Source organism: Grus americana, chromosome 7, assembly GCF_028858705.1.
Source record: "Grus americana isolate bGruAme1 chromosome 7, bGruAme1.mat, whole genome shotgun sequence".
Taxonomy (NCBI): domain Eukaryota; kingdom Metazoa; phylum Chordata; class Aves; order Gruiformes; family Gruidae; genus Grus; species Grus americana.
Genome location: NC_072858.1, coordinates 33,449,466 through 34,602,898, shown reverse-complemented (window position 1 = coordinate 34,602,898; position 1,153,433 = coordinate 33,449,466). Strand labels below are relative to the sequence as shown.

General features: G+C 40.9%; 12 protein-coding genes across 52 annotated transcripts; 7 read left to right on the top strand and 5 right to left on the bottom strand.

The window, feature by feature from the left end:
- Positions 1-52,319: 52,319 nt before the first annotated feature.
- Positions 52,320-72,048, bottom strand: ZNF365 (zinc finger protein 365). Of its 3 annotated transcripts, none has more exons than XM_054832000.1 (5): positions 71,916-72,048; positions 70,876-71,619; positions 60,380-60,560; positions 58,325-58,362; positions 52,320-54,805 (listed from the first exon to the last, which is right to left on the bottom strand). In XM_054832000.1, exons 2-5 carry the CDS (start codon positions 71,604-71,606, stop codon positions 54,559-54,561), a joined length of 1,197 nt encoding a protein of 398 aa, XP_054687975.1. In that variant the 5' UTR covers positions 71,607-71,619; positions 71,916-72,048; the 3' UTR covers positions 52,320-54,558. The 3 variants fall into 3 exon arrangements, with proteins under 3 accessions (XP_054687975.1, XP_054687976.1, XP_054687974.1); XM_054832001.1 differs by having other exon boundaries at positions 71,921-72,029; XM_054831999.1 differs by having other exon boundaries at positions 70,876-72,034.
- Positions 72,049-88,133: 16,085 nt separating this feature from the next.
- On the top strand, positions 88,134-125,346 carry RTKN2 (rhotekin 2). Of its 2 annotated transcripts, none has more exons than XM_054831998.1 (12): positions 88,134-88,480; positions 92,554-92,753; positions 94,806-94,864; positions 98,991-99,044; positions 99,971-100,088; positions 101,681-101,881; positions 106,432-106,526; positions 107,987-108,093; positions 109,055-109,186; positions 115,909-116,074; positions 118,014-118,121; positions 119,650-125,346. In XM_054831998.1, exons 2-12 carry the CDS (start codon positions 92,593-92,595, stop codon positions 120,201-120,203), a joined length of 1,755 nt encoding a protein of 584 aa, XP_054687973.1. In that variant the 5' UTR covers positions 88,134-88,480; positions 92,554-92,592; the 3' UTR covers positions 120,204-125,346. The 2 variants fall into 2 exon arrangements, with proteins under 2 accessions (XP_054687973.1, XP_054687972.1); XM_054831997.1 differs by lacking the exon at positions 88,134-88,480 and adding an exon at positions 88,846-88,887.
- Positions 125,347-148,362: 23,016 nt separating this feature from the next.
- Positions 148,363-267,506, bottom strand: ARID5B (AT-rich interaction domain 5B). 4 transcript variants are annotated; one of them, XM_054832185.1, is made up of 10 exons: positions 267,389-267,506; positions 266,920-267,180; positions 253,650-253,875; positions 218,849-219,079; positions 184,653-184,765; positions 177,982-178,186; positions 175,541-175,593; positions 167,781-167,878; positions 155,166-155,364; positions 148,363-151,297 (listed from the first exon to the last, which is right to left on the bottom strand). In XM_054832185.1, the coding sequence occupies exons 1-10, from the start codon at positions 267,407-267,409 to the stop codon at positions 149,147-149,149; spliced, it is 3,558 nt and encodes a 1,185-aa protein (XP_054688160.1). In that variant the 5' UTR covers positions 267,410-267,506; the 3' UTR covers positions 148,363-149,146. The 4 variants fall into 4 exon arrangements, with proteins under 4 accessions (XP_054688160.1, XP_054688162.1, XP_054688159.1 ...); XM_054832187.1 differs by lacking the exon at positions 266,920-267,180 and having other exon boundaries at positions 267,389-267,486; XM_054832184.1 differs by lacking the exon at positions 267,389-267,506 and having other exon boundaries at positions 266,920-267,241.
- A 41,951-nt stretch (positions 267,507-309,457) lies between these two features.
- On the bottom strand, positions 309,458-360,818 carry CABCOCO1 (ciliary associated calcium binding coiled-coil 1). Of its 3 annotated transcripts, none has more exons than XM_054831873.1 (8): positions 360,683-360,818; positions 353,974-354,086; positions 350,899-351,068; positions 347,643-347,787; positions 342,578-342,650; positions 313,610-313,732; positions 313,075-313,215; positions 309,458-310,395 (listed from the first exon to the last, which is right to left on the bottom strand). In XM_054831873.1, exons 1-8 carry the CDS (start codon positions 360,698-360,700, stop codon positions 310,318-310,320), a joined length of 861 nt encoding a protein of 286 aa, XP_054687848.1. In that variant the 5' UTR covers positions 360,701-360,818; the 3' UTR covers positions 309,458-310,317. The 3 variants fall into 3 exon arrangements, with proteins under 3 accessions (XP_054687848.1, XP_054687850.1, XP_054687849.1); XM_054831875.1 differs by having other exon boundaries at positions 309,600-310,395; positions 350,899-350,957; positions 360,683-360,712; XM_054831874.1 differs by having other exon boundaries at positions 310,314-310,391; positions 360,683-360,712.
- Positions 360,819-418,986: 58,168 nt separating this feature from the next.
- TMEM26 (transmembrane protein 26) lies at positions 418,987-436,153 on the top strand. Its single transcript, XM_054831872.1, has 6 exons — positions 418,987-419,298; positions 422,463-422,541; positions 428,195-428,308; positions 428,815-429,035; positions 430,073-430,149; positions 432,480-436,153. The coding sequence occupies exons 1-6, from the start codon at positions 419,108-419,110 to the stop codon at positions 432,893-432,895; spliced, it is 1,098 nt and encodes a 365-aa protein (XP_054687847.1). The 5' UTR covers positions 418,987-419,107; the 3' UTR covers positions 432,896-436,153.
- A 105,903-nt stretch (positions 436,154-542,056) lies between these two features.
- Positions 542,057-682,439, top strand: RHOBTB1 (Rho related BTB domain containing 1). 13 transcript variants are annotated; one of them, XR_008577940.1, is made up of 17 exons: positions 542,058-542,318; positions 547,274-547,372; positions 572,447-572,648; positions 573,010-573,113; positions 585,982-586,167; positions 588,119-589,086; positions 589,514-589,632; positions 592,003-592,153; positions 593,854-593,942; positions 595,455-595,560; positions 596,073-598,125; positions 599,342-599,548; positions 608,793-608,873; positions 618,012-618,171; positions 649,714-649,831; positions 681,136-681,174; positions 682,103-682,439. XR_008577940.1 is itself a non-coding variant. In XM_054832588.1 (11 exons), the coding sequence occupies exons 3-11, from the start codon at positions 572,457-572,459 to the stop codon at positions 597,863-597,865; spliced, it is 1,932 nt and encodes a 643-aa protein (XP_054688563.1). In that variant the 5' UTR covers positions 542,058-542,318; positions 547,274-547,372; positions 572,447-572,456; the 3' UTR covers positions 597,866-598,369. The 13 variants fall into 13 exon arrangements, 7 of the variants coding, with proteins under 7 accessions (XP_054688563.1, XP_054688562.1, XP_054688559.1 ...); XR_008577941.1 differs by lacking the exon at positions 649,714-649,831; XR_008577942.1 differs by lacking the exons at positions 649,714-649,831; positions 681,136-681,174; positions 682,103-682,439 and adding an exon at positions 631,413-631,626.
- Positions 619,683-629,313, bottom strand: CDK1 (cyclin dependent kinase 1). Of its 2 annotated transcripts, none has more exons than XM_054832592.1 (7): positions 629,224-629,313; positions 627,630-627,786; positions 626,400-626,523; positions 625,849-626,019; positions 625,113-625,276; positions 624,841-624,982; positions 619,683-621,740 (listed from the first exon to the last, which is right to left on the bottom strand). In XM_054832592.1, the coding sequence occupies exons 1-7, from the start codon at positions 629,258-629,260 to the stop codon at positions 621,627-621,629; spliced, it is 909 nt and encodes a 302-aa protein (XP_054688567.1). In that variant the 5' UTR covers positions 629,261-629,313; the 3' UTR covers positions 619,683-621,626. The 2 variants fall into 2 exon arrangements, with proteins under 2 accessions (XP_054688567.1, XP_054688568.1); XM_054832593.1 differs by having other exon boundaries at positions 629,086-629,224.
- On the top strand, positions 637,738-1,009,673 carry ANK3 (ankyrin 3). 9 transcript variants are annotated; one of them, XM_054832575.1, is made up of 48 exons: positions 800,255-800,632; positions 859,064-859,165; positions 859,628-859,726; positions 860,102-860,200; positions 866,210-866,308; positions 870,089-870,274; positions 872,059-872,157; positions 884,563-884,661; positions 892,497-892,595; positions 897,152-897,349; positions 899,341-899,439; positions 902,220-902,318; positions 903,537-903,635; positions 905,791-905,988; positions 906,483-906,581; positions 907,324-907,422; positions 911,071-911,268; positions 913,625-913,723; positions 924,173-924,271; positions 924,361-924,459; positions 924,864-924,959; positions 927,898-927,970; positions 928,170-928,232; positions 935,490-935,613; positions 938,545-938,647; positions 944,604-944,710; positions 948,700-948,732; positions 952,396-952,620; positions 955,679-955,833; positions 962,574-962,785; positions 964,583-964,790; positions 965,360-965,456; positions 966,534-966,762; positions 967,321-967,446; positions 968,208-968,330; positions 968,818-968,844; positions 970,561-970,642; positions 974,976-977,552; positions 983,315-983,389; positions 984,254-984,385; positions 985,428-985,571; positions 987,928-988,600; positions 990,632-991,010; positions 994,709-994,801; positions 1,002,984-1,003,067; positions 1,003,189-1,003,248; positions 1,005,062-1,005,151; positions 1,008,274-1,009,673. In XM_054832575.1, the coding sequence occupies exons 1-47, from the start codon at positions 800,519-800,521 to the stop codon at positions 1,005,125-1,005,127; spliced, it is 8,748 nt and encodes a 2,915-aa protein (XP_054688550.1). In that variant the 5' UTR covers positions 800,255-800,518; the 3' UTR covers positions 1,005,128-1,005,151; positions 1,008,274-1,009,673. The 9 variants fall into 9 exon arrangements, with proteins under 9 accessions (XP_054688554.1, XP_054688556.1, XP_054688548.1 ...); XM_054832573.1 differs by lacking the exon at positions 948,700-948,732 and having other exon boundaries at positions 800,249-800,632; positions 974,976-982,676; XM_054832576.1 differs by lacking the exon at positions 968,818-968,844.
- A 7,294-nt stretch (positions 1,009,674-1,016,967) lies between these two features.
- Positions 1,016,968-1,067,803, top strand: CCDC6 (coiled-coil domain containing 6). 4 transcript variants are annotated; one of them, XR_008577885.1, is made up of 10 exons: positions 1,016,968-1,017,349; positions 1,038,712-1,038,861; positions 1,047,380-1,047,508; positions 1,052,584-1,052,687; positions 1,053,616-1,053,776; positions 1,055,826-1,055,982; positions 1,059,289-1,059,389; positions 1,062,653-1,062,777; positions 1,063,129-1,063,216; positions 1,065,114-1,065,250. XR_008577885.1 is itself a non-coding variant. In XM_054832085.1 (9 exons), exons 1-9 carry the CDS (start codon positions 1,017,041-1,017,043, stop codon positions 1,063,147-1,063,149), a joined length of 1,257 nt encoding a protein of 418 aa, XP_054688060.1. In that variant the 5' UTR covers positions 1,016,968-1,017,040; the 3' UTR covers positions 1,063,150-1,065,107. The 4 variants fall into 4 exon arrangements, 2 of the variants coding, with proteins under 2 accessions (XP_054688060.1, XP_054688059.1); XR_008577884.1 differs by having other exon boundaries at positions 1,063,129-1,063,223; positions 1,065,114-1,065,249; XM_054832085.1 differs by lacking the exon at positions 1,065,114-1,065,250 and having other exon boundaries at positions 1,063,129-1,065,107.
- A 13,644-nt stretch (positions 1,067,804-1,081,447) lies between these two features.
- On the bottom strand, positions 1,081,448-1,089,674 carry LOC129208723 (cadherin-related family member 5-like). Its single transcript, XM_054831930.1, has 3 exons — positions 1,089,328-1,089,674; positions 1,088,173-1,088,739; positions 1,081,448-1,083,359 (listed from the first exon to the last, which is right to left on the bottom strand). Exons 1-3 carry the CDS (start codon positions 1,089,672-1,089,674, stop codon positions 1,083,242-1,083,244), a joined length of 1,032 nt encoding a protein of 343 aa, XP_054687905.1. The 3' UTR covers positions 1,081,448-1,083,241.
- Positions 1,085,628-1,107,787, top strand: SLC16A9 (solute carrier family 16 member 9). 9 transcript variants are annotated; one of them, XM_054832534.1, is made up of 7 exons: positions 1,085,628-1,085,949; positions 1,093,218-1,093,277; positions 1,094,891-1,095,119; positions 1,102,879-1,103,022; positions 1,103,948-1,104,043; positions 1,105,665-1,106,573; positions 1,106,898-1,107,787. In XM_054832534.1, the coding sequence occupies exons 3-7, from the start codon at positions 1,094,924-1,094,926 to the stop codon at positions 1,107,074-1,107,076; spliced, it is 1,524 nt and encodes a 507-aa protein (XP_054688509.1). In that variant the 5' UTR covers positions 1,085,628-1,085,949; positions 1,093,218-1,093,277; positions 1,094,891-1,094,923; the 3' UTR covers positions 1,107,077-1,107,787. The 9 variants fall into 9 exon arrangements, with proteins under 9 accessions (XP_054688509.1, XP_054688511.1, XP_054688510.1 ...); XM_054832536.1 differs by lacking the exon at positions 1,085,628-1,085,949 and adding an exon at positions 1,088,607-1,088,713; XM_054832535.1 differs by lacking the exon at positions 1,085,628-1,085,949 and adding an exon at positions 1,088,992-1,089,010.
- Positions 1,107,788-1,120,537: 12,750 nt separating this feature from the next.
- LOC129208858 (protein FAM13A-like) lies at positions 1,120,538-1,152,373 on the top strand. The gene is made up of 6 exons (XM_054832272.1): positions 1,120,538-1,120,749; positions 1,122,374-1,122,548; positions 1,122,724-1,122,933; positions 1,124,720-1,124,903; positions 1,129,976-1,130,111; positions 1,152,359-1,152,373. Exons 1-6 carry the CDS (start codon positions 1,120,720-1,120,722, stop codon positions 1,152,365-1,152,367), a joined length of 744 nt encoding a protein of 247 aa, XP_054688247.1. The 5' UTR covers positions 1,120,538-1,120,719; the 3' UTR covers positions 1,152,368-1,152,373.
- Positions 1,152,374-1,153,433: the final 1,060 nt, after the last annotated feature.

The window sequence follows — 1,153,433 nt, the reverse complement described above, 5'->3', positions numbered from 1 at the left end:
GGAGTTGGAAATATTTTTGGAGAAAATACTTTGGAGCTTTTGTGGTTTTTCTCCATTTCCCACAGAAAAGACTGACAGGGCTAGAAGGTTTTGAGTCCTTACCCTGTTGGTCTTCAGAAGATTTCTCTCAGTGTTTGTGCTCTGGAGACCATGTTTTTCGGCCATCCAAGGAAGCAGAAGAGTGGAAATAATGGAGGGTGGATTTTTGGCGCAGAGTTTGCTGCATAGACCAATATATCAAAATACCACCCAGTACAGTTTGTTAGGACTTGGTGTGTCACCTAGTAACAGACTTTGCAATTAGATCTCTCTGTCACTCCTGCACAGTAAAAAAATCCTACCGTCCTCTGTTGCTGTTGTCTCCCTCAGAAGAGCAGCTCTGGCTTATAGGTCCTGTGTTTTTTGTACTGCCCCAGTAACATCAGTGTTCCAAAGCTGTGGAAACTTGGAGCACGTCTTTTCCCCAAGCAGCCGCATTCAGCATCTTTTCCTCCAGCGTTTGTCAGGCAGCTCCGCATGCTTTCCTCTGAATGCCTCTGGTGTGTTGCGATGCGATGGGCTATACCTTCCTGAAGGCTTTCTGCTACCTCTTTCTGGTCACCCCCCCTTCAGTGGGAGCTCTCGCAAGCTGTAAAGTATAAGAAATTTTGCTTCAGAAACTCTAGTTACTTTGGGTTGATGGTGGCTTAACACCTGGAGCAGCAACCTAAATATTTATATACGTGTCTGTATATAACAAGTCTCCTCGGTAGTGGTAAATCATCCCAGTTAATGAATTTTCAATGTGGCTTTAGGTAGCTGTTGTTTTTATAAACAAATGGCTTTGCTGTGCATGTTTCTCCATAAGGGATGGTTTGAGCAAAGTGCTGCTGACAGTTGTGAGCACGTAGCAGTGCCATTTCAGATGTTTCATGTCCCTTTGATGTCATGCACTTTGTGGTAACGCAGCATAGTGGTTGCTAATGAGAAAGTGGGGTGCACCGTCTCCTGTCATCCCCACACGAGAGCTGCCGGTGCTTGCACGTGTCTTTAGTTCTGTATATGAGCACCCTGCTGAATCAGTGGGCAGCTTCAGTGAAACTCTTTCGAGTGATTTGTTTTATACAGCAGCGAACAAGCAGCCTGGCTCAGCACAGCTTCAAAGAATGACATTTTTAATATTTTGATTGACTCAATACAAAAAGGGATGAGACTCCAGCAGCTTGGAAAGACACGGTTACTGCGGTGTTACCCAGTGATTAATGTCTCTTAGTTTAAATCCAAACCTCTCAGCTCCTTTCATACATTTTTGCTAGCAACAGCAGATCCTGTGCCAGTCTCCTAGCTCTGAATTTCTTTAGGTGCAGACACTATTGCCAAATTTGGTTTCTTGGCAATTTTGGGCTTAGGAGTTCAGCTCTGACTACGCATTCAGATCCCTGAGTATTCTGCCTGGAAGTTGTTGATCTGTTGAGCTGAATTATAGAATGTGTTATTCTGCTTTTCTGTGGCATTTTTACTCTATGGAAAACATTTTGTGCTTATTATCACTTGCCACATGCATTTAATCTATTTTTGGTAATTCTTCAGGGCCCATCACCATGGTATCCTAGCACCAGTGAACATAATGCCAATACCCATTCAATATGAACCACTGATGCACAACTCCTTCTAATATTAACACAGTTTTGTTATTTTTCATTTTTTCAAACACAAGGTATTTATGTTTTAAAAAAATAAAGGCTTAAAGCTAAGACCATGCACACTGTAGATGGAACCATTTCGAAATGGCCAAATGGAATTAATAAACCCAGTGAACTAGACCTGCCCGTTACTGCTGGCTACATGTGACTGTGTTGGTTCTACATTTGAGATGATGTTGTTTTGTTTTTTAAAGTAAAAATCTGTATCGCTCTAGTGACACAAAGTGGTCAAAGTGCTGTGGGTGGCTCTGTCTTGTGGCACTATCTAAATAATTTTTTCCTACGTGCAGGATACTCTAGAGTCTGTAGAGCATGTAACAGGTTGCTGATGTGATGGCATTGGTGTAACACATAGGGGGAGGTGGTCAGTAAACCTGATGCACAGCAGTGGATCCAGATGTGTTGGCTGCTGTGAATCACCAGTGTCACTCACTGTCCTACTTCCAGCCCAGTTGATGGCAGAATAGTAATTCAGTTATTTCTAACTTTCTCTGAGCTCATACCGTAGGAAAATGAAGTGCTTAGAGGACATAAGTGATGAGTGTGTAGAAGATAATGCTGTAAGAGGTTGTGATTCAGCTCTCCTTCTTTCCACATAACACAGAAGTTTACTAAGGAAGATGACTCTGTGCAAAACAATAATATGCACGTTTAACATGTTCAGTGCTTTTCTTGTTACCTACATTAACCTCCTGCAAAATCATTAAGCAAATGATTCTGAACTAAATGCTTCACAACTAAATTATGAATGAAAACAGGGTTGTATTTACTCTTTTGGCAAGTACAAGCTCAGGGTATATTTAAAAGACATCAAAGTGGACTCTGCGGGGAAAAATGTAAACACCTTTAGATCAAAATCAAACCAGTAACCTTGCACTGCTTCAGAAGTCTGTGGTGGGAATGCCTGAGACTCTTTAGCACATGCTGGGCAGGTATGCAGAGAAAAGGCAGCTCTGAGAGCTGAGTGGTATCTCCTGGGGCTAGTGCTGGTGTTGAGTCTCAGCCATGTTCTGCTCCTGGTGCATGTACCCTACCAGAAGTGAAAGGTGGCTTGATATTTTAAGGCCAAGATCCACAAAGGTCCCAAATGACTTGCATGCCAGTAAAAAATAATTCTAAACCTGTGTCTCTTGTTCCTTCTCTAACAGCGGCAGATCTCTCCTTGCACTTTTTGTGGGTTCACGTGTCCCTTTATGCTATGCCCCTCTGTCAACGTAAGGCAAGTGGCATTTTATTTACATGTCTAGCTGTGGTGTGGCAACTTTTAAAAAGTAATACATGTATTTTCATTATGCCTAGAAAATATTCATAGAAGGATGGTTAATCTCTTGGCAGAGGATACTTTTTAAGGTTTCTCTCTAGCCATAGGTGTCTGATTTCTATTAATTGTCTATATTCAAGGGGAGGAGGTGGGTATCTCCGGGGCAAACACAGCCCGTGTGTCTCAGGGCTGGACAAGTTTCCAGCTACTGCGTGCAACTCCATGATTACCAGGTTCTCTCAGGAATCTGTTGTGATTGAAAATCAAAGCAAAACAAGAAACTCCAGCATACGGTATTTAGGATGGATTTAGATGACAACTCACTGTAAACAGTAGTGTGCTGGCCATGCAGGAAAGTGCCATCTTTGCCAGTAAAGCCACTACTTCCTTTCCTTAGTTTTAAACTAGGTCCTTGCTCTATATGATATTCTCCTAATAAGACTAAAAGAAAGTTTAGTCTTTCCAGCATGTACTGGAACTGTTGTTTGCAGTGTTCCAGTTGACTCTAATTTCTACGAGTGTTACAGTCCAGAGTGGCATGGCTCTTCAGAGGTCAGGAAAGATAATTTCTGTGTAGTCGTGGAGCTAGTTGGACCTCAAAAAGCTCTTGGCCAAAGGCACTGAAGGGTGCTTGCCCAAACTGTTCCTGGATGCTGGAAACTTTACAGCTTCCTAATGCAAGCTGTAGCTGTTCTTCTCTCCCTTCACCATTAAAAGGGTTTATCTCCTGTCTGAACTGCATCTTCCCAGCTGTGCGGTAAACTCATCACTTCCTACACTCTCCTGTACATATAGACATTAGGAGGTAGATTATTCCTTTCCTCCAAGCCACAGACTTTACATATTCAAAACCTGGTTTCATGAGCTCCTGCGTCTTCACTTCTTTAGACGAAATAATCATCTTCTCTCTCTTCCCTGTTGGTACTGTTTCCTGGCCTTTTAATTGTTCTTCTTGTTCCCTGGATTCTTTCCAGTCATTCCCATATTTCATCAGGTGCAGTGCCCGGCTCTAGAAACTGGCATGGAGAACGTGGGACCTGGTAGCATAGCTGTGTGTGCTGGACGAGTGACTTCATGAGCAGTGTAGGCTTCTAGCTCAGTCTGTTCACATCAGTGCTGTGTGTGACTTTCCGCAATACCATGACGCAACTGACTCCTGGTTTCCCTTGTGACCTGTCCACCTCCAGGTCCTTCCCTGCAGAGCCACTGCCTAGACGAGTTGTTTTCCTCCCATAGTTGTGAAGCTGATTCTTCCTGCCTGGCAGAAGCATCTTTCAATTTTCCCTATTGAATTTTTTTTCCCCGGAGCATTTCTGCAAGCAGTCAAAAAAGTTTTTAAGTCCAAACCTATCCTCCAAGATACTGACAGTCCCATCTGTCTTGCCTCATGGCTTGTTGTGCCTAGAAAGGCCATGGTCTCTTTTCTTCTACCTGTATGTATTTTTTCTATCCTTAATGCAAAGCCCAAACAACAAACTACAGCCTGAATGTAGTTTGCTTATGACAGTGTCAAGCCGAGTAATATTGATCTGGTTACCATTAATTTTAGTGAGTAATGACTGGAAATGATCAGGACTCAGCAGTCTCCCACTTAACGCATCCAAAAGCACAAACCTTGTGAACAGCAGGACCTGAACAGTCTAGCACTGGCACGTAAAATAACATTATCAATAGTAAAACACCAGAATAATCTACCAAGTGACAAATCAGTCGTCCTTTTCACTAATACCAAAATTAGGTATGTCTTTTGATTCAATCAGGCAGTCTAGTTTGAATCTGAAACCAGCTTTCACTTCGCAGACATGTTACACACTGACTTTTATTCTTTTCAATCTGTTGTATGAAATTAATACCATTTCTTTTAAAAATTAATCTCAGGCTAGCTTTTTCCTCTCTCCCTGTCTCAGGGAAAACCTGCCATGTATATGCATGTAAGGAATTCACACTGAACACACTAACTGGGCTGGAAGAGTGCAGTCCAGCGCTCTGTGTCTGCGACACACCGTACACTGCTTGCCCACTACTGTGGGCTTCACACCATTTCCACTGGAGTTTGGTGGTGAATAATGCATTGGGAGCAGCAGTGGGGGCGACTCAGACTCCCAAGTGCTCATGATAGTATCTTTCCCTGGCTAAACAAGTGCTTTTGTTGGCTTTTGTGGTTTTGCATTTTGCTATTTTAGTACCAGAATAAACTGCTTTGCTGGGGCACTTACTACTTGATGTTCCTGTGACATTTTGGTAAGACATATGTTGTTTTAAGGAGATTTGTAGTTCTGGATGATATCGAGCAGTGGTCTGGGTCCTTGCAAAGACTCAGGGGGACAGCTCAGAAAACCTAAGCTCAAAGGGTGACTCCAGCAAGTGTGACCTGTGTGTTGCACCACTCTCTTGCTCATTGCTGTTTCAACAACCATGCCTGTCTGCTGGTAACCTCACAAACAATGTCCTCGAAGGGGAATAACAATTTACAGTGGACTTCTATCAGGTGGTGGAGGGCAGTGAGCTGTGATCTTGGCCTCTCCTGCCATTTGCAAGCTGGCATCTTTTTCTGAGCAATCCTGTATTTTATCCTCATGTTCAAACTGTCTACCTTCTTCTGCTTTCTGTCTTCTCTGTTGAGAGTCCAGAAATAAAATAACCTCCTAATCATTTCTTGCGTAACTGTATAACTGGAAATGTAAGTGTAAAGGGAAATGTGAAGTCTCTTCCTGTTGCTTATTAGTCAATGTAATACATTTTCTAGTCTCAGAGAGATTACAGTAATATTTTATGCCACTTTTTTCTAATCTGCTTTCTCAATTGTCATATCCCTTGGAGTAAAACTTTTCAATTCAGTCATCAGAATAACCACAGTTGCTTTATGTGCTGTCAGCATTTTCATTTCTCAAGTCCGTATCAGGAAGGGCAAAGAGTAACACTTGTGTGAGTGTCTATGCTCAGCCCATCAAGGAACACAGCAAAATGTAGGCTGCTTGATTGCGGGCTCAGCCAAAGTCCAGGGCTGTTGTACTGTTCAACTCCATGTATTTTTATCAGCTTGTGTTTCAGGCTCTCTCTGTGTGAGACAGTTTAGATCTAAATGTTGCTTAAAAAGTTCATAAACAAGAGAAGGAGGGAAAGATCCTAAAATAAGACCAAAGAGACTAGAGCATGGCTTCACTGTCATGATTCAATCATTCTTTCCATTAGTCTCAAGGATTATAAATTAATGACTCCACTATTTATTCTTTTTCTCTCATTGAAGCATTTGGTTAAGCCCATAAACTGCGTGAGTCTGTAAATATGAAAAGACTTGGCATTTGATGCCTTCTGTCATGCCAGTGGAGTTGTTGGTTGCTCGTTTCTGTTTTCTTCTTAATATTTCTGTTCCTAAAACACCTTGCTATACACTCCCTGTGCCAGGATTATTTTCAGGCGATAGCAATCCTTTCTATGTCATCCCAGAATCCACTCATGCTGAGGGAATTCATGACAAGACTTTCCTTGCTTTGCACAGCTTAGAGTAGTAGAGGAGGGAGAAGGACGACACGGATGGATGCCAGGCCTGGCTCATAGTGGGTTTTACTCTGGAGGTGCCTAAATCGTGCAATGTGTAGCAGCATGCAGGCTTCTTCAAAGTCGTATGGTTGTGAGAAGCTATCACTGCTTGTGTGCAGTGGCAAGGTGTGAACTTCCTGACCAGGGGACAGGAGCAGGTCTGGGCAGTGACTGGTCAGGCTGTGCCGAGAGCGAGTGAGGGGTCCTGGGTTGGTAACCCAGGAGTAGGTTTTGTGGGAGCAGGAGGTGGGGTGGGGATAAGGGAGGAGGCAGAGGTCCCAGTGCGTGGGTATGACTTGAAGTCAGAGTTTTGATTTGGATAGATGCTGTAGTGAGGGTGGACACGGGCTTAGGGGCCACTTTTGGGAGGATGAGAGGGGTGGGATAAGAGCATGGAGATGGGTGGGAGTCCTTAGCGATAGTACTCACAGCTGCCGGCAGTAGCAGAGCACACTATGATTTTGAACCCTTGTTCTACTTTGTTCTGACACTCTCTGTGATATATATAATGTGGAAACAGAAAACCTTTACATTCAACCCACTGCAGAGAAGACAGATGTTTCCTCCTGGTAAGGGAAGCTTTCAGATGACAGATATTGCATACCACACCTTTTAAAAGAATTCAATTGGGTACCAATTAGCCATAATGAAATAAGTTTAGCATGGATGTTTTCATACGGAAGTGAGCATTAGCTGCTGCAATGTGAATGGAAGTATCTTGCATTACAGGGCTTCGCCGTGAGAGGGTCAGAGGCGTAATTGTTTGCAGCTGTTCCAGGCTCATTTCCACTGTCAGTGTAAATACTGGGGATGAGTGCACCGGCCGGCTAGACTTTGGGCTGACCTAGACGGCTTCTGGAAACTCAGGATATACCATTCTTAAAAGCCTCTTAATTTTTCCCATCCCACCCTGATTGAAAACATTCCTCATTCAGCCGAAACGTGAAGGGGAGAGCAAAGGGTCCAGTCCAGCTCCCGTTGAGAGCAGTGGTCAATCTCAGCCAGGGCAGGAGCTGGCCGACAGTGGGTGACAGCAGCCTGCTGCATCAAATCAGCCCAAATCTGGCATTTAGAAATCCAAGGTAGTGTCCCCTGTCTCCCCCAGTTTTCTTTAAAGCTCTGGAGTCTGTTCTGGTGCTAGTACAGGGCCCTGTCAATTTGGCAACAATTTTCTTTACACCATCTGAAGAGCTGGCTCATTGCAGAGGTCTGCAACAAAAAAACCCCCCAAAACAGCAAAAGGGCTCTTAGGTGAAGCACCATATCCACTCCATGGTGAGCATGCACAGGTTATAGCAGCAATATCCTTTGAGTCATTCAAAGAGTATAGTAGATTATTTCCGGTTAAAAGAAAAAAACACCAAACCCAAACATTTTAAGAATGGAACAAAGAGTGAAAAGGGTTTTATTGTATGGAAAATAGTTTGAAATGAGCCTGACCATGGCAGCATCTACCAGCTTGGTGTTTACTACTCAGTGTTGTCACATTTTAGCCACAAACGGGTGACACAGGAAAAGCCACAGATGGTGTAGCTGATTATTTCTGCAACTGATCACTGGACTTGTTAATTTCTTGTTATTTTGATAAATTGGTAAATTCTAGACTTGTATGTGTAAACAAGACAGATTTGTGTTTGACGAGCTGTCTGAAAAGTGATTCATCCAGAGGGAAAACAAATGGGTCAGCCCTTGAGACAGGTTACCAAGAGCAGTGAGATCACCATGGTCATCTCCATTGATCGCAGTGGATCCTCCTAGATCCACTGGAGCCTTTGGATGCTAAGGTTTTTAAAAGCTGGCAATCCTGGAAATGTCTCCACAAACCTCTTGGAAACTGTATTTTACCTTATTTCTGTGGCTGGAACACAAGGTCCCAGATCTGGCAGCGCACCTGAATGCTTTCAGTGTAGCCTGGGGATGTTAGCGTGTTAAGAAGCCCTGCGGGTGCGAGCCAGACCTGCTACCCCTGTATACTGACTGCTACTGCATACAGTGAACCTCATGCTTCAAGTTTTGGTGACACTGTGAACCCTGCCCTGTATTCTAAGGACTGAACTTGACCTCTAGAAATCATATTGTGCCTCTGCAAGAGTTAAAATCCATGAGAAAAGGCTTTATAGAGCTATTGAACAACATGTATTATCCACACTAACACATTATGGCCATAGGACCCAACCTCGGTGAAAAGCGACCTGGTGCATGCTAGCTTTTAAACCTGATTTCTGTTCTCTCTGCCGCACTGTATACCAGGTGCAAGTGATTATCTACGAACACACCTGCCAGTTAACACCTCTGATATTATTGTCCCACTGTGCTAATGAGGAAGAGAGCGTAAGATTTTGTACCTCATTTTCGCCATGTGCAAGCTTTTATTTTTGCGATAGGAACTCCATTTGAACAATATGTTTCTGCGCATGCTGCTGCCCCAATGCTTGCAGCTAGCAACTGCTTTGATTCGGGCACAAGCAAATTGGCACTTCTCTTTCTTTGTGAGTTCCTCCTCTCCATTTATCGCCAGTTTATGTGGAAATACTTTCAGTTGGCTATACTCAAAGTAGGGTTTTCAATGAAAAGGTAAATTTGTTTCCCATATTTAAATTATGCCTTTGAGGTATGAAAAATCTTGCTGTTTGCTGTGAGGCATTGAATAGGCTTCTTGCTAGCGTTCGGGGATGGAGGGAACCAGGAAATGTTTGTGAGTCTTGTTGCAAGTCAGAGAAACTTGGCAGCAGACTCCTACACAGGGAAGGAATTCTTCCCTGCTCGCTGCCGGGGTAGCACTTAGACAAATAAATAAGAGGACCAGTCAGACTGAAAACTAGCTCTCCACCCTGGTGTGGAATCTGCTGGGTTTTGAAACTCCTGGTAGGATGATTTGCTGTTAGCCTTTCCTCCCTTTCTGGTCACCGGTGGAAGATCTGTGTTGGATGGAAACCTCTCGCCCTGGTGGCTGGGGTGCAGCTGTAATCCCGGAGGAAGAGGATCATACCTGCTCCTTTGAGGGCAGCCAACATGAGAGCTTCCAAGTCAGGTAGCAGAGGAAGAGGGGGACAGGCAGGGAGCCTCTGTGCATCAGCCTGGGCTGTCACCTGACTCGTAATGTAAGGTGGTCTGAAGCCTTCACAAGGTCACAGTGACTCTCACCGACTCCACGTGGGCGATCACAAGGCTGTTCAAGATGAGGAAGGTGTGCTCCAGCTGTGCCCTTCATCTTGTATCAGAAGGGTTTTACAGAGGTGCTAATCCAGCTCTGTGCCAATAGAGCATCTCTCCTTGGTAGTGCCATCCTCCTCACACCAGTGACACGTGTTTTAGGGCCAAAACCCGTCCATTGATGAGCAGTTTCCAAAGGGCATCTTGAAAAGGGGCATAAAATACAACAAAAAGGCTATTTAGATGGTAATCCTTTAGGTCCTCTGCAGCAGAGCAGAGAGGAGCTGCCCTCTGCCCTGTGGCCTGGGATGCTGTGCAGGGGCACTGTGCATGCTGCCTCCAGCGAGCAGCAGCTCTGTGTCCCTGTGTGCGGGTCCGTAACGTGTGTGTCGTGTCCCCCACCCACCCCCAGGCATGGAGCAGCAGTGGACTGGGCAAGACCAAAGGAGCCAAAAACCAGAGGAAAACACTCCAGAAAATCTTGAGACACACTGATGCCGTGCATAACGGTCTCGCATACTCCTCCAGCCTTTGCTTGTGTTTGGGCTGCTGGGTGTGATGGCAGCAAGCTGATGTTTCTCTGCCTTTTTGTTAAGTGGACACAAGTTTCTGCCACTCGGGACAGGTGTGCTTATCCCGTAGCAGATGCGTATGGCACAGCCGAGACCTTTCGTTTGATTTCCACCACGTATTTGGGTGTGATTTCAGGGATGTTTGCAAGCGCATAAGCAGTTTAAAACAATGTGAATTGCTTGTTCCATTACCAGAATTGCACCATAGATCCCCCTCTCTAATATAATTTACAACTGAAAATAATGTATATATTGTCCCCCAAAATGCAAAACATTGCTAGAATATGAACAGAATACTAGAAAATAAACACACACATGTATACATGCATGCATTTAAAAACCTGTTTTCCCTCAAAATTTTAAGCCAAAAAGAAAGTTCACTTAGCATCTTAAAATTTTGTTATCTCTTGGGGAGAGCTGATTTTTTTTCAAAATTCCATGTTACTGGATAATCACATTTCATTTTTTAGACCACACTGCATCTTTTTGAAGTTGTAAAATAGAAACGATTGAAATAAGCTGGCATTTCCAAAGAAGTGGTGTCTGTGAGGATAAAGTAAAAATAAGGATAACAAAAAATATATATTGCTTCTTAATGTGGTCTCTGCCACAACTGACTTCCAAACATTTTAGCAATGTTCACCTTAAAGAATTTTACTGATCCAGTTTCACTCCAAAAATTTTGAACTTTTTAAAAACCAGTTTTGGTAAAAGACTATCTTGACAAATTTGCAAGAAGGAAAAGGTGACACAATCAAGTAAGAATTCATTCCTTGGTTATACATCGCTTTCTTCATATTTTTCATAGAAACAGATGAAACTTAAATTCCAGAGCATGATGCTAATGAAAGAATGAAAGCAATAGTCTAGTCACAAAAGTTTGGGTTTTGTGATCCCCCCCCCCCCCCCCCCCCCCCCCCCCCCCCCGCCCAACTGTGTCTCTTTTTCCAATCAATGTTTATTTGTATTGCTGTCTGAATTGGTTTTGGACACTGACCTTATGATATTTCCCTAACTTGAGACCTCACCAAGTGAAATACAGTTTCCTTAGACACATGAAGGAAACAAATTGGATGGGACCAGTTATTTAGATCACGTTGTACAACAAAATTGAAGGGAAAAGTCTTTGGCATAGCTCCAGGCCAGCTGTGGCTCATTGGACATAGCTGACTCAGAGGATATCAGACAGTTCGTGCTGGAAGACACTGCATGGTGACGGGGTGGTTTGGAAAAGGCTCCCAGCTTGTTTTTGAGGGGGCAGGGAGAGGAAAAATTGTGCAAAGCCAAGGCACTTCTCACATAGTTCAAAATAACCTGTGTGATGGGAGACCCACAGGTTTAAATACTTAATTACAATACTGCGTGGTAATAGTCTGTGCCTGAGTTGCACCAGCCAAAGCTTTGAGGGGACCCATGTCAGGAATTGGGCTGTAAAAGTGGCTGCGATTGCTGGAGGCCGCAGTCTGTTGTGCTTCCATCTGGAACTGGCTGAAACCACCCCTAAAAATAGATGCCTGCCTGTGAGTCACAAATTACCAGTCTGAAAAGAAATTAGATTAGTAGCCCTCAACATTGAGTATGTTGGAAGCCTTCCCCCAGATGTATTTTGGGGAGAGGGTCTCCATCCCAGCTGCGCGTGAGTACCCGCGGGCTTGACAACGTCGTGTGCCGGGGGCTAGCAAGGGTGCTGGTGTCAGTGGTGGCCAGCAGGCGTTGGGCGCTCTCTTTTCTCACAGGAAGGTTCTTTTGTGCGATCATCACTTTGAGTACGAGCTTAATGCCAAAATAGCAAAGACTGGAGGCTGGCCATGAGGAGCTGCCAATTCTTCCTTGCAGTTACTGCCCGTGTACCATTGGTACTCAGCATCGCTCCATCCCGGCACAATGGATATGGTAGCAGGGATTTGGAGGGAAAATCCTTATAGATGACTACTGGCAATACTGTCTCCATTCCCCCTTCTCCCTCCTCTTAAGGATGCTGCCTGAAACCCTGTTTTGATGAGAGTTAAAGTGTTTCTTTGCTTAGAAAATTGAAGCTCTTAAAGAAATTCACCTCTGTTGATCTACGTCATACCACGGCTTTTTGGCAGAGGATCTAAGAGTGGGACTCCCTTCGTTTGGGACACTGGGTTGATTGAACTGTTAGGTACAAATAGTATTTGCTCTTAATTTGTTCCACCTCATTTAAAAAGGACAGTGGAAGGGTTGAGCAGCTTGCCTCTCAGGCATATGATGTGTTCCACGCAGAGCCTCTCTGTTGGCCTTGGCAGGACCGGTGACTGGAAAGGGGATGTTTAGCTGCTGGAGTAACTACACCACTTGCTGGGAAAAAGTTAGTGTGAAAAATATTTAGCCTGAACCTCAGAGTTGTGGAAAGAAGCCTGGCAGTTTTTTTAAGACGACGAGTGCTTTCTAAGAACAAACAGAAAACTTCCAACCCTCTCTTCTTCCAATAAATAAAAAATATTGGTGACACTGGTTTTAAGCTTCCCTGCTTGTGTAGTTACTCTGATCTCTGCCTGTCCCCTTCTTCTGTCATGCTCAGGGTTACCAGTGTCCCACCTCCCCGGCACAGTGGTGGCAGCCCCAGTAAGCCGGACACCCTTTGCAGAGCACTTTGCTGGCTCACGCCTCTGCAGAGCTGTGATTTCTGCACGGGGCTTTCCAGGGCATCCCAGAGGAGACCTGAGCTTATGATTCAGATCTGGGGTGTGACAGGCTTCGCTTCATCCAGATTCCAGGCTTAATTTAAAATGGCTCATGGCTTAGCAGTTCTGATTGATTTTTCTTTTCTTTTTTGGTTTGTGAGACATTCATATTCAGGTCCTTCCTATCAAAGCTATTGATGCATTTCTGAAATTAATGTATTCAGAAACCATTTGTTTAGTTTGGATACCACAATACATTTGTTTTCCCATCCGTATATTAAGGGACTAGATAAATACATGACCAGTTTGTAAGAATGCAATTCTGTTTCCTGAAGTTGTTGTAAGGATCTTCTATTTGCCTTCATATGCAAAGCGACACCGTAGCTGGAATTCATATTAAAGGAAATATCCAGCGGCATAATCCGTTTCACCTCCGCAGCCGTATTTACCATTCTTAATAACAGTGGTTACATATCTGCGGTTCAGTTTTGCAGTTCTCCACGTATGTTAAGCATACAATTTCCTGTTATATTTTAGCTGGCAAAAATAGAACTGACATTTTTCACACAACTTGGTTTTTATTTGCTAATATCCGTATAAAATGCTAGATTTACTGACAGAAAGTTTCAGAAGGACACCCCGCTCCCCCCAAACCTGGAGGCTTTAGAAATTTAAAGTGCTGAAGAAAGAGACCGACATTCCTCTCCCACGCCGTGACACCTTCAGCACTGTCAATAAAGCTCTGCTGATTGCAGGGCGCTCGTTTCCAGCTCAGGCAGATAGCAAGAAGCAGGGCACACCCTCCCTTCACTGAATTAACCTTGGGCAGCACCTCAGAAATGACCACTAATGCTTTTATCTGAGTAGGTCCCCTCCGACCGTCCCACCTTGCAGAAACAAGTTTGCCTCGCAACTTCCGAGGTCACTGTTGCAGATTTTGAAAGAGGACGTGGGAAGCGCAGCGATGTTTTTGTCTACTAGACCCTGAGAAAGGGTGGTTTTGGACTTCCAAAAGTCCAGATGCTGTTTCTGAGAGCTGCGAGAGGAGGAAATGAAGTCAGGGAGAGACAGCAGCCCATGTAGGAGTCTCTTGCAAGGGAAAGTGGGACAGGACAGTGAACGGAGAGAAGAGATACAGCTGAAGCTGCTTCCCATCCTATTCACAGCGTGGCCCTTCTGCCTGCGCTCGGTCTGAGGTTTGGTGTTGCAAGGAAAAATTCCAGACGCATTACTCATTTATGTTAGAGTCTGTTGACCTGATACTGTAAGCTGGGAAAACAGACTTGAAACAAAGGGGCCAGACATGAGTGAACAGAATGGTAATGACTTTACAGTAAATCGTGTCGTTTTGAAGAGGTTAATAATATGCTCATATTTTACTGAATGTATTAAAACTCTTAGTTAAATATTGTATGTTACTGGAAGGGAAATAAAATTTTATTTAAGTGGGAGTGTTTTAATTTTATCACATTTCCTTTGATTTCCTTGAAGTCTCCAAAATTGATTTTACAGGATTTTCAAAGTGGATGGTGTATTTATAGTTTTGCTAGGTTTGCTGCTGAAAACAAAGAAAGCAAGGCTTTGAGATTAACATGGTTAAGAACCAAGCCCTGCCAAAACTTACACATGTGCAATTGAATGCCTGCAAGTACTCTCCATGCACTAATTCAAACTACTCACATGAGTAAAGTTAAGAGCTTAATTGCATGCAGGTATTGTTTCCTCAAAATTAAGTAATTTGGTTTCTGAGGCTGTGAAGACCTGGTGTTATGCAGCTCCCATGACCCCTGAAATAAGAAAGCATTGTAAAGACTGCATAAAATGACTTCTTTTGTTAAAATATTACTGAGACAAATGCTCCCCTCCCTGCTCCGATCGATATAATCTGAACGTTACATCATTTCATCTAAAAGAGCTGCAGGTTTATATACTTTTTCTGTGCAGAGCCATATGAAATGAAAACTAATGAGGTTCAAAAGGTTTCTGAACATTTCAAGAAAAGTTTCATTTCAGTTTCCCATCTGGAAACTGCCAGAATTGAGGGGGGAAGGGCTCCTTACTTTTTCCACAAGATCCTCTTGAGATCTTTTGTTACTGTGAATTTGCCCTCAAGAACCCACAGAGGGCCTATTCCCAGATGTTTTCCCACCTGCCTTCCCCACGGTTGCTGCCATCAGCACAGGTCAGTGTGGGGTGTGAATCCCATCTCGTGGATGGGGCTGAGTTGGAGCAATAGCTTTTTTGGCACCAGCTGACTGGCAGCGGTGGGCAGCGCCTGCCTGCGCTGTGGGCAGGGCTGCGTGGAGGCTGCAGCGGGTCCCTGGCTCCACGCTCGGCTGTCGCAGCCTGCTGGCACCATTCACCTTCCTTGCTCAGGCCCCAAGGATCATTGTCGTAGATGTGCCCACCATCCTGCTTGTAGTTTGTGTTCATATCCTTCGTACAACCTCAGTGTTGGACCTCTTGCAGTTTCAACTGAGACTACGTTTACTTCTTTCCAGTGAAGCTATTTTTGCCTGTAAACAGTTGTGAGTCCAGTTAGAGACAACCTTCTTTCCTGAGCAATATTTTCACCTGCTCTTTAATTCTCATGCATCCTCTCCTGATGAAAAGCGTTTTCTCGGACACCTCGTCAGGCCGATGTCTGTCCCCTGCTTACAGGACAGGAGTTCTCCGATGACAGGGCTCTCCCATTTCAGACTAAATTAATTACTCTATTTAACATCTGCTGGCTCCCTGGAGTAGTTAACTTTTAATAACTCTCCCCACTTTCTGTAAGATGGCTGTTTTTGTGCCACAGCTCTGGCTCCTGGGAGCCTTTTTTCTTTCAGTTGTGACACCCAGGACTCTCAAAGCATTTAAACGGAGGGTGCTTGCGAGCTACTTGTGACGGCTCCCCCCAACTTTGGCCAAGATCCTTTTAGGTATATATTTTAAAGGATGATTATTGATGTTGGGGTAGCCAGTTTTGGCCCCCAAACTTTGGCTATCTTAAAGTTGTTCTGAATTTTGGAGTTTGTTGGCAGGAGTTCATCCTCCAGGGATCCCAGCATTATCCCAGGCCAGAAAAAAGCCTTGAAGCAAACAAAATGCTTTCCCTTCCCCTTGCAGCCCTTCGTGCTGCATACAGACTTCCACCAAGGCTGGAGGAGGCAGAAGGAGATGGGGAGGCAACCGAGGGGCAGGGGACCACCAGGAAGACACAGGATTTTTCCCGCCCGTGGTGGAGGGAAGCGCCCTGCCTGCTCTGCCTGCTGCCTGTCTCTGTGCCAAAGAGGGGAGAAAAAGGCCATCACTGAAAAACGCATCTCCTCGCAGGTACTAGTTAACTCATTTAAATGTCATTTAGCAGACATGTAGACACAACCCTGCTGTTTAAAACACTCTATCTGCTCATAATCACTGCAGGGGGAGTAAAGGCAGCTGTAATGAGCCTGTGGGATCAATAATTGCTCTTAAGAGTCTGTTTCTGCCTGGTTTTAAACGCCGGCAAATACAGAGAAATGCCCAAGTTAGAGCTGTAGCTTGGCTGCCCACTTTGCCAGTGCTAGCGCTGTAGGGACCCAGAGTAACAGTTACCTCATGAGATGGGGTCAGGGTGCAGGTGGCAGTGGCTATGCGTAAGGGAAGGTACAGGCCATCCCAAAATACACGCACCCCCTTCCTCCCTGGGGGCAGCAGCAGTACCAGCCCGGCTATGTGGCTCTGGGCCACACAGCCTCTTCTCTGAAGCTGCAAAATTCAGTTTTCCTTGACTTTGCATACTCCCCAGCTCCAGTGAAGAATCCTCCTCTTGAAGTTGGTGTATCGGTGAGAGCGTGACGGCTGTGACAGCCCTCGCGGGTGGCTAGCCTCCTCCTTTCGCTCCTGCTCCGTAGAAGTGAGCCTGCTCGTTTGCCCTCTGTGAATGTCTGCCCCAGGTGTAGTCTGACATGTGCTTCCCCCCCCCCCCCGCTAAAGCTCATGTCTCATTGTTCTGACAAATCTCTGAGTTGTTTAAATCATCTACATTTATGATGTATGGCTCCTGCATTTGATATACCTCTTAGCTCCTTGTCATTCACAGGTTGCTGTCAAATTCACATATTCCACTAATAAATAACATGGAATAAATAATGTCACTGATAAATGGGCTGGATGACATTCACCCCAGCGCCAATGCCGGGGGAGCTGAACTGATACCACTCGCTGCCCTGTTGCAGCATCCACTTAATGCTTCACAGCTTCCTGGATGTCAAGTGGGTTTATATTCACCTTTATTGTATTAATAACTAGACAATAGTTTTTTCTGCAAGCCACCTCCGCGTCGGAGGTTTCGTTATAATCTGACAAATGACTGCTTTTCCACCACAGAAGTTTTCAGTTTTACTATCTGTGCTCAGAAACTGCTAAGGCTAAAAAAGAGCGATCATTGAAGTAATAGGTCCTAAACACGGAGTTGGTATTTGCTACACAAGTAAAAACTGCAAACAAGAGCCATAGGTGACTCACTAAAGCACTTCGGCGTGATGTGTTACCAGAGGTTCAGCAGCCAGCGGAGCGCTGTAGATGGCTCAATATATGACTGCAAAGGAAAATAAATTAAGTAGCAGGAAAGCCAAGGAGAGGCTTGAAGCAAGATGCTGATACAATTACAGCAGAAATGAAACCCAAGCACTCTCTGAAGAGCTGAGTAACGTGTATGGTAGAACTGTTAATGTACCTGACACAATACTTTTAAAAGCAAAATCCTGTTCATTTCCTCCGGTAGGTTTGTTTCATACCAAACAGGACATGTAGTCAGAACACAATATTTAAGGCAATGCAAGATGTGCTGGCGAGCGGCCAGCAGCTGCCTTTCCTCCTGGCTGGCCCCGGTGCTGGGGGCAAGGAGCTGGTGGCTGGCAGGGTGCCGTTCCCCACGTAATGCCCTGGTTAGGTAGGGCTCCCTGCAGGGTGGTGGGCTCCCGAGGAGCCCCGTTGGCCTCCACCCTGCTTGAAAGCAGTCTGAGCCCGCTGGCCAGGCTGAGGGGCCAGCGAGCCAGGTGCTGCACCCCAGCGTGGCTGCAAGTTGGGACCATGCAGCACATCTGACTAGTGATGTGCGTCTTGGGCAAAAATGCTCTGTAGCTCCCGAGAGAAAGGTTTCCTTTCCTTTTTCTCCCTTGGTTTCCTTGCGCATTATCATCCTCTTCCTTTCTTTTTCTGTGGTCTGGATTGCTTTTGGCCCTGTGACTTGGCTGCCCCCCTGCCCTCTGGGGGAGAGCTGCTGGTGGTCTCTCCCTGATTTGGGTGCTGTGCCACACCAGAGAGGTTTGGGGAGCAGCAGAGAAGGGGGGTAGCACAAGCCTTTGGTCACTGCTTTCCTCAAGTGTTGTAACAGATCTGTTTTCGCTAGCCGTGGCATCACCAGCAGAGCCCTGTCTGTCATTGGGCTGTGGTTTCTCAGGCTGGAGTTTTACAGTGCAGGCATGTTAAAGCACATAATTACTTTATCTTGCAGTAACAAATCAGGTTGGAAAATAGAGCCCAAATGCTAAAGTATCTAATAAAGAAAAGTGAGAAATAAGATTCCAATACATATTTGGCTTTATTAACTTAAGGAGCAGCAGTATTAAGGCATCTATTCTTACTGCTGGTTTGTTGTTTGGGTTTTTTTCCCCAGTGAGAGCTGGAAAGTCAGACCACTGGTACTATCATAAACAGGTATTACAGTCACTGGGGAGAGATAAGGGAAAGCAAAAAAGCTGAGTTGTGGGCTGTTAGCTGCGGACTGTTTGTATCTGTCCTGAGAAGCAGTGGCTGCAGACAGCAGTGACACGGAAGGAGGTAGCCCTGCCTTCGCGCGAGGCTGTCATGTGTGACAGATACACATCATCAACAGAGGGAAAATTGGGTAATAGTAGTATTTTCCAGTGAGGTTGTTTCAGAGAAGTACAGATGGTTGTACTGACAAAATACTTTCTGGTTATTTTATTCTCAATGCAAACTATCTTCTTTAGAAGTTGCCGCTCTGAAATTTTACCCTCCAAAATTAATCCCCTAGTACTCCGGAACAAGGCAGAGAAAGGCATGACGCTACCTCTCGGTGACCTTTGCTTGCCGGTACTGCAGGCAAAGGCAGGGGCTCGCGGCGGTGGGGCAGCACGGCACAAATGCTCCCCATGGGGTTGGGCAAAAACACTTGAAGGTAGAGTTTAGGCCCATGTGGGGAGCCATGAGCACCAGTGACTTTCTTTTTCTGCTTTATTTGCCATAAATAGCATCATTCTGAGGGGGTGTCCACTGCTTCTCTAGGAAATCGTGTCTTTAGGCATGGAGATTTTATTTTTTTGAAGGGTAGGTAAATATCACAAGCATTCATTTCAAATCTTTTGGTTTTATTTTTAGGCATAGGGCATTAATGAGACAAAAACGTCTTTCTGATGTATGAAAGCACTCTTCCTCTTAAATGATATGCAATGTACTGATATGAAATAATACAATGAAGGAAAACATATAACAGCAAATAGCATTTCTAATTGGTCCTACGTACATTTGAATATGAGTGGGAATTAAGTGCTCTGGAATATTTTTAAAGGATGATACTGCTGCTTTCTGATGGCACTTTAATATTTGTCCATAATGACTTGTTTGTCTATTTGGCAAAGCCACATCTAATGGGCCTGTGAGTCAGGCCCCTTGGTAGACCCCCGATGTTCTTCCTGAAAGCGTGCATATGAGGACACTCCCAGGGCCTCCCCGGCACCACGTTTTCTCAGAAAACAGGCTCCAACAGGGTAACTTTTTGAAGCAGAAAAAGTCTCAGGTTAAAATAAAGAGCCCTTTTTCTGTCCTTGGAGGGCAGGTCCTTCCCCCAGTCTTGTTTTTCAGCCTGGTGCCTCCTGTGTTGCAGGCTCCAGCCCACTCCCCATGTCCCCAGGCAAGCCACTGTCTCTATCATCCCTACTGAGGCTGGCTCCAGGGTGCTCCCCACTCCTCCTGGGAGGCATGCCAAGCCCCCTGGGCGCTGCAGTCACCTCTGCCCCTTCTCACGCTCCTGATCCAAAGTGAAGGTGCCCTGAGCTCCCCGAGGAGGGACGACTCCCCTCTCCTCCCAGGAGGCTCCATCAGACCCACACTGCAACAGGAAGAGCAAAGCAAATCGGCAGCTCCCCTCCCTGCCTCTGCGCTGTACCCATGCAGGCAATGGAGAGCACACATGTAAACCAGAGCCAGGCCACCAAACTGGTTTTGTGGATTACTCCCACTTTTGCAGAATTACTGTTTGATGCATTTTTGGAGATGAATTTTTGAGTGTCCCCAAAGTAAGGGCATGGAAAGCGATGGCAGCGAAGATGACGCCGTGGTATTGCTGTGGACAGTTGTGTTGGCTTCACAGCGTGTTGCCCATTTGTAGTAAGAGATCGTGGCATTTGTATTGGAGGGTAACTACAAATTGGTGTCAATCTGTTGTGGAAAATTGAGACTGCTTAGTAATATCCGGCTGTGCAAGGTTGTTTCTTTGTAAGTTTATTTACATTCATTTTATAGTCAGAAGCGTGAGGAAGTGCACTGCGGAAGGCAACAGGAGCAGCTCTCGATCTGCTGGTACTGGCTGAAGCGCCTAGACAGCAAAATCACATTCCTATTTTTTCTCTAAATAATTCAAAGGAGAAAAAACCCTACCATCTTTGTCTGTAAAGACTTTGTTTATACTAAGAAAAGTTTACACAGCTTGTAGAGAATTAATTTGTAGGAAATGAAACTTCTGTATCTTCTTCATCTTATATACATGGTCACCACCTCATTCCGAATCACACCACTGCTTGGCTTAGGACTTTAGGGTTATCAGGAAGATTTCAGGTTTCAAAAAGAAATGCTTTTAATTTTAGATTGAAAAAAATGAGCAGAAAGAAGAAATGTAAAATCTTGCTTTATATCTTCTTCAGAGGAGCTAGGCTCAGCTAATATCCTGACCTAAACCAGCCAGATCCTGGGAGGATGCAATAGGTCCAGATTGCCCTACTCTTTATGTCCTGGGACGTAATTTATATTGGTGCCTCCAGGTGCATCTGGGAGTCCATTTTGCACTGGCTTTGCTCTGGTAGAGGACAAGGCATCAGCAAGAGGTGGGCGAGGACTGCCGTGGGTCTCAGCTGGCAGTGCCCTGCTGCTGAGCTTGGCCCAGAGATGCTGTAGGGAGGCGCAGCTTTGCTGGGCAGGAGCGGGGAGGCATCGCCAATTTGTGGGCATGGGAACCAGGAGAGCTGTCAGCTGCAGAAAAGCAGCATCAAAGTGACAGCCTGGGCTCTGATTCCTTCTTCCCACTGGCTGGAGGAGGGTCGGGAAAAAGCCAAACCTTTGGGTCAAAACTGAATGGGAAGCTTACAGTGTTTGAGGTCACTTTAAAAATGAAAAAAGACAGACTCCTGAATGAACTTTTTATACCCTCTGATCCTTTGCCTCTGCACATCCTGCTCCCGTGGGCAGTGGGAATGACAAAAGCCTGAACTGTACTTGAAATATTTTTAGCCTAGACTGCAGCAAGAGGTGCTGGACATCTTGTGGGAGAGCACATTTCCACGGGCTTTCAGAAAGATTTTTTTTTTTTTTTGGCCGTAAGGCATGGGTAGAAGTCAGCTGCCATCTGACGTTGGTGTTTGTCCATCAGTTAGCTGCAGCAGGTATGCTTGTGCTTGTGACAGTGTGGTGGGTTGAGCCTGGCTGGGGGCCAGGTGCCCACCAGAGCCGCTCTCTCACTCCCCTCATTCACTAAACAGGGGAGAAAAGGCATAACGAAAAGCTTGTGGGTCGAGATAAGGACAGGGAGAGATCACTCACTAATTGTTGTCACGAGCAAAACAGACCAAACTTAGAGAGGGAATTCATCTAATTTATTACTAGGCAAAACAGAGTAGAGGAATGAGAAAATAAAATCAACTCTTAAAACACTTCCCCCCACCCCTCCCATCTTCCCGGGCTCAACTTCACTCCCGGCTTCAACCTTCCCCCCCTCAGCGGCACAGGGGGACGGGGAATGGGGGTTACGGTCAGTTCATCTCATGGTGTTTCTGCCGCTTCTTCGTCCTCAGGGGGAGGACTCCTCTCATCGTTCCCCTGCTCCAGCATGGAGTCCCTCTCACAGGGTGCAGACCTTCAGGAGCAAACTGCTCCAGCGTGGGGTCCCCCACGGGGTCACAAGTCCTGCCAGCAAACCTGCCCTGGCATGGGCTCCCCTCTTCACGGGTCCACCGGTCCGGCCAGGAACTTGCTCCAGCGTGGGCTTCCCACGGGCCGCAGCCTCCTTCAGGTGTCTCCACCTGCTCTGGCGTGGGGTCCTCCACGGGCTGCAGGTGGAATCTCTACACCCCCTCATCCTTCCTCCATGGGCTGCAGGGGGACAGCCTGCTTCACCATGGTCTTCACCACGGGCTGCAGGGGGATCTCTGCTCTGGCGCCTGGAGCACCTCTTCCCCCTCCTTCTGCACTGACCTTGGTGTCTGCAGAGTTTCTTACATCTTCTCACTCCTCTCTCTGGCTGCAAAAGCTCGCTCCCTCTAAGTGTTTTTCTTCTTCTTAAATATGTTATCACAGAGGCGCTGATTGGCTTGGCCTTGGCCAGCGGCGGGCCCGTCTTAGAGCCGGCTGGCATTGGCTCTATCAGACACAGGGGGAGCTTCTAGCAGCTTCTCACAGAAGCCACCCCTGTAGCCCCTCTGCCACCAAAACCTTGCCACGCAAACCCAACACAGACAAGTACTTGTCATAAATGAACACCGTACCTAAACAAAAACGGCATCAAAGGGCACTTGAAATCTGTGGCCAGTGAAGACGTTTCAATGAACATCAAATCCTTCTGGAGGTGCAGAGGAGGAGTGAATGAACCAAAGGGTTAAGGTTTCAGCAGCAGCAGCCATGGGTGGTTGGTGAAAAGTGGTTTTGCATGGCTTTGGGCAGCAGCTGGGCTGCGCGATGCTGCGGGGCCTGGGTGCCCCACACTGCTGGCGTTTGGGCCAACGAGGTGGCCAGCTCACCAGGAGCCTCCGGGGCTTCCCACGTGAAACCGCATGCTGGTATAAACCTTCTTCACACCTGGAAGTAAAACCCCAGTTGGGTTCATCTGATAAACAGGAAGGAAGCAAAAGCGTCAATTGTTTTCAGTAGATTTGCCTTGCCTTCCCGGGGAGTTCAAGTGCTCCCTTGGACTCAGCTGGCCTCTGCAGCTCTCGTGGCCTTCCTTGTTTAGCCTGGCACAGCTTGAAGTTTTCCACTGAACCATCACCAGGCGTTCATGGTAGCATCCACTCTCCCTCACGTGCATCCCCAAGTTGTGGATGTCTTTTAAAACCAAAATAATAGCAATGATAAATAAATAGTGCAATCCAGGACTCCTGTGAGAGAGAAGGATGAACCCTTAGTAATAATTAAAGGTCAAAACATAAAGGAAGGACCAAACAGGAAATTGTGGGGGGGATGGGACAGGACAGGACACAGCGGGGGTTGGATGTGACCGGGGACATCACACTGGCAGCCATATTGCCAGCTGGTGGCCTCTGATCCAGGTTGTAGCAGGTTGTGGTACTCTTGATGCGTGGCCTCTGTGTGGTGGGGACCCTTATGCTGAAGAGAAGTCCATGTCGTGTAGCTGTGCTGGCCCAACAGGGCACCCCAAAAGCACAGCCAAGCGGCGCAGGCAGGACCACATGGAGACTTGCTCTCCTGTGGACTGTGCTGGAGGTCTGCCATGGACGTGGTCCAGCACATCTGATGAGTACTAAATTCAATGCATTTTTTAAAGAGGGGAAAAAAATTAGATTTATTTTCAAGATGGATCATGATGTCTTCAACTTACTTTTTAACTTTTTTTTTTTTTTTTTTTTTTTGAAATAAAGACCAGTGCATGGCGGGAGGGACCTCTACCACACAAAATCAATATCAATTACCGTGCTGTAAAAGACTAGGCCGTGCATATGCGCTGCAGCAATGACCAAACCGAATCCCCTTTGTGCAGGGAGTACTTAGCTCTTTCATAGCATTTGTGGCTGTAGTGGTAGTTGAGCTATTACAGGAACAATTGATGAGGCTAGCTGACGTCAATACTTGAAAGGAACTTCACCTGGTTTAGAAGCAAAAATAAAAACGGATGTCTGTTAAAAAATATAATTTAAGGTAATCAGAATGCCATATAATAAGAGCTCTGTTGCACGTAATTGGTGCTCCTCTCTCATTTAGCATAGCGGTTTGTCTGTATTCAATTTCCTCACATGGTTTGGTTATTGCTTTTGGTTATTACTATCTATATCTAATGACAAGTAAACTTCTGTTCTTTTTTTTCTCATTCCTTTCAAAATGGCCTCGTGTCGTTTTGCATTTAAGGGGAAAATACACATGTAGCTGGCTGTGCAAAGTCCTAGATAAGTTTTGCAGTCGCAGATCGCTACTTTATTCTAAAGAAGGAATAAGTGAAGGATCTAAACAATATAAAAAGTCACAGAAGCATGAGTTGAAATAGAGGTTTTTAGAGTTTCCAATTAATGGATAAATAACCTTCCAAGCCCTTGTCCCATCCATGGCAGAGCTCCCTTTGCTGGTGACCCCGAGGCATGTTAGACCTTGCACGGTCACTGGTGGGTGCCCTGACTGCCTGCACGATGCCCGTACCTGGGTGGTGGGCACCCCGCTCGCCATGGGAGCTGTGCTTTGCCCGTGAGGACATACAGCCGTCGCTCCAGTTAGCGTTTTGGAGGCACCCCAACTCCTTTTTCCCCTGGAGCCGGCCACGGCAGCTCCTGCTTATGTGGCAAGGCAGGCTGACCTCTCTGTTGCCCTACGGTGTTTGGCAGGAGAGGCTTTCTTCTGCAATCTCCCTTTGCCAGGCCACTCTCCCTCCCAGCCCCTCCACCCTGGCATTAGCTGCTCATGTTATCAGAGTTCACCCCCCAGATGATCTGTTACTTGGGTCTCTGTCCAGGATATATTAATTTCAAAAAGAGGATCATCAAGTTTAACAGCTTTCCTTTCCTGTGCCAGCTGCTGTAATTTCTCCTGTCACCTCTGGGGATTTTCGCTCAATACCGAGACAGAATGGTGGAGAAAAGGCAAGAAAGTCTCTTATTTAAAATGAGCCCTGTTCAAGGAATGCTCCCCCTCCCCAGGCAATGGCTGAATCCTCTCCTTGGATGTGTAGAAAGGGCCAGCTGAAATGTGTATATCCGAGTACCATATTTTGCTGAATGTTTACTCTTATGAGATTTCTGATGAGATTACTAGATGACCTCTTAAAGCCCTTTCCCACCCAATTATTTATGATTCTGGGTTGCTCTAAGTTCTCATAATGGCTCCTTTATGACTCCTTACATAGTTTACTCCCTATTGAAGTTAAATGAATTGGTTAGTAAATTCCTGGATGCCCCTTTTTATAACTCAGTTGAGTGCTGTATTTTGTGGCTCTGAAATCCTCTGGCACCTCATCTGTTCTCCATGAACTTTCAAAAATCACTGCTCAAGGTATCGCACTTCCCTCTATTAGCTCTGTTAGCAATCTTGAATGCTTGTCGTTCAGTCCTGTGGGTTTATAAATACTTTCCTAGGAATTCTTTTCATCTTCCCCTTTGATTTACTCGTGGTTCAATCAAATCACCAGTAGAATCCGAGCCCCAAAGTTCTCTTCCCCACCCCCCACTTTGATTACAAAAAAGAACTGAGAGACCTCAGTTTCCCAACACAGGAAAAATGGTCTTGGTTAAGGCAGTCAGCTGAGACCCAGAAAGACTAATTCCTGCTGTACATTGAACAGCTTTTTTGTTCATGATTGTAGGCACCACACTGCTCAGCATACAAATTATCCTTCTATAAAGGAAAGTTGTTGGTGAATTACAAACAAATATTTGATCTGAGTATCAAGACTGTCATTGCTTGAAGAGCTGATCGCTCTGACCGCATCTCATCTAATAATTTTATTTCAAAATTCAAGTTCCAGCAGTTCAGCAACAGATCAACAGGGTATAACAAAATGGGATTAGAGAAGTTAATGTTATAATCAGAACAATACTAATAAAAAGCCTGTAATACCTGTAACCATCCACTGATTTTCAGTGTTCTTAATTCCCTTGACAAGAATATGGATAATGGCATAAATCTGATCAAATCTTGACTGAAATTTGGCTTAATAAGAAATTTGAAGGCAAAAGCTCCCTTGAAAATGTGAACAATCTTAAGTAATTTGAACAAAGCTGTAATAAAATAAAGAATTATTCAGGTTAGTTTTACATGGCTCCCATATGCAGCAATCAAAAAAAATAGATGAAAAAAAAATAAAACCAATGGTTCCTGGTTATCAGGGGCACTTCTGTTGAGTGAATCTCATGGCAATAAGCCCTATGGATCAGTCATATTTCTGAGTGTGTGCTGGTCTCAAAACATCAGGCTTGTGCAGAGGCTGTTCAGTTAACTCTCCTCAAAACCCTTCCTGCACGTTTACAGTCAGAAAAAACTTCCATGTGATCTAGAGAAGAAAGGCGCCGAGGTCCTGATTCTACGCACACGCATATGTTTACACCCATGAATTAGAGTGGGAACATTCATGTGCAGAAAGCTTAGCATATGTGTTAATCTTTGCAGGACTGACATGCCCAGTCCTGATACAGATCCTTGATGGAGCTTGTTTTCCTGCCAAGTGTTTATCCTGAGCTCCAAATGGGCCAGTCCTCCCGCACGGCAGGGTGTGAGCTTCCCCCACAGCAAGATCTGCCTGCAGAGAGATTTCCTGCAGCAGCTCCAAAAATATGTCCTTTGGAGAATACTTTTTCCCACCTTCTGCAAGTCTCAACCCATGTGACATTCAAACTTTTTTCTTATGTTATATAGCATCCTTCCTTTATAGGAGAGAACAACGCTGGCTGCCTTTTCTCTTTCAGGCTTCTCCAGAGACTTGCTCTTTCTGTTTTGGTACCTTGTCAGTGTAGTTGATCTCTGCCTATGGGTATAAGGTACAGCAGAGTTTAGTGTCATCTGTACTTCCAGACCTTGAATTTTGCTCTCGAAGTGGCAAGAGTGGAGAAGGACTCGTATCAAAATAAGTAGCACTTATTTAACCAAATAATATTTCAGCTCCTGAACTCCAATAGTTACAAGTGACAAGTAGTAGATTATTAGATTTCACCAAATGTAGGCAGTATTTTGATGTGTGGGTGTCTGTTGAAGAATAGACCATGATCTTTAGAAGAGCCCGTTGCGTGGTATTTCTGAACAGCCCAAATCCACAACATCTTTGAGTTCCACTCCTGTAGATCACAGCTCTGTCCGTGACATCCCTGATGCATCCCTTCTGTTTGAATTGTTTTGTTGTAAGAAATCCTATCTAGTAACAATATTTTGCTGAGATTTTCGGTAAAGCACTCGTCATCCTCCTTCCTTCTTCCTCCCCCACAGTTTCATTTGCTTTCACACTTGCAAATGTCCCTTCTACAGCTGATCGCTTACCTCCTGTTAAATGAAAAATAATGGAAATCTAGCTGGTAGATTTGCCTGAGAGAGATTGCGGGTGCTTAAACATAACCGTTGCACCCAAAGACCGTACCGAACGAGTGATGCACAACTTCACCAACTGGTGTTTACAGCTGAAATATTTTCTGTGTATGTGAACCACAACAAACTTTCCATTGCCTGTGTAAACAAAATCCTGTGTAACAGAAACCAGGGACTATCCATATTCATGAACATAATTGAAGATTTTTTTCAGTTAGCCATTTAGATGTTACTTAGTATAGAAACTGAGCTGAAATCCAGGTGCAAGGAAATTAAACAAGGTGGTAGTAGAGATTCTTCAATGTACTTAAACCTGTGTCATTTGTATTCCTAGAAGTATCACAATTTTCTAAGCTTCCTAGAAGTGTGAACTGTATCTCTTTTTCCCACATACATTACTCCACAGACATAAGTCATCTGTTAAAGCAGGCTCTGTAAATAGTCTGAGAAACACCTCTGCATCTAGCATGTTTGGTTTGGCATTTGTGCTCCAGGAAGGTGCACGGGAGAAGGGCCTGCAGCAGGAGTGGTGTGATACCTGTCCAAGGGGCCTGTGGTGGTTGGGGACAAGTAAGGAAAATCAAGATATTCGTGAGAAGAAAGACCACCCTCCCAGTCCTCTCACCTCTTAGAAAGACAAGTGGGTCAACAAATCTGGGTGACGGGAATATTCATATTTGTATGTGTGTGTATGTGCACACACAGGACTTCAGCCCCAGGACCTTTGCTCTGGCACCTCCACAAGCTTCTCTGCCCTCTTGTTAAGCAGCTGAGCAGAATGATTACTTTCACAGTGATGAGAAGCAGGCCCAGGACACACAAAATTGCAACCCTGGTCCCTGGGGGCCATTTGTCCAAACCAGACATCCCAGTGCTGGGATAAGGATGCGAAGAGGCACGTCTCTGAATGCTTTGCTAACAGCTAAAGCCGAACTCCTCCATGGGCCATGGAAGCAAGGAGGGGATGCTGTGGGATCCTGGGGAGCACGTTGCCCAAACCTGCGTATTTGTCTCCTGCGCAGCCCGGGATCTTCTGAAGGCTTTCCCTGGGGGACCTGGGCAATGGTACGCTAACAGGGGAATGTCATATGGGGATCAAAGAGGAGGAATTCTCAGAGTATTGTGTTTTTAATTTAATCATCCTGTGAGTTTTCCATTGAGTGAAACAGCACATGTCAGATACTCAGTCCTTTATTACTTAAAGGAACTTCCTAGCACATTGGAAACTTCAAAAGACCTCATCTGATCCCCAGATTGGAGCCTGGTACTATTGCAGTGATTGTAGCTGGACTTGGATTTCCAACAAATGGATAAGTTGTGAGCCACAGTCAGGGAGGCACCAGCTCTTGCTGCCAGGAATGACGTGCTGTAGCTGTGTCAGAGGGGTGAGAGGCCGGTCCTGGTGCTGCTACCTCCTGATGCATCTTGCTACGAGTGAGGCAGACAGTAACCAGCTCTGACCTTGCTCTGTCCATCAATTCAGCAAACTTCTAAAAAGAGTCAATTCTGGTTTGCTTCTCTACCTGCACAAACCTAATGAGGCCGTGTATTGAAAGGGCAGTGCTTCTATGTAATTTGGTGGGGGTGGGGGGAAGTTAAATAACAGGATGCACTTTGCATGCATGTTTTCAAAAATTCCCATCCAAGCAATGGCAGCATGGACTGTGAAATAAGATAATAGCTGTGTCTTTCTGTTCCTAGATGGCCTTTAGCTGATTGGCACTTGAATGTGCATGGACGGCAAGGTGCACTCTTTTACCTTTTTCTTTACATTTCATCCAACTGTGCTTTGTAGAAAGATAGTTATCAGCGTCAGTAGGAGTTGGAAGCAGCAGGGAATGGCATAGTTCAGCGTGCTTCTGCTTCAAGAGGGTGCTGTTGAATTACTGCTTAGCAATCCAGAGGCCCACAGCATCACCAATATTTAACATGTCCAATTACTGCAATCTTTGTATTTTATTATAGGATATTATTCATCAGTAATGTACCTGAAATCAGAGGGACAACAAAGAAAGCAGTGAAGAGCTCTGTAGCTCTCTTTTTTCCTAATGAAAGGGATTTTCTGTGCATGACAGAATGTACACCTAATAGAAATTGTAACAAACAAACAAAATCCAGATCTGTTGCTTGCAGTATATCTTTGTCAATAGCATGCATACGCCAAGGCACAAATCTTCTATGGGAAAAGTCCTCGGCATTAAGAAGCAGTTCTTGCAACAAAGTTTATTTTTGCCTTGTTATAGTCCCACACACCGACTCCTGTAGACATTCCAGACATGAAATTATCTGAAATTGGACAAATGTCTACGCAAAATAAACATTCTGAATGTACAGAAAGAGAAAAATTTAGGAAGTATTCTTCAGTCTGCAGCAGTCAGCCCTGAAAATAACATAGCAGGGGTTGGAAAACATACCTCAAGTTAATAGCTTCTCAACTGTAGGCTTCATAGCGGCGCAGGCTCTTCTTTTCGAAAGGGCTAAGGAGGAGTCAATTCTCCCTGTGCACCCTCCAGTCGTGCCATTGCATAAGTGCTTCAATGTGCTGCACTTGTTCAGCTATTCTACAAGTGGGCCGTGTTGGCAGAGTATATTTGCAAGAAGGTGGCACTGATACAGAATTTCATTCAGATGTTCCTCCTAATGCAGTTGCACGCCCTTCTTTGCTTGCACCATCCAGCCCTTTTTTGATGAATGCAGAGACCAAAATTAACCAGGGAAGTAGGATGAGTTTTTTCACTTTGCGTTTGTTTTGGTTACTTTACTCTTCATTACTAGTTATCTGTTTTCTTCTTCCTTCTCCCTGCCTTCCCCCTTGCCCTCCTCATACCCGCAGGTGCAAAAGCGCTGGAGGGAGAGTGCAGTGTGCGCTGTGGTGCACGTGACATCAGGCCATCCAGTCATGTCAAATGGAAGTGTGCATTTGAGTCAGCCACAGATCCAGCCTGTGATAAGGCTGTCGGTGCCTCTGGAGCAGACGTGTAGGGAGGAAATTGCAGCAGTAGCTTCTGTGAGGTACTTGGCTTTCCCCTGTCTGAGCTGACTCACAATGCACAAAAGCAATCTCCAAAGTGCCCACGTGTGGAAATATAAACTCAGTTTGGCAGCTCTCGGGATTTGAAATTCACTCGGCCGAGCTTATCCAAGTTTCTTGGTGATTCAGGTGGTGCTAGCAGAGAAACAGTGAAGAGGTGCGGGGCTATGTCAGCACGAGACTGGCACAAAGCTGGTTTGTTATCTGATGGGTAGCCTCCACAGTGAGCAGCACGGTGTTGTGAGACTTGAGGCATCGCTGCTCCAGGCAGAGATGACCCTTAGTTTGGTGCTGAATCCTTAGCAACAATTAAGCAAAGAGGTGATGAAATGCATTGCCAAAGGGTTCATGTGAAAAGTTTGACCAGTGTTTTTGAGAAAGGGAATTGTGTGAATGGGAAGCGTTTGTAAGGCACTGGAGATTTTTTTACGCTGCTTGGCTTGTGGTCTCAGCGTATGTTACTAAGTGTCATGCCAGAGTAGCATGTGAGTGCTATTAGAGAGATGCATCATACATCATGTTCAAAACTGAATTCTTGTCCTCTACTAGCTTGGCATGAATGCTCAGACCTGCTAATTTTACTGCAAATACTGAGATACACCAAAACAACCAACCAAGCCAACCATGAACCAGTTTAAAGAGCTTAGATATGAAGTGGTTTATGGCAAAGGCTTCAAATGCTTACACCCACTTGTCCATCAGCTTGGCTAGAGGGTCACTGAGATGTTCCACATGACTATGAAGAGTACACAATATCATGGCATAAATAAAGGCAGTCAAATAATCATACCTGGATGTCTGAGGAAAGAAAGCCTCTTAAGAACACTTGGGAGCCTTTTTGGTGTACTAACCTGTATCCAGGATGCCCAGGGATGTTATATGCTTGCCAAATGTGAGCACAGAAATTCAACGCTTTGCAGCTACAAAGCAGAAGTGACGTCTGGTCAAAAAGGAAATGAGTGCAATACCTGACAGAGCTGGGAGTCAAGGAGAAATATCCCATTTCACTGTTAACCCCATGAACTGCATTTCAGGCAAGATTTATGCCAAATCATCCAGCATCAGGAGGAATGAAAGCTGGGCAAATTGAGGCAGGCCCAGAGAGGTAGGCACGGTCTCCAGCACACCACAGTTGGAGGGAAAGTGTACCATTTTTGCATAAGGCAAGAAAATACTTGAATTTGCGGATGGCATTAAGAATTGAGCTGCTTTACTGGTGATCTGAGCATGCCCAAGGAGCTGCTGTCTGAAGGGAGCTGCCGGCCTGCAGAGCAGTGGCCTCTCCTGCCACTGGATGGTAGGGCGCCTGTGACATAGAGGGACAATCAAAGCCACTTTTTAGTCATCTTTCCTTTAACCTTTTTCCTAAGTATTAGGTGTATTGTCAGTGCAGTACTGATGCACACAATGTTTGTGCTGTGTTGATGGTTCGGAAGTTACCCATGAAGTTGTTTTTGCACACACCAGGGCACTGACTCAGCCCATTCACAGAAAAATGGTCAAAGATGAAACTAAGTATTTGTGAAATTTGGGAGGAAAAAGCGCCTCATGCCCCTCCCCCTCCCGGCTTTCATTTATCACTATTTTTAAACCATATAAATGAGTTGTAATGCCAGTTGTTTCAGCAACACAGATGTTTGCAATAAGCATGCAGTTGGGAAGTGTAAAGTAAAGATGAATGTATCATTATTATGCGTAAGTAAACTTTTGTGGCCCATTTGTCAGATCAAGCTGAATTGCGCCCTGTCTTTCCAGATTACAAATGGCTTGTATTAAAGCAACAGCTTTTTAAGAAGGCTGGGAAAATGTCCTACTCTGATTGCTCATTGTAAATACTTTAGCGCAGAAACTTTGCCCAGTCTCTTCTCTCTCGGCTTTGGAAAGAAAAGCTTAGGTAAAAGCGCTATTATTTCCAGTCCGAGACCCTGTTCTGTGAGAGGCTGCCAGATCCTTTTGCTATCAAGGAGAGGTCCTAGCAGCTATCAACTATTGCATCTATGACAAGATGCTCAAGTGATATATAGATGTGTTCCTCCATTTGTTTTTAAGTTGCTTTTAAACACATTTTCTTTGGAGCAATGTTTCAGCCAAACAAGACAGGAAGGTAGGGGGTTTTTTTGCCTTTAAACTAGTGAACATTTTTAAAAGTGAGCTATGCTTCAGTGTTTTTTGGCACACGGAATCCATCTTAATGTGGAGTACATGACAAAAAGTGCCATGCTTTCTATAAAGATCTTAAGGAGAATGACTGAGCCTCAGTACCACACTGTAAATTAACTATTGTCCTTTGTCAGCATCGAGTGTGCCCCGTCATGTCAATAACCACAGTTGGCATCCTGTGTATGAGCATGGCCCCATTCATTCCATCCACCCAGCAGTGAATAATTCATATCGCAAGTTTTACCCTGGGCAAAATACACTGACATCAAGAGTCACTAAACTATAGTCATTCACGGAACAAAATAGTTATTCATGCTTTCAATGTGAACCATTAAATCTTGCCAGTTAAATTTAAGAATGAATCAAATTAATTCATTTAACATCTTCTGAGCTCACAATAACGCTGTTGCACACTTGCTGTGCTTCTCTTTACTTTCCCCCTCTTTTTTTTTCCAAACTGTTTGTACCTGGAAGCTGAAATGCTGTGCAAGCAGGTTTTAGTAAACCCTTGGGAAAGAAGATAATTCCTAAGTCATGATGCGGCCCCCTCAGCTAACAGTTTCTTGCGTTACACATCATCAGTTATTAAATGGCAATGTGGTTATTGGTAGCATTTAATGCATGTAATCGAGCAACGATTGCTCCTAAACACCCGAACCTGCCTCTCGGCGTGCACCAGGGCAGGGTGCGTTGTTGCCTGCCCAAGGGGCTGTGCCTCTGTCTCCCCTCGCTCCTCCTGCTCTGCCTTGAGTGGGACCTTGCCTTTCCCCTCCGCAGTGGCTGCTCTGCCCCTCGTGACAGGGAGAAGAGGTATGCCTGGGCCAGAGACAGGAGGGAGCGGGCAGGCCCTCGTGCTTTCTGCGAGACCCTGCCTGGCACATTGCTCCCAGGTAATAAATAGATAATGGTGCCAGTTAGATGGCAGAGAAGCACATGCAAGAGAGGGGAAGCAGATGAGATAGGAGGGGATTACACGAAAAGTACTGTTACCATCAACTCAGGCTTCTTATTTGTTGTTTCCTTGCAAGAAAGAAAATGGCTCTTGCGTGCTGGTGGTGGCTCTCTGTGGTGCTCACCTCATAACTGCAAGTGTGAGGGATGGTGTGAGCCCTCGCAGATGCCTTCTGTGCTGGCAGGGGTGTCTCAGGGCTGTTGCAAATGTCTGGGGAGGGATTTGTGGGTGTTTTCTCAAGATGCGGTCACTTACAGGAAAAAAATGTTTCTGTTAGAGGTTTATCACAAGACGGTAAACAGGGGAAGTGAGTTTTCATCTGCCATGACCAAAAGAGCCGGTGGATGGGTGGTGTTGGTACGGTCCCGCTTAGTCATGTGGTGAGGAGATTGCATTGTTAAACCTCCACACGTGGTGGCTCTGTCCTTTCAAAGCCCAGTAACTCCAGAGGTGGGATGGGAGTGGCACCTAATTAGGAGGAGTTAATAATTTACCCTTTTGTGAGTGATGGATGTGCTAACAATATTTGCACTGCAGGCTCTCTCCCGTTTCAGTGTAACCGCTTTAACCTGTTGCGTGCTGCCTGTTTCAGGGGTGATGGGTGTCTGCAGCTTAACAAAAGGAGCATCTTCTGGTTGTGAAGGGATTGATGTGTGTTCTTTGGCTCTGTGGCTGACAGCCTTTTCTCCCCAGCCTGCAGTAGTCTCTATGCCCATGTGCATCCCTGGCTATTTTAGCCAGTCTTCAACAGGTATTTCATTTATACTGCACAAGGTCCCTCACATTTTCTGTTTAATTGCTTAGTTTTCTTCTCAGATGTGTTTAAGTTGCTTTGTTTGGAAAACAGTGATGGAAAGATGCAAGAAAAAAAGTGTGGTTTACTGCACGCTGGCTATAAGTGAAGCTGTGGCCCTGGTGTAGGGATTCATCTGGGGCAGGTTGGATCCCTTGCTGCCACCACCTATCCTGCCCAATGGTCACTGTCAAGCCTAAAATTTGGGGTAAAGTCCTGAGCATCTGACAAGTCCTCTTTGGAGATGATTTCTTTATGGTTTGGCACAAAATAATTAGCTGAAAAGTATTTCTCACATCCTCATGGGAAAAATAGATCATATTCCAAAACACCTGCTTCCCTCTTAGAAATCTCAGCTTCTGATCTGTGTAATACAACACCGATGAATCCAGGTTGTTGTTTGTATCGTGATTAGGGATGTACATGCTGTGTTGTTTCAGCCTCTGCTCAAGGCTTGCTCCCTGTGTGCGAGCAAGCAGCACGCAGAGAGTCAAGTTTGGTGCTGGACACCACATGGCATGGTCAGGCAGAGATGGGACATTACTGTCATAGGCTGCGGTGGCTTCATTGCCTCAGCATGGTACAGCAAAACTGTGCAAAATTAGCCTGTATCAGCCTTTGATCCCCTGAACAGATTGTGTCACCTTGGTAGAAGTGTGCTTTCAGCTATACGCGCCCTTGTGCCTTGGTGTGAACTACAGCCACATTTACCGCAAGAATTTAATTGTGCAGGTCCAGGTTATCTAATGAGCATGACTAATCCATCATGGTTTACTTTGGATTGCAGTTCACCCGGAAAAGCTCCCCCAGGGGTTGGAGGGAGCAATGGGATTTGCGTGCCTGGGTCCCTTCCCACCTCTCGTCCCCTGCTGCCAGTGCCTGTCCAGGGGAGGTGATGGTCCTTCGGTGCTACCTCCCTGATGCGATTCAGGCAGAGGAGCTAAGGGCTTCCCCAGGTCTGTATGAGACAACAGCTGCTCACTGGGCACTCACCAAATTTTAGTACGCACAGCCTGTTGGCTATCCATAAACCAAATTAGAATAGAAAACAACTCCCTCTCCTCCAGTGATCCAGTTGCAAGGGGGGTTATGTGCTTGTATGGGAAATTCTGGGGGAAGCGCAGTTTTGTGGGGATTATCTGAGGGCATGGGCTGTTTATAGTCCTTTCGGGTACTTTTTTTTTTAAGGGTGAGGGGTATACGAGGTGTGGATTATTCTTATTTAAAAAAAAAGGGAAATTTCTAGGGGAGGGGGTGTAATTTGCATATTAGTGAACTGGCTTTCTGACCCTGTTTTCTTGAAATTGCTATGATGTCCCCCCAAAAGTCATGCTGGTAGAGAGAAGAGCCCGAGCCCTCTCCCATGGCAGGCTCTGCTTCAGCCCCGGGAGGCTGAGGGACTGCTGGGGCTGGCAAAGAAAGGGCCACCTGCGGCAGTTCTCTCTACCCAGACGAACCTCTTTGGTTTGCTCTCAATTTGTTTATACCTTAATCCTCTGGCAGTTTCAGGACCAAATAATTTATTTCTGATTGTTGGTGATTTTTTTAACCTGGCAGAAGTAGTCAGTGAATAAACATTAAAGCTAGACAAATTCAGGCTCAGAAGGCGGCGCACATTTTTCACAGTGGGCATAGTTAACCATCAGAGCAACTTCTGTAGGGATTCAGTGGATTTTCCATCACTTGAAGGCTTTAAATTGAGCCTGCATGTAATATAATATGTTTTAAGCAGAACTTGCAGACTTGATTCAGAGTTGCCTGGGTGAGATTTTTTGGTCTGTTTTGTGCAGCTGGACAGAGCAGATGGTCAGAAAAGCTATGAAAGTAACTCCCCCTAAGAGATCTGTGTTTAAATAAGCAAACAAACAAACCCCTTGAAAATGATATCCACACATACAAATGGATGAAAATTACAAGTCCTTAGCAATACTGGAAAAGGAAATGTTTATGTCTCCTGTAACTGACTGGTTTTGGTACTCCAGACACGGGGTAATTTGCAGGAAAGCATGGCAAGCAGCTCGTGCTGAGAAGGAGAGGGTTAAGAGGTGGCATTTGTTGGGGGGATGACCCCCACACCCTGCAGCACCCATGGTGCTGAAAGGAGCAGACCCCGGGTGCTGTATCCCTGCTCCCTGACTTTTGGCATCCCACCCATGCCCGAGTGAGGTGCTTCAGGTTTCTGAGCACCCAGCGCCTGGAGCGGCGCAGAGCAAGGCTGTCCCAACTAGGCAGGACACGGGGAGGCCGAGCTCCTCTTTAAACCCAGCTCCCAACCTGGGTCAGTCTGTACAGCCCTCTGAGCACTTGGATCAGGCCCCTCTCCCCAAACAGCCAACATCAGAAGGCACGAGCCCTCCCGGAGAATGTCAATGAACAGTTGGAGCTCTTCATTAGAGAGAACCTAATTAGACGTTTATTATTTATGTGATTTTACATTAATGGCCTGGCAACAAGATTTATTTCTCAACTTATTTGTTTCACAATGTGGTTTCTTCAGCAATCAATTGATATTTTGTTAGCTTAATAACTATCTTGTTAAAATTAAATTAAATGCTACTCTGATTTAACTGTATTAAAATAAATGTTGTCATTGCTAATGAAATGCAAATAACTATTTAAATTGTGGCAGTGCTTCATTGGGTTGCCACCGTTGGGTGGAAGGTTGTTGAAGAACGTGCCGGTGAGGCGGGGGATGGCAGGGGATGCTGAGAGCTGGGACCCCCAGCTGGCACCAGCGAGGTGAACCAGAGCTTCACTCTGTCTCCAGCAGGTCCTGGTCGATAACTGCAACAGTGTATGAAAGCAAAGTTTCTCTGCTTAAATAGGAAATCTGCTCTTTAACTTTCACTCTCTGATATGCCTACTCAGCTAGAAATAAAAACCGAGTCTGGCTGTGAGCATCTAAGAGCAGATGTGGGTCCGCTGTGGCTGGATAGAGGTTTTACAGACAATGAGTTAAAATGAGGGATCCCCAAGCTTTCCTTGCAGTGTGGGACAAAGCCTGACAGAAGAATGGTCCCCATGCTTCTTCACTTCCTGGCACCGTGGGGTCCCACATGTGGAGGCCTGAGCCCCCCACCTCGACAGATGCGGATGGAGGCAGGGATAGCAAGATGGCTCCTCTGCAGGTGCCTGCCATGCAAATGCCTGTCCCTCCCACCTCCCCACCATGCCCTGTTCCTCTGCCAGGTAGCAAGCACAGATGTGGAAACAGTCTTCACTGAGTTTGGGCTGGAAACAAGGATTCACAAGCGGACAAGCAGCTCATTTGCCATGAACTTCTGCTGCTCCTTAGGTCTGAGGAGGAATCCCTGAGTGCAGGCGGTGGGTTGCCAAACACCAGCAAACTCAGCTGGTTCAGCGAATCAGGCAGGGGTAAGAGAGGGCTGTGGATCTCCGCAGATCTTTCCATCTCTGTAGATGGAAAGAGCAATGTCCATACAAAAGTCAAAATGCATTACTGATATGGATGCCTACATGAAATAGCAGAAACAGCAGCTGGGGTCATCAGGAAAAAAGTCCTGATGTGTTGCTAATGCTTTATGCTGAAACTATGCAACCTGAAATCCGTGGTGCATAGGATTGATCCTGCTTCCTTTGTAGTCAGCACTGACACCACTTGGACTGCAGCAGGAGCCGCGGCAGGGCTGCCCTTGTGAGAGAGGGAGACAAGGCGAATGCAAAGCTCGCCCTCCATAAGTAGGGTCAGGCATAGATCCCTGCATTCAGAGGGGTATATGCATTTCCCAAAACAACCCAGAAAATGAAGACATGGTGCTGCACAAGCAACTGGTTTTGTCTTTTTTTTTGTCTTTTTTGTCTTTTTTTTTTTATGAGCAGATAAATTGTTTATTTGTATCCTTAGTGGCCAAATTTGTATGCACAAGTCCTTGTTACTGAGTTAGAAGTACCACAAGAACAGTAGCGTGCACAAAGTTGGAGCGATGCCTACAGAGAAATCCTTGCAATAACTAACTGCAAAAATGATCAATCACAGGGTGAGTTCCCAGTCCTTCTCCAAAAGCATGAGCACATCCAGGCGCTTAATACTCACGCAAACTGTTAACCACCAATGGTGCAGCAAAGAACAAACTCCTAACAGAAACCGTGCTGCAGTTTGTAACACTTGTATTTTTGCCCATGTGTATCACCAGTTATTGACAGAAGTGCAAGGAGCACACGTGTGTGCTATAGGGAGAAGTTATTCAAGATGAAGTACAGTACTGGATCCACAATCCAGATGCAGGCATTTCATCACATATGTGTGATTGGTTTTGGATTTTTTGCATTTCCAGATATAATGATGCAACAGATCTAAGCCTGGGTGATATAATAGATAGGATGAGGAATCAGAAAAAAAAAAAGAGTGAAGTTCAGCTCAGTGTGAAATGTCCAAAGATTTAAACTTGGTGTATTTTTTAATAAAGTTAGATGAACAACATATGATGCTTTGTGCTATATTAATCTTCCAGCGCTTGATGCTTCATGTGATTTTCCAACAGCTTTCATTTATTGAATTTCCTTAGATTTTCAGTGAAAAGCAAAGAAGATTATGAAACATCCCCTTTTTAATTCTAATTTAATTGCATACAATTAGCTAAATACATCATTTGCTACCAGTTCAGTTAATACATTGTTAAATATTATTTTTACAATAGTGTGCCAAATGACATATTAATAATATTTGGTGTCATTAGCACTAGATTACAAAAATATTTGCATACCGCTTATTAGGATGTGATATGATGCGTTTCCGCACTGGTTGACTATGTAGGTGACTAAGGATTATGAAATAGTTCTCAACCCATATCCTGGATTTTAAAGCTTCTAGATTTGTTTGTTTATTTTAAAAAAGAATTAAAGTCAAGTTCCTGACACAGTTTTTGTGGCATGGTTTTTAGAGTAAGTGCATTCAGCCTTATTCCTGCTCAGACTATGCTTTCGTAGTTATACTTAGCCTGCCTCAATTCCCTTAAGTCTAGTTTCTTTATTCTTCTCTATTTCTTAGTCTGCCAAGAATGATGAGGGGAAAATTGATCCTGCCTTGGGGATGAGTGACCGGAGTAAATGACCTCTGTGGGGCCTTTCCAACCCTATTTTCCTTCGATCCTGCATAGTCTGGAGCTGTCCTGCATCCAGCCAGCTCGTGGTGGGGTCAAGGCAAACCAGCGTCCGTGCTTGGCTGCAGCTTCTGTACTGCAAAAAAGAGAGCAGCGTGGCTCCAGCCATCACTCAGTGTTTTTCTGACTGTTGTGCTGGTGAGACAGGGAGGTGCAGGGCTCCCTCCTGGGTCAGATGTCCTCCTTACTGCCGCTGCTGCTGCCCTGGGGGAAGCAGTACCGGGTTGATTCCCCAGCCTTCAAGCTTCTTGTTCAGCCCTGGGATGCTGGCTGCTTCCCAGCTGGAGGGGGCTGCCGTGGTGCCTGACTGCGCCGAACGGCCTCTGCTAAAGGGGCTGGGACGTACGGCATTTGACAGTAACACAACGTGCTGCAATTGCAGAAAAATTGAAGGTGTTGCCTGATGTTGTGCAGCACAGTGAACCAGCAGCAGCTTGTGCCGAGGTGTGCCAGCCAGCGGCGTGCCGGAAATGTCAAGATAACGTGAGAGGGACTTGAGGTGCCAGACTTCATCCTGGGTTCAAAACTTGTCTCTCCTAACCCTAGGGACGGCTCACTCCAGGGCTTTGGTCTGGCCCAAAAGTGATGACAGGAAGCATTTGCGAACTTGAAATGACATTTGGCTTTCCAGGGCCACCCAGTATTTGGGCTTGCCTTTCCAGGGCTACAAGTACTTCCAGGTGTTTGGGGCAGAGCCATATGTAAAAACATTCTTTTCAAGAGCAATAGCGCTCTGCCACTTGTGCTGTCTGCAACATGGAAGCAACAACAAACAGGAAAATTTAGGGATGAGGGTCAGACAGAAATATAGGTTCTAGCGACTGATTGGAAACATCAAAGATTAATGATTAATTTAGAAAAACAAAAGTGAGATGTTACTTTTAGTTGTGGTGTTAAGTTCTGGGCTGATTGGCCTGGAGGCTGGAGCTCCTAGGTGTGCCGAGCAGATACCGCAGCTGCAGCAAAGCAGTAGCACTCGGTATTTATTCAATACTCTGACATTTATGATTTGCTCTGAAAATAAATACAAGTAGCAGCAACTCAAGAAATGCACAAGCTCTACCCCAGAGCTGCCTTCACTCTTCTCAGGGATCACCTCTGGCAGGAGGGGAGTTTAATCTAGGTTTTTCTTGACGTTCTTGCCTGGATATTTGTATCTGTACTGGTGGTAACCCCAGGCAGGCAGAGAAGCTGCAAAGGCTGTTTGACGGCTGTGGGGTGTAATGATGAGCTCATGGAGAAAGAACAATTGCTTTAGCTTTTATCGTGTCCTTCTGGATTTTTGTTCAAAAGTAAAATTCCAGGATGCTGGTGGAGGGTTTCGTTATTTCTTTCCTTCTTTCTTTCTCTTAGTGTCCTGAGACAAAAGTGTTTAACAACAGACCTTAATGGAGTGGAAAGTAAGTAACAGCAAAGAGCGAGCAGAGAGAGGTGAAGTGAACATGAACTAGTTTCCGCAGCCTTTGACAGCTCATCTGGTGGGAATAATGAGTAATTTATGTAGCATTCCCCACTTCAGATTATCGAGTGGCTAGACTGAAGCTGGGAAACACTCCAGGTCCAAATCAGATACAACAAAGGGGATATTTGTAGTCCTTTGTGTATTTCTTTATTGTTTTCATTTTTATTAATTTCCTGATATTGAGAGTATTTGGAGTGGGGAAGACAGGGTTTCACATCCCACACTGTCCTTGTGGTAGTCGCTCAGGGTGCCGGGGTCAGCGCTGTCGGCTTCGGATGAGATCCCCATGCAGGGTACTCTGCCCAGCCCTGCCATGTAACCCGTCACGTCCTTCAGCCCACTGCCGACTGGTGAGGTGAAACTGAAGAAAGTATTTAGTTTACTGGTTTACCAGTAGCGAAGGGGCACTGTGAACTACCACTGAATCATTTGCTGGTCTACAAGCAAGTCAGTCTGCTTCTCAGGTCTAGACTGACACTCAGCTGGTTCTGGCTTGTCCCAAAAATTGGGCTACCAGTGGACGGCCGCCACCTCAGCAGAAAGCACGGTGAGGGCAAAACTGCAGTCCCTTTCTCTGGAGTCTCAGCCCGTACGGCAGCTCCTCCCCAGCTGTGTGTCTGGCAAACAGCCTGAACTTGTAGCCTGGTGGCCATATGCACAGTCCCAGTCTCACCCATATGGTCAGCATCCCTGTGGGTGCCTCGTGCTGCCCTAGGGAAGGATGAAGGTCAGAGGAGTGCTTGGGCAGGGGTATGGCTTCTCCCAGCTGGCCAGGGTGTGCTGAAGACAAGTTCTCACTTTGGGGCAGTTCAGGGAAAGGCAATTAAACCTCAGTAAATTCAGAAAGCAGTATTTTCCTTAAAAAGCCCCAGAAAGATGCTGAGGGAGAGGGTGGTCCAGATGACTGGAAATGCTGACCCCATCAGCTGCAGCCTCTGACCTGGTTGTCCCAGCCCCATCCCTGCCCTGGCACAGCTCCTCTATCTAACGGAGATGCTTAGGTGGGGTGAGACGATGCTCTGGGGCCTGAAGGTGCCAGGGGAGCCGGGGTGACCTGCTCGGACACCTGTGCCTGCCTGCATCCTGCCTGCTCTCCTCACCCTCCGGGAGGGTTGGTGCGGCTGGATGTCGGTGGGGAGAAGCTGCAGGACAGGTGGCCGCCTTTGGCTTCTTCAGAGAGCGTGTGAAGAAGGGCTCTGTGGTGGAGAGCAGCCAGGGGCTCAGGGATACTCTGTGCAGAGCTTGACAGCGACTGCGAGCTTTTGGGCTGGTTTTTTGGTAACATTTGTAATTACTCCATGAATTACGAGTGTCCTTTTGTGTATTTGCCTAAAGAGAAATGATACACAGTAGACTGGGAAATGTCTCCTGTTCTACAAAGACGAACAAAAAGAACCAGCAAAATCCAAAGAAACCCCTAAGAGGCCTTTTTCTACTGCAACTATTCCGGTGTAAGGGGTTAGGAGAGCTTTTGTTAGAGGGGGAAAAAAGGAATTTCAGCTTGCAATATATTTTGCCGGTTTTGCTGCTAACGAAATCACGTGCTACCCATAACACTTAGGGGCATATTACTTTACAGATTGCAAATAACCTTTTTGGGTAACTATTAAACAAATTTAAATATGTCCTAATTACATTTATTTGCAGCAGCTAAGATGACTGGAAGTAATGTTACTTTTCCATTGGAAATCTTTATAGCCAATTTAACATTTCCATTAGTTTCCAAACATGTATGTCCTTGAAAAAAACATACACCAACAATTCCTCTGAGCCTGATGCTCTCCAACCGCAATCCTTTTACACCATTGCATCTGTCTTTTGCAGACAGCATTGCTCACTCTGGTTTTATACCAGTGCAGCTAGAAATAGAATTAGGTCTTCTACCTCCAGTTAACATTATACGGCGTTAATCCTCTTTGGCAGAGGCAGCAGCCAGCTCGCTGCCAGCTGTTGGCAGGTCACTGCGAAGCACTGGAGTTGATGTCAGTTTTAGAATTTGCGCACGGTGTTTAATGGAGAAGTATTATAAATTTCTTTAAAATGAGTGATCTCAAAATTTAAGGCAGCTGTTAGAATGGGCCCTCTGTACTCCCATGAGTATCTGGTGGCTGCTAAGGGAGGAAACTGAAAATGAATCATCCATTTTTTCCATTCTCATGCCAATTTACTGTATTAGCATCTCAGTATCTCAGTTTGTCTGTAAAACAGACAAATTACTCACCTGGACACTCCGCCACAGAGCATTGAGGCGTATCTAATATTCCACAATAGTAATGTTATAATTGTAGCAACCTCCATCAAAAGGGCTGAAAGTGTTCAAAGGAGTAATGGTTATTCTAATTTTATAAGTGGGGCAAATGAAGCAGAGAACTGCGGTGACCTGTCAGAGGGGGCAAGCAGCAGAAGTCAGGCTTCCTGACGCTCCCTGCCTCTCCCTCAGGGCATCGGGTACAAACTCAGGGCAAGCAGTAGGGACGTTGCCATAAGACAGGAGTCTTCATGTACATCTTGAAAAACTATGGGTCTGTACGCAGCATACAGCTTTAGCATATCGGCTTGCCTGTGCCAGGGGTAGCTCCTGCAGAGCCTTCTTGGGAGATGCAGGTGAGATCAACCCTATTCTCCTTGCAGGATCGGGGCTGGTTCTGTCTGTTGTAAAAAGAGAAATATCCTTAGTTCTCCTCTCTAGTATTTGATATTAAGAATTTCACAATGCAGTTGCTTATGTACTCTTCCTTCCCTTGTTCTCCTTCTATCGCTATAAATCTACATTTTCCTCTCCTTTTAAGCAAAAGGCTAGTATTTCTTTCCATCCCACACAAACTAAACCTAGAATACCTGCAGTTAGCTTAAACACCACTAACAAAACCTCTGTTTTGTGAAGAGTCGGAGGCAAGATGATGTAAAGTGACTCATGGTTTACATACAAGTGTATCAAAGCCAAACTAGCCTTTGGATAACTATGGATAATTCTTTCTGTCCCATAAAAGACTGGTAGTTCATACTGTTTTTCATATTTTAGTTGCGGGGATTTCATACCGATTATGGTATTTATTTAAAATAACAAGCTATGTGAGTCCATCCAATTCCCAAGAACCCCATTGCCACTGTTCATTACGAGCTACGATTAGTGACAGGATTACATTGTTAATGTCTGCAGGTATTCTGAATATTAGACCTGTCTCTTGTGTGCAGTTCTCCCTTCTGGTTACCTGGGAGTTGTCTGCCTGTATTCCCTCACCTCAAATCTTTACCAACCAGAAATTATACACTTGTAAAACAGGCATGCTGTTCTGTTACAGTGAATCAATGGTTTGGCTCTCAGTCCTCTTTTTGTGTGTTATTAAAAATAAAAGTTTTTCTACATACAGCATGAGTGCTCTTGCTGATTAAAAGTTTGTGTTAGATTTTGAATTTAATCCTCAGTACAAGGGTGAAGGTTAAGTTTGCTGATGGCTTGTAGCTCCACGGTATGTTTTTTGAAGCTGGAGGTGAGAGAGGAGGACACTGTGATGGGTCTTGATGTCCATCTAGAAGAGGATTGGGTGATGGACTAGATTTTGGTTCCCATTTGGTTTCCAGAAGACTGAGTCTTATTTGCTAGTACAAGCCAGTGTTAGCTTAGACCATGTTCAGGTGCTCAGTTGAATTTTTGGCCAACTTGTGATGTAGATCTACTGTTCTGATTTACCTGTAACATCCCTAGAATATAAGTTAATTTCCCCATTAGCCTGTACTTTCATTTTAAAAAGCCAAAACTTGTCTCCAGTTTCAAATTCTACAAGGATAAGCCAGCAACACCCAGGTTTGCTGTGGCTCCTTGAAGATGTAGGACAGCCTGTACAACCACACAACGGTCACAGATGCTGTTTTAAAACAGCAAGGAGTTGTGGTCCCAGAGATTCAGTATGTTAATTCAGACTAGAAATGCTTTGGGGTTTTAGCTGTCAGATGCATATATCCTAGCACGGAGAGGTTACCTTTCCTCTGCATGCAGTCTTCAGAAATTGTGGGCTGCCATGTATGTACCTGCATGGTGCGGTGTGTGTGGGTGGAAAGGGGTCTTGGTGGAGCCCTGTAAATCTGGTTTTGGAGTAGAGTAACAAGGAGAGTGGTACTCGCCATGCTCATAGTACAGTACTCAAAGGACAGGTTCAAGCTGTGGCTGTCACCAGTATTTACTTCCATGGGAAACCAAACTGCAGATAACCTAAACAGGACACTTGCAGATTTTCATCCCCGTGTCATTGTAAGAAGAACAAGGCAGCCTGAGTCGAAGTGGAGAGAACCCCTCATTCTGAGTCCCATATTAACATGGTTTTCATTTCTTTCTTTCTAAGTTGACCAAAGTGAAACCAATCTGCCTCAAATTTCATAGTCAAGATTTTGTGCCAAGATTATATATAAAGTGGGTCAGCTATTCAGAGCCAGTAATTTATGTGAATATGGGATTTGTACTGATTTGTTGTTATCTAAAATGACTAATGTTTCATAAAAACAAATTTCTGCTTGTGGATTGCTCCGAGAGTGGCAAATACTGTGTTTGTACCAGTGTGACATGCTCTGGGGCTGCTCGTGAGTGACTGATCACTTCACCCAGGCAGGCCTGTCCCCTTCCTTGGGCACTGGTGGTCCAAGTGGGAAAAGGTAGGGCAGCCCTTTAAACACTCTAGGAAAGACTGGGAGTCAATTCTGGACTGAAGGGGGAGCTATACCAGCTGGATTAAAATGTTTTTAGGACATCTAATGTTGTTTGGGAAAAAAAGAACCCCAACCTTTTTAATAGGTATTTGCAACCATAAAGCTTGCTGAAGCTTTCTTGGGGCAGGAAACAGCTGATCATCAAGCTTGTACACATGTTGAACTAATCAGTGTAATAATGATGGGCATAATGGGCACATTGAATTAATTGTTAATACCTCACCTAGATAAAAGTTGCCATAGCTTTGGTCATCTTGCCTGCCCTCGGCATTGGGCTGGGACCTGAGCAGGAGCCCACCAAGCACGGGACTGTGGGGAACATCCCCTGCCATGGTTCCCACCCATGTGTGGTCCATGCTCTCTCCCTTCCTTTGCCCATGCCTTTCTGCCCTGGCAGCACAGCCCTCTGCTCCAGGACAGGCTGCGGGGTGAAGGCATCTCCCTGTGGAGGGGACGGGTCCCCTGCAGCCCCTGTTTTAGAGGTACCCTTACAGGCTGGGATGGTCTCCAGCAGACCCCAATACGCGGGCTGTGGCAGAGCATCAAGAAGCAGATGGGTGCACACTAAAAGCAAAGGGCCATTTGGCACGTAGTCATTAGCCATTGCCGAGTGCATTAGTCCTCTTATGCCTTTCAGAAAGTCATCGTTTTATAACAGAAAATTGCTATTTTGTTCCAAGTAGACTTAATTTCTATAATAAGAATAAAACCCCTTAATTAGTGTTAGGAAGAAGCAGAGTATCATGTGCCTAATAGGAAGGGCAGTAGCTGCTAAGCTCACAGAAGGGGACGGGATGGGGAAGAGATGCTGGGGCCAGCCGTGGTGTGGTGCAGAGTATGGCCCTGCACTGGGGTGGCTGCATGGGCACCCCGCAGCCCAAGGGCTTGGTTGCTGGACAGTTGCTGCCCTGGAGATGGCACGGGTGGGGGAGAGGCACGCTCAGCCTCTTTGGGCAGCAATGCTTTCACCTTCATGTGCTGAAATCCCTGTGCCTTACCAGCCTGCCCTGCGCCTCAGCCTTTGGCCGCTGTTCCAGAGGACTCTGCTTTTTGCCAGTGGACTGTGGTGGATATTGTGCAGATTTGACTCTCTCTGAAAAAGGCATTTTTATAATTTATGTTCAGTTTGTGTGATTTTGGGATTGGCTCATCTACTGATACTACCTTTATTGCTAGCATCCTGTTGCAAGTGACCACTGGTAGCACGTCATTTGTTGTGTCTCCTACTGCACCAGTTCTAGTTAATTAAATGACACTTTCATGCTTTTGGTAAAGTCCTCTAATTAATGTATAACTCAAGCTGAGGTCAGATGGAGTGGGCTGTCTCTGGTAAAGCAGATCGTGTTTAAGAGAACACACAGAAGCCCCCCGGGGGACGTGAGCAGTGGGGGGAGTGTGAACTGCTCAGGTGCATGGGACAGGGACTGAAAGCGTGCTGCACCAATTCATTATCAGCCATCACCACCTAGTGGCAAAAGGGCTCCGTCTGGATTCATCTGCCAACCTCTTTCAAGGTTTTTTCCCTTAAACCCTGAATTTTCAGACAGGGTTCACATTTGCAGGGTTGATTCTGGACTCACACCAGCTCTTATGACACCGTGAAATTTCCTTCCTTGCAGGGAACCACACTTCTGCTTCATGCAAACTGATGTCTGAACTGACTTGTACAGGTTGCCTCGTAAACACATTGACTGTGTACAGGGATAAAATGGAAGTGTTTTAGCTTTTGCCCAGGAGGTAAACAGACCTTTTACACCACCCAGACTCACACGTAATATAATCCCAATCCTGCAATCCAAGGAGATGGGGATATGTGACGTAGGTTTTTATCTACTTACAACAAAAGGAATAGAAGCCCCTGTCCCTAAAATAAAAAATAATCTGGTTCTTCTAAATCCTTTACTGGCATACCCTAGAAAACAGGGATAGGAATACTATACAGGGTGGAGGTGGGATGGGCACCTCCACTTCCTTGTTAACGAATGGTTAACAAAGCTATGAAGTTACTGAAGCCCACCAAAAGAATAGATGAGAATAGAAACTACATTGCTGTCCTGGTCCCTTCCTTAGCACGTGACCTGGTAATCTGTTTCGAATGCATCGGTTGCATCTTCCTTTTCATTCTCCCCACCTAGGCTTCTGGAAACTTAGACTTCTGTCTGTCCCCTGGCAAATGTCCCTCCTGATTCACTCTGACTGAGGTTTTTACCTGTTGCCCTCAGCTGCCCCCCCCCCAGAGGAGGGAGTCTGCAGGTGAAATCCAGGTAATATCTGGTAGCAACATTTTCTTCAGGTGGAGAAAGACCCTGCAGTAAAACTTGTTCCTGGCAGTTCAGTGTGCTCACCATGGCAGTTAAATTAACTGACAAAGGAGTTACAGCTCCTTCATTATAGTTGTGATTATGCTTTTAATTTCATGATTTGCTAATGGGTAAAATGTTTGGTACCCTTAAGAGTACATCGGCAGAGTGTTTGCTGGCAGAGCAGGCTCCCTCTGCCCTTTCTCTGAACTAGTTGGCTCCCAGTGTGGCGGAAAATACTTCCTTTGCTTCCAGGGGACTGGAGAAGGCCAGGATGAGCTTCTGTATGCTCACAAACTGCCCTTTGACATGGTCCCTCAGTGCCTTTAAACCCTATTTTCAAAGCTGCTGTGTAAAATAGAGTTTTTCAGCATATCCCCATGCCTCCCATTACCCCAAATCTTTGGTAGGGTTGGTGGAGAGCCTAAGCAGGCTTGGGAAGTGCAAAGCCACGCTGGCAGCCACCAGTGCACTGAAGAGCCGGAGAGTCATGGCTCTTGGCAGAGAAATGGGTTCAGTTCCTATAAAGCCGAATTGCTTTGGCTGCTGTCACCAGGCTTGGGGTGATCCATCCCTTGGTACCTCAGGCTAATCCCCACAAAGGGCCTCTGCCTGGGGGTGGCCCTGGCGTAGCTTGGCATGAACACCATGGCATACCCTGGTGGCACGCAAACCCGGTGACTTTCACGTGCTCCTCTTAGCAGGTGCTTGCACAAAGCTTCAGAGGGTGGGATAATTAAACTGTCTCATTTTTAAGAGGTCACCGCTGTGCTCTGGACCTCGGGATGGTGGGTAGGCCAAGCAGGCTGACACAGAAACAATTAAAGGCTCACTGGTGGGTGAGTTTCTTAGCATAAGCCTCATGGATTTTGGGTCATGCTGGTCCACGATAAAACATTTTAGTTTTTCTGGCTGTTTTTTCTTCCTCATGAGAAAAGTTTAAAAAATATCTTCTGAGCCTACTATTTTCTGCAACAGGGAAAACCTTCTGAAAATTTGTTTCAGATTAATGTGTTCTGTGACATGAAAAGTGATTTTCAGTAGAAGGTGTATACAATTCATGGACTAGCTTGTTGGTAAGCTTTTGAAAAGTTTCTTTCGGAGTATCTGTCTAATAGTGATACAATCTTAATGGAAAGCAAAATCAGAACAAAAGCAATCTTCTTTCAGTCATTTTCTTGACCCTATCCTAGTGCGCACACCTGAGCTGTAGTTTGCATGTATGTGTGTTGTTCAAATGACCAATGTTCAGCCTCCCCTCCCTTACAAAAAACTGGGACAGTGCTGGCTGGTGGGAGATCAGAAATCCCTTTGGGAGCGGAGATCTGTGACACCTGCCCGAGCTGTACTTCAGCGAAGGGCAATTACCGTATGTATAATATTCTTGTGAAAATACATCTGAAGCGTAGGACGCTTGGCCAAGGTTCCCCTCATTCTCCAGCTGAGGGGCTGCAGATGTCTTCTCAGAAACACACACCTTCAACCTTTCCTTGTTGGTCCACCGTCCGTTTGCAAACAGGCATGACAAGCATGGATGGCGACAGGCGGGCTTGCCACCCGGGCGGTGTAAAGTCGGCAGAACAAGTGGGGTGCCGTGCCAGGAGCAAAACCCCGAGCAGCCATCTGGTCCAGAGGAGCAGCTGCAGCGGAGAGCACCAGAGCACCAACTCTGCACACTTGTAAAAGACAGGGCCGTCTTTATTGCAGCACGGCCAGCCCATATGCGTGGCTTTCAGTTATTCAGGTAGTTAAAGCCAAACACATACCTGTGTGCTGTAAGGTTGGGATCTCTTATGCTGTGCACAGCTGCATATTCACACAACACCTTTTGTCTATATGGCCCAAATGTGCATTTAATCTAACTAGAAGACAATTTCCTGGCTCTCTGCTCCCCAGACTGGTTTAAAAGTACTTGCAGGTATAGTCGTGGCTGGAGCAGACAGGTTGAGCTTTGCCATGGTGTGGGAAAATGCCAATACTGTGCATGTGCAGTGTAATAAGTAACGCTCTGTCTCCTCTGCCCACCTGGTGAGGGGCAAAGGAAGCAGCCGTGCTGCACACAGTGGGATGATCTGCCCTAATCTGCAGCAATTGCCACCGGTCTGCCAAACAAAGTGTTTTGCAAGTGTCTCTGATGTGATGCAGTGACTTACTAGGCTGAGGCCCAGGAAAGGTGCTTGCTGCATAAGAGAAGTTGTTGAAAGTATTGAGTTGGAGAAAAGATGGGGAGGGAGCTTGGGAAGCAGATAGAAAAATCAGCAAGGTAACGTAAAGGAAAGCATTGCTGTGGGAACCGGCTGATGGGCAGCCGGGGTAGAGTCTGGGCAGAGCTGCTGGCCCCCGGTCAGCAGGGACAGGAGAGAGCAACTACTGAATGCACACAGCAATCCCCCCTCTCACCCTGCTGACAAGCCCCCCTTAGCACAATTCCCCATTGTAAGCCAATTAAACTATAGTTTGAACAAATACCATGGGCAGAATTTGGGGAATTTCTTGCAAGCCCTGGTCCTCAAGTCTTTTACTTTGAAATTAGTAATTAGGCTTCAAAACAAGTGTCTAAAGTGTGATTTAAGGACTGAATGTTTCAGGCCATATATATTCTGATGTGCTGTAGGTCAAAGCCTCTAAGAAACAGCAGGCAGTAACATGTCCCCCATCCTTTCATTGCTACTTTATGCATAACTCTGGTTTTCCCTCGTCTCTCACCAGCACAGAGTAAATTCCTCTGACCCATCACATTTATCTTTGAAAGTGACTTCTCAAGCAAGCGGAGGATCTCTCCTCTTTCTTTCTCTCCCTCAGCTCTGAAGAGCCTCTTCCTCTTTCATAACATTATAATGAACCCAAAATCTGTTTTATCTATTTTTCCACCATTTTATGAAAAATTTGAGACAACTTTTACCTGCCTGCAGCGTGTGATGCCAGGACAGAGACAGCGAAGGGGAAAAGGCTTGTCAAGCCAATGACTGCATTTAACTTACGTTGCTTGTTTCTCGCTCTCCTTGGAGAGACGTACAAATGAAAATTCAAGAGACCAGAATAAAAGTGTGGCTAGATAAAGGGTGGCATTAGCAACAAAACGGGAAAGGACATTTTGTTCGTGTCACAACAGGATCTATTTTTAAGAGCTTGTTGTATGTTTCATGTCATAAAATCACTTCTGGGATTATTTTTTATTAAAAAAAAAAGAAAAACAATGCCCATGACCACTGCAGAGAGCACTAAAATAGTCCACTCCAGCCACTTCAGACAGGATGTATGGAAATAATCAGCATTAGTCTGAGGTAAGAACAAATAGAGGCAACTATCTGGTGACGCAGAATAAAGAGAGAGAAGAACGGGATTTTGCTCAAGTAGATTGAAAGAGCCTCTGGCACTGGAAGGATTATTAGGGTGATAAAAGTGGTAATTTGACCTAGTAACTGCTCTAATTGGTGTCCATCCCTTTGACTACGAATATCCTGTTGAATATTTCCAGTAACTCTCCTGGAAACAAACCAAATGTGTTCAGATCTCCTCTGGGCGGGGGGACACAATGTTTTTACTGCTGAGGCAGAGGAGGGGGCAGATGCCATCAAGTGCTTCAAAAACACACTCTCTCTTCAAATAGCAGGAGCATCTCAAAATGATTGTCTGTCTTCCATGTACAGCTCTAATTAAAGGTCTAGGTTTCAATTAGTCTCTTGTTTTCCTGGCCTGTAATGTTACATGTCGGTCAGAACATTTTGTTTTAAGCAGAAAGCTCAGCTGTAAGGGTGTAAGCGTTCCACCTCTGTTAGTGGGACATGGAGCACAGACGTGATACACATATCCAGCAGTCAAGTTCTACTGATGACCAGACATTAACTTTAAAAATGAGCTAGTAAATTGTGTAAACATGACTGGGAAGGAGCCTTTTTTCCTGATGAACGTTATTCAGGCTCTGAGGGGACTTCATCTCCTTGTTCAGTGTTCTACAGCACCTCTCCCATGTTATCATCTTGACAGGAACCCAGTTTCCCCACAGGAAAAACCTCTCTTTCCAAGTATAACCAGGGAGATACATGTTGAAAGGATGATTCAGCAACTGGCAATGAGAGGGAGACTTTATCACCTACATTCCTCTCTCCCCTTACTTTCCTTTGCCTGACCCTTCCCTCCACTCCCTCCGCCTCTGCTTTGGGCAGGTTATCTGACCACGTGCGTTGTCTCAGGAATCATTTTCAAGCTTCATTATGGCAGGAGAGGGGCAGGTGACAAGAAGTACAAACTGTGTAGGCAAGATGCCATTAGCTGTCTTTCAGGTTAATTTGTAATACTCTGAAAGATCTCAGCCCAACTTCACTGCTGTGGTGTTTTATCTGAGGAATGAAGAGAAGTCCAAGCAGGGCTGCTGTTTGTTGTCTCTTTCCGGGCTGCCGGGTAGGTTTTTGTGAGAAATGTAGTTTACAGAGTTAAATGACACAGTAACTGAGAAATATATCTTTATTATTAGAATGTTTATATTCTAAAAACTTTTTATCTGGGGTTACAGTACAATCCAATTTCTTTCTAATTAAATAACCTGGCATTTGTTCAGCAAGTAACTGTAACTTAGGCTTTGAAAAGTTAAGAACATGCAACTTTTACTCTTTTTCTCTCTTCCTCCCCCAAAAGGACGACTTATACTCAAGATTTTGGCGCAATAAATAATAAAATAAACACCTCATTTGTGAACTAGTAGTTGCACTTAACTTTGGTGACTAACAGGCATTTAAAAATATTCTTTCAGTGTCACGTGGATAAAGGAATAGATGAATATACTTTATTAATCTTTTTAAATTTCACCTTTCTTATCTTCAAAAAGGGTAATTTTTTCAGGTTTGTGAAAGGATGTGGGAAGCAATAGAAAAAACTCTAGGATGCTTCTGTTTTGTGGCTTGCCTAAGAAAGTTGTCGTAACACATGATCTGACCCAAACCCATGCAACACAATTAACAACTCCTTTTCACCACACACAATGCTTAGTGTAAGGCCAAGTGTGGCCTTGTGACGTAGTTAAATAAATATTAAAATGTCATTGCAACCTAAATACCTGAATTGGTTTTACACTGTGACTTTCTACTGAAACAGTGTTGAGAAACTTCAAACATATATCTGATCGTTCCATATACACTATTTAAAATAAAAGTGAGGAATAATACTCTCTTTCTTCATGCTGCTACTTTCTGGGAGCTCTGTACACTGACAAATGTATGACATCTGTAGTTACCTGATCCTAGCTGACTGATCGGTCATCATCTGCTTTAAAAATATTGCAACTCAGGTGCTTATTGCAGCAGTAATCATAGTGATACACTGTCTTTTAATACTCGGTTCTGCTTACAGTCATAGTTATAAAAAATGAAAAACATTTTTCACAAATCTTTGTACACATACTGTAAAAATCACCTTCCACAAAAACAATTTACATCTGTTATGAGCATTTAAAAAATAAATTACACGCACTTGTCTCACCCATCCTTTCTTTTTTTTGAGAAAACAAATCTCATCAGTAACATCGACAGGATGCTCATATCTGTAAACATGGCATGAGGATTCATGTTACCAAAAAACTGTACACACAAAAAGTCATCTTGATAAATACTCTGATAAATAAGGATCCTTTTAATTGGCACAAACCAACGTGAACATGCGCATTCCCATCCTGCAATCGTCTCTAACTTCCTTACGCTTGGGTTTTTAGTTGAAATTCAGGGATCTCTCAGCCCTGTAACGATTCTTCAGTGAGATAAAAACGGCAAGGGTTTCGGTTATGATCACAGCCATTTTAGGCCTTTCTCACCTAAAACCAAGCACAGGCTTTGATCGTGGTGCCGTGCAATGCCGTATGTTGCTTTCGCCTTTCGCTGGCTGCGTCACAGTCGACAACAACGTGCTGCTGGCACTCGGAACTGAAATTTCTCCTCTGGCTCAATGTGGTCTGTGCTTGTCAGGGCTGCGGTACCAGCTTCTGGTCTCCTCGCTAAGTGACACCAGAGGCTGGTACGTATGGCAAAACCAGAGAGCTTCTGGAATGTGAAAGCTGTGCTTGAGACACCGGAGCAGCCCAATCTTCTATCAATAGACAACATGGCTGCTGGTGGGATCAAGCGGTTTAATGTATGTAGTAAAATACCGAAATGTGCCCAACTGGGTTCATGGCAGAAAATCTAGGGTTGCAACCTACTGCTGTAAACAGCCTTCGAGAAACTCATGTAGACCTTTTGCATCTAAGTATGCCTGTGCAGGTAACAGTTAATCATTGATCTTATACCTACCTAAGCTGAAAGACTGAATATTTAGGTGCCGATTAAATGGATTCTTCTGAACTTCAGCAACAGCGCAGATGGAAAATAAATTACCAAGCCACATGCTGCCACTAAAATAATTAAACATACAGCCACAGTACTGCCCAGCAAGATAACTGCAGTCATTTAAAATAAGCTCTATAAATAAATAAATAAATAGAAAAACCTTCATGTAAACTGAATAAAATGTAACTTCTCTTATAGTGCCCAAAGAGGGAATGTCATTACTAAATAATATAAATCTTCCATACTGTATATATTTCTATATATTATATCTGATATGTTTTGGTATGGCCAGATGGATAGGAAAATGTAGGATGATTAACCTCATTCAATATTTGTTCTGTTGAAGCCAAGCTCCTGCGTTACTATATATTGCTAACCATTCCTATAGCGGTTTCGCCTTTTTACCCATCTTGGATTTTGCGCTCACTTTCCTGGCAGAGCAGACTGGTTCACCTTTCTTTTGTGCTCTCCATATTTCTCTTGAGTAATCAACAGGTTCATAGAAGCATTTCACTGGCTGCAAGCTGGTTTTTTCCTCCTTTGCTTTTTTCAACAAAATTCTTCCTTTTTGAAAGGAATGAGGCTTTGCATCAGGGATGTTATATGAAGCGTGTTGACTTCCTCGGCTCCTGAAATTAATAATAGTGATTATTCATAACTATTATTCAATCTTGCAAAGTGAAAGGTCCCCAAAATGTCCCAAACTGTAGGAACTTCTTGGTGGAATCTCAGCCCTGGACTGCGGCCAGGCCCCAGGGAACTGCTGCTATTAATGGCCAATAGCTCAGGAAACTCCAAGCTCTACCTTTGTGTGGCCACCCATGTAAGGAACTTTAGCTTTGCTTTTAGGCTTTGATTTGAAACAGGAGAAGAGGAAAGGGGAATACAGAAATTGGTAGGAAGAAGGGTATGCAAGCTTAAAGGCTAAAATAAGCTGAATTCTTTGTTCTCTCTGCAATGGTTCAGGCCCAGCAGGATTTGCTGAAATCGGTGAGTAACAGCACGGTGCCTGGTGCTGCAAAGGCTGCCCTCTGCTCTGAAATTTTACATTGAAATTGCAGTTCCGTGGTTTAGCTAAGTCAGATCATTACAGTCTCTTTTAACATAATCTCAGAATGTTTTATAGCAGCTACGTGTAGTCTAACAGCAGCACTATGAACGTAAGGCACCAGCTCATGTCTGCCCAGCTACTGTGACTGAAGTGAAGAACAGATGTGCTGATGTACAAGTCGATCTCCTAAGGGTTCCCGTAGGGCTATTTTCCATAGCTTGTTATTTCTGGAAACCACGTATGTGTAGCATTACTTCTCCTGGGAGTTAAACAATATTGCACATTTGACAAAGCCAGTTTTGGAAAAAGCTGCCATTTTCAAGTGCGTACAGTGCAAGCCCTCTCCTGCTCTTTAGAAGACCAGAAGAGTGCCACAAAAGAGTGTATTTGTTCGTGGGTGGCAGTGAGGGCCTGTCGACAGCACGGGAACCAAGTCTTACCTACAGAACAGGTCTACCTGGCTGGCAGCTTTGCGAACCAGACTTCCCTATGGGGAAGTTTTAGGGGGAAAATGCCACGCAGCTCCAAGCTGGAGCTTGCAGGTTCCATGCCATGCTGGCCTGGTGCAGGCCTGTGCTCCGACCACTTGCTAAGGGTTAGAAATGACTTGTATAAATGCACAAGTGTTGGCCACTCTGGTTTATGATCACTGCTTGGGCACTGTTTGTTACAGTCCATTACTGAGTTGTTGTTAAAAGACGTAGTGTTCTCTTTTTCTCAGATGTTGTTATGGTGAAAAAATTACATCATTTATTGCCAAAGCACATGCAGGCATTATTGCAGGTGACGTTAGTCACTCCTCTGCTGCACTGAATGATGCTCTTAAAACCAGAAGGTGGTCAAGGTTAATGTGGTCAGAGGGGATTGCCTAAAAAAGCTAAACTGTATTTAAATTGAATGACTTTTTGGTAGAGAAGAAGGACGTCTGTCCCTAATTCACAGTGAGGGTAAGAAGGTACCCAAGACAGATGAAGATGCAAGTCATTGCACATGAAATGCAACGCTGCCAGCTCCAGATGCAGAAAATGGTTTTCATCGGAAGTAGCAGCTCCTTGATGTAAGTGACTGTGAGAGTCTGAACTTCTACTCAAACATATTCCTCATCTGTCGCATTACGGAGAAAGACTGAAATTATGCAACTAAATGCACCCTGTTGCCACAGGCACTTAAGAACGATCCTATTCTTGCTGCATTTCACAAACATCAGGCATTTTTCAAGACAGGTTTCTATGATTTTGAGAGACCCAATTCTTAGCTTCTTCACAGTGGGAGCTGGCATTTAAAGTTGATTTAGGCACAGATGTGCAGGCAAGTCTCAGTGCCTTTGAGAAATGGTTAGTGAGCATCAGCAAACGTCTGCCATGCCCTCAGTGGGGCATTTCCTGAAAACAGCCAGGAGAAACTGGAGAAAAGGAACTGGGAAGCAAGGCGGAGGCCTTGGGGCAAGAGGGATTGCAAGTCCAGCCATTGATACCAAACAACATAAGCCATCAGCAGCCCCAAACTCCCTGAGATTACACTGAATTTTCTGGATGGGTAGTAACGCTTCCCAATTTTTTTAACTGGTACCTGTCATTAAAACCTCATTTTATGTACTTAGCTGAGTTAGAGCTCTTAAAAAAGCTGGTTTGGTGAATGCAAATGCTGGGTTCATCCACAGAACAGGCAGAGCAAAATAAAACTTTCCTACCCCTCTGAGCATCCTCTCCTCTATCCTTCCTGCTTCGAAGGACAAGTTGGTGTATTTTTAATGTGGTAACACCCAATAAAGGCTACTACTAAATTCTAGTTTTGACAGTGTCTTTTCAAAGGAGAAGTATATTGGTAGTTAAACAGAAACATCTAAATAATTTCATATATGCCTTTGAACTCCCACAATTTGTCAGCAGTTAATGGGTTTTACCAAACTGCGTCATATTTAGACCAAAGACTTGTCATTGGAAGGACTCATCTCACTGAGTCATTGAATTCACTGGTTATATTTTAATTCTATTTCCCTTGATTCCAATCATATTAAGACATCTAGAAGCCTGAAAAGTGTATACTCAGTCAACTCAAAGTCTACTTTGGACAATCAAGTTTTTCCAGAATCTCAAATCAGCAGGTAAAATAATCCCACAAACTATAAAAGCTATGAAAATAAAAAGTAGAAAAAATAAAGCTAAAGCCCCATGCTGTTAATTATTAATGCACACACTGCTTATGAGCAAAAGGGTACTTGGCCAGTTGCCTGCTAGGACTAAGCTATATGAAAACAAAAACAACCCAAAGAGCAAAAACCACACCTCCCCCCTCCAGAACCCAGTAGGCTATACGTCATATTTTTAATTTATTTTCCAGCCCATCCATCTGTTCATGTGTCTCTCAGTCTTCCAGTAATTCTTGAACCCGTTGGTCAAACACAAACAAACTTGGCAGGGACACAGAAGTCCCAGACCTGTGGTGATGCAACAGGTTTCACGGCAATGGGAAAAAGACCTGAACCTGGGTCCCCACTGAGAAAGGTTGCCCTGAGGAAGGACGCACTCGACCCAGCAGCACGCGTGATGCTCCGAACCAGCCGCTGGGATTCATGCCCAAGTCGCAAAGACATGGGAAACCAGCCCCAATTAGTTCTGCTGCTCCCAGGACAGCTGCTTGAGTAACCTGAGATGTTGTTAGGGTGCTTGTTTGCTTACATGTGATTTTTAAGTTGACAGTGTTACTGTCAGTTAGGAAATGACAACTGTCTCTCTCCTACCTACAGAATGTTAAAGATATTTTCAGCTGAAACTTGACCTGTGTTTGCTGAAGAGATTCAACTACTGTAGCTTTACAACAGGCTATTATAGTCAGCAGGAAGGAGTCATTCATTTAATAGAAATTGTTGTGGGTTTTGGGGTTTTTTTTTAAGAATATCTGATTTTAGCTTTGATTTAGCAGAAATCTGCTTTTCCTCTATTACATGTCGTAAATATAGATCATAATCAGGTATAGAACCTGATCCAAACCCAACCCGATTCAGGCTTTTGGATAAGGTGAAACGCAAAAGCCAAAACGTAAGCAGAATGTCAAGTTAGTATATTTAAGTAAGAGAAAAATAAAAAGGTATACATACAGGCATCTGGGTTTCTTATTTAATGAAATGTCTGTAAACTGCAAAGAAAACAGAAACAGGATATTAATATTACTTTATCAAGTAATTAAAGTACAGGGATAAAATATATGTAGTCCTCAAAATCGTATTTCCATTCTCACCTGCTGTTAAAACTAGAAGAATATTCATGAGAGGAACTGAAAAAAAACCCTTTTACAGATTATTACTCCTCCAGCTTATTACATCTGTTTTTAAAATTTGTAACATGTGAGTTGTTAGTGGTTGGATTTTTTTCCCCATTATTTTTATCGTAACTATAATCAAAGTAAATTGCTAAAGAAGTGTGGGCTGAACAGAGATCTTTCACATTGGATTAAACAGTATGGATACAATGAGAAGTAATTATTGTGTTCAAGATAATTAATAAGGGACAGTGCCTGAATAAGCTATATTAAATTAACTTTCTCTCAGAGCCTTTAATTTTGCAGCGATATGTTTCCTTTACACAAGTGGCTACAAAACTCCAGCTATGAGCCCTTGGCTCTGCCTACAGCAGCACTGAAGGGTGGAGGGTGAGAATGCAAGTGTTCCTCTCCCTTCCCACCCCAAATCCTGAGACCAGCTAGGGACAACATAGCCTCAGTGCCAGCACAACTTTGCATGACTTCATTTTTTACAACAGTTTGGTTCACAGAGTGGAAACACTTTGTCTAGTCCCTCTTTTAGTGGGGGTCAGGAAAGGAGGTGGTTAATGCCAGCTCAGCCTAAACTGGTCAGGATACTAAACTGGTTCTTTGTACTGATCTTGCATCAGTGCTACTAGACCGAGTCTTTGTGTACCATTTAATGAAGTCACCCGAGCCAAGCAAGTCAGATCTGGCATCTGAAAATTATTATGTTCTCATAAACATTCCCTCTGTCCCTGGTATTGTCCACACTTTGCAGATGGAATTGTGCCCAGCCTAACTTTGCTTGTCATCTGTTTTCGATGGAGTCTGGAGCCATCTCATGGTGTGCTTTTCTGTAATTACCTCCTGAAGGTCAGGCTGGTCAATATTTGGATGGATGACCTTAGAGGAATGCTGAAGTCATTCAGAAAGCAGGGCAGCTGCCTCAAAATTTAGTGCCTTCCCCAAGGGACACTGCTGAGCCAGGGATCCCGGTAAACACATCAAGAGCAGGGGAGATGATTTAATAGAGGCACAGCTTTACAGTCCCCCTCAGCGTTCTCACAGACACTGTTTGAGATGTCCTGCGCTAGATTTCAGCGCATCTACATTTATTCAGGTCTTGCCTAAAGCTCTTTGTCTTCCAAGTGGCCATGGGAACCTTTGCTTTCCACCATTACAGACCTGTTCAGCGCTGTGCGTGATCAAATGCCTCTTCTCCCACCTGCCAGGATGAGCAGTTACTTAGCATAGGCAGCACGGCGTATTCATTTACACTGAAATGTTCTTTGGAAATCACGTGGCTAAAACTTGCCAGATAAATGTAATGCATTGTAGGGGAAATACTGAGTTTAAGTGTTAATAATGAGGGCTTTAAAAGAAACAATGTATTTTAAAAAATGTTCACACAACTTTGGTTTCTAATCTGTGGGAATCTATTCAGCATGTCTAAGAGTCCCGTGACAGGTAACTACAGAAAGCAACCCGACTTGCCAGCAGGCTGATATGTCCTCTGTATGGATCCACATCTTTCCTGAAAATCATTAGAGATCTCCAAAAAACTGCCAAGTCACTAAGTGACATCAAGGAAAGCGTTTCTTGCAAAGGTAACAGCCGCAATAGCCAAAGCTGGAAAAAAAATTAAATATCTGGCAAATATTTCATTATTCTCTGCTCTCCCTTTCCCATCTTAGGGACTCTACTGCTGCTCTTACACTCTCTGCTCCTTTCGCTTCATATGAAGAGGCACTTTAAAACATAAATCAAACATGCCTAAAGAAACATTTTATAAATCCAAATCTGTCTGGAGTAGCAATTAGCCTGTCCCACTGAGCCCACCCGAATTCAAACTCCAGTACTTTCCCTCCGGTGGTGGGTGACAATGAAGGGAAGGACTTTGCTGGCTTACCACGTGCTCGCTGACGTCGGTGTGGTTGCACACCATCTGCTGATTTTGGTAATATTCTAGCTGCCTTTCTGCCAGATCCACGCGCTGCAACAGGTTCTCAATGAAGTGCTGGAGCCTGGCTTTTCCCCGCAATTCTTTTTCTGCTGCTTCTTCCAGGAAGTGGTTGAAAGTAACAACTTCTCTGCGAGACAGAAACATTACAAAGAGGCCACATTTAAATCATGGGAAGGGCCCTGGCCTCACCGCTGTCAAAAAATTACTGATGCTTCTCCTGGTTTTCATGGCAATAGCCTATGGTGGCTAATTTCTGTCCTTCACCTCTATTAAAAGATTTCAACCTTTTTGTGGACACAGTGAAGACCTGGAACACTGAATGCTGAATAAGTTTATGGGCAGTGGGTTTGGGTTTTTTGTCACATTATTAGGTCTCTTGGAAATAGTCCTTAGAGGTCCACAGGGTAGAAATGTCATTAAGCATTGCCTCTTGAGGTATCTGGAGACAGCTACAGCCACTTTCTCTTTTTTTTTTTTTTTTTTACATACCCATCAGCCCTGAAACATGAAGAGAAATGGACGAACCCCCAAATTCATCTTCCCAGTTCGTCATAATCTTACAATGGTAGTTTAATGTAGCTACTGGGGTGGTTCCTAACTTAAAAAGAGCTTCTGTGGCCATTAAACTTCATTTTGGCTGCAATCCTGCAAGTACATCAAAGTGCAGTGTTATGATCTGGAGCTAGTAGGAGCACGGGAGATTAACAGATAATCTACAGATTATAGGCCAAGGAGTATGTGCGTGGGAAGAGCAAGTTTTAGGTCAGTTGTTTAGAAATGTTTCTTGTCTGCTAATGCAACTGGAAGAAACAGATAGCACCCCCAACTGTGAAAAGTCCCAGGTCTGTACCGAGACATAGCTCGTTTTGAAGTGCTCTGCATACTATCAGTTTGCTATCAGCAATCGGGCCACTGTTTGGACCTCTGATATCAGAGTAGTTTCTGGGTGGGAGAAGTTTGGTTACAGAGTGAGCCACGTAGTACGACAAATGGCAAATCTGAGTGCGTAGGTCTTCCCCAGTCAATAAGTGCCTGGATAAACAGCTCTTGCTCTGCCAATGAAACCATTTAATTTTGGCTTTGTACAAAACTGAGGGCGTGGGAGTTGGGGGAACCAGTGCTTGCCAAAAGAGAAAGGGCACGATTGTGTGGTAGAAATACATCACCTGAGGAAAAAGTGTTTTAAGCAGAAACTAGGAAACAGTTTGTAGCAGAAATAGCCTTTCAAAGCTTAGCTTGTTTATAACGAATCCAAAGTTTCTCTGCATTTCATTGTTTTAACTCAGTATAGTTGTTTTAATAGTGAGCTGGTTTATGCTAAGAAGAGTTTGGCGCAAGCGGTCAGCGATGGAAATTTGGATTCAGTCTGTGTCAGCCTGCTCTAAACCACAGCAGAGCACTGCAAGAGGCTGTTTGCATGTCTGATCTAACAGTAGGAACGAGGTAAAAACAAGCACGTATTGTTTGGACGAAGAACATTGATGAATATTGGTTTATATTAATTCACCCACAAAATCTGGCTTTAGAAACAGAGAGGTACCTTTTTTGTTAAGCTCAGCTAATCCACTTCATCTCAAGGCTCTGTACAGTTTCTGTGATCATTAGCTTACCCAGAGCAACCTGGTAATAAAAAGCCACTGAGGAATGCTTAGGAAGAAGCCAATCTAAACTCATTAAGGACAATTTTAGGCCTTTATTCTCACCGCACTTACAGCATTTTAACTTCTTCGATTTCATGATGCCACTCTGGTTTTGTGTTAGTGTAGGAGCAACCTGCAGCCCTTGGCACTCCATTGGGCTCCTCTTTCCCAGTGGTCAGGAAGCTCAAAAGGACAGAAACGCAGCAAGTCGGCTCCAAATCCCTTACCCTTTGGGTAAGGAAGGAGGACGGTGTGTGGCCCACCAGGCCGATGGCTCTCCATCAGGGAGCTGCCAGCCCGGGACACCACAAGGATGTCCCTCCCGGGGCCGCAGCCAGCTTGTGTGTTTCACTGCAGTGGGAGGCCACAAACATTGAGGACCTGGCATTTGTTTCTAAAAGGGTGCTAGTTTCAAGAATGCTAACGTTTGTAATTGTCTCAGCAAAGGTAATTAAAAAGCGTTCATTAATCACCTGCTCAATGGCATGAATAGATCACCTATAAATTTTCCTTTCCTACAAATATCTCGCTGGTGACCTGTGTCATAAAGGGGGCAGGGGGAAGCAGTGTTTTTTCTGCAAGACTTAGATGACTATCGGGAGAACAGACACATACTGTCAATAAATTCCCTAGTATTTTCCTTGCTTTCTAGACTACTCAAGATAACTTGGCATCCTCCTTGCCATTATTTGTAGGAACCGTAGTAGCATTTCCATCATTTTTCTCTGCTTGTTTAGCTGCCTCCATACAGACTATGAACCTGCCTTTAATAACTTTTATCTAAAAATTTTCCTTTGGGCTGAAATGGTACCAGAACTCTGTAAATTCCCTTTACAAAGTAAGGAGCCAGGACATACCCACCCACTAGGTCTTTGTCACAAGCCTTGTCCCAGTAAGCAGCACTTCTGTCAGTTCAGCTACTTTCTTTGTTTCCACTTCATTCTCATCTCTCAGAAGAACAACATCAAGCCCTGAGGAGTGACTGCTAATAAGTCTCTCTACTTGCTGCAAGATCTCGTCCTCAGAGAGCTTGCTCCCTCCGTGCCACGGCTCTGCCTTGCTTACCTGAAGGGAGTTCCCAGAAGAATTTTTACCCTCCTCCCACTATGAACAATAGGGAAGTGGTTCAAAGAACTCGTGTAGCTTCCTGCAGCCATTGTGTATCATCTGTTTAATTGCCTTTCTTGTCTCTTGTAGTTTGCCCAGACTTTTTGTTAGCCATACTGATGACCCTCTCCCTTCAGTTCTATTTCTAGATATCCGTGATGATTTTTTGCTTATGATCTTTATTTTACTTTCATTTTATTTCTCCAGGCCTCTGCCAGTTTTTGGGGGGATTATGTGATACGACTTCTATCTTTTACTCTCTGCTCTTGTGCTTGTGGCAACATGGATGTTCAGAGAGGGCAGATGCTGCTCCTCATGAAGTCAGGGGGAAGCTGAGCCCATGAACATTGTGAGGCCCCCTTGGTAGAGGCAAGCACCCGAGCACAGCAGCACGGGCCTGCTGGGCGCTGTGCCTTGACAGAACAGACTTGTCGGTAGCGCTCACCTGAAACATTCGGAATCATTTGTTAAAGCCTGGCTCAGACCTGAAACGTTGCCCTTTCTAATGAGAGGTCTCTGCTAACCTGCACTGACTATTCTACATCTGGAGCACTGCTACTATATTGAGAAAAGGTTATGTAGAGTTATTAACTCCCCTTGTGAACTCCTCTGCTCTCAGGATCATCTCTTTCCCACTGCTCTGCCTCTCCGTGTGCTCTCTGCCCACCAGCCTCCTGCCCCTTTTTGCTCAGCTGCACCCTGGCACTCGCTGTAGCACTGTAAGCTCTAGATCCTGCCACTAAATTTTCTGAGTGGAGATGATGCTCAGTGCAGCTCAGATCTCTGTAAATTTCTGTAATGGATAGCAGAGTGATGCTCAGAGTTTATTATACTGATATTAAGGTATGTTGTACAGCAAAATGTTTTGTTAAAGGGCTGTGACGGGGCAGCAGGGAGAAAGGTGGGTTTCTGGCTTTGTCTTGGGTGCTCTTATCAGACAAAACCTTTCAGGAGGAGAGATTGCTGCTGCCCAGAGAGCAGAGGGCACATCGAACTGCCAGCAGCTTGTGGCAACAGGGCGAGGCAAGCGAGAGGGAAAGACAAGGGGGATGCAACCTGGGAAGTGTCCAAGAGCAGCAGGAGGTGCCTGTACTGCCACACTGCCGGAGAAGAGCTCTTCCCCGAGCCAGAGGAGTCCGGGAGAAATTTATGGCAGTGCAGCAGGCAACTCAGAGGTGCTCAGCTGAAAAAACAAGTGGAGAGGGAAGGACTCACTGTAGGCAAGACAGACTTGCTGCCAAGGCTTTTATTTTAATCTGACTCTGCCAGGTAATTAACCTGTTATAGTTAACCAGACTTAACTAGTTTGGTGTTTTGCTTTCCAACTGCAGCCTAGCTGCCCTCACAGAAAAACTGCACATAGCCTGCCTTGAAACTTCTCCTGAAACCTTCTTTGTGGAGGCTGTTGCCATGAAAGAGCATGAGATGTGGTAAATAAAGTTATAAATCATAGACTGACCAGGTGACATTTATTATTCTGCCTTTACCACTAGATTATACAGTGCTCCTTGCAGGACTAGTGAGCTGCAATTCTTGTTTATGGGAGCAGTTGCTGGCATGTGGACCCTGCAGGTACCCTTAGTATTTGTATGGCTTTCAGCAGTTAAGCATGTGATACAGAGAGTAGCTGCAGAGGTTGGGACAGCTCCAGCTCCTTAACAACTGACAAGAAGGGCTAATGATTTCTCACATTGTGACCAAGTCCTCCTACAGATACATAATACTGGTCCCAGGACTATTTACAGCAACTTCAACACCTGCAACTGCTCTGTAGGTGGAGACAAGCATGAGGCTCTATGCAGCTTCTGCACCCAAGTATCAAATCCCTTTAGAGAATTGTATTTGGAATAACTCTGTCTAAAATCAATAGAGAACCAAGCACTTATGTTACCTGAAGATTACAGTAAGCGGTAAAGCAATTTACTTGTGAAAATATTTAAAATACGTACATTCATTACGTATTAACACCACTGATCTCATACATCATCCCATTGGTATTAACGCCTGAAGGCTGCTATCTGTTATTCATTAGGTTGTGGTTTCACATCCCTGCACCGCTATCAGCACATTCAATTTAAGAGGTTCACACATCCTCCTCTCAGAAGGTTACTGTCCTACCAGTTGCACCCATTCAGTGGGCTGTGCTCTCGATCTGAGCCCTGAACTTACTGGGGTGATACTGTGAAGATTAAAATGCTTTATTTCACAGAGCCATTCTGTGGGATAGTCATGCTACACTTGAACCAATGCAGCTGCGGGGGAGTAATCTCTCAAGTGGGAAGATGAAAGGAAAAGGGGAAGAGGGAGTGGGACCACCTGAAACTGAGGGTGGAAGAACAATGTGTAGTTGTGGTCATATTCTACTCCGAGCAAAATCAAAACTGTTTTGTTGTACAAATGAAATTTGTATTTTAAGGAAAGCTGTTGTTTTAAACCATAAGTTGCAGTGATCTCTAAAAGCCAACTCTTAATCCCGTTGTCAAGATGTTACTTGCACAATAATTCCATTAATTGCAAATTTAAGGTGAAGCCACTGGCAAGAATAACTACTCCCCACCACAGCTACTCTGAAATACCCCTTGCATTCCAGGCTATGCCAGAGCAGAGGCATGACCAGACAGTCTCAAAAAAAAATGCATTAGACTGGTTAAAGAAATTACTGTAGCACTGTGGCAACATACTACATTAATGCTCTTACCCTGTAACTAGGAGACAAAGCGAAATTGTTTAAGTCACCATTGGAGGTAGCTTCCAGTTGAGGACCATAACTTCAAATGCCTACCCTCTTCAGACTTACTGAAAATCAAACTCTACTAGTTTCATTTTCTTACATAACTTCCAGAAACAAGCCTCTCAGTGTCATCTAAAAGTTAAGTTCATAGCTGGTTTTAGTTTCAATGGTTTTCTTGATATCTTATTCAACACAGTCTTAGTCCCTTTGGGCAGGCTTCCGTGTTATTGTTAAGATCACAGTACTCACTCGGAGTTGCATTCTCCTTCATCAAACATTGACTAATCCCTTTTCAGGGCCCATTTTCTAATCAAATCATTCGTTTGCTCAGCAGCTCTGCTGAAAGCTTGACCCTGTAGCCACCATTCGTCAAAACTGAGGCAGGTTGGTGAACTGGGACCTGTCTTTGGTAGCTGTGCCTGCTTCTCTAGAACATCCAGTTATCTTGTTTGGTTTTTTTTTTCCCCCCAAATAATAAACAAAAGCTTTGGCCTTTGGACTTTCTAAATAAGAGAATAAGTGACACAAGTGACTGCTGTAAGACTTTTCTGTGCTTAGAGTAATACTACTTCAGCTATGTATTACTATAGCATGGTACCTCTACCTCTCCTACCCCTCAACACAGTTCATCTCCATGAGGGCATCACACTAGTATAACAGCACGTACCCATGTGCATATTAGCACAGGGAACAAAATGAAAATGAACTAAAAAGATATCCTTGCTTTATTGCTGCCTTTGTTGAACTGCTATAAGCTTTCTTTAAAACAAGCAAAAAATAAATCAACCGACAAGTCTAAAGAAATAACCTTACTGACCCTACAAACTCTGCAAATGGGCGGCCCTGTGCCTGCTGGTGGCCTAAACTAACACTCCTCCCTCTCATCGGAATGAGAGGTCAACAGTAAAACCTCATAGTGCTGTCATTTGAAATTAGTGCTTTGATTAGCAAAAGTGTAACTCTGAGAAGAATTTACTCCCTGGAGTTATGAAGTTTACAGACTTGCTGCTTGCTTTGGAGAACAAATCAGAGAAGCCAGCTTCTGACAATGCAGCCTCTACGTGGATCACAGTTTGTACATATCTATCTATCTCATGTGCTTGGTTCAGGACATGTGGGCTTTTACAGGTAGAAATGAAGTTCCATCAAGTCAAAGTGACCTCAGGTCTGCCGCCTCTGCTGAGGACTGCCAGAGTCACTGCAGTGCAATGTCTGCCTTTGCTAGGCTGGGCATAAGGAAAGATATGAGGCCTAGAACAGCTCTATCTCCTTATTCAGGAAACCCAGATGTTTAAACAAAGAATTTAGATCTCTCCTCCCTAAGCCTTCTTGGGGCTTCCTACCCAAATTATTCTTGCTAATGCATATTTTTCCTTTCTGTCAGCTTTCCTATTTGCCTTCACAATCAGATACAAAATCAGAGCCATTACCCAAAGTGAAATTGTACTGTTATTTTCTATCATATTCTTGTATACCTTTCTAAAGGGGAAGTTTCTTAAATCTCAACTTTTTTTTTTTCCATAGCAAATATATAGGGCAGATGGTTAAACCTGCAAATGCATCCTCTTCTACCTTCCACATCTGGTTAATTTTTTCATTCTTACATGTAGAAGTAGGTCTAGCCTAACAGCCCACATGGGTCCCTGGCTTATCTGGGCACATTTTATAAAGATGACAATATACTGGATTGTTAAACTCAGTATTATGGAGTAATCTAATCATTGATAGTGATTGTTCATTCATATAAGATACTGACAGAGTAGCTGGACATGAATGAATACTCAAATAAACACCTGAAACTTCTTTATCAGAACACTGTTACTTTTCAAGAGTTACTCAAAAAGGGATCCCCATAGAAGTTTTCAGCTTCTTCTCTAGAAGAGCCTCCAAAGAAGAGTTTTTGTGACCTCATCTAAGATTTGGACTAAAGGGGTTTTTTTCTCTCCTCTTTTGGATAGCTCGTGGGGTTTTGGTTTTTTTTTTTTGGTTGGTTGGTTCCCCCCACCCAGACTGATCTAGAGTAGCCATACCTCAGTCTCTTTGAGATCTAGAAGTACATACTGATTATAAACCCCTTCTTGCCCTCACATGCACCATATTCCATGATCTCTGGTAGGAGGGACAACCATTCAGAGACCAAGGGAAGACTGGTTTCCTTTACTTCCTTAGAAACAGGATAAGGAGGTGTTTCAGGGAAGAAGGTGTTTTCTTTTTCTTTTCCTATAAAGAGGAAAGAGGAACAACTCTGCAGCTACAGTGGCTCAATATCAATGCTAGTTTTGGGAAAAGTTATACATATTCACAAGATTGCTTATAAAAAAAAATCCAAAGAAACTGATGAAAGCATTTATTTCTGAAGGTCAGCAAGTATCAAAGCAGTCCCTAAGGGCTGCCTTTGACTTTCCACAATCTGCAATGAGAACTCCTGCTTCTGCAATTTCCATTAAGCAGTCTTGTTTGGCTTTCTAATCATCTGGACTTCTTCCAGAAATCAATGCCAAAGTTGAGATCCTCCTTTTTTGAAGGAGAGTCTTTTCAGCACACCATTAAGTGTTTGAACACACAAGGACTGAGTACATAGACATGTCTCAGAAGTTACCAACAGTCCATGAGAAAACCAGACAAGTGACACTTGTTACCAAAGTCATGAACATCCTTTCTTCTCCCCTCTACTAGAGCATACCATCCGGTGCCTCCCTGCTGCTGGCACAAAGCTAAGTGTCCCAGGCATTTTTAGAGGTTCAAATCTGAAAAGCTGCCCTTGAAAGTACTAGTCCTGCTTTTACAGAGCATTGTTTATACCTACTTTCCTTCTCAATTTGCTAATTATACAATGACCTTTTAATTGGAAAACCATACAGTGCATTTTTCTATGGCACTATCCCTTGTTATTCCCCCAAGATGGGAAACGCAGGAACCATCTGAACAAGACAAAAATAACATTTTTCCTAGGTGAACTCTACCTAATTTTACACCCTGCCTACCATCCCAGTCTCCTCAGAGTACCTTGCTAGTGAAGTCTCTTGTGCAGCTGCCTCTTTTGGTTAGTGTTTCTTACTAGCTAAATAACCTTCAGTCTTCCCTTAAGAGCTACCTCCTCATCTTGCTTACACATTCACCCTCCTCCTTTATTGATGGCTAGAATTACAACAGCAGTCATCTGAGCACCTGCCCCATTCCTGAGCTTGGCAACATCCTAGTGTGAAGGACAGTGTTTTCCCACTTCTCATTCTGTGTTCAATCTTTTCTGGCCTCAGAACTACAGCCTGCCACTGCTGCTACTAAACAGTTTGCCAAGAGGACAAGCCGCCTCTTCCTCGTGCCTTTTCCTAGTATAAATTCACAACTTTTGCTGCCTTGTTCTTTTCACAGATCAGTGTCCTTTGCTGTCCTCCCTGTATCATGCCCGTTCTTTCTACCTCGATAGCTTCATTTCCTCCTTCTTTTTCCACAAGCTCTTTTCTTCTGCAGCACTGCAGAACTCTGGTTTTACTCCACTGACTGGTTTTTGCTTTCTCCTGACAGTCATGTTTTTCCTGTGGATCTCAAGCCTGGAATTTTAAAAGCACATTCTGCATTTAGTTTGGGGTGAAATTCATGCCACTTAACTTTTGATATCTGAAGTTCAACATCTAGCCTAAAATGGCTGCTTACCTGAGGTCCCCCTCTAAGATATTTTTCTAGGACAAGTAGGGTGAAAGAGCCCATAAGGGGAGCCTGGCTAGATAGGAATACCAAAACTGCTTCAAACTGAAACTTATCTTCATGGCCTCCTACCAGCATACTTTCAAATCTGTCTCAGTTCCAGTATTATCTTTGGCTTCACCTTGAGTCCTTCAATCTTCTCTTCCATGAGGATCACCCAATACTTCAAAAAAAATCAGAGGTTCTGTTGACTATCCCTTCAAGGAAGATACACACTCCAGAGGCTCAAATCCTACCACCTTTGCTGTCCCCTCTCCCAGGAAATCTATAGCACTGCTTCAAGACAGATGACTCCTACTGATATAGGAGCCATCATCATCTTTTCTTTCTAGTCCTTAGACTACAGGAAGGAATGATGAAAGCCCTCCAAACTTCCTACACTGAACTCCTACACCACCTTCCTTATTCCTTCTGAAAATCAGCGTCATGGCAACTAGCACTTCTCATCTTCCCTTTGTAAGCTGATGAATTGGCTTAGAGGCACTCCATTACCAAAGCTCTTTACTTGCATTCTTCTAAAATAAGTTGTGTTGCTCTAAAAAGCCTGAAAGGTCTCAGCAAGTGTTGAATAAACTAAGTAGTTCATGTATAAATAATATATCAGCTATCACTACATTTTTAATGGATGCATCACCAACATATTTTTAGATGGCCTATGTTAGTCAGAACGACTCTGGCATCTGCTTCGCATTCCCATATAAGCGATTCCAGTTTCACAGTTCTGTGTCCATCTAAAACACCTTCTTGGACGTGGCCTTTTCAGCACTGTCTCTGGTACAGCTTTGCTGCTGCACGGGAGTCCGTTCCACTGCACGGGCCGCCCTGTGGCTGACTGCGGTGGGATGCCTTCAGGGAAAAGGTGCTATTCGGAATTCTTACATACTTCCTCCAGCACTTATCCACCCATCTCATCTTAAAAAGATAACAGATTAGAAGGTCAGCATAAATCAGATTACGTGCTGATGACACCTTCTACTTGTCCCTACCCCCATGAAACCAAGGGCACAACACAGGCGTTAGAGAGCGTGAGAGCTGACTGGGAGTCAAGCATGAAAGCTACCTGCTCGGGGAGATGTCCCTGGCCTTTCAGGAGACACGGTCACATGGGCTCCAACTCCAGAAATACAGTGATCAGACCCTGGTGAGCACCAGGCTCTTTTACAACCAGCAAGCCACTGAACTGCGTCCCCTCCTTCTCCCCCAAAGGCAGGGTGCAGGCCAGCCTGCACCAAGCCATCAGCCCTCGCCTCCCCACTTACTCCTCTTTCCGGTGAAGCTCCTCCTCGGACTCGGTGAGGCGCTGCTTCAAGGCTGCGATCATCTCCACCGCCACGTCCACCTGCCTGCTCAGGGCCCGCTCCCGTCGCTGCACCTCCTGCTTCTTCTGGGACAGCTGCACAAAAGCTGCCCGCACCTCCAGCAGCTCCGCCGTCTTTTGGGCCAGCTCTTTGGTAAGCTTGTCAATTCGCTTCTCGATTGTTTTGTCCACAGCCTCTACCATCCTGTTAAACTTTTCTCTGACGTGTGCCTCGAAAGAGGCTTTGGAGTCAGTGGCTGGCAGGCCGGGTTTGGAGATCTGCTCGCTGGGGGAGTCAGCCGACACATAGTTTGCAACGTAGGAGACGGGCCGTTCGGCTTCCACCTCCAGAGGCTGCCCGCGCTTCCCGCTCTCGCAGGACACATCGCAAAAATTCAGGTAGGATCCTTTTTGCTGTATGGCACCGCCGGGGCTCCCCAGGCTGCCCTGGGTGGCGGGCTCCGGCGGGGAGATCAGCTCCGCGTCTTTCAGGGGTGAAAACAGGCTGCTCTTGGTCAGGAGGCTTCTCTCCTCGTAGCTGTGGCTGTACTCCAGGTGCGCCCGCAGGGAGGACAGGCTGCGGAACCGGCTGTGGTCGCCGCATCGCGGGCAGCGGAAGGGGAGGCAGACGCTGACGCTGCCGAGCGGCTCCTGCCAGGGGTGCCTGCCTTCATCCCGGGCGGTCTGTTGCATTCCTCGCCGGGCCCTGGGTGGGAGAAAACAGCCCGCGGTCACGCCCGCCCGGGGCCGGGGCGGCCCGGCAGGCTCGCCGGGAAACTTGGGAAACTTTCCCGGTGGTTTTTCAGGGATATCGCGCCATCTCCGCCCGGCGCCCGGCGAGGCACCCGCCCAGCACGGCCAGCCGCAGGGCCCCGGCGACGCGACGCGGCTCCGCTCGCCTCGGCCGCCCGGGCCTTGCCGGGGCGGGGCGGGGCCGTGCCCCGGCTCGGCGCGGACCTCCTCCGGCCGCAAGGTCGCCGCCCCCGCGACCGCCGCACTCACCCGACTTGTTGCTGGTGGCGGTGCCGGTGGCGGTGCGGCGGCGGGGGAGCCGTTTTCAGCAGAGCCGTAAATCAGGCCGAGCGCGGCACCGCCGCCACACGCTCTCGCCGCCCGGCCGCCGCCGCGGGGCGGGACGGGGCGGGGCTGGGGCGGGGAGCGGCAGGGCTGCCCCTGGGCGGGCTGACGGGGGGCTCTGGCCCCCGGCTGCGGGTAGAGGCTGGGCGCTGGTGTGGGGCAGCAGGGGCAGAGCGGCCCCGGGGCCAGGCTAAACCGAGCTGGGCTGCGCTGGGGCCCTTCCCCTCCCGGGGAGCCCTCTCCCGCCCCTGTTTGCCTTGGGCACCGGGTAGTTGAGGTTTGTGGGGTCTTGCGGGGGTCCTGTTATCCGTCATAAAAAACCCAGCGAGCTGTGTGGGGTATGTTGGGGAGATGCTGAGGGATAAGACAGTTAAAGCCGTTTAAGCAGCAAGACAGGACTGACGCATGCAAATTGGTACAACCTGGCCATGGCTTTCCGGGAATATAATTGTGTGTTGTTTTTTAAAACTATATTTAGTAGCCAGAAAGTTTGGTTGCATTTTTTTTCTTTTTTTTTTCCTCTTCTGTAAATATGACCCTAATTTAGCCTCAGGATTTAGGGAGAGGGAGTCAGTGGTAGCGGGATTTCCATTTTGAGTATCAGGAACGGATGTGGTAGAATCATAGACTAGCAGAAGGGACATTTAAAGCCCACCTAAGTCCAACCCCCCTGCTGCAGGCAGGGACACCCTCCACTAGACCACGTTGCCCAAAGCCCCATCCAACCTGGCCTTGAACACTTCCAGGGATGGGGCATCCACAGCTTCTCTGGGCAACCTGTGCCAGTGCCTCACCACCCTTATAGAGAAGAATTTCTTCCTTATATCTAGTCTGAATCTACCCTAGATCTACATCAATGTAACTGATGCTAGAGCATGCTGTCAATGAGTCCCCTCAATAGGGGAATATGCTTCTAAGCTTTTTTTTTTAATACCAGAGATGTGTGTCTATTTTTACAAATTTTCAGAAACATGAGCAAGGCTGATTGTATTGTAGCAGCCTTTTTGACGTAATAGTGAAATATTGCTCTTCTAAAATCTAGTGCTTGAGGCCATAGTGGTAATATGCTGTAGATTTTTTTTATTACTGTGGGAGAAAGCACTGCGGTAAAGTTTAATTCTGTACTAATATATCTGTTCCTTGAGTGCAATATACAGGCAGAGTCCTAAACACTGAGAAAGTCCGAGTGCATTGATAGATGCCTTTGATGTGAGTAAGATGTTCCCAGTAAATGATTCACCAGATGGCACATCAAAGGAAGTCACTCAAATTGCATTTCAGAGCTTCAGCTAATCTCTAAAGTGTGCGGGCTACCATCCAGGTTGCAACGTTTTGCATGAGTTAGTTGTCCTGTGTTACCTTGTCTAAATGTGGTGATTTTCCCTTCATTTGTCATCAAGCAGTATCAAAACCAGAAGGGAGGTCAGGAGGGAATAGTTTTGAACTGTGCTTGCCTCCAAATTTCTTCTGCTGACTATTTCTTTGAAGGAGGCTAATGTTGGCAGGACCAGATGTATGGGCATGACCCTGCTTTGGTCCCCATTTTCTTTACTGGTGTCCTCTGTTGTTCATTATCTATCTCTGTTGTGCCCATTGCCGTCCTGCCTTCTGCTCTGCATCAGGGGAAGCCACTTGGTGCTGATGCTCAAAGATGCAGATGAGTGCTATACAAGTGAGGTGAACTTAGTCTGGTGGGATGCTACCTGAGGCTCCATCCACGTTTAGAAGAGCTGACACCCACACAGCTGACAGTAACGAGAGCTCTCATGGTCTTGGGAACAGAAAATGTTGATGGCTTTGAAGGACTCCGTTGATCTGCAGCCTAAGCTACATGGTTTTGGTCAGTTAGATCTGAAATCCAGCAACCATCTAGCCCCAGCAATTCTTCTTTCAAGATTTCTCAGGGTTTACTCACACTCTAAATATTGGGATCCTCCTCCTCGTCTCTTCAGTTTTCTACTGATGCTCCCATTTGGATGTGCAGTTCAATTGTTCTCTCAGCATTCGGAGAAGAACAGTCTCCCTTTGACATATCAGTAAGTGTGCATTTTACAGTGGAGGATGTACATCAACCAGTCTGAGCTTCATCCCCTGTGATTTAAATCTGGAGTGGGTAGAATTGAACGCTATCACTTACACAAAGCCCAAATTTACACAGCCATAATGTATGACTCATCTCTGAAATTTTGCCAAGTGCTGGGGAGGCATTATCCAGTTTATTTGTATGCATCTCTCTCTTTCAAGATCTCTTTAAACACTTTGCAATAAGATTTCCAGAAGGATAAAAGTTATTTAAATGAAACCAGCATGTACCAACCTGCCTGGTACTGCAAGGAAGGTGGGAATATTCAGTATATTCAGCTTTTGTTCGGGTAGTGATCTGTATCTGCTGTACTGGGTCCTGTAGTTTCTGATTTTGGGTGAAAACTGATTATCTGACCTCTTCCTATTTTGAGGGTTCCTACAAGTTTAAAAATCATATTTCAAAAGTGAAGTAAATTTTGTTTGGCTGATACTTCTACTTTCCTGAAGGTGGCTAGAAAAGGGAGTTTTAGAAAAACAGTTTGCTTGTCAAGAGTTACCCTAGTTGTTTATCTTCTGATTTTTTTTCCTCATCCTAGACAAGGAAAACAGGGAGTCAGTTTTGTTTTTACTTGCAGCCACATTCCCCTTCAGGCTAGCCATGCTCACATGTTTATGCATTCAGCCGCCTCTGTTTTCCCTTGGTTGTTTACTGGTTTGCTTTGGAAAGGGGTGTCAGAAATTTTTGTCTCTCCCCTTCATGCCTGTGCTCCCCTGCCAGGTCTTCATTGTGTGATCTAGCTGGTTGATAAGAGACATGAATCTGCATGGAGTGTCTGTTGGGGAAGTTTTACTAAACTATATATGGGTATATAAAGATAGATGCACACAACTGCACATCCGTTACGACTGCATACAGATGGGATTGTGAGTTTGGCTCTGGCGAGGCACACAGTCCCCCCGTTGCGCTGTAAAAGCTGTGCCTGAAAGAGGTATGCCCATTCAGCTCAGCTCATTTGTATGCTGGGAGGTGCCGTGTTTTTCTTGGTGTTTGAGCGTGAACCACAAATGCACACGATAATTTGAGTTGCTGAAACTTACCTGCATTTAATATTTACTATCTCCTCTCTCTGTTTATTGAGAGGAAATAACAAGCGAGAAGTAAAATCTAAGGAAAGACCTTAGAAACTTGAAAGAAGTATTTTAGTGACTTTTATGGTAGTGATGCCTTAGACTGGGATTCTTGTTAGCTTTGCATGCAGATACATTCAGCATACATCAAACATACAACAAAGTTTACTGCCACAGGTACTCACATCCATCCAGTAGGAAAGAGGCTTTCTGTGGTGCATTTCTAGCATACTGATTGAGTAGGACCCTGCTTGGAAAGAGTGAAAGGGAAGGAGGAGAACATGAATGTACATACTGGGTTTGTGTGGCTGTTTGGCGCTGATTAGTTGTTGCCTTCTCCTCTTTTGGGGGGGCTTCAGTCTGATTGCTGAAAGTCAATTTGCTGTCTTTTGAAATAAAAAAAGTCAAGTCTGTGTTTTCAAATGAGTTTTGTTGTCACAGCAACAGAGGGGGCATGCTGTGAGAGTGCTCTTGGTCCTGCAGCAGCTTATCCCACCCAGTTTGCAGTCAGCTTCCAGCCTTTCTGCAGACTCTCATTAGTGCTCCCATAGGTAACCCCTGGCTGGAGATGACTCTGGAAAGTTGTTTAGCTTTCCTCTTCTCTACCCATACTGTTGTGTGCTTTTCTGGGTAAAAAAGAGAACAAAGTGTTTTCTGGGTTGATTTGCACCATTTAGCCCGTACCTGGTGAGAGTTGTCACGTGTGAGATGGCTGCAGGCATATTTTCCAAAAGACAGGAGAAGAATGAGGTGGGGAGGACTGTCAGCAGTGGGTCTGGCCTGCACTTCAGCCATCCTGATTTTTCCTCAAAAAAGTTACTTCAGTGAGTTCGGAGCATAAACAAAATAAAACTAACAGCTCTCAAGAGGAAAAGTTGGGGGGACTTGCCTTCCAATTCAGTTACTCTTTACTGTGCTTATCGTGAAGGGGAAGAGGAACACACCAAGTTTCCAACACTTTTTCCTCAGGGGATGAAAGTCTCGGGTCTAAGTTGTAATGTGGATGAGAATTTGCTGGAGTCTTTTGACAAAGCCGTCTTGCTCCTGCTCCTGCTCCTCACACTGGCGGCCTTTTGAAATCTTCCACAGTGTAGCAGCACCTCCGGCAACAGCACCGGGACCTTGAGGTCTGGTACTCTGGGATGAGTAACAGCAGCTGAACAGGGTCAGGACATCACTGGTGGCAGTGGGGGACAAACCTAGCACGGCACTCCAGCTTGGACAGGATGTTTTATATGGCTGCAACAAACTGGACAGCTCTGTGCAGCACGTGAGTTCCTGTTCAGGTATTAATTGTGGGACTAGCTGCCAGATTTATGCACTGAAAGAAAACAGAACAGACCTGAGAGGTGTACAGCAATTGCTGTTCCTAGAGCTCTTCCGAAATTAGATGCAATCTGCATCAGAAAGGGGTCATCTGTTTTTGGAAGAAGCTGCCCCACTCAAAAAAGGAGACTGAAAGACAGCAAAAAACCATGTCAGAATATCTTTAAAGAAAGATTTCTCCCTACAACAAAGACTTTTACTTGTTGGGACTTATTAAAATATAGACATTTTCTCCAAAGGAAAGAAGAGTACAAAGCACGCCATCAAAGAAGAATTTCAAGCTATTTCATTCTGATAGTGTTCTTTCTGCAATGGACACCGGATGGTAAGGAACATCGCTTTTAAAAGTTCATACCACATGCTTTCCACGTTTGAGGAATTACATGTGAAATAAATCACACTGATTTCCCAACTGAAAAAAGTGCCCAAAAAGGCCATAAAGGGACTGAGAATTGCCATCTATAACTAATTAGCTGCTTTGGTGCCTAATCGTATGCACTAGGGTTTTAAAAGTTTTTAATTTACATAAGCAGAGACATAAAAAGAAGAGTGTTAAGCTGTGGTGGCAGATTCAGTCCTCTGCCATATGCAACCACGTGGGAGAGCAGTCCCAAGCCCTGTGGGAAGCAGTGGGGCTGTGCTTCCCTTTCCCCTGTTCTGCCGCATCCCTGACATCTGTGCTGGGGGCAGAGGGGACTCCGCTTTTTTAAGCAATATCTTTTGTCGAGGAGGTGGGAGCCAGTTGCCTTTAAGGCAAAGGTATTCCCTTCTCCCAGAGTTGCACTTGGCTTTGAGTAGATGTATCGGCGTCATAGGGAAAGCACAGCAAGCGGCCATGTTCAGGGGTGGATCATTTTTCACACCTGTTTAAAGATCCCTTGTGTGATGGAAAATGATGTCAGGGTGTATTTATCTGCTTGCGAATATGAAGTAGGGAATTCTCCTGTCAGGTAGGAATGTTATACTGGTGCATCTATATCAATGATGCAGCCTTGTTACAAGGAACATGCTGAGGAAGAGAGAATTGCATTTCTGCAGAAGGGAGAAAGAATGGCAGAACTGTTTCACCTCTTTTATGGACAAAAGATCCACTAAAGGCCATGTGATAGCAGCTCATATCAGAGTTGTAAGGAATCTGCCTTTAAAGTACAGTCTAACTCAACAAAATGTGAAAACAAAGCAGAACAAGCCAACAACGAACACTGAACCAAACAGGCAAAGCCTCCACCCAGTCCTACTAGGACGGACACCAAATATCACATAGGAACACAGAAGACGGTTTGGACCTGTGTCTTTAATGCCATCTGAAAGTATATTGATTTTATTGGATGTTTGGGGACAATTTGCTTCTATTCCTTCATGCTCTCTCCTCTTCCCTCTTTCTTCTCTTTTCTGATGTTCGTTTTCTAGTTTGCATTATGTGTAAAGGTCTGGGGGACCAGCTATTGCTGTCCCAGGAGAATGACTGGTAGGCTGGAGGTTCCTGCAACTGGGCAGGACACTGAATGCAGGGAATTAATGGGGCTTTCAAAATTAAAACTTAAACACTTAAACCAACAGGCTTCCTGCATGATGAAGAGGAGGAGGACATGACCTACAATAAAGGGACGGACTTAGAAGGAAAGTACAGAGCATTTATTAGTTCCTAAGCACTAGTGAGATGAAAGAGCCTAGTTCTCTGGTGTTTTAGTTTGCTGGCAATGTTCAGTATTCGTGTTGCAGTCAAGCAACAGCTCAAACTGGGCAAGGAAAGCAATGTGGCTGCACAGCCATTCTGAAGTCCTTCACCTCTTCTGCAAGAGGTTACATGTGTCAAGGACAGAGATTTGTTCGACACAGAGGGTGAAATTCCCCTGAGCACATGGGGCCAGCATGAAGGCAAGGCATCGTTGGTCCCTTGTTGCAGCCCTGCTTTTGTCTAAATGGTACCTGCTGTGTTAGATGCTAGCTGGCTGCAGAAATGGGCCTTTGTTTACATCTGGTATTTTGTGCCAAATAGCCTATGTTAAAACAATGTCTTGTGTGGTGCAAAATGAGGCATGAATTCATTGTCCTTCAAAGGACAATTTTTTTTTGTTGTTGTTATAATGAATGCTACCCTTTGCAATTGCTAAATCTGCAGTGCTCAGAGCAAGGTGATGGATCATCTTTAATATTTACCACTTTGCAGGCACTCACAGTCAACATGTGAGCAGGTTCAGCTAATGGTTTTACACACAAAGCAGATTATTTTCAAAAGAAGGCTCTGAAGTCAATGACATGTTCTTGGGGCTAAAAAGTGCAACTAAAGATATATATGCAAGTAGCAAACAAATAGACACTATGGTCTAGCTAATTTTAATAGATATGTATCCTTGGAAAAAATAAATAATAAAAGTCGCAGTCCTTGGGAAATATTGTGCTCCTACCACTGCCACATCTGCAATGAAAACGTAGCAACACTTATAATTTGAAAGACAAGTAACAGTTGATATGTAAAAAGATTCCCAAAACCAGATGTTTTCACATACACATCTGTCTTTCAGGGAGTAGGTCTTGAAGGTTATGTGACTAGACACTTCTAGCTCCATGTGAGGCTGGAAAGTGGAAGAACGTATCTTCACCAAAGGAAAAAAAAGTATTGTGGTGTGGTGCTTTCTATCTTTTCCTGAAATTTCTTGCCCCCAGATGGCTGTTAACTTTATAAAATTTACAGCCAAGGATCCTCCCACAGGGAGCAGGAACAGAGCCCAAACTGATCCCGTCCAAGTGGGGCTTGCTGCCATCTCGAATTGACTAATTCCTATGTTAAACTCAGGTGAGCCTTTCTCGCATGTGACATTTCCCCTGCAGTTTCTCTCCAAGGCTTAAATGAAAGCTGCTGGGCTGCCCAGGATTCGAGTTAGGGCACAATGTCAGCTTCCCGTTCTCACTTGAAACATTTTATCCTAAACTCAGGCTATTTGGTTAGATCAGTAAATTTAGTTTAGAAACGTCCAGAGGTGAAACCCTTACTAACAAGAGAATCATCATAGAATCATCTAGTTCCAACCCCCTGCCATGGGCAGGGACACCCTCCACTAGACCACGTTGCCCAAAGCCCCATCCAACCTGGCCTTGAATGCTTCCAGGGAGGGGGCATCCACAGCTTCTCTGGGCAACCTGTGCCGGTGCCTCACCACTCTCACAGTGAAGAATTTCTTCCTAATAATCTAATCTAAATCTACCCTCCTTCAGCTTAAGGCCATTACCTCTTGTCCTATCACTCCATGCCCTTATAAACAGTCCCTCTCCAGCCTTCTTGTACACCCCTTCAGGTATTGGAAGGCTGCTATAATGTGTCCCTGGAGCCTTCTCTTCTCCAGACTGACCAACCCCAACTCTCTCAGCCTGTCTTCGCTGGAGAGGTGCTCCAGCCCTCTGATCATCTTCATGGCCCTCCTCTGGACTTGCTCCAACAAGTCCATGTCTGTCTTGTACTGGAGCCCCAGAGCTGGACGCAGTACTCCAGGTGGGGTCTCATGAGAGCAGAGTAGAAGGGGACAATCACCTCCCTTGACCTGCTGGCCACACTTCTTTTGATGCAGCCCAGGATCCACTTGGCTTTCTGGGCTGCAAGCATGCATTGTCGGCTCATGTTGGTCACCAGCCAACACCCTCAAGTCCTTCTCCCCAGGGCTGCTCAATCCATTCTCCGCCCAGCCTGGGATTGCGCTTGGGATTGCCCTGACCCATGTGCAGGACCTTGCACTTGGCCTTGTTGAACTTCATAAGCTTTGCACGGGCCCACCTCTCCAGCCTGTCAAGGTCCCTCTGGATGGCATCCCTTCCCTCCAGTGTGTTGAACACACCACATATGATTCATCCCTTACAAAAATCTGAGCCCTCAGAGATGTAGTCTGGAGAAGCCTGTTTGCTATGGATGACATTCTAGCCAACCATTGAGATGACTGACAGTAAAATTCAGTTGGCGTGATGTAAACCAATATGGTGCCAATTATGCATGAAAGTTATTACCCCTAAAATGGTCAAAGATGTAGTTGTTCTCCACCAACTTAGCGATGCCACGTAGTAAGATAATTTAGAAGGAATGCCTAAAAATTCATGTGACTGGGGTGGTGATGAGAAAAACCTGTTCAGATTAGTAACGTGTGTACTGCCTGCATGAGAGCTGCCAACGAAGTTCTGGGTGCTTCAGTGCCTGTTGGTGCCAATCGCCTGTTTAAATCTATTCAGCAAGAGCACGTACTTGTCTGTGTAGCAGGCAGATGTAACAACACACGTGTGTGAAAGAACGTGTCCCTCACTAGAAGTGTGGAGAGAGATGTACATTTAGGGAGAGACTTTGAGCGATACAAAGAGTAGCTGCCTTTCAAAGCTCCCTCCTGGGCTGGTGTTTTAAAGGTGGAAGTTGATACAGGTCTAGAAGAGACTGTACGACAGAGCAGGGATATTTATAAAACATTAAGACTGTAGTGTGAGTGTCCACACTATGAAATAAGTGAAGTAAAAATGGTCTTTGTGGTAGGTAGTGGTTTGCTTTTGGTTGTGTTTTCCCTCACAAAATCTATATATGTAAGTAGGATGACTCAGTGTTGCAGAGATTGTTGATGGACGGGGTCAGGGAAGGCATTCCCAAATAGGGAAAGAATGAGAAAGCAGAGATTTTAAATTGTTGGTTAAAACTGTTTATTGCGGGCCTTACTGCACAAACGTATTTGGGAATTATCTGAAAAAGGTGATTCTCTGTGTCCCAGATCAGGTAACTTCCCCCTGTGTCTGTGTTAGCTGCTTAAAGAACCCATTATGAAAAATGTACTTGATGTTTATTGGGTTTTCTTTAAACAGCCTGATTACATTTTGATGATGCTGTACAAACACATGGTTAGAATCAAGTGCTAGAAATAGCTTCCTAGAACTCAAATTGTTTTTTTAAAATAAGCAAGTAAATATGTGCATGTGTGTAAGTCATGCATGCATCCAGGCAGAACTAGTTATTCTTCTGGATTAAATTGTCTGTAAAATCATGAGGTGCTATTTATTGTTACCATTATTTTTAATTTGAAATGCTAACAGTGACATGAAGGGTTGTCTCAGCTCATTTAACGGGCCATGAAACAGTTAGAAGGATGATAGAAATCTCTGACAAACCAACCTCAGGTAAAATGTAGTTACTCATATTTGCTACTCAACCTCTGCTTTTTCATAATGGTAAAAGCAGGTCGTCATAATAGGCAAAAAATACTGTCATTAACAAGAAATGTTTCCATCTCACATTGAGGAGAACATAGGTATAGCCCAATGTCATCCCCTCCCCATGGTTTGACTTCAAGGGGAACTGGAGTAACAGAAAAAATAACTGGACTGGCTTCCTGCAGTGAAACCGCGGTGAGCGTGAAGAAGGCATGTTGCCCGTCACCATACTGTCCTTTGCAGCAAGTTTTCCTCCTTAGATCTTTCCACCTTAGGAAAAAAAGATATTTTACTCCCTCTTACATGTGAATGAACAATTTTGATCCAACACTGGCGTGATTCAGCAGAAAATTGTCACCTGTATAAAAGACGTAGTCTCTGACACTGGGCTTATTCCCAAGAACAGCCTTATGTCCCTGAGCGGGATCCTGGAATCAGCTGTGCCTTGGCAAGTGCTTTTTGTTGTATTATGGGTCTTCTGAGGTTTCATGGAGGCAAGTTTTTTCACAGTGCTATTACACCCTAAGTGGGAGAGGGAAGGGCACCGCCTTGCCTCTGGTCACTGCTGGCGGGAGAAAACCACAGCTGAGTTTGGATTTAGGGGGAAGTATGGTGGAGACGCATGGACTAGGGATGCTCAGAATGGAAAATTAACTGGCAGTTCTGAAAATTTAAATCCTTTTATCCCTATGGATGTATTTCATTAAGCACTTGAGTGGATGAACTGCTCAGTAGGTTTTTGGTATCTATTTCCATGAGAAACAAGACATAATTGTAAGCCAAGTTTTCCTTAAGGACCAGAGGCTTAATACCTCTGATAAAAATTTCCAACCACAAATGGTTATTACATTGCTTTTAAAATGTATATTGATAGTAATGACATATTCTTTGGTTTTTACTGTGTTATTTTCACGAAGTAACATTTGCCTTAATCCTTGGTTTGCTACTCTTTCTTGGCCTAAGCTGTCTGACAAATGCCCATTTATGCAGCTGGTTACCCAAGTCAGGACTTAGAAAAATGCAAAAAACCCATAGCTTTGCTATGTTGCTCGGCCTCAAGACCACATTGCTGTGCCATTTTTCTCTCCATAGATGCCTGCACTCCAGTACTTGGAAAAAAATCAGTCCAGACCACAAACTCACTTCAGGCAGAGACTATTTGCCAAGTATTGTATTCTGCAGAGATATTCTAAATCGTATGGGGGAAAAAAAAAGGAGACCATCTGCAAATACTCAGCCTGTATCCACCTGCTGATCCTGAGAGCTGAGTGGAGAATCTCTCCTTTTTGCTGGGAGATTGCTATCAGAAGTGGGCTTACATCTGCTCTCCCAGCAATAGACGATAGTCCTCTGGCTATCAAAAGGAAAGTGATTTTCTGTCATTGTTTTCTCATATAGCAGTTTAGATTTGTGATATTTTCAGTGCATTTACTCCCTGTGTCAAATTCAAAATGGCAATTCATTTAAATGATCCAGTGACTTTTCACTTGCCTGTGCAAGACCAATTAGTAAAAATTGTAACAGACCTGACCCTAAAACTGGAACATATAGTACCCAGGTAGATTCTCACATGACACAAAACAGTGACTTCACCAGCAGGCTGCCAAGCAAACATTTGAATGCAACTATCTCAGATGGATATTTTATACAGCAAACACCACCTCTAGTAAATGCACTGGAAATCAAAGCAGGACTGTGTACCCAACAGAGAAATCCTGGTATAAAGGTATGACATGGGACTGACAGTGTAGAACCTCTAAGAAAATCCTTTTCGTACTGAATATGCCTTTAATGCTGAGCAGCTGACAGGACCTCTCTGCCTTTACATGGCAGTATCATTTTTGTATGTCCATAATTTTTCTGTGTGTGTAAATGTCCCTCTATTAGCAATGGATCCAAGTAGCCAATTTCAACCAGCTTTGATGTTGGAGAGAATTAAAGATAATTTTGTTCCTTCAATTGCTGTGGAGATAGGAAGTCACACAGGAGAGACTGTATAAGTTTCTAAACTTAGGGAAAGGCTGCAAAGCTTATGCTTTGTTAGACGCTGTGTGTCCACATTAAGTGTCTTCTCAGCTGGAGGAAGGCTTCTAGTGAAGCTGTTGATCACCTGTGAGGATCCTTGTCCAACAGGATACTTCTGATGAGGTTGATTCTGAACTTATGTGGGGACCACATGTGAATTGGCTTCAAAACCAATGGCCGTGGTCTCCCAAGCAGAAACAGAGCAGTACATGTGACTGGTCTACCTCAGTTAACCACACTTCACAACTTGTCTTGTGGTTGAGCAACTTTAAGACATAGAGGATCATCAAACTGCAGTTTAAAGTCATGCAGTGTTTAATTTGATTTTTAAGGTTTTCAGGTTTGATCTCAGAAATTGTTTTCCAGATTCACATGGGGATGGATTTTTTGTAACTTACTATTTCTATTATGACATGTATTTTGAGTGCATTTATCTCATACATGGTGGTTTAAAGAGGCTACAGTACTTTAATCTGGAAGCATTTCAATATGGGATTGACATCAGGAGTACTGGGAGGAGCCAGCTTCTGGACTTTTAGCTGGAAAAAGGAAAAACAATTCCTTGCACTTTTCCAGGCTTTTACAGTTTCTTTTAGAAATCCTACAGGAATATACAATGATCAACAAAATAGTTCATTGAAGCACCTGGTATCAATGTTTTGTTGATGGCATTGCACAGAGACGTGGCCCTGGTGCCATCTGGAGCACTTGAAGGAGGACTGCAGAATATTAAAAAACCTTGAGCAGAAGATGAGCAAGTTCTCAGGGTAAAATTAATCTGAGAACACCTGAAATAGTAAGAGTTTACTCTAAGCTATTCTGGCCTCTGTGTCTAATTATCAGAGAAAGGTAAGGATGATGCATCCTAGCTAATTTAGGCACGTGCATGTTTTAGGATGACGTCTTCAATGACTGACTCCATGACTACCTTAGAGAAGATAGCTACTTCATACTGCTCAGTTAGTTAAAATGGAGCCAACAAGCTTTTCTTTTGCCGTTGCTTTCACCTTGATAGGGTTAGGCTTTAGCTCACCATCTTTGGCCAGATGGTTAATTTTCACCTTACCCAATCAAAACTGAAGCAGAAGCGCATGACAGTAAGGTAGTTACCCATATTTAATTTGTTTCGTATGACTATATGCTGACCTTCTGCCCAGCTAAGTGAATGGAAAGACTTCAACTGACCTCAGCAGGCTGAAATGAAGAAATGAGTTATGGAGGCTAATTTTGCCTTTTAACTTAGCCCTGGCTTCAGCGAGCATTCAGGTAAACACCCTAAATCCCAGAGTCTCTGCCCATTTAACCAATCTATAATGGTCATATGTCATGGCAATCAAAGTCAGTCACAATCAATGGCAACAGTTTGCTTTTCAGTTTAAAATTAAATAAGTAGAAGTCAGTTATAAAAAGGCTTGCAAATTCTTTTCATGTGTCCAGTACAAATCTTCATATATTTCCATTTAGGATAAATCTGAATAGGAACTGAATAGATTTCTACTGGCATACTCTGATGATATTCAAGGAGTAGGTGTAGCAAGCTGTGGGAACTAAGAAATTAAGAAAAATATTGCAGTGCTGTCAAGAGTAGGTGTAGACATTTTGTACCTGCTAAACCAAAATGATGGGCCTAACATTTAAAATAATATGCTGATGTAACACTCGAGCAGAACAGTGATTTAGACAGACAATGATCTTTCCTCTGCTATCCAGTTTCCCTAATACTAGAAAGAAGCCAAATGCTTTGCAATGCAAATAGAGTGGCAAATAAAAGGATGGTGTGAAGGTGTGATTCATCTGAAAAAAAAAATGTTTCACTTAAGAAACCCCAGAAGGCAGGATATAGATCCCCTGTTTAATTCACCCTACCCCCTTCTGGCTTCTCTGCACTAGCGCAGCAGTGACTGCGCAGGATTTTCCTTGTTTTGTAGGTTGTGCCTTGGGTTTCTTTGCCCTTCAGTGGAGGCTTGTCTGGAGAAGAAAACGCGGTGGTTACAATGCTTCGGTTTTTTATTGTTGCTGTCTGCTGGGATTACTCTTAAATTAGGGAGCAGAATTCTAGTTGAATCCCAAATCTCTGGATAATATAGATGGCATAAAGCCCTCTTCATTTCAAGTTAGTATGTGTGCTGCAACAGCAGGACAGCGTAGCTGGAGTTAGGCTTGGACTGTGGAACAACACCTACAGAAATGCTGTTTAAAGCCTCAGTCTCATGTTCCCTTAAGAGAAAGGGCTAGAAGTTTGGTGAAATGCTTAATTTTTTAATTAAGCATCTGACAGATCAACTGAATTATGAAGCTTGATTTTATTAAGAAAAAGCAAATGTCTCTAGGAATTGAATGCAAAGGAGGACCAAAGCAGAAGCAGGTACAAGAGTGTGAAAAGCCAGGCTTTGCAGTAACATGTTTCTAATGTAGTGGAAGACTGGGCATTTGAACCAGCTCAGGAGCAGATATGCACTGAGCTTGAGAAGATACTATTCGTGTTAATTAGGGCTGAGTCCTACACATTTAACTCCCACTGATTTCTTAAGGGTTCCAATTCAAGTCAATGTCAGTAGGAATGTGTAAGGGCTGCAGGCACGGGCTCTTTACGCTATTAGTAATCACATTTTGGGACTTATTAAAACTAGGATTTGCTGAACAGACTGTACAGCAAAGCCATGCTAATTAGCATCTAAAATTCTTGGAAAGCTGCCACAGATTCCTGGGAGCTGTCTACACCACCAGCAAAAATGGCTTTAGAGATGCTGATTGCCTGAAATAGGTTGGGGCATAACTTGTTCTTTTGCAGTGACATTTATTGCATCCATGTTGCCACCACTTTTGACAACAACCTTTTGGTGCACACCTGAGACAGCTGCTCTCAGGTGTCTTGCAGGGAGTGTTTCTGGAAAACTTGCACTGGTGGGTTGTTCCAGAGTCTAACCTGGAGTGCTGAACTGCTTGGGATGATGCTGGGCGGAAAGTGTTTCAGTGTGTCATTTTTACATGTTGTGCTAGTTTTCTGTGGTAGCGCACCATCTTGTGAGTTGGTGAATTAATTTTGGTAAGGCACAATTACAGTGATTCTTTCCTTATTTATCTCTATGGTAAGGCTGTCATTTCCAGCTGCTTGCATAGTTTACATAAAACTCATCAAAGGGCTTCAGGCGTTGATATTTGTTAAGACTGGAGCTCCTCCTCACTTACTTTGGTCAAGCACTGATTCAACAATAAAGCAGTTCAGTTAACTTGAGACTTTCCCTTGTTTGGTTTCAGTTCCAGGAATGGTATCTCCATGACGTGTTCCTGTTTCTGGTTTTGCTCTGTAGACCAGAAGATTACTTGGTGATGTTTGAGGCTCAAATCCCATCCCTGACTGATTCAGGAGAGGCCAGACCACACCTTAAGAGATACTCCCTACCATGAAGCAAAAAGGCACTCTGATTTGGCATCTCATGTTCTCCCCTCTTTTGATGGGTGTCTCTAGATGTGTCCGAAATCCTGAATTCTGTAGCAGAGATGGGAACGCAAGGCTTCTGCTGGGATGCATGAAGCACCAGGATTACATGGAGACTTTCCTTTCGATCTCCCCTCAAACCCACTCTTAGATATCTTGGTTGTCCATATGCAGCTTGTAAGGATCACACCTTGATTAAGCAAAAGCCTTTTGGCTCCCTGATGGCATTTCTCCACTGGACGTAGTGCAAGACTTCTTTTCAGAAAGTCGCAGTAGCTAAAGAACGGAGGGGGGTGTGGGGGGGTGGGTAGTAACTAAAACCAGGAAAAAACCATGGTGTCTATAAATCTGTAACCTAGGGTAGGGTTTTCCAGTTGTGGCATGTGTCCTGCCAATGGTGCACAGAAGACTTCAGGATGCTATGACGGTATTTCATGAGTATCTGAATGCCTCCGTACCCGCAGGAACGCGGCCCAAGACGGAGACAGGAACTGCTCAACAACTGCTGCTGCCATCTCTGCCTTGAGGTGAGACTTCAGAGGGAAGCAGAGCTCCCTGTCCTCTGCTTTCCACCAAGGAATACATACTTTTGGTCCAGAAGTTCACGATTTTCCTTGAAGGCTGGCCCCCTGCATTTGTTCCCTGGTTGTAAATGTCAGGGGGCAAACAGAGCCACCAAGCACCTACGTGAAATCCTGATGAAGCAACCAGGCTTTTCAAATTTTCCCTTCTAACTGCATTGTCTTATATTTTAAATAAGCATATGTTAGCCAGGAGACTTCTGTCTTCTGTAGAAAGCTGTTAGCAACACTGTGTATCTCACTCGTTCCAGCACATTTTACTTCTCACAAATGTTGACAGCTATGTGCGAAGCAACGAGGATCCGTGCTTGTGACCATCACCCGCCGAGGAGGAATTCAGCGAGGAAAGCCAAGAAACCAGGGATGGATGGGAGACACTATTTTGGCTCATTCGTTGCATCTGCTGAAGGCAACCAGAACTGCAAAACTGGCAGCAGAAGAGAGAGATGGCTCCCGTTCCTCTCCAGCCAACCCAATGAATAATTAATGCTCTTTTATTTTGATATATACTAGTGTAATATACTTTTCACAGTACGTGCCAGCAGCTCAGCTATTGAAGTACCATCATGGTATTAAAGATGTGTAATTGAAGGAAGTGCAGACAACCAGGAACGCGGTTCAGGATTGCTGGCTTGCTGCCGAGCAGCGGTGCGGCCTGCGGAGCAGCCCTGAGGGAAGTGGCTGTGGGCCTCTCCGGCCAGCCCTCTTAAAGAGTATTGGTCAGAAACGACTGGCGTCGGCCTGTTTCAGAGAAGTAAATTAACGAGGAACAAAGAAACCGGGAGCCAACAGAGGTGTTGTCTTGAACTTTTGTTATTCAACACTCACTATTCTAGCATGGCGTTAATACTACTAATGGTTAATGACGCATTGCTGCACGTTTATCTGCGGAAACAGAGCGATGATTTTAGGGACGTTGGCGGCGTTCGCGGTTAATAACCTGGGCGTCCCGGGGAGGTGTGCGGGGTGTGTGCCGGCTCTGCCCCGCTCCTCCCGCCACAGGCTGATGTGTCGCGCTGCTGTCGCGCGTGGGCGGCTGAAGCCCAAGGACGCCGCAAAGCGCGGACGTCCCCTGAGCAGCCGGAGGGACGGGCGGTGGGCGGGGCTGCGGCGGCCGTTGCTGGGGGCGGGAGTTTTGAACGAGGCGCCGTTGAGGAGGATGCGGCGGCGGCGCGTGCCGGGTGTTGGTGGTGAGGAGCCGGTGAGCCGCGGGCGTCCCTCACCCCGCGGGCGGGCGGGCGGGCGGGCGGGCAGGCAGGCAGGCAGGCAGGCAGGCAGGCAGGCAGGCAGGCAGGCGGGCGGCGTGGGACGGGGGACGGGGGACGGGGGACGGGGGCGGCGCAGGTGCCGTCCGTTAGCAGCTCGGTCCGATCAGCGCCCGCTCCTTCCGGCTCGGGCGGCGGTGCGCCGGGCCTCGGCGGTAGGGAGCCCGCGTTCCTCCGGGCTCGGCGTGCCCGTTGCGGCCTGCCTGCGGAGCTGGAGAACGGCCCCCGCGGCAGCCCGCTTTACGCGAGCGAGCCGGCCCCGGTCGGGCGGGGGTAGCCCGTGTTGGGTGCGGTAACGCAGCTCTCCGGCGGAGCAGCGCTGGGGAAAGCAGGCAGCCCGGACCGAGGCGGGTGAGCTGTCTGCTCGCTCTCCTCAGGGTCTCGGAGCGTGAACCTGATCCTTTCTAGCTCTTTAATCTCTTAACCATTGGTTTTCCTATTGATCGTTTTTTTTCTAAACCTCGAATCACTTAAAAACCTGAATGAGCTGAACTCAACTGCGTGTGTAAAACTGCTGCTGTCAACTGCAGCAACTACTTCCTGCGTCTAGGTAGAAAAGTCCCCAAGCTAGTATCTTGACTTCACAGCCTCTGTTTTAGAAGAGTACTTGCTGCCTGACTACTTGCTCATTTTAAATAAATATAGTAGAGTTGTGGGGTTTAGATGTAAGCCACTGTGGGAATAAATCAAAAGAGTACCTTGGAATAAGATTCTGAAAGCCTGTATTTGATGTCAATTAAACAAAGTAAAATTTCAGTCTGTCCTGCTTTCAGCAGTATCCATATACTTTCTCCTAGCTGTTGTTGGACTTTTTTTTTTATTTGTTTGTTTTGTGGCTCCCTCATCTACATAAAGCTAGAAATCTTGTAAAATTCCTTATATTCTAGGTATAGTTAGGTGAGGAATACAAAGACTCTTTCTGAAAGTATTGCTTAGGCAGTTCCTGAGCATGGGGCTGAAAATCTCAGCAGCTGTTAGTAATCTTGTCCGCGTTATGCTGCCACTGGTGGGGGAAGGATGGAGACCACAAGGGAAACAGTGCATTAGTAGGCAGCATATGGCAAAACAGTGCTGTGTCATTCCTCCAAGTCCAGATGGTGTGCTCATATTTTTAGAAGGAACTGAAAGAGAAAAAAGAAAAAGCTGACCAATTTTTTTGGTAGACACAAAGAACTTCATAGATTCCAAATCAGGCTGCTAAGTCATTCCTTCAGATGAGATTTATATGGTGCAATTTTATAAGGTATGGCCCAACAACCATTTAATGCTGGTCTAGAATATTTTATGTGAGGCTGACTGAGAAGTAGCATGGACTAAATCCTTTGTGTAGTTCTGAAAGCTGCAGTACTGCTACATGCAGATGCCCCAAATTAGGAGGGGTTTGTTTGCTCGCCATAGTTATATACCAGCTGATAGACCTGGAGAGGAGCTGCGGTCTGTTCTGCAGCAGTGCAGAGGCCTGTTACCATGGGACATGTTAGTGGGAAGTACTATTGCACTCTTCTGAGATGAAATTCAGCTTTGTAACAGCTGATGTATTAGTTTAGGCTCAAAGAATGAGTAATTATTTCTTAGGGGCAGCTATGGGCCTTGCTTAGCTTTTCATAGCTGTGTAAAATTTGACTCAGAGTAAAAGATGATTGCTGAAAACCCTTTGTTTCTCCTTTCCTTCTGGGATGAGAGCTGAGAAAAATCATGTCTAAAGAGCAGGTACTGGGAGTGTGGAGGTGTTGGTGCACTGCTTCGTCCTGCACTGATTTGGGCTGAAAATTTGGATAGCAAATCCATGAGGAGGGGAATCTAGGGTAGTCTGTTGGTGCCATACTGGGTCCCAGGCCTTTGTATGTCAGCTGTAGGGAATACCAGCAGAACTTCTATGGAGAACATCTCTGATATCAGCTTTGGGAGCTATTCACCACCAAACAACCCGCTGGTGTCGTGGTAACCTGTGCATGTTCCAAACACTTCTCATGGGGTCTCAGATTGAGAGTTCTTAGTTTCTGGAGAGTGCTCTGTACTTTATTAGTGTCCTCCTTCATGGTGGTGTCTAGTCATCATCTACGTTCCCACCATGTGACTTAATTGTCTTAAATACTGACAAATTCTGTAGAATATATATGTCCTGCTTTGCCTGATGACACAAGTCTGGGGTCATTATCATCTTGAGGGAGGGAACCCATGTCCTTTATTACCTGAGGAAAATGAGGAACTATGTTTGTGTACGTGGGCTTAGCGACTTGCTGGCTCTTGATGTAGGGCAGAAGAAGCTTCTGTACGGCTCTATGTCCCATTTTAACAATAATGAAGTTGCTGTCTTTAACAGAAGAGATGGGAAATAGAACGAGAGGCTTATACTGCTGAAGGGATCTGAACTTGTAAATTCAAATTATTGTACCATGCATTTCAGTCAATTGCTTATAGATCCATCCCCAAAGCACTTATTTTGAGTTCAGATGTACTATAAAACTGAAAACTGACACCATGTGTTTAATTCCAGAGGTAGTTGGGACACTTGCTCAGTGTTGAAAAAGCTTCATTCATCACTGACTTGCAATGTATTTGCAATGCAACCCTGCAATACAATAACAACATTCTGGTTTTTATGTGTCAGAAATATTTGATTTGGCCGGGGATGGCCACATAATAAAGAAATGTGTATCAGAGTCATCAGTGGCATCTAGTGCACCTTTGGGAGACAGCAAACTGTCTGTGATCCTCCACCTTAATTATCTTCTGGCTTGCTGTGGATTGACCTCTTTGAAGTGGCAAGTGAGGAATAATGCACATTTATAAGTGTTTATTTTCTCTGAAAGTAGGTAGGAAAGAGTTGACTTCCCAGAAGTTCTTATAATACCTTGAACACACCCCCCCCCCCTTCAAAAAAAGAGTGATGCAGAATTCTAGTGACTTGACAGGCAAGTCTATATTAATTCATACTTTTGAATGAAAAGTGTGCGTGGCTGTGCCATCAGGCAGGGAGTGATCCTTGTGTCGTATTGAAGCTACCGCAGCTGTCTGACTTTCTGTTCACGGCCTGAAACAGTCAAGTGTTGGGATATTCTCCCTTTTTCGCTTCTGGGTTATCTGAATTCTGTATCAATAAGAAGTGAAAACCACACATTTTTTAACCCTTTTTAAGATGGCCAAAGAAATAATGAGATTGAATTTCTAATTTAAAATATTTCAGGTATTTTCCTGAGTTTAGAGTCTATTTTAGTAGGGAGCACTGTAAAAAGTGGGACGTTAATTTGTAAGCTTTGTTCAGTTAGGCCTCTCAATGACCATGTGTTGTTATCCTATGAATGACACATTGAGGTATATAAATTTTTAGTAACTTTCAGATGCTACAGTGAGTTAATGTTACTACCTGGTTTGAAATTTGCATGTATAATGGATATAGCGAATGTTACATGCTGTGTTTTACTCTTTTGTTCCTGAAGAGAGAACCGTCATTTTACATTTAGTAACCGTCATAATGGCTGCATGTAATGAAAACCTAGGGTTTTCTATCCCAACTGTGAAATAAGTAGAGCTTGTTAAAAATTCAGGATATTGTTAGTTGGGTTTTTGTTTAGTCCTTTGTTTGCTTTTTGCATATCTAGGAATGCGACATCCAAGAGAAGATTAACTTTGAAATCCTGATGCGAGAAGGCATCTGTAAGCTACTTGCGGTGAGCACACAAAAAGACCAGCTCTTGCAAGCGGTTAAAAACCTGATGGTTTGCAATGCTCGTATACTTGCATACAGGACAGAGCTACAGAACCGAAAAGAAAAGCTGATCTCATGCAGAACCGAAGAATGGTGAGTAACAGCTCAAATTCGAATGGAGCATTGTGAAGCAGGCTTTTGCTTACGTGAATTCTTAGCAGCCTGTCGAGGAAAGTAGATTTAAACCCTTCTGTCTTCCCCCATACAAACATATATTACTGCTGCCTTAAAACTTTACTTTATAAGACCATTCTGGTATCTTCTTTTTACTTTAGAAAATTAAATACAAGTCATATTTTTCTGTGTAGATTTTATTATTGATGTTAAACTATAATTCAGCATCTGAGTATCAGGTAATGCAATAGATGTATTTTCTGATGACCTTTAGCACGCAAGAAGGTACCTAACCAAGTCTGAAGGAACAAACCAAAACTATCCAACTCAGAATACACCTATTTCTACTTCTCTTTCAATTGTTATTAAGGTCCCTTTAATGATGGAATCATCATGGTTAATTGGTACCCTCTGCTGGCCACTTCTGTTAACTACAGCAAAGTAATAAAAAATACAGCAATAAATAAGAAGAAAAATCAGTTTAGTTGAAAATATTCTCACATTATAACTCTTGAACGAACTAAAGTATACATGGTTTGTTTGAATAATGTTATAATTTTTTGCCTAATGGAATATATTTTGGGTGCAATGTTGAGAATCATGGTGCAGAGATACTATTGCTCTCAGGTTATTACTTTAATGAAATATTATGTTGCAATTTAGCATAGAAACTCTTCAAGTACATACTTAGCTTCAGTTAATTGTATCCATAGGAACAGTCCTGCTACTTTTTGCTTTCAGAAATATGGTCTTGTAGGAGAAATTCATTGAAGGAAAGAACTGCATTTTCTGATTATATCAACTATTATCGTGAAAGCTGATTTTGAAAACTAGCAGTTATAACTTGTGGTGTTCTGTAATTATTGCAGTTGTATTGCTTTTTCCTACTAAAGTGGAGACCTCTATAGTGGTTCATCTTTTATTTATGTTTTTGAACGATGGAATAATATCAAGTGTGTATACATGCTGATTTACTCAACTCCCGATCTTTGATGTCAGTGACCAGTGGCACATGTCCAGAACAGGGCAGAGATACTTGGAGGTATATCTGAACAGCTGTATTGTTTTCTTACACTCATAGTCAGCTGTTATTGTTTACTTGATTTGTGTCTGTCATGCATTGCTTAGAGTTCTGTCTTAAGGGATCCTTTGAATTGTCAGTGGAGGTCATTACAAGAGATGTGTGCTATAGAGTTATTTTTCTACCATTTAGATCGTATCTTTGATAGTTGATAGTGCATTTGCAGTTCTTTTTTCAGTATTTGCTCAAGACTGGAATGTGGTTAAAGCTTAATCCAGATAAGATGATGATGGCTGAGAGAAATTCTAGGGTTTTCAAGTTAATTTTGTCCCTGTTTCTTGTTACGTGGGTCGTTAATCTGTGAGTTCTGAAGGTATTATACTGCCTCTGCAAGTCAGGATATTGGTAGCAGTTAGAAATTTTCATTTCACCTTATTTGGTTAGGAGCAGTGGCAGATACATTGTTACTCATTATCTACTGATTGTTTTGATTCAATTTAAGGTTGACCTTGAGATCTACACTTTGACCACTTTAGCAAACTGTCTGCCTGTATGTAAAATCATAATATTAACGATGCAACATTTTGTAATCGGTCTCATTAATAGAGGAGGTGGCAATTCTCTAACCAATAATAGAACCGATAAATTAAGTTGCTTATTCATTGATGTGTACAGAAGGGGAAAAATTGACAACATATTTGATTCTGTTGGAGCTGGAAAAGACAAGGAAAATGAATCTACTTGTCTTTTAATACCCAGGTTAAATAAGCTTTGGAGTAAAATCTTCTAGGGAATTAAGAAAATTGATGGTGTACCTTCTTTCCAGATTATCCTCAAGAATCTAATGACTCATATCTTAAACCACAGATACCAAATTTAACTTTAAAGAAAAGCATTTGAAATGAGCTATAATATGAAAACCCTGACACTTTTTAATGTTTAAAGGATTGAGTTTTAGAAGTCTAAATGCACAGATCTCAGACCTCGTTTTTCTTTTCTTCTTTTGGCAGCTTTTCAGAAAATGAGACAGAAGACCGAGTGGCGTGCAAAGCAAAGGTTGCTATATCAGGTAAATGGCTGGGTAGTCACTTAATTATAGGAGTTAATTGACCATACAGTAACTTGTAATACAAATTATACAAACAAGATGGTATTTTTAAAATGTGTATGTGGTTCAGGGGCATAAATCTTCTTCTGCTTCAAGAGGACTTCTGCTTTTAAGTAATGCATGTGCTTTTGAAGATCCTACCTAGTATTTCCATTTTACTTTCGGTGACTTTCACTATAGGAAATACATTTTCTGTTTGTCACTAAACACTGAATACATTTCAAAGTAAATAAGTGTAAATGTGCTGATAACTTTTTCTCCCCACAAAGACAAACTTTGATATGACCATGCAGGCTATGTCTAACAAATTAACGGCAGAATTGTAATAAGTATGCAAATTTTATTTAGTTAATGCAGATTGCATTACTACAGCAAAGGTGTAGTGATATGACTTCAACGCAAACTAGTAACAAGAATATTTAACAGTGATTTCCAGTAGGCTGGTGCACTGTTTCCTAGCCTGTTCTCAAACTTCAGCACTATGAATTTACCATTTTGTTTGCCTATGCCAATAGCGGGTGTTACTACTGTCAGCATTCCTGTAGTTCATTGTGACTGTTCTGCTAGCACTAACAGATCTGTTTGTGCTTCCTGACCTGCTTCATTAAAAATAAAATAGCATAGAAGGGCTCACTACTTAAACTGTTTAAGTTAATTCTGCATATTTTGACATATCTTTAAGCAAGGTAACTTCTAGTAGGAGAGTGATGAGCACATGGTTCAATAATGTTTTCTGCCAGCACAGCTGTTTGCAGAATGTGTATCTGTCTTTCCTCCTTATGGTAGTTGGATGAAAGCATCTGTTTGCCTGTCTGTGCTGTGGTTGCACCTTTGTTCAGAATTATAGAGTTATCTGCAAGTCTGAAGACTTTAGGATAGTATAGTACACTTCAGAAAATCAGAATTGTGTAAGGACTCTGTTTTTAGTATGAAAAATTTGTTTAGGATATGAAACATTTATCTAGTTTATTTTGATGGGACAATAGAAGGGTGAAATACACCACTTCCTATTATGTGCCATCTGTTAATGATTCTGTCCTGTTACTAACATAGTAGTTCTCAAACTGGAGGTTATGATCCTCAGAACTATGGCATAGATCGAGGCAAAGAAGAGCAAGAGGCATCAACTACCTCATTGTGAACTCAAGTCCATGAGTGCTGGGATGCTGCCATGCCTCACCACTCTTCAGGTACTCATGTCAGGAAGCCTAGCCAGGTCCAGTTTACAGCAGGAAAGCCTAAATGTTCTTCTCATCCTCTGCTGATTTATGCTTTCTATAGATCACCTGTTATTAACTCCTTATTGTCCATTGTGTGTGCCTGAGAAGCAGAGAACAGCAGGGGTACATGAGAAGTAATTGTGGGGACAGGCTTGTTCGTGCTTGGCAAGGGCAGGAGCCTCTGGGCAAGATACGTGACTGGGAGCTGCTGAGATGTCATTAATACGTGCCTCCCTGGTTCCTCCTTGCCTTGTCTTCTGACCCATTACCCTGTGTCCATTTAGCATGCCAAATCGGGTCCTGGCTGCTTCCACAGCTGCACTATGTTCACATCTGTAATGTCCCATTATTCTTCTTTCCCTGTCTTTCCCAATCCTTGTGTAGCAAATTGGGCATGCTGCATTTCTTCTCTCGTCTGCCGACCTTTGGTGGATTTGCAGCTGGAGTTGCCCTGCATGTTTGGAAGGCACGCGTGCGTGTGCATGTGCCTGCCTCGTTGAGAATGCAGTTGTGAATACAAGCGGTGTGAATCAGGAGATGATGTGATTGTGTTGTCTGGGAGAGGTTGGAAATGAGGATTGAGTGGTAGTCCATGTAATATGACAGGGCATGTAATTTAAGAACTCAAGATGTAGAATGGATTGTTTTAGGGAAAAGTAAACCATCCACTTATAAATACATTAGTGTATCATATGGTTAGTACATGTTAGAAGCTTAGACGATTACAAAAAAAAGTGTTACCATGTGGCCAACACCAAAAGTTGAGGAACAGCTGTGCAGGAGCACTGAGGAATGTACTCCTCCAGAAAGCAACTGTATGTCAGATACTGTATGGGGAGTGTACTTCTTAAGCCACAGATTCTCACACTTCTATTATTTTTACTTATTTAACCCCCACATGTGTGAATAAATTATGTAATTTATGTTATCAATCAATTATTGTGTCAGAAGACAATACATTAAATGTTGATCAAAAAGCATAATCATAATTTAAATAATTTTATAACAGAATAATTGGCTTTAAATCTGATTAATTGTAGTGCTTGAATATATCCAATTTGAAACCACACGGATTTACAGCCAATGGTAACTGAAATTAAGGTGTGTGAAAATTGATCTTTGCTTTTGCTAAATGGCAGCTCTTTCAATCCAAGAATGAATTGAAAACTGATTTACAAGTATCATGTTAAACTTGTTCAAGCAATTGACTATCTATAGCCTGATGATTTTCTGACTAAGGTGTAAATTTTTCACCTAGCATGATATTGAAAGTGGCATACAGAAGTAATCTTTAATCTAGTACTCTAATTGTTAACCAGACCTATTGAGCGCATTAAAATTGTCATTCAGAGTTTGCTATGATTAAAGATGAAAAAAGGCTTTTACTTTAACTCTCTTTTCACATATTTATGTAAATTTAAGACATTTGTCTTTTAGGAAAGAAACATCCTGTGCTTTGTCTCTGACAGAGATAAATATATATAATGTTTAATGCTTGAGAAACTTCTGTACCTGTTTCAATGAAGCTATTTCTGTTTCCTTATTTTAAAAAAAACTAACTATGTTTAGAAATGCTTACTAGGCAAATGCATCTTTAGAAGTGAAAGGCAGTTTCAGAACGTGGTGATGTATTGATTTTTAGGGAGTCGTAGCAGTCTAAAGCTGTGTACTGGCAGTTTGCTGATGAAAATTCATGAGTTTTCATGAACACTTAAAAATAGATGAATTTGCAAGTTTCAGAATTGAAATAGCATGTATAGTAAGATGTCCCATAATATAATAAAAAACAACTTATGTTAAATGAAAAAATTAAATTTAAATTCTGAAATGGAGTGACTGTATGCCATTTCACTTAACAAGAAGTTTTGTGGGTAAAACCCTGTAGGAATACGTGACAATCTGTTGCCAAGATACCACTGGGGTTTTGCATCTTAGTATACTGTATGTGGATTGTTCCGTCAGCCTCATATGAAGATCAACACTGGAGTCAGCAATGCTCCTTTATAACAATATTGAAGATTTTTATCCAAAGACAATTGAGCTAGTGCTGTTCACTGCTGCCATCATGTGTCACTTAATATATTGCATATACTTTTAAACAACACTGTGTTGTACTTAAGAAACCAACTTTGGGTTTATAAAGCCCCCACTGCATTTGTCTTTTTACAAGGGACTAATAAGAAACATTATGTCTAAACCCAAGTCCTCAAAACTGGAGGAAAAATTAAAACAGGCATGACTTAAAGTAATGGTTCTGTAATTGCTTCTCTACTGTGGTTCTGAAGTGGAAGGATATTTGAGTTAAAAAAAAAAAGATTTCTAAACTCTTTTTATGCCAACTACGACAATTCTAACTGGGAATGTGATTACAAGTGATATTTTCTCTGTGGTTAGCAAAACAAGACTTAAGTGTTTGCAGTATAAGTATCCTAATCTTTCCATTAAAACAGGAAGTTTTTCTTCTTGCAGTTGGGTGAGTGGTTTCTAGCACAAGGCAAGCAGAGTTTCAGTTTACATCTATGCATAATAATGGGCTCAGAACCTCTGAATTCTGAGAATACCTCTCAGAACCATCTTACACAGCCACTCTGAAATGTTATTTCAGGTACTGTCAAATGAGATTTAAAATATTCTTTATCCTAGCATAATTTCTAAAAGAAAATGACACTTCAAGTTGAACTAATTGATGAATTTTCTTTTGACATGGATAATAAAATTGAAATAGTTATGCTGTTTTTTGGGTAGAAGGTCCTGTTACGTCCAGAACACCAGGAATAGAAACAAGAAACTTTTTTGTAATTTGTTTTGATCACAGATCTACAGTATTGGCTATAATTTAATTTCCCTACCTTTTTTTTTCCCTTTAGATATTCGAATACCATTAATGTGGAAAGGCTTTGATCACTTCAGCAATAAAGAAAGTATGTAAGATGTAATGAACTACTGTGATAAGCAATTGATTATGCCTCTAAATTTAAAACTGGATGGGGAAGTCCATACTCCTTTCAACCCCTTCTTTGACCTTTCAGTAGCTCCATATTTTACTGTTTGTTGTGTAGTTCCTCTTAACTTTAAGTTGTTGGTTGTAGCAAGTTGAGTTAGTTCAAAGTCCTGTGGTTCTGTGTGTTTAAACCCTGGTCTCAAAAAAGTCCTCATGAGCAGAAGTTCCAGAGGAAGCAACAGGAAAGTGTTGTTATTAAATGGATTAGCTGAGAAACTTCTGATTAAACATGTTGTTCTATGTCTCATCTTCACTTGAGACAGTATATTGGAGGCTGTTTCCAGTGAGAAATTTAAATGAAAGTTGTCTGTTGGTGTTGAGTGTATTATTGGATAGTCTTCAAGTACATGCATTTTGGTGTGCCATGGAGATTAACCCTAAATCTGTTCCAGCTGTCACCTGGCATTGATTTCACTTTGATTTTCAATAGGGTCAGAGGGGCTAAGCGTGGCAAAATAGTCTAATCCTATATAGTACATTCATAAAATGATACAGGCTTTGGATCAAATGTTAGGGGTTTTTTGCTTAAAATCAGTTTTATTAAACAAAATTATATTTTTATTAACGTTTCTGAAGTTGCTAGCACAAACTACCCCTGATTATCAGGAGAAAAAAAAAAAAAAGCAGAGGGAGAAATTTTTCCCTCTGTGAATGTTGTTGTACCTATATAGCAGCTTTGATAGTTCAATTATCATAAAATCCTATGACGAAAATTTATGGTGAGAAGAATTTGAGGACAATTCCTTAGAGGTCTGAATTACCATTTCTTCTAGTTTTGTTTACTGGAAGCATTTAGTATTGTGATGTGTAATATGGCTAATAAAACATTTCTTTGGCTCTCTCCAGAATCACAGCGCTATGCAGTTTTTTGTTTGTTCAGAATGGGAGCTGAGGTTTTTGATACAGAGGTGGCTATTGTGGATAAAGCAATAACAGATATCTGTTTTGAAAATGTAACCATATTGTGAGTATAACTTATTTCTGTGGAATGAAGTACAAATATTGCTGTTTTCTTTTGAAAGGGCATATGATTATGAATAAGATTGGCTGAGGTCCACTGAGCTTTTCTGTGGGCAAAGGAATCAGTAGAGGTCCTGCTAATTTCAGTGGATGGTGGATCCCCACCTCTGGAAGGTTGGGTTTTATGTTCATAATGATGCTGGTTGTAGATGTGCCACTTGAACTGTACTTCTTTTCAATTTTGCCATGCTGAAGCATTTTTATTTTATATAAAGAGATAAACAAACTTGTACCTCAAAGACAGAATTAAATTTATACTGAAACCTGAAAGCATTATGAAAGTATAGGCATGAATGTTGCACCCAGTGTTATTCTGGTATAGCAGTATTATTCTGTACAGCAGGCTACGGTCTCTTTCTACACATCACATTCTGTTACACCTATATAAGCATGTGCTACAGCCGTAGTCCTTAGAGTTCAAGAATACTAGACAGGAAATTATTCACTTGTCTTTAAAAGTAAGCTGGAAAAGAGTAGAAAGGTGTTCTCATGTACTTTTTTGTTGCTTTATAATTTTTGAGAGAATCCTGAGAGGCACTTAACTTCCTCTCCCCCCACCCCGCTTTATTTTTCATATTAGCAATTTAGATTCAGTCTCCTGAGGAAGACTGATTGGAAGGCTAGAACTACTGAAAACTTTAAATCAAGATCCTGAAATCTGAGTGGTTGAGAGACAGTGGATCATTAAATCAGATTTTAAACTCTCTTAAACCCCTGTTCAAGTTAAGAGTGGGGGCAAAGATTTAAATCTGCTTCTTCAAAGATATGAGACTTGACCATTATAGTTTTCTGTGAAATACTGCAACAAAAGCAGAAAAGTCACTCTAACTTGCCTTGTGTCCCCCAAGATAAAGAAAGACTTTTTATAAAAGCCTTTGGATGATTTTGTTATGGGCATGTGTGTAATGACATGCTTTGTACCTGAAAGATGAGGTTAGGTTTCTGGTTTGATGACTAAGCCTGAGAACAAGAGAATGGGTAGAACTGAAAACAGAAGAAGCATTGGCTGTGGACAGCAGAACGCAGCAGTAGGTAGTTATGAATGACAAATTTTGTTGGTTGTAAGCAAGAGAGGATTTTTTCAGTAATGTGAAGGGGATGGGGTGTGACTAAGATATCTTTAAAACAGTTCAATCTGATTTAGGACCATAGGCATGAATAGGTTTTCAATCATGTGATTTTTGTGTAACAGTAGAGGGCAGATTTAAGTGTGTTTGAATGTCTTGCCTGTGTATTTCCATAACATGGGGGTTTTTTTTCAGTTTTTAACCTAAACGTTGAATTTCCTGTTTGCAATTGTTTATGGTTTAATTATAACATTCATCTCATGACTTCAACACTAAGTTACTGCTGTGTACTCTAGTCTTTAATTCCATATTAATGTATGTCTTCGCCTGAATCTTACGGCATTCCTTCTCTTGATTAGAAATATGTTATTTAATATATATAGTGGCAGCTGCTACTATATATATTATTATATACTGTATGTTCGGTTTATTAACAAATGCTCTGAAATTTTCTCCTCCCCCCCTTCAGTGATGAAGCAAGACCAGATTTCCAGGTGAAGGTTGAAGTGTATAGTTGCTGTACAGAGGAGTCTTTATATGTAACAAACACTCCTAAGAAACTAGCAAAGAAGCTTAAAACATCCCTCAGCAAAGCTACAGGGAAGAAACTCAAAGCTACACTGGAAGAAGACGGCACTGAATCCCTTTTGCCTGCTGACCCAGTCATCCAGTAAGCCATATATGTTGATATTCTGGTTTTATCATTTTTAAAATAGAAATAAGCCAAATATATTGTGAATTTTTGGAAAACTGCCAAGAAAGTGATTATTTCTGTACTTAACCAAGTGAAAAAAAATTTACATTTTAAGTAGGAAATGAGAAAGTAGGTGTGAATTCCAACCACGTCGCTCAGCCTTGGGGCCTGGTTCTGAGCTTTAAACACACGAGTAGGCTTTATTTTTCTGCTATACGGCTAGCTAGCTTTAAATGCACGAGTGGGCTTTATTTTTCTGCTATACGGCTAGCTAGCTGGTAAAGCCACTGTTATTTGCAAACTTTATAATACTTGTAGTTTGATCTCTGGAGGAAATCAAGCTTGTATGATCAGTCTGTGTCCCTCTGTCCATCTACCTTTCCTTCTCCTCTTTCCCATTTACTCCCCCGTGTAATTTTTGCAACTAGCCGATTTTGCTCATATTTGACAGACAGGTAGACATGTCTAAAAGTCACAAGTTGTGTGAAATAAACAGGTGTGGTATGTAGGGAGGAGAAACCTCTCTGGTACCCTCTCCCCTAATGAAGCTGACCGAGCTGTTTTGGTGTAAAACTGTGGACTGTCAAAGGCACTTTACAGTTACAAGCTGCTCAACAGGAATTTTCTTAATTGACTTTAGCACAGAACATTTTAAAATGACTTACTGGTTTTCAGTGTTCGTAGAAATAAGTGCTATTCCCAGTAATTTACCTGTTTCCTTTTAAAAACGATCTTAAGTCTTTCATGCAATTTTTTTAATGAAGTTAACTGCCTACTAATATTTCCCACCTACTTTAATTTCATTGGGATTTAAGCAAGTCAAGTACCTAAATTGTAAATACTAAAAAGATTGATTTAATTCTTTTTTTTAGAAAGCAATTTTTTCAAGGAATTATTCTCTTTTGGCAGCCGAACAGTAAAGAATCAATGCTTAATTCTTGCCAAGTGTTGAGTGTAGTCTTAGTCTAGCTTCATATATCTATTTGCCTGGATTTGACAAAGATAGAATATGCTTGAATGTTTCTTTTTAAAACTGATATTACTGTATATTGATATTACTGTTTCAAGCAAAAATACACATCCAAGAGATCTTATCCACAGAGGAAATTATCACTAACTTTCCAGTGTGTTCCACCTAATGACAATGTATCTTTCAATCTGTAGTATCTCAGGTGGCTGTGCTTTCCACAGGCTCCAGTTTGGTGATGACATACTATCATTAGATACAGTTTGCTTCAGATATAACCACGAGCTTATTTGCTGCCCATACTCTTGACTATAGATTCCGTGTCTTTTAAGGAAGATGCATCAGCAGACAATCTAAACAGCTGCCTCCTCCCTTGGGTTTTGCTTTTGGTTTCTCGGTTGTGATTGTATTTTGCTTTCCTCCATCTTGAAGTTTGTTGTTTCTACTGTAAATAATCATCTCACAATGACTGTTACTTTCGTAACAGAGTTAAATGAACAATGTTTAATGATGGCTTTGCAAGGTGATTAAAAGATTCTTGGAAAGAAATGGGTTGTTATAGGTAGAAAATAAGTTGTCAATTTTTTTTTTTATAGGCTCCCCTTAGGATTTATATTAGTAAGACCTTGGTATGTAGCTCTTATAAGGGGAAGAGATTGCAAGATTACAAGAGATCTTTCAAGTATTCCCAGACAGTTTTACCAGTCCAGCAGGTGAAATTAAACTGCAACAAAAAAGGGAACTTGCTGTATTATATGAACAACTTTTCCCTGTAGATTTCATTTGTACAGGCCTTTTTCTTTTCAGAGCACACGTGGGTGAAGTTCTCCATTTTCCAAAAACTCTGTGATCCCTCTGTGTCAAACTTTTTGGCTTAGAAATCTCCCTGGTTAGCGAGGAAACTGTCAGCCTTGTAACTTCTTGCAAAAGCTTAGTGACAAAGTGAATGGTTGCTTAGGCTGGTTAACTTCAGTTATACTGTCTCTCTTTTCATTTCTATACAGTATTTTGCCTGCTTAATTTTTCTATTCTAGCTTTTTTTTTTTCTTTTTACATTTGTCATAGAAGGAAAATGTTTAGTGCAGTTATACTATTGAATTCCAGAGTAACTAGGTTGCTCTTTGGCTAAATCATTGGAGAGACTCCCTGAAGCGCATGTTTATTCACTTGCAGAACTGGCCTACACATGGACTTGTTGTTCTTGCCTTTTATGCATTGTCCTCCACTGGGCTGGAGGCACGGCTTCAGTGCCCTGTGTTTGAATTGACAAATTCATAGTGATATTTTGCTAGAAGTACATAGTCTAATCTAATGGCCTTACTTTTACAGTTGGATTCTTTTTAGTACCCGAAAGTTATATTTGTTTTAACCTTCTATTATTTAAGATCTAATTGAAAGCTGACCATGTTAGATTTTTTTTTTTTTTGACTCACAAATCCTTGACTCTATATATCTGGATGAGTGAACCAAGATTTGGGTTTCTAACGTTGGGATTAATATTCAGGAACAGATTCTGGAATCTGAGATGTATTAATTAATATGCATCAATAGAAAGGGTGATAGAGTTACACCTTCCCACGCCAGTGTCTGTGTGGCAACTTTGGTGCCTCTGTCTCTTGATCAGTAAACAGATTTAACAACGAGCCTTTGCCACAGGCATGTTGTGGAGATGAGCTGATTTTTTTTTTTAATAAAGTTATTACATGGAAAGATATTATAGATATGCAAAGTACTGAATGAGATGCAGCAAGCAGATTGTTCTTTGTTATACAAAGAAAGTACCATTTAAGGCAGTTAGCTAATTCTGTGAAATGCAGAGGAAAACCTAGTCAACAATCCTGATTAGCCAGTTAAATTTGAAAAATATTTGCAGATAAAACTTTTCTAAATTATATTGCAGCTGGCTGAAAGGAATGGCTGTTATATTTTAGAATGAAAATGTTACTGTGAAGCATATTTTTAAAGTGAAGTAGCTATTTTTTTTGGCAAGGTTGTTATGGTAATTAGTCATGCTTTAAAAAAAAAACTTGAAAAATCAGCACAGAAGTTTTATCTGTGAGAAGAAACTGAACTTTTTGGTGCAGTTTAAATAGAATGGTAATGTATTGCTCAACTGAATGGCAAAACATAATCAGTGGAGAATCTTTTGTTAGGGAACAGTCTAGCAGGGAATATATACAAATCCTGATGAGTTTTTGTTCAGATTGCCCTCTTGAAATGTTTCACAGCAGTGGTTTTTTTCACAGAATGTTATATCATATTTAATTCTCTCTTTATTCCTTAAAGATAGATGTGTAACAGACCTCCCTGCTAATGAACTTGCTACTTTTCCTCCTCCTCTTTCATTAGGTTTAGAACTAGGTAGGCATTTGCCTTGTTCCTCTGCAGAGCCAAAGATTTTAAAACAGTATGGTCCCACTGTGCTATTAGGAAAAATAACATTTGAAAAATATTATGATAGAAAACTATATTAGTGATGTTAGTTCAGTGGTGTCCTCCCACCTTTTATACCTCCAAGCTATTTTATGCTGTACTGAAGCTATTTTAAGGATCTTCTGCTAGATCCTGTTAGGGAGAGTAGTTAGTGATTTTGAGGGGTTTGTTTTCTTGTGAACTTTGTTTAAACTGCCATTAGCCAGGTGGAATTCTTACTGCATTGCTGGACTGTAAATCTGTTACTCGGTCTGAAGAGTATTTGGGGGAAAAGGTTAAACATGTACCAAATTTATACTGGTTTATTCCAAGAATTGCATTCCACATGCACTGTGCTGAATTGTAAATGTGACTTTTTTTTTCCCTAGGCAAAATCCAAACCAAAGTTATAATATTCTGAAACCTGTAAGCACAATAAGAGTCCTTTATGTTACAAAACTGACTGTGGGATTTCTGCACAGATTTCTGCATGTGAAGAATCAAGCTATTAAATGCTATTAAAAAATACATTTATAAACAACTGTTTAATAAAGTGTAGTCTACTCAGGCAAAGCAAAAGACCGGTATATAAAGCCTTTTAATTTTTAACCTGTATTTTCAGATAAAGTTTATGTGATCAGTTGTTCTATTAACTGTAGCAATTTTTGAACCTGTTACCAAATCTAGTTGATTTAGGCCTAGCGATAAAAGCTGTAAAACTATTAAAAGTTACTTGGTGTCTGACTAGAGGAGACAGATGCTTTAGCATGTTGGATAGCCCAGCCTTTATGCCTGGGTTTAGCAGCTACTGGCTCAGCAGTAAGCATGAGCGCAGCTCACGGACAGGGACCACAGAAGCCCCCTGGCTGGCAGGTCCAAGAGGGGTGGCTATGGAAGGAGCCACCTGATGGGTCCTCGAGGTGTTGGCCTGGAAATTGTGGATTTGCAAGGAAAAACCCGGATATGGGAGTTCTGTGGGAAGAGGTTGGGGGGTGGCGATCTGTGTTCAATGACAGGTGCTGCCTTGCACCTTGGCATTCCCTTGTACCCAAGTGTGTTATCTCAGGCATGTCCTGACTCCCTTTAATTACTACCTGAGCAACGTGAAGCAGAAGTGTCTTAAATATGCCTTTTATTTCACATTTAGAGGAGCAAAGTACAGTTTGCTAGCATATACCACTTTGGGACTGGAGAGTGCTGAGGACAGTTTCAGGACCCACAACCTTACCATTACAGGAAATGGTAAGTACATATGGTATCAATTTAAGGAAATAAAAAACCAGTAACATTTTGCATTTCTCTCTCTTGTAAACTAAAGAGCTTAAAGAGATTATTTTTCTTGATACTTAATATAGAACAACTTTAATAAAATATTTAAAGGCTCTAAAACAGGCATCTGTACACAGCTGAATAAACTATAAGTTGAGTAAAATTTCAAGTCCAGATGAAAATTTAATTCTTTTGGGAGTTTCTTCTGTCATTTGCATCTCAGTCTTATGTGAGTCGTAGCTATATACAAATTATTTCTCCTTCCTCACAACCAAGGAAGAGTATCAGAATGAAAAACAGCCTTTTTCCTCTGTAGTCAGAAGGAAAGTAGAAAAATAGCTTCAGTTCGGCTAGGTTGTTTCAGGCCCAGATTTAACACAGGACCTAAGCATGTGTGCTTGTGATTTGCATTGGTCACTGTACTTCAGCTCTGCAACTGAAGGTAATGTTTAAAGTAGCAGGAGTACAGTTTTTGGTACTTTGTCCATTATTTTCTGAAAGGTTAGCCCCTCCCATAAGCCACCCTCTAATTGTTAACTTAAGACATGGGACTTTCACTGTAGCTTCTGGGAACTTTATCTTTTACTTGGGTAAACTTGACCTCAAAGGGAACTTCATTCTTTACACTTCATTAATTCTGAATAAGTACAGATTTGAAGATTTATGAGGCATTTGTTTCTTGAAGGGTTGGATGAATAATTCTGAGTATCTTTGATATTTGTAAGCCTTTCTTCATTAGTACTTTATACTCTTTCTTCTTCAAATTCTTTTCTCTGTCATTAATTTACATAACTTAGTCTGGTGAGAAATGACATACCTGGATATTTTGGTTCATTACGAGCATTTCTAAAACATGACCAAAGACAGAGTCATGTCAATGGAACGTTGTATTACCTGCTTCTAATTACAGAAGAGAGAGCCTGTTACATGGCAGAGCTGAGCAAGGAGGGATATTGCTATTCATTAGAAACTCCTTGGAATCCTAAATGCTCTGCTAGTACTGAAGACAGAAGTAGATAGAAATTCTAAGCCTTAATAAAACAATCTGAAGCAAAGTGCTCATGTGTAAATGTGCCACGATGGGACAGGCTCAGTTGTCCTACATAGATGAGGTGGCCAGTATACTTATCTTTTAAAATGTCTCTAGCTGTGAAATGAGACTTACAGCTATATTTTATTTAAGAACAATTTGTTCTTGCAGAAAAATATCTCCATTTTTACTTGAAATTCTTTTTTTAGTCTTCAGTAAGTTTTTTTTTTTAATTAAAAATCAGTTTTCATCTAATCCTACAGGATGAAATATCTTTAAATATAAAAAATATTTACATTCATTAAATTAATGTAAAAATGGATGTAGAAAGCTAAACTATATGTTTAGGGCAAATATTTGGAACTAAGTGTCTGTCTGTCTTTTGCCTGGTCTTTTCCCCCAGAGGAATCCTCTTTTTGGCTCCCTCTGTATGGAAACATGTGTTGCCGTTTAGTTGCTCAGCCTTCCTGCATGGCTAGGGATATGATGTCAGGATTTCTTAATCAACAGGTAAGAAGATCTTGCTTGTGTTTACATCTTCTTCTGTTAATAGCTGTCACTAAGAATCAATTGTTAAAAACATTTGCTTTTACCTGAAGTGGTTTCTTGAGAACTGTTATTTTTCACCTGTTCTACCTAGAGCAAGGGGAGAATTCTATCTCACAGCTGTGTTTACAAACAGTATCTTCTGTGGCTAAGCTTATCAGTAAAATTATTTAGGCTGTTACATAAAGATCCAGTATAGTTGTTTCAGAATTGGTTTAGGCTGGTACCTGACAGCAGCAGTCCTAATAATCCTGTGGCTCTCATCCTTGTGCTAGCACAAGAGTTCATATCACAGCATGGTGAATCTGATTGGTGAACCGAGCCATATTTAAACTCATCCCTTCAAAAATGATTCATGTGAACTCAGTTTACTTCTCTCTTTTGGTTCATTGCGCAACTAGGCAAATGAGAAGGTGATAGCGGAGGGCCAGAGGGGCTGGGTCATTTTTCAGGAGTGCTTTAAACTGGTGGTGAAACTATAATGTGCTTATGAGTGCTGTTCAGAAAATTCATTTGAGAAAGTAGAATTCTAGGCAAATGTCTTTGCTCAACATTTATTGAATGTGCTGTGTATTTCCAAAGTGAGATACTCTTATTTCCCTTATTGTGTAATTACTGAGTTAATAAAGGTGGTTGCTTTCTTACAGTAGACACTAGTTCTAGATTTCATTCTGTGTGAACCAGCAGATTCTGTATTGTTAGTGTCACACGGCAATAAATCTGCGAAAACTGCAAAACACCAAACAACATTCAAAGTGTTGCTAAAATCAGTGACTCTAAATGTTCTGCAACAGAAAAATCTTTGTTTTAGGAAAGAATTCAGTGTGGCTGAGTTGTGATCACATAGGGCTGATCTGTGTATACCTTGTAATATGCTCTTAATTTGTAGTTTGTTTGGCAATTTCTGACTATTTCTTCCCTTTAGCAAATGATAGGAAGTCTAACTAGCTGGAGGAGGCTGTATTGCGTACTAAGAGGTGGCAAGCTCTTTTGTTACTACTCGCCAGAAGAAATTGAGGCTAAACTGGAGCCAGCATTGACAGTTTCCATCAACAAGGTAAAACTTGTTGTATGGTTTGGGGGTTTTTTTGCTTGGGTTTTTTGTTTGTTTGTTAATTTTGGGGGAGGTTGTTTTTGTTTTAAGACATACCTACAGTCGTTTGGGCCCTAAGCTGCTGGTATGCAGAATGCTTTATAGATAGCATGTGGGTGGGATATGCTTCAGTGAAATTTGCAGTCACTGAAGTTTTTAGCAAGGACATTACATTTCTTAGCTGTGGACATAAGTTCATTCTGTTGCATTAAACTGGTTAACACAGAGGTAAAAAGGAGGATGTTTTTCTTTAGGAAAAGTGAGAACTTGTTATATGACAGTTCCATAAGACAGCCCTTGGCAACGTATTGCTTACAGTCTGTTAGCAATGCTCTGGTAGACTTTTGTCCTCAGTAAGGTGGAATTGTCACAAAAGCTTTGTTGTTGTTGTGTGTTACTTGGCCACAGTCTTAATTAGGAGGAGAGCTGGAAAATTGTTCAAAATATTTTAGTGCCTTAAAATAAGCTGCTTTTCTTAATACTGGTTTTGTACAGGGCACAATAACTTTGGAAGTTCTGGTCTCTAGGATGACATTAGTGCTGCTTTTCATACCCTGATTGGAAAGGCTGAATTTAAAATGTAAAGTTAAAATGTTACTTGCTATTTGGCTAAGGAAACATAAAGTATTTAATTTGAAGTAATATTTAAGTGTTCAATTTAGGAATGTCATTGGAAGGACCTTCTAGAATGGCGAGCATTAGAGTGAACAGATGCTTTCAAAAACTGGTTTTGGTCCAGTCATCAAGAGTTAATATCACATAAGCATGAGCAGAGGAATTTAACGTTGTTTGCAATTGACATAGCTGGATTTGTCTTACGTAAGTAAATAGACACATTTGGAAACTGTGTTAAGCACAGGTCAATCTGGATTCCGCTGCTGTACTACTGTGAATACTTGATGCCAACACTAATTCTGAAAGAAGCATTCCTTCCGTCCAGTCGCTTGTTCAGGCTGCTGTGCTGCTTTATGCCAGGGCAGGCATTAGGGAAGCAGACTGATGAATCGGACAATGGAACTGATGTGGGTTAAAATTAGCTCATTTTGGGGGCAGGAGGAGGGTTGGCTTCAACTGTGGTTCCTCTTAATAAATTCTCTTATCCAGTTCACTACATGGCGACACAAATGCTTGTATGGTACAAGAAAGGGTCTAGACTACAATTGGGAATATGTAGGGACATAGGCTAATACAGAATGGCTTCTTACAACAGCAATATTGGCTTTCGGTGGCTTTAAACTTTCTGGAAAATATGACTGCATTCTTACCTAGAGTGAGACTTGTGTATAAACCAAACATTTAAATTAGGTATGACAATGTGACCTGTTTCTGTTAGGACTTCTTTTTTAGTGTGTTAAGATTTAAATTGATTCCTTAATTTAAAAAAATTTTCTGCTTGTGCTGTATCTTTTAACAAAGTCATTTTTCCCCCAATTGTTCATGCGTTTGCGTTAAGTAAATGTTTAGACTGTGATACATAGTTAAGCAGGTTTACTTGCTTCCCTCTTCCCACTTCTAATTGTACTAGTCAGCCTTTGCCATGATTCTGTTTTCCAGCTGTTCACAATATCAGTTAAAAAATGGTACACTTCAGTAAATTATAGAATGACTAAATCCATATTCTAAAATGTGACACTAATATTTTTAAAAATTATCTATCAGGCTATCTTATATCTTTCCTTGGAGGTCTCTGGTTTGGTCTCTATCCTAGTTTTGCTTTTCCTTTTAAAATAGCCATATTCTACTAAGGTATTTTGCTCCTCCAAGTTACCAATACACTTGGAACCTAAAATCCAGCTTCATAAGCCTTTGCTGGGAGACTGTCTGTATGTTTGCAGAGTATCCTTAAAGCTACCCTGTAGAAGGTACATAAATCATGTATCTTATACCACTTTACAAAAATGTCAGACTGCTGGAGAATGACTGCGAATCCTTCTTCAATTTAAATTAAAACTAGAAAAAAATTGCAATTTAAACATATTTGGATACTTTACTATTTAAACAGTTTCTCTTGAAAATAACTTAATGCCTGCAGATATTTTTTGATTTCTTTGTTATGAAATTTCTCTTACGGATTAAATGAAAGCAAACTAATCATATGGGCTTGTCTGCTACGTGTTGTTATAGAAACAGCAATTTCAAAATGAAAGTTGAGATTGAACATCAACTCTAGACGTTCTAACTAAAATCTTTTCTGGTTGCATATGTGGCATTTTCATTTGTAATGTGAAGCTGATCCTTTACGTGTAATTGAAAGATACTTTCTGAAAAGTAATGAAATCATCTGGATTTATGAGAAACTCTCTGGAAAATATTCACAATGATAGCCTTATTTCCTGTTCCCTTTGAATCGAGACTTGAAGAAGCCATTAAGACCAGCAAAGTCATTACTTCAACTTCAGATGACTTCACTGCTACTACTGTTGAGCAAGAATGGTTCTGCAGTTCCTATTATGCAAGTGCTATTATTATTGTTCCGGCTAAATGTGATTATAACGTATTATATTGCACAACGAAGTAGGAAAAGAGAAATGATATTTTCTGTAGCAAAGAAAATTTGCTGGAATCCAATTTGAACAAGAAATACTCCTTATGGGCCAGTTCCTGAAAATTTTTCAACTTTTCTTTAGTTTGAAATGAATAATAAAGGCCTTGCCTACACCTGATAGCTTAGCAAATTGGTGCGTGTGCCATTGGTTCGCATTAGTTGCTCAGTATTTGGAATACATATTCTGTTGTGTCCTGGTCGTAGAGTATAGAACTTTTTTTTTTTTTGCGCCATGTATGCCTGAAGCTTGAGGAATTCTGGGACGTTGGTTTGAGTTAACGTAGGCTTGTGATTTCTTCCCTGGCGTATTTTACCAGTGCAATCTTGGCTCTGGTGCCACGTAGCGCAGCAAGCCCAGAGCTCTCTCTGTGTTTGTGCTAATTGTTGGATTGAACAGGACAAGGAACATCAAGTGTGTGCAGCCATGGGCTCAGGGTTCATAGACTGGTTGCTAAACAGTGTAGCAGGTGTGAAAGGGCAAAATGAAGCTGACATTTCTGCAGACTGTTTCCTTGAATGACAGTTTGTGTTGGAACATCTGTTCTGGGCTAGGTCACGCAGAGAAATTCATTGGAAAATGTAGAGATGGCTGCAGCAACATAACTTCAAGGGAGCCATGTAGTATTTCTAGGGAGTTCACCCTTGAACTTGGAGCAGAAGGATATTGATACGAGTTCTTGACCATGTGAACATTTAGGGAGCCAGCAATATGAGCAATATTCTCTCTGTGTGTTAGGGAACTTCAGCAGCGGTGAAACTAGAGCAGCCCTGAACATATCTGTGTTCTCTGTAGTAAGGACTTTGTCCCACTGGTTGGCTCAGACAAGCCTTCATACATGTGAAAATATTTTGGGAAAGCACAGACCAGTAAAATGCCTCCAAATACCTGGTATCTCCTGTCTCATTGCTCAATTTAGTCCTGCAATTGCTTGAAAGAAATTGTGGATGCGGGCTGGAGAAGCAGATTAGTACCCAGATTCCACATGGTGGACCTAATAACACACATGCTCAAATTGAGTGGTTTGGAAACAATGCTTTATGGCTCCCTGGTGCTCCACAGAATGCTGGCTGGACATATAATGCCATCTCCTTCTCCTGGTTTTTAGCTGCTGCATTGCACCGAAGATAGCTAAAATGGCATAGAAATCCTAATATTGCTCTTCCATGTTGTACTTACCATCCAGTGGCCACATGGAAGTTATGTTAATACAAGTTCACAAAACAACGAAGATGAAGGAAGAAAATATTTGTAGCTGATCTGGTGAATTTGGTCTTGTGCATTAATGTGTTTGAAAGCCATAATTTTAAATTTAACCATATTTCCCTGGTTGCCTAAAACAAACCCCATGGAAATTGTTACCATTACAGCAGAACCAACACATGAACAGATTATGTTTTTTTTTCCAGTGTTGTGTTATTATTTCTTGGTTTATTTTTTGGTACTAAAAACATGAAGGAAGTTTGTGTATGTGATTTGGTTTGTTTAATCTTAAAATAGGTACACAGAACTGGATCTTAGGCTATTCAATATTTTTCTCAAGAATTTGTTTTGATGTCTTAAAAGGATCTTTATATCCAGTGTTCCTCAGTGTGTTGGGACTGGCTTAGCAGGAAAGTATTGTACCTCAGCAATAAAAAAAAGTTCTCTCTTTTTTTATCTTTTTAGCTTAAAAGATGAGCTTTCCAGAGAAGCATTATCAGGCAAAGAGATTTTTTGATTTGAGGCAAAAAAGTATAGAGGAAGGTTTGTTATTTACATCATATTAAAAAAAACCCACCACAACAAACCAACTCTCATTTTCCCTTTTAGTCTTTCCCCACCTTCAGAAAATAATCTTTTGCATGTAGGATGTAAGACTGACTTCAGCTTCCCAAAAGAGTCATCTGAGTTCAAGATTTAACTCATTTTTTTCCTATTCTGATCCGCTGGTGGTTCTGGTCTTTACAATAGCTGTAGCAGAGCTGGTTCAGTTGCCTATAAGACTGTGAAAGGTTGAGCATTATTATAACATGGTACCTTAAGACACATTTTTGGTTGTTGTTTTGTGTGGGGTTTTTTGGTTAGGTTTTTTATTTTATTTTTTTGTTAAGTGGAACTGGGCATGTAGTGTAATTCACCCAAGCTTGGTAAATTCATCAGCCTATTACTGTAATGACATCTTGTATCACTCCTTAAATATTCAAGCATCAGATATAGATTGTTGCTTGAGGATTTATCTCCTTTGAATAATACCATAGTTGTGGGATAAAACCTGCAGCAAACATCATTAAATAAACTTGTGTGTATGGTATGCTTGAAGTTCTTACCTGTCAAATGTTAATCTATTTGATTTAATTTTTTTGCTGGTATCTATGGTTACCTGAGTTAATGGGATATAGAGCACTTATGGATGAATTACTTCATCTCCTATTTTTAGACAGAAGAATTTAAATGAGCATATCCATCAGATATGCTACAAGCAGCTGTTGGTATTTCAAATGGTTACTTCAGTAATGCATTTAAAATCTGGGAAATGTTCTATAGAACAATTTTTGTTTTTCTGAGTATCAGAACTGGGCTTAGCCCCATGGGATCCCATGTGTAAACTTAATTTCTGTAGGTGTGTGTTTAACATCTTTAGCAGATGTTTGACATTTGGTTGAATCGTGTAAAAAGGAAGATGGTTCATCTGTCCCCACTGCATGTTGAGGAATGCCCCAAGGCCACCTTTATGGTCAGGTTCACTGTCCATCCAAACAGGAGACGTTTGAACACAACCTGATGGTGGTTGTTGGCTTCTTTCAAAACCTGGGGCGCTCCCTGTGCTGGGGGACACCCTTGTGCAGCAGGAGGGTGCTGCATGGGTGACCCCATGTCCTGCCAGGCTCTGGGGCTGGCCAGCTGTAGGGTGCTGGCCGGCTCCCTGGCGCCGAAACTCATCATCCCGTCAGGATTTGGGATTATGCTTCTCTCCTGGGTATGCCAAAAATCCTTTTATGAGCAGTGTCGTAATAGGCCATTGCTTGTTCAGTCAGGTTGAATAGTATATGCAAAGATGTTCCCAGGGTTTCTGCTTTTACTTTTGTAAATAAAGTAATGTTAATTATTTTAATTTGCTCATCATGTTGTGATGAGCAGCAATCTTGACCAGTTGTGTTCTGGAAATTTTTGTCGTGTTTTATTAAGCTTTTACTAAAATCTTTCAGTATTTTACACACACGTTCACTCAGGGCTAAGTGCTTTTTTAAATTGTAGTAGTGCCATAACAAAGAAACTAGATACTATGAAAATACCACTGGATCTGGTCTAGATGATAAAAATTAATTGAACTACATCCCGGAACAGAAGGGGAAACCTTGGCTGTAACAGTGCCGCTGTGTAATCTAGAGCCTTTCTAACATCAGCTGAAGAAATTTGATAGACTCGTGATAAACTTCTCATATATTTTTTAAGTTGTTTCTGTGTAGCTGTCCCTCATTAAGGCAAAACTAAAATGTCTATTTTGAGATGACAAATAGGATTTTTTTTTTTTATATTAGAGTAAAATGTTTTGTCATGCTGGAACTTGTTCTAGCAGAACTGCTACAAATGCTCTTTTAAATGTGGACTAGATAAGTTTCTTTTTAAATTTCCTGTCACTATAGTATGAACCCTGAATGTCCTGATACACTAAGATGAACATAAAATAGATACAAGTTTAGAAGCCGTTGCATAAACAATGGCTCACAGAAGTACAGTAGGAGACTTAAATAGTAGCTGTAACAATGTGGTTGTCCAGCTGAAGAGTTCAGAGAAAAGGAGCTGCTTGGTGTTATTTTAGATTATTCACTTGACTACTGTGGAGAAGAATGAGCAGTGTGAGATGAGCTGGTGAAGGCAGAGGGAGGGGAAACATAGAATGTGCATTCTGCAGTTCAGAACTGAACTGCAATAACTGTGCTCCGTTCCCTTATTTTTCATATTTTATGCCATTTTAATAGTTTTATGAAAAAATATTTTTATAAGCAGTTCTTGACATTAGTTCCTTTTTTTTTTTTTAATTGGAAATTAATCTGGATTAGATAAAAAGCCAAATGATACCTCCCTTATGCTGTCATTGGCCATAGGGTGATACCAGCGTGGAGCTGAAGCAATAACTCATTACCAGTTTGTTGTTTCTAGGAAACCAGAATTCGAGCTGTGGATAAGGACTCCAAGAGAAGAACTAATAACTTCTCTGTTATCAACCCCATGTCTGGAGAGGCTGTGACGCAACTTTTTGCTACTGACAGTAGGGACGAACTTCATAAGTGGATGGAGGCTTTCTGGCAGCACTTTTATGATCTGAGTAAGTAAGCAGGCAGTGCTGGCAGCGTGCCCTCCAAGTGGAGTGTTACGTAACATCAAAGGGATCTTTGAACACTTTGAATTGGAATTGCCTCATAAGCCTTTGTTTGCAACGATGAGAAGAAAAATGTTCTTTGGGATAATGTTGGGTGGTGGTCTAAGCCGTTGGAAGGCAAATATTTGACTAAACCAAAGTCCATGTGTTCAGTCTGGCTTTTTGCAGTAAACCAGAAGCAGAATATGTCGATCGAGCTCAAAAGAACTTGGTCTCTTTTAGCAGCGTTCTAGATAATTTCTTTTAAGGACTGCTGAATTCTCACCATCTCTTCCTCCACTGTAGCAGGAAGAGTCCACCTCTGCCTGGGCATCCTACCAGTGGTGTTTTGGTTTTGTGAGATTCTGCAAGTATGAAATCTTTGGGTGTGGAAGCCCTAGTGGGAAGTGGATTCATTTGGGGCTCTGGCTCAGATGTAGATTCAGCCAGCCCTTGCAAGTAGGCACATGTGTATGGGATTTCCTTGCTCCAGCAGTATTATGGATAAATTAAATTGCAATTTGTTGCAATAAGGATTACTTGATTCTGTTGGTAATTCTCAGGTTTTGGTACCCCTTGTCACACGAGAATATGCTCACCTAGCCACGCTCCAGTCCAGTCATGCAAATACACACTGGCTTACTTGAACCTGGTAAAAGCTGTATCTGAGGCTTTCTAACAGAAGATATAAAAGAGATGATAAATTGATACCCTGATCCTTTGACTAACCTCTGGAACAACACTGCTCTTATGTGAGAGAAGAAACTCATTTATTGGTGTAAAACAGTGAAATGGTGTTGAAGTAGTACACTGTGTTGCTTGTTTAACACCCGGTATTCATTATAAGAACTGTATAGATTAATCTGTCTTGGTCTTTTTCCTCTGCTTTAATAGTTTGACTCTCAGGGTTATTAAGATTAGGGAACAACTGTCAGTTATTGTACTGTCAATGACAAGGTATAGTTGGTTCCTGATAGTCATTTTTATTAGGTCAGAAAACAGAACCAGGTCAATTAATGAAATGCGAGTCTTCAGTCAGAGGCCACACCAATAAAATCAGTGAATTGAGGTTGCGGAAACTCAGGATCGTAGTTCATATTTCAGTCCTTTCTAGCTCTGATTTACAATGAGAAAAGGCTCTATCAATTAAAGAAACACACCAAGCAAAAACTAGGGCATCCTCTTTAAATTAGCTGTAGAGTGGGGTAAAAGAACTACTTCTTATTCATTATAGATAGAATACCCATGGATTTTTGAGACATTTTCCTTAGGTTCAGAAAAAATGGGTCACTTGGCATTTAAATGCCTTTTTTCTTCCCTGGTTCTAAAATTCTCTTAAAATTAATGTGCTCAGAAAACTTGGAATGATTGGTATGAACAAAGTAATTTTACTGTGTCTTGTTTTCCTTAAGGTCAAAAATCTATTAATAGGAAAAGAGGTTTCCTTGTCTGCTAACGGATAAAAGGCAAGTTATCCTCTATTAAAGAGAGAATGTTCCTTTACTATAACATTGTAACATAGTTGTATATCATCCAGCCTGCAGTATATTGGAGGTTGTCCCAATAACTTCATGAAGCTTCCCTAACCTTAAATTATTTTTTTTTTTTAGGGTTTTTTTTTATGAATTTAGACTGTGTTAGGGGATGTGAAGACAAATGATATTTAACCTTCATAATATAACAGTACTGCTGGGATGCTTAAATTAAAGGTAGTAGCTTATGACCTTTGTGCTAAGAGAGTGAGAGCTGAAAATGCAAATGCATCCTGAACATTCCTGCTAAACAAAAGTAAATGCTAACTGTTTAGCATCGCTTGGAGATAGTTTCCTAACACAACCTAATAACTTCAAATTTTTTTCAAGCTGAAGTGTTTAAGTTCCAGTCATTGTTGTCTTTTCTCTCTCAGGCCAGTGGAAACATTGTTGTGAAGAACTTATGAAAATTGAGATTATGTCACCACGGAAACCACCTTTGTTCTTGACAAAAGAAGCGACCTCCGTCTACCATGATATGAGTAAGTGGGATTTATCTTTTCAAGTTGCAGGGTAACAGAAACAACATTGTCTGTATTCAGATGGCTTCTGGTGTTGATGTTGAAACACTGAGTTTTTCAAGGGCAATTCAGACAATGAAAGAGCAACATAATTGCATACCAAGGAGTTCATATTAAATCTGAATTTGTAATAGCACAAATAATGAATAGATTTTTATACCTTGAGCCAAAAAATCTGCCATCTGGACTATAACTAGGGAGCCCTGAACACATTCAAAAAAGCTGTCACTAGAAATAAACATTCATCGTAAGAGTAGTATAAAGCTCAGGAAATGTAAAGGTAAAATAGTCTGGTCTGCAAACCAATAATGTCTTTAACTAGTTGCATGAAATTAATTTGCTGTTCTTAAAGCTATTTAAAGGCTTACCTAACAAAACTTACCTAATTGTTTGGTCTTTGGTAATGATGTTGAAAAATATGCTTGGAAAATCTATCTAGCGTGTATTTGAGACTTCTATTTTTATAGAGCAAAATGGTATGCAGCAGGATTATTTTAATAGTTTCATTACAGAAATAATATTTACAGACTAGAAAAAGTAGGTCGCTTTGTTTTAATGGGTCCAATGCAGTATTGGCTGAGAAACACTGTACAACTAACTCTAAATGCCTGACTGCCTGCTGCTTGAGATTAGAACTGTGAAGATGCTCAAAATGCCATGTGGGTCATTGAGTTACAGTGCTTCAGAGCACTGAACAGTCAAGAGAGTCCTATCTAAGCTATGAATGCAGAGCAGAAACGCAGTAAATAAACTACACAGTTGTTTTATGAAGGTAACACTGTAGCATAATTCTACTGATACTCAAGTACATCAGTGAGGAGCGGAACACAAACTCTGTTTCATTCTTAATATACCAGGGTTTTTTCCTCCTTATTTATAGTATTAATAGGTAAAACCCTGTGTTTAAAAATGTGTTGGAAAATTATTAACGTGTGGCCTGCAATAGAAAAGATTGCTGCTGTTTTAGAGCCTAGTATTAACTGCAGTATACATAGAAAACTCAATATGAGGGTAAGAAATGGGGCAAGACCGTCCTAAAGCACATAAAGAAAAATGATATATGTGAAGATGTCCCACTTTTGCAGGCTGGAGGCACAAGAATATTTAGTCATAGACTTTTTCATGGGCATTCTGTGAAACGAAATTTTCAAAGCACTATACAACAAAATATGTTTAATATCTAATACATACAGGTTTCCTAGTCGTAAGGGGTTTTTTCTGCTTTTACTTGGAAAAAAATATCAATGCCTACCCTGTTGTCTCAATGCCAGCTGTCACGGAAACAGTTCCCTCCTGTCACCTCAGTTCTCTCTTTGAAAGCATATGTATTCTCTTCCATTTCATCCATTAATACTCTTAATAGTAGTCCAGATTTCACAAGACATAGTTAATACAGTTTTGTATTCTGAGTAATAATAACAAAATAGGTAGCAGTAAAATCATTGATATTGTTTTAATCTGAGTTAATTTCTGTCCCTTAAAATTACAGGCATTGATTCTCCAGTGAAACATGAGGGCTTAGCTGATATCATACAAAGAAAAATCGAAGAGAGTGATGGTGAGTTCCTGCTCAGCCAGCAAAAAGAGTCTGCATCTTCCTTATGGGCTTCACTCTTTGATGGATCTCATGAGATGGTTGTTCAGAAAAACGTGCATCTAAGCCCGAAAAGAGATACTACAAGTACTAATGACAGCAAAGGAAAGAAAAGAAGAGCTCCGCCTCCTCCTTCTGATAAGTCACCATACAGTGCAAAACCACAGGTGAATACAGAGCAATTGGGCAAGGAAAACTGGGAGAAGCCTGACTGCACATCTACTACTAGTTCTCCCTTTGATTCAAAGTTATCTATGAAAATGCAGCAGTTGCATACGCCCATTGCTGCTCCTCGCAAAATTGGTCCTTGTAGAAAAAGCAATTTAGTTGACCATAGGAATCCCATTTCAGTGGTTAACAAGACTGAGTCTGAAACCAAACCAGTACCAACCCCTAGACAGAAATGCATCACAGAAATGCTAGACCCTAGATCATGGTTGCAGCCCTAGACATCATAATTAGCCTAGAAAAGTCCCTGGAATTTTAAGTTTCTCAGCCTTCTACTATAACTCTTGACTAAAACTAGATTTTAGCATATAGCTTCTAAGTATTGAGGCTAAAGTTTTGTTTTGTTTTTTTTTTTCTTTTAGCCAGGGCACTACTTCTAGCTGCAGTCTCAGCTGTACTCATTATTGCTAACATCTAAATAATTGCACTAGTAATGGGGGCAGTTATCTCTATCTGAAATAACGGTGCTACTTCTGAAAAGAGCGGTTCAGTACTTTCCCCTTGAAAAACCGGCAGTGTTCAGGGTAACTCAGTGACCCTGCAGCAGGGATGTTACCATTGCTTTCCACCAGTCCCCCCGCTTAGTCCATCTGCAGCTCCTCAGACTAGTTCAAGTGCGAATTTCACACACATTCAGCACAGATCTTGCAAAGCTGATTTTCTTGGGCTCCATGCTTGGTTTCACCTAAAATATTCTTATCTCTCTCTATTTGGGAACCACTGCTTGTAAGATAACGTACTATGAAAAGTTATTGTGCTCTTCTGAACAGCTCTGTAAGTCCACGTGAATTTCTGAAGTGGTTCTATCAATTTAGCGTGGGATCTCCTAAGTTCTTGCTGGTGCATCTGCTGTGTGAATGGACCAGGATTATCTGTGTGTAATCAAGAATGTGATCTGTCACTGCTGCTTATTTTGGACTAACATGGACGTTTAAAAGCAGTCCTGTGTATGAAGAGCTACTCAGGATTTCATTTTTATAGTTGTTTTTTCTGACAAACGGGGCTCTGTAGCATAGTCTCTCCTTCGTGGAGCCTCTTGGCTCTTCCTGGTAGGTAGCTGGTTTGTAAATGTGGCGGTGTTACTGGTAAACAAATACGGTTTTCTCACCTCTCGTTCTTTCTGAAATAGCAGAGAGTAAGTACTTCAGGTAAAAATATTGAACTTTGATATTCTTCCATCAGACTGTTCACCATTTCTTTAAGAAGGATGGGTTATTAGGGTTCCTGTAGCACCTGCAAAACATCTATTGCATATGGAATCCACAGCTTAAATATCCAGCCCTTTCCTTGGATGATGCGTTTATTTCAGATGCTGGAACCTATCCAAGAGCAAAGGTCTGCTTGCAGATCTCCCTCTAGAGCTTTGGCATTCAGACCTGTGGCGAGAGAGTCGTATCAAGCAACTGTATACCTACAGTTCAATAATTTTTTTTTTTTTTCCTAAAGTGCAGGTGGCTTTGGGAGCTTTACCATTTCTCCAGAAGATATTGTGTGCATGGTTGGTTTGTTTTATCTAGTTTTTGTCTTCTGCTAAGCTCTTGGCTGCATAGCTGTAAAGGTATCTGCTGAATTCCCTCAGTAGTTCCTTGGCTATTTGGGATGGGGCTTGAGAAGCAGGTTTCATTTACAACTCCTTTTGCAGGATTAGAGCCCTTCGTTTCTAGAATGTCCTTGTTCATTCTTTGTTTAATCACATTCCATTTTCCCTCTGAAACAACCATAATCATTCTTACAATAAATCATGCTGTTACTTAAGTGGATGGTTTGTGAATGGTTTATAAATAGGAACAGAAAAACTGAAGAATAACTGCATGATTATGTAAATCAGACACAGTCGACTAAGTGGACTGTGCAACTCTGAACGAGAAATAGGAAAAATAAACGGGGGAGGGGGGGAAGCATATTTTCCAAAATGCAGCTGCAGACTATTTAGCTTTAAATCTAGCCTTAAATGTTACTGTGCTCTGGAAAGAAAGAATACCTTTCTCTTGGTAACCTCCTTCCATTTTGTTGTTATATTTCAAAATAAATCTCATAAATACATAAGGCAAGGAGGCACCATAATGAGGATTTATTTTTAAATTCAACAGGCCATTGAATTTCAACGAGCAGTTTCTCTATTAAATTCAGTGGCTTTGTTTTGAACTGAACATACATATTTTAGGAAGGCATTTAATATTAATTTAAAGTCTTCAAGTGATGAGAATTCACTCATACCTCCTGTTGCAATAGTTAATTACCCCAGGTACATTTTTCACTTGATTTTCTATTTGCATTTCTAGCTCCACCTTAAGTTATTTTGGTCTTTTTATGCATTTGATTGCTTATATTGATCTCGGTAGTATCAGCTTTTCTAATTGCTTGTGTGTAGTTATAAATCATGATTATGTCCCTTTTAACCTTTTCTCTGATGAGATGTACTGAATTCCTTAACTTTCTTATGGCAATGAACGTTATCCAAGACTAATTAATCTTCCTGTTCTTCTCTGTACTTCTCACATATTGAAATATTTTGAAGTGTGACATCTGAATTAGATACCACATGTCAATAGTGATCCATCAGGACTATATAGAGACATAACGTGATCCTCTTACTCTGATTAATATCTCCCTCCCCTCTTTCCTCAAAAATTGTATTATCCTTTTTTGTGGAAGCATTGCCTTGGATGCTGACTTTTATGGCTCAAGTCCTCTTCAGAGTCCTTTTTTAAGAATGCAGTACATCATCCTCTTATTATCCTACCTTATTTTTTTTTAGAAATATACTCTGTATTTTACCAGCATTAAAATACTGCTCATGAAGTGATCCAGATTGCTCTGTAAAGTGACCTGTCCTCATTCTTTACTACTCCAGCAGTCTGCATGTCCTTTGCAAATTTATTGCAAGTGATTTTTACTGTTTCTTCCAGATCATTGATTTTTAAAATTGAATGCAAGGCAAGGTTTGTAGAGAGAGGTGATAAGTTTTTATTACATCAGTGACATAGGTAGGGGGGTGGGGAAAAGCAAACAGACAGGCCATAGAATTCCATATTCTTTTTTGTCAGTGCCTTTAAAAATTGAGTGAAATTGAATATACTTCTTGCCGATTCCCTACTAATTTTGAAATTAGTTTTCAGTCTTCAACATAACATTCTATATTGATTTGATCTAGTACTGATATTTTAACGAACATTACATGTTGGTCTGGCTTTCAGTAGGTGACTTAGGGTTCTTAGGGGTAACACCTCAGTGCAGGTGTCCTTGCAAGCCAAGCTTGCTGTATCAGAGTAAAATGCAACCTGTTGTTCAAGACCTATTCTCCATGAAGCTGTGCTGATTGACGTTTTATATCTATCCTTAACTTAGACTCAAATGAGCCAGTTCCCTATATTGTCCTGATCACCACTATGCAAACTAGTGATGCCCTTAATTACCCTGCTCATCCTGCTTCAGAGCAACAGTGTTGTTCTTACGGGCCTGCGAAACATCATGGCAGCGTTGAGACGTGTTTAACTAATTGCACATTCAGGCTCCTACAGCTGGAAAGGCTTCTGCTACTGAATGTAGTTTCTGTTATTTTAAACAACCACTATATAATCCCTATTATGAAGCATCAGTTGACTTCATGTTTTAGTATTTATTGTTACTGACTTAGTCTTTGGGTTTTTCTTCCCCTTCTGTATTGCCATTTATTATTGCCTTCATATCCCTTCTGTTAAGCAAGTTGGTTTAGCTGATAAGAACTGCAGGTTACCAGCAAACGTTGATCTTAGCTATACAGTAAAGTCAGTTGTAGGAAATATATTTGTACACGGCTTTTGTCTATGCAAGAGAACATAAATATTAGTAATAAACGCAGCACAATTTTAGGAGTACAGTCAGAAGATATATCTGTGAGGAAAATGGACTTTTTTTTGCTTTTCTGTATAGTGACAGATTGTAATACTTTATTACTGATCCTGGTCCCTTATCATTGCTTAGGCTTGTTCAGAAATTAGAACTCTTTCTTTGTTTTTTTCCCTCAAATTTTCCTGACTATAAGGAGGATGAATATTCAAAACAGGAATTAAGACCAATAAATTGCTTGTACGGGAGCACTCTAGTAGAAGGAAGCCAGCTACGTCACAGTGCGGTACAGTGATGTTGTAGACTTTGCACTGATTCACTCCTCAAGTTTTTAAGGACGGTTTTAAGGACGTGGCGGTGGCTGAAGCCCGTCTGTTGGTAGCGCGAGGGGCTGGGGAGCTGCTAGCCTTCCTCCTTCAAAGGGGAGGTGAGGGGGAGTTGAGAGGCGGAGAGGTAGAAGGCAGCCTGTTCCTTATGGGATGTAGTGGAAACTGTTTAACTGCTGCTTCTGAGCACTAACAGAGAAGGTACTCATTAAGCCATCTTATCAGTTGCATTCAATCATGAGGGTGCTTTAATTGCATGACTCCAAATATCAGTGATCAAAAAGCAAGAGTCAGTTGATTAGCATCTATAAACAATGCCGAAATAGGAAATATTTCACAAAGACACAGATGGTATAGCCAGCCTCCTGCTGGCATGAGGCTTGGAAGACAGCAGGAGTCCTGAGGCTTCTCCCAGCCCTTGTGCCCCACTGCCCCTTGTGCACGTTTGCACACATAAGTCGGGGTGCTGCTGCCTGGCAGTGGAGTCTGTGGGAAAACAGCATTTGTTCAGAGACACTGCACCCAGAACAAACGGCTCAAACTACCCAGCGTAGCACGGGGAAGGCACTGGTGGCATCTGCTACTGCTGAATGATACGGGGGATTAGGTACTGCTCTGAGGAATTTCAGGCCCACTCCAAAAACTGTACCTGCTTGTTTGCTGCTGGAATGAATTAATTGGTGCTTAAAAGCAGAATTAAGTAGTGGGATTGATGTCTTTAAGTGAGGTGGAGACAATAGTCAACCTGCACTCTTCTGCTAGGAGGTACAACTTGAAAGCTATTGCTAGTCCAAACTTGAATATAAATTTCACAGCACATGAACAACTTTTGAAATATTGACTGAATAAAGACTTATTTTAGTAACTTTTTATATTATACCTCATGTCTTCAGGTGTTCATTTGGTCTTGGAATGGTAGACAGTACCTTTTGTGATGTTAAAGACATTAGTTTAAAATGTTTACATTTTTACTAGTATTGGGATATTTTCTTTTCCTATGGTGATTATATTAATAGTTATTTTACAGTGGCTTGTACATATTTGGAAATACTGTCCTAGTGTTCAGAGTTAATTTGTAGTTAATGTAGATTGCCTTAATAGAAGAATGCAGATGTGGACACTAACGTATTGTGAAATGTTAGAAGAGAAATCTTCTTTTGCTGCTAACATATTGTATTTCTGTTAAAATAGAAAGTGAAATTAAAAATGTTTCTTGAGTGAAAGGGTTTTGGTGTGATTTTTCTTCAGTCTCGAACTACATGAAGCTTTACTCCAGTTTATAAACCACGGGTGCTGGCTGCTGTAAAATCAGAGAACTTATGGGTGGCTACTTTTCTACTGGGCCTGCTGAATGTACGTATCCCTCTAGGCTCGTCCTGACAACAGCAAGCAGTATTGGCCTCCATTTTCTAAGCTGGAGGAAGGGAGAAAAAACCATTAGGCAGCCAGCGTTGATTGCTCAGCTTGCTGTATCCAGTAGATCTCTGTGTGAATACATAAAGTTTGAAATGTTACCTGAGATGCACCTTGTTTCCAAAAACGTGCCTAAACGTTTTGGTTTTGGTGCCATCTTACTTCTCTCATAGTCTTGCAAGAAAACATGTTGTGAAGCAGACTTACATCATTCTGTCCACTTTGTAGGATGACTTCCTAAATGAGCCACTGACACTACTAGTATCCTCCGTTAATTTTTTTCTTTCATGGGCAGCCTTCTGCTGACGGGAAGCTCCTGCTCACCTCACCGCCTAGAGCAGTAAAAGTGTTCTTTTGGCCCAACTACCGTAAAAGAATTGTAATAAACGTAGAGGGAATTGTTAAACATTTTAATTTTTGAATATTTGACTGATTTAACAGTCCATGAAAAAACAGTGTGATTGACAATTGCAAGGCAAGCCAATGCAGCCCAGTGATTTAATGCAAATCCTGCTGCAGCTGAAGTTGCTGCAGTTTGCTTTAAGGGATCATAGTAGAGTGAGATACCATGATTTCCTCTTATAACCATTAGCAAATGGTTACACTGTAATCTTTCCATATGTGTATTATATATTCACAGAGAAATCTGTTTGAGAGACATCAAAATAAATTGCTTTTTATGGGGAAAAAACAATCTTTCAAGATTTTGATGTCAAGATAGCTTACTAAATGTTCTTTATGTACCTCCCCAAAGGGAGAAAAATTATAGTAACTAGTGAAGCGTCTTTTATTCTGTTAAGGCTTTTCTTCACATTTCTATAAATTTCTTCTAAAATAGTTACAAAAATGTAATTTATAATATACATTGTCTCACTGGAGGGTTTTTTTCTGGATATTGTCCAGTGTCACCTGTGTGAGAAGGTGCTACAGGAGCACCTGCAGAAGGAAGCTGTGGAGCTGTTTCATACGCAGACAGCTTCCGAGCCCTGAGTAATTACAGGCTCTTTTATATGCAGACGTGGGAAGCCTTTTATCCTGTCAAAGTTTCACTGCACGTCTGTGTCTGGACATGAATTCAGAGTGGCAGTTAAAAGTAAAAAATTGTATTTTTTAGCTTACTTAAATTTTGGCATCATTGTTGCCTTGTAGAACTTGCAGCTTGATGATATGCCACAAGAGTTCTTTCCAAACTTTAAAACTTATATATTTTCTTTTGCTCAGAAGGAAAGAGTGAGTAATTGTCCATCACCTTTTTTTTTTTTTTTGTCACTGGCTATAAAGGTGGTACCAAAATACAAATATCTTTGCCTAAGTTTTTTCACCCTAAAGACAAATGGTCCCAGCTTTTCCATCCTTCTTTGGATTATGTTTTCCATTTTCTAATTAGCGTCTATTTCAAAATCCCACATGTATTTTGATGATATTTTTCTTGAGCTGGATGCCCAGAGCTGAACACACCCTTCTAGCTCAGGGGTACTCGTAATTTACAAGACCTTAACACGTTCATTAGTATTGTCTCCATTTTTGCTGTTCATTCTGCATCAGCTAAAAACCCAAAAATGTTTCCATCACTCTATGGCCAGCGTGGTCTGTGCTTAAATAAAGGCGCACCTTAGGAAAGAAAAGATCCTAGCGCTGCTATGGAGACTCAACGTCTGACTTACAAATGTCTCAATAGCAGGAAAAACGTTGTAGGTGCATAGCTGGCAGAGGTAACCTGCTTTGTCCACGCAACATTTGTTTTTCAGATGGCAGCAATTGCTTCACTCCCTTTGGGTTTGAGTGATCGTTACTCGTGTCGCTACACGAGGGTTGAGAGCTTTTAAAATAAACTGAGAGCAATTTCCCTGACCTGCTCATGGTGTGGATGTCAGCCAGGGTCGCAGCTGTTGAAGCACTGAGCTGCCAGGTTCTCACCGTGTATTTGGCTTGTGGGGAAATCAAGGACCTCTGGCACCTCTGCCTTTCTTTCTCCTGAATCCAGAGCACGAGGCTGCTGCTCTCACTGACGTAGCTTTATCTCATGGCATGGGCCGTTTGAAATGGTGTGAAGAAACTTTGCTCAAAGTTAGGAGAGTCTCACTTAAATTTTATTAAGTGAATGGAAAGCTTTTTATTAAGGACAAATCCTAATAATGGTATTCCACACACTGCTCCAGGTCAGGTTGGATTTACTATACCACACCTTTAATATATCAGAATTCTTAATTATTTTAATAAGAGTTCATTTGTCTGTCTAATAATCCATCATATTTTACTCATGACCTTGTTAGAAAGTTTCTTGCATTTTTGCTTGATTATTATCCTTCAGTAAAGAATGGTTTGCTGTCTCAGGACTAGCTCGGGTTTATCCCAGCTCATGCAATAGCCAGTTAAGCCTACAGACCGATGCATGCTTTTCCATTTATCCAGTTAAAATAATTGTATAATTCCTTGGCAAGTAAAGGTAGTGATTTCTAAGCATTAATGTGTAACCCGCTATTTACATTTTTCATAAGGATAAACCAGAACGTATCGGCCTTCTGCTGCTCTACAGCTTGCTAGAGTGATTAATACCAACTTCAGCAACAATTTCTTTACTTGCCTTTTTCTACATATTTCCTATAGCAGGGCAAATTCTGTCAACCATACCTGCAAAAAAAAAAAAAAAAAAAAGGAAAAGATAGAGCCAATTATTTAGTTCGGCTCCATCTGTCTCTTATTGAAGCATTAAAGAGAACCAAGGGGTTACTGCAGAAGCAATTATTTGAATCAGGGTACATGGATACAAGTGTATAAATTCAGTTCGGGCTCTCCCCTATGTTAAGCAAAAGTCAACGCAAGGGCTGCGGCTTCTCCTCGCCTATAAATAGGGACAGGAGTGACAGTTGTTTCCATCCCACTTTTTGAGGCACTAGTCCTTAGTGCTGCTGGATTTGGCAAAACAGTGCAACGTTTTGTGACCGTGACCTAAATACCGTCATCCTCACAGCTCTTCTGAACTGGGGGCGTGCAGGAAAGGGAAAAGAATTCAAGTTCTCCCCGTTTCTAGAGAGATGATGCTAACAAAGGTATTTTTAATGCACGAACAGGGCAGTTTTGAACAGCTGACTGTGTTAGGAGTTTCGTGTGATCCAGGGACGCTCCATTAGGACGTTTTCTGCGATGCCACCTGACGTTATCACCTTCAGCCTGCTGGGCAACTTTTTCAGCTTTTTATAGTGACAAGGTATTCAGAGATTATATTGTTTAGTCCTCCGCTTCTCTTTCAAAGTTCCTTACAACAGAGGGTTTTGAACCTTTAAGCTCTCCTTCCCTTTCAGTGTCACTGTAGGAATTAGTCTTATCTGGCAGGAATGTCTTTCCTCTCGGCTGGCTTGCAAAGCACGCCAGGTACAGCAGTTGAAAGAAGGAAGCATGGTCTTGTGTTTGGCCAGCGCGTTGCAGGCCGTGACTTGTCGATGGAGCAGAGTTTGGGACTGTCTCATGTGAGACACTGTGATCCTCCTCGTGCTGCTGAAGGAGCAGCAGCCATGCCAGTAAACGCCCCACGGACAAAAGTGCTGGTGAGAGATTAGAAACTCCTTTCCAACCGATGCCTCCAGTACCTGCATCACCTGCAGCAGTGATCCCACAGCATACCGCAGTGCTCTAGTCCCAGTGAAGCACCAATACGCACACTTGAGATGCAGATGCTCCTGACGTTGCCCTGGATGCACAGCAGAGAGCGAACGGTGCCGGTATTGCTGCCTTTCCCCAGTGCCCGGCTCCGAGACGCTTTTGCCCAGCCAGGTCCAGAACCGAGATGCCCACATGTCTGAGCTCTTTTATCCTGCTCCACTGGAATCACAGTAGCTCCCTTTGGGAGAAAGTCTTAAATATACATCATTTATAATCATTTATAATCATTAAGCCTCACAATAGCCCCGGGTTAATTATTTGTATGGCAAGAGAAGTCAGCCACAGAGGTTACATGTATGAAATATCCATGTGTCAGCCTCTATAGACCTGACCGTGCTCAGTTTTATTTGCCCTTTTAGCAGTGTCCCGATCATATAATCAAATTGTCTGTGTAAGTTCTGGTTTTGGTAAACTAAAGCTTAAAAGAACAAACAAGCAAATGAGCTTTTCCACAGCCGCTGCCTCTGCTGCAGTCTGGCGTTTCAAGGTGCGATCCTCATCGAGCATTCCCCGGAGCAGGGCTGCAGCTTACCCAGCCTGAGTCCCTTCTGGCACTCTCATTCATGTATTCTGTCAAACAACATTTTCTTTGACTTTTTTTTTTTTAAATAAAGATCTTCTTGACTGAGAGCTTCAAAGCAATTAATTCAGTGCTCCGTGATTGCAGCTGCTGAATAACTGTTTGTTAGAGTATTTTCTTTCCCAGGCAAGAGATGTAAAATAGTTGCTCCCCTCAATAAACAAGTTGTCAAATGTGATTAGGTAATGGACCTGTAATCATGCAATAGCATAAAGGTAAGGATTTGATAAGTGCAATGTAAAAATGCATCTTTAAATTAAAGCTATAGGGGAAGATTTTTCCCATAGGAAATCTTGCTATCGATGCTGAAATAGACTATTTACCATTCATAATGATTAACTGAAGAGCATTAATTGAAGAAAACAAGAGATTAGTCATCAAGCATTTCAAATTAAAGATGCATTGATTGTTTGAGTTACTTTCAGGAGATCCCTGGCTGGGAGATCAGGTTAGTGCCCAGGTCCCTGTGCCTGAGCCAGCCTTCCCATGTAAACTGATATACAGAAGTAAAAGCCTGTTAAAATTAAAGTAAAAAATGTACTGGCCAATATAAAGCTCCAAGAGCCTGAACTGTGCCCCTGCGTTCCCAGTCACCAGCCCTGTAACTCGCCGTACTGCTCTTGGTCAGATGTGTGTTAAGCGGAAACAGAGCACTCAAGCTCATCGGTTCGTGGGGGAGAGGGAACGTCTCATTTATTTTGGCGAGTAAATGCTAGATTCCAAGCTAAATGCAATTGCAGCAAATGCATATTACAGCTCAAAAAAGCTAATTAGCTTGTTTCCGTCTCTAAAAAATAAATCTACCTTTCTGCCAGCCGTTTAGAAGAAACCTCAGACCATCCTGCAGTGGCATCTGTGGAAAGCCAAAGCCCTGGGCAAAGGAATTTTGCAAGGCTGGGGTTTTTTCCCCCCTCACTTGGGAAACGTACATTCAATGGTATCATTTCCTAAAGAGTTTTCCTTGCCAGAAAAAGAAAACACTTTTTTTTTTTTCTCTTTTTTGTTAAAAGCTGTATCTATTATAGAAATTTAATTCTCCATTTGGGAATTACAAGCAGTAATACAATAATAATAGTTGTTGGTTACCACACGCTAATTTCAAACTATTCCAGGCAGCTGCCTTCTACTTTCTGTGCAATCTCTCAGCATTAGGCTCCACTATAAAATGAAATTACTCTAAACTGTCTGTCAAATTTGACTATTCTTTTAAAATCATTTAGCTGTTACTTATATAATAGCAAATGGGGTAATTTAATTACTAAGTCACATATGAAAAATAAGACTTCGGCTTGCAACCTTCCCTGCCTGTCCTCATGTCCCTGAGGTGCACGTCCCCCGAAGGCAGTAATTTCGGACTGGGCTGGCACAATCCCAGCCCTGAGAGCTACGGTGGGCAGGGGGGTAGCAGGGTCCTTGCCCCTCAGGGGTGCCCTGCTGGCACGAGGGACGATGGCGCTGGGTTTCTGTGGGACCCAAGTTTGATGTTCCTTCCTTGATGTTTTTCACAAGACGAGCATTTGACTGGGACTGCAGGCAACCAGGTACGTGCTAGTAAAGCAGGTTTGTAAGTACAACTATTTGCTAAGAATATTCCTCTTTGCCAATCCTGGATCCTAACACTGAGGCAGCTGGCTTAAAAAAAGTAATGGACTATTATTTGTGCTGACATTTTGGCTATTCGGTCCAGCAGGTCACACTTGGGGGGGGGGGGGGGCGGGGGCGGGCTTTTCTCCTCCAAGGCTCTTTTATAATGATAGTTGAGACATGTTTTTAGCCACAACCCCACAAGTTGCCCATTTAAAGCAAAAACCTGCTGTGCTTCAGTATTGGCACGCTTGCAGCTTTACCCCATGGTTTTTCTCCAGCACCCCTCCAGCCACGTCTCCCCTGTAGCTTACTTCAGGGCCAGTCCCACTCATCTTCTCTCTCATGGCTGGCTCCCAGCATCACAACGGGATCCTCTGAGCCCTGCTTCCTCCCACCCCACCTCTGCTTTTCCTGTGTGGTATCTAAGGACAGCAGTTACCTAAGAGAGTGTTTCTAGGTACTGGACCTTCTAAAAGTGAGCAGGTTAGCCAAAGGGTAGATCATACACATAAAAATACGGTTAATTGCAGGATTCCAGCAGCCGGAGTATGATGTAGATGGCCAAATGTCACGCTGCTCGCAATGGTACCCCCCAAGCTGGTGAGACCGAGGTTAGGACCTGGTTACTCCTTCGGATAGCTGCATTGCTCACAAAGAGCATCCGGGTTTTCCTTGAAGGCTACACACTGGATGGAGTGCCTGCATCCCTTCCTTGCCCACACGTTGCTTGAGAGCCATCCTCGCCCTCGTTAGTATGCAGCTGGTGCAGTTCACTGGCTCTGCCAAGCAGAGCTTTTTAATTCTCCCTTGCTGGAGAGAGGAAACTTCTGAACAAGAGAATGATTAATGGGGGGGGGGGGGGAGCAAACAAAATTAAAAAAGGGATAATAAAAACCCTCAATGAAAGTGAAATGATCAAGATTTATGAGAATTCTATGAATCCCTCACGCTGGTTCAAAGCAGGATTGCCTAAGTTGCAGCACACCGCACTCGGCACATCTATTAATGAGAACGGCCGTGTTTATGCTTTCATTTACACCGCCTTCATGCCCGGAGGCTCCAAGTACGAGGCCTGTTCACACACGCAAGGAAAAAAACAGAAAGCCAGACCTGAGTAACTCAGGAGCAGCTGGAAGGTTTCTGGCTGTGAAGGGTGGGTCCCGCCTGCAGCACAGCTTAAAGGGACCAGGCAGGACAGCAGCTCCCGGCACGGGGACAGCTGGGGACACACGCACACACACGTAGCAGGGCACTTCATTGAAATCTGGTTTCTCACGACTCCATGAAGCATGTTATTTGGATAAATCCAAGTTTCCCTGGGAAGGCTAACCAGCTTGCATTCAGCAGTGTTCACTGTAGCCCTGGAGAGATTTGTCAGGTGCTTGTTTGCCTTCCGTCACCTTCACAGCTTTGATGCAAGTCGATGAATTGTTGCTGGCAAGGTTTCTCACCATGGCTGTGGACACGCAGTCTTTCCATGCTCCTACAACAGTAAACACAAGCTAAACTGCACTAAAGGTTCCTCCAAGCTGCTTGAAATTAGAAATCATTGGAGCACATCTACTTTAGCAGGTCTCTTTTTTCAGGAGAGTCCAGCAGAGGAAAAGTGCCTGGATGAGCTGTGAGACATTTGCAATGAATTGTCTTCATACAAAATACTGAACTTGAATAATAGCCATCCACCTGTCGTGACAGTGTTTCAGTAGTAGCAGGTGTTTGAGCATTTTTCTTCTAATTGCTCGACTTTGCTCTGCACCCCTTGTGCATCCCTTCACCACCAAACCCCGTCCCTTCACCACCAACCCCCCCCGCCCCATCACTGTGGGAGGACAAGGGTGTCAGCACCAGGCTAACATGGATGGACGGGCTGGGGTAAGTCAGGTTATTACCCTCTCTCATTACAAAGCACAGCTCTTACATGATGATCTTTGTAGGCAGCACAAGCTCATGTTTCTTCAGGGTGGAGCACAGAAGCTCTCACGCATGATATGCTACAGGATAAGTGACAGAAGAGTTGGTTGTAATCGGTAGAGATGACACCTGAGTGCAGAAATGTCAGCCCTTGCAGCCAGTGGTCACACCTGAACTCCTCGGAAAGGCTGAGGTTTGCAGCATTGTCGCTTTCCTCAGTGCAACTATCTAAGGGCTGCAAACCTTTCTGAACAGGTGCAAAAGCTAGATCGAAATGTTGCAGGTTAGTATGACCTAAACCAGAGTGTTCAAGAAACTGCCGCTCTGGTGTACAGGATGTAATTCAGGGGCTGTGAAGAGAAGGGGTGGAGGAACAGAGATTGCATCCATACTTATTCCAGATAATATCATACCATTAACTTGAAGCTGAAATTTTGACGTCTTTGTGCGCACAGACATATGTGCATACATGTGCGTGTGTAAGGTTTGACAGCATCAGCACCAAGCGGGAGCTGGGACAGCCGGGGCTCGTGGGGTGCAGGCTGCCCTGCAGCCCAGTCCCAGCCCCTGTAAAAAACACGACACCCAACTTCTGCATCTTCCCATTGCTTCTCAGCTAGATGAATCCAAGAAATGACACATTATGTCTTTTCCCTCTTCCTGCTTTCTCAATTGGATAAGGAAAATAAAATGACACGAGCAAGATTTTTCCAATTCTTGTGACCATCTATGTCAAAGCTGAGGGCTGCTCACCTGGTGAAGACAGCCATGTCGCTGAAGCAATTCTCACTTGGCTGTGGGCCGCTCTTGCTAATTTGCCGGCTGCATTTTCTCTGCTGGTCGAGGTGAGGCAACGTCCACATGCTGCAGCAGGGTGCCATGCGTTGGTGCCCTGTTCAGCTCCAGATGACCTGGGACATGGCGATAGCTACAGCCCTGCGGAGCCACCAGCCTGGGCAGGAGAAGCAGCGTAACCCTCACGGCATCATATATTGTGTTGTTCCAGCAAATACAGCTTGCTTTCGGGACTACCTAGTTAATGCAGCTGATTCAGAGTTACGCTGCGCAGCTCAGTTACCCAAGGGGATGGTCCAGAGAGGGCTCAGTGCTGGCGCCCAGGGCAGGGGCCAGGGTGTGGGTGCAGCCCTGTGCTGCAGAGCAAGCGGCACACAGCCCTTGGCCCTGGCTGCTCCCACGGGGCAAAGCTGCTCCGGGCACTCTCAGAGCAACAGGTACCGGTCTGTCTGCTCTGAGGAGAGATGTTCATCCACAAAAAAAGGCAAACTATCCTTTGACAGTAAATAAGAAGTGAGATTAAAACAAAAAGTGATGTGGCAGACAAGAAAGAAAAATAATAGAGGAAAAGGAAGCCCTCAGAAAGGGGAAAATTGGAGAGCGTGCATTTTTTGGCAGACAGAACGATCAGCCAGGATAGAAGACCTGGGGAAAAGTGGCTTCGGCTTCAAAGACCGCGAGGCAGTGCGTGTCTGCCTGGGGAAGGCACAGAGGGTACAAGGAAACCATCGCCGCCCGTGGCACCCAGCCAAGTTATTTTCCATTGCTGAAGTATTCCGGCACAATTTATTACTTTGACCTTGCTGCCTGTACTCTTGGTCCTCCCCCACTTTCTCAGGGTCTGGAGGCTACCAGTGGTTTGCTGTGCCTGCTTAGGCCATGGGTATCTCTGGGGAAGCTTTTGGTCATCCTATTGCCTCTAAAGCATATGCACAGCCACACCACCCTGGATTTCTAGTCCAAGTATCCTTGTTGCTTTATTTGAAGTATCCAGTGTGCAGCTGTAATTCCTTTTGTCTGATCCATATGGAGATGTAGCCTAATTCTAATAGCGTAGAGCTCCTTCTGCCCTCTCTGGGATTTTCATTATATAGCCTTATAAAGGCTTGTCCAAAAAGCCAAAGCTGGACAGAGTTGGGAACTGCTGTTCCCTATTGTGCTAGTTTCAATTCTTTGATTTCCTCTGAATGGAGGAGGACCGATAATCGATAGGTGCTGCAGGCAAGCCGTTTAGTGGGACTCCCTCTGAACTTGGATAAATCATTTGACCTCCTTCTGCCTCCATCAATCCCATTGCAAAAGTAGCTTAATGCTGGCTCTAAATGAAGAACAGATGCTCCTGAGGAGAGCTATCATGCACCAGTGGAGAGAGAAAGGGATTAAACAACCACACACACACACACTCTCCAACTGCAGCCAGCAGAACATACAACCGGTGGCTCCACTCTTGAAGTTGTTCCTCCATCTCCATCAGCAGCTGAAAGCAGAAGATGCAGGGGAAGATGGAGGGACTGTCGGGGGAACGGCTGATTTCTCAGAGCTCCCCCGCTGTGCCGGAAAGCCGGCAGCTCAGGGGTCAGAGACTAAGGGGGGGGTCAGGGTCTGCCTCTGTGAGGGGCAGTGGTACTCTGAGGGGTGAAACCTGAACGCCTTTCATGCCACATTTTAAGTTACTGGGACCAAAATCCCCTTCCCGTTGATGTACGTAACACCTTAATGAATTGACACCCCTGTTTTCCCATTCCTGATGGCAAAGCAGACGGATGCTCAGCCACAGGATGCTTCAGCAGCCTTTTGTGGTTTTGCTGTGAAGGGGGCACGTTTTGTAAGTATTAAAAGATGAAGTGTTTGACAAAACACTTCACAAACTCTTTCTCCAAAAGATTTCTCGCACTCTTTGAAGGCAGGCTGCCGGACAGCCCGCACGGCCACCCCGTGGCCACCTGGCTCCCAGGCCACCCACGAGGCAGGTGCTCCCCAGGCGTGTCCCTGCAGCATTCTGGAGAACCCGCTTGCTTTGGCGGCGGCCGGGAGGCCGCTGCCCGTGCTCTCATGGGGACTGGCAGGTCTCACCTGCCCCTCTGTGCACAAGCTGTCTCAGCCTGCCGCTGCTTCAGGCACACATTGCACCTGAGTGTTATTTGCTCCTTTGCGGGAACCTTATGCAGCTCAAAACCCCACACTGTGGGGTTTTTGGGTTTTTTTGGTTTTTTTTTCCCCTCTATTTAAGCTTCGTTCTGAGTATTAAATGCTGTAAGATAAAAGAGCAATACACAAGCACAAGAGGTGATCTAAACCAAACTATGCTCCTAGGAAGGGAGATACCCGACATTTACTTCTGAAAATTAACATTTCCAGCCTAGCTGAGGCAGAAGCTCAGGAACCATCTAGCAAGCTTCAGCAAGGCTCGGGGACACACCGGAAAGCTTCAGCCAGGACGGCTGGCTGCAGCAGAGCACCTGTCTGCTTACTGCCCTTAGACCAAGGCCTTCACGGACAATGCCGAAACAACTTTTTAGAACAACTATGGAAAGAGGAACATACTTTTAACGACAGGCAATCGAGCCCAGCCTTCTAGGAGCCCATCGAGGCGTTGGAAATATTTGGGAGATTCTGGTGAAAGTCTGGGAATGATGGGATTTAGGAAATTCTGATGAAAACAGACACTAATGATACGTGAAATGCTCTGCTCGCCACAAAGCAGATACTAATGGTACAGGAAAAAAGGCTACCGTTGGAAATCTGGCGTCACTGTCTATTAATAACCTAAAGTTAAAGCCCAAATGCTCTGCACTGCTCAGAGAAGCTGGTATAACACCACCCACCCCTCACCCTCCTGCAAGCCCCCCCACCTCACCCTGGCCCCGGCTACGGATGGGTTATACAGGCAGGACCGGTGCTGCCAAAGACCAAGCACCAGAGCAAGATACCAGCTTCAGGCACATCCCTGATGGGCTAAAGGTGTTTGGTTTGCAGCAACAGAGCAGGACTGACACCACTCACAGATGGGTGTGCGACCCCAGAGCGTTGGCGTTCGATTCCCACTGCCCCGCAGGAGCTGAGCTCTGCCGACAGCCACCCCACAGGGGAACCTGCCTCTCCCCAGCCCTCCTCTTCACTTGCTTTTTCCTAGCCCTCTAAAATCGTACTGAAAGACAAGAAAAAAATAGAGCTGAGTTCTTAATTTCTGGATAATACCACCACAAGAAACTGTCACCAGTTCCTCGTGGAGAGCCACTCTGGTGCAAAACCACCGGTGGTCTTCTTAACCTCATTGCCCTCATGGGAAATGCCGCGTCCTCAGTACTTTAGCGGTTAACAGAAATCCTCTGTTTGGCATTATTTTGTATTGGTCCCACTTCCTTGCTTGCAGGACATTTAGAAAACGACTTGTGTCTCACATCCAGCTGGCTATATGTTAGTGTTGTATATAAATCAATATTTTCTATTCCTTACTGAGAGCTTTCTCCACCAGGAATTCTGCTCCCATCTAGCCACCATTCCTTAAACACTATGGGTGGCTGCAGGGGAAACCCAGACAGGATGGTGGCAGCACCCTGGCAGCCCAGCCCAGCGGCTGCAGGACAAAGCAAATACATCGGGCATCCTCATTTTGTAAGCCTGATTGCCTGCGGACATGCTGCTTATGCAGTTGTGGTGTGTTTCTGTGTGTGTGCCTGTGTATTTCAGTTTGTTCCTTGGTTTCTTCCAAATAAATGTTGAAACTAACAGCAACCAAATAACCTGTTAATTCCAACCACCAGGGATGGAGGAGCAGCAGTCTCGGAGGTAATTATATATTTTTGTTATATATTTTATCTATATAAATATATATTTAATATATTTCATTGTATATTTTTATAATCATGCCCACAGGCATTATGAAACCCTGCAGGTGGCTGGAGGGGTGAGACAGCTGGTACCCCCAGCCCAGGGAGAGCTGAAGCACAGGACCAGCCCTTGCAGGCCCTGGGGGAAGAGCCACCGCAGGGTAGATGCAGAACAAGCCCTCCGCGAGAAGCCAACCCCACTGCAACCATCTCTGCCTATTGCCGCCTTTGCTTGTGTGGTAAAACCTCTGGTACCCAGCCAAGTGGAGAGGGAAAAAAAAAAAAACCAAACAAAATAAAAAAACCCCAAACTCTGCTAGAAATTCACCATCTCACTTTCAGGTGAGCACTGAGAAAAACATCCACTTTATGCCCTCCAAGGAAGTTAGCCGGCTAAAACAGAGACCATCAGCCTGGATATCTGCAGCCCCAGCAGAAAGCAATCCTCTGCTCTCCTTCATTAATTTTTGGGGGAGAGGATGGGGAGGGGAAGCAGACAGGGATGCTGACAGTGGGACTAGGTGGCAGTTGGGCTGGAGCCATTTCACATTTGCTTTCTCCTACATCACAAGAAATCAGAAGTGGCACAGATTATTTTTGTCCCTCTTTTGTAGGTCACCTTTAATAGGAATGTTAATAATGCTTGCTATCTGTGTATCTCAAATCTTACATGGTAGCTCTGTAATTCACTGTCTTTATCAGCCTTCTTTAATGTATAATTTAATGCTTGTATAACTATTTTGTTTGGGTATGACTCTCAGAATTACGACTAAAAAAAAAAAAAGTGTATGCTAGTTAACTACTTTTTATGGAAAGTATTTCTTTCATGTTATTTTAAAACCATGGAGCCGGGGGAAGTATTTTATGGACCACAGAACCTCACAGGGTAGTTAATTTCTGTTTGAGCTGGTTTCTCTGCTATTTTAAAGGGTGCCATCAAGATCATTGCTATTTCTCTTGGTTGGGAGCCAGCTGACTCTTCTGCAGTTGCGACACATCCTTGCACTGTTATTAAAGCCGGGGAAAAGAGTAAACACGGGAGCTGGATGCCGCGTTGCCCTGTGCCGATGGGTGGAAGGAAGGAAGGAGAGTCTGCCTCGCTGTCCCGGGCGCCCCAGGGCAGTCACTGCTTCAAATTAACCATCGAGGATGCTGCAGCCGCCTTCTGATGGGCAGAAACTATTTCAGCCTGGGAATACGGGATTAAACAAAGGATGACGACATCTCATGTACCCCCCGCCACCAGGCCCTGTCCCAGCCGTCCTGCCGGCCGGGTGCTGGGGCCAGGCGAGTTGGCGTGGTCCCATAGAAGACGCTTTCTTCCCACAGGCGGCAAACGGGTCTCGGTCATGTGCGTGCCGTGGGCTCAATGGAGCATCTGGGCCTTCACCACGCACATGTTAGCTCAGAGTAAGCTCTCTCCGCTTTAAAAGCAGTAATTGGGTGGTTAGCTGAGCCCTAGGCAAGCTCGAGTTATGCACTAAATATTCTGCCTTTTGTTTCATAATGAATTATTTTGTGTATCTAAGCAAAGGGGGTTTTTTTTGGTCTTTTCTCTGCAGTTTGTTCCTCGCCTACTTGTGGGTGTGTGTTGAAATCTTTGCCTTTTGCTTATGAGGTCAAGTGCTTTAATCAGGAGCAAAAAATTTGCGTGCTTTAGTCCTAAATTCTCTGTGTGGCTGCCAAATATAATTAGAAACAAATGGCTTTATTCCTCATTTGAGAGCTCCACAGACATTGGGGGGGCAGCGGGGGGAGAGTTTGCTTTGCCCGGCTGTTTTTTGGGGAGCTTGCAAACAAAGACACCTCCGAAAAAAGCTCGAGGAAGCCCTGTGAGAGGATGAGCGCGTCTTGCGCTCCCTGCAGAGGACGGAGGGCTTGAGCAGCGGTGCGGGAAGCTGTTCCCAGCGGGACAGGGCACCCCCTGAGTGCCTGCTTCGCGAGCAGCTCAACATCCCCTCCCCATTGCTAGGGGAGAGCAGAGGGGGCCAGAGCGGCGCGCTGGCCCAGGGAAGCGGCATGGCGTCACCTGCCCGCACAGCCAGACGCCCCGCTTGTGCCGAGGTGCCAGGCGCCTCTGTGGGAGCTGGGGGTGTGGGGGGGGTGTGTGGGGGGGGTGTTTAGCTGCCCATATGCAGGACAGATGAGGGGGTCAGCACTCCCTGGGGGTCCTCTCCCCAGATCACCAGTAGGTAAATCCCGTCTAGCTGCACACAAAATGTATACATCAGAGCTGAAGTCTGCTCCAGGCAATACCAGTCAGCATCGCTCCTTGCAGGTACCTACCTCATCTCTGCTTGCACACATCCGGACTGCTTGTAAAGCGTAAATTGTAGGTGTCTCCACAGACCATCCGCAGTCTGAGAGATGCAATAGTTTCATCCTCCTGGCGTGGGATGCCACTGTGTCCATTACACATAGCTTAGGACTTCGGGTCTGAGCTGGCAGCGCAGCGCGGCCGCCCTTTGCCCTTGCCCCCCGCCCCCCAGGGTACTTACACAGCTCAGCCCTGCCGCGGCGCCTTCCTCGTGGCTCCCTCACATGGGCGACAGCCTCCGGCCCTGGGGACATGGCACGGCCCGCCGGCATGGCAGCTACTGAGCCCCCGGTACGGTGGGCTTAAATAAACAGGGGCCATTTCTCAGCCCTCTGGTGTCTCCCAGCGTGAGGGGAAGGTCTGCGGCCTGCACAGGTGCTAGGGGGTCACAAAACCACCTGCTTCAACAAACAAACAGTTTTGGTGCGAAAAGGCTAAAGAGCAGCTCTCACTGTCTCGTACAAGATGTGAAGTTTTGCAGCGTTGCATCATAGCCCGGCATCACCTCATGGCATGGCATTTCCTCATGACATCACCTCACAGGACGGCTTCGCTTCACGGCATCACCTCACGGCATGGCAGCTCCTAAAACATGGCGGCGCCTCACGGCGTTGCCTCGTGGCATGGCATCCTCTCACGGCATCTCCTCACAGCCTGGCATTGCTGCACAGCATGGCATCACAGCACGGCATCCCGTCACCTCACAGCGTCACCTCACGGTGCGGTGTTGCCTTGTGGCACGGCCTGCGGCAGAGCAGGGGTGCCGGGGGAAGATGGGGGAAGACGGGGGAAGATGGGGAGCCCCCCCCCACCCCGCAGCCACGCACGTGCTCCAGGGGACAGGATTCCCTCAGGCCTCAGCCGGGGATTTTTTTCCTTTCTTTCGTGAGTAAATTTCAGAGCAAACTCAATAAAATTTGCAAGTTCTGTGTCTTTTCCCTCCCTTTCTTACAGAAGCCCCCGCCATGCGCTGCGCACCCTCAGCCACCTCCTCTCCCGGGCGCGCAGCCCTCCCCGGGCAGACTCTGGGGGGGGGGCAGGCAGTTTGCACCCCAGCTGCGGGGCAGCGTGGTGGGGCACTGGTGCCCCCAGCACCCCTTGGGACCAGGCTCGGGGCTGGGAGTCACGGGGATTGCCTTGAGACGACTAATTGACTAATCAGCAATTTGTTACATGCTTTTAAGCTCATCACCAAAAAAAAAAAAGAAAAAAAGCAGCTGTCGAGCAGCAATGTCTCCAGGAGCGGCATGGGGAGGGGCGGGCGGCTACCAGGATTTTTGTGCCCCTGTGTTACGGTGGGGGAGATGGGGCTCGGTGCAGCACCCAAGGACGAGACCGACATGCTGCCCCACGGCCACCCCTCCCAGCACCTCCTGCCCGCCGCTGAGCACGGGGAGGGCTTCGCAGCTGCCGCCGCTCGGGACTTTCGGGTCTCCTGAATGCGGCACTTGTACCTGAGCCGTTGGTTTTCAGCAGCCACAAAACTCTTCATGAATTTGTCTAATCCAGTCTGTTCCCAGCGCCCCAGCCTGCCGGTCCTCGCCGCACCGGCGCTGCGGGGAAGGAGGGCCCAGTCCCGATGCACGGCCCCGAGGACAGGGGACATCCCGTCCCAGGCTGCGCCCGTGACTCTGGGGGCTCATTCCCCAGGTGAGACACTAGATGGAGCATCTAACATCGCAAATATTTAAAAAAAAAAAAATCCCATAAAGGCTGAATTGAAAAGCTAAATGAAAGCACAGATTAAGTTGTTTCCAGCAGCCCTCGCGTCCCTGCCTGCTCGCTGGACATGCGCCGCCTCCAAAGCAGGTGCCTGTGCCGAGGACGGGGGGGCATTGCCTGGGCCCCAGCCATGGCCATGGGCACAGCTTTCTCCTGCAGAAATGCAAACCTCAGGTGGGCACGGGTCAGGGTGCACACGAGGGAGACAGGATGCTTCGGTGGCCACTCCTCTTGCTTTCCTCGAGGCCACTCAGCCCTCCCAGGTTTCTCCTCAGCTGCGAGGCACTACGCTCCGATAGCATCTCAGGTGTGAGCCTGCCCAGACCAGGGAAGGCAAAGATACAGGCTTCAGTTTTCTTACTGTAGGAAGAGCCAAAGTTGTCTGATATTCCTGGAAAGCCCGTGGGCGAGTGCTGCGTTTCCCAGAGCAATTACGCTGCCAGTGAGGATTACTGGTGATGTCTGTGCGTGAGCTGCTCCTCCCAGCAGCAGAAACTTTCCTAAAAATGTTCCTGAAAACTTCTGGAGCAGAGATACCACCAGTGTGGCAGAGGGGGAGAGGAAGGGCCCCGTTCCCAACAGGTTGGTGTCACCATGGGGTTCGGGTCAGCCCCGGGAGCCTGTTAGGAGATGCAGCTGCTGGCTGAGCACCTGCAACCAGCCACATGCCCTGGGATCCATCCAGGGCGGGGGGATCCTGCCCCAGGACCTCCCTCTGCTTCCAGCCTCCCGTGCCCTGGCTGCTGGTGAAAGGTTGTGAAGGCCCTGTGAGGTACTTGGGAGGTTTGTGCATCAGGCATGCAGGCTGCCGTGGCCCAGAAACCAGAAAAAAACAGAAGCGCTGCCCCCGGTCCTTCTCGCATGTTGCTCACGACTGCCAGGAGCGTGGCACGGGGCATTGCTGCCTCATCGCAAGACAGCAAGAGGCAGAACCAAGAGCCCTCAGCCAGGAGAACTAAACCGGTCGGCACCGCCACCTTTCGCACATCTGCTTTGCTTCAGAGCCCCAAAACTGTTCATTTCCTGCTGCTGGCAGCTGAATGAAAAAATTTGTGTGACAAGGTGACAAACCCCCCAGCCGCAGCAAGCCAGCAGCACAGCATCCCTCCTCCCCGCTCAGACCACAGGACATTTCACTTTCAAACCCAGAAGCGGGTGCGAGTCACTAATACAGTAACAGACTCTTCCCAGGTGTAGCTCAGACCTCCTGCAGATCTCGGCAGCCCAGGCAGGGTCTGCCGAGCCCGGAGGAGGTGCCTGTGCTCCCCTGCAAGCCCTTTGGCTGATGTTAGCACAGGCTCCTCCGCTCCATCACTTGCATGTGCGTGGGGGTGGACTGACACCCAAGTGACCCACCCCCCCACCCCACTGGGATGTGCCCAGCCAAGGGAGGATGCTGCGACCCATCAGTGCCGCTCACAGGACAGGATCATCTGGGTGTGGAAAGCTCCGGTGTGCTGTTCCCGGGGATCTTCCTCCCGGCCGCGCTCTGCGGCGTGGGTAGGGCAGTCCCTCACACACCCTGGCACGGCAGGAGCACACAGCGTCGGCTTATGTTAATCCACAGATTGGGAAGGGCTAAAAAAAGGCAAGGAAGCAAGCGTGGTGCTGGAAACCAAGCTGTGCTGGCCACCTCTGCACCTACTGCAAAGGCCAGCATCCATACGTGCTCGCATCCCCCCCGCCTCCTGCAGGTGCTCACCAGTAGGCAATGTTTTCAATATGGGAATGAAATGCCTCAGCCTGGCAAAGACAGGAGTGGATGGGGGAAGAGGTTTGCTAGAGGGTCTCATCTCCTCCATAGCGTCACAGCTGGTGTGGGGCCGGCACATATGGCGTGATTATTTACTGTTTCTCACAACACAAGAATAAACAAGCATCAAAGGAAATTATCAGGCAGCACGTTAAACCAGAGGAAGGTTTATTCTGTCTGCTCACACACAGTGCGTACTGAAACCATGGAAGTCCTTGCACAGCCTGCTCTAAGCAGCAAATGATCGAACGAGGCCTCAGACATCGAGAGAGCAGACCTGTCGAGGACAATTAAGCGCAGCGGTGACCCTCGTGCTGTCTCCGGAAGCGCCTTGCTGGGAGCCGTGCCGGTGGGTCATACCACACGTGCCCATCCTGCCCTCACACCCGCTCCCGGGCCGTCCCCACGGCAGAGGCGGTGCAGGGCTGCATGGGGCCGCTCTACCCAGCTGTGCGTGGGGACCGGGCAGGCGTCACCCTGGCTTCCCCCAGGCACACCCAGCTTGTGCATCAACACAGCCCCACGGCGCTCAACGGCACCGCGCTGCTCCACGCGCGCCCAACGGCTGCCTCTTCCCCCGAGCTGGTATTTCCCCTCATTTCCCAGCACACACACACAAAAAAAAAAAAAGCTCTTTTTTTTTTTGAGACTTTCCCTCAACCGCAGCGCCTATCTGGAAGCCTCATCTAACGGTGACGTCAACCTGGCCTGCGCTCGCCCGGCTGCAGCACGGTTAGGGGAGCAGATTGCCCGCTGCACGCCGTGCTCCCGTACTTCCCCGCAGGCGGAGGGGTTACGTGGCCGACATCAGCACGTACGGTAACTGTGCCCCAGCCTCGGCCTGTGGCTTGCGCTGCCCTTGGAGATGCCGAGCGGGAAGGAGCTCCTTGGGCACCGGCCATCGCTGGCGCTGCAAACAGCCTCAGCCATGCCCGAGCTCATGGCTTCAGCTCCGGGGCTCCCACAGATGGGGAAGGTTCCCCCCCCCACACCCCCTTCCCCAGGACCACGTTGCTGAGCCACGGTCTGGGACCCCCAGCCGCCAGGGCATGCCTGCCCGCTGCCGAGCCGTGCCGGGCAAGGGCGGTACCCGGCCCCGACCTACGGCAAGGGAATGATTTTTCTCAGCTACGGAGAGCAGGAGTGTAACAGCGCTCGGACAGCGCTGGCTGCGATAACAGCGTCTCAAAGGGCCACCAAGTTTGGGCAGGCTTTTTGGACCCGTCGAGCAACAGAGTACAAATTAATTTGACTTGGTGGATGTTTACAGTCATCAGCAAAATTACTAGCTAGCATCCAACTCCAAAATCCTACTCATGGTTGAGCTGGGAAGAACGGGGCGATTTTCAGATCCCAGCTGGAACCTGCAGTACTGGCGGAAAAAAATCCTGCTCTGAGATGCAAACGAAGCAAATTTGCTACTGGATCCACTGGATGTTACCCCCTCAAAGCTACTCCTACAGTCAGCCTGCCCACAGCCACGCTTTAATGCAAGTGCACTGCAGAAATAGAGGGGCACTGACTGAAGATCTTGTCTCTTTCTCCTTTAGGAAATTGCAAACTTCCATTTCTTTAATCTAATCATTTGCAGCAGGAGATATTTTCTCTAGAAAAGCCAATATAAGAGGGCTGAAAGGTCGGATGGGATAATATGTAATCCATTGCGATAAGGGCTGTTTACAGAATTATTAATCAAACACAAAAGGGAACAGATAGTAACATTTTTTATTAAATATTACAGTGGATCAAAAAGTACAAAATATCTTTTGCCTGCTATGTGATTGGGAAACTATTGGCACATAATACAGTATCAAAAGCATTAATAAGTACAATTTGGAAAACATACAAAAATTGAGTGTTTATAGTTGGCTCAGCTTTATTTCTGGTAGTGTTTAAACTAACGCAAAGGTTACTCAATAACCTTTTAAATGGGAAACTATATAATATTACTGGGCCATTTTTATATATACAAATCATCACCTTACAGAGCATATAGGCTACATAACTTGAATCACAAAAAGTATACAATATTTACAACAAAAGAAAGTTAAAAAAGTATAAACAGCTAGTAGATTATGCTGCCATTATTAGAACATATTTAAAACTGCGGGGCTGGGGGGAGAGGGGAGGAAGAGGAGGAAGAGAACGAGTGAAGTATCAGCCACGCGTACAGCAAACACCGCGGGAAGTGCTCACGGCAGCGCTGCCATCGCCGCCCGCCTCACACCAGTGCAAGAAGCCCCGTTGCTCCTTAAAATCACGACAATTGCCAAACCGGGCCAGACGCGACCTCGCTGACCACCGCAAGGGCAGGGACCAGGCGGGGAGCGGCGAGGGGGCCCCAGCAGTGGTCCCTGGGGGCGGCAGCCCCGTGCCACCCCCTCCCCCCAAACCGGGGCAGGGGTGCTGGCGGAGGCAGGCGCAGCGCTCGCCTCCTGCACCAGCTCCAGGGGCTGCCCAGCCAACTCCTCCGCAGCCGGGACAAACTCCTTCCCAGGCACCGGCACGCTTCTCGTGTCAGTCCAGCACGCAGGCAAGACAGAGCTGCTGCGCAAGGCCGGCGCGTTCTGGCCCAGCCCCGCGAGGGGCAGGGATCTCGCCGGGAGTCAGACCCCGCTGCCCACGCGTTTCGCGCAGCCCGGCTCAGCGCGCGGTCAGAAGCCACACGCGAGCTGTTTGCTGCCGGGCCTTTTCCTTTGAATCTCACAACCTTTAGCATCCCTAATGAATCCTGGACATAGTGCGTTTGAATTGCAACATTTCTTGGAACTGGCTCCTGGTAAATAGATTTATGACTCTATTGCCAATTAGATTCCACAGTTTCCTTTACAAACCTACCAATAACAATGGTTTGATTGCACAAAGAAAGGCTTGTGCAATTTCATTCAATAATAAGGCCCCTTGAACTCAAACAATGCAAACAAAGCCCCATTTAAGACATTAAAAAAAAAAAAAAAAAGACTTTTCAGGCAATGGAGAATTCAATAGTCTTTTGAAAGATTTCCAAGATTTCTGTTAAGAGTTTTTAAACAAATAATGTACCGCTTCACTTGGGAGTTTATGCTACCATTTCTTCTCCTTCACCCTGACATTTTGCCCAGTATATTATGAGCTCCCCCAGCCAGTGGCGGCCAGTCTCCCCGCGGGGCGAACAAGGAGCCTTCCTCCCGTCCCCCCGTCCCCGCACTGCCTCAGCACGACCCCAAGAAGGCTACCGTCAAACTGCAACGGGACGTAACCAAAAGGGAAATCGGACACTTCGCGTGAACAAATGCACGACTCCAGGACACGCGACTTAACCGAAACAAGAAAGAGAAGCGTTTGCTTCGCCAAACACACGACAAGCTTCTGTTTGTGTTTGCTGTAGATTTTTATATTCTCTCCCCTTCCCCCCGCCCTCCTCCCCCCATCCCCAAACCCCTGATTCTCACGTGATTCAGATCTAGTGCAACTTTACTAGAGATGTCCTCCACACTGCGGCCCCTGCCCGGCTGAGCCTGCGGTTCTGCTTCCTGTACGATTTGTGGAGCAGCAGGATGCTCTGCACTGGCACATCCATGTTCTAAGTTCTACTAGTCTGTTTATCGATCAATTAAATATAGTTTTACCACAGGAATATAAAGTATTTAATTGAAGAAGCTGGATCTTTAACAGTAGACGAGTATATTATTCTGGTTTCCACCTTTGGATATTAAGTATGATACATTATATATTGTATTTGGCTTCATATCACGGGAAAATTTAATGACATGCCTAGCATGCAAAGTGTTTCTTAGTAGTTTCCATTTTTCTTTCCGTATTGATTACGCTGTCTTTGAACAGTAACTGAGATGGTTTGAATTGCAACCAATTTTCACATTGTAAAAAGCCTCCAAGTCACACTTCGCTTTGTCGATGTCTACGCTCAGCTGCGTGGTGGTGATGTCCTTCAAGGTGACTATACATCCACAGGGAAGCTCTTCCATCAGGAAAACCCAGCCCCTCCACGCCCGGGCTCTGCCCCTGCGAAAGGATGCCCAGGGAGAGGCTGAGATCCCCGCGAGGGCGTGGAAGGACCGTCCCGACCACTGCACGCAACCCCCTACCCGTCCTACCGAGCCCGGCCGCTCGTGGGGCACGGCCCCGTTAGCCTCTGATCCAAATCAACATTGGCGCCTGTCCTAATTTCCGAAATCCTTGACATTGCTCGCAAATCACAAATGCGTTTTCTGGACTCCTTTGTCATCCAGCAGCTCGTGCCAGGGAGGTTGGTTTTGTTTTCTAGGCCATTTCTCTGGTAGGCAGGAGGGTTTCACAGCCTAGGTAAGCTTAAGTACAACGCTCAACAAATTCACGGACCACAATACGGGAAAGCAAAGCTCAGTGGGAGGGGAGAAGCGGCGCAGGAGCCATCGCAACAACAGGAGGAGGGTGAGAGGTGCTCAGCACCTCGCAGGGGCGGGCCGTGGGGAAAGGAACCTTGTTTGCATCCTTGCACCGTAACATCACCTACGGTATGTTTACAACCATCAAGATTAATCTGAACCAGTTGCTTCAGTTTGTAAACAGTAAACGTTACCACAAAAACGAAACAAAAACGCTGCTCAAAAGTATAAAGAATCTGGAAAAATTACAAACACATTAAAAAAAAAAAAATTAGGACAGCCACAGCCTTTAAAAAAAGTTGCAGATAAAATGATACTGTTTAATTTAAAAAAAAAAACCAACCCAAAACAAACATAAAGAGCACAGAATATACTGGACAAACAAAACTATATAAATTATTGTGACCAAATGTGACACTGGTAGTTTACGAAGTGGATATGTACAGTCAAATTAAACAGTGTTTACCCTTCTGTTCTAATAGTGTTAAAATGAAAAAAATCTATTGCCGTTTTACTATACATTGCATTGATTGAATCTTTAAAAGTCAGGAAAAGTTACCCAAAAAAGCACATCCACTGATTGTACAGATTCTCGGCCCGCTTCTCCTTTCCAGGTTCATCTCGAGTCCTCGACTCATTTGCAACAATGCACGGCCTCCGGTCCTCGGCTCAGTGAAAGGCACCGCAGCCCTCGCCTGGGATTTCAGTGAGCTCAGGACTGGGCCTGCATTTCCATGGCTCCCTTTGAACATTTGCTCTTAACCATATACTAGTCCTTTCAGAAAACACGTATGCAAAATCGAATGATTTTTTTCTTTTTTTTTTGTTGTGTTTTTTTTTGTTTGCGATTTTTTTTTTTTCAGGGGCAGGGATAAGGGGCGAGGGGGGCTGATGTGGGACCCAGAATTAAAGAAGCAGTCCTGTCTCCAAACTCCGAAGCGCTCTGCTGGGCAGGGTACGACTGTGTCCTGGTTGACAAAAATACAGATCGCTAAATCTGCGAGACATCATCACAGGGGGAGGAATGTCGTTAACTTAACTTTTCTCCTCAGACCATTTTTTTGGGAGCCGAGGGGGTTTACAGTTTTGTGCTGGGATGTACAGAGGACAGCTGGGAAGGTGGGAACGCGGCTTGAGGGTTTATAGCAGCTAAAGGATAAATGCTGTTATGCAAAAGGTCACCGTAGGAACTTCCTACAGGTGTTGCTGCAGCTAAGTGTCTGTACAGTTGCTGAGAGCTTGCGGGGGACGTGAGGAATTGTCTCTGCACCATGAAGGAGTGAAGAGCCAAAGGCTGCATTAGTGGGGAGAGCACGGTCTGATTTTTCAAGTACTGCAGGGGGTGAGAATACCCGGGCGGGAGGCGATTGTTCAGCCCTGTGCACAGGCTTCCCGGATACAAGCCTGGGAAGATGGGGGCTGAAAGGGGAAATTTGTGGCTTTCCAGCATGCTGCCAGAATGGAGGCCGTGCACCGGCTTGCTGCCTTCCCCCTCTGGGTCGGGAACCTTGTCTTTCGCCAGGGTCTCCTTTGGTAAGTGCAGAGGAGAGACAGCTCGGATTTTTTTTTCAGAAATGACTTTGTCCAAATCCTCCAGGCTCCGTTTCAAAGGCCGGGCAGCCCCCACGTTTTGAGGGCTCGTTCTGCGGCTGATGATAGGATGCACCATCCCCTCCATCTTCCTCAGGTTCTCCAGCCTCTGAGCCTGCTGCTTCCCAGACCTGTGGAGCAACTCGCTGTGTTTTTTCGGGGCTGTCATGGCCATGGGGGACACGCGGCAGGCTTTGGGGTTACAGTCCAGGCTCACCGCCTGGCTGCTCGCAGACTGGAACGGGGAGATACCTTTGCCTTCTTGCTGGGCCATGGATGAATGAGGGAGGCTGGAGCCTGGAGCCTTTGCAGTCTGTTTGTGTATGCTCTTTGGAAGACTCAAATCTGTTGGCTGATCATCTGAAGAGGCCTCCACTGCTGCCTTTTTTTCTTGCTGATGCAAAGACGGGCGATAATTTAAATTTAGTTTTTCTTGGTGTTTGTGTTGAGTAAAAGTAGAAATATTTTCAGACTCTCTGAACATATCCCGGGGGAGGTACTTTGATGTCTGTTCATTATTAAGGTGGTGTTCTGTGTGCCTATAAAGGCTGTGCAGATGAGGTGATGAATAAAAATCTGCCAAGAAAGTGGGCACATGGGAGTGCTGCAGTGCCCTTTTCTCACTCATTTTATCTTTGCAGTCCTGGATATCCGTCTTCGGTACATACGACTCGGCGAGAGAACTGAGGTGATGTTTTGAAAAATCACAGCGCTGAGGATCTGGTTTACTTAGCATGTCATGTTTAAAAACGTCATTAATCGATTTCCTTTCTTCCTTGGTTTTAAAACTCTGTACGTGTTGTATGACTGAGGGCCTATTAATTGCTACAGGATCAGAATTAGGGGCGTGGGGACCTTGTGATATGCTGGAGGACAGCTCATCTCTGCCATTCAGTTTCTTTTTGCTGATCAAAGGTGGAGGAGAACCATAAGGATAGCTGCACGACAGGGCTGCCCCACTGACCTGCGACAGCAGCTTCTTCTTTGCCAGGGGTGACATGATGCCTGGATTACCCTTTGAGTAGAGCAGCGGTGTGTAACCAAAAGTGGAGTCGTCATTCATGGACCCGGGCAGTTCCTTTTCCTTGAACATGTCGAAGTTCTGGACCACCAGTACTTTGGGCGTTTGCTTTAGTGCATTGTGGATATCTTCATTTCCCAGCTGGTCAACTTTCACTGTGCAGTTTGCGATGTAATCAGCCATCTCTGGCAATTTGTCATCTTCCGTGTCGCTCTGAGTGGGCAGCTGGACCGGGAAAGCCGTGAAGGGCATTTCCGGAGGTTCGCCTTCTAAGCTGTCAGTAAAAGCTTTGTGTAGTCTTTGTTCAGGCTTTGTGTCTTCCAGGGCATCTGCCGGGGGATGTAAGCGTTTCGTGACGGTGGCATCCAGCACGGTGTCTTCTTCTGGGGACATGGATATACTTGGGAAAGAGGACGAGTGCTGACCCTCCTCCTTGGCTTTCTCACGGTTTGTGCTGTTTTCTGTCAGGTCTGTCTTTTCCAGAGGCAGTGGCCGAGCTGTCTCTGGCAAAAGAGGTGGAGGGCCTTGCATGGGTTGTTTCATCTCTCCCGCTGTAGGATGTTCAGGGAAATTTTTCTGGTCTGCTGATTCTTGATCCTTCTCTTGTTCTGACGAAACCTAATAAAACGATTCAACAGACAGTAATAAGAACATGGTGCGTTTCGGCAGACTGCTCGTAAGATCATACACAGTACACTGATGGCTACTTTCAGAGAAGTACTTGTCAATCACCTTGAAGGCTCTAACGCCAGGTATCGGACTCAACGAAATGTACCTCCTGGAAATATTAAGAAATACACCATCCCTGCCAGAGTGACAATAAGGCATTTCAAAACACCAGATGTTTGTAACCTGATGAGAGGCACCAGTGGCTTGACCAGATAGCTAAACGCTGAGGTTATACTCTTTTAAAATTAATTAGGCAAATGCCAGAGAGCAGGCTTCATAGCACAAATGAAAAGGCTATAGAAATTTCTTTGGCTGGCCAACTTCACCTATGAAAACGACACAACGATTCCCATGTTTTTTTCTTACATCAAGTCTCTCCAGCGTAGCTATCTTAAAATTCAGCGATCACAGAGGAGATCATTCACACCCAGTTCTGCATTAAAGTGTGAAAAAGATAGAAATGGCATACTAGGAATCCCTATTGTAGGCAGCAAATCACTGCCACAGCTTAACTAGGACACACATTTTTTTATTAACGGATTAAAATGAAGTTGTCAACATTCAGTAAGTGTGTGTGCCTGCTATTACAAACATGGCTTTTATATGTTATCGTCAATGGGACCGCAGCTCTTTCTGCTCCCCCATTAATAAAGCTTGTGTGCACAATTCACACTATTCATCCCATTATGTAGCTGGCTGAACTGTGACCCGCAGAGGTCACCAGAGCGTCCCATCTGCGATCCAGCTGACTGACAGCCCTTTACAAAACTGCTGTCACTCTCCTCTGACATGTCGTGGTAGAAGACAGTCATAAAGCAGCAGCATTGTGTGAGTCCTTTATTATTATTGTTTTCTTTCTTTCTTCGTTGTAAAGATAAGACGCATCGAGAAAGTTATTATCTAAATGCTGCTTTATGGTCTGTCATAGGAGCAGGGGATCGGAGAAGGTCCTAATGAATCTAACTCTCTCAGAGATTTATTTCTTCACAGCTGCTTTTAAATATTCCTGTCTGTTTGGTTGGCCTATTAGTTACAGCGTCTGTTAGTCATCCTAACTTCTTCTTTTTAAACTCATAGCTGCCTTTTGCAGCCAAATACCATCATTAGGTCCTTTACAAAGTACCATCGCTAGTCTCTCGAGCTTATAAAATTACAGGAAAATACCAGACAGATGAGCAAAGCAAGGAGGAGGGAAAAAAAAAAGGAGAAATCATATTTAATAACTGTACATTCTGCTCCGTATTTCTGTTAAGCAACATTTTGATTGAAGTTTTAGCTATTGTGAGGAAATCTGCAGTCTAAGGCTAATAGCATTTTGTCTGGTATCTCGTTACATTGACAATGTCATTGTGACGGCAGGAAAACAGTGAAGAGCACAAAAGCAAATGCAACCCTAATAAATTAAAGTTATATTCTCTCCCTGCATACTTCTTGTAGTGTATGAGTTGAACATACAATTGAGAGGACCGCACATTTGTAAAACTTGATTACGCTTTCACAGCTCCCAGCCATGGCCAGCTTCTAGGCCACATGCAGAAATGGTTTAAGCGGTAGTTCAGCTGGGGTCATGCCTACGCATCTACCCGTGTGGCTAGAGACGCACCACTGCTGTGCCTGGATGGGGACTACACCCAAATGTGGAGTCTAGCACTGGGCTCCACTGCTGGGGGACGGCGGGGGCGAGAGGGCCATGCAACCTTCTGCCTGGCTCTGGCAGACTTGGATTTCACTCCACCCAAAGATGCTGGACGTCTCATTTTTGCTGGCCCCATAAGGGCTGCGTCCTGGGCACGGAGCCCTCCCTATGGCAGAGCACGGACGAGCTCTGCACCCACCCTGGGTGGAGGCACTCACCCCTGCAGGGCCCTTTGCTGCTTGGGCTTCGTGTGACCACCTACCGCAGGGTGACCTGCATGAAGGCTGAGGTCCTTAATCGCCCATCCTGATTAAACAGGGGCAGGGCACATCTTCTATCGCAGTCAGGGAGGAGACATTAATTCTGCTATAAAAGGTACAATTTTACAATAGGAAATTGCCATAATTGTACCTTTTTATTGTCTCGTCTAGGCTCCCTACATTTCCGATAAACGCAGCTTAAGAACTCTTCCTGCAAACCACACAAAAATAACTGCAGTTTAAGCAGCAGGAAGTTTGAGATAGGGAACAACAAAAGCAAGGAAATTCAAAGTTAAGGCTGACGCTCTGTTGCTGACTTGTTATGTTGTGCTTAGCGGTGCTTAGCGGTGGCGGTACGGTGTAACGTATCTTACTGATCCAAGACCCCTCGATAAATAACCAGGCACGAAGGAATGACAGGGGAGGGAGCACAAGCCTTCACTTTGCATCTCCTTGCTTTGGGCAAATTTGTGTTGCAACCTTCCAGTGACTGAAACAGGTTTGTGCGCACTCTCCTCTCTATGTATTTTTCATCTGAAGTGGAGGGGGTTTCCCCCAACAGGGTTCCCTGCTTTAAAATTACAGTGCAAGAGAAAACAAAAAAACCTCCCCTCTCCGTGGAGTGCTCTTACATTAGATATTAAAAGTACTGTCGATCGAGGCAATTTAAAAGACAAATTCTGGTTTGGATGGGAGATGAAATTGTCCTTGTAAGCACAACTTAAAGAGGTAGTGGGATGCGAAAACCAAAATTTTCCGTTCTCAAAACTGGGTACATGAAGTTTCAGAGGCACCAGTGTTTACTGGTCCGGTATTGTGTTTTTTAAACAATGAGGAGGACTGGTGGTAGCTGACTCAATTCCAATTTCCAAACTGGTTTAGAAACCGGACTTATGTACCTGCCAGACGGCAATGAAGTCAAAGGAGCAGCCATAGTCTGCTGGGCACGTCATGTGTTTCGACATTCTTTGAATACTTACTTTCACTGCAACGCCTTGAAGGCTGCTGCGATCTGGCAGACTGAGACAGGAAAAACAACGTCTTGTGTAGGGTTTGTGTGCAAGGAGCTTCACCACCTCCTTCACACAGGGTGCAAGCAGGGCATAGGAGAGAGTGGGCAGGATGTGCGAAAGAAAGTGCTTAAGTAACACCGCAGCAAAACCCTCACTGACTTTACATCACTTAGCAACACGTGAAATTTACCCTTATTTGCAGACAAATATGAATTCTACTGATCTATCTTACCCCTGTGAACACAAACTCTATTCCATGAGAGCTGTCCTACACCTGCAGGTGACCAAATAGGAACCTATCTCAGCTGAAAACCATCTGTGAGAGTGAAGTTGGTCTCAGTTAGGGCTTGGAAGGTGGTTGCCTCAAAATCTGACCTTTTAGTCCAAAGAGAAATTTGGTATAACACGATAAAAATCCCGGGGAGTGGTAAGTTTTTTGACAGACGAGCATACATGTGTGAGCACACAGGGGCTGATCCAGAGGTTACCATTATAAAAATCAGCTGTGTCCAACAGTTACCACAGTATTATCAACAGTATTAGAGGTTCCCCCACCCTATACTTAGATTAGGAAATAACTGTGGTAGTTGTGTGGTTTCCTTTTGGCAGCTGCTGATCTTTCAGTGGTGACCACTGTATAATACAATGAGCAGAAATGGTGCTTGTTACATCCAGCGCTTGGTCTCCTGCCATAACTGCTATGCAATACGGAGCTAACCGGTTGCTGCCTGTAGCCCAGCAAAATCCCAACTCAGACAGTACCACAACTGAATTTCCATTGCTGAGCAAACTCAAAGGCCAACTAGTTGGAATTCTCCAGTTTAAATTATGTATTTTATCATTGGATTTCACAGGATTAAAGCTGTACATTTTTAATTGAAAAGTTGAAAAGAAGGAAAGCAACCAACCTCAGATGCATCTTGGGGTTTCTGTGCATTATCTTTTTCCTTCTTGCTCTTTTGGTTTTCATTTTTGATGCGTTTTGTTCCAGACACTTTTGTTTTCCCTTCACCCTCCTGGGAACTGTTATCCTGTTTTCGAGGTTTCACTGGAGGCAGTGGCTTATCTTCCTCTCCTTTAATAAATCTTTCATATGGCAGGATTAATCTAGGGGATTAAGGAACAAATAATTGATCAGGTTTTGCCATTCTAGCAAAGAACAAAATGTATCTACGACGAGCAGTTTACTTAATAAATCCATTTTCTTCTATGGCATAAAAGCAACAGTGTAAACTCTAGATCTATAAATCCAAGTGTGATAAATCAATTTATTTGGCAAGATTATCATGTGGCATAAATTCAGTGGAGTTGGAGTTGCTGTGGATCAGTTGACAGTAACGCTGCAGTGGTTTGTGCGGCTACACCAATTTGTACCAGATGAGGATATGAGCCACTACGTTTTAGACCGATTTAAAAAAAAAACCAAAAAATCCACCATTTGTTTTTATTTTCTCTCCCTACCCTTAAAAGCATGCAGCAAACCCCAGGAAAACACCTACAAAGCCACAGCCAACTTGATAACAGCTACACAATTTCGAGGCTGGTGGTTCCCCTGTGCAAGGGTGAGTGCCAGGAACTCGGGAGAAGAGGAGAGCGTGGGGCTGCAGGAAAGCTCTGGCGGCGGGCACAGCACCCCACACGCTGCGATCAGCACCAGCCCACTGCCACCCCTGCAACGCGCCCACGCAGCGACAGTCACCACGCTCCCTACCTTCGCCACCGAGTCTTTTTTTAAGGAGGAAGGGGAGAGGAAAAAGAGTGAAAAGCGAAGGAATTTTTCACCGTGGAAGTGTCCTCCACAAAGTGCATGAAATCGCTTTAAAAAAGTGAGGAAGAAACAGACGAAAAATATCCTCCCCTGAAAGCATCAAACACACTGAGTTTTAATCTATCTGTTTTCCCTTTGCAATTCTTGATCTGAAAGGAAAAATAACTGATATAATTAAAAGGGATGGATTGCATTACAATCTCAGTTTCAACTTCAGTGATTAAAGTTTTTATAATGCATTTGGTATGATTAATGACTCACTGTGGGATTAATACAAGACTCAGACTTTAAAAATACGAACTTTAATGCAGCAAACATAATTTGTTTTTAAAAAAAAAGACAAGCTGACTCTATGAAGAAAACGTACTTTGCTTATAAACAACATAAATCTGTTCAAATAACAGGAATCCTTAATTATCTTTAATCTAAGACTCCAAGGCAGAAACCTCTTTGGTTCAGATATTCGTTTGTTATCCTAGAATCAGTTTCTAAGCATGCAATTTTGATTTACATACTTAGATGTTCAAACACAGTTTGGGCTTAAGAGAGCAGAAATTAGATTGCTCGTGATCATAATATTTTACATTTTAATAAAATACAACATAAATTATGTTAAAATATAAACCTAATTTATGCTATATTAGAAACAAAATTCATTAACTGAGCATGCTCTGACATGGTATGTGCAAAGAGGCGTGAATAATACTTTCTAGCCCTGAATTTGGCAGGGCTCCAGTAATGAAGCTAAGCAGAGCCCACAGGGAATATTCATCTTCAGATCCCATTACAAACTGAGTTTAAACATGTTACAGCTGCTAAAACTGGAAACTGCTCCCTCTATGCAAACTTAGCAAAATAATACGTAGTTGCCAAATACCTGCTTCCCACTGTAATATTACAGTTAATGTTTATATAATAAAAAGCATAACTAAGCAGAATAAGAAAAAAATAATCTTGTTCATACTTGAGGCTGCTACATTTCATTCGCAAAGCGCAAATATCGGTGAAAACACCGAATTCCTCCCCGTGCTGCACAAAGCGCTTTGGACTTCACTAGAGGCAAGGCTGGGTTTCACCCAGGGCAACGTCAAGGCCGCTCTGCCATGTGTTAAATATTTAAAATCGCTTTTAATAAAAACACATTTTATTACAATAATTGTTAGCACTGCGAGGGGAGTGTTTGGCTTTGTTTTGTTTCCATGGGAACGCGTCGCCCATTAAAAATCTACATATTCCACCCGTAAAGGTTTCAGACACCGTCCTGCGCCCCACGGGAGACGGAGACGCTCCCGGCCTGGAGCGGCCCTTTCCACGAAAGATGCCAGGCGATTAACTCTGTGGCGACGGCCGGGATGGGAGCAAGACCCGGGCCGACACGATTAATCACCGCTCGCGTGCTCGCCACCCAGCCTTGTAGGGTAACGTGGGACGCAAACTCCTCCTCCTCCTCCTCCTGCACCTCACCAGAACTCATTAGCTTTGGCGCTAATTAGTAACCGTGGCTTAAATTTCCTTCTCTGATCTTAAGGGTTCATGTGGGAGTACAAGGTTTTCATTTTAGTTATTTTTCACTGAGCTCAGCAGTTGGCAGGCCGACAGCAGTAAAAATACATTTCACATAGCCGGTCAAAGGCCCGGAGCCAGCGGCAGGAAATCTGGAATTAAATGTTTCGTGTATCGGGGAGGCGGCATGACTAAGGTAAAACTGAATCAAAACACAAGGACGGCTTGTTCTAGGATTTTCCCCTCCTCATTTGAAACGAGGGCCAGCAGTTCGCCGTTCCCTGCCGCCGCCGAGGTGGTTTTTGGGGGCCGCGGGGGGCAGCTGGAGAGGAGCCGGGCAGCAACGCGGGCTGCAAGATCCCGGGGAGAAGCACCAACGCCAACAATTGCCGCCTCACGTAGAGATTTCCGTCGGTTGCAATTTTCACTGAATGTTTTTTCAGTTATCCTGTCATGGTACAACACAATTACCCACAGGATATGATCTTATCATTTGATTATTAGAAGTTTTTACAGCGCAGGAGTAATAAAGCTAATACAGCTCTCGGAACATGTAAGCAGCCGGCTCACATGCCATAAAAGCAGCCGGCTTAGCCAATTTAAGGTCAATATTGCCCAACACAGGAAGAATGCGATCTGCTGCTGGCCAAATAGTTTAGCAGAATGTGACATGTCTGAAACCAACACGAGATATATATTTTTTTTTTCCCCTCAAATATTTGCAGCGCAGGTAAGATTTAATCAATCTTTGCGCAAGGAGAGGTAAAGACGATGTCCAAAAGAACAGAGCCGGATACCTTGAACGTATCGTACTTTGGAAACAACCACCACGTTTTCAGTCGCTTTGAGCCGTGGCTGTATTTCACGGCCAGAGGGAAGCATCAAAGTATTCATAAAAAAGGAAAAGTGGGGGAATATTTTGTGGTCTAAAGAATATTTACTTGTAAAGCCTGTGAGGAGACCAAATAAAAGGGTCTTTATCATGATCAAGATTCCAATATTAAGATTAATAAAATGTATTATTTATAAGTCAATTAACATAAATAGAATATGTAAGCACTAGTGTATTAAAAAAATCTTTCCACAGGCAGCAGATTTTAGCAGCATGAGGGTTTTTTTTTTTTTTTTTCCTGGAATAATACAAGAATAACATTTTCCAGCCAAGAGCAGAAACAGTAGGGGAGTCTTTGCTATCACAGGGCTTCTTATTAAATTCAGTCACTGTGAAAAGCCAGTCTTTTTTTTTTTTTTTTTTTTAAATAAAGACAACTTAAAATCAATACAAGTTAGATTAACAAATCAGTACTATACTAATCCTGATTTATTACAATCGGCAATATTAAGTTTAATCACGTATAAACTGCTACTCAAAAAAAGATTTTGCTTTACTAAGTCCTGAATTAAATAATGGTGCAGAGTGTACTGAGTTTTTAGATCTGCATCATCTGATATTATGAAAAATTCAATGTACTTCTCTGCAGCAGATGTCAGAGGTCAGCAAATCTATTACAGTAATGTAAGTAATCTGGCTTTCTGCCAACCTTTTTTTAAAAAACACTGAAGCAGATAATTTTATATTTACAAATTCTAAAATCCTCCAGGGACTGAATCTCTTTCCCAACAAAAAGCAGAAACTTCACATTAGAGAAATGTATTTCACAGTATATCAAACATGTCTTCATCATTAGCATTTCATAAAAAGAAAAAAAAAAAAGGCCTTAATCTTTATTAGTCAACATTTTTTTTCCCAGCTACAGAACTAACAATACAAGATCTCATCTGAGCCAGTAACCACTACATTTTCATGTATTGATTATGCAGAATGAACGACTTTTTTTGGCCCGACTCAGCTTCACGGGACACATGAGAGCACATCTATTTATAGACATGATAAAAAAAAGTAGCTACAATAATGCAAAGGATCTGACCAGCCCAGAAAGAGGAAGGAAATTAAATGTTAAGGCTGCCAGTTTCCTCTTTAATTCTCCCCACTGTGTGTGGATATGATGGGGCTCTCGGGCCTGGGAGGAACCATATGCCCAGGACACACAGGGTGAAGGAGGGAAGGAGGCAGTTCAGCACAACCCCTACAATATTTTTTCTATCGCTTGTTTCAGTGTTTATTTTTGTTTTCTTTCTGGCAGAGTAAAATATTCCAGCACGTCTCCCATTGACATCATCTCGCTTTCTCAAGGGCTCCAAGCCCAACACAAAACACTGTGCAATGGAGGCTCTCAGCCACAAGAATAATCTTGGAAGGACTTAAAATATCAAAGTCTATTCCTTAGGAGATGCTGCCCCATTCCCAGGCTTGGCCAGAAGCTTAAGGAGGTTGAGTGCAACGGGAATGGAAGAAGATTTAAATCTGCTCCACCAAATGAATACAGCCACCGGTTAACCCGTGGAACTCACTGCCAATGGATATCTTGGGGCAAGGGATTAGTGAGATTACGCAGGGATTAGATGCTAATGTAAATCATGAGAACATTAAGCTCTTAGAGTTTCAAAAACATTGAAAAGGGACAGGCAATAAATCCCTTTACTGGTAGGAGCTTGGGAAACGTTTCCCTCCTGGGCATATTATGCCACAGCAGCTCTTGCTCCTTCCTCTGAAGGCACTGGGGGGCAAGATGGCCGGTCTGCCTGGTTCGGCAGGGCAACCATCTGGTTTGATAGGTCCTCACGGCAGCTGGGCAGAGCTGCCCACACCTCTGCAGCCAGAGGGTCTGAACACAGGGCCAGGACGAGTGGTCACAGAGCCGGGGCAGCTCGGGGTGGCTCCAGCGACAGCCCCCGCAGTGCAAAGGGGTCCCTATCGCTAAGTTCAGTGAGAGAAACCTGATTCTTGTTCCCTAGAAAGAAAGTTGTTTTAAGGGATCAGCAGGAATGTCCAAGCTCTGATCCCAAGAGAAGTCTTGTCTCTTTTGCCCTGATGCTCTTCAAAAGGGATACAATCTTGGAGCAATGCAGTCATGGTAAGCATGGGAAACAAGCCACCTTCAACAGCAGTCAGCAGGAGGCAGCTCTTCTGGGTGCTAGCAACAAATTCCCAGCAGAGTAGAGGGGAGAGGAATAACCCAAATTCTAAGGTTTCAGCCTGTTTTCTGAAATGGGAATATAAAATACATTGAGGAAATCAAGCAGTGCATTCCTCTAGCCCGATTTCCCTGGACTGCACTGTACAATGCAGGAGTTATGAAAGCAAGCCTCGTGTGCTTTTGTGCAGAACACAATAGCAATAGAATTATTTGCATTTGTCTGAAGTACAAAACTGGCATGTATTTTATCAGCAAAGACAAAATATGCTTGAGTTCAATTTTCTTCCCAAAGAACTTTCCTTCCTTAAAGAAATGGCTCTTTCATCCTTTCATCAACAACTTTCCTCACAGCCCACTGGGAGTGCTGGTGGGTAATGAGAATGGCTCACTGCTGAAAGGTGGGAACTGCGCTGCCGTAAGAGAATTCAAAGACACTTTGTTTTAAGTAAACTGGAAATTAGTGACATTACAAACCCAGCTGTTGATTTAGCTGCACAGCCAGGCGAGGGAAGCTCAGGCACTCTCGATCCTACAACTCAGCAGGGGGAGATGAACAACCCCAGTCTTTTACCTTCGGTGCAGATTTATTGCATGGGAAAGGAAGGGTGACGGGGACAGAGCAGCTTCCCCAGGTCACTACTAAAATTGTTACAAGTGTCTATTTTGGCCACAGTCATCATTTCTGCATCTAAAGGCAGACATGCATTTTGTTCCGTAGGTCCATATAGTCCCTGCAACGCTTGGTCCCTATGCTCAGGACAAGCTTACAGATGCCATTTCGCATTGCCCGTGGGATGCAGGTCTCCTGGAGGGACTCCAAAGTCCTGCTGACCCTCCCTGGGAGCTCTGAGCGACATCTCCATTGCACAAAGTTGAACAAACTAGATGCAACCCCTGCCATATTAGCAAAGTCCTGCAGTAAAGTACAAGGTGGAGATTCCCGGCAGACCTGGGGTATCTGAGGGGAAAGATCTTACTCTCCACCCCTGGTGCTGCTCCTGCAAAGGAGAATGGCGCATCTCCCATTGCGCAGCACCCTCCTGGGGCAACTCAGCTCCCAGGAAGGAAAAGGGGCTTGTCCTCTGGCGCAGAGCCTGTCCCTACTCCTGGATGCCAAGAAATGAGGTTATCACGCAAGACACACTTTACCTGATGTTGACCACCCAGCTCAGCTGCTAGGAGTGGTGGGACCCCAAGAGCATTGGGCACACTGCACAGCCTCAGCACCTGGTACGCTTCGACACACATGTGTACGGCGGGCATGTCTGGGAAGTTCCCTCTGCTTGGGGGATAACCCGCCCGGGAGCACTGGGTAGCGCACGGCATCCCCCAATTCTGCTGGGACTAACTCCTGGGGGGAAAGAAGGATGTGGCTGGGAAAACAATTCCCCGCGAGGAGGGAGAGCATCTGTTTCCACGCACTGGAAGGCAGTGCCCGACTGCCCAGCACTCTGGCACCCAAGGACTCCCGCTGACTGTAGTGCTGGCCAGTAAGTCTCTGAGGCTGAAAACCCAGAAATTTTAAAAAAACTGTGTGTTCTCAGATGTTTTGAATGGACAGCTAAGGATCTGTTTTAATGGTAAACAATTACATTCCTCTGTCATCTGATACTTTTTAAATTTGGGGGAGAGGGGAAGCTTTCTGAATTTTCAATAGTTCCTTTGTTAAAGCATCTGTTACTCACATAATTGAAAAGATGTTTGTTCAGTGGTATGCTTGAGAGTACAGTTATTTAATCTTAATGATAAAGCCCTGAGGGCAGAAAATCATAAGTAGAAACCTCTTGTTATTTATCAAAAAGAAAAAAAACCAAACCGAAAACCCAGGAAAAGAAAGAGAGAACTGAGACACCTCATCTATCTTCAGGCTTAAATTTGTGCTTGATGGAAAACTATTGAGACAATTTGCAACTTGCGAAGTTTTCTGGGGGTCTGGAACTAGCTGAAGTGGGAGGGGGGCAGGAAAGTGGGGTGAAGGCAAAAATAAAACAACCGAGTTAGTACGACAAGAAAAAACTGCTGCCTGGCAAGTTTTTTTGGGTCAAACAAAGAGCTAGCTGTAGTTTACAGCATGACATAACATTTGATTAATTTTTGCCTGAGGATGTTTTCACACTTAACAGTGTAAATCAAAACCTTCTATTAATTACAATGTGTATTAAAAGATAACCATAAGCATTTTCATGTAGATGCTATTCTAGCCTCCTATTTTTTGTTCCTTCTAAAAGATTGGCTGCTATTTCCTACAAAACTCCACTGAAATGCTTACACATTACCAACGTTATCCAAACGCTTTAACAAAACCAAACAGCATTTGCATGGAATGCGGGGCTCTCTTGCGTATTGAATTACCGCACAATATCCTTAGGGTAGAGAGACTTTACGGCTGTTAAAGGGAAACCATGTAAGGGACTTATTTTGACCCGCCTTGTGTTTCTGATAACATATAATATTTATGCAAGCAACTTAGAAAAATGGCAGTACGGGCTCTGAATTGCACAAGACACTGTATCTCCTGGGGTTTAGACCCCTGCTGAGGGACAGATATGCAGGCTACTCTGCAAGTGCCCAGGGGCCACACGCATAGCCAGAACAAAACCCTCTGCAGGTCTGTGTCCGAAGTGTGGGCACAGCCACCTTGCTGAATTGTGAAAAACCACGACCTGCTCTGGGGACCCATCTCACCACCAGCTCCTCATCAAGTCCTGGATGGTTGTGGCTCTGCAGAACACTTTCTCACTCAGCTGCCTGAATTTGACGAGACCGTGAAGCCTAATAAACCCCCCTCTAGCTGGGTTTGACCAGGACAGTCTGGTTTTCGAGGTGCTAGTGACTTGTGAGGGCTAGGATATGAGACACACTGCTGAAGAGCAGGACATGGCCCGTGGGATGTTCTGGGTCCATCCCTGCCGGAGACCCCAAGGGAACCAGGCTCCCCACAGCACCCGAAGAGGCTGGGAGGGCTCCTGCTCTCTGGGGCCATCCAGCTGCCTGCCATGACACCTTCTAACACCAACGCATCTGTCCACCAAAGCAGCCAAGGAGTGTTACTGCATGCTGTTGCACACCACAATTCCCCACGTGTACAATTCCCGTACGTGTTTGTGTGCAGCTCGTGCACAAGGCTTGCTTTGGAGGAAACCAAGATGAATCACAGCCAGACTTGGAGGCAGAAAAAGGTCCCAACAGGCAATTGCTCGTCTTTTTGTTTTGTTCAATGCCTTTTATTGGGAACTTTATATACCTTGCAAAATAGCAGGTCGGGCTTTTTGGTTTGGGGTTTTTTTTTTGGGGGGGGGGAGGAGTGGTGTTGGTGTAATATTTATGAAAAATCCCTATCCACAACGTCACCAGCAGCGCAGAAACACAGCCTATCGTTCACGCCGGAAAACTAAAGCTGCCGATCACGTGTTTTGTGTAAAAGCGAAAGAAACCTCAAACCCTGCATGTGAAAACCACATCTGCATTATTAGGGGAAGGCAGCATGGAGGAGAGTGCTTTGCAGAAAAGTAGCCGTTTCTGAGGGTTTCTTGATAAGAGAGAGATGCAGGGTACTGACAAGGGCTGCAGGAGTTTCACAGAAAAGGTTCAGGCTGAATCAGCTAATACCAACCACACACGTCTCTAGCCTCTAGCTTTCTGTCATCGTGCAAAGTAAGTGCATTAAAGGAGCACAAATGAAGAAAGTAACGACCAAAACAACAACCCATAAGCTCTGTACGGTCCGAGTCGTGCACACATCAACAGCCCCACGATGGGAAAACATTAATGCTTTTTATATTGGTAATCATCTGTAACATGAGCAATTAAGTACAGTACTAATGGACTATAGCCAAGAGCCTGGTACTAATATTAAAAACTGACAGAGATGAATAGGTTTGGAAGGGAAACTAGGCTGACAAAGACATTTTTATGAAGTGCTTGGGCCTATTTGGAATAACCCAATCAGAGGCAGGTTCAGACCAGCCATGCCTACAGTGACAATAACGCATTCATTGGCATTATACGACGCCTGCTATGCTTTAAATAAAAACACCCATTGCTTCTGCTCAGCAACCTGCACTTCCATTATTATACTCATTAATAAAACAAAAGTTGTCTAACTAATATACAAATAACACTTACTGAAACACTGGCAGCCTTGCCTTGTTTTAAAATGAAACCAGTTACTGGAAACACAAACCGTACTACATGAAAAATGAATCAGTTGATAACGCACACAAAATCTTTCTTTCCCTTCTACCAGGGAAACAAAGCAAACACTGCACCGACCGAAGCACTCTGCCCTCCTATAGCACCACCAGCAGCAACCACCACAACCCCTGCTCCAAACAGGGGGGCATGGAGAGGGGAGCAAAGTATTCCTCACAGCCTTTAAATTTGGCTTTGTTTCAGCTTTTGCCATCCTTGGTACCATGGGTCTGCAGCAACATGATGGCTTTTTAGAGGTTATAGGCACCTTTTTAGAAAAGCAACATTTATTCATGGAATTTCCTAGACAGAGAGGCAATTCTGACCTCTCCATTTCTTGGTTTCTTTTCTTTTTCTTTTTTTTTTCCTTCCTTTTTTCTTCTTGTCCTTTAAAGTTGTGTGTGAAGCTCCAGCTTGCAGAGGGGAACTTGGAGAGGGCAGGAAGATGGGATGCCGTACCTGAATGGGACATACGTGCCAAGCCACTCCTCAGCATCCTAAGGATGTCACTGAAAGGTTGCTGCCACCTAAGCAGCTTTGATATGTTAAAGCCGGTGCAAACAGCTAGTAGCTTCTCTGTCATCTTGGAAGAAAGCTAGTTAACACAACACGGATGCCCTTGAGATCCAGTTGTAGAGATGAATGGCAAGGCTAAGTCAAACAGCAGCAGGATCAGCGAAGTCAGGGAACTGCCTGTTCTGCCTCCAGTAAGCAAGGAAAGGCCAGTGGGATTCAGAAAGGAAAAATCATGAGGTTTATTCAGCATTTACTTCCCAGCTTACTTCAATTTCCAGTTTAGCTTTACAGCTCACCTTCAAGTTAGAAAATGTCTGTGTGTCCTGAATCATGAATGTGTATTCCTGCACTGCAGTTCTAGTTTTAGATTAAATGTCATCTGAGCACGATGGCTATAAATGAGCATTACATTTACAGGTGCTGTAGTTAGAATTACCAGCTGAAACAAACCACAACAATTTCATTTATGTTTTTCCAAGTCTGAGGCTTAATACAGCTTTCCTGTGGTAGGGGGGGAAAAAAAAAGTGTCTAACACTAGAAATCTAGAGATCGGACCAGTCACTGAGATTTTTTGTATACGTGTTTTGGTTTTTCAGATCAGATTTGGTAAAGTATATTTTAGGTAAACTCGGGGCTAACCTAAAAACCCCACAAGATTTTTTTCTCCAAATGCCATCTTTTGACAGCCTGCCAGAGACCTGGAAAATAGGTGCTGCCTCATATCAGACCTCATCCAGAACTACACAACAGACTGGCATCCAAAACCTCAGATCTGAGCTCTTTGGTGTGCTAAGACCAATCTAACCATAAACTAAAAGACTCCCTCCTCAGACTGGCTCAAGGCAAGCTGAACTGCTTTTGGGTAGCCTGGAAAGGCTTTTCAATCTTGAAAGCATCATGAATCTGCTCTAGGTTTTCTAGTGAGCACAATGGGCTTTGTGGCACTTTGTAGCATACCCCTGAGTAGCTGCTGAGTAAGTCACACGGACAAGTCTCTATGCATCAAAAAGGAGTGCAATCTAAGGGTTTTGCATGTAAAAAAATAAACCACTAGCATGAAAGCAGAAGAGAGAGACAGAGGTTCATGGCGTATTTGTGAATGGCTCATTTATTTTTCCACAACTACAACAGACGCGCTCTCTCGGTGACTCTAGGATTTCAACAGAGCCCAGCAACGCCTGCTCCCTGTGCAACCTAAGCCCGCAGAGACCTGACTCTCATGCATGCCTGGATCTCCTCTGTCAAATAAACATCCTACAAAACACATCTGGTGGAAGACCCAGACTGCCAGTCTGAAACCCATCGGCTGACCTGGGTGCAAGAGGAAGCCCTGAGCCTCTTCAGGCTGTAATGATGGAGGGGAAGAGCCAAATACTCATTGAGCCTAATACTCACCATTATCTGGTGAGTCAACAATCTATAACATTTGCAATGCAAAGGCAGGGAAAAGCCCCGTCTGACGTGCACAGCAACTCACTCAATTTGCTCTGCTGCTTGGCTCAATCTCCAGAAAGCTTCTAACTTCTTCATGCACCCAAGTCCTTATGTTGGAGATGTCTCCTGTAAATGAGGGTGATCAACCTCCCCCTCCATGAGGAGGGCAGCGTCTCCCTTGGAGTGACCAACACATAAGGCATTAAAAGAAGGTGACAAACTGCCCTCTGAGCACAGCTCTGCTGTGCTGCCTTGTGCACAGGCAAGTACAATCTTTTCCTGACCCCAGCAAAGTAACTTGTTTATGCTCAGGAACAAGAGATTGGACTTTCCTTATCTGAGCCTGAAATTGCAGAGCTTTTCTTAACATTTGCTTGTCTAAGAAAAAAAAAAAAAGAAAAAAAAAGAAAAAAAAAGAGAGTTATTTCTAAAAACTATACTAAACCAAAACAACATTCCAGCTCCAGCATTTTATTCAATGCGTGCTGGCTTCACAAGCCCTGGATGTTATTATCTACATGGGAAGAATAAGAAATCAACAGTTCTGACCAGCAACAATGGCTGCAGAGAAAGAGTGTTTGGCAGCAGCTCGCAGGCAGGGAGGAGGGAAGGAATGCAATGAAGAAGAGGAATGCAACGCTCTGCATGACCTACAACATTAACAGCACCCTGCATTGTGGGCCACCCCATTATTTTGATCACAACCACAATTTGCTTAATTGGTATTCCTAAAAAACGACAGAAGACAAGTGTTTGCATCAATTAGCTGTCGTTTCTTATTTTTCCTTGAGTATGTTTTGCTCAATTTTTCAGGTTCTTTAACCGGAAAGCTGTTGTAAAAATTAAAATACGTACCAAAGAAAAATTCAATGCTTGTTTTATTTATTTAGTCACTGTGGACATACGCTCTGGTTTAAATTACAATGGATTATCTGACTAAACTGTTGGGGGAATATTTACTATATCTTTAAGAAGCCTCTCTCTCTTTCTCTAATTCTTTATAAAACGCTTTGAAGGCTCTCCAAATTAATTTTTTCATTATTAAACAAGCATTTCAGATTTGTTATCTTACCTTTCATAATGTCTGCGAGTACATGTAGCAGCACTTGTGCTTCCAGGGTTACCACCTAATTCATCATAAATATGTTTCCATTGTCGACGGGCTGTTATCTGTAAAAATGGCAATGGAAAATTTAATCTTGCATCTTTACAGATTCTACAGCGTTTGCGTTCACAACAACAAATGCATGTGTGACACTTTCAGAACAGCATGTACTACAAGCACTATAAAAGCCCCTACAGAATATATAGAGTGCACAGAGCTTTTGGTATCTTTTTTTTTTTTTTGTAAGTTAACACTATGTCTATTTTCTTTCTCTCTAAAATGGAGTGATCTGACTGATTCATTATCAAGTCACAAGCAATACAGCCTCACAAAAGAGAATCTCAATCAATATAGGGTCATTAACCATCAGAAGTTATGCAGACAAATCCCACGGTGAATTATGAAAATGAAGCTCAAACCATACTCAGCACAAATAATGATTACATAGTTATTTTAACTGAATTAGAGAAAATAAATCTGCTGCAAAACCCAAATCCACTACAGAATTCTGTAAATCCACAAAAGCATAGTCTGTAACTCTATATGTTACAAGCTGTTTATTTTTATCCATTTATGTCAGTAAAATATATAGATCAAATAGTAATGAAATCTTAACATACTCCAATGTTAATATTTGAGCTATGTACTTTATTGGACCATGCTGATGAAAATAAACATCTTGTAACATATTGAGCTGCATACCATGGTTCTGTTTTTTTGTACAGAAATTAGGATTATACAGAATAACAGATGGAAGACCTGGCAAAAGAATTGTTTCTGAATACCACTTCATTATTTTATATATTCGGCTATATTTGAAACAGGAAGAAAAACAGGAATAGGACAAGCACAACAGATCACTCTCTTTTGCCTGCAGCTCATAAAGAAGGCCAGTGGAAAACTGTGGGGACAATTTGGGGAGAATTTTGTCATTTTCTGTGGAATGCTGTGGATTTTAATATATTCAGCCCTGGAGGCTTCTTCGGAGTTACCCACAGAGCAGTCAATGGCGTTTACTGAGGAGCTAAAGGCAGCAATCAGAAGAAAACAAATATTACAACTTGCAATCTGAGGCCTGTAATTGTAATCTAAACAAGAGGAGATAGCTACCGTCATTAAATATTACAGGGTAAGAGGTGTTTCTTTTTCGCTCAATATAAGAGGAATATCCTTCCTTTGCAGAAATTATTCTCCAAAGCTAAAGGCATGGCTGGAGACTTATCATTTGATAATGTTACAATTTATTCAAGTTTATTGTTTGCGCCGTTCTCCTTAGAAAACATCAGCATCTCCAACTCACTATTAGCACCTGTACATAGTTCGCACCTATAGATAAAGGGAGTATTTTATCTTAAACCTTATTTAAAGCAAAACCTTATTTAAAGCAAAACCTTATTTAAAAATGACTGCATTGACTAATTTTATTTTCTGTCTTCTGTAACCAACCCAAAGACCACAGGCACAAGAGAAAGACTGCAATTCAAGCATAAACTCTGCACAAACAAATTATTTAAATACAAATCAAACACTCATCTGAGGATAAGGTTCATTTTAGAGTCTATTTTGTTTAAGTTCTTACGCTGTCTCTTCCCCAGGCTACCCACACTTCTACCTATTATTATTACTAAAGAGCTTAAAGAACTGGAGTCCTAATGAGCCATAAAAGAACATCACCTCCTGAGACTATGAACGGATGCTCTCTCTGCAACCTGAAAGGTCAAAAAAGAGTTGGACCAAGTACCCTTCTGGGGAGGAAAGCCTGGATGGGAAGCTGCCTCCTCCCTGCCTCCCACACCTATTCCACCGGTCCCCGGGCCAGGCAAAAGACAGAGGCATGGCCAGACAGCCCTTGCCTTCTGGTAGCTCCCAAAAATCACCAATCCCCTGAGGACTGCTCCAAGTGGCTTCATATTAAATCAAGTCTCTGGCAGCCTCACAGACATGGGGAACAACGATGCACAAAGCCAATCTGGGGCCTGTGCTCTGGCCCTCTGGCGAGCACAGCCTGGCTGGCTTGCAAGGCCGTGGGCCAGGACTTGATGCTTTGGCTAAGTACAGCGATGCTGTGCAGAAGCTATAAACGAAAGCAAAGGATTAGTCAGCAAGAGGACTACTGCAAGTCCCCTTTCTAAACATCCTGATGTGACTAAGAAGCATGGTCTCCATTTTCAAAAGGAAAATGTTAACCTCAGAGCCCAAGTCTCATTAACTATGAGCTGACTCAAGAGTCGATACTCAAGCTGGAACAACAGTAAACGCAATCAGCTTTAAGGGGAAAAGGGAATCCCTTTGAAATCCCTGTATCATTTTGGTGTCTCTTTCCTTTATGGTGCTTGGAATAATAGTATTTACACAAACATTTGCCCAACTTTATCCAATTCTTCCTCTGCAACGGACCAGAAGTCCTTGGCCATTAGCAGAGCTGTGCCCTCCCACGTACGGAGCTAAGTTTAAATTTGACATTCCCTGAAACAATTGTTATTCTAACAAAGCCTGGGGCTGAGTTTTCCCCTGCTCCGGAAAGTTTAGTTTTTATGCTTAATAAACCTCAAAGTAACTGATAAATTATATCCTTAAACAATCTGAACAAAACGCTGCACTGTGGAAACTTCACAGTTGTCATGCAGGGCAGCACTGCTCAAGCTGGATGCTCACGCTGGCCACATCCAAACCCAGGACTGCTTTCTTCTCTCGTACAAGTCCCTCCCAGCCACCCCAGTGACTAGGAGCTTCCTGAGGAGCCAGGAAAGGGCAGTGCTTGGCAATGCTTTGCTTATGGTTGCTGGTCCTACCAAAAATGCCTGCCTTGGCTGCTTTTACACAGCAGATTTAACTCTGAAAGGGCTCACATGTGCTCCTGGTTAGTGACATGTCCATGACGGGGCACGTGAGGAGCAGAAAGGCAGATAACAAAAGGTATGAAAATGGTAAAATATTTTAGCTGCCTGGGCAAGGCATTTCCCATACGCATTCAGGAGCAAAGTGTTGGTTTTTTTCAAGGGCATGGAACTATAGTGGTGTAAGACAACCAAGACCTTGCAAAAGCTTTAATAAATGTCCTGAGCACTTTCATTTCACACCTTTGATTAATTCAGCTTCAGTTTCTTGACGTAAGTTGACCCACTCCAGTAGAAAACATACAGAAGACAAAGAACTTTTGCTGCTTTAGTATTCCAATTTGTTTTTCCCTACTCCTACCAGTATATACATCCCTCGCAGTGTCTGCCACATTTCTAGAAGTGCAGGATGTGCCAGGCTCACCCATTAATCAAGGCAATTGCACAGGCCTATCTCATCTCCAACAGCTTCCCATTCCAATGCTGGCTTTAGTTTTAAAGCAGTCTTCTGGTTTGCAGACCCCTCCCACAATTTGCTCCAACCTACAGCTTCACAGTCCTGGAGCCGGGCCCGCTGGAAGCCAGGAGCTTTGAAAACCTCTGTGACATCTTCCCCAATCAGCAGAATTTGGAGTTAAGCAAGAGACTGGTCTGCCCAGGGACCTGAGAGCAGATCTGATCTGGTTCCTAGAAGCACAGTATTAGGCAGTGACTGGTACTCAAGAACAACCAAATAAAACCAATGATCTTATCTATTAAAGTAGAGGACTGTTTATACACATGCTTTTAATGGTGTCTTCTGCTTTGGGAAATCTTAAGGTCTTCTGCACTGCAATCCCAGCTCCCTTCCTCATGAAAAGGCTTCTTGCTCATTTTCTGCTGCAACTCTAATGGGGGATTTTCTGGTCACGGTACGTGATGTTCACAACGCTTTTCAAAACGGAGCCCTGGGTATTAGCTCTGGATGAAACAAACCCAGGTAGCTTTGCATTCCACTCATATATCAGTTTCTTTGGGCCTGCCCAGATGCAGGACTGCTGTACTTGTCAATCATTAATTTTTAAAAACTAAAGCACTTTATTGTTGCACCCAGGAGGCAGCAGCTAAATGGGATCCCACCGACCTTTGGCAAAATTTAAGCTGCTACACATCGAAGGTTAAACTCTGCCTAATTTTCTTTTGACCCTTTATCTTTCTAAGATATCTCTAAGTAGAGTCCATTCAGCACCACAGCCTTCTGCAAACATGCCAAGGCACTCCTTTTGTGTTGGCTCAAAAGGAAAAATGCCACTTCATGACTTGCCAAGGACAACTCTTTAGATAATCCTGGAAGTTTCCCATCTATGAGCATCTGCACCTTTTACTTACTTGACTTAGGGTGACTGAGAAAATTCCAGGCAATGGCTGTTAAATGCCGCTGCAGCTGAGCCCCCTAGAACGTGACATTGTTTTGTATTTCATCCAGGGATTTGAGGACATTTTAAATCATTCATACTGTGAAGGTCTGCTATACAGAGTGCTTTCCAATGCACTCTCCTATTATTAGTAACAAAGATGCTCATTTCATGTATCTTTGTTTAAGAGAAACATGATCCCACCAATTCCAGAGAGACAGCTTCATCTGTTAAGGACTTAAACTAATTTGTACGGGTTGCTATTTTTATTAAGCCTGTATTATGTCCAACAAGAAGTACATGGGAGTGTGGTATTACACAGTTATAGATGACAACTAACTAAGAATTAGTAGTCAAACAGATAATGGACAGATGAGAAATGACCCTCACAGGTACTCTAACTGGAGAGCCCTTAAATACGACGTATGACACACAATCATGACTTGCCACTACTCGATATCCTGTATGTATATGCTGTACGTACATGCTGTATGTACAGGTAATACTCCTTGTCAAGCCTCACCGGATCCCTTCCAGCCCCTGATACATGACAATAAAGGAAAGCCAGATGGCTAAGAAAATTGTGCTCTGCACCTCAAATCCACTCCCTGGCTGTTTTCACTCACTTAGGTCCTTAACTGACAGACTGGACTCAGAGGTCTTGCACTGTTCTGTGAATCGGGGCAGAAGCTGGAAAACACCGTACATAATCTCTGCTTGTTTCTCAAAGATGTTTTTAAAGCCCCATCGAAGCATCTATACATGGACAAGGTGGAAATTGAAAATGGGCTGACTGTCATTGTTCTGCCAAACAAAAGGATGTAAAGTTTGCAACTGCTTTAACTGGGAAAGTTTCTACACTTACTAGTAAAACCTAGTCACCTGACCACTCTAAGTTCCCCTATGTGACTTTAACCAATCTTTTATTTGTTTCCTGTTCATAAAATGTCTGTCACATGCTGAAGCCAAATATCTACTTTTAAATATTCTTTTCCTTACAATACTTCCAAGAGAAAAGACCCATTTCTATCTCAATGCACAAACCAGAAAACTTGCGAAATTTTAAAATAAGTTAAAGATGATGAAGCCCTTATAACAGACAAATGACTTGTTCAAGTCAGATGGAAGGGTCCATACATATAAATGGGTATTAATCAGGGCAGGTTCAAGAAAGCCTTTGCTCTGCACATGGCTTCTCATCAATAGATATTGCCACTGTATGTGTGAGTGGTGGATTCTGGTCATCTGGTCGTGAATTACAGCACTCACTCAACATTTCTACACCTAAGCAGACCTGCCTAAGATTCTGGAACGGCTACTGAGGTCCGTGTCACCTCAGTCATCCACTGCCTTGCTGAAAAATGAAACATTAATCAAACACAAAAGCATCTTAGCAAACTCAATGAATATCAACTGGCCATAAAATAATAAACACCAGGGTGTGCACAGGTCAAAGTATTGCAACCGCTATCAGTTTAACATTCAAGCAATGCAAAGCAAAGGCAGATCCATATTGAGGATGAGACTGTTAACAGAAGAGAATGAGGTCAAGAAACCTCATGCTCTATGTACAACTTAAATTACAACACAACGGTCCTCCCAACTTCAGCTCTTCTGCAGACAGCACAGATGCCACTCACATCATATAAACAGGATCAGGCCCATCACTTCAGCTAGAGCACTCTCAAACCAAAGCTGGGCTCCCAGGTATGTCGGAGGGCGTGAGCTATGCTTGCCTTGCCATTTACTGACCAGCAAGCAATTGCTTAGTTTCTTCTCTATGAAGAATAAGCACCACTGGTACTTTTTCATCAAAGGTGACAAATGGCCCTAAACAACAGAGAACATCTGTCACTGAGAGAAGGACAGGAGCTTTGAGACAAGGGTGGTCTGATGCTACTCTGGATGACATTCTCATGTATGTGATCCTGCCCCTCTGATCCCCTCACATTTCTGCTACCATTGGTAGACCTGGCTCTCTGGCCTCGTGTCCACAAACTCGCCACCCTACTCCTGGCTCTGCCCCAGGCACAGAGATTCAACCTTCTCCAGCATCTCTAAATCCATCCCTCTCCCTCTCATTCTGGCACTAAAACTCAGCCCTCTGCAGCAAGCCACCACTCCTGCATCCCTGCTTCGATACCCTTCAAGCAGATCTGAAACACTGCTGTGAAAATGGCCCGCCTCCCCGAGCACTCTGAACATGCCATTCTCCTTTCCATCTCCCTCCCAGCCTTCCCTTGCGCTCTGGATCAAGTTCAAGATTTTAGCCCTCATTTTCATTGCACTTTACAACTCGTGGCAATTACCGATGGCTCATAATTGCTGTAACAATCTGTCTATGGTAGCTATTCATTCATATATAACCCATGAGCGCACCTACACACACCCCTGTACATAAGCATGGTATGTGCTGATTAATGAAAGATAGAGGAACAATAAAAGCCAAATCAAGCATATATTTTTGTTGAGGAGGTTAGATTTCATGTTTCACAAAATCCCAGCCACACCCATGCTAATGAACCCAGGCTGCTGATTTACAGAACAATACGCTTTATTGTATGGAAGGAAAACAGTGAGTTTTGTATCTTGGTTCAAAAGACTTTCAGTTTCTTGATAGTGCATTTCTTCTTGTCATTTCTCTACAGCACAGATATGTCCCAGATTACTTCGTAAACAAAGCAAAAATAATTTCTTTCATCCAACTGTGGCAGGAACTGAACAACTTAATCTGATCATTGTGTGCAAAGAAAATATTTCCAGTGACGACATCTTCCTATGTCAATTGGTTTTTATTACAGATGTCATCTCGATGAGCCATATTAATGCAGCTCTTTCTTCTCATTTCAAGATTTTAATCTAAGTTTGTTGCTCTAATATTTTATTGGTTCAAAATACATGCTGTAAAATCCATGGCCATCAAATTTTCCTGTGAGCTAAAAATAAACTGCTCTCGTCAGATATGGTTAGCTGATAAAAAGTGTCAGAGACTTTTCTGAATTACTTTGATAACTTCCTGTTTATGCGGTACTGACCCTTGTCTAATAAAGATCTTTTACACTTGGAATAAGAGAAGATACTGCAGCATACTATTCCTTAATGGACAATGCTGATTACTTTTGAAAGCCTTTAATACATTTCCCATATTAGACATGAACAGATGTCAGGGATGTTGCCAAGTGAAATTTCTTTTATGCAATCTTGGCTTGTTGTACAATAATAGCCCTTTCTCAACATGGGAAAAAATTACAGACCCAACTAATTTCCTTGACAGGGAAGAGTTACATATGTTTTCCACTTGTAGTTTTTACGACAAGTTTACAATTTTGCCAAACCTGGAACTAATTGGGACCATTTCCAAAAATGGTCCAATAAACCCACAATGTGTACAGCTAGCCTAAAATGCAGCAAATGATTGTTTGCTTTTACATTTTTTTTTCTAACAGGGAAAAGTTAGATTGCACAATTATTTCATTTAAGTTACTTAAACACTTACTGTTTCATATCCTCCCAGTTTTTGAGCAGCTTGAAACATAGTCCAAAGGTTAACTGTTAGAGGGACAATAAGTATTTAGATAAGCATTGCATTAACCAACATATTTCAAAGAAATGTAAATTAAACAGTTTTTAAAAAAGAAAAATAGAGAAAAAAAGCTCACAACCCCTGAAAAAGCTCCTGTGAAACATTTTCCAAAGAGGTATTTACATAATCTGAAGAGTAAATATTAGCCCATACTATATATATTTTAATTACATATAAGAGAACACACTTAGATTCCTTAATGGGACTGGAAAAATACACTGAGACAAAGGTAATAGGTTCATTTGACTTTGCTGATAAGAGGTATGTTATAATGACTGTAGCATGTTTCCATAACTTTGATAATAAAAATTACCCATTGGGAAGACTGTTGCTTTTAATTATTTGTTTAATACTGATTTCATTAGCAAGCAACCATGAGCCACACACTGGCTCACAGAGAAAGCCTATTGATTAAACAACAATATCCAATATTTACTGCAGCTCAGATAATGGCCTCCATAATCAATAAACAATAAGGTGCCTTCTAACGGGTCCTGTGCGAATGAACCTGGGGGGAGCAGAAACTAAAATTATCATAATAATTATGGTATGAGTGGTTGTGCCTTGCCCATGGCTTGGGGTGGGAGGAACAGAGGCGACTCAATTCAAAAGATGTGCTGGGAGATGCTTTTTACTTCCCACAGAACTCCTCCCTTGCACGTGCTTTTCACGCTGGCCCACTGCCCCATGGGGCCACTGCTTGCTGCTAGTGTGTCACGTTTTATTTATTTTATTTTATTTTATTTTATTTTGTTTTGTTTTGTTTTGTATTTTAATTTTTATTTTACTTCAGTTGCTAGAAGAAAAATTGATGTCTCAGCTCTATGAAAGACCTATGCACAATTCCACCAACAAACAGGGATCCCCCTAGACATACTACGAATACTTCAGGCCAGACTCAGCAATAACGCTGCAGATTACGGAGGACGGGATCTCTTCCTCCGCGGGGGGATGCTCTGCTGTAGCGTACATAGTGCTTCTCCCCACTAACCTATTTATATTGGCAATGTTTGCACAAGTCTTGCCGGACAAATAGAGAGCCCCGTCCTGTAAACATTTCTGCTCTTCTCAGCATACTTACTCTTGGCATTTAAGTATTTGCTGGATCAGGCCCCTAATTCATAATAAATGTCAGGCAACTTTCAGTGTATTTCAGCTGAATGTTTGCAGAGGGCCCTATCCCCGGTAGGGAATTTGAGAAATAATACTTCACCTTGTCTTTCAAGCCCACCCTGTCCCCATGCTTGAGGGAGTGCAGAATAAAATGGGGGGAAAAAAAAAAAATCCTCTCTTCAACAGAAAACGTTCTGAAAGCCTCATTGAACCTTGTACTGTTTCAAAGCTATCAAGAGCTTTGCTTAGGCCTTGATTTAATCTGAATCAATGCATAATGCAACGAAGCTGTTCATAGTACATTAATTTTACTTCCATTTCAAGCAGCCAGTTTTCAGACAAACACTGCAATCATTTGGAGTTATATAAGTTTATAATGGCTGCTGGAGGCCTGTTGCAATCAGTGCCAATTGCTATTAGGTATGTAAATTGTTATGTAAAACATACAGGTTTGACATTCTTCATCAAAATAACACATGGTTTTAATCTGGGAGATAAATTAGAGTAAATAATATTTCAATCCATGGAGCTTTCCCTTTAAGGAAATAAAGTATCATTCATTCTATAGATAAGGAGGAAAAATACCCCCATTTACACCTTTTGTCGGAAACTCTGAAAGATCAACATTGTGCTGCAATATTTATATAAAATTTAGTTCCCACTGTATCTTCTCCACCTACAACTGCTTTACAGATTGTGGCACTACAAACTGTACATGCCAAAGCAATTCTAAACATTGCATTCTCTATTAAACAGATACAGTCTGGTTTTATATTCTCCAAAGTCAGTAATTTATTAACTATAAACACATTTCAGGGCTTAAAAATACAATCCCTTTTGTGCTTTTCTTGACCACCTTTAAATGTCTTCCTTTAATATTTGTCCTTTCATAAAGAACATCTGGGCACAATAAAGATACGTCATATTATTAACTCAGAAGAAAGGCATTACAGACACTGTAGATTTACAAAACAGAAAACTAGAGAGTTTTCAACATGCCTATTTCTAGTCATAATCAGCGGATTTAAACCTATAAATATCCAGCAGCAACTACCCCAGAAGGAAGAGATGCAAATCTAGGCATAAGACAGTGAAATGCCTGGACTGGAAAATGTGTAGATATAAACATGGTCCCCCCTCATCCATAAGGCTTTAAAATAGGCTTCGTGTGCAAATGCTTTCTCCAGAGAAGCCAAACCATTCTAAAATGTCAACAAGAAAGTGAGAAAAAGGATACTTACTCTGCTTAAAACCTAAATAGGGTATTCGTTCAATTGGTGTTTTCCTTTCTTTCATATATTTATAAAGAGCCACAAGGAAAGCCTGCTCATCAGCTCTGCATTCTTCACCTACGGCAATCTTTGATTTATCCTCACTTGAGCCTTTTTTACAGTTGCTGTTGTTACTCTTGGGTTTGGGCAAAGCTGACTTAGCCTCACATTTTACCTGGGAAAAGAAAAGATGTCATATCAGATCTGGGTAACCTTTAATTTTCACTTAAGGAATAAATACCCTCTCCTAGCAGAATGGATTGTTGAAAAAATGAAGGCCAAACCATGCAACTGTGTTTGAGGGGAAACAAAGGAAGCTATTTATAGAGCTAAATGTCTTGTTCTGAATCTTAGTCACAACATTTTTAAATAGCCACATCTTTAAATCATTATAACCCATTGGTAATGCTCTCCAGATCTGCATTTTTATGACTATACATTGCTATGTCACAGACAGCTCCCATCTCTCACATACACTTGCCATTAGCAAGTCTAATAATAACCTTAGTTCCAGGATTGACACGGAGCATTGTCAACTCCCATAGACAACCCTTGGAGCTGAGGGTGCTCAGCCCGTTTCAGGAACGCTCGGCAGCCAGCTCTGAAACGACACATTTTTCTCCCCTTTGGCCCACCAAAATAGATGCAAACCTTGGCAAGCCTTACCCAGGCAGAGCTCTCAGCACACCCGAGTGGAGGTTCTGCTGCAGCACGGACTTAAGTCAAGTGGGTTTGAGCATCTGCTTAAACTTAAGCACAGCCCTAACTATTCAGCAAAAGGAAGAGGCTGGTAGCCGGAGCCTTTCCTGGTAGACACCGGCAGCCCCAACACACGTGAGTCCCAGAGCTCCAGGTTCTCCCACTGGCCTCCCCGGCAGACGTGTGCCAGTCAGGAAGTCAGCAAATTGGAGCCACTTTACCTCTCATCAGCATTCAAACATAGGAAAAAATATCCAGTGAGACCGGCTTAATCCTGCAGTCCTCCTGAAGATAATCCTCTCATTGAATCAAGCAAATTACAATTCGAGCATTCCCATAATTTATGTATACAAAAAACCCAAAAGAGCAGAACCTTGCAAACTAATGTTTAAAAGCTCTCCGTGACCAAGACAGGATCGATATATTTCCAGTGAAATACTGGAAGTCTTCTAATACAAGGTAGTGGAGATGGTTACATGTATTTTGGATTTGCACTGTCCCATCAATGCTTTTGAATGCTGTGAGGAGCCTTCTGGCAGCTCCATACTCCATCCAAGACATGTCCTTTGTGCTCCCAGAGGGAGCAGGGAGACTGTAAGAGCATTTGGCATTTTAGGAGGACAGCAGAGGAGAGCCAGGTATCTCGCTGAACAGGAAGGCAGGAGCTCTTGGTCAAGTAAGCCATTGACTCTCCTTCACTCTCCTCACTTTTAAACCAGGTGCTACCTGGGTGCTTGTTGACATTCTGGAAGTGCGTGCTATGAAGAGCATTATGTAAGTGCTTCTAAACAAACAACAAACATATCATTGGAAAGACTACGATATGCTTATTTTGTCTCAATAAAGCTACCTTGTGTTCAGGCGCTGGGAAAGCAAAATCTTTTCTTTTATACTCCGCCAGGGTATTAATGTTGCAGAAAGCACTGGCTTAAGATTAGCTGCCTCCCTAGTTTTTCCATAGATGCTGGACAAAGCAACACTAGCTCCGAAGCAGAGGGGAGAACTGGCCACAATTTTCCAAGGTAATCGATGCTGCTGAAAAATCTTCCTGTTGGACAGTGCAGGGTACAGGCTTGCTCCTCCCAGGCAACGCAGCAGGGATGGGGAAATGGACTTCCTGCTGGACTTTTCTCGACCAGTTACTGCTGAAGTATGTCCCCTGTACTCCTCCATATTCTCTGGTTACATGGTTCAAAGAGATATTGTCTTCCTACAGCCCAAGACACCATGCTTTGCCTTTTAGTAATAAATATGCTCGTCGATTAAACTTCTGTAAAGATCCTGGGTTTCACCCAAAACTCAATGGAGGTAATGGGATTTTTTCCTTATTAAATGAACTTTGGATTTCTTCATCCATTTTCCAGTTTGGAGCTGTAATCCCTTGAATTTTTTACTTTGGCTCCTTGCAAAATTATTTGACAGTTTCTCCTTATAAAGTTTAGATTACATTGTCATAGTTTTCAATGCTATACCAAAGACTGGGTTAACACTTCCAATATAACCCCATGATTTCAATAAATTTAGGATTTTTAATTTGAGTAGCAAATCTATTGTGAGTTAAAACTTGGAACAAATTCACTGGACCTGGGAACAATTTTTTAGTTTGGTCACCCACTTGCTAGGTAAAGTCAATCAATCAAACTTTTAAATGGATTTTCTTTTTCAAACTGGACAATTCAGAACTGTTTGCAAAGACAGCCTGGGCACGAATGCTAAATGAAATCAAAGCTCACTGCTATGCAAGCAAACTAATGGCAAGGGATGTTACTCCCAAGGATACAAACGGAAACAAAGTAAGTAACATTAAAAAAACCACCAGGAGTGAGAAAATCCGGTGTTACACACAACCTCCTTCCCTCCAGTGAACAGCAAAGTGCGGTCAAAGCGCCTGCGGAACTCCAACGTGCCCAAATACAACCGATGGACTCCAAGCAGTGTTAGGTTCAATGAAGCTTTGACGAAGGCTGCAGTGCTTCAACCGCTGAGCGTTCGAGGCACAAGCCTCAATTCTGGAACCTCCCCACTCTCTGACAGGAGATATGGATAAATGGCATGTCCAGTGAGCGATTAACGAGAACCAAAAGGGCCAAATGCCATTCTGGGTAACACCGGTGTAAATCCAGCATAGGTGTATTGAAGTCCATCCGAGCGATGACAGACTTGCATCAAAAACAACCCTTCTCTCTCAAAACATGATTCTGAATCTTCCTAGAGGGCAAAGATCTGGAGGAAGGTCCTGAATGCAGAGTTTTGCTTGGCTCTGCTCTCTTTTCTGGTCTGCTCAGAAAGCCTGAATGACGCCATTATAAAGGGAGAGCTCAATTTCCACAGGAGGAGTTACAGCTCTTTCATTGTAGCACCTCCACAATGAAACTGAGAGCTAAGGCCCTGACAGGCAACCCAGCGCCGCAGCATGGATGAGCTGGGGGTGTAGTGAGATGGGCTCTGGGAGCATCACACCGCCTCCTACTCTGTTCCGTCAGAGGCATATGATCCATTACCAAGCGGCCGGTCAACACTCATGGGTACACCCGTGCATTTGTCTTCTCCTGCCAGAGGTCACACGCAACGCAGACCACTACAGACCTGCTTTTTAAAGTTTCAATCAGATAATGGCTGAGACGCTCGGAGTAAAACTCCAGGTCTGAGAGCATGCCAGGCCACCTGTGGCCACAGGAAAAGCATATCCTGGCAACTTTTAAACTAATTTCCCAGATCTTGCTGTACAAATGAAGTGAGAGATTTACTTTAGCATTTGCACTAGGAGATGTAATGAGTAGATTCATTTGGGGACAATTTCCATGTTTAGCAAGTTAATCCTTTCAGCTCTTCAAAATGGTCACATCAGCCAGTTTTAAAAAGTCTTACAGTGCATTTCTGCACACTTTGAATGGGAACGCTCTTTCTGAGCATGAAGCAGGTACGATGAGGGTCACGCTGGAGCCTGCCAGTCCCAAAAGCCTGTCCAGCACTGATGACATGTGAGGTATGAAAACCTCCAGAGTCCTGGGAGTGTTTGCAGAGAAGAGCTTGATATACATCTCTCCTGGAGAGCTGATCCTGCCTCAGTAGATGGCCTCATATTCTTCCAATTTTTACATGTCCAGCCTGGGAGGGAACTCCCCTGGGATCTTCCCCAGGAGGTATTAAAATGGATGCAGCGATCAGCAAGAAGATCAAAAGCAAGAAGTGGTACACGAAAGACCCACTTCCCCTGGCAGCACCTGGAGGTCCAGGACCACATTGTCCTGCTATCGCTCTATTTTTAACAAGCCACCTACACTGGAATTTACTCAGAGCTGCTCCTACCCAACCGAACGCTCTTCTGTGTCAGGTAACAGTAAAAGCCTGCAAAATGACCTGCTGATGGTTCAAGGCAAACATGCCTAATGAGAACTAAGCTGTAAGAAGGTACAAAGCCTTCTAGTTACTGGCAGCTGAGGACGTGAAATTCAGCACAACCATGTGGCTTGTGTTGGTCTTGACAGACTCAACCCCACAGTCTTCAGAATGCCACTTCTGCCATTTCCTGACCCAAACCTTACAGCCACTGCGTCTCCATCAGAGCCATCGCCCTGCTACCCGAGAAATGAGGCTACTGTCAGACACTGGGTGCCAGCATCTGAGGATGAAAAGCAGCACAACTTCTGGTCAAAAGGGATTTTAGCTGGAACAGGAATACGGCCAGAGCTGCTGCCACAATGTTTCAGCATCTGACACAAGTGGATTTGTCCCGTTTACGCTAGCAGTATTCAGTTCCGCTCTCCATGGACCCATTGCCAGCATTAGTCAGAGATGGATCACGGATAGAGGAGGAAACCTGATGGTGAAGCCCAACATGGAGCCTAAGATGATAACTCAACATCCCAACTGTTCCCAACAATGAGAAGACAGTTTCCCTGCCTTCCTCAAATACACTTCCCCCTCCTTCCCCACAAACCCATAGGAAGGGTCTGTCTGAAGTGCAATACACCTGCTGTAGAGGGTTTCTGATTCCCTGTCCCTCTTATTAAAGTATCTCCACAGCCCTGAGATGCCAATTGATGTCAAGAGCCACAGTGAAATCAGTGTGACTACATGCAAGGACATTATATCATGGGCATGTCTATTATTTATAATGAAATTAAGCTGGCCAAGATAATTAATGCTATTAATATCTGCACAATGATGAGCACAGTATGACTAGATAAATGGGCAGAATTACTTCTTATCTGAAATATCCTCCCATTTGACTAGTAGGGTGAACCCAAATATAAACAGAGAGGATAAACAATTTGGTATGAAGTGTTACTGTTGTTTTTAATTATCTAATACCTATATATCAGGTGCTGAAGAGGCAGAACTACTCGTGCTACAGTCCAGGGTGCTTTGACAACATGGTCCATGCCGCAGTTTGCTGGTAATGTTTTAACATGAAAAACAGCTTGGGGGAAGGGGGAATTGAGGCAAATTGAGACATTTTCACACCGCAGATTTTGCACATTCTTCCACAGAGCAAAAACATTCAGGCAAACTCTATAGTATCTGGCAGGACCCTGCAACTCAACACACCAGGCTCCATCGCTTTTCACTATGCCTGTCTAACACGATAGCACAGACTCCAACTGAGCACAATAGGGCACAAAAAGAAGAGAAACAGTGACTTAAGGGCAGAGCTTCATCATGAACTTCAGCCTCTTTTATCATCATCAACAGAAGGCACAATTTTAACTGAACTCCTAGGGAGGAGGAGGAGGTGGAATTTAATTTGCCTTCCTATGAGAAACTGAGAGCAGAACACTTCCACTTGACCTCTTTAACCTCCTAATCTCCCAGGACATTCACTGCATACAACAATACCAACGTAAATGGATCTATAGATTCACTGTATTTCCTAAAGAGATGGTCACAACAATGGAAGCATTTTTCAGATACACATCCATCTAATTTATTGAAACAACGGATTCAGGAGGATTTGGCCTAAAAATTCAGTCTATGCAAACCTTTTAGCTGTTCAGCTCAAAAGTATCACAGTGACAAAGTTCTGCCTCAGATAAAAATCTACAAGTATTGCTCTAACTAATTTTCCGTCTTTGCATCTTACAGTTTCAAATTAAATCATCTTGAAAGAAGACATTTGTGCTTTTTTTTTTTTACAGAGAAAACCAAATTCCTATTTAAAACCACACAGACAACATAGAAAATAGGATGTAAATTACACTACAGAAACTCCATTTTAAAATATTTTAAGGAAAAGACACAAACCCATAAATATCTAAAAGATTAAGTCTATAAACACAAATCAACGACCCAATTTTTACTTGCAGTATGGGCTAAGCACTGCAGCACATACAGAAGACTCTGTAAAAGCATGCACTATTCAACAAACCCTGGAACACGCAGCTCAGCACTAAGTATTAAAGAAACAGCCCAGATTTTTTTTTTAAGCTTTCGTACTGAATTTCTGTCTTTATCTTTTTTTTTTTTCCCCTAATTTAAAAGAAAGTTGAGATCTTAACAGGGTAATGTCTGTTGTGTGTGCTTCTTAGAAACCATTCTGAAGTGGCTCTTGTTTCATAGTCTGTTTATCTTCAAAATTATATTTAGAAGTACATTGTAACAGGGTGAGCTGCTCCCTGGTTTATTTTTAATTCGAAGATACTGTCACAAACTATGTTTGTGTGTCACAGAATGTGAAAACTAACACTAGTTGCCAAGAAAGCTTAAGCACTACCAGTTACCAACAAGCTGATAGCATTAGGTTGTTAGGTGATTATAGTTGCTGGTAACTTTGAACACAGGCATGAATTAATGTGAAGAATAAAATGGTTGAAAAAAATTACATTTATCTCCCCAAGAAAATAAGTTACATTCTAAATTTGAAACAGCATGCTGGGAAACAAAGACAGGGCTGTACCTAAAAAAGGAGAGTGTACTGAAAAGAGTATTATTAAGTGATTTACCTTGGCAACAGCTTTGCTTTCAGAATTATTGTTGGAATCCTTAATGCCATTTAATGAATCTCTTCTCTGTGGGCAAGGCTTCTTTTTGCGCGGTCTGCCTTTAAGATTTGGCGCTGAAAATTAATGGAGAACAATTTGAGCACATTGTCTTATACTGGATTCTTAACAGCTGAAAGCATAATAAATAATTCCACTACAATCAGTCACAGAAATGTACACATCTGTCTACAGTAAATGCTTATTACGAGATTCCCATCCTCCATGGGTTACATCTTGACACACTATACATTTCTATAGAATATCCCCCAAGGCTAATCTATTCTACTTTCACATAACTAATTAATATAAAGTCAAACACTGGTCTCCGAAGGACTCGGGGAGAAAGCACGAATATTTCTCCATGGTACAAGAAAGCACAAAATAGAATATTAATAGGTAACTTTGCATTAATCAGCCTGCTGCATTTATTATTTCTAATCTTCACCTAAGAGTACTAACTACTATTTCCAACTTTGGGAAACATCTGGTTTTGGAAAAGTTCTGAAATACTGAAATTCCTTACAGCTCCAAGAAATGTTTATATATCCTGTCATTCTTGTCAAAGTTCTTCTAAAAAAGTTAAAAAAAATAAAAAATTACCCCCGAGTCCTGAAACGGATCAAAAAAAACCCTTAACAACTAGTTCTGGAAGTTGACAAGTACTGAAATAAGTGATTGATTGTTTCATAAGGGTTACATACCACACATATAAATTAACATGAATCACTTTCAGTTTTGTCCAATTCTTAAGATAAAACAGCTCTGAAATAACACAGTGACTAAATCCTAACTGTGCTGAGCCATACGTAGAATGGGATATGGATCATCATAAAATATCAGACTCATTTTTCAATAGTGGTATTACAATATAAATTATGATCACATATAGAAATAATAGATGAAGCAGATGTTTGCTCATTATTACGTGTCCTGCCTGCTTTCAGATTTAAAAATCAGCCTCTGACTACTATGGCAACATTTAAAATGATAAACAATCATTAAGTAATGACTGTACCGAAGAAGATAATTTCCTTTAAACCTTTAATTTCTAGGTAACCATTGTTTTCATTATTTAAAGGGATGATTAGAACAATGTCAGAAATCTAAACACCACAAACCTCTTGAGTGCCTTCTAATTGTTTCTAATCTTACATTTGTCACACAGTAAGCCAGTGGTTTCAGGACATTTTACATTTTAATTAGTTTGCAAACACAATAAAGGGTGCTAATTTGATTTTATAGTTTGAGTAACAGTGTCATATTTGGTCTGTTCAGAGAAAAAGAAAAGCCGTAGGTTTAAAACCAAAAGTCCAACAGACACATCCTTTTTCTTCCCCCAGCACTGGCACATGGTAAATATATATATATATATGTGTGTGTGTATATATATATGCATGTGCGTATGTGTGTAAGTCTATATTTGTGTCTATATAAAAATATGTTTATCTCCCTATAGAAATATCTCCATCTATCTCCAGTGAAGCATATCCTGCTTATTGAAAAGTACTGCAGAAAGCAATTTTGAAATTGTCATCTGAGGTTAACATGCAAAATCAAACAAAGAGAGAAAGAAATTATTACCCATTCCAGTCGACAAACATCTGCCTGATTTATATCTGTACTCATGAATGCTACAGCATGTGACTGCACACTACGTCGCTGGAAGTCTCGACTTGGTGTGGATGTCAGTCTTACACAAAATGAACACTAAGAGTATTTGCTCCGTGCTTACAAATCCCCTCCCCCAGCCGCTCCATTACTCATATAAACAGAGATGAGCGACTCGGCGGGAGCGTGGGATGAGCTCTGAGGACTCCAGCGCCGGCTGCCAGACTGCCAGCCCCAGCCACGCCGCCCTGCCTTATTTATAAACCCCGCTCTTCCCTCCACCTTTCATGTCTTCTGATGCCTGCTTTTTGCTGCACATGACCTGGATGGGATGGACGGATCCCTGACCACGGTTAGCCCCGGCACTCGCACCTTCTTAAAAAAAGGTACTGAAGAACAGAGAAATGTTCCCTCAATTTACTACACCCTGGCACACTCGTTAAAACGACGACCTTCGAATGAATGGATTCCCCGACCCAGTCCAACCAACGGCCGGAGAGAGACGTGCTTCAGCTAGGATCAAACACACTTGCGTGTGAATTACTTTTTCTTTTTTTTTTTTTTTTTTTTAATAAATAAAGAAACTAGTTCAAGACTCAATGTTTTCCAAACATACTTGTTATCCTGAGTTTTGGCACTGTACGTTGTATCACACTATAAAGCACTCCTAATGTTTTGCTAAAAGCCTTAAAAGCAAGAAGGCATTTGTTCCTAAATTCCAGGTATATTGAGCTTGCATATAAACACTGTTTGAATTGGAGCCTTCCCCGGCAGAACTGGCACAAGCCCACTACGAAATGGGGTATTTGCATTCTCCCCGTGGCTCAGGAGCTGCAGCCGGGAAGGTCTGGCTGCAACACGCACGGGGACCGTCCCGCACGCGGCACCGTATGACTTTAAATCACTTTAAGCCATTCCAGATCAGATGCACAATTAACAAGAAAGCAGCAATAGGAATTAATACCAGAAGAGAAGGCCCTTACCTCTAGTATCTAGTCTGTAAAAGAAAACATTTGAAATAGTTCCAGTCACACTTGAAACAAAGCCATTAATGTTTGCTCCCTAAATCATTATAAATAAATGCATTATTCGAAGATTATTTATATTTCAGCTATATCCATTTTGTTCTAGGAAATATGACTAGGACCGAAGGAATAATTTACAAATCGCATACTTGTGTTAATTTTTTTCATTTTTTATTTATGACATATTCATGAGCACACTGAAGATTTCTTGAATTTGTTATTCATAATTATTTTAAAGTAATTTTACAAACATGTTGTGGCTTAGTCCCAGTCAGTTTTCCTGATGACACTGGATGTGCAGTATGTACTGGACAGCTAAGTGAATATCCCATGGTTATTTTTGCTTTCTGGTGGAGAAAGACTTCTGGCATGACTACCCGAGAATAACTGAAACAATTCAATTTCTTCACATTTGTGCATATGGCTTTCAAATTCATTTTCTAAAAGCATTTGTGGCAGTGAGACCTGATAACTTGTAGATTCCCAGAAGGCGAGAACATAAGCAAAGCAAATGAAAGTAAAAAATTGAACAAATAACTACAGAAAAAAAGTTTGCATTTATTTGCCACTTCTTTAGTCTAAGTGCCTGAAACAGGAGTATGAGATACGACATACTACCAGTTCAAATACTTTCTTTCCTGTGCATTTAACAACATTTGCTTTTGCCAGTTTGGGGTTTTTTCCCTTCCTTTCTTTCTTTTTGCTTCCTGATGTATCTGAAAGAGGAGAAAACTCAGCTACTGAAATGTCCACTGGGACCATTGGTGGGCTGCTGGGAAGAGGTTTTGCCTCTACTTTGGTGTGATTCAAAGGATCGATATTAGCATAGCATAGGTGCCCTGTATGCTCGAGGTTTGGGATGCAAACCAGAAGAGCCCCATGCCTGCAATCAGGAGGTGATAACGCCTCGGGAGAGCAGAGCCGCTGCTGTTCAAGGCCGGCGGGCATGGAAGGGCTGTCAGCTGAGACATACAGCCGGTACGATGCAAGCGGCCCAAAGCTCTGAGTTCCAATCTCAGGAAGTGAAAGGGCGTTCATCCACTTGAAGCCTGCACATGCCTGTGCCTTGCTGACTCAAGGAGCCTCTTCTTCAGATTACAGCTCATCCCAAGTTTGCAAGTCATCACAGAGGGCAAGTTCATTAGAAAAATGGCAACACACAAGAAATTATCTTCCCTGCAAAATCTGTAGGTGCGATAGCAATCTAGAGCCCAGCAGTGAAAGCCACTTCACCGAGTCCGGGCAAACGATTCAGGCCTGACCAGGTAAAACATAGCCAGCTGCAAAACGCACATAGCACAAGCTAACGCCCTCATGTTAGGAGAGCTGGAGGAACACAAGGGCACGCTTCCCACCTTGGGCTGGTTATCTTTCCCAAACACGTCAGCAGTGTGCCTGCTACCTTTACCCATCAACAGGAGTTCAGAGGGACCATTTCGGCACTCCTTGGATGCCAGGAAGCATGTTGCTTCCTTGTTTCCCTGAGCAGCAGGTCCAGCTGGTGTCATTTAAACAAACCTGTCCCTCAGAGCCCACCGACCTGGCTGGCCACACAACGCAACCACCACCGCTTGCACCGCTGCCCACTGCCGCAGAGGATGCGGAGGCTGTAATATGAGGCTTCACAAGGAAGCAAGCAAGAATCCAAGATGAACCAAGGTCTAATTCAAGCGCAAGCATTTGTAACCATAAAGAACAAAAGGTGTGATTATTAACTAGTATGCATGCGTTGTGGACTTTGTTTTTCAGCTGACTACTACTTGGTGGTAAAAGACTTGCCCTCCCGATTAAGTGAAAGCGTGTGAAATGGGTATATCATGAATATCAACAGTTACACAAGCCATGATGACAACCATACCTTAACAACTCCTCCAATTCTGGAACATGTCTTATTGCCGTCTCGGTTGTGAATTCTCAGGGAAAAGAAACTTATTTATAGGAATCTGCCCAGAGACGGGAATGTTTTCTTCCCCTCCATGTTTGAAAGGGTCCCTGGGTGTTGTCTGGAAACAGGTAGTCACCGCAAATCACACAGAGATTGCTGCTTGTCATTCGACATGAGGGATCAGTATTTCTCAGAAGATCATGAAATGTTAACTCATGATTGAGTGGGACACAAGGAGACTGGGCAGGAGGAAAGAAAAGAGAGAACAGCTTGAGCCTGTGCCAGTGGAGTGAGAGAGGGAGATGGGGAGCCAGAGAGGGGAGATGCAGGAGGTGTGCCCCTAGCCCTTTGCACACACTTTGTACACCTGCATACACTTTGCACACCTGCCTGGGCCACAGCCGGCTGCCCCACGCTGTGCCCGTCTCCGGCGGCATGCTATGGCTGTAGGGTGCAGGAGAGAGCAGCCACAACGCTCCTGCCAAGCTGTTCCTTCCCCTGCACGTGGCTCTCTGGGGCGAGAGGGAGGGGAGCAGTAATGCCCTCGGCTTTTTCTGTTTGGGTAGGGGAAACAACTTTTGCTGGCCACAGCCATGCTAAGCTCCTTCCCAACGCTCCTTGGGCTGTCTAGAGAAACTCCTTCTCTACCCGCAGGAGAGCAAAAGGAGGAGCACACAGCCGTGGTTTTCACAAGTGGGGAGTGAAAGCGAAGGTGAGGTGCAGAAGCTGCCACTGCCACCTCCTCTGTGCAAATCCTCACTCACATGCACACCTGCATTTAAAAAGGTCAGCCATGATTAAACACTACATATGGTGGAAAAGTGTAGGCTGCTACAAGAAGACAATGCAACACCTCCACCAGTCACCTCCTTTACCTGTATCTCCAGGAAGGGGAAGTTATTGGTGGAGATATCATCTCCCTGTTATCAAGACAGCAATGAAGTCAGTCTCACTCGAGCCGCATCCATGCTGAGAACGCAATGTACTATGTACACACAGCCATCCCTAGATGCACAAATAAGTCAAGAGACAATGGCTGTGGTTTTGGGTTACCTAACTAGCAGGTTAGTTACAGTAGAATTATCTCTTTTTTAGGTGTCTGATTATCATTGGAAGTCCAATGAGTTCAACCCTCCCCATAACACTGTTCTCTACATGTGCATACTTTGGCTGATGTAAAAGATGTGTTGTTATAGGGAGGGTGTTAAAAAAAATAGTGGCCTTCACACAGCTGAGGTCAAGTTATGTTGGCACTTTGTCAAAATCAGTGGTGTAGCCAAGAGTTTTTAATGAGCCTGGAATGCATTACCTCATTTGTCATACCTGGATCACTTACTCATGCTGAGACCAAAATAACCTTGGACCTTGTTGGCTGCTCAACAAACCATGTAAGTAAACAGTACTGTACTCATGCCTAAAACATGTACCTTTTTCTTGCTCGCTCCACAGTACTTACTCTAGAGAACATCTAAGCAATTGTAATGCCCATGATCAAAGTTCTTGCCTTTTCCAGGCCTCTCTGATCTGCATAACTATTTCCTGATATGACTTTTGATTCTGGCTTGCTGGTACTCCGGTTTCTCAGAAACACTTCAAAAGTGGGAGAAAAAAAAAAAAAGAAAAGAAAAGGGAAGGATGGCCATTGCCATGTTTCACTGAGGAATGTATCAGGACAGCTGCTCAGCATTGCTAATGTACTTACAACTTACACAGCCAACCAGATTACGGCTGCCCGTTGGTTTTGTGACCACGTTTCTGTCCTGTGGAAAGATGAAGGGAAAGGAAGGAGCAACAGCATTTTTGCCAACTACAAGGGTATGACAACACAAAAACCCAACTGAGCCATCAGCAAAGAAGGGCCAGAGGAAGATCTGGGTCTAAATTTAGGGTGGGCCTACACAGTCAGGTGAGCTCTAAACCTGAGAGGTGGGAGTGCACCAGGGGGAGGGAATCACAAAGCTGGAATTAAGGTGGTCCTCTGTAAGGTGCAAGAAGTTAATAAACAGGGATGTGCTGTGGTGTTGAGTTTAGAAGAGAAGTGTGCTTGCCTAAGACAAGCTGCAGCGCACCTGCTAAATGCACCAACAGTCTCTCCACCCTGTAGACATCCTGCAGAACATCTCCTCACAGAACCCTTTTGCACTGTGCCAGTCCTTCATACGTCTTCCAGTTTTCAGACATGCACACAAAAGCTGCGATACCAGAATGCTTGGCCCTAAGCTGCAGAACCATCAGTAGATACAGAACAGACTAGGAGACTTTCCTTCTGAGGCAGGTGGAAACGGCAGGATGTGTCAGATCACAGAGCTATTCATGATTCAGGTGCCAAACAGAAGCTGGAGGTGGCATATGGAGGTGTCTGGCCATCAAAGTCAAGATGAGAAGAATGGTCCCAGATCTCCATAAAATCCATGAACTGCCCATGCCTGCTGGCAGGTGGCAAGTAGCTGGTTGCTGAGGACACCCCTAAAGGAGCCTGGCAAAAGTTAGCTCTTGGCTGAAAAACATGCTTACATGTTGCACCTTTTAAAATGTAATGAATAGAAAGTTAACAGTTTTAATGGTTTTAACACTTACCCCTCTAGGGGGCTTCTGGCATTCTGCAATATCTGAAAGTTAAGAAAAGCATATTGCTATATTTAAGCACAGTCTCAAAAACTGTTCAAAGGTTAGTTAATCTCTCATACTGTTCTGGAGTCCCAGCTGCTTCCTTGATTTCCTCGTCACCTCCATCTCTTTGTTTTGTCTCCTTCACCTCATTCCCTTTTCTGCATCCTAAGTTCAGGATCTTACATTTCATTTATTTTCCTTTTACCTCTCAAAGTTTATTTAAAAGCTTCTGTCTCCTGGAAACAGGGTCCGAGAAGGAGGGCCTGGGGCATTGATCATCTAGGCACACCGAGCAGAGCTGGTAAAGAGAAGCAAGTTGCAACCAACTAGTACTGCATCAAAGAGTCAGAAATTAAAGTGTCCAGAAAATAAAGCAAAAGATCAGACTATACTAGAAAACCCAGACCTTTGTTTAGGAAACAACAGTATCAACTGAATTTGGGGAAACTCTCAACAGGATCCTAAGTACACCTATGGAAGTCAGTGATGAGCACCTACCAACAACTAAAGCTCTTACTGAGCTCTGGAGGTCACACAGCCTCTCCACAAACACACAGTTCTTGCTTACTCAAGCGGCACAGAAAACAATTTGAATATGAAAACTATTTTTTACTAGACTTTTTCTAAATGCAAATGCTTGTTTATTCCTTTCTTTATAACTGAACATGCCAGACCCGACCTGGAAACTCCAGAGTACAGCAGTGAACAACTTTGCAGAGAACACTAAGGATCCATGCTGCTTTCTAACCCGCACAGAGAAAGAGCGGACTTGTGTAGCCATTTCTGAACGTTTTGTTTTGGAAATGAGATATCCCATGCTCCATGTGGGGAAAATCAATTTGCTACCTCTCTAAAGAAAACATTCCTCATTTGGAAATAAGTGAAACAGACACTTCCTTGTGTGGATTAATGTGGAGACATATGACTTGCTGCAGACTGTTGTTTTGACCCCCCTCCTGACCAGACAATCTCTGAAAAAAGCAAAAAGGTGGTATTTTTCATGGATTACAGTTCAGACTAGCATTGCTTTTAATAGAAAGGTCAGAGGCATTGCAAATACCAGGTTGGCCAATTATGCCAAAAATTGAATGTTTTTCGTTTCCATGGAAGACGGGGACAAGATTCAGGACGAGGCTTGGGTCTCATTTTCTTTGTTTCAGCATGGTTGGAAGTTAGGATTTTTGCTTGATCCAGGCTTCTTATGTCCTGCTGACTAATTTGGGTTTTTAAAAAAAAGGAAAACTTTTTTTTTTTTTGGACAAAATCTATACATGTGTTAGAAATTAGGAAGTGCGGTAAATTGAAAAGAGAAGCTGAAGACTTCAGAGAAAAATCTATGTCTGACAAATATGTGACATTCAATAGACCTTGGAGCAATTTAAAATAATAATAATAAAAAAATCCAGTGTAGGCCTATTACTGGCTACAGATGACAGGATTGTTATTAATGATTCAAAAAGAGGCAGAGGTGTTTGGTAAATATTTGTTCCATATTTGCACAGAAGCCAGATGATATGCTTGCAAAAGAATATAATTAAAGCCAGTCAATTGACTTGGTTTTACAGAAACCAGATCTTAAAACAACAGAAAAGAAAAACAAACAAAGCACCTTAATTTATACTTTGAAACTATAAGCTTGGTTAGAGAAACTAGCAAAACACATCGAACTTACCTGCATTTCAGTAAGGCAGCTGATTTAATACTAGATAACACTTTGATTAAAAAACAGCACTACATAATTTTATTCAAGCATATATTAAATGGATTAAGAACTGGCTAAATGATAGAGCTAAAAGCAGGCATCAGTGGGGAATTTCTGTCAAAGAAAAATATTTCTGGTGGGATTCCACAGGGGTTGCTCTTAGCCTTACTAGTATTCAACATTTTCATCAGTGAAATAAATATAAGGTCCGTGACAGTAACATTCACACTGACACAAGGACTGGCACAATGCTAACACTGAGTCATGCAAACGAGTGATCAGAAGGAATAATAGACCATGGAAACACAATGCTCTTCAGCACAGCTCCAGCATGAAACCCGTGAGCAAGGACTACAGGTCCCACTGACCAAGCCAAGGGTGACACTTTACTGGCCACCCCCCCACTGGAAATTCAACATACCCTGATAGGAAGATGCTGTGGCCAAAGGGAGGTCTGCCTTCAAGAAGGAGGTCTGAGTAACTCAAGCTGTGCTGGGTTTGAGCAAAAATGACTGAGAAGTGACTTCACCAGTAATACGAGTGCCTCAAAGGTGACGAAAAGCTGGTAGTCAGAAGTGAGGAGGCACAACCAGGCATGCCTAGGCACTGCAGTCCACATATGTGATACACTGCCATTATACCGAGGCATGTGTATGACCAGCTTTCAGAGGACCTTTCAGGAAAAGCCTGAGCCAGACACAAGCTGGCAGGAAGAAATGCATACAATTTGAGGGTCTGTCAAGATACCAGACTGGAGCTGGGTGTCCCGCCTCAGCCATGGCAAGGGCTGGGTCCAGGCTGCTGCCAGGAGAGTCTCGCTGCTGCGGGCGGCTGCAGCAGTCTGGCTGGCTGCACGGAGGAGGCGTCCAGCTGTCTGGCTGTGGTCCTTGCTCAAACAGCTGTTTCCCTTCTCCTTCAGAAAAAAGGTGGTGAACTGGATGAAAGCATTTGACAGTAATTTTGGCCGATGAGCCACTACTTGGGGTTCATACCAGATTAGATGACTCAGTGGTTCTTCTGGTGAGAAACTGCAGGACTATAGGATCAAGTACAGTAAAGTACTGTGCTATGCAGGACGAGGAACATGAAGAGCTCTAGCCTTGATTCAGCAAAGTACATGCCTAACTCATAAAGACCTGGAGCATGCAAAGACCTCCGACGACCTCACTGGGGCTATTCACATCTTTGAGGCTGAGCCTGCGTTAAGCATCGAACACGACCAAGCCAGCATGACTCTCTCTGTCACTAATGGGAAAGAAGCATTCAAGCCCTCAACAAAGAAATCGTCGTATCTCATCATGAAACACCACGTGCTTGGGCAGCATCACAGGATCAGACATGGGTTCATCAAGTTTCCCTTTCCCTCAGAAATCTGCAGTTGGTCTGCAGCCTCCAAGCCCTCCGCCCCCAAAGGTCACCTCCTGGGAAGCTGCACCCGGTGGACAGGGGCTTCTCTTTCTGTAGGAGGGTCACAGCAATGCTCAAGAAGTGCACGCCTGACTTCTCAGAATAGTCTGGGTTAAAAAAAAAAGAAGGCAAAAAAGCAAAGAGAGGAAAACTGAGTGGGCACGAATGGATTATGTAACAGCCAAGACAAAAGCAGCGCAAACACGGCAGCGAGAAGTGAAAATGCACAGCAAACCCATGCAAGTCAGCCTATCTCATCAAAACTCAGCAGAACACCCAAGGTAGACTTCCCATTAGCGGGCTTCAGAAAATAAAAGGCAAATAAAAGCACACAGCAAATCTTAAGATGGCTTTCCTAGCAATATTTCCTTTTCTCTCCAGTAAAAGCCAGCGTTTGTGAAATTGCTGTCTAGCAGAGTCAGCAGTACCCAATGGAGACGTGACCTACATACCTCGGAAATACAATAGATACGTAGCCAGTTGTATCCACGTAGATAGGCAGATGAGATGGGCTAATTGACTGGTAACGGATGGACACCGTGCATGAATTGAAACAGGCAGAAATTCATGCAAGAAGCACAAAATGGACGGTTTCCTGAGACCTCACTTTTGGGAATGACAACGGCAGGTAGGAAGCTATGACCATCCAGTTGTGCACAATGTGAAAATGACAAATATATTATTTAAATCTGTTGCATTTCTGATTTGCAACTGATTATGTAAGAAAGTATTTTTTAGTGTAAGAATATTATAATTTTCTTTCATTTTTTATCTTTGCACTTGATCATTGCACTGCGAAGTAATCAAAATTTGTTAGGCATAATCAACCCGCATGAAGACAAAGTGACATGCAGAAGCTAGAGAGTAAGCTCCCCCCTTGATGCCTACATTCAGCTGCCACCACCACCAGGAGGACTATGCAAACGCGTTCGGTGCACACATGAGCAGCAGCCGTAGCCTAAGCCCTGCTCCCGTTCGCATCTCTGGCTCATCACCAACTTCACCAGCAGCAGTTGGTGGTAACTCCAGTAACCCTGTCAGGTTGTGCACGAGTAGAAAGGGAATCTGTATAACTGCCAAAACACCCCAGAAATGGTGGTTTTCAAGTCCTGATGGTAAGATCATGCGCCCAGGTTTAAATGAGTGCAAACCCCGTGAACTTGGTGTAATCGTCCCAAACATCAACATAAACAGACTTGAGCCCATCTCTGCGTTACAGCCCCAGTAAATCTCTAGCACTCAGAAAAATCCAAATAAAACTGAGCTGTATGCAGTAATTTATCTGAGCAGGGCAGGGTTTAAACTAAATATGAAGTTGGTTGTGCAATATTCTTTCGTAGTCAATACCGGTTCTTAGGAAATTATCTGAGTGAATTAAGTGGAGGGACTATTAAACAATTTACACACTTCCTTGTGTTTCAGATGTCTAATTATAGCTGTGTTTGTCTCTCCCCGCAGAACTGTTGTATACCACATGGTATGCATATTTCAGCATCCAGCATTATTAACTCATGACCGACTGTCAGTTGATCATTATCTAACACATGGGGTCTGCAAAAAAGCCTTATTTGGGCAAAAGCAGGCTTCTGACCCGCTCCCGCTGTATTTTCCCCCAGAACAACTTCAGTTGGGTTATTATTTGCTGTCAATGGAAACTCAGAGGTTACATATGTGAAATCTGCAGACAGGAAAGTAAATCCTTACAGAGTTTAAACACTTAGTTGATATTAAAACCATCTCCAGCTTGGTTAGTTTAAAGAAAACTCTCAGTTGCCCTCTAGTGTCACCCGGCTGCCATGCCAGGCAGCCTGCCCGCCGCTTGCCGCAGCCAAGGTCACAAAATTTAACCTGATTTCATGCGATGAGATTTACTATACGTGTAATATTTCGTATAAAAGAGCGAGGGGGATGCTTTTCCCTCCTGGAAATTTCAGGGCTTGTGCCCCTGGAAGCCCAGAGCTTGCATAATGTTTACTGCTGTAATTGCGGCGCATGACACACGGGTTTTATGAGCGAGAATCTCTGAAATCACTCTGCGCGCTGCACTCCATAAAGTTCATTCATAACTAAAAATAGACTAATGTACAAACTGATTTAGCATTATACTGAAGCTAAGGAACATAGGGAGTCTGCAGAATTCCCTAATATGGAAGAGAAGCTGAGTTTTCAAAAGCAGCAGTTTATTTGTTTCTGAAAATGGACAACATATGTAAAAGATTTAATATACAGAACCAGGTGTATATATAGCATAGATCTTCATATGTGCCCATTTTCGTTCTATATAAAGACTTTATACAGCCTGAAACTATAAATTTAATAATAGATTACTAAATTAAGTCTGCACAATCACTTCATAAAAAAAATCATTTCAATTTAAAATACAGCTGTAGGGGTTTGGACAATTTCCTGCATAATAGAGGCCCATCCCTGAAATGTAAATAACACCAGTATTAAAACAAGTCAATCAGGCACATCAGGAAAAAAAAAAGGTACATGAAAACATAAATGCATTTTCCAGCCTATCCCAAGTATGATGCCAAACCTTTATTTCATTCAAATGCTGCTTTGATAAATCACTACTGCTTCAGCCGGCTTTTTTTTTTTCTTTTTTTTTCCTAATGTCCTGTTTTTCCTAAGAGAAATCCAGGGCTGATTAAGTCTTAGCAGTTTGAATACACCAAACCATCAGGGTTTTGCAATAAGAATTATTCACTTCTTTCCTGTGTACCATCAGCATTCTTAAAATACTGTTACTATAAAATTAAACAGCGTGCTCTTCAGAAATGCATGACGTTGCCTGCTCTGGTTTTTTCAACTATAATTGTGCAATTTTAAAATTATCTTCTTTCTCAATGCCTTTTTCCCAAACAAATACCTTCGATAGCGAGAAGATTACAAAAAAATAGACTTTTTTTTTTTTTGAACCTTACAGGCCACCTGTAATATTATTGACTGATCACACAGCAAAATGACAAACATTATTTGGTATATATCCTAAGTTAATTATAAGGTTTTTTCTTCTTAATTTGACAAGACTGAAATATCACGAGAAGTACATATGGCAATTCAGAAAATATAATCAAGGAAAAGGCAAAATGAACATTTGAAAAGACAAATGATTTGATTTGCATAGGCAGATATTTGTAAGGCACCGCCTTTCTCCCCTGCCTGAATAGTACCTTCCAGTTGCTCTCGCTCTCACGGCAAAGCTCACAAGGCCAGTAATTGCCCTTTCTACCCCAAAGTGTTGCCCCTGTTGGCAACAGGAGGCTTTTGCCGGCAGCACCCAGCGATGTGAAGAGGAGACAGGGTGCAGCTGGGCAAGGAAGCAGCGAGGAGGTAACAGGACGCCCCGTCCAGCGACCCCGACCCAGTGGCTCCAGCCGCACGCACTGCCCCAGCATCCTCACTTTTCAGGGGAAGGTTGTCTCTCAGCTTCAACTCAAGCCAGGGCCCCAAAATACTGAAAATGCTGCTGCAGTAATAAAGGGGGTATTACAGTGCTATTTGACAGGGCTTGGTCGGGGCTATGCTATTTGGTCTATGCTCCCAGTGACCGAACGCTGGCTCTCAAGTCGCAGGAAACTTTTAGGGTTTCCAAGCCTGGCTCCCGAGCCAGGGGACATAACAAGTGCAGCGGTGGGGAGCCCGGGCTGGGGTGAACCTGAATACCGACCTGTAAAAGGCCACTGCAATAGGATGCAACTGGCTGCTGAGCCCAGCGTCATCCAGGTGTGTTGGGACCCGCCTGCTCCCAGACCCATATCACAGGGGAAGGGTGGGACCCCTCACAGCCACTGTGCCCCTTGCCTGCAGACTGGTCTCTTGGGCCGTACCTTTCTTTAGTTCTGCACAGTACCTGATGATGTGCTCTGTGGGGTTAGGCTGCTGGAAGACTGTGGGAAGTTCAGAAAGCTCAAAAATTTATTTTCTCTGCCTCAGGAAATACACAGCAAGAATTTTATTGACTAATCCCGGTCAGTCCCCTCCTCCTGATAGCATCTGGAAGGGCTTTCACATTGTACGGGAATCTTCATCCTTATTTCCAATAAAGGGATTGCTCCACTCCCAGATTCACCCGCCCTGCCTGCTGCTGGATCTAGGTTTTTCCTAGAAGCCTTTCCACCAGCCATGACCTGATGCTGCTTTGTTTAGGAAACCTGACAAAATGACATGAGTGGCCAAACCTTCTGTATATCTAATTTTAAACAGAGAAAAGTAGCACCGAGACAAATCAGCACCTCTCCTGGATTTCCAAGTACGCTATTAAGTAGACTTGGACTTCAACTAAGGTGAATATGAAGATTCATTGTCCCAAGAGATAAATATTGACTGAGGAAAAGCAAAGGTCAAATTGGTCAATATTTACTCAAGAAACTCTAAATCTTGATGCAGTGTAACATACACTCTGAATGTCTTCATCAGCTACCTCTGGAGATCTTTTCATTATGACTAAGGATTTCAAAAGTACAATCTTCTCCTCTCTAAAACTCATATTTAAAAAAAAAAAACCAAACAACTCACACACATCTACTGCGAATAGGAAGCTTCCCGTGCCTATGGCCTCAGCAAAAGGAGACATGTTGATTTGCAAATGCTGTCTGCCCAGGCTGCATGCCGAAACTCAGTAGCCCTGACCTCTGAAGACGTGAACAATAAAAACTTTCTGACTCATCACATGACAGTGTTTCAGACTACCATGAACAGGAATTTCTTCTTTGGTAAGGATTAATGCACGCCCTTCTCCTTCCGTCTCAAATATCTGTAAATTAAGGCTGAAATTTTATCTCAGGCTTCTATTTCACATAAGGAATTACTTTGAGACAATGCCAATCAAGAGTTTTGGGGGAGTTATAGTTCTATGATTTACTGTGGCAAGTCTATTAGTCCTATTATTTATCTAAGGTTTCAAGCTTACTGCCTGGTTTCTGAAGGTCTTCTACTGTGCTATTTTTGTCTGAAGTTACAGCACTACGGACTCTTCTTTCCACAGAATAGTACTGTTGAAAACCAAATTTCCAGGAAATTTATCAAGGCTGATTTTTCTGAAGATGCATGAGGCAGACAGACACTTGAATCCTCTGGAGTTTCAATGAGGCTATTCCCCAAATTCCCCTTGGCACCTTCACACGGCCACTCAGTGATTGGGAAGGTATCAATCATCCTAGTCCTCTGTTCATTCAAACAGTCTAGCATGGCAGGTGAACTCCTATTTCTAACCTTTGCCTTGACTAAACAGTCAAACATAGCACAGATTTGTTTCAATCACCATGGAGATCAGTTGGTTTCGTATTAGGCACAAACTGTTTGTTTCCTTTGCTATTTTTATTGTGTTTTGAGCCTATTATGCTCCTCCCACCCTGTCCTTTTTTTTATCTTTACTGGCAAATGAGAAACTCTTACTTTGTTGGGAACTCAAATCCTAGCCACAGCCGCTCCTGAACTCAGTGGGGGATGGTGGTGGTCCCCCCTTCTCATTTGCCTTCCCTCACTGGTTGGCAACCAAAAAGTCTGCATGAGGTCAGACTCTGCAGATGAGATGACACAGAATGTGCAAATGAAGTCCCTGTTAGCTGGATGAAAAATGTGAGCCTTGCTCTATGCAATTTTGTAGTTAGGCCTACTAGGGATGGAAGAATTTATTCTCCGCATGAGGGAATAATAGGTAGGCTTTGGTCTCACATCTGCAATGGCATGAATGAACCACCAAGGGCTGCCACGAGAGAAATGGCATTAGCCTGCCGTAACAAAGAGAGACCAGGGTGGGGATGGGACCGTGCGGTGAAGGGAGGCACGAGATACTGTGGAAGAGGAGCACTGAAGCAATGGGGAGTGGGGGAAGCCAGACTTCTGGGCTGTTTGGATTACTCACAGAAGGAAATAAATCCAGCACCACGAAGCCAGGCGCCAGTGTCATTCTTCCACCGGGTGACACCTGGGTTACTGCAGCCAGGGGCTACTGAGCACCCTCCAGCCGTGGAAAGGCTGCCCTGCACCACCAAAAGCATGGGGGAGCTGTTATTTGACTCCCAAAGAAGTGAAGTCTCTAACAGAAGTTCCTTTGGAGGCGCAGAAAAAGACACAAGGACCGACAGTGCTGAATGTAGGTTTCCCACAGCCCAAGTCAATGGGCTCCCTGTGCCAAAACTGCAGCAGGCTGAGAGTCCCAAAGATGCGTATGCCAAACACAAGCCTTTCCCACAGTTCTGTGACAGGTACGTCGTTGCCTTTAAAACAGCATCAAGTCTCCGCTAACACATCCCTCTGCTTCTGGAATCATACGCAATCCATAACGTGGAACTTAAGTTTAAATTCAAAGACCAATTAAAAAAAAAATTAAAATCAATGAAATGCTTTTATGAAACAGGAGACTGATCTGCAGCTTAAAACTTCCAGTAATGTAATATTTTAGAACTTTAAAAAATAATGCTTTTATCTTGATTGCAAAATAATACCCTGCCATGAAAACACAGAGCAGAGGTAGGAAACTGTTCAACAAGAATTAAAATGTCACACTTTGCACAGAACGGAGCATTACAATTATTGGTGAAACACATTTTTCAAACTTGTTAACACAAAATTAACAATTACATACATCACTTAATTCTATAAGTGCATATCTCTCAAAGTACCCATTAGCTAACCATGCCTAGTTCAGTTTTAATATACATGCAGGCTTTGCAGCACAGAGGGGATGTAACTATGCGAGCGCTGGCACAGTAAACCCTGAAATGGCAAGTGCTATTAAATTGAGATGCAATCACGTTGAAAGGGAAACATTAACAAACAGCAGACAATTGAGAAGAAAATACAGGGCGCTTGTGTTCTAATAGATGTGCTTCAAAACCTTATATAACTATTCATTGTCTAGTTCATCTGGCCAGGGGCCCAGTTTGCTCTATGCTATGCTATACTAATTTTACAATAATAAACTGTTACACAAGCTTTATGCAGTCATGCATATGAAGAGGTTGTGGAAGACATTACATTTCATTATCTTTCTAGCAAAGACACCATCTTGAAATTAAACATAGCCTGGTAGAAGTATATGTGAGTTAAGAAGAAAAAAGAAAACAAATGCAAGTATACCATTAAAAACAAAAAAAGAAAAAAAATCCTTTCAAAAATGCTCTTTTCCGCCTCTGAATATCACCTTCACATTATGCATGACAGATGAATACCACTAATCCCATAATACAATGCAAGAATCTGCATGTTCCTGGACTACGTTCATTTGAAGACAATCAGTGATTTTTGGAAACGCATGCTTTTTTTTTTTTTAATACACCTTCTTTTCGTAAAAACAAGGCAAAATGGTTTACAAAGCCAAAAGGAATGCGTGAAATAGCTGGGGTTTAAAAACCCTTTATGTTATTTGTTGCTTTAGCATGAACCAACATGAACCACTGAGCTGCTTCAGCTAAGATTTATCTGTACCACAGAACATTTGTAGGATAGCAGTTGGAAAACATGGGGATGAGAGAGACGGGGCACAAAAGCATACACAGTACGAACCAGATGCAATCCAGAAAAGTAATTTCATATTCCACATTTGTCTATGGAATTGTCTGAGAATTTTCTGCTGAACATTATTTCCAGGTTTATCACAGCGGTTCAAAACTGGCTATATTTAGTCACTGACCAGTGCCAGAAAGCACTACCAGACTATAGGATCATGGCATATTTTAAGTTTGATAACTCATCAACCATCAAGGCCAGAAATAAATGCCTTTTATAATCAGAAAGAGTAAAAGCCTCAGACCTCCAAGAGACATAAGGGATTTTTTTTCAGCACTAAGTCATGAGATATCGACCTCAAAAATCACATTATTCTGATTACCATTGTGCGCCTGCTACTTCCCGACCGCCCCCTACATATTTTGATTTCAACATTTTAACATCTAATCTAAAAAACCCCACTAAAGCTAGTGAACCAATGTTTTATATGGGGCCCCTGAGGCGCTTACACATGCAAATACCACCACCACATACCAAAAGCAGAGTCGGCAGTCAAGTGGCACTGAATTCGATGGGTGTAGGAGCAAACCCCAAAAAAGCTTTAATGCCAGATTCTGATCTAAATCACATCACTGTCAATCCAAAGTAATTGACTCCTGTGGATTTACATGAGTGGAAAGGAGATCATAATCTTGTTCTTAACCTTTACCTTTGAAGTAGAGATGGTCATAAATCCGATTTTTCTATCCAACAGGAAAATGTCAGAATTTCATCATTTTCTTCAAATTGGGGCAGGCAGACAAAAAAGTTCTGAGCAACACTAACGGGCAAGTATCAGGCCCTTTAATTTTAACACGTCTCATGAAAAGAAACCAACTGAAAGTACTTCTACAGATCAAAACTCTTGTCTCAAATGGTTTTGGCATTAAAGTGCATCCCACCAAACCGTGGGCCCCAGGCCCCTGTGCTCCCACTCTCCACCATGTCAAGCACCAAGCGCTGAGCACCCTGAGCCACTGTGATGCTACAGCCGCTGGGGAGAGACTCTGGAGCAGAACCGGGCCTCGTCCAGAGAAAGGGACGAGCACAGGACATGGCCACAGTAGCTTCACTGTGGCAGAGCTGTCCCCAAGAGTATGTCAACACAGCATGATAAAGTTCAGTCCTTCCAATCCTAGACCTTTCTGAACAAAAAAAAAAAAAAAAAAAAAATCCAAACAGACACATAGTGGTTGTGGGCTGTTACTGCGGAAAAGATTTCCATTTCATTCAAACGGCACCTTCCAGTGACAAAAAAAGCATCAAGGACTTGACTCAGAAGAGTGAGAAAAGCTCCTGTGAGGTAAAAGTTATGCCAGAATTCGAATGCAAAAAGAGAAGTGGGAACCAGGTGGCAATGCAAGAGAAGGGCTGCAGCCAAGCCCCCATGCAAGGGGTTTGTCTGGCACTTAGACCCATGCCTGGAAATCTCCACCGAAGGAAGGGAGAACTTTACCTATTCCTTAGCTGCACATGGAATACAACACAAGGTGGCAAAACCTTCCTCAGCCATTCAGGAGGGCTTGTTGACTTTCTATAATTTATTTTAACCATTGTTATATTGTTGTGGTCTAGGTTCCCAAAACAAAGAAAGCCCAACTAACTGCAACTTCCTGCAACTGCATCTGGCCGCGCGACTCGTCTCATCTGTGCATCTGACTGATGTGCAAGTTGGAGCTCGTATTTGCTACTTTGGGATTGTCAGACTTTCATGGATATTCATGCTTAGACCCAAACAGTCAGCGCAGCCCTAACGCCTTCTCCAGCTCACCTGAAATGGGAGCTGATGTTTCTGCTCATTCATCTCGGCTTCCTTTGCTCTCCCGAATATTTCTGATGGTTGCTAGGCAACTATTGTTGAATACATGCATGAGGCATTAATTGTCTGAGCACTTAAAAGAGGAAAATTCTTTAAAACTGAGGACATTGCCATACCAAAAATAGGATATTTCCTTTATGAAGGGCAACACTCGTGGCTGGGAATGTTGATGGCTGCAGTATGTCAGAGGCTAGATGAGTCATGGAGATTACTCACATGCAGCGCAGCACAAAAGAAGTGTCTTAAGGAGACCTGACTTTATTATAAAGTTTTATTTTAAATGAAGTGCTTCAGATCTAGTTTTATCTTCTGACTGCTGTCATTGGGATATCACGGTCCACATTTTCATGAAATTAATGGCATTGGGTCCAGCCGCTGTTACAGTGTTAGAACTTACCGAGTGTATCAATTCACTACCTTCTAAACCCAAAATGGCACTGGCAAGTACTCCTCTTCGCTGCACTTCAAAGAGATACTGTAGTCTCACTGCTGATCCTAAGTGCTCTGTGCGCCTTACCCGTAAATGTGGATTTCATTTTATAGGGTCTTTTTTTCCAAAATACATTCCAATGTCATGATCAAGCTCTAAAGACAGTAAACACAGACTTCCATAAATTGACTTAAACTTCTAAACTAAACAACTGCAAGGATTTACAGCTAGGTAATTTTTGGGTTTTTTTTTGTTTTATAACAAACCTATCTCTACCATAACTAAACATTCACAATGTACATGTATTCATCTTAATTATAGGCTGCCAAAAAAACCCTGAAGAACCATCATTTTTTTGGCAAATCAGTCAAATGATTATGGTTCGTTGCAAAATCAGGATGCTATAAAAGAACGAGGGCAACTATACTGCTAATTTTGAACATGGTATTCTGAGCTAAGAGCTGCTGAAGACCCTGGGAATAATCTTCTCCATTTTTCAAGCTTGTGCTCTACCTCTGTGAAAGTATGTAATGGCATATAGGCTCATCTCAGCAAAGTTCAGCTGAGGTTTGTAAGACTTTAAGATGAAGTGACTTGTTTAATCAACGAAGTGAGAAGTAGAATCATCAACACCTACTTAAAGTAAACATGCCACCCCACAGCAAAGTGCTGTTTTCGCTGGGAGTTTAACTTCTTACTACAGTTGCAAATCCAGAGTGAAACACAGGAGGGTGATGACAGAGCTGGAAGGTTGCACAGTACCTCTCTGTTGAAGCAGCAGCGTCGTCATCTGTGAATGTCACCCATGTTAGCAGGATGATCACCATTAGCCTTTTCACATATTCTCTTACCCTTTCTGTGGGCTGAAATTGCTGATTTGAAATAAATTCCTCCTCTTCTATTACTCACTTGTTGCTAACACCTGCTTTTTAATTAACATGCTCTTTAAAGCTATTACGCAAAAAGGTAAGGTGACTGGAGACGTCTGTGAAGGACCCATCAAGGAAGACTCATGAAGTTGGTACAGCAAGTCTGTAGATGATCTTGCAGTGCGTTGCTGCACATTTAAATGAGATGCTATTATGCTACATTTTCCATACTTGGACTGAGGAGACAGCCCTTTGTAGCATTACTCAAGTGGCCTAAAATGGACCAGATCCCTGAGCAGATATCCCCAGCAGAGAACAGGCAAGGGACTGTTGAGTGACCAGAGCAGAGCAGCACCCTGCCTGGTTGGGGCTCCGAGACAGGCAATTGCTCATGGTGGATGGAGACTGGTAAGGAGAACAAAGGATGTGGGGTATCAACAGCCACCAAAGTGGACCACTGAAGACACTGGCATTTATCTCCTAACGCACCAGCTTCCTGCGTAACCCTGTTCCTCAGCCTCTGGTCCACAGAGCAGATGCAAAGCTCTGCCTTGCCTGCTTAAGCATGTAAGCAAATTTTAGGAAGGTTTGTTTTATTGTATAATGGACACAAGATCCAGCACAATCTAGCCTTTACTGGCCCAGATGCTATAAATGACATGTATTAATACAGTAACAGTTTTTAAGGCCAGAAAGAATTAGTAGGATATTAGTGCTTTGTTTACTTTCTGCAAATATTGTCTACACAGTGTCAAAGCGACCACTGGATGAAGACAGAATCTCTTGTGTAAGGATCATGCCTTTTGGAAAGCAGTCTTGATTTAAAAGATTCAAGTAACAAAGAATCTATGTTACTCCTAGCTAAGTTGTTCCCATGGTTAATCACCCCTCGCTGCTAGATAATTGTGCTTTAGTTTCAGCCTTAATTTATCTGCTTCCACTTTGAAGCACGGGGTCCTGCTATGTGTCTGTTTGCCAAATTAGAGAGGCCTGTACACAGGTCTTCTCCTCATGGAGGTACTAAGAGACTGTGATCGAGTCCCTTCTTAGTCTTCTCCTCCATGCATTAAATGGATTGACATTATTTAGTCTTTCACTTGAAGGCAAGTTTTCTGTGCCATGAATCGTCCCTTGGGTCCTTCCTTAACCCTGTCCAGTATTTCAATATGACATGCAAAGCACGGGCATCAGAATTGGGCACAAAGCTGGAAGTGGGGAAAAATCTCTCTAATAAAGTCTTCCTGCTCTTCCATGTTCCTCTGCAGCCCGTAGGTCAGAATAATACATTTGAGTATTAGCAGTGCAGTTATCCCATGAAATTGTATCACCCTTTTTGCAGAAAGCCATCATCATTTGACTGACTTACCAAAAATGTTAGCTCTTAGGGGGTTTGATAATGATTTCCTCTAGCGTTATATGCAGCAGTAGTAACATCTCTCTCTCTTCTTGCTATTCCCCTGCTTATTCACCTAAGAACAAGGTTTGCTCTCCTACTCTAGTCACTTGGTTATCTATCATTACCCTCAAGTAATTTATGGCATTAAGACCAACACAGCAGCCCTGAGGCACAAGGAAATGCTTGTCTGATCACTAAAAGACCAAGATACAGCTATATATAATACCAAGGCCCAAACTTCAGCTGAAACGTAAACTCTCACTGCTTCACTGGCCTTTGGCCTGTAATGGACAATAAATCAATTACAAAATACTACAAAGTCCTAATTGCCAATGATAAACCTACAAAAAAAGCAACACATTTATTTATTTATTGCCTTCTTACTCAATACTTACGCATAAAAAAAAGCTCCTACGAATAAACTACCAGCATCCACTGGCTATGACTGGGATGCTCACACCATAACACATTGGTACCTTCTCCAGTGGACACAAGCAAAAAGGGATTGCTGAGGTCTCTTTACTTGTTTGCATAAATGATAAACTAATTCACGTGCTGTCCGTGATCTGTCCGATCCGGTTCATGAAGATGCTGACAGGTAAAGAGAACATACTCAAACAGCACTCGTGTCAATAGAGGGGAAAACCCCTCCTCTGGATCACCCTTAATGCCCTTGCTTGATTTCAGAGAGAGAAAACTATAGCAAGAATTTCAATGCCCTATTTTGCTTCTTTTGCAATTTGATTTAAAAACAAATTCACAAAAACCCAGCCACGTGGAATTTAAATTCTGCAGAAGTCTCACCCACCACTAATTACTACTGCAGTGTTTAAAATTTTAAAAGAAAACAAATCCAAACCCGAACAAAACACTATTTTTCAATTAATTTTCTTCCTCTGATTTCTCTCCACATTGCATCATCTCCCAATTACTGTGATTTTGCTGAGTGTGCCAGTTTCTTAAAGACACAGCTATAAAATGTATGGACTAATTGTTGAGCAGAACTGAAGAGCTATTAAAACTGCAATAGTACAGCACTTCCAATGGTAGTCTATTATTTCTACATGATTGGTTTTGTACAGTCCAACTCATGCAGTGAAACTCTTAGATAAATTAACTCCTTCGTTTTGACATAAACATCAAAGGGAGAATTAAAGGAGAATGAACATTATTTTCTGCTGCTATTTTAGACATACTGTTCATAACACCCATACATGTTCCCGGACACTTACAAATTATTTAAATTGAGATGCCATTTGCTGTTTTATCAAGTCTGTAATACATAAAATTTGGCTCCAGAATTATCTCATTTTCCCATTTCATGTTTCCCTGTCTACATGGTAGAGCATGTTTACAGAACTTTAGAACTATAATATACAATTCAGTCATTTCTAAACAGCTCTATAAGAGTAAGTCTGAAATGTACACATTTTAAAGATTACTTAGTGAACACCAAACCCTTTCCCAGCTGTTTTAAATTTTGAATTTCCCAATAAATGAATAACATACTAAAAAAGCAAACAAGATCTGACATTATTTAGTCTAAGTTTCTAAAATGGCATAACATCTGTAGCTAAAAACAATTTTGAATAACTATATTTAACTAGAGCAGTATTCTATTATTCATAGCTCATTTTCCTTACAGACTAGGGGACTTAATGTGGTGTTCAAACATTTCAAACATTTATTTTAATTGTTTAGTCCTTCCAATAGCCAAACTGCAGCAAAAAGAGGAGGAGGAAAAAAAAAAAATCTTCACTCATATCTTTTATATATATTCATGTGACCAACCCATGATCTCAGTTAAGTGCCACAACTGTTCATTAACACACATCACAGCCCCCCAGTCAGCACTGGGAGCTTTGAAACCACGCCAGAAGCAGGGGCTCAACAAATGGCACTTTGACCTTTTCACTACTAACTTCAATCTTTATTAAAATCTCTAAGACATCAGCTCTGTCTCCCTCTTTTACCATCTTTTATCTGCTCCCGAAATACCTAATATTCATTCATTAAATGGAAAAGTTTGCTACATTCTTACGTAATGATGGATTCCCCTTTCACTTGCAATCGGCTTGTGAAATGCCTTTGATTAAAAAAAGAGAACGAAACACCCCCTCCCCCTGCCAAACAACTCTAAATTCAGATTGCTCACTCATTTCCAGGGAAATCAAGCGTGCTGCCTAATATCAAAAAATCTTGCGGCATCCAGGCAAGTTTAGCTCCATTTTATGTTCCTCTTATTAAATTCTAACTTTGCATCACACAGAAAGCTCACCCTGCTCTTTGCTTGCTTGTTTTAATTTCACGTTTGCATCTTCAAATCTTCAGCCTGAGCATTTGTGGGGGGATAGAGACTGATTTTTTGCCCAGCAGGGTTTCTGTTCCCTACAATAGAGGCACCAAAATCAGTAGTCCCATGGAGAAAAATGTAACTAGAGACAAATAGAGATCATTTTTATGGTGCTCAAACATGGCGGGGGGGGGGGGGGAAGAGAAATCATGCCTTTTTTTTTTTGCCCAGCAGTAATTAACTAATTACACATTAAGGAAAAAAATCAGAAAAAGTTCACATGAGTCATTTATGTGTTTTCATTCTTTGTAAACTTTCTGGCACACCCTATATGCTTCATTTCTTGCTTTAAATAAGTAAGTACTGGAAAATATGCATAGTATTTGGAACCAAGGGGAATGACATTAATTTGAAGTTTGCTTTGTGTAAGTTTGCATTTTCCAGATCTGAAATCAAACTTCAAGGAGACCTAAGACTCGCCTGCAACCTTTAATTTATACTTCCCTTCACCCAGGGATTATCTAGAAGGTATAAGCTATTCATTTAAGCGGCACAGTGAAGTATCATCATTAGGTGGCTTAGTTGCCTGGGATACTACTATCAGCCTGACCAGTAGGGAACCTGGGAAGCGTGAGCTCCAAAGGGGGGAAAAGTAAACAAAGTAATGAGTAACAGTTACAGCTCCTTAAAATGTGTACATTAATCTTGGTATTGGGAAACTATTTGCTTTTTAGAGGCAGCACCCTCTGATTGAAATAATGACAAATATTTTGGAAATTCCGTCCGAAGCCAAAATGAAATTACTCAAGTGCACTCCGGGAGAACAAAGCTTTTTAGTATAGCTTCAAATGAACTCAGGTAAGTTTACAAATGGCCTATACCTAAAAGACCATTAACTAAAATTACATTTGTTTTTATTGAAAGACAGCCTCAAGTGCTGACATGTAATATATGACATGTGATACATAATAATACTCTTAAACCAGTTCTGACATAATATCTCCCAAGGCATAATAACCACAAATGACTGCTTTAGTTAAGAACTAGCCAGAAGCAAAATAGATCCATGTAAAAGTAGCTTTAACCATAAATACCTCAACAATATTTTATGTCACTTTGTAAAAAAGTTAAAGGAGTCCCATAATAATTAACAACAAAAACTTCATGTTCTTTACTATTGTATGGTGGTTGTGAAAGGTTATTTCATAGTCCCGCAGCTGCCAATGCTGTAAATTATGCAGGCACCAAGAAGCATTAAGGAGAAATAATAGCAATTTAAACTAAGGCTGACGTAATTCATGATAAACAGTCATTGGAAAATATTACAATGTTGTCTTTTTTGAGTGGGTTTAATCAGAAGAATGTGACCATATTCTGACATAAACCACTTCTCTTTTCCATTGTACGGGCACGGGAACGGGGGCCCTTCCCTGGCTGCGAAGGTCTCCCCTGCTCCCGGCCGCACTGAGCCCCGGCACCTTGGGGACGCTGCTCGCGAGGCTTGGGACACCGGTGGACTGAAAGCTCTCCCGAGACAAAGCTCAAGAGTCTGGGCAGGGCTGGTGGTCCAAGGGAGGCACCAAAACCAGGGGAATGTTCAAACGAGGATGCTCTAATGAAGGCATATTGGAAAAAAAAAAGAAAAAGATGGCTCTAGAAATGAGAACATGTACGATGGACATGGCTCACGCTCACCATGAACGCAGCTTGGCTTACTTTTTGCTATAATGACAAAAAGTGATTTTGATAGCTGAATCCTAAAACTAGCCATCGAGTGGAAATCTTCTTTAGGAGGAATTAGTCATTTATGTCTACATTTAGTGAATGGACACCAATAAAACACGCGTGTGTAATAGATGACAAAGCCCATGTGATAAGTTACATTTATCAGGCACAGAAGAACAGCTCACTTGCTAACCCTTCGTTTGCTGGAACTGCACGTTAATTCTCTGCCAAACTCTGGCTGATAAAACATGCAAACTCCACAATACCGCCACGTATTCACTCTTCAATTAAAAATGAAAGAGGAGAAGAAGTTAAAAGCGCCAGACTGGAAGTGGGCACACCCAGGCTCTTGGCTCTGCCACAGGCGCTCGCAGGAGGGAGGGTGTCTCCTGTCCCGTGAGAGCCCCAAACCTGGGCTGTCCCAGCAGGGAGCTGTACTGGCCACCCCACGGTTCACAGCCCTGATGCTTCCTCGAGCAGCCGCGTCGCGGCCACGCAGAGCCAGGGAGCATGGCAGACACGCGGCACCGCGCGCTCATGGCATAAGCCCTTCTCTCTCCCAGACTGCTGGCCCAGGGCACCCAAAGAAGTAAGGAGCCATACTGATTCCCCAAGCACCCTCGCCTTCCTCTCGTGAGTGGTGCCGGCCGGCTGCTGCGAGCTTATGGGCAGCTACCCCGCTACTCCGTGCAGGACAGACAGCCACCACCAGCCTGGCCGAGAAGTGATGCCGAGGGGCCGGAGGAAACGGGCAGAAGCAGCTTTCCAGGCAGCACCCACCTCTCCGCTCAGCATCTGCTGCCTTCCTCAAGGCAGTGGCAACAGGCAACCTCAAATGAAATCAGCAATAAAGGAGTTTTGATTATAAAGTGAAAATAACGTATCTTAATATTTATCCTGGTTACAGCTATGGCTGCTAGTGAAAATGTACTAGAAAAAAAAAAGTAGAAGCTAACAGCATTTGTTTCTATTGAAGTTCTTGCAGACAGGAAGGTATTTTATCTTACTTTACCACACATTACTTATGTTCACTTAACAGCTTGCTGTTAACATTGGGTGAGATTCTGCCCTTGGTTAACTGGGAAAAATCTTGAGTAACAGCCACTGAAGTGGATCGAGTTATTTTGGATTTACACCGCTAAGAGAGACAGAATGTGACCCCTTATCAGTGCCTTTTTGCTTTGAGTATACAAATATTTTATGCATTTCAATGAGTGACAGAATGCAAAACTTGCAAATATTTATTTTTAGATGTATGGGGAAAAAGCAATTAGAGCTAAAAATGTTAAGAATGAAGAAATCACTTAACAGAAGCAATTATGTTGGGCACATAAACAGCTCTGCCTTCAGACATTTTATTCAAATGCTGCAGAGCACACTAGAAAAATATCAATTGTTTAAAAAACTGCAAGTATTTTTTTCACAACTGAAAAATCAATCATTATAAACAACATCTGGGGATCATTAATATCTTACTCTACAGTTGAATTAACAAAATAAGAAAGAAGTCTGACCAGAATGCAGAACATTTCCAGATTTGCTTTTTCAAGCTAAAAGCTTATGTTTGCAGAGGTGGGGTGGGAGGGAAGAGGAAATGTACATTTATCTATATTGTATATAGCACTATTATGCATTAATCGTTACTTCCCCTCCAGCTATGTCCTGTTTTTGTTTTGAGAGAGTTAAAAATTGAAATATTTAGCTAAGCCACCCTGCCCAGGACCTTGGAAAAGATTTGCATATTTTTCAGACTGTTGGAGATGCCACCGTAAAGCTCCATCTAAGGAGGTCCCAGTATTCACGCTAATAAAAAGCCTCCATACTCTTCCTATTGCATTTCTAAATGCTTCAGCGTTCTAGTCTTTGCAGAGGAGCACTAACACTGATCCCGCTCTAACATCACATTTGTGTTAAAACGAAGGAGCCTGAAGCATCTATCTGTAAACTTCAGGGTTTTCTGAATTTCACTGACATAAATTATCCTGCAGGTAGCCAAGAGAGTCAATAGCAATAATGCTGATACTTTACGTCAGCTGAAAAACATTAAAAAACACCCTTTCAGGCCTAAGTACAATTTTTGTACTAGAGCTGGTTTAAAAAGAAAAGCTGACTTTGACTCACACAAATAAAGTCACCAACAGAAAAACTGTATTTCATTTAGACTGGAAACATTCTTTTTTTTTTTTTTAAATCTCATTCCCTGCCAAGGTTTTGTTTTGTTATGTTTTTCCCCTAAACAACTGATTTTCTCTGTGAGTCACAAACTTCTGTAAACTGAGATGTATAATGAAAGCAAAGACCAAATTTCAGCTATACCAGGAGTAAAGGTACCACTCTATACCCCGAAGACATCAGCTTTCATCCTACACGTTTCTTCTGGCACATGACCTATCCCTAAAAAGTTCCATGATGTTCTGCCATGGCTTCCCTGGTCCATGTCAAGAAGGAAGGTAAGTCCTTCTGAAATCCTTGGCTCAGAATCCCCAAAGGCTGGGAGGACGGGCAAGTCATCCCTCACTCCTAACCACTCCCTAGCCAGCCCTGGAAGTGAGAGAATCTGCTTTCCGCATTGTTTCACAGGGAGATCCGAGTTGTTGAAGGTGTTGGGGTTTGTTTTGGTTTCAATGTAGATGATTTTTCCCAACGCAAGTGATGTATTGTTAAGTTTTTGGGGGAGCAAGGGGAGAGAAGGGAAGTGGGGACTGCAATGCCCTTTACACATCATTTTTTTCAATAAGCAGTTTCCCCTCTGTATTGCTTGTTCTGGTAAAATAAAGAAGTTTCATTTTTCAGAGAAAAAATTATATTACTACCACAGCAGGATGTAGTGTTCTCACTTTTTGGTATGAAATGTTTTATAAAAAATTGGCCTTTACATGCAAAAATTAAACTTTTAACCTTCTTTTGGGGGTGAACAAGTGTTTATACTACCTCAGGGACCAAACAGATTGTTTAATGGCATATTGGACCCAGCATGCTATAAAAATAATCCAGAATGATTTAAAATTTACCAAATAGATTTTAAAAATTGAGAAGAAATAAGGTGCTCAGTTTTCTCTCACACTCCTGTTTATAGAACAAGCAACCCCATGCTCACAAAATGAAAGCGAGCCTTCTGGTTCATCTTTAGCAGGCAGAATTTCTAATGTTTATCCCGCAAAGCACCATGACAAATCTTTGTGTGTGAGATTTTCACCTGGGGAAGCCAGTGGAGCTGTAGAAATCCACCATCACCCAAGCACCTGACCCTCCTGCTTCTAGGCTGTGCGTCTGTTCCTGCCGCCCTGGAGTCCCCAAGCCTGGAGAAGGCGGAGGTCATGCTGCCAGACACATCCGTGCGCTACCTGCACGTAGGGGCCCACGTGCATTCGCCAATGCAGCCCACAACTGGGCAGCGACAGGATCCATGCTCATGCGTGTGCCCTGGAAGTCACTCCATGCGGTGGAGTAGGCACGAGTCTGGTAGAAGGCCAAATCACCTCCTTCAAACAAGGAAACGCAGAGGATGTGTGCTCCTCTAGCAACAACTGCACACTGATTTCTGCACAGTGACCCTCAAATCCACCTACTGGACACTGCACAGGAGCTTTGCCTCCAATTAGATCTCTTCAGTCTATAATAAAAACATTAGGACCCCTATTTTTTCATTCCTTCTCTCATATATGACCACATAACAAATGCCAGTAAATTATATGCATTTACAAAAGTTATTGAATAACAGTAAACCCAGAGGCTGATAAATGAAAAGGATTTTGAAAAATGTCTTTACCAATGATCTTGAGTTGAAGAGAAATGAATTGTTCAGCTGGTACATATTATTTTTATTTTAAGGAAGCAGGGGAATGAGGAAATAGGGTTTTGTTTTTTTCCACATGCCAATTAATAGAGGCAGTTAGATAAAGGAATGCGTAGGTGAACTCCAGCCTGCGCAGAGAAATAAAAGGAGGCCACAAAGAGAACTGATCCCGTCTGCTCACCCTGCCTGTGTCTGCCCGGTCCCTCCCTCAGGCAGGCAGACACAGCTCGTGGGGCTGCGGCAGGGACTCCGTTGCCACTGCTGCCCGGGGCCAGCCCTGGGTCTGCCCGTGGCCCTCGCTCAGTGCCACCTGCAAGCTGGCACGGGCTGGTGGCACCGCCAGGCAGGGCTCAAGCCTTTGTGCTTCACCTCAACCATGGACAACTCCACTCCAGCCTCCTGTGCAGGTTCAAAATCTCGGATTTCTTGTTCCTAGCCAGCAACACCAGCATTTCATTATCCACCTGGACCATTTAATTCTGGTGAGGACTTCTAATTGCTCTTGCATTAGGAGGGGAAGAGGTACACAGTCTGACTGCAGTCATATCCATGAACTTTGGCTATCGAGACATCCAAGCACAGCTTATGTCTTCTGCTTTCTGAACACAAGCAAGCTTTTGAGCCCATTTGCACTCTAGAAGGGAACACTCCAAGGCAGTTAGATTAACTAATCAGTAGTTCTATCAACAAGAATGGGAGCGGGAGGCTTCCCACTCTCAGCAGTCTTTCCTCTGTAAATGGAGAGCAAGTCTCTCCCTGGCAGGCTGCAAAGAAAGAGATGCAAATGTTTGAGCCTTCCAGCTGCTGAGCCGACTCCTCGGCAGCCCACATCTCTGGGGCCTCCTTGGTGGGACGCTGTGGCACGCTGAAATCAAGTCAGAGGAGAAGCGAGAAAACCGGTCCTGAATATTCCTGCCCAAACCACTCGGGCACGTGCCATCCAGCAGTGCACAGCAGGACGGACGCAGACACAGGGAGCCGTAGCGTCAGCCACAGGTACTGGCTGTGGTAGCCCACGCTGAAGCTGAAGGGGAAGCTTGCTGCAGCCTAACCCTTACAGAAGCTCTATGGAAATACAGAGGCCATCCACATGGGACTGCCTGAAGCATCAAAGCATCTCTTCCAGCCACATCTGCAGGAGCTGACAGACAGCATCTACATATCTTTTCTACTTAAAAAAGAAAAAAATCCCACACCAAAAAAAGGTTATTTATTGTCAACAAAACTTATTTTTTCTTCCTCATTTCCTGCCTTATTTATTTTTTGTTAATCTCCACAGAATGGGGGAGAAAATGGGGTGGATGAGATGGAGTCAGAGCTGAACAAAATGTTTTTAGTTAAAGAGAATACTTCCTGGAAAAAAAACCCCCATTTTTCTCCACTAAAACTGCCTAACAAGGACAACAGCTTACACGCTGCGGTGAATGGGGCTCTTTGTAAAGGTGTTTCTTGTGTCTCACTTGTGATGTGCTGTATCTGTCGCACAGTACTCCAACACTCAGAGAACATGTAACACCTTCCCCAGCAGCAACGTTTCTGAAGACGACCTGGCATCCGTATCAGAAGCCAGCACTTCTCACAGAAAGACATTAGTAGACTGTATTTCCCAAATTTTGTACTTGCTTTTGAGTTTGGAGAATTTCAGGTGATGGGGAAATACACGTGTTCCTGTCTTGTTCCTTCTGCACGCTTCTCTCATTTGCAAGGTAAGAAATAGTCAAGCCATTCAAATTAAACGTGTCTGGATATCCTTATAGACACCTTTTAAGAATTTTAGTCACATTTCTGTAATCTGGTCTCCCCTCAGATTTGACTGATAAATACCAGTGCCTTAGAGTAATCCATTTATCTACTGTACCACCCTGCCTCTGTTTAGCTTTAGCAGTCATCACTTTCCACATGTGACATCAATCTACATGATATCAATGTAAACTGTTTGTATAACGAAGTGTTGTACATTTTATTGTCCTGCCAGCAAAGAAAAGGATAAAATAGCACTTTGCCTGTTGCCTTCAACAAAGGTAGTATAATCGACACCATACATTTTGCAATACAGAAATGGAACCATACATTGGCCAGTTTTTTCCTCCTAACACAGCAGGGCTTGCAAATTTTACCACATCATTATTTTCATAAGAAATACTTTTAAAGAGTAGTATTTTTTTGTATTTATAGGCATTTAAAAAAATCTGCTTCTTAAAGTGAACTAAATTTTAAATACACATTATTAATTTCTATGGCTAAGATTTCTGTGGCTCTGGTTTGATAATAAGATAATTGCCTCGCAAAGGTCAAGAGAATGGCATAGTTAGCTTTCAGAGACTGAACAAAGCACTTGCTATGGTTCACTAAGCGTAGTTTCTGCATCACTCCACATCTCTTTGATTCATCTATTACTAATATTCCATGATACACTTACATTATGGATCCAACTATTACAACAAACCTGTAATCAAGGAATGACCCTGAATAAAATACTCCACAGAAAGCAGATGGCACGCTCATCAAACGCCTTCAAGCCTAAAATAACCTTTCCCATATAAGAAGGATAGTCAATTAAAACTGAACTTTATATTCTGAGCTGGAGCTCAGAGTAAATAAAAATCAACGTGATACTATTGTCTTATTGGACCAAACTTCCAGGGCATTTCATTCATTTTTTCACCACCCCCATCCCCTAAGAGCAACCAACACTTTTATTCATAGTTCTTTCAAAGCCTGTAATGTTTTGTGTGAGTGTGAGCGGACTTGACAGTTGGGCCCGATCCTGGAAAAGCTTTACATCACAGAACTAAAACTATTCACTGCAGTAACGTGCTCCAGCGGTGACAGCATGTGAGGAAGGATCTCTCCTGCCTGCCAGGAGCCAACTGGTGCGGCAGCAGAGCAGCAGTCCCACACTACCTCACAAAATGCCCCAGTGCCACCAGTTGGGTTGGTGTTTCTCTCTCTACAAAACATGGCCTGGACTGGGCGCCCAGCTCAAAGCCAGCGTGCTTGAGTTAGGAAAAAGGGGGAGATGATTCTCCCATCACAAGCATCACGGAACCCCTTCCCTCTCTCTCCCATTATTATATGTTAAATGCATAATCAGAAATTCTCTAAGAGACCACAAGAGTTTCCTTGCAGAGATGCAGGGGTCTCGCACAGCAAAGGTGTACCCACCGCTATGCAAACGGACTTTGCTAGCGTTAGGTGCAGCGCTCATCCATCTGGTGATATGGGTAATAAAACTTAATTCTCACAGCATAGGTACACTGCTAAAGAAATTACACCGGACCCATTACTGGAGTTACCCTGGGCATGTACACAATGTACATTCTGCCACACATTCAGCAGCACATCCGCTGCCCTTAGGTTCATCTGACACAAAAAAAAAGGTGTGAAATCACCTGGCAGCTATCAGGAGTCAAATCTTGCAGCCCTCTCTCCCAGCTGTAAGGGGCCACATACTGCTTTGGAGCTGCAGAGTATTCTCTACACCCTTTGAATTAAGGGGTCACCTCCCAGAAGTGCCTCTGCACTTGTAAAATCAAGCTCCTAGCACTGGCAAAGCCCTTGCTGAAAAAGCCCATGTTCTAGGAAGGCCAGGAACACATCAGCTGCAGCTGACATTTGTTGAAGGCCCTGGGAGCATACGCACAGTTGATGGGTGCAACGGCAATGGGACGCGCAGGGAGTCTCCTATTTTGCATTAGTTAGCATACTGCACCAACAATGACTTAAAAAAAAAACAAACCACATCATGCTTTGTAAACCTTCTGGAAAGACACAGGCTACAGGCGAATGGTTAAGGTAGATAAATTTCAAATCCAAACAAGAGACCCTTTCACTCATACCGAGTAACTGTGCTACACCCATGTAACGTTATCATTGATTGCGATAAACTCAAGTTGCAATACTGAGATCACTAGTGGCTAGAAGCCTTCAGTCTCACAGAAGAAAGAGCACACTTGGCTCTCAACGTTTCAAACATAAATAGCATTGGTTCACTTCAAAGGAATCACACCTTCCCCTTGGAAATCAGTAGACACTTAAAAAGAAGAGAAATGTCTTTACTTGTGAAAAAAAGAAAATAGCTGTAACGTGACTTACCAAACTCATCACATATACTTTCATTTTCTATTAGAGTAGGATGATCGAATGTATCCCGACAGTAGAAGATTTGGGGATTCTTGCTTGTTACTGCAATGCCGCCCAAGGCTAAAACAAACTGGTCTGTTAGTATCGAAGAAGGCTTGTCCTGAATGCGCTTTAACATGGAACGGTATCGACAGTACTGTGGGTAGCTGAGAATTAGCAGGTTTGAATCTTCATCATCCTCACCTGGAAGAAGAAAAGAAAAACAAAACAAAACAAAATAAAAACCACCTCTTAGTATGTCAGAAAAATACAAAACAAGGGCTGTAATTCAAGCATCCCAGAGAACCCGTGGCCCACCGGTTCAGTCTTTTCTCAAGATCTATCTTTTATAGCACAGTGGTTTTCGAAAGAAAGGTTAAAAATAGAAATTTAAAAAAAAGTTTATTGAAGCAGCTTCTTTTCTGGCTTTCTGTTCAGTTCTCCCATGCTTACCCACAAGAATTCTACCTGGATGAGTAAGAAAACATTGCTCTGCAGAAGTTGGCCAACGGCCTGAATCAAAGTGCTCTCCATACTTTGCCAACTTGGCTGCTTTGATAGAAATATTATCTGTCATTTTTATTCAGCTCCCTATACAGCCTTACCGAATTCATGTTTACACCAACTAACGTCTTTTAAAAATAATAATATACAAGCCCCAGAGCATATAGCTATTAATTCTCCTTTGAAGTATCTGATACTGGCAACTACCAAAGGGCCCCTGGGCCAGGGAGGTGGGCTGATCTGACCTGGTCATTGATGCTAAGCTACCCCAACAGCTGGAAATAACTTTCCTCACATTAACTGCAAATGCAGCAGGACTCAATAAAACACCTACAGAGCACAACGAGCAAATGAATTTCCAAACAGCTCGTACTGTCGAAAAGTGGGCTCAAAATACAAAGCCATCTAGAGCTCAGACCTTTTAATTCCCCCAGATTTTAGATGATAATAGGCATAAAGGCGGCAGATTTTGAAATATCACAATCAAGTTTCACCATATGATAACCAGCAGGAAACCTAACAGCAAAAAAAACCTAACCAGAGATGCAAACATGAAAAATCATTCATTTGCAGGTATGCAGCCAGCACTTAACAGCACTTCTTTTTATGCTCATTTATCTCCTCAGGTGGGGTAACTGAACATGGCTTTTCATGCATGCCAATGAAGACAAAGCAAGAGCATGCAGTTTACGTTTTCTGCTGTACTCTGATTACTGAATAACTCAGCTATTTCTTCTGTCAGAGACAAAAGGTCTACTATTTAATCCCATTACCAATACTGAAATCATCTCTCTTACCCTTAAAGTAAAGATCGCTTCAGATATTGAAAGAAATGTCAGATCGGTTCTCCCCAACTAAATACGATGGTACAACTCATCCTGATTCGCATGAGGCAATGGAAATGTTGACACATAAAAGGCTAAATTTTAAGAAGTCTCTGGAAGCAGATATATCACCTAGAATGTCATCACTGCAGACGAATGCAATGCTGCAAAAAAAATCAACACGGCAGATGGACTTGGGAAGTACGGTTTTTACAAGCACAGCTCCTGAAAGCCATCACTTTCAAAAACTCAGAACTTTCCCCACTACCCTGACGTAGGTGGAGAGATCAAACAAGTTCTGTAAAAAAAGTAAGAGCAATACATTTTGGTAAACAGCATTTACACTACTTTTCTAAGAAAATAAAATTTATGGCCCTAAAACCTCTTTTGGTCAATCACGATGCAGTCATGCTTTTCTTTGTTTTCAACAAGTAAGTATCCCGTAGGCCTACACAACAGCACGATTGCGCCAATTGCTCCTGGGAATAAGGCGCTCTCTTCTTTATTAGGAAACTCTAAAAATCAGATCAGGAAAACTGTTCTAGGAATTAACAAGCACATGATCCATTCTTTAGCTCCTTCGAGAGTTTCATATACGCCTGCCTGACAGTTATTACTACTTTATACCTTTGTGTAGACAGTGGTGAGCTGAATCTGTTGATCTGACAGCACTTTTCTTATGCCAGGATGTGGTCAGCTTTTTAAACAGGGTGTATATAAATGTACGTCCCATGTGCCTTTGTAGTAAACCATTAGTTTCTAGACGAATGTGCAGTAAGCCCTGCGCAGAATTACACAAACTTTCTACCCCTGACAACTGACGACTTAACTCAAACCCCTGGCATAAATGAAAATAAAGTCATTTTTTACAGGATCACTTTTACGCATGCTTATGCAACTCCAGTGAGTACTTCATGATGTATTTGTTTCCTTTCTTTATTCACTCCAGGTTCAATAGATAAATCTAAGAATGAACAAAGGCTGAATAAACTGAAGATTTGTTTAGGGAAAGACAAACAGAGCGTTCCTGGAACAAAGACTTTTTTTCTCAACCACGCCCACATGACAAAAGAGAAATCAAAGTAGACCAATCCCTAATAAAATGCAAGCCCAAAGAAGAAGTATTTTTCTTCTAGCAAAATCTAATATGCGACATTTAATGGTGGGCTTAGTGTATATTGCTGACTATTTTTGATAAATATGATTAGAAAGAGTTTACTCGTAGGAGGAAGAGAGATCAAAATGTGGATCAGATTCCATTAAAAACAAGAAAACCAACATAATTTCTAAAAACATTTAACTGAGATCTTAGAAAACCAAGATGCTGTATTTCTGAATCTCATTTTAGCTTCAACAGAGAGAACACAGTAAAAGATAATACCTACAGTATGCTCCTTGTAAGGCTCAACTGAAATTACTCTAATCCCGTGCTTATATCATAATTGTGTGTTTTAATAACCCTCTCCAATGTCAATTTTTCATGTATTTATATATTTCAGGGCTGAAAACAGAGAAACTGTAATTAGGAGACAAGGTTCCACCCCTGCCTTCCGTGTGCTGCCTATATATGCATAGATGTAATCCAACAGTTCCCTTTGTGAGGGGTAAAGAGAGCTGGGATTTGGCACAGCCTGGCATTTATGTTGGATTACATGTTCTTCAAGTTGTCTTTGTAAGAAAGAGATGCATGAAATGCCAAACACAATGAATCTATGCAAGAACTGACTTTTCAAATCAGCACAACCACTTTTAATATGTAACGCAAGACAATTAAAAGCCCCAAAAGAAAAAAAAAAAAAAGCCTGCTAAAAGCATGAATTCCTAACAAATCCGTCTAGAGCCAGAACTATTTACAGAGAGAGCAGAGAAACACAAAACTGTAACTCGCTTTTTGTTTGCTTGTTTCGGAAACATCAGCCTATAATGTTATTGCTAACCGCCATAATCTACTCTCAACATCAGTAAGCATTTTTTTCTTTAAAAAGACCTTCACACCAGGATTTTATAGAGCTTGATGGAAAAACTATGCATGTTCCTTCCTGTACCTAATTACCTCAACTGCAAAAGCTGCCAAGTATTTTGCCCTTTAGTTCTTTTAATCGTATTAGTGCAAATGCGTTTGGATGCCAACAGAAACAAACATTTAAAGATTTTTGCTTAAAAGATTCCAAATATGTATGAGGCTGGTGCTAGGAAAGCACACTCCACTTCTTCCCAGAAAGCACAGAGTTATTTCTGCGGAAGAAATATGAATTTGTGCCTCTTGTAAGACTAAATGTCTAGTTTCGACCCAATTTAAGTAAAATAATGTCAATATGAACTGCTCTCACAATGATTTATGCTACCTTCTGTTACTTTATTACATTAGACATTCCTTTCTCTAAGCTTTATACTTTTCGCCGTGCTCCTAGCAACCACATAAAGGCTGAGCACCAACTTTACGCGCCTGGCACCCTTCCAGGCTCGACTGTTATTGATAATTATATTGAAGTTTCAATTTAATTGCTACTCTGTTGTGACACAGAATATTTTTTGTAATTAGGCATTTCCCATTTTCTGTCCATTCATTTTTTGTATTATTGAAAACGATTTTTTTTTCCCCCTAGAAAACATAAGCAGAACAATGACACAGATAAGGGTATGTACATCTGTTACTATCATTACCAACACGGTAATGTGAAGGGAAGAAAAAAAAAAGATTTAAAGGAAAAAAATTGTGAATATAATTTCTCGGAAGGTAATTTTCTTTTCAGTTTAAGTGCTCTTATTCTTCTTACAGTTACTCAATGATTTCCTGTTCTAATTACAAGACATTATACAGAAATGTTTTTAAAAAGGAAATGTACTAGAGCAGGAGGCTAAATAGCGTCACTCGCTTGCTATGGTTTGAAATTCCAAACTTTTGCATGTCTTGTATCAATTCTCTGCTCTACCTTTGTGCAATATATTCTACCACAAATCTACCATCTCTTCCGAGGCAGTTAACACAAATGTATACATCAAAGAGGAAAACACACTTGCAGTTAAACTGCAGGCGAAAGGAAAAAAAAAAAAAAAATTTTTTTTTTTCCTCTTCACTGTAGCTGGTAAATTGGAGGCAAGCCAAACCTAGGAGTGGAAAATATTAAAAAGTTACACAAAAAAAAAAAGAAAGAAGAAAGCTTGATTAAAAAGCGAGAGAAGAGATATTCAGTTCTAAATCTAAATGAATAAGCCACAAACTATTTCATAAAAACATACTGTGACGTAAATTACACATCAGTATTGTACTGTTGTGGTTATTTTGAGAAATGGCTTGTACTGTAAGTCAGCTGGTAAAACCCCACCCTTAATGATTTTGTAATTCTCCATACGGCAATCAACTGGAGCAGTCATGAAATTGCCAAGAAGGAAAACAGACAGAGCTGTAGAGAGTTTGTAATAAAAAGATAATGTACTTTTAACATAACAGAAGTAGAAGATTGGTTTTATTAACTAAAAAAACTACTTAAAAGGTCCCAGGCTTGCCATTTGTTTTGATAAATGTTAACACAGATCTTCATAAGATAAGCAATGGAAGTATCAGGGGAACCAGATAAAATGGGACAATGCTTTGGTGTGTGGGTAGCAAATTGAGCAAGGGAGTTATTTGGAATATAGAGCGAAAATGAAGGAAGTTGCAGGGCTCTGTCCATCAGCCTCGTCTGCCGCACGGCGCCCTCGTTACTCTGCCTTCTTTCATTACCCTCAGTTACTAAGGGGGACTCCCAGAGGATGCACATATCATAATTAGTTTATCATTGCTTGTATGCGTGGCTTTGACCGTATCATCAATATGCGGCAGATACTGAGGTAACAGATGCACCTGGATGTCCGGTGGACTGGGAACTGCGAGGGTTAGCCATGCTGAAGGATCATGGCTGTGACTCCCAAGATGGGATGTCTCTTGACTATTGCAGTGCAGCGTTCAGGTGCCACTGCCCTCCCAAACCTGGTCCTCAGCAACCACTGGAGCACACATGACGGGACTCATTTCATCTAATAACGCAGTTTTAGTCTACAACAGTTGTACACATCCCTCTGTAGCCAGAGAGGTGTCCTTCCAACCTGCTGTTTTGTAAGACATGGATTAACTCACTCTCTGGAGTTATTATTCCCTCAAAGACAACGATCTTAGTCTAGAGGCTTAACTTGCAGATCAAATTGAGTGAGTGAAATGAATTCCACCTAAGTGACAACGCACTCTGCCCTATGCCAAAGCAATGGTCCAAATGGATGCTAAAAAATCCTCTCCCAGCAGATACACTTGCCATCAAGACAAAAAAAGTTGATCTCATATGTGACAATGGACTTTGGCTCTTCCAGCTCTTAAGGTAGGATCCAGTTCTCCTTCTCCTGTTCTACCCCTTTGGCAAGGACTTTCTGCAGTACGGGCACGAGAGCATAGGTGTTGACGAGACAAAGATGTGCACAGCTGACCCTTCAAAACCAACAACTGCAGGTCAGACAGACCACATCCCAAAGCTGCCTGTTCTAATAACATTCCAAGGGGAGCTAGCACAGCTTTCCAGCAGATAGAAACAAACTTACTACACAATTACCTAAAAAACCTGAATCCCCCAAAAAGCTTATGAACAACAGAAATGGCAGAACAAGAAAAGAGTAACCGGAAGGAGGAAGAAGAAATGGGGTCTTTATGACCTAAACCCCTTTAAGAGGAATCTTGCAATGAAAACACCTTCCCACATCACCATCCAGTCACAACCTGCCAAATACCCCCAAATCATCGCCCAGATAACTGCAGCTGGCCAAGAAGCAATGCCAATCATCACCTACATCTCTGGGTACTCCTACTGGAGAAAGGATGGCTCTTCCAATGAAATAACCTTCATGGGAGAATTATGGCTGGCTCCTTGCTTGACCACTTCACACATCAAATCCCCTGTGCAGGCACAAGGCTGAGAACTCCAGTAGGAATCCACGTCCCTTTGCACCAGGCTGCTGTGAGCTCGGAGCAACAGCTGAGGAGTTCAGGTAGCTGCACCATCGTCACAAAACTACTTCTGCATGCTTTGTCACACCAATCCACTCTCTCTCCAGTGATTAGGGAAGACTTATCAAACACAGCTCTTCCAGTCCACCCTGCCTTTTCATTCCCACGGTCTTTGTTCGCTCTAGTAATGCCACTTGGTGTACCTTGGCTGGCTAATTAATCACAAGACCTAAAAATATTAATGTAAGAATCATATTTCTCTCACAGATAAATGCAAATACAGTAATGGTTTAACCCCATGAGATGGGACAGGAAATCTGTGGGTTTGGGTTTAAATAAATTTGGGTAAATTATTGACACAACAGGGATACCGCTTTGTTGGCAGGACCCATGCTACTCATCCTTGCTTTGAGAACCCCCCTCTATTTGAATGCTAATGCAATCAAGAACAAAGGCAATGTTTTGCAGGATACGGAACACAGTGATTACATTTATGTTTACCAGATAATGATGATGTTAACAAGTTGCCTGTAATTCTTACGTAGACGTTTGCCTGCCTGATTTTGCTTTTAAATTGATCAAAAGGCAAAAGCCATTTCTGCCAATATACATAATAAAATGCGCAGCCTTTCTGCATGTATCAGATATTTCTTCCCTTGTAAGGAGGAGACAGATCTAATTCTCAGAATTTCGTGCCACTTCCCCAGCCCTCAGTTTTCTGTCATAGTGCCAGCAGAGCTTCAGCCATTCAGAGAATTCCTAAGATTAGTTTAACATTTGAAAGAAAGAGAATACTTACAAATCTACTGGAGATTGAAACTACTGTTCAACCCAACAGCAATACAGTCATTAAAAAAAAAAAAAAAAAAAAGAAAAAAGACAGCACCATCTAATGAGTACTTAAAGCATACGGTTGAAGAACGTTTTACAGTTGGTGATTTGGATCCGAATTGTTCTAGTCCTGCTTAACGGGGACAAAACAGAGTATGTTGATCAATGACTGACAGTATGCAGACATAATCAAATGTTCCATAATATTTATTTCGTTAAATCACTTTGAATTCGAATCATAAATCCAATTTTTGAAGAAGACAAAAGGAATTTAATACTGCAAAAGTTTCCAACCAGGCATTCAACATCCTTTTTCAGACCCTAATCCAATATTCAGCTCCTCATAACTGCAGCTCCTACCCTGCGCTCCCAGGATCCTCCTGCGCCTTAGGAAGCGGGTTTATGAGGTGTTTCTAGACTCAAAAGAAGAGTGACTGACAATCGTCATTTCCAGCTTTTATATAACCCTTCCATCCACAGGTCTCAAACTGCTTTATGGAGATGAGTAAAAATTATTATCCCCATTACACAGAGAGAGAAACTGAGACAGAGAGAGCTTAAAGGATTTATTGTACAGCATCAAGCAACTTAGAGAGCAAGGGAGAGAGCTAACAGGCGAGGCAGAAATCCTTGCTGGGGGGGATTTCTGGGTAAGTCAGAGTTTCCTAAGTTTCCTCGGAAGGGAAGCGGCCACCTCCAGCCACCCCAGTCAGCCTGCCTGCCTCCACCAGAGACAGGGGACGGACCAGGCAGGAGCTCTGTCTTGAGGCTTCTCTCCTACCACAGCCGTTTTCCCTGTCCCACACAATCCCAGTCATTTCCTTCATTTTATTTAGCTCTTGCCCGCCTGGGATTATATTCCCCCTCCATGGAGGGTTCACTCTCCCACCAAACTGCAGGTGACTGTCACGACGACAGCTGGAGGAGCACGACGATAGCTGGAGGAGCACGAGAAAAGCAAGCTGATGCTGGGGATGCAGCCAAGTTCAGAGCTGGGCTATGAAATTGTCTCCTTGCCTCCCAAAATTTCCTTCTCTCCTCACTCTTCAGGTCACAGGCGCTGGCCAGCTCATGTCCAAATAGCCATGGATGGCTACAGAAAACCACTCAGAGAGAAAAGGTTTTTAAACTGCCCTATTAGCTTTCTAAAGCAGATGGAGATGGGGGGGGGGGGGGGAAGGGGGAGATTGATTGTAGAAGGGAGCACATGCTGCCTGTCCTCTTGAATGTTCTGGGTCATGTGGACCATTCAGGTTGAATGTGCATCAGCTTTAAAACAAGTATTTATCCTGGTTGTCGTGGTTACTGATAAGCAGCTTCAATTCTACTGATAACAAAAAGAAGAAAGAATTAAAAAGGGGAGGGGAGCTGAAAACATAATTTGGTAATATGACGAAGCCAAGAAGAGGAATTAAATCACATTAAACAAGCCAATTGTACTGTAAATGGCTCTGCCTCTGTATTTGCTTTTAAATCATCTAAGGCTCTAACATGGCAGCTGCTTCAGTTTTAACAAACAAACAGTAAAAATCCCTTTTAATAAAGAAAGGAAATAATGATATACTTTGCTTTAGCTGAATTCAAACATAATTTAATTTTTCCTGAGGTGAGATTTGCACAGTGAACAATCAGATAATAAGTGTTATCATTCTCATAGACAAAACTGAACCAGCACTTTGCAATTCAAAGTGCTATTTAATGCACCATTTTCAGCAATCTCTGAACACCATCCAACATACCACTGAACTACGCTTCAGTACTTACACATAAAGCCTGATCCTGCACATACTTGAGCATGGGAGTTATGCTACAAACACAAGTGCTTCCACTGCTGCTGTGGCTGAAGTTACACATTCCCTAAAGTGCTTTCATGGGGAGGGTCACAACCAGTAACTTTTCCTGCGATACCTTCTCATCATCTTTATTATTATTACTATTACCATGATTATGTGTCTTGGTCTCCCTTTCTTCTAAAGTGTAGCACTGCACAGAGAAAATACTAGAGAATGAAAAACTCTTGCAGAGAAACACGCAACTAGAGTCGCTGGCAAGAGAATGGCACACATTTTTACAGCAATGACAATTAACCGCTGGAACAACGAGCTCAAGGATGTAACAGGTTCCCCTATCCAGTGCTCAAGACTGAATTTTTTTTTCCCCGAAAACATTCTCTAGTCTAATGAGTTTTAAACTTGTGGTCTGTTATTTGCCCTCTGTGCTGAAGAGGTCCATGACAAATCCGTACTTGCTTGGGAAAATTTTAAGGCATGAAAAACAGAAAAAAAATGGAAAGCCACTGAGAGTTAAACCAAGTTACTGGGCTTAATATCAGAGTAACTGGGTCTCTTCTTGTCTTCTCTCTCTTTCACCTCAGCACACCATTCAAACACAAATGAGAGAGAAGCATACGCAGCCTTACTTATAAGGGACTGTTACACCACCTCTTCCACACAGCAGAGTCAACCGCCTTCATTTTCCATTGCCCCCAAAAGCATGAGTCAAAAGCCTTATCTTGGTGTTTCACACGGGGCCCTTTCACTATCATTCTGAAAATTCAGAGGAACTGTGCCCTCCTCGAAATAGCAACGGCAGAAGCTGCTGGTCCCAAAGCTGTGACACGAGGGGTGGAGGGTGGAAATGGTCCAGTGATTTAAACAGTCGAGCTCCGCTTTTGACATTTATGCCCTCTTTGAAACCCTTAATGAAGTAACAACCCCGTTAATTCTTGCAGGGTATTTAGTCCACATAAAAACTGCATTATCTACTATTTACAATTTACTACACATAAGCAGTATCTGGCTCTGTATAAAAATAACAAGCTCACTGTAACCCTCCGCTCCCTAACCATACTGCTGATTTCTTTGACACATGGAGAAGTGAGAATAATTACATTTTACTGAGTGCGTCTCATTACACTGATTTAAGTAAGACTTCCAAAGCTGCAAAAATATGCTTTTCGATTTCATTTGTTTCTAGCAATTCACTCTGAAGACGGTTAGTAAAACCTTCAGAAATCATCATCAATATGGACAAAAATTGTACCCTTCTCATGTGGACATTTGACAGAGGGATAATAGGGTCTAGAAACACCACAGTCAGACGTTTCTTTTCTATTTAATGTTTCCTTCTGTGCCAAACATAATATAACAGACAAGTGTTAGAGAGACATGCAGGGGGGAGCCTGAATAGAGAGCTTTAAAAGAGGTCCTTAATAGAGAAGCTGTATGCTTAGTCTTCAACAACATTCAATGGCAATTTATTTGCAGCCATTTTCTCATGTAACCTTTCACGAGAGAGCAGGTAAGATAGAGCACAAGACAATTTGTCAACTGCCAGATATGAACAAAAGAAACCATTTTTAATAAGCTTCAGTGGCCCCTTGTATTTGTTTTGCAACATGTTAATAACTTTTTTGGAAGCCAATCAAAGACAAGAAGAGAAAAAGACGTCAAGCTGGGAAACAAAAACCACAGTTAAAGAATTTTACAGATAAACTTGTGTTATCATCTGCAGTGTAATGATGCTTAAATCCAGGAGTGGCACAGAATTAGAATTAGCATGATGCCATGTCTTTAAAAAAAATAAATTGCAATTACAAAAACGCTAGTGCCATGCATTTTTTCCCAAGAATTTGCTGTCCTTTATCTCATCCCAATGCAGTACATACCTGTTCCCTTTACAGCCTTACTCTGGTTCCCCTCCTTCCCAGTGATGAGGTGCAACTCAACACGAGGACTATCACCAGGAAAGGCCAGCTGGGCGCTGCCAAAGCTTGGGCCACCAACCCGACTTCCCCACACCACGCTCTGCCAGCTACTCGGGGAGTCTTGCCTCCTAACTGAACTTCTTCTCATGTTGCACCAAATAACCGCCAACCTGTTGCTCCGAAAAACAAACCAAATGTAACTTCAATAGCTGTTACAGGTACGTGAGTCCATGGTCACTCATTTAATCCAATTCTGCATCACAACAAAGTAGATTCCAGCTGAAGAGGACTAATAGGAAGAAGGTGTAAAGGAAAAGGGAGCTAACGTACTCTGCCATCTAAGATATGAGGACCAAAAATTGAGCGATATGCAGGTTAAGATGAGCAAACCAACTGTGTGGAAGTTCGGCAATGCCATAGCCTTCTTGTGTGACCAAGGTCATATCACTAGGTCTTTCTGTGGCACAGCCTCATTTCTGTGGAAAAGGAATTAGTCGCAGGCACGTGACAGCTTGTGGGTGAGTTGCTCCTGATCCCTTGCCCCTCCTGCAGGCACACGAGGAGATGTGGAGAGCCTCCTCAAAACGGTATCTTACCGATACCTGTGTCAAAAAGGTTTCTGCAGGGCCAAGGTTCAATCATTAGACCAAATGCTTGTACGAGCCCTCAGTTCCGTTTCTAAAGGAAGTATCTTGAGGTACTGAAGAAAAGTCTGAGTGCCCAAACAGAGAGGCATCAAAATCCCAGCAACGTGAGCTGAAAAATCTGATGAAGTGTTAAGCAATTTCATTAACGTTATTAAAACATAGAAAATTCCCTTGGAAAATTTCACACAGGCTTTCCCATCTCGTTGCACATTACTCATGGCCTAAGAGAAGCGTGAGGAGCAAACAGAGAGAAATAAAGCTTCTCTCCAGTCAACCTGGACCAAGTCCTAGTCTCACTGGAAGAAAAACCAGGCTTGTGGGCTTCAGCGGGAACAGGGCTGGGTCCTTTGAACTAGATTATTATGTCATCTGTAAGAGAGGTACAAAAGTATACGGTGAGAGAAGATGCACCAGAGAACAAAAGGAGCTGCCGTTCAAATGACAACCCTCCTCGTTATGATGATGAAAAGACTCCCAGACTTCAGCAGACACACACCTGCAGAGTTTACTCTCCTATCCCCAAAATTAGATTGTGCCTTCTGAGGACTTTGCAGAGGAGTCTGTTACCCGGTGAAGGGAAAGAATAAAAGCATTTGCTCTTCAAGAAAGAGGAATGGCCTTTTGAATAAGAAAGGGCTCCCTGCGATGGGAACCTACCAGCCCAGCCCCACGCTCCTCCTGAGAACTAACATAGGATTTCTCTTCCTCTTCTGCAGGACCAGGAAACAATTCCTGGAGAAGAGGAGAAGCCGTGCTACCTGAATTATCTGAAAAGGCCTCGGGTGGAGGCAGGGTGAGAAAGGATTTCAGGACAAGTTATGCCTATGAGCTTGAGGAGAACAAGCAAGCATCCTCCCACTCTTTTCTCTAGGCAGACTCTCTTTCCAAGTTTTTCAGCGAGAGCGTCAGTCTCCAGTGAATCTGCCCAAGAAGGGCCCTGCAGATCACTGCCAACCTTCCAGAAAACACCAGGCGGCTTGTGCTCCGCTCCCGATGGGCTTCTGTCCGACACCCAGCAGAGAGGAAGGCTCCCAAATAGAAAATAATCCTAACTACTATCTACTAGTCTGGAGCGTGCTCTAATAATAGATAGCACTGTCTATTTCAAAGCACTTAATGGACGCTAATTAGTCCTCAGGGCATTCCTATGAGGCAGGTAGATAGATAAGTATTATTTCCCCTGTTTTACATATGAAATAACCTCCTAGGAGATGTTCTGACTTGCTTAAGGCCACCGAATGAGTCACTGAGCTCAGCTCTCAGCAGGTCCTGGCTCCCAGACCTGTGCTCAGACCTCTCAGCCATACCTCTCTCACAAGTGCAAAATCTTCCATTTCAGACGTGGAGGGAGGGAGGAAAGAAGATCAAGGAGGGGTGATAACACTGGGAAAAAATACTCTCTGGGAAAGGAGCTTCCACAAGAATGACAAAACAGAACCTTGTATCTACTGAATGCTAGATACCAAATACAAGACAAGGAGAGAGATGAAAAAGATTGTAAGAGCTTTTGTTACATATTCTCTTCAAGCAGTCCCAGCTATTTATTGTGATTTGCAGCCACTGCTAATGTCAGTTAAATAGTTTGAGAGTCCTAATTTCTAGCACGGCCATGAGTGTTAAAGAACGCGCGAGGGCACCAGGCAGCAGTCCTAGACGCATAGCATATATATGCTTGGTACATACACGTAAGTTATGTGCCCACACCCACAAGGTTACACTGAGGAGTTGTTCTACGCTAGAGACCTTTGTGACATTAGATACCATGCTGCCCTGATAGGCAGGAACACATAAAGGATGGATTTTATATTTCTTTGGGAAAGAGCAGCAAATGCTTTCAGCCACCATTTGTGAACTGCCAGAACTTGCAAGACATCAGATATTAAATGGCACATGCTTCCTTGAACCAACGGCACACTGTATCTCCCACTGCTACTCCTCTCAACCAGCACAGAGCAAGCTGGGGAAATCATGCCCTGAACTTTTATGGCTCTAAACCCAATACAGACGTTTTTCACACTCCTGACCATGCCTCTCGGTGACACCTTCCCTTTCAGCTTGCAGACCCCCATACCACAGTCTCCCCGTGACCGCATCACGTCCCTGTGCCTCCCACTCCTCCTCTCCAGCCATGGCTGCAAGGGATCACCAGCATCAGGCGGCTGCAGCTGGGTGCTCGCTCCTCAGCAATGCCTGCCTCTCGGAAACCCGGACTGACTGCCGCCGGTCACAGGCTCCAGAGCCTCATCTCACCTGCACAAGGGAGTGGGATTACCGCACTCTTATTTCCGCCAGGGGAACGGCTATGTCGGCATGTGCCCGCTATTGATACAGGCAGACCAGCGACGTTACCTCTGCGGTAAGAGCCCAGCACCGGCCGGGACAGAGGATCGTTCCTCTTCCAGAGAGGTGCTGAGAGCACCAGCACGCAGGGAGCCACACGGAGACTAGTGAGTAACAGTACTGACTGTACAAGTCCCACATTTCTTATTCCAGACACCCTTGTCAGCGCATTTCTGACTCTCAACTACACAACTAAGTGAACCAGGGTCCTTGAAAAAGTGAACACGGTGTGCCAGTCCCTCAGAACATTCAAAAGTTGTTTGTGCTAAAAATAATCTTAATTTTTGCTTCTACGGGATTCAAGGACCAATCTCCAGCAGTTACAGGCTACGCAAAACCTTACTTATTTTTCAGAGGGAAAATAATTATTTATGCTGTGCATTATCAATCTCAAATGGCGATGTTTAAGCACAAGTTTGATGAACTATATGCAGCATAATGCAGCTGCTTTGCATTTTGATTCCTTTATTTATAGACCACGGCAAATTAATAACTCAAAAATGTTGTTTCAGGCAAAGTCATGGACACACAATAAAACTATTCATTTCCTCAAAGGTCACTCTAGGAGAAGCATACATTGTTTAGAGGCCTACCAACAATGCTATTGTTCCAAAGAAAAGTGAAAATATATAATGAGCAGTTAGTGCCTGTATCTGCATCGGAGACCCTAGGCTAATTTAAAGTGCAATCTTAAGGCAATCAATCATACTCTAAAATTACTTCATTTTCCAAACTGTTTACACTTTTTAAGTTACAAATCCACTTTCTGCTATTTCAACTCACGATTTACAGCTACAGATTTAGCCTGCCTTGGCTTGCTGCCAAACTCTAGTCATGAGGGAGCTAATGATCTGAACAGATCAGTGTTTTATAATGGAGAAAAGCGCATGTAAATTTCCAGCATGTCTGCAAGTAATCAAGGCATGCTGACTATAAATGAGGCGGCCTCACATTTATTTTAGGAGAAATATCTTAAAGCCTCACTTTTTATCCGGGCCAACAACAACGAAAAACATAAAATAAATAAAAAAAAAATCCTTTTTAAAATGTACTCCAAGATTATTCCAAATGATTCTAAATGAAACTGCTAGGCAAACAATATGTTAAAGAATAGTACAATAGCTAATTTCCTTTAGTGTTTCTATCTCAACCAGATCGTATCCTTATCATGGCAAGCTGGAACATTAAACTCTCTAGTTCATGGAATCAAAACACAAGAGTGCTTCATATTACATTATAGAAAAATGAACCATTCCCTACAAACAAGGTCAGATTTCTGGAATGCCAAAGGTCCACATTTAAACAGAGCTGGGAGGAGGGGAGGCTTTGCCCACTCCGCTCTCTAAAAAACAGTGGGAAACTAGACCAGTGATTTAAATTTAAGAGCCAAAATGGTAGAAGGAGAGCAAGAACTCTCTTGGGAGATGATGCTTAAATTAAGTATGATCTTTATTGTTTCATTACAGTGCCATAGCCAAATAATGACTTTGTGTTACTGTACAAATAATGCAGGATCCTCATTTTCTAGCGGAAATAATTACTCTATTCTATCATATTCTGCTTACCATCAACCTACACCCTCCTCCCTGTGTCAGCACTGGGTTGTGGTAGGTTTGGGGTTGGACCAAGAAAAGTTTCAGATTTTTTCCTGTATTTAAAGGCCATACCAAGGAGGCATATTCTGACCTAAAAGTGGCTTTAAGAATGGAGCTATAAATATTCTTGCACTGTACTTCATGAAATTCAATCCATTATGATGGATATTTCTGTTATAACATTATTACATGCCTAAACTCAATTGTATAATTGGATAGGGCCAGAAACAATAAGCTGGCATTGCTTTGTTACAGCATACTACAGCTTTAAAATACCTGTAATCATAAGTCATCATTATTTGAAGTTCTGTCACGAAGCAGAACAGGAAAAGAAAAATTAAAATAAACTAGCTGGTAAAGAATCTCATTTTACTTTCTAGAGACTGAAAGTTTTTACCGGTCTTGAGTCTCACCACCACTAAAACCGGGAAAGGCTTTCTCCTTTCTAGGTTGCCTTGAAAGGCACCTCCTCCAGAAAGATTTTGCTTCCTAACAGCTTTCCAACACAACTGGCAGAGCTGCACTGAGAATCCCACTACTCCAAAGTACGGCAGATGTGTCTGCATTGCAGCCGTTGAGACCAGAGTAACAAGGAGATGGGGCTGGAAAAGACAAAGCCATCTGAGCCCCCCCGCAGCCAGCTGAACGTCTGGTGGGCCATGGGTTCAGGAGCCGAGTATCGTCCGTCGCTGTGGGCGCAGTCGGTCATGCTGGAAGCCCTGGAGGGAGATAGCTGAAGTCCCTCCTTGCTGTGGAAGCAGTCAACTGAACATTTTTTATCCCAGCTTGTAAAATATTCCCCTATTCATCCGCACAAAATAATTTACTAACTCCTGCCTGACCTCTCTGTACTTCTTACCTCACCACAGTCAAGATCAAAAGTAACCAACCCTTTCTTGCTCTTTTTCTACCCCCAGGACCTATAAGTGAGAGCCGGGAGGCAGCTTTGGTGGACAGCCCCTGGATTCCAGGAGAGTTTGCTGCCTGTTGGTTTATTTTTAATTATTGCTAAGCAACTGCCGTTGGGAGCTGGCCTTGGGAGACCATCACCAGGCTGCGGCAGAGGACGGAGCAGAGGTGAGCCGACGTGCCCTCCAGTGCCTCCCCCCCCCCCCCCGCCCCGTGCATGAAAACCCCATGGAGCGCTCTGGGAAGGACTGTTCCGTGCTGCTGTAAGAGGCAAAAGCAGTGACGGTGGCTGAGGCATTTCTTCCCTCCCCTCACCTACAGTTACGCAACAGTTCTCCAAATCTCATCTCCACCTACCTTCCAGCCATGCAGAGCTTCACGCTCACTGGAGGCACTGGGCTACAGCATGACTGAAGTTAATATTAAAACATGGATTACTCCTACTGCTTCACTGAAAAATACCATCGCATTCACAGGGACGGAGATCACCAAGAACCTTCTTGTTCTGTTTTTCTTGCTGCTATTACAGTATTTTTTTTTAAAAAAAATCTCTTTTTCTCCCTACTTTTTCTTTCAATCTTTGTAGGTCTCAAACAATATATTTTATTACTTCTGATACTTCTGTGAAGAAAGTTAAGCCTTTCATGAAGATACTCTTTTGGCCAAGTGCTTTATAGATATCAGAGCTCAGCAACACATATAGTTGTGTATAAACACACATGCACACATATATATACACTCGCAGTTTCATCATAGATAACTACATGTATACACGTACACAATAAAGGACACCATTACTGCAACATGATTTAAAAACCTTACTTTCTCAAATTCTCAACTTTTACTCTCACATACTGTGACATCACAAATTGGAGAAGTAGCTGAAAATAAGTAAGACTTTAATTTCTTGGGTCAAAGAATAAGAGGAAGAAAACCCCCTTCTCTTTCAATATATCTAAATAAGCAAAAAAGGGGAACAAACAGATTAGGGGTGAAAGAAGCAAGTCAACTCAAGCTCAGCAAAACTTTCTAAAAGATAAAAACAAGTATAAATAAAAAGAGGAGATATAAATAGGTGATGTGAAAAATTCTCAAGAACAAAAAAGCATTTGGTATCATCAGAGTTGGTGTCACAGGGTGGCTATTAACTGGCATAAACATTCATTTTCAGTCCCACTGAGTCACCCAGAAAAGCTGGCTCTCGAATAATGAGGCTGCTGGAGCCTGAGATCCAGTTCTACTTTTCTTTACTCCGACTTGGAACTGTTGCACAATTACGATACAGAACGTCAGGATACGATAAACAGAACTGAAAAAGGGAAAGAAAACAATTTTTTCCCCTACAAGTCAGGTTCAGTGCTTTTGCCTATTAAAGTAACCAAATATGTTTCTCTCTGAAATCAAAGCCAAAAGGCAGCATGCCAGGCACAGTTAACAGATAAATCAATGTTCCCAAAGGGCGGGCTTTTTTGTTTTGGGGGGGGGTTACTGCCTGACAACAATCTTGTGGCAAGCAAATAGAACACCCACCGCACATCTTGTCAATCTCCTCTGGTGAAACGGGGAAGGAAACATGAATACTTTTGAAGATCTAGGCACTGTTTGGAAAAACTTCATGTTCTAACCTCCCTGTCAAAGGTCACGGTTTTCATAACTACGAAGTCTGCAGCTATTGTAAAGCCCACTACATGTAACGTGTAATTGCAGTTAATTTATCACTAAGGTCACTGTATACTAGCTGGGAGTTTGTAAACAAGAATGAATCACAGGTTTCATTTTTGTGTCCCTTTCAAACTGGAAGACCTAACAGTTTCCTGTTCCAACATACAAAATAGTATTGCTTCTATAAACCTACTCGTGTCTCCTTGCCAGCAGTTTCCATTTAATTAAACTGACAGCAAAACAGGGCCCTTGCTAATGTGATCCAGACCAGTTTGCCTTCAATGTAAATTCTCAGGCATGAAATTACATCTGAAACAGACACAATAATCCCTCTATATCTTAGTCATAAGTTTAATCTATGCTAAAATAACATTTTCTTTGTGTATATTGAAGTATGTTTTAGAATTCAGTAATCTTTTCTTCTTTTCCCAGTTGAAGTTCAGGGAATTATTCAACTTCCATTCACCTTACAGTCAATTCAGAATTTTCTTCTTGCCTGTAATTTATACATTCATTGTTGGTTTCTAGGTCACAGGGAGCAAAATGATCTCGCATTGAGAAACCAGATTCGGGACCTACTTCAAACTTTCACTTTCTGGAAACAAAATAGGCTGGTAGCACTATAAAACTAGTTCACAGCTGCTTCAAGCAATCTAACTTGTCTAAGCTAACAGCCTGATCTTTCACACAGATCCTTGGGTCAACTAGCTGTAAAGAAGAAAACTGATGAAATTTAGAAGTACCTTCAAGAAAATGAAGGTGGAGTTGTTTGTTTGTTTAGTGACCCGTAACGTTTCCCTCTCGTCAGTACTCAATTGATGCACGAATTCCTACAATGCCACAGAAAAAGAGAATATGCAAAAGCATACTTGCTTATTGCACAGTAACCACGGTGTTCATAAGCAGCAACTCAATAAATTGCAGGGTGTATTTATGCCAGATGCAAGAGAGATGGGAATTTCTGAGAGACGCAAAGCATTTCATTCCTGGCCCACAGGCTGACACCTCCTGCACCAGCACAAGCCCGGGGATGTTGCAGCCTCCCCTGCAATTCAAGCATGTGGTATCAGAGGGCTCTGAAGAACAAGGAGGCATGGTATCCAGAGAAAAAAGTCACAAGTAGAAGGGGAAAAGCAAATAACTGATCTTTTCTTACTCAAGCCAGTGTGTGCCACAACGGGGTCCTCACTGTAACTGCCAAGCCACACCTTTCCACTTGATAGGATGAAGCAGCTTTATCTCTTTCAGTTCAACAGTGACTGAAAAAATGCTCTTCCAAACTCCTGACCTCGCAGCCAAGTCTAGGAACGATACTGGAGAAGCTCCTTTTCTTTGCTGCTCTGTGGATTCCTGATACTGGAAGAGTACATCACCCAAGCTCTGCTGCAGCAGGTCTCTAAACTCAATGAGAATTATCGTAGAAACATAGAGTGGTTTGGGTTAGAGGGGACCCTAAAGACCATCTAGCTCCAACCCCCCTGCCATGGGCAGGGACACCCTCCACTAGACCACGTTGCCCAGAGCCCCATCCAGCCTGGCCTTGAACACTTCCAGGGAGGGGGCATCCACAGCTTCTCTGGGCAACCTGTGCCAGTGCCTCACCACCCTCACAGTGAAGAATTTCTTCCTAATATCTAATCTAAATCTACCCTCCTTCAGCTTAAGGCCATTACCTCTTGTCCTATCACTCCATGCCCTTATAAACAGTCCCTCTCCAGCCTTCTTGTACACCCCTTCAGGTATTGGAAGGCTGCTATAATGTGTCCCTGGAGCCTTCTCTTCTCCAGACTGACCAACCCCAACTCTCTCAGCCTGTCTTCACAGGAGAGGTGCTGCAGCCCTCTCATCATTAATTACACAACACTTAGCCAGCAACATGTAATCATACATATCAGGACATTCATTTTGAGACACTGTGGCAGGATGGTCTGAGCTTCAGAGTGCCTACCAGTGAATGTCACTTCAGCATTTTGATCCTGGAAAGGAAAACCAAGTCTACTATGTGCAACTACATTTCTTCTGATGCCAGCCATGTAGGTAAATTAATTGTTTTAAAAGGAAAGCTTGAAGCCATTCTGAAGACAGATTTTGGGTGAAGTTTTAGCACCACAAAATGTCACAATAAATCTGTACACATGAGTTCAGACATAGGTACCTAAAGCTCTCATCTTCTGGCCAAAGTGACAGATGAGGTGGCATAAGAGAAAGACCTGTAAAAAAAAGGATCGAAAGGAGAGCCTGCTTTAAGAGCATAGCATCTTTGTTATCCTCACTATGCCTGGCCATCTCACAATGTCAATGTCAAAAACTGCTTCCATTAAGATGAGTAATTCTTGTTTACGTTCTTGTGCTCAACATCTGCATTTTCTGACCACGGAGGAAGCTGTCAACAGCTGTCAAGACAGTACCCATACAGTACTGTTATCCCTACAAGCTTGCCAATGGGGGAAGCAATGGCAGGGATTTACTACAGCTTTGTTGGTGGTACCATGACAGCTCTGCATCTTATGCTGAGATATCAAAACGGTTCCTGCACCAAATGAAACTGAGGATTCACTCTGGTATAAATCTGGTCTCTGTGTGCAGGCTGTCACACATGAGAAGGCTTCTTGGTTTTAGAGTTTCCAAAGATTCTACTTGCCAAACCAAACATTTGCAAAACCTTAGTTACATGTCCCACTAAAAATACCTGCTGCCCAAGAAATCTTATGTGATTAAGAAAGAAATTTGCCACATGCCCAGTGAGGTATAAACAATGCTTTTAGACAAATGCATTCAAAATGTTTTCAGAGCCCGGACAACAGAATTTCCCAGCACTGTTGTCACAGTCTTCCTCTTCAAGTAACTTTAATTGTATTGTTTTCCTAAAAAGCAGAAAGTGCTTATTTAAGAAAACCAGCCATACACTAAGTAGTCTGACATTAAGACAATGGTCAGTCATTAGCGTGATCAGAAATCATTGCAGGTCCTTCTGGCAACTGCTGTTCTGCTGCACTGTTCATGGGGGTCTCTTGTTTTAGAAGCAACACTCAACAAGTATTGTCCAGGTAAAAAGTATGTAAACCTTTTCTTACTGTTACATTGACTTGGTCTGCAAGGTGACGAGGGAAAAACGGTAAAAACAGAATAGTGGCCTTTCCTCATCTCTGCCCCTTAAGAATCAGCTCCCTGTGCTTCCTCAAGCCGATAGAGGTGGCAAAGAAGTACTGCTTTGTGCAAACACCGTACACGACTGGCCAGAAATGAGGGAACGACTTTTCATGTTAACTTATATGGATTTGCCAATATGTCTGATCAGTTAAAAGTCTCTCAATGAGGCAGAGAAACTACCTATAGAGTTTCTGCTGCAGAAAGTGAAAAATGCTCCTGGTCCATTTGTGCAAATATGCTGGGCTCATGTTATCAAACACATGAATTCCTGTCCACACTCTCTCCATCTCTCCTGCACACCCTGCCATCAAAATAGCAGGGACAAAATTCGCCTCATTTCCTGTGTATTTCATATAGACCTAAATGTTCTTAAGTATGTTGTCAGGGAATATATTTTAAGGCTGCTACGCTCACATCTGATCTCCTACTCTATGCTTTTAAGATATTAAATAGGCTTTACCCAATAAATCATGTTTTGTGCCTTGGAATCATATGGTTATCTGAAATCATGAAAGGCTAAGTCCTGGGCCATTCACATTCATTATATGCAAGTCAGAGGGCCCAGGTCTAAAAAAAACAAAGTAAAAACTGAGCACACAACTTTCCCTGCGGGGGAACCCCAAACCATACACGCCCAAACACCCAAGTGGCAAGGTAGAGAAGCAGCCCTTACTGCTACCTCCAGCAATCCTTGTCCTTGCTCCCATTCCAGCATTGTACCACCTCTCTCTCACTCTGCCACAGGAGCATCAAAGCAGGAGGTCATGGCAGAGTACGGCCTCGGCACTGACCTTCTCACACGTCCCACTCTAGTCTGAAGCCTACAGAAAATGACACTGACCACCCAAAACCCAAGTGGGATGATCAACCCAGAGGCTCTTTTCCTGTTGAAGGATGTAATAGCCGAGTAGGAAAACCAAAATAACTCCCTCAAAATTTTTCACAAGGGCACACAGGACCTGATTTTCCTGTCACTCAGGTTGTGGCAAGGTTTGCTACTGAGCATTGCAGCAGCAAGCCTAAGTCCGTGGCACACATTGAATAATTACCACAAGAAAAAGAAATACTCCTTCAAGTTCTCCCTACCTGAGCTGGAAGGCTCTCCTAAGGGAGGAACGGAGCGGAGCAGGCAGCTCAGGGGGCTGAGCGCCTCCCAAGGCAGCAAGCCCCCTGCCCTCCTTCAAGCTGACCAGTCCACTGAAATACCAGGAGCCTCCCACACACATAACTACAGGATCTAATCTTTGATGTTTTACAATAGCACAAAGACAACACATAAAACGCATTCAAGAAACATTGTGGGAAACGTGCCAGCATTTTAAGGAACGTTCCCTTTGGACATGAAGCCTTTTTTAGCCAAACCACTATGATTTTGTTTTAGTGACTCATACGAATGGATTCTGGATTAAGGTTTAAAAATGGGATATTTTCTCTTCTGCTCCTAGGTTCACCTCAAGACATGTGAATGAAAAAATAGCAGTAAGAATATTAGGCTGGACTTACATTCACCAACAGACACTAAATAGGGATCTACTAAATTTGTAAAGCTTAGCTGAAGTTTCAAATATATAATTCTGAAAATGCAATTCCTCCTGAAGTCAGGCTGGGCAAGGATCATAAAACTATAAAAAGACACTTTGTCCCTAAAGACTGCAAAAAAGCTAATCATTAGCCACCCGTTTATAGTGTTTACCTTTTTATGACATTATTCCGATATTTTTCCTTTGCAGGGACCTCCTCCTTATTTCTACCATATGGGTAACAAAAAAGATCCACTGCCTCTGAGCTGTGCTTTTAAAGACAAAGACATTTGCCAGATTAAAAACAAACATACAAACAAAGTGTACACAAACTTGTGTTTGACTACTGTTGGGCATCTGGAATGGCACACTTCTTTGGAAAATTTTTCTTCCAGTTTTTAATACAAGTGACAGTAAAATATGTACCCAGCAGCAAACTGAGAGAACTAAATTTAAAACGCACTTTCAGACCTCTCTTTCATTTTTTTCTTTTTAACTTCTCTTTTCCAAGGCGAGAGGGGAGGAGGGAGCTTGTACCGATGTTTTGAAGTACTGTAAGTTCTTTTGCCTTTTAACAGAAATATGTAAACAAGGTGTATGACTGTAGGGTAATGTTCTAGTCACAAAGCATTCAAGAGCCAGAGTGAAGCTATTTAAAGAATGGAGTATTCAATTCCTGAGGCCAGATGCTAGTATAAATATGAAACTATGTTCACACTGCAGATTAAATTATTTTTAGTTTCTGCATTTGAACTGCCAAAATTATTTTTTTCTTTTTTTTTACTGCACCACAGAACTTATGGGGCCACATTTTTATGTATCTGAATAGAAGATTAAAAACACAAGCATAAAAGGACTTTTTCAGTTATTTTCTCCATGCACCAAAACTAGAAGTGTATAGTGACATACACTGTCACAAGTAAGGGTCATTCAGTGAGCGAGAAAACTAAAAATAAAGATGGAGCTGAAACATTTGAGATTCTTGAAACAGATTTTTATAGTACCTTATCATTTAATTTTCATCCCACAAAGCTTTTAATCTGGAAATACTTAGTGTGAAAGAAAAGTGGAGACTGTGGTTTTAAAATAATTAAAGAGAAAACACATGCATTAAGACCGCATTACATGCTGTCTACTGGGTTTGCCACGAGAGCTCACACAGATACTGCTAAGAATATCACATTAAAGTCACCAGTAATTAACTAAAACCAAATAATCAATAATCCTGTGACCTTGCTATAGCAAAACATGCATGAATCCAAGAGAGAAAGACAATGAAATAAACTGGGGGTGATCAAAGCAAATCCAGGCTCAGTGACTAGCTGGGCGAGGACCTACCACTGACATGTGTTACAGCCTAAAGTCACTTACAAGGCTGACAAGGAGCCCGTCTTGCTGATGACCACTTCACTGTTGTTATTTTTTTGGTCCTGAAATTATCTTCTCTTGGCTTCATCAACTGACAAGGATGGAAGGTCCAGGATGTATCTCAAGGATGTGATTCACCTGCTGATGTCAGGGGGCTAGTCTACCATGACACAAAAAGTAACACAGGAACCGTGTGGAAGGACATCAACCAAGCCACAGACCCTTCCCCCTGCGAATGCCACAAATGCCCTGGAAGGGTTGGATGTACAGCCAGGAGTGTAACTCTGCGAGAAGGATGAGCAGAAAGACTGCAGCTTGGTCAGTGGGAAGACCTCCTGCAATGCTAAGGAATGTGGAATTACTGAGCAGACTTGCTCTGCACTGCACTGAACATGCATATTTTGCCGATGACTTGCAAGGATGAGGCCAGTAACACTGTACAGCTGGCTGGGGGAAGCCGCTAGGAGAGGAAGGGGTCCTGCAGCTCTGGGGCTGTAACCCATCTAATATTGAGATGTGTGAGCCGACACTAAGTACCTGCGGAGACTCTGTCACTGCCCCAACTCCGGAAGGCAAGGGACACCAGGCTTAATTACAAATGGGTGACGTGGGACATGCTGAAAGCTGAACATGCTCTTGAATATCGCATCAGGTTCGGCCCCAGTTCCTAATTAACTGTTCTTATCAGGCACAGATCTGGTATCACAACAGCGAAGCCTCCTTTCGGTGGACGGGATGACAGTCCCAGCCTTCCCTGGGTATTTACAACAGGCTTTTAAAATGCATTAGCCTGCACTTTAAAGAAACCTGGGACCAGAACATCTGGGCTTTGGTTGCTTTGTTTCTCAGTAATAAGAAGTGAAAAAAATGATGCAGCTGTGGATAAAACGTTCAGGAACACAGCAGCTACCTTGTCATCCTTTACCTATTTTTCATTCACTAGCCTCATTCACAGGAGCAGAACGGGACATGAGGGAACTTAGAGGAGGAGGAGAGGGAACGTTTCCCACTTTTTTCTTAAATTACATTTTCGATTTGTTATAGGATCCTTGAATTGTACAACATGTGGGGATCTATTCCACTCATGACACACATGCATAACTCCCCTTGGCACTAATGGGAATGACGAACGTGTTGTCAGAGGAGAACTGCCCCCTAAAAATGCAGGAGCGTGGACAAGGTTGTAAATATATCTCAAGGTTCTGGTAACATTAGAAACCAGCCTAGCGTCTTTCTCATGGTTTATTATGATATCACCAAATCCCCTCTACGTATTTATAGCCTTGTAATTCACAATTATTCTGGGTCCATAAATGTTTTTGGCATCTGAATGTAGAACTGATACTATTATTTCACATATTATGGTACTGTCCGTGAATGCGAAATTTATTCCAGCGGAGACTCCTGGAGTTCATTCATCAGATATTTTATGCTACTGTTCTTTTAATGATTCATTTATCCTTAGTAATATTTGTATTCTGAAGTGTGGCGTCTCCAGCCGACAGCACAATGCTCTGCTGAATTATCTTTCTCTTTCACAGCATAACAAAGTAGAGCACAGTCAAATTGAAGATGGCCTTTAGTACACTGTCAGAACAATACTGCTTACCAAGCATATCCAGACACATTTCTCAAACCACATGTAATGGTCTGGCTGCCAACATGCTCATAAAGTCATTAACCGGCATCTTAAAATGAGGGTGTGATACATATATTTAAATGTTTAGGAAAATCAAATGTGTGCTCTTCTAGAAGCTTATTTTGAATTTCAGCTTCTGCATGTATCAATTATGCAGCAGTGCGCAGATGTAAAAATTCACCTTGATTTTTCACAAGCTGCTGAAATATATTCCTGCTAAAATAATACACAATATCTATCACTAACAAAAGCTTCTTTATGGCCTTAAGTATTTGTCCTTCACAATGTAACAGAGCAAGAGAGACCCAAGCTGAAGGTTTACAGTGCTGAGGATTCATTTTTACAAGCAAATTATTATTAGCAGTAAAATTAAGGAGGAACTTATTTTACATGCTACAGACTTTACTAAATGAAGTAAATAAAGCTTGTGCCACAACGCTCTCCAATACAAAACCTACCTGGCAAGTTACAATTCATGCTGTTACATTTTTTAAATATACGCTTTCTCTGTCACCCAGTCCCACAAACTGCACTCCAATTTATACATATACTAGATTTAACCCCTCCCTTCCCAAACACCCTCATCTATCAGTGGCGTCATCATGCAAAGATCACCAAGCCAGCAAAGAGAAGCATGAACCTCCTGTTGCTGAGGTCCCCACAAATGCCAACGTGGCCATTTGCTGGCATTACAGCCCCACGCAGCTTGAGGGGCAGCCCAGCTTTTGCTGCCTCTGTCCCAGCAAATGATTTTGTGAAAAGAGGAGAAAGGGGAGAAAAAGCAAGTCTCCTTCAATTTCAGATGCACAAAGGATGCTTTCTCTGACCAAACCCCATGGCACGAGACAGGTCATCTACAAGATGATGAATATTCTATCTCAGAGAACAAGCACTAGCCTTTCTGCAACACAGCAGTCAGAACTGGACTAAGTTACTTAGGAAGACAGATGATGACAGGCCAGGCACGTTGCAGTGTGCCTGTAAACAAAAGCACACTGCGACTTTCTGGGCACGGGAGTGATTAAGAGGCAACTTGGAAGAGCGACTTGGAAGGGAGGTACTGAATAAGCTGGGTCTGGCTTCTTTCCTCTCCCTCTGGAAGGGAACTGACACCCAGATCTGGCCATGGTGTCAACAGCACCCGCAGAAGAGCCTGAGCATCTTAGCACGGCAGCACAGGTCGCAAGCCAGAATGATTCATGAGCTGGTACAAAGACAGCTTCGACTTGATTAACGGAGCACTCGGAGTCAAAGATGACCGCAAGACTCCAAGTCCTGGGCTCCTGCAGTGCAGAATTACAACACAGGAAAGCAGCCATGCAGGAAAAAGAGGACATCCTCAGGGCCCACCCAACTATACCACAACATTATATAGGTGCTCAGTTTACAGATCTCAGTACTCAGCCAATTTTTGGCTGACTGCATGGAAAGGATACACTGCAGGAAAAAGGAGTCAATGATCTATGAGGGACCGACAGATCTAACCAGCAACCATGGCACACAGAGGAGACCGCTGATCACCTCCCTCCATGGCACTGGGCAAGGAAAGAGCAGGGACACAAAACAATAGACGTCCCAAACTGGGTCCCCCTGGGACCCAGAAACAATATGGGCAGGGACGGAAACTAGAGGGAAAGCTGGGGAGGAAAACAGCACCCTCTAAACCAAAAAGTTAAAAAAGAAAGAAAAAAAAAAAGCAGACATTGAGATAAAGTCAAATTCAGAACACAGCAGCACTGCACACGTTTTCAGTTACTGGAACAAAACCTCATGGTCAGTAAGAATTAAACACAAGATCCAACAGTGACTAGAAGGGAAAAAATCCTGGAGAGCAGACACATGTGGGTTATTACACAGCCTGGCAAGGTCAATCTCGGTGCTAAAAACAGACAAAAATAAAAAAAGCCGTCAAACATTTTTAAAGGGACACTGTCCTACACTGGCCGCTTTGACACCATCTCTGAATGGTCCTTACTTTTTATCTACTTATTTTGTAATTATGTAGGCTACTCCTGTTCCAACCAGAGGCTGCAACAAAACTCTTATTGATGGGGCAAACTGCTGTAACTTTGGCTTTAGGAGAACGTGGGGCAGTTCCCTCTAGCTTCACAAGGCAATAAAATTTAACTCTTCCTCCTCTCCTGTTTTGCAGCAGCGATTCCTTCCCTGATGCTTCTGAACAGACCAGCACTGCAGTTGCAAATGGCTGTGCTCTACACCAACGACAAAGTGCCCTGTCATACCAATACATAATTGAAAATGCTGACACAGTGACAACTGCTATCAGCACAATTCTGATAATCATGTTAGCTTGCTCCTGCTGCAGGAACTGCTGGGGGTGGGGAACAGGCACTGTGATTTAGGGGCTACCTAGAGAGAAGTTACGTGGGATTTTGTTTACATTTCTTGGCAGATCTTCTGCATTTCAAAGAACAAAATACCCACCTCCTCAATTCCCAGGGCAAAGCTACCACCCCCTTCTATAAGAGCTCAAAGGCAGGTCAAAGTTTGAGAAGAAATCCAAATTTTGTCTCTTTGATAAGGCACGCTTGAAGATTGAGATGTGTGGTATTAACACTCCTTTCAAGAGCCACAAATAGATTAGGCTCAACACAATCCAGTGGCGAATGAAAGGCTTCCATAGCCAGTGTTGCATAATAAAATGTTTTTGTCACCCCCATACACTTCCTCTGTAATGAAGTAGGCTGTCCCCTGAGAAAAGAAGAAATTAACAGTGCTTAAATCATCCCAGCATTGCTCAGGCAAACACGTGGCCTCAGGAAGGACCAGGTGGCTACAGACAACCTCCCCAGGACCCCGCCAACCCCTTCCCAGGGAGGCTGGGGAAGGTGCACAGGAGAGCAGCAGCGGCTCAAGAGAGAGGGACAAGTGAGGAGGGAGAGCCCCAAAATGCTACTGGAGATAGGGTTCCCTCCAGGAGCAAATATGTCATTATCACAGGATTATTGGGGATTATTGACCTAACAACAACATCACAGTTAAAAGGCAGTCAGCAACTAAAGCCAACAAGCATTAGTTATCTTAAACCAACTAGCTGACAAATAATAAAAATAAACATTTATCTTGCCCTCTTCACGCAAGGCCAGACAAAATTGTCTGTCTGCTCAGCACCTCAGGTTATCTCCAATTCCAAACATGTTAACGCTGAAGGTAAGCGGTAATTAAACCAAAAGAAGGTGTACAACCAAAGGAAGCCTTCCTGGTCCACGGCCTCTCTGAACAGCAATGCCAACAGTGCTGCTCCGCAGCCTGCCGGTGCTCTCGTTCTGCTGCAGCGGTGCTGGCGTGTGCTAGGAGCTGCACAACACAGAAGAAAATGCCAGGCCACAGTCCTTTTTCCCAAGGGAGCCGTCCTCCTCCATTCAGGCTCCACGGAGCACAACAGACAAGTCATGTAATAGCCTCATCTACGGCAAAAGAGCTGTTATGTGTTGGGCTGGTTAAAATGAGTTAGAGAGGTCACTCTGACCCACGATACAAAAAACCACATACGGTGCACAAGGGCAGAGAGGGGAAAATGGGATAATAGGACACTTACAGGAGCTTTATCAAGATCAAAATGGCATTCAGCTAGGGCAATGGGGACAGGAAGGCAGAAGGAAGAGGCAAAGAGTACAGACAAACAGAGAAGAAGGGGAGGGGAAGACAGTTAAAGGCATGACTTAGGCACAAAGTATCCCAAGTAGCTGTACTCTGAATAGCTAACAATTAGTTGGTCAGAAAATTATTGCATCAAGTTAAGCCAGGCGAGCCTGAACTCAGCAGCATGCGACAAACAATGAAAAAGGAGAGTCGGCATCAGTTCAGAAGTCACCGCAAGTGTCTGAGCACATTACAGCTGCAGATTATCAGTTTCGATAATATTATAGCTTGACTACATTATGACTTGATAACCTTCATCTGGAGAAGTCATGCCTGTTGCAAGGCCACTGGTAAGTGAAATCAGAAAGGCCATGCAGCAGCCCAGCGCCGGCTGGGGCTGAGCATGGTGGCTTCCTAGGCACTGAGGGGTCATCCTTGCTCTGCTTCTCCTCCCGAATTCACTGCAATCTGCTACAGATCAGCCAATTTATATGGCAACACAAGATCCGACAAGGAGCTGGGATCTCCCAGATGAAGCCATGCAAATTATGAGACTAGTAAAGAAGAGAAGGAAATGAGAGAGTGAGCCAGTCCTGCAGCATCCAGACCCTGCCCGGCAAGCTCTGCTGGAGGGTTCAAAAGAGCAAAGCAGGAAACAACCGTTGGAAAACCACCTATGGATTGGAAAAGGGTGACTGCTAAAATATAAACCTCAGCTAGCTGCAGTACTTGATTTTCCTGGATTTCACAGAGAACAAAGATCCAGATTCTACACCCCCAAGTGCATGACTGGGGAATGAAAGGCAGGACAGGACCGATTGCTAAATCTTCTTTGGGTTCCCCCTCACTGGACCCAAACAAAAAAGCAGTAACTGCAGCAAAAACCCCATCAGTAAGCACCAGAACTTGCTCATCCCCATTACTAACGCTGTTGGTGCAGGAACGGGAGTGCCCACAGCGCAGCAACCTCAACCACCCACCCTGGCACGATAAAAGACTGATAAAGGACGAATAAAGGAGTGGTAATGCCAGTTGGGGGACCAAACCCAGAGCTCTGCCACGACAGCCTCGTGAGCCAGAGGGATGCAGGTTGCCCGGCTGGGGCGGCAGTGGCTCCCACCTCTCCAGCCTGGCACAGGGACCATTTGTTCCTCGGCTAAACCCAGGCAGTGCTGCAGCCCAGCCTAACCCAAACCAACACAGCCGGTGAGCACTAAATTCAGTCATTTTCCCCTCAGTCTCTTCTCTCAATTTCAGCTCTGACTCCTCTATCTTTTATTTCTTTTTCTAAAGACACATTTAGAGATGAAACCATTCATAACTGCCTATCCACAGACAGTTTGTGGCAGCATAATTGACAATGAGTCTGCTGCAAAAATGAAAATGCTGTTTTAATAACCTTGGCCTAAAATACATTCTGTTGTATGCCTCAAAGGGTTTCAATAAAAAGTCAACCTGTAAAGACATATTTTCTTGGCTTAAACAACAATCCAAAGCATATAAATGTAGTCCAACTATAATGACATATTTATAGGCCAATAAAGCTTACACTGCAGCTTTCATACTTCACTTAAAGGAAGTCTGTAAGAAGCAGTGTTATATAAAATAATTTGAATTTTTTTTCGAACTATAGCCCAAGGAATACAAATATGCAACTTTGCCATATTTAACCGATAGTGTTTACATTGCTTGGTTGCTAAAAATTTTGTAAAATGAAATAATTCCTCATTTGGTGACTTCCCACTCGTTTACCAAATATGGGTATACAAGTCCATTTATTACAAAGAAAAATCCCCTAAATAATTCTAAAGACAAAAATAAATAACTAGCGGCCTTAGTAGTGAATGATTTAATCAGACCAATTCTTCTGGAAAAACAGGTTCTCATGTTCATTATGAATAATACATTCCTGAGCAACTCTATTTTTATATGCTGCATTGTTGTTACTCTTTATTTTTCTCAACATTTGAAAGAAATATTCAGAAAGCTATAAATAGTCTTAAGACCTAAACTGCTAGCATTCAATATTGACATATTTGTAGAAAAGCACAGAATGTATAACATAAATACCTCAAGAGGCAAAAGAAATAATTCTTAAAAATCATTTTTCAGGCTGAAATCTTGAAGCTCGCACAAAAAAATACCATTGCTAGATCTTTTATTTAATACAGTCCTAAGGAAAAGTTCTGCATAATTCACTAGTGATAAAAACAATGGCATTTTACAGAAAAAAAACCAGTTTCTGCAGCAAATATAGGCAAAGAGAAAAGAAAAAGAGAAAAAAGAGAAAAGAAAGAAGAAAAAAGAGGAAAAGAGAGAACAAAAAAGGAGACAGAACTTCTGAATTTGAATTAGGGTCAACTTTTAATTATAGATGCATGGTCTCTCCAGGTTGTGGATTAACCAGGTGCTGCCTTACTTTTGGCGACACGAGTGCCACAGAGCGTATGGTACAGGGGTATATGCTGCTCACACCAGGCCTCGCTTTGCCCGGTTATTGTTTAAAGCTGCCCTGCTCCTAACAGCGCTGTGTTTAATTAAGTGTGTTTGCACAGTGCCACTTCTGTGGTTCTGTATCAGCCATGTTTCCATTTCATCCAGGTTACCCCACCCTTCCCCACTCCTGGACAGTGTGTGAAAACTGATTTTGTTTCTTCTGTGAAGTTTTTTTGAGCTTTTTGGTAGGGATATAATTTCCTACTACCTTCTACAGCTTGGTTCAAAAACATCTAGTAGGAGAAATTTCAGAATCTACTCACTTTTATGGGATTTTTCTGCAATGGAAACATGCCGTTTCATAGGAGAAAAGTGGTCCAGGAGATCACCTTGTTTATCTAGGCCTTTTCAACACCCGGTTCAGCAACTTCCTCATCTACAGCCAGGGTTAAATGTCACAAGCGGACTCATGCATGGCCAGACAGACTAGCACAAGAAGGGATTTCTTCCCTTCAGATCCAAGTTCTGTACAAAGTGGTCTGCCCCGTCACAGCCACCCCACTCTGCCCTGTGGGGAAGCCCTCCGTGAAACATCCCCATGGGCATAGCACCAAGTACCTGATGAGGAGGGGACTGGTGCTGCGGTGGTGGGAAGTGGTGGATGTGCAGGAGATCACCTCTCCATTTGGGCTGATTAACCTTGCTAATATAGCTGTGCTGATGCTCTCACCTGAGGGACCTCTACATGACAGCACACCCCACTGCCTCACAGTTTACAACCCTATTTTAAGAGAAAAACTACCCCGTCCCATTGTGCTGGAGAAGTTATTGCCAGTAAATCTTTGATCACTGCAGCTGAGCGTTGCTCTGTTGGCAAGATGCTGAGTATTGGAAAAGGTCTGTGGGCACACGTCGTAACAGGCACTAAACCTGCCACTTTGACAGCAGAGAAGATACAACACCGGCAGCTCAAATCTCTGCGCCTTGGACACTGCACGTTATGCTACTGCCTTTGCCCACAACTAGGGATACGACAATTCCCAGAGCACGATGTCAACCTTGACCAACCACTCAGAATGAGAAGTAAATCATCTTCACCTGGTGGGTGTTAAACCTCCATCCCATCCCATAGTTAAGCCAAACACCTGAGCTCAAGGGTTGCCTACAGCACACAACCAAATAGGGCTGTTTCACAAGCAATGAAGATCACAGTTCTGAGTCCTTCTCAGATCCATGAAGCAAAATATACTTAAATTCTTGGGTCTTTCAAATAGGAAAAAATCATCTTAGTACTAGATTTAAGAAATTTCTTGGACTGCCTCTCATAAGCTAGATCAGTTGTCTATATCAACGTGCCTAATCAGCTATAGGTCTTCCTGAACCTTTTTTTCATTCCCATCAACCAGTCATGATGAAGATAAAGGCAATCATAATCAAACATTAATCAAAATACCCTTTTCTACTGGAGGAAAAAAAAAAAAAAAAGACCCAATAAGAAAGCCAGAGCCACCAACCGAAAATGAGCAACATCAGAATGTGGGTTATCAAAATTATACCATATAGTTTGCATTCCATAAGCGTTTTCAGTATAACCCCTACTTTCAAAGGCTTTAGGCTTAAAGATAATTTTCTTTGGCTCCTAGAGTAGATAATAGCAATTTCATAACTTACCACAAGGGTTTTTTTGTTTGTTAAAAACAAAACCAAGAAAACATTAACACACAAAAGTTCTGTCTGAAAAACATTAAGATTCTTTTGACACAACAAACAAATGCAAATAGACGTAGTGAGCAAAGAAGATGCCAGGGCAATAGCAGACAAAATTACTGCATGTAATTGTGAACCAGAAGAAACCACACAGTAACGCAAAGGAAACGAAAAAGAATTGCACGGGTTATTTTTTTTCCCTGGAGATGTAATGAAAAATCAGATCAACTTCCAATTGTACTTTAATCTTCCAACCTACATATCTAATGGTGAAACGCAAGATTGACAAAATCACTTCACCATTTGATAGGATCAGAAAAAACAAGATGCAGAAGATAAATCCTCCAAGACAGATCTTCAGCTTAGTGTAACTTGGCTTCAATGCCAACATAGTCGTGCCATTATAAAACTGAACTTGGCCCTGCATCTCCTGTTCACATAGGTACAAAAGCATTTCCTCACATGCATCAGCCTTAGCTTTTAATTTCTTACCTTTCCACCCATTACAACCTAAATTTGATGCTCTTCAAACTTGGAACATTTGTTAAAAGCTTGATACAGCAAAGAAACGTCCGTGGGATGCACTTCAAAATGCCACCTCTGACAGCTATTACGCATCCAACGTCCTAATACCGCAAACAGGCACGTTTACCAACAGGAGACTCATCTCCCTCGGACCCTGAACTCCCACCACAGTATTTAGAGGTGTAGGTGTCTGCGAGGTACAAAAGCAGCCCCAGAGCTGCCAGCCTGTCTGCAACCATCCAAGGTAGCAGAGCTACCATTTCCTACAGTAACATAAAGCTCACTAGGAAACACTGTAGAAGGCTACAGAAGGGATATCTATCTCCCTAACAAACAGGACACAAGGCTCACCTTATGGAGACAGGACAAGTGCCAAAAGCAGATGACAATGCTGCACTTTGGGAAGATGGGACACAAGGAGGGAAAGGCCTTTGCTTAACCCTGCCCGTTGGAGGAGGCCTTGGGAAGATGTCTCAGGCTCCTCTGCCCACAATGCACAGCTCTGACCTGAGCCCCAGGCCTGTAGAGCCCCAGGGAGAGCCTTTGACAATTACTTGTGCACGCATCTTCAGGGTTTGAGCCTAGCGCTCAGGGACGTGTCTACGGACCAGCCAGGTAGTTACCCCACAGAGTTACCCCACGCTAATCTTGAAGAAGCCTGCGATGAGGTCACCACCACCACCCATCCCGCTCAGGTATCTCATCACCACACCTCCGCCTGAAGCACAGACATACCTTTGGGAATCGGCGATGGCTTGGCAGGATCAGGTTCATCCGCCTTCGAAAGACGCTCACCCGCGGGCCCCTCCCCACGGGAGAAAGTAAGGGATACTCACCAAGGTCAGCCTTCTCCTTCAGGATGTCTTTGAAGTTCAAGCCACTGTTGAGCGTGGATTGTCTGTATCTCGTCAAGGCCTCCTTCTGCCCATTCTTCCCCACATCCATCGGCTTGACCGGCTCAGCCCGGAAACCACACTTCCACTTGGAGAAATCGGACTGTGCCCATTTTGCCAAGTCCTCAAGCTTCACAGTAACTTTCTCTGAAACAGCAATAACTTCATCCTGCAAGAAGCGGTCAAACGAGAATACGACATGTCATGCGGGGCTCCACGATGACAGATAAACCCGTAACGCCGCCCCCTGCCACCAGGCTATTGGAAAAGCCTATCTTGCTGTTGGCAGATTAATTTTTCTGTAATACAGAAAAGCTAGTACTTCATTTATTCCTCCTGCCACCTAAGTGGAAATTATTAGTTGTTTACTCGAAACAAATACACATGATCTAGAGACAATTTCTAGGACCGGAGCAATGATCCTAAAAGACATTTGAAATGCAGGTTGCCAAATCACATTCTATAACCCAAAGCCTTGAGGGAAAGTTTGTTTTTTAGGTGCAATTAGCTGCAAATGTAAAAATTCATGGCTGGATGACTAATGGTTATAGCTAGTCCTGAAATAAATGGACTAAGTAAATCTCAGATTCTTGGAACTCTGACTCACCAGAAAATTCCTCTGTTTATGGTACATTTTCCCTTGGCTTATACACAAATATTGAATTTAACTTTTGTCCTAAAAATTAAATAAAACTGTGATGTAATCCCAAAAGAAATACTACATAAATGTTATGTGCTTCCCACCAAAAGAAGCTTGCACATTCTCATGTTTCTTAAAACCTTTTTCAAGATCAGAATTGTAGTTTTTTTCCCCTTCTTAAACATACATTCTAAGAAAAGCACTTAAACTTAGTTTAGCCTCCAGAACATACACTCGAATTAAACAGCTCTAATTGCTGAATTTTATCCTTCCAGGAAACAATCAACTCCTCTCAGTCATGATGAATAAGCAGAATGTATTATAGCTGACTCCAGTGAGCAAGGGCTCAAGAAAGCCTCAAAAAATAAACAAACATACACACACATCCAGCAAGATACACTCCACATTTTTAGTTAAAACAGCAGAAATAATTTATGTTGTAATGAGAGCTGGCTGCACACCACACCTTCCACACCGCACATTTCTAGCGCTAAATAAGGTTACAGGTTCCTGAAATAAATAAACCAGAATCCAATTTTTCTCTCAAATAAACACAAGTATTTGCGAAAGGGAGAAAAATTCTTTTAGTTATTAAACAAAGAGAAAAGCATGATTGATTCTTTCTGTGTGTTTTTTTTTTCCCCCCGCTGAACACATTCCTCAGGAAATAAAATACTGCTCAATAGGGGAAGAAAAAAAAAAAAGCTTTATTGTGATAAGTTACACACAATACAAAACCTGAAGTATCTCTGGTAAAAAAAAAAACAAACAGATCTGATACTCCACTCTCCCTTATATAATACAAAATTGTTTTATAAGCAGGCACCTTCATTACATTTAGTGCAATAACAAATATTTGGTCAGAAATGAATGGCATGCTCATATGCTAAGCAACCTTGTAATAAAATCTTTTCCTTTATCATTGCACAGCATAAGAGCTTCCACCAAACAACAAACAATAATGGTGATGTTTTAAATCTCTGTTTATGACAAACGTCAATACTTTGTAAACAAGCGTTGGGTACTACAAAGTACAATTTCAATGGATGGTTTCACCCAATTTCATTACACCATCCACTCGAAATAAAAAAGCTGTAGTTGCTATGCATTTTATAGCTATTACATGGTGATTATTAAATGTCAGGATGGAAAAAAATGTAAAATACATATAAATATCAGCCTGCCTGCAGACAGTCTCAGCAGTTTCTGGGTGAAGTCCTCTTTTAGGATGTTGAATACCATCACCAGCTACTACACAATTTCTAATATTCCACACTAGAGAAATCTATTTAGCAGCCGTTTTAATAAAAACCTGACTTGGAGATCAGACGTGTTTTTGGGTAAAATATTATTTTCCAAATAGCTCTCATGATCAAATGATTATGATTTCAATTACTAGTTTCTTCATATCCTTTCCAAGAACTGGTATGACTAATTTTGGCTGGCATACAAAGTAAGCTGAGCAGACAATTTATTAACCAAAAGAAAAGTACAATCACTATTACATCATCAATGAATAAACTTGTTTTCGAGAATACAACCTTCACACACACGCACATGATGTGTACACAGGAAAAAAAAAAAAAAGGAAGAAAAAAAAGGGAAGAAAAAAAACCACCCTACTGTAACAAGGGGGAAGCAATGCCGGTGCACTTGCTGCCTCTGCCCAGGCTGCCACGAGGGGGGAACCGGAGAGGCAGGGGGAGAGGCGGCTTTCGGGGGGCAGGGGAGAGCACACCCTAGCCGCACGCTTTCTGTGGCAGCGGCATGGCCGTGGCCATGAAAACACAAAGTGTTTAGCATCCCCACACCCAAGCGAGGGGCCAGGAAATGTCATTGCGCGCTACCCTCAGCTCTTCACAAAATGGCACTGGGACTTAAAGTACAGCCATCGTGGTGCAAAGGGGCGCCCAGAACAGCACCACAGAAGGGCTCAGCACACAAGCGGACTGCACGAATACAAAATGTAACAGAAATTCAGGCTGTTACTGCGCCATGACAGAGGTTGTCGGCTGAACCACCCTCGCAGGCAGTTCTGGGTGACGGCCCTTGTCGGGGCCACCCCGTCACCCCTGCAGCGGCTGCGTCCCCAAGGGCACCCCGTCCCCATCACCCCTGCAGCAGCCAAGTCCCTCAGGGTGCCAGGCTGGCCCCCAAATCGGCTGGGATTGCCTGAGGAGGGCGGCTGACTGCAGGCTTGTGCTCATGGCTGCTAGGCTGGGCCTTGTACCACCACCGAGCAATGGCAGCACCCGCCTCACGGCTGTTGGGCCAAGGCAGCCCGTCTCGCACCTGTTGTGACTGCAGCTCCCCTGCCATCAAACCCCCACAAAATCCAGAGCTGTTCCTACCATTAAAGACACCGCTGTGGGGTTTGGGGTTGCCCCGAAGGAAGCGGGGCTGAGGCTGGGCACAGCACGCAGAGGCAACAGCCACAGGACGAGCCCCTGGTGCGGGCGGCAGCTCCTCTCCAGCGCCGGGAGCGCCCGGCCCTCCTCCGCACCAGCACCGGCCTCCTGTCCTCCCCTTGCACCGCCCGTGATCACCACAGGCCGAGTTCACTTTTTGCCAGAAAGCGGAAAAATGACCCCATGTATATATGTATTTCAAGGCCTGCCTTGGGTCATCCTGCCCTACGGAGTGGGACCGGGCAGACCTGCTCTCTCTCACTGCTCACTCTTTTAGCTCCCGCTCATCTTGGGCCCAGTTCAGAGGCAGCCAGCCACGTGCCCACACCGATCCCACCAGCGAAGGACCGCATCTCCAGATATGTTTTCACCTCAGCGCCTCATCACACAAACACCCTCAGGCAGCAAAACGTGGCGGGTAGCTTCAGCCCCCTCTGTCCGAGGAGCCCGAGCCACGGGCAGCTTCCAGAGCCGCTGTCCTCCCCACATCTCGGCAGTTTGCTAACACAAGAGGTCATCTGCCCCGACGCCACCCAAACAGAGGTCACCCAACTATTTCATCAGCTCTGGGATTTCGATGCACCTTGCCAAGCTTTCACACATCCTTAAGCAACCTTTCCAAGCGCTCAGACCCAAACTAGGAGTCGTGAGGTGTTCTTGATTTTTGTTTTGTTTTTTTTTTTTTTCAGAGCAGCAGGTGACAAAAGGGTCTCTTTCCTTTTTTTGTTAAGCAAAAATGTCCCACGGCCCTGTGTCACAACAGAAGTTGCTTTGGGACCTGCAGGGCTCTGCCAGCCGGAGGAGCCCCTGTCACCATTCGGCATCAACCGCTGTGCACCTACTGCCGCAGCCCTTCCACAGAAACCCTTTCAACGACGTGACAAAGGAATACAGATGTTGAATAAATAAAAACCAGGTACACGGTGACACATGACTAACAAACCGTTAGAAGATTAAAGAAATCTGCTGTATAACCTTCATGTCATTCATAATTATATCTCTGTGTAAACATGAAAAACCACCCACGTTGCAGACAGTGCGTATATATATCTATACAAAAATGAACTCATCGTGTATTAGCTATGCTCTGAAGTGATATGTTTATGAAGTCTCCATTACGCGGTTAAGTCTTTAATTGCAATTTTTTCCTGCTACAGCAAGATGAGGTTTGCTGGAGGAAACAGCCAGCGCCGATTTCAGCTCTGCTCAGGAATGAGACTTATCTCAGATGCACCTTTTCGGACGCTGATCGACCAATGGCAATGCTTTTCCCAGCCACGAAGTTGCCTAAATCTTAGAAATAAGTACTGACTATAAAAAGAGGCACTTTTTCTTCTGTTTCTATAAAAGTGGATATCTAGCCAGCCTGTAATTTTAGCACATCTTACAAGACTCCTGAGCAAAGCACGATACTTTAACCTATCGAGTGGGAAATGGGGAGATGGTTAAGATAGATGGTGATACAAACCCTTCTCATCCCTCTCTTGTTTTTTAAGAGCGTATCAGATTTGCATTCTCAGAGAAGTCATCCAGGGAGAAGGGGACAGTATCTTCAAGAGCCGTTATGCTTAAATATTATGTCACTGTTGTCTAAGCAACCATCACAGCCTCCTGAAAGCACAGAATGCTATATTGCCTGACTCAGCAGATGGTTGAAATACTTACATTCAGGGAAAGAGGTCAGGTAGTTAGACTAGTTTAAAGCAGATAATTATTTTTTAGAAGAAATATTAACTCTTACAAGGCAGGGAGTCACAGGGCAGCACAGGGAGGTCGTACATCTTGATTGCACACCCGCATACGGTACGTCACAACTCCTCACTCATTGCCAATAACTAGGAAAGATTTATATTTTAGAGACGCCGAGGCAGCCTTAAAAGAATTACGGCGACTGAGATATCTCAAAATTTTGACGTGCTGAGACTGTTTTCACTCCAGTGCTTCCAGAGGTCATTTAAGGAATTCTGGAGGGCACGAGCGAGTCGAACACCTGCTTGGCTGTCTCCTAACATCAAATATGTGGCCTAGAGAGAAACAGGAGATGTACTGTAAAAACTCTTGCCGATAATTACAGGAGACACCGCGTGTCATTTATCTGATCGGTACAATTTGCATTAGAAAACATCTTCAAGCCTTTTTACCGAAACCTTTAGCACGGTAGATAGCTGGGGATGCATATTTTACAACCCAGTACATTGCTGATGAAAACACATTTATCCATGGGAGCAAAAAATACAGCATGACTCTTACGGACTGCATTCACCGAGGATAATAGAACTGCATATTTCATTTGGGCATAAAGGCCTCTATTATTCTGGACTTTTTTTACATCCCATGTTTTTGGGAATTTTTTGTGATTTAGGTACCTTGTGCAACAACGCAGCTCTTGCCCTAGGAATCCGGTTCCCTGCTCTAGATCCCTTTGAGGAATGGAAGGTCATGTTGCAGAGGTGGAGAACGGACAGAGGGGGCTTATTTCCAAATGCATTTACCTGGGTGTTTGAGGAAAGTACCGTCACCCTTACTTGACAGCATAGTCAAACCAAAAGGTCCTGTTAGCAGAGTCTACAGTCCAGAGCTCTTCTCTGCCATACAGATGCTACCAGGGCTTTGGGACAGCGGTGGAAACCAGGTCATCTCAATTCAGCCCCAACCCACTTGCCAAAAGTCACCGAGGAACCTGAACTCAGGTCTCCAGAGTAATCTCCTAGAGCAGCACTTCACCCAAGCTTTCCTCCAGGAACCATGCTCAGCCCTAAGGGGCAGGGAACGTTTGTACAGCACTGCTTTGCTCTCAGAGACTTTCTCCAGAGTAAGAAGGCCCTGCAGTCAACTGGGCATATATACGGGGTTTTTTTAAGACTGCAGGATCACAGACTAGCTAAAAAACGGTGGCTGCATCATAGAAAAGGTCTGGCTCTGGGAAGCGCCCTGTTCAAGAGGCTCCAGCGCTTGGCACGGGCAGGGGCAGCTTTGTTTTCCCCTTTCCCTGCCCTGAGTGCCTCACTTGGTGCCGTCTCCTCGTGCATCCCCCAGCCCAGACACGGAGGTGTCCCGAAGGATGCACGGAGCAGAACTGACCGCGGGGGTCTGGCCCTGCAATGCTCCCCAGAGACGCCAGCGTGCAGGGACCTACAGAGACCACCGCTCTCCAGCCGTGAACCTACAGGGAGAGCCTTGAGAATGGAAACACGCACAGCCCAGGAATTTACCTGGCGCAGGGAGAATTTTAAAGAGGCCAAGGCTGAACCTTTCATCTGTTAATCCTTCGCTAATTACTTTAAAGGACTATAATGATCTCGTTAAATTCAGGTGACAGGTATTTCCCCAGCCTACCACGCTATTTCCCCAGCCTAAGCACAGCCACGCATAGCTGTCTGAAACTCACACTGATGGAGCACGCTACGTCCCGACGCGTTCATCCTGTCTGCTGGGGTCCAAAACCCAAAAGAGGAGACCAAGGACAGAGGTGAAGCATGTGAAGTCCTGTGGTATTCGCTTTCCCTCGTATTAGCAAGCAGCTTTTTCCGCGTGGCTCAGTATTTCCAAAGCGAGACACGCAAAATGTCCTGGGGCAGGGCAGCACTGTGTTTTTGTAGGATGCTTTGTGGGATACTGGTACATCTGGGCCAGAAGCGGGGTGGAGATGGAGCGCACAGAGGGATGGCTGTGAGCAGCTTAACTTGACATTTCTACTGCAAGCCTCCTCCTTCATTTCTGGGGTGTTTTTTTCTCCCTCCTCCCGCTCCCGAGCAGAGGTTCAAATTGAATTTTCTATCTGTCATCGCAGATAGAAGTTCTGACCAAAGAGAAAATAGGCTTCAGTCAAAATGTTTTCCCATCAGATAGCTCACAGATCTCGAAGAGTTGTTTTAGTTTAGGCAAGTTGACAAGCAATTCATTCCTAATTTTGCCTACTACAGTTACAGTACAAAAAGCTTTCCTCGTAGATTACATAATTATATTTTTCTTAACAAGGAGTACATTGCATTAGCAGGTTTAAATTATGCAAGCTTATTCTTTTGTCTTTTGTTATATTGTGTTCTATTGTGCTGGTAAAACAATATGTGCTTTAATTAGCAAATATCTGTAAATAATTTACTTGCTTTTCATACAGCAGAACAATGGAGCCAATTTTCACATACATCCACTGAGCATGTCTAGGGGGTTTCTTGCCAGAACCTTCCATTGTTCGGTATCTGTATCAATCTGCCCATCATTAGCGGCTAACGTTCAACAACCCAGGAAGAAATTAAAGTTTTGGCCCCCGGGAGCAGCCCCAAGCCCCCCAAACCCGAGGCTACGCTTTGCAAAGAAAGATTAAAATATCCAGAAAATGAAAACAAACTCTTTTATTATCTATAACCCTGGCACCTTCGCATAGAAACATGGACGCCTGCCAAGCATTAAGGTCATTGGATTAACGCCATAAAATGCCAGTGTTCATCTGACCTTCTGACTGCGTTTTAGCTACAAAATAAAAAGCTCAACTTGATACGAGACTATGAATCACGCGAGCCTCTAGTCTCTGCAGGGTTAACGCTGGGTGTGAACCCACACTGCACACGCACGAACACACATACACACACAAAGAGAAAAGCTCTTAAATCAAGAGTGGATGACTGTTCGGAGACTTAAGGCATTGTTATTTTGAATGCGAATGAAAGGGCCAGAACAAGCATTGCAAGAATATTTCAATTATGTATTTCCCAGAACTACATCTCTGAGCAACTAATGCAAATATTGCTCCCATAGCAGTAGAACTTCTTCCCGAATAAATGCATATAAGAGCTTGAACCAGAACATACTTTCTGTATCATTCGCATATTGTTTGAATATTATTAAAAATGCAAAATCTATGTATGCGTTACTCTCCTGAGCAATACAGTAATTATGATTAAGGGACAAGCAGCACAAAAAGAGCCAATTTATCTTACTTGTGCTTAGGAATACTATTGTGTAACTAAGCAACTAAAGACAAAATATAGTCTAATTAATTCACTCCTATGCTTATTTAAAAGACACAATTAGAACATTTTTATTTTCCAGCCTGCACAGTATCTCAACATGCTTGAGGGTGTACCATGTGAGGCCTATTATTCTCCAAAGACAAGAGTTTAATGTTTAGTGCCACTGATCAGACTGGGAACAGCAACTCTGGAGAGCAGTGGGTGTATTTTATGGTCTGAATGCACTGGGAAGCAGGGGGAAGGGGGGGGGGGGTAGAAAAAAGAAGAAAAAGGAATCTGCCTTAAGTGACCAGATACGCCAGATTGCCAGCTAATGGCTAGCAACATGTGGCTTCTCTGAGTAATATCATTGCCCTCTCCTTCCTTTGCCAGCATATGCTACTGGTGGCGAGAGAGATAAAAATATACAGAGTGGATACGCAATTACCAAACCCATGATATTTTATGACAAATGCCATTTCTCTAACACTGCTATTACAGTGCGCCTGATTTCCAAAGCTGAATTAATTTGAGCAAGTGTACATTGGAGATTGATGCTATTAGCATGATTTTTAAAGCACCCTTTAATAACCATAATCTGCATGTTTGAAACGTGTTGTCATTACCAGTGTTGACAGATACGAGCATGAGGCACACACCGTGGAGACTAAAACGGGGCCGTTCTCATTTCAAATAATCTGTTTCTGTGCAAAGGGAATAGCACGTTTTTCAAGGGGGGTGGCAATAAACCACTAGCGGCGTAAAAACCCGCGCTCAGGCCAGCCTGTGCTACCTTTACAGGCTGGGGCAGGACCTCCGCACATGGAGAGCCCCTCGGAAACCAATCAGGCTTTTGAGGGATGCTGTGAGCATCTGTCCCGAAATGAAGAGAGAACAAACCCGCTGCCTCCCTTAACTTTCTGGAAGAATCTCTTCTGCAACTCTCAATGACATATATTTATGGAGTGACTTTTTTTTCTTTTTTTTTTTTTCCTTCCCCCAATTAGTCTGAAAATGCAAAACAGTGCTAGGGAAATAATTACAGGAAACTAGCTCTCTCCTCTCCTCTGTATGAGCAACGCTTACTCATGTAAATTACTTGCATGAGTAAGGATTATTTGCAAGGCGAAAAGCATTGCATCAGATCCCCAGTTTGGGAGAAGAGATGAAATCAACACGAGTTCGTAGTAAACTTAGCTCCTGATGAATGAACCAAAGGCTGATCCCCACCGAGAGTCCAGCCTCAGCAGAAACAGCATTCGCCACGACACAGGGCAACGCAGGGAACGTCACACCACGCAAAGTAAATTAATTGCTTATTTGAGGTTTTTTAGGAATTGTACACATCGCATCAAATATCATCCCTGGATTTAACGAGCCCCAGCTTTGATATATATTTTTAAGCCCAGCCTAATTAATGCCAACACCTTTAAAAACATGAAAATACAAGGCACTAACAAGCATTTTGCTCTAAAACTGCTTCTGCAAAGGTCAGTGGTTCCATAGCCCCACGCTACCCCTCGGAGCAGAGAGGAGTAAATGAGCTGGAGGAGGATTCGGCCAGGACCCCGTGGGCTGCAGGGCTCGGGGGCTGAGCCCACCTCACACCCCCTGAGCACCGTGGGCCCAGAGCACTGCGCGAGGGGACTGGGCAGGGCATCTACTTCTCACAGCACCGGAAAAGCTGGGGGGCTGCTTTCCACGCGCACCCCGTGAAGCTGTTTCAAGCACGACAGCGTGCTCTTACAGCCGCTCCCTCCGGACCTTCGCAGCCCCCTGAGCACTCTCCTCCGAGCCCTGCACGAGGCACCTGCCGTCACAGAGCTCTTCCCTTTCCACGCGGGAGGCGACGGAGGGACCACACTGGCCCAGGAGCGGCCGAGAAAACCAGGGCAAGGTGGTGATTTGCTCTGGCAAAACAGACGCTTTCCTCATTTACACGGTGGCCCTCCCAGAAACAGAGGACAGGCACTTTGTCCCCACTGGAGGGAAGGGGAAGAAGGCTGCTCCCACTCTCCGACCAGCGCTGCACCTGCTGCAGTTTTGGGCTTGATGGCGAGGTGAGAGGCAGCACACCTGGGCCCCTGTCTTTTTAAAGCAGCAACAAAGTTTTCAGCGAAGTAGAGCAAAACTCTTCTAGCTCACCTAACAGTGTCCCCAACGGCACCATCGCTCTCACAAAAATATCTCCGCTGCTCTTGCGCAGCAAGACCGCTGGTCCGAACCTGATGCCGGAGCTGGTCCCAGCCTCTCCACGCACGCTGCTCCGGGATGCGATGAGCATCGGGGGCAAGGAGCGCTGGTACCTGCGGCGCACGACCGGCCCCATCCCACGTCTGCCATCCACTGAGACTCCCTGGGAAGCAATCTCCGGCTGCCTCCTGGGGACGAAGGAGAGTTTCTCCGCTGTGCTTACGGGGATGCTCAGCCTCAGGCAGAGGGAGGGGTACCTCGGTGGAAGCACACCTGGGCTTGAACCCTTCGCTGGGTCTGGGCCCCAGCGTGTGGAAACATCCAGTTTTAGCAGCAGTCAGGGTTATATTTAAGTCTGGATGATGAATTCAACTAGCTATAAAAAGGCTTATATTTACACTTATCGCTGATTAGCTCAAACATTTGGCAATCAGATAAAATACGCCATCAGAAATTTCTGAGTAACAGAGGCATTACATACCTCCTCGCAGCCACTAGCTGAATATTGTCATAATGTCAATGCTGCTATTATGGAAAACAGGCAGCGAGCTGCTTCTATTAATCGTGCCGCTAGCGCAGGTAGCTGCTCGCAACTATGCCTAAATCTCCAGTGGGCTCGATCGCAAGCCTGCGATTTGACCGCTCGCTCCTCTCACCAACAATTTTATTGCCAGCGAGCGCCCCCGTTGCCCTTTGCCTCGGACACCGCAGATTTGCAATACGTGTTGAAGCACCGGTTACTTCATCCCTGCTCCCTGGGTGCAAGACGAGGTGTTTTACCCCCTTGGCAGTCCCACGCCACGAATAAGGTCTACCCTGATGGCTGTAAGCCGCCTCTGACTTGAGAGCAGCATCTCCTCCCGCAGAAGGAGCCCAGCCCGGAGTTAGGAAGCCTCGCGACCCCAGAGGCAGCCCTGCCACCGCTTTGGGGACAGATACGGATGTCATTTACATCAGGGACCGTGACCGCGGGGTAGTTAGGTGAAAGAGCCGCCCTGCGCGCCGGTGAAGCCGATTACCCCCCGACGGCGCTTCGCAACGCGCCCGCCGGCACCCGGCCTTTTGTCTCTCGGCTGCCTGTGCGTCCCTGAGCGGAATTCGGATCGCTCCAAACTATTAAAAATCGATAATAAAAAAATCATTCCGATGTCTATAAACAAGTTAATGGAGTAAGTGAAAACAAAGTACATTTCTTAATGGGAGTGTTATGTTGCCCTCTCTAGGCCCTGGCTCTCAGTGCCGGTTTCTGTAGGCTCCCTGCCAGAGAAGTATCACTCAGAGCTGTTGCTGTTGCTGCTGCTGCTGCTGCTACTCTGCTAATGAATGACTAACTTAGGCCAGAGGGGAAATGACATCACCGGGGTGTAAAACACAACTGCATTAGGAAACTTTTTACCTGCTTTACATTTGTCATAATTATTCTACACAATACGACCGGCATTTGCATAATTTCAAGGCGTGCCATTATCTTAAATGAAAATTGTTTTCATATGGTTGAATAATGCAGAATGACATCAGTTAAAGCCCCAATGAAATGCACAAGTATAATCACACGGCTAATTACTAGCGGTGTTTGCATGTAAAAATAAATAAAACTGTGCATATTATTAGGAAGGTACACGCAGCTGAGAACTCTCGTACCAGAGCAGCGTTTTACTCGTAATGGTAGGATTAATTTTCTCTGATGTTCCTACCACAGTAACATGAGCTGATCATTAAGGCGTATTAAAATGATTTGTGTCCCTTTCCCCACCCCCCCTCCCTTCCAAATATCTTTCATTTTACACACACACACGCACACGAGACACACACAGGCACAGTTTTAAATAGTCACCACGGGCAATTTCAGAGCATCCATTGCTCACTGTCATCTCCCTGATTCTTAGGAAAAGGCTCCCTTATCTCAGTGGCACGCACAGAAAATTAAAGTGAAGAGGTGGCAGCGAGCGAAGGTGGCTCTGAAACGCGTCTCGATTGCGTACGCATGTGTACGGGTACACGGCTACGTCGGCACCTATAGCCACACGTGCCTCCGAAAGCAGCCCCTGTGGACAGCCGCCCCTCGTCGTACCTACACCCCCCCCCCCCCGGCACCTCCAACAGAAGTTCCCCCAAAACACCTCGTGTCCCCCCCCTCCGCCCGGTTTCCAGCCCCTCGCGGGGACCCTCCCCATCCCTGGCAGCCCTTTCTGGGTACCTCATCCTTCCCCCTCCCCAGACCACGGACCGCGCTGGAGCAATACATTTGAAAAGCAAATTAGGGGAGAGAGCGGGGATGATGGGGAGGGGGGGGGAGGCGAAGGGGCGGCCCGGGGCGGGGAGGGGGGGCGCAACCTGCGCGGCTCCGCGGCCCCATCCCGGGCGGTGCGGGGCGGTGCGGGGCGGGCGCGGAGCCGCGGCGGGGCTGCGCGGGCGCCGGCGGTAGGTGCCGGTGCGCAGCGTCTTTGCGCCGGCCGCACGGCGGCTCCGAAATACGCCCAGGCATATCTGCAAGTTATTTGAATGTATTATTCCCGTACCTGTCATTTATCACTTTATTCAACACGTCCCTGCCAGCTCAATAGCTTTTGATCTCCCTCAGCCTCCATTTCGTAATTTCCGCCCTCTTAAACATATCGAATACTAAAAAAAAAAAAAGCCCCGAACAATATCGAAATCCCCCCCAACGTTCCCCCCCCCCCCCTTTTCTGTCTGTTTTAGGGTTGATTTTTCTTTTTTTTTCTTTTTTTTTGTTAACGAAGCCGGAGAAGGGCAGGGCGAGCCCCGCCCGCACTTCGCTGCCCGCCGGGCCGGGGGCGCCCCGCACCCCGACACCCCCCCCCCCCGCCCGCACAAGTTCCCGGGCAGCGCGCACCGGTGCGCCCCGACGGCACGGCGCGGCCCCTCCGCGCTGCCCCGCCACGCACAGCGGGGAGGGGGGACGCGGGTGGGGAGGGGGGAGCAGGGGGGTATCTGAGCCCGGGCATGCAGGTGGGGAACGGGCGCGGAGCGGGGGGGGGGGGGGCCGGCGCTGCGTTTACCACCTCGCCATGGTCACTGGTCCTGCCCTGGGGGGTGTCCTCGGGGAGAAAATAAAGTTTGGCGCTGGAGAGAAGTTGCCGGCTGGTGCGCTCCTCCCAGAGCAGCTGCAGCTCCGCGATGCAGGCGGGCTCCTCCGCGCGGCACCGCACGAAGAAGAAGTCGCCGAGGGAGAGGACCCGCGCCCGGCCGCCGCCACGGCGCTGGAAGCGGAACGCCCTGTAGAAGACGTAGGGGCCGTGCGAGCCGCACGGGGCGCCGACCCACTGCGGGGAACAACAACACGGCAGCGGCATCAGCGCCGGCTCCGCGCCGCGCCGCGCAGCGCCGCGCAGGGAGGAGGGAGGGCGGGCGGGCGGAGGGCGGGAGGGCGGTGGGGAGGGGAGGGGAGGGGGCGCGCAGCGGCGCGGAGGCTCCGCGGCGGCGGGGGCGGGGCGCGCGGGGCGCGCGGGGCGGCGCGGGGCGGCGCGGTACCTGCAGTGCGCTGCGCTCCATCGCGGCTCCGGCGTGATTGAACTCAACATTCTCCCAAACTTGTTGGCGTGAATGGAGCCCGGCAGGTCCTGGCAGGGCAAAGCCGGCCCCGCCGCCCACCGCCCCCCGCCGCCGCCGCCCCCGCGCCGCCCCGCCGCCGCCGCCGTCCCCCGCCCCGCCGCGTGCGGCGACGCCCCCCCCCGACGCCCGCCCCCCGCCCCGACGCCCCGCCGACGCCCCGCCGCGCCCCGCCGACGCCGACGCCCGACGCCGGCCGGCCCCCCGACGCTCGCCCCGGCCCGGCAAAAATACCGCGGGGCGGCGGCGGGGCCCGGGGGGGCGGCGCGGGGGCAGCGGGGCGGCGGCGGGGGCCCTCGCGGCGCCCGGCAATTTTTGGGGGGCCGAAACGGCGGGCGGGCGCGCTGCGGATCTGACAGGACCTGCCTGTATATGTCTAATATAAAGACCATTTCCTGCGGCGCGAGGGGCGCTGCTCGTCCCCGCGCGCGCCCGGCGGGGCCGCCGCGCTCCCACCGCCGGGCCCTGCGGAGAGGCGCGGAGAGCGGGGGGGGGGGGCTGCCCGCCCGACCGCCCCCTCCCCTCCTTCCCTCCCTCCCGGTGGGCCCGGCCGGCCGCCCCGGGGGCCCCCTGAGTGCGGGCAGCTCGTCCTTAATTTATTTATCGTTTTTCCCGGGGAAAGGAGGAAAGTGGGTTATCGATTATATAAACACATCAATATTCATGCGCCGCCGCGCTGCGCGGAGAGACGCGGCTCGGCCGGGGGGGGGGGAATAAAAAGACACAACGAAAGCGGGGAGGGGGTGCGGGGAGGCGCGTCCCGCGGCGGCGGGGATGGGCGCGCTGCCTCCGCGCCTGCGGAGCGCTCAGCGGGACGTGCCGGCGTTGCGGAGCCGCCGGGCGCTGCCGGAGCCGCCACCGCAGGGTGGGGGGAGGGATAGCTCCGCGGGCGCGCAGGGGCGCGCGATAGCGGGCAGGACGGCTACGCGCCCCGCGGAGGGGAGCAGCCTCTCACCTGCGCCCCGCCCGCCCCCCCCCCCTCCCGGCGCCGCACGTCGGGGACAGACGCGGGCTCTGCGCGTCCCGCGGAGCCTCCGCGACCCCGCGGTAACGCGGGTAGCCCGGGGCGCCGCCGCGGAGCCGCGGGCGCGGATACCCCCGGCGGGGGGGGGGGGGAACGGGGACGGCCATCGCCGGCTCCGCGGGGGCAAGCGGCTGCGCCGGGGGGCTCGCTCCCGGCACCGCACCCGCGCAAGGGCCGCCCGCAGCGCCGGGCACGGAAAGTTTCCATCGGGGCCCCATGAGCTGCAGCCCCGCAGGTAAATGCCGCTACAACCGGCGACGGTGCGCGGCCCTCCGCGCCCGCGGAGCCCTCGCCCACCCCGGTCAGTGACGGGTGGGTCAGTTCGGGGGGCTTCTGCCCTTTCCCCCCTTTTCCGCGCCAGCGCAGACAACCGCGGCTCCGCGGGGCGGGGGGGGAGCTGTGCAAAGCGGCTCCGCGGGGACCTGCCTCCCCCCCCCCCCAAGACTGGCACTTTCTTCCCCTTTCTTTTGGCTTTTTCCCCCCCCCCAAGCCCTCCGCAGACCCCTGCTCCCGGAGGCAGACGGACACACTGGAAGCCGCCCCAGCGGGGCAGGTCCGGCCCTGCCGCCGCGAAACGGCGGGGACGGAAATAAATAAATAAACGACCGATTAATTAAATAAATAAAAATCCTTAATAATGACGACAGCGGTGACGTCAGCCCTGCGTGCATCACGACACAGCGCGGCGCGGGGGACAGCAACAAGTGCGGGCGGCGGCGCCGCGGCCGGGGCGACCCCTGGCGCCCGCCCTCCGTACCGCGGGGCCGCCGCCGCCCCGGCTATAGCGCGGGCACCGCTGCTCGGGGGGCCGCAGCCCCGGTGAGCCCAGACACGTGGTGCTTTTCGTTACGTTTAGTGGAAAAAACGCGCTTTTTCAGGTCAGGAAACCACCCCCCGATTCACGTATGGCACATATGGCCAAACCGGCTCTGGTAAAGCAGAGCGTAAGATGCCAACGCGCTCTGGGTGCGGCCGGGCTGGGTGCGAGGGGCCGCCCCGCTGTGAGCCGTGGTGGGTGATTTTTGGAGACTGGGAGTAAGGAGCAACCCCCATGCGAGGCGCGGGCGAAGGCTCGCTCGGCCCCGGGGTGGAAGGCGTGGAGCAGGTACGGGAATTTGGGCAGCGCCTGCAAAGGTGCCGTGCGGGTCGGGGACTTCACCCTGACATCGTCAGCGCTCGTGTCCGGCTGGGCGGCTGCTCTGGGCTGCCTGGGATGCTGGGTGCTTCTGCAGGGGGACGCCACATTTCTTCTGGACCTTCTGGAGGAAATACCAAAATTCTTCGCTCCAGTTTGTAAAAGGTTTCATCTTTCCCACCCTACGTCCTCATAAGATGCCTCGAGCATCCGTCCGGTCTGCGGCCCCCCAGCCTCTCGGCTCGTGCCATGGCGAGGTGGAAGAACGGCACCTTCAGCGCCGGGGAAGGGGACCTTGCTTCCAGTGTTTGATGTGGTGGAGATGAAGGCGGCCGGAGCTCAGGCCGGGTGGGAGAGCTGATGTGCTCTCCCAGGGCTCCGGAAAGTGGGAGCAGGCGGGGCGGGCGCTAGGGCAGCTGGGCCGTGGGCATTGGGGGTAGGCTGGGACGCTGGACGGGGCAGCCAGCAGGTACCGGTGCTTGGGCTGTCACCCAGCGCTGGCGGCTCACGCGCGTCTCGGATGGGCAGAACCGGCAGAAGAGCTCAGGAGGGTTGCGGGTAGCAGCTCTTTTGGCCGCTACGGTCTGTCGCTTTGTGCGTGGGAGCTTGATCACCCAGGGGAAGAGGTTTTGCAGGGGCTGGGTAGGTATGGGAGGTAATGCGGGGGAGACCGACACCTCGCCGCGTCCCTGCGGAATGGGGAGCGGTGCTCCATTGAACTCCCAGCTAGAATAACTTGCATTTCTTCAGCAATTCACCTTTGTTTTCACTGACCTTGGCACGTTTAATCAGGGTTATATTCTCACACAGATAAAACCGTCCTGAAACGATTGTTACAATATATTGGGCACAAACAGGTTTTTATTTGTTTATTCATTTTCTTTATCTCAGGTAGGTAGGGCTGCTCCTTTCCCACAATATATAATCAAGTAGCAAAGAGAACTTCCCGTCTCCGCTTGTGCCCGAATCCCTTTGCTCCTGCCCCAGCAGCCGGGGCCCGGGCGCTGCCGGCAGCCTCGGCGCTGGCCCTGAGCTCCTGCCCGTTGCACGGAGCGTCGCTCGTGGCTCTGTTGCAGAGCCCCATCCTTCCCTCCAAGCCGCGGCACCGTAGCGGCTGTCGGTTATACATAAGGCAGTGAGGCTGCATAACCGCACAAGGGCATGTTTGGGTCCTCTCAGCAGAGACTGCTTATCCACGCAGCGTGCTGGGAGGCAGGGGTTATGCACGATGACCCAAGCCACCACTCCATGCATTGAGCTCCTGCAGGACTCCTTCTCGCCTCCAGATTCTGAGGGACCTCAACTTCAAAGTCCATAATTGAGCTTATGTCTGTAAGGGTTACATCTAAAGCCAAAATTGAGATGGAGGGATGATCTGATGTTCACTTCAAGACCCAGATCTCTAACATCTTAAAGGTCCCCTGAGTAGGTACGTTTCTTCTCACCAGACTTTGATTATCTGAAGGTTTGGTGTCCAGTGTGAGCTGGTGGCCCAGCTTCATGCCTTGGACACCAGCAAAAGCAATTCCCAAGGGCCAGTCACCGCTTGTGGGGGACACCTGGACTCCCCCAGGTATAGGTTTGCTGCACTCGAAGCAAAGGTGCACAGAGCTGTCAGAAGAGATTGAGGTGCGCGTGGCCATCTGCCCGCAGGTCCCTTCCCTGCCACCCCCCCAGTGTCCGTGGGGCAGGGGAGGGGGCCCGGCACGGCCAAAGGAGATGTTCGCCCTCCAGCCCCCGGCCCATGGTGTCTCTTCAGCCAGCGCGGCTGGCTGGTGGGACCCTCGGCATCCTGCTTACGTCTCTAACGTTGGTAGCGTTTCGAAGGGGACAGCAACTGTGGCAGTGCGGAGGAGTATGTATTCCCAGCAGCAAGGGTATGCGTGCTCATCATTGCTCTGACATCAATTGCATAGGAGCCTTCTCCCCCCAAAAAACTCTTTATATTTCAAAATAATAATAAAAAAATAAAATACACAGCTTGTTTATAGCAGAAATTGAAATTCCACATATAATCAGAAGTTGGATTTTGTCCTGCAGGCACTGGATAAGTTTCTTCATATGAATATTTTGTATCTCTCTCTCTGGCCAAAAGAAATGTGCAAAATGTTGTAATGTTTCTGTGCTTTCCTTTGGACATTCCAGGCTTTTGCTTAAGCTTCTCATAAAAGGCTATTTTCAGCTGGGGGGGGGGGGAAAGCAGCCTACAGTATGCCGAGTCAATAAAGTAATGTAACCCATAAAACACGGCAATGATAACAACAGAAGATCTGCAGATTACAAAGGAAATAAGATGGGGATCAGACAGAGCGGTAGCTGGAAATGGACGCATAAAAGCCAAAATAAGACTGGTCCTAATAAACAGCCAAAGTTGAACCAAAAAGCATTTAAAACGTTAATTTATTAAATAACTTTATTTTCATGCCTTACAATTAAAAATAGTTGTGGTCAGGCATTTTGGGAGACAGGAAGCAACTGGAGTGCTCAAGCCCCGTTTTACGCTTGGCAGGAACGCCAGCCTGACCCAGCCTGCAAGCGGGGCTGGGCCTGCCCGGGGGCTGGCGCACCGGCGTTCGGCTGGGGTGCTTCACTTCACTTACCGATTTTCTGTTCGGAGCTTTTCTCTTCCAGGCTTTTAAGACACGGAGGAGTTTTACAGGGAGCGCTCTGGGTGGGAGATGGAGCCACGGCGGAGCTGCGAGGGCGACGCCAGCCCCTGCTCCCGCTCGGCACGTGGGGCGGGATGCGAAGCCCTTCGACGCTGCCAGGAGGCCCCGTGTTCGCTTCGGCAGGTTTGGGGATCAGTCTCTCGCTTCGGGAGCCCTTTAGATCAGACGTTCAAATCAGCAGCTCGAAGCATGCAAAATACCAGGAGTCAGAGCATTTGTCTTCCCTCTGAAAAACCCACCAGCCCCAATCAGCGACCAAACCGAGCAGGAAACCCCACGTGAGATCAGCTTTCGAATCCCAGCCTTTCATTCGTATATGCATTCGCAGTTATTTTTATTTACCTGGCATTTCTTTTTGTCATCCTGGCATCACGTTTTTAAGTTCCCCTCTCGGACTGCCAGGAGCTTGCCTGGAACGAGCACCCCGCTGCCCCAGGGCTCCTGGACGGGGCCGGTTAAGAAAAATAACCGTCACTGAGCAGCGAGAGATTTAACGGTAAAAACCGACCGCGGTGGGATGGATCCCATGAAAATGCGGAAACTAGGAGGGTGCCTGGATGGCCAGAGCGTTATGAGACCTGTAAGAAGGGGCGCAAGCTGTGGGACGGGAAGAGCCGGGGGTTCGGCAGCCCCCAAAATACTCGCTTAACTCTCCCGGTAAGGGTAAGCTGAGGCGGCTGCTGCCTGGCAAACTGGTTTCACGTGGTGGCACGGGGTGATGGGTCAGCTAAACCAGAGCCCACGCAGTTCCTGCCTGATCGGCTGCTAACCAAGATACACTTTTCAGATGCTGTTAATTGAGTCTGATGAATTTTGCTCCAGTGGGACCTATTATGGGCAAAAATACAAGTGACATCAGAGCCATAACTCATAAAAATCAAGTCCCCGAATTACATCTGAGAGCAATATGAAAATGCAAGTGGGATTTCAAATGGTATCAAATAACTTTCTGTCATACCTTATTAATACCACAGAGCTAATAGAAACAGCTATATTATCATCCTAATGTCATTATACATATATAATACACACGCGCGCATACACACAAACAATGTGTGTAATTATAACAACATTATTTTGTTCACACAGCCTGAAAAATGTGATTAGATGGCGGCTCTGAAATGGCAATATTCAATCAGGTATGACTTGTATATTGGCTCAGAGCACAGTCTTCTACTTATGTAAAATTATGCCTTGTTATGTGCAGTGGCAGCGCGGACGGCTGCGAAAGAAAGAGGGAGCCGAGGCCACGGAGATCGTTTCGTCTCGAGTCGGAAGGGCTGAATTGTCGTTTCAAAGCTGAAACACCGTCACTGTCCAGCGAGCTATCCCCGGCTATCCTTTCTTGCCTATATCACTTCAGAAAACATGCTAATTTATCTGCTAAAAATAGCTGCCTTCTCACAAAACCCCAAATAAAATCTCTCCGCTGGAAATGGTCCTAAACGCGACCAAACTATTTCTTTTTTAATTGTAAAGCTTGGAAGGGGACGTCGCCTGGCAGGGCTTTAGATGGGCTTCAGTTCCCAAACGGTGCGCAGGAAAACACGCACACCAGCCATTTCACATCCAGCTCCTGTCAAATAATTTACCTCAACTGTTTTTAGTGAAAATATACATATGTGTATATATCCCTGTGCGATGGGGATAGCTGGAGCTGGAAATATCGCCGTAAGAATGCCAGGCCATATTTACCCAAGTCAGTGGTCAAAGCAAGTTGCTATTTTTGGTGTGCCAGATTTAAATCGGTTTAAGTAAACAAGCTGACCTCTTTCCACTTAGCAGGTCTTAGCCATCATGGCTTTTTTTCTGAGAAAATTCTTTTTCTTCTTCTTTTTCTTTTTTTTTTTTTGGTAAATTTGATGGGCCCCAGAAGATGGTGAGCAGCTATCTGGGAGGGAGCAGCCGGTGCTGCTGGGGAGCAAGCCAGGGAGGGCAAGGCAGGTTTCCCAGGTAAGGGATACACCAGCCAAATCCAAAATTTGCCTTTTTCTGCCTTGTCTTCATTTGAAAGCAGGGGACTTCACCTCCCCACTGACTCCGAATACCTTGCCCGTGTCTAAGCACTTATGGCAACTCTCGCTCTTCTGTTTTGGGCTTGAGTTTTTCCGGTTTTCACGGTTTGGTTTGTGCAAGGACGTTTGATCTCGCAGTTATCGAGGTCGTCTTTAACAGCACAAGTATGAGACGCAGTGACACAGAGAAAGGGTCCCGACGTGCCCCGGTACCTGCAGGGCTGCTGGCCAGTCCCGCGCTTGCAGCTGGAGGACGCAGTGCTGGCGTGTTCCCCACCACCACCTCGCTCCTCCCTTTGCATGCAGATTTTTTCCCTGTAAGCTCTAGCAGTCACTTCTACACATTTATTCCCGTGCCTTCATCCTTTACCCGAGTTACAAATGCAACACCACTGATGAGTCAATCATCTAGCACGGTTTAGCAACGTTTAACCTTTGGCTAAGCTGTCTTCAAGCCGTTCCTACCTAAGTACATACTCGAGGCAGCTCAGCAAACAATCTGCCGGGGACTGCTCTGAGCTCGCCTCCTCCCGAGCTTTGCCATGAAAAAGGCTTTTGGCATCTGGCGCCGAGTGGCAGCAGAGGAGAAACAAAGCAAAATAGCTCCTGGTACCTCAGCTCTACGGCCCGAAGGCTGCTTCTTGCCTCGCAGGACAACTGGCTCAATAAACAGGTGCTCCTCCATCCCGGGTTGCTGGGGTCCCCGGCGCTGGCGTTTGGGGGGGACACAGCCGATGCAGAAATCATTCCTCCTCCTCCTCCTCTCAGTTCAGGTACACATGTCAAACTAAAGTACTCGAAGGGAAAAGGAATTGATCTGCGAGTCCAGCTCTGCCAAACACACAGGGCCATCCAGCCGCTGTTTCCAGGGAGCACGGGTATCTGCCATGCCAGAGAGTCTTTCTTCTCCTCCTTTCCAGCTCCTCCTTTTCATACCCAAGTGAGCGTTGGACACGTTTCTGAAGCACAAGAATCTCTGAGGTCTAACCACCATGGATCCAAGCCTCTGGGGATGACAGAGTTGGTGGTTTGGTTTTTTTTTTTTTTTTTTTAAAATCCTCTTGAGAAACAGATGCTTTGGCTCATCTTCATTATACCTAGCCTGATTTATTTTAATTGCTCTGGGTATCCGGAATACTATGATTGCATAATCTCATGCACATGCCTTTAAAAGGAAGCCTTGGCTGCAACGCCGGGAAGGCGATGTTAAATACGGAAAAAGTACTATGCAAAGTCTCATTTATTTTGGAAATCACTGGAAAGAGTTCTACTGAAAATTCGCAGCAAAACATATGCCACATTTGAATAATGACTTCGAGAGGTGCTTTACCTAGCTTTGCAATAAAAAGGGCTCAGAAAATTGCAGTCCTTCAAAAAGATCCCACTGCCAAGCCCCTGAATTTCAGTGGAATCGGAGGACACTTAGGTCCACGGTGGCAGCCCCAGGGTTGGCTGCCGAGGGTGAGGTGAGAGCTGGCTGCCCGGCACAGCACACCTGGGGGGATCGCTTCCACTCCGTACAAAAATAACCAGAAAGCAGTAACCTAAGGGAAAACCCGTTCTGTCCTGGGTCAACGGGAACCACAGGCTCAGGACAGCAGGAAAGGAGGTGGCCTGCTGAGATCTGCCCTTCCTGGGCTCACAAATACAGGATTTGATCTCAGTAAAACAAAGCAGGAATAACAGGACTGCAGAGAAATACCCGAATACCATCCACTTGTCTTATCTGATACAGTGCACGAGATGCCAGATATTGTCTGCTTGGGAAAGAAGGTCTGCAGAAACCTTCTTCCAGTTAAGAAAAATTATTATTAAAGGCACTTTATAATTGGGCCTTGAATAAGGATTTATTTTGAAGTCATGTTAATATGTCATCTCTTACTAAGATGCTACTTGTCTGGCTTATTCTTTCTCTGCATTTTTTCAATTTATCTCATTGAACAAATTAATACCTTCCACAAATACTGTCCTTGAAGCCAGTGGGGGTACTCTGTGAAAGAATGTGACCAAGAACTCAAAAACCCCCCCCAAACCCTGCCCTTACCTTTGCCTTATTGATATGCTTTCTAGGGAAAGGAAAACCCATTAATTTTATAGGTTACCTACACTGTATTAATTATTTAAAAACGAGATTTTGTTTCGCAAGGAAACATATTCGATTTATCTTTATCAGCCTTAGCGTACAGCCCGTGCCTCTGGACACGCAGCAGATACCGTGGGGATGATCAGCCAAAGGCGGGCTCTGCACAGTGCTGGGAGAAGCGAGCCTGATAAACTTCACCAGTGAAGGAGGAGACCCATAATCATATCTTCTGGTCTTGAAGAGGAACTGTGAGCACTTTAGACTTGATTTCACGTGGTATTGTTTATGCTGTTGTCGTATGAGGGGCTGTGAACAGGCAGCGATGCCGCAATTTACAGGCTCCACCTTTAAACACCCACAAATTTACTTCAGGTTCGCAGATGATAATGAGATTCACGTTTGGGAGAAGGAGCCCACAGAGACTATCAGGAATATTAGTGTTATCACAGAAGTTTATTAGTGCCTGTGTGTCGAGAAGTGGGTAAAGAAACCCTCTGGGTTTTGTTGCGCTATCAGCAATTATCATGCAATAAAATTTCTGTTCCTGGTCTTCCCTCTAATAGGGTTTGGAAGAAAAGGCTCCGAGATTGATCTTTGGGAAGCATTTGGGTTTTTAAGCAGAGCGGATGTTTTGTCCCTTGCCTTCTGCAAACCTCCATTCTCAAACAAGAGCTGAGGGCTTTCCCTGCCCTTCCTTCTCCCAAGCGCTGCCATTTCTAGCTCAACAAACCCATGTGCCTCCTGCTTGTGGAATTGGTAGGTGCACCTGTCATCGCACAGAATTAAAATAACCCTTCAGACGTGGGTTCATGTGTCTGCTTTGTCCAGGTCTTTCCAGCCAAGCTACAGCCCTTCGCTTTGCTCCCCGCTTTCTCCTTGTGCTCCCGTCTCTGTTGGTGGAGAGGTACCACCAGGATCGGATTTACGCTGGAAGCGACGTGGTGCTGCTCTTTATTCAGGTGCCAAGAAGAAGTCAGCGATCGGCTTCATGAGGGACAAACCATCCAGATGTGAGCACGGGTTCTGGAAACCTGTCCCCAACACGCCAGAAACCCTTCCTGTCCCTTTGCCTCTTTCTCTTTTAATGCGTTAAGGGCTATAAAACCTGGTGCCTGTTATCTAGGCTGGGATCTAGTGCCGTGATCCATCTTTCTGCAAGGTTTGCATTCTTTTGAGCTCCTTATACGTTAAAGAAGGAAAAAATTGAAAAGGAAAGGAAGAAGCCCGCAGTCCAGCTGGCCGATCGGAGAGGAACTTCTTGGCACGATTCAGGGCTGCTGCCCGGGGAGGCGGCAGCGCCACAGAAATCAACGGCTGGTGGCAGGAAGAGGGATGTGCTCGGGAGGAGATCCGTTTCTCCCGAAACCTTCGTTAAGGCTCCTCCATCCAGGAGGTGCGGTTAGAGATGAACCAGACACCTCTGACTTTGGCACAAACCCGCCCGCGCTGGGTTCCAGAGGAGCCGCAGCACGTGTGTGAAATTTCAACCGTATTTACATTTTGAAACAAAATACGGCACAGGCGCTCGCTCCGATGCTGCCCGGACTGGGATAAGGCCCCGCAGCCACCAGCTGCAGGCTGGGCAGCCATGCCCCGCTGCCGCCTTTCCGGAGGCAGAGCCAAAAAGCGCTGGCTCGTTTCTCCCGGGCGGCACAAGCCAGGCACCGCCGGCCCCTTGCCGGGAGGTTCACTCAAACCCCGCTGTCAGTCAGCGCCTTCGCTGAGGGACGTGATACCCGTCAGCATCCCCCCGACAGAGATGTATCAGCAACTCTCACGAACTACGGACGAGGCCTTAAACTGGTCTCGGTTAAACTCCTGCCGCTCGGTGTGCTTGGAGAAGTGGGGCGTTTGCTGACGGAGGAGCGCCTGGCTGTTACATTTAATTAAGGATTCTGCTCAAAGTTCTGCTTAAAATAACAAAGCTTGCTGCTTAGAAAAGCAGAGGTGATTCCCCCAGAGGCCTGGCCAGCATTCCTGCTCCTATTGTACAACATTATTGATTAATCAAAACTAATGCTCACAGCTGTTGCCTGATGGATAATGTCTTTGGTGTTTGCCTGCATATAATTATTTACTACTTTATTGATGTTATTTATTTCTTCATTAAGTATTGTTGGTTGTTTAATTACGTGAAACACAACTGCAAGTGTCGCTGCTAAAAGCCACAGGAAGGACTGCCCAGAGCTGAAATCTTTCAACCATAAAACTCTAAAAATAAATCTAAAGATAAAAATATTTTAGCCAACATTTTGCGTGAAGACCATCAAACCACAAACGCGTTAAATGTCATCTGGAGGCCGATGCCAGAACACTACTTTCAGATAGATTTGCAATGCTGATTTGATTGTGCGCAGCAAAGGACTTTTGCAGACTTGTACGTTTTATTAGATCTCCAAAAGACATAAGGTCCCTATCTTATTTTTGGTACCTGAATGTTTTAAATAAATCAAAGGAACACTCTGGTTTATCATAGAATCACAGACTGGTTTGGGTTGGAAGGGACCTCAAAGACCATCTAGTTCCAACCCCCCTGCTGCGGGCAGGGACACCCTCCACTAGACCAGGTTGCCCAAAGCCCCATCCAACCTGGCCTTGAACGCTTCCAGGGAGGGGGCATCCACAGCTTCTCTGGGCAACCTGTGCCAGTGCCTCACCACCCTCACAGTGAAGAATTTCTTCCTAATGTCTAATCTAAATCGACCCTCCTTCGGCTTAAACCCATTACCCCTTGTCCTGTCACTACGCTCCCTGATACAGAGTCCCTCTCCAGCTTTCCTGTAGGCCCCCATTTCCCAACGCTTACAGTCAGGAGCGCCTAACCAAGCTCCTTCCACAAACTAATTCCTGTGCCGATACCCGAGGACCTCCCAGGCCAGATACTGGCCCTGTCCAGCGCCACGTGACAAACTGGGGAGTCTCTCCAAGAGCCCCCTCCAGGCCCTCCCGTCCGCCCCCCCGGCTCTCCATGAGCAATGCAGACCCGAGGGCCCCTGCCGCCCTCCCTGCCCCAGCACCCCCTGCCCTTGCCCTCCTCGGAAGCACCAGGCACTGCCGCTGTGGCAGGTCTGTGCCCGACCTCGCTGAATTAGGGAGCTGACCTCTAATCCTTGGATCCATGCGGGACGAGAAGGGATGAGCTGAGGCTTACTTAGCTCGTGATGGAAGACCAGCCTTAACAGAAACACTTGTCCTTGCCAAGACCAAGCCATAGGGGCTTGGGGGCAAAATCAACATCTTAAATCCTATCTGGAAACCAAGAGGCAGTAAGGACAAACTAGATTTAAGACACACTGTGGCTCTCAGCAATCTCTAGGTACTTACCATTTTAAAAAACCAGCCAGGTACACGACTACAAATATGGTAGTAGAGGACTTGGAAAGACCTTCTCAGTCTGCAAACAAACCAGAGGACCCACAAACCCTGCTGTAGCTCACAAATCATAAACGCACCTATAACAGATCAGAAATAGCCTCTGTATCTCCTTACTCATAAAATAAAAATTCCTTCTCTGACATCCTTTCCAAACAGCCCTCGTCAGGCCCTTTCCCCAGGGCAGGAGAACAAATAGCTCTGGCAGTCCTTGCTCGGCCATCAGCGCATTTGTTATTCGGTAGCTACTAGCCTGAATGTTTCTGCGCAGCTCCCTATAGATCTCTTGCTTACTTCTCAGGCAGTGCATTAAAATTAGTGAGGTCTTAGCTACTACCTTATGAAAAGTACATAAGATGGCCAGTAGCCAAACCTCGAGCTTCCCAATGGCCTCAGTCCTAGAGCAGCAGCCTCTGCTTTTTCTTTAGGAGCCGAGCGGAGGACCAGACCAACGCCTGGCGCCGTCAGGTCACCTGCGTCGGTTCCAACGCGTCTCGAGCCCAGAACACGAGCACGGGTTGACTGTGGGGCTCAAGTTCTGCCCGTGCTCTCGATACACAGCGCACGCTCACCTCTTTTTTAATTAAGACACGTCAGGGAAAACCTGAGAGAAATAATAAACAGAAAGGAAGGATAAAAAAAATACAAAAGAAAGATGATGGGTCTAGGGAATTTGGTCTCCATTTCCCTCTTTGTTTCCTCCCCAACCTCCACGTTTTCATGCATTTCCTCTGTCTAGAGCCAGTTCTTCCTCCACCTGTTTTTTGAAATGTCACAATCTTTCCTGTATCCCCGTGCCCACATTGTGAGGGTACCACGGGCACCTTTCCAGCAGGGATGCGCAGAGCGATGGGGAGCACAGCTAGGATTTTCAAAGGAAGCTAAGGAAATCTTTATGGAGAACTTGGTGAGAATTTGGCACTTGGCACTCTTCTGCTCTCTTGAAAGTCCCACCCTACAAGAACAATCTAAACAAATGTATGCCCTGATGCTGATAAATCCGTTTGGAAACATATCAAAGAAAAGCTTGCTGGGTTTGGAGACCTTTGAAGAAAGGGAAATATCCTGCCAACCTGACGCTGAGATCTATCTTGTTCCACCATGTGGTCCGAATCATCAGAGTCCTCCACGGCTCCCCTTCCTCCTCGGGGCACGGAGGGCAGAACGAAGAAAGGAATTTGGGGGCCAAGAGGACAGCATAATTTGAGGAAAATTCAAATGAAAAATCACTTGACAATGGAAGTTGTTACTGTGTCTAAAAAATATCTCAGTGAGTCAGATTACTGAAAACGGCAAAGCTATGGAGCAAAACCATAGCCTCTTCTCAGCAGTCAGCTGGCTTCATTCACTAGCCTGGCATATCTTCTCCCTTATGTTTTTAATATCATAAGAGTGAGGGGTTTTTTAAATCTACAATAAGTTAATGTTTAATGGATCGCCCTGTACAGTTCTTGGTGTTTACATGTTCTCCAACTAACCAAATTTGTAGGGCAAATTAAAAGTCTGTAAGACCAAGACGAGTGAATTACAGACATTTGTTGCTCAGAAACTATCGCCTCGTTCAGTCCCACGTGCCCCCCCCAAATAAATGGTTTCAATTATGTTTTCACCTTCCCCGGCAACATCAACATCTCTCGCCGTTGCTGGCCAGGGCTGTCGCTCCTTAGTCTGCAACTGTTACGGCTCTGTGCACACATGCTTCCTGCGAATGTGCAACCTTGCACAGTGCCACAGTCCCGGTGTTTGCAGGGTGACCTATTAAACCGGGCTGGCTCGGGACCAGGCGCGCTAGAGAAGCACGGGAGAAGGAAAGGTGGAGGCTGCGGGGCCGTCAATGACTTTTTTATACTAATGAGGCGGGTGGGTGCGGCCCTTTTCTTCCACCGACCCAAATATAAATAGCCAGCGAGGGTTTTCCACTCCCCAACGGGCAAATCACCGTTCCCAACACCACACTGCAGGGGACTCGCTTGGTTTCTCCCGATTTCGCACACGGGCGGCTTTGTCCGGTCAGTCTAAAGGCCCCGGGACCCTTCACCTCCTTCGGACCCGGCCCAGGCGGGACCCCGCACTCTGCCCCGTGCCCCGGGACCGTCCCATCCCGCAGGCAGCTGCAAGGGAGGGGAAGCCAGCAATGCCTCCAGACCCCGGGACACCGATGGGAGAGCAGGGCAGCCCGGAGACGCTGTAAATCTGAATATTACCCACCTGCGTGATGTTTTGGGTTTGTTTTCCAGGTTGCCGAGGTCTCCCTGGCGATGTGACCCGAGGCGGTCGATGTCCCCACGAGGGGCTGGGGGCACATGGCCGAGCCCGCTGCATCTCTGCAGGAAGGGGCGAGCGAACCACCCCCATGCCACCCTGCATGGGGCAGCCGGAAAGCCAGCGGCCGTGGTAACTCGGCACAGCGGGACCTAAGGAAACAAAATGAATTTTTTAGGCTTGAAATCAACAGAAAAAGGAAATGGGGCTTATGTTGTCAACGGTAAAACTCCCACTGGCACTGGTGGGACCAGGATCGGGCCCAGGCTGCACCCGTGTGTGTTCCCCGGCTGGCGAGGATTTAAAATTCTGGATTTCAAATGATGGTTTATTTCTGGCTGACCTGTTTGGCTTGAACCGTTACGTGTTTTCGACTGTCGGACTTATTTTTAATCTACTGTATTAGTACATAAACTTAATCAAGAACAAACGTTACCAAGGTGGAGCGTCGCTCCCAGCCACCCCATCGGCCGAACGGTTTGGAGTCCCCCAAACCGATTGCGGTCCGCCCGTGACACCCAGCTCCTCTCTCACCGTCCGCGCGTCCTTCGCGCTGTAACTGCACCGAGGGGAGGGAAGGGGCGACGGCGCAGGGGCACAACGCGCTCCCCCCCGAGCATCCCCACCTCGGGGGCACCGAGGGAGGAGCCGCCGACGGCACGGGGTGTTTTGGTCAAAGAAACTTCTCTCACACGCGTTTGGGTTGGTTTTTTTGTCATTTGATGTCAATGGCGGGCTGTGACATTCCTCTGTGTTATTTTTTTCCCCTCCCTGCTATTTGAAGAAGGAGATTTTATCTTCCCACCACCCCCCCCTTCACCCCGTGCCTATTTCACTAAAACCTGCCTTTCGGGTCAGCACACTGGTAAGAGATTAATTTTACACTGCAAGAAACACCGAGCAGAGTATTTCAAGCTTTGACGTATGAGACGTCTGTTATAATATTGCAGTTTTTCTAAATTAAATATTAGGAAAAATTAAACCCAATTGTGGTTCGTATTCCTATGGAAAATATTTCAGTTCAAAACAGTCCCTCCACACTAAATGACTTAAGTAACTGAAAACACAATAAATATGCAGCAAGTTAAAAACCCAGATTATTCAGGTTTTAAGGCTTATAACTAAAAGTGGTTTAATGTTTCATGCCTAATAATAGATTACTCCTATCACATTTCTAACCTTTATTTCTACCAGCTTTGAAGTCCAGCCATATAAAGGCTGTTTGTAGAACCACACGAAAGTTAAAGCAAATATTACTCAGAGTGATTCATATGAACAAGAATTTGCAATGAAGGCAGAGGGTTTTTTGTGTCTGTATCAAAGGAAATGAAATGTTTGCAATATTTTCCAGTTGATAAATGCATTAAAACATTTTAGTTGTGTAGTACGAACATTGCTGACATAAACAGACTTTGACCTGAAACAGATTGTATTAAGCTCTGTGGGGGAGGCAGCATTAAAAGAAATAAAAATAAAATAAAAAATAGAAATTCCTAGATTTCAAAATCTGCCACAAGGTCACTGCAGTCCTTAATTAGCTGAATACATTAAGAGAAGGCTAGAACACAGATTCTGTAAAGAGAGCAAATGTATGTTTAATCCTCTCTTCTTTGCTTACAGATTACCCTTTCAGAACAAGTAACCTTATTTTCTTTCTAAATATCTATTTACTTTTTTGAGCTTTGCATAGCAAAGCAGGGTTTTCTTTCCCCCCCCCCCCCCCCCCGTTGCAAAAGAAATTAATTTGTTGCTAGTTGCTATGCATTGGCAGGATTTCTGCATGAAGAATGTAAGCCATCTATCTTTGTATTCAAGATATAGTTAATCTGGCAGTTAAAATACTTTGGAAACATTTTGATGACTTATCTGGAAAAGTAGCTTTGCATTTTCAAAGAAAACTCAGAACTGTATTGCAAGGGGAAGATAAAAGATATATGAAGTGTTTGTTCCAAGCGATACTATTCATTTAAAGATCAGAATGTAACCCCACCCAAGCAATTATTGTGGAAAAACAAGACAAAAATCCTTATACAGCTTTCCGACACAGTCTTTATTTGGGAAACAAAATAACTATATTACAGTTATAGCCTAATGGATTGCAAGCTGTTTTATTAGAGTCAGCTGAATCCTGTTTAGCATAAAAAAGAACTCTGTTTGCTATCAAGAACACATTTACATTAATATGACTTTGACAAAGTAAAATAAAATCGCATTAAGATGATGTAAGTAGATATGACAATGAAATCTCTGTGAGATAGTTTTGGCACACCAATTAGAGTCAAGTCCCTACAGGAAAGGAACATATTTTTACACCGACTATCCATGTGTTTTTAAGTCGTAGAGTGGCCAAAGTTAATTCCGTGCTTAAAATATTTCCAGCAAGGGAAAAGAGAAAGTTGTTTATTATTATTATTATTATTATTTTTCCCCTGAAAAGGTAAAATTTCTGATAAACTGCATTTTTATTTGCAATAATACAAACAAGTTTTGTTCTCCGCACTAGCCTGTAATCATCCTGATTATTGCAAGGGACTTTCCAATATAGAGCAGCTGAAAACAAGGTTTTAGATTACATGGTAATTTAGGAATGCATGAAAAGCCAAGCAGTCACCATAATAGAGCGCTGCATAAACTTCATGGCTTTTACAGCAAAACATAACATATGTTTTGTGATTCATTCAAATGATTTTTCAATTTTTTTGGTCAAAAAAAAATACGTCGAGCTCTAGCGCTCGTCCTATATTTAGGGAACCTCGCTGTCGAAAAACGACGACGACGACACCGCCACCCCAACTTTGATGTCTCTCTTTTTAGGTTGGTCATTAAAAGAACAGCAGTGATGGATGGTGATAATGCTGTGGATTTTATGAGTAATCAGGCCTTGGCAGCCACAGTATTTCTTTTGTAGTGAAACTTTAATATTCCTTTGGCCGCGCGTAAACTTTTTCTGCTTTTGGAACTGCGTCACGCAAGCTACGCGCTAAGCGTTACAAAACGGTTATTACCCAAAAGTTAGCGCTTCGATTTAGCACCTGACGGGGTGACGCTTCCCCCCCTCCAACGCGGAGCCGGCGCGCGAAGCCGCTCTGTGCCGGGCCGGTGCCCTTCGGCGGAGGGAGGCAGCGGCCGGCGGCAGAACCTGGCAGGGCACAGGAATTTGGCAGCCGCCTGGCCCAGCCCTGCACCCCGGACACCCCTCTGCTCCTCTCCCCCCTTTCACATGTTTGTAGTGAATTTGCAATAACAAACACCAGGTGTCTCCACTTAGCTGGGCTACAGCTTAAAAAAGGGGCTCGCTACCAAAAAAAAAAAAAAAATTAAAAAATTAAGGTTGTTCTTTCCATTGCTTCTAATCCGCCTGTTGCGAGGCTGCGGACACGAGGAAGAGAACACGCCGACGCTCTCGTACCGGGGTCGTATTTTATTTTGTCACTTGATATGCCTCTGTCAGGCAAGGCAGGACTTTCCAGAGTTTGAAATAATCCAAATTCAATCACTTGAAAGCTGCTACAATATGCAAGTCCTGGCAGCCGTTTTAAATTAATGGAACATCAGATGTGCTCTGATCCTCTCAATTTCCTTGGGCAAGGGAAATTCTGCTGCGGTGGTAGCGGGAGGGGAAATATAGGGCTATCAGTAAAATAAATGTCAGCTTTTGTCTGCTGATACAAAAAAATGCATATGGCAAAAAAAGACACAATATTTATTGCTCCGTAATTAAACCATATTTCTATAGGCAGCAAGGATTATCTTAGTGGTTTGGACAAGCAAACACTGTGCAGTCTGATCCACATGAATGGACATTAAATTAAACCAAAATACACAATCGTTTTTTATTTGGGGTTATACAAATACAGCTAAATATTTTGTTTGGGTGTGGATATTTATTTTTTGTGCCTGCTGACATGTTTATCAATAAAAATATTAGAATGCCAGCCTTGAAAGGCCAGTCCCAGGGCATGAATGGGATTTTGGCAAGAACTGGGGCGGGGGGGGGGGATAAAATAAATAAAAGATCTCCGTAGCAAGATGCCAGCCCATGCAAATGCACTTGGTTTGGGGTTTACTTTGAAACTGTAAACATTCGTCGGGTTTGTCAAAAGGTTTGCAGACTCGAGAACCTTTTGATCAAACCTGGGCTGTGTTTTGAGGAAACCTGTACTGGAATACGGTTTTCAAGATGTAACTCAGTGGCTTTGCTTTTGAAATACAAACGAGCCCCAAAATTCAAATCAAGGCTGTGAACCTTTGCACAAGCTTTTATGGTGCATGGGTTTTGCTGATCTGTAGGGCTTATCACCCAGGGCTATGTCCTGGCTACAAGGGCCCGTGTTTCATAAATCTTTTTCCTGAAACAAAAATACAATACAAGCTGTCAGAGTTAAATTGAGGACAAGCTATTTCTTTAATTCTGATTTTTCAGTTATTTGCTTTATACGAGGAGAGCCTGGCTGCTTCTGCGCTAACTGGGACTTGCATTGCCAGACAGTATGTTTTAAGTTATTTTTAAAAATGCTGGGTTTTGAAGGCTCTTAAATCCTTTGATGTAAATGAAAATAAAATCATAGTTTGGAACCTAACAGAGACTTTTAATCTTGATCTTAAAAGCATGAATCATACTATGATACAGAGTACAACTATTTTCTGTCCCCTGCACTCACCTCTACGCATACTGGTATTTGATATTTATAGGTGGCAATTAGAGATCTCAGGTAGTCCCAGTGCCTCGTGCCAAGCTCTGCACGCAGTTCCTGCCTCACAGCCTATGGCTGAGATTTCTACAGCCTTGCTGTTTTTCTCATTTAAATATGACATTTCGAGCAAGCCTGATTAAAACAAAGCAAAGCAGAAGCAAAACGTCTCAAATTCCACGTTATGGCAACAAAACTTAGACCGATTACTGTCTCAGAGGAGGAAAACTAGTGGCAAGGTAGGGGCTTTGCAATAAAATGACAGAAAAACTTCTCCCATAGCCACCCTGGAAAACCCAGCCATCGTTTTCTGCCAAAGCTGGGGCAGAGCCCAAGCCCAAGCCCAAGCCCAGCGAGAAAGCCCGACTGACCAGCTGCTCCCCGGAGTCTCAGAGCGCAGCCAGTGCATGGACGCCAAGTTTCAAATACCAGATGAAGAACAACCGGCTGAAATACTTTTTTTTATATCAGATTTTCTTGCTGTAAAAAAGGAGAGCATCCCCTCCCAAATCTGCCGGCAGACAATTCCCTGCCCTTTGCCTGCCTGGAGCAGGGGTTAGTGGCTGCCAGGATGCTCCCTCGGGACAGTCACCGGGCAGCAGATACCACAACCCATTGCCTCTTTCAGTGGTCCCCAAACAAAGGCAACAGTGAACTCGACTGAGGATGCTCTCCCCAGCCCAAAGTGCTCCCCAAGGTCCTCTGCCAAGCCGACAGCCTGGCAGCTGTAAGGGTGCAGGGTGGCTGACGGCAGCCAGATACCTTGGGGGCCTTCATCCCAGCGGTCACCCCGAGAGCTGCTGGGAAGCTGTACGCAGCCTGCCAGTGCCCTGTCTGTGAGCAAGTGTGTGCTGGGGTGGAAGGGGTACGGGGCCCTTGAGGTTGTGCCATGCACGCTCACAGATGGCTTTTATTCTCCAGGATCTGCCATGGCTTTTGACCCAGAAGAAGAGGCTGTGATCAGCAAGAATTGTTTACAAGATGTGCGGTCTCCTCCTGGCGAGGCCAAAGACAACTCGGGATGCTTTCCACGGTTACACCCATCACCAAACCACGACAGAAGAAACAATCAAGATGGTAGTGCATCCTACCTACACAAACCAGGCGTTGAATCCCTATGTCTGAATCCTTCTGGATTTAAAACTCTCCATTACCTCCACTGGTGTTTTAAGGAGAAGAATTTCAAGATTTGTCCCTAAATAAAAAGTACCAAATTAATATAACAGCATGGTGGAGTTTCCATTTACTGCACACAACAGTCAAGATATTCAGACTTATGGCTCCCACTGCAATTGTAATTCCATTTCCTTGCTCATACATAATGTTTTTATCTACTCTGAATGGGGTTATCTTTAGTTCCTTAACAAGCCCATATAATTCAGCTGTCGCAGTTTCCATAAGAACAATATCTTGGAATTTCCTGCCTTTAATTTGGACTAACTCCTGTCTATAGCATCGCATTAACGATGTTTCCAACATGTGTGGCGACTACAAAATCAATCATTAAGTACATGTTACATATATGTTTATAATGTTCAAGTACCATTTGTAGAGCTGATGTCTCAAAGTGATGTAAGGATCTCATCTTGATAAATCTAACAGCCCCAGCTGGGCCACCTCCTCTCTTTCAGGCTCTGCAGCCGGGCTGCTCACTGTGAAGGAAATTCTCCTGCCCAAGTGGGCAGAGATGACAGATGTGAACCTGCCTCAAGTCCTTTCCCTATATTTTCTGCCATGGGGACTTTTCCTGTTGCCTGACCGCAGGAAGATGGAGGTCCTCAGGACAGAAATGCCTCCTGGCACACGCAGCAGCATCCTACCTGCTGCAGGAACGCATTGGGGAGGTCACCCAGACGCCCCGTTGCACTGAGCTGTGCCCAGTCCCCAAGGAGAGATGTCTAGTGCTGTCTCTATTTTGTAAAGAAATGAGGCAGGACAGTTGAGGCTTCCCAATTAGCCATCCAGTAGCATACTGAGATGGCTGCTTCTATTTTTGCCTCCCTTACTCCAGGCCCATTCATTCAGCACGCTCCTTTTAATGACACAGAACCGTGCGCCCAAAACCTTGTCCACTTTTTCCTGCGTGTATCAGTTGGTCTAACAGGAGACGCTACTTTCCCTAGAACACCGCTTAACAGTGGTGAAACCATTTGTTTTGCAACATCACAGAAGACATCCAGCTTGACTGTGCTTGTACGTGGCAGTTCACCTGAGCTTCAGGAGACCAACACTCTTCACAGAAGAGCAACTGTTACCTCCCCCTTGCCCCCGAGTCCCTCCCTACGTACCTGCAAGCCAGGCTGGCAAGGAGGGACATCAGGACACAGCAAAAGGCCACAAAGCTCCAGCACAAGGCAAGCTGTATCGGCACAAACTCAAGCAAGGCAGTGTCATGCAAAGACCTGATAAACCTCCCTTTTTCTAGGTTTCCTCCCTCAAAAGCACAGGCCCTCAATTCAGTATGCGGTAGGGTCAAAACACATGCGCAGGCTAAGCAGCCCAGGAGTGACATGTTTCATCCCTCTTCCCCTGACTCCACGTCCTCTTCTCCTCCCAAAGGCTTTCTAAAACCTTGACTGTATTTTCAAACTAAGCACATCCTAATTTGAAGGATCAAGAGAAATGGGGGTGAGAAAAGAGACCCACAAAAGGCCAGAGTGGGTGACCTCCAGCATAGCTCTGGGGGCACCAAACTGCAAGCTGCCCTCCATGAAAAAGCAAAAAAGGGCAGGAGCCCGGCCAAGGGGCTCAGGGCTGCCTGAGCAGACCCAGCACCACACACACGGTTTTAAAACCACTTACCATTTCCGGAAGGACCTCAACCTGGAGCCCACCATTGTTATGCTGCTTACAGGGAACGGCGCTCACCCATTTATCTCCTGTTCACTCGTGATCAATGGCCCTATGGAAAAACAGCATCAATAATGAATAAGTAGCAAATGACGTGCTCTATCTTTCCAGCGCTGGCTATAACGAAGACCATCAGGTGGTACAAATTACTTCACCTTAGTCATGTTGATTTTTACCAGCTGGGAACCTGGCCCAGGTTTCATTTGGTTCATGAAGGAAATAAACCAGATAGTATCATTTCTGAGCTGACAACGCGGGTAGACCACAATTCCCACAAAATCTGGCTGGAGGGAGGGTAAGGCTATTTGCATTGACCAGATGGCACAAGCAGAGTTTACCAAGCGTGGAAAAAATACCCAGCCCGAGAGAGGCTGAGCTGGCTTGGCTGGGGCTCTGGCACCAAGTCTCTGCACGAACCCGAGCTTTCTAAAGAGTCTGCGAGAAGATGCGAAAGCCCGTCCAAGGCTGAGCAGGCAGTGCCAGTGACACAGCAGATGCATATGTTTCTAAGAATACTGAGGGGCAGCCTGGCACTCTGGCGAGTGCTGGAAGCCGCACTGCACGCGCAGCCACAGCTATCATTAGGGGTTTGCTGCTTTGGCACCTCTTCCTAATTTACTTAATTTCTATTTATACCATTCTGTTTCTGTTTTGAGCCTTTATCAGATGCTGACATGTTTTGTGCAGAGCCAAACTTTGGAAGGAGGCTTTGGAAAGAAGGCATTTAAGGGGAGCTTAAAAATGTCAGAGCACTGGGAAGGGCCATTCCCAAGCGAGGGGTGGCCACTGTAACTGCAGAAAGGCAATTGGGCCACTTTTCCCCAGGGCGGGCCAGTGCTCTCCTGCCTGGAGGAGGCAGGTCCCTGAGGGTCTGTGGAACATATTGGAGAGTCTGTGAAGGCTAATGGGGAAAAAACCCTCACTTTGCTGACAGCAGCTCTCCACACTTGGGTCTTGAGCCTTCATTGAAAAATGGAGGTAGAGGTCTGCAGATCAAGAGAGGTTGAAACCACATGCATGTCCCAGCTCTGTCTCTGGGGTAGCTAGTAACTGTGTCCAACTGATGAGTACTTCTGAAATAAATTGCTTAGTTATCGTGATCATACTGCAAAGCACAGGAAGAGGGTGGGGGGTAACACTTTCTTTCCTTTGCCTCCATCTGTGACCCAGTGACATGCTTGTCATGGCTTGGCTGGAGCACATATGGAGCTCCTGAGAAACTGCTTCTAGGGACAAGCGATACACGCCGCGTCTGAACAGCGCTGATCGACAGTTTCGGTGGTTAAAACTCCGAGGGCTCAAATACAAGTAGCAGATGAGAACACCACAGCTGTTGATGTTGACATGTTGCTGGCCTTATGGAATGATGATAAACAGCTGGAAGTGCATGTGATGCACTGAGGAATAGGGATGGAGTGAAGAATTTCAGGCTTGCTGGAACATCACAAATGAAAAGGCGATCAACTGAGGACGCTAAATTCTTCCTTTGCAAATCATTTATATGTCTATAATGGGCTTCAGTCCCCTGGTTTCAGGAAGATGCATATGGCAAGGCTGCAGGCTTCAAGGCTGGCCAGGCCCACGCAGGCGTCCTCAAAACCTCCCAACAGAGCAAAAACATTTAAGGTGGATGAATATCTTCAGGCAGAAGAAAAGAGAAACCTTGTTTCTCTGTGGATGACTGAGGAGATGATGTAGAATGGGTTCACAGTAGAAAATCTCCCTTTTTGGAGGAGCTTTTTTTTTCTTCTTCTCTGAATAATTACACCGTTAGCGAGTCCTCCGTGCAGAGCAGACCCAGGCTTCAGAGCGCACTGCTCCCTACACATCTCCGAGGCCAGGCATGGCACTGGCAGCTGTAGGACTTCTCTTCCAGCCATTCCCCGGGGGGACCATCGAAAGCCCTGTCTAGAGCTACCTTAAAACTGGGGAACTTATCTCTGTATTTCAATGGCGTCTGCTGTTGTACTCTGCCATAAGCTTTAATTGTCGCTGTTCTGAAGAAAGCCTTTGTTCAATACAACTGCCTACTTCACAATGACATCATCCAAGACTGTGGAAAAAAGCACAGCCTGGAGTAGTCAGGCATGTGATGATGTATAAATAGCACTGACAGAACAATATTATAAACTCTGTTGGTACAGCTGAGATAAAAATAGCAAGTTGCTGATTCATCTAAGATACCGGCTAGAGGGATGGCATGAGGTTCAGCTACAATAAACCTTCTCAGCTAAAAGTATATTACTTCACCATGAATCAGCTGCTCAGATCTTTCATTCTTTTCAGAAAAGCACCTGTCTCTTCCTGTTTCGGTCCTCCATTACTGAATACATGAAATACAGGGCCTGATTTTATTTCTGCTTCACTTACGCTGAAATACGTTGCAGTCAGAGAGTTCTCTAAGGCTTTATATACATGTAGGAAAAGCAGAAGCATTCCTAAAACTGCTTGCCAAGTGCTTGGTAACAGCAAGGTTTATGTTATTGTTCACAGCTATGTTTCTACGTTGCCTGCCTCTGGAAAAACAAACAGGGGACCATTATTTCAATAAACCTGGAAATACCGAACCGTACTTCCAACATCTCTGAATCCGTAATGACTAGGTCATTTTATGGCTTTCAATAAGACACACGCACAGTCAAGTACACATCTACGTACCATGTGCTTTCCAAACGGACAAAATGAAACCTCACACACCAAGCCTACTAACACAGGAATTAAAGGAAAAAAAACAGCCAAGAGATGGGTGACTTGCTCCTTGGAACACATCAGCAGCAATTACTTGTGCTGTCTCTCGCATGGCCCACAATTTATGCTCTTGTTTGATTTAACTTTTTAACTATATCTGGACCGCAACATCAGCCACATTGATGCTATGCTCCCTCTTCGCAGGAAGACCCCAGAGGGAAGTACATGGACTACAGCACCAAAAACTGGTGCTGGAGCTGCAAATTGAGGGGCAGCTGCTCTTGGGAAGCCGAGTCTCACACTGCAGCCTGTCTGCTTCCAGACCGTGCATCACGGTAACAAGCAGCTGCCCGGTGTAGGATGCTAACTGGCCGCAGATAAACAGGCAGCTCCAGGAATCCCTCTTTTGTGGCAAATTCTCACCCACAACGTGGCCACCATATTTTTAGACACAATTAAAAGAGGTCTTAAATGTTTAACTTTCAGTTTTTAACACTGCAGCCATATGGCAAAATGAAGCACAGATAATAAATGGTAACATGTAAACAGGAAGATTATGAGGTTTCTCTCCCCTCATGACGGGCAAGCTCCTCTGTAATCAGTACAACACTGCTCAGCGCATTGCCTTGGGCTAACGAGTAGAGCCAGGACACTCACAGCCTGCTCCTTCACCTCCTGCACGACTGACTGTCCCCCACAAAGCCTTCTATTGCTTGTGCATCCCCTTGCGATCATTGTAGAACGATGACAAAATCTCTAGCAGTGCGGAAGACGACAGGTCACCCTCTACTTGTGAACATTTCCTGCTGGATCTCTGTGGACAGTGGGTGACAGAAATAAGCTCTAATAAATGCAGTTGCTATGCAATTTATCACCCATGATTCCACTTACTAGTAACCTATTAACTTTCTGCGTGCCAGCAACTTAAGTCCACATTCTGTTCCTCAACAGCATGATCTTACGCTGTGGTCATCATCCACATGAGCGTCAACAACATGGACATGAACATACGAGCCCCGTTAGAGCAGCTTGCTTTGTACAAGCAGGGCACTTTATCTACTGACTGCATCTTGGTTTGCATCAAAGCTAAGTTGCTTGTGTACAACCATTAAAATGAGCAAGGCTCATACAATTACGGAACTTTATATTAATTTTTAAAACTTGCAGATGTTGCAATCTGTACATACAGGAGTAGTGCCAAATATTACGATGACAGAAAAGAGTTATATTGGTTGGCTTTTAAAAGGAAGGAAGCAGGAAAAAGAAAAATCTCACCCTACCACTATCAAAGCATTACACGTATCTGGTTTTGCACACATCTCTTAGTTAGGAGCTTTGCATTTGTGATAGCAAGTTAATCAGCTAATGTTTTTATGAGCACGAAGCCAATAAAATAGCATGGGGGGAATGACAACAAACCCCCCTTATTTGCTTTTGACGTATTTTTATATTCACTAAATCCTTCTTGCTATGCCCAGAAAAGACCTTTGCTGCTCATGAGTTTCAGAGAGCGATGCCAGCAGTGATCCTACACATCTGCTGCTCTGGGGCGAGCAGCGCTGGGACGAGCGCCCTTTGGGATGCCGCTGTGCAGCACCTTGAAGAATTTGCAGCTCTAGCGTTATTTTGGCTGAGGTCGCTGGTCGATCAACATGCCAAAGTGCTTTGCAGTGAGCATTTAAGTGACACTCAGCGATCTACATAAGCAACATACATTTTGTATTATCAACATCTCCTTTGTATTCCAATTGCATGTCAGTACTGGTAGAATGTACTGATGCTAAGACCAGCTTCAGCTTTGAAGCTTGGGACAATAACAAAATAACCTGCTATTTGTTTACGTTAGTAATAAAATCTACCGGCAACTACGATTTGATCATGGCCTTAACAAGAAGGCTAGCCAAAGGAAACCTTCTCAATAAATAGGAGATAAAGGAAGCGGATGGGTTGTCTGTGGATTTTCTAAATCTAGTCCAAGAAGCTGACGGTTATGCTTAAAGTCTTAAATTATTTTGGACCTCAGCTTTCCAAAAGATTGCTTGGAGGACAAAGAGAGATTGTGGCATTCGCCTCTTCCTAGGATAAAGGTTTTGAGAGATGGAGCAGAGCCAAACACTACAATTGCTGTTTTTCTGAATCCATCAGAAGCAGCCAAGGAGCGAGGGTTGCTGCGCTGCCCAGCATGGCAGGCTCTCCTAGTCGCTGTCTTCCCTGGGCGTCCCTCCCTGCCTCTGTTCCTTCTGCCACACGGTCAGCCCTGCGGGCTGTCCTGTGCCTCGGGGCTGGGAGAACGCCCGCCCTTGTGCTGCACTATGAAGCCATCTGCGGGACTGCAGCTGCACGTGCGTAACCACCAGATAGTTTGTGGGATTTGTAGATACATATAAAACACAGCAAGGCCACTACCGCTTGAGGTGTGCTACATGGGAACAGATCAAGCGTACCTGCGGTATGTGATCCCTCCTTATGCATTAGTCCTGGATTTCTGAGGTAGAAAAAAAGCTGCACACCTAAGCAGGCAATTTACATTTTTTGCTTCTCTTCCCCAATATCTCCACCACTGGTAACGGTGTGAATGTAACGTTGGCTCACCACAGCCTGGCTCGGTGGATTCTTACAACAGAGCATTCTGGTAACACTGTAGACTTACACGTAAGACTTCTAATATAGCAGCACAGTTTATTCCCAGTTCCAGTTAAATGGACCCTTTCTGATTATTTTCACAGCATTGTGTAAGGGGTTTTTTCCCTGCTGCACAAAAGGGAAAAGCTCCTAATAGTGTTCCTGAAATGCCTCGTGAAGTTAATGTGACTTATTCTCTATCATCAAGAGAATGATATGGGAATGAATAAAAGTCAATATTTTTTCTCAGAGTTTCTTAATATTCAGTCCTCATACGGCGTAAGGGAGTAAACTCTCAATTACCCAAAGGCAAATACAGAGAAATCCGTCAAAGTCAATAGAGTTATTCTGGACACCTGAGTAATTTGTCCCTTGGCATGATTCAGTCTCCAAAATCCACTCCGAATGTCCATAACGACTGTTTGCTATTCACTTACATTTTTAGCTCTGTTATAATTCTAATTTTTTCCATGTTTCACAAATAGCTGGAGTCAGTTTCTTTCAGATGATGCTGTTTCCCCAACTTGGCTTCCCTATGAATAACCTCCATCATCACTACGCTACTTTTGCTCGAATGTTTCATTTTTAACAATAAACATCTATCCCAGATGTCTTATTTTCAGCTTCATTAAATGTTTTACTAGTTCATCTTGAGTCACGTCAATATTTACCTTGGACGCGGTTCCGTATCCTTTAGTTTCTAATACCAAAATTCTCCAGACAAGCTTATTGTTCCTGGCTTGCCTTCTCCAAGTCACAGCTTAAAACTTTTTTTGACATACTAAATAAGATGCAAATTCACCCAACTATTTGCTTTGCTGCGTGCTGCCAGCTATGCCTATTCCAAACATCTCTGAACTGATTGACTTCAATTTCAGTGTACACACGGGCCCCAAACCTGTACCCAGTTGCTCCAAGGTAATTTCAAAGCCATTTAATCGTAGCAATTAGCAGAAAAGAAAGCAGAAATCAGACATCAACCTTTTGGGTGTAGTATCATGAAAGACTGTTTCTAGTGACCTTTTACATCCCGGAGGAAGGGTGTCAGGAAACCAGGAGGGTCTGCACCTTCATGTGGGTCCTCATCATACGAACTGGGATCCTTTTCTGAGAGATGGGACTCGGTCTTTCTTCGCTTCAGCTCCCTCCCCTGTTCCTGACCAGCAGGATGGACTTGTGCCGAGCCTTGCGCCGCACGAAGGTCATCGTGCTGCTGCTTGTGCTCACCGACATACTGAGCAGGTCAGAAGAAACCTTGCAAACTAGCAAGCAGCAGCAGGATGCCACGTTCACCAGACAGGAGGGCAGCAGCACTGTGGGCGTAAGTTCTCCAGTAACAGCAATAACATGGGTAACGGTAATAACCGAGAGAGAAGAGGTGGTGTTGAGGGTCATATTGGAGCAATACAGAGCCTAAAAGGATGAAAATGCGAGTGGAATGGGTTCTGCCCCTTCGGCAGCTGCATCAGAGCAACCTCCGGCTTTGGCAAGAGGTTGGCAACCACAAGATGTGTAAAGGAAAGCAGCTACGGGCACGGGGAGGAGCAGCGCAGGTGTTGGGGCGATGCTGTTTGAGGGGAGGTGACAGGACAGGTGGGACCTGAAATAGCTCAGTGTGCTCATCCCCAAGCAGTCCTGAGCTGTTGCCCACACAGCCACCCAGATCTAGGCTGCTCCTCGCTGCTGTAAGCATGGCTTGCTTCAGAAAAGTCATTCCAAATACGTACAAGACAACAGGGAACAAAAGTTTGAGAAGTGGAATTTTCTTGATAATTTTCTTGATCTTTACACTGAATTTACTTCAGGTTCTTTTTCAAAGCAGTAGCACAAAAAAGGTAGTGTGAGGTTTGATATATTTATATTTTATATTCATGTACTGCACTGGAATAAAACATTTTGAATTTTATATTGGATATAAAAAAGCAAAGGTGTCAAGCTGGGAAAGTGCTTTGAAAATAACAAAGGACTTTATGTGGGATTGTTTGAGGTCATTTTATCTGTTGTTCCCGACAGTATTTAAATACCTCCTTTCAGTTTGAAATGCCTTTGGTTGTCACTCACTGCAGTCAGTGGTGGAGGCTAACAGGGCAGCTGGGCACGCACCACAAGGGGAGACATGAGGAAAGCAGCTCTCAGATTTTTGGAGATCTCCAAAGTGAATATTATACCCGTGTCACCAACCCACGTTTCTCAAGAGGTGTCAATGTGCCCTAGAGAAGCCATGAGCCGTGTTCTCGTGAGAGGGGAGAAAATTTCACATCGTGCTGCCTTCCCTGAGCAAAATACTCCTAGGAGCAGGTGAAGGAGACAGCTTTAGATCTCAACCCAGGTGTGCAACAGTTTTCAGCAGGAATCCAGGGTATTAAGCTGAGTTCACAGTGCAGGGATTTCGGTGGTTGCCACACATGCAGATACACGGGGCTAGTTTTGACACACCTTGCTTGGGTGCTTTAGCAATAGCAGCACAAGTAAATACTGTCTGTAGTTAGCCCACACGCCATTGCCAACATCCCAGAAAGAGTACCTCTGCTCGGTGTAACGAAGCTAATATTTCTGTGCACCCTAGGCCACAATATGGCTTACGGACTGTCCCCCTGTGCTTTGACCCCAAAGGGCTGTACTGCCAAGATGACAGCTGAGGGTTTATTTGTTTTTGAAAGAACTTGCTCACCTCTAAAGCACACGTGGTCATTTTCCTCTCTTGGTCTAAGCCAGAATCAGAGAGAGAGAGGAGTTTGAAACTGGGATATTCAAATTCCCTTCTCTGCCCTCTGTTCCCCTGCACATATACTCCAGCAAAAAAAAAGCAGCTTGGTACAGGAAGGGAGATGAGACAGGGTGAGGGACCACCGTCTCCCCCAAACACACGCAGCCAGAAGATAAAAGGGAATGCTTGAATATGAGATTAAATGCAAGTTTCATGTAAATGATCGCTTACAGAGACCTAATAAATGATTCTGTGCAATGCATTGTCAGAGATTTTTCTCTGCCATTTTTGTTTCTGCATGTGTATTTAGGAGCTTTTTCCCCTTGGAGGAGAATGTTCAGGTTTTAAAATTTATATTAATCTGTCACTACATTAATCTGTCATTCTGTGAAAGGGCTGCTTTTTTTTTTTTAATAAAGTGTCTTTTTTTCTTTTTAATGTGCTGCCTTATCAGAATGGAGTATTTAGGATAAGCCCTTTCAACAGCAGTACCACACAGGGTGGGATGACATGTAGGAAAGCTGCTTTACATATCTTATGATCTCTTTTGACCCAAACAACTAATCAGAATTTTAGAGGTTTTGTATTTACCCTGGCTGGGGACTGGCAAGGGTCTTCACTGCAAATCTATCTGCTCCCAAGGACAGTCTTCATTTCCAGAGCAGAGAAGGACTCAACCAGAGACAGGGGCTTTGCTGACAGGTTCCCAACACTTCTTTCAGGCAAGAGTGCTGGCCCAAAAGCTCTCAGGGTGGGGGTTTTTATGTTTTGGTTTGGTTTTTTGGGTTATTTTCCCCACTGGGGCAGGGGTGCTACTCTAAAAAAATGATGAATTGCTCCTTTCAGAGCAAAAGTCTTGGCCAGCCTCTGCTGGGTACCATCAGATGTCCTCCCCTCCCCTGCTCTCCACCCCACCTTCCAGCTAGAGGTTACCCCCGGCTGCAGCCGCTCCTTACCCACCCTCACCTCCTTCTGCGGTGTGGGTCTGAAACCCCCGCTGTGAGGTGCAGCCTGCGTGCTGACTGAGGCACAGCCATCAGCTCTGTCCTTCCACCTCTGCTTGGAATATGGACAGAGAGGGGACAACATAAGGAAGCACTGAAAAGAACAAAACCAAACCAAAACAAAAAGATGGCTGAGAATGCCCATCAAGTCCTCACATTTCTTCTTGTCGCTGTCCTAGACAGCCACCTGGGCTAACTGCCGGCCTGGGGTCTCACTCGAGTCCGTACATTTGAGCCCCCGTGACCACAGAGGACACCTTTCTCTCACTCTGTGCTGTCTCAACCCTTCTTATTCTGAGCTTGCCCTACCTTGTGACCTCACTAAAAATGGCATCAGATTACTGTGCTGTGATCAGTCAGTGTGACCACTTCCTCTCGTTCACTCTCTGCCTGTATACTTTCAATTATTCTTTCCCTCAATTGTTTTTTTCTTCCCATCAAAATATCTGGCAGCATTCCAATAATTTTTTCCTGCTGCTGAATATGAGCATTTTATTTGCTAACATCCACTTGAACGTGATCTTGAACAGCACGATGGCTTTACACATAATATTTCACATAGGGCCCATGATTTCGGTGCCGACTGCAAGATAGAGATGTGCTAGTCCCACCTGTTTGAGTTCTGTTTTCTCCTCAGCCCTGGGAATTGCCATTTCACCAGTCTTCATTCCCACCAGCCCTCCTGCGTTTGGCCATATGATTGCTTTCCTCCTGGAACAGAGGGGACAGTCATTCAGCCTGCAGGTCATACCTAGATTATCTTGAATCACTAGGCAGCTTCGCTGATAGCAATCTAATTTCTTTCGGAATAAGGGAAAAGCCCTCCATGAAAAAATAGAGGGTGTGAGGATGCTTCTGAATTAGTCACTAAGAAAAAGGTCCAAGGCTCATTTCTCATCATCAGCCTCTCCGGTAGAAACACAGAGTGACTCCAGTAAAATCAGTGGAGCCCCAGTGGTGCAGCTGAGATTCAGATCAAGACAGATGTTTTGGAATATGCTGCTCAGAAGGTTTGGGTTCTTGTGGGTTTTTTTGTTTGCTTTCGTTTGGTTGGGTTTTTTATTACTGACATCTCATCTCCTGCTTTATGAGTTATTTTGAAGGTTTACTGTATCCAAGAAAGTAGAGCAGGAGTTCAGATTATGAACTTTGATTGCTCATGGTTTATTCAATATTTTTAATAAAGTTTGAAAAGGTTCCCTTCCATCAAAGAATGTCCCCTTTGAATAATCAATTGAATTTGATATTTTTCTCTATGAAGAATACAAAGCAGTACACTCCTTTGCCAGTTGTTTACAGGCAGCTTTGCAGCACACAATACAACAATTATTTTCTAAGTAAGAGAGCTGTGATCAGAAATGTTAATAAACCACTTAATACTGTGGCATCTTTTCCTTCCTTTAAAAAAACACACAATAAGGACATATCAAGCCATTTTTAATATAATCTGCATAGTTTCCAAATAACATATTCAGGGAAACAGAGTCGTCTTAAATGGCCTCCTTCACATTTACATCTGTAACAGCTGCAGTAGCAGCTCTGTCGGGCCTGATTTTATTCAGTGTTGCAGGATCAACATAAAATCTAGGCTGAAAATTAAAGGGAGTAAATGTCCCCCTGACAGTCAAGAGAATGATTTTGGTCCAAGAGTATTTCTGGCCACAACTCGCTTTCAAAAGCAGCTTTGTCATTTGTGCCTGGCCTGGTCCCAATAAGTGCTATTATGATTTGTTACATTTTCTATAGAACCAGGAGGCCATTTATTAGCCCCATGGTATTGTATTGAGCTTCAATTATGTAATAGTCATTATTCTGCTGAATATCCGAAGCTTTGTAAGAAAGTTTTAGTTCTGGAAAGAAACGTACAAGGTTCTCAAATGATTTCGAGGAAGATCAAACTCCCTCTTTTTTTGTTAGTTGAAAGAGGAAAGGTCCCTTCTTGATATAAATCATGAATAATTTGAATAGACTTTTTTCTAAAGAAAAACTCCTTTTTCTTTGAAAGCCATTGATAGCTTGGGATTCAAGCAGAAAAGAATAAAAGAAGAAATAATAGTTTCTTCCTAGAAGAGAACGTGATAGGTATGCTTCCAAATCAGCGAGATTTTAATTTAATTATGACCGAGGAGTGCACGCACACGTGTGCTTTGCCTGCTTATAAGTGAGGAATGAGGGTCCCTCCCGGGCGCAGCGTGGAAGAGGAGGGGGCAGGTCCTCGGCTGATGGGAGCCTTGCAGGCCCCCTTGATGCCGGTTTTGCAGCTGACGTAAGTCGAGGATGCGCCCCGCAGTCCCGTTTGCTTGTTTAGCTGCCTTTTGTGGTTCAACAACGCAAACTCTTGATACCTAATCAAATCCCAATGGCCCCCCATTTCAAACTGGTCTGAGCCATCTGCATCTCCCAGACTTGTCAACAAATTAACTACCATAAAATAACTAGTTAACTAGTTACCTGACATCCATAAAATAATACCTAGTTACCTGACATCACCCTCTTTCTATCATCCCTTAGCGTTTATTTACAACAACCCACAACCCCAAACCATAATTTTAAAAAGCACTGACATCAAAATAAAAATTGATCAGCTCCAAGCAGTTCTGCCCTTCACGAGCCATTTTACATGATTGAAGGCTTCAGCTTCCAGTTCTCAGAGGCTTCTCCAGTTCTCAGCCACGTGTGAATTTTTCCCTGCTCTCTGTCAACAGCCAGACACTACAGTGCCTGCAACCACCAGGTAAAAGTCAGTCCAGCTGTTGCCTCTGATTTTTTTTTTTTTTTTAAGCAACAAATACCCCCCTCCCCAACGCACATACAACATATACACGCAACAGCTGCTCTGCCTTAGAGTAGCAAACCCAATTACTCCTAGGTATTCTCAGGAAATGGAAAAGCAATGTTCCCAAGGCTGACAGATTTCTGACATGATCTTTCTTTAATGTATGCTCAGTTTAACTGGTATTTTAGTAAAATGACTCTAGCTTTATGCCAGCTGAAGAGAAAGTAGAAAGTAAATCAACAAGCTTTTTTTTGGGTAGACTTCAGTATCTCAAAAATTCACAATCAATGGAAATTTGCTGCCAAGGCTGTACCTCTATTACAAAAACAACCAATTCAAACGCCGCTGCTACAACTTGATGTGACTACAGCCATTGCATAGCAAGCATATGTATGCTTGCACGTATGTTCTGCCCTCTGCGAGAGCAAGCAAGAATAACGCAGGTGATACTACCTTTTGACCACAACCATGTCATCCCCCGGTTATTTTTGCAGTATAAATGAGTTATACATGGATCAGATGCATTTGTATTTCATTCACTAATTACACTCAGAGCAGCATTTAAGTGTCCTTATTTTTCACAGTAAGAGGAAAGAAGTTGGATACCCAGTTTATCTTAAAAAACGTGAACTGAAGTAAAGCATTTGCAAGTTGCACATTTATTGGATCAAGTGAAATAAGGCATCAAGCCAGAATCTGATCTTGTTTGCCACTATGTAAATGATGAGTAAGTCTGCTAGGGTCAACAGAGCAGCAGCGGAGTCACATGAGTCACAGCGTACTGCTCTTCGGAAAGATTTCTCCATGGCTAAATATACTCTTACAATTGCTTCAAGAAAAGCTCTGCGTCAAGTTCTAATAAATGCTGGCAGTGATGCCGAGCTCTGAGCAGTCATAGAGCCAAAAGGATGAACAGGAGCTAACAAGTGGCCTTAAAAATCTATTGAAGAGAATGGAAGTTTTGTCCGCACAAGAACTGAAGAATCAGGACTTTGGTAATGAAAATCATGACCTGATTTTTCCACTACTCATGTTTCAAATGCGCCTGTGGGGGGGGAAGTAGAAAAGGAAACAGAATTTTCTTCAGGATCAAAGTGCAGAAAATACCACTATACTCAATAGACTAAGTTTGTACAAGTGACCGCTCGACTACGCAACAACACGGGGTTTGTTTCACTATGATTTAAACCAGGCTTGTCCCAATAAATGATGTCTTGCTCCTCCCAGGGGAATGTGTCAACCAAACCTACTGTTATCAGTGAACAGGAACAGCCACACCGACAGAAGCCAATCCAACACCCCATCCCTGTGATCCAGCAAAACCATAATTCCAATAAATACCCTTTATATCTCCATCGGATACACACAGTGCTGAATCCGGAAAAACGAGAGCTCAGTAAAACATAAAAGAGATGCCCTTTGGTCTTGTCTTTTTTCAGTGGGCTCATAATTTAGTGCTATTACCACAATAGTTTTAAGTAACCAAGATTCCTTATCAAATGTAGGTTTGCATTCTCTATCAACAAAGTACTGAATTGGAAGAGATTTCATAATTCCTTATGAATTGCTCTCCTACCTAGTCTTTCCACTGGAAGCCTGATTAAATGAGTATTATTTCTTCTTAAGTGGTTTTACAGGTCGTTTATCTTAGATTTATGAGTATCAACCTACTTTAGAAGGTATTAGATAGCTTTAACGTTTGACACGTATTCTCTAAATCATTTACAGTGCTCTCCATTTGCACTAGACGATCAGTAATCTTCTCAATATTAGGTTTTATTGACAATGCACCATATAGAGTTCTTATTATATGGTAATGATTTAAGATAGGTGCAAGATTGGGAACTAATAAATCCAAAAGCTCATTTTTGATTGTTGACACAGAGCTGAGGACTAACGTGCATCCATCTAAATCACCCTGTCTCTCAATAACGTAACACACATACGTGTTTAACCTGTTAGGAGCACAGTGCAGAGATGTGCAAACAGACCCTAATTCCTGCTTTGAGCCCGACGGACTCATGCTTAAAGCTCTGCATTTACTCAGAGAAAACCGCCAGTGGATGAGAGACTCCTCCATTGCGTGGAAGCACGTGGCAGCCTCAAGCAGCCCCAGCACACCTCTGTTACACTGGAGTCACGCCAAGGTAAAGATGCCTATTGAGATCGAGAAGCATTTTGCCTCGGTAGGGAGTTAGTGAGACTGAGATTAAGGGCTTAAAAATCAGCCCCGTAATTTATATTTGGGAGACGGTATCGAAAGCTGTCATATATAACAAAGACATACCTTCATCTAGCCCTACACAATAGTAATTTCACAGAAATATTGGCATTGATAGTAATTGAATTCAATTGAATAATTGATTCGACTACTTCAATAGATCAGCCCCCATATCTACATTACTCACAGAAAATTGGAGTAGAAGAAAAAAAGAAATAAAGCAAGTGCCTTTGGTAGCAAACGAACATCTCTCCACTGAGTTCCACAGAATTAAAGTCTCATCTGCAACCCTGTAATCCAAAGGTATGTCTTTGAAATGCAGTTGTGAGTCCTGCTTTTAGAGCTCGTCACTGGAAATGGTTTCTGGGGCATTGGAGCTGCAGGAACTGGCAATTTGTTAAGTTGAAACGTGACATTTCAGAAACAGGCTGGAGTGATCTCAGAGCAAAACCAACACAAAATCTGAATCCCATTTTTAACCCAACAACCACCTGGTAAGAAAACTCCAGTGAAAAATTGGTGCTAGTGGCAAAATCATCCTGTGAGAATTACACGCGACTGTAACTGTGAATAGCAAGGAAGCAAAGAGGTGTCTTTCACCTTGCTCATTCAGAAAACAAACAACCCAAAAATCCTTACTCAGGCTAGAGGCTTGGCAGGCTCACTCAGCTGCCTACAAATGATTTAGTAGCAGAGGAACCGGTGCCACTAAACGTTGAGAACTCCAAACTCCAATCAAAATAAAACACCTCGTTCAAAGCAACGCAGTAAGCATCGCTGTCTTACTTCAGTAAAACCAGGCAATATTTGCTAGGGTAAGAGGCAAAAAGAAAGAAAGGAAAAGAAAAAAAAGAATCATCCCCAAATTAGCACGCCCCAGCGCTGCATGCACACTTCTGGCCTTGATACGAGGGCGCACCTGCAGACCCCCAAGCTAATATCGCATTAGCAGGCAATTTACTACCATAGTGGGTAACAGCAGAAATATCACAAGCTGCATTTTTCTTATTAACGGAGCTAACTGCATTCTGCAATGCGGGATCTACATTTTTCTAAGCTCGGTTCATTCACTCAGTTCCTAAATCAGCAGAATTTAGCAATCTTCAGCATCTCTCAGTGATGAGTGAAATTTCTTTTACTACTGTGAAGAAGGGAGGAGGTCAAGAAGGCTTGGGAAAATTTGTTAGTATGATCTGTAATATGAATTTGGCAGAAAAGAAATTGAGAACATTTCTTTGGAAAACAATCAAAGGGCAAAGTTTTCCTCTTGGAGCTGCATGGTAATTCATGACTTATATGCTCCAAAGAAACTTGCTACTCTGATGATTAGGATAGCAAAATATTCACTGTCTGCCTGACGGACCAAAGATGGTCATTTTTCCTCCTTTTGTCAGTATCTATTCAGGCAGGGCCACGTGTGTGTCCCTCGACATACAAAGATGGACTGATGCATACTCTGCTCAGGAAGATTATAATCTAAATTGGATATGGCACAAAAAGAAATGACAAAAAGCAACGGGGCAGGTGGCAGAAATTTCGGTCTTGCAGAGAATGACACTGCTTTCTCTCACCTGGATCTTGTCTGCTCCTGGTGTACCTGAAAAGTCAGCATCTCCATGGTTCACCACTTACAGAGCTCAACACACACAAGCAACCAATTAAACCGAGGCCCTTGAGAACCTCCGAGATAATCTTGAGCCTCCTATCTGTTCCAGCTGGGGTAATCAACACAAAATTAAAGCGTGGAACTTATTGCCATGGAATAGTAAGGTGTCCAGGAGCACAACTGAATTCAAAAAAGGACTAGGCAAATTCACGGAGATGTCCTTTGATTTCAAACCACTGTTGGGTCTGGGTGCATACTTTGGCTCTACAAGTATCTACAGCAGCAATCAACGGAAGGGTATGCCTTCACATGGTGGATACTCTTCTCTAAGCATCTCCCATAGTCAATGCCACAGGAAGGACCCCCAGATGCTTGGATCCTGCTCTGCCCAGACATGACATTTCTTGCACTGTAATGAATGCAATCATAAAAGTAGACTGTTTAGACAAGAAAATTGTTTTAGCTGGAGTTTAAAAGAAATAAGATTCAAATTTTAAGAAAACGCTGTATGAGACATCTGCCGAAAGGGTTAAAAAAGAACCAGATGGAAACTTTGAAATATTCACGTAGGCTAACCTCAGTGGAGGGAGGCAAAATCCTGAAGCCTTCTTTGCAGTCACTGGAGGAACTGGCTCATCTAGGAGGTGCTTCAGAGCACCCAGCAAAGGCTCCCACCACCAATCACTATCCACATCAGCATCCCAAACTGATACAGCTCCAGTAGCCTTTTTTCAGGAACGGAGAAGGACTATACTCAGTTTAGGTGAATAACTTTTATGGACCATTCTTCCTTGTAGCCTCTAAATGATTTCCTTCTGTCAGGCCACAGTCTCCCCTCTTGCTCCTCCTACCCCACCTGGCCAGGGTGCTTGTAGCAACTCATCTTTTCCCTTTTTGTTCTTTGAATCAGCTGCATAAATATGCGAAACACAGACAATGACCAGTGGGCCTAGGCAAACACTGTGAGCACAGAATTCTGCACCAGCACAAATCGCAGTCTTTGTTGCGACACTGACAGCGCAAGCTTCAAAGCAGTGGGCTGCTAAGTCTACTGCGTAAAAAGTCAGGTTCTTTCTATCCTGGAAATATTTAACATTCTGTATTTTCTGCAGTATTACTAATTCCAAGTTCTGTTTAATGCTCTGCATCTGAATGGGACTCTCAACTACATGAGTCACTGCAACTATCCTTTGATATTTTTTTTTTTTTTTTGGTCACGTACGTGTAATCTGGATCCACAACTGCTGAAGCCTGAAGCTTGCTCTGCACACTCGAAGTGCCACAACAAAACCAGCTGAAACGTTACATTCAGTTTTGAGTTGTTCATGGCAAGCAGCGCTGCCCGCGCATTTTGTCACTGCTGTCACTTCCTTGTGAACTGTGGCAGAGACGTGGAGGTGGTTTCACCTTGAGCACAACCCCTCCCTAGACTGGTTGCACGTTGTGGCAGGGGCAGGTATAACACCATCCTAAGATGAGGGAGGAGAGGAAAGAGGGTGAATTGTCCAGTTACCTGCAGTATCTCTCGCCATACTGGCTGGTGCTAATAAGAGTTCAAACATCCGTTTCATACCCCAGTAAATCCATAGGTGTTAGCTATGAACTCTTTACCAGCCTCGCTACGTACATCACCCATGTTAAACTTCACCTGTGGCATCCACACTCCGCCATAAACAGGCGCAAGCTGCCCATGAGAGGATACAGCCCATGTTTAGCATCCTTTCTTCTGCACAGCTCCCCCCTTCACGCTGCTGGGTTAGCCCAGGATCAACCCTATGCTCTGGAGGCTCTTCAGGTAAGTACGATGCGTGCACCTGGATAAATGCGTTTTGGTGGTCAACTGAACCATGAGCTCAAGAGTCCGATTTAACAGGACCAATGCACACATTTTGTGGTCAGGTTGGCAGTGCAGGTTATTGAAGAAAATGTCTTTTTCTCACTTGTGAAAAGCTGAATTTGATGCCTACGCACAGTGGCTTTTCTGGGAAAGCAAATTTTCTAGGAATGCCAGTTACAATTTTAGGGAGGAAACAATGTGGCAATTTCCAAATTCAAATCAAGTTTTGGCGCAGAAGAAGAGAAGCAAGGCTTGAGAAGAAAAGGTCATGGCAAAACACTATGAAACAGGTAAAAAACTGTTTTCTCTTTTTGTCTCCTTTCCCATTTTTTTTCCAAGCCAGCCTCTTACTAGAAAAGCTGCTTTCCATCTCTTCTAAACTTTCATCCTCTGCCAGTATAATGCAGGAAAGCACTGCCTGAAAATAGAGCTTTTCTTCTACTGGAGGACAATTACCAGTTGTTCACTGTCTCATTATAAAATCCTAGTGGAGACTAGGATTTTCCCTGGTGGAGACTAGGATTTTACCATGAAGATGCTAAAAAAATACCAATGTGATACCTTATATAGGAAAAACTATTGTGTTTCACCCGGTCTCTGTCCCCTGGAAAAGCAGCACTTCTCTGGCAGACAAGGCGGACCACAACACCTCTTTCCTTCCTTTCTACAAGATCTGCCTGATTTACATTGAAAGCTCTCTAGGGTGGGAACCCGTTAGGGACTATGTTAGGTATGTATATTGTAAAGAACTATATTACATCAACAGTCTTGCAAAAAAAAAAATCAAAGATTGTTATACCAAAGCCTCAACTGTAGGTCCCAGGAATGACAGTATAATTATTTTTAGAGATGACTCTAGCAGTAACTCAACATGACACGAGAGACCTGAAAAACAGCAAGCCTGATTTAAACCAATGGAAAAGCCAGGAATGCAGAATGGAGACTGTTCTTAATGCACCATATTGCATCTGAACATTTTGTTCCTACCCATCTATCCAAAGCATGACGTTTTGCATTTCATATTAACATTCTGAAGACATTCTGAAGGATTCTTCAATTTGATGTTCATATGCTGTGTCAGAACATGCACTCTGCTTGCTTAGAGAGATGTTATGCCTACCTTTTACTCGTCTTCCCTCCTTCAGCCTCCTAACCACCCTCCCTCCCGCTCCCAAGAAATCCCTGGGGCTATTTTTATTGGTAGCATTATTTAGTTCAGCAGGAAGATAGCTACAAATACAGTTTGTGGGATCTCAACTTCACTTTGGATTTCTGCAATACCTCAGCTGTTATGCATATGTACTAAGACTGAATGCTAACAAATCATTGCAGTAATACTTGATGTTCATATACAATTTCTCATCTTCAAAGCACTTTAAAATTTCCCAGAGGTTCTACAAAATCTGGGAGAGCGAGGAAGAGATACGGGCAAAAGCCTTTGTTTAGCATTGGTCTTAATATAAATCATAGTTAGTCCCTTTCTGCCTAGCACTACAGCGGGAATGTTGTAGTCTTCAGATTTAAGTCTGAAGTGCTAAACAATGCTAAATTGCCAAGAACACATTTTCACTAAAAAGCATTTAAAATACTCTTTTTTTTTCATACGGACAGCTCTCTTCAGAAGTTCTGTTCTCACCGTTGACTTCAAAACCAGGGAAACTTGTAACATTAGCATAATGTATTGGGAGATGAATTCATGTATCAAAATAAAGGACATTTTGATTACAGAAAGTTTTGATAACAAAAAATCATATTTCAAAGCATTAAAACAACAAAGAGCATAACCAGGAATCTTAACAATTTTTAAAGATTAAAAGATTTCTCAAAATATTTTTTTAAAGGTAAAACTAATAATTCCTCATGAATTCCTTCAGTGTTCAAAGCAGAACAGTTAGCTTTTAATAGCTGAAAGGAAGCTCTCACTAATTTGCTGGCCAGAGCTGGAAAGAGCAATCAAAAAAACTTGGAAGCGAATCATTACAGACCTTACTTCTCCTGATCACGTACCAGGGGAAGAATTTTTCTCAACGCATAAGACCAAATAAAATACTCTGCCCACTTAAAATCTCAAAGCATTGCTTTACAGGAGCTCCGTGCCCACATCTGAGGTGCACTCCGAAGAGCACGTCCAGGCTGCTGGCACCCAGAGGCAGCTCCTGGATGTTGCCTGTAGGTGCTGATGAGCGTGCAGGCAATGCCCCCTTCTGTCTGTGCGCGCAGCCCCAAACAAGACCTTTCAGGAAAAGTAGTTCAAGCTACTTTCTTTTTTGAGTGGGCTGAATCAGGCTTGCAAACTGTTTTCATTATCACCATTAAAAAATGGGGATGAAATGAAACAAAACCTAACTTTTTTATTTAATGGGAAACAAATATGAAATTGAAATGAATAAAACACTCTCTTTCTCAAATATTCCACTGAACACGTAATCCAAACCAGCCTTCATGCTTGAAAGCGTGACTTGTATTCAACATGCTTTCTAGGGCACAGAGTGCTGTAACACAACAATTAGTACAGGCTCCGATTTTGAAACATAGATGTTAAACCGGTTCTTCTGAGGTCATTTATTTGGTTAGATTCCTTTTGAGTTTGAAACATTTCTATAACGTCTGACAAAATATGGAAACATTCTCAGATGAAAGATTACATGCATTCCAGAAAAATTTCCACTGAAATCAAAAGGAACTCTTCTTGGGAATAGTGTAAAAGGGCAAGCTCTTCATTTATGCAATTTTAATATGGTGGAAATAAAGAAGTGTAAGATATTAAATTTGTTTTAAAGTTAGGAAGCAATTTAAAATGAAATAACATACATATTAATAATGAATAACTATAGTGAAAAGTGTGTAATTACATGTTAATTAAATTCTCTCATTATTATATCTGCAGTGCCTCGAAACGATGATTTCTCTCTTTCTAGCAAAATATCCCAACAAAACCCCATAGGTGTAAAGCAGAAACTGTTAAATATTTCACAACTGGAAAAAGGAAAGAGAATGAAACTACAGCAATTTTTTTTTTTAAATTAGGATTTCTGTTCAGAAATAAACTGAACTTCAACATGTTTTAATTACATATCCTTCTGTTTATAATCTTCTACTTAAGTTTAAACAAATAACAACACTGGCAGAACACAGTAAATCTGAGGAACTAGGATGAACTATTTCTATCTAGGTAAATGCTAACAGAACCATTTTTCTTTATACAAAAATAATTACGTTCAGGCAGGGAGCCAGTCTTCTGTGTGCGCCATCCCCTACTGCAAAATCCACCATCACCTTTCTTATCTGGCTATTTAGGACTTTTTAATTTTTCTTTTCTCAAAGTATAAGCTGCTGCTTGCATTTGCAGCTTTTCATTTATCTCTGCCTGTAAAGAAAATCAGAAGAAAAAAAGTGGTTATGATGGAGCTATCTTAGGCTGCACATTGTCTTTGTGGTTTTGACACACTGTAGTGCAGTAAGACAGACATTATCCTACACACCTTCCTGTTTTGCAGACATAACGGTGTTTCAGCCTGTACTTACGTGATAACACTTTATCATATTGCTGTGCACAATCCCAACGTATGGTATGGCTGCCATGAACAGGAAGTGATCTGGGACAGCCATTTCTCATGTAACCTTGTCTTGGGAGATAGGCTAATTTGCCTGTATTCTCAGACAGACTTTACCAATAAACACCAAATCACAAAAATTGCTTTGGGATTTGGTTGTTGCCACTGTTTTCCTTGGCTGCAGATGTTTGTTCTCTAGTGGAATACATTTTATTGAAACACTGCTGGAATTAGAAAGCATTACTGAAAATGAACAATAAAAAACCATATTTCTGTGATGTTGCTTGTCTGTCTTAATTGCAAACACAATTATGAATGTGTATCTCATTCTGGAAATCCGAACTGCCATAGACAATGAGTGTTTAATTTGCAAAGTAACATTTGTAAGGAAGGTACAAGGGTTGTGACACGTTTTAGTGAAAACTTTGGCAGTGATAATGCGTAGCAGTCTTTAATTCTATAGCATTTGGAAATGTGGGATGACTGGAAAAAAGGCCACAAATACCAGGGATTTATGGGGAATTTATGTATATTTCTCAATATCAGCATTCATCACTGCCAAAATACATGAGAAACAGAAGGAGTACAATGACGCTCTTTCCAAGAATGGCAAAGTTTTGTCCAAACAACTGGAACAGGCTCAAAGGTCCTTTACAGACTTCACATAAACTGATCCAAAACTTAGAGTTACATTCTAACGGACTTTGTGTAATTTTGATAAAGTGAATGGATTTGGTCCAGAAAAGCTTGCAGTAATTTGCCATTTTAGGAACTTTGTAGCTCGCCAGTCCTAGAAATCCCTACTAGTGCTATAATGCAACCTATCAATGGATAACCACATCTAAAATGTTTTCAAAGTTCTCAGTAGCTCAAATTAGCATCAAAAAGCTGGAGTATCTTTGGAGATAGCCTTCACCATATTCAATCCACCCTCAAGTGTCAACAAGTATGTCCCTATCTTTCTACTTCCACAAATCATATGTATACTTAACTGCTTTGCTGTGGAACACTGATCCTCCAGGCTAATCCTCTCCCAGCCACCCCACAAGCCTTTTTTTCTCCAGTTTTTAAATCTCTCTCTGATTCTACATTCATGAAAATCAGCTGCCACCACACTCGCTCTGTTGCGATCATTGAGTGTCAGCGCTGATTTTGGAGTAAAAGCTATTTCCTAAACTAGAACAAGAGATGCTTCGTGTCCCCTGGAGATGTATTGCAAATTGTGAAATCACAGTTCTCATGTAACAACAAAATGGTATGAGTTTGATTATGTATCCAGTAAAAATCTGATGATAAGATTACCTCAGAGGTCAACAAACTGAGAAAAAAGGTGAAAAAGATACATTGCTGGAGGACTTCTAAAAGGAAAGTATTTTCTGTGTATATAACCAGAATTGCAAAAGAGGAGAGAAAATATGCGTTTTTCTCATCTGTGCAGTTTTTGTAAAGAACAAAAAGCTCTTAGCACTGATGCTAATGAAATCAAGGTCAAGTGAAAGCCATGCATTTCATTTGTTCTGTAGACAGGGACAGGAATAAGAACATAGGCCAGGATCCCTCCCATTTCTAAAGACATGCTGAGATGGAATATGAAATCAAATAGGTAGATCTAGTGATGGCATAATTATTCCAGTTTATATTCCCCATTCACACATAATCATGTAAAGAAAAATATCACACTATTTTCAGACTGTATTAGGTATTTAATGAACTGCTGCTTGGCCAACAGTGTCCAGCTTAATGCCACCTGGCTGTTGCAAACGAGACCAAATTCCACCAGTTCCTGGGTGGAACTGAGTTCTAGCTGGTTTGCTTTCAATAACTTCATATGGTTGAGGAAGCAGTTTACAAAACAACAATGATCTACTCTGCTGGCTTTCCACATGTTTCAATTTATAGACCTCCCTGTAGAGAAGCAGATCACCCTTCGAGAAATTTAAGTGCACTGACAATAGCTTCCTTCCCTTTCATGAACTCCACAGAAAGAACTCACGGACTCCTCCGAGTCTGCAGAGCACATACTGAAACCTGATCTGTTCCATTAAGGCAGCTCTTGTATAGTTATGCACCTACCAAATAAAGTCTAGATTTGGCATAAATATGTTATTTCTTACACAGATTGAAGGATGTGTAACATAGACGCATCTAACAATTTATATTAAGCACACATTGCATATGCTCCGTCATGGCAGCTGATCCTGAATCCCTGCAAAGGAATTTTATCACTGACATCACTGGGAGCAGGATTTGGCCCATGTTTCTTAACACATAGTAATGCTGAAGATATATGCTGTTATATTACAGAATATTTTTTATCTTATCACATGTAAGCTGACTAAACTAGGAGTTATTTATAGAGGCTAATTCACATTTTTATAGCATATGGATGCGCTTTTTGCCAGCCTTAGCATGAATACAGTTTATATTCATTAAGGCTGAGCTAGCTAATTAACCATAGACAGAATTAGTGAATAGCTTTCTAGTAATAGTACCTCAAGGTTGCCAACAATTTCATTTGGGATTTCACACGCTGTGGACTTCTGATCTTCAGCAGTGACACCGGGCACTGCATCTGCCTCGAAGGACTCTACCTCTGGACAGGGCTCTTCCAGGTAACCCTCTTGATCAGAATCCTAGCAGCAACCAACCTCAAGAAATACGTGAGTTAGAACATCCTCCTTCTCTCTATAAGACCAAACAGAATCAGCCCAAAGACATGCAACAATTTGAGAACTCCTGCTCCGACAGAGACCATCAGTGTCTCTCTGTAACTGCCTAGGCCAGGCAGATCCTGAGGTTATGAAGTCACATGGGGAGAGAGCCCAGAGGTGCTGACTCAAATGTCCTCTGTTGACTGATTAATGCATTAAAAGCAACTTCATCCAGTCTTATAAGAGAATGTATGCTATATTCTTGGGAATAAACATCATTAGCGACTGGGCTCCATTGGGAAAAAATGAGGTAGGAGACTCATAGAAAAATAGCTTTTTTTAAAAAAAAAAAAAAAAAAGGAACAAAACTCTATACCTTAGATTCTGGCTCTGCAGCTGTTGGCGATATCATGAATGACGAACAGATATCCAAAGGTATGCCTTCTTCCAGCAGAGCAGGGACAGGGGGAACTGCAGGTTGGGCAAGTTCAATCACATTCTGGCAGTATTAAAAAACAAAACAAAACAAAACAAAAAACAGACAACAAAACAAACCAAGTAGTAGTAATTCAGGTTTCATTATTGCTCAGAGGTTTAGTGCAGATTTTTTTTAAAATGGAAATTAAATGGCTGGCAAACAACAAAAACCAATACCTTTTTTGTTACTATCCAGGTGCTCAGAACTGGAAAGTATACTGAAAATGATTATAGATCAGCTTTAATTTCTAGCTGCATCTCAAGGGGCCCTCTTTATAATACTTGGAAAGAAAGATGATTTTCATAATTTCATAACACTACAGCTTCTTACTCATGTGGATAATTAAGTTTAGAAAACATAGAGCTTAGGTAACATGCGGTCTTCCCAATGCAAATTTGTCACTTCTGAACAGGGATCCTGTTGCATTTTGGAATTAAAGGGCCCGGCTGACCACCAGGGCATTCTTTCAAAGGAGTCAGCTGGAGGAAGGGTGTAGTGACACTGCATCAAATAAGGCCCTAAGAAAAATATTTTCATATGTTACTATAATATAAGAATTGCTAATGATCCAAGTTTTGCTGCTTCATCAGCTTGCTCCCATTTCTCTTTCCTGTGAACATGGGAACCACACTGGTATTCAGCTGGCGTGTGAACTGCGGCTCCAGGAATGCTCGGACCAGGAAATGGCTTCTCCCCCCCCAGCCCGGAGTGGCTGGATGCAGCACTTAGGCCTTGCTCGGGCTCTCACGAGTGACGCAGAAGGCAGCCCTGCGTCCTCTAAAGGACGAGGTTTTGTGGGGGGGGGTTTTAACAAATGGATGACAGAACATATATGCCAAATATGGCGACAAAAGACATTTTTGAACGAGCCTGGAACAGGGTACAATACCAAAATGATATGTTTGGGTCCTCTACAAGGGGAAGTGCCCACCGAGAATACCAGGCAGATGTTCCAGTTCTGAGTCAGCTATTGGAAACGTGATTTTGCTTGGATGGTGTAAGTCAACTACATTAATTCACATCAGGGTAATTGCAGCTCCTATAAATTAATTTCCTCATACCTTTGAAATCACAACAAGGTTGATATTTGGTTTATTTAGTTACTTGCTACAGTTAAACATGCTGAAAATATTAAAGGTTCTGTACATTTGCGAAAGTGATAGCAAAAATTGAAAATAGTGAGACCTAGCCATTGTATTTCTTGCATTAAAAAATTCTTTTGTAGTCCTAAAAGCTTTTCAGAAGTTATGTATTATCTTCAAGATAGTCAGAAAGTTTAGGTTTTGCATCAAAATGAAAAAGCCTTATGTTGAGCTAAATGTTATTACTCTTTCTAAAATAAAAAGAAGCTTTGTTTTCAAATTCTAATTTTTTTAAAACTAGAGCTCTCTTGATTTAGCAAATATTTCCATTTTATCCGACTTCTTACCTTATATTTTCTTACTTAAAAATATTAGCTGAATTGGATGAGAATTCACAATTACATTCTGCTTCCTTAAAATAACATTTTTTGGTTAGTTAGTTAACTATTCACTCAAAATATTTTCTTTATTTAGATCAAATCATTATTCCATTTATTCCCTCTGGCCCAAATTTTAAAAAATAAAATAATGTAAAAAACTAGACTGTGTTTTTAAAATCAATTCCTGGCTGATCAAATACATTTTTGTAGCATGGATAAGATTTTCAGAGGTTCTGTTTTAGAATAATATTTTTACTTCACTGCATCCTTTTAAAGAGAGCCATTCTTTACTCATCTGTTCCGTGTCTAAGAATAACCCTTGGATCATTAAGAAATAACTAAATTACAGCAGAACTAGTCTCTTTAATGAGCCATAATAGTCTCAACATTCAGCCAAAAGTTTTTTAAAAGACTGTGAAACTTCAATGTAGAATATGAAGTATTTTGTTTAGTAATAATAAGTTTATGAGCAGTACCACAGTTTACAGCCAAAATATAGTGACCTAAAAATGCCATTCTGCATTGCTCCTTCCTATACATTGTGTCCTTAACAAGTCCAGGGGAAAATTAGAACGAATGAATTGTGGTGAGAGCCTGAAGCCAACAAACGTATTTAAATGAATCCTTCTGATGCAATACTTTCCTTTAAAAAATACAATTAAGTCTTTGTATTTCCTTTGAACAAAACCTCATGTTTAATAGCACCAATGGCTCTGTAGTAAAATCTATTTAAAAACAGAGAAGGAGACACAGTAAGTTTTATACAGTTACAGTTAGCTTTAAAAAAATGTTGCTAGTTTCTGAAGTCTGAGTAAATTTATGGTGAATTACTTCCACTGACCTACATTAAAAAATTCATCCTCCTTTTTTTAATTCCTGAAGATTTGTCATTATGTGAGCATTATTCACTGTGACAAAGATGTACTACTCAAAGTGTCCTCTTGAATCAATCTAACTATCGAAATGTGAGAAACAGTTTGGCAAGATGATAATGCCTTAAAATTAATTGGCAATATTTTCCTGCACATTGCCATCCGATGGGTCCATGAGAATTCAAACATAAAGAAATCGCAAGGCACTTGCACAAATGTAGAGGGCATATCAGCGTCAGCTGCAGACAAAAGGATGCTCCAAAAGAGACTGGAAGGAGCAGAAGTTAAATGCAATATTCTTACTAATTCCTAGGTGCAGTGGGGTGCCAAAAGGCCACTTGAATCTGGACAAGCTGGGGCAGGCCAGAGACTGCTTTATCATTCAGCAGAGGTTAATGCAGGAAATAGCATTCGGCGACACCTTTGCTTTCCCACCCCAGTTGCATCAAGCTTCAGTGTAGTCACAGCTGAAGACTGTAGCTGGTGTTCCAACATTGCTCTCGGTGTACAGCCCCCTGCTGCAATTTTTCTCTGGAATTGTTTCTGGTAAAAGCGTGCGTAAAGAGAGGTAAGTATAAAAAAGGGTCATGTTGTTCTGTACATAAACCCACATACTTTTCTTGTTGTTGAGAGCTAGCAAATTACCTTTTTACAAATGTAGGCAGAGCAAAGACAATAAAGTAGTACACAGGAAAATTTCTAAACCAGAATAATGGCAGGAAAGAAGATTGGTAAAGCGTTCTAATAAACGAGTTCCACAGATGTGGTAGTTATTATAAAATTAGCTTTGCATAACTTACCAATATACCATTACATTTTCCCCCAGATGTTATCTGTTACTTAAATTAATTTTGCTTAAGTTACTATTATTGCAGATTTTATCCACACTGTATTTTATTATTTAAGTTTCTGTGGCATAAAACAAGCCCTGGCTGATAGCATTACTTTTAATAATATATGTAAGAGGTTTTAGTATTATACAAATGGCTGCTGGGTATATCTTAATACTCATAGCACAGAACGTCTGCTCTCAAAATATTATGTAGATTAAAACCAGCTATTTACTTACACTCTAATTCAAGTCATTGGAAAGGTTTGCAGTATTTATGTATGTGGTATGAAGGGAAACAATCTACTCGGGGAATAAATACTAGAGTTTGGAAATTAGCAAAGCTAGGGTCAAGGTCAGTTTGGATTTACTAACATACTTGCTGAAAATTAGAATTTATAGTTTATGTTTACTTATTTCAGAAATGAGAAAAGAGACTGAGGGGGTGGTGCATTTGCCTCTTTGATACAAGGCTTTTGAATCACAGAAACATTTTAAAACTACCGTTTCAGCTTAATATTATCTGAAATTCTGTACTCCTCTCCACAGAGTCTTAACATAAATTCTCTGTAGCTAATCTTACCAAACATAGGAAAATAATTATTTATAAGGATTGGAAAAAATATCCCACGTTCAGCATGGACCATTTCTAAAGCCTTGTAACATCTTTCAAAGCCTTCAATGGCCTTTCAGTGGATATGGGTTTGATTTTACATGAATGACAGATGCATTTAAAAAAGGGTGTTCTTTGTGTGTTGTTCTCTATATTCACATCGTGTGTGTAGTTTCTAATTGTATGCCATAGGACCTTATGCTACCAGAGACCTGCGCAGACTTCTCTCTTGTATGTGTGTGAGATTTGCCACGAAACAAAACATTTAATGCAGGATTTACGTTAGTTTGCCATTCTTGCTAAGCATGCTCAGCTACACACCTACAAACGTGCTGAATTTCAGTTGCCGGAATAAAAGGCATTTACAAGATATGGTTTGTTAGCTGCCTGTATTTCATGTGGTTGAATTTGAATGAATAACTAATGGACAGAGATGCACTGTCTCACACGGACTCAAAGGAGCCTGCCTTCCCTCCCCTCCTTTAACTTGCCAGCATATGCAAACACAACAAATCCACCCTACCTGCCTTCCGAGGCATCGCCCACCAGCGTTCTCACAGGTGAGGAGGTTTCTGGGAGGCTGCTGATAGCTCTACCAATACATTTGCCACCCTATTTCACAGCGGTGCTACACACAAGGTCCAAATGACCGAAGGATATTATGAAGCACTAAAAAACTTAATCCAGATATATAATCTGTGCGCCGTGACTAAGATGGCAGAGCTTCCTTCTGAACGCCTTCACTGTACACATTTGTATTAATATTTAAAGTAGAATTAAGATCAAGGAGGGACTAAACTTGGCCTCTGAAGTATGTTCCCCAGTTGCTAGTGATGCACATGGAAAATCTGTGTGCATGTTCCTGGGCAGGAGTTTTCAAACCACTGTTCCTTAAATGAGACAAAAGTTCAGTAAGTTAAAGGTATACTTTATGCTCTTTTTCCTGCATTTCAGAATTCAAGTTAATATGTTTTAAAGACAGTTTTCCACGTTTCTGAGCTGAGATGTGAATCAACTTTGTTGACAATACATTAGTAATTAATCTAGTCTAAAATAGCTATCTGAAGCAATTTGGTGCCTACATTGACAAAACAGGATCTACTTCTCCCCCCAGGAAGCTGTAAATCAGTCAGTGACATCTGGCCTCAAGGACATCAGAGTCATCTGAAATGTGGTAATTTATATTAATGAACATCAATATTAATTTTTAAATAAAAAGAATTTGCTACTGCCATTATGTTTACATACGGAATATTATTTATAGCTTGTGTTCCTCCTTTCCTACATTTTGCCCATAAATTACTATAAGGAAACACACTGTCACAGTTATAAATATTTTTCCTTAGAGTTAAAGCTTTTACATATCCTCTTACTGTTTTCAGTAACTATATGAGGCAAACAACCAGGATTTTCTTGCTACTCCAGGAACTGCTGCCAATTTTAATGCTCGACTGAGTAGAAAAGGGTGCTTCTACAAAAACAACCAAAGCCTTCCTCTCTAGAGATATCTTAATGCAGAATGCCCTTAATACCTAGATTCTGTAAGAATATCCTAACATACCAGAAAAAAAAAAAGTAAATACTGACTTTACTGGACTGCAGTCATCTACTTCTTCTTTTACCAAGCTTCCAATTATTACTGCCAATTCGCAGATTATTTAGAAAGACAAAATAAGAGACATCAAAAAAAAAAAATCCCCAGTTGGCTTTCATGCTGAGGACACACCACTAAATGATTCACCTTGGAATGGTCACTCCAAATTCACATTGTGTTTAGCATTGCCAAATCTCCTAGAGTTGTGGGATTACTAGAGAATCTCAGCTTTCATTTAAAAATAAAGTTAGTGTCTAGCTCTTACGGTTGCAGAGGAAAGATTGAAAACATAAATCTTGAAAGCTCAAAAACTAGACTGAAAGCAAAAGGAACCAAACAACAATTATTTTTAAGCAAGTCTCATGACTTTTTGGGATCTGTCTCACCATTTTAAATGCTCGAGGTTAACAAAACTCTTTTAAAAACAATGCATACACATTTTGAGGAGGGGTGAAGGATTTTTTTTTTTTAGTACCCGAAAGTGCAACTCTTGCATCAGGACTCTTCAAAGTGCCAGCCCCCCCTTTCCACTTCAAGAGCACCCATCAAACAAGCAAAGAGCACGCAGCTCCTATTCTGGCTGTACAGAAAAATAATCTTTTGCTGTTGGTACACTAACGTGCAATCACTGCCTCAAGTTGGACAGAGGTCCCACCTCCTGCCTTTGTCCACTGCCACTCTTGAACAGCCTTCTCTTCCTATCCATTTCCTCTGAAACCAGCATTTCCTCCATGCAAGACTGGCCACGGACAAGGCCCTCACACAACTGCCCCATACTCCATACATTCCTGCACCACCAACTGACAAAGGAACAAGCTCTCTCTAAACTCTTCTGAGTCATCAGGTGCATTAAATGTGAATAGGCTTGTCTATATTGATTCACTCCTAGCTGATGCTACAGAAAAAAGCTGCTCTAACATTTAAAAGGTTGCATTAAAAAAAAACCCAACAAAAAAACCCCAACACACAACAAAAAAACAACCTAAAGAATATTGATTCTGAGCTAAGAGGAAAAAAAAATTGCTCACACAATTTCAAAACTGCAATATGGATTTTTTTAAATATGCTACATTAGAAAACTTTTCAGGATATACGGTCACATAAAAATGGAGAACTTGTGTTCTTTGTTATTAGACCTAAAACATAAAGTCTTTGCTTGAGTGTGTAAGTTTCTGTTAAAACAACAATTTGTCCTGTGGACTGTAAATTCAATTACTGTTTTTATTGGAATCACATTTTGCTTTGGAAACAATCATGCAGAAAAACAACCAGTAACTTAGACATCTTAAAAACATCTCGAAACAGGCATGGCTCTGAGAAGAAATCACGTATGGTAATTCTTCCACTGTGAACTGCAATGTTTTTTAAATCCATTTCCATATTTTTAATTAACACCTAGTTAAAAAAAATAATCTTACTGTAGGTCATTTTAATCACAAATGGGAAAACAAATTTGCTTTATCAGAAAATTGACTCGACACTATTTTAGGGACTTATTTTTCATGTTTTTATCATCAAAATTAAGTTATTAACATACATTTCCAATTTGGGAATGCAGAAGTCAGTCAATTTTTCTCTCAAATTTCAGACTTACAGTTTTCGGTCCCCTCTCTATGTGAAGCTAGTCTATTTTAGCACCAGAATATTTGATCAGTACACACAAACCCCCATAAAACTCTAAGATATCAGAACTTCTTTACAATTGCGTTTCTATATAACTCGAATCTGCAGTACTCTCACCATAGCCTGTTAGTCAAAAGAAACCACCACTTCCTTATACCACACTTGAATTTCATACCCCATTGTAAACAGGCTCTCCTTATTACGGTACATGTTCATAAATCTGTTTATATTGGATCTCAGCTTGAATGCTGGGGTTGGTTTTAACTCTATCTTATAATTCTGTGATTCACAAATAAAAATACAGTGGTGGAGAGGGGCAGGATTAGTCTGGTGAACGCAAGAGTTAAACAAAGCTTTGTTTTAGCATAGCTTGGCTTGGTGGGTGATTTGAAATCTAATAAGTTTCCTCTTGGTAAACTGCCAAAGCTAACCACACCTTGGATGATGTGAGATTGTTTTTCAGAAGGTAACATCTCCTCACAGATTATCTCCTCCTACTTCAACTTGGAAGGTTTCTGAGAAGAACAGTCATTTCCATTTCTGTTGGGGCATGAAATGGTTTCTGGTGAAAAAGCGCATAAATCTCATTCTGCTTTGACTTGTTAGGTAGCTCATGACAAATCATATAATCAAATATGGATATTTCAAAATCTGTTTAAACAAAGGATGAGAAGAAACAAGGATTTCTACAGAATAATTTCTCCCCAAATTAAAAAAAAACCCAACAAACAAAAAATCAACACTCACTTAACTCCTTATCCCTTATAAACTTTAAGTTAACTTGATCTTTTAGAAAATTACCACTCACACAAGTAACAAAACCAACCATTTGTTCAAAGAAGGTTTTCACAGTCATACAGAATTTTAACACAAGTCAGGATCAAGAGCAAAGGCTTCAAACTTTGAAGTGAAAATCTTGAGTCGGCTATAGAATAAGTGAATACAAATGGTACTGGGTTGAATTGTATACAAGCGGCTTTCTTCTCCTCCCTTTGTGTTTTGTCTTTTTGAGAAACTCTGTTCTACAAGAATAGGCAAAGATAACGTCATCACAAAGTTTGCCTGATGAGATAAAGACGACATGTCTGTGATGGTCAGCTTTTGACGGAAAAAAAAGAAGCAATGATGTCCAAGGGATTTATCTATTTATTCCTTTTAACAGCACCTTTTCCCTGGCAGCTTTCCTAAACAGCAACATCATCACTACCTAGAGGGAGCAAATGCCAAACAGCAGCACCTTCTCTTAAGAATGCAGAGCTATACCCAGAAACATGACATTGCCTTCTTTGACGCTGCTGTCTTTCGATCTAACCTTCAGTAGAAAACACCTATTAGGAATACCAAGTGTGCCTGGATTGCCAAGCAGAGAAGTTGAAGAGAGGGTAGAAAAATCAGTAATGGCTGGAAAGTGCAGCTGGCAATAGAGAGAAAGGCGAAGTGGATGGGGACACAGGAATTAAATTGGTCCTGTGGAAGGAAAGACTTCTTCAGCAGCTCAGGGAAAAGCGTGGGTCAATGTGCAGAGGAAGAGAGCAGGAGCAATGGGAAGTAGCTAACAGCAGAGGCGAATGTCTCGCATGCGGAGAGGCGGTGAGGCTGAACAGATCCATCTTTCCCACTCCGGCAGCAGAGTGCAATGCTGAACCGTAACACTTATTATTCTAGTCTCAAACTCCCCTTTGGCCCCAACTGCCAAGCATGCCAGACTGCACAAAGCAGCTGAATGTCTAGTGTGGCTCCAACAGTATCTCTTGTCACCAAACCAAGATTTTAACTTACTTTTCCAATAGATTCATAACCCAAAGATCATGTCAAAGATGGCACTCTAAAGGCTTCTGGAGGTGGGTTCTATTCACTTCCTTATCTATGTCAGGCTATTTCCCTCTGATAATCCCTCGCTCCATCTAGACAAAATGTCACATATCCTAGGTCCTCCTGTCATATGATACTTTATTTTGATTTTAACATTTGGCAGAATGTGAGGCAGCTCTCACCACTGCCACTGGGTTTGTGGGGTTTTTTTATATATATAGGTTATATATATATTGGCAATTGCTAATTGTTATTTAAGCCTAGGGGAGCTAGAATAACCAAAACGAAAAATGGCTTTTAAAGAAGGAATCGATACCAAGAGCTGAAAAGACCCTACTAGAGACCCTAAAGAGAAAAGACTTTACCAAATATAATAGACAACGTTTTCAGTATAGTCCCTCTGCACACGCTATCTTCACATTTATAGGACTGTCTGGTTTAAGTGTTCTTTGCAGGTGTTCATTAGATCATGTATACACCCTAATAAATCATACTGGATGCACAGCTCTGTGTGGAAGAAACAAAGCTGATAGGAGACACCTTCGAAAAACTTGGCCCCAAAACCAGAGATAGCTTATTTCCCCATGACAAGAAGTAACTTAACAGATATATTTGTCTCTCAGTGGTAAATTAGTCTCAAAGCAACATCCTCCATCAGAGAAAGATCTCAAGGTGCTCTTGTAATACAAGCGATAGCCAATTCAAGCACTTTAACTGGATTTTTTTACAGCCCTAAAATTATTAAAATTATCAACTTTAAATAATTATATTTCAACCAGTGTTTTAGTAGTTCTCTCCCTACCTTCTCTGATTTTAATTTTCTCACTTGTCAGCATCTCTTGGCAGTGAGAACAAGAAAGACCTCAAACCTTTGCTGATTGCTTTCCACGCAATCTGATTTCTATAAATTAGAAGTTGCTGATGGGGAAGCAGACAGCAGTACCCTTTGATCAAGATACACATCTTGATCTCTTTTATCATTTTTTAAAAAAACAATAATATTACAACAAAAAAAAATCATCATACAAGCTTTTCGATCAAAGTGTGTCACTGTCTGCTTCCCAGTCAACATACTGCCAGTAAATTGGCAAGGTGCCCAGAAAGAGCAGGCAGCAGCTGGTGGGTTTGATTACCATCTGTATATCCACTAATGTATAAAATATTATGTCTCCATCTAGTGGGCAACTGCATTTAGCAGGGAATTTGAAAATGGGTTGGAGCCTACGTCTGCGGACGGCAGAAGGAGCTTCACTAAACTCCCCATCAGCAGAACTGGGCTGGAAAGCTGTACCATGTTGGAAATCTACCTAAAGCAAGAAAGGTCTTGAAGTCCCACTGGTGGGTCCACCACGGTGCGGGCACTTGCCCTTGAAATTGTGTTTTCTCCAGAAGCAGTCATAGAATATCTGTCTCTGCACTCTCCCAACAAACCAGCCCTCTAACACTCTGTAGCACCCTGGAAGTCTTAATGGCCAAAATCTGAAAATGCAAAAGATAACAGGAAACATTAATGTCCAGAGCTCCTGAAAGAAACAATAAAGAATGAGATAAATATGCCAAGACAATGTCTTCCTTTAAGAAGAATTAAAGAACAGCATATTAAAGCATTATCCCCCCAACTACTTGATGATAGGACATGCATTAACTTTCTCATGCCATTGCAGATAACATCCTTGACTGAATAGCAGCAGGGGTACCATGAGATATGCAAATTTGTTTTTCAGAAAGTGCCACAGAAACAGTCCTGGGACACAGATTTTAGAATTCATGTGGCCACTCAAATAAAGGAGAAACTAAGGCACAAGCCAGCGCTCTCACAGCTCTCTTACGACAGACACAGGATTAGAACAAATACTTATTAAAAGATGAATTCTACTATATTCATTACACCACCCTCCCCTTCATCGATTACCATCCTTTTTGACAACAACTCTGCTGTACTGACTGGACATATTGTATGCACAGCCATCTAGTGTGAAAACTGCATCCTAATGAAGAACTATCAGTACAGCAAAATGAAATAAAGAACAACAACAAGATCATGCTATTGATTTTTTCCATCCACATATGGACTAGACCTAAATTCCCTTAGCGTGAGAAATCCATTGAGATAACTCTCCAACATAGCATGATTACGTTTTCATTTAATGACTTCTCTGGATGCATGATAGGTCCTAAAATAGCTCTTATTTTTCTGAATATCTTTTAATAAAGTTGTTTAAGATGCATTTTGATTTGACACACCTAAACTGGTTACAGTTAAGCATTTTCCACTGTTATCATATACTCCATTGCATTAGAAGTAAGTTTATTACTCTATAAATAATTCATTCAAAGGAACTTCAGTTTAACAGCACCTAATAGGCACAATCACTTAAGGTAGCACACTGGCAAATTTCAGCTTTAAATCAGAAGCTGATCTGTCTTCATATAAAGAAAAAAAATCAACTTATCAGGAGAAAGCATCGTTTTAAAGAAACTCAGGCATGGGCGCTTAAAATGAAGTCAATACACACCAACAACTTTTGTGCTAATTTATTATATCGCTTGTTTGTGCAGGAAAAGGATGAGATTTGTTTCAATCTAATCTAATTCACTTTATTTCAACAGAAACTACAAGAATTAGAAATGAATGTTGTTCCCTCAACAATTTTCTGAGATAGAAGCTTTATTTTTCAGGTCAGCACTCTCCGTTTTTGATTGCTCAATGGGAGCGCCAGAATGGCTAAAAAAAGAAGGCTCTGAAACATTAGGAAATAGAAACTGCTGACTACCTGGTGAAGGAATAATGATTTATAATATATGAATAGGGGCAATAATTGGATAGCAGCTGTACTCAAAAAAGCCTTAATTCACAGATCTGACATCAGAAAGTCATAATCCATCGATCTAGCATCAGAATGATGGATTATGACTTTTTAAGAACATGTAGACATGTCAGCTTCACGAGCATTCCGGGAATCGTAGTCCAAATTGTTTTACTGAGGTCATTTGAACAATTTCAGCATTTTCCAATAAAGCTGATGCACTAATATTTTGAAATGTAAAAGTTCTGTTGGATCCATTTTTTTCTTTGAAACTCTAAAAATCCTCCAACCAAATATCGTAGGTTGCCATAACTTGTGATTATAGAATTATTTTTTTTTAAATTACTTCAAGTCTGTGTCGTTTTCTTACAGAGGTGAAAACAATTTTAAAGCCTAATTGATTTTCATGTCAAAATTTCTGTATTCAAATTTGGAGGTGCAAAGTGAGGGATTAATTACCATGTTTTCTTTCAGGAAGAGCACTGACATATACTATGCAATGTTTCCCCCTGGACTACTGCAAAAATATCTAATTTTTGACCTCTGACTCCTTCCTTTTTTTGACCCTGATTAGGTTTTAAACTGTCACTGCCAAAACTAAAGTTATGATGTGAATTTAGATGGACTCTTTTAAGAAAAGAAATAATACTCTTGCAATGTGTGAATGTCTAGAGGTTGAGATGTAATTTTTATAAAGAAGCTTTTGTCACATTAACTCAAGACGACATCTAGCTTCTTCAATGAAATAGTTGGAACTTCACTTTCCTCATAAAAACAAACATAAGCTAAGGTTATTAAATGAAAAATTCAGGAAAGTTCCTGAGATCCTTTCATTGAGCATCATGTACTTATTTACAAGTAAATCACCATTCCATTCATAAAAGTCTATTACAAAATCTTCCAGTGGCGTTTCCCCATTACAATTAAGCAAAGCCACCTATAAATTAACTGCTCCTTTAGATTGATTCAATGGCTTAGGTAAGAGTTCTTCAAAAAATGTTTTCTGCTCCAGAAAAGTGTTAAATATAAAATAACAAAATATTTTCAATGTACACACATATTAAAACCATAAAATACCTGTGATTAAAATCTCTTCCAAAGGTATAAACTTTAAGTTTACAAGTAACAAGGGCTAAAGGGCAAAAGAAACAAACCAAACCAAGCTGGGGTTGCATATCTCTATATTTTACCCACAAACTCCTTTTATCTCCCCTTGTCTAGAAGGCTGAATTTCTCCTCCTCTGGTCTTTCTCACCTTATTTCCCTTCTCACTCGTAAAATGTTTTTCAGAAAGCTTATTAATAAAGTAACTACTTATGTGAAGCTTTTTTTTTTTTTTAAAGTTTTGTATATGTTCATACCTAGAGCCACTATGGAAAGGAGAAGTTTTCATAGGGGTCTTTTACAATGGCTTAAATAATTTATTTCACTAAAACCCATGTACAATGAGCAAAGGCATCCTGGGTCCAGTCTCAGCTCAGATTTCAAAACAAACAATAACAACAACGAGACCGAAGGAAAAGACAGCTGTGGAACAGTACCCTTTAAATTCTCAATAGTTCATAGAATAAAAGGGAAAAATAATGCACTTTTTACAACAGTAGACAGAACCAATTTACTTCATTTTGACAAGTAAATATGAAATGGCTAATGAAAGTCACTGCCATGTTACACACACTCCTTCCTCTAAACACACCTAATCTTCTTAGAGGTCTCACATAAAGGGATCACATCACTGAAAAGCAACTACTTCTTTAAAAAAGTCTTAGACAACAATAACACCGCACAACTGATCAAAAGAGAGAGTACCTCATTTGATTAACTTCACTGGAGAATTAACATTGGCAGGCTGTAATTACTCACTAGGAAGGCAGTCATGAGGACACGATGGCCAACAGTTTTCTGCTTGTGATTTATATGCTTGAGGTAATGACAAGCACTCAGGATATCAGTTTTGCATCTTCTTTCAAAGAGCCTGTGATGCAGAGCCCTACCAGGTTCACTATTACTTCATCATCAACCATCTTGTACCTGAATTTTCCTTGGATCCTTTCTGACCTAGTATTTACCCAGCTCAACTCAATTAAGATAACGACATCAAATGAGACCAAGTAGGGTGGCTACAACCTTTCTAACCTTTCCAGACTGAAGAATGAATACAGCCCTTAGGACTGTGCACAGGGGAAGACAGGACCCTGACAAATTGGGTATCTCCTGATTCCTCCTCTTTTCGGACCTATGCATTAGTCCTACATCTTTTCTTGTTATTAAACCGGTTGTATCCTTTCCTTGTCTCCACTGACACCACAAACTCATTTCATGTATATTATGAAGTAGCAGTCAGATGTTAACTTTCTCTCTTTAATGATGTGTGCTTGAACCAATGACCTTGAAGTGAAAGGCTCTGTAGATCTTTAGCATTCCCTTGATACTCCAGGCCCCTTTATTCATCTAGTTTATAAGCAAAACCTGTACGCAAAAGGAACGCTTACTCACAATTGCTATTATGATAGTTCTGCTGTGGTAGTACATTACACTGAAAAAATATGAATTATAAAGTGCATGGGTTAGTAAAATTTAAATCAAGCAAATGTTTAATATTAAGCCATTTCATCTTTTTCCAAAGTTCGGCAAATTTATTACAAAGCATTGAAATTGCACTTCAAGCCCTAAGGCTTGCAGTGTCGGAGCCTGCCTGATTAATGTAATTAAAAGAATAGCATAACTCAAAATTTATTAAAAATTAAATATATGTGGCCTTATTGTTTACTTCCAACTGATAGCATGATTTCTAGCTAAAAATTTGCACTGCTTAATACCTGACAAGTTGTTAAAGCACATCTCCTTTCTCCTGCTGTGCATATGATTAAAAGAGCAGAGGTTAAACACGGCAATAAAAAAAAATCGGGGAATTCTATTTTTGGTCACAGTGGTGCTTAGTTCCCCCTTCTCATTTTTACAACAAGCAGGTGCTGCTGAAGAGGTGGAAAGTTTCATGACAGGAGGGCATCAAGCTGGAGAAGGGTAGGAAAATGCTTCCTTGGACAGAATCTTCCTCCCTGCCACAGTCACTAAGTGTCTTGTATTGAAGGTTTTTTTCTTAGCCAAGACCCGGCTTGCAGGAGGAGGCAAGCTATATGAATTAGATTGCTAGCCATACACAGCTTGTGAGGCCTGATCCAGAGTAATGTTCAACGGGTGCAAAGCTGGCAAGTTTATGTGGCATAAAAATGCTCTCTTACACAGTGCTTGTGAGACATTTGCAAGTGCATGGCCAGCAAATGCTGGCTAGCATACTGAGGGATCCCAGAGGTCTGAGGCAGGTTTTATGGGATGGAAACCTAATCTTCTTCACTCTGAAACCACAGTAAAAAAAGCTTACTTTTTCTGCAAATCTTGCCTGCGTATCTCCATTTTCTCCTGCAACAGTTCTGCATTTACCTTCAGCCAATGTACTGATCAGCAGCCCCTCCCAGTACACGAGGTGGAAAGCAAATGAAAAAAATTAAAACAAGTTGGCAAATGTACCTCTATATACATATTTCATGTTAGCACAGTTATGCTTTAGAAATTATGGCAACAGCAATAGAATTCTGCTGCTGTGATCATGGATAATCAAAGCGAGTGAAAAAAAAACCAGTGCTGAAATATTTTCAAAGGTATGAAAGTCTTTACTGTTGTGTAATTTAAATTTACTTGCCATTACTTGAAATTTCTTTTTGTCTGTGTGATTAGAATTTAAATGTATATTCACAAATATAATTCCTGTCGTATTGCAGAAATACAGCAGCAACCTTCTCTTATTGCTGAAAATTAACTAGGCTCCTTAATTTACTACGGAAAATACAAAGCAAAATTAGTTAAAAAGTTTTGAATATAAAGTCTTATTTGGGAATGATCCATAAGATGAACTAACACAGCACTTTCTACTCTACTTATACATACACACACATCACAAAGGTATAGCAGTATTTTATACAACTGTAAATATGGGATGGTTGCATTTTTGCAAGAATATTTTTTAATTTAATAATTTTCAGTTTGAGGTCGAATTTTGCTACCATTATGTACCATGGTAACGTACTGTCTATTTTAGATACAATCCTACTAGATCCCCTGAAATTATTCAGGGTACAGTGGATTGAAGATACCTGAATTGGATTGTAAATCCTAACTGGACAGTCAAAATTCATACCTGACAGCAGTAAAAGATAAAGCACAGGCATTAAAAGCCTTCTCATGGGTTATCACATGATGAATTTGTCCAAAAGTCTCCACCTCAACAATTTCTTTAATTTTCAAATTCAAGATTTCCTTATTAGTAGAAATTACTGTTTCCTGAAGATAGAGTTCAATAGAATATTAGTATCACACTGAAGTTTTTATGCAGCCCAAGTAAATTGGGTCTTAATATGGAACAAGTCGACAGAGTCATTCTGCCCCCCCCAGTAAAAATGAAGCTGCAACACCCTGCGGCACCACTACTTTTTACTGCAGCATTGAGCAAGTTTAGTGTATGTACTCTTAATGAGAACCTTTATGTATTCCCCCTGCCATACTGATCTTACCGGACTTGACACACAAAATCTGGTAAGTGGCACAAATCTATAAAAATGGCCTTTTACGCAACTGAATTCCATAGAGCAGGGTTTAGTTTGTTAACAGCCATGCTACCTTTTCTTTACTCTTCATCCGTTCTTCCCCAATTGATTTGGTAGAAAAAGGGAAAGTAAAAATAAAAAATCAAATTCTATATTTCTGCATAAGTTGGAGTTATTGACACCCATCTGATTAAGCAATTAATTTTGCTTCTAAAATTGGTAGTACATTAACAGATAAGTGCTAAGGAAGAAAGCAGGTTGTTTTTTTAATTGTATTTATTCACTACGAAGCGGAACAAGAACAATTCATGTTATAGTCTGCAAAGTGGTAAATGTATTAAAATGGCAATCGAGCACTGAAAAACTTTAGTGTCTAATTCCCAATTCCCAGAGCAACCCACAGACCCGTTTAATACACCACGTCCTGTTGGCCATTTAATGCAGTCTTTACACTTTCCTGTTTCCTAAATAAGCTCCCTTACCGCAGACTTCTACATTTTATTCTAATGCATATGGTTTGCTGCTTATTAGTTTGTGTAATGTTCCCGCTATGAAAGAAAAAAATAAAATCCACAAGACAAGTTCTCATTTTATCTTGCACTTGTCAAATATTAAGATTCTCCTAGTCTGTCAGACTTCTAAGCTTGTCTAATGTTTGTCATTTGTATCCAAAATTAATAAAGTCTACCCATGCTGTATGATTTTTCAGTTGCTCTGATTCTGATTATACACAATAATTTGTAATTTAAATTCACAAAAAATGTGCCAATGTAGCAATGTGTTTGCGTTGTCAGTTTTAAAGGCTTGGCCTTTATGACTCTGATACCAAAGCCCCGTTCTTGCCGCTCATTACAAAGCTCCAGTAATGCTTGGACTGACCAATTACTTCTGGTAATTTGATTATGTACCCTCTTTCTTTTATTATTTAACCTTTTAACTGAGGATTGATCAGAACAAAAAGAGACAATTAAATACACTGCAATAAAACCAGTATGAATAACAAGAGTAGGAACTGAAGTCAAACCAGCAGTAGTTAGGAAACACGGAGATAAGACTGAAATCCTGTCTTTGACTTCTCCTATTGTGTTTTGCTGTGCCAGGGTTGCAATGAAAAGGATATTATTTTTACACTTAGTAATTCAGAGAGCTATATTTGCAAGCACAGCAAGGAGGGAGGGAGAAAAGATAAAATCTCTGTCATGGCAAAATGAGTAATGTTTGGCTCCTTACTCCATCTCCACAATTTCTTGATTTCTCAAACAAAATGTGATTATTAAACAGAAATGAATGGTTCAGTACTGAGTTACATACCAGCATGCATGCACCTATCAATAGAGTCAAGGGGTCATTCTCAAAATGGACAGAAATGTCATGATGTTTTTAGAAATCCCACCGGAGGGCACCACAATGCACCACTGGTAGGACTTTTAAAAAAAAAAAAAAAAAAAGTCAGCAACCTAGCCTCTAGACCTCACTTTTCATCTAGGCCTGCAGGGACAACAGTAATGTTAAAAATTGAAAACAGTCTCCTGCAACAAGCCTAACTGAGGGTAAAATTTTTAAATACTTCATTTGAAATATGATCATTACAGGTAATTTAACATTTCTCCAAATGTAAATCTTCAACTACATCCTAACTCCTGAAGAATACAAAAAGCTGGCAAAGTATCTTCCTTAGAACAAAAGAAAATCATTAAGAGTCCTAAATGTATAACAGACAGAGATGAAAATGATAAATGGGTGTCATGAATACAAAATGAATGCTAAGAAAAACTCTGAAAGAATGTTAGGCAGATATTCAAAGTAGAATAAGCTCGAAGGAACAGCCCTATCACTCCTCCGTTTTATTGAACAAGAGTACACACACATTGTCAATGGTTGCAGTGTATTGTAAATCTATTCACAGCACATGACATTCAGTGAGTCTAAAGATATAGAGCCAAATTCGAGCCTGTTAGCACCTGAAACTTGGCCACAGCCTTGATCAATCCAAGATTGAAGACTTCTCAAGCATGGGATGTTTTCACAACTCAGACCATATTTGGATGGCCTTGCTGTAAATGAAGCACGCAACGTTCATCTTTGTCACTCAGAATCTACGCCATTTCCTTAGACGGTATTCATAAGCCAAATTTGATAGGCAGTCAAGATAAACTACAGAACAACTGCACAGAAGATATTGTTCCCTATGTAGCTTTATTTGAATAGAACAAAGAGACAACAAAACTTTTACGAAGCACGTGAATTCTAACACTAAGAAAATAGAGTAATACATGTATTAGCATGTAATTCATGCAAAATGTTCTGTGCTGTGAGAGCAGTAACAGGATTTTCTGCAATATGTTTTTATAGTATTGTTGGATTCTTGTAGAACCAACCAAAAAGATCAGAAGGACCACTCATCATAAAAAGTGGAGAACACAGTGTTAGTGTATTTCGGCTGAAAACATCCATTTATGTTTGGGTTTTATCCTGGACACAGCATCATCTGCAGTGCAACTCTGCAGAACCTACACGGACTCTGGCACAGGCTTTGCAATCTGAGACAAAGGCAAATTTTAAGGGTGAAATCAGTCTGGATTAAAAAAAAAAAAGGCAAATAAAAAAAGCTTATACAAATACTCATCACCTTAGGATCTTAAGGTCAGCCAAAGATTCTGCCCACTCTTACAAGTAAGAAAAAGCAAACATTAGATATAAACAATTAAGTATTCCTCCTCAGCTGTTTTAAGTTGGTCAAGAGGAGACTCAGGATGACTTCACCACCAAATTTTCAACAGTGCAATGCAAAGCAAAGCCAAACCATAAAATACTTCAGATAACAGTCTTAATCATGGAACACTCCAAAAGACTCTAGCTGCTGTCTTTTCAAGCCCACCCTGAGGAGATACAGTATAGTCTATCTATTTGATGTTGGCTTTCTGAGTGTAATAGCTGGAAATACATAATAAGGTCTTAGCTTCTATAAGCAACACAGTAGATTGGAGGAAGACTCACAGAGCATAAGGTTAGTTAAGGCTGATGAAAGTTACAGATAGGAATCTATTTCCCAAAACAGAGGCACAGGAGAGTGAAGCTCCGCGGGCTGGAGCTGGTGGGAGCCGACCATCAGCCCATACTGAAGAAGGGAATTGGAAGGACAAAATTTCCCCTTCTGCACTGTCGCTAGCAACCTGCAAATGACTCCTGCTTCAGGGTCAAATGGTAAAAGAAATAGCACAGGAACTTGGTCACGGCCCCTCTCTCTCCTATCTGCATAGCTGCACATGAGCTACCTCAGCTTGTTCTCTTTAGGTGCTCCCTAGATACGGGGAAAGGAGGATATGAAGAAGACACTAAGCCCAAAGTATATGGCTGTCCTTCCAGTACCATTTGGCAGCTTCTTCCCATGTTTCTGGTGCCTCATAATACTGTTGCGGTGTATTCAGACTCTCACGAAAGAATCAAGCATTATGTTTTGGATAAAGTCCATCCCTTTGCCAAATGTTTTCCCCATTTAAGCCCTAATAAAAACATTTCCAATGATTACACTGAACCTAAATGGTATTGAAGCCTTCCAAAAGTCTCGCAAGCTACACAGAACAAATAATACAAAAGTTGAAGAAAACAGTTGTTTTGTTAATATTCTATTTACACAGCTGGGATCTTAGGAATTTTATCCATCTGTACATTTGGTAAGCAAGGCAAATTAATTGTGAAGAACTACCATTCCCTAAGTAAAAAAAACCAAACCAAAACCCCAGTAAAATGAAAAGGCGGCTCCCCCCAGTCTGTCTTTCTCCGCTCCATTCCAGATAGACACCCCTGTAACCATGAAGCACGAAGTAACTGGAGAGGATTCTTCACAGACAGATGTAATTTATAACAAAGACAGGAAAAGGCAACCCGAACTCAGAGCTTGCTGCCCTTCCTATAAAGTTCACCTCCTTACCAAGAAAAAGCAGAGAATAATTTGTTTGGTTTCTGTACTCAACTCCTTTTTCTTTTATTGTGAAAAGTTTCCATTGTCCTTTTATGTTTTGATTATTGAGTAAGTTTAAAGACTTGCCAAATAGCCCTAGATTGTTAACAGACCACCACTATTTAACTTTGAATGCTTTAACAAAATAAAGGCACAGTTCACATTAATATTCTATGCCCTCATTTTATTTATTATCTTTTCTTTGAAATTTAAACAATTTTCCTAGCTAAGGTTTACTACATGTAAGCTTAAGTAGCAATATAAGTTACCTCACATACCAACCAGACATCCTATAAAACTCAGCTTTCTAATTAGTAGCACCACATTTTGCTGAGCTTAGCATATTTATAGCAAATCAAAATAATATTTTATGAATTAAATATTCAAATACATCAGATTCAATGTTCAGTAAAAATACTTTACGTTGTATCTTATGACAAGTTGTAAAATTCAAGGTGAAATTAGAAAACATATAAACTTTCTGGTGCATTTTAAAAAGGGATTTAAAAGGATTGCAAAACTTATTTAAACTTTGAATACATTTGTCCTCAACACCAAATGAAAGGATAAAAAATTATAAAAATATATATTGATTATAAATCTTCACAGTAAAGAAATGCCATGCTGTTTATTTATATGAATAAGGTCAACACGTTATTCATAACATAAGGTCACAAGATGTATGAATTTGATACAGAAATATTCACCCATGGGGATAACATTCCCATGAAATATCACATCACTTGTCCATTCCACAGATACTGTTATGAATACAATTTAATCTTCAAGATGATGAAAAGCTGCAGACAAAGGGGGGGGGTACAAAAATAGTTCATGGATCTCTGCCTGCTCATTAACAGAAATGATGATGAAAATTTTGGAAATAGGGCAACTGCTCTGCAAACCAGTCTCCAGTAAGTCACACAGGATCAGCAAGGACCCAAATAGTACCTGCTGATAAACTATTAAAAAACCCAAACAAAACCCAAGCTAAATTTGAACCAGCAAAATATAAATGAAACACAGTACTTCCTTGAATAACTCCTTGATCTACGCTATGTTACATGGAAGAGTTTAACAAAAAATAGTATCGTTCTGTGTTGGACATAATGCAATGGGATAATTAAAATAAAATGTTTCATTTTGGTTTTTGGCAGATTCCTTACAAACTTTATTCTTTATTCAGCCTAAAAAATTAGGATGGAGTTTGGAGATTACTTTCTAGCAACAAGCCAGCAGCAGCCTATCTGGTTCTCACCAGCTTACTTACAAAGCTCTTTTGACATGGTTTGCCACGCTGGCTGACCTAGTGTTCTGCTTTCTAGATTTCTGGCTCCCCAAAAACATGCCTTATGAACAGCTGAGGGCAGATCGCAGACCCCAGAATCATGTGGGCCACGCTCCCGCAGAGCCAACTACACTGTATGGCGCCAGGATGGAGCTTGGGCTCTGAAACGGCCTTCAAGAGGTCTGCTTTGGAGTGAGGGAGTTTAAACAGAGACATGCGAGAATAGCAATTCTGTTGAAAGTGTTTATTTTTTCTTTTAAATTGGAATTAAATCAAACTGCAAAAATCTCGGAATCTTCTATGAAAAAAAATTACTGATCTTTGCTCAGCTCCAATTACTTTGTTTTATGCTGGTCAAGCAAAACAAGAACTCCCAAAGGACATCAATGGAGTAAGCTATTCAGGAATACTAGAAAAGTAAAACAAAACTCATATCCTAGTAGTGTACCTTCAAAGACTTTGCTTAACCACTTTAAAATTTCCCCAAGTCAATACATTTCTGCCAATCTCATTGTCTTCCATTAAAATTTACGTACTGATTGATAAATATTTTTAAACGTGTGCTATAGTCTTCGGATACAGCACTTAGTCATTGGGATCTTACAAAATTCTGATGACTAGCAGAAACACGCTGTCATTAATATACGGTCTGTTCTTCCAGTCAAAGCCTGCAGTTCCTAGTTGACTTGCATTCCAGCAAATAAATAAGCCATTACTGCTGTTATCAGAACTACGTACATTTACACACACACACGCATACAGAAATCAAATCACTTTCTAAATAAATAATTAAAAAACTCAGAGAGCACATCTGTGTATATATTAATTCCTGCACAGTTCCAGAAATGTTTTACTGCCAACAATTCCAGGCTTCTTCCCCTCTCTCTCATTTAACATCACACAGTCAAAAAATGTGATGCTTTGTCAACTGCACAGCTGCAATCAAAAGTTATGATGAGCTTCAAAATTTTTTTGCTCTAGTGTCTTTAGCTTTTCATCTTCCAGGGTGCTGAGCAGTGTGACCCCAGTCACTTCTCAGTTTAACTCTGTGTATACAAATAGGTTCATTGAAACAAAAGTTCCCAAGTGCTTAAAAAGAGGCACTTGTTTAAATGCTGGCTGGGTCAGAACCATAGTGCTCAGCATACAGAAGGCATAGCCTATCTCAGCTATTAAGCATTTTTCCTGCCTTAATTTTTACTTTCATGACTTCACGCATGTTACTGAATTAAAAAGCAGTTTTGTTTTGTATTTGATGTTTCCTAAGAAAATAATTTTTTAAGCATTTTGTCAATCATTCTCTAAAGGAACATTTGCAAAAGTACTTAGTACTCATTTATGAATTCCACTAACTCTCTGGAGTTTCAGGGCAGCACAGTTCAGCTACCCAAACTGAGGAATGTTAAAATAGCTGTAGAAGACCATCAGCATACGACCTACATGGAAGCATAACTGTTAAAGGTCAGAATATCCCACTACTGACAACTGAGTATACCAAAGACAGTCTTTGAAAAACAAGGGCGGTTTCTACTGTGCAAGATACGCTTAAAATATTTCAAGTAATAATGCATACAATTCCAACAGACTCCACTTTTCATTCAGACTAATCACAAGGCCTTCAACATCTCTCTGGTTACAGCCATCGCAAACTTCAAGATCAAAGGACTGAATATCATTGATTTTTGTCACAAAACCCACTGGCTCTCCAGCTGTTTGCTTCAGTAATCTGGTCTTGGGCACTACACACTTCTGTAACGGACATCAAAAATTTCCCCTCAGACATCAAAAGACCAAGTACCAGTTTGCTAGTTTTAAACATTCATAATCGTAAAATAATGAACCTGCTCCTGATGCTGTAGTTTTGATCTTCATAGTAGTAAAAGCCTGAGGAACATGTTTTGAAGAAAAAATAAATAAGGACATGGAAATTAAAGAAAAATGGGATATAACACAACATTGGTTTATCAAAGATACACAATGCCAGACTAACTTCATAGTTTATTTAGTAAGACAACCAATTTTCTAGACAAAAGAAATGTGAGAGACATGATCAATTCATGAGAGGGCAGGAATATCATACAGATGGGACTGAATGACCTTGAAGAATATTCGCTCTTTTACTCAATGACAAATTGTAAGGTGACATTGTAGGGACATAATTTTTTTAAAACCTACTGTGCACTGGGAGTACCTTAGCTGGAAAATGCAATAATAAAGGAGAAGCAGAGTAGCAGACCTGAGACGAGACAGCCACATGATACAGGTATGAACTGCGTGACTGATCTAAGACCTATCATGTAGGCTATTCCCAGTAGAGAACAAGAGAGCACTATTGATATTGTACAAGGCCTTGCCTTCATCTCAGCAACAATATTAAGTGCAGTTTGGTCACTTATGTTCAAACGCAACTGATTTAAAGTGGAACAATTACAGAAAAAGGCCAACAGGATGACTAGAGGCTGGTATGAATGTAAGAATGCATGTATCAAAAGCCTACCTTAAAAGCAAAGATTAGAGAAGGCTGGCTTTTCTAATGTAGCTAAATGAAGGCTGACAATACGATTGCTGTCTCTTAATACACGAGAAAAATAAACACTGGGGATGGAACAAGAACTAAAGGTCAACACTGGCACAAATTGGCACAAGGACAAATGCGTGTAAGCTTGCCATGGATACACTTAGGCTGAAAATTAGAAGTTTTATAACCATTACAGAAATCAGGCACCAGGGCAGCTTTCTAACTGGAATGACAAAAGCAAAAAAGTTAACTTTTTAAGCCGGAGTTTGACAAGTTTCTGAAGAGGATTATATACATTTTCCTATGAGAAAGCGGCTCTAGAGCTGACAATTGCAGAGGTCCCTTCCAGTCCTATGCTCTTATTTCCTTTAAAGTAGTCTTGATGTCTTTGCCATGGTGATATTTACAAAACAAAGCTACAGAAAATCAACTCAGTGGTTTTTAAGTATTACAAATATTTGAAACCTTCAAGCTTTGAAAAGCATGCACTCCATTAGCTGGGGAATGAGTCTCTCTAGTGTGAACTGATATGCTTATGGAAATGTTCTGGTTTCATACATCTTTAAAATGGAGTTCTAAAGAAATCGTTGAGCAAATTTGTTTAAATAATGATTGATTAACCAATCTAAATATGCAACACCTAATGAGGATTACATATCAAAGTGAAGTCCCAGACTTCAGGTCTTTTGCCATCAGAAAAAAAGCTTTATTAGCTTTCAAATAGTATATTCTTACTATCCACCCCCTCAAATTCAAACACAGAAGGGATTTTGTTCAAACTCTCTCTCAAAAAAAAACCAAAAAACCACCAACCCAAAAAACCCACCCCAACCCACAACTGGATAAAGACCAGACATAGTCCAAAAGCTTAATGTTTCAGCAAGTAAGGAGTACATGGAAAGAAGGCATTAATGGAAACTGTTTTGGAACTCGAAGTACAGAGGATGATATCCAGTGACTGCTATAATACTGAATCTGCACTGCCATTAAACTTAATCTTCAATATTTTTATTGCAACCTGACCCACTATGACATCTCTAAAGAAAATTACATTGTACACTACTATTTCAAGAAGTCAAACTTAGCTAGTCATCTGGGCCATAAAATAGCAGATTACTCCATCAGGCTGGCTCAAGCAACTAGGAATAAAACTAGATTTACCAACCACATTATTTTTATTAGGAAATGTTTCAAAGCAGACATAATCCCAAAAGACCTTAGCCTCATTCCATCCAAAAATACACAACAGAGAGCAGCAAAAACATGAAATGCAGTATAAGGTACAATTTGTAAATGTGAGAAAAAAATACAGGATGTGCTGTAATATATCATCCTATCAAAGCAAAATAAATTAACTGAGCATAGAAATAGAAATGAATAAAAACTTCTACAAAATACATGTATTAACAATTTAAACCTTTGTTATAAGATCTGACATGCGTTAATAGGGATTGCTCCACTGAATCCCTGCACATCGAGATTTAGTCTGTACTCCTTTTGCTTTCTTTGAAATTGCAGGCTAATATAGGTGTATTAAATCACAGCTACAGAGTAAAACCTCTAGAGCAGGCAAAAGAAAAAAAACAACCAGTATCTTTAACAACGATATTCCTGAAGAACTCTGGTATGTTAGCACTACATGCATTTTATTTTGGATCACAGCCACAGAACAGCTAAAGCACTGCTTCTTCTGTAATCATTCTAAATGTGGGGAACTGCTCATAATAGTGACAGAAAAAAGGCAATGAATTTACTTGACATTCTTAGCACTTCTCAGTAATTCCTTGTACTATCATGTTTTCTAACAGGTATTCATGCATACATAATATATAGGTCTTTGTAGATCTACAATAAAGGAGAAGTAAGGGATTTGATAGCTGGAAAGGCAAATTTTAAATTTTAAATACTGCCAAAGTAGGTTAGATGTATGATATGTGTTTTATCATCTAACCAAGCATTCATGTCTTTCAGTTTTAACCTTTTTTTTTTTCTTTCCTAGGCAATATGATCACCTCAGGCAATTTGGTTTAAAGGCTTTAGACAACGTAAAAATATATTTAAATTAGCCAGGCATTTGTTACTACTATTTTTTTTTTTACTTAAATACTGTCTGTATTTTACAAAGGTGGTTCTGTTATGCTAGCGGCATCAAACACAGAATATTAATCAGGCTGTGAAGCTTCACTAATTATGTGCCATATTTAAGTAACTTAAATTTTGTTAAGTAGTATGGTCACAGATATTGTATGCATAATCTGAGTTTTGAGTCATTTCCCTTTTCTTGTCTGATTTTATTCTACACAGGAAATGACAGGGTCATTTGGAAATAACTGCAGTGAAAGATCAAAAAGGAAACCTGATTGAGAACACTGTATAATTGCCTGTGCTAGAGAAAAAATAAAATCCAATGAGTTTACAATACATCGCTATAAAGAATTCTCTGGAAAACACATACTGCGGTTTCTCTAGAAGGATATCCATTACAACACTAAGTCCTGCTTTTAGTTGTTGTAGCTGCATCTCTTTTAAAAAAGCAGGTCTTCTCAGGCTGCTGGACTTCTATTCCGTAGGTAATATTTTCGGCACACATGGAGCACAAATTTACTCACTGAGGTGAAGCAAGCCATTTCAGTCGAAGCAAATCATTTCAGTTGAAGCAAGTCATTTCACTGACTTGTCTCAAAGTCTTCATTTGCAAAAGGAGATAATACTGTAATTAAGCTCTTAGAACACCATGGTTCTTGTTATTTGGGCAAATCTGGCCATTACAATTTACAGTCCCCCATTCCAAAAGAACAGACTTTTATCACTGGAGTTAAAAGAAAACTTTTTAGACATTAGTAGCACTCAGCATCTAGCTGTGGGCCATGGTGTGTCTACTCGGGCTTTTTTTTTTTTTTTTTGGTAACACATTGATCTACATAGGAAGACAGCAGTCAGACTTTCAGCATGCAGATTTCCCAGTCGATCTCCTGGCCCCTTCTGTTCCCTGAGCAGATGCACTGAAGAGCACGTGACTCCAGGTGTGCCCCTGCCACACACCAAACCGCATCTGCCCAGCTAACTTGTCAGGGTTTGAGCGGTTCATCTAAGGGACTGCAAACATAGAAGGTAATGCTCTCCTTTATGGATAAGCATTGCTAAATATAACCAAGTTGTAGCAAAAGAACATGAAGTCTATGCTGGGTTTACCACTCATCACATTTTAACACATAAAGCGAGTGCAAATAATGCCATAAATTTCTATGTGCAGCTTCAAAGCCTTAAACTGTTACTTATTGAACAATGTATCACCCTATCAAAATAAACTCTACAGGAATACAAGTATTGATTTTCTTGGGCACTGCAGTGTGGTTGGACAAATTAAAGACTCTCTGCCATGGAACTCAGAATACAAACCAGACAGATTAAACTCAACTAGCGCATAGGTAAGAAATGGTTGTAAAAGAGTTAGGGCTAAAAATTGTCATGAAGGTTTTTGTGACTGTTATAATTGTAGATTGCACTTGTTCCTTTGATGGATCATGACTAAAGCAATTCACAGAAACGCATTTCTGCCATTCCCTAGTGGAGGCGGTGCCTTCCGCAGAGGTGGTGCTCCTCAGCCCACAGACTGTGCAGGGCAACCACGCTTCCATGGCTGGGGCAGTGCATACTCATCTCAGCCATCCAGAAACGGGTTTCAAGAAAACACAAAGACATTTCTTTTAAGCTGGTCTACAACTGATAAGATACATTATCCAATTTTACACAAAAAATTACTTAATCAAAACATCATTAAAAAGAATTTTACCAATTAGAAAGTGCTAACCAGCCATTGATCTGATTAGCTAATATAAAAAACCAACCCTAACACAGTAATGCTGAAGTCCTGCTCTGCTTATGTAATGATAGTTTGTCACTGATGTCATCATAGTCGGAATTTTAACCCACCTTACAAATGATGACAAAAATTTCCAAATATTTGCATCCATGTCAAGAAAAGTCCTTCTTTTTTATAATATGGCTATGTAAAAGCAACATGGGAAGAAATAATCCCACATCATTTACAGAGTCAAACCACCAGCTTAAAGTGTAAAGAAAATTTTCCAGTGCATTAACTTTAACTTCCCTGTGTACTGATAAGCTAAAATATAAGTGCCATCAAAAAAATTCCACTGCCATGCCTCTCTGAGCAACCAGTTGTCTCTTACTATAAATTATAAATGTAAATACTTTTCACTGCATTGTAACATATATCCTCAAAACGCACAGTCAGGCTAAAGGAAGGTTTATTTGATGAACTGAATCTGTCCCTTTGATTAAAGGCCACATCCTGCATCAATGCATTTTCCTATGTATTTTTTTGCATATAAGTTGGAATACGTGACAAAGTTTACAGTCAAGCCAATTCACTATTATTAACTGAATGCTTTCAAAATGCTGAATTTCTAGCTTGTTTCTTTATAGTCAGTATAATTAACTGTTGGCTACAGTAGAAACAAAACTCTGTACATACACACACATACATAAATATTAGGACTATGGTCAGACTGGGCTTGGTACATAACCTTTTCTGATTTTGATTGCTGATTTTAAAATAGAGTCAGACTCATGCATTTCTAATTCAAATTACATGCATCAACTTATAAAGACATACACGAAACTATTCCTGATTTAACACAACTAACATCTTAACCAAGCAATACATTTACACTTTTTTGAAATCCAAAATTAATTTTGAATATGAGGATCAAAACATCTAACTTGTATTCTTTAATCAGCCATTTTACGTTAGTAATGCAGTAATGTTGACATGAAGTTGCTTTGAGCAATATAAAACATATGCCACGGTGCATTCATTAAATAACTCTGCATAATGAGTTCCATCTATATAAATGACTTACCTCGTTACTTATCACAAATTCTTCTCCAGGACTGTGGAAGAGGTATTCATATAGTTTATAGTGTTTAAATAAGCTGGAAAACAAGAGAATAGGGTACTATTACAGCTGTAAATCTTTGGAAAGGTAACAATATTAAAAATTCTGTTAAACTAAGAGTTACTCTCCAGCATGGTGATACTCCAAATTTTAAAAAGAAATGGTTGTTTAACTTTAGGTACAATATGCAGAATATTTAATTTACAGGATTTACTACCAGATGGCCCTAGAAAATACAGTACGATACTTGAAAATACATCTACCTTGTCCATATGAAATTGAACTCTGAGAAGACAAAGTTCTACTCTGAAAAAAGTAATTCCTGAAACACTTATCGCCAGGATACTTATGCCTTTAATATCAGCAATAGTAGACAAGAAGGAAACAAAGCCAAATCAGCTTTCAGATTCTGGGATGGGCTGCCAGTCCAGGGAGCAAGTTTGATCTTGGAACACCAAAACAATAAAGAATGGAAGCATTTATTCTCTCAAGGTCATGTTTCAAAGTCAGCGTAGCATTTCCTCAAAGAAAAACTAAAAAACTAGTTTGACACACTGGTGTTTTGTGTACTACAACAAAAGTAACTTTAAGCAGACTTTCTCAATGGCCTAAAACATTTATCTTCCTTAAAACATATACGGCTTTCCTTTTCACATGTTTTAAATAATTTTCCTTGTTCCCTTTCCTAATGATCAATGATATGTCATTTGTTTAATCAAAGGTTTGGTTTGTCACAGTCCATCTGTTACAATTACTTGCTCTCTTAAAATCATGATACAGAACTTCTGGCTTCTGTCATGTCATTTTGACATACGATTTAAAACACAGCTCTGTGATTTCATAGCAAGTCCAGGTTGAAGAATGATTCCAAGAGTTTATCATGCTCCTGCCTGATGTACCCATGAAAGGTACGGCAGTATTTGCAGGGAACATCTGTAACTGGTTCCTGTGCTTTCCGGCTAAGGACAGGACGCAGGTTCTTTTCTTAAGAGAGCCATCAACTGGGATGGCAATACCTCTTTGCTTGGCTCTTGCAAGGCCACATCTGGAATACTGAGGCCTGCTGTGAGGAGGGCTTTGGACTAGATGGCCTCCAGAAGTCCCTTCCAACCTCAGTTTTTTTCTATGAATCTTTGAAAGTAACAACTACACCCAACATACACAATTACCCCAGCTAATGCTAAAGACACTGCTACTAGCTGCAGGATACCATGCAACTCCTATGAAAACATGTTTACAATACCAGTGCCTGGCCACATAAGCCAGCACGGGCTGCTCTTTGAGACGTGGTGCTGCCCAAGGCTCTCAGAGAGCCAGCCCCGCAGGTGCCACCCCAGCTGGCCACCCCATGGTGCCGAGGGTTGCCTCGCGCCCCGGCATGGCCAGCAGAAGGGCTCGACCAGCCAGCTGCATGCAAAGTGAGAGGCTGCTGCGGAGGGACGCAGGTATCTGAAATAAAATCCTGTCTCTGGGAGGTAACGGGGAAGGCAGCTACGGGAGTCCATGCTCGGTACGCGCTATTTTAGCTGACTGTCCTTCCCTGAATCACCACTAGTACTTAAACGCTGCCACTGGCCACTGCCACAGCACCAGAGGTTCCCCGAAATACGGCAGACCAGGGACAACGTGCTCTAATTTCAGCAGTGCTGAAGTGCCAACTAATGTACAGCAGTGGTTCTTCCAGCCCATGAAAGCAGCTCAGAATGAGGAGAATAGAATGGCAGCGTGGCCTGCCTCTCTTACACAACAGTACCTCTTCCAGCAGTTAGTTAAATGCATCTGCGAAACTTTCAAACATTTTTACCCAAATGGGCACAGACATTTTTGCACATATGTACAGATGCATTTCCTAATTTGGTGAGAAGTATTATGGCAGCCTCATTGAACATTTGGCTCTTTAAGTGCCATATAGAAGTTTTATTCTACAGTTAGATTTAATTCAGTCATTCAATTACCATTAGTTAAAACCTGAATTTGTTTACCAACTTACACAGGAAATTTGGCTACCATAAACTACAAGTTCCCTTCCCCCAAAGCACATAGGCAATTAAGTTGTAACAATATTTGCCATTTCATTTGCAGTACATTTTTATTGCAGTTCTTCACCAAAGAATTCCCGCCATGTTTCGGTGGAGATATAGGAATTATATTTAAGGACTTCACCTGGAAATTTCTCACACCAATATATGAAAATATACGTGTCCCCTCACATGCACACCTATTATTTGGTAAAATTCTAACAGGGATTACTTGAAAAAGACAAAAAGTATTTTATGAACATCACAGACGCGCAGGAAATAAGATATACGTGTTTCAAACTGTACCGGCTGAACTTAACATTTCAAACTGTTTTCTTTTATTTATTCCAGTGCCTTGGAAAGGAGCCAGATTTACAGCACCTGAAAATCCGCTCTTTCCCTTCCCCTCTAAATGTGTTATGATATTCTTTATAGACTATGTTACAGTTACAGATAATTTATAATAATCCCCAAATATAAGTTATTACTTTGGGCATTTCTGAATTTTATTTATTTATTTTTAAACAGAACTCTGTTCAGCCTGGTACCCTTAATCCTCTATCAAGGAAAGAATTCCTCCATTTAATGGTCTTTAAATCACATCACAAAAATTATACATCGGTATTTATTTTGAAACAACTGCATAGTTTTCTTTCTTCTACCAGGCATTATGTAAAATGGTTTTTTGTTTGTATCTGTTGTGAACAATTAAAAAATTCCATACCAACATTTTTAGCAATTACACCAAAATAATTTTACTCATGTGAGTAAGATTGTTAAGAATAGACCCTCTTATGATGTCGTACAAGAATCTGAAGGTGATTAACAATGACATATTTCCCTAGCTCCACTGCATCCTGAAAGCAAATGTCAAGAGCTATGTTGATGTGTGTTTGCCCAGGGAGACAAGATAAAAAGAAGATAACTGTCACCTTCCACCAAACCTGAAGGTGTCATTATAGTTGCTGCACAGTTTGTGCCAATGTGGTTAAGCATTTGTCCCCATTTCCATTATAAATCCCCTGGGTTTATAGCTCATTTGTAAAAATGTGATCTGAACTAAACCATGTCATACTATCTGGAGTAGAAAAAAAAAGCTATAGCCCTGTCATTTAAAATTAAACAAAAAAAGTGAAGAACAAGAAAAAATGTTGAAGTAATACATTAATTTGAATTGTAATAAAACTCAGATAACCTATTTCTGAGTTCACAAACTTCAAAATACACCCACATAAGAAGTGTGCTGATTCAGTTCTTATTTAGAAAAAAAAATACTGAAATGACTGAAATAATGGATTGTATAAACTGGACACATGACACATTTCAGTCTATGTGTATATATCCATGACCTTGCAACAGCACATACTTCTAATAAAATTGAGCAGTTGGAACATACAACCACATACTTGGTGGCCAAAATACCATTCTACTGCAAAAGTCTCGCTGCTTGATTGTATTCCCACCCAATTAATAGTTCTGCGGTAGTAGAATGGAGCATCTAATCTCTTGGATGAAATTCTTGCAACTGTGAAGGAATTACTTCATGGACAAGATATCTTTCAATGGATAATTTACACAAGAGCTATAGACAGGCTATTTGGAAAGAACATTTGTTCCAAATAAATATACAAAAGGCACAGACAGGAAGGGAGAGGTAAAAGAATTTGAGTGAGACATCTCAAATGCCAAGTTTCCTTTTAATTTAGGGCTAGTACTTGGCAGGACAGTGGTTTGCCTTGACTACAGAAATGTGAGATTTAAAGAGATGTTCTCATTTCACATGGGAAAAACCTGATTTTTTTTATATTTTCCATGAAAAAGAAACAAAAGAAAAGAGAGAGAACAGGAGAAAGAGACAAACTTTATAGCCCAATTGTAAGAGAAATCACCTGTGAAGGGTTTAAATCCCCAGTCTGAAGCTGAGTACCCTAAACTGGAAGGCTATCAGCTGTTCTAGTATTTTTGTCTGTCTTCAAGAGGAAATACTTTCCTGCATCCAAGAAAATACTCTGAAAAGAACTCTTTGATGTGTTAAACTTTTCCTACCTAGCAAAAGAACAGGCAGAAAATTCCCAACAATTCTATGTATGGATCAGTCAGGACCTTACCCACTTTTTATGCCCATTTGCCACAAAATCTCTCCCTCTAACTACCACTCAGGTCAGAAAACAGGCTGAAAGGTACCAATGTAGTGCAGTGTATGAGCATATGTTACAATAGTACCTTTTCCATTTTCCATCTCCTTGCCCCTGACATCCATGGGTGATACGAGAGGCTGAGAAGCATTCTGTCCATCAGGTACTGGAAACAGTGGTAAATGACTATAGTCAACTATGGCATCTCAGTGCAGAAAGGTCTGTATACATTTACATGGTGAGGTGTGATTGGCTGCTATCAGACCCTTAATTTTTTTCTCAGATAAATAATTGAATTACTACTGTTTGTATCTTTCTGTGTCTCTGTTTAAAAGCTGAGAACAGTCACGAAGCCTTTTCACCTAGATACTGAACTTTTGCTAACTTTGAAATGCAACATTTTTATGACTCATATATTTAATTCTGTAAAGTACATAACTTTAAACCACTTAAGTCCACTACAGCTGTCAAGGTCAGACAAATACTTAAAGTTATAGACAAAACCTAGGATGTTGTTCAACTGGAATCTAAAAGTAGAATGTTTTAAAAGCAAACCAAGAATATTCTCTATACACCACTCTCCCCTTTTCCTTTTATCACCCAAAACAAAACCCAGAAGGACGCTTTTCAGCATAATCTTACATTGTGATAAACTTGCAGTCTAAATTTATTTCCTGGGCTTTGACATCTGAGGCCAAATCTTTACTGGAACTTGCATATTCTCTCTTCTTTTTAATGTTTTAAAGTTTGAGGTGTGCAGTATGTTGGCACAGTATGCACATATCCAATTAAAAACTTCAACTTATTTTATCAGTCAATTTCCCACTGTGTTAAATTACTCAAATAAGAAATAACGGATCTTATAGCAATAAATACCTGATATTTAAGTAATCGATGATTGCTTTGGCTTCCTCAATGCTGAAGAAATTCAAGTCACCGCTTCTTTCTGAATCCGTTTCTCCTATTCCAGCCATTGCTCTTCCAAGTTCTTTTAAATTATCTCCTAAGGTCATATGTTTGTCTGTAAAGTAATCCCGAAGAACAAAAACTAAGTATAAACATGACAGGGTGGGGGGGTTTGGCCGATTTTAATTTTAAGACTTTGTGTAGTTTAGGCAGTTATGAGCCATGTAGAATCTTAAAAAGCAAGAGCAGTCAAACATTTTTGTCTGTTGCCATTATTCTTATCAATAAAATGTGCATTAAAATTCCATCACAAAATCATCGATCCACCTTCATAATGTAAGGATCACAATAATGGCTGCTTAAGATACTACAGCTTGGCCTCTTATGTAGAGATAAACGCAGACAGAATAGTATGTAAATTTGAGATGCGTAGTATGTTTATCTTAAAAGTAAAGTTACTGTTGGTTTATGTATTGTAAAAGATTGTTCTTCTGACCATGCACTTTGCAACATAAACCTTTAATACAGGAACAGATATTAAAAAGGGTAACCAATTGGTTTTAAGTGCTTACAGTCATAATTGATTAAGCATGAATATGCATACTACTCCGCATGTATCATCAAACTTGGAGACATTTTGGCACACACACACCCCAAATAGATAATTACTTTACTTTTTTACCCTGGAAATCAAAACCAAATGCCAGAACAGCTTTGAATTAAAATTTGAATTGTTTTTGTTAACTGTCTTGACAAAGAGGAAAATCTGAAATATATCAGTGTTCACTGAACCTTTAAAAAGAAAGGATTCATCTTTCTGATTTGCATACAGGGTGTACCATCATTAGAACCGTGGTGGAGTTTAAAAAAGTTTTGAACACAATTTACTACTTCTTTTCAAGTCTTCAAAAATCTAGAGTAGAAAATGGGGAAATATCCACCAATGGTGAAATAGATTTATTTTCCTTATTGTTTTAATTCTCTACTGATCTGCTCCTTGGTTCTTTGTACAGAAAACAAATTAAAAAACTTACAAGATTCTGGGCTTTATAGTTTTGCCCTTTAGTGGTACAGCAATCAAAACCTGGAAAATTTCACCTCAGTTTTCAGTAACAGAGGCAGCACAATATAAATAACCATAATGGAAGAAGCAAGAAAGAAATACAGAGAATGTGGAAGAAATAGAATAGAAGCCATGGGAAATGAGAAAGAGTAATAGAACGAGAAATATCACAGTTAGTAGGGAAGTGAAGCCACATAACAAGATCATGAGAGGTCACAACACACAGGCCCAGGTCTGTCGCCGGCTTGTCCAAATTTTCTCTCTCCTCTGCACAACTGATTTTCAGCCCCAACTACCTCTCTCAGGAAGACTCTCACAGAACTTCTGTGAGGTAAGGAGCACTTTACCCTCAATGTATAGAAGATGAACCAAATCATGTAAGTAATTCATCCTGGCTCCCAATCAACCAAAGTCTTCGCTTTCCAAACCTCCATCTTCCTCTCTCCTTTACCAGCCTTAAATGAGTTTCCACTACCCTCCTTCTCTAAATCCATCTTCCTGCTCCGTGCTATTCTTGCTATTATGGTCAAACCAGCTTAATTCTCCAGGCCATTTGGGTCCAGTGTAGGGAAGGGAAAGGAAATGGTCATTAATATAGAAGACACTAGCATTTTGCTCTTAGTTGAAATGTTTGGTCTTGGAACTTGCACCAGCTGAGAACAGTAATTACAAGGAAATTCATCTCAGCCCTGGGCTACAGCATACTTTACAAGATGGATTATTCGGGAAACTTAGCTGTGAAAAAATAAGTTGTCTCCTGTAAGCATTTACAAACTGCATTTTCTTTCCCTAAAAGCCATGTATCTTAGCCAAATCCAAATGGATTTTCACAGGACAGAAAAAAACAAATTCACATCACTTGCTTGCCAAACCTTATGTCTTTACTTCAAAGCATAGGGGTATTAGAGCTGTTAAAAAAAAAAGGCACAAAATAATATTTTTTTTTTTCCACAGCCTCTGTCTGGAAGCCCATTGAACTGTTTTATTTGTAATTTCATATATAAAAATTAATCAGAGGCAGACACTGCCATGGAAAATTTCAGCTTAAAGAGTTAAAGTTTGGCAAAGCTTTCTGCAACTAAGATCACATTCCTGAAAAACGTCAGTCAGCTTTAATAATCGGTTGTGCTACCAGTCTGTCTAGTACACATGCATTACATACAGTCTCATAAAACTAATTTCTGACATGTTTCCATTCTTCTCCATTGTTGTATTAATATAGTTAGCATATGTTAAGATACTTTCTCATTGGAAACAGGAAGGACAACTGGAATTCCAATGATCATAAAGCACGTACATATTCTGTCAAAATTCCAAGTCAGAAAGGCCCTTGAATTAAATTACAATGAAAGAGTATAATAACTATTATAAGCTTGATTTTAAATATTCATCTTCTCTTTGAATAGAGCTGCTGAGTCCTTTCGCTCTTCCTCTGGGATGGACTTTTCTCGACATAATCACCTTCAAAGTGAATGTTAAGTAAGCATTGTGATCTCTGAAAAATGGGGTTTAGAGGATGCTGCTAACCATTTTTTCTGGCTATTTTGTTCCCACTAGACCCAAGCTACATGCTTTGTTGCAAATTTCCTCACAGCCACAGGAGCCACAGTCCTTTCATAGTCATTTTTCATCTTTGGCAGTGGTGCCAGTTTACTTCTCTCACCAGTCTTTAGTTAACCGATATATTTTGTGCCAGAAAGTTGACCTCCAAGGATAAAATAAATGTAATTCACCTGCTGTAATGCTACAGGATGTACTGAATATCTCAAACAGCAAAGAAATATGCCCAAGGCCACCGTGAGTCAGTCACTGAGAGCTGGAATTGGAATTTAGGAGCTCCTTGCTCTCACTCTACTGTAATTACTATTTATTTTACCATAGCAAAGACGAGGTCTTTTCAGGACCTGGCCCTTTTGTACCACATACTGTACAAAGAAAGAATGAGGGATATTCTGCTACAAAGACTACAGTTCTCTTTAACAAAAGTTTAATGTCTGCCAATAGGAATTATTTTCAGGTACAAGGTATAACATGCCAACATTCAAGAGGAAAAGAAATCATTTTACAATTACTTGTAATTAAATATCACTTTATTAAAATGACTGGAAAACATTCTTGCCTTCCACTTCAGATATTTATTTTACAGTGTTTAATTATACTTACCACTGAGGTTCTCCAACAGGAAATTTAATAGATCCATGAATCCTGAGAGCTGTATAAGACTGAAGTTCATTTCTTTAGCCCACCAAAATCCTGCAGTATAATAATCTAGCAAAATAGCTTCTTTCAAAGAAGTCTTTAACTGTTTAAAATTCAGAAATTCTTCCAGCTTTCTAGAAGAAATTGCAGAGTAAAATAATGAAATTAAAAAATAAATTGCAGATTCCAAAGTTTAACTCAGTCTGCTTGTCATTATATCTATAATATTTACTAATATTTTATATATGTGTGTATATATTTTCCTGGAACTTAGCTACATCAATTTCTAGATATGAACATTTATGACCAGATGACATATCAACTGAAAAAAGTAAACAAACACCTACAGGTTTCAACAGACACTATTTAAATGTTAAGATATGATTAATGAAATAACAAAAATAAGAGAATTACAAATAACAAAGAGAAATACACTGAAAATCCCAGAGAAAAATCAGTGTTTGTTCAGGAAGGGGTTTGTAGGATGAAAGGGAACAATTAGTTTCCACTTTCTGCTACCACTCTTTCACTCTGATTGATAGTTTTATAGTACTAAAAAGATCTTGCTTCCCTTTCAAGATTATTTTTCATGTAGCCTCTGAAGAAAAATTACATTTGAAAATTAATGTAAATAATATAATATAAAATTACTGAAAGTACCTAAAATATTTAGAAGTTTAAATTCCACTTTCAAAATGGTCAAGGCATTTAAGAGCAGCCTTGTCCTATTTTACTGGCACACTGTGCAAATTTTTCCACCTTAACTTGAAAAATTAATGAAAAAATGCACTCCCTTGTAGGAGACCATGCTGTTGCTGACACATTTATGTCTACTTTATCCAAACATAGAATTAGTTATGTCTTTTATAATAATTGCGTGCATTTTTCCATAAGAAGGGAGGGGATCAGGGCTAGGGACTTCATTTTGCAGTTCTTCCAGTATAACTTCAGCCACATTTCAGGTAGTTAAGTTTTACATTGAAGCAGTCCTTAGCTTCTTAACTACACCTGATGATGCAGGTGCCAGTAGTGATCACAGTTTCTAGTTCCCTGTAAGACAGCAAAGTCTTTTTTTTTTTTTTTTATCCCCCCCCCCCCCCCCTGCTTCTCATTCCTTCCTAAGAAGGAAGGGCATTAATCTCAGACCTACTGATAGGCAACTGTTAGGGTTTTCACCAAGCCAGCAGAGACACACTGTCAAGTAAGATGAGTTTCTTTTTTTTTTAATTAAAGGCTCAATAGCTAACAAAGTAAAGCATATAATCCAATCAGTTTTGTTTAAAACATGTATTCCTTTGTTCTGCATGACAAATTTGTATGGCTGCACACATGCAGTCGGTTAAAAACACTTAACTGTGTACTGAAATAGAAGTGGAACGTGGCCAGCTGAACTTTCCAAGGTTTGAAACAGTCCATATCCTCTCTTTCTGAAGCTTCTGCCAACTCTGTGTTTTCATAATCAGAGCTTCTCAGGGATTTAGATTTTCTCTGATGCTGCTAACAATGCCAGTACTCATCTTTTCAATATTCTGTAAGTCACTGACAACAGTATCTATAAATGATTGGGAAATGATGGGGCATTTAGATTTTTCCTAGTTACCCTGATTACTATTTCTTCCTTCATGGAAGGTGGTCGAGTCCTATGGAGTCAGACAGCAGTATAAAACTCCATGATAGATGGGTATGCAGGACATCAAAATTCTCATACTGAATCAGACCCATTCTGATTTGCTAACCTTAGCTGTGGCCTTCAAACTGATCTTGTGTATAGATGTGATGCGCTATGGTAAACTAACAAAATTTCAATGCTGCTGCTAAACTGCTTAGAGTACATAAAATACCCTGTAACTATCCTCTTTTCAGTCAGATGCAGTATATACATTACGTTCCACTTGTACAGGATATATATATAAAAATACATGTTATCAGCTGAGACTAAGAAGAAATGTATGATCTTTCAATGCTTCTCTTTTTAATCTTGAAGAGAAAGTTTCACAATAAATTGCATCATTAAGCACGTTTTAGTCCCCAGTGAGTTGCATGCTTCAGTCTCCTCTAAAATAAGAGGCCTATGGTGCAAGAGAAAATAGTAAGTGAAAGAAATTTTTTTTTATTATTTGATGGGAACGAATTTTCTTTCCAGTTTTCTTAAAACAAACAAACAAACAAAAACAGAAAGAACTTTTTTTTTCCTCAGAACAGTGACAAATAGGAAGAACAATATATTTCAGGAATAATATTTTCATCTCTATTAAATGGTTTACCTATTCAGAAGGACAAAGTTGGATTTTTTATTTCCCCTCCCCCAAAAGTAGTCCAGGGGACCAGCCCTTTGACTTTCAATTCACTAAGAATTTGCTAGTGGACACAAGGGCTCCTAAATAATTTGAGTACTTCTGAAAAAATCCCATCCTTAAAATATAAGTCTAGAGTCTCAGGTTGAACTGGCCTCCTAAATGTAGCTGCTGTTATGCACTTAACACAAGGGAGAGTGTTGCTACAGGAAAGACAAGATGAGCTTACATCAGAAGTCTTTGGCTGCCTCCTCTTTCCCCAGTGCACCATAATGGCTACCTACTAATACCTTCCTAAGCTTTCCATCCCTGTCTGAACTTTTAAAACCTTTCTGATTTTTCAATAACTCATGTTACAGTACAGAATCTTAAATGTTTTAGGAAAAAAAGTTACCCAGTGAGACTTATTACAAAAAGCTCAGTATTGACCTGTTCCTATTTACATGTTAGTATTTCATTTACAGCATATTTAATACTATTGTAAACTCAGAAACCACATCAACGTGAAATATCGGGGGGGAAATAAGGAGTCAAAGAAAAATAAAGAGATATAGGAAATACAGTAAAATAAGGTGGATCCGAGATCAACAGTATTTCTTCCCATCTTTCACGAATCATATTAAATATCACTGATTTAACAATTAAACACTAATGACATAATCATCACAAAAGAAATCTAACAAATAGTCTATAGTTTTTATTTCATCGTTATATTGGTTCTAGCATTGTTATCCTTGCCACTTACTTTTGAACTCCTTCTACATCTTGTTCTGACAAAGCAGTAATTTGGGAAAGAGGAAGAAATGTCCGATTAATAATCTTCTTTCCACCTTTGGCATCCTGATCTTGGTCTTCTTCCTACACACACATATGCATATATGTATTTTAAACAGTTTATTTTATCATGCCAGTAACTTATCTAAATAACATTTTTATTTTGAGGAGGTATGCAAGGGATTAATTCAACAAATGCCAAAAATGTAACACAGCTACAATTTTATGGCAGCAACACAATACCCTAACACATTTTCACTAGAGAAAAACTAGGCAGATACAAGGAAAATAGTATTTTTATCTTAAATTCATGTGGGAACATAGTGACATATTATGTGCAGCACAAGATTAAATTAACTTGCAAGTAAAAACAATAGAAATATAAAGGTGCAAAAAAATATCCATGAATCTAGATTTGACCACCATGATATTAGACTGCACAGTAATTAAATTTTAAAATCAGTTTCTGCTTAAGGTATTATGAGTACACATACATATTACCGTGCTATTTGCTCTCTACTCTGTACTTGATTGCATTTTCAAATTTACTGTCGACACTGACTCCATCCCTAACCAAAAAAAAGAGTCCAAGATATTTGCTGCAACACAATGATACACATACAAGGATCCGACACTACTGTTTCAGGGAAGGCAGTTCCTTATAGGAAATACAAGGATGTACATGTTATAGGGGATAAGAAACTGAGTATGAACCAACAATGCAACAGTCTTACAAAAAATAGGAACATTTGATGATATTTTATGGTTATACATCAGCACAGGACACTACAAGGAGAAATATTTCCTTATGGAGGTGATTAAGCATTAGAACAGGTTACCCAGAAAAGTGCAAGAATCTCCATCCTTGCAGGTTTCAAGACCGAACCAAGACAAAGTCCTGGTCTGCACTCTGTGCTGGCCCAGCTCTGACCAGGCAGTTGAACCAGCTCATGTCCCAAAATTTCCTTCCAGCCTCATCACTGTGACACTAACTGGCCTGACCTGCTTCTGCACCAGGACACAACACATTCTGAGTAAAATCTGATCATAATTTACTCATAGCAAGTACACTTCTGCATCTGTGGGACTTGGGCTTTAGAGAAGTGCAGCAAGGCAAAGCTTGCAGAATAATGTTTCCAGCTCACCTAGAAAGGAAGAAGTGGAAGATTTCCTAATAGGAGCTGATTTTGGAGCCTGAACAGCATTGTTCTGGGCTAATAACTAACTCTAGCATTGGCCAAGGAGAGCCCCCAAATAAAGCTACACTGCTCCCCCTGCTGCTGCCGAACTGCAAGAAAAACTCTGGGACCGGCTGAATTACAACATTCGAGACTGATGAAACAGGACTCAGAGCAGCAAAGAACATTTAGCAGACAAACAAGTTTTTTTCTCTCAAATTAAGTATTAAAGTACTTTCACATGTACTTTAACGTGAAAAATTATTGCTCCCAACTGTAAAGTTAGTCTCAGATACAATGTCTCATCAGAACAACAGGAACGAAGTAAACGAAGGCTTCCTTCAGATAGGAGCATGACATCAGTTTGCTTTTTTGTTTTACTAGCAATAATTCATGCCATATAAAAAGAAGCACTCCTATAGTCGGTAATGTTGATATAATTGAAGTTGCATACCCTAGCTAGGAAATAAAAAATAAAAAATTAATAGCTCGATGTGCTAACATTATACGATTATTGAAAGATATTTTTGAATAATTAAGAAAAATATGAATGCTTTCCTGAAGTAACTAGTGGTGTTACAAGCCTGTTGAACAAGTGATTCTTTAGAAGTAGTGAGAGCTGAATTAAAAGAATAACTGATATTGATGTTTTTGAAACTGAATTAATAAACTCATCTCTTTCTCTTAGGAGGTCCAATACATAGGATACTTTACTATGTCTGTTTGCACCATTATACAAATGGCATATTACCAGTCAGTTAACACCTTACTGACCATGCTTCTTAATAAGGCAAAATGTTAATAATTTACAGGTATCACCCCAGATAGACTTTATTAGCATAGCACAAAGAATTTAGCACTGTATCAGAAAGAAAAGCTTAAGAAAGTTCAAGGCATAGTAGTTGTGTTCTCATCAAGCTATCTTCCAGCTCCTCCTCTGTGGTTACAAGCCAGGTGTGAGTAAGAGCGAAGCACACTCTCAACCACCTGCACAACGCTCCATCATTCAAGATCACAGCAGCAGCCCTATAAATAGAGGTGCACCAAAAGTCTGGTTTTTTTCCTCCCATTGCTTAGGTTTTGTACTCTAAGGAGCAGGTTAGTAGGCAAAAAGTTGAACATTCTGGAAAGCAACTTTTAACCTGAACTCTCAAGAATCTTACCCAAACTAATTCCTCACTGCTTCTTGAAAGGTATAAGGCAACATCCATCATGTCAGAAAAAAACTTGTCCTAAAAGGAATTTTTTCCTGCCTCCAGTATGTACCTGGTTTACTACAGTAAGAAGCTTTCTAACCCACATTGTATCGACGAGCCCAGCACACTTAACATGCTGATGCTAAGGCTCATCTCATTCTCTGAATTACAAACAGCAAGAAAGACTTCTGGGAAAATTTGCTGAGGTCTTAGTATGTAGTGTTGTGTTCTAGCAATATATAAGCTACATAAGATTACAAAAATTAATTTAAAAATAACTCCAGGTGCCTTGCACTGCCACCTATAATCTCTTTCAACACATTTAAAGGTCCTCTAGCATTAGAAATATATTCTTTAACCAACTGAAGTCTGCAGTTTAAACTTAAGAGATATTCAAGCTGTTGTAACTCAGTAGTGCAGATAGGGCTCTGTAATCTGCACATCAAAATCTGACAGTTTACATGGCAAGGTGAACGCTTCCCATTCCACCATTTCATCACCTAGTGTCTGTAACAGTGCTCCCCGTAGCTATGCCCCCCTAATCAGCGCATTGCTATCATTGTTACTGCTCATAAGGATGGATTTGTGGCATCACTGTCTGCTACCACATCTGCAGGCATCAGATCATAAGAAATACAGTTCCAAATGACTGGTAAGTAACTATGGGAGAGAAAGTACATAATTTAGAAAATGAATTTTTTAAATTATCAATGTTTCTGTAATTAAAAAAAGTAGCGAAAGTCCATGAATCATTTGAATGATCTCATATTTGTGGAAAGTTTCTGTTTGGGTAGAACCTACACACACACACACACACATGACTAAAAGTTTATAATTATTTTGATTGAATACTGGTTTGTCTTTTGATTGCTGTCTTTAACCACCATTGAAAATTCAAAGCGAAGTTATTTTATATATGTGTTCACCGATGTCAAAGAATTTACCATTCATTTTACTGTTAACTGTAGCGACTGACTGAGGTAATCTAAGGTGAGTTAATTCTGGTAACACTGTCCTCATGCGTTGGGGAAAAAAATCCCAAACCAATCCTACCAATATACACTCCTAGCAGTACACTTAACTCTACTTAAATACAGACTACTACTAGATAATTATTTGTTGCTATTTTATTTTCCTTCAAAGAATTTTTAGACATTCTGAATGTGTAATATGTTTCTGGCTGTTCAATACATCACTTTGGGCAACCCTCACCAACAGCATCAAATCAAAATACCAAATCAGATATTCTAAAGCAAAAGAACAAGATCTTCCTTGAATTTCTCAGCCACTGGTTACAAACCACTGTGAAGCAGAAAATATTAGCAGAAGAGTGATGTAGTTAAACAGCAAATTGCAAAAATACCTTTGTGTTTGGGGGGTGGGGAAGACCCCTCTCTCAAAAACCCAAACCCCAAGTGAGTCATCCCTGGCTAGAAAAAATACCCCACTATCTGCAGTTTTGGTGAGAGCCTTTCCAGAGTGGCAAAACCTGGAAACACAACAGTGGAAATTAGCACCAGTGTTCCTGAAGGAAAATAAGCTTCTCCTTTGGGATGAGCCCTCTGCAGTGGCTGAAGATGTTACTTTATTTGCCCTTGTTCGAGAATACACCACCATGCTCTACAAAATCATGACTTTCAAAAATATACTTACAAAGGAATAGCTTGCCAGCTCTCTTAAGTTACAGCAAACACCCGAAGTGCGTGGAACCTGAGATCCTCCTGGCCTCACTCCGTCAGGGAAATTAGACTGAACTAAACTCTGCTGCCACAGCGAGATAGTTTCCAGTACCTGAGCTAGTTCATTTAAAGCTAGCTCAGCTACCTCTGTCTGAGCGATACCGCTGACAGCAGTACAGATGTACCCTGAAAGAGTGTTGTGTATCAGTTACAGCTTTAATGAATGAAAAACAAACAAACAACCCACCCCACACCAGCAACACAGACTGTTATTTGTATTATTATATGTGTTTTGTTATCAAGCTGTCAAATACTTCAGCAGAAGCAGAAAATCTTGAAGCTGCCTACATAAATAGTTAAGGCAGAAACAGAAACGCATTCGCTGTTCCTGTTTGTTTTAAAAAGGACCCGCTTGTCCGCTCCCACAATGGGAAGTTAAAATCAATAGTTGCTATTTTTAGTCATAATATTTCTTTTGTTGTCAAGCAAATAAGGAAATAAAAATAGCAATGCTAATTTCAACTACATTCAAAAGAGAAACACGCAGATATGTCGAATGCAAAAGACAAAACCTACATGGAAGGAAAGCTTTCAGAGGACCATTATAAACAACAGACACTGATAGTGTCCTTTTAATAACAAAATATTTCAAAAATTTCCCAGTCCAAACATCAAGATTTATAGATGACCAAATGTATTATGACATTAAACGTTGCTGATGTTTTCACAGCTGCAGACTACTTATTGGAAAAAATGTTGTTAAAAATAAAGCAGCAGCAAGACTTGCTAAGATCAGGATTCAGATTTTCTAATATGCTTTCTAGTGAAAGTAATTACAAGTCTGAACAATTATAAAAATGTTCGGTTGAAATCAAAAGGAATTGTCTCAAGATCTAAGAAACAATATAATAAAAATAGTGACAGAATACAGTATCTATCTATAGATAGTGACGGAATCTGCATATAGACCATGCAAAGCTAGCTTCAGCCAAAACTGGAGACTAAATAATTTATTTTAAAACCCACACAATTCCACAGAGTTTACAATGAAAATAAACAATAAAGGATAGCAGGAAATATCACAAAGGTAAGCTATTGTCTGTAGAACAAACCAATACATAAGGAATAGAAAACACATGAAAAACGTTCACTGAATTCCCCTAAAGATTCCTTTTATGAAGCCATGAAGTAAAAACGACAAAAAATTCAGTGGTACATTTCAAGTGGATGTACAATATACTTTTGACAGCCTGTCGTTTCTCATACAGTACACCTTGTATCCTTTTACTATGATCTAACTGACTGCATTACCCCAGTGTTACGCTGTTCCAACTGCCAAAATATTTACAGTGAATGCTAACAGAGAATACTGTGAAAGACGCATATATTTTTCATAAAGCATTTAGAATATGTAATAATACATTTTACATAGAAGAGGATTTATTTATTTAAGGAAACCTAAACGTTAAGCTTTTGTGCCGGCAACCGCTGGGGTAGATTTGTGCCAACAGATGCAACCATCACACTGGCTGAAAGCGGTTAATCACTTCCACAACAGTCACAGTAACTCCTCAGCCATCTAAGACAACAAAGTAGTTCAACCGGAAGAAAATTATCTCATAGTAGCTACAACTACATAGACAGGCTTGAGGGAGAAATTCTGAGCTGATGCAACGCCTCATACGTTCTTGGAAGGAATAGCTTGTATTCTTAAATTTCTCTTGACGTGCAGCACAAGATGAGTTGCCTGACTGTCAGAAATCACACCTCTGTTAACCAAGTCAAAAATTGCAATGCAAAAAAGAAAAAACAAACAAAACAAGAAAAAAAAAAGGAGGAGACCAAAGACAAGGAAAAAAGCAAATATTATGGAGAATAATGTGGATTTATGAAATTCTCTAGAGTAATCTGGCTACCTAAAGCAATGAAAGGTGAGAAATACAATCGTCATGTTGCTGGGAGCAAGGTGTGAGCTTGCTTCCATCTCCTCAAAGCTCTTTGAAGCCAAACTGTACACGTTTCCCTCAACTGTCAAAAATTAAGAGGTTCCTACCACCACGAATGACCCAAGAAATCGCCATACACTCAACAACCAGAGCCCGTAACCGACCGAAGCCGGGTGAGCGCGGTGGGAGGTGTGGAAGAGTAGGCAAGGAGCTGACCGGCCGCGCTTCAGCAGCGAGGCGGGTGAGGTGAGGTGAGGTGAGGCGAGGCAGGGAGGGAGCCCGGCTGGGCCTGGGCCAGCCAAGGCCTCTGCCCGTTTCTGGGGAGGAATTGCCCCGCCGGGGCGGGTGGCCGTCTCTCCCTTAACCTCTCTTGGGGACGAAGGTGACACAGGTACGTATACTCACGCTGTCTTTTTAACACCCCACCCTTTTACCTTCTCTGAAGCTTAATGAAGACTTATAACGTTAATTATTAAAACAAAAAAGAACGGGTGTGAAGGCGGCAGGGCGCGAGGCACCGCTGCCCCAGCCCTACCCCGCAGCACGTCGCCTCGGCGGCGCCAGCGCCGCGGCCCCTCACACCGCCCCCCCGGTCCCGCGGGGCGAGCCACCGCCGGTGGAACGCACGGGGAGCGATCGGAAGCCCGGGCGCGCCGGCACAACGGCGGCCGAAGGCAGTACCTGCCCCGACGCCGCCATGTCGCCCGCGGCTCGGCGTCGCCGTCTCCCAGGGAACGAGGGCGGGGCCCGGGCGGTTGGCGGGGCGCGGACCGCCTCCCCTCGGGACGCGGTCGCCTGCCCTCACCGTGGCTGGGCGCCATCTTGCCTCCCCGGGGTAGTCACATCGGTGCGCCGTCAGGGCGGGCTGTGGAGGGTCTTTCCCGGTTGTCACAGCGGCGATGGCTCGGGAGCAGGGGGGTGGCGGGCCTCTCTGGCGGTTGCCTTGAGAGTAGTCCAGCATCGTCCATGGGGCTTGGGGCAGGCAGGGCCAAGGTGAGCTGCCTTCGCAGCCCCTGCCCAGGACGCAGCTTACCGGGTCCCTTGGGTGCGCAGTGGGGTGCCACCCGGGAAGGGGCCTGCATGAGGAGGGATCCATCTGCCTGAGGGCTCCACCTAATCCTTTTGGTTCTTTGCAGTGTGTCCAGCCGGTCTCTGTCACACTGGCACTGGTGAACTGCACAGTTCACAGAGCAAACACCACGGGTGGCACAGGAGCGTAAGGACATGGCATACCTAAAAATGGTGCTATGGAGTCTGTGAGAAGACCAATCCTGGCGTCAGAGGAGGTCTGAAGCACTCCTGCATCCCGAGGGCCCTGCTGCCTCGGTGATGTCCACGGCTGCCTTCCCAATCCATTGACCACCGCCCAAGCCTGTGTGGAGAGGTGTTATGAGGCAATGGCTTAGGAACATCACGCACCATGAAGCAATGTTTCCATGCCCATTTTAATTTAGATCTTACAGCTTTCCTAATCCAAATACTGTAAGCATTGTTTGAATAACAATTACAAGGATAGCATCACACAGTTATCCCTGCAGTAACCCTAGCGACATCCCAACGTTTTCAGCTTCTTGAGACACCATATTCAAACTGAATACCTAAACCTAAATACCGTCCAAGAATGTCAACACCAATTACTATAGCTCAGATGTCAGCAGGCGTAAATCGGCATGTCTGTTGGGACCAATGGAGGGATACAGTGTTACTCCAGCTAAGGATCTGGACTTAAATGTTCATATTTTATGTACAACTTAGGAATAATTTACAAACTATAGTATGTGGAAGAAGACTTAGAGACTGAACTGCATTTTCATTACCATATACATCAGTATTTCTTAGTTTTCTTCTTTGTCCTGTCCTTTTTTCTTTTTAAACTTGGAAGACTAATAAACTAAGCTATGCTGAAACATTTTCTGTGTCAGATTTGTTTTGCATGCAGACTCACAGCAGCAGCAACAATTCAGAGTAAAAAGTAAAACACGAGCATTTGGTGAGTGACCGGTAACGAGAACTAAGACAAAGCTAACTTACTCTGCAAAGTTTATTGATGCCCTGAGGGAGCTGGTATGACAAAAAAATTTCTCTGGAGTGCCCCACATAAAGCAAGGACGTCCTGGGATTTCTGCAGCTGTTTCAAGGTCTTCTGCTGTCTCTGAGCAGTTTGCCACTTTCTGAAGTTTGTCATCATCAGTTTCTTAAAATGTGCAAACCACTCAGTACAGTACCTGTGTCTTAGCTGGGTCGCAAGAAACAAGAAACAAGAACCTGCCCATAACCTACTAAGATTCCGATTTATAGTTTGAGATTCAGCACGTACGTAACTCCTCTTCCTGCTCAAACACTCTGACCCTTGCTGACACGCGTACACCAATCGCGCTTCCAAAAGAACTCAGAAATCTCTTTGAATGAGGTTCAGAGAGCTGGATCCTGCAGTGTTTTGTAGAATTATTCATCATATTTTAAAGAATTGCTTAGCTCTGTGTAGAGCCCACACTGTGAATTCCCACAATTTGTGCTGTGCTCTGTAGCTGATAGCAGTACAGCTGCAGTTACTTCCCCTTTTACTGTGTCTATAAATCTAACCAAATAAGAACATTATTCAGAGTTGCAAGCACCGCACACAGAAAGGTGTAAAAACTGGGGAATTAAATGTGATATTTGGATGCAATATAACATTGTATACATTCATTCTGATGTTATCTGGTCAGTGACAAGTAGATTTTGGGCTTAACCCTGCATTCCTCCAGTACTGAAAATGCCCACCAGCTTCCAGGAACATTTTCAATGTGAAAGACGTGGAGGCTCAGAGCCCTCAGAAGGAGCTAATTCCATTTCTCTTACTTGATATTAAAGGCCCCAGCCCCAGACTGTGTTCTTTCCTACAGAAAACCTGCACTGCACAGGTTGATTGAAGCTGAGCAACGATTGAAGCTCAGCCCATGTTTCCAGTAGTGAGCTCCTAAACTTCCTACTTTTCAATTTAAATTTTTAGATAGTCAGTGTCACAAAGGTTAGATATAAAAAAGATACGAAGAAAAAGGATTCAACAGTAGCATTAAGCCGTTCCTTCTAATTTCTTGTGGCCCTTCATGTTTACAAACCCCACATTTATGTGCGCATGTGAGCATTTAAGACAGGTTTTTAATTTCCCTCAAATGCAGGACAAAGTGCAATGCAGAAGTAGTGATCTTAAAACTCTGCTCTAGTCCTTTCCTACTACAAGTAATCATGGTAGATTTTCTATGGCTGCTGATGGTCACAGACACTCCAGGTCAGGGGAAAAGAACAGCTCCTGCTATAGAGCTCCTTCTTCTCCAGGGGCATAGCAGTGTTAGATGCAAAAGTTCCCAGAAAGTGTTGGTTCCGGCATGTGTAATTTAAACAGACCACACTTGAAAACCTGGCCTTACACAGTGTTACACAAGAAATGTTCTTCTATTTATCTGAGAAGCAACCAGGCTTCCGGTTTCTGAGATGTTTTGCCAAGGCTGGCATCGTCCAGCACAGGAGTGTCTTGGAGGGAACACTGTCCTCCTCTTCTGTCCGCCTTTGATTAAAGTTCTTCAGCTCATGTTGCCTGGGCCACCTCCAGCCTATTAAAGATCACCACTTACACTCAGCCTTGGCAGCGGCCGGGTGAAGAGCTGGTTGCTCTCCTCAATTTTTGTCAGGTCCTCAGATTTTAATGGCGTTAAACTGAATGAGGGGAAATTTAGATTAGATATTAGGAAGAAATTCTTCACTGGGAGGGTGGTGAGGCACTGGCACAGGTTGCCCAGAGAGGTTGTGGATGCCCCATCCCTGGAAGTGTTCAAGGCCAGGCTGGATGGGGCTCTGGGCAACCTGGTCTAGTGGAGGGTGTCCCTGCCCATGGCAGGGGGGTTGGAACTAGATGGGCTTTAAGGTTCTTTCCAATCCAAACCATTCTGTGATTTTCATTTTGCTAATGATGCAGCAAAGCATCGTGAATATAGCAATTCCAGGCTGCTCCCTGCACAATCAACTGCACTGCTGTCTTCCTAGAAACCACATCTTTTTGTGAGGGAGCAGGCTCCCCTGTCTCACACAAGGCCACGTCAGAGGGGGAAAGGAGGTCACAGCTGCCCATGAAGCATTACAGGGTGCAGGCCGCCTGCCATTGGAACAAACACAGCAGCTACAAGAGGACTCCAGAATAGTCCACCAAGTCCTCCAAAGTTTCAATAACCAAGGTGATTCAGTCTGATTTTGTTACTCGTTTGCAGAGGTCCTTACATTTCAGCAGTAGATGAAGTTTATGATTTCATGACAAGGAATGAATTTTCAGAAGCCTTCTTTCAAAAAGCAAAGTTTCTGTAAACTCCAAGCTTATTCACACATCCTCCTATTGATAGAGATCCTATGAAAACATTCAGTTGCAAACACATATCCATTCACCTTTAGTTAAGCATCGCCAAGCACAGTAATGATACCTAGGCAAATTCAGGACAAAAAGCAGATGGGAATTCCTAGTGGAGCCTTGCTCGTTACACCACCATCAGATGGACACACAGCTCCCCTGGCCGCCAGCCCTCACGACAACAAATAGCTTATATTCTTGCCCTGCGGGACAAGGATCAAGAGAACACGAGCGCATATGGAGATGTTGCATGCAGTATTTTTGTTTGACCCTCTTAGTAACAAATGGGTAGTTTGTGAAAGCAGCAGTACGTTAGTGCTACGCGGCTCTTAATAAGGAGTCACGCATTATTGTATGTAGGCGCATTAACACAGTAATTAATCATCGTCTCCTAGCTCCTTTATAACATTCATCACAGATACTCTATCCAGGGAACAGTATTCCCTCTAGGTAATGTTCTTCTGTTTTACATATCGTATATCTTCAGAGAAAAATTCAGGGCATGATTATGTACTAGAAAAAGAAACACATAAATCCCAGCTTGTCAGGGAAACTTTTTTAAAAAAAAAAAAAAAAAAAGATAATTCTGCCGTTTCTCAGGCAATATCCAATTAAAATAAGATACAAGTATAAGAGGGTAACTGCTTCAGTGTATCAGCGGCAGGATGGACAGAGTCCCGAGTTATTTAGGGAGACACGCTGCTTCTTTGAGCTCACCATTCTTTAATACAATCTAGCTCAGAATCTCTCTTTGTCTATCTAATTAATAGGTAGGCAAAATTTCCATGTGATTTGATAGTGATTTTGAGAGACTTGTAATGTTAGTACTTGGCCCAGCAATAAGAAACTACAAGTTAAATTTAGCAAATCATAAATTTTCAATTATTCAAAACAATACACGTATAGAAAAATGAAAGTAGTAAAACATGTACTCTATCACTGATTCCATTATCCTCTCCCCGTAAAAAGAAGTGGCTCAATGGAGGATAAAAGCAAATATTAGATTGATTCTATTCTTGATCTTAGCCAAAAGACTGCTGTATCTAGTGCCAAGAAATTGAATTGAGGTTCATAGAAATCCTAGAAATTAGATAGAAAAGACTTAAAAGGACATGTAGTCCATCTCCAGGGGACCTGTACTTTTTCTTGCCAACAAGAACTTCAAGAAGAAATATGAATTTATTTAACCCAGTAGTTCAAGACAGTCCCTTACTATGTATTACATTGTAAAAGTAATGTAAATGTGCACATAATATTGCAGCATGCTATCAATATGAACTATGAAAACTTCGGATTTTCTCCCCTCTAAGTACCTTGTAGTTCAAGAATCTAAACTATGAGACCTGATGCAGAAGATAAAGCAATATGAACAATTCAGAGCGCAGCTGTTTCAGACTACTGACCCCCAGGGTCACCAATCACTACAACAAACCCCAAATCTGTGTAGATCTAAAGGGCTCCTCACAGTCACCCTTCTGGACCAGAACAATCCACTAAGAATTCCCAAATTCAAGACGAGACAAAAAGAACAGTGCTGACCAGTGAGTCACTAAGCCCCTCAGGACAGGAACTGACTTTCTAACTGTCCTCACAGCCGTGAGTACACTGGTGGCAATGAACAAACAAGTAATTTAACATAAACCTAATGTAGGTCTTTGGGTTTATTGAGAGCACGTAGGAAAGCATCGTTTCACTGACTGAGAGCTATATTCTGCAGGGGCACAAGCTGTTCAGTACAGAAAATGCCAATTAATGTAGTAAGGGAAATTATCAGAAGGAATAACCCAAATTAAACAACAAAATATAATGGCAAACAGAGATAACATTTCTGAAATACAATTTTACATGTAGTTATTTATGAAACATATATATGTTCAATATGTATATAAGTACTGTTTTTCTATAATTCATATGTATATATTCTTTCTTCAGACTACCTTTTGAGCTCAGATTCCCATCTCCTCTATGTCTTTCCTAAAGATATAAACTACCATTAATCTTGACAAGTTTGCATGACCTGGAATATTAAACTCCACACAAAAGATGAGACATTCATCTTTTGGGCAAACTGTCTTCAAGTTCCATTTTGATAGTCAAAACTTGACTTTTCAGTTTGAACTATTGTTTCACACTGTTGGCAGACCAAAGGAGATAGAAAGGCACAACTGTGTAAAGTAAAAGCCTGAAACTATTATTACATCTTAATAACATAGCAAAGCCAGCGAAAAAATATAAATTCACTGATTCCATTGTCCTTGCCCTTTTCCCCCCGAATGGGAACATCATTTCTTTCAGAGATTTCATATTTTACTTCTTTCATGTCTTTGTTGTGAAGCTCTATTGATTTTTTGCCACCTTCTCCATATGATGTTAACCAGCTTTTAGAATAACACATAACAATTTAGGGCAGTAAGTGAAAAAATACATCCAGCTGAAATTACAGGGGGATTTTCAATAGAGAGATTATAATTACCCAAGACACAAGTTGGCTTGTATACTGGACCTTACGAAACCATCTTTTGAGAAGAAAAAAAAAGAAAATGCCCTGTGACTTTCATGCCAGCCTAGATCTGTGTGCAACTTTAAGCTTGTCATTATTTCCAGTTTAAATTGACTGGTTTTTTTTCTTCGTACATTTGTGAACGGTTTTCTTGGACTACACAAACAGCTTCGAAGGTGTCTCAATATTTCTTGACTTATTTAATATGGACTGGCAAGCCTGAATTACTGGGACGTGAGATCATGTTTAAGTGATGTCTTGGAGCAGGATCGCAACTACAGCAGCAATACCTGGCGAGTCAGTAGGCAGCGTACCCCCGCTGTGCGGAGTGGGGTCTATTCAAGAGAGTGAAATTTGTCCCTGTGCAGTCCAGCAAAAAATCCTAAGTGTCCCTGCCACCAGAACAAAGTAATAAAATTGGAGTAGATGGCACACGTGTCTTCTCCTCGTGTACTTGGAATCACAGAGTACAAATCCCAGTGAGTGGATGAGCACACTCAGGAAGAATGTGTCCATGTAGTCTCCTTAAATATCTAAGCATAAAGATTATTCTGTGATCACTAGGCAATATGGTTAAAATTACGATGAAGCTGTTTGTTATTGCCCTTCCCCTTTTCTACCCTGACTCATTTGAGGTTATGGACTCATCTTGGCAGAGTACATTAAAATAAAAGGGTATATAACTCAGTAATCAGTCCTGGGAGCACTTTCCTTCCTGGATTCTGAATTTGAAATATCTGCTGTGCAAGCAGATGTTTATAGAGAGCTGCAAGGAGGAGGTAATGTCCGTATTCACTCCAAAAAGATTATGTAGTTGCATGTAAAAAATGAATTTGCAGAGCTCTAGAGAGCTTAGGTATATTACTCCTAGTAAAAATAAAACTCATTGAGCAGAGGACCTGAGGCCAGTGCCTATATTTGTGCTAAGAATATCACTAACTGTACACCAGCTCTGCCTGTGATGTCATAAAGAACATTCATGGATTTCTTCTAGAACTGGGGTCAAATGCTTCCATAAGATGTTTGTTAAAATAATTTATTGATTTAGTTGAGGCAGAATCTAAAATTAGCCTCTTGGAGAGCAAAAGTCAATTAGTCTAACCCAGTTTAACTCATTCCTGAATTCTTCAGAATTGAAAGGCAGACAAAGATGGGGCACAGTTCACATCGTCCCTCAGGTTGAGCACCCAGACGTACTCCATTGGTACTTGTGACTTGAGTTACTGAGAACAGCAGCAAATTTTGGCCCACAGGGAGCAGAGCTACCCGCATGCTTATCCTAGGAGAATGTAGAATGTAGGAGCAGAATGGAAGCCTCGGTGCACTGTTTGACGGTGTTCCTTGGAGATGAGCTTATGCTTTTCTCATTTACTTGAAGAGAAATTTGAAGGAAGATGATAGAAGTTAATGGAGCTTCATTATTGTAAAGCAATGTAAACGAATCATCCTCCTTGTTTTAGCATCTGTGAACACAGTCTTCCTCTTCCTCGCAAATGAAACGTATGAGATTCTGCTCAAGTTTTAATGCTGTTTGGCATCTGTGCATATACTGCCAGGGATATTCAGAACCATTTACATTAACAGCAAATATTTTTACTCTAAAGAAGAGAACGTATCCTTATTGATATTCAGCAAGTAGTGCATTGTCGCAACCCAGATATAATTTACTCACTTGTCTGACTGGATTACATTACTCCACGCGTTTTGTAGTTTCATCTGTGAAAAAATCGAACTTTGGTTCTACTGCTGTCATTTCCCATAATTCTTTAAAAACAATCTGTGGCAAAAGGAGAAAAAATAGCTCCAATAGAAACTGCTTCTGGGGATGGCATTTGAAAGGACATTATTTAGAGTTAATGAATTAGACTAAGAAGTTTGTCATATTCTTTACAGGAGCTGTGAGTCAGACTTTGTATACAAGTATTTCTTCCATTTGTGTACTTTGCAAAGGCCACGACTTCCTTTGTTCCCTGGGAACCCTGCCGTGAAAGCATTTGTCTTCAGAAGCACAGGGCTCTGGTAGGCAGCATGAGTCATATTTCCAGTTCTCCCGCTCAGAACCAGCAACGCACCCGCCCGGGTCTCATCCCTAGCCAGGGCTCCCTTCACTCAGCGGCGCAGCCACCTGAGCAGGACAGCAGCTCCTCCATTTATGGGGAAATCCAGAGGAGTTCAGGTGGGGCTGAGCCATTACTTAGTTAGAAAATTGGCAATTGGAACTTGAATGCAGTAAAAATGGAAAGTCCTGAAAATGAAGGATTGGGGATGCTCTTTCAACTGTGATTTCTTCCTCTTTACTTCCTCTGATGTAAATTTTGAAGCTCCCTTTGATGAGAAGATCAAGCTCCAAAACCGGATTTAGCTTCAAAGATGATTATAGGCTTGCCTACACAAAACTGGCTTCAAGTTTTATCTCCTGGGTCTATCAAGCACAATCTAATTTTTAATTTTTCTTCTACCTCTTGCTTTTAACGCTATCACACGGGTCACACGTTACTTTTCGGTAACTGCCTTTTCCGTGTTACCCAAGCCAACTAAGACATTACTCTTGATAAATGACTATTTAAATTTTAACTGCCTCTGCCGCGTTTTAAAGTATAAACTGTAACTGGATGTTTTATGTACATATAAGAGAAATATTTTTTCTCATAGCCCCAGTGAAAAGTTATTTTCTTGAAAATATAGAGAAATTGAATGCAATCCAAATAAAGCATTTTTTAAGTTGAACTCAGCCATGTAAATTTTTGATGCCAAAAACAAACTAAAAATCAGAGCCTGCAAGTAGGGTTTTATAATGGAAACCATTTTTCCAGTCTTACCTACACCTTTTGCTGCTATTCGTGAATCCCATTATCACTCATATAATAATGATAAAATAATCTTTATAATTTCTGTATCAGTCCAGAAAAAAAATCTCTATATGGTTCCATCTGATGTTAATAAAATGGAAATCATTACACTAAGTTGATAATATTTCTCTGGTTATGGAAAAAATGGACTCAATCTTCTTTCTCCCCACCCTATGTAATTAAAAAAAAAAAAATCAGAAACCAATTTTTAGCCAAGCATTCATCAGAGTACGTATTGTTAACAGGTGTTGTGTATTTCATTTCCCATGCACACAGTGTTGGAATGTAAAACTGTAATACTGCTCCTAGGAACAAGTAGCATAATTAAAATTCTTTGCGAGTTTGATTTCCTGGGTATTTTCTTCCTTTAAAATAACTACATTGTAAACAAGAGCCAATTTCTTAGATTTGATCTATGGGTTGTACAGCTTATACTTCAGGTTCAAAATGGTGATTTAGACAATAATGCATAACAGCTGAATAGTTATTTATAATAGCGCAGCACCTGCGGCAGATTGTCAGCTGAAAAAGCAAATCTAAATGCTTTCAAATTCTCTTGTGTATTATAATAGGAGTAGTAGTGGCCACTATAGCTACAATAGTTAGGCACGTAATGTAACTTTTGTTTCTGATTGCTTGCCATTTTCTCAATTTTATTCCTTTAAGATTGAAAATGTTCACACTTAGTGTCAGTCCGTATGCATTTTAAAAAGTTCAGGCACAATTTAGTTTTTTGTTAATTATGGGGGTGTGTCAATGAAATTAAATATTAACTAGAACATCAAACTCTTTTCTCATAATTTCAAGATTTCTCACGTTTCCCAGACTTCTGTACATGCATAATTAACACAACTTTGGGGTTTTTTTTCTTCTTGATTAATGCTGCTGAGCTCCCTGGAAAAATTGGATCTGAAATTTTAAAACTATAAAACCATTTTTCTCACCTCAGTATGTAGCACGATTTTCCTATGAGCCTTTTACCAGCAGCTCCCATTTAAAATTCTGAAATCGTGCATATGCATTTTCCTTTCATATTTGGATCCCTCCTGGATTCAGAAGAGCATTGATCATTTGTATGACGATGTGATAATTCTGCAGTGATCTGAAACACATGTGAGGAAGAAATGTAACGGCCTGTTGCAGCAGATCCAGAACCAAACACAAACTGTCAGCATGCTGATGTAACCTCCAGCCACACCAGGCAGTCCGTTTAGACGCACAGTTCACCAAGCGACGTTCAGATTTCCACCAGAAGGAACAACAGGTATCTGAATTTACAAGGACCATTCCCAACATGCAAGCGCTCTACACCCATTAGAATTTGCCAGGCAAGACAGAGTTTTAACTTCTCTTGTCTATTCTATATCTATAAAAGTACCTATTTACCTTCTGAGTGTTACGAGGCATAAGACTGGTGATGTGCAAGGTGACAGGCAGCAGAAGTACAATGGTACGCTTCTAACGGAACAAGCAAAGCCATATGGGCTTGTAGGAACGCTAAAAACATCAGCAGAAGTAGAATCTGTCTCCAGGTGAAAGGAAAGAGAGTTTTCAAGGAGCTAATTGTTTGAGAATAGAATCAATAGAGAAAAAAAAAGAAAGAAAGGACTGGCCTTTGATAGAGGTAGCTGTAATGGAGGCTGGAAGCAATCCACTTGCTCTGGGGTGATGGGATGATGTCATTGCCAATTAGCATGAGTACTTTGTTTTATAACATCCATCTATTCGATGTATGACCTATTTTAGTATACAGCTACAAAATCATCTTTGGAGTGCTTCCACTGGAGCCAAGGGAGTTACTTCAGGAATTAGCTTGGCCAGCGAAGCAGTTCGTATGCCACAGAAATACTTACAGAAACTTAGTCGGAAAAGAGTAATAGAGAGAGATTCATTCTTACCATAAATCTTCTTGGCTTTGTGCTAATGTTATTTATCCACTCGAGATAGGGAGGACATTATATAACGTATGTATATTGTGTAATATGGGACAGTGGCTTTGTAATGTAAACTGGCCATTAGTAATGCAAAGCAACTTATTTTCATCTGCTAGATCATTACTGCAAATTTTTCTCCTGGGTTTTGACATGTTATAAATCCTGATGAAGTCAACATTTGTTCTCTTTTTCTTTTACTTCCGCCTGATTCACTCTACTTAAAACGCACATAAACATACTGTAAGACGACTGAGCTTTATGTGCTGTCGGTAGGACAACGCTTCCGTGCCTAGGAAGTGGCTGATACCCCACATCTGAGTCTCTCCCAGCTAGACTGGCGGGCTCAGATGCTCCCCCAAGCATCCCTCACTCCATGGTGCCTGTACCAGCGTAAGACACAAAGGTTTTAAATGGGTTGAAGCACAGCTTGAGAAGGCCAGGAGCAGCTGCGGCAGAGTGGCCCAGCAGCCACCCGCTAGCAGGGTGCCAAGGCACAAGGTGTAGCAGCACCTCCGGCATCCCCCTCCCAAGCAGTGACCGGCGTCCCTCCAGAGCGGTTCGCGCTTCTCGAGCACGCTGGCAGCGATACATGACAGAGCAGCTTTTGGCTGTTTGGAGGACAGCTGACTCAGGGGCTGACTCACATCCCGTTCAGCCTCCCATTCTTCAAGTTGCGTGAGCACGTCTTGGCATTGCTTTTGTAAATGTAACAGCGCACGATTGCTAGCAGTACATTCGGCCTCTTGCCAGCTAATGACACCAAACCAAATGTGACCGCTTCTACCAGCTCGCAGAACTGACATCTCAAACAAGTTGCCATATGGCAAGTTTGTAGATACAGGTTCACCTGGATTTATTTCATATGGTCACAATATTTATTTCACATACTCTCCATTTTGCCAATAAAGAAAAGGTGGAGTGAAAGTAGCAGCAGGCTGCTACTCACTCCGGAATAACTTCAGGTTTGGTGAGAATACTTGGGCTTTTATTAACCCTTTGCCTATCACACCTACTCAGTACAGAACAGGTACTCGTCTACCTCCTGCCCTGGCCAGCAGCTGCTCATCCGTAAACCTGTCTCCTTAGTGCCGCAGCATCTACATAGTTACATCCAACCCTCTCCCTAGAAGAGCAAATCTACACCAAGGGAGTAGCTTTGCATTCCAGTGCCAGGATTATTTGCATGCTTTATATTATTCTGATTACCTTATAATATAACAACATTAAGAAAAATAAATGGGCTTGTAGGCATTCCACTTCCCACGGAAGATCTGCAGACACAGCCAGAGAGGCCCACTGACAACTCTTCCACGTATTACGCTTTCTCCGGAGTTTAATGTTTTCTTTCTCTAGCCGTTGCTGTAGCATCTATCACCAAACGTTCAAAGCAGGTGCACGAGAGCACAAGCCTGCTGCTGCAGCTGGCACTTCAGATAACCTGGTTGCACGTAAGCACAAGGTCCAGTGACGTCTGTGCCTGGTGTCTCGTCTACATCCACAGATCTTATGGCATAATTTTACTGAATATTCAAAGCTGAACCTACTGGCGCCTCAAGACGGTTAGACAGGCAGTATTTGTGTATCTGTGGAGTCACGAAAGCTGGAACAAAATTAGTCCAACAAACAGAGGTTGGTTACGGCAGAACGATCTTAAAAATAAAAATAAGGACTTTCATTCCAGCTCTTCACTTTGCCTCTCCCTCATTTTTGTGGTTTTGATCAAGCCACTAACCATCAGAGCTTTAAAAAGTGATTTCAACTTAAAAATAGACACCCAAGATTTTCAAATCACCGAGGCATTAATGTAACTTACATCTCAAAGTGTTTTGAAAAATCACCAAAGATGCATAATAGAAACCTTTCATGCAAACTTAAATTCTCTTTCAAGAGTTGTCCCCACTTCCTCCAAATTCTTTATTTCATTTTTTAATAATTGCATACACTTTCTAGGTATCTTCTAAGTTCACAAGGATCTACTAACAATTATTGCATTAATATTTATAAACCACAAGTAAAGCTGTAAAGCTTTTTTTCCTACAATAAGAATTACTCTTTCAGCATTGCACGTATATATTCATGGGAGGTATTTATTGGATTTAATAATCGCTACTCTGTGGGAAGCCCGCAAAAATTAAGACTTAGCTGACATTCATTTATCAAGGAAATCCTGATTAGTGAAATCTTATGTAAGAAATACAGAAAAGTAATGCAGTATTCCCTTTAGGAATAGGCTCCGGGGTTCCAGATTTTCCCCTCTTTAACAAGCACCTCCAGGGAATTTCAGCCCAGGAATTAGGAACTTTGGCTTCTTTCATTCTCTTCCATGCCCGTAAATCATCTCTACTCTTCGAAGACTACCAAATAGCTCGCAAGGGGATGCCCTTTATTTTTAAATAGTACTTTGCTCTTTAAACAGTTCACCGACTAGTAATTACAGGTTAACAAGATAAAAGCATTAAGCACACTTTCTGCCTGCTTTTCACCCGAGATGAACTCCCAAACGCTGCGCACCGTACATGAATTCTGCAATTTGCCAGATAACCAAATCTAGAGTCATTGGTAACTCAACTGACTTTCCCTCGTTGCAGTTAGCAAGGATTATAAATGCTTGTATATGTATTCTGCCAGCGTTTGGGTGCTACATGCGTTTTAAAATTGATGTCAGGGTTCAGCCTGTGGTGCAGTTCTGTTCACGCTAGCTTCCGGACGGGCGCAGCAGAGCCGTCTTGGGTACACGAGTATCAGTGCCTTAACGAGCTCCCTCCCCTGCGGCAAGGATGCTGCCTTGCTCCTTACTGCAAACGCAGACACAAGGAGCAGTCGCTTTTTTGTGCTTTTCTAGTTATGTGCACCGCTCCTTTTTGGCAGGAACAAGCGAGGCACCGCAGCAGAACAGCCAGCAGCCATGACCAGTTGCCAAGCCTTCCGTGGAGCTAACAAGAATGTAATTTTTGGCTGCAGGCTACAGAAGATGATAAACCCACCCCTTTGCACCTTACCCCTCGCTCTGGTAGGCAGGAAATGCCTTTCCTCTGCCACATCTGTTGGGGAAGGTCTGATGAACGATGACCCCGTACTATCTTGTATGTACATCAAAGTGGCAGAATCATACTGACTTGTTATCCCACACCATTTGACGGTAGTCGCTGCGCCACTGAATCCCCTATCTTATGGAACCATTTTGAGCTTGACGGGCTGCCTGACAGCAAACTGACACCAGATATTCTAAAAGCCTTATTCATTGGATATAGATTAAAGCAATATAAGCCCATAGGTTGCATTTGACTATTGGAGATAAATAGGTTGTTAGCTATAATCCGTCATATTTCAAACAATTTGGCAAGAGGCAGAGAAACTCTTAAAAGATGCTATAATTATAAGGCTGAGTAATTTCTTTATATTTATTTTAATAGTATGTATTTTGAAGTGCCCTCTGGGAGCAAAAAGATGTTTGTAGAGATAAAGCTGTAGGGACTAATACATTCATGCCAACACGTGTAGCTGAACCACCAATTTTGGTTTATTAATTTAGTTGCTGGATTTGTTCCTGATATCTACAGCTGTATTATCCCCTCATAGAGGTGGATGAGTGGGCGGAATGAGGTTGATTACAATTGATTTAGTAACCAAAGAGTAATTTTTTCCATTGTTTGTTCAGCAGATTACTAAACATGTGGCTTAATTACAGTTGCCTTGTGTTCTTTTCAGTCTGGTATCGCTTATTTTACCGAGACACTGATTTATGCAAAATATTAATTGAAATAGAAAACAGACTTACTATGAGAGCTGACATCCATGAAAACATTAGTTACTCATATTTTGCACCGAGCCCATTGGATTTCTCAGGGGAATCGGTGTTTATAGTTTAATTTGAAACAACACAGGCTCCCTCCTGCCAGAAACAGTGGTAGCGCATGTACCGCATCCCAAGGAACGGGTCAGAAGAACTTTACTTTTTCCAGCAGCTGCAAAGGGAAATCCTCAGAGTTCTTCAGTCAAAGTCTCAAAAATGTGCTGAGGTAGCTGTTCCGTTTCAGCATGATTGCAATAATTGTATGCAAATGTCTCATTAAAAGTAATTCAACTTTATATAGCTATAAATAAGCTACTATGCTGTTGTAATGTGTTTCCAGGCCATTAAGTAGTATAATAAAGATTCATGGATTCTCTCAATAGGTTAGGTAATCAAAAAACCTACCAACACACCCCCCCATCCTCCCCCCCCCCCCAAAATCAAGCAACTATACGTTGAGATATCCTGTTTTGTTTTCAGAGTAATCTCTGTAATTAATCTGTTTGGAATAAATAATTCACTAAATATAAAGAGAAAATAATGTTCAGTCACAGAACTCATAACTCAATGTATCCAGGAGGAATGTTTTTATATCTTATTTCCTATTCAGGATTTTAATTCAATCCATTGAATTTTGCTGTCTCTTTTTCATAAACTAAATCTAATACACAATCAGCTTTATAACCAGATAGTCAGAATGCAGAATTAAATAGTTTTGCAGAGACACACATAAAATCCTTCCAAATATTTTTTAGGAGAGAATATGAGAATTTTGTAACCTTCACTATCCACTAATAGGATTCAGATATCCACTGTGAAATGATCCAAATATTTCCTGGGTAAGAGCTTTTGCAGTTATAATATTAATGGTTTAAAAAAATACATAGCTAACGCAGATATCTCTACGCTGCAGAACAGGGATAGTCATAGAAACCAAGACTAGACAACGAGGGGAAGAAAAGCGAGCCACAATATCAAAGCCAGCAGAAATGGCATAGAGGAGGGTTCAGATACCACCACCAAGACCACATCCAAGTCCCTGGTGAGACTAAGAAACGTAGAGCAAATCCAAAAGCGAATTTAAAGTTTGGTCTATAAGGAGGGGGGTCATTAGGCGACTAAAACACGTGTACTTGGTGGTGCGCGCTGCAGGGCTGTGATTGCCTCCTGGGTTCCCCTCTGCCTGGCCTAGGCTTTACTGAGAAGATGTTCTTTTGCTTGGTACTTAAAACTGAGACAGGAAAATCAGCTGATTTCCTAATTAGAACAAAAATACGAGCTATTATTCTGAGGCCATAAAGGGGCGTTCACATGGGCACGTGGTACATTTCTGCCTTAGTTTAACCTCCTGAGATTTTCAAGGATTCAGAAACAGGAGTAAGTACAGCTGGACTCAAAGGAGAAAAAGAGGAGAGGGAGAGCAGGAGGGAGAAGAAGAGTTGAACTTTCCGTGACTTTTTAACTTTAGTAACAAAGGACAGGATAATATGACAAGATTGTGGAGGCATCAGGAGGAAAAAAAAAAGGGAAGGCAGGGGAGGTGTGGAAGATGGGGTTCTCCTCCTTGCTGAAGTTAGCTAGAACAGGAAATGGCCACCATAAGTGCAAGGTACTATTAGGCACGTGGTTACTTCTAAATTGCAACCACTGTGCGTACTGTCTGGTTTGCTTCTGCCTCCTTTCACTCCCAAGCTGTCATGGAAACAACCAGAGACGATTATTTCAAATCCCAAGCGCTTCAGTGCTGCAATTTCAGGAGGCACAACGTACCCGATCCCTGCGCTAGTAGCTGTAGGTGGGCACAGCGCAGGTTGTGAAGCGAGATGGGATCCTGGAAGCAACCAGAGCAGCTGCCACAGCCCCTAACTCCCCCATTTCCACTCCAGGTCGGCCCCTACAGACTCCCAAGCTCTTCCCTTCCACCGTCCAGCCAGTAGTAAAACTCCACTTTCTCCCCACTCCCAAGACACCTTGAAGCCTGTACCGAAGCATATCAGCGCTTGCCTTCTCTGCGAAGGGCTGAGTGCAGCTGCAGCGTTTATGCAGCTCACCGCTCGGCGTTGTGCCCTGGAAAGGGAGGGCAAGTGAAGGGCACAGAGCCGCAGAGCTACTCAAGCGTAGTTAGGTCAGAACAGATGCCAGGCCCAGCGGGACAAGCCACCAGGTCTCCAAATGAGGCATCTTCTCCTCCCTGAGGCGGTTCTAAGCCAAGGAGCTAAACCTGAGCAATTCCCAATCCGGGCAGCTGCTAGTGAAGTTCATGGGCAATAGGCAGCGCTGACCTGCAGGGTCTGGCTCTGTAGACCGCCGAATACTGTTTTCAAAAACTCTTCAACTCTTGGAGACTTCCCCGTGTTAGTGTCTTGCATCCTCTAAAGGTTTGTAGCAGTCTACTAAACATCCTTTTAGTATGATACACCCCTAAACCTTTCCTCCTCTTGCAATGGAATCACAGCACGAGACGAGATGTGATTCAATGATACAACGTGAATAGTGACAATTTTCCAGAATGCAGTTATAGGAGAAAAAAAAAAATTCCAACCCAGAGTCACCCTCACACAGCAGCTTGGAAACCTGAACCAACAGAAGAAAAATAAACCAACAGAGAAAGAAAGAGAAATAACTCCAAAATGAATTGTTAATTCAAGATTGCAATATAATCTGTATAAAATATTTAAGCTGTTTTTCTATTTATTCCTCAACCTATAGTGATTAAAATGCAGCCATAATACACTGTGTTGCTCTTTTTTTAATCACAAATGCAATTTTAAGCAAGTAGACAAACTCTAGGAAATTAAAGTGAATATTTATGTCCATATAAACTTCTTAATGGCAACATTCTTGCTGTGAGCACAGCAGCTGAAGAGGGTGGATTAAATTATTTTGGCCAGATCCTGTTACTATTGTTTTCATTGGCAAAATTCCCCACTGACTTAATGGGAGCTGGATTAGATCCTGACTTGAATAAAGTACAATTCTCAGATGCATATATAACATAATCACTGATATTTCATGCATACTCTAGTTTTCATGTCTGTTTTCCCCTCTGAGTTTTAGTAATGCTCTGAAAACAGTAATCAGGTAAACTATATACCAGCGATTAAAGGTGTGCAGTCTTGTGTTTCCAGGATTTTGGGAAAAAATGTGGTTTACTCGTATTTGGACTCAGGAACCACAGTCTGAATGACATCCAGTCTCTTGAGTACGGAGCTTCAAATCCTGGTATGTTTGGTTCCTCCTCTTGCAGGCTTTGCGATGCATACGAACAGCATTTATTTAAAAGGCTAGGGAATTACAATGCATTTGACAGTCAGCAGATGCTGTTGGTATGATATTTTCTCTCTCTTTACCATTTCCATCACTCAGGAATATTCAGAGCATCCTGGATAAACTAGGAAGCTCTTGGGCTTCATCCCTTCTGTCTTGAATGATGATCTGGTACAGAAGAGAACAAGAGGACAAGGCTATTCTCTGAGCCTCGAGACGTTTTAAGAGGACACATTAATGTACAAAGGACCCTGCTTCATCAGATGCCTTACATGAGAAGCAGTAATTCCATCTCCCCAGACAGCGTGCTTTGATGACCGCAGTTCCTCAGGTGGATACTGCTCAGCTTCCTGCCGAAGTTGGGACAGCCACTGGCTGCCTCACTGGCACTTCCACTTCAGGGGACCTTCTCCTGGCACATACATCTGCACTTTGCTCTTCTCAGCAAGCCACTTGTAAAGATCACTAAGTGTGTGCTCTGTAACGGTTTGCGTGTACCAGACGAAGTCTGACGCCTAACTACCTGACTTCAGATGTACGTAAGAAAGAGAGAATGGCCCTGGAAGGAGGCTCAGTCAGAACACAAAGTTCAAGCTGTCCTTGAAAATACCTTGTTCCTAGAAAAATCGTAAGCTGAATTGGTGAGCTGCAAAGGTTCTCAGGAGCACCAGAGCTAATGGGAATTAGTAACCAGGTACTCCATGTGCTCTGAATCAGGCCCCGGCTTTATATACGCAGAGGGGAGTGGGTTTTCTAAACAAGTGTTCCAACTCAGTGAAGATTTATCTGTGATTACTAGTGGCTCATCTTTGTTTCAGTTTGCAAAAGCGATGTTACTCTAAAATGACAGTGTAATTTCCTATGCAGAGGCTGTTTCTCTGTATGACTCATCTATGTATTGTATTCCAAGATGTAAGTATGAATCATAGATAACTGATAGAAGAATGCAAATGAATCCATTACATTTTTTTTTTTTATTATGCTTTAAACAGAGAAACTTTTTTTTTCTCCCCTTCTGACTGTGAAACTTACTGGAAATAAATTGGATCAAATCCAATTGAGACATCTTTGCATTACATAAAGCCACAGGAGCTTTTGTTGTTGTTTCAATGGGGCTGGGAATTGGGGGTGGTTGATTTTTTTTTTTTTTTTTTTTTTTTGCACTAAACATACAGCTGAAGCTTTATGGCAAATGCCATTAGCAGCAATGGAGTTAGCTTTTTTGTTTGTTTTAAATGTAATAAAAGGGATACAAAATTGACTGTTGATGGTTGTTATTAGGTATCAGAGTAATGGGCTGTAGGTGAGAATCTTGAATACAGGAATTCCAGGGTTAGTACCTAGCATCTAATGAATGAGTACAGGTTTGAGAAATTCTCCACAGACCTGTTTTAAAGAGAATAGCCCACAGCATAAGGGAGTCATTTAGCTGTAAGAATGAAGAAGTCACTTATGGTGGGGAACCTTTGAGAGGAGCAGGTTGTGAGCCCCGGCAACACTGAGCCAGTTCTCCGGCACCGCGTGGAAGAACGAGCCGGCCGAGAACCTGGTATTCTCTGCCCGACGCTGAGCGGCAGGGAGAGAAGCCAGGGGACCCACGGCCCCGCAGCAGGTCTTGGGCCCTTCTCTTCAATCTCCAGGGACGCCTGCGAGGAAGAGGATGGTCATAGCTAAAGGAGGACACGTGGCATGGCTGGGATGATTAAGCTAACCCATTGACTTCTTTCTCTCCTGGACCCTGCCACCTCTTCCACAGAACAGGGAAGATGTGTAATTCCAAAAACTGCATCTATCTATGACTGAAGTCTTCTGGTATCCGAATCTACTTAGTCTCTGCACTGTCATCTGGTCTGAAACAGTGACACCAGCATCAACTATTCATTTACAACTGCTTGAACGTTAATGAGTGCAGAACCAAACCTGTGGGTCTAATGAAAGCCACCAGATTAACAATATTAGATAGAGGGAAAAAAGACCTCCTAATTTCCAGTGCTGGAATTTTGCCATAGTTTTATTTTGTCTCAGAGCTTTTGTCCATTACAGAGAACCCAAATTAAAGTGTATGGGTTTTTTGATAGATTATTTTCTGTATGCTGCTGCTTTTCCTATTTAAGGACCATAACACTGATTCAGAAAAAAAGAGACTATTATGCCTGGCATAATGACCAAAACTCAAAATACCTTTTCCTGGAGTCCCTGAGGCAACACGACATTTATTCCTTTGATGAAATTAAACTGACAATGTCAGCTTAATATTCTCCCAGAAAGAGATTAGGATGGCTTGTATTTAGCTGTATTTTGGGATTCAGTAAACATCCACCTGTCCAAGCCTCTGCTTTCTAGGACTGTTGCTAGGGCTGATTCCTCACAAGTAGAGGAATTTTATAAGGGAACTGCCAAAGTAAGAAAGCATAAAAATGCAATGCTAGCTCTAATATTTACTTTCTGGTTTTTGAGACATTATGTCCTGAAGGGAAAAATAAGATGTAAACTTCATAAATCTCAAAATCTGTAATTAAGAACAACACCTGACAAGATTATTTTTTCCAGCTGACAAATAAATGTCACTTTTAAAGGAATCTTCGACAGAGTGATAAAAACAAGCAAAGGGGCAAAAATTGTTCTGTCTTCAATGGTAGAAAACACGGAGGGGTTTTGATAAGTACTTACAATGACTGCACTGTTGACTTGGCACACACATCAAAAGACTGACAGACTCGATTCATGTTTCTGTGCAACACAAACAATGACGCGGAGGCCGGATCTGAGCAGCTCGCAGCAAGTAATTGAAGGTAGCGCAAACAGACTCTAAAGAACAGGCGGCGCGCAGTTCTGCTGTTATTAACAAGAATTGTGAGCTAGACACGCACATTGCTATTTCACGGCTTCCTTCAGTTATTTATTTAATTTTTAAAAGTCCTTTTTGCCTCGGGTCAGGGACTTTCAGTGGCTAACTGGTACAGCTACTCTGTAAAAAGCACCAATTTCTGTAGCTGGTGGGGCATTTTTGCACTAACTGGTAGCAGTTCACACAGGTGATCTGCCTCCCCTTGCCACAGAAGTGAAGATGCCTTCGCAAACAAAGACATCTTGACCCTGTACACCTAAAGGCAACAGAGCTGGAATGTGTCTTGCTTGATTAGATATAGCTGCGGTGGTTCTCCTTAGTCATTTCTGGGTTTCAAGTACTGTTCTAAATAATATAGTACAAGCAGTTCTGCTTTTAAATACAATGCTCTCTTCACTGGGACCAAGGCGAATGAATAGGAAATTACTAGCATCATAGCAAATTACGCTAGGTCAGTATATAATGCTTTCATTTTCCAGATGTCTGAATTCAAGTCATTTCCTCTAAAGATGTTCATATGTATTCCAAATTAATAATACATTTTCTTGTTACATCTTGTGGAAAACTATGCCAGTATATCATTCATACCAAATTCAGTGGCAATATACATTTGAAACCAAGAAACTCGGGAACATGTATACTGCAGAGAGGAGGGACTTGATAGAAGGATAAAAACTAATAGGGTTTTTTATTCCAAATTCTTTGCTTTGGCCACTAAAGCACAATTAGTTTTGTGCTCACCTCCAGCATGCCTGATTTTAACGTGTTTAGGTCAATTATTATCCACAGATACTTGGGGAAGGTGGGCGGAAAGGGACTCTGACTTGCAACGGAAGATATTTATAAGGTTAAGTGCTCTGAATGCAGCACTGATCCAACCGTTAACGTAGCACTGCCAAGTCCACCACTAAACCACGTCCCCGAGCACCGCATCTACACATCTTTTAAACACCTCCAGGGGTGATGATTCAACCACTTCCCTGGGCAGCCTGTTCCAATGCTTGACAACCCTTTCAGTGAAGAAATTTTTCCTAATATCCAATCTAAACCTCCCCTGGCACAACTCAAGGCCATTTCCTCTTGTCCTATTGCTTGTTACTTGGGAGAAGAGACCAACACCCACCTGGCTACAGCCTCCTTGCAGGCAGTTGTAGGGAGCGATCAGGTCTCCCCTCAGCCTCCTTTCCTCCAGGCTAAACAACCCCAGCTCCCTCAGCCGCTCCTCATCAGACTTGCAAGTTCAACATAGCTTAAAGTGAGCAAGTAATTTTTAAAGTGAAAGAAGAAAGAAATCAAAGGCTTATAAAAATGTCCTGTTTAAGTTGTCTTTTCACCATAAACGCGTGAGTTTTTACTAAATGTACTGTTATTGAAAAGTTCCCCTTGACTAGAAAATGCAGCCCAGAGCTGCATTTAAAAGATGAGGTTACGTATTTTGAATCTACTAGCTTTCATCATCATTTAAAGCCAAGATAATTTAGTTTCAAATTTTTTATTGCAATAAAAGTTTTGTCCAGGTGTTTTCTGTTCCTTTAGGAATCTTTATGCTCATTTTCACTGAAAATTAGTTTAAGCAAGTCCCTGATTTGAGACCTCCAGCATTTTAATCTGTGAAGAACTCATTCAGATAGCCCATCCAGGAAAGAAAAGCAATAATCACATCTGGAGGCAAACAAAGCATAAATCACCGTGCTGGCAACCAGCCAAGACAGTAGGGGACAAGTGTAAAAATATTACTGAAATAGCAGTACAATATTCTAGCCACATGCTGTTAACAAGACAAAACAAGGTTGAACATTATTTCTGTTGTCACAGATCATTGCATACGAGACGGAAAGAAGAGCAGGGACTTGCAAACCGAGGGTCAGATTCAGTTGTGGAATAACAGGGAGCAAGTCCTTTGAGAGGCAATAGGAAAGTAGCACTTCTTTACATCAAAACCACACCTAACCTGCAGCTAGTCCAGCTGGGAAGGGTTAAGTATTCAGAAGTTGGTATTTCCAATAAATGCTTTAATACTGTATTCCTGATTTAAAACACAGCCACACAAGTTCAAAGCAAATCAGGCTGGAATGGCGGAGGGCACTTGGAATGCTACACACACCGGTGATGGTTTAGTTTGTCATCAGAAAGCAAATGCAACAGCATGAGATGAATGCCAAAGCACTTCATTATGTAAAGATTTACATGATGCATAAAATTATTATCAACTAATGTTTAAATACAGGCAAGACACTCCAGTCCTGATCAAGGATCCATTATTTTAGACATTGCTCAGAAATAAAAAAGGTAATCTTTGCCACAAAAAGTTTTAAGAAATAATTTCTAAAATAATAATTAGATCACCACACAGGTAAAGTCCCCAATGATAACCATGCAATCTGCAATATCAAATGCAGTCTGACATGATACCCATCACTACCCTCATATAAAAACCCCCAAATGTTCCTATGATTGCAGGCAGACAGAAAAATGCTGACTTTCTGAAGGGGACAAGACCTCAAGTACATGACACAGAAGACAAGCAAGAAGTGATAAACTACTTCTTAACATTGGGTGCCAAAATATTATAGGTCTTGCAAGACTCATCTCCATATTTCAAGTCTGATGAAAAGAAGCTGAATTTTTGCTCAGAACCTATTTACAAGGTTCTAAACTATTTTAGATGCAAACGCTAAACACGCTGAGTGGAAATCAGTAATTTGATGAGCTTTCCACTTAGGGATGGAATTCTGAGAGAATTTATGACTGACACCAGCTGTAATAAACTGGAATTGCAACTAAATACTGAAATTATGCTTCAAGAGCAGCCAGCATTTCTTTAAATTCCTCTAAAGGCCAAGTGAGCCATGGATTCAAATTCATCAGAATCGGGTACCTTTGATATCTGATTAAAGAGAAAAGGAGTTTTCTGTAAATGCCAAGAAAATAATTAGGCAACATGCAATATCAGAAAGAATATGGAGACTTGCAATATCATTGCATGAGTAATATTCACTATCAAAACGGCCTGTTCCCATCACAGAGCGAAGATGGATCCGTGGAAACAGGCGGTTCTGGCTGCACCCCAAGTGAGCTGGGTGCAAGCCAGTTCCAGGCAGTGGCCCCAGCTTGGTGTCAGGGCCACGGAGAGGAAGCCCGCCTAGGGTTCCCAGGTTGGCCTTTGCATCAGCTCAGGCGGCGGGGAGAGCACACGCTGGGCTGCCTACGCCAGCAGACAGATTCCCATGTGTGTAGCCCTCCCTAGAAAACCCCCAGTTACAGCACATTTCTGTCAAGGTGATAAACCTTTAGATGAGAATCACCCAGTTCAGAGAGGCAGAAGGAGCAGGCTTACAGATGGCATCGAACAACCAACACACACAAGTGCCAGGCCTCCAGATCCGATTGCCGCCTTCTGATGTCACCGATTTAAAAATCGATTAGCGTAAATGGATCCAAACTGGGAGAGATTAATTCTGTGCCATTGCCTTATCACCCAAACTCTCACAACTACTTGCATGATACTAGTTTCCTGAAAAGAATCTTTTACTGAGGGTTTGTGCACGCTTTTGCTATTTCTTGCCAGGGCCAATAATCTGTTTGGAAATGATTCTGTCTGTAAAGCAAGAAAGCACTACTATGTGATAGCTTTCAGCTTGGTGACCCCCTTGAGCTTGATACCACTCTTTGAACAATAGCACACAATACAAAAAGTGAGTAGATTTTCTTTTTCCTTGGCATAGAAAGCATATGTTGATACCCAAGGGCTAACGGTCACTGTAAAGCAGATCGCCCTATGCTATAAATCCCATAAATCTAGTTGCTGTAAAGGAAACCACTGTACAACACGCTCTTTGGAGGAGGTCTAAGAGGAAGAGATAGAAGATTCAGAAACAAATCAGAAGGCCAGGGGGAAAAAAAAAAGCTTAAGAATTATGATGAAACAGGATGAAAGCCCAATTGATGAGACACATTACTTCTATTCCTGTCAGCTTAAAGAAATTTGCTGAAGCACAAAGTACATATAGTTAGCAAAGGAAGCATGCAGTTAACTGCCTGATGAGAAAAGGAGGCACCGCATTCATCCTTTCTTCTGTTAGCCAATAGTTAGCAGTGGTGAGACTTATTTAATCTTGTGTTGTCTCTGAGAGCAGATAAAATTGAGTGGAATTATATTCTGCGCTGCTACCCTGCGCTAGTGGGGCAGCACTAATAGGGTTCTGTCACTGCTTGGGGCAGCTAACTTTCTGCGCAGCTGCTGGAGGGCTCGTCTTTCCAGGGTCCTTGTGGTTTTCCAGCAAGGAGAAGACACAATAAATTGTTCTGAACTGGCACACACACGTGTTTTTGTGTGTGTTCCCGATTTCAGTTTTACCAACGCAAGACAGCTGTATAAAGCAGACTGTGCAAATTCTCCTCTAAATATCAACCTTCTCCAAACCGTTTCCATTCCTGTCCTCTTTCTCTGCAGTGCATAAGAGTGCTACGAGCATATTCGTTTTTGTGTCACATAGAAACCAAACACTGTGTTAAAACATTTTAATTATCAACAACCTCTTAAAAGATTATTTTGGAAATCCATTTTGATTTTCCAATATTTTGTCCATTCCTGATTCTGTCCTATCCCCCTTTCCTTACCACAGCTTTATAAGTCTGCTCACACTCACTTCTAATTCTTTGTCTCGCAGCCAGTGTTTGTCCGTGATGTTGAGGATAAGGGATTATTCACCAGAACACAGCGGCCCCCACCCACTTGCTCTAAAGAGCAAGTTAAGAAAGATGTTAAGAAACTGCTCTCCCTTAACACACAGTCACAGTTTAGAGTGAAAAATAAAACCTGCCTATAAAACAAAAGAACTGTATAGAAAAAGGTGCTATGGAAGGCTGGCTGGAAAGCACATTTTCTTGTTTGCAGGCTTTACTTACTTGTTTATTTATTTTAACTCAGCTGGGGATGAAACTCATATACACACGAGGAGTTCCTCACACTGGGGGAAGCTCAGCAAAACAGACACTAGTGTCAGCTCTGTAACTGCTGACAGCAGCAGGAAGCTGGTACGCCTGTTCTCTAGTCCGAGCAGCACACCCGGAACCCAAGTGCTGGCTCTGCTGAGAGCCTGTGCACCTCCAGCCTGGAGGCATGAGCATGTTGGGCTGCAGAGCCTGGAGAGCGCTCCGGAGCTGGGTACGTCTCAAAGCCGGGCAATCCTGGCCAGCTGTAGAAACTATTGCAGAGGAGCCATCAACAAGATGAGGAGCACAGCAGACTCGAGTCATGGTCCTTCTGCCCCATCTTACCCCTAAGCATCCCTGAGAATAGGCAAGCACCGATATTCTCTCGCCGAGATACTGTACAAGAGGAGGAACCTGTGCCTACCCTTTTCTCTGCTTTGTATGTCTAGAACAGTCCTCCGGGTGTTTCACCTGGTGGAATATCTGACCACGCTGCCAATATTTGAGTATGTTCATCAATCATAAAAAATAAACCTGGTTACAAATTCAGCTACATGTGACAGTAATGCCAAACTAATTAGATTATCGATACAAGTTTGCCATATTCTATCACTTTGCTTTGCTTTCAATACCTGATTCTGATCTTCTGCCAGTTTTGCACTGGCACAACTAGTTTGACTTCAGTGGAGCTAATGCTGATTTGTAGCAGCAGGCAATCAGAATAAGGCTCTTATTTTTCCTTGGCAATGTGTCCCCGGGGAAAGCTTGTCCATCTCCAGCAGCTGTTGCTTTGCTACATCTGTCTAACTTTCCTTTTTAATGTCCATTTTTCCAAGGTTTTTTTTTTACGTCAATCAGTGTGACATAACATCATTCAGTTTTCCCTCTTGCAATCAAGTGTTAGCAATCACAGCCAGATGTTGTTTTCCTTACACCACCAACCCCTTTTCAATAAAGTTTCGATGTTTTACTATCAAAAGCACTCTTTACTTTCCTCTCAATTGCCAGATCTTAATGCTTTCATAATCTATTTCACCCTGACATCCTGTCTGTCTACAAATATGGCATGTTTGATCACCCCTGAATGTTTGCCTTTGTGTTCTTTTCACTTTCTTTTCCTGTTTCTTTCGCAGAGTGTACTTTATCCTCAAACCAGGTCAGTCCAAAATACTACAATGCCTTTCTCTGTCTAAAGATATTTAGAGATCATTAGATAGCAGGTGGGGGAGGGCAGATGGGGGCAGATGAAAATTTATCGATTTCAGGATCTGAACTTAAAAGAACTGCTTGATCCTTTTCTTTCAAAATTCTGCACATATTGAGGAGAGATATAGTTGATATATTCAGTATTATACTCTGTGTCTATAGGGATAAGATCCTTCACAACCCAACCTGCATTTGATTTTTATGTTATAAAATACAGACAGCTCGGCATCTAAGGAAGTGTTTCTATAAGGGATGAACAAATAAAATACTTTAAACAAAATCACCACCTCCACATTGTACATTGCTTAGGGGCTCTTATGTGGCTACGCAGTTGTGCTATCAAGAGGATATAATCTTACTCATGGAGGAAAGTAAGAACAGAAGGTCAGATTCATCTCTGCAGGATCAGTGGTTTCACACGGACAGCCAAGGTGTGAGGAATTCAAGTAAGCCTAGAGCAGGCATGGTGAACGAGTAAGCAGAATACAATTTATCTGAAGGATCCCATGAACTGCGTAATCATTTCTGTCTTGAGCGCAGGCCAGGTTTGCTCTCACCAGTTCTGAAGCAGGGAAAGAAGGAGCCAGGGCCAAGCCTGTACCATTGTACCTTTGCCAACTCAGAGCAATTGAACAATGACTACGCTTTCCTGAAGGAGCCGCCTGGCTCTTAGAAATGTAGGTTAGTTTAATGCGTGCCAGATATAAGAAAGGGGTTTCAGAGCTAATCCTGTACTCAATTTGATTGCAAGATTAATTCCCAAATGGTGCTACATACGACCAGATCTTCATCATATGATATTTCCTCTCTGCAGAATACAGGGGTTCTTATTTAGGCTCCAATCTTGCAATCCAATCAACAGTAGCAGCTCTTACATCCAAGAGGGACAGGCACCTACTTCCAATGAATTAATGATACAGGCTATACCCATACAGATAAGATTGAAGGACTGGACTTATGCTGAAGGAAATTTATATTGCTTAAAAATAAACTTGAAAAGGATTGAGAACTAGACTGTAATCAGTGCTGGGTTTACTCTGTAGTGGTTTGAAGAATCTGGCATAAGAAATGAATAGGAAATGAGACAATGAAGGTATTTGTCATCGTGCACCTCATCATTACCTGCGTTGTGCCAACTGCCACAGGGAATGGAGGGTGACGTAACAGCTGCTAAACAAAGAGCAGGCAAGTGTAGAATTACCTGGTTTATATCAAAGATTTCTCCTAATCTTTTACTGCAGAAAGAAAACCCGACTTGTTAAATTAAAACAGCTCATGAGTACATCGGTGAACATGATTGAACAGCTAAGTAAATTACCCAACTCTCCTTTTCAAAATTCCATTTCAACTTCTGCAGTTTCTCTGGTAAGAGCAATGACATTTAACAGGATTCTTTAGATCATTTCTGTAATGCAAAATCCTAATTACAGTAAATGCTCTCTGTACTTTACCAGTAGCTTGATAAAATTGATTTGATTTTTCTTTTCATTAGCAAAGGAAACAAAAAAAAAATTAAAGCCATGGTTACAGACAGGTTGGAAAATAGAGTTGCATTATGCTTAGGAACTGCTATGAAGAGAAAAGAAAAGTTGAAGAGAAAGAGAGGACTAAAGAAATCAAATATAATACATTTTGGATACATATTAATATAGTTTAGAGCTTTCAGGGGGCAAATGTGCTTAATTACAGCTATTTGGTACTGAGTACTCACATCTTTGTACAGAAAAGACATAAAAACACTGGCTGTACAGTCAAATACTCTCAGTCCACTGGCCACAAGGAGAAACTCTAGCTGGTGATTCACCTCTCATGGTGGATTGTTTAAAATGGTAACATGAAGGCTGTTGGCCAGATTCTTGGCTTTGGAAGATAAAAGGAGCTCAGCAGCAATTTCAGTAGCACGCAGAACACATTCCACTGGTGCTTCTTCATTGCTGCTGCTGTGTCCTTGGGTGCCGACGCCTACATCAGCAGTTTGGCTAAGAGTGACTGGGACACCCGCCTGGGTTCTGGGCACTTCCACGTGGCCAGGACAAGATGCCTCACATGCTCATGCTGGTGGTTGCTAAAGGTTGTAAGGTTTCTGGTGTAGAGTCTAACTGAGGTATGTTTTTAATATAAAGGGTAGACTAAAACAATGTTAGAAGAAAAATACTGGCCAGCTGGTGCTGCTGGGAAGGAGGAAAGAGCATGAGGTACATGTCTTTTGCCTTAGCTCCTGTTCATCGCTTGATTATAACACTAAACCTGGTTAAACTGCTTCCCCCACCATAGAGAGAGGAAAGATCCTCCTGACATTTATGAAAATCACAGCCTCTTTACAGAGAAGGGAGGAAAGACTGGCTTCTCAGCAATGGGTAGCTGAGAAAAATAAGCAAGGCACTTCATTTCCTCTCTCCCCCTCACCTATTTAGCAGGGTTGGCAACTTTCTCAGCTCAGGGTGCTGCTATTGTGAAAATGAAGTCAATTTATGCTTATGAAGCATTCAGTCACTGCAGCAATGATGGCCATATGTTAGATAAGTGCTTTCTGTGAGAAAGTAGTTTTTAAATTGTGGAGCCCAAGCAACTATTGAGCTAGGAATAAAGAAACAGGATAAGATAATTTCTCTGCTATCACATTTTTGAGTGTTACAGTAAGGAGAAAAATAAAGTCAAAAAAATAAAGTCACTCAACCCAATTATCTCCATAAACATTTTCCATTCCACTATTTGGTTTCCCTTTTAAGGTCCAAACTTGCAAACTTTCCTCAAGCACAGCTTGCTCTACAGAATAACCTTGTTTTGTTGGGGAAAAGATTTCGGGTCCTGGGTACTACGGTCACACAAATGAGCAATAACGTGCAGTATATGAATGAGTTCAAGGTAAGAAATAGAGCAAGTCTTATATTTCATTCCAGCTCACAATTTGCTATTCACTTAAGCACGACCAGATCAAGACAGGTATTTAAGGATGATATTCCTTTCTAATGCAGAAAGATGATCCTAAAGGCGGAAATGCAGAAAATAAATTACAAAAGATTTTCCCCTCCTATTTCTGTATTATTGTGTTACTTTGATTGATTAGTAAGTGGGAACTAACATCAGTTTCATTCACATATCCAAGACATCCAGAACTGTCACAAGTTTACCTGATGTCTGTGTCCCTGAGTGATACATTATGTACTTTTGTTTCCGATGACATTGAAGCTGCAGCCAGAAAAGCCCTGTTGGCCAAACACGTAAGGAGAGTCAGGAGGGTAAGTTATCCCAGCTAAGGGCAGAAATCATTTATGAAATCTAGTGGTTTTTGTTGCATTTTGTTGTTGTTTGAGTGTGGCAAATAAGTTGGCTGCTAAAAGCTCCCTAAAAACAACAACAAATCTCTGTGTTGGGGCAACCCACGCTAGAGATGTGGGGCACAAAACTTGACCGAGGCAAGATCAGTGCCACCAGGGCAGTGAACCTCTGTAAGAGCAGCAATGCATGGCATGGTGCAAGGCACTGAAATACTGTCTGTGCTCATCCACCACAGCAGAGCTCCCTTCCCAGCCCACCCTCCCAAAGCTGGCGTCTGGACTACAGCACCGAGATCCAGGGTGAGCCTCCGCTGCTAAGAATGAGGAGAGGGGTGAGCTCTTGCTCCTTACTCAGCAAGAACATTCTTGCTTCCCCCACTTTTTCCCCCCAACAATACTGCAGCAAGTAAGCCTGCAAGCAGGAAGGGCACCTCAAAGAGCTTTTGACCTCTCCATCCTATGCAGAAGTGTAAGGCAACTGGGATTCAGGGATACAGCTTTTTAAGATTAAAACCTTTGGAGGCTGCTGATGTACTTTCTCTGGAGCTCTGTTCCTCTCGCTATAGAGAAAAGATAAATATGAGCTCATTTCCTATTGAAGCACACAAAATGTAAAATAAATATTGCCATATATGCAGAGGATTTCATTTCCTGTAACAGCATCCAAACACCCTTACCAATGTTTACCTCACTACACCAACTCAATTTTATTCTTGAGTAATGGAGTCAGGTCATCAGTTTTACAGGATATTCTCTCAATGAGCTGTCAGATATATGCCAGGATATTTCAGGTGGTGTTACTGAGCTATTTGCTGGCCTGCCTAAGCTGCAGTGCATGAAACACAAGCTTAGGATAACTAGTTCAGCATGGTGAACCCTACCCAAATATAGACCGCATTGAACCAAAAGTATTGGGGTATTTGATTAAATATCACATTTCCATGAGCTGTTTTATCTGCTACTGGTGATCTTGAGACAGAGATCATTACAGTAACTTTAGCCTACATTCTCACACTGCACGCACGCAGCCCCAGTTTTACTCTGCACAAGAGAGTGGTACCTCTCGGCTTGTTTCCCTGTCCAGAGAGCTCTGCCTGGCCTCCCACAGCAGCACCCATCCCTCCTCCCCTCCCCTGGCAGGGCACTGAAACGGCCCCGCAGACTTTGGAGGGGACAGGACCCGATGCTTGTGCAATTAAAAGCTGCAAGAGAAATTGTCCTTACCCCCAGCTCTGCTCCCTAGTTCCTGTTAAAAGATCAAAAGGTGAGGGAGCAAGAAGAAGCTTTTGCTGGATCTTGAGCTGAAATGGCAGGCCACAGCCCTGAACCACTGCTGCTCTTATCTTCTGTAATCATTCAGCTACTTTGCACCTGCCCTGCCTCTCTGTAAAATCAAGGAATGTAAAGGAGTGCATTTGGCCCTAAGCTATTACTTTGCTTTAATTCCTTTCCCAAAGAAAATTCACTTCAACAGTTTGATATGAATTTTTTTTTTTTAAGAATAGATGATATTAACTGCCTCCTGCAGATAAGACTTCTGAGTTTTAAAGCTCCCTGTTTTCATTCCAATACTTTGATTAAAGGTTTCAAGAGATTCATTTTGGTCATTTTAACTTCTTTTCTCTGGAAGGTGGTAAAGACTACAGTAGAAAAAAAGAAGCAGCAAAAAAAGACCTCAAACAGGACTTCCATTCCTCTTTTCTGTGTTTTATATAGTGAAATTTCAGTCTCCAGAAAAAGTTGAGATGGTAGCACACTAGGCAACCCACATTCATCCTGTCTGAGTCTGGAGTCACAGCCTGAGCCTGGGAAGATACAGATCAGTTGAGATCACTGGAACTGCACTGGTTCAAATCAGGAATGGCCAAGAAGTGGTGGACCTGTATGGAAGCTTTTGTCAGACTTGAAATGCTGGTTAGACAACAACAACAAAACTCCAAACCAATACAAAACAAAAAAAACCCCACAACCAAAAAAAAAGGAGCTATCAACACTGCAGGAATAAATTCAGTAACTTCTCAGGGTAGGGAGAGGAAATACCAGGTTACTGGGTCAGGTGCTGGGATGTGCAAAGACAGCTCAGTGTGTCTGGTCCCACACTACCTACATTGGAACAAAAGATATCTTAAAACATGCAAAAAATTGGCAATTCTTGCCATAAACCTACAGAGAATCTGACTGACAGTGTTTCACATGTGTGTTACCTTGATTCTGTTCACAGGCTTAAGGGTCAGGTGGCATCTCCCAGTTTCATCTTATATAGCTGCCCTGATTTCTGCAGTTAGACCTATTTCTGATAATAATCCATTAGATTTTTGTATGTACGTGAGTAGATGCATGAAAGCTTGTCCTTAGCAATGCTGTTTTTAGCAAAGTCTGCCTTCCCACCCCAACATAAAAACATATCTTAGCAAAAAAATGCTATGGAAGAAAAAAAAAGCACAATGGAATGAAATTATTTTTTAAAAGTGTCTCTTGGAAATATTTTGCTTAAAGTAACTCTACTAGTGTTGCATTAAGACATAATAGTTGAAATATTCTTGTTTGTTTATATTGGCTTTAAAGAGTCAATAACAGCAGCTACTACCAAGTTCTAATGCAAATATGGTTTTCCTTTCCTTGATCATAATGTTTGCTCCTTGCAATGAAAAACAGCTCATCACTTAGTTTCACATCAAGTAAAAATATAGATAACCCATCCCGCAAATGAAAATCCACTGTGAAACTTAAAAATTTTGATGCATTTTTAAAATTCCATACCAAAAGTTTTTCAGACCTGATATTTTAAAGAAATTGCTTTTTGAGAAATTCAAATACCACTGCAATACAAAACAAAAACACCTTTTGAGATGCCTATTGTATATAATTTCTTCTATAACTTCTACGTTTTTCTTTAACCTCGTGACATGCGTTTGACAACTTAAAGGGTTCAAAAGATGCCGTTTCCTTCCACAGCAAACAAGTTTGCTATCTAACGGATGGCAAGATACCCACTACAAATTCATATCCACCATTGTACACAGGAAAGTGGAGTACTTGCTTTTAACGTGAAGACCCTCTTTAATCACTGCCATCCCAATAGTACCTGCAATAGTCCCTTCATCTGGGAAATGAGAAACACATGTATATTAGTTTTCTGGCTCAGCTGCTGTGATTCAGTGTTCGCACACACAACCACCATGGCTCCTTTGGCCCAGAGTCTCTCCTGCATTAATTCTTCTCTTTCAAGAAAGCAGTCGCAGTACTACAGTAATAACTGCAGTCCGTGTGGCTGCTGAGGACTACCGCTTCCTTCCAAACACAGAGTTAAGGTAGGAAATAAGGACGAGGGCAAAAGGAAAAATAAAAACAAAAAATGAACATCTTGAACAAGGGCAACAGAAGTAGTTTGGGGAACGTTTCCATTCAAGCTAGTATGGTACGTATCAGACACTTTCTTTCCCTCTCTCCCCACCCCTATTTTCATTTCAGGCTCTGTTGTTTACATGTTTTATTTCATTTGCATGATATTGAAACCCAGCCTTTCATTATACTCTGACCTAGCTACTGTCACCAGCAGCTACATTACTCCCTGCTTGTTTCATGTGTGTAATCAACTGTTTACCTCCCCGGTTACTTTTTCCCCTCCTGATTCACAATAAGAGACGAAAGGTTTCTTAGGCCAGTGTGCAAAGCAGAATCCAGCAGAGCAGAAGAAAGAGGTTACAGGTATTAGGCAAAGCTGCCACCTGAAGCTTGAAGAATTATAGTTCTCCACTGGTGACATGGCTAACTTTCTTTTGTTAGTGCAACGGTGTATTTAATGTTCAGCTGAGTCTTTAAATTAGCTTAGCAATAAATACTCCTCATTTACATTTTTATGATGCAAAAGCTGTATGATCATCAGAAGGTTTTGATTTTTATCCTAGTAACTTCATAAGGGATTATTTTTTTTTTCTTTAAATGCTCTCTTTCACTTAACACTTTCATTGCTAAAATTCTCCTAGATGTTTTGGTTTAAATAAGCATCTTATATGTTAAGCCTCAATATCTAGTTATTTGATTGTTTCCTCTTATGTTGCACACTGTTTCCAAGCTATATTCAGCTGTTCCAAGGCCTGCATATTTCAGTTTTAGGGAACAGATATGAACCCCTTTTCATTTTGTTTGGTTTGTGGGGTTTTTCTAGGCTACTTTAAGACTTAGTTTTTTCCTGGTGTTTTTTTTTTTTAATCACAGAATTCTATAAAACTATACCCTAGGTACATGGCACAGAGCTTTGAGAAACAGGTTATTCTCTTTTGAACCTTATATCGCAACAAATAAAAAGCTCACAGTCCCCAAACTTACGTACCTCAAATTTTCCTCGTGGGCAAGGGACAGCAGGACCTTAGTTATCTTCCTTGCCCTTACCTTCCACCAAGTCTGTCTTGTTTTTCCTTGTTTATTTTTCCCCAGCTGTCTCTGGAAGTAGCTGACTGTCCACAGCGTGGCTGGGCTGAGCACCACGACCAGGGGCAGCAGAGGTTTGCAAGGAGAACAGCCGGGGGGCTGCAGTCCTGCTTTCGGGATGCCTTCCTCACGCAGCAGCCTAACTCTGGGGCGGGCAATGGGTGCCCGGAGCTCAAGAGCCATCCAGGCAAACACAGCGGGGCACAGCTGGAGGATGAAAGCAGCTGTCAGGCTTGGATTCACGTTTTGCCGAGGAGGCAACAACTGGAATTACTGCCCAGGTGCGTTGTAGCGCGGTGCTGGAATCGCTGTGTAGCAGTATGCCCTCCCTCATTGCTCCCTTCTCAGTAACGTACTGTTGGGACAGACCCCGTTGGTTTGGCTCATAGATCTCACACATATCTAACCTTGAGATATGCTTTTCTACAGTTCAAACCACTGTTCTTAGTGAAGACGTCAAAAACTGCTACTGCTGAAGACCTGGCAAAACAGTTGCTCCGATGTGCACACAGCTGCCCTCTCTGCACTGCTCTTTTTTCCACTGCTTCTCTACAAGCCTCTCATGATTTTGCTCTTCACTCATAAAGATAGCACAGTTTGTTTCTCAAATTCAAGGTTGGCTAGAAGTCTGCCAAAGGCTATTCATCCACTGATGTTCACCAAGAAAACAGACAGCATTTTTACTCCCACTAGAACTGGTCACTTGGTTGATTATGCTACATAATGAGTGATAGCCCGAGCCACACGCTATAACTCGCATTCCCTGGTGACTCAACATCAAGTCTTTCAGTCTCTTCTCAAAGCTTATAGAAAAAACAACCCTAAAAGCTCTACTCCATCAAGGATCCCTTTAGGCCAAGATGAAAAGCAGATTCACATTTATCAATCCTTGAACAAGAAAACTATCAATCACTAAAAATACTTAATGCAAAGCAGTGAAGAATGTTTGCGAAAGGCAAACAGTACTGAGCATGGAGTTACTCGGGAATACAGGGTAAAGTCAAATACTGATTGTCTCTACAGATATGCACAACCTAAACACGACACAAAGACACACTGCCCTTTGCCTAAACAAATCAAGACCTATAAGTCATGCTGACACTCACAACAGTTTAACTCTCTCACCTGAGAAATTACAGCATTCTTGCTGTTTATGACTTGCAGGGGTACAGTGGAATAGAGTTTGTCCTTGTGAAATTTAACCATTTACAGGGTATTTTCAGAGGTCTGGTAATATCAGCGAGCCTTACCATGTTAATGTAAGTAAGGAGTGATGACATATTGTTGCATGGTATGCAGTGTAATTGTTATTGCTGGAACAGAGTACTTGCAATTTTTGCCTTGCCAGCCAGCAAAGGCTAAGACTGCCTGTTTATACGCAGCAACTTATTTCTCTACAAGAGTTTGCCATATTAACTCTCACTAGCCAATTTTAATGAGACCAATTTGTACTGAAAAATGGATTAATGATATAAGGCAATTACTTAGCACTGCATGCGTGCAAGTAAAACAACTTTTTCAGGAAGGGAATAGAGTCAGTCACCTCTAACAAGGCCTGTGCACATAACCTAATCTTGTTTGTTCTGCGGGGTTCCTAAGATGTCTATTATAACGATATCCAATTTTGGATTTCAGTTATTTCCTACATTCAGAGAAACCAGCCTTTTATTGACTACGCTGATCTCTCGGTACAGGAAACGCAATATATTGCTAAAACTGAGGTCCACAGACAATTAGCAACATTTAGTAAGTTATGTACTTCAGTCTCTGCAGTGCCATGGAAGTCTTTGAAATGTGTCCTAAGCGACTACGACAGTATTTCAAAGACCCCCTCAAATTCCCACAAATTTAGACATAGTGATACCGAGCAATTAACAATCTCCAAGAGACGTTCTGTAACAAACAACTTTTTGACAATTAAATTATCACAGGAAAAAGATCAGAAAGGGTGGTATTGTGAAACCAATTTATTCTGCCCCAGGGAACACTAGCAGGGTAACAGACTGATTTCTTTAAGATTGGTGTGTTGCAATTGATTGACAACAATATCTGGGAAGGTACACGCAAACTTTGATTGTAGCTGTTCCTACTTTTCTCTGACTTTCCCCGGTATCTCACCAGTGACGTGACAGCTTTTCTCCTGGTTGGAGAAACACGTAAAAACTTGATCTCTGACTTCCATCATTCCATTAAGTTTGGCCAAAATGGGCTAACAGTTATTTGGTACGGAACAATAAAAAACAGACTTGTTTGTATAAGTCTAAAACTGATCCAAATACCACTGTAATTTTTGAGAGAATTCCAAAGGTTAGATTCACAAAATGTTAACATATATACGAACGGTGACATATACATGATTGTTTGCAAGCTATCAGGAACATTCCTAACAAACCGTTGAAGTACAAAAGTTTTCCTTCGTACTCGGATTCTCTCTGACCAGGCAGAAGAGTTTGCTCTCAGCCCTTGACGGTTTGGATCAATCCATCTCAGCAGATTGGGTTGGAGCAATCTAGCATACAGATGGGGCTGTTCTAATGTACGCCAGCTAGCTCTAATCTGAATGTACGGCCAGCTAGCCGAGGACCATAACTACCTCTGATTCTGATTACATTCCTGTCGTGACTTGAAATGGAGGTGCTGGTGTAGCATCAAGGGAGGTGAGCCCTTTGTCTGCTGGGAAAATACAAGAACTCTCTTATCACCACTTGCTGCAAGATGAATAGAAACAGAACCAAACAAGAGAAGCGTTGGCACATAAAGTTGATTTTTGGGTATGTGCCCGCCAACTTTTATGTTGATTTTTCCCCTGCATATGAATCACACACACACAAAAAAGCAAAAACACAGCTCTCATTCTAGTACCGCATTTTGGGGCCAGCTCTCAACTACAATTTATTCGTTCCAACTGAGCTATGAGCATAACTCAAATGCAGCCACATGGCAGCACAGTTTAAATAGAGAAGCCTATAGTAGTCAGAATACAGGGAATTAGCTTAGTAAAGTGAGAGCAGTTGCATTTTTTGCTCTAAAAACTAAAGCAAAGTGAACAGGCTACACTTATTGGGAAAATACTTGTTAAGATATCTATTCATTTTCTGTCTGATTTTGGCGAAGTTTCTAGTAGCAGTATTACAAGAATGGCTTTTGTAGCAGAACTTTCAACCAAGTCCAAATGGGGACGTGCTGAAACTCTCGTTAGAAATATCTATTCTTGTGACACTTCCTGCCTTATGTTTAGAAGAGAAGGGACTGAACAGGCATCTAGAATGACTAAAACTAAATATTTGATGATTTGTGTAAATATAGAGAAGCAGAGAGAAGTGCCACGCAGCGGTCACTTGAATCACTTTATTTTTCCTCGTTATTAACTCCCAACTAGGCCAACAAAACTGCCAAAGGGAATGCCTAGCAGAAGCGTTTGAAACGTCAGCTCCCTGGTGACCTATATATCCTTATGTGGTTGTACACTCATGTCAATCACTGCGGCTTCTTTAAAATCAGTGCTGCTATGTTCAGCATCTGTCCCAAGGATTTCAGATTTTTTAAATATTTTTATGCTTTTGAGCAGAGCCAGTAGCACCCATTTCTTTCATTATGGTGTGGTAGCAGCTTCAGTCAGGTGAGTAAGAGTTACGGTGACAGTCACCCATCATGACCAAAGCTATTTATTACTTGCAGCACCATTGTGCAGATATGAGTGGGATCCAGGGTATATCAGAGTAGCCAAGGAGATTCTTCTTAGGCTTCAGTGCTGTATCATACATAAACCAGCTTCATTTGCTAAAGCCGTGCAGTGAAAGAGTGAGGTCGATATAGGGAGAGAAAGGCAGAAAACAAGTTTACAGACCCTGAGGCTACTGCAAAGCAGAGGGCAGACACACAATCACCTTGTACAAATGGCTCATTTAAAAACACAAATTCAGTTTGTCTTACGTTTGATAAGGTGTAGAAGGAGAAAATTTTAATCTGTCAAAAGTACCTGGCCTTTAAGCTGGGAGATAAGGAAACGTCAGCAAGAGAAACAGCAAAAATCTTCACACTTTTGAGCATGATTGTCAGTAGGTGCTCTGTAATTTTCATTGCTGTTTGCTGAAACTATACCTTTGGCCAGTTTACCAGTCATAGAAGAAATAATCAAGGGGAATCTCTGATGAATATTGCATTTCATGATGTCAACATTTTGTTCTCATTGCATTTCCTGAGGGTGTTGCTAGTGAGCCCCTCGCTATGCTTATGTGCGACAGGGCTACCCCTGTTCTGACAATTGCCAGGCTTCCCCCGCAGGGCTCCAGCGTGCACCTCCATGGTTCACATGCCTCAGGTCTAAGCTCTTGGTGAAATATTTGAATTTAGATTAATTTCTATAACCGTGTTATGAAATGATTGAACCTTGTGCATATATATTATCGAAACATGATAAGCACCTCATGTGAGCATCATATTTGCCTTCAAATAGTCACTTTATGCAACGTCAGAATTAATCACAAAGGAGAGTTCATTACAGCAGACCTGCTCTGCCAGGTACTCTCATACCATGGATCCTGAAGATACGCAGATGTTTGGACAGAACAGCATTAGAGAAGAGGAACATGGCTTTGGGTGACATGGCTGCTTAAGCCTGACTTCAATTGTTACTTTGATAGTAACTGCACAGAAATGCCTCATTGCTCTTAGTTTCCTCTTCAGGTTAAGGTCTAAAAAACCAGAGAGAGAAGCAGTCCAGAATCAACAGCTTTTAGTCCTACAAAGGCCCTGCAGACATACCTTCCCCTGCCTGCCTTCCTGCCATCCTTGCCTGCAGTAGCGCAGTCTCCAGTTGGGTTTCTGCTTGGAAGCCCCGTGCTCCAAATGAGGGGATGCTTCATAGAGAGGCACTAAGCTTGTCTCACCGAGAGCTCTCAGCAGGAATTTCCACAGCACCACATCAAGGCTCTTGATTGCAAGATATGGGACAAAGGCTATTATTACCTCATTTATTATGTTTGTAAAGCTTTAAGAACATTTCAGGTGCTAGGTTAGTTTTAAATGGTAGCTGCATGTTTTCTGCTGCTCCTCTGTTGTCTCCATTTCCCTATAAGGGACTAAGTAATCTAAGCAGCGTTTACTAACACTATCTGTTCATCAGCAATATAATAAAAACCGTAGACTTAATTTACAAGTGCATTTTTCTCTAGGAAGCTAAAGGGTTATCAGAAGGTGGTTCTTCCTTACAGCTCTGATGGTCTGGGAACGAGGAGAGTCTTTCGCCCGTACCTTCTCCATTTATACATTTACATCTCTGAAGCATGTCAAAATTATCTAACTTTTTTTTTCCTTCCCCTGCTAGCTGATTTACAACTTTTGTTTTTTTCAACTTCGAAAATCTTAATTTCTGGCAGTTTTCACAAGCTGCACTTCAGAGTTGTTCCATCCATGTAGTGACTTCATCTCAGAACAGCCAAGATAAACAATTCTAGCCATTTCATAGCATTTCATGTATCTCTTGATAATTTCCAGATTTTCCTATATTTCTTATGAATCCAGTAACATAGTATCATGCATTTTAGTGATCTGCTCAACAGCTGTAATGACGTGTTCTCCAGTTTAGATTTTTCCAATTTATATTAAAGCTGCAATGCCTCTGATTACACAGGACTAAAAGCACTCCTGAATTGGCAAAATTTAAGATCAACTCCAACCCCCAGTTAGCGTAAAGAAAAGGCTTCACATAAGATCATTTATTGAACCAGTAATTAGTATTCTACTTCACTGACCTTTTCAGGATGTCTAAGACCCATGGAAACAGAGGCTTCTTGAAAAAAGAAAGACCAAAACATCCACTTTAGTTACACACCAGACACATAATACTCCCTCATCTATTAATGTATGTATTGAAAAAGAAGCAGGACAATTCTGTTCCATAAAGCTGAAACAAACAGAGAAGTTCAGGCAATGATGTTAACACCACCAAGTATTTTTTCAAAATGTCAAAGGTCAGTGTTTTCAGATGATGGGAATTACCCTATACCCAGTACTTGAAAGAATTAAAAGCCCTTGATTTAGTCTCCTAGCATTAGGATTCAGGAGTCTGAGTTTAGGGTCCATTTTGGAGAAAAGAAAAAAAAAATCAAGGTAAGAATAATGTTCTGTTACATAGTTAGTGCTCTGAAAGTCTCTGAGACTTAGACAAGTTTGAGAACAGATGCTACCAGCTAAGAAGGACAACCCCCCCCAACTGACACCGAGTACATTAGCGTAATTTATGCATTCATAAAACTGATAGACATATTTCTGAAAATCTTTAAAGTAGAAGTAATAATGGAGCTAGTCAGCAATTTACCACTAGCAATTAATCATTCTCACAATATTCACAACATTCAGTTTTGTTCTTGTTATTCGAGGAAGTAATGATTAATTGATAAAAGTTTAGCAAGTGCACTAATAGCAGGTGCTCCTAGTTGCAAACTCTCAGGGATAATTTGGTCTGAGCTATGTTATGCTAATTTGTTCAGCATTAGTCATAACAGTCTGTAATTTTACTTTTAGAAGAACTTTTTCCTGTAGTCACTATAATCTAATTAAGAATTTTAACTAGTTATTTGTATGGAGAACACTGCTGAATTGTAAGTGTCAGAACCTGATTACCATAAAAGATTAAAGAAGAGATCCTTAAAAATACATCTCCACCAATTAAAAGCCCTTGCTAATTGGTTTCAGAGATAGCTCTGTTTTAAAGTACTTTTAATGATAACATTTACCCTAATCTCGTATAGCTTGAAAACCAATCCCACTGTTTGTATCTCCCATCTTTTCTGAACTGAAATTTCCTTTTAACAGCAAGTACTTCTCTCAGAGTCTGAACAAAATCAGTGGAAAAAGCTGCATTCAGCTACCTGTTACCTGTTTCTGCAGTTGCCACGCACCCAGAAGGCTCATTGAGGGAAACGAGCTCAAGCTACGGGGCAAACAACTGGTAGCGAACAACTAAACAAACAAGCGCTTGCTTACAACAGCCAAAGAACTGAATAATGGAATTTTTTATTCAATTGGTCTTTGGGCAAGTCAGCTATATCAGCTCTTGTTCTTAAAAAAAAAAAAAAAAGTAGTCTTTACTCCCAAATTGTTACACAAACCATTTAATACTGTATTTTTCAAGCAAACTGTGGTACATGCCAGGAAATGCTACATTTTCATATGTACCATCTGAGTGATATCTGAAACCATGCACCAATAGCACTGGGATTCACACTCATGTATAGCAAACATGACAAGAATTCATCCCAGCTCCTTCCTCTCTCTAAACCATCTTCCATTCCCTAGTCATCTCCCTGCCTTGGATTCCTCCTTGCTCCTGCTGTTAGGCAGGCAAACATCTGATTAGTTACACAGTACTTAAAGAAAGGAGCTAGGTTACACCAAATGCAGTTTGCACGCATGAAAACACAGCAACACCAGCAAACTGCAGAAGGATGATCACAATTGGTGACAGCGTCAGCCAGCACAGCAAAAACTTCACGTGGCCATGAGTTGCAAACTTTGCAGATAGACCTCAGAGCAGCGTGGGAGTGGAGCAAAGAGGAACCATGGCGCTCCACAATCCTACAGCTCCACGGCAGGAGGGAGCTGAGCCTGACTTGTGGCCAAGGCCCACTGAGACTGGCTTCAGCACCCTGCCTGCCCCTGCCCTGCATAGCCAGCACCCCCCGGGCAGCGCGGCCCTGCTGGCAGCGGTGGGAGATGCTCTTGCTTGGACCGCCAACAAGCTGTTACAAGCAGGGATTTAGGAAATCCCTTGATTACGTGGTAAGCCCTCATGCATGTGGTAACAAGTCAAAATCAAAATACTCCCAGCAACAAGTCCTTTTTTTCAATGCCATTTTACAGAGATAGCACTTCTTACAAAGAACAAATAAGAATGGCAACAAACATTCTATCATTCTATATGGAGCAGGTAGATTTTTCACAAGCCATTTAAAGACCTGCTTCAATGTTTATTGGACTTGAGAAGTGCTCAGGTCTCTTCCATGATACTGTATGATGTCTTATCTCCTCAAAACATGAAAATGGTCAGTTCAAACACACTTGGAAACAGTTTCTACATATACTCAATTTTTTTTTTTTTTTTTTTTTTAGAATTTCACATTGTGGATTATCTGACAGCTAAAAAGCCAAGCTTGGTGAGTCCTCTCTGCATTACTGGTTGTCCCATTGGTGTGTAAGCTGATCACACAACAGAACTGGAAGTAATCCACAGTAACTCCTCTCATCTGCAGTTCTTAGTAACAGTGGGGACGTAGGATGCGGTATTTAATTTGAAACGAGAAGCAGCTGCCAAACAGATGTTCTTGCCGAGGCATGCAAAACTTTGTGCTATACGTCTTCAACCAAAATGACAGTCCAAATCTGCTAGCTAGCAGCTAAGCCATCATCTTTTGCAAGGCTTTGGAAGAGAGAGATGCAGTATGGACTAGGTCGTATACAAGAATTGCTGAACCTTGTGACTAGGATGGGAACTTCCCTTTGGGATACTAAGGATCTTGCCTGCGTTTGCATTTACCCAGTCTACAATAAAGCTAAAACCTAGGGATTGTCAGATGACCAATAGATGAAAATTACAGGCCTTAAACTCCTCTCTGACAAGGGTCGTGCCATGTACGCAGTATCTAGAATTCAATATCTGAAGCCAGTGTTTAAGCTAGATTTAAGCTAGGAGCCCAGATTTGGCTTTTGGAGAACAGCTCAATAAATACCCTGGAGAAGCAGCACTTCAACTTAATGCTTTTTTTCCCCTGCATTACAGTTATCAAAATAGATACATGCACAATAGAGGTCCATTAGCATCTTTATCAACACTGCATGTGGGCCAGGGAAGAACAACAGAGACTCGCTTCCCTCAGTAGCTCTTTGAATTTTCTCTCCCCCTTCACACACACACTTATACGTCACCTCTAAGGACTGGATTTTAAATTCCCTTGAACATAAATAATCTATTACTAATGTACTGATCCTGGGCAGAAAAATAACTTATTTTCCTGCCTGAGATCTGCCCTTCACATGGCTTGAAAATAATTGTCAACTCAGTGGCTAAAAAACTGAAAGCAGTGATTAACTTTAAATACCAATGTAAGCTCCAGTTATATTATTCTAAAACTTCTTATGCCATGAACATCTCTGTAGCACCCAAGTGCCTTCCAGTAGTGTATGAAGCAACCATGACTAACATCTGTCATGTGTCATTAGTACTCTCGTCCCTCAAGGGGAAAAGCATTTGCAGTGAAGTGTTTTGTTTTGGTACGAAATTAAAAGAAAAAAACTGCACACAGCAACATGTTTATCTTAGAGGAACCAAGATCAAAGAGATGTATTTTGCACTTGGAGCAGGATAGGATATCTGTGAGGGTCCCTAGCTCTGGGGGAAGTTTATAACATGGTCTTACACTGCCCCCTTTGGAAAGTCTGCTTTCTGGCACAGGCCTGTATCTTGATTATAAAAACGTTCCATTAGGTTTGAAGAGAAAGTTGTCAACCACAGAGCTGTCAGCTCCCTTTTAGCAGGCCCGAGCCTAAGTCATGGCTCTCTGAATAGAAGGGCTGAGGAGTTGAACTTGATTCAGTGCCAAATAGTAAGTCAGCCCAGTGGAGAAGATGGGCTTGATGTGCTCAGGGAGCTCATGATGGTTGAGAAGTCTCCTGGGGTCTTTGGAGCTTCCGAGACTCACAAGGCTTTATGGTGAGGTACCACTGAGCTCCCCTACAAATGTGTCTCATCAGAAGGACATCTACAAATGCTCGTCAGCTAACGGGAGTCATTGCCTCCATGCTCAAGTTTAGCTTCTCCCATCTATTCTTCAACCATAAGCTAACCATACCATGTTGCAGTGGCATGTCATGATATTGGGACAGCATGTTTGGTCATACACAGGAAAAGACAAATAGGACGTGTGTCACCTTCATAGTATAGCCCAGTCCAGTCCTCTGCAGGCAACAGCTGGACAGGGATTGGAATGGAAAGAGTTTGCTCTAGTTGGAGGTGCAGCCTCTCACCAGTGTCCACCAAGAAAGCCTCAGACTAGCTGACTTGGTTAAGCTTGGAGAGCGCTTGTCAAAGCCCAGGGCGAGTCTCTCCCCGATAGGATCGTCCCCACAGTTTTACTAAAGCATGCTCAGCTTCACCTCTCAGCCCGAATCCAGATTGGTCTCGGACTGCAATATGAAGCTTCAATGATGTCCTCTCAAACGTGGCCAGCAGTATTTTATTTACAAGGAAATGTTTGAAAGCTGGTCTCTGGTTTAGCAACACAGGCTCAACCTGTAATTTCACAGTAACTGATTGGTTACATGTAATTTTGTCTTACAGGACTGTCCTTGAAAATCTGGGGTGATACAGCATCATCTGTGACAAACAGTAAAACCACACCCAGATGCTCATTTTTTTTGGCCTTCCCCCTCCCCAATCCGTTTTGCCCCAGACTGTTGCAGGGATTGCCTGCTCTACATCTCCTCAAGAGCCATAAGAGGGCTTTGATTCATCAACTGATTTTTAGCCTGACATTTAGCTTCCTTCCTTAGCTGCTTCAGACCAGCACACAACAATGCATTGAACCTCTTTCAGTCCAGTAGACACCATCATGACATAGCAATGGTTTATCTGCCAAAGCTTTACAGCACATCTGCCTTTCCTGTGCTGGCAGCTTTGCTCACACAGACATCATGGCTAGAACAGGTCGCTGAGCAACACCCGTTGACCAGCTTTGCCTACCCTGCGGCAAGGGCTCAAAGCTACTTACATGCAAATACAAGAGAGATCAAAACTTCATTAGAAGCTTGGCCTTGGAGGCTAACACAAGAAATAGAATGAACACACTCAGAGCCACCAGTTTAAGTCCCTGAAAGTCTGTCATGAACACAGACACTATATTTTTAAAGGATGTTTCTTTTTTATACAATAAATAACTGGCAAAACAAAGATGCTTAAGTTTGTTTGCATTGTTATTATTAGATATTTCATATTTAGCTCTTTTCTCACACGTGAACATTTTATGGCTGCACCCACGGCTGGCATGTAGTTACTGTAGTGACAGAAGTATTAAAATATCTTTAAATACCTCCATGGAGACATGGTTTTTAACCTCTTTGATTCAACTGTATTTATAGCAATAGCAGTTGCCAGTGTTTCAAGGCTAGTTATTTTGATTTATGATGATATTTTTCATATTCCATGATGTGTCCCTTACTTAATATGCTTTACTGTGACAATTCTCCTCTTACCAGTTCTATTAGCGTACAATACATGGGTAACAGCAACTAAATATCTTGTTCTTGAAACAAAGAAAATCCTCCTTTTGGAATGCGATATTCATGAAAAATAAGAGGTAAATGGCATCAAGAGTAAGCGTGGGCATACCCTCCTCCCCCTCACTAACTTCTGGTAGTGACAGATTGAAGCGGTCAGGTGTGCTACTGAAAAAACCATTTTAAAAAGCTGGTACTAAAAAGCTATTCACATTACTGAGAAGGAAGATGGAAAAGTGTGAGTTTGAGGGCCTGCATAAGCCTCCAGTATAGCTGGTAAAAAAAAAAAAAAACAACCACCCACAAAAACCCAAAACCACCCACAAACCAAGCCCCCTACCCCAAACAAAAAAAGGCCCCTCACCCCAAACCCACCACCGTCCCGCCCCAGCTGAGTTTGTAAAATATCTCTGCTATGACTGAATCGGTAATCCTGTGACTTCTCTATTTCCTTTGGGTAACTGCCTTGAAATACAAAAGGAAGAACCAGGCACTCCAGATTATGAGAAACCAGCTCTGCCTACTCTTTTTTTTTCTTCTATATTTTACTCGACTCTTTGATTGTAAACATACTTATCTACAGCACACACGCAGCTCTTGTTTCAGTTCCCAAATGCCTCATTCTTTAAAAGTTCAGTTTTGTAACCTTGATATGCAGGACTTCAAAACTCTAGAGCTTGCCAGGAATGGGTGGACAGTTCATTCACATTCTCCAGAGTATGTAGTATGTCCCTTTAGGATACTGCACAATGTACTGCTTTTATTGCTAGATATATATTAACTCATGCTTCACTACTGACATCATCCTAAACAATGCTGCCTGCCCTCTTTCACCCCCTGCTACATTTGTAAATCTGCCCCTCAACATCTCCAATACAGTTTCAATTCTACCTTATCTGAAATCTCAGTCGCGTCTTGTCTTTCTGGTTCCTCGTCAGGCTCACAAACTGACTATTACTACAAGTTCAAGAATGCATATCCAACCACCACACTGGAAGATTCTTGAACTTGTAGCAACAGTCAGCATATGAGTCATTTCAGAGTCTAGCTCTCATTATCCAGGCTCACTTCCTCCTTTACAGATGCCTCTCAGCATATCCCAATTGTGCCTGTTTTCATGCTCCTAATTTAGCTAGGACTGACGTCTTATTACACACTAACACCACCTAATTTCTACATCTGGTAGAACTTTCTCCTCTGACTTCTCAGTCTGTAGCAAGAGCAAGGAAATTCATTCAACGTTACATCTTATTTCAAATCACAGTCCCACTACCCTTTAATCCTTTGAATGGGTGATCTGCAGTAAAACTGCAGCAAATCTGCAGTTTGGGATAGTTTCATTAAACATACTGTGCAGAATAAAATGGTGTCACAAGAAAGCTATTAACATACAATGACAAAACGTGAGAATCATAAATAAAAAGTACCAGTATAGCCCTCCTCATACTGTCCATCAACAAAATAAACAAGTTCATATAATGACAACAATGAGTAATACAAAAAAACCCCTCAACTTATCTCTTTTTTTGGTAGAACCTTTTCCAGTCTAGAAATGTATTATACTTGGAAACTATCCATTTCATTTGTGCATGACAGTTCACAGACTTGTAGCTAATTATTGCCATCAAACATGCATAAGACAGTTAAGAGGGGAAAAAAACACCTGTCAAGCCATAAAGATGAGTTAATCAGTTAAATATATAAAGTTTATGCAGAAACTGGAGCAGTCCAAAACTACTGTACCATCCATCTATATTGCAACATCAATATCTCAGAACGTGGACATCATTTACACGTGTTGTTTCCTCAAAGTATGCCAAATTACAATTTATAAATCATATGCTCATGCGCCATTCACCCTGTCATACTAGTTGTGCTGGTTTAGGCTGGGATAGTGTTAATTTTCTTTGTAGCAGCCCATATGGAGCTATGTTTTGGATTTGTGACCAAAACAGTGTTGATAACACAGGGACGTTTTAGTTACTGCTGAGCAGTGCTCACACAGAGCCAAGGCCTTTTCTGCTCCTCACACCACCCCACCAAGCAGGCTGGGGGTGCACAGGGAGTTGGGAGGGGACACAGCCGGGACAGCTGACCCTCAACTGACCAAAGGGATATTCCATACCGTATGATGTCATGCTCAGTATATAACTGGGGAAGCTGGTCGGGAGGCGGGATCGCTGCTCAGAAACAGACTGGGCATCAGAGGGTTTTTTTCCCCGACAGGTGGGGAGAAATTGCATTTGTGCATCACTTGTTTTTTCATTTATATTATCTTCCTTTGATATCCTATTAAACTGTCTTTATCTCAATCCACAAGGTTTTTTTTTTTCCATTCTCCTCTCCATCCCACTTAGAGGGGAGGGAGGTGGAGTGAGTGAGCAGCTGCGTGGTGCTTAGTTACCGTCTGGGGTTAAACCACACCACTGGTGCTTCAGTTTTGGCATACTGATTTCAGTTTCCAGTTCTGTAGCACCAGTGGTTCACTTTGTTCAGTACTCCTATATATCTGCCACAGCTGCGTAAGCATTACCTGTCTGACTTCTCCAACAGTCGTGGCAATTCAGGGTCAGAGAAGGCAATGTTCCTTGCTACAAAGATCAGCAGCCAGATCCTCCCCACACATTCTGTGAATTTAAAGAATAAAGGTTTTCCTGAATCTGCGTTGTAAAGTTCTCTCCTGCCAGAGTTAGGGCTACTTTAAGAAAAGTCCAAGATTTCACAATATTCTCAAGAAAAGTACTAAATATTTCCTGACTCACTATGGGAATGAAAGAATTGGCAAAGTGTCTCCAGTTCATAGACTACTGTAAATCAGGATCCTGAGCTTCTGGGCATTTTGGGCTGCATTTCAAGCGAACACACCTTATCATATGATTTATACTACTTCTGTGCAATAAAAGTAGTTCTGGACAGCTTGATCAGGCCTCCATCATTTTTTGCTCACCTCTCTTTCTCTGGTTCCACCCCCACCAAATAAACAAACACACACACCCCAAAAACCCCTCCCATCTACTTGGTGCGGTAAAAATAATGAAAGCTCTTTCTGTGAACGAGTTACCTCTTTCCTCAAATCCTCCAACAAGCATGTCAATACTGTGTTATCTGTCTTTCAGACACTGAAAGGGACTTTCAAGTAGAGAACTGATGGAATCTTATGTCTTCTGTTCTGGAAGTGCTCCTGCTTTCCAATTCAATTACCAACAAAAAGAATCAATTAGTAGGATTTCTAAAGATATACTGCATTTGGGTAAACTTTGATTTCTACAAAATTATGTTAAAACACTAAATGAGTAGATCCCAATTAAAATTCCAGAACAGGCATTCCACAGCTCCTAGTCAGAGGTAGCAGAGACTATTAACCAGCCAAGATGCTTCAAAGAGCAATATCCATGTTAACCCATTGAACTCATTAAGCTGGCATAACCGAAATACTACAGTGGAAAATTTTGGATGAAATAGGTAATTTTTGCTCTTAAAAAAAAAGAGAAAATAAAGCCTGATGAGACTTTGTTGGTTTTGTCCTCTGACTGTCATTTAGTATAGTAAATACTCTGATGTACTACTTAACTTTTCTCTGGAGAATTTGAGGGTAAAGCTGCCCTAAACACAGGCCAGACCTATCACAATAGACCCTTCCTTTTGTCTTCTCATTTGAGTTCTGTGGTGGTGTTACTAGTACATACTAAACATTGAAAAGTCAGCAGATAATTACAAAACTCAGTCTAGAACCTTTCCATATTATTTCTTGTCAGATGCTGAAGATTCTCCCGTCAAGTAAGATTTCATCTTTTCAAACAGTTTTTTCAAACACAGTTTTATCAGACTCAGCAAATTCATGAGGACTAGTAGCCATTCGCTGGGATCATTAGTTGAGTTTTGTTTTGGTTTCTTGTTTGGGTTTTTTGTTGTTGTTGTTTTGTTGTGGTTTGTTTTGTTTTTTTTTTTAAACTGGCTTTTCCATGTGTGACTTTTCCCCATCAGCAGTATTCAGAATTGACATTTGACTTCAAGGCAGTTTAAAGACCATTAGGAACATAGCGTGACATGCTGAGTCTGAACTCCGGAAGATATTTGTATGTGCCTATTACACCATATAAGCTCTTTTCATTCAAGTCTCTCGAGTCATTATGTATACCAGGACCAGCACAGACAGATGTCTCAAACACAGGACAAGGGAAGTATAGTCAATGGGATAAAGCACTCAAGAGGAGGCAACAGATGACATTATTTATAAACAAGCTGGCATTGTAAGGCATACAGCGGGGGTGATCGGAAACAATACTCACTTATTTTTTTTGATACTGTCAGACAACTCAACAATATTGTTTTACTCAAAAGAAAGAAGTTGAAAATCTCTATGGGTGTCAGATAGGTATTAATAACTTATGGGTAAACATCATAGAAAAAAGAATTCTGGCACTCAGTCTCTCTTTTTGCCAGGAAAGAAAATGATTGAGCAGATGGTTCGTTCAGGAACTGCAGCCTTTGGGAAGAAGCTTGTTTGTAAAATTGAATATATTTTGCAACCAACAAGGATGTGGAAATTTCTGTCCTTAGGAAGTTTTCCCTCATAACAACAGGACAGGAAAGTCAGTACAGTATTCCAGTTCAAAAAGAGTATTGCTAATCATACTTTTTTTTTTTTAAACTTAGCAGGTCTGTGGTAGTTAAATGCAACAGAAGAACATAATTAGGCATCTTGACAGCTTTATGGAAGCCTTGATCTCAGACAAAGACCCATGTCATTATATTTCTACTGCAGTGATGATGAATATGATTAGCAGATTGTGACTGAGGTTTTGTTTGTGGTTTTTTTGTGGAGGAGAGAGTTGTTTCCTTTACACACTCCCTCCTCCCCTTGTCTGCATTCATGCAATAATTTCCCAGTCTGCCAACTTGTATTTTGTGGTACTGTCCGGTCTTTCAGTCCTTTCCAACACAGAGACTAAAAAACCAGATTAACAAATTAGCTTGTTGAAATATTAAGGAGTTTTGTACAAAACTTCAGTATTATTTTTCTTCAGTAAATCCTGAGCACGTGCCAGGGGACAGACAAAATATATACATACAAATATACATGCACATAAATGCAGATCATCATTGGACCCCAATATTCCCAGGGAGGAAAGTGGCGTGGCTTATTAGGACCATAGCCAAGCACCATTGTTTAACTGTTCTGAGTGATGGCAAAGGCCTACACACAACCTTCGTATCACAGAAAAATATTTTAAAATACCAACAAAGACACTATTTATCAGGCACAGATGTGCAGAGAAGGCAGAGTCCTTCCATGATGCCCCTGATGAGATACAGCCTGGCTTTGTGAGAGACCCGACTTCTCATGTACCCAGCACTAACATGACAGTTGTTTGGGTTTTTTAGTTATTCAACATTTTGCCAACTGATCAAACTCTCTTACTCATATTATGAGTTTATCAGAGGCATATGACTGTAATTACCAAGACACCATGCCCAAAGGAATCAAGCTGTAGTGAGACAATGGTGGTATTAGCTCGGCCTCAGACCCGTTAGCTCAGACTTTGTGCCATCACAATTACTTTCATAGAAATTCCAGTGAGCTCAGATCACGGAGGAAGAACTTAATTATAAGATACTATGCAGAGGTACCCACAGTGTAAACAAAAGCAGCGTCATTAGCTTTTAGCTTACAAATTTGTCTTGACAACTGTCTTATAAAGCCTGAAATATTTTCCCTTTATGCCTAGTGTCCCATCTGTGACAAGAGCTGACCTTTTCACTAGCAACAGCTGCACCAGGAACCTGTGCCCAGTCACCATTTCACTGTGCCCCAAACCTGAACGACAGTTTTCCTATGGGGTTATCACATGATGCTTACACTAGAAAACAGGAGAGGGAACATCTAGAAAGACCATTAAAGGATTTCTATCAAAAAATGGAAAGTTTTGCTCTTTACTGAGGATGAATGCTATAGTTTCAAGCGTTTGTAACTTCAGCTATCCCATTCCAACCATGGTTGAAATAGTGCCTGCAGAACAAGGCTGCTTGTATTCTTCTTTGAAATATGCAGTGCTGCAGAACTCCTGTGCGTTCTCAGAAAGAGAGCCCAGACTGGAGGAGGAATTACAAATCCCGATAAAATACTTGAAGCTCTGCGGGGGTTTTTTCCCCTCTTAGATCTTTAAGAAAAAAAAATGGTCCTTCCAGAAGGCTTTTTTCTGAACTATAAAACCAACAGAAAAGATGTATAACTGTAGAGAGTTATAAACCGCTCATATGCTTTCCCCAGGTTTAAGCAGAGGGGAAAGCATACCCCTCTGTGCCATATTTTGGGGCTGCAGAAGCTTTGGTGTCACTGGAGCTCTGCCAGCTCACACCATCTGACGCTGTGGCCAGGGGCCTAGTGCTCATTGCAGACCTGTGCCCACTAACGTGGCAATGCCATGTAGTAAGTGTTTCACCTTCCTATCTCAAATGCTTTACTCACAATGCATTAAAATTTGAACCAAAGTTCATGCCAAGCCCACTGTCCTGAATCAGATCTATGTCTTGGAAGGCAGTGCCCCACAATAGGTGGTAGTTATCCAGAAGAGCCAACCATTTGATGGGGCCCATCCTCCAAGAAAGGGGTGTAGAGAAGGAGAAAAATGACTACAAGCACAAAAAAGGGCAGCATGGTGTGAAAGTTATGGCCAGGTTATAGAGGGAAAAGAGAAAATGAGAACAAAGGCTGGCCACTGGAAGCCTGCTGCTCTCTCCCTTTGTACGGTGCAGTTTTGCACTTTGGATAAGTTTCTGCAAGTATTTTTTGAGACTGGATTCTGCAGCTTGTGGTGTGGGTACAGGGTGGGACTTAGACCACATCTTGTGGCTCTTATAAACTTACTGGCAAATAGAAAGGTGCTCAAAAATACCGGGGGCTGGATTTTCAGATGAGGGTGTTCTTTTACATGCCTCCTTGCCTCTGAACAGAGGCAGGATGGCTTGTTTTATTGGAGACTGAGGAAAGCATTTTCTTTTTTTTTTTTTTTTTAAAGGAAGGGTGAGGAGAGGCAGAAGCAGGCTTATAAGAAAGAAGTGACAGGATTCGTGATGTTCATGAAGCCAAAAGCTGAGAAATTAGACAAAAGAAAACTATCAAGAGGTATATTCTTGTGATTACTGAAACTGAGACTGCAAAGTTCTTAAGTGAATTATGATTTACTGGATAACAGATATAGAAAGATTTCCCTGCATTGGTAAAACTGCATTGGTTTTTATCAAATAGCTCCTGTTGAGCCCATCTAGTTGATGAACATTCTTATCAACTAGCAAATATAAATGACTTATGGGGATAATATTTCAATCTAGAAGGACATTGCTATATCTCAGATTCTTTTAAGATCTGGGTTATTAAATATTAAATATCAAAGCTGTAAATTATTGTAGCAGCTTTATACAACTAAATTAAATTCAAACAAAACCTAATTTCCTTAATCATTGACTGTAATCCTCCAGGAACATATGCTATTAACTCAGCTACAAATGGCACAGAAATTGTATGACTTCAGTTAAGTTATTTTATATCAAATTCTAATCCAGGGCAGAGTCCTCAGTAAATCTCCTGCAGGGATTTTAATGCTTCTACAATCATATTGGCTCTTTACTGGAGAGCTAATCTTTTTATACTCTGTTTTTTCACTCCTTTATCCATTTCCTTCACACCCTTACTGAGCTATAGCTAGTACCTTCTATCACATACCATGTTTTGAAAGATTTGGCTTTCCCCTCTTGCATTTGATCAGCAAGAGTCAGGCTTTCGTTTATGCCAGAATCGGATGAATTTTTTTTTTTTGTTTCACATGTAAAACTGAATCATTCCCATTCATTTCAACATGTATGTTAATTGCCACTTGTTGTGATCTCTTTATAAGGCTGTCATAATTATTCACAGTTTGCAGTCAAGCATTCAGAAAACAGAACAATTTCCTCCTCTAAGAACCTTATTGGAAGTAAAATTAAGCAGATTTAATTTAAGCAAGAAACTTCCTCAGAGACTCAAGGCAATGACTGGATAATAAAGAAATAAACCTTGGAGCCCTAGGAGGTAAGAGTTGGAGAAACCTCCAGAGATCTTCTAGTCAGCCCTCTGCCCCACAGTGTGATCAACTAAACTGCTGTCATTCCTGACAGATGTTTCCCTAATCCTGTGCTTGAAAGCCTGTGACAATGGAGATTCGACATCTCTCTGTGCAATCTATTTCAGTGCTTCACTGTCCTTCCTAGCAAGATATGTCCCCAGACATCTAATTGCTATCTTTCTTGCTGTTTAAGCCTTTTACTTCCTTCCCTTTACTTTGGGACTGGGAAACGGGCAATTCCTGGCCTCCCTGCAGTAGTTTCCTGAACATTTGGCCACTTCCATCTCTCCTTGGTTTTTCTTCTCTAGACTGAATCACAGCACCCCCTTTTTCTTTCCTCAGTAGTCTTGTTCTTCTCCGGACACTCTATCCCATCAGTTCTCTCTCAGAAATGCATCACCTGAAGTAGAGTAGTTTAGCTGTGCTCTTTCCCAGCATCAAGGAAGGTGGAAGTAATAACTCAAATCTGGCATGTTACAATAGAAGTAAATTCTGAGACAATCTCCTTTCTTCAAAACTCCTCCTCAAAAAAACCCCTAAAACCCAAAAGAAACAAACAAACAAACAAACCCCTGCACTACACTTTGCAGGTTTCAGTTCTGTATCTACATACTAATGTGACTATTCGTTTCACAACAGCATGGTATTGCTGACTTGCGTTCAGCTTGTGATCCATCTCCAGCCCTAGTTTCTTCTTGGGAACCGGTGCAATTTCAAATTCCTGACAGTTATGGGGTCTGTTTAGTGACATCAGCATAGTGACTCAGCCTAAAAGCAGAAATTAGACAAATGCATGTCCAAAATTCTGCAGCATAGCTTTTTGAAGTGCCAGATTTCCTATTTCTGGAGATAGTCCCTGGTGCTGGGGGCACAGTAAGGTTTAACATTTCCCAAACGCATCAGACATGCTGCGATTGGCTATTATATGGAAGACACATGCCAAGGTGTCTTAAACGAAAATCCCACACACCATGATGTGTTCACACCATTGTCAGAGCATGGCAGCTCATCTGGAAGCATCTAACTATCAAAGGTTCCCAGACACAGACAATTCTCAGCATCCACATGGACAAAGTTTCCAGACAGAAAAAAAGAGAGGGTATATCATTAGCAGAGCACTCCATACAGACATGAGCTTTGCCTTGAGCTTGGATCCAACCAACACTACCAACCTACCATACACATAAACTCTGCTGCTTTCGTTCCAGGTAAAACTAGAAACTTTAGAAAGTCTCTATTCTACTAGTGTAGCCATTTCAGGTCAGGGCAAAAGTCCACCTATTCCACTATCTGCCTCCAGCAGTAGACCTAGCTCCATCCTCAGGGAAAGAGTACAAGAACAAGATAAACACAAAGTTTCCCCCTCAAGCACTCTCTAGCCCACAATTGATTAGCCTTACAAAGTTTCAAATTAGTAGAAACCATGAAAATAACAGAAATGATGGAACATTAGTATGTATAACATCATAAGAAAACACCAACTAATTCTGTAAGTTTTTGTGCAGTAGTCAGTGCTGTCCCATGCTACAGCGTACATCTGTACTCATGCTGGAACTCCAGTGAGTTCATCAGCTCCTCCTACACAGACTTCTCACACCCTGAGGGCTTCTGTGCCACCTGACCATCCACTGACCCAGCCATTCCCTGGCAGACTTCCTGTTCACAATGGGTTTCAACGCATATCAGACACTTTAGTTGGTATGCTTTTGCCAATTGTCCCTCACACTCCTTCAGCCAGCCTTATCATGTTTGTATATTTAACTTGCCAGAGTTTATCATTTTTTCAGTTTTCTTCATCTGGACACCGCTTCAGCTTTTTGTAGGATGCCTTCTTGCTCCTGCAATCTCACTTACCCTGCCAATGCTGGCTTCTTTTCACTCTTTTTCAAGTTTTTTTTCTTGATACACAGTTATTTTCTCTGCACTTCCCATGTGATTTATGGAAGCAATATCCATACTCCCTACAAAGAGTTAGGTCTTCCATCTGTCTGTCTTTCAACAAGCTTCCTGATCTGAGTCTAGTTTTCCTTTTTGAAGCCGAGCACAGCAATGGTAGAGAACTCTGACTTGTCTTAGCCCTGTGAGGATGCTGAGTCTAAGCATGTAAGAACCTCGTTTCAGGGGAGCTCTTCAGCTGTTACTTTCTACATCATATCCTGTAAACCACTCAGGATTAAAGTCAAGCATTGCCCTGGTTCCTGAACCAGCTACTCCACAAAACAGCTACTGTGGCACCTAAAAATGTACTCTGTCAAGTCCAGATGCAATTTTTGCCTCTTCTAGACTGAATAGCTGAAGCCATCCATATTGACTTACTTCATCCCTCTACTCAGCCTGTTGTATTGCCATCATGGTCCACTGATCAGCTAGGTTAATATTAGTCAATATTACATATTCTTCCTACTTGAGTTTGGAACTTCCACCAGTGTGAAGTCTGAATTGTTCATTGATGAGATTACCTTGTTAAGCACTTGAGCTCCAGAGTGTCTTTAATATGCAGAACTACTAGCTATCAGCAAAGCTCACCGCATCCTTCCTGAATACACAATATCATGGGAATGTCCCACTGATCATCTTTCTGAGTTTGACATCTGCACTGTTAGGATCTCCACAAACAATTAGATGTACCAGTTCCCCCATGTCATTTCTTAGATATCAAACACTCCCACAGAGGAGTATCTTGTTTAAACAATCTCTCAATTCTGTCTGTTCCCTGTTTCCTGTTCAGCTAGGTTTGACCTTAACACCAACGGAAGGGTTGTCAACCAACAGCACTCAAGGCATGATATGACAGGGTGGCTGTTGGCACGGGATTATCAGTAGTAAGCCCTTGACTTGAATTAATTTTCCTCTGAGTGTTAGGAACTTAATTTTGATGCTTCAGAAAGGCATGTTGCACAATCCATTTATTTACTCAGACATTTCCTGAGGGAGCAATCTACACTGTGGAATGGCCTTTTGTTTTTCTTTTTTGTCTGGGCAGGGTTATTTTTAAGTATCTTCTCCCTCATCTCCCCCCACCCTCAAGGCCAGCACCAGCTTCAGTGGTTCATAGGGAAAGAGGCTTGCTTTTGCAGTGAGGAAAACTTAGATCTTAGCAATTGCGGAGAAACACCTTCTTACAAAGGTCACAACTCTTAGAAGAATATCTTCTTGTGTTTAAAGTAGAACAGGGTATTTAAAATTAAATCAGCTAGTAAGTTAGGACCTTTGGAGCACCACAGTAGGTTACATGGACTTGATTCTCCACTTATATTTTACAACAGCATATCTCAAGTTAAGTGTTTTGGCAGTAGATGAACACCAAACTGGAGCAACATAGTGAAAATTTTGATCAAGAAGAAATTTCTCTTTGGTTACCCAAGTGTAAATTCAAATAAAATTTATAATCATTATGAGAAACATCAGAGCAATTTTAAACATACTTTGTATGTTATAAACTATTCCCACAGAAGATACTAAAGGTCAGTCTAGAGGTAACTGACCTAACAGTCAATCTTCTGTGTGGTTTTTGTATGTGTCCCTATTGGCCTATTCGGTATCATTAGTGTTAACACAGATTTCATCCTTATTTCTGGAGTTCCACACTGGGGCTCCTTCTTACTCCTAAAGCAGGTTGTAGGTTATTCAATATAGTAGTTTGACTAATTTTCAGTACTGGTTAGCTTTTCTAACTTCTGTTGCTTTTTAACCCTGTTGCACACAGGGATTGCAATATTGAACTAAGTACATATTTTCTGCTTTCTGTATTGCAACGTTAAATGAACAATTTTCAAAGCTCCCAAATATGAATTATATCTTTCAGGGGGAGGGGAGAGGGAAGAGGGTTTTGCAGTCTCAGTAACACAGTGGAGCTCTTAACAATTAATAATGCTTCTTATGTGTTGTCTCTTCGCTAGGAATCTACAAGATGAGAGCAGCCAGCGGGGCTAGCAGGGAGATGGTAACTCTGTGAGATGGAAACATCCCTGCCAGTTACTCCTTGAGCAGATGCTAGAGGGGACAGAAGCAAATCCTTCACGCCCCTGGCTTAGCGTGGTCAGAGCTGTACTGAGCACGGCAAACCACTGTAGCCTGGAAGCATGAGCTTTTTTTTCTTTTCTTCCCTTTAAAAAGTTTTCAGGAAGTCTGGGGGAGGGGCAATGCTGTTTCTTTTTTGTTATAATGGGCCCTTTGTGGAGATGGAAGAGGAGAAGAGATCTGTGTGCCTGTGGTGCGCACGCTTCCCAGTGATTCCCTGGGAAACTTCCCAGGGCTCCTAAAAAGCACTGGGCCCCTGCGGTGCGGGGCAAAGGGGAGGGGGGCTGGTCCAGGATGGAGCTGATGGTGCTGCTCAATGCTCTGGTTACTCGCCTGCTCTTTGTGTTGCACTCTCTCATCGGGGTCTGGAGAGTGACTGCTGTGAAGAAAGAACCCAAGTACTGGCTGCTGGCACTGCTCAATCTTCTCCTGTGCCTGGAGACAGGGCTCACCCTCAAGTTTAAGCAAGGCAGAGGCTACAAATGGTGAGCATATCCTGCCGGCTCCGACGGAGCCCCTCTTGCTTCTTTGCATGTACTTTGCTGCAGATGTGAGGCTGCCTTCTGCAGCTGCTGCCTGAGAGCAGTACTGCCCTGGCTGTGTTGCTGCCAAGCTTTCAGGGACGGTGTTTTCTCCCCTGCTGCACCTGGGGGCGGGGGGTGGAAAATTGGTAAAGTCCTGGCTAGTCCATTGCCAAATCCAGAGGGCTTTCAGGAAGGGCAGTTTGCAGCAGACCACTTGGGAGCCACTCTCTGTACAGTTCTGTGTGTGCGCGTCCGTACTAACAGCTGAATAATGTGGGAAACATAGCTGCAGGCGAGAGGTACGTGCTCTGGAGCTGCTGATCCAGTGGGCTGGGGAAGCAGGGGGCACACACTCCCTCACACCTCTCAGCGTCGCTGGGCACCTCCTAAGCAACAACATGTCAGGGACCACACGTGTGAGGTACGGAAGAGTGCTGGGGGGCCCACACGGGCCATTCCATACAGGTGCCCCGCATCTCTTACCCCATCCTGTCGTGCCCTGGTTTGCACCTCCTTCCCTGGGACCGCGTTCTCTGTCCCTGCTCCTTGCAACAGTGCTAACACCATGCCAGTGCATGAACCAAAACTCAGTGACAAATGAGCGGCAACCACTCTTGCAATACAGCAAGAGTGGCTTAAATATTTGGATTTGAGAGGCTATTCCAGAGGGGAACTTTCATGCATGAAAGGCTGCCTGAGAAATAAACAAAAAAGTTAATCATAGCAGAGTTTGCCCAAGCACATGGGTTTTTACATGCATCTAAAGAATTACTGCAGTCATCTACAACTCATCAGCGCTCACTCAGCCAAAACAAATGCTCTGTAAAAAGGAAGTGGTCGTGTAACTAATTGTCAAGATTTCACTAGGACCTTTTATTTTTAACAACTCAAAACTGCAGGCAGGCCCTGAGAAAAATCCAGGACCAAAAAAAGCCCAAGAGTATTTCAATGATGTTAAATTCCTGTCCATTGCAACCTGTGAAACTCCTTATAACAGAAGCAGTGTTGTGTGACAATTCACACAAGTGTTCCATGCTCTAAATTTGAATGTAGTAAAAGCAGCAATAAAGTCTGGGACACAGGAAAGTTTAACAGCAGCAGAGCTCCTAAAGCATAGTTATGAGACAGGGGCAGAGTGAGCAGACCTGACTCGCTGGGGAGAGAAGGCAGCAGCAGAGACTTTATGAAGGAACACTTGCTATGGCAGCTTTTGGAAAATCCAAAGGAAAATAGATACAGAAAGCAGATCCATTTTAGATGAATACATGTGCTAGAAGACTGGGTGAAATTTAACTGGAAGGAAATTTTGAAAATGGATGTGGTCCAGCACTTTAAGCAGCACAGTAAAGTACATTTATAGGTAAGAACTGTAGACAAACGGCCAGCATCTCTTTGTATCTGGATAACTGCTCTGGTGGAAAACACATTCAGAACAGGCAGAATCATCTGCACTTATAGAAACAACCCCATGGACAATCACTGATCCAGACAACAGACAGTCTGTGCCACAGGACTCTCTGCCTCCAAGAGCCTCATATTCTCTCCATTTCTGATTGATAGAAGACTTACTTATTACACCAGCACAAAAAATTTAAGCGGCACGTGTGAAGAAGTAGTATTATTGTGGGCCTGGCCATGTAATATTTCCTCTAGATTGCTTCTTCTGAAAGAAAGGCAGGGTCAAAGCCCCTGAAGTCTCCTGGCCTGATCTGGTATCATTAGCTCAGTATTGCTAACCTGCCAGGTGATGGATTTTTCATGTGCTCAAGTCCTACAGGAAATACTGTAAAATATGTTAGTTCTCCCATTCAAATGAGAGGTGTGTTCTTTCCCAAAATAACCAGGCTAAAACCCAACAGAATAACTTTTTTTTTTTTTAAAGGAAACAACAAAAAAAATCCCCGTTGCCAAAACAAACATCATCCCCTCACCCCTGCAAAACAAACAAGACCCACAAACCAGGGCAATCTTATTTAGAGGGGATTGACTGAAACACTTCATAGCCAGTCATTTTCCTGAGCAGCAGGGTTTCTTCTTTTCCTCATACTTGATCTCCACTGGAAAAGTCACGATTACAAAAATAAAGGTACATTCAGGATAGGAACAATAAATGCAACAAGATTTGGCCAAAATGTTGCTGCAGTTACATACTTATAAGCAATTTAAATTCACTGCAATATGTGCTAGTGACAGGACAGAAGGAATCTAGCAAGTATCCTGAGTTTGACTCCACTGCCCTGTCCTGGGCCAGTACATATATGTGATGCAAAGGCTGCTGTGCATCTCAGCAGTATTGCAGACCTACCTCATCCCTTCTCCAAAAGCATAGGAATTGCCAAAAAAACCCCACCCCAAACAAAACTGTTGCATGTTTAATGAGAAAACACCAGCAACCCTCACAAGAATCAGTGCTTGCAGGAGTAATGAAGCCTCTCCAGTACTTCTGAATAAGCTGAGCTCAAGCAGCTGAAGATAATAAAGCTTCACCATCAGAAGTTATATAGAAGACTGACAGGGAAAGAAGAACTAGAGACAGAAATCCTAAAGAATTATACAATTGCCAGCATAAATGGGGAAACAAGGCCAAGACCCATTTTCATAAACCATTTTAGCCTGCACTGAAAGACCTCCTATTGAGGAAATGCTTGTTTTAGGCAAACTGATGCTATTTCTACTTTTCCTGTGTCAATGCACAAGATTCTGATCAACAGCCTTTATCCCAGCATCATTCAGTGAAATGACTCAATGTATTAATTCACCCTTCACGAAATCAGAAAGAACATGTTAGCTAGAGGCTTTTTTTTTTTTTTTTTTTTTTTTTGTAAGTACAGAGAATGCTGTGATGGAAATACAAACAGCAAAGTGCCTTTGGTTAGTTCTCAAAAAGATATTTTAAATAAACTTCCATATACAATCTCAGATGGATGTACAAATAAACCTATGATTCATAATACTGACAGCATGAGGAATTCAGCAAGAATAGCAACTCTTATTTGTAGTTACCCTACTTCTTAATATCCCATATGGTAGGAGGCAGAAGCTACTTTTCAATGCAGATAATGATGGGCTATGTGGTATTTATGATGTGATATAATACCAAGCTATCTTTTTTTTTTCCTTCACAGGTTTTCACCAGCAATATTTTTATATCTGATTTGCACAGTACCATCACTATGGCTACTAGAAATTCATCATGGGACTCAGGTATTTATTATGAGACAAGATGGACTAGTTTGAAATTGATGCATTATTTGATGGGTTGGATTTGGGCATGCACACAGGAGTCTGCCAGGTCTTGTTCCAATTTTCTGTTTTATACTGGTAGATCTCCCAATCCAGCTACAGCTATACTATGATGACTGTGCATTTCCTAAGTACCAAATAATGAACCCCATTCCTAGATAAAAATGAGACCATTTATTTGTATTTGGCCAGGGAACCGAGGACCAGAAGTTTGAAAAACAGCCTTTCACCCCCAGGTTACCAGCTTGAATCTTGCTCAGGATGGTGAAAGAATTTCATTGCTTTAAAGGCCTTTGTAAAATAAAGTGTGAGTTTCACAGCACTTACAGGCAGATATCACAACTCCAAGCAAGCCAAAATTGAGACAGGTATCAGTGAAGGGGGTCTTACACTCAAATTAGCTCATGTTTGCTGCAACCTAGCAGAACACTCACAGATTGCTACCACGGATAGCCAACATGGTAATTTGTCTGTCAGCATTTATATCCTTTCTTTGTTCATGCTGTATAGTAATCTGGGAGCAGGGTGTCTGGATTCCAATTCAGGACTAAAATACATAGTAAATTTTTTAAAGGCAATTGTTCTTTTGGCAGAGGGAGTCAGGGCCAGGACAGAGCCACTTAGCCCAGCAGCCCACGCTGAGTGAATCACCTCCCTGTGCAGGCTGTTTTCGAGTCCCCATAGCACTTCCACATAGTGAAAAGGGGATTTTTTTTTCCTATCCCGGCATTTGTACACATGCAGTACCTTATATCCACAGCAGAAAAGGGCCTGATAGGAACAAGCGCAACAAGCTACAGCAGAAAATACATAAATTAGACTAAGAAGACATAGTGCCTCATTTTCTCCTTTGAAACATTGTTAGAGCCCACAGAAGCATAATCAAATATTCAAAATTGTGTTTACACTGAAAATGCCTGAGGCTTCTTCTAAATACAGCAGCAGGAATTTATTGTCTTCTTGTTTTGCCAAATCTCCTTAAACAGTCACAGACAGGTAACGTGGATATTGAGAACATTTGTCATAGTTAAATCTGGTCCAAGAAACAGGCTAATTCTGTAGTCAAAGGCAGCAGTTTATTTCCCAAAATGATGTTAGAACATGGCATACTTTGTTCTTATTGATATACTGCTACTGTGAATTAAAGAGGGAGTATATCAAGTTAACAGCTTAGTTTATACCTGGAGAGATAGGAGGGAGAGTTCTGGAAACACACAATCTAATAGATTCAAACACTATACCTCCAGAAAGGGAGCAGCCCTCCTAACAATTCATCTCAAACACAGCACCCAGACTAGTACTACTCCTCATACTAAAGTATTGCTGGGATTTTCCTTATTAAAATACTAACAGAATGGGTAATTATGCAGTCGCTAGATCCACACATTTAACATATACACCATGAAAACAGTTTGTGGTCTTTAAGGCAGCAGAACTTTGATCTTTAAACAGGAAACACCAACTGCTTGTGTCGGTGCTGTTATGTAAGGCACGTGCTAATATGCAGTCTCTCCTCCTGGAGACGGGTAATTCTGCCTCTCCGAGTACCGCAGAACTGGACATAAGTAATACCATTCATATATCAACAGTGAAATACTGACTGCGTAGAAAGTGCTGCTTTGCGGTAAAATATTTGGGGATGAAATACATGTTTGGGAGAGACTATAAAGTAAATTGAACTGTACCGAGTGAAAAAATTGCTGTCTGCAATAGAGTGGCAATAAAATTAAAACCATTTAATCCATTAAAACCCCCAAACATATATTCTCAGTAACGTGTAAGATCTCAGATAAACAAATACCTCTGTTACTTTTTGAAATGCCTGGTGCGTCACTGCCACAGAAAGCAATAACTGACCACCTTTTGCAGGGCTTACCTGACTACCGACGCTGTAGTCAATGTAGGCTTCCCAGTCAGAAAAAAGATAGATACTTGATAAACCTTGTAATTATTTTTAACCACCTTAACTTGAGCATTTTAAGGGAATAGTGAATATTGCTGCCCATTCCCTCAGCCCCATTCTGAGGTGGGATTCTCTTACCAGCTAAACTTCTAGTATATCACTCTCCTAAAAGCAACCTTACATCTTTCACCATTTCTTCCCTCCCGTACCCATTACCTTCCTCAATTTGGGAAGCAGCTTAAGCGATCTTTACTCCTTGTTTTACGTTTCAGCTTTCCCGTATGAGCAAAATGAAGCAGTCACAGTTGCTTTGAATTTCTGACATCACACGTGTTGCCATAGCGATGGTAACACTGTTTCCAGCAAGAAAGGCTGGAATGGCAGAGAGCAAGCGGGGTACCTGTTGCTTGGCAGAGGCCCCGCTCCAGGGAAGGGCTCGCCTCGTCCACAGCGTACGCAGGCTGCCAGCCTCCACACACGTTAACGGGATTAAGGGTACTCTGCCCTGGCATTCAAGTGTCAATTTTACTGTCTCAATGCTGGACCCATTGCAAAAAATTTTAGCTCATATCGATTTTATTTGGGAAGAACGGATTGTCAATAGCATGCAAATAGAAGTTTGCTGAATTAGCTCAGTGTTTCAGGGGATCCCCACACATCGACAGAGAGCTCTCTGCAGGCCATGCACTAGGACAACACTATGTCATGCAACATAGTTTCTGTTTTGATTAGATGTTTTATAAATCCAAGGAATGTAAGCTTCATCTCAGGAAAAAAAAACAAAGGAAGTAAACCAAGCTAGAATTTATGCAAAATGCATACAATTTCTTCCTGTTTTACTTTTGCGCGGTAAAAAAACTAATAAGCATTTTTGTTTAGCTATGCATGCAGTCTCGATACCTGGGAATAACTGAGCTCTAGCAGTAAAGAGATAAACCATGGTTTTTAACTGCCTGTGAAACTTAGTATTCGCTTTTTCCCCTGTCACATCCCCACTAAGACACTGCATATACATAATTGGCTAGGCAAATATGCCTGACACCAACAGTCCTATTTACATGCATACGCATGATGAAAACAAAAGGCTCTTCTCCAAACTTTCAAGTGAATCACCACCACAATCACCATTTAAAATATTCAGAGAGAAACAAACCAAAACAAGATACGACCATAGTTAAATTAAAAATCAGGAGGCTACTTAAATGATTGGCTTTGCAGATGCAGTTTTCCATTTCCTGCCTGCAGGCAGTTGAGAAGAGCTATGGAGCCAGCCCTGAGGGGTGCCACTCAGTCAGAGTTTGTGGAGCCTCGCGCTGAAAAAGTAACCCCTCGTTCAGCTGAGAGTAGTTTCAAAAATTTCGTATAACAAACCCGCAAGAGACAGTGATAAAGCAAACTGATTTTTTTCAGGTATTCTCTGCACCTTTGTGCCACTAGGAAAAAAAAGAAAAAAGCAAAAAGCAAAGCCCCCTTGCAAGCCACACGGAAGCCATGGAGTGCTTTCCTCCACCTCCCCGGTGCCAGGGGAGCTACCTGCTCCTTGTTGTTGGCACAGGGAGAGCCACAGCATCTGCTGAGCAGCACCCATACACCTTGCTACCCACACAGTACAACTGCTGCAGGCTCCCGTTTCTCTCCTGTCCTTCAGCCACCTGATTTACTTGCTGGGAGTTCTCACAGTGTTTGGGAAGGGATCTTCCCTGTCCTTGCACATACACCAAACACAGCAGGCTACCCTTTGTAGGTCCTGCCTCAAATCTGGCAAATTCCTCCTTGAGCAACAGGCTTTAAAAGACAGACAAAAATTTCCCAAGCTCTGATGTGAAGTTTAATGCAAGTTCATGGCTCCCTTTCCTCCTACCCCTGGCAGAGCAGCCAAGGGGGGCAGAGGAGTGGGCTCAAACGCAGATTTAGTGACAAACCAAAGGCTGTCAAGGTGAATTAACCTTTCTCCCCCAGCACAAGTCAGTAATCCCTTTGCCCTACCCAGGCGACTCGTAACAATGCAGATACTCACTTCTTAATATTCTGGGGTGGCTACCCCAGTTATGCAATATTTTTAGGTCATGGTCTCCTCAGCCTACCACGTCACACTGCCTGTGGGGGTTACTCAGAAAGGCTGACCTTGACCTAGGGGCTGGTCTCCATAGGCTTTAGACTTCTTCTGCAGGCAACAGATAAAAAGGCTTCTCCAGAGCACCAGTTAAATTTAATTTCTGAAACATCCTCCAAACAAGCAGTTCTGTCCCTCTCCTTCGGCTGAAGGGCTAACCCAAGGAGATCAGCCCCACAAGGCCATAGCCAGGCAGAGTACCAGCCTCCCCATCTCACTGTTTCCATGCCCAGAACCTGAGACTTCCATCCTCCAAACGGAAATATCATCTTCCCCACATCTGTGTGTCAATCTCTCAATGCTCTCACACCCACTGTCCAAACAAGGCAAGCGTTCAGCTGAAGAGCCTTCATCACCAATTATAAAAGCAACAAGCATTGACTATTCCCTCCCCCACCCCCCCGCTAGATTTTTCAGACCACGGGAAGTTGCTCCATTTATCTATGACAAGGTCAGGCAAGAGGCAGCATTTACCCAGCTACTGAGCAGTATTATCAGAGACCAAGTAAAGTATCAAAGTGGAATCTGAAATTTGCTAGAATGTGACATTTGCTGGAAAACGTTGCCTTCATATTGGCAGGCATTATGCTGAACACAGCTACTCAGTATGCACTAGAACACATTCCAATTGTTGCAGAAAATCACTCCCCGTGCAATAAAATGGTGGCGGGCCCAGTGGAGAAATGCAAATCATCTGGTGTTCTCTGGCACAAATAGGGCAGGATAAAAGTCTTTAATAACAGCATAGTTTGATTTTCTAATTATTCCCTTTTTATTATAAGGAAGGGAGATGTTAAGGGATTGTTATGAAGATAGATTTTTAGACCCATACCCCAGCTGCTCCATGGCCAGCCTTGGGGGTGAAGGTAGAAGGGCAGTGCAGTGCTGCAGACCTCAGGACTCTTAACACAGTCCCACCACTGGTTTACTGCAGTTGAAGTAACAGTATGTTTAGCCAACATTCAATTTCCTGGAGCACTGACTATTTGGAGAAAGTAAAGATACCCATTTTTCTACTCTGCAGGGGTAGGCAACAATGCAGGCTCATTTTTCTTAATTATTCCCAAATCTAACCTCTCACATTATTCACAGAATGAAACAATCACATTTTTAGAGAACTTTTTCTGGATAGTAGAGATAAGAAGCAAGTATTTTGAGAGCACATTTGAATATAGAGACTGACCATGACCAATTTTTACCCTATTTTACTGTTTTAGCCAGGGAGAGACTATGCAGGAAACCCAGTCGCCTTTTCAGGAGAACTGTATGCAGATCACATTCAAAGAGTATGATCTTAACAGCACAAAGGTGTCACCGACTCTATCAGTCCTTGAATTTCCATGCTCTTCTATGGTACAATCCTACATTTTCTCAGGGACCTACCAACACATCACTCCTGTCCTCATGAGAGGAATTCCTCCTTTCTGAACAAGGGTGGGGGGGAATTACATTCAGAGTGAGCATGTACCTTTGTAAACGTCAACTGACTTTCAGAAACGAACCCTCTGCAGTTCAACCAAATGGGAGTCTTTCAGCCAGAACGGGTCTACTCCCTGTGCAGGATGTTTATGCATGTGTGCTGCTTTTGTTCACAACAGTACTGTGGCAACGAGCCCGGAGCAGTTCAGGTGAATGTCAGCAACCAAGACTTCAATCAATCCAGAGACAGCAGTCACGCAAGTGAGGGAACAGATCACCACATCATTCAGACGGTGGGACACCTTTTCCTATTCCTAGTAGAGATCTTACTATGTTAGAACAATTAGAGAGGACTGTTGTGTCTATTTGGGCAAGCTCCTCACACAATGAGTACAATTTAAGAAAACAGTTTCAGAAAACCATGTTGTAAAAGTGGCCTGCAGCGTGCTGCATACTAACTATTGTTGGTAGGAAAAATCTGTGTGAAGAGACTTCTACCATTCTCTTCCAAATCTCAGTAACTGACTTTAGAAAGTGTCTGGGTGATGGTTCTGCAGAGGATAATGCTCAGCTGAAAAATGAGAACATGAGGAGCAGTACACAGAGAAAGACTTGCTCTTCCTTACCCAAGTTTGTATTAACGTGCCTTTTTCAAATTATGCCTACCACATAGAAATGATTTGCTCTAATGCAATGCAAAGGAGAACAAAAGCAGGCTCAAGGATGAATGCTATCTCTGAAGGTAGCTATGTCAGTCTCCTGAAGTTACAGTATGTCACTGTTGTTGTCTTTTAAACAGGCTAAAGTCTTTGTGAAACAGCTCTCCACGATCTGTGAGACTGTATGGACACTGGCCCTTCACCAGACTTTTCTACTGCTGCTAGTAGTTGGGAGATGGCTTCTCCCCATTGGGGTTGAAATCACCCGGGATCAATTGTCTCAGCTGCTGCTCATGTTTGTGGGAACAGCAGCAGATATACTTGAATTTGCTAGTGAAACCTTGGACATTGAAGATGTTCGGTAAGGACTATGTGCCGACATAACTAATTTGCATAGTGCAAGATATTTGTTTTGCTTGAAGATTTGTTTGCGCACTCTGTGGTGTTCAGACTAGTGGATAACACAGATAACAGACGGCTACATCCAAGGGCTCTGCTTTTCTACTCTCACTTTTCTCTCTGTAACAGACCTAACAGTCCTATGGGCTTTGTTAGGGATTACTCATCTGTTGCCAGCAGAGAAGCATGTCCCATCCATCACAATAAAAGGGTACAAAGAGCCAAACAACTAGCATAACTGCCCTGCAGGGTCAGTTCTTACAGCTACAGGACCTGAAACACTGGATACACAGTGAGCCTCTTTCAGGTTAATGAATTGTTTTAAATGGCCAAGGAAGCAACTAGAGTTTGCTTTAGTGATTCATTATCCAAGTTGCTTCTGTGGTTATCTCATATGTACTTACTTCATGGTAGAATGACAAAGTGTTCAAAGATAAGAAAGGGAATGGCATAGTCTGGTGTGAATTTTCAGTGTTGTGATCTCTCCCAGAGAAAGTAAGCCCATCTCCCCCTCACAGCGCTGAGAGATGAGCTATGAACATCCATTATAAAGAGAAAGAATCACAGAAGAGATTCGTCCTTTTACAGACACACTAATTTTTTTTTTTTTTTAATATCAAAGAAAAGGTTTTACAGCAGGAAAAGTGGTCCTTCCCACTTGGCAGAGAAGCTTCAGGCTTGCAAGGAATGTGTAATCACTACAAGGGTAAAGTTATCTCCTCTTTGAGCCACAGAGTCTATTTTTATATGCTTATCATTATAACGTTAGCATCAGATATTTAGTGTAATTACACAGCTGGAACATGTGGCCTGAACAGCAAAAATTCTATACCAAGAGGTGCTTCTGTTTTCCTTAGTCTTACATCTCAATAGCATGCATTAATCACTGTTTTGCTCAATCACCCTTTAAATGACATTCCAAATACTACAGGAAACATTTTGGTTATCACATAAGGAAATTGCATCTTCATTGTTATCACTTTTTTCCCCCTCCCATAGGAAGAATTATGCTCTCATAAATGCAATTCTTGCTGTATGGACCTGGAGTATGTTACAGTTTCCACTCGATCTTGCAGGTTAGTACTTGCATATAAACAAGAAAAGAGAACAAATTCTTTAAGTTTTCGCTGGCATGTCTTGTGGCTGCACACACGCTACAGGCTATACCAAGGACTTCTGGTGGACAGCAATTCATATGACAATGATTGTTTTTGAAGAAAGTCTGTTGTGGTTTCTTTTGAGGAAACACTTGTTTCTGGCTAACCTCTAATCTCCCTGATAAAACTCTTGACTTCCAGAAAAAAATGGAATTGCAATATTGTATTGAAGCATCTGCTCTGGTTGTCCAGTACTGCCTTTAAACTTCACTCTGCGAGCTCTCCAGTTAGATCTGGTCTTGGATTGTATTCTGGGTCTAATCTGGGTAGGTTATAGATACTATGGAGACACAGTCCCTGTCATTAACCACAGGGAATGGCACAGCCAAGAGCACAGAAGAGGTTATTACAGGAAAAATTACTTAGTCACAGGGAACCTAAAGGACCATATAATGCTGGGACTGTACACCCTTACCTTAAACTAAAAGGCCCAACATTCAGCCAGTTCAGGCTTGTATTTGTCCCTAGGCAGAAAGGGCTTCTCTATGGCCAAGAAGAATGATGAAAGTTGCCTCCATCGTCATCTGTTCCAAGCATTTTGGCCTCCAATCACTACAAGTTTGCAACTCAACTATACCAGTCCAAAGATACATTATCCTCACCAGAATCTTATATAAAATTGATGACTAGGTTGACACACTGTCTAAAATAATAAATGAATAAAATAATGAAAAATGAATCCAGGAATTTTTCATTAGCTTTTCTTCATGGACAGCGCTAGGCTTTGTTTTCAACACTGAAGTTATGAAAATATTTCAGCATTTCAGCTCAGCAGCTCACCTCCTGAAAAAAAACTGATGCAACCACATTTCAGATTTATCACAGCTAAAATTCCTGTTACTGTTAAAATATATTCTGTTAAACATGCACAACACTCAGGTTTAAAAAAAAAACCAACAAAAAACCAAACCAAAACTAAAAAGCCATCAACAATCTCCTCCTCCCCCCATACACATCACCAGCCCCCAAACAGGCTTAAACAATCATAGCATTAATTTAAATGAAGTAACCTGTTGCACTGTGCATTTTTTCTCTGGCTATTCCTTTTCTGCTTATTTAATTACATCTACCAGTTAAAAAATAAGTTACTGAACATACATTGCCCTGAAATTTACTATACCGTTGCACAGATAGTACTTTCTATTCAAGGATTAGACTGTTCACTCACCTATCAAACATGATGTAAAATAGAAAATTTTAGGCACTTATTATTGGACTACAGCAATGCGGTTAGGACTATTAAACAGCAACGGCACAAAAGTGTATTAAAAAATTAGCTGCTGCTGAAGCTTTGCCTAATGGAGTCAGCAAATTTCTACATTCTACAACTCATTTTTCACTCAAGTCTCATCTTTTTATTTCCCCAGCATTGACTGTATTGAATTCTTTTGATAAGCTGAAACGTTTGGTCGTTGTCCCTGCATGACAAGTAGCTATGTTTTTTAAACTAAGGAAATCCCACTGCCTGAAAGACAGGTTAGTTAAGCTACATGTATTTTCATAAAAGAGGCAGCCATATCGACTGCACACAAACCCTTCTGATGATCCTTCTCCAGACACCGTGCCACAAAGAGCATTCTAGCCCACCACCACTTTTGTAGCTAAGGGGAACACATCCATGCAAGTTCCAACAGTTGCATGCAATTTCATACCCAGAAGGCTAAGAACGAGTACCTGGGGCTCAGGTCTCATCTGGAAAGCAGCAACTGCAGTTTCTTCCTATCCATAATCCTCTATATTGTCCCACACTGACATGACTTATTCCTACTATGGCACTTGAAAAAGGCAATAGCTATCTGGTGAATCTTTTAACAGCAAGGTCTTAGCCTAGAACAAATCGAAGTGCTACAGCTCAGGCTGTTCCCACTCAGCATATAGGTGGGGATTTTTTCTGTAAAGATACATACTAGCCTAGCATGTTGATTTAACAGAAAAGTGTTTGGGCAAGTCATTGCAGAAAGATTAAGTGATCTGCTTCTTGTTTTGAAAGTGTATAGATACTGATAACTTTGTAGGATGGAAAAGGAGAAGTGGGTTTTGGTCCTGTTTGGCAGACCACGTAAGTGCTTACTTAACATGAGCTTAGTGTGTTTTGCTGAAACAGATCTCAGAAATAGGATCTGCTTGATATTGATTTGTTCACAGTTGAGTGCATTTATAATCCAGGGTACCCTGGATTGTAACTGCCCTTTAGGCCAATCCTGGCTCAATTTTAGAGTTGTTTTAATATAACTGTGTTTTGTTTCCAGTACAGCATATTGGCTGCAAACCAACTGCGTCAACTAGGCGGATCCCCAGCCTGCTGCTGTGCAGGTACAGCGCCGAACTGTGGAACATTGGAGTCAGCCTTTTCATACAGGATGGTCCCTTCTTCATTGTGCGTTCAATCCTGATGGGCCACTTCAGAATATTCAATCAGATGCTGGTGTTTTTTACAGCTAAGAATATCTTAGTTGTGACTCTGCAATTGTATCGTTTGGCAGTGATAACCTTAGACTTTCGTGCTACCATTGTGCAGAAGAGCAGGAAAGGAGAAGTCAGCTGTTGTCCATGTGAGCCTTATGAAGCTAGTACTCATGCTACCGCTGACCAAGATACCAAAATGAAAGAGTTTGTTACTTTTCCTCCAAAAGAGGAATCCCAAACTCCATCAGAAGATCAGTGAGCCATTACTGACTTGAAAGAGGTTGCACTTCCCACAGCTTCTTCAGAAGAGCTTAGCCTGTTTCTATGATCAAGCACACCTTGAGTGAGTGCCTAAGTATCTCTTCCACCAAGAGATCAAGAATTTCTTCTAAATTGTAGGAAAAACTTCTGAAGCAAAGTCATGGAAACGGGACATTTTTGTATCCATTTGTATGCTGGGTTTTGACTAGTTCCCTATTATAGTATCCACAGGGATTTTGTAGCCATAGTTTGTAGTAGCAAGGAAGGTTTGGCACACTAACAAAGTTGGTTATTACCTTTGGTGATACTGTGCTAACATATGTACTCACATGTATTCATATAGAAGGACAAGCCTATCCATTATGGGAAGTACAGAAGCATTTAGCTCTACTTGAATGGTCTATAACTAGAGTGTGATGAACGATATGTTCACCGTATATGGGAGCAACTTCAGCAGTGACAACTGTGCAGACATACACGTGAAGGGGGATGACAGATTTCTACTGTTACTGTGACATCTAAACATTTTTCATTCAAGAAATTTAAGAAAATCTTGTTCAAATGTTACCTCATCCTTGGCTGGATTCTGTTAAAAAACTATGCAACACCATGAAACAGCATAAACAAAACTGTCTCTTGGGACCTGCATTGTCTCAATAACTTAAACATTACAAATGAAAACAAACAAAGCAGCCCCACAGATCATTAGAAGACAACTGCATTTGTCACAGGCATTTTCTACAGAGGTGCTTGCCTTTCTACCAGTTAGAACACAAAAAACCCCACCCCAAAATATTTGTAAAGACTTTTTTTCCCCCTGGTTTCACTGTGCTTGCAGTTGGGACAAGTTTTTAAAAATGTCTCAATTTTATATTATTTTTAGAAGTGGCCTAAGATATACAATCTAACTAGAAAGAAAATGGTACTGCTGAAGTTTGACAAGACAATGTAGACAGAAAAATTCAGGCTTGTGCTTCACGTTTTATAAAGCACCACAAGGTCCCATGAAATAACTTGAGAAATTGTCTGGTCTGTTGAGTGTCAAGATCCACTTTTAAGAAAAGGCTAATAATTATTCATTTACTACTTTGACATTTGGAGAGAACAACATCAGGCCTGATTAATTTCTCCCAAGAACAGACTTTATATCAGTGTAAGACCATTGACTTTGCTGAGCTTAGATTACAGAAGCTCAAAGTAAGATAAGTGATTTTTTGAAAGTCTGCCTAAAAATTATATTCTCACAGAAAGTGGCAGGTACTTTTACAAATGTCTGCATCCATTCTAAAACAGTGCAGAAAAGCATATATAAGAAAATCTAGCAAATATAAATGACCTAATTAAGGTAACTTCCCTTATTAAAAATTCCCAATTAAACCTTATTTCCTAAAGCCTCTACTATCTAAAGACAGAATCTGGTCTGGAAGCGTATGAAAGTGTTCTTACCACCACTGCAGCAGTCACATGCTTATTTATCCATAGCTTGATAAGCAATGACATGTTTATTCTTTGAAAGATTAACCTATTTAAAAATCCCAACCCCCAAACATGTGAACCTGTGTTTATACTTGTGAGACATTGCTGTTCCATGCAGGATCAGGCCCTTCCATTATGAAAGAAGAAAATGCACAGCCATAAAGAAGGAAGGAAGTCTTATATACTTCATAGCCATTTCTAACATTTATGCTTTAGTAATAATGTGCAACACTTCCTGCTTTTCTTATTTTGGGCCTTTTTCCAGCAGAAATTAAAAAAGCCAATCATCATTTGCAATGGCATTGTGAGGTAGACATACGGAGAGTGAAATGCAGCTTCATTTGGGATTTTAATTCAAGTCTAGAAGTAAAAAGCAAGAGTGCTGCTGCTGACCAGCTGCACTAAAACCTTTCACACTAGGGTGAATTTAGAATCAGTTGGTAGAACTGCAACACATCTCTCCCTTGTTGATGCAAGCCAGGACTACTGACATTCATTTTGAGTTTACCACCTGCTGATATAGTAATTATCCTGTTAAAAGGATCCTTGCTAATTAATTTGGAGTGTACTGAGCTTGCTAGAACATCATTCTAAATTCATCAGCACAAAAATTGCAGGACGTACTTTTTTAAACTTGCTGTCTATTTAAAGGGCTTAGTTCAGCAACAAACTGCCTACAAGGCTCAGCCTGCAGCAAATGCAAGATCCCCTGGGGAAAGCAATACAGATACTAGTTACAGCAGAAATATTTTAGAGAGAACTATATTTCCTGATCTTCAGGCTGTTCCATTTTAAAGCTTCTAATCAGATTTACTATGAGAAGAACTCATTCCAATGCTAGGTTTTTACTACTAGATCCCATCCCGGTTCACTCACAGACAGAACAGGCTAGATCCTCCCTCATGCTTATGATAGAATAGATTTGAACTTCCCTTTTCCTCCTCACTATAAGGGGTGATAACAAACAAATCACTTAAAAATAAAAGAAAACCCAAACAAACAAAGCACTTAAATGGTGGGTAGTCCACCTCCCCACCTGTGTGTGGAGGGGAATCACAGATGCCAGGTAGCAGCAGGAATGACATGCAGTCTCCTCTGCTTCGTTGAGAAGCCTGGAAACAGCAGTTAAGAAGTCTAGCAGCTTGTATGTTTGGTCACAGCAGCAAAGCCCAGCTGCAAGCCATCCTCACTTTCCTCTTGCAAATATCTCCAGAGGAAGGACCACAATGCTGTTTATCCAACAGGCTGTTTGGGTCTGCTGAGTCTACAACTGGGTGATGGGAACCATTGTGCCATCCTGCAGCCTTCCAGAGCTTTACGCTAAGCAAGTGGTAGAATGCATTTTCTTGAAGATCTGCCAGCATCTGTGGCTTATCTAGAGAACAACTGATGTCATGCTTGCTATTCAGGAAAAGACACAATAAACTTTCAGATGTGGAAAATTCAAGCCTTCAAAATGGAAGGATTTCAGAACATGTATCTTAACCATTATTTACTTGAGACAGGAGAATTACATTACTAAATCTCTTCTGCAAATAGATATCTAGCCATTTAATGTTATTTTTTTCTGATCGTTCCTGCCTTGTCCTTTTAGATTATTCCATATTAAACCTCACTAAAATGTTTTACCACTTGTCTTTTCCTGAGCTAAATTGTATTCCTCCTTTCCTTTGGACATTGGCTCAAATAAGATCATAGCCCTGAGCCCAAAAAAACCACCAAACCCCAAGCCAACAACCGCCATGCTTTTATTGCATTCCTGTTGGTATTTGTACTGTACTATGTTCTCTGGGACCACGTGGAAATGGAAGAAAATGTGCAATTACTTTTAAAAAATTCCAACTGTATTTTGCAAATAAAAGGCAGTTACCTCAGGCATAGCTGCCAATTTATTATGTGAGAGCTGACTGTTATATGTTCCCATTAATTACATCTTCCACATGCTGCTTTTCCTTTCCATCCTTCGTAAGTTAATTACTTAGGCCAGATTCTGACTGCAGCCATTGCTTTGAAAACCCACAGCAACTGCAGTAAATTCTGCTCTATTCTGGTCAGATTCTTTTTTATTCAGAACAACCCTTTCCTCCAAGTATGCAAGTCACAGCGTAATCCCAGAGAGGATGCTTTTATTATCTGCACGCAGGATGCATTTTACAGATGCACACAAATACATATATGCATTTAGATACCTATACACACCTGGCAATGCCTAATACATACAGGTTTTATTTCTGTTGTGGTGCATGAGATTGCTGATGAAAACGCTCTGCAGATGTCTGTAAAACACTTACAGAAATACCTAAACATTACAAATATCTTAAAGCATAGGGCTCTACATACTAAGCATATGACACTCTCTGAACAATATACTGATCTGTAAAAAAACCCAAAAAACACCAACCCATAAGTTATGCAAGTTCCCTGGAATATATTCTTTCCATGCAGGTTTCCTCAGTTGAATGAAACCTACCCAATCATTATTTTCTCCTCAAAGATAAAGTTTTCAAAAAGAGCATTAGAACAGAGCACTAACATCTACAACTGCACAAAGCTGTTTCTCTGTTTCTGTGTCAACAGAAAATAGACAAGCCTTGAAATCTCCAGGTTGGAGGGTCCTTGGCCCTCTGGTCTTTGGGTTCAATTCTCCATCTTTTTCCACGCTGTTGAATGAGTAAAGAAGCCTTTCCTTCCTTGTGAGAAGATGGAAAACAGATCATCCCTAATCTGTAATGGTGAGGCAATAAAAAGGGATCACGATGGCAGAAGTAGCAGAGATGTTTGCCCAAGATTGGTGGTTGCACCAGCAGGGAATACAGTGATACAGACCACTAATGGAATAGATACTAATGGATGTTCTGAAAACCTTCCCCGGCCCTTCAGAGCTGGCACAGGAAGGGTTCACGTCAGCCAGCTCCACTGCAGTGACCTTCAATGAGCTGCTAATACAGCTATTCCAGTGGTCCTAAATGTCTTGCAGCTAACCCTAAAAAGTTCTATGAAAGCTTTTCCTAATTTAGGCTCATTTGGGTCCTGTCTTTTCCCTTTAGATTGGGTTAAAGGAGCAGGAGGGAAAGTGATGTAACAATATAAAAGAAAATTATTTTATCAACCTCAACTCTTACCTCATTTGCTACATACTGCTGTTGTTTCCTCATCTACATGTTCGGCTGCTTTCTAGGCCCACCTTCCAGATCTCAGTACGCAGACAAAAGACACTAAACACAGAACTTCCACTGCTGCCTGTGAAAGTCTCCACAAAAGCAGATGAGAATTCAGGCCAAAGATTAAGAGCAGCCAAGTCTATTCCTTCCTGCTAAAGATGGAAGGTATCTACAGCTGCCAAAGAGTTTCCTCCTTTTGTTTGTAGCCTACTACAGAGAGAAGAAGGTTTTCCTGAGCAGCCTTTCTGTGAAAGACTAGCTTATTGAAAAAACAGCATCATTTCCTATAGCCCTATGGATTACTATCTCCTTCAAACAGTCTTAAGGTCATACAGTTTGAAATAAGGCTGTCAGACTGTAGGTAAAAAATAGGGTAGCTGAAGGGTGGCACAATGTAAAAGTGATGCCCTAAACCAGCATTTTTAATTTTGGGGGGTGGGAAAGGCCTCCAAGCCAAGTAAAGCAGGCCTGCATGGGTATCATCTGTAATAGCAGTTTGGAAGATCCAAACTGAAAATTGCTCTAAAGTCTTCAATCCCCTAATACATGTGACCTAATAGCATCCTGGAATAATCATACCAAATGGATATAATCATAGCTAACACCTAGGTCTCACAGAAGACTCCGGAATAGCTTTAGAATAGATTTACAGTGTAAAAACTGGTTGAGTGTTGCTGTTCTTTCATTTTATATTACTCTGAATAAACTGATGTTTCACATTTGAGAAGCATGTTGGGCTTAATTTTATCCAGCATCTTGCCTGAGTGCTTCACGATTTCAGTCCCTTGATAGAATTCACAAAAAGCTTGTCTTTCACAACAAACTTGGTAGAAGCCTTGTTGGAGCATCTTTCAGGATTACAAGAGACAACAGTAAGTTCAGCAACCGCAGTACATGAAGCAAGACAGCTGTCAGACACTATAACTCATTATAGGCCTAATCCTGCTTTCAGTAAGCATTCACAATACCACTGCTGAAGATCATTACTACGTCTATAGTATTACTAGAGAAACATAAAAACAGGACTCATTTTCTCATGCGACCAATTCTAATGTTTTAAGAAGCACCTTCCAAAGAGGTTTATCACAACTGCCAAACTCGAATACTCTCTTTTACTCATTAGAGGTCAGTTCTGCGAAGTGGTTAGCCTTCTCCCCAAGTGAGGGGGAAGGGGAGAACTCTCTCCTCTTTCCTTCCCCTTTCTCCTTCCAGATTTCACGTTGAGGTGAAATGACCCAATAACACACCAATATTAATTCAAATATTCTGCCTTGTGAGCTGCATATAAAGTTTAACTTTAAAATTTAAGCTCCATTGTGGCAGAAAAAGAAAAGACTATTTTGCGATCTAATCCAAGGAATACTAATTCATTAAAAAAAAAATCCTCTTACATGCAGAAAAAGGAGAGAATGCATAAGTAAGAGTTGCCACAGGGGTAGCCTGAAGCCATATGCCAGCAAGTTACTCTGCTTGTATATTATGAGAATTTTTATCCATCTAATCAATAAGAAATGAGTAGTTACTATGGCAATTTCTACACTACAAGGTACTTGTGCTGCAGTAGAGTATGTTCCAGAAGGACAAATATACTTACCACTCTGTTATGTAAATTTTTGCACCTTTTACAGTGTTGCAGTACAGCACATAGGCTTGAGAAAGGTGAGAAGAATAGACCAAGTCGAAAGATAGCAGTGGTTATAAAAGACTGTTTGGGAATTCTTAAGTGACTAATAGATGCCAGGTTAGAGTAATCCACAAACATTCAAACAAATCAAACAGTGGTTTTGCAGATCTTTAGCTTGAAATCAGATATAATGAAACTAAGATTTCACTAATGTATTTTCCTTTGATTATCTTCCTCAAAATTTAAACTGATGGGACTAGAGTCTAGTCTCTCTTATAACACCATCAATACGTACTAATATTGATTTCAAAGGATAGCAATACACTCTGCAGTAGCCAGGGTTGATTACAATGGATGTATTCCCTTACAGTACAATACTCCATAACCCTGTAGGGACTGCTGACACTTACATATACAGAGAATAAGGATAAAATTTCACTCTCAAGATGCAGAATACTACAAAAAAAAGTGCAAGTTTTTTTTAAAGGTTTGAAAAAGATTTATCATAATCATCTTCATGAAATACACAGAGAAAGTACACATGCCTTCTATAAAATTTTTATTCCAATTCCATCACATGATATTTTGCAGTATTTATTTTTTTCCCCCTACACTTCTTTTAAAAATATTATCATTTTTCAGATATTAGAACAAACAGGAAGGGATAAATACTGAAGAGAAACCTAAACACTAAGGAGAAACCAGAGGCAGGGAGTTCTCTTAGAGATGTCTGACAAGGCAGAGATATGGCTGCATACAGAGACAAATTAAGACTCACCACAACTGCTGAAGATAGACCAATGATTGTAGCACAAACCTGTCAAGAAGATGGTCAGGAGAGAAGCCTAGATAAACTAGCAATTGGGCAACTTTAAATGAGAGAAACAGGCATGCGCAAATGTGGGGACCTAAGGACACTTTAAAACCTCCATTAACCTCTACTAGAATCCATACACAAGTAACACATGGCAAAGTTACAAGCGCGTCCACTTTTAACAAATATATGCACCTAACTGAGGTCCAGATTTTGACGCCTTGATTGAAAAGATCAGTGCCGAGAACTGAAAGCTAATATGACTAAAGGTACTGGGTACTTTTCCACATGATTCAGATACAATTGTATTTTTACTCATAAAATACTGACTGTGAAGTAACATTATAAAGAAACACTAATTCCGACATAGGAAGGTTCTGGACTTCACTGTAGTAGCAAAGACATGGCCCCAGAAACCTCAGAGGTAGAAAATAACTAAAAGAAGCAATACCTATAACCTACAATAAGTATGCAAGTTCAAAAGAGATCTTTGAAGTGGGATGATCGCTTTGAAATTTGAGAAGAATGAAAGAGAGAACTTATATCAAAAGACTATACACTTAAGCAAATCTTTTGAAGGCTGGAAAGTTAAGTGATAGTTGTATATCACAGTCCAAGCAAAGGCTGAGTTAACATGTAAACACGCAAACAGAAATCCAAAGCTCTAACATTGCACAAGGCAAACACTCTTAAAATAGGAAGGCTGCTTAGCAAGCTTACCCTACGCACACTGTTTTAAAGGAGCGGACTAAGAGCCTGGGCTGCTCCTGGAGAAGACACTCAACTTTCACACTCTGCCTGTGGCCTATGTACCACAGTAGCCAACCTTTAAGACTGAGTCTGTCTGGATACAATTTTCTAGGACTCTCAAAAGGACACACAATTGCACAAGAAGGGAGTTTAAACAGGCTTTTTATTTTCTCTCAAGTGTGTTATTTCAACAGTACTTCCATTAGATTATTTCAAGTTCATTTCCTTATTAAAAAGGGCCAGCTACATAATTTTTTCCACTGCAGAAAGGGAATGAAACACGAGGAGTAGACTGGCCCAGAAACAGTCAACATCATAAAACTAGACTTGGAAAAGGCTTTATTCTCACCTCTTGGAGGTTTACTGGGGTCCTTAATGCCACAGAGCACTACCTTAGAAAAATACCACATAACACAGTTTCCAATAACATAGTTCAGAAGTTACAATCTTTCCCTTCACTTCATCAGCTGGGTGTAAGAAATAATATCCTTTTAAAATCAACGAGAACAGAGAAGGGAAGATTTTTACAGCATTGTTTCCCTAACAGAACTGTTTCTTCCAGAAAAGCATTAAGGCAGTACACTTGTGTTTTAAAGGTCTGTTTCTGTAGATGGGATAGCCAACATCAAGACTCTTAGTTTGAATCAAGTGAACTGAGCAAGTCCAATACCTCCTTTAAGGAATCTCCAGCTGATCACATTTTAATTTGCACCAAATGTTTCTGTGTCTACCTCCATACAACTCATCCTGGACAGAACTTACAGCAAGTTGTCCTATTACCTAGTTCTGCAGCCAAGGTTCTCTTTAAAGCACTGAAAATGGAAGAAGATGTGGCCTGTAAGGAAACACAACAGGAACTGACTATGCATCTAAGCTGGTTCTCAGAGTGGCTTTTCTATGGAGATGTTTCCAATAATGAACTTCAGCAAATTTCTATTTTGCAATTTTAAGAGCCTGTCACTGTGGTCTCAACAGATTTGCAATAGCACCAACTATTCACATCACACAAACCCCAAACCTTTCTAGAAGGGCAACAGACTCTATTGTGCTGCACTGAGAGAACTGGTGCCTACTAGGAACTAGAAATTACCCTGCAAGTGGAGAGAGAAAAAAATAAAATAGAAAAATTTAAAAAAAATCATCATTTGTCCCATAGAATGGTTAGATCTTAAAAGAAAAGGTCTGAAGCATGCCAGCCACTCTTGGATCTCCAAAATAGCATATCCAAGAGAGAGCATAAAACATGTCCTGCGAGTTACGAAACACCATGAGCTCTCCACTTTCAGTATTTTACACACCATGCCTCCCATTATCTAATCTCTATTGTGTAATGTCCTATTTATAGACTTCAAGCTCTTTGCTGGTATTTTATTGTCATCAGTAACAATTGTTTGTTGCTTGCACTACTTCCTTACCTCAGATTTATATTGCTCTCACACTTCCAAGAAAAAAAAAAAAAACAACCCACAAACAACAAACCACAACAAACAAAACTACCCAGCCCCTCAACACATAACCCACACTTTCACACTGTGGTAGAGGATTTAGCAAGACAGTTGTTATAAGCACCCTGCAAGATCATAGGTCTAAGCAGCAACAAAGACCATATTAAATATTACACTTAAATTACAGCATGAAAGTATTTGTTCTACAATGAGTCACTGCTAAACAGTTTAATGGCAAGTAGGATCTTACCCTCTACAAGTGTTTAAAAAAAGAAAAGGGGGAGAGGGGGAAGAAGAAAACAAAACACAACAACGGCCTTTACTGAGTCATAGTAGCAGCAAGAGAAGTTAATCCTCTTCATTCTACCTTCCTTCTACATCCTGAAAGGTTATTCTTGTCCCCTTGCTCCTCCACAGCCTCACAGACAAGGATCCCTTATTTCTTGCAGTCATTTTTGAAAGATGGACCTCATGCTACACAAAAACTGAAAATAAAAGTGAGCAGAGCACAAGCATCACTGCCTTCCCACTACATCTCATAGCGGTTGGGAACACTGGTCAAGGAGAACAATAGAAGATGCTGCACGGGCACCCTTGTCCTGGTGGAGGCCAGTGTTACTGTGAATGGAGATAAGCTCTGTTCAGAGAGGTGACTAGGCATATGGGAAAAGGGACACCACCACAGGGAGGTTTGACTCAGCTACGTACAAGAACGCACAGACAAGCCCTCTATCTGCACATTTCAAGGACACAGTGAGGGAGCGTGTCTTTTTCAAATGCTTCCAAATGACATCTAATATCACCTGAAATGTTGTGAAGCACTTTGCTTAAACATACACAACTATTAGAACAAGACCACAGGCACTGGGAGGGAAACAGGGAGAAAATAACAGCACTGGGACAGTTGGAACTAGGGCATGCATTTGCCCCTTGGTTTGGGGCAGGCAGAGGGCTTGGTTAACCCTGGAGTTACCATAATTGAATACTTCCTGCAATGACATCAGCACAATTTTGCACAACCATGGGGTAACATACACCTCTTCACACTGCACACCTTCAACATTGCAAAAGACAGGTAGGATTCACCAGCTCAAACTACTTTTTTGTCTTCCCTTTCTCCTCAATATGGGACTATGTATGTTATGATTAGCATCTCCATCCCTTCTGTTTCTGAGCCTGGCCTGACCAAAGACATAGGAAAACTTTACAAACCATCCAGCCTCTGAATTCACAACTTCATTATCAACACAAGAGAACAGAAAATGTTCTTACCGTATCAGGATGATCCATTTCACATCTGAGAAACCAAGAATACAGACACATAAGCATTTGAACTCATCTAATTCCCTGCTTGCAACAGGAAGAGTATTCACTAAGCCCCTCCCTTCCCTTCTTGCTGCTCCTTGGGCTCACCTGATTGCAGTTAGCAGCTCCTTGATTCAATTTACTAATTCAGCAGAAAACTAAGAAGCAGAGGTAGGGGAAAGAGAGACGTAGTGTGTTGTGGTATTAACTCAGCTGTGTTGCCTAACTGATTGATGAATGACAAGTCACATAACCTAACTGGGAAGAGCCAGATCAGGAAACTGTTTCTATACTTAACTGTTGAACAATTAGGCTTGCAGGTAGTAGATTGTTATTGACCTGAAGCTCTCTTTTCTCTGTTACTGACTCCCACAACATGACAAGAGGATTATCCAAGGATATCTCAGTCCAGTGCATAACATAGAACAAGACAGCAGAAAGCTTTTCAGATTTGCCTGCACTTGGAAAGTTTCCCAGGAAGGACAAACTGCAGTGGTAGGATCCATTTCTGTTTCAAGTGGAACAAGTCTATCCAAAGTAGCTGCTTGCAACTGGAACAAGAGACTATGAGACACTGATGAGAAACCAGAGTGGAGGACTGACCCAAAGTAGATGGACCCTTTCCCCAAGTAGAAAACAGAAGGAGGCAACTTTGCCAGTTTTCCACTGCTTTCCTCACATCTCTGTATTCCCTTATATAACAAAGAGGATTGGGATCCCAGGTGGTAATAATGGTTCAGACCTTTTTGGTCTCTTCCACTTTGGGCTCCGACTACATTCAAATGTAACTGGAAAAAGGATGATTAACTAGCACTGTCAGGTCGGCTTGTGGGAAGAAGAAGAAAAAAATTGCATTAAGTCACTGTTTTAGACACAGGTCTGAGACTTGGGAGAATTTTTTTAAAGTGACTTAAGGCCCCATTTTCCTTTGGCAATTTTTACAAGATATAAATTTCTTTAGTGCTTCATAGCTTGCCTGAATACCAAGTGGTTCAGCAAGTTTTCCATTTGTCTATATCCATATTTTCAGCCACAGTAAGACAACAGAGGCTAGATACGAAGAGTGCAAACACAGCTGTGCAGTCAGGCTCTTCTAGAATCATCCCAGTCTGTCAGGCCATAGTTTCAGAGTCATCAATGGTGGCCAGTTTCCTGTTCATGCTGCCCTACAGCTATAACAGCATATTGAGTAGCCCCTTACATTCATGTAAAGATGAGTATCCCTGTAGATCAATGATCTTTTCTGACAGTAATTAATCATATAAAGGACAGGGCGTTGTGCCTCTTAGCCTCCAACTTCTCTGTTTGACAGAGTTTGATCTTATGATTATCTTCCTATTTAGCATCACTCTGCTGCGCTTCACACTGGATCCTCCAGCCTTCTAACAATGAACGAAGCGGTCCATGAGACCCACATGTCTGGCTCCCAGTCTCTCCCCCAGTCTCCCTCCCTTTTGTCACCTGGGTCTGCAGATGAAGTTCTGTCCTCCAGTTTGGAGAAGATACTGTTATTGTGTTCAGCACTTCGACAAGCATTTATGCTGACATGCTTGTAACAGATTGGTAGATTGCTTCTGGAATGCTCAGGAGAAGGAACAACAGCACTTTTTTTTTTTTTTTTTTGCACTTGCAGTTTACTTAACCCTGGTGCCCTAGCCCTAGACTGGGGCTTCTATAATAATAGCACCAGCTGTGACACTGTAGACTGGGGGTGTTAGACCAAGTGCTAAATCTTGGTTCAGTATATCGCAAGACAAAGATTAGATTAAGTTCAATAAGTGACAGATCCATTTCTTGAAAGTCACATGCATGAAGAAATTGAGCAAAGAATCTGCAGCCTCCAAATGCAGAGTGGCCTGTTTGCAGAGGTGAAACAACTTCAAAGGTTTCCAGAGTTCTGATACTGGAGGATGACAGACCTGTTACAGCTTACACACAATCATACTGGTTACACCTTCCTCAGATTCTTTACAGCAAGAAAATGGCAAGCCCTCAGGTTAGCTGACAGCCATAGGGACCTCCATCTATCATTCCATATATCATTCCTTATTTGTTAAAGCTGACTGTCAAAGATTCATACAATATCTAAGATGACTCATTGTTTTCCAAAGGTTTCCAACAACATTAGTTGTCTGAGAAAAAGAAACTGTGAACAATCTTCACCTAAGTGAACTGAAATAAAGAGCTATGTAGTTATTAGTAAAAGGTGAAAAGTGTCATGATGAGACACTTACCTCATTTAGAACATGAGATTACATCAACAACCATACCATTTGCACCTAAAACCCATGCAACATAACGCAGTTCAATTCAGCACGCACATAAATCTAAATGTGTCTAATCGCATTAGTCTGTCTACACAAAATGAAATGACCTGTGACCAATACTAATACAGATGAAACTGAGGAAAATTATTTGTAGTGCAATATGAGCATCTATTGAGGCCGCACACAGCTTTAGCTGGTTAGGAAGTGACAACTACTAGGAAAATAGGACCCCTTCTTACACTCAGCAAAGCTGAAAACTCAGCAACCTTTGCACACACAGTAAGAAATTATTTTGCCAAAAGACAAATTATTCAATATTTTGCAAATATTGTTTTGCCCCCTGAAGGACAGTTATTTGGTTTGGTATATTCCCATGATCTCCAGGGAACTACACAGAAACAAAGGTGTGGATAAAGACAGACAGAACAATAATGAAGTCAGATGTCCTGGGGTACTGATAATGTGCTTTCAGGTCACAAAGTAACTACATCTAATGGCACTTTACTTAGCAGAGATATATACAGTTCAGCAGTAGAAAATCGGAGATGTCTTTGCAAAGGCCAAAAAAGCTGTAATAGTTTATACCATCTGAGGGTGTGGCCTAACATACAACCATGTCCTCATTAAAAACTTTAGTTAAAGGCTACTAGATGCATTTCCTAGAGCTAGATAGTTCTGGTAGAGGAAAAGACGTCAGTGGTTATAAAGACCTACTGCTTCCTGAACACACATCAGCATCGATGATGTGGGACATTGCTGTGTATGGAATCAGTATGCCTAGCTAGTCACGCACTTTGATGCTGGGGATATTAATGACTACCTTAGGCTCTGTGATTAAACAGTTACACTTTTTCTACTGGTTGGGATTAAGCAGAAGAAAGAAGGTTCCTGGTCTCCTCATTATAACACACAGAAAGTATAATTTGATGCCACATGTGTTAATCACATAAGGTAGCCTTAGGAAGCAATCACAGACCCCATGACAAATCCTTGTTATGCCAGAGACAAGCGCTAATTCAGCAGGCTTTTCCTACTCTGAGCTGTAGTGAACAAACAGACCTTGCCAAAGTGTCTGGAGAGTAGTGACCTCACACCTCTTCAAGCTGCACATTCACAAGTGTAGATGCAAAGAGAGATGACTAAGATGGGTTGAGTTTTGCACCAACATCAAAATTTATTCAAGCAGGAACTAGCAATCAGGACAGATGACTGCAGCTATGCAAGACCTCTTCTTTCTAAGGCTGGGAATAGAAAGAAATGTCCTAGAGCATCTGAGCGGGATAAGCCATTTTCCAGTACTCTTCTGAATAAAACACAGTGAAATGGACTGGCTCTCTAGAGAAACTGAGCATGTGGATTGAGTACCAGCCAATAGTATATGTTTATAAGCAATAGCCTGATTCAGCCAAAGAATTCTTTTTAGATATTTTTGTTGTTTAAATGAAGAAGAGAGAAGCTACTGGCAGACTGCCTTTGTAATGTGATATCTTGGCAGGAAAATACTTTGTGTTATATCACAACCATATGGTGGTGGAAAAGATTTTTTTTTTCTATTAAGTTCCTGTAATAGTCCATTCCCATTTTTAACGCAGCCTTTCTGCATAAGAATAATGTATTTGCTTCTCAGTTCTATCACAAGAGTTTTTAGTATATGACTACATTTTTATAGTTAATAATGGCAAGTATTAAAAACATTACAGTTTCAGAGGTACAATGACCTCTTCTATTGTGGAAAGGTAAATGAGCACACTGATGGAATGTAGCTTCTTTAAAGAGTTAACCCTGGTTTCCCGTAGGAAGGTATTCCTTCTTTTTTTTCCAATGGATGAGAATACTATCCAAATCAGCTACAATCAAATGAGGTCTGGCATTCTTTGGGAACAGTGTGAAGAGGAAGATGTGTGGGAAGTTGTTGCTTGCATTTCTCTCTTCACCAGCTCATCTCATCTGACATTCCCTCATATATCTTCCTATTGCTAGTAGAAACCCAAAGCAAGTCGATGCTATAGGAAACTTGAGGTTTTCACACATTCTTAGGACAAGCTCCTACTCTGGTCCAACTGACTTTCTCCCTCTACATGTCTAGGAATCAGCAGATGATACCAACATCAGTGAGTTCAATTCCTTTAGATTCAGATGTCTGCAGGCTTTAACTTTCCTGTTGGGATAAGTGTGTTATCAGTATGAAGCTACGAATGAGTTTTTGGCATATTCATACTCCCCAGAACCCAGTACCAAGCATGTGTTACTATGCTGCTCCTGCTTCCAGCTTTTGCAGTCTATCTTTGCAACACAAAAATGCATAAAAGTGTACAGAATTTCTTTTCCACTAACAGCAATCCAAACACCACCACAACCATCTCTGCAATCACCTTTTTTGCCAAGGAAGCTGAAATACAAGATAAGACACAGAGGTACTTATCTAACAAAGCTTTCTTCAGCACAGCAAATAAATTTCCATTAAGGGTTCCTGAGGCTGATCTGTGCAGGATCCTGGTTCAGAACACGATGCAGCTTGCTCTTGACCAGACAACTCTGCTTGTACTCTCAGGAGTGCATAAAGCAGTGGATGGGTAGCTGGATTCTACTTCTTCACTAAAGTTCTTTGGCCCACTATGGCTACACTGAAGTACAATAATAAATTAAATGCCCCTGAACACTTCCAGACACTTGAATGTGAACATCTATGCAATTAAGCAGATAGGATGGTTCCTGGTATTTTCTGACCCAGGCAGAACAGTATTCACCCCTACGACCCCAAGGTGTGTGTTAGTCTTGATGTTCCAGGAGCCATCCCCAACCAGCAGTAGTTACACACATGGAGGCCCAGATAGTTTCCAAGCATAATCACATGCTGTTCTGTGCCAGCAAACCTCAAGGCCTTGATACTTTCATCACTTCTAACAGGTTTAATTTAGTAGGAAATATGTAAGCTAAGCAATTCCCATTGATTTCAGCTATGGACTGATGTCAAGAACTAGTTGCACTCCATGAGTGAAAGGAATGGAGTCTGGCCTGCATTTGAATTTGCCCCAAGTCCTTCATGATATTGCTATGATCTGGATACCTACAAAACCCAGACAACAACTGAAGTACCGAACTCTGGAATGAAAACCCATTGGGAGGAGTTTGTGGGAAAGTGATAGAAAATTCAACTGCTGTGACTCATGTGATGGCAGCATTGAAGTTTCTGCACTCGCTCCCTGAGCAGAAACATTACCAGGGCAGGTACAAATATGAGACTATTTCGACAAATGGTCCATAACTTGCCTACATGTTAGAATTCAATTTTCTCTACTTTCATACACCTTTATCGCACTTCTTGGAATATAAAAACCTAAGAGGTTTCTTTTTATGGCATGGAGCATATGAATGTTATAAAAGTATTTACAGCAAAATATCCTCAAGAATTATTTACATTACTGTCAGCTCTTTTGAGACACTTAGACTAACCCTGTCTTTAGGGATTTTCCTTTTTAAAATTGTCCATGTCCCTTAATAAAGCCCTTCACACTTTAGCCAGAGAAACCCCATTTTGCTCATATGATGTATTTCTGACTGACAGCATAGTTTGCAGCATTTAAAAATGTTCATATGCAGTAGTCAAAACATAGCATGCTTGCAGCCCCTTGGAATCTTAATTCCAAGTCTGTCTAACTTCCTGTCAAAACTTACAAAGTAAGCAGTAATCAGAATGATCTACTGTGAGAAAGAGTGAGTTTTGCAGGATCCAATGAGACAAAAGAAAAAGGTTTTAACTTCTGATTTTCCAGAGCAGAATTGCAAGACAAACAATGCAGCCTCAAAGCAACAAATCTGAATTGGTCACAGTATAGCTCAATGGAGAATAAATACACTCTGAAAAGAAAATGAGAGATGAAAGAAAGACTTGACTGTAATTTACATTTGTTAATACGGAAATTATGAAAATAAGCAAATGCCTATAAAAAGACATTAATAGAATTCACCCAGATTTACAGTTTGAATTTGATTCTGTCATTCCTTCTTATATATAATCCAACAGAGCTCAAGCTGCCTAAAAAGCACAGTTATTACAGTAATTCAGAAGTCTGCTATGCCTAGTCATGAATCTTAAGTCTGCCAGTGAATGGTAGATCAACAGTAAATGGGCCAAGAACACAGGCTTCCTCTACCTTAACTATTAACCATACCTTCAAGCAAGTATCCCTTGAGTAAAGCTTTGTATTCTGCAGGCATTATTACTAGCTCTTTCCAAACCTTTGCTTGCAAATCAGCTATAAATGACATTGAGAGTTTGCAACTGTCTCCCTTGAGATCAGTGGTGAAATTTGCTTAAACTTTGCTGCCTCTAGGAGTATAATGGTATGTGGGAGCACTCCAAAATGGCTAGAACAATACAGACCTCTGGAGAAGTAAACTGAAGTCTCTGGTCAGGTCCCAGGTATAAAGTGAAATCCAAACTCACCTCATTCCAGAGATCACCAAATCAAGACAAAATCACTTAAAAATGTTCACATGCACACACGCACAGAGAGGTGAGCAGGCCTGGAGACAGCAAAGTCACAAGTCAGCGTGCCTGTCTTGACAAGACACTAGACAGATTTGTTCAGAACCAACTTGTACTATGCCTAAGAGCAACTAATTCTTTCCTCATGTTCATTACATTCTCTCTCCTCTTTATGTGAAAATGATCATTTTGACCCGCAGAAAAATGTTTAATTATTACTCAGTTTCATGGTCACAGCATTAAGTTTTTTCAAAGACATCTTACAAACTGAGAACAAAAAAAAAAAAAAAAAAAAAAAAGAAGAAAAAGTCCTGTTACCTAAGAGCCTATTGAAATTCTTTAAGTCTCTGGGCATGTATTATGTATTCACCAAGTTTGCTGCTGGTGATGTAAGTTAGAAATTCTCCTGCTGGTTTTGATTACAGCTGCAGAGTCACAGATTTGAACAGCAGTAGACAATCATTTTTCTGAGCCTGCACATAAATATAAAACGCTTCCTTTTTCCTTATCACATAAACCTTCCACTATGATTACTTCAAAATGAATTCCTGTTTTCTTCAGATTTTCTCCACTTATCGTTTTACAATTAACAAAATGTATTCCATCCAACAAAGCTCTGTTATTTGCATATTCAAAGGTCACCATACAGGTTAAAGTTATTTAACTATGAAAGAGATGATAATTTCACAATCTTTTTACATGCAGATAAAATACAAAATTACCTCTGGGTTTTTAATTTGCACATTTACAGACACATGATAAAGAGTTTTACAATAATGGTATAAGCAGCATAACGAACTTTCAATTAGGCTGTGACAGCTCTTCCCTCTAGTCTTTGCATTGTCATTTTATTATTTAAAACACTGTCATCTCTTTAAGGGAGCAACAAAGAATTTTACTTACTACACCCATACTTTGGAACCAAAATGGCAGCTTCTCCCCAGGGTGCTGCTGCAGCATGTCAGCTCGCACACGTGCACTGCCTGGCATGCAATGCTCCTTGCCAAGCAGGGTGGGAAAGAGATAGAATCAGGTAGAAGTGGATCAACAGACCATCAGGTTTTATGGGTGTCACTAGCACTGAACAGTCCAGATCATGAGATTAGAGCAGTGATAAATGGCAAAGAAAAGTCCTATATATTGCTATAGCACCCTTGTGGGGTTTTTATATTTTATGTCATATTGCCTTTGTACAGACACAATAGAAATCCTTCTGGACGCAAAACCTATGTTATTGCTGGAAAAAGCAATGCTCACTGAATTTTCTATGAAACTGTAACAAAGTGAAATTCTGCCCCCACCTAAGCAGTTCTTGGCCTACCTTACAGAAAATTAGATTCCTTGGCATGACACTTCACCCACCTCAGGTAAACCAATGCAGCTGATTTAATTACGAGTCTCATCCATTTCAAAGTTACCTTTTTCTCAGTTAACACCATGGGCACAAACCCATCCAATCTCTTAGAATGAATATTTCTTAATATTGTGAACTACTCCAAAGTCAGTTGCTGTGACTACTCTCTATTTGTGTTGAAAGCCAACCATGTCAAAGTCATGTTTTATTTCTTGTACCCAACTCTTTGCACTTTTAAACCAGAGAGTAATTGATTGCAACAAAGGAATTTCTGCATTTTAGATGCTAATCACAACCTGTTACAGCAACTTGAAAAGTCCTAGAGACACCAGCAGTAAAAAATATAAAAATTATGTGAATTTCATGAAAAATAAGATCCTACAAACCTCCAGAAATTGACATTACGTACTGAAAATCACAGGTAATTTTACGTCTCAGCTGACTGCAGTAGGATGCAGTCATTTCTGGTCATATCTGATGTAACAATGTTGCACGCCGATGGTAAATCTTTTACAAACGGAACAATTTTGAAGGATGTAATCAGTGGGTCGCACGAAACAACAGACAATTTACTTCTCTCTCAAGCACTCTGAACAGAAAGAAAGGTCAGAGACACACGTAGGCAAAGGAACGCTTCTATGAAAGTCACAGTAACATATGACTACAGTGGGTCTAGAATAGCTGTTGAGCTATTTTACTGTCAGAGGTTTTACTCTCCTTGGCATGTGTCTTCCTCATCTTCATTTGCCATGAATCCCATCTGGCCTGGAATTTGGACAGTTCAACAGGTTACACAATGAAACAAACCTCCCTTTATCCCATTCTGAGATACTTTAAATGATCTCTGCATCTTCTCAGATTCTTCTCATTTTATTTTTGTCTCAGCTCTAGATTGTTTTACATGGGGAGGAGAGAAGGAGGCAAATGCGAGTCACAATGAATAGTATCCTAATTGTACAGATTACAGTTACATGCTGTTCCTCCCATAGTAACTGCCTCCTCCAAAAAAGAAGATTCAAATTATTAATACAAACCCCACCATCTGAGAATTAGAACACAATTTTTCAAGACTTTTAGTACAGGAAATACAACCATATTCCTTCATGGCTGGACATGAGAACCCCAGTGACAATATTACAATAGCAAAACCAAATACTATGCATTTAAAAGACTATTTAGAAAGACATGAAGCATGTAGAAGTCTAGTACACCTAAAACTGCATAAGAAGAAGTGACTTAAGAGTGACTGAAGTGGAAGTCTTAAGATGAACTGAAACTTTTTAAAAGTTGATAAAAATGAGAAACCTGGTAAAGCATGTTTCTCTTCCTGAATTCATCTGAAAGCGGATGTGTGAGAAGCACTACAAAAGACTTCCATTTTTGTTTCATGTCAAATAAGGCTACAAATCATGTCTTGGAGAACTGGAAGTCTTGGGGCAAGATGAAATTGCCATTGTAGTCCAAAAGAGGACTGCATTTTTTTTACAGGTGAGAAGCTTATTTGGACCCTTTATAGACCTTGATACAACACTGAAGCTAAAACTAAAAATGTTAAAATGTCTGAATTTAAAAAAAAAAGTCTTTTTATCTTTCTATTACTATTACATATAGGACAGAATTCAGAGTCTCTTAAACTAAACTCTTGTGCAGGCAATACACAGGAACTATGGAACTACCGATTTGCTTTCAGCAATTCATCCAGTAATCTTGTCTCTAGTTAGTGGTTTACTGCAGAAAGTACCTTGAAGCCAAAATCCAGCCATTGATGTAGTGGAAGAAAAGAGTGGTGAAGAGCGGTTTGCTACAACATACTTTTTGAAGCATGAGATTTTGCATAGCTTAAGGATTTATAAGTGTTATTGGTCATAAAATTATTCAACCCTTTCAAACTATACAGCTACAGTATTAATCTTGGTAACCTTCCTTGACAATGAATTAAACAGACTTATCAGACACTGAATAAAAGTAGTATTTCCTTTTCTTGGATCCACATTTATTCTATTTAATATCATCAAATTCACATATTATAAGAAAGAACAAAGGAGGATCTTGTTTTGACTATACATTTGTGTCTTGGGTTTTGGCTAGGATAGTTAATTTTCACAAGGAGCTGGGAGGGGACACAGCCAGGACGGTGACCCAAACTAGCCAAAGGCATATTCCATACCGTATGATGTCATGCTCAGCATATAAAGGGGATTGGCCGGGGAGGAGAGGCTGCTGCTCAGGGATGGGATGGGCATCCAGTCGGGTGAGCAAATTGCATTGTGTATCACTTGCTTTGTATATTCTGTTAAAAGTACTGTTGTTGTTACTTCCCTCTCCCTTTGCTGTCCCAGTAAACTGTCCTTATCCCAACCCACGGGTTTTACCTTTTTCTTCCAATTCTCCTCCCCATCCCATGGGGGAGGAGGGGTGAGCAAGTGGCTGCATGGTGCTCAGCTGCCAGCAGGGGCTAAACCGTGACAATTTGTGATTTTGATTAGATATGGTTTTAATTCGACAAATTATTTGTCCTATTTCCTTGCCATCCTGCCCAACTGTATGCCTCTTCAGATTAAATAAAATAAGAATAATAGTAAATAAAAAAAAATTGCAGAAGGCACAGAAGTTGACACTTAGTCTTCTTCTAGGATACCTGTTGTCTTGGTACCCTTGCCTCCATTCTGAGATATGAAAGACTCTTCGAATTACAATATAACATGAACTGTATGGCTGGGTGGTGGAATAAAAAGACCCACTCTTCACCAAACTGTTTACCAGCCTACACTGAGGAGTAACCAAGGCTACTGGATGGAATTGGAAGAAAATCTTTTAATAGTTGATTTGACAAAGAAATTGAAGTTTCAGGCCAACTCTTCAGAAATTTATGCCAAATTCAGAAACATTTTGGCTTTAGAAAAAGGAAAAAGAACACACAAGAAAACAAGACTCATGTGATCATCCTACGCAAATATTTGCATGTCTGTCCATCGCTACCACCATTTTCTCCCCCTAATAACTTGGACACCCAGGAGCCAATGTTAATTAAGGCTGGCACAGCAACAGCAATTGAACAGAAAAATTCCTCCAAGTTCCATGAAAATGATCAGCAAGCTAAAGAAGGGAGATCCTATTAGCACATGCACTGAGGGGAAACCTCTGACATGAGCTCTGCTAGTGGGCACCAACAGCTCCACATTAGCAAGAACAGTTGCATATGGTTCTATTACAATTCACAGCATGTTCGACACCCAAGCACCAAAACCCAGAGCAATGATTCCTATGAGGTCTACCACTTTCAGGATGGAAATCAACACACAGAAAAAGAAAGCCAGTTCTTCCAACAGTTCCACCACCCAATGGCTAAGCTCCATGTGGGGAAGGGTGGAGAGAGTCCCTCACTGTCTGAAGTAGCCACGTAGCCTGCACATCTAGGAGATGATGAAGGAAAGGCATTTTAGTCATTGCTCTAACTTAAGTGAGAAGGAAAATTCTTATCTTACCCCCATTTGGGACCAGCCAAAGAGGAAGAGTAACTCAGAGGTGTCATTGTCACAGAAATTCCATGGAGCCCCAGCTCATGTGTTACACTTTGCTCAGGTCTCTGCTTCAAGCCACTGCATCACCCAACAGCTGGTCCAGATCAGGTACTATCTGAACACCAAACCACAGCACATGTTCCAGCAAAGAAATAGACATTTTATTCTTTTCATGCATAGAAGTACTTTTCTCTCTGTATCTTATAAGCAGCTCTGCATTTCAGCTATTTTCACATTTATTTTTATCCTGTGCCTTCAGGTCATTTGATGAATCTTAGGGAGATTTTGGAACAACTTTACAAACTTATTTTTTCTCTTTTAATAAAGCCATTCTTCTTTTTTATTGTATCTTCACTCGAACATTTTTATGAAAACAATAAAAAGACAGAAGAACCCCGTATTTAAATGCTCTGCTTGTGTTACAGAACTATACTCTCACCTTTCTTAACCTGACTGCATATCAGTGCCACAGAGCTGGATGCAGGAGGGCACAAGGCATTAGCTTAGCACAGGTTCAGTCAGACCCTGAGGTCTGAGGGCATGGCTATATGCAGAGTCTCACCCCTTTAGCAAAGAACCAAAAGGCAAAAACTGCTGCCAGTTTCCCAGAAAAACATAATCCACAATTGGAAAGAAGGTAGAAAGATCTTGGCCAAAGGTGGAGTTCCTTCATTCTAACAGGGAGAATATGGTTGCAACTTCCTCCCATCTCTTCCCTTTAGAACAGTGAGAGGTTTTCCGTGTGCCCAGGACTTAAATGATGGGAATATGGAGCCACTAAAAGGCTCCAGAGATTAGCTATGGAAGAAGAAGGAAAACAGCACAAGGCAGAGCATTTTGTTTACAACTTTTACCAGCATTATTCCTTAGAGAAAGGGAGGAGTCTTTCTTTTTTAGTGTGGGTGGAAGAGTAAGTGGAAGGCATTGTGAGTCAGATAAGATCAAGACACTGCCAAGCTTTCCAGTGAGCTTTCTGAAGCCACAACATTGCAAATGACATTCCTCTTGGTCCTAAGTTTCCCAGCTGTAAGAAGACAACTTGTTTCATGGAATCTGAAAGATGGTTGTTATTTAGTGTGGGCACTTATAAATAAGCATCAAGGAGTGGGAGGTTCCGGACAAGACAACAGTCTGTGAAAAGCAGAGATTATCATGTCCCAGTGCTGAGAAAGTGTTATTTGTCAAGAACCATATCCACTAGTGCTTAAAACTGTCCCAAGTCTTAATTCTGGCTGAGTAAGAAAGTTTGATATTTCAAAGATTCCTGTGGACACAAAACATTCTTAAAAGTAACTTTTTAATGGGGAAAAACATTCATTCTTAATTTATTTTTTTAATGTGGGGAAAAAGAGGATGTGTTTGTCCATATCCAGGGGTTCCCTATGCTGCTCTATACTAGGAGCAACTCAGGACATTTGGACATAAGGAACTTTTTAGCTCCTTTCCCATGCTGTGGTAAAAATAGCCTGGAAGTCCTCAGAGTCTTCACTGAGCTGAGGCTCTCAGTGTATTCAGTACGAAGACAAGATCATGATCCCTGGTTATGAGGCTCCTTGGAGCAAGGATATCAGACCACCAGAAGGTTTCCAGTAGCATAAGCAAGCCAGCTGGTACACAGCATCTTGTCCAGAAACCTGGCATTTTGATCCAAGTTTCCTGAAAACCAAATACTTCCCATGAAACATTCACTTGTGAGGAAATGTATACTGTCTGATGAAATCCATTTAACTGAGAAAGGGCTTGCTATTGATTCCCATTCATGCCTCTGTGGAGAAGGGAACGGACCGTAAAAATGTCTGTGCTAACATTACAGCAGGAGGCTCAGGTAAAAAGAGTGGCGACATGGAGGGGCACTGAAGTAACAGTCTTTACTCTGGGGGTTAGGAGAAGCCCAATGCTCTCCAGGTGGAAGTATTTCTAGGTGTACATTACATAAATCCTTCTGCTTTGTCTCTCCTGCATCTCATGTTGTATCTGCAAAAGAAGACAGGCTGGACAAAGCCAAATGCCATTTAGCACAATCAACAGTGTTACCACAGGCTTTGAAGGGAAGCTGTTTCATGAAAGCTGCCATAAACTTAACTCCCTACCCAGCTCAATAGCTAAAATGTGGTTCTCAGCAAATAGCCTAAAGTGAATGGAACAAATAAGCAGAATTTAGAATTGAAAGAAGTTAGTTTACTAATTATGCACAAAACATTGACATTCCGAAAACCAAACACACAAAATTAAGTATCAGATCTCCCGAATAATACTGAAGGCTTCATTGCCTAAGCACAGTTATAGGCCCTAAGATGTGTATTGAGTTTCAGGCTTTGGCAGTATTTTCCAAGGCTCTTGGGAAACACACTTACCATGTTCTAATCCACACCCTGTTGATTGTTACTGCTGTTTTGTATGGTACAGATTAAATAAACTGACAACAGATCAAACTTAACAGGAAAGGCTGATTTTGAAACTGCAGCAAGTCATCTTCTAAATGTAAAATCATTATGTTTAACATTAATCCACTAGTATCCTTAGCACATTAAACAAGAACAGTAGAAGCTGTTCTAATTTTTATTATCTTTTATTATCTTTTCCTTCTTTTTTTTCAAACTACCAGAAAAAATTTCAAAAGATACAAACTCTTAGAAAGTGTAAAAGTGTTTTAAACACAAAAGTAATTTGGCAGTATTGCATCACTTGATACTTGCATTCACATCACCAGTTGATAGAATCTTCTCAACTTCTAGAAAATTAATCTATCATGTTATTAAAAAAATTTTAATAAACCAACCTTCACATACAATCCCTGAAAAAAAATTAATTATCCATACAGCTTTCAGGGATAACACAAATTGGAAAGTCCTACCTCTTTTTTGAATTCTTGTTTATTTTCCACCATGCCATAGGTCACATTTGGATATATACACTTGAATTCTACTTTAAGCAAAAGCATCTCTTTAAGGCATACCACATGACCAAACTGTCAGAAAAGCATACTGATGACTAGCAATCATTGTGCACTATCATTTTTCCCACAAAAATAAGTAGGAGCAAAGGTTGTTTCTTGTATTTGAAGCTGATAATATCTAATGAACATCCTCAGCAACAGGCACCGATAACCACAATCTTTGCTACAGAATAAAATTCTACATCAAGAGAGCCCAGGAAAAGCACATAATTTCTTTCTTCATGAACCAGTATGTGCTAGATAAAAATAATAAAAAAAGGCATTTTAAGACTTTGCTTTCAGATGCTACATTTTGCCTTGACAATTGAGCCTTCTGAAGGGAAATTTCTGGAGTGAATATGCCTGAAATTAGCCCACTGAAATGATTACTTGAAACCTATTTGTCACTTAGAAGTTCAGGTCAGGGTGATTCTCCCCCTCTACTCCACTCTTGTGAGACCCCACCTGGAGTACTGCGTCCAGCTCTGGGGGCCCCAGTACAAGACAGACATGGACCTGTTGGAGCGAATCAAGAGGAGGGCCATGAAGATGATCAGGGGGCTGGAGAACCTCTCCTATGAAGACAGCCTGAAGGAGTTAGGGTTGTTCAGCCTGGAGAAGAGAAAGCTCCAGGGAGACCTTATAGCAGCCTTCCAGTACCTAAAGGGGCCTACAAGAAAGCTGGAGAGGGACTGGTTACAAGGGCATGGAGTGATAGGACAAGGGGTAACAGCCTGAAGCTGAAGAAATGTAGATTTAGATTAGATATTGGGAAGAAATTCTTTACTGTGAGGGTGGTGAGGCACTGGAACAGGTTGCCCGGCAAGGCTGTGGAGGCCCCCTCCCAGGAAGTGTTCAAGGCCAGGTTGGATGGGGCTTTGGGCAACCTGGTCTAGTGGAGGGTGTCCCAGCCCATGGCAGCGGGGTTGGAACTAGATGGTCTTTAAGGTCTCTTCCAACCCAAACCAGTCTATGATTCTATGATGATTCTATGATCCCATCAGTCCCTGCTGTATTCATGCTGGAATGACCACAAGTTTTCTCACTTTTATCTTTCTTACTCTCTCCCCCATTCCACTGGGGGACAGTAAGCAAGTGGCTCTGTGAGGCTTAGCTGCCTAGTGGGGTTAACCCACAAGACTTGCTGTAGTACTTTGGAATGTTGTTCAAAACCACTTACCTCAGTGATCTTTGACAGCATCTTACTACTCCTGTCCTACTGACATTTCTAGAACACTCGAGGAGCCTAGTCAGAGGGAATTTTGGGTTCATTTCAGTACTTAGGAAATGAACTTTCTTTGGGGCTTTTTTTGTTTTGCTTTGAGTTTTGGGTTTGTTTTGGGGTTTTGGTTTTTGTTTTTTTGTTAGTTTTTTTTAATATCATTGGTATAAAGGCCACAAACAAAAGGCTTCCTTGGTGAAGAAAGCATTTTGCAAATTACTAGCTGTGCCTTCTTACTACCTAAATAGTGGGTAAATAGGGGAAGCAATTTCTTGAGCTTTTGTTCTACCACACCAGTTGCCTGAGCTTGGCATTGCTGCACATTCTGCACTCAATACTTTATCATGGAAGAACAAGCTTAAAGGAGAGAGAAAGGAAAGGAGTGGGGTTTTTTCCCATTAAACCAGATCTTTTTAAAAGAGATATAAATATCTGTAGAGACTTGTGTTGTAGAATAAAGATGAGACTCATCTGTCTAGTATTGTTAAACCAGGAAAAGGTTTAGATGCCTGCTATTCTGAAAGAGAACAGAAATGTATCCAAGGTCAGGGCTGAGTGCACTTCCACACAAAAAGAAGGCAATACATTCCTCATCAGGAAATACTGCAGTTCTCAGACTAGACTAGGACTACCCCATCCGAAGCTGAAATGGCTTTGCTGCCCACTGAGAAATTGATCCTCTTCCCTTTGTGTAAATGAAAGATTTAAAGAAAACCCTAAAAATTAAAATCTATACTAAACTCCATTGGCTCTATGTCGTGAACTGTGGCAATATCATTATAAAACCAAGAACTTGCTCTGGTTGTATAAAATACAAAGAAACTTCAATCCAGTAGAAACTAGTATAATAAGAATTTGTCTTAAAATATATTGCCAGGGATGTTTCAACATGATACTACAATGACCACCTCCCATAGCTTAGCAAAGCTTTAGAACAAATAAAACATTGAAAAAGGGAAACAGAAGAAAAGTAAATACTACTCCTGGTTAGAAGGGACTGTTACATGTTCAGTTAGGCACAGCTAGTAAAAACCATTGAGTAAAAGCCGTTACATGACCTGTATAGAACCAGGCTGGCTCTGGCTTTTGCCAGCAGGATGATGCGTACCATAGCTTACTTTGTGAACAAATCATCATCAAATAAACGAACATGGCAACTGCACCCTCAAAAAAATCAGGACAGCAATAACCCAGTCTGCCTCTTTGATACCCAACAGAAGTGTCATCCTGTTCCTCTCAGGAGAGCAGTTTCCTTCATCTAAATAATACCATGTCTGATCTCTCTTTTCTTTCTCCTGCGCTTTTGTGATTTGCCAGCTGTGAATCAGACTCCAAGCAGACTCTCAGAGTTAGGAGTCTCTCTATTACCAAATGGGCTTGTTGCCCTTCTAGGTTCTCAGACAGTTCATATAGCATCTTCTATACCTTAGTCTGTCCTAGAATAATGATTTAATATTTACTTGGTGGTGGAAAATCACGTGCAATACATCTGTTCGCAGTGATGTACCAACCACTTGGCTCCTGCCTTTCTCTCAGCATTGGCAGGGATAAGTTCTGTAGGGCTTCCTGTACAGCTTCTCATGAGAACAATCTGGTCAGCTAGGAAGAAAGTAACCAAAATGGGGACATGGACTAAAGATGTTTTCCTGGGCAGTGAGGGAATCCATAATACAAAAAAAGTCAAGTGTTTCTGGAGAAAATTAATGTCTTTGCTCTTATTAGACCAGCAGGAATTCATCACTGAATCTGTTTTTTCCTACTGGAAAAGCAGTTCTGTGCCATCTTGGCCATGAAAGAGTGAGGGGAGACTTAGAGGAGGCTGAAATCTCATTGACCTGGGAATCACTATAATTCTGGCAGGAGGACTTTATATAGGCAAAATTATAGACTTTACTGTAGGCTAGGACTTCTGACTTGGTCATATGAGATGAAATGACTCCAGTCTCACCTGGAGACAGATTTCATGGTGTTCTATGCCTTGGAAAACTATAGCAATTTACAGCAGAGTAATTTTCCCATATTGCTTACAGCAGATGTGGCTATGTTGACACACAGTTTCAGTGTTTGTTTTCTTAACATTTTGATTATATTTTGCCAATATTTTATTTTTAAAGAAAAATATTACTTAAATAGATCCCACAGTTTTCATTGCTTGTTGCTCTAAAAAGAGACTTATCAGATGGTTTGTGTTAAAGGATTTTCATAGCTCTTTCTTGGTCTAAAATGAATATTCACTTCAGAAAATCAGAGTAGAGAGATATTCCTGCTGGAGCTAGAACTGATGAGGTTTCCGGGTCTAACGCATTTGAGGAAAGCCCAGGTGCAGTAAACAGCACAGTGTGATTAAGACTGGACAGGTGCTACCACAAGAATAAAGGCTACAGCACATCTAGCAGTGATTGAGGGCAGTTTATGTTTTGATTCAATAAGTTATTAATATGACTCATCCGTATGTTACCAAATATCACACCCAGCAAGTGAAAATTGAAACATATGCCTGTGAGATATAAAAGGGAGCTTGGCAGAATGGGTGGGAGGGAGGGGTAAGAGCAGGAGGAAAAGAATTGAGCTTTTCTTGCCATTTGCTTCATCAGGTTAAATGAATGCTTTAAAATTTTCAGGTAAAGGAAAATAGGCAACCCCTAGCCTGTTTTTTTCCAGCTAGCCTACCTTCTAGCCCCTAACAGAGAACGAGATGAGGATGGAAAGACAGTGTATGGAGACACCATAGCACTGTGCAGAAAATAAGCATCCCCTGAGGCACTCTGAGATGTTTCTGATCCCTGCAATTTCCCATTCTTTCAGCCTTTCCCTAGCGCCAGTGCTACCTCAGAGCCCATGGAAGGGCAGAGGAGCGCATGGGTATAGACAGGGAGGCTTTCTGAGCCTGCCTCTGAGCTTAGACCAATACCTATTACAGTTTCTTAACCATTTCACATAGGAAGAATTCACCGAGCTAGTGGCAACTTATGCAGCGAAATTAAATTCCTCTCTGTCTCTCTGTCCAGTTATTTTCGGGAAGAACACCACTAGATGGCACTGGGAACTGTAACCACCCAGTACCGAGCACTTTGGCTGTAGCCGCTGAGCTGCGAGGGCAGGCAGTGAGTACGGCAAGGGCTGCTGATTCACTTGCTGCCCTGGTTTGAACACAGCAGCAGAGAAGGCAGGGCAGGGTAAAGAGCACAGCACATTACTCCTACCCATAGTCTCATGGTAGTAGTAGAAATTCATATGGGAATAAAACTGGATGATCAGTGTTTTGCTGCTCTTTAAACCACACTTAAAATTGAATCAGCTATCTGGCATAGTGGCTCCACATGCTATTAAAGTAATGATAAAATTATCAGGGACTAATGTTACTGTTTACATTATCAGCAACATCATTTTCAGCTCTTTCAGATTCTGGGTGTGGGGAGAAACACTGAATTAGTAACGCATTCTTTATCCTAGCCTCACTAACATGGCTGACAAAAAATACAGAGCAATTGTATTTTGCATAAGGTTATAGTTCCTAGAGGACAAACAACCCTTCTGTGAAAATGCTTGAAAATACATTTGATCACGGGACTCCCATGATTATATGTACGCTCTACACATATGTAATTAATATAATTGAGACATCATCGGCATGTATACTAAGTTTGTGATCCTAGTTGTCAGAATACAGTATTTTTACATCCAATCACGTAATATTTGAAATACCTTACTCCACGTGCCTAAAATAAAATCCTACCAACATACACAAAACAATGCATTCATCATCATAAATCCAATACATAAAACATATGTTACTCGTAGAGCATTCACATGTGTTAGATATCTTCCCCTCCCCTTCTCTCTACGTGAGAAACTGGCACAACTGCTGTCTCTAAGCAGACTGTCTTTATGTGAACATGCAGTCCTGCAGCCAGCTCCAAATTGGTGAAGACCCATCACTTTCAGTTGGATTCATTTACCCCCAGAATCAGGGCATTGCTCTGAGAGGGGTTGCTTTAATGCTGCTCAGTACCTTGAGTTAGTCAGGCTGGGACTCAAAAGGACATCTCTCAGCCTAACTTCTCAAGGCACTTCACCTTTAATGTACTTGGAGCTCTGAGCAGAACCTAGAAGCAGGGAAACCAAGCAGTGGGTTTGTCAGAGATAAGCAGAAACATCCAAGCTCAGCAGAAGAAAAAATATTTCATCCTTATGGCTCTGCTTCCCCATTCGAGAGCTGGTCTCTGTGTGAAAGGAATGCTTATTTACATGTTAAAATGAGTTTAGGTACTTCTGCCACCTCAGTGTTTGCTGCCTGTTCAACATTCAGATGACTTCCTAGGTGCCAGTGGGCCAATGACCTCCAACACCTAACACATATTTCTATTTCTCATTCACACATGTGCCTTCTAGAGAAATCTTTTTACTAAGAATTTATGATTTATGAGTCCATCTGAAAAAAGATCAGGTGGAAAAGAAAAACCTTGGTTGGCCAAAATGTTTGAGATCACCTGCCTTGAAGAGAGGCTGGGGCCTTCGCTCCTATGCCTGTCTAGCAGAGCTTCTGTTAATTTGCCTGTTACAGTGGCTGCTTTAGGGATGCACTAGAAGTGCATCCTTGTATTCACACATTGTTTGAAAAGTCTGGCTGAGCTGAACAGTACTGTGTATCCCACGTGGCTGCAAGGAAAACTGTCTCAGTGCTAGTAGGCAGCTATTACTTCTCTGACCCCTGCTCTTGAATGCTTTGTCTGATAAAACTTGTAGGTGGCCGAGACACTTGTATTCCCAGGGACAATTGCCCCTTTCTGTACCCATGAAGATTACTTTAAGGAAAAGTGTGCCTCATGAACAAAAGATGCTTGCAAGCTCCTTCCAGCCCAGCTTCAATTCCATTAATACACACTGCACTCAGTTTCCTGCCTCCAACGGTTTCCTGATGAAAGATGAAGGACTAGCAATTCATATATTGTCACCTCCCCATCTCAAATCAGCTCAGCAGGACAGTCACTGAAAAACTTGAGATGTAGATCACAGATGGTGAAGGAGATTGTGAGTTTTCTGGGGGTTACAGGAAATCTGATGTGGAAGTTGTGTCCTCTGTAAAGACAACTTTCTAAGTAGATGTATTTCTTGGGTGTGAGGCCAAATTATACAGTTCAGTCTCATCACACAGACTGGCAATCCCAGGAGGTAATTTTTGAATCATTCCATGATACTCAGAAGCAAAGTCAGACACCCAAAAGTTAAGCAACCAGATGTATTTTAAGAGACTGTGAAAAGTTCCTTTGGAATTTAATCACAGAGTCAGGGTAATGAAAAGAAGTCATTTCCCATATGCTGCTATTCAGAATTCTCTTAAGCACCAGCCAAGATGTTACACCCACATCACAGGTCTAATCATTTGCAACAGCAAGCAATTCCTGAGCAGGCAACAATGCAGTTGGGAAATGCAGACATGTCTGAGAAAAGACCAATGCAAGCCTAAGTTCATTGTTCTGAAGGTTACCAGAGATCTACAAAGCAATACATGAGAAGCCATTCCACAGAGACATAAAAGTGGCTGAGACAGTCTGGTAGGCTGCAGGACACAGATCCTTGACAAGCCACACAGAGAAGTGAAAAACTTTTGGAAATTTGAAAAAGGTTTTTTTTTTCCTGACTGCTAAAATATTTTGTTTCAACATCTAACTTTTCCCTCCTGCTTTGAGAGGAAAGGACAGAACCATTCACTGAGCGTTACCAGTATTCCCAAGATCTGATGATCTCAAAATTGAACTTTTTGGCAAGTTAACATTCCTATAGAGGAGGCAAAGAATAATCCAGCTCCACATCTCCAGTGTAGCAACCTAACTCTGCCACAGCAGTATTCAGAATAATTGACCAACTCTGATCAGATTAAAAATTCTGTTGCACCCTTGAAGCATAACTTCCTCTAATACTGACTTGAATCAATTTTTGATTAAGTCATCTTCTATTTTTAATTATTAAGAATATTAAAACTTAAATTTTAAAAGATGAATTCGTGCCTTTCTGAATGCAACTGATACAGAATAAATCTACCAGTGGTATGTAATGTACTAGCTCTTTGCCACTCCAAAGATCCATCATAAACCAAAACAAAATCAACAAACATAGTCCAGCTGCTGTCTGTAAATCTGGCCAGTGGAAGTATTTGGACAGTTCTTCCACAGCTCCTGGCTTACTTCCCACTAATGTCCTGATTAAGCCAGTCCTCATTCAGAATTCCCCAAACCCAGAAAGCAGCAAACCAGAAACCAGATAATGTCTGTCCCCAGAGGTGTTTGGCTAGCTTTCTAGATGTTAAGTAGGCAATAAGATGTAAGTCCTCCAACTGTGGATTGCAGCAAAGACAAATCCAAGCTACCTTAACAGAATGGCTGACTTCACAGATTCGGCTTTGCAGGACCTTGTATAAATTAGGAACCCTTTCAGCCTACTGCCTGATTGACGGTTTCTTCAGATTATGAACATTTTTAAATAGGTTCCTTTTGAAAAATAGTCTTTCCTCTGTCTTGTTATAAGCTGCAATCTCATGGATATTCATAGCATTATGGTAGAAAGGTGTACACAACCTAATTTTTTTTTTTTTTTATGCAGACAGCTAATCCACAAGGAATAGCAGATAGATGATTGTCTCCATTCTCATTTGTTCTGAAATTTATGATCATCATTTGCAAGGATTACAACAACCTGAAAAATAACTTTGTTTTATCTTTGGAGATGGTTCCTATCCCAAAGCGACCCAAAACAGTGCTGCAAAGGCAAGAGTTCATTGACTTTTTGCTTTGTTAAATGGTAGCATCTGTTCCCATTCCCATTTACTAGAAAGCACTACATTCACAGAATTTCATTCCAATGTAACTCCAAAGTTCCTCAGCACTAAAGGAAATACAAAGTGCATCCATATCCAGTTTGCTACACACTATGAATTCTTTTGAGCAGGAAGAGAGAATTCTTGTAAAACAGCTACATTATTGGAAAACTGAGTGTATGAAGAAACGAACACCTTGTCTATGCAGACCAGTCTCAAGGTCTCAACTCTCGATGATTACCAAGTCACTGAAAATAATCACAACTGATTTCAGCCTCAAAGGTTTCCCCATATGTTACTGGATTTCTAACCTCTTCCTTCTGTACCTTTAAAAACTGATTTCACTGAAAGATATGTGCAAGCTAGAAATTGATTCCTCTCTTTTAATCCTGAAAGACTTGAGAGTTTATCAAGAGCAAGAAATTTCATAGGAGAAACATTTCTCCTTTTCAGAGAAGAAGGATTTTTGACATTTTTAACATGTTTATGTTACAGAAGTTGGGCAGTCTCTGGCTTCCTGCTACAAGTAAGAACAACTAGAATGAAATAACTAAGAGACTGAGAGCCCAATTTCAGTACCCAGCCAATTCACTTGCTTCAATTAACATTAGTACGATCCATGGATACATAGAAGAGAGAAAAAAATTTGTAGCTCTCTTAAGAGATGGAAAACACTGCACAAATATTGATTTCCCTCTTCCTCCCTATGCCTTAAATCATTAAATATTAACACTACCAATACATTAATGGTCTAAACTTTCACATCAAGCAGCAGCTTAAATAATTAATTTGAGAGAATAGAAGATAAACATCTAATGTGTTAAATGCTTGAATGAGTAGAGCAGATGGTAGGAATCAGCACGATTGCATGGAAGCCATAGGCAAGCATTATTGGATCCAGAATCATCCCCATAGTCAAGAATGAGATCTGCTTGCTCTTTGCTCCCCTTTCCACTTGGGTTCCCCAGCCCAGATTTCTGTTAATTGTAGACAGGCAGCAGGAGAAGGGGGATGGGGGAATATATTTGAGGCCAGAATGTCTGCCACCAAAGGGAGGAAGAAAGAACTGGATTCCCAAGAAATCCTCTGGTTTAAGAGAAGCCCAGGCAACTAAGGATCAGGGAATGTAATTACATGAAGAACTTTCAGTGGAGATTTAGTAAAACTACATTGACTTCCTGTGATGGGTTAGACACTACTGTGAAATCACATCTTGACAAACCTTTGATTGAATAAGCAGGTTTACATTTTGTTATTAGGCAGAGAGTGCAGGGAATTTTAAGCATCTTGGAAGACTGCAGTCAAGATATTACCCCAATGCTATTTTCCCATACTTTAGGTACAGATGTTTTTAATATGTGAGCATTAACACGCTGCCTTTCTAATTATGCAGGCCTAGACTCTTACATCATGTTTAAGAGGTCATAAATTTAGTGTAAAAAATCTGAGCTAAAACACTGAACGCAAAGTGTGTTCAGCACTGCTTAGAAATTGCTTTTAAATTTCACATTTGCAGGGCTCATATATTTCCACAAGATTTTGAGAACATCAAATTCTTTCTTCTATGAAAAGCCACATTGTGGGTCTTTCATGCCTAGAGAATGCTCTCAAGAAGGTTTGAACATTCAAGGATGAATGTTCAAAACAGTTTTAGAAAATAATGTGAGATTAATTAACATCTCTCTTCTTCTGTCATGAAATCAATTCTGCCTGTATCCAAGCTGTTGGAGAAACCTCAGCTGCAAGCCTTGAATTGTAGTTTACCAGTGATCTCTGCAAGGTAAAGCAAGTAAACATCTGCATTTCCTTATGGTTTTGGCTTTCTTGGCCTGTATGTGCAAGCTGACTAAAACAGAGAAGAGCATCAGCTGCTGCAGTGTTTCCAAAAAAGGAGATGAGCTCAGGGTTTCAATCCTAAAGACATGCGCCTAACTCATGAAGGGAAATTATTTAGCAGAAAACTGAAATGGGACATTGGCTTGAAGTGTTCTGGAGAAAGTTTGGAGTGTGAAAAGACTTGTTGATCATATCTCAGCTTCCAACACATCTCCAAGCTGATAAAGAGGGAGGGAACACAACTTTTCAAAGATGATTCGTTACTGTAAGTCACCTTTCTTTTATGAGGTTTAAGAGACCCCTAAACAATCTTTAAGGCTGGCTGACTCTCTATATCTTTGCTTGGTTTGTTTGAACTGAGCAACAAAATGGATTAGTCTTCAAGTGATCAATTACTCAAGTCCATATGATTTTTTTTTGTTACTCCTTCATAACAATACCCCATATTGCATTTGTACAGACATATTGTATCCTTATATTTGACGTGTGACAGGAATTATTTTCTCATGAAAATAACACCTTGACAATCCCTAAGATACCAGCAGTACATCTTCTGAACCTACCACTAGATTGATGGATGAAAGAATATTATTTAGTGATTCATTCTTCTGCATTTACAGGATAATTTATAGATGCTTCTACAGTGGTATTGGAAATTTATATTGACACTGACTGAGTAGCAAACACAAAGACAGCAAACAAGCCAGTCTCTGAATGAATTAAACCCACGAGCTTGCAGAAACAAGTACAGGTTTTGTAGCATAAGCTGCAATCAAATTGTGGATTGGTTGGTGTGCTGGATATTTACCGCATCTTGTCCATTAGCTGGCTTTATGGCATGTCTGGAATCTGCTCCAGGAAAATCTAGGCTGGACATTCCCTTCCAAGCACTGAAGGAACTCTCCTGCATTAGCAAGGATAGATAGATGGAGGGAATTGTTTAGTAAGTCTTTCTTCAATTCTGATTGATTACACATATATAGGAGAAGCCAAAGGAGACAGCAAGTCACTCACTGGAGCTTGCAGGAGTGCTCCAGGTTGGTGTTAAAATGTTCAGCTAAGGAGAACACCTCTCCCAGTCACCTGCGTCTTTGCCGTCCGGACAAGAGTATCTCAAGCCAGGACTGAAGGCAAGAATAAAACAGTGCAGAGGACTTGATGATCATGTACTATGTATCATGGCAAAGTTATTTTAGAGAAGTTCTAGTCTGATTCTATGGCCTAAGGGCTGCTAGCAGTCCCATCAGTGCTATCTTATCCCTGTTTCCTCTCTGCAAAATGAAGCTTGCAGCTTCCTTCCACACCCTCTTTGTTTTCAGTGTCCCAAGTTTGACTTCATAATTACTTCATGAGACTAAACTTATTCCACAGCAACAAGATATAGTTTTCTGTAGAGTTTCCCAAAGGAAAACTTGAGGGTGTGTTTGCCTACAGTTATATAAATAGCCTGACCTATTTCAAATACCATTTTTCAGTTCTTCCAGGCACAAGTGCTCACACCTTCACTTGGGGAGTTTCATCACAAGATCCTCTCTGTGCTCTCAGGATTTGTTTTTTAAAAGGCCAACAACAACTTTCATAACAAGGACTTTATTTTCCATGCTGGGAATGGCAAAACCCAACAAAATGCCACTGGTTTGGGATGCAATAGGCTGTTCTGGCAAAGTTAACCTATTCTTCTTATTCTATCTTCTGAAAGAGACTGATCCACAGGCAATATTCTGAGATTAAGTCAAAATGGACTTTGGAAACACTAGTTTTTATGCTGGACCCTGCTCAGGCACATAGAAACTCAGATACACAAGGTTTTACACACCTTTTAGCAAAATCAGAGCTGTAAATGTAGATTCTGCACCTTAAGAATATCACTTGTGTTTGTGGCATTCCTCAAAAGATTTCTGACTCTTAAATCACCTAAAAAGTGAGATAGGGATGTCCTGAAGCATTTTACTTGATGCTAAATAAAATTAAATTTAAGGTCTGCCCAAAGTAATTAATTGTCCTCAAGATTTGATTATAAAACCACTGGCAATAATTCTTTATTACTTTTCCCAGTACCAGTAACAATACCCAATTCACCGTTCCCAACACAATAGTAATAAAGTGATTAGAAAATGAATATTCTTTAACAGTATTTGAATGATGGCTGCATCTGTTTCATAGCACACATGTAAATGTCTTTGGACACCTCAGAATCCTCTGGTCCGGTAAAGTTTTCTTCAATAGCCTGAACAGTAAAAACCAGAAGGCTTGACTAGGGTTAGATCTCAGTCTTGTCTCTTCTTTCAGATGCCTGAACTAAATAATTCTTCTAAGGCTCTAATTATTGCATGAGCTTTTCAAGTGTAATTATTTTTATACGTAGAGGAATGTTAACATTGTTTAAAGGAAGACATAACCCTTTAATCAAGAATGTGTTGTTAAACAAAACTATTTCCAAGTAAAAACTACTCCAAAATAAGCACTGAACACAGTCAAAAGAATAAAAGGAAGCAAGAAAATATTCTAACTTTATGAAGGATGAAGCATCACATTTTGGGCTAAATCTGCAAGGGATGTTCAACTGCAAACAGTAAAGTCAGCGCCACTAAACAAGTTACCCCCCATCAGCAGAGCTGCTGTAACTGGCCTGATGCATCCTAGTCTGGAACAATTGTCTAGGTAAACACTCGGGCTCGGCTTAAACTGTCCTTAAGGCAGCACCATGTTCCAACTAGACTAATTTACTCTGTAGAGAAGGATGAATAAATCTAAACAGCGTTTTTGTGCTATTTTGACTAGATTGTTTCTGACATCTAAATGAGACTGAGAATGCTCTATTTAGGTTGACAGTACAGTGAACTGAAATATGACCAGCTCCTAACTGCCCTGATACATCATCTAGAGAGCTGACATGCTTCACATGAGCCAGTGATTTATTCCCGTAAGTAAACAAGGCGCATTAGAGCAGGACACAGTAACAATGAACACTTGAAAACACAAGACCTTTGGATCTAGCCCAAGGGCCAGGAATCATTTTTATTTAGCAATGCTCTCATGTAGGAAAGTTAAGAATACACATTGGAACTAATTACAAAAGTCTTGACTATTGGGGGAAGAAATCCTTTTTTTGGAGGGGTATCTCCATCCGTACTGAAGTTTTTCTAAAATATTGCTAATGAGAACAACAGCGCCCTCCAATTGTGAAAAAGCACCTAGGCTGCTGCTGAAAGGGAAGAACATCATACCTTTGATTTCTGATTAGAGATGAGCTGTGCAAAATAGAAGTCTTTGCAGTAATATTTTCTCATTCCCAGTCTTTTTGAGCCTGTTAAATCTCTTTCCTCTGCTAACACAGTTCCGACTTTTCTGTAGAGATATTCCTTCCCCTGGAAAATAATAATTTTGTTTCCAGAGGAGGTATAGGGAATTTAAAGCATTTCTTTGAACAACAGGAAGTGACAATTTCTCATAGTCACTAAGAACAAATATTTGTTTGTTTGCTTGTTTTTTAAAAAAATGCTAAAAATCGATAGGATTTTTCTGAAATCAGAAACAGTCAGGAAGGAGGGAGTAGCTTTCAAGGTGAAACTTTTATGCTATGCTCTTTATTAGTGTGTGCATAACTGTCATTTCTCTGTGTTTGTCCCAAAAGGCATAGCTCTTCATATAGGCTCCTACGCATGTTCAAAAAAATAATAACATTACATGACAGGTAGAAAAATGGAATCCTAGCTCTGCTGCATGTACAACACTGCATTCAATACTAATGTACGCAGACAGCCAGGGTTACCCCATCCATGTAGTTTTTAATACACTTTTCCAAATTTTCAGATTTTTGCTTTTTGCATTCAAAGCACTGTTCTTTCAACAAACACATTTCTTACACTGAAAATAGTGAAGCTTCTTCACCAGTAGGTACAGGAATTTTTAGGAAGAATACTCATTACCTTGGAAAATAACTTTCTTCCAGTTACATCAGATAATTAAATACAGCTATCAGCCAAGAACATTCTTCAAAACATCAGTGTTTTCATTATTTTAGACATGCAGTTACCACTGTATTACAATGTGTTCTGCATTAGCATTGGAGCAGAAAGGATTCCTAGAATTTGACGTTTAAAGCTGAAGCTCACACTAGAATTAAATTATTATTCCTTCTCCAATCAGGACAGAAAAAAAGAGCTTCTTTTAACCTGGGGGGCAGGAGGCAAATTAAAGTTTCACTGACCAAAGTCTGAAAACTTCTCCGGCCAGGCATCCTATTTAGGGATGTTTGCTCATTACCTCAGACGTACACGCTGCATTCCCTGGTGTCATGTGCCCAATTCCAAAACCCATTAGAAAGTCACGAGGTAAAAGGCGCGTGAGTATGACTGCATAAACTACCCACAAGCTACTAGGACACAACCACGTCTCTGCAACCCTGTCTTCATAACATCACCAGCGCAGTCTCTTCTGTTCCTGTTCATAAAGCTGGGAATACAAGTGTCTCGGCCACCTACAAGTTTTATCAGACAAAGCATTCAAGAGCAGGGGTCAGAGAAGTAATAGCTGCCTACTAGCACTGAGACAGTTTTCCTTGCAGCCACGTGGGATACACAGTGCTGTTCAGCTCAGCCAGACTTTTCAAACAATGTGTGAATACAAGGATGCACTTCTAGTGCATCCCTAAAGCAGCCACTGTAACAGGCAAATTAACAGAAGCTCTGCTAGACAGGCATAGGAGCGAAGGCCCCAGCCTCTGTTCAAGGCAGGTGATCTCAAACATTTTGGCCAACAAAGGGTTGGTTTTTCCACCCTTCCTGCTGCAGGAGAGACAAGGTAACAGAGTTGCATGGCTCCCCTAATACTCTGCAGCATGTTTCACCCAGCAAATTGGCGCTCGTTTTGCTACAAGTAACAAAGAGCAAAGAGTCACATGGCCTATAAAAACCAAGTAATAAAGCATTATCTATAGTGGAACTCAGAGTTTTGTATAGTGTAACACTGTTTTCTTTCTTCTTATGTCTAAATGTTCTCAAAAATGCACTGCCTTATCTTTTCTCAAAGTAATCATGAATATTTTCCTCTGTTCAAGTATATTTTAGTTAAGCTTGCATTTCAAGATCAGGAAGTGAAATTTTGTAACAAAAAAGTACATGAAAAATTCTGTAAAACAATCTTGGTGTTCAAAGCAGTGAATGTTCCTGCTTTTCAGATAAATTATACTTTATAAGCTTAAAGATTTTGTTCTCTTAGCATTTTACATCATTTTTAACTACTTAAATCCCAGCCCAGTGTTCTTAGCATCCGTAATGAAACCCTCCCAAACCCAAAAAACCTAATCCCCTGAGGTTTTATCATTGTTCATTGTGATTTGTACTGTAAATGCTTCTGAAACCTTTCCAGCCCTAGAGCAAAATAATCAAATACATAGTGAGACTTCCTATAGCTAATTTCTTGGTTTATTGTTATTAATGGGATGGTACCCACTAGGTCAGTATTTTATTTATTTGCAAAACATCACAGCTGTTTACAGTTCTGCTGTATATGCCACAAGCAATCTCCAGAAATGTGCCTGATTTTCTTCCACGTTTCTAATAAATGGGACAGAAATGGAGGGGAGATGTCCTGTGTTTGCATGACAAGTTGAAAGTTCTGTGATTAATAAACAGCTCTAATAAAGTCCTCCCAACCTGAAGTCTAGCAACATTAAAAAAGACTACTTGTTTGACTCTCTCTGAATTACTGCTCTTAGAACAAGGCCACCTGGGGATAATGAACAGCTGATTTAATTTTTAATCAGCATTTAAAAGCCTTTTAAAGTGGAGCTCATTTTCATTAGTTTAAATAAAGAACACCTCGAAAAGTGAAAGGTCATTAAACCTCTGGAAGTACATTCATGCCAAGACTTCAGCTAAACATAGGTCCTTTTAACAGTGTGTCAAGGGATTTATTAAATATAATGTGAACAATTGCTCATTTCTGTAGTCAAATAGAGCCTCATAAAGGGACCTATTGTCTCATCAATGCCTTACGCAGGAAATTGCCGTAAGAACTGTATTCTGAACCTGCCTGTGCAGTCTGAAAGCATCTTTGTAATGACCCCACTACACAAGGTATTCAGAGCTCAGTTTTGGTGAGATCTAGGAAGACTGTGCACCTCACAGGGTTAGGTGTGATAAGTAGCTGTCATAAGGACCCAGCTGCTTGGTAAGAAGGAATATTTTGTGTCTCAGTACTTTGATATGAGAACTTGACCATTTTCTAATCTGCAGTCAGGTTCAGCACTTGTGAGAGAGTTGGACACACTTGGTTGTGCATCCCTTTTTACCACACCTGTTTAACCCAGGCTTCAGGGCTGGCTTTCCGAAGTACACCTATTTTCCTTGCTTAAAGAACAGATTTATGTTATAAGACTAACTTGTGTACCCTTCAAGTTTTTAAATAAAATATTGTTAAGCATAAATAAAGATGGATATGATTAAGGATTGGCAAGTCCATTCAGTAAACAGGGGGCTACCCTGAAAAGCATGATGCTTAATTCCATTATTTCATTCTCAGTTGTTTTCTATTCTCAGAGCAATCTGAGGTTTGTTGTTTGGGTTTGGGTTTTTTTGGGTTTTGGTTTTTGGTTTTGGTTTGGTTTTTTTTTTTTAATAAGCCTGCAAACATATAATAGAACATTACTTAGAACTTCAAGCTGGGAGTTTCAGCTCCTGTGATGCTCATTTTTCACAAGCAATCAGCAAAAATGAATGATACTCAAGACACATTTAGCATTGTCCAGCATATTTAAGATAGCAGCCAGAAAAAGCTACCAGATTCATGCTAGCTGCATAAGGCCTCTTCTTTTTGGGGAATTCATACTGAACATAAGAGGATACAGACAATAAGAAGTCACACTACCCCATGTCTTACCAGCCCTAAGGTCTAGGTGAGGGATACCAAAGAATAGCCACAGCCCCTTGAAAAATTAAAAAAAAAAAAAAAAAAAAAATTAAAGAGAGAGAGAGAGGGAGGGGTTGGGCTCTACAGAAACTTTCCAATGTCCTCAAAACTTTGTAGCAGGCCAGAACCAAGATAAATGTTCCTAGTCCCCTCACTACCTGGAAGAAAAATTAGTCTCAAACTCAAAAGCTTCCACTTCAGGAAAGATTTAAAATAGCACCTCCACCTCCTGAAGAGGTCAGGTTGGGATTCATCTAAATGTGCTGGGTTTTACTGTCCCTGGCAACTGCAGAGCTAAAATGTTGGTTCTTATCATGACAATCGTTTCTGCCGATGTGTAACACGGACTACAAATCCAACAGGGAGATGGTGAGTGTCCTACAGTAAGCTCACTTCAGGCTAAACTCACGGCACTATATATCCCTCAACATTAGGCTCCACTCATCCACTATCCACACACGATTCCTGTTGAGTTCAACAATTCTTATAGCTTGTATCAAAAAGTCTGAATTTGACTCCTCCATTCATAAATTCTACCTAAATCAGTCAGAATTTCAAGTTTGAGATGTGCTTTGTACACTGCATGTATGTGTGAAATGGACTGAAGAATCTGACCAAATTTCTACATGACATGAATGGAACAATCTCTGTGCCTGAGTTTTCTTGTCAGAAACATTAAGTTTCCCACCCCAGCCTGTTAGATGGCTTAACTGTCTCTTTATGCAGAAGACAGGTCTAATGGAAATTAATTCCCCCTAATCACTAAGGATTTGAGATTGTAGATTTGCAAAATGAAATCACACATTACTCAGGTTTTTCTTTTAAAGCAGCTTTATAGTGTTTCTTCCTTAAGAATAGATAAGCCTAGTGAGACTGGCATGTGTTTTGCAGTACAGGGGAAAGTCACAGCTATACATGCCTACATGTGTGCCTCAAGCACACTGGTAGACTGATGCTTTGATAGATGTTAGAAAAGCTACTAATTCTCCTGGAAGGATCAAACCACCTTTAAATATTATTAGCAATACAAAAGTAATTTTTATATAATGCAGAAATAGTAAAAACTCCATATTTACATTTTCTTAGGCGGTGGTGTCTTTCCAGTCGTATCAGCATCTAGGCTGAAACATGGAGAACAATAGGGAAGAAGAGGCAGTTTCACTGTTTAATACTAGAAGTGCTGTTCTAAAACTTAGAGAATCTAATGCTCTGGTTCCTCATGTTTGTTGGCTTTTATCCATTTTTGGAAGAATGTACCATATATTTCCACCCAACAAATCACAATAAAATGATTACCATACCTAGCAATTAATACAGGACTGATCTTTTCCAGGACGTACTCAGGAACAGACAGAACTCAGACAATGCATAGTTGACTGCTTCCAAATGGGGGGGGGGAAACCCTCCCAGAAATAAAGAACTTCTGTTTTAAATTAAAACAAGGACTAGGTTTCCAAGGACATGTGATCATTAATTTATAAAGGCCATGGCTTGCTTATCAGGTGACATTAATGGAATCACTGACCTGTATCAAAAGTTGTGGAAAGAACAAACTTATGTTCTTTGAAACAAATAGATTGGTGCCATGTCTTGGCCACAGAGGCTACTCTAGCTTGTTTTGACTTGTGAAGTGTCCATATACAGCATGATGACAAAATCTTTGGGGATATTCCCAGGAATCTGTGACTACAATCTTGTTTCAATTACTGCAACTCTGGATGGAAAACAAAACAAAACAAAACAACCTTTAAAAAACCTGATAATTAGAATAACAGAAACTGTCCATTCCTGAGTAGTAACACCACACATAAGCTTTTCCTAGTTCTGAAAAGATGATCTCTTGGAACTCAGGAATGACCCACACTTCTACTACCAGGCACTGCTTTTGCATAGAACCTGAGGCTGTATTTCTCCAGAGAACAATCCTGGGAAAATCCTCTAGTTATGCCTGATGGGTTCTCTTGCATTACTATTAAGGAAGACGCTTTAAGGTATCTACAAAGCATGATAAAAACAAGGTTCACTCAGGGAAAGCAGCATTTTGTCTAGATCAAATAAGAGGGATGCTCTTCGGATAGAAGGTTAAGAATTACAGGTCCTGTATTTAAGATGTGCTGTCCTTCCAGCTGGTACCCAGTGCTGTGGCTGCTATAAAATATTGCAAATCCAGTCTTGTGCTTTTATCTCAGATTATCAGGAAGTGTATAAAAAACTCCACTCATCCCTAGAAGAAAATACAGCTTGTAAGATCGAAGATGAATCCAATGCTGCAACCACTTTCATGCAAAAACTGCATATGCACTAACAACTAGACCACTCAGACTGGTTATATGAATAATAGCTATTATATGAGCATGGAACAAATGGAAAGATTTTTACAGGAGAGATTGTTTGTTTTATCAACGGTTAGATTAATTTTAAACTCATTGTAACTAGAATAGCAGAGAAATCTGTTAGAATATGCCAACTTGGAGTTTATGAAGTGAAAAAAAATCCATCCAATATTGTTGGCTCTTTCTCTATGTTATTCCCTTTTAAATAACACTTTTGTTTCTGTTTGCTCTTGAATGGACAGACTAGTCAACTGGAAAACCAAGTAAATGCTATTTGAAAGTTTGCAGGCCTCATTTGTTAAAACTGACTCAACTGACTTTTGATATGCTTACGATTTGTGTTTCTACACACTGGAAACAGTTTCAGAAACCAGAACCATGAGGCTCATTCTAATTTATAAATTTTACATAATTCCCAGTATATTCATTGGAGGATAAGCAAGCTTTCAAAAGCCATCCTTCACCTATAAACTTTTGGATAAAGAGTCCAGTCAAATGCCTGTTCTTGAATTTGTACATCCCTGTAAAGAGTCAAATGGAAAATATTATAGGAAATATCAGTTATTTGCATAGGAAAATCAATGAGATATATCTGTTTAATGCCCTTAAGGTCCCTTTATTTCATAGGCTTTCAAGTAAAACCAAACTCTTACCAGCTCTTGTACTTACAAATTTTTTCTCTACCTCTTTGGATACAAGGTAGAGGTGAGATACAGACATCTCAGCTAAAAATAATTTCAAACTAGGTAATCCCTAATGTTCATTTATAAATATTAGTTAGGTGCTTCACAGTAGCCTCAGTGCATTTATTCTATTGGTTGACATTATGTTTACATTAGAATATTATCTGAGTTACAGAGTTGTTAAAGATTAACACTGAAAATGTCTTGGAAAACAAGTCTGACCTCATAGATGTCATGTAAGGATAGTTAATCCTAAAACATCTCCATTAGTTAGTTCAAAACTTTTGAACTAAAACCTAAATGTGGCCCAAGTTAATTGCTCCTGTTACTCCATGAACAGGAACCAGGTGCACTTTCATATATTAAATTAAATAGTCATATATTTATTTCAGTTTCTGTTCAAGGTCTAACACTCTCATGTCAGTTGTAAGAACTAACAAAACCTTTTGCCTCTTTAAAGCGTAAATGACGTATATGTTTATACACGGCTTTACAAAAAAGTCTTAGCATAAACAGAAAATATCTTAATATAATCATCATAATCTTTATTAAAATAAACAGAAATAGTCATCTTTGTGATACGTAAGTTTAAAGAGGGAAATTATTTATTTCTGGGATTAGAAGCAAAATTTCATAACCCTTGATCTTCATCAGTTTTATGAAAAGGTAGTGGATGGAGGAATTTCCTCTGAGTTTAGCAGTGCAAGCTTTCCATACAGGGAACTTCCAACATGTCTGAACCAGAAACAAGAGCATGTGTTAGTCAATGGAAAGGAGGAAGGAGGCAGATGAGAGATAAAAACAAATAAGAGTGGTAATTATATGAAAGTAAATTTCCCATAGTTTTGCTGGCTCTTATGAATACTACTTTAATGTGCTTAAAAGGCAACATTTTGCCTTTTGTGAAATAGACTTGGAGGGTAGTTCTTAAATGCATAAGTGTTACAGCTGCCAAGCAACATTATCTGGTATTTTTATTTGCTATTATCAATATGAGATAGCATCCCTGATGTGACAATGTGATACAAATACCATGTCATATCAGTCTGATGTAATTTCGAAGTCTGTCTCACTCCATTTTGGTAGCAGATACAAAAGCAGGCAACAGTGAAGCCAGGGATAACCTGGGGATGTGCTGACACTGTTGCTTTCTTTCCTGAGTGTTACATAGCAGCATTAGTGTTTCTGTTTGTGGTCAACGGCTCAATGCCCAAGGGGAGAGCAGTGACGAGTGGCATTACTCAGGGGTCGGTATTGGGACCGGTGCTATTTAACATCTTTGTCAGTCAAATCGACAGTGGGATCTAGTGCACTCTCAGCAAGTTTGCCAATGACACCAAGCTGTGTGGTACAGTCGACATGCTGGAGGGAAGGGATGCCATCCAGAGGGATCTTGACAGGCTTGAGAGATGGGCCTGTGCAAAGCTCATGAAGTTCAACAAGGCCAAGTGCAAGGTCCTGCACATGGGTCGGGGCAATCCCAAGCACAATCCCAGGCTGGGCGGAGAATGGATTGAGAGCAGCCCTGAGGAGAAGGACTTGGGGGTGTTGGCTGGTGACCAACATGAGCCAACAATGCATGCTTGCAGCCCAGAAAGCCAAATGGGTCCTGGGCTGCATCAAAAGAAGTGTGGCCAGCAGGTCAAGGGAGGTGAACCTGCCCCTCTGCTCTCATGAGACCCCACCTGGAGTACTGCATCCAGCTCTGGGGGCTCCAGTACAAGACAGACATGGACTTGTTGGAGCAAGTCCAGAGGAGGGCCATGAAGATGATCAGAGGGCTGGAGCACCTCTCCTGTGAAGACAGGCTGAGAGAGTTGGGGTTGGTCAGTCTGGAGAAGAGAAGGCTCCAGGGACACATTATAGCAGCCTTCCAATACCTGAAGGGGTGTACAAGAAGGCTGGAGAGGGACTGTTTATAAGGGCATGGAGTGATAGGACAAGAGGTAATGGCCTTAAGCTGAAGGAGGGTAGATTTAGATTAGATATTAGGAAGAAATTCTTCACTGTGAGGGTGGTGAGGCACTGGCACAGGTTGCCCAGAGAGGCTGTGGATGCCCCATCCCTGGAAGTGTTCAAGGCCAGGTTGGATGGGGCTCTGGGCAACCTGGTCTAGTGGAGGGTGTCCCTGCCCATGGCAGGGGGGGTGGAACTAGATGATCTTTAAGGTCCCCTCTAACCCAAACCATTCTATGATTCTATGTTTCTACACAAATTTCTGTAGCCAAAAAAAAGGAGGAATCCTCATCATTGAACCAATTTTGCAGTCGACTTTCCACTTCTAGGAAAGAGGAGTCATCATGGAAATGCAGACAGAGAGTTAATGATTATGAGATTCCTTTGAACAATTTCACTGGAGCAGATAAGTGTTGCAGGAAAACAGGATGTGGAAATTAGATTAGAAACTGGTTAAAATGTAAAAAACATTTTCAGAAGCTATACAAAACTGGTTGCTGCAAGAAGTTCTCATGAATGATCAACTATTGTTTCAAAAACTAGCACTGTAATAAAGGTCAAGCAGTTTCCAGCTGAGAAATAAAAAATAATTAAAAAAAAATCAAAGCTCCTCCTGTGGCTCCTACAGAAACTTGCTGGTTTTGAACCAAAAATAGAAAATGCTACTTTCTTTCTCTGCTGTCAAAGTCTGACTGCAAATGCTTCATGGCTGAAGGGATACATAAAGTTTTTAAAGGCCCAAGACTCTGGCAGTCAGACTGTAAAAAGAGATGAGTTCAAGTTATCCAGAAAATTATTTAGCTTGCCAGAACTCTCTGTCTCTGATTCACATCTATACAGTGTTGTGAAATATATCCTCAGTTTGTGCTACCCAAACCAAAGATTTACTCCAGCCACCTTTAAATAAGGGGACCCTCTAGGAATAGAAGAGAACTGGAAAATATCCCTGAAAATATCCTGTTAATTATTTTAGAGAATTAATGTTAAGGAGTTAAACCATGGGGAGGTGCAGAACCAGTGTAAATGGAAATGCTGTGCAATCACAACCTAATCATGACAGAAAGCAATCTACACGCAGCTGGCATAGCATGGGGCACCTGTGGGTGGAAATAGGAAAGGAGAGGTGCTGACATTTCTCAGCCTTACTATATGAATTTGCTGGATATATTCGAAATTTCAACAAAATAGACTCATCAAAGTGGTATCAACCAGGCAAACACATAGTATTTTTCTCTAAACATCCATGATTTCCAAATTTCCAATAAATTAAATTCAGAGTACCTACAAATCCTCCCTAGGACCAGAACAGGCTGCTAAGGATACCAAAGCTTTCTGGTGTGTGTTGCAGGACAGCCACAGAGCTCAGGCTTCCAAGTTCACTGTCACAAGGCTGGCAGTTGTATGGGCTGAGTCTCCTGACCATCATGAGGAGCCTGAGGACTTCCATACTTTTTGCTCCTCAGTACAACCTTGAAGTAGTCAGCCCAGATTCTTTTAACACCCTCTAAGCAGACTACCCAGAGTTGGAGAGGTCATAGTTTCCAAAATTCTCCAAAATTCAAAGACAGGTCTGTCTCCCATCTACAAAATACTGAGAACAATAACCAGCTATTAACTAATCATATTCATGGCATATTCTAATATACATGTTTCTTGCATATTTTATTTCCAAGGTATTGTACCTTGACCTGTCAAAAATTGAGGTAAACATGATTTGCAGGGAAAAACTGCAAAGAACCATCCAGAGTCTTAATGGATCAGGCTTTAAAAGAAAATAAATACTTTTCCATTATTTACCTGTTCACACTCATCCAGCAGCACTGAATGCTCAAAAAGTCAGACTCTTTTTCCTTAGTCCATCCCAGCCGTGCATGATACCCAGATATGAAATGAAACTATGAATTGAAAAATATTGAAAGAAAGTCTTCTACAGAGAAAGAAAGAAACTTGCTCCTGCTCTAATAACTCTTGCCATTGGTTTATTCTTTATGCTTCTGAGGTTTTTTGAAATTGATATATTTACACTTGAAAGTATACAGCAAGCAGATTTTGTGTCCGTGTAACACACTAGCAACTGCTTGAAAGTGTTAATTAGCTTCTTCATTTTCCTTATGATTAATAAACTCCAGAGTGCATGTAATCCAGAATATAAGAGTACATATTATGCAATGCATCCAGGAGGAGATATGCTGGTCTTTTCCTTTACTGAGAGCCAGACACAGATGATGAAGCTGTAACTGCGATAGGGCTGTCATTGTGGTTCAGCTGAAGGGCCTCTGTGTTCTTACAGGTCGAGTAGTTATTTTTACCAGAACAGAGATGTGAAAATGAGTGACATCATTGTTTTTTCTGTATTTTCCTGCAGGGATACACACCTGTCACTATGAATCCAGACAACCAGAAATAGAAAACAGTTTCTAACTATATCAGTTCAGCATTTCTTTATTAGGAATGATATACTGTGGCAGAGCCAACTTTTTGTAAGCAGTAGGCAAAGGACGATATAATTGTCTGGGAAATATTAAGTTTCTCACATATAACCTACTCTGCAGTCCCCTTGCCTAACTCCTAAATATTCTTTTCAAGGAAATCTATAGGGTACCTTACTGGTGATGGAATTCATTGCATAGATTGCATTCCCTTCATCTTCCTCCTGGGTACCCCTTGATAGTTGGTGGTCAGACCAAATTATTCTTTGGCTGAACATATTATTACAACAACCAAATAACAGTCATGGTCATGTAGTGCACGTTGTTTCACACAGTACTCATGGCATTAAACTCAAGACCAGCCCTTACTGAAGTGCTAGAAAACACTATAATATGTGGGCTATATGCCTGCCTATGCCATTCCCTATACCAGTGTAACTCCGTGATTCATATTGCATGAAGATCCTGTACAAAACAGAATACTAGGTGCAATACCAAGAGATCCTAATTCTGGCCTTGATTGCATTAATATAAAATGGATGTGACTCCACTGAAATCAAAGGAATTAAAATCAGTTGACATCTGAGCAGAGTTTAGCAGAATTTGCCTTCTCCTCTGCAACTGAGTTAACAGAACTGTTCCCTTAGGCCCTGTGATTTCTTGAAGCCAAAAGGCATGGCTTCTCTTCCTAGTGACAAACTAGATGCAATTTCCACACAACTGAGGTTGTTCCTCCTGTGTACGGAAGTTGAATGACAACAGCTTGATTTATCGAGCCAGTAGCAACTTGCTGCTTTTATTGTGGGACACTTGAAAATGTCCTGAAGACCAAGCAATATGCAAAGAACCACTACTCTCATCAGTAATTTGTGTAAAGGTAATTTGTAACAAAAATTGTTTCAATGTCTTGACATTTCAATGAATTATCTCCTAAGTTCTCTCTTAATGTAAAGATTTAAATAGATGGAAACTTTTGCCGGCATTACGTGAAATCAAATGTTTAGTGATATTGATTAGAATACATTCAGTGAGAGGAGCAAAGAGAGTAAAACCAGCCTAAAAGCAAGGACTTCATTTAAAGATGATTTCATCTCAGACTTCTAAGGTTTATCATCTTTCCACTTTAAAAAAAACACCAACAAAATGCATATTTGCACATCCGCTAAACTGCAAGTGGGTTTTGTTTCTGTACAACAGTTATGTGTTATATACATGGAAGTACAGTACATGATTTACCGTTAGAGTGGTGAGGCACTGGCACAGGCTGCCCAGAGAGGTTGTGGATGCCCCATCCCTGGAAGTGTTCAAGGCCAGGTTGGATGGGGCTTTGGGCAACGTGGTCTAGTGGAGGGTGTCCCTGCCCATGGCAGGGGGGTTGGAACTAGATGGTCTTTAAGGTCCCTTCCAACCCAAACTGTTCTATGATTCTATGATTTCTAAATAGAATTACATCTTCATTAGATGTTTTTGTTGGCATGGTCTACTAGTTGAGAGTTCACAGAGATGTGATCCCTTCCTGATACAATGTGCCAACAAAAGGCACTTAAGTAGACAAACTGATGCCTGCAAAAGTGTATTTTTGACAGGGCTGGCTGATTCAATGTGTGTGTGCACGTGTGCACACGCTCACAGGTGAGTACGAGTGTGTGTGCAATAAGTTTTGTCGATATGAATTACGCTCATCTGTAAGAGAAACTTTTCTGAATAACATAGCATACGAGTATATTGATTTAGACAAAGTGCTCCTAAGAAAGTATCTAAGACATTCACAAGGTACTGTGAATCGCTCCAGCATACTTTAAGGGGTAGGCTTACTAATAAAGATAGGCAATCCTAAATTCAAGTCAAATCTCACTATTATTCCCTTATTATCAACATCAAATCACATGCCCTCTCTAGGAGAATGTCATAAAAGTATTCCAGTTTTTGACAGAGATGTTCGAGGTGCCTTTAAATAGCAACATTATTCTCGTATTGCCTTAAAATAATTTTAATTATTTGAAATATAGCAGTGTCTTTGCAAATCCTTTCTGTCTCTTCTGAAAAGCTTGGAAATCTTGCTACAGCAGTACAGTAGATGTCGGGTAACCAAATGCACTGCATTTTCAAAGTTTCACAGTTTACCTTCCATGCATTTCCTTCACGTAATATAAGTAAATGGTCAATTTTTAAATTGCCAGGCTTCTCACATGGTTAGCATTAAAATCCAACAAAAATGTATTCTGTCCACAGTGCCACTTTGTGCTTCAAACACCTTTCGGTATAGTCATCTCCTGATGCAGACTACACCTTGTCTGATTACCTTAAAAAAAAACCTGAATATGAGCACTCGGAAATGCGCAATAAGAGGTGTTGGGGAAGGTTGCCTGGGTCACCTCACTTCTCTGAGCACATCTCGGTAAAAGTTAAAATATCAGTATAATCACACATGCTTCACATTCAACAAATGGTTCTAAAATGTCAGCAAGTAGCACTTAAGCACATCTATTTTCTGGCTTCTTCTGATGCAATGTTGCCCTCTGAATAGAGGGTCATACAGAAACAATAGTATACACAAAATCACTCAGGAAAGGCAGAAACTGTTACCTGGTTGCAAACGTAGGAAAGAAGGCACTATGTACTGATCTGGAACCAGGCATATCCTGGCTTCATGATAGCATTCCTGGCAATTGGCCTCAGTCCTTTTTTCACCCCTGGGCCTGGCCCTCTGCTAATCTACACTGCACATCTTGTTCAATTCTGGGCTGCCCTCCAGAGAAAAGTGACTAGGTCCTCCCAAGAGGAAACTGTGGCACAGAATAATTCACTGCTGAGTTCACTCCAGATATGAAGTAGGAAGCTAGGACATGGACCACATCTCATTTGTCTCCCCTTTACCAGCATCAATCCTCCAACAGCACCCAGCAGGCAGTGCTGTCCCCCTACAAGACCGTACAGGCCACCTCGGCATACCCAAGAGCATGCAGCCCATGTGTCCTGCGTCATGCTGTGAAAAAGCATTCTGGCCTGCTGCAGCAGATGCCTTTGAATATTTGAGCCTTTGACAGAAGAGCACCAAGAAAGGGCAATGATGCAAAGGGCTAGATGAATGTCACATCAGATCCAGTGAGGATCTCAGCTGAGTGTTGTTCAGCTTCGCCATCTAACTTCACTTGCCAGACCCTAGGCAGTGTGAGCATGAGCCAACCCATATAAACTGGCCTCAGACCAAGGCTTGCTTCCTTGGAGAGAGCAATACAGCATGTCCCAGATCACGCAACCTCTGAGCTTTCATTCCTCATTTGTAAAAGAGATAACAATCCCTCTTCTGCCTTTGAACAGCCATAATGCCACTGACAGCTCACATGTCTAGGGCAATACTATATGTGAACCACTGCCTGTTTCCGTCTCCAACTTCATCTTCAAAACAGAGCCCTGGGCAAAGCTGGACTCAAGTCTAAGGGTGGCTTGTTTGAGACAGATGCTGTACCATACTCTATTATTATACCCAGTGCAAGTGCAGTGTTGGTACAGGAAGGAGCAGTGGGTGGGAACGGGTGGAAGTTTATTTTCGGCCCTCCTCTTACCCCACTTTCTCTGATTCTATTAGCATCCACCATCTACACAGCTTGTGTGACAGATGGCACAAGTAAACTATCCTGCCCCCAGAACAAGTTTCAATGCCCTGACACATGTCATTTAGCATATCTTCCTCAGCTGATTCAAGAAGTCGCCATTCCTGTCTACCATTTCCGAGCTCATGACCATTACTGTTCCCACTGCAGAGGCAACAGAAGGGACTATGTGTCTGAATCTCTGCCTTCCATGACCATGAAATATGTTTTGCGCTGGAGAGTTAAAAAACAAGCATGTGATCCCCATCTGGCTTTTCCTGCTACAAATTCAGTAACCTCCATCAGAAGAGGAGGTGGAGAATGGAGAAGTATCTTAAACTGTCCCAGGAAACCTTACCAGTGTGGACCCAGCTGGGTCCAAAATCTGCCATGCTATGAATTGTGCAAACTCTGCTGCCCGTGTTTTCCCTCTGGCCGTACTCTAAACATAAAAAAAATGCCTGTTCCTAAGTATTCATGAGCGTGAAATTTAAATAGACCAAGCTAGGTGATTCATCTTAGGAAATGTGTCTTGTGTTACAAACTTATCGTTCTCAGGGTTCATGGTACCATCACAAGCGGCATACAGACTCCTTTTTCTACCCAGTTAAAATGGTGTTACTCTATTGTGTAAATACTCTGAAAACACATGATGAGAAGACAGTTGTGATGTATCTACATTTTCAGGCTTGGAATACAAATTCTCTTTTGTCTTTTACCATTGTTCTTTGAGCTGAATTCTAACATATATTGCAGCTGTTCTCTTGTCAAATTACTGCATTGTGTGACAAAGTCGTGATTTGGCACTTCAGGCTCTGAGTAACCGTGAAAGAAAACCTGGATTAAATTAGAAGAGGAAGTGCTAAGTACATACAGCCAGTGGCTGAGACTGTACTTCGACAGCAAAACCCCAGCCCCACATCTTCCATCTAGCTAAGCAGGAAGCAGCTGGTTATTCCTGAACTGCAATTTCACGAGCATAATAAACTCAGAAGCTGGACCTTCATTCAGGGCACTTTTAGATACTAATTAATTCTCAATAAAATACCTCAGGAGGATGAGTACTGATGAAAGAAGCTGGCTGTGGTCAGAAAGTGTATGTGAAAGAGAAAAGGCTGGTAGTCCATTCAGAGGAAGGGTAGAGATCCATCTGAACCTGAAGAGGTGCAGTTATTTATTCCGAGTATTCTCCTCACAAACAATCTTATTTACAGTGGCTGCTTAAAAAAAAATAAACAAAATTTCTTTGTTTGCAGCCCCATCCTTAGATCTGGGTCAGACTCTTTAGGAGAAACATGAAATCTGGGACAGAAGCACAAAAGAGCAAGCTGTGAGGACTGATTCTTAAGAAAAAATAAGCAGCAAGCTAACAGAAATCCTAGGTACAAAATAAATTTTAAAATGTCCCCTCTGTAAGCTCAGCTTGTTCTGTTGCTTTGTTCAGATTAAATCTGCTCAGGAAGAGCCAGCCCTGTATCAACTACATAATACCAATCCAATACTCAGGGATAATCTTGAATGGTCAAAGCATACAAACCCCTAAATTTTTCAGCCCAAGCATTTGAGGAAACCCTCAAATTTTATGTCTTCATATATATCAAACCAGTTGTACTGGATGTTATCCACACTTCATATACTTAAAGTTGTCTCAGATTGTGTTTGCTTATTCAGGCCTCAGGTACCTTTTTGAGGTCCTTGCTTTGAAAATGAGAAGAATTGGGTTGTCTTCACTCTATCTTGATATACTTAGATTTTCTGTTCTAAAATGAAAACCTGACCCAAGAATAACCCTTATAGGAAGGACTACCTTGACTACAGCCAGCTCAGCAAGCATCAGCAGCATCTGACCTGCAAAATAGGAAGGCTGAGCAGTAGGTTCCAGAAGTGCAATTTTGATTCTTGGCCTATGTTACTTCCTCTATGAATGAACATTTATAAGTTTGCAATTACTCAATAAAATCTCTAAATTAAGTACATTTACTTGCAGCTGTGACACTAATCCTATTTATATCTTTTGGAGCATTTATTTTTAGTGAATAAAATTGTGATCAATTGAAATTTTTCAAGACAATAAAAACATGCTGTCAATAACGAATTGTGCTAAAAACATACCCATTGGTGTTATCACTTGAGCATATCACTTACTATGAGAATATCAAAGACACAGGCAATCCTCCAAGTCATCTACTGAGTCCCATCCAAATGAGAAAAAGACTAGACCATTGTGTCATGAATTTTCCATTGTCTCCATTTTTATTCACTACTCTCTTTTCATCTCTAACTACTTGTTCAACTATGTTCATTCAATTACTGAAATCCAGCTGGTTGAAATGTATCCAGTTGGGCTTTATCATCTTTTGAACTCATTTTTAAAGAGGTCTTTAATGACGTTAACCATTGTTCTTGCAAGTCTCTCTCACTCACACTAGATAATGCAAGGTTATCTTCACGAAACCTATCTACAAACTTGACTCAAGTTCAATTGTATGCAATCTTCCAGGAGGGAAAAATGCATTGCTTACACAGTGAGAACACTCAGCATTCATTTGCTACCTTCTAATAGCATTTTATATTAAATGTTTTAAAAACTGTCTTAAACAGAATCAGATGTTTACAGAAATTCTCTCTGATTGCTGTCCAAGTGAAACTATCTTCCTCCCTTTCTCCAAACCCCCTTTATCTTTAAATAATGCATTGAAATGGAAATATAGAGCATGCAATGATTGCCAAAGTTAAACAAGGGGCAGATGGAAAGAAAACTGAATTAGTTGGAGTTTTATGGCTTTTTTTTTTTTGTTATCCAGTCTCTCTTAAACACATTCTACAGTATATATTTTGATCCTGAAAGTACTTGTTTACTCATCACAGTTTCTTTACGCATAATTTAAACACAGGTTCTTTACTTTCGTTCATATTCTGCAGTTTTCTGGTTTTGATTGTACGACTGATATGGACAGGCCCAGAAGAGAAGGAGAAATCACTCTTACATCGTTCCCATGATGCCCATTTCTGTGGAAACCTTAGTGGAAAAGGCTCCACTAAGACAAGTCTTCTGATTCCAGAGAACCAGTGCTGTCGTGAAGATGTACATTGTGGCAGATGATGCTGGGCAAAAAATGAGTTCAGGTGTCTACATCATCTAAAATGCATACAGCATTGGAGCACACAGTGGTTTCTTTCTCCAAATAACAGAACACATTGTTTTCATCATTAGTGAAATTACTAAAACCAGGGTAAATTTCAGAGATCCAGCTCATGATTCACAAACACATGTATCACTACAGCCAGCAATTGAATCAGAGGGAAAGTAGCATTGCCTCTTAAGCCGTGCAGTCAAACAAGGTTCTGCGTGCCATTAGAGGTCATTGGAGTTGGCTATGACATCAGCAAAATTCTCCAAATATGCATCAATTTGAATTAAAAAAGAAAAAGGAAAAGAAGGGAGTTCATGTTCTTGGAATGCACTTCAGACTTCTCCTTTTCTTCCTTCTTTTGAGTGAAATCTCAATTGGATTCAATCTAAACTCCATAAAGAAGGCTAACCCTACTTCTCGTTGAAAGAATGTGATTTGCTTATGAAAATGTCAATGACCTGTAGTTTTCTAACATTCAGTTAGGAATATCTGTAGAAAAGCCTTAATTATGGACCTGATTCAGCCTAGTAAATTTTGCCAATGTTTGCCTCAAGTGTTCAGTTGTTGTGGGTGCCCAGAAAGTACCAGGAGAGAACACAAGAGGGAAGCGAGCACGCCATTTCATCCAAAGCTTAATGTGACTTCAAAGCCTAACAGCAATGTAGTATTTGAAACAAGACATCTATTCCATGTGCTCTGTCACATATATATATATATGTATGTGTAAGTGCACAAAGAATATACACATTCTCTGTTCAGCTGGTTTGATCATGATATTTTAACATGAGTGCAGACTATAATCCATGGGTCTTTACAAGTCTCTGGCACCCACCTTTTCTTCACCATGTAAGCCAGAACGCTGATAGGAAAGCACTTAGATCACCTAATATTAGTCTGTGTACAGTGCTACAATGGAACACATGGACTAGGCATTAACCTGCACAGCCACTGCTTTCATCACAATAACAGCAATACGGTCCAGTAGCAATGACACGCTCGTAGAAGCGACCAGGAAAAACAGGGAGAAACTGAAACCCATGTTTCTCTGCTTCCCAGTTACTCTGAGTAGACCCATGACTAATTTCAGTACTGTTTTTCTTCATAGTTCCCATGATCAGCAGTGTCAGGACTCAGTTCAGACTAAGGGCCTGATGCAGCTTAGAGGCAGATAGCAGAAGAGAGTGACAAAAGTAGAAATATTTGCATAGGTTTTTTTTCAAAATCTCTTCCCTTTCTTCTGAGTGGTTCTTGTTTCAGCTTTGGCTAATAAGGAACCATATCAGTTTCCCAGCGGAGGTACCACTGCACTCTGTTAGTGCGCCAGAGCCCTGTACGGTCAAGACCGTTGAGTGCTCCTGGTACATGCTCAGCAGTAATGATAAATATTTACTTAGTACAGGTAAAAATAGAGAGAAATGCTGCTGGACCAGTGCTCTTAGCACTTCAGATTCCAGGTTTAAGCAGTACTTTATGCCACTATCTCTTCCCAGCCCTGCTCCCACCAAACAAAATGGAAATTCAACCTTTAATCTCACTATATGCAAGATCAGTCTCTCCATTTAAGTATGAGTGTTATTCAACAAGCTCTCTACCTACAGCCCCATTAACATCAGTGGGGAGCACACAGAGGATACTTGCAATATAGAGCCTGGTACCAATCATCAGTGCTGGCCAACATGGAGCAATTGCCCTCATTAAGACTGCAGCTCACAAAAGGAAAGTAACATCTTAAACTTCAAGAAGCTGAGCTATCACAGTGGTGAGTGCAGCATAAGGGCAAACAGAAGAAATCTCTTTGAACAGAGCCCTGCTGCAGCAATTACCCATCTGACAGGAATGTTACTTCATTAAGCAGGAAATACATCAAGGCTATTATCCTCCGAGTTCTACATCATAATTGAAATAGCTGCAGAGGTATTTCTTTTGCTATCTGATATATCTGCTTTTATATCTGCTGACAGGAATTCAGCTGGAATTAATAGCTGTAAATGTAGAATGTATAAAACTAGCATAGCTCCACACAGTGTACTAATTTTTTTCATTACTCTTTGAGCACCTTAAGGATAAATGACATTGAACGCTCAGATTCTGAAATGTGTTAAACATCCCTGTAACTCTCACAGGCATCACTGATTTCACTAATAACAAGTTATGCTAATTGCCCTGTGCGCAATGAGGGCCAGATGTCTCAGTACTGAAGGTTACAAACATTTGATGGTACTGAGGCACCTCACTGACTTTGGTCATAATGCTTCTCAAAATCTGGTTTTAGCCATGGAATACACATCTCCAGGATGCCAGAGCCAAACGTTGTTATGAAGGCTGGGGTTCATGTTGTTTTTATTAAAGCCATGTCAAAATTAGAACCAGCACTTATGTATATCTGTATATACTCAGAAAAGATTAGTAAAGCTTTATCATATATTGCCAAAAAAATAACTGCAAATTACGTAAAAAAACTTGTGCTTCTGCAGACAGATTTTATTATTTCTTTCTTCTCTTGATATTTTAGTTGCTTACATGATAAACCTTTTTCTTTTCTTTTCTTATTTCCTTTCCCCCCTCTTCCTCCCTCCCTCCCACTGTCCCTCTCCTCCCACAAATCATAATTTTGTTGATCTTAAACATTTTTCTCTGCTGTCCTACATCTCTACCATATACATTTCTTAATTACCTATTGTTTGTTCCAATCCACCAAAAGCTTAGGTAGTATCTCAAGCTGGTCAAAAAACACTGTGGAAAAAAAAATCACAAAAAATTATCTATGCTTAGAATAAAAACATCCAGACCTATTACATACATTACATACATCACGCAGTTGACTCTGAAACACTTGTAAGTACAAATGTTTTCTAGGAATGTAGCTGACTGTGAGAATGTAAAAACATAGTAACCTCAAAGTTTTTCAGCAACAACAAAAGGCTTCTGTACAGCTTTTCTTCCTAATACAAAACACAGTATTTATTATTGTCCTCTATCAAACAAAGTCTTGTATTCTATAAAAGGTACTAGTTGTGCTCACTGTCCGGGTAACCTGCTACTCTCATAAGACCTGTAACCAGAGTAAGATAATTATATGGAAAAATGAGTAGCTTGGGTGAACTAGAAGTTATCAGTTTTTGCTATGGCTTTGGTATAAACGAGGGTCTGCCTGGACAGAAACAGTGTCACTAAAGAATCTCCTTGAAGAACAGCTCTTCTTGGTGCATAATTGAGGAGGATATTTATGTTCAAATATGGGAATCCTGTGTTTTGTATTTAAGAGTTTGCCTATGTCAAACTATGGTTTCTCAGATCATTCCTAACAGATGATAAATGTTTAGAAAGGAAAATGTGCTTGTAAGCACTCTGAGAAACAATACTGCAAGGCATAGCAGGACTTGAATGAATTGGGTTCTCACGTGTACAGTCCTCTGGGCTGAATTTTAATATCCTTACACAACATTTTAACCATTCATACGTTTCAGTGATTTTAAGGATTCTCTCCCTCTGTGATGCACAGAAAATTCTGATTTCTGAAGCATCTGTTCAGCTTCATCCTGACAAAGCCTGATTCGGTGTATGTATTGTGCATATTCCAATTAGTGATACAAAAGGACAGATGAACTGTTCTTTAAAGATTTTTTTTCTCCTCCATTGAAAAAAGACCAAGTCTGCAGCCCAAATTCCAGTGAGAACAATGAGAGATTTATTGTTCAACTTCTTTCTGTATAGGTGCCTATTAAAATCAGACTTTTTCCTTTCATTTCCCCTTTTTACTCCACTCCAAGAACTGCAAATTCTGTGAAACCTACATTTAGAAATACAGTAATTGTTTGTCAGCCCACCATGATTCTTAAAGAATCATTCTGTCCTATTCTAAAAAGATTCATATTCTTAGGAGCAGAACATCTGGAACAATTTGCCTTAAACAGTGATGTAATCCCTAATGGCAACAACTCTCATCCCGAACAGTCTAATAAAGATCACTGCAATATTCTCACTAAGCTTGATTCTTCTGTCATTTAAAATTGTAAAAAGCAGCCGATACTGCAGTGAAACAGTATTGTGACACAGGCCACAAAACACTGTGGGTTTGTTTTTTTTTTTTCCTCAGGACTCTTTATAAATACTGTGAAAATGATTCAAATACAAATGTTTCCCAGATGAGTCAAGCAGGCAGAACAGCTGCCACTGAGCCTAGTGGGCAGCCGAGAAGGCTTGGCTAATTGCTATGATACTCCACAAGTTTTTGGTTTTTTCAAAACTGTTACTGAAGTTTAGTTTGTTGTTCTCCTTTCATTCCTCTTTCACCTCCACCTTGGAACAGTTGTATGTAACCAATTAGTCCTTGAAAGATAGTAACACTGAAAATATGATGGAAAATAATTTCCCCTGGGAGTATAAAGTATTTGTGTTAAATGAAATGAAAAATCAACTTAAACATTCATATGAATGCCCAAGGAGAAATATTTAGCCACTGTGATAGTTTCTACCTTTTCCTTCCCCACCAAGGAATAGAATAAGAGATTTCCATTAAAATAATGTTATGTATGAATTACACTTTGCCCATGGGGAATAGGGGAAAATTACAGCTTTTATGCTCTGTAATTTACAGGGACTTGACGCTTGTTTCGGGATGCACTAGGCTTACTACAACATTGCTGAGTACTAAGTGTTTCCAGAGCATAAAATATGCCATTTAGGGAAGGAGACTTGCACTAACGCACAGGCACCATTCCAGCCATTTCAAGGATTTTGTTCCCCAGCAATGCGCAGAAAACGCTGAGGCATCTGTTCAAAGTGCAAACACAAGTTCACAGAAGGACTGGAGTCATTCCCATACCCCAAGATCTTTCTGAGCATTTGATAATACTTGGCTTCTCACAAGTCTGTCTAATGTTTTTTATCCAACACTCAGAAATCCAGTTAAAACCAATTCACATGGATGCCACCTGGCCCAAAAGATTGATCACAAATCATGGAGTGGATGAGGAAATAAAAACTTCACATCTTGTATTCCAACAAAAGGTGCAGTCCTCAACTCCAGATGCAATAGCTGCCTTGCATGGGCACAGTTTCTGTTGTATTTACATAGTCCAAGATACGGATCCAAGTAGCCTTTATCAAGCCATGTTTCTTAGGCTGTTTAGCAAGTGAGACATGTCTGGACATTTTGTGGCTTCACAAAGCCAGCTGCAACAAGACCGGGACCAAACTACTTTGGGCGTAGCACCAAAGGGAAAATTCATATTTCAGCAAATTTAATTTTCTGGGTATTGTAATATTCACTGCACCTACTCAAGGTTATTACAAAAGCCAGGGTTATGATAGCACTGAGGTATCTCAAGCACAGAGACACTAGGTGAGGTGGTATCAGATCTGTTCCACAGAGATACTCATAAACGCGTTAGATCATATTTTGCCTGAAAGTTAGAGCAGTTTTCCAGCACAGAACTGCCCAGAGCTACATTAATGTTTTAAAAGATGAAATCTGGGTTTGACCAACTTTTATCAATATACTAATAGAACAATCTATATACTAACAAAACAATGACAGATGAGATGCTGTTTCTTGAGGTATTTTTGACAATACACTTACACTTTCTTTCCCTTATTAACAGAGTCCAGCAATTGCTGTATGACATAAATCTTTTTTATTAGTTACACAAGATCCCTTTTCATGAAAAGAGACATTGTGGGCATTAATCTTAGCCTTCTCAAAGACTGGCAGTGTATCAAATGCAAACTTTTCTATCCTAGTGAGACATAATATGGGAGCCTTTGGATAATACGCACACGAAACACTTTCTGACATTTTACATATAATTTCTGTCTTTGCAGTCCTGCCTACCCCAGGAAGGTCAGGGAGCCTTTAGTCAAGGCTGCTGAAGAAGCTGGTAAAAGCTTTAAATTGCCCTTAAACCAAATCATTGTGCATAATACATGCAAAATGCATTTGTAAGTTCACTCAGTGTTTGCGCAGACACAGGCAGAGCTCTGTTCATCACTAGCTCTCAGGCAGTGAAAAGAATAAACAGTAATTATCATGTTTAGTATTTTTTAATGATGCCTCTGTGATTTTACTTACAACTTAGTATGAAAGCACTGCAAAATGCCACCTCAGTTTTCCCCCTCCCAAATGATAATGACCTCACTTGTTATGTGCTCTGAAGGCTGCTTCTGGAAAGATTTATTGAAGGGCTAGACATTTATCATGAAATGAGATTCAGTTTTTGTTATACTACGTTTTCAACATGGCTTCTGTCTCCTTGCAAACACAAAATGAGGTGCCCTATCAATGAATCAGGGTTGTGTAGTGCAGAGGGTATCCGGAGAGAGGCAGGGTAGAGAGGAAAGACCGCTTCTCAGTCCCAGAAACTCCTGTCCTGTTAGATGGTCAGAGACTGGGAAAACTGCAATTTTCCTCTATCATAGGCCTTCTGATGGGAAGGGCTACCTCAGAGAGTAAAGCTGTCTTGAAATTTTGTCTTGGCTGGAATCCACAAGGATGAAGAGTGGTAATGGAAATTTTTCCTGTATTTTCTCTGTGTTGGCTGGGTTTTGTCTGCCTCCTATCTAGGCTTTCTTTTTTATCTTGAAAGTGCCTGTGGCCCACTTTTTAGTCTTCCCAGGGCAAGTGAGGTCTGTCCAGGTACTTTTCCATTAGTAAACAGAAACATTTGCTGTCTCCTAGGTGCTTAGCTTTGACAGCAAGAGGGGAGGGTAGAGCAGATGTGTACTTCTTCAATTCTATTAATAGCAATGTAGCCTGATTGTCATTCAATGGGGAAATCACCTTTCAGTAAAGGACTGCTGGGTTGATGCAAAGTTAGAAATACAGATAAGCAAAATATCTTTTATATGTCTCCAGCCATGTCCAGTGTTAAATCAATTGTGGGTGGTTCTTGTTCAAGGTTAGAAACTATATCATGTGCAGTTTGGGTTGTGTAAGTCCCATTTTCAGAACTGTCCTCTGAACACAGCTTGCTTTCTTTCGGTCACGGTCCTCTGAACATAGTTTATCCTGTGATGCACAGAAATGCATATCGTCTATTGGTTATGTGCCTTTTATAGTCCTGAGTAGTCAACAGGCCTGTGAGTGTTGTGTCCCTGAGACTCACACAAGGTCAGGCTTTAGAACTGCCAGTGTCAGCATTTGCAGAATTTCAGGGACAAAACTGGATATTGAGCCCTCTATTACTGAATTGGTGGAAACATCCAGCCAAACTGCTATGAGCTTGAAGTGGGCTGCAGTATTCTTGTAGCACTGAGCCACTTTGACTCCTTTTAGGCATCTTCTTCTTGCCTCATACTTCTCCACAGATACAATTCTGTACCAAAAAACACTGTCTGGGCCTGCTTCCTCGGTATAGCCACTGACCTAACGTGCCCCTACTTGCATGAGAGCTATGCAGAGTTAATGACTCTCTGTCATTCCTGGTCTGGGAGCCACAGCTGGGAATACCTCACTCCCTACACCTCTGTTTTCTCACACCTCCCTTGGGCTCATTCACTGTCCCCAAGGCTGGCAACTGTGCTCCAGGTGCTGGACTCTACTCTGTGAGACATTTCACCTCTAACACTGGCATGAGTCACTATTTGGGGAATGGGTGAACTAGGTTTCTTTATCAGCTGAGGATTATTTTGTGTTTAGTCTTTTGTTGTGTTCAGGCTATTTTTATGAGAGGGGTTTGCTGGGCTTTGCAACCCTAAACGTGCCAAAGAGGCTCTGAATATGCTCCAGAGCCATTTCTTACTTCTCATAGATACTTATTTTCTACACAATTTTGCCAGCTGACTTGGTGTTATTGAAATGAAAAGCACATAAATGCTTCCTAAGAAATACTCATGATTTGTTTACTTCTCTTTAAAATTCTAATCCAAAAAGTTAACACTGACGTTATGCAAAATGCCACATTTACATTTAATAACGGCATCCTGAATAAATATTTAGAAAAACTGCAGTTTTTTTAATTAAACCTGTTGTGAATGAAGGAGCAGATAAATAATGCATACAATAATAAACTTTCCTTAGTCAATCCGCCCTTTTGGCAGCATATTTAGTATGTGATTTTACAAATATTTTTAAATAGATAACCTCTGAGCATGATCCTTCCTATTTTTCTGATTATTTGTTGACTGCGTATATGTACACACAGAGTTCATCAGATCAGCTGATTCTCCCATCTGTTCATTTCTGCCCAGAAAGGGAGACTTAATATTTTATTAATCATGAGCAAACCATAACATAAACAGCACAAACCCAAATTCAGAGAGACCTAGCCTAGCAACAGAGCAGCATTCTAATTTCAGAGGACCTAGCAAAAGGACTCCAACATTCTGACTCAGGGATCAAAATTTAATACTCCAGATGGGTGACATTTTTGATTTGACAACCTAAAAAAAAATACTTAAATTCTTCTCTGTAACAGCTCTAGTATAAATAATTTTTCTGTCTCACTGGCCAAATGAACTAAAACATTTATGTTCTTTTTTACGCAGAAGATGTAGTTTGGTCTGCTGTTGGAGGCCCATTTTTATTTTTCTTCGCTTGCTGACAAAAAGGCTATGCTCTGATATCATCTGACCCAGACCTGCCACACGTAAGGGGCGTTCCTGCCCACTGAGCTTTCACTGAAGTTCCTCATTCTACCCAGGAAGAAGACCACCCGGCCTGGGGCTACAGTGCCAACTAGTACAGAAGACAACAGAGTGATCTGATTTTCAGACTCGTGCCTCATGGATTAGAGAGGCATATTATTGAGTCCTGTCTGCACACTTATGAGCCCTCTGTGGCCCTGGCCTGCCCTTCAGTGCACAAGAACAATGTCCAGCTTCAGCTGTGTCCTGCCTGAACAAATAAACCAATAGGAGAAGAGCAGGAGCCAGAAAGCAAGGAGAAAGAGGTGCTCAACATTCCTCTAAAGGGCAGCAAATATGCCAAGATCACACTGGCTGTGGCTGCCATTGGCCTGTACAGCTGTAGGGAAGACTGAGTTGCAGGAGTAGCAACTCTAGGGAGCTGGAAGCTAGAAGATATTCTGGACATTGCAGTGACTCTCTAGCTCCAGGAACAATAACTGAACACAAAACAGAGAACAACATTCACTCCAGAACCAGAGATACAAAGGAGCAGTACTCCCATCCTGATCACAACACAGCGCAAAGCCAACATCTCTGACCCACCTTTTCCAGCTTAATTTTCTACAGATTGCATAGACAACAAGAAATGATAGACAATGTTTGAACTTGGGTAAAAATTATGCAGGCTCATGGCAATTATGATGAAATACCTTACATGATAAATAAGTAAATTTCCAGCAGAACTAGAGGTCACAGTTTATAGACAGACAGACACAGACACAGACACACACACAACTTCCCCCACGTGGGAACAGACAAAGAAAATCCCACTAAATAGGTTAACATTCATGAAATGATGCAAGGAGATAGTCATACTCTTTCACTGTTGGTTGTAATAGGAATACATTGTATTTTGCATTAGTTTATTGCACAATGAAAAACTCTGTGGCCCATAAGGAAATGATTTATACTATAAAACTCCTAGTACATAAAATTGGTGCAATGTTACCATTAAGCACCCTTAAGAAACAAAGATCTAGTCCCACGATTTCAGGACATTCTATTTCCTGACAATTAATTCTTCTCCAGTAATTTTTTGAACTTGCTTTATCAAATCTCCACAGGAAAGTGCATGGTTTTTGTTGATGCTCACTAGCTTTTTTTCCCACCACCTAAAACTGGCTCTGGTACTTTTAAATTATAAACATAATGGGAAAAGTTTTCCTTCTAGGTGGTCAGGGAATAGCCCTTGTTCTGCCTGCTGTGTGTCACCACACGCTGAACCACGATTGTGCCAGCTCTACACCTGTAAACATCAGGTCTGTTATTATAGATCAACCTCTATGCATTGCAGTTGTTTGAAACTGTGTTTTTCCACAAGTTATATTCCTGTGGAAGCATTATTTCTTCTTTTTAGCAATTTTGGCTAAATCTTTTATATAATTTCAAGATAACAATCTAAATTTCTTTTCATGTTTTTCCTCTCTTCCTCATTCTTTTTTCTGCTTTCTTCAATGCTTTTTCCACTGAAGGCAGAGGAAATCGTAGGGCAGAAGAGAAAAGTGTAAACTGCAGAAAAGGGAAGTGAAGAAGAAAATAAAAATGAAAATTTCTTGGATTTGTGATTTTTCCCCATTTTTTTGGTGAAAATAAGATGCCAACTGCCTTAGACAGGTTTTCAATTCCTGTCATCGCCTTCAGCCTGACTCCAGTTCATGAAGTGTTATACTAACTTCTCATCTTCTCTTAATTCTTTGGAGCTGGTACTATGTTACGAGGGCTTCGGCCTAATAGAGTGATTGCTTGGTCCCCAGGGGGACCTCCTAGATGCTATGGTAAAACAAATAGCAAATTATAACCACTGAGAATGTGTTTCAACATGAAGAATCTTATGAAGAGCAATTTCATTGCTTTTTCTTTTGTTTTTTATTGAAACACCTAAGGAATTGAGGTGGGGTATTAATAAATTAAAAAAATAATTCTTTGCACTGTGAATGTAATCCTCTAAAACTAAAGTCTTTAATGACATATTTTCAGTGATGGAGGCACAAATGCAAAGAACCTCTCCCAAAGTTTCATTCCGACATATTTAAATCATAGTGCAGCTGAAATTAGCTGCAAAACTTCCATTTACTTCATGGGACTGAAAGTTCCCTCTGAGCATCTAATCAGTTTTCTTTATACTGTCATTTTTCCTGTTCTTATTATGAATACTACAACAATTTATCTGCACAGCTTTCTCCATAGCTTTTCAGCTCCAAGAGCATTTCCTGATTCAATTTAGCTCATCGACAACTGTATTTTTTGTTCTTCAAATATATTTCAAAAATGGTACAATTTTAACAAATGGACCCCATCTCAGTTAAATTTGTTCTGTCTAACATTAGTAAAAGCACACAGATTTTTCTCAGGATACAACGTGTAATACTTCTGTTTCCATAGTTGATTATAGCTAGTATTTCTCTGCATATCATTAAAAAGATTGAAGGAGCATCATTAATACAGCTCACAAAATGAATTCAGATTCTGAACCTACTCCTTTTTCTCCTGAAAATACTAATGCTCTTTTGGAAGTGTGGAGCTTTTTCACTCCCACTTAATGTTGAAAGTCACTTATTAATTCTGCCAAGTATAAAAAAATATTAATAATAAATAATAGTAGAATTATGTGGCAAATTTCAGCTGCTTTGTTTATTATATGCTACAATGGGTTTAGCACATAGTATTTACTCATTATGCTGCAGAATGCTACATATAATCTCATCTAAAGAACTGAACTTGCCTTTTGTGGTAACTTGTTTTGCAATATCTAGAATGATAGCACACCATGGACTTATTTGCTCATCAAGTCACTGGAGGGAGCTAAGTAAACACTTACATCAATTATGATGAAACAGAATTAGTAGCAAGAGCACACAATAACAGATTCCAAAGTATTCATTCCAAACAACAGTCTAGAAAGACTATAAAGCCCTGAAATGTTTGCTGAGTATGAAATAATACATAGTTAGTTTAAATATTTAGAAAGACTACAGACGGTGCTGCTGACTGGTGGGACATTCCTTAGGTGAATCAACAGCCTGGAACAAATTCAACATGGTAGAGGTTCAGTTGAGGAAAATCTACTCATAGTCATGCAATGACATTGTAAAAATCAGTTGGTTTCTCTGATAGGTATGTGTGACTGGTGTCTGCAACATAACCCTTGAAATTGCTGCCTGTTCAAGTGGCTTATATATGTCGTCTGTATTTATAATACTTCAAAATTTCTTTTTTTTTTTTTTTGTTAAAGCAACAAAATAACAGGAAAAGCCATTAGCAACCTGAACACTGCTTCAATAGCATGTGAGAGGTTACTCCCAAGGGACCACATTACCATGGAAGAGAGGAAGCTAATGATGCCCCCTGTAGCAAGGGTGTTCATATTGACAAAGAGTCAAATTATCACTCTGCCCAACACATGTTAATGTAATACAGTAAAGTGACAGAATGCTGGACTGCAAGGTGGTGAGTAGAGACAAAGAAATCTGAACTAGAACAGACATTCTTAGGAGAAAAGTATTTACCAGTTTGAAATAACATAACTGGGTATGAACACACTTTATAGCCTGGACACATAGTATGCCATGCTGGTTTATATACTGAGATTGTCCTGCATGTTTTTATTACATGTGAGAAGGCAGCATTACAAATGTCCACATCTTTTCTCCCATGAACAACACATAGATTAGCTTTTCCAGAAAATGTGTCCCAGTTTTGGCTTGATGCCCCCACGTCATGTTATTAGAGATTTATACACTCAGATGAACTGCTGGTGTAAGAGAGTGTAATATCACTCTGATTTACCCTAATGACAAATCTGGCCCACTGCTACACTGGAAAAACTGTTACTGTTCAAAAACACAGAAGGTAAAACATTCTAGTAGAAAAGGCAATGTCCTATAAAAATTTAGAACATCCAGGGCTGGTATGAACCTAAAACAGCCATCAGATGGCAAAAATGTCCTGTCTCTGCTGATTTGACCTAAGCAAAAGCCTCTCTTAATCATTACTAATTTCCTGAGTCAGCGAGTTCCCTTAATGCCTGGCACTAATCACACAGATTTACAACTCAGTACAATATTTGTGAACCAAAGGAAAACCCTCTGAGATTTAAAGATTATTATCCCAAAACTGGAAAAAAAAAAGAAAAAAAAAAACAACAAAAAAACCCCCCAAACCCCAACACACTGACCCTATAAAGACAATGGTAAGCAATGGCAGGATTTTGACTTATGACGTTATCACAGGATAAGAAGAATCTAATCTAAGGAAGGAAAACAATTACTTAGGGTGAGCTACGTGTACGGCAACATGTCCATTACCACTCTGCTAAATATCAAAGCTCCTGCAGTCCTTCCTCGCTATCCCTGTAAGTTTGAAATCAGCTTTGCCATTTATAACACATGGCATTTCACTGAGGCACCCAATTGGGAGATATTTTTAGACTACAGAGGAGAGATTTGTTGGTTAATAACCTTGCAGCATTCCTGCATTATGTTCGTGGAAGAGTCACTGACAAAGTAACAGTCCGAACACTGGTTTTCTGTCATACCCTTGTTCTTCGATGAATTCATCACCTTCAACCAATAGCTTCTAAACAGCTGAAAGTTCAGAAGTCTGCAGAAGTAAAACGCTTGTGTGTAATGTCTTGGATAAAATTCAGTCAAAGATCACAAGGTTAGGAACTGATGAAACAAAAATTTCTGCTGTGGGAACAGACAATACCTAATTAGACCTACAGATTTCACCTGTTATGTGTGTATATACTTAAAATCATGGTATTGTCTGCTGGTGCCCACTTTTATCTTGCTTCATTGACATTTTTGTAAGAATAGGTTACTTACTATAATCAATGGACATTTTGCTTTAATAACATATACAAGGCATTGGCTCACATTGCACTGTGATATAAGAGTTACTCACATTTCTGAGCTCTGGTGAATAGGTTGGCGAGAGATGGCCCATAGCTTCCAGAACATAAATTTACTTTGTTTTGTTCATTAATGTCACCATGCTGCTGACCTAGAGAACAGAAGAGATAATTATTAGGTGTTTTCAACACCATTTCCCATTGAAATTAGCTTGCCATATCAGGAGCAGAAAACAAGCACTGCAAAACAGGTACAGTCCCCATATCTTCCCACTGAAGCGGAGTGAGTACTACATATTCAGCACATTTCTAATACTGGTTATATTGTTCATGCAATTTAGCTTTCACATTGTGTAGATATCTCATGCCTCTTTCATTAGCTGAAGCAATTAAAGTACAGTCAGACATAAGATTTATATTTTCATATTCCCTCTTTGTGCGATTCATTTTGAGATAATTAAAATAATTTTTCAGTGAAGCTGTCACAGCATAATGAAAAATGTTATGGGAATATAAACAAGACTTGTAAACATTTTATGAGATTTTTTTTAAAGGAGGAGGGATCCACAACAGCTTTAAAAGATCAAAAACGATTCCCAAGGTGAAGAACTATAACAGGATTTTTAAAAGTCGGCTTACAATTTCTTGAAAATAATTACTTTCCCTGAAAACAGGTATATGAGAAAAACATCAGTTGATTAAAATAATTCAGCATTTTTCCCTCTTATTTTCTCTGTACGGTTATTACTGTACCTGTCTAGATAAAAACAGAACAGACAATGTGAAACAGTACACATCATTTCCTGTATTAGCTGCTTTAATCTGCTGTGATTGAGAATGTATTTCTGGACAGAGTCCAGACAGGCTTCTGGCAATCAGAACAGTGAAGAGACCTGAGGTACCTTATTAATTCTCTTAAGGCTAAATCCCACAGTCCTTGCCCAGGCAAAACTCTCATTGAGAGTTTTATTTAGGTTAGATTTTGACCTATTAACCTTAACATCTTGAATTCATGGTTCTTTCATCCATACTTTTCCCTCTTTAAATAAAGTATCAGGTTTACTTAATATACTGATATGGAAAGATATTACTTGGTACATCCAATGTCATGTGTCGTCATGCCACTGGGGATCAGCACTGGAGAAAACCTTTCTGTGAGTTATGGTGTAGTTAAACCAATGTGAACATTCTGAAATAGAAGATGGGCATTAGATCATTTGCAACCCCATTTTGCAAGCTGATATGTACAGGAAAATCACTGAATCCACATACAGCACTAATTACATGACTAACTTCAGGACTGAAGGAGTTCACTCCAGCACAAACTTTTTGAGTTTTGTCCCACTTCATTTATTTGCCTATTCCTCTAGAGACTGATCTACATTTTAGTAGTTTTCCTTAAGTCATCCTTGTGTTCTTCAGCAGTCTGGAATGTTTTAACTCTTTGTGAGTACTCACAAGCCAATGCGAGTACTTTGGGAGTGACATTCATTTAAAGAATATGCTTCAACAAAGATCTCTGTTGTTAGAGATCTTGCATGTCAGTCTGCTTTCTCAACATCTCTAATACTTTATTTACCTTTTTAATTAAAAACAGTAAAACCCCAGAACCTACCCAAACCAATTGTACAGCAAAGGCTAAGTGTTTCTGCTCTTCTGGTGTCATTAACATCAAATGCATCATTTGAAATCATTCAAGCCTTATTTTCTTTTCAGTACATTCTGTCCCTTGACATTTGTAAAGTTCCTCCCTGTATCTGTCTGCAAGTACTTACATGACCTGAATCACTACAATCTCCATATTCCTTATCCTTCATGGCTAGCATTAACCACCTCTGTTTGTTTGCTGGACTTTTTGCCACAGTCCCCGCTTCAGTCTTCGCTATGTACTTTGCTAAGGTGCAGGCCTTAAAAGCATTCTGTAGGATAATGCAACAGATAGATGTCTAAATGCCACCAACTGGCTGCAACAGACATGGGATTTATTCCAAGTTTCACCATGTACCTTCTCTATCTTCTTTGCTTTTAGAGTTGCACTTACTTATGTGCCTTTACTTCTATTACTGCAGAGAAATACACTTTCCACTTGGAAATGCCTATCATCAGAGACACAATGCAGATAAAGTTATCTGCAGTAGCTTTGAGCTAGATGGTCCAAACAACAACAGTATTAGTGACCCAATAGCAGAAACTTCTACACATTAACAGCAAATCCATCGTACCCTACAGACATACCCTGAACAGTCACTTTTCATGACAGACATTCTGGGACCCCAACCCCTCCTTCCTTACAGATCACACTAGAACAGTCCAGGAGATCACTAGTAAGCTCATGATTTACTTCAGAGCAGAAAGTTCTCTAAAATAAGTTATTCTTTATTGTATGAAATTTCTGTTACTTTCTTCATCATCTGTAACCAATACAAATTCCTCTGTTGAATATTGCTTACTTGGAACTAGCTACCAAAATGACTTTGATAACTATTCTAACACAGAGTTTGATGCTGTGCAATGTTTTCTTTAAAAAAATTTTAAGTCATCTACTGCTTTTCTTTTTTAATACTAATACCAAAGCTACCTGTGCAAGCAAGGGTGTAAAGTTAAAATTTGAAGGAAAAACCCCGTACTTTCTATGCCCAACAGTTTTGCAGCAGGCAAGCACTTAAAAGGAACCAGACCACCCAGTTCACAGCACTGTTCTATTTGAAGTCCTTCTGATGTTGAAACTAATTATGCATCTAGCTAGGTGGGCTAGTTTCGGAGCTAGAGAAACTGCTTGAAAAAAAAAAAATCAACAATTTAGGGTTTAAAGGATTAGATTCACACCCTAATGAGAAGCCACAAATAATCATGAACTCTCACTTTGTTTTATGAGCATTCATTGCTTTTCTGTTGGATAAGATATGGGCTATTTTTAGATAATAGTGCATAAAGCAAACGTCCTGTGTAGTAAATAATACAAAATGTTTCGTTTTCCTAAGACTAGATGTAAAGTTCCAAGTTACAGCCATTGGGATTGCTGTATGCAATAACCAAAAGCTGGACCCTGCTTTCCAAACCAACAAAGACTTTAAAGGCAGAAACTAAGCTGAGGGTGGAAGTGCTCATAAGGTAAGTTAGTAGAGACACACCTTCCCCTGGACAGTGTTTTGGCCAGCATACTTTCACTCTGTTCCCTAAACAAAGTGAAAAACTGTATCACTAAAAGGAGGTTTCTACTGGTACAATCATGTTCAGAGTTAGTATTTGCCAGCATGAAAAATGCATTTGGAAAAATAAAGGCCATTAAGGGGATAAGAAGCTCTGTTCTCTCTCAGAAAAAGATAAGAGAGAAAAGAACAGAAAAGAATAGAGAAAAGAAAAAAACAACAAGAAACTTTATCTCCTGCTTTTCACTATTCTCCCAGCAAGAGCACTCTCACCTTACCTGTAGGTTCTCATTCATACAAGCTTTGCTTTGAACCTCTCCCTTTCACACAAACATCCTTGTTGCTCACATAGTTACAGGTCTTGTTTTAAAAGAACAAGGTTGTGCAGAGTATCTACAGCCTCCAAGTACCCACAGGGGAAATATTCTTCTAACCACAATCCCTTGGCAACCCAGCCAAGCTACTGTTTGAAAGACATGCGTTATGAGTTAGGGTATCATCCACCCTACCCCATACTCACCCTTTAATCATCCACCACTGCACAGACACGTATATCCTAAAAACTTCATTTCTGTTATTTCCCCCCTTCTCATTCAGAGCCCTCACAGAACCTAATTTCTGCCAGGCATCTGCAAAGGCAAGCTAACCAAAGGCAAGCCCTCAGCAGGGCTGCAGCACTTTAGCAAGAGATGCAGCAGAACTGGGGAACTAATAGTAAGTGCTAGCAAGGATGTTGATTAACACACATGGCATCAGGATACACCAGTGTAATCTGAACTGCAGAAGTAACACAAATATTAAATACAATTAAGAAACCAAAGTTCCTTGGTAAGATAATGCACATTTGTAGCATATTTTTTCTGTAAAAGGAAGTTGAAGTTGTCCTTTGAAACTTGCTTAGAAGTGGGGAAAAATTAAGTATGAAAAGCCTGATTTTTTAAAAATGCCCTCCGTATTTCTCATCTTTCATTTTAGGACACAACAACACTTAGCAGTAAAAGACACTTAAAATTTCTATCCCTATCAGCTTTCTCTTAAGTGTCTGCTGTCCCAAACAATACTTCAGATATGTTATTTAACCTGGGAAAGCTAAAGCCACATTTGGATTTCCAAGGAAATAAAAAATGTAATTAAAATTAAAATAATCCAGCACCAGTTCCTACTTTTCTTTTTCTGCCCATAGTTTAGACATATGGGTACTTTTCATATTTCTTTTTCTCCTGAGTCTAATCTGACATTTTCTTCCAACACACACAATTTAAGTCCTAAAGAAGGCCAGAAGCAAAATTTCTGGCTGGTAGAACTCCACTGAAGTCAAGGGGAATTTATCCCACGTGTATAAAGATCTGGGGGCATAGCAGCTGTAGCTTAAAAAGAAAGCAGAAAAGTTGAAGCACTCTAGACACAAAAATGAGGTGTAGAAGTTTGCTTATATGGGTAAATTAATGAGCTTCAGTAAGTAATCCTGATTTACTGCTCTGGAGCTGTCACCTGCCATATAGAATATCCTTTACAGCCTTGCTCCTTTTATAGTTACAAAGGAGCTAACCCTACTATAGCAGGATTTAGCAAAAGAGAAGTGAATCTACAAAAACCAAATATATTTATTTGAAAAATAAAAAACATAGCATATTGAAAGATAAAAGCGTAAGACTCCTGCGCAAAAGATTTATGTGAACCTGACTACTGAGACATTTCCTTCATTTAAAATTAGTTGTTGCATGAGTAGCATAACTAATGAAATGGTTTTCTTACAGATTTGTCCCCTACTGTCATGACCCAGTTCCTGCAGCAATATTTCCAGCTGCATCCTGCAAGGGACAGCTAGAAAGCAGAGTTATAGCTAGTCTGACAGTGCACAAATGCTAATTGGATGGTCAGGTACATTTTGACTGATCAGCTACAACCAAATGTTACATATAACATGTGAGTTCTCTCAAGGGGATCTTCATTTATATAGTTCTCTTCTAGTCACATTCCAGTTCTCCCACAGTTTGTACCCATTTAGACACCTCTGTGAGTTCTACCTATTCATCTTTCAGATTTCACTGAAATTAACTTCTGGGCACCAAAGTAAATGGAGATAGGGGCAGAACTGACGTAAACAACCCCTACACTATGGAAGTGTTTTCCTTGGGCATCAGACTTACAAATTAAAAAAAAAAACATCTGGAAATACCTCCAAATCCTTGTCACTCTAGCAAAACACTTCATTTGAACATCACAGAATGTCTTTCCTTAATCATACTTATACATAATGAGAGATGGCAAACATGTAACTTAAAAGGACTTGCTTGTGCTGTTATTGCCACCGTACGTCCTCTGCCTGAGAACAAGCTGAGGTTGCAGGCTAGCCTTGTCACGTCAGAAGTCAATTAGTTCTAAAGTTTGAAGGTCTTCATAGGTTTAGCAATGGGGACTGCGCTGGGCTCAACTGCCTTTCAGAGCAGATTTGGTGGGGAATATTGTCAATCTTTTTTTTTTTTTTTTTAAAGAAAAAGGAAAAGCCGTAAAGAGATTAAGGACTGGAGAGCAAATAACAATTGGGGGACCTCTGAAGCAGCTGGGTCTTGTTTGTCAGAACATTTTATAACACTGTAGGTCAAAACCAGATATTCTTCATCTGCAAGGCAATGACATGGAGAGAAATTTTGTCATGAGTTCTAACGGACATTTCTATGAGCAGACAGGATTTGGAGGTCTAGATTTCTTCCTTGCCAGTGGCAAGGATTTAATAAAAGACTGTGGGTGGATCGACCTGAATTGCAGGACAGTTTCCTTACTAATTCTACCCTGGGAAGCTTGAGGGTCTCAGAAGAATTTTTTAAAATACAGGTCATAAAGTAGTTCCTATGAAGGGAGTAGACACTTTTTGTTTTCTTTCTGAAACCGAAGTGCTTTGTTTGTGGAAAGCTTTAGCTGCTCCTATGTCTTGAGCTACATATTTTCCTAACATAGTAGATTTTGTTCAAAGTCAGATAATCACAGTTTGGAAGACCGGGAGAAGGGGGAGTAGTTTTTGTCTTGGATTAAACTGTACAGTGGCACTTGCCTTCCAATTAGCTTAAGTCCCTATTTCATCTGGCTAGGCAACGTGATCAGAATACAAGGCTGCAGCTGCCAGCACAAAATAATATGGCAAAATAATTTAACATATTCAAATATTGAGTGATATCTTTGAAAAAGGCAATGTAGGAGTTGTGCCACCCAGTGGAACAACTAAGAAGAAAATAGTATATACAGAAAGTTCTACAGTGCTCAAGCTGCACAGTACTTTCCATGGTATCACTCAGACTGTGGTTGTTAATTCAACTCTGTTATTTATTGTTCTTCTGTAAACTCAGCTGGAGCTGCCAATACTTCTTTCCCAAAGTAGAGAAAATCAGATTTTAAGCAGCATACAGAAAGCTAGTTGATGTGAGATGTACTCCTTTACCTCATTCTATATCTATCGCCGTGCATATAGATTTGATTTCTGAAAGATTCCCTTGTAATAAATTAAAATGTTCTGCCTCAGCCATGTAACTTCTCTTTTGCTATTGGGCAGTATATTCATTTCTACCGAGTATTTCTACAAGAGATTAATTGGGGCTGCCACGGAGAAGCCAATGAGTAAAGACTATAGCTCTGGTCTCAGCAAATAACTATAATTTTACTATGCGAAGTGCAAGCAATTTCAGTCCCCATACCCAACAGTCAAACTAGCACAGAGGGACTGTTTGACCAGGAAACGCTCATTAAGGATGTCTAGCAAGGTCAAGCTAAGGAGGTGCATTTTGAACAAAAGTCTCTAACCTTGGGACAAGAACTTAAGTGAATAAGATGTACTCAACTCATACTTGTGGTAAAGTCTTTTCCTACCCTACTATTTAGCAAGACGTCCTCTGCCCCACTCATTTGAGAAAATGGTTGGGGGAAAAAAAATGAGAAAGGCATTATAAATCTCTTACAGACATGTTCAGGGAAAAGCAAACTATGACTCCCTTTAAGCCTCCTTACTGTAAACTGAAGGACTGGGAGAATCTAAGCGAAGCTGCAGCATGGCAAAAAGGTCTTCTGTCTTGCATGGGGTATCAAAGTGGGAGCCAGGCAATGCCTTAGCAAGTGCCAAAGGTAACATTCAGAATCCTTCTGCTGTGGAGACAATAAACAGCTAGAACTCCTCTCTCCAACAGCTATCAAAGCCCAAACTCCAGTATCTGCTGATGCGTGATAATATGCTAAAACTGTAATATATTTTTCAATGTACACATTTGGTATGAAGTAGAGCCTTCTACATAAACATTAAATGCTTGTTCTAGTCAATGTCAATTTCTGATGTAACCCTCTACATTGTCTTTGTGGTGAACATCAGGATGGGACAGTTCTGCTTAAATAATGCCAGGTCTTTGAGTGTTTTACAATGCCATAACACCAGGCGCAGAAGAACACTAGGCCTTTTTTCAGAATCCTTGAGAAGCATGTTAAACTATTTTATTCTTGGTACATTACACAAGGTGCCATACTGCCATGTGACCTTCCAGTTGCAAATCTCTTTTCAAAACTGCTTTTTCTTGCATCGGTTATTCAGCATGTTCTCAGAATGCAGACATTTGTCTTGATTCCCTTATAATTCAATAGTTATCACAAAACATAGAATAAAAAGGACCATGTCTATTCAGATGAAAGGCAATGTGAATATGTTCCTTTTTGGTACATATCTAAATATTTGCTGTTAAATATGAGACTACCATCTAGCTTCAAAAACTGTAAGCTTTGCATTTTGGGAGCTTTCCCTAAGTGCATTTAAGCTTTGCATGTATTTGTGTGCATGCATCCACCAACACAGATGGCAAAAATACATGAAGAAAAACATCCAAACACATGCAAATATTTTTTGAATGAAAGCATCAGCCTGATTTAATGAGCACATTTGTAACAGCGGTGGCTTCCCCTCTTTCTGTGTAGACAAGGATCCTGTCATGATGAGGGGCCCAGTTACAGAGATGAAGAAAAATCACCAGCTGCTCTTCTCAGCCTTCTCATTGCCTATGCAAAAGAAGTAAGAAATAGCAAAAGGATCCATGATAATAAATACAGTCAGTCACCACTGTTTTATTCCTAAACTTTCACCTCTGTGATGATTTCAAGGCTGCTGAGACCTCATGTAACTTGCAAATATACACATAGCTGTGATCACATAAGAGGTAGTAAATTTTCAGATGGTGTTCATGATGAAAAAAATCTGAGGATGGTTAAATTTCAGAAGTACAGAGCATTTTTTATTTATTTTTACTTTGCAATTATAAGTTTAAACATAGGAAGTATATTCTTTGAGGACAGAGGTTTCCTTCGCAGACTCACTGGAAATATTGAGAATTGCAAATGCAAGTGAAAAAAGACACGGAGAGAATTTGGATTTAAACAATCCATATGTAATTTACATAGACAGTATTTGCATTTATGGAGAAGTTAGAATTGTGTATTTGCAAATAGGTAGTTATGCCTTTCACTTCTGAAAAAAGTCAAAAAAACAGCTGGCAAAAATCATTTGTTACTAATCCATTCTTCAGACAAATTACCTTCATTCCAGTGTCACCCCTATAATTTTTCATTTAAACCATACATCTTTCATCTTCATATACAATATCTTAAATGTTTTGCATTTTTTTTTGTTCAAAAAATTACCAGTCTTTCAAGCTGCATGTTACCAGCATGTTCAAGTGTCCACACACTGCCTCTAATGAACCTTGGCAATATTGCAGCCAACAGGAATGGATTTTTCTGTTTACATGGTGTTAGCCAACTGAAGTTGTTCGGCTGACACAGTTGTTTTGTATTATTATCTTGTAAGAGAGTTATGAATCTCAATTCAAGGAGCTTGATTTCTAGAAAACTGCTAGCATAGGTTCCAGGCTAAGGTCACATATATGTGTGGATTGTCTGAGTGGAGGAAGAGCCAACAAGAAACAGTCAGGCAGCAACAATCATCTTCAACCATGCCAAAGGTAGTAGCACTGTAAACTTTCTCTGAGAACATCCTCTTAAGTTCCTTCATTAGGAGTTACTTGGAGTGATACAACCAAATTTTGCTCTAATGTTTCATATTTGTGAGAGAGATATTGGGGTGACTACTCCAGAATCTTCCATTTCTATTCACCTAATTTAAAATATCCTTAGTCTTATTGAATTATTAAGGCAGTACTAAGTGGTTCTGACTAAGTGACTTGGAACTCAGCAGTTAATCTGACTTTCTGTGATCTGCTAGTCCCTTCTTCCGGTATCTGTCACTCACACTCCTCTTTATCTCAGCCCTTGAGGAGTGTAGAGACAGTTAGCTGAATTTAGCATCTTAGAAGTGTGCTCATGCACTGTAGCATGCTTATGTGAATCTGACACGGTGAGCTGGTGGAAGAGTGCAGCTGGTTTAGCAATCACAATAAAATAATTTTTCAAGACAATCATGCTGTTCCCCTAGGCTCCTATTTCCAAAGGATCCCAACTAGAGGGTTTGCAACAAAACCAAAGCAAATGTGCATTGCCAGGAAGCAAAGCAGAACACCTTGATGTTGGTCAGTACATCCACCACCTCATGACAGAGCTGGGGCTTGAAGGCATGTATCCTTTTGTCTACCAAACAGCTACTTTGATTAGATATTCTACCTTGTGATGTGATCTTGATTTTCTTATTGTCTCCAGCTGCATTTTCACATTTTTCTTAGAGCATCTGGGAGAAGGAAGGGGTAGAATAAGCACTGTTAAAAGCAAAGTTTTGAGTGAAACATTATGAAAAATTATTTATTTTTCAGATCTGCCAGGTAAGACAAATAGCAGACTGTCACTCCTGTTGAAACTGTATAGCATCCCATCACCAACCGTCAGCATGGATAATTAAGGCAGTGCTCCTCCAACCACATAAATTGGGCTGGAATCATGTCCTGAGCATATTTAACTACATTTCTACATGAAGCTAAACACATCCTTTGGTCTGTTCAGGGCTTGGGCTGAAATTTCAACCTTAGATTTTTCATTTGTTTTTCTCCTGTTAACAATGGCTAAGCCAGAAGGAACACAGACTTCCAGATCTGAAATTCACCTGGCAACACTGGCAGGTCAGGACTAGAGATGATTCTGCTTGAAAGCTGACTAGCTTTTACAGTTCTTTGTTCAGATTTGTGTAAGGTAGGAAAAGATCTCTGTCCCAAGGCTCCTTATACACTAAGAATAAGAAATGAGCAAAGCAGCTGCCCTTTATCAGAGAAGGAGAAATAGCTCCTTTATTCCAGCCAATGATTACACGATAATCACAGATTCTTTTTTTTTTTTCACATTATATAGGATTCATCTTTTTTTTACATTATATAGAGGCTTAACTTACTCTGTATTTTCAAGTACTTTGAGGACCCTCTTGAAAATACAGCTGGTATTTATTGTGAAATACTGATGCATAGAAATAGAGGGATGGGGAAAAGCTGATCATAACTTAAAAGTAGTTTTCATTTTACTGTGGAAAGTCATGGTTCCTCAACTGGAAGAGAATATCTCCTCTTTCTGTCTTAGTCCAGGGTATACTTCCTACCTACATATGCTCCCCTGTGCTTTCAGCCCTCCAAGGTAGATAGTGTTGCTTTAAGCAGGAGGCTGGACTAGATGACCTGCAGGATCCCTTCCAAACACCACGTGTGTGATTCTGTCTCTCATTTCTATCATACTATTCCTTGCCCTCTCCACCCCACCCAGCCTTCTATGGCAGATATTTAATTTTTAAATTGTCCTAGAGCAATTTCCTTTTCCTGCTTGCAACTATTGTCAGCTGGCTGACATGTCCAGCTATGCCAATATGCCATAAACCAGCTGCTCAGCAAGAACAGAAGCAGCGATCTGCACTAAGGTTCTGTTCATGAGAGAAGATCAGGAGGTACATGCAGAAAAAAAAAAAAATCTTTACCACAAGCCCAAAAAGAGAGGTCTGCTCTAATTCATGAGGGGCCTTGTGCAGTCCACCTGTCCTTCCTAGCAAAAGCCTAGGGAATGATATGACAACAGCCAGCCAACATTAAGACATCATGAAGTAACTAAAGTCAAGAGGTATCTATGGTCACATCTGTTATCATGATAAACTGTCTAACTAGAATAATCTCACTTAGATAAGTGTGTCTGTGACATGAAAACTGATCTGACAGCAAACCCAGTCACTGTCAAGAACCTCACCATTAGCCTGTGCAATAAAAAATGTACCTTACCAGTCACTGTCCTCCCTGCTCCAGAGGTGACCAGTGTAAATCAAGAGCTTGCTGTATCACAGATGAGCTGAGTGACTTTAATGAGAAATCTCATCCTTATGCATTACTGTTCCCTTGCCACATCTTGTCAGCAATTCTTCAGAAAATTATTCTACCATTCCCAATTGCAAGGAAACAGATGGCACATGGAGAGAACTTCTCTGATGTGTAGTCTCTTGGTAAAACAAAAATAAATAAATTAAAGACCAAAGGCCAACACTAATATTGTCTTCTACCAAAATGCTGCTTAACTAGGCTACATTTATTTTCTATTTAGCGGTTAGACAGGACAGTCGTCGTTTGATCCACTTTTAGTTGATTCCTGCCTGCAATAGCTGCCTAAGCAATATACACTTTTTTCACAATGTGGAGCACCAACAATAAAACAATCTACTATAAGGCATAGAAACAGATGAAGGAATATTACTAGGAATACATGATTTTCCTTGGATTTCCAAGTATCTGAACAAATATCAGGGCATCTATACTTTAGTCATAATTTATACATAGCCATACTGCATATGCATCTATGCATATGAAATCCATACAAGAGATAATAAATAGTAAAGCACATTTATAACAACTCTTGCTAGTGCAATGAATCCCAACCCTTAGGAATTAATGTGGCATGTTACAAAAATTAATATCCGAGTAGCAGTGAATGGATACAAAATGTATTCTTCACTTGTTTCCATGGTTCTCAGCTATGTAACAGAAAAAAGAGAGGAAAAATTTCCTAAAGGCAAGAGTTATACACAAACTTGCAAGTAATGTCTTTAGCAACTTAAAACTGTAGAATAAGCAGAGAAAGAGCATTTTTTCTTATTGAGGTATTATGGGAAAGTTTGGCTCAATTCCTGCAGATAAATACAGAGATGGCTCCGTTACAGAAAGCAATTCATTCAAATATACTTGGCCTAGTGTTTAATAATCTTTACTTCTGCAAGCTGCAGCCAAGTAAAACCACTGAGTAAAGCAAGCATGTAGATATGTACCTCATGAACATACCACTAAAGCCATCAAAAATTTGCCACTTCTAGTAAGCTCCTGGAACTGTTTGTATTCTAGTATGCTATTTCTTTGGTCAAAATCATAGTGCTGTGGCAGGAGATGGGGTATTGTTTATAGGACAAGGAATAAATCAACTGATGCCTTAAGAACCTGCAACATTGACTATTATGTGGCTGGTCTTTGGCTGTTCTGAAAAACTCTACACTCGTGTAGAAAATGAAAGCAAATCAAGTACTGGTTCAGTCTTGCAGACTTTCATTCCCTCTTCAAGGACTCTCTGCTGGAGAGCATAAAGTGAGGATAAATATCTGATTTTCCTGTTAGAGGAAATTCCCTTTAAAGTACTGAGGACACTTTCACACGATGTTGAGTTCCCAGACCCACCATGCAAGCATCTCAGGCAGGTGCAGCCAACAACCTCCAGCCAACATAGTTGTCACTGGAAGAGTTCAGGTTCCCCAGCCAGTGGCAAGAAAAACAAAACAGAGAAAGTAGATACAAATTTAAGAACTAAAGCCAAAAATGGGATACAAAGAGCTGTCTGAAGTCTGCCTGAACAGTGTTTATCTCATTGGCAATGCCATGAAGGCCAACATCCACTAAACCATCCATGCCACTATGAAAAAGAACCCCTCTGGAAAAACTCCTGGATCTGCATCAATCATACACAAAAGAACAAGACATAGCTTTTGCTAGAACCAGACCACAATGCCTAGCAGTTGACATTATGTGTATGAAAGTTTTGATGAAAGTAGACTAAGAACATGTTCGCTCTTTGTAGAAAATGAACAGCTTTGATGCTACCTTTCATATTTCGTAAGTTTTAAATAATTACATCCAGTCTTGCCTTCCCTGTCACAATCTATTACTTTTCACCTAAATACAACTCTGCTGACACCTTTGGCACATCAAGAAAACCATTATTCTTGTGGTGGTGAAGATGACCAATTTGTACTTTCTTTTATGTTTTGCTGGCTATATGGTAGCTGCTATGATGCAAACAACCACTTATCTTGCAGAGCTAAATGGAGGTGATATGACTCACATGATCTGATACAGGTTGTTTATTAGTCATGACCACAAGACCATGGTTTTGTGCTATGATAAGCTCTGACTCCTGCTATTCCTATTATGCCCATGAGTTTTTGATGATGATACATAGGAACATTCAGTTGTGAATGAGAACAAGGTGCCCTGTACTGTGATATTATCTGCTGTATTACTGTGCATTTTTACAGATATAATGGATTTCCAGGAGCAACTGAGCAAACAAACACAGAGCTGTTATCAAATTTGCTGCTGCATATGCAGCTGCCCCAATTCTAAGCCATGCAGAATTGTCTGAATGTGGATTTCAATATCTTTTGCAGGGCAAAAAGGATAGTTGGATGTTTTACAACTTTTTCATCCTACTTTCAGCCAGTAATTCTCCAGCCACAGTTCTTAAGGCTGTCATTGCTACAGTTGATGTCATTTTCAAGCAAGGAGATGGACCTCCTGACTTATCAATGTCACTATCAAACCCTTCTTTTATTTTCTGTAGTCTGCAAAGGCAAGTAGAGACAGCAAGAAATTATACAGCTTCCATGAAGCAGGCATGGGACTGCTGCCTGTCACACTACAAAGAGTCAGATATGTAATGCTTTAAGACAAACATACCATAAACTAAATGGCTACTCTGAAAATGTAAGGCTTGACAGCGGTTTGTAAATCCTGAGCTACAAGATTTTATCAGTGATGGTTCACCACTCCAGGTTCTCCAAAACCTACAGAATCTTCAAGTTTGTAAGGCAGATCTACACTGTATTTGGGGTATGAGCTCCAACTCACACCCATCCCTGAGCTTAAGCCTTTCTCCCACCCATGTTATTTCCATGAGCTCCAAGGCATGCTGTGTCCTGTTCTACCCTGGAGGTGAGCACAGATGCACACTTTCATGCAGTGTGAATGACTGGGCACACTGTGCCCAGTCCCATTTCTCCTGTCTTGCCTTGCTGCTGTGTGATATGGTCACTGGCAGGCACCAGAGTCTGCCACAGAACTCTTCAGTGAAGAGCTGGTAGGGTTTTGAAGGCTTTCAATGCTTTTATAATTTTATAGATTGAAAAGCCAGATTAATTTTAACTTATTCTTTAACCTGATGTATGTAATGTTCATGACTGCAGGTGTCAAAGATCATTTAATATGGTCTCTGAAATAAACACCATATAGATCCCATCCTACCTCTATATTGCTGACAACACTGGTGTTTGTCCAAATATTTTCCAAAAGGCATCCAGACTTGACTAAATATACCAAGAGGTAGAGAATCCATCACTTTACTTAGTATTTTACTATAATTGGCTCACTTTCATTTTTAAAGTTTGTTTCCAGCTCACCAAGTCATTGATTCTTACATCTTTCCTCATCAGATTAGGATGAAGATGGTAGATAACAATAGCTTCAGTGTCACTATTGAGTTATCTTCTCCTGTCAGTAAGTCAGAGAAATACATTTGTTCTCATCTTCCAGGAGTAGAACCTCATTGAAGACTCCCAGATTTTAATTGATACATTTGTTACCGAGAAATTGAAATAAGAAGTAAAGATCTTATTTGTGTCAACAGATATTTATTACATAAAAAGTATTAGTAGCCACTATATTTATATCAGTTATCATATGTTTCAAGCATTCTAAAATGTAAAATAACTTGTGTGTGTGTTATCAATGTAAATATATATATATGAATATATATATATGAAAAACATATTAGTTGCATGATAAAGGCCTGATTCCACAGGAACTCAAACTTTCTCCTCAACTTTAACAGGTCCCTTTGTAAACAGGACCATGGATTAGAAGGAAAGTTCATTAGATCAAGTTCTTTAGGGGCTATAAGCAGATTAATTAGAATTGTTTGGCCATTGGTCTAATTTACTAAATTCTCCCAAAGACAGCAAATTAACATTACCTTAGCAATACACAACCCATGTCAATATTTCTGCAGATTTCACTGTATTGTCTGATTGAGGTCACTGGGTAAGCATTAAAAAAAAAAATCTGACAAAAGTTTATATACATGCAATGAAAATCTGTTTATTCCAGTTGGTTTTAACTTGCTTGAACTGCTAGTTTAACAGATTCAGACACAAGTAGCAGATTTTCCAAGGTTATGCTAGCTACATGTATATATACTGCCCTATAATGCAAGCAGTCATACCACCCTTGGGTCAAACTTCCTGACTTTTATAAGATAAACTGTATGAGCAGAGTCACTACTCAGTGGTTTGACCTCTTCCTGCCACAGCAAGCCTGCATTATACTTGTCCCCCACGTATGCTACCAAGAGATTTTTCTGAAGTGGCCTTTTAGAGTGGCTGCATATAAATTCTCATGCCCTGATATAGTTTTTCCTGACATCTTGAAGCACTACAGCTATATGCTCAAGGAGAGACTTCACCAGGAAGGGAACATTCTTTGAAAAATCAATAAGATCAGATGTCCTGGCTTGAGAAAGCAAGGAAGTAATAACAAGAGCAGAAAACTTACATTGTTATTTTATTATTCAAAGTACTACATATTATTGCATCTGAAACATTTTTGTACATTACTGTTTTTAATGAATCTGTAAGAGTTTTCAGATGCACAGCACTGATCTCACCTGAAAAAGTTACATGTTAACCTTTTATATCACTTTTCTCAATTTTTTTCCACAGCAGGGATTATTCTCTAAGGGTTGTACTTGAGATATGGTGACAAGCTTTCTTCTATGGAAACAGCAATATAAATAAATATATATAGCCATGTAAATAGCCAGATAAAAAATAATAAACAATGTTTTATTTTATAGTAGATTTTAGGGAAGTAGTATTTTCTTTAACATGTCATGTGTTGTCCTCTCAATTGCATATTTCTACTGCCCTCAAAGATACACTGCATAAGGCATACTCATACCTTACATTTATTATTTAAAATGGAAATTATTATAGCTTTTAATATTTTTCAAAGCAATCTCTGAATTTCTCTCTTTCACAAAATGGAACCAATTTTATAATTGATGTTACCTAAACAATTAACCTTTCAATACACACAAATGTTAATCTGAACCTCGGCCTTAACAGCACCAATCTATCAGGCCCAAGTTTGCTTATGTGTGGAAAACAGTCTTTCAGCTGCAGCATTTGAATGTAGGAACTGACAGAAGAAATTCTTCAAATGATAATAAATTGATAGAACTAGGATATGAAGATGGAGCATCAGATCACAAAACATTTGGTCATGTTCTAATCCAAAATTTCTCAAGTATGAGAGCATGTTCTCTCTTCGGATATAATATCCCTCAAATAATCCATATTCATCTTTTTTGTAAAGTTACAGTTTTCTAAAACATAAACCTTTCTTTAAGAGACTAGCTGAATCAGGCTAAGATAATTTTATTCACTGAAATTAAAAATAAAAGTCATGTATTTGAGAGCTCTGAATAAAATAAATTTCAATTTTTTAACTTCTCTGTTTGTTTCCAGAAGAAGTGACATCAAATAATTTATCACCTGTTATTTTTTGCAAACTTACCTTTCAAGGAATGTGGAACATCATAAATCTTAGCACACGTAGTATCAGATTGTTCTAATTTTATGATTAGCACATTGCGAAACAGAAACTAAGCAATTCATACCGAAAGTACAAAACTGCTTTGTAAGCATGTGCCTCAACATTTCTATGTATTCAAAGCTGACAACGGAAACGTGTACTTTTGAAAAGTATTGGTAGCTAAGGAAAACTGATGGAAGGTTTTTATCAAGACGACATCACATACCGTATCAGTAACGTACATTGTTAGATCATGCATTATAGAAGTCCTTCAGATTGAGATCTACAATGGAAAAAAAACTATTAATCAAGAGTTACTTTGCTTAGTATGGCTAGGAACATTATGTTGCCTTGATAATTAATTAATCCAGTATTCCCAGGGGAACCTTTAAAGTAAGGAACTATGGTTAACCTTCTATCTACAATACTCATTTAAGCACACAGAGTCCTGGGATGCCAAACAGCCTATCGAAACAGTGGTCCTGCGCAGCCACCAATGTTTCTCGTACACTGGCTGCTATGGCCCCACTCTGAGGTGACTTCCAGGGGATTCTGCAGATCTTTCATTCTTATTTGTTCAGACCCTACAGCCTGTGCAATAGGATATCTCTTATCTAGCCCCATCATCAGCAACTCAGCAGAAGAATATGGCATAAAATCCTCAAAGAAGTCCCCAGATGAGACATTTCCAGCAGACTGTATATCTCATCTGTTAATTACCTTACACACTTTGACACTTTATTAATAAATCCTAGTATTAGTTGACTATGATTTTTCAACAGCAAATATTGCCATAAATTCATTTTAACAAAACAAATTATGTTTTCCAGCCTTTCCACAGCACATAGATAACAGTGTTCATGGTTCAAAAAGTTCTTCACCCTGCAGTCCAGAGACCAGTGGCAGACCATAACCCATCATAAAGTAGTCTATGAAAAGAATACAAAAGAAATCTAACAAAGAAACTATGCATACATATTCCCACACATGCAAGGAAGCAAGCAAAGAAGTGCAGGGAAGAAACAAACATAATAAATATTCAGAGTTCAGCAGGTTGTGGCCATTATACACAAGATTTTCCAGTACGAAGGGAATAACATTATCATTGCATATATTTAAAATACCAAAGTCAAAATACCAATGTCAAAATAACCAAGGGGCAGGAAATCACTTTAGATCCCAAACCCAACAGGGAGTTATTAAGCCACTTACATGCTGATTAAACCTCATTTTAATGTCTGATATCCTACGGAAGGCTTTGAACAGGCTTTTTTCACTGCTGTAGGATGAGCCTCACCAGCTAACGCCTTCAGTCTCTTCAGTGGCAAATTCTTTATTGGCAGTTCTAACGCAAAAGCTGGTCACTTGTCTCCTATAAAATTTATTATTAAAAAAAAAGTCCCTAAGCTTTTAAATTCAAGGCCAAGAAATGTATTTCCTTCGCTCTCATTTTGTTTTAAAATGCCAGAATCCCTTAAAACTACCACGATGAATTCTGTATCAGTAAGGATGCCTGAATGTTTAAAAGGGCAGACAAAGGTGATATTAAATTAAGTGAGGAGTTATATTTGTATAATTGGGAAAGTTCCAGTTTTGGACTTTATTATGCTTTGCACTCCACTGGCCTCCACTTGCACCGTAAGACAGTGTAGGGACTGTTCTCTGGTATAGAATATGTGTGTTCACCCTGCACCTTGTGTGAATCTGTCAGGATATATGACAGTGACATAAATAGTCCTTTCTCCCTTTTGGAGCTTTGTGCTGAATAACTTGGACAAACCTCAGAATTGTGCTGTTGGCATTCAAATGGCACTGGAAACTGTATCACACTAAACTTCATTGCTGTGTTTCCTGTGCTGCTTTAGAATGTCAAAGGAATCTTTTTATCATTTTGAGTCTAATTCAAGTGAGACAGGGACAACTCTAAAGGTTATATCTTGTGTTCTGTTCACAATCCTGACCTCCTTACCTCATTTCCACTATTAATAGATTTGCATTCCTTAAGACAGTAATAAATGAGGCTAGTCTTGTAAGGCGAGTAGTATCTTTTAATAGCTGCACCGAAATAATGGAAGAAAACAGAGAAGCTTGCAGAACCTAAAGGAGTGGGTTGTGTGCTGAATGTTCTTCTGTTTTCTCCTGCTAGAGTAGCAGGTCTAATAAAAGATAATATAATGTTACCTCTCACAAATCATTCTTAATTTGTATCGCCAGACCATCACAACCACAACAAATCTACTTTAGACAGATGACAGTTAACAAGTCAGATTAAAGCTGAGAGGAATGGCTTAATATAAAAAGATATATGCATATCTTCCAGTAACACTGTGGAGTAAAGTTTCCCTAGTTGATTAAACAAACAAAAGCTTTCTGTATTTCTTTAAATACCAACTAATTCTAGGAAAAAGTTATAATTCAGATTTTCAGTTGCAGCTTTAATTCATATTAGTTTTAGCCAGTTGCATCCTCAGGACTTCCCACAGTTCATCTATAAGTGATAAATCTCAGCAATACTATTAAATCAAACTCTTTATATTAAAAGTCCATAAATTCCATATTTTTTTGTTCACAAAGGACAAGATTTACCATAACTAACTTCTGCCATCCACAAATCAGAATCCTAAACTTACCTTGTCACCTGGGCCCCCTGGTAGAAGAAGAGACAAATACTTTGAGGGGATGACTGACTTGTCTAGATGCCTAAGACAGGCGTGCACAACCATCTTCTGAAAGAGCCAAGCTTTCTCTTCTCTTCTCTGACCACACAAGGAGCCAAGATAATTTGTTTAGGCTATGGGCTAAATGCAAGGGTCTAGTTCCATGTGAGATGCCCTAGCATAACCACAGCTGGTCCAGAAGAGCAAAGATTTGCCTTAAGTTCTGTGTCATAACTGCCAGCGCAGTGTCAGTATCTTATAAAATGTAGCGCGTCTCAAATGACACTGTAGGGCATCTGAAAGAGCACTACATGTCTTTGTTTAGGCAACTGATTCCTGCTATAGACATCTAACTAGAAGCAGCTAAAATTAAATGAGAGAAATTTCAGCCACAGGAAAAATAGTTAACTATGTAATGTTAAAAGATTTTCAGATAAATGGTGTAAAGATGAGACAGAGAAAAGGACAGAAAGCAATGAAGGTAACCCTTTTTTTCTGCTAAGGCAAAAGGAGGCCTTTTCCCCTACCACTTCTATGCCCAAAGCTGCCTTTCTCCCCAACATTCCCCACTTTAGATGCTAAGGAAAGAGCTTGCCTTGTTTCAATCTACTTTAACCAGAGTCAAAACAAACTTAAAGCTGAGGCATGTGTTTATTTTCACATGGGTAGAATGTAATTTATGTTTGTGTCCCACAGCAGTCTCACTGTCACTAAAAGTGGTTTCAAGTCCTTTGCATTTGCAAGTCCACAAAGGGTTCATGAGGCCTGGCTCTCCACCACAAACAAAAGCATGTTTATAATTACTCATAATCAGCTGAATTGATGTGAATGGGTAGCACATGAGAGGCACGTTTGCCTCTGTACTTGCAACTGATTTCAATGTTTATTTTTAAAGCAGGATTTTGCAAAAACACAGCATTTGCATACTGTTAGAATCTTAAAAATCTCACATTTTCTCTGCCCACTAAGAGGAAGAAACTTGGGTTCTACATTGCTTTATTTGAGAACTACATGGATGTGCAGTTCCTGAATGCAGGGAATTTGGTTCAGCATAGATTTCATTCCATACTTTGGACATACATCTTGATTAGATTATTCCACATCTACCTCATTTTAAAAGAGGTGTTAAAAACCACTATCAGACTTCCAAATCTGGTTCACACCCCTTGGTATGCTAAGAATTTTAATATGTTTCACACTCTACACTTTACTGTAAGAGTTATGAATTTTGCATTCACGATCTATGCTTGTTACTAAGTATGTGATTTAATAGTCAGAGAGAACTGTTCTATATCATTTTATACAGTATGAGCCATGTAACAACCATTTCTGCTCTGCAAAATGAATCAGGGAAGTCTGCTTTTATTCATTGCAACATGACTGTTTGAAGGCCCTGGAATTATAATCCCATTTTAAAACCACATGTTTCCTTTCTAATATATGATAAAAATGCAGTAAATCTAACAGACAGTAAATAAAGCAGATGTGAACCATGAACACTTGCTTAGAAAATGTGGGATGAGGTAGGATGAGATGATGCTGTCTTTCAAGCTTCATGGACGCTTGCCCCAGCTCAAGAATAGATGTTTTAAAATGCAACTATTTATTCTAAATTAGCTGCTCCTCCCTGACCCTCAGAGACATTCAAGTGCAGTGTAAGCCTTTCATATGCCTCCATATGCTCATTTGAAGTCAGCTTTGCATCTGATGAATGGTACAAACCAGCTCCATTTGTGTAGTTGAAACTCTTTAAATGTGAAGATGCACGTATGAAAGTAACAGGACATGCAAGCTACCCAACAAAGAATATGTCTGTCCTTTTTACCAAGAACAAGGGAAGTCTTACTTGAAATAGCACATGGGATGAGAGACTCACAGGAAGGCACCCCACACCAGTTTAGCCAGGCCACATTTTCCTTCCAGAATCACATCTCCCAAGGTAAAATCAGAGCAGACTGATCTAGACCACAACTGCACTCTAGAAGCAATAACAAGTACAGACTAAATTGACATTGGCAATACACATATGGGTTGTTATCTTGGCAGTGAATATATTCAAAACCAGTGCAAATCCATCAAATACCTTCAGGCTCCATTACCCTTTCCTTTCACCCAGCTGCTGTTTACAGACAAAAGGAATTCATTCTGTTTTGCTGAGCAGATCAAAGTATAACAGGCTATATATGGCCTGCAGTGGAGGAAAACAGTGTGGCATGACATACCGCTACACTGACGTAAGGTAATTACAGGCATCAACAGTGACACATTGACTTTTGCACCTACTGCAATATTTTAAGCCTCTTTCCACCGTGTCATCAAGTACAGAGTTCAGCCACCAGCAGCCTCAGGCAAAACGTGCCAGTGCCAGCCAAAGGGGACTAGGACACAGAGGACAACTCTACACATGGACTTGCAAGCTAAGGTCTGACTCAGCACTGCCTAAGCCTTCTGGGCAAGTGTCTGACAGATAAGGGTGTGCTAGCCAAGACAACTCAATACCCAGCAGGAGACAGAGAGGAGGAATAGCAAGTTTCAACCACAGTTAACTGTTGAAAGAAAACTTGTGGGAGCCGCTCCCCTTGCTAATGCATTCTTAAAACATATTTATTGCACAAGAGTTTTTAATTACTCTCTAAAATCCTCGATTTCTGAATTTAGCAAGTTTGGGTACTGCCAGTAGAGAAAGGGAACTGTGCTCAACTCTCTGCCAGTCTATGTGAGCACAGAGGAAGAGGTGGTTTACCCCACTTCCCATACCCTCATCCTGAAAGCAGAGACAAGAATTCCAAGCTCTCTACCAGGCCTTGCAAAGCACAGGAGCAGACGTGTGGGTCTTCATGAAAAATCTATTGCTCCATCAGCTACTGCCAGTCTCCTTCAGAGAAACACAGCCAGAGAAGTGTTGTCCATGGACTACTTCAAACTAGTTCCTGTAGTCCTGTGGGATGAACAGCACAGCTTGGGAGGACCTGCTGTGGAAAGTGAAGTGATATTTTAGAAAATTTACAATAGCAAAGAATTTTGACCTGCAACATTTCCATCATCAAAGCACCATGAAGCACCTGGACTGGGAAACCTGGCCCCTACACAGCATAAACTCTGTAGGGGTGGGTTCACATCTTTGCCTATTTTGTAACTCAAAGCTGGCACATTAGCCATAAATAAATTTACGTTACAAAATGGAATTATCTTCCTTTCTTAAGGTGTTATGCCAATAACTGAGACACATGACACTCATTCCCTTCAGTATAATTCTGTGTATAAATTATGAAACAGTTTGGTCATAGTCATGAGTATCATTAAAAAAAGGTGTAACTGTTTTGCACTTCATTTCATTTTCACTGGCAAGCCCCAATACCTGGGGCTTACAGACTTGATGAGACATTAGTTTGTTAATCCAGTCCTTTTTTTTTCCTCCACATCTGACATGTCTTCTTGTCTTATGAGGCTGTAACAGAGTATCATAACATGAAGTTCTCTTTCAAGTTGGACCTATTAGTCCTCCACTCAGCCTACTGTACAGGTTTAGCATGACGCACAATACAAACCTTGCTCCTCATCTGACAACGGCAGAAAGCATGGACAGCCATTGTGCATAAAGACAGTAAGCTATACCGTTATTCTGCAGTTACACCTGCTCCTTTCTGACCAGCATAAAGAAATGTATTGCTGCCTTTGGAGAAGCCCAAATACATATAAGGGGATAGCCCTATATCAATGAGGGTGAACCAGTACGTACAGATCCATCTAGAAACGCCTGAAAGATTTTAAACTTATCTGAAAAATTATTTGCATAAGCACTGAATCTAAGAGGAAGAAAAGATTTTAGTCATGATATCAGTAAATGTAGAAATAGCTAATGAGGTTCATATCAGCACATACAGGTTGTTAGGAACTGATCCAGACCACGCCCATGTATTTCTCATGATTCCCTATATTGTAAGGTATTGTGCTATGGTACTGTAACATGCATGGTAGTTTGTAACAGTACACAGTTTGTTCATTTGGCTTCCCTAAACATGGTATAACAGTTACCTAGAGTAGGACAAGAATGTCAAAAGAGCAGAAAAAAGATGCAATAAACTAAAAGATATGATGTGATAAACACACCTCTTGGAATGAAATAGGCATTTCTTGAAGATTTATATCACTGGAGAATCTAAGCTAGGCTAAAAACAGTGAAATCACAAGCTAGTTAGCGTACCCCATGCAGAGAAACACAGTATTGTTTTATAGACTGGCTTACAATTAATAACACTATGAGAATGTAATCCCAGCTGACATGCGTGACTTCAGCCTAAAAGATTACCTTTTTTTTTCCAGTCATCATTATGGTAAAAGTGTGTGTTAGTCAAGCTAACAAAAAGGAAAGAGGATTTGGTTTTAGGGAAAAAACCCACATATCTCACAGTGAATACTTAAGAACCTTTTAGCTTTCTGGTTTTGATCAACATGACGGGTTTATAAACTGCTTGTAAAACTGACATAGCAAACAAATCTAGTCAGAGAATAATACAACACACCACTAAGCTGTAGCAAATGATTTCCCTTAGGGTTAGGTTTTGCCATGTGTCCAGAAAAGACCAAATAAAAACATATCCTTGCTAAAATAAAGTAGTTTTTCAAAATTCAGCATCCTTCCCATACACAAAGCTTTTACTTTTGAAGCAAGGTTTTGCTCTCTTATTCGTTTGCGTGCCGAGCATGGCTTTCAACAAATGTCAGTAAGAACAGAGCAACTTCACCAGAGTCCTCAGACAATGTTTCATCTGGCCGTATAACAGCTGTATATGCTATTTAAAGCTGAGAAGCCTTAGGTTTATGATTAACAATTTAATATAAGTTACATCATGAGAAAGGCACCTTGTGCAATCTTCTTACATAATTTACTGTACATGGTATTCGTTCTAATGTGAGTTATAAGTCATCCATGAGTAAGACCTGAAGAATTATAGGAAGTTGTAAGCAATACACAGGGAAGCCTGACAACAATGAGAATTTGTGATTTGTTAATAACTTGGTATTAACCTTCAAGTTTTGGGTTTCCAACTGTTAAGTGTAATCATCAGAAACCTCCAGACTGATGTAATCTCTCACATTCCCAAGACGCAGAATGGGCCTTTCAGCCAAATTTTTTCCAAACTGCTGTCTTTGTTAGTGCTTGCTGCAGAAAATTACTGTGGATGCATTCATAGCTTTTGATGGCAGAACAATGAACTTCTGACAAAGCTGGGGTTGTGCATGATCATGATCATGTTCACTTTATATATGTGAATAACCTCACTAGACTCTAATCTTTTATGACTTCTTATTTTCACTCAGCTGGGACTACTTTTATCTTATATACATAAGGTTGCTAATGTATTTGAATAAGGATTTCATTGAAATTAGTAGTTTGCAGTAACATTCATATTTCCAAAGCATACCAGCAACAGCCTACACTCAGTTAAGTGTTAGGGAACAGTACAGATAGAGGTAGAGAACAGAAAAATAAAATCTCCTAAGTGCAGCAGGTCTGTCAGAGGTTTTCGGGGGGGCCTTTTAAATGGAGGGTTGTTGATGAACTGAGGGAGAATGAACCATGCTTGGGGGCTACGATAACAAGACACAAATATTTGCCATTAGAAATAAACCAAGTAAATCTACCATTCAGTAAATATGGGCATCACTAATACAAGTGCAAAGCTTTATCATTCACCTCAATTGAAAAAAATGAAAAATTCTCAAATCCCATCCCATGTATGGAGGACACACTCCTACAGCTACTCTCCACTCACAGGCCTACAATTTTTTTTGCTACTAGTTTTTGCATACTCTTTGAATTATAAGCCTGATGGGAGTAGGAACTTCCTTTATTTAACTCTGCATACAGAGGTGATTTACACATAGCAGTATCAGCAATGCATTGTATGCGTACTACATATCATGTATTAAACATTACACTACAGCAGAGAAAAGAGATCTTTCCATTTAAAACCTGTAGGCAGACTGAAAATATTACCGCAGTTTCTTAATGGAAGCAGGAATAGCCCAAGTTGTTTTGAGCTGTTGTGCCCTCTTCAACCATAAAGTGCTTAATTCAAACATCTCTTTTCACACCAAATTTATCAGACCCCAGGGATTCCCTTGGCATCAGGAATTCTGGCTCAATAAAGCAATCAAATGGAACAGAAGAACTGGGTCACTGATCAATTTGTTCTCTGGGATGCTTAAAGCATCCTTCAGTCTGCTGAATTTGACTATGTGAGTGATCTTTGCTGTACAGAGGAAATTCTCAGAGGGTATGGAGCTGCCAGAGTAGCTTCTTTCATCATCTTGTCCAATGGGCCTCTTTTATTGCAGGAGGCACAGATAGGAGAAAGCAACGTGCACTCTCTGCTGGTACAGATCCCAAGGGCCAAGGCTGTTACCACGTGTTCTAGTGACCAGCCTGACATTGGGATGGCCGCAGCTCTGCAGCCGCAGAGTGGAGCTTTCCACCAGCCTCAACCAGACTGTGGTTACAGACCCTGCTGCAACGTTTGTGCAAGTTGCCAAATAACCAATTCTCCTTTATACTCAGTTGATATTAATCGTAGTAGGTGGGATTGTCAGGAATGATTTATGGCACACCTGCACAGCCAGAGTACAGTGACAGAAATCTGCAATGAAAAGTGTGGCATTGCTGGTGTTTTTTTCCAGGAAGAAACTGATCCTCTGTGTGTGGATCTATTTTTCCTTTACATAATTACTTTAAATGTAGGTTTTTTTGGCTGAAGTTGCCATCTGCAGCTACACACTGTATTTCACAAAACCCAAATTCTGATCTGATAATTTAGCTCAATTTGCCTGCTCACTGACCTATGTCTTTCCATGTTATTTCCCTTAAAGGCATAATGTAGTTGTGATCTTACAGTACGTCTACTTCTACCTAACAGTGTATGTAGTGGAACCACAAATGAATACAGCAGGATATTTCATGCAGGCACACATAAAACATGTATGTACATATATGAAGACTGACAGAGCCAGGTATATAGGATAAACCCTAAGAATCACACAATTATTGATTGTATCAGTATCAAGGGATCACACAGTCAGGATTTGTGGTGGAGGAAAATTATATGACCACATTCGGTGTTCTGCTTTCAAATGGCCTATTCACTATAGCAGGCATAGAAGATGGTCATCTTAAGTCACAGAATCACAGAATGGTTTGGGTTAGAAGGGACCTCAAAGATCACCTAGTTCCAACCCCCCTGCCATGGGCAGGGACACCCTCCACTAGCCCAGGTTGCCCAAAGCATCATCCCACTCTGGCCTTGAACACTTCCAGGGATGGGGCCTCCACAACCTCTCTGGGCAATCTGTGCCAGTGCCTCACCACCCTCACAGTAAAGAATTTCTTTCTAACATGTAATCTACATCTACCCTCTTTTCATTTAAACAAGACCTGACAGAATTAGATGCAAGACCTGCATCTCAAGGAAAGTACAAGCTATCTTTTTCTGAGTCTGACATTCCTGTTCCAAATGGATCCCAAAGACCATAGTTTATTAGGGTAGGACTGTATTTTATTCATTCTGCTCCTGGGCTCAAAGTAATTCCCTATTTTGCATAAAAATGGTCTTTGTGAGTCTGAAGGATTATACTTTAGTATCAGTAATTAAGCAAGTGAGGAGATAGGTAAGGCTACTAAAGGTACAAGCCATATGTGTGTACTATATATCTCCAGTGCATCTGACATATTTAATTAGCTTTATCCAGACTAATAACCCTGAGAAAAAAATAAGGTTGATAAGAGATCCCAACAGCCACAAGTGTTTTCTGACCTATTACTACAAGAGTTCCTTTCCTCATTATTCTGAAGTAGGTTCTTTCCAGGTAACATTATTTCTGCCTGGGATCACAAAGTACAAAATGTGTAAGTAAGGAACTTACGTGCTGTTTTATAGAGTACCATTTGGGAAAAATTGGATTTGGAATGTAATTTCAAGCTTACGGAATCAAACTGCCATGTTCATTCTGGATTCGTGAGCACTGCCTTACGTTTGGCTAATGTAGTTTTGTATTTTAATATGGAATAGAACAATAATAACAGCTCTGCTTGAGAGAGATTTAAGACTTAACCAGAAAATCATGATAAGAAAATTCCCCATGGTGCAATGTGTGGTCACCTGGGCTGAATAATGATAATAGACAGGATTCTGAAAAGTACCTTAATTTTAGGATGTCAGATTTGAGACATGTTGAAAAGAATGGGTTTTCAAAGCACAGGTGTTCCACACTTTTCATAAAGAAGGCAGCATGAGTGCCACTAAAAGCAATGAGCCAGTAAACCTTGGAAAAAGTGCTTTATTCCAAGAAGAAAGATTGTTTACATTAAGGGCAAATGTCATTTTTCCATTTTGCATTAGGCATTTGAAAACCTCGCCAGCATCTGCAAAACATATGTGCTTTACTGATTGTACAGGAAGAGGCAGCTGTAAGGAAACTGATGGCTAAATTAATTCTACATAAGATACCTTTATTAGTGGCTGGAAGCTGCTGTATCTAGAGGAAACTCTCCCTTGCTGTGTCCATTGGAGTAGACAGAACTTTTCATAAACCTGCCTTAGAATCATGATGTAGCAACAACTATAGTAGATGTCACTAGACTTATACAGAGGAGGATTATGTTATTTCCCTAGTTAGTGTATATCTGCTTTCTGCTGTGCTGCACCCAGTTATTGTGTGCAACTAAATATAAAATGTAATCAAAGACCTCCCTCTGTGATGGTATATGGTGCTAAAAAGGTATATGTGGTTTATTGCAGGGTGGGGAGAGGCAGGGCAGGTTGAGGGGTGCAAGCCACTTTGAATGTCTTTCTAAGATAAACTGTATTTACATTTCCACACCGTCTGCAATGACCTTGGAGTGCAATGACCTTGGAGCCTGACTGTTCTCTCAGTAACTGTCAGTCGCGAAGGCAAAAGTACTCAGGTAGTTGCACTCCCTGCTGCGGCAAGCTAGAAAGCAAAGGAGAGCACAGGCTATCTTTCACTTCTAAGAGGATAATCTACCAGATTATACATCCCTTTGTCTGTGTGCCTATCTTTTTACCTCTCTTACTCCTTGTACAGAACTGCAGAACTGCTTAAGAATGCATTGCCATCCACAGCTGCCTCATTGCCTCTGTCTCCCACCTCTCCTCAGATTTGAAATCATTCTCAGAATCCCTCCAAAGGCCTATGGAGACATGAAGTTTCTGTTAACACTCTCCACAACCTCCTCTCCCTCAGAAAGATTTTTTTTTTTTAATCAGGTAATCATTTCTAAACATTAGTTGTACACAACTACTTGATCCGCTCCTCCCTACCACGCTGTTTTTTCCGTGTAATTGCCCAGTTGCACAAACATCGTATATCCCAGATGTCCAAAAGAAAGAATTTATACCTAGGTATCTTCTACATAATGACACAACATGCAATTCCTGTCCTCTGATAACAGACATTCCTTTATCATATGAAATAGCCTAGACATTCAAGACTTTGACTATCACCAACTAATATCACTAACTCCAAGGTAACAGAAATTGGCGTTCACCTATATACCTTGGATGTACAAGACTACAAAAAAGGATATTGCTTCCCAGTTTTACATGAAGGACAGCCAGAAAGAACAGAAATTGGGTGAAGCCGAGTCATTTCAGGAAAACCAATGTTCTAGCACCACAAGAAAACCTCAATAGTGAGCCAGCAAATGTGGTTTGTGGGTGAACTTGTAATTGGAAGTCCTCTTGACTGAGTGCTTCTCATGAACATATTATACAAAATAAATAAAAAAAAGATTTCCAATCATAATGGCAAGAATACGAACTTTGTGAAAACCATTAAGTGGCTACCAATATGCTAAAAGCACTTTACTGAATGAAACAGGAACTGAAAAAGAATGCAAAGAGATTCTCTGCCCCTAAGCTTAAGGTTTAAACTAATTTCTTTTAGCTACTGTACAATGATACCTGTGTGGATATCATTGCTAGAACTGGCCCATTAAACCCTGAGCTCCATGCCAGAAGGAATCTCCAAATCACCCTTATCATCATCTTTGGATTACCTAAACATTGGCTATCTTGTGTATTTATGAACATCAAAATATTTGACACATTTCAGCATCTTACTGCAGAAAAAATACCAGATTTTCTTTCTCGTTAAACTCTCTTGCTTTGCTACACAAGTACAAAATGCATAAAGGAAACATGTCTGGCCCTTCTATGACCATGCATGCAAGGAAATAGTATTTTACAGGATACAGCCTAGGTCCCAGCTCTGCTCATCTGCCTGCCACCTTGGGAAGAGTGTGAACAGTGGGGTTCTGGGTTTCCCTTGCGTTCCTGAACACTTCAGCAAGCACTCGACAATCCTCAGACCTGCTAGGGATCCAGCTGCAGCAAGAATCAAAGCCCAGGTCTTTTTCCTCTAATGCAACATTGGAAGACATATTCAAGAGCCTCCCCTTCACCTTCTCCCTCCCATTTTTTTCTCCCCATGACTGTCAATTTTTTGACTGAGTACACTATTACTGGAATTGATTGCACAAGACTTACCTGAATGCCAGTCAAAATGTTTAACCTTCCATTCACGCACATACTCTGAAACACATGATCTTCTTCAGTCACCCCATGATTTGCAGGTAGGGAAAAAGTGAACAGGGAGGCAGCAAAGTAAGTACAGGGCTTAAAATGAACTGAACTGAACTGTTCCATATATGCAGACATTGCTAAACAGCAAACTCCTTGTTAACGATATACCTTATTTTACCTTCAACCCACAGTGACTTTATCACACCTCATTTGTAAAGTCTGGGTATGAATTCTTACAAACCAAATATATTTCATTTATTCATACTGGTAAATCTTTCCTTAAGGAAGCTGTCCTGCTAAATCTGTTAGGGCTGAGACAATGCCTGTAATTGTGCATCAGCATAAATAAAGGCCCTAAGAATGGGCCAATTATTCCCACGGAACAGGGACAGGAGATCAGCACCACACATACTCAGGAAACCTACGCAGCCCCAGAACCAAAAGCAATGTAACCACATTTGCCCAAACCAGCATTTGAGCTAAAGGCAATTTGAGGCTATGGCAATACCCTTACTGATACCTAAACTATTTGGCAGGCTGCTGCTGCTGCTGCTGCATTATGCCAGGAGACACAAAAAAAAATGGGCTTTAGCTCAGATGCCCCAGTCCATTACACAGCAGAGAAGTAAGACACAGCATATTTTACAGAAAAACAGACTAGTAAGTAAAGAACCCCTTAAAAAACAATTACTCCTATGGCATGCCACTTTCTTTATATGCATACAACCAGTCCCATCCTAATATCTAGCCAATTTCAGCCAACAAATATCCCAACTGTGGGGAAAATTTTGGTCACAGTTCAGACACTATTAGATCTCCAGAAGATGCAAATGTGAAATTGGATCTTCCTCAGTTCTACTACTCACAGAACTATCTGTAATTCAAGAGAGAGACTCAAACTAGACAAGGTGCCCTAGCAGATCCACAAAAGTGCTCGCTTACTTCCTTTCCTGGTAGCCATCGAGTTGCAAAAATGATGGCTCTGTTCTCCAGATGTGTGATACAGCAACTACTGAAGACATTGAGTTTATTAAAGATATTCATTCCAGACAAAACCCCTTCCTGTAGAATTTCGCAGATTTCCACAAATTCGTGCCACAGACTTTTTCACTTTCATTGCCTCATCCTGCCACTAAAAAGTACATATGAATCCATATTATTCTCACTATCCAGTTAGCAGTGCTCTTTGCTTTTAATTCCCAGCAGGATCAATTATCAATGAATAATTAACAAGAGTGTTTGAAAGCTCAGAAATACAGCCTAAGAACTAAAATGTTTTCAGATGAATGCATGTGCTTTATTAATCAATTTTGCAGTGGCTAATCACAAACTACTTCTTAGTTCTCTTTCTGCTGGCCCAGATTACTATCAAAACACAAATGCCCTTGCCAAATAATTCAGAAAGCAAATCATGTCACTGAGTCTACAGCTTTTTTTACCTCAAAAAGAGATCAACTTCAGCCTAAGAAATGAAAAAGTCATGTTTTCCACAAAACAACCCCCAAATTTAAAAATAACCTGGCTTTTAACTATGGATTTTGTCAAGTTTTCCCACTGTATTTTATGTTCTTGGAAGCCACAATATGTAACAGTGTAAGTGATGTGATAGAACAGATGACAGGACAGATTGCCATGTTGTCTTTCAGAGAGACAAAGATTCACGGGTGGAAAGGAAGGAAACTTTCTACAGTCAGAAATACTGACACTGATTTCCTATCTACGACTTAGTTGCTAGGGTAGGTCCTTGTAACTGATTTGTTACCAATAACACGGTCTACGACCTACTGAGGAGAAGAGTAGTCTTAAAATAAGACCCTGCAGAAGTGCTCCTTCTCTGTAATAGGTAGGGAAAGTGCATGTCACTGCACAGCTGCAAGTTCAGTCCCTTTTGACAGATCTGAATCTTGCCCTGTAGGCTCTGCTGGTGATTGTAGTATCAGGATTGCCAGGCCTTCACCCCTGAAGCTGGAAGTCTGATTGTTTATTGAAGATTCACTGTCAGCCTTAAACCCCCCTCCATGGCCTTGTGTCTCAGAAGTTTTATTTAGGGAAATTGGGAATAAGTGAGGTTTATGCAGATTACTTGTAACAACTTCTCTTAGCCACTCTAGTTGCTGCTATCTAAACTGGCAGGACTCTTCTTTTAGATTATTTTGCTGTTTCAGAATTTGTGGCCAGATTTGATTCTTCAGTTTCCCCTGTATCTTCTGTGTATTGGCTAGTAGTTTTGTGTACAGTCCCAACTGAACAGAATTGTGCATGCTTGTGTTGAGAGACACAAGCATCAGTTGATCCTTTTTAGTGCTAGTGGATTGTGTTAACCCTAGCCACGGACAAATTCCAAGCTACAAATAGTAAGTCACATCATAAACATTGTTCTGCATTTTCAGAACATGGGAATGCTGTCAAGAATTTTTTTCAGAAGTTGTCAAGAAGTTTGCAAAACTCAGGTTGGTGAGACATTAGGAAATATTTCTCAACTGTATGTCAGTCAAATAGCAACACTTGTGCTTGGAGGTCTACTGGACAAGGAACAGAGATATTAAAGGTGTTGTTCTTCATAACAGACTATAATTAAAGGGGCAAAAATATTGCAGAAATTTATCGCTAAATTTATAGAATCCTTAAAAGAAAACCAAAATAGTTCATAGTTCCTGAACTATATAGAAATACCAACATAATACTCAAAAGGTCAGTGAATGATTAATATATGTTTTAAGCATGTCATGGACAAAAAAGTATTATCAATAGTTAGAATTGTAATGGCTGAACCTAAATATTAAGTACTTATGAACACGTATGTTAACTGTTTACAAACCATTGAAAGTTTACTTCAGTGCAAGTTTACTTCAGTGCACCTGCTTAAGAGCTGACAGTTAAGTAACAATAACAACATTGTCTACGCTAACTGGTCTGTACCCTTCTCAGATTTCAAAGCATCTGAATTTTCCTGGAAAATTTCAAACTATGATTCTTCAAACACTCTACTGTTTCCTGAAAGTTCAGAAGAGTAGCAATCAATATCTAGAAACACTGAGGGAGCTTTGACAGTAATTGATCTCATTAAGGACAATTAAAAACTTTCTTGAGTTTAGTTTCAGTCTTGAAAAGAGTAAGTACTTGGTAGCAAAACACAGGAGGTTGCCAAAATTTTCTATCTGTACTAAAAATGTCTTCATGCTTTTTCTTTTTTAATCTATAAGTATAGTATGAAATGTTTACAGGAGGTAGTTACATATTCAGAAAAAAACCTTTCTATGACTATCAAGACATACAGACCTCCAGCCCAAGTGAAGTTCTCTGCAGATGAAATACTAGTTTGGCATTATTTACTTAATTATTTCCATTAAAATGAAAAATTTGAATACTCAATTCTCCCTTTCTTTTTCTCCATATATTCAAATTTTCTTTTATTTTTAATAGGTTCATTTAAATGTGTCTGGCATCTTTTCAATATCTCTCATTGGAAAATGCACTGAGAAAATCTGAAAGTTTCTCATGCAGTATACCACAATCTTCAAATGTAGAAGTAATACAAGAACCATAACCCTCTTTCTTGATCCTCCTTTGCTCTCCAGCTCCACAAACAATGAAAAGCCAGATCATTTGGAGGCATTCATCTGATCCAACACATGGCTAGAACAAAGAGGTCAGAATTTGAATCCAGGCACAAAGACTGTTTACTGAAACTGCCATCTTACTTGCAGCGAGACAACTCTGGTCTCCACTGGTCATAGCCTGGTGATACACTGCAAGGTGATTTCCCAACCAAATGCTACTGTTACAGTCTCATAAGCTAACAGCAAATCAAGGATTCCAACTGCACATCCAGCAAAGGAAGCGGCCTACTCGACACTAAGGTCCTTTGCCTTCTCAGATGTAGTTTTGTGCTGTGTTGGCTTTGGCTTTTGAGGAACCCCGATACTTACAGCCCATGGCAGAAGGTAATACATAAACCTGAGGTTTGGTTTGGGGCTTTTTTAAAAACTTTTGTTGAAAAATTTTATATAATCACCTACATTTTATTTTAGCTGATATTGCAAGACAGAACAAAGAAGTGAAAACAGACAGTAAGCAGATTAAACAGCACAAAGAAATACTATTTATAGTTAAATTTCCTTTTATGGGTGGTAGGCTATTACCAGGTTTGGAAAAGGATGTTTACATGAGGTTTAAATGCTCGACAACTAGACATAATTACAATAACATATTGTACCAGCTTGAGAACTATCAAAATTGCCAGTGTGGCCATTTCAGATATGTGTGTATCCATTTTTGCATGCACATCATAATCTGAGACATCAGAAGGCACTGTTTTTCCTGTAATTATGCAGACTGGCTTATTTTGGCCAAATTCCTTTGGTATTGTGAGCGGTATTTGTGAGGATAGAAACAAAGTCATATTTCATATCGTTAATTGCTTGTTCTAACTTATGAACAGGATAAATGGAGGTCAGGAGGGAGTAAGCATGGCAGCTCCAGTATGTGCTCCAGAGTTCTTTTACAGCAACCAGCATTTGAACTGACATATACAAACACTACAAAAATTATGCTTATGTGAGAGGGATGCTTGTGAGAGACTCCACACACTACACAAGAGGAGTTTGGTCCTAGATAAGGGTTGGGGGTAGTGTGCTCGTTCTCATCTTCCACACTGGTCCCAGACTTCAAGATCAGGAGTGAAGGCACACAAAACAATTTGATATTTGAATTGTGCTAAACCTAGGAAGGGTGATAAAATTGTATCTTTTTCTTGGAAACTGATGGTCACTAGAAGAATTTGTGCTGGCAAACAAGTATTTTGATTAAATCCAATGTACATTTTCAGCTAAACAGCTTTTAATTTGCAATGAGCCTGCTCTCCAGTCCTTACCTCTGATCACTTAGTTTTCCAAAGCAGAGTAGAACTGTGCTGTTCTAGTTTGGTAGCATTTCACATTCATTGCATGGTGAAAGGTTATGGTGAAAGGTTGCTGAGAACTAAGTCCAGGTGGTATCACAGGCCTTGGCTTGTTATACTGAGGATTTGCTAGGAATGCAACTACATTGGTGCAAATCCTCTGTATTGGCAGAGTAATTGACCACACACACTATGTGTTGTTGCAGTCCACCTCATTTTCAAGCAGGGATTAAATTCTGCAACTCAGGCTAGGCAGAGGAAGACTATGGACACAATCCTTCTACCAAATGCTGCAGGAGCACACAGCCCCACACAAATGGATGCACTTAGCCCCTTCTCCTTCCCTATAGTAAATCCATCCTTGAGACCTGTAGTAACAGTGTAGAAAAGGATAGGATAGGATAGGAATTTATGGTCAGTTCTTGCTTTGTTTCAGTTTTACATCTGAACACAAAGATGGATAAGCTTCAGACAGTTTAAAACTTTACTTTATGATCCTTTTTTGCCTGGATCAATTTTGTTTAATTATAAAGCTATATAAGCTTTCCTTGCTGAATTTTGTGCTTTCCAAAAGACTAGTTGGGTGTGGCTAAATCTATTCACTGACTATGTTTAATGAAACCGTGGAAATTAAAGAGGGAAAAGGTTTGTCTTCTCTATCCCCCTTCCACATCACTATTGTTCTTTCCACTGTTCTTTGGAGTGTATTCTTCATATGTTCGTCAAACCTAGTTATAAGCTTTTTTACTGAAAAAGAAGGAGCTGTATGAGGACACCATTTTGAGTGATGCTGGATAAACAGAAACTGTCAAAGCAGAGTTAACAAAAGTCTATTTGTTAGAACCACTCAGGAATTCTGATGTCATTTCACTCCTCCTATTTCTGAGCCCCAAAGAAATGGGAGATTCAGGTAGGTTTGCCAAAATTAGGAATGGATTCCCTCTGTGTTACTTTTGTATATTAAAGATTTGACATTTCCAGAACCTAACTAGTATTTCTGCTCAGGCTAAAATATTTCCCTGTTCCAACAATCTGCCAGTGAAATCCTTTCTCTCTCATGTAGTTTCCAAGTCAGTATCTTTAACCAGAAAAACCTCCACCAGTCTTAAGATTTGTCTAGTATGAACACAAACTGATTCACAGTGGTGATTGCTTCAGTGTTTAGAAAATTATAACAGCCTATAAAGATGACGTAAACCTTCAGCAAAAGGTTATAGCATGCCTTCTGACGTTTTATTCAGCTGTTGCTCTGCCCACAAGTCCCACTGAACTATGTACAGTGTTGGGTGTGGGCTTGCAAAACCTCGTAGGAAAGAACTGAAACCTCCCACTGCTCTGGAATGATTTGTTGTATTACAGCTTAAAGCCATAATAAGGCCTTCTTAGAAAGGCTCTGAAAGCTGTCAGTAGCTAAATCACTGTGATTCTGATGTCTCTTGGGACAAAGAAGCAGCCACAAGGCCAGTACAATCTTTGCCACACAGAGATGTGGAGAACAGGAGTTCCACCTGCCCTAACACCAAATGACAGGGAATGGGAATGCAAGCCAGAGCTGGTCACAGCCTGCTGGAAGCTGTGGGCACAGTCAGAGGATACTCAACGATGCAATGTCCCTATCTGAAGCCTCTTCCTGTGCGACATGGCAGTAAAGGACTACAGTAACCACAGCCATAACCCTAAGACCACAGAGAGTAAAATATTAAAAGCATATATTTGAGACAATAGAGGGTAAAATATTAAAAACATCTCAACACGCTGCAGTATAATGTGCCATTGGCCTCCAGGCCTAGCTGGAAAGGCCAGGGACATTACTTTGCCAACCTGCTCATCGCCACCTCCCATATGACCTCCCTTGTCACCACAGCTCACTTAGCAGAACTGAATGCACAAACACTCCCTGTTCCACTACAGCACAAAGGTCTATGCTCTATTAACTGTCAGCGAGACCTAATGCTTCCAGGCACCGGTTGAAAACATGTGTTAGGACTTTCAGAAAGTTCAGGCAGTCTAGCTCCATCCTGTATGTTTAGTGGATGCTGAAGAGGATAAATGCACCAACCATCACGGAATAGATTTTGCGTCACACCTCTACAGAACAAAAACCTCTCCCAAATCTATTATCCTTTAAGAACTCAGATATATAATGGAAGACGTGAGTCATGTGGAGCTACTATAGTCAGAATCACATAACTGCAGTTCATCTACAATGGTGCAGCAATGAAAAGACTCACAATCATAAATATTTTTGTCACCACAGTATCTTGTCTGAATGGAGAGCAATGTAATCACAGTCTTGACATCATGACTGGTATCATCAGTCTGTCTTGTGACTGGGTTCAAGAGCTACAGTCATAAAAGTTACACAACTGTCAGCCAACAATTATTCTTAACAGCAAATTTAATAAAATGCTTTGGCATCCGGTCCTGGAAGCCTAGAACTTACACGGCTTCTCCTCGTCTATTCCATGGGTGCTTTGAAGGATAATATCACACTCCATCTCTGCTTATAGCTTCAGCACCTGCAATTTTGCACAAAAAGAAGCTGCATCTTAAAAGCATAAATGAATGTGTTTCCAAAATCAATAAAGAGAATAAATCAAAGTTGGTGAAAGCAGAGCAAGTGTGCTGTAAAGACCATTAGCTTTCCATACTACTGCCTAACTAATTTAAGGCTGAAACAGAATAATCATACTTTAAAAAGAAGATGACTTACTAAATACTTGTTTTTTCTGAATTAAACACGCAGTCTTAGTATCCAAGGCATAGTTCTAATGTAACAAAAATATCCTAGACCCAGTAACTACAGGGCAGTGAAGAAACAGGAAATCCTGCTTTGGCTGGCATGACAAACTAAGTGAATGGGACTACCCTCAACCTAGCAAAGTTTCCTCCCTGGTAGCATTGAGAAGCTTCCTTGTGTTGGACCCAGTCTGGGATTAAACATCAGAGTTCAATTCCAAAACTGTCAGTCAAGAACCTTGCGCACAATCTAAATTCATTTTGAAGTGCTAAAGGAAATACATGAAATAGAAGTCATTTAGTGTTCACACAATGCAGCTGATTTAAAGCAAACTATATAACCTGTTGCATGGGTTGACTTTTATCTCGTGTGGGTTTACTTAGCAGAGCTAAAAATGTTAGCCAATAAAAGTTTTGAGGCTCTCTTCTGAACAGACACAGATGATAACCTTATGAGCTCAGCTGTCTGCTCCAATCGCCTTACAAATGATAGCGTGTTTCAGCACAAGTTACAAGAATTTAGACAGTTTGTTTGTACTAATTGAAATTGCACAACTAAACACTCCTGCACGCAAATGCTGTGGAATCACTGTGGAGGCTTCCTCATTGGGGTTCTAAATATGAGTTACCAGAACTCTGAGTAAACTCTTCCCGAATAGAATAATCCTTCCATTCCTAGGGAGTAACTATGGCCCAGCAATCTTTATTTGCCCTGGTACCACACATGCAACAAAGGTCATTCTCTTTCAAGATTTATTCCCAATCTTAAAATTTAGCCAAGTTGTTAACAATCTTTGTTGCCTTAACGAGGGGTTCACAATACCAAATGTCATTTATTTTAAAGGCCCATCTCCTGGAATCCTGTGATTATCCTCTCACATTTCTTTTGCAAAATGAAGGCACAGAGTATGCTGGCGCTTCACAGTACTCTAAAGCAATGATTTATGTGCTGAAGGCAGTCATATTGATACAGCATGCATATATATGCAGCAGTATTGAGACAGTATACAGCAGGTAAATTTCAGGCTGTTATGACTCCACAGGAAAGCACATGAAATAAAAATCATCAAATGAAGAAAGCAAATTCAACAAACCCCACTTCTGTTCTGCTTTTCATGATCTGGGAGGCTAGATTCATTCAAGTGCCCTATAGTGCTTGATTACTTATGACTTCTCACTATTGTTCTCTTCAAAGAGTTTTTTTGTGTTATTGATAGAGAGGTCAGACACCCTGAGGACAGTGTAAATGGGAAGCGTCCTGGCAGGAAAATGGGGTTTACGTTCCTTTTTAGCTACGATTCAGTGCGAAAATTCTTTGTGGGGAAACCAAAGGGCCCAGTGCAGCGGGCAGACAGAAATGTTAAACACAGAAGTATACACACTCCATAGAAACATACAGACCTGACCCCACCATCGGATTCACTGTTTCATCGTGTGTGTGCTTCAACATAGCGCAGGTGTCCCCACCAAAGAGGGGGACAGGTGGCCTCCCCACTGCGCCGCCGCTCCCCCCCACAGGATTTCCTGCCTCGGCAGCCCCTCAATTCCTGGAAACGATTTCTCCCGAGGGCAGGAAGGGCGTCGCGCCGGTACCAACCGCCCGTGAAGAGCCACGGCTGTAAGGACGCGGGGGCCGCAGGAGCCCTCGCACCTCACCTGAGCGGCGGCGCGCGGCACCACAGAGAGCAGCGTCGCCCCGCCCCTCCCTTCCCGCCGCACGCGCCTCTAACGGCCGTAACGGCTGCAACGGCCGTAACGGCGGCACCGCGTGCTCGAGCGCGCTCACGTGACGGCCCACCGCAGCCCGCCCCGGAGGGGGGCAGGCTGGTTGGCTGACTGGGGTGCGCCAGCCGCTCCGCTCCCCGCCGGCCGGGCCGGGCAGGGCGGGCCGCACAGCGCAGCACAACCCAGCGCCGCTGAGGAGGCGGGTCGTGCCGGGCAGAGCGCTGCGGGCGGTGGCTGGCACTTCTACCCCGGCCCCAACGAGTCCCGCTCCGCGCTCAGGTGAGACGCGCGGCCCCGCGGGGCGGGCGGACGGGCGGGCGGGCAGGCAGGCAGGCAGGCAGGCAGGCAGGCGCCACTGTCAGGCGCTGCCCGAGTTTCTCCGGGGCACTTGCCGGGCCAGGAGCGTCGGGATGCGGGCGCGGGTGACCCAGCGGGGCTGGGGCCGGGCGGAGTAGCAAGCTCCGCCGGACCCGCGGGGAGCGGGAAGCTGCCGGGCAGGAGGCGCTGGCAGCCGCCGCGGGGGAAGGAGCGGCGGGCGGCTGAGGCACCGCGGGGCTCGGGGCGGCGCTGCCCAGCGGGCTGGGGGGCGCCGGCCGCCGCCGCCTCTCCTTGACGGCAGATCCTGACAGGAGCACCCGGCCCCTCCGGGTCGCTGAGCGGGGCCGCCGCGTCCCGCCACTGGGGGAGACCCGGCATCTGCCTGGCCCGACCTGGTGTCCCGTTCCTTCCCCGGCAGGGCTAAAAATGCTGACCGCTCCCCTCCCTTGGGTGTGCAGGCGGTCCCGCCGCAACGCTATTGAGCTATTAAATACTGTTAGAAGTTATTATTTCTCTGGTTGAACACGGTGTAAATAGTGCTCTGCGATATTTATTGCTACACCTGATGTGACTTTTACTTGTGCATGGGGGTGGGGGCAGTGGTGGTTTATACCATTTATTCTGGCTACCCCTTCTTTTTGGAAGCTCGATGGACAGAACTAAAATCTGTTCGTATTTCTCTTTCTGGATATTGATCTGGCACTTTCGCCATAAAAATTAAACTTTCCTCTCATATAGATTCTCCAGGCACTTTCTGAATGGACTTTGTTTGAAAAGCAATTTACTGAATTAACGTAGCATGCACAAAGATAACTTGAGCTGACGTACTAGCAAAGTAACATCTACCGCATGAGCAAAAATGGAATTTTCCTGCCCTTAGGTTCCTTTGTAATATTAAATTATTAATGGGTCTCTGCATTACATGAATGAAATTTGCAATTGGTACAGAGTGCAAATGCATGTAGAGAACTGGATACAAGAGGAGTTGGTTATGAAGAAGGACGTGTCTCCAGAAGAACTAGCAGGAGGATGAAGTTAGAGAGCCCCTTCTGTTCCTTAACAGTTCTTGAGAACCTCTAGGGGAGAAGCAGTGGGAGATATCCTGCCCAGCTCTTTTACAGCTCTCAGAAAAGAGGAAAAGAAAAGGGCAAAACTTTTCCCTGCTTGGGGAGCATAGGAAATTAGAGCTTTAGTACATACACTTTTGTTTAGCAGCTGTTTAACTGAGTTGTGGGTGCTCCTAAGGTAGGGTTAGTGGCAATCATAGTATCCTGTCATCTTTTAAAACCTGATTGTCAACTTCTCACCAAATGCCATCATTTGTACTTAGTTAAATAACAGTATTTACATCACATGTTTTCAGTTACTTTTGTCCGTGTAATCAATACAGAAAAAAATTCCTTTATCTCTAAGGTAGACCCCAGAGAAAGCACAGATGTCTAAACTAAAGTAGGAAAGGCAAAACTCAAATTTACTATGGATTCTGAAACATTAAAGGTTTGCAAATATGTTAAGAGGAAATGTTGGTTTAGGTATCAATGGGAAGTAAAATTTCTACTGTCTGTTCAACCATGTAATGTACAGTAAGTGAGGTGTGTCGTAGTAAAGATTACAACAGTGAATTAAGGTTCTGCTATTTCTTTTACTTGAACTTCTTCCAGTATTTGAACTTTTAAAGTCAAAAGTTTGAGGTAAGACCATATTAAGAAAAGTAGAAACATCATGCTTATAAGCAGTTACGTTTCATCCACATAATCACTCAAAGTTTGTTGAAGAGGTTTTGGGCAGATGTACTGAAAATATGTGATGTTATAGAAACATGAAACCAGTACATAGGGATGATAGGCTAGAAAAAGGAAGCTCTTAAGTAGGTTGAGAGGATAAAATTCTGCAATATTGTTTTGTTAGTAATCTTTAAAAAAAAAAAAAAAATGGTGGAGGAAAAAAAGGCTGGATCAACTTAGGCTACTGAACAACCCAGAGGTGAAACTGGGGTGGATTGGAGGAGGAAATTGGGCGGAGTTTTCCTTGGGTTTTCTATAGTGCCATTGTGTTAGAGGAGTGAGTTGTCCACGGCAGAAGAGGCTTCTAGGTCAGATCACACATGACTGGTTACGCTTTGGCCCTGAGGAGCCATCCAGGCAGCTCAGTGTTCCACATGGTCTTGTCTGCCTTCCTTCTGGGTCTGGTTTGCACTGTGATTGTATCATCTGCTGCTCCCCTTCCCACCCATTTACAGGAAGTTCCCCACCTTGGAGAATTAGACCATATAAGTACATCCCTCACTGAATTACTCTGTTCCAGCTGGCTTTACTTTCCCTCAGCTTATGGTGACCTTACTACATGTCCTGTGGACAGCACCATAGTGCATTTGTTGTTGTGGGTGAGCATTAGTTCAGGTAATGCCTGCCTGGGTGAGGAACGGATGGGAGAGAGAAGGAATTGCGCTGCCACGGTCAGAACTGATGTTCTCTGGTGCAGGCACACAGGGTAAGAGTCACATAAAGCCAGTTCTCTTTTCAGCTGTGAGCTCCTCAAGACTCAAATTGGGAAGTTGCACATAAGGTTTAGCTGCTCCGTTCTTCTGAGTGCAGATCATCATCATAGAAATAGAAGATCTGCCTCCACTACCATGGCAGGGAAGATGTTTATAATTTGATGTTATAATCAGACAGCACAATGCTAATTAAGATTAGAACTTTTCTTTTGTGGTCCCAACTATCTTCAGAAAGCGGAAGATTGAGGGGCAGGGGAATGGAGGCCAGAAACTTTTTTTTTTTTCCTGTGAAGCAGAACTTTTAGGATTATGCCTTAGTAGTGATGAAAATCAGGTTTAACTACATTTCTGTCTGTTTACACTTTTCCAACAAGTGGTCTGACTTTACAGCATAACAATTAAAAAAATCTCTCGGCAAGCAGGAGAGTCTCAATGTGGCCTTTGATAGGACAATAATGTAAATAATTAATTATTTTTGAAAAAGAATTATGAATGAGCTGGTGGAAGGGCTCTGCATGTCTGTTTTGAGAGTGAGAAGAATCTCAATGTATCTCTGGAGGCTATGCCTGTGGATTTTAATGAGGGCAAAGCAGACAAAGGCTGGTTGAGATCTCAGTGAAATAAAAACAGAGAAAGCTCTGAGTTTATGATCAGATAAACCAGATCCCCTTTCTTTTGAAAAGGGATATTCTGATAGAAGTTGTAAATAACTTCTAATCTACCATCAGTGCTGAGGAAACAAATGAAGAGTTATCACATAAATAGGTATTTAAACAGTTTGAGAGCCCTGTGTGTGCTAATGCCACTATTTAAGTCATTACATGGAGTTTTCTTTCATTGTGGGATAAGGCTGTTATTTGTAGGGCTCACAAAGGGAGCTATGTGTGGAGACTGTTAGGGCCTGCCTTGGAGAAAGTCGGGGTGAAGACAATAGAAAAGATCATAGAATCATATACTGGTTTGGGTTGGAAGGGACCTCAAAGACCATCTCGTTCCAACCCCCCTGCTGCGGGCAGGGACACCCCCCACTAGACCATGTTGCCCAAAGCCTCATCCAACCTGGCCTTAAACACTGCCAGGGATGGGGCCTCCACAGCTTCTCTGGGCAACCTGTTCCAGTGCTTCACCACTCTGACAGTGAGGAATTTTTTCCTAATAACTAATCTAAATCGACCCTCCTTCAGCTTAAGGCCATTACCCTTTGTTCTGTCACTCCATGCCCTTGTAAACAGTCCCTCCCCAGCTTTCTTGTAGGCCCCTTTAGGTACTGGAAGGCTGCTGTAAGGTTTCCTCAGAGCCCCTGATCATCAGGACGATCTCACCATCAAGATGGTGAGAAGATTCTCAACAGTCATAGCTGCATGAAACATGGCAGTTAAGGAAGACAGATATGGTCTTTGCCACTAAAATGCTTATGGATAAGTAGCAAAGGTGCTTCTGGGAGGATATAAGGAGGACTTCTAGAGGGATATAAAGATCATACCTCTAGCATCAATTCCACAAAGGTGGAATGAGGTGTTACTTCATTTTCTGTGTTCACTCTCCCTGTTGTCTTGTGCAGGGTATCTACAGAAGTTGGGAATTTCTGTGAGAAACTGAATTCAGTCCTAAATTCAACTCTGAAATGTTGCTGATAAGGAGGGAGAAATACCTAGAAAAGCTAAGCACGTCGCTAGTCTCTTCAGCTGAAAAAATCTGCATTTCTCTTCTGCTTTTCAAGCTAGCATGAAACCTCTGAAAGCTACTTGTCTCACTGAGTGTTGCTTTTAGGGCAGCATCTGAGGTGAAATCAGTGTTACTTCCACCCTAGGTTCTTGGAAAACCTCAGCCTTACCCCTGGATGGGAACCAAGCCACAATAATGCAGGCATTTACCAAACACAGCGAAGCACTTCTATAATTAATTTCATTTGGGACCAAAGGTGGAAGCAACACAGAAGTCCCACTTAAACATGTCATCAGGCTGTCAGCTCATATTTTAGAGTCTTGTCACCTTCCTGAAGGTGGGCAAAAACCCCCTTGTCAGAGTCTGTTAGCTAACCTATGAAGAGCTGGTTAACTGTGATAACAGCAGTGTTTGGTTCTGACATGTAAGGTGATTTTTTTTTTTTTAATCTTAATCCAGAGGAAAATTATTTAAAAACAAGCTTTATTTGACTGAGCTGTGTCAATCTCCAGTTATGCTCAAAAACTCATCTATCTGTCCATGATTTCTTTGGTGCATTGGAGTGAATGGTTAGTATTTTAATGCAGATACTCATCTGTTTGAAACTTTGAAAGATTGTTTTGTTGACCAAGCAGGCCTGTTTTACAGTATAAAATAGATCATAAGAGATGTCTTTGGTATTTCATGTGTTGTAATATTAGATGGAAAATAGTAGGGTTTATTCTCTTTTTTCTTTCCTTCCTTTTCCCTTCAGGAGAGCCACAGTAAGAGAAAGACATGAAATATCTTTAATGGAATTCTGCTTTTCATCAAGCTGTTAAAAATGGACATGAACATTATTTTCTCCTGTGAGGTAAGTATCCCCAGGGAGAAATTAAAAAAAAAAAAAAACAAAACCAAACCCAAAACCAAACTGCCTCATTTCACTTAGTATTGCCTATCACCATTGCTGTTCTATCCAGCAGCTTTTGGTCAGGTATTTTAAAGTTATAACATCCATAACTTGGAGAACTTTGTACTGAAAATCTTAACTGAAAAGTCCTAGAATTAATCTTTTCACTTACAGGATTAGTCAGCTTTGTTCTGGTATTCCAGTAGATAAAAACAAACGTATAAAGGATCTGCGTTGTTGCAGAGTTAGTGTAATGGGCGGCTTCTGCACATAGTAGCTTTTGACCCAATGTCAAGCTTTTCTTCAAAGCATCAAAGAAACGGAAGCTGCTAAGTCTAATTTTCAAAAGTGAATACTTACACAGACTAACTGCAGAGGGAGGAAATGAGTGAGATCCTGGGATGAAGAAAGAGTTTGTACCACGAATACGCAGGTACTCTTTTTATGCAATCAGGCAGCTTTCTCTGTTCCTGCTCTGTGCAGCCTCGGGAAAAGATGGGGCTGTTGCCAGCCTAAATTACAGGTGCATATTGATAATACCTCTGCCAAGTCCCATACACAGATCTTCACTGGTTCATATAGTAAGCATGGGAGTTAGTAAAGCCAAATACATTTCCCTAATTTAGGATCACAGGAAAATTCAGGTTGTAAGGAACCTCAGGAAGTCAGATAGTACAGTCCCCTGCTCAAATTTTCAAGTAGTCAATGAAATTAGGTCATTTTCACCCATTGCCCTTCCCAGTCTGTTATATGTTCAGAAGCATTAGCAAAAGGTGGATTTCTATCTTGCCATATGTACATTATAATAATGCACATAGGAACATAACATGCTACTAAAACTTGTCAGAGGGGAAAATATTTTTATTAAACAGGATTGTACAAGAATGGTCTCTTTCTCTGAACAAAGGAAACAAATCTCTGATGTATTCATTTTTTGCAATTACAAATTGAACCTTTACAGGTCATCTAACACAGTGATATGCTGCCAATATTTTCAAGATGGGTTCCCTGCAAGAATGACCCTCTTTCCAGGCATCTCTAGGGAATCTGTTTATTTACTTTCTCATGTAAGCAAAATTGCTTTCTCATAATAAAGGGAAGGGAAGTGAACATGTTGTTTATCCTGCCTGATACATGTTACTGAAACATTTCCTCTGAAATATAAATATTTGTTCATGGGAAAACATAGTGACAATGTGAATAAAAATAAGCATCTTGTCAGGAAGCTTAGGGAGCAATCTTTCTCTCCTCTGGGCTCTCAAAGTAAACCCAAAGCAAGTGCTTCCCCCCCTGCCCCCCACCAGTCATTATGTCCTACCAAACAGAATGGTTTGTGAGTCCTAGGAATAACTACTTCAGTGTTTTGGCCAGGGAGGGTCGTACAAAGAAGGGCTTAATGCTGTGTTGTGGTGGCAGCTAAAAGAACCACACAGCTGTTTGCTCCCTCTCTCCCTCCCAGAGGGGTGGGGGAGAGAATTGGGGGCGGGGGGGAAGCTAAATCTTGTAGGTTGAGATAAAGACAGTTTAATAGGACAGAAAAGGAAGGCAATAATAATAATGATAAAAGAACATACAAAATGAGTGATGAACAGCACAATTTCTCACCACCCAAAGCCAATGCTCAGCTAGTTCCTGAGCTGTCCCTCCTCCAGGCAAAGCCCCAGTTATATACAGAGCATGATGTCATGTGGTATGGAATATCCCTTTGGCCAGTTTGGGTCAGCTGTCCTGGCTGTGTCCCCTCCCAGCTTCTTGCCCCGCCCTCCCCCCGCCATCTTCTCATTGGTAGGGCAGTATGAGAAGCTGAAAAGTTCTTGACTGCTTGACAACAACTAAAAACATCGGTGTGTTATCAACATTATTCTCATCCTAAATCCAAAACACAGCACTATACCTGCTGTTAGGAAGAAAATTAACTCTATCCCTGCCAAAACCAGGACATGCAGTCAGGAGAGATTTCAATGTTCAGAGCCTGATAGGAGGGTCATTGTAGTGAAGAGACACTTGGTTTACTTTGGATTTATGCTTCTCTTAATGTACTTTGAATTGATCCATCAAAATTGGTAATTTAATAGCTTTAATAGTTACATTAGTAATTTAATGAGCCTCCTCCAGCACATCATCAAAGACAAACGTATACTTTGTGAACAAAAATAGAAGTAATTTTATAGATAATGCAGTTCCTGAAAGCCAGTATATAACGTTACATGTATGCAAGTTGTGATGCTATGAATTATTTAGTATATGCTGAGTGATCTCAGCACCATGAAATACTTATTAAGGGAAATGGCACACCTAAGAACCCCAATATCTCAGTTCACCTCTACTCCCGGTGTGAAGTCTCCCTTCCCAGGCTGATTTTCTGTCTGAAAATAAATTTCTGGGTAACATGCGTAGCTTGTGTAATTAAGTTACAGAATAATGTTCTCAGAAAATATATTCTGTGAACTCGCTGTTTCCTCACCAGTTTCTGTTGCTTCTGTGACTGAGTCTCATTTCCTGAAGAGGACATATCTGCAGGTCTGCACAAAAGTTAATTTACGTATTCTCATGTGTGTGAGTCAGAAAATGCTGTATTTGTAGAAGGCATGACTTTGTAGAGGTGTTATTTGCTCCTTAATAGCCCAGTCACAGCTTATTTGCTTATGAGCTTTTGTGTCACTTGAGGCATTACGAGACAAGTGGTAGTAAATTTAGCTCTCTGGTTAAAGAAGCCACTGCTCTTTCAGAGATTATTTTTTCCACAGTCAGTGAAATAAAATGGTTACATATATGTTAACCCCTACAGCACAGAGTCTGGCAATTTAATTTAGCTCACAATTCAGATAGGTAAAACTGAAGGGGGTGTGTGAAACAGTAACCTACAGTAGAATTAAATGTAGCAGAGCAAATTTTAAATTTTAGAACTTCTTGAGCTAGTTCTTCAGAAGCTTATAATTGCTTGTGAGTAGAGATTGGAAAATTGGGGGACTGCTGTGTGTCTGTGGTCGGGGTGTGGGAGGAAGGGGCAATGTTGCTGTTTGTTGCTTTTAATCCCTGTAATTAAATTTATGTTTTCTAGTGCTGCCTATCACAGACTCTTGAAATACTGTACTAAGCACATTTCTAACCTCATCATGGGATTTCCTGTGCTCTTTGATAAAGGAGAATGAATGATTCTCACACCACCTAAGCAGAATCAGGAAACAATTCTTTGTTGTTGTTAGGTGGGAAATAAAGAAAGAAATTATGAAGTTCTAAAATGTCCATTAATTCAGGAAGCTTAAGCAACAAGGTACCCAGTACAAGAAATCCAAGTAGTGATAGAAAAGCAATGCTGTCACCCCAGAGCATCCTCTTGCCAACTGGAATTACCTGTGTTTTACGCTTTTGGAAGCAAGGGCCTAGCACTCCCAAGATGAGGATTTGCAGCAATAAAAACACTTAGTATGGTAACAGTACCTGAGCTTTAGTTACTTGCTTGTTTTCACCACTTTATCAGTAGTGAAATATGCTTCTACCTCCTGGGCTCCTAAATGGGCAGGCGTTCCAATAATTGTACTGAGCAGTAGGTACTGTTTACACCTGAGACATATATATGTTGTCACCCTTATGACTATCCATGTTTCAGTTCTTGATTTATGGCTATTGCTAAACACTTGAACTCCTTAAATTTGGCTTTTCTATTTCAGGTACATGTTTTTGATTGTCATATGTTCTTAGGCATACATGTAGATTATTGGTCACTAAATAGAGAGGAATGTTTCAAAAAATACTTCAGTCTTCTAAGGAAAATACCTGTGGGTCAGGCTTCTCTTGAGGCAATGCAACTGTCTCTATTGGATTTTCTCCGGGGTGAATTTGGTTCTTTTAATCCTCCTTTCTTTGTGTGTTTGTCGGTTCCTACTGGCAACGCTATAATTAAGGAACTCTCAACGTTTCTCTTACAATAATAGTACAATAGTATTTTAACTCTAGTTCTGAATTTCAGCTAGAAGCCTAATGTAAAAAATAAGTGCTGTTCACCTATTTTACATTGTAATGGTGGAGAAATATTTCTCTTTTGTAACAGACATAGTTTGACAAAATTTTATAGGCAGTTGCTTCTGTAAATAATTCATACCTTTTCCTGCAAAAATATTTTGGAGATGAGTTAGGGGAGGCATTCCGTTTACTTGAGGCTTTTATAATGCTACAAAATCCACCCTGCTCCACACACTCTAGCACTGCCAATATATATGGGAGCAAATAAGATTAATACCTTTGCAGTAGTTCTTTTCTATCTTTACCTAGGAAAAGGACTCTTACCTGACTCAGAAAAGACTGTAAAAAGTTCTTTAAAAATAAAAAGCTACATGCCTTGCTACTTTATTGAAAAAGGAAAAAAAACTGTCAGTGGGATTCATGATGCTTTGGCAATATGACTTCCAAGCAATGAGTGCATGAGAAATTTCAAGGCACTGGAATACTTTTGATTCTGTTAGAGCTCCCTGAATGCCTGATTAAGTTCAAAACCACTGCTGGTGGTTCTAGCTTGTTTTTAATTTTACAAAGGTAAATTTTGCTCTTGACATATTTAAATGCTACAGTTATCTATGTATGTGTAACTGGAAAGTGATGTCTTTTTCTCCATACTTTGCAAATTACACAGTATCCATAGCAGCTTGAATCCTTTAAGCTCCCTGGTTTTGCCTAATGTGTATTTCAGGCCTGTAACAATGATACTTTGACAGTTCCTGGAGGTAGTCTGTTCCGCACTCTCTGTAAAAAAACTGCAACTATGTGCTTTCATGGTTGATGGCTTTTGAATGGTAGTATTAAAAAAAGAACAGAATCCTTTTTGGTAACTACTCCTAATAAACATAATTTGGGAAAGGTTTATCAAACAGCCTGTGGTGAAATATGCAACCTGTCTTCATTCACTGCTTCTTAGACTTGGAATCACTTGTGTGCATTCAGTTATATGAATCACTTGTGTATACCCCTCTGCAATTTCTGCAACTATCATTATCCTTCAGCTCCACAGTTTTGCTAGAATTTATAGAAAGTGTTTCAGATGGAGAAAGGTGTCGATCAGAACTAACCCTGGTAATATTCTTTCTGCATGTGATCTAAGGCCTTGACTCATTGGGGAAACAAAAAAGTGGTAACTGGATTTGCTTAGTCATATTGAAGTAAACTGCTAAAATAGATGAGCAGTGTTTGGACAGTAGAAACCTTGTGTTGATATAATCCAGTCTAACCCACTGAATTTAAGTTTGTGTTGCAGAAGTGCAGCCTTTACGAGGCAATCTGCGCTAGTGTGACTAAATCATGTCGTTAAACTGGCGTAAACGGTTGTATGATGCATAAGGTCTTACCTTACTGGAAAAGCTTTCTCTTTCAAAAAATGTGTAGTTCAAAAGTAGAGAATGTGCAGAATGTAACAGGAGTTTCAGACTTTGAATTTGGATCTTGAATTATTAAAGCTACAGTGTTGCTACTGTGCAGAATCACACTATTCAAAATAAATGAAGAATGGTACTGCAATCTTATGGGGAGGAACTGTAATCCAAATCAGTACATTCTTTGAACAACCTGGTCAAAAAATATTAAAGTGATGAGTGTTTCGTTCAGTGCTGGTTTGTTTCAGCTACTTTGTTATATGCCTTCATCTTTCTAAGACAGGCATGTTACAACTAATTCTGTGGACTTTTTCTTCTTGAATTATCACCTGAATTGAAGCCCCGAAGAGTCAAGGGAAGCTTTTCCCTGTCAGTTTCAGTAGGATTTATATCGGGCTTTTACGCCATAATTGGGATCTTTTACTTTCACATCTAGCTAACTATGGGACAGAGGTGCAGAAGACTTAGTTGTAGTTAATAAGACTGTTTCTCAAAGATTAATGATAGTCAGATTAAGCTGCCCTTGATTCTACTATTTAATCCTGCTCTGTTGGTTTGACACCCTGTGAAGAATATGGCTGTTGGCTGCTCTTCCTGTGTATAAGCAGTGATTCAGAGACCGATAATACTAGTCTTTGGCAACTGTGAAAAAGGAGAGAAAATCCACTTGGCTTCTCTTCCCCTCACCACTCCTACCCTACACCTTCCAGTTCCTGTAATTAGAGATCTATGTACAAGACTTGTCCTCACGATCTCTGTAGCACCAGCATAAGTAACTCAGAGAAGTAATGGCATGTCATTGCAGAGATCTCTACGGATGTATTACTCCTGTAGAATTTATGCAAACTTGGACCAATATTTCAGCTTCTAAAATTTGGTCTACATTTTGTATCCTTCTGCATCTAAAGCTACTAGGCTTTTAATACATTAGGTGATTTTTACAAATCTCAAAAGGCAGAGAGAGCACTTATAATGCTTTAAAGAATAAGAGCTGATTCATTTATATATGGCTTTTAAAGCTCAATAGCTCGGATCAAGAGTGAGAAGCAAAGACTGTGTTTGCCATTGAAAACCTCTTCTTGTAGTATAAAGGGGTTCCAAGATATCACTGTCTCTTTGAAACTCAGTACTCAGACAGAAGTGCGTTTTGACTGATCTACATAGAGGAGAGACGGAGACAGACAGCTAGCCAGAAGGTCAGGCAGAGAGAAAATCTTCCCCAGCTGACTGTTTGCTATGACTCTCTTTTCATTCCGCAAAGAAGTTCTTTCCATTCCATTAACATCTGATTAGATTGCAGAAACGTTTTAAGAAACTCTGAACAGTTATGCAGATGCCAGCACTGCAGGTGAGATAAATGGATAATATACTACAGACATTAAATCAGTTTTTCAAGGTGAGGATTTGCATTTCATGTATGTGTGTGAATGTTGTCCTGTGAATTGGCAATAAAGAGTTGTTCTAGACTGAAAATATATTTCTGATATGGCCCAGTCTGCGAACAGAAGCAGTAGCTAGGGACAGAATTGTCAAAAAGTTAGAATAAGTATTCTATTAATCAGACTTTCACTGCTGCATTAAGCATAGCATTACCCTTAATTTTGGTTAGTGAGCTTTATAATATATAACACTCCAATAAATTGCCATAAAGGGCAAACCATTGATTTTGAAGATGAATCTCCTGTACCTTGGAAAACCCCTTAAATACTGGAAATAGCTGATAAAGCAGGCGTGCTTTGGGTAGTTGGGAAAAAGTCTTATGACACTTTGGTGCGATCATTTCCAGTTTCATTCCCTTGCCTAACAGCAAAATGACACACATTCAAGAAGAAAACCTCGTGCTAGTCAGTTCTTCCCATTTAGCTTCTGTTTGGAACTGGTTTTATAAGCTGATTAAATCTTTCTTACCCACGTTGTAGGTCTGAGGATCTAGAAGCAGGGAATCTAGCAAATACAAGTTGTGGCAAACTTGCAACAATTAAAAAAAATACACACCTAATACAAAACTGTGCTGTACAACAAATTCTTAATACAGCCTTGTCCTCTCTGGGTTGTGAACGCAGCGAGCCATAATTCTACCGCTTCTTCCCTTAGGAGACTCTTATATAACCGCTCAGCTGTTTCTCTTACTGTTCTCCATAGTCAGTCAAAATTTTATTTTGCTTAATTGTATCCTGGTACACCTAACTTTGCAAACTGGGACTATTCAAATGAATCCACTCCCTTTTAAGACCAGACTTTGCAGCCTGTAGAAAGAGAAGTACAGTAGCAAAGGCAGCAATAGAGTTTTGTAAGGTTTCACGAGAGAAACTCTTGACAGTGCAAGTGAAGAGGCTGAGACATACCCGAGTCAGCAGAGCACCCTTCCAGCAACAAAGGCTAACCACATACTGGGCTGCGTTAGGACAAGCGTAGTGAGGAGGTCGATGGCAGTGATAATTTCCCTCTACTCAGCACTTGTGAGGCTGCATCTGAAGCACAATGTCCAGTTTCAGGCTTCACAGTGCTGAAGAGAGTATTGACCAACTGAAGAAAGAGCAATGAAGGGCTACTAGTATAGTTAAGGGACTGAAACACAAGATGTACTCAGAGAGACTGAGATGTTTATCAGGCCTGGAGAAGAGAAGGCTAAGAGGGCATCTAATTACTATTTCTGGTACCTAACAAGAGGTTATAGGGGAAACTAGACTCTTCTCACAGTCGCACAACAAAAGGACAAGAGGCAGCAGTCACAAGTAGCAGCAAGGTAAATTCTCACTGGGTGTAAAGAAAAACATTTTCATAGTGACTGGCTAAGCAATGGAGCAGCAGGTTGGAGACTGTGGGTTTAGCATCCTTGACCTGATCAAGCTTTGAAGTTAGCTGTGCATTGAGGAGGAGGTTGAACTGGATGACTTCTGGAGGCCCCTTCCCACCTAAATTGCAATTCTGTTGAGGGGTGAGATGGGGAGAGTAGGATCTTAGAAGTAACAGATTAAGTTTGGAAGTGGGAGAAGGCAAAAGCCAACATCCTACATGGGATTAGACTAAAAACTAAAGCATTGTTGAAATATTACCCTCTGAAAAAGTGGTAGGTATCTGATTTTTATTCCAAGTTATAAGTATTGGCATCTTCCTTCTCTAGATAATCCCTTTTTTGTTTACCCAGCTGTTTAAAATGTATGCATATATTAAGCATTTTATATCCCTCTGCTAGTGAAAAAGAATGTGGAAATCCAATTCATAAGGCAAACAACTGGTGCTATGTATCATTCATAGAATGCTCTAATGAAATCTGGTGCATTGCAGGCTTCTTAAGTGATGATGGTCTTGCACTATATTTAGCATTCAGTGAATAACTGAAAAGCCCTAACAAATAAATGCATAGTGGTCTATGTTACCATGTCTAATGCACACAGTGAAGATATCATCATCTACATTACATGTCTCCATCTCTGAGAATTGAGACAATTGTGTGGGATAGTATGAAAAGGGATGCAACTGACCTAATCAGTTTGCACAGTTGGCTGAGAATAGATGTTGACATCACTAAATGGAAGGACCTTACGTCAAATGCTAAACTCTGTCCTTATTACACCAAAGAGAAAAAAGGACTGCATACAATATCTAATAGTTTTGAAAAGTAACCTAATTGTGAATACATAAGCATTTGGCATGGGTACATTACAGTTCTGAATGCAAGCCCTTTAATACAAAAATTGTATTGACAGGAAATGACTTGAATTTTATTTCAATGTGTATAGAACATGCATTTACATAGTTTTTTCAAGACATTTATTCTCTTTATGAATTTTTATGGATAGAATCTAATGGAATATATACTCATCCATTACAGAAGTAGTTAGAAATTATTTTGATCTACCCACATAATTAAAGCCTCTAAGCCTAATTGTGGGGAAAAAGTAGACTTCAATGACAGGAGCTGGATAATTCTGGTATTTTTTTCTTCATATGCTGCCAGTTGGCTGAGACTATGTATATCACATGCAATGGGTGGATGGTGAAGTCCATAACTGAACTATCACGTCTCCTTATTTTGGTAGTACATCATTCATTCATGTTCTTTTGTACTGTTGAAAGCAGGTTTCAGGGACTGTAGAGAGCACCTTCTATCCCTGCGAGATTGCCATATGCAACATGGAGCCCACATGAAATAATTTAACTTATTTTGTTTTACTTAATTCCTTGTGCATTTAAAATTATTTTCACTAACAGTCTTTTAATCTTAACATGCTCTTAAACTCTTCTAATATGAAGGGCCTCTGCATTCAGGGGTAAGAAAGAGAGAGGAACTCCAGTTTGTCTTGTACTATTGAGTTTTGGTTTTGGACTGTCCCAGGCTGCCTCTGCAATGTCAGATCTGCCCTCTCTCAGTGCACGCTCAAGCCCAGTCCTGTAACTGTCCATGCTGACTGTTGTCAGTGTGTGTAACTTGTCTTAGGAAACTGTGTTCATGCTTTGGTGTTACTACCTAAAACAAAGCAGAAATAATCTCAGTTGTCCTGAATTAAAAGCTTGAGTGGTTCCTCAGAAGGAGCAAGGAGCTAAATCACTAGATTTTTTAATTTATTTTTTTTTAAAGCAGGCTTCTGTGATAGACCCTACCTAGACCTCTGATACAGGGAGGAACCCCTTGTTTCCACATGGCCTCAAGTCTGGATGGCTCTAGGATCTAGACTTTCTCAGAGAGCTGATAAACAGTAATATAAAAACTAAACCCCAGACTTAGGATGCTTTGACTATCATTCTTCTGCAGATATAGCAGACTTTGATTACGATGGAGTGGTAAGAAGCACAGACTAGTTCATTACCTCCTCTTCCAGAAGAGTTTTGACAAAGAAGCTAAAGTAAATGCTTGTAGTCCCTTCTTCCCGCACTTCCTGCTACCCTTGACTGGTATTTTTTCAACCTATCTACTCCTGAGCCTTTCTCTGGTGTTTCAGGAGTAAAGAGGATGGAAGGGCCTGAGGGCACTGAGCTTCAGCATTTCTGAGCTGGTAGAAAGCTCCCTAAGGAGTTTTGCTAACGCTGCATGTTGGAGCAGCCTCTGAAGTTAAACTAACTCTCCACATCCAGGAGTAGAAAGGTCATTTGTAAATTCAGTTATGGTTTATGCACAACTGATGTTCTCTCCTGATGTTTTTTAATCATCTGAGAAATATATTCTCAAAAACAAAAGGTTAATTTAGCCCGAGTGACAAGTAAGATGTTGGAGCATATGGGACTATACCTTTACATTTGCACTTCCAAATGTGTTTGTTGATTTAGCAAAACTAAAATAATTCTGAGTAGAATTCTCCATGGGTATGAATGCATTTTCTAATTATTATTTTATTCTTTTTTTATCCAGTTATTCTCTAAGCTGGATGATAGTTAAAAGCACATAATGGAGATGCAGTGATGCACTTGGCAGCCCATAATCATGTTTTGGAAAGCTGTACAGGCTTGTCAAAAGCAGAATTTGTAGTTAAATGCTAGCCATGGTCCAATGCCATGTCCTTTAGGATTGCTTGCAAAGATGGAACTTACTTCCTTCTCCCTTTCCCTCTAGGGGTTATTCTCCTCTGAAAACAAACAAAAAAGAAAAATCCAAGATGGTGACATAGAATACTTAAACATCTAATTGAGTAAAGCTTTACTACTCATATGTTTTTAATGCTTATGTAAAGTCAGGGGAATACTTGTGGTTTATTACTGTGCTTTCTTGTATCAAAGCCTAAAAACTGTCAGTTGCTGTATGCCCCATTAGAGATGCATTTCAGCCACCTCTCAAGGTGTGTCACTCAAGTTTATGGTCAAAACTCTACTGTTTAAAAGTTTGAAAAAATGTAAATACGGTTCAATAGAATTATATGTCAGAGAACAGAGAGCTTCTAGCTGTCCTGAGTTTTTATTTTATGCCATGCTGGAAAAGCTGCACTGAATTATGTGTTATACGTTTGTGGTGGGAAAGCACTGAATGGTAAAAGTTGATGTAGATGGCCATTAAAATGGAAACTACAGAGTAGCGTGTAGTTGTTTCCACAGCTGCAGAAGCCTACAGGCTCTGGGTACCCTTTGGTGAAACATAAAAAAAAAAAAAAAAAGAGAGAAGCTTCAGACCTTTTCTTTACCCCCATCAAAAGCAAAGCCCTGTTTCTCTTTTTCCCATTTTAACCACCTGACTAATCTTTGTCATTGCTGTATTCTGCTAAATTTACTGTTGTGCACTAAAAATAACACTTTCTCCATTCTTCCTGCCCTCTTCCTTTATTTCTGTAGAAAAGCTCTGTAACAAGCTTGCAAGAAGATCTAAAGGTTGGTGGTTTTTTGATTGCAGTCCAATACTACTTGAGTCAATATCAGAGCAAGTCTGGATGCTTTGTATCAATTGTCTCCCACATGATGCTAACTTAACCTGTTATGACAGTAACATTCACTCTGCAGCAGTGATAGTCTAGGTGTGTTTAACAGAGACATGGGGTTCTAGCTCTGTGATTTGTCTTCAGAAAGTGATCACTTAGACTGTAAAACAAAGGTACCAATAAGGAATTAAGATTTGCCATACTGAAAGAATCCAGTAAAATGAATACCCTTTTTAGCACCCTGCCCTTTTTTAGCACCCTGCTTTGCTTGGCCCCCTGAATTAAGTGAGATGAACCTGGGCCTTATTGTTTTCCTAAAAGTTGCATGTCCTAGAAACAAGTGAATACATAGGAAATCTTGTTCTTGCATAGAATGAAAACTTCTAGTCCTCATTTGTGGAGAAAAAACAGCTCATGTAGAGTTTGAAACATAAAAAAATGGAAGTTAATTATGCTATAAATTTTAAATCTCTAGATTATAGGATTTGACCTTTTTAACTTTTTGTTGCCTGCATTATCAATTCAGTATTTGATTGCAAGCAGATGTCTGAGTGAGATTGGTTTGGTTGGTTTAGTTTCTGATGCATTTGTCTTGTCCATCCAAACTGTGCAAAGCTAGGAAAGTAACACTATTTTCAATGATGCACATTGTTGTTCTTCTGCACCTAATAGCCTCCTGTGATATGAAGTTGCAAACTGTAATTTTTCCTCATGTAGATGTACTCAATTGAAAATTGCTGCAGTCTGACCTGGTTAATATAAGCTTGGCTTCTAGGTAGTTGAAAAATGTAAGTAGTTGACTATAATCAAATGCAGTTGGGTGCTGTTAACCTGCTAGTGGTACTGTTAACTGTTATTGGAAGTGATGTTTTTAAAACAACTTTATAACATGATTTAAAAAAAAAAAAAAAACCAACCCAAACAAAACAATTGTATTATTGCTACAAGACTGTGCAATGTGTGAGTCCAGGTTGGTGTAAGAGAGTATTTCCTTTCCAACAGTCACAACAATGTCAGAAAAGTTCCCTTACATGCAGCAGTTGTGCCCGTGCCCCTCACTGGTTAGTTACATTATTGTCGATGTCAAGTGGTAAATAGAAGAGCTGGAGAGCAGTGTTTTAGCAGGGAGCCAGGTCGGAATTGTGAGTGCTTTTCCCAGTTACAGACAGGGCCTTGAGCCATCTTCACTGATTAGAGAACTTCAAGTCTAGATTGTCAACTTAAGAGAAGGAGTTTGTGGTTCAATTGTGCATGTCTGTTTTACATGAAGGGTTCAAATATTAGTGGAAATGGAAAGAAGTAATTTCAAAACATAACAGCAGCACATGCACTAGGAAATTGTGCACCCAGTTTAGGGGGTTACCCAGGGAGACCTTCAAAACCTTTGCATTGTTTATGCATACACAATATTTATAGAGTGTGTGTATATAGAGGGGGTGTGTGTGTTCATTTGGTTTTGACTAGTTTCGTGTCCAACGTTTTCCCGCGCCGAGGCCGTGGCAGAAAGTCCCCCCAGTGCCGGGATAGAGGAGGGGGGAAGGGGGATGGGCTGCCCCCGCTGGCGGTTGCGGCTGCCCGCTCTCTGCGCTGCCGGCAGGCGCCGGGAGACGGGCCGGGCCGAGACGGCGGGCGCGGCTCCAGCCGCCGCCCCTTTACGCGCGGCCCCGGTTTCATGAATGAATCCAATCGCCGCGCTAAAAATAGAACGCGGGGCTGCAGACGTCACAATGCGCGCGGCACCCGCCGGCCCTGCCGCCGCCCGGCCGCCCGAGTCAGCGCCGCGGGGCGGGCCGGGGCGGGCGAGGAGCCCGCCGCGGGGCCGGGCGGGTAGAGCAGCGCCGGCGGCATGCTGCCTCCCTGCCAAGTCGGGCTGGCTCCCGGCGCTGTCCCGCCGCCGTAAGGAGCAGCGGGAAGGGGGCGCGGCGGCGACTGCCACCCCCCTCCCGTCCCGCCGGGGCCGGGGGGCCAGCCCCGCTGCGTGCACGCCGGCTGCCGGGCATCCCGCCCTCCCGGGTAGGTCCCGCGTCGCCCGGGCGCGATCGTGCTCCGACCTGCCGACGCAGCCCCAACGGTTGCGTGTGCGGGGCCGGGTCGGGCTGGCAGCCAGCGGCCTCGCAGGGCGCGGGTGGCGGCGGCCTGCGCGTCCCGTCTCCCCGCAGGTGTGCTCCCGCCTCGCCGGGAGAGAGGGGGGGGAGGCATCCTCTCCTCCCCGAGGACAGAGAGGGCTGAGTCCTAGATGAAGCAGATCAGTCTGGCTTCCTCCTTCAGCGAGGCCACAAGGTGCAAGGCAAAAATAGAGGCGTACGATGTGTACGGGAAGCAGAAATCTCCTGGCGCTTGGTACTTCTGAGTGTAGTCATCTACTAAAACCTGAAGGATTTCTCTTTCTCTGTCTTTTTTTCCCCCCTTCCTTCCCCTGCTGTGTCTGTGGAGTCTGTTGTGGGTTGCTGTGACAACAACAGGAGGCTGCTATGGTGTCTTGTAGCACACAGATTGTCAGGTGTCTGTGTCGGGACCTGTCTGGGGGCCATAGAAAGGGGCTGTAGAGACAAACTAGTAGACTTTAATTTGTTAAGTCAACCTTTAGTGGGTATTGTGGCATCCAACATCTAGAGCAAAGAGAAATCAGTCACTGGACAGCTGGCTAGTTGGAGAGCTCCGAGTTGCCTTCTATTGGTCAAGGCTTCTGAAGGCAGCACTATACCTTGTTTAAAAAATGATAATAATAAAAGAAAGCCCTTGAAGCTCTGCATATGGTCACAGCAAGAACAAGGAAGTGATGCCAGAATATTCTCAATGACTTTGTTCATCCTCAGTTTGTGTACTATTTCAGGACACACAGCTGACTCAAAGCCAAATGTTCAGCTTGAGCTGTAATAGAAGCTGAGGTGGAAATTACTTTGTTCATTGTGCTCGAGGGGAGTTCTTAAGCTGCCAGTCTTTCTTTCTAGGCAAAAATAAAGCATGTGGGGAGAAAAACACCGCTGTTAAGACTACATTAAAGAGTTGCCATATGACTGCTCAGTGTAAGTAGCAATTGAATGGCACATATCTACATACAGGCTGTATTTCAGTATTGAGAATCACAGTACATGGAAACAGGACAGCTTCATTTCTTTTCAATATTTTTCTGAGGTCCTCTCCCATTAGGTTATGCTTTGCTTTTATATGTACATTGGATTTGTATGCCTGATTCTATGTCTCAGGTATGCAATATATCTATATACTATTAACAAGAAAAAAAAACCAACCCACCCCAACCCTGGGTGAGTTCAGTATTTGTACTAGGATTCTTTATCTAAGTGACATAATACTTAAGGACCATAAGATCTGGGGCAGGCTCAGATGCGTAGAAGTATTTTTATCCAAGGCGAAATAAACATCAATTTTAGCTCTGGGGAGCTTTCTAAAACTCCTGCCCTTTTAAAACTCCAAGCTTCACAAATACTGTAGAGCATTAGGCTGAGAGGAAGAGCTGATCACTTGATCAGTAAATCCCGATGTTTGATTCTTTGCTAATACATTTTGTTCACTGGAAAAATGCTTAAGTCCTGCATCCAGATGTTGCCCTGTGCTGAAGGAGATGAAAGGACAGAGAAGCCTTGAATTTGGAGAAGCAAAGGAGCAACAGGTGTTTGACATGCTCCTCCCTTGCTCCTGTCTATCCTGCCAGGAGACTACACAAATATTGTAGAAGGAAGTATGTACTTGGGAGGGGGAGAAAGGAAAGGCTGCACAGTCCTTGCTGCATACAGCAGACCTGCAGAGCAGATCATAGCAAGACTAGTGAGACTGGTGTGAATGTACCCTTGGATCATTGATTGGATTTCCATAAAAGAGCTCAAAATCTTGTGCTGAAGGAGTGAATGGTGGCATGGTGCGTGAAGTACAATAGGTGCAGCCTGCAGTACATGGTGGTAGCTGGGCCCTTTGTTAATAGGGATAGTATGGATTCCCTTGGCTTCCCATCCAACACTATTCTACTTTTCTGTTTTCCTCTCTTTTCTGTCTGACATGAAAGACACAAGATGGCAATTTCTCTCTTCTTTTTTAAATTTTTTTTTCTTTGCAAATGAGTCTCTGCATGGCACTAGACATTACAAGTAAACTACATGTATACTTGCCTCCTGCACAATTCAGTTAATGTCTCTGGATTTGTGTTTGAGACATAAATGCAGAACTCGACCCAAGATCTGAAAGTAGCATTTATCTGAAGTCTGCTGTCCTGAAGTATTTACCATTCTAGTCAGTGTTTAGGTCTTGGGGGGGGGCGGGGGGCGGGTTACCTGCTGTCATAATGAGGTGTCACTCTCCTTGTATAGTTTCCTTATAGCAATCACATGTGGGAGTGAATAAAATCACAAATAGTATCTTTCTAACATCACTGATTAACAAGAGGAGAATGCATGAGAAATGTCACATAAAGTTCAAGAAACAAGAGCCTGATTCTGTCTTTTGGAAGGAAAACAAGCACAGAAAGTGGATTCAACAGCTCTCCGTGCTAGAAGGTCACCAGCATCTCTGGAATATTTTTCTTTGTTTGTAGCTCCAGCAAAACTTGATAAATATTTTCCCCACAGAAATGTGCAAAAGTTGGGAGAATGCCTTGTTCGGTGATTATTGGTTTTTTCCCTTCTGTCCTGTTGCAAACACTGCTCAGAATAATGTCCTTATCAAACAAAGCATACAGTGTCAACATCTGTCTTTATAAATGGTAAAATCAGTAACAACCTATGTTGCAGTATCAGTAGTTTAATGCTGTACAAGCTTCTGATGCTTTTAATTACATAAAAGTAAAATCAAGGGTTTAATGTAGTTTATTACCATGAAAACCAGTAGTGTTGAATCAGGCTTTTCCAGTGATCCTTCTCCCTTTAATCTTGAGTTATATATGTTATCCCAGATACTTTTGAGCATCACAGTCACTAAGGATTCAGCTGCAGCTTTGCCCCAATTATGTTGATCCAAATAACAAACCAGGAGCCAGAGCATCTGATGCTCTATCCTCATTAGTGGGTCGTGTGATGCAGTAGCAGGGGATGAAAAAGTTGGTGCTGAGGACCCAGTGTTGACGCTGCACACAATTCAGGGGCAAAGGGTGTTACTTCAGATTACCTTTAATCTGATCCTGTGGACTGAACGCTTGCTCATTAGTAGTGGGGGCCACATTTTTTACTTCAGATTCATCTGAAAGGAGTTCAGTTTGTGAACTCTGTGGCCACACCTGATGTGAAACAAAGCATAGTAAGTGGTAATGTCTGGGGTATTTGCTTCAAAAATATATTCTTGATCTGAACTAAAATGCTAATAGAGGTGCACCCTTAATCTGCTCTTGCAGTGTAATCTTTTATTGCAGAAGGAGGACTAATCTAGGGACTTGGTGCACAATGGCATTTTATGGGTGGCTGTTTTATGAAGTACCAGCTGTTTGGTGATAGTTATCACCATCAATGGGTATTGTCTGCTCTTCAATTACTTTGGTTCTCAGCCACTTTTATTAATGTTGGCCACAGTTAATTTCAGTTCGTGATGATATGCCAGATTATAACCCACAGCAATGCCAGATCTTGGTCAGTGCCTAGTCACCTGTGTCTGCTATGGTCACCTCTAGTAAATGGAAAGACCAGTCAGCTGTAGCCAGGTGTATCCAGAATCCTAACAAAACGCATCTGCAAAGCCAAAGCGTGAGCCTTAAATCAGTCATGTACCAGCTATGGTTATTTCCCTCTTTCCAGGGGTGGGTCCACTGTGGACACCCTTCCTTACGTCTCTCTGCACAGCAAGAAAGAAGAAAAAAAAGGATGCACTAGGCACCGTCCTGTGTTGTGGCCTGTTCTTGAGGTAGACTCTGAAGAATTGCTGAAGGGAAGGGTGGCAGTGTTGCAGGCTCTCCCACCATACAGAAGACACTTATCCCAGATTCTTGCACACAAGGTTCTGAAACAGTTAAATGTCCTTCACCTGCTGTATGGATTAATTTCTAGAGAGGTGATCTCATCACAAAGGATATCACAAGGTATGTCAGGTCAAAAAAATATGTAAGCTGATCAATGTAATCAGCTTGTTGATCTCTGCCCTTCATGTCTTCCAGAACTATGTCACAAAATGGACACAGTTCAATTCTACTACTGAGCTTTGCATTTGGATCTCTATTTGGTCTGATAGACTGTGAGTGTGTATAACACAAAGACAGGTCCTTGTGGATTGCACATTTTCAGGAGGCTCAAGAGAATCAGTTACTGTACCTAAAATTGGATGTTTTCATACCCAGCTATTGAGCTTCAGGGCAGTCTGTTCTATACAGTAATGTGGGAAGAATTTGTATTTTGCTGGTATCTCTGATTTTTGGTCATCTAAGGAAGCGCTCATTCTTACTGATCAAAAGGTGGTGTGTCATCACAGAAGTACGTCAGGTTTGAGGAAGGGTCCTAATAACTAGCCTTTAGAAACAAACAAATCTGGAGTCAAGCATGCTGAGAAAGAGCAGACTGACAGGCTTCTGATATTACAAGCCATGAATAATTATTCCCTGTCTGTACAGTTTCTACAAAGGTTGTGGTGGTGATTTGACTGAGAAGTTTTCTAGGTAAACATCTGTTCTGTCTTCACCTTTATATCTTCCTTAGAGGCTGCTCCTTTCATTTCTGTGTGTGGCTATGGTCAATTTTTTACTCCCTTTTAAACTTGAAGGATAGAGCAGGGATTATGGCAGCTGAATGGAAGCTTCTGAGAACTTCTTTCTTCCAGCAGGTAATACAAAGTAAGGGGTAGCATCCAGGATTAAATCTGATGCTTGTTGGCCAAAAGCTGTCATGAAAGAAGCTGGTTCAGGCAAGCCAAGTGGAGTCTGTCATGATGACAACCTCAGTAGTTACCTTCTCCAGCTGTATCAAATTTTAGCAGCATTCTGTGGGATTTATTTCTTTGTTGATACTGCCCCTAAGTTGAAAAAACCTCAACAATCCCAGAACAGCTGACAAAGGGTTAGAACCAGGTGCTGCCTCTGTGGAAAATAAAGGTCCTCCTGCTAACCTGCACTGTCCTTTTGTGGGCAGCAACAGCCAGGATTATCTCATTTATCACCTCATGCAGTGAAGCAACATTTCAGTCAGCTACCCTTCTCTTTCTACCCATGGTAGATGTGAGGGTCTGATGTTTCAGATCAGGTTAACCTTATAATATAATGGCTTTTCTCCATTCCCAAGCTTTGGCTGTATCTGTTGTCGTCTTCTGTCGATGGGCCGGGTAGGGTGAGTAGTTGATAAATCCCAGAGTTAATCTTGATGTTTTTTTCCTCCCATGTCAGTCTCTTCCTTTTCAGTCTTTCCATGTAAGCTGCCAGAACTTTAAGTAATGGCAACAGGCAATGCATTTTCATCCTGGATGAGAATCCAGCCTGATATGCATTATGCCCATCTTTGTCCCCTGATGACCTAGTGATCTGATCCTACCTTGAGTCTTATTACCCTTTGTCACCAACTGGTTCTTTGATGCTGACAAGGAATAGTTTTTATTTTTAAAGCAATTTCCCAATTGACCCTGCTGCACTTTAATAAAATACTAATATTAATTTATACCTTGTGAAGAATGTTTTGTCATGGTCTTTCAACAGCTGGTATAGTTTATCTGTTACTTGATACCATGTTGTGATTTTTTTTTTCACAAATATACTTGGTGGGGCCCTAAATTCATTGATTAAATTGAGCCAAACCACAAAACAGCCTTTTGGCCCCTATCCTTTTCCCAAATCAGAGCTTTCTGAATTCTATGCTCTTGCACAAATGAACAGTAAGTCCCCTTGCTTTTTTCCCTGGCATATATGTGCTAATCCATAAAGATTCTGAAACAACACATGGCAGGTTATACCTTGAGAATGAGTATTTCACGAGCTTGTTCTGGCTCATGTGTTCTTTGGTCCTTGCCAGAGTGCTGGTGCCTTGGGATTCTGCAGTGTAGGGTAGTGACTTCAGTGCCTCAAGAACTTGGCATTTTGCATCTCTTTTTCCAGTTTCCATGGCTGCAAGCAGTAATTTTGTAACTTGAGGATGGAGGTAAGAGCATTGTATAGTCTTGTAAATTTTTTTATACTCTTTTTGATAAGTTATTGAGTAATGGCTCTCTGAAGGAGTCACTCCAGAGCTACTCAAAAATATGTCTCCAGATAGATTGACATATGGAGTGCCTACAAATGCTCTTTCATATGTTTTCAAAAGAATGTGTGTTTCAGGGATAAGTGGTGATGGTATTACTACTTTACTGGTGGCCTGAGTTTTTCAATTCATTCCCACTCACACCATTCATATTAAATGGTGGTAGATTTTGGTGTCTCTTTCCGTTAGATTCCTTTAATAATTGTGACATTCTACTTGTGGTTAGTCACCTGTTTGAAGGACTTCTTGGTTTGCATGTTTGGTCAGATTACTTGAGACGGGTTGGAATTATTAATTTTTTTTTCCATGGAATAACTTAAAGAAAAACTTTACTGAGCAGGCAAGGTTCTTACATGCTGTCACTCTGAACCTTCAGCTGAAGAGTTTGCTCTTAATACAAGAGCTGAGTAATGTGCTTGCTTGTTTTCATGCTGGGAGCTGCTACGTCAGTCTTATTGGACGTGTTTAAGTACTGAGCTAAGAAGTAAATGCCTGCAGGATCACACCATAATCACTGATTAATGTAGACATTCTTAGTGATTTGTTTGTGGTCTTTTGCTGAAGAGAAAAAGGTTGATAATTAGCTACTGCTCTTTGAAAAAATCTTGAGTGTGTTTTGTAAGTGCTAAGTGATGATTTAAAATATCTGGAAATTTCAAAATGGGCAGTTAGCTGCATAGGCAGTAAGATCCATAGGAGCGGATTCCTGATCCTGCACAGGGAGCTTACTGTTGGGTTTGGATCTTCATCCACTTTCTTTCTAGCAGAGAAAAATGCAATTATAGCTTTAAATATATTAAACTGCAATCTTAAGACAAGCCAAGTTTATGGTTAGGAGATGGTTATCTTTTGTATATAAATACACCTACATTAATACATAGAGACATTGTGTGCATCTATTGTGTTTAATCAGTGTACCAGCGGACTAGATAATTAAGTGATATGCTTTATCTACAGATCTTTTGGAAAAATTCTCTAGAAAGGCAATGTTTCATTACTGAGGCTGACTAGCCAGAAGGACCTGCATGCTATGGCAACCACAACTGTTTTTAGTGATAATAATAACAACTCATTCAGCAATGAGGAAAAACTAAACAAAAAACCAAGCACCCTACAGCAATTTGAGGTGAAGCAACAGAGAAAGGAATCAGTGATTGTAACCATCTGCAAGCTATGGTTCAGAACAGTAACCTTATACTTCTTTGGAAATAAATCAGCTTTATTTGGAATAGGTTTTTTCTGCTAATCAAGTGAATTAATTAAATGGCTTTATCTTAGATCTTGAGTCTACTCACATCTCCTGATTTTTGGCTGCCTCTGTCTCCTCTTCATCTGCAAACAATCACAGGTGACAATGTAAAAATAGAAACATCCTAAGAGATTTTTGAGATCCTGTGTTATTCTTGCATGTATCTTTTTTTCATTTCCATCCATCTGCTCATCTCTCTTTAGAACTGGATTAAGCAGCTGAATCTTTTTTTGGGAACAGCCATATTTGATCAGGTCTTTCACCTAGTAGGTTTCTTGCTGCTCCTCGTTTGATGGCCTTTCTGTCTTTCTCTGACTTTTTTGACAGCGTCCTCTCTGGGACTGGTCACACTTCCAGTAACTTTCCTCTTACTCTACCCTATTTTGTTTTGTTGGTAAACTAAACTATTGCAGGTTGTAGGTTGGTTTCAGCAAGTTTTTCATTGATCTTGGAATTTTATGCTGTTTTTTAATTAAGCTTTATATATGCTGGTTTGCTCTTGTCTAACCAGTTTTGTTTCAGTTCCAGCTGGTCTTCCCAGATATTACCAGACTTTCAGAGCTCAAATCTAGATTATTTTTTTTTAAGTTTTGTAAATGGATGTTTAGTGTTTTTAATCAGTGTGATTATATAATAGGTTTAGCACAAGCTTAACCTAGAGGCTACCTTAAAAAAACCTGACCATGGCTGTATTTTTAAGATCTTGTACATATTCCTGGCTTTAATCATTCCAGTAGCCAGAAGGTTTCTGGCTACATTTATAAGCATTTAATCCACCCGTTTTGTTAATGTTTATACTATAATTTGTTGTTAGCATCTGTTTTTATTTGAGGTGTCTAAATATCTGTCCAGGCTTCTGTCTGTCAGTCTCTTCAGGAGCTATTTCTGTTTTAATCCCTTTCTGAAAACTAGTGAACAATATTAAAAAGATCTGCATTTTTAATACATAGATACTCTATATATACAGGAGTGGATTTAAGAACTTTCCTTAACATAGTCACAAAGCTCTAGTTTTGTTTTTATTCTGTTTATTTTAATCACTGTCCTGTGCAGTATTGAGTCACGCTAAAAATACTTTCATTAGACTGCCGTTGATCTACAACAGGGCATTTGGGCATGCTGTATCTGAGTTCTGTGATAACTTTAAATTAGTAAGTGTATCAGAAATTTTAAAAAATAATACTTTTAAAATTTTATTTTCATGTGTTCCTTTTCTAGGATTCTCAAATAATTGCATTGATTTCTCTAGTTACTTCTATTTAGATTCACCTATTAATTTTAAACTCACTTTGTTATCCTCTTGAAATTTTTTCAAGATTCCAGTCGCTGTACTTAATACATATTTTGTGACTGACTGAAGTGCATTTTTGCAGAACTACCATTTAAGAACTTTTGAAGAATTTTACAATCAGATTGTTATATCAAACCTCAGCTAATCTGCGTAACAGCATTTTAATGGAATATTGAGTTGGAAGAAAAATTGTTTTGACATCTCTCTGCTTGATAGTTTAAAACCAACCAGACACACTGGCTAGCCACCCTCCTTCGTTTTGTTTTCCAGCCTTCTAAACATTTCCACATTCCGTCTGTGATGTCTAGCCCATGCATGAATAAAATATGAAGTAATTTAATACCACATATTATGTCAGGGGGTTGCTGTTTATTCTCAGACTTGAAGCTTTTTTAGATCACATACTGAAACCTCTTGAGTTTTTGCTACTCATTCAGAGCTGTGGTGTACAAATACATCTCATTCTCTGTAATGTGCAAAAAAATTTCTGTTTTTGTACTTTTATCTATATGATGACTGTATTCTTGGAAAGGATGTGGCAGAATAAAGAGGAGCTAGCTCTCTTTTCTCTTCTTGTATGTGGACTCATGGAGATGGTACAGAGCCCATGGGCCATCCCAGGTACCAGCCTCATGGGAGCTTGCATCCAACAAGCAGCTGTGGTTGGATTGCAAACAGGTAACTGGAAGTTTCTGTAGTCCTTGACCTCAAGACTAGTAACCTTTCTGGATGCAGGTTACAACTCAGAAGAAGGGATGAAGGCAATATCTTAACAGCTTTGTTTCCTTATCAGCTAAAATCTCTATGCCAACATAGCAGGTTGGTATTACAAGGCCATTAAGGTTTACATGTAGTAGATATTGTGCATGTATGTTTGAAGCCATGTTATTTGCTCTACATTTGGCAGATTGCAAAGCTCTAGTTGTGCAGCCATGTTTTTGTGCCAGGATGAAGAGTTTTTGGGCCAATGTTTCAGTCTGGTGTAGGACAACTCTCTAACATGTATTCTTACATGCTAGTCTGTGCTGTAGCATTTCCAGAAGCATTCAATGTCTGTGAAAACACATCAGTGTGACACAGTAGTGGCATAAACTCATTCTTGCACCTTGCTGTCCATGCGGTCCCTAACTCCTCCTGTCCACGCGTAAGTAAAGATTATAACTGTACCTTAGCCACTATAGCTATTAGCATGCAGTTCATGCTCAAAATTTTAAATAAATGGGTGTTTAGTTCTAACACTGACTTTTGTTTCTTGGTTTACATCACTGAAAGATGCAGTTAAAATTAGCGTTTGGCTAGTAATTACTAAACATGCTTTTTCTTAAATCAGAACATAGTGCCTCTGACAGTGAAAAATGGACACCAAACCAGCTTGTATCTATTATTTTAAATATCCCGACAGTTAATATATATTCTACATTTATGTGCGAATGAGATGTGAATCTTTAAAAAGGTATTAAAACAAGCCATTTGGTTTCTTTTCTGTAGTGCTTTCGTCTCAGGAAAAAGGACACTGTCACTCCAGATGATGACCTGTGTTTTGTCAATTAAATTGCTGTGGGTTTCCTTACTGAAATAATTACTAGGCAAGCCTTCCTGAATGTGTTTGTGCCTTGCATTTTCCCTTTTCTTCCTCCTTGATTCCAATTCCCTGGCAGAGACCACATTGCTCAGCAGACTACTAGACATGAGAAGACCAAAATCAGATATATCAAACTGATCCCATGTTCCTTTATATGAAAATCCCACATTCCTTTATATGAAAATGACAGACTGTAGTAAACATGCAGGAGTTTGTTTTAGTTTTTCAAATATCCATTTTTTCCAGCGTACATTCGCATCCAGACATTTGTTCAATATGTTGCTGTAGAATACTTAAGTAAATATTTTTGATAATAACTTTCCATGAGGATAGTATTGTCAAAAGTCTCCTTCTCTTCAATTTCCATTGTCATGTGAAAAAGAATTTGCAGATATAGATGAGTATATTTGCAAGTTCCTGCTGAGCTGTTTGGTTTCGTTTCAGTCCATGATCTGTACAAACTTCTCCTTGGAAAATTAAGAGTGTGTGATACATGCAGGATATAATGGGAGTTGTGGTTTGTAGAGAACTGGGTCTCTGGAGTCATCTTACAAGTCAGTTTTATTGTGTGCATGGAACTAAAACCATCTGTGTGACTTGCTGTTAGTAATATTGTTTGGACAACCCTAAATCAAATCCTGAATGGGCAAGATTACAGAAGGCAAGTTTATACTGGAATCCTTCAGGTTAAACCCACTGATGTCCAGTCTTTTCTCCTTCTTGGCATAAAAAGTATTAGCAAGAGGTAAGTTTGTGCTAGTTGTCCTTGTTTCACCGAGATCTATCTTCTGCAAACAGGCTTGTGTTTACAGAAACCAAAGTGAAAATAGCATGTGAACAGTATAAACCAACTGTGGTTAAAATAGCTGTGCATTTGCATAACTGTGTGGTATTTAAAGGAACGGCTAGCTTGCTTTGGTACAGTTTACTACAAGCTTTTACTGAAGAGTTATTCCTCTTCGGGCATCTCTCAAGAAGTGGAAATAGAAGGCTCTGGTTCAAAATAGCATTGATTTTGCACAGCAGTAGAAAACGAGTTTAACTGTCTTGTTACAGTTTTTGATAAATGGACACTGACATGGACTACGAAAGACCCAACGTTGAAACTATCAAGTGTGTGGTGGTTGGAGATAATGCAGTGGGAAAGACTCGTCTAATTTGTGCAAGAGCGTGCAATACAACCTTGACTCAGTATCAGCTGCTGGCAACCCATGTACCAACTGTCTGGGCCATTGATCAGTACCGTGTCTGCCAAGAGGTAAGGACTGCAGGTGTACAAAGTAAGGAGCACATGCTGTGAGGTTGTACTATTATTTACTGGCAAGCCTTGCTTTGTCAGGCTGCAGCAATGAGCTCACAAGTATTTTATGCCCGGTCTCTACTGCAGCAGTGGCCTGATACTCAATCTCCCTGAGTTTCTCATTCCAAAGTAACTTTTTTTTTATCAAACCTATTTTTAGGAAGATGTATATTCTTCCTGTTTTATAAAATACTGCATTTGCTGAAAACTGTATGTGATGGACTCTTGGTCTAGTATGCTTTGGACCTTCTTATGGGGCGAATTAGAAATGTACTTGTTTGATGGAGGGAAAGAGAATGTTATGTATGTTCTCTTCTAGGTTCTTGAACGCTCAAGAGATGTTGTGGATGAAGTGAGTGTTTCTCTCAGGCTGTGGGATACGTTTGGGGACCACCACAAAGACAGGCGCTTTGCTTATGGAAGGTAAATTGATTCAAGCAAAATTTTAAGTAATACTTGTAGTAAAATTTTAGGACAGAAAAAAATTGCAAATCTTAATTTTGAAAAGCAAGGACTTAAAAACAATCAAGGGTATTCATATTCCTGCCTACTGCAAAGAGGATTATCTGCTGCAAGGATTAAAAAGATATAAATATTTAAAAAGCAGCATAGTTTTACTATGCTACATTTCCTTGAACAGCCTGGTAAGCTCTGTCAACAACTGTTGTCCTATTTCAAATTTTAAAGAACATTCCCCAAAATAAGATTGTAGTTTTACAAAATTGAACATCAGCATTCCCTGACTGTATAAGGAGTGTACAATATAATTGCCTAATATGCAACTAACTAGGAGAGATGTTGGGAAACATCACTCCTACTCAATGAAGTATTTATTTTATTAAAACCTGTGATGTTGAATGGGCAGCTAACCTCTTGAGAGCAGAGACAATTGCATGAAAAGTGAGGCTGTTCTGTATTTTCTTAATTAAAGCTGCGGAAAGGAAAGGCTTTTCTTCTATAAATATCAAGTGACTGCTAGTGAATCGATTAACCCTGGAAATTAAAAAAAAAATTAAAAATGAATGTAATCCAGATTTTTCTAGCATGTATAATATAACTTCAGCATAGTTTCAACAAGGACTGAAGCCAATGATAGTCTTTCTGTTGTGTTTAATGGTAATTAGATCTGGCCTTGTGTCAGTACAGACAGCAGAACAGCTGAGTAACAGGCATTTGAATACACATATAATGAGAACAGATTACCTGTATTGGGCAAATACTGAGCTTAAGATGGGTTTTGGACAGATGTTTTCATAACTGACATTTGGGCAAGGTCTCAGTCCTCACATGTTTTTTCGCCTTCTTGAACTTTTTCATATCCTTTTCATATTTGCTTCAGTCACTGCAGATGATCAAACTTCCATAGACAGATACTTTTTTTTTTCCAGCTTTGTACAATGTCTGTCCCAGATTTGGATTCCCAGTTTCCAAAATGTGCTGTCTTACTGTTTTCCTTCTCTCTGTGCTACCTGATGAAACAAGTGATTTTGAAGGATGACTGTCATTTTTATTCTCCTGGAGAGGGTTCTGCTGGTTGAATCCACCAGTTAAATTTTCACACTGTCAAACTCTGTACAGCAGTTTGTACAAACTGTCCTTTGTATACAGCACTGTTTTAGTTGTGTTTTCAGAGTCATGAATTGCCTTGAACTTTGTGTCAGGAGCTAAAGTAGCAGCACATTTAGACAACACAACCTGTACTATTTGTAAATAAACTTTGTGAGTGAGGAAAGTTACTGACTTTAAGGTAATAGTGACCTTAATATTCAGTGCTACTTGAGTATGTGGATAGGTATTGTTTTACCATTTGCAGCATATGGAGCCTACTTTGATAAATATGGATGTAACTTAACATTTCCACTAACTGTTCCTCTTTGATGTGGCCTCCTGATATTCTGCAACAGATACTGTGTCACTGAGAAGATTACTAGAGATTAGGAGAACAAAATCAGGCATGTTCTGAACTCTGATCCCACGTTTACGGACAGGATGGGAGAGGGGGGGAAACAATATACTTAGATTCTAATCCTACAGACACCAAGGAGGATGTGAATAACTTGAGATCTCATGGGATTAAGCATATGAACACAGTGATTCATTTGTGATGTTAGTAAAACTGAACCTGTGTAGAATCAGGCTTGCTATAACCTCATCAACTTAAAAAGGCTATTCTGGAAACCTGCTGTTCTGTTAGTGGTTTTTCTGCAAGTCTGTTAATGCAGAAAGAAACTGCAAACTCTAAAGAAACTATATTATAAATAGAATTTCAATTGTAAAATTTCCTAATTATAAGCACTGATTAGGTACTTAATTGTTTTAATGTTCCATTTAAAACCAACTGTTTAGTATTTTATCTATGTCAGCATTTTAAAAAGAGATTTCCAACATTGAATGTTCACATTTATAGGATTGGATTTTAAATCACCTCTGTACATTGAAATACAGTCTACTCATAGCTGAGTCAAATTTCGCAGTACAGTGAGAGGTGTATTATATGCCAAACTGCTCAAGGCTACACCTCCAAGTGTCCCATGTTTCTGATTGTCTGAAGGATCATAGAATAATATAACCCTTTGGTTCCCTTCAAAATTTGTTATGCATATGCCCCTTGTGCAGGGGAAGGCTTGTTTCATCCAAGACCTCTAATTGTCCTAAACTTGCTGTAACACGAACCAGCAGGTCATTAATTCACCTGCTGCTCATTGGAAAAGATTGTTCCATACAGTTTTACAAAATGTTACATAAACAGGTTATGCTATAGATGATAGGGTGAACAGTTAATAGGACTTGCAGCAAAGATAAATCCTTCTTAATTCTTTGGTTTTCACAGATAGAAGCATGAAAGGACAATGACAAAAGGAATGTGTTTTCCACTATTTTTGTGTGACACAAAGAGAGAAACGTATTTGAATGCCACTGAGGATGGAATAGTTAATGTTTCTACTGCCATCCTTTAAAATGGGAATATGGAAAGTGAGCTCCAGCTTGCATTCTGCTATGTGCCATTTAGTTTAATAATCACAGTCCTCCGGGAGCTTTGGAAAACTGTTTCTGACAGTTTGAGGGAGGGAGGGAGATGTGCCTGGAGGGACTTGTGGAAATATTTGCTGCGGTTTTATAGCATGACATGGGTTTTTTTCCTTAAACTAGAGTGTGTGCTTTAGTTTTGGAAGCACTGTGTGATGCCAAACAGTCAGTTGTTGATATTGTCCCACAGGATTTCATTTGATGCAAAATCACTCCAAAATGTAAAATGACAATGTCTTTGTTATGATTAATGTATTGATTTCCAGCTCCTAGTGACCTCTCTGTTTAATAACAATCTAGTCTCAGTGTTATTGTGTTCTCAAAACCTGCAAATAAGGTGGGAACTTCATATAAAGCTCAAGTTGTTGTTATGTACCAGTTTCCCTGTGAGGCACAAAATTGTGTGTGTAAAGAGATGAAAACATCTTCATTTACATTTCAACTTGCCAGGATTAACTATCTTCTATCTTCCTGTCCAATCTGGTTTTGAATGAGTGTCAACATGTCATTGTGTTAACTAATTCTAAAAGCAGAATGGGAAAAAGACTGGCTTGCACTTTTTTTTTGTTTTACATCCTTTTCTTTTTTATTTTTTTTCAGGTAAACATGTTTGACTACAATTTGATTAATATCCTATATATTCTAGTTTGTTATACGTGCAGCTCTAGTATGTATGAACATGAGCACAAATCTGCAAAGAGTTAATTTAGTCCCAATCAAATATTTATTCTCAATACCATGGATGTGGTTTGTCAGCTAATTCAGCCAGGATGATTTATTTACTTGCAACTTAAATATGAGCTGTAGACCAAACAAAATCTGTTCTACAACATGGACAGAAAACAGCTTTTTCCTCGTGACTTACCAATATGAATGAGCCTTGCTGTGAGACTGCTGACAGAGCCTCTTACAAAATATGGTTAGAGTATTTCCCCTGTTGTGAATGGATTTTTATAAGCCTTGTGGGTATTGTATGCACACAGAGGAATGCATGCATTCATCTTTTTCTGTGTGATTACAATTCCCTTAACCAGTTACTTCAATGTAATTGAATCCATAGAAGTATACCTTTTGAACACTGCTGAAAAGGGTCCATGAGAATAGGGGTTTATCACTGATATTTGAAGACTTCCACTGATCTCTTTAGGGTTGTTTTGTTTTCTGTTTCTTTTTCTTAAAGGACAATGGTGATGATATTTCTATAAAAACAAAACCCAAGTAGCTTTGATGTAAAATGGTATTTGCATTCAGCAAATTAGGGGGAGGTGGGCATCTTCGCAGAGTTACTCAGTTTGCATTTAGTTAGATCAGTGCCCTCTGTCACTCGTTGTCCATGCCTAAGCCGAGAATACGCCCCAAGCTCCTTACCTTTCTTCAGAGAACGTCAAAGGTTTCAGAAGTGCTTTGAATGAAAGCCCACACTTTTTCCTGCAGTCTTGCCATCCTTGGTTTTATGTGACAATAATTCCCCACCTTCCACACGCCTTACAAGCCATTTACTGGTGGGTTGGAGGGGATCATCAGAGATGTGTTTTCACAGCAATAGCATTTAACAGATACAAGATAGTCTTTTGCTTTGTTAGCAAAGGGCCAGCTGATGGAGAATCCAGTTGTTTTTGGATGTCGCTAACCTTGGCTGCATCCTTTTGCTATGATTTGCTGCCACAAAAAGTGATATGCAGTATCTTTGAATCGTCTTCAAATACCAGAATTTCAGAGCTTCCCCATCTACTTTACAGTGGTTTATAAGCTATTCAGGTTCTTCATCAAGCAATCCTGAAGAACTTCTGTAAAAAACTTTTTTTTTTTCATATTTCTTATGATTTTTTTCTCTTTTGAGTTTGACTCAGGCCAGCCTCAAGAAACACTAGAATAAGCAGAGAGGTTCACAGAGAGATAGCATTCTTAAGTAGGTTTATTCCAGTGTGGTGTCTGTATGCATTAGTTTTTTCTTCTTTCGTCATTAACATTTGAGGCTTTTTCACTCAGACAATGGGAAAGTATATGCTTTATATACTTAAACTAGTCAAATTAATGCAGATCTACTACTTTCTTCTCTGTACCGTGGTTCCATATTGTGAGTAGAAAGAGGTTGGAATGGAATTGCTGTTAGGAATCCTTCCTTTTTTAAAAAGGTACATGCCAAATGACTGTTGGTGGGGTCTGAGGCTCAACTTGACATGTATGTAATCTATCTATAATAGAGACACCTGTAATGTTTTAAGCCTTCCTTGACTGTGGTGAAAAAGTTTCTATCAAATGTTATTTGTGGTATTACATAATTTTCCATTTTTCCTTGGTCTCCTAAGTCAGTGGCTGAGTGGCTGGGTGGAAAGAAGGCATTTGGGCTCTGTCCTAAAAGACTGCAAAGCAACATCAAAATCTTTTGGAAACTAAACCTTGGAAGTGACTTTCCATCAAAATCTTGATCTTAGCACCTATTCACAAAGAAATAATTCACTAGGTGGATTTCTTGAGCTGTTTTCTACTCCAAGGGTCTCAGGATCTCAGTCTAGATTTCCTCATATGTATGTCAGAATATGGAAACCACTCTGCACAACCAGATGTAACTGTTTTAAACTGAGTTCTTATCAATTTCTTTGTGACATCAACTTGCCAGTTAAAATTTGACTTTTTTTTTTTTTTTTAAAAGAAAAAAAGAGGAGGAGGCTGGTTTTGGTGATAGCCCAAAGCAAGCGAAAAATATGAAAGTCCATATTTTTCTCCCCCAAAAAAGAGATGCATCTAGCATCTGTTAATGCTCAGTTTTCAAGTCTTCTGTGACTTCTGAAGTCACTCTCATACAGGATGCAAATTAGACCCTATCATTCTTTCATCTTCTCTGGATTTTTACCTCCATTTTTATCTTGCCCCTGGCTTCCTCTCTGTGTTCGTCCGTATTATAAGGAATCATGCTTTTACTGAATTTTGGGACCTGGCTTTGGATCTTCCTTTTACTTTTTTCTTTTTTTCTTTTCCATCCCTACCTTGAAATAATTTTATTCTTCTAAACATGTTGCTTCAAATGATGTTTTAACTAAATCTTTTCTTCTTTTAAACTTAATGTTTTTCTGATTGATCATTGGTTCATGGGTTTTTTTGGAGAATGGGGCCAGGAGTAAGGAAAGGGTTCATTTCTTCTTTTATTTATTCTTATGCAGTATCTTTGAAGGTTAATTGGTTCTGTGTAGAGAGATAGCATGTACTTCTCATCTCTAAGCTGCCTCCTTACAATAACAGAAATAAGCTTGAAAAGCCCACCTTTCCCTATGTTTCTGGTTTCTCCATTGTTTTGTGAATTTATTTCTCATTAATTTATTTCAAGTCAGCTGATATGTCTTACAAAAGCATTTTTAGTTGTATTCTTATCAGTCCCTTTGTATGATATTGTGAGTTTTGGTGTTTGCCTTGGGTTGATCAGATATGTTCCAGCAAGCCCTGTACCTTCTCTTCCTCTATCATTTTCTTTCATCCTTCTCCACTGATTTGGTGTTCAGGCTTTGTGTCTTACTTCTATAAACCCCAACTTTGCATATGATACACAGAATATTTCAGTATTTCAGCGTCAATTAACTGGCTCTAGAATTCTATTTATCATCGAATTTTTGTTCCTGCGTTAGAAATGCAGTAATTGTGATCTCTGCTCCAGGGAAAGAAAAAAGGCACGTAGTGGCATGTTATGGTGGATGTGTATACGGCAAACATACCTGATTCCAAAGAGAATTTCACTGAGTCTACTGGCAAAATTTGGCCCAGAATCATGCTAGGATACCTTGCAGGCAGCCTGTTTCAACTGCAAAGTTCTATTTAGCACTAAGATGGAATTTTTATATGCAAATGCTGAACCATAACTATGGGTGAATTTACTTCTTATAGCCAGCAATGAAATGAACCAAATTCCAAGACTGTGTAAGCAGTCCTTTAAGTTAAAAATAAAACTGTTTTCCTGTTGTTACATTGTTCCACGTGATGCCATTCTTTTTAGAACTATTGCTGGTCAGGCATGTGTACAATGAGAGTCGCTCTTACAGGTTTCTGCAATGGAAAATGAGATTTTTTAATCATTCTTTGTGATACAAAAACATTTTTTTGTCATTCTCTGTAAATGCACCACTGTTTTCCCATGAGTACCTCAAAGGAAATAGAACAGATTTTAAAATACTTAACATTTCAGAATGATGTATTGTTTGTAAGGAATGTATGGGAAAGCTCTTTCCACTTTTGAAGCACAGTCTTGAAATATGCAATTTTCTTAAAGGTAGCTTTTTCTTTTTCTTACTGTTGTTTCCTACTAAAAATGACATTACAGAAGTTTTAGAAATAGATCTGCATGCTACTCACCACAAAATCTGAATATATTTCAGGGCATTTTGACAGTTTCGCACATTACACCAGTACTTAAGAAGCTTCACTACTATCGGTAAAGTATAGAACTAATTGATTCTCCTGCTCACGTCCAGGGCACTGCATGGTCTTGCCCTGCCTTACCTGGATGTCTTCAGTTCTTCACATGCCAGGCACTCCCTGCATTTTAGTTTTCCTAGCCTCCCATCTGTTTTGAGTGTATGCATATAAGTCCTGTGTCTTCAGGTCATTTTGTTATGCTCACCCGTCACTTAATGAATTTCTTCTCATTTCATGTGATGGCTGCAAATGCATTTACTAAAAACTGAGTCCACTTAAAACATTATCAGCCTTGCTTATCTGCACAATTTTTCTTTCAGCTCAGTGAGATGCATGCATGAAAAATGTTGTATAACTGAGTGAATCTCTCTCTTCAAAATGTATCTGGATTAACATGGAGATGTAGCAGGGTTTTGTTCAGCCACAAATGAGAGTCTCAATTTCATTCTTAGATGGCCTTTTACCGCCTGAACGTACTGTGTTTGGAACTTGGGAGCTGGTACTTGCACTCAGGCTGCTGCTCTGCACAATCTTTTCTTTCAGGTGGTTGAAGGACTCTGCAGGTGGACACTAGAGACAGCTCTTGTCAAATTTGGGTCTCAGTCAGATAAGTTCAGCAGTCTCTGAGGAACCTTGGGAAAATTACGGGAAGCGTGTAGAGAAAAAAAATGAGGACAGAAGGAGTAAAAGCAAAGCAAAAATTTTTATTGATAAATAAATGTCTAAGGATTAACTGTTCTGGTAAAGTCAATAGAGTCTAACAATTTGGATGAACCTCTACCAAATTGTTTGCTCTGTAAAATTCTAATAGACTCCCTTACTTCAACCTTGCTTCTGAGAGACAGCTGATATCTAAAAATAGGGAAAAATAAAGACTGTAGCAGGAGAAATCTACCGGTTCGCCCCCCAAGTCTATTAATGCAAATTTAACTCTTGGATCTCGTTTAAGTTTTTTTGAAACAAAATATGTACTTTTGAGCTGTCCTCTAGAAAGAAGAGAACGTAGCACAGCAGTACAGTTCAATCTTCCTCCTTTTCCTCTTTCCCCACCCCCTGCATTGATTTCCAGATCAGAGAAATCTCCTCTTTGCATTCTGTGTTCCTCACAGCTTTATTTCTTCCCCTTTTCAAACCCAGCAGTATTATTCCATGACTATATGGCAAATGATGCCCCTTACACATGAGCAGCAATTCTTGCATGCAGCAGTTTTACCCAGTAACCTGTAAATTATAAACTAGAGGGAACAACTTCTTCCTAGGTAATGCAGTGTGTACACTTCAGAAGGCAGCCTGTTTCTGCACCACAGTTTATAACTCTAGATTCAGACTAGGAAACATTGAACTTTTAAACACACTTGCATGCAATATATGAGATACCATTTGATCTTGCTGTTTCCTTGAAGTTCTGTCTAAAATATGAGTATTAAGGAAGATGGAAAATATGTAGCAATTTCTCATTGAGAGATGGATCAGCAATGTGGTGCATAGGTACATCTGCAGTACAGCTCGTTACACCAGCTCTGGAACACACATAGCATGTAAGTAGATGCGTCTTTCAAAATCTCAGTCCCAAACCAATGGAGTGCTCTGTTACACAAAACAGCTGTAGTTAGAAAACATTAACTTATCTGGTGCTTCTAGCAGCTCCATCAGAAAGGCTTGTTACATAGAAAAAGCAGTATATTAGCTCCCCCACCTCACAGGTTTCTGATTGTAGTGATTGCAGAGTAACTTCCAGATGGTTACAGCAGTTACCTGTAGCTTGACTACTGCTGAAGCCCAAGGTTGATAATTTAAGTTGTCTTGTCTTTGTCAGTGCTATACTGCTTGCTTGTCGGCAGTGACTTGGGCTGCTCTGTGTACATCTGATAGAGTTCCTAACTCACACACTAGGAGCTCACAGGATGGCAGCACCCCATGTGCTGATTCCTGTCAGAGATTTGGTTGTCTAGAGAGTTTCTTCTCATTCTCTGAAATCTAAAAAGGGGTAGTTGCTTCCATCAAAAATTCTTCTTATCCAAGTTTGGGAAAATATCACTGAATGCATTGAAGTAATACCTATGTTAGGTAGATGGGTTGCTTCTCGGAATGGTGGTAAGGTTCTTTCTTTGCCCACAGAATTCTCCTATAGACAGGCCATAACTATGTTTAAATGAAGCTGGGCTGACTTTAGATGTGTGTGTTTTGCATTAAGAATTACTTCTGTGACTCCAAGGGGAGTGTCTGAAGTGCTCTTACGCTGCTCTTACGCTTTAATGTGAGACTCCAACGCAGGAGCCAGGTCAGCCAGGAAGTGACAAACATGCGAGTGGTGGTTGATTTGCCTGCAGCTGAGAGAATCTCTTCCCCTTTTCCACCTGCTGAGTCCCACAAGTCTACATTGTGTTCTCCCCTGTTTGGAGACCCAGTGAGTAGAAAGAAACCTGTTTTCTTACATTGGTGATGCGGAGTGTTTCACTGGTAGTTGATCATACGCTAGAGCAAATCACACAGAAGTTATGAGTTTTGGTTATACTTAAGTATGTTCAGATGTTTCAAATAATATGAGTAGATGATTCACAATTTCTTCTGATAAACCTATGAAAAGCAGAATGTAAGAATAAATCAGTTGTTTCCAACATGTATCGCTGAATGTCCTCTGTATCCAACACAATACAATGTGTTGGATAGCAAAGCTACTGTTTCTCTTTGCTGAGTTATTTGTAATACTTATCTTTGTTTCTTGTGATACTTCAGTATCAAACATCAGTATATGCAGCAAGTGTAATCATATGCTTTTGTTGTATTTAACAAAGGTGGATGCACACAGCGCCTTATCTATTGCCCGTCTCAACTGGATGGTGCTCTAGGAGGAATGTGATGGAAAAGTTCTAAAGCACTTTTGGTATTCAAGTCTATGGAAATGTTTCTTGAATCAATCCTGAATTTTACTGGGAGATGGTTATGAAATTTCTTTTTAGAAAGAAGCAGCTTGTATTTGTGAATATATTGCTGCAGAGAGAAAGAAGAAAGCAGAAGTGAACCTGATTCATCCTTTCCTGTTCTCTAAGTAACCAAACTGCACAAAAATGGCAATAAATTTGTTTAGTTTTTTCTTAAATCCTACCCTTTTATGTTCCCTGAGAATATTAAAATAGCATTGGTAAATTTTTAATGTTTGGGAAATATTAATGCATTATTTTAACCCGACAGGTTCTGGCTTTTATGAATAAATGTCAAACCAAACTTCATATCGAGGCATTAGCAAGTTGTAAATGTGCCTTTGACATTAAAAGGAATTGTAGGTATTTTAATTAAAGTTTCCAAAGGACAGTTTTCCCCAAATGTTCACAGTATTATTTAGACAGTTAATCTTCCTCATATATTACTGTCTCCAGTTTGTACTAATAGTGCAAATCATGCTTATGAGTTGAATGAAAACTTAATTTATTATGGTAAGGTGGATGTATTTTGTGAAGTAGCAGACCCAGCTGTAGTGCTGGTTCAGCCTGTGAACTCTGTCACTACCCAGTGATTTCCCATCCGTCTTGTTTATGGCACAGGGCCGTTTATTTCTCCCTGTTCAGTACAGAACTCTCAGGATATTCATTTTATAGGGAAGTCCAGGTTTTAACACAGGATAAATAATATGCAAATCACATTTTTTTTACCTCTTTATTCTGTTTTTAACTTCATTCGTAAGGCAGTAAGATGGAAATGTCCCATAAATGCAATGCTATGTGTGCTGTGAGTTATGGGTAAAGAAACCAGCTTTTGCCAGCTCAGTTTTTCGGTCGCTCAGGGAAGGTCAGAGGTGATGAGTTGCTCAAGAACCACAGGCCTCTGGCAAAAACATGAGACTCCCTTGGCATGGGCTGTAACACATGTAGGGCTGTGCTGGGGCCAGTCTGCTGGGTAGTCTGGACCTGTCCTGTCCAATGAAACAGATAATCACTGGCTCTTCTCAGGAGCCCAGATCTGTGGCCAGCCCAGCATCGGTCAGCAGCAGTGCCGCAGGGGAGCTGTTGTCACCTCCTGCCTGTGAAGTCCTGCTGGAGCTCTGTTTCCTTTTAGTTTTCTGAGAGATGTCTTGTGGGCTGTAGAGTCAGGAGGTTTGGATACTCGTGACTGCAATTACTTGGCTTAGGTATTAATTTCTGAAAGACGCAAGACAGGCTGTCTCTCTAAGATGCTTAGTTATAGTTAGGACCAGCCAGACAGCCAACGCTTGCCTCTCCGGCAGCCCAGATGATCTTGAATTAAAAAACAATTGACCAGATTAGAATGTGTAACACAATATTATTTTTTTAATCTTAGCCGTACATTGATTTCTCCTTTCTGGGAGCTAAGCAAATGTCTGCTGGGGCTTAGGTTTTACTCTTATGTGACCTTGAATAGAGCAAGTTTGAGTTTAGAGGGTGTTTGCTTCAGTTGTGTAGAAGACCAGTGTGTTAGCTGCTTACCACTTTGCTATTTAGTAGATAATTTCCCAGTTCAAAAAGGCCTTGTTTCTAGATATGACAGATGTGTTGCAGTTTATATAAGATACAAACCTGGAGCAGGAGCATTTCTCTTGCATTAAATTTATGCTCACAGCAGTACTTGTATGCAGCTATCTTTAGAAACAGTCTTGCTGGATGTATCTGTGCCCTCAGTGAAATGTAGAAAGCAGCAGTACTGAGGAGGTATTTCATTATTTAAAAGGTGAATGTTAAGATTCACTACTGCTGCTCTATACATTACACAAACTGCAGACACAACACATTTGTGCTAAATTGAAGAATAATAGAAGCGAGACAGACATGGTATTGCTGAGCTTATCCTGCTGACAATTCTGTAGCAATAACTTGCCTCCTCAAAATGTCCCTTCCCCTCAATTTTTCTTGAGTTTCAGTTCAACTTTTTTTCTTCTTTTCTTTTTTTTCCCATGAGAGACCCAAGAGCTCAAGAACTGCTTTGTAACATCCCATCCCAGTTTATAAATAATGAAATCGCCCCAAGTTAGGAATGCCCTGAGACAAGTATTCAAGCATTTCTCTGCCTTAGGGTGCTAGCTCTGACAAGAATTAGATAGTGGTTTAGTGGATGAGCTGTCAACCTTAATCCTCATACTTACAGTTTATAAAGCAATTTTATTTAGCAAAGTACTTCTTGTTTTCTTAAAACCTTTAAAAGCCTGCAAATATTGTCATGCTTACTCTGATTTAAGACACTGTCCTATTCTACACTTTACTGACCTTACTTTCATCGTCATGTTTGTTTTTGCTTGTATTGTAGAAGTGGTCATTCAGCAGTTATTTGCCCTTCTAACAAGTTATTTATTAAAGATGTTAGAGAATTGCTGTGCAAAGTGCATTGCAAAGGAGACCACCTCAGTATCTCAAACAGTGCAATAATGTTTTTTTTCCCTGACAAGCTCAGAAGTGATCAGTGTCTGCTGGTGTGGCTGTACAGAAGTCTTGCATAACTCCTTTCTTATTCCTAAGCACCAATGATCTTTGAATTGCAATTTAGGTGTCCAGTCAACAGAATTATTTCTTGAGCAATGACAGCCTGTGAATAACTGTAGTGTAAAAGCAGAGAATGGCAAGCCCTACCTCTCTTCTTAGGGCTCTGTTCATACGTGCAGGGACCATCTCTTGGCATAGAGGGGCAGTGCTTCCTACATATGTGGATTTGTGCTCCCATGCTTTTGTGGTGCAGTGTGTAGCTTCTATCAAACCTCTGCACAAACAACACGTAGTCTGACATCTGGGTGTCAATGCATTTTTCAAAGTGTAGAGTGGAGTAGCTTTAAGTTGGAGTGATGAAAATAGGTGAAGCTGCAGCAAAAAGCATGTTTGTTGGCTTTTAATTGCGTATTTTCTTGTTGCTTTTCTAGGTCTGATGTAGTTGTTCTGTGCTTTTCAATTGCTAATCCTAATTCCCTGAATCATGTGAAAACGATGTGGTATCAAGAAATCAAGCACTTCTGTCCTCGCACACCTGTCATTCTGGTGGGCTGCCAACTAGATCTCCGCTATGCAGATCTTGAGGCTGTTAACAGAGCCAGACGGCCTTTGGCAAGGTAAAGTTTAAACAAAAATAAGAATTAAAAAAATTCACCTTGGTAATCAGGTACAGTACTTTCAAAAGAGAAACGACAGAGCCTAGTTTCATTTTTTTTGTAAAATAGGAATATATGTGCTTTGTGTTTTTTAATTCTGTTGTCTGAGTTGGTTACTTCTTTAACACATGCACTTATTATATGTTTCCCACAATATTTTTGCACATTGGACATCTAAACTTGTTTGGATGCCTGAACACAACTATAATATAGAGATAATGATTACTGGAGGTTTTCATACGTGTCTTTCTCCATTTGAACATGTGTATCATGTTCTACCCTGTCACTACTATCAGGTACTGTTTTAAACTGACAGATTCTACTCAAGATTTCTTAATTCTCAATTATTTTTTTGTAAATGTAATCCTAGATCATGGCAGAAAAAAATTGCAAATTAAATTTTTTTAAGTTCTGAAATTAAAAGAGAGTTGAGGGTCATTCTGGAGAAGCTTTGTTTTTCCCAGATTCAAAAGACAAGCATTCACGTGTTTGGGCAAAAACAGTCCCACAATTACCTGCTCACTTCTAATTTCCTCCTTTTATGTGAATTTGAATGAGACCATATTTATGGAAATAATATCCATGATCATGTAATTAAAGACTGTACTGTAACAAATTTCCATAAAGGGATTGAATTAATATTTCATGGGCTCTTAGAAAACTTTGCATTACATTCAACTTTTTGACTCTGCAATATAAGTTTCATAGATTTGTTTATTAAATATTTCTTCATTGTATGGGTGGGGTGGGCTTTTTGGTTGACTCTTTAAAAGGAAGTGTTTTTTCAAAACTCAAAATTCTTCTTCTGCCCTAATCCTCCTTTCTGATTCCACCATTAATAAAGTTTAAACCAGTACTCTGCATGTCTAGCACAGAATTCTGCCACCTGAACTGATTATTTATTAGCTGGCGAGTAAAGCAAGCTGTTGTCTCGAGTGTGTTGAGTCTGTGCCAGCTTGTGTCTGCCCAATATGATATGCTCAGAGAACACACTGATGGGTCATATCTTCTCGTGAGATGATTTTTTTGTTGGGAAAATGGATCCTAGCCCAGACTTTTTTTCTGGTTTGTTTACACTATGTCGTGTACTAGAGCTGCTCTGGAAATTCATGAGTTCCCACATAATGCTTCTACAGCCAACACAGGCCTGTCTCTTGAAGTGTGTGTTCAGTTACACTTTTGTCATAGGCTACGATGATTTTCTTTAAAAAGCATAAGCTTAAGAAATACTTTACTGTGAGGGTGGTGAGGCACTGGCACAGGTTGCCCAGAGAGGTTGTGGATGCCCCTTCCCTGGAAGTGTTCAAGGCCAGGTTGGATGGGGCTTTGGGCAGCCTGGTCTAGTGGAGGGTGTCCCTGCCCATGGCAGGGGGGTTGGAACTAGATGGGCTTTAAGGTCCCTTCCAACCCAAACCAGTCTATGATCCTATGAAATATTTCTCATTTCACATTTAGCTATATTTGTGACATTTCTATGTCATGAGAATTTCCATCTGAGTCTTAAATGAAGAAAGATACTGACAGAATATCTGAGTAGAAAGGGATGTTAGGAGGTTTTTTAAATAATGAAAGTTCTCAAGCATCCTATCAACTTTTTCTGCTGTAAATTTCCCTTTAACAGAGAGGAGGCTTGCTCCATTTTGTGCAAATGATTTCTACATATTTTTAGTAACATTGCAAAGACACCACCAAACTTAAACAAAATTACAAGCATGTGCTATTCTAAAACTCTCTGGAGTGATGGCTGTAGGTTTCCAAAGGGCTTTGTGGGGCTTAATTTTATATTTTGTTTCATTTGAATGATAGTTATCTCAGAATTGGTGCTGAGACATTTTGTAAAATTCCATGCTTTCTGGAGTAACTTTGTGATGATCGTTGTATGTGAGAAGGTTTATTTTTTGTTTAACCCTAGGCCCATAAAAAGAGGAGACATTTTGCCACCAGAAAGAGGCAGAGAGGTTGCCAAGGAACTTGGGATACCATACTATGAAACCAGTGTATTTGACCAGTTTGGGATTAAAGACGTGTTTGACAATGCAATTAGAGCTGCCCTGATCTCCAGAAGACACCTGCAGTTCTGGAAATCTCATTTGAAGAAGGTCCAAAAACCTTTGCTTCAGGCTCCATTCCTACCTCCAAAAGCCCCTCCTCCAGTTATCAAAATTCCTGAGTGTCCCGTACCGAGCATGAATGAAGCTGGATATTTATTGGACAGCCCTCTTTGTGCAGATGTTATGTTTGTTCTCCAGGACCAGGACTACATTTTTGCTCACAAGATTTACCTAGCTACCTCCTCTTCAAAGTTTTATGACCTTTTCTTAATGGAATGTGAGGAAAGTCCAGACTTGGATGAAACACAGTGTAATAAAGAAAATACAAATAAGGATGTTCTGACAAGTCACCTTGAGACAAATGGTGACAGCAATGAGGCATCCTTAAAATCTGCTGATGTTAAAATTCCCCCACCAGAAAGTACTGACTCTTTAAACATGCTAGAACCTGAACCTGGTGAAACAAATTCTGCAGCAAGATCTCTGTCATCCTGGGGTAAGGGGTTTATTAGTGTGCATAAGGAAATGCAAGTGAATCCTGTCTCAAATAGGACGTGTCCTGTAACTGTGGTAAAAATGGATTCATCTGTGCAGGCCGGACCTTTTAAAACTGTTTTGCAGTTTTTATACACAGGGCAACTGGATGAAAATGAAAAAGATCTCACAAGACTAGCTCAGATTGCTGAAATCTTGGAAGTATTTGATTTGCGAATGATGGTGGAGAATATTATGAATAAAGAAGCCTTCATGAATCAAGAAATTACGAAAGCATTTCATGTTAGAAAAGCTAATCGGATAAAAGAGTGCCTTTGCAAAGGGACATTTTCTGGTGAGTAAATACATGCTTTAACAGGAAAAGCACAATTCTTTTCACTTTCATGTTACTGTTGCTTCACAGACTTCAAAAACTGTGACAGCTTACGTTGTTCTGAGAGGATGGATGAGCTCAAAATTACAGTGTTACTCAGGGCCAACTGTCCCAACCTGGGATTCTGCAGTTTAATTCCTTAAGACCTACATGCCAGCTTTTAAATAAGTGACCGAATTTTCCAAAGTGTTGAACATCCAATGTCTCCCTTTTAAGTGAGGCTTTTTATTTAACTATATAAATCATTAGAGTTATCTTTGGGGTGGGGGTCGTGGGAAGTGACTGATGTCCTTGGTTAACGATGTGCAAGTGAAACACACATTCTCGAGGTACAGATTCACTTTAAATGCAGACTTGCAGCATGCCTGTTGCTTTGTTCCCATGGCAGATGTGACATTTAAATTGGATGATGGAACCATAAATGCCCACAAGCCACTGCTGATCTGTAGCTGTGAATGGATGTCTGCTATGTTTGGAGGATCATTTATTGAAAGCTCAAACAGTGAGGTATTTGTCCATTTTTGTCCGTCTTGCTATAATGTCTGATGGATTTAGGGTGATGGAAGCATTATTTTGTATCTATTTGAAGGGTTGCAATAATCCCTGTAATGATTCTTTATTCTTCCCTTGCAGACCTGGGATGCTTTTCTTCTTAAGGCATTAAATTAGGATGCCTAGGAGGGTAACATATTTTCTGCAATGCATGAGACTTCCTCCAATGCTGGAGTGTGTGTTTAAACCTGAAATCCTTTAAAATATTAAATGGGGGGGGATTAAATATGGATTTGCAAATTTCTTTAAAATAACTTTTGAAGTTGTGCAAATACATATTTATTCAATTAGAAGCATTACAAAGAATACTTGGAGCAGGGGCATTGAGGAAGGAATTAAAGTGAAGAAAGGGTTAAAGAACTTGGGAGCGTTAAATTAGAAAACGGGGCTGGCTCCACAGTACTTTAGTAGAAACTAAGCTCAGGTTCTCTAGTGCATCAGCTTGTCCTCTTGAGTAAAGCAGGTATAAAGTACAGTGTAAAAGATCTCAATGCTTTGAATTAAGATTTTGCAGCAGAAGCGTTGTATTTTCAGGTGCCTTCATGGTCTGTTTATCAAATTCTAAACTCTCTCCTACTATTTTTTTCTTGTGTCTTATCCATACCCAGGTTTTGATTTTTCTTTTGATTTTCTTGTTCCTTTCCATACTTATGGGTGTTCTTCATATGAAGAGTTCAGGGTTTTTATGTTTAATATTCTGGAAGATTGTGTTCTACTTAGATTTTTCTTGCTGCTTCTAATACAGCTGTAAACATAATTCCTTTCCCAGAGGCATGCTCGACAAGTGGTTCATTAAAAATACATAGTTTGATTCTAGTAAGTGACATTTGGCAATGAAGAATATACATTTATTTTCTACCAGCCTATTTTTAATCATTAACCTAACAGCCTTAGCTCATCTTTTCAATTTAAAATATTTAGCTTCCATTTTGTAGAGTTTAAAGCATTCAGTAATGCTTTTGGAAGTTTTAAAATATAGGTAGATATGAACTGAATGGTTTCCTTTGGTTTACAAAAAACAAAGCCATCTACTTTTTACTTATTACTTTTTCTGTATTTGGGACACAACATTTTATAAACTCATTCACTGAATTTTCTGTTCTCTCCACTAACAAAAATATATTAATAACAAATGAGTTTCACAACTAGCTCCTCTTACTTGGAGAACTGAGCTGCTTCCCAGAGTGGCTGATATGCATAAGAGGTTCATGCTTTAGCACCAGCACATCTGGGTTTGAATCCCACCCATCCAGGCAGGGCTGAAAGAAAAATTCCCAAGCCCCCAAAGGTTAACAACCAACTACGCGACAACGATTAACCCCCTTCTAGCAGGAAGTATGTGCTGCTTCCAAGCAGATTAAGTTGCATGTACATTTAATTCTTCATCATAATTTTATTATTATTTTTCTGCTCTGCCATTATTTTTCTGCAAGTTCTTCAGAATACGACAGTGCATTCTTCAGTGCCAGCATCTTTGAGTTATGCTGATGAATGGGATCAGCTAGCTTGGGTATTGGAAGCAGGCTTACCTGCTGCAACCTTGAGCCCCACAAGAATCAGTTTTACCCTGTTCTATGGAGGAGTGATCTTGCGTGCAAACTGTAGTTGAGATGCTACAGTGATAGGTTACAGTGAGGCTTTCTAACTCTCCTTCCTCTTCTTTTAGGCCTCTGCAGTGAAATGCAGTTAGGGTTGTGCTGGCAAGAAATTAGATAGCTTTTGTCCTAGTGTTTAGTAGTTTCATTACACGGTGGTTACACTTAATTACACGTGTGTGGCAGAAATGGTTTACATTTTCTTTGCCTCATTTCTTCAGTTCTCAGTCCCTTCCCAACCATCCTTTACTTGGATAATTTGGCTATTTATAAACCGACTGAGATGGGTGGGTTTTTTGTTAGCCTTTGGTTTGTGTTCTTCTCAGAATCCCTAGAATATCCCTTGCCAGGAGCAGATAGATTGCATTCCTCAAGTCTACCAAGAGAGGCTTGGTGTGGGAAGTGCTCAGGGGCTTTATGTATCCCACAAAGCTGTCCGTTCACAGGCTAGAAAGCATTGAACAGATTCACTGTTTGGTGTGGATCCAATTCCAGTAACTCGGTAGAGTTGCTTGTACATAAACTGGCAAAGGATCTGATTCCAGAGGTATGCTTACCTGTTGGCAGCTTCTTGAACTTTAATGGGAAATTTCTGTTTTGAAAAATGTTTTCCCTGCATTTCTAAAATTACTTGAAAAGAGAGACAGTCCAGCAAACTGGCAGAAGTAAAATATGGCCTCTATATGAAAATTCCTTCATTATTAGATTCTTTTCTAAATATCTTTTCCAGGTAGTTCTTCCCAACATAAACAAGACTTCCATGCAAGCAGTTTTAGATTACTTGTATACCAAGCAACTGTCCTCCAGTCAGGAACTGGACACACTTGAGTTAATCGCATTGGCAAATAGGTTTTGCCTTCCTCACCTGGTGGCACTAGCAGGTAAGAATTTGTGGCCTTGCCTAATGCAGTATCTTCTGCAATGGCTGAAACGTGTTTTAATGGTTTTGGAATGCACAGGATTTTCTCAAGTGTCAGGGAAAATAAATATATTTTTTTTCTGAAAGGGATATTGTAATACAAATTAATATTTTCACTTAGAAAAATGTATTTGCCTTTCTCTTGTCTACTTTAGTTTTGTGCTAAACCAGCTCAGAACATTGAAGTATTCTGTGCTTTAAAAACAGAAAGAGTAAACCTTCTTTTTAGCATTGATGTAACATCTGTGTTTTATAATATCCATTCTGTTGTTGTTAATTTACCTGAAAACAGGGTGGACCCCAGGCTTTCCATTACGTAATGAATGAAGTGCTCCATTATACATTTCTACTCAAAGAGAGTAACTGAGCTAACTGAAAACTGATCTAGATGATAAAGTTTTTTAGAAATGCTGTCTGGATCTCTTTTCACTGCCTAGATAGGAATTTGATATTTTGGTACACACCTGGAGATTCAACCCTCATTTTCTATCACAGATTTAGAGATAAATTACAGGATAGGATACTACTTAGTTTTAAAATTAAATCCATATTAATTTGTTTCTCTCTAAGTATGTACCTTGGCATTGTTCTGAAGACATGGCCAAGGCCAAAACTCAGAGACAAATGAAACAAAGCTACATGTATTTACAGGACAACATTTAGGCAAAATTTAATCATATACTAAATCCTAGCTCTCCTTCAATTGTGCATCAGGACTGTGTACCTTGTCTTCACTGATTCTGACAGACCAAATCATTACTATCTGATTTTATATGTACATTTTAACTGAAGTCTTGGTTATTTTTAAGTAGTTGCAGCATAAACATACATATAGTATTAAGAATATTTCATTCCATTTAATTCTTGGTGAAATAATTTTTTGAGTCCAAAGGCTACTGCCAACAACTGAACCCAGTAGAATCAAATCAGCTGACAACATTTCCCAAAAAACATTCAAACCTCTAAGATGCTAGAAAATTGTTCTAGGAAAGGGTTAACGAGACTCTTGAACTGTAGTGAATTTTGGGGGAACTGGTCAGCCTTCATCTGGATCCTTAGGAATGACTAATCTGTGAATCTGAAGAGGACCTGAAGCGAACTTTTCTCTATCAGTGCTGTTGGTATAATCATTAATAAATCCACAGTGCAATGGCAAGTGCACTGTTGCCTAAAAACTTGGCTATTGCTTTTGTATTACCCAAAGGAGATGGCTGATCCATATTTCTGAATTATATTGAATATCGCACCCATCCATTCTGCCAGAAAGAGACTAGTGGCTGCTGAACTTTGTCCTTCCATAAGTGGTTATTAATTGCAGGCTCACTTGCTGTAAGAAAGAGATAAGAATTGTGTGTGAAACCAGAAATAAATAGTTTGGGTTGAGGCAAAGGGGCAAATCCTCATATGGATTGTGCTCCACTGGAGCAAGACAGTTTATGCCTGTGATGCAGAATCTCCAGCCACAACTCTAAAGGCCAGAATTTGACTTGACCCAAATCTGAAGTGGCTCAGAATATCTGGGTGAATGGACACTTGCATAATGCTAGAGTTAACAGTAGGAGGAGGGAGAACACACCTTCTTGGTTCTTTGGTACTCATGGATGATCTGACCTTGAAATGTGACCGTTTCCCATATGAGTGATGAGTTTTCTCCTCTAACAGAACAGCATGCAGTACAAGAGCTGACAAAAGCCTCCATGAGCGGCATTGCAATAGATGGGGAAGTACTCTCCTATTTGGAATTGGCACAGGTCAGTGTGCACTGTTTTTAAAGATATTTTGACCAACTGCAGGACTTGCTTTTAGCACCTTACTGGTTTTGAGCATTGCTTCTAAGTGGCTCAAAGTCTGCAGTTCTGAGACTGACTGACAATAAAACTTAGTTTTATCTTCTATTTTAAAGGAGGTTTTTACATTAGTTCAAAGGTGAAACATCTATTTAAGTAATCTCGGAGGAGCTGTCTTTCAAATATATATTTTAGTTTCTCTTGATTCTGGACCTTCCAGGCTCCACGTTCTCATGGTCATGCTTCAGTAACATGAAATGCAATGTAATGAAGGTGTTCAGCTTTGTAATGGTGAATGATTCCTGGGTTCCTTTCAATTCAGTTCTTGTAGATATATTTAGACCTGTATTGCAAAGGCAACATTTTTTGTATTCTTAGACTTGATGCTTAGACTGGCTACTCAGAGCCAGTCATCTGATAGTTCAGAGTGAGTGCAAATCCTACTACTTTATGTTCAAACACGTTTCACTGTTTCTTGAGTCCCGGAAACCATGAAAAGAGAGAGCCCTCAGCTCACAGTTAAACTGCACACCTCTTGTTTTCCAAAAGGAGGGCTACATCAGTTTCACAGATACAGTAATACAAGCTAAAATAATTTTTAAATTTTATTATTCTTGATTTCACACTAATGATGAGTCTGGCTGCAGCTTGGCTTCAAGTCTGGCATTTAAGTAGCACTGAAATTCAGCACAAGCTAGCCACCATGCAAGACTTCCTGCAGCTGCTTTCAAGTGCCTCTCTTGCAACACCTTAATGCTGTTGCAAAACCAGGACTGAACACCTTCCAGGAAAAGGCAGCTCGCTTCACTTAATTTTGGTTTCATGAAGGGTACTTTTAACTTTTCTTTTTTTTTGCCTGGTTGAAGACAGAAGTAATGTGTTTAACTACTGTTAGGATACCCTCTGTACCCAGTACGTACATCAATATGATGTGTTTATAACCTGAGAAGATCACAGTAGACAGTCAGAATGCCAAAATAGATACACATGCTGTACAATCTGACTTGTGTTATAGCTGTGCTTCTTTACAAACGCAGGAAGCTTATGCAAGATTCTGTATTGAGCTTTCAGTAATGCTTGATTTCTGTCAGCGAACATAGTTTTCCAGGGAGTTACTTCAGAGCAGGGTTTGCAGTAACTGATAGGGATATATGACTGGTACAATCATACTAGACAACTGAGGTCCAGCATGCCTTGGGTTCAGATCCTGTGTGGGACCGAATGCAGTTTGCCAGATGCTGTGCATGCTAAGCACCTATTCATGAGCCTTTTGGGGCTCTGGTTGTTCCAGCAGAATTGTGCGACAAGGTCTAGGGCATCTAGAGGCCACTTCAACTTCAAAAGCTACCCTGTATGCTTAGGAGAGTGCTGCCAGATACAATCTGCTGGGACCGTTCTAGCTTTAGTTGTTAATTGGGGCTGCAAAATGAATGATAACCTCAGCAAATGGAATAAGCTCTTTGTTTTTCTTTACAGTTTCACAACGCTAACCAGCTGGCAGCTTGGTGCTTGCACTACATCTGCACCAATTACAACAGTGTTTGCTCCAAATTCCGCAAGGAAATCAAAGCTAAATCTTCAGGTATGGGCAACTTTCCTCCCCAGTTTTCATGAGGTTTCCCCTTCTTTCTCCCCACCCAGTTGATTAAATATGAAGACAAAGATGAGCTCAGATAGCTAAGCCATGAGACTGAATCTCTGAGCTATCTTGAGCAGCATTCACAAATTTGTCTTATTTGTAAAGAAAGGTCATAATCATTACCCTAATTCCTGGGCAATCATTATGTTCTATGCCTATTTTAGTGATGCTAAAAGGAACAGAGCTATTTTCAGGCTCCACAATGAAAAATACACTCTGTAAAGGGCTTGTGTTTTTACACTCTTTGCTGGACTAAGGCCTCTTGAGTGCAACCACTTTCAAAGTCTTTTTACCCTGTAAGTAAAGCATAGGAGGAAACAGGGGGAATCCCCAATAAGCCAGCTAACACAGAGACTGGATAAACGATTAGCGGCATAGCTTTTTGCAGACTTTTCTGGGATTTGTGTATCTCATTGGCTTGTATGGGGGCTTTTTGATTGTTTCTTTTTAATCAGATAATCAAGAATATTTTGAGAGGCATCGCTGGCCGCCTGTGTGGTATTTAAAGGAAGAAGATCACTACCAGCGAGTTAAAAAAGAAAGAGAAAAGGAAGATGTGGCACTGAATAAACATCATTCAAAGCGGAAGTGGTGCTTCTGGAATTCCTCTGCTGTAGTTGCCTGAACAAAGCAAATAAGTGGTAATCCATAGCCAGTGTCAGAAATTAGTCTTATTGTTAGAAATAAGATGTAGTTCAGGTTTTCAGGAACCTTTGTTCCATGTGTGCATTTATTATTGCTAGGGTCAAAAGCACAAGCTCACTGAAAGTGAGCCTGGAACAGCTCCTTGAAGTCATATGTATATTTTTGGCTAGTAAGCAGGTAAATGTCTACCATTATTACATTTCTTTTTATACAAAAAAAAAATCCAGCATTAATGTTTCAATCTCCAATTGGGAAATATTTTTATACTGTCTGGTGTATTTTGTTCAGATAAAATTCTGGATACTGTTTTATTTTACAGACCACAAAATAACCATGTAGCAGCTTTGTAATTAGATTTTAACTATTTTTACTATGCGAGTACAGTGAAATAGACAATCTTCAGTCATAAGAGACCGCTTTTAGAGTATCTCATAAAAAGTCATCTTAGGAAAAAATCTAGTTGCCTAGTATAGGTTGTCTTTTTTAAACTAAGTACTGTGCACTGGTAATATATTTAGATGGTTATTTCCCTTTTCTAAAGTAAAGGGTTAGAATAAGATCCAATAACTGCAAGATATAGAGTGCTTGATCTTTGCTCAGCTGAATAATAGGCAGTATAATTACCTGTTCAACTGCAGGCAAATGTATTTCTAATATTTGCCATGTAAGTGCAAATAATTATGACTATGTGGGCCATGTGAAATCTAGTGATTCCAAGTATTCAGAGGTTTTATATGTCTAGATCAAAGAGAATATTTCTAAAATCATTTAGAAGGGCTTATTAATTTATATCCTTATACAAGTATGGATCTGAATACAAAAAGCAGTTACACTGCTTGCATTTGAAATACTGCATGGCAGTTACCTTGTTCTGCAGGATCTTAACCATGCAGCCATTCCTCATGCCGAATTCCTTTTTGCTTCAATGCAAGCAAATGAAAGGGCTGCAAAACCAAGTAGGAGTTATCTAGTGTTACAGCATTTTGTAAATGAAGAAAGGTCTTCACCCACAAGATCACTTCAATTTGATCCAAATTGTGTTATAGCTTTTCCCAGGTAGAATTCAAAATGTTAGATAATTTTTAAGTAGATTGTATATTTCCCCAGGAGGTAGGTATTCCCAGACACCTGGGGGCAAAATGATGGCAGAAAGGCAGGAATTCTGCACAAGTGGTGCAAGGAAAAAAAAAATGTCTCCAGTGTTCTCAAATAACCTGTGTGTTTATGACTTTTTATCAACCACTACTCTAAAGCTGCAGTATTACACTAGATTACATAAGGATGAGAGCATTTTTTAAAGGACCAAAACTAAAATACATAGACTGTAGAACATACACATGCAATCCTGTACAGTGTCTCAGGCACAATTCTGTAACCGAGATAGTATTGTGTATTATGTTCGTTAATATTGTTTTGTGCTGGCAGCTCAGCATACTAATGTGAAAAGCTGTTTGTGTTTTTGTTTTCTGTATTCAAAGGCAAGGCAGTACAGTCAAATCCCAGTACTGTAGGTCAGGAAAGGCTTTGGACGGAAAGCCATATACACATCTACATATTTGCGTTCTGAATGGACTAATTCTCTGCAGATGCTACCACACGATAGTCGAAGCCACCCAGCACGGAAAGAGATGCTGCTCTACAACCTTTTATAAGGAAAACAAGTGACAGATTCCTACTCCTATAAGATTTATCACCATACGGTGATAAAGAAGGGCTATAAATGATGGTTGCAAATATGTCTCCTTAATTATTGGTCAGTGATAATGTATATTGTGGAGGAGACGAATGAATGAGAGAAGACCTATCGAGACTAAGATGAGATAAATACCTGTTGTCATAAAATGTTAACCAGTCACATTTTAAGTAAGTATTGCTACTAGGTTTTACACAACCAAAGCTACTGTATGATTGTAATCTTGCCAAACTGTAATGGGTATATAAATGAACCTGAGGTATATGCAATAATATCCAGTTGTGCTAGTTATCAGCTACTATAACCAAGTGGCTGGTTCATTTGGTTAATGCTGTCTATTGCCTTTAATCTTGGTGGTTATTTTGTGTTTTTTATTTTGAAAAAAAAAAGTCAATAAAACTGTTTAGTTACAAAGTGTCTCCCAGCTCTTTGAAGAAGCTACCTAAATTTTGCATTGGATGTCACTCACCCTTTTTAGCGCTGCTTACAAGCATTCAGTTGTGGTATCATTCATTGAATTTTACTGAACTGATACTTGTGTGGCAGATTAGGATTTATGGTTGGGAATGTCACAAGGAAACCCTACAGTATTTGTATATGACAGTGGAAGGATGGTGCTTGTCACTTACTGTTAAACTGCATAGTAGCAAAAAAATCTCTTGCTGCTTTTCCCCATGGTTTCTGATATTTAATTACCATGATATTACCCAAGGGACATGAACCTAATTAGTCATGACAGCCATGGGGAAGAAAAATGCAGGTAAACAGCAGGAAGTCTGTAAGGTTTTCAATATGCTCTAAACTTTTGTACACAGTCTTCCCCGCTTTCTCACTGCCTTAGTTGTAAACCATTACACAGAATCTCTCATTACCTGTTAATGGACTTCCACCAACTACCTCCCTGAATATAGGCTGTTTAATTGATAGAGGGAGAAAGTTGGTGTTTTCCAGAGGATTTTTGCAAGATGTCATGCAAAGAATGCCATGTTTGTGATTCTCTTAAAGCTCTTAAGCAATGCCAAGGACATTGCAAATAAGCACATTCAGCATGCAGTATACATTTTTTTAACATGCTGATTTATGAGGATGTTACATATCACAGTGACTTATTTTTTTGCAAGCAGAATTTTATTTCTTTGATCTTACCATTAGAAAAAGGTAATAAGCTCAACAGAAAAAGCAGTGACATTAGATGTAAAAATGTTTCTTGATTAATTGTGATAAAACCAGTAGCATGGAATGAAGGAGCAAATCAGAAGCGTTGTTCTTCAGGGCATTCTTTTTTAAATATTATGACAATTTAGAAGAAGTTGAATGTCCTTTGTTTCTGGGGAGCCTCAGTCAGCTTATTTCTTAGCAACAGTGTTTTTCTATTTGTTCTTTAAGACAGAATTTCTGCGAGCAAATTCCTCTACATCACAACACAAACCAGTTTCTGTGGCTTCCCACCCACAAATAGCACACCAAAGCCAGAAATAGAAGTGTTTTCCAAGATGGAATTGGCCAGACTTCAGCCACAACTCATTAATTTCATTCACTGAAGACCTGCCCATTGCTGTCTTTTAGTCAGATCAGGCCTCAAAGTGTGCAAAGGTAAGCTAGATAGTACTAAATAGTGGGTACATTAAGAAGGGTTGCCTAGTAGAAGAGACTAATCTGGACATCCCTTCTGAGCTCTAAAAGCAGGATTGTACCAGAGCAAGTAAGGCAAGAGCAGCACAGTGCTTTATTGCCCTAGTTCTTCAGCAACTTACCCACAGATATCCCTCAAGAATAACTTACACCTAAAAGTGTTTGATTGTAAAATTAGGGAGGTTTTTTTCCATGTTCCAGTAACAGGAACTGGGAGGCCAGCTGAAGGCATCTTGGAAATCCTGCTCTGAGGGCCAAGTCTTACATCTTCTGTACAAAGAGGTTTATCTAAAGATCTAATTACTAAATAGGATTAATTTTGGTACTTAAACTCCAGGATGGTGAAATATTTCAGTTCTTCCAGACTTTCAAGATTACGGTCTGGTGAAGATACTTGCTTTGTTAGATGAAACTACAGTTTTGTCCCTATTCTGTCCCTTTTTTCTCTAGATGTCTTTATACTCTTGTCACTGGATAGGCCAGCATTTATATACTCTGGGTTGGAATCCAAGGTATGTGCTATGCAGTGAGGTGTCTTTAAGGTGGCTGCTTGCCACTTCTGAATCCCCTTAGATTTTTGGTCTGTTAAAATGATCTGACAGCATTTGCATGAGCCTCCTCCTCCTGCAGGCAAAATTCCTATGGAAATGGATGTGATACCCCACACACACTTCAGGCTTTGAGGTGCCACCTAATGAATTTACGCATTATTGCTTGCCTGTGTTCCAAATCTGCTAACAGAAGTTTGCTCTACGTACTGCATGCAGGATAAGACAGTGTGTTAGCAGCAATAATCCCCATCCTGCAGGCTCTACAATAGGATAATTCATTGTCAGTTAACGTATGCCTTTAGCTAAGGGAATATAACCCGTGTCATGGATTCATTTTGCACTAGCAGCTGGACTAGTGAGACTATTGTATATTTATACATGCAAACTAAATCCCTCACTGCTGCTTACATAAAAATCTTGATTTCTAGTAGAAATATGAAAAGCTTTTGGATCAAGGCTGCAGGAGACTAAGAAGAAAATTTGAACATCAGAGGATGCAAGACTGATTATGCTAATGTATCCCAGCTCTAGAGAAAGTCAAACTGAGATAAAGATGTGATTCAGAGAAAGAGTTAGCATGGGACACCAGAATTGTAATGGCTCCTTTATAATTGTTCAGCCTTTATTTCATCTGTAAGCAGGCCATATAGCTACAACATCCCACTGGGCTGTTCTGCAGCAATAAGTGTTCTCATCAGGCAGGTCCTGCATCCCCCCTCCACAGGGGGAAGAAAACATTATGTTGCTGGTTCATCTCAAGTCCTTTCCCTTATAGCACTGATATCCCACAACCTCTCCTTTGGCCTGCAGAGGAGCCCAGTACCACCTGCTGGACATGGTATATCTATTTTTGTCTCAAGTTGAAGGATGTTCCAGAGCAGCAAGGACCTTACCCCGATGTATGAAGGATCTCCAGCCAGTCTGCTTTGCAGGACAACACATAGTGGAAGAACAAAGCTCTGTGGCAGCCAGGTATTGGCCTGTTTAGGGATTTCAAGATAAAAATTATAAACAACAACTTTCAAAAAACACTCAGAAAGTCAGAGACCAAGTCACAGAATACACAGGGACCAGCTGCATAACAGCATGGACACCAGTATTTCAGGTACCATTTAAAGATGCTCAATTGGCAAAGGGTAGATTCCCTGTACATAGCAGCTCTGGTTTTCAGCTTTAAAGAAAAGCAGCCTTCACCACTAGATAAAATGAGCAAGCTGGGTGCCACCTCTGTGTATTGCACAGGTCTGAGCAGCCAAACAGGAGGACTGTCTCTTCCCCCCCCACCCCATTCTGGCTGCTCTGAAGTTTTAGATAAGCGGCCAGGTGATGACACTTCACAAGGAGGATTTTCTTAAGAAATTTTCTTGCTTTTAACATTTGAAAAAAAGGATTCTTTATTCCCCATGGGGATTAATTTTTTTTTAAGTTATGGCTGTATAATAAGGATTACATGGCATTCCAGGTATTAGTGCTGAGTAGTCAAATTATCCTCACAGGTTAAAAAGACCCTATAATTAGCAGCAGTTTAAGAGTATATGATTAAATTTGCATCTTAGGCATTAAATATAGACTGGTCATTCTGACTGGATGATCCAATGTGATTGCCCCTGCCTCCCAGCTATTACAAATATTAGTTGTGCACTACATATATTACAAAGAAATTTCTTTAGATTTCTCTCCTGGGTCCTCAATTAGACTTACAGCCTGCTTGCAAAGTTTTGTGGATCCCTGTGCTGATTATATCACATCTACATTTTCAATTGTAGAGTGTCTGGGGTTAATTTTTAAATAATTAACATCTTATCATGTGATAAAAGTTTGTTAGATGATGATGCCTTTTCCCCAGAAGCAGCATAAAGAAAGGGGGTTTCTAAGGAGCCCCCAAGGGACTCCGCGAGGCCAGGGAAGCTCTGTGAATCCTCCCCATTCCTGCACAGCAGAGTCCATGGGAAGAGCTGCATTGGCTTGCAGGGGATGTGATCAAGTGTCACTAGTTCTGCAGTCTGTAAGACATTCGACAGCACTGTAAAACAACCTCAATCAAGTGTAAGTACTCACACACTTACTACTCATCTTCAGAGATTAAGATTTGCCTCTATTTCATAGCTGTCTGAGGGGTACACAGAGCTTTCCCTGCCCCCCTCAGGCAGGTCCTCCCCAGCTTTGTTCCCCCTTCCTTTTGGCTGGCCAAGGGCAGGAAAGTCTGGGTACACTGCATGATTTCTGGCTGGCAAGACAGAGTACATCTCTGGCAGGTGCTGCAGTCAGTGGAGGACTGCAGTTCCCACAGCTGCACAGCCTTTCCCGCCTCAGGTTTCCAAGGCTAGAAAAGGAACAGTGGTAATGAGCTGTAGAAACTGGTGTCTGCACTTAATAGGATTTTTTTATTTGCTACGGGGGGGTCTGTTTGTTTGCTGTAGTCACAGCAAGGTTTGTTTTGTGGAAGCAAATTTGTTAAGGAGATAGGAGGAATAAGAAATAAAAATGACCACATCAAAAGATAATTGGGTGATTATCAAAAGGTTGTTGGGTAGTTAAAAACTTGCTTTCCCTTCTTCTCAGGCCTCTCCAGCATGTCTGAAGGTGAGGAGGGGACTGAAGGTCAGTGCAGGGGTTGCTGGGCAGAATTGTCCTAACTGTTAATAGAACTGATTGCTCCTGCATAGCTGACCAGAGGGGCAAGGAGGCTCAGAATTTGTTACAAGCCATAAAATGATTCACCTTCAATCTTTCCTGCTGCCCATTGGGTAGACACTACAATAGTGTGAGCTTGCTGTAGGGCTCCAGGAAGGGTTCTGTGTCCTGCACTGAGTAGCAGTACATGGAGCACGTGCCATGCACCTGTAAGAGGCAGGCACTTAATGCCTGAACTGCAACTATAGGGACAGCATTTGATGACCTTGCTGTTCTCTTCTAGCTCCATGGCTTTTGTTTTTCTCTAGGAAAAGATACCAAGGAGACATTCCTCACCCTCCCAGCTCACTAACACAGGGTGAGACTTGGATTGGGGGGGTTACTTCTTAGTTAGAACTACATTCTCCCCTCAGGCTTCAAAAGCTTGTGTCCTTAAACCTGGGTACACAGATACTAAAGAGCCATCCAGCAGTTCTGCCCATTGCAGTTCCATTCCTTCTAAGCTGTTTTTCAGTCCTTGCCAGCCAGGCTGCCCACGCAGAGCAGCCAAGCTGCAGAACTCACCACGTGACTCTAGAGATGTGAAGAGCTTGCACAAGTTCCCAGGTAATCTGGAAAGGTTCATGGATGAGAAGTTTACTGGGAGTTAATAAATACATAGAAAGTATGCCTGACTGAGCAATTCCCAGAGTCAAACAAGTAGCTGGGAGTTTTCAGGAGAGGTATTACTAACTAGTCATGCTGTTCTTTGTTTCTCTGGGCATCGGGTTTTGGCCCCTGTCAGAGACAGCATAAAGGACAGATGGATCCTTGATCTGATCCAGCACTGCTGATCTCTGTGCTCCAAAAAATGTTGGGATGAAGGATACAGTGCAGGGGGAAGCTTTTCCCACCTATCCATGTGCTCCTTTGCAATGAGCTAATAGGGTGCTTTGCATGCCATTTTGCTGATCACCTTCCATTATTGGAAGTTCTCATGATGCTCTAATGCTGCTGCTTCAATGCTAATAATAAATCCAAGTGGCACTGATGGTAGCATGCATAAAAAAAGTCAGTCACCTGTACTTTTTGCAGGTTAACATGCAGCACTGCAGTGTGCCTCTACTGCACCACATGCACTTAATGGGATCATTGCCCATTTGCTAAGCCACATCTTGGCAGGTTGTCCATCATCCACAAGAGTCCATAACTGCTCTAGCACACCTTACATGCCCTGCATGTTCATCCAAAAACCTGTACCATATTTGGCTCTGGATTGTTATCCTTCTTTTGTAGCAGAGTTGAGACAGAAGTGGTTTTGCCAGGGTCACGCAAGTGATCAAGACCTGCCCCTAATCTCTCTCCTTTGGGTGCGCATCTAATCATAAACAATTCTTCAGTGGACTGTCAGGTGTAAGCTACAGGTCCAACTAATTTGTTCTTTCACTGTTTCAGCCACTGCTATTGTCTTTCAGGGACCCATCAGCTTAAGACAGATTATCTCTTTGAATTCCCTTTTGGTCTTAATTGCAATACCTAGGGAGAAAAATGCAGCCACAACATTTTCCCTTTGTCCCTTCAGCCGTCAGCTACACTGTCATCTTCTGACTTGGCAGCATTTGAGTGAAGCACTAATAAAGTCAAAACCATTTGATACGGGCACTTGCCATTTTGTAAGCATCCTCATTCTTCGATACAGGCTATAATTGGTCATAGGGCCGGCACGCTGGCACAACCACTGTATTTGTGTTGAGTCATCTGCACATTTGTAGGGAATGGCATACTCTAGGAAACCAGAAGACTTTTCAGGAAGAGTTAGTCCTTCTAGCCTGCTGAGAAAGTAGGCGTCTGTATTACATTAAGGGCTGCATTCAGCCTGGAACGGAGGGGTTGGTGGTGGGAATTGGAGAAACCCAAAATCATGGAAGGAGGAAAGGCTATCAGGGAGTAACTAAGCACTCATGTAGTATGGGAGTTGAATGGCATCAAATGAAACTAGCATATGGCAGGTTCACAACCAAGAGCATCTCTCCACACCAGTGTTAGCTGAGCTGCAAAACTTCTTGCCAGAGAACACTGGCTGGAAGCTCACACAGCTCCCAAAAGAAACTTTTGGGGAGGAAAGCTCTCCAGTACAAGATCATCACCTCTGCTTCAGGGACTTAAGCCCAAGGCACTGGAAGTTGGGACTGTACCACCAAATAGCATTTTATGCTTACCTTTGCTTACCCAAAGCATGTCAGAGGTAGGATTTGGAGCTGAGCAGACCTTTGGTGATCTGTTTGCAATGGTTCCTGTGACCCTCATTAAGGACACTCCTACTTCACTGCAGAAATACTCAAGTCTGCTCTTTCTCTCCCTGTGCTGCAGGCAGCGTCCCTTGTATTTGAACAGGGTGGTCTTCTATCCAGTGTCAGTTCAAGAGCTCATCACTTACCTGTTGACAAGAACAGGCTCAGCCTGTGAAGGGGGAGGAGGGAAATCATTCCTGGAAGATTATAGTGTTCCTGCATTGTTCTGTGCAAAGGATTAGTATTTTAGAAGAGAGGTCAGATCCATAAAGTGATTGTGTCTACAGACAGAAAGACTGCAAAACAGAAAGCCCTTTGAGTACAAGGGTCAGACCCAGGTACCAGCTCCTGGGAGTAAGATAGACTAGTCTTGCCCACGCTTAATGATGAAATTTGGCCTCATGGTCTACAGCAAGTGCTGGTCATTGTTCTGGATGATGCTAAATCACATGAGAATACAAGGCATGAATACAGCATCTGTCAGGGATTTTAAAGTATCTTGAATCATTTTGCCCTAACCAAGTACTTAAGTCACTTGTTAGAGTCAGCTCTTTGTGTTGTGATCCCCAGAGTCACCTATGCTGCCTTGCTCTTTAGGAGGCCCTTTTGCCTGTTAGAAGTTAATCAGTTTCCAGTTCTGAAGTTGCACAGTAGCATATTTAAAAAAAATATCACTCTGACATGAGCAGTGATAGTAGGGACATATATCTTACCTTAAGTGTAGCCATCAGCCTGTTGCTGACTGTAGAGAGCCAAGGTAAATACTGTGTCCAGCTACCACTTCTCCCACCCTCTTTGTCTCGCTTCTTACCTGCTTTGCTTGTTTTCACACACAAGGCTGATAAAGTACTGTCACATAGTGTGATATACATTTCTTCTATTGCACTGGGAATAATCTTTCATTATTATAAGCTTTTTCAATTTTCTTAAGGCCTTTTACCACTTCGCCAGTGTAGCATAATTTATTTTGTTGAGTGGTTTACACATTAAAGTGTGCGAAGTTGTATTTATAGGTCTCTGATGAGTTCTTTGCTGGCTAGTGGATCAGTCTTGTACTTTTTTTTATTGTAGCTCTCTGCTTTCACAATGCAATTTTTCACCTAAAAATGAGGCTTCAAACCTGCTGACTTCTGCCACCTCACACCAGTTCAATTCTCAGCTCCAGATAGACAGTGTAGGACATGGCATCCTCCCAGCAGTGGGAGCTTCTCACTTCTGTCCAGAGCAGCTGAGGACCCTTCAAACAGGAAGTTGCAACCATCACCCTGAGTTACTGTCCTTTGATATTTTTGGTTCCATGCCCTTAGTTTAAGTTGATGTATCTTTATATTTAGTTTAGGCTCTGTCTACTGTTGCCTTTAAAATTGAAATGGTTCTTTCCTCCCCATACATCCTCTTCCCTCTTGTAACTTAAGCTTTTCTTAAGCTATGTAGCAAAGCATGGGCATAAAGTGTGATTAAAGATGACTGTGGGTATACTCAGATCAGAGTAAAGGGAAAACTTAGCTCAGTTTTGTGCAAGTGCCATTAGTGATGGGGAGCTTGTGCAGCACTTCAGGTAGGACAGAACAAGGCACAGTCACAGCCATCAGATACAGACAAGTCCTCGCTATTTCTTGTGAAAGAAAAGAAGGGGCAACACACTCCTCTCAGACATGCTGATACTGGATTGCAGTCACAGCGCATCGCTTGATCTACCATAAATGCCTTCTGGGATATGCCCAGGTTCAGCTAACTGAGAACTAACTTTATGTAAGGCTTAGTGCCAAGTTTTTTTTACTAGAGACCCAACCAAATCTTAGGCAGAACACTTATACTGGTCAATAGAGTAAACACTGAGTCTATTGGTACTAAGGTAACTAACAAAAACTACAGCTTTTCCTAAAAGGATATTCAGAGAATTTAAATTTCAGGGAGAGTCATGTCTTTCATCCTTGCCCTGCACCAGTGGCATCCTGTTTTGCAGACTGGGCCCTTGGAAATACTGTACGCATTTCACTGCCTTTTTTGGACTGGGGAAGAGGAAGAAGGAAAAAAATATTTAGAGGAGGCTGAAGAGTAGGTGGTAGGCAACCCCAGCAGAACCCAGGGCTTGTTATGACATGCACAATCATCACCATGAGTGGATTCACCTGCATTCACCTTAGCTGAGAAGGGTGTTTGCAAGCCTCCTGCATACACATAGCTCCTAATCCTCCCTCTTGCCCCATCTCTCTGACCTCCAGCTGCAGGAAAGCTCTGGAGCAGCCCATTAGGCAATACCACAGGTGAGCATTAGGACAACCTTTACACCATTCCCTTTGGATATGTGCCAGCTGCACAGATGGCTTCTTTTTGACTCTGCTTTCTGCAGAGTTGTACATATTAAAACCTGTCTCAGATCAAGTCTGCCTTTGTATAGCTAGCTAGAACATAGCTGTGTGGCTAGTTGTGAAAGAGCATCACTTTCCCTCCTAAATATGAGGCTTAGTTCCTCTGTTTTGGGATATTTTACCCACCTGCTGAGGGTTTTGAAGGTTGCCAGGAGCGGAGAGAAATGTGACAAAAAATGCATTACAACATCTGAAATGGGTAAATTAAGAGCTGAATTGGCTGTTGAAAGCCTGATTCAGGCAATAGGAGTGGCTAATCATTAACTTTTCTGTAGTAGATGAGGCAGAGCTATAAAAGCATATTACTAAGATTAATTAATTTAGCACCATAATATCAGTTTTAAGTAGATGGATTACCCCACTGAATAGGGAAAAAGTAGTAGATAAAAGTACTCTGTGGAAGGTAACTGTACGTACATCAGCTGCACAGAAAGCCCCACACCTATTTGTCCTGAATCATTGTACAAGGTTACAGCAGCAATACCCTCTAACTTTGAGCAAGGCATTTTCCCTGCTATTAATGATCAGCTAGGATTCATGGTCAAGATATCCCACATGACAACTCATCCCTACAGTTGTTAGATGTTTTACTACTAGTTCCTTAATTAAACACCTCTTTCTTTAGCACAATAATGTAGTACAGCAGCAGGGAGCAGAGACTGAAGTCCAAAGACAACAGGAGCTTACAACTGTTTCCTTGCAAGAGGCATCCTATAGTGTTACAAACTAGCCCAAGACAACCCCAGTAAAACCTGGAAGAGAAGGTTTCTAGCAGACCAAAGTCTTGAATGCCAAAATAGGACAGAGGAAGCTGTAAGGAACCCTTGGCTCAGCCTGTGAGCAAACATACAGGTTAAACAAACATGGTCTTAAAACTGCTAACTGCATGTACCTACTGACTTGTCACGGGGTGGAAGATTTCATGTAAAGAAAGACAGGTTCTGATAGAACTTGGAAGCGAGGGATCTCATTTTTTAGCTTACACTTTTTACACAACAGAAGAAGAATATCAGTTTAAGCCAGGTAAGTGTGAAGCAGTTTACCTTTTGATTCCTTTAGCTCTGAGTACTGCTTCTCCCTGCCATCAACAAGCTCCAAATTGGCCAACTCTGCTGCTGCTTTGGGTTTTATAGCCCTCCCACCCCCAGAAGCCTTTGCAGCCTCTCCTCCTCCCCTTCCTCTTCCCCTGGGTTTTATCCTAGTAGGAGAGTAGATTTATTTCTTTAATTCTTGTTTCTTCCTATCTTTTTCTGCTGAAATAATAGTAATATCTTCTTGTTTTCATTGTGCAAGATAAAATAGTTTACATAAAAAAATATTTTTAAGCTTATTTTTTAGTGGAGATCAGTTCATAAGCTTTGACATCTTCTTTTGTAAGGGGTCATCTACTACAGCCCTACGTAACTTTTGGAGCTTGGATCTTGAAGGAGAGCCTCAAACAGGATCTTGAAGACAAAAGGTAAGAGAAATCTGCTGACCAGAAAAGAAAGAAATAGTGGTGTTTAATCCTTTTCTGTGTGCTGGTACTTCTCCTTCAGTCTCCAACCGAAGTTTTCCTGAAATCATTCACGTATAAACTTTTTTTTTTTTAGTTCCATTACACAGCAAATTGTGAGGGAAAAGTGTGTTTCGGTGTTATTGTCCTTTGCACAATAAAAGGAAAATCCTTCATAGATGTTCTGTGACCTGTTGTAGAGGTGACAAGTTCACCACTTCCTTGGCGAAGCATTTCCTTTGGTGCTCTATCTCCCCATAGACAGCCTATGGTCTTGTAGGGAATCTATGCATGTGACTAAACATTTGAAGAAACTATTAGGGAAATTCACATTTCGGATGTGTTCATCTGAGACTCTCTGGAGCTTTATGTTTTCTTCAGTGTGATGAAGCTCTCAGGGATGCTCTGTCAATCTGGTATGTAGTCTAGGTGTACACGCCTGCTATAATTTCATCTGCTGTAGGGAAGATGCCTCCAGTACAGTTGGTTACTATAATGGTGGAGCTTTTTGCCTTCCAGTCCCTCTGTGAGGCCTAGAGACTTTAAAATGAAACAAGAAGCCTTTTAAATGAGAGGAGAGACACTGATAATCCCATGTAGTCACAGGACATTAAGCCTGCAGTATTGATGTCTCAGTTTGGCTCTTGTAACTGGTCAGAAAGTCTTATGGGGCTGATAGAGATCACATAGCTTATAATTTTATAGCCAGAAACTATTAAAATAATTATAATAAAGTAATAATAATAAACCTTCACTTACTTTAATGTCAAATCTTTCTGACACTGACTGATTCCTCTGGCTTCCATGTAACTCCCATAGCCTGAAACTCTTCTGAATGAGTCCCACGCTCTCGTTCCGCAGTCCCATGGGTAAAATCTAAAAAGCTGCCTTTAACTCCTCAATAGTTGAAAGGTTTTTTGGGCCCTTCTAAGAGATTTCACTGAACAGGAAAAGCTTTCCTTTGGAAGCCAACTTGTTAAAACAGCAAAGTCAAGCACTGTCAAAATCATGGTAAATGCTGTGAGCCTGTCACTTTGAAATTGTAGGGGCAGATGGTGAGAAACTTTCCTGCTGGTCAGGGAACTTTCTGAAGGCTCAGTTACTTAGACCAGGCTGATTTTTATGGGTTTTTTTAATATTTTTTATGTAAGAACTAAACTTGGATTACCTCTGATTTGTCATAGGCTAAAAGCATGTATCACCTAGCATAGGCCAGCTGCTTCATGGTAATGTCACGTCCCTGAATAACCTTTTGATTTGATCATGCCTTTGGTAAAGCAAGGAAGCCCGTGAGTTTATTCCTCATTCTGTGTTCCTCCTCAATTTTAGGAAGCCAGAATTGAAATGCAATGGTGTGTTGGGTTTGGTTTTTTGTTATTTTGGTTTTTTTTTCCCTAAGAAACTTGAAGTAACAGAATACTTTCAGGACAGAGCTTAAGAGCTAGACAGCAAGACAATCCCTATTCAAACACAAAGAATGACTGGAAGAATAACCATTGCCAAAGGTGGGCTAGCCACTGAACTGACAGCTGCCTTGAATATGCCAATAACATGCTTTGAGGCTGTTCAGAGTTTTGGGGTTTGGTTTTGTTTATGTGGTTGCTGCTGAAGCTTTCCTTTCCCTGGTATTTTAAAGGCATGTGTTGTGACCTGTCACTTGCTAGATTTGTTTAATGTGAAATTTGAGTCTGGCCATGGAAAAGTACGCTGCAGGGATGTGTTTATTTTGCTCTCTGCTGGAGGTAACACTGAACAGCTTAGTTTCCAGTTTTGTTGAAGTTTCAGCTCAGATTTGTGTTGTAAATGTAATAATCACATTTTAGGAGGAAAATTGGCATGCGTGGTCTACAAATAGAAGGCCCAGAGCATGCAACTTTGCTTTAGCTTCCCCCAGGCAAACAGCCATGTTCACATGAAGTCATTGCAGAAATGGTGCGAGAAACACCAAAGCCCAAATTCACAGCTAATGTAAATCTTTCCTAGACACTAAGGGGGCTTCTCTAAATCACACCTGCTGAGACTGTTGGCTTTGTCAGCTGGGAGATACTCTCCAGATTTCAAAATGCCAAATGGATTTTAAGTCTATTTACTCCTCTCCTAAGTATTAAAGAAATTAAATGAAACAAACAATGGAACCAAAACAAAAACATTTTTCAGTGCTGCTTGGTTGCAGAGAGATTACAAAACAGAATCTTTTGCTTTGTGAACACTCTCTCTATTTAAAATAACTAGTAGATATATGCAGAGAATACTCTCGATTTCAATTCAAATGACAATATTGAGGTGTTGAGAGCTAATTAAAGCAGTTGATGTTTGTTCAAAGCTTGAAGAAGTTAAAACCTTTACAAGCAATGCTTTTTATTATCCATTAACGTGCCTTTTCCTAAGCCAGAGCTATTCTTAACTAAGAAAGTATTTTCAAACTGTGTGACATGCATTACATGAGAAAATTATACATAGCAATTTACTCACCTATATAAAATGTTTTTTTAATTGCAGTATTTATTCTTCTTACTGACATGAGGGCAAATTAAACTCTACTTTATTTCTCTAGTTTTTCTGCTTTGAAGAGACCAGCCTAGTTTTTACTGTACATGGCAGGAGCAGCCGGAGGACTCTAATTTAGTTAGGATACATAGGATACATCTAATCATTTCCTAAGAAGAAAAAAAAAAACAAACCCATCTTCCATAGATTTCTTTCCTGTAGGCCTTCGGTAAGAAGCTGTGATGACTTGAGCTTCCCAAACACAGGGTCATTCCCACCTGCTAGTGCTTCCCCTGCACCTGGGTTTGTGTGTGGTGTTCACTGCATTGTGACATATCGCGACAGAGAACACATCTCTCGAACAGAGCGCGCAAAGCATGTTCACTGAACTTGAGAGGGTTAGCATTCTTGTTGGAGAGGAGCACAGCCTGGCTTATGGTCTGGGGTTTTAAAGATGAGCAGTAAGAGCTAAATCATACAGTCGATCGTTGGCAGGGTTTTCATGAGTTAAAGAATGATGTATGGTGACTCTCTGAGTTAAGCCAATGACAGATTTTACTAAAGACTCTCTTTTCCTTTGTGCTCAATCTCTGTCCTTAGAATTGACGTTACTTGTGGAGATGGGTATGTTACATGTGATTTTACATCTGTCTTGCTGAAAAACACCCCATTATAAAGAAGCAGCATTATTATTTTTCCCCACTTACCAGAATAAGTACTTTGACAGGGCCACATCTCATAAGAGAGGACACCTGTTGTATATTTACATTTATTTATGCTCTTTGTGTGTACAAGACACTTTTACCTAGACCATATTATAAGCACTTGAATGAGAATTGGGACATTACTAGTGTATTTTTCCATTTCCAGGGATAACTATCAATGTACATTTGCACATTAGCACCTGCCTTTGCCTCAAGCAGCTGAGTGAACAGAATTATTAGTGTAAATTTGTTAGTTATGTATCTGTACATCACTGTACATTGTGAGAGGAGAGGAAAAAAATCCTAATGCTTCAGGCACCAACACTGGGGTGAATTTTACCAAGCATGTGACTGTATAATCCCATGCCTCTGAGAACAGATCAAGTAATCTGGAAAGTATTTTACATAGTTCTGCTTTTAGCCAAAAGCTTTTTCATTTAAGAGAACACCATGTCAACAAATAAAAACAAGACCTTATATTTAAAGTCAGTATTGATGAACAGATTCTCAACTGCTATAAACTTGACCATTTTTTTCCCCACCAGCAGAGAATCTAGTCAAGCTTATGAAAGGTACTTGGAAAATGAAAGACTGCAAAACAAAATAGAGGCACGATTTTGCACACACACCTTAAGTACAGAATGGGAAATCTAGAGAGTAAGTGTGCAGACTTCAAAAAACCCACTGCAAAACTGGTCACTGTGGACAACTGATAGGGATTTGCGAGATTGATTGTGAGCCTGGTGTAGTTTAACTATATTGACTGGCACTTCTGTGATACTTGCTGTATTAAGCATAGTCGTTCTGATCATTAATTTCAGCATGAAATAGTTTTACAGAGGCTTTTGTGCATTAGCCTAAGTGATTCTTCACTAAAGAAAGAAATCAGTATGTCAGTGTGGTACTGGACATCTTTGAAGTTAGCAAAATTTAACTGCCCAGATGTTTCATGAAAGGCTTTCAATTCAGATAGTATTTTCAGCCTGGCTGCCTACCAGAAAATAAATACCCTTCAATTTTTCATGGAGCCAGGAGAGTCTGATAGAGTTTTTTCTCCTCTTCCCTGCCCCCTGCAGTGGTTTCAGTACTGAGGTACCAGAGTGACACCTCGTGGTCAAGAGGGAAGCAAAACAAAGGAACCGTAGGAATGAGAATTTTCATAGTAAATACACATCAGGCTTTACTACGTCTTGTCATAGTTCATCTAAAATGTTTTCTACAGCTCCATTGGTTTTATTTTCACACATTTGTGTATTAAGCCCCAAATACTAAGAAAGAAAATAAAAATGTATTAATTACTGATCCAGGGAAAAGTACCAGATTTCTGCAATGAGATTAAAACAAATAAATAAATCACACTTCCCCAAAGTTTTTAAAATTTTAATTTACTATTAAAATCATGATTATCTCTCAGACAACGTTTAAGAAAGGCTTCCCCATAAATCTTTATTTCCCTTATGGGAATATAAAATAGTTTAAGCTTTCTCAGCCCATCTGCTGATTTTATATGTTCTACACTGTTTTACTTCTTTTATCCTTTTGTCTGCCACCAAAGGATGCTGAGTAACTATTAACTTCCCAGCAAGTCAGTGGTCCCAGTACATCTCAGGATGAGGTGCTGAGCTGGGTGACATAATTCCATAAAAGCTGTAATTCCTCATCCTCAGATTATAGTTTTAAAATAATATCAAGACAAAAATCTAATAGAAGAGAACCCCTCTCCTCCTTTTTAGCAGCCAGTGAGTTAAAAGATATTTCAGAAATACATGCCTGCACTGGGGATAAAAAAATTGGCAGGTGGAAGACATTTGTAGTACAAAGTATATGCTCAGAGCTCAGAGCAAACATAGTTCAGCAAACAACTGTGAAATATTTACACTACTGCCCACAGTTTACACAGCAAGGGGTTGAAATGGAGCATAGAAGCTCAGGGACTTGCTTACACCAAGTGATTCTTTGAGAACACAAAAAAGGTCAAGATCCTGTGGGAAGCAACCAAAGATGACCCATGAAGAGGGACACTAAAACACTTAGTCTTTTCCCTGCCTTCAACTAGTCAAATCCTTTCTGATCCCCACAGGTGTCTGAAGACCTGCTAGGTCACAGCAGTAGGCTGTTCGAAGTATGATCCATTAAGAGAGCCTAGAGGGCTAAGAAAGCTGACCTTTCCTTTTATCCCCTCATGCCACCAATTGGGAGCATTTTAGAGCCTGAGCTCCCTCTGATATTAATGAGTCAAGATGGGACAACCTTAGGTGTTAGATAACTCTCCTCATTGCCTTTAGTCCCCACTGGAAGCAAGACAGGCAGAGCCACCCCTTGGTTTGGTTGTGATGTTCTTCCTCTAATCACTGTCAAGGAGAATGGCCTTGACAAAGGTCCATCTCTGTCTTCTAAGCCAATAGATTCAGGTAATGGACAGGAAGAAAAATAGCACTGAAGGGCAGTTGGAGATGGAGGGAATAGCAGTGAGGGCTTTTAATGGTACAGGCTCAAAATATCTCATTTTTCAAGGCAAAAATAACTCTTCTGAAAGACTAATAATTGGCTGGAGAAGTGATAGTTAATGGGTTTTGTACAAAGAAAAGTAGTAGGTGCAGAGCAAACAAGAAACCCAGGGAAGCTCCTTTAGCCCCACTTGGATTAGAAGGGCCCATGGGGCATTGCTTGCTCAGCAAGTCTGAGCTGTCATGGGAAAAGTGCATTCCTCCAGTTACTAAGATCACAGGTTTTGACTGTCACAGACACATTGCCTTGCACATACTGGATATTTTGTGAGTTGTAGGTAGGACCATTAAAAATTAAATTCAATAGATTACCACTCAAAATAGTTTGGGAAAATATCTTCTTAAACAACCTCCTCCAACAGTCTAGTCTAAACCCTATAGATGTCCACAAAATGCTTTTCCTAAATTTAAAGGACTGAATATATCTAATCCTGAAAAGCCACTAGTTATCCCCAAAGGCATAATACCTGTCACTTTAGCCACTAGGCGAGACCAGCTACCACTTCCAATTCTTCCATTAAAGGCAGACAGCCACCTATACCAGATATATAGGTTTGAAATCAATCAGTTAGCAGCAGCAGCATCAATAGAGACCACTGATTCAAACACAATGAGAATATATTAAAACAGACAGCAGACCATGCTGAAGTAAAATATGCGTGGAGGTGAACACCCAGTAGTAACCTGCTGACATTTAGACTTGAGGAGACAATATAGAGGAATACAGTGGAAACAAAACCAAGAGTCATTACCTGAAATCAGGCATTGACACAGCAAATGTAAACCAGAGCAGCTGGTGGTCAAAGCAATGGGAAATTTTTACATTACCCCATAAATCGATGCAGCTTGTCAGAAAATAAGGCAAGGAGCTTGATTGAGAATGAATAGTCAAGCTTAATGAAGTATGGCCTCTGTATCAGTGTTTCCTTAGTCTCACTTGGTCTTTACAAAGCTGATGCAAAATAAAAAATCAAATGGAGCCAGTAGCGGTGCTATGTCTTCATGCAGGCCTATAAACACCAAGCAGGAAATACTGCTGTTCAAAACTGGCTATTCAGAAGTAGCCCCACATACTGATATGGGAACACTAGTAAGTTCTCAATCATTTGCTGCAGAAGCTTTGCTTGCTGCTAAAAGTAATTTTAGGTATAGCAAATGCAGTTGCAATCTGGCTGAATAGAGATCTCCTTTCTGACTCCAGCAGGTACATTTCCCATCTCCTCTGGGCCAATATAAACCTTACATCTACCCTATGCTTCAACAGATGAAGTAGCAAAGGAGCACTTTGTAATGCATGTTCCAGGACAAACAGATGGTTCCTTAGATAACTAAGAGAGAGAGAGGTTGCTTACATGATCCTTTTTAACAATGTCACAGGAGCTTGACATCCCCTCCATCCTGGAGAAAACGGATTATACAGACACTGAAAGGAGACCTACACCCAGCAGTGAAAAGCTAGTCAGTCCTCTTTTGGCACCATAGGAATTGGATCAAACATGCATTTACCAGCTGCTGCAGAACTGTCCCAAGGCAGTGTCTCTTCAGCCCCTAAAAACCTGGTACCTCCCTGAGCTGCTCTATTGATTTAGTTAACAGCAGCTTTAGTCTTCAGAAACCAACTTATTCATAAGGGACATTTTCCAATTTTAATTGTGCAGAGGTGTGCAGCATTTTCCTTCACTTAATAAGGTCTTTTTTTAATCATTAACCTCCTTCCTCTCGTCACAAACATCATTACCTTAACCTTATTCCCTCAGGCACTAACTCCACACATAGTGTAAAGCAGCAGGTAAGATTTTCATTTCCTGGCAAATCGTGTGGTGTTCCAGCAGACTCTGCTTTGCCAGGCACAGTAAATACACTTTTCTGGTTCTAGTAACTGCACTTGTATTGAGTACTTTAACAGCTCAAAATTGAGAAAAGCCCTTTCCTAGTACTGACAAGTTACCACTAGTTGTATCTTGGGTTAGGACAGACAATGTATTTCTACAGCACCCAAGGTTGATATTATCAAACCCTCTAGGTGCAACTAGTATCTGCTTAGTGAGGGACATGAGATACCAGGCTTAGCCTTGCTCTTTCAGAGCTGGGTAGGTAGGTAAATTGTGGATGAAGGTTGTTTGATTTTTTTTTCCTCCCTCTAAATCAAATATTACTGGATGGCCTGGTAGAGTCAACAGGTTCCAAATAAGTCAGCTGCAACTTGCTGACCAGGCTCAGAACCGTCATGTCAGACCAAGCCATGACCAGACAGTGCTTTGGTTAGAGCAGAGGTCAGCCTCTGCAGCATGGGTGCCAGAGACAGCACACAGACCCATTTGGGCAAGCAAAGCACAAGGCTGGTGAATGAAAGCCAGGGCAGCTCAGGAGGGGAAGAAGTTCCTGACTCACCTCTGAGTAGCTTCTACTTTCCAGAGGAAAAAAAGTCTTTCCTCCATGAGGTGCTTCCTGGGTCCTGCTGAGATTTAAACAGTACATTTTTTCTTTTCTAAATTAGAGATCAATTCTGGTACACTGCCTTTAGGAGGGTTCCGACATCAGGTTTAGACCAGAAAGAGCGCAAGTCTCAAAGTGAAAGCTTTCTCCATTCAGAAAGTGTTTATGAAGCTTCTCATGTCTTTCACACTATTCATTGCCTTCAGATCATTCTTTTCTTCTTGTGTTATTTCTGGTGCTTCGATTTCTGTTGTGCTGTGCTTTGAGCAGCCTCCTACCTCCTTAGAAAGACCCTCTTTCCCACCAATAAGACTTCCTACTTCAGATTCCTCCCCCCCCCCCCCCAAGAACTCTTCCTGGCTCTCCTCACTAGCAAGAAAAAAAACAGCACACCACCATGTTGGACTACAGGACTTGAGTGAAAATTTGTTCTCCAGACAAATCACAAGACCTCTCTCTGCCTGCTACTCTAAGCTGGCACATGCTAATGGGTGGGAAGTGTTAGGTATTAATCTTCCTGAACTTGCCTTTACCTGAAAGGTTATCTTCTCTTTCATGAAACTTCTGGTATTTCCTACTCCAGTAGATACTGGGCAGAGAATATGATTTGTAACAGCACACACAGCCAGTGAGCTTTAAGAGTGAGAGCCTCTGAGAAAATTAGAGACTTACACTTTCAAAAGCAAACATGACTCTAGAAGTGGCTGATGCATGACAAAAATATTCAAGACAAGAAAGATACCACAGTTATGATCAAATTGCTAGGGAATGTCAAATGAGAGAGAATCTAGATAAAAAATGCATTAAATGATGAGTTCTGCATGTTTGGTAGCAGTAGTTTTAGGAAAAGGTATCTGCTTACACTGTTTCATCTCCAGGTGCCATAAAGGTGCATAAACAACAATAGGAAAACACCTATAAGATAAGTCACTAGAAACAGATTGTAAATGAAACTTTGTTTGAAACAGGTTAAGTCTGCAGCAGAGCATGCCTGTCAGCTAACCCTGCTCTACCCATTCAAATTAAAAAGATGGATTCACTGAACACTGCAGCATAAAGGCATTGCTGGAAGTACTGGCCCAGGAAGGACCACCTCTGACCCCGACATCTGCACCAGCACGTGAAGAGGTACAGGTTTCTTTTTACACCAGCTTTGACAGTATTCACCCCATTCAAGGATTTAGAAAGTAAAGTTGTTCTGTTCTTTGTTCCCTGTAAAATCTTTTTTTAAGAGCCACTTATTTTAAAAGCAGCAGATGGTAATACCATATTCTCACTAAAATGAATTATGTCTGAGTAAAATAAAAGCAGCTGAGCCGAGTCTACAAGTATCTAGTAGGTGGTTGGCTATTTTGAACAGAACAAAGCTTGCTAGCACTCTGAAACTTTTAAAAGCCACCAAAACCCTAATTTGATCCTGTGTGAAATCCCATTCTTATACACAAACTTTTTCATCTGAACTACTTTTTAATAGGATGGAGGACAAGCAAGTTCAGTAAAATATTAAGTTTATCATTCCTTGCTAGGGTTTGCCTGTGCTCTAGGAAACATGTTACTGAGCAGCAGCCATAGCCCCAGAGGTAATATTGGTGCAACATTGTAGAACTTTATTTAAAAGCAGTCTGCTCTTGGTTGAAATAAAGTAATTCTACCCCCACTTCTTACCACATTTAGAAGAAAGCTATTACAGGCTTGTGGAGCTTTGAGAGGCTCACTATCACTACAGAAGCACATAAAGGTAACTTTAAATTCAACATAGTTACATTATTTACTGGAAATAAGTGGGCACTTAACTTAATAATTAAGTAACTTGCACTATATCTACTGCACATATAGGGGGAACAAACCTCTTAATGCATTGACTTCTAGTCACTTCAGAAAGGGTACAATATTTTCTGTTTTCAGCTAATCATTCTCCACCGGCAGCTATGAAAAATATGCTGCCCAGTGCCTGGTGGGCCCATAGCTAACTGTTAGTTTAGTACAACTCAACTGTCTAAACATCCTAATAAAAATTAGGAAGCAGTGAAACCCTGCCAAGCACTAGTGTCCTCAACTGAAGGACAAGTGCTGTACTAGAGCAATTCCATTCCCACAATACACAGCCAAAGCACTATCAGTAAATAGGGCCACTAATTATTAGCCACAATGGGGTAAACCCAAGAGTGCAAGGCACCAGTATAAAATGGAATTTCAGATGGCCAAAACTTGAGCATCACAAGCTTTCTACATACTAGGTCTAGACAGCAGGTCAGTTACATCATCCACACTTTGTATTTTTCCTTAAGTTACTCACATCACTGATAACTTCGCACTGTATTTCAGAATGGTGCTATTAAAATAAGTCATGTCTTTGGGTATGATATTCACCACCTTATGTGACCTCAGACACAGATGGACAGCGCTATGCTCCCTTCTCTGTCCTGTTTGCTAGGAGCACGATAATAGTTCATTCAGAGCTACAATGCTGGCTGTGTTACACCACCAGTCATAACAGTGCCTGGGTAAACAAGAAAGATTACAGACTTGTAGTAAATCATTATTTAAAAATCTTTCTTTAGAAATTTTAGTACTGAAATCTCAGTTAAGATAGGATAAAGCATTCACTGTATCACATGAAACTGAGACACCAGTACTTACGTGACAAAAAATAGGGTTTTATTAGTACTGCAATAAAAAAAAAATCTGAATTTGCCAAATGAAGTCTTCTCCTCCACACAAAGAGCTTTAAGTCTGTCTATACAAAGAGACAAACCAAATGTTAAAGTCCCCAGTATTTGCTTAAACAGATTAACTTCTGATTTTCAGAGCAGTTGCTAGCAGGTTCCCCTCATTTTTCTACACCAGGGTAACCAGCTAGCACCAGCAATACTATCACTTGGTCTGTAAGGCTTGTATCAAGTTACTACATTCAACAGCAGATAAATTAGGTCCCTAGCTTAATTTGTCTTGAAATTGTATCCTGCCACTGGTGTTAATAGAAGTCAGTCATAGCAATCATCTTCCCCTCTGCCTTCAATTAAGTAGTAAGTTTCTGTACAAGCAATTTTAAGAAGTCTCTCCTCTCTGGCTCTCCACTACTGAATAATTCCATTAAGCTGACAGCATCCAGATACTTCTGGAGATTAAGAACCACTCTGCAGAGAACAATGCTAACACCCCAACTGGTATTTACATCTAAACCCAGTACTTGTTAACAAAGCTGAGGTCTAACATTACTACTCTCAGCTACTCCTCGGCAGACACAATAAGCAGGTGAAGGACAGAATGCCATCATCTCCGCCACTTTTGTTTCAAAGTCTCACTCTTCAGCAGCTGTAGGACAGGGCTCTTACAAACCTTATTGTTCATGAAGAGTTCCATCGTTTTCCTTTCACATGCCTGAATTAGAAACTTAAATACCTTCATTACTATTCCACACATTGCTGCAAGCTTTGACCCCTAACCAGCAAGTTAAGGAGCACCGTGGTGCTTGGATCCAATAAAACTTCAGAGAGATGGGCACCCTGTCCCTATTGATGTATCTGAAAGCCAAGGATAAAGGGAATCTAACATACAATCAGTTATTAGGACATACCTTTGTGAATTGTTTTGAACTTTTTACAGTACTCTCACCTACAAAGTTACATGCTGAGGAGCTTTAGAAAGCTCCTGCTTTAATCACAGGAGTCTATCAACATGCAGCATCTCAGTCTATGATTACAATTCTTAGCAGTCATGTTAAGTCAACATTTACTCAACTATTCCTATATGAAGGCAGACTAGTTTTCAAATTCAAGCATAATCCAGGGGGCTCTACCTTTAATAAGAATCAGAGAACTACATTGCCACTAGCAGTTGGAGGGGGCCCTGGTAAGCAGTTACACATTGGTATAGAGAGTCTATGTAAGATTTAAGATGTGTCATACCTTACCTGGTCCAAGACCTGGAACTATGCCAAGTCACAAGTTAACACGCCAATGTCTAGGTAAATTCTTGAGCCTTCAAGATAACAGAAGCACACAGAACAAGGATTTTCCTAAAGGCTGACTTGCAAATACCTTCAAAAACTCAAACCCTCAAATGAGTTTGGCCATCTACTTGGCTTAAGTAGTAATTTGCAATTCTTCAGTTCACAATACCTCATTTACATGTCCTTTGGCACATTGATTGCCACACTCAAATTTTTAAACTAACGTTATACTGAAACTCCTCAAACCTCAGAGGAATTTCATATCATATCAAGAACAGCAATTCAGTTTAGGTTAGCTGCCTTTTTTTTTCCAGACTAGTATCTTACCAGCACATTCCAAAGAAAATAGCCCTTTTGTAGAGCACCTGTAGCCTGGAAATAAGTTCAGCCCTTCACTGGATTTAAAGCTTTATTTATAGAAAGTTCACTGCATTAACAGCAGCAATATTTGCATTGTATTTGAACTCAGCACTAAAAGGTTAATATTTACATTTAGATAACACTTAAACCAAAACAAACTAAACACAGGCACAGTTTTAGAGCAGAAAGACAGACATACAAGTTACAGACAGACATAATAGTAAAAGTAATCACAATTATTTCACTCTGGTTGATTTAGTCCAAAGGTCTATTATTTCTTAATCAGATTAGCAGGAAGAGTAGATTTGTCCAAGTCATCAAAATATGGATGGTTCAAGGCCATTTTGCCAGAGATTCTTTTTGCAGGATCATAAATTAACATTTTCTGAAAGAAAAAGGAAACACCTTTACTCCCTCATGAAATAACAACTAAAATCATATTAAATAGGTAGATATTTAACCACAGTAATAATCAAGTAACCATAAAGATAAGTTTCCCCTCTGTGTTCCATGATTTCTCATGTCATTTCCACCTACAAGTCAGTTGTAACACATAACATCTCAGGAAGTGAAGAAACATTTATTGTGCCATTTAATAACCAAGCCCATGTGTGTACAGGGGGACCACAGGCACTGAACTAAATTAGAACCAGGTATCAAGCAGCAATGATTATTAGGCTCAGCTTCTCGATTAAGGGAAATCAACAAGCTTTAGGCTGTTAAAGCCCAACACACTTCCAAGGACAAGTGGTCCTACACTTGTTTTGTTAAGCTGACATTGAAGAAGCTACTCAGCTTGGTGCAGCTATTTACAGTGAAAATACAAGAGTGATCACTCAGTTACAGAATCCAAACTGGAAAGTAATATACAAGCAGGTAGAACTGAAGAAACCCAGAGTTTGAAAACTTGAGTTTCTTTGCAGTAAGTTACTTCAGCTGAAGACCTCAATAATAAAGTTGATGAGAGCAAATAGAGGGGATGCCATAGCCACCAAAATAGTCCCCAGAAATTTCCAGAACAGGCAAGAGATTTGGTTTGCTCGCATTTACAGAAAACACATCTACAGTTTATATCATACAGCCAAGGGCCAAAGAGGAAAGGAATGAAGCATTAGCACTGTTCTACTAGACCTAAAACTAGCAAAGTATCTGCAAAGTCTTTTTACTTTTATTTCTCCTTAAAGAGGAATAGATTTTAAACTCAAGTAATCAAGATTCTACCAGCTGCTTCTCTTCCATCTCTACAACAAATTTATCTTCCAGAAAAAAGCTTAACCAGTATTACTCTGCTCAGTATTCAGTCTTGTCAGTTAACTATCTTCAGACTTCATCCTACAGAGAATCTTCCAAGTCAATTTAAACCACTGAATCTGCATTTATATTCTCTGAACTCCTGCCACATGCAATGCTAGCTCTAGATTTAACCTCACATGTCCAATTTTACCTTAATTATGAGGTTCCCATTAGCTATACCCCAGAATAACAGTAACCTATAACTAATACTGATATGAAAGGTTCTCAAAATCAACTCAGATTTAAGAGGGCAAACTTCTCTGAAGAAGGGATGCTGTGGCATGGGACTACAGCCCTTCAGAAAAGAAATGTTCACTTTATCAGCTGGAGACTGGAACATAGTTTTTCCTGAAACTTAGTGTCTGATAGACCACAGCTTTTGATGACAGCCATTAAGTGCTCTGAAATGCTTATGAAGGTCTTAAGTTTACAGCCTCACTCAAGCAATTGGTCTTGATACAAAAAATATGCAACCTCTTTTCAAAGACAGCTGTTTTACATACTATTCCCATCTGCAATAGTCTATAGAAGGAGAAAATATTTTCATTGACACATCTGAGCTTGCGCTCTAGAATTAAATATTCAGTTTTGTTGCCTTTAAAGTTGTATTACTGTTTCTGGCTTAAAAGTGACATAGCAAACTTAAATGGATTCCAGATGCCGAAGAATTCAGCCATTCCACTGTCACCAGGCATTAATAGGAAGCTAAAACTTCAACATTTAAGGCAAAAACTCTTCAAGATTTTACAGAATTTAATGCTTTGAGATTAGTATTGTGTTAACACCATTTGAGGAACTAGTAATTTTGTTTTGCCTTTACTAGCAGCAGCCCGAAACACTTGTTTTACACAATGAGGCCACAACTAAGCTCAGACGAGTACTTAGCAGGCCAGTTGCATGACTATCAACAAGATTCACTTGCCTGTTCAGTTGATTTTAGTTTGTAAATACAATCAGTAACAATTCTACTTCAAACTGATTTAATAATGATGCTGTCAGCGGACACAGAGGAATTATTCCCAGCGTAAAGACAGTTATCTCTAAAACAATACTGCTACAAGGTTCAGAGAACTATCCAAACCAACCATGTGTTTAACAAGTTTTGTTCAGGTTGTTAGGCTGAACTGTGGCTCTGTTGTCACAAAGAAAACTTGTGAGAAATTGCAGTCATTTGAGCTTCTTGGGTAACACTACTTCAGAGTATTTTGCTATAGCCATACAGGTAATAGACGACTGACTGCTTAAAAACACAAGCCAGCTACGCAGGTAATTGCTCTATAAGGCTCCCCTTGTACCAAGATGGTTCTGAAGTTTCAGCTTACCTTCAGACACAGAGCATTCACCCCACACCTCCATATGCAAGTGTGCACTCCATAAATGCAGCTTCAGGCTAATACAATACTTATATCTGGATACATCTAAGATCACACCTAAGATGTGATCTAAATTAATGTGCAGTGGCAGCACATGAGCTGAAAGAGCACTAATGGAAAAGTCTGTGAAGAGCTTGTCAAGTAAAAGCTTAGTGTGGTAGTTCAACTGCATGGCCACAGAACTGAAGTAAACTCACACTTGACAAAATATGCTAATTAAAAGTTAATACTCTACAGCAAAAAACTTTAACTCAAGATTTAAAGGCAATTGAGACAGACACTACAGACTGACTTAAACTAAGCCTCTGGTTTAACAGCTAATCAATAAATTCAGCTGCTTCCATCATTGCTTATTCAGTTAAGACCACCATGAAAGCTTAACCAAGATGAACCCACCAAGATTAATCCACATACTACCATGAAAGAACATTTCCAACTGGACCAAGTCATATAGCCACCTCATAATGAGTGCTGGCACCAGGAAGGCAACAGCTACAGTTTGTTGGCAGGACCCTTCACTTAAACCTGTTTGTAAAAGCTCATCCTCACTTTCAAGTTGTACCCAGCTTCTTTTAATGTAAAAAAGCTGAAGCATAAATGCTTAATTAGAAGAAAAGTAGTTTAGTTGTCATCTATTATTTGTGAAAGACATGAATGTCGCACAAGGCATCGGTCCTATAAGAAAAACAGCCCATAGCACTCCTAATAGTTTGAAGATCTCCATATCTTCATTCTAGCCAAGACTGATATAAGTACAGACAGCTTTATGTAGAGTGTTTGAAGTGACCTGTTCAGTTTTTAACCAGACAGACTACTTACAGACAGCAGATCAAGTCCATCTTCATCTAAGTTTTTGACATGTGTTCCCAGGCTGCCGGGTTTCCATTTTGGGAATGTGTTCTTATAGTCTTGCAGGGATTCCACTTCAGGCCATACCTCATTGTTGGGGGTACCTAAAGCTCTGTGCAAGCATAAACAAAATACTGAGCAGTTTGGTCTGACATCTGTATGCACAACTACAGTTTTAGTACATGCACAGCACTGTTGTGCTATGCTGCACAAGTAGCAAGGAAAGGTTCAGCCTGACATACCTGAAGATTCTGAAGAGCTGGTCAATCTCCGAGTCCCCGTGGAAAAGTGGTTTTTTAGTTGCCAGCTCCGCAAATATGGTGCCTATGCTCCATATATCTACAGGAGTAGAGTAACGAGCAGATCCTAGCAACACCTCTGGAGACCTGTACCACAGTGTCACTACCTATGGAACAAGGAAATTTTTTCATAAGTTTATAGAATCATGTCCTCCAATTGACTGCAAGCATAATAGCTTTCATTATTAAGCAGCATTCACAGTTTTTTGTTAATAGCTGGTGCTAGAAGTTTTAGTGAAAATACTAGTTTAAAACTTCATTTACAGATAATCGTAACAAAATCCATTGCAGTAGTTTCTACTGCAAGCACAGCAGTTGCCTACAGTACTTGCCAAAGAGCAGGAGGCCTTTAGCACTTAGCCACTAAAACCCTCAAACTTGAGTACTTTATGAAGCAAAAATGTCCTTACAAGACAGTGAGCAACAAGTTATGGCCCATCTGATTCATTGTCAAGGTAATGGTGGGATTCATAAGATGCTTTGGAACCTTAGAGTAAAACCACAGTCAGGGATATGGAAAGCCATTGAATGAAACAAAATCAAAATATAACTTTTTGATACTGTTAGTTTATGACTTCAAAAGCCCCATGATTCTTTTTTAGCCATTTCATATCCAGTTATTTCCAGGAAGCTAGGAAGCATTGCCCACATCACCAAGAGGATGTTCAAACTCACTCACCTCATGAGTGTATACCCGCACTGGAATTCCAAAAGCTCGAGCCAATCCAAAGTCTGCCAGTTTAATCACTCCTTTGTCATCTATTAAGAGATTCTGAGGTTTTAAGTCTCTGTGCAGAACTCTTCTTGAATGGCAGAAGACAATGCCTTGCAAGATCTGATACAAGTAACTCTGTAGAAAGGATGAAGTAGAAGAAAAGAAGGAGGAATAACCTTTAGTACAAGTTGTTGTTCTGCAACAAAGCTTTCCCTCACATTAGCTCTCTACATAGTAGTAGGAAATGGAGATCCAAAGCATTGCAGATATTGAGTTAATATCAATCATAAAGCCACAAAAATTAATTCTTTAATTAAGCTTAGTTTAAGGCAGTCTAATTTCAGTAATTAAAAGAATTTGAAGTGGCATTTGAGAGCAAAACTCACATTCATCTTATTATCCATAGCTGCTGCTTTAACCGTTCATTTCTCCTCAAGGAGTTATACTGAAAATAAGAGCTGCTCATAACTTTGTAGGTCATCTTTAGATTAATTTCTCTTATATTAAGAAATTACCTTAACACGTGAACGATCCAAATATTGGCCAGATGGAATAGTATCCAAGTATTTCTTGAGATCCATGGAAAGGAATTCAAAGACAAGGTACAGTCTTGAATCCTGCATAAGAACATCCTGAAGACTAAAAATTGAGTATATGATCAGCTGCATTGCAAAATGCACGGACTCACATTTCCCCTCTCAACAGGGGATACAAGTTGACATTTCCAGGTTCCCATTACAAAAGCCTTAGAAAGCTTTCATTCTTCTAAGATTAACAGATTTAGTGAGTTACACTGTCACCTGGAAAATCAACTATATCTGAGATAGTGCCAGACTAAAATAAACACCCTATATATGCTTCCTCTTAAACTTAGGTTCCCTCATGCCCAGTATTACACACAGGAAGTCTGAGGAAAAATATTGTCACCTTTAAAAAAAGACTGTGGGGGTTGATGACTCGCTTCTGTTTGAAGCTGGCTTATTACAGCAGAGCCTGAATTACTAGGAGGGTTTAAGGGAATATTAAAGTAGGAACCTAGTAGACACAGCAGGACTTGCACAGGTTTTTAAGTATCTCCTTCATCCTTAATAGATTATAAGGGTTCCTAAACCCAAGCATACATACACTGAGACACTACGTGGCTGGAACTTGGCCAGTTTTAAGGCACATTAAAGAGAGAGTATTTTGCTGCATCAAAGAGCAGGTAAATATTTTGGGGGGAGAGCAATAGCTGCAATCAATTCTACATGTCAAGTAGTCACCAACAGAAGTTTTACTCATGGCTCAGATGTGCCTGCTTGACAGCATCATAACACAACATGTAAATCTCTGCTACAAAACAGCAAGGAAGTGATTGATGACAGAGGTTCACATAAGAACACTAAGGCCAATGGTCTAGTCCAAGGTGACAAAGTTCTGAAACTGTCTAAAGTAACAGCTTCAACCAGTTTTCGTGAGGTACACTGTCTCCCTTCTGACAATAACCACTCTGAAGATAATATACATAAATTACAAAATCAACAAAAATTTGTTAGCTTCCTAGAATGGGAAGAAGCAGCACGAGGAAGCCTTAATTAGAAAGCTGGCATAAATACAGGATTGGGGACTATAGCTATTTGCTGCAAATCAGACACTATGTTAAGCAGAGTAGCTCTCCCCTCACTAGACTGGTGGAAAAATAATTTCTTATCTGAAGGGACCCAGTGCCCTTCAAAGAGTTTAGCTAAATACCAGTATATGCGTACCAGACTATATTGGGATGATGCAGCTCTTTTAATAAAGAAATTTCTCGGATAGCAGTACATGGAACACCTTCCTCCTCACTTTCTAGACGTATTTTCTTCATTGCAACCACTTGGCCTGTGGTTTTGTGCCGACCTTTATACACAACACCATAGGTACCTGAACAAAAAGACAGTGAAATGCATGTAGGAAATACCAGCTTCAGGTACAGATAAGGCATTGCAAATAAGAATTGCTAACAAAGGCAAGAGCCCTTGCAATCAAGTATTTTTTAATTATTTGGCTTGATTATGAACTGCCACTTAGTTTTGGCAGTTTAATCATGCAATAGTTTTGTTTAAAGCATGCTACTCAAACAGTATCATTTGTTAGGACAGCACACTTAGTAGTCTAAGTGTGAAACTTGACTATTTGGAAGATGTAGTTTTAAAATCAGATACTATTTGAAGTTTTGGGTTGATTAACTTTCAGGCAAGATCACTATATCTCTTCATCCCAAGGGGTTATGATTTTGCCATTGATACATCATATTAAAAGGTTAAAGGTTTAGCTTCAAAAAAAGTAGCGCGCTCTCTGCAGAGAGCTATCCATCATTGGTCAGATCCGTAGAAATACCTCTAGCACATTCCTCAGTGCAGGAGAGAGGGCAGTGCTGTGAGTCTCAGCAGAAGCTAAAATTGGAATCAGTAGTAAATCTCAAATCAATGATCTATTTTAATCATCAGTGTTCACAGAAGTAGAACCCTCAACAAACCAAGACAGTTTCAGGATTCTCTTTCACCCTTCGTGAAGCATTAATCACTCAGATTAAGCTCAAACTAGTTTCTTTCAGGAAGAAAAATTTGTGCACAAAGCTTCAGTTACAAAGCTTTGTTGTAAGGTCCAAGCCCACGCATTTTGCAATTACCTTAGAGAGCACCTTCTCAGAGTCACACTGTGCAAATTCGCAAATCTACGTAAGGCTAAAGCATTATAAACCACACTGACTTCTACATTTAATACAGGCTGGATTTCCAGTGAAAGGGGAGTTGTGACAAACATCTGCATTGAAGCAATCTTCTTAATGCCTTACAGTAAATTAATTGTTAAAATTCACTTTTCCAGAGGTTTATGATCTGGTCTTTCCTTTGACAAGCGTAGTGACTGGGTATACTCCAAGCAGGACAATCAACAAACTGCTACTCTCTACCAGCAGCTCCAAGCAAAATAAGTATACCACATAGTACAGCTTGAGGAACAACTGCTACACAAGTTCATATACAAAGGAATGGAGGAGCTTCCTAAATTGAAAAGCTAGTTTCAGGCCTCAGAACCCCAACCCCCCACCCCCAGAGGAAAATTACACTATTAGCCATGAATGTCAAGGCAGATGCTTCTCAACACTGACCAGTCGTTTCAACTAGACCATGTCATCTTCAAAAGGGCAGCCCGAAAGCTTTTACATGTAGAGATAATTACCACAGTTAATCACAGGCTTATTTTGCCAGTAAGTTGAATCTCAGTAGTTCCTTTAATAGCCAGAGTGTGTGGAGCTTCTGTGACACTTGATAACACAAACTGCAGGGCATTACAAGGCTCATGGTTCTCCATACTTACCTTCCCCAATCTTCTCTATTTTCGTGTAATCATCCATTGCTGATTATCCCTGAAATGAACAGGCAAAAAAACCATGTGGGTGAACAGTTGCTGTCCTGAACGCAGTCAAGTCACTGAAATTATGCCAGGTCTTTGGAAGCTAGTTTTGTCTTACATAATTAGGATGTCACGTGGAACACGTATCATTTTCAACAAAAAACATAGGGTTTTTTTTCAGAGTTCCAAATAGAAAAACTACATCCCAAAGTATGATTAGGCGTCTATTCAAAGGAAAAAGATGCTTTTGTGAAGAAAGCCCCTCCAAGCAATTGAAAAAACTAATGAGTAGGGTGTTTTATGTAGTTCCTCATCAGCAGGAGCCCTACTATCTAAAACCACAACGTTTGATATTAGTAATGCGAGGGAACTCCAGCCCCATATCATTTGATAAGTACAGAGCACAGCCTTCGGAGCTACAGACCTAGACAACGTTAACAGGCACAAGATCCTGGGAGGCGTTAACACTGGTGGGACTGGCACGTCACCCCTTCCACGCTGCTCTTGGCCTCCTCCATTGAGCGCAGCTGAACTTTAATACCAAGGTTCGAAGCGTTACGAGGTAACGAGCGAACCTGTAGTTAGCTACGGCTCCAGAGGAGGTTTCCGAGCTCAGGCAGCCGCTAAGCGGGCGAGCAAGGGCAGCGAGCGCTCCCCGCGCAGCCGAGGGCAGGAGCACGCTTCCACGTCGGTCCAACTCGCGCCCCGCTGTCACAGGTCACATCGCCTCGAAAGCGCCCCGGTGCGGGGCCCAGCGAAGGGGGAAGCCCCGCGTACCGGCTCCAGGAGCTGGCGGCCTCCCTCCCTAGCTCTCAGGGGCGATGTTGCCTCGATGAGGAAGGGTCGGGGAGCCGCGGCGTGCCCCAGCACGCTGCCCCGCCGGGGAGCGGCACCCCCGCCGCCGCCCGGCCGGCAAAGCAAGGGCTAAGCGCGGCAGAAGCGGAGAAGGGGCCGGCCCCATGCCAGCCACTCGCCTCGCTGTCGGGCCGGTAGCGGCGGCCTCAGCCCGCACCCCAGAGCGAGAGAAGGGCAACCTCCCCCCCGCCCCGCACAGCCGTTACACGGCTGCGCGCGCCAACGGCCGCGGAAAAGCGGCTCCCCAGTCCCTCCGCGGGGCCAGCGCCAGCCTGCCCAGGCCGAAGTCCCGCCACCGTCCCACCGGCGCTCCACCAGCCCCGCTCCTCCTCACCTGAGCCGCCACCGAGCCCGCTCCCCGCCGCAAGGACGTCCCCAGGCTAGCTCGGGGGCGGGCACGGCGCATTCGAACTAGCCGCGCGCCCCCGCCGCCGCGCTCCGCCAATGGCGCCGCGCTGAGATTATTCAAAGCGGCCAATCAGCGCGCGCCGCTCCGGCGGCGCCAAAGCGAGGCCGAAAGGCGGCTTCTATATCCGCGGTTAGAATCGGCGCGGCCGGGCGCGGCAAGCTAAGGATGCGCCGGGCGTCCTCTTGGTTCGTGGCTGGTGCTGGTGGCGCGGGCGGGTGGTTCTGTACAGGCTAAAGGCTTTTTGCTGAAATGGTGGGGTACGGGGGCACTCCGGCAATGGGCCGCGCTGGGACGGCGCTTATGGGTGAACTGGGCGCTGCTCAAACAACACATTAGGCTGTTTGCATGGTACGGGGAATATAATCACATTTGGATCAAGCTAGCTGCTGGCTGCAGCTGCTCCTTGTAATCAAGCAAGTCTTTTAGATTTAGATGCCGTGGCCGGCCAAAGCGTAAATTCGTTATTTCTGGCTGCAAGGGTGCTGATCTGTGAAGTATTGCTGTGACTTTTGAAGCTGGTTTTAAAGTTCGCGCATTAATAAAAGGTCATTGGGTAACTTAATTCCCCAGAAGCCGGGACATATGTCTGTAGGCAAATTAAAGTTCTGTATCGCTGCTCCCAGATTAAGAATAATTAGTCCTTATGCTATCACAGCTTCCAAAAGAAGGGTCGGGGATGTAACTAGAGAGGCACCTGCGGGTTTTGCTAAGGGAGTGCTGAGACAGTTGCAACCTCACTCCATCGTTACCCAGGGAAGAAGTAATGCAGAACACTTATATAAAAAAAAAAGCCTGGGAAATTTTTTTTTCCAAACATTGCAAAACTGTGTTACGTAGAAACTTCAATGCTAAATAGATTTGCAAAGCAAATGTGTTTCCCATTTTATAGGTCTTTCCCCTACAAGATAGTTTCACCATGGATTCTGTGACACCACTGACCCACGCTGGCACCCATTTCTCATCGGCACCCACAGTCTTGGGCCAACATGCTCCTCTGCAACCCAACAGTCCCTGCAGGAGTGACATACAAGCACCACTCCACATTGTTGAAGTAACTGCATTTTTAATTGCTTCATTGCACTGGTTTACAACATCCTTGAAGGACGTCATTGCTGCTCCTCTTAAATGTAAGCAGGGCAGGCTACTGTATACAAAAATGTACAGCTTCTCCCCTAAAACATTCTCTGGGAGAGTAATTCCAGCAGGCAGGACTGTTTATGGTGCACTGCCTTCTCTTCCCCAGCCTATGGCCGAGGTGAGAGGCAGCTCGTCCAGCTCCTCCCCCCCAACACACATACATTTCAGGATGAAAATCCTCCCCTTTCCCCTCCCTTCTGGGGAATTTTTGCAGCATACGGTGCGCATGCTCGTAGCTTTCTGTTTACTTTCAATCATGTATTCCCAGCACTTGCTGGAGATTTATCTCCCTAGAACAAGGCTTTTGTATCTCTGGGAAATCCCGGATGGGAACACGGCCTCACATCTTGTGCAATTTATAGGAAAAGAGTCTGACGTGCACTGCGCTGCACAGCCACAGAGAAACTCTTCCCTATGCGTGTAACGAGTCCAACGCAGCCCAGGCTCAGTAATGCACATGGACCGACTTGCACCGCTCCGGCACAGCGTGTGTGACACGTCCCTCGGCCCTGGCTCTGTGCACGGACAGCACGTCAGGCTGTGCATGCTCGACAGCTTTCCTGGGGGTCGCTTTTGATAGCAGGACCAGAGCTACTGCTGCTGACTCCACTGGACTAATCCTTCTCCAGAGACATTAGGAAGGTGGCCAAAGTCCACTTTTTCCTTCAGATAAAGAGCAAACGTGTCTGGGAAATCCCAGATGTATGGTAAACTTGGTTAACTTTGGAGGGGGCGGGGGTTAGTGCTATCATGAACGTTTACTACTACAAATTAATACGTTATATTAAAATATATACAGATTATATTTATAGATAAAATATCCTGTGTCTGAAAGTACTGAATACACTAAGCTGAATTTTCTTGAAAGTGACATTTTCTTTTTTCCCATTTTAACCAGCTATAGTTTAAATATACACAAATATTTCTTAGTTGTGCTCATAGATTCAATTCTGTTGGACGCTAAGCATTCACTCTGATGCTCACTGAAATTTCAAACTCTTTGAGAACATGTCTTTTTCCATATGTCCCATTGCCTCATGAGTTTTGAGTGGTGAAGACCAGGAGGCACCAGAAGGAAAGCTGGTCCGAGGAGAACAGCTCGCTCTTCCATAGGAGCTCGGTAGCCTTACTTCTGTTTCACACGCGAGGGGACCGTTCCCTGAGGCAGCGGCATACAATGCTGTGATCTGCGCGAGGTGGCGGTCCCCTCAGCTGGAGCCTGAGGTGACAAGTTGAGCCTTTTCCGATGCTTTTAGAAAAAACCTAGGAGGTGGATGGCTTTGAGATCCGCCCGTGCGGTTGTGCTTGAAGCCCAGCATAGCTGCTCCCGCCTTCGCATCTGCTCTTGTGACTCTGCCTGAGCACACAAATTGTGCTGGCTTAATCACAGCCTAAGCAGCTCAGGGAAATTATTTTGTCATGGTCTCTGTGTTCAGCAGACTAGCAGCTGTGTACCAACACCTTACAGCAACGGACAATGCCTTTCTGTGCGGTGGTTTCCTTCAAGAACAGCGGAGGTTGCTCGGCCCTTGGCATGTGCTGAGCGCTCAGTGGCCGTGACGGTGGGTGTTCACTGAAAGCAGCTTACAACAATTTTGGCTTGTCCCTGTCACTTCACAGCACAGTTATGCACCGCATAACTCCATGTACACCAACAGAGGTGCCCCGTGCCCACGCTCTCCACGCTCACTTTCTCCGTCCCTCTCTGTATAGCAGTAAGCTCTGGCTGGCGTGCTTATAAAGCAGAGTAGGTGTAAGTATAGACCTGTCATGGCACTGACTTGCCCAATATCAGTCTGACAGTTCTGCTTGCCCAGTGTTTCCCTCCCTCTCTCTGTTGTCTGCATCTCCTTAGGATATAGATCATGTCTCCTTTCTGACTGGATAGTGCTTATCTCGGGTTGATTGTTGCTTTAGACGTGGCAGTAGCTAACGATACTGCTTGAGACGAGTGATACAACTACATTCATATTGACTTTTGTTTGGAGGGGATTTACTGTTCCGCTTGAAGGAATAGCGGCAGTGAGCCTGCTGATGGACAGAGGTACAGATTGGGGAATCCCTGGGACTGCTGCTCCTCTTTACAGCAAAACATGGATTCAAGTGCAAAACTGAAGGAAAACTCAAAGGCAAACAGCAAAGGGATCTAGATCTACCTTGACAATACAACATTAATTACCATTTAACTTAGATAAACAGGTAAAGGCCACATATATTAAAACCTCTTTGGCATCCAAAACTTCCACTTGCTTGAACTGCGATGCTCTTTGTGCAAGGCGTATGGGATCAGACCTAAAATGCCAAACTGGGATTATAGTATTACGATTGTATTCGTGGCTAAGAACCCAATGTAATGCTCTGAAAAACTCCTTCTATGCTGAGTAGAGGGCAGCTGCAAGAGTCAATATCGTCTTGTCTAATATATTAATCATATTCTCTGCAGCAATAACATCACTGTAAGGAAGAGAGAAAGTGTATTCTGTCTTTGACATAATGGTGTGATTAAAAAAAGGTCAACTGGTTTGTGAGTACCAGTGAGGGTATCTACAATAGATTGTGTTCACTGTACTCAGAAGCAGATAAATACAAACAGTGATTGGCTTCTTTTAACATTTGTTAAAAACAAAAGATTATTTTGTTAGTATGACAATGTGAAAGTTCAGTGGGAGAGATTTAGTAGCATTTAGGAAAGCAAGATAATATTAGATGGGTGATAACTCTCTAATGCCTAGCTCGGGTGATGCATTTAACTTGTTAAATGTCTCGTGTTACACAGGACAGTTCCTACTATCAAGAAACATAGAGATCTCATCTGTTGCTCTTGTCCTGCGTTAGCATTTTGACAGGATGCCAAAAGCAAAAAGCTTCTGAGAACTGTTTGAAAATAAAGCAAAAGGATGGAAGCTGCTAAGAAAAAAGAATTAAATTGTAACTGTCTCCTGAAAGCATGAATCTAAATATTTAAAATGCATTTAAAGTACTTGAATTTAGGTTTAAATTATTTTTAAGCATCATTTTTTGTAGCATGGTGTGTAGCATGCACTTTACCTAAAAACCCCAAACATTGGTATGATTACAATAATGAAAATATCATAAACCATCCCTTCATTTCAAATAACGCAATTGTAGACAGGAGGAAATGTCAGTGTGGGGGTTATTCGTGGGCTTGTATCTTCCTGGAGGAAATCGTGGCTGAATTTGAAATCGGGGAGGTTTTACTGTGAACTTTACAGCAGCACACAAAGAGGAGCAAGGGGAGAGCATGGCGCACAGGGAGCCCACGGGAGGGAGCAGAGGGATGCGTGGAGTCCCTGCCCTCAGCCTCCGGAGACAGAAACACGTGCAATCCCTGGATGTAAGGTTTGAAACCTTCCCTCAGCTCTGGGTTTGCCGAACTCTTGTCCCACAGCTTCACCGTCGCTGGAGCTCTTCCTTTATCATAGGCCATGCAGTTGGTTACGTACAAACCTCTGGAAAAATACCTATGAACACCCAACCTGGATTTTATTTTAATAATTGTAATTAAAAGAGGAAGATGAACAGGGCATATGTACCAAGCCAGGGGGAAAAAAGAAAAGGAAAGGGGAAAAAGCTTTTTGATTCTCTAGAGCATCTGGGCAAAAATCCAGGCTCCACCGAAGTCATTGGCACAACTCCCATTAACTTCAGTTGGGCAAAGCTTTCACTCCTGACCTCTGTAAAATACAACCTTGGGAAAAAGTAGCTGCTTCCTGATTTCACTTTTTGTGTTTTGCATGGTTTATAAGCCAAGAAGTGGCAGAACCCAGTAAAGTGCTTTTTAATTGCTGCTTGGATGTACGAGGGCAGGAGGGGTGCATTCAGAGCTCCGTTTGGAGTTCAGCTCTCAGCTGGCCACAGGCGAGCAGCCCCCTGGGGCTGGAGGAGGCTGGCTTTGGGGTAAAGGAGGAGAGCCCGTCTGCAGAGCCCTCCAGCTGAACAAGGCAGCCTCAAGCCCTGCTCCTGCACGCTTTGTCCAAATTTAAGGCCCTGTTGGTATAGCTGCAGCAATATAACTTTATCAGCAGCCTTCCTCAGGTGGAGACAATTACGCTGCCTAAAAATCTCTTTGCTGGTACGGCTGTTTCATTTCAACAAATAATACTTCCCCCCCCCCCCCCCCCCCCCCCCCCAATTACCTCAGGTTTTTTCTGTGCTCCTTATCCATTTATCCTTTTTCATCTTACGACAACCACCTGCCACTGTGCTCTATCAGATCAAACGCACTGCAATGGCACATTTAAATTCCAACCTTCCGTCAGGAAAGCCTGACCTGAAGCCTCCCCTGAAGCAAGGGAAGTTCACTTTCTCTTCCCTCTGGCTGTTGTTCCAGCTGCAGAAAAAAGAAGGCATGCTCCTCCAGGTGAGAGCGTAGATAGCACAAGTACAGGGTGTAAGTCCGTGGGAATGGTGTCTGGATTTACATGTACACATCACACTTGAATTTGTTTAGAAATTCCTCCTCCTATCAGTTGTGAGAGTGAGACTTTTCAAGTAATTTTTTTTTGTCTTAAAGTGTTATTTTCTTTTACAATCTGCAAATTCGGTTTAAGTCTTTATAATTTTCCTTCCCCAAAAGCAATGGAATGTGGTACGCAGTGATGGCGTGGTACCTGAGTCGTATAAAAATAGCGTATGGCCCAGCTAATTGCCGCTGCCAGTGATAGTACTGCTCATCGGTAAACGTGACCAGCCTCGCTTCACGCTTTCTTTTAGCCAAGACGGAGGTTGTGATCCTTTTTTTCCCCATTTCCTCTGGCTCCTGGTTCCCCTGAGTGGGCTGAGGAAATGAGTCACATCCAAAATAAGAGGGATAAAGACATTCTGGGGAATTAACTTCTCCATAGGAGACACAGCCAATGTCTTTAGTTAAATATTTTTATTTGGCTCTATATACAAAGAAAAAAAAGTATACACTTTCTAGTGAGAGTGACAAGCAATTAGTTACACAGTATCACAGAGATGTCTAAACACCTATGGTCAGTTTATACAGCTGGGTAGTCACTTCGTAAATTGCACCTACAGCACTAAGGCCCATGGCGGTAAAAAGTAACCGGTTTAAGCTGTTATCAGCAATATTTCGGGGTAAATTAGTGCCCAATAGCATTTGTTGTGTTTAACCGCTGCTAATTCGTGCATCAAGTTCTAATGAAACAGGAAAATAGATGAGTGCACCATACAGGCTTTTGAGAAGGGAGGAAAAGTAAGATGATGGGATAAAGACATTTAAGTCAAAACTAAAATAATCAATTGCTTTTACAATCCTTTCACCGTTTCAAGCCTTGTGATAAAATACACTTTAATAAGATCAGTTAAAATATTTTCAATACTAAGAAAAAGTAGAAGCAGAACTACTGGTTTGATCAATGCAGCAGCTCCTGTGTGAGGTCTGTACAGCCATGAGGTGTGATGGGGGGGCAGAGGGGAACGCCTAGACCGACTCACCCAGGCTCAAGCACCTTGTGAGTATCAGCTAATCATTATCCACAGGAGCAGCTCCCGGTCGCACTCAGTGTGTGAGGCATTCTCCTGCTGCTTTTCACAGGTCAGCGACTTTGAATTTACATTATAGTAAATATACTACACCTGTAGCACTCATTGTGGAAAGCCAACGGCAGAGCTTTAACTACGGTAAGGAATTAATTAGTGCCAAGCTAGAGGATTTGGTTGCCTTTTTAATTGTTTAACAAAGTTCAGCTGGGCTCCCCAACCTGCATCCTCCAGAACGCTCTGCAGCCAGAAAGGAGCAGCAGCCACCCGACCTGCCCTCGGGGCTGGCAGCTGGAGGCCGCCGTTTCCAGGTGAGCCGCGGTGCAGGTGCGGGCTGCCTGGGCTGGGGGGCTCCGGCGGGGCCCAGGCGCTCCCCGGTCCTTCCAAGCCCTCCGGTAGCAACCGCCCTCCCGGTTTATCCCGCGGGGGAGACCTCGGGGCGCTCCCCCCGCCACTGCAAGGCACTCGTGAGGGCGGGCAGCGCCCGGCTGCCCCCGCCGTCGGTGGCCGCAGCCACCAGGCCGCGCCCCGCCGCCCAGCGACGGGGCGGGACGGCGGCGGCCCCCGGAGCGGGCGGCCGGGAGCCGAGCGTGCCCGCCCCTGCCTGCCTCCCTCCCTGCCCTGCCTGCCGCGGGAGGAGAGGCGCTAGCGGCGCCCGGCTCCACCTGAGGGGGCGGTGGCGGCGAGGGGCAGGCCCGCCCGCCGGTGAGGGTGAGACCGGGACGGCTCTGCCCCCGCGCGGGGCGAGGTGAGGAGAGGTGCCTGGGAGCGCTGCAACATGGCCTCCTCCGCCTCCTCCTCCTGTCCCGCGGGACGGGGCGGCAGAGACCAGGTGAGTGCGCAGCCCTCGGTCCCGCACCGCCGCCGTCGGGCGGGGTGAGGGCAGGACCGCCGGTATACCGGCGGCTCCTTCTGCTTTTCGTCCTCTTTCCTCCCTCCTCCTCCTCCCTGTCTCGCCACTCCCGGGCAGAGCGGGGCCGGCGCCCGCGGGGCTGCGAGCTGCCACACCGACGGCGGCTCCGGGCGGCGGTTGCAGCGGGGCGCGCGCGGCGGGAGCGGGGTGGCTCGCGCTGCCGCGACCGTTAACGGTCGCCGCCTGTCAGCGCCGGCCGCGAGGCAGCCCGGCGGCAGGGCAAAGGAGCGGCGCGGACGGCTCTGCCCTCACCCTGCCCAGGCGTGAAGGCTGGAAGCGGCTACCGCGAACGGGAGCCCTGGCCGGGACCGGGCTCCCCGGCTGCCTGGGCGGGAGGGTCGCGCTCCTCTACATCTGCTGGGGTAAAAAATGGCAAAAAAAGTCTTTTAAACCAGCAGCGTGACTGCACGTTGATGGTTGTGCTGTGCTTCAATGCGCTGGCAGCGAGTTAGTGTGTTGCATGTGCTTTGCTTGTTTTTCACACCTTAGTCATGAAACAGCGAGGCGCTTGTGGGATGGAGGCTGCGAACCCCCTCAGGTGAGGGCTGGAGGCTCCTCCATCCTCGCCTGGCACCCGGCCACCGATCCGGGCCTGCGGGTCGCTCCTGGGTAAGGTGATGGCTGGCTTACACCCTGTCACTTGGGGGACATTGAGGGGCATCTGTGTCAAACCGGCTTCAGTGTCGCTTTTGCTGGCAGCGGGGCAGGTGAAGAGAAGGTGCTGTTGAAGACTTTGCTGTAACGTGGCATGGGTGGCCACAGAAGTTGTTTTACTCCACAGTGGTTAGACCCAGGCCACAGGGTCAGGTGAAGGAGCTTTGTTACTGTGTTGTGTCCCTTAGGTATTGAATGTGATTGCTTTCTGTTTATTGCTCTAACAAATGCTGCCTTGTGTCATGAGTGAGCAGGCTGGTCTGACATTCTTCCAGCTGAACACAAATGGCATAATCAATTTTAACTGTGAAAACTTGTGTTCTCAGGGCAGAAAAAGAGCACATTTTGGCCTATTACACGATGTCTCACCAGCAAAATGATATTTGTCCAAGTAGAAGTAAGTTTTAAGGGATTGGGAAAGTATGATAAATGTGAACTTTTTTTTGGGCTATATGCCCAGAACTCATCAAACTAAAACTGAAAACTCTAAGATTAAAGCTATAATTAATCAAGGGTGAATAAGCTTTATCCTCTGTTTTGGTGGGTTTTTTGTGAAGCTGCTGTCTCTTGAATCGTTAAAGCTTCCTGCTTTTAACACCGCTTTTGCTACCACTTGAAACACTTAACTGGACAGAGAAGATGAGATATTATCTCTCTCATTGTAGAGTGCCATGGTTTCTCATGTTTCTCCCTCAAATCTGCCCAATGTTCATACTCCAAGAGGACTGATCAGCTAGAAGTAAAGCACAGCTCTGGCAGTCAGGTCCTCTGAGTTCTTGCTCAGCAAGCTGCTCTTTCCCCTGCCCATCATTTCTTCATTTGGCGAGACCTGTGTTTGAAGGAGAGCTTCTAGGAGGTGAAGATAGCACTTCTTATTGCGGGGTGGTTACTCCAGGCACTTTTGCTTCTTCTCTTTCAAAAGCTGGCTCAAGGATAAATGGAGAAAGTGTGACCTCTTGTGTGCCCACAAAGTGGGCAGCTTCCAAACTTATTCTGAAAGGTTTGTAACCTAGGCTATGTTGTAAGTGTTAAGGCACTGAGTCCTTAAAGATGACTGTTCTCAGTTTCATCTTGGGCTTGGAGTAGCCTCAGGACCGTTGGGGAGACTCAGCTTTGCCCTCTAGATTCTGATCTTTCAGACCATGAAGGGCAGCAGATTTCCCATTGGCTTGAGAAGACTTAGGTCAGGCTTTAAACTTTTAGGGTGTCCTTTTGTGTTGTGGGTTCACCCCCCAAAGGGCAGTGGGTGTGTAAGATGCTCAGTTCTTGAGACACTACTAATGCCGTGTGTTGGAAATGGAGGTATGCTTTGAAACGGTGTTTTTACCAAGTTCCTTACAAGAATCTTTTCTGCCATCATAAATCTTGCTCTGATGTCCTAGATACTTTCCATGGGAATTTGCTAATGCTCATTGCTTGATTTCAGTTACAAAATGATGCTGCACTATCACATGCCATTGCTCTGTTGATACTTGCCAGAGGATAAGGTTGGGGATTTTTGTTACTGAAAAAATTATCATCGCTCTCATCTTTTCTGGATACTAATTTATTGACCATATGGGGTTTTTTAAGATAATGAGATTTATCTGTTATAATGAAGTGATTTGCAATTTCATGTGAATAAATAATTACATGTGGATAAATGTTTTCCTTTTTTTGAAAATCTGTTTCCAGTTTTTCCTAAGATAACTTCTAAGCTTTTCAGAGGGAGTCAAGATTGTTATAACAGCATAAGAAAGAAAAAACTTGCTATTAAAGATATTATTGTATTACTGTACTACTTTGCTGTTAATTATAAGAATGGCTTTGTTCTTTATTTCAATGTATTCTAAAATGTTTTGTTCAGAAGTTTGTGGTTTTAAACAGGAAGAGTAGAATGCACTTTTTTTTAGTTTTGAGTTCTTTTGCTATGACAGTTCTGAGCCTCGACACTGAGTACTACTAAAAGTCAACACCTAAAAGTAAGCTAATTATGCTTGTCACTGACAGTGCTGTGTTTTGTTCTGTAGTGTTTGTATCTGGTCAATTTACAGTACTGAAAGTTTGGGGATAATTTATGGCTTGTAGGAGATCTGACTTTGAATTTTAGAAATGAGAAACATTTATGCTTTTTTTGCCACTTAAAACTGGGGTGTTGGTGGGAAAAGAGAGGAGATAGTGGTCATATTGTTGTGCAGGGTAAGGAGAAAACACCAAACTGTTCAAATATGAAAGTAAATTATTTTTGTTATGTGAGAATAACATGGCTGTTGAAGCAGAAAACTTATTTCACAGAATAAGCTTTCAGGGGTGATCTGTAAGACTGCAAGTTCAATCATAGCTGCTCTGAAAAACAAAAGAAAACCTAAATTTTCTTCAATTATTAAACTTTTTGGGGAAATAGTAGTTCTGCAGTTAAAAAAACCCCACCAAAACCAACCCTACATAACACACCCCCCCCCCCAGCTTCCCACCCCCCTGTCTGTGTTGTATACAGATTAGACTACCTGAGTCTGTTCTAGATAAATGTTTGCTATAGGCAGGTTCCTGCCACTGCTGTCTATTCTGGTTTTGTCCTACATTTTTTATTAGTTAAACCTTGCTTTTTTCCTCCACTCCAAATCTCTTGGAGTTCTGTTCTTACGTACTCTGTTTCTCAAAATTCAGCACTCTTGACACTATGTAAAGACTGTTGATGTACTAATCCAGTGGTTGATTACCCCTTAAAAGTTATTTTTGCCACTCCGTGTTGTCTGAAGTGTGAATATTTCCCATATACATTAGGTTTTGTGATAAGCTGTTGACAATGGTACTTGTACTCCTCTTGGCATGGTTCTCGGAATGACAAAATAAGACCTGGCATGTTGCATTAATTCTGAGAAAAGCATGGTTTTGCAATCTTTAGTCAGGCAAAGTTTCATTAGCTCTTTGAGGGAGTTTGACAATGACTTGGCCCAAGGAAGCCTGTTTGGTTTTGGGGGTGTTTTGGTTTTTGTGGGGTTTTTTTTTTTGTTTGTTTGTTTAAAACAGCTCATGGCACTTGTTAGCTTTTTCCAGAGAAGCAGAGTAGCATAGAACCTGGGGCATGAGGGTAATATAAACCCACTTCTGCAGGTTTTATGCTTGAATTCTGAAATGCATAATGTTAAATAGGTATTTATGGTGCTGACATTTCTAAGAAGGAAAATGAGAGTTTCAAAGTTTGAATTTTCTTAAACAAAAATTCCAAGTAATTTTAAATCTGTTTTTTCTCTAATGTGATAACACTAACTTGAATTCCATTCCTTCTCCCTGAAAAAAAAAAAAGAGAAATTAAGCAAAATTTGGAAATGAAATGTTGCTGTCTTTTTTAATCTAGGGAGGAAGGGGGGAAAGAAGGAACTCCAGACTGTTACTCTCATCTTCAGTAGTTAAGAAATGCCAAAATGTTGCTACTTTTTTGATAACTTGCATCTACTGCCTGATGGTTGGTGCTAGTAGTTCTTGCTCTCAACTGTTGAATTACATTAGTGTTCACATAAAATGCATAGAAAATAATAGTTGCTTGCACTGTGTGTTTCTGCTGACCTTGCCATTGGGATGCAGTATGACTATGTAGAGAGGATGTTACAGGTGGAGAATAATGGGTGAGGAGAATGAAGAGGACAGAAAATTGCTTTATTAAAACATTGACTACTGTGATGCTGAAATTCTGAGAAACCTTGCTCTGCTTGTCAGTCATTGCCTCATTGTTCACATGATGATTGTGTGCTCTTACTATCTTGCCCAGTTTTAGCAGCGTCTTGAGCAAAACCTGTCCTGTTTAATCTTGGAGTAGTGACTGCTCTTCCTTCTATGCTCCCCTGTGACATCCCACAAAAAATAATTTAGTGTTAACTACTTAATATTGTAATTTCTTCTACTAAATCCACTTGAAAATTCAGTTCCCACTGATCTGTTAGAGAGAAAGGTATCATATTTCCTTCAATCTCCTTTTAAAATTCAGAAAGTTATTCTCCAAGGTCATACTTAGGTTGGTGCCCTTCCAAGGAGAAATTGTTCAAAGTTTCCATATAATATCTGATATATGCATCATGACTTTATCAGTATGTGTTATCAATTCTATCTGATAATGACTTAGAAAATGTTATGAGCTAACAAAAGGAGTTCTGCATAGCCGTAGTCAGGCTGAAACCTTTCCAATCCACCTCATGTGCTAGTGCTAACACAAGAAATGGCTAAGCTTCTGCACTGATCTTCCGTATTATTTTAAACAGGTTGTGATGACAGCTCCTTTTAGCGGGAGAAACTAATGTGACATTCTGCAATGACAAAGTAGTTGATAGCATATGCATGTCATATGAGAGCTTGTTTCTGACCGAGAGTCTTCGTAGAGACTTGATATTAGGTTTTAAAACCTCTGTGGTCTAGCATTTATTTTGGAAAGTGCTTTCAAAGAAAGCAATCATAATAGAGGTCACTTTCAGATAACTTTCATAGAACAGATATAAGTTAGTTTTATCATCTTCACATGCCACTGTCATTAATAGTATATTTTAAGTGCGTGGTGTTTTTTCTTTTAAAGAAAGGAATATGGATTCTCTACCTTCAGTGACAATTAGTTTGCTCTCTGAAAAAGCAGAAATTGGAGAGGTTATGAATGACCACATGCTGACCTAATAATCAACTGAAGTTGTTTTGCTTTTATTTTTTTGTAGGGTCAGAATTTCTGCCTATAGCTGTATTGAGGGGGCTGATTATGCAGTTGGTGAGGAATTACCTAGTACTAGGAAGATGTTCAGGCAGCTATCTCCATTTTTCTTCTGAACTTGAAAGTTAGAAGTCTGAAGTCCTCTGTGATGGGAAACCACAATTTTCATAGAAACATTATATGCAAATGACTTGGTTTTGCCTCAGTTTACTATTCTGTAGATTTTAGTTGCATATCTTGCTCTTAAAAGATTAGCTGCTTTTCTTTTTTTTGTCCTCGCTTTTTTGGAGGGGGAGATTTTATTTAATTTCTTTTTTCCACCCTGTAATCCAGACTCATTTCTGTCACTTGTAATAGTTTAGTGCAGCCTCAGGCAACAGAGCAGTTTCTGTGCAGGTTCAGCTTCCTCAAAATACCTATTTAGCTTTAGGACTGGTTCAAAGAAAATTCATCCTGAAATTGCTGGACTTACTGTGCAAAGAGCTCCCAGTCACACCAGAGAACAGATCTGACAAAGCTGAAAAGTTGATAATTAGTTTTAGCCTTTCCTTTTCTTACTGAGATGAGTCTTGTCCATATATGAAGCCACAAGAGATTCTTAAAAGCACAGAAGTTGGGCTCTTGTAATGGGAAAGCAAGGCTCATGGAGCAGGCAGGGGGTAAGCAGCAGAACTGCAGGTGTTGCTTGTTGAATACAGCTAATTTGAGTCATTAGAGTCTTCCTTGTTTCTTCTTTCCCCTTATTTTGGAGCTTTCTGTTTGTGCTGTGGAGGACTCTACAGAAGCAGTCTGCTTCTGTACTGCAGGACTGACCCTTTTATGAAGGTGTTTTGGGGATTGGTGCATAAAGTTTAAGGCATTTGGGTGAGGAGATAAAAAATGTGTATTGTGAATGGGAGGAGGAAGTATACAAAGCCAAGTGACCCTAGCATGCTCTTTATATCTTTGGGGCATACTAAAAACCTAAAAACTGAAAAGGTGAGTCAGCTGACCTTCTGTTCTAACAATCAGTACTGCATTCAAGGAAAGAAAAAAGACTTCTAAAGAAGAATCATCCAGTTAAGGGTAGAAGTATTCTATAATATTAAAAAGTAACAGTAGTAACATATAGTAATAACCATGTGATGGTTGTTAAGGGAGAGGTTAATTAGCTTGGCAAAAGCAGTAAGAGTAGTAGTGACATTACAATAATCTTTGAAGGAAAAAACTATAGGAATTAATAAATTTGGTAACTTTTTCAAAACTTAAAATTATTAACTGCTTCCTGTCCTGTGACCTCAGTGCTCTTCTGTAAAGGCAAATGTTTTACTGACAACCTGAAAAATAATTAAAAGAGGAGCTCAGTATGAGTTTTATAATTTATTTAAAAAGAGAAACTACATGGTGTGTTTTATTTTGGTGGTGGTTTTGTTTTTCTTTTGTTTTTCTAGATATCTTAAGCCATTTCTGCAAATGACTATGTCTCATCAAAGAGTAGATTTAAGGCACAATAATTATGTGCTCTACTCATGAGTCCTTTGTGTAATATCTGAGGTACATAAACTGGTACATATCCCCTAGAACTGTGGAGGAAGTTGCCTTCAAGATGCAGCAAGTGCTAAGATAAAGGAAGACAAAGATGGAAGATACTCTTAACAGCCTCTTAAAACACTTCACCTGAGAGCATTGCATGCCCCTAGACTTGCTCTTAAAGTTGTGGGAGATTTTAGGCATAATAGCTACTAAGTGATTGTGTGTGAGTCTTGCTGGGCTTTAAATTAGGAAAAGCTAAATATCTATGTGGCTTCTGAGTATCTGGCCTTAAACTTTGTGTTATGTGTTTTATAATCTGCACCAACATGTCCAGAGTTCTTGCTTTCAGTGTCCTTTCTAGTACAATGTGGAGCAGCTGCTCTGTGTTCTGAGGTAGCACAGGCAGCTTGCTTTTTATTTAACCTCAGCCTCTGTAACAGCATACTTCTTCCTATTCAACAGCATGAATGCAATGCTGCCTCTCTCTTTTTCTGCACAGCCTCATAAGCCTTCATTACTTTATTTACAGAATTCAGCTCAAATTCTTAGGGTACTGTACCTGCAACCTGACAAAGATGGGAACAAGTCCAGCATGTTTCAGGATGTGGACTTGCTCCTTCTGTGTCATTTTTACAAGTAATGACTTCTTGTGCCACAGACATGACCCCATTTTGTGGGTGAATGATCTATAGGTGTGATTCAATGTTTTGAATCTCTGATGGCAGAGCCAATTTCCTTTCTGAGTCCTCTCTGTGCCTTGATTCTGCTTGCTCCTGTTCAAAGAATACTGCAGAGAGGGCACATATGCGTGTGCCTGAGAAGGCGATTCATTTCACAGGTCATGACTTTGCAAATGCATGAGTCAGCCTTACTCTGGGATAGGAGCCTTTGGTGGGGATAAGTTACAGTGATCAGGAAGGGGTAAGAACCTCCTAAATGGCATCTGCCTCTTAAAAAGTTGTCATATAGAACAGCACCGACTGGTGCAGGTGCTCAGCTTTCATATTCAGGAGCATATGTGGCTTGCAGGTCTCAGCCTGGGGCTTGCTTGGTCTTAGACTTGGTGCTTGTATCCTGGGTTGGGAACTCAATCTGTAGCTTCAACATCTCATTCCAATGCTTTAGTTCCATATAAACTAATACAGCAGAGAACTTCTGTGAGTTTGGTGTCTGTCCCGTTGTGTCGACCCCCCCCTCCCCCCCCCCCTTGGTGCATCAAATCTCCTGTGCTCTGGTGATCCTTGCAATCCTTACTGAAAAACCTGTCTTTTTACCGTCTTCCCTCTGATATCGCTTTGTGAAATGACTTTAATTCAGTAAGGTACTCTTGTTCTTGAAGTTATTGTTTTTCCTTATATTGATACAGGTTAAACTTTTTTCAACCTTTAGTCATTTTGGTGATGTGGCTTACAGCACAGTTTTGGAGAAGTGTTTGGTTTCTGTAGTTGGGCAGAGATGAACTGTAGCAATGTTGCGGCAGGGAGTGGTAGGGGCGCAGGGCAGGTGCTTTGCTACCTTGTTTCATTGCTGCAGAATGTTATGTAAATACATTGAGACTTTCCCCGATTTCTGGGATGTGATGTTTCATAAATAAGCATGGTGTTGTCGAAAGCTAAATATATCCAGAAACAATGTGACAGCTCTGAAGAATAATATACTTTTTCCAATGATCTACATGCAGGAGCTAATTCTGTGTTCGAGGGAAACTCCCCGGAAACAGCATCTTTCTGGAAGGGTACGAAAAATAATGCTATGTTTACCTGAGTTTGGTTTAGTGGTTGGAAAAGTCTGGGAGTAGCAATAAGAGGGTCAGTAAGTCCTAAATGAACCTGTTTTATCAAGTCTCATGAAAAACAGCAGTAGTTTCAATATAATGATGAGATATGTCTCAATTAGAACAGTAGACTCTCTAAATCAAACAAGTACAGAAAAAAAAATGCACATGCATCAGTATGTCAATTCAGCATACTTTCCTCTGTGTGGCCTGTATTTCTTTTCATGGACTCCATCCCTGCAAAGCTGCTTTGTGATCTCAGTCTTGATGTGGGTCAAAAGGGGAAGATTGTTAACATTCCTCCTGCCCCTCTCCATCACCATCAGCAGCTATCAGTCCTTTGGGCTCGTGTGGGAGAGGACAGTGGAATTTTGTGCTGCTTGTAATCGCTCTTCCAAATAGTTGTCTCAACCTGTGTCTTGTCTAGACAATAACCCAGCTCCCAATGTTTGATGATTATTATAATTTGTGATTGATTTAGTAATTGGAATGTCACTATTGTTGGCATATTAGTATTTTCATATTTTATTAACATTCTTGTGCCCATTAGGAAGTCTATGATACAGCTAAAGAAACAACTTTTCTCCATGAGAATCATAATTCTAGGGTTCTCTGTTATTGCCCTTTGAAAGCTGTCTTGTCCCTCTTGGTAGCTTTAACACTGTTGCTTATCTATGTGGCTCTTCCCCCGCTTTATTGATTGTGTTGTATTTGCTTTGATACTAGTATAGTTTCGCTGTGATGGCTTTGGTTTTATAGGATAAACAACGACTTTTTTTGGTTAAATTTAAACTTTCAAAGTGAAGTGTCCTTTGTTCTGGAAATGAATTCTACTTGTTTGTTATAAGCAGTTTAGAGTTGCTTGTTACAGCGATACAAGTAGGTAACAACACACCTCTGAAGAAATTACACATTTTTCATTTTATGTTGCATTTGTTCCAATCATCATAATTCTAATGAAATCCATGTCTCTTCTGTAGTCTCTTTCCCTTGTCTTTAATGTGTCTATCTTCCTAAAGAACTTGTTAAAGAATGTGGTGTTGTCAAACAATAGTTCTTTGATCAAACTGGAACAAAAGAAAATATATAATATTCAGTGGTGATTTACAGCTTGAAAAGCAAATGTATAAAGATCGTAACCTCATACTGAGCTCAAATATGTTCCCTCTGGGGAGGGAAATATACCAAACATGGCTATTGCAAAGGCTAGATAGCAGGGAGGAAAAAAGCTTAGAAATACAACCTGTTTTACTTATCCACTATAGATAAACCTTACCAATTGAAAGAATCTTAAGAGGAATATGTGTAAAAAGATACTCTTAGGTAATCTAACAAATTCCATAAAGCTTGTGCAGTTTATTGTTAAGGTTTCTAATATGCCCTGCCTTTAATACAGTTAACTAAACTGTATTGGAAGACTCTAAACTATGATAACTTTATTTAGTCAGCTGCATGGTATGGTTAACTGGACTGTGACATTTAAGCAACAAAAAAGAATACCATTCAGGTTGCTCTATACAAGAAATAATTGTCTGGGACACCTGTAATTTCATCATCTGCTTATTTTTGTGCCAGTTCCACAGAGTGCAGATGACTTCAGCAGTTTAGTGCGATAAGTATGTTAAGCTTTCTGGATGAAGGACGCTAATATCTGAAAAAACCTGCAATACTAATGTCAATAAACGACTCAATATTTTGTGTTTTATTATGTAAATCCCCTTTGTTCTTGTTTGTGACAGTTGTTGCTGATGTAAGTACAGCAAACCCAGCTGTGCTAGTCATTCAAAGTCCTTGCTAGGGTTTTTTTGTCAATTAAAATTATATTCAGTAGTCAGGAAACTCCAAACTTTAAGAACCTTGGAAAGCACTGATATAAGTTGTGTATTTTTAAGTATAATGTACAAACAAATTTGACCTTCCTGGAAACGTGTCCACACATTATAGTGAGTTTCATATAGCAAATGCTGTTAAAATAACAATAGCGGAACAGCCGAGAAATAGTAATACATTTTACTGCAACTGTTTCTAACTAACAGATGCAAAGAAAATGTTGTGTGACTGCTGCTATGTGATCACTTCCGTTGGTTGAAAAAAAAATGCGATCCTGTTATTTCTTAGCAATACTTCTATAAAAAAGTTGCATATTTGTCTTTAATGGGATCACAGCCTTTAGTCATCATCCATACTCATCACAGTCACTCACTAGTTTATGCCTTTACTCTTTGTACTCTGGCAGTCTGTGCAGTTGGGGAAGTGGAATCGGCTCTGTCCCTTGTGTGCGGAGCTGCTGAGCCATTTGACTTCTGGTGGGTGCTGAATGGCAGTGGCTGTCACCAGAGCTGGAAGAAGTGCCTCTGCTAGCACTTTGGTCAGGTCCTGGGTCTTCAATTGCTGGTTTTGGCAAGGTCTGTCCCATACAGATGCTGCCTTTTGTGGTTGCAGGAAGTGTTAATTTTTGGTTTTGCTATATGCCTAATGTGTTTGGCTGTGACTGCAACTAATCTGGAACAGAAAGCTGGTCATTAAGAAATAGCCTTGTATTTAATGAACCATGCCAAACTAAGCTTGGGCTCAAAAACCTCCTGACATTGATAGAAATCTTGAAGCTGATTACAGGTGCTGGAGTGGGTCTCTTTGTAACTGACACTACAGTAACCTTCTCTACTTCAACATCAATTTTTTGCTCTCTTTCATAGTGATAAGGTAGATAATGATAAAACTTGAACTGCTTGATGTTGTTATTCTCTCTGCCTTTGAGTAAAAACACATTTAAAAAGTAATTCTGTTAGGTTCAAATATTTGTTCATACAAAGCTTGTAAGAGAAAGGCCATCCTTGAATTTGTTTTGCTAGGAATCCCCCAATTTCTAGTGAAATACAAGACGTGTGTCCTAGTGGAGTAAGGTACAGTCTTACCTTCCCAAGCTCACCAAATCTCCTTAAAAAAAACCTCTCAAATCCACAGATAGTGAGAACTAATGTTTCTTTTCTCCTCTCTGAGATCTTGACCCTTTTCCCAATTAGTGTTATAGGGTGCTCCTGAATACTACCGTGAGTGAGCTCTGTGCTTTCTGGGACTGCTGTATGCTCTGAAGTCTTGTCGTGAGTGCCAAGCCAGAGGAAGACCATCCACAGCATTGGTGTAAGACTTGGAATGTATGCTTTTTCTCTAAAGATCTGTGGTGAAAAATATTTTCTGCTCTTTGAGATTTGCAGTAATGCTGTCAAGCACTCATCTCAAATTTATTTCTTCTTGTCTGTTTTTAACTGGGGCTATTTAACCCTTGGCACTCATCAACGAAAATATCTACCTCTGTATTTTCTTTTTGTATTTAGCATTGTGTCCTGTGTAACCAGGCAACCCAACATGAAATGAAGACATAGATCTTAAGATAGAGAAATGTGCGCTGCATCTCTGTGTGGTTAGCGTATGGGGCCAGGTGAGCAAAAGTGGAGGCTGGATTTTTATTGCCAGTCAGTGATTGAGCAGTGCCTCTAGGACTGCAGTTCCTCCAAACCCCTCTGCCAATGTGTAGGCATCTTGTACTTCCCCTGACCGAAGGAATGTCCTTGCTGTTTTACTTTGATTTGTCAATATAGCTGCCCCTCTGATCTCTCCTGCTTACAATGGTAGATGTTTGTCACTCTTGTTAATGTTTCTTCTGCTCTGCTTTCCTGGCAGATACTTGTACCTACCACGTGGCTGATTATTCTCTGGGTCAGAAAGCTTGTTGAATGCTGGTAGGGCCTTTGTCCATCTGAACTATAGACTGTCCAGCTGATCCCCTTAAAGCACTGCCTGAAGCTTTGTGATATTCTGATCACACTAAATATAAGAACTGTTCCATTTTGCAGAATGTGTTCTTTCTTACTTTTAGTACCTCTTCCAGTTAATGATTAGTTTACTTTATCAGCATGACTGAAACAATGCAGACATTGATACTTGTTGTAAACAGATCTTTTGTACTGATATGTGATAGTTTGGGAGAACAAACGCACTAGAATAATAATGAGTAAATGCCATTATTAAAGATGGAAAAACCACTAGACTGCACACTTGCTAATTGTAAAAAATGAGTTTCAGTTGAAAATGCAGATATTTGTTTCATTTCACTACCAGTTAAACTTGTTAAGAGCAAAGAAATTAGGTAGCAATACATTACTTAATCTTTTTTGAATATATATCTTAATGTGGTAAAAGGATTTTTTAATCTCTGCTCACTCATAGGTGGTTATTCCTTATGAAAGATTGTAGTTTATATTTAAATACCAATTACTAAAAATAACAATAAATTTAAATAACAATTACTAAATAAAAGAATGTGCTGCACTAATTTTTTCTTCTTTCCCCATTCGCTGCCACAGCCTGGAGGAAAAAAAAAAAACCAAAACCTGTATGAAAACTGATCTTGTTTTCATGCTAGTCAGCAGTAAAACTCCATTTATCTGCTTTCATTTCTTTGACATGGCTAACTTCTAATAAATGAGCTCCGTACTCTTCAATTGAGACTCAGTGATGTGTGTATTCTTGTTTCGTAATCATGTTTAAATGATTAGCCAAGTAGAAAATTGCATGCTCAGTAGAAAAATAAATTGAAGAGGGTAACATTGTAATATTAATCTTCCCAAAATTGTAGTAAAATGCTTTGAAATGGAAGAAACATGTAATATAGTAAAACATTACTACTATCAGAAAGTTCTCTAATTTGGATTTGTATACAAATATTTCTTTCTCCCATGCTTAATTAGATGAACAAGTAAAAATAAGTCTGGAATTCAGAACATATGCAATGTTTGGAGATGTGCACCCAGTTTCTGGTTTGGAAATCTTTTAAATATATAAACTTCAAATAAAGGAAAGGAAGATTCTTCTAGTCTTCTAAAACTTGCATTTTTTATAGTGTGATCTTGGATAAGTGTAGGTGCAGTACATGCACGTAAGCCAGCCATGTATATAATTATTAACTTCAGATCCATATTTGTAACAGCTGTCCTAAAGCACTGAAAAGAGGGGGCAAAAAACCACCACACTTGAAAAAACAATCTATTTCTTGGTGTTAATGGAAACCCAGGTCAAAGTAGTGCAAGTTAGAAATATATGGAAAATGTGTAACAGGCAGAAAATAAATTTAGCTTCATATTTTTTCTAATGATGAATGACAAATATTTTGCTTCTAAAAGCCATGTTTGTCTGCATAAGCCCTGACTGCAATGCGTTAGAAATTGCCAATCAGAACTGTTGTGAAGTTGATGTTTAGAATGTATCACCTTGAAGATGCAGTGAAGCCATTGCAAAGCTAGACGGTGTGGATTGGTTTGGTCTGGCATCTCATCTCAAACCAGAACTGAGCATATTTGTTTCTCATTTGTCCTTCCCCTCCCCGTGCCCAACCAGCTGGTTCTGGGTGTGCCTTTCTGTGAAGGGACCCAAGAGTTTCCGCATCAAAAAATGAGCTGCTGTTTCCAGAGAAGCAGCAACGTGGTTTTATTTGTGTTTTCACTAACTCAAATTTATTTGAAAGGCAAACCACAAGGAGTTTCTCCTGTGGTAAAAAGAACGTGGGAAGGAAGGTGGGAGATTTTACCTGTGAATTGTGATGTCACAGGTATTACATAGTTTACCACTACCCTGATGCACTGGGTGTGCTTGGGTGAGAAAGATCTAGACAGAGTATTCTGAGAGATGCCTCGAAAGAAACTGAAAGAGCAACTGGTGTCAGCTATGGCCCCAGTTTGTGTTTTCTTGTTTGGTAAGCCCATTACAAACCTTAAAGAACTTAAACTTCCACATAGCAAGAATAGACGTGCTATGCTCATTGATGTTTAACTAGTGTCTGAAGCAAATGCAAATGAGTCTGACAATTTTGGGGTGTTTTCACTTCCCTAGAAGTGACAGACACAATGGAAGTGATGTTATTGAGGGACGTTCTGGGTAACCGCAACCCAAAGAAGTAGGAAAATCCCAGAGCTGGGGGATGAGATGGGGGCTTGCTTCTTTCCGTCTCCCTCCCTCCTCCTGTCGCAACAGTCGGTTTGAATTCAGGCAGGCCTGAGTGAACAAGCAGAGAAAAAAATTCCGCTGTAAACTGTGTGCCAGCCTGATACAGGACAGGGAGCAGAGATAAAGCAAGAACCCATAGTTTTTGGGTAAACCAGATTATGGTGGACTTGAGCCTTAATATTTAGAAAACAAGCAACATTAAATGATGTTTGGTGGTGAACTTTGCAACTGAATCAGACATGGATACCTAAGAGACTGCTGGCTTTGTGAAGTCTTATACAAGTTGGTTGCTGCTCTTAACCCTATTTAATAGGTCAATAGGGAGAAAGACCAGAAGCCTATTTTGCAAATTGACCTTCCCCTTCAAATTAAATATGCTCAAAGAAACACTTAAAGTGCTGGTGTGCAAAAAGGAGACTTTCATGAATTACACTTCATGCCTGCTTCCAGATTTCTGGAGACACTTTCTGAAAATTGTTTTTGTTTCTTTGTATGTGACCAAAGCTTTGTCTAGACTGTTATTTAGTAAGGAATGTTTGTTTATTTAAATCAAAGCACAGATTTGCTAAGGGAGAGGGGAGGGGACTGTAGGATCCTTCCTACCCCTGTTAACTTCATGTAGTGTAGCACATGGGCTCAGGTCATGCAATGGGAATTCCCTCCCTTCCGTTTGTGCCTGTGGTTCTAGATGTCCCTCGATATGGCTAAGTGAAAGTGTGCGTTTAAGTGTATAAACATACACTGCTCCTAATTGTTCCTGAGGTATAAATTGACCATTCAGCTTGAATTTGAAGAATCCAAAATTGTGCTATATGATCAGATATTAGGGACTTTTATTGCAGTTGGGCTTGGATCTAGGAAAAGGGCAGGCTTGCTTTACCCGTTTTCTCAAACTGGCCTTTTCTTGTATGCACACCTAGACAATCTGAGTTCTTTTTCAAGACTCCTTGCCCTTTATAGTCATCTTATAGACTAGTTAGAAGTGCTTTTATTTACTCTCTATGTGTGTGGGTTCTTCTGTAGTTTGGATCTTTGTGCAATAACAGAAATACAAATTGCCAGTCTATTTTCAGTGTCTAGTAACCTTGTACATTGTTTCTCTCCAGGGTGTTTCCAAAATGGTTTCCTTTGCTCAGAATAAGTTGTTTTATCTTATGTCATCAGGATAGGCAAAAACAAAGTAAAAAGGTACTCTGCTTTCCTTGTATCTTAATACTTCTCTAGTGTTACCAAACAAAAGAACACCAGTCATGTTAGTATTGGCAAATCTCACGCACTTTCTTGGTGAATAAATAGATAAGGAGGAACTCTGGAAGGAGGATCTGAAGAAAGAATTGCATGTTTCTGAAGTGAATGGAGAGTATGATTGTTTGAACTAGTGACAGCAAGAAACTAGGCACGTTCGCTGATGACTGCCAACGTAAGTAAAAAGGGGGAGAAAAAAAGGCCAAAAATGTTTTAGTCATCTAACCTACCAAAAAGGAAGCTGTAATCCATAAGTTTTGATGTAAATGGTTATGCTCATTTCTGTGGTGTACATCTTGAAGTGAGGGGAGAAATATGAGGCCTTGTTTCTTTTGAACTGCTGTAGGATTGTTTGATTTTATTTTTCTGTGAAGGGGACTTTGCCTGCCATGAGAATAAAATAAAACCAGAAATCAGCTCCAGTGACCACAGACTAAAAAGTGGGAAATGCTCATGATCTATTAGTGAGAGAAGGTTCCTTAAATCAGAAATGGAAACATTTCTAGCATAAAAACTACAAAGATGGCAACAGCTATTTTATCTAAAATTTAAGAGTTTGGCCTTAAGCTGTTTGACTGTGTTTGGATCTTGCCAAATTAGATCTGGTCTATTTTTCATCTAATTTAATCTAATTCTAAATAGTGCTGAGAGTTTCCCCTCAACAGCTGCATGAAAAGGTGGTTTGGGAGCCACAGCTGATACAAATGAATGTTATATCTGCTTTTGTCAAGTCAGGCTTCCAAGAATCAGATGTTATGGAAGAAAAAGATGGTATTTGTGCATTTCTGTACTTGCCAACCATTCTCACCTCCCCATTAATTTATTTGGGCTAATCTGATTCCTTTTAGTCACAGGATTTTGGGGCTCACTCTTTTGAGAAAGTGGGCAAGCAGGAGTACAATGTATAGAGAGATTTGAGAAGCTAATTCTTTGGGAGTCATAAAATGTAAGCCAAAATATCTTGCAGAACTGAGGGGCCCAAGGCTGAGGGATAGAATAAGTTGTTTCAGGATCTGTGTGGACAGTTCTGTATGCTGAAGATCTTAGAGTATAAGAAAATTCTGTACGTTGTAATTTTTTTGGTTTTATTTGTAGGCTAATTTCATTTGGAGAGTTTAGCTATATTTTTATGTTTAACGAACATGATTGTTTGCCTATAAGAAGTGTGGATTATTAACTACAGAGCCACAAGCATCCTTGCAGGACTAAATCTTTAAGGGAAAACAAACAATTACAGGATAAATGCACCCTCAGAGCTGCTGCTTTTTTTTTTAACCTGATTTTTGTGATCCAAGTTTATTATTGCTTCTTGAATAATGACTCAGAGCCTGGAGTGGATGCTTCATTTTACAATTAAATTAATGGGTTCGTGATCACTTTCTATTCTTCCACTGCAGCATCTTTCAGTACAAACATCTGTTTACTCCCTGACAAGAGTAGCAGAGTAAAAGAATTGCTGCCCAATTAATACTAATATCATGCTATTTTTCTTGGTTTTGGCTGTCTTTCTGGAAAGCACCTGAGAATATCTGTGCTTTCTGTTGGACTATAGCACCTGATGAATTGTTCTCCAGAACAGGGATATATTCCTGACCTGGAACCAGAAATTAGTAGCAATATTGTGACTGTGAATCATAGTCTTCCTGGAAGATTCAGTGTAAGATGTAGAAAACTGAATTGAAGTCTTAAAGCTGAAGCTAAACCACAAATCTTGTGTTGAGTTCACCTAATAAATAATAGGGCTGTTAATCAGTTACCATAAGGAAATTTGGTTCAACTAAGTATTGTAGGTGTGAAAAATTCTCTACTATATTTTTGCCATAAAATCTCTCCAGCAGAGAATGAAAGGAAAGAACTTACCCTTTCTTTTCCAAAGCATAAATGATTCTAGAGGTAGCAGATTGAACAGCTCCGGGACTAGGAAATTGCAAGTTCCTTTTATTGTTGTTTGTTGTTATGAGTTTGGTCATTAAGGATGCATAAGAACTATTTCGTGTGAGCACTTTGTAGGTTGTTGAATCACAGTGCCAACATTCAGCTAAATCACTGTTTAGCCTTGCAATTGTTTCTTTTGGGGAGGAATTACAGGTGGGAGGTAGAAAGTTCAGGGTAATTATTTCTTTACTGCGTTGAAAACAAGTTCTATACCTATTGTGTGCACTTACCTCTGAAGTATAAACAGTTTATACTGTTGAAATGTTTTGGGAAAGCAGTGAAGGTATTGGAGGAAGGGTGTGATTTGTAGCTATTTAAACTTCTGTATTTAATTGAAAGAGAACTATTATTTCCATTTACACTTGATTGGTTCAGCTCCAAAACTGATGATAAACCAATGTATGGATTGATCTAATGTCTGGGTTCTGATATGCAAAGTAACTTTATTCACCTAGTGCCCCATAGAGCCTGAAGCCGTGTGGATCTGAAGAGCTTTTGTGGCAACATGACTCTTCTGTGAGGAGGTAGATGGAGGAAAGCTGTGAACCTTTCTGGTAGCTGCTTCTGTTCCTGTTTGTGTCCAGATGATTTGCTGTTTTCCACAGCCTCCTCCAGTTCATCTGGCTGCTCTCATCAACTTAGTTGGGAAGGCAGCAGCCACAGCCAGAGGAGCTTGTGAAAGCTGAGGGAGAGAGAGAAGCACACAATACTGAATTACTAAGACTTGCTCTCCTATTTGTCTTTTTCATAGCCTCTGCTGGCTCGTAAGCACTCTGGTAGGAGCTGCCAGGTGCAAGGAGAAGTGAGATGGAAATTGTCAGCAGAGCCAAGTATGGGAAGAAACCTGAATCCTAAAACTGCCCATGGTGGCTCTTCTAACAGATTGTGATCGTATGGGGATAGCTAGTTGAGAAGACAAAGATCCCAGTCAAACCATTTATATTTTTTTCATCTGCCGTATGTGTTACTGTACGAGCTATTAAATACATAACTCTGCAATGAGCTGACAGAATGTTTTTGGTGAGAGAATGTACTTCTCAGCTGAGTTTTCCTGCACAGTAATCCTTTCTGTCAGCCTCTCCCTACTGACACTCAAGACATTTTGAACTTCTTGGCTGCTTTGGATTAAATTTGACAGACCAGAAAGAGTTCAAAGTTAATTTTCCATAAGCTTCATGAAAATAGGTGGGCAGACAAATTCAAGTTCCCGGTTCATCCACTGTAGTGTGAGCTCAGCTGTATTACTACACAGCAAAGAATCTAAGTGGGGGTGGGGAGCAGACAGGGTAAGTTGCAGTGTTCACAAAATGGCTTGCTTAATTGTCACATGCTCATAAAAGTTGTGTTGCCAACCTTTTGTTAAAGTTTACCAAAAAGAAAGTTGAAAGCTAGCTCAGAGGCTGTCTTCAAAGATGTGAAGCACATTTAAGAACCAAAGAGGTTTTTTTGTTCCCTTCATGTTAGTTACTAGAACCACATGCCCAATGGGAATATATTTCTCATTTTTGCAAAATAGGGTTATGGCATAGGCAGGGACCCCTAAAAAGTTAAAAAAATGGAGATTATGGGATCTTTATGGTCCTACCTGTGGGCTTCTCTTTCTGTAACTTTGCCATTATAGAACATAAGCCAGTACTGCCCACAGTCTCCAGACCTTTTCCTCTGGGGAGCTAATGGTGCTTTGCAACCTGCATCTGGGGGTCAGCTCTTTGGGTTTTTTTCTGATGGTTGTATTTCCTTGCTTGTTGCTTCCTGCTCCCTCTTGTGTGTGCTTTTGTTCCACTCACGTCAATGGAAAGCGTGATTTATTATGAAATCAGACTGAGTCCTTTGGATGTACAGCAGGAATAATACGCAGGCAGAACAACTGGCACAGTGCTTCAGCTGTTGAGAATACCAAGTCTCCAAGGTTATAATCCTCGGAATGAAACAAGTGTGCAGTGTGCCAGGAGGAGGGACAGGCTTTTTTAGTTTCTCTGAGAGGCCAATTATCAGTCTTCTACCCGATAAAGAACAGAAGAACTGGATTTTTATTTAGAGAGAAATTAGACTGGCATGAGGCTTTGCATATGTATTACAATGAGATATTTTGTTGAACAGTGGTTAATTATTAGTGACTTGGGAAGCCTGTCCAGTATGAGGTTTCCTTTAAGGCTGCTGTTGTGAACAGTCATTTGAAGGACCTGCGGTTTTTCACGTTGTTTTTGTTTTTATCCATAACAGGCTTTGTGTCTTAAGAGTCACATTGTGAACTCAAAGTAATGTAATCCTCTCCCATGATATAGGACCTAAGCACTTAATTTTCTGTAATTTGACTTGTCATTTTTTTAAGTAAGACAAAAATCTGTTGGGAAAATTTTTTTTTATCACTTCTGTTTAAGAAAGCAATAATTGGAGTGTATGTTATCCTAGAAAATGGATTAAATATTTAAAATATGTAAAGGCAATGTATATGTTGGACTTATGAGAACAGTAGTAAAAATTAATGCCTTTTATGCTAAATGAGTAGGCTTGGAAACATCCTACTATACTCATTAGCTGCGCTGCAGATGTGCTTACAACTGAGCCTTTTAAAAATTAATAGTGTGTATTTACACTGTTCATAATAGAACCATGCAAATCAGAGATAAATTTTAAAAATATGCTTAAATGCATGGAAAGAACTGAAAGAAAAATGAGTGTTTTGTTTACTTTTTTAGACAAATGACCATTAACTAAAAAGATCGATAGTGCAGTTGCAATCCATATTGTGGTCATTTGCCATAATAACATCGAGCATGACAGTTTGAATTCTGAAAGTGTTGGGAACATTAAAAAGGATGGATCTATTTTTGATATTTAATACACTGATGAATGTGATATTTTGATTAGTGTGTTTATATATGCCAGTTTGTCAAGGAGGAAGATAAAAATTAAGTATGAAAGTGTTCAGTAACCAAACATGTTTTCATAAATAGGAACATTTGTTGTGTTTTATACACAGCTTCAGAAAGGAAGAGAGTTTCATCTTGCCTTTTAGGCTTACATTTTTGTTGTAACTTAAGAACAACTTACGGGAAGAGTTTCTGCCTCTGGCAATTTTGGTTGAACTCATTTATTCAGTCTTCCATCTGTTTGCTTTTTAAAACTTAAATGACTGATTTGCCTAAGGCAAGTCCATACTGGATCTGTCTGGTAGATAAAGGTGATGTCAAAACTTAGTTACTTGATTAAATGATTGTTTAAATTGTGTTTGTAGCCTTTCTATTGAATAGACACTTCTATAGACTTTTGGTCAAAATTAAACAATCTAGTTTCCTTACGTATGGATTCAGAAGCCTAATTTAAATGCTGCACTACAAATGATCATTAAGGCACTAGGGCTTTATAGAACATGTTAACAACAGTATTGCTAAATATGCTTCTTGTATCTTTATGTTATTTTATTTCCCTGTTACTGGCCTTGAAGTCCTGTAGAAGCCTAATTTTAAATATCTTTTTAGTTCTTTAATTTTATCCATAACTTGAGTTTCAGTACTACGTAGACTTACAAACTTGCTAGGCACCATTTTCATTAGAATTACCTTTGCTGTCTTTGTAACCATTGGGGAAAAAACTATGTCACACAAAGAAAGGGTATATACTTTTTATTTTAACTGTTACTTACAATTTCTACCAGTTCAGTCTTAAAATTGAATAACATACTGCTGAAGCAGTGTGTATGTGGTAGGATGCTCACTTTTGCTTGTGTCAAAACCTGAGCTCACTGGATAAGAGCATGGGGAGAAGGGTAGTTTTGCATTGTTTGTTCTTAAAACAAATGTGTTCTTTTGACATACAAAGGTCATGTGACCATTTCAGAAAAGAATGGGGAAGAAAAACACTTTATTCTAACCTTCTTCTTACAGTAAGTTATCAATAAAAGTGATGTATTAAAACTATGACACTGCATCAAAACACTGTGGTCTTAAGAATTGTGTCTCTGTGTAGGTAAGAACATATAAGGAAGATGTTTACAAATAATGAGGTTAATTGTATAACCTATTTCATAATGTCTATTTATATATACTTTTAAGTACCATTTAAAAATATTCTAGTCACTGACTTTTTAAATATTTATAATATGAAAATATATTAAGGCATGATTATTTTTTCGGTGCCACTTTTTTGGAGTAGGATTTGAACTGATAGATTTTGTTAGATTACACCTTGTTCTGCACATTATTTTCTTATAAACAGAAAGCTAATAAATAAATTATTCTAGATACTTATTTGTATCACACATGTGAAACCTAACCTATAGATTTAGGGATGTGTTTAGGGCTAAATTATAGTGTAGTTCCCAAATATTTAACTCAAATATTTAACTCTATTTAATAGAAATCCCTTTTGCTATTCAAATGTGCTAAGGAAGTTGATTACCACGTATTTGTGCACAGTCAGTTCTTTAGCGGTTTTTTTTTCTGGTGCTATGATAAAATAACGAAAAAGATCTACCAGAGTGAAATTGCTGCAGTGTTTGTAATAAAATTTATTCCCTAGATATCAGTTTTGGATATGTTCAGGTACATTTCACCTGAGACATTTAAGTCTGAATTCTGCAAAGCACATGTACATGTCTGTATCTTGTGGGCTTAAACTTCAGTGCATCCCTGTTGCTTTGCTGGATCAGAGCTTTAGCTCTTTATTGTTTCTTTTAAATTTTGTTTGGGTGTTGGTTTTTGGGTTTTTTTGGAAAGTATTTAATGATTGACTTCACACATCCAATGCCATTGGGTCATCTTGGTGTGGCTGAGCTCCGAGTTCTCTTGGAGCAGTGCACCTGAATGGTTTTTATGGACTTGTGTGTGATCTGAATTTAATGTACACGTCTCCTAGGGCAGAGTGAGCAGAGCATGTCTTCACTGGTGTCTGAGTGGTGATGTAGGTGTTACGTGCTCCGCTTCATAGCACAATAGAGTGGTTTGGGTTAGAAGGGACCTTAAAGACCATCTAGTTCCAACCCCCCTGCCATGGGCAGGGACACCCTCCACTAGGCTAGGTTGCTCAAAGCCCCATCCAGCCTGGCCTTGAACACTTCCAGGGATGGGGCATCCACAGCTTCTCTGGGCAACCTGTGCCAGTGCCTCACCACCCTCATAGAGAAGAATTTTTTTCCTAATATCTAATCTAAATCTTCTCTCCTTCAGCTGAAAACCATTACCTATCACTACATGCCTTTGTAAACAGTCTCTCCATCTTTCAAAATGCATGACATTAAATGAGTTAAGTTAAAAAAAAAAAAAGCAGTATGCAGCTGAAAGCTTCTCAAAAGGTAGTTGACTACATGGAGGTCACTGCTGAAGTGAGGATTTTGTACTTCTGGCCTAATGCCCTTGTGCTATCTCAGCACTTGCTAGCTGGCATAGCTCACAAAAATGGCAGAAAACAAATTAGCAGAAAGTTGTTGGGTGGTTTGGTGGTGTGGGTGGTTTTTTTTCATTTGGGTTTTTTTTTTGGGGGGGGGCATGGCAGTGGGGAGAGGTTTGCTGCTTTAGTGAGTTAAAAAGGCTTGCAGAGGGTCTGCTGAGTGCTGGGGGAAGGTAGGAGTAACACTGGAAGAAGGTGAAGGAAGACTTCTCTCTTCTGACAGCAGTTCCAGGTGGAACTGCATCTCTTCGTCTTCCAGAAATCCAAAAACCAATGATCCTTTACTACTTGTGTGTGAAGAATAAATGTCTTTGCAAAGTGTCTGGTGTCTTGGCTGTTAGCCTGGGGGTTAACAGTTGTTGTTTTGCAATGCTATAGTTGAATTTAATCCTGCTATGTAAAGTATATGTCAATGGATATACCCAAAAGCATATTTGCATCTTGTAAGGGCTGTGAATTACATCGGTGGTGTCACTCAGAAAAGTTTGTTTTGCTAGAATTGGTATTTAACTCTAATTTTGATTTTTTTTTTCCAAATACTCTTAAGCATATACTTCACCATCATCACTACAGAGTATATTACAGCTCTCTGCAGGAGATTTGTCATTTTGTGATTGACACAATTTTTTACCAGAGAGGAAGGACTTTAGTAAATGCACAGAAAGTTCATAGAAGTGTTTTCTAGTACAAGTTTCTCATTCAGTACTCCAGGATCCTGCCCATTGAGAAAATATAAGGAAAATATACAACTCGGTTACTTAATGAAAAGCTCTGGTTCTCTAGTGATTGTTACTATCAGCAATATAAATGTCAGTAGTAGTAAATGGCGGCTGTCCTGCTAAGTTTACATTTGCATGCATTCCAGTGACGATTGCACAAAGTCAATAACCAGTACAGTGTTCTCCATGTTGGTGTACAGTGCAGTAACGTGATGTTTGTTTAGTCAACCAGAGGACATTGAGGGAGACAGTATTGTTTTTAGGCTTCTTAAGTCAAATATGTTGGTATTTCAAAGGTCAGCTACACCATGCTGGTATTCTGCACTGAATGGGGCGTGTAGTTTAAAAATATATTTGAGAATAATTATGTTGCAGAACTTTCTCTTATAACATGTGACTATAGGATATGAGAAGGGTCTTGGAGAAAGGCAATTGGCAGAAATGCTTTTACAGTAATAGGAATTTGGAATTGATCATAATGTATTAACACGAATCACCTGTTCTTGTGCTTTCAGACATTCACCTCTGTTCTGCTGTCTGGTATGTGCCTGCATGATCACAGCAACAAAACTTACTGCGTAATGACCTGAGGTGTTACATTTTTAACCTTCACTGAAACTGGTTGGTCAGTCCTCTTTAGCTGACCTGACTAAATTAGTAAATTTACTTAATTCATTTGCTAATGGTGATTTTACCATTGCATTTACTAGGAGGGATGACACACAACACCCACCCACCCTAAATCCCAACAACAAAGAAAATCAGGGTGAGCGTGTGTTTAGTTTGTTGTAGTCTTCTAATGGTGTAGTTAAAACCTGGCGACTTTACTCTTCTGTGCCGTTTTTCAGCTGAAAGACATGTCTCCTCAAAAATGTGGAAAAGTCTATGCTAAGCTTGTAAAAGATATTGGTCATCACCAGAAGTTTAACTTGCTTAGCAGACTGGATGGTCAGACTCCATGTCAAAAAACAGTGAACTGTCTTGTTGGATGTGATGGCTTTTGTGCCTTACATATGGCTTTCCTCTCCAGCAGGAGTATCTGTAGAGCACTCTTTATTTTCTACAACTAAATGTGAATGTGTATATTTACAGTTGTTTTGTGTGTTAAGTTCAGTGCTTCCAGAAAGCAGCAGACTTGCAGTGCATGTTTTTTCACCTCTCTGCAAATGTGCAGTAAGACTTGATGCAAACCAAAATTACTGGATTTAGTGCACACGTGGAAAGCTGTCTTAGCACGTGCTGTAGGCCTGATGCTTTCTGAAAAGCACAAGACTGTTGTACGTGCACGGACCGATGAGGAAAAATGCATGCAATAGGGCTTCTCTCAGAACTTTGCGTACTGCCCTGTATTGCCAGCTCCAGTGTGTGATAACACAATATGCATTCTGTGATTGCGTTTAGGATTTCTTCACTCTTAAATTCTCTTAGAATAATGCCTGGATAGGGGTAATTATTTCCTCTTATTTTTAGTCTATAACTCTTTTTATGTAGAGATCCAAACTTTTTTTTTGTGAATTACATCGGTAACTTCCCTCACCAAGGACCAAGCTCGTTCCTTGCTTTATTTCTTCACAACATTTTCATCTCTGTGTGTATCTTTCTCTGCTTACTGTCAGTATTGAAACATCCTGTTACTATCTTTGCTGCTTAACTGCTTCCTCTAAGTTATGCTCCATGTACTCAGGCCATTTTTGAGAGCAGAGGAAGGAAGCTACTTTAATTTCCTGCATATTTGCTAGAAGTAATCACCCATTCTATCACTCTTTTCCAGCCATCACTGTATAGTATTATTTTGCCATGTTTCAGTGATTCGGGTCAAGCAGAACAACTGCAAAGATGTATATGCATTTCCAGACAAGTACTGGAATATAGCCTGAGCACCATGTCCTATTTATTATTTGTACTTATCGCTTTATTTCAAGCATTCTATTTTTTTCTGCAAGACATTTAACCTTCTGTGAATAGATTACTGCTTTTGAAAGATCAAAAAAAAAAAAATACACAATACTATCATCACCCTTGGTCAATATTTGATGGATCTTAAGAAAAAAACTAGTAGAAGGATAAATCTGAATTTGCTCACGCCTGTTTACAAGTCCTCACTTGACTGTTTTTCCTCTGCCAGACTATTTTACAACTTGTTCATCAAGTATGTAGCATGTGCTGCAAACTAATTCCAATTTTAGTCACATTAAAAAAAAAAATTCACCTCTATGCCTCCCTGCAAGGCTCTGAATCATATTTGCTAGTACATGGTACCAACACCAACTGTCCTGCCCCAGTGCTGGTAGCAAAGTCTTATAAATCACATGGCACACTTTTATAGTGTCATGGGACAGCTGTAACTTTGCTAAATACTGCTCATGTGATGCTGCATAGCAGACTCTTCTCTGTATGACGGCAATGCCAGACACTCATCTCAAAACAAATACCCTGGAGCTGGGAAATGCATAGCAAGAAAAGGCAAAAGAAACTGAGTCCTGGAGCTACTGATGGGTTGATGGTGTTAGTAATTCCAGTGGTAGTGTTTTAGCGGTAGAAGCTTCAAGATATAAAAAGAAAATGACTCTCACACTTGTACAACAACTTGTACAACCTTTGGCTTTTATAATATGTCAGGAACAGAGGAAACTGTATAAGGTTTTAGTTGTATGAAATGTCTTTCCCCTTTTCTCCTACCTAGATCAGTTGGTTTAGTAAAAGCTAATACCTCTTTGGTTTATTGTTGAAGCTTATAACTACATAATGGCTCTGAAGTTGATATCATTGAGAAATGAATGAAAAGTGTAGGGGAAAGAATAATTCATTCACTGAATAAGTGAAAACAGTAGGAACAGAACTGAGTAATAAGCCATTGTCATTTCCATACTTATATAGAATTTTTGTACAACCAAAATCCTGAGCAAGCAATTTGTTTTAAATACGTACCTGTCTGTGACAAGGCGTGCCATTTAACACTATCCAGTGTTTTCAGTCATGCTAGAGCTAATCAAAAGATACTTGCCCATATTCAGACATTTTGAGAGAGTATCTTCCCACGACAGCCTAGCACATAACTTGCTCATAAAAAGATGGTGGTAGGAAGTACAAGTGGCCAGTAGATGGCATTGAGGCCCCATGGTTGCAGAAACCTTAGCGTGTCAAAATCCCTCGTGTGCTCTTGGAGCTGTAGGAGTGTATAACCTGACTATGGAAACTTGCATGTTTAGATGCATATCTTGGTATAAGATGTGTAAAATATGCTTGTTTAAAGAAGCAGTTTGGAGAGGCTGCAATTTTGATCCTAAAAGCTATTGAATAACATCAGGCCATTGTACAGAAACAGGAAATTCCCTTGGGATAGTGACAGATTTTGTTTGGGTTGTTTGTGTTGGTTTGTGGGCTCTTTTGCGGTCCCACTTAAAAATGGTATGCTTCTTATACTGACTATTGTTTTACAGAACACGTTGTCTAGAAAATGACGAAATTGCTGCTCTGCTTTAAAGCATGTGCTTCTGAGGACTTTAAGTGCTTTGCTGAACCCGGTCACTCTCATATGCTTTCCTTTTCGTGCATTTAAACAAGGACATTTGCAAGTGAATGCCTTTTATCTGAACTGTGTCACTAACAGGCTTTTAATGGTTAGATAGGTGTTGAATGAAACAATTGGCAAGACAAACGATCATCTGGTTGTGCCCAAACCTGCAGGTCCTTTCTCTCCTCCTTTCTTCTGAGAAATTCAGTTTCTAAGTATGTGTTGCTCTTGCATTACCATCTTGGTCTAAGATGGATACCTTTAGCTGCAATGAACGTTTCTAAATACATCTTTTTTTTTTTTTTTTGTGATACAGCTTGTGTCTAAGTAGGGGCAGTATTAGCTCTTTGTTCTGTCTGCAGTGTGTTATGTATGGCTCCCCTAGCTTGCCTTTCTCTGGTAATTGATCCTTCCTTTCAGCATTTAATCAGTTTAGCAGGTTAAAGTACCATCATTCACATTTATGACTGGTCCCTGAAGAAAGACAGCTATTCAATACCTGTAGTATGAGAGGGGGGGAAAATGTAAGAGGTCATCACAAACTAAGTAACTATATAAACTGAGTAGAGGCAGTTTAAAAAAAATTACATGCAGAAAGCTGTCAATTTTTTCACAAGGAAACACAAAATAAGTAATAGGGTGGGAAGGATTAAGAAGATTTAAGGTTTTAATAGTCCAGACTGACTGGAGGAGATCTTAATGTGTATTTCTGAGATGGGATTTCAAAGAACTTCCAGGAGATGAGATTTTTTAATTGTTGCTACAGTTATCTCAGTTACACAGAGAGGAATTACTCAGACACTCTCATTTTATATATTTGGGAAATGGCATCTTGTTAATGTTCTTCACCTGCCTTGATTTTCTGACTACCATCTTTAGCAGTGTTGCCCATCCTTTTTGTATAAGACGAGTCCCTGTATTTTGAAGAGTAATGCAAAGAAGCCTACAGACCACTGTCCCACACTAGTCATGTTGTGCGCGTGCATCCCACGTATGCAAGACAGCTCTTCTGTGTGCATATGCCCTGGCATGCAAGAAAAGTGATAAGTAAATGCAATAGTATTTTGAATATGTGGGCTTGGAAAAAGGCTTATCTAAGAAGCACTATCCTCATGCATGTACACGACCCAAGTGGATTTTCAAATGAGCACCTAACCTTTTTCACAGGCAAGAACTGAAATGAACAGTACATGGTGGTGTGTGGTTTGCATATGTTGTGTATGCTCAGCACCATGCAGTTGGAACCAGGGTCAAAAGGTTCCTGAACCCCCTGATGCCATGCAGCAGGACATGCATGAAAAAGTGTCCTTGATTAGGGACCCTGGGCAAGATGTTTCATTTTGGTGGAAACAAGGAGACAATAGCATCCTTTGCTGCTTAACTGGAAAGTGGAGAGACTCTTCAGACTGTTAGCTGGCACAGGAATTGTGTAGTTTGCTTTATACACAGCATAACTATTACTTGGCATTAATTATTGTGAAAAAATAGAAAATCTAGATATGCAGAAATTATTGGCGGCTTCTAGGACAGCTGTATCCACTGATACAGTGTTCTAGCGTTCACCACTTAGTGGTTATCCTAGTATGCCAGACCACTAGTGTGAACAAAGACTTTCTGTGCTTCACATTAGGGAATGAGGAAAAGATGAGGAAATCTGCTGTTCAGAGCACTGATTGGGTAAGGTTTGTTCTTGCTTGTTGGTCTTGTGACTTTGTGTGCAGAGCTGTCTGTCCTACTAAACCGCCTCAGGTGAAGGAGTGCTTTCAAGTTTAATGGTCTTCCTAGGTTAAGTAAAGAGGTTTGTTCTAGTTGTGGATTTTCCTAAGGTTTCTCTTTTACTGCTGCCGGAGGGGACCTGTGACTTTTTGTGGCCACATAGCACTTTGTTTGGGGTCTTTTGTTTAAAAAAAAAAAAAAGTAACAACACAGAAGAAACACAAACAAAAACATTTCTTCCTTTAATTCACCAGCAAATGACATAAAGCATTCGAGTGAACAAGTCTCTATTTTTTTTTTAAAGTAGTAATTGCCGTTTCTGACCCCAGATCAATTAAATACTGTATTTTTCTTTGTAGGAGATAATGCTGAACTACCCATCGTGTCCCCTCATGTAATATAAAGCAGTCCCAAAGAAAGAGGATTGCAATGAGAACATATGACAGATATCAGCTTGAAATAAAAAAAAAACCAAAAACCCCCAAAACCCAAAAAACCCCCAAAACAACAAAACCAAACAAATCAAAATATTCACGGAAAAATAGAGATTGGAATAAGAGTAGTCTCTGCCCCATGCGTAGATGTGCTGCTGTGTAATCTTATAATTTAATGCAAATCCATTTTTTCCTATCTTGATAGTTCCTATTAAAACTAGATCTCTACATGCTGACAGAAGAAAGGCTGGGTTGCATATTGGGCACTCTAGTATCTAGTGGGATTAAAATAGTCAAAAATGAATAACTGGATTCAGTCCTGTGCAACCAGGTTAGATATAAGAAGACAAATTTTGCACTGAGTAATGCTGTGTGTTATCACAAAAGTAATGCAAGCTTTGTTCCTCTGTAGAAAATTTTGTTGCCTGCAGGTCCACTATGGGTTATGTTCACAATTTGTTAATCTGCAGTCTGTTAAACTGCTTAAAAATCAGTTTGCTTTTTTCTCTCTTTGTGACTTAATCTGTACTAATTGAAGTTTGAGACAAAAACGTTTACTTAACTTGATAAACATTTTTTTGTCATATGATACTATTTCAAGTATATTCACTAAATTCAATACCAGGGCCATGGTCTGCGTTTTATGTTGCTATTTCATCCCACACCTCTTCCTCGGATCTCTCCAAACATGCCAATTAACATGTTTCTGCAATTCACTGAAAACTCTTAATGTAACCATAGCCAGAGCTTACTCTAATCTGATCATGCTGAATGTGATTACATAGATTTAATGTTATGTGTCCGTATGCGTGTATTTGGTCCATTTGTGGCCGCAGCAGCAGTATTTGGAAGTAGAAGAGGGATTTGCCAGACTTGAGTCCAGTTTAGTCTTGTGTTGTAAGTTACACTGCTACTGAGATCAGTTCTGTAACGATTTGGCCCCAGGTGAAGAAAGTCTTCCCAGCTTACCTTGTTTTTGACATTCCAGCAGCAAACTGGAGAATGACTTGTGTTTGGGTTACAGCTTTGAGATAATTCTGTCAGTGAATGCAGATGTCTTTTTGTACCCTATATTGTGGAGTTCTTAAGCGTGTGTACTTGTGGGTCCTTCTGACCTCTACAAGCTGAAAGCAGATTAGAAGATGGGCGAGTAGAACTGATGCATCTGGTCTAGGTCAGAAAGATAACTTCTGCCATGTGGGGCTGCCTCTTCTAGACTTGAGGAGATTTGCTGAAGGGACAGTGGTTTGGGGCTTTTACCACTGGGATAGCATCAGCTTTTGCAGTCACTAAAAGCAGTGAGAATCTGGCACCTAAGCAGCTCTGCAACCATGAGGCTATTGTGAAATATCTTGCACAAAGCACTCTTCTTTATCCCCTATTGATGACCTCAGTACTCTGACACTTAGGAAATGCAACAATTGATCTATTTACACCTGGAGGATGGCTAATAAATACATGTCACAGATCACATTTTGGATGCTCTTGCATGGATGTTGAGGGAGAGAAGAAAATACATCTTAATGTTTACCTGATTTTTATATTTTTGAGGAGGCCTACGTTATAAAAGCAAAGCAAGTAATAAGACATGAGGAAAAATCTTAGATACAATTACCTTTGGTTTCCCCACTGCTGGTGTGAACTGAATCCTGGCACTTGTGATCCCTGTGAGGTCTTTTGTGACCTAAAATTTTGCTGTCTGAGTGTGACTTATATAGCGCTTCCGGGACAAGCAGCATTGGCTTCCCAGCTGGTGCCACCTCTCTTCTAAATGACAGGCGGTTGCTGGCAGGGTACCTGAAAATGTCTTCTATTTTGATAATTTGTGTAAAATATCTAGAAAGTGTTATTAATTTAATGTTTAGAGAGAGTATTTTTAAAAAAAAATGCACCAAATGTCACTGAACTGATAATTTTATCACTTTTAATACCAACATTTTGTTTTGATATGTAGCTTTCAATGGTGGATCCTTTTTCTATAAAAAAATAAATGAAAAACTCTACTGATGCATTGAGTTGCTGGAACATTCCTGTAAAGTAACAGGAATCTCTTGTTGTGAGCCTTTTCTGAAATACCAAAGCCATGCTTTCTCTCCTTGCAGCGTGAATTGCAGTAGTTGCCATATGGAGAATAGATACGTGCTCAATACGGTATTCTGCGCGGGGTAAGAATAGCACCTTTTTGGTGGATGTAGAATACACCAAGCATTGTGTACAGATAACTCTGTTACATTGTGGGCTGATGATAGTGTTTGTGCAAGATGATGCAAATTTTAGGTGTGTTGACTACAGATATGTTTTGTGGAATTGAATTTCAACCATAGCATTGCCTTGAAATGGGATTTTCCATTTATACTATAGCCATATAATTTTTACACTTTGCAATATTGCTGCGTATGTAATGTTTTGCAAGGTTCCCAAAACCATCGAATCTCACACAGGAAATGTACAAATATATTTATAGTTTTTGTTATAAATGATACATGAAATATTTGGTCTCCAGACATCTTGTCTTTAGCTTTGCATTGCCATGGGCGCTCATTAGTATTCCAGGGAGGCCTGGTTGTCATGGCAAAGTGTGTAGCTGTACCGTGTTCCCATGGCAACCTCCACCATTATGTACCTTCAGCAGATCCACTAGCAAATCTGTTTGGGTAAATCTAAGATGATTTTGTGGTAGCATTAATGTTTTAAATAACGCTATCATCCTATCCCTAGGTGATTAGCATTGCAAACGTGTTTGCTATGTTCATATGGACCACTGGGTCAGTATAACACAATGCAGTTCTGGACTTAAGGACAATTGTTTTCAAAATCAGCAGCAGGGGCACAGCTTGACCTCTAAAGATGTTAAAACAAAATTGCGGTGTTAAAGCTGTTTACATCTTTTGCGTGTTCTTATGTGTGTCTGGATTTGAAACTAAAATATTTCTGAGCTTGCGGCTCCTGCTTTGAATGACCTTCAGCAGTAACAACCTTTCTGTGCACATCTAAGTGTGTGTGTGTTTTGGTCTTTGAACCTCTTGTTTTAGGAAAAGAGGTTGGCACACAGCTTGCTGTGGTTTGCTTAGGGAGCAAGGTATTATTGCCAATGTGGAGCAGCACTGTAGATGTAATCTTTGGATCAGTAAAGTTTTCTATCCATTGTTGGAGAATTTGTTGTTGGAGATGTTTAGAAATGTGGTAGACAAATTAACATCTGTCAGCTCCTTGCTAATGACAGGCTCTTTACTTGTCTTAAATTTTGTTCTCTGTTCGTACATTTTTTTTTTTTTTTTTTAGTTTATGTAATGTACCCAGTCAAGGAGCTGATGAAAAAGCTATGGTTTTTTTTAAATGCTCTATCAGATGTGGAGGGCTATGCATTCAAAAGTGGAATATGCCTACGTAGCCTGCTTAGATGGGACAGCTTGATCGGACCCTGTACAGATGTCCATCTAGTGTCTGTTGTTCAGTCATAGAAATGAACTAGAAAAATATACAGTTGGATGGAATGTAGAAATCTGCCCAATTTTTAAAATCAAATATAAAAAAATGATAATGCAGTATTCCAGAGAAGTGGTAACTCAACACATCTGGGAGAACTTCATTTTGCTTAGCCATAAAGCATCAAGCTTTCTGCAGCCCTGGAGGGTATGTTAGTTCTGTCATGGTTCTGATTGTTTCTTTGTTGTAGTTAGCTGATAAAAATGTTGACTGAAACAAAACTTTTAATTTGAATCAAATTATTTAAAGATGCAAACGTTAGCAACCACTTTATTAGCTCATATCCTTATTCTTTTGCTTTAAGTTGATAAAGTGGGTTTGCACAGATCCCTTGACCTCTTTCCCAACTGCATTTAGAATTTCAGATATTTCTTCGAGTCCTTTTCCTGTAAGCTGTTTCACTTTTCCAATGTCTCTGAAAAAGACTTCTTTTGATACCCTTGCTTAGAGAACACCATGAACTTGATAATCAAAAAATTGAGTTATGTTTTCAAGCAACACTGTCTGTCAACATACTGAAAGCTGACAGCCAGGAAAGCGAATGCTTTTTGTCTTTTCTACGTTTCTTTAAATTGGGTTTGCTTTCAAACTGAGTCAGACTGCATGGCTTGAATCACACTAGTGCTTCTGAAAATGCTATCTCACAGTACTCTTAAACTTGAATAAAAGCAGTATGCTTTTAAGCACTTAAAGAAATACATTGTGTGAGGGGAAAAGAATGTACTTTTATAAATTTGCTAGTGCATTTTAAAAATATCTTTTTACTTCAACTTCTCTTGCAATGGCTTAAGAATCTCTTCAGTAAGCAACTGCTAGTTTTGTTTAATAATTGCAATTTGTATGTAGGTGTAGCAACAGTTAAACACATAACTCTTTTGAATCAATAAGTGTGAAGACAGGCATCGGCAATGACCAGGACAGGCTTTCTTATTGTCTTGATTATCCTTAATTCTTCATGGAGTCTTTTCTTACTCTAGGTAGGATTTTTGTAATAAGAGGAAAAGGATTTTTTATAACAGTGGCTTAAAAAAAAGTAAAGGCAGGAAGTGCAGTATGATTAATCTGCACAGTGAAGAGCTGTGCTAATATAAGCAGACATTTAAGCACCTTTTTTATATAAATCTAGAACTGAAGAGTAAAAAGTGATGGGAAGCTCATTTTTATGTATTTTCTGTCTATCACTTTTTTCCCCCAGTGAATGGCAAACTAGTTTAGAGAAATTAAGAATAAGTGATGGAAATCTGGAAACAAACACATTTAAAGGAATTGAGACCATGGCATAAATTGCCAAAATTGTGGGAGTTTTTAGCTGGCATCACCTGCTGTAACACTTTGACCCTATCTCTGTATATTGCCGAAGCTGGCTGTGGAGGGCACTTTTATTTGTTTCTATCCTTTCTATTTAGTCCCAGTTAGATTAAGAAGAGGGAGGATACAGGAGGAGAGGATGAGACTTCTCAGTCATCTTCATAGATATAGAAACACAAAAATCCCAATACACACTTGCCTGTAGCCTGCAGTTTTGGTGGTTGTAGTTTGGAGGATGAAAACACTGCTCATGCTTAAAGCTTTCCTGAAGAGAGCTTTGGCAAGTTTCCTCTTTTTCGGTCAAACACCAGGGGCATGCTCAGGCTCAGCTTGTGGGGGCCCTTTCCCTAAAGCACTGGAATTAAGTACGAATGTAAAGGGAGAACCCAAAATATCTGACATGATATAAGTGCATTGCACTTCAATGTGTGTTCTTGTGCCCTTAACCTAACCTTGCAAGCATAGCTGATGCTTGACTATTTTGAAATTTATTGCTTGTGATCTTTCACATAGAAATGTAACAGTTGCACAACTGAATAACCCAAGCTATTGCCTAGTAACTTTAAATTGTGAGGTTTGTTTTTCTTGTTGACTGGAACAATGTATTGAAAGCAAAAATTAGTCTCGAAATGCTTTTAGTCTGTAGGGGGTTCATAAGCAATTGATTTGAAGTACTTGCTCAGAGTATGAACAGTTCTTATGGAATGATCCCATTCTCTACCAAGAAGAATATAAGCCTTAGGCTATTCAAAACATTTGTTATGTAACTTAAGTTTAACTTTTCATGTGAACGCTTATCGTGATCACTGTAGCTGTCATTGCAGGTAACTATTGTTTGTTTGTAGCAATCAGCTGTGAAGGTCCCAGTGTATGCTGAGTAAACCTGTTTTATGCACATGTGAACACTTTTCTATGCACTCTTCATCCACTTCCAGTACTGGCAAGTATCCTATCCTATTGCTAAATGTATCAATGGTGAAATTTCTTCATCGACAGTTTCTTCATCAATTAAATATTAATATAACCATAAGTGTACTGACTGTTGATAGAATGATAGGTGAGATCAGTGACTCTATAGCCTATTTGGGGACAGTGGAGTATAAAACATGTCTGTCCAGGTTACTGGTAAAGAGAGGGAAGGGACATGGTTGTCCCTTCCATGATTTAAACTCGGAAGCTTCTTTAGGTAAGTCGTGGATGGAGCTAAAAGTTATATGTGAGCAGGATGCTATCCAGATCTGACAGAAGTGCTCAGCATTCAGTTGTGGCTTGTTTGTTTGCCAAGCCATTTTCTGGTTTTTATTTTGGCTTTTCTTGATTATTTCTTTCCCTCCTTTCCCACAGCAATGAAGGAACCATGGGCTTTATTCCTCTCATATCTAAATACAGACATTTTTTGTTGAGACTACATGGTTAATTGCATGAAATAAGACAGGCCATTAACGTGCTGTGTGAGCTTGCTCTTTTAATATAAACATTAGGATTTTACGCACAGGCAGGAGGGAAGGAGTTTGGTAAAATAAATCTTATGCACTGATACCCATTTTGTTTGCCACTCTTGTTGCTGTCCTAATATTGATGGTACTCTCATACAAGTACATTTTGAGTAGAAGCTAATTATTCTTTTCTGAAAAAAAAAATTTGAAGTAAATTGTGTGACATGAGATGACTGATATATTTTCACCATTCTATATGCTATAAGTCATCTTTTAAAAATGGCGAGTGTGAATCTGATATCTGGTATACTTATTAGGAGCTTTCTGATTAGCTATTAATTAGCATGTCAGTAGATTGCAATGAAATGTTAAACTGGATGCTGAGCCTACTTATACATCTTTAACTTAGCAAACATGTAGATTGTCTAATATACAGCACTTCTCTACAAATTATTATTGCAAAGGAAGTCAGTATCTTGAAGAAATTTTTCTTTTTTAGTTGAGCAAATAAATCCAAGCTAATAATGTGTTCTGTTGTTGTTGATATACTGGAGCTGAAATGAATTAAAATGAGGAAAGAGAAAAAGGCACAGAGCTTAAAACAAACCAACTCAGACAACTTAAACCATAAGACATGCTAGGGATGCAATCTTATGTTAAATACAGAGTATTATATGCATGTATTATCAGGAGTTACTCTGTCTTCATAATATTTTTATTTAAGAGAAATTTTTTTTGTTAGGAAAGTGCTAATTAAGATGGTAATGCCATTTCACCAACAGTCTTAAAATACTAGTCCTGTTTTAAAAAAATCATATTCTAATCCAAGTTAGAAGACAGATGTCAAAAACTGTAAGTATTGGCTAGTATATGGGTGTCTCGAGTGGCACTTCAAATGGTTTGGGTGGTCTCCCAGATGACCACTCTTGAGACAGAAAATTATTTTTCCTGAGTGCGTGACCTGAACAAACCAAGTTCTCGTTAAGTTTTTGCTGGGATGAGATTAAAAGTGTGGCTTGCACTGGATACTTTTAGGGAAAAAAAAAAGTAATTTCAAAGATTTGGACTTCAGACTCTGACTTTTGTGGAAGTGTTCTACTCTGTATGCATGGAGGAACAGAAGGGGCATAGAAGAAAGGATTGAGGGTATCTGTCATTGATTAGCGTGCTGTTATCTAGAGAGAATTCAGAAAATGGTTGACTCATCTTCATAACTTTGATATGTATCTCCAGCAACAGTGGTGTGCTCAACAGTGGTGGGCTGAGTGAAAATACTCTGCATTCTGCTGTTGTGGTAGTAGTTGCAGACCTGCATACATGTGGCAGAGGAGAAATGCTTTGAAGCTAGTCTTCAGAATGCTGCCTGTGCCAAAGGCAGTCTTAATAGGATTAGCATCTCCAATTGCAGCCAGTGGTTGCTGCAGTGTGTGCCTTTCCAGCACTCTGTTTTTAACCCTTTTTAAGGTGAAGCGTGGATACAGACATATACTGGGAGTGGTTATAATCTTGCAGGAGTCCTGTTTTAAAGCAGTGCTAAAGCTGCATCGTGGAGGCGTCTCTACATCTGTGAAGGAGTATAATCATATGAATTTTTTGTTGCTGAGAGAACCCTGAAAACTGAGCAAGGGTCTGACTTCTGGTAGATGACTGCAGCATATGCTCTCTTGGTTCTGGAGCTAGCATTGCTCCTTTAAACTACGTAGACAAGCTGGGGTCTTTACTGCTTTGGCAGGTAGCTGGGATAAAACCAGTGTTGATCCGCTTATGCGTGCTGCAGCCCTCTGTCAAAAAAGTGAGTGCAGCAGCATGTGGCACAGGTAACCAAGGTGGACACAAACTGTACAAGCATACCAGCACACCTGGGAGGTAGTTGCACATCTTGAGTGGGACAGCTCAAAAAAGATACTGTTTTCTGCTGTTTCTGTATAGTCTTTAAATGTATCTTATTCCAGAAGAATGCTCTGAATAAAAGACAGTTTTAAAATGGAATAGGAAAGGACTGTATGTGGAAGTGTGTCCAGCTATAGGACTTGAGGTATTGGATATGACCTACATAAATATTGTGCAATGCCTTCATCCCCTAATAAGTGGGAACCTAGAAATAGAAATATGAATGTTGCCCATACTTACTACTTGTGGAGAGTTCTCCCTTAGTCTGAGTATTGGACAGTAATGAAAGAAGGTTGTTTCCTTTTGGAATTGAGCCCTGTATTCAAAATGTAGTTCAGCAATTGAGCTAAAGAAGAATATCCATTAGCTACCAGTAATAGCACTTGTTATCCCCTTTGCTGGATTCTAGCTACTAAATGGCAAGACATTAAAATGCTACAAAAGCCTGTGTTGAAATGGAACTAGGTACATCGTTTAAACATTTAAATTGTACCAGTTCTGAGTGATAAAGAGCTTGACATTCATGTATCAGCTGAAGGTACAGCTACCAATTTATAGAAAAAAAAATACTGATCTTCCATAAAATACAGTTTTTTTTCAGAAAGAATTGCTAATATACTTATGCCTATTTTCTGTGTTTCAGTTAACTGTGTTAAAGTGTGTGAAAGTACTAACCTGAGCCTCTGACACTCCCATGTGATTTCAGCACAAATAATGTATTGTGTGAGAGGGAGTACGTGACTGGAAGGTGTGTCCCTGAGAAAAGGCACTTGAATATAGAAACATCTCCCAGCAATGTTACACTATTGGCTTTTATTTCTGAAATTCAGAAGCAGTAAGTCAAACAATTGTCTAAAATTTTGGCATAAAAATTCAGGAGTTCTATCAACAGTATAGTTAAATATTTTGTTTAATTTGAATCACTGTTGAAAGTGAGGAAATATCTTCCTTGTCTAGGTCCTAACAGGCTTCTGAAGCTTGACCTTTTTATCAAATTGGTCTTATTGTTACTGGATTGGCAAAGCTTTTGTGTAGCTGTGTATTGCTGTGTTTTGTTCAAGCTATAAAACAACCCTTAGTGTTATGTTCTCTTTCTCCTTTCTCATGAGGATGATTGGGTGGAGTCCATACAGTTCAGTTTAGTGTCTTGGAAAATGCAGAAAATAAGTTTCTGCCTCAGTGTGAGCCTGTGTGGGCTCCTACTGTTGCTGAAAGTATTTGTATATGTTTGCATATCATTAGGTAGTACTTATTAGTCACCACATTACTGATCACCCTGTAATAATGCCCTTTCTGCTGCTGCTCTTATCCTGTGATTCTCTTTGGCAACTCATTAGTCCAAATAATTCTGTCACATAACAGGTCTTTTGTATTGACTGCCTGATGTATTGCGAAGGCAGGTTTTGTTGAAGAATGTGTGGAAGTTTAGTAGGTCCCAAAATCTTCGTCCCTGAGATCTTCTGTTAATTTTTTTCATTAATACAGTTTAACTGGTAGTGGCTGGCATGTATAAGAGTCATAGCAACTGTTCCAGGTAATGGGAAACATCTGATATTTCTAATACCTTCTTATTATAGAGAAAATAACAGGGGAGACCTTGTTTGATGCCTAACCTGGAGCCAAATTCTCTAAAGCTGGAAAGTGATTAAATTTCTTTCCTTAAAAATGTTATTTACACTACCTGAAAATGTAGCCTAACATCTTCACTGATGTCTGTTATTCTAGACTTACAGGTGTCCTTTCATAAGTGTCAATCTAAAATCAGTCTTGCACAAAATAGCATACACAACTATGTGCACATCTATATGCACATAGAAACATTTCATTTAGACACATGCACACACATGTAGTAGAGTACCACTCAACAGAATAATCACAGACATAAACTTGTACTGTGATGCTTTCCTTTAACCATCTGCTGCCTAATATTTCCATGGAGGCCAGGATGCTGTACATCTGTATTCTGTCAAACTCTGCTTGTAGATTAGACAAGACGCGCAAGGAGCTGCGGAAAGAACTGAATGTTGTAGTTGTCATTTACAGAAACTTCAACATAGCCTGAAAGTAAATGGATGAGAAAATAAATCGAGAGCAAGAAGAGTCCAGCTTATTAAAAATGACATCATTCAGAGGACTCCTTGTACCTTACAAGTACTTTTCTGTTTATGGAAAGTACAGATATATTCTACTCCTCCCCCTACCCCTCACTGCAAATCTACAAGCCAAATCCCTCAACTTCTAATTTGTCAGAAGAGATTTTATAGATGTCTGAATGTGATAATGCTGGGAACTTCAATTATAAAGTTCAAGAGCCGTTGTTAAACACTTTTTTTTCCTAATGCAGATTCTGGGGAATGTGGAGACTGACATTCCTGTGGAGTGTAAGAAACATGGTGAGGAGCTAAGCAGCAAGATATTATTGTCCGTTTGGCCACTACAGTCACGCAGTGACAATTTGTTGCTCTGATATCAATGCTCCAAGGATTGACTTGCTTGATTTCTTTAACTCTTCAGTAACCAGAATCCTGTCTAGAGATACAAACGCATCCACTATAAGCATTTCATTACTTCTTTATATATTTTACTGTGCAACCTCTTGTTATCTTCTTTTATTAGGCCACTGTCGTAATTCTTTAATTACTGGATTCCTTTACCTATATGCCAAGTATGGAGAAGAGCTCCAGTGCTCACATCAGTGAGATGTTTGTACTAACTAGCTAGTTAAATTCATGTTATATATTCCCTAAGTGCTGTGGGTGAGTGTTTCTCCTCCCTCTGTACGTTCTCTTTATGATACAATAGGCATTACAGTATCATGCATAGATTACAGAAAACTACACAGATTGCATAGACTTACAGAAAATACTGATTACTGGACTCTTGTCTAGCTGTCTTGATTTTTTTCATGCTTTCCATCATGTGGATTGCAAAGGTGGAGCAATTACCCTTCATATCTTTCCAGTCTTCTGTAGTGTTTCTTCTAGTTCCACAGAAATAGGTCAAAAATTTGGTGATTCTAGCTGGTCTGTTATTCTCAAATCTAATGGACTGCCTAGTTTACAAAAAACTGTAATAACTGCCAAAGCAACATATGTGAGTGACATGAACAGTATTGTAGTAAGAAGCCAGTTACACTAGAATCTTAATTCATCACTCAGTATGGGAGAGTGACAGTTTAGCATATGGACAGTCTCTTCAGAAGCTGGTTTGTTATTTCAGATATATTTAGGACTACTTAGTTCTTCCATTTGGGAAGTAAATTGAGTTTGAAAAACAATTTCTCCTTGAGCTTTTTGACCGTTCTTTGGTGGTGTTTGGATCTCAATTCATGACTGAATTAAAGTTGCTCCTCCTATGCTGTAGGAGAATGGCAAAATGGAAACATGAATTATTCACTAGGGATTGTAAAGACCTCTTCAGGTACATTAAGGATGGATTGTTGAGTGATCTGTGTAATATTTTGCACAACATATGAATTAAAACTGGAACAGTATTTACAATGACAGAATGCATTGTTTGTTTAGAAATATAGCCAAATAATTACTGAACTGGAATGTGGTTTGACTTTATGGTGAGAGAAATTAATGAATAGTTCAACAATGCTATTTGCTGTTTGGGTTTTTTTTGGCTAATTATTAGTAAAGTATTTTGTATTCAAGTTAAATCTTGGAATAAGAACTTGAGAGACTTATGTGAAAATATTTTATTCTTTGTTACTGGGGTTATGGGACAGAATACATCTATTTGGCAAAGGAAATACTCTGAACTACTTGCATTTTCATATGATATACAGAGAATTGGCTATCTTTATATAGATAATGTTAATAATTCATTCTGAAATCCCACTTTTAAAAAAATAGTTTTTGTCACAGCAGGAATGTAACTAAGTGTGTGCATTTCTTGAGCTAAATTTCGTGCAGGGATTTTAAGCAGCTTGTATAAGAACAGTAGAAAATGGTGCTCTTTCAGTGGGACTGCTTCTATAATACAGGTGGTAATTTTGCTTAGCTGATATTCAGTCTCGGCAGTCAGTGATGGTACAAGCATATAGTCATTCCAACTAAATTTTATGATATTACTTTAATCACAAAGCAGAGATGTGGCTGCAATATAAAGCTTTAGCTAAATGGTTTGTAATGGCTATGGAAATTAAGCACCTTAAAGTAAGCAACTCTTCTGTGGGAAGACTTAAAGCGTATTTAAAAAAAAAAAAACCCACAACCAAACACCCTTCCCCCCCCCTCCCCAAACCACCATCAAGAAAACACCAAAATCCCAAACAACTTCTGAAATAAAAAAATTTTGCTTTTCATGTTAACAGCTGGGCTGACCAAATAAATCTCTTTAATTTACTTGCTTTCTTAAATCTATTTGAAATTTAATGTTCTTTACTGGAGTTGTGTTGGCATTAATTCTTTCTTTTACAGTTCTTACGTTTTCTTGTATTCTGAGCCAGAGAGTTGAGACAGATGGACTTCCATAAAAAGCCAGTGTTTCGTTAGATTGACAGGTTCAACTTCCTCCTTTTTCACCTGAAGAACTGAACAGTTGGATAGTCCTAACTGTGCAGGGATCCAAGAAAGATTCTGGAGACTTATGTCAGAACTCCGTGAAATCTGCTGGCTTTTTTCCCCAACCCCTGACAAGATGTCATAGTTTATGTAGTCATGTCTTTGGCTACTTCCTTTGTTGAAAAACATTTCGTCAACCAATGTGGGGTGTCACCTCAAATGCAAAGCCACCAAAATGCTTAAACGTAAAGTGTGCTGAAGAACACGGTCTGTCTCTGTTCTTGTTGTTTTCCAAGTAGATGAAGAGGATATCTCTACTGGTTTGGGGGTTTTTGTTGTGTTTTTGTTTTGTTGGCTTTTTTAAATAGACTTTATCCTGTATTTTCTTTACCTATCTGTAGGTTTTGGCAGAACTGGAGGGATGTCATGCTCATTTGGTGCTTTGCAGGTTTTGGTTTGCCATTTCCTTCTGCATAGCATCTCAATACTTGACAGCCTTTATTTTTTTTCCTTTTTGAGGGACTTAATCTTTTGCCCCATGTTGACACACAGATCTGTTTAGAAAAACTGTATGAACAGATTTCCAGGACACAGAGGTATCTTTTTTTATGTAGAGCCCTGGGTTGAAAACAACTGCGTGTAATATCCCTGTGAGATAGTCATCTGTCATTCTGTGGGATGTGAAACACTTATTGTGATATCAGTCAATTGTGGGATGTGAAATGTGTGGGGACATCAGTCAACTGTAATGTGTATTGTGACTTCATAGTTCATGTAAAAATTGTGTTTATTTTTGTATTACTATGCAGATTTTTTTGCCTACTGGTTTTAATTCTTTTCAATTTAATTTATTTTATTTCTAGGTATACCATAAATTCTATCCTCCAGGAAGCCCTAGAAAGGTAAAACCTTAAAAATTCCATTTCTGTTCATTCCCTGGGTTTACATGCCAGTGCTTCTTTTGTTTTTATCCTCAACGTATTGCTATAATACTGAACTTAACTGAAAAAAACCAGGATGGTGTACTGTAAAATCTTTGGGACTGATGTTTTTGAGCACTTGTAGAAAGTGTGTTTATCTACTGCCTTACATCTTTGTCTTAACTGCTTTGGAGTCTGTTCTAATTCATCTGTTTCTGTAAGAATCCGTGTTGCTGTTATGCACTTCTTTAATGTTCCACATCATAGATGTTTCTTTGTGTGAGCAAATAAACAGTAACTCTTCACATGAAATCACACGAAAGGCATTATTGTTTAGGATAGCTAGTTTACACATTTATGATGTGACAAGAACTTCTTGACTAAAGATGACTTGCTATGGAATTTGCTTATGTTAATGAACAAAAATCCTCTGTCAGTCATTAGAGCTGTGCTCACCTGTAGTTGAAAGCAATATTGTTCAATGTCCTAGAAAATACCAGATACTTGGATCTTAATGTTTAGCTATGTCCTTATCAGATGGGTGTTCAGCTTTTCACCACTTAAATGAGAAATCAAGATATGCTGTGCTCAGATAGCTGTCTTAGCAGTGTATAGTGCTGGCATGAATATTTATCCACTTTATCTCTAAAATACCATCTGAACCCTGCATGAGAAATTTATGATCTTCAAATGTTACAAATCTGTGTACAACTTCCTCCTAATGGACTTGTTTTTAGTCCAGTAATGCTCTGTCTGGTGTACACCTTTTTCTCTTATGTCAGGTAACATTAAGATAAACGAAATAACCAGATTCCAGGAAGTTTTGGACAGGAATGTGTCTGCTACTTCTCTCACTTTCTTTTCCCTCCTCTGTTTTTTTTTTCTCTTGTCTGTGTAACATTTATCTTAGATATAGTCATTGGCAAATTGCAAGGCAAGATGTTGCACAGAGAAGAATTTACTTCAAGTTGTTTCTCTGGTTTTGTACTGCAACTGGACAGAAGTTGTTCCTCCTGGTTGTTACTATCATCTATGGAAGCAAATGTGAGCACTGGGGATGCTGGAGTCAGATGTTTAAAGACCTGTGGTATCATCTAATCAGTTACAGTGACTGCAAATCTCAGCTTTGTCTTTATTCCCCTAAGGTGTGGAAATTCAATTTTTTGGATATAAAGAGTTGCTTAATAGAACAAATGCCTTTTATTGTTCACTTATATATTTCTTTTTTCCAATAAAATCACTTGGCAGAACTGTTTCCCACTGAAGTTTCAGATTTGTGGGACCTTGTGACATGTTTAAAGTATCTAAAATGAAAAAGGTTCAATGGATAAGTCTGTCACCTAATTTTCCATGCTGTGTTTTCGTTTTTTTTTTGTTAAATACCAAGATTTAGAAGTGCTCTGAATTTTGCTGTTACAAGCATTGTATGTTGCTGCCAAAGCTACTGTGATTTAGCTGAGAAGGACAAAGACTGGTCCTGAAACTGCCATCATCTTGGTAGAAAGGAAACATTTTTGATCATACTTCCTTCCAAATCTTCCAGGTGGTTGAACTAAGGTCTCACATTTGACATTTTGACCAGTGACTGAGGACATAAACTTGTACTAAAGTCTCTTGGCAACACTGTTAAATCTTTACAAGCGTAATAAATTTAAATAAGGCAGAAAATCTACACTGGCCTGGGGAAGAATAGGAGGGTAGGGGAGTAAATAAGTGAAGCTGGGACTACCTGCCTTTAATCCCTGTTCCATGTTCAAACTGGGACATCCTCTGATGCCCTCTCTGAGCTTAATATGTTTAATGGAAGAAGTATGGCTCTTGTTTTTAAGCTTCATGGGACTGGAAGACCCTTTGAGTAATCTCCTAATCCATTGCCCATGAGACAAGAGGGGAAAAAGGGAGGAAGGAAAGGCAGACAAAAACCTTATTCTTTTTGCTGATGCCAGCTGTCTAATTGCTTTATTCTATGGAATAAAGCTTTTGAATTAAGGAAACTGGATTTAGCTGTTAACTTTGAACCTGCCACAGTGTTATGTATTCAAGTTGCACTGCTGTTTCCCTGTTTTGTGCTTGTACCTAACCTGATATCTATCAAGTGGCTGTGAAATGGAACCCTGTGTTGCTCGGGGTGGGGGGAGGAAGGAACAGTGGGATTTTTCCAGGAAACAGCAGGAAATGTTCCTGCTTAGCAGGCAGTTCTCTTCTTACCCTTCCTGCTTAGTGACAACTGACTAGTAACTACTTGTAATGGGAATGACCAAGTTATACTGACTGTAGAATCACAGACTGGTTTGGGTTGGAAGGGACCCTAAAGACCATCTAGTTCCAACCCCCCTGCCATGGGCAGGGACACCCTCCACTAGACCAGGTTGCCCAATGATGACTGCTGATGACCGTTTTCCTTTTTAAGTCTTGTACCCCACACCCTGTCACCGTGCATGAGGCCTGTGTGTTTGGTGTCTCCTCAGCTCTGTTGTAATATTCAGTTCCTATTTTTGTTCATGTAAAGGCTTAAAGTGTAGTGCATACTTAAAAGTATCCACCTAGATGAAATTACACAAATGTATGAGTTACCACATGTCTTAATAGCTGAGGCAAATATGTTTTCCTTTAAATTTCACTGACAATAGTTTACACTAACAAACTAGCTTTAATTTTTTGTGATAAAAACAGATGTAAAAACATTATAAATAAGGTGAAGATTTAAAATATATGAAGAATCCAAGAAATTATGAAAAGAGCTAAAACTACTTTATTTCTTTACATTGTATATTTTTAAACTGACAGTCCTTGTCTGAAAATGTAACTGCTTTCTCTTCTGCTTGACATTAAGAATGTTCTTTTTATTGTTGTTCAGAAGGTTATTTCTTACTATTATAGCTTTAACTTGTCATGACTCAATCCAAATCCCAACATTTTACTTATTTCAAGAGCTTTGAACGAGCTGATGTTTGAGACGAAAGCTTTTTTTCATTACTTATTACATATTTGTGTGGGATGAGAATCAGATGGCAGTATTTTGGAAATCTAGTTCACCACTTCAGTCTTTTGTGCCAGTTATCTGTCTGGTCAGGGCTTTGATACAAAGACTTGGAAATTCGAGTTGGCATCTGTAGGCCTTTTTGTTTAAAGCTAAATTGAGTTAATAGAAATAGCCAGAAGCAAGGAATGGAAAAAACCCTCAACCTCTGAGGCTGAGACTCTCTCAGTTGGAAGACAATGGCATGGCACTCAGGCAGTAATGCACAATGTGGTAGGCGCAAAGTTGCTGGAGGATAAATGATCTTTACAGAAATTAAGTACTGTTAACTGCATCTGTTCTATGGTGTTTGCTGATTCAGGTATATGCAATGCCAGATCCTGGAACCTGGGAGGTGCAAAACTTTTTTTAACCTTGCACCTAGCAGATGATGTTGGAGTAATTGAGGATCCTGTTGATCTCTCTGTGCAGGAATTTGTGGCGCACAAAAAAACCCAACCAAAATAACTTCCAGGAAAACACGTTGATTTTCAAAAATGTAGTGTTTGGCTCTTATATTTTTGCAACATAGCGTCTTACAGCTAGGATCTATGTCTGGGAAATAGTTGGTCCCTCCTCCAGAATTTGATCTCCAAAAGAGAATTATTTTTCATTGTTAACTAGAGGGGAAAAAAATAAATCAGTGTCAACTTTGGTTCTTCAACAGATATGTAAACTGCTTCTAGTAGTGGGCACTTCATATTGACTTTTTAGTGGTGTTCATGTTTAGCCTTGATGTGTGTCAAGATACGCATCAGAAGTCTTCTGAGCTCCTGTAGGAAGATAAAAATATAATTTAACTGCACAGCAAATGGATGAGCATCAAATGAACTGTCTTGTTTTCTATCCTTCTTGTGCTTATGCTCATTAGAAATTCCAGGAGGTTATTTTTAATACAGAGGGTGTTCATGTACTGCTTTACTTAAAAACTACAGCCAAGATTTTGAGTTGTAAAATAAACCTTTATTTTATAAAACATAAAGTTCTGTGCAGAGCACTGCAGTCAGAAGACAAAGGTGTACTGACTGGTAGGTAGGATTTTGGCTTAAACATCTAAGCCTCACTTGATGTAAAAAGGACAATTTGCATATACATTTTACAAAATTATATGTAAATCAGACACATAATAATTGGGATTTCCAATATACATTTTGTCTGCTGTGTACATCTGAAAATCTATAAACATGGGGGGCGGGGGGGCGGGATGTGAGGGTGAGGAAGTAAGGAATTTTTTTCCTCTCTTCTGGAGTACAAACTAGTCAGCTAGTACAGCTATTTTTGGCAGTCGAATATTGCTTTAGCTAGGAATCTATTGTACACTATTCCTTTTAGGACATTTTCATAAGTACATAAATCACAATAATGGCAAGACAGGTTGCTTTTTCAAGTTTTAGTTAGATTTTGTCTTACGCCATGCAAACAGACAATAAAATAGTAAATAGAAACAAAAATTACACAGCCCCTTGATAATTCAGTACTACAGAAATGGTGCTAGTGGCTATCAATAACATGAGCAATCAGTAAAATCCTATCTGTTTAATTTCTCTTAGTATCAGTGGCCTATATGTTTTGGGGTTTTTTACTTATTCAATGTTTATAATTAACTGGTTTCTGTTGGTGGTTGTTTTATTCACAGTAGAAGAATTAAAAAAAAAAAAATCTTTTGCTAGGTAGTCTTCAGCCTGAGTGTATTCCTGTAAGATTTTTTTTCTTAAGTAGAAAAAAACCAACAGTAACAGAGTTTTGGGTTTAGTTGTTAATATTTTCTGCCTTTCTCTCAAACAGATTACAATTTTGAGTTTTTATCTCCTCTAATTACAATAACGGTTTTTATTTCTTAATGCAGTAATTTTATATGCAAAGTGCCGGGAAGGAGGTTTAGGTTCCAACACTATATCTTCCTGGCTTCCGAAGTTACAGGCCAGAATGATGCCTCAGCAGAAGATGGCAAGGCTTCTGGGCTTATCTCCAAACTTCCATTATGTGATCGCTTTGTTATATCTGGACAGCACCTGTTGGAGGAGGGGTAATAAATGAAACCTCACTTGAAGCAATGGCTGTTTACAGAAACAATCAGCTAAGGACAAGGAAAACTCCTGGACTCAAGCAACCCTTATCTTTAGCAACATCAAGAGATTACCTGAAAGATGGACTAAAGAAAACTAGCAAAGTATGCCTGAAGTTTCTGAGGTTCCAGTCACTTTGAAGCAGTCTGCTTAAGAAACGCTGATGACTTTCTACTTCTTGCATGTAGAAACTATCTTATTTTCTAACATCCTTCCAGCAGCAGAACTGCCTGACTTCTTCAGAGCAGGAGGCAGGGAAGTCTTCTGCCAAAGCAGAGAGAAGAAGCTATTGTCAGGGGAGGTGTAAATTTTACTGGAATTTTTTTTTTCAGTTGGGTCAGAATTGTGAAAGGATTTAATCTCTTCCTACTATCCCTTGAGACAATGGTGAGAAATAAGATCGCTAGTAATATGAAGAGTATGAGAAACTGAAGGAGTGTGGCCCAGAGGGGTTTAACAGAGGATGAATCAAAAGCATGGGAGCTTGTGAAGGGGAAATTCAAATTTTAACTGCTCAGCAGTGGTACTCTGTGATTAAGGAAAGATCTGGCATGGAGGGCAAGAAGGCTCAAGTGCAGAGGGGGTTGAACTGCCTGGAAGCCGGAATGCCAGAGACAGAGCGACTCCCTGTACAGGAGCGAAGCTTCCCTTGCTGATGAGAGAGAAAACAGCCATAACATTGTCTGTAGCAATTGTGTAACACCAGTGTTTGGGCAGGAGAGCTGGTGCTGGGGGATGAACCCAATGTGGGGCTGAGATGTCCCGTGCTGGCACTCACAGGATTGGTGCTGGTGCAAGTGTATATAAGGAATTGGCTCCCAATACTTTTCTCAGATTTCTTGTAGAACTACTTATGACGGTAGGACTGTCCAATGCATTGTTCATTACATATTTTTTTATATTTAAGCATAAATGTGTGTTTAATTCACCTCAAGGGGTGTCATAGAAATTCCCAAAGACCTGCAAGATACAAAGTATGGTATAAAAGGAACTGGTTAGACTGCTTGAAAACTAAACCAGGAAAGAATAGCCAAGCTAGATTAAGCGGGTATGGATGGTGAGAAAGATCTTGGAGGCAGAAACAGGGGAAGAAACAAATTGGGGAAAGCACTAGACTAGAAAGTGAAAAAGCAAGTATAAAAAGATGGTGAAAGATGCTGTAAAAATTAGGGCAGATGCTAGCAGTGTGAATGAATTAGCTATGAGGTTACATAGAATGAGATTGAGATCAAAGTGTAGGTTGGAAGTGAGTGGTTACTCACCTGTGCCTGGAAAGGAATTAAATAGATCTGAAAGAGAAGTCTTGGATATCTCAAAACTGCAAGGAAGGAAGGGGGAAGAAGCTAAGTGGATAGGTGGAGAAATTAAGACAAAATCATGCGTGTTTCATGGTAGGATGGATGAACACTACAGAGCTGTCATAAGCACTGATTCCAGATGCTGGCATGCACGCAAAGGGCAAAGCTGGATGTGTGACCAAGGTAGAGCTGATGTGTGTGTATTTAGAAGGCATATGGAAGAGACAGGTGAAAATGGAAGGGTTCATGTCAAAGTTCACTGGCCAGCATGAGGTTTCACTGGTTGTGCTGAGATGGAACATTGCACACACAAATCAGGAAGAGGCAGATGAAGTGGTGGAAGAGAATGGCAAATAACACTAGTTCAAAGGGAAAATGAAGGGGAAGGAGAGTGAGTTGGGGGAAGGGCAAAAGGAAAAAGTGACAAAGTTACTTTCAAACCGCTTTTGCAAAGAATAGCATATTTGCTATGCAACAGTAGAAAAATGAGACTCTAACTCCTTATGCATGTAATTGGGTAAGTAATAAAGTGAAAGATGGGATTGTACTTCCAGAGCAATTCCTCTGTCCATGTTCAGCCTGATCGAATTAATCAATCAGCTGATAAGCTGTTACAGAAAGTGAACAATATTGTCCTTCATTTTTAAGTTATGAAAAATATTGACAACTTGAAGCAGTGTTTGCTTGCTAATTATAGCAGCTTGAAACTGAATTGTTATGTGAAATGGAGCTCTTTCAGTGTTTAAACTGTTACATACTCTGCATGTACTTCAGACTGTTTTACTTTTCTCTAAACACATGTTAATAATGATAATGGTGTCTCCATGAAGTGTTTATGACATGCCCTGGACTTTAATAATCAGGATCAATCCATTCATTTGATCAGCCATTGAGACTTTGAAAATGGGCTTCTTAAATATAACATTTCTAGCTAATGGTCGTTTGGACTTCCACGTCACAGTAGTGAAAGTTAAACTGTTTTTCTGGCTATCAAAATTGTATAAATAGAAGCTGAAATTTGCTCTGAAGAACAAGGCCACATGCAGATAGTGAAATGTGAACCTTATTAATGCAGTGTATGGAAAGCTATTCCTGTTAATGCCTGCTGTTATCAGAATAAGTATTGTCATTATTGTTGAAGACTCTTGTGGTCCTTCTTGCAGCAAGAAGATGCTGCAAGTGTTGCTGTATAAATAATGGGGAAACGGCATGTGGATAATGTGTAAGGATTTGTCCTGAGAAAAAGCCAGAGGGCATGATTGCTGAGCTGGAAGGATTCTTTGAGCAGGAATGCTAGCTCATGCAGCACAGCAAAATAACAAGAAAATGGGATTATTTTTCTTTCTGGTAATGATCCTCTAGAGTTATCTTGAGGGCTTAACTAGTGAGATAAGTGAAAAGTAATACTAAACCAAATTGTCTAAATGTCGAAGTTGGAGCTTTCAGTCTTGCTGCTGTTTCTCCTGCTTAGAATACAAATGTATATTTAAACCAAACCTGTTACTGAAATTTTCATTTGACACCTCTACTTTTTTGGTGAAATCAAAGCTACTATTGAGGGCCTGCTTCTCTTGAGAATTTTCAGATTAATGATAATGCAGTTCAAAAAAAGTGAACAGAAATGAGAGAAATAAGGACTTTAAGAACTTATTCAGTTCATCATTGTTATAGTAAAAATGATATCTATAGGTCTCCTTTAATGCTCTGTGGCAGTTTCAGTTGTTGATGGATGGAAAGAGAGCTTTTCTCTCTAAGATGCTTTCATGGCTATAGTAATTCACCTATTTTGAGCTTCAAAAACTTCATGCTAATTTCCCATACTTAAAGTTTTAGAAAAGCAGTGTGTGTTTTGAGGAAATTATACCTGAAACTGAAATTATACCTGAAACTGAAAGTCAACCAAACATTTTTAACCTGCAAAGCTAAACATGCTTGGAGAAGGAGGCCATTTGTAATAGTAGTGGAAAGTAAGCACACCAGTTTAAATTAACAAGGAAAGATTGGGCAGCCGTAAAGGTTAACAGTTTAACTGTTTTGATTTTGCAAACTCAGTCTATATGAGTGGTGTTGAAACCAATGCCAGTGTTTTTATTTATGCCATCATATGGGTTACCTGTACTTGTTTTTAACAGTTTTGATTAGAAAGCTGCAAATTATACTTGCACTTGCTCTAGACACCCTTGTGACTTTTACCTACCATGGAAAATGATACTAAATGTGATAGAAACCTGCTGTTTGAAGCCCAGAAGAGCAGATCTGGGAAGCAGGAGAGTTTCATGTGCATATCCCTTGGATAACTGGTGAGCACTGAAGAGTATCTGAGTAAAAATTTTGTACAATAAAATACAGTTTAGAGTGTGTGGGGGGGAAAAGAACATGTTCAGCTGAATAATATTGTAACAGCGGATTGGTATTTGAGGAAAACAAACAGTACTTTTTAAGTGGAAACTCCTGACCAGAAGGGGTTTTCTTTAATATCTCTTTGTGCCTTGGTTGGGTGCAAGCTTTTCTATGTCTGTTAAGTGTCTAGTCACCTGGCGTTTGCAGCAGAAATAGTCAAATTTTCTTTAACCCTGAGAAACCTTTTGAAACTGGAGGTAATTAGCCTTTAACAGGAGAGTGAGTTGGCAATGGGATTGTAAGAACAGGTTCTAATGATCTTTTCCTACCTCAAATTTTGGCTAGGGTACTGTAGTCTTTCAGGTATTTTCTAAAAGGAGTACTGGAATCTTTTCAGCGTCTGCAGAGAGTCTGGACTCCCGGCAGTGAGGTTTCTGGATGTGTAAACCAGTAATGCATCAATATTACACAATGTCAGTTTTGATCACTGCCACTTAAATAATACAATGTCATGAAGTGTATTAAAGGTTTTTAAATAAACTCTATCCTCCTCATCCTATACTCTTGGAGACTTCTGAATTATAACTATTGGACTTTTTGATTCAAGGAACAGGCTTTTTTTTTTAATTCTCTGGCATAATTTACAAGGTTCTTTTGAATCCTGTAGTGCTCATTTATAATTTTTAACTTTTCCTCTATATTGGAATTACTATATTTTTCATGTTTTTAACTGTATGGATTAATCTGAAATGAAAAATAGCCCAAACAATTACAAAGAGCTGTTCAGCAGCAACAGGGGTTATTTGTTGTGTGTAGATAATGTGAGAGGAAATTAACACAGAACCCCTTTTCCCCCAGGGACCTTCTTCTGCAACCTCATGCTGTATGGTTTCTATTCCTGAATAGCTCTTCAATTCTATATTCAGCAAGTTATTGGAGTACTTGAAAGCGAGCATTTCTGGGAGAGGACAGGTTGTATGTTAAAAGTGCAGCACAGGTAAACTTCTCCTTTCCCACAGCTTAGCAAAACTATTGTATTCAGTGACCCTTTGAGTTGTGCAACTCATGTCGTAGTTGCAGTATTTGCAAGACGTGAATCCTTACCAATTGTTCTGTGGTGTTCTATGCAGCCTGGTTCATGGCTTCCGAAAGACAAAGTTAGTTTCCTTTTCTGTTGCTTATGTTCACTTAAGCATTTCTGCAGTACTGCTGTAAAAATTGCAGATGCGGAACTCTAGGCCTTAAGTGCACATTAAGTATTGCGTTGCATATGTAAGCTTTATATGCCATAATGACAAAGTACATCTTATACTTTATCCATTTAAATTGTGACTTTTTTCTCCTACTTACCTTCCAGCTGATGAAAGGAATAGGAAAATATACGTGGGATAAAGAGAACGTTTTGGTGATAGTAATGTTTTAATGACTTTTTCTCCTTTAAATTTTTGAATTCTTCCAGATACAAAGGGTCTATTTTTATTTTGTTTCCTTAGGATTTCCTAATTTACAAACTCTGAAATCTTCATCATAGAGATTAAATGTATGTCAGTCCTTCATGCACACCTCTAGAGTGTAATATTGCAGCTTAGATAACTTTTTTTATCATGAGGTTTGTGCAGTGGTTCCAGACAGTAGTGATTTTTGTAGGCTAGTGTTCTCTGGTGTGGTGGGTTGACCTTGACTGGCAGCCAGGTACCCACCCAGCCATTCTCTCTCTCCTCCTTGTCAACAGAATAGGGGCCAAAACTAAGATGAAAACATTTGTGGATGAAGTGAAGACAGGGAGATCACTTACCACTTACTGTCGTGGGCAAAAACAGTCATGAGTTGGGGAAAATTAATTTCTTACCGATTAAAATACAGTTGGGTGATGAGTACAAAAGAAAAAGACTTCCTCCAGAATGGTTCCTTTCAATCTGGTATAATAGTAAAATAAAACTACTCACAAATTTCAGGGTCTCGAATATAAAGTATGAGGAAAATCTGTTATGTTGAAGAAAAATACTGTATTTTTATGAGTGTAACCTGTATAGATAATGAGGATCTCATGGATTTCTAGAATTTAGTTGACTTTCCAGGAGACATTTTCTTAGTGTTCTCCTTTTTGTTTGCTTTTCCTCAGTGATTTCAATGAAGATAATCTTGAACTATGTTGAATAGGAGAATGCAGTTTTGGAGCCTGCAACTTGCAGGAAGCTGGAAGTTTGATACTTTTAATACCTTCAACTATATCCGGTTGTGTTTTATATTTAATGTCAAGTGTTGTTTCCAGTTGCCATAGCATTAATTATGAGACTTCATGAATTAATTACTTAGTTACGAAGCTTTTTCTGCTCATTTTGAGAAGTTGAAAATCACCCTTTCTTTTAAAGCTATTCTAATTTAATAACAAACCAGAAACTCAAACTGCGACCCTTGGCTAAAATTGGAAATGCATATTCTGCATGACAGATCAGCTTTGTGATTACAGAAACTGGACAATAATAGTCTCATGTCTGCTCCCCCGGTACTTCACTGATTTTTTTTTTTGTGGGCTTTTTTCTTAGCCTGAGCTTAAAGGCAAGGCAATTTTAGCTGATGCTCATCCATGTGTTTTTTATTTGTATGTTCTAATAGATAATCTTTTGTGTAGTTCCTGGTTTGAAGACATTATTGGAAGTTCTATAGACATAGGAAAATCAAATTTACAGGTGGTGTTTGTTTTAAATCTTCATAGTGTGTTTTAGGTATAAAGCTCTATATTGTTACAGTGTTACAGATCAACAGGCTGTAGAAGGAAACTCCTAATTTTGATTCAGTTCTGTTGAAGCAAATATTTGATAGACCTTTATAGATGAAAGTTGTTCCTTCTGAACTGTATGTAAATTGCTTTCATAATTGCAAGTGGAAATGAACATATTTAATCAATAGGCACTGACATATGGCAGCTTAAAATTATTCTGATGATGTTTGTTCTTAAATTGCCAGGTTTTGTAAAGAATAAATCTTTCTGCTAGATATAGTATGTATTGTCATGTTGGGAAGAGATGGAATGCCAAACTACCTCTTCTGCTTACATGAGATTTAAAAAAAAAAAAAAACCAAACCAAAACACCCACACACCAAAACAAGAAAACATTTGTTGCTATTACATGCTGAAATTCTCTAGGACACATCAAATTGTGGGCACAGTGATAGAGAGAAGATAAACATTAACAGTGTCTCTCTCTCTCTTTATATTACCAAATGATGGGATTTAATGCATTTTCCTGTTTGAGCTCTCACATGCTCTCTCTCGGATCTAGTCTCTCCCTTGCCTCTCCATTATCTGTAAATTTATTCCCATCCACATATCTTCTAATGAGAGAAATCTAATCATGGCCAGCATACAGCCTTGAATGTAAATGGATATGGCTTATCATTTGATGCTTTGTTAAATGATTATGGCTGTCACTTCACCTATTTTGTATGTGTTGTAGCTGGGCAAAAAAATTACTGGTTCTGTTGTTGAAGATTTAAAAAAAAAAAACCAAACACAAAAAACCCCAACCAAAATAAACCAACCAAACAAACAAAAAAATCCACCCCAAAACAAGCCACAATCCAACCATTTGTTTACCATGAAAATAAGTTTTTCAACACTTTCTCCTTCCTAAAACATGGAGTAGGACAGCGAATATTTTTTTTTCTTGGTGATATTTTTGTCAGACTTGCAAAAGAACAGAAAAACTTCAAGGAAAATATCCACTCTGGAGGGGAAAAATTCTAATTTGATAGCTTATATAAAATGATTAACCTCAGGACTATATTGTAGTATAGTTGTCTGCAAGTACAAACAGATTTCTACAGATAATGTTACAGTAACTATAACAGTATAAACCGGATCTAATCTGGGCATCAAATTTGGGGATTTTCTTCTGTAAGAGACACTTGGGCAGATGACTGTTAAAAACCCAAGCATCAGCTCCTGTACACACTTAAGGCACTGTCAGGCATAATAGTGATGAGACTAGAAATATTTTTTGGTTTTATATTCCTCTGTGGAAACGTTAAGTTTGAACATTATGCGTTTTTTAGTTAGTGCTATGACTTAATGCTTTTATTGCAGTTTTAAAATGATGTTTATAGTGAGTACATATGATATCATGGTTTAAAATAAGAGGTAAAAGATGAATAAATTGTCACCTAACCAAAATGTCATGAAGCAAATTTTTCTCCCTAATTAGGGAGAAAAGCTGCTAGATACTCTTACTGTGGTGTTATGGTCCCAAAGCAGAGTTTCTCCAATGTAACTTTTTTCACTGTGTTTAAAAACTACTTTGCTGCTGCTGTGATATCACTAGTAAAATTCAGATGTGTCTGGCTGACAAAAAAAAAAATTGCAGCCTGAGGCCTTAGAATCAAATCTAAATTTGAGTTGTTCAGCACTTACTAGTTCAGTGAATTTGTAGAGTTGTGAATAATCTGTCATGAAGGTTTTATACCATTTTCCTGGCTTGTGAAGCTACTGTCCTTTTTTTCCTATGACTGTCAAAATTAGCATTATCACGGGGAATAAAGAGGCTGCGCATGCACCTACGTATAGATTTGCTTCATCTGTCTCTTGCCTTCTGTTGTTTCACGTACTTGTCTTAACGGGGTTGACCTTCGGCTGGATTTAACATACACCAACCACAGAGATGTGCTGTCCTGGGGCACTGTTGTCTGACAACCAAACTGGTGAACCCTTGCAATGACATGAGACCTGAGCAGCCGGCCTGCTGGCTCGCTGGGAAGGGAAGGGAAGGGAGGCCCGCGGAAGGTGACACACACCTGCCCCTGGCCATGGTGCTGCTACACAGCCTGGTGACATCCAGCCCTGGGAGAGACAGCCCCTTGGCTGGTTCGCGTCCTCTTGTATCCTACCCATAAACACAGGCGGACACTGTCCTGGGAAGCACCTTGTGCTGGCAGGCAAACTTCCAAATCCTACCATGCTTTCTGATATAAAGAGACCTTGAAATACATAGTCTGAAATACTGCTTTGTAGGGTGGGGCTGCTTTGTCCTGCACTCTGGTCCTGTGGAAGTTTGTCTGAGATGGGCTGCTCTCACTCCCATCCTTTCTCTACAAGACTTTACTGACAGCAATATCTGTGCTTAGTATGAAATGTGCCATCTTACTTAGTAAAATTGTCTTTTTTTTTCTAGGTTGAAACTTAAGAGAAGCCCTATGAAATAATGGGGGGGGGGGAAGTCTTGCAAAATATGAAAGGAGTGAAATCAAAACCAGAATATATCATGAAGTATTTCATAGCAGGTAAATAGGAATTCATAGAGTTTGGATATAAAGTATGACTTCTTTGTGTAACTGTTCTCAAACACAATTGGCAGAGAATTAGCTTTGCATTAGCTAACAAATTTTGTAGGATTTTTGTGGCCTGACTCTTTGTTCCTTACTTAATTTTTGGTTTGATATCCCCCTGTTAATGAACTGGAATTCTTACAATTTTCAGTTGCTGAGGGATGTTTCAAGGCAAGCTAATTTCCCCCTTAAGGGAGTGAGGGAAGGAATTTAATCTCTTGGTTTTCCTTCTCCCTCGGAGTAACTTCTCAGCCACTCTGGGCTTTACTCCCAGACTCCCTTCAGTGTCATCCTCAAGGGATGTGTTTGTCCTCGAGGCTCCTAAACTCAGTTAGCTCACATATGTTAAAGTAATTGTGAAGATGAGACAGCTTGGTTTTGATTCATGTTAGCATCTCATGTTCAGCCCTGGACTCCAATACAAAAATTAATTTTAACTTGTTAACCCGTTAAAACCTGGGTTGGCTTTGCTTCTAATTAATTCTCAGTTAGCCTTTCTAAGATCAGCATAAATCTTTTTTTCAATGTAGGTATTTGTCCTCCTGAAAGAATTGTAGTAAGTTCTTTCCTGATAGTGCAGGACAGTTTGCAGTTCTGTTTAATTAGAAGACTCTTCTTTCTTATGGTTTTATTTGACTTCTGCTTTTAACTTAGAATACTGTTCCAGGTCTGAATTGATGATACACCTCCATTTAAAAAGAGGAGGAAGATCAAGTGGGGCAATGCTAGCCTATAGCACATGACTTTAGGCCAAAAAAATATTCAGATGGGTAGCTGAGTCTATCGTTAACCATGCCAGTAACGAGGCACGGTTACTCAGTGGTAACCACCACTGTATTGTCATAATATTAGCCTGACAGTAAGCGGGTTTGTGTTGTTGTTCTGTTGGCATGGGATACAATGGACCTCTACATAGAAGTGCAGATGGGTAAATAGGCTGTGTTAGAAGTTAATGAAGTCAGTAATGGTAGTATTTGAATTGTCATTTTTTTTAAACTGGTATTTTGCTCAAACTATGGAATTTGAAAAGGAATCAAGACCTCAAAACTATTTTTTCTTCAAGTTTTTAATGTCTTCACAAAATTTCACATATCTGAAAGGAAAATCTACATTGTACGTAAAAGGGATATGTCTTTAGTTGATTTTAATTTTGTTAGGGAAAGAGGAATAGAGTTAATTTGCCTTCCACCTTCTCAGCACAAATTTCATTCTTGTCTAAGTAATACTTGATTTAACCTTGAATTTTGGCTTATCACAACATAGAATATTGCTTGAGGTGCAAGAGGAAGTACTAAGCGGTCCATCTGCAAGTGACCTTAGAGTAAGCAAGGAATGCCACAAGCTTTTGTTAAACTAAGCTTGTGGATTTCTACACATTAAAGACCAAGCTGGCTTTTTGTCTGGCCTGCTTTCTCTACCCTCTTAGCCCTCTAGTTAGACTTTGAAGTTGTTTGGCAATTTGGATGTTGTTTTGGTAAAGCAAGTAACTATCATAGCTGTTCTTTTTAAAACTTGTTGCACACAGTTACAAAACAGGTTACCAATAACAAGTTGCATACCCCTTGCTTCTTGCATGCAAGTCACTCTAGTTTATAAATAGAACTGTACTGATAGACAGAACTTGGCCTATCCTCTTGTCCTCTTATGCGAGTTATTTTGATTTAAAAATAGAACTGTCCTAGAACTGATATGTATCAACAAGGTTGTGAAAGTTCACTTCTAGACACTACTGTAATTAAGCAGTAAGTTACAGGGAGCAGTGTGTGTGTTCTCATTGATAATCTAAAGACTTTAATGTACAGTAGTATTTTAGTTTTTCAAGGAGCTAGGCAATTGTAAAGTGTTACACTTCTGTATGTTGTTCCTTTGCTGTAGCTTATCAAAACATACCCAAACTATACATAGGCACTTCCACAAAGAAATACCTCCCGTGAGCATTATAAAAAAGATGCTTCTGTGAGCAAGGACTATTTAGACAGTAGATAGTAACTGTAATTTGTAATTTATCAAACTGCTCCCTTGATCACAGCATTGTTGCAGTACGTTTAAGCATAGATTCCTTCTGAATGCCAATGCTTCCTTAGAATATTTTAAGGTAATTCTGCATTGGTATTGCTCTGTCCTAATTTTGTTTGCTTTTTTAAACTTCTAAAAGTTTAAATCTTCCTTGATTTCTTTTTTTTTTTTTTTTTCAAAAATTCGGGTTTTTATTCAGGTTTTGTGCTCATGGTAGCACTTTAATACGTACAAGATGCTTTTCTTGGATGTTTGAAAATGTTAATTTTTTCAGATAATCTTGTTTGACTTTTCTTCTTCCACTTCAGTTACCTTAGGCATTTAAATGCATGGATTTACTCAGAGTATGCTAAAAGCCTGGGGATGGAAGAAAGTTAGTTTGAATAATTTCTTTAGTATAATTTAGAGATGGACTGATGTCAGCAGTCACTTGTTAGTAGTTTTACTATCAAAGATAATTTTTGTGGGCTCTGTAGAGCAATAAAGTTAAAAAGCATGATTTGAAGACTTTTTTTTCTAAAAGCTTTTCCTAAGAAATTTCTGGTGTATTTCTGTTAAATACTCTTATATCTACTTAGGTTCTTTTCCTGTCATAGTGGCTTCACCTGGAGTAAAAGAACTTGGCAAATTTTTTGAGGTAAGGAGGAAATGAAAAAAAAACCCCTTATAAAAGGCTCTAAATGTTGACATATGAATGATTGCTTCAAATGGTAGAAGATAGATTCATTACATTTCTTTTTAGCAGGGTTGCTATGGTTAGCTGAGCAATATGGGGGGAGAGGAGTGTGAGATCTTTTCCTACCTCTCAGAGCATCTTGTGACTATAAAATTCTTCTATTGCTTATCTGGATTTTTCCTTCGTGTTCTAAATATACCAGTGCTTGGGAGATTACTCATTTTTCTGAAAACGAGAGAGAAAACAGGAAAAATTAAAGGGGTTCTGAAATAAGTAACCAGTGAAGGTATTGACGCTTCAGAAATAATTACGTGTTTTGTGAGTTAAGAACACAACATGACTCCTAAAACCTAATAAACACAGTTTCCATGTCATGGGCTGGACTCGGACGTGCACAGCTGAGCAACCAAAGTCCAGTGGGAACCTGTGATGTCGCTCTGTCTGCATACCCGAGCTCAGTGCATGGTTTGAATGTGTCAGTTTTGTGATGGCTAACAGGTTGCTCTGGAAAGATCATTTTTTTCATTTTTATTCCTGAAGAAGCATGTCTGTTCTTTATGACCTTTGCATGCATACAATTAGCTAAGCATGGCACAAATTACGGAGGTTTTCTTTTAGCCAGCCGGTTTAATGTGTCAAAGCCTTAACTTTTCAGAAAACACACTTGAATTGAACTTGAACTCTACCTATTTGAACTTATTTTGGAAAATAATATGTTGCCCAGGGGGATGCATGCACAGTAGAAAATAGTCTTCAAGAAAGGAGGCTTGCTTTACATGTGTGTTAGGATAGGATGGTATTTTGAGTGTTTAAGCATTGTTTTACCCACTGTTAACCAGCAGAGAGCACTTTAGTTTATAACATAACATCTATAAAAACTGTGAAATTGGGAAAGGCTGGGGTTCTTTTTCTGTGACAGCCATTAAAAACAAACCGCCTGTGAAAATTAAATTCCTGGGTTTGTGCATTATTGACAGTGTTTGTGTTTTGTACAAAAATATCGCTTTATAAATGTAAATTTTATTGTATGCCAATGACTTAAGGCAAGATTAGAGGTAAATCTTATCAGTAGTCTCTTGATATTGTTTATTTAAGCTCTGCACTTTATGAGGTACAGTTCCTCAAAATATCAACCTTATCAGGCTGATGTACAGAATTACCTCCCTAGTTTGGAGCCCCAGGTTCAGATGGAGCTGGCTTGTTTCCAGCGCATGAAGACAGTGAGCACAGGGACTTGTTGCCAACACACAGAAAACAGCTTCTGTGCGATGGTGGCGTTGAGGTTGCTCACTGAAATTCATTTGTAGGGAATGATACAAGGAGAAAGCTTTGAGGCAAATAGCATTATGAATCAGTGTATTAAATCTTCTTTTCTTAGTCTGTGGTACGTGTGTTGGTTGTCAGGAGTGAAATGCTACTGAAATGAGGGTGAAGGGTGAGAAGATGAAAAGATGGGGGGCAGGAGGATCCTGATATTAACCTCAACCCCCCATTGTCACTTGGCACCTCTGACATGACTGGAGTCCTCAGAAATGGGCAAATTAGTGTTTTGCTAACTCAGGTCTGCAGTATGAGCGCAGTGGATGGGGCTATTGCATGATGTCTGATACCGGTTCCACCCTCCCACCTCACCCTTGTCCAGCTAGCTTGGGAGGGGAGAGATCCTAAGGGGCAAGGTCAATGTAGGAATCTGTGGATGTACCTAGAGAGGTGCGTAGTCTTAAATATGTTAATGACATTATTTAAATGTCTTGAATGACTGTTGTCATGGCGGTTGGTAGCATGTGAGTTGTGTGTAATATGTTTTAATAGGTACAGAGGGGAGAGAATTATTGCAATGAGGTCTCTGACCTCTCCTGATTATTTTTATTTTTTTCCCCGAGACTTGTAGGGAAGTAGCCAAAGCGCTCTGCAGAGTAGGTCACAGCATGTGGAAACATGATCTGTAACCTGCTAGTCGTGCACACACAAGGCACGTAACACTTCTGTGAGAGCTGCATTAGTGGAGAGACCGTACAAATCCTGTCGTAGGAACAGGCGTACAAGGGAGGAGCAAGCTCTCACAGGCAGAGATAGTTGTAAATGTTGTTGCTGCTTTTATGAGATGAATAATTAATATTATAAACCTTATTGTTCAGAGTGGCAATTTGCAGGTCCTTTGGATGGGGATATGGAGCTGTTGGAAGCGTAAACATCTCATCTAGCAATTTATTCAGCAGTGTGTTGTGCCTTTTATTGTTTGAATCTGCCTGGGAGTGGCTTTAAGATCCAGTAACCTGATCTTTTATCACTCTTGGAGGCTTCCTTTTCTGGTATGCCCTGATGCATTCAACACATGTCGGTATTGTACGCGACCGGCAATCAGAGCAATTCAGGCTCACTTTCTCTGTCTGCAAGAAACGGCAAATCATCTGCTGGTGAACGCTTCTCAGACTTGTCAGCGGTCTGCAGCTAATTTCTGTGTGGCTCATCAACACCATTTAAGAGACTGGAACCACTGTGGATGACCAAGCTAGAAAACGTTGACAAGATCTTATCTCAGGAGTAAAGACTAGTTAAGAATGAGAGGAAAACGGTTTTTCTTTAGAGGAATCGGACTGATGTGAGAACACCGTTTCTCACTGAGGAAAAGAGAGCAAGGCAATGAGCAATTCAAGGCTGAGCAGGAGGAGCAGAGACTGCCTTTAAACAGCAGTTATTCTATTACTTGTCTGAGAAACGTCAGCAGATGGACTTGGTTTCAGTGCTGTGATATTTGCAGTGGATTTGCATGTTGGAATACAAGCAGTGATCTCTTTTATTCCCCTTCCCTGTATTATTTACCTGCTGCAAAATGAGTGAGGAAGCAAAGGAGAAAAATGCTAAACCAGCTCACAGGAAAAAGAAAGGAAAAAAGGTAACTCCCTGTATAGACAGTCTGCTGTAATGCCTTTTTTCAGTCATTTTGTGCTCTAGCAGTTTGCTTCTGGGTGTGGAGTGGCTTTGGTTTGATAATTTGCTTAGAATAAGGATGATGATAGAATTGGGTTTTGTTTATGCTAGATGCTGATGGGTGTGTTCTTTGCTAGAATCAGTAATACCATCACAACTCAGTTGTTTTGCATTATTAAATAGTCCAGTGTTTAAATATGTGTTATAGAATTTCAATATGGTTATAGTTTTCATAGTGTATTCCAAACATAGGATTAACAAGTAAACAGGTATCTAAATGAAACCTTTTTTTAAGGAGAGGCTGATAATCAACATGTGCTCTTGTAAATGAACATTATGGACATTGCTAAGAAAAACAAGATTTATAATAAGCTTTTATTTTTAAAAAGCTATGATTTTTACTGTATACCAATTTGATTTATTTTATATATTTTTTGGAGCTTTGAAATATTGTGGTTAAATTAAACTCTCGAATAAAATTCCAGTTTCAGTGGAACTGATTTATGTTATGGTAGAAGTCTTTTGCCTGAGACTGGACTTAGACAAATTTGTCTATTACATTCTATGTTGCAGTTTTTGCTTTCCTGATATCCATGTAATTTCCCCCTTCTGTTTTGAAATGGATGATTTTCATGTGTTTACACTCAAGAGCTGGATTGTTAAATCTGGGAAGTTGACTTCTTCAGGTTTTTCTAACTCATATTTTAAATATTAACTCAGTATATTAATTTATAATGTGAATTTCCTTGAGGACTATAGAAAAAGACATCTAAAAGGTTTATCGTTGTTGCAGAGAATATATTCAGGTTCCTACCCTTTATTTTCTGAGCATATGTTTGCCTTCTTGCCGTATGAAAGCGTATGACAGCCTCACAGTTAATCTGTCTCCTTGGTGAAGGATTCAATAAAGATTGTTGAAAAAGCAAATTAAACCAGATTGGCCCCTCTATTCTCCCAGAATTTCAGAGGGCAATTTTGGAAGGAAGCAGGGAAAAATATAATTGAAATCATTTTTAATGGCGAATTAGGATGCCTTCCTAACATGGAAAATGCTTCTGTCAGGCATGATAGACTGCCTCAGGACTAGAAGATATATCTACAACTAAATTCTTGGGTGGGTTTTAAATTTTGACTATGTTAATATTTTTGCTATGTCATACAAATTATTTTTATGGCATTCAACAATCTAACTGTAGTTTTATAGAGCACACCAAGTTTTATGGCTTAATATTATATAGATCCATGTCTTCTAGAGGACCAACCCAATAGCCAACAGGACAGAGCTACCCAGGTGATTTAGGATTAAGCAAAGTTTGGAGTCTCACCTGTTATTCCAGCAATGGCTGGTGATGGTCTACCTGTACCTTCACCTGGTAAAGGCAATATTCTCTGTGGGCAGGAAGCTACAGCTGCCCAGTCTAAATCCCCCTCTATTGACTGGTACAGTGTGCCATTGGTCTTAGGGGAGGCGGGTGGGGGAAACTGTCGGACGTGTTTACATTTGTGAGCTGCTGCTGTGAGCATTGAAGGCCAATGGCGCAACGCTCAGTTGATGTCTTGTAAGGTAATGGTAAAGCCTGCCCTTATGTGCTTCGAGCCTCTGCTGCATGACCTGTAGCTAACAGCAGGGCGTGACTGCAAAGCATTACATTTCAATATGGAGTGGCTAGAGCTTTCTAAACCTGGAAAAATTGTTGTTTCACTGCTCTGTTTGATTTTTCTTCATGCTGCTGTAAGAATTGAGAATGTTGCTGGGATATGCTGCATCAGGCTGAGGTGTGTCCCTCGTGACTAGTGCATCTCAAGGCTGCTTACATGTCAATGCTAAACACCGGCTTGGGCCAGAATGTACCCAATGGAAAGGGAACTGCTCTTTTTTTTTTTTTTTTTTTTTTAAAAAAACAAGAAGCAACCATTTCTTTTGGTCCTAGTAGAAATTTCCCCTGCTTTTTCACGGTTCATTGGGGGAGTGTCTTAAATTTATTGTTTTGACTCAGAAGATGAATCTCTGGCCAATGAAGAACAACTTAGTTAACTCAGGAATGCTCTTCAAGAAGAGTTTGATAAACAAATGGTGTTTGGCTGTAAACTCCTGAGCCAGGTGAAAGCCTAACTGGGTCTGGGATTCCAGTGAGTTACACCACCTGTCTCTCCTAAAAGTAGGTATCCTGAAATGGGTATTTCTATGGCTGCCTTCCTGTTCTCTTTAGACAGTTCTTTTCTTGGCAGCTGTGCTTTTCTCCATATTTAGCCTTTCCTTGCCTCCTGTCTCATTTGTCTTCAGAGCTGAGTGGTGGCAAGTCTTCCTTCTGCTTTTTGACTGCTGAGGTACTCATTGATATCCTGTTTCCTCTTCATCAACTCTTGGTTTTCCTATTCTTACACAATTTCTGAAATAAAGATAGAGAAAGCAGGAGGATGGCGATGGAAAGCTCACACAGTTTGCTACAGGGAAACCACAATCAGTAGTGTGTGTTCTGATTTTTTCCAGAGTTGTATCATTAGGGTGTAGCACAAAATTAAGATTTAGCCTGGTAAATGGTGTCTCACTTTTGAGCACAAAGACGTGCGATAACTGCGTGTTTAAAACAGATTGGCCAAAGCAGATGATTTTCCACAAGTATGCTGAAAATTTCAATCTAGATGGAGAGGATGAAGATAAACAAATTGGGAGGTGTCAATGAGATTTATTTTGAAGGATGGATAATTTAGATGAAAGCAGAACAGTACTGTATTTAGCACTGTGATATTAAGTGGGGATACAACTTTCAAAGGATGATGAAGGTACCGCATCAATATTTATTGCTGAGGCTCCACTGAACAGGATTAGCTCTGGAATAGGAAGCCTAATTAGATTCTCTGTTCTATCCTTCAGGGTTTCTCTCTACAAGCAGCCTGTGCCTCTTGCACTTGAGCTTCAGTTGTCCTGCAATTTCCAGCCATGCTTTTACAGAGTCAGTGTTTTGAAAATGTCAAGTTGAATCCCTAGGCGTTATGGAGTGGCTTTATCTTGTATGTTTGTGTCATCACTTTTCAGTAAATTTTGGAATCTCAATTATAGAAGAGCATTGAACTTGGCTGTCACTAGAGATGTAAGATGTGTTTTGATTTTTAACAAAAGAGAAGTATTCTTTCCTATTCTGGTTCAAACTACCAGAACGAAATTACCCATGAAAATACTGGTGGTCCTCTGAAGCTTTAAAAGATAATCAGGAGTGTGTGAGTGAGAAATAAATTAGACCAGCTCAAAACTTCTGTAGGAAAAGATACTTTTCATTTTAATTTTACAGTTATTTGCTGGATACCAGTCACTTCTGAGTAGTGGGAAATTTCCCATTAAACTCTCATACCAGAAGCTTTACTGGAAATGCATATTTTTTGTTTTGGGGAATCTTTTGTTCCCCTGCCCCCTCCAAGATCTTCAGACATCTTGCATAATTAATGTTGCTGATGTGTGTCTCACTGATTTATCCTATACATATACTAATGGAAACTCATAACAGAAATGTGTAAAAAGAGTTTATTCTTAAATGTACACAGGCAAGAGCTCATGCTGAACTAGGGGTTATTCTAGAGTAATATGTTTATTAATCCACCTTACTGCCTTTAGCTGATCACTGTAGTATGATTTCAACACTGTGTTCCATTCCTTTGTGTAAAATATGAATAAGCTATGCAGGGAGGAGTGATCTGCTTATGCAGTGGATTGAAAATCAGTGCTTAGGATCAGAATGTTTCAGGCAGCCAACGTTATCATTTTTGGACTAATAGGAGGTTTAGCTCGAGCCAGTAGCCTGGGCTCGCTATACTAGGAACATACTCGGCAGTTTCTGCCAGGGAGTATTTGCTCTGCTGAGTCAAATCTTGGAGTTACAACATCGTTAGTGGTTGTGTCCAGAGGGAACTCTTCTGTTGTTGGACACGGCTGAAAATGTGGTCAACAGTGTGTATTTGGGATGACAAACTTCAAGGGCCACTTGTGTGGGGGTAGATGCTGAGAAGTCAGGGTCTCAGGGTGTGATGAGCCATTCCCTACTGTTGTAAAAATGCAATATCAATAGTGGTTTGGGACAAGAGCTGTCACTGCCTCTGATGGAGCTGGATCATGTCCTTTATAGGCAAAGCCTGCCTCTACTGAAATAGCATCATTGATTTCAGTGGGGACAATATTTGGGGGTCCAAAGTCTTGTCATTTCATCTTTATATGGTCAAATGATTCATCTGTGTATGTATGATTATAGTGGGACTTCTGGTGATCATAACTCAGCACCTGTGAAGACCGACTTTTGTCATGACAAGATGAGAAATAGTGTTTTGTTTGAGATTCATCGCAGTATCACACTTCCAAAGCTGTCTTTTACAACTAGATTTACTGATTTGGTTGCTTTAATGAACCATGTTTATCTACGTTCAATTCTCCTACACATTATGGTTGTTGGGGGAGAATATTCACTGCTGTTTGTTCCCAATGGAGAAGTACTCATTGCTAATGGTAAAGAAAATGTTCATGGTAGACTTTTTTCTAAATTTTTTGTAGCTTTTAATTTATTCATAAAATTAACTTATTACTTGGAGTGTAAATTGATTTCTAAATTTTTGGTTTGTTCCTGATAAGCTGAGAAACTAAAATCTGCTTAGATTTGTGAAATAAAATGCAAAAAGACTCTACAAGGGAACTCTCTCTCTTCTTGTCTTGGTATATAAGGTTTACACTATGTTGTTAATTTCAAGTTCCTATGGATTAGAGATGGTTCTGATTAAATATAAATTTGACTGTATGGCGATGGTCTTAAACCTTAATATGTCAATGCATCCTGTGCTGAAAATTTAATTTAGTGGCATGATAAACAGATTTGTTTTGGCCTTTCTTGCCAGTTTCTACTTGTTCAGCTTTTAAGTCCATTTTATTGATGTCATAGACTCTTAACCTCACATTTTCAGCAGATACATTAAAGAAAAAACAAAATATAAAAAGTCCCTGGAACTTCTGGATGATATTCCTCATTTGCATGTTCAAATAGTAAAAGCCCAAGAACAGCAGAATAAAGAAGTTTTTGATCATTATTACTATTCTTATTTGTTCTGTTTTCTAAAACTTCAGGCTTTAAAATTGTGTTCCCCTGAATCAAACGCATTTACATTTTCTTACCATCTATAACTTTCCAGAATTGCCCAAGAAAATGAAAATGGATTGATTCCGGTCACCTTGACTGGAATCACTTTGGTACGTAGTAATATCATTGTTTTACTTTTATCAGTCTGGAACAAAATAAAGCATATATAATGGCAAGTTAAGCATCTTATTGTTTTGAAATGAGCCATTTCAAATGTTTATTTTCCTTGAAAAAATACTGTAATTGACATTGCCTAGCTTCAGTAGTACTGGTCAACAGCTCTTAGCCCCTAGGAATGTATGGTTTAAAAACTGTAACTAGAAGATAATGTCATAGTCTATATTAAATGAAATAGCAAGGTGTGTTAAACTATTGAATTTTTAACATAATTCACTTGGTAGATAAGTGACAGAACTTGTAACCTGAGTGACAATCCTTCCATTTGCTGCTAAATTACTATTCTTGCTGAAAAAACTGTGATTTTTTTTTTAACAGAGGAATCCTGCAATTTGTGAGAACATGAAACTTGAGAGAGATTCTTAGATCCTGTGACATAAGTTCATTCTACAGTTTTGAGCTTTTTCTGGAAAACTCTGGTGTGAATAGTTCTTACCTTACTGAAGGGGATAGGTCAAGGAAGTTAGAAGTATGACTGCGTATTAATACTTCAGCTGATATTTTTTCCTCCTCTTTGTTCACCAAATGTAGCTTCCCTTGTTGCAGGGATTTTCCTCTTGCTCAGTAAGTCATGTTTCCAGATGCTATAAGACCAGGCATTTCCCAGTGTTGCCTTTTTTGAGGCCTGTGTTGCCTTTTCCTCTGTCTATTTCTTTTTCAGCATTTCCTCACTGGGTTTCTGAGCTGTTCTATGCTTTGAGTGACCTTGGCCATTGCCACATGTCCTCCATCAGGAAGTTGATGGTCTGGAGTCTGGTTTTGGGTTGAATCTTCTGTTCTCTCAAGACTTTCCTCATGTTGAACTAGACACTTTATAGCAGGTTTCCATCTCTAGAAGAGAGCCTGTACATCTTCGCTCATATCATCATCCAAAGGACTGAGGGCCCCCCACAGGGTCTGGTTCCTTGGTGGCCTCTTCTGGGTGCAGTGTGGCAGAGCATGAGTGCAATGGGGTCGTGTTCCAGGATGGCTTGCATGTGGGTTGTTGACGGTGCCTGGTGCCTCAGCTGGAGGACTTCCAGTGCTCCCTCCTCTATAAGCTGGGCACTTACAGTCTAGGTCAGGTTGTCTCCTTTGCAGTAAATTGTTTTATGTACAATTAGGTTACTGTTAGATTGGATTACAGAAAGTGGGTTTGAGCTACAAGAGACACAGTGGATCAGCTTCAGTTACATACTAAGGTTTTGCAGTCATCAGTGAGACAGGAAATGATACAAAATTTTCTGTAATAAAGTCTTCATATTAAACCACTATGTAAACTTGAGCTTGCTCTGACTTCAATTTATTTTGAATCACTTGGAGATATTTTTCACGTTCCTGAGAACCTGAAGGGTCTCTGTTTAGCATCTGGAATTTCCTTTTTCCAAACCCTGTGACTGATGTAATTACAGAATTCACTAGGTCTTAGTGATAGCAGCTAGGCAGGTGTTTAAATGCTTATCGCATCTTGCAATGGTTATGAGTTAAACTAAAAATTCTTTGATCAATCTGTCAATTACAGATTGAGAAAACTAAGTGCATCTGGGCATCCCGCTTTGACTTCCAAACCTGTATATCTGCATAACGCTTACTGGGCATGGGCTCGTTCCTCAGCCCATTTACCTCACTTCCACTTTGTGGAGGTCGTGGTAGAACCTGCAGCTCTCCTTCATCTCTAGCTGACTCCAGGCAGGAGTAGGGGATGGTGCTCTACAGAGTTTCAGGGCCTAGAGAGAGCCAACACTCTGCTAGGAGGCAAGTAGCTTCATCACACTTTTGCTGAAAGTACCAAGGTATCTCAGCAGGGAAGAGATGATTACCAAAGCAGGCAATTTAGGGATATAAGCTGAAAAGAGGGCTTTTTTCTTATGATTTTGAAGTTCATTATTCATTGCAAATGCTGGAGCCAGGGTACTGTGCCTACCTGTTAGAGCTTTCACTTGCTAAACAGGTTCAGGTTCAGCTTTTTTAAAATCTTAATGCTGTGTAAAAACATTTTATTAAATGGGTTTTAGGTCCTTATCTCAAGTGATGAAGACTTTGGTATCTGATCAAACCAATAATATAATGAATTCTCCTTGGTCATCCTTCTAAACACCTCAGACTTCAAGTTTGGGATGTGAGCAGTAGTTAAGTACTTTACGGAAGTAATAGTAATCCCCAAGTTGTTTTCCAGCTTGCTAATGGAGGTGCAGGTTGTTGCATTCCTCTGACTGCTAGGTGCTAGCTCAGTCAATTGAAAGTATTTGCTGGATAAACTGAAATGGGCATGAACTTTGCTACCTTTTCATTCCCAGAACAGCACAGGACAAACCCAGCCTTGTTCCCTTAGCATTGAAGAGGAATGAACTGGCTGGATGGGGAAAAACCACACATGGGATATTTTCTTTCGCATTTCTTTGATATGTAATACACACCATGCCTTATGTCTAAATTAAATGCATAGCTAAGTACATTTGAGACACTTAAAGTGTAACCATCACAGACTTGTTTCAGGTTTGTGCTTACAAGAGAATTTTGGTTGCTGAGAATTCTCTATAGTGCATTAGCAATTTGTGAATGTAAACAAGGATTGATTTGTCTGAATAATTTTTTAAGGAATTATTATATCATGAAAGAGAATAATATAAAGCAACGTGGTACTTCACGTTGTATACCATTAAGTGTGTTTCATAGTTTTGTTTAAAATTGCTGTTTAGGGGGAATAATTATTTTGGGGGGTAATAGTGTTTATATAACCATGGCGTACTGCTGTTTGTGTGGCCTTTTTCTTTTAGTTTGGTGTAAGCTTATCGGTGTCAAAATGAAGAGATCGCTGCAAGCTCTGTTCCTCCTCCTCTTCTCTTTTTGGATGTATCATTCATGGACTAATCTATAGCGAACAATTTTATTGATTTTGGTTTTTTCTAATGAAATAATATGAAAAACAAAAGTGAAAAAGAACACTAATGTTTTTGCTGTACTATCTGGTATCTGTGTAACTTCCCCAATGGCATTTTTAAGGAGATCCTCTTAGTCAAGGGATAGTTGATGTTTTTAATCAAGGTTGCATCACTTATTTCTTTTAGTTGGTATCTAAACTAGAAAGTAAGAATCTTTCTAAAGAGATCCTGAACATATGTAGGATTCACAGTATTGATAAGACTCTGTTAATCTGAATGATTCTAGTGTGCTGGGAATTTGTAATTTTCTTGGAATCTGTATCAGGGAGTGAATGGGAGAATCTGGGAAGGGAGGAGGTGGTGGAGGAAGTGGATTTTTCAGAAGATCTGTCCAGGGTTGTGTTTCCTTGGGCAGGAGCAAGGATAGGGCATTCACCCTCTTCTGCTGGTTTCCAGCTTTTTCTTGCTGGGTACCTTTGGCTGTGGCTTGTTTGCATATAAAAGCACATGGATATACTGATCTTGCAGGCTCTCAGAATAATCTTTACTTAACCACTCTAAAACAGGAGGCACTGTGTAGTGAGAATGAAATTTACCCTGATGGAGATGGCCATCTTCAGGCAAAATCTCAGCTGTGTGACGCATGTAAATGCAGAATATACAAGCCTCAGGCAGAGTGCTGTAGGATTCACTGTGCCCTAGTCAGATGGGGCTAATGCTATGCAAGTGATGCAGAGGACTCTCTTCCCCTTTTCCCTGCTCCCCTAAACAGACCTGTAATTTCATTTACTTAATTACTGTTGTGTGTGGTTCAGAGGCAGTATCATTACTAATTAGTATTTGTGGTAGAATGCCAGTGTGGAGTTATCACAGGGGAAAGCCTTAGCAAATACAGCAGTGTCACTTTGGTTTTCTTGAAGAAAATTTATTATCAAAGATGGTCTATGTAAGTCTGGTGGCTGTTTCCATTCATACTCTATTGACTGTGAAGGACACATCCCAGAGAGGGGTTTTACTTAAGTGTCCTTTTATTACACAAAAATCTAAATATGGAGATGCCAGTCCACCCTAAACCATGGTGGGATCCAGTTATTTCAGTCATCCAGGCACCACAAATTTAAGCCTGTTTGGTACAGAGTGGTTTCTTACATCAGTTTTTTTGGTCTAACATTCAATTTTCAAACAAGTTTAGTTTGGAACATTTCATGCTCTTCATATGTGTTCATTACATAATTTTTGTACAGCTCCTTCAAAAGAATGAACTGATGAGTACAAGTGACAATGGAAGCAATTAACCTCTTCCCCTCCATTACTACTTATGCTATGCTGTGTCCCTTCTTGTTAGAGCCCCTTCCACACCAGTTACATGCAACTTCATAACATTTCCTTGCCACCTGGTAAGAAGCAATTTTCTGTCATTGGGAACATCAGCTGAAATAGTTTTGGAAGGTAAAAATAGGAACAAGTATTTCCTAGGCAGGTGAAATCAGTAAGTAGCTTTGCTTTTATAGCCAGGAGAGTCATTCTATCACATAGCTAAAAATGTTCCACATATATGGAGAGAGACAGTCCCAGATGAAAATAAAATTTTGTATTAGAGTGTGTCTATGGAGCAAATAAGGATATTATTGGCCTTTTTTTAAAGAAAGGGTAGAAATATTGTAAGGAAAAGGATAGTGATAGTTTTAAGTAAAAAAACCCAGACATTTAATGTGTATAACAAGGAAGATATGGATCTGAATCAAAATGTAGTTTGAGTTAGCTAATCCAAACCTGCTTATTTTGCTGATATTTTAACAGGAAGATAAAAGGTAGTGCAAGGATGATGCTTACTGTGACAATATTGTAATCACCTACTAGCAAAGTATTTGAGAGAAAAGGTCTCAAAGCAGCTATAGCAAAATTCTCTTAAATATGGTTTTCAGAGTCTTGTTCTTAAAGCAGATTTCAGCAGCCAGCTATTTTTATGTAGACAGTATGAGAGAAATAATAAATGAAAATTCTGAGGAGATTTTTAAAAAGTTAAAGATTTTGTTATGGAACCTCATGCTTAGTAATGCAATAAATGTGGCAACTTAGTCAATAAATTAAAGTATCTGAAGATCAACTGCTGGCAATTAAAATAAAACCAAGCAGGATGCCTGTTCATCCACAGGTATTGATGAAACTATACAGAATAATGAAATATCATATTTGCAGTAAGGTCTGTAGGTGATTTGTCTGAAAGCTGAACTTTTGAAAGTGGAATAATGGCTTCAAACATTCTGATTTATGATGTTACTAAACAGAAATTGAAGACAAAATCCAAGGCTGACTCTTCAGGATAACTCTTAAACAGGAACATAACTTCTTTTTCTGAATTTAGGAGTATAGTTAAACGCAACAACTACAATCTTTGTTTTTACCCAGCCCTCAAATGTACCAATCAGTTTGACGAGTCACAGGTTTGTGCTGAACTAGTTAGCATTACTATATTACTGGCAATTTACTGTTTTGGAGGAAAAAAAAATTGTATGATCTGTCTGGAAACACTAAAAAATTATCTTTCAGGAGAGACGTGAAATTTTCTTTAAAATGTTCCCAAGCCCTAGAAATAAGAATCTACGTGTGCTGCATGAACAATATTGTAACACAACCCTAGGCTGGGATTTTACAAGATGCAGATTCCTTCTGCATTGCCCCCTAGTGTTTTCTTAAAAAAAACCCAAACAAACCAAAACAGAACCCAAACTGGAGTTACTTACTTCTACCTTATTTTTTTCTCTCACAAACCTTTGTATTTATTCCCAATGTCTATGCTATTTCATGTATTCTATTCCACACTTTTCCTATTAAGTTGTCTATAAAGTAGGAGCCCGTGACTACAAATATTCTGTTTACCTTACCCTTTCCAGGCATCTGTTATATCCATGGCTTGAGTTGCTAATACAGGGATTTCCTCTCTCCATGTCTTCTCTTTTCCTTTGTATTACACAGACATGTATTTAACAGAGAATGGTGTCCTTTCTATTCCTTCTCAAGGCTCAGGCTTTTCAATCATGTGAAAATCTGCAGTTCTGTTAAATGAAAAGATGTCTTTACAGTGAAATGTTTCACTCTGAGCTTTACAACCAGCCTTTTTGACATCTATACTCACAGTTCTGCTTTTAGGCGTTGGCTACAATAAGATCTTGAAAACAAAACTAAGATGTGGCTCATCACTCTGTTTTTCACTTCTGTACACATACATATGTATTTACAAGGAAGATCCATTTTGGCAGAACTGATCCTGATGTCAAATTAAATGCAAAGCAGGCAGGGTCAGAGTGGAGGGGCAGTCAGCAGCTGTTTGCAATGACCTTGACAGGAACAGTTTCTGTGGGCTGCAGCATAAAATATTCCCTATAGTGGAAGCTCTGAGTGAGAGGAAGGCAAGGCAGATTCTGCCTAATCTCTGGAGTGGGTGTTTTTATCAGCAGATTGCAAAGCATGGTATTTACAGTGCCTAATTGTAAACTAGGGCTAAAGATGGCTCATTTTCTGGAAATTATATTTAATGAAAGGGACCTATCTACTTGATACTTGTAGATTACTTCCAGTGCATACCAACAAATGTTAGTGACAGTAAGAAAAAGGAGGCTAGCATTCTAGCTAAGTTTCAATATGAGGCAGGCAAGCAGGCTGCCTTTAAAAACAGAGTCAATCTAGCTCGAATCTGACAGCACTGGAGAGATATGCCACTCCATGTTTTGGCAGGCCATGCAGTGCTGGAAAAGTGGTGCTTTTCTGACCTGCAAGGCTGCTAGCTGTGACTCTGACTGCTGTCAAGGACAGTATAGAAAAGGAGGAATAGGCACTAGCCAACTACCCTAGTCCTTGTGCCTTTTAAAGACTCCATTGTTCATTAAATTTACCAAGAACTATTTTAAAATGGTGGCATTTTCCTGCAGCAGGTGATTTGGAGGGGGAGGAATCAGGGATGGGGTTGGTATTAGGATGGGGAAGAAGGACAAGAGCCCTCTGTTCTCATAGTGCTCACCTTACTGCTTTTGTTATTGCTTTTCCTTCCTGGGTCTTGCGTATACTTCAAATTCTATTGTTTGCTTTGTAGTATACCCCAAAATAGAAGGGGAAATCTGCTTGCAAAGGATGTGGGTAAAGAATGGTCAGCATATCCCTTACAGTCCTTTTTTTCCTCAGTTTTATCTTAGACACTGTCCTGGTTTCAGGATCAATAGATCTGCTAGATCAGTTTGCTACATTATAGTATTCTCTGAGATTTAAAGTATACATAAAAAAAATCATGGTAATAAGATGGCTTACAGCAAGTTCAGGAATAAATTTATGTATTGCATCTTAGGTCTTTTTCTCACCTTTTGAATTTACTGTGAGTACACTGAGAAATCAAATAACAAGTTTGCAATTGATCCCAGTCTTAGTGGTCCTGAAATAATGTCTTTTTCTCATCTTGTCCAAGCCTCTGTAAGGCAACCTGAAAGGACAGCAAATTTCAGTAAACAATGACACTATGTTGAATTACTAATGTCAGCATTTCTTCTTTGTGGTCATTCAAGCTTTATGTAGGACTGGTGTGTTTCAGTTTTGTAGAGAACCTGGTTTTATAAAGTGACTCCAGAAGAAAATGGCATTGTTACTTATTTCATATTTATCTTGACAATGGTCCTGATTTTTATTTAGAAAAAATTCATAAAAACAGGCATTGATGCTCTTGTCTGAAATGGGAACTGAGCAGGTATATGTCATCATTTCTGTTAGTTCATTTTTCAGAAGTCCTCCTGCATTTGGAAATAAAGGAATTTAGGCACATAAAATATTTTGAGGTGTTTGTACAGTCAGTCTAAAAAGAGTGCTAGAAAGATGAGGAAAAAAATCCCACAATACTTGAATTTGTGCATTTTCCTGTCATCCAAAATATCACCTTTTTAATTGCAACTCAAAATCTAGACAATAAATACACAATAACACTTTGCCTGTGAGATTGTAAAATATAGTTTGAGGGCTTTGTGTCAAATGCCGTTACTGTTTTGTCTTCTGATGTTTGCTACTTCTGCTTGAAGCTGTTTCACAGCTGGGAGGGGCAGGACTCATTCTAAAATGGGCAACAAAATGTTAATCTATGAAGGACTGGAGTTGTGGTGCAAAATGTCAAAAAAGACTGTTAACTACTGTTTAAGATTTGGAACTTAAAGGGATACAGTCAAGAGGTCTAGTGAAACACAGGTATGCAACAATTTTTGCAAAGGTTACCTTAATATGATGCAGGGGAACATGGGCAGAATCCAGGTCTAATACAGGTTCTTGAAAGTGAGCGCATAAATCATTGCCCCTTACACCTGCCATCACATTTCAAGTCAAAGCTCCATAACTAACACAAAGCTAGAGTAGTCTAGACTCCTACGAAAAACTGTGTGTGTTTTATTCCCATGGCAGGGATTAGTATTGAATAGACTTTTGCCTAAAGCCAAAATTTTCAGAAGGTAAACTAGGAGCAGAGATTACGGAGTGCTCTAACTCTCAAGTGTTGAGCACTCAGCAGCTTCACTGAAGAGTGGGAGTTGCTTGTCTGTTCAGCAGTTTTAAAATCAGGCTACTTGTTTAGCCTAACTTAGCCTGTGTGGTTTTTAAATGCATTAGAGCACACTTCTGTGAATGACTATTAACAATGCCATTATGCAATTCTTTGCCATTCATAATGATAGGCATACTGCAGAGTGCATGCAGAGATAAATCCAACAAAAGTAGGAATGGATTTATAATTAGAGCTTGGGGGAAGGGAGGAGAGAAAGTAGCTATTTGGAACATATTTTCACTTTATGTCTTTATTTCTGAAAATGTGTGATATGTCCATCTGGAGCTAAGTAGTATCTGTGCTCAGTCTGTTGGGAAGAGCAAGATGGAATGTTCTGACAAGCCTCTTCTCACAGTGGCTTCCATCCCCGGAGTAACTCTCCCCTTACTCGCTTGTACCAGTCATCTGTCTCAGACTGAATCAAGATCTCAGTCACAGTTAAGAGGCGGTCATGTACAGGATAGAAGAGGCTGAAAGAATCTGTCATAGTGTTGGCTTGATCTTTCTTTTCAGGAATTTTAGCAACTTTTTAAGTATTCCACCACTATTACATGTGGGCTTGTGTTTTATTTTCATCTTGTTACCGGGGTGTGCATTTCAGCAGAAAAGATAGTGTCCTAAAGGCCTGGTTATTTAAGCATATAAATAAAGCATATTAAAAAAAACTACACTAAGGATTGCATATCTGAACTGTTCCCACTTTATAAGCAGGGTGCTGAATGTATAATGAAATGAAACTCCAAAAATATCAATTGATTCTGCAGGTTAACTAGGCACTAAGGATTTAAGTGGCCACTTCATTCAGGACTGTACAGAAGAGTAGCCTTTTGCATTATTTTTTATATGTCCTAAGTAATAACTTCTTGATGCTGTATTAATGACAATAGTAAATGAGTCTAGTTTATACTGAGGTTGATGAGGGCTGTCTGTGTTGGATAGAGTGTGAGTTCAATGTTGGTTACATTGTGGTCTTTTCCCTAGTGTTGCTATTTAAAATGATGCCACCTTGTGCTAAGTTACAACTGTTAAACTGTAAAGATGATGCTATATCACAATGTTTGAAGAGTATTTCTGTTGCTTTTGATGAGACTGGGGTAGTGGTAAGTTACTGATGGTATGGGAGGATTGACTGAGCAAGGAAACCCAGGCCTCATGAAGACAAATGTGGGTTGTGTGCTGGCTGTTGGCTCGGCATGGGAGCCAGCATCGCTCCATGTACCAGGATTCAAACAAGCTGTGCTATGCTGCTGGTCTGGATCAAACCTCAAGGTGATCAGATAGCGAATTCCTGATCTTTCCTGGTCAGAATTAGTTTCCTTAAAGCAACGTGCAGAATGGCCATGTGAAGTGTTAGCTGGCACTCAGGTCTTGTGTCTAAACCAAAGTCATGAAGAGCTGAAAACAATTGCATTGCAGGATTGTGACTGTCTGGAAATTTTATGTAGTCTGATTAATTTTATCCTTGGAACACATACACCCTGGTGGGATTTTTAAATAACCTTTAGATTTTTTCATTAACTTAATGCATATTAATTCATGGAAGAATGAATCATATCTTGATTCATATTGTACACTGCTTGGATTTAGTCACTAATGCAGAAATTAAAGTGGTCCAAAAAATAAGCAAATGCCATCTTATTCATTCAATACTATTATACATTTCTTCTAAGGTCAGATTTTCATATAATGATAGTATGATGCAAATAAAAACATCACTCCCTTAGTCCTTTGACACATAATCTAAAGGAAAAATGAGTTTTTATCCCTAACCAAGAATCCATGTCTAGAACATGTGAATATTACACATTCAAGAACAGTAGTGTAAAACTATTATTCTGACTGTGATTCAACAGAAGAGATAGGCAAGCTGACCTTATTTTGTTTCCTAGAGGAAAAAAAAACACCCCAAAAAACCACACCACCACCACCCCCCCAAAAAAAAAAAGAACAAGTGTGAGGTGGAGTAAACATCTGGATTTCAGACTTTGCTACAGTGTTTTCTCAGAAGTGTATTGCTCATGAAAATCAATAGATTGGGAGGAAAGTATGGAAGAACTGAGTCCTTATCTGCATTAGACTGCATTGTTTCCCATAGTAAAGCATTACTAAATCCAAACCTTAGGCAACTGTCATACTTCTATTGCCAAAAGAAAAATGTGACTACCATTACAGCAGGAAAGTAATATGCGCAATTTACAGAATGAGTTTAAATGATTGTTGTCTACAACAGTTTTATTTGTGCCACTGAGGTGAAAAAAATATGCTTTTGATACTATATATGATGTATTACCTAAGATGCAACATCTTGTGTTTTCTCTTCCAGCTTCAGTGCTAGTATTTGAAGCTTTTGCAGTTTGTACGTTTGTAGGTTTTGTGGTACCTTCGCACTTCACTTGAATGGAGCCGGTTAAGTTTCTGCTTGCAAAAAATCTAAGTTGAGAAGAATGTAATCAATGATTTGAGGAGGGAGGGGAAAGAGGACATTTGGGGCATCTGCCTTGGAAGTGGGTTATCATCTAAATCTGACATGCCGTTGTCTTTCTTTGTCTATGTTTATTGCAGTGGGAAGTGTGGATACATACTGCTTCCAAACCCAAATTGGCCATTCATTTCTTCCTACTTGTTCTGAATGGGTAATAAATGCCTACCAAACTTGCAAGGCACACAAGGGTTGGTATCTTCATGCTGGCATTTGCTGCCCTAATTGTGGGGGTATCCTGAAACAAGCAGTCATAAAAGTAGAGACAAGGTCCTGTGAGCACACAGCCTTCCAAGGCAAGCTGTAGTTGTTCCTAAAGCATAAACACCTGCAGATGAAGATGTGGGGGTTTTGTATCCATTTGATAATCCCTGTAATTTTGCTTTCATTTCCTGTTTATAGTTGTGTACATTTGAAATTAACAGGGTCAGTGAAACTCTTTACAACTATTATGCTGCAATATTTATGTGACTTAATATCTGAACTGTCCATTAATGTTAAAAGTGAGAATTCAACAACTGCTATGAGTATAGGTTTATAGCTACTCACTGTATGCTGAGAAATCTGTTGGGTTTCCCTTGCAGTTTTTTTGATTCTATAAACACCCAGGAAACAGTAGCTTGCTTACAGCAAGGACCTCTTATAACTTGTAAACATGATATGAGGGTGTATAACAACAGTGAGTTTAAACTCAGCTGATAGTTCATCCGGTGAGGATTTACATTTTTGACTTATCTCCAACACTTCCGTTGCTTCAGAGGGGCAATGCAAGCTGTAGCTAAAGGTGGTAACCATAGTGCAAAACTTAGTCACTCTTTCCAGGTGTTATATTTTTAGTGCATACCAATGGTTATTGAGTATCTAAATAGTGCTAAGTGAATTATAAAAGTTTTGGGGAATTACGTAAGTTATGTACTTGTACATCTTTGTTTAGAATTGCTAGAATTCATTCTTTCTCATAAGAGTTTTTCATAATCATTATTTTAAAACCACACCCCTTAGAGCCTTTCTTAAATGACTAGTTAACTTAGGCCCAAGTAGTTTTTAATTTTAAATGTTTTGTAACCCTAAGAGGCATTTAAAGACAAGAATCCATTTTGGTTGACTATGACAACTTTGCTTTGATTTTTACTAGAAAATGCATGCATCTCCCTGCTGAACCAAATGATTGGCACTTCACTAATTTTAAGTAATTCAAATAATTACAGCAAACAAATTTATTCAGTAGCGTGATCCATTGCCAGGATAAGCATTAGCACTAATGGCTATCTCAGCAAAATCTTCTGTGGCAGTGCAAAATGCCAATGCTGGCAGCCTATTTTGTGATGAATTATATTGGGGAAAAATGATAGTCTGCATACTTATGGAGAAGCAAGAAAGGTACATTTAATTTTAGTTGAAATTTAGGAACCAAACTCCAGGCATATAAAACCACTTCTTATTGCAAAATGTCTTAGCTGGGCTATATTAGTCCTTTGTGCACATGTGCTACGTTTTGAGTTGCATACCTACGTGCAGTCACAGCACTAGCTACGCTCAGGCAAGATGTGGCCAGAGGGGTTTGGCATTGATCTCAGCCCGGTATTTGTAATGCACAAGCATTCTCATCTGCTGTAACAGCCAGGAAATCGATGATGGTCTCTGGGGTTCGTTCCCCTCCTCTGACACCAAGCAGGTGATCCTTAGTGATCTTTCCTATGCTTTGTAGCATAGGATTGTTGTACAGCTGCCAGTGTACATCCTCACATTTGCTAGCTTTAGTACAGCCAAAGAACTGTAAATAAAAAATAGAGCAGGTTGTTGGGTTTTTTTGAGGAATTCGAAGTATATTCAGGGAACGTACAGATGGAAGCCTAGTCCCTTTGATATGGTGCTACCTGCAAAATAATCTGCGTGAGCTACCAGAAAGATGCAAGCTGGAGGGTGTGATTGAAGCCCAACCTTCCAGAGTGAGCTTAAAGGAGTGTGCTCAACACAGAGTACAAACACAGCAGGTATCATGTTTATCTGCTCAACTTGGTCTATAATGAAAACTTACCATAAAGCTTGAAAAGAAGGAAAAAAAAAAATCAGAACTCTATTCATTTGTGTATTCATTGTAATTTATCCGTTTGTTTATTTTGGCTACTGGCTGTTGATTATTTATGTACATTTCAAGTACAAGAACTTTGGGGAAATAGTGTTTCAGTATAATATCTAAATATAGACAAGTGTTTTTGCTAGTATTAATATCTACCAAAATAAATTATCTCACTATACACAGATACAGAAATATCTATGATCTGTGATGGAATGCAAGATTGTATATTATTCAGAGTAGCTTTTTTATTTATTAAAATACTTCTGTAACAAGAAGGCCCTAATATGTGAAGAAACCAGATTACAGAACTGTCTTTTTTTCTCTCCCTCTCCTTCTCTCTGTATAAAAAAGACATTTCCTTTAGGCTTTGATTATTATTTTTCTCCTGTTAGAAGTCCTTCATGCAACTGCCCAATTATGTATTACAGGAATGGAGGAAAATATTTTCAAATATAAATGTTATACCTAAGATACAGACGCTTTGGTTATTCTGGTTACTATGGTGAGATCTGTGGAGGATGGCTGTAGCACATCAGTCTATGTTCTTCAAGCAGACTGTTTTTAATTTCCTAGGATCGTTTACAAGCTGTAATGATATTAATCTATTTGTATCCTCTTTCAGCACTTCCTTTGCTTTGCAGTGTAAGCCCTTTAATATAGATTGACTGCAGAAGAACAGATTTGCCCTTCTTGCTGTCTGCCTGAAGTGCCCTGTGTGACTAGAGAGCAGGGCTATCAGAGGAAGGATGACCTAATATACCGCAGGCAGGAAGCAGAGCTGATTAGTCTGCCTCAGAGATGCCGTTACAGGGTGTGACTGGGGTAATATAAATCTGCTAAGGAAGGTTTTTTTTCTTGTAGAAATGACCACAGAAACATGTATAGAAGGAAAAACAAATAAATCTGAATACATATTCATCAATGCTTGGTTACTTATTGATATGAGCACATGATAATTCCCTTCACGTAGCATGATAGGGATCCTCTTTTCTATTTGGACTTCCCTAAGTCAAATGACATTTTCTTTTTTTTATTTATTTTTTTATGTAGAAATGGTGTTTTTTTGCAAAGCAGAATAATTCTCACAGCAGACCTAACAAGGATCCACCCCAGGATAGTGTGGAAATTGCATGCTTAATCTACTATCTGCTGGTTCAGGATAGAGATTTGAACTGAGGAGCTTTTGTCTGGTGATTGCGAGACATGCAGGTTCAAATCCTTTCATGGAGAGGAAACGAAGTACTTGTCTTTCTCAAATCTTCATGAGTAGGATGTGGACCTATAAGGCCAAAGGGAGATAAGGCAAGGAGAACGTGTCACTTATGCCACTATGCTGACCACTTTGAACAACCTAGTCTGGTGGAGGGTGTCCCTGCCCATGGCAGGGGAGCTGGAACTAGATGGTCTTGGAGGTCCCTTCCAACCCAAACCATTCTATGATACTATGACTTTTTTCCCAGCTGAACTACTTGATGACAAATTCAAACTACATCTGTAATGTATCAGGCTGAAACAGTCTTTTTCAAGTAAAGTTTCTGTATATTGGATAAATAGTTACATAAATTATTTCTAATGACATATATGGCATTATTGTCTTTGTGGATATAAGCATATTTAATATTACTGAGTTAATATTATCAAAGTCTAATCTTCTCTAAGTGCTTCCATGGCAGTGCTTCCATTGCACTGCTTCCTTCCTTTTATAGAAAATTTACAAAAAACTTAGTGTTTTTTCTTAGTTGCCAAATACAGGGATGATAGTAAAGTCACCTAAAACCAAAGAGACAATGAAGTATGATATGTTTTTCTGGAACAAGAGATTAATCTTATTATCTGAGCTTAAATGTTAGAGTTTCGAACTAGTTAGCTTGCTGTCTTTAGTCTACTGGCACTAACCTCTGTTTGAAAGACTGGGCTGTTGGATAGAGGTGACAGGGCATGGAGAAATGGAAATATGGCAGATCTAGGAGAATAGAGGAAGGAAAAATGGCAGCAGAATATAGAAAGCCTAAAGTAACGGGGAACAGGCTGTAGACATTAAGGACCTAAGGGGAATATAGGAGTGATAAGAGGACTCTGATCAGCAAGAGGAAGCTTAGACCTGATGCGGTACAAATAAAAACAATCCAGTTTGCAGTCAGGGAGGCAAAGTAGTAGGCAACACCAGAAAAGGTTAAAATTATGAACAAATTTGCATCCTCTCTATTAATGTAAAATGTAGGATACTACTTGCTATCTTACGACTGAGTAGTACACATCACGTATAGGATTTAGTAATTTTCTACTGTAGTGTTATAAAGTTGCCATTGATAAATGTCTCTGTACTGCTGTAACAAGATGCACATTTCAATGTCTTTGACTTCAACTTACACAGCAACCAATAGTCAGGATACCTAAATTCTGGTTTTGCTACAATTCTCAATTTTGGGTAGCTTGCTTGGTCCCTGTACTCTAGGTCTTGGGTGGAGTAGTTTAGAGTTGCTGTAGTACTACCTGTTTCATTGCAAATTACAAATAAAGCTAGGAATAAACCTGAGAGAGATGAAATTGTAGTTTCATGCTGTAACTTCTGAACCACTCTTGCTCGTTTACAGTATAACCAACCAGCAGAGATGTTCCATGAGTACTAGCTTCAAAGGTAGTACAGATTATTATAGGTGATGTATTTCAGAGCTCGTAGTGAAGTTGTTACCTGTATCTGAGATCTGCATCACATACCATTATATGCAGTTTACTGGCCTCTAAGTAAACTGATACTCTATAAAAGACCCTTATCTTTCCAAAGTGTTTAGTCTCTATACAGTTGTAAGAGTATCATCTGAAAGCAGTTGATTGAGTATTTTTGCAGTCTATCAAGAATACAACTTTAACAGTAGCAAGCCCCTTGTAATTTAAATGTCACCATGTAGACAGGTACATTTGATCCTGCCTTAAGTTGGGTAAGTGAAAGGGTAACAGTTGAAAGAAAAACTGGTAAGGGGGATTTCTGACTCTTGGCTAGCCTAGCTGCAGCAAAACAGAATGAGGCCAGTACTGATTTATTTCTTAGCATGAGCTATCAAAACCTAACACAATCTCAGGATTAGGAGCCAAAAAAGCTGCTGCATTGCTCAGGGCATGTTCGGTTATCTTGGTGTATATCTGTTGTGGCAAGCTAATACTTTAATTCATACTGCCTGGTTTTGCCCCTGTTGTCTTCTCTTGTAGGTTCCACCATTTGTAAAACAATGGTACTCATGGGTTTAAGTCTAGATGTTAGTTGTCTCCCCTCACTGATACCTCAAAAATCACTCTGGATATGCTAAAGGATGTTCTCTTCAGAGAGGGGGAAAAAATGAAACTCCTTGAATTGTTCAGTGCACTACTTCCCTTTATGTTCTCTCTCACTTTCGGTGGAATTTTCAAGAAAAAAAGTATTTAAATTGACTTTAGGTTAATCTATGTCTGCTTTTTAGAATGGGTGAGTTAATGAGCACATCTTCCTCAGGATTGTGGTGAGACAGGTGAGGATAACAATATGACTATTTTGCACCTGAAAAGTAGTAGCAGTGGGAAAACTTGGTTGAGGGAGTTACTCCTGTATTCATAATTTTGAATTTATGCAAATGGGGACTTAAGACTGGAAGCTTCTGCATGAAATCATGGATGAGAAGTCATCAGTGCTTGTTCTGTCCTTTTAAAGACTCTTCATTGTGCATCTGTCATTGACCTTTATGCTGGAAATATAGGAGAAGCATAGCTGATGGTAAATGTGTTTATCTGATGAGTTAAATCAATAGCATCCACTTAAACTGGCACAGATATGCTAATAAGCATGGGTTGCTGCAGATTTTGCAGATTTTATGTATAGTTTTAAAGCTTTTTTGTGAGTAATACATATGTATTTTCTTATTTAAAAGAATCAGGTACATTAATGTTTGAAACATTTTGAAAATTACTATCTTTAGGGATGCATATGTATGGAAATACGGGAGAGGATGGAAAGAGTAATTTTGTTCTGTCTGACTGGTACGTTGTCAGATGTAAAGGCTTCAAACGAGACCCTGATCTCATTGGAAACAAAATCTGCTCCTCTCTCCTCACGATGAAGAGCACTTAGTGTGAAAACTTTCACACTATGTTGTACTGGATGCCATGAACTTGATATAGGGAGAAACACACTTGATTAACGCTTTGCAGTGTTTATGTATTCAGTAACAATTTGCCCATCTTCTCACTTCTCTGCCTTGCTTCTTTCATTTGCTGCTTTTCAGTATTGCACACAATTTCAAGGCAGTCTTAATGTCATGTAACACCTCTCTCTCTTCAATGTACAGGTAATGTTTTTCAGTACGGTTCATAGAAAAGATTTGAGAGCTGAAATAGTAACTTGGCCTCTTTCTTCATTCCTCAAAGCATGCCACTTATCTGCGAGGCAGGCATTTTAGGTGCAGGAAGCTAATCTTAGCCTTCCTGTTTAGGGAAAGTGGCTCCTCTCTAGAGCCACATGTGGCTTGTGAACAGTCCTCAAGTGGCTGACGTGCCAGAACTTATAAGCACATGATGCTGTAGGCATGATGGCTGCTGAGAAACTGGAATTACCAACTCTGAATTGCAGATGCACCAGGTCTCTCTGGGACATTACTTCCTAGCAGTGGAGTGGAAATCTTGGGAAGCATAATCTTTACCTACCTGAAAACCTCTTCAAAAATTTCTGTTCCTCTTATTTCTCTCGGATGCGCTGACTGATTTCTCAGTGCTTTCATATGAGGTGGAGAGGACTGGCATGGTGGCTAGCGCTGCTGTGCTGTCAGCGTGGAGGAGTGACTGCCTGCCCTGACTCCACGGACAAGGGTGGTTCCTGTTTTTGTGTGTGTTAGCTTTGGAAGGGTCCAGCTGGTCTGCGGTTTTTGCAACCACCTATCCTGTGAATTGGAGCTGGGCAGTGCAGGCAGAATTTCAGGAATATTCTGTGTTAAGGGTATGTTTCCCTCCCACTCAATTCCAGTGTGCCCCTGTGTGGTGTCACTGGGTTTCAGGCTCCTGCACCAGAAGAAGATAGGAGGACCTGTAGAACTCAGTTATGTGGTTTTCTGCTGGTACTTCTGACGTGGCTTTGAAACATCTCAACTCAGTTTTGCAGAAATGTCTGTGGTTATTCTGCCCATGACAGTATAAGTTATACTATAAGTACACGGGGATAACAGGCAGAGAGGGAATGCAGACTTGCAGCTAATACAAGCAAATGCTCCTAGTAAAGTGAAGGAACACTTCCATTTTGTGTTCTAGTTAATTTTCAATCATGTCCAGGTAAAACAAAGGAAGCTCACAAAGGATTCAACAGTGAAAAAGCAACTGATGACAATCTAAGAAATTAAAAAATCCAATTCAATTTTTGTCATCAGTTAAAGTTGAAACTGTTTAATTTGAAAAAGAAATAAAACATAGCTCTGGCTTATCACTCAAATTACTTTTGCACTATTTCATCTGACTTTAAAGCCATGCAAAAGTGGGGGGGTGGGGCACTGTTTCTGTTTATTGTACAGAAACTCTTAGTTCTCTTAATGTGCTTAAATAAGCAATTACACTGTAGGGAAGGAATATAATGGTTTAATGCAAGATGTCTTAGAGCTCCTTCAGGCTTTTCCTTTGTCTCTTGTAAGGAGACGAATCGCTGTTTTCTTCACAGGTGGCATTCAGCCAGCCAAAACCTGCTAATTATCTGTTGTCATGGTTATCCTGTGCATACATGCCATTCACTGGACAGCCATCATAAAATTTTAAATGTCAATGCAGGATAGTTCAAGGATGTTTTTGGGAGGAAAGGGTGGTGTGTTTATAGTGAGAAAGCAGTCAAGAAAGAAGACAGTTTGAAAAATAACAGCCTTCAGTTTGGGTTGCTGTTTTGAGATGTGAAAGTCTAAGATAAGAAATTCCTGTTTCATAAAGTATAATCATGAATCATTTCTCAATAGTAGCACAGAAGCCACAATTATAATCAGAGCCCTTCTATGCTGCAGTCTGCATGAGGTAAGGACCTGGCCCTTGTCTTCAACCTTTTCACCATCTGAACAGTAAGAAATTGGGGAGCAAAATATGTAATCAAGCAGATCCGAACAACTGGGATGGTTCCATGTTTTCTAAATTTTACCATTTCATTATTTATCTTTTGCATAGAAGACATGAATTTGGAAGGCCTGTTAGGATGGAGGTAGTAATAATAGTACAAAAAGGGAAAGTTGGAGAGCAAGTAGGGAGAAAACCTGTTTGCAGAACGACTAGGGGTCAGGAGGAGCAAACGGTCAACCAGGAGCTGGGAAGGGCTCAGGGTTCAGTCAAAAGTGACCACCATGGCACTGTTGCATTCCTGGCTTTTTGACAGGCGGAGGGCAGCTCAGTTTGCTCCAAAAAGCTGAGAGTTTTGTTGGGGCCTTTGAAGGGAGTCTGTAGAATGGAGGGGCTCACTAGATATTTATACCCCCTATCTTTTATGCAGCTTCTAGGTAAATGCCTGCTCCTGCTTACCCAGCAGACCTTGACCTGATGTCCAGAGCCCCTGGGGAAGCTCTGTCTTCTCTGTCACCAGTGAGGATGGAAATGGGGGACAGAAATTTCCCTGTATTGTCATTGCTGTAGCTTTTAATAGGAAATCTTACATTAGCCCTACTTGAATTACATTCTGGCTATAAACTGAAAAGCAAGCTGTTTCACAAGCTGTGAGCAGTGAACCAGTACCTATTAGGAGAATGAAAGTAAGTTAGTTCTTAAAGCAATGACACTTTCTTCTTTACTATAAGTAATGCAAGGTCTGGAATTGACTACTGTAATGGTTTCCTCGTGTTTGTATTTCCATGCAAGCCTTTTGCCAGGTGTCTCCAGGAACAGTACAGACTGGGTTTGGTATATGTAACCATACTTCTTGAACATGCTGTGGAGTTTCCCAAATAGTCTGCAACTTTCAGAAGAACAGTGTGACATGGGGAACTGAGTATGTGCTGCTTAATGATTTTTCTTAACCTTCACTATCTTCCTGTTGTTCTATCCTCAAAGAATTCATTTTCTAGAACTCCATATATGTGTGCATGGAGTCGGGCAAACAGCTGTATGTTCAATCTGAGCTGCCTGATGAAAAGCAGTTTAGCTACTAGGAAAAATTTATTCACCAAAAAGGTTGCGAAGCACTGGACCAGGCTGCCCAGGGAAGTGGTGGAGTAGTCATCCCTGGAGGTATTTGAAAGATGATTAGATGTGATGCTTAGGGATATGGTTTAGTGGTGGACTTGACAGTGCTAGGTTAACAGTTGGAGTCGATTATCTTAAAGGTCTTTTCCAACCTAAATGGTTCTATGATTCCAAGTTCTGCAGCCGTGTCAGTACAGTACTGTGTCTGGAAGTCTGGTGTAACTTTTAAGCTAGCTTTCTATTTCAGTACAATTTCTACCAATGGCTTCAAACTATACTTCTGGCAAAATCTTTCTGTAATGGTGCCTGGTAGGCCAAGGAGGTGTGCTCTTTCTTCAGGTGGAGATCACGTGATCTGTGCAGAGCTCTTAATTGACTCAAAGACTATTTTGCCAATGACACCGCACAGTGAATAATGTGGCACCTTTTACTTACAGTGCCAATAGTTTGAAGCTCACTTACAGAATGCTTGTATTGCTGAACTTGAATTGTTTGCTGCTATTGTACAAAAGTAAGCATGAGTAACTGCCTAAATAACTTAGAGAAACAAAATAGATAGCAACGTAGCTGAGAATTGAGAGATGGAAATTTGTAATTACCTATTAATCTACACAGATTAAATAACATTAAACTGATATATGAAGTACAGGAAATAATAAAAATTCCACAGTGATTTTCACGCATGTGGGAATACACATCATGGTTGAAAATAGAAGACCTAGTTAAGTTGGTTTTTGTAGCAAGTTGCACACACTGGTTTATTTTTAAAGGACTTTTCCAGCAAAGTTATGGTAAAGGTACTCCAAGTGACAGAAACGAAAATCCTAGTAAATTGCACAGCCCTTCCAGAATAGCAGTTTTAGTTGCTGTGTGTTCTGCTTCCATTAATAGTAAAGGTCAGTTCTTTGAAAAACTCTTTAGCAGGATTTTTTTCTTTTTTTTGCACTAGGCTTTCCAAAGTAGCTTCTAGTGTCCTCATATAATGCTCTTATTCAGTCTAGTTCATCAATATTGAATATTACCCTCCTAAGTTTCCTGCAGTGTCAAAATAAATACTTCCTTTCTCATAGTTTATGAATCCCGGTAACAATGGCAAAATACAGTCAATACATTATTACCCCCACTCTCAGTATGCTGCACAATTGCCTTTGTGTATTTCACAATAGCACAAAATCCCATGTGCTGTAGATTTCATAACATTTCAGCAGGATTTTTGATGTGAATAAATATTCCGAGCCGAATTCACCTTTTGGGGAATGTTGAGCAGGAAGATTGTAAGCTCAGATATAGAGATGCCAAAATCTAATTTTGCAGGATCCTTACGCTGTTGCCTACCTGAAATTAGCCATCTCCTTCCGGTGCCTTTGTTGATTGCAAGTTCTGAGATGGGTACAGCACCTGCCTGAGCTCCAGCTGGCTTCAGGTATTAAGGCTGATACCTGCAAGCATTTCAGTCTCTTCCAGGATCTGCAAAGCATGCTTCACTTATCTGAAATTCATAAATTCATAGCACACGGAGGTAGGAAGAATCATGGTGATTAAACTCTTCCACAGCATGAGGCAGAGAATTTCACTCTGATTTTTCTTTAACCAGCTCTGTAATTTGTAGTTCGACAAAAGTATGGTTTTTTAGAAAGGTGTCTGACTTTGCTTTAAAAATTCTCAATGTATGTATTTTTTAATCATTCTTTCCCACTAAATAATTCCCTTAAGTTTCAATTGGGTGTGGGTTTTTGTACCCTGGCATTAGCGTAATTCATTACAATATGCTTGTGCATGCTGTTTAATGAGGTTGACTTGGTATTTATTGAAATAATTGTGGGATATATAACACTTGTGCATGCCAGTTCTGTGAGGTAAATTTTGGTACTTTGGATAAAGTGCTGAGTGTTGTCTTGATGCCAAATAAGGCACGGATGGTACTTCATGGAAAAGAATGCCTGTGTTGTGACTGAAAGGGTAAGTATTTCCTTTCATGAAATAAATAGTGGATCAAAAAGCGAGCTCTTTGTTATTTCTTTCAGCTGTGGAATTACCTGGCACTGTACCAAAAGCGAGAGAAATTATTTCAGTGAAGAAATCATAGAGCCACTGTTTCTGTGAAAAATTACTAGGAGAGAAAACTTGAACAAATGTGTAAAATTTATTCTTTTCATCAAATTTTGAACTGTTTTGTATCAGCCTTCTGAAGTAAGCACTGCTGTCAGTACGCTCAACACATGTCCCTGAGTTTTGGAGAATCTTTTATAACCCCCTGCACTACACTTTCCAATCTCTACCTTTTCAAACTGCCTTTAAGAGAAGTTCAGGAAAAAGGCATCAGGTTTGCTCAGGAACCTTTTGGGATTCAGGCTGTATGTGCAGTGACCACATGGAAAAAACAGTCCCAGTAGCACTTCTATCTTCAGTCTTTCCATTTCAGTCCAACCTTAGCAATTGTCTCCATTTCTACTTTTTCCACTTGAGAGTCTTGGTCTAAAGATACCAGCTAAGAGCAAAGAGAAAAGATAAACTGCAGGTGGGGAATATCTGTGACATGGTGAAATGATGAATTTCTGCTAAAATGCAAATTAATGTTCAGGGCTTCAGGGATTTCATTGTGAAATAAACTTTCTCATGTCCTAATTTCTCATAGTTCCAGCTTCTTAAAATCTTGTATAAACTAAAGTTGGAGCCATCCACAATCACTGAAAAATTAAACTCCAGGAGATAACTACTATGTTCTGGTTTAGTTTGTATATCTGTTATTGCTATGTATGTTCTCAGGATTTTTGGGCAGAAAAAGATTTTCACTTTAGCCAAAGAGTAAGGACAGCCGCTTTTCTATCCTTGTTGTTCACTGTGAATTGGAATGGACAGCGTTTTCCTCTAGAAAAGCATTTGCTGACTTTCTTTCCCTGCCAAAGTAGGGGAGTAAGTTTCTGTTTTCAGGAATTATTCTGGGTTTTCTTTGGTTCTGTTGGGTTTTTTGTTTGGTTTGTGTTTGTGGTTTTTTTGGTATTGGTTTGGGTTTGTTAATTTGGGGTTTTTTTGGTAGGGCTTTTTGCTGTTAGAGTAACTACAGCACTCATGAGCTACCAGCCCATCTTCTAGGAGGATGAAATGTCAAGCATTGTTAATGGAGCTTTTGTGTTTTTCCTTGGCGCTCTCAACATGTTCATGTGTGATTAAAAAGAATGTATGGAGTAGATATGTGTTTTAACTGCAGCCTATCTAAACTGTTCAGTGGCATGAGACCAGTTAACTATGGATGAACTTTTTTAAAACGGCTGTCTCAGTCATTTTCAGTTTAGTTGTTTTTATCTGATTGCAACACAGCTGTATAGAGACTTATAATTTTTTTCTTCCAACAGCTGTGGTCAGTGACTTACATGACTCCTGAGTTATTCCTGAAGTGAATAGTGTCATATTCTATAGATGACGTTCCTAAAAGTAGAATAGATTTTTCTTTTCAAAAGGATGCAAGTTTTCCTCTACTGTTGAAAATCATTGCTTCAAAAATGTCATCTGTCATTTCAAAAGTTAAAGGTTTTTCTTTTTTGAGTGTTACTGTCTTCTAGACTTCCATTATTTCTCAACAGTCCTTGTTTCTTAACAGTGGATTGCGGGGCATGGAAAATGATGTCTGAAGGATGTAGCAGATCTTTTTTTAATTTTGAAATGTAAATGGAGCAAAGGGGCATTTCAAAATATCTTAAAGGTCTTTTCCAACCAAAATGATTTTATGATTCTAATATTAGTATCATTTACTGCTGTATAGAAGAAAAATCCCAGACTTACATTCCTTCATTGGCTGCAGATACTAAAAACTTGAGCCATACTGTGTGTTGGTGTCATAAAATCAGAAAGAGTGAACCAAAGAAAAATCTAACTTCTTTGGTAGAAATCAGATCCAGAATCCACTTCATTAATCAACAGTTTTGTTCAGTTTCATTAAAGCATATGACAAATTTTATGTGAGAGTCAATGCTTAAAAGTGTAGGTGTTGGCTGCTTAGAGTACCCCCAGACCTCTGCTCAGCTTAACTGTAGGACGACAGGAGTTGATGCACAGGGACATGAATTAACTGATGGTTCGTATTTACAATGTTTCATGTTCTGGGACAGAGGTTAATCTTGTTCAGATGAAGGATCTATACTGCCTTTAGGGACTTCAAGTAGGTCTGCATTCATCTGTCTCATTTTTCAGCCTACTGGTGGAATGAGAGAAAACTCTTGGGAATTTGTGATCAGCTCTTGTAGGTGAAGATGACCATCAGCACTGTCACCAGTTGTGAAACAAGAACCGTTGCTCCTTAAAGATAGGCTCGTATAGCAAACAGATTATGAATCTTCTGAGGTGTCTGGAGTGTCATCTGAAGTGCTGATGCAAGCTTCCATTGACACCTGCCTCCCTGCAGACCAGAGAACCTCATGTTCTTTTTCAGACTGCTTGGTTTAGACACAATGTGTGGAATTGTTGCTTTGCTGATGAGAGTATCTTACTGCATTTAGAATAATGTTTTATTTTTAGCTGTTTATTGTATGCAAAAAAATCAATCTTTTGGTTTTAGTTAACTTTTTAGCAGCAGAAGGTAATAGTATCATCTGGAGAACAGCACTTAAGACAACAGCTTGGAAGCTGAGTAGAGCTGATGCAAAGTTTGACTGGACGTGTTTGGAATAGGGACTGATGACGTGTTTCCCTAAACTGAAGCTGGTTTTAATTTGTTGATTTTGAATTATTTTTGCTTGCTCCAGGGAGTATCACCTCTGTCTATGTTAGCATGTTTATCTTGCTGAAAGTCCTGACTTTCAGAATTCTACATATTTTCAGAGAAGGTACTATGCTATTGGCATTGTTTTAACTTCTGCAACACCTAAATGGAGCTCAAAGTTGTGCTGGTCCTTCACTGAACATTGATAGGACATTCTGTCACTTGACCAGACTTTTCCATGCTGCCTTTGTTATATTCAAAATCTTGTTTGATTCCATTCTTCTCACCTTATACCCTACCCTACAGAAATTGCTTACTTTGGTTTCAAACCCTGTGAAGTATTTTGTTCTTGTTTATACTTGTGCTCCTAGATTTTTTTGTTCTGATACTTTTCTTCCTTTTATTCTGACTAGTACTTCTCTTTCCACTCCTTAAATAACTGTGCTTTCCCTGCCCAGATGTAGCTTTTCTTGCTTTCCTAATACCACCACATTATAAAACAGTGGGTCTATCTTAAATGGGGGGGGAGTATTCTCTTCCTTTTTTTTATACAAGTCCTCTGCTAACCTTGACTGTGCTTTGAGAAATCTTCCTTCTCCTTTCCTTCTTCTACTGTCTCTTGGCTTGGTTTTCATACTGCAGAGTTCTTAAATGTGTCATTTTCTGTTCACTTCTACTGATGTAAAGTTGGCTTATGCCATGGTTTTCTCTTGGCTGGGTTTACTGTAAGCTCATCTCTCTTCTGTCAGCCCTGACTACCTTTTCCCCCCCCCCCCCCAGACTTGCCAGGTGTTTGGCATGTGCTTTTGCCATGCTGCTCTCTTCATCTCTGTCTTTCTGCATGAGGTTAATGTTCTGTATCCTGATTTCTAAGACTTTTCCCCAGCTCAGTCACTGCCTCTGTCCCATTCTCTGTCTTTTCAGCTGATGCAATATCTTTTATTCTGCTTTTCACATCTTCAGAGATCTTAGCAGACGTCTCCTGCGTAACTTTTAGCTGATTAGGTCTTGCCTGGCTGTGATTCAGAACAGAGGCCAGCTCTTCTGGTTCTCCCCTCATCTCCTTTACTGAACATATTCAGGCAGGTAGAAGCATGTGACAAACGGTGCAATTTTCCACTGTCATCTTTCTATGGAAAATCGGGCATTGGAAAGCAATGTGGGAAGTGTGCTTGTTTGCAGCTGAAGAAATAAACCTGTGCCCCTTGTTTTTTATAATTCCCTACTAGACTTGCAATGAAGTTTGTTCCCTGGAACTGCAGCAGTTGCAAATAACTTCATTATAGTCTGTTTCATGTAAAATGTAAGATCTCTTCATAAATTTCTTCTGGAATTAACTAGTACATTTTCTTCTGTCCTTCAGAACATCTTTTGACAATGGTCCATTTGTCTGTGGGTTTTGCTTTTTTTCCCCTAAATGCTGTTTCTGGTTTCCTCAGATAGCAGAACTTAGATAGCAAAGAACAACTTCCCATTCATAACTCTTTGTGGGAATGGCACAGGCATGTGGTCTTAAACACTAAAGAAATATTGTGTGCGGTTTGTCCAGGTAGCTGTTCTTCTCTCCAATCGAATGACATATTGCAAAAATTGTCCATGCAAGGAAGAATCCTAATGCAGGAGGTCTGGCTTCACATTTATTCTTTGTTACTCTCTGGATAAAATCAATACTGAAGAAGGCCATTTGCCCTCATCTTCCAATAGCCTTGTGTCCTTCAGCACAGCTGCTGCTGTGTTTCTTTTTTTTTTGCACTTCCTTGCTGTTATTGCCTCTCCAAATGGATGTAGAGAATATATGTACGCCTTGTCCTTTTCTTAGCTGCTGCTGCTTATTGTAAGGTCTTGGATCGGGTGTGTTATTGTTTTGCAGAAATACCTGCAAAACTGCTACCTGCCACCTTGTGCGCCTGGGGCCAAGCTTGCAAAGCCCTTAGCCACTGTTTTTGTCCACCTGAGATCTTTCATGGGATCTCTTCAAAGGCTCCGTGGGTGATGGCTGTCCCCATTCCTCCCAACCTACCCAGATCCTTCATGTGATCAGCAGCTGTGGAAGCTTTCAGATGAGCTGTTAAACAGAGATTAACTCTGTGCATTGCCACTGCGACTCTAAACAAAAAGAAAGTAGTTTTCAAGAAAAGAGAGGAAATGACCTCCTGAGATGCTAGTTGCCCCAGCAGCTGAAGAGATGCCTTGTTCACTAACAGACTGTTAACTAATTCGCTGGCATAAGGATGGGCCTCCTAATGCTCAACACTTGCAAACGAAGAACAGTTAAAGACAGAGTACATCTACTCAGAATTGGATTCCTGGCTGGGCAGCTGAGCATTACAAAGCAGTTTAATTCCAGGTATGCTGTGTATCTGGAGATTACATACCCTGTGTCGGTAGAGGTTGAATGAGATAATCTGATAGGTCACTTTGGCTGAGTCTGTGTGACACAATACAACATTATGCAGACATACCACAGAAAACTCTGCAAATTATCTTGGAAGCAATGTAGCTGAAAAGTAGATTGTTTTAAATTCAAGGTTTGTGTGAAGTACCTAGGCTGTTTCTGATGCTTGGGTTAGCTTCTGTACATCTTCATTTCTTATTTTCATCATGCACTACAAACTGTGTATGAATTTCTTTTCAACCAGACATCTTTGTAGCTCTAATTAAACTAAATAATATGTTCCAAGTTATAGTAAAACTCTGCTTAGCCTAAACAAGACAGTGTAAAACTCTTTATATAGTGGAACCTTTGTACACCTGCAAAACTGCTTCAAGTTTTAAAATTGAACTATGCATTTATTAAAATAAAACTGGATAAAATTGTGTACACTTGAGATGTATTTGTCTGTTTATAAAGGTGTCTGTATGAGTAATGTGTTTACTTATGTATTTCCTTGATATTTTCTCTGTTAAGAGATTGTAGGAGGCTTTAAAATTAATTTTGACCTTATTGGTATGACACTGACATTAGTTAGCAGCGTGAGATTTTCTTATGTTTTGGTTGTGTTTACTTTGTGGATGAATCTATGCCTGCTGTTATCTATCATCTGCACCCTGTGTTTGAATAACTCGGGGAATACCTTTTGCTGAAAGCATCCCCATTTTATATTGAAATACATTTTAAAACTAGACTTCATTTGATTTGCTGAGAGAACTCCTAAGTCTTTCCACAATCTCTCCTGGAGAATGGTTAATTTTTTCTGTATAATGTTATATAAATACAGAGGAAATGAAGATATAAATAAGCTTGTTGTATAGATACTCTACAGTAATTTTTTAATAAGTCTAATACTTCTTTATAAAAGAAAATACCTGCTGTTTTTCAAATGAGTTAGAAAATTGTTGAAGAAATTAAAAAATATATTTAATAAGCAAGCATGAATGATGAATTGTTATTCTTGGAGAGATGTGATTAAATAATATATGAACTAGTTATTCAGAACAGCTGACAGCAGATTACTCTTTCTAGGTTTTAACTTGCTATTTATTGTCTTACTAAATAAAATGCATGAGTGACCTAAGTTTAATAAATTTATACTTGTATTGTAGGCTAAACAGAAATAAGTAACCATATAAAGGCATTATAATAAATCTTCAAAATATATGGGAATAAATCCTTATTTTATCTGATGCCTGAGAAGCCCAGTTGTGTACCTTGTATTACTAAGCACTCTTTGTGAACACTGTAGTGTTATTAATTGAGATTTTCTTTATAAAATCTATCAAATTGAAAAAATTTTTTAATAAGCTATTCAGTTATTTGCTTGGAACTAACACAAATCTGATTCTAATTCCCAACATCTGTGACTGTAGTATGTTAAGAAAGGGAGTGTCTGCTTTTTTGATCACCCATACCTTTGTAGGATGTGTATTTTCTTGTAGGGTGAATGCTTTGAGACTGAAATCGGGAGTGGGGTTTACTGCTTCTATTTGTGGCTCCTTTGAGCAGCCAGTTGCCTAGGAGATCACTGGCAAAACCCCAGCAACTACTTGCACACGTTAGCCTATAAAGTAAGCACTGCAACAGATCTAGTGACAATCATTAGATGCTTCCTGAGAAAACACCCTGGAGGTTTTACAAGGGTTTATATTTCCACCACCTGTTTCATTGTCACATCTGCTCTTCAGCAAACAGAAAGGGAAATGTTTATGATCTCTTGATAAATATGATATTTGTTTCTTCCCCAATATAATGAATCAATGTCTATTAAAAAACATTTTTTTTCCTGCCTCGTGTAATCCTTCTTTGTGTCAGAGATAATTAGCAGCCATCTAATAAGATTAGCTAACTTCTGTGATTAGTGAGCTCAAACCGTATGCTTTTCCTTTTGCAGGTAAGTGAATGTGGCACTGAGCATCCCTATCTACATTATTATCACTTTCTTTGGCTCTTATTTCCGATGCCAATTTATGGAATGAAAACAATAAAGGCAGTAAGAGAATACTGACATGCAGGTACTGTGGATGCTATCGGAGTATATGTTCTGAGGAAGATGGTAAGTGGGATGTTTTCCATCTTCACATACATCATGATAGCATTTTTACTAATTTGCCGCTGACATCTAGCAGCAGCCTGTTGTGTTCTTGGAAACCAGCTCTATGTGGTATTGCTGAAAGGAGGATAAAATGGGAGCTGTTTTGTTGGATTGGTGGATACTAGTTTTCTGCAGATTTTTCTCCCTGGATTGCAGGGGTTTTGGACATGCTTCTCTCTGAAAGGTTATTAGCATTTTCCTTTGGATTTGAATATTTCAGCTCAGAAACCAGATGCCATTTGAAGAGATGTTCCAGGGTGGTGCAATTAACCACAGATTATCAGACTAGAAGGAGAGGTATACAACCAGAAATGGATATTGTGTACCCTGCTGAAAATGATAGGAGTTTTTAGCTGAGCAGATATCAAGAAAATATTCTTAGACGATTTGGAAGCTTTGTAATTAAATCTAATTTGAATAAGATAATTGCATTACTTCTTATAAATTGGAAATTAGTCAGGTTTTGCAGGTACTTAATCATGCTCCAGGAAATGCACAACGCAGGGCAGATTTTTGGTGGAATGGAAATATACCACTGCGAACTGATGTTTAAAGGAAAAATAATGAGCTTGTTCATCTCAGTGTTAAGGCAGATGGAGTTCCAAGTGAGGTCAGTATTATGCAGCATTGTCAGAGAAGGCAAAAAATGTATTTTGCTTTCTACATCAGCACCCATTCATAGCCTGACATATGAATACCTTTGAGCAGGTCTACTTAAACCCTTATAAACAAGGGCTGTCACCAGGACAGTGTATTAAATGCCATGTTTTACACTAAGTATCTGTAGAAGCATCGAGTGAATGCTTTTAAAAGGTAATGTCCCCTTTATTCCCTGCTTTGCGCACAGATATTCTAAGGTGTTTCAAAATACTTTCAAAGGGACAGATTACTACTCCTCCTTCTCGTCTAGGGATACAAATTCGTAGCTCCTCCTTGCCTTTCACCCTTGTGGAGGACCCAAAAGCCAATCTGCCCACTATTGTGATGCTTTCTCCACAGTCTAATGGCAAGTGAGGAATTTTCCTGGTATACTCAGAAGGTTAAAAGAAACTCCTGTGATGTTGATATACTAGTGTCTATTGTGATATTGTTTAGCCTTAACAGTCACAACCGCGCATCTCCATATTTCTATAAATTAAGGGAGAGGAGGTTTATCCTTTAAATGAGAATTTTGATGATGGGAAGAGTCAGTGAGAGATGCTTTATGGAACTACTAGTTATTTCAGTGCAACATTTTTTTTCTGATTAAACAGTTCATTCTGGGAAAGAGCCAAAATTATTTCCTACCCTTAGAGCATAAAACCCCATGAATTCTTGGGCTTTCTCTTTGTGAATGAATTTCATTGCTTGTTGTAACATCTTGTGTCATCTTTAACATATGGTGAAATAGCTGAAAACCTGTTTACAACACTAGTTAAAACCACTTCCATAACCATTTTCCAGAGTCTTTATAGGAGAATATAAAATATAATAGGCAACAGATTATAAAGAAAAAAGTATAGGTGCTAAATACTTGGGTTCATTGTCCCTGAATGCCTTACTGCAGTTCTTATGGGATAATTATTTATTCATAAACCTTTTGGTTTAAAGAATGATTTTTTCCTGCTATCTATATACATATGTATTTGTGTGTGAATATGTTCACATAATATATTTTCTCTATACAAATGTGGGTTTTAAACCATCCTCTGGGATATACATGAAATAACATTTATAGTTCCAGAATATTTAATCATATCATCTGCATCTGTTGAATAGGTGGTTTACATTATGTGGTAGGTTATGATATTTGCTATCATGATCTCTCTCTGTTTAAAACTAGTATGATTCAAAGTGCTATAAAATGTCTGGTGCTTTGTTTTTTAGCATTGCTTACACACAAGTAATTTTTCTGGCAGGATTATAAGAACAGGAAAGATTGGGACGCTGACTGTTAAAAAAATCCATTTTTTCACTTTTAAAAAGTTACCTTGATTTTTTTTTTTTCTGAAGCTTGGAAACAACTGACACTTATTCAATATTGGTTGGTTGGTTGTTTTGCTGGGGAGGGAGAAGGGGAGGGAAAGTGAGTGAAAGGGAGGAGAAAAGGATCAAGAGGCCCCAAACATAGCTGGGGACAATTATTTTCCTGATCTCTCCTATGAGATGTCAAAGCAAACTGTTTTGTTGCCCTTTGATATGCGCAGCATGCTGAGGTGGTGTTTTGTGATGAAACATGGACTGTGAGGCTATCAAATGTGTTGGGATGATCCAGCTGGAAAGACCTGATGGAGTGAGACAATTTGAGAGTGAGTTTGTGATGAAAACTAGCTGGCTTGATCAACAGAAACAAGATTGAGGTAGTACTGAAAGGGAGAGAAGCAACTGGAAAAGATGGTGGAGACTGTAGTGAGATGCAGACTGACACAGTATCTTTGTTACTCAGGTACCATCATCTGTGTCTGTCCTCTCAAGCTGATATGGCTGTTTTACAAGCTGCAGGGAGTTGTACCTCAGGCTTATTTCAGTAACTTACATTGGTGAGCATCACTGGTTCACCTGTCAAGCTGTCACATTTCAAATCCCAGTTGTCACAATGTCTTAAATGCACCTTCATTTTTGTATTAGGACATTGCAAAGTGGTAAATCACTTGAATAAAACTTTGTACTAGGCTGTCCTAACTTTCAGTGAATCTCCAGGGATGGATGAACTACAGGCTTTGTTCTGTAGAAGGAAACTTCTAACTTCCTCAGAAAACTCTTCCGCCTCTCTCCCTGACAGCAAGCACAATTAGTTTTGTTCATCAGAAACAACTAAATCAAGAACTTCCAAAATAATGAAGATGGGAGAGTTGTGTGAATGCCCCGACTCTAGGTCCTGTTTCCTTTAGGCTAAATGGCTAAGTCACATGCTCTCCTGCAGCTTTTAATGATGAGGATCATCTGACATGATGTTATAAGAACTTGATTCCTCTGTATTATTTTGCAATGCTCCTATAAACACTGGGGCTGAATTACTAAAAAAAAAAATACTAGCAGGTTAAAGATTTATTAGCATTCTTGTTGGATAACCTCCGCAACATACAGGCAGTTCTAAAACTGCAAGGAGATCCTCGCAAAGCAGGCCTAAAATGGCTTTATATCAGTTAAGCATCACAGTTTTTCCTTATCCAGTCTCCCATTCTGTACTCAAAAGTCTTTGGGGAATCTGTAATTGCCTGGAGATGTGGGCTACATACAAATCAGTAAAAGCCCAGTTTCCCAAAGTAGCTGAGTTATTAATATGGATAAAATAAAACCTCTCCTTTCCAATGACAGTGCAACAGGTACACTGTAACAAGTTAAAATTGATAAATATTTTGAATATTTTTTGACCTATGTATTGGTTAATGATTCTTGGAAATAAACCTGATAATCTGCTCTGGTCATGGTAACTTGGCATACAGCTTTGCCCTTATGACATGATATATATAAATGCATCTGAAATATATCTATTTAGTACTAAATAATCAAACATGTTACTTAGATTTGAAATTAGTCTATATTTATCCTCTGGCTTATTTTATGCTTGTGAAAAGTATTCATTTATTAGCTTAGCTTTAATTTTTACTGATCAACTTATACTTGGTAGAAGCTACTATTTGCATTAAGAATTGTAAATGGGCATTTGTTTTTGAGACTACACCTGCTCTTTATTTATGTCCATGTTCTATTCTTTTGGGCGCAAAGTGCTATTTGCGAATGATTGATAAATGTATATTAGATACCTATTAACTACTTTGCATCTGAACTTATCAATTTATTCAGAAGTATATTTTTTAAGTATACTGATCTGATACCATGCACAGGCACAGAGACTTCACAGTTGTTGGTAGATTGCAACCCTGAGAAGCTGTCATTGCTAGAAGTGTAGAAAAAGAGGTATCCTGATTTGTGGTTGAGGGGGCTTTTGTTTTGGTTTTTTTTCCCTGAAAAAAATCTAATTTGGCCATTTATATAATATGTCCTATCAACTCCATAGGTAATTTCTAGTGAAAGTGAAGGTTTTTTGATGGTGGCATTGTTCCTGAATCTCAGCACTGTGTGCCTCGAGTGGAAACTTGTCTGAGGTCACCTGTTTCCTACCTGAGTTTTTTGGTGTTGTAGCAAGTAAATTACTGTGGGCATGTGGTCATGCGTGTCCCTTAAGGCTAGGTTGAGCTTTTTGTGATTCATTATTTTCCTCTTTTGCTATTTTTAATTTGGAGTTCCAGAACAAAATTTGCAAACTGAGAACAAGACCCCACAGAGGCTGATCTTTCAAGGATAAGCGAATAAATCAGCAGATAAATTTCATTTAATGAAAAATAACATCCAACTCTCTCTAGGGGGCTGGTTAGGTATTTTGCAAATGTTCCACTTAGCAGAATTTCACCGTAATCTTATGTTTTAAAGTGTGTCTCTAGTTACTTCATGATTCTTTTCATGGTTTTTCTTTATACAAAATGAACATGATTTATGATCAGATCATAGATGCTATGTACCCTTGCGATTTCATTAGAGGATGCCCATAGTAAAAATGTTATCTTGTTTTCTGTAGGATAAAAGCAGGAGGTAGCCAATTTGGTATGTTTTCCAGCAAACTTGTAGCCTCCAGTAAAAATAGTGGTAAATCTTTGTTTGTGAATCATATGGGTGTTTGTTAAAGTTGTTGAGGTGAGAAAATCTTAGCTATAAACTTATAATGATGGTATGACTTGCATATTCTCAGAAACCTGTGCATGTATATTCTGCTTATTTGGGGGATAATTATAAAAATAGAAAGGTAGATGTAAAAAAAGATCATTTTAGATATGACTACCCTCATCCATTGTGTTTCTCTGGTAGCAATTAGGACAGAACAAAAGTTGCAAAACTCTTCCAATCTCTCCCTTTAGCCCCATGAGATTGGGGAGCAGATAAGGTGAGCACTGCTCTGTGTAGGTTGGGAAGCTCAAGGCAAGGCTTGGAAAACACATAATCTAATATTTGACCACTGAAGCTCTGTCATATGTTTTACTCCTCATTCCTGAGGCACAGTGTAAATGGCTTCCTTGGTGTAATGGTAAATGGGACTGAAAATGTGTTTTATGGCAGAAGAATTAATGCTTGATATTTCTTTTTAGCAGGGAAGGCAGTCTATTATTATCTGTACTTCTGTTCCTTCCTGCTGACTTGTTCTTGGCTAAAGCTCTGTCCCAAGGTGTGCACTCAGGAGGTTCCCTGGTAGATCCTCCACAGAAGTGAAGCACCACCAGGGTGGCATGGCAGGCACTCCCTTGCAGAGAAAGTTTAGAAAGTCCTGACAATTCATATTGAACACATGAAGAACATTCAGTTCCAGTACTGGAGACAGCTATGGCTCTTTTTGTGGAATTTTACCTCACCTTTAACTTCTTAATTAACACAGTTCTTGTCTTGCTAGCATATCACACCATCTTCATTTCTTTGTGATTTTTAACTTGGTGTCGAGGGAGGTGATCCTGCCCCTCTACCCCACTCTTGTGAGACTCCACCTGGAGTACTGCGTCCAGCTCTGGGGGCCCCAGTACAGGAGAGACATGGAGCTGTTGGAGCAAGTCCAGAGGAGGGCCACGAAGCTGATCAGAGGGCTGGAGCACGTCTCCTATGAGGACAGGCTGAGAGAGTTGGGGTTGTTCAGCCTGGAGAAAAGGCGGCTCTGGGGAGATCTAACTGCAGCTTACCAATACCTGAAGGGGCCTACAGGAAAGATGGTGAGGGACTGTTTATGAGGGAGTGTAGTGATAGGACAAGAGGTAATGGGTTTAAGCTGAAGAAGGGTCGATTTAGATCAGATGTTAGAAAGAAATTCTTTACTGTGAGGGTGGTGAGGCACTGGTACAGGTTGCCCAGAGAGGTTGTGGATGCCCCCTCCCTGGAAGTGTTCAAGGCCAGGTTGGATGGGGCTTTGGGCAACATGGTCTAGTGGAGGGTGTCCCTGCCCGCAGCAGGGGGGTTGGAACTACGTGATCTTTAAGGTCGCTTCCAACCCAAACCATTCTATGATTCTATGATTTTAATTAGTACAACTACAGGCTGCAAGTGGTTTTGTTTGTCTTTTCTTTCTGCTACATCTTCTCAGTTATATATTTCCATCATTTCTGACTGAGAAGAATTTAGTTCTATAATGATGGCATAGCATTTTCTACTGTGTCAAAATAAAAGCACAGATTTTAAAATGAAATGTGTATTTGTATTTAGCTACATGTTGGTACAAAACGGCCTGTGCAGCTAACACAATTTTATATTGATTATACACTGTGCTAACCTTGTTTACAATTAAGTGGAGGAGGTATATTCATACAGATGTCTTATTTTTAGTATTACAGTGCTTTGCATGTGTTATTGTTATCCCAGCAAGATGCTTTAGCTTAGCTGAAAAAAATCTAAGTTGAAGGAATTGCTCTTGTAAAGTACTGTTTTCATGACAGCACTAATTCTTCATTGTTGCTAGAAAGCAAGTGTAACAAAACATGGGAATCAATAACCATGAAAAGCGTTGCGTAACTTCTACTAACTTCTTACCAAGAGTAAGTCCTTTGCAAGAAGGTGCCAGAAACATGCTTATTTATGGCTATTCTAATAGAATTAAGCTCCTGATCAGACATGGGGGGAAGCTCTATAGAGTAAGAAGCCTTAGGGTGTTTATACTAATGTGGTGGTGGTGGTGTTACTACTAAAGTTGTACTGGGCAAGACGTACAGTGAGGTTTGGGTGGACGTCATAGGGGACAGAAGCCTTATGTAAAGCTAGAAGGAACATGGTGTTTTCTGAATCATTCCCCTTAGCTGTGGGAATGAGTTATAAATATGGTAAAAGATTCACTTTCAATAAGGTGCAAACACAGTGGATGTGAAGTAACCTTTACCTTTGCAGATAAGGTATAGTGCAGTGAATCTGCACTGAAGGGATCCATTTTTATGAATGCTAAGGCTTAAATCCTCCAGAAGAATACATTTGGGCTTTCTGGGGTGTTGAGAAGTTGGATTTGTGTTTTTCATCATAAATAGCACAGCTTCCCTCTCATGGCAGAAAGGCCATTGTACTTTTAAATCTGACACAGAAAATATCTAAGCTTATAAACCAAGTGTGCAGCAGTTCACAGCAAAAAGTGAGAAGGAAGGTAACAGTAAAAGGACTGTCCATTAACACTGCAAAATCTGAAGTTTGGTACCTGATGCTGGAAAATGGATGCAGTATTTCTACATGAGATCAGCTGGCTTTCTTTAGGCTAGTAAGGATTATTGTGTTCAACCTGTCTTGACCTTTCTGCAAAGCAGAACATAACAGCTGTACATAATGGGGGTTAAATTGCAAACACAATTTTTATAAAGACTGTTAGCCTTCATTTGAAGTTTCAAGTGATGGAGAGTTTACTACATGTTTTGGTAAACTATTTTGTTAATGAAATACCCTCACTGTTATGATTTTGCCAGGCACTTACACTGTGAATTGAGACATTAACAAAGTGTATTGTTAATTGAAATTACACAAAGGCTTTTGACTGTCTTCTGTGTCTTATTACTCTGGAAACAAAAGTAGCGTATGTGTTGGAAAGATTGAGGGGAAAAAAACCGAGAAATTCAAACATTCACTACCTCAAAGGTATTATCTGACTCAAGTACCTGCTTTTGCTTCAAATACTCAGCTAATTGCTTCTCTGTTTTTTAACATACTGAAGAAGGTATTTTTTATTGTCAGGGACTGGTTTATTTGTTTAGGAAACTGGTTGTTCTCAGGGCTTCAGGTCCCCTATGTAAGTATGAATCTACAAAGAGCTTTTCTCACCTCTTAAAAATAGGCCTCTATTTCAGAAAGCAAAATTCCACCCTCAGCAATTCCTGTGTGCTCCATTTGGTGTTCAGAAATGCATTTGAAAATGTAAGATAGAAATGGCATATGCCATCCGCCTTTGAAAAAGCGTGGATTCAAAATGGATGGAGACAGAAGTTCATGTTATCTGTCGGTAATGACTCTCCTGACTGTACCTGAAAGGGGGGGACAGGTGGACAACATCCGTGGATCCCCTTTTTCCACACCTCGGCCTCCCTCCTTTGTTCCCAGCTCCTCTGCCTCTCCCTGCTCCTGGTGGGGTTTTCCCCCGTCTTGCCTCCGCTCCCCTGTGGTGCCAGTGGTGGGGCTGAGGGGCTCTGTGGGGCCCAGCTATGGGGCTGCTGGAACCTGCCGGAACCTTCTGGAACTGGCTGTGCCCCGCCCAGGGCAGCCCTGCCTTGCCTCTCCTCTCCTCAGAGAGACCCCTCAGCCCTGCCGCTGCTGCTGGGTGTGGGCTTTCCCCTGCTTCTGGAAAAGGATTGGGATGTCCTTTTAATTGACCCCTCACAACTCTGACTCAAGTGAAGTTTATTACATTTCTGATTCTGGCCCTGCAAATGGGCACAGCAGGGGCAAGATCAGCACCTTGAGTGGGGCTGCATGGGCACAGCACGTCCATCCTGCGGCAGCTGCCTGCAGGATCAGAGCATGCGGTAGGTAGAAGAAAGACCAAAATTTGATCTCTTTGTTTTTGCTGTATAATAGCAACGTGGTGGTACTCATGTAACTTTGTTTCAGGTCCAATTGGTGTTGCCAAGCATCACATATCTGTGTATTCTTGGCCACTGTGCTTCTGTGTTATACGTGAGCAGTTACCTGAGTCGTGCCACTGGTGCTTCCTTCTTTCGATGGCATTTTCCACTGGTGTCATCATTGTGCTTTGCCTGAGAGTAACAGGAGGTGATTCAGGGGACATTAGAGTTTAAAATTGGTGCAAGCTTGCTGAAGTCAGAGGATCAAGGATAACTTTATGGCAGTTGAGAATATGTCCCAGGATTTTATTCTTCTCTTTGATATTGCATGAAAATACATTTTAAGCCCATTCAACTGCATTAGTTATGACACTCTGTTCTTGCTCATACTCTCACAGTTGGACTGAAATGTATCTGCGGGAGAAAACTTTCCTTGTAAACCAAACTTCGGCAATATATAGCAGATCTCTCACATATGCATATGCAGAGTAAGAAAATCCCAGGGTCGCTTACATGCCCGTGAATACTAATTTTCCTGTAAATTTTTTTCAAATGTTGACTTCAGGGTGTTGTGCTGAACACAATGAGCTGTTTAGTTGCCTCCCTTTCTTACATCTATCATTGTGTAACAGAAGTGTGCTGTGTATGATTAACCTGCTTGTTGGCAGAAGGGAAGATGGACAAGCTCATTTGCTGTGGAACTGCAAAACTAAATATGGCCTGGGCTTTGCCTGTTGTAATTTCTGTTTAGGTGGCTGAGGGGGACATTCCTTTTATGACTTTAAGGGACGTGGAAAATGCACAGAGCTTTCTGCATTTCTTCTTAATCCTCACTGCTAAGGATGCCAGCACGTGTTGCTTCATGCAGCCTGGCTTTAAGCTATTCTTGTCTGCATCTCTCAGCAAAAACAATCAGTCCAACAGGACAAGTTAATTGGGTCAGGATGATCCACTCTTAAAATTTGCTAGCAGATCAGAGGCAATGTCCTTTATTTAGCCTGTAGAACATAACTCCATGTAATTCCTGGGCCGAGTGGCTTACAGAAAGCATCTTAATTATTGCAGACAAATTAACTGGAAAAGAATCAACAAAGCAATATTTGTTTAGAGCATGTGAACGTAGCCAGTCTGGCTTATTTAATCAAAGGGGTGAAACAACATTTCAATGCTTACTTCCCTTTGAAAGTAGGATATTGTTTGAATATAACTTTAATGTAGCCAATTAGGTGCAAACATTTTAAACTATACATTAAAATCCAGTTCAGTTTACTGTTCCTTTCCCCCACTGTGTCCTGGAGTTGTGAGATGGGATGAATCGCGTTCTTCATTTAAGTCAGGGCATTTTAATAGAGAACTTGTCCCTTATCTGTAGCTTTAGATGAGAGCAGATGATTCCGTATATACATTTGATTTGTGTTTTGCTGTGATCTGGTTTAGAGCTTTTTGCCTTCAGTGTACATTTCGCACCACTCTCAGTTTTTTTGCAGTTTATGAATGCTGAACTTGATGTCTTTGTGCCAACTGGAACTGTATGTGAGTCCAGTTCTTAGCCAGCAAGGCTTGCTGTGAGTGGCTTTGAGGTGTTGCTCTTGATCTATAAAACCTTTGGCAACCTTTCTCTTTTCTCTGTTGTCTTGTAGTCCCATGTATTTCTGAGCCCTGAAGTATTTAGTACCTTCTGTTGCATTAGGAATAAAAAAATGGAGACTTTTGTTCCTACTTGCTTCCTGTAAGTTTTTTGTGATAAGTTCTGCATATAATTGCTGCACTGTAGTTCTAAAACTCATTAATTCTCTGCAAACTGTAGTTGATTACTTGTGCTTGATGTTGAGAGAGGGGGTGATTTCTTAACATTTTATTTGTAGATATCCTGTTTAAGATGAAAAAATTCTAGAAAAATGTCAGCAGAGATCTATAAAACTGAATAATGTAATTATAGAATGATTCTTCTGTGATGAATAGAGGCAAGAAGAAAATCGCTAAATCATTATCATGCTGGTTTCCCATTGTACTACTTTGAAAATGAAATCATTGTAACACCTCTTACTTGTATCATCCTTTGACTAGATGCTGTACATCCTGATTGCAAACTATATATAGTAGTCATTTAATTCACAACAAAAATGTAACAACTGTTGTTACTCCGTGTGGCACTGAACATGTTAATCTCAAACAAGAAGGGAAGAATATTATACTCTAATGAAACTGCAGTGGATATATATAAAAGTAAGTTGAAATTGCCCAAACTGGAATTTATCTGGGTTACTGGAACTGGCATTCAGGTATCATGGGATCTGTAATGACTGAAAATGGTCAGGACCTTGTCTTGCACTTCATTTACAACTGCAGCACGATAGTTATGTTAACATCATACTGGAGAATTTGGTCAGCACTAACTTGCTTTGTTTTCTTGAGGATCCAGGTGTTTGAGCCATATTAAAGTACCAACCCAGCACAACCCTGTTCAGGGAGGCAGGATCACAACACGTAGTAGTATGGTTTTAAGCATATTTGCTTAATCATTATTTTTGGCTTTCAAATACTACTCTGTTTGTAAATCTTCAGACACTTAATTCCCAATTCAGTCATTCTGGATGAGGATGATTTTGCTTTTCTGAACAGATCATCCAGAAATAACTTTTCATGGTAACAAAACAGACTCACCATATGACCTCTTGTAGAGTAGAAAAACTGAGGTCACTGTCTCTGACATTATCATGACTCACTCCTGCTTAACATTTTGATTCCACTGTGTCTATTGTATTTGCAGATTCTGACAAATAAAACTTGACAAGCAGTAAAGCCTGATGTATAGCAGTGAGTCACAGTTGAAGCACCTGGTACTTTCAATATATGTCTGAAACACCTTCGGGTAACTGCAGGCTTGGAAATACTGATTTAAAGAAACTTCTGTGATTATATTTTTGATAGCCAGTGTTACATTATTATTGAATGTGTTGTCAAAGTCTGCAGTTGTTTTCAGGGCTGTAATGCTGGCTGATGTGCTTTGTAGCAGGGACAGAATCTACTGAGCATGTTAAGTAAAATATTTACTGATATGAGTACCTGTGCAGTGCTTATAGCTATTGGAGACCAGCTAAGTATCCAGAGAGAATATGCAGTGTTTGTGAGAATGAATATGTGCAAAATTTGTCCATTAATGGAATGGAGTAACTGCTTGTCTGTGCTGATCTTGACTTTGGATGTGTAAAGGTCCATGTTTAAAAGAACGTTGTAGGGACATATACCCATTAGTGGGAAAGTGTACAAAAAAAGAAATAAGACCTGAAAATATTGAGACAGCACAAATGTGAGGTTGAAAGCCTAAGTTGATTAGAGGTTCAGATAAATTGACATTACTTATCAAGTAAAAGAAAAAACATTTTTATTGTACTATGTTCCTGTTGGTCTTTAGAGAATGTGGTAAGTGGCATCTTCAAACTATTTTAGCTTTTATAGAGCTATTATACTAACACTTTATACAGGACAAAACTAAAGGAAATACACTTATTATAGTGGGACTTCAAAAGTTTTCTTTCTCTCCTCCAGTCAGTAGAATTTGATTCTGGAGCAGGCAGTTCTGCTGGTATTTTTGCTGCTCCCCAGTTACTACAAACTAGTATCTAACAGAAGTTGCTTGTTCATATCACAAAATGTATTTTTTGGGAAGATCGTGTTATAATATACACATAGTTATAGATTTTAAAATTTTACTCCACAGGCTATTGTGCCGAAGCCCTTGGCAGCTGTTTAGATCCTCCCTTGTTATATGTGTGTTTACATGCTGTTGAGACACAGGCAACAGATTCTGTTGGGATTCAGAGCATTTTGTTCACTGAAAAACCAGACTAGCTAATCATATGACTCATCTGTTAGAGTACTATACTTGAAAGAAAAATAATATTTGTTCCATCATTGTTTCACTTTATCCTTTGTCAGATTTCAGTAGCATAATGCCATTGTTACATTAATAAAAACCATTAGTCAACCTTCAAGAAGTGCAAATGGTTTTTGTTATCCCTCTGGCATCTTACAGAGAGGTGTTCAGGCTGCGAAGAGCTTTTCTCTACCAAGACCTCAATAAGCTGCTTCTTTTCTCCTACATAACTTCCAATACAGACCTATTATAGCATTGTACAGATCAGCCCAATAATAATAAAAATAATTTTCTTAACTGAAGTGTTAATCTATACAGATAATATTTTAGGGAAAAAAAAGTATCATTGGAAAAAAAACCTTCACAAGGTAAATTGAATTATAAATATCTGACAGCCTTAGGTATACAGTAGATCTTTGCAGACATCTAAAATAAGCATTGCCTAAAATGGAGTATGAATGGAGAAGAGACTAAGGAAGTTGGTAGTGTGTGTGTGAGAAATGATTGTGAATGCTATGTTCCACATTCTGACATCATCTTTAACATCATGCTATTTTATGTAGTAATTACTATGTAAACTATTTCCTATCCTGAAGATTTCTTTTGTGTGGAAAATACATGAATAGCACAATTGAAGTAGGTATGTTAACACTCATACTTATCCATCATATGTTTATCTGCATCTTCATTATTGCTATATATGAATGCAGCTAGGTCTGAGTTTAAATTTAAACCTATGAATATCTTGATTTAAAAAAAAAAAATTACAAAGTTTTGGCTTTCCCTAAGATTTACTCAATTAAAACAAATCCTATAGGCTGAGTGAGCCTCACTTTCAGGTTTGTTGAGAGGGCGAATGAATATTGTACAGGAATTGTTCAATGGATTTCAATTCCAGCAATAATTACTCTAATTTAAAATATAAGTAGGCATCCCTAAAATATATGGGTTTTTTCAGCACATCTAAACCATGGAAATTATTTCTCTTGTAACATTTTTTATTTTGACTTCTTAAAAAAAGTATTTTTCTTCAGTAGGCCTAATAATATATATTTGAATGTTAGTGTAAGAAGAATTCAGAGTTTTTTTAGAGGGCTACACAAAAGGATCTAGAAAAATAACATTTTATGAAAATATCACCACATCTAGGGGAGCAGCTTTGTACTACAGCCATCATTGCTCTCCTGAAGGTAAAATTCTGAGGTGAAATCCTACCGTAATCTATTTCCAAGCCAGCATTTCAGCCTTTGGCTTCCAAAACATCCAGAGCTTACACCTTCAGCCCTGCACAAGTGAGAATATCGTCTTTTTCCTGTCTTGAAAGTATGGCAGTAGGATCTCCTTAGAGTCTTTCTTGCATGCTCGGTTCGAGGTGCGTGATGCATCTCACTGGTATATTTTGCTGCATATATGGGTCTGCCCAGCTGGGCTGTCTCTCTTTTTCCCTGGCAAATGATACTGTAGGCTTTCTCTCTTCGCTGCACCCTGCCATCCTGGTCCAACTCGTGATTTATGTCCGTGTATCTCACTGAGACAGCTTTGTTTTCTTTGTGGGTTTTCCCCTCTAAATCCCACCAATACTAATAATTATTCAGTCAAGTTTAGATAAGGTATAAAATTCAGTTGGTTTTCCCCTCCTAAATTCTCCATTCAGACAAAGGCTTGCTTTGTTTCTCTGCTGCTGTTGGCTGATCTAGGTGTGGGATATTGTGCATGTGATAAGGATCCCTTTGAAGCTGAATTGTTTGGATTTAAATTACCATGTCTTTTAAATAACTTTAAATCCTTAACTGCACAGTACTACACTGCTAAATATACTCTGTTCTTTGTCACCAGGAATCCCAAAACACTTCTAGAAGAGTCAATACTCATTTGTGCTGGCACATGGAGGTACAAAGGCCCTCCAGAAATTGGGAGCAGGGGAGAGATTTTTCCCCCAACTGGCAAAGGAGTCTCTTCTGTGTTGTATCCATCACCATGGGCAGCTGCCTATGTGTTCCTGGCATCTTGATGCACATAGATATAGGACTGCCAGTATCTTTCAGATGGCTCAGTGAGTACTGGGCTGTTTGATTATTTTTTTTTTTTTTTAAATTCTGGAAATCCTGTTTCTATGAGAGATCCTTAGAAACACTGGGAGCTAAAGTTGAAGGTGATCCTCCCAGTTATTTAACTGGGGAGCTGTTTGGAGTGAGCTGGTAAAAGTTCTGCCTGGCAGGTGAGGTTTTTTAAATGTCTCTTCAGTAGACAGTCTCTAATCTGTCTGTCTTTAGAGTGATAATTGCAGCTTGTCCATTTCTGCAAGATGTCTTTGCTTTTGGTGAATTAGATTTTTTTTTTTGAAGGGAAGAGCCTTGCAGAGCAAATGCGGCATTTCCATGAATAGCACATGACCAGTGTCCCAGGTTGCAAAACGGCACTTGCAATTGAGGCAGTGCTGCACTACAGTTGATACTCGAGCTTTTTGTCTTTGTAAAATTTAACAGTAGGCTAATCTGGTTTTAATCTTTCACAAATGTTTTGTTTCCATTTTACCTGTATGAAGACTTAGGCCACGAAACAACATGCAGTTTCACTAGATAAGTTAATCATGAAATAAAATGACTTTTTTTTGGGAGAAGAAATAAGTTAACGGCTGCTTCTAGCATTTTTTTTTATAATGTGAATACAAAAGAAAGCAGTGTCAAACCAGTTGGTGCACTGGCAGTACAGTTTTTTCAGTAAATAAGTGCCAAGTGTTAAATCGAGCCGCCTTATTATAAGCATGGCAATTGTTTTAAAAGCCTTTCTGTAAGCTTTAGATTCTGATTTTCGGAATAGATTTGCAATTAATTTGTGCTCTAGGGATAACTGAAAACTGCTTTTTAGATTAAGCAGAGTAAAAAAGAACTCTTCCTTGAAATGTCTAGAATTCTAGCATGCTAAAGGATATACACAGGCAGCAGAAAATAAATGTGCAGATGGGGAGGCCTGAAAAAAACATCAAGTGCAGATCCTGAATTTATGCACATTTCTGACATTGTTGGATGAAAAATGCTGCTCTTATCTTCTATGGGTAACCATGGCTACCATGTGATGATTTTTTTCAACACAGATTTATACACAAGTGCAGGAGAGTGGTCTTGTCTCGGCTTGCACCATATGTATTTGCGTGATAAGGATTATAGTCAATGAATGTGGTTATCAGCGTGGCACATTTGCTTCTTCAAAAATAGGCTCAGATTTACATCTTCATGTTTCCATTAGTCTGTAGAGGGGAAATGGCACTGTATTTTCTGAAGTACTGTTACATGAGATTTAGGCCACTCCTTTTGTGTTAAAATACATGTATGTTACCTCCTTGTATTTGAGCCAGGACCAAATGTAATTTAGGGGATGGGGGGTGGATTCAAAAGGCAGCACAAACTTAAATATAAAGCATTGTAGCTTAAATTTTGTGATGCTTCAGTGCCATAGTCTTAATTATCAAATACTTATTCCCTGAAGATTTATGTACATTTTAGATTAATATGCTTCCCTGCTTGATCTGCTTCTGTTTTCATTCAGACGTTCAGCTCTCTCATGAACTTTGTTGGAAGCAGAGATGAGCCGTGAATTCCTAACCACTGAAATCTCTGTAACGTTAGGAGGGTTTGTAGAGAAGCTGATAACTTATGCATGGAGCTAAGAATACATTTTTGTTTATCTCAACAAGTGCATGAGTTGTACTCCAAGAATGGTGACTGTGAATCAAAAGCACTTGTCTTGCATGGGCGGTGAGGTAGCCTGCTGGATCCTTAATGCTGTCCTCCTGGTTGCCAATCACTATTATGAACAACATTCGCTAGCATAGTGGCACATCAGTAATATTGTACCTACCATCAGAGTAGAGACAGTTGTCATATGGAGAAACTTGCTAAAATTGCAATTTACAAGGTTTAAACCTTTTATAAATCATTGCCTTACCAGTGGGAATTATGTCTGCTTAAAAACGTAATCATTTGCATTATGGGTGTAAGGACTCAAACCTCTGGTAATGTTGCTTTTGCTGTGATTTTAAAACACCTGAATTTATACTTACTCTCTTGCATTTGTTTCCACTTTAAGGGATTTTGCAACAAACAGTATAAGAAAGGTTTCAAGCAATATGTCAAAGAATGGATAGTCCCTAAATGTTTTACCTTTGGCATAACAAACTTCCTGCTGCAGCACAGCAAATGCTCTTTTTAGGTGTGATTTGGGTTTGTGAAACTAAAAAGCATAATTTTGAAAACACATCAATGAAATTAATATACACAGCATGTTGTAGGTCAGTCCCTGATAGCTGAGTGAGCAATGCAAACCAAAAGTAGTATGAAATTCTGGTAGATTAGGAGAAGGAATAATAATAGTTTGTTATTTGAGGTAGATTAAAGTTGATGCATGATTCACAAGCAGTAGGCTGGGAAAAGCTTTACAAAATTCAAGAAGCTTTCTGCATGTATCTTAATATCAGAAAGAGGAGATTGTTTTGAAGTAGTCTTATAGTAGGAAAATAATGACAAAATATGCACTTTTATATAAATGTGTATATGAGAGGTATCTTTTGAACTGTTGTAGTCCAGAAGTGAAAAATAGATCCCTATATTGCCTGCATTGGGCAGGATAGCTGTTTAAGGCAATTATATCTTCATGAAAGTTAAGCTAATTCATGGAAAACTGTAACAAGGATGAAAAATTCAGGAACATGACTGAGAAAGCAAACAGAAATCATGCTAAAGATCCTGAAAAAGACAGATCAGAGTAAAGCTATCGGCTTAACCTATAGCCAGAGACAACGGGTAGAACAAGCACAAGGTATGTATGGCAGACAGGAATTCCACAAGATATTGCAGGATGAGGATGAAAATGCTGCTGCATGACTTTTCTTCTTTGCAAAAGTACAAGTATAGAACAAAACAGACAACGTGCAAAAGTTGGAACCTGGGTCCAGCAGAGAAAAACGTAGTGGTTGAAGATAGCCCTCACAGTAGAAGAACAGAGTAATTGTAGCAGAAGAAATCTGTATACCGAGGAGTGCCTTATTTTCAGGAGGCAAGCAGTGACTCATGAGGATGAGATAGCACATATGTGACATGAAAGCAGTTCAAAACAGCAGAAGTGACTTGTCAAGCTCAGATTAGCATCAGATGCAATGACAATTCAGTGACATACAAGCAAACAGGAAATTGAATGCCAAAGATGTGGTAGGACGTCAGTGACTGCTAGGCTACGAAGTCTTCCTCAGCAGTGAGCAAGAAAAGAAAGCAAAATTGCAAGCAAATTAAAAATACATGATGGCTTCCTTCTACTGAAGCAGTGACTAGGAGCAGTCCTAGCAGAGGAGTTGAATAGAGGCATTGCTGAACTGAAGATAGTGTCTATGCCTCAAAATCAAGGGTAGAGTTTCTGCCAAATAAGAGGAGAAAATAGCTGATGTTGGAAGCCATTGCTAGTGCCCCTAAATACTGAAGTACCAGAATTCCTGCCTGCGACTTGTTTCAGGCTGTCCCTATAGAAGGGCTATGACTCACAGGGACTTCTGAGAAACATTGTCAGACAGTGACACTGTGACCACCATAAGTCAGGCAGACAAGCAAATTGGCAAGCAGGCTGGTTCAGATAATGGCCTCTAATTTTCTTACAGGGAGCTTGTCCATGAATAGGAATTTGGCCATGATGCAACATCAGCTTGCCATGACCAATCAAACATTTAAGTAACTATTAATATTGTTTAATGGTTCTCCTCATGAAAGCTTTAAAAAAATTGAGAAACTACATTGCAACCGCTTCATCAAACACTCCCGTGGAAGCTTTTGATATAGTTCCCCGCAGCTGCCTCCTAGAGAAACTGATGTGTTATGGTCCAGGCAAGTTGTATGTGCAGTGGCTGAGGAAGTAGCTGACAGGCTGCACCCGCAGGGTGGTTGTAAATAGCTCCTTTTCAAACCGGCAACCTATCACAAGCGGGGTCCCCCAGGGATCGATGTTGGACCCAACACTGTTTATTGTCTTCGTAAGTGATCCGGATGATGGGATCAAGTGCATCCTGTTGAAGTTTGTGGCTGATACCAAACTAAGGAAGGAAGTGGACACTTCAGAAGGGAGAGCCATCCTGCAGGAAGACCTGGATAGGCTGGAAGAGTGGGCCTCATGAAGTTCAACAAGGATGAGTGTAAGGTCTTGCACCTGGGAAAACATAATCCAGGAGTGCAGCGCTGGCTGGGAAGCAGCTCTGTGGAGAAGGGCCTGGGGGTCCTGGTGGACAACAAGCTCAGTATGAGTGAACAGCATGCTGCTGCAGCAAAGAAAGCCAACAGGATGCTGGGCTGCATCAACAAGGGCATCACCAACAGAGACAAAGAAGTCATCATCCCACTCAGTGCTTTTCAGGCCACACCTGCAATACTGTGTTCCATTTTGGTCCCTGCTGTACAAAAAAGCTGTGGACAGGCTGGAGACAGTCCAGAGGAGGGTCACCAGGATGATCAAAGGACTGGGAAGCCTGCCATGTGAGGAAAGGCTGAGGGAACCAGGTTTGTTCAGCCTTGAGAAAAGAAGGCTTAGGGGACACCTCATCACCATGTTCCAGTATTTAAAGGGTGGCTACAAAGAAGATATAGATTCAGTTTTTACAAGGAGTACATGGAAAAGATGAGGAGTAATGGGTGCAAATTACTCCTGGGGAGATTCTGAATGGACACAAGAGGAAAATTTTTCACAATGAGAACACCAACCTTTGGAATAATCTTCCCAGGGAAGTGGTGAGTTCCCCAATATTGGACACTTTTAGGATTCAGCTGGATGAGGTGCTGTGCCAGCTTGTCTAGACCGTGCTTTCGCCAAGAAAGGTTGGACCAGATGATCCTTGAGGTCCCTTCCAACCTGGTATTCTGTGAGTCTATGAAGTCATTGTGAGTAATGCTGTAGGGAAAGCTTTGTGTGAGTAGAGATAAAATTCTGCCTCTGGCAACTGAAGGTGATTGCCAAACAGAAGAAAAATACCTTAAGTTAGCTACCTCCAGGAAACTATTATCTTTCTAAATGACACCTGAAAGACATTGTTTGGATCACGTTGTTACTTCTAAATGTGGTATAGAAGGAAGTCCTATACATTGAACAGGTAAGTGTTAGTTAATGTTAGACAACTTTAGATAGTTGCACTTACTAAATCTACATGCTACAGATAGAAGTCACAGGTGAAATATGTGGAAGTGTGCTGCAATATTCTAGTTTGGTGAAAAACTTGCACTGCTGAATGTGGTCATCAGAAAGCCACAGAATATCTGGTGATAAGAAACTTTAAGGAAGCAGTGAATGTTTTTGGTTTTGTTTTTTAAAAAAAGCTCTGCATACCCAGAACCACTAGCATGTAGCCATGTTCTTTTAATGAGAAAACATTTGATTTTAAAGAAAACCAATGTATACATGCATTTTTGTAAAATAGAAAGGCAGGACAAAGCAGAATTCTCCAACTCAAAGGAAGAGATCCAGATTCTCATTTTAGAATTTGTAACTTTTATTTTTGTATGTATGATGATTGATACTTTAAGATCATATAATAGAATATTAAATATGTAAGAAGATTATGCTTTTCATGATTAATTTGTCAAACTCAATTAAATAGACTGAAGAGATAGTGTCAAAATGGAGGACACAGCAGGATACATGTGGGGAGATTAATATCTAGAATCTTGGAAGATGTGAAGTGCTCAGTGAGAAAAGATTGTGTTGCTAAAGGAAGAAGTATTACCTAGATGCCAAACTGGTTTTGTCTCATGCTTAAACACTGACCCCTTGCCTTGCCTGTCTTCCTTTGATCACAATTTATCTTCGAATCTGGAAAATCCTCCCATAACACTTGCTCATACTTCTGCTTTTTCCTGTCTGTGTCCTATAAACTCTAGGCTTTTTTTTTCTTTCTGCTTCAAATTGAATTTTCTTCTTTTCCTCACTGTGGTTTAAGTAAGCTCCACACTGCTTTCTCCCTGTGTTTTGTAACAGCCTCAGGCTTCTCTCTCGTACTCTCTTCTAGCTGCAAATCCCGTAGCTCTCCTTTTTTCTTCTTTGCAGCATTTGTCTTTCCTCTTGTTCCCATTCGTCCTCAGGGTTTATCTCCCAGATGCCCAGTGTTCTACATCAGAGTTGTTTTCACAAATGCATGTCACGTGTGTTATGTCTTCTGCTTGCCCTTTTCTAATTCCTTTTATCTGGGGCTTTTGAGCTCCTGCTTGTAATGTATGGACTTTCTCTTCTGCAGTGATCGAGCTGGAAAGGATGATTTTCAGGGTCTGGTAAATCTGTTTTTCTTCTTTGAAAATGACTCAGATTTGGGAAACTTTGTGGACCTGCACTCTGTTAAGAGCCTGTGCAAATAAAATAGAAGCATTTCCATCCTTTAACTTACAGTATTAGAATGGGGTGGGAATGTGTTCAAATTTGCTCAGGAAAGAAGTCAAAGATTCAAAGAATATGAAGATAGGTTGCCATATTGGAATGTTCTTTGTGTTCTTTAATACCCACCTTCACCTTCCCCATGAGGATTCTGAGAGCTCATGAAGTCACATATTTCCTCTGTCTGGCCCAGTCTAGTAGCTTCAAGGGAATGGGCTGCATTGTAGCAAATAGGTATTTGGGAGAACTGAGCCTGTGCTAACAAGCAGTTAGGTCGTCCTGAATGATAAAGAATACTTGACTCTGTGTCAGGGAAGAGTTCCCTTGTGTTTTACCTAGTATTTTGGCTATGGAGAAGGTCAGAGAATAAAGTTACACAGTTAATGATTAAACAATTCCCGGGTGTTTTGTCTGTTGAAGCCTACTTGGTAATAGGCTTGAAAATGTAGAGGAGCTGATGTATGTAGGATATTGTGGGAGGTACTGTTTGACATCTGCCGAGGGAGTATTATGCTTTTTCTCTAGGTTTTGTGAATGACATTCTGCTTATGGAGGCGGGACTGGGAGATATAGTTCTAAGGATTGCCACTGATAAACCTGAAGACTTAGAGAGGGGGGAAAAGTCTGTAACCGAGATTGTCACATCCCCATAGAAGGTAATTGTCTCCTATAGCTCAGTGTGATTCTGCATTGCTTACTTGCAGCTATCTCAGATGCAGACCCTTCAGTCTTCCTGTGCCTTCAGATGTGCTCAGGTTGGAGTTTCACAATCATTTTAACTAGCTTTGGCTACTGTTGAAAAAGGAAGGTAGTTCTGCCCTTACTCTTCTTCCACTTTCTAGCCACTCATTTCTGCCTGCCTTATGCTGCATTGTTTGTACATTCATTGCACTGGGTGAAGGAACTGATCAGGCTGAAAGATAATATTTTTTTCTGCTTAATTTTCAGTTGATCAATTTATTTTTCCAGCTCATCACGCATGTCAGGCTGGGAATAGAGGGCAGGAAGGAGGGCAAAGCCCCTTGTTGGCTTTTTTCTTTTTTGGAGGAGATGGGGGGAGCGTGGAAGGGGAATTAATTTTCATGCAAATTTAAAATAATTGCAACATGTCACTATCGTTGTTTCTTCTTTCCTGATGGTGAAATTATGTGAGTTCCTTCTGGGTTTTTTCTCTTGGAGCTTCTTAAGTGACAACTTAATACTGCAGACTGCTGCAGTCAGTTGTGTTTGACACGTATTGCATGGTATGTGCAATGTACAACACCTAGAATTTCTGATTGCTTCAGACAGCTTGTTAGAGGTGATTGGGGTCGGCCCAGAAATCCAAGTCAAAGCAAGAGCACCAGAATGATTCTTTCTGCTGGAAAATGATATCCTTGTCATGCACAGCTGTTATCAGTGTCTCAAGTAATCAAGTAATATAGTAGCACCAAAACCAATATAAAATAGCAGTAATAATGAAAATGTCTGAAGCTCTTGGATTAATTTTTTCCTATCCTTAGTGTTTCTATACTCTGAATATAGAGATAAGCCACAGTATTATTAAAGAACTACTGTAGGTCTGTAACTATTGAAGAGACATCAGCTGTGATGCAGTATATAGTGCTATCTATGAGTTAAGGTTAATAGATTTACTGTCATATGTGATATGTGGCTTCCCTTATGTATCTATTTAGTAAATACCACCTGTCTCCAAGAGCTACTAGTATATGAAAAAGATGTAGTGACACAAAATAATTGTAAAATAAGCACAATTTTTTTAATATGGATACAGATGAATGTAGCAAGATGAGTAAATAGAATATATAGTATTTAATATCTATAAATATATAGTGAATCATGTTTAAATTCATGTGCCCCTTCTCCTTGCACCTTTTGAGTGGAACATCTTTCCTTACACAAGTTTCAAAACATCTTTCTGTTATTGGCCTTAGTTTCTACATTCCTACTCTTTGTGGCTTTGTAGAGCTCACTATCCCTATAGAAAGGACCCTATGAAACTGATCTTGCAAATTACCGTTGATCATATGAAATGTTGGCATGTGTGAAATCTTCTTTTGTTGTTCCTGCAGAGGAAAGTGATGTCTTCTTTTAGTGAGGCTGCTGAAAATGCATTTTCTTCAGTTCTAACCCAGGGTAGTTCATTTTTACCTTTTCAAGTTTCGTTGCCTGTAACTTCACTTAACAAATACTGCTTCTGTGCAATTTATTAACATACCTAGCCTAAGTCTGTTTAAAGATATTTGAACCTTTTGCTTCAAAATGCATAATGCAGAAATTGCTTTCTAATTGTTCCTGAACTGTGTTTAAACCAGAAAAAGCTAAAGCAAAAAACCATGAAATGATCCTGCTTCTGCCAGTTTGGGATTACAAAATATGAATTTGGAGCAGCTGAGATATTTATTTGTGAACAGTTTTTGAGCATCACTGTTCAACAATGTTTTTTTAATAATGTTCACTTTCTGCTAACCTATTGTATTCACAGCAAGGTTTCACCACTGAGATGGACATGCTGTGGAAATGATTTAACCAAGTCATAGTTAAGTAAGCAGCTTAGAAAAAATGTAGACTTCTTGAAATCTCATCAATACTGGTGGTTCCCTCTATACCCTGTTCAGCTGTTTTGAGCCCAGCAGCAGTGCTGTACCATGTCATGCTGTTGAGATAAATTCTCTGTACCACTTCTTCCGTTACTGGTACATGGCACTGAAAGCTTGTTCAAGTGGCAAAGCCAAATCTAGCTGCCTTCACCACTACAAATGTAGATGTTTTACCCAGTGCCTATTGACTACTTCTGTGGACACTACAGTGCCAAATGTGACTTGGAAAATGATGCTGGCAAAATTAACGGGTACTGGAAGAAGATTGCTTGGAATTTGAGCCTGCTTGGTCTTGCGTGTCTGGTATTTTCTATGACACATCCCATAGTACCTTTAAACAAAGGAATTGGTGGGCACCAAGTTGGGTAGGAAAATTATGTGCTAGGGTATTGTTGGATATCTTCAGAGTTTACAGGTGTGTAGAAACTGTTTCTGTAATTTATCTTAATCTAGTGTTTTCAAGTGATAAAATGTTGCCTGATTTGCTATGTTTCAGCAGTTGCACAGAGACTGAACAGACAAATCCAATGTACTGTAGTGGCCTCAAGCATGATTTTTGCCTTTGCGCCAGTGGCTTCCAATTAAACAAGGAAATGTAGAGTGTTGGGTAAAAGGTAACATCATGTCTTGTTAAGGAAAATATTGATGGATTTTATGGAAGGAGAAATCAAAACATTTTGCTGCTGTTAAGAGATGGAACAGGGTGCTGTTGTATTGTCTTGCAACTTGTGTTTGTAAGGCTCAGCTTCCAGGTGAGCCTCTGCCACTTCTGCCCGAGTGCCCTTACTGGTACCGCACAGGGCGTGAGCTTAGCAACTGCGGGGCTGTGTTTGGCTTCTGCACCAAGGAAACCTGTCATCTCCTCTGATTGTAGTTTGCTTTCCAAGATAAAGGAATCTTTAGACAGGAAAAGATTGGCAGCTCAGTTCATTCTGAAGCTGGTTTTTGATTTGCCAAGGGGTAACTTTAACTATGGATGTCAGGCACCATGCTTCTGTCTTCTCCCTCTTCCCTGGTGCCTTTTTAAGGGGGCAATCTGTCCCACTCAGGATGGCTGACTGCGAACACTTCTAGCACTTGGACTGCTTTGTTAGCTCTCTCAGAATGCGTATAGCCTGTGTTGGATAAGGAATCCAAATGGCATAGAAGACTTTTCTCTTTATGTTTTGAGATATACTTTTTTTTTAGGTACTTAATTAATGAGAAAGACCAAAAATACTGGTAAAATTTCAGCTGAGTTGCAACTCAAGAATTGTTATAACTGATGTGTTTTCTTGATATCCAGGATAGACAAGAGAGCACCATTTGGAGAACAGGATTTGTCCAAACACTTTAATATTACATAGCTTCTCTGTTAGTATCACAGCTACATAGTTTAGTTTGACTGTAGGATCCAGCTAATTGTGTAATGCTGTGGGACAATGCCATAGTTAATAGCTTATTTGCCAGATATAAAATAGAGTTACAGAACATAAGAAATCGCTTCACTCTTATGAAACGGGGCAAAACCTCTTGACCTCAAGGAGCAGAAATCAATAAAGGTAACTTGGCAAAGGCAAGCTACTGAAGTGCAGTCTGGTATTGGTGTACAGTAATGCCTCAGCTCGCTTCAGCAGAACAATGTTTAAAATGTTTCAGTCACAAATTGTTCTGGAAGAAACGTACATGTTGTCTTTTTAAGAGAGCTGAATCCCAAACATTAGGTTTTTATGGCAATGGGGATTAAGCTAGTTGAAACAGAAATACAAGACAGAGAAAAATTCTGTTTTTTTTCCATGCAAGTATTTTTCTACCACAGGGATGAATTAGGTTCTTAATCTATACCATGTTTTGTCACTACAAGTGAGTGCCCTGTAGAACAAATGTGCTTTCCTTGTTGTTTTTATCTGCCCCCTTTAAAATAGCTCAGATTTTGAGAACCACAAGCTGAAAAATGGCACTATGTGCATACACAAAGAATTATTGCCTGTTTTTTAAAAAATGTAGAAGTCTAACCACAGAAAACTTACTCCTTAAGAACCTGCATTAAGACATCCAGCATTTAAGCTTGATCAGCAACAGCAGAATGAAATGACATACTGTCTTGAATGAATGACATAATGTGCTATAGTTCTCATAGTCATGTAGCTGTGAAATGCTTTGAATTTTAGATTCCCATTTCCCCATGACTTGGTTGTCACCAGAATCCAGATCTTATTTTGGGGGATCACAAATGTGGTACAAAACTGCGAACATCATGAATAGAGCTTGTATACTGTATTGTTTTGCTGTGCCAACTGGCTCTTTAGCTGGTTTGGACTTCTCTCTGACCTCTCATTGTTTCTTTTCATCTTGAACCTCTTACCGTTTCTCTTTTCCTACTGCGAGAATGCACTGAGTGTGGGGTTGTAGGGAAGTGTGCATCCTGGACGGGAACTCTTGCAGAGCCTCTCTGCTGCTCTGGCAGTCCAATGCGCTGCCATGCAGGTGAGTTACATGTGGATACAGCAGTGGAAGAGGAGGAAGCCTGCGTGGACAAGTCTGGGTGATGTCTGTGATTTGACATACATGTTTCTTGGAAAACACACTTTATATTCACTATAGACTACTCCTATGAAACCTTAAGGACATGTGGAATTTCCAAGTGCAGAATCCATGTGAAGTGCTTTATGTGAGTAATGTTTTGCAGGCCTAGGTTTCACAGAACAGCTACTACAGTTTTATGGCTTGAGTGCAGAGAAGATGTTTGATATAGACTTATAGGTTTAAGTGCTGCTCTTTTTTTTTCTTTTCCAGTTGTAGTTCAAAAATACGAGTATTTTTATGGGAATTGGAAGAACCTGCATACTTAAGGTGAGCCCATGTTGGTGTCTCATCTTGATGTCTCAATTCTGTTTCCTTGGAGCTTTACAACTGAAGTGCTGTTATTCTGATAGTGCTAAATCTTATTATGACTAAGCATTGCAATGGATAGTCAAAATGCTGTAGGATACATTTCAGATAAGTGCATTTGCTTTTTTATATAAAGAAATTTGCTGAAAATAGATATTGAATAATCCAGTAAAATTAGCGGTTACACATCATGTAAAAATGATGTAGATGAAACTTGATCAGAGAAGTCACTATGAAGATCAAGGTTTTTTTCTTCAAGCAAATTCAGAGAAAAGATGCCATGAACAAATATAACAGTTAGATAGCGCTCAGGTCTTCAGGGAAAATGTCCACATGCTTGTTATAACCAATGTTTCTGTGAGTGTGCTTTTTTGCCTGAAGACTTCTTTTTGCTCACCAGAAATGTCAGTGAAAATGATATAAATTGACAAGATGTAGCAGTACACCCTGTAGTTTACCGAGGTGATTAGGATAATACATCTTCATGTTTCATTGTGATCCACGATACAGTGAAATATTACTGGCTGAATTAATGGTGGCTACAGATGTGTTGAAAACTCAACAAATGTCTCAACTCTTGTCTGGCTTTATAGTGCCACCAAAACAACCGTGCTATCAGCTGTCCTGGTTTGGAGATCTGTATAATGGGGATTCATGAGCTCTGCTGTGGCTAGTTTTGTCTTAAAGCTAATGCTGCTGAATTCCTGGTAGCTCCACAAATATCCCAGGGAACACAGACACCAACCCAGAAGGATTTGTTTGTCCAAAGACCGGGCAAGGTTAGTTGGAGGGAAGGGCTTTTAAGTTGTAGACAGTCACTGATGATGCAGGTTGGCTCTCATAAGGACATATGGCAGAAGGGTAATTCAGCTGTTTTTCTGAGTTTGAATCTTGATCTTTGTGCTCCAACTGCAAAGCAGCATGCCTAATTTTAGGGCTGTTGCTCAGCTTTTGGGCTGGATACCAGTTTAGCACCTGGTGAAGGGTCAAAGCAGTTGGTGCAGTCTTTTACAAGTGATAAGGGTTTTGAATACTATGGTCACAGTCTTGTGGGAAAGGAATATTCTCTTCCCTTTTTTCAGATTACTTTGCTGTAATTCACAAACCAGTCACGAAGAATGCACCCTTAGTCTCATACTCTGTTAATAACCACTGATAAATAGGTCCTAGCCTGCAAACAAATTCACCCGTGGCTATCTCATCTTCCTTTCCTGAAAAGTACAGTCTTGTAGGAAGAGATTGGAGTTGATCTGCTCTGTTCTTTGTCAGAGGTTGACTGGTTTTGGTTTGGGGGGTTTTGGGGGGGTTGTTTGTTTGTTTGTGGGGTTGGTTTTGTTTGTGGGGTTGGTTTTGGTTGTGAAAAACATGAATGGCTTGACATTCAACCTACTTTTGGTTCTTTAGCTTAGCATGACCAGCAATTTTTTACTAATTTTTAAGGGATGCTTAGTAAATATGTTCTTGAGAAGCATCTTTCATTTCTGTAAGTGGAGAGTGGACAGAAACCCCAGTAGATCAGATCTAATTCTGATGGCTAGGATACCGACCTTTTTATTTTATGTGCAGCTATACATGGTGATTAAACCTGGGTAGAATAATCTTTAAAACACAAACAAGCAAAAAAACCCCAAAGATTGAGGTCTGCTGGAAGCAGAGACTCGGGCAGAAGTGTTCTTCACAGTTTTTAAACTCTGTAAATGTAATGTGAAATGTAATGAACTGGATCTTAGGATATATAGCAATATAAGTAGGTCCAGTATATTTTTGCAAGCTCTGCCAAAAATAATGTATATATTTAGGCTGGTTGTTGTAGTGTTGCTGGGTTGTTAAAGCCTTCAATAAACAGATCTGTTGCTAAAGCACTTCAAAGACAACTTCAGAAAACCCTTTTTGCTCTTTGTCCATGAACTAATAGTTCATGGAAGCTATAGAAACAGACAAAAGAGGAAGGAATAGCATTGTGAGAAGTCAAGAAAAAGAGCCACTTGAATTAGCTGAAGTGGCTTCATGAGAATATTATCATAATGTTATATGAAATATAAAAGAGCCAAGGGTAATTTGGAAAATTGGATAATATATTCTCCTGATTAGAAATAAGGAAATAAAATAGTGGGGAGAAAAGTTGCATACAATTATATAAAATTGTTTAGAAATGAAAGGATTTTTTTTTAATATAGAGCAACACATTTTTGCCCCCCTGTGGACAGAAAATGTATGGCATGATTTTTTTGTTTCTGCAAGACCTGTTGGAGAGGTTGAAATCAAAGAAAATTTAAGATATTTACTCAAATTCTGAATGATAGGCTCTGTAGCATTTTAAACATTTTAAATTTGCAGTTGGCTGTTTTTATTTTACATTGCATTGGCAAAAATCTGAGATCAATTTTTTGCTGTTCTCAGTAACCACTTCAAAGCAGCTCTATTTAGTCCAATACCAAGGGCAATTCCCTGCCATGCTCTTTGCAAGAATGTGGTAGAATCATCCTTGGAGGTTACAGGTTAAATGCTGATAAATTATATCTTTTCTCTCTTCTTATTCCTCCTCCTCCTACCTCCCTTTCAAAAAAAACCCAAAAAACAAAAAACCACAAAACAAACCACAAACCAAAAAAACAAGCCCAAAAAACCCACAATCAAACAACACCCCCCCACACCCCCAAAAAAAGAAAAAACCCCACCAAAACCCAAATCCTTCCCCCCAGCGTATAAAATGGAGTAGGAATCATTGGTTGCGCATGGAATTTTTTTGCCATGCCTGGCTGACTGGGGACCAGATGTAAGCAGCCTCTGTCCTCCTATGCTGGCGGTGTATTAACCAGAGGTTTCACTGAGCAGAGGAAACAGGCTACCTGTTTGAAACAGTTGTGACAAATACCCTTTATTGAAAAGTAGGCCGGTGACAAATTAACTGTAACCAGTTAACAAGTGAGGGCGTTATTGTCAAGAGCCAGTGCTGACCACAGATGTGTGCAACAGCTTCTGCCATGTACCTCCCGCCCACAGCGCAGAGCTGCGAAGGCCAGTGGTCGGCTCCCTGGCTGCTAAGGCACACTACTTTTGCATGGCTGGATTACAGTCCCTGCCTTGTGCAGGTACATTTTTCTAGGTTTGCGGCTGTTGAATGGGTGCAGACTTCACCCTAGCCACCCACAATGCTCCTGTACTGCAGTTCATTTGTTTGATAGCAATAGCATTTTTCCTCTTTCCAAGTTATCTGCAGGGCATTCAAGTTGATATTTGCACATGAAAAACAGACTTACTCTGAGGCAGTCTCATTTGTCTGTCTAGCTTTGTGGACATGATAAAAATATGAAGGGGGTGATTGGGCTTGAAGTTCAGAAATCTTAAAGTATTACGTATTGTAAACACATTTCTGCATTGGCACTGGTAGCCTCATTGCTCATAGCCTTCTCCCCATGTCCCAGCCACAGCAACAACAAAAATTTTTCTGTACTGTCCATTCTGATCCAGTCATTGGATTGCTGTTCCTATAGAGACTTGTTTCTCAAAGTGACAAGGGGAAGTGTTGGTTGCAAATCCTGTCCTGACAGCTGTGTCTGTTTTTTCTTGCTAATCATCGGCAGACATGATCCCAATTTTGCATCTTGTCTGAAAGCAAAAGGACTTTGGATAACAAAGGGAAGACGCATCCTGCTTTTGTTAGTTTTTCTGAAGTGTGGAAGAACTGGTACAAAAATCAGGGAGAGTGGAGCAGTGGGTCTGGGGAAAACGTTGCACTTCTTATTTGGATATAATTCCCATTTATTTGTTTATAAGCACGTTGAGAATACTGAAGTTTGGGTGGATGCCATTTGAGGCACATAGTCTTTCAGCCCAATCTGAATGATGAGAAAATAGTGCTTTCTATGACTGTTATTGGGTTTAGACCATTTATCTGTATTGATTCACTTAAAATACTCGACTTCATCAGCAGGCTTGAAGGAAAGAGCACTGGTCAATTACCAATAGGGTATCTCTGGTTAAAGCTCATCTCAATTTTTTAAATTTAATGTTTGCAAGTGTTGATGATTATACCCATTCTTGTAGTTTTGGGTAGATATTTGATACTTCACCATAATTATTATGTACCTTCTCCTAATAAGCCAAAGATTGTTGAAGTGCTGTTTAAACTTTGACCTCTACTATTGCTGTATCACAGCAACTGTATCAGTATCTCCTGAAATGTAAGTGTTGCTGGCCATTCTTTTCAGGTTTTTGCTTCCTTCTTGTGCATGATTCATTCCCATGAAAACAGTATGGCAGAGCACTAAAACATACTGTGTGATCGATGCCATTTGTCTTGAGGTGATGACTTATGGCTAATAGGAAGGGAAAGAAAACCTGTAGCTCTGGGCCAATCTTACAGATAAAATGAAAATGAATGAAAATTAACTGAAAAAATGTGTTGTGCCAGGTGGCACCTACAGTTCAACTCTTTTGTACATGTTTTTTAATACTTACAATAAAAGGAGGAATGGTGGTAAGAATATCAATCTGTCCCAGCATGAACTGTAGTAATGAATTCATAGTTACAAAAGGCAGCTTTGGTTGTAGTCCTAGCTAGAACAAAAAATATTGTAAGATACATACCCATTTTGCATAGGTTATTTAGATCAGCCAGGAGCACAGGATTTCTCTCTCAAGCAATTTGGTAACTGGGAGGCCGAGGTGGGGATAATAAATGCAACAGCAATTCCAAACCACAAAAGCAGAGCTCAAAGGGAAATGTCTTCTCTAGTCCTCTGGAACCCTGGAGCTGAAGCCTTAGGCAGTCAGTCACAGCTGGTGAAGCTGGAGTGCAAGCAGTATGAGGAGGGTTAGCAAACTTCCAGGGCAAAAAAACCCAACCGACCAAACCAGGCTTCAGTATGTGTCTAGCAGGAAGTATTCCAGCTGGATCATGGAGTCCTCTCCTCATAGGCAATCAGAAAAAAAGAAAACAGATGCACCAATGGGTGTGCACCTGAAATACTTGTAATTGTTTAATTACACAGAATTCAGAATATTGAATAGTATTCTCATGCAGTGTCTCTCTCAAAAAACTGCATAAACCGGTGTTCATAACAGTTCAGAAGCAGAATGGTAAGGTACTATACACCCTACAGAATGGTATGATGTATTACATCAAAGTACATTTTGGTGTTCGAACATCAGTATTTGGTATTGGTGGCATTTTGGTATGTAAAACTAAATGGCTGTTATCTAGCCTATTGGAAGGCTCGCTATTAGAGTGCACACCGACATGGTTTCAACATCCTTTGGGTTAAAACAGCTAATAAGCACAGACTCTTTTCTCCTTCCAATGTCACATTATCCCATCGTGACTGTCAGACTTATTTCACTTGTCAAACTATTGTTCAGGCATATTTATATTATGCTTTGTTCCTGTCCAGACATCAGCAAGTCTAGCGGTCATTTCAGACCCTGCAGCTACTCCTCTCTGGTGAAGACATCAACAACAAAGATTTCTGCAGCACACAGTCTGATGTCTGTGCTCTGTGTAGCAAACAGTCATATTATTTATCAAAAATAAGATTATTTTCTAATATTCCTAAAGGAAGGTTCTATGTGACTGTTTTTACAGAAACAAAAGAATATCATCATGCAGAAACCTGTTAGCAACTGAAATATATACAATGCTTTAGATAACCAACATGCTTTTAAAAGTTCTGTTCATTTTTTCCAATATTCCAGTCTCATGAATCCCAAATAGAGCAAAGCAATAGGCTTAAAATATGCTTATTTTGTTTTGAGCTACTTGCAGAGAAAGTGAGTCTTTAGAAATTCTTGATTCTTCTGTCTTGCATTATTTCCACAATTTCTCACCATTTTAATGCAATGAACTGTGACACAGCCTGCTTTACAAACAGACATGGGGGATAGAAATCTAGATCTTCAATTTTAAGTCCTAGAAGGAAAGTCAAAGCCCATGATTACATTCAATCATCCATTTTGTAGCTTTTTTCCTTTTTTCAGCTTAGCCTGTGACCTTTCTGTTTGGAAAGGAATGAACAAATTCAGCTGTATCTCTCTGCTGTTTAGTAGTTGCCCTTAGGTGCCATGCCCACTTTCCTCCCTCCCCTTTCTTGTTAATAAGTTCAGAAAAGATTTCTGTGTAAACCCTGACTGTAGCGTTTCAGATGCTTAATCTACTAAGAATCTCTGAAACATCTTCTGGTTGCTATTGTAAGCTTGTAATGCCTTTCTTGAGATTCAGGGGTGTGAAATGACGGTTTTGTTTTAATCCTGCTTAATATAAAGTTGAACATATTTATGGATATAAATATCAAGAAACAACATTTGTGAAAATTCCCCAAAATGAATGTGAAGATGGGTTATCAGCCTCTTTCTGTCATTTGCAGTTAAAGGTTCTAAAAATGTTGTGCAACTATTACATTTCTTGTGGTTGTAGAAATGATTCGCCTCCCCCTGGATTTTTGCAGCCTTTTCTGTGTCATTTCTCATCTTCTACAAGTTATCTTGTATTTCATGTTGAGGCTGATTTATCCATGTTTCCCTCTTGTTTTCCTGGGCTTTTCTACTTTCAATGTTTGATTGTGTTTGCAGTGGCTTACTTTGGGAACAACACATCAAATGCTGCAGGTTTTTTTTGTTTTTAATCAAATGCTTTATGTGAGGGGGACACCTTAATTATAAAGATATAACCTTAAGACATTTAAATGTTTTGTCTTTCAGTTATGCTTTCAGTGGCTTAGATCCTTGTTCATCAAGGGTGCTGCTTAGAAGGCAGATGAATAGACTTTGCTCTTGAATGAAGCTAGTGTTAATTCCTCTTGCCACCTGCCCCCTCAAACATTTGGCTCCAACACTACAGCAAAGCCCAGGGGGACAGAGACCAGCCCTTATGGCTGTCCTCTGAAGGCAGAAACTATGCCACTAACATCTTGTGAACCTGATGATTGCATTTGGCTTTCGTCTCTGATGCTTTAATAAAAAAGAAAGCTTTCATTGCAGCATAGCCAGCATTTAAAAAGAAAATAAAGCAGTAGAAACTGACTTTACACATTTTTTTGTAGATGAACATGAATCATTTCTGTCTTGCTTCTTAACAACTCTTGACAATATTTATATTTAACTACCAATGTTTTCCATATTTCAGTCTACCGAGTTTCTTGTTTTCTTACCATTCTTTTAGCTGTGCTTGCTCAAATACTGATTATTCCTTATTGTTTGTTCATCTCCAATATTGATCAGTTGCTTTCATCTTTACTGCTTTGTAGGAAGAAATATTAAATTAAGTTGAACATGATAAAAATAGTTGTTTTCATCTATGCCAATTTCTAGAACTGGTTTCCAGATTTTTCTCAGTTCACTCTCTTTCCTGATGTGTATGTAAAAGGTGTTTTATAACTCTTAAGAAAGAAATTTCTGATAGGCTTTTCCAGACATTATAACCACTTTTGTAGATGGCCCTTTAACATTTTTGAAAACTTTCAGGTATAATTTGCAAGCCTAGATTACTACATACGTACAACATTCAAACACACATTCATATCCAGGACAAGTTAAAAAATAAAAAATAAAGGCCATTAATTGGGTTCTCTTTTTGCATTGCCAGATGTTTTTCTCAATAGCTGTTTCATCAAAAGCCAATGACATTTCTTTGAAAAAAGGCCCGCACCTAATGGATGTGTGTTAATAACCAGGTGTTTATGGCTTAGTGAGGCTTGTCATAGAATCTCAGTGGATTGCCAGTTTCCTCAGTTATTGACAAGCTCTTGTCTGAAGAATTTTATTGACTACATAAACTATTAAATGCTACTGGAAAAAGACAGTTTGCTAAAATTGACAACTGTAATAATTCTAGATATGATTAATTTGCTCAGAGCTCTAAATATATTCTCATTCATATTGCCATTAATTGTTCTTTATGTATGCTGGGTTTTATGTATACACATATATATATATGAAAACAAAATGGAGGTTAGTTTTTCTTCCCTCTTTTTTTCCTCTCAAAGTGCTGGCTGCTTTTTTACTTAACTCTTATTCTATATAGCAGTAACAGTGAAAGTCTGTCTTTTGTGTAGTTCAAACCAAAGATATTGAATATTGCTGTTTATTGTCACTACCTGATGTATGCTCTTAACAGGCTCTCATGCCTTCAGAAAGGGCTTGGTACACTAAGTATATCTCAAAATACTTAATAAACGGTGGAAAGTAACATGATTGAGTGCAGAAGTTTGGCAAGCTTACAAGATGAAGTGCTAAAGCAAATGTTAACCAGGTTAAGGCACAAACCAAAAAAATTACTTGCATTTTACCTGCCATCATAACAATGGATTGGATCTTCTATCAGAAAGAACCCCACAGCCAATACTCAGCTTTCAGATTTGCAGAGTCTCCTTTTAATTGAAATGATAGTTTATTCTGTTTTTTTTTCCCCACTTTCTCTCCCAGAATAACTAAGCATACTCCCTCTTCCTCCTTCATCCCTGCTCCCCAGGGCTGTATGGCACCCTTTAGGTACTGCATCCATATAGATTGTGTTCTTAGGAGCTCTCTTTTTAGGAAGTGTGTTATCACAGAATCATTGAGTAGTTTGGGTTGGAAGGGACCTTTAAAGGTCATCTAGTCCAACCCCCCTTCAGTGAGCAAGGACATGTTCAACTAGATAGGGTTGCTCAGAGCCCAATCCAACCTGACCTTTAATGTTTCCAGCGATGGGGCATGTACCACCTCTCTGGGCAACCTGTGCCAGTGTTTCACCACCCTCGTTGTAAAAAATTTCTTCCTTATATTTAGTCTAAATCTACCTTCAGTTTAAAATCATTACCCCTTGTCCTATCGCTACAGGCCCTATTAAAAAAAAAATCTGTCTGCATCTTTCTGATAAGCCCCCTTTAAGTACTGAAAGGCTGCAGTAATGTCTTATGGTTGGTTTTGTGTAAGACCTGTTGAACACAGAAGATTCTGAGGATTAAAATTTTCAGAAACACGTACATTCTGTGCACTTTCACACTTCAGATCCCCACTGGTTTTGCAGTGGTTATGTTGTAGGTCTATTGGAAGCCCTACATGCTAGTGTGCCTTTGCTGCTAAGCTTGCCAGGGCTTGTAGCTGGGAGTTCTCCCTCATTTCTAGCCTTGAGGTTCTGTTCAGGCTGCTTGAGTATGTACTCACTCTCCTTCCCAACAGTGTAAATAAGGTAGCTGAATTTATTTTATATGTTTCAATAGGCCACTTGTCTATTCTAACAGCAGTACTGTGCTGTCCATGCTTAGCACAGGAAAGAAACGAGACTCAGAAGCAACCAGTTATAAATTTCTGGTGGGGATGGACCTTGCTGTCCCCAAAGTAAATGCTGTCTTGCCTCACCCTTTTTCTTGGCTGTCAGGCACTGGTCACCCCAGGCTTGCAGAATAATGTCAGTCACAGCCCATGCTGATGTTTGGCTGCTCCCAAGCTCCCCCTCACTGTACATCTCGCATGTCTTGTTCTCAGAAGCCAAACCCTAAACCTGGTCTTTTTTTTGGGGGGCAGTAGCCCCATGACAGCACTCACAGCTTACCTCAAGGATGTTGGTAGGCAAGCCCTGTGCTCTTCCCCAGCCAGGTGTTATGGTGCTGGCATGCACGCCCCTGCCTGTATTCGTTGTAAGTAGAAAATAATTTAGATGTTACTAAGCTGAACCAAACTGTCTTCAGTGGAAGGTCTGCCTGATTTCTGTTAATCCGCTGATCTCTATGGCAGAGATAAGGGGTGAAAAAAACCCTGTCTGTCAAATAGATGAAATCAGTTGTAGGTGTAGATGATGTAAGAGCTTCCTGGTCATATTAATTGTAGATGACTGCTGGGAATAGTTTCTCAGTTTTCAGAGAAGAGTTATGAATGTATTGGTGAGGAAAAAGCATGTATTTTGAAAGAGACAATTTTGACTTGACTCTTGTGGATGTCTTTACAAAAGAATTGAGAGATTTTCCACAAAATAGTAGAGAAATAACTGAATAGAAAACTATACGCTACAGTTTGGTAATGTATTGTTGCAGATAAGAATCTAGACTTTCCAAATTAACTTTTTTGGGTGGTGGGGGAAGTGAACTTTTGTTTTATAAAATATTGTGACCAGTTTCTCATGCTAGTTTGGCAACATTTCTCTAAAAGAAGAGTATTGCTAAAGCTGGGCATCTAAAGCGTTCACTTTTCATCTGTTATGTGGCACCATGGTCTGCATGCTGTCATGGCTGGCTGGGATACAGAAGGCAACTTGATGGCATGGAGGGTATGCCAAAACTGCAAGCCTGTGGTCTTCCCTTGGAGGGCTGGATACCCACTGAAGGGAGGGGCTTCAGGGTCTGGCTCTTGCTGAGCCCCAGGGTGAAGTGTTAAATTTGACATGATCTATGATGTAGTCTGCATGGTATTTCCTAATGGCACTGAGCAATGTTGATCCTGCCAATATAGGTCCACTGAAGGGCTGATGAAGACAGTTTGCACAGATGACCACTTTAACCTGTTCCTTAGCTTCAGAGGGGGATGTGTGTCTGCCTACCTGCTGTGTGACCTGGTGCTTCTCCCTGCCTTGGGGCTGCTCTTCCAGACAGGCGTTCATCTGGTGGATGGAGATGTTAGCAGAAGCTTCCCTCCTCCTTCTCCTTTTGCGGAAAGATGTGGAGGCTCCTGCCTTCTCTCAGTACAAAGGTTTGCGAGGGCTGTTTACAAACCATGGCACAAAGCTGCTGGGCAGGCCATGACGTCCCACTGCCTGGGCAGCATCCTTCCCCTTTTGCATTCCTGCAGCCCTGGAGTGTTTTGCCTGCCCTCAGCACACAGCTGCTGCCACCCCAAACTTGTCAGTACTTTGGTTCTCAAATCATTTGCAGTTCCGTCCTGATAAAGGACGGACTGTGTGGCCTCACCTGTTTGGTTTTCCCGCCGAAGAAATATATCTGTCTTTACACAATTGACCGTGTTTACTACCTGATGTTCACTTCAACAGAGGCAGTTTTCAGATCTGGGGCCAAAGCCAGGCTATTGTTAAAACATCACGTATTTTTGAACAGAAAACAATGGAAATAATGAATAGAAAGTAAGTTGCACAATTGCTGTTAAAACAAGCATGCAAACAGCAACAACCTTAATGATTGAGCTTGGCTAATTTGGTAAATCCCATAGTGGGGCTTTTGCTTTTGCAATTATTTAGGTGTCACTCTATATAAAGTCAATAGTATTAAAATCAGCTTGAATCTAAACCAAGATAGTCTCATTTGCTGTAGACAATGCATGTTGTCTCCCAGTTTACTTATTTGGGAGAGCTTGAATGAAAATAATTCTTAATGTATGCAGTATATATGTAGCTCAACAAAATCATTGAAAGAGCTTAGTCATATAGTAGCATTTTATTATTTGCAAATAATTTTGGTTTAAGAAACAGAACAACTGCACCCTCTAGCGTCAGTTTGTACATGTACCAGAGGATCAAGGCAGCGTTTGAACTGTGGTGTGGCATGAGAGAAATAAGAGATTTCATGTTATAGAACGGGCAAGCTTTGATGGAAATAGAGCATTAGTTACTTTTTAAAATGTATTGATGAGAGTCTTAGAGCATTGCCTTTGCTGTTAAGGACTTCTTAGCCTGTCACTGGGTATCAGACATGGTGAATCGCTATTTATGTTGAGCACATTTGATTAGAAAAGAGCTGTCACATTGCTTGTCAATGTGTCATGTCATGCTTTTGGTTATTGCTAAAAAGAACTTACTTCTTGTTAGGAATATCATTAATAAAACCCTGTATGCTTGAATGGTGTAATGTGACAGTGTGTCAAGTGTGCTATAAGCAACACCAATTTTTCCTGTAGGGAAACAAGCCATCTTTGAATTATTTGCATGCATTAGAAATACACAGCTTCCTCTCTGAACTTATGCTATCTGCGATCTTGCTGCTAAAATGCTACTGTAATGCTATTTTCACCAAAATACTCATAAGAAGTCAGTAATGAATTAAATGTAATTGCTATTAGGGCTTACAGGGGAAGACTAAAAATGCATCTGTTGATATATGAGAATATTGTTAAAAGACACAACTAAACCAAAAGCAGAATAAGACATTGCTGGTGACTCTATTCAAAGCACTTTTAATTCAGCCAATGTTTTGGCTTTAGATGTTTAGCTAGAATGTAGGTTTTAGAAAGACTCCTCTCTCATAGCTCCTTAAATGATCTTGATCTTTCTTGGAAACACTATCTTTCTTGCAGCATGCTGACAGTGCGTTGATACTGCTTTGCTTGTCATCTGCTGATTCATCAGTATTGCTTCCTGCTGTCCCTACTCGTCTTTGCTGGTTTCCCTCTGGCGATCATTCGTCTCCCTTAGCATCTGAGAGCTGATATTCCTTCAAATGGAGAGGTGGTTTCATCAGTGAGTGAGGCTGTGTGTTGTGTTGGCTGGAACAGTTGTCAGATGTCAGGATGTGCTTGCCATATGTACTTCCCATGGAGACTTTCCTAATTATTAATTGCGTGAGTTTTGAAGTAGACGTTAATCAGCAATGGAACATTTTGTGGTTTTCAGCAGTGAGATAATATCTCATAAAAATAGTTTTAAAAGGCATTGAAATTTTCACATGAAACTTATTTCCTTTGGTGTTTGTCTCCTAACAAGCACATTTCTTTTTTGGGGTATTATGTTACTGTTGCTTGAGCTAGCCACCAATTATTTTTTCCTCTCTAAAGACAGATATTACATAAAAAAAATGGAAATGTATTATTATAGGATGTTTGTAATCAACTGTTGAAATTGTGATATATTCATGATTAAAACCCTTAAAGGTCTAAGTATTAAAATCCTAAAACATAGGTTTTAAAAATATTTCTAAAAGGAAGCCATTACAAATATATATCAATTCTTATAACATATAATCTTCACTCATTTGGTTTGAATGTCAGAACACCATAGGAGCTGAGCTATTTGAAAACTTAAATCTTCACATCTGTATTTGCCTGTGGTTAATGATGAAAAATTTCTGTGCGCTGGAGCTCATAATACTGATATTCTATGTTGAGTATAGATACATAAATGACGCATGTGTGAATTTTTGTACTCAAAAATTTTCATTGCTGCAAGTATCACTAGATAATACTTAATGTAAACTCTGGGGCAGAAGACTCCACTCCTAATTCAGTTTGTATTTATTTAAAATATAGTGAATTAAAAAAATCTCTTCAATACAAATATTTAAAAGATCAGACTTAATTCATCAATTATAATATTTTGCAAAAGGCAGAAAGTTGCAGATGGCAAAGTTCAGCAGAGAAAGTACCTTTCACTTAAACCCCAAAACAACAATTTTTTTTTCAAAAAGCAAAGATTTTAATAAAATTGCTACTTTTTTCCTTCTCTGAAATATCTTATTGTTAATAAAATTCCAAGGCTGCCTGCATTATATGCCATGTTACAGTAGCTATGTCAGTATAGAAGGGATTAGAGTAACTACTGAGATGAATCTGTTCTACTTCAGTTAATTGTTTCTGCTGTTCAAGGGCATTTCCATTAACAGAGTTCAGCAGAACAAATGTAAAATCTGAAATCAAATCAAGAGCCTGTTTCAAATCCCAAACTAAAATTTATATGTAATATTCTTGTTAGATATAAATTTAAATTCCAGTGGCATTTCCCAACATCTCTACAGCTAAACCAAATTTAGTGACTGCACATACATGCATCTACAGGTTTCGAAATGAAAAAGGGCTTCTCATGCATACTTGGGCTTTCACATTCGACGCTGGTTGTGACATGGTTTCTTACAGGACAAGCTATCCCATTTATTGCAGTAGCTTTTGTACAATGGATAGTTCAGGGCGCTCCTAATCAGACTTTGATTTTATGAATTCAGAAACTGTTTCAGGAAAGCAGACATGCTTTTAACTCTGTATTAATCACTGAGCTGTGAAAAATTGCTTTTAAAAGAGGGTATCTTTTAGCTGCCTGCATCCGTGATAGAAAGAACCCCCCATAAAACTGTGTTTTTATGAAGTGCCATGAAATATTCCCTGTTGGTAGTGCTGTAAACACGGGCAAGAGCAAACCAGTGCTTTGGAATTTGGCTTGTCTTGCTGCGTTGATTCAGAAAACAGGTCCAGGACATCCGGTGACAGTGCAAGCTCCCGTGGGCCTTCCAGCATTTCTCTTCCGCTGCCAACACCCAGCTCTATCTTCCCCTTTGGGTCAGGTATAAACTTGCCAACAAGAACTGTAACTTAATCTCAAATTGGATGAAAACCAGGCTGACTAGATTAGTCAGGTTGTTTCTATCATCTTCATGTCTGTGATTTTCAGTCTGGAGAGCAGGTTATCTTTTCTGGTCTTTATCTGTAAGTGCTGTACATGCTTGTTCATTAATAGGTGCATTTGAGCTTTTTTCCCTCTCAGTTCAATCTTGTTAATCAACTGTTAATGGATGTTGATTACTTTTTTTTTTGGCTTGGGTAAGGTGTAGGAGTCAGGCTGGATTTTTCCCCTCATCAGTATTAATACCTTAAGCTTTCTTAAAAGTTTCCTCTTAAAAAAATAAAAAAATAAAAAAAATAATTGAAGCATTTTCTAACTTGCATCAGAATTGATTCTTATGGTGGTGGTTATATTTTAAGCTGTTATTGTGTTTTCCTGCAAACAAAGTGAAAATCAGTAAGATGGCACTAAGTTTTGATCTGTGATTTCAATCTGATCTGTAACACTTATTACTGTTCAGCATGTCATTAAAAGTAGAAAGCCAGATTTGCGTGTTAGCATTTGTAGCAGTACCTTAATAACAAATGATAATTCCTATAAATATCATATATAGTAGTACCTTAGTGACAAGTGGTGACCCCTGTAAATATTTGATCAGTTATAGGACTTGTCAGATGGCTTGTTACACATGATAATCCTGGAAGAATTTTTGCATGCTGTGGAAGGGCTGCCAGGTATGTTTTTAATTCCTGTGCTGGCATTGGGAAACATTTCTACAATGCGATCTAAATGTCATTTTGGGGAACAATTGCATTTTACTCTGAAATAAAACTTTTAGTTATTTTTGGTAATACATAGAAGCTAAGTTCATTATCTTGATGCAATATAATGCTCCTTTATGAAGGTTTTGACTTCTTTTTTCTGTGAGCTTCAACTGTGTTTAACTTATGCTCAGTTCTTTCTTACTAAAACTATGCTATTCATGATTTTCTTTTTTAGAAAGTTTGAAAGGATGCAACTTTAGGAAAGCTGTGTGGATTTATACTAACTACAAAGGATGGTGTTGCACCTCCCTCCCACCCCTTTCTGTTCAGAGACTCTTTATTGGAATTTGTTCTGCTTGAAGTAATTCCTTGTGGCTTAAGGCATGTGCTTGATAGCTACAGGAAACTGTGGTGCTACTGCAACAGGTGCTGTGATTTTGAAGAACATTTTGGGGTTTTTTGTGAATCTGCTGTGCGTACACCAGTCCTGGGTGTTCCTAGAGCTATAGGCTAAGGTATCATGGTCACCAGCTTTATAAAATTTGCAACAAAAGGTCTGTTATACTTTATTGATTAAACTGTCTACCTGCATAACTTATATTAGAGGTTTTGCTCATTTTCAAGATCAGTATCTCCCATTCCCCTGAAATGGGGCTTGGGGAAAGGGGGTGGTGGTAGTGGGTTTCAGGGGGCTAATGTGATCGTGGCAAGTAGGATGAGGGAAGTTTAGCAATGGACTTTGTACAAATGAAGTGAGAGGGAAACCAGAGAGTGTTTCTTACAAATTGATGAGGGTCTGAACAGTGGTATTTGGAATAGTAAAGTTTTGGATTTAGGAATCATCATGGAAGGATAAAGGATTAGGATATCACCTTGACACTGGGGAAAGAAATAGAGAGTTGCCTCTGTTATATCCCTGAATGTGAGGCTGGTTGTTAAGGCTGCTGAGTGGGGAGCAGGTTTTTGGCAGTGGCCAGTTTACATGGAGCGCTGGGCCATGTCAAAGGAGTGAGGTAGCTGTGCATGGTCTGCCCTCACCGGTGGGGGCTCTGATCTTGGATTTAGTCCTGGTCAGACAGAGCCAACTGGTGATTCACCAAAATTCACTTAGTCCTGCAATAACTTGTTTGCATCTTTGTGAGATATCAGAAATCCTGAATGATGGCCTCATGAAGGGTGCTGGATGGTTAGAGATGAACCACAAGGAAGCATAATTTAACGTTCAGCAGAAAGGGACGTAGGCAGTTTTTAGCAAAACAGTGTGAATGTGTTTGGCCTTTGTTTTATCGGTATTGATTAATCTGCCTCAGCCCTTGCTGTGTTGAGGCAGACTCAGTGGAATCAATACCAAAAGGTAAGCTGTGCAATGATCCTGTAGCAATGAGATCCTTGCAGCCTTGTTCCAGAGAGGGCCAATGGCTCTAGTGAGGGCTGGGCAGCAAAGGCCAAAGAGGAGCCGTGCTGAATCACTGCATACTTAAAGAGCTTTGGCAATTGCCCTCTTCTCAGTTGGCATTGCTGCTGTGAAATCTTTGGATTTTGTTGGTGATTAATCTTTCACAGCTGGAGGATGAAATGTCTTGTTTAATTCAGTATCTTTTCAAAGTACTTTTCGAGTACTACCAAGTAATTGAATTAAAGTAATACAAGTAATTATATTCTTTATGCTGCTGTATTTCAATATTACTGATGTTATAGAATTACAACCAGACTTTGGCATGGTGATAATGTTTTTAAATATGCTATGTGCAGATCATGTCAGTGATTAGGTATTTAATGTTCTTAGTACTTTTTAAAAACATGTCATTCGATTCACTATTAACAGGAAAACTTGAATATAACCAGGCAATGAACTAAGTCTGTGGGTTCGTTCTTTATACACTTGTTTCATTACACTGAATTAAATTCGAAGGTTGTGTCATTCTCCACAGTTTGAAATTTGTTAGCATATTTCTGGATACTCACAAGAAATATCTTATGAGAAAGAGAGATGCAGAAGAATGATTCATCGTGGAGGTTTAACTATACTGCAGAGAGGCACCGGTAACACCCACAATAATGAGCTGCAGAAGTGATAGAGGCAGTTTATCATACTTCAAATATATACAATTTATATGTGTATACACACACATAAACAATATTTGTACGTATATACACATACATGTGAGCAATGTCTTAAAATGCATTTTCACAAATATTCCATATATGCATTCACGTATATATACATGAAAATGTGTTGTAAAACATTGCTAACTTAACCAACTGAAGCAAATCCCCAGTACTGGCACTGACTACCAGGCTATGGTTTTATCCTTCAGACCACGTGGCACAGCTGCGCCTACAGGGGAAACTCCCATGCATGCACAGGTGAAAGCCTGGCATTGTGCAGCAGTGGCTGCTGGAGCCAGCAGAGTGCTTTGCAGATCCGTATAATCTTGCAGTTTTGGTGTGAGCTTTCTCCCAGGAAAGGCTGGTGACATCATGCATTGGTGCTGAACTGTCCAAAAGGGGTTTGATGCAATCTGTGAAGCCATAAGAAATCAATGAACCATTCGTAGTTTTAGGTAATATTTACCTAATGCAGTTTTAGGGCTCTTTTCACAGATTTAGTATATACACTGAATGCAAATTGGTTGTATATATCAAAATCCATTTATTGTTTTTCCTAGATAGTCCACAAGATGGTAGTGCACCAAAATCATGTCTCCATCTGTACCTTATACTGTGTAATGATTTTTTTAAAACCTCATTTCAATTTCTTCTTGTCAGGGAAATACTATTGATCATTCCATATGCTTACAGCTTAGTTTCCCAGAAACCATTGTTCTGTGATGGATATAAACCCCTCTGTTTACTCCCATTCTTGTGCCTTCTTCAGCTAATTCTGGCTTTCTCATGACTCCTGACTCTAGTGAAGTCAATCAGAATTTTGTCATTGGTGTTACGGTTGCACCCTATCCATGTTTTTAGCTGCTGTGAGTAATTGTGCTAAACTAGTTTGCTGATATTTACTGCAGCTCTCCTGACAGATCCTTGCATGTGTCACTGGCTGATGATTATGCTTCAGGCCATCATTAGAAGGAATTAGCCAAATTCTTTTCTTTGCAGTCTGCACCTCTTTGATCTTCAGGATTACAAGGATGGATCCTTGTGCCTATTTGTAGGTGGAAAAGGAGTCCCGCAATACCGGGACCGGTGATACAAAGAAAAATTCTTGAATAATTAGACGTGCAAGTACAGCTGCTCCCAGACTTGTAAGTGCCTCTGTCCCCTTCTGGGCCTCCACTGGGTCTAAGTGGCATTGACTTCTGTCTAACCTAGAGAATGGAGAAAAGGAATCCTATCTTATTTTATTCATGAATGGCATCACCTTCTCCAGCTGTCTTTGATTGTAGGAGAATCATGGGAGTGAGCATTGCTGGTGTGAATGGTCCCCGCTCTCAGCTCCCTGGTTGACAGCTTTGTTGCTGAGCTGTCAAATTAAGTTGTCCTAAAGTAGCATGTCCTATGGAGTCTTGCTCAGACAGGGACTGGAAGGTGTCCCCCTCTAGGATGCTGCACAGGCATTGCCTCCCTCTCAACAACTTGCCATTTATCTCAATTCCTCCAAGCAGCTGAGCTTGCAGTTGTCCCCTGCAACAATAAGGGGATTTATATGGGTTGGACAGGGCTACACACATTGTAGGGAAGGCTTTTCCACACCCTTTCTTACAGCTGCACGGAAGCAGTGGGAGGCTGTGTTCCACAGGAGAGTCAGTGGCCACGGGTTGCCACAAGTTTTTAAGTCTTTAGAGTGCTTGGGCTGGAGTTGCAGATTCGGGGAGCTGAACTGTCCTAGTGATCCCAAAGCCTGTGGACATGATATTGGAAGGATGTGATGATTACCCATGTTATTATGTGAACAAGAATGCTGATTTCTACACCTGCCTGGATATTTATTGTTTTAAAGAAAAATAGTGGGTTGCTGGTGGATAATGTACGAGTGAGAAAAACTGGTTAATAAATACCATTTTGTATCTCTCTAAATAGGTGATAACTGGATTAAATGTAAACTTTGTGGATAGGTTTAGTATCAGATGTTATGAGCTTTTTTCCATTTTCTTTTTACTTTTTTGTGTGTGTTAGATGTTTTTCGCTCTGACAAATCTATTAACCCACATGTTTGGCTACAGCATTTGCCTGCCAAGTCTAGTTTTAAAGTAAAATCATTTATTTTGAGCAATTGAGGCATAAAATAGTCTTTAATGAAAATAGCAACAGACACTTAACTCTACCCATTCCAGCCAGATGTCATAATAATGTGCACTATCGAAGTGAAAAGTTGCTTTTTATCAAAGGTATCTTGAAATCTATTTTGATAGAAGGTAGTTAGTATGATACATAATTTTACCATATTCTTAGTATGTCTTTTTGTATATTACATGGTAAAAACAGGTTTGGGTTTTTTCTTATTCACTCATAAATTACACTGAATTCCTTTATTTTTTGGTTAATCTACAGTACCACCTGGAAATAGAAAGTTAATGTAGTTCTTGAGTGAGTATGCCCATAGAACGCATTCTGACATGCTTGACTCCCTTTGCTGCCTTCTTTCCCTTCTTACATGGCCTTGACTATTTGCCTATGGCTTTATCTGTGCCAGGTATGACACAACCCCTTTACAGTTGCCAATGCGAACAGCATGTCCTAAAACCAGCATGATCCAAAAGGGGAAAAAATGTTCCATTTAGGGCCAGGTCTTGAGTGTCTGTGCTGAAACCTAATCTCTGCTCTTACTATGACTTTGCACGGGCATTTGGTATATCCTTGTAAATTGAGGACTTGTCCTTTGGGGGAACTTCATCTCACTTTTTTTTTTTTTTAAGACCCTCCCTGTGTTCACTTTCTGATCCTAGGAGCAATAGTTTCATCACCATGACAAACAGGTGACCTGAAAAGTCAAATACTCCAGAGGAGGGGGTCAAGTCAGCCTTTTTCATTATCATATGCAATATAAGATAGTGGTAGTCACTAGGTTATCTGCATTTATTAATCTCTCTGCTGCCTGGACTTACACTTGTGCTTTAATTTTATTTCCTGCCAAAGAGAAGATAAGAAAAGATAAGAAATGAGGCTTTAAGTTATTCAGAACTTCTTTGAGAAAGATTTAAAATATCAGTAAAACATGACACCATTGCTCTTGCTAGTCCAGGTTGGGTGAGTTTGTTTTAATAATAATAAAACAACCAAACCCAAAATACTGCCTTGAAATTTGAGCAAGAAAGAATTGTTTCTGTGTGCTTTTTACTACAGTGCTCACTTGTGAAGGGAGTTTGAAATCCTAGTGATGACAATAACTTTATTTCTTGCTTTGGAGTGAATAAATTCTGAGTTGGACATATTTGTTCCAAATATGGACCTGAAGTTTGCTGTGTCTTCTGATTTGTGATGGCTAGAGTTAGGCTTGTGGAAAGTGTTTATACTGGAGGAGGCAGAAAGGAGGTACCTGGGTTCAAATAGATTCTAGTGCAATTGCAAGGAATGATTTCTCTTTTGTTCCTGAGAGAAGACCTAAGCTGTAAGCTCAGCAGTCATCAGGTAGGGACATAAGAACTGGCAAACTGGGAGGAGTGACTGCGTAGAACTGTAACAACAAAAAATAGTTATTGCTGTAAAGGCTAAATGTCAGCCAAAACAGTAGTTAGTTTGGGTTTGTCTCTTTTATATTGATAGAGATTTAGATGACTTTAAGCAAGGCAGGTCCTACTCAGTTATGCTGTGCTGTGTTTTTCCAATAATTAGTCTCAGCCCTCTTCTGTTTTCACTTTTTTTAAATTGGTATCAGTTGGCTTTGGTTTTTGCAGTTCTGAAAAGACAGATCTCAAACCTTAAGAAAATATCATTAACATAAAACTGCTGCAACTTACCGTAAGTCTCTGGAAGCAACTCAGAATGATTTTATGCTCAGTCATCCAGAAGTCAGATTATTGCAAAGCTAAGGGATTGCTCATAGAATAGAGGCCAAAGTTCATCACTTTACCTTTTGAAATGCCTAACCCCTGCTCTTTAGACATGTTACACCCTGCTGCCTGTTTCAGCAGATCATTGGGAAAAGCCTTTTAAACTTTAAGGTGACTTTCCAGCTGGGTTGTATTTAACTGATGGTTTTAACAATACAAGCAAGTTCCAGCTCCTTATTGGGATGCTGCCAAACTCCTGGATCAGAGAATATCTTGTTGCTCCTGCCTCTGCCAAGATGTTACCAGCTTCTGTTACTTCATTTCCAGAAACTCCAACTCAGTCTTGTCCTGAAATAAATGAGCATTAATTTGTGTGTTGCTCAGCCTTTCTTCTGTAATGCTATTTGCAGATGACTTCCTTCTTGACTTGGTAGCATTTCTGAGAACATCCTTTCAGGCTTGCTTTGCTTTGCTTCGTATCAGTTACTTAGATATTACTTCATTGACCTTAGTAGAAAGACTCTTGATTTGTACACCCATATAGTGAGGTCAGAATCATATCCTTTGTGCATAAAAGTATATAAGGTTTCCATATCCTTTGTGGAGTCTGAGTACTACTAGAAATTACATTGCAGTTTTTGGGGAAAAATGAGATTCAGTCATTTAAATCACAACTGTATAAAGTATGTGAAATATAAACATAATTCTTCTTTATGGGGGGGAGGAACTGGGCAAGATTAATGGATGTCTTCCTTCATCTTATACATTTCAATATTTGACCAGAGCCTTGGTGTTTTGGATTTCTTCTTTGTTTTGTACCAACAATTTAGAACATGCAGACACCTCCTTAATGTGTCTGCACTTGGTCCAATAGTATGATCAAAAAGGCAAATAACATGAGGAATAACTGGAAACAGAATAGAAAACAAACCAAAATTATATTCCTTTATTAATTTGCACTGTTCTTGCACTGACAAGAGCTTCTGTTGCTCCATTGCCCCATATCTCCTCACTGAAACGATGTAAAATGATAACAGAGTAAAAGAATGACAAAGGAATCACTTCTTATATAAGAAGGAGAAATTAAATAGAGTAGGTCATTACAGCTTGGAGAGGAATGAATAAAGGGAAATATGATAAAGGTGAATAAAATAATGCCTGATGTGGAAAAGATGAGCAGGGAATGAATCATTGGTGTTTCTATACAATTTAAAGCAAATATGTTTCCATGTGCAAAGTACAGTTAAATTGTGGATCTCTGCTGTACAGTCCTGAATGCAGAAAGTATCTGTGGTTCCAAAAGCAATTTCTGCTTCCAGACTTACTTGCCTACTTTATTTCTTTATAGCTGTGCCTGACACTTTGGATTCAACGCATGTCAATTCATGCAAATATTTATAACCAAATGCTTGTCAGATGCCTAAGCACTGCATCAACATTAGGCTTCCTTTCCATGGAAAGGACTGGAGGTTGCCATCTCTTCTAGACAAATGGACAATAAAAAAGGAGTACCTGGCTTCTTATGCCCATGATGGTCGTCCTCAATTTTTTCTGCAAAACTCGCATGGGATGCTAGAGCAATTTGTCTTTATTACCTCTAGTCCTATTCCTAGAGCTGCCACGTGGCAGCAAGTGTACCCAGGTTGTCTTTTCTGGTTTACTGCTTCTCCAACCCTGGTTTTGCATGATCTTCCCCAGTAAAAAAATAAAACCAAAAACAAACAGAAAAAACCCCAACAAAGCAACAAAACAAACAATTCCCCCCAACAAAACCCTCCCCAAACCCAATCCCAAATCCAATTTGCCTTTAATGTAGCTTATACTTTTCCCAAAGTTAGGTAGAAATGGACTAAAGTTCACTTTCAAAGGGGCAAAATCCTGTTTAAAGTCCCTGAGTGTGTGTTACCTCTTAGCCAGGCCTGTCTAAAGGCCAGGACATGCTAGGTACAGGCATGTAGCTGAAATTTATACCATTTGAACATGGCTCCTATTTCCTTTCTCGGAATAGAAATTTAGACAAAAGCACTAGCTAGCTATTTCTTGCTCTCCCTTGATTTAAAGGTCTAGATTTTGCGCAAAGGGATAGCACAAGTCTCAAAAGTTGCCACTCATAAAACCATCTGTTGTGAGTGAGCATATCATTTAACCAAATCTTTTTTCTCTGTGATGTTGATACTGATAATTGTCTTAATTTCTAAATAGTTCTCTAAAACTGTAATTTTTTTACTCACCAGATTTTTGCACAGGGTTATCAAAAACTGTCCAGAGAAGCATGGCTTTATAAGATTCTTTTTTTTTTTTCCCCTAGTACATTATTTTAAATGCTAACAAATATGAAAGAAGTAAAAGTACTTTACCACTTTGGAAATGAGAATTCTAGAGAACTCTGGAATTCCTGGATCAGATTGCTGGGATAATAAGCATTTTAAAACCAGCTATGCTCAGTAATCTTGTCAATATACTTGGGTGGCTACTCACCACATCCGTGTGTATCAGTTTGATGTTTTCCTTAGCAGACTTGGTAATGTAGATGAAGAAGAGCATCTTTGATTTGTGCTTGGAGCTTAAAAAAACACCTACTACTTATTAAATACCCCACTGTTCAGCTTTCAAGATTCTTGTATTCTTGTAGGACACCTTTGCACAATGGGGTCTCTTGTATATGTTTTTTTTTCTTTTAAATACAAGTTGTAATTGGAGCTTCTGAAAATGTTTTTGATGTGTCAAAACATCGCATAGAAAAACACCACAAGGAGCAATGTAGAAGGCTAACCTTATTTTCTTCTTCTGGGTCAGGGAGAGATGTCTTGCTAGTTCTGATTGATAAAAATCTTCCTTCGTTTGACTTAAGCGTGCTTTTTGCTGATGCACTTACTGGCAGTGATCATCTGTGTTTCCACAACTTCCATTTGGAGAGCAGTAGAACATGGAAAGAGTAAGAGTGCCTTTTGTATGTAGGGAGTTTCTGTCAGGTTCTTCATGTGATCTGATAATATTGGCTGTATTGATAAATTGGATTTTTTCCTATACAAAAGACATTGCATTTTTCTGAATCTCCATTGGTTTTGGCTTCAAAATTCCCTTTGGGCCTTTCCAGTTTTGGCATCATGTAAATTACTTTTCATACTTAGGGCTTGTAAAATGGAAAATACAAGTTGCCCCGCTGAGGGAATGAAGATCTCTCCAAAAATCTGCGAAGTGAAGGAGAACATTGAGGGCTGCAGCCTGAGTCACTGTGATCTTTTCTAGATGTCCTGAAGGTTACCTGAGCAAGAAATTGAAAATTCATCTTCCTGTTTACATATTACTGGGCTAATTAATTAAAAAAAAAAAAATGCAGAGAGCCGTTATTCCACAAACTGTCCCTAATCTTGCTGTCATTGTGCTTAGGTGGTGGTGAAGTATTAAAGTACAGAGAAAAGATTGTTCTTTCTACTTTTTAAACCAAATATCTGTGGGTTTCCACGATGCCTCTGCTTTTCTGTTTGTGTGTGCCTATTTAGTTTTACTCTAGTTTCCCAAGGAAATGAAGGTTATACAATTGTAAAAGGCATTTTGAGAACTATAGGGAATATGGAAGAGGACTGGATGCTATGGTGGCTTAGTGATGTGGGAAAGAAACTGGAGGCGTGGTGAGGGTGGGCAAACTGGTGACCAGGGAAGGGCTGGAAGGGACCAGCAAGGGAGCTGTGGCAGTATCCTAAAAGAAATGGTGGGGACCTAAAGTTGTTGTGCAAGGAGTAACATGGAGACATGACCTAAACGTGATCTGGAAAATCAGACCTAATTGGCTCTCCTTTTCAGGGAGCGATGTGTTTATATTTGAAAAATGATGTGGGATTTTGGGCAGTGTACCTGTAATACACATGGAATGAATTAACATGTGCATCCAACTGAATATGTAATTCATATAATAATGATTTTAATTTTTTTTAAGGATAAAAGTGCATCCTTCGGAGTGGCTTCTAATTATATCTTTCATGTACTGGCAGACCTGCCCATACTCCAGACAGCATGGCAACAAACTGCCAGAAAGCTTTTCTTTTTCTGTAGACAGCAGTAGTCAGCCTTTGTCAGGGAGGTCAGGCTCACCCAGAGCCCGGCTCCAGCAGCCTTCCAGGAACTGGCACATGCTGATGCCATGGCAGCTGTTCTCTTCTGCAATAAGGCTGTGCCTTCTGCGACTTCACATACTGTAAAAACTAAAAAGAATAGACACTTTCATAAAGTTTTGGAGGGCAACACTGACTATCCAGTGCTTAAAGTAGGTAGGAATGAGGCTGTAGAGTAGAAGTCCAGCTGGCGGTAGTCCACAGCCTTCCCTGACATCAGTTTGTACTTGATGACAAACCTTGTCCAGTGCTTTTAAGTTGTTGCAAGTTAAAAGTGCTTCTCTCTCCCTTGGTCTGTCCTTGTGTGTGAACTCAGTCGCTGTGCCACTAAATACATATCTTACTACAGCAAAAAGAGATGCTTCAGTTATGTGGGTATGCTGTTTGTAATGCATTTATCATGGAGACAGTAGTTTCCGCCCCATTTTAGAAGAAACAAAGACGGACCATGTGTCAGTATGCAGTGTGAATACACCGCAGCATGGGTGTTCTTCCCGCCTATCCAACAGGAACGAAAAACTCTCATCCGCCTTTCTTTTTCATACCTTGGATTTTGCCTTGGATGTTGTTGATGGAATCCTGGTGAATGCTCACTCCCTTTTTGCCTGAGTTTGCATGCTTAATCAGACCTATGGCTGGTCTTAATTTTCATTCCTTTGTTAAACTAGAGAAAACAATATAACTACACTTAAAAATAGATGGCTTCAGGCCTCCAGTAAGATAGGAAGGAGAGGCAAGTGGTGGCAAAAGGCATGTTTTACACCCTGGTCCCAGTGCAGAATACACTGTAACCTGCTGCTTTTGTCAAGCAGAAAGTAGGTGGAAAAAATGAGCTACAGAAAGTAAGATTGCATCTCAACTTTTATTTTATTTATGAGGTGCACACTGCTAATTTTTTATTACTGCTTGACAACTCTATTTGTTTTGAAATAATGATGTAATAGGAGCTGTCTTCATAACAACAGAAATTCCAGTCTGTGCTTTTCTGTCTACAAAGAAAATCTATAGGTTTTATGGTTTAAAAGCATAAGCATGAAAAATAACAAGATTATACCCTGCCTGCATTAACAGTCAAGGGTTGAAGCTGCAGAGTAGGATTTTCTTCAAATGCAAAGACTGAGCGTGCCTTGTGGGTATAAGAGTACCGGCAGCACTTTGGATCTTTGAGTGCAATGGTGAGATCATGGTTATCATAAAGGCTATTATCTTGATGAGACAATTATTCAGCCTACGCACTGGAAGTCTATGCGAACTGACTGATTCTTATTAGTGCTGCTTTTTTTTTTTTCCCACCGAATAGTATGTAAGTTGTTCATTTACTGGTCACAAATGCACAGTTCTTGTGATGCAGTTCAAAACTTGCTTTTCATTATCACTGTATCTGTAGTGTCTGCCAAACTACACAGCTACTCAAACTGCATTTGTATTGGATCGTGGCCTCTAACTTGCTCGTTGGTTAGCCTGTCTTCATGTAGCCTGCAGATACCCTTCGGAATATATACTATAAGTCTAGAAAGCAGCTTTAAGGCTACAAACTAAACTTTAAAATTTTTTTCTGCTTTTAAATTATGTAATATATATTTAGAAGATACATATTATTAACTACTCTGTAATTTTATGTAGTGGTTTTGCAATTTAACGCCAAAAATATTGTACTCTCTAAAAAGTCTATATAAATTGCAATTTTGTGTGTGTGGTAGAACATCTTGTGTAAGAAAAAAGCAGTGCTTAGGACTTCTACTCACAGAAGTAATCAAAATGTGATGATAGGATAAGAGATGAAAAAAGCCTATTAGGTCATCATAGTCATTATCCTGACAATGTAGAATTGTTCTTTACAATTTTTTTCTGTATTTTCTAGCTCAGTTTTAAATGGACAGTTAATGGGCTCCCACTATTTTCTTCAGAGCAGAATTCTGTAATGTGTAAGTTATGCCAAGAAGTCTGCTCTATTGTATATTTCACATAGTTTATTATGTTTAATTCCTTTTCATTTTTAAACCCATGAACTAATTTTACATTTTTAAAATTCTGTTTTAGATACACTAAGAAATAAATTTTTAAGATGTTCAAACTCACCAGAATAATTCAGACACATCGCTATTCTCCTCTGGAGCTCTGTTATCTGCAGCAAATGCTTCTGATATGTTGAAGCATGCTAACAGTCATAGATTTTATATTAGGAACTGAAAATATATTTCTAACTGTCCAATCTTATTAAAACATACAACACTGAATTAAACTAGTTTTGTGGTGTCACAGTAAGGTTGAATTAAGAACAGCCTTTTGGAAGCTGGGATGTCTGTGGTCCTCTTGGTATGGTGGTCATAGGACGGTCCTGAGTGTCACTGACATAAACATTGTTAAATGGATCCAAACATGTATTTTAGAAAAGCTGTAAAGTTTCCATTCTGGTCATAGTTAGAATTTTATATTGCAAAGATTTTGCCTGTAAATGGCCAGATAACTAGCCTTACAAATATCTAATATCTCCAGATTTCTAGTCTAGGAATGCAGCAGGGAGACAGGAGCTCTCAGTTTCTTCAAACATTTATACATTTGATAATGTAGTTGGCATTTTTATGTTTTAGACAATTACTTACACATTAGTCTTCTAATGCTCACTTAAGTATTAAGTTGCATTAAGTACATCACGTGTTTAGAACACAGGCATGTCTTGTTTCAGGAGTGCTATTTGGAGGGGGCTGTCTCACCCACAAGACACGGACTCAGGGCTGCTTTTGTGTTTGTTTGGTTTTGGGGTTTTTTCTAAGTACAAACAATTTTGATAGTGTTGAGCACTTGCCTCCTGGAAAGGAACTATGCACACATGTTTTCTTGCTTTTGTAGTGTCTTGCTGACTTTCATAAACCTCTGTAGAGTATGAATCATAGAATGGTTTGGGTTGGAAGGGACCTCAAAGACCATCTAGTTCCAACCCCCCTGCTGCGGGCAGGGACACCCTCCACTAGACCACGTTGCCCAAAGCCCCATCCAACCTGGCCTTGAACACTTCCAGGGAGGGGGCATCCACAGCTTCTCTGGGCAACCTGTGCCAGTGCCTCACCACTCTGACAGTAAAGAATTTCTTTCTAACATCTGATCTAAATCGACCCTCCTTCGGCTTAAACCCATTACCCCTTGTCCTGTCACTACACTCCCTGATAAACAGTCCCTCACCATCTTTCCTGTAGGGCCCCTTCAGGTACTGGTAAGCCGCAGTTAGATCTCCCCGGAGCCGCCTTTTCTCCAGGCTGAACAATCCCAGCTCTCTCAGCCTGTCCTCATAGGAGAGGTGCTCCATCCTCCCTTTCCTAAAGATCAGTGATGAAGTTACCAAGTTACTCTTGCATTCTGCTGCAGAAGCTTCATTATTCTTACTGTTAAAAAAATTTCATAGTATCTTACCCAAATCTCCATTGCTGCAATTTAAACTTTTTACTCCTATTACTATGCATAGTAATAATGGGGAACAGGCTATTTCCTTCCACATTTGATGGACTTGAGAACTGTTGCCATGTTCCATTAGCCATCTTTTCTTTAGGCTAAATGAGGTTGTGTTTTCCAGACTTCTGATTGCTCTTGTTTTCCAAATATCCCTATCTTTCTGGAAGCAGAATTGCAAAAGTCAGTCACAGTATATCTGCAGCTTTGCAAATGCTAAATAGAAGAGAAAGATTGTTTTATTGTGCAGGCTATACTTCTATACTCTACTGTGCTGTTTGTCCCATGTTGAACTTGCAATGTTTTATACCCTCCAGACCGTGCTGAAGAACAGTCTTAACTTCTTGTTTCCTAGCCTGCGCAAATGGTTTTGTTTGTTTGTTTTTCCTCCTTGTCATTCTCCCTGAAATTAATCTGTTTGGGCTGGTTTTTTCCTCAAACTATTCCTCTGGTCTTATTTATCATTTTGATCTAAAATTTCTCTCTTTAACATGCATACACTTCTTGTAGTTTTCTGTTGTCTGCATTGGTAACAAACTTTCTTTTATATTATCCAAGTAATGAAAACAGTGGAGAGAAGCAAAGCCAGGACAGACTCTTGCAGAACATCTGTCCATTTTGATAATGAATGTTAGCATCTTGTTCCTGAGTTCAGTTACCAGACCCCTCTTGGATTAATCTAACAATCTTTTCATAGTCACGTGTCCCTTACCTTGCTTATGAGAATGTCAGGTACAAGTATTGCACCTTTAGTTCTTAGGAAAGTTTGCATCCAATCATATGGGTTTGCCTGTTTTTGGGGGGAAGGAAGAAGAGGTGGGAGGGTGGCACATGAGCAAGATTGTAGTGCTGACTGGTATTTGTCTTTGCTAAGTGTGTGTGTGTGTGAATATGCATGTCCAAAGCTATTTATTACTAACTACAGATTCAGAGAAGCATTCAGCATTGTTTTGTGAAGATGAGTGATTTCAGAGTTAAAGCAATAAATTCTTCACATCTCCAGCTGACAACTTTTTCCTAGAAATTTAGTGCCTGAAATAGGACACAGTGTTCCAGCTGAGACCCAAGCAAAGCTGTGTAGGAGACAGATTTCTTTCCTATATCTTCAAGGCTGTTACTTCTGGTTTTACATCCCCAGTATGGTATTTGCCTTCTGTTAACGTATGTTCAGTTTGTCATACAACACAAACAAAACAATCCCCCCTCCAATGTCATAATCTCCTCTTCACAATTACCTCTCTCTAAAGCAGGGGTAATATGTTCCTCCTCACCTCCTGTGTATTGTATATTTAGCTTACAAACAGATCAGGGCAGGAGTTGCTTCTTACTACGTTGTTCTGAATAGGACACTAATTTTACCTGGGTTTCCACGCATCACATCAATGCACCTATTCTGTGATAATTATAATTATTATACGGGTAAGTGGTTTTTTTCATATGCTAGCTTGCTCTTGCCAGGCCAACAAAGAACTTGGCCTCCTGTGGACATTAATAGCTTTATGTGAAATTCATGCATAAACAATATTTCTGAATTTTTGTAGTGGCAGTGACTTTTTTTTTTGCTTTTGACTGGTCTCTGGTAGTTATCTCTCTTGCTCCGAGAACTTGTTCCAGCAGGATTTTAGGACTGAAATTCTAATAGCTGGTCTTTTACATTTTATTTTGCCAAATAAAATGTAAATCTCTCTTTCTACAGTGCCCCTGAATGATCTTTGGCATTGGTTGTTATTTTTAGAAAACTGAGAATTTTCACATACAATTGTTTTAAGTGTGAACTTGTAGATTTTATGGTGGGTGGATGAATTTACTTATGGGAAAATGAGGAAAATATAATCTGAGAAATAGGCATTTTATAACCTTCTGCCTTTTGTTATTGATTATTAATGATTCTGCTTTTTACATTTTTTTCCTATAAAAGTCAAGTCACTGCTGCATAGAGCATGCAGAACACAGTGCTGAAATCTTACTCGAGCAGCATGTTGAGATTTTAATGATTCCCTGACTTAATTATGGAGAGGATCCTTTGGGAATGAGACAAAGATGGTCATTTGAACATAGGAAAAGGAATAATGAATAATTAAGGAGTCTAATTAAATGAGTGTTTTATGCTGGAGTGGATTGAAGATTTTTTTCTTTGTATTTTCATTTTAAAAGTTTCCTTAAAACTTAATGAATTGTGTATATATTGGTAGGAATTAGGGTCTTCACTGAAAATTCTGCACTTAGTTTTGCTAAAATGGGAAGTCTTCAATTAAGGTCAGAGTTAGTAAATATTTCCTCTGTACCTGTTGAGGGAACCTAGGTCCAGCATGGAAGTGCGGCACTGAACAGGAAAGGAACTGAAACTGCAGCTCTCGTTGGCTCATGTGTACCTGTTTTCCTTATTTTAGGAATACTGTGTGCTAGTAGTGGAATTTTTGCATATGAAAGTAGTTCAGACTAATTAAAAATGAAAAATACCTACCATACAAAACAAGTCAAGGAACCATTTTTCTTGTACTTGCTGTATTTTTGCTCCACAGAAATTCAACAAAAAATTATACAGTTGAAAGTCTCAGGGCAACTGGGAAATGCTGGAAACTTCAAAGAAAGCCTTTCTTGTGACCTTTTGAGATGGATCCTTTGTTACAGTTATTCAGCAACTTTTTATTTCAAAATAAAACAATAAGTAAGCTGTTCTTGATCCGCAGAGTGTGGCAACAGGAAAATATACGGGCATTGGGTCACTTAGTGCAGCTCCCTACTGTCGAAGGCGGGTGGGGGAAATAACCCATTTCGTAAGGCGATCAAGTGCTGCCTTTGCCCAAAGTTATAAATATTTTTCCTTTTCTGGCTGTGTCATGGTAGGGAAGGTAAAATAATATTTTTATGGTCACAATATGTTCCTAAGGCAAAAAGGCTTACTAGCCCTGGATACACATTGTGTAATGATTTATGTGGAGGCTCAGTTAATCAAAATTTCTTCTAGCCTAAAGTATATATTTTTGACTAAAACCTAACAAAAATCAAAGGACGCTAATCCAAGGGCACTGGAAAAAGATCTATTAATTACAGGTAAAGGTGTTATATCTCTTTGTGACTGTTGGTCCCATCCTACTCTTTGTTTGGCAGCTTCATTTGCTTAAGCAGATTCACTTATTGACACCTTTGCAGGTATCACAGTTCTGCAGTGGTATGGCTTGTTACATAGCTTTTATTATTATGAGACTGCTACTGCTCAAAAAAAGGGACAGCAGGTGGGGACTTGATGCTGAGAAACTTAAAATACCTCAAAGACATTTTGGGCTGCTGTTTTGGGTTATTTTTAAACCACTCTGAGACAGAGTGTTTTCCATCTGAGACAAGCAGGGAATAACTCCTCTTGTATCCGTTTGGGGACTGGATGACCTGGCAGAGGTGCTGCTGAAAGCCGTGTAAGGATCTCCTTGGTATCTGCTTTCGTTATGTTGAAGGAAACCCCTCCATGGGCTCAGTGTTCACTGGATGTGTTAGAGAATTGGCTATTGCTTTCATGTGTTGGAGCAGAAGTTAACAGATGCAGCAGTGATTAATTGTCCACTCAGGCTGAACCATAAGACCCTGATGAATGTTTTTTTTGCATTTCTTTTTTTGAAGCTCACCAGGAAGGGATAGATCCTCCCCTCACATCACAGATAGCGCTCAAATTATGCGGGTGAGAGTACAAAACTGAAACAAAGCCTACTTTTGCACTTAATCCTATATGCCAGGATAGCTTTTCTTGGCCACGGTGGTATAATTTGCAGAGGCATCTAACAATTCCCAAACCAAAACTCTCAGTTTTATGCCATGTAGCACCTTCCTACTGACCTCCTGGTCCCCCTGTTATACTGGGGCTTGCAGTAGCAAAACTAGGCGAGCACAGTGGACCAAGCAGAGAGTAACTATGAAACTAGGAATCTAGGCAATGTTAATATACTGAATTTATGGTTTCAGAATGTTATTGAGTAGCTCCAAAGAAGGGTTGAAAAATTTGTCACTCATTGTGATCTACTGTCAGTCCTGGATATAACTTCCACCCATTAAGATGTTTGAAACCAATTTACTACCATGTCATAGAGTGATCTTTGTCAGTATCCCGAAGACACCAACACTCTAGATGTGAATTTCAGCCCTGATTGTAGTCTACTTGAATTGCAGGGGAAAATGTAGAGAAACCTTTTCTAGAAGCACATGCTTGTATAATTTCAATGGTTATTAATAAATGTAGGTTTGTAACAATATCCTTGGTGGAGGAAGAATAGGAAGAAAGTTTTCTGTGTGTTAATTCATCAATAATTTAGTGATTACATATCTTACTCTTACTGTGTTCCTTGCAATCGGATACATTTCCTGGGCTCCTCTGCAAATCCATCCACAAACCCACTCAAAATCTTTCTTCCAATTTGTGTGCCTCTATAAATAAGATACACTGGTATCTTTTTCTTAGTTTGTTATGAGTCAGAGATGAAACTCTTTACACAATCTTCACAGAATAGTTAATATTAAATTGTCACTTTTAGCTCCCTTTATCTGTATAGGCCTCAAACAAAATTATCCTGTTTTGAAAGTGAAGGATGATAATCTTCAGGTCTTGAGTACTCCACAGTCTTCTACTCTCTACTCTGCTAGTGCATGCGCGCATTGTTTCCTTCTCCTGGTTTGTTTGCAGGCAGATTTACCATGCTCGTGTGGTGGCCTGGGACAGTTGAAGATTTATTGTCCCTGAGGCCATGGGTTGACTGAGCCTTGAGTCAGCTTTTGAACTGTCCTGATTTACAATGTAAGTCTTAAAGGCAAACTAAAATCGGCAGTTGTTTTCTTTAAATGTCATGCCTTAAACTGGAAGTTAGTGACAAATTCACATCAGCCATCCTTATATTGGGAGTCTGGACTACAGGAGGTATAACTTCATCAGTTAACCAAACTGTGTCATCCCTGCATAGAGGAATAGTAATTTTGCACTTAATTCTGTGAGCTTGAATGTGATTGCTGCTTTGAGCTTGTTTGAGCTCAGAAGGCAGGTGATGTCTGGAGAGTGCTTAATGAAAAGCATATTCCATGACTGTTTTCTGTGTGGGTGTATTTGGGAGTTTTAAGGTTTTTATTTTGAGGGTTTTTACATTTACAATTGTTAGCATTTCTACTTCAATTTCCAGTGAGATCAGCAGGTTCATTTAAGAAGAAGTAAGCCTCTTGGTAGGACAGGACACATACCCTCAGCTTCAAATGTCTGGCCATTATCACTGCATCCCTGAATTTCTGTCATTTCCAAAGCGTTTTTTTTAAACCATTGTGCCATAAAGAAGTCAAATAAGAAAAAACCACAGTTCAATAAAGCTCCAAATTTTACACTATAAGTTTGAAGAAGTTGAGGCAAGCACTATAAACATGGTCTATAAAATGCAAGTTAGATATTTCTCTCCTCTCCATGTAGTGCATGCATCCCTTTCTGACCCTGTCATGTTTCCTCAGAGTTTCTCTGGGATTGTTACTGCCAAAGCAGAATTCTGCTAGAAGAGGCAGGTGGTGGGGGAAGCCCAATGCAACAAAACAGAAGGGCAAAACAAACCTTAACTTTCTTATTTTCCATTCATTTGCTACTTAGTGACCTCGATTTTCTGCATGTTTGGAGATGGGTCCATCCTATCCTGACATCAGATGTGTGAAAAGGAGATAAAAGTAAAACTAGATGCTAAATAAGCTTTTAATCTTGTTTGTTTGGTTTGGTTTTGAGACACAAGACCTGCTAGTCTAACATGTGAGCAGACAAATCTTATGAGATTCCTTTAAAGAGTTCTTTTGTGACTTAACTTTCACACAGCTTGCTTTTTTTTTTTAAACCAGAACTCTTATTTCTTCTGCTTAGTGTTCTCCTAAAGTGTTATTTTCATGTAAGTCGATATTGCCCTTATTTCTAGTATGCCTTGTTCTTCTTTCTTCTGTTTTTCTTCTCACTTCCACTGCTTTTCTCAACAAAATAATCCAGAGCCGGGCTCTGGATAGACTCCCCTTCCTCCTTTTATCATTTGTTCTGTACCAGACAACTCAGAAATTAAAAATGTAAGAGTAACCTAACAAGAATTGGCTTTATTTTTCTTCATGTGTTTTCCTTTCCTTTGCTCTTTTTATTCTACCTATAATGTTTGTTTTCGTCTTTGGGAATGTAAACATACTTTGTTTACCAGTAAGAGTTACAGTGACCTACTAGCACTGCGTGTGATTATAAGCCTTTTTTGATCCATAGTGATCTAAATAATGTAAATATCAAATGTTTCTATGGTGTTCCATCTTCCCTAAAAGAGCTTAGATTTTCATAGATCTATTTTTTTTGGCATATTCTTAGTAAACCAATATTTTAATGATTGTCTCATCTTTTTTTTTCTTTTTTTTTGTGCTGCATAATTATTTAAATGTATAAGTGATGGTACCATCTTTGCTCCATAAGCTGCTAATTGATAAATTAACTCCAATAATTAGATTGCAAACACTTTTCCACCCCTATAATTTCTTGCGGTTTTTCAAGATCTGTCTCAATGTTGCGTGCTAATGCCATTTTGCCGTCTCTTGAATCTAGTTTTAACAGTGGGACTAGCAGGTTAAACTAAACCAAATGATGCACTTTAAGGTTGATAAAATCAGTTCTCAGCCATTACAACTTTGTGAGTAGATGAAGCTAAGTAGATGTTATCCTTGTGCTCACAGAAAGTGTAAATTTCCTATTGTTCAAGTAAGATACAGTTTATCATTCTCCATGACTTTATCAAGACCCTATGGATTGTGCTGAAAGACTCATTGGCATTTCATTAACTTTGTAATTAAAGGTGAAATCAAATAGCTTAATTATTTTACTGAAGTCTGAAAAGAAGCACTTAATGAACTTTTCCAGTACCTAATTCCCTTGAAGTGAGTTATGACATATCTGGCATAAAAACCTTCACACTTCATCCAACTTTTATCTGGCAATGCCCTATCGCCTTCCAGTGAATGATGCCAGTTCACCATTTCCCCAAAAGCAGAAGTTGTACATATACTGTCTCTTTTTCACAGGGGTCTGAATCTTTTACTCACACGTTTTTTGTAACCTCTTTTCTGTTTGAGACTTTTCCAGCCTGCAAGCAACACAAAATCTCCCTTGTATTGCTCCAAATATAAGGGATCTTCCCTTTTTTTGGACTGGTGCTTTACTAGCTAAGACACAATTTTCTCAAAATCCTAGCTTGAAAAGGCATTTTTTTTCTTCCTGAAATCTAATTCATGAGGAGTTTGGACTCTGCAGTTCAAGCAGGGATTGTAATCCACATAATAAAAACATCTATGTGTTTGGTCCAGTTGTTTAATTAGCTGAAAAGATACTCAGGATGAAGCAGGCTTGGCTGACAGATAAAATCCTTGCACTTATGCATTTCTCAAGGGATTGGGTGAGTTCACTTATTATCCTCATTTGTTACAATTATTCTCATTAATAAAAGCTTGGGCTGCTTTCTACCTGCATAGAATATGGCCTGTGCATAAGGTGGTGTTAGGGCTTTTAACCTGTGTATGTGTGTTATTCTCTGTGCCAACATTTTAAAAAGTATGCTTTGAGTAGTTTAAACATATAAGACTTTATAATGCATTATTTGTATTTCCATTTAATGAGGTTATTTAGGGATAAATTGCAGTTTAGTATGGTTAAAAGGTTTATGGAAGGTCACAGAATTAGCTAGCAAGTGGTGAACGACAGCAGCATTCGCTTCATTTGTGGCTTGAATAAGAAGTTGTTTTCCTAAGGCAAAAGGCTCATGAGTCTTCCAAATCCAGATGGAAATGTGCTGGGAATAACAGGGATCCAACGCTATTGAATTTCATTGAATCCATTTTCAGTTCTGGTCCTGCTGTATTTTCTAACCATTGCTAATAACTGCATTCTGTCAGACGGGGGAACTAATGTCAGCTTTATTTTACAGAGAAAGAACTGAGCTTGAGAGAAAATAACTGCCAAGGTCATGGAGGCAGCTTGTGAGGTAGAAAGTGAAGCCTTGGGTGCTTTTTTTTTTTTATTCTTTCAACGAGCACAAGGCAGTCTTCCGTTTCCCATTGAAACTTGAGAGTTTTTCCACCAGCCTCCTTGAGATACCTTCTCCAGACCCCCTAAGTCAGCAGCTCTGCCCATTTCCCTTTTCTAGTAGGGCTTCTGCGGTACAATACAGTCTTCTTACTGCTGCCCTGTGCTTCACTGAAGAGCTGGGCTGAAATCCAGATACCTGCCTGAATGTGGCCTTTGACTGCTTGCAGTTATGCTCCTTGCCTTACAGTTGAAAGCATGCTTTGGGCATCCTTTAAGTATACTCTTTGCATCTTTAAAAATAGAAATATGTTTATTCAAGCTTCTATAGCATGTGGAGAAGCAGGAATTTTCTTCTTCTGGTTCAAAACCAGGCATTGCCCAAGTGCAACGTTCCTCTTTCCACAACTTTCCAAAGACAACATTATATCAGTCTTCAGAAATCTTTCAGATGTGGAGGAATAGGGAGAGGTACATATTGGTGTGTGGTACGGGGAGTTTTGGATACAGACAGGAACCTGTGATTTTACTGCATCAGGAAGCAAGGTCCCTAAGGTCACGTAACTGTGGTCTCCATCCTTGAGCATTTCTTAAAAGGCATTCCAAAATAAACAACTTCTTAAACTTAGTTTGTTAGCCTGTGAACAGTAGACAAGCAGTGCACTATGTGCTGCCTTTTGGACAACATATAGTGTGTTCAAAGCAGTTTCTGTTTTGGAGATTTAAAAGGTTATTTTATTTTTAGCCGTGTTATGTGAAAACTAAAGCAATGGATGCTTGTCACTGGAACTCAACAACCTGGATTCAGAAAACATCTGTCAAGTTCGGGGAAGAATATTTATAAACTCATGAGACCTCTCTGGATTTTGTGCTAGACTCTGAAGATTCAATATGATTTGGCTAATTGCACTTCCAATTTAACTTTTTACAGCAAATTCTGTTTTTTTCCATCTGGAAATAAATGCTAGTATCATGTAAAATACACCACTGGTTTCACTTGTGGAGACTGGTTCTTATCTGAAAGAAATCAGACTGCCTTAAAATGCTAATCTTCCTTACTGCGAAGTATGCTACTAGTAATACTGGGAAAGGTTAAAAACAGCAATCTCAAGGCAAGCTGCTGATTGTTCATACTTGTGTAGAAAAAATAAGGTTCCTTATTTACTAGATGCTTGCTCTGTGTTCATCCTAGTAAAAGATCCTCCCGCAGGCCTTAATACTGCTGCTATTTTACCTCCCATAATGAATATTCAAAAGCTGCAGTCATTGAGGACTCAGGTGGCAAAAATAGTAAGATGATTGAAGCAAGCCTTGACATAAAAGCCTAAAAGTACATTTCCAACTACATGGAGAGAGCGCTGATTTCCCTTTCTGACCACGTAAAAGAACGGTGCCAGGAAATCTCCCATGAATTAAATGCCTGTTTCACACACTAGTGTGGTTGCATCTATCTTTCTGTATGATGTGTTGTAATAAGTATGTTTAAAAAAAAAAAAGGAAAAAAAGACAACAGGGCTTTCTGTAATCCTCTCTCACAAAATGTATTGGAATTGAAAAATGGGTATAAAGGACACACTGTTAAGATACGGCAATGCATGCATTGTTTTCTGCATAATGCAGTCAGGGTCTCCATGGTAAAAAGAAATTTTTATTTTATTTTTTGTCACCGTCAGCAGTTAACCTAAAGTAGGAGCTGCTCCATTTCGTTATAGGTTAAATGGCTTACCATACAAAACTAGCTGAGAAATGTACATCATTAACACTGCATTTTTAAATAGGTTTTAAAAACATGCTTTAGGATTAGTGAAGAAAATACAATACAGCATATGTTATTGTTCTGGAATTTTTTTTAATAGAAAGCGCTTCTTTTCAGCATTCCCCCTACAGTGGAGTCACTTAGACACTTCCAGCTGGTGGCAGGGGATACAGCCGTAATACAGCTTTCTCTGTCCCAGCTGTCTTTTTCATTACGTTAAATGCATTACGATGGCTGTACTGTTTTATAAAGGTTCAGGTACAGAAAGGTATAAGAAGAAATCTGCAACTATGTATTTTTATAGTGACTGCAAGCTTCTGTGAGATTCTGAATCCTGAATGTGTTCTGGCTCTGGTCACAGATTTCCTTCCAATCACTGGAACAGTTGCTGTAAGGGCTGGCTAAAGGTGCCTGAGGAAATCACCTTTTACAAGGGACCATTGTTGTAAAGGATTTTTAATGCATTATGGCTCACGCAGCATCACAGTTAAAGAAAAACAGGGATTTAGAAATTAATGCTGATGAAGAAACTGAGAAAAAAAGAAAACACAGGAAAAGATCCCGGGATCGGAAGAAAAAGGTATCTAGATCTGTGCCAAATTCTGACAGGGTTTCTTTTGTTTTAATTTTCTTACCTTGCAATTGAAGTATCAAAGCTTGTTCTTGCGTGTAACTTGGTAGCTGTCTGAGTAATTTGTTAACATTGTAAAATAGCATTGATAACTATGACTGTGGGGTTTGCAAAGCAATTGAACATTTAATTGGATATTAGTTGATTGCAGTGATGATGCAGAAGGTGTGCTTTCATTTCCTAGATAAATCACCTGTGTTACCATGATATGCAAACTGTGAGTGAGTTGAAAGTAGTTTGTAACTGTGATGTGAGGTTAAATGCTGAGCTTTCTCATAGGTTTAACAGCATAATAGTTTAGCCGTACATACATGTACTTAAGGGGATGTGTGTGGAGGCAGGTTTTTTTCTTTGTGTTGGGACCGTGTCACATGTTTGGCTTCTGAAACATCCGTTTTTGGGATAATGTTACAGAAATAAGGTGTTTCAGTGTTCCCCTTTTTTCCTAAGGGTAAGCTGTTTTACAGAATTGAGTTGTAACAATCTGTTATTAGCAACTTTCTTTTGTTAGGGAAATATGTGACTGGGATTGCAGAGCCTCTTTTTTCTCTGCTGTAGATTTGTCTTAGCTGCAGAAAACCCTCCAGCACACTAGGACCTGAAAAATTCAGTAGGCACTGCATTGCTCATTGTTCAGTTCAGGAGCCTCTGTGTGATTCCAGTCTTCCTGTTTCTCTCTAAGGTATAAAGCAAAATAGTTATGGTTTGTGGCATAATCACAGATAAAAGAGGCCAGCCACTTTGGCAGTTCTGTGGCTATGTCCTTAAAAATGACACCTTGTACTCTGCTCCGTAGCAATAAGGTCCTGCCATGATTTCTTGTCTTTGGCTGTATTTTATTATAATTTTCCAAGAACCTATCAAGAAGTCAGTTGTCTTAGTGGAAACCTGGGCATGTAGTATTTCTGTATGTATTTGTGAAATCCCCCTAAGGGGGGACTGGATAATCTTCATACGCTCAGAGAAGCAGTGCATGTGCTTCCTAAATGACATGTAGATTTCCTCTAACATATGTGCATCTTTTGGTTGGGTGAGAGTCAGCATTTCCCTGCCCTTTTCTCTTTTTTCTCTGCCGTGGCAGTACTATACCTAATGAAAGGCACCAAGAAACCCACTGCCTTCTGTTCTAGTGAGCACATTAGGAGACTGTTTAGATGGCTGCAGCGAATGTACTGCAGCATGTTAACTGTAGGTATTTTTTCTGTGTGAATGTATATACAAAGATCTTCTGAATCATCTTCCAATATTAAAGGAAAGTGTGAAAAAAAGATTCTATTTTTGGGGCCAATTTGAGGTGCTGCTGTTTGAAACTGCCCTGAATTAGTAATATTTTCCCTGTCTGCTCTTTAGGTTATGTGCAGGTCTGTAATGTAACTATTGGGGTGGGTTTTTTCTCCCCAGCTGAAATTTACCACAGCAGTTAAGAATTTTTAGGAGCCAGGCTGTTAACCCATCTCTACCTATAGCTTGTGAGATAAAAATGTATAGTCTCTCAGCTAACGCTACTCATGATGCAGGAAGCCCACGCTGTACTTAATGTGCTCAAGTTTAACAATAGCATGCCCAACCATATCTGTATACTGTCTTTGTGTGAGGGTGCTTTCTCACAGTTTGTAATTAAAACAATATAGAAGGGATGTAGCAGTGAGAGGCTCTTGATCCAGTGAGGTGAGACAATTGCTTTGTGGACAAAAATGTTTTATTGTTTATACAACACAGTGCTGTAGAAAGGAAATCTCTTAGCAACCAGAGTGGCACATGGATAAATATCAGCCTATTAATCTCAAATGTGTGGATTTTTTCAGTGTTTTATTTCTGCATCTTAAGAATGAGATAAAATAGAGGGCTTTTGCTGGGTTCCTCCCCACCCCCTTCATGTCACACTGGAATTTGGTAGCTTATTCCCGTTTCTTTCTGGGTTTCCTTAGGACTTTGCAGATTCAGGGCATGTAGAGGCTTTCTCTATTAGGAGAATAGAGCAAAAAGCAGCAATTGCTTCACTTAAAATTTGTATGTTTGGGCATCAGTCTTCTCACAGCAAAGACATGGTTTTGCCACCCAGTACATAGGGCGTAGGAAGTCCAATAATTGTGGTTTGCCATTTTGTACTTTCCTGACTATTTAAAACATTTTCCCCCCAATTTTTCCACTATGAGTTGTGAGTCACTTCTTGTTCCTCTGCACCACCCACAAGCAAGCAGTACTCGAGGTTTTTTTTGTTGATCACATGATACTGCACAAAGCTAACCCTTTGCTTAAGCAGTATACAGAAATATCCTTTAGGGTCTTCCAATCACATTGGAACAGCAGAGAGTGCTAATGTTTCTGGATAATTTATACAGTAAGGAGACCAAGGCAGCCAATGGTTAGAAAGTAAGGCTGGTGGGAGCACCCAGTGTCCTAGACTTGATGATACCAGCAACAGTCATGCTGATTTATGTTCCTATTTAGTTTGAGGATTGCAGTCTGAGGGTAATATTTCACTGCTTTTGACTGGTTAAGCAATTTACAGTGTAATAATGTTTCTGTTAAGGCTTGCTTCAATACTTGTGCATGAGAGATGACCTTTTTAAAAATATACACAAAACAAACCCTGTACTGTATCCAGTACCATTTAATTTCAAGGTGAGATATTTTCAAATTGCCGCACTTAGCTCTGTAGAGACGCTGTGCTTCTGTGCCCTGTGGTCCCACCATGCTTTTTCTGTCTGCCTGAATTAAAAATATTTCTGAAGGTTCAGAGCTTAAATAGTTTAACTCATGTAAGAGAAAGGGATGGGGCCAGGAAGTGAAGTGAGTACAGTGAAGGGTCTGCATTATACACGTTTCCCTCTTATTCTGTTCAAGTTTCTGTTACAGCTTCAAGCAGTTCTGCCTCTGGATGGTTGTGCAGTGTCCTACACTGCAAATAGTTTGAGTACACCCAAGGGCAGACCTGAGCCTTAAATGGTATCACAGAACAAGCCAAGCCACCCTTAATAATAAGTGATTGATAGGATGGCTTGCTTGATTCCTTATAGTGCAGCTCTGTCGTGCATAGTTTGGTTTGTGAAAACTAGAAATTGTTTATCCTACGACAATGTCTGGAAAGAAATTAGTTGCTTAGTCAGTGCTGTTCCTAAAATAAAGGTGAAATCTCTGAATTTATTTTTTTTGTGTGTGCTCACTGTTTAGTACATAGTAGAAGAGAAGGGCAGGTCTTGGCACATGCTCAATGATTTATGTTTTATACAATATTCAGTAGGACTGAAGTGGTTTCCACTTGCGTGTAGTGCTCAGGAGCTGTGTTTTTGAGAACACAGAATAACTTGATCTTAATGCAAAGCCTGGCTGCTGCCATCTCTGAGACGTTAAAGGCTGTTCCTGTCACATCCTCTGCTGCTGCAAACTTGGGGGCAGCAGGGAAAGTAATGAATGCCAGTGTCACAAATCCTGGTAACTTCATCATAAGGCTCCAGTGTTTGAAGGTTTAACTTAAAAACATTCAGGTGAAAAATTGCCCTGCAATTTCCTAATGGGTATACATCAAAATGCTGTGTCAGGAATGATCAACCTGTAGCTGTGCAGCTGTTCACGTGGGTTCAAGGAGCTTGTGCATCTCCTGGACTGGGCTCTTCTCCCAGCTGCGAGGGCCTATGGGAGACGGCTTGGACTGCCTGAGGTGGCAGAACCGGAGACACCTCCCAGGGGCAGCGGGACCCCGGGAGGGCAGGATCATACCCTAGCTGAGGGGAAAGGAAACAGTGGAAGTGCCCCAGCTCTCTTGGGTCTGTCAAATGTTTTATGGATCTCAGCTGTGTCAAGGTTTCAGTATGAATCTCATGAGGTTGAAAAAATTCACCATCTGCACACACACAATTAACCTGAGCAAAGGGTTGTATGCAGACTAGCTTCAGTGCAAGTGGCTTCCCTGTTTTAGTTCACAGTGATAATTAAACAGGTTTAAGGAAAACGGTAATTCTTTCTCTGACAGGCATATGTTCCTGTAATGAATTGCTCTGTGATTTAAAAAGCAATTCAGGTTGGAATTGATGCCGTTTTCACATGCAACCAAGTCTAGCAGTTATCAGGTAAAACTTGAAATGTGAGTTTTAAGGCTTTTAACTCAGATAGCAAGTACGAATCCCCATCTAATTTTTAATTTTTTTAAATCTCATGATTTCTAAAAAAAATAAAAAAAAAAATCTCAGGATTAGCAAGGTCTATTTCATGGCTTCTGAATATTTGAACTTCACCGTAGTAGAATCTAGACAGCTCAGGCACAAATGTTTGTTCCTTAACTCATTTGTGTTAAGGCACAAACCAGGCAGACGCTGCTCTAACATCTGGGAACATAACCTATGGCAAATGGAAAGATGATGTAGATTAGGGCCAGAAGGAAAAATTGTTGAAGTCAGCAAATCTTTCCTAGATACTAGGAAAATTTCAATCATATCCTTGATTTTGGGCATGATGCTCTTTCAAAGACAAATCTAATTAAATAATTGAGAGATATTTTTGATAGATGTTTAGGGACACTGGTGGATGAGATATCTGCTAGCAGTGTTGAATTCTTACAAGCATGGGGTTTGGTGGTGAAAGACTGCTTCTATTCAGCTGGAAAAACAATTCCTTCTTTGAAGATGACCTCCAAAGGAATTAAAAGATTGCATTGTATTGTGTGGGTAACACTACAACATCATTTGAAGTGGGCACTGCTCAGTGTTACTTTCTTATTTATAAACCCAGAAAAAAATTTGCACTGTTATATATTTACATTTTTTTAGTCAGGTTTAGAACATTTCAGCTTTACCTTTTCACCTTCTTGATGCCTCAAGATTGTGCCGCCCCAACAGATGGCCATCAGTTATTGTGCAAATGTCAGTCTGGGTTATAAACCATGTTATGCTTAATATTACCAGCTTGCAGTGGGAGGAGATGGGGAAGAGGGAGGACTAACAATGGGTGACCTTGCCATTATAGGAAGATTGTTCAGTGACTAGATTTAGAGCTGGACTCTCAGTGAGTGTAAATCAATACTGTTTCAACTACTTGGTTGGTATTAATGGAATCTTTTATCCTTCTGGTTTTTCCACCCAGGCTGGCTTTTATTTGGGGTTTTTTGAGGAGAGCTGAGGGGTAAATGTCCCTTCTAGGGAAAATGGATACTTTGGAAGCAAAAGAAAGTTCAAAGATGATGTTTGAACAGCAATTTAAAAAAACCCAAAACCAAACAAACTGAAAACAAAAACCAAACACCCCCCCAAACCAAAACCCAACCAACCAAACCCCTTTACCTGATTATGAATATTCAACCCTTTGCCAAAAGTCAAAGCACTGCTAATTTCAACCTTGCCTGAATTGATGGCTTTAGAATGTGACAGGTACTTTGATACAATTCGCTTTTGCCATTCACTAAATATTTGTTACTGAGAGCCAAAATATTTGTTGACTAGTGGAACTGACTGAGCACCTGCTAAAACTGAGTGTTAGACTCAAACCTAGTTTGACTGGAACAGGGGCTAAGAACTAGGTTCTTGCTGTAGGTGATGTGGGTAGAAAAGAGAAATAGAGAAGAAAAAAGTCTGAGTTGTAAGTTGTATTTAAAAAATAATTTTACTTAATTCCCATACAAAGGGAATTGATATATTCCTATGTTGATTTGAATGGAAGTGTGGATAATAAAGGACTGGATTTGCTGCAGTAACTCGTACAGCTGTTTAGGTCACTGGTAGAGTGGTAACGGGGATTTGCTGACTGGAGACAGTAGGGCTAGCGGAGGACTGTGTTGTAAAGGCATAGAGAATCAAGCCTTAAGGGTTTGATTGGGCCCAACATGCCTGTCGAGTTGGAAACCTCTTAGGCCTTTTAGCAACTCTATGAAATAACGCTTCCTGTTAGTCTGGGATGTGTGGGGGGCACATTCAGGTAATGAGCTCAACTGAGATGATGGAGTTGCCCCGCAGAGTTCCTGACTTCAGTTATCTAACTTAGGCTATAGCCCTATATATTAAATGGGAAAAGATACGTGCCTTCAGAGGATAATTCAGTGCATGTAAATGAGACAATTTAAAGCAATGTCCTCGTTTTCAAAGGTATCCAAATATCCTCCAGCCCTGCAGCTTCAGCTGAGAGCCTTGGGCATTCTGCAAATTGAGCCCTGGCATCTCTGGTGGATATTTGGGATCATATAACACTTTTTAAAAAATCTTTCTTGTGTGTCTGTTGCCTGAGCACGGTATTTGTGTGGAGCTCTGCTTTGTTGGCCAGTGCTTCGTGAGGTGGCTAGATACAAATCTCCATGGAAGAGGTCAGCTTTTGGTTTAATTTTTTTTTTTACAAATGTTGAAATCAGTGTATGGTAACTTGAAAGGGAAATCCAACAGAATGTTTCTTTAGTATTTATTCAAGTGAGACTAATGTGGATAGGAGAATTAGATTGAAACAATCTTGTTTTACAAATTGAAAAGAAAATTCACTCTGGGATGTATTTATTTTAAAAAAATCATAATTTTGCCAATAAACTGAAGTTCTCCATTATTTAGAAGACATGACTGTTCAGTAATGTGAATTCATCCACATGATGTTCTTAGTGCTCGGAGATGTACATAAGCAGTTTAATGCCTTTGTATTATGTACCATAATTAAAACTTTATTTTGATGTTGTAGTTGCAGAAAGATACAGGACCTACTGTACTGCATAGTCACCATCATCTGAGCATTATATTAGAAAACCTTTTATGGTTTGTTTTAATGACCTGAAAGATGTATTTTACCTCCGTTGTTCAGCTGTTTTATTCACAGTTTTGGATTTTAGCTTATTGGGCAGCTGAAGGGTCTAATGTATTATATATTGTGCCACCATGGTTATCAACTTTAAATCTCAGTTTGACTGTTGTTCATTTCGGTATCTTCCTAATCTTTCATTGAAAATCATTCATAATTAAAGAGAAAAGGACAAGGTAGAAAGGATTGATTTGGATGGGTTTTTTAGCTTAGTTAATTGTGCAGATTGTGATATCCTCGTTTATGCAGAATATATGCTACTCCTTATTTATCCCACTGCAATTCATGGGACTTTATAGAAGTTGTTACTTGTTGATAAAAGTGGCAGTATCCAAGGCCTCTGTTAACACATTGTTTGCTCATGAGCACAAGAAGGAAATGAAAGTCAGTACCTTAGCAGGTATCCACTACCCCATCATAGCAAGTTACACAGACACTGTCTGCGTTTATTTCATGGGTGTGATGTGACATATAGTGCCTAGAGGAGGCTACCTCAACAAAAATCTCCATCAGTATCATTAAACTTGGTGTCTCTGGTGGCCTCATCGCTACCGGGAGCCAGGCAGGCTCTCAGGTGTGCCTGCTGCTTCACCTGTGGAATTAGTTGTTTGTACCATACCAAAACCTTGTCACTTGCTTCCCTTGTGAAGGAAGGGATGCATGTGTCATTTTGATACCTGATCTAATGTCAGTGGAAATCACTGCCTGCTTTCTGGAAAGAAGTCTGTGATGGCTTATAGAAAATTGTAGTTTGTAGATTCTGAGCAGGTTTCTGAACAGCTCTCAGTTTTGGTGCATATTGAGGGGAAAATCACAGGTCACTAAATGAGCTTGAATTCCATTAATGTGTTCCGCAATCATCTGCAATACCCCTTTAAGTACACATGCATAGATGGGATGAGAGTATAATATGTCAATTGTTTGTATTTTTGTAGAATATGGAAGGTATTTTTGAAAGCAGAAAAGTGTGTATCTCTTGTGAAATCTTGTCAGCTCAGCTCTGAGCTCTAGCCTTACCCTTAACCATGTGGCTTCTGCCTTTTAAAATAAGATGCTATTAAGTATCCAGGCTCTGCTGGAGTAAGTTGGGAGGGAAGTCAGAAGAGGAGACAGGTGGTTGCTGAATTCTGAGTGCTGTGGAAGGATTTCCTGGAGCTGCTGAAGTGGCTGGTTTTGCACAAACATATTTTAAAAGTAAGCACCATGATTATGCAAATCCTTGAACTCTGACAGACTACAAGCAACCAGTAACCAATCTAAATTCAAGCACTTGCATAGCTCACTAGTACTGAGGAGTAACTATGGGGGTGTAACACAAATACTCATCTCCACTAATGATGATGTGATCTGCCAAGCTGGGGATGGTGCTCTTGTAAAGAGCTGCTTGCATGACATCTTTGTGCTCTGATTACTGAAGAGTTTGGGCTGAGTAAAAAAACTCATACCCTTTACAAGTAAAGGATTTATACACAGCAAAACATGTATATAATGCATGTACTATGTGAGTGAGTTTGTATGTGTGTAGGGTAAGAGCAGGAGGGGAGGTGGTGGTCAGGCATAGTTGTGACTCCCCACCTGCGTGTATTGCACCAGTCCATCCATAGCTCTGAGTGAGGCATCTCCAAAGTGTTCCTGTTTCCCACAGTGAGCCTCCATCTGTGTTAGGCAGCACTTACGATGGGAGAGGTTGCATGATGCTGCAAGGACTTTAATTTCAGAGGAAGAGTGTTCCCTTTGCTCCTGTGCAGTGGCTCCTGGAAAGCCAGGCTCAGCCTGGTGCTGTTGGCCAGGCTGGCTCCTTAGGGAGCAGCTGTCCACAAAGTTGTTAATGGTGTTTTCAGAAATGTACATTGTGTGGGTGTTTATAAATAATTTGTTTCTTCATTTATGTAATTTACAATGTGATTCTGTTTCATTTGTCACTGATTCCTAGCAGAATTATAAATCCTTTTTTTAATGAAAAGACAAATTGAAAGAACAAGTCATTAGATGGAACAGATCAAAAAGTTAAACGGTCTTTTTCAAACTTCTGCTACTTTTCTTCTGAAATTCTTCAAACGGCAGCATCACCAGCAATTTCTGCATTGTGTTCTGAGTTCACAAAGCTCAGAACAACTCACAGGTCAGTGCAGTTGTTGATATCTACCTTTCAGTTACAGCACACTGATTTGCATATTCTAAAGAGCTTTCCTTAAAGGCAGTATTAAATGAGAAACCACAGCGACGCTATCCTGTCTGTATTCTCTAAGCCATACGTTTACCTGCCCTATCTGGTGTTGGTGGAAGATACAGTTGTGGAATTCTCTTTCTGTTGAGCACATTGATTCATTTCCTGGGGGATTACTTTTAAATATCAGCATGTAGAATTACTCTGTCGTTGACTTCCTTCAGTTAAGCAAGATTGTCACAGCTAGCTGGGCAGTTGTCCTTCCCAGTGATGTGTGCTGTATGTTATCCCCAAACTTACCCATTTGGAGGTGGTCTCCAGTGTTTTCTGGAAACCTGTAGAAAAGCAGAGCTGTGTAATATCCACTGGACAGATATTTTCTCCACTCCCTAACATGAGTTTGTGGGGTGTTTTACTAACAGAAGACAAAGGCGGAACTGAGCCACTGACCATAGCTAAGCTATGTATAACTTTCAACATATTTTTCCAGGGTTGTAATCAGTGTATCTTATAAATCTAGTATTCATATATAGATGAGATTCCTTCATAGGTTGAATAGTTTTATTTTCTTCCACACAGCTTTTTTCTTTCTCCCATAACTGCATCACCGTTCTTTCTGGACCCTACCATGATATCTCTGAAATTGCAATCATTTCCCATTCATTAATCGCTAGCTTAATGTTTAGCATTTGCAACCATCTCATCAGTTGAATTTACCATTGGTCCGTGAGGAAATATCAGTGTCTGGATGATCTGATTCTGTAACCTGTTCTTCTGCGCCCTTGGGAATTGTATGAATCTAGCAATCATCTCTGATGCTGAGGCTAATGTTTTCATGCCCAAACTGTAGGGAAATTAATGCAGATATTATTCAGAAATAGACCGCTGACTAGACCTTGAGGCACAGGCAAATAAGCCTGCAGTGCTCTCCACGCCTGAGGGGAAAGATCCCCCAAGAGGGAGAGGTACATGTACCAAGCACCTTATGGTGCAGCAAGCTAAAAAAAAAAGCCTCAGTCTATGTGAGAGTAAATGCAGCATTTTCCTGTAGTGCTGAAAAAGCCGCTCTCAAAACAGGCATTTTTTGGCCAGTCTGTAGCAGGTAGTATGTTCTGGAGGGTGGCTGCGGACAGTTTCCTTTTTCTTACACAAACTCTGAAAAGTTAAAACATCCCATAGTGAAATATTGCTGAGAAGTGGGTGGGAAAGGCTTCCTTTATTACATTTTTACTGTCTAAGCAAAGAAAACATCTTCAAGGAGTATCAGTGAATGCACTGGATACCTGCAGTCCTAGTTTTTCCTACCACTTGATTTAATTTGAAACTACCAGCACTTTGAAGCTGTTAAACATCAAAATTCTGATAACTAAAGACTGCTGTTATTCTACCAGTCTGAAAAGATTAAAAAGATGTTGAGAGGAAAACATCTCTCATGACAGTGGGTGCACAATCAAAGTTTCTAAGTAGGGCAGCCTGAGGAACAGCCAATGCTTTTTAACAGTTATGGGAAAGTGTATGTTGTTTGATGTTCCTATCTGATATTTTCCTGTCTACCTTTTTTGTAATATCAGAATGTCTGGTTATGCTTAAAGAAGGCTTAATAAATGTTTTGCACAGTCAGCACACACTACCCACATAAAAGATACAAGTATGCAAACTTTTAAGTCATCCAACCAACAAACAAAGGGTAGGGGGTTCTCCTACTGTCTCTTCCAGTTTGATCTTAAGCAGTTTATTTAATCTCTGGTTTTCCTCTCTGTAAAATATTTCTATATTTTTCTTCTTGTGCATGTTAAGGATTGCTTTTCAAATGGCAAGCACTGACTATTTTTCTGTCCTTGATCTAGAATATATTTTGCATGTCTTGCATAAGGACCATTGCTACAAAATAAGGCCCATACGGGGTTTATAGTTTTTTAATGACCTTGGAGTTGCTCAGTGTTGCCCTGATGTGTGACCTATTGGCTGTGTTCACAGCTCTCGCAACATTTTTGCTGGTGTCTTGCCAAAATTCTGGAGGAGAAATGTAATTTTTAAACAAGTATATGCTTTTTAAAAAGCTTTTGGTGGGGAGGAAGCATATGTAGTAACAATTCTAATTATGGCCCTTGGTATTCAGTTTCCAATTTACCATTATTTAGACTAATTTCCTTTTTATGTAGTATACCAAGCCATTGGCTAAAGGGTGTTTTAGAACAACTGATCATACTAGTTAAGTTGCAGATAGAAGTGCTTGTTGTTTACAAAGATTTGGTAAAGCTCTTTTAGAATTGTTTCTGTTTAGCCCACCCAGTACACAGGAAAATTGTCCAAATCCTGGTCTTAGTGCATGAGTTTAAAATGGCTAAATGTGGTGTATTTTATAACAATGTATGTGTCTTCTTGTTGACCTATGTGCCTGTTATCCTTGAAGCTAAACTCATTGAATTGTGGTCAAGTCATAGGTCCAATTAGAAGAACCACTGAACATATGCAATAAATTCAGCTTGAAAGGCCACATGCACAATCTGCCTTGGGTTGGAAAGCCAAGAGATGCTGTGACCAAACAAGATCCGCAGGGAAGCTGTTCAAAATCGCAGCCCTTTGTTCCCAACAGCAAAGCTGCCCCTTTCTCCTTGTTTACTACCAAATACAAACGAGCAAACAAAGCTGATGCACTTTTAAAACAAGTCAATTTGAAGCAAGATGAGAAAAAAGGAATGAAAGCATTAGAAAGGGCCTTGATGTTGAAATGGGAGCAGCGATTAAAGGGGGGAGATACAAGAGGAGTGATTGGGGCAGCTGACCCAGAAGTTTGGTTTTATTCTGGCTGTAACTAGCTGCTGGCAGATGAACCCCTTGTTCTGAGGAGCTCCTTAGTAACCTGCAACCTTTTTTTTCCCAGGCTGAGTCAGTAGATAAAACCCAGGAGGGGAGGGAGCAGAATAAGGGCAAAGCCAGTAAAAATTCAGTCTCTGCTGGGGACTGGGCTCCAAACCCTGCTGAGTTCAGGGAGACTTGTGGTTCCCTTCAGGCAGATAGGCTCTATGAGCAGTAAAGGTGATGTATGCTGATAAGATGGCTAAGGGGATGGCTCTCTTCCCTGAGAGCATCAGCCAGCCCTACTGCAAGCGAGCAAATACAGTGCTGCCTGCAGGGCTGCTGCTCTCTGATTGCGTTGCTGCCGTGGGACTGCAGTTGTCCTTGTGAACCTCGCCTCCCCAGACAGAGATGCTGGCTTGTTAGGGGGAGAAATTCAGGCATCGAAGTAGGCAAAAAGATAAAACCCTCTAGCTTTTATATAGCAGAGTGAGAAATTTAATTGATTGAAGGACATCCAAGAGATTGCATCTGATTAAGTCCTTGAAAAAATAAGATCTCTTATTCATTACCTGGTTGTGTGAATTTGTGCTATGGATATGTAGCCTAGTGCTTTGTCAAGGTCCACATACAAAGAGGTAACCACAAATTAATCAGGGCTTGTCAGTTTTAAGATATTTCTGGTACAAAGTTGAGCAATTCATTTACGCCTATAAAATAGCAATTGTTGCCTAAAATAGCAGTCTGCTCACCAAAATATTTTTTTTTAATTCTTAAAGTTTAGGGGTGAAAACAAAATTCAGCTTCATGTCCTTCTGTGTGTTTTTTTCATTTGCCATAAAATTTTCTCACATTTTCTTGACAAGTCAGAATCTCTGTCCTAGTTTTTGCAAGACATGCTCTCTGTGCCTGCCTACCTCTTTCCTAGAAAATAGTTGCCTGAAAGAATCGCCTGAAAAAGGAGCAAAGGTAATATCCCAAAAAGGGAAAATAAAGTCATGGATTAAGTTCATATTCAAACTAAACAATGTCTTAAGGAAAGACTGAGGAAATATACAAAGAGAAAAAATAAAACTGGGAGGGGGAGCAGGGGGAGATCTTGCAAAGCTAGCCAGGAAAATCCTTGTCAGAGCCGTTGGACGCTTCTGACTGGAACTTCACAATACATCGTGTCTTCCTGTGGGTTCAGTTTTGTCTGGTTTAGTTATTCAAAATAGTGTTTTTATTATTTTTTTAGAAATATGCATGTTAACTAGTGGCAGTTGATTTTGTTAATATCAGTTATTTTATGCATTTATTGTTCAGATGAATATCCAGTCCTTTGTCCCTTGGATAGTTTTGTTAATGCAAGCATAAATTGAATATATGAAGTCTTTATTAATACGAGGGCTGCCTGGAAACAGTTTCATTCCATGGGTAGCCAGTTACTGTGATTCAATATATGCAATTGTCTATAGCTCTTATCTTTGGCAGATACAGATTAGGGCTGCATATCTTTCGGGAGCATTTTCTAGCAGTGCAGTTTAGGTCTAATATGTAGCAAACTTATTTTGAATATATTCTGCTGTATGATGAAGGGACATTAATGGCTGCTCAGGGGAAGAGTGACCGCAAGAGAGGGCAAGGTCAGAGGTAAGTCAGAGGAAGTGTATTAACCAGCCTCAGAATGACAACGTGAACTTTTTGCAAATGGCAGAACCAGAATGTTTAATAGCAGAGCAGTGATGATAATGCAGGATTTCAGAGTTCCCTTTGTAATGAGAAAAAGGCAGTTATATTTTGTGGGAGACTCTGTTGCTGGCTGTCCTGGTGCTGCGTAGTCACAGTCCAATGAAGTCAGTGGAGGGAAGGTGGTCCTTCAGCCTTGTGTTGTTAACATACTGCTGGTATCTTACAGAACATTTTTCTTCCATTCTGATGTATTACAAACATCCAGATTTCACTTAAAAAGATGTTCCATGTCTTTTAAGTCTAGTTACATTGTACTTGGAACAACTTTTAAAAATATTTGACCAAGGGGTCATGGCATTGTTGCCTTTCCTGAATGCTGCTGCCAAATGCAATGGGAGTGCACATGGGAGGGAGTCAAACCACTGGTAGCGTAACCTGCAAAATGAGGGGAACTCACCTATTTCATCAGAAAGAAGCAATTAAATAAATCTTTCCCTGCAAAGAACTAAGTTCCTTTGTACTAGATCAAGGAAAGGTATCTTTGCTTTGATTTTAAAAACCTCTAGCTGCAAAAGATGTATTAGCTGTTGCAATTGAAATGCATAAGGAAAAATGATGCTATGTGCTGGCCACAGATTTCAGTTTTCAGAAAGCAAAATAATTTGCAGCTGGATAGGCTGATCAGCTTTGTGTTGAGCTGACAGGAAAGAAAAACTTTGGGCAGCCTTTGGTTTTGAAATCTTTAATTTTTTTACTTCTGCCTTCAGCCAGAAAAACAGGCCATAAAAAGGTGCATCGCTTTTTCTCAGAGCTCACAAATGACTAAGCAAGCAGCACAGTATCTTTGCTTCTGTTGTCATGGGTCTTGTTAGTCAAAAGTGCTAAATATTCTGGCACTAATCCAGCAAAGTACTTAAGCGTGCACTTAAGTTTAAGCCTATTTGTAATTCAGTTGAGTACAGAGGGAGCACTGTGTGCTTAAGGCTGAGTCCAGTCTTAAGTGATGTGTTGAATGGGGGCCATGGTGCTTACCCTGTCAGAAGAGAGTGTTTTTAGAAGAAAAGTTCCATCCTGAAATGCTGTCAGTTATCCCAGCTCTGTGCAAACAAGGCTGAGTGTGAGCACCTGTGAGCTGGAGATGACATCATTTTCCTTGAAGAGTAGATTGAAATATTGGGGTTTCTGATCAACTCCAAAATTTGGCATTTCAAAGACATTATTTCCTTCACAGGTGCTTTTTTAAACCTGTATTATCAATATTTGTACATCAGTAAATAATGGTCAAGCACTGACAGTGAGAAAACCTTGAAGATGAGAACTATAAGTCCATTACATAAGGCAAGGAAGGCCACCTAGCACTGTCACAGCTGATAATTGCACTCTTATTGATTTCATCATGCTTATTAAGCAGCTAATTAACTCATTATATGGCTGGTGTTACAGAGGTATTAATCCAATATGTAAAGTGTAAGTATATAAATTCTCCTTTGGGCAGTTATTTGTATGCCACAAATATAAATTTGGAATATGCTGGCCAAAGCCTAGCAACTAATTCAGGCCAATTTTTTTCAGATAAGAGTTTCTTAATTTGAAAAATGTAGAGTTTAATCTGCCTATAGTCACAAATTTGATTTATGCTCAACGAAGTATTTAAGTCAATAACAAGATGATCACATTCTAAAAAGAAAAAAAAAACCAAACCAAAAAAACCAAACATAAAGATACCCTAACCAAACAATCCATAAAATGCTGATTTAAATTTTGAAAATAAAAAAAAAATCAGCCACTTGAAAGCCTTTGTTTTAGCATGTTGAATCAAAGGATTTTATTTTAATTTTTTGTTTGTTTTGAAATTTCTTTGTAAGTGTTTTGGAAAGCTGAAAATTCTGATTACAATGTGTCATTTATATTCAGCAAGGCATTCCTAAAATAATTTCTGTGTAATCTGGTGGTTTTTTCCCAGATATTTTTAATTGCTGTGAGCAAAGGGAGCCATTTCAATCACTGACACTGCTCTCTTTGTGACAGCCCTCCAAATACATCATGACTCTATAGCAAATTCAGTCTTGTGAAAACTAAGACTGCAAGTGAAATGAAATATGAGCCCATGGTGATGGCAGTTAAGCATGTACTGTCATTCTTGACACATCTGTGATTCTGAAGACTCAAATTAGCAGTAAAATACTTAAGTATTGTCATTATTCAGCTGAGCCTGTTCTTTGTGACATTGCACAAGTATGTCTCATCTTGTAAAGTCGAGTAAATTAATTTATTAAAGTGTTTTCCTAAATCCAGGAGTGAAACATGAACATCTCCATTATCATTAATACAGGCATTTCATGCGGTGTGCTCTTTTAGTGACTAGTCCATTCAGTGTTTGTAATGGTATTAGTACTAAGTGCATATAACTAAAATCTGGGCTGCCTGCTGAACTGGGGGTGAATTATGCACCTGGAGGTTCAAGATCCTCCACCTTCCCATTCCCTGCGGGGGAAGGCTTTTATGGAGGTGGTTGTCAGGGTGAGGCCCAGAGCTAGAAACGCATCAATTCTGTAGCCATGTTGATTTACACACATGTGTTTCCTTTTTCAAGAGAATAGACTACTTTTTTTTGATTTTTGAAACCTTTTAAAAACTAGTTTAGGTCAATGGATTCAAACCTAAGATTGCTAAGACGACTATTTAAAATCACAGCTATTATCTATTTTAATTTCCTCTGCTGGAGAGTACCCCAAAACATTCATTATGTGGAGGGTATAATCTCTGAACAAATGACATGGTGGAATTAATGAACAATTAGCTATGATCATATGTTATAAACAGAGCTGATTAGAATCCATACATGCCTAGGTTTTAGAAAGACTCTCTTTTGACTCAGCTTTGTGTTGCTGAGGTAGGACTGTGCAGCTCTCATTTCTTATTCATTGTGTGAGCATAACATCATTTCCTCTGAGGTAAGGCTACATATCTTAGTTTTCATGGCAACCAAAGAATTCATCTATTCTTCAGCTGCTCTGTGTGGGGAGGGTAGGGGTGAGGGAAATAAGAGTTTTTCCTGGTAATTTTCCTCTTATCCGTTTAGCTAGTATGCTTACATTACAGACTTTCTCCCATATCCTAGAGACTATTCTCCAATATCCCATGTGGTGATTAAATCAGAGAAAATATTGCAAAGCTGGAAGAAAGGGAATATCTGTCCCCAGTAGCTGTGGCTGCATGGTAGTGTATGCAGCATGGAATGCAGTTACTGTGCTGTGCAATTTACTGTCTTCATTAAATCAGACAAGCGTCAGGTGAACCGTGGAAATTCCATCTGCATTTGCAGTGGGCTCCATGCATACTATTTACACTTTTTTCCTATCACTTTATTTAACTTTCACATGTATGTGTTTAATAAATGAATACCATTATAAATTGTGATGATTCTGCCAAAACAATAACATCAGATACTGTGATCAAGAATTTTTTTCAACCTTAAAGGGAAAATGCTTCTGTCATTTTAAAATAGAAGTAGGTCCTGAGCTCTCCTAATGTCATTGGGGACAGGCAAGGATTTGTTTCAGAAGCTGCAGTGCAGCACCAGGCAATGACTGGACATACAGCTTGATGATTTTGCATCACATAAAAGCACTAGCTTCCCTCTTATCGCCTCAATGCTCTGATCATCCTGGAAAGTGAGACAAAAGAAATGGTCCACTGTATACTGACCTTCATTGTAACAGCAGAAGCCTTTCATTATTTTATCAAATTACTCGATAACCTCAAGGGCAATGCATTTGAAACTGGGAAATTTCATTTGCAGAAAGCATGCAAAATTTACATAAGCAGAGGTGGAGTTTTATACATGTAGTCTGTGTGTGTATTAGTGCTTCTCAAAATATGTATACTTGAGAGATGCTTAAGCAGTAACTTTATGTCTGAAAACCAGACACCATTATGTCTGGAGAATTTGTTTTGCAATGATAAAAAGTTGTTCCTGAAGTTAGGAACAACTCAATCGGATACAACGCTGTAAGAAATGGTTTGTTTGAATTACACAAAGCTATGTTCAAATAATACTCTTAATATTCCTAGCATGCTAGGAATGGAAAGAAATTGAAATGCAAATAGAAATAAATAAGAGTTAGGCAGATAAATCCACAGATTTTCTGGTAGGACTGGTTCAGTTATCAAGTTTCTTTTGCTCTTAGTATGTTCCATTTTACACCATGATTTGTCCTATTATCTGTGCCCTAATACTGATAGTCTGAAATACAAACTATGAAACTGTGCTCGTCTCTAGATAAAAGTGCTTTTAACTAAGAATCTGAAAGTGTTTTTTAAATTATTAGGTACTAAAGGCTTTGGCCTCTCTCCTCTTTGCAAGGTAAACATGGGGTGTGTGAAATCTATCTGCACCTTACGTAGGCATTCAGCAGTTACAGGGCTGTGGATGCAGTGGCTTTGACCCAAAGCCTAGCAATGAGTATAAACAGGCCAATGCACCCCTGGGGGACCATGTTCCTGTTTGAAGGTCACAGAGCACAGTCCCCAGCTGGACATCACGAATGGAAGACCTCAGGAGCCTAGCTGGAGGTCATGATGCTCTGGCTGCAGAGAGCTAGTGGAGGTTTGCTCACTGTGTTCAAGTGGGTGGGAGAAAATGTAACCGGTTTTTAGGTGAAGATGCAGGGGGTACAAGAGTATACATAAAGCAGGTAGCAGGCTTTGTCCTTATTTGTGCCTTCAGCTTTCCATTGTCTGAGTCCTGAAGAGGAGAGCAGCTCCCTGGGTCCAGAATATCCCTTTCTGCCTGTTTAGCTTTAGAGCCACTTGGGTCCGTTGGCTGCCCTGCCTTGAGCTGAGCTACAGTTTCCTACAGTGGCAGAAGATGTGACAACGTGCTATTAGAAAGGATGTGCTATCTTTGGTATGAGAGAAAGTGAGGTTATCCTTCTCTCTCATAGTATCAGGGAGTTTGAAAGCAGTAAGATTTGAAAGTTTAACGTTCAACAAGGTAAGGCTTGTTCTAGTTGATGGCTGGAGTTCATGTAAGCAAAGGCGGGGGTCCAACTCTGCAGGGAATTGGGAGTTACTGTTTCAATGGGATTAAAATGGAAATCTTCATAGAGGAAGATTCCTTCTTCTTTAGAGATGTCTGTTACACACTGATCACTAGACAGGGACCCTTCTGCTGACTCTTCATGAGGCAGCTCCAGAATCAATGTAATTTTATCAGACCATTGCTCTTTACAAGCTAGTTATAGCAGCTTTCCCATAGACCTGTATTGCTATAATTAGGACACTGCTGTCCTAACGCACATGTTCTGCTTCCAGGATCTAAACAACTCTCTCTTCAGGGCTTTTCATTGTTTGCTGTGGACACACTAGACTGTTCAAAGCTGATGTGACTGTCCTTGATCCAGTTCTGCATGAAGCTGGGAATATGCTCTTGACTTCTACCAGCCAAAGTAACGTGCAAGGTTTTACAACTAAACTAAATTTCCTGAATCAGCTGAAGAGATATCTTCCTTCCGATGCAGATTTTTAATTCTAAGGGGTAAACAGCGTAGTCAGTAGTTGAAGTAAAATACTCGCACAGTACATGTAACATTCTTCAGGATAAAATTAATAAAACTTGTGGTTTGATGTGTTTTGCTTTTTGCAAGAAGCCTTTCCAGATAGAGAGCGGATGTCTGAGACCAAACCAAGAAAGTGTTGATCAATACAGCTGAAGAAAACCTGAAACACTAATTCCCCAGCCAGTAATGCAGTTGCTTAATAACTGGTGATATTGATTATTGAGTAACTGAATACTGTATGCTAAAAAAATGAGAATATAGATTCATTTAGAACAAAGCAGCTCATCTCTTCTGGCTTTCAGAAAATACATGTAACTATGCTGTGAGCTACAGTATGTTGGTGAACCTGGAGAAGCAACAGGCATTAAGATGGATGAAAAGAAGTCAGAGACCTAGTTGTAGTTTCTGTGTGATCTTGGAGTCTGGCCTGGTGTTTCTTGGACTCCAGTCTGTTTAGACTCATTGAGCCTCACGTCACTGAAAGCTGCAGGGCTTAATTCTTCTTTTTCCTCTATCTTACCACCCCTGGCACTTGCATGTTAGTGTTACAGATGTTCAACTCACCTTTGGAGGGATGCCACTGGTTTGGGGGTGCGACACTGCTGGCCCATGGGAATTGGAGATGGATGGGAGAGGCAGGGAAGAGTGCATGAACACTCTTTTTTTGGCTCGCAGCTTAACTTTAAGATTAAAATGCATCCTCAGCATTTTTATGGCTTGGTTCTTTCTGTTGAATAGAAGCAGAACCATCTTGCAGCCTCTAACACTTAGCTGGATCACAGATTGCGCTGTAGCCCTCTGTAGTTCTAGTTGTAAAAGTGTAAGGTAGAAAGAATACATTTTCAAAACGCATTTTCAGTGTCTCTGTTTAGCCTACAGGTGTTGTAGGGTTTTTTGTTACTAAATTGTTGTCTCTACAGGATCTCCAGTTTTTCAGTAACCTCACTCACTAACAGGACAATATTTGCCAATTAAAAAATGGTGCCTGGCATGCACTCGGTTATTTTACTTATGGTAACAGATAAAATCCTGGAAGACAGAACCATCTTTTTCTCCTATTGTAACTGTGAGAGTGATCAATGTGGCTTCAGTTTAATTAGGAGCATGAGTGAAACCTCTGTAGCTCAATTCAGGCTGTGCTTTCTCCCCATCGCCACCAAAAACTCAAATTGTTACCTGTGTTGGTAAGAAACATCCAACTGCAAAAGTTCCTTTTGTTCCCGGCCTGTCACCTGGCTTTTGTCTTTTCCTGCAATTATAAGGAAACAGAAGCCCAATTCCCAGAACTTTATGGTTTGGCAGTGATTTGCTTTTAGCTTTAGGGTTCACTGCTGTTCTTTCTGTGCTGTGGTGGATTATGCAGGTGTCAGAACTGTTATCTTTGTTTCCACAAACTTGATTGCAATTTTGGTCCCCGAAGTGACTGTGAAAAAGCAAAACAGTATGAGTGCTGAAAATCTGACCCTAAAAGGTATGTTGCTGTTAAATCTCTGAGCTTTAACATTAAAATATTTTCATTTTCTTTTAAGAAGAAACTGAAAAAAGCTAGTTGATAAAGCTTTCACAATGGTATGCTTTTGCTACACATGAAGCATGAGTCACAGCATCAGTAACATCAAAGCGTTTGCTGAGGTACAAACGGTATGCTGGGGAGGAAGCAAAGGCAGGTGTGATACGCGTGTTGACTGGCTATATGGTGAATGCTTACTAATCAGGAGATTTAAGCTCATGAGAAAGCTACAGACTCTGAGATGTAACTGTTCTCCCAGTGTTACAGACAAATGCATTAGGGCTGAAGACAAAGACGTAAAATCTTTGGACTTGATCTTTTGTGGATGCTACCGCAGACTGACTTTTACCAATACTTAATGCTTTCCTCCATCATGCTGAACATATGTTGGTTTACTTTCTATGTAACATTTGGCCATATGTTGAACAAGTCCTTTAGGAATGACTTGCCAAGTGCCAGAAAATGCTCTGCCGTGGCAAATTGACAGGTAGACTAATGCTATTCTCTTTTAATGATGTTTTAACATAAGCAGAGATTTGAATGTGTCTCTGAAAATAGATTCAGAAGGGAGGGACTGAAGTTTCTTAACTGTGATACAAGAAAAGAAACAGCTATGAGCAGTGGTTTAAAAATCCCCCCCCCCCCGGGTCATTTTCATTAAAGGAGAGAAGAGTTTAGACGTAATTTCTTCTTATGCTGTGCTTTATGTGGTTATTTACCTGTTTGATTGAAAGGAATGTTACAAGATTCAGCTATGTTAATGGTTAGTCTCTCACCTCTTTTGATTCAGATGTAAATGGTTCCACTGTGTATAAAACCTCAAAGAAACAAACCCTAGCAAGCAGGTTTATCCCATTTAATATTTCAGAGAGAGAGTTAGGAGCTTTCCATTTAATCCTAACAGCAAGCAAACACATGACAAGGAAGGATCGGAATAGCCAAGTACAAAAATTTCTTGTCATTATTTAGAATCAATTGGAATATATAAGCAAAATAAAGTTATATGGTTGCAAAGAAATCACATAAAGATTAAACTAGTTGCTTGCAGAGACTGCTCTCTGTATGAAAAAGAATCAACAAATTTAATTCCAGTTGCATCTTCTTTTGATACTGAACATTAACATTTTTCCAAAGGAATAAGTGATTCCTGAGCTCTTCAAAGAAAATTGTGTAGGCTGGGTTTTCTTGCAGTATCATAAGGAAGTAACCTTCAAATGGAAACTTCTGAGTTTATATATAGTGAAGCAGTAAAATCAGACACATATTTGTGGGTGAGCAAGTATAAACTCCTAATGAGTACAGAATCTGAAAATGGAAGTGACAGAAATTAATCCAGAAGACTTTCTGCCCTGCTGGTCTGGCCCAGGGTCTTCTTGGGAATTATGTAAGAGAATGATTTCTGGGTTTGCTTTGGATTGTTAATTTATTCATTTCAGAATCAAAGTGGAAGGTTATAAATTATTATATTGTACTGACGTCCTTGTATGGATAATGTGTTATTTGTTGCCCGTGGCTTCTCAGGAGACTGAGCAGAAGGTAGGAATAAGTAGCAGATCTTGGGAGACCATCTTGGCTGCAGAACTGCTGTGGAATTCAGCACTTCACCAGTGCGGTGGCTGGCTGCTGTTTTGGTGTTTGTTTTTTTTTTTAAACTGAATTAGTGGAACTTTTCTTTACAGGATTGAGTTTCATCTTTCTTTTTAATGTTATTGCAGTGTATGGAATATACCTGCAATATTCAGTTCTCAATGTTTCAGTAAGCACAGGAAATCTGAGGCAAACTGTAACATTTATACTCCTTCTGAGGGTTAGCATTAGCCAGGTTTTCAAAACAGTAAATGTTTTTTTATGCACAAATATAAATTACAATTTGTGTGAGTTTACATGTACATATGTGTACACACACTTAAGTTACTGGGTATGCTATATGTTTATCACAAAGTACCAATGAAAAGACACAGTCACAATGACATAGAAACAGTATAAAATATTTTTTCAACATTTGATTCCATTCTCCAGCATTTCTTCTGCAGTGATAAACTGAATAGCTCATCAATACCTTAGTAAACATCAACTGCAGTCTGCAGCTTTATTTTTCCATCATTAAACAATTGACAATGTGTTCAGTATTCCAGCCCAGCTGATCATGAGATAAAGTGTGACTAAAAAGTAGATCATCTGGTGGATGCTCCAGTGTTTGATATGACACAAAGGGCTCCTTTCTCCTCTCCAGTGTGCCCGTGCAGCTCCTACTGCAATCAGGGGGGGCTGTGCGTGCCTATGTGTGGCACGTTGCTGCGTCTGAAGCACTTGCTCTGTTTCACCATTGAAATTAGCACAGCAATAGAAACACCCAAGCCAAGCCCAGCCACTTTTTGACTCTTTGTATATTCAGCTGGTTGCAGTGATAGGTTTAGTGGCTAAGCTTCTCTTCTATGCTTTTGTGGTCCACATATAGTCCTTGGCATGGGGTGTTTGTGCAGCACTCATGCTTTTCATAGTGGAAGATGACTGAGGTTGATATTAGATATATCCATTAACTACCTAGACCCTTCCTCAAGGAATGATTTTCTTGTTTTCCTTTTAATATGGTATGACCCTTTTTAGTAAAAACTGCTGCCTTGGAGAGAAACACCCCACAATTAAGATTCACAACTGTTGAAGGTGCAACTTTGATTATTCACACCAAGCCTGACTTGGAAGGGCCATCCCTGGGTGACAGCAAGTACTACAGTTGCCATGACCAGGTGGTGCTGAGGCCAGTAAATGTGAGACGCAAACAAGGAACTTAGTTCTATTCCTGCATGCATATAGGCACATGCGAGGGGAACTGAGCCTACCAGATCTCTTCTGTGCTTCTTTCAGGGACAAAATTGCAGAACTGAGGTGAATTTCGATTAATGTCAGAGAGCTGAGAAGCTTCCTTTGGAAGGCTCCTACTACCAAATGTTTCATTGCTTTTTCATGGCTGGAGTGGCTTTATAACATTAATTATTCAAGCCTTGTGTATTTTCTAAATGTGGCTTTTGACCGTGTTGCACCACAGGCCGTGGGGATGGAAGTGATGTTATTGTGTTTGTCTTTGCCTCCACGCTAAGGCAGGGCTGACCCCTGTTGGCCTCTCAGAGTTTAAATGTTTTTCCTGTATCTTAGTGCCTGGAAACTTAAGAGCTTTGCTTTTTCCTAGTACCTGACGAGGGACCAGAAACTTGAGGCTCACAGGCCAGATGCAGCTGGAAGCTCTTATGTATGTCATGTTGTGGGCGTCTGGGCTGCCAGAGACATTTGGAAATACGCAGCCCTCTGCAGAGAGCTCCTCACATGTGTGGGAATTTCTTGCAGCTCTTTTCCTAGCCATCCCTTTAGTAAAAAAAAAAAATGTCTGGAGACTGTATTTGCACAGTGTTTGTGCTGCTATCCTAGGATTGCCTGTATACCCAGAACTTGAAAAGTTTCACATAAAGCCTTTACTCAAGTTTTCTGGCTGCGGTGTAGACTATATCTGCATGATTTTCTATCTTGGCAGACTCTAGTGGAGTTAATGTGGAGAGCCATGTTAAGAGCACAGCAGCATCGAAAGAGATGATATGGCCTTCACAGCAGAGTTTATTCAGGTCCATCCAATTGGAATTGGAGGTGAAGATAGCACAGGTTTATTTGCAGACTGCAAATGGCCAACTTATTGCAAGTATGGATATGAACTCAGTTTGGAAGTAGAAATCAGGGACAGAGTACGCAATTATGAAGCATTTAGATATTTTTCTCCTAATTGTCATTCTTTTTCGTATGTCCCTTCAGTATATTTTCCTCGCCTCTAGCCTAAATTTTTTGTTCAGCATTATCTTTCCAATACTTATAGAAGTTGATCATAACTGGGAAAATTATTCTTATTTAAATGTGTGAACTGCATACAAGCAGCTGTACCTGCGCGTTCCTGGGTCAGTTCAGGTATTATGCAGTCCCTATGGAAATCAGTGGGGCTTTTTGCCCTGACCTCAGCGGTTGGTTCTCAATATCTGGTCATTGTGGGCCACTGGAGCCTTAGCCTTCTGTCTGGAGCCATGAAAGGCAGCATGTGGTATTTGGCATGTACAGCCTGGAAACTGCTCCTTTGTTATATAGCACAAGGATGAAAAAAAAACCTATTTGACAAAACAGAGTTGGGGTTTTCGTAAACTGAAGGATTAAAGCGTTACTCACGCAGGTACACCTATACAAAGGGTGTTGATGGCAATAGGGCCAGCGGCAGTGTGTTTGGCTCAGAAGGTTTCAATTGTCAGTCAGACAGCTCATTCAAAAATTGTAAATGGCCCTTTTCCACAACAGCTAACCTTTTGCACACACGCATGTGAATTCTAAATCAAACTGATCTACCTCATAAGTGTAATTCTGGTATATTCTCTTTTCTTATAGAACAGCTTCTGATAGCACTGAAGTGAATAATTCTGTATTTGGCAATTATTTATGAACTGCAGATCTCATAAACACAGCAGATGCATTTCCTGGATGGCAGCCATTAGTGCATCTGGGGACTTATTTACTAGTTATTGAAAATATTGGACTGGAAGGGAAAAAGAAAAGATGTTGCCACCTCTTTCTAATTTTCACCTCATTTCTGAGGTGCTCCACAGCATTCCTCCCCTGAGATTTGTCACATTAGAAACATCCTTTGACATCTCTCAAATACTTAGTTGTCTTAATAATCTTTGCTTCAATCTTCAGACTTGGGGCTTCAAAAATAAGTTTTCTGGGATATGTTGCAGGCCCTGCTTCTTGGAGACTTGTATCCAAAGCTATTTAGGGCAACACCCTCTTAATTTTTTACAGAAAAACAAGAAATCATTGCAAAAGGCTCTTAAAAAGATTTTCTTACTGTGTCACGTGTGACTAAATGTTAGCATGAATTTTTAGAGTAGCTGAAAAAGTGAAATTGGGTATCTTGGATGCCCAAAGATTTTCTGTGGTCTGCATAAACCCACGATAATGAGGGGTGCCTCGTTCCCTGTGTGTGAAGGCCACTGAGACGAGCAAAGCAGAAACGAGTGTCAAGTCTCTCTGCTGTTTTTTCCTTGGCTGCCTCGGTCGCAACCAACTGTAGCAGTGCCAAGTGTGATGCTTTCCCTCTGCCGTTAATACACCTGCTCTCTTGGGCTGGTGCAGGACCTCCAGCTCATTTTACAGGCACCGACAAATTACGGTCACAGGTGAAATTTTGGGGAGAGAGGAAAAAACCCCATTATCTGGGATATAATGGAACCCTTGCTGCTTTTTGATATTTTGCAAATGCAAGTCTGCAAGTATGCCTGCTTTCAAAACTAAGTAGTAAGATAGTGGGGAGAAACACTTGTTTTATGCTAATCTCGAGGATTTCATATCCATTATCTCAAAGATAAGAGTGTATGTTACACAGTTTGTCTAGTTTTCTCTGTTTTGTTTTTGTCTAAAACTTGCCTTGGAGCTGTGGGGAGTATTTGATACTCTTTTCCATCCTTCCTATTCTCATTCCTCCTGTCTTCCATTCTTCCATTTTTCCTTCTTTAATGCCTTTCTTTTGAGGAGGGGAGTTCCAGTTGTAATAAGGATAGGCCAAAAGGATGGCATTTGGATTTTTTTTTCTCTCCATGCCTGAGGAGAGAGGAAAGGTGATTTCAGGCCATTAAACATGCAACAAAATGTGTATCTTTGGGCTTAATATTTCCTCTTCTCAAAATTTAGAGATTCAATTTTAATATGTACTTAATCTAGGGAAGAGCATGTTCTTTATGATAAAGAGTATTGTTTTCAGTGTGTGTTAGAATTTAAAGTGTGAATCTTTTATGGCTTTGGGATTGAATCCCTCTGACTTCCCCAGGAGGCAATGTCAGTGTCAGGGTTTGCAATATCCACTTCTGTTCATGGAACATATTCTTCTTTAATGGAGAAGCAAATATCAAGAGTCATTTCTTTAGCTGTACATGATCTTATTCCCTCTACATGCGAGCTGTATGTTGTATTTTATATATAAGTAAAACACTTAAAGACATATAGTAAAAGATATGTCAAGTCAAATTCTCATAGAAAACCCCTTCTAATATGCTTACGAGAACATACCCATTTGAGTGGTAGGCTTTCATGCTTGATATGTCATTGGCATTTTCCATATGGAGGTGAGACCAAAAGAAAAAGTGCAGCAAGGGACCGAAAACTTAGAAGTAGAATTTGATAAAAATATTCCACTTGTGATGTGATTGCTTCTTATCTTCATGATGGTTGGGAGCTTTAGTGTCTTTACTACTTGAATATTTGTGAAGACACTTTTGGCTTAATTTTATTTTTAAAACAATATTATTTTTTTAAATTTCTGTAATTGCCCTGTAAACAGCTTAATTACAAATATTTATTCCACTAGTCATAATAGAGTTTGTCATTTTGAATATGAATTCATTTCCAGTCTTCAAAAATGTCTTGGGGCATATTAATCTACAGTGTGGATGTGAGTGTCATTTTTGATAATTTTCTGCTGCTGTATCTTTCCAAGAAATAGCTTAAAATTTCTAAAGGGCCATTAGGGTTTAATGCAAGATAGCAGACATAGCAGTAACATATATAGCTCTTGGGCACATGGTTCTCTGTTATCTTTTGTGCAAGAAAATAGTGTACAGATTCAACCTTTCAAAGTGAACTATGTTCCTAAAAATAAGTGGGGTTTTTTTCTAAAAAAAAAAAAAAAAAAAAAAAAAAAGGTGAAAGCGGGGTAAGAAAAAAGACCCACTTTCTCTGCCAGCAGGTCTTTATGCATTTCTGGTAACACTGCTTATGTGCTGGCTTCCGTGTGAGCCCTTAAGCTTAAGGAAGGATACTGCAGAATATATTACTAGACATTTAAAATAACATACTGTATATAGTGTGTGCACCTTAGGGCATTTTGTAAGGTAGCAGTTTGCTGTTAAGACATATCCTTGTGTGCTGGCTGTGCGTCTGTCAAAACCAGCCTTTGTTGTTGTTGTTGTATGAACTCTAGCCTTTCGTTTCATCACAGTCTCGGAAGTTGAAGTCTCAAGTCCAGGTCTGCAAATTCTCTGTAGTGGAAACTTCTACTGATGTCTTCCTGCTATTACCCAGAATTTGTACTGAGTCTGTAGATTAATGGCTCACTCATCTGTGAACCATTAGAGGTCTATGGAGTATTTGCTGCTGAGGTGATCTCTTCCTCTCATTGCTGCTATAAATGAAAATAAGTGGAAAATACCTGATTTCTGTAATTGCTATAGAGCATGCTGGGTCACTCTTGGAGAGCTAAGGGAGTGTCCGTGCAATAAAATGGAGAAGAGTCAACAAGATTATTTCATATGAGAGATTGCCATCACGTGAGCGTGCAAGGGACAGATTGTGCGATCTGACTTCACCTACTGCGCATCGTCCCCTGTGTGAGAAGACAGACTTCAGTGAAAACTACCTTCAGCCTTAGCTGCCTCCATGGTCAGGATCCTAGAGACACACCTAGGCTCTGGAAATGCAGCCCTGGCAGCATGAGTGGTTTCCTTGCAGAGCCTGGGGAAGCCAGGCTCCCACCCTATGACGTGTGCTTAGTGCAGCAGACAGTATTGATGTTCTGCACCTGTGCTAGGGAGAGCAGGAGCACATGTTGGTCAGCACTTTTGCAGAAATCTTTTGCTCGGTAATGGCTCTTTTGAAGTCACTTGATTTAGTTGATGCTGGGCTCGAGCAGTCTCCCTCAGGTCAGTAGGTCCTACCTACAAATGTGGGTCATCTGGCAGCTATTCCTAACTGCCACTAGGGACAATGCCACATCAGTAAAATGGGTGCCATCAGCAGGACGCCTGCACTGTCAGTTGGAATTAAAATCTTTGGCCCAAATAATTCTTTCCTGATTCAGACAATGAAGGGACTCTCCATGTTTCCCCCTGTCTGGGCTGAAGAGAATGTCAGCCCCTAGAAAGACACAGCTTCATCCCCCTGGTTTGCCAAATGGTTTTGGCTTGCAGCCCGCATGAGCAGGGAGTAGCCTTGAGCCTGGAGAGAACTGGTTTAGACTAAGGCCTGTCAAGCCCCAGTGGGATAATCCTTGGACCCAATGGTTTTCAGGTTTGAATCGGGGAACATACAGGGACTATGGAGTGGGTCACCTTCTATCTGAAGGAGAGATGAACCAGGTGGACACTGTGTACTCACCCAGTGATCCTGGTGGTGGTGGTTTCTGTATGATGCCTGTTTGCATTGGATGAACGTCAGGAGTAACAAGAAAATTGTGCATTAGTGCTTGTGCACACAAGTAACCATCTCAGCCCCGTATCTGTTTCTGAGGACTAAGAAAGGGCAGCTTCCTTGTGCCAGCTAGGCTTGGTTTTAAATTAGGATTTTTTTATGTATGTTTTGGGGATTTTTTGTTTGGTTTTGTTTTAGACTTCAGTATAGACGACAAGGCCTTTAAAATGCTCTGACTGGTTGAACTGAGTTTTTCAGAGGCGCATCTCTTCAGTCCAAAGTCATGTTGCTTTTATTCTTTACACCATACAAAACGTAGCACAGGAACAAAGGCTAGTTTCCTCTGCTCTTACCTAGTTGCTCACCAGTGAAACGGGGCCTTTTCAGCGTGTTGGAGTTAAAATTGCCTTCCTGGGCACACGATCACGAGGAAGGTCCATCACAGAAACAGGGGGCTATGTCCCGGCAGCTCGCTGGTGTGTGGATGTGGTGGCTCTGGCAGCTGCTGTGCTGTTCTCTAGAGAAGGCTCTCTAAATTTCAGTCTCCAGAGATATGTTGTGTCAAAACCTGATTTACTATGTTAGCTTAATTTTGAGCAGCACACTCCTTTTACTAAAGCGGTAAGAAGAAAAGTACTTGAGGAAAGCATGTTTCGTAATTGCACATGATTTTATGTCTATTGATTGCTACATGAGTTTACTGACAGATCACCGATGCATTCCTATAAAAATAAAGAAGCTAATATCTTACTGAAAAAATTGCCAAGTAAAGATAATCCAATTAGGCTGCTGCACATAGCTGAGTTTTTAAATTATTGATGATGTCTTAATATTGGCTGCCTTATAATGCAGTAAAAGCTGCAACATAAAAGGTATATTTAGCTGTAGTCACATTGTGATATTACTGTGCAGTATTTTTTAAAAAAGGTACATAAAACAGATTTTGAGAGACTTGTTTTGTTTTATACAAATACAATGTGAAATACACAAATACACAAGAATACACAAATACAAAAGAATATGTTTATAAATTGAACATTCAGGAAGTAAATAGTAGGACTTGGCTGCAGTGTGTCTGCACCTGTCTGTTGTTAAGCTTCAGGGAGATGGCTCCTGCCTTTAAAGCTATGCACGTGTGTGGTGTTATTTGCAAAACTCAGGCCATTAAAATCTAAATCTTCCCTATTACAGTTGCTCAAAGGAAGGTCTACTTGCAGCTCTTAATTTGCTGAAAGAAAGTATTTTTCTACTGTGGTTCTTAAAATAAACAAATAAATAAAATAAAACCTCACCAAAACTCCAGAGCTGTTGGGCATGTCAAGTGGCAGCGGTTCACGTACACGAGCTCTGTAGACAAAGGCTGCAGCTCTGGTCACTCCCTGCGGCGCTGTGGGATGGCTGCAGAAGTCTCTCTCGAGCAGTATGGATCCAAAAGTATTTAGAGCTTTAGGTTTTTAAACCAGTGCTTTCAAACTCAGCAAACAGGCAACAGCTGTGGCACAGTGATGCTATGTATTAAGAGCACATAAGGAATAACTAAAGAAGAGTGCTCGGCACTAATCTAATCTAGAGGTGATATTAAAGCCATGGATCACAGTAGCAGAGCTTGCATCCAAAAGCAAAGGGACAAAACATCCTCCACAGACAGATTAAAGAAGACTTATTGATTACTGTCCCTGTTATCAAGCATCTGGGACGCTAATCAGCATCGCAGTTGTGCATTTTAGTAATGGAGGAGAGCAATGATTCAGTGCTTGGGAATGTAGCAGGAGTAAGTGGGAAGGAAAAAGAATCATTATTATATTTATTCAGCTGCTGTCCAAAATGGAACATTAAAACCTGTCATGATTGATTTTTGTGTTCTAAAGGGACTATCTAAAATATTACTCCAACAGAATATCCTATTTTAAACATAAACCTGGACAAGTTTACTATTTCCCATATGTTTTTGTTGAAAACAGCTTGCAAAGTCTCACATACTCTCCGAATAAAGGCTTCATGCCAAAGAGGGAATTAACTCATTAGTCATTTAACAGTTAAAAGTGATTGTTAAATGAAATCTGTAAATCCCTATGAGATATTTCAGTTCAGGACTCATTATTTGCTGCTGTTATGATGCCAGTAAAACATAAATGGAGAAAGCTGGGTACTTTCTCAGGTCAGATATCCATCTCACACATACAAAAAATGAGGAAAGGGACTGTTTTGAACATCTTTGATGTTGAAAGTGAGGAGGTTAACCTAGCTTTCAGCTCTCACTAGGATCACATTCATGGCATGTGAATTAGGACCCTCATGTCCCTCAGTAATCCATGGAAAGAGAGTGACACCTCCCAAAACAGACTTGGGCACCTTCTTAGAGCAGTTCAGCCAACCTCTCTCCCTGCCTGTGGGCTGTTACTGACCTTCCTGAGGGACCTCAACTGAATGCCTGGAGCCACCCAGGATAAACTTGGGTCTGTCTGCCTGTGCCAGACCTTGCTCATTTGTGTGCGTTGGTATTCAGCTTCCCCGTGTCCAAGCTGTGACAGCTCGTACCCACGTGGTCAAATCCTGTCCTCCCAGCGGGGTGTCTTAACGGCTGTGCTGGCCTGAGAGGGAGCTTATCGGAATATTGTGATTTATGTTTTTGAGTTTGTTGTTCAGCCTAACGGAAGTACACACCTGTGCAGGAGGGCTCTGAGTTCTGGTTGGCAAGGATGCTATTTAAACCACTGTCAGCTGACTGTATTTATAAAAATAAATAAGCTGGAAATTCCAGTTTGCACTTTCTGCAGTGTATGTGTGAGGAAACGGAATCTCTCTTACTAAGTTGTATTTTATTCTGCAGTTCTTGAGACCTTGTTAATAAAACTGTTCTAAAAGCAGAAGGAACACTATTTTTGCATTTAATCCTCACAGGTTTTCCATATTCTCCCTTGGCTTCTATATATTGCATAGCTTTAAAGGTGTCTTTCAACAAATATCAAGTACATCCTTCCCTATTGCTAGAAATCTAAGCCATGTAAGGTTAGTATCTAGTTATTGGGTAATTGTTATAACTGAAATTACACAGCCATGATTTCTGATCATACTGGATGTATTCAAGGTAGGCTGAGTGCCCTGAAAGTTGAAAAGCAATAGAAAATGCAGGTCAAACATGTGAGGCTATTTGCATTAATTTTGCAGGCAGACCTGAGATTATGAGTATGGCATTGACCTGTTGCTATTATTTACATCTTTCCTTTGTGATTTCTATCATTATCCATCATTTTACTGTATTTTTAATGAAAAAAGTATTTATTTTCATTTGAAGAATCCTGAAGGACTTTGCAAATGGAATATCATTCATAATGTGTTGTGTATATCCAATATTTTTCTGTGTATGAAAAGTAAAAGAAAAAAATATGGTAAGAAACCTATAACGTTGGCACTGAAAATGCCAAATGTTTAGCAGCAAATGTAGCCAACAGATAAGGTCAGCAGATAAAGAAGAATACTATAGGTAACTGCCACTGCTTCAGGAACTGGGTTAGGGAGAACTTAATTCCCTCAGCTAGAATTTGGCCACGGCATCCATTTACCTCTAAGTTTGCAAAAGGCAAGTTGGGACCTTTGAAGACTCTAAGATGCTAAGGGGTGTTGTGCCTCATCCAAGCTCTTACTGGTAATAAGTGAAATCTAACAGCATAAAAGTATGGGGGAGCTTTTTGATGTACGTTTACACTACTGTACAGATGTGTTTGCACATAGAGTGAGAAGCATGTACTGTATTAATGTCCAGAGAGTTTTTAAGCAATAATTGCACTTGCACAATCTTTTTGCCAATAAGTACCAACTTAACTCCCAAATATTGCTGATATTTGAAGGCTGTATGTATCGTCCTAGTAGTCCTGCTCTCTTTGTGTTTTAATCATTCTTTTACAGTTCAGTGGGTTTTCTGATATCACAGTTAATACTCTCATACAGCATGGGTTTACATGATGGGCTAAATTAAGCAGGAGGACACCACCAGCACTATTGTCACAAGAGGCACTGCTGCCCACCTCTTTTGCTTCTTTTGTAAGCTTTAAAGAAGTGATTTTTCAGCCTTATATGCATATGGTAAGATTAGACCTAAGTGCTAAAGTAGTTGATAACAAAAATACAGCAGGCTAGTTATTTACATTCCACTCGTGTCTCTACTAAAATCTTAATAATAATGACAACAATAATGAATTTTCATTTGGGTCATACATACTGATTTGATATTAGATGTGTGGATGGTGCTGATTTAAAAGAACACTCTCTTGCCACTAATTTTAGGAAATATGATTCATGTCAGTAATGACATGGGTTTCCATCCTGGAGCAGTCTGTCAGAGCTCCCAGGAGGGTTCATTGTAGTTTAATATTCATAGATGAACTAGCCCTTGTAGGAGAGCTTTTCTGCTTTTTCTATTTACATTTCAAATAATTCCATGGAATTGTGTGGGAGCAAGAGAATTGTCTGCTGAATGCTGATAGATACAATAATATTAATAATAATAATATCACTAGCAGTGCTTAGGAAAAAAATAGAGCACACAAAATTGCATGTGCCTTATTCTATAAAATCCTGTAGCTGTATATTTTTCCTTCATTTACAGTATGTTTATTGCTTTTTTAATCTGAAAGGAGAATGCCTTCCCTTCCAGTCTGTTGAATGGCATCTTCCATAACCCAAACACCACATATCCCTTGGTGAAAGTTAGCATTATGCATCCACAGCACAGGTTCATTTTACCAGACTAATATTGTATGAAGTGCTTGAGCTGAGCTTTTGTGATAAGTACTCTCTTCTAGGGAGAAAGACATTTGCTCTGTAAATCAGAAATGACAGTTTATAATAGTACTATGAGACAGGGAAGAGAAGAGGGGGAAATGGAGCTGAACTCTACATTATGGAGGGACTGTAGTTTCTCATTACAGCCCCAGGAATCCTGATCTACAATTCTTTGCCAATGAATATGTCAGCTCTGCTGCCCGTAGGGCTTTGTATGCAGGTAGGCAGGGACAAAATTGCCTTAATGCTTTGGGTAGGAGAAAAGCTTCTTTTCATTGTTATTGTGGGTCTGGAGGAGGAGAGAGAAATAGTTTTATTCTTGCTTGTTCTTTGTTTTATGTCCAGGTGGCATTCCCAGTCAGTTTATGAGAGGAGCTTGTAAACTCATATTTTTTTCTAATCTCCAGGCTTTGTAGTTCCACAAGATGGTGCTTACAACTCAAATCAAAATGGAAGCATTTCCCCTCCTCTTAAATTCTCTGCTGTTAAATTTCAAATGAGATCCAGCGTTACTGTAGAGAGTACTTGCGTGCTGCGAACTACGTGATGTTGGTAGCATGAAAAATCCAATTGAACTTAAAGCACAGGTACTAAAGTATATTAGTAAAACACAGTTTCTGATGCATTCGTTTTCCTTTTTGATTGTGTACGTTGCTTTAATTTCTACAGTCAAATAATTTATAATGCCTGGTAATTAAAAATGAGATTCCTTAATAAATGATATGGGAGTTGGGTCAAATTTTGTATTCAGATTCCTAAGTGTCTTAGTCTAACTTTGAGCAGGAGTGGTACATGTGCAAATCTAAGCAGTTGTTATTTATTAATGGGAAAAAAGACATCTTTTACTTAGTGGTTATCCTGCTTTGTGTCTCAGGAGTGTGTTACTTCTCTATTCCTCTGTGCTGAAGCCAGTAAAATCCAGTTGATGAGGTCTATGGCTTCCTTTTGTTTTCAATTCAGAATCAACACGATTTTCTGCAGTTTTCAGACCACTAGCTATCTGTCTGCATGTTCAAATGTGTTGGACTGGGGAATATTTTTATAGATATCTAATAAACAGAAACTCTGTGTGTATGTGCCTGCGCAGAGAATTGTTTGTCTAAATGTGGAAATGAGTCTTTGAAAAAGATCTGTTACATTGCCTACCATTACAAAAAACATAGGCAAGTTATTGGAAAGATGACTTTACCCAAAACAAAAATTGGATCAGTGATACATTTATAATGTGTTTTAGATGTCTTTTAAAAACCACATTAAAGCCTTGGCTCATCTGAGATGGCCTCAATATGATTAGAGCTTGTTAGCCAATGCCCTGGAGAGAAGAATTGGGAAATGTAGAAAAACTATTGGACTCTGGGATTATTCACAGAAGGTATAGATACAGGATTGTGCTGGCAGTTCAAGGGAGATAGTTAAATTTTCAGTTAGTAAAACCCAGCGTGCTGTTTGAATACAATAATAATTTTGGAGAAAGCTCTGGGCTGCAATATAAAATATTGCATACTAAAATTATGTTAAATACCAATGCCTGCTGCGGGGTGTGTGGTGAATTTAGGAAGTGCCATCTCTGTGTTACTCATGAAGCTTTAATTGTTCATGTCTTGCTTGGAAAATGAAGAAGTTTTATGGAAAAATAGGAAGCTCTTGTCTGTGAAACTATAACATACTTGCAGAAGGAAAATTTAATTGAGATTGCTGGGACCTCAAGATCTTTTTTGTAGCATTTTAATTTTTAAAATTCTAGTTTGTTGGGGTTTTTTTGTTTTGGGTTTTTTTTTTTTTATTCCAAGGAAAAAGAGAGAGTATTCTGGTTTTATGTGATTTTAGCCATGTGCTGCCAGCAAAACTTGAACTCCCCAAACCATAGCGTACACTCCTGCTCCTGTGGATGAATGCAGCCAGGTTGCACACCCCACGGGGCTCCTGCCCCGATGTTGTTGGGACAGTGCTCGGGAGTCCCCATCTCTGTGAGCACTGCAGGCGGTGTGCCACCCTTCCCTGTGATGGCTTCTCTTGAATCCCCAGCATAGTGAGCCAGCAATGCTGCTTCTGTGGGGCCCCAGCTCTTTGGGTGATTTTGTGTATGATTTTTATTTTACTAAGGCAAATAGATAACTAAGGAAAAATGACAACTTTTTTTAATGAATGAGTTGTCAATTAAAGTTAAATAGGATTTTCATCAATCAGAAAAGGCATATCTGTATCCGTGAGTATTGAGATCTGTAAAATAAATAGATTTATAATAGAAGAAGATATTCAGTACCCTAAATATAGCAGCTGCTCTCTCCTCCATAATGCAGTGTGAACACTAGCTAGTTTGTCCTGCCAAGGGACTGCTTTTTCATGGACCATCATGTAGGTAAGACAGATACAAGAAATACTACTGCTATACAGTAATTTTAGAAGGCTTGTGAAAGCTATTTAATATAAGAAATAACAGTTCACTGAGAGAAAGGAAATAGTAGCTGCAGACTTCAAGGTTCTCCCAAGGAAAAGAAATACAATGCTAACTAAGCATGTTAGGAAAAAAAAACCTGGAATACGGCCATGCATGCTTTTGTAACGACTACATTATTCATGCAGTCATTCCAAGGTGTACTTGTGCATCTGCTCAAAATGTCTGGTGTGAAATCAGATATCGGAATCTTCATGAACCTATTGTACTGATGTAGTACAGATTACAGCTATGCAAGCCAGGGCAAAAACCAGCAATATTCTAACCTCATATAGTTTGAAATACATTTTGATAAGGGTAGCATGACTACCAGATACTAAGTGTAATGCATATGAGTTAAGGCAGTGCAAAGAAAGGGACATAGCTCCTTTGTAAAGACCTTTAATAGTTGTGACTCTTGTATTTTGCCTATAAAAATAGGAAAAGGCACCCTAAATTTTCCAACAAGGTTTAGGAGAGCTGCTTTACCATACAATAAAAGTTCACTTGCTATATCTTAAAATACAGGCAGTAGAGCTGGAAAGAACTGCACTACAATCCAGCATAATCCACTATCAAATTCCTATATATATTGGAAAGCTCAGGTCTGTCTTTAATAATTATGCATCCTATGGTTTCCTCCTGCTCTCCTGTCCGCAGTTCCTAGGGAGCCATATGTGTATTGATGCAGTGTCTGAAGCCGCCCTTTTCTCTTCCTTTGTAGTTCTAATGGAACTTCAGAAAGCATCCATCTTAAATGTGACCAGCATCTCATGTGTGTAATACACATAAAGGGACACAAAATCAGTAGCAGCGCTTCAGGGACAGCGTTAATATTTAGCCAAGCTGCCAGCACTACAGTGAGAACTGAGAGACATTTTTATACATCTGTGCTGACAAATGTAAGCCCTGTTTGGAATGCAGTTTGCACAGCTGTCCTCATCCCCCAGCAGCATGTCAGAAATGATCTTGATGAGATAATTTTTTTTTTTATTATTCATTTTGTTAATTTTCCTCTGTTTTGAGGAAATTCCTGCATAACTCTAATGCAGAAGAATGTTTACCCCTTCCTGGTGTAATACATCTTGAGGTTATTACATCTAAAGTCTGAATGCCCTCCATGTTCTTGGAAAGCACTATTCACAGCCTCAGAGCTGCTGCAATAACAAAGTTGAGGCAGTATGACTCTAGTGTCACTGCACTACTTAAATTTGAGGAGGAAAAGATCCTGGAAGTTTCTTGTATTTGGTACCCAGACATTTCAATGTGGAGTTAAATCTGAGAGACAGTTTTGTATCTGATGAGAACACTGACCTCTAAGAAGCTGCAAATTCAGTGAATTGTATATATTATTTTATATTTTGTCTATGTTTTGAATTTATGCCGTTCAATAGCTCAGAGTGAAAGTTGAGTAAGAGAAATCATTTGACATTTCGCTGTGACTATGTTGAAAAGGGACGGTGCACTTAAGATTGTGTAGCTCATGGTGCTTTCTCCTTGATGCACGTTTTCTTTGAAAATAATAGTGCCTTACGAAAGCAAGTTGATAGGGAGGAACCTACTGAACAGAGCACTTACTGGAGGTTGAAGCTAGATTTTGGGTCATTTTCCATGACAAATACATGTTAATATTTTAATTGGGAACAGCACCCTATAACTGTGCATGGTTACTGTTACAGCAATCTTTTGATCATTGCTGATTAGTTTGTGTGTGTCCTAGCACTCAGGCCAGGCTACGTTAATTCTGAGACTGGGGATCACTTTTGAGTGATGCTGAAATCAACCACAGTTACAGTCACTCATTTTTCTTTGACTGGGTTCATGGCATTGTAGCATCTTGGTTTTACACCATTGTAATGATTATGAAAAATTTTAAACTTGCAGTTTTCCTTGAAAGTCCTTCCAAAGTGTAATTTGAAGAAATTTTGGAGTACTTTGAAACACTAAGGATGAAAGGTCCAGCAGTCCTGACAGTACCTTGGAGAACAGCAGACTGTGGCCCCATATGAGCAGCATGTTTTCCCATACAGCATCTGTAGACAGGGCTCAGATTGACTTTATGTGGCTGCAGTCTTGTGTTCGATGGCATCTTGTTTTAACCTCCCACTGACTCAGATGCTGAGTGCAGTTTCCCTGCAGGGGAGCTATAATGCTCCTGTGTCTCACAGAATCATTAGAAATAGGGTTGGGTGTAATTTCAAGAGCTGCCTTTGTCTACCTTCATCCATAATCATCTTTGCTAATCCCTTCCTGCCAATTTCTTATTTTTATTCTATTTTTTTGTTCAGTGTTCTTAAACTCTGCACATGTTAGAAATCCTATCACTTCACAGGCAAGCTATTCTTACGTTAGTTTTCTCGTGAAAGTTTTACCTTGTGTCTGCATGCATTTTTACAGTGTAATAATTGTGCTGAAGTCTATACGCTGGAGTGAGTGACAGGCTAAACTGGTGTTCAGTAGCCTTGGCCATAATACTGCTCCATCAAATTGTTTCCACTACATTTGGGAACAGATTCGAAGGATTAGTTATAGTTAGTTCAGTGGTTCCATTTTTTCTTTTATTGACTAATGCCCTGCACCATGTGTAAGCAAAGTAAGCCACTATACAATAAATGATAGTTAGGTTGTGTTTATTTCACAGGGTGTTGGACAATGCACATGCCCCGCTTCCCATGGCGATCTGATACATTTGCGTACTGTCCTTGGTATTTCTCTTTAAGTCAATATCTGTTTACATTTTACTACCTTTAGGTGGTCCTTCAGGAATGAACAAAGGCAAGATGTAAAGTCAAATATTTTGTTAATAGTGAGGGGGTTTTTTGGCTAAGGTCTACCAGAGACAATCAATTGTCAGGTGTCCTGGACAATTACTGCTTTTGCAGTATTACTCTTGGAATGCGTTACATGATAGAAATTTCTTCTTCTGTGCAGAAACCAGGTCTGAGCATTTTGAAACCATCTGGCAGTTCTGTGGCTTCATATCGCAGTTATGTTCAGAATAAGCGTAAAAGATAGACAACAGAGAGTGTCTGGAAGGGCTTATTTGCCAGCAGTTACATTTCTGGTGCTTCATTCAACTTTAGGATGAAATACTTTGCTGTCGTCACCATGAATCTTAATGATTAATTCTTTGCTCCTGGCAATCCTGGAATATTGAATATTGCTAGAAATGAGATTCAGACTAAGAGGGCGCCAACTTTTTGTCACATGGATACCCTATACAAATGGACAGTATACTTTATGTAACATTCCTCTTATACTTCCAAATAGCTTTTTAGTGTATTCTTAAAAAACCAACTAAGTTATTTCTGAACTGTTCATTATTTTCCTGTGCTGTGGTGCAGTAATAAGTTTGGCATGTGATTTTTATTTCCCTATGTATGCTTACATACCTACACACCTATGGAGATCAATCTCAGCCACTGATTTCACTAGCCTGCTAGTATTATTTTCTGTTAATGAACAGAAGTTCCATATTTAGTGAAAATGCTGAGCTCTACTGTTCAGATCTAAGGAATCTCTAATTTCTGGAATCCTCTGCTCCAGTGAAGTATGTCAAAGGAGGAGTAAGGCAGTTGCTGCCTTCAATTTGTACAAAATCCTAATTTTCAGCATAACTTGGAACAAGATGCATGGCATGCAACAAGCCATCTGATTAATCAGCAGAGAATTTGCAAACATCAGCAATGCTTCAAGATTATATAGGAAGATGTGATATCATGTCTCTTTGTGCTTTCCATATATAGCTATTTGCCCTTGCTCTTCCCCTCTTCTCCATGAGAGTTCATGTGAGGTCCATGGTTTGACTAAACATAGGGCTGCCTGGAGTCGCTGGCTTTTGGTTTTTCCCTTCCTAATTGGCTTTTACTAGTTATTTTTCAAGCATGATGGTGTCAAGTCAATTTGCTCAGGAGTCGATCATGTGATTTTCATCATGATGCTTATGTAAACGCTTCTTCCAGCTTGCAGCTTTATTAGCCCAGTTTTTTCCAAAGGCTTATTGAGGTGCTGTCCATAGCAAATCAACGACATGGGTGTCTTCTAGATGATCAGTGGGAGAGAAGGAAATCTTAATAAAGCCAAGGTCTCTTAGCTGGCTTAACTGAGACTGCTTTTCTTGGTGCTTACAGGATGGTATAATGAAACTCTGCTGTTCTCTTTGGTAGTTCTTGATTTGAAGAGTGTAGTGTGGTCTTGACAGCAAGAAGTTTCCTTGACAGGTATTATCTTAAACCACATTTTCATACAGCAGCTGATTATGGGATTTCTGTGATATTGTGGCAGTGGTTTTGCAAATTACCTTTCTCAAGGATACAGGTGGAAGATGCACCTTTTGCCATGTAGAGCCAATGTATTGAAAGAGGAGGAAAAATTGCTGAGGTGTCAGTGGTGGAAGCCTTGAGTGATGTTTGATCCATTTTGGACAGGAAGTCTGGGTTAATCTAACAGTCTGTATTCCACTTGCTTGCGGCTGTCCCTATTCCCAGGGGGCAGGAACAACTAGGGGAGAGTTCCCTGATGTTTTAGCCCCAGGGTAGCTGGAAGTTAAAGGAGCTTTAGAAGTTGGGCATGAGAACTACAATAGATGAATAATAGATGAAAATGAAACAAACCCTGCTCTATCAGAAAGCTTGAAATAATTAGCAGGGCAGACTTGAAATATGTAACCTACTCTGATAGCTTAAGGGAACAATACAGGGTTAACAAATGGAATTTGAAGTGGTTTTGTAGATAGCAGTTCAGATGCTTTGGGCATACCGCTCATACCACACGTGTGTCGCTTATTTTAGTCCGTAATCCCAAGAGCCCCTTGCCCTGCTGTCGAAAGCAACATATACTGGGGAGGCGAAGTGCTGATGGGGAGGTAACAGGAGCTGTTATGGATCTTGACAGAGTCAATACTGCAGCGCTTCGGTGTGTGTCTTTCATGGGCATTTTGAGTATCTGTAATGTGCTGAATTTCACAGGTCACAGCAGGGCTGACTTTGAGGCATGCTGTTTTGAACTGTTTGGGGACCTCTGAAAAATTACTGCAGGCTATCCTTTAACAGTGATCGCATTTCAGTCTTTGAGGTTCGATCCTAGCTACTGCTGAGGAAGAATAGGATGAGACCACGGGCTTCCTGTTCACTCATTTGGAAAGCCTTTGAGGAGAAATTTTAAGTATCTTATAGCAGCAATTACAGGAATTTATTTTTTTTTTTTTAGTTCTACAGAGCTTTAGATTCTTTGGTGTGGTGGCAGATGAATATCATTGTCAAAGTTAAGAAGAAAGAAATTAACTAAAGGATTTACAGATTTTGTAGATACTTTCTATTCAGGAGCAATAGATTACACAGGAGCATAAAGCAGATTTTTCCGGGGGAAAAAAAAGTGTGTGTATCTTCGTCTTGCTGTGTGACCTCAACTTAATTAATGTTTGGAGGATTGTTTTCCTATCCTTGCTTTATTAAGTATATTTAATTACTTCTAGTATTATTGAAAGAGAAAGTATGCTTCTGACTATATATTCTGTAGATGTTTTAGCAGATGAGCTGAGCTGGCAACATTTGAATGGTAGTATAGCAAACATAATATTTTCATGATGGATGGTGGTTGAACAGCAGATTTAAAAAAAAAAAACATACACAAATGATGCTGATCATTTTTGCATTTTATAACTAGGAAAGGATTTTTTTTCCCGTGGCTGTATATTCTCAGTGTCCACAATTTTAGCAGTTGGAGGATAAATGAGTAAATGTGCGTTTTCTCTCAGTAGTAGCTTTGTTTAAAGCCTCGTAGCTATTTGTAGAGGTTGAGTGTAATGTGTTTGAGATGGAGTCTCTTGGAAAGAAGGATGATCTTCTGTTTTATGAGCTTCACTGTGCCTCTCTTGCTGTATGCAATATGCATCTTTCCTAGCTTCGCATAGGAACCTATGACTTGTGGGTCCCAGGGAATTGTCTCATCTATACCTCGTTCCTGTATGTAGCCTTTGCAATGTCTGCACTTGAACTGCTGTTTTCAAGTCTCATTTGGGGCATGCATTAGTCATTATTTTAATGACTAAAACAGAATTTTAGATAATTATATTAAATATCTCAGATACTACCACTGGTTTCTGTGATATAAGGAGTTTCTAAAACTGAGGACCCTTCATAGTTGTAAGTTGCATAAGCACACATCTGTACTGATGCTATTGTACATTTGTTCTCTGAAAAGGGTGCCCAAAATACCACAGAGCTATAAATCCCCTGGTCTGGTGGGCTTCAACTGACTCTTCAGCTTTCCAAACTGTCTGAAATGCCATTCACTGCAGTTTCAGGGGAAAAAAAAAGCCATTCTATTTCTTCTTGCAAAATCTGGATCTGTAACTCTGGATTATGGTTTAAACTATTTCAGCTCATCTTTCCCATTCTTGGGAAGATATTTATATTGTTTGTATCTCATGTCAAACCATGTTTTTTCTTTCTGCTGAATTCTGCCATGTGTTGCTTTGTTTGCAAGTCGCTTCCAAGCCAGTAATCATAAGCACTCCATCTGGTTGGGGAGCAGAATAGTGATAATGTAAAAGGACATTTCCACTATTCTGTTTAAAAGAATCCTCCATCTGTACCAGATCTGCCGTTTTAATGAGATTCTAAAGGGTTTTGTTGGGTTTTTTTCTTTTTCAAAGAGGGGAGGAGATTGATTGTTGAGATTTTTTTTTTTTCCCCCTTGCATATCTACTCATTACGTGATTGTATGCAAGGCCCTTTCTATTTCGCAAGCTGAGAATGACTATAGGAATTTGCAGTTCATGTAATTCAGGATGCATAGTAACAAAAGGATCCTGAAAATTTTACCCAAAGTCTATAACAAGTTGATTTTGCCATTAGTTATTGAGCCTTTCCTTTATTACCCTTTGTTAATAGCATGCATGTGAGAAGTCATCCTGAGTGCTGTAAAACTGATCCACAAGGTTAAAAAAAATAGTGTCACTATGATTTATGACATGAGCTTTCAGTAATCCAAGCTGAATTGATGGATGTGAATGTTCTGAGATTACTTTCTGGTGCTGACAGATTTTAATTTTTCTTTGTGCTTTTCTTTTGTAATTCTGATGGTTGCTCTTTTAGAATTAACAGACAGAGAACTGGGCAACTTTTCTTGTGGCAATGTCACGACCTAAACTGGGACAATTTTGTGGAGGTTAATAGGCAACGGTCTGGGTTGATCATCCACTGGTTTCATCATACTAATGTGAACTCAAAAAGAGCCAGCGACTGGAAAAGCAAAGTAGCTCTGGCAGAATAAATGAGCAGGTGATGGGTAGGGGAGAGCAGTCTCAGAGGAGCTCCTGGAGGGAGCAGGCTGTCACCCAGACCCTGCGGCACCGTCTATGGGACCTGGGCCGCCTAGGGACTGAGGGGCACAGCCTGCTGGTAAAACACACACACACACAGACTGTGATGAATCCTTTTCTCTAAAAGCATTGTTCCTCCTTTCCAAACAAGCATTAATTCAGCTGTATGAGAGCTGTCAGCTTGCCAGTTCTGTGTCACTGGTCACCACCCCCCAACAGGAGGGTGCAGTTCAGTGGCACCTGGTGGTGTGGGCTTGGTCTTCTGGATGGACTCTTGTGAGTTCCCATAAACCTGCTCAATTTAATGCTTTTATCTACAAAAAGAACTATTCTGCAAGTTTTAAATTTCATGTCATTCCCTTGAATCCCATTACAGAAATCATCATATTTCCTTTCTCTTTTTCAAAGGTAGAAGAAGGATATTTAGGCACCTGGTTCTTATTCAGAGTCAACCTCTCTTCAGTTAGAAACAAAAATTCAGTCACTGGATAGTAACCCTGTGCTCTTGGGTTTCTAGAACTGAGATGTTTCCTTTTATTGTTTTGAAATGATAGTTCTCAGTCCTTAAAACAAATAGCAACGCTAAATCAAAATTCAGCTTTAGAAATTGAATATTTTAGGATACTATGTGGTGGTGTGGCAGCTTGCAATAACAACATTGCCAAGGTAGCTCTGGTGCAGATGATTGAAATCTCTGCTTCAGGGAGTTCTGCGCAGATATGTCAGTGAGGTGAATTCATTTAAACTGACTTGGTCATCATCTTGTATTTAAATCGAGGTGGAAGGCTCCTCCACCCTTGCAGGCAGCTGTTATCTTCTCTCTATTTAGTCATTGGCAGAAGTGGGTCTTAGTCATAGATACTATAATGCCATAAGCAAAAATGTGCAGAAACAGAGAGTAGTTGTTAACAGAGTGCTTCGTCAGTGACAATAATGAAGTCATTTCAAGCTAGATCACCTGAGTGTGAGGCCTACATTATTTATTTAGTGATATATCAGGCCATCAAATTTTGGACCTTCTGAAAGATTTTACATAGATAATTAGAAACCAGTTCTGTGTTATACCCCAAGAGCATGGAGCTACTGCCTGGTGGCTGGGCTCTGGTCAATGCAAACATGGAGAAATGTTTCTTGAAAATTTGAAATTATCCTTATAATAATTTACATATAGGTTATTTCCTTTCACAGACAAATGAGACATTGAGCATATCTTGTCTGACAAAAATATTAGACCCTGATTATTTTTTTCCCCTCTTCTTACCCTTTGTTGTTCTTCTGCACCAGGGAATATCCGTGCACAGCTCGTGTGTGTGAGGTGAGATGTGTAACAGGCAAGTGCCGTGTATGCTGTGCAGGTGCTTGCGGTGAATTGAAGAGATTTCAATATTCCCTTTCTCAGAGAGTGGACATTCTTTAAAGCCACTCCTAATGTAAGTAACTGTAGGGAAGCATGCAGAAGATTCCTGCTGCTGGCAATAGCTTTCATTGAAAAGGAAGAGATCTGCTTTACTGAAATCATGAATCTCTCTCTGGGCTTCCCTCTGAAGCAAAATGATTTTGCTCTTGGTACTGCTTTTAATCTTTCTAGTTTAGGAACTTGAAGGATATACAGAGCAGCCTTTTAGTTCAGGAAAATAGCCTCTAGAACAAACAACACAAATCTATCATAATTAGTCATCAGAAAATCTGAATAAATATAAAATTACCACCGAGTAGGAGGCAGGCATATGTGGTATTCAAAACACACAGAGTGTAAAATGATGTTATTGTTGCCTTTAGAAATAGTTCAAAGTAGTCTGCATTAGAAAGAGCTGATAAGCAGAATGACAAAAGCTTGTTTCATGAGTGATTCCAAGCAGCAGTGGTTTTCTGATCAGCTGATGCTGCAGCTATTTTGGGTATTCCACAGATCATGATTACATACACGGGGAATGATTGGAGGCAGCAAATATGGTAAGTGAGCCAGGAATCCTGGGACACGCTCTGTTACTAACTTAGTAGTCTTACAATCACTTGTCCTTTGCCATTTAAATAGCCAAGGGAAATCTAACAAGTGACTGTGCTTAGTTTAAAAAAAAAAAAAAGAAAAGAAAACCACTTCCTGAGGCCGCTATTTTTAGCAATGGAGCAGTGTCCAAAGTGTTAACTAATTGAGTCATCAGGTTTCATATCTGGCCACAGAAAATGGCAGTGGAAGAGGGAGAATGCTTTCCAGAACAAGTAAGCATTTGTGGATTCTGAAATAAGAGTGAAGTCTGCATATCGAGTTTCTTGTATTAGTGTTTTAAATTTTTGATTGTATAAGACAAAGCTGGATGTAGGAAGAGGTACGTTTAGGCTCGTTTGGTGTACTTTGTGTTCTGACGGTTGGATTAAGGTATAGGCTGAGGCGGCAGTCAAATGGTATACGGAATTATTTGTTCTCTCTTTCCTTACCAATGGCTACATTCTGTTCAGGACATTCTGTAGAAGACTCTGATTAAAACTGCAGAAACATTTTGTAATGTTTTGTCCTATGGTCCAGGGCCTTAAGTAATGTAGATATACGTAACCATTTTGTTCACTGAAATGTTTTAGCACATCTCACATATTTTGAAAAAAAGTTAACTGAAATCTATGCTTTTAATGTGTATTTATCAAATAACACACCTCTTCTGCTGACAATCCATAGCTCAATTAAACTTCAAAAGGAGCCTGCTGCTACTATGCTAGTAGTGACCTGTAAGGAGGCACCCGTCTCACTCTCTTACTACTCAAGGGTAGTCCCAGTGACCTCCACAATGCTCCCTGTGTGACTTAAAAACTCCTCAAGTGAGTAAGCTGCTGTGAAATGACATCCCCGTACTCTGTGAACTAGGCTCTGAGGTTCTTCATAGCTTGAGTTATATGAGTTAAAAACCATAAAGTTAAACCAATCGTTCTCCAGGCTGCTTTACTGCAGAACTAAAATACTGACTTCCCAAGAAAGTGTGGTATCGTATTATTAATATTGATGAGTGCCAAGCTTTGTGGAAGCATCAGTTAATGGCAGTATTTTTTTTTTTTTTTTTTTTTTTTAGTTAGATATATTACTGATTGGGGCACCCAGCAGTTTACTAGCTAATTTCTGTGTCAGCAATAGCTTTGTGCTCTGAAAAAATACTGCAATGAGTTCTCTTAAATGTGTATGTTCTTGTTTACTTGCTGTCAACACAGGACTGGGTTGTTGTTCCCTGTTAAAAACCATCTTTGAAACTCTGGTTGTTTTCTGGTGATGCTACTCTTGTTCATAAATTCATTTCCACTAGTAATTTCAAAACTATTAAAACATTTATTCGGGGGATTTTGTGAAGCAATTTCTTGCAGGAGAAGGTTTTGTTAGATTCAGATGTTTTATGGTACTTGATATATACTATGGTACTTGATAAATACTATAGTATTTTTAGCACAATAATATCAATCTTCAGGGTGATAAACATCTTTGCTGATGCTTTATATATGAGCCCCAGCAGTACAGAACTTGATGCAATCCTGCTAGTTTCTGTGCGCAACAGTTTGCAGAGCAGAGCGAACTGAAAAATCTTGCTGCTGTTGAGCTGTGGCATTAGCAATGTGCTGGTCTGCGGTACGCTCTGCCCTTCTGCGTTGCAATGGAATGGTATTTACTCTTTCTTTACAGGGTTTTGTTAGAAGTTGCATAGAAACTGGTCTTTCTGTTAGTACATACATTGTTTATTGAAGGTGTATTTGAAATGGAGTTGAGCGATGGAGAAGGGGTATCGTATATATTTGTTTTGTAAGCTTTTTTCCTTGCTGATGTTGTTTATGGTAAATTCTGATTCTCATTTCATACATCTAAGTCTCCTGTAGGTTGCTATGTATGTTTTAGGTGTAAGGGATAAACAAGCTCTACTTCACTGCATGTTTTTCTTGTAATTTGCTATCCAGAACAGACACTTTAATTAACATTGTATAGTAATGGCTTATTTTAGCATCACATGCTAGGGGAGATTACTGTATAGGACTGGTAGGCAGTATTGTTGGCCATAGCTTGTTTCTGTAAGCATACAATAAACTGAATTTCACTTTAATGGTTCAAGTAAAAACTAATTCTAAATCTGTGTTTATTAAAATAGTAAAGGTAAACTCTTTTAGCTCAGTTTGAAAAGCATTAATTCATTAGTGAAATATCATTATTTTCTTTGATTAAACAATGATGTGTTTTCCAAACATACTTTATTCTGATGCTAGGAAACAGCGGTAATTTTCAGATTAAAATATACTACGAAGTCTGGCTAAGGTGAAGTAAAATTTTCAAATAGTTCTGTTGGTTTTATTTTTGTCAAAAAATTAGAAGTCCTCCCATGATGGTCAGATTATCAAGGTTCTTCTACAGAATTCCAACTCTCTAGTGCACCATGGCTTTGAAAGCCAGAAAAATAGTAGTTCAGTTCTGTAACTGCACAGTGATTGTGTGAAAATGGCATATTTAATCTGCAGTGTTATATATTTGGTAATTTCTTCTCACTTCAAGAAAAAAACTGAGGTATGTTCTGTTTTCTCTCCCCGCCCCCCCCCCCGCCCCGTTCATCTCAAAGACCCCATACAGCTAAGAGTATTCTCACTGTTACTTACTGTTTTCATCCTGTTTGTATGTGTAAATCCTGATCCTAGCCTTGCCCCATGGTGGTTTAGATTCCATCTCCTGTTTCAAAACAGAATTATGTATTTAAAGTCAGTACTTGAATCTAGTTTAAAACTCCTGATAACAATTGTAGGGCTCCGATGTGTAGTTTTTACTTGCAGATTTTGGTGCTTGGGCTGGGAAAAGCAATTTTCCCATTGGAATCTGAGCAAATCCTTAAATCTGGAATATGCAGAGTGACGAACAACACACTTTGTAAACTAATTTACATTTGCTGTGTACACCATTGAATACATTTCATCTAGACAGCCCCAACAAATGCTATCACGGAACTTTCCATGTCATTTCACAAACTTGTAACAGCGAATACAGAGGAGGAGGAGAAAGGGAGCACTGGTAAATGTGGAGGCCAGTGGCTTCTCTGTTCAGCCCCACTGGTTTGTGTGGGCCACACAGCACTGCTGCCCGTGTCACTTGGCATCACGTCTGGGAGAAAGAAGACAAGTTTTCTTCGGTGTTTCTCCAGTAACAAACAGCAGTGTGTGTAACATCTGCTCTGGTTTGCTCTGCCTTGCCTTTGTGGTTTGTAGTAATGCAGTGAATTACAGACTGGATCTGGAGTTACCAGGTCATACACACGACAGCAGAATCAAGCGGAAAACAAGATATGGCAAGTTATGGTCAGCGGGGAGATTCAGCTCCTGTAGAACAACGTGACCAACCCAACACAGCCGAGTATTCACTGATGCTGTTTGCTGATAGTTCTGATATATTTCCAGATCGTGCTTAAAATTGTCTCCTAGCAGGTTTCTCACCTCCTGCCTTTGAGAACTGTTAACTCTCCTGTGTGCAATTGCCCTTGTGAATTTGTGAAGTGCTAGCTAGGTTTTTCTCTTTCTTAACAACCAAAACTACCTCAGCCAGTCTCTGGCTCTAAGGAGATGTTTGAATTCTTTGGCTTACTGGTTCCATTGATTCTTTCTCATTGTACCAGGGCCAATATGTTTCACAGCATTTCTACAAAGAGGTGTCAGGACGGATTATTCTGTAAATGTTAAAAGCTCTCCTGGTAAACTGCTATGACAAAGCTCATGTGATGCCTCCAACCAGCCCTGCAGAACTGACTCTTACCAGGTTTATGGCTGTGTTGCAAATCTTGCCCCAGGAGTTGTCTTAGTACCTGGAAGCTCTTTAGATAATTTCTACTGACCCTTCAGACTCTCTATCTGTCACGTGAGCTACATGGGCTTTTCCAGCCAGAGCCTCTCTTCAACAAGGTATTTAGGTGTGTAAATTGGAAGTGGTTCTTTGCTTCTGACAGAGGTCATAATCACTGCTAGGAAACGTATACTTTGGCACTTAAAAACTGATAAATGTCTGTAATTCCTGTAAGAATCCTGAACAATGTGTCAAAAATTTCAAAACTGTAGCAGACAGCTTTAAAACTAGCCATTTAAATGGCCTTTTAAGCCTACAAAAGTGTAAACTGTATTATGTGTGGGATTTGCAATACTTGCAGTGTAAATTGGTGTCTATCTGCGTATATTTTTGCCACCTCAGGAATCGCTTGCCGGTTTACCTCAAACAATATTTCAATTTAATGATGTTCAAACTTCCAAAGGAGAATTATTTTGGTTTTGAATGAGAGATGGATTCAAAGAGGTATAAAGTGGAAAGGCAGAAAGAGAGTAGGAAATTTCTGACTTCACTGTACTGAAAGCTCTTAATAAGTTGTTTAGCTACAGAAGAGGCAGTGTAACTTTTCTGATGTTCCTATAGCTTGTTTACTACAGTATTTTTAGGGAATATTTGTGCATTACACTTCTATTGACATGCAGTTTGCTCCACTTTATTACCAGTAACTTCCACTTCACCACATCTGATTGAAGCATATTTACATAATATTTTTGTAGTGAGCTTGTTTTGAGTGAATACAATCTCTCTCCCTAAAAGCAGCAATATTATCTGATTTAGGTTCATAATTTTTTTCCCCATCTGAAATTATAGACAAATAAATACCCTTTAAAAATGTTTTGAAGAGGATTGCTGGATTATTTTCCTCTCCTTTCTGGATCCTGATTCTAAAATCAGATGCACACGGAAAACAGGAGGTGGACCGACTGACATATTTCATGCAGTGATCTGAAGAATGTGACTTTGGCATGGAAATGGCTTTATATTTGAGCCTGAGATGTGCTCATATTATCTCCATGCTCATTGGGTAGTCAGTTTCTGAGAGAAAAATAGCAGGGAGGAGATCAATGGCATCTCATCTAGCTTGACATGTAAGAGAGTTATTATCTTCAGGTGAACATAAACATAAGAAGAAACCCTCGAAGCACATCCAGCCCTTCTCCAGCTCTTTGCGACTGTGGTAGCAGCTATGAAGGCCAGTGATTTATTTTTCATTTGTAAGTGTATGATAGGAAAACTTTAGAGAGAGAGATGAGTCATTACAGGCTCAGGAGTTTTTTCCCTGAATTTGAAATAAACTTCTAGAAGTTGAGGCTGTCAGCCTGGAGAATGAATCTTGAATTTTAGATGCTTAAATCTTTTGCCTTCAACTGTATCGGATCCTTTTCATTGATTATACATGTGAGTTGGTGACAAAGGACCTGGTTCTCTTTGCAGTTCTAATGGAGTACAGTGATTTTACTGGTTTTAGGATCTTGAACAGTGTCCCCCAATTTATGTTGTCATTCAAGTTTATCTTTTCATACAGGGCAGTCTGATAGCTGAGAAGTCAGTATTAAAGGAATCTTATTTTTCCATTAAAAGAAAATAATTCATATGATTTGTTGTTCATGCATTCTTGAAAACATTGTGTGTGTCGTGCAGATGTACATCCATTTTGTAGTCCTGGAAAATTAGGATCTTGCTTTTGGTGTTACTTATTTAACACATTCATATTAGTAATTGTTTTCATAAATTCTTTAGGTGAAGCTGGCACGTTAAACTTGTGTTTCAAAACCTTATCTGTGCAAACCGGCAAAGAGTATTGGAAGTTGCGTAGACCATCACCTCCTGTCTGAACATTGTCCCTGTAGGAAGAGTTTGATCTCAGTTCAGGTGTCTTCTGTTGGGTTGTCAGATGTTACTTTTGTTAGAATTGCAGTTAAATTATTCTGTATTTGTTGAATATCTGTGGTAACAAGTAAATAATAGAGATGACAGTTTTAGGGACATTTTCAACTTGGATGTTATGTTCAACAGGTATAACATGTTACACGCGGATGATAGGCAAGGGTTTCCCATCTTGCTCTGTATGTGTTTTTCTGCCTTGGAAATCACAACCCCCTTTGCTCTTTGTAGAAAATCAAAAGAATAACAGCTACTTTTAATTTCTGTCTTGTGCTTGAACTTTCTTAGGAAGCAGTCATTCAGGCATTTAAAGACACCCAGTGCTGGATTAGTTGCATTATAAATCACAGGATTGACTAGACTTATAGTCTGCTGGAGAAGACTGCACATGTAAAGTCTAAGCAACTTGTACAGTAAGAAAGCTGCATCATAGCTTCACAGGAGATGTTTGTCATTGCCAGCAAACAACTCGCTCTAGACCTCTCGATGCTGTTAAAGGCAGTGATAAACACCTCTTGTACTGAAAGCTGTGAAATGTTCTTGTATGTACCAGCCTTAAAATCTCAGGCTCTGGGTCCTTTTCAACCATCTTCCACTCCAATACAGGTGGTTCATTTTCAGTGGTAGCAGTGAGCACAGATTCAGCATTTTGCCAAGACAGACTAGAGGTAGAGTGGTACAAGAGAGTGGATCTTAAAAATGGGTATATACTAAATCTGCATGTCAGAGACTTACCTTGTCTTGTGGTCTAGGAAGGAAAGAGGCTTATTTGTGTGCTTGGATGTTTTCCTGGTTTGGTCCAGGATTTCTAGAAAGGAGGAGCTGAATCTAAAATGTGTTTTCCATTCTGTTTTGAACTGCTTAAATGTGTGATTTTCAGGAAGTATTTTATTTTCTCTACAAGCACGTTAAGATTGACTACTGTACAGGGATAGAGTCTCAGTTGTTGCAAATACAGTTGGTTATAGATTCACATGTAATTTTTGCAGAAATATGAGGTGGTTTAGTCTTCACTGGTGTGACCAAGAAGAGGGGTTTCATGCAGCCTGAAACCGGTCTCTTTTTTAACTTGTTGAAAATGTATTGTAGTTATAGTTGGAATAGGGCCAGTTATAGGGACATTCCAAATAGTAGAATATTTTTGGCTACTTTGTCATGCACAATACAATAATATAATCAAAGAAAGTTGATAATTAAGTTGCATGATAGGGCAAACAATTAGAGGGATTTGGTTGGTTTTCAGCCAATAATTAAATAATTTCTTATTCTGCAATCATATTCAAAATAGCTGGCCTTCCCTAGCCAAAAGATTTTTTCCTTTAAATTGTCAGGCAGTAGGAATGGAGATTTTCCTGTTGCCCTGTGGTTGTGTTTAGGGCTGTGATCCCAAAAGCATCTCTCTGAAGGATAATTAACAGCAGAACTGCAGATAGCAGTTGGCCCCAGGCTGTCACATTCTTATCAGAAGAAAACACGTCTGGTAGTATGGTATGTAAAGCATGAGTACAGCCGTACTTGTTTGCACAAAGGTAATCATCATCTCATCCAGTGCTACCAGCACCCTTTCTAATAAAGAAGATACAAGTGATTTATTTTTTTTTTTTAATACAGATTTAGTTATAAGGTAGTAGGGAGATACAAAGGATACAGCCGCTTGGGTGATGGATGAAGAGTTTCCCCAAACAAATGATATGGCTGGATTATTTCACGATTCAGATATTGCTGTTAAGTGGCCAGTATGGTTTATTTGAAATAAAATTTTATCCCTTACCACGTGAGTGTAACATACTTGCTTGGAGGAAAATTCTAAATTAACCTAGGAGCAAAATCTGTGAAATGCCAAGGACCTCCAATTTCCAGTGTAGTGCTTAGTGCCCATCAGAGTTAGCCTTACTGTAAAAAAACCACCATCAGTTGCAGTAAGCCTGCCATTATCACAATAAGCAAAAATGTTATCATCTGTTTCCTCAGATCATCTCATGCTGCTACAAGACTAGTTTTGTTGAGCACATTTCCAAATGGAAGTAACATAAGTTCATCCCTCAAAATGAGGTCATTGCCTCCCCCCACAACAAATGTTAGGCATGGTTAGCATCTTTTTGTTGGGACTCAAGCCAGAATGTATCCTGCTCCAGCACAATGGGAACCTGCTGGGGGTTTCCCTTCACAACAGCTACTGTTAAAGATGGAGTGAAAAACAAAACCCTGCTCCCAACGTGAAAAAAAGACTGGATTTTTAATCTGAAAAAGAAGCCACAGTAAGCAGAACACAAAGGAAAGAGAGATGAGCATAATAAAAATACTATCAGTATGGGAGAGGGCCTGTGCTCATTGAAAATAATGGCTTTGCACTTTTGAGGGTTCACTAAATAATACGTATTCTCTGTTTTCTGAGAGGACCCTCTCTAGTCCCATGGAAAAGCCAAGCCAGAACCTGGGTTGACAGTCAGTGCAAATTTCCTAATAGTTTGTGTCTTTACTCATGCTAAATAGTCTCTTACTTCACTGGGAGCACTTGGAGAAAAAGACAGTGAATATTTATTTGCTAGCGTGAGTCAGCATCAGCATTTTCTGTTTTAAAATGGAGGCTTAAGATATAATATCCAAGTGACTTAGGAGTTAGTTTTTCCTGTAATAGAAATGTTTTTAACTCATGTTGCTTTTCCTCAAAATGGGGAAAGGATTCTCAGGTTTTAGCTCTGTACATCACAGGCTCTGCCATCCATCGTGTGGCAGGACTAGAGGACCTTAGGGCAAAGAAAGGTTGGGAAATGGAGTACTGCTGCCAGCACGGCTTCAACAGCCTCAGCCCTTCCCAGAGATGTCTCTGGGATGAAGGCTGTTGAAGTGAGCTCCAGACTGGAAAATCTGTTGTGGGCTGCAAGCAGCCCACAGTTTGCAAGCTCATCAGCCTGCTTTACATTAGAGAATTGAATTTTTATAGCATAGTACATTAAAGGGGAATACACAAATTTAAAAGAAATACACATTGCATAAAAACTGCATTCATTAGCCAATCATCTGCATTTATGCATTTCTTAAAACTAGAAATAGTCCCTTTTTCTTCCAAGAAAGTACGGGGGGAGGGGGGAGAAGTCAAGCTGTCTGTGAAGAAAAAGCTTGATATTATGCACATGTCAGTACTGGTACTCTCTTAAACCCCCTGTTTATGAAATATTGTCTGAATAGCCATTCCAGAACAAAATGCCATGCACAGGATCTGAGTTCTTCTCTCCAAGAATTAAAACGCTTGTAAGAATCTTGGTTTTTAATTTGAGGCTGGGTATAAAGATTGAAAAGGTAGCATCGCCAGGGAGCAGGGAAAGGCTTTGGGGACACAGCCTGACAACAGGAATCCTGTGCAACCACACAGGAAGGGCTGCAATCTTTGTGGCTGACTGCAAGAACATCTAAGATTCAGGGTGCTTTGATGTATGTCCCATGCCTGTTGTTCTCTTGATATTTGTCAAGACAGTGGAGAATCAAAAGGCAATTTTCGTCTTCGTTTCATGTTGGGACTGATTTTTTTTTTTTTTTTTTAAAGGATCTAAATAGATTGCCAGCATACAGAATGCCTCTCTCAGGAATGTTTGAGGTTTAAGTAATTAGGATTGGAGAAAATTTTTATTAGGTCTGTTAAGAGAATGTCCTGTAGACATGCTGTCTGTGTGGAATCTTTCAGACACCAGCTAGCATGGAAGGCGGAAGTGGGTATATCAAGAATAGTTACCCATGGAGGGAGCACTTACCTGTGCCGGTGTTCTGAGTGATGGTTGGAAACCTAAAATCCTTTTTTCCCCTACTGTGTTTTTTAATGCATTTAATATAACAGGTCCTTGATCAGCCTGTGACATGGGCTCCCAGGCACGATGGCAATCCAGATAAATAATTATTAACATTATTGTTACGCTTGTTTGATCTTTTAAATCCTTCAGCGATTTGAGCTTGGGCTCTGATGCTGCTCTTGTGTGTGCAATACAGAAGCAATTACAGGCTCTATCAGGGACTCCAAGAGCCTTTGTTTTAAACAAAATAGTGCTAATTGGAAATGACATTTTTCTACTCTATTGTGGTATTTTGAAAAAATGAATTTAGGCTTAAAATAGAAATGTAAAGTTGAGAGAATTTTAGAATCAGAACTATGAAAGCTTTTGTTTGATGGTTTCGATCAATGTTTACTGACCCCTGCACTTAGCTTTTCTAAAAGTTGGATGACATTCATTGGTGTTTCTGGGTTCTGGAAGTACAATGTCATAAAAACAAGGGTATTCAAGGCATTTTGCAAGGTAGAAAAAGTGGGTAAGACCATTCTCTACCTGAGCAGGTCTGAAGTAATGCCTTAGCTCTAGGGAAAGTGGCAGCTGGCATTGCTACTTTTAGAGAGGCTGGAATTGCTTTTGATTTCCAAAGATGTTGGCTCTTCTTTCTCTCTAATGTTATTGCTTGTTTCTGCTTATGGCAGAGACTGTTATGGGTGGAGAGAATCCCAGAAGCCCTGTGGAACATTTTGCACAATTGTACAACCTCAGTCTGTTATCCGTTTGTGCAAATCTTAAAATTTCTGTGCATGGTGGCCCAGAAAGGGTGAGTTAACCAACTGAGGTGAGTTAACCCAGCCTGAGGGCTTGGGAGCTTTAGCCAAGGTCAGAAAAAAAGGTTTTCCTCTTTCTTGGTGCATGGAGATGTGTTACACCCTGGCCGCTGAGGCAGCTTATGCAGTTTCACACGCTAGCTCACATCACATTGAAGTAACTGGAAACCAGTAAGGTGGAAACTGGAAGTGCCAGCTTGGATCAGCTGAAGTGTGGGAGAGTTTGTGTTACCCCCAGCGTGCTGTTAAATGGCAGCTTCTCCTGGTGCTTCCTAGTTGTCATTGTAGTCCCTGTGCACGTTGGCGCTGCTTTTTTCTGTATGGTGCCGGAAGCCTGTCCCTGTCTGAGCAGCAAGAGTCCCAGCACCCCACTAGCCCAGCCACTCAGGTGGCAACCAGGCTGCTGGTGTCAGTGATGCTTCTGGACAGTTTGAGCAAAGGAGTGAGGTTTGAGTGGTGACTGGCAAAGGAGGGCATGCTGTTTGCTTGAGGGATTTCAGGAATAGGTTTGTGCATCACTTAGCAGCACCTGAGCTAGCTTGATTTGAAATATTTTTATACATCCCCAGGCTGGAAGTGTGACCTAACCTTTGTCCTTCCTCCCATTAGCAAGCAAGTGCTCCCAAGAGAAGTCCTTAAAAGACATAGGCATTGCTCTCCCTCTACAGGGAAACAGCAGTTAGCTATTCATGTGAATATCATCTATTTATCACTCCTCCTCCCCCATTTTGTTTGAGCAAATAGAAAGGTTTAAATATTTCTCTGTGTGAGCAGTGTTTCTTGTCTGGCATGCATTAATGTGACTGGTGGGAACTGATTTTCCATAGCAAGCTTCTCTGGTGCATCCCTTCCCCACCCAGAAGCAGCTGTAAACAGCTGATGTAAATTATCATCCTCCTGCTGACTGTGCCAAACAGCCACGCCACGCCATTACACTGGGACAAAAAGGGCTCCTGGTCTATTAACTCCTCCCTCATACCTTTGGTAATGCTGATAAAACGCTGACCCGTTTTTTACCCCAGTGGCTGCTGTTGCTAAGCACTGAGAAAATGACCTGTCTCCTGGAATAATCTGCATTGCACAGTTCAGATGATCTTCCAAATGAAAGTGTTTTACCGCACCTCTCAAGGCAGCCCCTCTTTCCCATAGTCTTTACAGTTCTGACCATGTAGTTTGTGGTAGCACCTTGTTTTTGATGGAGCCTAATTAAACATTGGTATTTGGGGGCCCTTTGGTTGGAAGCACATCACAGAGGTTGATTTGTAATGATCAGCGTGGCGTGCTTGGAAAAGAACAATTAAGAGCAGGGAAGGTTGTAAGCTGGTAACTTACCATCACAAAGTGGAATGCCATGTGCGCAAAACTCAGGAGAAAATGACGAGTCCGTAAGTAATGGTTCTCTCCTTGGAGGAGAGAGCTTGCTGTATTGAAACTGCTAGGATAATAGTCTTGTAGTACAAGTCTGGTAAAAGAAAGCAGACTTCATACCCACTTTTCATTTTGCTGTCGTTATGCCCAAGATTGCTTCATCCTGCAGGCAAAAGTGACTTCAGATGGGCTTGAAGCAATGTTTGCACAGAACATCCAGTTTGCAGCAGCTGCATTGATAGGAGAGGAGAAAAGTCTATAGCAAATCCAGAAACTGGGGAATGAAAAAAAAATATTTGAGCACTGGATGAGTAACTGAGCTTTGGTGCTAGGTTGTTTTATGTTTCTCTCAGCAATTACTGCCTTTAATTTTTTCTCTAAAGGTAATTGTTGCACTCTTTTAGAACCTTAAGGATCATAAAGCACTTAAAGTTGTAGCGATGTAAGCCTGTGATGAAATGGTACTGGGGGGGGGGGGGGGGGAAAGACAGTTCCTGTTATAATAATGGAGAAGAGGGTACAAAAGATGTGTTGACTGCCCAAGATGCCAGGGGAAGCTGTGGCACAGATAAAATCAAAGATTACACGATTTGCCCCTCTTGAAAGCTAACCCAGTTCATTCCACTTGCTCCAAGGCAGGATCAGCATTATCTAAACCGTCCTTGGTAGATATTTGCATAACTTGTTGTTAAAACCCTCTGGGGATGGGAATTACTTTCGGTGATCTCTTTCATGACTTAACCATCCTTTCTGCCATCCTTACATTCAAGCTGAAGTCATCTTAAAGCAAATTTGCCCAGCTATCTTTAAAGCAAGATCTGAAAAAAGAAAAAGCAAAAAAAAAGCAGTTTAGAAAATAGCACCATACCTAGGGATTTCTGGCTTCTTCACTGAATGTGAACAGATATTGTAAATAAAGTGTGCATATAAGAGGGAGGATGGAGAAAATAAAATGTAATCAGACATTAGATTTTTAAATGCCTTAATTTGTAGAACCATGTTTTTTCATTCAGGTAGTCCAGTCCTTCAATGTTGAGTATTTTCGTTTTTTTTTTAAATCTGTCATGTGAGATCTCGCGGTACTGGTCTGGTCTGTTCAGCTTGGACATTAAAGGTGGTGTGACACTTTTGGAAAGAGCAGAGTGGTTTCCATGGAGTCCTACCCTGAGCCTCACCATGTTTGTCTTCCATGCTGGGTACCAGATGTGTCCCTGGCTACTAGCCTTGCGTGTTAGACGATGCTGCATAATTCACGTTTATGTATGAAGTCAAATCTTGTACTGCCTAGTCAGGCGGACAGCCTATTTACAGCAGAGGGAGTTTGCATAAGCAAGGAGGGCAGGATTTGACCCATATTTGATAAGGCAGTTTGGGATCCTTTCATGTCTAGTTAAATGTACGTACAATACGTTGTATCATTGGTAACTCATTTGCCAAGGGAATATATTTTTATACTGTGCTGTAATTTCTAATGAGACTTTTCCTTTTTTTCTTGTAGTCTGACACAAATGCAAGTTACCTGAGAGCTGCTCGAGCTGGCAACTTGGAAAAGGCTCTCGACTACTTAAAAAGTGGAGTGGACATCAACATTTCAAATCAGGTTGAAGAATATTTTGATCAAATTTGCTGGATAAATACCTTTCTCACTGTTTCTCAAATCTGTCTTTATATTTGCACTTCATGTCAGTGGTAACTTATGTGGATTTTGATGAACCATGTTTACATATTTTATCCAATTAAAACTTCTATTTTTACCCCTTACCAAGACATCATTTCACTTCCACTTGGAGAATGTTGTGTTGTTTCACATTTTCTTTCATTCCATTTGTATTACATCAGATCATGGGACAGCACTCAGAACTTGAGACCCTAGAGCTAGTGTATACTGACTTAATTCATACTCTTTCCTTGTAATCTAGTTCTTGTAAAGTTTACCTAAGAATAGTTTTTGGAAGCAGTCCTCTCACTGGGATATAACAATTGTCTCCTGATATGTTTTTTGCTACACTAGAAAGACTTTGCAATCTTTTCCATTGCTTTTTTTTTTTTTTTTTTGAATCAGAATGGGTTGAATGCTCTCCATCTCGCTTCCAAAGAAGGGCACGTAGAAGTTGTCTCTGAACTGATACAGCGAGGTGCCAGCGTGGATGCAGCGACAAAGGTTAGTCAGGCCTATCTAATTGTCCTCTTGTTCACGCCGATGGCATGGGTACAAAGTGTCAGCCAATTGATTACTGACATTACTGCAGCAGTAATTGCCTATTTTCCACTGGTGAAGTGGTCTCAATAATTGTTTAATAGAAATCTTTGAGATTATAGTAAATGTCACAGGTTACTAGGGATGAGATTTACTGAACAAATTGTAGATTCACGTCTTGGTTCCTGTCCATATCTTTTAGAATAACTTACCCATTAGAAGTACCCAGAAAGAGTATTTTATTGCAAGAAATAGTATATTTTAAAGTGGAACATACAGTGTCATGTATTCAAGCTCAAGTTTTGTACTCTTTTCAAATATTACTGTCTCTAATTTCAGAAAGGAAACACAGCATTGCACATAGCATCCCTCGCTGGACAAGCAGAAGTAGTCAAAGTGTTGGTTACAAATCGGGCCAATGTCAATGCACAGTCTCAGGTAAAGTAATGTTTGTCTATTCGGTACCGTCAAAAACTTTGCTGACGTTAAAATCCTTCTCCCCTTATAAACTGTAATATTAGTAAGTATATTTGGTAGATCTCATTGTGTTAATGCTGGCCCTTGAAAATAGGGTTTGATAGAGTCAGTAAAATGAATGTAATCCTGCTAACATTAAAAACCATTCTTTTTTGTCTGTTCCACCCACATAGGTAACTGACAACAGGTGCAAGGACAAAGTTTAAACACACAGCTGCCATTTTATTAATTAAGCAGGCATTTTAGTTAGTGTAATGTTAAGTTCATTCCCACCTGGTAACTCAACATGCAATTAAAACTTTAAATGCTTCCAGTTCTCTCCCTTCTGCTCTACCCCTTGCCAGGTGGTCAGTGTATCATGGTCTTATCAAGTCTTGTCTTCCCCCTAGGCATGACAGTGCAGTGAAATCCCAGGTTGTGCTCGGGTCTTCTCCCACATGGGATGTCAGCCTTCAGTTGGGATTAACTCTGAGTTGCCCACCTCATTCAGGAACAGAGAAAGCATAGAAATAACATCTCTGGTTTAAGTTGTCCAGAAGCCACACGGATGCATACCCCCAGAGAAGAAGAAAGTGGAGGGACATTCAGAGGTGTTTGCAGGATACTGGAAGTGCTTGTGTAACAGGCAGCACAGCAAAGCATTTACCCTTCAGCCTTACATCTGCCCTCCAGTGTCCTATGAGCTGCTAATTGTTACAGAGTCAGAAGAGATACTGATAGAACAGGAGAGTGGGAGAGAACTTGTTCAAATGAAAGGGATCCTGTTTCACGTAATTCAGTGCCTCAGGCTTAATCGAGCTCATCCCCTTTCCTCCTAACAAGGAGGTACTGCAAGCATATGCAGAGCTTTTAAGTTTGGTCAAGTCCTTTGAATGCATATTTAGGTAAATTATAGGAAATTTGAAATAAGGGAAAACTGCGCTGGTGGTAGAAGCAAAGCAGCAAAATGAAACAGAGAAAAACTGTGGCTCAAAAAAAGCATAAACCACAGACTGTCGAAAGCTGGCTGGCTGTGCCATAGGAGGTGTCCCTGCATGCCTGCTCCATTCCTGTTCTCCCTGCTTAGGGGCTGGCTGGCAGGCAGTGTCAGAGAAAAGGGATTGGATAAAGAGATGGTCTTCTCATCTGGCCCAGTATTGCCTAAAAAGGGAAATTTAAAAATGTACATATTAAATAAATATTTTTTCAATGATCCCTCAAATAATACAAACAAAATGTTTAATAGAATTTATTTCAAGAATGTAAGTTACTTTTGATCTGTATTTCATGTTTCCTTCACCTGGACAAAGAAAACAGGCTAGTCCTCCTTTCTTATTATTTTGTACTAGCTAGATACAGCAATATTTGGTTTCAGGCATCATCTAATTTGAATTTAAATAGTACAACAACAACAAAAGCTAGTTTTAAGTACAATCTTCCACGACTGTTAAGAAGTAAAAGAAAGCAGAAATATTTCCAGTGGTTTTCCTGTTAAAGAAATTAAGATGACTTTGAAAGGATCTCTTCTGCTTGTGTTTGAGAACTTGTGTATTCAGCCCTAAAACTAAAAATAATCTGAGATTGTAAACATCTTATATAACTGCATTCCTATACACCCTAAGGTTTTGCCACATGTTACCCTTATTTTGCTAACATATGAGAATTAAAGATTTTTATTGTTTTTCCCCCCATTATGGATGCATTTGATGTCTTTGCTTGAGACACACGTATACTGGCCATTCCACACCAATACCTAGCAGTGAGATACTCCAGTTGGGATAAGTCTTCTGGGGAGGCCCTGGAGTTCCCCGTTACCAAACTGCCCCTGGAGCAGCTTTGTCCGTGGTACTGAACATCACTCGAGCTTTCCTAAGGCTAGAATAAAGTTCTGCTGAATTTGGCATACCCACAGAGAGACCACCCAAAGATTTGTTCTGGTTTGGTTTTCTTTTTGATGCTGACCCTGTTTTCTGTGAGTTTGCCTTTATCCTCTCTTCCCTTGAAGAAGAACTCTACCCTGCTGACAGTGCCAGTGTTAATGATTTAAGACCTTCTTTAACCAAAGCTTCCTGTCCTTTAAAAAACAAACAAAAAGTTAATTTTTACTGAGTCTGAATTTTTACCTCTAAGGGCTATTTATTACTGTTGAAGACAAAATGCTTTCCTTAGGCTTGTGGCTCTCTGGCAATTTCAGCCCCTTTTTTAAAGAGAGAAGAAAAAGCAAAGTATGGGGGGGAAAGATGTTGAATACCCTACAATAACTTAACGTAGAAGAAAAGGTTCTGCTCTGCATCCAAATGCTAATAATAATTGGTTCTGAGAATTTTTGCCTATTAATTATTTTCTGAAACTAATAATTAGGAAGTGTTTCCTGCTTCCTTTCTAAATGCAAATGTTTGAAACTTAAAAAATTAATCTTTGTTTCCAGCTGAGTTGGTAAATAGATTTTGAGTATGCCATGAATTGATAGGGAAAAATGCCAGACTCTGCTGTTCACTATAATAATAACCTGTAACGTGACATATTAGGTACCTTAGCAAGCACTTTCTGGCTTCTTTGTTTTTCATTAAGCAGAATTCTAACTGCACAGTAACTAAACCATTAGGCCTTGGTTCTGGAGAGTGCATGAACACATTGCTAACTTTAGGCTTTGGCTCCAGTAGGACTTCAGCGCCTGCTTTATGCTTGTAGCGATGCTTTCCTGAATAGAGACCAAATTATCAAAATACTGGAACAGCAACAGACCTTGCAGCCTGTGCAAGCCTTGTAAACATGTGGCTTCACAGCTGCTCAGTGTCTTGTTGATGGTAAAGTTCCTCTTGGATCAAACATCCAGTTCACGCCATTTCCTCTCCAACTGTCCTTTCTTCTGACCTCCTATTTGTCTCTGCTGCCAGCGAAGCCTGCATGCTCGGCCTCAGGTCACCTGCGCTCTCCTGCGTGCTCTGTGTTGGACGTGTGCCCTGCAACTCTGTCCCGTTGCTGTGACAGTCAGGTGTCTCTCAGCTGTTTTCGTCATGGCTACTATAACTCAGCCAAAATTCACTGCTATAGGTCTTAAGCTATGGTTTCACTTCAACTCTCCAGAGCCCAGAATGTTAATTATTTTTTTTCTTTGATGCAAATATATAGCCAAACTCTTCTCAGCTCCATTGGTTTCCTGCAAGATCTAGGTCGGTGTCCTCTGTAACTGTTCTAGCCAAATTGCTGAGCTGCTCCCCCTGTGCCTCCCACCCTGCTGAAATGTCTGCCCTGGCCACGTTGCAGATGTGAGAGTGCTGATACTCTCAGCCAAACCCAGTCATATGGAAGCACTTCCTTAACCTTTCTGTTATTTAAGCCAGATGAAATCTCTCTTCTGTTTTACCTGTTATTTTTAACTAGCCCTTACCTCCTATTTTATTTTGTATTTCCTTTTCTCCTCATCCTCCCCACACTCTGGCGTAACAACCAGAAGTGGTGTTTGGTAGAGTGAGAGGTCCAGGGGAATCTTAGCAGGGAGCAGTTGAAAAGCGAAGTTGCTGCCGCCATTCAGCTGATTCTGTGTGAAGTTTACTTAAGAGAAGTCTGAGGTTCACAGAAATCCCAATGGTCTGAGATCTGGAAGATAATGAGAAGACAGAGCCCTAACAGAGCCCACTGAAACCTCAGTGACCCTCCTGGCCAAAATGTTTAATGGTGTCATCACCCATGCCATCACCCATAAGGAAAGGAATCAGGCAAAATCTAGCAGTGATGTGTCTGATGGAGTAATGCTGGAATATGAAGGTGTGGTGGGTTGACCCTGACTGGAGGCCAGGTGCCCACCAGAGCTGCTCTCTCACTCCCCTCATTCACTAAACAGGGGAGAAAAGGCATAACGAAATGCTTGTGGGTCGAGATAAGGACAGGGAGAGATCACTCACTAATTGTTGTCACGAGCAAAACAGACCGAACTTAGAGAGGGAATTAATCTGATTTATTACTAAGCAAAACAGAGTAGAGGAATGAGAAAATAAAATCAACTCTTAAAACACCTCCCCCCACCCCTCCCATCTTCCCGGGCTCAACTTCACTCCTGGCTTCAACCTTTCCCCCCTCAGCGGCACAGGGGGACGGGGAGTGGGGGTTACGGTCAGTTCATCACATGTTGTTTCTGCCGCTTCTTCATCCTCAGGGGGAGGACTCCTCTCATCGTTCCCCTGCTCCAGCATGGAGTCCCTCTCACAGGGTGCAGACCTTCAGGAGCAAACTGCTCCAGCGTGGGGTCCCCCACGGGGTCACAAGTCCTGCCAGCAAACCTGCCCTGGCATGGGCTCCCCTCTTCACGGGTCCACCGGTCCGGCCTGGAACTTGCTCCAGGGTGGGCTTCCCACAGGGCCGCAGCCTCCTTCAGGTGCCTCCACCTGCTCCGGCGTGGGGTCCTCCACGGGCTGCAGGTGGAATCGCTACACCCCCTCATCCTTCCTCCATGGGCTGCAGGGGGACAGCCTGCTTCACCATGGCCTTCACCACAGGCTGCAGGGGGATCTCTGCTCCGGCGCCTGGAGCTCCTCCTCCCCCTCCATCTGCACTGACCTTGGTGTCTGCAGAGTTTCTTACATCTTCTCACTCCTCTCTCTGGCGGCAAAAGCGCTCTCTCTCTAAGTGTTTTTCTTCTTCTTAAATATGTTATCACAGAGGCGCTGATTGGCTTGGCCTTGGCCAGCGGCGGGCCCGTCTTAGAGCCGGCTGGCATTGGCTCTATCAGACACAGGGGGAGCTTCTAGCAGCTTCTCACAGAAGCCACCCCTGTAGCCCCCCCTGCCACCAAAACCTTGCCACGCAAACCCAACACAGAAGGGTAAAAACATGTTATCATGCTAGATCAGAGGAGAAAGGGATTGTTGTTCTTGTTGCTGATGCTGCTTTGGTTGCTTCAGCAGTATCAAACTGCTCAGTCAATAGTATATAGGTGTTTTAAGTTATAAAATGTGTTTACCACGTTTTGTAGTTTGCAGTTCTTTCGGACTGAGGGATGTGCAGTGCTGTATGAAAGCCAAGCAATTTCAGGTGCAAATCAGCAACTTCTGTAAATTCCTTTAGAGGTATCTTGAACCCAGGACAGGTTTCATGACTTCATTTTGCTTTTTTGGTTTTGTGAGTGACGTCAAAACTATGAATTTCAGAAATGCATAGAACAATGAGGAAAAATACATTGTCTTAATGTTAGCACCCAAAAATTCAATTCCTGAAGTGCTGTGACCTGTATACAGCTAAGGCAAAGACAAAAGCATTGGCTGTAAGATGAAAGCACTAGCCATAGAATGAGTTAAGCTCTGCAGTCTCTAATATGTGTATTGCAATGATTGAAATCACTCACTTAAGCATAATTTGAGATATGCTCTAATGTGTTCGGAAACACTGATAAACCTCTGTCTCAAACTACTGAGAACCAATGATCCTGAGATCTCCTGGTGCCTGAAATATGAAGTGGCTCAGTGACCACAAGCAGGCTAGGCTCAAAAGGCAGCTCTTTGAGGAGACAAAAGGCATAAGTAGCTGGCACAAGTGAAAGAGAAGGCAAAGCTAATGGAGAGAAGAGAAAAAATTGGAATGTGTTCTGAAGAGCCATTGCCCTTGCTTTTGCTACAACTTGTGTTGTATTTGCCTGTCCCATTTTGTATTTCTGTTGCTGTGGCTACATTTATTGGGAATCATAACTCATGTCTACCAAATGGTCTGTCCAGATTGGTTTTTAGTTTGACTAAACTTTACAGATGTAAAGGGAAGTATTCTCGCTTAGCTGTGGGAATTGTATCTGGTCAGCTGAAAGATTCCACTGTGTCCTTTTAATATTACTACTCTATACCTATCTTCTCCTATCTTCATTTAAATCAGGGGAGAACATGCCATTAACTGGCATGTGAGCACACAGTTTATTTCGTTTCCTCCAAATCTACTGAGTTTGACAGATCTGTGGTATGTATGCAATGTTTGTGGAGTGTTTACGCTCTTGTTTTCCTATTTCAGAATGGTTTCACTCCACTGTATATGGCAGCCCAAGAAAACCACCTGGAGGTTGTTAAGTTTCTTCTTGACAATGGTGCCAGTCAAAGCCTTGCCACAGAGGTAAAAGTTTGAATTTCACATTTTATGAACAGAGTAAAATGTGCTTCAGCATTGATTGTTGCCAGCTTATATGAAACTAGTATTTTAAATACAAAATTAAAGACCAATAAGGAGTTGTCTCTGCAAAGTATGCTAATGAATACTGAGTTGTTGGCTTTTCTGCAATTTAAACTATCTCTTGCCATTTCTAAAATAAAAAATTACTTTAACTAGAAACAGTCCTAAAAATAGACGTGTTCTTAGTCATAACAGGTAGTCTTTCAGGTTAAATGCTCAAACAGGGAAGCTGTGTGCATAATACAAAAGTTCTTTGTGCTTTCATTAAAAATACTGAGTAATGCGGAGGGCAACCATGAAGCGAGAACAACTGTTTACCTACGCTTTGGGGGCAGCCCTGGGATATCCAGGAAAACCCAGGGCTACTTAGTGCTTGGAGCATTTTCTGAACTGCATTTATTGTCATGTTGATACCCTCTCTGTAGCACCCAGTTATCCCATCTGGTTTTGCAGCGATAATTTCAAGCTGACAGAAAGATGCAAGGTCCATCCTTGAAGGTGTTCTGTTATCTTTCTAGAAGAACACATTTTATTTCTTGCTTTAAAAAGTAATACTAACTCAAATAAGGCAACCTGGAAGGAAAAAGAATAGCAGACATATTAATAGTCTCAAATGCACTGCATTGAGATGTGTTTTTAATCTGATGCATTTTTAGTTTTCTTAATTCCAAGATTTTACTACCAAAAAAAAGGTATTTCAGTATGGCTAATATTTATTAAATTCTGATTGCTCTATCAGAACTGATTCCATGAAGGAAATAATGCTTATTTGAAAAGGTCCTACTTTTTGCAAAATATGAAATGCAAAATTAGTTTATTGCATCACTATACATTACAGTATCACTGTATAATGATCTATGTATGGAATCTTTTTCTTCTCTTCCGAAGTCAGCACTGTAAAAAATGAATCATTACTGGATCAAAATTATGTTTCCAAAATCACTAAAAAGTAGTTATAACTAGAGGTGTACATCAGAAAGTGCTTTCTAGAAATGCTCAAAGATCTGAAAGCCAAGGAATACCAAAATGAAATATTTTAAATCTGGAAAATTAATTGAAAATTGTCATTTTCAGAACACTAATTTCTATTTCTTTGTAAAAACTTGGAAACAAAGTAGTCACGGGACCCCCAGAGATGTACAATAGATTCAGACTTTTGAAAATATTCTTGCCACTGTATTATTTTCTGAAAACAGAAATTTTTAAAATTGTGCATGGGTACTTGGTTCTTTTTCTTTGGTATTGTTTTTCCCTTGAGCATTGTATGTCAGTTTAGGTTGAGCTTTTCTCCAACTCAGCTTGATGATAAGGTGCAATCTAATTTTATCCATGGAGAATTCCTTTGAAGATACCAGACTACAAAACAATGTTGCCTTTATTGCCTTACTTGTTTGAGATAGTTGCTTATGGGTGCTTTTTTATTTTCTCTTGGTCTAAGTTTTTGTATAAATCTGATTCATCTTTGTCTTTGTAAGTGTGAAAGCCTTTCTTATTAAACTGTTGTCACTTAGCTAAATATTCATTAAAATAAAATTCTTTGACAAAGGCGTTTTAATCTGAACAAAAAAGTAGAACCAACTATTTTCTTTGAAATGTTTTATAGTTTTGGTTTGGTTTTTTTTCTGGAGTGGGCTTTGCCTTATGTTTTAAAGTGCAGTTGCTAATTATAGTACTGGCATCACGATGCTTGCAATTGCTTTTTGCGGGTTGGCATCTTCAGAGAGCCTGTAGTGGAAATGTGTTCTTGTCGGTGCTAATATTCTTGGTTGCAGTTTGCTTGGCCGTGGTACAGCGATCTCTGCACACGCTGAAATGATGGGCGAGACTCATCAGAGTTAGGAAACTGGGGCTATAGAGGATGGCAGCTGTTCTGGGCTTGAAATGAAGTGCTCCCGCTCATTTGTCCACTCCCTTTTCCCTAAGGAAAGGAGAAAATGTGTTCCTAGGATTATTTTTTTAATGTTACTGTTACCAGCATGTGTAGCAGGAGAGAAAGCCCGACGAGAAAAGACATTGTAGGTAGCTAAACCACTTTTCTTTGTGAAGCGGCTGACTGTGCCTCTGCCGTCGGCTGTGTAAATAGACCAGGAAGCCAACATCTCTCAGTCACTAAGGTGCGAGCTGTCGCACTCAGGCGTTCTCCAGGCAGGAGCCTCCATTTCTGCAGGTACAGCATAGCTATATTGCCAGAGCCCTCTTGTGGGGATGCTCATGGAGTTTTTTGGCCGTCAGAGCTACACAGCAGTTTTCACGCCCTGTGCCGCGCTCTGCCCGCAGTCTGAGGCTGCGCAGTTGTTTCAACCCGGGAGCTGCTCACAGCCCAGAGCCCTGCCCCGCTACTGGAGGATGGCAAGCTGGAGGCAAAGGGGAACGCTGTGGTTAAATGAGCTAAAAAAAAAAAAAAAACATGAGAGGGAGAGGAAAAAAAAAAAAGCTTGTGATTTTTTTTTTTTCTTTCTCCTCCACAATTTTGAATGCTCTTTTTCAGAACTCCTCCTGTTTCTCCTCTTAAATTGAGGTGCTCTTTGTTTGGGAAGCTAGAGAGAGAAATTCCTTATTGAAAACACTACATTTAGTCCCCACAGTTAAAAAGTTAACACTTGAACTCTGCGCTTTTGACATAGCGTGGGGATCTACATTCTTCTGTGTCATTGCTGCACTTTTATTTCACGCTTACACAATTTCACCATGACAGAAGTAGTTGCAAAGTGAAAGAAGGTGTTTATCTACTAAACTGTAATGAAGTTTGGTAATATAAGCTTTGGCTATATTGATAAAGAGTCAAATGTAATAAATAAATATCCCGAGTAATTTGCATTTGTGATTTTTTTGAGTGATTTATGGGTATTATCTTGGGCAAAGCTTGAATGCATTCCTGGATTGCTCTGAAAAGGAGCAGAATGTAAATGACAACTCTTTCATTATTTAGTTTTCTAAAAATCCATAAAAATAAAATTATGAAAGCATCTCAGCCTGTACTTTTCATGCGTTTGAGGAATCCACTCTAACATCTGTTAAACAAAAATCTTCCATTTTCCAGGTTTTTTTTATTCTGTACTACTTTGGCTATTCCTAGTCTGAAAGGAAATAATTTCCGTTTGTCATAGGATTGTCCATCACATCTATAGGAATTTTCATAAATGGAAGTTGTAGTAAAACAAGTGAAATATTGGGAGAATGTGGTATTCCTATTCAAATATTATGAGATTTTAAATCCACATATAAAATATATCAGAAGATAGAGCTGAATTATTTTCTCTTTCCTTGAAAAACATAGCTTATAACCTGTAGCTGTGAGGCGAACGGATGATAATTTGCTATGGAGACATCATTAACAACTGTAATTTTTATATTTCAGCTTTTAATACCTTTTTATATAATTATACACTTTATTATTTGCATACTTATTTATGTAAGTGTTAATTCATGAGTAATTTCACACTTCTTTTCCCAAGTCTCAGTCATTTTTCTTTGCTTGTGTCTTATAATTTTATGTTTAAGTTTGGGGTGCCAGAAAGGTGTTTTGATCATTTGTGACCTTGCTCACAAACCCTTTACTCCAATTTCAGTGTCATTGCAGGGTATTTCTAATATGCACCACGTTACACTTTATGTTTGAATTTGAGCCAGTACTGTTAGTAATGCTGAGGTCTCTTCCCTTCCCCTTCCTACTCCCCTGGAAAGCTTGGAATATGTGTTGAGAGTCCCCATTGTATGTTGCAGGATGGTTTCACGCCTTTGGCAGTAGCTTTGCAGCAAGGTCATGACCAGGTGGTTTCACTGCTGCTTGAAAACGATACAAAGGGAAAAGTCCGTCTTCCTGCCCTTCACATCGCAGCTCGCAAGGATGATACGAAGGCAGCGGCTTTGCTCCTGCAAAATGACCACAATGCTGATGTGGAGTCAAAGGTCAGTTGTAAAAAGAAACAAGGTTTGATTACATCCAGTAATTGCATCCAGTGGAGATCTCCCTTAGTGTGAAGTGTTTTGCTGCAGAGTTACACATAACTTTCTCCTATAGCGTGTGATTAAGAATAACGTTTCATTTGCTTCCTTTGCCTCTTTCTCCCCCATTCCCTTTTTATTTAAATCAGGGTCAATTTTTCCTGTAGAAACTTTGCAAATGGAAAATAATAAGCAAAATATTAGAATTATTCTCTTGGGAATGAAAGCCACTCCTGCAGTGGTGTGCTATAGGTATTGTACAATTAAGTCATTTGATTAGTTGTTTGTGCAATTGCTACTTTAAGAACTCTGGTAAACATGTAACAATTAACATTCAAAATACTCGATCATTCAGCTTCCATTCAGTCGAGCTTCCTTTGTGTGCTGATTGTGCTGTCATCTGAGCTGCCATGCCACGTAGCAATCATGAAGCTTTTTGCATCCATATCACCAGTGGTGAACTAACCGGTCATTTTTTCCCCCTCTTTGCTTCCAAATGTGTTAACCTAGATGATGGTGAATAGAACAACAGAGGTATATATAAATATATATATGCATCATCACTCCTCCATGACTTAGTGCTGCTGCATCATTTATTCCTCTTCCTTTTTGCATCGCCTTTTATAGGATAGATACCTGCTTTAGATGAAATGAAGTAGCATGTGCTAGAGAAGACTCTAGTTTAGATACCAGGGCTTTCTGCAGCTGAAACTAAGGTTTAAAAGTAAGAGTAAGCATTCTTGGGAACTAATTGCCATCATAAAAGACCCATATTATGTAAGATGGAGTTTTCAGGGGCTCTCATGGAGTATATGTTTATCAGATGTGTTAAGAGCTGCAGACAACCCTGTCATGTTGTGCATCCAGGTCTGATTTTAGGCTTCTGCATGACACTTACCTTGATGGTGTCAGCAAACAGAATGATCTGAGAGTGGTTTTATATCTGCAAAACTCCTGAAGCAAGGCAGTGGCAGCTAGCATGGCTTGCTAACAATTTAGAAATGCATCTAGTTCCCATAAGGTTTCATACTTTGCAGGACTGATGGAATTGCTGCATGTTTTAGCATTATTTTAAAAGGAAGTAAAACTACTTAAATATGAAAATAAGTTGCTGAAGTAATTTTATCAGTAAGGCATCTTCTAATTACGGTGGTAACTCATGGTGTCTGAACATAACCCAGTGTGATTGCCCACAGTGGGAGACTGATCTTTATGGTACTAACCCTTGGAAAAAAAAATCCATATTAATCATTTAAAATTGTCTTTGATGTTGTTTTCATTTGCATCTACTTTGAATTTATAAAAAACAGTTAGCAAGTATCATTAAATGACTTGTATCTGAACTTCTGCAAATAATCTCTAAGAGATTTAACTTGCAAGACATAATATCGGTAACAACTAGATATTTCTAGTTAGAAAATAATTTCTTGTAAAAGACATCATTGCTTTAATACTAAAATATTTTGCTGTTGTTTTTTTTCTGGAATAACTGAAAGTTTCATCCTAGTTCTGATCTTCTAGAATAATTATGTTAATTTTTTTCCCTCCTGCATAGCAATATGATTTTATTTAGACTCTCTGAGTGTCTATAAATAAACGTCAGTGAGTGAAAACTAGTACAGAATTGGAATGGTGACTTGCAGCAGACTCCTATTACTAGCTTTTGTCAGTGATGTGATACAAATTTTGGAGTACCAGTGAGATATAAAAAAATAAGTATCAATTGGTTTTGTTTTGTTTTTTTCCAGAGTGGGTTCACTCCCCTCCACATAGCTGCTCACTATGGAAATATCAATGTAGCGACATTGCTGTTAAATCGGGGCGCTGCTGTGGACTTCACTGCAAGGGTGAGTGTGAAATCTGAGTTATGCTTAGTTTGCTTAATCATCAGTTTGAAACACTTTTTCGACAAACGTGTGGAAAAGACACATTGCTCTTGCCAGCTGAGGGACCTGGCCTGACTGCTCTTGTTCTGTTACCATATGGTGTAAGGGAGGGTTCCTTGAGCTGCTGAACCGAACCTGAGCTCTAGTCGTCACCTTTGGAAACTTCTGATTTAGTCAAAAAGAGCTGCTATTTTCATAGTTCCAGTTTTGCAAAAAGCAGACTGGGATTCAGTAAGATGAGTGCTTCTACCTGTAGCCGTAACATATGGCAGGAGTGCTGTCTCTGTTGGATTGTCCTCAATATGCAGTTGTTTCCAGTGAACATGAAGTGCAGGTGTTACTAGTGAATGAAGCAGCTGCACCTTCACTGCATATGTGAGATTCAGATGATATGTAAAGGAGATGTGAGAAACTGGAGAGGTAGAAAATGAAATGAGATGTAGAAAAGGAGGGGAGTCAATAATGGGAGCTGTGTGGCAGAAGCCATGGTAGAGTGGGGGAACTAACCTTCCTGACCTGGTAAGCTGTGTGCCAGTCACAACACAGCACAGGGAGTGACAGGGTAGTTCCTGAGGTGTATGAAAAAGGAGCGGGACCCAGGAGGGAAATGGTATGGGCTTTCCTGGTGTCCCCTTTGTTCACTCTGGGCTGGATGAGGAGCAGCTTGACTGGTGGCTTCAGCTGCACCTTCTTGCTTGGGGAGTGGGTCCATCCTCCCACAGGCAGCTGGACTGCTCTGCAAGCCTGGGCCAAAGTATGACCATATCTGCTGTCAAGGGTCAGGTCTGTCGGAAGACCAAAGAGGAATATTAGAGTGAAGGAGTGTGGTCAGAGTAGGGAGGATGTGGGAACAGCAAAATGTAAGCAGAACTGTAAAGGACAGAAAATGACGGAGGGAAGTTATGTATAGTTGTAAGAGCAGGAAGATAACGAAACGTATATGGACAGGGATACAGCAATATGAAGGGCAAGGAAAGAGATTGTGCCAGGCATGAGACCTGAGACTGAAGAAAGGTAAATGCAGAGGCAACACAAAATTTAATGAGCCAGGATGGAGGGTTAGAGAATGGTTGGGTAGACACAATGAGGGCACAAAGGTGAGTAGGTGCCATGAGAGTATGCAAGGCTTTAAAAAGGGAAAAGCAGGGAGAGTGTTTAGGGACATACAGCTAAATAGAAAATGGGCTAACATTCAAGATAGGTTAGTATTGGAAAATGCTGGAGCAAGAATTTCCTACTGAAGTTCTTAAAAAAATTGTTTACTCATTAGCTTCTTTAATAATGGCTTGGGCTGTATGAATAAAAGGATACCTATGGAATTTGTGCTGACACACAGCCAGGAATGGTTGTCAGTCAGAGTGCAACAGAACGTGGAAACGTGTTAAAATTCATAGTGGGAAACAGATCAGACTCTTGGCTAAAGAATATACATATTTATTCTGTTGGTTTCTCCAACAATCTGCCAACCAAGAAAGAGGAGGACCTATCTATATTAGTTGGTCACTGGGTGGTGTGTGTGATATGGGTTAAAAAAAAAAAAAAAAAAAAGCCAAAAAAAAAAGCAAGCGTGATTCCAGGTTATTCCAAGGTATTTCTGATATAGACTAATAAAACCACCAAACAAACAAAAACCCCAACAAAAAAATCCCTATGAAACCAAACAAAAAACCCCAACAAAACAAACTGAGGCTGTGCAAGAATTTGGCTCAGCAAACCTTACCGTGACAATGCCAGGGAGGAGGCGTGGTAGTGGTCCCTAGGACAATAGGGGGAGAAACTCAAGGGAGCAAGAGGCGTTCAAACTGAAGGCAAATGCTGACATTAGAGTAAATAGCTGTAAACTGGCCAGGAAGATATGTTATCTAGAAATTTAGATATTTAATAGTAAGTATTAATAATAAATATTTAATTAAAAATTGTTTAATAATTAATATTAAATATAAGTAATAAGATTCTGGAGCATCCTTTTAATTAAAGTAGAAAAAGAAATAAAAAACCCAATGTGTATTCAGGATGATATTTATGAGGGGAAATTGTGTGTCATGGATAATTCAGCAGCTCCTTTTCAGAGATTTTGATCATGTATTGTTTTTATTACTTTTACAAGAGGAAAGTAATGCTACTGCTTAGAGCATTTGCCACATAGCAAAAAACAAATTTTAGTATTTTCTTTTACTTTAGATGGTATGTATACCTAAAAACTTGAATGCTTCTATAGTTAAGGAACAACATTTACATGTAGCAAAGTGTTTATGATAAGCGTTGCAAACCCATGAAAACAATACAATAATATCATGTTTATTTAGCATACAAACTACTATTTTATGTATAGGACTTCTTATATTTAAAAAACCAACCAAACAAAAAAAACCCCTGGGCAGTTTGTTTTTAGAGATTGTCTGTGATTAATAAGGGGTGTTGGTGGAGGGTGTGATAGAGTGGGAATAGAAATTTTGGACAAAGACCCAGAATGTTTTCCTTACACTGTAAGTAGGAGCACAGGCGCAAAGTGTTGGTGCTTGGCCACTATTCATTCAACATAGCATCATTCAGTGATTTATTAACAAAGATTAATCCCTAAAGCTAAAAGACACTGTTATAAAGCACGATCCAGTACCTACTAATGCTGGTGAGAAGAGTACTAGCAGATACTGGGTCAAGCTGATAGGTAAGTATCAAAGGTAAGGATCAACTCTCACATATCCCCCACAAATGATGTTTTCCAAATCACATGTATCACTAAATGTATTTCATGTTATTAGTGAGAGGAGGGTCCCAGGTTAGATCCACGTGAAGTTCACAAGCTGAGAAGATCTGATGGTTAAGGGTTTCTGGGAAGCTTCTAACTATATGTGCTTTGCTTTCACTGATATCGTTGACCTCTTGTTCACAAGTCCTTAAACTGACCAAATTAGAACATTAAGGGATTTCATTGCTTTAGCATTCATTATTTGATAGGCTGTAATCATAGGAGCAAGGAAGATGAATGGGGTCTTGGGTCAACTTTTTCTCACTCAGAAACAAGATTAGGGATTAGAAATGCTACTACATTAGCAATTAGCAGCATTTAGTACCAGACCACTAAATATCATCTTCCTATGCTTGTTTTAATAAAATAATAAATCTTAGGCTTCAGCAGCTCTGTTCTGGATTAGGGGCACTGATGGAGAGCACATCCAAAGTAATAAGGCCATCCTCCCCTCCTCTTCAAGATCTGGAAATCCCAGGTTCTCCCTCCATTAGTTGTCATTGTCAGAGAGAAGCAGGCTGCTCAGATAGCTGGGGATGTGCAGATGCAATGACATCAGCTCGAAAGAGCAGTGGGCTGATGCTGTGACTCAGAGCACTGAACGGCTTGTTTGTGCTTGTGATAGCTGGGTGGGGGCATCTGCAGCGCACATCTCTACTGCATGGTGGTTGCAAATCTAGATAAAGTAGTTGTGACAGAAGGAATCGTAGCATAAATAACAGTAATATGGAGTTGAATTTTGTTCTTTAGTGCTTATCAGACTGCGGGTAATGAAAGCGCTTCACAGAAAGATGAGTTAGATTCTGGTAGAGCAGTAAATTTGTAGGCAAACAAAGCACCAGCGTAAGTTGAGTGTAAAGTACAATTATCAGCATCAAATAACAGCGCCCTTGCTTGATCCTTGATTACCCAAACTGCAAGGCAGGTAGAGGTGCTCCTAGAACAGCTACTAAAACTGACCCACAGGTACAGCCTGCCCACTGCCACCTCATTGCCTCTTGTTGACAGTGTAAGACAAGCAACAGAGCAAAGACATGGAAGGGCTGTAACCCAACTAAAATCATACCGTGTGTATGTCCTGTAGCTTTCAGAAGTACAAAGAGCAAACTGTAGGATGGGAGTGTCAAATGCGCTTTGTGCTTTTGCTAACCACCAACCACTTTTCCTTTGTTCTTGTTAAATAAAAATGAATCGACACTACTTGTCTATCTCTCAATTTATGCTTAAACTATTTATGTTTAAACTATTCTGTGGAGACATTTGAACAAGAGCAGAGGATTACGGTAGCAGAAGATGCTTGTGTGGAAGGGGACAACATGAAGACAAATGTGTGAGGGCAGGATAAATAGCCAGCTCCCACCATCAGTGTAGTGAAGGTGGGGAAGGGTGGAGAAAATGTGGATGGACATGTAGGATGAAGGCAGAGCTCTGAGCCTTAAGGACATGGGCAAGTGTGGGGAAAAGAGGGGCTGGTGAAAGGATGTAAGAAAAAGGAGAGCAGACCTGTGGCAAAGGAGATCTCTTCATCTGCTGTGTTTTCAGTGGGTTACTGAGAGGCCAGAGGGAAGAAATATGTTCCAGCAGTGAAGGCAGGGAAAGACAGGAGCTTGATGATGGCTCCCAGTGTGCGGGCAGGAGGTGAACAGCGGTGCTATACTGTAAGTAAATGATGTCCCCAGTGATATGCAGTAGCAGCTGCTCCCCTCACTGCCACCGGTATATACTTGCCTGCATCTCAGCTGTCATATACTCCCTTGTTCCCTTCTTTCACTGCATCTAAGAAAAATAGGCATAGCTCCAGGAGCTCTTACAGGTGTTACAGTGTCTGCCAGCCTGTGCACCTGCTGACCATAGAGGCTGGGAGGGTTGGAAATGTACCTGCTTTTGGTTTGCACTCTTCCAACCCAGCAATTGATTTCATGTCAGCTCTTCCATTGAACTTCATTAGCTCTTCTGCATCTGGGCTTTCTTCTCTGGCCTTGCTGCAAGTGCAGGGAAGATGACACAACATGGAAAGTTCCCTGTGGGATGGATGGAGATCATTTCAGTAAATCAGTTTGTGATGCCCCTGATTCCACCTATTTACAGGGAGACAGCTCCAAGAACCTTCATAACCTCAGTCCGAGTGAAACTGGATCTCCTGATTGGGCTGGATGTTTGCCATTTTGTAATGAAGGAAAATTACTCCTTCCAAATCACTTGACTTCTTGGGCTCAAACTCAGCAATAAATCTGTCACAATTACTGGCAGGGTATGCATTGGCTTAGAAGTAACAGGTATTTTATGTCTGTTCATCATACTTTTTCTGTAGTACATTTTTGTGTGTGTGGCTATGCTTCTCTGAAACCCTTTAAAGCTAAAGAAATCCCTTCATTGTATCACCATGTTTCCCTCTTGTTTAAATGGGAGGCAATCTCATACAGGCTAAAGAAGTGGAGGTAGAGAATAAAGGGTAACCGAGCTTGAAGTTAGTCTCCTTTCTTAGCCAGATTAACACGGAAGTGCAGTCACTACCTGGGCTTTGAAGGTTTGCACCAATTGCAGGCACCATTCTCTTAGCTGGCAATGGCACCTGATGTTGGAGAGGTGTGGATAAATCCTAGTTAAAAACTGAAAGAAGGCTGAAGACCTTTAAGTCAATCTATTTTATCAGATTTTTCAGCAGGAAAAAGTAATTGTTGTTAAGAAAAATATTGTTCATCAGCTGCTTGTGCCTTTGAATCAAATTATCTGATATGTTACCTAGAGTTTAATAATTTTCATATCTACTTCCCATCTTCTGGAACTGCCAACCCTAGTGATTAATATGGAGAAGTGAAATCTACCAAGTTGGCTCTCCTCTTCCAGGCTTTCAGTTCAGGAGACCTGTTGTTGTGGCATACAGTGACCAAATGCATAGAGAAAACTGCTGTGCTCCCATCCTAACTGCTGCTGCTGGACCTGTATGCTGTGAGAGGGGCTTCGTGCCATGGGCTTGACTTTTTTTTACAGAATCAGATCATCTTCAGCCTGAGGTTGGGAGGAGTGCTGGAGAAAAAAGGACAGGTCACAGTGGGATTTCTTCCTCTGTATCTTTACTGCTCCCCTCAAATTTGCTCTAGACTGCCTTGCACTTTGATATCTAGGACTTGGAAAGGTGTATCCAGATACATGCTAAAGTAAGTTAACAACTATTGGAAGGAATGAGAAACCAGTTTCCTTAGCAGCCTGATTAAATCTATGGCATCCTGTGCAAGAAAGCTCTTTTGCTATAAATTAGACCCCTGCAGAGCACCCGCCCTTTCCCCTTCAGGCCTTGCTCGGGTGTTCTCAAGAGCAGTGCGCAGGATGGTCAGGCAGTTTTATCTGCTGCAGTTCCCAGTCAGCTGCGACAGAGATGTGTGTCTAGTTTGCCCTGTGCTAATTCAGCAACAAGAAAGCACAAGTCAGTGTTTCTCCAAGGCTTCCATGCAGACCAGGGAGGTGAAGGTGCTTTGAAAAAACTATATTTTCTGGGAATTATAGTCAGGAAAAAGTTATCTTTTGGGGGTTCAGAGAGTCTTCAGATGTCATTCTTCTGTGTGAGATTATCTTCCAGTGCAAAGATCTGTCCGGCCCAGGTGAAGAAATGGAAATGCCTCTGAAGCTCCACTTGTCTCTGAGGAGCACAGAGCTTAGAAGGGAAGAAATTGTTCTCTGCAGCTTCCAGAGCAATGGCTGAAAGAAACCTCTGTGACGCCCACACCCACTCCGTATTTGAGCAAGTCGGAAGATTCAGGTAGCAAGGGAATCCTCTACAAGAAAATGACGTCTGCCCATATCTTTCTTGCCAAAGCAAGAAAGACATAGTCACTGTGCCATAAAGCTGCATCCAACTCTGCAAACAGCCTTCCCAATACGCAGCACTCCTTATTGTAGAGGAGATCTCAGTTCCACCACAGTGGGCTTTGCCTGCAGGAAGTTTGCTTACTGGAAGGTTGAGAAAGGATTTAGTAATTTTGAGAGGGTGGTGTGAGGACAACATGCATTAATAATGACCCTGAGGCAGAAGAGCGGAACACCATTAGCCCGTCAAGAAGAGCAGGCAATATGTAAGTGACAGTAACATAAGAGAAAAACATCTTTTTATTTCCCTAGCGGTAGTTTGCCATAACAGCTCCTTGCTATACTCTTCCTTCTTTTCTTCCGTGATTCATTTTATACATCTCAAGCCTGAAGAAAGATAAGTATATGAGCATACAAGAACTAAATTAGCACAATATAAGACTTTAAGTAGAGGAGAAAAAAAGCTGAAAAATTATGCACTGTTGTGAGGTTTCCTGGAAAGCATCTGATTATGTGTTTGTACCTATAATTTCTTTAATTTCTGAAAGTCCTATACAAGTCTCAGTGATCCCAGTAACTGCTACTAGAATATAAGACTTTTCTCTGCAGAGGTTCTGCTGTGTTGTGGCTCCAATTCTGAATTGCAGGAAAATACAGGAGGAGAGAATATTGAGTATTTTCATATACAACATGTTGATGTAGCTGCATAGTTGCATATGACAGTCTTCATGTGCGTGGCACAATCTTCCCATACCTCCAGGAAATAGTAATAGTGATAATATCCATGCAGTGTTGTTGATAACAATTCCAGTATACGACAACCAACATTATGGTCTTTCGTTAAGAACCCCTAATGATGGGAGGGATTTTCCAGACTGTACAAGAATTTTCTGCTTTAGCAGTCTGGCTATTTTCAGCTTTTGTTTTATTCACACATTCTTTGTCAATATTAAGGTCTTCCCAGAGTTGAGAACTGAGAAGGACTATCTCACTAAATTCCAAATTAATCTCAACATTTTGGTAAAAACTGTTTTTTAAAAAAATCAAAGATAAAGAAGTGAATTTTTTCTGATTAAAACTACAGTCCACTGAGGGGCTGGAAAGAGAGCTCACAGGTGGAGGTAAGCTCTCTTATTGGTAGCAAGGAGACATCAAGTCCCCATGATGCTGGCAATGAGTCTTCACAATCCCTACATGATCAGCCAGTCACTCAGCATTTAAAACAATACAGCATGTGAATAGGAAAGGTTAGCCCGTTTTTTGTGTGCTTTTTTTAAAAGCTACACTTCAGAGCCCAACATGATACAGTAACTGCAAACATTTACTTTTCTTGTTTATTATTACCATCCTTACGCTTGTAAACTCAGACCGTCTGATGGGAGAAAGAGACAATCCTGTAGGACAGCATAGCATACCAGAAATCAGGGGGAATTCTTAATTTTCTAAATGCATTAAAATAAAACTACAAGATGTACCATGTTTGCACTCTGTCAATTTTAAGTTTTTCCCTATTTTTTTTTTTTCTGACTTCCTAACCATTCCTGTTGCTAACTTGTAATATGGAGTAATTCTGGCTACTGTAGCGAACTGCGATAGATAATGCCATGTGTCAGAGGGGAGCTGATCTCATTTCAGATGGGAAATGTAGGTGGCTTATTGCTCAGCACAGGGTAAGTCTGAGTTTTTTGAGTTTTCTTGTGAAGCTGTAGATCAAGAGATGCAGCTGAAAGGGCTGAGTGTTTCCTCTGATCAAGCACAAGCAAAAGCCACTGAATGGAAAAGCAGGTCATTCTTCACCCATCATCTTTTGGGATGTTGTGTGACTCTGCTGGAGGGCACAGGCCCTCTGTGAGAGGGTGGTGGCTGCAGCAGGCAATGGATAAAGGGAAAACAGCCATCCACAATGTTGTGAGGTATAGAAGAAAATTGCCTGCATCCAATCTGTCATACTTTGAGCTATATACAGTTTCAGAGTACTTCAAGTCATATACCCCAGGAAATCTGCCACAGGGGAGAGGAAAGGCTGTGTGCTAGTTCGTAATCCTATGAGCATTGAGCATTTATTGCATAGGTTTAGGTTGCTGTTCTCACAAGTTATGTTTCATATTCCCTGTAGAATTTGTTAACTCTCAAGTTAAACAGCAAGTTGGATCTTGGTGTCGAGGGGTCTATCTGAAACGTTATCTAGCATTTGATATTTCAACAGTGAGGGCAAGCAGCACTCCAACAGACATTCTAGATCTGAACCACATCTTTAATGGCAACTTTTTGAAGGCATGTCAGCTTTATTACTGCAGGAAAACATCTTCAAAAGTTTCTTGATTTGCTATTCTATCTTAAGAACAAAGGGAGAAATTTATAGAAGATCAAACAGATAAAAATAAACTGAAAAGACAGCAGATGCTGTTCATTTACTCAAGAATTCAGAACCTTACATTTGGTGGCTATATTGTTTGCTGATACCACAGTTTTAGTATTAATAACCTACACCCAAGCTGCACATATTATGAAGCTTTTTTTATCTCTAGTTTCTTGTGACAAGTACAAACAACTGGATTTTGAGTTGCTTGCTTTACGTTTTGTCATCAGAAACGTTAATAATGATGTTGTCAAGGTTTATTCACTTCTCAGTTCATGTTCTTAATTGTCAGATGAGAGATGGGAAGGGGCCATATGCGTGATATGTCTAGCTATAATTCTTTAAGGCTTGGCACAATACAGTATTGACCAAAGACAAGTTGCTTGCCCTAAACTTCAGTGTGCAATTATTCAAGCATTCACATAACACATCCTTCCATCTGCATGGAGTCAGAACTCTCAGCCAGCAGAATTATTACTTCATATTGTTTGCTACCAGTAAAAGCTCAAATAGCTAAATGTCAAAATTAAATTCTGAATAGAAACCTGCCCCCTCTCTTTTTCTCCCCTTCATTTCCCCACAGTGTTTTCCTGAGCTGTTAGGGCTGAAAAAGGCTAAACATGCTTTTTCTTCTTTGTTTCTTAGGTTTTTTTATTAACCGTCTGAATAGGTTAGTAGAGTACGATGAAAACTGCATCCTCTTCCCAGAGAGTGAGTGCTGTAGTGCTCTTTTCCCAGGAAAGAGGAGCTGAGTTTGATCATCCATAAGGACAGATATTTCACTGGCCATATAGGGTTTCATTTGCTTGATCTCTCCTGCTCAGTTCCTCATTTCAGGGTAGCTGTGTGCAGTTGGTTTTCCTAACAAACTATGTCTAAAGTGATCACATCCTTTATCCATCCATCTCTTTCTAATGTGAACTTGCTGCCTATTTTCAACCAAATATAACTCGAGGTTTCAGGATCCTAGAAACATTAGATTTATATGGTTTTCATAAAGACAGGATATCAAATGAAGGAAAGATGGATTGCTAGCTCTCCAGCTTGCAGAAGAGAGCTCAGTCCTTATTTGGTGCTGGAGAATCTCCCCCCGTTCCCTGCCAGTGTGCTTGCCCACTCTCAGAAGCTGACAGAAAACTGCTCAGGGAACAGTATTAGTTCAGTACTAACAAGAAATATGAAGATCATTTGAACAGGACTCCTTTTTGACCATGAAAATGAATTTGTTTTCCACCCCCCTGTTGCAAGGAAACAGTGTAACTGAAACCTTAACTACTAAGTAGAAGTCATGTCTTTTGGAGTTCGGGTGTGTATCTGCTAGTGCTCATCCATCTGCTCTAGAGTCAACACTCCTTCATTTAAGGCAGTAGGAGCTTTGAATGATTGGACTGGCAAAGAATTAGATCCGAAGTGGATTCTATTGTGGTTGTACCTGCCTCTGTGCTGCACTAGAGCGATTTAGCTTGGTGTCAAGATGAATGAGAACCAGACTTCTAATAGGTATTTCCTCTAACTTTTGTAATGCTGTCCCTTCCTCCTCCATTTCTTCATCAATGCTTAGAAAAGACATTTCTTCTAGTCTGTGTATGATACAGTACGTTAGTAGTAGTTAATTATTGTGATGTATTAGCAAGGTATTAAGGTCTATTAGGCTGAGTTGACCTCTTTTCCCACCAACCCCGGCAAGCAGAAAAAGGTGGTCCTTCAGTCTAAATTATCTGCAGTACCCTTTACTTGAAGACATGACAGTTATTTCCTTTACTGTTTTTTCTCAGGAAAGTAGAATTCATCTCTCTCCCTCTGACCTTGGTAACATCTTTTCTCCTGAGAAGAGAGGAAAAGCAGGAGTATCTCCTCATAATTGTGTTTTTGCTCTTTTTTCTGTCGTCTTTGTGGCTGATAGAGTAATATACTGACCTCATATTATATCCAATATAAACTCCCAGTCAAATAGAAATAATTCTTTTTTCAAGACGAACTCAAATATTTCAAGTTAAGCAATCACACAGTTTCACATGCCTAGGAGGTCTAGGTATAGCGTACTTTTTATTTAATGTGTTAAGTATCTTTTTTGTTTTACTTTTTAAAGAAATGAGAAGCCACCCTGGAATAGTAGTTGCTATGATGCTATAATGATCATTAATATTGGAGAAAGAAGCTCTGTCATTTCATCGTGCTAAAATGTATTTTACCTCTGTGATAATATTAATTAGCACTTTCTAGTAGCTGTGTGTTAGCTTCATAGTGAAATTGGGTGTAAATGAAAATGTAGCATACTGGATTAGGTACTCAGCATTATTATTAAGCTGTGAGTCAGCTTGTCATATCTGGGAGGGGATCTTTTTTTCAGTGCTGGTTTTCTATCACTCTACTCACCTGCAGTTTTGAGGAAGCACTATTAAATGGTCTGTTGGCCAGGTAAGACACTTGTACCGCTCCCCAGCTATTCAAGGCAACGGGTGCCTTTCTGATTCAGTCAGCCATAAGACACATGCTCACTAAAATTTACCGCTTTCTGCGCAGTCACGGGGAAGCTGGTTCTACACAGACAGCTGTTTGCACTGCCCCTGAATATACAGAAACATGTTCTTTGAAGTCCTATTTGTCTTCATACAGTAGCTGCATGCTCTATTTAAATCCTTTTATTTTTACTTGGCTCCATATGATCAAGTATATACAGGATGTGGCCTTCATACACCACAAGATAAAGGATTCATCAGAGCATGAAGAAACGTCCTAGCTACCTCTTGTTAAAAAAGTGTGCTTGTGTGCGCACGCATTGGTTATGTAAGTGTCCTCGATGTGCAGCATCGCTGTGTGCTGCTGGCCTGCCAGGCGCCACGCAGGGAGGCACATACACTTATTTACAGTCTCACTTGAAGTACAGTATTACATCGATTAGAGGAACAAATTCGGTAGACGAAATTAGTGATGTAACTGAAATGAAGGGGCTTATGAGACTTTCAGAGTTTTCTAATAATATTCAGAAACAAATAGCATTGGCATCTTGTTGCTTTTGAATGAGACCTACAGATGTAATGGTTTTATTTATTTTCCATAGCTCCTACAAGGCCAATGAAATTGTGAGATATGAAACCTTATCATTACATGCTCAGAAACAACCACAGCTGAATTAAATTGCTAGGGTTTAGTCAGTAAAATTGCATAAATTTAACTCATACAAAAGCTGAGAACTGAGGCACGATCATATCTTCTTATAACTCCAACCACAACTCGAATGTTTGACCTCATAATATATATGTCAAGGTATCAGGCCAGTAATTCAAATATGTGGATAAACACAGCTTTCCTTTGTTTTCATGCTCCCAGGGAAACAAAACTGTGTTATGCTTTAGCAAATTGGGCATAATTCATTCTGTGAGCAAACTGATCATGGAGTTCACAAAAGAAGGATATATGGATATTTACTTTCATGGTTTTTTTTCTTCCACAGAATGATATCACGCCATTACACGTTGCATCAAAGAGGGGAAATGCAAATATGGTCAAACTCCTACTTGATCGAGGAGCTAAAATTGATGCCAAAACAAGGGTAAGCTTAAATATGAATGCTGTGAGTGACTGTGTGGAATTCTTGCCTCTGACCCGTTAGTTGCTGTGCAGCTTAAATCATTCATCTTCCTGGCAGGCTACCATAGCTGCACTGCATTCCTTTTTTATAAAATGGTTGCAGCAGGATGCTAACAATTTCCATCTCTTAAAGCAGTGTGTGAAATACCATGTACGGCAAAGCTCAGAACCAACAATTTTCCATGTTCTCTGTAGAGCATTCAATTAGGAGCTGCTTCTAGCTACTTGGGGGTAGAGGTGAATGTACAGGAAAATACTAAAAGACAAGAATTCAATTCAGATATTTCAGAATTTGAATGCTAAAAGGATAACTTTGAACTGCAGCATGTGTTTGCCTTTCATTATCCCCAGGGCGGCAGCGTCACAGAGCATGATGCTACTGCTGAGTCTCACACAGCTCAGCCTCTGTCTGACTGGGTGCTTAGCTGCTGGCTTGGATTTGTGAGCAAATGCGCTGGGCGTAGTGATTGTTTCCATCGGGTCAACACCTGACTTGAATTGCTGAGTGACTTAAAAGCTCAATGCATATGGTTATAGCTAAGTGCTGTAGTTAAAACCCAATCAAACCAGTTTAGGGATATTTTATTTACTTAGTGGCAAAAAGAGAAGGAAAAAGTTCAAATGTTTGGAAGTAAACCTAGAACCAGTGGTCCTGTGAGCTCTCAGGGCAGTCTTTGCGACACGCTCCTGTGCGCGAGGTAACCTTCAGGAGCTGTGCCTGTAACTTTTTGGCAATTGTCATTTTCTTGAAATATTAGCTTATCACCTATCCAACTTCCATTTTTAATTATTATGTATAATTTCCACCAGAATAATTCTAAACAAAACAAAGGTACAACCTAAGAATCTTTTTTCTGCAGTTATTACTGTATCCACATGTTTCCGTTTCATTTTCTAATGTTTCATCAGTCACTGAGATTCCCTGCAGTGCTTGTTGAGGCACATTTGTATTTTTTATTTCTGTAGCAAATTCAGAAATGGGGTCAATTAATTTTCTCATCTCTTCACTATCTCCACATATTTTTCTTTAGTAGTTCTTCCATTTACCTTTAGAAGTCACTCGTGATTGCTCTGTAAAATGTTTCTGGTTTTTCTAATTGGGGAATATGGGAGAGATGACTTTTCATGAATAACGTGAACAGTGGGTATAGTTTCTGGACTAAAATGCCAGCCTCCTACGTGCTTCGTGGGGGCTGCCAGGCTGAGGGGCGTGGGCCTACCATGTGGTGGGGAGGGCCACATTTTGGTGATGTGACAGATGTGCATTTGGTCAGAGCAGGGAGAAAGGGACATGGCAAGGGACTATTTGCTTCCTCTCTGCAAGCATTCATATGGCCCAAGGCAGCCAAAACGTTGGGGACCGCTACTTTAAATAGTTGGAGTCCAGCTTGTTCTTTTCTTTTAGTTATGAAAATTCATGATCTGCTTCATTTTCTGTGTAACAGGCTTCAGGGTCAGACATTAGGATAATTTATGTAACTAAAAATACAGGCTGGGACGGAAACAGGATCCAGGAAGAGGACAGAAGCATTAACAGCTCCTGAGTCTGGCAGAGCTTCCCAGTGAGGCAAAAGGCAATGGATGAGCGTGGTTCACGAAGAAGTGTTTTGTTTTTTCTGGCTTCCCTCAGACACTGCCTGTTTCCCCAAACACCCATCCTCTCCATAAATCAGAAGGGATTTGCATAACTTCTGCTTGTGCTGTACGCGTGTCACTCATTGTTGCACTTCTCTGGCATTACCAGAGGCATCATTTTCTGGCTGTTAGTGACTCAGTGGAAGTTTTGCTCCCGGCAGCACTGACTCATCCTGGCAAGGGTTTACCAGTCTGTGGCCTGGGCAGCGTATGGCTCTGCCAAGGAGACTCACTGAACCGAGCAGACAGCTGCATGATCGAGAAAAGGGAAGAGCATCACTGGAGTAGATCAGGAAGGATTTACAAATCAATAGGAAAAGCAACAGAAGGCTGAGAGTAATGTGGTGCTCGATGACACTGTTTCAGGAGTGTCTGCCTGGTTCTCATATTCAATAGCAAAGATTAATTGCTGTGAGCTGCTATAACACATGCTCCTGCTAAATCTCTCTTGTTATTCCTGCCTGACCCAGTATTGTTTTCCAAGGCAGAACAATTGAGGTATGTCAACTTTGCAGTCATTTCATTTTTTTAAGCACCATTCTTTTTTTAATGTCCCAGACATAGAATGGCCTTATGAAAATACAGGATGACAAAAGCTTCAATCATATGCTTTTGCATGTTGAAATGTATTGAAAGGCAAAGAGCAGCCAAGGCTCTCTTTTCTGGTACATGTATCAAGTCATGCCTTTCCGGTGGATGCCCAGTCAGAGCCCAGCCTTGCGGTGGTCTGCAAGGGGCAGGAGTGGGTGCTGAATGCACACACAACTTGATAAACAGATGGGATTTGCATGTGAAAATAAGTGAGGCTCATATTAATAGATTTATAAATGTGAGACCTCTTTTTTTTTTAAAGAGGTTTTAAAGAGATGAGCAGATAGGTTTTTTGTTTGATAAAAATAATTTTTGTTCTTGGATACCATGATATTATTTAATGCAAATGGTTATGGAACACAAAATACCTCTTTAAAGGTGAATGGCAAAGGTTCTGTACCCATATGAAAGGAAAAAAAAATAATCTTGAAAATTGCATGTTTCTTTTGCTCAGGGGCAGAAATTCCTAGGCCTTTGTTTCTCCTTTATCAGGTCTGTAATTCACCTTTAAATGAGTATGCAGAAGATACTGTTTTGTGTTGTTGACCAAACACTAATAGGGCTAAGACTCTTGACTCTTAGATGGGACAAATTTACTATTCAGCTGTCATTTTGTGATCTGTTCCTGCAATCCATTCTCTGTATGGGTTACTGGAAACATGCTCCACGTAATTTCTATTTTTTATTTTTACAAGCACACTCATTTTATAGATAAATTCATATAAAGCCTTTCCTGAGCATTAAATAAGTTGGGGTAATTATTTCTTTTCCTTAGTCATTTCCATGAGCATTTGCGTTTGCTGCTGGCAGATGGTCCTGGAAACTGCAGTGCTGAAGTACTGCACAAAAGGTTAACATGAAGGGCTAAATCCTTATCCTGTTTAAATCATTGTAAAAGTAATCCATGGGCTCCCAATTTCTCTTATGTTCATTAGGACTAGGATTTGATGAGCACCATAAATATTGTTGCACACCTGCAAACTGTAGTTAGGCGTTCAGAAAACGTGTGAGCATATGAGCTTATTTCCAAAAATGATCTTACAACTATTTTGAGGCTCAGCCATCTTTTTTTCTTTTTTTCTTTTTTTTTTCCTTTTAGTTCATGCTTATGTTGCATTGTTTACTTTAACCAGCTGTTTATCTTCTCTCTGTCCTTTTTTTGTGTGAGATGTCTAGCAGCTGGTACTTGGGGCTTTGTACTGAATTCTTACGGGTACTCCTCAAGAACTGTGCTGCTTTTGTTTATCCAGGGCAGCTTTTATCATTCAGATTTTTAACTAACATTCTAAGCAAAGACCTATTAATGCCTCATGTAACGTGTTTAGTGAATGTTGCCCTAATTATTTTTTCTCTCTCTTCCAGAAAAGACTTTAAAAAATAAGTTTAATTAGAGAGGTTGGTTAAATTAGCTTGATTTGCTTTGACTGTCTAATACTGTATATGCCAAAGTGAATTTGTGTCTGAAGCAGGCAGCAAGCATGTTTTAGCCTGGATTAACAATAAGTGTTTATAATCTTCATTCTACTGATTTTGCAGCGAAATAACAGGCCAGGACTCTTATCTGCATGAAAACACGTGGGATATACTCTTTCAAGATGCATCAGATCATACATAAGCTGTTCTAGAAAAGCTACATGTATTAAGATAGAAAATAACTACAAGAATAACACTGACTTGGCACTATAAATGCATTTTGCATGCATAGGAAGAGCAAACTTCATTTGTAGCCATATTGTCCAGAAGGGGCAGTTTGCAATAGTGCCAATGAAGTGAAGAATTCAGGAGACTTAGAGCGAGGAGGGACCATGAGATACAGAGCTCTGCTAAGCTGAAGGAGACTCACTAAGCAGCGACAGGGATGATAAACCCTGGAGGCAGCAGTACTTGCTCCCCTGGGGAAGCACACCTTCTGTCTCTGACTCGGGGGAGTGGAGTGCTGGGCACGCCTCCGCCAAGGCCATGGACAGGCTCTGGGATTTGGCTCAAAGTCTGACAAGCTCTTGCTGAATATTTGCATCACAGTGAAGTTTTTACTGGTTGTTGTGCTTAATTTTATCACTCATAGACTGGGTTAGAAGCTGATGCTGGCTGATGTGAGAGTTGTGGTACTGAGGCTGCCATGGATTTGGGGTACAGCCCAGAGGATCCCGTTATGCAAGGGAAATCCTGGGTGAGCATTGCCAGGGAAGGGGTAGCTGGGGAGCACAGGGAGGCTGGTCTGCGCTCACCCCTGCTGCTCAGGGTTCCCTTAGAGCCACGTGTAGTGGCAGGGAAACACACCACAGCAGAGAGACTCAACTGCCTGCACTGTCACCTGCTAACAAGCCAGTTGTGACCCATCGCAACAAGATCAGGGAGCTACACAGGTATCCAAGTCTCAACAGGGACCAGAAACAATGCTCAGATCTCATTTATTTGGGGGGTGTGTTTGTTTGAAATAAAAGCTAAAGAGCAGCAGCCTCAGAGATGGGTGTGCAATGCTTATGGCAAGATTGTGCCTAAGCAGAACTCGTCCTATTGTCCTCCTGGCTTTGCTGGAGCTGCTTTCAGGCTCTCTGGAGGGATAGATAATGCAGATGATATGATTTATCATGTCAGCGCATACTTAGAGAGTCCTTAATCTGCAGATTATTGTCATAATCGTTTGTAATGGTTTTTCTGAGCCATTGCAGACTATCATATTAAGGCAAGTTTGCTTCCTAATACACATAATATATTTTATGCTTCACATAGTATAGTCTATATGAACAGTAAATAAGCAACTAGAAAAATCTCCTGACAAAATCAGTGAAGTCTTGCTGAGTTCAGAGCAGTCTCTTTTAATCTCCGATTCTCTTTTTTTTTTTTAAACAAAATCTTTCCGTGATCTGTGTTTCACATTGCCTCTGCACATTTCTTTACATGCTTTTAGTCCCATATAGCAATTAACCAAGCCAGGTGAACAGACAGTTTCTTTTCAGAATACAAAAAAAGATCTCTGCAGCCAAATGAGCTGTCTTCAAGTGTATTTGCTGTTTAGAGTGGGAGTCCTGATATCATTTTAACAATACCTACAGATCAGCTGTCCCAACAAGCACCTATATTGGATTGTAATGTTGTGTCACGCCATGTGATGCATCTGGTGGTAGTGACTGCTGTGTGGACTAAAATGAGCTCTAGCTGGCCAAGCATGACTGCCTGCCACCTCCTCAGCCACAGGAACCTTGTCAGCTGTAGTAGGAACAAGCTGGGGAGGGGGGTGCAGCAGGCACTATGAGAGGTTTGGGGCACTGTGCTCTGAGGAGCACTGAAGTAGTTTTTAAAGGTCTGGTGCATGAAGGTGATCAAATATGTCTCATTCTTTGTGAGCGTGGTATGTACTACCCATGGTACGTTGGTGAAATGAGTTGGGGGGGGACACGACACACGCATAAAATCTGGAAAATGTTCCCTAACTTACAGTTTTGTGCCTGATCTCCTTGAGTATCATTTTTGATGTGCCTGGAGAATGTGATAATTATAGGAAGTAAAAAGAAAGAACAATCTAATGTACGTGATGTCTATAAGTCTCTAATTACCTAGCCTTGCTGGACTTTATTTTCTTTCCAATATATGTATTTATTTTTTGGTGGGATGTTTTTATTTTTGTTGTTTGCATTCTGCTCAGTACTTGATATGCCCTTGCCTGTGGAAACTACTGGTATGGGAAATACGCATTACCTTTTTTAATCACTTGTGAAGCTACAGCAAAACATTTGCAACTCAGCTGATAAACATACCATTCATGGGTTTTGGTATCTTTTCTCTTTGTCTTTGCTTACATGTCTTGAGCAATACATCTTTATTTTGTGTAGTATCATTTTAACAAGATGCCCTTCACTGTACTTCATGATCTGAAATAACAGAAAGAAGCAGAAATTACAGTAGCATCAGCTCCAGAGATGCCAGTAAGAACATAGTGAGCCAAACTGTGTTCATCTTGCATGAACAAATGACTCTGAGTCCTGATCAACTTAAGTCTGATCCAAAATCTTTTCTTAATCTACATCAAAACCATATGCCTTACTTTAAGTAGAAGAACACGCACAATGAGAACCATACAAGTTTTAAATGAAGCTAGCAGACAACAATTTCTGTCTGGTACTTTCATAGGCTTATTAGGAGAGGGCAAGAAAGTTGAAGCAGGAGATCATAAGGCACTCTGAATCACTACCTCCCTCTCCCCAGCTGCCCTCTACACTTTGCAGGCCTTAAGCGAGTAGAGTGTAATGGTTTAGGAATTATCAAGAGAGAATATTGTAATTAAACATGGAAAATATGTCTAAGGAGGTATCTTAATAGTGCTTCCTACCATACAGAGACAGACAGAGAGGGAATGCATGTGCATGAATTAGTGAGCATAGAATGCGTGAGAAGGAGTTTTAGATAATCCTTTTTATAAAAATGATGCGACATATTTTAGACAATACAACATATGTGTTTTTAAGAGTGCCAGAAGATAGTGGAAAAAGGTCCCTTCCTTTATGACTTGTATTTGGAAAACTAATAAGTATTTATATTTCTTCTTTATCAGTTTCAACCTTTCTTACAAAGGTTCTTCTTTTGATGTATTTAGTGAAAATACAGTATTATTTCTGTGTGATGGTATCTCCTGCGTATTTGTTTTGCTTGTAACAAATCAAATGTTTGCTCTTACTAGTTCTGAAAATATTAATTTTTCTTCCTTATTTTTCTTGAAATTACGACATTACTATTTGTAACAAGCACTATGTCATATGGCGTTGAAAAACTCCATGTGACTTTACCCACAGTTACTCAAGGCATATGTGCTATCTTTCATCATAGCGCTTGTGTACAGCAGGTTACTTGAGCATTGTAAACAGGATGCAGGTCAAAGAATAATAAAATCCATTTGGAATAACTCTGCTAATGTTAAAAAGAGTCTTCCTCTTATTTAAGGAATGTATTTCTAATATGATGATAACTATTACTAAGCAAACTATTCTAAAAGAGATATGGAGACTATGCCTTGACTCTAGAGGAGTCATTCAGCTGGAAGTCACACAAGTATGGTCTACACAACAAGAGACAGAAGTCAATCCAACATACTTTTATCACCTGGGATTAAGATGGTTTTCTCATCTGCTATACACCTATCAAAATCAGTGTAATTAAAAAAGTCTCAATAGGAAAGCTTTTTATTTTTTTTCTCTCAGACAAAAGGACTATCCATTGACTTTGATGCATACTGATAAATGAAAGACCTGGTTTTCTCAAAGGCATGCAGGCAAAAAGCACCTGAAGTGCAATCTCATCTTTTTCTTGTATGTACATTTACCACTTTACTGCATGTATGGTGAGGAGTGAGAAGTAGCCTACTGCATGAGCACCAATTTGATATGACTATTTACATGAAAATCAGAGCCAAAATGTACTCTGTTCATTTGAATAAACAGGTTCAGCTGTTTGGTTGTGTAAGAGCAGCATCCTGCAGGAATCAATTTGTTTCTTAGGACACCACAGGTCTTTATAAAAGTGCACAAGATTTTACTGTGTCTGAAACTAATCAATTATAATGCTCGTGTCCCACAGGATGGGTTGACTCCCCTCCACTGTGGAGCAAGAAGTGGCCATGAACAGGTTGTAGAAATGCTGCTGGATCGTGGTGCCCCTATTCTTTCCAAAACCAAGGTAACTGGTACTGTTTTCTGCTGGGATAATCCTTGTACTTTTCTCTTTTTTTTTTTTTTTAATGTAATTCTGCATGTCTCATATATTTAAGGGTTTGACAATAACTTTCCTATTTCATAGCTATTTAAAGTAACTGTGTGGGAGATCTCCAAAGTGAATGCCGTATGTAGCGCACGTCTGCATATGTAAAATGTGTTAAATCGAGGTACACAAGAAAAGATTTTGTGCCAACCAAAAAGGCATGCACGGTAACGCTATCTCTCAGAATTTCAGTAGTTGAAAAATCTCTATATCTATCCTGGAATAAATACATGGTGATTACAATATATCTTCAGCTTGCACCAAATTACCCTAAGGCTAGAGTTAGAGATAAGAGATAAAAATAGAGCAATGTCTCTTTGCAGAGACAGCTCATATTTCCTTAGGACTTAGCCTGATTACCAGTTTCTCCACTTTCTATCTCTCTATAGTTTATCATGCAAAATTCTTCATGGGAATTTCAAATCACCTGCACCAGGATGTGTAGATTGCTTTAGACCCAAGGGTCTGCATTAAAGCACATACTTGCCAGAACTCTCCTGGTGGTGGTCTCTGCTGTGCTGTTATTGCCAATTTTAAATCTCAGTGCAGCAGCCTGCTTTGTAGCACCACTACAATCCATGACTTTCCCATTCAGGGTTGACATTTGGGTTGTGCAGTTTGTTGAGGTTCTTCCCCAAGATAACTTTCCACTACATTTTTTCTCTCAGTCTGTAAGCAATGTATTTCCAACAAAATTTCTTGTTTCCTTCTATTATTTTTCTCTCTTCTGTCATCCTGTCCTATTCTGTCTCAGTGCCCTTCTATATTTTGCTTTTCTCCTCCTTCTTTGTTTTTTTTTTTCCCCCTTACTGGAATATATTTAGCATTTGTTTGGGGATGTTGGCACCAGCTTTCCTCTACTTAGTGAGTCACTGGCAAGTGCTGTCATGGGTAATCTGACAGACGGGATCCACCCATCCTCTGCTTGTGGAGTTTCCATGGACTCCCACAGCGCTGACTTGCAAACTTCACGAGCAGGGGGAGATAGCAAGGGGCTGTCTAGGAGCTCCTTGGGGTGCGTCTCCACACCGTGGCTGCTCTCAGAGTCTAGAGCTCATACTCCAGGGAATAAGGCTCTTCCACGCTCTCTGGTAGCTCAATTAATTACTTTAAAAAAACCCATAAACCCCATTGCTTTGGTTTCTACCATCATAAATGAGAACCTCTCCTACATCTTTGTTGCACGGATTTCATACTGTCAGATGTTATCCCTAAACTTAACCTGCTGTTCAAGGCCTGTGGGTTTTGAATTTGTTGTTCTTCCTGAAGGCATTCACACAGCCTGGCCCAGAGTTCACTAGCCAAAATCAGGCAAATGAGAACATGGGTTAGTGGTTTTGAAATAGCCCGAGGCTGAAAGACACGCTTTGAACGTTGACCTGCAGAGGCTTATATAAACACCTTCAAAATGGGAGCCTCCTCTATGAAAGAGGGAAATCTATGTGTTGTGTTAAAAAGTGAACAGAAGAAAGTGTGGAGCTTCCTGAGTATCCCTTTGATGTGTTAATTCTACTGTTTTCAGAAGGTAAGCTAAGAAGTAGCGGAACCTCTGAATGACAGAAACGAATTCATCCATTAGGCACTACAGTACTGTCCTCTGCAAAAATAAGTGGCTCCATTCTCTTCAAATTAAGTCATATATTATTGGAAATAGGGCACATCTTTGAAAGAATTTGAACTTCACAAAGTTTTCTCATGTTATATAAAACCCTTTCGGAAGAATAACCGGACTGAAGTTTGATAGCTATTTCCTGCTAGAAATTGTTTAGTGTAGTGCTGACCCTTTTTCACACTGGAATAACCTTAGATTTATTTTCAGGGGAGACAATGACCTAATGGATTATCTAGGGTTTTCTACAAGCAAGAGGAAAACTGAATTCTAGTCCTGAGTATGCCAATGATTTTCTGTGTGAGAAATGACATCTCTGTGTATCAATGTCCATCTTTTTTAATTACTGTTTTTCCAGGCTTGTTTGGATCTTTTCCTTTTTTCTTTTGTTGTTGTTGGTTTTGTTTTTTTTCTTGGGGTTAATGATACTTTCCCTGATTAAAGTCCTTTGACACAGATGCAAAATAAGTTATGTTTCACTGATAATTTTATGTTTGCTCAGTCAGGCATTTGATATTCTCTTTCATCTCTATTGCCCTCTTCTGGTTTTGTTTTTTGTTGTGTGTTTTGCGGGTTTTTAAAAAGGTATTATGTGACTGTCAACATCTTTGATTAATCTTGAACTTCTTCACCTTTTAATATTTTCTTGATAATCTTCATAAAAACAGTAATACAACAGTGTTTATTTAGTGGCTCCACCAATTCACTTATTGGTGGATTGTCTCTCACAACATGGACAGAAGAACATTGTGATACGTAATATTTTTGTGTTAAAAGTGGGAAGACAAAGGCATTGAACTGTTAACTGACTTGTGTAAGATTGCAGAGTATCTTCTACTGCAACAGAATTAAGAGCTAGCCTGTTTTAGGGCATGAGAAAAGACAATATTCCAATAATGTTTTGTCTTCATCAACTTCTTTAGCATCCAGTCTTGCCTCTTGCTCTTTTGTGTAAAGCCTGGCTAGTTGCTGCACTTTCCTCATCCATGACAGTTTTTTGTAAATGTCTTGCTGATTTTCCCAAATTGGTGTGTGGCTACTCTGCTGCTTCCCTTCTTTTCCATCAGTCAGCCTCTTTTGTACAAGTCTCTCCTATGAGGGAGTCCCATATCTTCTCAATTTCTTACTCCATTAATAAGAATAAGTGTAGTTTATTGCCTGTTATTGTTAAGAATGACTCTCTTCACCTGAAGGATCTTTCTTATAAAAATGGAACAGAACAGTGTATGAAGTTTCATGATTTTTTACTATCACCTAAAAAGCATCATCAGTTATAAACTGTTATCAGGAAGGCTTGGTGACTGAGGGAAATTAATCTTTTTTTTTTTTTTTTTTTATTCTGCTGTTTAACTATACTAGAAGGCAGTGAAAACATTTAAAATGCATTGCTGGTATCGACCTTCCATGCAGATAATTGGTGTAGTAGCCTTTGGGAACGGGAGAGAGGCTTATCCAAGCCAACATAAATCACAAGTGAGACGCCCATGAGATAGTCATACTTGAAAGATGTAACTGTGTCTGAGAATGTCTGCTTCTCAGCCCTGAATATAAACTGCTTTCAAATTCTGACAGTATTATCCTTTTTGCTTTCACCATCCTTCTTCCATGTCACTTTTAAAAATTATTTCACTGTGTATTTCCACCTTTATTTTGAATGCTTGTCATTACTGTTATGGTATGGCCATGGGAAGGGAGAAGAAAGAAATCTGTTTGAGCGCCTCAGATCTCAGCTACTTTTATGTTGCTACTTTGCCTTTGCTAACTGCAGTCACATGAGGGCACTACATCTGTGAGCAAGAGTTTCAGTTTCTTCATGATGGCAAACATTGCGTACTGTCAGTCTTTTCTAGATTATATACTATTATGTGTTCCCAGAATAGCTCCTGCACTTGAATCTAATTTTAGCATTGGAAGGACTAAGTAATATAAATTAAAAAAAAAAAAAAAAGAATATAAACGGAAGAAGGTGTGCTGAGGTTTATCTAAGGAGCTCAGGTACCGCTGCTAACAAGACCTCTTTAATTCTGGCATATTTTTTAATCTTTTGTCATGAAATAGGGTCCGTCCTTTAAAGTTCTGAGAATTATTTCTCTTGTTTTTTTAGTCTGGAAAGGTACTATATGTGGGCAGCTTGTTGATTAACTATTGTAAGCAGTACAAGAAACAACTCTTGATAAAGGGTTTGTTCCTAAATGTGAATCTCTTAGGTGTTTCCCTGATGAAACAGAGCTTTACCACTGACACTGGTAGGTCACATCATGGTGATCTCGTTCAGATTTTTTAGCCTGCTTACACTTGAAACTTTTGCTGTTGTACCCATGTTGGCCGGGAAGAATGGTCTCCACAGGTGGGTAATGCGGTGTAAGGCATGGGTACAACCCAAATTCAGGAAAACACTAGTGGAGGGATGAGGGAAGGTTGTAGTGATTACTGAGTGATTCTTTGACCTGCTTTGTCATGCCTGGAGTATGTAGGCTACGTTAGAATGGTAAGTTTAATGCAGCTTTTAGAAATAACAAGTATTAGAAGTCACGAAGTGCTGTTCTTCACATAACTCATTTAACTTGAGCAACTTATCTGAGCTACACTGGCTGAAATAAGCTATGTTTAGAGCATTGCTGGTATGGTGTGACTGTTTTTTTAAGGTAGGGCTGCCTACAAACTCTAACCAAACAAGTTGCAAATTCCACATGGCTTTTGCTGGAGTAAGAACCCTTGTTGTTACACTGAACTTGTTAACTTTAACTTGGGTACTCTTCAGGCTTGTAAAATTCTACATACAACAAATGCTCTAAGAACAACGCGGAGGAGTTTCATTTCACTGAGCATCCTATAACCCATCAGTGTTGGGTCTTTTTGTTCACAGAATGGTTTGTCTCCATTGCACATGGCAACACAAGGAGATCATCTAAACTGCGTTCAGCTTCTGATTCAGCACAACGTGCCTGTAGATGACGTCACTAATGACTATCTGACTGCACTGCATGTTGCCGCCCACTGTGGCCACTACAAAGTTGCCAAGGTTCTCTTGGACAAGAAAGCTAATCCTAATGCCAAAGCACTGGTGAGTACACAGTGGGTTACTATTCACAGCTAAACATTCTTCCAAAGTTGCAGTGAGACTTATTTGAGAGTTATTTTCTGCCTGTTGATGGTTGACAGTGAGGGTATGTTGTATTGCTGCAGCGCAAGAGAGGATGCTCGAGGTTAATAAAGTGTTAATAACGTATCATGCAATCAGAGTAGACCTTTGCTTATGGATGGTCAACAGTGATTTCTGAATTTCTAGTGTAACTAGAGCACTTTTGCCTCCTAGTAGCTTGTTATGATTCTGAATACAGGAAGCAGCTGCAGACGTAACTGCTGTAGTTTTTGGTATGGAGAGAATTCTTACTTTGTCAGTGTTTGTAAAGAGAAAATAATCAGTGTTGCTTAAAACTGAGAGAATTTTTATTAGCTCTCAAAGATGTGAAACAATAAAAAGTAGGAATGAGTTATTGAATGAATATCTGTAGTGTTTTATAATTATGTCAATGGAGTCATATGCCTTTCTACTTTAAAAACAACTTCAACAAAATCTGTTAGTGTAATTAAACTGCATACTAACTGAATGCATTAATGCATTTTGTTCAAAATTATACTTGCAATCCATTGTTTTTAAAATGTCATTTTGATTTGGTCTTCAATAACTGTTCCAAACAAATTTACGTTCTGACATTGAGTTGACTGTTGGTTTCACAGCCTGATGCTACTAACTCGTTCAATTCCTGAAATATTATGTGAGCTCCTGGAACCCTCACAAGCCAGGTGGGATTGAGTCTCTTGAAAACAGCACAGGCTCCATAGATTTCCTTCTCTCAGCTCCTCTGTTTTTTTGGGTCAGATCAACCTGTTGTCAGGTCAAGGTTTTATGATATATGGGGTTTGCTCACAATAACCAGCAAGTGGGGAGGCTTGTAGGCTTGTAATATTTATTTTTGCCTCATCATTGTCAGGTTTAGCTTGTCAGAGTTGCTGGCAGTGGCCTCTCATTGGTTTGGTAACCTAGCCACAAATTTCCTTTTCCCCTAAATCTTTTAGCGTTTCCTTTTATTCTGTCCTGATCCCCACTCAGGATGATTAAGCAGAAGGAGCCTGAATGCAGTGTCTGGAGCTCAAGCTCACTCTTCCCTGAAACATCTGAGCTTACCCTGGACATTGTCCTCTGAGGAGAAAGTTGAGAGCTGCTCACATGTAACTGGAACAGACAATTGCACTGACCTCACGTTACAAAAGCATATGATATTCTTTACTATATGGCAGGTAAAAAAGATAATTTTGATCAGATCTGAGGGACCGGTTCTGTCAGCTGTTTTCAGAATTGTTCCGCAAAGGCTTTTTTGATGAATATACAGAGCGGCATCAGCATTCAGTGCTCTGATGTTATTGTACCAGTCATGGATGCTCCGGACAGCTTATTATCCTGTTTTACTTGTTTTCTGTTGCATCATCTCATGCCAAAAAAGATGGTAGTTTTAAATGTTGATTCTGCTGCACATGCAATTTTTTTTTTTAAACGATGGGGCAAAATAATTGTAATGACAGTAAACTGGCAGATAATGAATTAACAAAGTAGTAAGATTAGTTTAGAAGAGGATCCAAATGCCAGAGCTTGTAAAGTGCTTTTTTTATAAGCAGTTCTGAAAAGTCAAAAGAAAACCAAACAAAAAAACCCCCCTAACCCCCAAAAAACCTCCAACAGAAAACATCACCCAGTTCACAGTGAATATCCTTAAGCAAAAATAAAACTTTTGATAGTTTTATGTGAACTGAGAATTTTAAAAAATAATTTCTTTATGGGAGTGGGCAAGATATTTCATAATTAAAACTGGCTATATGACATAAGGCTTTTTATAAGTTTTTTTTCTCTCTTTTACATGAACAATGTAGTGAAGCCAAAACAAATCTGGGAGGTGTTTTCTTAAAATAGAGGAATGTTTTATCTGAATTCCATGCTCAATTCTAATTTTTAATGACATACACAGTATCAAAAAGTATATTCTTTCTCATTTACAGAATGGTTTCACACCTCTTCACATTGCCTGCAAGAAGAACAGAATAAAAGTAATGGAACTTCTTCTGAAGCATGGTGCATCAATCCAAGCTGTGACTGAGGTAAAAAGTGGTCTTTTCACATTTGTCTTTTTCCTACAAAATTCATCATAACTATATCAATTTTTTTATATTTCGGAAAGAGCATGTACTACCATTCAAGTCAACAATTATTTTCAACTAGATATTACCAAATAATAAAACTGAATAATAAAGTGGCCCTGATGGATCACAACACCCACACAATTAGTATACTTTGGAACTACAGTGGGGATAACAAGCGAAACATAACAAATTTTGAAACAATTTTTTAAACAATTTTAAAAAAAAAAATCTATGATTTCTGCCAATTTTTGCCTGTAATCTAATGCACAGAAGATTAAATCCACCCTGTTAAGGAGATCAAGGTGAAGACTGGGCTTCACTCAAGTCCTATTTTGAAAGGTTGGTTTAATTCACAGACTTTGTTTTGGCTTTCCACACAGAAATTATATTCACCCACCATCACAGGTCATCACAAATCAGTTAGACAGAAATCAATATGCAATTACTTCAATCAGCATGAGATGGTCTACACCCAGTCATCAGCACAATTTAGAGATTAATTAAGTACCTATGGAAAATTTGGTTTGTGTCCGTATACTCAGTACATTAAGTTAGGAGGAAAGGTCACACATGTGATTGTGTGACCACTGACAAAGAAGTCAGGTTAGAAAATGATAAACAATTCCATTGATTAAACAAGATACAAGTGGGACCAGTTCATCTCCCCACAACAGGGTTTCATTTGATGCACAGGGTTTTGTTCTAATTATTCAGTAGTAAATCATACAGCTCCCTTCCTGGCTTTCTTGAGAGGGAACTGAGCCTGCAGTTGCTACAGCTCACATATCTCCAGACTGGTTTTTAAAAACCATAGGGCTTGTAGATGCAGCTTGCAGAGCCTAGTTTGAACTCATGTTAGCAAATGAGATGTGCAAACAGAACCTTAACAGAAGAGATGCTATGTCTGTCCTCTGTATTAATCAGTCACTGTGGAAGTAGAGAATCTATCTATTCAATTTTACCCCTTTTAAATACAAAGAATTAAAAGAATGAAGGCGACACCAATACTTAAGTACACCGTTTTGGGTGCGTAAACCAGGTTAACAGTCTGATCTCTATCCTCTGAATTGCTTTTTCAAGCAAAAACTTTCCAAAAGCAGGAGCTCTTCCTTTATTTCCTGTGGTTGCCTCACCATGATCTCAAACCACGTTTGACTGCATTTATTGAGATTCATCATGGTACTTTATTGCAGGGCTCCACCTTCCTGCCTGCCTCTTTCACTGGCTGGCTGTATGGTAACAACCTTTCAAGGCAAAATTAGGAGCTGGGACTTAGCATCCATACGTGAGCCATTATTTATCTAGTAAGAAAAAAAGATTCTATCGGGCCATCAAAACAAATTGGCTAGTAAGCTTCACAGTACTCTTGCCCAAAGAAATCTGAGAGCAAACAAGTGTTGGTTGTGAGATCTGAATAAACAATGCACATACAACAAGAGGAAACAGTACCAAATGTCACAAATAGTCATTGTTGCATATAAATTGTTTATTAAAGGTAATGCTTATTGCCTTTTCTATGTTAAGCTCTGCTTTCCAGGTAGATTCCATACTTCCACTTGTAGATACTGCACCTTTTTTTTTTTTTTTTTCAGCTGCAGGCTTGAATCTCTGCGGTATGAGTTAGTGTTTATGGTCAAATATATACGTGGACGCACATGCATTGTATTTTCTGCAGTCTATTATTTTAAAAGCATTTACTAAATTATGTGAAATAGGGAAAAGAAATTACGTACTCAACCAGCTATTCTGACTTCCTGCTCACGTGTGCTGTTCTGCATGAGAAAGGAACAAAAGCATGTTTTCCTCACCTCTACCCTCCTGGGACTTGTGTATGTCTGTGGGGAAGCTGCCTAAATTAGGGGATTTCCAGAGATCCACTGAGCTTTCTCCTTCTCCTGGTAGCAAAACTCCCTTCTGCAACCTCTGGCTGACTGTTGCTACAGCTGTGCAGAAGCATCTGTGAAGAGGCTTTAGGGTAATGCTACTTGGAGAAATGTTGGCTATTGATTGGATTTCTAAAGCAAAATCCTTGAGGTCATGCCCTGCTAAATGACTGCTCCCTTTTTTCCACTCCCCTTCTCCCTCCCTCTATTTCTCTCCAGTTGGTCTTTTATATCTTGTAAAAGGGCAGTGGTGCAGAGTTGTGATGATGATGGTGCTATGAGGTCCTGAGGGAAGGGGGAATTCTCTTTAGCCTGTGTCACCTGTGTCTGTGCCTCTCTGGCTGGATGCCACAGTTTTGAATTCCCTTTCCTAGAGAAACAGTGGGGATGGACCTCACCACTGAGTTCAATAGGCCTTTTTGTTCACCCAAAAGCAACTGGATTCAGTGGGGACAATGGACACTGCCTCTTTTTTGTATTAGCTAAATGTTCCAGAAAGTCTTATCTTTGTACTGGGAATACTTCTACTTATTATTTTTTTTCTGGCCCAAAAAAGATATTTAGCTAAAAACTTAAGGAAGAAATCTTGCTTATCTATAGTTGATTTTAGTTGATGAAGAATTACTGAATTCCTAGAATGTTTTTATGTTTGCTCATGAATCATACTCGTAGCTGTTTCCAATTCCATGTGCCCTTTAGCTTAAGCATGTGTATATATTTTTGAGAAGATAAGCTCCTCTCAGAAGAGCAAGCGCTTGGGTTAACTTACTTCAGAATAACTTCTTTTTTCTCTATGGCATTCTTGTAAAAGAGTGTGTAAGTTGGTATTTAAGTTTGATTTTGGTTTGATTTCAGTCGGGCCTAACTCCAATCCATGTTGCTGCCTTCATGGGACATGTAAATATTGTATCGCAGCTAATGCATCATGGAGCATCACCCAACACTACCAATGTGGTGAGTAACAGGTTCCTTTTCAGCATGGCAGAACTGTGCACACGCTATAATATCTGGGAGAAGCACTGCTGTGAAGCGCCTAATTCTGGTCTTTGCTACTTGGGAGATGCTTGACAGGGTGAGGAAACCTCAAAAGAGGCTGACCTTTAGCAGACTCTGTTCTCTTTATTTTCTGAAGTAAAGAATGAGGACATACTGTAGCTTCTCATATATAATTTTTGAGATGTGTACTTGACTGTTGAGCACTGTTTCCCCAGACCCCAGGGGCCTACCATTTAAGGGAAGTTCTGCTGTTATCAACAGATTGCAGCAGATTGTCGGGACATATTGCCTGTGTCCATACAGCCGTACAAGTGCGCTTTTCTACTGGATGTGCACTGCGTGCCTCAAGGCTCCCAGGGCATGTGTAAAAACCAAAGACATCGTTAGATGGGTTTTTGAAAGTTGGGAAATGGGAGGAAAGTACAAGCTTGTTGATTCTTTTTAACAGTTGGGCCTCAAAATCTCCCTTTCACCTTCCATACACAGGTGCACTTAGAAGACAATCTTTTATTAAAGTCTTGATCTGCTAATTCTGTTAGATTTTATAAAAATGCAATACCATTTGTAAATTAGTAGGTGTTTGTACCTAAAGACGTGTTGATGTCCAAGAGTGTAGAAAACAGTTTCCCCCTCTGAATTTATTCTGGTTTCCTTGGATTTGTATTTCATTAAGTCCATGAAGCCTTAGATTAATGTACTCAGTAATGATTATTCTTCCTCTTGTTCACTCATCTCAGTGCTTGTCAGATAACAAATGACAGTGGGGCAATAGGGCATAGCAGGAGGAAAGCCAAAAATATTTGTATCTGAATATACAAAATTTTAAATAATTTTTTAATTAAATTAAGCCCTATTTAAATGGATGTAATTTTTAACAATTAGTAAAATGTTAGTAAATACAAAAATTGCATTATCTCTTTTCAGCATAAGACTAGTGACAAAGGCACTATTGTGTTGGGAAACTGACCCTGAAATAAATTGCTTTGTAGCATACAGCTAAGAGGTCAAATATTGACTTAATCTTCCATCTTGCTTGCAGACAACTACTGCAAAATATTCTAGTGGAGATTATTCTGAACTGGGTCACCAGTATTTTTGTATTTATGAAACAAGTTGGGGTTTGTTTTTCCTGAAGTGTGTTTTTAACAATATTTTGGTTTTGCTGCTGTGTGCTAGAGAGGAGAAACAGCGCTGCACATGGCTGCCAGAGCTGGCCAAACAGAGGTCGTTCGGTACCTGGTACAAAATGGAGCTCAGGTGGAAGCTAAAGCTAAGGTAAGGTGACGGTTCAGGTATAATAACCCTAGATTATTTAACAAAGCAAGTAATCACATTCATCTTGCATGTGTCTTTTGGGAAGAGAAAGGGGGATGAAGCCAAGGGCCTTGGTGTAATGACAACTGATATTTTGTTACATACTCTCTTACTGTAGTCACGAGTGATCTGTATGTAAGAGAGAAGGCAGGAGATGTCAAGTTGATACCATGCCTGTTTCTTCGTCAGCTTTTAATATAAACTAGTCTTTGTTTGAAGACTTTTGTTTTGGAGTGGGAATCAAGGAGGGGGAGGAATGCCTCAAATCTGCTTTTATTTCTGCAGAACTGTAAACCCTATGCTGCTGGTGTATCCTGTCATCCTGCTAAAGCATCAGCCTATATGCATTCAAAAATAGTTATACTTCTAAAGAACATCTCCTAAAGTAAGGCAGCACAGTAAGGGGATGTAGCATAGGGCTGGAAAGGAGCAGACCCTATAGAAAGAATTGCAGTTAAGGAAGATAAGGGGGAAGGAAAAAGAAATGGTCAAGAGCCATTGAAGAAACATACGAAATTATGGAAATAAAGGAGTTCCAGGGTACGGACAGGGGAAGGAGATAAATGGGTGCAATAAATAGCAGTCTTAGTAGTTAACACCAGGAAAAGTTTTTTTTCCAAATAGTGATTAAATGAATACAATTTCAAAGAAATCTATTTTTCACTGTGAAATTATCATCTGGGAATTGGCTCACAAATAAAGTTACTAGTAAGAATATCTACTTATAAGGAACTCTGACTAAATATTTATAGCAGATACATTTCATATCTGCAAGCAGTCTGACAATAGAAATGAATCATGTGGTCTGTAAATCTCCAAAGACAGCCTTAAAAGTGAACAGCTCATGCTCAGAGGCCCAGTCATGCAAATATTTTTCTAAATAATTTCACACAATGAATTAATTTTGCAAACTGCCATTGCCTGTGATCAATTTGTTATCACAAACAATAACTAAATGCAAGTAATAGATTATACACCAGTGTTAACATCAGCCGTGAGAAATTTGTGGGAAGCAAACTGGAAACATTTAAGAACCATAAAAGCTCTCCACCAGTCAGAGGAGAATTTCCCTGTAGAGAAGCAACATTCACATCCTGACACGCTCTCATCCTAAATCCCAAAGGGGTAAAATCAGTGTAGGATGGGCGTGGGCAGAAGTGTCCCTAGCAGAGAACACCCCAGAACTACTCTGCTGCAGGACATGGGGTAGCAGTGCTCAAAAGGTAAGAAACTCAGCAGGGAAAAATGGGGAGAAAAAGATATTTGAATAGATTTATGAGGGACAAGGAAAAATAAGGTCATGGGCTTTGTTGACCATGCTGTTGCAATAGCATGCTTAATCCAAAGATCGTACAACTGAGAATGGGGAGGACAAAAATACAAAACCAAATAACGATCAAGGAAAAAATTATCTATTAGACACTCAGAACAAGGTCACAACCAACCACAATATTTTCCCTGAAGGAAAATAAATAAAAGAGACTCATGACAGGGCAACCCCTACACTTAAAACTATTAGGATTATTGTGTTCTGAATGAGCAGTGAGAAAATTACAGTGAATTTCAGCACCATGCTTTATCTTCGGTTACATCCACTGTAAGGTTATCTGCAAAATACCAAACAAATTGTTTACCAGTCAAAAAGCACAAAATATGATACTAAATGCAAGTTACTAGGCAATAATATGCAAAGTACCTCAGGTCATCCCAAACAACTGAGTTGTGAAATGTTGCTGGGAATCATAAAAGATCAAGATGTGAGGAATGGAGCTATGCATTCTCTGCGTTTTAAGAAAGGTCTCAAATTCAACAGGAAACTCAATGCACCTTAGTGGTAAAGGGAAGTAAGGCAAATCCATATGAAGAAAATTGATCATTTTATTCACTGTTATGGATTATGTCTCTCTCTGGAATATTTAGTGATGCATCAGTAAAGCACAATATATCTTTATGATATGTTAAAGAGAAAACCAGTGTGCAATATTCACTAGATAAGACCTCAGTGGAATTGCTTGTCTGCAATTTTGAAAAGCAATAGAATATGAGCAAATATTTTCTGTCAAAATATGAGCCTTATTTTTCTTATGTAGGACTGTATTGTTTCCTTTATGTTTAGGATGACCAAACGCCGCTGCACATTTCTGCTCGACTGGGAAAAGCAGATATAGTACAGCAGCTGCTACAGCAAGGAGCATCTCCAAATGCAGCTACGACGTCTGGCTATACGCCCCTGCATCTTTCTGCTCGAGAAGGACATGAAGATGTAGCTTCTGTGCTTTTGGATCATGGTGCATCTTTATCTATCATTACCAAGGTAAGGGAGTTGCAAAAGTGATAGTGCTACTTGTGAATTAAATGCTGCAAGAGTCACATACGCATACAAATAATGTAAGAATGAGCTCCATTTTGTAAAAAGGGTACAAAGCTTCATACTTTTACCTCAGAGCCTGACGTATAACATATCCCAGTGACCAGACATGCGTTTTCTTGGAATGAAAGGAATGCAGGGCAGAAATTCCTGACGGGAGTTGATAAGCTGTTACCCAGCCTTCTCCCTGGGTCTTTGGTGGTGTGAAGAAAGGAACTGAGTCTTCCCTTTTTACAGTTGTTTTAGTGTAGATAGGGCTTTACCTCACAAGGGAAGGCCCCCAGACCTGCCAGGGCAGTTGGGAAGCTGCAGACTTGCAGCTTGTATTCAGGACTATGTAAGGGGAGGGATGGATGGATGGAAACAGCAGTATACTTGTAGATCAGAGACAAACCTAAAAAGAGCGCACAAGGCTGCTATATAACTGCTTTCTCTTACAGAAAGGATTTACTCCTCTACATGTGGCTGCAAAATACGGGAAAATTGAAGTAGCCAACCTCCTGCTTCAGAAGAATGCATCTCCTGATGCTTCTGGAAAGGTGGGACAGAAGAAGCCACTGCCACTTGCACAGGAAATATCTAAATGCACATAATATTCTAACAATATCCTTCTACCTACTTGCCATTACACTAGTATCCACGACCTGGGTTTAACTGGAATGGGTTTCATGTAATATTCCAGTCCCTGCTGAGGCTGTCAAGAGCAGCAAACTCTTGACAAAAGTGACTTTTATTGTCATTAATTGACAAAATAATTATGTCCTCTCTATATGCATCCAGAGGAGTGGAGAAAAGCCATTTCCTTGCCTTCCTGCCCAGACTATTTACAGTCCTTATCAGAGTATTCAGGCAGCTGGCTCTGCTCCCCCAGGTCTCAGGACAAGGGGGCAAAGCTCAGTAGGACCTCGAGCTTTTTAAACCAGCCCAGCTTGGATTTTTACAGATCCAAGGAACAGTTTACTTATCCACTGCAGTAAAAGAAAAACATTGCTGAGGGTGTGACCTCAGGGTCAAAATTCCTTACCTGCTCTGTCCTGGGGGCAGCAGAGATATGTGCTTCTCTGTTCACGTTCCCTGGGAAAAGTGAAAAGGGCTTTCACAGCTCAGTAAGGATTTTCAAATCCTTGTTTTATGTTTTGGTTCTGAAGTTTTCAAAGACTCTGGATACATGAATGAATAACAAATGTTTTTTCACCTTATCTACTCTAATTTTCCAAACTCTTAAGTTTTCCCTGGAGAGGGTTTGTTAACAGCACTTGTTTGTTCTGCATGTGTTTTTAGAGCGGTTTAACACCACTGCATGTAGCTGCACACTACGATAATCAAAAAGTGGCACTTCTACTGTTGGACCAGGGAGCTTCACCTCACGCATCTGCCAAGGTACAAGTCCCGGTCACTCTGGGGGAACAATACCTAGGCTTTTTGTGTCACTGTATTCCCCGTCTACCAATGTTCTGTCTAGACTGTATATGCTTGCAATTACAGGGGGCTCAGTGACCTTGTTTATTAATGTCTCCCAATCACATAAAGCTGTTAGAATAATTCTGCAGATGAATAAAATAGCAATTAAAAAGCAAATATAGATGTACAAACATTTAAAATCTATGGTTTCAATAAAGGTCAGTCTCAGTGAATACTGAGCCTGGTTTTCACTTGTCCTCAGTACCTTCTGCAAGCCAGCCAACTTTATATCATTGCATCTTAACATCTGTGCAGGGCAACGCTTGGAGTTAATGCCTTGCTAAACTGGGGTGGTTCTCCTGTATTGTGTCGCAGGATGACTTCTGAGGTGTGATACATTTCTCTGTACAGTGTACATAATTATTAATGTGCTTCACAATACTTCTGCCACAGTGTAAATGGGCTGGTGAGAAAATAAAACTACTAGTCACAGCCCTGCTTTGACTGTAATTCATTGTAGACAAGACAACACGTAGTGTAAGATTTCAGGGGATGTGAGAGAATAAATATTTAAATGTATTCTAGTTCTCAGTAGAAGAGAGAATTTAGAGAAGCTTAAAGTGTGTATATCTTTTGTAGATCCCAGTGTTTAGTATGGATCAATAATTGATAGTTGGACAGCAGCAATAAGTAAAACAGGGTGGAAGCATGTGTAGGTCCAAGTGAGGCAAGTGTAAAGTGCAGTGTAAATTCTTCATCTGAAACAACTCAGATATGTCCCTAAAATCACTGCAAAAAAACATTGTGGAAAAGGGAGAGCTAGTGGAATAGTCAGTATCGTAGACAGACAGACAGGTCTCCTTGACTGCCTTCCTCTCACACATGACTGAATACAGCCATAACACTAGAGGCCTTCTGCATGGCTGAAGAAGAGGATGGAGTCTGTCATACGTGGTAGGTCCCAGAGCTTATAGTGCAAAAGACAGGAAAGTTAAATAAACCTGGATAGCCAGCGGCAACAGCACAGTCTAAAATCAATAATGTCAATAGTGGCAATCTGCCAGAGCAGTGCCCCAGGAGGTGAACTGCAGTGATCTCTGATCTTTTACTACTGCAACACAGCACTCTTAAACGCCACTGTGGGGAAGAAAGGGCCTTCTGAAGAGGATGAGAAGACACTTTTTCTTTTCAGTTTTCACTGAAAGACACTGCCAGTGGAAGCTGTGCATCCTATAGGGGCAGGGATTGCAGCAGCCACTGCCAAGGGCTTGGGAAGTCCAAACCAAGGTGGAAGCACTATAGACTATGGTATAATATTCCACAAACTCATGTGTCAGGTCACCTTAGCTTCCCCATCTGTAACAGAACAGTTTTGCAGCTGCCACTTCAGGCCTTCAAGTGCCAGCTGTAAGTTTTCCTAAAAGAAAGCATATTCTGCAGCAAGTGAGCCACAGCAACACTGAGTAGAGCATCAATACTAAATAAAATTAACGGTAGCATGTTTGTAGCTTTAGGCACCCACTGTGCAGTCATCTGAAAGATGATGTTGGTAACAGCAGACGATTTCCCATTTCTTTTGTAAATGTGGGCTAATAAATAAATAAATGTGTTATGCCATATCTTATTGCTGGCCCCACAGTTAGTTTCAGCAGCAGTTGCTTTTTCTGTGACACGCCTGTCTAACACTCATCTTGAGAGGTCCTTAACCTGGCCCTGCAGCATTTGCCTTGAAGAGTCATCGGTGAAAGGGCATGGGAAGTGGCCGTGTCAGAGTACAGCGCCGTGATACAAACAGTTATTCTGATGAACCATTCTTCTTTTTTATAGGCAAAAATTAGGCTTGTGCCTAATTTTAATTAGGCATCCACTTAACAATGCTTCTCTTCCTCTTCCATCCCACCCCCAAAGCCTCAGTTTTTCTCTATCCCTTCATCTTTACCCGTTTTCCCTTTTTTACCTCTTTTCCCTGGCTGGCAGAATAACCCAATACTCTTCCTTCCAAACTTCTTCGTTCCTTTCTGCATCTGTGCGTAGTGGCAGAGCACAGCCCTTATGAGGAGAAGATGCAGACTGAGACTGACTTGAATTTCAGCTTTTATTTTTCAGCTCTTTTTGCCTTCTCTTGGCAACCTGCTGCTTTCCGTTCCACCGAAAGCAATGTACGCTCATTTCGGAGGAAAAGGCTTGAAAACTGCATTTGTTATTTTACAAAATATACACGAGCGCCATTTAAAATAGAGTTTAGCATATGTGCAGGATTTAGCAGGTAGTATTTAGGATTTAGTAGGTGATTGTGTGGCAATGGCTGTGTTACATGTGAGTGTCATGCAGGAAGTCTAAGGGAGAGGATTGCGTTTATTTTTCCTGAAGCATTTTGTCTTCAAAGTGAAAATTCAGTGGCCCTATTAGTCGTGGCCGTTGTTAATTGTGGGACTGTGTTTCCTAGGGTAATTTTGAAATATCTTAATATCTAAGGTCTGAACGGAATTGAATGTTGAAGGTTGCAGAACTTTTACCACATGGAGTTAGTGCTGAGCATCTCTTGCTTCCAGATTACTGTTGTAATCTTGTAATCACTTGTGTGCCCCTGTGTATTTATTCTGTGCTCCTACCTGCATGGCCCTGCATCTGTTGTGACCTGCTGTCCCGTACAGCCCAGCCCTGCTGCCCCGTGGGGCTCAGGGAGGAGCCAAGCCAGGTGAATGCTTCCTGCCTTTAGATAGATTTCATTGGCGGTGTCCTCTGAGATGCGCTTGGTACTTATGATACCACATGAAACGGTTTATACAGCTAGGGTCTCATCCCCCCCGACCTTCTTCCTCAGTCGCATGCACACGTGTGCAGATTTGCCATTTGCTTTAAAATGAGGGCTAATACATTTCTGAAAGACAGAAAGTTCTTGATGAAGCAGGCATCGCAATCTGTACCTTAGTGTTTCAGTATTTGCATGCTAGTCAGTTATTCTTTATATTTATTTGTCTTTTTTTTGCCAAATCTATCCTTTTTTAGAATTATAAAATTTTATCATGAAATAAATCTTACATTTTTATTCTGAGTAGTGAACTCACTGAATACATATACTGGAAGGCATAAAAAATAAAGAATGCAAGACTTTAAAGTTATATGCTTTAATTTTCCCTTGATCTGAACAGAAACAGCCTGTCAGTAAGGTTAGGGTAAATGCTGCAAGAAAGGCCATATTTCATGTACATAATGTTTTCATTCACACTGGGAAATAGGAACAAAACCAAACAATAACAGCTGTTCTGAGTTATGAACACACATCCTGCTCTTCTGTTTGTTAAAGGTTTTATGTACATTTAAGGAAAAGTAGCAAATGTCTGTAAAATGAAACTCAAATTCCTATTGCTTTAGGGTGTGCTCTTTTGAACAGATTTTTTTTTCCCAAATTTGAAAGTTTTTCAGAATCCTCCTATTTATAGCAGTACTTTCAAAACCAGATTGCTTAAAATTCTGATACATTCATTTGTACAAAAAGTTAATATCGTATTTTACTATGTTTGACAGAATTTTTAGAACAAATGACTTAGAGTTGGGTAGGTCCAGGAAAGTGATTTATCATGCTGTTTAATGAGTAGCTTGCAATGAAGTGCTTTCTGTTGACAGAACGGCTATACGCCACTGCACATAGCTGCCAAGAAAAACCAGATGGACATAGCAACTACACTGCTGGAATATGGTGCTGATGCCAACGCTGTAACCAGACAGGGTATTGCCCCTGTACATCTTGCCTCTCAGGATGGCCACGTGGACATGGTGTCATTGCTTCTTACTAGAAATGCTAATGTAAATCTCAGCAACAAGGTATGTTGATGCTAAGGCAATAAACACGGTGATGAGAAGGATTAGAGCCTGCTATTAAATTTTGTCCACTGTGATTCTGCACATTTGTAAAACCAGTGCAGGTGTTTGAATATACATCATCACCTCATCTACCAAAGAGAGCAGCATGCCATGTCACACTGAATGAACAGTATTTGGCAGTACCCAAGTTTTGATGATAAGACATGCTGCAGAGGAACTTATTAATCCATCTCCCTTCCTTCCATGTTATGCTAGTCTGCCAAAACATGCCCAGAAAGAAAATGTCTTCTTCCCCGCAGCAGTTAGTGGGCTTGGCGTGTGTCATTTATGAGCCTCTAGGTATATGCCTGCCCATTAAGCAATGGTAACAACTAACTTGTTAAGGGAAGATGATTTTATTATATGGGATAATAACAGCAAGGTTGTCTGAGATTTTATTCATTAATACAAGTGATTCTTCCTCCCCAGAGGGTGTTCCTCAGAACACAGTGACTTTTGGTGTAATGTCTCCTGGGGGCAGGAAGGGGAAGTTGGTAGATTTTAGTTTCCATACCTATGAATTTATAGGCTATTAAGTCTGTTCTATAGTAATGTTTCTAGCAAATGTGCAGCCTTAATTCTTTAAATGTCCCACTAGTCATCAGAGATGTTGTAAAGTACAATTTCAGTATAGATTTATGTGACTAAAGTAGAAAGGCAAGAGAAAAATTTTTCACAGAAAATATTTCTTATTCTCAGCAGGTGGAAAGACTCGGTGTCCTCTGAGGCTGTGGGTGATGCTGCACAGGGCTGCTGTGTTTTCCTGTTTCTAACTTTACAGTTTGGTTATTTTTGGGTCCTCTTCAGGAAGCTTCTCTTGTAGATGTTTGGGTTTTTTTTTTTTTCCCCAGTATCAATCAAGTGTGTGGGTTTACACAGTGCAGGATGTACTTTGTATCCCTACAGGGCAATTTGCCATGTACACATTGTGCATCACGTTGGCTATCATGGTTTTGCTGCTGAGGCTAATACAGAGAGCATGACTGCAGCTGCTTGGCATTTCGATTCAGTCCCACCAGAGGTCAATTACCTGCAACATCCTTCAATACGTTACTGTTCAGTTGTAATCTCTGGTTTCACATTATACTGATAACACCACCTTTTGCAAATGGTTCCCCTGTACTTAGGGATGCACGTTTCCTCCAAGCTCAGCACCTGTATTTGAAGCCAAATATTTAAAGCACACTAACTTTTGAGTTTTGCAATGGGAATAAAAAGAGCATTTGTTTTCTTCAGGATCCACACAATGGTTGGGAGCTGGATATTCAGAGCCTCAGTGTGGGTACTTAGCACTTATTAAATGTTTTTAGAGGCTTTGGCCCATGATATCCAGGCTCCGTTAGGTAATTTACAGTTGGTTACTGTTACATATTTGTGTAATGTGACCCACCTAAACTACATTGTCATCAGGATTGTATGGTCGAGTGCAGCGCAGTGGGACGATCTCAGCAGGTACTGCCTTTGGTAGCGAGTCCACTGTGGACGTGAATTTGGGTTCAAGGGTAGGAAACTTAGCCAAGTGTTTCTGCCTGATGTGCCAACTGCTGCTGCCCGCTCTTCTGTCACCGGTGGTAAAGGCTGTAGGAACGGGAGGAGAGAAAAAGAACTGTAATTTGCAAGTAAAAGATATTCTTTCCCATTCCTAACAACATCCCCTCAGCAGATTCCCTCTTCTACGCCTTTTACCTGAGGTTTTTTCTGTGACAGAAAGAATAGCTTTCTGAGGTTTTAAGGATTTTAGATCTCAGGTTTCAGATAAGAAAAATAACGAGCTATCCAAAAAGTAAGCGTGTCAGTACCTGTCATCTAGCAAGTCCATTTAGTCCCTGGGTGGAGAGAAATGGACCTGATGTCAGAGAAATGTAGTTTTATCTTTTCTGTTTGTGTTTGAAAATGATCAAGTAGAGGAGTAAAAGATAAGGATGAATCTGAGTGAATGTTACTTCTAGAGAACTTGTAGAAGTGTAAACAATGATTCAATATTTCTTTTAAAATCTTACTCATTCTAAGGAAGTGAATTAGTCAGGAGGTAAAAAAAAAATGCAATGTGATGTTTTCTTAAAGTGCCGTAATTTGCTATCCCACATTTAACGCTGCATGAAGAAATGTTCCTTGTGTAAAAAGAAACATTATTTTCCTGGTTTTCAAATTGTACTTTCTTGCAGATCAACAAATGTGATTAGGAAGCACATTGCACAATGAAAGTGGATTTTATAATTTCTTTAATTCAGTAGGATGTTTTGAGTCTTACTGACAAATGAATTTGCATTTTAGTATTCATGTGCTTCCTCTGAAGGTTGTTACTTCTAATTTACAGAGTGGACTGACACCACTTCACCTGGCTGCTCAAGAGGATAGAGTCAATGTAGCAGAGGTTCTTGTTAACCAAGGAGCTGCTGTTGATGCGCAGACGAAGGTACAAACAACATGTCAACACGTATAATTTCCTTTCAGGGAGGCATGAGCCTGTAGACTGGACTAGGAATTGATTTCAGGGTGAAACTGAAATAACAGCAGAGAAACATTTCTTGTAATCATCATTATATAATATATTCTGAAAACTGAAGATACATAAACTCGAATGTTTAGTGTTATGCTCAGTCTTTGAGCAGTAAGCTTATTTCTTGCCAAACATTTAGATCAACAGAGATTTAGACTGTATCCTACTATTGTGTTTCACTGAAGGTAAGTGGGCTTTATCTGTTTTTTATGCAAGGAAAGTTTCAGAAATGCTTGAGCATTGAACTCTCTACAGAGAGTCATATAATCTTTCACCACATGCATACTCTCATCTGCTTTTGGTATTTTTTACATGTTGCACATACTTTCCATTTAGCTGACATTAGAAACAAAACACAGGAGGACTGTTACCTAAACTATCTGTATTTACAGCAAGAGAAACAATGTGAATGCAGTGTAGGCATTCCTGGCTATTAAGTGGTTAATACTTTTTCCCACAACTTCAGAGATTGTATGAAATGAGCTAGTCTCCTTTCCCTGAGCTGATACTAAATAGGCATCCATAGACATGATTCTGCAAGTAAAGCCATTGTTCGTTTGTAAAGATTACCCCCTACTCCCGCAGCTTGACTCAGCCTTCATGACTGGATGCCTCTGAATTTCTAAGTGCTTTGTTTTGCAAAGCATAACGAGGTGAGCTGTTTCATCATATGGGTACATTCTAGGGAAATTACTTTTTCTGATGTCCCAAGTTCAGACTAGACCATTTTTCTTTTGATGGTAAACATTAACCTGTTAGACTGTCAGTAAATACTGTTCTACTTTACCTTCAAAAATAATATTAGAGATGAAACTTTTAACTCTTGAGGACAAATTTGAAATTCTTTATCACTGTTATCTAATATGAAATACATATATGTAATGGTGGTCCATTTCAAATTTACTTGCCTAAAAATATTTTTGCCTAAAGTAAATATTTGAACTCCTAAATAAAAGACCTGACTTTCCAAGGTGCTTGGGGATGGTTTTTGAGACCCCAAGCAATGACACCTCCCACTTCACAGTATTGGTTTTAAGAGCAATGTCGTAAGTAAATGTCAAGAGCCTGTGTACAAATGGGTTTATGCTCACTAACAGCATATATGGTGCTCAGGATTTAATGATAATCATCTCAGTGTCGATTACACTTATATTCTTCATGCATTGTCTAGATCTCGGAGCCATTCCTTTAGCTGGGTAAGAAATCAGTTGTGATCAAATACTTGGACTGTAGCTGATCAAATCAGCAAACTGAACCAAGTCTCACAATCTGACCTGCACCCTTTGTACAGACTAGCAGCTTTCACAACTCTCTGCTAGGTGTGTGCTGCAAGTTGGGTGCTGTGCTTGCATCCCAGAAATGTCTAGGTGTGTCAGACTGTCCAGCAATATTATCATTATATCATCACACTGACGTCTCAGGGCTGAATCCATCATCATCTTTGGCTGCAGCCCAGCTGATTATGATCCATGGTAGAAGGAAAAGTCATCGTTATGTGATTTTTCTACTGTGTAATTCCAACTGTACTGGCTACTGATTTCAATGACATTATTCTGACATGAAACTGAAAGAGTTCTGCTGAAATCCCAGGAGCTTCTGCAGCTTTATACATTTGTAACATATCCTCAGCCTATATTTTACAGATGAATCAGTCTGGGTTCTTATCCTCTGCTAAACCATACTGGAGCAGATGAGATCTGCCCTGGTTCATTCTTTGCACGATTTCCTCAGATGTATGTGGTTGCCTTTCTGGAAATAGTTCCTACCTGGTTTTGGTTTCTGTAGCAAGACTTTGCAGAACTTGCTTTTTTTAACTTGGTCAGAGCTGAATCACCTCCTAGCCTGTACAACTTGTCTGTGTTTGCCTTCTCCCACTCTTCTCTGTGCCACAAATAGTCGTCTAAGGAGACATATACATTGACAGGTGCAGGCAGCCACATGTTCCCTTTGCCTGCTCTCCAATGTCCAAATAGAATCCAGTTCTGGACTGGTGGCCTTTTAGTCACATTAGCATAGTGGAAATGTCTGAGATCCTGTCACAGCTGAGAGGCAGGGCATGTTCGTTGGATCTCAGGGCCAGCCTGGCACAGTTGCACAAGCTCTGTACTGAACTTTAAGCCTGGCAGGCTGGCAGTGTGGTGGAGCAGGTATATGACTCTGTAGAGACACACAGAAAAGGGGCTTCAGTTTCTCATTCAGAGATCTCTAGGTGGACCTGAATTTCTTAATTGCATTTCTGAAAATTGAACTAGTCAGTAGGTAAAGCCATGCACAAGGAAAAGAAATAGTCATATTTGACTGTTTACAGCATGAATCTTTTCATCAGTAATAGTCATATAATTTAAAAAAAACCCAACAGTAAGTCCCTTGTTGTTCACCCTCATTCCTCAGTTATATATGTAACTAGTGCAAGTAAAGAATAGTTTCGCGGTACACATTTGCTTCCATGGAACTGCCCTATAGCTGTCACGAAGTGGGGCAGGGACTCAAAGGTCAGGCAAAGTCATGGTGTATTGAAGCAGAAATACTTTGTGGTGTAACAAATCACCTGTCTGGGAAAATGTGCATAATTAATCCTGTAGGCCTCTGTGGTGAAGAACACACGCAATGGCTTGTCCTTCTGCCTACCGTGCTGATTTGCCCTCTCTGCTGCAGGGGACTGTCTGCTCCTTAGGAAGAAAGTGCCCACGTGCCTTGTAGGATTGTGTTAGAGTGGAGTGAGCTTCTGCAGAGTCCCAGCCTCTGGGTTTGCAGTGGTGAGCCCTCCAAGCTCCACAGTGTCAGTCACATGGAGGTCGTCTGCCAGATGTCCACTCACTACTGCCTGTGAGATAAGAAAAGTGCCAATGCAGTACTGTGTATTTTAGCATGGAATCGTTTCTAGATAAACTGATGATCACCTTGAGTTTCTAAGGAAAGAGCTGACAAGCTCGACTTCTACAATGAAGGAAAAGAGTTATGCTGTAAGAACTACCATACTTTGACCTCATGTTCTATGCAGGTGAAGTTTAGATGATTGGCTTGTAAAATAGCAGTTCTGTAGTTACAAGCTCTCTTCTTTAGATGGATTAACTGTTCTATGAGAATAACAGGTCTGTGCATGCTGCCTCTAAAACCAGAGGCACTGGGGAGCAAGATACAGCAACAGCTGAGTTGGCTTCAGAAGCACTGTTGTTATGCTTGCATGTTTGCGCGTTACTGTCCAGCATGTCCAATTCAGATTCATCACTTTGGGCACGCAGTGGCGGAGATGTGGCCACCCATGCCTTAAAGGTCAGTGAAGCTGCACAGCTTAGAGTGGCATTATACTGGGGATCTCTGCTACCAGCAGCATCACCGCTAACCTTGTGTGTTCTCTCCATTTTGCATCCATACGCTGTTGTTACCTCGATCATTGTGGTCTAGATGACTGTTCAGTAGCCTTTTTTTCTTTGTTTAGATTCTTTCCTTATCATATTTCTCATTTTGCCAGGTTAAGTAAGCATCAATTTTGTCACTCCAGCACAGTATCTGTCAATAGAGGGAGAACACTTAATATCTTAGGTCATTCAACTTCTTGGGTAGGGACCAATGAGCTATCATCTTCCACCTCTGGTACATGTTCTTTAATCATCATTTATATATAACTTACACTCCCTGTGAAAACATCTAGAGTTTGCAATTCTGACATGTGGGAGTTTTTACTTCTGCTCAGGTTCTGAGGGCCACACATGACTGGGGTTTTTCAGGTGATTAGAGGAGAAGATAGGGCAGAAACATACTTTGTATCTTGAAGCTATAGCAGAGAAGAAAAAAATCTAATACCACAGAAAATCTCTTGTGTGGGAGATTAGTCTGTATGATTAAGATCAGTTGTGGCTCTAAAACTTATGAGCATTTTCAAAATTGCTCTCAGGCCTAAACCATTGCAACTGTGGTTCTCTCTTTAGGTGGTTTTCCTCCCAGATTTTTTTTTTCCCTGAATTTTGTTGTAGAAAAAGGCGTGAAAGGAAGAATAGCTGCTGGTTTTGAAGTCCATTTATTGATGGTGTTCTGGGATCCTTCTGGTTCTGCTGCACTAAATAATTAACTAAATAACCTCTAATCCCAGAGGTGCAGGAGAATGTCTCAGTCAGCACTGAAGAGTAAAGACTGGTTTAGCATACCAGAACTAGTGCTTGAGAGGCCGCAAGGCTGCTCCTGCCACTTGAAGATGAGATTTTGTTATGTGGTTTTAAGCCTAGCCATGTTACGCTGAGCTCCAGTTGATAAGCCACAGAGCACACCTTATCTTAATATGCAAGAAGCAAATAATAGAATGGTGGAAAAGTAACAAAACTAAAATGCACTTCAGGTGGTGAAACTTCAGAGCTGTTTCAAAACCCTTCACGTTTGGAAAACTTTAAAAGCTGAATTCAGTGTTCACAGAAGGCACGTTAGGGTCCCACTGCAAAGGCAGCAGTTTTTGTCCATTCTGACATTACATTTTTGTGTCTGAATTTAGGTATATTAAAGAGGTTTTGACGATGAAACTCTGTTATGCTGTATCATGCTTAACACAAGGAATGCTCATCTTACACATAATATTGGGAGTTAAAAGTCAATCCGAAGCCATGGCTGTGAGCAGACGTTCCTTCTCTGGCGGCCATGTTGAGTGTGTAAAAGCTATACTGGTACATGTGATGGTGCTTCTGTTGCAGGGTTTTTGTGCTGAGAGTTGGCATGAGTTTATATTGTTTCATGGCTCAGCAGGTTTCAACTGTTTATCACATTGGATACTGTTATTGTAGGATACAGCATTACTGTGATAGACTGGCAAAGGAAGACTGACGAGAGAAGGGCGCTGGTTCAGTCAGGGATGAAGAGCAGGATTTGGAGCTTTGATCTCAGTGCAGATCATTTTAGTCAAACAGTTGCTACACTGCACTTGGTGTTGGGCCTGTGCTGGGGGAACTGATGGTCTCAAAGTCCCGGGTTGATGACTTTCTGGAAAATATAGCCAGTATTAAACTGTCTTTTGTTCCTGAAACTGTAGTGTTGGTAGGCGATAATGGTGATTGAGAGGTCATGATGCTCTTTTGCAGGTTGAGCTGGGCATTGTGTTTCAGATTTATTCAGGTCTGCCTGCCTTGTTCTGACAGGAGCCCCACACCAGCCTGAGTGCTGCAGTGGTTTATAACAGCAATCCAATTTTTCCATTGGAATATCTCACTTTCAGATGCAGAAAGAGATAGCAAGGAGGCAGAGAGGGTGGGAAGTGCTATCAAGAAGAATTGCTTTCATACAGAATGAACACTCAAATCCAGATATCTTCAGTATGTCTTCATGGTACATTATCTCTCTCTTCTTGGCTCTTGGTATGTGCTCAGCTGTTATCAAGACATTTGTGTGGAAATTTCCAGCCTAATAATGTGCAATAACAAACCTTTGCAAGGTACTGCAACATGTTAGGCCCTGATTCAGCAAAGCACTGAAGTGTGTATGTACACGTAGGTCTGCCTGTTTCGTTCGATCAAGGCTGGATGCCTTTGTGATCTTTGGATCTAGAGCATTTTCTAGCCTTATCAACAATAATACTGTAGCTTCATTATCTGACATTTACAGCAGAAAAACAAAACCAGAGCAGCTTGTGAGTCAGCATGACTAGAAAGATGCAGTAATTCAAGCTGTTAAGATTTATGGTTATTACCAGTGGAGGATATTAAAGTAATTCACTGACATGATATATGAAGCTTGCGATAATTTCCCTCCAAAAAATTGAAAGGCAATAAGAGATGCTTTGTGTTTGTATGTTCCATTAGAATTGAAAACCTCTGTATGTCTGATTTAATTATTTGGGAGGGGGTGGGCACTTACTCTAGTGGCTTTTGATAAGCCCTTCCCAGCTGCTAACTCCCATATTGCTGCTTGTTCTTTCAAACAGATAGAAGCAGCATGGCAGCTGACTGCCAGAAGGTGATGCGTGTGTTCAAGCTATATTAAATAAAAGCCCTGATTTTCTGGGAAGTAACTTTTTTAACATTAGGATGCCAACTAAGTGCCATGGTGCTTTGCCAGTAAATATAACTGAACCTAAACTCCTGTGCAGAAATGTGTATAATTGTGGGGCTGGGTTTGATTGTTGGTTGGGTTTTTTTTAAAATTATTAATAGCTTTTGAAGCAAAATATTTTAGCCTTCTGGACACATTTCTATAGAGAATGAAAGTAGCAAGCTCAAGTAGCCATGAGAATTACTATTTTTGTACTTAATTTGGTTGTGTAATTGCAGAATCTGCCAGTCAGAGCGTTTCAGAAAAGTTAACAGAATATCTGTTTTCCCCAAGGATGTTGGGATATAAATATAAATGTTATACCTTCCTCTGCTAGAAACAGCTGAATGCAGGAATCTGTACTGTAGCTGAGAAGCAAAGGATATCCTTTCCAGGTCTCAGGCACTAAAAGAGTATTTTGACAATTAGTTTTATTTTGACCAATGCCTTCACTACAAACACTGCTGACTATAAACGTGAAAGATGTCCTCTGGTGGCTGATGAGGTCTAACATGCCCAGTGAGATGTGACCTGCCGTGTCAGATCTCTGTCACTCAGCTGTCAGTGACTGTGTGCTGTGTTAGGCACTGCCTCATCAAACATGACATGACGTGAAATCACCACAGGGTATGGCAAACTTAAAAGAAAGCTCCCAGGTCCCTTCAGGGAATTCAGACGAGAAACTGGTATTTTGCCACCAGGCTAGCAGGTGCCCACATCGCTACCCAGGACATGTGCGACGCCTGTAGCAGAGAAGCTGCCTTTCAGTGCACACGCCTCCAGCTGCCGTATCTGACCAGGCCAGCAGCACCAAGAACTTCAGAGGGAGCATCCTTCAGGTTCAGCTCTGGGACACTAAGAGCTGTAGCAGGGAGAACAGTAACCATGTCACCGTGGAAATGTCATGATTTCTACCATGCATTTGGAGGGGAAAGAGGAAAAGTTTTCACTTAGTCTCTGATTTAAACAGCAGGCTGGTCAGGAGTGACAAAGAGCATCAATAATTACCCCTCTAGCCATTTATGAAGGTACCACACATAAATCTTTGTATATACCATTTGTAGAGGGAAATTGATGTTGTACTGCAGTAAGTATTGGGGATTTGGTAGCTCTTTCTTCAATATTCATTGTTATCAGCTGGAGAAAGGAGACTTTACAGATCACTTCAAAGGGAAAGTTGAGATCAGCTGGTCTTGGCTCTCTGATACTCTCCAGATTTTAATGTTTTAGGATTATTAGCAGGGGGTTCCTAGCAGGTGGCCCTTGACTTTGGATTTCATCTCCCCAGTTGGTTTTATGATGTCTGATTTTTGTTGACCTTGGAGGTCATGTTAAGAGGCCTGTATTTTGAAGGACGAGAAGGGAATTAAGTTCTTGTATGAGAAGATTTCACAGCATTTTTTTTTTTTTAAACTGATGTTTTGATAGTTTGGCCATGTCTTAATCTGAGTTTATGTTTGGATGTGTAGGAGCAGGGGCCACAGAAGCTGCATTTGAGGTACATGGCTGTGAGCATGCTTAGCATTCTGCTGAAGACTCAAGACTCTGCCCAGCTTAGGAAGCCCTGTCAGATTCAGACCCAGGCACTGGTAGGAAGCTATTAGGCCAACCCTGAACTAACAGTAACTGTAAGATGAGGTCCCAGCGTTCAGTTCATGATTACATTTTAGCCAGTGCTCAGGTTCTTACCACCGTGTGCAACTATTCTGCAGGAAAAGTTCCTTGCAGTCATTTGGCATCTGATCCAATGTTCGTACAAGTCATCGGAAAGTTTCATTCTGCTGATGCCAATGGAATTTGGATCCGGCACCATTTCTTGCAATGATTAACTCGTCCTGGTTGTCAAAGCTAGTAGTTTCTTTAGATGACAAAGGGTATATAATTAACTGAGGAAAAAATACACACCCTAATTTAAAGTAACTGGCACAGCTACTATCTCCTAGCATGTGTTTATACAACTGAAATTAGGTAACCTTGTGTGAAGTAGTATCAGAGGCAAAGTGAAATAAAGAAAATGGTATGTCTAAACCCATGCACACTTGAAACTTCCCTCTAGTAGAAATAGTTCACATTTGAGGTTTTCTCTTTCTTTCTTTCTTCTGAGCAGCTTTGACCTGATGGTTTGAACATGTGGTGTACTGCTGGCTCTTGAACCCCAGACTGACTTTGGACTTACGTCCTCAGTGCTTTTGACCAAGTTGTCTAACCTGGCCACACCTCACTGACATGGATGTACAAATGATGACTGTCAGGCTCCAGCTTTTAACTCCCTGTGTGCTTCTGCCTCTTGGGTACCAGGCTTTTCTTCTCAGAGCAGGAAAGCAAAGGCACTTTTTCACCTTTAAACACTGATGAGATCAGCAGGAGCCTGGTCAATACAAGATCAGCCCATCTTTCAGTGTTGCTACAACAAGGTTGGCTTTTGGATCTAGTTCCAGATTGTTCAATCCCGAGTATGTATTTTCCTTCTGGCCGTGTGGCTACTTTGGGCTCTGCCAGCAGCCAAGACGTGCATCATGGCCATGTTTCCCTATATGTATTATAACTGACCTTGTCTGCCACTGAAATTAATGATCCCAGCCTCACCTCTTACCCTTTTTGCGAAAGGAGAATTCTTGTAGATTAACAGCAGTGCACGTTTGCAGTGTGTTTTACCATGTGTTCAGTGTATTTGTATTTGTCATATCAGATATGATTTTTACAGCCTAGCAATTGATTTTTCCATAAAAACTGGTAACGGAGCATGGGGCCAATACTGCATTGGAAGTCCCACAGAGTAGCAAAAGGACATATTACACTGGCAATGTAGTTTTATCCTGTTTGCAAAATGGTGAAGGCCCATGTGAACACAGGCTAATATGACCCTTCTGGCATCTCAGAGCCCATCAAGTGGGCCCATGAAACCCGACCTTTAAACGGGAAAGGAATCCTGATGACTCACCTCAAGAGAGGGGAAAGCCCATTAATCCATCTCTGTAAGCCAGGCAAAGCATCTGTTGGAAAGCCAGCAAGCTATTCGTGCGAGTTGGGGGGAGGTTTGGGGAAAAGTGGCCCCTCTCCATGCTATGGTGTCCTGTTTTTAGAGGTAGCCATCTCCTGAACTGTACGTTGCACGGCTCTAGATTGATTATGTTTGTTAAGGAGGAAGAGATAGTGTTGTCTTGTTGGGAAGATAAGGCAGGAAAAGATAATTACTTCAAGAAAGATATCTAATAATTTCTAATACATTAAGCATCTCAAGTAAGTCCAATGTTTTCAAAACTGCTAATGGTGTTCTCACAGGCTAAGAGATTAGAAAAAGAGCAGCAAGAGCAAGCTTTGGTCCTTTGTTTTGTTGCATTGTATGTTAAATGCTAACTATTGATTCAAGTCTTTGTTACAACTAACAGGTTTCAACATGCTGTTTGAATTATTTTTAATATGTGGGATTTAAAGTGAGCAACTTCAGAGTCAGCCTAGTGCTACCAGTAGTAGTTTTTAAAAATCAGTAGTAGTTTTTAAAAATCTTGTCAGGTTTTTAAGTGATATTCTTCTTGTACAAACTGGTTTTAGAAAAAATCCCAAAACGTGTATACTTTACTACCAAAAGCCATTTAGTTGTGTTTAGAGCGTTCGGTGGGGGAGTCCCAGTGTTGACAAATATTTTTGGTCTGTCCACTAGTAATGAGAAACAAGTAATAGGAACAAAAAGGATGCATTCAACTTTCTGATCTTTGCAGTTGCCAAGAAAAAGCAATTTCTTCCAGTTTGCATAGTAGAAGGCCAGACACATGAAAAATCAGACCTTTCTGTCTTAGAGCCTCAATTCACCAGCTGGTGTTCCAGTTTCTGTAGGACTTTATTGTTCTGGCAGAGCCGGCAAATCTGTTGCATTGTTTTAGATTTACCTTCTGGGTGTTCAGTCAGAATGGATGGACTGCAAATTGCACCATAGCTCAGGCAGCCCTCAGCAGCCTGGTTTTTAGAACGTTGTTATTACTTACTTATTTACTGATTTGTTTATTCACACACTGTAGGAGCACCAAGCCTGCGAACCTCACTGTGCAAACGATTATACGCACATTTATTTAAAAAGGTGGGCTCTGCCCCAAATGCTTGATAGTCTGACCATTGGAGAGGAAGGCAAATCTTTAGCCAACATTGCACATGTTGAAGATTACAGAAATGCAAGGCATTCAGAGAGGCTCATAAATTGACATTTGTGAGAAGTGTGGGTTTTTTTCCACAAGGCTGGAGGATTTTTCCCATAGGCCAAAGAAATAAAGCTTAACAGGATTTTTGTTGTTTCATATCTCTCTCTTTTGTCAGGGAATGTGTGGGATATTCATATTTACTAATTGCTTACATTCATTCTAGATGGGATACACTCCTTTGCACGTTGGCTGCCACTACGGAAACATAAAAATCGTTAACTTCCTTCTGCAACATTCTGCAAAAGTTAATGCCAAAACGAAGGTGAGTTTTCCGCTTCTGCCTCGCTCATTCAGTGGAGGCGGCTTGTGCGCCGTGCCCAATGCAGCCTTTCCTTTTCCCTGTGCCTGCAGAACGGGTACACGCCGCTGCACCAGGCTGCGCAGCAGGGGCACACCCACATCATCAACGTCCTGCTCCAGCACGGCGCGGCGCCCAACGAGCTCACTGTGGTAAGTGCAGGGGGTCCGCTGTGAGGCCGCCACTTTCCCCTCAGGCTCAGTTGTCCCACCCCGCATAAAGCATTTGAGCAAGGGAAGTGTGGGGAAAAAAATGTGTGTGGTGGGAGAGGAAAAGAGCAGAGGAAGCCTATTCCCTTAGACCCCGTGTCCTCTATGCCATCATCTCTTCCAAAAGTAGAACAGCAAACATCTGAAAATCTTTTCATTTTCATCCCATTTCTGTAAAGGGTTAAAAACCTAGTTACATATCTTACTACCCAAAATATATTTATTTCAGTCACCAACATGCAAACATTTATTTGGCCTTTACTGTGCATTCTTTTACAGTTAATTATCAGTTTCCACACTTTTCCTTGCTAATGTTCAACTTTTGTTATAAACGTTTCGATTGCTAGAATGGAAACACTGCCCTGGCCATCGCTAAGCGCCTTGGCTACATTTCAGTTGTTGACACATTGAAGGTGGTGACAGAAGAGACCATGACTACAATTGTAAGTACAACTTAGTTCAGTAGCGAATGGAAGAATTTTTCCTGAGCCAGTGTATTCAGCTTTGTTTAGTTACATGACTACTGAGATTCCAGTTTAATTTCCACCTATTTCCTTTTAGCAGTACAAAGTGAATATTAAGTCAAATATGAGCAATATATTTTTAAGGTAGTAGATACTATTAGGATGCGTGCGGAAAGAGTACCAACCGAGCAGAAAACAGACAATGTAAATGATTGGTCATAGCTACCATGTTTTTCCGCACATCTTGTTGTTTAGGACATAAACCACACAAATATGGGCTGATTTGTAGTTGAAAAGACATTCCTACAGACTTGTGTAAATAGAAGCTGCTTCTGCCTTTTCAGGGGGTTTACCAAGGGACTAATGTATAATGGCTTGTATTTGGCCCAAGAGAAACTATTCCAATCTAAAAAGTGGTTGGAATTTACTTCAGAGCACCTCATTGCATAGTTTCTGGTGCATTCCGAAAGATGGTGAAAGGCTGTCTTCTGCACCGTCAGCTCCTGCCACCCCAGATATCCGTTCCTGACATACACGTGAACTCCGGCTCGTCCTTTCAGGAAGGCGTATAGGCTTATTGCAGCACTAGCCGGGAGACGTTAAAGGGATGAGCAGTGGTCAAATATTACCTGCTATCAGAAAAATGGTGATTCATAGAATCCAAAATGTTTCTCAGAAAGATCTTTTGTTCAGTAGCTTTTTGCCAAATTGCTCCATGAAGAAAACAGTTTTGTGAGGTGAGGAGCCTCCATGCACCACCATAGTAGTAAGGCCAAAATTGGGTCTTAAGAACATAAGTTCAGAGCGTTGGCTCCAAATTTGCTTTTTCCTTTCTGCATCTTCTTTTTCTGATTAAAAAGAAAAAGAGAAGTATGTGCACGTATGTATTTTTAGGCATATCAGAGACAGAAAACAGTTACTGGGTGTTCCATGTTTTGTCATCACCCGTTTGTGTGGTCTGTCAGTGCAAGCAGGTGGTTGCAATACGACGAGCATTTGGTATGACAGGCGGATTTTAGCTCTGCTACTGCATGTGCCTTTTCTTCCTGTGATGTTCCTGGCTGTGGTCTATAATTCAGTAGCTTACAGAAAATCCACCACATGAAAGACAAATTTCAGAACAATAAAATACAAAGGAAGGTGCCAGAAAACAATCACGATTTTTTCTTGCAGCTTCTTTCTAGGTTTTCTCAGAAACACATTTCTGTCTAGAAAGGCTCCAAAATAGTTTTCCACAACCTGAAAAATTTGATGGAGAAGATTATACAGGGTAGCGTAAACCTGAATGATTGCCTAGTATACAACTAGGTAGCTGCAGGAAAAGTAAAACCACATTTTTATGCTAAGAACTCCCAATATCACAAGGTCATTCTTAGCTTGTAGAACCAAGAAGCTGCATAAGATTACCGATCATTTATGTTCTGTAGAGGAAGAAGAGTAGAGAGACAGTGGGTCAGGCTGTGAACTGTGCTAGAAGAAATGTTGGATGCTGAAAGGCCTAAACTGCCCCAAACACCTACTCCCATGAGAAGCTCAGAAATAATTTTCACTTAAATCAGAAAATACTGCTTATCAGTCACAAGTGTGTAACTGTCAGACTTTGGAAGTCTAGACATGAAATCTGGTTTACAACTGAGGGGCTTAAAAACTCAGTTTGACTGCTGAGACTTCTTTTTTGAGGCTTGTGGCTAAACAACTCCCAAAGGTAAATTTAATGAAACCAGGGATGAACATAGCTAATTTTACTATAATTTATGTTCAAACACCAATTAAAAAAATCAGTAGTGCCTGAAAAAAAGAAGTCATATGATTTTGCTAGTTTAAAAGCAATGTGTTAAAAAGCTGTGCAAGTAATTCCCACAAATGAAGTAAGTGTCAGGCTTTTTGTAAGTTTTGTGATGTTTAAGCTTGCGGGAGCTCTTCTGCCTATATCGAATGATGGCAGTAGCCCAAGAAATGTGAACTGCCAAATGAGTATTCATGAGGCCAGAGAAATACTGAAATATTTTAAAATAAATGAAAATGGAAAAGCTATTTTGTCCTCCTGAATTTGTTACTGATTTCTATTTGTATATGAAGGATGAGACATCACGGTGAAGAAAATGAATATAAAACCCCATAAAATGGGAGTGGGTTTTGGTGTCAGGTTTGTTTTTTGATTTTGTTGGTGGTTTTTGTTGGGCTTTTTTTTTTTTTTTTTTATTCCACTGCACTCCTTGAATGGTAACTCTGCAGGGTCTCCTGCGTGACTTAAAACTTTACCAGTGCTTGCTGTGCTGTACCCCAGCTGAAGAGTGAAATGTGCATGTGTGTGTCATTCGTGGGATGCACAGATATTCTAGGAACAAATTTCAGGCATTCATAACTTTTTTTTTCTGCTTCTAGTTTTGATTTTGGGTTTTTTTTGTTTTATATTCATCTTTGAGTCTGAGTCAATATCAGCATCAGGATGAAAATCAACCAACTACTGAGTGTCTTTCATGCACAAATTCCTTAAGGGGTATCATTTAGCCTCCATGTGGTTACAATTGTTCTCATTTGTGGGAAAAACACACAATTCATGCTGAGGCACCTCTGAAAAAATTTACACAGATGAGGCCTGCTCCCAAATTGCAGTGTTTTTCTAATGACAAAGGAGAAATACTTCCCTCAGAAAGTATAGTTTAAATAGGGATTCCTGCTCAAAATTTAGATGACTATTTATAGAGTTCTTATTAAACACCTTAAGTAGAAACTCTTTTCAGTGTATTTGTTTCTTCTTTTGATGTCATCATCTTCTAGGCTTTCAGCTCATGCTTTTTCTGCATTTTTTTATTTTTAAAAATAGCTATATTTTCTGTATTGTTTTATTTTAAAAATAGCTATCATTTTCAGAAAAATGATGTCTGCACTCTGAAATTATTTTTTTCTTTGACAGACTGTTACAGAAAAGCACAAAATGAATGTACCTGAAACCATGAATGAAGTTCTTGATATGTCCGATGATGAAGGTATTAAAAAATGAAAAACACCACTTATATTTCAGTCTGTTGTTGTTGTAAGAAATGTTTGTTTAAAAAAACCCCAACCACCAAACACTTAGTTGGATATGGTCTTTGCACATTCTTTATTGTTTTACATTGATTGTTTTATTGACATGTTGATAGTCTATGCTTTTATTTAATTATTTTGTTTATTTAACTCATGCAGTTCGTAAAGCCAATGCCCCTGAAATACTCAGTGATGCTGAATATTTGTCAGATGTTGAAGAAGGTATTTGTGCATTTTTGTATTGCAGTGATATTTAACTTAATCCTCTTCCTTTTATTTCATCTGTCTGAAAATTAATCCTTTCAGATAATTTTCTTATTATCCCACTAACGACAATTTCTGCTTTACAATTAAGAATGCTTTAAAAAATTCTTTGAGCTATTGCTGATAATCCTCTAACTTTTTCTGAATTTCTTAATCCCAATTTTTTAATCAAATTACCTCTGCTTTCCTGGAATAGTCCTTTTGCTGCTGCTTTTATAAAGTGGAGAATTGTTTTATTATTGTAACTGAAAAATTTAATATTGGGCAAAAGGGTCAAATAACAAAACACTTTGGAAGAAACAGCTGATAGTGAAAGTGGAAGAAGGAATAAGCTTTTTGTTGTTGCTTTTTTAAATTCTGATGTGAATTCAGCTCTGAAATGGTTGATTTACATTGATAGTGGACCCTTAGCCTGGAAAGAAGTATTTTCAGGGGTTTTTTTTGTTTTGTTTTTAAATAATATTTCAGTTATGACGTTCAGTAAAAGCACACATACATTACTTTTGGCCTGAATAAAGTGGGTGTTGCATTGGACTCAAGATGTTGGTGTTTGTTAGTATTAAGGAAGTACCTTGTAGCGGAGATTTCCTCTGTATCATCCTGCAGAGTGACATGAAATCTGCGAGTGGCAATGAAGCCATCTGTGTTCAGGGCCTCTAAATAAGTCTCCTGAGCTGTGGGCACCAGCAACCTGCCCTCCCCAGCTCGCTCCTTGGTGCTGGGTGGGTTTGACATGGCTTCAGCCGTCCCCAAGTATTTAAAACTCCTTTGGCAACTGCTTCCCTCGCCTCTACCGAGGTTCCCTGTTAGGTCAGACCTTCCCTGGTCTGGATGTGCAGGAGTCCGTGCGAGATTCCCCAGGAACTGCAGGTTTCCAGAGGCCATGGCGGGTTTAGGTTCCCAGGTGACATTCAGAAACAGGAAAGTCGAGTTGATGAAGAGGACGACAGTGTCCTGAAGGCATTTTTGTGCATCCTGATGCACTTGCGTTAGAGCTGCAGTTTTTTCTTCTCTAGTAGGAAAACAAGTGACTGGGTTGAATTTTGTTGTGTTTCTTTAGTTAATCTCTCTTTCTTCATCCCTAGTGATATATTTACTTTTAATTTTTATAGCATTTAAGTATGTAAGATGTAAAAGATATTTAGCTACGTTCATTGTCCGCAGCTCTTGTTTAATTCATGCATTGAGGCTTTTGGTTTGTTTTCAGTTTGTCACCATGTTCCCATTGCTGTAAATGAATAGTGTTCTTACCGTACACTTGTGTTTTCCAAATCACTCTCTTAGGCTATTATACTGCTCAAAATACTGTATTGTTTTAACTGACTGGAACACTGATGCATAATAGTGTTAGTTAATAGAGCACTGCAGAGCATGCAGCGAGGTACAGATGAGAAACACTTCTATACAGAATCTGAATATTAGAATCAAAGATATAAAACGTGTCTTTTAAAGTACGGGATCATTTAAGGCCAAATGCAAAGCCTGCAAGGATGTGAGAGATCTGTGGAAGATTTTTATAGTCACTAAATCTCAGTTTAACAAAAACCAAAACATCCCAAAACTTAAGAACACAGGTAATACAAGCGATTCCTTGCCTAGAGACTGTATTCTGCACCCGTGTTGTTACTAGGGGAGCTAAGAGACTGGTTTATATAAAAACTGGGTCATTTTCAAACCTAACACTGAAAGGGAGCTCTCAAATCAAATAACAGGTATTTTATTAATCTAGGCTGAAGCATTCCCGTGTTCAAGGCATGCGATGAATTACAGGCTCTGAGGTAATAACTACTGGCCTGTCTCTCTTTCCTGTCTTGCACATCTGTAAAGACGATATACCGATGCCCATCCCCACAGCTCCTCAGTGTTGACAGGGTATTTATATACAATGCATCCACTTAACGGCAGTCGAAATAAATATGTTCAAGATGGTAAGGCACGCTGACAAATCTCATAGCCAGGGAACTGATTTCCAAGTGAGAGGGCACAAATTTACCACCCAAATCTGAGCTCTCTCTCACTTGGCTAATGCTGATGTCATCAGCTAAAATTCTTCAGTGAGAGAAACTTGTTTAATGATTTCTCAATATGTCACAATCCTCAAGGTTTCTCTCATAAGAGAAATTGAAGGCTTAGAAAGTAGAGTCTCAGAGCTCAGAGACAAATGTCAGGGAACTGTTCCCTTGTGCTTATGTCTTGCTGTGCCCGCTAAATAAGTATTTACATGGAAATTGTGTAATTTCTCTTCCCTGCCAAGGACAGTTTGGATTGGAGTCAGACTAGTTGAGAGGAGAGATCTTTCCTCCTTTTCCTACACTACTCTCTGGCAAATCTGCCAAAATGACGTTAAGTGCTGGGAAACTGCTACACCACAAAAAAATGGTGGGGTTTTTTGAAAGATGTGAACATGATTTTGTGGGGAAAAAAATGAAGGCTCATCTTCGTACGTAGCAGGAAGTTTGTAGAAGAATATAGAGCAATTCTGATGCACACTGAATGTGTGCTCTGCTTTTTTTCTTAAAAAAAAAAAAAAAAAAAAACAAAACCTGCAATCTTATAAATGCAAAACCTGAGACTGTAAGAATTGGGTCTTTCCTCCTACCATCTCCAGATATGAGTTCGTACCCCACGGCCTCTGCAGCTGAGAGCCCCAACGGAGCGACCTGCAGCCGTGGGGCTGGTGGGGAGCCAGGAATCAGCCATGCTAAAGCACAGCCCGAGCTGTTCCTTGAGGGAACCCCCTGCTCTGTCTGCGGTTGTCTGCTCAGCCTCGGAGCATCCCTCTGAGTGGGTGCAAGAGCTTTAATCTGGTGCAGGAAGCTGGAGCCCTGCTACAACTGCCATCACCCAGCAATGAGCTCTGTCACAACAGCCCCCCCACAAAAGCTGCTGCTGCTGTCCCAGAGGCAAAGGGACAGCAAGCAGTGGAAGCTGATACAAAGTAGGGTGAGACTATGTGAGCAGCGAAGGGGGAAAAAAATCCAAACCAAAGAATAGTTCAGGTGTTGAGCATTTAGACAGTTGTTGTCAAGAAACACTTATTGTTGAGCTTTTAATTTTTTTTTTTGTTTGGCCTTCAGTAGATAACAAACTCTTGGGTGTAAATAAGGACACTGTTTTAAACCCATTTAATGGAGATTCCTCTCTCAGTAGGAGTAAGTATCATGCTAATCAATTCCTGGCAGATTAGACAGATGTCCTAACAGGACATGAGTACACGCTGCCTGATCCCTGAGTAGGTGCTGAGGTACAGCAGTTTAAGTGCATTTAAGACAGCTCAGGGCATCCTCATGCATCAAAGTCTGTTACTGATCATTTTAGGAGGGGTTGATTTATTATATTTTTATGATCAGAGTTTTCTGAGTTTCTTTGTCTCCATAAAATTTTACAGATTCATAAAAGCTTCAGCGGTTTGGTATTGGCTTTTCTCCATACTTGTGTGAAACCAAAAACTTGGCTACAGCTAGAAGCATCCTGCTCTTCCCTGTGGCTGTACCTCTTGTGCCATCAGGCAGCTCTGGACAAGCTGTGAAGAGGGAGTGGCAAAAACTTCAGGGATCTTTAGCAAAGCCATTACAAGCGCCCATTTGGATCCCTGGCTATGATTAAATTTTGTTTGGGACTTTTCCCAAGCTACATGATGCCTTCTCTCCTGCTGCCAGAGAGTCTGTATCTCTCACTGGCCTCTAAAAAGAGCATCTACCCTGCGCTCCTGCAATTCCCAGCTGTAGGAGACATGCTGAGGGACCAGAAAAATGGGGAAAACATGGGAAAAGGTGACAAAATGGATGAGAGGTATGGAAAAGCTTCTTGGGGAGAAAAGAATAAAGAGAGTAGGACTGTCTATCCCAGAAGAAAAAGCTGTGTGAGGGATAGGCTAGAACATATAAAATGGTGATTGGCAAAGTGAGCAGTAATGCTTGCTGCCTATCCAGAAGTCCAAGAACAGGGGGCATCAGTGAAACCAGCAAAAGGCAGATTCAGCTTAAAAGGGCTGCTCTTCCTGCAACAGGTAGTTGAATTGTGTGACTCCTTGCACACATCCTTGGTGTGGGGACTGCAAAAAAATTTACATGAGTTCAAAGTGTACCTGGGAGAACTTGAAAAGGGGAAAAAATACCTGTTTGTGACTATACAAACCTCTTGCAGGTTTAGAAAATATGTGCTTAAATCCCTGCCAGCTAGAAAAATGTCCCAGAGGACTTCCACTGTTTCATGTTCTTATATTCTTCTCTGAAGCATGGCTGCTGTCAGAGACAGGGTGTACTAGAACTGATGGGCCTTTGCTTTGACCTATTGCCTACTGAATTTTGATGGTTTCCTATATTTGTGATAGTTATGTTTGTCCAGTGTTAACAGGAACATCATCTTTCTTCAACACATGAGGTATTATGAAGGGAAGGATGGCAATTGCAGCAAAGCAATGCAGTATTCTTTCTTTGGTGTTTTGCATTGGTGCCTCACTTTTTGAATGTTTCTCTATTGTTTGTGTTGAGATGAATTTTGTCTTTGCTTGTCCATGGGACCTCTCTGCAGGAATACAGTGTGCTGTGAGCAAACACTCTGCACGTTACCTGAAACGCAGAGGATTGGGCTGTGGCACCTAATTAAACAGAGCGGGATTGCTGAAACGTGCACCACCCATTTTGCTCCAGCCTCCCACGATCACAAAACAATGTCTGGAATTCTTTGAAATTACCACTCCTAGATGCAGCTTTTCCTTTGATGAGAGCATTTCATCAGAGTAATCCTGCTCCGGCTGGATTAGCTGCAGAGCAGGATAACATCTAATGTATTTTGCAGCTCAACTGGAATAGCTTTTTATCATTCTCCACCTTTGACAAATGACACTCCTAAAGAAAATGTGTGTCTGTTCCTTACAGTGGCGCAGCGCTCGTCTTCAGGTGTGGTAAGGGCATAAATTTCCAGATTTACCGGCCCAGTTAGTAGCTGCTTAAAGTTGGCCACTTCTGGGCCACTTCATCACCTCCCAAGCTGCAGTCCGTTTTTCTCAAGCTCCTGTGTTTTCTCTCCGGACACAACCGCCCCACGCCGGGCGCGGAGAGGCAGTGGGTGCAGCACCCAGACCCCGCCGTTGGCACCCACGGAGCAGCTGGGGCTCAACTCCCGCCCGTGCCCCCGGGGGACGGGGCAGCTCCGGGCCCCGGCGCCTGAGCGGCCGGCGATGGCCGGGGGCGCGGGGGGAGGCTCCCGGCCCCAGCCCCGGTGAGGGCGGGCAGAGCGCAGCGCCCTTCCCCGCAGCCCGGCAGCCCCGCGCTCCCTGCTCAGCCCCGGTATCAAGTTACAGAAAAACTACACCCTCGCAGCACCCCTATTTACATACAAATAACTGGAGTGCCTGCATTTATGTCACCATTCAAGAGGCTTGCCAAGGGAGGCTGTAATCCAATCAGCAGAAGCTTTAAAGGGATGTCTGCGGAGTGATTAAAAGGGGATTTTTATTTTTTGTTTTAAACCGTAGTCATTATTTTTCATTTTGTTTCTTATTTGCAAAGAACTTTGATCTGAGTTGAGAGGACAAAGATGCACATGTCCTAAAATACATACGAAGAGATCAAGATGTTAAGAAGATCTCAGTTGTTGTGTGGAAAGCGAATATGACCCACAGGGATTAGTTTGCTTGTGTGCTGGTTTGGAGATTAACTCTAAATCACTGCTTAAGGACTAATAGGACTAATAGGAATTCTTGGAAACACCAGGGAAAAAATTCTTATAGACCAGACTGGTGAAAATGGCTTTCCAAAACAGTAAGACTTTTTAAAGTTTAACTTAATGTATAATGTTTCTGTTTCTGGTTTTCTGAATGCTTTCTGGTATATTATGAACATGTTAGCTTTTAAACTGTTACTTAAAGTACTGGTTGTTGCTGGGCTGGAGGAGAAAGTTGGTCTGTTTGTTTGCCGTTCGCAAAGCAGTAGCTGAAGGGGTATTTTTAGAATTGATTGTTAGTTTAAAACCAGAGTTCGTCTGCGGTTTCCTGAGTTAAGTGAATGGAAACTACTCTGAACTCCTTGAATGAAAGTGGGAAACGTAAAGCTGGGGTTGCGGAGTCACTTACCTTCGAGAACTGTTAAACTTCTCTGTTGTGCAACTTTTACACACCTAAAATACGTTCACAACAAAGGAGGAGAGCGTGAATGTCGGCAAGGAAGGAGCTTACGGGGAGCTCTCCCTGTTCTGTGTTGTTGAGGGAACAGGGGGGAAAAAATCCTAGAACCGCAAAAGGCATATTTTGGACTTGCTCTGTCAATGCAGGAATGTAGGTTTGCATGATGTAATGGTATGCAAATGCTCCCAGCGAGAGCGAGCTGCTCCCTTAACCCTTTGCGGCATCTGCCCTCCTCTCCGAAGATTTAACTTTCCTTCCTTTCTTTTTTTTTTTTTTTTCCCCCCCTGAAAAAGACTAATCATCGTGTCCGCGTATGACACACGTCTGGCGTTTTCCGGTGGGTTAGCCGTGTGGCTTCCGTGGGCTTTGGCTGCCGGACCCCGCGGGCGGGAGCGGTTCTTCGGCGCCAGGCTTTGTTCTGCTCGGGGGGCTGTGCCGCAGCCCTGCGCTCGCCCCCGCTAGCTCTGCAGAGATGAGGCTTCATGAAGTTCTTACCTTCAGAAAATCAACTGGCGAGTGTGAAGCAGTTCATTAGGAAAAAAAAAAAAAAAATCCCTCTTACGTTCAAACTTGCAAAAGTTATTGAGAAATACCTATGGTGGAAGGTGGGCCTCTTCTTTTACTCGGCGTCCATTCAAGCTTGCTGCACTTCTCAGTGCTGATGGGCAAACAGGCTGTCTCCCGCAGTCAAGTTTTGGGAGTTTTTTTGCATACAGAATAACCTAACTTTAGTTTGTCAACTCGGGCGTTTTGGTAAGGAAAGCAAAAGTGAGTGCAATGGTGCAAAGTACTGACGAACCCTTTAGCTTGCTTAAATGATTGGGCAAAAGTCATCCGTCGTGTAACTTTATTGGATTTACGTCAAGGTGGAGTTTTGCTTCTTACGTTTACCCCCAGTAAAATTATTTTCTCAGGCCTATTCAGAGGGTGGATAATTGACGTACTACATGGAAAGAGCCTTAGGGAAAGTGGGGGTGACGTGATTGATTCCTTGTTGGAGAGCAGAGAAGGGCGTTATGACTTACTAAGCACACAAACATTTACAATACAAGCAGCTTCTGATTTCAGCCTGGCTTTTGTACTGGCAGGTGAGGATGCAATGACAGGTGATACGGACAAGTACCTCGGACCCCAGGATCTGAAAGAATTGGGAGATGATTCTTTGCCTGCTGAAGGATACATGGGCTTTAGCCTGGGAGCCCGCTCTGCCAGGTATTGTATTTGCTGTTTCTCGTGTTTGCGTGTCACCACAGTGACAAGTTTTTACAAAGCAAGCACGCTCTTTCACCCAAAGCTGGAGTGTATTTCAAAATGAAGAAGAGGGGGTGTACTTCTGTGTTGTAAGAATACTGCGCTTTTAAAGCATATGTTCATTGCAGTTTTATTTCATATTCTTTATTCATGTTGGCTTCTTATGGCAATGATACAGAAAACTAACTGTTCACTTTTTCTGGTATCTGCTCATGCTCTGAACATCTCCAAGGCACCTCTTTGGTAGCAGATTGCAACTGGTCTAGAAACTGATCTAGAACAGCCAGCAAATCCAGGTTTCTTTTCACTACTGCTGGTCAGATTGATACTTACACTCAAGTGTTCCTTAATGGACTAATTTAGCCAAAGAATGTAAATGCCAGAAAAACTGAATGACAATCATTTTGCTATTTTGGTGCTTTTATTTCTTTAAAGGTGCTAGTGAGTAATCCAACAGAGATAGCCAATATTAAAGAAAAATACTCCCAAAAATAAAAAATCAAGTGTAACCTAAATTTGGTGCAGGGTTTCATTTGACAGGGAACGGATTACATGTTACAGAAAACAGGCCAAAGTTTCTGTGAACCTGATAAAATATTGTAAACTTAATATATTCTGACTAATGTTTATTTCAACTCAGGTGTTTCTAGATCACCATTTTAGATTTCATTTTTGAATCGTGCTAAAGCCTGCAATATGTGTTGCTCAAAACAATTAAAGCTGTATGAGCAGAGATTACTTCCGTAGTTGCGGATTTGCAATGTATTCACTGACAGTTGAATCGTACTGAAGCTAATAATTAAACCTCATAAGCCGGAGCCCTGAGGACTTTTTCCTATGCTGTAAAGATCTGTTTTAAAAAGTGAGTTCATTGTCTTAACAGCAAATGGCAGCTCCCATAAGGTAAAGCTTAGATGTCTACCCTTCAGTCTTGTTTGTTATGGTCGCATTAGAAATGCAAGCATGCAGTGCAAATTTGCTCTTTAGTAGTGCCCAGCCATGTTTTGCTTCGCTTACAATTTTTAGGTAAGTTAATAAGTATCTATGTGATAATACATTCACAAGGAATGCCAGAATGCCTTTAAATAGTCCATTAGCTAGAAAATCAGCAAAACAGATCTGAAAGGAGAATCTTAAGTCTTTGTAAACTTAATTAACAAAGCTGACCTGCTGCTTTTAAGCAGAAGTTGGCATGAGCGAGGTCGTCAATACAGCACTATCAGATGCGGTCAGGTCTGAAGCACTGCAGTGATGGTGGAGAGGGAGTGTGCTTTGTATACAGAGCTGGGCTCTGATTTACAGGACGCATTTTACTCATTACAGAACTCTTCCCTCACATGTCTAAATTCTCACTGTGCAAGTGGGAGAGCAGAATTTCACAGTCAAGATCTGTTAGGTAGATCTGAGGGTTCAACCTCATGTTTTCTTTTCTTTGAGAGAAATCTAATATTCCCATGCTTCTGATTTAGCAGTGCCATTACTATCTGTTGCTGCGTAACTCATTTTTTACATTGCACATGTTATGCTCAGAGGAGACAAATACAGTGTTTTTCCTATGAAGTATTTTATTTAGCAAAAGTATTCTGTGGATGTATCTTATTGCTGATTCTGAGTGTAACATTAAGAAATAAACACATTAAATATATAAGTCATCCAGCCATAACATCTTGCTTTTCCTGTCTGATTCTTTGCTTTCTATTTCTCCTGTTTCTTTTCCACTGTAAATTGCTTTAGTCCAAAAGTCAGGTAAGAAGGCATGGCATCGTGTTACATCTTTCTGCTGCTGCCATTGCTCATCTTCATTTTATTCAGCATTGGAAAGTGATGTGCTTTTATTTTGGGGGGTTGGGGGTGGGCTCAGCCTTAGAGAATATCCCTCTGTTATAGCAAATATAACTTGATTTCTTTATGCCCTTAATCATGTAAAAGTCTGCTTAACATATGCCTACAGTGTGTAATTAAAATCCCAGTTCTGCTTCCAGCACAAGGAGGCCCGTGTGCTGAGGGACCAGAAAAGTTCGATTAACAACAATAAAATGCATGAAACAAGTTGTAGAGTTTCGAGTCTGAAAAGTGTTGCTAGTTCAAAAGTGTAATATGGTGTTGGATGTTGCTTTTTATTAATTCATGGTTTTTACTACTTTATTTTTTGTCACGTAGCAAGCATGTCTAGGCCTGCAGCATGTTTTTAGCACATACCATAATGTATCTTCCAGGGTTAAGTGTAACACACTCCTACGTTGATTTAATTGCAACACATTCAGAGTGATCGTAGTTACTTCTAAATAGTCTGATATGCACAAAATAATCCCCAAAGCATTGGAATCTGTATTTAATCATCAATAAGCAAATTTCTTTTCTTTCTTCTTTCATTTCAAAATTATTATCCTTTTTTCTAAGTGAGTAACTAGGGTGTTTATAACAAAGTCAAAAGTGGTTCAACCACAAAGAGAACGACAACACATAAAACTTGCTCTTAGTTAAACCTGCTTCAGCAATCTGAGCCATATGGGCAGGCGCTGTAACTTACCCACAGCTCCCCTGAGACCTGCCCTCATGGGTCTCCTTTTAGGATTAGGGCGTGAAGACATTTATCAAAGTTCATCTAAATATTTGAATACACTTTTCTGGATTTATTCTAAAGCCGCGGCATTACTGCCAAAGCAGTAAACATCTGTTGTGATTTTGCTTATGTATATTGTAGGGAAGGGGATGTTTAATTACAGTTAAATACTTATTATTCCTTTTTTCCCTTGTATTTATTTCACAGATTATGTATATTTTGCCATCTTATGCTATCCCTGGAAGTTGCATGTATTAATTTTTTTATTTTTATTTTTTGTTCATCTCATTGTCATCTGCGCTTTCTATGATAAATGGTAAATACAACAGCCTCCGCTCCTTCAGTTCGGATAGGTCCTACACGCTGAACAGAAGTTCTTATGCCCGAGACAGCATGATGATTGAAGAACTGCTGGTACCAGCAAAAGATCAGGTACGTGCTGCGTCTCTGCCGCCAGGTATTCGTGCTTCATATTTCTAGGGGGTGGCAGCCTGCAGCACTCAGCTGTGCTCGCAGAGATTATCGCTACTCTCTTAGTATAGAAAAGGGAGAAGAAAGTTGCTGAGAGAAAGAAATTGTGGGTTTACCACATTGTGGTTTGGATCCTGCAAGAGACAGGGTGATGGAGTCCCAAACCAAGAGAGTCTTTAAGGGGCCAGTTACGTTTCTGAGAACGGGGTTGTCCATTGAAGTCAATGGGAGCATCTGTGAGCTTAGTGTTACGTGTATCCTTAGAGTGCTTTGATAAGCTGGGAGCAATGTATTTTACACTAAGCAACCTTGGTCTGTACTGTATAGCCCGGGGATTATGTTCACTTATTCTGTCCGCATGGAGGGGACTCCAACTGCTGCCCTTGTTTTTCCATCCTTGGGAAGAATTTGGCCTTGTAAAGGTTAAGCTGTTATGCACTAACCAGTTTATGTATCTTCCAAACATTTGTGCAATGACTAATACAACAAAAGCAGAATCTTTTGACCTGATTATAGCATGGGAAAGTATTTCTAAAAGCTAATGCTGGAGATGATAGGGTACCGTCTGCTTTGTTTGTGAATTCCTCAGCATTTTGCTTGGTAGACTTGCTTCAGATTTTCAAATCTAACTCAAGAGTTTCTTGATACGCAGAAGCCAGACATCTGCTAGGAAGCTGAATAAAAATTCACATAGAAATCTTTATTTGGGAATTAAAGGACTGTGGAGTGGAACTGTGGTTTATGTCCTGGAAGAGCATAAGGTGGATTGTAATGAAGCAGAGGTTTTCTGTGCTGTTTTCAGAGGTAACTCTCAGCAGCGGCAAGTATTCCTGCGCAGGGGGTTATTGATCTCAGAGGATACTTCCATGGGGGACAGGGTCCACAGAGCAGGACTCATGCATTTTAAACCTTGATTGTATTAGTCCATAAATTCTAGTGTAGGATAAATTACCTGGTTTTACTGCAGCTTTTGCACACAGTTTTGGTAGCATTGTGACAATGGCAGAAATTGGATTCTGTCTGTAGCAACTTAATGTTTATTATTACGTTGTTAAAGTGAAAAACTGTAAACCTCCAATAACCTTGATTTGCAACAGCCAGCTAGGGAGAGTTTCTGAGAGAGTTTCATACCAGTAATTTTGTTGCTTTTGTTTGTTTTGAAGTCAGAAAATAAAGCCTGCAACTACTTGTCCTGGGAACAAGATATTTCAGGGCTGAGAACCTAAAGTTACTCTGACACTTCCTACTCTGAAGCCTTCATTAAGTTGTCTTGATATGATGGAAATTTCAGAGGAGAGGAAGGCTCTTCAGTCTGAGAACATACTACATGGTTTTGTGATTCTGGCCATTTTTGTCACTACTGTCAAAGTAGACAGCATTGATTTATCAGCTAGGGTGCATTTGATCACATAACAAGACTTAAACCCAGCACTATGCTGAATAGCTCCTAAAGAACATTGTTCAAAGTGTGCACCATTAACCTGTTTTGTATTATGAAATTCCACTAGAAAAATAAGAAGTACTTATCTGTACATGGAGGTGTTGCAGTGACACCATATCATGCACAGGAGCTCTACTTTAGGGCAAACTGCATATTCTCTATGGGTGGTCATGGACTTCTCTGCTTTCAGGAGGATCTCTTGCAGTGCTAGCTCTTGAGCTGAGAGGACAACAAATATGAAAACCTTGTAGTGCTGAGCAGTAGTGTAGGCTGGTTTTGTTGCATTTATAGTCATCATATTTTTGTGATTCCAGTTTTTGCCCAGCAATGATTGTGCAATTATTGCAGTTCAGCACTGGTCCAAATTTGTCAAGTAAAATGAAGCCAGGCTGGAGGCCTCGCTGACAGTCCAGTTGTAAATGTTATTCTAATCTTAATCCTCTAGACAAATTTCAAGTTTCTCAAGTCTAGGAGAGGATCAGGAATGGTGAAAGTGGTAGTGGAAAAAAATGTCAGTCCTGTCTTGAGAGGTTAGTAAAACTATGATCCCCTGAAAAACAAATGGCAGTAAAGCAACAAAATATCTTCATAAAAAAGGGAGCACAGCTAAAATTTTCTGCTATGGCTTCTGCAAACCTCAAAGTCCTGACAAAAAATATATCCATCCTTTGGAATTCCCATATTCTTCAGCCCAGACCTATGGTGGTAAGCTTTACAGCTCTTTGGCTGAAGCAGGAGAAGTGCATTTGGGAGATGGAGAATACCCCTCCCTCTCTTCTTCCCACTTCTGCCTCTCTTCCCATCCCTCCCTCTGTACATTACTGGGCTTCTAGATAATGTCTGCTATGGCAGTAGAAGCAGGGAAAAAACCCACCTTGTGTTCCAACTGTGGAATTCACAAGAACAATTGGGTCAAAACCAATATCCTAAAAATCCATCTGGAAACTGGTAGCAGTTAAGGCTGTTTTGGGGTATCATAGTACTTTGACGGAGTGAGCCATTGCCTATCCTGTTTGTCGTCTTTTGTAAAGGTCAGACCTATCGTGGCACCAGCAAAGTCTGAGAGTAAAGGGAATGAATTTTATCACAAATATAAGTATATGAAAGACTAAGGGGGCATTTGTCAACCTCTTGATCAGGTTAAAATAGAAGATCCCATTGCCACCTCTCCCCAAGATCACTGGGAGACTTGGGAGTCTAAAAAGAGTCAGATGAAGAAAATTTGAAACCCGTCTTTACTGAACCTGACTGCCAGCATGACACGTTGGCTATTACAGAAGAGTTTCTAATAATTCCATGAGAAGTTGTGATATTCTCCATTGTTTGCATTCAGGGGTTTATTGATGACCCAGTTGAACAGGGAAGTCTGAGTCCAGGCCATACTGTGCCTCATAACCTGGCTGGAGCAAAGTTAAAATTTCTGTGTCCTGGTGCGTTACCACGGATGCAGCAACTCAGACCAAATCTGAACGACTTTCTCCATGGAATAATTTACATCAGCCTCTGAATTTAATCAGCCAAAGGCAGGATGAATCAGGCTGTCCGTTACATAGCAGCTTGCTGTATCTCTTCTGTCTGGATAAATTCATCTGGGAGGAAGCATAAATCCTTCTGTTTGCTGAACTGTGATATTACACAGCCTGGATATTCAGTTATGCAACCAGCAGGATCCTTGCCAGCAGAACCATCAGTATTTTTACGTGTGCATTTGCATCTAATGATGCCGCACCCTTTAGCAATGCATATTTAATGTCCCTTGGCCCAGGGAGAGAACACTGGGACCTGACCAAACACAGGATGAATCCTGTGATTTGATGTCACTGATGATGTACCATCTTCTGGTCTGCTTATATTGCAACTTACACAGGAAGATTTTTTTGCCTGCCTGGAAAATCCAGCACCTCAACAGACTGACAAAATGAGATCAACAGATGTGTGCTGCCTGTAAGATGCATGTGTCCAGCTATTAGCTTTTCCTACTCTGTTTCTCTGCCAAAATTATTGGCTGCAGGCTTTGTGCTTTTGCAGGCTGTGAATATATCCAAAAGATCTGTTTGAGTGCACTTTGTCAGAAAGGAATGTATCAAAAGTATAGTCACCTGATAGACAGTATCTCAGGACGAAGGAGCAGACCAAGGAACCCTATGTATGTGTGTAAGCAAACCTACGGCAATTTGGTGAGCGTAGTAGCACCTCTGTGTACCATAGATTATTTGAGAATGTTGGTATTTCCTTGGAAATTATGCAGCCCTACTTTGAGTTTTCTGTATCACACTGCTGAAGGAACTTCAGCGGTTTTCTTCTGTTGTAGCAAACATGATCTGACGTTTATTTTTTGATGTATGTGTCTTGGTGCATGCCTGGACCTCACCAGTGCAGCGACACTGTTATGGCTTAGCAGACATTTGAATGACAAACACTAAATTGTGTTGTTCTTTTTAATACATTTCTTCTATTTCTTTGTTTTGTCCTATTTTTGATGGTAATGTTAATCACTGAGCAAAAGAATAAATTTATTTTTGTTTATCTCAATTTTTACAACTTCTGAGACCAACTGTCTGGATCTTACGCTGCTTGGTATCAAAAGAAATAACGTACTCAGTATGAGCTCTTACGAAGTTAGATCACTCGGAATAGCAGAAATCCACAATGAAGGCTTTCCTGCTTAAACTGTGGACTCTTCAGGGAAATGTAGGAGAATCTCTAGTGTTCTATTGGAAAGACTTGGAAAACTGTCTTCATTAAATTATAATACATTTTCAAAATGGTGCTAATTAAAGCCACTGCTGTGGCTTAATTGTCATGGTTTTAATGGCATTCATTTTATCTTTTATGTCTGATGGTGTAGTATGGTGTTTAACATATGCAAGTTTGCATTTTATTGTTGTTGTCTGTGCTTGAACCATCAGGCCTCAAGTACATATCTTAAAGAAAAAAGTTTAATGAAAGATCCTAATAAAAGAGTTAAGGTAGCAAAAGGAGGAGGCATTGAGCCATGTGCCACAGAGCTGGACAGAAGACAAAGCAAAGCTGCACCCCACAGATACTTCTGTCGATTGGTAGTGAATTGTAATGTCAATGGTTTTTGGAAGGAAACTTGGGATGCTCATTTGAAATGCAAGAAATGTCTAAAGAGAGAAGTTTTTTGGAAACTCCAGACTGATGGGAGCGTTGCAGGTTCTGGCTAACAACAGAGCCCTATCTGCTTGCTTATCTTGTGGGAGCTTCTCCACAGAAATGTTTTTTTGTGTTTATGACTAACTTTGCCAGATTTAATACTAATACTGATTTTTCCCTTCAAAATAATTCATTTGCACTACCTCTATGTGCCAGTACATTTAAAAAAAAAAAAAAAAAAGGTGGAAATAATAAAACTTCCCTGTGTAGAAGTGTGTGCTTGGCTCAGGTTTGACTTGAACCCACAGAATTTGATTTGAAAACAGCCCATGAGGTTTTAGTCTTAAAAGACTCTGCTCTCTCTAGATGTATTTGCCTGTAAGGAGAAAACAGCCTACTTGCAGGAAACACTGACATCTTTAACACCATCTTGGGTGAAGAATAGTCTGTGTGTATTGCATGACAGGTTCTTGACTTACTTTTATCAATGTAATTTCTGACGGTGCTTCTTAAACTGCTTAGAAGCTTTCATATCACCCTGGAAATATGAGCATACAGTATTTGAAGATTTCATTTGTTTAATTTCCTAAGGAAAAAACAAACAAAGAAAAAAATATTTTACTGGAATGGCTTTGCTCCAGAGATAAGAGGATTTGTAGTGTGAGACCTTGTTGCAGAGCACAGGATGCGTGAGTGTGCATGCACATGTCCATGGGCAGCAGCAAGAAACAAATTACGCCGCAATGTCTGTCAGATGGGGCAGTTAATTATAGCACCATGCCAGCACTTCACAGGGTTAAAGCTATTTTTGTAGAGCTGAGTTAGGGACAGTGGCACTCCAGAAAACAGCATTCATGCTGGTTGTATGGGTATAAAGACAAAGTAAACCCTCCTCCCATCGGGAGCTTGGTCGTGCATTCACAGCTTCAATTAAACTCTCAGTGAAGTTATTCACAGGTTCTGCTTGAAAAAGGATCTATCCAATGGCGTTTTCTGTGGGGGAATATTATGCTGCCTGTCTATACGCTGTATGATTGCAGTACAAATGGTAATATTTTTTCAATCTTTTTTACCTTGCACATGTAATTAAAGATTGGAGAAAGACATAGTTGTAACTGAAGGAAGTGGGAAAAGCGAGCAAAAAGAATGTTTGAAGATACATAAGATTAATTTGTCTGTAGATTCCTTGTTTCTGTTAGGAGATCGCTGGTAATTTAACACCTGCGATATCAGCACTGTTATGTGGAAAGGGGCCAGATCTAAATTTAATAGAATTATATTAACAAGCTTGTATTTAAGACAAGTGTGTTTCATGTTAATTTCAAATTTTAATTTATCTTTTTTTATTATGTTTTTAAGCACCTGACGTTTCAAAGGGAGTTTGATTCTGATTCTCTCAGACACTATAGCTGGGCTGCAGACACCTTGGACAATGTTAACCTTGTTTCAAGTCCCATCCATTCTGGGTAGGTCACTTAACAGATTTCCTTTATCTTTAAACGTGGAAGTGTATTGTTAGCTGAAGAATACAGCCTGCTGTAACGGCTGATAACAGGCTTATTCCTGCTCCAGTTGAAGCCAGTGGCAAAATTCACAGTGACTTCAATGAGGGTGCTTAATAGCAGGAGTCAGTCTAAATTCTTGCATATCAAACCAAAAACTTGCTTCTGCATTTTATTTTCTGAAGGCCAAAACATTGTAATCACACGGGCTTCTCTTTAATAGTCCTGTTTTGCTTTTTCTGTTGCTTATGCTTTGCTTTTAAGTGTCATAAGATGATTTTGTTTGAATTATATTATTTGGAATATGAAATCAGAGATATAATGTTATGCTTTCTGTTCTTTCATAGAGGAAAAAATGGGGGGCTTTAATAATACCTCCAAGCTCCTGCCTATTCTCCAATATCTGTAGTTTGAGTTTAGTGGTGCTATTAATTTACTTATGAGTCATCGCTGTAGTTGTGATGCTTCTTGACAGTACCGCATAGACTTGATTTAAATGCAATAGTAGTAATGTTTGAATGCGTATTGTAAAAATTTACAAATAAATGTGTAACTGAAAGGAATCATTGTGTATGAGATTGTCTAGTATAAATATTTGTTGTTTAATTTTCAAGACCAAGACATAAAATTTCATATCCTTTTTAATTTACTTCCCCATTTTGTGCCTAATTACATTCTTATAATGAAAATGAGTGCAGCACATACCAAAAGATTTCAGTTCCAAAACAGCAGCACGTCTCACAAATCCAAAGCTACAGTCCCACAATACATGTAAGCACCTGCTTCTGCTGAGCAGGTCTATCTATACAATGGTGGGGTTTTGAGTCCTGAGCTGATAAAATGCTGCATATGGTCAATGCTAGAGGTGAAATGTCAAGAACTGCAGTGTGAAAAGCTGAAGTCTGTTGGTTATTGCGGAAAGGTATGTCAGCAAAGGACCTCAGAGAGCTGGTAGTCCATCCATTTGCATTACAGCAGGATAAAATGTAGTCAAGTCAATCCTGAAACATGTTTAATTTCTTCATAGTCACTAAAAATAAGAGGTTCTATAGTCCTCCAGCTTCAGTAGTTCACTGTCCTTTGTTACAATATTTCTTCTCCTGATAGTCAATTTAAAATTTCTTTGCTGCAGATTAAGCCTATTTTTTGTCATACCCATGGTAGTCATAGAGAACAGTATCTTACTGGTCTCTTAACAATGTTTTGTATGTCGGAAGACATGTAATCCTCTCTCTTATAGACTGAAACGTCCCAGATCCTCCTAGGTGGTGCTTTCCACATTTCAGTGCATTCTTGCTGCTGTCCCCTCTCTCTCTCTCCTCTTTGATGATAGCTTATTTCTAAGCCAGGTTCGCTACCTCTTTGGTCTGACACGACACATTTAATCTTAAGCAATCTCACAATGAGAATTATCATTTTGGTAACTGCAGTTTCTGTTGACAAATGTTCGTGATCTGCTAGAATTTCTTGGTTCTTTTCTGAAATTCTGCAGTCTGGTATTTTTTTCTATGTTTTGTGCTTATGTGTTTGGCTTCTTCCCTCTGGGTTTTCCTTTACTGTATTTCAGTTTATTGGTTCCAGATACTTTTTAGCAAGATAGCTTTTAATTCTGATCCTATTTTCCAAAGACTTTTCAGAACTTCTTTCCATCCAGTGCTCAAATCATGAATGAAGACAATAGTTTAGTACCTGGCCCAGTGAAATCTCCACTTGAAGTTTCCTTTCAGTTTAACAATAAAGCACTGATGCTATCTCTTTTTGAGGTAACTTCTCAAATGTTTGTGCACTTACCTTATCTATACTATAGCTTGATTGCTTACTGAAATACTGAGACAGTACTTCCACACATCCACTGGGTAAGTTACTTTGTCAAAGAAGGAAGTTAAATTAATTCGACACGACTTACTCTTGCCACTTATATTTTGGCTTATTTTTATTTTGAGGGCTGGTGACACTGGTCTTGATTATCCTTTAGGCCCTTATAGATTGATTGTTGGATAATTTGTTCCTGAATATTTCTGGTAATTGGGGTTAGACTGATTGGGCTAAAATTTTCTGGCTTCTTTTCATCCTGCTACAAAATAGATCTGATGTTTGCATCCTGCCAATCCTTTGGGACAATACTTCTCTGCCCTAAGTTCTTCAGCATGCTCACTAATGGTTCCAACCCTCCAAAACATATATTCTGTGGACATGGGATCTTTCGCATCAGCTACTTCAGACCTCTTCCCTTTGTACCTCAGTCCTCGCTAATGCAGAGGTGGTCTTTGCTGCTGCCCTGAGGGGAAGGGCTGCAGACCTGCAGCAGTGGAGCAAACTTTGGGGCTGCAGGGAAGGGCACCAAAATATTCTCCAAACAGGTGTAGCTTTTCTGACCTGTCACATTTCTTATTTGACAGATAAAGTCCATCAGAACTGATGCTGACTCGGTTCCTTTGTTAGGAAAAAACCTCACTCATTGTTTATTTTCTTTTCAGTTGTGGCCCAATATTATAATATGATACTGTTTGGTTTTCCCCGTTATCTTCATCTAGGGGCCATCAACAGATGTTCCCTTCACACCTTCCAGTACCTCGGCACATCTGATACGCAGAGGATCATGACTTTTAACTTCTCTTCTGCCAGGCTTTTTCTGAAAAGCAACTCCTTTTCTGTTTGTTCGCAGTGCTTCATCCCCTGGCTTTGTCCCCAGCTCTTTCTGTGGCCACAGGCAGGGCACGCTGGCTGGGGTCGCCTGTGGTCCACGGCCCTGGTGGTCCGGATTGTCCTGCGGCTGGGACCTGACCCCACCGCTCTTCACATTCCTCTTCCTCCCCTGGGCTCCTCAGTGTGCCGTGCTGGGGGAGCTCCTCTGCAGCCCGCTCCCCTGGGGTGCTCTTTTCCCCATTTACCCACCGTCAGAAAAGAGCATCAAGTTTGTTCCCATTTCTTAACTGAGGCAGAAGGGGAATTTTGGGAGCAGGATGTGGAGATCCAGCGATGTATCAGTGAAAGAGGAAGAAAGAAGGAATTGTTGGCAGTAATTCTGACTCTTCTGGTTTTTCCCTTTTTTAAGCCAAGATAATGTTTTATGTTTTTCTTTTTGAGTTCAGATAAGTTGTTTTGCCAGCATATATTTTGAACAGGGTCCATTGTAAGCAGCACATTGAAATGTGTCATGAATCTTGAGGCCTCTGGAAGGGTAGAGACCCTTCACCAAAATAACCTTCGGCTTTCAGATGTGAGCTTACTCGTGCAACTTTGCAACTTTCCCAAACTAAAACATGGGTGTGCTTTCTTCATGTTATCTTTTTTAACTCCTTGGTTTTCTTAGCCAAAAGAAAGAAATTAATGTGTTACACTGCCTTCTAAATTGAGAAACTCAGAAATACTGGATCCAGTCTTTCAAGATGGAATACATCAGACTGGTTATAGTTTCCTCCAACCTCCTGTACAGACAGAAGAACTCATTTTTGAAAGCAGCGTAATGACTAGCATGGACTGATAGTCCTTTCAAGGATCCTGCCATACATATCTTTATATTTATACTTTGGAAAATAAAGTGCTATAGAAAAGTGTGAGAACTTTTTTTCTGTGGCACAGTGGAGCATGTTTTGGGAATTAAATAAAGAAGTTGTGTTACAATAAGTTCTCTGTTGACCTAAGTAAATTGCAGATGCTTGTCTCTTCTCCATGTGCTTCTGCATTTCTCAGAAATTATGGACTTGTGCTGACTAATTAAATGAACGCTTCCTTTCAGATTTTTTTTCCATGTGTAGCATATTTTATATGACATAGGTCATGATATGCAAAGGAAGAGCCAAATAATTTCTAAAGTTGGCCTTTGAATGTGTTGCTTTTGTTATTTTTCTGATTGTTACTTTTCCTTTGCGCTTATTGTTGATATTTTCTGTTGCTTGCCTCTAATTATCTTACATTAATTTTTCCCATTTGCTTTCTAAATTATTTTGCAGCTATTCCTCTCCACTTCCCCAGTATGATTCAAGGTGATAACTCTGTGCTTTCTGTGAATCCTCATTTTATTTTCTTTTTTTTAACTTTTTTCCCACAGAGTGTGTGTAGATGTTTAGTGCATCCGCCCACATCCTCATCCCTTCCATGTATCCAAGTAGAAATGCTCATTAGCACTTAGCGTTGTGTTTTAGAGATCATATTGTAGTTTCCATTATTAGTGCAGCATTAATTTAGGTAAGCATCAGCTACTAATCTTTTTGATAGAAAGTGCATGAAATACTGTTTGGAATTATTATTATTGTTTTAAATGATAAATTACTAATTTGAAACCTAAACCAGGATATAATATGCTGTTGACAGTGATTACCTTTCTATGCGAGCAATATGCATAAAGGCTGATCTGCTGAAAGTTTTCTCTTCACTGAAGGCTGCAGCGTGGTGCAGACACCAAAGCTGGCTGTAAGGGGTTAGTTCCCATGGTGGGGCACAGACTCATGTCAAGGGTAAAGCTGCCTTGCTGTGAGCGGTGTGCATTAGCAGTGCTAAGGCCCAGGTTGCCAAGGCTGGACTGATATCTGTGCCTAGCATCAAACCCAACTCAGCTATCTCTGCATGACCTTGAAATCTACAGCCTAAACGCACCTGAGAACTTGGGGCCTGATTTTTAAAGGTACTTAATTTTAACCTCCATGGACTTCTGTATTATTTTGAGGCAGTTGATTTAGGTGCCTACATGTTTTTGAAAATCCACTCTGGCATACTTGCATCATTTAAATAGTTTGGATATAGAGAAAACATCTTATCTGAGTGCAAGCTTTGGCATTTTTGCATTAGATGAAAAACTCCTTTTTTTGGTTTTGTTTATTAATTCTGAGCTGGCTTAACATGCCAGTAATCACGTACATGACAGGCAGCTCTCCAAAACATTGCTTTGTACCGAGCCATCAGGCCAAGCCCAGCCTTGCCAAGCTCCCGGGGAGGCCCCTCCGTGGTGCACCCGACCAGATGTGCCTCCCTGGAGCTGCCGCCACATCACCCCTGAAGGGATGCTCCAGCCAGCCACCCCTCGCCCTGCGCACTTCCATGTAGTCTGAAGTGGCCCCGTCTTCTCTGCAGACAAAAACCACGCATGTGTTTTAAAGGCCACCAAAGCACCAATTGTAACCGATTCCTTTTAGTATTCTCCTTTTGGTGACCAAGGGCTGCGGGTCCCTGCTTAACATTTTACTTTGCTTCACAGTAAATTTTAATGGATTGTCTTGAACTCTCTTCACAGCTAGGCACAAGCTGGCTCCTTGCCAGCTCCGAAGACCAACCCTTGGCCTACCCTTCCTCACGCTCAGTGGCACCTGCCTCCCACCATCAGCCTTCACCACCCACCGCATAGAGCGGTTGCAGGGAGAAAAAGCAACATAAATGCGCTGACATGCTAAATGTGCTCAGTGAGCAGAGGGGAGAGGGAACCAAAGGTCCAGGCTCTCTAGAGCTGGCATCTCTGCTTGGTACAGCCTTCTGTTAGCAAACAGAGAAGTGTTCCAGGCAGCAGAGTTTACAGACATCTAGGATCTTGTGATCTATAAATATTAAGATTAACATAACTTATATACTCTATAATTTAAAAATAGAGTATGTTGGTTTTGACAGAGATCTAATATTTGTAGAAAGCGCTTGGTTAGCCATTCAGCAAAGATCCTGTCCCACTGAAACAATTCCTCTTATGAGGAATTGGGATACCCTAGTGGCAACATTTGGATTTGTTCAGTAGTGTACAGTATGTTTATCTAGGAGAGAAACATAGATACAATTTTTTTTATATGAAAACCACTGTGAAATAATATGAATTTTATTCCATGCTTCAGTATTGTAAAGTATCTGGGCCACAAGAAATGATAAATTGAGGTTAGGGTCATCTCAGAGAGCTGTTTCACCTTCCCCTCTTTACTGATGGATTTTAATTTGAAGAAAGGCAGTGTAGCAATTTCTTTATCTGGAATTTAGTTGGACAACCTTTCTGTCCTGCTTCATATATTTACAGCTTGTGTCCCTACCCGCCTGTCTCCTGCAGGCCACTAAATGCCAAGTTTTGATTACATGCCTGCTTTTATGCAGATTTTTCCCACCTGCGTGGGCCGGACTTCCGAATGCAGCTTGTTTGCAGGCCTGGTCAATGCACGTCAGCTGTTACTTTTGATATACTTTTGATATCCTGCTGGGCTCAGAAGCATATGTAACAGTCTTGCACAAATTCCCATTCATACTTCAGAGCACTTGGTGGCTGTTTTTAAAGAATCTTCATGCCCCCCCTGGATTATTGGCTCTTACCCTTAGTTCAATTTACAGTAGGGAACCAGGAAATGGAATGGATTCACCTGTTAATCATGTGAAGGTTTAATCCTTAAGATCTGGAAGGTTTGGCAACAGCCTTGAAAATAGTGAAACCATACAGCAGATGTGCCAGCTGTGTCAGTGTCTGCACATCATACAGAAGGAGCAAACAAAAATTGTATTGGCATCAAGACCGAGTTGGTACTCATGTCCCTCTTGATACTGGCCTGTTACTGTGTCTTCTACCTGAAGCTATTCTCTCTCAGCAGCTTGTGGTACAGAGAAAAGGGAAGGTATTTTGGAGCACCAGAGGACACCCCCCCATAACTGTTTAGCCCTGCAGGAAGCTGTGTGGTTTGATCCCCATAAATTGGAAGGATTTTTGCTGCAGAGATTTGAAACAGCCTGAAGTCTGCTTTTGGTCCTGGGAGGAGACTCTGCTTTCCTTGTTTTTGATCCTAGGAGGAGACTCCACTTCCCTGTCACTTTTCTATTAAAGACAGTAACACTTCACGTATGCAGCTTCTCAGCATTTCATAGATGAAGTAAACCATGACTATTAATGATTATTCTTGATAATATTAATTATTCCCTTGCTAATAAAAAGAATTTTTATTTTAAAATCTACCACTCACCACTTATAAATATAATTGCTTACCCTTCTGTTATTAAATGGAAAATCATGCTTTGGAACAGCATTGGCAAATGCAATTTTTCTTTGTTGTCGCTTTTTGCTAGTGAATGTCATCTTCACAGAGGATTAATGACATGATTTCCTCCAGAGTGCCATGCCAGCAGCCTAAAGAAAGTTATGTACTTGATAGTCTCACTCATTCCCCATCAGTGAAAGCTCTTAGTAGCCTGAACTGACTGTCCCCCGTGGTGCCAGCACTCGCTCTGTGAGCCATCAGGAGTGTTTGCAAACGAGACTGTGAGGAGGTTTTGAAGACTGAGATCCCCAAAACAATAAGCATTTTTGATTCTTCTTTTTCTACACTGTCTAGTTCCGTTCTGCATGTGAGGCTAATTACTTTTATTTATGGAAGCAGAGCTAACAGTAATAGAAGGATATTTTTAAATTCTAATAAACCACTACTAATACATACTTGTGTACTCTTTTAATCCAAATTACTCAGTAGCACCTGTTTGTTTCACCATGAAGTTGCTAGACCTTTAGCAATTTGTGCTTTTGATAACCAATAGTTAACATGTAAGTATAAGCTTTAAAAGAATCTTCATGTTCTTTTTAGTTTAGCTGGGATCGGGAGCATTTTTCTAATAATGTTTTAAAAACTGTGGCGGTTGACTTTTTGCTGATCTTCTGCTTGTTTTGTGACCATTTTCATTGACGTGTTTCCTTTTTCCTACAGTTTCCTGGTTAGTTTTATGGTTGATGCACGTGGGGGTTCGATGAGGGGTAGTCGTCATCATGGAATGAGAATCATTATCCCACCACGGAAGTGTACAGCACCAACCCGCATCACCTGCCGCTTGGTAAAGAGGCATAAACTGGCCAGCCCACCACCGATGGTTGAAGGAGAAGGATTAGCAAGTAGACTTGTAGAAATGGGGCCAGCAGGGGCACAATTTTTAGGGTGAGTTGTTTTATGAATTTCATCGTTTACGCTCATGTTGCATCTTTCATTTCCTTTGAACTAAGTAGTCAAACATTGACTCTACCTTATTTGAGCATGTAAGATAGGCTACTCAACTTGAAATATTAAAAAATGCCAACCTGCCATTCCTTCCAGAAATCACCCTTGTATTTTAAGGGGAGCTTTGCCTCTATGATGACTGCAGGGTAGAGCTGAAGGTAAGGAAAGCCATGAAAAGGCCAGGTCCTGCCCCCATCTACTCGTGCAACCTGCCTTTGAAGTCAGGAGGAGTCACACGCCTGTAACCCAGAACAGGTTTTGACCCTCTTGCTTGTAGAGTATCGGAGAAACATCACTGTCACAAAAAAAGTGTCCCAAAGTCACCAAATATTGAACCCTGTTCCTGTGCCACGGCATGTGTGCGGCTCCTGCCGGAGTTGCTGGGAGCTGCCTGTCTCCGTCCCGTGGAGCAAAGCCACTGAGAGCAGTGGCGGAGCACTTACTGTAGAGCATCAAGTAGTACAAAAGCTAGGAATGGACTTTTTTGTTAAGCTTAAAATAGGGGAAACAATCCACTATGATGTGGCTTTTTTTTTCCTAATTATAAATTTTGTTCATTACCGTGAGTGGCACCCTGGTGTAAAATGCCGGTTCTGTCGGGAATGACAGCTTGTTCCTAATTTCCCCTTCTCGTTTCTCTTCCTGCTGCATGGATGTTATTCAGTAAACTGCATCTTCCTAACACTCCTCCCCCTCTAAATGAGGGCGAGAGCATGGTTAGCCGAATCCTGCAGCTTGGTCCACAAGGAACAAAATTTATTGGGTAGGATATGTACGGAAAAGATACAGAATGTCTACAGTTTTTCTTTTGTTTCCAATTTTTTGTTATTCCCATTTTATTTTTTTTTTTTTAGTTTTCTAAAGCTTTCAGTTGATTTATGTCACTGAAAGAAAATCATAGTGGCTTGATTTAATATAGCTCTGCTACTACCTTGTGCTTATAGGCATGTAAAATTCACTGCCAGCATTCTGCTTTCATAACTTCTGTGCTTTTGTAATTTTTTAAATTTGAAGTGTTTCAACTGCATCAAATACATTTTAATACACGGTGACAGTCCTTTAAGTTTCAACCCTGTGGTAGAGAAGGTATTTACAGGCTTTGAGTGAGTCTGTTTTGGGAAGAGCGTTTGTAAAATGTGATCACATAAAGCCTATTATTTATGAAAGATTATTTAGGAAAAATGTCATTGAGTGAATGACTTCATTCAACAAGGTTGGAGAAATACTAATCTTTTCAACCTGCAAGACGCATCTTGTTAAAATAAATTTATAAAGCCAAGTATGCTACCCAAAGGAACTGCAGTGTATAGTCTAAAAATGTAAGAATGTTTCCATATATTTTTGACTGTTGTTTTCAAACCATATTGTGAAATTTATTGCATTAGGTTTTCCAAATATTGGTGAGTGTTTGGTGTTCCAAACCTGTTCAATACCTTCTCACTGAGTATTCTTGTTAAATGTCATGCACAAAATTGTGTGGTTTCTAAATATTTATAGAGACAGTATCTGAAATATTAGCCTGCAAAGATTGTACTATAGTGTTAGTTTTCAGTTTGTGCTTTTTTTGAACTAGACAGTAAATATCTTAAGCAATGTATTTGAATTTTTGGTACTTACTTGCTGCGCACAATGGGAGACTGCAGCTACATTCCTATTTCTTGTTAAAGGACTCGAGATTAGAGTTAATAGCCTGAGTGTTCTTAAAAGCACCTAAAATATGTATTAATTAAACTGTCTTTTTCTGTTTTCATGGGAAAAAATACTATCTAACTCTTCTCCCTTGGTATTTAATGTGAAAACTGGATTTCCAACTAGTTTGTGTTTTTTGGCATGATGGCTGTGGTGATTTCCATGCTCAAGTAATGGATTGGTTAATGCACCCACCGCCTTGCAGGCGTACAGCACCACAGAAGGGCTGCGTACTTCTCCCATCATGTGATGTTACTTTTAACTGAGATATTACAAAGCAGTGAAATCCTTTACAACCTCTGTAGGAAAATGATGATACTGTCTATTTAAATGTCTTAAAGCTGCATAATCCATAATTGTTCACTTACTGTGTGATTTCAGTCGGTTTGTCTTAGCATACTTTAAAATGCATATCCTGCCTGTGAAGTGTTTGGCAAAAGTGTCTGTTTTGTTAAGGAATGGCACATGAAGTGAATGGTGGTTTCTGTCGGTTGTTCACAGTAACTGTTCAGTAATGCACTTGCAGTCCTCTGTTGAAGGTACATTGTCTGGTGACATAGGTGTATTATTAACCACCTTCTCGTTCCCTTTCCTTCCCCCCAAAATGTTTGACAGTAACTAATATAAATGTGGTCGTGATGTTGCTTAACTTGGAGAAATCCATTCTGAAAGTATCTAAACATTCCCCAGTGATGTTTACAGTGCAGAAGTTGCAGCTGTGATTTTGGGCATGAAAACTAGAAAGTGAAGCTAATGAGAAACAACTTCTTGTGTTTCACAGGAGCTGCATCAACAGAGAGCCAGGGAGAGCTTTGAAAAGTTTGGGACTTAGTCTGAAGTTTAAAACCTACGTGCATGCACAGCTCCTGCTGCAGTCAGTAGCTGTTGCATGCGTTTGGATAGCCGGACTGTTTCTGGACTGACTTTGCCCCTTTAAATCCCTTGAGCCAAATCCGAATTTTGACTATGCTAATGCCAATTAAAAGTCAGCAGTGCTGCATGTGCTGGAGGCAGGTTGGATCACCTACATCTTGGGATAAGAGAGCAAAAGTTGTCACTATTTTTCAACGTAGGCAGCTGTTTCAGAAGATTTACGTTAAAAATGAGCTATATATGAATATTTTCAAGTTATCAATTATAGTTTAAAAGATAAAGGATTGTGCAGCTTTGGCAATTTTAAAAACATTTTACCATAACAGTGCTAACTATTTAAAATGACTGTAGTTTTCTGAAGGACCTAACGCCCATAGGAAATCAAGGGCAGTGAGGAGATACAGGATTAAAAATAATACGATTCCTTTTTCTCTAGCCCTGTCATAGTTGAAATCCCGCATTTTGGATCAATGCGAGGAAAGGAAAGAGAACTAATCGTACTTCGAAGTGAAAATGGTGAAACGTGGAAGGAGCACCAGTATGACAGCAAACATGAAGACTTAACCGAAATACTCAATGGCATGGACGAAGGTAAACGTTTTCTCAAAGCTTTAGCAAGCCTTACCTTTGTGCAGGCTTGCTAACATGGGCAGATTAAAGCAACCTAAAGTAAAACAGTGCAGGGGTTATCTGACTGTGGGGAATACAGTGTGTGTTACATATTAAACTAATGGAAAGAGTGTAAAGAGAAATTGTTCAGCAGTGGCCTGGAGACATCCCAAAATGAGTGGTAAGTTTTGGTCTGAAGTCTTGCCAAGTTTAAGCAAAGTCACACGGTTGCTTTACAGCATGAAGTTGGGAATAACATCCCAGCTGGAGGTAAGCGTGTTTCTGCTGCTCAGGCAGGGGCCACGTGAAGGTCATTCCAAACCAACAATGAAGTGTAAATATCAGTTATATTAGACTTTCCCACAGATGCAGACTTCAGCCCATAGAGCGTTCTTCTTGGAAACAGTATTGTTAGAGGTTGCCTCCCACAAATGGGATGCCCATCTGGGAAGTCTGGCTCCCTTGTTTTGCTTGGACGTTGCTGTTTATGTGAGAGTCCCTTAAGATGAGAGGACTTGGCTGTACACAGTTCATCAGAAGATGCTGTGACAGGTGGTCCCTGCAGGCACATCGTGGGCAAAGCCAGGCTGGGGCTGCAGTGATCCCTTGGCAACACTGCTTTCTTTTCCTAGCAAGTATTTTTCAATACTTGTGCTGATAAACCATTGCTTGAGCTCTTTGCGCCTGAATGTGAATGAAATAGCTTGCGATTTGGACTTTGGTTTTCTATAAGGGTTTATCCACAGGATTTTCTCTGGATAACCTCCAACAGAAAGTCACAGTGTGGTGGGGTACAAGCTGCAGGAAAGTTCTTTCATTATCAGCAAAAGCATTTGGAGCAAATGATCAGGCTGTGGATGGCAGCTCTAAGAGGTATCTGTGAGCAGGCTCTGCCTTTGATCTTGGCCTCTCCTTGTTTGAAGAGAGCAGCCTCAGCAAAAGGCATGCTTTGAGAACACGAGAGTAGTGCTGTTGTGAGGGGCTCCCTGGATGTCTGAGATTTAGCATTTTTACTCATTTCCTGGTCATCTGGGAATGGGAACAGCAGAATAGATTTGCGTAGTATTTTCACTTCGAAGTACTTGAACTGCACATGAGCTTGTAACAATACAGAGCAACAGCAAAGATCTGCCTGTCGTGTGATGATCTGTTGTAGCTATTTATTTCAAAATAAATATAATAGAACCAATCAAGCAGTAGGGCAGAAACACTGCAAATGTTGGGTCAGTGAGTTTGGAAAAATACAATAAACCTCATCACAGAGGAGTACCTAAAAGCAGTGGACCAGGCAGAAGAGTGAGCATAGCCCAGGGTAGTATTGCTTGGGGAAGGATTGATTCAGCATTGAAGGCAGTGGTTGCAGCCTTTCTGTCAGAAAAATCTCACCACCCCCTCCTCCTCTGCACACTAGCATGAGATAGGAAGTAATGATTTGGCATTCGGGTGAAGTATTGATGCCTTGTCAGCGGTGAGGTAGTCAGAACTGATCAGCAGCTTGTTTCTTTGCTTCGTGTGCTTGCTGAACTGAGCTTAGTTCAATTTTGGGATAGGAAATCTGGGCACAAAACCACTGTTCTAAAGTGCTCCAACTTGCATCACTTATGCAAGAGCTCTCCAGAGGTGCCATATGGGTAAATTCACATTTTACAGAGAAGAGAGCTCAATAAATAAAAATACTTTGAGAGAGGTGGGCATGAAACCCTCAGTACTTAGAGCCTAAAATAATAAGCTTCACAATTCAGAGCCAGAGCACAACTTTCTGGTGGCTCAGGTGGCTCTTCCCTTCTGGGAACTGCTGTTTGAGGCTAACGGGTGTATGTACAGCCAGTGAATCACAAAGTGTGATGGACACTGGACTATTCCCTTAGAGTGAAAATATTTGGCACCTTAAAAGCCAAGCCGCAGAAATGCCTTTTACCAATCCGGGCAGTCGTTTATGAGAGGGAAAGGAGAAAAGAAAAAAAAAAATACTGCAGACACACCCAGAGCATTGTGTTGATTATTCATTCGGTTCAATTTAGCTTAATACTTCTCTAGTGAGGAAAACAAAACAAAAAACAACCCTGCATTGAAATAGTACAAGGGTCTTGACAAAATTCTGCTCCAGTTAAATGACACCTTTTCTGTGTAAAAGGTCTTCCAAGCAATGACAAAGAATTACAAATTTGTAGAATTAAGAGCGGGTTGCTTTTTTATCTGAACTTTTACCGATTTGTTACAAAATAGTGCAATTAGACTTGGCTCTGAAGCAGTATCTTGCATCTCAGAAGCCATAACTTTGGAAGTTTTATTCCAGGTATGAACTCCAGGTATGGAGGCAGAAGCAATCTGTAATTAAAGTAAAAAGCAGCCACATAGTCATTTCCAGAAGTTTAGTGTGTCTTTGCAAGAAAATTCATCTGCACAGTCATCTCTAAATGCCATAGCGTGCTGCAGGAGTCCCCCTTTTTCTGTTAAGAGCAGCTTTTTCCATTTTGTGTTAGACCTGCTATGATTCACTAGTTCTTTCCTGTCTGTGCAGCAAAGAGGGCAATCAGACTTTTATTCCCAGCTTAATATACTGAATTTTTAAAGATGCAGTTTGCTTCTCTGTTTTGTCTTTCCTGTTTTGCTCTTCCACTTAGCTAGCGGGGATGAGAGCGAGGACATCTTTGCTCCTCACCCTCCGTGGGGACTGCCGAAAACCTGCCTGTTCTTCACTGGAAGCAGCACCATCTGCTGGAAAACCTCATCTCAGACTCAAAATAATCCAGAGCAGGAGGCAACACCTCAGGGCGCTAACTACAGGATTAAATAATAGCAGAACTTTGCTATTATTATCATGAAAGAACAGTGAACCTTGATGTGGAGAGTCAGTTTTTCTTTGGTGCCGTCAGGTTTCTGCTTAAATAGTTGTTATTCTAAAGATGGTGCTGTATCCATATTTGCTTAGGCAGATATAGGGCTGAGGGAATACAGGGAATTTGGCATTTTTAGGAAGAGAAGTTTGATTTCAAACACAAGGGTAGCAATTCACAGCTTTCAGGCACGTTACATTTACTTAAACTTGAATCAAGTAAAATATATTTTGTTTTATTTTTTTAAGAAGAAGCCTTGTAGTTGGTAAATAGGCTACGTTTTCAGCCAGGCTTCTTTTAGATATAACTCATGTTTGCTTTTTACATTCCTACGCCCTTCACAGGTACCTGTAGACAAATTGTGGGCATAAATGCACACACTAGGGGAGCTAATCTTTTGACAGGCATTTGAAAACTAGTGAGTGAGCCAAGAAATGCAAATATTTGTGGCTACAGTATGTTTGCAGCTGCACAGTGTGGTTTCAGATGGGAAGCAGGAGTTTTTACATAACTACTTCTTTGAATCTACAGATCAAACCAGAGTGTGACCTTGTTTATGCTTGAACTTTAAAATACCACCATAAATCACTCTGCAGTGATTTTTCCACATTTCCAAGAAAAGTTTTTCAACGTATTGCTGTTAAACTTCTTGTTGTGAATGGCAAGATAAGAGACTGCGCAAAAATAGATGAAACAGCACATAAAGGCTATTGCCTTATTTGAGGACGAGACCTCCTCATGGCACTGGGAGCATCTCATTACATATGTGAAATACTGAAGCTGGGAGGGTGGGTCTAGTTACCAGCATTTTTAAGACAAGTCTCACTGCCCTCAGCTTCTCCTTGCCCCTTTCCATGTGCTCTTTCTGCCTCCATCCATCTCCTGTATTTTTCTCCATGTGAGCGCTGCCTCCTGGGTGCCCCACTTTTAGTGTAACAGTTTCCTAACGGGCACATCTCTGTATGGGGGAAACTGGTATCCCGTGCTCGTCCCACGTTTCAACCTGCATGGTGACAAGGTCAGTACTGCAGGAGGGTTGCAAAACTCAGAGACCTTTCAGTCTGCTAAGTACAGGTGAGATTTGCTTTTTCAGTGCTAGCAAAACTCCTTTTAAGGCCCTGGTAAGGGAAATCAGATACCATGTCATGCAAAGACACCTTGAAGCTCATGAAACAGCCAGGTGTTCTGTGACTTCTCTTATTCCATTTCCAGTGAGAAGACACGTGCTCTGCATTACTTTATCTGAAAGTGAAAAAGAAAAGTATTGGACATGGGATGAATTTCATCCACAGCTACCTCTCACCTGGCAAAACCGTTGTGATTGCTTTCCTTGACCTGAGCCACCCTCTGTGAGGTCCCTCTCGGACCTTGAAGGACGTGGCTGGGTTTCTCTTCTCCGGTCCAGGAACCTTAATGTAACGCTCACGTGGCAGCATGGACAGGAGGGTGGGGAGGAGTGATCTTCCTTTCCTCCCTCCTTTCCTTCTCTCCATCTCATTTCTCCTCCATCACTCCCACCAGCCACCTTAGGATAAGTGTACCATGCACTTGAGTGGCAGGGGAAGAGATATATGCACCAGGTATTCACAATACCTTTCTCTTGACTTACTAAAACTGAACGGCCACAGGTGTCTGTGTGTTAGCACAGATCTAGGAGACTTCCCAATTCTGTCACTAACCTTTCTGCTTTACCTCTCTCTGCTTTGCCACCTCTATTTGTAAGGTGAGATGTATAGCATGCATACTTCTCCGTGGTTAAAAAAACCAACACACAAACCCCAGCCAACCAACCAAAGAAATCCTTTGAGGTTTTTAATTGAAACACATTACATAGGAATGAAGTGTCAGCAACTGAGGAAAAATTGTAATGATAATAGCTCTTTCTGTAAAATGCATGAGGTGCGTTCAGGAAACATGACCTCTCCCAGGACTAGTTTTCCTTGTTTCATTAATTCCGTCATGCTAACGCTGCATTTCTCATGGCAGTCAGAGAGGTGGTTTGATTGCTTGTCATCTTTTTTTCTGTTAGAGGGCAACTTTATGTAGAAGATTACATATGTATTATCCAAACATAATCTCCCTATATATAGTCCAACTCCTCTCCATGCCTGACTGTTGTTCTGCTACTCTAATCTTCACATCATTTTCCTTCTCTAAAGGAGACCGCCTGCCAGGCTCAAAGGATTTTGAAATGTTCTTATATAAAACACTTATTTTCTACCTCAGGAGAATTTTAATTATCCTTCATCTCTGTGAGCATTTTACAGTGGGTTTAGTCTCTAACATAAAACAGGAGAATGCCTAGGATTTACCAGTCAAGATTATACCTGCCTGGGAGTTTAAGAATCCAGTTTGTCTCCTGCACAAGCCACTGCTTCCAGAGGCTGCAGGCAGAATACTTAATTCATTAAAGGGCTTCAGATATCAGTCTCTGAGTCAAAGTAAATGGAAGCTGACATTATGATAAGAAATTATCCTCTTCTAGTAGCTACGTATGATCCACAGCACAGCAACACCGTGCAATTAATCCAAATTACCTGTTGAAAGTTTTAAAATGGAAAACTGACATTTTACCAAATTTATATTCCAATTCTTTTGGAGCTGTAACTGAGCTTACGTGTTCAGAGGAGGAAAATACCTGTCACATAAAGTAAAGAATTTTACAAGTGTCTTTTGTCTTGGTACCATTTGTGGTCCTCCTGCTTTCTCTTGCTGCATCTGATAGAAATGTCATCTTTCAAGGAAAAAACTTTCTTCTTTAGGAATGTGGTGCCCTTTTTAAGGAGGAAAATAAGAGTGGAGACTTGTGGAGTGCTAGAATGAAAGCCAGTTACAATAGCTAAAAAGGCCAAGTGCAGGAAATTACAGGAGAAATGCATGACAATTGTGTAATTATCCCCATTTGTGAATAGTGTCTATATCACAGGGATTTCGCTAGTCCATTATAGTTGCATAATGAATTATATTTGTGACATATCACAGTTTTCCTCAATGCGTGTGTGTCTATGTCACCTACTTAATTAATTAGTTAATATGGGTAGATACTCCATGCACCTTTCTGAGCCCTGGTGACCCTGTGAGCTGGGAATGTGGCTGAGGGCACTAATTGTTGATGACCTGTTTCTGTTCCAGTTGCCTCTGAGGGTGTATTAAGTTTCTCCAGGAACTGAGGAGCACAGTGCAGTTATTTTGGGGCAGATACCCAAATGGCTGAAAGCTTGAAGTGGGAAGGGGTCCTTGCTATGGTTTCATTGGCAGTGCTGGCAGGCAGAGCTCTGTAACATCCACAGTTTACCGGAGAGCTCAGTGTCTGGTCAGGATTATATGGTTGCTAGTCTGGGAGATAACTTTCTCAAGTGCCTTAGCTGGGCAAACTCCGGATTGCACACTTGGTGTGAAGTTAGATAGTTCGTGAACTGCCTGTGATTTCCTGTGGTTTTCTTCATGTCAGAGCTATGTGATGGAAGAGGCTGGCAATAAATGTCTTTTGAAGGTGTGCACCGAAAGATCAGTGCACTTGTGTGCTTCCAGATACAGATGAGAGAGGAAAGAAGCTTATCTCCTCCAGACCTCCTTGGACTCCTGTGCTGCGTGACAAACCTGCCATCCTACGGCAGCTGCTGCTGCAGAGACTGTTGCACCCTCGTGCTTGGGTGTCCGGTGCTGTTGGCCCTCATTGTCAAGATTTATGGAAAAGTCCACAGAATAAACCAAAGCTTGATAATTAATAGCATTGAACTTTTTTTTTTCCTCCTGTAGTAAATAATAAAAGACCCCAACTTCTCAAGCATTTTAAGGCATATTCAAAACCTCACACTCACAGATGTGTCTGGCATGAACCTGGGCAGGTAACGCCTGAATGTTTTAACTGTCTTCTCCCACCAGAGCTGGACAGCGTTGAGGAGCTAGAGAAGAAGCGTATCTGCAGGATCGTCACAAAGGATTTCCCTCAGTACTTTGCGGTGGTTTCGCGAATCAAGCAGGAGAGTAACCAAATCGGCCCGGAGGGCGGGGTGCTGAGCAGCACGACAGTGCCGCGTGTCCAGGCGTCCTTCCCCGAGGGGGCTCTAACCAAAAGAATCCGTGTGGGGCTCCAGGTAAAGGTGCCCTCGTGTTCATATCCACAGCGTCTACAAGTGCATTGTTGGTCTTAATGCATGAGGCTTGCAGATAAGGAGCCTGCTGCTCCTTAGCAGTGGTTTGCAAGGTGGGTAGCAGTCACACCTGAGATCTGAATTGGCTTATGTCTGCCCGGGCACATGCTCTGCCTCTCAGTGCGCCCCTGGTGCAGATGAAACACAGCCTTCCTCCCTCTGGCAAAAGCCCAGCTCCCCTTTTTTCACCTTGAGTACTGCTAAACAGCTGAGGAATGGAGAGAAAAGCAAAGGCCTGGAGCCGCCGCAGGCTCGGTGATATCATTTGCCATCTTCCTGTTGGCCACGGCTGCCAGCAGCTACGAGCTGCACAGCGCTGTGCAGTCCCAGTCTCCTGCAGAGATGTAGCAGTTTGTGATTGGTGTCACTGGGCTGCCCTTTGCCATAGGAATGTGTTTGGTAAGGCTTTCGTGCAGATGTTTGCCAGCTGTTACTGGGTCAAAGACCTCCCATATACTTCTGTTGTAGCTTAGGACATTCACTATTGGTGTTTCTAGTGATGGGTAGAATCTGGGAAGAGCAAATATCTTAAACTCTCCTTAAACAAACTGCACAGAAAGTGGAGAAATATTCTGTAGGAGGTATCTTTTTCTTTGAGTTCTGTTAATTATCACTTAAAATTACTTCATAACCTGACAAGTCTGAAGGGTTCATGAAATAGGGATGCTAGTTTGGATTCCAGTGCTTGGAATTCACACTGGAACATTTCTGTTAATGATATTTCACATCTAAAAATGATTAATCTTGAGGAAATGGAAGCTCTGCTATTATGGCTATACAGCTGCCTTTCCAGAGCTCTCTAGTGTGAAAGAAGCACGACGTCTCCGTATGCAGTGTTGGAGATGCTGAGATCGCAATGTAGCTACATGTTCCATGCATATCAATATACTGTGCAGTTCAAATAATGCAGCAAGTCACAGGTCAGCCTGATTGAAATAGTCCTGAAAGTTTAAAAAAATAAAGAAAGGCGGCAAACGGATGCAAAACCCTGTTTCCCATAAGATGTCTGTCACTTTTGAGTTCAGGTCTTATGTGACCAAAACTACAAAAATTCAATAGCGTTTCTTCCCATATCGGCTATTTTTCCTTTCTTCCATATAAAATTAGGAAACTTTTCAAGGCACAAAATGGAGGTAGAAAGTCTGAGATTTACTTACAGCTCTTCTATAGCTTAATGCATTCTGTATGTATTTGACCCAAACAATTATTTCTTTCCTAATAATAGTGGAATAGCATAGGAAGCACTGAGTAGAGAGGTAAGTCAGGGTACACAGGATCTTCAGGAGCACAGATTTGTGTTTGGCAGAGATGTGGGAATTGTTTGGCATCTCCAAGACAGAGTGTCTAGTCCTCACTTCTCAAGACTCTGCTAGCAAAATAGGCCTCTTTTTGCATTTTGAAATTGTATTTAATATCACCCATCACTGCAAATTAAAACCAAAATCAAACAGTCTCTGAAAGAATCCCGGCAAATACTGCGGGCAGCCTTCTGAGATTTATAGTTTTGCTCTACAAGTTAGCTATTAGGAAATCGTAAGTGGCTTGTTGAGAAAAATACTAAGCATGAATTGCACTAATAATCACCCTTGAGAGCTGTAGGAGAAGGCTGCCTGGGGAAAAAAAAGAAATAAAATTCTACAGGAAAAATAAAAGGAAAATTGAATTATCTTTTGGAAAACAGTTCTGCATGTCTATAACCAATTTGTAACTCTAGTTTAAATACTTTCCCTGTGTTGACAGGCTCAACCAGTTCCAGAGGAGATTGTCAAAAAAATCCTTGGAAACAAAGCAACTTTCAGTCCCATTGTCACTGTGGAGCCAAGAAGAAGAAAATTTCATAAGCCAATAACCATGACAATTCCTGTGCCACCTCCGTCGGGAGAAGGTGTAACCAATGGGTACAAAGGAGACACGACGCCCAGCCTTCGACTTTTATGTAGCATTACAGGTTAGAGAAAATCATGCTCTTTGCAGAGGTTTCTGTGACAGCAATGCCTCTGTGCTTGCTCTGATGACTGTACGACCAGTGCTTTCCAGTGAGGGAACATTGGTGTGCTTGGTCCGGCAGAGTTCAGATCGGTTCCCCTGAGCAAAGCCAGCTGAGGTCATTTGAAAGGCTCCCACCGATGCCCTGGGCTTTGAATCTGGTCTTATGCCGTTGTAAAAGAGCTCTGCCAACAGATATTGACTGCTATTTTATGTTTAGCCAGTATGAAGCATTTCAACCTTGGCTATTAAACATGGTTGTTTGCAAAAGTAATTAAACTATCAGTAGTTTGCTGATATCAAGGAGGGGATTTGCTATTGACTTGTAGGTATGTACTTTGCTTACATCAGCATCGTCTTCTGTTGTGTAACATATGATGTAATATATAATCTGTAGCTCAGCTACAGAGAATATTATTGTCTAGGTTCTGGTTTTATGTGGGAAGCAACATACTTTGATAGAGATATTCTTATGTAGTCTGTATATGCTTGGTGTTTGAAAGAAAATCTCCATGGATTGTATTTACATAGGAGGTACTTCACCTGCGCAGTGGGAGGATATCACAGGCACCACTCCGCTGACTTTTTCAAATGACTGTGTCTCATTCACAACCAACGTTTCAGCCAGGTATGTTAACAGAGCCTGTCAAATGCACCTAGGGAATAGTTTCCCTTGATTAACGAAGTGCGTAGTTGTGGGGCTGTTTTCTGGCTTTCTGTAAGTCTTTTGCAAGACCGATGAAGCAGTAATGGACCAGATGCTTCTTTGTCACTATGTATAAGCATCCCACACATCCAGGGTTGCACGTGAAGCTTTGTCCTGGCCTTTTCTGCTGCGGTGATGTCTCCTGGCAATCACACATGCTGTTTCTGTAAAGGCTGTGGTGCCACACAGGGGTTTGTTTTTCTGCAAACAGCAACAGAAAGGGAAAGTTTAAAATGCTCGTTCAATTAAAAAAATGGGGAGATTAATAAAAACGTATTTGTTTAAAAAGTCAAAGACATTCAGTTTCTGGCTGTGGGCTTTTTAGCTGAAAATTACCTAAAATTACTCTCACAAAAATATCATTTGCCAAAGCATCATGGTTTGAAATTAATTTTGATGGACTTAGTGGACTTGCATGCTGATTGGAGGCATTCAACAGTATCTGTACAAACCATGCGTCCTAGTGGAGAAAATTCATGGTATGCCAGGTAAAGAGTTTATCATTTAGTACATAACATTTACACCTATAAAGCTTTATAAAGAGAGAGGATTGCTGAGAGAACCAAAATAGAACCAAAGAGCCTGTTTGGTTTCAACCTATATGGGAGATGTGATTTTGTTGTATGTGTGTGTCATAAAGGAAGTTGTTTTAGCCAATTAAATGTACCATGAAGCATCAGCTCACGACAGTATACATGGTGTGCGGTCACAAGAAATACAGTTTCTCTGCTTTGGCTTCAAATGAGGCTTAAAATAGACAGTTTTATGAGATACCACTGTGAGAAGGGTCAAGTAAGTATATCAACAGTTTGTTGCCAGGTATTCCCATTTTGGGATGGTTAAAGCTCCACTGAAAAGTAGAAGGAAAATTACAGCTTTGGGAAGTCTACAAGGAGAGTACACTTGCAAAATGGCCAAGGATCACAGCCTCTTTAAAGGCTTAAGAAATGTTTGAGCATAATGAAAAGTTGATTTAATGGTTTGCTTTTTCCCACTCAGATTTTGGCTCTCAGACTGCCATCAAGTATCAGAGACTGTTGGGCTGGCAACACAGCTTTATAGAGAATTAATATGCGTTCCTTATATGGCAAAGTTTGTGATATTTGCCAAAATGAATGACCCTGTGGAATCCAATTTGCGTTGCTTCTGCATGACTGATGACAAAGTGGACAAAACTTTGGAGCAACAAGAGAACTTTGAAGAAGTTGCAAGAAGCAAAGACATTGAGGTATATTTCTTATAGCCGGCTTCCTCCTTGTAAACGGGCAGTGTGTTTTCCCAGTGGCAACAGGTCCTGCAAAAGCTGCTACAAGCCCAGTTAAATAAAGGTTCCTAGCGAGGCTATGTCAAAGAATTTCTTGAAAGGAGGCCAAAAAAAGGACAAGGCTGGGCGAGCATGAGGACCTCTCTCCAAATGGATGCCCCAGGCCAGTCTGCAGTGGGTTTTGCATGCATTGCTGTCGGGGAGCCCTGGTTGGGCTTTGCAGACACACAGGCATGAGTAGGGCTGGTTTGTGCTGAATACGTAGTTGCCAACACACTGTTTCTTGAAGAAAATCTACGTATTCTTACCCCAGAATCTAGGTATTCTTACTCATGTAGCTCACGGCTTCCCAAACTGCCTGCTCTCATACCTTGCCATAATGTGCAGTGATTTTCTAATTTGTTGTTGAATTTAATCTGAGTGGGAACTTGGGCTAAACTCAGGAACTACGATGGGGAAAATCATGATATATTTATGTGCATGAAGAGAGGTTTTATTGACTTTTATTTCTTGCTTTAATAGGTTCTGGAAGGAAAACCTATTTATGTTGATTGCTATGGAAATCTGGCCCCTTTGACTAAAGGAGGACAGCAGCTTGTTTTTAATTTTTATGCTTTCAAAGAAAATAGACTGCCATTCTCTATCAAGGTAAAAGCAAAACAAGCCAAATAATTCTGCTAATATTTTCTTTTTCCCCCCAGTGATAACACTTTTTCAGCCTGATAGGACTAATTTCCCCCGAGGATGTAAGTGTCATTGTTTAACATGTGAATAACATGGAGAGGCTTTGCATGAAGCCACAAAAGAGCTGCTGGCAGAGCTGGGATCAGAATACCCATGATATGGATTCACAGCCTTTTATTAAAACCATATCTCAAGTTAGACCTCCAGAACACTACTAGGAGATCAGTATTTCCCAGGGACTAAGTAAAGGAGATGCATTCATTTACATACTGTACAGCAGAACAGCCTCCAAAAAGTGTGCACAGACTGTTCATCTCTAAATTATCATGAATGAATGCTTGCTTCCCTTAGCCTTGTCATAGCTGCCATGCAAAAGAAGTTTTTAAGCATTTTGGTGAGCACAAGTGCAAAACATGGCAGAAAAAATGAAGTTGAGCAGAAAATGTCTCTCAGTAATATCCTAGTGTGAAACTGTCTGGCTGGACTCACTCAACATCTTGTCTTGCATGGATTTACCACCAGAGAGCTTCAGGCTGATCTAACTCTTTCATGGTAGTACCTTTCCTCCTTCAGCACCTCAGGCTGAGCTCCGGCTCAGTAACATTGGTCTTTACCCATTAGATAGCTTCTTGTGGAAAGTAACTCTTGAGAAACTCTCCAGAAAACTACCTCTAGGTATCTGAATTACTACGTATTACTACAGTGTACTAAAATTTCTTTTGTAGGTAAGAGACACCAGCCAGGAACCTTGTGGTCGATTATCGTTTTTGAAAGAACCAAAGACTACAAAAGGACTGCCACAAACAGCTGTCTGCAACTTGAATATCACTCTGCCAGCACACAAAAAGGTATTTGTTAGGAAAAGTAAACATTTTCCTCAGGGTTGGTTTGGTTTTATTTCTGCTCCTTTAGTTATTGTCTTTTTTTTTTTTTTTCCCTGCTAGTGATAAAGAAACCCTGTGAAATGCCAGTAATGAGAATGCTTTGTAATATGATAAAGGCTTTTTAAATTTGTTTTATTGGTTTTCTGTATGTAGAACGCTTTTAAAGTCTCTTGTTACTGTGGTGTCAAGTTCCTATAATTTTTATGATTCTGTTTACAGCTCATGCTTCAGCCTGCAAGTCATAGGTTTATGCTTTCAGTAATGTCACGTGTTGATTTGCATTGGATGTAAGATTTTGTTTTCTTTTGTGTTGACATTTTGGATTTGCTTTACCTTATAAATCAGCTTGCATTTTGTGCTCCCAATTTGGTCCTTTTCATATCCTGATATTCTTTTCCCTGCTGTCCATTATAATATTCCTTGTCTCTGCAATGCATCTTGGGACCAAAAGGAAACAGAGTCAGATCAAGATGATGAGGTAATATAAACACTGTCTTCTGTTTTTATTTCCTTCAGATTTAGTGAAGAAAAGTAATATGTTATAGAAAAAACAAACAACTATTTTTAACTATGGCATTGAAATGTACCTACAGGATAACCATCGACATCTGATAGTCTTGCAAAACAGTAAAAGTGCACAAATGTGGAAAAAACATGATTATATATTATGAAATTAACCCAAGAATTGAATAATAGCAGTCTAAACTGTAAATAAATTCCTTCTGAAAAAGGATATAATTATAAAATTCAGACCAAGTCCATTTTAGGCAAAGTCAAGAAGAGTTTAGTGGATATGATTTTACCTCTTGGAGCAATACTGCCAATGCTTTAGTAACTTGTACTGCTGAGAAGGAAAGAAGTATTGCTGAGGCCGCAAGAGTGGCCTATTATACTTTACTCCTGAAAATAAACTGGATTCTTCTGAAAAAGCAAAATAGCCAAGAGAAATTTCTAAGTATTGTGTACAAATCTATTTTGAAATAAGTCTCAGATATTTGCAGCTTAAAAATCCATTGTTTGCTGGAAACGGCAACATTACATTGTCAGGAGATTGAGGGGGTTTTACTCACTAGCGGTAGTAATAAATGAGATCACCTTATAAAAGAAACTACGTAGATGTAACCCGTTTACCTAACAGTGAAGTTTTCTTCTCTTCCTGGTGGCAAATAAATAGCAGTAGCCACCTGCTGATTAAAATAATAAAAAAACCCAATCCAAAGCACTCCTTACATGTTAAAAAATAACAATAGCAACCGCATCACTTTGTCTCCACAGGATTTGTTCCCAGTGAGCTATTATATAGCTCTAACAATAGTTTTCTTTTTAAACAAACCGTATTTTTAGCCACATAATCAAGTGAGCTGATCTCTGAAGGACTTTTAATATTTAAGACATCACACAGGCAGCTATGCCACTGAATGCGATGACTTATGATGCAATTTATTAGCTAACAATAGTAGTCTGCTTTCTAATCTGCATCTTTGCATTTTGTGCCTATTAAAAAAATCCCCTCCCATGCCTTTTTTGTCCTTAATGTACTCACTCTAAAGCCAGTGTACATTGTGGTGTATGTGCTTCCAGGACAAATTAATTTGGGGAGAAATATTTGATTGGTCTAAGTTTTAGTCTTATGAATGTTTTATGTCTGTATCTGTAGTCTTTTGTGTTGATCTCCTGTTTTTAGCCAAAGGTGGTTTATTTTATAGAGAATGAATAACATCATACCATTTCTAGTAGTATGAAGCAGTTTATTAAGTGATAATGGGGTAATACAGTATTGAGAGATTTTGAGGCAGGATCATGAGCTACGTCTGCTATCTAAGCCCTTCTACCTCAAAAGCAGAGACATCGTGAGCAGGAATGAACCCATGGGGTCATCCCTTAGGGTTGCAGTCCCTTCCCTGCTTGCTCCAGAAGGGTTTCTGTCACCTCCAGTAGCCACGCTCCCTGCTCCACAGTGCCTGACACTCATTACGTGGCAGACAGGAATGGAGACCAGCTCTGTCCATTCCCTGCCTGCTTGCCCAAATTTGGCTTCAGCATGCCTTCCTGAAGCTGAACGGAAAGGTCCCTTCTCCTGTGTGGGGATGTGTACTGCAAAACACGGCCCATCACGCTGAGGTCTGATGATTGTTCTGTTCCAATGGGGGATGGCGATACTAAAGGCACTAAACACTATTATGTTTTGTTGCAGACCGAGAAAGCTGACCGGCGCCAGAACTTTGTCTCCCTTGCTTTACGTAAGCGCTACAGCTATCTGACTGAGCCTGGAATGAGTGAGTTGCTCTTACCAAAGTACTAAACCATATATACATGATTTTTCATAAGAAGAGACATTTTTTCTATAAACGTTGTATTTGGTGTCACTCTGGGAAAAAAAGAAAAAAGAAAAAACCCACCTATCTAAAACAAAACCCTTGGATGGTCTGTGAACTCTTGTGTTGTGAGAGCTTGAAGAATCCTGACTGGCAAACGATGTGTGTTAATTAAGTAAAAATATAATAATTTTTAAAAATACCATGTAGCTCCAGAGTAGGAGGATTGCAAATTGCTTTCAAAAAGTCCGTTCCTCTTCCCTTTGAAAGATTAGAGAGAGCTGCTATAGAAGGGAATGTTATGCAGAAGTTCAGCAAGGCTGGAGAATGCCATTCAGATAAGCACTTAAATGTTTAGATGCTTAGCCAAAATGGACTCTCTCATATTTTATATTTTCCCTCTTCTTTCTCCTCCCCTTCCCTTTTTCCTCTGTTCCCTGCAGATGCTTTTTATTCCCTGGCACCACACATTGCTTCCTCTTAAACTTATGTTCCCCTTGACCAGACCTGTGGCATTCATTTCCTTCCCTGTTAAGTATTTGGCTTAGCTTTTCTTCCCTCACCTCTCCCATCTGAGGTGGACTGCTATTGTTCCCATTCCCAGGCTTTTTCTTGCCTTTTTTTTCCCTCATGACTTCTCAGTTGCTACCCTGCAACAGACCCTTTGATATAATTCCATAAAATTCATAGACAAACTTCATCAGGTCTTGGGAGTTCCCACTGGAAGGCTGCTGTTTAATTATCCTATAAGATCTGTGGCTTCTTTGGATCAGATGTGCTCCAGAATATATTACACTTCTCAGGCCTGGAAGAAGACTTCAAGCATATACATCTGAAGAAGCTATCAGATCTGCTGAGACATCTTGATGGACTGTTAAGGTATCGTCAAAGGCTTGACGGGAACTGAGAGACAGGGAAAAGGAAGTTGCTTGAAAAGAGTTTGGTGACTGTGTATGTTGCTTACAATTCATTTTTCAGGCCTCATTGGGGAGGAAAAAAAAAAAAGAGAAGTAGTTTTATTTATTCACCAAAGGTCCATTAAGTCTCATTTGCAAAAAGTTGGAGGGGAAAAAACCTAAAGTCACTTGAGCTGTACTCAAAAAAAAAAGAAAAAGGGTGGGGGGTTAACACAGCAGAAGTTCCTGACTGTTCTTTAACTATTCTATCCCTTTTGGTAATGGTTGCTACTTAAAGCTGTGAGCTACCCCAAAAGGGTATGCAAAAATGATTGTGTTTGCCAGCAAAGATCATAGATAGTGGTTTGGCCATCAGACTGAGCACCACCTCCTGTGCACACGTAGCGTGTAGTCAGCAACTGCCACTACCACCTGCCCCGTGCTGGTGTGATCTTGGAGGTGCAGCTCTCCAGAGAGCACACGCCACCCAACACAGAGCCAGCACTGCTGCCGTGGCTGCTTTACACCACAGGGTGTTTGCTCCAGTGATTGGATACGAGTGATGAACCTCTACCTATTTCCATGGAATCTGATGGCACAGCTCCTGTAGTTTTGGTAGCAGCAGGGGTTGTTCTTTCTTTTTAATCGCGCAAGCCTGTGCGTGCACGTGCTCACGTACAGATTTCTTTCCTCTGCACCCCTGCCAGTGCCGGTGCAGAAGAGAGCAAGGCAAATGGGGTATTCCCCTGCCTCCCTGTCCTTGTCCCTGCTCAGGGAAAGGGACCAAAGGGCCCCTCAGCTCTTCCCAGCAGTGAGGTTCCACAGAAGAGCAGTGCTGTGGTGGGTTAAACCTGCTCGGTCCCGGCTGTTTGCTTGCAGCTGAAGAGGAGCAAGGCTGAGCGGGGACCACTTGTATGGGTTCACTCAGCGCTTTCAATTACCAGCCGCAAGCAAGGAAGTGTGGTTTGGTGCACAGAAGGTAGTAACTAACATCTGTTTTCTGATAAAATCTTGGATAGAGTGTGATGGAAACTGTTAAGGCCAAGGGCGTCCAGTAGCCAAAAAGGGCTGTTATATAAAGCCACTCTTTAGAATATTATCCCATTCTCAAGTCTTGCATGGTTGTGGGGATTTCTTTGCTATTTTGAAATAGTAAAATTGCCCAGATCCCTGCTGTTTGAGTTAGGTCATAGCTGCACACACTAGTAAATTACTCAATTTTCTTTGTAACAGTCCTTCTTCTCAACTGCAATACAGAGCACAGAAAAAGCATCTTGAACATGTCTGAATCCATGATTTAACAGGAGAAAGAGCAGTTAAGAGGGGAGCCTGTTGGTTTGATTGCCTCACTAGCCAGTTGTGATAGACTGGCTCATCACAGCGCAGTGGGGTCCCTGTAAAGACATTTCCAAACACAAACTGCTGAACAAGTTGTTTTGTTGTTTGTTCTTTTCAGAATGGGGTTTGTTTCTTGGACTTGGGACTGTATGAACTTTTGGTGAATGTTAGCAGCTGCTGCTAATTAATCTTCATAATAAAGTCTAGCTCATTTAATGAAGTATACTACATTTTCTTCTTTGGGGGGGAAAAAAGAAGTATGTTTGCGCTTAAAAATAAAATTGCAAGGAAAAATGGATGTTTCTTGATATAGGCTGTGCCAGTCAGGCCTAGTACTCAAGCTCTCTTCAACCCTAAATGTTCTCATACTGCAATATCACCAGCCATCCACGTTGTCTGCTGGGCTTCGATTGGCTTCTGTAGGACCAGCACATTTCTCCTTGCAGGATATGGACCTCTGGTATACTGAATATTCAGTATTCTATAAGAGTGTGTGTGCTTTAACAGTTTAGTATTAGCCTTGTTAAGCTTCTTTCACTGTAAGTTACTGTCTGTCTATAAGACAGATCAAGAAGGTTTGACAAATTATTAATCTAACTTCAGAGAAAGGTATGTTGAATGAGTTGTTTGGATATTTTAGCTCCATTTCTAACTCCAACTTTAAAGAAAAAAAAAAAGCCCTCTAAGTCACTTTCAATGTCAACTCTCTGAATGTTATTGCTGTATCAGAGGATATGTATGCTGTAATGGGATTCCCAGAAATACTGTCTTCTGGCATGAGTACCTCCTGTGATGCAAAATGTGGTTGATGATGATTTTGTTTGAAATGCCTATGAATAAGCTGAGTGTTCTGGGGGATGATAATAGTTAACAGGTTTGTCCTTGCCAGGAAGTTTTTGCATAATATATTGTTCTTGGACTGCTTTTCTAATGTTACCTTTTGAGAAATGTAAAGTTGAACAGGTCTGTCTTTGAGCTGATACGAGAAATCTCCTCAAAAGGTACCAAGACACTACATCTTGTAGAAAAAGTGTACTCTTCTTTTAATGGCCTCTTGTGAAATGATTTTGTAAGGTTTACATACTTGTGCTTAATATAGCATACAAAATGTATTAATCTGTGTGCTCGTTTTGACATGATATATTGTGCATGAACAAAAACTGATTCAGTTGCTTTGCTTGCTCACGTTTATCATATATCATACTTTCCATATTTCATGTATGACATATGCTTCTTAAAATCATTTCATGTGAAATTTTACTTTAGTTTTTACCAAACAAAAGGAATATCGCATGAGAAACAAATGCAAAAGTTCCTTTTCTTTATTTATTTTTATTATTTTTTTAAAATACTGACTCAGAAAAGCTCTTGCTCTTATTGGCTTTGTGAGTGTGAAGCATATCCGAATTGTGCATGGGAGATATAGATTTGAATTTATTCCAGTTGCTTCACAGTTTGCACATCAATTGCCTGTCACTTAAAGGAATTTTGGGTTCTGCATGAAATAGTTCTGAGTGGTTTAAGAAAAAGATTTTAGCTATATAATGTCATTTTATGCAAGTTTATATTTTGTATAGGTTCAATATCTGAATAGAACAACAACAACAGAAATTATTAAAAGGATAATTCTGATAGTTGCACAAAGCAGAGACATACCTGAACAGGCAAAATAGAACTGATACGAGTATTTCAGAAGTAGCACATCAGAAAGTCAATAGGAAGTAAGAGAAGAAATTTTGATGCAGCTTTATTTTTACCTTATGGATTCCTTCTTCGTGTTTTCTGTTCTTCATTGTTTGCAGATTTGGTTGCTATGTGCTTTCTGTCTTTCATTTCATGTTGCTTTTTGGTTTGGACCAGTCATCAGTATATGGCTCATTCCTAGTTTTTTCTTTCCTTTTTTAAATCTTCTTTTGCCTCCTTCATCCTAACTCATGCAAACAATTGTACTTGCTTTTTGTAATATTACAACGTTTACTGACCAATTTTCTTCTCTGGTCTCTCTGTTTTTCAATCATTTTTGTTGATTTTTATGTTTGATTTTAATTTAACAATTTAAGAAACAGTTGAACGGAGTGCAGGAGCAACAAGATCCCTACCTGCTACTTACTCATACAAGCCATTCTTTTCAACACGGCCATATCAGTCATGGACAACAGCTCCAATTACAGTGCCTGGGCAAACCAAATCAGGCTTCACTTCCTTATCGAGCTCTTCCTCTAACACTCCTACAGCTTCCCCATTAAAATCAATATGGTCTGTTTCTTCTGCTTCTCCAATCAAATCCACATTAGGAGCTTCTACCACATCTTCAGTTAAATCTGTTAGTGATGTAGCATCTCCGATTAGATCATTTCGGACAATCTCTTCACCAATAAAAACTGTGGTATCACAGCCTCCATACAATATACAGGTTACTTCAGGCTCTTTCATCAGAGCTCCCGCAGTCACAGAAGCTGCTAGTCTAAAAGGGCTGGCATCCACTACCACATTCCCCTCTCGGACATCTCCAGTGACTACAGCAGGATCTCTCTTAGAGAGATCATCCATAACCATGACGCCTCCAGCATCCCCCAAATCCAACATTAACATGTACTCTTCAAGTTTGCCACTTAAATCGGTCATCACATCAGCATCTTCACTTTTATCGTCCCCTCTAAAGTCAGTGGTGTCACCTGCTAAGTCAGCAGTTGATGCTGTTTCATCCTCTAAAGTCATGATGGCCTCGTCTCTCTCGTCGCCAGCAAAACATGTAGCTGGGCACACAGATGTACCATTGCTTAATGGATCTGTGTCACCTCTGAAATACCCATCTTCTGCCAACTTAATAAACGGATCCAAAGCTGCAGCTGTTTTTCAAGACAAGATCGCTGCAGCTGCACATTCTGCAAGTTGTGCTGCTAACGCAGTTGCTGACACGGCTGAGAGAGTGTTTTCAACAGCTACAACAATGTCATTTTCTCCACTCAGGTCATTTGTGTCTTCAGCACCATCAGCTTTCCAGTCAATGAGAACTCCTCCTGCAGGTGCTTTGTACACAGCCCTTGGGTCAATATCTGCAACTACCTCATCAGTAACTTCATCAACAATAACAGTGCCGGTATATTCTGTAGTCAATGTTTTGTCTGAACCAGCATTAAAGAAGCTCCCAGAGTCGTCTTCACTTACAAAATCAGCTGCTGCGTTACTGTCACCTATTAAAACATTGACTACAGAGGCACGCACACAGCCTCCCTTTAATCGAACTTCATCTCCAATAAAATCATCCTTGTTTTTAGCACCCTCTGCTCTCAAATTGTCCACACCATCATCTTTATCCTCCAGTCAGGAGATACTGAAAGATGTTGCTGAAATGAAAGAGGATCTAATACGAATGACTGCAATATTGCAGACAGATGTCGCAGAGGACAAACCGTTTCAACCTGAGATACCAAAAGAGGGTAGAATTGATGATGAAGAGCCCTTTAAAATTGTTGAGAAAGTGAAAGAGGACTTAGTAAAAGTTAGTGAGATTCTGAAAAAAGATGTGTGTTTAGAAAGTAAAGGGTCGGCTAAAGTATCCAAAAGTGATCAAGGACACCTGTCTGAGGATGACTGGGTAGAGTTCAGTACAGAGGAGATTGATGAAGCGAGACAGCAAGCTTTGACGAGCCCTTCTATATCTGTTCCAGAGAAGGTCCAAATTAAAACTAAAACCATGTCGGAAAAGGATTATAGCTTGTCAAAAGTTATTGATTACTTAGCAAATGATATCGGTAGCGGTTCATTAACAAACATAAAGTACAAGCTTGAAGAGGGGAAAAAAGAAGGTGAAGAGAGACAAAAACGTGTTTTAAAACCAGCTATTGCTTTGCAGGAACATAAACTTAAAATGCCTCCAGCCTCCATGAGGCCTTCAACATCAGAAAAGGAGTTATGTAAAATTGCAGATTCCTTTTTTGGAACAGATACTATTTTAGAGTCTCCAGATGACTTTTCTCAACATGATCAAGATAAAAGTCCCTTATCTGACAGTGGCTTTGAAACAAGGAGTGAAAAGACACCTTCTGCCCCACAAAGTGCTGAAAGCACAGGGCCAAAACCACTTTTCCATGATGTACCCATCCCTCCCGTCATTACAGAAACAAGAACTGAAGTAGTTCATGTTATCCGCAGCTATGAACCATCGTCCGAAGAAATTCCAGAGCAGAAAGCAGAGGAGCTACCGACCTCGAAACCTACCCCTGCGTTTATGGAGCTGGAGCAAAAACCTGCTGGATCTATTAAAGAGAAGGTTAAAGCTTTTCAAATGAAAGCCAGCAGCAGCGAAGATGATGACCATAAGTGTGTCCTTGGTAAAGGCGTCCGAGTAAAAGAAGAAACTCATATCACTACGACAACTAGGATGGTTTATCATAAACCTCCATGCACTGAGAGCACATCTGAAAGAATTGAGGAAACAATGTCCGTTCATGACATAATGAAAGCCTTTCAGTCTGGACGTGACCCTTCCAAAGAACTGGCAGGTCTGTTTGAACATAAATCATCAGTAACATCCGATGTTAGCAAGTCTGCTGAAACTTCACCACAACATGCAGAGAAGGACAGCAAAATGAAACCCAAACTGGAGCGAATAATAGAGGTCCATATTGAAAAAGGTAATCAGGCTGAACCTACTGAAGTCATTATTAGAGAAACAAAAAAGCATCCAGAAAAAGAAATGTATGTATATCAGAAAGACTTACCTCGGGGAGATATTAACTTAAAAGAGTTGGAAAAACATGATGCTTTTCCTTGTTCAGATGAACAAGGTCAGCAAGAAGAAGAGGAGCTCACGGCCGAAGAGTCACTTCCTTCTTATCTGGAATCCTCTAGAGTTAACACTCCCGTGTCCCAGGAAGAAGACAGTCGCCCTAGTTCTGCTCAACTCATGTCTGATGACTCTTACAAAACACTGAAGCTTTTGAGTCAGCACTCAATAGAATACCATGATGATGAGTTGTCAGAACTAAGAGGGGAGTCTTACAGGTTTGCTGAGAAAATGCTTCTTTCAGAAAAGCTAGATGTGTCTCATTCTGATACTGAGGAGTCAGTTACTGACCATGCTCTACCCCTTAGTGCAGAGTTACAGGGGTCTGATAAGCGATGCAGAGAAAAAGTAGCTACTGCCCCCCAAAAAGAGATTCTCTCCAAAATCTATAAAGATGTATCTGAAAATGGTGTAGGTAAAATGTCTAAAGATGATCATTATGATAAAGTGACAGTGTTACACTACACTGGAGATGTTAGTAGTCCAAAACATGCAATGTGGATGCGCTTTACTGAGGACAGATTAGACAGAGGTAGAGAAAAGTTGCTATATGAAGACAGGGTGGACAGGACTGTTAAAGAGGCAGAAGAAAAACTGACTGAAGTATCACAGTTTTTTCGGGATAAAACAGAGAAGTTGAATGATGAGCTACAGTCTCCGGAGAAGAAGCAGCATAAAAAGAATGGCAAAGAAATACATTCTAGCCAGAGCTCTGCCAGCAGCAGCCCTGAGAAAGTTCTGCTCTCTGAATTGCCATCGTCCGGTGACGAATGGAGTAAGGTGAAGCAGTATGCGCACGATGGGAAATGCTTTCCCAAGGTGGATGAAAGAAAAGCATCCAGTTTGCCCAGCAGTCCTGAAAAAAGGATATTTGTGCAACCTGCAGAGGACTCTAAACAAACTATGGAACACAAAGGAAGTGCTCAGCAGACTGGAATACCTGAGGTTTCACAGACAGGATTTCAGCTGAAGCAATCAAAGCTCAGTTCCATTAGGCTTAAATTTGAACAAAGTATAAGTCCAAGGAGTAAGGACGTAACTCAAGAAGAAAAAAAGCTGGATGGTCAGTCCAAAATTCCAGTAAAAAAGTTGCAAGAAAGTAAGTTACCAGTGTATCAGTTTTATTCCAGAGAGAAACACGCAAAGCAAGTAGAGGTCATTGATGGGAGCACACCTTTACAGAAAGAGGTGAAAATACAGGAAGATTTTGTTCCAGGTAAAGGGAAAGCTATCGAAGACTTCCGTGCTTCAGACACACAAAAACAAAGAACTGAGATGAGTAAAGGCATGCCAGAATACTTTTCAGAACCACAGGCAAAGGACCTGGCGTATGGCTCGGACTCAACAACGAAGGGACACTGGGACAAAAAAATCTATAGGACGTGGGAAAGTCCTGGAACTTCTAATCATAAAACACAAAAAGAAAAACTGTCACATGTGCTGGTTCCAGATACAGTAAAAGAAAACCATGTTGATCATGCTGAAGCTAAAACTGACAAAAAAAGTGAATTTATCACTGTGACAGAGCACAAACTGGCAGCAAATGGAATTCATTCAGAAGAAGTGAAGGAACTGACTGTAAAATCTCCCTCAAAAAGGGTTTTATACAGAGAATTTCTTGTCAGGGAGGGGGAACGTAATGGTGAAGTGGCTGATAAAATATCCAAAAGGAAAGAAGAAATTGCTGTGTCCCATATTCCAGTCAGAATTGTTGAGGAGAAGAGAACCACGCTTGATGGTGTCTATGAACTTTCAGCTAAAGTATCCCAATCAGCTGTGATTAAGGAGAAACTTGAAAGGCAGATTGATTATGTGGAAGATGAAAAAATAAAGCATTCAGAAATCAGAAAAGTTACCAAGCAGCAGAGCTCAATAGGTCTAAGTCCTCCTGTTGAGGAAATGGAGCTATCCCCTAGCAAATCACCAGATTCTTTAGAATGTAGTCCAGGAAAGGAATTTCCTTCGAGTGAGTTAATTGACCCCGGTGCCAGTGATTACTTGGATAAAGTTGCACCACTAGTAAGCACTGAGGGTGTAAAAGAAATTAAGACCTTACCTGTTTATGTCAGTTTTGTTCAAGTAGGAAAGCAATATGAGAAAGAGGTGCAACAAGGAAATATTAAAAAAATTGTCAGTCAGGAGAGTAAGACAGTACAAGAGACAAGGGGGACATTTTACACAGCTAGGCAGCAAAAACAACCTCCTTCTCCACAAGGCAGTCCAGAAGATGACACACTAGAACAAGTGTCCTTTATAGATAGCTCTGGTAAAAGCCCTTTAACACCAGAAACACCGAGTTCCGAGGAAGTGAGTTATGAGTTTACGTCTAAAACACCCGACTCACTAATAGCTTATATCCCAGGGAAGCCCAGTCCTATACCTGAGGTGTCTGAGGAATCAGAGGAGGAAGCAGAGGCTAAGTCAACATCTGTAAAACAGGCAGAGGTTGAGGAACCACAGATTGACAAAACATTACCTAATCATATAAATAAGGACTCTAACAAAAGACCCAAAGGTAACAGAGTTGCCTACATTGAATTCCCTCCTCCTCCACCACTGGATGCAGATCAAGGCGAGTCAGAAAAGAAGCCTCATTATTCCACTGAGAGTGAAATGGAGATGACAGAAGTGAACTTGCAAGATGAACATGACAAATGCCAACTGGCTGAACCTGTCATAAGAGTACAGCCGCCGTCTCCTGTGCCACTGGGAGCAGATGTCAGTGATTCCAGTGATGATGAATCTCTCTATCAACCCGTTCCACTTAAAAAGTATACGTTCAAACTGAAAGAACTGGAGGATGACCAGAAAGAAACCTCAAAACCCAGAGCCCCTGAAAAGATTGAGAAACAGAAAGAGTTAGGACATCCCACTTCTGGGAAACCTAATGAGTTTGACATTGGGCTTGATTCTCCCCAGAATGATGTAGTGCAAAATGGGAATAACAATGACCAGTCTGTCACAGAGTGTTCCATAGCAACCACTGCAGAATTCTCCCATGATACCGATGCGACAGAGATTGACTCTCTTGACGGTTATGATTTGCAAGATGAAGATGATGGTTTAACTGAGAGTGATTCTAAACTTGCAGGTCCGGCAGTTGAAACCAAAAAGGACGTATGGACTACAGAAGGCATTCTAAAGCAGACTGATCGCTGCTTTAGCCAGAGTAAGCTTGAAGTTATTGAGGAGGAAGGCAAGGTAGGCCCTGAAGAAGACAAGGCACCTTCAAAGGGTCCAGCTTCTGAAAAAGCCGGAGATAAGAGCGAACAGAAGTCAGGGGCACAGTTTTTCACTTTGGAAGGCAGACACCCTGACAGGACTGTATTTCCTGATACGTATTTCAGTTACAAAGTAGATGAAGAATTTGCAACACCTTTCAAAACGGTGGCCACCAAGAGTCTAGATTTTGATCCGTGGTCCAATAACCGAGGTGACGATGAAGTGTTTGAGACTAAATCAAGGGATGATGAGGCTAAGCCATTTGGTCTGGCAGTGGAAGACAGATCTCAAGCAACAACACCTGATACAACTCCAGCCAGAACTCCAACAGATGAAAGTACGCCAACTAGCGAGCCCAACCCCTTCCCATTTCATGAAGGGAAGATGTTTGAGATGACTCGCAGTGGTGCAATTGACATGAGCAAGAGGGATTTTGTTGAAGAAAGACTCCAATTTTTTCAGATTGGTGAGCATACTTCTGAAGGGAAGTCAGGGGACAAGGGGGAAGGGGATAAAAGTACAGTCACTGCCATCACACAGCCACAGGCAGGGGACAACACTGTAGAAACAAACCTAGAGACACCAGTAGAAACAACAGCAGTTGAACATAAGCCCATCATCCAGGCCAGTGGAGATTGCATGGAACAAACACTTGGTAGTAACTCACTGGAAAAATCATCGGCAGCGGTAAACGCTTCTAAAGTTGATCCCAAATTGCGCACACCAATTAAAATGGGAATTTCTGCTTCCACCATGACTCTGAAGAAAGATGGCCCTGGCGAAGTGACAGATAAGATAGAAGCTGTGATGCCAAGTGGTCAGGGATTAGAAAACGAAACTGTAGCAGTGATTGCGAGTTCAGCTTCTAGCCAGACAAGCTGTAGGCAAACAGAAAACACTGATTTTCCAAAAGATAATTTTAATAACAACAACAATTTGGATTCATCTGCTGTCCCTACAGATGATATTACCTGTAATGTAGTGCTAAAAGAACATTTGGAACCAAAATGTTCCCTCCAGAAAGCTAATCAAGCGAAAAGCACTTCAGGAAAAGGTACAGGGACAACACAAGAACACAGAGTAAGAGATAAGCAAAAACCACACGGAGAGCAGCAAAAGTCAACAGAGTTGGTAGGGGCTAGAGGAAAATCGAAGCTTCCTGTAAAGGCCAGCTCAGTAAAAGAAGCCTTTTCACAAAATAATCTCCAAAGCAATACAGAGAGTAGAGCAAGAGGGGCTAGTAAGCCTGACAAAGCAAAACAAAATAATTCTTCTCCCTGTCTAGAAGCAAGGTCTAGGATTCCTGTAAAAAATACACATAGGAGTAATCTAGCTAGAAGAACTCCAGCCCTGCCAAAACAAGAGCAGGTAGAGAAAGAAAAATCAAAACAGCTTCCTTCTAAATTACCAGTAAAGGTAAGATCTACCTCCGTCACCATGACAACAGTTAAAGTAAGGAAAAATCAGCTTAGGGAGGTATGTAAACATTCTATTGAATATTTTAAGGGAATTAGTGGTGAGACATTAAAGCTTGTGGATCGTCTGTCTGATGAAGAGAAAAAGATGCAGTCAGAGGTCTCTGATGATGAAGAAGACAGTACATCAAGGAACACATCCTTATCTGAAGCTACTCAAGTTTACCAGCCTTCCATTACATCGAAGTCTGCTAGAGACATGAGAACAGAGGCAGCATCTATAAAATCAAAGATTGAAAAGGCCGACAGTGAGAGGAGGAGGAGTAAGAGGACTGGTGAGAATGAAGGCAGTCAGGTTTCTGGAGCTCTCATGGCTCACCTCGTGGAGATCAAGCCTAGTTTGTAAAACTTTCAACTTGTTGATCCTAGTGCATGAACTGTTGTGATTGCCTGTGGAGTGACTTAACTGTAGTTTTCATTCTGTCATTGTCATCTGTATGTGCTGTCTTATACTCTTCTTTCTTCCTTTAAACAAGTCCTGTACTGTAGAAAGCTAGTGAAGCATGCCAAAGACATTCATGTAACTCAAAAGTTGATGTACCTCAGAAATTGAAAAATTTCTTTTGTGACAGCAAATTTATTCTGTCAAAGTAGAGAAAATAGATGTTAATCTGGTCTTGGTGGTTTCCACCAGTAATTGGACAACTTGTGTACAGTCTAAAAGCTAGATTGTCAGCATGTTTGGTTTCATTACACGACATCATGTAGTTTGACATTTGGCTTTACACAGGTGAAAATCTAAAAGCTGTGAAAAAAATTTGCTTTATAGGTTGTTAGGACACACAACCATTCTAGTAAACAATATAAGCACCGGCAACTTAGTCAAATTAAAGCTATTATTTATAATAATCTATTGTCCGGTCTTGTGGCTTTCTGTGCAAAACCTTTTTAATCGAGAAATTGTAAATCACAGGTCCACAGAGTCCATGTGAACGAACAGATATAAGGATGGCAATTGTAGCCGATCACCTAGGACTTAGCTGGACAGGTAAGCTTTTCTGCTTTAATATTGAAATGAGTCTTCGCTATTAACGTTTTCAGGTAGTCTTTTGCCAAAAACCGCAGCAAGGCCGCATCAGGTTCTCCCGAATCCACAGTCAACCCAGCCTCCCAAAACATGCAACACGTTGCTGGGCAAAGATGCCTAATAGGCAATTAATCCCATGGTCTTGCAATAAATCAAACAGATGCTCATAGAAAAACTAGCTGAAATGGCTCTCCTCTCAAGACGTTCACCCAAGGAGTTGAGGGGATCTGTCTGTTCGGGCTCAGCACTGCCTCTGTATCCAGGCAGTTTTCCGAAGCCCCAGAGGTTGCAGGGAGCCCAGCAGTGCCCCAGCAAGTCGGTGGCACGCGTGGGGTTGCCTAACCGTATGCCCGCTGTACCTCCATGTGTGGATGGGCAGAGCTGGCCCTTCACGGGCTTACAGCTGCAGCAGCCAGCTCTCCCTGGGCGTAGGTGACGACAGGACCGCTGCTGAGCTGCACAGCGAGCTCACAAAGGACTAACAGTCACCAGAAAAAAGAGATTTTGTAAATCAGCGGTGATGAGGTGGTCTCCACGGAGGTTTTTTCCACCATGTTTAAGTGGCTTACTGAGTATAAATACAATAATAGCTCACAGAGATGATTGAAATTCAAAATTATGTGTGTCTTAGGAAATTAAAGGATGAGTATATAATGCCGTGTTCATCGTTATCTGTAAAGTTTGTGTCAGGTAGTTTTGTTGACATCTGTGTAATCTGAGAAAGATAATATTTTTAAGCCTGACAAGATGATTGAGGGATTTCTGCTTTGTTTGGTGTTTTTGTTGTTTTCTTTTCTTGCTTGCTTTTTTTTTGTGTCTTTGTAGAACTGGCAAGAGAACTGAATTTTTCTGTGGATGAAATAAATCAAATCCGAGTAGAAAACCCAAATTCTCTTATTGCTCAAAGCTTCATGTTATTAAAAAAATGGGTTACCAGAGATGGGAAAAATGCTACAAGTAAGTTCAAGGAGTTACTTTTGTTGTTTATAAGTTATAGCCCCTTTCATCTGCTGCTTGATCTAAATAGGTTAAATTGAAGAAAATGTTATGAATGTCTTTCGCAAACCACTGATGGAAAAAAAGTTTCAGCTATATTTTTACCAGAAGTCAGAAACGTGTCACGTTTATTCAGTGTATAGATATAGGATAAAATAATCTGTTCTCCACATCTGTAATTGATGGGACAAGTAATGAACTGAAATTCCAGGAAAGAAAATACTAGGGAAAACTTTCCAATAGCAAGGAGCATGAAACATGGAAAAAGGCTGCCTGGAAAAGTCAGGTAGTCTCGCGGTATTGCAGGTCATAAGGAAAGACTAAACCTCCTTCTGTGAGGAGTGATGGAGACACTGATTCTGTGCCGAATCTGCTGGTTTTATCCGTACATTTCACTTGAATTACTCAAATTGTAAGAGAGGTTTTGATTTTTGTGTTTGGTCAATGGTGGTCGTTACCATTCTCTAATCCACACAATCCTACACAGTATTTGAGTCTACTTTGATCTATTTCACTGTAAAAGTAATTTCCAATATTACTGTGTTCTCACAAGAAGATTACTGTAAATGAGATTTCACATGTACTGCATGAATAGCCTTACATGCGTTATTACCTACGAGGCTACCTAATCTGCTGTTCCTCGAAACAGCATGGTAAAAGGATTTTTACACTCCTTTTACGCTCCAGTAAAAGGATAATTTGTTTCAGTAGTAAGTAAATACATTCCATAAGAACTCTCTGACCTTATTCTTTGTGCCTTTTGTGTTGTAATATAACTATACCTGGGGGGGAGGGAAGCCTCTTAATAGATGTGTATCTTGAATAAGTAGGCAGCAGAATGACCACTTAGACAAAATGATGGGGTTTGCTAGAACCAAAGGCATTGGGACAGAAACTTATGCCAGCAGTTTGTAATTAATGCAGTGTGAATGTAACTGAGAAAGATGATTACACAGTTCTGCAACGCTGAACTTTTTTCTGACGTGTCTTATTTGTTTTTCAGCTGATGCCTTAACTTCTGTATTGACAAAAATTAATCGAATAGATATCGTGACCCTGTTGGAAGGACCAATATTTGATTATGGAAATATTTCAGGCACCAGAAGCTTTGCAGATGAAAATAACGTTTTTCATGATCCCATTGATGGTAATTGAATTCCATGGTCATATTTAGTTCAGTGACATGTCTAATAATGCAATAATGTTGTATAAACTAGACTTTAAAAAAAGACAGTAAGTTCTAAAGAAATAATTGTTTTTAACGTGTAGGGTTTTTCCTCTCCTAAAGCACACTTATGGTACGATATGGAGGCTGCACATTGATATCTCAGGGAATATGCCCAGGATCCCACAAACATATCCCTGAGTAAGCTTCTTCCCACCAGCCTCGGCGTCAGTTGACGAGACCTGAATGTTTTTCTCCTGCAACAGTTGTGCTTTGAGGCTTGCCCATGTGTGTTTTTAATGTACTTGGTATTGCATGCTTTCCAAGTTACCTGGAAATACATAGATTCTTTGGCTTCCTGTCTAGATAAGTAACAGTAAGAATTCTTCGAAGAAAAAAAAAAAAAAGGAGGAAGAACAAGGAAAAAAAAAGTGCTTAGTAATTGCATAGGGTAAATTAATGTGCAATTTACTACCAAGCCTCTTTGAGACAAGTGAACATCAGTTACTTTATGATTTTCACTGGGACCATTTTTACAATGGCAGTAGAAAAATAAGAAAATGTTTTATTAGTGCATGACAAAATATCTTTTTCAGTCTACTAATGGGTAAAATTGTGTAATAATTTTCACATGGAAGCTGTGCCAACTGAGAACAGAATTGTGCAGGTTAATTTTGAGCCAGATTAGGAGGATAAATGAAGTTCTGCTTGTAAAACAGAATTGCCATAGGTATACTTATTATTTATCAGTATGTCGAAGATGCTAAATGTTGTTTTTTCTTCTTTTAAATGTTAGTTAGCAGGCACTGGGTTGCTACATACTTCACTTTGAGTTTTGTCACGTATTATAAATAGCTCCTTAAATAAGATTTTTCTTTTGTAAGTAACATTTCCTTTGGTTTTTGTAGTTTGTTCAAATATGTATTGGGCTTTCTCTATATTTTAGAAGGATGTTTTTGCTTTAGAGCATATAAGCTCGGTGTACCTACATTATTGAGCAGCATTGCTGGCCATTGAATCATTGCATTACAGAAATAATTTTCTGTTGACATTTTAAGAAAGTTGCTCTTGAAATGTTGCTTGCGCCTTTTAATAGTAGCATCAATGTTTTTAGGAAAAAAAATACGCTTCTCTGCGGTTGCTTTCTGTCTCTCCTCTTCTCTGAACCTTCCTCAAGCTTCCTTTCCTCACCAAGACCAGACCACCTTTGCCTTTCTCTCAGCTGATTCAGGAAGCAAAACCCCCAACCCTGTTAATGCACCTCCCTTTGCAGGCAGCACAATGTCAAGTTAACCCCACGGCATGTATTTTTTTCCTTTCGTAGGTTACCCAACCTATTATTTGCTGGAATGTGAACTTCAGATTTTGTTGTCATTTTTATGTGTATATTCAGTTTAATCCTTTTGTATGGTTTTCCCATGTTTTCATCATTTTTTATTTTCTTTTCTCTCTTTATTTGATCAGTGTATCTGATTGTACCCACGTCACCAAGATCACCTCACTCTCCAAGATCACCAAGATCTCCTTACTCACCACAGTCCTCTCACCTGTATAACTTTACTGTACCTGAAATATTCATATAGCTCTCCCTTGTTGTGTTTGTGTTCTCTTATCCCTTTGTTAACTTCCTTTTTTAGCTTTTTTTTATCCTGCTGTGTGTTTAGATATACTATTCCTTAGTATCCTCATTAGGATCCATATCTGTTCCTCATTCTTTAACTATTCCATTCTTGTGACTCTATGGTTAAATTGGAGGCATACATTAGTAACATTGTATTGCTGGTATTGTGTATTTTATGTAAAAGTATATTAAAAATGTGGACCTGTTTTAGAAATAATACCTACTGACAAAATGTGGCTGCCCTCTGTTACGATCTACTTCTGTATTTAAAATCTATTTATTAAACTTCCAAATTAAAAAAAAAAATAAAATAAAAACTGGGAAAGAAAGATTTACACAATGTGGCTGCAAGAGATTGTATTGGGTGTAAAGGGACAGCCACCCCTGTCCACATTTGATTTATTGCATGCTCATAAGACAATCTGCTACAGCTTGCGAATATTAAAATGGCTGCAAAAACAATTGCTGAAATCTTTACAGACTATTTAAAAAATAGTCAAAAGTACTGGCTTCACTCTACTATTTGCTGGCAGTACTCATTTTTCGTTCCATTTATTTAGGACAAAGTGAAGAAAGCTATCAGAACTGCATTTGTTCTTATACACCTGCACCTCCTCATACATTTCATACTTTATGTAACTCGTGAATCATTTGACATTTGCTTATTTGTTGCTCCATGCTTCATCCCAGTCAGTCCAAATGTGCTGTCTTCCTTAGGTTATCCCGCCATTCAAGTGGAACTGGAAACTCCCACTGGGTTGCGCTTTGTGCCGCCCACCCCTTTCCATCAGGACGATTTCTTTAGCGACACCTCTAGCCTAGAGTCACCCCTTAGAACTCCCAGTAGACTGAGTGACGTGTTAGTGACCTCCCAGGGACACGTAGATGGTACAGCAGCAGCACCGCCAGTGGTGACTGAAGAAGACACTTCACTGGACGACAGCAAACTCGATTTCTCAGTGCCTAGAGAAGGAACACCTAAAGATATTTCCGTAGGCGAGAGCCAGTTGGAGGAAGTGGACCTTAAGGATTTTCCGCGGTATCTTGGTAGTTATGGCGGGATATCAAAAGATGCTAAACAAAGGCAGAGTGAAGAGACTAGTAAAACAGGAGTAAGGACTGAACAGCCTGAGAGAGAAAAGTCTGGTAATGATGAGGAGATGACGGAAGAAAAGCTTAAATCTCTGTTTGAGGACATTCATCTGGAAGAAGGAGCTGAGTCTGAGGAGATGACGGAAGAAAGAGTATGGTCAATTCTTAAAGGTGTTCAACAAGCAGAACACGAAATGTCTTCAATTACAGGTTGGCAGCCTGACTCGTCAAGTGTCACTGACCCACCGACGTCGGGACGCAGAATAGGTGGTAGCCTGCTAGATCGCTTGGATGATAGGTGAGCAGCTTTGTAGAGGAGTGTGCGTGTGTGTGTGTGTAAGCAAGCCTTCCCATGCTGCTTTTTACCTCCAGGAGCAGTGCTGAGGCTGCAGGTCTACTACATACCTTCTATGAGAATATCTATATATGCATATATGTGTGTGTATGTATATATGTATTTAAAAGAAGTAGTGATAGTTGACTCAATTTGGCCTCAGAGATATTTGTCTTTAAAAATGTGTATTTATCAGGTTTCATTCTTAAGGCAAGTATTTCTGAATTAGTTTATTTTCTGTTTAGTGGATAATATTACTTTTCTTGTTCTTTCTTTTCTATTTCCATTTTTAATTAATCTAAGTGATGCATAGATGTAACTGGAATTGAGGACTAGAAAACATATGTTATCTGAAACCAGGATACTACGTTACTCTTATTTCTTGAGTACCTATTTTAGCAGTCACCCTTTTCATTGCATGTCTGCCTTCTCTCAGATAGCTGTTACTTTTCCCGTAAGCCAATTTTTAAATTGTCACTGGTTTTATAACACTTACTTCAAGCGTGTTATGTCATGCTGATTTACTAGACTTTTAAAGAAATGAGTTACAAGGCATAAGAAGGTAAGAATGGTGATACCAAATCTGTCTCATCCCATATGTTGCCTCCCAGCAGTGACTGCAGAGGGTGCTCAGGGAAGGAGCAGAGTGGATGTGTACGCTGTTTTCCTCCAGTACTTTCCCAGGCTCCACTTGACCTCAGCATAACAACCTGCTGAGATGGATGCGTTCTTCACATTTACCCTCGCTGCATTTCTCTTGCACGAGCTTTGCCAGCTTCCCCTTGGATCTACTTAAGCTTTCAAAATTCACGATATGCGTTGGCATGTTCAGCCTTACTGGTACCCACTGGGGGAAGAGCTCCTGCCTGCTTTTGTTTTGAACGTGGCTCCCATGATTATTAATTGAAGGAGGCAGGTCTGCGCGAGCCGTAAATCAGCAGAGAGTGATTATCTGCAGAGTGATCATTTGTATGTCAGCAGTTTACATCCTTTGCAGCTTTGACTCAGGATGTTTTAAGGTTCCAGGTAGCATTAGATAATTTTATTGAATCCAGTGGGAATTCGGCCAGTGATTTCAGCAAACTGATTGTCTTTCAGGACTGTAAAGCACTTGATCTACTACTGAAGTGTTTTCTGTTCTGTTAAGAAAGCATCGTTATTCTGCATTTTATATTGTGTTAAATTAGTAAAAGAGATCACTTCTAGAAATAAAAGGGCTTCCTTAAGACAATAACATCCATTTCCAACTAGATGAATTCAACTTGCTATCTTGTGTAAGAGTTTTGCCAGCAAACAGCTATAGTATTTTCATGTGTACAGTCATAGTGCTTATCTGAAAGCAAGCAAAAATGCATAAGAGAAGGAAACTGTGCATCAGAAGTGCAGGTTAAACCTGTCCCTAGGTAATCTGAGGCAAAATTTTGGTCAGCTTTCCATCTTGTGGTAATCTTCCTTGCTTTTGGCTTTGTGTATTATTGAAGCTCTGCACTGTCTAAGGATTTATTTTCACATACCAGTATTTTTTAAAAGGCATGATTTATCTGGAGTACAGATATTGTAGTTTGGGGGAAAAATAGCATTAATTATTTGACCATTACTGGTAATTGCATGGTAACAGATACTTTCATCGCCTCCTTGTTGGTTAGAGAGCAGGTTAAAGAGTTAGCGCCTCGGGGATTTATCTCGTGATTATACAAGGGAAATGGTAGGGTTTGTGTGTTTATCTTTTTCCTCACCTCCTCCCCCAAGTGGAACGGGATTAACATAAAAATTTGGCCTTGTTTTCAGTGTTCACCATATTCTCCTTGCTTTTGAAAAGATACCATGGTGCAGAACACAAAGCTATTAAAGAGATCGATGTTTGCAAGCTGAATGTAAAATTTACTTTTTTCTGTCTGAAATGTGTGCGCTAAGATCGAAGACTCAGTGCTTTGCCCTTCTGCATGCAATTTAAGCACTGAATGGCTGTCTATTCTTTTTTTCTTTTTCTTGTAGCTCGGACCAGTGTAGGGATTCTGTTACCTCATATGTCAAAGGAGAAGCAGGGAAGCCAGAAACAAATGGAAGCCTATCTGAATCCACAGCAGAGGCGAAAACTAATTCCTACATCCAGGAATCTTTAAATGATGTGGGAAAACAGAGTGACAAAGAAGCCCTGAAAACAAAGCCCCATATTTCAGCTGGTACTGATGAGCAAACGTTATCATCAACAGCATATCAGAAATCTTTGGAAGAGACTAGCAAGCCAGCAACAGAAGGCAGCAAAACATCTGTGCCTGTCAGTGTGAAGAAGATGAGTTGGAGTACTTCTGAGGATGGCAAGCCAAGAACAAGCATCCAAGAGGAGGAGGGAGCAGTAATGTCTGAACAGAAGGTACAGTATGTCCTGCAATTATTAACTGTGTGAGGAGTCCCCGTTGCTTGACACATTGCTTGACATGATTTTTGGTAAGACTTGTAATGTTGTTTGTGACAGGGTGTTGGGTTTTTTAATCCCTCTTTATGCCTTTTCTATTTATTGCTAAATTAAGAAAAATGGAAGTTAGTGGAAATTTGTATTCTGTGGTGTGAATAGAATGAGGTGGAGTCGGGGCAGGCAGAGGAGCCAAGCGGGGCTGCATGATCCTCTGCCTGACTGGCCCCGAGCCCTGGAAGGGTTAGAGCAGCTTCTGGGACCGCCGTCCCGCATCGCTGGGGCACAGGCCCCTTTCCTGCCCCGCCATGCCACCTGTGCAAACACTGCCAGACAGCTCGGCTGTCCTCCCTCGGTGTCCAGTTAAGGTGATGCCACTGGCTTCCCCTCTATTTGTGACACTGAAGTGAGCAACAAGCTACAGAGACTCTTAGGCCCCTATCCTGCTCCTCACCCCCAACACCCCCTACATTTTATTACTCTGTTAATTTGCAGGAAAATAAATTTGGAGTAATATTTAATCTCTTCATTATGTTTTTTGTTCCACGGCCTCATTTATCCCACCTCCAAAGTGCTTCCAACCAAGAGGAATCAAAAGATTTTGAAATGTGTAAAGCACTTTCCAGGTGGTGGTTCTTTCTTAAAATACTGCTGAGGGGCTCCCCTTCATTTCTACCTTGCCCAGCTTGCACATCCTTAACTGCAGAACCTCAGTTATAAGTTGTTTTCTGACGATGAAGATTTTAATAGCTTTCTCAGTTGCTTATATTTATTTCCCAGAAGCTTAAAAGTAAAGTTGGTTCAAAGAATGGTTTCTAGCCCCATAGCTGCACGCACCTCGCACCCCAGCAGCGGGAGGGTTGCCACGGAATAGACCACAGGGCCGGCAGGGAACCAGGCTGAAAAAGAGAATTGCAGAATTACTTCTACATTCCTCTCTCTGCTGAGATTGTCTTTGCCTGGGCGTAATACAGGAGGAGATTATAACTTCTGGAAGCGAGGTATTTCAGTAGAATTACTTCTACATGATATAGCTTTTTTTTTTTTTTTATTGTAGCACAATAAAAATGTTGACTGGTAGGCTGCAATAAATCATTCAGGTTTAAATTAGTTCATTTTAAACTATTCTTTCGATTATACAACCAAGAGTTCTTTTATTAGATGGTAACATAATCAGTCTCAGCAGTTATGCAGCATATGATTGTTATTATCTTGTTATTAGTTCGTGACACAGTTGAAGCAGCGAAGATCTTTCCTAATGTTCACTAATTACTGGAATACTTAAAAAATGTAAGAAAGAGCCTTCTGCAAAGGCAGTTAAAGGCAGATGGCAGAGTTCCTTTAGTGTCGGTAGGCTTTGGGGCAAACCTCGGGCTGATACTGTTATGCTCAGTTTAAATGCAGGGGTAAGTGTAGATGCACACTGTCACATGCTGAGGGTGTGCAACAGTGCTGCACTTCGCCCTCTGGATTCCCATCAGTGAGAAGGTAAGTTGTCATCCTCTTTTGTGTGCTTTTTACTTTTGGATATCCCATCTGGTTTGGGAAGAATAAGTGCCTGCTTTTCTTATGCGTGCTTTTTGCACTACTACTGCTTTATTGGTAAAGGGTGATAATCCTATCTTCTAAATAACATGTCTTTTTATAGGCATGATCTTTGAATAAACTGGTATCAGAAAATAATGTGATTTCTAAACGTGGGTCTCTCACAAAGCCCAAATGGGTAACAAACTAAAGTTTGTTCGAATGACAACAAGAATTGTTTCTAATGTCTTGTCGATATTTCTTCAAGAATATCTTCTAGTCTAACTTGAAGTCAATAATTTAATTACTAACACAGTCTAATTTATGGTGAGACACTTCATGTGCTGCCATGAAAACAGAAAGAGAATTTCAACTTTCTGCAAGATGTTCTTCAGAAATGCTCCATAAAGAGAAAAGTATGGAAGAAACGGATTTATTTCTGTGGAAAGAAAGGGGGAACAAAATAAAATTACTTCCTAAAGAGATTTTTTTCTACGAGCCATTGGGAAAGAGCTAAGAAGGAATAGTCATCCACCTGCAGGGTGAGGGCTGCGTCAGTGTTTTGGCACACAGTTTGCAACAAGAGATAAACTCAGGCGATTGATATTGGGCTGCTGCCTAGTGACGTGGATGAAACAAATTGTTGGCCTCATCCCAAGTCCACGTAAATGCCCAGAAGTTTACAAAAGCAGTGCGGTGACAGTGTAGGCCATATAATTCTCTACAAATGCTCAAGCATCAGATTCCAGTGGTCTTTTTAAATGAGGAGAACAGCACAATTGGTCTATTATCCCAAAGACAGCGATGTCCACCGCATGGTCGAGGTGACTCCCAGTGTCAGAATTCCATCACAAATAAACCACCTGAAGCTGTTTATTGAAAAGAACTTTTCCTCCAAACGTTTGTGCCCTCTGGGAATCTTCTCCTCCTCCTTGTTACTTCTTCAGAATAGGGTTGGAATATAATTTTTTTGTATATATATTTGGCTAACGTCAGAGGACAGCAGGAGACTTTACATACAGATGAATACTGTCTTCCTGCCCTAAATGCTTTTTGTTATATAGTCCTTTTTCTCCTCCACCCACCTATGCCTCCTCTTATTTTACACATCATTTCTGAAGAAATGCTTCTTGTTTGGGATGTCTTGGGCCAGATTCAAAAAGAGAAACAGAAATGCAGTTAGCAATATCCACTATTCATGACTTTAAAAATAATTTTGGGCTGTCATTGAATAATTATAGAGAAAAATTTCAAATTTCTCTATTCAGAAAAAGGTTGGTTCAGCCCAACATCATGTGAGAAGGGCCCCTGCCCTGTGTCCATCACACACATAGGTGTGAAGCCCTCCACCAGGCATGTGTACACAGAGCTGCTCAGCCCCAAAGCCGAGGAGCTCCTTGGCTTTCGGAGGGGAAAACCCTGGGGCTGGCAGAGGGAGCCAGGACAGAGCAGAGGCCTGCGTGTGGCTGTGGTACCTCCCGGCACCAAGCTGGGCCCAGCGGCGGGCTGTTCCTCCTCGCCCTGAGCTGAGGTCTACCAGTTCACGTCTTAAAAAAGGCAGAATGATTGTACCTTATGCCACAGTTTTGCTACTTACAAAGCAGATAAATACTGAGCAGGAAAGCCATTTACATGGAGAAGTTCTTCAAAATGCTTTTTTGTACTCTTCTTTGTGGAGGTGTTCCACTGAATCCTTCTGTGTGACTGTTTGCTTTCTTTATAAGGGAATTCACTTCCCATACCTTGTGAATCCATACAATTTGTTTGAAAGATTAGGTTTTGAGGTGAAAAAAGCAAGGAGTTATGACAAAGGTTTTTTTGTACACAAAATTTTTAACAGCTACATAAGATTTAGAAATTCCACAGGTCAGATGCATTCCAAACACCGTTTTCTAAGACTTAAGAGCTGCTGAGATATTCCATACCTGGTATAGTTATCAAAGTACAGCGTGCCAAGGAGCAAAAAGGCCTCCTCCCACCATATACTTTAAGAGCAAAAGTGCAAGTCATTATGTACATGATAGAGACAGGAAAAACACTGTCCGTGATAACCTCTGTTTTCTTCTCCTAGTCCTGATCAGCATGTTCTGTCTTGCAAATGTGCTGTTCAAATGTACTAAAACTGCATTTATTAGGAATGTAGTGACAGTGAGATTGAGAGTGATTCAAGCTCAGATGAGGAGCAGAGAATTACTACAAGAGTTTATCGAAGGCGGTTGATTCTGAAGGTATTTTGTGATTTGCATTCCTGAGGCGACGTTGGCATGGACGTGGGTTTGGACTGCTGTGTCAGAATGTCCGTTTTGGCATACTGGAGCCCCCCTAGTAGTGTGCTTTCCATTGCCAATATGTATTTATAACCAAGTGCTGGGTGGCCTTTCCTTGCTTAACCCAGAGGTTTTACGGTTGTCTTCTGCTGGAAAACAACTGTGCTGCATGGCATGTTGTGTCCTTCACTGCCACTGTTTTGCATGGCATCTTCAATACTACAGCTAGGTGCAGTGTGGTGGTCTGATGTAGAGCAAAATGAATTGCAGACAGATATGGGTGACAATTTTTTCCTTTTTTTTTTATTTTCCTAAGGAAAAGATTCTAAATTAAAAGTTAAAAAAATTGCAGGAATGTACATGACTGGGATATAGGAGAGTACGAGCCATGTACTCTGGTTGAAACTTGTGGTCTTAAGTGTTTAATGTGATCTGGAAAACCTCCTCAAAACAGCAGGTGATCCTGATTTAAAACCTACCAAAGTTAGTAAGAGTTCTTTGCATTTCCTTCAGTAGGCTTTATTTAGTATATTTACTTACAGATGGCCTTTATATACAGCATAATATACTTTATATACTAATAACAATGACACGGTCATATAAATAATTGCGTTTGCCCTCATATTTTTTCTTGTATGGTCACATAGTATGGCAGTATTTGCCTGCAACATAAAACATAAGAAAATCATTCTACATCGGAAACCGTTATATTAATCCCTCCGTAATTTACAGGACTTATTAGATTCTTATTAGAAAATCATGTAGTCAAGCCATGAAAAAGACAGGCAGCCACCAAAGTGCTATTACAGCACTAGCAGAGTTTGCCGAAGATATAATTGTTACTTTAGGAGCGATTCGTGACACTCTGATCGCACATATCTATATTGCTGTAATTTGCATGCTTTGTGGAGCAGAGCGTGCATGCAGGCACTGCCCCTTTCCTATACTGTGGACGGCAGACAGGCTGCTCTGCCCAGCTACTGATGTCTCCACGGTACAGGCACTTTCGGAAAAGGCAGGATGACATTTCTGACTGTCTTCACCCTGAATTTTTTCAGTGTGCCAGTCGTACTCCCACTCAGGAAAGGGCAGGAATTGCAAAAATGAGCTCAGTAGAAGTGAATGTTTTGTCCGAGACCTCATCTTTACAGGCAGAACCTGCTGCCTTCCATGAAAGCGCTGGGCAGGTCAGGGTATAACCCTTCGTCAGAAATTCCCTCTGCAGATAAGACATGGCTGGTCAGACGTAGGAATGTCGTTTCTGTTTTCAAACGGGGCGGGTGGCCTGGGGGTGATTACAGACCCTTAAATGCTGTTTCTGGTAAGACATAAAGTATCCACGTGCTGAAAGTTTTAAAGGCTGCACAGTTGGCCTGTGGCTGAGGTCCCCCACCCGATTTATGTCTGAACTACTTTAGTGTCCACTGGTTTGGAGTCAGGAAATGTCAGAGTAGAAAAGAGAAAGTATGTAAAAGGCAGCTTTCACTTGCTGTCCAACTACATCCACTGTGTTTAAAGAAAGGCACAGAAAATTATTTTTAAATGTGGTGGTATAATTTGGGGTTGAAATTTTAACAGAGCAACGGTAAAGCAGCGTATGTAGCATTGTAATCTGCAGCCAGGGCAGATGCCGTCGGGAGGCTGTGCGTGGCAAGTGGAGGCGGCTGAACCTGCTCTCTCAGGAACGTGTCTGATCTGAACTGGATTAGAGCTGTACCTGTCTCTTGATTAGAAAATACATGTGATATTTCTGTCCTTTTCTGATTTGTAGCTTCTTTTTTATCCCCCACTCTGCATCTCAAGCCAAGCTTCAAACAGAACAAGAAACATTTTCAAAGCAGCAATCATCAGGCCTTTTAGAGAGAGCTTGAGAGTGGAAACCACCATTTCAGTAGGTATATTTTGATGATGTAAAGTTCATGAAATGATGGTAAGAAATGGAAGGATCGAGCTTTAACATCGGTAGGGATCTGGACTTTAATTTCTGCATGTTCCTGGGAGCAGAGGTTCAGTTTGGGTGAACCGAAATCACTGCGAGAGCACGCACAAGCTGAGTTACAGCTCCTCGTTCGGGGAAGAGAGATGTAGTGCTCAGAGGCACGGAGCAGCGCGCTCAGCCTGCGGAGCGACAGTAACTCCTGTGCTTCTGCCGCAGGGCCCCGAGCAGCGGTTGGGAGCAGCAGGCTCTCGCCTGCCAGTGTCTGAGTGCCCGGCGAGTGGGTGCTGTGCCCGACCCCACAGCCCCGGTGCCCCTCTCTGAGGCTCGCTCTGAGCGGGGCTGGGATCGCTTGCACGGAGGGGCGAATCATAGAATCATAGAATGGTTTGGGTTGGAAGGGACCTTAAAGATCATCTAGTTCCAACCCCCCTGCCATGGGCAGGGACACCCTCCACTAGACCACGTTGCCCAAAGCCCCATCCAACCTGGTCTTAAACACTTCCAGGGATGGGGCATCCACGACCTCTTTGGGCAACCTGTGCCAGTGCCTCACCACTCTAACAGTAAAGAATTTCTTTCTAACATCTAATCTAAATCGACCCTCCTTCAGCTTAAATCAGGCCATCCTTCCACTTCTGTGCTTTCTGATGCTCCTGGCTAGCCAAATAGTTGTTAAGGGGTGATGCAGAGTAGGAGGCAGGGACATCTTCTCTCTGGCTCTCCTGTCCCCCAGGCAGGAAGCCTGCCACACACCGACGATGGAATGCCCCAGTGCTTTTCTGCAGTCACGCCTGGACCACAGGAGTACTTATCCTATACCGTCTTATGTTGCGGTTACGTAGGAGCCAGCCCTAGAAATCTTTGTTGAGTTAGCATTCTCTGGAATAAAAACTGGTTTGGATGCCGGAGAAACCTGGGCGCAGGCTTCATGAATGGGTGGCAGTGCTGCGCCCGTGTCGTCAGCCCGCTCTGCCGGCTTGTGCCACCAGCAGCAGCGGGAAGGGGACGAGGGTACGCTGGGAGCCTCCGCTGCGCAGAGCTGCACGGGGAGCTGCGTTGGTTCCCCATAGTGTATATTCATTACTGCCTGATGGTGCATTAAAAACAACAGAGGTGCTCGCATAGCCTGCGGGGATAAAGTTTGGTAACGCCAAAACCTTGAGGATGAATTGAGTGCTGTGAAAAAAAGGCTTTGCTATGTGCCTCCACAGACAGTGTCAGGGCTGAATTGCTTCATTACCTTTGTTCTTCTTTCCCAACTTGTTTTTCCTCTCAATGCCATTCTGCATTGTTGCTAACACTATTATTTCCGTTTAACTGCTACCTTAGTTCTCTGTCCTGGCCCAAATATGGAGAAAGGCTTTTCTCTCCCCCGGAGGTATTTTCCCAGCAGTCCAAGAGCTGAGTCCTGTCAAGTGTTCAGCACTCTCGAGCACATTCCCATGGGATTTAGCACTTCAGAGGGCTGAGCCCATAAAACCAGACAAGCAAGGACTGATGCCCATTTCCACATGTAATAGGATCGCATTCTAACCTCAAGGTAGTGCAGATGTTTTTGGTTTTGCTTCCTTTCCCCTCTTCTGTTCACATGGTGGATTGATGGGATGGGGCATTGCAAAAGAAACGGGGTTTTTATGGTGGCACAGGAATGCGAGCAATTAGCACACAAGGGAAAAATAAGAGTGCTGCCACAATGTGCACATTCAGAGCCCGATCCAAAGCTCCTTTTATTCAGTCATGACAGAAATCAGTGTCTAATTTTTCATGCTTTTTCAGAGGTTGTTAAATCTTTCATGGGTACAAATTTTTGGCAAAAACTGTTTAGTAAGATTCTTGCCAAAAGGTTTATGGTAGAATTTTGTAATGGAAAATAAAATAGATTTCTAAGCAGGGGTTATTCAAATCTGATGTCATTTTGTATCTTGTACTTTTGTTATTTCTTGCCAATTTTTGTTAAAGATTTATTTGTCTCTTTCCATACATTTTGCCCATGAAACCCCCGCATTAGTGATTGCGGAGGGTTCGGTTCAGCCCGTAGTGCAGGAGTGGCACGGGAGCCTGAGCAGCAGTCAGTCAAAACTCGAACCAGCAGATTTCATGATCTTATTATTCAGAGGAAACTTATTTATGGAAAGTGAAAATGTGGCCACCCTGTAGGTGAGCAGAATTAAGGGCCTGTGCCCCACGTAAGGCACATGGGAAGTGTTTCCATTTGTGTACTCAGCTGGGTGCAGCCTCTGCGCTGCAGTCGCTGCCAGGCTGGGAGAGCTGCGGAACTGCTCCGCTCCGTAATGCCCTTGCCCCGTCTTGCCCCGGGAGGGACCAGCAGGGTTGGAGCTGCCGGCCTCAGTAAGATAACACAGGGGTAAATTAAAACACAGACTACAAGCGCTGTTATAAGGGCTATTCATCATGTTGTCTCCCATGCAACAAGCAACAGAGCTATGACTCAGCTCCCAGCATTGAACTATACTCTGCCCCACTTGTGGCACCATTTCCTCCCAGCTCTCCTTGGCTTGCCGGTTGGTTTGTTAGGGTCCCCCGTCCCCCCTCCATGGCGTTAGCGATACATCTGCAAACAAGCAAGTACAGACTCAGCACAGGCGCAGGCGGAGAGTCGTGGCATCTGATTAACAAGGTCTCCCTGAGTAGGCAGAACTCACTAATGAAAATGACCTTAATGAAAGATGTTTGTTTCTGCTGCCACTGCCACAGAGGCTTGAGACCCCAAGGAGACCGAGGCGCAGCTGCTGTTTGTGCATTACAAGAATGCGATCTCGAGACTGAAAGGATTATGACTTGATGGTGGCTTAGGCCAGTGAGGGAATAGGTCTGAGTGCTCTGTACAGCTCCTGTTCCCATTGCAGCATGGCCCCGGTCTTTGGCGAAATAAAGTATTTGGGATCTTTCCATCTTGCTTATTTCCATCTGCTTTTAAATTCCTTTTTATCCATCTGGTTAAGGGACATCCAGCTGCACCTTTTTTCTGCGCTGTTACAACACCACTAGATGTATAGGAGGAATAAAAGGGACTATTATCCCTCTAGTAACAAAACAAACATGATAGAAAACCAGAGCTCCGACAAATCAGCAGTGAACTTTGGCACAATACTGCAGCACCGACTGTATAACTCCATTTATCTGGAGGTTGCTGGGAACACCCATAATCTGCAAATAACTGTTAAGAAAATCAGTGGAGCTGGCGGAAGACTTTGAGGAAGCTGCTCTTTGCTTCTCCTGGCCTGGAGAGCAGCAGAGAGAGGATACCAGCTGGTTTTGGCAGGACTACACTCCAGCGAGCAGGGTGACATTAAAGCACTTTGCTTTGCAAAGCTTCCTGGCATGTTCTGGGGCTGAGGCTTGCAGACTGCAGCCTTTGTGTGGTTTAGACCCAGGGATATAACTGAGCTTCCAGTAATCGCGGCATTAAGTTTTCTCCCTGCCTTTCTAAAGCTCTTGGTATTGTGACAGTGATTTCGACTGGTCAAGGGTAAAATGAAGCCCACATAAGTATGATGCAGCAGAAAGAATTTTATTCTTTAGCTGTGACGCAGATGCGCCGGCTTTGTGTTTAAAAAAAGCTTTGGTTGACAAGGTCATCTAATGTGCCATTCTAACCCAAAGCTGGTTTGAGATCTGACAAGTAAAACTGCCAGTGGGTAAGAGGTTTTTTTCCTAGCAAACATCCGTCTTTATAACTGCATAGGATTAGAAACGTCAGTAAATCAGATCTACCTCCTGCCAATTGTGAGCCCTCCTGCAATTTGTTTAACTACCCACCAGCAAGGGAATTGTGAAAGCTGGATTTCATGCGTGCTGACTGCTGAGTATTTACAGCATTTATCCTTAAACTGTGCTTAAAGGAGCATGTAGCTAATTAGAAACCAAGATTTGCCATACCCTTAAAACTGCATTTGCTGCCGAGAGACATCTCTCAGTGCATCAATACAGTTTTCATTTTAAAGCTGAACACAGTAATTCTCACTAACTTGTTTTAAGGAATAACCTCGCTTACAGAGGCAGTAAGGAGTCAAAGGGCCAGAACACACGAGCAGTATTGGCTTGCCAGGTAGTCTTGCTACTGGCCATGTTTTATTTCTGGTTTTCATGGGGTTTATTGTAGTGGCTTTGGAGATCCTGTTCATGAGAGAGAACCTCTCCGTGCTCCATGGGGTGGGTGGGACGTCTGGGCTAGGGTTCCCTCCTGTCCCTTAGGGCACCGCACGGGAACCTGCTAGGGAGTCTCTGAGCCCACGGGTGGGAGGCCAGGAAAGAAACTCTGCAGCTACTTCCCCATCTGCTGTGCTTCTGATTAAAGTGTTAAGTCTCCAGCATCAGTATTTCCCCCCGTTTCATCGTGGCTAGGAAACCCCATGGGTTTCAGTTCCCCAAACCTTTACCCAGTCACGGCCCCCCTGCTGCCGTCCCCATGCTGGTCTCGTTTCTGCTGTCTCACTGATGAGAAAGGAAGGAGCAGGCTCCCGCTGTCAGGGCCCCCATGAAGCATCAAAGTTCAACAAGTTTGACAGTTTATATATAGGCTGTGAAAGCGTGGGGGGGAAAGACATGTAAAAAGCCTGAAACTGTTTAATTCATTATCAAGTGGTGATGTTGATGCAGCTTTCAATATGAAATAAGCAACAGTTCTGCACTTCTGGATAACGAGGAATGCTGGCCGGGGGCTCAGAGCTGTGCTCTGCTCCTCAGCACTCCCCTCTGGCTTCCGCCTGCTGCAATCCCTCCAAAGCCAGGAAACTGGAAAACCGTGGCTAGAGACAAGACCAATGGCTTGTAAACAAAAGGGAAGGTTTATTTGGTTTAGAGCTTAGAAATAGCATACAAACCTAATGTCATAATGTACATATTGAAAAAGCTGTGTTTGCTTTGGGAAAACGGTTCAAAAAAATAAACACTGCATCACTATATTTATTGATTATAGAGCAGTGCCAGGAGCTTATGTAGACACTATGTAGCGTATAGACCACAGTAAATAGGAATTATATTTGCCCTGTGCTGCTTAGTATGTGGAAGCATTATGAAAGCTTGATGTTGAGCTGTAATAATCTCATTTCAAATATTATTTTGGTGTTAACATTGATATAACATGTTTTATACAATGTTTCTTTCTGCTTTCTCCCTCTAGTTGCCACTTTTTCCATAGTGGGTTGAGGGTGAGGGGAGAAGAAAAGTTTTATGGATTTTTTTGTTTGTTGGTTTACAGGATTATTTGTTTATGTGTGTAAATTTTTCATATGTAGGCCAGCTACATTATGATTAAATTCGCTTTGTTGATATGAAATAAATAAGCACAGACAATGGATATTTTAGAAGCATCAAATGCAGTGCTTGCTTCTGCACCCAGGTTTGGAAACGTGACTCTACGAGGTAAAATTGTCAAAGTTCTTCTGGAACTTCAGTTCATGACTGCCAGCTAGCCTTAGATGACAGTATCATCATTTATTTATAAGTTGAGCAATAATTCTTGTAGTGGTATTAAGTCACTGACATAGCAGTTAGGAAATGGCTTTTACATTTATTTACTCTGGTCCTGTAAATGGCTGGTGCTACAAGAAGCCATGGCTGCAGCGCTGCCGATCCCAGTAAGTCGTGCAGCAGGCCGCCGAGGCTCCTCGGCAGGTCGGCAGGCATTACCGTGCCAGGAAAAGCCTCACGTAAGGTACCTTTCTCCAGTTTGTAAATGCTGAGAAGTCCTGTCCTTTGTGTGTGTGTGTTTAAGATCTGGTGTTTAGCAGGCTGTAGGCAGAGCTGTCTTTTTAAATCCCAAATTTCCCTCACCTTATTTTGGTGTCAGACCATGTTTCTGTGTGCGCTGGGCACTGAGAGGCTGTGAAAAGCTGACGGATGTCTGAGTAGAGATTGTATCGTCCTGAATTTGTGCCTCCATCTCAGAGGGCTCAGACTGACCGCAAGATGATTTGTTGCCCAGAGAGCTTCATGACATGAATTAGTTAATAAAAGCAGCGTGCTAGAAGCTCACTACAGGCTTTAAGGACACATTCTGTAGAATAAATGCACAGGTATTGGCATGCTAAATGAGCAAGGCTTTCATACTGTTTGTGTGACATAAAGCAAACTGTTATGTAAAGTTGAAGCTAGCATGTGCTTGTTGCTTGGATTGGTGTGGAAACGTGTGGGTTTGGCAGAATATAGGCTATGTTGCTAATCTTATAACACGTTCTTTAGGGTGAGGAAGCAAAAAACGTTCCTGGTGAATCTGTAACAGAGGAACAGTTTACCGACGAAGAGGGCAACGTCATCACGAGAAAAGTAATCACGAATTACATCACTGCTCTGAGTTTTTGCACTCAAGTAACATCTTTTAATATACTTTCTCCCTTTAAAATCGAGGAATAAAAAATCGATACTTGTCACGTATTGCTTCCCACAGATCACCCGGAAGGTAGTAAGACGCGTTGTTATCCCCCATGAGAGGAAAGTTGGTGAAATGGTAATGGAACGGGGACTACCAGCAAATAACAGTAGGCGCAGAGGGTTGTGTTGACTGCTAGAAAGCGCTGCTAAAGGGCCGGAGGTTTGCATTTAACAAGAAGCCTTGGCAAAGTGCGGTGCTTGCGGTTGTTGACAAGCTGTGCCTGTGGGTGACGGGGCAGGGGTGTCTGGCTGCGCTGCGTGCGGGCAGGGGCTGTGTCCGAGGGGCCCGGCTGAACTCTGTCGGCACAGGAGCGTGAAGATCTCTTTCGGTGTAACAGGCGGCAGGCCTAGACTGTAGGTTTGGGGGCAGTTTTGTGCCTTCAAGATGAGCCGTGTCTGTGGGTTTGGTTAAGCCCTTGCAGAAGTCGTGCCTGCCACCCGTAGGTGCGGTGTCTTTCTCACCAGCCCAAAGGACTGAGCTGCAGTCTGGTCCCCACTGGCCTCCCGCTCCCCTGCGCAACACCCCTGTGCTAGCGACTGAGGGCTTGCGGGGTTCAGGGGAACGTGACCATACCCAGGCAAAGGACCATACTCCTGCACAAGGAAGCACCAAGACTTTGTCCCTGGCGATTAAAATCGGAAGCCCTTCTGCAGGGCTGGATTGTGCCCAGCTTTAGCACCCCCAAAAAGAAGGGAGGGCAGCGGGAAGGGCAGGCCTGCCGTGCCCCAGCACGCCCCAGCCCCTCTTGCAGGGGTCTCTGGGGGTATGGGCACGCGCGGGCGGGCTGTGCCTCGAGCTCTCCTCCGTCCCACGGGGGCTTCGGGGGAACGGGCAGCACCTCTGGAGACAAATGGCTTCAGGGGGGCTCACGCCTTGTTCCCCAACATGGCCCTGGGAGATCCATGCTCCAGTAGAGTTGTCATTGGGGTTAATGGAATTTTTGTCTGAGTGAAAACAGATTCAGAAACAAACAAAGATAACAAATACTCTTTATCTGCTGGGGAGGGAGGCGATGACACAGAAATAGGAGGGTTGAAACAAACATATTTCCATCCCCTCTTTTGTAGTCTTTTATCAGGGAAAAAATAAATCCTGCCCAGCAAAGGGGAAACATTTTCAATTTGCTGCAGCAGATTAGATTAGTCGGAAACTACAAATAGTTACAAATACATCAATGCAGATCACCTGAGGGGTGAATTCTGCCGATAACCACACATAAACAGATGCCTTTCTCTGATGTGAACGAGGCTTGTGATTACTGGAGTATTTATTTTTAGATGGTTATTGAGCTGCTTTTAATGAGCAAAGCTGAACTTTATTTTGGGGTTTGCTGTTTTAAAGACACTGAAACCTGCGCTGCTTGCCACTGTCATTGGTTTTACTTCTGCGCTGCTTTGGCGGTGGTTTTTGCTGGCTTTCTTCCTCCTCCCTTTACTCCGTTACTAACCTGCTCACTTGAAAGCACAGACGTTGTGAAACATCATAACAGCAGCCACGGCCTATGCTGTTGGAAATGTCTGCCGATCCCGGCTGACCCGGGAGGCCGGGTGGGAAAGGTGCTTTTCCTTGGCGGTGGCGCTGGATCCCACTGCAGCGGATGGCAGGGCTCTGCCGAGGGCTGCCAGCCAGGCGCTGCAACCCAGGGCTTGCGCTGAAATTGTAGACCTGTGTTTTCTACTCGAGGATGATATTTCAGGCCTGTGCTTTTGCAGCTCAGCAGAGTGGATAAGTAGAGTGTGTGTATCTTTGAAATGAAGTGTTAATGTGATTTCACTGCTTTTTACTTATCCTGTTACAGCAAAATGTGGAGCCTGTTTTGGAAGCAGGTTTATAATGACGAGCAGTCTCTGCAGACTATGTTAATGTTTATACTTTTCCTTTAACGCAGGGAGAAGCTTATAAGGTGAAGACGAAGAAAGAAGTCAGACACGTGGAGAAGAAAAGTTACTCATGAAAGCCGAAAGCCTACCGCTGAATGGTCAGTGTGATCCATTTTCTTCCGTTGCTAAAGCCTTTTGCCAGCGCAGCGCTGCGCAGCACGGGGGCTAGCACCTGGGCCGCGCAATGGCTTGCCTTCTGCTTCCTTGACATTGCTTTCAAGCTGCAAAGCTGAATAGATGGTCCTTGATCTTGTAAGCAGAAAATGACCTTGAGCTCATGTATAGAAACTGAGCTTACTTCTTGGAACATAAAGCAAAGCCATACTGAGGCATGTGTAAGATTTCTGAGAGTTTTACAAAGTGTAGTGTCTGTAATCTATGGCACTTTCTACTCCTAAAAGTCAACCGAAATAGTGAAGGAGCTGCACGCAAGTAGATCTACTGGGAGTGAAAGGCTTCTTCCACCATCAGGCATGTGATCTCAGGGCAGGTATGCAAGTCAAAGTCCTTGTAAGAGCCGGTGAAGTGTCTCAGTATTTGCCAACAAATAATCCTTACCGACTGCTTCTTGTGAATTTTATTGATTCAGCCATAACGATTGCAACAAAACAGCAGCTGACAATATAAGGGCTTCCCACACTAAACCCGAATGCACAAAGACACCCTTGCAGTGGCCCTGTAACAGCGTGAAGCCAGAGGCTGCTTTGTCTCAACCACATAGTTGTAGTCACACAGCAAACGTGCCCGTAAATGCAGGAGGAGCCAGTCTGTCTGTCAATGCTGGTCAGTCAGTCACAGCTTCAAGTGCATATATTTACCACATTCTGGTCTTTTTTTTTTTTTCCTACTTGGAACTTTTCTTAGCTTTGATGAGGTTTAGGAATTTGGCAGAGGAAGTTTATGAAGCGCAAGTCTATACGTTATCCTTTTCCTATACATCTGGTATAGGATTGACCGTAGGATTTAAGAACAGGATAAACAGGACCTGGAAAGCATACTGGGTAGTGATGTGGAGGTGAAGGACAGCAGCGTCTTTCCTGAGACACTAGTCCCTTCCGACTGCTGCAGTGTACGGCAGTCCCTAAAGCCACCTGGCCCTTACGGGCTTTCTGTGCGGGTGAGTAGTGCCATTTGATGCCAGCGGCGCTCGGTGTGTGGGATCCAGCTGAGGGCTTTACAGGATCAGTCCCTAAGGAGCGAGCGCTGCAAGGCGACTGGCGTGCTTTCAGTATCTGGTAAGCACCTACTGCATCCACCTAGCACGGCCGCTGAATTCCTGCTTTTATTGAGAGCCCGCCCACGTGTGCTAATAGAATAATACCGCTTCATGTGGCGTGCTGCTCAACGTACTCATAAAATATTTAATGTTTTGAAAAGGGAGGTGATTCTTTTGGCACATCTTTCTCCTTCATGGAGCTCAAGGATACGGGAGGAAAGCAAGCCAAAGGGATGGCGCTGCTTGTATGAAATTGTGTCCCAAGTTGGCTCCTGTGCTTCTCCACTGTCAATCTGCAGGGGGAAACCAGCGGGAATCCATGAATTCGAAGGCAGTGAAGGCAAGATGGGGCATTGAACCCCTTAAGCAGTGCAGATAAAGAGCCTGCCAGCATAGAAATGTGATGCAACACACATTGGGGATAAGGGAGAAGCGTTTCATTTTAAAATAAAACGACATTAACAAGGCAGTCCTTGCCTAATGTATGAAACATATTCTGACCTTCAGAAAGCCCAAGTCTGAGTTCCTCAGAACTAAATTTGCTGCCATGATTGCTGATGCATTTCTCCTGTGATTTCCAGTAGGCAACTCTTCTGTGCTAGAGCCCCTGAGGAACGGGGAGAGTCTTCCTTAGATAGTAAACCTTTGCTCGGGGGGAACTTTATCCTGTAAGATGAACCTGTGTCGTCCAAACTTTGATGGGATAAACATGACCGAATGTGGATTAAGTAATTGTGAGCCCAGTCAAGAATCTATTGAAAACATTGTATTTGAATGCAGAAGTGGATGTATTTGCACAGACAGGGGATTCTGATAGAAAACCAGTTTGGTTTTTGGTTACAAAAGACAAAACAATCCCATTTGGAAGGCAGAGGTGGTGCTTTTCCTTTGAATGTTTGAAAAAAATCACGTTAGCTAGATTTTGCTATAAAAATGTCTTTGTCACCATTGCAAATAAACCCATTGTGAAATATAGGCTGAAAGGAAAAGCCAAGAACTTTTGCATGCAATTCTGCAGGACAGCACTCTGCGAGCCAGCATGACTGCTGCAATGCGAACAGGCGGCTTTCAGCAGCCGGATAGATTTATGACACCCATGGATGTGGGCAAGGACAGATTGTTTTAGCATAGGAGAGTGCAGCACTCCTGCGGAATGCGCGTGGACCTGTGACCTGATTAGTAAACAGACGTGTCCGTGCCAGCCTGAATCCCGCAGGCGCTGCGCAAGCCGTGCTCCCAGACAGGCTTCCCTGCGCCCAGGTGCTGGGGAGCTTGCAGGTCTTCCAGCTCCCATTCGCCCGTGTTTGTATTTCTGCTTCCTGCCTCCTTGCTGCAAGGCATCGCTGTCGTACAACAGATGTAACAAACTTGCTGTCCTTACGTGCGTGGCTGCGTGACTGTTTGTGGATGGGCGAGAGGGCAGGAGCTGGACCCCCTGTCTCCTCGGTGCCGTTCATGCAGGCCAGGCGGGAGATGGATGGGGCTGCTCCTCTTCTCGCTTTGTCCTTCACCAAGCTTCCTAAAGCCTGGACTCCGCATTCCTGGCTCTCCCAGGCATGTTCCCCAAGCGACTGGCAGAGGTGGATGTGCAAGGAGCGCAGGATTTCCACCACTGTGGAGATGCTTGCAAACAATAAACAAAATCTTGCTGTGAAAGCAGCAGTGTGCTCTCATTCTGGAGGTGATCCTGTTTCTTCTGCTTATAGAGTACCTATTCCTTGTCATCATCGGGTCTGCCGAGCTGGTACTTTGGGGTGATGAAATGCAGCGTGTTGCAAAGGTATTTGTAAATCAGTTCAGGAGCAGCATGGACATCTGTGGCTGCATTTTCCCTTCGTGCTGGGAGCTCAACTAATGTCATTACCTACCTAGAAAGCGTGTGATTTATCCTATTGCAGAATTCCATAATGCCAATTAGAACTTTTCTGTTTAGTCAGGGAAAGGCACGAAATTGATTCTAATGAGATACTCAGAAATGATTTGTGCTATCTTTTCTTTCCATAGGACTGTGTGCTTTTACTGCCAGTATTCTAGAGGGACATTCACTGAAGAAAAATCAACAGGAATTAAACATTCACCTATAAAAGTGTGCGTGTGTTTGCTGCTTCCACACATTAACCGCATGGTTTTTATGCAAAAACAAAAACAAAACAAAAAAAAAACCAAACAAAAAAATTAATTTAGCATGAGCCAATTTACAGAGCATGGAAATTCACGTTCATTCACAGGATTGGAGGGTGTGCAGTTACCAATGCCATGTATATACAAGATGCCATGCTGTTAACAGCTTCTTTCAAGCAGTTTGATGTCATCTCAAAAGAAATAAATTCCTGTGGCTGGAGGGGATGTACGAAGACGAAATGGTTAAACCATGGAAAGACACTGAAATTACTAAAATCCACAACAGCTCGCCTTATTTTTCTTGGACCCAAACTGTCAGGGTATAAAACACTATTTGTTTCTTTTTTAAACATCAATAGTTTTGCTGTAAATAAATAACACTGTATAAATTCTAACAAAATAGAATAAATGTTGATAAGGCACTGCCTTTTCGATCACAAACAGAATATTGCAAATGCATTGAGCAGGCTAGGTGTCTCAAATGGCTGCACCTACAGGGATATTCTGGGTGTATCTTCACAGATTCTTGTATATTAGCAATTATAATGTTTGTATATGCAAAAACGCTAGCTTGATTTTAAAAAAATCTTTAAAATCTGCTGCAAATTTAAATGATTCCCAAAATGAGGAATTCTGTAGTTCTGTGAAAATTTTTCTTCAGAGTACTAATATTTTGATGCATGTGTTTCACCTTATTTTGATTAAATCTTTTCCAGTTTTGCAAACACTATACCGCAACATGAAAAATAAGATTTTATCTGTAAACACAAAGCCCTTCATCTAATATTTGTTGCTGTTGCCAATTTTTCAATGAAATGACCTAAACCCCATAACATATACAGTAGTTGCATTATGGGGAGGGGGGTGCTATCTGTTCTCGCTTTATAACGGGGGTAATGCTTGCAGCTTTAGAAGTGGGTTGGTGCTCTAAGGAGCACAAGTTTGGGATATTTTTAAATGAACTGAAGAGAAATTATTAGCTAATAGACTGGCAGCACGCTGTAAAATTATTACTGTATTGTGTACTGGCTATAAGATGTAGAATCTTTCAGTAAGCCAATCATCTGTAATCATCCTAGCAGTGTAATACTAGGTTGTTAAGGCTGCTGTGTTTTAAAGGGCATTTTTATTTGGGTTTTGGTGAAATACTTTAATTTGTTGATTATATTCATATGGAAACAGCATTCATTGATAATAGCTCTAATTACATATGTATGAAAACAACAAACACTGGATGATCTAGTTGATTATTTAAGCATAAAATAAATTGTGTTAAAACTCTTGGATAATGTGTATTTGGCAGTGTTCTTGTACCCTATGGACGGGCGGCTTCACCAGGCCAGCCGTTTACCACCCCTGGCTTTTTGCTGCTTTTCCTCGCAGTTTCTTCCGTCTGAAGCACCTCCTCTCCCTCCCCGTGTGACAGGCCGTCGCTTGGCAGGCTGTGCCCAGCTTGGGGGAACGGGAGGAAAACAGCAGCCTGCACATCCTCAGCCAAGCTAGGGAACACCCACCTCCCCGGGACGTAGGAGACTCCACGGGTGTGGGGAAAGGACCTATGCAACAGGGGTATGCGCAGCCTCTTCTCCAATGCGTGTTAATTCTGGACTCCTTTCATTTCCTTCACCCCATCGAGAACCAGGAAAAACACTACTGAAAACAGTTTTCTTCCTGACATGTATCAGTCAGACCAATAACCAGCCTCCTGCAGATGATCTAAATAAAGCGTACATCTGTATATTGCATGCACTTTCTGTATATTGTAAGTGATGGACCACTAGGTATATAAAATGTGGCCAAAACAAAGTTTTGCAGGCAGCATCGATGTGCGCTCACTCCTCTGGACCGCAGGCTTCTGTTTGGGTGCAATAAATAAATTTTATTACTCAGGGTTCTGTTTTGCCTGGCTTTCAAGGCAACATGAAGATGGTGTATTTTACCCCTGTTTGGTACCTGAGGAAGTACCGCTGCTACAGCTCCAACCCGGTCTGCTGCTTGTTATCTGCTGACCCACGCAGGAACTGGTCCTCACCTGGGGTCAGTCAGCAAAGCTCTCCTGGCACTTGGCTTCAGGAGAGCCTAACAGGTTGGTTTGTCGGTGTTTCCGAGTTAGTAGGGCTGTCAGCTTTTGAAGCAGTGGCAGTAAATGAAGTGGTTTTCATTACTTTAGGAGCCAGTCTGTGTTGCAATGCGTGCTTTACCTAGGTCAGGATACTGCTGGTACAAAGCTGATGGCTCAGGTCCTTACACCAGAGGTCTGGAGGGCAAATGCCACTTACGCCCCTGGAGAACAAACACATCTTGTTGCAGGTCAGACTCCAACAGCAGTGATCGTTCTCCTGGAGACCTTGCTGTCCAGATGCCTCCCTCCCGGTCATGAGTACCTGGATCAGCTGAACAAAAAAGAATGTTTTCAATAAATGGTGTGTGGATGTAGGTATTTAATATTATATCACAATTTTACAGTTGGAAGCAAAGGCTGTGATGACTACCAGCAGGAAGGCAGGAGCAGCGCTGTAGAAGAGCCTCACTTCATCTCTCTGCAACAGCAGCCAAAAGGCAGCGTTTTATTTGACTCATCTCTCTCCTCTGCCTGGTCCCCTGTTAGTGCCTGACGCTGATGAGGGAGAGAGCTGTGATTGTACCTGGACTGGTAATTCTGGCAGGCAGAAGGTCTCTTGATGTAGGCAAAGAAGTGAGGTTGCCTGTGCAGATAGCAGAGGTGTGTAGGGGAATTTTGACAGGTCTCCTGCCGCTGGTGGCGATTTATGTGGCACCATCAAGCTCGGGGAGCTGGTTGTGACCGTGATGGCACCCGTGAGTAGCTGCTGGCTTGTCTGGAGGCTCCCGAGGATGACTGCAGCACAGCACCAGCCATGGGTAGCGCTCAGCACCCGAGCAGGCTGCAACCACGGCAGATGCATGTCCTGGGCCATCCAGGCCAGCGCAGCACGTGCCCAGGCAGGGCGGCCACCCCGCTGCTGGCAGGTCCCGGTGCTCCAGCTCCTGCTGCGCAGGCCGGCCATGTCACCGCTTCCTGCCTCCCGTGAAGCTTTGATGTGATGGAGACGGTGAACGTTGGAACGAGAATTCTGTAGCTAAATTTGCAGAGTTTAAGATTTCACATTAAATGTTGCACAAACAGGATTTCCTGGGTGTTGGGTGGTTTTGTACCGAGTGTATTGATTCCAACAGTAGCTCAGGATATTTGGGAAAAAAACAAGGCTGAAGCATAAATGGTCATTTGAGAAGGAAAACAGAGGTCTTGCCAGCACTAGCAAACAGCTCAGCCAGCCTTGGAGTGAGCGAGGGCTCTACCTCTAATGTGTGCTTTTGTCTTTTTTTTCATATTTTCTCCAGTGAGAACATTCCCCTTAGAGGCAAAATTATAAGTCATGAGACTTTTACTGCATCTATTAAAATAAACTTGATTGCTAAATACGGCATTATTTTCATCCTTTGATATTTGATTTAGCACTACCTAATAATAATGCTGCAGAGTATCCTACCGTACTTTTTCCATTTCTGAAAGAATATCAATTACATTTTATTTGTGGCCAGTAATAGTTTTAATGTCAGAAATTCTAAGAGCTCCTATAGTGCAGAGCTGACATTAGTGGGATAAATGGCAGTTGCTTGCAGGATTGCAGCACCCTGCTAATTAATGCTAATTTCCTGGGGGGTGGTTTAACACGGGCTTTGTCTGTAGCACACATGGTGCAGGAAATTGAGACATGCTTTACCCGGGAACTGCTGCAGCCTGGCGTGCAGGGCACGCACCTCCAAAAACCTCTCCATGCCTTCTATGGAAGGAGTTTATAACTGGGGCTTCTTTGGGCTCAATCAAGTCAATAAAATTTGATGACCTATGAAAGCGCTACCACCGACCCATTGCATCCTTGGCCCTGGGGCTGTGCGCTGGGATTCCCAAGGGGCGGCAGGAGGGGATGGATGCAAACAGGACCTCTGTTTTCAGGGCACATCCCACCAAACTGGGGCTGGAGGAAGAAGAGCTCCTGGCTCAGCTCGCCTCTAATCTCGGAGCAAGCAAGGGGAGGGAAAACACGATGATAGTGAGGAGGAAAATATTCTCGCTTCGTTGAAAGCGCAGCAGGTTTTTCCGACGGAGACGCAGACCCTAGGGTAGGGAGGGGGGAGATGGGAAAGTTAGACCCAGCCTGCTGCAAAGTGCTTGACATAAAAAATAATCCATTACTGGGGGAGAAAAAGGTTAGTGAAGGACAGAAAAATGAGCTGCTCAAGAAAAATCTATGTACGTGCCACGTTTTTCATAACTGCTGATGCTAAAAACAGTATGCTAATTGTGCATGGCTTTATTTATTTGACCCTAAATCCTGGAGGAAGGCAAAGATTTATAATAAAAGTTTTATTGGTACTTTTCCCATCACGCTAATGTTCAATTACTGAGAGCCATTTGGGCTATAAAACAGCAACGCACAGCAATCCCCTGTTCACCAACTTCGTTGGAAGGCTTCCAGAGGCTGGATATTGTTACGGCATGGCCAGACCAACAGAACCAACCTAGGACGAATTCTGAAAATATTTCCGTGGGAGAACAAGGATACAAAAGCAAAGCCCCAGAGCAGAAGATGCGTTAGCTCCCGAGTTGCTGTTGCACAGCAAAATTTCATAGTCAGATACTTTATCCTGCTCAGAGACTTCTTTTCTAGTACAGATTTCTGATTAAATAATTGTTGGCCAGAAAAGCAAAGCAGCGTGGCGTTATTTTCATCTGAATTTCTTGTTAGAAAACATGTTTTATCCTGCATCAATAGATGCCTTAATCTACAATATTAGTAAATTGGGGTTTTTTTTCTGCTCATACAAATGTCTTTCAACTCGAGGTTTCTCCCCTTCAACAACCCTTCTGCAATGGTAAAATCTCCACATATGCACTCCATTTTCCCCTTTGAATATTCTCTTGTATACAGGTCACAAATTTTTTTAATGCTGCTTCAGTTTATTTTCCTAGCAATATTTTCCATTAATTGCATTTTAATGTTACTTTGTCTTTTTATTTTTTTTTCCCTCTCTATTTCAGTTGGGTACTCTGAGTACTGCACAGAATTTTTCTTGGGATTAATTAGCTTCAGTTGGTCTTTTTCTCTTCAGTCTATAACTACTGAATATTTTAATAAAATTGTATTGTTATAGAAGGTCTTCCAGTTGATTAATGGACCTCTGGAATTATATTAAGGATTACATTAAATCTCTGAACATACCTCTTCTAACCCCTCATGCCTAGAAATGTATTTTATATAAATATTTCTGCCGTTGATGTGAGTTTATTAAATACTGTTTCTAATCGCCCATTACCTCCTGTAATGATAGTTTCTGTGAATAAATTCCTGCTTTTTTATTGCTGCTTCTTGACATGAGTATCTGCTCTGCCAGCATTACAGTGCCGGTGACATTTTGAGATTCTTTATTTGGACCAACACCTCCCCTTACCCCTTTATAGTTTTGTATTTATTTTTTGTACAAAAAACAAACAAACAAAAAAATTGGGGCAAGAAGGATGGGGCCCTCATGCTGCAGGTGCTGTGGTGGTGACAGGCTGGTTGTGGTGGCTCAGTAACCCCCGCCTGCGTTGGGGGACAGGACCCTGGCAGCGTCACCCCGAGGAGCCTTGCAGCCGGGCGAAGCCGCGGTGCGGGACAGCCTCTATAAGCCTTTAAAGGGGGGTTTTGGTAATTATGCTCATACCACATAGTTATACTTTTTAATTGGTTTGGTTAACATCTTACAGATGTGCAAAGCATGTGATTTTTTTTTTTTTTGGGGGGGGGGAGGGTGCTAATTAGGATAAAATTTTCTCTCCCTGTTTAATCTATTAATTTGGAGTAGTTAAGTGTAACTGTAATTAACTATACGGGCGCTATTTTCTGAATGACTGAAATGCTGTTATGACAAGAAGGATGCCGTCTCAGATCGGAACACCAAGTGCCCTTGAGTTTTCCTCCCACTCCCCCACTGACTCAGTGTTTGTCATTGGGCAAGTACCTCAGCTCGCTACCTCCCTTTCTTGCCTTCCAGGGCTATTGTGTGAAGTAATTAGATAATGTTTCAGCACGGCTTTGAACTGGAGAGTGCTACAGAAGTGCCAGGTTATAATTTATTGTTATGAAAGCTGGCGTGCTGGCCAGGAGCGAGACCTCTGATGCAACCCCAGCAGAGAGGGACGGCGAGGCGGCCGGGGGAAAGCTCCCCTCTCGCCTCAAGATCCCTCCTCTCCATACCCACCATCTGCAGCCACTTCGGCCTGCTCTAGCAATGTTCCAGCAGCTGCATGGTGTAATCCTGGGGACCGATTGCTGGCTTGATGATGTCGCCTGCACCTCCAAGTCCATTTTCAGGCTAGTTTTGGTGTTTGAAGGAGCTGCGGCCACGTCCTCTGGAAAATTATAGCGCTCCAAATCAGCAAAGCACTTAAGATTAACGTTGATAGGTCTGAAGAGTGGCTTAAGGTTAAGCACGCCGTGGGGCTTGCTGGCTAAGATTAGCCTACAGCAGATGTGTGTTTTGCTGATGCAGGTTTTCAAAATATTTAGGCCTTGATTCAACAAGACACTCAAATGTGAGCAGTCCCACCGAAGGCAATGGAAATAACTGGCTGATCAAAGCCGGGCAGCCAGATGAAGAAAGAACGCTAAGTTACAAACCTGTTTGTTTAGAGATGAGGTTGCTTTGAGGATCGCGTGTGCGTGCGGACAGAGGCGATGAGCAAACCGGCTTGCCTTGCCATCGCCAGCACTGAGGAGTGTGTACGTGAAATAACGCTGCCTCACGACCCGGCTGTGTTCAGCCGGCTTCCCAAACACCAGCAGACCTATTTAAAAGCAATTCTATTGAATTCTAACGACCCATCCAAACCAGTGCTCATTATTTGTCAAATCCTATTTTAATCCCTTGGGGTTTTTTATCCCAAAGCCCCCACTGGTGGCGAGGCTCAGCCCGGGCTCTGCTGTGGGGCAGAGGAGCAGACCCAGGGGTCCCCAAGGGCTGCTGCCGGGGCATTTTGGGACAGCGTCAAAAATCTCACGAGACCTCATGGGCATCATCTAGCTGGTCTGTGGTAACCTGCGCATCTATAGCAGCATCTCTTGATGCCAATGCTTTTATGTTGTGAGAGAAATCCCGCCCTAAGGAAGCCCAGGGATGGGAAATCCAGCTGGGGGGCTGCAGCTGCCTGGGGTGGTGACATTTTAATGGCGTCACCAGGCTCAGCACAGAGGTGACGGGCTGCAGGAGTACAGCTCAGTTTCCGCAGGGCCGAGCGGGCGGCGCAGGAGCTTCTGTAGCCTTAAAAGCCTCGAGCTGACGCACCCCGGCCGGGCCGAGGTGGAGCTGCACCAGCACTGGATGGGGACCCCCATCCCTCACCTCCCCCTGCTCCCCCGTCATTTTGAGCTCTGTTTGCTTGGCAGCGAAACGTGCCGGGGTCAGACACGTGGACAGGCATCGCGGAAAATAGTACCCATGTCTGGAAACTAGGAACGGCCCTTTTACTGCTTTTCTTGTGATTAAGAGACCAAAAATAAAATGACCTGCACTTATATTCCCAGGCAGGCAAAAAAGAATAATTACTTTACAGAGATGGAATTCTTTCATATATTATAGCCCTTAAAAAGAGTAAAATTTGAAATTTACTGTGGCACGGAACAAAAAGGTAGTGCAGTTAGAGATAATGAAATCCTTACTTGCCATTAACGGAAAAATTACTGTTGTTAAAAGACCCCTTCATAAATAATTGAGAAACCAATTATACAGTCTTGGTGGCTAATTTATCCAGGAGCAATACGGACCACATTATGCCATATAATGAATGGCGCGTACACTCCGTTATAGCTCACTACAACTCGTGCCTTTATTCAGCTGCTCCACAAAGATGTAATATAAAAAAAAAAAAAACTAATGCACGTAGTATATCAGAAAATACATTATCTGGAATGAGAGATGGGCATGAATATATCTTAATTTAAAGCAGTTTTACAGCAGTACAGAGGCCTGAATTAACATGCCACTCTGCCTCTGCGCCGGGGCAGCCATGGGGCCTCTCTCGCCTCGCGCACTCCCCGCGCTCTTTGGGCAGTACGTTATTACATAGATATATATTCTTTTTTTCAAAAAAAAAAAAACCCCAAAAAACCGGTTTTCAGTTGTTTGAAACGCGTGTAAATGAACCCCTGGGGCTCCAGCCTTGCGCTGAGATCTGGAGCACGGCGCTGCTGGGCGAGCCCAGCGTTTTCCTGCACCGCTCTCAGCTTTGGGCGACGAGCGGGTTTTCCGTACACTGAGGTAAAAAATCCAGGGTTTGCGCGCAAGCTGGTTGCCATGGGTAATTCTGTGTTTAAACAAAGGCTTCCACGCAGAAGCCGTCCCGTCGGGGACGTCCGAACCGGCGCTACGGCAGAATAAAGTGATGTTATTCCACCCTGCTGACGCGAAACCCGGCGCGCTCCCCGGCTGGCGGCGGTGCCGGCGCGGGCCGGCAGGCGGCGCTGTGGGCGGGCGGCGCGCGCTGGCGGCCCCTCTTGGCGCGCGGGGAGGCAGCGGCGCCGGCGCGCGGCGGGCGCCGCCCCCTGCTCGCCTGGCGGCGCGGCGGCGGGCGGGAGCGGCGGCGGCGGCGATGGCGGACAGCGCCAGCGAGAGCGACACCGACGGCGCCGGCGGCAGCGGCGGGGGCGGCGGCCCGGCGGGGCAGCTGACGGCGGGCGGTCCGGCGGCGGGGCCCGGCTCGGGGGTGGCGGGCGGCGGCTCGGGGGGCAAGGCGGGCGGGATCGTGATCTCGCCGTTCCGGCTGGAGGAGCTGACGAACCGCCTGGCCTCGCTGCAGCAGGAGAACAAGGTGCTGAAGATCGAGCTGGAGACCTACAAGCTCAAGTGCAAGGCGCTGCAGGAGGAGAACCGCGACCTGCGCAAGGCCAGCGTCACCATCGTGAGTGCGGGCGGCGCCGCGCCGGGCCCGGCGGCGGGCGGGAGGGCGGGCGGGTGTGTGGGGTGTGCGTGTGGTGTGTGTGTGGGGGGGTGCCCCGCCGCGGGGGTGTCCGCGCAGGGCCGGCCCGGCCGCCGCCCTCCCCTCAGCCCTGCCCCGGCCGCGGCCTTCCCGCCCCGCCGGGCGCCCCCCCACCCCACCCCCCTTCCTCCGGGGGCGGCGGTTGAGGCGAGTTTACGGGCTGTCACCGCGGCCCGGCCGGGGGAGGGGGGGGGCGGGCGGGCGGGCAGGTGGGGTCACCTCGCGCCCTTCGCGCCGTCCCTGGGCCCTCAGCGGCGACCAAGGTCCTTGCGGGACCGGGAGCGAAACCGGCGAGGAACTGAGGTGGTTCCCCCGCCGCCTCAGACCCGCGTGGCCGGCCCGGCTCTCCGCGGGGAGGCGGCCCCGCCGCCCCTGCCCCGGCTGCCCGAGCGGCGAGGGCTCGGAAGGGGCGGCTGGCGGGGCTCCGAGGAGAGGAGCGGTAAGGGCCGTGCAGAGGAAGGGCGATGCTGAATGTTCCCTGAAGTTTCTCAAAGTAGAGATTTTCTTCGAGTTTATACTCGTAATCTGCGGAGATTATGGATTATCTCTTCAGCCGTCACCTCTTCCGTCGCTGTGCAGAAACAGCGAGTTGCAGGATAGCGTCTTAGTCATGAAGAAATATTTGGTTTATTTGTATTGTTTTTGTTAGCTGTGGTATTTCAAGAGGTTATTTAAAAACTCATTTAAAATAAACCCCTTAAAAACAATGCGAGTAACACACACCACTCTGTCCCGGGAAGAGCTCAGCTACTGGTTTATGAGCACTGCGAGGATAACTTGGAATTTAACATCATTTTATATGATGCTGTTAGGCATCAATTCTCAGTAAAATACCTGTGAAAGTACAATAAATGTGACATTGTTTTCTTCTCTATGAGTTGGGAGTTTAGGAGTTCAGGTTAGGGTTTGGTGGGTTTTTTTTTTTTGCTAATTCAGTGGTTAGAGTGATCATTTAGGTGTTGTAATGATTATGGCCTGCATGCAAGAAAAGTAGGTAACTTGTTAAAGACTGATTAAAGATAACCCCGATACTTGTGTACGCTGTCCTGTACATCCTTGCCAGTGCAGATAGAGATGCCTTGAGAGAGACTGATCCCACCTGCATGTGCTCGTTCTCTTCTCTTCTCTTCTGATTTTCACAGGGGTTACTTTATTCCAAGTGTAATGGCTATTTTATTGATAATCGGTGTTTTCATTGTCGATATATCCAGCAAAGAAATGGAGCTTGTCTAGGCAAACCTATCATCTGTTCCTAGTAGTAAGCATTCAATGTCTAGCAGGATGTGGGCAGGAAGAGTGCATGAAATACAATACAGAAGTAATTTATTCATGGATGACAAATATAGCGCTAGTCGGGGAAACGTGTGCTTTGTTAATACTTTACGAGAAGAGAATGTGTCTTGATTAGGTAGCAGCAGAGTGCCTTCTAATGTTGAAAGAGGCTAAGACATCTTGTCAGTCAGACATTTTCTCTTTGCCTGGTAGAAAGGCACAGCATCTTTCTGAACCCCTGGTAGGTGTATTGTTTGTAAACAACTTGAGAAAATGGTCATGTGCATTGAAGTTCTTTAGGCACTGTCTCTAGGGACTGATTATCTTATATTTTCGTCAGATTTTAATTTACAAAAAGGAAGTATTTTTCTTAAATCTAAAACTCAGTCTGTATGTTTTTGACATCTTGGATAGAGAGAAAAGGTGTTAGACTTCTATAGCAACCTGTAGGCTGTCTGGAAAACTGGCATCTTTAGCAGACACTCTGTCTTTGGTATGCTAAACTGCGTGCATAACTGAGCAAACCACTTCTAATTCAGCAAGCGGCAAAATAATGAATGCAAAACATAACTTTTTTCAGGCCACTGTGACTTTGTGCTGTGGTTTACATAGTCTGTAATGTAAACACATTTGCAATCAAAATGCTTTGTTGGGTTGCTCTAGTATACAAGTGATTGGAGATGAACTTTACTGGAACGTTGAAATGTGTGCCATTTGCATGTAAAAGTAATTAAGTAGAAAGTTTTCTGATTTTTTTCCATTGTAATTCTAAACCTTCGTCAATTTACTCCTCCACCAGCCAGGCCAAGCTCCTCGCTGTGTTGCTGTGCTGGCAGACGGGTGCTGTGTACCAGTTTCCTGTTGTAGACATTGTAATGTCACGAATCAGCTTTGATTTTTATCAAGCGTTGAGGATGAGCTGTGAAGTGCAAATGTAACTGACAGGTAGCCAAAATAGCAGGTGAAATAACTAAACCTGTGTGCTGCGGGTGAAGGTGACTCCACCAACCACACGGCTCTTCACCTGCCAGCCTTTCACTGTCCCACCATTTGAGCTCTGTTGTGCAGGCGCTGCAAAGACTCTTCGCTTTCTCTAACTCCCACCATTGTCTTTAATGGTTTTGAATATTTTCCCTTTAAAGTTTACCAGATAGAAAGCAGTGGTCTTCTTCCTTCCTCTTGTGTCTGTGCTGGTGTGTTAATATTATATCTTCTTTGTTTCTGTGTTTGTTAAGTACAGTATTATTGGTGTCAGCGTGGATGTATACTTTGGGAATTTAAATAGCTTGGTGCATAGGATCCTATTAGTTCTATTTTGTAGTTAAACCCTTGTGTCGTAGGGTTGAAAATCAGTGTTAATTAAGCAAGCATAGGAGACCTACATTAAGTAGCTGCACTTGGAAAACTAACTGAGAAAAGGTGTTGACTTGGCAGGCTTGTATGCTTGCTAAATTCATACGAACTCTCATCTAAAACATGTAAAAACAGATGCTGCTTTAATACTGAAATTGGTAAAAGTAGCTTGGACTAAGCGTATGTCCAAAAAGATGTGCGAACTCTACTCCTTCCAGTAGCCTGAAATGCAAATGAAACTGTGCTGTTGCTTGTGTGCAAGACTGTGAAATTCAGTAAATATACGTGATAACTTTATCTCACCTGCTATTATTGGTAACAAACTGTGAGGGAGGGAGCAAAGCGGGGAGAAAGCTAGGTAAATTTGAAGTGTTATCTAGCAGTTCAAGAACATTATATTACAAGATGCAAACTTTCAGATCAAGTATTAAGAAGAAATAACTAAGATCACTTGACCCATTTGCAGAGAGTTCATTTATCAGTATTTGGCAGTCTTTAGTTGTATAATATGGTATGTTTCTGCAAGGTCTTGTTTAGGAAACGGAACAGGTGGTGCCAAGGTTGGGAAAAATCACATGCCTGAAGATCTGAGATGCTCTGTGTATTTTAGATGTGAAGTAGTGAGTTTTGGTTATAATGCTGCTTGACCAGAAGTGGATTTCCTGTGTGAACTTACTTAATTTTTTGGTGAAAAAGGTCTACCAAGGAGATGTCATATTTAATGGCTTAAGTCTGGGACAGCACAACTTCTCTAGTTAAATAAGAGTACCTTCAAAGCTGGGTGGTGGTGGTGGGGTGACTGCTTTTCAAAAGGCTGAATTGTTGTGTGTGACAAAAGCTGAAATACTTCAGCTGGGTGTAGGTATGTCTTGGTCAGAAAGTTTCTTTTGAAATCAGTAGAACTTGGATTTCTAACTTCTTTTTTCTACCTTTCAGTGTTTGATGTAACAAAGTCATCCCATTTCAGTGAAAGCCATGTAACCTTTAACTGATACTGAAGCTTTTTGGCTTTCTTTGTTATTGTTTTGAACTGACAGGCCTCATACAAACAGAGTGCTTTTAATAACAAAAAGCGTTTTAGTCCCTGATTGCTACAGGTACGTACATGCTTACTCTTGGATGTTAGATTCAGTAATTTAACTCATGTAAATTGGCCTATTATAGTCAGGCATCTTCTGTAGTGTTAGAAAAATAAAGTATAATAAGCCTTATTCTGTTACTTATTTTTTCAACTGAGATGAAGATAGTGTTTTTGTGAAGTCTTAATTTAAAAATGTTCCTGCCCCAGAATGCTTGATGTAGCAGTTTTAATGCTTTATTACATAGATTTTTACAAAGAACAGTTTCTCTTTTTTTTTTTTTTTTTTTCCCTTGCTTTGTAGGGAAGGGAATTGTAGTTTGCTTTGTAGGGAAGGGAATTATCCTAGAAATCCTGATTTCTGGTGCTGTGTGGATCCCCACCAGGATCCTCAATTCGGATGAGACGGACTGATCCAAAACGCCAATGGCATCCGTAACACTCGGATGCTGGTTTTTGTGGGCCTGCCGTGCGTTCTCACCGTCTGGTAGCGATTGCTACAGCACGTGCTGGCAGAGGGCCTTGGGACACGGGGCTGCTGTGGGTTGCCAGTGGCAGTATTTTACTGCAAGACCTCTGCTACCCTTGTCTCTGTAGCTAAACCTGCGCCTCTGCACCTTGGCTCTCAGCTTGACTTTTTTTATTCCCTGAGCGCTAGCAGAGGGCAGTTGCATCTCCTGGCTTCTCAGTCTCCTCTGTGTTTCTGCAGAGCAATGTGAACAGCCTCCGACTAGTTGGGAGAAACAACAGGGGAAAAAAAAAAAGGCTTACTCGGCTTTGATTTCCTCTCCCCTACTCACAAATCCTGAAGAAATTTGTTGCTTCTGATAACAGCCATCTCCTGAAAAAAACCAGGCTTTCTGGGACTTGCAGATTGGAAAAATCCTGTGTGGTATTGTAGACTTATTACAGTTTGCTCAATAAACAACCAGATTTAGATGTTGGAAATAAATATGATCTTAGCATTTTGTTTTCAAGGAAGTGTGCGGTGGGATTTGTATGTGTATATGCATGTAATCTGCTGTCGTGGGTCTGCATAGAAAATGTCAGCCTGGATAGATAGTTTGGGGAAGTGATTGGGTGTGCTGTATTGTTGAAAAATCCCCTGCAGAATTGCTTTTTAACAGCTTTATTCATTCCTGGAGTTTGCACCAGAATTTCAAAGCAGGACACCTGTTTCACTACAGAGTATGTCTATTAATAGTAGAAGAAAAGGCAGGATAGGCTAACTGAATCAAAATGTGAACCTTTGAAAGGTGGTCACTTAAGGGTAGGGGGATGAATGAAAGCAATCAATTACTAGCAGCTAGAGGTAAAAAGCAAATCAAGAGGGCAAAGAGATTATTTTACAAGAGGTATCTGTAAGTCTTTTATTTACTCTTTTATTTTAGGTCTTGCTTGTGTGAAAGAGGCTGACTTACTGTTTTATGATGTCTTCTGTAGGTGTAAGAAACCTGCTTGGGGCTTTCATATCCAGCTGTGTCATTTGTAACTGATTTGTAGACAGGACTAAACTAAAAGTTGAACTAAAAAATAACATTTTAGAAATGCTTTGTTTACCTGCTTTTTTGAGTAAAGGCAACATTGTGGCTAAGATTGTTGCAAATTCATGCACAATGAAAGTCCATCTAAAATTTTTCAGGAAGAGCAAGCACATAGGAAACAAGTGTCTTGTATTTGGATTTTACATTTGCCTCAGACTCTCAAGAAGTTTCTATTGAGCTTCTACAAAATGTCTGTAAAGGAAAAAAGACGCTTAGTAATGCACTTTTAGTGTTAACTGTTTTGGCCTTTAGGTTAACGTGATAAAAGCAACGCTACTTGCCACACAGATGGCGAACTACTCATAGGAAAGTATATTATGGTTTGCTTCCATTTGGTAGTTCTGCACAGCCACAAGCATATTGAGTTCCCAGGGAAAAATGTTGTCGATGCAGTGGTAACAGCATGTTACTGTTTGCCTGTGTTGCAGGCCTTCTTGAATGCTGGTTAAAAAACAAAACACACACACAAAAAAAAACCCAGAGGAAAACTGGAAATGTTTCTGTCCTGTGTAGAACTTGATTCATATAGTTAATAAATGAGAACGCTTGAACATAGGTGCTTGTACTTTCGGGGATTTTGAGGCTTCAGAGGGTTACTAAATCATCTGCTTTGGTTTGGGTCATATCTTCATGTTCTTCTGAGTTGTTCATGCATTGAGCCTCATAACATACCTTGAAATGTGTCTTTGGGAAGGGTATCATTTTAATTTGAAGACTCACAGATTGTGCTTGGAAAGGGTCTGGTGTCCTGCCTCTGGTTCTTCCTGTCAGCTTTGTCAAGGCTGAGCTGTTGGTTCCTGCTGTGCCTTTTGGCTAGGTTAATGAGTCTTCTGAATCCACTACTTTCTCCTCATGAAGATACAGTCTGTTACAGCCATCTTGTAGTTTACTTTAACAAACTGAACTAGGCTCTCAGACTGAGATGCTGGAAAGCTAGTGTGCTGGATCTAAAATGCTGTGGTTATATGATGCACTGATCTAGTCTAAACACACTTTCCTCCTTCAAATTTGCACAAATGTTTTTGATAGCTTAATTAGGAACTGGCAGGCTTTCTTTTTCTTTTTCTTTTTTTTTTTCTTTCTTTTCATCCAGTATCATTGGTTGTCCTCCGTGAGCTTACTGTTGTGTGCTCTGGCTAATTTGGCAGAAATGCAGGAGCACAACCTGTGCCTCTTCCAGTTCTCATTTGTACTGCTGGGTTGTCCAGCAGCACTTGATTTGGTGCTAGTAATTGAGGAGCCATAGTCTCAGGAAGGGTATTTTCCCTTTTTCTGGGATTTTTTGAGGCTTTCGTCTGTAACCCTTCTCTTTTTCTTTTTCTTTACAGGGGTACCAACCCCTTAAGTTTCTCCCCACCCCGTATCAATTTCACCAGAAGTGAAAGTGAGCTGTGTCTCTGTTGGACCTTGGGTAGCAGTCTGTATTACAGCTTCATGCGTGAAGCTAATATGGAGTTGTTGTTTGTTCCTTCTCTTCATGTCCATTTTCTGAGAGAAACTTTGGGTTTGTAGGGTTGGTCCTTTTTTCAGAAGCACAGCTTTAGTAGAACTCAATTTGCTTCAAATGAAACAAAACATGAAGGTGTCTGTTGTTTATTATTATTTTTCACAGTCTTGCTAATTTCAGTCTTCCAGAGTTCATCAGAAGTGACTTACTGAACAGTAATGCACCATGAATATTTGGAACAACATCATGCTTAGTACATGGTGGTGTGAAATTTCTAATGAAGTTTCCCACTGACGAGTATTTTTGAGGTCAGTAAGCCACTTTGGAAATCCTGCTGTATATTTTGATTATTTTATAACCACTTTTAAATAATGTATGGCATGTATTACTAAATCAAAAAGTCATCTGGGTGCCATATAGACATCCTACACCTGCGGTTATCTTTATTACAAATAGTCCTTGGCTGAAAGATGAATCTATGCTTATCTGCTACAGCTTGTTCTCTGTAAAACAATGCTGAATGACCCTTTTTATGTTTGTGTCCTTTATACAGTAAATTAATTTGTTTCCAGTGTTGCCATTGGGTTGATACCAAACTGATAACCATCTATGTTTTGCTTGCCTTTAACTATTACACAGGAGCTCTACCTTGTTTATCCATTACTTTATTGGTGTTCCCATGTTTAATAATGGAATGTCTTTAGTCAGGAGGAATACTGGTCTATTGCTCTGAATTACATTGGGGATGGAAGTGAAATAAGAACTGAAATTTTTAGAGTACATTTGGGAATTTTTAATAATGCAAAGTTCTTGGTGTTTCTGTGGGCTTGCTATTCTGCATGGAAAGTAATTTGCTTTTCTCTTAAGTGAACTTTCTCATCGAGGTTCTATCTTGAATCGTGCGTCAGAACTGGTTTATAATCAGCTTTTATTTTAGGAATGCTGTTTAACGTTGGATTTGAACATTTACTGAGACTAACGGCCATTCTTTCTTAGTGTATCTCCAGTGACTAAAACATTTTGAAGGAGAGAGTTGTTTTATTTTTTTCTGCATTGTACACCTAACAGGTTTGCTTTGACTGAAGAAAAAAATACTAATGCATGCTACTTCTGTATATCTGCTAGAACCTTTTAGTGGATTTTTTTTTTACTAGTAAAATACAGGGTGCTTGCCTAAATGAGTGTTCCTAATACTGAGAGTTTTGCATCATTCACAACTGCTGATTTAGATGGTAGAGTAATACATAGGTGTTTTTAGAGGTTCTAGCGCTCTTGCTAATCCCAGTATTGGCAAGCTAGTACAGACAAGACTTTAGAATAATTTTTAAATCCTGGAAGTTCTGTACTTCATTTTAGTTGTGGTTTCGACTGTAATGGAGTTTAAATTTTATTGCTGATTTCAAAGGCTGAAGAAAAGTGATTTTTTTTGATTATTTTCTTATTTTCTTCCCAGAGTAGGTGCATGCTCTAGTTTTCTTACACTTGTTAATTCCATTTACTTGGCCTCCTTGCTTGTTTCCTCCTACTGCTGATAGTGACTTCGCTTAATATTGAAGTTGTTGTTTTCAAAGTCTGTAGTTTTAAGTGTTGTTATACACGGGGTGTATCTTCATGTAATAGACTGTCAGTCCTAAAGCTCCTTGTAGTAAATGAGGAAATAATACTGGCATGTAGCACTCAGCTGTGTTGAGCAAGCTTGCACATCTGCTAGAGACTTCAACAAAAGTGTTTATTTTCATGCTGCACCTCATAACATGTGCTTGGGTGGGATTGCAGGTGGGGGCTGGAAGAGCAGAAAGCGCTTGGAACAGTGACTCCACGGTGACTGCAGACCGAGTCTGGTCAGGCAGCTGGATCTATGGGGTGCTGCAGAAGGATGGCGTGCTAGTTTCTCACAAACAGAGCTTTAAATGTGATTGGAACGAAGAAACAAGACAGTGCTCTGCCAAAGGAGTGAAAATTGTCAGCAGTAGACATCTGATGTATTTTAGCATAGCCTGGTAAAAGCAGTGAGAAAAACAGTTGCTTTGCTGCTCTTTTTTGGGCAGGGCGGGGGGGGATGTAGGAAGAAGTTGCTGAATTTAGCAAACAGAGCAAGAGGTGAATCCTTTCTGCCTTTCTTGTAAAGGAAAAAAAAAGCTGAAGCAGGAGAATAATAGGGACAAATTCTACTAATTGAATTATGCACAGGATCTGGGATCTAAACTGAATGAATGCAAAAGAGACAAAGATACATTCTAGAAGAGAGGCGAAAAATACAACATAAAGCAAATTTCCATGGATCTGTAACAGAAAACATTCCTGTGATGCCTTGCTTCCAGCGCAGCAGCCTAGGGACATCCAGAAGGGAACATCTCAAGTAACACTTCTTCAGTCAAGTCTTTCTGTCTGACTGAAGAGGTGTCTTAGTTTTAATTAGGTGGACCATTATCATCCCATTTCAATGTATGGGATGAGAGAATGAAGTAAAAATGAAGGCAAGACATTTGAGGTGAGCTATTCCACAGTAAAAAGGAAAGTGTCCAAGTAGGAAACTCCAAAGCACAAATTACAGATGTGCAGGTTTCACATTTGTCTCTGGGGTGCAAGGACTCCTTGATGAAAGCTAAAGCCAATTGTGTACAGAAACATTGAAGCAATTTTTAATCCTGACGCTCGAGTGTGTAATTTTTCCAACTTTTCAGTTAAAATACAGACATTGTAGGCTAATTGTTGTTTATAGGGACAGTCCTTTCAGCTCCTGAGTCCTCTACCCCTTCATTTCTTCCGTTGCAGCAGTTTTGTTCCTGGACAAGAAGGTATTCCCTCAGCTCATCGACTGGTACTCTAATTGATGGAGAAACTCTTAGGATAAGGCCTTTTCTTCCCATCTCAGCTCTGAATTGGACTTTGTTTGAAAATTCATCTTCTGTGCATTAATATTACACACAATCTGTTTTTCAGTTTGGGCTAGACGTAGTGAGGTAGATGAGTATCTCTTCAGCTGTGCTGTAAATTGATACAGCCTAGCAGTGTCTCAGCTATCTGTGAACTTCTTCTTCAGATGTTTTAATTATTTAAAGTGCCTAAAAATGTTTCTGCTTACTACTGTAAAGCTAAGCTCTTTTTAGTTCCTCTATTGTTGTTGATGCTAGTCATAATTAAAACTCCTACCACATATATAAATAATTCCCGCGATGATACACTTCGGTCCTGAATAAAAGTATAGATGTTTCTTAACGAGTCAGACGTGATAAAACTCAACAATATTAATGGGCTGTGGTATGAAGTTATGCCTTACAGTTTAATTTCTACTTTCAAGAGAGGATGTTGGAAGATTTTTGGTTTTTCTTGTAGTGGTGGGATTTCCACTTTGTTTCCGTTCACTTTCAAATAAACAGCAAAAGCAGTTACTATGAATTTTGCAAAATGTAGCATTTTTTAATCACAGTTTTCCCAAGAGCTTTAAACAGTATGGGTTTTTCACATCTATTAAAAATGAAGAATAGAAATTTTGTCCTGGCTGGTGTTGCCAGGAATTCATTCATTAGGCAAAAGCTCTGTCCTCACAGACCTTGAAATCCTGGTTGGATCATGAGGAGGGACACCTCCAGAGTCCTTTTGTGAGAGTAAATTTCACCTGAGATGTAGATCTGCAAAACCCTCCCTTTTCTCTGAAAACTGAGACGTGTAACTGGAAGTCCTTGCTCCGTGGGTGGAAAGATGAATAGGCATTTCCTAAAAATCTCTCTGTATTAGACCTACTTCTCCATTTCTGTATGGGGTGAATATTCAAGGATGATTGTATTCCCCCCACATCCTGCAAACCTCTGTAGAGATCAGAGACAGCAGGTACAGAGCAAATGAAGTGTTTTTTCATATTTCTCGTCATATTTTCAGACATTAAATTGATAGACTTGTCTCTTGTCTTGAAAGTCTGGAAAGAGATTGTTCTTCAGAATACTGTGGTATGTACTGTAAGATGACCAAATGATGGAGAAGGAACAAACAAAATATTACTTCACTCACTGACTCCTAGGAAGGATAAGTAGAAACACTTGTTTGCTATGATGGAGTTAGAGCTAACGTGTCTTAACGGTGGGGTGGACGGTTGTGGCGGTGTGCTTCACACCCACACCTTCAGCCATAACCAACAGTGGAGGTTATGATGGCTGCATCCAGCTTGCGCTGGACTTTGGGGGATGGATGGCAACACGGTAGCCAAGGGCTGCTTGGAACAGTGACCTAGGCATCTTGCTGGTATGCAAATATGACTGTAAGTCAATCATCTTACTCTATAAATAGTGCACAGCCCAGAGCCCTCTGAGCTCCCCTGCGCAGCAGTGGGCTGCACTCCAGGGTCTCCCCTTGAGTTGGGATGCCTGTCAAGGTTACTCCTCGAGGTTGAGAGATTCCTTGCTGCAGCAGATTCTTGGCAAGTGACTAATGGCATGCTAAACTTTGAAGTCTTAGCTAAATGATATAAAGGGTTGATTGTGCATATGTAATCCTTTAGACATAAACTGTTGATCAAGTCTGGGAGTAAGATTGGATCCAGCTGCACCTAGACTCCTCTGTGAGGAGGAGTTTAGAAGGCAAGGGTGTCCTTTCTGAACCTCATGACTCAACAGGAGGGTCTCCCTGGCAGTTTTGTCTGACGCTGTCCTCTGTGCAGTAAATAATCAAGTGTACCTTGCCATCTAATCTTGTTAAACCACTGTTGCATTTACTATCAAACTTTGTCAAATAGCTGTTTTATAGCAATAAACATATTGTTGCTTTTTTCTTGCAAGTGAAGCGCATGACTCCATCCATGACAGCAGTGCTGTGCCTACTTTGTGAATGTGTTGGTTTGGAACAAGGTATGATTATATTCAATAATAAGCTTTGTCTCCAGCACTTGTGGATCACTGAGAAAGTGTTTCTCTAGAAAGCCAATGTATGTAAGAGGAAATTAGGAGAGATTTTCAAAGGAGCACTCTTAAAAGGGTATAGTTACGTTGTGTGACTCAGGGCACCTTGCTAGTGTGGGGAAAAACATTGCCATCCCTAATGATTATTTAAGGTGTATTTAAACTAGTCATTTAAAACAAACAAACAAAACCCAACAACAACAAAAAGATTTTTAAGAAAGTGAACCGAGAAATTACATGGTGAGCATCTTGTGCTATAGTCTGGAAACCTCAGAACTGGATTTTGATATAGTGGTCCAACCTAGTTTTAATAAATTCAAAGGCAGGCAGGTTGATCGATGTAGACATACCACAGGTTATGCACACCTGAAAGGAGGATCTGCAAGTGCTGAAGGCCACTTGGATCTAGAAGAGAAGGATGATGATTACACAGGGTATTTGAGCTCAGAACCCAGTGCAGAAGTGAGGAAACTTGGAGCCTTCTGCCAGGGAACAGGGAGGGTTGCTGATACCTGTGGCATGCCAGTAGCACCGTGTGCAGGATGCCATGCAGCAGTGGTCTGACCTTCTACCTGGAAAAGCTGGGTGTAACAGAGTTATACTTTGACTCTTATTATATATTCTGATGAAGGAAAAAACAAGTGTTTTGTATTTGCATACTTGCAATGATTTACCTGAGCTACATAAAGTGAAGTAGGATTTTCATGATTATTTGAGGGGGTGACTATTAAATCTCTGCTCCCTGCTTTTGTTTGTGCTCTTTTGCCTTTGAATAGAGAAACAATTGTGACAGCAAAGCTGCTTTTAACAATACTTTGCTGTGGTTGCGTTTTTAGCAGAAGTTTGTTATTTTAGAACACAGCCCACTGCCTGTTAGCACCAACAAATGTACCACTGGGAACAGAAGCTGTGTAGTAAATTAGTCACCTAATAGCCTATTCTTCTACTGAATCCTTTGCTTTTCCTGCTCTGAAACTTTGGAAGTGTGCAATATTGAGTTTGCTAATTGGTCAGTCCAGCAAAGTGTCTTTTATAGTTAATGAAACAAGCAAAAAAGTGTTTAAAATATGTTAGTTTAAGAAGCGTATATGCATTAGACATCTGATATTACAGAATAATTTGGACTGATTTGCTGCAGTACTACATTTCTTGTAGGCTCTAGTATTGAGTGGTGGTGTTGCTGAGATTTAAGCTGTTGTTGATTATTGGTTTCTAAATAGCACGACACAACCAGATTACGTTAAACTTGAGTATTTTAGATGCAATTCAAACAAAACCACAGCATTTTAAAAGGATGGTAATTCTAATGATCATTCAGGGTGTGGAAAATAAATTTAAAACAAAACAGTATATGCCACAGTAGTAGCTATAAGCAATTTGATCTCTTTTTTCTATCTTTATGTTCAGAAACATGCACATTCAAAAATTCAGGCAAACTAAACATAAAACTACAAACCTAGTTATGTGTATATGTGCATCCTTTTTATGTTTTTCAGCAACTTTTATGCTGAGGTTGAACAAAAGCAAAACCTGTTCCATGTGCTTCTGTATTCTATTTGTTGTACACTTATTGATTAACTAGCAAACTATTTACAGTACAAAAAATTCACCAGTAAACTAGCAGTGTCACTGGCAGCCTGAGTGTAAAGCAACACCCTCTTTCAAGTAGTCATTGGTGAACTATTAATGCAGGGAGGTATTGCAAACTTCGGTTCAGTGTTTGATATGACAATGTGATTTTGTTTTCCATTTTTGCTGTCTTTGTCAAAGTAAAGCTACAGTTAGTCAGGTACAAACTCACAAAAATGGGGAAGACCCTAGCAAAAAGCAGACGTACCTTCTGCTGGAGCGATGTTGCCTGACCTTTGTGCTGGGAACGGTCACTTGTCTCTGCTGGGCTGAGAGGGGAGCTGTGTAATATGGCCCCATTCTTACTGCCTTCCTGGCCATGTTTGCACATGCGGTCATCGTGGTCCTTCTGAGGAACATTCAACATAAGTGTATTTTTAAGAAGTATTTTGTTTGTATGCAGTTAACTTGAAGACGTAGGTGAGTTGGGCTTGTTGCTTGTATGTGCTGTACTCATTTTACGCAAGCATTGGAAATCCATTGCTACTGAAAACGCAAGAAGTGCAGGAAACATACACTTCGTGTGCGTGTGCAGTGATGAAATGGAGAAACAGCTTCATGAAACAGAGCGATTTGGAAAGGTCTGTGAGCTAGATTTAATTTTCCTGCTAGGTCATTCCTGCCTTGGCCTGTAACTTCTATTGGCTCAGGTTACAGCTCTTGTGCACTGGAAGCAGAAACTCCAGCCCTGATAACCGTCTGGGAGCTTGTTCTACATGGTGATGTTTAAGCGACTGAAAAATAAGCGCTATAAAGCATGTGTCTACTGAATAGTCAGGTTGTTAAGGTTGTAACATTGAGCGCTCAAAATAGGAAATATTTAAATATAAGTTTGCCTCTACATCCTTGCTACCTTTCCTTTGTGGTGCTTTATTACCGTATACTCTTTAATTACATTAAGACTTGCATAACAGTGTATGGTCATTGGTTAAACTGCTAAGTAGAAGTTATTTGAGGGTTAATACATTTATGGGTTTTTTTTAGACCTGGTCTCAACATTTTCTTGGTCACAGTAGCTTTTTCTAACTATGTAAAACTAGTGTTTTGATATAATAAAAACTCTTGAAGAGAGCATACTCTAATTTTTCATGTTTTGAAGAAAGACATTTAAATAATTTTTAATTATTTTAAATTAATTCAGGAATTGACTGTGTTAATTATGAATTTCATATAGCTGCTTATACCTTGTTTGTAATGAACCAAATGCATTAATTTTATAAATATTTATGGTTTTGAAATGAGCGCGTTCTCATAACTTGCTTATTTCGTTTTCACCACTTGCGTGTTGTGCAAGACTCTTGCAGGTCAACATCAAAATGCAGAGAGAGCAGCTATTTTAAGTGTTTACAATTCTGAAGTGGAATGGAATTGCATACCATCAAACAATTTACTGCACTGCCGATGCTAAGAGATTATTTAGCGTGTACGAATACTACTGAACTTTTGTGTTTAGAAAGCTGGTCAATTCTGAGGGCTCTTTTAAAGTGCTATTCCTTGTGTGGCTTTCCAAACCACAAGATGTATGCACCCATGTCTTGAATGTAGCTGAATTTTTGAGAGAAGGTCTCGTAAGGCTGCATGAATGATGTCAAGCTGAAAACATCTGATCATGGTTAAAACTGACTTGGGAGAAAAATGTATGTCTTATGGCATTTGACTCAGGTTATTTCTGTAGTCAGTCTGTGGCCATATTAGATTCATATGGCAATGTGCTGGATCACTTGGTAGCGTTGAGTGAAAAACTTGCTGTGACTGGAGTTAGAGTACGAGTGTGACAGAAGCATTTTGACATGTCCAGCCAAAACCTAATTGACCTTTTAAAAAGGAGGGTGTTGGGGGGATGAAAGGGAGAGAATTTCCAACTATAAATGGAGATTAAAAGGAACTCTATTTTAACACATGAAATAATTGCTTATCATACAGATACTCCTTTATTATTGTAAGAAAAACCAGTTATCTTTTTTTTGTCTTACAGCAGAAATCATCTACTGATTAGCTGAAATGTGTAGGACTTGTGTTTTGAGACAGTTCTACATGTGGCTTTAATGGTTAAATGATAGTTAATATTTAGAGTAGTTGAAGTTATCAGGCTGAGATTCAATACTGTTTTTTATTTTTTTTCTTCTGAGTGTGTTTTGGAAATAACATCTGGTAAGCCTGTAAGGTTTTTTTTTTTTGTTTTGGGCTTGTTTGTTTGTTTTAAACAAAAACCTTTCCTCCTTATCTACCAAGTTTATGTTTAAAAAAAAAAAAAGCCCAACAGCTTGAGGTTCTGAAGGAAACATGCCAAGGTATTACTGCTTGTTGTTTGCAAAAGTATGGGGCTTCTAGGAGATACTGTATATCCAAAGATAAAAATGCATGGTTTTGTTACTTGTGTAACTCTGTTACTCCTGAAAATGTGTCTTAAGGGAAAATGAAAAAAAAAAATTAAAAAGAAAAAAAGTAAAAAAGTACTTTCATGTCAGGACTGAGGAAGTGACCCTGGGGGTTGCTGTAGATTAAACAGGAAATCACACTACAAATTGAACCCAAGGCTTGAATTCCAGCTCACCACTTTAACCACGGGTGCATTCACTCTCTTTGCAGATGGGCCACTCACCTGAAAAAAGTATCTTTACTTGGTGGGAAAGCTGTGCCCACGTCATACTGGGACTTCAGTGGAACTTCCTTGTCCTTCAGCCCTTCCAGATAGAAGTGTGCTGCTGGGCAGTCACGATAGTTGGCAGTAGTGTGAGCCTTTAGTCTCTGAGTTACTGTTGACTTCTGCTCTTGAGAATTGGTTTTTCCTAGCAAGTTATTTGTGGTGGTTTGTGTTTCTCCTTGTCTGAAACACACATTGCACTCAGTGTGGCTGTTTCAGGTGCAGCTGGAAGGTTTGTAGGAAAAAATAGCTCCAGCCTGGGAGAGCTGCAGTGTAAAAGTTCCTGCTGTAAGGGAACAGTATCAGCTCAATGGAATATTTATTGAGTTTGTAGACCAGTAGTTTTCTGTACCATTTTAAATTGGTGCCAGAAAGTATGGCCAGAGCAGTAACTTGAGTTAGTAGTGTTAGAGGGGGAGTGTGTACTTCAGGAGAATTGGGAAACTTAGATTTTATTTTGTGCAAGAACTGCATATGCTAAAATCATGCCACTGTGACTTTCTGCACTTCATGCCCTTTTTACCTCGTCATATTTTCTAGTAGGACTTTGGGAAAGGCTGCTTTCTGAAGTGACAGCTTTAGTTCAGAGTAACATGTGCAGCAACTGAGATAATCTCTTCCTGAAGCTGCCCCAACCTTTCAGTCTATATTCAGTAGCAAAGATTGAGTTTCTGGTGTACAGCAAAGAGATTAAACTGCTCTTCAGCTCCATCTGCAGGCTTATATTGTCCATAGGGTCCTGTCAACAGAAATTACACCGTGAAAAGATGGATGAATGGTAAAGAGGCCATGGTTGCCTTAAAGATGAGGGACCTTCAAGAGTGGATTAGATCAAAACAGTGTGTGGTAGGCTGTTTCCAACAAGATCCCCTGAAGTCTAGTGTCACCTCTCTTCTGGATGCTACAGGTGATGCTTTGTCAGCATGCAAGGCAGGCATGCTTGGCATTTGGCTTTCAGGTGTTTGAGTGTAGGTGACTGGAGCAGTTTGTGAAATACTTGTTACTGAAACTGTGTCTGAAGTGAGAGCAGAAACTAAAATGCAAGAACTTGGTAATGTACTGGTATTGACTAAGGAGTAGGTATTGTGATTGTCGAACCTGCTTGCTTATTGTGCAGTCTCAGAAAGGTTTGTGAAGCTTTTAGAAGAACTAACCACGAGGGGCGGGGAGGGTGGGAGCGTAGAGGGCTGTGACTTTTAAATGTTTTTTATTTTATTTTTTTTTTAATTTGACTCTGCTCAAGCCAATGCCTTATCGGAAATACTGGATTTTGCTGCTGCTTAAAATAGTGCCACTAGAGAGGTGTGGTTGAGGTATGGTCCTCAACCCACTGTAAGCAGAAGCTGCTGCATGTACTAGAAGCAAGAGGGCAGAGGGAAATCTAGCAGTGTGAACTTGGTCTGCGAAAGGTATATTTACAAGAAGAACTGAGAGCAGAAAAAGATATTAACACTAAACTTTTCACAGTTTATGCTAGTATATGCAGCATGTGGAAAAATAACTTTTAATGAGATTCACTTCCTAATATGATACTCAGTTACTATATAAAGTTTAGGAGAAGTATGTTTCTTAATTCTTTTAAAACTGGTCCACTAGATTGTAAGCTCACAAGGACAGGTTTTTACAACACTTCACGCATCAGCTCTACTAGTGATGAGAATTTCATGTGCTACTACAACAGAAGTGGTGGAATTTTTCTTCCTAGAAAACATAAGTTTTATGTGCGCAAGGTGCTTTCCCTCCCCCCTTCATTCTTGATTTCTTGCACAGTAGCATGATAGACTTTGCCATTTATGGTCTTGACCATAATAATTACAGATTTTCTGTACTGGATGCATCCATGAAATGCTCTGAGTTAGCTATACATGGAATTTTGAGACACAGGAGACAGGGGGATGTGACTGTGGTTATGTAGAAAATCTGTGGTGGAAGCAGATTACTTGTTTCAGGTTTCCAGAGATTGACTGATCAGGTGTTATCATTTTATATCACTCGGTGCCTTAGCAATTTATTTTGTAATATGGTACACAGAACAGAGTGAATTGCTGTTACTGTTTTTGGGTGTTGAATGTGATATGGATAATAGAGAAAAACCAAGGACTCTGTAGCCTCATAGTAGATCTGCTGTCTCTGATTTACATGCTCTGTTTCTCTTTTTTTTTTTTTTTTTTTCCCCCTATCACATCAGAGCCTCTTTTCAAATGCAGATACTTAATAAAAAGGCAAATTATCCATACGGACACAGAATATATACGTGTTCAGAAAAATATTGCAGTAACAGACTCTCTGTAGGAAATAGTATTAAAACCTGATTTTTTTTAACGACTGTTTTACAACATCAGATTGATTATGGGCTAAATGAGTAACACATTTCAAGCTCTGAGGCATTATTAAGGTAAACACAAATATTTTTTTTACTTAAGATAATTTAACTGTCTCCAAGTAATGAGTAACAAGATGAAAGAAAAGTTTCAGAATGAAATTATGTGGACTTAGAAGAAATATTTTAATGCATAATGTGCTTTTGTACCCAGTCTTAATAACTGTATGATCTTTTTTGACTAAAAAGTTTGTGTTGAAATTGTTGACTCTTGGGTAGTTGAAGTGGACATTCATTGTATTAAATATGATGTGTGGATATCTGGAACTTAGAGTTCATACTTAGATTTATAGGGTTCCTGTTGTTTGTTTGGTTGAGAAATATATTCTTTGTATCATGGAAGCAGATGTAATCATACTCAGCTTTTCCCTTTGAGCCAGTTGAATGCAGGCCGGTGTCCTGTGCGGTGTAGACGGAGGGGGTTGTTGCAGAGCAGTTTAAACAGGTTTAAATTGTGGCTGTTCATTCTTAGTTTCCGCATGCCAGCACTCTGCCTGTGTGGTAAGCCAGTTTAGGAAACAGATCCAGGAAAGAAAAATGGGAGGAGGAAGGGAAAGGATTAGTTTTTTGGGTGTCTCCTGCCTGTGCTGGCCTGCCGCCTGGCTGCAGGAGCACCCGTGCAAGCACAAAGGAGGGGCATTGATGTTTGGCTAGGAGTGGGCCGGGATCTTGGCAGCCCGTGTTCACATTGGCCTAAGCACCCATCATTAATGTAACACCAGGATCTGGCTACGAAGTGTTGTGCAGCCTTGGTACTGTAATAGTGTGATTTTAGAGCTTTTGCTTGGTGCAAAGCCTGAGTAAAACAAATCTGTGGAAGTTAGAGATGAACAGAAATCAAAGCAGAAATACCCTGATTCTTTTCTTTTTTAGAACCAAGTGTTTTCTAATTTAATTTTAGGTAAGCTTGGTTTGTGTTACTGTCTTTACTGTCTGAACTGTTGAAAAGCATTCACCAGTAGAAATCCTGTGTAGTGAAGGCAACGGAGGAGTTGATTTTGGAAGAGCATGCGTGAATTTTAACGATTTGAGGACAATGAACCCTTGCAATTAGACTTGTTTACTCTGTTCCAAAATGTCTCTGAAGATGTAAGATTGTTACTAGCTCCAAGTAAAGCCGCATTTAGAATGTGATAGATGATGTTATTGAGATCAGTTAGATTCCTTGAGGTTTTAAGCCTCTGAGATGTGAGCTGACAATTTAGCATTTCTTCAGAGCTCTTGGACAACTCTACATTGTCTTGATGTGACAAGTCATAATACCAATGTTGAACGTGCTGGAGTAGCGGTTCTCTGCCATTGAGATGCACAAACATTAGAGAGGAGGTGCTGTGCAAGACCTAAGGTTTGTTTTTTGGGTTTTGTTTTTTTTTTTCCAGGTTGGGTTTGCTTTGCTTTGCTGGTGACAGGGAGAAGGGGGCTGGTGGCAGATAGTAGGAAGGGGCCAAGAAAAGAAAGCGATAGAGATGGGAGAAGACACAAGAAGGCAGAGATAAAGATGTGAAGAGAAGGACTTGATGGAAGGAGGACTCAACTGAGAAGTTTCCAAACCATCGATTTAGATTTTACGATACTGGTGATATCATGAGGAAAATTTACAAGTGTCCTATTGTTTCACCAAATTTAAATACATTTATGTTCTTTACATTCCATGCCTACAAGAAAAGTTATTTCATTGTTTATTGGACTACTAGGGAATATATCATTCCAGTTAAAAGATCACTGAACGCAATGAAATCTTTTGAGCATTTTCCAGTGTACAATATGTATAAAGATAAGGTTATTTTGGTGCATTTTGGGCAGAAGATTATGGAAGCTAAACTTTCAGTAAAACTTCGGTTGTGCTTCTGTTTCAATTCTTAAATTTTTTACTGTCAAATTTTACTGAACTAAAACTTACTGAATCTTTACATGTTGTAAGCTATAAGCTGGTATTTTATTAGAATCAGGAAAAATCACAAATCTACAGTTCAAGTGATGTGGATTTTATTGCAGGGGATGAAAACACTCCACAGCACTACATTGTCTCATTTGGTAAAGGTGGTGGCTTGGGAATTCTGTATTTCTGTCGTTCTGTCGTTCTGGGCTCTGTTTGGACTGTGGAGTTAAGAGTTGACTCTACCAGTTTGTGGGTATGATCTTTCACTTGCCCATATGAAATACCCTGTGTGGCCTTTTAGAGCAGACTTCCAAAATGTAACTTCTGTGCTCTATGTATCAAGTTTTCTAATATGTACATTAAAAAACATGCAAACATCTGAACTGTTGGGAATGTGAGGACGTGAGCTCTCTGTGGAGCAATGCCTAGATGCTAGAGATCTGAAATTGAGATTGTCTTCTCTAGTGACTCTTCATGGGGAAGATTTCCAGAGTAGCTCTCCTCTTGTGAAATTTGGAAATCCTCAGGGTAAAGCTACTACACGGCATTTTTCAAAGTTGATGCTGTAGGTAGTGAAGTAACAGTTCTGAGAAGTAATATAAGTATGTTTCCTGGGGTGGTGATTGGGTAGAAATCCTCGTGAGATGAGCCATGCCGCCCATGGCTCAGAAGCAAGGCATATCTGGGTGAAAGAATAAATGCATTATTTGGCTCCTAGAAAGCAGTGCTGCAGTCTAAGGGATCTGGAAAGAAGGCACGGTGCTGAATGCAGCAGTCTCAGAGCTGTCCTTCAGCTCGTAATGGACAACGTTTAGAGAGGTGTTTGTATTTAGGAATAAAGTAGGTAAAAGGAGGTATCTGTGAATCAGTAATGCTTTTATAGAGTTTAAAAGGTTGGGGAGTTTGTGTGTTTGGCTTGGGGAGGCCATTTTAAAGCACCGATGTAGTTTCCCAAGTTGAAAGATGGGGAACAAAAAGGAAGAAAGGTGCTATAATGTTAGAAAAGGGGATGGTAACAGGACTTAGATCCAGCCTACTATTCTCCAGGATGACGAACGAGGTTAAAAAAAAGACGTGGGGGACATTCAAAGGGGAATGGAATAATTGCTGCTTTTAACGTGGAAACTTGCTCCCTTTTTTCTTAAAACTATGTTTTTACTTCACAGCAAGCAAGGGCAGAGCAGGAAGAGGAATTCATCAGTAATACTCTATTTAAGAAGATTCAAGCTCTGCAGAAAGAGAAAGAAACGCTTGCAGTAAACTATGAAAAGGAAGAGGAATTTCTCACTAATGAGCTCTCAAGAAAACTGATGCAGGTAATTGGTGCCTTTACTGATGTTTTCCCAGGAGCCTCAGGACTAACTTGTGGCTGAATTTTTTTGTTAGAGTGACTACAGTCAGAGGGTTGTGGTCAGGTTGTAGCTGTTGTAAAGCTGACACTTGATAAAAGCAAAGTAGAAGTGGTGTAGCGAGTTAAGTGTTTTTTAATATGTTGCTTTAAAGGTTGCATCTGCAAACTCCTAGTGTTGACAACGTGAAAGTTTGCAAAGAAATGGATGTAGCTTAAAGTAAATGTTAACTGTCTTACAAAAGAGAGATACTGATTAATTTAAAATGTTACTGAAACAGACACTTTTTTTCTGGAGTATTTGATATTTAACATGAGTCCTGAAATACTAAACTTTGTGTATGAGAATGTGCAGTGATGCTTGAAGGCGACTTCATTTGCGAGTTTATCCATACTTTTAACAAAACAGTTGCTTCTTTTGAATTAAAACATTTATCAGTCGGGTGCTAAAAGTAAAAAGTTGAAGATGCTGGGACAATTTATGGCAAAGCAACTTCTTTTCATTACCTAAGTTGCTAATTTTTTGAAAGTGGGTAAGTATTTGTTGGAAGTGTTGTACATGCTTGCCCTGTTCTGATAGATTTGCCTGAATACCTGCTTTTGGCCTCTGTAGGAGACAGGGTACTAAGTCAAGTGCATGTTTGGTGTGATCCACTATGGCTTTTATCATGCCATTACTTATAAGCTTCGTCATGAAATACTAGTCGCTTTTAAAGAACCTCATTTGTATGTTGTAAGCATTTCTTATGTTCTGCAGCTGGAGACTTTAGGCGCATTTAGCCTTGCAGTTAGGAAATGCACAGTTTGGAAACAACATTAGAGCTAACCCCATCTGATGCTTTTGTTATTGAAAACTGGGACTTCTATAACTTTCATGCCTATTACACGTAGTAAAGTATCAAGATAAAATATCCTCGACCTCATATTACTATTTCCCCTTGCTATTCTTGAGGTCTGACAAGAATGTTTCTGAATAAGACATACATTTGCTTTCAAAGTCATACATTTTTATGAAAAGTAGAGAAGCAGATGGCAGTAAAATAGGGCTATTGAGTGTTCTTTTCTAATTGAAGTAAGATCTAGATATCACTATAGAAAAAGCTTTCCGCTAAAGTCCCTTCTAATAAAGGGAAAAATGGCAGGTTGAGCAATGTTGTTTAATTGAAAGGGGTATGTAGAAATTGGTTACAGAACCAGGTTACCTGGGACTGTACTACACATTGTGTAGAGCAAAGTAAAACTTACTTTAACATCAAAAGCATGAATTGCACTTGATTTGGCTGAAGGGTTTTGAACTCATAATGACCTTGCACCCAAATTTGTACTGCAAAGTTCTGCAGCAGCTAAATTGCTGTATCTAGTAATAGCTTAAAATATGCTTAGCCTTTTTCCTAGAATTCAGCTGAGATCGCTTTGAAGTGGTATCTTTAACAATTCTAACTGTTAGTAACTGTTATTTGCATAATATTAGTAATATTATGCAAAATAGGTTCACACATTCTCACACAGAGAAATATAAGCTTCTTTTCAACCTAAAGCTACAATTAATTTTTATTCTTTTCTGCAATGGACTTTCAGAAAGTATCCTTTGACTGTTGCCCCAAATTAAGGAAAAAGGTAGCAATCTACTGTTCTCAAAATGGCCAAGGGGCTGCTGTGTTGTAATGTATGAAATAATGCAAGGGCATTATGCTGTTTATCCTTTGGAAGCCCTTAAAGAGTGTAACTTCATTCTTACTAGTGAAAGATTCAGAGAAGCATGCATATCTGAAACAGAATGCAGGCATAAAACTGGTGAACTTATTCTTGCCTTTTGTACAGCAACTAGAGAAAATCCTCAGTTTTGGATTCAATATCATCCTGTAAATATTATCCAGCTTTCAGTAGGCAAGCTGCAAGTTGGTGCTGAAAGAAAGTAATTACATAGCCATAACTACAATAATATGGAGGTAAAATTCTGACCACCAACTGCTTTTATTAAACAATATCTCAGTCTACAGCCTTACACTTCATGTGGCCTTCCTGTAAGCCTCATTTAGCGTTTGAGAAACATGGTCATGTCAACCAGAAGATTTTAAAATGTGACGGTTCTTAAATGTACCTGTGTTCCAAACTGCTAGTCCTAAAACTGTGTGTTTTCTCTCAGCATCATTAGGTAGCCATTTTTGGAAGTAAATTGTGAGTTTGTCCTCTATCTAAATGTTTAAACCCAGTTTACTTGAAAAAGAGAACAGCTGTCAACATCCTGTTGATGTTGGTAGCGGTTGTGCCTGTGAAGGGTGAGTGCCGTGGGATGTCTTGCTTACAGGTTCACCTGTTAACTGCAGCACACAAAGGAGATGATGATAAGGGATACATCAAAGCTCTAGTGCAAAGCGTATTTTAAGGCGTGTCAGGGGAATCTGCCTGGTCAGCAGGTTTTGTAGTCCATACATCTGGGTGACTTTTCATACCTCTACAGTGGCTCAAGATTTGCAGTACAGGTGGAGGATTTGTTTGTTTGTTTTAAAGCAAACAGTTCAATATTAAAACTATTACTCTGTGTGTATGCTGAATGCAGATCTCATTTCATGGCTTGATTATGTCTTTGATGTGATAAACTTGCTGTGAAATGCAAAAAATGCGTATTAATATATTCTCTTAAACACTAGTAACATGCTCAGCAGCTTGTAAATTATGCAAAGGACATGGTCCCTTCCCCTGAAGAGCTTACCTGTAGAATTAGGAAACATTTGAATATTACAGTATGTTTCCACAAAAATAATTTTCTATCTCTGTAGTGATGATGGATTTAGTAAGTTGATATTAGAATATTGGTGAGTTGCAGGCAATTTTCTTAAGTAGCAAAGAACTGAAGATAATATTGACATTGATTTTTGTTTTCTGAAAGCTTATCTGCTGTTTGGAAGTTCTGATTCTTCAATTATGAATCCTGGAAATTATAGTCATGTAGACTGCTAGATAAAAAATCTGAGAAGAGAAGCTCCTGATATTACAAATAAACTAATTTTGTGGAAAATAAGGCATTATTAGCGCACATCACACGGTCAGCTTATTATTTATTACACTGTCTTTCCCAGTTTGGGATACTCTTTCCGTTACACAGGTGTAGTGTTAAATTCCTGACTAATGTTTTTCAGACAGGGAAAGTTGAGATAATTGCAACTTACTTTTCTGAAATTCCTGAGATGTGTGAGTGCCAATACTTTCCATTGCCTACGAGAATGTAGCAATTCTGTCTTTATTAGAGTATGCAAGACTGATGAGGCAGTTGTAAGACTAATAATGAACTGGTAAATGCCCACTTCCATTTTCGGTATCTTTGCTCTGGAGAGGATTCTGGTTAAGTTAGATGTAGACTTTGGATGATGATTTAACCAGAAATACAGTAGTTTCCAGTGGAAGTGTGAGCAGTAATTGGTTGCTCCACTGTCCTTTGCTATTTGGGGTTAAAATCTTAATCTCTGTGTTTATCAGGCACCATAGGTCTGACCTGGAACTAGACTTTCAAAATTCATGCTGTCAGACATTGTGCATCAAATGGCTTCCTGCTTTTTGTATGACTAAGTGGAAAAAAAAGGCATATGAATCTGTTTTGTCTAAGCCTTTGCCTTTTGGAACAGAGGGAGGGGTGTACTTCTGGTAAACTGCATATGATTTGTAGTCTCTTAATATTTCAACTATTTACTAGTCTGTAGCTGTGTCAAAATTACTGCCATATTATTCAGTTGAAAGCCACCTAGCAGAGAGACCTTTTTCCGTTGTGCCTGTGTGTTTTTTGCTTTGTCAAACCTTTGTTTGTCACAATTGTAGAGGCTTATGCATCGCATTCAGAGTTGCATCTGGAATGAGCTCCCACAATGTTAAAACATTTTAAATGTGAAAGCTGTCTGCCAGAGCACGAGCTGCAGCGCTCCTCGCTAACAGCCTAACAAGAATTTCCCAGTTCAGCATGATGTGCATTACTATTGTAAACCACAGAGTTACATCAGGCTTTCAATATTGTAAGAAATTAATTTTGAAACATCTTTACTATATGCCAGGCTGATTCTAAATATACACAGTAGCACATAAAAGAAGGTGTTTTCACTGGAATGATCCTGTCTTCTTGATATCAGGCTTTCTGGTGCCTTGCCATTGCTTGATAATACCTGTTTATAACTGTGTGGCATTAGCTTTTACTGCCTCTACAAGCCCAATAAATAAGTGTACGCTTTTACTAGTTAAATTTCCTTTGTTTAGCATAATTTTTAATTTTCTAGGCTCAATGTTGCAGGGATGAAGGAGCATATGCATCTCAACAAAGGTTTTGGAGTAAACAAAAGCTTTTCATCACATACATTCCTGATAAAGTTCCTATAAACCTTATATACATTCACTGTATTTTTCCATGTACTTACTCTAATTATATTTCTGTCTACCTGACTAAGTCTCTGGAAAGTTTGGAACAATATTTTTATTGAGTCCTTGATCCCTACTCATTATAGAATGGTAGTAGTATTTTGCAGAGTATCACTAAAAGTGTTTTGATGCAGGATCTGTTCTTGCAGCTGTGGACATGTGAGTTACTGTTTTGAAATTTAAAATAGTAAATCTTGAAAATTTATCTTTTGTGAAACGAGACTGCTCAAAAGAATAAATAATTTTTAATATTGTTTGAACTTACAAAGTCAATTATTCTTTAAATTGTGCAACAGTCCTTTTCAAAATCAAATACAGATTTTTTTCAATACCCTTATATTTTTGGAAGTGCAAATTGGTCCAAGTATCTGTCCTTGAAAGTAAAATGTTACGACATACCAAGATAATAGCATAATGTGTAGTCAGGCGCATTAAGTAATTGGGAGGCTATACAGAACTGTTTCTCATGCAAGTCTGATTCTTGACAATTCTTTCAAAAATTATAAGTCTGTAAACATAAGCTATTACCCTTCCTGCTCTCCAAAATGCGATGCGTCAGCTCAAGGATGCAAATGTGATTCTGCGGAATAAACAGAGTCAGCTCATCTATCATTTATTTGATGAACATCTGGACATAAAGAGGAGGCAAACTGCTGATACAAATTTGTTAGTAAATAGGACTTTCAGGATGCAGCAAAGGAGGAATTGGACAACTTTTGAGGGCTGGAGTACTAAAAAAGAGACTGTTCAGTACAATGTGCAAGGTCATAGTCTGGGGAATAAATGAAGCTTATTTTTTTTAAGGGGGAACTTCATCCATTAGCTCCATTATTTCATAAAAACACGTTTCACTGTCCCAGAATAAGCCAGTACAGTAAGGAAGTAAGGTAAATGTAGTTCTGCATTGTATCAGGAAACATTTCTGTAGAGAGGGAAGGATATTACTGTAGTTGTATAGGACTTACCTGAACTAATGCATGCACTCCTGCTGTGAAGCTTTGTATTTGATAACCCTGTTCTCACTTTAGAGTATTAGCTGTCTCTCTTGCACCAAACCCATCTCTGATTTTATGTAGCTGAGAATTCCCCCAGTATTTCTCCTACAGTTTTCATATGCAATTCAAGGTCAGTAAGACATTGTCATCAAGGTGACATGTTCTAACACAATTTTTCCTTCTCTTTAGCTGGCAGCCGTAGGTGTATCTGTAAACAGTTGTGACTATAGTTTTGTATAATTAAAAACAGTTTGAAAATACTGTCTTACTTTACTGAGCAAAATAAACACTATCCACCGATGTTTTACCAGTGAATATATTCTCACTATTAGCAGTTCTGTTTTTCAGTGTTAGGGTTTCAGCATTAACTGGTTTTTGTTTGTTCTGGTTTGTTTTTGTGATCAAAGCCAATAAAAGGGAAAAATTATTTTACCCAATTATAAGTGACCAACACCATTAATATGTATTTTGGGGTGTGTTATTAGTATTTTTCTCCCACTTTGAATAATGAAGCCGAAAGGGTGAAGGGGAGTAGCACAATGAAGTAGATTCATCAGAACGTCTGAGAGGGCTTTCGTGTTATAACCCCTTCTAGTACTCAAGAGGAAAGTGTGGGTTTCTTTTTATTCCCAGTCTCTTTGCTTTCTGGTGTGTTTATGTGAAAGACAGAATAGAGGATATTCCTGTAATAGATTTCTCCTGGCTTCACTTAATAGCTTTCTGATCAGCTGGAATGGTCCGTTGGCTGCAGTATGTTCACACTCCCAAGGTAGGGTTTAGTAGATCCTACACGCAGCAGCTAGAGATCTGATCAGTAAGCCTCATCAGTGCCTGTGTGATGGAAGCTCCAGCAAGCTTTGAAAGGAATGGTTTGACAAGCAAGATTGTGCTATTGCAGCTCAATTTGTCTTTAATATGGTAGCTGCATTTGCGTGAAGCACACAAGAGCGAGAAACAGTATTTGTTGTTAAGTTGGTTTGAGGTGCCTTCATGCGACGGTATGATCTGCCTGACTCACTGGACTGTCTGCAAATGCCAGTGGTCCCCCAACCACATGCTTTCTGTTAGCAGCATCTGGCTTCAGGCTGAGTAAGAGATTCTGGCTATGTGCCTTTTTGCACAGTTTAATTTGCTAACTAAATACAAGCTGATTACAGCAACTGGCTTTGGTCTCAATTTTTAGTTAGGTGAAGAAAAAGCGTCTAGCTTTTTTAATGAAGCAAAATGAAGATTGATGAAAGTGCAGCAAGTACCTTGAGTTAGGTGGTAATCCGCAAGCTGTCTGCTCCTTGGGCTCTTTGGCTGTCTTCAGTTTTAAACTGTAGCTGCTGTGTAGGGGTAGGGAAGAAAAGGAGAGGGGCTTACAGAATTCTAAGACTAAATAATGTCCTTTTCATATTAAACCTGGTTTTTTTCCAACCAAGCTTAACTCCAATACTGAAGTAAGAAACTTCAAATTTTTGATTATCATACAACACAAGCAGTGTGAATATAAATTTTTCTTCTAACGAAAATCTCACTTAGCAGCCCTGTGTACTTCTCACATAAGAAATTAAATGGCTTTATTTCCAACTAGACAGTTTAACAAAATTTCCTAACCATTTGATCAAGGGCTGCCATGATAGTCTCAGTGATTATTATGTTGGAGTCTAAGTGGCTTCCTCAAGCCCATGGGAATTTTCCCTGAGCGTCAGGGGTTTTGGAAAATATACTGTAATTTAGTAAGTGAAAGGAATAAATCTCATTTATTTTTTTAGTTACTATTCTGGTGTTTATTTTAATTTGTGAAAAATAAAAGTCTCAAAATTGATAAGCCCTGAAAACACAGTTAAACTACAAACTTCTCCCATATTCCTATTGCCAAGCAGTTACTGTCTACCTACTGTTCTCTCCACACAAGCCTTTCTGCTCTGAACTCTCTGCCAGGCTGCACTTCACAGACCATTTTGTCTCTAAATAGCAGCAAAAGGAACTGAATTAATGAACTAGCAATTCTAGCTTGTTTTAAAATCAAAGTGTATTTCTTCACTGTGGATATCCAGCAACCTCAGCTTGTGTCCATGACTGTGAGGTGTGTCTCCATTTCCTCAGATTTTCCTCACACATTTAAACACTATGATCTTATGTATTTTTATGTGATAGTCAGAAGAACTGGCGTAGAAAATAAGCAGGTGGAAAAAAGTGCCTGCAATTTTCCGTGGATGGCCAGAGCATGGTGTAATTACACAATTGTCTATTGGTGACATTTGCTTTTCCCTAAGTCAAGTTCACGTGTTCATACCATGGTGCCAGTTACACTGTTTTATCCACAGGAAAACTTGGATCCCTATCTCAGAGGGATTCCATTGTGATTTTGACTTTAATGTTAAAAGTGACTCTACTCCAAGCCACAATTTATGTTAAAATGTGGGTTGGTTTTTTTTTTTTTGTTTCCACCTGCTTGAGAGCTTTAAGAGTAAAGTTTTTTTTTCATTGGAAATACTAACTGAAAAAAAAAAATTCCCTTGAGTGTTAAGAAAATCTATAACATTGACTTGAAATAACTACTGGTTTTGTGTCATCAAAATCTTTTCATTCTTGATAGCATAGGAATAGAAATTAGATTTATTTTTTTTTACTATCTTGTTGCACAGCAATTTCAGTAGTATGACTTCAGTCATGATTTTAAGCTTTCAGCTGCCTGGGAGAAGTGCTAAGACCTGCATTTTATGCTTTGGGGTGCTCTTGAGATGATGCATTTAGATTAAAATTAATGCTTTTGTGAATATTATGATAGATTTTTGACTTTTGAAATGTCTATAATTATTTTATATGCTATATATAATGTATCTATTTTGATTTGACTTTATTAAATATTTGGAAATGTAGTTTACTTCCATCTGCTTTGTAAATGGAACACAGTTTAAAATGTTGCTTTTTGAAGGGCTGTTGGGTGGTTTGTGCATTTTGAAGTCTTTTGAGAATTATCAGTAGAGAATTTAATAATAAATAAAGCAAGAATAAACATGTAAATAAACATATAAAAGGTGCATAATGTTTCATACTTATATTTGTATGTTTAAAATACTTCCATGTCTCCTAAATTTTTAGCTGCAGCATGAGAAAGCTGAACTGGAGCAGCATTTAGAGCAGGAACAGGAATTTCAAGTGAACAAACTGATGAAGAAAATTAAAAAACTGGAAAATGATACAATTTCGAAGCAGCTCACCCTGGAGCAGGTAACTCCTTACTTTCAGAATTATATGACTGTAAACGAAGGGATTCTGAAAAAAAAGATATTGTTTAGTATTAGATTTGACTTAAAAAAGTAAGTATCTAAGAAACTGGGCAATAGCCAGAATATAGAAAAATTCATTTGACTTTCAAAGCAATGCAACATTAATGTGTTATGAGAAACGATGAATGTTTTTTCATGGCTGTTATAACTTACTGCAGGCCTTCATGTCTGCTGGACAGCTGTGAGTTTTATGCAAACACAATTTTTTTGTAAGTAGTGCTTCTTGTTGCTATTCATCAGCTTCCACTCTCATGCTGCTAGTGAGAAAGACTGTCACTTCTGATAGTGGTTAAGCATGACAGTAAATGATAGGTATGTGGTCTAGTTGTGCTCTAGGTCACCTTTTTGTGGCAGCTTGGATAGCACGGGACTCGAACTGAGAGATGTCAGCTGTGTGTATACTTAAAAAGATTTGAGATTCGACTATATCCAACTCCTTTTCTCCCAAGACAGTTACAAAGATTGCAGAGATAAAACATCACTTGTTTTGGTCATGTTTCCACTGGAAGTTTAGACATTGGAACTGCTCTTATGTCTAATTTTAGGCATGTGCATCAAAGCATCTCAGTGGTGTTAGTAGGAGTCCTTTTGACTTAAAAGGCAAACTGATGAAATATATGGGCTTGTTAAAGAGCTTCAGTTTTTCAGTCTTGTGGAAGTCCATTAATTTGGGTGGTGTAAATGTAGTACGTTATTTCTGTGAATGCTTTTGCTGTTCTCATCAGATGTGGAATTTTTTGTTGCTGGTAATCTGAATTTCTACCAGTTTTGTATGACTCTCCTATTTCTGTTGACATTGTGGATAAATTAATTAATGGCTATCTTAATGATGAAATGGGTTTTCTCGATATTTATGCTCTATATGGAGAGATCTATGGAACGAATTGAAAAATAGAAAGGTAGGAAGATGTAGTTGCCAGCAAATCCTTAACCAGCATGGAAATTAACATGAGATTGAAATAACTCTCTTAGCCACAAGGTGGTGGTGGCGGCCACTTAATCAAAATGCAAAGTAAGTTTACATATTAAGCTGTTCTAGTCTTTGAAATGTTAGCATGAACCACAGCTGAAATCTTAATGGTATTTATTTTTGTATCATTGTTCTGGGCAGACAGACTTGTGAAATCATAACATTTGAAACTTGTTGCTACATTTGAATATCAATGATAGATTGTTCAAAAAGCGTGGGTGCTCAAAGGTCTTTCTCTCAAATATCTGACCTTGAAAACTTACTTTGTTTATGAAGATGTTAAATTTGGCTGTCAGTCTTACTTAGAAATTCCATGTATATTTATATGTAATGCAATGTATACCTTTGTTTTCTCTTCCAGTAAGGTATGGTAAATCTCAGGTTGCTTTGAACTTCAGCATGCCTTCTTCTCTTACACAAGTTTTTTTAAAAAAAAAGTTTATTGTGCTAATTAACCAGCTGAAGCAACAGCCTTTGGGGCATGTGCCGTACCTAGCAAGAAGCAACCAAAAGTTGTGAGCAGAGCAGCGTTGCCTTTATTGTACACATAGGGAATTGTGGAAGAGAGATTGCTGTAACGCTTCAACATAACCTTTGGGGGACCTGTTAAACAGGGCTTGGAAGGAGTACTTCAGCAATGCTTTGAACATAATCTAGGGCTGCATTACTAGATCTATCACTGTAATCAGTGAGCAGATAGTTACAACGTATGTTCTCTAAACTCTTATTTTTAAAATACGGAACATGAATTATCTGTGGTTGTGTTCTTCCGCCTTTGCTTTCTCTCATCTGAGCTGCTGATGCCACAAGTGATCGGTAGGTAGCCAGTTTGTAGCAGTGATGGTTCCGTACAATGTTACCCCTAAATGAAAAAAATAAGTTGGATTGTAGGGTTCAAATGTGACCTGACCTTATTTTCTTAAGTCACCTTGAAGTGGCAGAACATTCTTCTCTGAAGGCTAATGGTGAAGAAATTTGCAACATGTGACTATTTCATTAACTGAATGTCTCAGTTAAAATGAGTAATAATGTTCTGTGTTATAGTTCAGTGGTTTGATAGGAAATAAATAGCTGTCAGTTTTGTCTTACAGAGGCCAAGTTTGTGTAGTCTTGCTGTTACTCTTTTTAATTCCACATAGTACAGTGAGAAATTAGAATTGATGCAGTTAAGAGATGAGAAATAAGAACTAAACTGCTAATAATAGTCTCCTATGTCTGCTTCTTTGAAAGGAGAAGAACATGCAATGTATAAAATCTTCTGGAAAGATATTGTTGAAGATCAGCAAAGAATTAAAGCTACATTGGGAGGGGCAGATGAGAAGCAGAGGAGTGAAATTTGGGATAGTGGGCTTAGGCAGAGATCATAGTCAACTTTCATTGACTTGGAAGATGTCCGTTTCAGGAGGGAATAGTTGTGCTTGTTAGTAAGTTGGCAAGAAGAGTGAAGAAGAGGTAGGCCAGGAATACACAGATAATGGATATTTCAGCTGCATTTGAAGTAAAGTAAGTATATGTGTGAGAGACAGACAAGAAGAAACACAATTGGATGGTGAGGAAGGTTAAAAGGCATTTTTCCCTTCCTCTGAAGGGAAGATTAAGGTCTAAAAAAAGCAAGCAATATTTGCTCATTTCCCTGTTGTGATGGTAAAAATTAAACTATGTTTGATTGGAATGTAACTTTAAACCCATACAGAATGACACTAGTATTGACAGAGCTGCTAGTTTGGTCTGGAGATATAATCCCATCCTACTTATTTTAGTTGAGAATATTATCACATTCCTAACAAATTCATTGACTAGAGATGAACTACATTTCAAAGTACACCTGAAACTGCCTAGTATAAAACAAATATACCTATTCTCTGAATTCACAGCTTGGGTCAGGATGCTACAGTCACTTCTCCTGTAGGTTCAATTCAAGGTGTTTGTCCTCAAAGCTTTAATATCCTGACACTGGAAGGAACTGGGATAACACTCAAGATCAGAAAAGGAAGATAGTTCTTTCCAGTGTGTTTTCATATTGCTGGACATGTGGAGTTTTAGATCTGTTTCACAACCCAGTTTCTTTGGTGTTTCATCAGAGCATGTCTGTCAGCCTTCAGGCACAACACAAGGCTCGTTTGTATATTGTTGCCTGTGATTTGACGTTGCAATTGTGCAGATTTCTAATTAATGGACTCCGCTGCCTTGGTGATGGTTGCTACAATACTAAACATAATCTTAGGTTTTTCAAATCCAAGGTTATAAATAATTTACACTGTCTTCAAATTCCAGTGTGCTTTTCTTCCTACTATTGAATGAAATAGATTTATTTTCATCAGTATGTTTTTATGGGTTTGTTTGGTGCTGGATCAATAACATAGTTCTAAAAAGACTATGTCAGCGCAGGTGAGTCTAAACCATGCTGCATTGAAATGATGCAAAAACCATTGCCACAGAAGTAGTGATCTGCAGTCAAACCTCTTTCATCATGTGTTTATTTCGATAGCTATGCAGTGTAGTGAAGATCTGCATGTTGGTAACGTAGAAGCACGGTGTGTAGATTCCCTGAATGTTTTGTGTACTTTCTTCCCTCTGAATGCTGTCAGCCCCAAGCATTGGCCAAACTGGCTAATGAGCAGTGCCCTGAGACAAAGTGCCCTGTATCTCCTGGGGCTGAGCCCTTTGCCTTCGTACCACTCCAGCTGGTGTGGGGAGCCAAGTGTCGGTCGGGATCCAAATTCTCATCCCTCGTGTGAGGGTGAAGCATGTTGCTTCTGACTTGTCTGTTATTGAAGTGTAAGTTCCCTCAACTGTTAATGTACATCTGGAAACTCAGACATGGAAAGATTTACTAAACTTTTTCTAATTGTGTTCCCTATTACTCATCAATATATGTCTGTTTTTACTTACAGTAACTAATTCCTCTCAGTTTTAAAGAACAAAATTGTATGTTCATTAAACTTGCACCATTACCTGAAGTACATAAGTTTAAATTTTGTTTGGGCACCTCAATGTGGTTAGCACAGAGCCTGTACAGATTTAGATGCTGTAATAGCGCTTTTCTCAGTGATGCAGTAAATGTGCAAGGAAATCACTTAACCTGTTTGCAATCTTTCCATTTTGTAATGTAGGATTACTTGCCCATCAGGAAAGTGGTGAGTGTTCTCTAAGGCTTGGCTGAGAAAAACACCTCCATGCTATTTTCCACCCAGAAAGTTGTTGATCTATTCCCGTATGTTTCATTATTGCCAATTTCTGGAGTTCAGCTGCCAGTGTTACTGAATAAGATCAGCTATGCCTCTTATTCTTCTAGTGTATTCTTATTAATATTTGCATTGTATTTGTACTAAAATATTAATAATAGATTTCATCATGTGTGTTTCTACGCTTATATCTGCTTTTATTAGCTTACAGTCAAATTGAGAATGTTTGTTCACGCAGTGAGTGAATGGGAATAATGTCAAGTTTAAACGCTTACTTTTATGAAGCCTTTGCTAAGATAAATACATTTGTTTCTGCTAGTAAAGGTTGATACAGTAACAGTTAAGGCAGTGCACATAATTTTTTCTTTACTATTTTTGTTATGTCCCTCCTTTATCTAACACAAGGCAAACGTGCCTTCTCTTTCATTTCTGGCTTACTTCACTGTGATTTTTCCACTAAAAAAGCCTAAAATTTTTCAGAAGAATAAATGTTGGTGTAGTGGACAGTAAATGCAGTTTGAACTTGAGATGCATGGAATAGGAGATGTCTTTGAATAGGCTTGTCATGTCATCAGTGACTGCGTGTCCAGGTTTCAAGCTCCTCCTTATTGGCCAGTGACAATGAGTTCTGTGAGAAAAATTTTGGTTAAGGAGATGACAACTGTGCAACTCCTGAATCTCTTGATTTTTCATTGGCTCTGTGACCATTGTGTTGTGCCTGATTTTTGTCTCTTCGCCTTCTCCTTGCTGTCATAGAGCATCACGTAAAATGGTGGTATTACAGCAATGATCTTTCCTAGTGACAGTTCCTTGCAAGAAAAACATATTTCCATTGTTTTCATTGATTGTTTTTGTCTCCAGTTAAGACGTGAGAAGATTGACCTTGAAAATACTTTGGAACAAGAACAAGAAGCACTAGTGAATCGCCTCTGGAAGAGGATGGATAAGCTTGAAGCAGAAAAACGGTTTGTCTTGTTGCAGTGCGTTTGTTTCTGTGGGAAAGATATCATTTAAAAGATAATGTTCTGGATTAAATATGTTCATCTCTGTCCCATAAAAGTTGTTTAATCTATGAAAACCTGGAAGTTAAAGTAGTTGTAAAGCTCCTTGTTTATGTGATGCCACATCCTTGATTGCTTAAAGTAGATGAAACTTAATAGTGTAAGAAATGACCTGGGAAAGCTTGAAAGAAATTGCTGAATTTTTTTCAACTGCTGATAGACTCTTTAAAGCTTCTGGTTTGGGGTCAACTTTATATTCATGGCCCAGAGAAAATAACATCGTATTTTATTATATTTGTTATATGAGAAGCTATTGGGTTTTCCCTATCTGCTCAAATAAGACTTCAGCTTTTTCTCAGTGGTGTGCATTCATGTCATTGAGACTTCCTGCTGCTTCTTCAATAGAATTTAAAGCTTTCTTTAAGCCAAACCATTTCTGGTTTAATTTATCTCTGACTGTGTGCCACCTTACGAGGAGCTATGGTGGAGTCAGACCATACTTTAGTACCGCTTTGTATGGTACATGTAAATATGAGGCATGAATTTGCTTGAAAATGATTTTGTTGAATAAGTAGCGTTTGAGTTTAAAACTGAGGTAACTATATATTGTCCAGAATTAGTTTTTCCTGAACTGTATGCAGAAATATTTGGGAGTGTCAGTGTCTGAGTATTTTACAAAATCTATCTGTGCTTGGACATCAAATTTTACCTTTTTTTGTTTTGAGTTAAAAAAGAAAGCATCGCAAATCCTCCCAGAATTCTCTCCTCAGAAACAGTAGTTAAAATAAATCTTATATACCTGTCAGGATCCCTTGCAGTAGCTTTCTGGGGGATTTAAGGGGGTTTCTTTTCATTAGAATTGAAGGTAAACTTTGAACTATTTTTCATACAGAATTTTGCAGGAGAAATTAGACCAGCCAGTATCTGCTCCGCCATCACCCAGAGACATATCAATGGAGATAGATTCTCCAGAAAATATGATGAGACATATCAGATTTTTAAAGAATGAAGTGGAGAGGTTAAAGAAACAACTGAGGGCTGCACAGTTACAGCGTGAGTAAACAACTTGTTTTAAATCTTTTTGAAGTTTGTGTAATGTAAGAAGTTTATATATACTTTCATGAGTTTGAATTTAAGGTAGAAGTGGGAAAAAAATAGGGCGGGTTTGGATTAAAACACTTTCATACTTGCAGTATTATTGCTCATCAATGTATTTTATTGCAGTTTGGGGTTTTTTAGCTTTATTAGAAGGGTGTCTGGAAGAATCAACAAATACAAGAATAAATAGTCTTGTAGAAGTCCTTGTGTTTCTGTTGTGAAAAGTGTCACAGACCCTTGATCAGAAGTGGAAAGCCTGCTTTTTGCCCTGCCTTTCAAGAGAAGAGTCTACAGCTCTGAGCACATGGTATCAGCTGGCAGGAAGCTGCACCTTCCTGTGATTTTTGCAATGCCAATCCTTCATTCCTTCCTGCTAAATTTAAAATTTCTCTCTGAGTTTCATCAGTTCTGCCTAGTTCCTAGTCATAGCATTATATTTCAATTGATAGGTAAGTAGCTACCTAACCATAAAGACAGAAAAACTTGGGTGAGTGAGAAACAGGCAATATTCTCCCCCTCTAGTGTCCTGGTCTTGACAGGCTAACTGGAATATTTCAACCCCTATTCCCCTATTTTCAGCAAATAGCTTGCCAGAGGCAGTGGCCTTCCTCAAAGACAGAGATGATGGGAGAATGTTCTTTTGCAGAGGCCTTGTGTGCAAGTTTGTGGTATTAATAATTGGTGTCAGTTAAAAGAAGATAAGGACTGCGAGTCTTTGTACTTGCCAGTTCAGCACTGCAGCCTTCACTTACTGAATTTCAGAACGAGAGCAAGGCCTTAGATTCAAAGTACTCTTTGTACAAATCTAGCCTAATTAATTTCATTTCAAGTATTTAGAATTTTTAAGTGGTTTCTTTTTGAATTACTGTGATTTAGAGTAAAAATTTAGAAGCATTTAAAGTCAAATTCTCATTGAAAGTAAGATCTAAGTACTCTTTCTCTTTGTAAACAGAGTTGGAATATGAAATAGCAATATTGATAGAAATGATGGATGTGCTAGCCTGCAAGCAGGAGATGACACTGAAATACAGGTTTTCAGTTTGGTCTTTGCAATACAGGGTCATTAGAGAACCTCTAGTATTAATTCATAAATACTTAATAAAACCTGCTTACTAAATTCTGATATTGATATTACATTTTGTATTCCTGAAACACTTACTTCTAGTCTAGAAACTGTTTTGGCATAATAATAGTTTTAAACAAGTGATACTGTTATATTTAGAAGTGATATTTCCACAGAAGGGAGATAAATCACATGTTGTTAATAGTTTGGAAATAGTCTTGTAAAACAAGAATATTCTTTTGATTGAAGGGTGCTGCATAGAGAAGTGATCACAAAGCATCATGAATCATATTTTTTTTTAATATCAAGGAATTAACTATAAACTTGATCAAACACTAGAAAACCTTGCAAAATACATTATGTGTGTCATGAGTCTTCGTCATGTCTTTCATTTTATTTAAATAATCTGTCAAAATGCTTTGTAGCTTTCCATAATTTGATTTTATCACTTTAAATAGCCTGTGATCATTTAAGTTATGTTTGCTGAGCTTGTTTAGATTTGCAAGCTCAAATTGCCCTTTGTAATGAGTAAACCGCTTGTTGGCTTTTAATAATGGTACATGTTCTGCTGGCCAAACGCTATGAAAAAATATGTCATTGAAAGAATGCTATAGAATACGTATAAAGTAGCAATTTTATACAAGTTTTGCTTCATGAATTTTTTCTTTTTTAAAAAAAATTCATTTAAGTAAATACTTAAAACTTTTTTTGCTTTTTACCTTTTATTTCCAAAATTGCTATCAACCAGTAATTTATTTTAGTAGCTACTGTTCTAAATTAGGCTTTGAACTAATGACTTAGAGATGAAAATTTTGAGTGATCAATCCTGAGCATTTTCTACACCCTCATTCTTGAAGTACTGGAGTAAGATTAGGCACAACGTATTTGCCTGTCTGTGAAATTGAATTTTAATGGAATTTTATCAAAATTCTGAATTTCAGATTCAGAGAAGATGGCACAATACTTAGAAGAGGAGCGACATATGAGAGAAGAAAACTTGAGACTTCAAAGAAAATTGCAGAGGGAAATGGAACGTAGGGAAGCGCTCTGCAGGCAACTGTCAGAAAGTGAATCGAGCTTAGAAATGGACGATGAAAGGTTTGTATTTTCTAGCCATCCAGATATGTTGGCATTGAGCTTATTAATCAATACTCATACTTCTTTTTTAATATTACAGGTTATTTCTATAACTATTTATTCTGTATATACTTTTAATATACATATCAAATTTCAGCATGGTCCAGGAATGTCTTCAGTAGAATTGTATCAAACTTGTGTAGAAATGCATTAGTTTTAATAGTGAGAAAGAAAATATTTTCTATCTGAATTTTGCTTAGGGTTTTGATAATGTATACTGAAATAAATATAGCTGTGGAGTTGAGATTCAGGATAATTTGATCATAGTACCTTGGGTTTGCCCCTAACTTGGTAACCGCGAGGAGTTCTGTGAGATAGGAACAACACCCTTACTTGGGGCTAATTCGTCCTTTGCAGAAAGTAAAAGGTGTTTGGCCAAATACAAAGGGATACTGTGTAAAGCCTTAGAGAGAGGAAGCATTTCCATAACTGTTGGATTGTTCTTGATGTCCAAAGCATAACATCCTTGGTTTTTTTTCTCTCTCCACTGCAAGCTGCATGGCTTGCACTGACCTTACAGATAGTCTTGAATTTTTCATGGTTTTATATGATGCCTTTTAGTGTTTTCTGACGTCATAGTCATATGACAATGTTATATCTTCAAAAAGTTAAGTACGCTTTGAATAAAACATTCTTATTTCTTATCGAATGCTCATTATTTTGTTGTACCGTTTTACGCTTTTTTTTGGATTTATAGTGGTTCTTTAAAAAAAAAAAAGTTACCCTGTACTGTGTATTCTTCTGATATCGAGATATTTCTTCTTGGGTCATCAGTATATTTGTTTATAAGCCGTAATTTACCAGAAACAAAGTACCAGATATTTTGTTTCAAGGAGCACCATTAAAGGTCAAGATGGTGTTTTCATTTTAATGAAATACTAGGCAACTGACATATATTGTGGTTGTATCTGGTATTAAGATGTAGTGAATGCTCTATAAATTATACTATTAGAAACACAGGATTCTCGTGGTTCAATCTGTTTTTATTAGCCTAATCTTTTCTGCCAATATTTACATTGTAATGGAAATACAGTCAAAATCTAAATTTATGTGAATTACCAGTATTAATCAAAAAATGTAGAGTATCCTAATGATTTTTTTTGTCAAGGAGTTGTAGGTAGTGGTAATCAATAAAATGCAGGAAAACTTGATTCACTATTCTGTACTTCTAAGAAATTTCATTGTAATGTTCATTGTCTTGGTACTACAAAGCGTGACAGAATTGCTCTCATACAGATACTTGCTGTGTGAGTAATACAAAGTAAAGGGAAGGAGGAAGCAGGTATTACAGTGGTTAGTCTTAGGAGAACTACGTAGACAAAATAATTGTGGAACTACATGCAGTGATGATTTTATAATGTAAATTTTTGTCAGTTTACATTGTCTTCCAAAAATGATGGTGGTGATGGATCAGATATCCATTTTTTTCAGTTGCATTCTGTTGGCTGATGATACTTATTTTTTGTAGATGGGGATAGATGAAGATGCTTCACTGAATGCAAAATACACAGCTCTCCCAAAACTTCTTCATCCTGACTAGCAATAGCTTTGTCTTCTCAATCCTCCATTCTGTTCTCTGGAGTAGTAGGGAAATATCTGAAACCAGGAAGCATACTAACAGTGTGCTGCTATTTTATATCACCTGATCCAGGTCCTAGGATGACTTACAGAAAATTGTCTTTATGTAGAATAAAATACAATTAAATCAAAGACCACTGCCTTGCTGTAATACACGTACTGTCTGCATTGTAAGTTACTGCGTGTTGCAGAGGTAGCCTAGTCAGTTCAATTTCACTAACCTTGGCACTGGTGGGTCTTTAGAAAACGTATATTTAATGAAACTTTAATTTGCCAATTTGTTAATTTTCTGTTGTTCTCTATTGCAGCTACTTTTACGATCTGATCTACCCATATTTAAACCAATTTTGGTATCGCTACAGTGTAGTGCCTGTTAAGGTGTTGTGGCTTGGTAACTCTGAATATCCTGGTTAAATCAATAAGATGCAGTATCAAAACATGTTTCAAATAGTTTATGAGCTGGCTCACAGATCTCAAAGCAGTCATCATTGTGAGTTCCATCAAATAGGAATATTTTTAACGCTGTTCCATGTTGGGTTTTTTTCTGTGACCTGGAAATAAATGTAGCTACTAAGAATTTGAGAACACAGTGATAGAAGGGGAGACAAATAAGAGTCAAAGGGCTGTTTGGTAGCTAATTTTGCCTGCTGCTTTGCTGTGTCCTGTAAAGAAACACAGCTAAATGTAGTAGTATAAACCCGGGTGCACTGATTTGCAACCATATGTGCAGGAGAACCTCTAATCTAGACAACGACTAAAAAAATCTAGGTGGAGAGCGTGTAAGTCAGTCAACCTGAAAGCTGCCAGCCTAGTGCTGTGGAAGAAAGTACAGAAAGTTATTTTTGAGATATAAACAGTAAATGGCAAATAGGAGCAATTGGTATGATTTTTATCTCCTTTTATATAGCACTTGATGGCTGTGAAGAAGCTTCACTGTATTCAATGTGTAAAGTACAAATAAATATTGCTAAAATTATTACAGGTGGGGAAAAATGCCTTGCTGAGGTTCTAATCTGTTCAGTTTATTGCTGTGAAGTGTGGGAGGTGTCTTCCAACACAACCTAGAAGTATCTTTAGCAGGAGAAAGTCCTGGGTTCAAAATGTCTCTCTGTTCCAGTGGCAAAAGACGCCATGAGCAAATAGCTACACGTTGAGACCAGAGGGATTCAAGTAGGAAACATGGCATGTTTTTCACTGGGAGGCCGATCAGCTGTTGGAACAAAATATCAATACTTTAATGTGGTGGGGTTTTTCCCCCCTCTTTTTATGATTTCAGATGAGTGCTGAATGCCTTTTTGGAAGATGCACTCCAGCCAGATAAGCTATTGAGTTCAATGTAGAAATGCTGTGTAAAGTGTGGGAATGTAGTATAGATTAGATTGGATGACATGATGTATAACTCTGGCCTTAATATGTACTGTTCTAATCATATGCAACTCGTACAGTTTTAACTGCTAATGACTAAGATAAGTCCAGCTATTTCCGTTGAAAGTTAAACCAGTATCTGAGACTTCAGCAGTGACAAGAGTTCCTGTCATGACTTCCTAAAGGTGACTGGTCCTTCATTAATCTAATACGATTCTTATGGGAATTGAAAAAAAAAAAAAAAACAAACCCATAGTGAAACATTTAAAACATGGCACATTTTAAAAGATTTGATCTAATTATTCTTTACCTTTTTTTTGTTAGGTATTTTAATGAGATGTCCGCACAAGGATTAAGACCTCGCACTGTGTCCAGTCCTATCCCTTATACACCCTCACCAAGTTCTAGCAGACCTATATCACCTGGTAAATATTTAACCCAGATTCTAAAATTGTTGTATGCATCACATATTAATGTGTACTATTAATATATTTAGGTCAGTAGCCTTTCAAAGCTAGTCTGGAGAAAAAAACCTGCATCCTAAATGTAAGAATACTTTTGCCTTAGATGTCTTCTAGTGCAGCATGTTTTTGGATGGTTCTGTTATACACTGTGAACAGATATTAAAGGTCAGATAAGTAGCTATCACTTGAACTTCTATTTCTTTCTTGCTCTCTTTTTCTCTCTTACTGTCTCTTTTTTTCTTTTTTTTTTTTTCTCTCTGTAGAAGTTACCCAACAGGATGCATAGTTGGAACAGATTTCTAGAGTTTGGTGATGAACTAGTAATGAGAATGTATTGTGTTCTGAATCAGAACCTCTTATAGCAGTCAAATCTTGAATGAGTTGAAAAAAGTCTATTTCCATTTCTCCTTAGTAGAGAAATGGCTTTTCTACTTCTGCTATTTTCTATTGTAAAACAATAACTATAAAATTAAGAATTCCTGTCTCTGCTACTTTGTATAACAAAGGCAAACTAACTTTTCTGAGTTTTTAATTACTGAGTATATTTTTTTAAGTGAAAGGAAATGTATTTGTGTTACTAATGCATTTATTGACTGAAATTTAAAATCCCTTAAAATTGCACTTGGACATTCATTAAAAGTTGTTGGCCATGGATGTTACATGGCAATCACTAACTCAGTTGTACATAATGAAGCGAATCCTGCATGCCCTGCTTTTCCAAGTTCACCTTTAGCAGCTGTCAGACAGAGTCCTACACTAAGGGCAAATGAGATGTGCTCTGTATCAACACATTCTGCAAGATGGGATTGAGACATTTTATTTCACAGGTCTGCTAGAATGTATAAAATGTCTTTAAACTCTTTAATTTTCAAGATTGACTTTAGTTTTTCAGAAGGACCAGGTATTGCAAAAGGAGTAAGCATGTGTGAAAACTAGCTATGGCCGTAAGCCATGTTACAGTGTTAGAGATGAGCATTATGATAGCTTTTCAAGAGGCTTTTGGGCTTCGGAAATGAGCCAAGTTACCTGACTTTCAATGTTTTGCAAGGTGTGTTACCAAGAAAAGGATACATATTTTCTTGTCCTTTTCCTGTAACTAGGAGTACAGAAATATAGTCATGCTAACAACTGTTCTGGAGTAACTACTGTGCACATTCATGGTTATACACGTGCAGCCTTCATACTAATACAATATTCAACTGCACATTGTATCTGCCGTCCACACAGTGGTTGTAATTAAAAGTGTCTGTAGGAAAAATTACCTGGTAACTTACAGGCTTGTGTCCTAGATTACCTGGAAATGCACCTGATTTAGATGCTGATGTGTCAATACAGGAGTAGTCTGTTGGTTCCTACGCGGGGACTGAAGCACATTCCTTGTTCCCTTTGGACTTTACTTCCCAATGGATAGTTGATACAAGAGTGCTGCGTTCTAGTGGGAATTATATCCCACAGCAGGCAGGGGATGTTGAAACACAGTCTGAAGCAGAGTTACAAATAGCACAGCTGACACGATTGTTTCTAATAGAGTTCACAATTTTGGTGATGTTCATGCAGTAAATGTTCCAGGCTAGCACTTCTGCACAGGCAGCTACATTACTCTCCTTCACATCTGATAAATTAATATCCACAGCTGGGAAGTTTCAGACTTGAGAAAAATAGAAGCAGCAGTTTGTTAGAGAACTAATGAGATCAATAGGGAATTTTGTACAGCTGTCTGGGATATGCGAATGCAGTAGTGGATGAAAACAAATAGTTTTTGAGAGCACTTTATATCTAAAATAGTACAGTAAGACAGTGTCAAAACTATCAGTACAGAGTAATACAACAGTTACATTTTGCAATGTTGCAAAGGTGACTTAAAGTGTATTTTTTGCCTTTTATTGTTCTGGGCTTTTGTCTCTGACTTGCAACACATTGTCACCTACCTGAACGTTGACATGTTTCTGTCCTTGTGCTTACAAAAGCACTTAGCTGTAAAACATGCTATACAGACAATTAGATGGTGTAGTCACTCTATTCTAAAGTAACGGTGATGCCATTGGAGTCACTTGTCATTTGCTACATTTGGGATGTAGCAAACTTAGAATTAAAGAAGGCAAGGGGAGTATGTTTTCTTATATTACTTCATTAGTGATCTGAGGATTGAGTTTTGGGGGTTTTGTTTGTTTGTGGGGGTTTTTTTTCTTCCACAAGATCTTGTTTCATCAGTTGTGGGCACAAACAGAGATAGCTACAGTTAAAAGACAAAGCTGGGTATTGGTGCATACTGTAGCTGCAGTGGCACTGTTTTGCACTGATTTAGTGGGGAAGAAGTGTGAAAACTGTTAAATCCAGTGTGTTATTATAAAAGTTTAACAGACCTTTTGAAATTTTTTTGGTCATAATTCTGCAAAGCAGTTGCTAATGTCTAATACTAAACAGCTGAGGAAAGTCTTGTCTCCTACTTTACTGATGTTTTTGTCAGAAAGCAATAATGAGCTAAAGGTTTTGGAAAATGTGCTGTTTTGAGAAATACTCAAAATGTTCAGAACACTTCAAGGTCTGAACTTCAAGCACTTGGCAGTTGCTGTTTCTGTTTACCTTGGTTAGTTATACAGGTACTCTGTTATAAATTAGTTCTTACAGAAAGGATATATTTAGATGGAAAAATTAGATATTTGCACTTCTGAATATTAGGCTTTCCTTAATGTGGATAAAACAAGTTGTAATTTTAAATGTTAGTTGGTAGCCTAGTCCAGCTAGCAGCTAATCCCAGAATGTTTTAACTTCACGACCCCAAAGATCTTTGGGTCCCTGCCTATAAATGCTGAAGTCAAACAGGAAGAAGCCTGGATGCGAATCTGGTATGCCTTGGAGCAGCCACCCACATCCAGTTTCTTTGCGGAAACTCATAGTGGCCCAGTGCTAGATGGCTTCTCCAGGCATAACCTCTCTGCTTCCTCAGACTGGATTTCGTTGAGAGTCATTTCCTCCGAGGAGAAAGGGAAGGCTGGGTGGAAATACTTGTGGACTAAAACTAAGCTGCCAGGGCAGCCTTACACCGTTTATGTTAAGTGAAAAGTTACTTTTAACATTGTGTAATGTATGTTTTGAAACATGGTGGCAGTTACCATTTCTTAACCTATCATTGATTCAGAACTAAAAAAAAAATTAAAAACCTTACACTTTAGTTTGTAATATAACCAAGAATGTTGATGTTACCTTGTTTTAACAATTTTTAGGTCTGTCATATGCAAGTCACACAGTTGGTTTCACACCACCAACTTCACTGACTAGAGCTGGAATGTCTTACTACAATTCCCCAGGCCTTCATGTGCAACATATGGGAGCATCCCATGGTATTACAGTAAGTATTTAATTTAGTAAATACTTGCTACCAAAGTCAGTTTGGTTTTTAAAAGTTATGATTGCTTGTCCTTAAGCTTTTTTACAAAACATTTTTGTAAATGTTTGTTTTTGTCTCCTTACTCCAAGATATCTATTGCTGCTTTCTTCAACCCTGATTTTCCTCTTCACCCCTCAGAAACTGATTCTTTTTGGAGAACCTTATTTTCTGCAAAAGAATAGGATGTATTATCGTCTTAAGGACAGTAATAGGTATCATCTTATGGATCAGCAGGCAGGGTGTGAGAAGTGATGTTCTAAGCTACTAAGCCTATCCTGGGAAGTAAAAACATTGCTTTCATTTTTCTCCTAGTCTCCACCATCTGACGGATGAGTCATCTGAGGTTGCTCCAAGCTCAGGTTTTCTTCAGGATGACACACAATGCTACCATCATGTCACTGTAACAGGCAGTTAACTCTTATTTTTCTATTCTCATTGGCAAAGAAGAAGTTAATATAAACATTTGTTAGGGCAATTTCTCATATCTTTCAACTGGATTTATTTCCTTTTTACCTGCCATGTTTGATGCATTTCTACTTAATTGTGTTTCTTCTAAATATTTGTGGAGTTTAATGAGCAAACAGAGCCTAAATATTGACCGTTTGGCAAAATACCCTATAGTTGTTATATCAAGACCATTTTGCTTTTTCTCAACAGGTATGGTAGTATGTAAATATCCTGCAAGGTTTTGCATATACTTGTCATTCTCAGATGTGAAAACATGTTTCAATAGAATTCTTAGTAGAATACTAAAATATGGCTGCTTCTAAAATCGTTTAGGTGAGCGTGCAAAGCTTACTGTTAATTTCACTGAGCAAAGATAGATGGGAACGCTACAATAATGGGTAGAACAGGAGGGAAGCTGGAGCTCAGTGGGAAGGTAGAATCCTGGTCTGGGTTCAGCCCACTGCTGTGTCACATGAGTTAGTCACAGGAAGATCTTTATGCTTCTGGAAAACCTGGAACCTAATTTTACAAATAAGTTTTTTCAAAGAACTTCAGTCTCTGTGAAATACTGCTGTTTCTGAAACTGTAAATTAATTGGTGTCACGCTTAGTCACTATGAAAAAGATCATCTTCAGGACAAAATTCTAATTGTTTTGAGAAAGGTGTTGATAAGAAGCTCTTGGCTTTGTCTTGATACTGAAACCAGGTCCCTTCATATTATTAGATGTACTCGAATGCAATAACTGATTTTAAGTGTTTCAGAGACATCGGTCAGTTGTCAAGAATCCCTTGGCTTTTCACATAGATCATTAGTCTATTCTACATAGTTGTGCAGAAAAATAGATACAATATACATTATTTGACTAAACTGCAGTTTGGTTCTTTGCTCTTCATTTTTGATATCCATTACAGAATAAAGTGACTTTACTTGTAGTACGCTTGGTATAGCACTGTAATCATGCCTCTTTCCAGAGATGATCACCTGTGGTTGATTATTAATTGTGGGTGGGTGGTTTGTCATGCCATGAGGTTATTGATTAATGCTAACTGGATTGGTAAGTACTGAGCATTTTGGTTTCAAAAGTGCAGAAGTTAGTGTTGTGCAGTGTGATTTATGTTTCTAGATTGCTAACATTAAAGAAGATTCCACCCCCCTACTGGTTTGTAAAGATAAAGTGGGTTTTAAATCTTTGTGTTTACATGTGCAGGTTGTTGAAAATATGTGGTTTCTGTTGAGGGGAGCTCTCTAACGACTGTCTCACCCCTGCAGCTCAAAGGATTGTAATCTTTTTTTGTTCTCCAAAGAATAACTTGTATTATGCTTTGGTCTTGCTCCAGTGTGCAGGCTAAGAGTCTTTCAGAAAGCTAGAGATTCTGGGCAGACTCTCTGGCATTCGAAACATTTCCACCCCCACTCAGGTGCCACATAGTTGGACTTCAGACACCAGCAGCGTAATGTTAAAGGTTCATCAGCGCAACTGGGAGGTGCTGTCTCTACAGCATCTCTCATTTCTTTTTAGGTTGCTGGTCATCGTAGGTAAACATATCTTCAGGACGTATGTGTTGTGTTCATTTCCTGCGAGCTGACAGGAAGGAATGCGTGCTCTGTTTGATCTCAAAAGTACTTCCCCTTTCCTTTGCTACTTCATTCAAAGTAACGTTTATTTGATGTAAAAGTTGTATTGTGATTCTTGCAATGTTTTGAAATGGATTCTTCCCACATAATTGTTCAGATTTTTTTGGTGGTTTTTCTTCTTTTTCCTTTGCCAAGCTCAATAAATTGATTAGAGGACTTGCACCTAACATTGTTCAGGAGTGTGTTAAACATAATTTCAATATTTGTTCTACAGAGGCCTTCACCACGAAGAAGTAACAGCCCCGACAAATTTAAACGTCCCACTCCTCCTCCTTCTCCAAACACGCAGACCCCAGTGCAGCCACCTCCGCCACCACCTCCACCACCAGTGCAACCTACGGTCCAATCCGCAGCATCGCAGTCAGCCACTTTTCAACATTCAGTGCATCCATCCTCTCAGCCTTAGTGCATGTGCTCAGCAGTCTGTATGTCAGAAGTGGACTCATAACATGGAGCAGTTTACTAAAAGCCAAAGGCTTACTTGGCATATTTGAATTTGACTTATTTGCACTGAGGTTATATAGGCTTCACTGTTAATTGTGTTGTAAACGTTTGTATAAAATGCAGCCAGTGTTGTGGGTCTACAACACTAACTTAACAAAGTTTTCCATCAGTGTTTACTTGAACTACATGTATGTCCATTCTCTGGCTGGAACATTTGCTACTCTGTTTGGTAATACGGCATTATGTCGTTTTGCTTGGCTCCAAAGCTTCATTTTCCTGGCTTTTCGGTTTGTAAAATGAAAGGGATACCTTTTTATATTTTTTCATGACAATTTGCAGAAAATTAAAGGCATGATGGGCTATATGATAAATTCTGAAATATTACAGTGTTTACCAAGCTTAATGGAAAATCAGCACTACGTTTCAGTCATTTGAAATAACAGCTTCTAGTGCAAAAGTGAGTCAGACACCCTAATCAGTGCCCAAGACACATACTCTATTGTATTACATAGTAAATAAGCTTAATTCAGCACACAGGACACATCCATACTTCTGTTTAAAAGCACCTCAAACGTATGGTACAGTTTGAATTTTACAGTGAGGGAACTGGCTTGTCGGAGACGGTGGAATGTACAATTCGTGGACCTTAAGATTTGATGATTTCGCTTGACATTTACATTAACCTGTAAGCTGCCCATACTGTGTGATCTGTCACAAGTAACTTCGGTAAGTGTGGTCCTGCCCACAGGTTACTGATAGCTGATTAAAGTGTGCTCTTTGGTTTTTTTGCTGCAGAAGGCAATGTGATTGTAGAGAACAGCTGATGATAATTTTTTTTCTTGTTAAAATATATTAATTGTTATTCCCCTGAAGCAAAGTTTGAACAGGTATTCTAAATGTTCAAAAGTCTGTTAGAAAATAAGATATAAGATGAGCATATAGGAATATATTGGCGTAACAGCCACAATGTTGTATTGCTTGGTAGAAACAGAATACAAGAAAGTAGCACAACATGGCACTAATGAATGCTTATTTAGCAGCCTAAGCCGGTACAATGTATAAAGAAATGTATTCTGAATACATTCTTTCCATTCATTTAGCACAAATAAATCGGTTTCACTTTGCAGTGGAACAAAGTGTCACTTCTTGATATTGACATCTTAGTTACATTTTTCCTGAGGTTCCTGTTGAGTACTGAGGTTTATATATTATTGATGATTTTAAGTGGTTTACCTCATATATATATGGATATGTGGGCCATGGAAAATGACAAGAGAATGTTTATTTTATGAGAATATGTATCTGGCTATAATCAGAGCAGAACATGAGTAATTTATCTTTTGTTTACAAAAGTTTGTTTGACATGCCTAATGCTTTATTAAGGACATTTTTAAGAAGGAAGTGCAGCATTCTGGTAGTATACTAACACTTGTACATATGTTTTCATGTTTGCCGCTCACCTATTCAGTAAGAATTGCAAACTGAAAATCTTTATAAAATTAGTGCTCTAAATCAAAATAATAAGTTAAAATAATGTTGTAAAAGGTTCCGCTTAAGACAGAACTAGAATTTCTTCACTGTAGCTATGTAGTGTCAGCTCTGAGAGAATTTAGAGAAAATGCATATATAGTCTATTACACTTCTTAAACCAATACGGGATCAAGTGCATTATCAAATTACATTGGTTATGGTCGTGACTCTCCAGTTAAGTGATTCTCAAGATTGTGGCAAACCTAAAATTTGACCAGTGCTTCCATCTGAAAATAATTGACTGTAGCAGATGCTCACCTTGCCATAGGGGAGACTGAGTTGTGAGCATTGTAATTAAACAGAGCTGCTGAATCAGTGGTAGGATTGCATGTGAGAAAATTACAGGCAGTCAGAGGTGGGACTAAGGTCAAGATGGGATCGGTTTAGTTTGGTGCTTGTCCTTTTGTAAACATAAGACGAAGAAAAAAAAGATATTCTTTTATAAGTAGGATTCCAACTCAAGTATCCCACTATTTGAAAGGGCGCCCTTCTTTCTGAAGTGCTTTGAGATTCTTGGCCATACGGCTCCACAGAGTGCAAGCTCATAGTGGTGGTAGTATAAATGCAGCGGGGAGAGGGGAAAGCCTTTGACAGTGGTGTGTTAAGATCTTAAAATGGAAAATCACCTAGAATAATTTACGTTTGAAACATATTCCAAAACTGAATTTGTGTAACCCAAGTTCAGCTGCTGTTATGAAGTGTCTTAGTGAACTCTCCTTACTATTCCAGTGGGACTGTTACCAGAGGAAAGTGAAGAACTGACAAATGTATACTGTATCTTGAAAGTGTAACAAGGCGCTCAGTTGGCCTTACCTAAGAACGTTGAACAAATATTTGCTTGCAATCAGAAGTGTTAAACTCTATTTGTAGACTTTTTGAATAAGATGAGAAATTGTGCACAACCATCTCCTAATAAATGTAAATGGATTTTCAGTTTTCCTTGTGAATTATAGTCATGAATTATGATTCCGCAGCTGTGGTTTTTATCAGATCTCCTATAGACTGGAGAAACTTGCTTGACAGTGAGGTCCACTGACTATAATGGCTTAAGTGCTTGGTTTCTTTATTTCAGAAGCACCTGGGTGGGTTTCTGTTGTCCTTTTCATTACTAATGCCTGTCAGTTGCACACTGCATCATCGCTAGTTGCGTAAGGCTACAGAAGCAATTTTTAGCAGTGATGAGCACTTTGTGAGTGTACCCCTTTACAGCTAAAGGTTTAAAAAAAACCTAAAAGAATATATCTTTTTAGCTGTTTCAGCAGTGCTTTCCTCTCTGACAATCAAGCAGCTTTCTTTTTACTTTTTTTCTCAAGGGATCTGGCTTGGACACTGGAATGCAGCTGATATTCTGTAGAGCGTTAAGAGTTTATTTTATCCACGATTTGTTCCAGAGGAGTTCTTTGGAAGAAGAGGTGGGACTGTTCGGAAATAGTCTTCCAGCTAACAGCCAGATAAGATTGTTTTAATTACATGTACTCCTCTGAGAGCATATTCCCAAAGGCAGAAAGGACTATCAGAGTTTTTCAAGAAAATGCCACTGCTTTTCTATTGGCAGTCGCTGTAGTGGAGCTGAACAGAACAGGATTCCTTTCCTGTTAAAATGTTTGCGTTCAGGAATTCATCTGCCTGGGTGGAATCCCTGTGCACTTCAGCTGAACGAAAAATGCAGTCTCGGAAGCAATGAAAAAGAGAGAGCTTTCTGGGATCTGTGCAAGTTGCACTGCAGTCAGGACACAATATAGACTCCATATATTTTGATAAATAAATGGAAGCTGATCATGGAGACAAATAAAAGAGCCTTGAATACTTTGTCAATCAAAGAATGCAGTCTCTCATCCTCAGTATTGATTATTGCTTGGTAAGAGGATGCATACAGGGACCTTGTTTAAGTCTTGTAGTGCTTTTTCTAATCCTAATGCTTAGTTTTACAAGCAGTACGAGTTCTAATACTGTTCAACTCTTTTGATGTTTCCTTTTTGTTTCAGTCATGGCAGTCTATTTCTTTTTGATCCTTGGGAGTCTACAGAGCGTGGACTATGCAGAGCATGTTTCTACAGTTCAAGCCATCTCATAAGAAACCAGAAGGTTTATGAGTGTAAGCTATAAAATTATAATACATGCATATGTTACAACAACCTTGTTGAGGAAAAAGGTCTGTCCTCTTGAAGAGAGAGAAAACAGAGCCCCTAATTACCAAATGGACTGCATGCATAGAGACAATCTGGTTTCCTCAGTTCCCTGAGGAGCTGAATTCCTCTCCCAGCCCTTTTTGGATTTGAAGTAGAGTTCTTAATCTTTTACATTTTTTTATTTATTTTTTTTTTAATTCCACATCTCACTGTAATAAGTACTCAGGATATCCTTCATGTTCCTTTTGGGTAATAACCACTAGTCCCAATACAAACAGAGGTTAAGAGTCATTGCTACTTTGAGGACCAGAGGAAGTCACTGAATATGCCAGACCATGGCCTTTACAATGCAGTTGTAGTTCAAGTAGGAGTGTGTGCTCATATCATGTTTTTTTTTTTTTTTTTTAAGCAGCTGCTGCTGTTTTTGTGTTAGTAGTGTGCCCTGGAGAGGAGATAAAACTATGGAGTTTGGCACTGCATTAACAGACAGCTGCTACGTTAGGGAGAATAGTGCTTGTTCCTATTCAACTGGTTAGGCTCCAAAGAAAAGTACTACCTCATCTTTAGGTTGGGATGATGTGGCTGCAGGGTCAGGAGAAATGTCATAGCTGTGCTAGGTTTTGTTCTGCATGTATTACCTGGATAGGAGTCATTCCTGGAACTGGACTCTGGAGGTTATAAAGCTTTTGTAGAGGAGGAGTGGGGAGTTAGGACAGATGTTTGAAGGTTGAGTTTGAGAAAACTCTGTGTTCCTGTAGTAAATTGCTGCTCAGAGCACTCTTTGGCTAGGCCTGGGAATTGCCTGTACTAAAACTACAGTTTTTTTCTGTGTGGTTTCCTTTCAAAAGTGCTGTGTTGCAGTTCTTCAAGTTCCTGACATTGGTATCTAATGAAAAAAAAAAGGCAATTCCCCTTTCCACAGAAATACTGGAAGTAGTGTTCTACGTGCAAAGGCGGGTTTTCTCACCATATAAATTAATACTGTGTCTAGAAACGAAGGTGTTTTATTCTAGTGGTAAAACCTAAGCTGTCCAAGGCACTTTAGTTTGTGATTGCTGACTTTTGTTTTGGCAGGTGTTTCAGATGAAATCTAAGCCTCCTGTGGAGGAAGAAAAAAAATCACCTGACAGCTGTAGACTGTTCCTTTCCTGCAGAAATACAGCAATCTCCTCAAATGCAAGTAAAAAATGGAACAAGCATCCTTGAGCTTTTCTGAAGCTTATATTTAATTTCAGTACCTTGGTGATTGCTCTTGTGCATTTAGAGTATCTATGAAGCCTCATTATAGGTTGGTTGGGTGTCTAGCTGGTTATTCCTATATGTTTTCCTGGTCCTACTAAAGGAAGCCTGTTCAAATTCAGATCAAATTTATAAATCCACTGGTTAACAACAATGGTCAAAGTGCAGATTTGTTGAGCATGAATCCAAGTGATGACTTCAGAAGCATTATATTGTGTTGGTGTGAATCGGAGCTTATCGTTGAAAGAACCTCGGATACAAAGAAGGTTTTTTTAGCAGGTTTCATTTTATTCCTGTATTAGCTGTATTATTGCTTTATTGTATATCTCGAGGTGTTTACATATATTTGTAATTGTTACAATGTGTCTGTAATCAAGCTCATCTGTGCCTTCATGCAGACTTCAAATAAACACTTGATTTTTTTGTATTTACTTGTATGGAAGACTGAGGTGGATGTATATTTCCTTCTATCTGTCAGCCTGTCATGACTGGGAAGAAGAGGAGGAAAATGACAACTAGGAATCGGAGAAAGATATGTGTTTGTCTTTATTTTTGCTGTCTTTGATTCTAGTTGGGCCTTTTCTGGTGTTTTCACTTAAATGGCTGAGTGAGGAATCTGGTGTTACTCAATTTGCATAATAAAGTTTGCATAGGAGATGCTCCTCACTTTGGATTAGGTGAATATTCAAAGTATAATCATGCATGCTTGACTCCATTAGTTTTACTTCTGTGTTGGAAGAATGTAGCTATATTTCTTGAGCTATTATTGTGGGAAAATTCGAGAGTATCTTTCTCCCCCTGAGTTGAACATGTATGTTTAACCTTTTATGGATGCCTTCCAGTGAGAGTTTGGGCTTTTTTTTTTGCCACAGCAAGAACTGCAGTATCTTTTGGTCTTAGGCCTGCTTACCTTGAGGGTACTTTCTGATGACTGAGGGGTAGGAGAAGAAGAGTTTCATCTTTTTTCCAGTTTTTCTAAGCTCATATGGAGAGAGATGTGTATTTGTACAAAGTTACAGGAAAACTCATCTTACGTGTGTTGAGTCAAAAGCAGTATACAGCAGTACAACTACCTTTCTAATCTGACGTTAAGTATGAGAGGAAGAAAAGAGAAATAAAATGTTTCCTTGTCTGTGTTAAGGGATGTGCTGTATATTTCGTAGTTCAGAAAAGAGTGCTTTTGCTATTTGTAGTAGTAAAGGTTATGATGCCTGGTGGTCTACTTCACCTTTTCTTGATTTTTCTTGTGGACAAACCCGATTGCAGTTTAGTAGTTCTACTATTGATGGCTTCAGTCATTTGTCTTAAGAATCCTCCATGACTTCTGCTATTTTGTCATCTTATTAAAACAATCCATTATTATATTTAATAATCAATATTAAAGCACTAACTAATTTGAATTTATTGATAACTTTGTTAGTTGTAGTAAGTGCTTTCTTGGTACTGGGACATCACGTTAACTATCTTTGGAGAGAAACAGAGAGGAGAAAAGCATGCATGGTGTACTATAACTGCAGTGTTTATAGTTGAATTGTAAACTTTTTATTTACAATTGAATTGTTAGGTTTGGATGCCTTAAGACAATGGTATGCATTTGTAAAAATTCCAGGTGTACATTTTTGTGTCATCCCTTGTGAAATCTCCGGTTTTGTCACCTTTTTATTGTATGCGTTCGCTAGCACAGAGCTTACCTGTGTGCCGTATTCAGTAGCTTTTGTAAGTGGTATTTGCTGTATCTGGCTGTATCACCAAGTTTCTGGCCTTAGATCTTAAAGTCTCAGTAGCTCGTATCTATGCTTATCCTGTATTCAGTGTCTGAATCTTCCTAAACTCACTGATTGAATCCGCTTGTCTCTGCCTTGTCGTTCACCTGCCACTCAGGCATATCTCTGTGACCACATGCTCTGCTCTAGTCAGCACAGGCCTCTGCATGCAATATAAAGCATGCTGTTCCATTTTGACCAGTAAAATCCCTGTATTACGATGGCTGTGAGTTCTTGCGCACTTCAGTGAATGCTAATCTAGCTGATCCATGTTATTCTCTGTTCCTAGAACATGTGCAGTATTTCTTAAAATGCCTTTATTCTCCTCTCTCAACTGCTGCAAATGCTGAGCAATCAGTAGTTCTGCCTGTGTCCTCGTGAGTACCCTGCCTGACACTGACACAGCCGGTGGGTCTGTGAACTGGATGAATGAGCTGTGTTGGTGCTGTCTTCACGCATGTTGTTTGTTTTCTCTCTGGCATTTGTCTGAACAGAAGTGAGTTGCTTGAATACTTTCAGAAGACCAGATGAAAAGGGAACGATGCTGCACATGATTGGTTTCATTTCAGGTTGCCTTGTCCAGGTGATCTCCCCTTTAGATGGTTCTTTTGTATTTATTCTGGTGCTTGTACCCCTTTGTAAAGGAAAGCAAGTTCCTAGCGTTGCAGGACTTAGAAATTCTAGTAAATTGCTGAGAGCAGGAGAAAGAATGATGCATTGCAAAGCAAGCAATTTTAATAAGCCTAATCCTTCCTGTATGTAAAGATGCTGGCTTGGATATCAGTCTGTTTCACATGCTTTTGAGGCCATTCCATGCCTTTCAAGGTATATGGTATGTCCTTCAGCCCAGAAACCAGAGGAGTTTGAAGCCTGTCCTGCATTTCCCAGATGGATACTGAAGGTACGTATAAAGACCATTAGTTTGCTTGAATGCAGAAAACAGTAAATACAAGTATTGGGGAATCTGAGATGGGAACCTTGCTTTTGAGCCTCAGAGCTCTTCATGAAAATCAGCTATGGCTTTTCTCTACTCCTGTATGGGGAAAAGCGTCTTCATGCTAACCGGTGAACTGGTGGTAATGCCTGCTGTGACAGACTTTTTCTTTGGGTGATATGAAGTAAGAGTTGAAGTATTACAATGAAGAATAAAAAATGGAAGCTAGATATGACTTGTGTTTGCAGAGTAGAACAAAATTAGTTCCAAATTCTTTGTATTAGTGAAAATGCTGTATAGAATGCCCTGTATTTTTTTTTCTCTAAGGCTTGAACAAAATTTGGCATGTGAATTTAATGAAACCAGAACAGTGATCGGTGGAAGTTTCAAGTATCTTGTGTGACCATCTCCATCCTTCGTACCAAGGAGGGAAATACTGATATCTAGTGGGACTGATTTAAACTTCACAGCATGAATGGTTTTTTTTGTCATACTAGAGATGAGTTGGAGAAATTACAGGAACCTCACAGAACATCTGGGTGTAGCCACCTGTTCAGTGATTGCAGTATGGTAGAGAGCACTTTCTTAGCTTGAGAACCCCTTTGTAATATGTTATATGGAGTTTTTTTTCACCCAGTCACAGTGTGGAATGTATTTTTGGGGCTGAGCTTCAGAAGTATACCATTCCTACCTCCTTTCTTCCTCCCTATAGTCACACTCTGGCTTTTCTCCTGTAACTGAAGACCCCTCCGATCCAGTGTGAAAAAGCAGTAGATGTTGCTAACTGGGCTCTTGCCATTCTGGATCTGAGCGCATTTTGACAGTTACTGCTGAATGAAACAGGTTGTAACTCCATAGTGAATCTTAACACTGTCTTGGCTGTCAACAGCAAAAAATAAATGGCGAAGAGGCCAATAATGAGTCTTTATCTTTCTGCCTGGAGATGGGAATTGAAACTCTGCTGTGACCTGTCTTTTCTTCATGCTTCCTAAAAATAATCCTGATTTTTCTCTGTCTCTTCAACACGTGCTATCCACTTTTGCTTATTTTCTAGCGAGGGAAAGAAGGAAGGATAATAACGTGAAGTAATTTTGCAGTTCAGCTGAGATTGGCGCCTGACTTTCTTTGGAGTAAGCACATTTGCTAATCTGCATCACCAAATAAGGCAAATTGTTTTGGATCACTTGTATGTGAATTTTCACAGTCGTGATATGAAAAGGGTGGGATGGTTACTTTTTTTTTTTTATTAAATAACTGCCCTTTAGGTGTTGGTATTCCCCTTTCTGTATATCTGCCTGCACTGGGATAGTTGCACCATGCTTAGCTACCCCAAGGCAGACTGATGTCCTCAGGACCTTCTGAGCCTTCAGGTGTCTCGTGCCCCACGGGGTGGATCCAAAGCTGCAGCGGCTGTTGGGAGAGTGGTGTAAGGAGCCTTCCTCCCCCCTTGTAGCCAAGTGTGGGGTAAGATGGAAACGAGCGTGCAGGAAGCACAGGCTGAGGTCACGTTGCAGCTCTCTGCTCCGCAAACAAGCGTGCTGTTAGCCCACCAGGTTGGGCACTGTAAGGGTTGGAGCCCTCCACCTCCCTGGCTATTGGGAGCTTTCTGTCTCTGCAGAACCTGAAACAGCAGGAATTTGCAGATAAAAGGCCAGCCCAGCAGCCCTTTCCCATGGGTGTGCTTTGCAGCTCTCTGCCACAGCACAGTCTTGCCTTATTATCCTAAAATCTAAGAACAAACCAAAATGCTATAAAGGCCAAAGAAAGCACCTATTGATTTGGAAATGGCACTGGACCCAATTCTAGATCTAAAAGTGTGACTAATACAGATGTGTGACACTGATAAGCGACTGCAGGAGGATGTTAGAATGTGGTGCTGCCACGATGTGCAGAAGAATAAATGGACCTGGTTGAAAGGGAAGAGTGGTATTTAAGGTTAATAAGGGGGCAGAGAAAAAATAGGACAGGTATTCAAATATCTTTTGACTAGCCTTTTCTTCTCTGCCTAGCTAGGACTACAAAAACAACTCTCTGCTGGCTGTGAACAGCCCTAAGCTGAATAGCATTAATAGAGTTTGTTTCTCTTAGGCAGCAGTGCTGGCACCAGAAAATATCAAAGCAAACTCCAGTTAGATCTGAGAGCCAAGAGCTGGATGAACTTTGGAGAGATTTGCTTGCTGGAAAGCTAGGAGCAGACAGGAGAGCAGAGGGCAGTGCCAGATGTAGAAGTGTGGAAGTACTTACCAGTAGCGAAAGGGAGGGAAGGAGCCCTGTGGGAATTGCTGGGATGGTTGATTACCCCGAAGGATGCAAAGCTCCTGGAAGTGACAGTACGGGAGCCAGGACATCGTTTCTGAGCTGTGAGAGGCTGCATATGACCCTTGGCAATGAAGCACCCTTCTTTATCTGAAATAGGTTATAATTTATGTATCAGTGTATACTTGAGTAAACGGGGGAAGGAAAGATTGGCAATGAGTTTTGGCTGTTGTGTGTTTTGTAGGTCTATATCTACCTCTTGAAGTAATCTGTCAATTATCTAGGCCTCAGTGTAAGTAAAAAATATAGCACAGCCTTGGCAGTAGAGAAATTGAAATTCCTAAATATGATCAAATCCACAGCTGTAGTGTTACATATTGGCAAAATCTTAATTTTCACAGGAACTGTAGTTAGAAATGAGTTTCTGTGGATGGGTGATTGAAATCATTAAGGCTTTTAAACTGAATACACTCTTGTGCTGGTTTTGCTTGTCAGGACATATTTCTGTATAATTTTAAAATCATCTATTCACTTTTCCTGCACAGAGATTTTTGCAGCAGACTTAGTGAACTGTAACTGTCATAAATTTTATTTACATTTATTTTCCTGGGTTTTCTTTCCAAAACAAGTGTTAGCCATGACAACATACTAAGGAATTAAACCTGTTAAAACTTACTGCATTCCTCACGCTATTAAGGAACTCTAGGATTAGTCTGGCTGTTGTCTTGAGTGTTTAATTAAGGATGATTTTAATACTGTTAGTTCCTGAAGATAATTAAGGGTTTTCAAGTTAACTGTTTCATGTTGTGAAAAGTCATTAAGTTTCTTTAAAAACCTTCTATGTAGACTAAAGCATGTCCTACTATTAAATGTATATATGTTGACTCAGTGTAACTGAAATTAATATCTCAATTAAGAAGGGAACCTATCCTTTTAGCTGAAACACCTCAAGAGGTTCCCAGAGATACTCCGGCAATGCCATGCCCTTGTTCCAGCAGTCTCCCTGATTTAAGGGATGACGTATTGCAAGAACAACTTGTGTGAGTCAAGATTGCATGATAAAGCTTTGACTTATATTTTATGATATGTTTTGGGAATCTCCCTAACTGAAATGATGGCACTTTGCACTAAAATTCATGTTAACAGTAATTTCAGCCCAAATCTTACCTAGATTCTTGGGAAAGTACAGTCTCTTGACATCAATAACCCTGCTAAGCTTGTCTGGAGCATAATGACTTTTTTTTTTTTCCTACAGAGAAATGTTACTAGGGAAATCTCCGTGCATGTGCAAACATCGTTAGAAATATCATTAATGTCCTGCCAGTTTTACGACCTATCTTAGCTCTACCTGTTTGTGTGATCTGTAAGAGAAAGGCAAAACCAAACCCATTTTGGACTGAATAGTATAGCGCATTTTTAGCACTGCCAGCATGTAAGCTGGAGACCAGTGTGGAGACTGCTCACGCTAGGTTCTCGTCTCAGAGTTAAACTTGTTCAGGCTTGTTCCTATCTTTTGTGTGCAAAGGGTCTGAGGGGAGAGGCGTACAGAAGGAAAACGGAAAGAAAAACAGGAAGGAAATAATCAGCTTCTGTAAACGCTTATCTTCCACGTCTACTGAGAGCAAGAACCCCCAAAGGGTTTTTACACTTTGAACTTTTAACATTCAACATGGACCGCTGTTTCTAGGGCAGAACTGTCAGGCAAGGAATGAAAGACTGTTTCTGTTCTGGTGTTTAACAGCTTAACTTAACCACCCTCCATTTTACAGAATGTTGATTTGAATAACGAAAACAAATCATTATGAGCAATACATGAAAACAGTTTGGATGCGCCAGGGGAATAACAAGGGCAAAGAGGGCACGATGTGAACAGAATACTTGCCTTTGCATTGCCTAATAACTGAGGGAGGGGAGAAATCCAGCTTGTTTTCTAACTGGAAATGGACCAGATTTCAGTACTTTTGCTAGAGTTAAATACCTTGTTTTTTCCAAATACTTTCACTTTACTCAGTCTTTACAGAACTCTGTTCTTTGGAAATATTTGGCGTATTCTGATTCTGAAACTTTTTCTCTGTTTCAGGTTTTCTATTAAATGTAAGAAGGTATCTCCGTTTTCCCAGGTTACCTCTTTGAAGAAAACTATAAAAGTAAGCTAGCTTATTTCCCAAAGAGTCCTAATGTTTAATTGATCAAAGTCAGGATGACTCATGATAGTAACAAAATTTGCTCAAGATTTGCTGGAGATTTACTAGTCAAGCCATTAAATACTGAATAAACTATACGCTGTTAGAACTGATTATGACAGTCTTTCAGGCTGCAAAATTCACATCTTGAATAGTTTATACTGGCACAAGCAGCCAAAGCTGTAGCCTGGTATTTTTTTGTGTGTGTGTGGAGTAATGAAAATATATTTAAACCTCTTGCCTTCATTGTTCATTTTGACTGGTTTAGGTTTGGGTTTTTGTTGGTTTTTTTTTCTTGTTGTTTGGTTTGGGTTGTTTTTTGTTAACACGCTGCCAGGTTTATTTGCCTGCTACTTGCTTCTCTTGCAAATCTTGTTCTTTGATCCATACTGCATTTTTAGCAATCTCCTATAATTGCTGGGGCAGCTTTCCTTTACCACTGCAGAACTATATTTTAAAGTTTTTTTTTTTATGATACAAATGTCCTGTAATTTATAGATGCTAATGAACCTGCCGAACTTAGCTGTCATGCTATAGTAGTCTCCTCTGCTGCTGACAGTACAACTTCCATATTCTCACATGCTTTTCAGTTGTTGTTTGTCTTCCAAATTCCTGTTTTTAAAACTGTTTTGGAAAGAAGAGTTTGTAATGGTTTGCTTTTTACAGCACTGCCACTTGCATTTATGAGTTGCCACCTGATCTTACTTGAAATGTATTCATGCAAGGAAACTTTTAAGATGCAATTCAGCAAACATCAATGAACCTTTGATCAGTTCCCCAGAATACTTGGATTTGTTGAGGGCTGAAGCTAGCACTTACGTAGATATTGTGGGTCAGCTCTTGTTCACACTGATGAAATTACTAAAGTGAGGTTATTTTGGACTTAGACAAGCAGAAATGACAACTGAGTTTGGTTGCAAATTCCAAAAGGATGAGTGGGCTTTGAAATTAGCTTTGACGTCTTCTGTACCTTCCTGAAAATTTTACAGTGGTTTCTAAACTGAACGCTTCCTCCAAGCCTCAGATCTCAGAGTTCAATGAAAGGCACAGCAACATTATTCCCACAGGGACAAAAGGACCTAGGGCACTTGCTGTCTCAGCATTTATGCCCTGATATTAAAGTTGCCCACATGATGCTCAGGCTTCACTTTCTTCCTCCACAACAAATCCCCCCAAAATGGAGCAGACAATAAAAGCCTGACACTTGCTACAGCTTTCGCATCCAAGTTGGCCTTAGGCTGAGGTGGGGGGGAAGTCTCAGCAAAGAGCAAGGATTCAGCAAAGACTTTTTTGTTTGCTTTCCCCTCCCAAGTGCTCTGCTCAGAGGCAGGGTTCCTGGCTGTGCCTCTTCTGTTTCCAGAGCAGTTACATAATTACTGCAGGACTTCAAAGATAGGTTAACGGAAGACATTAAGGATGTTTTCCATCTCTGGACTGGAGAAACTTAAGGTGGTTTGTCAGCCTACGCTAAAGCAGAACACTTCCCTTTAAGGAAAATAATTATTTTCTGCAAATGCAGCTTTAATTCACTGTTGACCTATTCAAATTTAAAATTCATCTTCTTACCTTTTTTACTTCAACTCTTTTAACTAAGGTAAATCTGCTCTAAGAGTATTCTCCTTGGTGATGGATATATAAAATAATATTTAAAAAAATAATTCTGCAACTTGAAGCCATGTCATATTTTATGAAGACCCAGGCCCTGTATTTAAGATGCTGTCTGTTGTATATGATATTTGTGGCAATTGGCCTCTTAGGCAAATCATAGAGACTTCTTTTAATGACTATATGGAGGGGCGGAAAAAACAGCGATGAGAAAGAAAATGGAAGAGGAAATTCATGTGTCAGTTCACACACCTATTAACTGTATAGGAATGCTTTGTGTGTTAAAAATAAATTCCAAGCCTGTGTAGAGATATTTAAAATAAACTTTCTCCAGTGTCTCAACTATTTCCAAAATACAAAAGTTAGTATAGCCAAGTAAGGATAGCTTTTTTTCATGCCAAATTAACTTTTTTTGGTGTGACTCTCAAATCCTTTTAATATCCTTGCAGATATTATGCCTCTTCTGAGGGACTTCTCATTACCTAAAAGTAAGCTGCATGAATCAAGGGAGAAATAACCTTTCTCTGAGGCAAGACTCATCCCTAACAGTAGTGAAGAATCTGAAGAGCTCATTGCAAGCCCAGCCTACCCCTACCTAAATTGCACCTCACTGCAGAACCTTGGCTTGGCCTTCCTCAGACTCATGTCGTAGTCATGGGTCTCACTTGTGCAGTCCCACAGTTCAAGGTAGGACTGCTTCCTTCTTTCAGGGAGCATTCTAGATTCCTGCTGAAAGTGATCATTCTTTGTCTTAAATACACATGAATTTGCTTGGGGGGGAAAAGAAATTCTCCAAAGCCTTATGAATGCAAGGTAGAGGCTTCACTCTGTATCTTACATGTGAGATGTGGTCTAATTGCTAACTGTTCAGGCAAAAGCTTTTCAGGTTTTTATAGCTATCGTAAGGGGCAAGAGGATCAGACCAATCTCTAGCCAGAAACTCTCTAAATGAATTTAGACTGGATGTGATCATGTAAGATTTCCAACGTAGACCTGTTTATGCTTACTGGAGTGTACTTCACTTCTGTGTTCTCCAGTGACATTGTCTGACTGCCATCTAAATCAATCACTTGGAGCTCTATTTATGTATGTAGTAGCATTGGGTTTTTTTAAGGTTGATGTCAGTGAGCTGGTGGTTTAGTCTCTCTCCCCTGATCTCACTGTCAAGGTGGGAAGCTTCTGCTTTGGCACTGCCTAGTCTGAAACACGCTGGTAAGCAATTTGCCATTTGATGCCTTGCTTGTATGCGTGGTGCACAGACTGTTTTATCCACTGTTTCTGAGCCCAGAAAATCTGTAGGTTAAAGGAAAATGATTCACAATAGATGCACTTGGCGCTTTATATCCTTAGAGTGGGGTATTCTTGTGCCTCATTCATATGTATCTTTCTGGCCTGTCGTACCAATAAGTCTTACGAGCGTCCCTTGTGAAATAAGGATAACACCAACTGTCCAAAACTCAAGTACTATAAAGAAACTTTTTCTGCCTTGTTCAAAAATGAATGAATGTTTCTAAACATTGACAGCAGTTATGGAGAGCTGATCATCTGGATGATTATGGCACTCCCACATGATTCTAGATGCTGCTAACAGCAAGCATCTGATGCCTGATTTGCAGTGGGCAGCAGGTACTCCGTAAGACTGTTGAGATGCCCCAGCTTGGCCATTTGTGTAAGGAGTGTTACTTGTGACAGGTGTCTGGAGTCTTCCTCAAGTGTGAAAAAGCCACAGACAATGGCAATGGAAAGTAAACAAAATCCCAATGCTCACAAAATGAAAAAAAAAGTACTGTATGGCTTTGGACAGGACTTGCTAATGTGGATATGTTGCTTGGAAGTGTCATTTGCAGCGCTGAGAAGAAATAACCTTCCTTGGCCTGTTTTCAGGACAGGGATGAGTATGTAACATGCATATATTCTACTGACCATTTGGTCTTCTAATTTTTTTAGTTGTTCCACTACTCGTTGTAATGATTACTGGACAAGTTGGAATACTCTGCCTTGATGTAGATTACAAAGGTTTCAAAGACAGATCTCGTTACATAATTTAGTTGGTAGATGATGTACCTCAGAGATAAAAGCCCCTCTAGGTTCAGCTATTACACTGAGGTTTGGAACCATCCCAAATGCTGACCCTGCACAACTCTGGGTCAGCACAAGAACACAGCACTGGCAGATCTTGGGCTGCTAACCTACTGAAATACAGCATCCCGATCTTTTCATCTGGCAATCTTTACCATATACTCTTTAAGTAGCAAAGCCCAAAAGCCAAATAATATTTAACACAGGTACAGTTATACACTTATGTCCGCTTTACAGAGAAGTTACAGAGGAGTCCCTGAGTTGTTTCAGCGAGGGCATACTTTTTTGTATTTGTACTTTTTTGGTAAGGAAGTGCAAATGATCAGTAAACATACAATGGTTTCCACTTCTTCTCACAGTCACTCGGGGGATGATTCACACAAACTTGGAGAGAGTATCACATTGCAGTGGTAGAACACACCGGATATGTTTACATTGTAGTTGTCAGAGCAAGTACATTTTAAACTAATTTATTGACGGTAAATTGTCCAAGCTCTTTGCAGATGTGGTGAGATTACCAGTACTTGAGATAAATACTGTGCTATACTGAAACCGTCTACGCTGCAGAATACAAGGATTGATGATTCAGAGGCAGAGCAAGCATTAACAAGTGGAGGACAGGAGTTAGCAGGAAACCTTGGTATGGATGCCAGGATTTCTGAGTGGCAGAACAATGACCCACACCTGCCCCACGCAGGCTGTTTCCTGCCTTGTCGCATGTGAGCCGCTACAGAAGCTCAAGGAACATGTCTGCGCAGTCCCTGCTTGCCTGTCCTTTGCAAACCATGGTGAGTTGAAGAGCTGGGCCTGAAAGCTACAGCCCCCTGGTGAGCTTGCGTCTCATCTTGAGAGCACTTACAGAGCTTCCCAAAGCTTAGATGACAAAGGCGTGATGCCAACATGAGGAGGTAAGCTTTTCTTGGTTAATATTTCTCTTTGGATGCAAAAACCCCCTTACAGATTATTTTTTCAGCAATCAGTTATGATTGAGAATTATCATGGGCCTGGGTGTGAACGTAAAACCTACTTGCCATTGCTGAGTAACTCTGCATGTGTCTGCACTAAATGCAGACTAAAGGTGTTTACAGTGGACAAATCTATATTTAGACAAGCCCTGGCAGCAGCTTAACATAGGCTTAAAATAAACCTCTTCCATTGTGGAACCTTACTTTCTCTTTTGTCCCTCCACTAACTGAGTTTGTCTTGGCAGTACAAAATTAAAATACATAGGCTTTTGGGGGCGCTTTATGGACGTTTGGAGATAAACTGTGAACTGCTTTAGCATGTGAGGTATCGCCAACAGATCGATGCATATGCATAACTACCAAAATGCAGTGTAATTTGGAATCGTCATCTTGGCCTGTGAAGACCCAAGACTAGGCTAAGGGCAGTACTGGAAATAAGGCTACATCTGAACTGACAGAACTGCATTATACAGAAAAAAATTGACAACATTTGCATTGAAATGAGATTGCACTGAGATGAATTTAGGTTGCTGGCTGTTTCATACTGCTACTATTAGCCTCTCCATTTCATTGATAGAAAATAAATGCCTTCCTCAGTATTTTAATGTGGTTAACTAAGTGAGGGAAAAGCTAACTCAACCCTATTAAATGAACTTAAGCAAGATGAAAAGTGTGTGCCTGTACTCTGCAGAGTCTCACAGGAATGCATTATGCTGCTTCCTGCCTTGATAAATGCGTGCCATTAAACTTCAGTATTCTCTACTTCTTACAAGTAGATGAATTGTCAGTGGGGAGTAAACAAACACCACTTCTGAGAAGCCATCTCCAGTGGTCATGGTCTACCTGGTGACTACCTCAACAAAAATACTTGCCTTTGATATGTTGAGATTGTCATCTTTTTGCTCTGAAGCTGAGGTCATCTACTTGGCCCCTGTTTGCAGAGGCTATTTTACGTTGTCTTTACGTATCCGCTGGAGGGTAACTGGGGATTTCTAGAGCCTCCAACTGACAGAGTATTGTACAATCTGAGTCCCACTGGGAAATCAGCAGGCGTGTGATGTGGTTGGTAACAGCCCTCTCTGTCATGTGCTCAACAGGCAGAAACTGGAGATAGTTCTGTGTCACAAATGAGTCATTATTTTCTTAAAGGACGTTCTTTAATGCATTTGTGCCACCTCATCATGCCCTGTGCCACAGCTCTGATTACTGCAGCAGTCATCCAGAAGTTTGTAGCATGGGACTAGAGGGGACATTCTGGTACTTGCTTTGTTCTAGTCCATGCTGCTTTTCAGCGATATTAAGGATCCAGTTCTTCTCTATTTCTGTCCATCCACTGTTAAAAGAAAAAAATGTGTTTAACCAATTTGCATCATATTCTTTAATAAATATAGTTATGCTAGCCTTCTAAGGCATAAAGCTAATACAAAATAAAACTTAGAAAAGAGATCTGATATTCCTGATTAAAAACAAAAAAGCAGAGGTAGCATAAACCAGTCTGCCTCCCTATGGTTAAGCAAGCACTTTCTGAGCTATTGTATACAAACCACATAAAGAGGTGCGACATCTAGAAACAGCAAAGATATTTTATGAGGTTATTAAGTCTTTTCTGTAAAAGTGATTTGCTTATTTATGTATTGTGATTTTTTTTTTTACTACGCTGATATTTTCACGGGCATCTTCTTCTCTAATGTAACCATACATACTCATGTACACAAGATTTGCTCCTATATGGTGTAGCTCTGACCCTTGCCTTTCTTCTGTAAGGAATCTTGTTCCAATCTGTAAAGAAATTTGAATCCTTTCCCTAAAACAATAAGTGCATTCTGAGCTACCCTAGTATAATATGCACCATCTTAACTGGGTTTTAGCATTACTGCGAGGGACACTTAATGAGATCAGTGCCACATGGGAAGGTGGGGTTGAACAACGGCAAATTTGTATCTCAGTAAAAGTAGCACTTGTGGTCTGTGCTGGCATTGATCTTGGTGAAATTAATGGCAAACCTAGAAGTCATGAGAAATCTATGCCATACTAAAAATGTACTTCATTCACTGAAAGTGGATGCACTAGAAAAATTGAACTGATATATTTCTTTCCTTGGAGATGCAGCACTAATTTTATTTCCATTTTACACTCTAAGCAAATGTGCTCCATGCTGCCAGCACTTACTTGTCATTTCATGTGCACTATTGTATTTTAGTTGAGGTATATGTGATTTTTAAAATAGCCCTAAATTAGTGTCATTCTCCTTAATGTTCTAATACATAAAACATCATTATTTAATGAACCCAAGTATTTCCATTATCAGTTTAGAGAACGCAAATATATGTGGCAGAATCAGAAGATTACATTATGTAAAAATTGTAATTTGTTACAACAAACTTTTTACTAAGCAAGTTTACTTCTGAAATCTTAAAAAAACATTCCTTGCAACTACATTAGTTGATGTGTGGCATAGCAAGAGTATTTAAGTGAGCAGCAAGATAAAAATACTTCTCTTAGATAACTTTTTCCTGTAATCTTTCCATGTCTTCATTACCTATCTGGGTAGTGTAAGGAAAAACAAAACAAAAGCAAGAAACAAAAAAACTCCCCACAAAACAACCACCTTTCAGTCATGTAAAAGTAAAAAAAGAGATTATAGATTACTGCTACATTTCTTCTGCAAAACTTGTAACAAAAGTTTTGCACGTAATATTTATTGTGCACGTATATATAGATTTGAAGACTAACATAGAAAACAGATTTACAAATTGGCATTTGGAAGTACGCACTGAACAGTTTGTCAGGCGGTGGTTAGACTGGTGATACAGTTCATGTGAAAACCTACTTCAGGTCTGGCCCGTGGCATGGGACCCCTTCAGAAGATGGTGGTGTGGACGTATTGCACTGCCTGTTGGCACTGACAGTCTGGGGGCGGGGGGCGGTTCTGCCGCTAGAGCTGCATCTCCCCAGACAACCAACGTAGGCTGTTCCCTGCCAGCATAGCCCTGACAACACCAGAGGGGGGATGTAGCACTTCATTGGCATCTTGGGGGACATCTGCATTCTTTGCAGCCTAAGCAATCTTATTCCCTTTCACACAAATCTGAGAGAAGGTATAATGACCCTGCTCGGTGTGGTCAAACAGCACTTGACAAGCCTCACTCTTTCTGCCTCTCACATGAAGGGTTAAATTATAACTACTGAAGTATTGCCTTTTAAGGCTGCTGGAGACGAATGAGTGTCCTTTAGCCCTCTGTAAGTGCACAGATTTAATACATCTGCTTAAATTAAACTCTAGTCAAACTACTGATTGCTTTCCTCACCTTTTTTCCCCTTCAATCATTAATGGGCATTTTTCACAAGCAAGTTAACAAAACATCTAAGATGACAATGAACTTTAGACATATTAGCTTAGCCCTTTCATTATAGAGTCTCTCCTCCTACACAGATTGTGTAAAGACTGCAAATGTACAAAAGGATGCTTCTCAATCTGGACCACAGGTTACAGGACAGTAGTTGATCAAATATTTAGAATTGGCTTATATTTTGAGATTTTCCTCCATTGCAGATTATGTACCTTCTGTTTAAAAAAAAAAAAAAACAAAAACCCAACCCCCCAACAAAACCAAAAGCAAAAAAAACCCCAACCAAAACCCAAAAAACTCCCAAACATCCCCCTGCTCCCCCTCTTTTACCCAGGAGAATTCTTTATTGGTCAGTTTTGGGGTGTTCAGCACACCAGCTGTGTTGCGTGCTGGGAAGGACCCCTTCCAGGATGGCTGTTTGAATACCCTCTAAATTTCCTCTCTGTACCCTTAGGAGCTGCTGCTGCTGCACCGTCTGTAGAGTAGAGAACGTTTCTAGATCATCTGTGTGCCAATATAGCTGCTAGTGACCTAGAATTGTGCATCCTGCAACCATGGCTCACCAAAAATAAGGTAACGTTTTAACTAGGTGGTGCTCTCATCCCTGGCCATGCTACTTCAGTACCTTTATCCTTTGGATTCTTAAATGCCGGAGGCTGGGAGAGGGAGGGGTTTGTAGACATTATTCAATGTTTCTCTTCATTTTCTATTTTAAAGTGAAGGTTTAAGAAGTCTGGTGATGTGTGGGACAAAAGCATGGTTATGAAAGGTGTGACTATGGCACCGTTATTATTCACTTGCCTTTGAAGGCCCTGTAGGAAAGGTTTCTGAAGTCAAGAAATGAGAAGATTAATCAGTGATTTGAAATCTAAGCCAAAGGGCAGTTGCCAAAATACTGTAGGCTGAGTGAGCAGAAACCTAGAGTTGGAGGGAGCTGCGTTGCTTGTTATGAAACCAAGGACAAAGGAGACAGGAAGGAGGGACGCTTTCCCTAGCCTTTTGTTTCTGTGGCTTGTTTTCACGTCTGTCTTTTGCCAGTGAGGTTGCCCTCTTAAAATTATGGTATGCACTTGACTGGCATGTTCATATGAAAAGCAGAGTTAATTAAAAGCGGAGGACTTGTCATTGGGAGGGCATCCAGAGAAGTTAAAGCAAAGCAATTAGGATCAATATGTATTCATTTAAAGTGCATTTTAATTCTCAAGTGGGGTTTCTCATTCAGGTCCAAAGCTGCCTGTGATCTAAAGTCGGTTTGCATCTGACTAGGACTGCTTCCTCTGCATAAAGATCCAGTGTATTTCAGTGTATGCTGTAACTGATATGCCTTACCTCTGAATGTTCCTGTATAGATAAACTATTATGAACTCCAGCATTCTTGTGTGCAGTAGTCTAATGACTCCTTGTGAGTACACGAATATTATTCTTCACCATTTTTTTCAGATGCTCATAACCAATTTCCTAGTGAAATGTCCTGTGCTTAATTTTAGCCCACAACATTGGTTTTTAAGCTTCTGTAGAATTCAAAAAGCAAAATGCTTACACCAAGCACCATAATGGGACCGGGAGCTTTATACACACTTGTATGCAAAAAGGTTTTATCATATTTATTGGTTTTGTATTGAAGTGTAGGAAACAGCACATCTTGAGTGGTTGTTTCAGAATTATCGTTTTCCAGCCATCTCTTGTGTGGCTATGGAAAGATTTGAGTTAGCCTTTCGATTTCAGCCTGTGTCCTGGAGCCCAAGAAATTATCAAAGTAAACAGAAGCTGTTTACTATCGGGGCAGCTGTCTTCAGTCATTTCTTGTTTCAGCAACTCAGTGCACGTGTGGTCCTGAAATGCTATGCTCTCCCAAAGAAATCTCTGCCAGTATCAAGCTAGCCTTGCTTTTCCTAATATCTAAAGCAAAATCTCTTGACGGAGTTTAAGCCCACTCCCTTCTTGTAGTTGTCCATTATGTATGCAGAACAATTCATTCCTTTCTCTTTGCAGTAACTTCTTATAGTTCTTGAAGAATGTTATGTTTCCTCTCTATCTTTTCTCTAGGTTAAATGCCATTAATTCATTTCTCACTGGACCAGTTTTCTAGGGCTCTTGATCATTCCCGTTCTCTTCTTTTTCATTTTTTCTTTTCTGTTGGCTGTCCTTTCTGACATGAGATACCCAAAATTGAACCATATGCCAGTGGAGGCCTTTTCACTTCAGGGGTATCTTTGAAGTGAGTCTTGAGTTTGTAGCATTCTTCTGTCAGTCCTTCCACTAGCAAGTATTAATTGTAATATTTGCCTGAGCACTGTGTGAGGTGGATGTAGGCACTTTAAAAGATACTTGAAGTTCATGAACCTTTGTAAATATTGCACAGAGGAGTAAATCTGGACTGCAGGTCTGAAAAGGGAGTTATGTCATACCTGTAGGAACTGCATGGGCTGAAAACATCTGATATTGCTTCAGAATTTCAGCTTTGGGAACATTTTGGCTCTCAGAATTTCACTCAACTCCGGGAATGTTTGCATTTCCACCTGCAGGTTCTATGGGTAGAGCTGGCAGCAGAGCAGTCATGCTGAACCACAGAGCCGAGGGTAGAGCCTGTACTTGCTGAGTATTCAGCCAGCTTCTGCAACAGATTTTGCAGTCTGGAGGGTGAAAGTTGCAGGCAGCTGAACTTGAGTTGACAGCTACCTGGTCATATGTCTAACAGCGCTGTACGTGCCATACCCACTGATCTGGGTTACGGCTCTCATGAGACTGCCTCTAAAGGCAGCGGCTACGCTGATCCAAAAGTGAGTTGTCTCTTACCTGAGGTAGCAGTGCTGTATGTACGCTGTTTGCAGTGCAAGTTTGCGGCCTTTGGGAAACGATGCTGGCGGGGAGCCAGCGCCCAGCCCCGTCCTGCAGCGGTTACGCTGCCTTTGGTACCCGAGCAGGTTCAAAGCCGCTGCGGTATGCCTGGAGGAGCTGTGGTCCTGCTCCTGCCTCCCGGGCTTCAGCGTGGGCGTGCGAATAAAAGGATCAGGGGCTGCTGGTCGGGGGCTTTTATCGTGCCTCGGAGCCAGGCCCTCACCGAGGGCGGCGGGGCTGGCGCTGGGGACGGGCAGGGGCACCCGGCGGGCGGGGAGGGGGGACGCCACGGTGAGCGCCGCGGCCCCGCCGCTGCGCGGGGAACGAGGACGGCTCCTGCCCCGGCTCCGCTGCCGCCGCCCGGCCGCAGGCTGGGAGCGACCCTCGGCCGGGTCCGGTGTCCGCCTCTCCCCGGCGAGATCGGGGCGGAGGGAGGCGGCGAGGCCGGGGTCTCTGCCCGCGGAGCAGGAGGCGGAGGGGCAAGGGCTTCGCGACGGAGGTGAGGCCGAGGAGTGAGGGGCCGCCCTACGCCAGCCCGGAGAGGCGGGGGCAGGGCCGGCGGCCGGGACAGCCCCCCCGCCCCCCCCCCCCCCCCCCCCCCCCCGGGGCTGCGGGCGGAGGCGGTGGCGGCCCCCGGCGGCTCCTCCCCCCCGCCCGAGTTACAACCGGTTCGTGCCGGCACCGACCGCGCCCCGCCCCGCCGCGCCGGGGATGCGGGGCTGCCCCGGCGGCAGCCCCTGCCCCCCCCCCCCCCGCCGCCCCACGGGCCGCCCGCCGCTGCCGGCGCGGGGCGCAGGTAACGGGGTCGGCGCCGCCTCGGGGGGCTCCGGGCTTCGGCCGGGCCGTGGGGGGCCCGGGCTGCCCGCGTGGGGCGCCGCCGGGCTGCGGGTGAGGGGAGCGAGCGGGCCGGGCCGGGCCGGCGGGGGCAGCCACGCGGGTTTCCCCACCGGGGCCGCCGCCACCCGGGTCGGCCCGGCCCGGCTCTCCGGCGGGAGGCCTCGCGGAGCTGTCCCGGCCCCGGGTGTCGGTGTGGGGGGCGAGCGGGCCAGGCGCCCAGTGGGGGCTCTGCAGGGGCTTTTGTGGGAAAGGAGCTGGCTCAGGACCTGCCGTCACCCCTGGGTGCCCGCCGGGGCGGCCAGGTCCCTTGCAGTGCCCATCGACGTCCATCCCTCGGTGCTCGCTGTGAGGATCCCTTGGTATCGGCTGCAGGTGCCTCCTGGTGTCCTCGTGGGTGCCTGTGGGCACCCAGCGGCGGCTGTCAGCATCGGTGTGTGCCCGTTGCAGGTGCCCGTCGGTGTCTTGGTGGCTGTGGTTGCCTGGGAGCAGAGCAGCGTGATGCGACCCTGTCTCACCGTGTGCTTGGCATCGGGCCGGCGAGGGCGACCTTCAGTCGCCTCTTGTTGCGTGTCGCTGCACGGATGAGCGCTTCCTGTTGAAACAGGTCTGGGGGTGGAAGGCATCAATGTGTAACGCAGCCCTCTGGAGCGGGGATGTGGGCTGGCCCCCAAGGGCGTGGGGAGAGGCGAGGCGAGGCGAACCGGGGGTTATAAGAGCCCATCCATCCCCGCAGAGGACCTGGCCAAGGGGTGCAGACTGGTTGAGAGAGCGGATGACAAGGGGAGCCCTCGCAGGTTGTGATGCGTAAGGCGGCGTGCTTCGCGCTCTCGTTTTGCAGACTGGTAAATCAAGTTGACTGGTGGTTTATAGAAGCGCCGGCTTGCATCTGTCTGTATGGATGCGTGCTAGTGTCTGACAGGCAGTTGTACTTGTGGGGTGGGGGGGGGGTTTCCATCCCCTCTGGGGCAGTGAGGCTCTGGAAACAGGTAGGACTGGTTCTGCTGAGCTGACAGATTTGTACAAAGCTGGCTGGTTTATGTGCTGCCCTGGTTGATGCTTCTTTATGTGAACTTATTTTGCACAATGGAAAAGCATTATGTTGTGGGTAAGTTTTGTTCTGGTATTTTGTTTTTAAACGCCATGCTTCTTTCCTCATCAGGCAGAAATGGCAGGAACTATTTATGTTGATGACCCTCTTGCATAACTTACAAAAGGGAAAGTGGAGGAGCATGAGAAATCTGTAGGCCTGAATGCTGAGAACTGAGAGGGAAATACGTATAGTCAGTACGAAAGTGCTTAAGTATTTAAACATAGGGAGCTAGTGTAGTTAGAACATCAGTTAAAGTCTTATGTCATCGAAGTACAGATGCATCTTTTTTAGTGCATTTAATACAATGCTTATACCCTCATGTTAGTACGTGTGCAGGTGTTTGGATATAATGTGTATGTTAGAAATAACTGTAGTGTATTGCTGCTGCTCTAATGCTCTAGGTGATACGTGAAAGTTAAGTGTAGCACAAACTTCAGGTGATAATTGGAAGAACATTGCTCGAAAAGTAAATAGAAATTTACATGAAATCTAATTCAACTTAAAATGAGGGATGTTACCATTCCGGCTGGTACTGTCTTAATTTGTACCAGTGCCTTATAAAACTGGAATAGCTGAGCGTTAATCACACAGTGATTCTGCTGACATTGGCTTTCTTTGCAGCCATATGCTGCTCACAGAAAGCAGCATACTTAACCAGACTCCAGTTGCACAAATAACAAACTGGAAACAATTATATTGCTACTGTCTTTCTCAAGATTCCCTTTGCCACAGATTAATACAAGTTTCTGTGCTGAGGGCTAATGTGTCGGTCATATTCATGTTCTTTAGACCAATTCTTTTCTTGTGCTCCTATGTCATCTTTAAGCCAAAATTTAAGATTCATAGAAAAAGAGCTCAATATTATGATAAAGCTGCATAAAGAAAAAATAAAAGATAAAATAGTTGCAGCCAGACACCTCTCTCTCTCCGCATTAAAACTGTTGTTGTTCAGTTCATTCTCTAGGATTTTTTCTTGTTGTTGGTAAAGGCTTTCATCAAGCAGCTCTCTTCCTGATTCTTATTCGCAGTGGGTACAACTCACTGAAAAGCTTTTTCTGACCAAACTTCAAGTTACTGTTTAATTCTTTATGCTTCATTTCTCCATTTCAGTATTTTTGATGTAACTAGGTTTCCTGGGGCCTGAAACAACATCCTTAGGTTTTGTGAATAGTAAGGTTCGTGAAATTGTTCGCACCTGAATCTTAAGCCCATGGTTGTTCGTCTCTTTCCAGGATTACACATGGGTTCCAAGATTACACATGGGTTCCAAGAGAAAATAAAACTATTAAGTGCTCTCTTCTGTGTGAGCTTCTGCTTCTTTATTTTTGATGATTGTGTGTATCTGTACAGTCTGTGTCCTTCTTCCGCACAGAAATAGTAGAAGGCACTTTGGATCCCTCCCAAGTCGATGCACAGACTTGATGCCCATGCAGGCAGTGTTAGGAGCTGTGAAGATTTAGTTCCTACTGTCAGCTCTTGTCTGTGCTACTAAGTTTTTATATTACAACTTGCCATTTTCAGAGAAGCATTAAATAATGTACCAATAAAAGGTTTATGATATCCATGGTCCCAGCAGCAGCTTGGTTGACTGGGACATCTTTAAGCATGTATTGTAGCAGAGGACTCCGGGGAACAGGCTCTCAGCTTGCGTACTCTCTTCAGGAGGACTTCATGCCTTCATGGAAGTTAGAAAATACTCTTTATTCTAGGTAGTAGGCACACAGCGGTGTGAGGTGAAGGAGCAACCTGCAAGAAAGGGAAGGAACAGCCAGGTCGTGTTGGCTTTTATAAACAAACTCTGGGACTTCGTAGATCTGTTTTCCCTTTGAGGATGATTTCTGAGGGGGAAAAATGGCAGTGATTTTCACTTTTTGTGTGACAATTACAGACTGTAAATGGCTTGAAGTGTTTAGAAAATAGAGATGTTTTTGTTACCTAAAATCCTGTTATTTAGCTAAAAAGATGCAAAAGAGATCTGTGGTGCAAAATAGGAGGCGTCAGGATGAAGAAGGTCAGCTCTTTTGCTGCCATAGCTTGAGAGCAGTTGGTTAGCCAATAAAACTGTGCAGACTTGCAGCAGATGAGGAACTGATCCAGAGGGTTTTTTTTAGTCTTTATTAGAAAAGGCTACATGACCTAAGACTATGAAAACTTCTTTCCTCTCTTGCGCTGCCCTCCCTTCCTCCCCATCAAATGTTTAAGAATAGCAGAGCTGAACTCAGAGTTGTTTCTGTGCCAAATTTTAGGGCATCAATATAGTGGAAATCAATATAACCGCTAAATTGTGTTTGTTTTCTAAAGATTGCTTTTAAAACAAATATGAGTTGGGATTATTCACTGTCTATTTCTATTACCATAGTGGTTTTCAGAAAAACTTCCTTGCTTTGTCTCAGTGGAAGTGTCTTTTCTTGAAGCTGTTAACTTATTTCCACCACTTGTCAGGGACAAAACAAGCCAAGTGATACTTATTTAATGCACAGACAGATGCATATGTAAGCTCTTTTGGTAACTGCATACATATAGTTTAAATATTTTGTGTAGAAATGCACGGATCCCCTTTTGTATAAAGGTTATTGTTGTAGCAGCGTACCTATCAGCAGCTTTTTAATCCTTTGATACCTTACAGTATGATATGATTTGTCTATCCCAGCTGTCCCCCTTGCATCTGATGTAATCAAGGGACACTTACTAGGCATTTGAGGAAATAAATCAGAGCTTACATTTATAACTGAAACATATACCTTTGTAACATTTGTAACTGGAAACACTGTGTCTTGAAGGACTGTCAGTATGTTAAAACTGTAAATCACTCCTAAAGGACCTAGAACATGAAAGTTTATTTTGTATTAGCAGACAATGTTTCTGTTATTTTGGAGCTCAAGGCTGCCGTCAGCTGTTAATTAATTGAGGGGAGATCAGTGTTTCTCCGCTGAGATAACTTGATTACTTCTGAAATTCCTCTGAAAAGATATTAAAAAGAAGAAATATAATGTGAAGACACCAGTATTTCAGAGTTGCATTCACTGTTGCAGCGATACCTTGGCTGACAACTTGCTTTGCCGGTCTTTTTCTGCAGGTAGAGTCATCACGTGAAGGTACATTTGTAGGAAGCTGAAGGACATTTTTATCATCATCTGTAAGTATCTACCCTCAAAGTAAAATTTAAGTGCGTCTGTGAACTAGAACTGGCCTTTTTCATGTCTCTCTAGTAATTATTCCTCAAAATTTTATACTGTAGCTTTTTTGTAAGTTTTCCATGCAAATTCTTAAAAACTGCCCGAGCAAAGAATATGGGGGAGCTTGAATGAAAGTTCTGTTATTGTCTACTTGTTTACACCATTGCTTTCATACAGCAGTAATTTTTTTCCATTTCCTCTGGGTTGTAAGTCAAAAAGGCAGTGTGACATGTTTATTTTTCTGCTTTGCCTCTTGGGGGTCTCCCAGAGCAGAACTGTTACTGCAGCAGTCTTAATGTGCAAGCTGCAGTGTGAAGACAGTCCTTGAGAGTATTGCACAAAGAAAACAGGGTAAGATCTTCTCTGTTTCTATCTTACAAGGTAAAGGAAATAAAATTGTTGACAATTACAGGGCTGGTTAGTGACAGAGCCACAAGTAGAACATGGGTTTTGTCATCATCGCTTCAGCAGATTTCTCCCTGTAGAGGGCAGCTTAGTTGTGTGCACAGGGGCTCACAGTATTACTGGAGTCATCCAAATTCCAAAGCACTTTAGCCTGGAAACTTCTAAATTCTTTGCTAGATGTTAGAGGCATCAGTTACTACATTCACAGACTAGTCTTGAGAAGCTGTGAGGACAGTTGGTTATTTAAAGCCATAGATGCATAGGTGATGGATCTTGCCATGCAAAGGAGCAAGATGGTACTTATGGAGTCCAGTAAGCAAGTGCCAGTTTGGTGAAGGGTGATGTGTACAAACTGCTCAGAGAGTGGACACTGTAACAGGCTATAGGAGATTTTTGTGTGTGTGGTTAATACTGTCATGTCTCGGCATACAAGCCACCACCTGTATACAGTTCTAGAACTCACTTCATTTACTAATATGTACAAAGTGATTTTTGGATGCATCACTCCTCTACACATCACCTTGTTGACAGAGCAGAGTACTTAGCTGTTACTATTTCCAGAATGTCAGTCTTCCTCTTGGCCAGCCCCTCCCAGAGTACACTATCTGGTGGCAAACACCTTGCTAAAATGCACTCTGCTGACATTACTACTAAGTAGAGATTTTTTATTTTTGGTTTTTTTTTTTTTGACCTTGAACTAATATTTTATACTTGTGAATTTTTAAATCCTAAATTATTTATTGGGATTGTTTTAATCTTGCAGTTTTTCTTGTCCTTCAAACCTATACACTTCACTTAGGATATCTGAGAGCTTAACAGCTGGTGGCCATGTGGTTCTCTCGTTGAACTGTGTCAGATATTAATGCCTGAGGTCTTCACAAAACCTATTTAACACTCAGAAAATGAAATGTTCCTCTTTTCAGAGTGCTGATGTATATATGACTTACTAATGCTTTGTGTACTGTTCCTGTGTTATGCAGAAGAGGTGGAAGTACCAAATGGTAGCTAATTTTCATTGCCCGTATGCTGTGTTGCATATATTTTTTCAAGGATGGTTGAAATAAGCCTCTGTTTGAATGTGTACTTCTCCCTACAGCTCACTTGTATTAGCAAACCTGGATCAGTCACATTTCTAATGCTCTGTTCTGTTTGTGTTTTGTTTACACAGGTTCTGCCCGTAAATCTGCCCTCATCTGACAAGATGGTATTTCGGAAACCACCAGATGGTGGCTGGGGTTGGGTGATTGTTGTCGTTTCCTTCTTTACTCAGTTCTTGTGTTACGGATCACCACTGGCGGTGGGAGTCTTGTATGTAGAATGGCTGGATGCTTTTGGAGAAGGGAAAGGCAAGACTGCATGGGTTGGATCACTAGCAAATGGAATCGGATTGCTTGCCAGTAAGTGTAGATGCAGTATCTGTCTTAAATCGAAAGGTTTCTTTCTAATAGATGCTTTCATCTGTGTGTGATTTTTCTGAATTATATTAAAGACAGCTGCAAATGATAGAATGAGGATGTTGCATTTTTGGTTTAGGTCAAGATGGGTAAGAAGATTACCTTTGTAGTTCCACTATATGTAAACCAAAGCAATATAATGGTAAAAAAGCAATAAAAATATTACCCGTAGAAAATTCAAAATTTTTGTATTTGAATAAATTAGAAAAACCAAACTCTGTCTGGGAGACTGAATGGTAATTTTATTGACGGGATTTAATTTTTTTTTTTTTAATGAGGCTTTAGGACTAACATTTGCATTAGTATCGTTAAAATCAGAGCAAACTGTTAATCTGAAATGGTTTGAGTGCTTTAAGAAAAAAAAAAAGGTCAATTAATAAACCAGTTACTCATTTTTCAGCTGTAGAAGTAAACCCACCAGTTATGGTGGGTGAGGGCTCTTTTCCACTGTTTGAGAAAAAACTTTCTTTGAAGCCTGGAAAGTTATGGCTAACAGTGGCTTAAATAAAACAACTTTACTGGAAGCTTTTCTTTAGTAAGACATTGTCACTTGGAGAGTAACAGCAGGGTTTTAAGGAAATAAAACACCACTTTGAAAGTCCATAGATCCATTTTGTTGTTGTTGTTTTAATACTGAGCATGGGTATTGTACTGGGTAATATCACTAACTTCTGCTTTTTGAAGATTCACCATGGGAACTATTATCTTTTTTGCTGAATCTGGAAAAAATTGCCTGTCAGCAGAGAAATTGCTATGGGCAAAAGCAATTATGTAGCTTAATGGACAAAATGCAGGTCAGGATTCTGAGGAAATCTCTCCTTAAAAGAAAGTTGACGTTCAAATAGTGATACAGACCTGAATAAAGGCCACTGCTTTGTATGACACTGTGACTGGCCTAATACTGGCGTCACAGTTGTGTTAGGGTTTTATATCACTAGGCAGAACAGAAATGGGCAAAGGCAGGTCTGTCATTAACCACAAGGAGATTATTCAGTCCCAGGGTGTAAGTGGGCAAAGGGCTGTAGACTGCTCTTCCATCATATTTTTTTATTTTCCTGTCTTAATAGGCATTAGCTCATATTATTCACAGATCAAGACCTAAATATACTTGAGAGAGAATGAAGTGGGGGGAGAATGCTAAACAAGATAGTTACTGAATTAAAACCAGGCAGAAGGGGATTGCAAGAGAAGGGGCGAAGAAAAACTCTCTCCCTGGAGACTAGAAGTCTCTGGCTCGCTCCTCTGACAAGAGCCCTGTTTCTTGAATGTCAACACCATGCTAGTTTACAGATTTCTTAGTGCCCTCTGTCTTGCCACTGTGAGCAATTGTCAGTAGTGTGCTTTATAGCAAATAGAAACTTCTGTGACTGAATAATACAAATAAAAGGTACTATTGCAATTGACTTTGGTATGGAATGATTAAATTACTTGAAATTTTGACAGGTTAGGAGGAACGTGGTCTGACAGTGTACTTTTATTCTTTCAGTTTGGGATTTGGAAGCTTAATAATCATTCCTATTTTGAATGCCTTCAAAGAAAAGTACAGCGAGGGCCTTTTAATTGCATTGATGTTATCAGAGTTGACTGAAAACAAAATATATATTCCCTGCTTTACCTGAAATGGAAGATCCCACTGTCTTATCAAGCTGGGATCTGACCTTAATGGTAACTTTACTTAAAGTAAACTTGCTGGAGGGACACTGTAAGTATCATAAGCTCTACCTAAAACCAGAATGCTTTTGACAAGTTACAATTTTTCATGTACTTTTCATAGCAGGCCTTTTTCAGACCTAGTCACTAGTGTAAAGAACATTTGTGTTTTCAGTGCAAAACTGTGTCAAGGTACAAGCTTAAAAGAAAATTTCAGGCCCTTTTCATGAATATAGGAAAAGAGAACTTCTGTTCTTATTTCTGCTATTGCAGGTTCCAGTATTAAAGGCCAGGTGGGACCATTGTGTGTTGTAGCCTATGTTAAGTAGATGATTAGGCTAACTGAATTTTTCCAAATTAGCATATTTTCATGTATGTGAAAAGATATTATCTGTAACTTAATAACTTAACGATCTCTCCAGGCAAGCTGATTTCAGCAGCAATGTTGCATGTGTGAACGCTAGTAACAGGACAACTTCACCCCAAAGCCTTTCGGTAGTCCCCTTACCTTTTACCGTTCCTAACTTGACTCTTCTGGTATTTGTTGTTCTTTCCCTTCTCCTTTATTTTCATTTCCATTCTCTTATCTAGTTATCCAAAGATATTTTCAAGTATTGGTACTCTTAAAGCAAGCCATGTTGTATGTAGAAAATACTGTCATTCTCATTTGATTTAGAACATGTTTGTTTAGTGCCTTCTCTGTCTCTTACAACATTTCTCAGTAGTTAATTCCCTCCTTAAGAGTACGTAATCTTATGATACAAGTTGCTTAGTTTTAGTTTTCAGCTGATGAATAATGTTATCTTTAAGTGGTATATTTTGAAATGTCTCTGAATAAGTGTGGTATATGCCTAGAGACTGCAATCAAATTACTTCTAAATTTTCTTTTAAGCCTATACCTTGTTACAGTCTTTTTGCCATTGATACAAGAGACTTCCCCTCTTTTGATTAAGGCTCTTCTGAAGAGCCACTAAGACTCTTCTGTGAACCCTCTCCAACTTAACATCACGTTTCTGAAGCTGTAGATGCCAGACAGGAAAAAGAATGGCAGTTATGGTAGATTTGCAGCCACATACAGGAAATAAGTTCACGTCCACTTTCTTAAGGAAGACTTTTCTCATTGATAGCACTGGAAATCGCATTAGCTAGCTTCTGTACTGTGGAAGGTAGGTCCAGTGACTTTGCTATATTAGTACTGTAATTTCACCAAAAAGAAGAAAATGTCCTTACATGTATGCCAGCTGGCACGGAAAAAGGTTCTGTGTGTCTTCTCCCCTTCCCTCTGTACATGTAGTCTTAAACATGTTTTGAAGTAGCTGATGCTGGTGAGTCCTTTCACATTTGCTGCATTGGCGTCTTTTCTACAATGTTTACTTTTGACTCGTGTGGGAGCTAAACTTAGACTCAAGACATAGAAACCCAGTACAGCACCTTGTTTATTGAGATGAATTTCCTAGCAGCCTGGTGTTCGATTTCTGTCCTCTTGCTCGCAACGCGGACAGCGTTGCTAAGGCCAGTGTTCAACCCTGAGCTGGACTGTTCATCTCATCAGCTGGAAAAGGGAATGGGTTGACTTCACAGTATTTGGCATAGCAGGAGACACCAGCAATGCATCTCCCATTCACACTGCCTTTACTAATGGAGAAAGAACAAAGGGAAGATTCTCCCTTGAAAGGCATGTCTTGATAAATGAATGGGGTGTTTCTCCTGGTCTGAGGCATTCAGTGTTAAATGTTTAAAAATCTTCATTTTGTGTTTTCAAGCAATATTTTTACAACTCTAAAAAAACCTTTACAACATCTACATATTTTTGGACAAAACCTTGCACATAGATAGCCTCCACTGTAAACTACGGAACATAGTTTGTGAGGAGGGGAGAAGATGTCCCAAAGATTCCTCCAGAGAGGAGCCCAGTTCATTTAATAACTTTATCAGAAATGAGCAGTCTTTTCAATCAGTTGGGAGTGGGTTACTGTCCAGTATAAAAAGCCTTTTTCTGATCTATATTCTTATCCAAAGTACAAACACTTGAAGAATATTATATTTATTGTGATCAGGTTTTAGCAATGCATTTAATACGTGAAAGTATTCTTGTGTTCTGTCCAGTGGATTTTATGTACAGTCCATGAGCATTGCTTCTCCTCTGCAGTTTCAACAGGCTCGGACAGATACCAACAAGTAGGGTGGGTCAGATTAATGCAGGTGATAAGAAAAAGAACTCAGTTGTCCAGTATTGTTTGTTTAGCAAAGGTTTTGTGTGTGTATGAAGTGAAGGAGGGAGGACCCTTGAGGTGGGCGAGTGGAGAAAAGGAGTGTTAGTTTGCAGAATTTTTCTCATCATGTGAGAAGATTGAGGAAGAGAGCGTTAGTTCTTGATATCTGTTAAACAAAATAACTTTGTACTTGTCAGGAGGTCAGAAGATCACGGTAGTTAGACAGTTCCTGTGTGAGCAGCAGATGGCTTGTTTTCACATCTCAGGAAGGACTGACTGTCACATCCAGGTCTCACTGAGGGTAAAGCCTTTTATTCGGAAAAAAAAAAATCTTAATAAAAACATCAATGTACAAATGATTCCTCCTAGGAGTTCTTCCCCTTTGGTCTCTTTGCATGAAGATCTACTGAGAGAGCCCATCTTCCTTCAGCTGTTTCTTCCCATTTTGTCTAGGGATCTTCTTGACTCCTCCCCTGCAGAGCCTGATAATTGTATTGCTGGCTGCTGAGCCTTGACAGGTTGCATACAGAAGAGCAGTGGCTGTGCCTGTGCTGGCTTCTAAGTCTTTCAGAACGATACAGTTTTCTTCCTAGAGGTAGCTGTCATTCTTATGAACTGGGTTGGTATCTTTTGTTGACAAAGTTTGGTCTAGTTTTAAGATATATCATTTGGAAGAAAAAAAGCACCAGGGATTTTATTTGTAAAAGAGGTAAATATTTATCAATATCTTCAAGTATTATTCTAATGCCAGTGATAACTCCTGGAGTTGCTCAGCAAACTGAAGAAAATACTGGCTTAAAAGCCATCTTCCATGTTTCCTATTGAGGATTGTCACTGGGATTTTATGTTGTTCACGTTACGATGAGAAATACATTATCAGTGGAAGGATCTTTCTGAAAGAGAGTCAACTAAATGAAAACCCTTATGCTGTCTGAAGAGCTGTTTCTTATGCAGCTCTATATAGACTCTTACATTCCTCAGAATGTCCACTTTAAACAAAATCCACAGGGCGGGAGTTCCAAGAGCAAGTCTCAGTCCCACTCTGGGTAAGTTGGCTGTTTGACCAGAATTAACTGCCTTGAACCCATTGTGCTTGAATTACTTGTAGAGAATAACATGGTTTTGTACAGTGAACTCCTGTGCAAATACCATGGTAATAACCAAAGGTACTGTGCCTGGTGGAAAAAAAAAGCGCCAGCTCTTTGGGAAACACAGAAAGAGAAGGAATGCAGGGAGGCAGGGAAAAGAACAAAGATGCTGGCTGTCATGGAGGTTTTCTGTTGTGACTTTTATTTTCTAGCAGTATGATGAGGGAAGTGTGAAAGTAGGGGACAGTGTGTAGGGGAAGACGGAGCTGTTTTTCTTCTCATCCTGGAGACCTATAATAACTATTGTAATACTTACACTGGCGTTCCTTCTTATAAACAGGGTCATTGCTGAGCTGCCAGATCTCTTGCTGTGTGAGATGACACATTACTACTGAGCTTATTGGAGCAGGTTCTTCAGTTTTGTGCAGGTTGTTTTCCATGTCGGAGCAAAAAGATCTCTTTGTACTTTCCATTCTCCTTTGGGATTTTTTTGTTTTGTTTGTTTTTTAAGTAGGAATAGCTGGAAGAGCATCTCCTTGGACTCTGTCAGAGATGCTTTTGATAATGTTCCAGAGGAGAGAGTCCTTGTCAGATTAGGAAGATGTGTTTTTCAGCTCTGTCTCTCCCTTGTTCTGGCTTGGGGTCAGAGGGTCCAGCTTCACCCCGGATCCTCTAGTAGCAATCAGTGCAGTCTGTTCCAGTACTGCCACCCCGGGCTGGACAGACACCTTCTGAAAGCAGCTGTGTCCAAATATAGAGAGCAGGTGGAAGGTAAATACTGTTTGTTTTAGCAAAGCAGTGGGTGAGAAATAAAGAATAGAAAGAGTGCAAATTCCTCTGCTTAATTGAGTTATGTTATCACTACCTAATGTTCTTTTAGCGTAGAAGAATTTTTTTTATGTAATACAGATTAAATCCTTTGTTTATTTTTAAATCCCATGGGTTTAGGAAACATACCAATCTTAATTTGCCAGTTCTAGTAATTAATTCTAAGAATCAGCAACAATCTAACACTCTCAGCTTTTGTTCTCGGCAAGTTGCTCTGCCCGAGTTATTCTGGCTGGCTTTCATTCCCACAGCATGCTGACTCTTGAGAAGCAGCGAGTGCTTACATCTTCCTTTTTCATTGTTTCCAAAATCCAAATAAATGCCATTTCCCCAGAAGTTTTTTCTCAATCCTTTTTTAACTCTGGCTTTTTGCCTGGATAAGCCCCAATTCAGACTCTGCTTTACGTTCCCTAGGCAGATAGGTCTTACGTAGGGCAAAAGTCCTGACCTGCCTTGCCTTTGAGGATTGATTCACCTGCTAACGAATCTGTGCTCCTGCCTGCCAGAACTGCTTGTCCCATGGCCGGTAACCACACGAAAACCTTGCCTGCATTCCCAGCTGCTAGCTCCTGTCTGCAAACCTAGGCAAGCACCATCCTCAGCTCCAACTGTTGTTCACCTCATATCACCTCTCTGGGCTCACCTCCCATCCTCTGGGAATCTGAGTCATGGGTGAGTCAGGGAGGACCAACCTTAACAAACAACAGACTCCAAAGTTGTTACTGTTTTTGCAGATTGTATCGACCATGGAGTGTCTTTGTATCGCTGTGAATGAGATACAAAGGTGGTGAGAGTTTGGGTTCTTTGCTGGTTTTTAAATAATGTCGTTCACCTGTGTATCCAAGTTCTAATCTCAGAAATGCCGACTTTAGGATCTTGGGGCCAATATATGAATGTTTGGAACTGCGGGGTTTCAGATGAGAGACTGCCTTTTGCAAGCCAAGTCCCTTGCTGGTTGCTTATTTATGCAGGGCACCAAGCTTGCATGCTACTTCAGACTACAAGATGTATTTCAGGTCAGACGACTGAAAATAAGTGCTTCTTCGACAACTTCTGTGAGAGGAGAATGGGCTGAGTGGAGGCAGAGTACAACGCTGCCTGCACTTTGTTCTTGTTTTGAAAAGCTAACCAACCAAGAAATATTGTGGGGGGGATAAAGAGAGGGAGAAACTTCTTCCAAACTTTATGAACGTTGCTCTGGACCTTCTCAATAAATGCCTTTGAGTTTCCATAGTTTTACAGTGGAAAACAAGATAGATAGTAAAAACAGTTATTTGGTAGAATACTAACTAGCAGGTATTTAATTCCCTAGAAAATCAGGGAAGAGTACTGTTTGTCTGTATCTGGTATATCCACAGATATTTCCTCTAAGCACCAGGTGGCATTCTTACCATGATTATGGTTACTATTTTCCATTTCAGTTTTATAAATCTCATCTTATATTAAGATGAATACAAATACTGTCTTTTCTGAAACACAGTTTTGGTGCTCTGTCAAAAAATACCCACTTACTTAATGCCTGGCTGATGGCCTAACTTCTTTTGGTACCTAAAGAGGAAGATTCTTTTTAGAACCTTTGTACAAGTCCTCAGGTGTGCAGTGAGAGTGTTACAGTCTAATATGTATGTATTACCCTGTGTTTAAAGGATCTTTTGCTTGCTGTCTCCCTCCCAGCCTTGGTACCATTTCATGGTCCTGATGTCAGTTTATCCTTGAGCAAAAAGCTTACAAGCCTGATCTTGTGTGTTTTTATAGCCGACTGTTTTAAAGAATCCTGTAAAAATGAGTATTCTGAATTGTTGCTTAATATAATTATATATTTAAATAATTATCACAATAAACATTTCCACAGACTGAGATTTTTTAGAAGTCCTTACTGGTTGCTGGTATTTACTAGGAATGTTTTTTCTGTTTTTCATCTAGGTCCTGTCTGCAGTATATGTGTATCATCTTTTGGAGCAAGACCAGTAGCAATTTTCAGTGGCTTTATGGTGGCCGGAGGCCTCATGATGAGCAGTTTTGCACCTAACATATACTTTCTATATATTTCATATGGGATTGTTGTTGGTAAGAAAAACCTCCCTTTCATATAGAGACTTAATCTTTCTTATTTTGAGTCTTGGTTTATGAATCTGAAATGGGAAACTGATTCACGGAGGCAGCGGTAGTCTGAGACTTGATTTATCATGCAATGCTTTACTTTGGGGCAGAGGCGTGTCACGCAGGCAGACTGTTACGATGTAGTGAAAGATAAAGGCAATGCGTATGTTCACCAGGGTTTGAAAATGGTTTGTCCTCTGTTGATGTGATTGTTAGAGATGGAGAAGCTGAGGTTTTACCTAAGGGGTGGAATCAAGCAGGTTTTCTGCAGGCGTGAAGTGCAAGTCTTAAAGGAATGACATCTCTTCAGGAATTTTGTCATGTACTCATTCTGATTTGATAAATTAGGGATCATTAGGGAGCATTCTTGTTCTCCACATAACTGGATTGCACCTAAACCGCTGTGCTAAAGGCATGAAAGTCCTGTTCTGCTGGCAGGTGGTGACCTGCCCCTGTGTGTGCCACAGAGGGCTGCTGTGGGTGGCTTATCAAATCCCCTGTGTCAGGGACCCGGGCACCTCGCTGGCCAGCAGGGACGCAGCAGCATGCTGGCTCGCTCGCAGTGCCACGCGGATGCAGCTCTGCTGTTTTCTGGGGCCAGCCCCTGGACTGAAAGCCACGGAACCCATCCACATAGCACGGAACCTGAGCTGGTGAACTCCTCAAACCCAGCCTGCTCCACACAAGGTCCTGCAGCCAGGGATGGTCGGGGGAGAGGGAGGTGGGACAGTGCAGGCAGCCTAAAGGCCCTGCCAGTATGAGGCTGGTGCTGAGCCAGAGTTAAAAGGTGCCTCTGTGCCCAGGGTACGCTACTGTATTATCTGGGGATTAAATAGGGGCATTCGTTTCGCAGAGTGCATTGCATGCTTTATTTCTAACTCTTTTTCTCAAGGGCTTGGATGTGGCCTTTTGTATACTGCAACAGTTACCATCACTTGCCACTATTTCGACAAACGCAGAGGCCTTGCGCTTGGTCTGATTTCAACAGGTATGACTTTTAATTGTCATTCTCTCTAAATTCTTGACTCTGATATGGCTATCAGTACCCTGGTAATAAAAACCAGGAGATCATATTTTTCTCAGTTACTTCCTGAAGTATTTCTTAAGTCAAAATATCAGTAGTAATGAAGAGATAAAATCAGGTTTCAGATAAAATAGTAACTGGTGTTATGGTATAGGTTATCCATATAGATAAGAAAAGGCTATTCACTAAAATGAAAGCAGACTCATGAGTAGCTCGGGCTGTATGCCATGGGTAATAAAAGTGGAAACTTTCCATAGAGCTCTCTTCTCCTGCCTTTTTCTTACACAAGATCAGAGGTGAGAAAAAGGTTGGATGTGCAGGATATAAATGCTGGATCACCATAACATCCAATTAGCTCTATCTTTAAAGGAGTAGTTGAAGTTTGGGCTTACATTTTTAATATTTTTTCATTTCTAATCTAAAAGGAGGCTAAATTCTGAAATCTTCCAAAAGCTCATCCCAAATTTTATCCATGTATGTTAAAGGGATTCTAGAAAAATGAACCTCTGATAATAAAAGGAAAATTCTCAAGTAGCTTTTAATGAGGAGAGGCTTGGTCAGTACATTCAGTGTTGTGAGATACTAATGCCAGATCCACACTAGTGGAATACAAGAGAACTTCTGTGGAAATGTTCCTTGGAATCATTTTGAGTGGTGTTTGTTGGGATTCCAGGTAGTTTGCCTTAAGGCCTGATCTTATTGAGCCCTGGTTAATTTTAGTACCTGGAAGACAAAACAAGTCTGAATTTTATAATTATTTTTTCCTATGTTTAGCACTGAAGAGTATAAATGGCTTTAATAGGACCTAGAGACAGTCTTCAGCAAATCATTTTAATTTAAAGTTGGTCTTTAAATTGACTTGAAAAAACCAATGCTCTGTATTTGTAACTTGATTACAATGGATCTATGTTCACTTCAACAGAAAGCTTTTTCTTTAAATTGGCGTGATTGCATAAAATGCTTGTGATCACAGTAATCGTTTACTCTTCAGTGTTTTCTTCTGAACAGCCAAATTTCTCAAAGGCATGTTTGGCCCTGCAGAGCTTCAGAAATGCCTTTGGAGTAAACTCACACCATGTAAGCCCCCCTCCTTAAACACCAAGCAGTCAAGGGCTGTTTATAGGAGGGCTCTTGGTGAACCCCTGTTCTGTTCCTGCCTTAGAGGAGGAAGGTGGCAGCAAGGAGGAGAAAGGGGAAAACGTTGGGGCGTGAAATTCTACCTGTGCTAACTCTAAATGCTACCTGAAGGGATACATGTGGGTGCATGGCTGAAGGATGATGTAATATCATATGTCATCAGATATAGTATCGATCCTACTTGTTTCTGAAGCGTCTGCTAGTGTTAATCATCATAAATTGTTTGGATATTTTTGAAAACCTTTTTATTTTGTGCATACTCAATAAAGGAACTGTAACTTCAAGAGGGATGCTAACTTACCAGTTCATTAGACTGGGGAGAGAGGAGCTCAAATGACTTACCATTCCTGTGACAGTATATTTGTAGCTGCTGAAATTTAGAAGTTTGTTAGTGTTGAAGAATGTTCTCAGTTCTTCAGTTTAAACTGATCTTGTTTTCCTTTTATAGGCTCAAGCGTTGGACTCTTTATATATGCAGCATTGCAAAGAGAGCTTATTGATCTATATGGACTGGATGGTTGTCTGCTAATAGTTGGCGCACTCTCTCTAAATATATTAGCTTGTGGCAGCCTGATGAGGCCATTGGAGTCACCTGATTCCCCTCCACCAGAAAAAACATGTGTAGACAAAGTCCCGGATCAATATTTTGTTTACCATGAAAAAGAAAAGACTGTTGAAGAAAATATAAGCATCCTTGAAAAGGGCTACGTTGATGAAAAATGTGTGAACAATATTCCTGATTACAAACAGGATAGCATTTTAAATAAGAATGTATTAAGCCCAATAAACGTAAATGAGAAAGACAGTTATAAAAAAAAAGTTGTAGAACAGACAAACTTCTGCAAGCAACTTGCCAAAAGGAAGTGGCAGCTCTATTTGAACTACTGGGAGGAAACCATGGTTCTTTTTAAGAACAAAGTATTTTCAGCTCTCTTTGTTGCCATCTTGCTCTTTGATATCGGTGGATTTCCTCCTTCTCTGCTCATGGAAGATGTAGCAAGAAGTGCAAACATTAATGAAGACGACTATCATATGCCCCTTATTTCCATTATAGGCATTATGACCGCTGTTGGCAAACTTACTTTAGGCATACTGGCAGATTTTAAGTGGGTTAACACTTTATATCTATACGTAATTACCTTACTAATGACAGGAGTGGCCTTGTTTGCAATTCCATTTGCCAAAAGTTACCTTACGTTAGCGATGCTTTCTGGGATTTTGGGTTTTCTCACCGGGAACTGGTCGATATTTCCGTATGTAACAACAAAGACTGTGGGAATTGAGAAACTGACTCACGCATATGGGATATTGATGTTCTTTGCTGGACTTGGAAATAGCCTCGGACCACCAATTGTAGGTAAGGTCAAGGTAGATATTATGAAATGAACATGAGCTTGTCAGGACCAGACAGAATGAATTTGCATGCAAGTACTTCTAGTTGGTCCTAGTCACAGTGGAAAGATGAAATCAGAATCTTCAACAAAAATGCAAGTCTGTTTTGCTTGAGCTGGCCTTTCTGGCTGTGATGAACAGCTCATTGCATGTCGAAGTGGTCAAGCTGCATTTTAGATTTGGCATTTTTTGTTTTGGTTTGGTCTTTCCCATGATGCTCCTCTAACTTACAGTGCTCCATTACATTTAACTCCTCACTAACATGCTTCTCTCTTATTTTCACCCTCAGGTTGGTTTTATGACTGGACGCAGGAGTACGACACTGCATTCTATTTCAGTGGCTTTTGTGTCCTACTGGGAGGATTTCTTCTGCTGTTGGCAGCGTTACCCTGCTGGAATGCCTGTGCCAATCAGAGCTCAAAGCTGCCTCCAAATACTTACTCCTACAAAGTTGCATCTAGCGCTTAGGTGACAACTGGAAAACACTTTGCGCATTTTTTTATTATATAGAAAAGTATTTTAGTAATTTTCCACTTATTTATGAAGCCCCAAAATCCTCTTCCACTACAAAAATTCCATTGTTCCTTGTTGTTCAGTTCCTTTTTCTTCTTTTATTTCTTTTTTATTTTTAAGAACAGTCTTATTTTGTCTACTATGCACTGTGTTTTCAGCCTTTGTCTACTGTAATTTCCTTTTACCCTGTAAGGGGTATATTCTGCTGTATTATCAGCTGTATTTTTTTTTTTTTGAGGGGGATGTTGCGGAGGGGTGAAAACTTTGAAGCAAAAATGAAGGCCTGTTCCTTATCGGAGAAGGCTTGCATTTCTGTCACCTTTTATAGGTCTCCAAGTTGCACAATCAGACTTTACAAAACAAAAATTTGCCTTATTATAATGTAATACTGTGGCAAGGTGCTTATAACATTATGCTTAGATTAACTCTTTGTCTTTTTAAAGTTTCTCCAATTTACAATGAAGTGCCAATTGTGGGAGGGAGAAGAGGGGGAACAAAACCAACCTTGTGTTGCATAACTGAAGTGAACTTTATGATGAAAGTAGATTCTTACTACCACTGAGACTAAGAACTATGTTTATAAATATTGCACATTTTGTGAAGTCTGTTTATAAAACTGTTGAACCAAAACCTTTTAAACCAAGGAATAAATATGATTGTTGAAACCATGAAACGAAATGCTGAATTGGTTATGCAAGTTCATAATCTTTAGATTGGAGTTGGAGATGTGCTCACAGGAACCCACAGGTGAGTGTTTCTGAGCAAGTCATCTGCAGTCTGGCAGTACTGGGGGCATCTCTTGTTGCACAACCGCAGTTTAGTAGGTTGAACCTGCTGTGGAGATCTTAGTAGCAGAGCTTTCAACAAGAGAGACCTGATGAAAAAAGGAAGAATGTGACAGCAATGTCGTCTTTGTCATTTTTGGCATGGACATAGCAAGGAGAAAGGTTAGTAACAGAGAGCGAGAAAAAGCATGGGGGAGGGATAACAGAAGAGGTACGGGGGAACTGAAGTGGAAAGAGTTGCAATACTTGAACACCAAACAGGCCAATGAAGAGAGAGCTGCTGAAACCCACTGCCCAGATACTCTAGCTGCAGGCTAGCTGTGTGTGTGTGCTGGCCTTTTGCTGTTGTTTAACCCCAGGCATGACAGGGGGGAACGCTGTGTGAGGTTGAAGGCTTTCCTGAGCCAGACAGGTGCTAGAGTGAGGGCAGGATGACTCAGCTAGCTCTGCACTGCCCTGCCTGCCCTGTGCAATAGCTTCTGCATCTGTAGTGGCTCCCACGCCAAAGATGTGTCTGGTTGCTCTTGCGTAGTAGTCGCAGAAATCTGTTCACTGTGGCATGTGCTGCGAGCTTTGGCTTCTTGCTGTAGGTTTAAAGTTTAGTGGAGCACATTGGGAAGCCTTGGGTGAAATAGAAGCTCTTAGTCCTGAGTTACATCCTGTGAGGTTGCCTGCAAATGCCCAAGTAGTTCTCAGCGGTACTGTGTGCCTCAAATGTCTGGCTCATAAATAATTCTCAAGATAAAAAACAGGCATGTAATGAGCAACCTTTATTGTCAAAGTGCTATGCACAGAGTTACTGTGTTTGCACACCTCATTAAGCAAGAGCGATGTAACCTCTAAGAGGGACGGACGTAAGTGCAAGTAATGTTCCCTCCTCTGGTCCAAGGTAGGAAAATTTAGCTTGGCAGTTTTTGCTGACTTTCTGGGATTCACTTATGTTTGTATTCAAACTTGACAAAAATAAGGATGTACTTAGTTTGTCTTTTTTCCTCCATTTGTCAGCTGGGTGTAACTACTGTGTGAGGTTTTTTCCTGGATTGCTTATTCAATGCATGTGGAAAAAGTATCGACTATTCAATACAGGCATAAATGCAACTCCAGTTCCAAATTGGAGCCCTGGTTATCTGATATCAATTTGCACCCGTTTTATGTGTTGTATGGCAGCTATAGTCAGATTTCACCTCATGCATATAAAAGTAGTAACATGTTTTACACATCTTAAAGAAACTGCGGTGATATAATCAGGGTATGCGTGCCTTCAGATTAAAATCTTTTAAAGACTCTCACTTCCTGCCAACAATACATTGTGACTACTTTAAATATGAAACTGATGTTAAATTAGTTGTCAGTCGGTTTGAAAAAATTCGGCTGGAATTAATGTTACTGATTGGGCAATATGTAGTACACTTTTGCAATGGAAATAGAGTCTATTATTAGGCAGCCTGATATGTTTGGAAATAATGACTAGTGATCTGTGATAGTTTCCTGATGTAACTCTACTGCTCAGTGAGGAAAGAACCCTGGCTGTTGAAGAATTTTATATTGCCGCTGCAGGCAATATGTGTTAGGACTCCTAGCCTGAGCCAGTTAGTTGAGCACTGTGACCATACTAATTTTGACTTTAATAGATAAACAAGACCGAAGATTTAATGCTTCATTTTTTTGCTTTTTACTTCTCTAGTTTTGCAGGGTTGCTTTCCAAGAAGAGATTTCCAGAGATGCTGCAACTCGAGTATTATCTAAGAGCCTTTGCTGCTTCTGCCTGGCATGCTTCATTCAAATTGGCCCATAGGTTCAAATGTTTTTTGGAAGGTGGCAGGAGAGGTACAATGTGATTATCTGTGCCTCATTTGCTTGAAAAGTAGGTCATCAGCATTGACAGGGTGGTAGAGGTAGGTAGGTACACAGTTCTGCTGTGTAGAATTAAATTCTGCATCCTCTTGAGTTTTATAGTCCCTGACAAACAGATCTGGAACAGAAGGAATGAGATGCTTAAATAATTACTCTTTATTGTAGAAAAAAAGTTATTGTATAAATTAGTTGGTTACTGTGGAGTCAGTCATGAATAGAACATTTATCTTCTTATTTGCAGATCTTAAGAAAATTTATTGTAGTTACCAAAACAGAACACAAATGAAACTGCTAAATTTAAATTTATAAACTTTAAATTTAAAGTCTATTCTGTGCCTTGCTCAATTGATGGTCTTTATGGTTAGCTGCAAAAGCGGATTACATTCCTTTCGCAGCTGTTAATTTGTCTACATCATGCTGATGCTGGATTCCTGCATCATGTACTGACATTGAACAATGTGCTGAGTAAGGGCTACAGATCATATGCAATAAAAATTGAGATGTTTGTATAGCATTAAACTGACACTGAGGTATTTTTTTATTGGAATGATATTTAACTTAAGGCCTTTCAGGAGGGTCTTTCACATATATATATGGCAAATATGTTGGGCTGAGCATGATACTAGTCAGATTAAAAATAACAAAATGATAAACGATACAGAAATTGGACAGGTATGTCAAAGGAAGTGGCAAAAGCTGCTTTCTCCTATGAAGCAGAATTCCTCAGATTCAAAGGACTTATTTCAGTGGTGTTTTGCTGTAGACTCAATTATGCTGAAAAGCCAAGTTAAAGACTTGTCAGTCTTCTTGTGAGAAATAGTCTTCAGAGATGTGTCAGTATGTTGTCTCTTTACCAAAATCCATTTTGCTTTTTAAATTTTTTTTGGAAGAAAGATATTTGCTCTTTCAAATGATGGCTTTTAAAGAATTGAAACAGTTCTCAGAAGCCAATACACACATGCTTATCTTGTACTGTGTTATACCATGCAATGACTTTGTTGCGAGAACTAAATCATAGAACCACAGAATGATTTGAGTCGGAAGGGACCTTTAAAGATCATCTAGTTTAACCCCACTGACATGACATAGTGATTTCAAGTTTCTCTAAATAGCTGGTCTGTTCCTGGTTTGTTGTCATTTTCAGGGCTCTGTGGGGAAGGCTTGACTCCCTTCTTTTATGTCCTCATTTTAAGGCCTCACATTTTCTGCAATAGCTTCTTATGTTACTTTTCTTTAGCGTGTCCGTAGTTTTTTGCAACAACACTGTCAGTCAGCTTTAGCTATCTTTGCTTGATGTGTGGAGTATTTGCTTGCTTGGGTTTTTCTCATTAGTATTAAATAATCGCAGCAGTCCAAATTGATTTTATTAGCCCTAAAATAATTTCATGTTGCCAGAACCTAAAGGCCAGGATGTCTGAAATGAGCAACTTGCTGAAATTCTTGGCCAAAGCTATAGAAAGAGAATAAAATATGACTGATATGAATGCAGATCTCTGAACTTCTCTGCCTGCAGATGCTCAAGACTTCATTTAATGAGGAATGGGAGTCTTGTGCACATGCAATAAGGAAGAATGAAGACCAGACAAATCTTTGCCTCTGGGGTCTCACTGCTGTGGTTTCTTCTCTTTGGATCTCCTGTGTCAGGTGCAGCTTTTGTGCAGTGTGTGTTGTGAGTTTGTGAGCTAGCGTTAGGTGAGAGGTAGGAGCATCACATGCATGGAGCGTGAGGTTTAACACTGGCATACCTCCAGTCTCCTCACTTAGCGTGCAACAAGGAGTATTGTGTGATGTTCAGTGATCGAATATGTACCACGGGAGTCTTCAAGGGAGCATCCCTGCACCTGTTCCTTGCTGAGCCCCAGTGCTGCTGCAGAGGGATTAAACTATGGAATAAACTATGCCAGGCCATAGTTTAAAGTTGTGTTTTCTGCCAGCAGAAGTGCTTGCTTAAGGCATCCAACAGTGCATCACTGTGGGTGCTGTGTTGTAAACCCACTCAGGGAACCTCTGGAAATGCTTCGTTTTGTAACTGAGATCAGCTCCTTTTTACAGCGCAGGCTTACACGTAACTGCTAGCACAACACACCGTAGTGCACTGCAGCGCGCAGGTGAGAAGGAGCTTGAAGCAGTTCCTCTGTAAGCTGCCCTGGCAGTCGTCCCCCTGTGCGGCAAGACTGCAGCAATTGTTGTTCCCAGCTGCCTTTGGCTTCAAGCTTCATGTTACTTGGTCATAGTTAAACTTGCAAAAACATTTTCTTTTAGTTCAAATTAATGTTGTTTCCCCCCACACACACCCCGTTTCTCTCATTGCAGGCTGAAAATCATCCAACTAAACTCTTTCCTCCTTTCCTGGTGTCACAGCTCATGTTGAAAAGTAAATGTTTTCGGTGATTAACGGCAATGACTAGGAGATGTTGCTGAGTAACGAGATTAATACCTACCCTCTGTTTTGTAAATGGCCAGTGCTCTGATCAGCTCTATATTTACAGGTCATACCAAATTGGGTGGGGTTATGTGGATATAACTTTAAAAGTTGATATATGGCATGCATATCAAGTTATGTTAGGTCACACCGTCTCCTGTTGGAATCAAATTACTTTGCTGTTTAATTAAAATGTCCCTGGGTTACAGTGGCTGTCTCCCTGCTTTGCATTACTTAGGGGACCATCTTTGCAAATCAGGGTAACTGAAATCATCTGGTGTGTCTTGAATTACAATAAATATTGTGTATGAGGTTATGCAAGGGTTCATAAAAATGCTTCAGTTAATTAATATTTGCTTCAAATAAAACAGGGTTATGTGGAGGCGCTATCAGGGAGTAAGGAACAAAAAATTGCATTTACAAGGCTGGGCTTGACAATCTGGTACCTCCCCAGGTATCAATTATAGGTAACAATTAAGTAGTCACTGTTCTGAGTGTGCGGATGACCATTTTGACTACCAGAAAGATTCCTGGGAGAGAGAGAGAGATGGGCAAGAGGGAATTCCGACTGAGCACGCCATTTACCTGGTTGCTTCAGAAACAGGAGACTTGAATTTGCACATGACAGACTGAATTACTGAAAACAAGGTTTCATCATCTCACCTGGAACTGGAAAGCTTGATGGAGCTGCTGCTGCCATCTCAGTTTCTCTGGAGAGAAGATCTCCCTTTGGCAGGTCTTTCACCTTTTTTGAGTTTTCTCTAATTTTGCTCAAGAAGTAGTATCACAAGACCGCAGGAGGCAAAGTTAATTGAACAGAATAGACAGGAGCAACTCATTTGAAACAAGATTGAATCAGTAAGGACCAAAGATACTGAAATTCTACGCCATTGGAGAAATACAAATAAAAACCTGCCTCTGCCTGAATTTTACGTGGGTTAGGGCAGTGTCCGTGGTGGAAGACGACGCTGAAGCCTCCATTTAGCATTTTCCTCCTTTTTTTTTTAACCCCACCTCAGGTGCTGTGCAAGCTAGAGGCAGGACTAATCATATTTTATTTCTTTACAGCTCTTCAAAGATTTCGTCAGAGAGGTAATATTGTGTTGGAACTGTATTATTTGTGCAAAATGGCAGTGTCTGGCACCAGAGAGAATTGTTTCAGCTAGAGGTTCACAGGCCATGAGCTGTCTGGAGCTGAAGCTGGAAGCTAAGTTTCCCATCAGCCATGGGAAGCTGTCAGAAACCAGTGACTAGCTTGTGGATGGAGCCTCGTGGGAGATCTGTCTTCCTGGGAGGATGATTGGGGCTGCAGAGACTGGCCTGGTACTTGTAGCTTCTGCTAAAACTAGTCCAACAATTCCAATTCCCTATGAAAATGAGCAAATAGGGAAGGAACCATGATTACAAAAATTTTGTGTTGCTTTGTGTTTTGCTTTTCAACTTCCTGTTTCTTGGAGAAATAAACCTGGGATCAGCCAAACTGAAAGAAAATTCTCCTTAGTAGTTATTTCCTGATTACATTTAAATGCGGGTTCAGTAATTGCCAGTCAATCAACTGAGTGGTGTTACTTAACTATTGCTGTAGTTCCTCAGCAGAAAATCCAGGTGCCTTTAACCATGTATGAAAGTACCTGCAGCAGAGGCTGAAGATTTTTTGAGTCAGTCTGCACTCCAGTGCAATTGCAATGTTAGAAATACCAAGTTCTAATGACATAACCCACTTTAAAGGGGAGAAAACGCTGCTTAAGAGATGTGAACAGAAGATTTTTCTGATCTTTCTCCTTCAGACAGAAGAAAGTGAGATGAAGCAACCAGCAGCAAATGGCAAGGAAATCTGCATGGAAAGAAGAATAAATTCTCTTCTGTTATAAATACAAGTTTTCAGCCCAAACTGCTATTCCTGTGACTTCCTTTTTTTTTTGTGCAAACCGCACCAAGAAGCAGGCTGAATATTTGCCTTTCTGGCAGGGATGATAAGACTCCGGTGGGGGGGGAGGATAGTTTTTCTTCCCATGATGTATTTCTTTCTGTGTTTTTTCCAGTAAGTAATATACACTGTATACACTGGCATATAAACTCAAATAAGTTCTAATGTTTAGTTGCAGAATAACCCTTGTGCTTAGTTTTTACCAGACAGGACCTTTACTGGGTACAACTATACCTCCAGCAATTCTGGATATATTTGTGCTCTCAAATTTACCCTGTGTGTCAAAGTTTGGGATTTGCTTTCACTCAATTCCCTGAATAGAGAGTTCAGTTACCAGCCTTATTCACATGTGGTTTGAACTTCATGATATAGACTGAAATGGGTTTTAAATAACTTGTAAGGCCTGAGAAAGAGCTTTACTTACTTCATTACAATAGTTTTCAGCTCACAGCTATTTTTGCTGATGTTCTGTTCTGTTCTTTAGCAGCACCAGCAAGATAGTGCCTTTAGATAACGAAGCAATACTGAATTTTGAATGCCGACTTGTTTTCCTTGGAACAGCATCAAGAAAATTAAGAGGTTTAGGTGCCAGGTGGAGATTAGAGAAAGAAAATGAAATTCAAAACAGGAAGCAGAGAGAAGCAGGCTCCAATTCAACCTTCATGCCACTTCATTCCAAGAGGAGAAGAGCATTGACAGTTATTGAGCTGTCACTTACCAGTTACTTTCAGTTCTGCAAAACTGCCAAGGAAGTATGCAGGTTTCCGCATGCTTTTCTAAAGTCTTTAAAAGAAAAATTATGCTAGAGAGTTTAATAGGCTGGAGAGAAAGAAGAGAAAAAAAAAAAAAAGGCAAGGAAGCAGTCTGAACATGTGCCTCCTACTGTTTCATTGGGCAGTTCTCCACATGCCTGTAATTCAGCTGCCTGGAAATCGGCTCTGCTGAGCCACCGCAGGACACCAACACATCCCTTGCCAGAGATGGGTGCAGATAGAGGGAAGCAACTCCAAGCTTGCCAGGTGGGTTAATGTAGTGCTGCGTCTACAGTAACAAAGAGCCTTGCTGTGACTCAGGAGATATTTGCTCAGGCACAGCACCGGACTAAAGTGCATCTGGCTGATGGAGAAGGAGGCAGTTCCCTTGTGCCTGCCTGGCCATGAAGAAATACCTGTCTTTGCTCCTGGGCATCCACATCTCGAGCAGACCACTCAATCGGCTGTGAGCAGAAATAAAGCAAAGTTAGAGGGGACACTGCTGGCAGCCAACAAGAGCTTGCCTGGCAGGAGGGGTTGCGACCTGCGTACTCTCTCCAGAAGCACAGTAAAAAAGCCATGCATGTAGCAAGAGGGGAGGGCTGCTTTCTTGTCAGAACAGCAACTCTTCCCTTCTGATAATTTAACTTGGTCAGTAGAAAGAGTTGGCAGTCACAATATTGTGATGCGGGATATGCGGCAACCATCCTACAAATCTGTACTATGGCTTTTAGCAGGTAAGATGTAGGAAAATGTATATAGATACAGTAGCGTTTAATATAGAAATACCATTTTTCATGCCTTATTTCTTGCCAATGAGTACCTAATACTAGATGCATTTTTTTCCCCATCTGTAATTCTGTCTTGGTGGTAGCTCATATTTCCATTTTTTCCTTTTGTTTGAGACTCACTATAGTTTCTCTACTGGCTCCATATAATTTAAAATGTACAATTTTTCAGAACTTACTCATTTTTCAGTTTAAAGTGACTCATGATGAATTGGAATAGAATATACAAATGCTGTGTGTCTAGAGTGGCAATGAAAACCTGCTTTGAAAGCCGGTAAGACAGGTTTGGCTGATGGAAACTCATCCGCGTATATTGGCCCTGACTGTTTTTTGTGATAATTCAGGGATGCTTTTATGGGGTAAGCGCACAAGGATTGTCAAGGCTGACATGGTGCAACCATTGCATCATAGTGTATTTAGAAAATTATCATGCTGTTCCCAAAAGATTACATAGAGAAAGGAAAAAATATATTCCTGAATGGGGTAGTTCTGAGCATATAGAGCCAAGGAATAGACAATATAATTTTTCTGTTTTCCTTCTGTTCAGACAAATTGCTAGAGCTTTTTGGTGTCAGCTCTGCCGTGTAAGAGCTCAGCACACACTCACTTGGCATGGATTCATGGGCTTCTCATGGTGTTTTATCCTATTTTTTAAAAGTCAGATAAATTGCAGTCAGAGCAATAGTGTTCCTACTTATGCCAGTGACTTTTCTCTGAGCTCCCCACCCAAAACAAACCGTGCTTTTCTAAACAGTTCCAAACAGTGCGTTGGAGCCCTATATCCCCTGCTACAACATCAGCTGCTTAGGCTCTCATGTCTCACAGTGCCTCCTCCGCCTCCCTCAGCTCCCACAGGGTCTATCTGACCCTTTTTACCCCAGCGCTGGGGCAGGCAAGACACGGCGTGCTGCGCTGTGGGTCTTGCAGCTGGGGGGAAGCTGTTGGCAAGCTGCAAAAAGCAACACCATTAGCTGTGAGGACCTGTGGGATGCTACCCCATGGCCTTCTCCTTTACCAGGCTGGCATTTATTTTGATATATGGGAAGAAAAGGTTTTTAAAGCAGCTGAAATGACCTAGAGATTGATTACATGAACTTGTAATGTCCAGTCTTCTGGATGCAACATGATCAGTTTATAATCTTCCTGTATCAACAGCATAATTTAGCAATTCCAGCAGAGCAATCGCAGAGGATCTGGAGTGTTTCCTACAGATGAGACAAATTTAGTGATGTTTTCATGAGCTGATTAATTTCTATTTATGGTGTTCTCTGACCTTCTGACACACTGGAAGGGTTTTTCTTCTCTACAGTTATCAGCTTGAAAAAACAAGAAAAAAAGGGCCTAAACACTCTAAATACATCAAGGCATCAACACAATTAAAATCAAGGCATCTCAAATTCTGTTTTAGGATAACACTAGGTACCAGAAGACAAACAGTGTGATTGAAACATAGCATTTATGGGTGGACAATGCTTTAAATAAAAACCATAAAGCATTGATTTTTTTAATTCATGTTGGATGCCCGCATATCCTTGAAAAGTTGCTTTTGAAGTTGTAACTCGATAATGAGGAGGATAATCATGGAGGCTGGCTAGCAGTTGCTGTTGAATTGAATTTCTTTGCTTCAAGTCAAGCTTTATGTGTTTATTTATGAAACCCATGGTTCTACTCTGATCCTGAGCATCCAGCGCTCCAAGCCTGCAGTTCACAAGCTACCCTTCAGCTGGGATCAGCAGGGCTGCTTTTCCCCAGTGTTTACTTCTAATCCAGAACCACCGCAGCCTCTCCAGCTGGATCCGGGCCACGGCAGGGAAAGCGGCACAGCAGGACTGCCCACACCGCATCCCCGCCACAGCCTCCCCATGGGGCACGTACTCCGGCCGCTCGGCTCTTGCCCACCAAGCAGGGCTTTCTTTCCTCTTTGGCCGGATGCTTGGAGACTCCCGAAGCCGAGAGACAGATCACTAGGTTAGCAGAACAGCCAGCTTGCAGTTTTGAAGGAAAGCTCTGAAATGAACCATAAAGCCTCGGTTAATTATTTTTCTTGCTGCTATTGTTTTTTACTGCTGCTGGCAGTGGATTTACCTCTGCCCTCTCTCACAGAGATCCTATTGTTCCTAGTGCTTCTGTAAAAAAACTCGTTTTCTAAGGAAGAAAATTAAACTTTTCTGTTTTCCTTTCACGTTTATTCTTTATCTTTCTGAGACATCAGCAAGCCTCAAAAGCCGCTCTGTCAGTAGCTGGAGGCCATGCCCAGTGAAGGGAGTAGAACAGCAACCCCTGAAGCTCCCCCAGCCCCTCACACCACCCAGGCCAGGGCACTGCCTTTCCTCACAAGCCTTCCCCTGGGTGGCAGGGTATTGGGAAATGAAAAGTTTTTGTTTTCATTTAGATGTGGCCCTTGAAGTCAGAGTGGCTGCTCAAAGTACCACACATCCTATTCATATAGCTGTCCCTGCAGGGACCGACTTTGATCCAGCGGTTGTGAAGGAAGGGCTTGAATCGCAGCTACACAGTACGAGCAGTTAGATGTTTAATTTGTGCTGCCTGCGGCCTTCTGATCTTTGTACAACAGCAACATGAGGAGAAATCATCCCTCTGAACTGCATTACTTTGTACAAAAGGAAAATCCTGTCCAGGGCTTGGGTCTCCTTGCTGTGTCTGAAGTGAGGTACACAGGACCACCTCTCTGGCAAGCCTCGTGTGCCCTCTAGCTGTTGCAGGCTTTCTGAAATGTCTTCATTTTCTGTGAGCCTCGCTGACTGTCACTTTTGAACTCAACAGGCAGGTCTTGAAAACAAATTCTTCAATAATTGCAGTTATAGGAGCAGTAGCGACCAAGTGGCTGATTGCAGTTGCTGCTGCCTTGTTTGCTCTGTGATGATTCAATAGAAGAAAATTGTGCTTGCTACTCAGGCTGGGAATTTGTTGCTTTAAAAGGTATTTGCCTAGAGATTACGTGTTCAGCTGAAGCAGGGGAGAGTGACATGTCAGCAGGATGATTCCTATGACATCTAGTAAGATGGAGGGTGGAAATGTGCTGTGGTGTGGGGAGCAAAGAACTAGAGTGTCGATGATTTTTTAAATATTTTTTTTTGCACAGGCCTTTTGTGAGATGTTTCTCCACAGAGGAGAAATTGCTGCCAGCCCACAGGCACAGTTAGCTGGGGCACCGGTGGCTCCAAGTGCCTTGTACTTTTGTCTGTCCCAAAGGGACCCAGCAAAGATGGCAGAGACACTCCTGATCCAGCTGCCTTGCAAGCACAGCGATAAAGTATGTGAGGGCATGGAGGGTGCGAAAGCACTGGTTATGGTGGCTGGAGGGCAGCGGTGGGGCAGGAGATTCGAATGCAGCAGGGAGGGGATGTCGCACACCAAAATGCCTCCAGTATCCTCTAGTATACAAGCACTGGACGCCATACTGCTGTGACAGAGGGTGGTCACACCATGCGGTATGGCATGACCAACACATTTTCTTCTCTTTTTTTTTTTAGTAGTCACTTTTATATGGAGCAGTGTTGGGGGGACAGCACCATTGGCCTTGGCATTGCCTGTGGGCCCAACAGCTTTGAACAGGCTTAGTTGCAAGTGGCTAATGTAGGGTGGCAGTGCTGGAGGGGTCAGGGCAGGGACAGGACCCCTCAAGCAGCTGCGGCTGTGCTGATGGGTCCAGGTGGAGCAGATCTGCAGTGATGAGGCCAGGCTGCCCTGCCCAGGGTGGAGAGGGCTGCTGGGCAGGTACCAGCAGGTAGCCATGAGGGGTGGGGGTGTGTGTGTCCCCCCTCTCTCTTGCTGGAATGGCCCATATGCCATGGAGAAAGGGATTAAATGCCCATTGGGCCAGGTGAGTCAGCCAGCTTCTTCTGGTGCACAGCAAGGTAAATGCATAATTTTCTGAGGGCTGGAAAGCCGAGATCTGGAACAAGCAGAGGTGGTGGTGAGGAATTTTTGTCCAGACATGAACCCTACTCTCTAGGGATTTAGCCATGTCCTGGCTGCACCTGGGTAGTGGGCATGTGTAATGAGAAGGAAATGCCGTCACCTCTGTGAGGTCTCCTCTCATGCTAGGTGAGCAGGAAAGCCTCAAATTGTAGGGCAAGAAAGCCTTAAACTATAGCATTTCCAGACCTCGTCGCAGGGTCTTGTAGAGAGGTAAGTGGGCTAAAAACCTGCACTATTTTTAAAGCGGTGTTCCCTCTACTAAGGAAGAGGGAATCACCTCTCCCATCTGTGCTGAATCAGCAGGCCAATATGTTGACAGAGTAACTCACTTTTCTAGTACTCCACCAAGGGGGTCTGACTCAATGCCTGTACTTTTTGTTGCCTTGTGTATTTTGTTTTTGTTTTGTATGTACTTACCAAATTTGTATTAAGAATCTCCCCCGATTAGATTTAACTGCAATGCTATTTGCTTCATTGTGGCTTATTTCCAAGGAGAGGCTTTGTAGCTGAAAGAATTATAGCAGAAGATGTTTGGCTTAACAGCATCTACATCATCTACATCATCTATATTTCAAAGGCTGCATGGATCCTTGCTCAGATGTTTACCAAAATGGTTGTGCAGGTGTTATATAAACGTGTATCTTTAATATGTATACACTGCAGGCCATCTCAAAATATTTTACTTATTGCTGCTGCTAGCAGGCAGAAGGGACAGCAGGAAGTATGAATATCTGCAAATCCGCATTGAAAAAACCTACTCCAAAGTACATATCAAGCACACGATCAGCGTGCTTCAGGAAGCTGTGCCATTGTGTGCATTAGGTGCCATGGAAACATCTCCTGATGGTAACACATCCGTCAGCTTGTGCAATGTGACTCCGGAGGCAAGCATTGGCTACAAGGAATCCACTTCTGCTAGCAGTTAATTTCTACCTTTGACAAAATCTGGAGTGAAACTACTGATTAAGATGATGCCTAGCAATTACGCTACGATAAGTTAATTACAGAGGAACAGCCCAATGGCTGCAGTTAGCTTTGGCCAGGCTGCATGGATTTGTGAGGGGAAGAAAGGTGATGGTGTCTTCTGAGCAGCACAGCTGAAATACTGACACTCTCCTGCAGTCTAATATGGGAGCAGGTGCCTCCCTTTCAATTTGTGTAAGTGAACTTAAATCTGGCTTCTTGAGTCCTTTCTTAAATCCTCTCTTCTTTCTGAGAAGGTGTTGCTTCTTCCCCCAACCCAGCTGCGGCACTGGAAGAGGGAAAGAGGGGGTATTTAGCGTAATAGAGATGGAGACTTTTTCTTTTTTTTTTTTTTTTTTTTTAACACCTCATAGCTTGCATATAAAAATGCTGTAAAACATGTTTGGTACATGCTGATATTGGTTCCTTTTAGGTAATTATTAATGCTTTAGCATTACCACCATGTTCTAAGCTTGCTTATGTACCAAAAGAGTGAAATGGGGTCTAGGTATTTCAGCATGTTTGTGTGCATTCGCCATGGCAGCGCAGCTGGACGCAGCCTCCTCGAGCTCCGGCTTGCGGCTTTACAGAAGGCGTGTGTTTTATGAGCTGAAAAACAGCTTTTCTAAAGTGGGTCCGCTACAAATCTATAGGAAAGTCTTTCCTTTTTCCCTCTGAAAACACAGTAATAAAAACATTTAAGAGGAGGCTGGTTTTAGAAGGTGTCAGGATGCTGCTACAAAAAACTAAAATCCTCCTTTAAAAAGAAATGCAGATACTGTTTAACTATTCCTGATGCAGAACTGGTAAATCCAGGTGTTCCCTTTTTGGACTTTTGTTCTCCTTGCATGGTGTAAAATGTGCAACTTGGTAGAAATGTGTCCTCTCTTTTGTGACTGTGAGCATAGCCCGCCTGATAGGAAAACGTGGACAAAATGCAGCCCAGTGGGTAATGTTGGCTGCTTGTAAGGCAAAGCAGGGGGTGGAAGAGGAGGGAAGGAGGGTAAGGGAGCAGGGGCTCTTCATGGCTGGGTGGCAGTTCCCCCTTTCTTAAAGAGGTCCCCCTGAGGCGCCATTTGTGGGGCTGAGGAGCTGCAGAACGTTCTGGAACCAGCTGGAACCGGCTGAATCCGGGCGTGCCCCGCCCAGGGCAGCCCCACCCTCTCCTCACAGAGACCCCTCAGCCCTGCTGCCACATCGCGGTGTGGGCACCCCGTGCAATATCCCACATACTTTTCAGCACACATACTGGGCAGCCTCTCCATCCTGACAAGATAAAAAAGCAGCTCCTGAGGGCTGGTTGTTCGTGATTTCTTATGTATGTTTTTGCATCGGTTCATGGGGTAAGAAATTTGGAATAACTGGGCGAGCAGATGTGAACCCTTTAGCAGACTCGTGCCCTGGCTGCTGTTTAAATTCCTCTTATGGCTCCTCTGTGAATCTTGCATTTTTTTATCTTTGTGAATTGGGTAGAAATTCACATATTTCACAGGGCTGGAGGGTTGTGCACCAGCACTCGGTCAGCCTTTTTCCTGACTGTTGGGGCCCTTCTTGAGGAAGGGGTTTAGCTATCCCTCCCTGCCCTAAACAGGGCATGTGCCTTGACCTGGAGCCCCATTTTCTCTGAATGTAGATGTGAATGGGTTTTATTAGGATTTACCCCATTGCAGGTCCTGTCTCAGCTCTACAAAAGAATGCTGATACTAGTATTTTTAAGAAGTAAAAGAAGAACTAAGTAGACCTTAAAGGTCCTTTTACTTGGACCTTAAAATAATAAAACCCAGTTTCTGCTTATCACTTGCCTATTTTTATTCCCCAGAAATCATTATCTTCTATTCAAGTCAAGCACACAACAAATAAAGTCTCGCCAGATCTACAAATCAGCAGAGAAAGAAGCACATTTGGTGTTCCTCTGGAAAACCTCATGCAGGATGTGACACAATGTGGCATTCCCTTTCTTGTGACACAGATGGTAGAGTACCTAGAAGTGTTTGGTAAGTTTGTGTTTTCTCCGTTTAAGCTGTACTTTTCAGCTGTAACTGCTGAAAAGTCTATTTTTACAATTATTATGGTTTCCTAGAGGGGTTCTTGCTTTCTGAGATCCAGTTCTCATCACATAGGTAGGGTAATGCAACCATTGCTTACTGTTTCATATTTCTTCTTAAACAGGTCTGGAACGTGTCGGTATATTTCGAATCAGTGGCTCAGTCAATAAAATCAAGGAATTGAAGCAGAAATACAATCAAGGAGAAAAAGTAGACCTTATTAATGATGGAGATGTTGATTCTGTGGCCAGTCTCCTGAAACTCTTTCTGAAAGAACTGCCAGTGGCTGTTTTTCCAGACAACATCTGTTCTGCCTTGCTAAAAACTTTCCAAGGTACAGAATGGGCACCTTCCAAGCTTCTGTCCTTTCTCATAGTGACAACAATGTGTTTCTTGCACCTTCCTATAAGCAAAGATTTGTTTCCTTAATCTGAGAGTGATGTTTAATTGCTTTTGATGGACCAGTCTTCCATGAACTTGTGTATAGTCTTTTTTTTTAATTCATTAAGGCTTTTGGACTCCCTAACATCTTATGGCAAGGCATTCAGCAATTCAATCCTGTATTCTCTGAGAAAGTACCTCTTCTGCATGCTTTCTTTTAAATTGGATACCTTACTCGTTACTGAGATAACATTTTTATTTTTAATCTAGTCACCATCGTAATGATGCTTGTGCCATTATGTAACCACTGCCTCACTACTTCTTTTCCAAGCTGGAGCCTCTTTTTCTATTTAACCTTCCCTCATACAAGAACCTTTTTGTACCTCCCGGTTCCTATTTAATACTTTTACTAGATTTCTTATAGTCGTCTTGGACAGCAGTGTGTGGAGCACCATGAAGCATTTAAAATGCAAAGCCGAGTTGAGTACCTACAGCAACACACTGTCTAGTTCCCTGTTCATGTCTATAATGGCTGAGCTAATGCATTCAGACGATTCTGCCCAGTGATTTTGAGTGATAACTAGTTCAGGTGTTTGCATACAAATAAGTGGGTTTTGTTGGTTAGATTGCAGGTTGCTTTTGTTCAAACTTCATCTGCTAAGTGCCAAGTTATGTACGTGTTTACCCCCCGCCCCCCCCCCCCCCAAAAAAAAAAAAGGGAAATAAAAGAGAAAAGGGTCACTTTCATCAACTATGAAAGTTGCTGCTGAAGGATCTACAGTTTTCTGCAAGCACCTTGTTTTGATGACCCTGAACAGTCTTGCTGGTTTTTTTGTTGTTTGTTTTGGTTTTTTTTTTTTTTTTTAATTTTTTCCCCTCTCCATCCCCCTTTCCATATCTCTCATTAATAGGTTGAGCACCATGGGTCTTGGCCTTGCTGAAATGTATTTTTTAGAGCTAAAATTGCCCTTTAGAGTATGATTTGCTATTCATGATGTCGAAGCTACTCAGATGTGTCCTGGTGATCTAGGGCAAATTTGAGCATCAGCTGCCAGTTATTGAGCAGTACTGTCATCTCAGTTCTAATAAACCAGGAGACTTTATCATACTAATTCTGAACTGCTGATCTAATGGAGTTGTTTGGGAACCCATTTTCTGCCTTGAAACTCTTCTTTGAAGAATGAGAACCAAGGAAATGCTAAGTATCCCCAATTTAGATTTTTAAGCATCTCTTGTGTAACTACAGTTGCATATTTATAGAGCAGAAATGTTTTGAGACTGAGAGATACCAATTAGTCAGGAAATGATGTGGGGCTGAAATGGTACAATTTTTTATTTCTCTTAATGAGAATCATACAGCATGTGTAAAATCTCTGGGGACAGTCAAGACTGACAAACTTATATCATCTTTAAAAGCAGCTTTAAGGATTCAGGTACATGACTACTGTCTGCAATTCCATTAAAAAAACAGCAAGTGTTAGATGATTCTGTCAGAACAGGAAGAACAGCAGAAACAGTGTATATAAAACTCAATACCTGGAAAATCCATGGTAGTTAAATATTAATGTGTGAAAATTGTCAAAATTTAGTGTACAAATTCTTTATTTAGGGCATATTTATTCTTTACTTTGCTCTAATGTATTTTAAAACCTTTATTCTTTCTCAGATCTGTAATAATGACTATGAAGAAATTGTGTTATCATTAGGATTATTTATGTAATAACTTTTTCCCCCCCCAGAGCACAAAATCCACACAACAGAATGTATAGAGAACCTGAGACGGTTGCTCAGCTGCCTGCCCAAAGCCCATCAAAACCTTCTTCAGTTCCTGTCTGCTTTCCTGTTAAAGGTAGCAACATACAGTGCTGTGAATTTCATGACTCTGGAAAACCTAGCCATTGTGTTTGGACCTGCTCTGTTCAAGTGAGTACTCTCTAATTAGCTATCTTAAATAGTACTACTAGATCACACTTTACAATGAGGCTTTCTGTCATAACTGTACATTCAATAGTAAGTGCAGCATTTTGAAAGTTAAACGTTTACATAGTATCTTCTGGGCAGATGTGACAGATTCTGAGCTGGCTGACCAGCGTCGTCCTGTTAGGCACTGACTGCACAGGGCCATCTGATATCAGAGAAAGGAATCTCCTCTATTGAGACAGACAAGTAACTCATTCTGCCCTTGCCACTAAAATGCAAGTTGGCATTCGAGCAGAGGCCAGCTGAGCTTGCAAGCAGTAAGGGCTTGGCTGAAGCTAGGGAAGGTGTGTTTGGGATGATGGTGAGCAGACGCATAACTGGATGCTAAAAAAGACAGGTGGGAGGATGTATGTCATGCAAGTCAAGGTGGTGAGAAGGAACAGCCTGGAGTCATCTGACAATGGAGGATTTTCCAGTGAAGCTGGAACAATTTAGGTTTTTATTGTATTCTTCATGTTGACACTAGAGGATGTTAAAATATTTGTACTTGTCTTACAATTTGTAAACCCTTGTTTTTTTAGTGGATCGTAGCCATTCCAGCTTAATGTGAAGTATAAGCCAATGCCGCTTTTCAAAATGTGTATGTTAACAAGTAGTATTTTCTATGCAGTAAAAAAAGCCTTATTATTTTTCACTTTTTTTTGTATGGCAAGCCAAATAAGTTATTAAGAAGATATATTCGGCAAAATTGGTACCAAGTATATTAGAAATCAATGATAACCTTCATTTGGGGAAGTGTGCTCTTAAACCTTGCTGCTGTTTCCATAGGTCTCTATGTTTGTGTCTGCTTACCTGCTCTGTGGGCTTATCACCAGATGTACCAGCTTACAACCTTTGCAGGTGATATAAGTAAAAGGACCCATACTTTAGAAAAAGTACAGCTAGGGAGAAGAATCTAGCAATGTGTAGTGTGGTAAGAGTTATGCCATTCCCTCCTGTGAGAACAGGCTTCACCATGGAGGATGTTCAGTGATGGGACAAAGCAATTCTACAACCAAACCCCAAGTTTCTTAATATCTGCGTGCTAAAATTAGTAAATGAGTGTAGGCAGATGAGGTTTAATTCCCAGTGTCTGGATTAGTTGTGTGGTGATACTTACACACAGGTAAAAGACTGATGCCAAAAGGCCTTAACCAAAAATCTATCCCTTGACCCCCACACTAACTCAACAAGGACTGCACTGACTGTCACTTTTCTGCCATCGGGCCCCCTTTGCCATCACGTGTGGCTTCTGTGCAATGTACACACAGCAAGAATACTTTATTTTATTCCTTTATCTCCGTTCCCAAATTCTCTGAACTGATTTCTGTATTTACATATAAGAATCCAGTAGGCTCCCTTATTGATTGATGAGCTGTTTCAGTTTTTAAGCATTCCACTCTGTTTTGGGACATGGTCCAGCTACTTCTGAACATGCCCTTCTGTCTGTTTTTTAAAGTACGCTTGGTGCCAAACTAAATGCTTGTGGCAATGACCTGTCAAAGAAGCCTTGAAAATTATCAGCATCAAGTTTCCCTGTCAGAATGGCTTGTCAAGACAACACAGCTACCATAAATAGAAGTATATCTGCCCTATGCACATTAACTCTAGCTTTTTACAGTCATTCTGATCTTGCCAGCTCTGGGAGAGAAACCAGTAAGCCTGGAGTTCATTTTTTTGTAAAGTGTGTGACTAGTGCTGTCCTTGGAGAGTTACCTCCTAGGCTTATGAAAAAATCACCTTTTTGGTAGTTGGGCGGAGAGGAGAGGCTTGCAACTGGCATTTTCTCTCAGTGAGATTGCTGTACCACTTCCTGCTGAGTGACCTGAGACCTTGAACGATTCAGAATAAACCATTCGTATTGTCCTGTACAGCAGTAAAATTCAAGACAGTCTAATGTGGCAAACCATATCTGCTGATACAGGGAAGAAAATCATAAATATCCTCTATGTCTTTCAGAGCAAGAATTAGTGCAATTAGCTGCCACTTTATGAAACATTTGGCAACCAGGGTGTAGATTCACTGGAAAGTGAGACAGGTTGGGTAGTATTGTTGTTCAGTCAGAATGTGAAGGTTATGGAAAAAACAACTCTAGATCTAATCTGCAGAAATGGTGGAAATAACCTTCTGGATGTAATGTCATCTCCACTTATGGCACTAATTCAGCGCAGGTGTTAAAACTGTTCTGCATGTATTCTTGTCAACCTGTGCTTTTGTGCAATTACTTCTTCCTTCTTTGACATTAAACAAGTAAACTAGGTTGTTTATAAGCCTTTTTACTTTAATTTTTTGATCTATTTATATTCAAGTGTAAATTCTGTCTATAATTATCACCTGTCTCAATCTGTTGACACTTTTATTTGTGGGGACCTATCATGCTTATAGTTTCACTGAAGTCACTGAGTTGGAACATTCAGTAGTTGGAACACGGAACACATATGGGCCTTGGGGACGCAAAATTAGAATATGAAACTTGCTGCTTATTATACCTTGGAAGCCTAAACTGCATATACTTCACAATTAGTAACTATGGTAATTGCAACACAAAAAATATAAGCCTTGGCACAAGTATTATATTGGAAGTCTAGTTACAGGGTCACAGAAAACTCCTATTATCATGAACTTTAAATGCTAGGAAAATAATATCACTGTCTCCATTCGTCTATCAACTTCTGCTGTTGATTTCTTTCTGCTCATGCTCTGAACTATTTATTTCTGTTGCCATTCATCCTTCTTGTGAGCTGTTTCATGTCCTGCTAGTCTCTGTAAAAATCAAGGAGAATGTGTTGCTTCACTTTTATCAGAGATTCAACTGATGTTACTTAAATTTCTGTGGGTATTTTGTTATGCCTCATCTTGGTCAAGAGATTTCTGCTACTAACCTCAGTAAGTAAATCTTGCATGAGTGCACAAGGATGCTAGCCAACCAGCTGTTTGCTTCTACTCACTTTGACTCATTCTTTCTGTAAATTTGCAGCAAGCCTCTGCCAGCAGGGAACCTTGGCAGATCTCCTGAACAAAGCCAAGGCAAGGGACTGTATGGATTTTCTAGCTTGCACTTTGTGGCAAAGCAACTTTGAAAGGCTTAGACTCAAGGAAACCAGTAGCTGATTCCTGATGTTCAAGTTCTAATTGTTTCTTATTTGTAGTAAGTGTTCTCCTGTGTTTGATTTGCACTACAACTGATTACAGGGCTTTTGTGGTGAAGTATAGAATATACTTCAGGAGCTGTGCTCTTCCTAGGAACTTTTTCCTGGATTTAGCAGTGTGTGAACATGGTTCCCCTATTGTCAGTCTGATAATGTAGTTTCTGCTAGCATCAGAAGTATCTGAAGAGGCAAGAAGTGATTATTTTAAAAAATTAATTGAAAGTAATTGTGGAAGGTGGCTGCAGACAAAACTAAAAATATTCTATATTTGGAATAAACATCTGTTGCCACCCGTGAATATCTGTGGATAAGCAGACATTGATATTTGGAGTCAGCTGTAGGTTGCATCCTATGTGGCTTAGATTTGTTTTAAAATGAAATGAGAACTGGGCACCCAAAACGTAAACTGCTAGTAAGGGAAAGTGGGACCTAATAAGTCAGGCGAGAGCTGTTCATCTTCATGAACAACTTGCGCAGTACTCCTTGCTAGTAAGGAGTTAGCAGCTGGTAGAGATGGATACAAGAACATATGTCTAAGTTAAAGAAAGAAGCTGAAAAAGAAGGCAAGAGACTAAAAAGACTGCTTGTATGGCCTGTGAGTTGAAGGTGTTAAAGTTTGGGTAAGCGAAGAATAATCTCTTAGGATTGTTGTATGCAGGAAAGGCTGTTGCTCAGTCAACCAGGTTTTACATGCAGGCTTGCTTTCTGTGGGGAAACTGAGCCTGTCCTAAGAAGAATAGGAATCCAGGAAGGAGAAATGTTAGCCAACCCTAAGGAAAGAAGAAATGACACAGTAGTTTATCCTGTAAAACTGTCTATGTTGGTCCTGGCTATAACTCTGCTTAAACCATCTCCTTTAAAAAGGAGCCCAAACTCAAGTTCTTATAGAAACAACAGTAAGTTTACAAAAGAAGAACGTGAATAAAAGCAATTGGATTGGGCCCAGTGTGTGTATTTGTACTATAAAATCACAAATGAATATTGAATGTACTGATTTGGCAAACAGAACACTGGTGTGTGTATGTCTCCACATTAGTCTCCAGAGTTTATGAATTTCTAGTTTAAATATTAATATTGTGCTGGGTGGAACTGACTTGGCGCAGCATGGCTGGAGAAGCTGGATTAAGGCAACAGCATTTATGTAAATGTCCCCCAAACTTCCAAATAGTTCATGGGGGAATATGCAGTTCCTTCAAGGAATGAGATTAGAATCCCCTATGAAGAATCCCTTGACTTTAATTAAATGATTCCAACTTAGCGTACTTGTGTGGATAGTACAAGTTCAACTACCATTTATTAAAAAAAAAAAAGAGAAAGAAAGCGAAAAAAACAACCAAACAACTTGTTAATGGGAGCATCCGGAAGTTCCACTGCATGAGTACCTGATATGAATTTATAACAGTTTCTTACCTATGGGTTTTTTCCAGGTATTTCTGGTAATGAGACCTTCTGCCCATCAAAGCTCACTTTCATAAACTAACCTAGAATAAAATAACTCTCTTCCAGCCCCAATGCCAGTGAGTGGTGGCAGATTTCTGGGGCTTTTTTTTGTCGTCTTCATCCTTGATTTTATGAACCTCATGTCTGAGTTACTGTCAGGTTCTAGCTGTTTTACTGTGGTACCTCAAAGATTCATCGTGTTGTGAACCATTGCAGCAAACTGGGACTCCATCACTGTGAGGCTTATGGTGTTGTGAACACATCAGAATAAGTTGGTCCCTGTCCCAACAATTGCTTGTTGGAAATGAGGCTGGGACACTGTTTTATCCAGCTGCCCAACTGGCTGCTTTGTGGAATTATCTTGGGTACTGGAGGACTCCCTGTCTGACTTATCATTAGCCCCTGATCTGAGAGCTCCTAAACTTCATCCATCTCTTCTTCCCTTAGGATCCCCGCCAGTCCCTTGGCTTGTGAAGAACAAAGGCTTTACAATGGCCTCCTGCTGTATTTGCTTCAACACCATGAGATGCTTTTTGTTGACCTGAACCCTTGTTTCTCACAGAGACAAGCAGATGGCCTTCAGGTAAGAAAGTTACATTAATTGATTCAGCAAGCAGTCAAAAGTGCTTCATTAGGTTGGAACCTACTAATGTAAATATTCATCGTATGCCTAAGCTAGAGGGGAAACATGAGTGTTTAAAATTCTGATTTTGAAAAAAAATGCAAGTGCAAAATTAAAAGATCAAGAATAAAATTCCAAGCTGTTCAACTTTAAAAATCTTAATGCTGAGCTTTGTTAGATCAAAGCCACTGCATTTTTCCTCGAGTGAAGCACTTTTTATTTTGCGTGTGTGTTTGACTATACATTGGTGGTGCAGGAAAGCAAAACCAGAAGAGTGAAACCCCTCTTACCTTGCCAGAACTCACTGTGTATATTTCAGTCTCTCCTTGGGCATATTCTTTTCTAAACATTTTTAGTACTTTGATTCATTTGTTGCTTTTTTTGTCAAAAACCTCCTGGTGGAAGAAACATGATAGACAAATGCTGATTTAGGGAAAGGGTCAGTATAAGTCTTGTTTTCAGTTTGTGATGTGGTGTATCATTGCTGCTTAATGTGAAATTGATTTTTAGAAAAAGACATGAAGGAAATGTTGTAGCAAAACCTACAGTTTAATACTGCACCACACATCCTTGCAGTTCATGACTAGATTGATATAGTGTGCCAGATGAGGTGAAGGATTATGAAAGAGATTTGCATTGCATGTAATTGTAGATCATGCTGCTCATGTTTGTGACTCCTTAATTTCCTGGCTTCTTTCTCCAAGTATATCTCTGTTAAGGAAAACCAACAGACTTCTAATACAAAGTCAAATACAGTATTTAGAGCATATTATATATCCCAAACTGAATATTGAGACTGTAATGCTCATTGGAATCTCTCTTTAAAATAAATCCTGTACAGCCGTAGGTACAGAGAACAGAATACACTGATACAAGGATGTTTCTGAAATATTCCTGCTATGTTACAAGACATGGCCTCAAATGTAAAACCAGGATTGTTTCACACAAAGATGATGTTGTAGCTCATGCCTCCAGCTCCCCTTACTCTCTGAAGATGTCCCATGTCACTACCATCTTTGAGACTTCCTGCAACCTGTACTCCAATGAGCAGACAAGATCAAAACATTAGCTATCCTATTATATCTGCTTCTGCTTGCAAAACTAGAAGAAGCGTCAGCAGCTAAAGGAGAATTGGAAAGGTATTAGAGAAGCCAGGAAACCTGGCTTTCTATTGCAGTGCTTTTGTTTTAGATCAACTTCACTCCCTGTAATTCTGCAAAATATCATAGTCTGTCTGGGATTGTGGTGATGTGGGAAAGAATTCTGCTGAAAAGATCCTTTCAAGTTCTTTAATAAAACCTCAGACAAGGCATAGCCATGAGGCACTCTCCTGCTCTGAGGTAAGCTTATGAAAGAAATCCCATCTGTGGGTGAGAAGGGAATTCAGTATTCTGTGGTTGATCTTGTTTTTGTAATTTCTGGCAGGAAACCCAGCACATTGGATAGGTACCCTTCATCTTTCATAATATAACAATTGCTCAAAGTCCACTAAACTGGAAACATCAAAGTTAGGTTTACAAACTAAACATATTAAAAGTGCATGTTCTAGTTCCAGCAAAGCAAGCAAAAAGTGAAATGGCAAACCTGGCTCAGATCCTTTGTTGCTTCCTGGAAATGAAACTTGCTTTTATTGGCTGTTTCTCATCAAGTAACTTAAAGCAGTTACACAGATACTTGCATTTGGACTACTTAATTCTTGTGAAATTTTTGTTGTTGTTTGGGAGCCTTTTTTTTTTTTCCCCGTTTCAACAATATGTTACCCTAATTAATTGAGCTTTAACAAATTAAAGCCATATTAACCTGGCAGGCATGCCATACAGCTGACATAGGCTTAACCTTCAGTTGTGTTCTTTGTAGGCTGAGATGGGCAAGATTGATTGCTCCTGAGCAGAGCTCTTGGTATCTTGAAGTGCCAGGAGTCATCCCATTTACTCTACATTTGCAGGCTGATTCAGACTGGGAGAAGAATTTGCAAGTTTTTGAAAGGCACCAGTCTAATAGTTCAGAACTATTACACTGGACTGGGTAGTAGATTATTCACAGCCACCAATTCCATCTAAAGATAGTGGTTTAAAAGCTACTATGTATTTTTAGCTTGCCCTTTTTCATGACCATTGTACTTTTTTTCTTAAAATAGAGTTGGAATGCTGTAAAATCCTGCCTGTTTTATTTATTTATTTGTTTGTTTGTTTGTTTATTTATTTCCCCCCCTGAGAGTCCATTAGCATTTGAAACTGTCCTATAAACTTCTGTCCTGGCTCACAAACTGCACTGGTACTAAACCAATTTTCCTGGCTTAAATCATTCTTTAAAATAAGGTTAGACGCTTTGGTGTTTGTTTTGACCTGAGGCCTCTCTAGATAACTATGTTTAATCTGGAGCATATCACTAGCTGTGTTGGAGGCGTACAAGATTAGTTTAACTTCTATAGTGTAATTAAATTATGAACCAAACCTTGCTAACAGTAATTTGTCATGCTGTTTGCCCTCATCATTTCTGAATCTTACATTCTAGATAAAAGTTGACTGTGGAATTTTTTTTGCATCTAGTCCAAGAGTGGGTTTTTTCCATATGTCCTTTTTGTACAGAAGTCATAGAAAAATCCTTCCTGAACTACGCGCACTACCTTTGTCTTACAAACAGAAGCATGACTTTGTGGGTGCATATAAGCCACTGGGTGTATCTTCATCAAAGCATAGGATTCATTAGAAGAAAAGCCTACACCCTGAGGAAACGAGTCTCATTTCTTGTTTTCTTTTCTTCCCTTGTCCTTTTATGCATTCTTCACTATCTATCAGTAAAGCCTCAGGGACTGCCCACTGATTGGATCCTGTGTAGTTACTCCCTACAATTGTGGAACCCCATTATAAAGGGATTGCAGAGATCCAAGGGGGCTGGGAAAGTGGAGCTGGACAGTATCCTGGACCTGCAGGTTGACCACAAACACCTCAGACTGCATTTCTGAAACTGCAGTGTGGTTTGGAGTTGGTCGGAACAATGCAACTAAATATTTCATGGAGACTTAATCTACTCAAATTATGGTTTTGTCGGGAAGGCTTTTGTGGTCTGGAGAGTTTTGTCAATCTCAGGTTTTTAGCATTTTTCAAAGAGAAGATGGACGTTTTGGCATTAACCCTGTTTTGTGAAAAAAATGTGTTGCCTCGCTCTCATCTGAAGTTGCTGTGAAAAAAATTGCAGTCTCCCAAATGGACTGTCCTCAATTTGGAGGACAGTAATAATTTAACTGATGTTTTCCTTTCTTAATACCATGACAATGCTTGTGGAATTAGTTGAAACCATTCAGAATGAACAAACCAACAGACATCATCTCATGATCTAGTAAACTGAAATTTCCAGGTTAGTCTAAATTGTCTTGTCAAAATTTTTCTTGGGTAGGGGAACATAGTTCCAATTCCTATTTGTGGCTCTTAAGACTTTTTCCTACGTTTAAACTGCTACAGGTCGTGATTATTTTCTTTCATTTAAGTTCTTTGCTTAGCAATGATAAATTTTAGTTGGGTTTATATGTAAACATAGTAAATCCTGTGTATACCATGTGGACTGCCAGGTGATTTGTCAATGTTTCTGTAGGGATTGTTGTTACATTATAGAAATACTTCTTCACATTATTTCCCATTCCAGAGAAAAAGTATTTTCCCTAACCTTTGTAAATTTAGCAAAAGCATAGACTCATTAAACATTAAGTTTTAATATTGTATTTGAGTACTGCCCAAACCAGAAGACTGGATAAAAAAATGCAGTACATTGAGGATCAAAGTAGGACCTGGATCTCCACAAAAATTGTGGCCAATAGATTGTAAGGATGCATTTTTTTTTCCTTCTCAAAAAACAGCGCAGAATATTTTACTGATTGTAGGCATAAGGATTTGATAAAAACCACTGCAGCCTAGACAAGTGTGACTTAAAACAACCAAAGTGGATGTGGCTGGAGTACTCATTACTCCTTCTAGGTCCTCAATGCCAGAGCCTTTCTGCCATTGGTGGAGCGAATAGGGCATGGAGAGAGTGAGGTGCTATTTCTGTGCTGTGCCTGTGATCTGCAGCAGACTGTCCTTTGTACCGGAGATCTGTAACTTAGAAACGACAAGCGTGCCTGGTCTCCATTTTTAGCGAACCGCGGGATGTGAAGGGAATGTCACTGATTTAATGTTTGCTCCAGCATTGCTGGGGGTTTCTCTTGATTTGCTGTACAAATGCTCTGGGACATTGCTGTCACACTTCAACCCCTTTCTATGACTCAGTGGATTTTGCCACTATCCATTTTTCTCTCTTTCTCGTCCCTCCAGTATATAGATTTTTATAGTTTAATTTTTTGTCTGGGGAAGGCTACACTAGGAGAGAATATTGGCAGGAGGTGTGTTGCGTGTGACATGAAGCGCACCGTCAGCTGTGCTTTACTCTAACAAGCAGCTTGAGCATAGAAGAGGGAAGCTGGTCAAACTGAAATCCTGTGATTCTTTAATGCAGTCAATAATACAAGAAAAGAGCTCAGGTAATCACTCTAGCTGATTACACTGACCACTGTCTGTCATTCAATAATGATATAAAGTGTGTGAGAGGGGAAGGCCTTTCTAAAACTGGTCACTGATAGAGGCCTTTCCTGGCTTGGAAAATACATTTTGAAGGCAGTATGCTGTACAGAAACCCACTAAATGGAGACTCATCTTTGTTACTTCTCAGTCTGTGAATGCCTGCTTTCGATTTTGCTCTGAATGGAGCATCTCAAAAGCCTTTCCCATAGTCAGGCTCACAGAACTTATGTTGACTGGAGATTAAGGAGTTTTATCTGCAATTTGTGAAGAAGAGTAATGTATTCAGAGTGGCAGCTTTGCTTACTAAGATCAGCTACACTACAAGGAAGAGGATTATAATTAATCAGCTAGTGTACACATTAGGATAACATAAATTTCTGCTTTCAGAGGATCTATGTGGTCTTTCTCTGAGGTTTTTAAAGTTTACCACAACACCTAAACCTAAGACTTGTGGCCCTGAGATTTTCAGATGTCTCAAGGTTGCAACAGAGGATGAAGCTGGCAGCGTTTTCTTCCACTTGGTGTCAGCATTGTTCTCTCTCACCCCAGAGCTGTTATTTGCTTTGAACATAACCCTTTAATATGTTCTGAGTACCTATCTTAAAATTAGGTATTACATTTTTATTTTTGCAACGTATCAGAACATCAGCCTGTTCCTTCCTCCGATAATTACTGATATCAGAGAGGCATGAAGGAAGGGTATGAATTTACCTCCAAACCATTATGAAATGCAAACCTTTTTTATTTTATGCTCATGTCACCTGCCTCACCTCAGCAGGACTACCAATGAAATCTCTTATCAATTTTGTATTCATTTTCTTTGGTGTACACAAGGAATTTGATTTGTTTACTGATGACCAGGGCTTTTTTGGAAAAAACACCATCAGAAGTGAAGTCTTTGATAGGAAAAGCATCCCTTAGGAAATTAAAAGTATTTTTACTGAGAGGCTTGAGATATATAAGCATCAAAATATTTCACCTTTTTACTTGTCATTGGCTGTAATATTCGGGGGAAAAAAAGACATTATTATAAACCTTTAGTGGCTTTTCATTTCATTCCAGGTTAGGGATGTGAGTGGGAAATCTTTTCAGAAAAGCAGGCAAGAAATGTAGAATAAAATGCAAACCTGAAAAAAAATTCCGCTGTCCGAAAAAAATCAAACTGTTTATTCATTTAACTGTAGTTAATTGTAGTTCATTTAATTGTAGTTAGTTGCAGAGCTGTGCCATAGTGAATTTAAGAGGCATATTCCGAATGCACAGATTCCCCTCAGGCTGTCTACCTGCCCCCCCCCCCCCCCCCCCAGCAATTCCTAGATTGCTTTGTTCCTCCTTAATTGGTTTATTTCACCTATTCTAGCAAAGATGCAAACATGCTGGAGTACTTAACACCAATTGAGGGAAGAATAGGGCTAGCACTTATTGTAGTTGCACGGAGAAAGGCTTGGCTGAATCTTGAAGGCATATTAGCATGTTATAGCATAAAGCAGTTTCACCCTCTCCCAGTTTATTTGGGGTTTTGCTGTAGGACAGAGTCTGCAGTATTTAATTTCTTTCCTTCAAGTAAAAAAAGAAATGCATGTTCACGAGTCAGCATTTCTGCTAAATAGTTTCCAGAACTATGAAACTAAATACTGGGTACCTTTTTATTTTGCTGTGAAAAAGAAAAGGGATGAAATATGTCTATAATAAAAATAGAAATGCAATTGAGCCAAAAAAAATGAGAAACAAAAGGAAATGTATGGTGAAGTTGCGTGCTGCACCTGTTCCCCAGTTTGTGGTTAGAAAAGTTTAGTCCAAGCTGTCCTGATTTACTGACACATTTTTGTTGTTGTTGTTTTTTCAAAAAAAGAAAAAAAAAAAGAAAGAGATATCTGTGGAAAAATTGGGGAGGAATAAGTGGGAAAAGCCTGTAAGAATATTATGGAAAAAAACATGATACTTCAGAAAGTTTTAATAAGAGCAAATAAACACAATACCTCTGTATGTACTTTTTTTCCAAATGCATTTCTAGTCAATTCAAAGACCATTTTTAATTTAAACAAACATTTCTGCAGTTTGACTTTGCACGCATGGGTTGGCTTGTGTGGCTGGTAATTTAGATGAAGACTTGAAGCTGAGGTTCTGTCAACAATCTTAATTCTGACTTTTGAATTTTCACTGATCATCTGCTTTAATTAGATGTTGCCCTATCCCCAGAGGACTGTAGATGCGCATATAAGGATTCTGTCTAGTAAAGAAATAATAGCATGGGCCTTAGGCTATTCTGCCAAGTGGTGAGGGAATCAGCTGTGCCTGGAGGTGATCATGTTAAAGAATGCAGATTTTTTTTTTCTGTAAGCTGTTAGGAGGACTAGGAAATACTTGAGGGGCTGCTGCTGTTTGATCCAACGTCGCTTCCAGTATGCGACTGGAACTTTGCCTGGGAGTTGCTGGTATCACTGAACTGCATGCAAGAGCAGCCACAGGAACTCAGCTTTCAATTTACTTTGGGAGATTCATCAAGTCAGCGTCCATGCATGGGGAGCCATTTGCCAAACCCACAACCTCCGCTCCATCTTGCCTGTGGGGTGGCCGAAAGATGCAGAGGTTTCCTAAGCAGAGGGCTGCTGGGATCTCTGCCTGGCACGGGCAGGAGAGGGGCCTGGATCCTGGGGCAGAGAAAGGCTGATCCCTGTGTAAACCCTGCAGGCAGGGGAGTGATAAACTGCACGAGATAAGTATGTAGGTTTAAGTAGAGAAGGACAGGAGTTGACAAGGAGTTCTTTATAGATCCTAAACTCTGTAGCTTTAAGATTTTTGTTTGTTTTCTTTATATTCTTTTTCCCCCCCACCCAAAACATTAAGCTGAACGGGACTACGTTGGAAGAAAAAAATCCCACCAACATTAAAAAAAAAAAAAAGAAAAGAATCTTTTTGGTCTACCAGATTGTCCACATGATGACTTTAGTATTTTCATAGAGTTGTGGTGCAGATCAAGTGAAGAAATTATGATTTAGAACTCTTTATCTAATATTATTTTAGTTCTTTACTTTCTAATTTTATTTTCAAACTCTCTGGGAATTATGTGGATAGCTTTTAGCTTCATAATCTTTTTCCTCAGTCAATACAAGTGGACCATGAAGCAATAATAAACAGTGAGCTGAATTTGGATATATGCAGCACACTGTAACTCAAAACCATACAGTACTTCTAAAAATCTGTTTGTCTTTTGCATATTTTCACTAGGAAAGTATAGCAAGCTATCTACTGCTTAATTGCAAGGAATGATGGATGAACGGAATAGTTCCTTGATTAAATATCTGATCTGCTGCTTTACTTTTCTTCTAACTCTTGCTTTCATGTCCTTAATGTTTAGTCTAACCAAATTCCTATTTTGCTAACCATTTATATTCCATAATGCTTTCCATACTTAACCACAATGTGGTTGGGGTGGAGGGTGGGAGAAGAGGAAGATAAGCTGTGTTCATAATTAATATTAAATGGACTGTAGAACAGTACAGAAGAGCTGTATCTGTTTAATTACCCTTTGCAACCACTAAGCACGGTTTATGTAAGAAGCTTAAGCAACTCATGAAAACTGCTGTTGACAGACCAGCAAGCTGCTGTATTCTAGATAAACAATGAGCTGTGCATGTGTTTCTTGTCACCTGCCCTTAGTAATTCGTGTGTTAGAAAGAGAATAGTCTTTTCTTCTCGCAAGTTGTAGAATAAGGATGCTTCTAGCAACTTCTAGTTGCAGGCAAACTTGTCAACTAAACTAAAATCTCCTTCTGGACCTGCCTGCAGCCTGAGTTATTTATTAGCAGCAGCAGTAGTGTGTTGACTTCTTTTCCAGTGTTCCTTATCCCCTGTATTCACATGGTAACAATGTCGTTGCACTTTCTGACCATAAGAGAGACCATAAGTAGATGAAATTTAAATCCAGATCCATGTAAATGTCATTCCTTATGAAGTCTATTTGTTTCTAATGTCTATAGCAAATCCAGATCCATGTAATTGTCCTTCTTTATGAAGTCTGTTTGTTTCTAAAGTCTATAGCAATACAGGCAGGAGATTAATTCATTGTATGCTTAAAATTCACAGATATGCTGTTTCTGAAAAGTGTCCTTAGGGATCTCCTAAACCATGATTTAAAAACCAAACAAACAACAAATTTGCAAAGCTTTGCTCTGATTTCTTTTTTTAAACCCTTTGCTAATACCTTAGATACATATTTCTAAATGTGGTTGCTGCATTTTTTCTCCAGTGAAGCCTGCTTTAGTTCTTTAAAGGAGAGAAGTTCATATCGAGTCAAAATCAAAGAAAAAAAATAAAAGCCTTTATGTGCGGAAGAGGACGACAGCGGTTTTTATATTCTTATTAAACTGTCTCTCTTGAGAAGCTTGGCACTGCCACAACCACTCTGGAAAAGGAAAAGAAACTCTTCAAAGTGGGATATGGTAACTTAAATTAAAGGACAGGTCACCTCCTAAGAATACTGAGGGGAATGATGGATCTCTTCAACTTCTTCCCACTTAATAGATTCCACAATATGTAATGTTCCCTTCTTTGAATTTTTCGTATAGCATGGGATTTCTTTTTTTTATTCAAAATTAACTTCACAGTTGAGGGCCTGCTGCTGTCCCTGTATGGTCTTCAATTGTGGCTTTTTAATTAGTTGAAAGGGAGAAAAAATTAGTAGTGGAAAATAGAAGAATAAATTAATGCTTTGATATCAACTTACAAATCACTTCAATGAAGAAGTTGAGAGTGACGTCCTTATCTCACCCTGTTGCAGCTCTTCCAATCAGAACAAAGTATTAATTCTGGAAACTGCTACAAGGTCTTTAGGTATACTCTTTTCCCTTTTTTCCCTTTTCTCTTTTTCCTTTTTTTTTCCTTTTCCCTTTTTTCACTCTCTTTCACTTTTTCCTCTCTACCAACTTTTTTTCTTGAAAGTGAAAAAATGTTATATACTTCTTTGAAACTGTTGCTGTTACAAAGTAGAACAAACATTTGGCATTAGAGAGCATCTATTTTTATTTCTTGTTCCTTGTTAAATTAAAACCAATAGGAGGAAATTTTCACTACTCCAACCCACTTCATACCTCTTAAACTATTGGCTCTTTGTCTAATATGATGCTAAAGCAAGGAGAAGTCACCTATCTATAAATTAGTTATACTGATGGTGATGTAAATTACTGCTCGTGGAGAGGGATGTCAAGGTTTTTTCCCTACCTCAATGCATCTCAACCTGGTTCTGCAGGTCTTGTTGAAGAGGTTTTTTTTCCTAGGAAGGGAAAATGTTGGAGAAAATCCTAGTGTATTTCATGTGCTTCATTGGCTGTCAGTTGCTTTGGGTAGAGATTGAAGGCAGTAGTCCAAATGTTAGACTCAATGGATCTGTACCCAGCTATGCCACTAAATAGGTTATTCCTGTATCTCTTCTCTGATTTGTGTAGCTGATGTGGTAAAGCTCCCTGGGTAAACCCACTTTTGACTCTGGAATGATCTTGTGGAGAATGGAGTACTATTCCTGAACCAGAGTACTTTCAAGGCATTTTACAAGATGAAATATTTTACTTATGGCAGAGATTGTAGTACGCGCTTGGAAAAAAAAAGAAAAAATCGGCTTCTTGTTTTCTTCTGCTCTGCACACACAGCAGGCAACTTCTCGCTATAGCAGAAGCATAGAACGTGTACCATTGTGAGTAATGCTATGCCAGTCTCATTACTCTAGGTGGTGCTTAGATATTATCATGGACAGGTTGGAATATCTTCAGTGAAGTGGAACAAACACTTTGAGTTACATAACAGCAACTTCTTGACATTTTCAGACGGTATCTGCATTTTTTCCTCAAATAGGCAACAAGTCAACAAATTCCAACTAAAAAACTCACTGTGCAAGTAAAACCACATGAGGGTTTGAAAGTACGATTGGGTCAGCCCAAGAGGTTCGTGTTATGAAAAGGAAAGAAAAAAGGTAGTGCTTACAAAAATTCTTCTTTATCTTGCCCTCACTGTTTTGAAGACTTAAAACCTGATCTGAAGTGTAATCCAGAAAAATACGTCAAGAGGATTTGTTCATAAGCATACAGTGCGTTGACATCAGCAAACTCTTATTATGACTGTCATGTCTCCTATCTTGAAGCCTCATTCTAATCTTCTGGCAGCATTCAAGTTCGGTGCTTTCCATTTTGATTGAATTAATTAGTGAAGTTTGGCTGATTCTCCAATTCTGAAATTGTCAGAATTTTTTTAACAGGATTTTTTTTAAAGGTTATTTTTGCCCTAGTTAATAACAAGTAGGACATCTGACTGCATTTCTGTATTGTTTAAATTGAAAATACATTGCCCATTTGGAAGCAGAGAAAATGGTAAATGAGAGCTATATTTAAGTACTTATTTTGCCTTTAAGTTAATCTCCCGTTACTAGTCCTGAGCCTTTCAGGTTGCTATAGAAACTGCCACAGCCTCCAACTGTGCTTCCTCCAAGACTTAATTGCATTCTGAGTTTCATATGCTCTCTATTAACCGCAGCACTGGCAGACACAAGCACATTGCAGAATTAGTTGAATTAATGGTTCGATATGATATATGCATTTTTTTTTTAATATTATGTTTCCATATCCCTTTTCAAATTTTCCTTTACTAGCTGGTTACTTCTGTAACATGTATTGATACCACAGGGATGGATTCTCTCTTGTTTGCTGCCACTATATTTGATGTTTTCCAGACTTTGATGCCATCAGAATAGCTGCAAGAGTCATTAGACTTAGGGATGGATTTTTTTTTTTCCTTAGAGAAATCAAATTATTTGTGAACTACCTTAGCTCTTGCTGAAGTTTTTCTGAGACATCTCCTTCACCTCTTTGAAGGCAGACATGGAAGTGCATACCTCCTATCTCAATAGCTCTGGTAAGCTTGGCGGACTCAGTGCTCTTTACTACCTTTTTTTGCTTGATCAATGTGGGTCAAAAATTGGCAGTTTTTCAGCCAGGCTTGTTTTTAGGTGGGAAATATCACTTCATCAAAGTAGAAACTGAGTGTGGCCAAATGCAAGGTTCTATAAGGCTTTTCTGGGAAGTATTTATTATATCCCTGATGGAATTTCTCCTCAAAACTGGAGTGAGAACATGTCTCATTCAACTAGTACAACCAAATCTGCTTTCCCACTTGGTTCTCAGCATGATGATGCTCTAAGTGCAAATACACTGTTCTTACTGATGCTGTTCTGCTTTCAGTGGGGATGAACACCGGGAACCAACAATGAATATCACTTTCCTCTATGTTTAATGGATGTAAGTTCAGAACTTCATAATAAAAAAACCACGATCCCCCCTGTTCTGTTTTTGCGCAAAAAGGGAAGAGAAAATGTATCACAAGAGAAGGAAGAGAGCAAGCAGTGTATGTATTTCCATGTCCTGTTAAGCCCTCTGTCTCAACTCTGCTTTGCTTGTACTTAGTGGGTAAAAGGTGGGGAACAGGACAGATACCCTCTGTGCACTGTTGCCCTCAGACCTGGGATGTTTCTGTACTTGTGTTAATGCTGGCCCAAAGATGTATTTCTATCCTCATTCGAAGCATTAGAGACACACCACAACTCGTGGATGGACAAAGTTGGACCGATGCTGAGAAACATGGCAAAGTGAGAATTTCACTAACATGTCACTTTAAAATGTTCATGCACATTATTTCATGCTTTTAGATACTGAACATCTGAAGACAACTTAAATATACTCATTACAACTTTAAACTTTTCAAATATCCTTTAAAATCTGGCCCTTTGTGCTAATGTTTTTCATATGGTTCACAATTTTTTTCCCTTTTTGTCATTCTTTGTATATGCTTGTTGTTTGAATTATGTATTGATGGTCCACTATAAAAATCTTTCTAATTAAGTCAAGTAAGCCAACATAGCTTTTCTGGCATCAGCCTTACTGCTAGTATCTCTGTGAATTGGCGAGGAAATTTTTTTTTTTAGCTCTTTCCACACAAAAGATCATTTAGGTAAGGAGGAAATTATGACAATATTGTTAGGAATAATCTGAAAGAGTGCAGACAGTTTGCAGCACTCATTTTCACTCTCTTTTTTCCTCATATTTTTTCATTAGCTACCTGTTTTACACTTCGTGCCACAATGCAGTGCGCTTCCTGTCTCTGAACTTAAATCTCTCCCACAAAATCTCAGCTTTCCTTTTTAGCTGCTCTGTAAACTTGCATGTTAGAGAGCTGGATTTCCCTGCCAGCTCTGGCTCAAGTTACATTTCCTGGATTGCCTTACAGAATGTCAAGGTATATTCTAAAAATCTGTGGGTGCTGGAGACCTTCCTCAAACATTCTAAAAGCACCTACTTTGGGATGGGATTAATTTGAATTTGAATATAAAATAAGTATTGTTTGTTGTTTCCTTGTCTTTCTTGAGTAGCCAGATAGTTGCCATGTCTCCAAGTTGTCTGTCTGCATGAACTGTTTTCCAGGCAGTGACAGCACTTCATTTACAGAAAGTACTGCTTGCCATGTCTCCGTAGGCATTCAGAGCAAAGACCTTGCCTATCAACTGGACGGTCCAATGTGTGAGCACGTGGAGGGCTTCACACCAGTTACATACAGTTGCTAGCAATCTTAGTAAAGAGAGATCTTAGCAATCTTAGTAAAGAGAAAAGTCTGAGAAGTGCCAATAGCAGGTTGTTTTACTCTACTGTAGAATGTATTGCAAAAACTGTTTTTCACAATTTCTTATGATTTCTGTAGTTTACAGTATTTTTAGACCTTTCATATAGTTGGTGGTATGTTGACGGTAGGCTGTTCCTATAGGCACATGGCATCTTTAGAGTGTAGGTGGCTGGATGTTTAGGGTATATCTGGGGCCACATTAGCTCATGCGGTTGTGGTTAGGGAATGCAGGACTTTGTTGCAGAGAGGCATTTAGCATTGTACTTTGCTTGCCATGCCTTGCCAACACCTGTCTTCAGGTACCTATTGTTCATCCCTCCTTCCCCATCCTGTGCGAGAAAACTGACTCACAACCAGCTCTTGTACACTACCCAGAGGTGTGTGAAAAGTGGTGATGTTTCTCCTTTACAGCCTTTACACTCTCCCTCTTGTCGGACCAAATGGAATGCTACTCTGGGATGTCTGTGAGGGAAGCCTTGCTGTTTCTGGGAGCAGCGAAGATAAACCATGCAAGCTGCTGGCAAAAGTCAGGGAGAGAGATTTGAGCCAGGTTGCTTAGTGGAGAGTGGAAAGATTAAACCTTGTAACTGACTTTAAGCTTTGATTTCTTCTCCCTCTCTTGTTTCTTATTATAAGCAGAGAAATGGAGGTGTGAAACTTGACCATAAACAGAGTTTTGGATAAGCAGGGGTACAGCTGAAATGGTTCATACATATCTCAGACAAACATCCCCACTGAAATAAGGAGAAGCACTGAGAATGGGGTGCACAGGTAGGAACAGGCCGTTCAGCAGATCTGCTCTTGAGTTCTGTATCAATTTTTTGTTTGTTTTGTTTGGTGCACTAAATACAGCTTTCCTAGAGCACACACTGAGCAAGATGGAAGATAACACTAATAAAATGTGGGTGCAATGTAGGCTTTTTATGGCAAACCTTTCAAAATTCTTGAAATACAGACCTAAGAATTACTTTCAATGTCATTTCCATCTCTTTACCCCCTACTTGTGCCTCCACAATCAATCCCCAGTGAAATTTCTATTTTCTGCCTTAACCCTGCTCACCTTAGTGACCACTTAGCAGAAGGGTTTCACCCATGTGTTAACTAAAGCGATCATTTTGTATGTCCTTGTATGGCATGCAACGGAAATGAGCATGGACTATATTAATATCTGTTCTTACGTAAACAGAATCCATTTTATTGAGTTCTTCAGCTAACGAAGCACTGTGGGAACAAGACAGTCAGAAGCTTGGGAATTACTCTAGAAGGAAGAATCTCAGTGTTTCTTGGCAAAAGCTGCTTTATGCTCTAGGCTTGCTTGGTAAGAGCCAACAGTAACAAGGTCTTATTCTGGACGGGAGTTTAAATAAATAGACACTGAATGTTTCTGCCTGTCTTTGAAAGCTGACACACATAAATCCCAAAGTTTATTTTAAAGAAGGCTTAATTTTTATTTAGTTGCAGCCAGATACTCAATTTTGGGGAGGGGTTCTAACGAAAGAAAACAGGAGTTGGAGTCCCAAATGGGGACTTAGAGAAAATTCTCTTTTCTTTATTGACGTCAAATACTGGAAATATTTTTTCTCAATACTTTGTCTGTCAATGTCCTTAAAATAAAAAGACAAAACTAAAAGGCACGAAGTGACTGAAGCAATTTACTCAGCAATAATTGGATATCTAGCATCCGTTGCTATCAAATTTTTACAAAAGTAGCCATAGGAGCAGCTGAATTGTCATACATGGTCATATATTGGGGGGGTTGTTGTTGAAGGTTGTAATGGAGGCAATAGATGGTTTTAGATTTACATCGGCATAACTTTTACAATGCCCTTTAAAAATTTTCTTGCACACTTATATTGAATGAGTGTATTAAATGAGAACTTGTGTCTGGAAGGTCGGTATCTTCTGTGCTCTGTCACGTGCAGGTGAGCCCACACCCTCCTGCATCCATCTATCTAGTACTTCCCTGATGTACACTGATGGAGGAAAGTGGGGAGCTCTCTTCCCAAATGGCTTCTTAGCTGGACTGTGAACGTGATATTAGCATCTTAGTGTCCATTTGTTAAACTGAAGCCAGCACATTTGATGCCGTTTCTTTGTCTCAGGAAGTGCTTTTCAAAGGTCTCTTTGGTTTCTTAAGGCTGCCTCTGGCTGAATATTATTTCAATATAAAGATAACATCATCAGAGATAAACATAAGGAAAAGATGAATGATCCTGTGTATTCTTGGGTTATTGTTGTTTGTTTTCCCTAGAGTGGAAGACATAGTTAAGAATAATTTCAGAACCCCATCTTGCATGCTAAAAACTGCTGCAGATCTGGCAGGAACTAATGCAAGAGAGGACAGAACTCTGCTTTAAATCATTCTCCTTTGTACATTATTCTTCTCCTTCCTTCATGAAATCCTATCTTCAGCCCTCTCTATCTTTCCATTTTAATAAAGTGATGAACTATGAATTTCAGACTCAGAGGAAAACTGTGACCCAGTGTGTCTTTGCAGTGCAGATGAAGCAGGAACCTGTTTATCTTGGCCTATGTTTCGAATTGACATTTCATGATGTGTTTTTATAGTATCAGTGAAAATGTTAATAGGAAACCAAGGAATCACTATTTAATGCATTGACCTGCACAATTAGTCTTCAAATAAATCAGGATAGCTACTCAATCTTTTGTATTCAGTACGCATTGCAACAGTTGATGTTCAGCAGCGTCATCTGCTAAGACCTGTATACAAATGCAACAGTAAAGGAGATATCAATTTTCCAGAACAAATAGAAGGAAATTAGTACCACAGACGTAGCACCGGTGACAAAAATGAGCCATTTATTCCCAAGTCCAAAAGCAAATTTATAACTGTCTGTAGGAACTGTTTTTTCTTGATCCAAACATAATAAAATGCAACCCATATTTTGTTAACTGCTCAGAATTGCACCTGGCCACCTGAAAGACATTTCTGAGGTCTTGGAAAAGCCTATAGGAATCTGAAAAGGGCCAAAAAAGCACAGAGAAATTCTCAATAAGAAAAACATTAAAAAGCACTAAATTTTGAAATAATTGAGAAAGTATTTAAATTAAGAAATAGTCTCGATTCCCATTTCCTGGGAATGTGCACTGCGCAAGGAAATAGAAGGTAATTATTCTAAGAACACCTGTGGTAAAATCTTTAATTATAATAATTCAGATAGAAGTTAATTAAAAGCATGTCTTTGATGTAGGAGTATGGTTTTCCCTGTGTGCCACCATCTGGGAGTGACTCTCTTCTGCCCTCTCTGTTATTTAACTTAAACAGTAACAAATAGCTGTGAACATAGTTCTAATGTTCTCTTATCTGCTGAACAATGGTATGTGTTCCAAAAGGGTGTTGTGCAGAAGGATGTAGTCTTTCATATTTGCAGGTAAAGAAATAGTGTCTCTCACTATTGCTGTGGAAAGAAGTTACAAGAGTAACTGCAAAATTTGAATTTATATGCTTCTTGGGAGCTGACTTTAGTCATGCTCCCTTTTTCCTCCTGTTTTTCACCACCAAGCAGGTCAAGTGTGCTGGCAAGTATCAATATCGCTGTTGACTGTCAATCTGTTGAATCAACTTGCTCCATAAGCTGCTGGTCTGGCACTGCACTCACAGTGTGAGCTCTGTGGGATGTGATGTTTGACCGTGGAAATAATGTAAGGAAATAGAAGGTGAGGAGGGAGATGTAAAGGCAACTATGCAATTGAAGCTGGGTGATGAAGGTGGTGTTTAAAATGCCTATCAGGTTAAAACTGCTTTTCTTTAAGCAAGGAACTTTGGTAGCATTGCCTACCTGCATGGAGAGCTCTGGCAGGCTCCCATGGCGTTTTGGTAATTAACTGTGGCATATGAAGGAGAGCAGAGAGGACTTTTCTTGGATTTTTTTTTTTTTTCTAGAAGTAGTTTAAGGGTTTCTCAAAGGTGGAAAAGTTGACAGACATTGCAATGCCTGGCAAAATCTGTGGGCTTGGAGCATGCTCCTATCCCTGACACTCTTCTGTATGTGATGTCCACTCCCAAATACTGCATGATTGTTTTTTTTTTTTTAAGCAATTAAATTTGTTTCCAAAGCATTTCTATGTCTCTTTCCCAAACTAGGCTGCACTAGATTATTGCTAACAGGCTTAATGTTTCATTTAATTGCAGGTTTCCCAAATTAGAGTTTGGTTTATGGTGTTCAAAAACATCAGTTGCCCATGGGCAGTTGCCCGTGTTTCTGATTCACAAAAACCAGACTAGTAAGGAAATGCATGCTCTTTCTGCTCCTTGCCCCCCAAAAGTCAGTTACATTGTGTTAATGAGCACAATAAGACAAATCAATTCTGAAGCTGAGATATTAGCAAGAAGTTTTATAATGAGACTAAAAGGAAAGTGTTAGAATTCCTATGTCTTCAAAATATTTGTTTATCTTGTGTGCAGTGTGCCAGGACAATTGTGCCCTGTGAGGCAATGTGTCAGTTGAAATTTGAGGTAGGTAGTAAGCTGATTTCCAGGCCAGCTTGAACAGTAACTGAACAGGACAAACACTTCCTCCCTGTACGGGTTTTATTATAAAGCTATAGTGCAGCAGGCATTTGAAAGCTTCTCATTACAAGTCTGTGAAGAGCTAGTGGCGCTAGGATGACACAGTCAATGAATCTTATCGGGGAAAATAAACCCTCAAAAGATACTTGCTGAGCACTAGAATGAAGTGGCATTGCAGTGTTTCATATTGCAGGTCTGAGTTTGGATAGAGAGGAAGGAACCAGGCCAAGAGTAGTAAGGTAACATGTATAAACTGAGGTTTTACTATGCCTCAAACAGAACAAGAGAAAATTGAAAAAAAGACACAGTTAATCAGGGTATTTATAAAGCCTTTTTTAGGTGTTTAGTGTGTATCATCCTGCTTGCATGCATCAGTGTAGAGAAAAGCTGAAATCAGATCACTTTCAAGAGTTACTTGATAATGGAGTGGATGCTGCCTCATTTTTACCAACTCTGAGTGAGGTTTTTAAAGTTGAAAATGGCTGTTTCTGTTAAAAGAATAAACATTTTAAAATTTTGGCATGTGTGTGTTTTGACAAACCTTCCGCCTAATTGAAAATAACAACATGCCATTAAATTTTTATCAACTGAGATAAACTCAGGCTGCAGCAAATTGGTATTCTATTATGATTCCAGCAAAAGATAGACTTATCTGTTATGGCCTTAGAATGAGGGAGAAAATACAGTAAAAAACCTGAAATCTCTGCCCCTATTTAGTTTCTAGTATTCTGTACAGAAGATCCACTAATAAATTTTGAGATTAGAATTTAAGACTTAACTGATTGTGACAGTGAATACCATGTCAGGAGATATTTGTACTAATTTGTTTCTTTCATAGTTTTATTTTTGTAAAATTCTATTTTTCAAGATTAAGTATATTCGTTAGGATTAAAATCATGGATATCTCTGCTCAAAATCTCTTAGGTTCTGTTAAAAAGATGAATTCTCAATAGCAAATGACACACTAATATTGCATCCTGATTAAAATGCAGATAGAATGTTGCAATTGAGTAGTAAAGTATGTAAGCTGTAAGATATACCTCGCTTTCTTTCATACTAAAATTATTCTGTTAAAAAAATCTTGTTGGTGAAGCAAGTATTATTACCATGGCTGATTTTTTTAGTACGTTCTTGAGGGTATATGACCTCAGATTATTAAATGGTTATCAAGCATAATAATGAAATAGCTTTGAAAGAGAGTACTAAAACTAAACATCTATAACAGTGTTACTGGGCATTACAGTATAATTTCAAGAAAAGAAAAAGAAAACTGAAGTTTATAGTGATTCTTGTATATTACATACTTGGAGAAGATGCATATATTTAAAAAATATGTAAATGAATACATATATTGTTGAGCTCTGTTTACATCTTTAATGCAAATTCTAGCTCTTTGTTCTGGAAGTGTCAAGATAGCTGGAGAGTAGCTGAACCGTGCAATGCCAGATACCGATTTGGGTTTACTGCACCTATAAGAAGCCCATTTTGTTTTCTCCTTGTAGCAGATGATCTCTTGAAAGTTATTTTAATAAATTATGACATGGGTTTCCTCACAGCAGCTCATTCTGCTCTGAATTTTGAGATACTGTATTCAGTGGTGTGTGCAACCTTTCTTTGAGACTTTGCCTTATATCTTTTCTCCCAACAGTGCTCTTATGATTACTTTCTTTTAATAGGGTGCCAGAAAAATGTTTGTCTTAGCAAAGTTTAGCAGAACAAATTCAAGGCATTATGTCCAAAACACCGTGGGGAAGATGATGGGTTATAAGGGTGTGCATTTTTTAAAAGTACTTTCTTATCTTTAAATATTCCTGCCACTGGAGAGGATGAGTTTGGGGCTACTTTGGGGGTTTTATTTGGTATTAGTAGATTCTGGAGAAATGTGTCCTCAATGGTAACATTCACAGGAGTGTCATGTTCTCTGCTGGCCTTCTGCTGCATTGTCAGAAAAGGGAGATGCTTCTTGGGGAAAGGTGCATGGATGAAGAACACATTTACATAGGGTCAATGGTGGGAAACATGCAGAACTGCTGAAGACAGACTTTTTAATTTACAGTAGACTCCCTTGAATCTCTCAAAAATTAAAACTCCTAACACCTTTTAATAGTTCGTTCTTTGTGATTGGACAGGGGTAGGTAAAGTCATTAGTATACAACCTTCAGATCAAAAATTACCCTGTGGCACTTATTTAGTGACTTGCATTTTCAAAGGAGCTTGGAAATTTCACTCGTATTAGAAAACTTTTGGTTATAGAAAGTGTGAAATTTTTATTATGGACTGCCTCAGTGTACTGATTGAAATTAACCTTTTGCATTGCAATTTTTTACTTAAAATAGGCTAAGGTACTGTCAAACAAATGACTTCTCTTTGGCATATTTTACCCTCCACTCAAATACCAACTTGGTCAAATGCAATATACAATAGCTTTGTGAAACATCCCGCAGTGGTTTAGCTATTAGTGGAAGAAGTCCAAAAATCTAGAGCCAAAGCCTAACTTTAAAATGGAAAAAAACCCAACCCACCAAAAAACCCAACAAAACCCCCCCAACAATTTCAATGTTTTTGTGTGTCTTTGTCAGATACATAACATTATTTATTTTGCAGACCTGCTTTCCTTTTCTGTGGCTGCAGACTCCTTGGCTGCAAGGGATGCATTTTTAAATTGTTGGAAGAGTTGTTAATTAGAGTAATTTCTTACGTTAACTAACTGCAAATATCCCTGGAGAAATCCTTGTTCTTATGCAGAAATACATGTGCAATTAAAAAACAGTTATGTATATTTAAGGAATAGTGAAGTAAACAATGAAGCTGTGTGTGCTCTCTGTTGTTCATAGCTGCACCACTTCTAAAAAGAGTTTATTTTCTTTGCTCATATTGTAAAGCTCAGGAAGAAGACACTTAATACCCCTTGTTGAAAAGGTTCCAGTGAAGACCATGCAATAATTAAAAACTGATCATCCTAGAGGGAGTTTGAACAAAAATTATGGTGACTCTTTAACCTAGGGGAACTGTAGTTACTGCAGAGGAAAAGGGAGGCCTAGGTTCAGTCCCCAAATGTTTAACAAAATATTGGAACAAGGCCAGAATAAAATAAGGCAGCTGCATCAGGTGGGATGAAATGCACTCACCCACTGGAGTTTGCAGTGGTTAGGGTATGGTTCTGGGGAGATGAGGGAATTGAACCTAGCTTTCCCATCCAGAGTGAGTACTGCATCCACAGAGCTGTGGGAACTGACTTGTTCAGGATTGTAGAATAACTCAGGACAGAAGAGACCTCAGGAGGTCCGAACCATGTGCCCAGCAGTAGTTTCCTTGGCCCAGAGTGTCTGCAGTGTTCAGGCAGATATACTGCTTGGTAAATCCAGCACACTGTGCTGCCGAGAAGTGAGAACCAGTACATTTGGGGATTAAGATTAAAAAACTGCAAATCTTTATTTATAGTCAGGGAAATTTATAGTGAAACTGGAAACTATATGCATTTATTAGGGGAGGAAAGCAAATAAAGAAAGTGAAAAGTCTTGGGGTTCCAGGTTGGCATTCTCACATACTAAAGAGCTATTTCTAAGAGCTGTTGAGCTCATCATCTTCCTTTTCACCTGAGCATTATTAGTATTAGTAATGTAAATGAATGGAAATTGTGTAGTTCAGTGCTATGCATGAAATTCCTCTTGGCAAGCACTGACTGCTCTGTGTATATGTGTGTAAGATTTAGGTCTTGCTTTATTTAACAAGGCAGTTCAGTGCTTGCCAACCTACTTAGCAAGTGCTTAGCATATTTAAATTCTTAAAGTTAAGCACATGCGTGTTTGCCTGACTGGGGGCCTAAATCAGGAGTTTTCCATTTTTATGATAATTATTGTAAGGTTGCTTGAGGCTTGAGTTAATAGAAGGTTACCTGATCGCTTTTTGTGCATGACAAGTTCTTCCTGAGTAGCTCTGATTAGGTATGTAGTGGCTGTTTTGTTACTATATGATAACTAGATGACAGATACAATTACAGTAAGACTTTTCTGTCTATACTACAAAATGGTGAATATTTGTCATGTCCTAATTTTCTAAATTAGGATATAGCACTGAGAGAGCAAAAATTATAAGGGATGAAAGGATAAAAAATGTAAAGGGTAGCAAAACTAGAATAGTTTTTCCAGCTTCCAATTACATTGCTGACTGTTCGGGGTCCAGATAACACATGATCTGATGCAAAACTTTATTATCTCTTAAAATAAATTAAAATAGTACCACTGAGGTCTTTCAAAGCTGCAACTTAGTTCAGTCTTAAATGGCAAATGTTCCAGCTGGTTTGGGGAGTTCTAAAAATCCTTCCCACTTGGCTACTTTGGTGTTTCTTACAGATGCCTCCCATATTCAACTAACAGCTCTTATTGTTTTAAATTTATATCTTCCATTTGTTACAATGTTTACCAATTATAGGGTTATCATAGCTCTTAAATTGTGTAAAATTGCAGGTACCCTGAGCAGAAGGGAATTTAACGTATGGAATGCATAACATCAATGTGAAAATCTTGCAAAGCCAAGTTTTCTTGTGGAGGAGACATGACTGCACTCAGGCAACAGCAATGTCAGAAAGTTTGGGTTTGGAAAAGTATTCTTCTGAATCCAAGCTGAGGTATCCCTGTTATTTTGGATTTATTACCATTGTATAATAGTAAACAAAACATAAACCCCAACACCTTTTATTGCCAAACAGGCTTTCCCCCCGCCTTTTTTTTTCCCCCCCCCCCCCCCCCCTTTTTTTTTTTTTTGTCCATTCAAGAGAGGTGCTGCGTACAGGTATGCTTTATGGTCTGGGTGTTTTTTAAAATACAGTTTTCCTTTATTTATGTTTCTACTGAGTTATGGCTTTATCATATGTAGAAAGGTGCAACTAATTTAGTGGTCATTAAAAATCATATTTTAACATTCTAAAAATGATGTTTTTTCCAGCTGTTTCTATTATGATTGTGTTAATGAGTTTCCTGCTCCCTCACAAGGCTGCGAGCTAGGAAAATGATAGGGTGCGATCTTGACTATGACAAGAAAATTAGAAACACCTAAACGAACAAGAAGTGTTTATCCTCCTGAAAATAGACAAGAACAGCACAACTGAACAGTGGACCAAGCTGGGCTTGAATTGAAATCCAGCCTTGTACGTTTTGTTTCTTTTCTCTACACAGGAAAACAACACAGAAGATAAAGAAAGAGACAGACTCATGGCATTAAGGTAGGATGAAAGCACCTGTTATTACTGCTTTATGGAAACTTTTGATAGCTCGCTACCAATCCGTATAATATACTTCTATAGTGTAATGATAGTTGCTTTGTTGGAGGAATAATCTAAAAAGTGAAACATCTCAAAGCCTTAATGCTGATGCATATCAGCTGTAGACAAATAAATGGGGGCCTAGAAGGCCAGTGTCACCAGCTGACCCTCAAACAAATGTATTCTTCATTCTTGGGTGGGCTGTTTGTTTGTTTGTTTTATTTTTTCAGTATTCCTTTAATTTTTCATTCTGCTTAAACATACCTGTTTCGTGGGTCACA

Bases quoted from the DNA above. Each gene is read 5' to 3' on its own strand.
- ARID5B (XM_054832184.1), bottom strand. From the start codon at position 267,210: ATGCCGCTGCCGTGTTGTTGTTCCCCGCAGTGGGTCGGCGCCCCGTGC. The intron at 253,876-266,919 runs GTGGTAAACGCA...CGCTTCTTGCAG, and splicing joins GGACCAGTGACCATGGCGAG to GATGAAGTTATTGCTGTTTC. The intron at 175,594-177,981 runs GTAAGTATCCTT...TCCCTCTAACAG, and splicing joins CTATTTAGGTTTTAAGCAGA to TTAACCTTTGGACTATGTTT.
- ZNF365 (XM_054832000.1), bottom strand. From the start codon at position 71,606: ATGCAACAGACCGCCCGGGATGAAGGCAGGCACCCCTGGCAGGAGCCG. The intron at 60,561-70,875 runs GTAAGTGGGGAG...TCTGTCTCGCAG, and splicing joins GAGCTTCACCGGAAAGAGGA to AGAAGTTGTTACTTTCAACC. The intron at 54,806-58,324 runs GTATGTATACCT...TATTAATTTCAG, and splicing joins AATAAGAAACCCAGATGCCT to GAGCCGAGGAAGTCAACACG.
- CDK1 (XM_054832592.1), bottom strand. From the start codon at position 629,260: ATGGATGATTACACGAAAATAGAGAAGATTGGGGAAG. The intron at 627,787-629,223 runs GTAAGTATGGAG...CTTTTTGTTCAG, and splicing joins AATAGAGAAGATTGGGGAAG to GTACCTATGGTGTTGTGTAT. The intron at 621,741-624,840 runs GTAAGTAGTCTG...TTTTTCTTTCAG, and splicing joins ATGGACTTGATCTGCTGTCT to AAAATGTTAATTTATGATCC.
- TMEM26 (XM_054831872.1), top strand. From the start codon at position 419,108: ATGGAGCTGATGGTGCTGCTCAATGCTCTGGTTACTCGCCTGCTCTTT. The intron at 428,309-428,814 runs GTGGGACACCTT...TCTTTTAAACAG, and splicing joins ATCACCACATCATTCAGACG to GCTAAAGTCTTTGTGAAACA. The intron at 429,036-430,072 runs GTAAGGACTATG...CCCCTCCCATAG, and splicing joins TTGGACATTGAAGATGTTCG to GAAGAATTATGCTCTCATAA.
- LOC129208858 (XM_054832272.1), top strand. From the start codon at position 1,120,720: ATGGGAGCAGGTGCCTCCCTTTCAATTTGT. The intron at 1,120,750-1,122,373 runs GTAAGTGAACTT...TTTATTCCCCAG, and splicing joins GTGCCTCCCTTTCAATTTGT to AAATCATTATCTTCTATTCA. The intron at 1,122,549-1,122,723 runs GTAAGTTTGTGT...CTTCTTAAACAG, and splicing joins AGAGTACCTAGAAGTGTTTG to GTCTGGAACGTGTCGGTATA.
- CABCOCO1 (XM_054831873.1), bottom strand. The intron at 347,788-350,898 runs GTAAGTATAATT...ATTACTTTACAG, and splicing joins CCTGTTGGAGAACCTCAGTG to ACAAACATATGACCTTAGGA. The intron at 342,651-347,642 runs GTATTTATTGCT...CTTGTTTTCCAG, and splicing joins ATCGATTACTTAAATATCAG to CTTATTTAAACACTATAAAC.
- SLC16A9 (XM_054832534.1), top strand. From the start codon at position 1,094,924: ATGGTATTTCGGAAACCACCAGATGGTGGCTGGGGTTGGGTGATTGTT. The intron at 1,095,120-1,102,878 runs GTAAGTGTAGAT...TTTTTCATCTAG, and splicing joins TGGAATCGGATTGCTTGCCA to GTCCTGTCTGCAGTATATGT. The intron at 1,104,044-1,105,664 runs GTATGACTTTTA...TTCCTTTTATAG, and splicing joins GCTTGGTCTGATTTCAACAG to GCTCAAGCGTTGGACTCTTT.
- LOC129208723 (XM_054831930.1), bottom strand. From the start codon at position 1,089,674: ATGCCTTCCACCCCCAGACCTGTTTCAACAGGAAGCGCTCATCCGTGC. The intron at 1,088,740-1,089,327 runs GTGACGGCAGGT...GGGCTGGCGTAG, and splicing joins GCCCCGGCGGGCACCCAGGG to GGCGGCCCCTCACTCCTCGG. The intron at 1,083,360-1,088,172 runs GTAAGAGACAAC...TTCTTTTAACAG, and splicing joins ATACAGCACTGCTACCTCAG to TGGATGGACAGAAATAGAGA.
- RTKN2 (XM_054831997.1), top strand. From the start codon at position 88,846: ATGCGGCGGCGGCGCGTGCCGGGTGTTGGTGGTGAGGAGCCG. The intron at 94,865-98,990 runs GTAAATGGCTGG...TTTTCCCTTTAG, and splicing joins AGCAAAGGTTGCTATATCAG to ATATTCGAATACCATTAATG. The intron at 99,045-99,970 runs GTATGTAAGATG...GGCTCTCTCCAG, and splicing joins TCACTTCAGCAATAAAGAAA to AATCACAGCGCTATGCAGTT.
- CCDC6 (XM_054832084.1), top strand. From the start codon at position 1,017,041: ATGGCGGACAGCGCCAGCGAGAGCGACACCGACGGCGCCGGCGGCAGC. The intron at 1,055,983-1,059,288 runs GTTTGTATTTTC...TTTTTTTGTTAG, and splicing joins TTAGAAATGGACGATGAAAG to GTATTTTAATGAGATGTCCG. The intron at 1,062,778-1,065,113 runs GTAAGTATTTAA...TTTGTTCTACAG, and splicing joins GAGCATCCCATGGTATTACA to AGGCCTTCACCACGAAGAAG.
- ANK3 (XM_054832573.1), top strand. From the start codon at position 800,519: ATGGCTCACGCAGCATCACAGTTAAAGAAAAACAGGGATTTAGAAATT. The intron at 800,633-859,063 runs GTATCTAGATCT...TTTTTCTTGTAG, and splicing joins CCCGGGATCGGAAGAAAAAG to TCTGACACAAATGCAAGTTA. The intron at 924,460-924,863 runs GTAAGTGCAGGG...TTCGATTGCTAG, and splicing joins CGCCCAACGAGCTCACTGTG to AATGGAAACACTGCCCTGGC.
- RHOBTB1 (XM_054832584.1), top strand. From the start codon at position 572,457: ATGGACACTGACATGGACTACGAAAGACCCAACGTTGAAACTATCAAG. The intron at 589,087-589,513 runs GTGAGTAAATAC...TTCCCATGGCAG, and splicing joins TTGCAAAGGGACATTTTCTG to ATGTGACATTTAAATTGGAT. The intron at 592,154-593,853 runs GTAAGAATTTGT...CTCCTCTAACAG, and splicing joins TCACCTGGTGGCACTAGCAG to AACAGCATGCAGTACAAGAG.